The sequence below is a fragment of the Ambystoma mexicanum genome, chromosome 8 (assembly GCF_040938575.1).
Source record: "Ambystoma mexicanum isolate Mex_15411 chromosome 8, UKY_AmexF1_1, whole genome shotgun sequence".
NCBI classification, from domain to species: Eukaryota; Metazoa; Chordata; class Amphibia; order Caudata; family Ambystomatidae; genus Ambystoma; species Ambystoma mexicanum.
The window spans coordinates 1,092,099,072-1,093,252,504 of record NC_090929.1 but is presented as its reverse complement, the minus strand read 5'-3'; the positions used below and the strand labels follow the sequence as shown (position 1 = coordinate 1,093,252,504).

At 47.7% G+C, this 1,153,433-nt stretch overlaps 1 protein-coding gene and 1 long non-coding RNA gene across 5 annotated transcripts; both read left to right on the top strand.

The window, feature by feature from the left end:
* The first annotated feature begins 203,203 nt into the window (after positions 1 to 203,203).
* ZBTB17 (zinc finger and BTB domain containing 17) lies at positions 203,204 to 1,142,141 on the top strand. Of its 4 annotated transcripts, none has more exons than XM_069611094.1 (15): positions 203,204 to 203,297; positions 292,877 to 293,083; positions 293,306 to 293,497; positions 301,941 to 302,132; positions 425,657 to 425,773; positions 431,395 to 431,705; positions 535,793 to 535,935; positions 537,202 to 537,502; positions 718,295 to 718,382; positions 773,064 to 773,180; positions 816,546 to 816,666; positions 887,780 to 887,910; positions 986,557 to 986,796; positions 1,017,362 to 1,017,451; positions 1,141,052 to 1,142,141. In XM_069611094.1, exons 2-15 carry the CDS (start codon positions 292,879 to 292,881, stop codon positions 1,141,336 to 1,141,338), a joined length of 2,535 nt encoding a protein of 844 aa, XP_069467195.1. In that variant the 5' UTR covers positions 203,204 to 203,297; positions 292,877 to 292,878; the 3' UTR covers positions 1,141,339 to 1,142,141. The 4 variants fall into 4 exon arrangements, with proteins under 4 accessions (XP_069467195.1, XP_069467193.1, XP_069467196.1 ...); XM_069611092.1 differs by having other exon boundaries at positions 986,554 to 986,796; positions 1,141,052 to 1,141,637; XM_069611095.1 differs by having other exon boundaries at positions 986,554 to 986,796; positions 1,017,365 to 1,017,451; positions 1,141,052 to 1,141,477.
* LOC138472762 (uncharacterized) lies at positions 414,965 to 415,553 on the top strand. Its single transcript, XR_011268677.1, has 3 exons — positions 414,965 to 415,069; positions 415,197 to 415,282; positions 415,425 to 415,553. It is a non-coding gene; the product is annotated as an uncharacterized lncRNA (long non-coding RNA).
* Positions 1,142,142 to 1,153,433: the final 11,292 nt, after the last annotated feature.

The following is a 1,153,433-nucleotide window of genomic DNA, read 5'->3' as shown; positions in this document are numbered from 1 at the left end:
CTGAAAAAACATTGTTAAAAGGACGTAGGGCGCTAGAGAGCCGTCCAAGATGGCGGCCTCCCTGTGAGCTCCGTGGAGCTCCCTAAAAATCCTGATTAAACGCGCGTTCCGTGGCATCCAGACAGCTTAGGATCTCCAGCCACCGACAGCCAGAACGTTTCCCCACAGGCTCCTGCGGGCATTTCACCTGCCCTTTGTGGTCCCGCCCGTGTGCGAGAGGTGGAGTGGCCACCCACCCCCTACCTCCATTCAGCTGTCCGCAGATCGCGGCCTCGCCGCAGCCGCGGGAGAAAGTGACGCGCAGGAAGCGGAACCGGCCACCTCAACACGGGGCAAAGCCCGCGCCTTGCCGGCGTTCCTGCGGGGCGGGGAGGAGCAGGGACCACGTCTCTGCGACGCCCTTCGGCGCCGGCCCGGACCACCCACCGTGCGCCGCTGGAGCTCCTGGAGGTTCGGAGGGGCGCGGCTGCAGAGGCCGACGCGCAATCAGAGGGCCGGCGGAGCCCGCTGGTGCCGTGGGAGTTGGCGCGGGAACCGGAGCGGCAGCCCAGCAGGAAAGCAGGTACGCGTGTCCTGCACCCCCGGCCTCAGTTACGGGGACACGCAGCGGGCCTGGCAGCTCCCAGATCTCCCGTGCTGCAGGCCGGCGGTCCTCGCGGCCAGCGCGCCCTGTAACCCATCACGTGCCGGGGGGAAAATCAGTGATCGACCGGGAGTGCGGCAGAGGCCCCCATATTCCAGCGCCAAGTCCATCCTAAGATCGCGCACCACGGCAGCACAACAAACTCACCTGTCAAGGGGCCACAAGGGGCCTCCACATTGCTTACCCGTGTGGCTCCGCATAAGGGGAAGGCCAGCCCACACGGATCATCCCATCACCCCATGAAGCTGCAGACCCCTCCGGTACTGCGCACCCAGTACCCCACGAGAGAACTCCGGACCAGATAGCTGGCGTAATCACATCCCCAGAACCCGAATGCGGCCTGGTCCACTCCGCGGCAATACCCAAGACGTGCCTGAAGGAACACCAATAGGCACGTTACTCTGGAACTGCTGGCATCCCTCCTGCGGCCTGGCACATGGGCTTTCTCCATGCCATACTGGACAGTATAACGGCTATAGGGCGACAACAAACCTGAGACCCAAGAATCCCGGCCTTCCAGGCATTGGAATATCCTGTGGTCCTCCAGCTGCCCTTCGCGGGTGTGCCGCACGTTGACTCCCTAGTGCTCCGCCATCCATAGTCATCACAAAGATGGGGAAAAATGACAGATCACAGCGAAAACTAAACTTTGAAGGCTGTTCCTCCACCAAGGCAACCGCCCCAAGCAGCAGACCACAATCACCCAATCAAGAACTGCCTCACGAAGCCGGAGAGCCACAAGAACTTGATATCAGAGAAATTCTGCTAGACCTCAAGGCAGGAATAGGAGGCCTAGGCAGCAAACTAGACTCCCTCTCCTCTAAAGTCGACCAGCTCCAACATCAGTTAGACAAACACGCTGACAGATTAGATACGATCGATCAGAGAGTCTCCGACCTAGATGATGGCTCTTCGGCCCTAACCACCAGAGTATCCTTATTAGAAGCGCAAGTGAAGGCGGTGAGCGCCAAGAACGAAGGTCTCGAAGGACGCTCCCGACAAAATAACATAAGGATTGTCGGTGTTAGAGAACACCAGCCTAACCAAAGAATGGAAGAGTACGTAGAAAAAATCTGCACAGATCTATTCGGAACAGAGATCCTATCCAAACTCTTCGTGGTCGAGAGAGCCCATAGAGTCCCCAACGCAAAACCTGTCCCAGGAACAAATCCTCGGCCCATAATAGCAAAATTGCTCAATTACAGGGACCGCAACGCCATTCTGTGAGCCGCCAGAGACAAAGGCACGCTTCAATATGATGCTGACAAGATTCAATTCTTCCCTGACTTCTCCCAAGCAGTTCAGGTGCAAAGGCGTTCATTCACAACAGTAAAGCGAAGATTACAAGAGAATCAAATTCAGTATTCCATGCTTTTTCCAGCGAAACTTTGCATACAATACGGAGGCAAAACGCAGTTCTTCAACACGCCGGAGGAGACTAATGAATACCTAGACCGCAATGGCTGCAGATCTGCCCCAAACGAGGCAAACCCACAACCAGGAAACATACCGAGAAGAGATCCGCCATAAAAGACATATTCTATTATTGGCTCATACAGGAGATATCTCGCTAAGACAAGAAACATTTTCGCCGATACGGAACAAACTCACACTGAGGTTGGGAGCCAGCCTCCACTCGGAGGGCCACTAGCGCCCCCAGCACAGCAATGCTGACTGTTTTGTTCACTGGGAACTGTTCACGATGGGCCAGTTGGGAGTTGCCCAGACAGGGGAGGGGGGTTATCTCGTGGGCCTGTTGGGGGTTGCCTGCGCAGGGGAGGGATCCAGGAGTTCGCAAGTTGTTTTCGTCCTACCAACCACGTTCAAGCACACTACAATCACAGTTCCACATTCTGGAACCTAGAACACGCAACAGGCACATTAGCACCTTTAAGTCCTACTTGATCCGCATGATTGAGGTGGCGCCAGCCCCCTCCTTACTACCGCTGCAATCTGGGTTTACTTAGAACTGCTACTTGGAACATCCGCGGTGGCAACCAACCCGCCAAACTCAGGAAAGTGCTGCAATACTTGCGGAGACACAAGGTTACTATCGCTATGGTGCAAGAAACCCACCTTTCACCATCAGCAGAGCAATTTTGGGCCCGGTCATGGGGCTGTCATAGATACTTCTCCTCGTACTCTTCATATGCGAGAGGCGTTGCGATACTGATCGACAAGAAAGCCAGTTTTAGCCTGATCAGCTTCAAAAAGGACGAAGAGGGCAGGTTCCTGCTAGTGCGAGGTCTCCTTGCTGGGAAAGAATTAGTTGCGGTGAACACCTACGCCCCCAATGTCGACGGACCGATTAAATTTAATTGGATTATGTCAAACCTGAGTGTGTATACCTCTGCAACGATCATTTGGGGTGCTGATCTCAACACCCCGCTCGACTCCCAAATCGATAAATCGCACAGCTCCAACAGCAGAATCTCCAAGGCCAGCCGCCAGGTCACAGAGATCTGCCAGGCCTTTGATCTATCCGATATCTGGAGACACACCCATCCGAATTCCCAAGACTACACCTTTCACTCAGCGGTTCACAACACCAGCTCCCGCATCGACTATCTACTGGTCTCGACCCATAGTCCATACAGTTCGGGTTCCTGCCAAATCCTGCCACAAACCCTCTCCGACCATTCCATGGTCACACTTGACTTTATGCTATCCGAGGCGAATTTTATAAAGCCCACCCCTCCACACTAGCCCCGCTACTCCTCCAAGTATACAAATAGGCCCTGGAGCGAGGGATCCTTCCACCCACCCTCTGCAAAGCCAATGTAATTCTCATCCACAAATCAGGCAAACCTCAAGATGATTGCACCTCCTACAGGCCGATCTCACTGATTAACCTCGACAACAAGATTCTGGCCAAGATCCTTGCAAACCGCCTCCTTCCTCTCATGCCGGCATTGGTCCTGGGTGACCAAGCCGGCTTCGTTCCTGGTCGTAACACGACATATGGTATCCGACGATTGTTTGGAGTCATCGCCGCACTCGACCCCACACAACAGGCCATCGCAGTGTTGTTAGACGCTGAGAAGGCCTTCGACTCAGTCGACTGGCCATACCTCTTTGCAACGCTCACACAAATGTGTCTGGGAAGACGTTTTATCAGGTTGGTTTCATTACTATATAACGACTGCCGTTCTTACATCACCCTTGGCTCTACCAGATCCCCCGGAGTCAGGCTGGAACGTGGAACTAGACAGGGCTGTCCACTGTCGGCCCTTATTTTTACCCTAATTATGGAACCACTTGCCTCTAGGCTAAGAACGTACCGGTTTAATAGAGGCATCACCCTGGGCCCACATAGATTGATCGTCTCCCTTTATGCTGACGACGTGATGCTCTTCATTAAAGATCCCCAAGTGAATCTCAACCCCATTATGCGTGAAGTGGTCCGATTTAGCGGCATCTCTGGTCTCAAAATAAACCATTCCAAATCGGTAATATTTCCGCTGACAATGGCCACATCTAGGTTCTGTGATGACCACGGATTCAGGTGGGAAAGCACCGGAGTCCGCTATCTTGGCATTCTCATGTCGCTCAACCATGACGAGATCTTTAAAGACAACTACGGACAAGTGGTCCAATCCCTCCGCGAGCGCATCCAGAGATGGAAGTCGCTTCCCCTAACACCATGGGGGAGGGTCTCGCTGACTAAGATGGTGATTCTCCCCAAACTCCTTTATTTGTTCACGAATATAACCCTAATACTCCCACGCACATTCCTTCAGAAAATTAGAAGTAGATATGGGCGGGCAAACCAGCAAGAGTCGCCTACGCGACGCTGACATTACCGATATCACAGGGCAGCCTTGCAGTGCCTGATATAGGAAAGTACTACTGGGCCGCTCAAGCCCAATTCTTAAGCCACTGGTATGCCACTGAATATGTCCGTCCACATGTACAAGTTCAACGCGCCTTGGCCTCCCCCGATTTCTTATCAGTCGTCATCTTCAGCAATCTCTGGTCCCGCATAACACGCTAAACACAGTCCTATCATCATATGTCATCTGGAAGAAAATCGCCCGTAAATACGAACTACAGATAAGATACTCGCCGCTACTGCCCATCAAGTTTATCCCCGGCATTCCCCTGACCAACGAAAAAGTATTTTTGATTTGGCTGGACAAGACCAACATCAAGACCTTTGGGGACCTCTTCCCAGACGACATGTTTATAACCCCACAAATGATCAGGGAAAGGGGCGGCACCACCTCGCTCGACATTTTTCTCTACTTCAGACTGAGACACACCTTACAGACCCACTTCCCAACATTCCCCAAACAACCGCCGACATGGCCCCTGTTACACAAGGTGATATAGGCACAGGGAGAGGGTCGATTAGTTTCCACAATTTACAGAAGACTGCTCACTGACACAAAGGTGACCGCCGTAAGGGCGAAACAGCGCTGGGAGGCGGCCCTACATGCCACAATGCCCGAAGACGAATGGACCTATATCCTTCGACAAACCCAAAAAGTAGCCCTAAATACTCGATTTAAACAGATCCACTTCAACTTCGTGCATCAAACGTACTACACTCCCCAAAAGAAACGACAACACCACCCTGAAGCCTCCGACCAATGCGAAAGGTGCGGCACTCCCTCCGCTGACTTTATTCACCTCGCATGGCACTGCCCGAGAGTAGCCCGATTTTGGTCCTCAGTCCTACAACATAAGAGTGCCATAATCGGTGAGGTGCTGGCCCCTGATCCGACCTTCACTCTCCTGAGTATGAGAAAACACCTACAAGACCCAGTGAGGAAGCTGGCTTTGCTGCTCCTGGTGCTCGCCCGCAGAAGAATAGCCCTGACTTGGGGACGAGGCCCCCTTCCCTTACTCACAGCATGGAAGAAAGACATCCTCTACTGTCAAGACTTGGATACTGACTTTATACGGACCCTTCCCCTGCATGCGCGTCCTCCTGACATTTGGGCCCCCTACATTAGCTACTTACTGTCGGCTCCTGATGTCGTATACTCTCAATCTTAAACCCACAAGCATATCCAGGTTGAACGTCAGACCCCAGATATGCTTACAAAGACTCAGCAGAACAGACTATCTTAAAGGACAACTACGCTAAAGATTGTTCGATCCACAGTTATTAGATGTGCATTGTATGTGCTATGAACGTACTATTTTGTCTTTTTGTTATTTGGACCTGTAGGTACAGGTCACTTCTGTTTGCTTTTGTTAAAAACCTAAAAATAAAGTTTAAAAAAAAAAAGGACGTTATGGTTAAGTTGCACTGATAAAAACCGATGACATTCACTGAAAAAACTTTGTTAAAGAGACATTATGGTTAGGTTGTACGGATAAAAACCAACAGAATTCAATGAGAAAACGTTGTTAAAGGGACATTATGCTTACAAGTAAAACCGGAAATCCCAGTTATGGTAAGCTAAGCAACCATCACTCACGCCACCACCATACACTGCCAAGACTAACACCCAGGACATGAAAGATGACATCACAAATGTTAAATGTGATAGACTCATAGCTGGACCTTAGGTAGACTTACATGCTGTTTAAAAATGCTTCAGTTGTTTCTTCATAATGTAGGTACCGCTTTTAATGTTCCCTTCCACGTCTCCTATCAATTTTTTATATTGTGGAGTATCCCTAAATGTTGTCACGTTTCCCCAAGCGGGTGCTTCACGGAAGTGAGGCCGCTACCCGATGGTCCCTCTGGGCGGTCGTACACAGCAGGCTGATCTCATGGGGAGAGACTCCCCCTCTGGGGACAGAGACAGACATCTAGGGGGAATGGGGAATGCCTGCTGCCAATCACCCCTCCTAATCCTACACCTGTGGTACATTCCAGGTTATACCCAACCACTCCATGTACCAGTGTAGGGCCAATGACATAAAATCCACAGAGACGAAGAAGAGCACAGGAAGATTAAAGATCACTAACTGTCAAAATACTGGGACAAAGAGGAGGCGTAGAAGCATAGAGAGGGCTCTATGGAACCAAGAACCATACTCTAGTGTTCTACAAGGGAAAGGGCCTTACTACAAAATAAAAACCAAAGAAGGACTGTTTTCTGAGGCAAGCCATCCCTGGAAGAGCCACGAGCAGGTAAGCTTTTCGGCGCGGAAGACCGAAGAGGCTGGTGGCTTGGAAACTGGCGAGAAGGTAGAGGCGTCCTTATCTTGTCTGCTGTCAATGGACCGACTAGAAAGCTGGCAAAGCCAGGAGTGTGAGGAAGCCGTACCACATGGTCGAGTGAAGACATGCAAACTGTAAGGTACCACAGGCTGCGGAGACGCTGCATCACACAGAAAAGCAAAAGTAGAAGAAAACAATGCCTGAGAGCGAACAGAGGGTGCAGGTGAGAACCCTAGAGGTACCTGGGTTTCCAGGATGTTTGGGGGTAGCCTAAGAGAGTCAAGGAAGACTCAGAAGAAGAGTGCAGACCAGCACCCATAGAGCAGGGGCAGGAAGGGAACTCCTGGGGGAGAAGTGAACACTGATAGAGGAAGAAGGGTCCGGGACATGCACCCACGAGAGAGAAGAAGTACAAATCATGTTCTTTGTGCCAGTACCTGAAAGGAGAGTAAAACAGGTCTGACAAACCAGAGCAGAATAGAGACACAGGTCTGGGACCCGCACCCACAAAAGAACAGCTTTACAAATCATCTTCTTCATGACAGTTCTTGGCAGGATAGTGAACCAGGTCTGTCCAACAAGCTAAATAGAGAAATATGGGTCTGGGACTCACGATCTAAAAAGACAGTACTTGGCAAACCAGAAGATCAAGTGGGCTATACTGGGGAAATCTGGGTCATGGATCATACTTAAACATGAACTGTTGAGAAAGAAGGAAAACAGGGAAAGAAGGATCAGCATGAGAAGAGAGCCATTCTCCTGGTAGTGCTACATCTACAGGAAAAAGTCCAATCTAACTAAGAGACCAGGGGAATGGAGTCATTCCCCCTGTTTTCGGGTGAGGAACATTGAAGGTGAGAGGCCAGGAGAAGGGAGTCATTGTCCTGGTATTTGAATCTGCAAAAAAGATCAGACCACAGAATATTTTGATCCAGGGAAAGGGGATCATACCCCCTAGGCTAAGAACTTTTCTCATAAAGGGTGTTACAAGATTGACAATCCTTTGCCTGAGAAGTATTGGGGCAAGGTGGAGGGAGTCATTCCCCCTGGTTAAGAACTTGCAAGCCTGGAACTGTGCTACCCAGTCCAGGAGAAGGGAGTCATTCTCCTGGACAAAGAACATTGACACAACCTTATAGTTTAGCTATAAGTGTGAGGGACAGAGTTAGAGATGTTGACACAGAATGGTCGACTCTTTAGTTTACAAGGATATTCTGACAGATCCATTCATATTTTAGTTGAGGTAGGGAAACCCCTCATAGAAGTAGGAAAAGTTAGGTTTTCTCTTTATTTTCTTGGTGAATATAAGTTTATAGCAGCCACCATGTCATCTGTGTGTCAGACTCCTCCTTCTGTGCCCTTACAATATACTGGGGAGAATTATGGCACATTGTGAATATGTATTATTGTGGTAGTGGCATGGTTATGTTTGACCGTTAGATATGGGGTATATAGAAACATTAACATTAGCATTTTATATGTGGACCAGTTCTTTAATATCTTAGAAAATCGTTTATGGGTCATGTCTATTTCTTAGCTTGCCACACTAACAGTATCCATGTATAAGCACTTTATTTCTTTTATTGCAACTTTTCAATATGTTGCATATTTTGTAGCATGGATATATCACAGTACTATTAGTAAAGGATTGTGGGGATATGTGATTGGTTTGGGGTTTTATCTTTAGGGATTTCCCTCTGTGCACCATGCTACAGGTTCAGCAGTATCTACATTTCTTTATTCCATTGTTGAAAATATTGATGTCCTTCCTATCATGTAATGTCACCATCAATGTGATGTACTTAAGCACTATGTACTTTATTGATAATATGTATTGTTTGCACACATGAATTTGGTTGCACTTAGCACTTTATTTGCCTGTGATTATTTTGTAGGTTGCATATGAAAAATACTTCTACAGTTGCCATCCAGTTTCATTTGTAATTCATGTAAAGGGTTTGCAGATGTTTTAGTCAGAACTGTAGAGAGCGTAATGTAATCATTACTGTGATGTATTTGGGCACTATGCACTTTATCGATCATATGCATTGTTTGCACATATGATGAGACTAAGCACTTCATTAACTGTTGACCATTTCGCAGGCTGCATATTAAAAACGTTCATGCAATTGTTTTTTTTCATTTTAAAATTCCTGTGATTATGGTTTTATATATGTTTCATTAAGAATTTTAAAGAGCAGCAATTTGAAATTTAGCATTTTTCATACATATTACATATTCATGGTATTTTAACCAAAGGTGAACGTATTCATGAATATTGTGATTGAGATCTATTTGTTGAGCTTTATTTCGTAACACCATGGCCAACAGTTTACAACTAAATGTTATGTACATTCTTGCAACCTTTCGGAATCATGGACATTATGGAAGGGCTACTTCACAAACCATAAAGCCATGGTATGAATGTAACATTGGTTTATTTAATCCATTGTATGTGATTAAGCAATACGTTATTTCGAAACGCGTTGTACATCTTTCCTCTATGTCCACCACAATTCAGGATTTATAATACAGTTCTTGCCTTTCACGGATTACTTGCGGTTTCTGGTATTGATTTCTGGTGCTGTGGCGCCTGTCTATTAGTTTCATATATATATATATATATATATATATATATATATATATATATATATATACACTATTGACATACACCCCAGAGGAGGAGACAGAGAGGGGACACTGTACCAGCAAAAGTCACTATATACTGGACATTGATACAAAGGTTCCCAATGGACACAATGTAGACAAAGAGATGTACATATTTCGAGGAGCGTAACCCATGATGATCATATTGTTCTTTCCAATGAGATTATATGGACACAATCAGACCCTGTAGAAGGATTAACCCTTTCCTTTTTTTAATATTTTTTTTAATGTTTGCATTTAGCACAGTTATCAGGTGTTAGGTTTTACGGTTCACCTGCTTTTTGTATTATTTTATACTTTTGCATTTTTGTATCTATCGCCTCTGCACTTTTGTTTCCATGATGAATTATGCAGGTCATCTGGTATTAAACAGAAGAATTATGCACTTTACAGCGCACCAGAGGGATATCTCAGGATTCTTTGCACTATGCACCTTAAACTATCCTTTGCAACAGTGCAGAGACTTGATTTGGTTAAAAATCCATTGGAACATGTGTCAAGCATATAATTTTTCAGCATTTATGCTTATATGAGGTTAGAATGACTGATGCAGTGGATTTTCTCTTATTCGACACATTAAAGTTATCTTTGCACTCATGCCTAAACTTTTTCGGTTTTGTGACTAATCTAGCGATGTCGTCACTGCTTTCCCGGAGGCAAGGTTCTCTTACGTAGCCAGGGAAAGGCAGAAGCTACCTGATTCTGACCCTGGGGGTGGCTATGTGCGGGAGGACCACGTGGGAGAGGACAAACGCCAGAGAGGCACAGTAAGAAAATTGGACGAAACTAATTACTTAACGACATCTATTTGTCCTCTTCTCATTCCTGCATGGCATCTTGTGGTATAGATATGTAATCCCCAGTACGTATTGGTCACGGGACCCGCATTTAAGTAAAGCAGCAAAAGTCCTGGCAGGAGATTAAACTAGGCATACAGCGAGTCTGCTACGCACCCATGTATTAAAGAGAAGAAAGACCCTGGAAGGAGAGTAAAGCAGAAACTGGAGAACCAGTGCAGAGACCACCCACTTTTTTGTTTGTTTTGATTTTGTGGTAAGCTGAAAGAACTGGAGAAGAGATACCCCCAATTTGTTTTTTTTGTGGATCATAAGAGAATAATCATACCCCTTTTTTCTGTAGCAAGATAACAGAAAACCAAATAAGGAACTGTGAAATATACCTATAAGTGACATTGAGAATATTTGTGTGAATAGGGAGGGTAAAAAGGGAAAGGTCTTCCACGGTGAATCTGAAAAGTATAGATAAAGGATATTGTGAATACTTAGAAGACCAAAGCGAGAATCTAATTTTGAATGAAGAAAAACCAGAGGGAAAAAAGCCATCCTTGTTGAGAGTGTGGACTTGTGAATATTACACTTGTGTGTGAATGAAGATGAACCCAAGGGGAAACGCCCTCCACCTTGGAATTCTGGAACATTAGAGATTAACTTCTTTTTTAATCAACAAGAGAAATCCTAGGGGAAGGGAAGACCCTCTTTTCCAATGTAACTTTATATCCTTTTCTTTTCTTCACTGTGAAAGACTTTGGGCCTCATTATAAGCATGGCGGTCCGGGAACTACGGTACGGGTAAGCATGCCAGTACCGTAGTTCCCGGACCACCATACTATGAGCTGTGCTCGCGGGTGCCTGTCACCCTATGGGGCCAAATGGGGATGGGGAGTCCCTTATTGCTGGCACCCGCGAATAGGCAATTACCGGGTCTGACGAACTCAGCATGACCGGTTCTTGCCCATTGGCGGGTGCCGGTAAAAATGCAACTCTGGTGGCAGCCGTGCCGGTTTTGCCGGCACAGCTACCGCCAGAGTTGTAATGAGGCCCTTTATGTTTAGAACTTTGAGAAGAAGCCGTTGGTGAACAGCTCAAAGGCTCTTCCCTGTCACATTATATTGAGTTTATTGGCTAAGAGTCCGATTAGGATTTCTGGACACAGGACAGAGAACTCTTTTGATTTAAACATCCTGACACAGATATTCATTAGTTTTGTTGAGGTAGGGAAACCCCTCATAGAGTTAGGGACAGTTAGGATTGCCCAACCCCTTCTTTTGTTTTGACAATAAAAGTCTTATTTGACCTAAAACCCTGGTACTGTGTCTGAGTCTAACTCTTTATTTATTATTTATTTTATTTTTTCATTTATAGAAGCATGCAAAGCCCTCGGCCATCTAGGTGCTAGTTACAGGCAAGATCAGAGGCAAGTAGATGTAGCAAGTAAAGTGTCTCAGGTCTTGATCCCTCACAGGTTATGGCATGGGTTTTAAATCTGTGATTTTTTCCAGCATTCATGCTTATATGAGGAACGAATGCTTCGCTAAATAACTGCTTACAATAACATGTCAGGAATCTGTGTATTATGCTGTGTATTTACAGGACTCTTTGATTGTAACGGGTAGTTGAGTATGAGACAATTGGGCCTCACTGCCGCCGGAGTTACATTATTAACGGCACCCATGAATGGGCAAGAACGGGGTCATGCTGAATTCGGCATACCCGGTAATTGTCCATTAACGGGAAATTCAGAATGGTGCCGGTGCATCCGACATGCTGTGCTCGCGAGTGCTGCCTTGCCCGCCAGGTGAGACCTGGCGGGCTGACATGCGCCCGCGAGCACAGCTTGTAGTATGGTGGTCCATTCTTACCGGTACCATAGCTCCCAGACCGCCAGGCTTATAATGAGGCCCATTGTAATTTTAGGTAGGCTGAAGCTATGGCGCATTATGCACTTTATTGTTTATGCTGCTTACGATTTCAATGCGCATTTTGTTATTTAACAGAACAATAATGTGCCATGCACTTTATAGCCTACTTGTGAGACATCCCAGGCTTTATTCTGCAGATCTGTTTGCACTATGCACTTTAGATTCTCCTTTGCAATAGCGCTGAGAATTGTTTTGGTAAAAAATCAGTACATCATTTTTCAGTATTCATTCTCATACGAGGTTAGCGTCACTTATGCTGTGGATTTATTTGCACTATGCACGTTACAAACCTAATGGCATATCTATGAAGTTTGTGATTTTTTAAAAACATTTATGAGTATATGAGAATCGGATGTTGCTCTAATAACTGCTTACCATAACATGGATTTTCATGTTTAAAATACCGTTGTAAAAATGGTGTCAGCCAAATCCACATTCGGTGTCAACCACGCAATAATCCCACGTTGGAAAACAGACTATGTGGAAGAGTGATACAATCTGTATTTAATGTGGATACGAGTTCCGCTTTGCATTCCTTACTCTGACAAAGCCCTTGTGGTGAAACGTGTAAGTGGGAACTGCTTTTGTTCGTTTTTTTAGGATGTATTCAATAAATAAACAGCTATATAAGAAAAGAATTAAGGATGTCGTGCTTTTACTTCTGAAATAACCAGTAAGCCCTGGGAGTGAGGTGCCACCTGGAGTGTCTTTCTCAGTTATATACATATATAGATATATATATTACACAGCCACAATAGTGGCTGTGTAGTTATGGTTAAGTTGCTGTTTCCATAGGTAGAGCACTTTTTGGGCGGCCTATAATTCTGCTCCCCCTGGACGAATCCTCACCAAACTTTGCAAAAAAAGTATATGGGCCACTCTGCAAAGTTTGGTGAGGATTCGTCTAGGGGGGGAAATTTATAGGGGGGTCCCAAAACAACTTTTTTTCCCATAGACTGAATGGGGGAAAAACTTTGCGCACGGCTACAGGCCAAACCGCTGGACGGATTTTCACCAAATTTGCGGCAGGGCAGGGGCTTGGTCCCGAAAGCGTGCTTTTGTAAATTTGGTGGCAATCCGTCCAGTAGTTTCCTTAAAAATGATCAAAAAGTATGTCTCTAAAAATTAGTGATATCTATGTCCGCTCCGCGGTCACACTTCCCTGTTCGCACCGTGGAGAAGTTTTCAATTGGCTATTCCGTGGCATGCTGCCCGTGACCATGTTGCGCTTTCACCGATTGGTTGTGCCACAGCGTCATAATCTTTCGATACGGCTGCCATGTTTACTTCTTTTTCTGTTGTACGCACTCATCGCCGCTAACATACATAAACGAAGAAGACACCAATGCACTTGTTACACTTATGGAACACTGTTTCGAAAGGTGAGCGTTAATGAGATGTGGCAGTACAAAGTCAAACATTGATGTATTCTTGTTACCACTGTCGTACGGTACAGTGGGACTTGCTACTCATTGTAGGAAATGAACTTACTGCGTCCATGTTAAAATACATAAACAACATTACTGTGGTCAGACTGGAGGCCTAAAGTTTAAAATCTAAGCTAGCCCACTGCACTATTTCATACACATAGCACTTCTGCACGTGTACGGGAGTAGCAGTTCTCATGAATAGCTGCTGATATGTTGTTGCAAAATGAGAATGTATTTCCATTCGGAGTGAAGGTCACTTGATTTTCGCTTTTCCATACAAGCTCAGTACGGCCACATATTTGTCGGCAACCATAAGGGTCACTTGTTTTTTAACCTTGAGCTACAGGCAAAAAGCAGAAAGAATGCAGGGAGTAACATTTAGAAAAACATATCGTTTGATAGGGTTATGCTTCAAAAACGTTTGTACCGAACATGAAATACCAGTTCCCGAAGAGGCACTCTTCCAAATACACTACTGGCTGGCTGTTCTGAACGCAATGCATGTGGTCCACATCATGTACGTTTTTTTTTATGCCTACATACCGAACTGGCTTTAAATTTTTACTTTCGAAAAGAAAAAATATATTTTTCCTAATGAATTACAAGATTTCTGTGCCATTGAATTTTTCTTTTCCCATATGGACATTGCACATTGTCGCCGTTTGTAGGGTTCCACTACATTTCCCCAAATTAAATCAATTTTTACTGAAAATGTTATTTATTACAACTTTGTTTTGTTCAAAGGTTGCGTATTGATACACGTTTCATTTACCCTTTCACCGCTCAGCTACTTCCAAACAACATTTTTATTATTAATAAAGACGGTCCAGCTTTCTGTGCCGTTGAAATGTTTTTTTCACATTATGGAGATTGCACATTGTCGCCGTCCATAGGGTCCCACTACATTTCCTCCTATTGCATTCATTTTTACTGAAAATGTTATTTATTACAACTTTGTTTTGTTCAAAGGTTGCGTATTGATACATGTTTTATTTCCCTTTTCCCCCTCAGCTACTTCCTTCCCTATTGTGATTGTCACGGATTGCAGCTGCAGAGTGACAGCTTTTTTAACCGTCAAATGCAACTGTTCGTCATCGGTTGTGTGTGCGTCATAATTCAGTGGGATGACCGTGTCGGACCTCTATGCCCTTACGCTGCTGTCGCCATAAGGAGTAACATTCCATCCTTTCTGGTGGTGTAGATCACAGCCATCGACGTCGTCTTGCAAATCAACATGCGATGAAAACGACTCCTGATGTCATCTTTGATGTTCTGGGTGTTAGTGTTAGCAATGCACGTAGGTGGTGCGAGTTATGGTTGTTTAGCGTCCCATATTTAGGCATTGTCAATTGTTTTTTCAGTTTTACTGTGAACTATAACAGCCCAATAACAAACTTTTATCACTGAAGATATATATATATATATATATATATATATATATATATATATATATATATATATATATATACATATATATATATATATATATATAGTTTCATCCGCATTTCCTTTCTTTAAAATCTCATCACATGACCTTCCTCTAACAATGATGTTTCTTTTTCTATATTTATTGGCCATGTGGGCATTCCACTCGGAAATGCTTCTGGATTTGTTTGTGAACGGTGGGCCAGGATTTGCATAAACAAATACAGCTGGCTCTGTTAACTTGAAAATAGAACGAGGGCTCTTTAAATAACATCATTGTTAGAGGAAGGTCATGTGCATGTGATGAGATTTTAAAGAAAGGAAATGTGCTGCACTCTACTCTGTCTTTTGCTTAAGGCACTCCAAGCCAAGGGGTGCAATGGTTTGTTGTTTACATCATGTAGGATGAAACTAAACCTTTAAATTATATTGTCTGCGCACTGGCGCGAATAACACACATTAATTCTAAATTTTAATAGGTCAGAGAACAGGATCAGGCATGTGTTGTGCAGCCTCTCCCCTCCACGTATATAAATCCCCAATACAGCATTTGCTGATATGGGGCGAGTATTAACTCACATTTAGGTACTTTGAATCCATTCAAAGATGACCGTAATTTCGCCCGTGCGCGACGTCAGCCACTTTCGATCACATGATCGACTAAATTGCAAGCGCAGGGGAGGAGCCTAACACTAATGCCGGTCCGGTTCCTGTTTTTATAAAAGTAAGGTGTTTTCACGTATTTGGGAAGAAGAAAGCCTGAGGAAGCTTGGTACACAAGCGGAACACGTGGTGGTTTCCACCCTGGTGGGGTGAGTGTCTTAAAAACCTGTCTGTCAGCAAGGGAGGCATGGGAAATATGCCTACCCTTTTTAAGCCATTAGGTAGTGTTGGTTGCACGAGAATTTTTGTAATGAATTAAATTACTTTTTGAGCAAGCGGTTTGGTCGTGTGTGCAGGGTTTATTTTCTACATGCTGTGGTTGTTTTTTTTTTTGTAGTGTTACAACCTTCCTCTACACATGTGTATTTTTGTATATTAAGAAATCCGGCCAAGATTTCTGTCCCTAGCACCAGCTACGTGTAGGCTGAGCACTACTTGGTATATCTGTTGTTTCCATATATATATAAAAAAGTTGTTACAGAACGTTATGGCTACAGGTAAAACCCAAAACCCCAGAAATTCGCCAGTTATGGTAAGCTAGACAACCATAACTCGTGCTACCACTGTGCACTGCAAGGACAAACACCCAAAGATGACATCACAAATGTTTGTTTTTTTGCTTGTTTTGTTTGTTTATTTTATTTAGTAAATGTCATTGATGACATGACTAAGGACATCACATGTGTAGTTAGTTTTCATGAAACGCCTCCACAAGGCATTGGCATTGTACTGTTGGAATAAAACTATCAGAGATCATTGGAAGAACTGTTCTGAGATAAACAGTTCATTAACCAATGCATTTCTATAAACAGCATTGCACTACAGAGTTCTTTCCGGTACATGACCCAACTTGTGTACAAACGTAGGCACTGTCTGCAGCATGCATCATACAGGTGCATTATTCAAAATCTTCCCATGTTGGATAGTGAAATGATGAATGCTTTTGTTTCAAAGTTTTGTTTACTGTGCAAAATGTAATAAGTACCTAAGAATGCCTCACTTACTACATAATGCACAGCACAGTTAGCAACACAGTAGCACTACTACAATTCCGAGATGACTGCAGGTGAGCAATATGGACATTTCTTAGGGAGACTGCACCTGGCCAGCCTATGTGCAATCACACTGCAGGTATCCGTAGGACTACATTAGTGGCTGCATGGCCGCCTCTTCTAATGGACTTTTAAGTAATTGTGGGAGCGCACGTGTATCCGTTGTACAGCTATACCCATGCGTGGGGCATCCTCTGTGTGCTGGTAACACCGTCCCTGTCGCTCAGTCGTACGGATTCATACGGTAGTCTACCGCATTTCAAATACTCCTGCTGACTACGTGGGTGGCTGTGCAAACCTACCACTGTATGGCTGCAGCAGGCCTGGCTGTATGAGGCCCACTGGTAAACAAGGAACAGCAACCTCCAGTGTAACGTGGGCGTGTTAAATGTCTCATTAATTTGATTGATGTGCTGCTTGCCTTTCCATGACCTGTGAAACACTGTGACGGAAAGTGTCAAGGAGTCACTTGTGGGTCGTACAGTTGAAGAGAACATGCAACTGCAGTTGTGACAGTTTGTAGTGAGTCTGCAAAATGGCAAAGCTGGTGAAGCTTGGTCACGCAAGTACTAGTGCATTTAAAGGCAACTAAGCAAACAGTAGAATCTTCAGAGCGCAAATAATATCAGTGGTGGTTATAAATGTACTGTAGTCGCATGGATCGCGCTGAATAATTATCTTCCATGCTCCATGTAATGAAGCTGTGTTTCGCATTGTTGTAAGCATTCTTGAATTTCAGAATGTATGCATGTCTGTGAATGCTAGTCCTACAGCTAATGGCGTAGCAGGAAGTGTTTTTACTGCATGTGACGACAACTGAAATAGAAGCACAAGGGACCAGTAAGCAGGGTACTGCCCTTCCAACAATGCAGTAGGGTAAATTAATTTACAGCATTTTCCACAACAACAGGGGCACTCCTGTAGGGCAGCAGAGCTCTAAACATCCTTGCAGACCATGTGCAGCGCTACAGACCCTTAGGGCATTGTATTGTGCATGTACTGCAATGCGCTACTCTACAGAGGGAAGGTACTTGGAAGTGCATGGGAAGGGTCCATCCGGGAGCATGCCAATGCCTGGCACCTATGTAGGTGAGGGCCACTGTCACGCTCACCTGATTCCCACGGAGGCGTATGGTCTGGCTTCGAGTGCTGATGCTTCTTCAATGGTGAAGCGCAGGACTCTGAGGATGGACAGGTAGGGCCCCTCTACTCAGGCTTCTCTGGCTCGCAGGAATATTCCCCTATGCGTGAAAAGGGAGTATTACCTACTGACGGAATAATGCTCAAGCCTCCCACTCCCTTCCAACCCTCCACGATACCCTTCCACGATTCCCTGTGAAGTCTCACCTTAGGGTCTGGAAGGATGAGTTCTCCATCCCGCTTCTGATGCAGGGGCGCGTTGAAACCGAGTTACTTCACTGGATTGAAGTTTGATGGGAGTTCAAATAAGCTTGACTATTCAGGTGAGGCGCTGTAAGAGTTCTGTTGCAAGTTCAAAAGTTCAAGCTTAATAATAATGTTCATTGTCTTATTGCAGCAAGCGCTAACGCTTATGTCTTTTTCCCCTTAGGGGCCGGGGTTCGGAATGCTGGAGATATGGCGCCGACCCGAAGTGAAACGTGCAGTTCCAGTAAATGACAGGTAAGTTCTGGATGAGCGTTCGGGTAATGTCTTTGCATTCGCTCATTCAATGTCTTTGTCTTTTTTCCCCATAGGGGCCGGGGTCCGGAATGCCAGGAAGCGGCAGGACCCGAAATGAAATGGGAATGACCCAACAGGTAAGTCTTAGAAGGAAACTGAGCTTTTCCTATTCCCTTCCTTCTCTGACCTTGTGTTCTTGTCTTTTTCTCTCTAGGCTCTGGGAAGTGGCTGCGGATCCGGATGATCGCTGCTGAAGATGGAGGTGCCCAGGAAAGGTGAGTGAAATGCAGCGCTGCAGCGATCGAAGCAAAATGCTTTTAAAAATGATGTCTTCCCTTTCAGGATCGTCGGTGTGATGTCTCCGTGATGCAGCTTTAGCAGGTAAGGTCTTCTTTCTCCCCAATTCTCTCTTATCTCCCTTTGCAGGTGACCCAGGATGCTGACAGGCGTGGCTGAAGTCCAGATGCAGGAGCTGACACGGTGAGCGTCCAGCTGCGAGGAGCAGAACAACGCGAAGCGTGAGTTGCTGATCGGGCGTGGTTTAAATAGCTTTGGAAGAAGTTCCAGGTATGTATCCTTCCACCGATCAGGTATGTTTCCTTCCCCGACCACACCCAGGTGGAAAGTAGTCCCACAGGTAAAGTAGTTCCATTCAGGCCTCAAGAGGGCCTGGATGTAGCAGCATGGTCTGCATCAGGTAAGTGCACATTAAAACACTTGAACACATGTCTAGCTTTATGAGCCTGGCGCCTAAGGCGCCAGGACTGTGTCCAAAGGGCCCCAGCTTGGGCCCGCTGGCACTTCCCTGGGGGGAATGATGCCTGCCTCTGGGGTTGCTGGGTCGGACCTGGCTCCTTGGAGGTAGGCATCATGACAGCCACCCAATATTTTCCTCTCTCTGCACATCCCCTATGTTATACATGCAGGTGTTGCCCCGTCCGTACCGGGCCTTGCCTGCTGTTTCTTCTGTGGTGTGTGTTAGAATAAAAAAAAAAAATAGAAATAAACTGGGAAAGTCAAAAATGGAAATAAAGAAAGCTCCTTTCACAGTTGAACAATGGAATTGCCAATGAACGGATGCAGGGCGCGGTGCACCGTATACGCTCCACACAATCTTGAGTACCTGTTTTTTTACAAACCCAAATTTTTCTTTTATATTAAAGCACATAAAGAAAAGAGGACAAATAGTACTTTTGCAATTTCATCCATTGCTAAGCAGTCCCTCAGAGGTGATAGGGAGTAAGCACCTTACAATCAACGAAATAACTATTTATCCTCTTTTCTTTAAGAATTGGTTGGAAATCAAACGAGCTGGTACTCTTTGATGAATTGTATTTGATTGTTTTGTCAATTTTTTAACCCAGATCAAATGTTTGTATATGAAAATATGTCCAATGTGAGTATATCGTCTGTGACATATGTTTTGTATGTGCTTTAATTTAAAAGAAAAATTTGGTTTTGTAAAAAACAGTTACTCAAGATGAGTCAAAAATAAAAGATGATGTCCTGTTCAAAACTTTTATAAAAAAGTATGGTTTGGTCTATAAGAAGTTTATATGGTTTATAACTTCAGGATGTGCACGTGGTTCTGATAATTGATAATCAGCTCAAATGCAGGAGTAGGAGGAAGTGTGTGGTTCTTTTTTCTGTTTACAGAACAAGTACCCTGATATATCACAAACCCCTCGTAAAATCAAAACATAGGGTTCAACCTGCTGTATAGATGCCATTTTGTATGTCATTGTGACTACCTTCTTATATTTACATGCTCATGGGCTTTGCAATGAGAACACGCTGAGTTAAGCTGCTCATGACTTCCCACATCCAATGGATATCAAGTGTTTTGTAGCTTTAAATCTGGTCAACTTAACTGTTCTTTACCTAAAGTTTTTTCAGTGAATTTCAAGGGTTTTGTTATACCAGATTTGTTTATAGGCCATTAGCCATGGCCTGTGTACATGTTCACCAATGTTTCTTTTGGACCCACTAAACACTACTGGGTCATGTGCACTGTACATGTTCCTCTAATATGTTTCTTTTCCAGCCACTAGGTGGCCACAGCCTTACATGTCTTTCATAATATGTTTCTTTTGGACCCACTAGGTGGTCATGCGGCCATGACTACTGTACATGTCCTGTGGGCCCGCTGGCCAGTGGCCAGTGAGCACAGCCTTTGGCAGTGCCAACTGTTTATTTTAAAACACTACCAGGCCACTATCAATGGCCACGACCCTCGGCCTTGTCCACTGTAGTAGATGTTCTCCCAGTCGTTTGTTTGAACCCACTAGGTGGTGAAGTGGCCGTGGCCACTGTACATGTCTTTTGTGTCCACTACCAAGTGCCTTTGTGCTCACCGGCCAGGTCCATATTGCTCCTCTTGACATGTTGCCTCAAAGGTTACCCCGCACCTCACTGTAGCTGTAAAATCCCACTTTTTTTGTATTAATCTCATTTTTGTAACTCTGTTTTTTTTAAAAAGAAAAACGCTTTTCCCATAACCGTGGTTATTTTAGCAATAGACTACAAATAACCCTGAATATTCCATAAATATTTGCGGTTAAATACGTGAGGTGCATTTTTTTATTCCCGATTCAGTTTGCTGCCATAACTGAATATGCTAACAAAAGACCCCGAATATGAAAAACAACCCTGAAAATGCAAAAATAACCCTGAATATATATAAACTTTAGAACTTGGTCCCCAAGCAACCACCCCAACTCCCCAATTTTACATTCCCACCTCTAGCCTGATGACATTTCATCATTTATTTTCCCTCTTCCAAAAGAGATTTTTTCAACTTTTAGTTTTCGGGTAACCCTGAATTTTACCGTGAATATTCGCAAATATCTCTTGCATCGAACAACACTAATTGCAGCTTTTTCATTTCTGAAAAGCATCTCTGCTGCAAAGCACCAAGTGAGATATTCTTATAATTTTGGGAGAATGTGGGCACCCTCTTCTACATCAAATATTTGAAAAACTACTGGACCCAATGATCCCCTCCCACCCCCGGAAATCAAGTCAACGCTTCGTGGCCAAGTTGTTTTGTACCTGGTCCAATTCCATCCAGTGCTTTGGGCTGTGCGCTAGAGCATAAGGGGGTAATTCATAGAATTCAGCGCACAAGTGGCGCACGCGGCTGGCGCACAGTGTGCGCGTGCGAATCCCTGCGCCAGCCGCGTGCGCTGAAATCCATTTCCGCGCACAGCGTATTCATGGATTCCAGCCACCAAAACCAGCCGTGGCGCACAGTGGCGCAGCGACCCTGCAGCAGCGCCAGTTACGCCCCCAAGAACGCCTCCCGCGCAGGAAAAAGCCATCAACATACCCAATCCAGCGCAAAGGGCTGCGCTAATCCTGTACCAGCACAGCAAGCGGGCTACGTGTATCACTGGGATGCGCGGGAAGTACCTCACGCGATTGGCCCCGTGCGAGCAGGGTACGTGTATTTCAGGGGTGCAGGGGAAGTTACACACGCGATTCCAGCACGGTATGTGTATTTCAGGGGTGCGCGGGAAGTTCCACACGCGAATAGCCTGGGCACGTGTATTTCAGGGGTGCGCGGGAAGTTCCACACGCGAATAGCCTGGGCGCGTGTATTTCAGGGGTGCGCGGGAAGTTCCACACGCGAATAGCCTGGGCGCGTGTATTTCAGGGGTGCGCGGGAAGTTCCACACGCGAATAGCCTGGGCGCGTGTATTTCAGGGGTGCGCGGGAAGTTCCACACGCGAATAGCCTGGGCGCATGTATTTCAGGGGTGCGCGGGAAGTTTTACACGCGATTTCAGCAGGGTACGTGTATTTCAGGGGTGCCGGGGAGTCCTACATGTGATTTGACAGTGTGGGTCCTCCCAGGTGTTCCCTGTACACCCTCCAGGCAGCCCACACCACAGGGGACTACCCTGCATCCCTGGTCATATCCCGCAGGCAGCCCACCCAACATGGGCATGCCCCCCAGCAAAGGCACATGTCTCCTTGAACTAATGAACACCAACTCATGTCCCCCACCACCCCCACCCCCCAGCACTGTGGGGCACCTGCCAGCAGGCCCCCACCCATGTCCAACTCATGTCCCCCACCACCCCCACCCCCCAGCACTGTGGGGCACCTGCCAGCAGGCCCCCACCCATGTCCAACTCATGTCCCCCACCACCCCCACCCCCCAGCACTGTGGGGCACCCTCCACCAGGCCCTCGCCCATGTCCCATCCATGCACCCCTGCACCTGGGTCCCAACAATCCCCAATCATGTCCGTAATGGCCATCCTCCCCTGCCAAAAGGCCCAACCAACTATCACATCCACCCACATATCAAAGGCAATTACATGTTACACACCCAATGTAAATAATGCAAATGAACACATGTCTGTCACACACAATGGCTGCAAGTGAATGTTAAAACACCCAACATGACATGCATGAAAGTAATGAGATGATACGACACATTGAAGGATGAAAATAAAAATGTATTGAAAATCAACTAGAATGGAAATGAAATTAGAAAACCCACAAAGCAAAACAACAAAAAGAAGATGAATGTCCATGAAAAAAATCCAAAAAATCCATAGAAGAACTATATACAAGACAATCCTGGGTCCATGAGCCCAACCAAATGAAACCTAACTATGTCAACTAACTAAAAACTGAACTATATACAAAAAAGTGGCGCATTGTCCAATCGCAACCAAATAAAAAAAAAAAAATTTAAAGGAAACCTACCACTAACTATATAACTATATACAATTGCAGCGGGCAAGTCCTGCGGCTCACTCTTTGATGTTGCCGGCCAGGGCATCATCGAACTCCATGTCGATGTCCTGGAGGCGGGACTCTGTCCTGGCCCCGAGGTCTCGCAGGGATAACCCCATGTTCACCTCAAACTCCCTGCGAGCTTCCTCGAGGCACTCAGCCTGCCTCAACGCCCGACGCATGGAGAACTCCACCCTGACCATGGTGAGCCGCTCCTCTTCCGCCCGCTGCCGCTCCGCACCTATCCGCTGGACCAACTGCTCCCACACGGAAGACACTACCATCCCAGGGTTCTCCTGCCCTCCGGCCGATGCCTGCCCCTCTGATTTTGATGGCCCCGAGCCATGATGCCTCCCACGTCGAGCCTGCTGCTGCCTCCGACGCCACTGCCTCTGCCAGCACAACGGCATCCAGGATGATGGAAACCACCGACGCCGTCGTGCACGTGCCCTGCCCGATGATGCCGTCACATCCTCCATCTGCTGGGGTCCAGTTGCTGTGTTGTCCACCCCTGCTGGACCTCTGACTCCCGACTGTGGCAGGGATGGGATCCCCACCGAGCTGGCTGCATTGGTCAGGGCAGGTCCACAGGGGGCCCTGGTGGCATCTGGGCCGGAAGACGGCAAGGAGAACGACTGGCGTATAGTCTCCACAGAGGAGGAGAGGGCCGCCAGATTGGCCGATACATGCAGGAAACCCCCGAACATGGCCGATCCCAATTGGGCCTCGTCGGCACGGTGCTCTTCGTGATGACATGCGTGCTCCTCCTGGGAAGCACGCACGGCATCACAAATCACAGCCGTGCGCATCGCGACCCCAATCAGGACCTTCTCCACACGGCCAGGGGTCCCCTCGTCCGCAGGTGGAGGGGAGTCATATGACATGGACATCCCCTCTACCTGCGGACGGGCCTGGGACGGGGCATCCCTGCTGGTGCAAGGTGGTGCACCCACAGGTTCAGGGACAGCGACATGCACAGGCCCCTCTACGGTGACCTGTGCTGTCTCCTGCCCCTGCCCCTGGACTGCACCACTTGCACCAGCAGGGATGCCCCCACCAGGCCCCATGTGCGCCTCAGTGGCGGCCTCCTCTTCCTCTGTGGAAACCACCAACCTGGATGGCTCCTCGCCGTCTACCACCGTAGCAGGCCCCTGTGGGGGCTCACCCACCCCTTCCGCTGCAGCCGTGGGGGCATCCCCGCCGCCTTGCTCCACAGCGCCGTCTCCGCCCTCTCCTTCACTAGCCGCTGCGTAGAGGGAGACATAGAACACAAGCATCAGGGTACTGTACAATGGTCCCCTAGACAGGAAGCAATAGCAGATGAGTGCCACTGTCAAAGTACACTTCCATCATGTCACACCACAACACATGTGTCAGTCCAGGCAAAACACACACAGTGACAGTCATGGTGCGTGCCATGGACATTTCAATGCATGTCCAATGGACTCTCGAATCATACAATGTAATGGGACTCACATGCATCATGGGTCATGCCTATCACATGCACACACTTCACCTCAGTCACATCCATCTGGCCCCGTACACCCCAATCACAGTGCATACAAGGATGACTAGGCTGCATCAGTGAATCTGTACATTGTCACAGACATGTATCATGCATCCATGGCACTCACAAGTCACAGACACGCAGGTCAGGCACACAGACATGGATACCACATATGTATCTGGCATCAGCACCCATCCCTCGCCCCCACCCATGTCCAGGAACAGAGACTGCCATGCTCTCATGTGTGCAATCTGCACAGGGCTCCCCATGTCGCATTCAAACACATGCAACAACTGTGCGGTTCACACATTACAGGTCGCACATGCATTCCCATGATGTCCCTGCACACATACATGCGTACATGGCCTATGTCACACATGCAGGCAAGTATCAGACAACCAGCACACTGCAACATGCCCTGTCTCACACAGCAATGCTTGGCCACTTACCGCTCAACTCCAGACGGGTCTCCCTCTCAAGGACCTGGGCGTGGAGCGCTGGGTGTGCGCGTTCCAGGACCCTCAACTGGATGGAACTCATGCGGCCCCGGCCTCCCTCCACGAGGCGCCGGGCCTTCATGAGGCTCCTGGACCTCAAGTCCTCCCAGCGCTTCTTGACCTTCTGGATGGTGCGGGTTGCCACCCCCTCCGCGTTGATGGCAACCACACAGTCGGCCCAGATCCTATCCCGTCCTTCCCTGTTGGCGCGGGACGATCCGAAGAGGGCATCATACTGCCCCAGGACTTGCTCCACCAGGACACCAACTTCGGTGGCAGTGAAGCTGGTGCCCCTCTGCCCCTCTGGCCTGGGGTTGCCACTGGGGTCAGATGTGGATGTGCCCGACATGGCAACCCCAGGGGCAGGAGTGGGTGGGCAACTGGGTCCTGGGGCTGGGCTGTGGAGCGATGTTATTCGAGTCGGGAGTCTTCTGTACCAGCAGGGGTGGACACAGCAACTGGACCCCTGCAGATGGCTGATGTGCAGGCACCAAATGGCAGGGCACGGTGGCAGCAGGCAGGCAGGCAGGCAGCAGCAGATGGCACGTGGGAGGCTGCTCGGGGCACTGGGGGGCAGTGATTCGGCCTTTTGGGCAGGAGCGTGGTCTTCCGTGTGTTTTCGCGTGGCCAGCTTGATACGGAGTGATTTGGCACGTGAAAAATCTGCACGTCAGCGTGTAATTCGAGGAAAGGCCCTTAGCGCGTAAGCGCGTCAGCACACGTACGCGATTTCATTGGACCAAAGGCCCTTACAGCGTAAGCGCGTCTGTGACGTTTTGCGCACGGGCGTTGCCCTGGCAGGGCTTGGAGATCCCGCGTGCCTTTATGTTCTGTATGTGCTTTTCGTGCGGTGCGTGTGTTTTCCATCCGTTGGGGTTCACACGCTATTACTTCACAGCGGGTGTTGGCTACGCGTTCTACTACACGCAAGGCAGAAGGTGAGTGGTACCCCGCTCCCCCAGGCCCGATCGCGTGAGAAACTTCACGCAAACCCCTGAAATGAAATGCACTTAGCACGCTCCCCCAGGCCCGATCGCGTGAGAAACTTCACGCGAACCCCTGAAATGCACGTAGCACGCTCCCCCAAGCCCGATCGCGTGAGAAACTTCACGCGAACCCCTAAAAATGCACGTAGCATGCTCACCCAGGCCCGATCGCGTGAGAAACTTCACGCGAATCCCTGAGATGCACGTAGCACGCTCCCCCAGGCCCGATCGCGTGAGGAACTTCACGCGAACCCCTGAAATGCACGTAGCACGCTCCCCCAGGCCCGATCGCGTGAGAAAGTTCACGCGAACCCCTGAAATGCACGTAGCACGCTCCCCCAGGCCCGATCGCGTGAGAAAGTTCACGCGAACCCCTGAAATACACGTAGTCCGCTCCCCCAGGCCCGATCGCGTGAGAAACCTCACGCGAACCCCTGAAATACACGTAGCCCGCTCCCCCAGGCCCGATCGCGTGAGAAACTTCACGCGAACCCCTGAAATACACGTAGCCCGCTCCCCCAGGCCCGATCGCGTGAGGAACTTCACGCGAACCCCTGAAATACACGTAGCCCGCTCCCCCAGGCCCGATCGCGTGAGGAACTTCACGCGAACCCCTGAAATACACGTAGCCCGCTCCCCAAGGCCCGATCGCGTGAGAAAGTTCACGCGAACCCCTGAAATACACGTACCCCGCTCAATCGCGTGTGTAACTTCCCGTGCAACCCCAAAATACACGTGCCCCACTCGCACAGGCACTATTGCTGTATGTTGCCACTTTTGTAATGCGCAGGGACGCTACCGCCTGCCTTCGTGTGGCGGACGTGTTTGGGCTTGTGCGTGTCTTTCGCTGTGCGTGGCTTTGCCCTATTCGATTCCATGAATACGTGTGGTTCGGGTGCGTGTGGGCGTTCCGTCTGCTTCCCTGCAGTACATCCCCAGTTACGCCCTTGTTTTCGCGAGTTGTTCCCCATTCCGCGCGTTACGCCCCGTGTTCCGCCCACTTTCTAGTGTATGCGCAGAGGTTGTGCGCTTTCACTGTGCGCGTCGCGCACGTCTTTCGGGATGTTGCCGTGACGTGTGCGCCATGCACGGGTTTGGCGCACATCCCGAGGAAGACACGCGCAGGGACTTCCATGAATCGCACGCGTGCGCGTGCGCCTCTTTTTTTCCGCTTGCGCCTGCTTGCGCCTGCTTGCGCGTAGATTTTCAGCGCACGTTTGTTCCATGAATCGGCCCCTTAATGTCTTAATAAGTTATTTATTTCGTAACAGATATTTCCCAACATTTCCAGTCAGTCGGGAGGGAGGGAGTGGGGGGTTGTCTGGGGAGGTCGTAAGTACGTAAGTATAATTTTGCTGGCAAACTTTCTGCCAAATCTGTCGTATGAGTCAACAGTTATTAGCAATTCATTTTTCGGGTTTCCTATGGAACTTGATACTCAACTAAACTATAGTGCGGCATATATATGTGAACATGCGACTGAAGGGTTGCGAAACATATTATTTGGGTTTGCCCATCCCTGTTTATCTGCTATGAGAAATATGGAATGAAAAGGTCTGCCATACCATTTTGTGAACTTTTTATTTATGAATACTTCCCTGGAGTGCGGTCCGATGGTACAGACGTACGTGTCTTGAATTAACATATAATTAACTCCATCAAAAGATGTCGACCAAATGTACAAAGGTCATTGTAGCCACGGCATACCGGCACATATAGTGTGGTCCCTCTCATGCTTGTTAGCATACAGAATTCAGGGACTTCCTAGTCCAAGCAGGCTGTGCCTCATAGGCATGCTATCTTGCGTATAGGCTGGATCGTGGACCCCACAAGCATGCGCCTCCAAAGCATGCAGCTATGCCCAGAAACCAGGGCACCTCCAACATGGAATGCAACCACACTGCCAAAAGGAGCAAAGGGTCCAACCACACCTAGGGGAGCCGAGGGCTCGACCTGCCTGTCCACCCTTCCAGTCACGGCCTTGGTTTGGGTGCCTACTCTTCACCCAGGCCCCAGCCAGGCTGTGCATCCTAGAGTACAGCCTCAATCTGAAAGAGCTTCAAGCAATGAAGAGGTTTCCACAGGGTTTAGAAACCACAGTTAAAATACACAATCATGAATCTATGACATTCAGGGAAAAGAGCTAGATTAAAATTTCACAATCTTATGCAAAATGTATGTTACTAGTCTCTGCAAGGTCATAGTGGGAAAGACTGATGTGTCGTGCACTCCCTTACCCTGCACGAAAACCGGGCAGACTGGAAATAAGGCTTCCTTTCGGACTGTATCTTTCTTGTTTTACCATCAAACAGAGGGTCAACTGACGAAATGCTGTTTCCGAATCAAACAAGACTGTTTATGGAAAACAGTACTGCAGCTGCTGTGTTTAGGATTTTGCCTGCTGCCGGCCCCCTTCTGTTGGTGGCTAAACACGAGTGGCGCTTTATTTGTGACAGTTCTGCTCTCTAAGAGTCACATTTTCCAGACAACAGAAAGCTTTTAAATGTGGAAGTCGTGAGTATTTTTGGAGACAAAAAAACGCAGACTTAACTACCTCTAGCCATGAAACATGAACAATTATGACAGAGGTATAGTTACTGAAAGTGTTTCGCTTTCACTGGGGCATCAGTTATTTCCCGAAAATACAGAGGGTACTGGAAGTGACATCACATTCCCAATGTCATTACAGGAAGTGATGTCACATAGCCTTTGACTATGATATTAAATTAAGTTGTGTAGCTGATATACAAAAACGTAAACAGGCTGAAGGGGAATACAATAACAAATAGTTGCCAAAAAAGGCAAAAAACAATGTTAGTTACTAACAGTATTTTTAAGTAGAGTGCTGCTTTGATGTGCCATGGGCAAGGTCTTGATTTGAGAAAGGTAAACTGAGCAGAACCAGCATAGGTTAAGGGCACTGTCATCTTAAACCAGATATAGCTCTCTCGGTCTCATCCCTTCTCCTTACCCCAATCCTAAGAATGTGAGGTGTTCCCCTTTCAAGAAACCTTTAAAAAGCCATTAGCTACCTGTTCTTCCTCATCCCAATGCTCTCTTTTAAAGCAGCAGCCTGCATGACAGGAACCTTTATTTCCCATTCTTTATAGACCCACCCCCTCACTCTCTATAAGCATAATTGTATTGTTTTATTTATACTTTAATGTGTTTTAGTCAAAGACTTCCAGTTTGAGGTAATTGAAGGAGACATCAGACATACCCAATGCGGTGAATTGCAAGTAGTTTGTATCCATGATGAAGGGAGCGTATGCCATAGAGAACGGTAATATGGTGGTATAATGATATTTTCTCTAATTCAGTTTTCTACTTACCCTTTGCTATATTCTATTTCTATCTTCCTCCATCGCTTCACCCCATGTTATCTTGTCAGGTTAAAATGATGTTTTCAGTTCAGCACGAGCCAACAGTTGCCCAAATGATAGCCATACACAATATAGTGCAATTGTAATTTATTATTATTTGTATTCAGGCTGTGGAGCCAAAAGGCGCTCTCGCTAATTGAAGATAAATCATGGACATATCCAACCAAGTTTGATGTGGTAGCTTCAGCCATACAAGGGCATTCAGTTAGAACATGCGTCCCAGTCTCCAAACAACCTTCATTTTACAGACACGGCAAAATCGTTCACTGTGCTTCATTTTCCTTGCCGGTCCTGGCAAGGAAAATGGCAACCTAATTATTCGAATGAGCAAAACAAACCTACTCAGATTTCTTGAGGGGCATAGCATAAGGTAATGCTGCGCTAGTCCCAGGGTATATAGCATGTACAATGTAAACTGGTATGATTTCAACTTCTGGAGGTGTGTGTGTGATCTTTTATCCTGTCCCAATCGAACATTTTGATCTTAAACTCCGTTCGCAGCTTCCAGCATCCAAGCTCCAAGTTTGGTAGCCAGTTAATTAGCCAAAACTGGTCCAGAGTGGACTTTACATACACAGAATTCTCTCTGTTCCTCATGTCCAAGCCCACCCATTTTTGTAATGGGCACTGTGGTTCAGTTAGAGCCTTTATATATAGCAGGCCATGCCTTATCAAGATCAATGTTTCCATTGAGAAAAGGCCCAATTCAAGGCATATTATTTCAATTGGGATACAGGATGGTAGTCCCAAGATCCGTCCGCAAAAAGAAAATCCGGCCCCTGTCTTGGTGACCCAGGGCATATCCGTCAGCATGAGGGATTCCAGGACATATATCACAGCAGTACAAACACATTCTTTATATATCTTTAGGATTCCCTTCAGGCTGTATCCCGTGGTGCTGTGGCTGAAAGTAGCAATCAAGGCAGTCATCTGCATTGCTTTCCTTTTCCTAACAGCTTCACACTCTGGATAGTTCCGTTTGTTATCTAACTCCATCCCCATGTATCGATAGCTGTCAGTGTAATCAATGTTCACTCCCTCAATCAGAAGTGCAGGGTGAGCTCCTCTCTTATGTTTGAATAGCATTAGTTGCATCTTTTTGTCGATTGATTACTAAATGGTTTTCTGCAGCATATTTCCATAGCGCCTTGGGAAGCTTTTTCATACCAGTAATGGTCATATCCATAAGCACCAAGTCATCGGCGTAGGCCAAGTATTTGATATGCAGCGATGCTACCTTAGGCAGGCATGTTTCCAGCCTCTCTAGATATTCTGGAAGGCCTGCCAAATACATATTAAACAGAAACAGTGCCAAACCACACCCCTGCTGGATTCCCCTAGAATTTGCCATAGGTCAAGAAAAAGGGCCTCATTATGAGGTGGGTGGAATGGGTTTAACGGCGCCAGTAATGGTGCTGGTGCCAGTAAACCCATTCCGCCCTATTACGAGGTTCCCTCAGACCAGACATCCTTTGCGGGTCACGCAAGGGGACCAGGGAGCTAATAACGGGCCTGTTTATTTATTTATTTTTTTATTGTATAAGGTTAAAAAGATTATAACCTTTCACAAATTTCAACATAAAATACATGCTTTACCAAAAGCACTAAAAAGGAAAAAAGAGAAAAAAAACAAAAAGAGAAAAAAAACAAAAAGAACAGTTTAAGACCGCCAATTCGCATCCATACCATATACAGGTCAAAGGAAGAGGTGAAGGCCACAATAAGCGCATAGCCATAGCCATAGCCACCTTCCCAAACAATATTTTTAGGATTGTTGCCCAGTGTTCCGGGGCACTCTTTAACACTACCGCTGCCAACCCATCTGGGCCTGGAGATTTGGAAGACGTAAGTTTCTTAATTTTAATTCCTATGTCTTCCCAGACGATCCTAAAGTGACCATCTCGCCAGTTCATTCCTTTGGGGTTAGTCTGTTGGTTTGACACCGTTTCTACATGGCCAATCCATTGCGCTTCGCTCACCGGATTGACCATTTTTTCACGAACATTCACCTTAGCTGCAACCAGAGCCTGTCAAATCTTCCTCTTGTTCCCCAAACACAGAACTCTAGCTATCTTTTGCCACCCTTCCTATTTTAAAGAATATGTTATATTATGTTATGGAAATTTGTATAGCGCACGCTCACCAAAAAGTATCTTGGCGCTAGAGAAAGGGAGGCAAACGGAGCAGAACCGATTATGACTAAAATTGATAGGTTTTAACAGCCTTCCTATTTTTTTTTTATTTTTATTTTTTTAAGCTTTGGTACCACTAGACAAGCAGCTGAAGCTGATCGGAGATTACAGCTTGGAAAGTAGCGGGTGAATTTTGTCTGTAGATACTCGGCACCATGACCATGAAGAGCCCGATGGACTATACATAATGCCTTAAATTCAATCCGTTTGGCAACTGGGAGCCAATGGAGAGTGTGCAGCACCAGAGTGATATGAGCCCCCATAAGGGGAGCCAGTAGCAAGCCGGGCTGCCAGATTCTGCAGACGTTGCAGTCACTGGATCTGGCCCTTAGGTTGAGCCAGATACAGCGAATTGCAGTAATCTAAACGTGATAGTACCATAGCCGCCATCACAGGAGGGCATAATGAGGCTGGGATCAAAGGAAGAACCTTTTTGAGAACTCTAAACTGGAAATGGCCAGCTTGACAGACCTCTGTAATCTGTTTGTCTATAGTCAGAGTAGCCGAAAGAATAACTCCCAGGTTTTTTACTTTACTGACATGAAGGGGGCCTAGAGATTTGGGCCAGAAAGAGGACACCCAGAGTGTGGGGTTTGTGGACAGCCCCCACCATCACCTCAGTTTTGTCTCCATTTAATTTGAGCCAATTGCAGTTCATCCATTCTCCCACGGTCGCCAGACACTCCCGCAGGCACAACGACACCTCCTCTGGATCGAGATCCAAGCGTATAAGAATCTGGGTGTCGTCGGCATATGAGTAGCATCTGACTCTGAAGGAGCGGATCAAAAACACAAGGACCCAAATATAGATATTAAATAAAATTGGAGACAGGGAGGAGCCCTGAGGCACTCCACAGCTGAGGTAACAGGGGGCCGATAGAAATGGCAAAATAGAGAGGGTCTGAGTGCAATCTGCCAGGAATGATGTGCACCAAGGCAATACTTGCCCCGCTATACCAAACTGGGCTAAGCGGGTTAGTAGGATGCACTGGTCAACCATGTCGAAAGCTGCCGACAGATGTAACAAAATCAGGGCGCCTACTCCTCCCGTATCCACTAGCCTGGCCATATCATCCTGGACGGCGTCTAGTACACTTTCAGTGCCTCTACCCGGATGGAAGCCAGATTGAAAGTCCGAGAGATTGGATGATTCTAGAAAGGTAGATAGGAGAGGAGACAGCAGTGATTCAAGAAGTTTAGATAAAAAGGGAAGAAGAGAAATAGGTTGAGAGTTGGATAGAACAGTAGGATCCAGCTTAGGCTTTTTCAGAAGGGAGACCACTCTGGCACCACCATCTGACCCAACTTCAGTACCAGTTTTTGATTATCTTAATTTGTGAGAGAAGATTTAGGGTACAGATCTTGTTTTTTACTTGACGGATCTCCCATCTCGTTTCACTTTTCCTGTCTCTAATCTTTTTCTGATACTGGTGGCGCTTGTCAGACTCAAGTAGTGCATATGCATTTTTACTCTGCAGGGCCTTTGATGTAATGACTGAAGTCCACTCCTCTATCTCATCTACCGTCATGTTAGCCCGATCCACAAATACTTTGTGTTTAACAGTATATAAATAGTTATTAAACCACTGGATATTTTTCTCTGACCAGTTTACCCAGTTGCCAGCATGATTTTCTTGCAGCTCTCCAGAAGGTGAATACGTTCTAGCAGTGGCATTTAAGGCCACCTCTATGGTTATAATGGCGTGGTCGCTTCTTTTATTAAACTGTGTCCTCATTTGGATAACGTGTAGCATTAAGGTTGAATTAGCAAATAGATAGTCTAGAGTAGCTTGTTTTTTGCCTGCCCTCCACATACTTTTGTCAGGAGTGTCACCCATTGTGCACTCATTAAGCACATACCAGCTCCAATCGCTTAAGGAATTTAACCATTTATTACCTTGTGCATTTCGCTTAGGGTGAGACATTTTAGATTCACTGACAACATTATCATAGGAAGTGATACTATAACGGTGTTAAAGCCCCTCCCACCAACAAAAATGAGGCCACCTTTATTATCCCACTTCCAACCAGCAAAGACATTAGCTAAAGCATTCAAAATGTCATCAGTGTGTGTTCCTCCAGGGAATCATATTAACAGACAGCCAATAAACATGTTTCAATATCGCTCAACTTAACCTCAACTTCTACCACAAGGATATGATCCGAACACTCAGTGGTCATAGTTCTAAGCAGCTTCAGGGGATGCTTCAAGCCAATCAAGAGCCCATAAGGAGATAGAAATCCTCCATTGATCTCTAATAGTTATTGCTGGGAGCCATCTCAGTGCTCTCTGTATCTCATCAATATTTGCCTCTCCTTCGGATCCATCTTTCAGCTTTTGCTTTAAGGGGAGGTTGTTGAGAGAGGGTCTATTCCCCTGTATCGGCAGGTCAGGGTCTGGGTCCTCATCCAGAACCAGGCCTGTAAAAGCAAGGAAATATCAAAGCTGAGTACCACCAAAAGGAAATACACCAAACACAGGTTTATACAGATTCACAGATCTATGTTACTACTGCGCAGTTTACAAAGAAACCAAACAGATAGCTATCTGGCCCTCAGTACATCACAGTGAATACCAGCCCTTCAGTGTGAGAAGTGAGAGGTACTCGACATCTAGACATTCGGTTATTTATACAATTTCAGTAATAATGTCCAGCCCCTCTGCAAGTTAATAATCCATGGTCTAGAGTTTGTGCCGAGTTCACTTATGGCTTATACAATAATATGCACACGGATTATCTTCGCTTTACATACAAAAAAGTTACAATGGCAACAGTGTATTCCCAGATTTAGCAGTAAGCCTTTGCACATTCCCTTTACAATGCAGTTCAACCAGTGTCCACGTTCGACATTTACTTTGCATTGTTTCGATGTATGTTCATTGATGAGGCTTATTGGCGCAGACAATCCTTAAACCACAAGTCAGGCATAGGACAAGGTCTCTTCACTCAGCCTAAACATTCGGCCAACGGACAGCCTAAACATTAACTATGGTGAAAGGGTCGGGACGGCTCGGTTACATGTTGGAAACACAGTCCACCATTTTAGAACACAGAGTTACATTTGAACAGAAATCAAAATGGCAGATGATCCCAAAAATGGCGGCGAAGTCGATCTAAAATCGGAACATTTGAAGCGCAGTTTTCTTCGCACAGTGACTGGGTTTAGGCCAATATATATTACAAAAGGAGGCACAATATGATTTCCCGTTTAACAGGCCAAGTTTACATAATTGGTTTTTATAGTTGTGAATCGGGGTGGTCGACTCAAGGACCTTACAGTGTATTTGGGATACATTTGAATTAAGACATTTGAGAGGCTCCACAAAATCAAAGTCTTCAGATATTAAGACTCTCAGAGAAGGAATTTGGTGCATAATGTTAAGAAATGCTGGGTGATTCACCCACTTGTTTCTCTGCTGTTGGTGCATTCTTTTGATTGTAAGGTCTGGTTCGCCGTCTACTTGCGCCATAGTATGGGCCAGTTCCGCTGGTGGGTCGTGCTTCATGCTTCTCTTTACTTCATCTGGGGTTGAGCGAGCATTATACCTTCCTTCATCAGGATTATGCTCTGTCTTATTTTCCCCATCTGCCACAGACTCAACGTCCGAGTTGTTGCTATCCATTGACTTGTCGCTGGGCAGCAACCAACTCGTCAAAGTGCCCGTTCTCTTGTCCAATCTCCTTTTCTGCGTGCACACTTCTTGCGGACTCTTTTGGATTTCTTTGGCAAATTGCCTGAGTCCAAAGGGATAGCACCAATATGTTTAGTCTGACCAGACTGCTTCCTAATGTCCTTGCGGGCCTGTCGATTTTCTTGACGTGTCTGGTAGACAATGACAAAGGATACAGGAATATTCTAATTAGAAAGACTAGTGTATTAGGTTTAGGAACTAGTTTCACTACAGTTCCAACCAATTGATGAACTTGAGCTAGGTTATTTTTGTATATATAAAAAATTGTTTGCGACAATAATATTTGAGCTTATTGCAAAAGTATATGATATATTTTGAATCTGAATTTGGCCATAATTGCAATAGGGTACATTGTTTTTTGATTTTGGTAGACAGCAAGGGACACTGAGCCTTGACCTCCATCCGTTCCCCCCGAAAGTATCACAATCTCATCTTATGTTATCACTTTGTTGTCCTTAGCCATTCACCTTCCCTCATATTACCACTCGGTTTACTATTAGGCGGTGGGATTGTAGAATGGGGAATCTTGGTCTGATGCCCTCTGTTTCAGCCCCCACCAAGTTGTCACTTATCTGTCCACATAGTTTAAGCATAACTATCATTGCAAACTGTAGTGTTGATAGACACAACTGGATTTCTGTGAATTGATCAACTTGGGCAGAATGGATAAAAAGAGAAAGGGAGTAGTCTGAATCCGGACACATATTAGGCGAGCTTCAAAGTATCCTCTCCCTTTGATCCAGTTTGTTGGGCAACATCAACGTGTCTTCTGGATTGATATTAGTTAGAAGACTGGTCCTCCCGTTTCCCATCATGCTCCCCTAGATCGAGTAACAAAGGTCCAACAGGCAGTTATTATGAATGTCTCCCAAATTTGAACTTACTTCCTGTTCTCCAATTTCACTAGGGCAGGCCAAGTCTGGTAACTCACTGTCAGTATTATTCATTTGTGCCAGGATTTCTAGCCAAGTTACTGGAAAGAATGAGGGTATTAGTCCATGAGACGTTTCCGTTTGTGGAATTAGGGGAATATTGCCCTCAGTTGCTGTACCATTCAAAGTTGCATTGCATTAGTCGTCAGTTTGTTACATGCCCTTTTGCGTGCAGCAGCGTTACGCGTGCGTGTATTCACAGGTCTCTCCTGGAACAACTTTACTAGTCTCCTTACACTCCCCTGTTGTTTTTAAAATAATAGGGCAAGGGAAATGTGTACAAGATCACACAGTGAATAGCCTTGAGTCAAACAACATGCACACAGGAACCAAGACACATGTATACTAAAACCCAGGAGTGCAAGTAGGGTGTGACAACAATACAAATATATGAAAAGGGATGTGGGGTAAGCACTTAGAAGCTTCTTATGATTACAAGGAAAGTCGGAAAGCTCCTTACCCACAATTGCTGTTACAGGTACTGACAGCGCTAAGCCCACGTACAGGGCAATCAACGACAGGATCTGTGAGCTAAGACTCGTGATGGTATTGATTAAGGTAACTTAAAAACAGTACTCACAAGGACGAGAAATACCACTTCAATGTCAGCAAAGCCCACGAACCCTGTTGACCAAACAGGGACCCAAAAAAGCTATAACAGCAATGGGAGGATAACTAAATACATACGACTCAAGACAAGGGGCAAGTAGGAATAGTGATTACAGAATAGTGAGGAAAACATAGGCATTCACACAGGAGCTAGCTACAACAGCACACCACACCTAATAAGCAATGGGAAATAAATGCAGAAATGCAAGGGAAAACCTAGAATGGATTCCAAGAGAAAGTAAAGGAACAGCAGCCAAGAAAACGAAATTACAAAGGCAAACCTCCCCCACCCATCCAAGGAAAAGGCAGGAAGCTAAATCAATAAAGAGGAAAGACTAAAGCATCAAGGTTTACAGCAGCAAAGGGCAAAGTCAAAGAAATATAGAACACAGGCAAACTGGGCTGCACCAAAAAGCAAAGCACTGACAAATGGTGCCTGCAAACAGAGGAAGACATAAAGGGAATCAAGGAAGCAGAAATCACAATTAAGCACATTAATTTCAAAATCCAGGGATAAGGAACAAGAAATAGAAACTAGGAACTAGGCACAAAGCTAAGAACAAGGGACCAGTCACAAACAGGAACACTGCATCAATGGCCAGCGCTGAACGGAAGCAAACTGAGGCTTTTAAAGCTGCTTAACCAGCACACGCCTCAGGTGTGCTGCTTGCTGCACCTGCAGCCCCAGGTGTTGCTTATCCTCCACCCAACCTTAGCTTGTAAGGGTGGAGATAAAGCAGTGGGCCAGGCATTCTGGGAAGCATAGTAATTTGATTAAAGCAGCATGCTGGCTGCCAAAAATCTGGAATGGATCCGGAAGGGGAGTAGCTTGGAAAATAAGGATTTAGCGCTCTCAATTCATCACAGCACTGTAGCTTAAGGTTCGGAAGGTAAGTCCAGTAGGGAATAAACCCCAAATCATGCCCCCAAGTGGTGGGAATGGGAGCGAAGGGAGCGAAACATGACAGTATACCCCCTCCCACGGCCGTCTTCCGGAGCCCGCACCCCGCACGAGGAATCTTCTTTCCATGATCGGAGTGCTTTTTCTTTGGAGGTGGCACTGATGGAAATGGTGGCCTGTGGACAAAGGCAGATGGACTGGAGTGCATAGAATCAGGCTGCAGTCTAGGAGAGTCATAGGCAGGCTTCTGGTGAGGAAAATACTCATGGGTCGAAGAAAGGCATGAAGGGTTTGCAGGATCTGAAGCAGAGTTGGAAGGCCCAGGAAACTCAGTCACTGGGAGCGGACACTTATAGGTCCTTGAGGAGGAAGGCAGGCTAGTTAAACATGCATTAGACAATGGTAGATGCTCTGTTAGCCTTTCTTCCGAGAGCGGACATGTGGGAGGTGAGTAAATTGCAGGCATGTTGGCAAAAGTCTCAAACTTTGATGCTGCATATTCGGGGGGCTCTGATGCTAAAGTCAAGCAGTTTGGAGAATCATCTTGTGTAAAAGGCAGGCATTCTGCTGTTAGGGAGTATTCTCCAGAATGGCTAATTTCCCTTACCTACTGAGTCCTTCAGCAGCTTTGCTGGATTTCTGGGATTTATTTTTTTCACCTGGTAAGAGTGTGAAACTTTTTCCCCACTCTTACATGTGTTTTGCTGTGTGTGTTTAACACTTTTGTGTTCATAGACTGTGGAGCTTCACCTACTCCATAGGCATCATCTTTTTACTGTGTGTTACACAGCACCTTTAGTGCAGTGACACAGGGTTGTCATTTTCAGACTTCCCACTTTAAAGTCCATTTTCTGGGACTGACTACTGTCTCCCAGAACATGTAAAGTTGCCATTGACTTTATTAGTCTTTTTAAATTCAAGGACCCAGTACAAACTATCTTACATAGAGTTCTGGAAAGGGTTAATAGTTATCCCTTTTTGTCTGTTTCTCATGAAACATTATTTTGTTCCCCTTTCTTTAAGATTTGGCTGGTGGCAGTGGTATCTACCCGATTTTTCCTACCGCGGTCTATTTAAATAGCCTTGGTACTGTTTTAGGCTAAGTTAGTAGCCTCAAACTTAAATCCGCTGTACCCCATTTACTTTTATTTGGTGCTGGCTGGGTTTATTCGTCATTTCTTTTTCTAAAGGTCTTCCTTGTGTTTTACTCTGCGCGCCAAACCAGGTTTGGTTCCTTTGTTCGCCGTCCTTTGGCAGGCTTCTGCACAGAAGCCCTCCTTAGGCGCCTGAATGTCTAAGGGGGACAGGATGTGAGGGAGGATCTTGCCATCAATATACCGCATCTTGCCATCAATATACCGAACCAGAAACACCAATCTGTGTGTCGACAATATGACTGTATTGTTATCCTAAACAATACATGTACAAATCTGTCACTCTGCCTACTAACCCACAAATGTGCAGATTACAATGTGCTCAATGATGCATACTTTCAGTGCCATGGCACTTTTTTGTAAATATGTCTCTTTTTTGTGTTAGTATAAATAAAACTCTTTATTGGATAATTGTTTTTCATTTAAAGGTGTTTTTGTCCTTTGAGCTAGTATCTACCTAGCTCTGCTGCAATTTTGTGACCCTATGTCACGCCTTAGGTTAGGGTAGCCTTTGACTCTATTTTTTCTCTCCTACAGTGGAATGAGTCCATCAGAACATGAAATCTGTATTGTCTCTGACTGTTCGTTGTGACCAAAATTGGCAGAAGGAAGAGTGAACACAGAGGTAGTGTTACGCTCACCTGGCTCCCACAGGGGCGTCGGTTGGACCCGGACTGCTGCGGCCTCCACCCACATGATGCATAGTGCAGCGATGACTGACTGGATCTGCCCTCCTAATCTTGTCTGCTTGACCCGTAGAAATATTCTCCTACAAGTGGATAGATGGATTTAGCCTCTTGTGGATTCAAGTGATAGCACCCCCACTGTCCTCCCCACTAATCACCTCTAAAGTGCCCTCTCAGCAATCTCACCTTATATTCTTGAAGGATGAGCCCTCCATCCTGCGAAGTACGCAGGGGCGCGTTGATGACCAGTTACTTCACTGGCCTGAAGATATTGGAAGAGTTGTAGACGAATCCTGACTCCAAAAGGTCCTGGCGAAGAGCCATAAGTTTATAGTTTGCAAGAGTTCAAAATGTCTGGAATTCACTCCTGTCCAATTCCTCTTTTTATCTTGCAGCTTTGACCCAATAAGAAGATTGACAGCTGAAAGCGCTCTGGTAAAAGTCTGTGTTACCCAACACTGTCCGGTAAATAATGCCCAGGGTTAAACTTGCTGCTTTCTCCTTTTCTTACAGGTGCGGCATAAGAAGATGGGGCGTGCTGATGAATAATACATCTGGCGGTAAAATCAGATAAGCATATGGCGGCTAAAGAGATTGTCTCTGTCTGTTCGCTCTGCTCACCTTGTTGTTTCTTGTCCCCTTTAGGTGCCGGAATTCGGCGATGTAAAGATGGAGACAGCGCAGGATCGAAGAGATGCTGCGTGGAACGGTGAGTATGGCGCGGCGCTGCTGCTGGCGATGCAACGTGTTTAAAACAGTCCTTCCTCTGTATTGAAGATGCGATGAATCCGGGATCAGGTAAGAAATCAGGTAATACTCTTGTTCTAACCTTTGCTTCTTTCCTTCTTTCTAGGTGCTCCAGGTTCGAGGCGGGCGTGGCAGAAGGCTGGATGCTGCTGCTGGCACGGTGAACGTTACGCTGCTGGTTGCAGAATAACGCGAAGCGTGTTCTGCTCTTCGGGTGTGGTTTAACTAGCCTCCAAAGTAGTCCCAGGTAGGTATTCCTCCCCGACCACACCCGAGTAACAAAATAGTCTCTAAGGTAAAGTAGTCCCTTCCAGGCCTCACATGGGCTTGGATCTTCTTGCAGCATGGTCTGCATCAGGTAACTGTGCACCTATGAGCCTGGCGCCTATGGTGCCAGGACTGATGTCCCATATGAGCCTGGCGCCATAGGCGCCAGGACTGAACCCCGACAGCCCCTAGCAGGGGTTGCTGGGTTTTCTCAAGGCAACATGATGCCTGCTCCCGGGCCTGATGGACGTGGTCTGGATGCCCGGGGGTATGCATCATGACAGGTAGCATCGTTTTCCACATCAGCTTGAACATCTACTTCAGTCTCAGCAGCTGAAACAAGAGCAGAGCCTAAGCCTACTGTAGTGACTAAATCTGTGAATGCCACCATTGTGGATTGTGTTTGAAAATCAGAAGCTTGCATGTGTGCTAGCTCAGGGTTGTGAAGAGCTGCTACACTGGAAATCTTAGGTAAAGGAGTGCCTAGTAAATCTTCAGCTAACTGCAATCCCTGACAAACAGCAGGACAATTGTCCGAAACTATGCCCTGATTAAGTGCGGTGCTAGAAGACAGATTTTCACTCCCAATAGATCTTACGTATTGACAAATATCATGGTTTACTAAAGTCTCTGTACTCAGGGACTGAACAGTGTTCACTTCATCAACATCAACGGATAAAGTCTGAGGTGTATTCAGTAAAGAGTGCAAGGTTTTATTCTCCTCTTGTAAAGAAATTAATTCTTGTTTTAACTCCTAAAGCTTAGCTTTTAGCATGCCCTGCATTAACTGTACATCACTATCAGTAGGCACAGTGGGAGGCATAGTGGCATCAGGGCTGGATCCTGCACTAGCAATCTGGTTGTGCACCGATTGTACATTGTCATTTACTGCTTGCAGGTTCTGTGACTTATTCTTTCTCTTACCAACTTGGTCTGTGTTTCCCATAAGCAAACTATTGACATCAGACCTATTGGCATTAGGGACTACAGTATGTACTTGTGCAGAGGAGTAGGCTGTAGACTGAGGGTAGAAAACAGAAGTTATGCAAGGAACCCCTCCATTCTTTATAATTGTATCATGAAACTGTTCAATCTGAGGTGAAGCATAACTGGAATCATCGAATTCAACAACAGAGGTACTATTGTGTAATAAGCCTAACAGTGTGTTGTTTTCTGCTGCTAAGAATAAAAGACAGAACTAGGAACAGGCAATGTAAGATGTGCGATCCAGTGGGAAAAATACTCTGCACGTAAATGCCCATTCGTGACAAGGAGTTCATTTATGTCAGGACTAGTGATTTGATTGTCACAGGTAAATGTAGGGGAAACTTTCTGTACAAACCTGTTAGAGGCCTTGCTGCCTTTCTTAAATTTGACATATTCAATGGGAACAGTGGGCTGGTCAATCTGTCAGATGAGGACAAAGGCATTGAATATGGCAAGGGAAATGTGTACAAGATCACACAGTGAATAGCCTTGAGTCAAACAACATGCACACAGGAACCAAGACACATGTATACTAAAACCCAGGAGTGCAAGTAGAGTGTGACAACAATACAAATATATGAAAAGGGATGTGGGGTAAGCACTTAGAAGCTTCTTATGATTACAAGGAAAGTCGGAAAGCTCCTTACCCACAATTGCTGTTACAGGTACTGACAGCGCTAAGCCCACGTACAGGGCAATCAACGACAGGATCTGTGAGCTAACACTCGTGATGATATTGATTAAGGTAACTTAAAAACAGTACTCACGAGGACGAGAAATACCACTTCAATGTCAGCAAAGCCCACGAACCCTGTTGACCAAACAGGGACCCAAAAAGGCTATAACAGCAATGGGAGGATAACTAAATACATACGACTCAAGACAAGAGGTAAGTAGGAATAGTGATTACAGAATAGTGAGGAAAACATAGGCATTCAGACAGGAGCTAGCTACAACAGCACACCACACCTAATAATCAATGGGAAATAAATGCAGAAGTGCAAGGGAAAACCTGGAATGGAACAGGAGCAGAGAAAACGAAATTACAAAGGCAAACCTCCCCAACCCATCCAAGGAAAAAGGCAGGAAACTAAATCTATAAAGAGCAAAGACTTAAGCATCAAGGTTTACAGTAGCAAAGGGCAAAGTCAAAGAAATATATAACACAGGCAAACTGGGCTGCACCAAAAAGGAAGGCACTGACAAATGCTGCCTGCAAACAGAGGAAAACATAAAGGGAATCAAGGAAGCACAAATCACAATTAAGCACATTAATTTCAAAATCCAGGGATAAGGAACAAGAAATAGAAACTAGGAACTAGGCACAAAGCTAAGAACCAGGAACAAGGGACCAGTCACAAACAGGAACACTGCATCAATGACCAGCGCTGGACTGAAGCAAACTGAGGCTTTTAAAGCTGCTTAACGAGCACACGCCTCAGGTGTGCTGCTTGCTGCACCTGCAGCAAAGGTGTTGCCTATCCTCCACCAAACCTTGTCCTGCAAGGGTGGAGATGAAGCAGTGGCCCAGGCATTCTGGGAAGCATAGTCATTTGATTAAAGCAGAATGCTGGCAGCCAAAAACCTGGAATGGATCCGGAAGGGAAGCAGCTTGGAAAATAAGGATTTAGTGCTCCCAATTCATTACAGCACTGTAGCATAAGGTTCGGCAGGAAAGTCCAGCAGGGAATAAACTCCAAATCAAGCCTCCACAGCAGTATTAATTATGGTCCCAAGTAGCTTGGTTCTTTTTCTTTCCTTGTAAAAAAAAAAGATTCAACCTGCAAATACCAGCAGGAAACAGCACTTGCACAAAGCACTGGAGCCATTGCCAGCATAATTAAGCATAATACTGCCAGTATCCCATAATCCCTCAGTCATTTATTTCCTGTCCACTGGAAAGGGATTGGGGCAGGCAGCTGAGTTGCCTACTCATATATTACTACCAAGACCACCCCACTGCTGGGCTTTAGAGTAGCACAGTTTCTGATTAAGAATCCCACTCCAATTCGACTGGGCAGGGGTCAATAAGAGATTGGCAGTGCCATCCCAATGGGCCTGCTGGACAGGACCCTAGGTTGAGAGGGCAATGACATATGGCGGCTGTACCACATGGATTTGGGGAAAGAAGTGTCAATGGGACTTGATTATGAGAGCTTGACAGAAAATGGGTTCTTCTTGCCAAAACATGCTACTGGAAATAGGTAAGAGGTGTAGGGTTGCTCACTTCGGACGGCATAATGGCAGGGTTTGGATAAAGTCTACGGTGTCATAATTGCACAAGATCAATGGGTGGGAGCTGCTGCCATATTGGGCAGGAAAGGGCCTGCTGTGTCTCATGTAGGACACGTGAAGTACTTGACATGAGACTAATGGCATACATGGTTGTCTGCAGTTCTTTGTGTTTTGGCTGTGGAGAAGAAGCCTCTATGGATTCTTTTTCCTCAGCATCCTCATACACACCTCATGATGAGGAGGACCCCAAATGGTCCTTGCTCCGTCCTCACTCATGAGTCAAATAACACGTGGTTTGACACACAGGGCACTGAAAGCCACTCTGGAGGAGCCCAAGATTCCCCAGTGCTAGCATTTTGATAACTTTTGTATGTCCATCATCTCAATTTACTGTTTTTTTGTGGGGTTTTTTGCATATATTTACAGCGAACATAACCCATTGGTGTCAAGGTGCTAGTTTAATTGCATGTTATTTATAATGCACGTTTTTTATTTTTCGTTTTTTTCACAAGCATGGGACCAGGATTCGAACCTGCGTTTGCTCAGCGTGGTCTTGCTTCCAAGACCCACGCCGTTCCCACAGAGCTATTCTCCCGTCCCAGCAATCCTAATGAAGTGGAAAGGGCAGCAGAGGAGCAGAGGATCGGAATGTCAAGATCCATGTCCATACTCCCCCAAGAAGAGAAGAGTCAACAATGCCCAAGAATCTTGAAAATTATACTTTATATTATGTTATGCTTTAATGTGTTTTAGCCAAATACATTTTTTTACACATAAAACAGAAAATAATCCAGAAAAATAAAAAAACGGAATACTAAGATAAAATATGTACACAATGTAAAACATATAATAGATTACATTACATCAGTAAAATAGAGTAAGAAAACACAGAATAAAAAATCCATCGTTTATATGGACGTTCTCATCCTCCTCACAATCGCACACAGATGGTTTTATAAAGGGGTTACATACACCCCCCCACCCCCCCCCCCCCATCACCCCCATGGCTGCTTTCTGTTGCTCAAAAGCCCTCCATAAGCGGTATAAGGCCAAATGTAACCCATTAGTATCTGTATTCAGACAGCAGAGCCAAAAGACGCTCTCTCTGACTGTAGCCAGGTCATGGATGCACTTGGCACTTGGTTAAATTTAACTGGATAGCTTTTGACACTCAGTGAAGACGTGTTTCTCTGTTTCCGTACAATTTTAATTCCTGCGCACACGTTAGAACCTTTCACTTCGCTTCATTTTCATTGCTGGTCCGATGTTGCCTAGGACAGGCAATCAATTTGAGTTGAGTAGCAATAAAACCCTGTTCAAATGTTCAGATGGGCAGAGCATGAGATAACGCGGGGGTTGGGGGGGGGCACCCATAGTGTATAACACAGATGTTGTGTACTGATATGATTTAAGACCCTGTAAGTGCATGTGATTTTTTATTCTGTCACAGGCCATTATTTTGATCTTGAATTCCTTGGACGGACTCCAATATCTCAACTCCCACTTTGGGGACGAATTGATTGCTCTAAATAGGTCCAGAACAGATTCTACATATATGGTCCCTTCCTAGACTTCATATCTGCTCCAATTAGGTTTAATAAACGGCACCAGGGACTGATTAAAGCTTGTCTCATTAGTGCCATTCTTTCCATTGAGCACATTCTCAATTCTAGGCGTATGATCTCTATAGGAACACAAGTTGGTAAACCCAGAATCCTATGGCAAAACTGAGCCTCCAAACCGCCGACCCAAGCCAGATCGGCCATCGTGAGCCATTCCAGGCAATATATCACGGCAGGCAAAAGCACTGCTTCTACACCTTTAAGATTCCCTTCAGGCTGTAGCCGGCTGTGCTCTTGGAGAATGAGGATATCAGAGCTGTCAGCTGCATAGCTTTCCTTTTTCTAATGCCTTCACACTCTGGGTAGTTTCTTTTACGCTCCTGTTCAACACCCAGATATTGATAGTTGTCTGTGCATTCGACTCTGGCGTCCTCAATCAACAGAGCAAGTCTTGCCACTCGCCTTTCGTTGAATAATATCAATTCAGTCTTCTGACGATTGATGACTAACTGTTTTTCTGCAGCGTACTTCCACAGGTCCTCAGCAAGCATTCTTATCCCAGAAAATGCTAAATCCATACGCACCAGGTCATCTGCATAAGCAAAGTACTTTACTTGGGATGACGCAATTTTTGGAGGGCATGTACCTAAGTGTGAGGAGGTCGAAGAGGCAATGGAGATAAAAGACAACCCTATTCTAACTTTCAGACCCAGCCCCCAAAAAGTTATATCAGCAGGACAGAACAAAACTACATGTCCCATAACCCACCACGGGAAATGGATACAAGGTGGGGGAAAAGATAAAATGAACAAAGGGAAGCGATATAGATACAGCCCTGTCATGCGGTACAGTGAGAGGTACACCCATAGCAGTTGGGATGGACAAACAGTGCATGGAGCAGGGTGGAGGAGTGAAGGCAAACTGGCTGCAGGTGTGGGAAGTGGGCAGGAAAGGCGGGTGGAAGCTGAGGGGAGGGGAGGTGCAGAGCATGAGTTAAAAGAAGCCCCGGGAAACTCATCAGGTGTCTCTCATTACAGCAGCAGCACTGGCTGGAGACCACAGAGAAGTGGGAGGAATCCCTAGGTGATGTGTATTGGGCGTACTAGGAGGCTGAAGGAGCGGCATCGCAGAGATCCTTATCAAGAGGCAGACTCTCTGCCAGGAAAGGCTCGAGGAGCGGCAGCGCCGGGAAACACTACCGAAGCAGATTCACTGACAAGGAAAACCTGGCCGTAAACCATTTTCAAAGGACAGTGTTTCCGTGGGTTTACCCTCTCTGTTTGTTTTGTTTTTTTAAACCCCATTTGGACAGCTGGCGAAGGAATGGAAAGCTAGTGTCAGGGGAAAGGAATTTATGTGACCTGATTATTTTTCTTTCAAAGAGGAGCAAAGGTTAAGAGGACATTCATGCAAACTCTGAATTGATTCACCCTTTTTCCGAGCAAGCCTGCTGAGCCACATTTAAGCATGTTTTGTTGTTTATAATGAGGGGCTGGTGGAAAGGTTAACACAGCAATAAATCTTACCTTGTTAACCCTGCATTCCGACTACAGTCTACTACTTTACAGTGGTGGCAGCGGTGGGATTCAAGAGAACGCCAAGGCAGACAGAATGGAAGCTGTGATAAAGGCACTCACAGAGGGGCAGCAGCAACTGCAACAACTTATCCAAGTGCAAGGCCATCAGGCGCAAGCAGATAGACAAGCCCTCCAACAAGCCATACAAGTGCAAAGTGCGGCTCAAGAGCAAGGACAGGAAGCTTTAAGAATATTGGGAGAAGCAGTGGCCACCACACGGACGCATCCCGTGATACCGTCCACGGTATCACAGAAATACCAAGTAGGAGAAGACCCCAGTTTTTTCTTTGTGAATTTTGAGAGAATAGCCAGAGCAGCTCAATGGCCGCAGGACAGATGGGCCTTCTACCTCGCACCCCTGCTCACGAGGCCAATGCAGGGGGCATACCAAGCTGCCAATCCCACAGGGGACACTCCTTATACCGAGATCAAAAAAACAGTGTTGGAGAGACTCGATATGGATGAAGAATCATACAGACTCAAGTTTAGAGAAACCAGATTGAAACTCGGCGAAAGCCCAAGACAATTGTTCTACAGAGTGCAAGATTTGGCGGAAAAATTGCTGCAAACAGGCTATGCCACAATAGGACAGATGAAGGATAAAGTAATGATGGAACAATTCACTGATGCCTTACCCGGACCCATACAGAGGTGGGTTAGGCAACATCACCATCTGTCCTTAACCAAGGCCATAGATGTGGCAACAGCATATCAGAAGGCAGGTAACACTCGGCCCTTCCCAGTGACCCACTTGAGACCAAGTATGGAGACTCCCGCCTTACTCAGTGGGCCTTACAAGGGGCCAAGCACCGAACCAAGGAACCGGCCAGAACCCCGACCTAATGGGATTGTTACAAACAAAGGAACGGCACACCAATGTTTCGAATGTGGGGAATGGGGTCATATTGCTCGATTCTGCTCCAGAAAACCGAAACCTGAACCAATGGAAATTGGGACCTTACAAACTCAGGAATACAGAAGGAAACGGTTACCTTATGTGATAGAAGTCACAGTGGACGGACATCCCCGTCAAGCAATGATGGATAGCAGAAGCCGACAGACGGCAATACAGCCCCATGTGAGCGAGCAAGATTACGAACAGGTGAGAACCATTGGCATCAAATGCGTGCATGGGGATGTGAAAGGGTATCCTACCAAAGACATTGTGTTGGGATTGCAAGGGCAGGAGATACCAATCAAAGCAGCCATTATTCCTACCCTACCCGCCCTGGTACTGATAGGAACAGATCTACCGGAATTTGATAGATGGTTAAGAGAGGCCCCCTTTGCACAAACTGATCTAGTGGGGCCCTGCAGTCGAGAAAAATTATCCAAAACCCAGAAAAGGATGAACCGAGGGAATCAGGAAAAGTACAGAGACATTTCCATTATAGACTGGAAAGTAGGGGGTCATATGCCGTAATTTCGAACAGAAACAGGGTTAGATGAAACGCTAAAAAGAGCCAGAGAACAAGCCCTAGACACTAGCGGGACCAGCCCTACTACGCCTTACTTTAGAGAAAAACACGGATTAATATATCGAGCAACTCAAGGGCCTGATAACATAGAGAAGGAGCAATTGTTGGTTCCCCAGTCCTACAGGAAAGGGCTGATACAGCCGGCACATGACCATACCACAGGGGGACATCTAGCGGAGAACATGACGATAAAAAGGGTGTTGCAAAATTTCTACTGGCCCGGAGTCTACGCGGAGGTGTCAAAGTATTGCCAAGAATGTGGGATATGTCAGAAAACAAGCCCACATATACCGGCCCGAGCCCCGCTACAAAGGATGCCCTTGATCAAAGAACCCTTTCAGAGAATAGGGCTAGACATTGTGGGACCCATGGAACCTACCAGCAGAGGATACTGGTTCATACTAGTGGTAGTGGACTATGCCACTAGGTACCCCAAAGCCTTTCCATTAAGAGAAATGACTGCAAGACAAGTATGTGATGGCCTCTTGCCCTACTTTGCCAGAGTAGGGATTCCTTTAGAGATTGTTACCGACCAAGGACGTAATTTTATGTCAGTTATCATGAAGGAGGTATGCAAGACCCTTGGAATCAACCATTTGAGAACCTCTGTGTACCACCCACACAGATGGGATGGTGGAAAGATATAATGAAACGATCAAACAAATGATAAAAAGAGCCACCAGTCCCACTGGTCTGGGTGGGAGCGAGTGCTACCATGGGTGTTGATGGTTTTACGTGACACGCCGCAATCTTCAACGGGGTATTCCCCATTTGAATTATTATTTGGGAGACAGCCAAAATCTATCTTGGGATTACTGAAAGATACCTGGGAAAACCGGAGGAAACAAACCTCACTGAATATGTTAATGACTTAAGAGAGCACCTGGGAAAACTCAGAGATTATGCACAGGAAAACCTGGGCCAGGATCAAGAAAGACAACAGGAATATTATGATAAAGGAAGCAGACCGAGAACACTTAAAGTAGGAGACAAGGTGTTGGTGCTATTACCCATTCACACCAACAAAATGCTCGCCCAATGGAAAGGCCGATACAGCATCACAAAAATATTGGGCCCAGTTAACTATGAGGTAGAACAATCTGATAGGCGAAACAAACATCAGAACTATCACATTAATCTCCTCAAGTTATGGAAAGAAGGGGTCTCAGCTGTATTGTGTACAACCCTGGCAGAGCTGTCGGTCCCAGAACAAATGGTCACACCCTCGGCTAGCGGCATACAAGATGTGGGATTGGGGGAACAATTGAGCGACACCCAAAGAACTGAGTTATTTTCCACCTTAGAACCTGTGGCAAAAGTATTCTCGAGTATACCAGGAAGAACCCATATGGCTACCCACTGCATCCCCACAGAGGCAAGCAAGATTGTACGCCTCCGACCCTACAGAATCCCCGAAGCAAAAAGGGGAGAGATAGCACAAGAAATAGATAGTATGCTGAAACTAGGTACCATTATTCCCTCCAAGAGCGCATGGTGTTCACCTGTGGTACTTGTGCCCAAACCAGATGGTACCACATGGTTTTGTATGGATTTTAGGCAATTAAACGCCATTTCCCAATACGAAGCCTACCCAATGCCCAGAATTGATGAACTGATAGAGAAGCTGGGAACAGCATCATTCTTGAGCACCTTGGACTTAACCAAAGGATATTGGCAGATACCTCTCAACCCAGCGGATCAGGAGAAAACAGCCTTCTCAACACCCCAAGGGCTATTTCAGTTTACGGTGTTACCATTTGGGTTACACGGGGCTCCTGCCACGTTTCAGGCCTTAATGGACAAGATCTTAAAACCTCATGACCCATATGGAGCGGCCTATTTGGATGACATAGTAATTTTCAGTAGAACCTGGGAAGAACACTTAGTACATCTCACCAAAGTAATTAAATCCTTACAAGAGGCCGGGCTACATATTAATCCCAAGAAAACCAAACTGGCAGCCAAAACCATAAGTATCTGGGATATTCAGTGGGAGGTGGGGTAATCACACCCCTGGTGGACAAAATACAGGTCTTGGGAAAACTACGAATTCCAGAGACATGGAAGGAGATCCGAGCATTTCTAGGGTTTGTGGGGTATTACAGAAGATTCATACCACACTTTCTACAATAGCGGCACCACTGACGGACACCTTGAAAACCAATAGGCCACTTAAAATTATTCCTGAAGCGGTGCAAGCCTTTGAACAATTAATACAGCTAACATCAACCCAACCGGTCATACACTGCCCGGACTTCTCTAAAGACTTTTTTTTGCAGGCAGATGCATCAGGATGCGGTCTAGGCGCAGTGCTATCTCAGGGGACGGAACAAGACCTTTGCCCAAACGCATTCATCAGTAGAAAACTCCTGCCGCATGAGATACAGTACTCCACGCTAGAAAAAGAATGTCTGGCAATAAAGTGGGCAGTAGAGTCCCTCCATTATTACCTACTAGGGCGGAGGTTTACCATTTTTACGGATCATGCACCTCTCAGATGGCTGGCCACCCAGAAGGATTCAAACCATAGGGTTCTGAGGTGGTTTTTGACTCTTCAGCCCTATCATTTTGTTACAGTACATAAACCCGGAAAGTATCAGTTAGTCGCTGATTATTTATCTAGGGTGCTGAACCGGCCCGAACGGCCTGGTTCCCTGGGGGAGTATGTGAGGAGGTCAAAGAGGCAATGGAGATAAAAGACAACCCCATTCTAACTTTCAGACCCAGCCCCCAAAAAGTTATAGCAGCAGGACAGAACAGTCCCATAACCCACCACGGGAAATGGAGACAAGGTGGTGGAAAGGATAAAATGAACAAAGGGAAGCGGTATAGATACAGCCCTGTCATGCGGTACAGTGAGAGGTACACCCATAGCAGTACAGGTTGGGATGGACAAACAGTGCATGGAGCAGGGTGGAGGAGTGAAGGCAAACTGGCTGCAGGTGTCGGAAGTGGGCAAGAAAGGCGGGTGGAAGCTGAGGGGAGGGGAGGAGCAGAGCATGAGTTAAAAGAAGCCCCAGGAAACTCATCAGGTGTCTCTCATTACAGCAGCAGCACTGGCCGGAGACCACAGAGAAGTGGGAGGAATCCCCAGGTGATGTACATTGGGCATACTAGGAGGCTGAAGGAGTGGCATCGCAGAGATCCTTATCAAGAGGCAGACTCTCCGCCAGGAAAGTTCGAGGAGCGGCAGCGCCGGGAAACACTACCGAAGCGGATTCACTGACAAGGAAAACCTGGCCGTAAACCATTTTCAAAGGACAGTGTTTCCGTGGGTTTACCCTCTCTGTTTGTTTTGTTTTTTTAAACCCCATTTGGACAGCTGGCGAAGGAATGGAAAGCTAGTGTCAGGGGAAAGGAATTTATGTGACCTGATTATTTTTCTTTCAAAGAGGAGCAAAGGTTAAGAGGACATTCTTGTGAGCTCTGAATTGATTCACCCTTTTTCCGAGCAAGCCTGCTGAGCCACATTTAAGCATGTTTTGTTGTTTATAACGAGGGGCTGGTGGAAAAGTTAACACAGCAATAAATCCTACCTTGTTAACTCTGCATTCCGACTACAGTCTACTACTTTACACTAAGCTTCTTAGTTTTCCGGATAGGTCAGCCAGATATATATTGAAAAGAAGGGGTGCTACTGTACATCCTTGTTTGACTCCTCTGGAGTTCGGTATTGGGCGTGATAGAGTGCCTTTGTTGTCTAATCTAACATGAATACTGTTGTTCGTGTACAGGAGTTTCACTAAGTGTATCAGGGCAGGGGTACATCCAAGAGTTTCAAGTTTTAATCAAAGTCTCTGTCTGGGGGCTAAGTCAAATGCAGAAGTCCACAAATAGCATGTATAAACCATGACCACCCTTATGTTGTATGTTATTAGTCAACAGATCCATAGCTCTGAGATTGTGTGTTGTAGAGGAGTTTTGGCGGAATCCTGTCAGAAACGTATCTAGAATTTTATTGGATTCTACCCACTCTTGTAGGCGTTCCAAGACAAAGGAAGCAAACAACTTCCCCAAGATATCTAGCATAGCTTGCAAGCAGTAGTTACCTTTCTTGAAGACCAGAATTAGAATTGACCTCAGCCACGAATCCGGAAGTTTGCCTTCTTTTATCACTTTCTTGAATAATATTTCTAGAATTCTTGCCCAGTAATCTGAGGCACGTTTCAAGAGTACAGCGGATAACCGATCTAGGCCAGGGGTTTTAGATGCTTGGAGTTTCTTGATATTGCCCACAATGTCTGAAAATTATTCTGTACTGGCCATACTCATGGCCCACCCATCCATAAACACTGAGGATGCAGCGGCCAGAGACAAGATTGGTTTGTCAAGCCTGGGCCTCTGTCATAACAAAGGGGGCCACTGTAGCTGGAGGGAGCCTCATTCAAGCCAGACACTGGACCATTAAGGCATCCTGAAAGAATTCTGCCTTTAAACTTCCCATTGAAGGAGCTGTGATTTTTGGAGACCACCTTGAGAGAAAGGTTTCAAGGTCTTCAAAAACAACAAACATGCTGACAAACGTCATAAGAAATCAAAGCGTGTCAGGGTACTTTCAAGACCATCTTGAACAGTGCAGCATGAAGACTTATTTATTGGCCAAAAACCTTTCACCAAAAGAGGGAAGATAAAGGTTCTTAATGAAATAGGAGAAGAATGAGTCACTCCAGTCGAGAGTCTCGACTATCAAGGCAAGGCAATAGGCCATTTGGGAGCCAGACTACTAGTGTTTTCAGAAGCCTGGTATTGGATAACTACTGACAGGCTAAACCTAGCAGATCACTGCAAGACCATCACAGGATTTAGAAACCTAACCGGGAATGGATGCTATCCAGCCGACCATTTACAAAACCCATATCAGAGACCCACAGGGATATCCAAACAAAATCAACTGCCTTGAGAAAAACCATCGGTTGAAACACGTGTCGGCACTTAAAAGTCACAAGCATATAGCTTTATGATTTGCATTGAAACAAAATACACACAAGGATGTATGTCATCCAAATGACAACCAATGCTAACCAACAAACGTGTGTGAACAACTAAAACCTAATACTTTCTCAAAACCGATAAGGTGTACGAATCTTATTCAAGAAGATCGTAACATACTGTCAATTGAGAACAGGTCATTACCTGATCCAGCGCTAACGTACAAGAGGGTTCCAATCTCAGCAAAAAACATAGTGTTTTCAGAGGCCTGGTATTGGATAACTACTGACACATGGGTCAGTAGGATAATCAAATGAAGGGTACAAGCTACTTTCTTTTTAGCCTACCCGCTTACGGGTCAACATAGCCAGAGATCTTACCACGGGGAGAACCCCGGCTCAGGAAATATCCGATCTGCTTCAGAAGAGGACTATTTCTCATGTCAGAAGGTAATTGAATAGCAGATGCTCCCAGCAGGCCAGCAGGAGAAGCCGACCCGACCCGAAGGCTGTAGCATAAGGCCCACAGACACTGTCTGCGCCTTTCCTTGCATGACAAGCCCCACAAGCTCATTGAAACGCTCGCTGCTGTATGAATTTGAAGCTGTAGATGCCCTTCGTTGCACCCTAAGCCGCCCTGCTGCACAGACACCAGCTTCAATGGTAAGGTAAGCCCTACTGGGTCCCTGCCACCTCCTCCGCAGCTTCAACTACGCTCCAATACACCCAACACCCTCACAGCCTGCCCACTATCAATGGTAGGAGAGCCAGCAGCCTCGCCTACCACAAGCCATGATCAGATACCTAACCCGCATCCCTCAGAAAATCCTGAGAACGGGCAGGTAGAGTCCTCCCCCACTCCACGCCTGCGCTGTCCGCCACCAGCCATCCCTCCTGCCTCCATCTGCACATTTCCAGCTTCAACCCTCCTCCTACTACTAGCCATATCAAGCAATCTTTGCTAGCACTTACCCTTATTCGCCTTCTGCTGCTGGATACGCAAGCAGCCTCCCCTCTAATCATTTCACACCACCCATGCCATTCCTTTCTCGACTCCTCTCTGACCCATCTACTTTCACTTATCTACAGTCTACCCTCCTTATACACACTATCAATCCCTGCACAGCCCTTCCCAACACCCCCATGGCCTCTCCTGCCACTCCTTACAAATGTAATGCACTCACATCAACTCCACATCCACCTACCTCTTCCCACCCATGCTCAGGTGCAGATAGAGCACAAAGGCTCTCCTCCCGCACTGCTGCACCACCTACTCCTTGCTCTATTCCAGCATCTCCTTGCCGCCATAACAAACACTTCTGCATGCGCACCACCTCCCCCCAAATCGAAACACCCGCCAACTCCATCCAAGAAACCCTCCCCCCAACCTGCCACCCCTACATCTATCCTGCAGACTCATCAATGTGCGATGTATGTTTGCCCATGCCACAGATATCAGAGACCACATCACCAACCACATCCTAGACACCTTTGCTATAACAGAATCATGGCTTCATTCTGCCGCAGGCCCAGCACTTTATATCACCATTCCCTCTGGTTACACCCTCCTCTGTTGTGACTGTCCCTTACACAAGGGTGGTAGAGCTGCCCTTATCCACAGAAAAAGGCTGCCCATCAAACTACTCTCCACCAGCGCTCCCCCTTCCTGTGATCTATTCAGCACCAAACTTTCACTATCTTCCACATCCACAGTCAAACTCCACATCGCCTACCGCCCTCCAGGCCCCGCCAAAACATTTGATGACAAACTCTCACAGCTCCTAAACACCAGCGTCAAACCAACCTCCAAAATACTCCTCATGGGAGAGTTGAACCTAGGATTTAGCTAAGCCTCAGACATATACGCCCTTACTCTTGCCAACTCATTGAACTCTCACAACGTATTACCAGCCCAACGCACCGACCAGGCAGAACACTAGACTGGCTTGCTGACATCAAGTGCAACACTACCATCACCTCCAATACCCCTAACCTCTGGACTGACCACCATACTCTCACCTTCAACATCCCCATACACCCCTCACAGGCAATTACCACCCCTTAACTCCAGGGATAACACAATGCTGTCAAGATGTAAAGTGCAATACACTAACCCGATCAGATGCAGCAATGGAATTGGTGTCAGCAAGGAGCGCCCAGAGACCTCGCATCCCTGATAGAAGAAATGCAGGAAACCAGAATCCTCAGGGAAACCCTCTGGGGAACAAAATCCTCCAGGCGAAGGAACAGGACTTCGTTGGAGCCGGATCCAGTTGTAGAGCTGAAGAGAAGTCAGTTCAGCAGGGCGGCAGTATTAGCAGATTCAGGTAAGCAGCAGAGAAAGGCAAAGGGCAGGCAAACAGCAGTGGAGAAGGCACATCGGAAGAAGATGAGCAGGAAGACACTACAGGAGATACAAAGATTTGTCACAATGGAGAGGGCAGGGCCCCACAGGCAACAGGGTAAAGACTGAGCACCTGAAAAACCAAAGGACTAGAGTGAGGAACTTAGAGGCAAAACTCACGGAGCGTTGATGCTATGAAAGTAGCGAAGCTTCAGTCTCACGGGTTTCACTTTCTATAAGGACTTCATTTTTCAGGAGCCGACACCGGATGACATCAGCACACACTGCTTTGCAAACACGTAGCCATGTTGGACAGAGTGAAGAATAGTATAATGGACCTGCCCCCACCTGTACCAGAATGACCTACGCTAAATGTGGGTCATGACAGATGCTCTCACAACCTCACCAAGGAGCGCCTCCTCCCCCTATTGGCTGATTGCACCCTCGTCCGCGCCACCCTACGCCCCAATACCACTGCTCTGCTCAACATCTACAACACTGCCATCCTGTCAGCAGTTGACTCCATCTCCCCGCTGAAACCCTGCAAAGCCAAAGCAACCACTCATAAAAACTCTTGGTTCACGCCTAGTCTTCAATCCATGCGAGCCAAGAAGTGCACTGTGGAAGCCAACTGGCGCAAATCCCCCACAGCAACCAACACAACTTGCCTTCTCAACATCTCCAAAGAATACAAACAGGCCATCCACAGAGCCAAAGCTACCGCACTCTCTGACAGAATCTCTAAGTGCCATTCCCAATCACGTGAACTGTTCTCTATCCTAAGTGAGATGGAAACACTGACACACCCATGACTAACTTCACCAAAGATGATGCCTGTTGCCAACACATTCAAGACGCCCTCACTTACTTTCCACACTCCAGAAACAAATTCAAGAGAAGCAAGCAGCCATCCTTGCTAAATCTCCCATTTCTGACCCTCGCCAACCCCTGCTCTCTCCTCACACCCCTCCTTCCCATTCAGCTTCCACCCTGTCACGGAAGACAAAATCTCCAAGACCATCGCTGGTCTCAAACCTTTGCGCTGCCATGGTGAGACCTGCTCTGCCCCACTCATCAAGCACTGTGTGTTAGCTCTCATACCAATGATCACTGCATTTGTCAACTCCTCCTTCTGCACCAGTTATATCCCATTCAAACTCAAGGAAGACGGGATCCCCCCCCTCATAAAAAAAACTTCCCTTGATCCCTCTATACCCACCAACTACCACCCCATCCCCACCGTCCCATTCTTACTAACATTCTTGGCTTCCGCCCTGGTCATGGTTCTGAATCTGCACTTCTCGACCTAAAAAAACAAATGAACAACATCCACTACTCTGGCAACCTAGCCCTCCTATTACTGCTTGACCAGCCACTGGCATTTGACCTGGTAAACTACCAAACACTCTGCCACCACCTCACCACCGCCAACTTCTCCCCTGAAGCAACAAGCTACATTGCCTCATTCCTTGCAGACAGAACCGCTCGTGTTTTCACAGGGAATGCATCTGCTCCCCCTACACCAGTACCCTGTGGTGTCCCTCAATGTTCCTGCATCTCCCAAACCCTATACAACATTTACACCAAATCCCTTTTTGACCATCTCAATGCCCTCGGCATCTCCTATGCTAACTGTGCTGTCGACATCCAGATTCTCCTCCCCCTTTCAAGCAACCATGACCAAGACATCTGCACCATCAACAGAATCTATGACACCATGCAAGTGTGGATGGCTGCCCATCAACTTTGCCTTAATGTCAATAAGACGAAATCCTCATAGAGTGCCCCCCTGCACACCTAGCCAAACTAGACCATGCTATTCGCTCCTTCTCCATTGATGCCTTCACCACCCCAGTCTCCTCCTCCGTCAAGACTTTGGGTACCTATCTGGACTCCAGCCTTAGCTTGACCCGATATCATCAGCGACCCACACTACTAAACTCTTGAATGCAGCCTAATCTTTCCTCTACACACAAGACTGTCTAACGATAATAGCAAGAGCAGTAATTGGCTCCTGGCTCAACTAGTGCAAGTCTCTGCTTGCAGGCACATCCAAGCGCAACCTCAACAAACTCCAGACTATTCAAAACAATGCCGTCTGTGTCACCACAAATCTGACCAAGTTAGGCCAAGTATGAGCCTTCAGAAAATCTGCACCCTGGTTACCAATGAGAGAACAAATTGATTTCAAAGTTCTCTCCATCGCTCACTGATGTCTCTCACACTTTGCTCCTCCCTACCTCTCTCAGAGAATTACCAAAAGCACCTCCTCCAGACCTACTAGAGCAATCTACAGCCACCGGTTGACCACTCCACGCTTTATGCGCACAACATCTTGGAATGCTTTGCCGCTACACCTGCATGCTGAAACCTCCTACTGGCCGTTCAGGAAACAACTCAAAACCAGACTGTTCAACTGAAACCAGATTGTGCAACTTTTTGCTTCCCCCTACTCTATCCTCCTCCCCGTCCCCCTTGCATACCCTCCCCTCTCTGTGCCACCTGTCCTGTAACCAGCGCCTTGATGCCTGTGGTTTTTCCGTGCTTTACAAATGTATAAATAAATAAACAAGGGTGTTTACTCCATGTTTTTGTGGTTCTCAAGAACAATAGGCAATACAAGCTTTTTTTGGACTTGAAGTTCCTCAACCAATAAATAGATATAGTTTTCATTTAAGGTGGAGACACTGCACATAATTATCCTGATGATTTCAGAAGATTTCCAGGTGCCAGTAGATCTCCAAGATACCTTTATGTGCTCATAGGAGAACCCACTGCAAAGTCTTGACATTTGCAGTCAAAAACAGGCATTACCAATTCAGGGTATTTACGAAGATCCTGGTGGTGGTGTCCTTACATCTGGAAGACATCTAAGCCTTTTTCTACCTGAACGGTAGTCTTCTGAGAGCGCCATGGGGGAGTCGTTACAGGTTTGGTCGTATCCCACTGGTAAATCCAGCGGATACCCCTAATCTGTATTACCATTACTGGCACACGGTTCGGCGGAATTACCCTCAGATTCCTAGTGCCGGCAACGGTGGCAAATCCCACTTCATGGAGTCCCATAGTACTCAATGGGGGGATGTGCCTGTTATACTAGCTGGTTTTGCCGGTAAGGCACCGGACTTACCTCCAACTCTTAGCTGAAGGTAAATCCGGTGCCCCACCGGCAAACTCGTAGTTGGCGAGTGCAGTAACGTGCCAGTAAATGGAATTACTGGAATGTTAATACCGAACCGGCCAACTTGGAATGACCCACATTCAGAAGGATCTATCAGGCACTTCAATCTGTGGCCCTGCTGGCAAACTGAAAGAAGTCCTGCTTAACCCTGTCACAAGATCTGATTTGTATTGATTCCATAGAGCAGCAGGGATGGCCCTTTTCCCAGAGGACAGGGCAGAGAGACTTTACCAGGCCCTACAGAGCCTTCTACAGAAAAAGGAAGCTTTTGCTTGCAAGTTCCTCCATCTGCAAAGGTACATGACCTCCTGTGTGTTTGAGGTATCTTGGGCCTCTTCCTTCTACAGTGTCTGCTATTCCACCTGCACAAGCATTGGGTTATAAACATGTACGACTTTGAGGCCCTGATTCCAATCTCAAAGTATCTGTGCAAATGCCAACAGTGGTAGCTCCGACAAGCAGACGCTGCTAATGGGTATCCTCCCTCTCTATTCCTCTCCAACTGTAATTACTACCAATGCCAATGGCATGGTTTGGGATTGTTTGTTTGTTTGTTTGTTTGTTTGTTTATTTGTAGCGCGTGCCAGACCTGAAGTTATCAGGGCGCGGGAACAAGAATGCTTTAGGCTTACAAGTTACTTACAAGTTACAAGGTTACATAGTTACCAAAATACAGATTAATACGAATACAACAGGTAGTACATATGCATTACAAGTAAGGAGGCAGTACAGTAGGTAGTACATATGCAATACAAGTAAGGGGTCACACTAGAAGTTCAAAGGTTCAGTTTGGTTGCTAGATCAACTAACTAGTAGAGCTAGACTATAGGTTGTTTTCTTTAAGCCACTTGATCACATTTAATCTAAAGTGTGGGTATGATTGGTCAGTCCTTAGTGTAGGTGGGAGGGTATTCCACAGTTGGGCAGCTTTGACGGGAAACTATTTCCTCCAGTTGTGGTCATTTTGAAAGGGGGAAGGATAGGCAGTTCGTATAGGCTGCTCTCGTAGGTCTGGATGTGGCTCTTCCTTTAAATCTCTCTGTTAGGTAGCTCGGGGCTAAATTATTAAGGCATTTGAATGTTAGAGATGCAGTTTTAAGTTTAATGTTGTGAACTGTGGAGAGCCAGTTGAATTGTCTTCTAGTTGTTGATATGTGTTCTCTTTTAGAGATTCCTAAGGGCATTATTTGCAGTATTTTAATTTTTTGAGTAATGTATTAGACCCCAAATAGAGAGCGTTACAATAATCCAGTCTGGACAGCACGAGTGATCTTGCCAACGTGGTGCAACTGTTTGTAGAAAGGTAAGTTCTAGCTGATCTGATCATCTTACAAGTATAGGCTGTGGAAGATGCCATAGCATTTACTTGTTTTGCCAGGGTGAGGCTAAAGTCGAGGTAAAAACCTAGTGTTTTTACCTCCTTAGCAACTTTAATTGTGTGGCTTTCTATGACAAAGGTTGTGTAGTCTTGGCTGAGTTTCTTGATGTTCTGTGTAGTCCCCAGTATGATGAGTTCCGTTTTTTCATCATTCAGGCATAGACCATGACATGACATCCATGCCTGGATGATGAGGTATATCTTATTCACCAAGCCAAATCCTATTGGTAATTCCCAGAAAGTGGGATGAGAATCTGGGTGTCATCTGCATAATTAGTGTAGGTGACAGCTAGAAGCTCCAAATCATCAAACAAGGGCTTAGTAAAAATGTTATACATAGTAGGGGAGACGCATGATCCCTGGGGTACACCGCACATAATAGGAGCAGGGTCTGCAGCTGCTGAGGTAGAGAAGACCCTCATGGTTCTCTCACTTAGAAATGATTTGATCCATGCTATGACTTGGGACGAGAAGTGTGCTGCTGACTCTAGATGGTTACAAAGCACTTTGTGATCCACCAGGTCAAACACTGCTGAGAGATCCAGAAAGAGAAGCAGGGCAGTTTGTCCTTGGTCTCTCAGCTCGTCGACCTGGGTCTCAAGATCAATAAGTGCTGTTTCAGTTCCGTGCTGTGGTCTGAAACCTGATTGCCGCGAGCCTAGGTGTTGGTGCAGCTCCAAGAATTTCTGAATCTGTAAGTAGGCCACCCTTTCTAAAGTCTTTAGCAAGAATGGCACCGTAGTGATGGGCCTATAATTTGTGGGTATAGCCGGGTCCAGTGATTGCTTCTTGAGGAGGGGGAGGATTCAAGATTGCTTAAGATTACTCGGTATGGTACCTGAGGAGAATGAGGAGTTGATAAGTTTAGAGATAAATGGTGATAAGTCTCTAGCAGCATCTTTTATTATTTGAGCCAGGCAATTGTTACCTCGACAATTTGATGGTTTAAGCGATAAGATTATTTTTTCAACTTCCAGTATGGAGACTGTGGTGAAGTTAAATCTTTGTTCTGATTTGGCAGTAGTACATGGTTTGTTAATTTGAATGGTTGTAAAAGGTATGTTTAGTTTTTTCTTATCAATTTTAACTTGAAGGGTGGCAATTTTGTCACCAAGGTCCTTCTGGATGTCAGAACACCAAGGGCCTCATTACACGGTAGGCGGTAAGGGTTTACCAGTACCGGTAAGGGCACCGGTACCGGTAAACCCTTACCGCCTTACTACGAGTTCCCTTTGCGGGACCCGACCTTAACGGCTGGTTTTACCAGCCGTTAAAATAGGGTGCCGCAAAGGGACCTTTGTGCTAATTACGGTACTGCAATTTGCGGTACCGTAATTAGCGCCTTCCCCATTCCCATTATGCCCTATGGGGGAAAAAATGGGAATGGAGAAGTGCCTTGGTGAATGGGGAATTACCGCCCCCGCTCAACTTGGAGTAGGGCGGTAATCCCGCCATCCACCAAGGCGGGCACAGTAAAATACTGGTGGCAACCATGGCGCTAATAGCGCCATGGTTACCTCCTACCGTGTAATGAGGCCCCATGTCTTATTTTTGACACAGTTATCAGGTACCAGGATAGGGTTCTCCAATTTCTTTAGTATTGTAAAGAGCTTCTTGGTTCCTGATTTGGCTTGCATTATTCTATTGTCAAAGCTTTCTTTTTTAGCTCGCTTTATTTCAGTTTTGTATTTTGTAGATATGTTAGTAAGGGTGGCTTTATTTGCATCTGACGGTGCTAGTCTCCAAGAGTATTTGCACTTATGTTTTTCTTGCCTTAGTGATTTTAGGTAAGGGGTAAACCAGGCATTTAGGTGTGCTCTAGGTTTGCTGTTTCTCATTTTTCATGGGGCGATAATATCTAGGGCATTGGCCATGACTGTGTTAAAATCGTTAACTAGTGATGAGGGATCTAGTATGTCAGTCAGTGAGTTTAGGGTAGGTAGAATTAGCGGTAGTAACCTGGCTGTGGTTATTTTTTTTGTATTCCTTGTTAGCGTTGGGGGTGCTAGAGTATTCTTTGGGGTTGGAGGATTTTAACGTCTACAGAGAAGGCTATAAGAGCGTGATCTGTCCATGCTTGTGGACTGATGGAGGTAATGGTTGTGTTGCATATTTATGGTCAGCCACCCAGTCAAGTGTTTGGCCTTTCTAATGGGTAGGCTGTGTCACTCTTTGGGTAAAACTGAGCTCTGAAAGGACATTAGAAATGTTTATGGCTTGTGCATCTTTGTGATCATTGAAGCCCATGTTCAGGTCTCCTAATAGAAGGGCTTGAGATGTGTTTTTTAAATTATCTCAGAGTATCGTAGAGATGTCCTCTTCGGAGGAACCACTGGGTCCTGGTGGCCTATAGATAAGGTGTATGTTAATAGTTTGTGAATGGCAGGTTAGGAGCTTGACAGGGGTGTTTCTATTCTGATTGACAGATTGGTTTTGGCAATGAGTGCTAAACCTCCTCCACTCGAGTTAGTTCTGTCTTCTCTGAGGATGGTGTAGTTAGTAGGCACAGCGAGCATCAGGGCTGGGCCAGCCGATTGATGTAACCAGGTTTCGGTATTGGCTAAGAAGTTGTAGTTAGCTATTTGTATGATGTCAGCAATTTCTGTGGCATGGGCTATTAATGACCTGGCATTAATAAGTGCTCCTTTAAGGGTGGGGCTAGGTAAGGCAGGTCTGTTGTGTTTGGGTAGGCTGGTTCGTGGTTTGTGGTGTTTGTCTGTTTTGTCATTGTGATTGGTGGCGGCACTTATTAAGGAGTGGTTTTCTTTTGTAGTATCCTTATGATGACTTCTGCTATAAGCACATGCAGCAAGGTGCCTGGCAGGCGGTTCGTATATGTTAGGTAATCTCGAGCGTAATTTGAAATTCCTACGTGTGAGGTCACATGGAATGTTAGTTATGAGATTAGGAATAGGTACATTTCCTGGGGTCTGTTCAGTGCCTGGGGAGGTCACGTCCAGTCTGGTATTGCAGTTAGGACTTTTAGTGGGCGTGTTTAGAAGTTGTGTGCTTGTGGAAGACATTATCATCCTAAGGGCAGTCAGGTAAAGGAGGATAATAAACATTGAAAGCATGGACAATGTGAATAATTCAAGACATGCGCGGTAATGCTAAATAGGCTAAGTTACTAGGCAGATCAAACGAAGCAGAGACTTAAACAGTGCATTTAGTAGGCAGTGCCATGGGCCAACTGCTGTTCAGTTAAACAATTTCTAAATTAGCAGGGTATAGTTATCTTAAATAGTTCTTATAATAATGCTAGGCAGCGTAAATAATGGCTGGCAGTGTTGTAGAGTCAGATAAATATATATATATATATATATATATATATATATATATATATATATATTTATATATATATATATATATATATATATATATATATATATATATATATATATATATATATATATATATATATATTCTGAGGCTTGTGGAATCTGCTTAGATCACATGCTGTGCATAGGCCGACATCTAGTGGAAGCTGCGGAGTATTACAGTTTGTTTTTCGAAACTCGAAAATGGGCGTCGACACAGGGCGTGCCAGTAATACTATCCCTAGTGTGACGTCCACTGTACCCAAGATCCCTCACGCGTCTAGGATCCGCAGATTGTTTTTTTCCGCCATACTGGTCGGAAGCATTTTGCGGAGTCCCCTGGCCTGAGCCATATTTTTGCTAAAATTTAAAATAATATTCTATTGACATCCTTCCCCACCCCAACGTCGAACTTCGACACTCGACGCCGGCTGGAGAAGAAATCGACCGTCGGCTGCTGCACGACGGATTTGGGCCTCGGAAGGCCGTTGGCCTCGGCCCGGGCCTGGAAGGCCACTGGTCTCGGCCCTGCAAGTAGGGAGAGTGGGGGGTTGTACATACTCTACACTCTTGGTATATAGGTACACCTTATACATTTCCTACACTTAACAGCCCGCTGCCTCAAGGTGCATATGGAGGGTACCCCTTTTCAATTCTGCCCCAAGTGCAATCGCAAATACCCTTGGGTCGACAAGCATGCCACGTGCAATCTCTGCTTGCCGAGGGACCACCCCGAAGCGAACTGCAGAGCATGTAGTAGGTTTAAACCTAAGACACTTAAGGACCGTTCGACGAAGCGTTGGGCCCACCACGCCAGGCAGGCGGCCATGGCAGCGGAGGGCTTCTTCAGCGATGGCAGCGACGCCGTACTTTCGGACGGCGAGGGCATTACGGCGTCGAAAGACAGCCGAGCGCAGGTCCCCGACCTCGGAAGGTCGTCCGGCAGGGCGGCTATGGGGAAGACCCCCGGCGACACAAGCGCTTCACATACTACACACACTAAACACACTAAGTCCAACCGAGACTCGACGACCTCGAGTTCTCGGAAAGAGGCACAGACAGAACGGTCCGATTCGGTGTCCTCTGGGCGCTCTCGATCAAGTTCGCCGCATGACTCCAGGCAATCATCCACTCTTGCCAAGAGTGCCTCGCTCCCTAGGCTAACAGAAGTTCGATCGTCGGAAGATGAAGACGACTTCCACCCCCAGACCGCGCTCCAGGAGTCGGAGCCCGCAGTTAAAGCCAGCGAGGCCCCACGCTCAAAGGACAGGGACACCTGTCCCGATCCTCGACGCCAGGCGTCGAAAAACTCCGGAGCCACTAAGGGACAGGGAAAACATTTTTCTACGCACGGGGAGGGGGGAAAACAGCAGAAGAAACTACCTGTGCATTCTTCCACACCTGTGAAACACTCCACCCCCCTAAACAGACAGACAAGCCCAGGTCTGCTGATAGGTCCACAACCAGCAAAGCTACTCAAGAGAAATCCCATAGACTTGCTGAGAGAGTCATTCCCAGTTCCAAAAAATGGTCCAGTGAAGACATAGATAGGGTCATGTCAAGAATGTCTTCTTTGGATGATTTTTATGATAAGAATCCTGAACATTTCCTCTCGTATGATCCATAAGGGGCCACACCCTCAGGCTCTACTGATCCTATCCCCCCGAGTAAAAAGGGCCGGTTTGAAACTCCGATGAGGTCAGAACCCTTCGAGGTACAACCTTACGCAAGACCATACTCACGGTATCAAGGAGAGGCTTCCTTTTGTGAGGACCAAGAATTTGGTATGATAGAAGAGCAAACCGGGACGGGCTACTATGGGGATGATGAGGACCAGGAAGAGGAAGAGGATGACCCGCAAACATACAGAGTAGATTCCCCGGTAGAGAACGAAGCCCCGGTTACCGACTCCCCGGTCGATAACCAACCCCTCCTAAATGAGGTTCTCGCTCGCGCAGCAGAACTTTTCCACATTGACACCCACGGTGTACAGGAGGAAAGGGACTTTGCAGAAGAGTTAGTGGGAGAAAGGAGGCCTGTTGCCCAGACCATCCCTATCCTTAAATCCATTCAGCAGAGATTAGATCCGTCCCTGGTGAACCCAAACCTCACCAGAGCAGTCAATCCCAGGGTTGAAAAACTTTTCAGGGCGGCACAGTCTGACCCTCTCTATATAAGAGGACATCTGAAGCCAGACTCCCTAGTTGTCACCAACACTCGTAAGAGGGCTGGGACACCCTTGTCTTCGTCAGAAGCTCCTCCCAACAAGGAGAGCAAAAAACTATACGGTTTCGGCAGGAAGGTAGCCTCAACGTCCGCCTATCAAGCAAGGATTGCTAACTCCACCACCCTGTTGGCCAGCTACAACTGCCATCAGTGGGAAGAAGTCGCGGCACTCGTAGCCTCTGCTCCTGAACCGTTAAAGGGCCAATTAGCTCGGATTTCCGCAGAGGGTAGAGCCGTGTCTGGTTGCATTTTTAAAGCAACCTTCGACGCCGCGGACAACGCAGGCAGATTGATAGCGGAGGGCACTGTTATCAAGAGACATGCGTGGTTACGGCAGTCTGGTTTTAAAGCAGAAACCCAGGCATCATTGTTGGACAAACCGGTGGAAACCGATCTGTTGTTTGGTAAGGCGGTCGAAGACGCACTTAAAAATGCCAAGGACGAATACGAGACACTCAAATCCCTTGGCCAGTTAACCAATAAACCCCCTAACCAGAGAGGGAATAGTAATTTTCGTCGCCCACGCGGCCAAAATTCCCAGAGAGGATCTAACTATTCCCAGGGGCAGGGTACACAGTGGAACAACAACCAGCAGTCTACCCAGGGTTACGACAGAGGTAATAGGAGAGTTCGTGGTAAAGGCAGAGGCAGCCCCAGCAAGGGAGGCGGCACACCTCCACCAAAGCAGTGATGCTCAGTTCAGGGTCCCTTCTCACGCAACCCCAGTAGGGGGACGCATTTGAAACTTCACCCAGGCTTGGGAAGGGATCACATCAGACAGATGGGTGCTGTCAACAGTATCCACAGGATATTGTATAGAGCTACTGCAGCGTCCCCGGAACCATCCTCCACGACAAAGAGTACACTCCTAAGAACATCAGAAGATTCTCCTCGAGGAGATCGCCATTCTTCTACAAAAGGACGCGATAGAACTCGTCCCGGGACACCAGGTTAACAAGGGTATTTATTCAACTTACTTCCTTGTGCCAAAGAAAGACTTGACAATGCGCCCAGTATTGGACTTACGGCCTGCCAACAAGTGTGTGAAGCCCCAAAAATTTCGTATGACCACGCTACAAGAGGTAATCCCCCTCCTAAAAAAGGGGGATTACATGGCAACCTTGGATATGAAAGATGCTTATTTTCATATTTCCATGTTCCCAGCGCACAGAAAGTACTTGCGCTTCAAGGTGGACAGTCGACACTACCAATTCAAGGTACTGCCCTTCGGGATAGCTTCAGCACCAAGTGTATTCACCAAGGTACTGGCGGTGGCGGCTGCACACCTACGCAGGGAGGAAATACCAGTGTACCCTTATCTGGACGTCTGGCTCATAACAGGGGAAACCCCAGGAATTTGCAGGACAAACATTCAAAGGACTATCGACCTCCTCCACGAGTTAGGCTTCTCAATCAACGAGAAGAAGTCAAGCCTGGTGCCAAGCACCTCAAAACAATTCCTAGGAGCAATCCTGGATACCCAGGAGGGGTTGACCTTTCCTTCAGAAGAAAGAATTCGGAATATACTACTGCAAATTCCGCCTTATCAGTCCGGTCAACAAATAACGGTACGCAAAGCAATGCGTTTACTGGGCATGATGGCGTCATGTATTTACCTGGTCCCCCACGCGCAACTGCGCATGCGTCCCATGCAGGAATGGTTGGCGAAACAGTGGTCTCAGGCAAGTGGTCAGTGGGAGGATCTAGTGGTCGTTTCGCCAACACTGGTACAAAGCCTTCACTGGTGGACACGAGAGAATCTCGCACAGGGGAAACCCTTTTACGATCCCGAAGTACAGGCAGTAGTCACTACAGATGCATGTCTGACGGGGTGGGGAGCTCACCACCTCCACCACACAGCTCAGGGTCTCTGGTCTCACTCAGTGGCCAAGAACCACATCAACCTGCTAGAACTTCTGGCAGTATTCAGAGCGCTTCAGGCGTTCGAGCCCCACCTACTAAACCTGTCAGTGCAAATACGGACGGACAGCACTACAGCCATGTTCTACCTGAACAAGCAAGGAGGGACTCGCTCGCCAAATCTGTCCAAGCTTGCCCAGAAAATCTGGATATGGGCACTCAGACGGAACATCTTCCTGTCATCACAACATGTTCCAGGGGAGCTCAATTCCCTAGCGGATGCTCTGAGCAGAGACTCCCGCCCAGAGGAACACAAATGGGTTCTACACAGAGAGGTCTTTGAAGATAACTTCTCTCAGTGGGGTTTCCCCACTACAGACCTATTTGCCACAAGCGAAAACAGACAATGCCCAGGATTTGCATCCAGGTTCCCCCAACCAGACTCCCAGGGGAACGCCCTGTGGATGAACTGGTCAGGGATGTTTGCGTACGCTTTTCCACCAACTCCTCTCATCAGGAAAGTGGTGAACAAGATGAACAGAGAGTCGATGACGCTCGTCCTAGTTGCTCCCATGTGGGCAAGACAACCGTGGTTCCCACACCTACGCAGGATGGCGGTGTGCGAGCCCATCAAACTTCCAGCCTGGTACAACCTATTGTCCCAGCACCAAGGTCAAACAGTGCACCAGCAACCCAACTCAATGAACCTGGCAGCATGGCTCCTGAGGTCATAGAGTTTGGACACCTCAATTTGCCACAGAGGTGTATGGACATCCTAAAGGAATCTAGGAAACCAAACACAAGGCACTGTTACTTTGACAAGTGGAAGAGGTTTGTTATCTGGTGCCAGAGTAGACAAATCAACCCAGTTGATTGCACTCCTTCCACTATTCTTACATACATGCTCCACCTGCTAGATGCAGGATTGGTTTTTAACTCACTGAAAGTACACCTGGCAGCCCTGTCGGCTTACACCACTTCCCACAGCAAGGTTTCGTGGTGGAAAGTACCAGTAGTTAAAGCCTTCATGGAAGGAGTAAAGAGACTTCACCCTCCTATTTCAAACCCACCACCAGGGTGGGACCTTAATGTGGTGCTAGCCAAGCTCATGGGCCACCCTTTCGAACCCATGCATAAGAGCAGTCTCAAACACCTGACTTATAAAACGGCCTTCTTAGTAGCTATTACTTCTATAAGAAGGGTCAGTGAAATTCAGGCTCTGTCAGTGCAGGATCCCTTCTTTACTGTCCATAAAAACAAACTAGTTTTACGCACACACCCTAGGTTCGCACCTAAATTTATATCAAAATTCCATGTAAACCAGTCCATCGAGCTTCCGGCTTTCTTCCAGAACCCGCAAAGCTCGGCTGAGGTGAAACTACACACCCTAGATGTGCGTAGGGTGGTCCTCTACCATGTAAATAAAACCAGACCGCTAAGAAAAACAGATCAACTGTTTGTCTCTGTAGCTACAGGCAGAGAGGAGGATCGCGACTCTAAAGGTGCCATCTCGAAGTGGATTATTAACTGTATCCAGCTGTGTTACTCACTCTCTGAAAAAACTCTGCCTTTCACGCCAAGGGCCCACTCTACTAGAGGCATTGGGGCCACTCTGGCTTTCATTGCAAATTTACCCCTTGACACCATTTGCAAAGCAGCTACTTGGAGCTCTATTCACACTTTTACTCAGCATTACTGCATTGACACCCATTCCAAGGCAGATACACAAGTGGGACAAGCGGTTCTAAGACACTTATTTGCTCATGACCCTTCTCACATCCCACGTCCTTCTTCTGGTACTGCTCGCTAATCTATGCACAGCATGTGATCTAAGCAGATTCCACAAGCCTCAGAAGGGATACATTACTCAACGTAATCGCATTTCTGATGCTTGTATCTGCTTAGATTCACATGCGACCCACCCCTCCTCCCCTCCGAGAGAAGGCGCATGATTGCTTGTAGTCTTACCTTTCTGTCTATCTGCTTGGATTATCTGTACTCACGCTACTCCTCATGCTACCTCATGTCAGATAAAATACAATCTGAGGATCCTAGACGCGTGAGGGATCTTGGGTACAGTGGACGTCACACTAGGGATAGTATTACTGGCACACCCTGTGTCGACGCCCATTTTCGAGTTTCGAAAAACAAACTGTAATACTCCGCAGCTTCCACTAGATGTCGGCCTATGCACAGCATGTGAATCTAAGCAGATACAAGCATCAGAAATACGATTACGGTGAGTAATGTATCCCATATATATAGGCAATGGTATTGGTAATCAACATTGCCATTTTGTATGTAAAATACACGTTGGCAAACATTCAAATTGTCGTTGGTATGTTATGGATTGTAGTTGTTGCATGTGTGCTAATCGTATTAGACACTGTGGGGAGCACGTGCTCTCCCGAGCCGTTGTGCAAAGGATTGACTCTGGGGACCCTTTCATACCAACAAAAATGGACGCATGCAGAATATGTCTTGTCATCAAACGGCAAGAAGTTTGTGGCTATATTCAGGCCACTTCAGGAATTCCTTCCTCAGATCCAGGGAAGCTCAGTCTTTATCAAAACGGATCACACCACCATAATGTCCTACTTTAGTCGTTAAGGGTGCACCAATTCTATTCATCTGACATCCCTTCTCACAAGCTGAAATATGGGGGAAGCTCACCGTATGTGTCTAAAAGTGATCCACATTAAGAGCATAGAGAACACCAGGGCATACATATCCCCAGGAGTGATCCTTGCATCAATAGGCTTTCCAGGAAAAATGGGCCAGCTTCGGAAATCCAAATGTGGACTTGTTTTCCCCACTCAGGAAAAGGGTTCTGCTCCCAGTTTTCAACTGTATAACATGAACAGGGTGGGTGGATGCCATGCCTCTTGTGCACCTCCTCTCCATACCTTTCATTACAAGGGTAATTGTGAGGATCAAGGAATATGGGGCAGACATTTTACTGGTGGCCCTTTTTGACTAAGGAGACTGTAGCTTTTCCACCTCCTGGAGAGCATCAGGGGGACTGGTGGAAGATAATATAATATGGCAATGGTCCCCCTTGAGGCTGACAATCTGCGGATGCAAAACAAGGGTTTCACCAGATAAATAGCATTATTGTGGCAGCACAGTACGCGGCCCAGGTTCTCGTGCTGCATGACATCATATGAATGGGAGATCATTTGTGGGTGGGCATTGCACCTGCCAGCTCACTGGTGGGGTTTCTGCAATTGGATTTAGAAATAAATACATATAAGCTTACCAGTTGGGTCCTGCTGCCATACTTCATTGGCAATGAGCAGAAACACGGGTGGCAACCTTGCCAGCTGTGAACCCAATTGCAAAAAGAACAAAGGGGAGCCAGAGCCCAGCACCAGCAAGTGTTCAGCTGAAGCCAATACCTTAGCCGGCAGAATGGGGGAAATTGGGCCGGCTTGCATATAACAGAATGAGGAAGAAAATAAACCTAAGAGATGCAAGCCAGCTCCTGCCCAGCAGCAGTCAAATTAAAGGGCACTACAATAACAGGTGAAAGATCAAAGGAAATAAGGCACACTATAATGCTCTATGTCAACAGAGATGCATTGTCAGGCACACCCAGCATTGCTGCAAAGGACCATCCTCAAAGCAGGAGACTACAGTAATACTAGTAAAGCAACATAAAGAATGGAGTTCAGTGAAAGACTGTGGAGTGTACATAGCTCAATTTCCAGATAAGCCTAATCAGCGAGAATGGTCAACACATCGAAGGGGAAAGAGCTGGTGAATACAGCAACAGCACACAAGACAAAATGGGTACGTGAAGGTATGTGAATGAAATTGAAAGCATGCAAAGTGTAAATCCCTTCCAGTGATTTCTAGTCCAGCCAAGAATTCCAATGGTAAAGTGGAGACAATGGCGTAAATAAAGTATTCAGCCACTACACCACCACCGCCAGTGGCCCCAACTTCCTCCACAGCAGGCCAGGATGTATCCTAGAGTCTTACAGGACTCACTAAACTGGAAGCCAACAGCCTGAATGACTATGAGATATGTTTGAAGACGATGCATAAGCGCTATGAGATAGAGACCATTGTGGTCATGGAATGCTGTCACTTCAGAATAAAGATCCAGGAGGAAGGAGAATGAATGGGAAAGTATGTAACTAGACTAAAACAAATGGCTGCCACATGTAACTTTAGAGTGCACCTAGATGGAAAAATTAAAGATCAGGTTACACTACAATTTAGAATCAGTGAAGTCTGTGAAGAGCTTTGGCTCAAAGGAGATCCCATCCTGGAAGAGGTGCTGACAGTATTTAAGAAAATCAGGTATACCATGTAAGTAGAAGGACCGGAGAAAGGAAATGACACCGTGAGCCCATATGACCGAGACATCCAACATGTGCAAAATAATAACCAAGGGAATGAAAAAGAACAAAAAAAATGTCAACATGACACCAGAACAGAATGGAAAGAGCAAAGAAGATGTTTCAGTGCAATAGCTAGTACCACATCGCCAGCAGCAAAACTGCCACCCCTGGAGTGTAACTCTCTGTGAATGCTAAAGGAAAGGATACTTTGCTAAAGGTTGCCGCTCATGCAACAACAATGCTGTAGAAGAACTGCGTGAACAAGAGAAATGTACAATAATAACTATGTATGGAGAACAAGACGATGATTCACTCTGGTACCAAGTATTCCCTCATGCCCATTGGAGGCTTCAAGAAACACTTCTATAAATACACAATACAGGAGGTGGGCTTAAACCCAATTGCACACGGTGGCAAGTGCTCAGACATCAATGGGTGGTTTGCTGTGACAATGGCATTCTGGGAAAGGAAAGCTATTGGGAAAATCTATGCCAAAGTGAAAGGTGCCTCACCTTGTTTGTGTTGGCAGCAACAGAAAAAAATGGAAATCAAACTAGAGCTGTTGCCTTGCTCTCTGCACAAGCATGATGCCACACATCTAGAAGTAAGAGATGTTTTCCACAATCATGTCAGGGTGTCAGATGGTCAAACATAGAAATAACACTGGATCCAAATGCCCCGAAAAGTTGTTATGCTATGTGAAGATGACACAGACAATAACGAATTGGATTTTGGGACGGAGATGCCTGCAAAGGTTATGCCACAAGAATAGGCTAGAGGAAGACTCAATTCAGGTAGCCAATAAAGTATGGATTATTCAGATGAAAACGAGAGAGGAAAGGAGCAGGCACTAATCGAACGTTTGGAGCTGCAGAATGGGTCTCGCTACCCCTCATTGTCCAAAACCCGACTGGCAAATTATACCTATGCCTTAAATTGAGGGCCCTGAACTAATGAGTCATACAGAATAGTCACCCACTTTGTCATGATCCGTCGATCACGCCCCTTCTGGTCTTCCTAGTCCCTGGCACATCGGGGGTTACTCGCTGTAGTACACCCAACATGGCCGTATACACGGAACACAGTCTATCAACCTTTACGTCCTATGCAGTACGTTCTATAAATTAGCCACTCCCCTGCGGTTCCATCTCAACGCTACCGATAGCTGTGGCCTGACGTGCTCCGAAGTTCGTTCTCCAGTTCTGTGTTGCTTTCCGGTTCCCGGACCTTCCTCCTTCTCCTTTCCTTCTACCTTCTTGATCCTGTTCTTCCACGTTCCGCACAGACCGCCTCCGCGTGCTGCCTCCATTCCTAGCTTCCTGGAGTTTCCTAGATCCCGGTCGAAGAAGCTGAACGAATCCTGGAATCCGAAGACTTTGTACAAGACCCGAACGGCTCGGAAGAAAATCCCGACAAAGGACTCTGCAAAACAGAGAAAACAGGTGACAAAAGGGGAATCCTGTGACAGATGGAGACGACACCTGACCAATCTCGATACAGACATGGAAGCGGCCGTCCAGGATCTTATGCGTGGCATGCAAGAGCTGATGACCGAAGTGCAAAACTTAAAGGCGGAAAACGCCACGTTAAAACAATTGGTGTTATCCCGTGGTTCCGCCACGAAGTAGAGTATAATTCTAGGCGGCGTCGTTGACAAGTACGACGGTTCAGCAAAGAGCCTTTGTGGATTCCTAGATTCTTGTTTGGTCCACTTTACATTTAAGCCTTATTATTTTTCTACGCCCAGGGCTAAAGTGGGCTTTATTATTTCGCATCTTTCCGGGAATGCCTTGACCTGGGCCACCCCATTGGTTAACACTGGTGATGCTCTCCTGGATGACTATGACGGCTTTATAGAGGCCCTCAAGACCATGTTCGAACGCCCGGAACAAGTTTACAGTGCCTAGGAACGTTTACTCGACTTTCATCAGGGTACCCAGGACTTGCTCACGTATGTCACATGATTCAAACAGCTGGCTAAGGAAGCGGATTGGTCCTCTGAAGCTTGTTTTACTTTATTTTGAAGAGGGCTAAACGAAGAGATCAAAGACGAACTAGCCAGAGTGGCATGCCCGGGTTCCTTTCAAGCCCTAATGGATCTCGCTCTACAGATTGACTTTCGCATTCAGGAGAGAAAGGCAGAAAAAAAAAAGACCAAGTTACCACTCCAGAAAAACCCCATTGGAACCCCTTCGAGCTCAGAAGGCATTTCTACTCCAAGCAATGAGCCTGAACCTATGCAATTAGGGGCCTTCCGTGGACCCATTACACCACAAGAGAGAATGCAAAGGATTCAGACTGGATTATGTATGTATTGTGCATCCGACAAACATTTAGTAAGAGAGTGTCCGATTGCCACCCCCACGGCGCTCGGGAAACGCCAGCTTCCGATCGTAAACGGAGCGCAGGTTCGGGAGAGAGATGCCTGCTCCACCTCTATTCCATCCTTGAACACTCCAGGACAAAATTCCTTGGTAATCTTACAGGCCTTCTTGACAACATCCAAGAAAGAAATATACCCCATCCTGGCACTGGTCGACTGTGGAGCTATGGGGGTATTCATAGATCATGAATTGGTCTTAAAACATCATATTCCTTACGAATCCCGGACTATCATGCAACCTGTGGAAGCAATTGATGGAAGACCCCTTTCTTCCGGACCTATATCCCTGCAGACCAAGGAGATCGAGCTTGCTATAAATCAACATCGAGAAAGGATAAGATTTGACATCATCAAGTCAGCCCATTACCCCATGGTTTTGGGAATGCCCTGGCTTCAAAGACACAACCCCTATATCAATTGGGCAGCGGGATCCTTGTTCCTGGGTTCCGAGTTTTGTATGTCCCACTGCTTACATCCAGACCTTGATCCTAACCCATCAAAGGGATTTTCTACAACTCATCAGAACACAATCTCAGTCTCAAACATCATCCGGGTCCCGGAGGTTTACCAGGAATATTCCAATGTTTTCTTCTCGGCCATTGTTCAGGCCTTACCTCCCCACAGACCTGAAGATTGTGCTATTGAAACGGAACCTTCCACAGTGATTCCCTTTGGAAGGATGTTCATCCTATCAGAACCTGAAAAGAAAGCCCTCCGTGAATACCTGGATACAAATCTCGCAAGTGGCACCATACGACCATCTAAATCTCCTTCAGGGGCCTCCCTGTTCTTCGTTCCTAAAAAAAGACACTAAAGAACTCAGACCGTGTCTGGATTATCGAGGTCTAAATCAATGTCCTCTCAAGGACCGCTATCCGTTGCCCTTGATCTCAGACATCCTGGAGGCAGTAAGAGGCGCAGTTGTGTTCACCAAGCTGGATCTCAGGGGCGCCTATCATTTGATTCGTATCAGGGCAGGTGACGAGTGGAAGACAGCCTTTAGAACACCCTTTGGGCATTTTGAATACTTAGTCATGCCCTTTGGACTTGCTAATGCCCCAGCGGTGTTCCAACGTTTCATGGATCGAGTGTTCTCGGACATGCTGTTTCTTTTTGTCATTGTCTATCTGGACGATATTCTAATATTTTCGAAGGACCCTCTCAAGCACGAAGAACATGTGAAAGCATTATTACAACGCTTACGTGAAAATAAACTCCTGGCAAAGCCCGAGAAATGCATCTTCCATACTTCTACTGTTCACTACCTAGGGTTTTTTCCTTACTCCCGATGGTATCGGTATGGATCAATCCAAGGTTAAGGCTATTTTATCCTGGCCTAGCCCTGCCTCGGTGAAACAGATACAATCCTTCCTGGGCTTGGCTAATTTTTATAGGAAATTCATACCTTCCTTTTCCGAGATTGTCCAACCAATAATTGCCTTATTAAAAAAAGACGTTCCGTTTCATTGGACCATGGCCCAAGAGAAAGCCTTCCAACAGCTAAAGTCTGCATTTATACAAGCTCCCATTCTTGCTCAGCCTGATGTTAATCGACCATTCATAGTGGAGACAGGCGCCTCCAATTACGCCATTGGAGCCGTCCTAAAACAGCAATTCGAGGACAACTTGGAACATCCCATCGCCTATCTTTCTCGGACATTAACCCCTAGTGAAACCCATTACTCAGTCCTAGAGAAAGAGCTGCTAGCCATCCGTGAAGCCTTCACAGAATGGCGTCATTTACTTCTAGGAGCCAAATTTCCGGTCCATGTCCGCACGGATCATCGAAACCTACAAGTATTGCAAGCCCTGGAATGTAGGAATAGCTGCCAAGCTCGATTGGCCTTCTTTTTTGCCCAATATCAGTTTCAGATTCACCACGTCCCTGGAACCCAAAATGTAATAGCTGATGCACTTTCTCGTCGTCCAGACTATGAACCTCCGGAGGATCGGACGTATCCCAAGATGTTTCCTCATACCATATTCGTAGCTCAAGCTAACAACCTCCTGGAAGAGATTTGTATGCAAACTCAGACTTCGGAGCTGTTAAAAGGAATTTCGGAAAGGAATCAATGGAACTTGAGAGCCAAGGACGGATACTTGTTCAAAGATACCAATCTGGTTATTCCTACTCACAAATTACAACAAAGAATAATAAATCTCTGCCATGATACTCTTCATTCCGGACATCGTGGTATTTCCAACACCCTCCGTTTAATACAAAGACAATTTTGGTGGCCCAAGATGAAGGCCGATGTACAACTGTATATTCAGTCTTGCTCTGTCTGTAATCAGAACAAACATGATAACCAAAAGCCAGCAGGTCTCTTAGTACAGCCTACACCACCAACCAGACCTTGGAAGATCATTGCTACAGACTTAATTGTGGAATTGCCACCTTCTAGAGGTTATACCACTATCATGGTCACCATTGATCTATTCACTCCTATGGCTCACTTTACCCCTCTGTACAAATTACCATCCTCCTCAGAACTTGCTGGTATTTTCCTGGAACACATATTCCGACTGCATGGACTTCCTTCCAAGATCATATCGGACGGTGGACCCCAGTATACATCTCAATTCTGGAAACACCTCTGCAGGATACTAGGGATTCAACGAGCTCTCTCCTCGGGATATCATCCCCAAACCAACGGTGTCACAGAACGAGTAAACCAGACCCTTGAACAATATCTTTGTTGTTTCTCTACTAAAGTCCAGGATGATTGGTCACTTTTAGTACCAGTAGCAGAATTCGCTTACAATAATTCAGACCATTCGGCTGTTAAAACCAGCCCTTTTTTCTGCAGCCAAGGATTTCATCCTTCGGTCTTACCTTCTGTTCTTCTACACCCTACACCTGTTCCTACTGTCGATTCCTGGATCGAAACACTCATAAATGTGCAGAGAGAAGCCAAGGAACATCTCGAAAGAGCGCAAATCCAAACCAAACACTATGCAGATTCAAGGAGAAGACCAGGGCCTTCATACTCCATTGGGGATAAAGTATGGCTATCCTCGAAACTTCTACCCTGACATCTCAGACTGAATAAGTTGGCTCCCCGGTATTATGGACCCTTCTCTATAAAAGAGATCATCAATCCTGTGGCCTTTCGATTTCAACTCCCGGATTCCTGGAAGAAGATACATCCAGTTTTTCACAAATCCCCGTTGAAGCCCTTCATCCATACTACCCGGACTACTCTTAGACTTAGTCCTGTGCTTGTCAATGACCAGCTGGAATACAAAGTTTCTTGTATTTGTGATTCCCAATATAGACTAGGCAAACTTCAATACCTGGTGGAATGGAAAGGTTATCCACCCAGCTAACGTACCTGGGAACCAGTCTAAAATTTGAACTCTCCCAGATTGCTCAGAAGGTTCCACCAAATTCATCCAGGTAAACCCGGTGGGACGGGTTTTAGAAGGGGGCAAGCTGTCATGATCCGTCGATCACGCCCCTTCTGGTCTTCCTGGTCCCTGGCACATCGGGGGTTACTCGCTGTAGTACACCCAACATGGCCATATACACGGAACGTGGTCTATCGACCTTTACGTCCTATGCAGCACGTTCTATAAATCAGCCATTCCCCTGCGGTTCCGGCCGTCTCAACGCTACCGATAGCTGTGGCCTGACATGCTCCGTAGTTCGTTCTCCTGTTCTGTGTTGCTTCCCGGTTCCCGGACCTTCCTCCTTCTCCTTTCCTTCTACCTTCTTGATCCTGTTCTTCCGCGTTCCGCGCAGACCGCCTCCGCGTGCTGCCTCCATCCCTAGCTTCCTGGAGTTTCCTAGATCCCGGTCGAAGAAGCTGAACGAATCCTGGAATCCGAAGACGGCCGAGCGGGCTTGTACAAGACCCGAACGGCTCGGAAGAACATCCCGACAAAGGACTCCGCAAAACAGAGAAAACAGGTGAGAAAAGGGGAATCCTGTGACACACTTCCCAATATTGTCCAACCTCTGATGACCATAGGGTTATCTGCATATTTCTCAACACTTGATCTCGGCTCATTGTCGGGGGATCAAGCCGTAAGGGACAGTAACTCTAGTGGGGTATATACCCCTGAATTGACTTTGGGGAAGTTGGTAAAGATAGAAGAGCTAAACCCCACCATGGACAGCCCTTTTCTTAATCGTTCATATTTATTAGCCATGTGGAAGAACATCCCCTGGTTATCTTCGATTAGCAGTAAGGAGCTTTTACACATAGAACTCCCCAAATGGGATAGTTCCACAAATTGGGTCTTGATCAAACTGGCCTCCCCTGCTGTGATATCACTTCTTTGTATGTGGGTAGGAATATTTTTGAAATCGGGTTATAAACTGACAGTGTGTTGTAAACAGCCTGTTAAAGCAGCTAATGGTAAGCTGTATCCCTACGCTTTTAATTTTGTGAATAAATTATTTAATGAATTTATGATATACAGAAATGAGCAACTGCCTCGGTATACAGCTATGGAATAGGATGAAATTACCGAGGTAGAAAAGTCCTACCACCAAAAGTCTGACCCCTATTTATTCGCATATGTATATGTGGGGAGATAAAGTTAATAAAAATGCATAGGTGTAAGGTGGAGGGGTTTGCAGGGGGTCTCTCTCTCTCTCTCTCTCTCTCTCTCTCTATACATATATATATATATGAAAAAATGAAGGGCAAAAAACAGACTTTTTGTGGTTGGACTTTTCAACTCGGTAATTTCACGCAGATCCTACAGCTATTGAGTGCTTACCTAATAATCCCATGAGTGAGAGTGAGACTGCCCAATGGGCATTGAAACCTCGTGCCTCAGGTTGACCAATAAAACAGTTGGTTGGTAATACATGAAGTTATACTGTTGCTAGCTGCAATACCAGGGCGTTTAGAGATTAATTGGATAGCAACGCTTCTCTGCCTCATCTCACCAAGTACGCTGTAATTCAACGGTTCATTTTGATGGTTATCACCTGTACCACGTAATGGCAGAGAAAGGTCCATGTGGTAGAACCTATGTAGGTTTCATTATTGGGGTTAGCCAAAAGCTGAAGTCTTGCATTATTGCTGTGCCCTTGATTAAAGGATAGTTCCGGGACTTTTTTTTTATTGTTCCTATGGTTCGGCCATGTGTTTTTAAGCATAAATCGGTAGATCGTAGAAAACTTTCCTATGGACCTTACCCGACTTTTCGTCCATTAACGCACTTGAAAACATCCGCCATTTTATGATAATCCTATCATTTCCCCCCATCGCCCTGGCTCACCTGCTTTTGCGGCACTAAATCAAATCCCCCGCCCCTGAAACAGACTTGATCAAAACATTCATATTCCCCGCCTCTATCCGTGACGTGACTGAGCTGCGTAGGCAAACGCGCCCAGGCGTCTTCTACGCGACTCCACACAGAACCAGGAAATCAACACAGATGAGCTCACACAACACAGCGCGCCACAATTGGGAATATGAAACTGTACTTTTAAATTAAACCGCAAGATTGTAAATTTGGTAAAGTACATTTATTTGACATCAAATGTTTTGAGAATATTCAGCGATTTGCATTTTTATTTGCTCAAGTTCCAAAAAGTTCGTTTCGAGGCACACGATGTTCCTTTGCTGTACACAGGGTCTTAGATCATCTCACAATACAGCGCCACAATTCGGAATATGAAACTGTGGTTTAAAAGCAAACGGCAAGATTGTACATTTGGCAAAGTACATTTATTTGACATCAAATGTTTTGAGAATATTCAGCGATTTGCATTTTTATTTGCTCACGTTCCGAAAAGTTCGTTTCGAGGCACACGATGTTCCTTTGCTGTACACAGGGTCTTAGATCAATGAATTTTTATTTGCTCTCGATCCAAAATATTTCGTCTTGAGGCAAGCGATGTTCGTGTGCAGTAGACAGGGTGTTGGTTTACGATAAAATAAGCTCTTCGGTCGCACTGATAATCGCATGGCTGTTCCAACAACGAGGCACTAGGCCACCACAACGGTCTGTATGTTGCATCTAGCCGTTAGTACCGCGTAAGGGCATACTTGTACTTGGCGATCGTCCCACAAAATGGTCAGGGTGCTAACGTTGTTCACGCGGAGAAGCAATTGGCGATTATAGAAGCCATCCGCCGGTGTCTGGTACTCGTGACACAGACAATAATGGACGATGTATCTATTTGAAAAACATAAAAAAAGGAAATTAGTCTCACCATCAGATCTTTATTAAAATTATTCATTTTATATATTAGGTCTGGAAATTATTTCATAGCTAGGACAGTGCAACTGGGTTTTATACGTCAAGGGGGGGCTGTAGGATACTGAGACAGTCCCCCAGTGCAGGGGTTGACAGGGAGTGCAGGTGGAGAGTGGAAGGGCCCAGGACCGAGGTCGCAGACAGTGGACCAGTTGTAGCAGGGGAGAGGAGACGGTTCTCCCCAAGATAGTGCGCGGTACAAAACAATATGCCACATAGAATGAACAAGTACAACTTAACCCGTCTTTAAAGCTACTGTATAGTAATTAAATTGCGGTATAAACTCATCTAAAGAGTTACTTACATTATATTTGCATTTTCCATTGTGTCTGTGCGTAGGGCAGCCCCAAAATACCACTCCTTCTATGCCGACGTTTTATTTCTTCTAATGAACGAACATGAAATGGCTTTCGTTTCTGAAATTATATTCATTATCGTTTCTTACGTGGTCCCGGCCTGTCAAGGTCAAATAACAATAGAACCTTATACTGAGTCGTGGGCCATTCTGGCACCCGAGAAAAAATCAAAGCAGCTGACCTTCACTTTGAACGAACACACATTCCTAGTTAGCTACATTCAGTGTAAGGCCGTCTAACAGGACTTGAAATTTACACTCCATCTTTGCATTTTGTCTGCGTGCTTTGCAGCCCCACAGAACCATAAATACGGAGACATTCTATATTTTTTGAAAAATCATTTATATTACTGTTTGGTTTAATTTAATGCGCAAATGAACAAGGTTGGATAGATAAACATATTCAATGGGCCTGCGACATGAGGAGACTCGAGAGAACAGACAATCAAATTACAATCATTTAAACCGTGATGTGTATTTCTCAATGAGCTCTTCTTTAGGTGGACATGGAACAGAGGCAATGTTGGGTGGCAATGCAGTTGTCACCTGCACAGGTTCGTTCACAACTCCATTTATGTGCCTATCTAGGACGTCAACAATAAGTCTCTCAATAAACTCATATTGCATATCCTCAAACACTGGTTTGATCACCCATTGTTTACTTCTTTTAGTGAAGGCCTTATTGTAGCGAAGCGTCCCTAAAGTTCCGGTCGTCCTACTTTGTTGACGGCCGACATTATGGTTATGTGCCAAGACCGCTAAAAGAGTCCGATTTATCATGCCCTCCATGCCAAAATGCAATCGTTTTGGCCTGTACTTTAGGCACATATTGTGGAACACCTCCAAATCTCCTGTGTGGCAGAATTCCGTGAGTCCCCTCAAAGCTTTTGTTATAGTTTTATCAAATACAATCTTTTCAATGGCTTTGTGAGTGGGTGATGAAGGAATCAACCACTTCTTCTTCCGTGCCTCCTCTGTGGACAAATGGCCATGTTCACAATTGTGGAAATGTTGGTTCGTGTTCCAGCTGTGCACGTTTGTACAGTGTAGCATTACTGACCGCCATTTTTCCAGTAGAATTTCCAACGACCCTCCACATGTTTTTGAGCTCCACCAAAGATGGTTGCTGATTGACTTGGACCACTGTGAAATACCTTGCATATCTTTTTTTTTACCTGCAGCCGACAATTTTTTATTGATTGTTTTTGCAAGATGCCAAACGTCAAATTGGTGATTTATATTTTTGTACTCTTCTCTCATTGTCTTGGCAATTGAAACGTGTCTGTCCGTGGCTATCAGGTCGATCACCATTCCCCGCGATTGTAGTTCTTGCAATGATGCTACAAAGCCAACTTTCTCCATGGCCACTGAGGATGTACTTTGTGACACCTGCACGACCACCGAACTCACAATTTTCTTACTTTCCATGTCCTGAAAGTGGTAGGTGCAGTACTTGGCTGAAAATCCTGGGCTGTCGCACTGTCCATCACCGGCTAGCCTGAACCGTTTGCCCGCGAATGTACTATCAATAGACATTTTTTCCATTCTCCAAGCTTCGCTAATGGCTGGAAATAGATAATCGGTTTGGTATTTGTAGAACTGAGTTTTCGCAATGAAATGGATTCCCACAAACTGAAAGAAAGACTCTAATTTTTTAAAACTTGAACCACTAAAAAGTGCAGCCGCTGCACAAAGTAGATTGCCTGCTGGCAGTTGTCCCAGCATGGGTTGTGCAGACCATGAGAAAGGATGATATTTTGTACAGGTGGCATGTATTTTAAGGTTAGTGCCTCGAATTGCACGAGTCACATTAATCAATGGCTCCCCACATACTTCCCCACCTACCGAATGCCCACATTTCAACCGAATAATAATATCAATCAAACAACTATCGAATACAATGAATTTGGCCTCTTTCCTTATACTGTCACTCTGCATCCCAGCTGGTTCGGCCTGTAACGTTGAGGACATGTCACTCACATGAAAGGTAGAATCTCTGATATCGTCTTCCGCTATGTTCAGTGATATTGAAGGTGTTTCATTGTAGTCCACTTCATTCTCTTCCATTGCAACATCTGTTCCTTCACCGGCAATGGGTGAATAGGACAATTTCTTCAACTTTCTCGCGGTCATAGTTTTTGCGGGTGTGGATTCTGTGAATTTATCTCCAACTGCATCCGAACTACCAGGAGGACATTCACTATCAATGGCTGCATGTGGTATAGCTCCGTTGTCAATCACTTCATATTCTTCCCATTGGCACGATGCATCTCCAGTCTCAAGTCCCTGCCAAAAGGTTTGACAAGCAACATCTCTCGTTCGCTTCACTGTCTGTGTAGATCTAGTTCGTACACCCACTCGCAACTAGACGACAGATTGGAAAAGGGATGTTCAGTTTAAACACAACTTACAGTATTGAACTATTAACAGTGAAAAACAACATAATATAGTGACCAGGACACTAACCTTCTTTTGCTTTCTTTTCTTTGAAACTTTCTTGCCTCGAACTTCAACATCAGGACGCTGTTGCTCCGACTCGTGTGTGCATGTCTCCACTTCCTCTTGCGCTGCAACGACTACATTTTCCTTGCATGTACTGTCCTGAACGAAAAGAAATTGGACGCAAAATGATTATGGTACATGGCCTTACCTTGACGAACAAACAGTTAGATGCAGGGATCAGAGTAGTTTCTTGTCGTAGAACAGGGAGCAGTTCACAGGTTGCAAACTGACGAGTTTCCTCGAAGTGGTCACGGAAGTTCACAGAGACGAAGAGCAGATAACCAGCACCTTCACGGGTTGACTAGCAAAGCGCAAAGAAGTGCTCATTAGAAATATGAAGTGGGTTATAAAGAATTCGAAACAGGGGTGTGTTTGTGAATGAATGACGTGTATATGTCGTGGCATTATGTGGATTGCAGGGGGCCGTCCAGCGTGAGGGGGGATGCTTGGAAGGAGACACGGGGTCTGGAGGTAGACATGGGAACAACAACCCATGCTCTATAGACCACTTTGAAGTGTACATGGTCTTTGGCACCTCTTGGCCTTTATCGCTCCCTGACTGCTCCAGTTGCCAGCACAAGTACCCCGGTGCGAACTGCCTTTGATAGGGCGGGGGGTGGATTGGGGCGGTGGTCGTGCAGACAAGACACAGGAAGACTCGTGAATGGAGACACACTTATGTGGATTGCAGGGGGCCGTCCAGCGTGAGGGGGGATGCTTGGCAGGAGACACGGGGTCTGGAGGTAGACATGGGAACAACAACCCATGCTCTATAGACCACTTTGAAGTGTACATGGTCTTTGGCACCTCTTGGCCTTTATCGCTCCCTGACTGCTCCAGTTGCCAGCACAAGTACCCCGGTGCGAACTGCCTTTGATAGGGCGGGGGGTGGATTGGGGCGGTGGTCGTGCAGACAAGACACAGGAAGACTCGTGAATGGAGACACACTTATGTGGATTGCAGGGGGCCATCCAGCGTGAGGGGGGATGCTTGGCAGGAGACACGGGGTCTGGAGGTAGACATGGGAACAACAACCCATGCTCTATAGACCACTTTGAAGTGTACATGGTCTTTGGCACCTCTTGGCCTTTATCGCTCCCTGACTGCTCCAGTTGCCAGCACAAGTACCCCGGTGCGAACTGCCTTTGATAGGGCGGGGGGTGGATTGGGGCGGTGGTCGTGCAGACAAGACTCGTTTGCCGCAGGGCCTCACCAAGGAGAGGCCATCTAACTGCATGTAAGAGGCTGGCTGCAGGATCTAGTACATGGAAGGCAGGGGGGTGAGTTTATAAATACCTCACCCTCCCAGGAGAATATATGGGTGCAGTTCACCCTGGAGACCCTGGATGCCTAGGCAGTTAGTCAGCAGCAGGCTGGCCTGTGGTGGCAAGGCGGCACGGGCCAGAGGTGGTCATCTCTGTACCCGGTGCCCAAAAGGATGATTTATTATGATCAACCATATTTACCTATAACCATGTTTTGTATCAATAAAATACAACGGCCTTCCTTTTATTGCCAACGCTTGAACAAATCAAAACAACCATTGTTAAAATATATATTGGGTTTTATTTTGGATCTTAATTTCAATTGAACATAAATAATAAACATTACACATTGTAAATTTGCGGTTGCAGCACATCCAGGGAAAATCCGCGGTATTGTCCACTGTCGCTGGGGAAATGTTGTCTAATGGCAAGTACCGCACAGGCAGGTATTACTCTCCGAACGCGGTGTCCGAGCCTCCCGTGAAGCCACCAAGTGAAGCAACGATAGGCCACCAGCCTGTACCACCTGTGAAAATGAAAGATGCAAACTGTATTAAAATGACAAAACTTTCTTATCACTGTCGATTCAGGTAAAAAATGTCATTCTGCTTTGAAAAAAATTCTATCTAGAAAATGCACAATATGGAACCAATTTACATGCATTCGAATGATATGTAGATGTAATTTTATATGTGGGAGACGACCATGACATAGTAGTGGCATCACTGACATCACAACCAGAGTATACTTACTCGTTACTCGGATTACGCGGACGAACAGTGCCGCGAAGTTCGTGCATAAGCACCATCATCATCCTCAACACGGTCCGTGAGAGGCAGGCTTCCCTGAACTCTGGCAGCTCAGTGATGCATTGCGGACTTGGCTCGCCTTCCGAAATGTAGGCCAGGCATCCCGAGTTTTCTCGGCAGCAGCAGTTCTCCTCCTCAGTTGGCATTAGCTCGCACCGATTGCACGTGCACCAGGTGGAGACGCCGTCCATGCGACATGGTCCAGGCTCTTCATCCGTTGACTGGTCCTCCCAACTGCCGTCCGAATCCCCATCGTTTTCGCGTGCTTGCCTTTCCAGTAGTTCTTCCTCGGTGTACTCGGGCTCGTACATATACGGCATTATTGTAGCCATTGTGTGGTAAAGAAAGTAAAATAATTTATAGCGGTGGTACTGGTATCTGTTCACACGGGCTACAATCAACGAAGGTAGCTGACCAGAGCACAGAAACGAGTCACAGAATACTCAAAGTAACACAGAGAGAGGAATGGATTCGAAAATCTGCTGCTGTGTGTTGTGAAACGGTCTGTTTATACTTATTGAGGAAAGAGGCGTCCTGCCATTTCCATGGCGACACTTCATTAGCTGAGGCTCAGCGATTGTTGACACGAAACGGGAAATGGGCGGTACGCGTCTGCTGATGTCAGGCTCAGGGGCGGGGGATTTGATTTAGTGCCGCAAAAGCAGGTGAGCCAGGGCGATGGGGGGAAATGATAGGATTATCATAAAATGGCGGATGTTTTCGAGTGCGTTAATGGACGAAAAGTCGGGTAAGGTCCATAGGAAAGTTTTCTACGATCTACCGATTTATGCTTAAAAACACATGGCCGAACCATAGGAACAATAAAAAAAAGTCCCGGAACTATCCTTTAACAAAAATGTCCTGGTGGTGGAATTAACACTTGGTGGAAAGACGGAGAAATGTAAAAGTTTGGTTGTGAATGTTTACATCCCCCCCTGATTTATCTTGCCTTGAACCCATGTATGACTTAGACAAGCTGTTTGCAGATGGGTTGGTAACCACACAGCAACAGTCTCCTGTTGGGTGGTGATCTTAATGCCTGCTGCATAGATGATGAAAAGTGTGCGCCTTTCCAGAACATCGATGAGAAAAGTGTTATGCTGCAAAAGAAAGGAGATAGGTAGGCAGTGGGTCCAATTCCTCAAGGATTGGGATCTTAAATTACTTAATGGGAGAACAAAGAGCGACCATCCAGCTCAGTTTACATGAGGCATGGGTACTGGGGAAGCCATATTGGATTGCTTTTTCGGAAGCAACGCCTGTATGTAGAATGTTACAGAGCTTACAATACTCCTGAATATTTTTAGCGTTCATGCTATTTTGGCACTGACCATGACAGAGTTTAGCCTTAGTACTAAACCCCAAGTCTGCAGCGGTATTGTTACTAACCACGTGGGAAACTGCATTTGTTGGACTACTAACCACATTCAAAAAGCTACCTCTCTTCTTTCGCTTTTTGCTGCGGATGACATGTACTGCCTGGCAGCTTTACGTGCGAATGAGATAGACAAGTCATTAAAAAACATTGCCTCGAAAACAGGCTCAAGTAAAAAAAAAAGTACTTGATGGTGGGGGGAGGACAAACACATTAATAAGTTTGGCATCGCCATTTGTAATGCCAAACGACCAATGAGAAAAAAAACAAGAGCGATTAAGATAGTGGGTGGCTCTGCCGAAGAGGTGGCACGTAAGTCTAAAGCACGTAAGTCTAAGGCCGTCATTACAGAAACCAGATTACAGAATCTGGTTAAAATGCTGGAGATTTTCAGTAAAGAACATCCACAGGCAACAGATGATAGGGGCTTTGCGTAGCCGGATCGGGTGTTAAGGCCATTAGCACCCTGGGTTACCAAAGCGCCAACCCGAGGTGCTAAAAAAGAAAAGGTTATCATTTCTATAACGGGAGGCGCGCAGCATCCCATTGTAGGAAGGAAAACCTCTACTAACATAGCCCCCATGGAAAGAGAAGGTGGGGCTCCGTACAGAGCCCCTCTTCCCTTTCCATGGTGGCCGTTCTGAGCAAAGAGGAAGGTACTGCTGCGGATGTGAGAGTCGCCGCAGCTGCAATAAGGTAAGTGTGGTGGGCGGGGAAATTAAAAATAGAAAAAAGGTGATGGAGGAAGATGGAGGCGGGGGAGCCGGCGCCATATTGTTTGGAACGCAGGCTTTACACTGCTGGTTCAAGACCACATTCCTAGCCACCTGATTTGCTGGCCCTGCCGAGTGCTAATACTGTCAATTGGGCTAGCCACGACTAGCGACTCTGGACCATATTGAATTGACCATCTCAAAATTAAAAAGTGCCAGGGTGCCAGGTCCAAATGGGCTTGCCAATATCGTGATGAAACGCGACGCACAGGGTGGGCTAGGGTTTTAAAGGTTCGTTTTAACAAAGTTTGCCTGCCACAGGAAATCCCTACATCCTGGCAACCATCAATTTTTGTCCCGGTGTATAAAAAAGGCGACAGGTTGCTGCCGGAGAACTACAGATTATTGTCACTACTAGATGTGACTGGGAAAATCTTCGATTCTTTTGTTTTGAAGGCACTACAGGTATGGGTGGAAGAAAACAATGTACTAGAGTTTAACCAGACAGGTTTTCGACCCGGATGTGCACCTACCCACAACTTTGGGGTCCTAGACAGGTTGATCCAGTCGGCAGCAACCAAAGCAAGGCCCGCTTTGTACATCATTTTCGTAGATTTTGGAGCTGCGTTTTACTGTGTCAACCGTGAAAAGTTGTGGTGCAAGATGGAGGCGTTAGGATGCCCGAAGTGGCTAATGTGCATCCTTAAGGGCCTGCACTCGAATACTGGGGGGCGTGTGAGGTGCCGGTCAACAGGGGAGTCAAGCAAGGTTGTTTGCTGGCTCCCCTGTTGTTTAACATCTATGTGGTAGACTTGCTGTCGCGTTTAGCTACTGTGGCTGGATGCCATCCAAAAATTGGTGAGGTGTCTGTGCCTTGTATGTTGTACTCAGACGATTTGCTGCTGCTCAACCATACCTATCGCGGCGTGGGGTCAATGTTTGAGGAACACAAATTGTTTGCTACAGGCAATGACCTGTCGATTAACTTGGACAAAACCAAGGCGATGTTGGTGGCGGCTAGGAAAGTAAACCGCCCTGTCTTCTCGATGAGTTTGGAGCCATTAGAGTATGTAGAGAAGTACGCTTATCTCAGTCTCGAAATGAATGATGGTACTGATTATGTACAGATAAAAGACGCAAAAAAAGGAAGGCCCATCAGTTAACATACATGATCGACACATTTGCAAAACAAACTGCTGGATACTCCCTGGAGAGCATAATCATTTTATATGAACAGAGTTTTTGTCCAATGGTGTTGTATGGGCTTGAGGCATTATCAATGTGTGACTTCACCTGGCTTAACACATTGGAGGGTTTTTTCTGGAAAAAAGATCTTAAAATTGGCTCCTTCAACTCCGGCCGAAATATTTAAGACTGGAATTGGGCTTGTTATCATTGACAGGCCAGTTCCTTGTTAGGAAATATGAATTACTATTGAAATCTAAATCCAGCCCTAAATGTCCGTTGCTAGCTATGATGGGAAGAACCAGTCTGAAGTAATTGGGAGGAATAGACTGCAAGTTTGAAGTATTGAAAGAGAGGCTATTTGCAAAGTTGAGGTGGAATGCAGATTTAAAACGAGGAACAAAGTATGACATTTTGAGGGCATTATTTGAGAGGAAGTTTGAGCAGTACGATTGGGTTAATAATTATCAACACTTAGCAACTTTACGGACATATAAGTATGTGTCAAATGTGACCCATCAGTACTTTAAAACACAATCTTATCTTCGCCAGAGTTCCAGCAGAGCGTGACCTAATGCTTAAATTGCGAACCAACCAATTACCTCTGTTAGTCTTCCAGGGAGCCCACACTAAGATGTTATTAGAAAAAAGGGTATGTCGCATCTGTAAAATTCCACAATTGATAGAAACTGCGAGACATGTTTTCACAGAGTGCATACTACTAGGGGCAGCTTATATGCATATACCCAGTCAATATGTGCGTAATTATGATTCTATTAAATCAGCAGAATTTTGGGACTACTACCTTAATTCTGAATCGAAGAGTCTGCACATTGCATTATACCAGTTGTGGTGTATTATTATCAAATCTCTTATCTAAATCTGTAAATTATCCACATGTCAAATGTTATTTCTATTTATAAGTTTTTATTTTATAGAGTATTTCAGTACTTTTAGTGCATTTCAAGACTGTAACTTTGTAACCTTGTAACTCATTGATTGTATTATGAAAGGATGTCAACTTTTGCAATTTTAATAAATGTATTGGAAATTTAGTTATTTATTGATTGTTTATTGATTGTGGTGTTATGTAATTTAATGTTACGAAATGTATATGTATTTTTGGTTCCTTTTTTGTAGAGGTTCTTTTAGACTCAAAACAAATCAATTAATAATCATTTTAAAAAATTGCAGTAGCAAGTTTGTTGTACATGGAATTATATGTGTCTGTACAAGAGTATATATAGGAAGTTGTAAGGTAGGCATGGTCACACAAGTATGACACTGACACAAAAGGTACAATTTGTAAAACCTTTATTAAAGTTTCTGGGTTTGGAAAAACTCCTTCTTTGCCCTATAACTCGGAGGAAAGTAGTCTTGACCATCAAACGCTAAACAAAAAAGTCCTAGTGGAGCCTGTCAAATGAAAAGTGGCCTATGGCAACAACACCTAATGCCTACCCTATCTCTTGTACAAAAAATGTATAAAGGAGATATGTAGGTAAAGGAAAATCAGTGTATAAATATAAAGAATAAATGTGGCTGAATCAGCTCTCCTCCCCATGTCAGACAGCATGGAGTGAGGCGGTCCCCGTAGGCAAGATGACACACTCTAGCTTGGGTTTTTAACTCCTAAACAGTTCAAAACGTGGGCAAGGCCCACCTGGCTTTCCACGTTAAAGGCTCTCTTTCCAGCCTTTCAAACTACATTCAACAAAAAGTTCACGCCGGTCCCCCTCTGTCGGGCTTAGACCTCTTCAAAACAAAGGTTCACTTTGGTCCCCCTCTGTTGAGCTCAGACCTTTCACAAAAAAACAGTTCATCAATCCTTCAGAGGATCCCTTCCCCAAGCTTATTACACTTTGGGTCTTCCTCAGTCGGGCTCAGAACGTTGTTGGATCTTTTGAAAGTGCGTGGCTTTTTTACAGACCTTTGCAGGACCACTTCGACTCAAAGTTCAATGTACAGCTTCTTACACTCCCCTTCTGTCTGGGTTCATTTTCATCACTTCACTTTTACAGTTCATACATTTTATCGCTACAAACAATGCACCTTTCACAGAGACTTTCGAGTGGGCTATTTCCTCTCGCCGGACCACTCCATTACTCAGTATCGCTGATCTCACAGCTGTCCTTACTCCAAAGTTCATTCACAGGTCTGCCTTTCTTCGCATCTCATCCACACGTGTGCAGCCTTCACTTGCGATATAATGTAGCAAGTTCAATCTTTCCTTAACACACACCGATCTCTCAGGTCGCTTGCCAACTCACCGGCTGTGTGCGTTTTCTTTCTTATCTTTACTGTTTTACAATCCACGAGTCAAGGTTAGTATCACAGGCTTGCTCTCGCCTCCTCAATTCTGCCATTCACCCGGGAGGGTCGCTGGCATCCTTGAAACACAATGGAGCCTTCTGATTTGGGTTTTGGCCTTCTCCATGTGTCTTTTGTGGCCCTTTGGAGGCAATGACCTCCTGGAGGAAACTCCTGGGGTTCTCCACCCGCTGCTCTCGTCCCTTGGTCCATCGCTCTGCTCTAGTAGGTTCGCCTTTGCCCCAGAGGTTCTGCTCTCACTCGTATTTCACTTTGCTAAGAGTGTGTCTCTAGGTTCTGCCTTTTATCCGGTGAGGAGAGCTAATTGGTATCAGGTGTATGTACTAAAAGTCAAGTGCCTGACTTTGCCTGGCCTGATTAGTGGGACATGTCCACTGCAATGTATAAGAGTTACTCTTGTTACTCTCAGTCGCCCTCTTCCTCGGCCTAGTGTTTATGTACAAAGGGGGGGGAGTTCGGACATCAGAGAATTCTAAAAAATAGATGGGTTAGTTGTACAAAAAAGGGGGGATACAGCATCTCAACATCGGCTGCCTCACCCCTACTCCCTGCAAACCCCTCAACCAGGTGATCCTCCCACACTGGTCCATCCCCAGGGTGTGGACCCTAAGGCAATGGACATGCCCTGCCCACCTGAGAGAGAAATCCCCGGGGACTAGTAGGTGAGACACCGTTTGGTTTCTCACATACACTTCCCCTATGCGATGTAGCCGCATCTGTTTAACAGGGAAACCGGGAAAGAAAATCGATGTTCCCCTGTTCTTTACCTTTTCGGTGTTCCACAGTGAAACACTAGGGTTGCAGATCTAAGAACCATTGCATGACTCAATGGTTAGAGTCATTTTTGTTGGCTTATCCATGGCTTATCCATACCAAAGGCTTATCCATACCAAAGGTGAGTGGTTGGAGACCAGTGTGAACTTTCTCCCTAGAAGGTAGTACCTCAGATGGATAATTGCCCATTTGATAGCAAGGACCTCTAATTCCAACTCAGAGTAGTTGTTCTCACGTGGAGTTTACGACTAGTGAATAGGTTGGGGTGTTGGGGTGTTCAAATCCATTGTATATTTGTGATGATGCTGCTCCTAATCCTGTGAGGGAGGCATCTGTCTGTAACACAAATTCTTTTGAGAAGTCTACTACTTTTAGTATTGGATTCTAACAAAGTTTGTTTTAGGTTGTTGTAACATGCATCGTCCTCATCAGTACAAAAAGAATCCTTTGGGGTTCTGCATTTCTTAGCTTGTCTGTCAATCTGGCTGTTCTATCTGAAAAGTGTGGGATAAACCTATGGTAATAACCAATCAATCCTAGGAATGCCCTGAAGTATTTCTTGGTCTTGGGTTTTGGGGCATCTAGGACGGTACAACGTCCTTTCATCGCCTGCTTTTACATCCCCAGGCTTTTAAACGTGCACATTACATCAAATGTGCTCATCGAATTTTTTAGGGGGGTGGGAAAGGGCAAATAAGGGTTTGGGCGGGTGGGCAATAATAAAAGATAAGTGTGGGTGGGGGGTTTGAGGGGACCCCCCCCAAAAAAAAAAAAAATGAGCACATTCGATGGAATGTGTACGTTTAAAAGCCTGGTGATGTAAAAGCAGGCGATGAAATGACATGGCACCTCTAGGACGTCTTTCACATTTTTGCTGGGGCTCGACACTGCTTTTCCCTACAAAGAAGCCTAGGTATTTCATGGCCGATTGAGCCAGCTTACATTTTGACGGATTTACAGTTAAGCCGGCCTCTCTGAGGGTTATCATAATAGTATAAAGATGAAAAAGATGGTCTTCCCACGTTTTACCATAAATGACTATGTCGTCAATTTAGGCCCCACAGAAATCAGAGTAAGGTTCAATATACTGTTCATAAGGAGTTGTAAAGTGGCTATGGCCCCATGTAGTCCAAAAGGAGGGCCTTGAATTGGAATAGTCCCATTGGTGTCGAGAAAGGTGTCTTTTCCTTATGAGGTCCATGTACAGAAACCTGCCAATATCCCTTGGTTAAATCTAGGGTTGACAGGAATGTGGCATTTCCAGGTTTATCTATTAACTCATTGATGCGTGGCATAGGATAGGCATCGAAGGCGGAGATGGCGTTGACCTGCTGGAAGTCTATGCAAAACCTCCAAGAATGATCGGGTTAAGTCACCAACACAATAGGGGAGGATCATGATTCAAAGAGGGCTCAGTAATCTTTGCCTTCAGAATTTTTTTAACTTCATCACTTACTATCTGCTTTTGTGCTTCTAGGAGTCTATATGGTTTCAAATGGACCACTTTTCCCTTTGGAGTTCTGATATAATGATAAGTACCATGTACTCTCCCTGGTTTCTCGCAGAATACATCGGGGAATGCAAAAATTAGGTTGTTCAAATCTTCTTCTTCTTCTTTTTGTGTAGATAGTTCTTGGGGAATAAGTTCAGAGTTGTCTATCTCCTCGGGTACCAAACAAGACAATATAGAGGAGGTAGTGGCAGAAGGATTTTCTTTCTACTCTTTTAGGAGATTTACGTGATAGAGGTTGGTCTTTGCCTTCTATCAGGTTGGGCTATTGTATAGGTACAGGTTCCTGTTTGCTCTAGCACCTCATAGGGCCCATGCCACTTTGAGACAAGTTTATTTTCAGAGGTAGGTAAGAGGACTAATACTTTCTGTCCCACTGAAAATTATCTTAAATGTACCTTCTTGTCATAGGTGTATTTTTGTTGGGCATGAGCTTTCTCCATGTGAGTGTAGACTAGACTCTGGACGAGTTTCATGTGCTCTTGCAATCGGGTAGCTGTTTCTGAGAGGGGAATATGTGCCTCTTCTCTTTCTTCCCAGGTCTCCCAGAGCATATCTAACACATCTCTTGGTTCTGTACTGTAGAGTAACTCAAAAGGGGAGAATCCGGTGGATGCCTTAGTGGTCTTTCTCACTGCAAATAGGGCCCACAGGATCATGCGATCCAAGTCCTTCCCATCCTCATCTACCAATTTTCTCAAAATCGTTTTGAGGGTTTTGTTAAATCTTTGTACCAATACATCCATTTGTAGTGGTAAACTGAGGTTCTTAAGGTGGTAATGTGTAGTAATTCCTTGACTTCACCCATAAGCTTACTCATGAAATTGGATCCCTGATCTGTTACAATTTCTTTGGGAAAACCAACCCTAGAAAAGAATGGCAGCCAGTGTTTTCAAATTTGCTGGGTTGAGTTGTTCCACATGGGGAAGGCGTCTGGGTACCGGGTAGCATAATCAATGATTACGAGAACATATTCATTACCCAGTCTAGATGTTTCCAATGGTCCAACGATATCCATCCCAATTCGGGAGAAAGGGACTTCTATTATCAGTAATGGGTTTAGAGCAGCAGGTAAGGGAATATGTGAGCTGTCTTTTGGCATATTTCACATGTCCAAATTAATTCCTTTATGCCAGGATGGATACCCGGCCAATAGAATTTCCCACTGATGTGAGCTTGGATTTTAGATTGTCCCAAATGTCCCCCTGTCAAATGAGAGTGTGCAATCTCTAGCACAACCTTCAAATGGGTTTTGGGTATTACTAATTGATTTTAACTTAGTCCTTCCCTGGAGGTTTCCCTTCTATATAGTAATCCCTATTACAGGAAGAAAAAGAGTCTTGCCTTCTCTTGTCCTTCTCCCTCGGGAATCACTCGTAAGAAAACCTCTGCGAGTACTAGATCATTTCGCTGGGCAAAGGCTAGATCGGGAAGGATGGTAGGTTCCTCTTCCCTTTTTGCCTCAGTGATAAACATCTCATCGACCTCTCCAAAGCCTAGGCTACCACTCTCAATTTTCTCTGGTTCACTTTATTCCTCAAAATGGGGAAAATAGAGCCTTCTTAAGAATTCCCTGTGCAATTTTGTCCCCACTACATATTTCAAATGGAGTTTCATCATGGTTCTGTAGGAGAACCTTTATGTCTCCCCGAAAGTATGGATCTATAACGCCTGCTAGGACATCTAGACCAAACTTCCAAGCCAGGACAGATTTTGGGGCCAATCTTATATAACAATCCGCAGGGGGTTAGAAGATAACTAACGGGCAACGTGCTCTCCTTGGAAACAAGACGACACAGAGCACCACAGGTTCGATCCCCGGGTCCGCGCTTAGAAACCTCTGGGTATTAAGCACATTATAAATAACCAATCAAATCATATCAAGTCTGTGTATCAAAACTGGCGCTATGGGCTACGGGATCAGCTAGAAGGTCAGCAATGTCTTCGTTTTCACTAGAATTACTACATTCCCCGATCACCTCCTCCTCACCTGAATAGTCCAGTTTCTTTCTGCGGGTAAGTCCAATGTAAGGATTCTTCTTTTTTTGAAGATAGGGTCTACCTCGGAAGGAACCCACCGTGACTCAAAACTGAGAAATCCCTCGGTGACTCCCCTCTGCGACAGCCAGAGGCGAAAAAGCCACTGGATGGTAAAAAACCCCTGGATCCGGAGTGGTCGCAAGGCAATGGAAGTCGCCGGATCCGTAGCAGGTAGGAATGATGAAAGTCACCGGATCCGTAGCAGGTAGGAATGGTGGAAGTTGCCGGATCCGTAGCAGGTAGGAATGGTCCTCCGCCGAGTACCCAGGGACCGTGAGGTCAGCGTGTCTATGCAGACCGGCTGAAGGAGGTAGCTGGATACAGGTGAGTTCCCCACAACGTGGAGCACAAGAGAGAGCAGGATAATACGAGATGTCCGAAGGAACCCAAGGGAGCGAGAAAAGGCAGCGGAGGGAAAAACAGCACGGGAGCAAAGGGAGAAGGCAAGCGGAACAGAGAGGGAGAGAGAGAGCAACGGGAACGGGAGGAGAAGGAATTAAACAGATGCCGAAATGGCGTGATAGAAGGACAAAACTGTCAACAGGGAACTAGCACAAGCAACGGGGGCGAGAAAGAACTCAGTTGCAACGCGCAGAGCCGCCGGCAGCCGAGTGAGATAAACAAACGGCGGCGGCCATCTTGGAAACAACTAGACCGTGGCTAGTAGACGGAGAAGAAACGTAACGGAACACTTTAATGGCGTTCCTGTTTCCACCTTCGCCACAAACGCCAGTCGCCGGCGGCAGTGACAGTATGCCCCCTCCGAAGGCTCCTCCCTCCCGGCCTTTCAGGATGGAGCCGGTGGAACTTGTGTAACAATCGAGGAGAATGAATGTGAAAATGGGGCTCCCAAGTATCTTCCGAGGAGGGATACCCTTTCCAATGTACGAGATATTCAAGACATCCCCGATGATAACGGGAGTCACGTATCTGAGAAACTTCGTACTCCTCAAAGGCTGGAACAGGCAAAGTCCATAACTTGGGGGATGCTTGTTTCCGGGTATCTGAAACAAAGGGACGTAAGAGAGATGAGTGAAACACAGGGTGAATCCGCCTGAGTCCTCTATGCAACTTGAGACGGTAAGCCACAGGATTGATCCTTGAAGTTATTTCGGAGGGTCCGATGTAGCGGGGTGACAGTTTAGAAGGCCGAACCCATCGAGGAAGGAACTTGGTGGACAGCATGACCTTAGAGCCTTTATCCCAGGCAGGAACTTGTTTCCGGTGTTTGTCGGATTGCTCCTTGTAGTGTCTGCTAGCCTTAAGGAGGCTCTGACGGGCCGTGTTGTGGGCCTCCTTGATCTGCACGAGGGTGGTCTCCAATGAAGGGATGTTAGTCTTCTCCCAGAATCCAGGAATGATGGACTGCGGGTTGAAACTGTAGGTACAGAAGAAGGGGCTAACCCTTGTAGCAATGTGAACAGCGTTATTGTATGCAAACTCTGCTGTGGGGAGCAGGTCCACCCAATTGTCTTGCTGCTTATTTATGAAACACCTTAAGTACTGTTCTAGGGTTCCATTTAACCTTTCGGTCTGTCCATTTGTCTGGGGTTGAAACCCCGACGAAAGAGCTCTCTCAATGCCCAATGAGTTACACAATGCTGCCCAGAATCTGGAGGTATATTGGCTGCCCCTGTCAGAAATTATCTTATGGGGAAGCCCATGTAGCCTGAAAATGTCCTTGAGGAAAACGTCAGCCATAACCGAGGCTGACGGGATCTTGGCCAAAGGAGAAAAATGTGCACGTTTCGAGAACGTGTCCACGGTTACCATTATGCAGGTACAGCCTCGGGAAACCGGTAACTCCACAATAAAATCCGTAGAAATGCATTTCCAGGGACCATGTGGGACCGGTTCCTTTTGTAACAACCCCAAAGGTTTCGAGGTGGAATATTTGCTTTGTAAGCACACCATACAGGATTGAACATAGGTTTGAGTATCGGCCTTCATGTTGGGCCAAAAAAAAAAAGCTCTTTGCAGAAGCTCCAGAGTACCTCGCACTCCTCGATGACCTGCTGTCTTGGATTCGTGGCACCACTGAGTGACCCGTCGTCTGAGACTTTTGGATGGAATGAACAGTCTTCCGTGGATGAAGAGCAAACCATCCTTAGTGGTGACTGGTAGATTACCCACATTGAGAGTTGGTTCGTGGAGGTAGGCTCCTCTTACTTCTTCCAAAAAGCTAGTCACTGCAGATATGATCCGAGTACGAGGAAACATAAACTCCTTGCTGTAGGGAAAGATAACATCGTCTCTGCGAGAGAGAGCATTGGCGACAAGATTTTGAGAGCCAGGAATGAATGTGATGACAAAATCAAACTGGGTGAAAAAATGAGCCCATCTGGCCTGACGGGTGTTATAACACTCTTGCTGCTTGAGTATTTGCAGATTTTTATGATCTGTTCGTATCTGGAACGGGTGTAGGCTCCCTTGAAGCAAATGCCTCCACTCCAAACAAGCCAACTTCATAGCAAGTAGTTCCTTTTCTATGACAGAGTAGTTGCGTTGTCTAGGATTCAAAGTCTTTGAGAAGTAAGCCACCGGATGCTCGAGGTCTGTGACTCTCTGAAGAAGAACGGCACCTACTGCAGCTACAGAAGCGTCGGTCTCCAGAATAAAGGGTAGTAGCTGATCTGGTTGTTTCAAGATAGGAGCTGTACAGAAATTATGTTTCAAACTGAGGAAGCTTTCTTCAGCCTCATTGGACCAGATGAAAGGACCCGTGGATTTCTTGAGAAGGGATGTGATGGGAAGAGTGAGTAGGGAAAACTTCGGAATACATTTCCGATAGAAATTTGCCAGCCCCAAAAAACGTTGAATATCCTTAACTGAAGAAGGCGACGGCCAGGACAAGATGGCATCCACCTTCCTTGGGTCCATGGTAACCCCTTTGTGGGATAGGATGAATCCTAAGTATGACAACGAGGATTGAGCGAATGCACACTTCTCAGGTTTTACAAGAAGGCTGTGATGTTGTAATCTGCGCAAAACCTCCTTGACATGCAGAGTATGCTCTTCCTGGCTCTGTGAGAAGACTAAAATGTCATCCAGGTAAACCACTGTGTTAAGATTCAGAAGGTCAGAAAATAATCGGTCCATGAATCTCTGGAAAATTGAAGGTGCATTGACTAGGCCAAACGGCATGACTTGGTATTCAAACAAACCATAGGGAGTGCGAAACGCCGTCTTCCACTCATCTCCAGTTCTTATGCGGAGTAGATGATAAGCATTCCGTAGATCTAGTTTAGTAAACACAACGGAGCCTTGAACAGCCTCTAGAATCTCTGAGATGATGGGCATAGGGTAACGATCTTTTATGGTCACTCTGTTTAACCCCCGATAGTCGATACAGGGCCGCAGCTCCTTAGTATCCCGTTTGGGTATGAAAAACAGAGAGGCCCCTGCAGGGGATTTGGAAGGCCTTATGAGTCCATTTGCTAAATTATCATCAAGGTAGCTTTGGAGCACAGCCTTCTCCGATACCGAGAGAGGATACATCCTCCCAAAGGGGACCAATGCCTGAGGTACAAGGTCGATACCACAATCCTCTGGACGATGTGGAGGAAGTTTGATGGGGGTCTGTTGCTGAAAGACTTCCGCGTATTCAGGAAGGCGCTCCGGTATACAACGGATGGAACTACTTTCGACAGCGGACATGGGCCCTCATTCCGAGTTAGGACTAAACCATGGAGTAAATAGCTCCATGGTTGTCAACCATGGAACTATTTACTCCATGGAATACCGGCCTGGTGAATGGAGTAATTACCGGTCCATTCCAAGGTTGGATGGACCGGTAATTCCCCATTCACCATAGCTCTTCCCCATCCTCATTTCTGCCCCCATAGGGCTCAATGGGAATGGGGAAGGAGGTAATTACGGCACAGTAAATTATGGTGCCGTAATTTACTCCAAGGTCACTTTGCGGGTCCCGTAATTTACTCCTGCTAAAAGCAGGAGGTAAAGAGGGACCCGCAAAGGGAACTCGGAATACGGAGGTAAGGGATTACTGCCATCGGTGCCCTTACAGGCGCCGGTAATCCCTTACCTCCAACCTCGGAATGACCCCCATGGTCTTAACAATTTCGAACGTTGGTTCCGGAAGGCATTCTCGTAGACAGAAAGTGGAATGAAAACTTAGTAGATTCTTAGACCAATCCACTGTTGGATTGTGTTTCCGGAGCCAGCCAATTCCTAATATGACAGGAAAATGGGCAGCACGTATGATGTCTAATTTTATTGTTTCAGAATGCTGGTGAATGGATACTTGAATCTCCTCGGTAGTGTGAGTAATGAGTCCCGAACATAGAGGTGTACCATCCACTCCTTTGACCTTTTGGTCCTCTTTTTTCTCAATCCTAAGCAGACCCACCTTATCAGCCCAAAAGGTGTCAAGGAAGTTTCCAGCTGCCCCACAATCCAGTAGAGCCTGCGTCTCTACTTCTCTCTTCCGGAAGCAGAGTTTGATGGCTATAACCATGAGATGCAAATCTTCGCTCATCTGAGACGAAGCCACAGAAAGAGTAGTGTAGGAACAAGGCGCAGCCCCTCGATAGTCTGTTCCACTGACTATCGAGGGCGGTCGTTTCCCGATCTCCTTGGGGGCACATCAGGGCAATCTCTCAGCAGAAGGTTGGCAGCTCCACAATACAAACAAAGATTGCCTTCGTGCCTCCTCTTCTTTTTCTTTTCTTCGGCAGTGAACGGAGACCTGGTGGTTCCGACCTGCATGGGTTCATCTCTGACAGGACACGATGCAGGTGAGGAGGCAGATGGGTGCGTATCCAAGAAAGGATGTGGACCTCGAGCCTTCTTCTTTTCGTTCTTTCGTTCCGTCAGGTGAAAATCGACAGCAGTCTGAAGATCTGAAAAGGTTTCTGGGCGAGGGATCCGGGCAAGTTCATCTTTAAGCTCTTCTCGCAAGCCTCTGTGGAATATGGCGTACTGGGCCTGCTCTTGCCAACCGGCCTCTGCCACAAGCTTCTTGAAGGTGGAAATATAGGACAGTAAGTCGGTACTCCCTTGACGCACATCCAGCAGGTCTTCGCTAGCCACGTGTGAGCATTCGGTTCGCAAAAAGGTGTGTATCAGTAGTTCCTTAAAGGCCGCATAGTCCTGCAGAACTGGGTCAGATAGGGATACCAAGGGAGTAGCCCATGCCAAGGCGTTTCCGTCATATGTGTAATCATGAAACCCACCTTGGAATGATCGGTGGAAAATGCATTCCTGCGGAAGGTGAAGTGGATATTACAGGCTTCCAGAAATTCCTTAACCTTTCTTTCCGAGCCGTCGAATTTACCCGACACCAAGGGTAGTGGGGGCAAATCAGATGTCTGTTGTTCTCTTGCAGCCACTCTTTGCTGGAGCGCCACATTGTCAGCTTTGAGTGTTTGGACTTCTGCATTGAGGGTTTGGACAGCTGTCACTAGCTCTTGCAGTTGTTGTGGCGTAGCCATAACTTCTTCCTGGCGTTGCAAGCTATCAAAACTGGCGCTATGGGCTACGGGATCAGCTAGAAGGTCAGCAATGTCTTCATTTTCACTAGAATTACTACATTCCCCGATCACCTCCTCCTCACCTGAATAGTCCAGTTTCTTTCTGCGGGTAAGTCCAATGTAAGGTTTCTTCTTTTTTTGAAGATAGGGTCTACCTCGGAAGGAAGCCACCGTGACTCAAAACTGAGAAATCCCTAAGTGACTCCCCTCCGCGACAGCCAGAGGGGAAAAAGCCACTGGATGGCAAAAAAACCCTGGATCCGGAGTGGTCGCAAGGCAATGGAAGTCGCTGGATCCGTAGCAGGTAGGAATGATGAAAGTCGCCGGATCCGTAGCAGGTAGGAATGGTGGAAGTCTCCGGATCCGTAGCAGGTAGGAATGGTCCTCCGCCGAGTACCCAGGGACCGTGAGGTCAGCGTGTCTATGCAGACCGGCTGAAGGAGGTAGCTGGATACAGGTGAGTTCCCCACAACGTGGAGGACAAGAGAGAGCGGGATAATACGAGATGTCCGAAGGAACACAAGGGAGCGAGAAAAGGCAGCAGAGGGAAAAACAGCACGGGAGAAAAGGGAGAAGGCAAGCGGAACAGAGAGGGAGAGAGAGAGCAACGGGAACGGGAGGAGAAGGAATTAAACAGACGCCAAAATGGCGTGATAGAAGGACAGAACTGTCAACAGGGAACTAGCGCAAGCAACGGGGGGGAGAAAGAACTCAGTTGCAATGCGCAGAGCCGCCGGCAGCCGAGTGAGTTGAACAAACAGCGGCGGCCATCTTGGAAACAACTAGACCGTGGCTAGTAGACAGAGAAGAAACGTAACTGAACACTTTAATGGCGTCCCTGTTTCCACCTTCGCCACAAACGCCAGTCGCCGACGGCAGTGACACTGTGTGAGTTATCCCTCTTTCGCCCGGGATGGATAGTGCCTTCTCTGCTGCTACAAATATCAAAGCCTATGGATTTGTGTGTGGTGGTAGAGGGGTCTGAGGCTCTGTGACTAAATTTCTGGAATTTTAGGGTCCCCCAATTTGTCTCAATTGAGTCATATTCCACTTTGGACACCATATGTAGGGAAGGCATGGTATCACATGTATGGCACTGACACAAAAGATGAATAGGTACAACCTTTATTAAAGTTTCTGGGTTTGGAAAAACTCCTACTTTGCTCTATAACCTGGATGGGAATAGTCTCGACCAGTAAATGATAAACAAAACAGTCCTAGTGGAGTCTGTCAAAACAAAAATGGCCTATGTTAGCAAAACCTAATGCCTGCCCCATCTCTAATACAAAAAGTGTATAAATGAGATATGCAGGTAAAGGAAAATCAGTGTTCAAATATAAAGAATAAATGTGGCTGAATCAGATCTCCTACCCACGTCAGACAGCACAGCGTAAGGCGGTCCTGGGAGGCAGTATGATACACTCTGGCTTTGGTTTTTAACACATAAACAGTTCAAAGCGTGGATCGAGGCACGCCTGGCCTTCCACGTTAAAGGCTCTTTTTCCAGCCTTTCAAACAACGTTCAACAAAAGATTCACGCTGGTCTCCCTCTGTCGTGCTCAGACCTCAAAAGGTTCACTTTGGTCCCACTCTATCTGGCTCAGACCTTTAACAACAAAAGTTCACGTTGGTCCCCCTCTTTCGGGCTCAGACCTTTCACAACAAAAAGTTCATCAGTACTTGCAGGGGGCTCCCTTACCCAAGCTTATTACACTTCGGGTCTCCCTCAGTTGGGCTCAGACCATTTTCAGATGTCAGAGACTTTCGAATGTGCATGGCTTTCTTTGCAGACCTATGCAGGACCACTTCGACTCTAAGTTCAATGTTCAGCTTCTTACTCTCCCCTTATCTCAGGCTTAATTTTGATCATTTCACTTTTATAGTTCATTCACCTTATCGCTACAAACAATGCACCTTTCACAGAGACTTTTGAATGGACTGCTTCCTTTGCCGGACCACTCTGTTACTCATTCTCACTGATCTCATAGCTGTCCTTGCTTCAAAGTCCATTCACATGTATGCCTTTTGTCATGTGGCATCCACACGTATGCAGCCTTCATGTGCGATATAATGTTGCAGTTTCAATCTTTCCTTAACACACACCGATCTCTCAGGTCGCTTGCCAACTCACGGGCTGTATGCGTATTCTTTCTACTCTTTACAGTTTTCCAATCCACGAGTCAAGGTTAGTATCACAGGATTGACCTCACCTCCCCAACACTGCCATGCACTCGGGAGGGTCGCTGGTGTCCTTGATACACAATGCAGCCTTCTGCTTTAGGTTTTGGCCTTCTCCGCGTGTCTTTTGCTGCCTTTTGTAAGCAACAACCTCCTATAGGGAACTCCTGGGGTTCTCAACCCACTGCTCTTGTCCCTTGGTCCATCGCTCTGCTCCAGTAGGTTTGCCTTTGCCCTGGAATTCCTGCTCTCACTCGTGTTCCACCTTGCTCAGAGCGTGTCTCTAGGTTCTGCCTTTTAGCCGTGTGAGGAGAGCTAATTGGTGTCAGGTGTATGTACTTAAAGTCAAGTGCCTGAGTTTGCTTGACCTGATTAGTGGGACATGTCCACTGGGATGTTTAAGAGTTAGTCTTGTTACTCTCAGTCGCTCTCTTCCTCAGCCCAGTTTTTGTGTAGAAAAGGGGGAGGAGTTGGGACATCAGAGAATCCTAAAAAATAGGATGGGTAAGTTCAAAAAAGGGGGGTATACTGTGTTTCAGCTTCGGCTGCCTCACCCCCACTCGCCGAAGACACCTCACCCATGTGATCCTCCCGCACTGGCCACCTGAGAGAGAGTTCCCGGGGACTAGTAGGTGAATCACTCTTTGGTTTCCCACAAAGTAAAATTCGGGAACTATGTGTAAGAATACATGAACACCTTAGCATGATTGGTAATCATGACCAAAAATTATTACTGGGGCAGCAGTGGTATGCTATTCATTAATTAGATTGTAAATACGACATTAAATACTTGCCCCTTGATTTACATCATTCTCTTAGTGGGGTAAACAGAGTATTGAAGTTAAGAAGACTAGAGGCAAAATATGTTTGTCAAATAAGGACAATGATCTTGGACATGAACAAAGACAATGAACTGAATGTTTTTAATTAATTATTTTCTGTAAATTAATGTAAAGTATTGTATGAATGAATGTTATTCTATGCTTATCAGAAGTCATAAAGAATGCATCTTAAGTATGCAACATAATGCAATATGGAACAACATGAGCTGTTGTTTGCATGTTTTGGTCAAGACTATTATAAATGTACTAACAGATATAGCATAAACATAATAACAGATATTGTTGGATTGACATGTATTTTTCGTTTATATATTTAGGAATGACCCACTTATTTATTTATTTAGATTTATATAGCATGCAAACAGCCCAAGAGCATCGAGGCGCTTTTACATGCAAGAATCTTAGTTCAAGGGGGCGTCAAAGACACCTTTGCAATCATTACAGGTTGGTTACATACATTATAGAAATTGTGAGGTAGGCTGGGCACCGCTTTATTTTTATAATAATTCAATAGTGTCGCTCGTTTTTTTCTTTATTTATGTCTGGGAGCTCGTCCTTTACCCTAGGCACTGGGTAATCAGAACATCTACAAAAAAGAAGAAATGGACAGTTTCCATCTCAGGATGAGCTCTCTCACACTCCCCTATTCGGGTTTCCAACTGTGTTCGAAGTAGTATAAAATTGTATTCAGTTGTTTCTTTTATGATTATAAATGAAATCATTGAAATCATTGATCCACATTTCCAATTATGATTTTCAGTCTCCTTATTTATTCCTGACCACTCAGTGTTTCAAAATTATAGCTTATGCATTTCGGACTTCCGTCCATCATCAGGGCTTTAAACACTATTAATAATCATGAAATCAGTGACAATCCCATTGTTGTAACACATTCCCAATAGTCCACCGTATAGTGAAATCTGTAACAAAATAGTTTCATCACATACCCAATTGTAGTTGTCATCCAAAATGGAATGCCACGAAAGGATGCAGAAAGAATGGAGAAATAAAACTAAATCTACATTATGGAACATTGTTATCATTATTCATGAAAATTTAAATTGCATAATTGTATGGGTCACTACCTGTGGGTCTTCTGCTTTTAAAAGATCTCTGTTCTGTAGATGTCTGAGCAGCACTCGTACGCAGTTCCTATTCAATAATTACATATAGAACCCTATGTTATAATCCTTCGAATCTGATCTCTCTCCCAAGGTTTTAGTATAGCGTCACTCTCGTTCGATATTCTTACCTTTCTCAGGTGCCGCTGTATTGACAAGCCGGCTGCTCACAAAGAGCCACCGCTGTCCGTTGTGGCGTACTTGTGTACTAATCTCTTGCGCGCATGCGCGCATTGTTCCACTCGGAATTTCGTTCTCCTCTCCATTCATTAATCTTTAACAAAACAACTTTCTCCCTGGCTTCACCATGTCACCGAGACCATCGTTTAATTTAAAAAAACATTCTTTTCAGAAAGATATGAATTTATATGTCTCAAACGTGTACTGCTCTGTCGCGCCTGCGCGCGTGTTGGCCACTATACCGCGGGGTCCCGCGCATGCGCCTGGACCCCGTGGGTAGTGTTCTCTCAGCGTCCGTGTGGTCGCAAATCCCTATAATCTAGTGTCATACTCTGATCTTTCTTGCCCTATGGACTTGAACGGAATCATATTTATTGGAAAAATAATGTGCCATTTCTCGAACCCCCTCTTCCAATCTAAGAGTAGGTTATTCAAAAATTGCCAGTTGTTGTTGGAGTGTATCCATATTGATACCATTTTCTAACTTACTCATCATATTCAATTTCACGTCTACTAGAGTTTACATATATTTCCTTAACTTACATGTGCTCAGTCGTAAAACCATTTCTTATCAGTGAGAACCAATTCATACTCTATGACACTGTATACATTTTTGTCCATTCACATTCATATTATGATGTCCACTGGATCCATATGTATCTATATTGATACCGTTTTCTAGCTTGCTCATCATATTCAATTTCACGTCTACTGGAGTTTACATATATTTCCTTAACTTACGTGTGCTCAGTTGTAGAACCATTTCTTACCAGTAGGAACCAATTAATATTCTATGTCACTGTGTACATTTTTGTCCATTCGTATTATGATGTCCACTGGAGGGTCTTCACATATGGCAGTGAAATCACTGCCTTACGTCCCACAGGGAGCACCCTGCGGGACGCGACGTGTACCCTCTCATGTTATCCAATGTTCTATAAAAGAATTCACAAAAAGCACATAAAGTTCACTTCCTCAGTTATACCCCCCGGTCTCAGGGAATCTAGTTGATCGATCCAAAATGTTTCTCGTTGGTTCAGCCTTCTTCCTACATCTTCATGTGTGTTACGTTGTTGAATAGCCTCGAGAATCTGTATCCTCATCTGGCTAATATTGTGCTTCATCGAATTCCAATGCCTTGCCACTGCTGAGTTCACATTATTGTTCCAAATGCATGATCTGTGTTCATTCCATCGTAGCTTTCCAGCTCTTTTCGATTGCCCTACATAGTAAATGCTGCATGGGCATTTAATCGCATAAATTATATTTGGTGTATCACATGTTGCGTATCCTCTTATTTTGATCTTCTCACCCGTGCGGGGATGGTCTACTACATCTCCCTTTGTTATGAAATTGCAGTTACTGCAGTGTAAGCATGGATATGTCCCTTTCCTTATGGTCTCGATCCTTTTCTTCCCCGGTCTCGTTTTCACCAATCTATCTCTTAGATTTGCGCTTCTTCTGTATGCAAAAGTAGGCAATTCTCTGAACAGATGTTCAACTCTCATGTCGCTTGTCAATGTACTCCAGTTTTTCTTAATCACACTCTTGATCTTATTGCTCTGTGTTGAATAACACGAAACATAAACCATATTTGGTTCTTTCTCCTCTTTCCTAGTATCAGTATTTGTGGGTTTCTGCAAACGCTCTTTTGCCACCTTTATTTCTGAAGATTTATATCCTCGAGCTTCAAATCTTCCTCCCATTTTTTCAATCTCTATTTCACAAGCCATTGGATCATTCACAATCCTCTTCACTCGCATCATCTGACTAAAAGGTAGATTCCTGATAAGACTCGGTTGATGGAAACTTAGTCGATGGAGAAGGTTGTTGCAGTCCGTCTCTTTCCTGTAAATGTTGGTTTGATAACTGTTGTTCTGAATTTGTATCGATACATCCAAAAAGTGTATTTGAGTTTTTGAAGTTTCTTGTGTAAACTGAATTCGCTGGTCTATGCTGTTCAGATATATAAAAAAATCGTTGAAAGATTCCTCTGTACCAATCCAGATCCCGAAAATGTCGTCAATGAACCTGACCCACATTGAAATATAATTTCTCCATACTGCGTGCTCTAAGACATGATCTTTTTCAAATTTGTGCATGAAGGTATTTGCATATGTGGGGGCCATCGACGCCCCCATAGCTGTACCGGATGTTTGGATGAAAAATTTGTTTCTGTACTGAAAGTAAGAATTTTCGGAAATTAATTGCAGTAGAACTAAAATGAATTCCTTAACTGCCTTTAAATCTCCCTCTTTAAGGAGTAACCATTCTATTGCTTCCAAGCCCAAATTGTGCGGGATTGACATGTAAAGGCTCTTCACATCGATGGTAAACATGATTGAATCAGCTGTGTATTTATTCTTACCCAATATTTCCAGAAAGTGTGTGGTGTCCTTAATGTAAGTATCCGTTTTTTGTATTAAAGGTTGCAAAAATTGATCTATGTACTGCCCTAATGGTTGTAATATACTGTCTACGCCAGAAACAATAGGTCTACCTGGTGGCTTGACCAAACTCTTGTGTATTTTTGGCAATGTATAAAAATTCGGTATCCTAGGATCTTGTTTTTTCACTTATCCAACCTAGTTCCTCTGCTTTCTTCAATAGTTCTTCTAAGTTCTTCAATATTTCACTGGTAGGGTGATTATCCAATTCTGCATATACATCGGTGTTCTTAAGTTGGTCCATACACTCGTTATGATAGTCTTGACTGTTCATAATGGCAAGTGCTCCCCCTTTGTCCGCTGGACGTATGGTAATCGCCTCATCTCCATATAGACCTTTCAGAAGGTTAAATTCATTTGGTCAATTCAATTCACCAACAGACATCCTAGGATACCGAATTTTTATACATTGCCAAAAATACACAAGAGTTTGGTCAAACGATTTTTTTATATATCTGAACAGTATAGACCAGCGAATTCAGTTTACACAAGAAACTTCAAAAACTCAAATACACTTTTGGATGTATCGATACAAATTCAGAACAACAGTTTTCAAACCAACATTTACAGGAAGGTGACGGACCGCAACAACCTTCTCCATCGACTAAGTTTCCATCAACCAAGTCTTATCAGGAATCTACCTTTTAGTCAGATGATGCGAGTGAAGAGGATTGTGAACGATCCAATGGCTTGTGAAATAGAGATTGAAAAAATGGGAGAAAGATTTGAAGCTAGAGGATATAAATCTTCAGAAATAAAGGTGGCAAAAGGGCGTTTGCAGAAACCCACAAATACTGATACTAGGAAAGAGAAGAAAGAACCAAATATGGTTTATGTTTCGTGTTATTCAACACAGAGCAATAAGATCAAGAGTGTGATTAAGAAAAACTGGAGTACATTGACAAGCGACATGAGAGTTGAACATCTGTTCAGAGAATTGCCTACTTTCGCATACAGAAGAAGCGCGAATCTAAGAGATAGATTGGTGAAAACGAGACCGGGGAAGAAAAGGATCGAGACCATAAGGAAAGGGACATATCCATGCTTACACTGCAGTAACTGCAATTTCGTAACAAAGGGAGATGTAGTAGACCATCCCCGCACGGGTGAGAAGATCAAATTAAGAGGATACGCAACATGTGATACACCAAATATAATTTATGCGATTAAATACCCATGCGGCATTTACTATGTAGGGCAATCGAAAAGAGCTGGAAAGCTACGATGGAATGAACACAGATCATGCATTCGGAACAATAATGTGAACTCAGCAGTGGCAAGGCATTGGAATTCGATGAAGCACAATATTAGCCAGATGAGGATACAGATTTTCGAGGCTATTCAACAACGTAACACACATGAAGATGTAGGAAGAAGGCTGAACCAACGAGAAACATTTTGGATCGATCGACTAGATTCCCTGAGACCGGGGGGTATAAATGAGGAAGTGAACTTTATGTGCTTTTTGTGAATTCTTTTATAGAACATTGGATAACACGAGAGGATACACGTCGCGTCCCGCAGGGTGCTCCCTGTGGGACGTAAGGCAGTGATTTCACTGCCATATGTGAAGACCCTCCAGTGGACATCATAATACGAATGGACAAAAATGTACACAGTGACATAGAATATTAATTGGTTCTTACTGGTAAGAAATGGTTCTACAACTGAGCACACGTAAGTTAAGGAAATATATGTAAACACCAGTAGACGTGAAATTGAATATGATGAGCAAGCTAGAAAATGGTATCAATATAGATACATATGGATCCAGTGGACATCATAATATGAATGTGAATGGACAAAAATGTATACAGTGTCATAGAGTATGAATTGGTTCTCACTGATAAGAAATGGTTTTACGACTGAGCACATGTAAGTTAAGGAAATATATGTAAACTCTAGTAGACGTGAAATTGAATATGATGAGTAAGTTAGAAAATGGTATCAATATGGATACACTCCAACAACAACTGGCAATTTATGAATAACCTACTCTTAGATTGGAAGAGGTGGTTCGAGAAATGGCACATTATTTTTCCAATAAATATGATTCCGTTCAGGTCCATAGGACAAGAAAGATCAGAGTATGACACTATATTATAGGGATTTGCGACCACACGGACGCTGAGAGAACACTACCCACGGGGTCCAGGCGCATGCACGGGACCCCGCGGTATAGTGGCCAACACGCGCGCAGGCGCGACAGAGCAGTACACGTTTGAGACATATAAATTCATATCTTTCTGAAAAGAATGTTTTTTTAAATTAAACGATGGTCACGGTGAAACAGTGAAGCCAGGGAGAAAGTTGTTTTGTTAAAGATTAATGAATGGAGAGGAGAACGAAATTCCGAGTGGAACAATGCGCGCATGCGCGCAAGAGATTAGTACACAAGTACGCCACAACGGACAGCGGCGGCTCTTTGTGAGCAGCCGGCTTGTCAATACAGCGGCACCTGAGAAAGGTAAGAATACAGAACGAGAGTGACGTTATACTAAAACCCTAGGAGAGAGATCAGATTCGAAGGATTATAACATAGGGTTCTATATGTATTTATTGAATAGGAACTGCGTGCGAGTGCTGCTCAGACATCTACAGAGCAGAGATCTTTTAAAAGCAGAAGACCCACAGGTAGTGACCCATACAATTATGCAATTTAAATTTTCATGAATAATGATAACAATGTTCCATAATGTAGATTTGGTTTTATTTCTCCATTCTTTCTGCATCCTTTCGTGGCATTCCATTTTGGATGACAACTACAATTGGGTATGTGATGATACTATTTTGTTACGGATTTCACTATACGGTGGACGATTGGGAATGTGTTACAACAATGGGATTGTCACTGATTTCATGATTATTAATAGTGTTTAAAGCCCTGATGATGGACGGAAGTCCGAAATGCATAGGCTATAATTTTGAAACACTGAGTGGTCAGGAATAAATAAGGAGACTGAAAATCATATTTGGAAATGTGGATCAATGATTTCAATGATTTCATGTATAATCATAAAAGAAACAACTGAATACAATTTTATACTACTTCGAACACAGTTGGAAACCCAAATAGGGGAGTGTGAGAGAGCTCATCCTGAGATGGAAACTGTCCATTTCTTCTTTTTTGTAGATGGTTACATACATTAGACATACATTAGATATTTTAAAATAGCAAAGTATGCAATAAGTGGTAGCATGTTGTGGAGATTAGACGAAGAGAAGCATCTTGACTGCGTTGCACTCACAGTGATATTACTTTCCCTTATATATATTATGGAACAATTCACTTTACTTCCATTAGTACAATACTATTATTATTAACAAAGATTTCTCAGCACATAATAATGTTGTACTATAATATATATTAAATTTGTTCTTTATTACATACATTCAGAATTGTTATAACATTTTCAAATTAATTGGGACAGGACATTCATTATTTTAGTTTGTTCCATCATTGTTTTCATATCATGTCACACACTCAGCGTGATGATGTCATTACGTGTAACGCTCACCTGATATCCACGGGGATGTCACTCAGCCTGTTCTGTCCTCTTACGACCTCGAACCCTTCTCTGGAGTCTACTCGACTGGAGACTGGGCCTGAAACACAGGATTGGTAGAGTTTAACTCCCTATTGTCTCTGTGTGTTTGAACCCCTTCTTCCCCGGTGTCCAACCCTTCCCTTTGATCCACAGCTCACCTTGTTTTCTTGGAAAGTGTGCTCTCCGTCCTGCTTTCAGCGCAGGGGCTCGTTGATTGATGCGGACTCCTTGCTGCCTAGTTACTTCACTGGCAAGAGTCCCGCAGGTAAGTATAATGAGTCTTTAAAACAATTCTCTAACTTCGTTCCTTTCCTTCCTTAGATGATGGCCGGCGTCTGGGGATGGTGACGTGCTGCTGAGATGAGTAGCGCGGAAGGTGAGTGAGAGCGCGATGTGCGATGCGACCCTTTCGTATTTGTATTGAACTGAGTTCTTTTTCTGTGTCTTTTAGGTGCCGCAGCATTTTCATCATGGATGCCGGTTATGAAGAAGAAATGCGGTGAGTAAGCGCTGTATGGGGCGCCTCTAGATGTTTCCACGCTAAGCTGGAGTGTCTTTTCCCTCTTGCAGATGGATGAGAAGTTCCAGAGAGAGAGTTCCCTCAGAGCGGCTGGGATTCAGGTAAGCGTTTGAAGCTCATACAGTCTTTAAAAATAAGTCAAGATTTGCTGAATGCTTACTAATGCCTTTTTTCAATTCTTTTCCCTTTTCCTTAGGAAGCGGCGTGCCGGGATGGGAATGCACTGCCGAAGATGCCCGCAGAATAGAAGGAGCGATGAATGATGGGCAGCGCCGCAAGGTCAGGCTGTTCCTAACGGTGTTCTTGTTCTTGCAGGAGCTGAGCGCATAAGAAAGATGCAGGCCTACTGGAGACCGATCCGAACACGGTGAGTGTCACGCTGCAGGTGCAGAAAATGCAAAGCATGTTTTTCAGCCTGGGCGTGGCTTAAATAGTCTTTGGGTATCCCAGGTGTCTCTGGGCTGAACCACACCCAAAAGACTAGACTGCACACGCAGTTCTGGGAACCTAAATATGTGGGGGCATCCATCTTGTCCCCATCAATGCACTACTAGTCCAATCCCCAATGTTATCCCATGGGAATGAGTGACTCCAAGTGGGTCTTTGGAGGGATGGAGAGGCCCTTGAGGGCCATATAGGTGATCGTGGCCTGGCTCCAGCCTGACATCTTGGAGGGCTGGGGACATGAGGGGCAGGAGTCATGACAGCACTCCCCCGCAAGGCCCCTCTCAAGGTGACTCTTCTGTCTGGTTTGTTTGGATGGTTTTGATGAAATCGTCTAAGCAAGCGAGGTGCATGGATGTACTCACAAGGCTCCCATGTCCTGTCTTGCGGACCATACCCCTTCCAGTCTACTAAGTAGTATAATTTGGATCTGACGTACTTTGAATCCAGGATGTCCTTGACTTCGAATTCTGGCTCCCCGGCGACTACTACTGGCTGCGGTGGTGTTGCTACCCGGTTCCCAGGTTGAACAGGTTTAAGGAGCGACACGTGGAACACAGGATGAATCTGCATGTTTGACAGCAAAGCTAGTCTGACCGCCACAGGATTTATCACGGAGGTGACAGTGAAGGGACCCAGGTATCTTGGACGGAAAGTTTGGGTTCCTTTAATGGACACGTGTTTAGACGCCAGCCAGACTTTGTCTCCCACTTGGTAGTTGGGGGCCTTTGCTCAGTGTTGATCAGCAAACTTCTTTTGGCGATTCTTAGCTTGAAGTAGGTGTTCAGCTGCCCTTTTAAAGGTTTGAGAAATTGTTGTGTGCAAGGTTTTGACTGCTGGCATTTCCAGGGTTGTAGGAACGTCCAACTCAGAAGTACGTGGGTGCCTGACATACATGGTATAAAAGGGTGTCTGCCCAGTGCTGGTGTGTAGGGAATTATTATAAGCATATTCAGCTATCCATAATAGGTCGAACCAGCTTCCTTCAGCTTGGTGTAACATGCAACGCAGATACTACTTGAGCGTCTGATTTGTCCTCTCAGTTTGACCAACCGTTTGGGGATGGTGACTGGTGGATAGCCGGATGTCGATCTGGGCCATAGAGCAGCATTTTCTCCAGATGTTAGATATAAATTGAGTACCTCGGCCTGAGACCAAAACTGAAGGAAACCCATGGAGCCGTACGATGCCTTCAAGAAATACCTTTGCCAGAGTGGAAGCATTTGGGAGCCCCTTAAGAGGAATGAAATGTGCCATTTTTGAAAATAGGTCCACGACTGCAAGAATAGTGTTAAACCCTTGATTGGGTGGTAAGTCAGTAATAAAATCGAGGGACAACGTGTGCCAGGGTGCTGGCGGGATTTCCAATGGTTGTAATAGCCCAGCCGGTTTCTGCTTGGATGACTTGTTTTCAGCACACACTCCACAAGATAGGATGAATTGGATAATGTCATTACGCCACGTGGGCCACCAATAATTTAGTTTTACCTTGGCTAGGGTTTTAGCGATTCCGGGGTGGCCCTCGATCAAGGAATCATGATAACCGGACATGACTTGTTCTCGTAGTTCTTGGTTTGGTAAGAATAAATGATTCCTGAAGTAGGGCAACTGATCTTTTATCATGTAATATTCTCCTTGCGCACTCCACGCTTGTAATTGCTCCGGACTCATCAGGTTTTGGATTTCTTCATGTAATTCTTTCTGAGTTATGGTTGCTGTGATTCCTAGGAGCTTGTCATTCTGGATGATTGCTATTGGGTCAGGGGTCTGATACCCTTGCTCTTCCACCCCCATACGGGAAAGGGCATCGGCCTTCCCGATTTTCACCCCTGGTCAAAATGTAATCACGTAGTCATATTCAGCAAAAATAAGAGCCCAACGTAGTTGTCGTGAGGATTGGGCCTTTGCCATTTTTAGGTACTGGAGGTTCCGTTGGTCGGTTATTACAGTCATTGTGTGTCTGGTGCCCAAGAGGTAGTGCCGCCATGCCTTAAAGGCTGACTTAATGGCCAGGAGTTCTTTGTATGTGATAGCGTTATTGAGTTCAGGGGGTGTGAATTTACGTGACCAGAAGGCAACAGGGTGTAACTGGCCCGTTTCGGGGTCCTTTTGTGAGAGGATGGCTCCCATAGCCATGCTTGAGGCATCCGTTTCCACCAGGTATGGGAGATCAGGGCGAGGGTGGCGTAAGATTGGGGCAGATGTGAATCTTGCTTTGAGTTCCTAGAAAGCTTCCTCGGCTTCTGTTGTCCACTGGAACTTTTTGTTGCTTTTCCTTAGCAATGACGTGATGGGATGCACGATTTGCGAAAATCCTGGGATGAACCGGCAGTAGAAGTTTGCAAAACCCAGCATACTTTGAACCCCCTTGAATGGATTTGGGGATGGCCAGTTCAGGATAGCATCTACCTTGTGTACATCCATTTGGATTCCATTCAGGCTGAGAATAAAGCCCAGGAATTCCACCTCAGAGACGTGGAATGAGCACTTTTCGAGCTTGGTGTAGAGCTGATGTTGACGGAGTTTCTCCAATATGGATCGGACGTGTTTAACATGGTCCTGCTTTGATGCGGAATATACTAGAATATCGTCGATGTACACTAGAGCACAGACATCAATCCATTCCCGTAGGACATCGTTCATGAAGTATTGAAATGCTGCAGGCGCGTTGCAAAGGCCAAAGGGCATTACTTGATATTCGTACAAGCCATATTTGGTGCGAAAAGCAGTTTTCCATTCGTCCCCCTGTTTTACGCGAACAAGGTGATATGCCCCCCTCAGGTCTAGTTTTGTGTAGATTTGGGCATCTTTGACTTGATCAAGCAATTCAGGGATTAGTGGCAGGGGGTAGCGGTTTTCTACGGTAATCTGGTTCAGTGCGCGATAGTCGATGCACGTTCTCAAGTCCCTCTCTTTTTTCAGTACGAAGAATAGAGGATTGGATGCTGGAGACTTCGAGGGACGGATGAACCCGTTGGCCAGGTATTGGTCAAGATAGGCCTTCAGGTGCTGGTTTTCTGGTTCCGTGAGTGCGTAAATTCGCCCACAAGGGATTTGTGCGCCGGGTATCAGGTCGATTTGGCAATCGTATGGTCTATGTGGTGGCAGGGTATTAGCCTGTTCTTTCTGAAAGACATCTTGAAAGCCCTGGTATTCACTTGGTAGGGTGCCAATTGCCATAGTCGCAAGGGTGGAGATTCTGGAGTCTATTGGTTGTTTCTCTTGGCGATAACATTTGTGGGCACAAGTCTCGGGGAAAGGCCAATTCTTTTGCTCGCCAATCGAGTCGAGGATTGTGAGCTACCAACCATGGCATTACCAAGATCAACCGGAACTGTGGTGTCTTAATGAGGTCGAAAACGATAGATTCTTCGTGTCCATCCCGGCACAGAAGGGTTAAAGCTACAGTGCATTGGTATACTGGACCAGAAGCTATTTCCGTGCCGTCGACAGTGGTAACAGTGTCAGTGGTTGATTTAGGGCATAACGGAAGCCCCATCTTTACTGCAAGATCCTGGTCGATGTAATTCCCAATGGCTCCACTGTCAATGTACGCTCTTACTGCGTGCATCCGAGATGGTTGTTGGTGATTGATCAAGACCACAGATAGTGCAAAATGGGAGGTCTGTAGTTCACTTTCTTCGCTTGACAAGTGGACCCCTACACTTGCCGGGCTGGGGAGTTTTCCGATTCCTTGATGGTATCTTCCTTGTCTGTGGCCCCTCTGTCCTACTCGGTGGCTTCACAGGGCACTCTTTAAGGAAATCACCTGATCTTCCACATTATAGACATAACTGCTGCTGTCTCCTTTTATCCCTTTCCGCTTTAGTCAAGGGGATCTGACCCCCCCCTGATTTGCATTGGTTCTCCTGAACCTTCCGTTGTGCAGGCAATATTGTCCTTTGAACGCACATACATAGGGCGAGGGTCTGGTCTGGTTTAATCTGCTCTTCGGTCCTGCAACCTATGATCCAGTTGAACAACAAGGTCAATGCAGTCTTTCGGGGAGTTCACTACTTGTGCGAGAACATCCTTGAGCCTAGTTACTTCACTGGCAAGAGTCTGACAGGTAAGTATAATGAGTCTTTAAAACAGTTCTCTAACTTCGTTCCTTTCCTTCCTTAGATGATGGCCGGCGTCCGGGGATAGCGACGTGCTGCTGAGATGAGTAGCGCTAAATTTGAGTTAGAACGCGATGCGTGATGCGACCCTTTTCGTATTTGTATTGAACTGAGTTCTTTTTCTGTGTCTTTTAGGTGCCGCAACGTTTTCAGCGTCGATGCCGGTTATGAAGAAGAAATACAGTGAGTAAGCGCGGTATGCGGCACCTCTAGATGTTTCCACGCTAACCTGGAGTGTCTTTTCCCTCTTGCAGATGGATGAGAAGTTCTGGAGACAGAGTTCCCCCAGAGCGGCTGGGATTCAGGTAAGAGTTTGAAGCTCGTACAGTCTTTAAAAATAAGCGAAGATTTGCTGAAGGCTTACTATTGCCTTTTTTCTGTTCTTTTCCCTTTTCCTTAGGAAGCGGCGTGCCGGGATGGGAATGACACCGCCGAAGATGCCCACAGAACAGAAGGAGCGATGCATGATGGGCAGACACGCCGCAAGGTAAGGCTGTTCCTAACGGTGTTCTTGTTCTTGCAGGAGCTGAGCGCAGAAGAAAGATGCAGGACTACTGGAGATAGATGCGAACACGGTGAGTGTCGCGCTGCAGGTGCAGAAAATGTAAAGCATGTTTCTCAGCCTGGGCGTGGCTTAAATAGTCTCTGGGTATCCCAGGTGTCTCTGGGCTGAACCACACCCAAAAGACTAGACTGCACATGCAGTTCTGGGAACCGAAATATGTGGGAGCATCCATCTTGTCCCCATCAATGCACTACAAGTCCAATCCCCAATGTTATCCTATGGGAGTGAGTGAGTCTGGTGCCACAAGCGCCAAGTCTGACTCCAAGTGGGCCTTTGGAAGGATGGAGAGGCCCTTTAGGGCCATGTAGGTGATCGTGGCCTGGCTCCAGCCTGACATCTTGGAGGGCCGGGGACATGAGGGGCAGGAATCATGACATTACGACACTTGTAAACGCACAATTAAAATGGTGACCGCAAGAGCATGTGGAACACCACTGAAAGTTATCTCATGCCTATCACAGTGGGATGAATATCATCCAAATAAATACAGTAATTAATAAACCTCTGCGCTCAGGTCCAACCGTACCGGAGGGGGTGTAGCCCTAAACTTCCTGGAATGGATTCCTGCCTCTGTCATTCCTACGCAGGCCTACTCCTCTTTTGAATGCCTTGTCTGCAGGCTCTCTCTCTCTTCTGGCCATTCCCTTAATGTGGCTACCATCTATCGGCCACCTGGTCAGATCTCCTGCTTCCTCTTTGAGTGGGCGGACCTCTCCTCCTCCCTCCTGGCCTCGACCACTTAACTCCTCATTCTTGTAGACTTTGACAACCACCTGGCTGCTTCCTGTCCTTCCTCTGGACTCTTTCACAACCTCTGCGACCCTCTCTCACTCTCTATTCTCCCCTCTGGCCCGACTCATTCTGCAGGGCACACTCTGGATGTTCTGATCTCTCCACACCTTCCCCTTTCTGTTCCTCTCACCACTCCTCTCTTCCGGAGTGATCAATTTCTCCTTTCCTCCCATATCAACTTCTCTAACCCTCAGGCCAAGCCAACTTCAGCACTGCCACCTACCTTATTGGTTATCTGACCTATAAAGCGTGTGTCAGTTGAGGCTTTCATCGCCACTTTCTAACCCACTCCCCCCTTTTGGCTGAAGCACACCGTGAGACAGCCCTTTCCATGCTCCACCCTGCTATACCTGATACTCTTCATGTTCTTACCCGTGTCATGAGGATCCGCTTGAAGGCCAAAGACAAGTGCAACTCCTGGTATGACTCAGACCTTGTCACCCTTAAACGCAAGTGCAGGGTGGCTGAGAGGAAATGGAGTGCTTCTGGTACATCCTCTGACAAACTGGCCTGCCAACTGCTCCAAAGGCAATACCGGCTCTCTGTCCACACCAAGAATAGAGCCCACACCCATGCCCGCGTCCCTGCGCCATCCAACAACTCGTCGAACTCTTTAAAATCTGCAAGGAGCTGGCCAATCCTGCTGCAGTCTCTACCTCTCCTGTCCTCTCCCAGGCCATCTGCACGGCACTGGCTTCTCATTTCATCTCTAAAACTCAGGACATCCTGTCCTCTCTCTTCCTCTTCCCCTCCTCCCTCTACTCTCTGCTCTTCCTCTGGACCCTCTGTGGCCACTCCTCCTCCCTCCTTCTCTGCCGTTCCCCAATTCTCCCCGGATGAGGTTTCTGACAAGTCTGATCTATGAAAGTCTCGTCAAAACAGGTTGTCCCCTGTTCCTCCAAAACCATCAAGGACCAAATTGACACCCTAGCTCCTGCTCCGGCTGACTTCTGCAACCACTCTTTCACCACTGGAGTCTTCCCTTCTCCACTGATGCGCTCTCTTGTGCACCCTATGCTTAAGAAACCCTCATCCGACCCCTCCTGCCCGGCTAACTATCGCCCAATCTCCATCACTCCTTTCCTGGGCAAACTCTTGGAAAAGCTGCCCATCTCCCAGCTTAATCTTCACACTGGATCTGTTGGTTGCCTCCATGACCATCAGTCTGGCTTCAGAGCCGCCAGAAGCACAGAAACTTCTCTCCTGAACATCCGTGAAGACCTGCTCTCTAACCTCGATTCTAATACCCCTTGATCTCTCTTCTGCCTTTGACACAGTCAACCATGCCATCCTGCTCAACCGTCTCCGTGATAACTTGGGTATCACTGATCAGGCCCTGGCTAACCTCTTTCCTCTCCGATCGACCCTCCCAGGTCCAACTTGGGTCCTTCCTCTCCTCTATCTCTCTCTCTGCTTGTGGTGTTCCCCAGGTGTCTAACCTCTCTCCATGGCTGTTCAACCAATACCTGGCCTTCTTGCCCACCGGATTGCTGCTCTCTGCCCCAACTTTCAGTGCTATGCGGATGACATTCAGCTCCTTTTCAGGCTCCCCTCTGCCACCTCTTCTCCATCTCTCATTTCTGACTGTCTGTCTGCTATCCAGGAGTGGTGTGCCGCAAATGCCTTAATTCCAGTAAGACTGGGATTGTCCTCATCAGCACACCTGCTCCCTCCTTTCCTGTCACTCTCTGCCTGGCCTCTCTTGGCCCTCTTCCTGCTCCCACCTGTGAGGCTAAAATCCTCTGAGACATCTTAGACTCCACACTCTCCTTCTCTCCTCACATCTCCGACGTCTCTAGAAGTCACACTACCAACTGCACCTCCTCAGAGGTATTCTTCCTTTCCTCTCCTTCCCCCAGAAGCTCACTTCACTGTCTCCAGAGCTCTGGTTCTCTCTAGGCTGGACTACTGCAACAGCCTCTTTCTAAATCTGCCTGCTTCTACTCTCCACCCTCTCCAACTCATCCAAAACAGGACTGCGAGACTTGTCCTTGGCCTCAAGCCTAGGGATCGTATCTCTCCAGGACTGAAATTGTCCACAACACATTCAGAGGGCTGGGGCCTCAATACCTTCAGCTCCCTCTTCGTAAATATCTTCCTTCTCAAGCCCTTTGCTCCTCCGCCTCCAACTCTCTCAGGGTCAGTCACTTCTTCAAGCAACAAGTTGCGGGTTGATCTCTTTCTGAAACTTGAGGAGAACCATCTCTGGTTCCGGAAGCACCTCAAGACCTTCCTCTTTGCTTCTACTTTCTCTCTTCCTCTCCCCTGTGAACTCCTGGTTGAAATTGAAAGTGCACTGGTCACCTGAGTACCCTCTGATCTCGGGCACAGGTCCACTCCCTGCCAGTTGCACTCCTGCACTGGTTGCCCCCCACCCCCGGAAACCCTTGCCCCCAGGGTCTGTTTCTGTATCCCTACAGTCCCCTACCAGCACTTGACACTTGATGTCTGCACTTACCCTTGCACTTGCTACCAGCTGGTCTCACTTTTTATTTATTTGTATTTATTTGTTTTATTTGTTCTACTGTGTGATCCCATGTACTGCACTGCCCCCTCCCCTTTCCCCTTGCACTTTTCCCCTCCCCGTCCCCTGCACTTGCGCGATTTCAATGTCACGTGGCCTAGTAACATCGTTGTATGTCTTCCCTTTGTTCCCCCTCCCTTGCCTCGTCCCGCCTTGAAACACTTGTGTTTAGGCGCGTTATAAATGCCATATCATATCATATCATTAATAGGTTGGACTCTTGACAATAACTACTAATGAAAGAAGTTTTCCTATTGCAATATTGTTATGGTGGAAGCTTTAAAATAACAGTAAATGTAGGACTAACAAGGGCCAAAATGAAGCAGTAACGGTGATCTCAAAGAATTCACAAGTTAAATAAGATAGGTGAGTTAGTTAATTATATTAATAATAGTTTTTACTTATACTAATTTAGTTAGGATGAGTTATTTAGAAACTCATGTGCAATATATCATTATAAACCTTGTCATCAAGCATTAATTTTGTATCCATTATAGGGACACATACAACTGATAGAAGCAGAACTCTGGGAATAGAATGAAAGCTATGATGAAAAGACAGTATACAAACAATTAACGGGGTAATTCATGGAATCACTGTGCACCGAAATCTATAGCGCAAGCGTGAGAAACGCAGCGCATCCGATTCAACATCAGAGTGAGAGAGATCATCAGAGCCGTACCCAGAGGCAGGCCTGGACAGGATGGCCTGGAGCACCGAGGGATGTTCGTGGCCTACCACCCCACAACCACCACTGGTGCATGGTTGGTGACCTGAACCATCCACCCTGTCTGCCATCTCCTCATCCACTGCTTCTGGTGCATCATCACCTGTAAAAATGATAAAATAAACATGACTACACATGTCAGCAGCACATACCACACACATGTACAACACAATATTGAGGGCCAACACATGAGGCAGCCATGTCACACACGACACAAACTCTGGCATGCATGCAGTGGCAATGAAATGGATGGAGACCCTGAAAGCAGACATGAATGCATGTCAAATGCGAAACCCACACATGTACTTCATGTTGCATATCAACTGCATCACACACAACCTTCTGGCAAGCCTATATGTTTGCCAACAATTACAGATGTCAACAAAGAGATGGCACGTAGCATAGCCATGGCACAATTCCCAAAAAGCCACAGCAGTAAGTCAAATAGAAGTGTTCATGACACATACAAAATGCATGTCAACATGCACTACAATAACATGAATATCAATAAAAGCACACGTGTCACAGGATGCAACAACGCAAGTGCCTTGAAATACAGTGCAGGGAGGCAAATGCATACATATATGCCATGTTGAAGGGTGAAACATGGCTCAGAAGTGCGTGGGTTCAGTGCAGCACATGTGTACGTTCGCAACTATCAGCAGAACCAGAAATGTACTGATGTCCATCTTGTGACATGACAGCACTGTAAGGGCAAGGGCAGTCATCATGTGCAAAGTGTTGGCACTGGGTTGTAGGGATGCACTGCACCCTCCACTGCCCCCCGGGGAATGTCAGGGAGCCAGTGCATGGCTGACCACAGTACAGTGAAGTCGCAGACAGTGTTTTCAGGTGTCAATTGCATACTGCTATGCAGGCAGAAGCCACAACACCAGTCGCCTGGAGGCAGGGTGGCTGTAACAGAGGGAAGCCTGTGCTCGACACAGACAAGGTCACCATAAACATGTGCATGATGATGAAGTGACCCTGAGTGAGCATGATATGGATGAGCAAATATCACGAGACAGATAAAATACTGGAGATGTGGTACAATGTGTAGCCTGCCACGGACCCATATTGGGCTTGCAGGGAATGCAATGGTCCATGAATGAACACTCATGTGCACTCTGAGCCTGTGCCATCTGCACGCACCAAGTGAGACACCCTGCATCAAGGACAAATGATGTACTCCACAGGTATGGCAGGGTTGGACAGGGAAGTGTGTATGTACACAGGAAAGGGGAACAGGCCATTGCAGTAGTCCAACACGAAAACTGCCAGTACCATGGAGACAGTGAGCTGCAGGGTGGTAGAGAGGCAAGGAAGCATGCCCGTGAGGAGGAGCAGCTTGCAGGGTGATCTCACATAGCTGTCAATCATGTGACGACATAGTCTGAGTGTTGGGTGGAACTACACCACAGGCTATATGCAAACATGTCAGTGAGCTTGTACATGGACAGGAGAGGCAGCCGAGTGACTTGCATGTAAGTAGGGTGCATGTGTGGTGATGAGGACTGCCCCGTGTGCAGCACATGTCCTGCATGCAGACTGCATGATGACAAGCACGCATCAGTAAAGCATTGCATATGTCACACATGTCACTCATTAATACATAGCCTGAACTCGCAGTCAATCACAACACATCACACAAGCAAAACAAACATGGGCTGGACACACACGCATCAAGACTCACCGGACGTTGCGCCATAATCCTGCATCCCTCCCACTCCCTGGATAAGTCCCTGATCGATGACGCCGCAGCAATTTCCTCGTGCGGATTGAGTTTGTCCTCCTCTGGTGGAGGCCCACTGCCCGTCACCAGAGTCAGGGAGTATTTAGAGGCCCGCTTTTTGGTTTTGCACAGCATAATAGGTCAGTCCAACGCTTGCAGAAATCCTGAGCTGTGCTCCACTCATATGCCATTGCATTCACACCATCCGCAATGAACTGCCAGTGGACCTGACGCTGGGCAGGCGTAGAATGGCAAACTGAGACCACCAGCATATCGCAGTTGTGTGCCGACACGTAGTCCACAAGAAAGTCCAGCTCCTCTTTATTGAAGGGCTTCTTCCTTGCCATGCCGGAGGCCGATACCGTGTCTGGGGTCCCAGCCTCATGTGCAGAAGCACGCTTCCTCCTCTTGGCCGGTTGTATTTGTATTTTGTATTTGTATTTATTTTATTTATATAGAGCACCAGGCCCAAGGGCCTCCGGGCGCATCACTTAGTTTCAGGCATGGTACAGACAAAGCATTTGAACAGAATATACAAAATATACAAGTTATACAGGAAATATACAAATGTACAAGAGCAGGTCATAACAATAAGCCGTTAATGCTCTAGTTATGACTCTAGGGGCAAGAGGAGCAGAGTCGGCAAGTCATGGGCAGACAGCCAAGCTTTGGCTTTGCGCTTGAAGGCCAGGAAGGAGGGTTCAGCTCTAAGAGAATTAGGTAACGAGTTCCATAGCTTAGCTGCTAGGACTGGGAAGCTACATCCACCAGATCTTTGGAGGTTGAAGTGCGGGATGTCGAGGCAATTGTTTTGGGCACTTCTGAGTGGTCTCGCAGTGGTGTGTAGTGTAAATCTGCTAGCCAGGTAGCTAGGGGCTTGGTTGGCAAGGCTTTTGTGTGTGAGCGCATGTGCTTTGAGAGAGACTCTTTGGGAGAGCCAACGAAGACTCTGTCTAGAGTCAGAAATGTGGAGGTTCCTAGGAATGTTTAGAGCCGCTCTGATTGCATTATTTTGGCTGATTTGTAATTTTTTAATATTGCATTGGTTGGTGCCCAAAGAGAGGGCATTGCAATAATCAATTTTGGATAGGACCAAGGTCCTGGCTAGTGTGGTACAGTTGGCTGGTAAAAGGAAGGGGCGGCATGCTGTGATGAGCTTGCAGGTGTATGATGCTGCCGATGAAACTCCGTTAGTTTGCCTGGATAGTGAGAGGGTGGAATCAATGTAGATACCAAGAATATTTGTATCCTTAGCCACTTTGATGGTGTTACCATCAATGGTGAAGGATTTAAACGATGGGTCAAGTTTGCTAAGTCTTTGGTGGGAGCCAAGGATGATGAGCTCAGTCTTTTCGTCATTCAAGCACAATTCATTCTGCGCCATCCAAGCCTGGATGACTTGATAAATGGCATTGATGACTAGAGAGTCAGTTTTGTGGTCTCCTGTGATGGGGATAAGTATCTGGGTGTCGTCGGCTTAGTTGGTATACGTGACATCCAGTAGATCCAAGATGTCAAAAAGAGGTTTTGTGAATACATTGTAGTGTAGGGGACACACATGATCCTTGAGGGGCTCCAGAAGTGACTGGTGAGGGTTCAGCAATGGCAGTAGGGGAGAGGACCCTCGTGGATCTATTATCCAGGAAGGAGGTGATTAAAGCTGTAGCTTTGTCCAAGAAGTGGGTGGCAGTTTTAAGGTGGCGGCATAGGATTTGGTGATTTACTAAATTGAAGGCCACTGAGAGATCTAAGAGGAGTAAGAGGGCCCGTTTGCCCTTATCTTTTAGGTCTTCAATCTGAGTTTTAAGGTCTAAAAGAGCAGTTTCTGTACCGTAACGCGGACGGAAACCAGATTGCCTCAATCCCAAGTGATTATTGGTTTCCAAATAATCTTGGATCTCCAGGTGTGCAGCACGATCAAGAATTTTTAGAAGAAAAGGGACCGTGGTGATTGGTCTGTAGTTAGTGGGTATGTTAGCGTCCAAATGGGTTTTTTTCAGGAGGGGAATAACCCAGGCATCCTTGAGGTTGTCCAGGACAATCCCAGAGCTGAAAGAGGAGTTTATGAGTGTGGTGATGAAGGGCGCTAAATTATGCGAGGCCTCCTTAATAATGGCGGCAGGGCATGGGTCCCCCTGACAATTGGAGGGTTTAAGGTTGTTGATAATGTGTTCAACTGCAATGGTGGAGAGGGGTGAGAAGCTAAATGGTTTCAAGGATTTGATGTTAGCCTGAGGGGTACTATGTTGCAGACTGGACTGCAAGCTGTTTTTTTTCTCGTTTTTTTTAGTTTGGAGGGTGACAATTTTTCCCAGGAGGGCCTTTTGAATGTTAGCACACCAGGTGCTGTCTTTGGAGCAGGTGTCTGGAGGAGTGGCAGGGGATTCCAGTTCCTTTAAGATTTTGAATAACTCCTTGGTGTTAGATTGGGCTAGTTCAATGCGTTTATTGTATGTCTCTTTTTTAGCAGGAAGTATGGCTTCTTTGTAATTTAGGGTAGCTAAGGCAATGCTTGCTTTGTTGGCTTCCGTTGGATTGCTTTTCCAACATGCTTCAAGAATCCTTTTTTCCTTGCTTAGGGTTCTCAACTGTGGCATGAACCAAGAGTTGAGGTGGGCCCGAGGTTTGGGTTTTCTTAGTTTGGAAGGCGCGATAAGATCAAGGGCTTTCAGCATGGTTTGATTGTACGTGTCTACCAAGACTGTAGGATCAGAGCATGAGGATGAGAGATCATTGATAGTGGGGAGGATGAGTGGGAGTAGTTTGGCGCAGGTTATGATGCGGTTATTTGTTGTGGTGGTGGCGGGTGCAATATTGGGAATTGAGTGGGTGATTTTAGTAGGGATGCTGAAGGTGATTAGGTGATGGTCGGTCCATGCACATGGGTGATTGGGTTCAACATTAGAGTCACAATTTAAGTCAGCTATCCAATCGAGAGTCCTACCCTTGGAGTGAGTTGGCATAGTGACCCGTTGTGTTAAGCCAAGGTTAACTAGTAAGTTATTGACATCGTGGGCAGAGGCATCATTAGGGTCTTGGTAGCCTAGATTGAAATCACCTAATACAATGATTTGAGACTTGCTCTTGGTATTGTCAGCGAGGATGTGGGAGGTCCTCGGCAAACGTGGATAGTGGGCCAGGAGGTCTGTATATAATGTGGAGTGTAATAGTCCGCTTGGGGGTGATGGCTAGTTTAGCTGTGAGTAATTCTGCTGAGGTGATTTGGCAGGGAGCAGAGAGGCGGAAATTAATATAAGTTTTGTGAATAATGGCAACACTGCCTCCTTTAGTTTGTTCAGTGTTACGGTCACTTCTAATAATAGTGTGGCCTTCAGGGATAGCTAGGGATAGAAGAGGTACTGAGGCAGCGTGGAGCCAAGTTTCAGTAATGGCTATGAAGTCCAGGTCGTGAGTTGTGATGAGGTCAGCCATGTCGAGTGCGTGGGCCGTGAGTGACCTAGTGTTGATCAATGCAGCCTTAAGACAGGTTTTGGGGCTAAACGGTTGGGTATTCGGATCAGGAATGATGTCCAAAATGGGTGTGGGTGCTTGGTGGTGGGCAGAGGCTGAGGGCTCGATGCAAGATGGTTTGGCCGGCAAGTTGGTGTTAGTGGGATGGTGGGAGATGTGGGGGAGTCTAGATCGAAGTTTAAGATTTCTCATGGGCACAGTGCAAGGTTGGTTGGGCGTGGGCTTCATGGCAAAGTTTTTTAGCCAAAGGGACGGAGAGTTAAGGTAAAGGTTGGCAGGAGGGTCGACCGTAGTCCACGGTGTAAGCTTGTGCAGACCCTGAGGGGCAAATGCTGCTCTGGTCAGTTGGAGCAGTGGCGATGGTGGACTGGCCAATGGGAGTAGGAATTGGCATGAGGACGGAAGGCCTCGATTGTGTGATTGGCTGCTGGGTGCTGTTGCCAGAACCCAGCAGCACAACTGCCTCAGTGCCAAGGGCTGTGACCAACACAATTCTGGCTGGCAGACTCACTGCCGAGGTGGTGTTGGCTGCATCTGCCCATGCAGCTCCCACCACCTGTCTGCTTGGGGCAGCAGATGTCAAAACCGACCCAGGAACATGTGCCTTGGTCACAGCTATCTTGGACACACATGGCTTGGCCTTCCTCACCTGAAAATCTGCCTGGGAGTCCTGTGGCAAGGCAGCGTGCACTGACTGACCCAGAGCCTGGGTGGTGGTTGCCACAGCTGCACCTGCAGCTTCCAACACCTGGTGGCCTATGCCCGCAGATGACATTGCCTGTGGGGTCAGAAGTGCGCTGGGGATGACTGCAGCAGCAGCATCTCCCTGAGGCACTGGGGGTGGTGGCATGGCTGTCCCAGAAGGTTGCTGGACATCCTGCCCCAGTGGTACTCCCTGGGCACGTCCACCTCTGCGTCCACCTTGGCCTCCCTGGACTCCCTGGACTCCCTGGCCAACCTGGCCCCACCACGCCCAACCTTGGGAGGTCACCCAGCTTTGCCGCCCTTCCCTTTTGGTGGCCTCCCAACCATTGTCACAGATGGTATGTTGCCAATGGGAGGTGCACACAACTGGGGTCAAGGGGGCAAGGTACGTGATGTTAGACGCACCCCTGTGCTCGTGCAAGGCTGTCTGTGAACCCTGGTGATAAAAGACGGGTCATGCAACGCTCAGGCACCACAGAAAATGGTAATAAACGTGCAAGCAACCCCCGGTAGCCCACGTGCATGGAATAAACCTCCCGCAGTACGCTGTGGCACCCAGGGACACAAAAAATATGTATGCATGGAACACGCCGGCTACTCAGACCTCGAAAATGGGTGCGCGACACACAGGGGCAACCAAAGTGGGAAAAATAAGCGTGCGCGACTCACCATCTGCCTTGCGTGGAAAAGAAAAACACACGTGCACACTCCCCCACTTAAACAAGAAGTACGAACTGTAAGCGCTGTGAAGTAATCACGTGTGAACCCACAAGAAGAAGAAACACACGCGGTCGGTCTCCACGAAAAGCATGTACAGCGAACTGCTTACCCGCGCGGACGTTTAACCCCTGGCAAAGGCAACGCCCGCATGCGTCACGTCACTTATGTGCTTAAGCGCGAAGGGCCTTTCCTCGGATTACACGCTCACGTGCTGTTTTTTCACGTGCTGACTCACTCTGCATCAAGCTGGCCACGCGACAAAACATGGAAGACCACGCCCCTGCCCAGAAGGCCATTTACCTGCCCCCCAGATCCCTGAGTAGCCTCCTACAAGCCATCTGCTGCTGCCAGCCTGCCTGCTGCCAACGTGCCCTGCTATTTGGTGCTTGCACAGAAGCCAAGCTACCTGTGCTGACCCAGAAGACTCCTAACTGGTGTACCATCGCTCCACAGCCCAGCCCCAGGAACAAGTTGCCCACCCACACCTTCCTCGGGGGTTGCAATGTCCAACTCAACACCATCTGGGGCCAGAGGCAACCCCAAGTCAGAGAGGCAGAGGGCTGACTGCTTCACTGAAAATGAAGTTGGCATCCTGGTGGAGCGAGTCCTGGGGAATTATGATGTCCTCTTCTCAAGTTCGCACCTCGACAGAGATGGACGGAGGAGGATCTGGAAGGACATTGTGGATGCCATCAACGCGGAGGGGGCGGCATCCCGTGTCTACGACCGTGTCCTGAAGCGCTGGGAGGACTTCAGGTCCAGGGCCCTCAGGAAGGCCCTGCGCCTCGTTGAAGCTCATGGAGAAGTGGGGCACCAGAACCGGCTGACCAACATCCAGATGAGGGTCCTGGAGCGCATAAACCCAACGCTTCACCACCAGGTCCTCGAGATGCAGACCCGTCCAGAGTTGAGTGGTAAGTGTCCATTTGTTCATCTCCAGCGTAGTGCAAGTTGAGGTGTGTCAGATGTGTGCACCTTGGACGTATGTCTGGCAAGCCCCATGTATGGATGTCTGTGTGCAGGGACATGACAGTGAAGCATGTGAGTCCGGTCAAGCGTGTGCAACGACAATGGTGTGTGTGTTGCTATGCATGGCTTTGTGTTGCTATGCATGATGTGCACCTGCATGTGACGATGTGCACATGATTGCGTACCTGTGTCTGTACCTGGCCATGTCTGTTGTGTGAATCATGGATGCTGATGTCACCCTCATGGACATGCATGGGGTACATGTGCGTGTTACTGAGTGATGAGTGTGTGACTGGGGAACGCCATGGATGCATGACACATGCACATCTCGATGATGCATGCATTGACTGTTGTGGCCTAGCTGTCCATGATTGCACTGTGATGGGAGGTGGACACGGGCGGATGCATGACTGTGCAGTGGTGTATGTGCTTGTGTGTTGCTTGCAAGGACCCGTGTGTTGTGGAAGGTGATGATTGCTATGACGTACGACAGTGCCACTCATATGCATCTGCTTTGTGTCTAGCAGACTTACGTTCAGTACCCTGATGCTTGTTTTCAATGTCTCCCTTTCCACAGCGGCGAGTGAAGAAGAGGGCGGAGACAGCGCTTTGGAGCTATGCGCCGGGGATGCCTCCACCGGCCAGAGACGCAAGACCCAGTCCCCTTCCCAGGTTATGCCATCTTTAGGCAGCGAGGGGACAGGTGCCGCATCTGCCACTACGTCCGCGTCTGCCACTACGGCCACAGCTGCCCAAGTGGCCAAGGTTGGAAGTGGACTTCTCAGCAGCGGAAGGGGCAGGTGTGCACCCACAGGGGCAGGATAATGCGGAAGGCGGTGCAGAGGCATCCAGGTCGGTGGTGGGTGAGGAGGAGGCCGCATTAGACCCACAAATGGGGCCTGGTGTGGATGATGCCACTGGTGCAAGTGGTGCAGTCCAGGGGCAGGGGCAGGAGGCAGCACAGGTCGCCGCAGAGGTGCCTGTGCGTAAACTGTCCCTGATTCAGCGACTGCATCACTCTGCACCAGCAGGGATGCCTCATTCCAGGCCTGTCCGCAGGTAGAGGATGTGTCCATGTCAACTGACCTTACTTTACCTGCGGACGAGGCAATCTGTGACAGGGTTGAGCCCGTCCTAGTCTGTGTGGCGATGAGCACACGCATGATTTGTGATGATGTCCATGATTCCAGGAAGGACAATGCACATCATCACAAACAGCTGTGTGCCACCCAGAACTGGCTAGGACGGCTCATTGCCTCAGGGTTCCTCCATGTGCTGGCCGCTCTTGCGACCCTCTCCTCCTCTGCACCCACTATGCGCCAGTCGTCCTTCATGCCGTCTTCTGGCCCAGATGCCACCAGGGCACCCAGTGGACCTGCCTCATCCACCGCAGCCAGCCTGGTGGAGATCCCATCACTGCCACAGTCGGGAGGAGTTGGAGGTTCAGCAGAGGTGGTCACCCAAGCAACAGGATCCCTGGCAATGGAGGATGTGCAGGCAACTTCTAGTCGGGCACGTCCATGACAGCTTCAGGGGTCGTCAGCATCCTGGAGCCAGACGTGGTGGCACAAGCAGGGGACATCAAGGCAGCAGCACCAGGCTCGACGTAGGAGGCGACCGGACTCGGGGCATACAACATCACGGGTGCAGGCATCAGTCGAAGGGCATGAGGACCCTGGACTATGTGTGTCTTCTGTGTGGCAGCGGATGGTCCAGCAAATGGATGCGGCGGCGGGCAGAGAGGGCACGGCTCACCATGGTCAGGGCGGAGAACTCCACAGGGCGGGCATTGAAGCGGGCACAGTTTCTCGAGGAGACTTGCAGGGAGTTGGTGGAGAGCATGTCGGCGTCCCTGCGAGCCCTTGAGGACAGAGCCCAGTCCCGCCTCTGGGACATAAACTCGGAGTTTGATGATGCCCTGGCCAAGACTCTTGGTAAGAACGGCGAGCTGTAGGACTAGCCCGACACCATTGTATATAGTTATTTAGGCTTAGGTTTTCTTTTATTTTTTTTGGAGTACACTGACATTGCTCCACTTTTTGTATATAGTTGTATTCTTGTAGATTTTTCGGTAAGTTTCATTTTGTTTTGGGATCATGGACCCTCAGAGTTTCATTGTGAATAGTTCAGGTACTGTGGATTGTTTTCTTCTATTTATTTACACCCATGAAGTAATAGGTTTTTTTATTTTCCCTTTGGATTTTGATTTTTTTACTCTGGGCATGGACCACTTTTATGATTTGCTATTTTTTTTTTGATCACATCTATTTTTTGGATTTTGCATTTCTGTTCAGTTTACATTAATTTATTTGTCATTGTCATGGTTGCTTTTCATTTGGTAGATTTGTGTTTCTTAATACATTTTCATCAGTTCAAATATGTGTTTTGTCCGCTCTCATTTGTTTGGTGCATGTGTCAGTCGTCATTGCCTCAGTCATGTGTCGCTGTTGTGTGGCCATGTGGGGCATGTCTTTGGGTGCATGCATGTGTGCTTCTGTGAATGACATGCCATGGGGCCTGTACTGGGAAATGGGGACAATGGATGGGTGTGGAGTTGCACTGTGGGGAGGAAGGCCACGTGGGGTGGCATTTGGGTGGACATTTGCTACATGCATGTATGTTGTGACAATGTGTTGGTTGGGAGAGCATGAGTCATGGCCTGCTGGCAGGTGCCCATCACTGGTGGGAGGGACATGAGTCAGAGCCTGTTGGCAGGTGCCCATGACTGGTGGGGGTCATGAGTCGGGGCGTGCTGGCAGGTGCCCGTCACTGGTGGGGGGACATGAATCGGGTCCTGCTGGCAGGTGCCCATCACTGGTCGGGAGGACATTAGTCGGGCCTGCTGGCAGGTGCCCATCACTGGTGGGGTCATGAGTCGGGGCCTGCTGGCAGGTGCCCATCACTGGTGGGGGGACATGAATCGGGGCCTGCTTGTAGATGCCCATCATTGGTGGGGGTCATGAGTAGGGCATGCTGGCAGGTGCCCATCACTGGTGGGGGGGACATGAGTCAGGGCCTGCTGTCAGGTGCTGTTGGTACTCTTGTTCAGAGGAAAATTGCCTAGCATTTCGGGGCTGGACTGCCCCAGGGCAGGACAAAGACTGATATGTTTAGGATATTTCTTCTCTGTGAAAGATAGTGAGCTAAAGACTCTGGGTAAGTCTCTCGCAACCAGGACTAATGTCTGGCAGAGGGACTCCCAGGACCCCCCCTTGTTAGTTTGCATATTTAAGTAACTTTGGGTCTCACCCTAAGTTACTAGGGGAATCCAGACGTGGACCCCTTGCTCATTATTCTTAGAGAGGCACAGCTCCTCCCTACTGATGAGGTCCAACCAGACCGAAACACGTGTCTGGGGATGCTGTTGGTACTCTTGTTCAGAGGAGAATTGCCTAGCATTTCGGTGCTGGACTGCCCCAGGGCATGACAAAGACTGATATGTTTAGGATATTTCTTCTCTGTGAAAGATAGTGAGCTAAAGACTCTGGGTAAGTCTCTCGCAACCAGGACTAATGTCTGGCAGAGGGACTCCCAGGACCCCCCTTGTTAATTTGCATCACTGGTGGGGGGACATGAGTCGGGGCCTGCTGGCAGGTGCCCATCACTGGTGGGGGTCATGAGTCGGGGCCTGCTGGCAGGTGCCCATCACTGGTGGGGGGACATGAGTCAGGGCCTGCTGGCAGGTGCCCATCACTGGTGGGGGGTCATGAGTCGGGGCTTGCATGTGCATGGTGCCATGTGGGCTGCCTGCCGGCCAGGGTTGTTGGGTGGTTCCCTGTGGTTTTGGCTGCCTGCCGGGCATGGCTTGGGGTGTTGGGTGGTCTTCTGTGGTTTGCGCTGCCTGCGGATCATGGTCAGGCGTGATGGGCTGCCTGTGGGGCATGGCCAGGGGTGTTGGGTTGTCCCATTTGGTGTGGACTGCCTGCGGGTCATGGCCAGGGGTGATGGGCTGCCTGCGGGGCATGGCCAGGTGTGTTGGGTGGTCCCCTGTGGTGTGGGCTGCCTGCGGTGCATGGCCAAGGGTGACGGGCTGCCTTTGGATCCTGGTCAGGGGAGACGGGCTACCTGCAGCGCATGGCCAGGGGTGTTAGGTGGTCCCCAGTGGTGTGTGCTGCCTGCGGGGCATTGCCAGGGGTGCTGGGTGGTCCACTGTGGTGTGTGCTGCCTGCGGGGCATGGCCAGGGGTGTTGGGTGGTCCCCTGTGGTTTTGACTGCCTGTGGGGCATGGCCAGGGGTGTTGGGTGGTCCCCTGTGGTGTGGGCTGCCTGCAGGGCATGGCCAGGGCTGTTGGGTGGTCCCCTGTGGTGTGGGCTGCCTGCGAGTCATGGTCAGGGGTGATGGGCTGCCTGCAGGGCACAGTCAGGGGTGTTGGATGGTTACCTGTGGTGTGGGGTGCCTGCGGGTCATGTTCAGGAGTGATGGGCTGCCTGCGGGGCATGGCCAGGTGTGTTGGGTGGTCCCCTTTGGTGTGGGCTGCCTGCGGGGCATGGCCAAGGATGACAGGCTGCCTGTGGGTCCTGATCAGGTGTGACGGGCTGCCTGGAGGGCATGGCCAGCTGTGTTGGGTGGTCCCCTGTGGTGTGGGCTGCCTGCCGGGCATGGCCTTGGTTGTTGTGTGGTCCCCTGTGGTGTGTGCTGCTTGCGGGGCATGGCTAGGGGTGTTGGGTGGTCCCCTGTGGTTTTGGCAGCCTGCGGGGCATGGCTAGGGGTATTGGGTGGTCCCCTGTGGTTTGGGCTGCCTGCGGGGCATGGCCAGGGGTGATGGGCTGCCTGCGGGGCATGGGGAGGGGCCACCCCACAGCCAAATCACGTGAAAAGTGCTATTGCGTACCCCAGAATACACATGCCCTGCTTGCGCCAGCCAAATCGTGTGAAAAGCACACTCGCGTACCCCAGAATACACGTACCCCGCTCGCGCCAGCCAAATCGTGTGAAAAGCGCACTCGCGTACCCCAAATTACCCGTACCCTGCTTGCGCCAGCCAAATCGATGAAAAGCACACTCGCATACCCCGGAATACACGTACCCCGCTCTCGCCAGTCAAATCACGTGAAAAGCACACTCGCGTATCCCGGAATACACGTACCCCGCTCACGCCAGCCAAATCGCATGAAAAGTGCACTCGCGTACCCCCTGAATCGCGCACCCGCGTGGTGAGGAGCCGTGTGCACTCCCTGCAGGCAGCCCACACCACTGGGGACCAACCAACACCCATGGCCATGCCCCGCAGGCAGCCCGTCACTCCTGACTATGACCTGCAGGCAGCCTGTCCCCCCTGACCATGACCCGCAGGCAGCCCATCCACCCTGGCCATACCCCGCGGGCAGCCAGTCACCCCTGACCAGGACCCGCAGGCAGCCTGTCACCCCCTGGCCATGCCCCGCAGGCAGCCCAAACCACAGGGGCCCACCCAACACTGCTGGCCATGCCCCGCAGGCAGCCCACACCACAGGGGGGACTCCCCCTAACACCTGTCACCACATGCACAGCCCTTTCCACGCATTTTGGCTGCCACTTACAGGGTACGCGTATTCAAGGGGGTGCGCAGGGATATTTTCACATGTAAGCGGGGTACCTGTATTCAAGGGGGTGCACTGGGATATTTTCACGCGTTTTGGCTGGTGCGAGCGGGATACGCATATTCAAGGGGGTGCGCAAGGATATTTTCACGTGTTTTGGCTGGCGCCAGCAGGGTACGCCTATTCAAGGGGTTGCGCTGGGATATGTTCACGTGTTTTTGCTGGCGAGAGCAGGGTACGCGTTGTCGTGGGGGTGCACGAGGAGATTTTCATGCCTTTTGGCTGGCGTGAGCGGGGCACGTGTATTCAAGGCGGTGCGTGGGGATATTTTCACGCAATTTGGCTGGCGCGTGCGGGGTACGCCTATTCATGGGGGTGCACAGGGAGATTTTCATACGTTTTGGCTGGCGCGAGCGGGGTACGCGTAGTTTTTCACACGATTACGCTGTAGGGGGGCTGTAAACTGGTCCACGGTTAGCGCAGCCCTTTGTGCCGTATTGAGGATTTCTATGGCTTTTTCTGGCGCACGGGGCATTCTTGGGGGAGTAACTAGCGCTGCTGGATGCTCGCTGCGCCACGGCTGCAAATGGCTTGGGAAATCCATGAATACGCGGTGCACCTAAATGCTGTTTGGCGCACGCAGCTGGCGCACGCTGGCGCATGCTCCCTCTCTGCGCCAGCCGCGTGCGCTACATCTGCGCCAGATTCCATGAATTGGCCCCTAAATGTACATGACAGTTGATCATTTTGAGATAAGGGTAGCAGGATTTATATAAATAACACACTTACTGTTAGCAGTTATTAGATGTTGAAGGACAAATCTACTAATTATAATGATTGCTATATTTTTTCCTCTCTATTTCACCCGCTCCCTGCTTTTTTGATCTCTTCTACCTTTACTCTCTGTTTTAATTGAGTTTGTAATACACACGTTTCTAGCAAGTGATGTTTTCAATGACTTATGAATATTATAACAAATTATTCTTATTCAATTTGTGTTTTCATTCATTTAGTACAAGCCTTGATAATGCCTGGTGTGGGAGCCACCTAGCTGTGTTTTGGGAAATTAATCAATCAAATAGATACCTCATTTATGGCACATTGTTCATATGAATGGACTTATTTTAAAGTGCACATTTAGTGTTAGGTTAGTTTCAGTAAATGCATTATTCCAATTGTTATAAAGTGTGATTGAAACCAACATTACATGAATTCTCTTGAAAATGTATGCACAAAATAAGCAATCATTTTTTGAATTAGAAAGAGTCTCTATATATGAGAACTGTACTGCTTAGAATTATACAATTGGCGCTTGCACAGAACCAGTCCACATAAAATGTTTATTCGGTGCTTTAATAAAAACAGAGTTGGATGTCACTAACTGGTTCAGCAAGCAGTCTCAATGGTTGGTTTGATTTGGCATAATTTAATTATAACGTCAGGCCTAGGGTTACACTGTCCAGTGCTTTCAACATCCCTCTTGTTTGAGGGAAGACACCCACTCATGTCCAACCTAAATGCTCCCAGCCCTGTTAGCTTTTGACACAGCTCATGATCTCCTCTGTGAGTGTTTGAAAGCTCATAGGGTCGGAGCCGGCTCACATCATTTTGTGGACCGTATTGGTGAGTGAAGGCCTGACAGTTTGTGAGACCTGTCCTCCTTTCTGTAACTAAACTGATGGATCTTTCCATTACGTTACAACAATTAATAGCTGAGCTGGAGACAAGTCCAAGTAGAAACCCCCCTATGCCAGGTGCAATGCGTCACCCTTGAAGATGCTTTTTCATTACACATACCAGAATGCTTCTGTGGTGATCTAAAAATGTATGACTTTTACAAAACCTAGTGTCTCCTACACTTTTTTATGAAACCCTCTCAGTTTCCATTAATCAATCTAAAGTCATTTTTGCTATTTGGAGGTGATTCTTTGAGCCTGTACACCCACTTTTCAGTTCAGATGACTGCATTCTTAGGCAGTATGCAGGATTCTGTGCCTTATTTAAGAAAAATGTTCCTAGGTGTTCCTCATCCAAAACCAAGGGTGTAGATTTGCTAATGCTAAAACAGGTTGCTAGGGATATGCTTGTCTACATTGCACAGTTCAAAAACAGGTTGTGGAGCTCCAGTGGCCAGACGACTGTTTTCCAACACGGACTCAAGGATGAAATTCAAGATGCCATAGTGCACCCCACACTGGCCACCAATCAATATCTTATCAAAGAGGCACATTGAATTGATCAGTGAATCCAGGACCACTAGTCTGAGCACAAGAACACCACATGCATTCACCAGCCTCATGTTTTTCTGCCCAGCCTGCCTGCCAGTTTCCTCCAAAAAGAACAAACGTCTACAGAGATTTGAAACTCCTCTGCCTACTCTCACCAGAGAAAAGAAATAACACATGCCTAGAAAGTTTATGAATGTACTGTGGAAACGAAAGGTTAAGGGTTGTAAGGGACTGCCCTTTATGGAGCTTAGGAAACTCCAAAGCTCAGAGATAAAAAATAAAAAAAAGAACTCTTCTATAAGCCTATCTCAACCCCTCTTCTATTCCCCAATGCACTTCCTCATCTAACGCGGCATCCCATACGTCTCTCTGCCCATTGAGCTCCTAGGGACTACAGCACTAGTGAAAGTCGCTGTTTCCATTGATTCCAGAACTACCGGCAATTACATGAATCCCACAGTTCACCCGAAAGCATGAAATGCCAATGTTCTTGAGACATCATGCCACACCACTCCATTTTGTGGAAGAATCCTCACTAACCTCCAAGGACCTCACCCATGTGCCCATTGCTTTGCAAATGCACTTTCAAGGTCATCAGGAGTACATTTACTTTGAAATCATAGATGCGCCCAGCCTACAAGTTATTCTGGGAAGTGCTTGCTTTTCTCGGCACAATCTCTACATCGACTGGCCTACACGACATGTGCTCTCTTTTGCATCAGCACTATCAGCAAGTATGTTGGACTCCTGTGTTTATCAATGAAATTCCTGTGTAAGTGATGGCTTGCCCTACCATAGGCCACAATGTGAGTAATAGCCCACATGAATACCAAGCACTCACAAGCAGGTTCTAGACAGCTGAAGCTGACAAACTACGAAGCTTGCTCCACCTCTACGACTCACCAATCAATCTCATACCCAACCAGAAAATTCGGCATGGGCCAAATTTACTCTTTGTCTACATAGTAAGAAAGTGACCTTAAGGCTTACGAGGACTAATCCCGGCAGACAAGGTCCATTTGACCTTCTACTTCACTTGACAGAGCGCCCAATCTTGTTCATACAAAAGAAATTCGGGGAGATCTGACCATGCATCACTGTTGCGAGCTGAAGCAAATCACAATTAGGAATTGCTGTCTGCTGCTGTATAATCCTGATCTCATCAAGCAAGTTTTATTTATTTATTTAATTTTTACATTTGTATAGCGCACAAACAGCCCTTGGGCATCGCAGCACTGTTACTTGTGCAGAACTTAGTTACAAAGAAATGGTATTGCATATTAGTCATATACATAGCATACATTTATACATTCTTATCTTGCAGGCATATATCCCACGTTTGCTGGGGAGTGATCAGTGGTGCTTATGAGAAGAGCAGCGTTTTCACCGCTTTGCGGAATGCCAGATGAGAGTTTTCTCCTCGTAGGGGTGGTGGCAGGGCATTCCATTGCAGGGATGCTAGGTAGGGGAAGCTAGCGCCTCATGCTCCGGCTCTCTTGATTTTAGGTACTGTGAGCTTGTTTGTGTAGGGTGTTCTGGTCGGTCTTGTGGAAGAAGTAAGGTGAATTCTTTCCAATAGGTAGGGAGGGGAAGTTAGGTGGATACATTTATGGGTCAGGGCAAGGGCTTTAAAGATTACTCGCTCTTTGACTGGGATCCAGTGCGCCTGTTTCCTGGCGGCAGTGATGTGCTCCCTTTTGGGGATGCCGATGGCTGCGCGCAGAGCATTGTTTTGGATGACTTGTAGCTTTACCATGTTTTTTTCAGACGTGCCCAAGAAGAGGGCATTGCAGTAATCTAGTCTAGATCCTGTAATAGCTCTAGCAGTGGTAATGCAGTTGTCCTCGGAGAGGAAAGGTCTGGCTGCATTCAAGAGTTTGGCGTGGTATACCGCAGAGAGGCAATGGCGTTGACTTGCCTAGCCATTGATAGGTTAGAGTCAAGATAGACTCCCAGTGTTTTCACTGAGTCTGCAACTGGGATTCTGATGCAATCAATGATGAAGTGGGTGAATTGTGAGTCGAGGTTCTTGAGTGTTTCTGTGGAACCTACCAGCCATCAATGCTTGGTTGGTGGTGTAGATGTCGTTGAGGGTCCTGGAGTCAGTGTCGTAGTCTCCTGTCAGTGTGAGGAGGATATGAGTATCGTCCACGTAATTGTTGTACAAGATACCCAGTGAGTCGAGAATGTGGAAGAGGGGGCGTGTAAAGATATTGTAAAGGGTGGGCAAGATGCAGGACCCTTGTGGTACGCCGCATAAAATGATAGTAGGCGAGGCGGAGGCAATGTCGGAGAAGACTTGCATGGTCCTTCCTTGTAAGAAAGATGAGATCCAGGCAGTGGCTTTTAGTGAGAACTTAGCTGTGGCGGTTAAGTGGTGGCATAGGACATTGTGATCAACGAGATTGAATGCCGCAGAGAGATAAAGGAGAAGGAGAAGAGCAGGTTTACCTGAGTCCATCTGATTTTTCAAATCAAGTAGGGCTGTGTCAGTTCCGTGCCCTGGACGGAAACCTGATTGACATAGCCCAAGAAGTTAGTTCTCCTCAATAAGTTGTTGTACCTGTAAGTAGGCAGCTTTGTCCAATGTTTTCAGCAGAAAAGGTACAGTGGTAATGGGCCTGTAGTTATTGGGTGAGGTAGGATCCAGGGTGGGTTTTTTGATAAGAGTGCGGCCCCATGCTTCCTTGAGGCAGGAGGGAACCTTCCCGGTGGCAAAGGATGCGTTCACAAATGCTGTAAGAAATGGGCTGAGGGTGCTGGCGCAGTCCTTGATGATTGCGGCAGGGCAAGTGTCTCCTTTGTAATTAGATGGCTTAATGGATTTCATGATATTGATCATGTCTTGTTCCTCAATTTCTTTGAAAGAGAAGGAGGTGGAGGTGTCTGAGGGTGATGGTAGCGCGGAGACGGGGAGGGGAGTATTCGACACGGTCTGTCAGTTGTCTGGATATTAGTTTGGAGGGTGTTAAGTTTGTTGATCATGGCTGCTTGGATTCCGTCGCACCAGGTCTTATCTTTGGTGAAGTTCTGTGGTGGCAGGGGGTGTGGGAGTCTCTAAATCCCTAAAGATGGAGAAGATCTCTTTGGTTTTAGATTGTGCTTCACGGATCCTGGTTTCAAAAGAGATAGTTTTAGCACGGATTATCGCCTTTTTGTACTCTTTGGAGCTGATTTTCAAATCTAGTTTTGCTGTGTCCGTGTGCGTTGTTTGCCATAAGGATAAGGCTGCACGTTTCTTAGACCGGAGTTCAAGGAGGTCAGTGGTGAACCATGCCTTGGTGTGGGTGGTAGGTTTAGCTTTCCAGGGTTTTAGTGGAGCAATGGCTTCAACTGCTGATTTGATGGCCTTGTCATCGGTAAGTGCGAGGATCTCCGGGTCGGCCGGAAAAAGGGAGCCTGAAGGCTGGTCCTAATAGATATGGAAGTAGTCTTTCCTTAGTGAGCTGCCGGGAGCTTGTAGAGAGTACTTGAGGCAGGGGTGGCGTAGGGAGTTGTTTGTTGCCTGCAGTGGAGATATTGAAGTGAATAACATGGTGGTCAGACCATGGAGTGGGTGCGTTGCATGTGATAGTAAGGGGGCAGTTGTGCTGGGCTATCCAGTCAAGGTTGCAGCCTTGAATGTGGGTAGGGCCGGTGATAGAGTTGCTGAACCCCAGGTTCTTAAGCGCAGTGTTGAGTGACTTGGCTGCAGGGTCTTTTGCATCATTGAGGCCCAGGTTGAGGTCACCCAGTAAGATGACTTTGGTAGATTTTTTCAGATTGTCGGAGAGGAGGTGGATGAGGGCTCTCTGGAAGTCACCTACGGGTCCTGGGGGCCGGTAAACATGATGCATGGAGCTAGTACAATAGTGGGAGAGGTTAATTTTAACAAGGAGGTAGTCGCTATTGTTGTTTATGTCTTTGTCAGTCTTTCTGTCTAGTGATTGTATAACCTAGAGGTAGGGCTATGGATAGAGCAGGACCTGAAGCTTCGTGTAGCCATGATTCTGTTATCATGAGGATGTCAACGTTATGGGTAATGATGAGGTCATGCATATCCAAGGCGTGGGCATTGATGGATCGGGCATTGATCAGTGCACATTTCAGATGTGAATTGGCCCCATTGCTGGTGGTAGTTGTTGTGGTTAGTAGGGGGGGGGGCATACAGGTAACAGTATCCACAGTGGCATTGACATTATTTACGGAAGTCATGGCATTAGTAAAAGTGTGGCATACAGGTAGCATCAGTAGCAGTATTCACATTATTAGCAGTATTCAAGTCATAGTAAATGTGAGGCATACAGGTAGCATCAGTAGCAGTATTCACATTATTAGCAGTATTCAAGTCATAGGAAATGTGAGGCATACAGGTAGCATCAGTAGCGGTATTCACATTGATAGCCGTATTCAAGTCATAGGAAATGTGGGGCATACATGTAGCATCAACAGCAGTATTCACATTATTTCTAGTGGTCATGTCATGAGCACTGTGGGGCATAGAGGTAGCATCAATAGCGGTATCCACGTTATTAGTGGGAGTAAATGCATTAACAGAGGGGGGCTTACGGACAGTATCAACATTGCTGATTACAGTTGTGGCCTTCGCAGGAGGGGGAGTAGTAATCACTACATCCGTGAAATAGATAAGCGAGGGCAGATCAATTTTAGTGACAATATTTCCATTGTGTGAGGCATTGGCAGAGGCAGTATTGCGGCAGACATTTGTAGTACGATGGTTGGTGAGCGTGGCATTGTGTGTTAGAGGTCTTTTTGCAATTTGATTGGAAGGTCGAGCTTCATGCGAAGGGTTACTTCCTGCTGTAACATGGGCTGAAGTGTTCAGAGCGGGACCATCGTGATGATTACTCCAAGTAAGGTCGGGCTTGGTGTTCGTTTTTTGTGACAGAGTTCAGGTCGGTCTGTCTGTCTCATGCTTGGGATGCGAGCCATGAGTTTTGCTTGAAACAAGGGCTGACACACGGTGGGCAGGTGGGGACAGCCTGTAGCCAATATTTGTGTTCCAGTATGATAGTGGGGTAGGACAAACGGGCGTGGCACCAGCATTGTGGAGCAGCAGAGAGCTGCAACGAGCAGAGAAGGCCTTTTCCTCAGGCCTTCTCCTCACGGCTTCGCCTGCCGGCGCTCTCCCACTCCCTTTAAGGCCGGAGGGGAGGCGCTGGCAGGGTGGGCCAAGCAATCCGGACACGGGCCGGCGGCGGCAAAGCTTTCCTGGTGAATTATGTTGTCGTGGGTCTCTGTGGCAACCCGGTCTGCCATTTTGTATGCGGTTGAGACCGCGTGGGGAACGGAGAGCGGAATACACACGCTGGGATCCTCCAGTGTCTCTGCAGGCATCGGATCAGCTGTTTCGGGCATCTCCTGATCAAGAGGATGCAGCAGAGCTGCAGAAAGCAGAGAAGGCCTTTTCCTCAGGCCTTCTCTGCACGGCTTCGCCTGTCGGCACTCTCCCACTCCCTTTAAGGGAGGAGGGGAGGCGCTGGCAAGGTCGGCCAACTAATCCAGACACGAACCAGCGGCGGCATAGCTTTCCTGGAGAATTATGTTGTTGTGGGTCTCTGTGGCAACCCTGTCTGCCATTTTGTATGCGGATGAGACCAGGTGGGGAATGGAGAGCGGAATACACACGCTGGGATCCTTCAGTGTCTCCGCAGGCATAGGATCAACTGTTTCGGCATCTGCTGATCAAGAGATGCAGCAGAGCTGCAGAGAGCAGAGAAGGCCTTTTCCTCAGGCCTTCTCTTCACGGCTTCACCTGTTGGCGCTCTCCCACTCCCTTTAAGGCAGGAGGGGAGGAGCTGGCTGAGTGGGCCAACCAATCCAGCAAAGGGCTGGTGGCGGCAAAGCTTTCCTGGGGAATTATGTTGTTGTGGGTCTCCATGGCAAGCTGGTCTGCCATTTTGTACACGGATGATACCGCGTGGGGAACGGAGAGCGGAATACACATGCTGGGATCCTCCAGTGTCTCCGCAGGAGTCTGATCAGCTGTTTCAGGCATCTGCTGATAAAGAGGATGCAGCGGAGCTGCAGAGAGCAGAGAAGGTCTTTTCCTCAGGCCTTCTCCGCATAGCTCAAGATGCCTCAAGATTTACCAAGCTGGATTTACATGGCTCATACAATCTGGTATGGCTGCTGCTGCCTTTCAGCAGTTTATCATTATTAGATGCCATAATCTGTGTGGGGATTTCACAGCTGTGTATCTGGACGAAATAGTAGACCATTTAAGGCCCAAGGCTTAGGATCATGGAAATGGCCTCATGGAAATGGGCTCCCCCATGAAAGCAGTGACAATACCCTAGGATTAGTCACAACGTATATAATGATTCACCGGCAGCTTCCCCCTATTTGCAATTCCCCCAGTACCTCTCGAGTGTGGGGAAAGGTTGCAGGGTTCAGCTCTCGCTTGGGTACTGCATCTTGCTCTTCTTGCTACTCAGATTCCCGTTCTAGGTTCCTCGCCGGGTGCCTGCCTTCTACAGACACTGGCGACTGGACGTTGTTCAGGCTTCCCTTTGCGGTAATTTTCGGTGCTGTTACTCGGGCATCCTGCCCACCACTCTGCAACGTGGTGTGCCACGAACAGGTACTACTTAACTCTTTTCCTTGCCATACTGCTTCCTTTGTGGTTGCATACACCGGGGCTCTGGCATCTCCCACTGTGTCTCTCTGGCTCGTCGGACATTGTGGGCTCTGCAACCTGCCTTGACTCCACCTTCACCCGGTGTGATGATGTCAGGGTGCTTCACTCTCCTTATGCTCTGACTTGTCCCGGTTACATTTATTTATTTATTTGTACCGCACCATAGCCAGCAGGCATCATGGAGCACACCAACACAAGGACATTTCCATACCGAAGGGACACAACACAACTGAGAAGGTGACAGGAAGATGGTTTACCTACCCAAAGGGTATGGTTTTCAGATGTTTCCTGAATATCAGGCACCTTTTTCCATGTGTAGATCTGCTGGGAGAGGATTCCACATCTGGGAAGCTGTTATGCTTACCTGGATTCCACAGGGGCGTCGAACGAAGCTCGACTGATGCAGTCTCCACCAGTGTGACTCGTAGCAAAGTGATGATCGACTGCACTTGCCCACTCAGTTTCGTCTGCCTGACCCGCAAGAATATTTTCCTAAAAGCAGTAAAAGGGATTAGCCACCTGTGGTAGAGAGGTTACACTAACACTATTTTCCCTGAAAAATTCCAGTATTCCCCTTCATAAAGCCTCACCTTATTGTTTGGAAGGATGAACTCTCCATCCTGCGTGGAGTGCAGGGGCGCGTAGAAGTTCAGTTACTTTACTGATCCGAAGGTATTTGGCAGAGTTTCAGACTACAATGACTCCGAGGTAAGTAGTGTGTAAACCGAATGTATAGTTCTTTTAGAGTTCAAATGTCTGTTAATTCACTCTTGCTCCTTTCATACCTTTTCCCTTGCAGCGTGATCCAAGGAGTGAGTTTGCCTCGATGGATGAAGGCAGCGCTTAGGTAAGAGTCCGTTTGTACCAAGCACTGTCTAGCAAGTAATATTGTTCCAAATGTAATTCACCAATAGTTCTCTATCTTCTTTGCAGGTGCAGCGCCTTGCCGAAAATGTCTAACGTAGGATGGTGACCAGCGCTGCCTCGAGCGGTAAAATTCCGAGTAAGTATCTTGCGGTAAGTAAAAGAATGTCTTTGGCGGAACCCCGCTCACCTTTTGTTTGTTCTTGTCTTTTCAGATGCTGATGTTTCGGGCAGCGATTCAAAGGGTGCTGCGCCGGGTCGTGGAGATGCTACATAGACAGGTGAGTATGGCGCGGTGCTGCAGCTGGCAATGCGACACGGTTTATTTTAATGGTTTTTTTCCTTTATCCACAGGTGCGGCTGCTCCAGGAAAAGATGATGACCAAATGGAAATCTCCTTGTTCTAACCTTCTCTTCTTCTTTCCTTTTCTCTAGGATCGGCTCCAGACACAAGACGGGTGTGGCTGTAGAATGGATGCTGGACTGCAGACACGGTGAGCGTTACGCTGCTAAGATGCAGAATAACGCAAAGCGTGTGCTGCTCTTCGGGTGTGGTTTAAATAGCATCAAAAAAGTAGTTCCAAGGTAAGAAGTTACAGTACCACACCCAAGCAGCAAAATACTTCCTAAAGGAAAGTAGTCCCTTCATGGCCTCATGATGGCCTGTACATGAGTTCTTTGCAGGATGACCTGCATAGTTTAAAGTTGGCAATATGAGCCTGGCGCCTATGGCGCCAGGACTGAACCCATTTAGCCCCTAGGCGGGGTTTTGGGAATCCCTGTGTCTTCTTGGGTGCCTGTTCCCTGGATAGATGGACCTGTTCTGGATGTCTGGGGGCAGGCATCATGACAGCACTCCCCCCCAAGGCCCCTCCTAAGGCTGTTCTCCTCACTGGTCCCGGTTTGTCTGAGAAATTCTGGTGAAACCTTTTCACAAATCGAGGTGCATGAATATTGTCACTTGGTTCCCATGACCTTTCTTGTGGACCATAACCTTTCCAGTCAACCAGATAAGTCTTGATTTGACTATTTTTGAGTCCAAAATATTCTTTTCTTCAAATTCTGGTTCCCCGTCTATTAGGATGGGGTTAGGTGGTTTAGTTAGCCTTGTCCCTGGTTGTACTGGCTTTAGAAGTGAAACATGAAAGACTGGGTGAATTCGCAAATTTGATGGTAACTCCAATTTGACGGCCACAAGATTAATAATGGCTTTAATAGTGTACGGTCCCAAATACTTGGGGTTAAAGGTTCGAGTCCCCTTTAAAGGTATGTGTCTTGAAGCCAGCCAAACTTGGTCTCCTATCTGATATTTCAGAGCTTCGCTTCTATGTTGATCTGCGGTTTTCTTGTATCTCTCTTTAGCCTGTTTCAAATGTTCAGTTGCCTTTTTAAAAGCTTGTGTAATAGTGGCGTGGAGATGGTTCATGGCGGGCATCTCTAAGTGTTGGGGCGAATCGAGTTCAGAGGTTCGAGGATGTCGCCCAAATATAGTATAAAGTGGGCTTTGTCCTGTTCCCAAGTGCAATGGGTTGTTGTATGCATATTCGGATACCCACAAAATTTCTTTCCAATTGCCTTCGGTTTGGTGTAACAAGCTTGGAACGGGAACAATCTGCCCATACCCCTTGTTCGGGGGACAGAGAGCAAGTCTCTGGTTAAAGAGACATCTTCCTTTATTTTTCCACACATGTTTCTTTTCACATTGTCTTCAACCAAACATAAAGTTGCCATATTACTCTTCATAGAAGATAGTCCCATATATGGAGATATGGTAGTTGATTTAGGGAGTTCCGTAGAGGAACGGGAGTCCTTGTCCCCAAAGGGGGAGTTGTTCTTGGTGAGGTCGCACTTACCTCGACCCCTAGTGGTGGTCTTGCGGAGTGGGCTCACCTCCCTGGCCTCACAGGGGGTGTCTCCCCCTGGGGGAGAAAGGACGAATACCTGCGATTCGTCAGACATGATATAATATGATAGGTTATTTATAACGCGCTTAATACCCAGAGGTTTCTAAGTGCGGACCCGGGGATCAAACCTGTGTTGCTCTGTGTCGTCTTGCTTCCAAGGCGAGCATGTTGCCCCTGAGCTATCCTTCTGAGACTCACGAGACTCACATGCCTCTATGTGACATTTCTCCTGACCCTTGTTGACCACAATAGAGTGTGATAAGGTGAATTGGATGGTTGCGTAGTCTGTACAGTCGAGCGTGGTGGGGGTCTGTGCAGGTTAGGGTAAGAGATTAAAATAAAGGTGTAGGGTATTACCCCTAATGTGTGTGGGCAAGTACACGTTGGGTTACTTGCAGCAATTCTGCCAGGGACAACAATGTGTCTCTGGTGTTTTTGGTTGCTTGTGTCCGAGGGAGGTTGAAGTCTCTGAGGAAAATGTTAGTTGCACGAGAGACCGACGCTGTACAAAGTATAGTACAAAACCTGTGAGGTTGTCTACATGAGGTGGAAAGTGGCTGAGTCCTTGTGAGATAGAGGGAATTGACAATTGAGAGTTTTCATTTAATCTAATGTTGATTGATTATGTACCATACAAGACCAACGATTTTGTGGATAACTGCCACATATCTCCCTGTTTTACTTGACCGGTTAACATGTTGGATTCTGTATCTGGGTGGGACAAAGTCTGCAAAGACATGGGAGGAGGTTGTGAGGCACGTTTTGGTAATGAAGATAGCATTGAGTATATAAGCGATGATCAAGTCTGAAAATCTGTTGTGTGTAGGATGGGTGAGCTGTTGGTACTCAGCATTAAAGAGTGTGTGCAGCACATGCTTGAACAGTGTGCAGTGACAAGAGAATTTGAAGAAAGTGGGCTAGGTTAGATGTGCTGTGTGGACGCATGTGTTTGCCAAGGTGGTCCTTGGAGAATGTGGGGGATGAGCTGGGTTTGTGAGAGACACATTGTTATGTCTACTAGTAGAGAGGTGCTAGCCTTATTGGTCGAGCGAAGTGAGCGGACAGGTTGGTATACCTTGGTGCGTTTGCAGAGATATGCAAGGGCTTGGAGATTCAGGCATCCATGGCTTAGTGTCAGAGCCTTGTGAGTAATCCGATGTTTCACTGGGAGCCAATTGTCATGCGCCCCTTTTTCATCAGACATTGGGACAGATGGAAAATGAGCCGCCATTACCCGTACCGTCACGTTTGATACGCTCGGAAGCAGCGGTCTAGTCTTTTTCCAACATGGCCGCCCACTCATTATCTGTGCACGGTAGCCACCGGCTCCTCGAGTTTCAACTGTGAGTTTTGCTCTCTCCCTTTGTTGCTACGCTCCTGTTATTTCCCTTGGCTTTGCTAAGCCCTGCTTTCTTCCGTTGCCTTTCTCCTTTCCTCCCTGCTTTCTTGTGACTCGCTCTCCCTTCCCGCCACCTCGCTGCTGGTCTCTCTCGCTCTGCCTCCTTCCTGTTTCCTGGTCTACGGGACACCCTCGCTCTGCCTCCTGCCCGTATCCTTGATCCCTGGTTCACCTACCTCTCTTCTCCTGGTTCTCCTTTTGCTTCTTTACTTGTTCGGAGCCTCGTCGGATACCTTCCAGGATACTCCGCTCCTATCGTCTCTCCATCTGGATCTTCAGTGTCCATTCCGAGGATCCCTCCGCGGCCAGAGGATTCGTTTTTTTTTGCCCGAGTGGCTTTTTCCCCTTTTTTGGCTGTCACGGTCCTGGGGCCCTTGGTTCCCGGAACACTTCCACAACCAGGGTGGCGTCATTCCGTGGCAGACCATACCTACTAAAAAAGAAATCGTTAATCAAGAAAAGAAGAAAGAAGCCCTCCAGGATATTATCTTCAAGTGAGGAGGAAGGGGAGGAGACTGAAGTCGAAAGTGATTTGGACCTTTCTGACAAACAAGCAATTTGTGACAGTTTGAAACGCCCAACACCAACCAAGATGGCCACACCGGAACAACTGCAAGAATTGGTTTCTGCAGTTCAAACCTTGAATGTGGAGGTCCGAAATCTCAATCAAGAGATGCAGAACCTTAAAACTGAGAATAATGTACTCAGGCAATTGGTGTCCAATCGAGAGACACGCTCTGATCTCCCTTCGCTTCCCCTGTCTGTGGGGAGATTCGACGGCACACCCAAGCTACTTCATAGAAGCCTGTAATGTATACTTTGCCTTTCGACCCACGGCCTATTCTACAGATCTGAACAAGGTGGGATTTGCAGTCTCTAATATGACTGGAAACGCTCTGGCCTGGGCTAATCCTTTGGTCACTGGGAATGATCCGGTAATGCAAGATTGGAATGCATTTCTTACCAAATTGCGGCAAACATTCGAGAGACCGGAGGTAACATATTTGGCCTGCGGGGAATTTCTAGAAGTGCACCAGGGTCAGATGGATCTTTTGTCTTACATCACGAAATTTAAACGACTAGCTGTTGAATCTACTTGGTCAGAACAAGCACAATTTACTATTTTTCACAGAGGTCTCAAAGAGGAACTTAAAGATGAGCTGGCCAGAGTACCACAACCTGCCTCGTTCTCAGAACTTCTTTCAGTGGTACTTCAAATTGAACATAGAATGAACGAGCGCAGACAAGAAAGAAAGAGAGGGAAGGGAAAAACAAGCTATCCTGCCCCTATTCCTCCTCACTCACCTTCTCCAAGTACCTTGAATAAGGAAGAACCAATGCAAGTTAGATCCATGAGAGCCCCACTAACGCAAGAGGAACGGAAGAGACGCAGAGATTCCGGTCTTTGTATGTATTGCGGAGCCTCTTCACATCTGCTCAGAAATTGTCCCGATGTGCCTCCAAGGCGGTCGGGAAACGGGACACCTCGAACCTAAGGGGGACAATGGTTCGAGGTAGTGCCGAAAGTCCCTATGTCTCATTATCCATCACACCATCTTTGCAGTCGGAGGATACTCGCTTGATGGTAGTAACTAAACAATTGGATTGGAGAGACAAATCAGTAGAAACCCTCGCTCTCATTGATTGTGGAGCAGCGGGCAATTTTGTTGACACCCTGTGGGCGGAAAAGATGGGAATCCGTCGCATTCTCAATCAAGAGAATCTCGAGGTGGAGGGAGTGGATGGTACTCCCCTTTGCTCAGGTCCCATTACACATTCTACGGAAACCATCAACCTTACCATCTAACAGCATAAAGAGGACATATCTTTTAAGATTATTCGAGCAGTACATTTTCACATCATTTTGGGAATCGCTTGGCTGCGCTTACACAACCCCACCATCGACTGGTCAAAGAACACTCTCAGTTTTCTGTCTACTCATTGTCAACAGTCCTGTCTGCAATCTGCCAGTTACCTTACAGCGATCCTTCAGTCAGTAGACACCCAACCACGAGCCATACATCCGATACCTCCTCAGTTCCAAGAATATGATCAAGTCTTCCTAGAAAAGGCCGATCACGATCTTCCACCACATCGTCCAGAAGATTGTGCCATCGATCTGATGCCACAGGCCTTAGTGCCCTTTGGCAGAATGTTTTCACTTTCTCTGAAAGAAAAGGAAGTACTCCGGAAATATTTGGACGCCAACCTGATCAACGGTCTCATTCAGCCTTCCAATTCTCCTGCAGGTGTTCTGTTGTTTTTTATCGCCAAAAGAGATTCCACCGAGCTGAGACCCTGTATTGACTATAGAGGTCTCAATGCTGTAACCATTCGGGAAAGGTACCCTATGCCTCTGATTGCTGATATAATAGAGGCCGTGAGAGGGGCCACCGTTTTTTCCAAACTTGACTTAAGAAATGCTTATCATCTTTTGCGCATTCGAAACAGCGATGAGTGGAAAACAGCATTTCGGACACCTTATGGTCTGTATGAATGTAAGGTCATGCCTTTCGGGTTGGTTAATGCACCTGCAATTTTTCAACGATTCATGGATCGTACATTCTCTGATTTGCTATTTCATTCGGTGATCGTCTATCTGGATGATATCTTCGTGTTTTCCAAGACCCATCAAGAACACATCAGCCATCTCCACCATGTTTTTGGACGCCTTCAAGAAAATCATCTTTTGGTTAAACCCAGCAAATGCAAATTCCTGGTGTCGTCTGTCCATTATTTAGGATTCATACTTTCTAAAGAAGGAACAAGGATGGACAATAAGAAGGTATCTGCCATCCTGGATTGGTCATCTCCCAAGATCATACAAGAGGTACAAAGATTTCTGGGGTTCACCAACTTCTACAGAAAATTCATTCAGAATTTCTCCGCTACAGTAGCTCCGATTACCGCTCTGTTGAAAAAACAAAACCAACCTTTTACTTGGTCCTCGGCAGCCGAGGAAGCTTTCTTGACTCTCAAAAGTAAGTTCAGTTCTGCTCCCATCTTAGTCCAACCCGATCAATCCAAGAGGTTTGTTGTAGAAGCTGATGCTTCCGCCAATGCAGTGAGAGCAGTCCTTCTACAGGAAATGGAGGGAGAAGAACACCCCATTGCATACCTTTCCAAGACACTTACCTCCAGCCAACGCAATTACTCAGTTATAGAACGGGAGCTTCTAGCCATAAAATTGGCATGTGAAGAGTGGAGGCATCTGTTACAAGGAGGAGGTCAGCCCTTTCTCATCAGGACCGACCACAAGAATCTTCGATCATTACAAACCTGGAATGTGTCAATACACGCCAAGCCCGACAGGTGCATTTTTTTGCTCATTTCGACTTTGAAATCACTTATGTACCTGGAACCCAAAATGTGATTGCAGATGCTCTTTCCCGTAGAGACACTGCAGAAGATACATCACAGAGCTACAAGGAAAGTCTGTTTCCTAATCAAGTGTTTATAGGTTCTGTCTCATCGTTCCTTTCTCAAGTAAGGTCTGCTACGTCCAAGAACTCATTGCCATTCGGTTCTTCACCCCGTTTCCAGGTGGACCTTAGAGACGGCTTATGCTTTATTGACAAACGATTGGTGGTGCCCCTGGTCAGTTTGCAGCAGAAGGTTATCTCCTGGTGTCACGATCACCCTACTGCAGGGCATAGGGGTATAAAGAACACTGAAGCTCTTGTTCAGAGATCTTTCTTCTGGCAGAAGATGTCTTCGGACATTAAGAAGTATGTCCAGGCATGTGCGCAATGTCATCGGAACAAGAATTGTTCTCGAAAACCCATAGGACTCTTGGAACAAATCCCTCTACCTCGGACACCTTGGGAACAGATTTCTAAGAATTTCGTGGTCGATCTACCGGAGTCTCGAGGTCATACCTGAATCATGGCTACCGTCGATACCCTCACCAAACTGGCTCACTTTTCTCCTTTCCCAGGGATTCCTTCAGCCCCCCTGATGGCCGAGGTATTCATACGAGATATATTCCGCCTTCACGGATTGCCAACTAAGGTCATTTCGGATCGAGGAAGCTAATATACCTCGAAATTCTGGGCTGTTCTTTGTCAAAGATTGGGCATTGAACAAGCGTTGTCTTCGGGGTTCCACCCCCAGACTAACGGTCAGACCGAGCGTCTGAATGGAACTCTGCAACAATACCTGCGGTGCTACATTAATGATGCTCAAGACAACTGGTACGATCTACTACCTACAGCGGAATTTGCTTATAACAACAGTGTCCATTCTGCTACAGGACTAAGTCCTTTTTTCTCAACCTTTGGCCTTCATCCACGAAGTATGTTACCGGTTTTGGAATCGGATGCAGTAAGTACTACCATTGAAGATCGCTTGCAACGGATTACGGCAGCCCATAAGACAGCCAAGGCTGCTCTGGTTCAGGCTCGCAACCGGTACAAACTCTCAGCGGATCAAGGACGATCTGACCTTCCGCTATTATGGTCGGATCGAGAGTCTGGTTGTCCACTAGATTTCTCCCAAGATGGATTTGTCCATCGAAGTTGTCACCCAGATTTGTGGGTCCCTATACTGTGACCTCTCAGATCAATCCGGTGGCCTTCAGACTGCAACTGCCTCCTCGCATGAAAAGAATTCATCCGGTGTTTCATTCTTCCCAGCTGCAACCAGCTTTGGCTGACATTCCCACTGCCCCTCTGGGTCCTTTTGTGGAAGACCAAGATCCGGTTGAGGATGAATATGAAGTGGCCAAGATCAAGGATTCTTGTTATCACCGAGGACGATTGGAGTTTTTGATCTCATGGAAAAACTACTCGCCGTCCGAAGACTCCTGGGAACCTTGTTCTAATGTGCATGCTTCACGTTTGTTCAAACAGTTTTTTCGGGGCCATTCGGGTAAGCCGGGGTGCTCCCGCTTTGGAGGGGGGCATACTGTCATGCGCCCCTTTTTCATCAGACATTGGGACAGATGGAAAATGAGCCGCCATTACCCGTTCCGTCATGTTTGATACGCTCGGAAGCAGCGGTCTAGTCTTTTTCCAACATGGCCGCCCACTGTTTATCTGTGCACAGTAGCCGCCGGCTCCTCGTGTTTCAACTGTGAGTTTTGCTCTCTCCCTTTGTTGCTATGCTCCTGTTATTTCCCTTGGCTTTGCTAAGCCCTGCTTTCTTCCGTTGCCTTTCTCCTTTCCTCCCTGCTTTCTTGTGACTCGCTCTCCCTTCCCGCCACCTCGCTGCTGGTCTCTCTCGCTCTGCCTCCTTCCTGTTTCCTGGTCTATAGGACACCCTCGCTGATGGGGCGTGGCCTGATGTCCACGGAGTGAGGACGCGAGTTCCCTGAGCTCCGTCTGGGCCGCAGCAGTCCGATCCTTTTCAAGGTGATTCAGCCCACAGACACCGCATCCGAGGAGATCCACCGGCGGCCGAAGCGGGAGACCTTGTCTTCCACCCAACCCCGACGAAAATCGGGGCCTGAGAAGCTTCTACCGCGACCCGGCGCTGGCTCCCCCTTCTTCCCGGGCGAGGCACACAAGATGGCGGCCGCCTCACGTTGATAACCCAGCGGCTCGCACTGGATCCGGGAGCCAGCGACTCGCTGACTCGAGCAGTCCCTCCCTGCAGTCGAGTGCACCCCGGCTCGGGCCACTCGAGGGCACCGTCAGGACCCGGTGCAGCAGCCAAGAAGGGCTAGGAGGAAGATCGCTACGCGGCCGATAGACACGGGGGAGAGGGTGGCGACGGCATCAAAGAGGCAAGATGGCTGCCGCGAGGAACAAAGCCAAGCACGCTACTCTGGACCCCTTTGTAACATCCAAGCCTGCTGCTCAATCCACACCGAAGACCTCACCAGCACAAGATGCCCCTGGGGATGAGACCAGACATAATCAAGTGCTTGAGGCGATCGCGGCCCTGAGGACATTCATCGATACGAAAATCGGGGAGGTTAAGACGGACATACAACTTATCAGGCAAGATGCCCGCAACTTAACGGAGCGCGTCACCATAGTCGAATCCTCCCAGAAGGACATCTCAGATGAGACGACATCTCTACAGAAAGAGGTAGCGGACCTCAAACGGAAAGTGCACTTCTTGGAGGCGAGATCCGAAGAAGCAGAGGGTCGGGCCAGACGGAACAATATCAGGATCCTGGGCGTACCGGAGGGGTCGGAGACCATGGACCCGACGGCTTATGTGGAGTCCCTGATACAGCAGGAAGTAGGGGTGTCGAAACTCTCGCAGGGATTCGCCATTGAAAGAGCTCATAGATCCCTCCAGAAGCGCCCCCCGCCTGGATCCTACCCCCGCCCCATCATCGCCAAGGTCCTCAATTTCCGCGACCGAGAGGTGATCCTGAAATTCTCGAGGGAAGGAGGTATAATCGAGCGGGGTGACTCAAAGATTACCATCTACCCCGACTATACCCAATCGGTGCAGAGAGCAAGGAATTCCTTTATCCCCATCAAGGCCCAGCTGAGGACACTGAACATAAAATACATGCTGCTCTATCCATCACGACTAAAAGTAATCCACAATGGGCGGGCAATATTCTTGGAATCACCAGAAGCGGCCACTATGTGGATGGAACACAATAACCTTGCTGAGGCTCCCAAAGAAACCACGCTAGAGGAACGCACTTAGCACGCCCAAAAAGCTGACCGCATACTAACGCGGCTGGAGCACCCATTTCTTTGGTATTATACTCCAAACCGAACCGAGGCTATACCAATACTGAAGAAAAACTACCACATCAGAACGCTAAATGACTGCGGGCTCACTCGACCTCCCGCCCATGGACACAGACCACGGACCCACCGTTGACCAGTGCAGACCTCTTTCCTGCACACAACCACTCGCGCCAGAGACCTGGACTAGGTCGGACGGCGCGAGGGCCCCCGAGCACTCCACCCCGGTGGCTGAAGCTGGGTGCATTAGTTTTAGTTACTTGTTCCAAGTTGTTATTGTTATGACTGCCCCAACCCGGATGAATAAAGATTTCCTGGGCCTAGGCGGGCCTACCCACCCCACACAAATGGCTCATCACCCACCCTACAATACGGCTCATGCAACACTGGGAGAAGGGGTGGCACTCCCCTCATCGAGGAACCCACTTATGCAATGGCAGCAAGACTCAAGCTAATTACATGGAACGTTAGAGGGATGGGAACATACATAAGAAGAAACCGGATTTTTTCTTATCTAAAGAGGAAAAAAATATCATTGGCCCTCCTGCAAGAAACACATCTCACCTTGGAGGCCACAGACAAAATCCTGAAATACTGGGGAGGCCAGGGTAGCGGCGCATCCTTCTCAAAGTACGCAAGAGGAGTCTATACATGGGTGAGCCCGGACACACCATTTCAACAAATGGGAACGGAGCTGGATAAAGAGGGCAGGTATGCAATAGTGTGGGGCATGCTTGAGAACACTCCCCTGTGTATAGTAAACTCGTATTTTCCCCAGCACAATATACCCTCACACATCAAGGACCTATGCGCAAAATTGCTGCACTACCGAGAGTATACGTTCATATGGGGGGGGGACTTCAACTCTATTATGAACCCGGAACTGGACAGATCGACAGCTCCACGCATGCCCCATAGCGCCTCTCCTGGGGCCCTCCCCAGGATGGTGGCAGACCTACACCTGACGGACATTTGGAGAGACCTCCACCCCTCGGATAGATCATATTCATTCTACTCGGCTCCCCATAGCCTCCACACGAGACTGGACTACTTCTTCATCGCCAACGAACTAACCCCGCAAGTTGAATTGGCAGAATACATGGGCAGAACAATATCTGATCACTCCCCCTTGCTGTTGCAGCTCTCCCTCAAGGGCCCCCGCCCCCCCATCCCGACGTGGCGCATGCCATCAGATGCCTTGACCGACCCAGCATTCAAGGAAACCCTAAGAGAAAAGCTGGAAGAATATTTAGCGATAAATAAGGGTTCGGTCGAGAAGTGGAGCACGCTTTGGGAGGCGCTGAAAGTAGTGACAAGGGGGGAGATAATCGCCGAGGCGGGCGGGATCAGGCGACAACTGAGGAGAGAACTGGAGGTCGTGGAGGAGAGAATAAAGCGACTTGAAAGTGGCGCCCCACCAACCACCGAAAGGGAGGCTGAACTGAAACTGATCAGAGAGGATTGCAGGGAGGCATGGGAAAGACTCTCGAAGTTTGACTTCTCTGTGCGCACCTCGAAGGCCCACAGGGAAGCTGACAAACCGGGCAGAATACTCGCATGGCTATGCAGGAAAGAGCACCCGAGACAGGCCCTCAAGGAGATCAAAGATACGAACGAAAAGACCTGCAGAACACGACAAGAGATTAATGATACCTTCACGGAATTCTATAACGACCTATACACTCATGAGACGAAGGTCCCCATAGCAGATATAAAGGATACGCTGGCTGAGGTGGGACTGCCTAGGCTGAGCCAGGAACAACAGGACAAACTTGGGGAGCCTATTACGGTGGAGGACATCACAGATGCAATCAGATCCCTCTCCACAGGCAAGGCTCCTGGCACAGATGGACTCATCCCAGAATTCTACAAGGCCTACGAGGAGATCACCTCTCCTATACTACACGCAGTATATACGGAGGCATACGAGTCGGGCACTCTCCCTAACACTATGAGAGAAACCCTCATCGTCCCGATGCTCAAGCCAGGCAAACCAGCCGATAGATGTGACTCATATCGCCCACTGGCGCTCCTAAACTACGACGGCAAAATATTGACGACCATATTGGCCAAAAGGCTCTCGAGGGTGATCGGTTCCCTGGTACATGAGGACCAGAATGGCTTCGTTCCGGGGCGTAACACCTCCGCCAATCTCAGGAGGCTCCAACATATCATTTCACAGACGTCCGAAAGCGAGGAAGATCTAGCAGTACTCTCACTGGATGCCATAAAAGCCTTTGACTCTATTTACTGGGAGTGGCTGATCGAAACCCTGAGGGAGTTCGGACTTGGCGAACACTTCATCCGCTGGATAGAGGTCCTGTACAGCGACCCATTGGCAAGAGTTAAAACGGGTGTCATGATATCGAGGGCCTGGCCCATCCAGAGGGGTACCAGACAGGGATGCCCACTGTCTCCAATGCTGTACATTCTAGGCCTGGAGCCGGTGGCAATATACTTCAGGAAGCAGTTCTTTGACGCTGGCATCAGCATTGGAGGATCAGACAACATCATCTCGTTATATGCCGACGACGTCCTCCTATACCTGCGCGACCCCTTGGAGAATGCCCCGATTGTATTGGATGTTCTGGACAACTTTGCAAGATACTCGGGGATAAGATTTAGCAGGCAGAAGTCTTGCGCGTTCCCACTAGCAAGACTGAAAAATAAACCTGAGGAGGAGCTTCCTGAGATCGGGATCCGTTGGCAGGTGGACACTTTTCGATACCTAGGCCTCAACATCACACATTCACCAATATCCACCCACAAAGCCAACACGGAGGCCGCAATGGGCGGAGTGCGGAGATCCATACAGTTCTGGTCAAAGCTCCCGCTCTCCATGATGGGGAGGGCGGCGATAGCTAAAATGATAATCCTCCCCAGGTTCCTCTACTATTTCACCAACGTGGTGTATTACATTCCCCCACCCTTTTTCAGGACACTCGACTCTCTGATCAGGGACTTCCTCTGGGGACGAGCCCGGCACCGACTCACACTGAATACCCTCACACTCCCTTACGCAGAGGGCGGCATTCAGCTCCCCGACTTCCAGAGATACTTTCTGGCGGCTCAGTCGACACACCTGGCAAAATGGCTCTCAGATGAACCTTCAGCTGAGCTAGAACTTCTATCCCACTCCTCTTCACCGCTGTATCCCAAGGAGCTACTCTGGAACCCCCGACTTGGACCCCCCAACCCACCCACTATACTAGAGGTTGGAAGGCGGGTATGGAACAAGGTGAGATCCATGGCGGGCCTGCAACGCTCTTATACACCCGACACCCCCATGATGACGGATGTCTGCAAAACCTCCACCGACCTGGCAACTATGAGGAGATGGGAGAACCATGGTCTCTACACATGGGGGGACATGTTTCATGATGGCCTCTTCAGGGACTTCGAGTCGCTTCGAGAAGGAGATGGACTACCACTGGGCCATTTCCTCTGGTACCAAAAAGTGAGACATGTGGCCAGAAAGAACTGGGTCGCATGGCCTGAGGAACCAGAAACTCACCCCCTCCTGAGAGAAATGTATGACGTTGGTGACGGATGGAGACCGACGTCCAGGTTGTACACTCAACTGAACGATCGACCCAACCCAAAGAGCGCCCGGCTGAAGGTAAAATGGGAGGCAGACCTCCGGACTGAAATCACAGAGGCCGAATGGGCGAGAGCCCTGATATATCCAAAGGAGGTATCCAGAAACGCCAGGTTTAGACTGATCCAACTGAACGTACTCTACAGAACGTATATGACCCCTCACCGGATATCCACGTTCAACAACAAAGCGGACTCAAGGTGCCCCTGGTGCTCCTCAGACCTGGCGGACATGATTCACATGTTTTGGACCTGTTCCAAATCTCAGAAACTCTGGCAGGCCGCTGAACGGACCTGCAGGAATGCTGGCCTAGAAACTTACGAGTGGACACCCAAGGAGTGCCTACTGGGCACCTATCCGAGACTTGGTAAAATCAAACACTTGACGAAGCTTATGGATATGGCCTGCCTTCTAGTTAAGAGAACAATTGCCATGGCCTGGAAGGCCCCAGCGGGCCCCAGGTATGACCCCTGGATCAGGGAAATGGAAAGATGGACTACGGCTGAGACTGTAGCCTGGGAGGAGGGAAACAAATGTGGCGGCGACGATGTGAGCAATGTGCTGGAGGCCTGGAAAGCCCTCCTTAGAGACATGGTCTTTGCAACGAGCTACAAACCTCCTTGAACCCACCCCCCTTGCATCCTAGAAAGCAACAGACACTACAGATTAGCCCACCACACCCAAGGGCTCCACCCAGCAACTGTACTGAGGGAGCAAAGCCGATACCCGCCTCCGGACCCACTCCCCGAACCTGGCGACATTGATTAAGAAACCACACCGAGAGTTGGGACAGTCACTGTTACTGTTATTGTTATTTCTTTTCTCTTCTTTTCCCTTTCTTCCTTAGTTTGTTTGTTCTTTATTAATAGTTTTGTCGTTGGTTATAAGCTGATCACCATATCACATTTACGCCAGTTATTGCATTTTGAATGTAACTGCTTTCAGAATCTTATCCTTGTACAAGTTTACTCACAAATGCCAATAAAGACATTTAAAAAAAAAAATAGGACACCCTCGCTCTGCCTCCTGCCCGTATCCTTGATCCCTGGTTCACCTACCTCACTTCTCCTGGTTCTCCTTTGGCTTCTTTACTTGTTCTGAGCCTCGTCGGATACCTTCCAGGATACTCCGCTCCGATCGTCTCTCCATCTGGATCTTCAGTGTCCGTTCAGAGGATCCCTCCGCGGCCGCAGGATTCAGGTTTTTTTGCCCGAGTGGCTTTTTCCCCTTTTTTGGCTGTCACGGTCCTGGGGCCCTTGGTTCCCGGAACACTTCCGCAACCAGGATGGCGTCATTCCGTGGCAGACCATACCTACTAAAAAAGAAATCGTTAATCAAGGAAAGAAGAAAGAAGCCCTCCAGGATATTATCTTCAGGTGAGGAGGAAGGGGAGGAGACTGAAGTCGAAAGTGATTTGGACATTTCTGACAAACCAGCAATTTGTGACACCAATGAAGCTCCCTCCTTGCTTGGGTGATGTGATCTCATCTGGCTAGATGTTTAGTAGCCCAGACTGTCCCATTTTGAATCACCTGAAGTGCTGCTTGGTTTGCCTGGGAGTAGCCCAGAAGCAGACTGTTACAGTAGTTCAAGCGTGAGTTAACAAGTGCTGAAGCAAGGAGGGCCATGTTCTTGGGCGACAGGAAAGGGCGGATGTGACTAAGAAGTTTATTAATGTAGCCACAGGATGATCGTAGGATAGCTACGTGGGGCTTCATGGACAGTTCAGAGTTGAACATGACCCCTAAGGTCTTAACCCTTTTAGCAACTGGGATGATGGATCCAGCTATGTTAAAGTTTTCAAAGTCTGCAGATAGTTATTTCAGCCGATGCCCCGTGGCGACAATCAGGAGCTCTGTTTTGTCTTTATTCAAAAGTAACGCGTTGGTTGCCATCCAGGCCTGTATAGCACCATAGACCATATTAATGGTTGCTGTGTCTTGTGTTTAGATACCTGAAAGCTTCAAGACCACCTACGTGTCATCAGCATAGTTGGCATATTGCACACCCAGGTCGTCAAGAAGTGTCAGGAAGCAAAGGATGTAAATATTAAAGAGAGTCAGCGAGATACAGGACCCCTGTGATACCCCGCAAGAGATGGCCTTGGCCATCGAAGCTGCGTTGTGCACGGCAACTCTGGCATTGTGGGGTCCCAAGAAGGAAGCGACCCACTGACCAGCTGCCTCCGAGCAGCCGGCTACCTCCCGCATCCGGTTGACCAGAAGGGAATGATCCACAAGGTCAGAGGCCGCGGAGAGCTCGAGCAACATCAACAGGGCTGGATGAACATCGTCCACTATAAGAGAGAGGTTGGATTCTAAGTCGAGTAGGGCTCGAAAGCCAGACTGGTGAGTACCAATAATATTATATTCCTCGATGGAGCTCTGGAATTGTAGTGCTGCTGCACGATCCAACACTTTCAACAGAAAAGGGACGTTTGTGATGGGGCAGTAGTTCCCAGCTTTAAAGGGATCAAGAGAAATTCACATTCTTAGTAACCCAGGGAACTAGAATATCCGAGCAGTCCTTAAACAACCTTGAGGGATAAATGTCTCCTTGGAAGGTGGTTGGTTTCAAGGAGCTTATGATTTGCGAGATGTCAGCCTCAGAGCAGGGCGAGAATGTAAACTTGTTGACTCTACACCCTAGGGTGGGCTTGGGGTTAGGCCCAGGGATGGATATATCCACCCCAGCAGATTGGGCTGGTCTTCCTGTCAGCACAGATAGCCTCCTGATGTTTGCATATTTTCTGTTTGAATTAATTGTTGATTGCCTGGCACCACTGTGAGTTCTTAGTGGGTGTAGGTCCCGCCACTGACTTGCCCTCAAATTCCTTCAGGTTTGTGAAGAGCTCCTTGGAACAGGACTTGGCCTGAGAAATCTTACTGTTATAGGTAGTAGTTTTAGTGGCTATAATGCCTGACTTATGGTTTTGTGTGACTTGTTTATACAGGGCCAGCATGAGTTGCAAAGAGGATTTACGCCAGGTTCTTTCTGCTGCCCTTTTGGAGTGTTTCTGCTCCAATATGTCTTTGTTGAACCAGCAGTTCGTAGAAGAAACTGGTTTGCCAACTCTGGTTTGACGAGGGGCAAGAGAGTTGACTGTTGTATTCAGAGTGTCCACGAAAAAGGAGGCCAGATTGGAGGCGTTGTCAAATTTCTCAAGCACAATGAGTTTGGTTTTAAGAATGGGCAGAAGGTTCTCAGCCACAACTTTTTTTAGAGTTCTTGAAGTTGTGCTGTGATTGGGATTTGCACTGGTCCTCATCGGAGGGGTAGGGGGGTGGACAAGAGACGTTACAAGAAAATGGTCCAACCGGGGCATGTTCGGATGGAAATGTCAGACACCGGTAAGCAATGTGAGAGAATCCAATCAAGGATGTGGCCTGCAATGTGAGTGGGTTTGCTCGCAGTCTGGGAATACCCTATGACTCCTAAGGCTGCTAACAGGGAAGTGGCTACTTTGTCCAGGGGGTCACTGGCCCAAAGATTAAGGCCACCACAAATGACAGCGGTAGTTGTTGGGGGCCTGCTCCGGGTCACCGGGCAGGCCCCATGCGCATGTCGGGATCACCCGATGGGCTTCTGTTGTGTGGCGATCATGCCGCGGATGAAGGGGTGGGGGCACCCCACCCGCCCCAGATCACCGGAGAAACCCACGTGGCCGAGCCACCCGGCCCACAGCGACCCCGGGTCTGGGGGCACCCAGGTCGGGGTCGAACCAGCAGCCCTGTTCACATGGCACAGGGATTACCCTGGGACGGCGTTGCCCAGCAGGGGCACTGTCCCCGAACTGGGCCCCGTCCCTGGGCCCAGATCCTTTGGTGGCGCACCAGCATGGTCCTTTCAAGGAACGACACCGGAGCCAAAGATGGAGTGACTGATGAGCCAGAAGCGGCTCATGTCTTTTATTAAGTCGGTCCCGTGGCTACTTTACAAACATCCTGGGAGCTACCATGCACCCAGGAGGGGTGCCATGCAACACTCCTCCTTTTCCATAACAACAAAACAAAAGAACCCCAAAATCCCAAACCACCACACACTAATACTTTACACCATTTATTAACCTGGGTGAGTGGTTCTACTTTCGCACAGCACTAATAAAATTACCGGCACCGCATTACATTTCCCACCAACAGGGTCATTTCAATACAATCCGCCGCTCTAGGCTCTGCGTCTTCATGGGGATGTCACTGCTGATGTCCTTCTTCCGTCATCTTGAAGATGCAGGAGGCCAGGTTGAGCCCTCACTCGTGTTCGCTTCAGACAGCCCCACCAGAGTCACACAAGAGACCGGCAAAGCCGCACCTGGGAAGGCCCATGGGCCACATCAGCTACTTCCATAGTCTAGGGGCACCTGTGATGGCATCATGGCACCCTGGCGGCAGGCCCCTTGTTGTACTTCCTCCCCTTCATGGGGAAGATGGTAGGAGAACAGTGGCAGGGTGCCCGAGCTGCCGGGCGGGGAGGGACACACAAAACCCCAGCAAAACTGCCAACCCTCCCTCTTATACCAGGGGCTAGGTCCCTGCATCCTATTGCGAGGACAGTTGAACGTTATGTCATGGCCCTTTCTTTGTTGCTTTGGGGCCGCCTTAGCTGTGCGGGCCACGGCCGGGTGCTAGCTCCCCTCTTCATTTCTTTTGCCTCCCCCCGTGGAGCACCGCAGGCCTCCTCGCCACCGGGCATGGGGACTACCCAGGGCAGGTGGGTGGCGCCAGCATCGATAGCACCCACATGTTTTTCCCATGCGGCAATAGCCGCCGCTCTTCACCTTTGCGGCCTGCGTGTGGGGGACGGGGCAGCTCACCTTCACCCTGCGGCTGCACCCACTCCATGTCCTCTTGGGGGCTCTTCCCCTTCGCTGGCGACGACCCGCGTTCTTTTTGTTGCAGTTGTGGCACCGCCGCCCAACGTCTCCTTCCATCGTGCTCCAGCACAGAGCATTCCTTCACCACCTGCAGGGGCCCCAGCATGTTTGGAGAGTTCCCCCACACTCCATGGGAAAAGTTTTTTTTCCCTCACCGCCGCGGCCCGCTGTTTGGTGCGGGTGTGCTGTCTGGCCACACCCACGCCTTTGTTTATTCATGGGCCACCGCGGGCTATTTTCTCCAGCTTTCAAAAACTCTTTGCGGGCCCAGTTGGAGTTAGGCCCACCTCCTTTTCCTCCTCTCTGCGGCCCATCTCTTCTTTGCAGCCACCACCGCATGATTTGTTCTTGGGGAGACGCACTACCCCTCCCCCATCGCGGGCCCCGACCCGCGTTCGTCTTACTGTGGCTGGTGGCCGCTGGGCATCCCCCGATGAGGGAAAAGCAGCGCCTTCTCCTTGCGGCGCAGGCCGCCAGCTTTCCTCTTTTATTTTTTCCTGCTCCGATCAGGATCACATATCCTTAGTGGCAGGCCCAGGTGTTGATGGGCCCGCCTCCTATTGGGGGCACCTCGCTGTTAGGCATGTTCGCATGGATTCACTCTCCAATTGACATTAACAGTGTGTGACACAAACCGCCTAGGGGATCACAACATACATCCCAATTCAATTTCCACCCAAACAAAACTTTTCCATTAGCATGCAATTGCTCGTTAATAAGCGTAACATAATTTATGAATCATGGAATTCATCGTAAAATGACATGACATTTGTTCCCTGTCACCTATAATTCTCCATTGACATGATGTGGCTTTTGGAAATTAAATAATGCATTAAAACAACTTTACAAAACTACCATTGTTGCAACGAAAATAGAACATTTCTTGTTGGTTCAAGCTCCTTTGCCCTTCTTATATAACTACATCAGAGTGCACAATGCAGAATGATACACGCACTAAACACACACACATATGTATCCTTATTGTCTTCACCTGGTATGCTCTCGTGCCAGTACTTGGTAGTTCAAACTTTAGCACCCTGGGAGGTGGCATCTACCAATAAGAATGCCCGGAACGCAGGCTGTAAAAACCAAGGAAAGCTTGCGTTCCGAGCATTCTCATTGGTGTCGGGCACTTCCCTTCCCCACTCCTCCTTCACCATTCAGCATCCGTGTAGTTTCCCTAAACGGGTGCTAATGGTGTCCTTTTTTCCAAAAGGAAAATAAACATAAAACATAACTATGTGGTGCGTCTTGGCTCCAGCAGTGCTCCTCTTTGGGAAGTCTGTTGTCCATGTTGATGATGTCATGTTGATAAAGTCCATGGCAGGACTTTATTACACAAACACTTAACTTCAACTGGTATACTTCCTTGCCAGGACTTTATTACATAAACACTTAACTTCACAGAGTTTACCTCCTTGCCAGGACTTTATTACACAAACACTTAACTTCGCCTGGTATACTTTTCTGCCCAGACTTTATTGTACACCACATTTTCTCTTTAAGTTAGGGGCTTAACAAGCCATTCGTAACTGGTTCCACAAATACTTTCACTTCCTTAATGACTTTACTTCTGGTCTCCCGCTGCATTTTTTATGAAGTGATGCACTTCGTTAGACAACCCAGTAACCCATTTGTGTTCTTTAGGTTTACCAGTATTTTCTGGCTTCCCCTCCCTTCGGTTTATTTCACTCTGTGCTATTTCTATGAAGTGGCATACACTTGCTGTAAACCCTGTAATACACTTGTGTTCCCTGGGCTTACCATTTGCCTCCAGCGTCCCTTCTCCCCTTTCTGCTTTGGCTCTGCGTGCACCTAGTTAAGTGCTGCAGTTCCTCTGCGCCTTCCTTCTCGGTGCCTGGCTCCTGCTGCTCTCTCGCCTCGATTGGCGGACAGTCTTCACCCTGGCTTCTTCTTCCTGGATTTGGGTTTGCCTTCACGTCGCCTGCCGCAGCGTGTTTCCCTCCAGCGTCGTGTTCAGCCTCGATGAGGTTTACAAAGCAGACCGGCACCTGCAGCTCTCTCCTCTCTCTTTCTCCCCGCCAGCTGTAGCAAGCTCATATTTAAACTTCCAGCTTGATTATACCTTTTCCAACAACTGGACCGCTGCGTTGGTTGCCTGGTCCTAGTGATCTTCAGTAGTCTGTTGTTCTTTCTCATGTTAATGGTTATGGCACCATTTCTTGAATGGCTTTGCGGCATTGGATACTGCTTTTCATTGGGAGTGATCCTCACTGCTCCCTGCCTCTTCCTCAACCAGGTTGTCAATATATTATCTCTAATGGGAGTTTGGAGAGTAGTCAAAGTAGATTTACCAAGGAGTTGGGGAAGAGATGAGCATCTGGAAGTGACAGGCCCGGTGAGTCTGAGCCAAGCAAGTGACTATGGGGCGCCCCTGTACAGGCCACGTGTTCCCCACAGGCAGGATCATGCTCGAGCGAGTGAAAAGCAGCTTAAGCAACATTACGAATACTGAACTGTTGTTAAACTACAAAGGCAGGTGTCAACGTGTGCCCCCCGTGATTCTGAATACCTGTGTATCAGTGTTGATGGCAGTCCAGGATAGTGGTTGGAGATGGTGTTTGTCCGGTCCTGCAGATAGTGTGATGTGGAGATCCACCTCCTGACCCCAAACCAGAAAGTGACTACCCGTGAGGGACAGGAAGCAGCTCCCTGGCACCACGAAAGAGGACTTCCCACATTTCAAGTGGTACCAGGCAGTACAAAGCACTGAATATAGGAAGGCAGATGATAAGGAAAAGCAGGACGAAGAAGATACTGAAGCACCAGTACCAAAGTGAGAATAAAGGGAAGAACACAAGTACAAGCTGGCCAGCTAGTAAGGGGATTTAAGAACGGAATCGTACAAAAATGTCGACCTTGGAATTGCAAAGGCCGAAAATGGTGACTTTTTTTTTTAAACCACCCCTTACACCACATATATATGTGGGGGGATTTAGAGTATAATATTAATATGGGGGGCTGCAGGGGGTCTCACCCGCATATATATGTGGTGTAAAGGGGTAAAAAACAAAAGTCGGCATTTTTGTCTGTCGCAATAATCACATAGATCCTTCAAGAACTAGAATCCAGGCAGAGAGCAGCAGCAGCAAGAGCCAAGACAGGCCAAGGAACTGAGCAGTGCTCAGTAGCATTTCCCCCAAAGAAAAGGTTGCAATGCTCCAGCTGCAGCGTTCGCACTGTTTATATATTGTGCGCATTATGGAAGCAACACACTTGAGGGCTACAGACCAAGCCGAGCCAACCATGCATGCGTGGAAGGCGGCCGCTGGTCCTAGGGGCATGCGTGGTGTCATCGACATGGTGGCCCCCATGAGAGGAGCAGACCCGAACCGTGTATGTCTGCAAGGGCGATCGTGAAGCCGCCGACTGGCCCGCCACAGAAAGGAGACTTTGCGGGCGAACCGGGTAAGGGTCTAGAAAAAAGGATAATAAAACTTACGAATACTGAACTGTTGCAAACTTACAAAGGTGGCTAATATTAAACCAAATGAAGTCTAGAAATAAAAATGTAAGTTTGGGCAAACACCAACCGCCCGCTGGTGAGGCCTTATTAGAAACCCAAGCTTACCACCAATACCCAAGCCAGGAGACCTTGAGAAACAGGCAAAATCAGTCTAACAAAGGTTGACAAACACAAGAGAGGAATGTTGGAAAGCCCTGGGGTTATAAAGGTTGCAACTAAAGTGCTGGCATACCTATCATTGGGGTTGATAGAAATTGAAAGTGCTAAAGCCAAGGCAGAAGCAGGAAAATACTTTATACTGAACATTATTTTTGGCATCGATGCAGAAGGGAAAGAAAGATGGCAAACAGGCTGTCCTTCTGGGAGGTATTTATCCAGAGGGAGTTGAGCATCATTTGTGGGAAGGTCCTGATAAGGATTTATGTGAATGTTCTATTTCCTGAAAGCTGCTTACATTTATATTCTAAAGAAGACCATTTAAGTTGATATTCTACTGTGACAGTTACCATTGAAGCACTTATCTGTTTTGGTTCTGAAGAAGTAGAAGGGCAGACGAGTATACCCGTAGGGCAAGAAGTTATTGCCCAGAAGAAACCTGCTGAAAGGAAATGCCATGTAGCAGAAGGCGCAAGTGCTGAAGAGTGATACTATTAGAAAACAGCATGCTGAGTTGTGACATTTGGGGAAGAATTTTGAAAGCTGATTGAAGGAAAGTTACAATTCTTCCTGCTGTTATTCTTGAAGCAGATCATTCTGACCAAGCTATTTGTTGTTGCCAAAGATGTTAAAGAGTTCTTATTCCAGGAGGAGAGAGATCTTATGCCTTTTCTTTCAAGATACTTTGGTAGAGTTCTTATTCCAGGAGAAGTGAGAACGTATGACTTTGTCAAGATATTTCATTGAGATCTGGGGTAGGGAAGTTTGCCCAGTCAACAAGAGACATTGATCATACTATTCACTAGGTTATATGTTGTATATATTTGTTGAATTGAGTTGCCATATAATACCTTTTTGCTTGGATTGTTGTATAAGTGTGAGGGTTAGAAATCCCTTGGTTAGAGTGGTCCCTTTAGTTTCCTTTAGGCTGGGAAATCCTTGCTAGGGCAGGGATAGTGAGGCGTTCATTCAACCTGTTTTATTTAATAAAGTGGCAGAAGTTAAAAACTCTTTACAACATTGTTCGCCTCACAATTCTGACCCCTCACATATGTACATTCACTTGTTCAGTGTGGCTTGTAATATGTGTGCTTGTGAAAATGCTTGTGAAATCGCGGATGTAGGAATCACTATGGGGAACATTCAAGAGCGAAATACAAATGTACTGTAGGAAAAATGTTGAAAACATAGTGGTGGCATGTGTGATGCGCTAATGGTAACCACACAGCCAAATAGTCCTGAAGTTACAACATAGTGCATCTTAAAAGTTGTTCTGTGGACCAGTTTACCCGTGCCATCTTTAAGTCTGACTGTAGGTGGTAACTGGATGACTTCTTTCAAGTGCCATTCAATATTTTACAGAGGGCCACCTTGAACCTAGTTATGAATTGGGTTACCTTACTGCACCACCTATAAAGGAGAGGGAAGCCTGTTAATTCTGGGGCCCAAGAACACCTAAGAGTCTGACACCCAGGTCTTGTCAAAACAACCTAGGGAATTCAGGGGGGCGGGAAATACTGCCATGAGTTCCAGAAGTCCATGTGTATCAATGTGACCTACTGACAAGACCAGCCCAACCAAGAAAAATTCTACAAGGTGCCAAGAAAGTGGGGAGTCACTCAAACCCCAAAGACTGTGGTTACCGCCAGGAAGGAAGACCTGTTGAGAAGAAGAAGGGCCAAGTTTAACTGGTGTATAAAAATGCTTTCTGATTGGTATATAGTCCAGAACCTCCCACCATGGGCTCAGTCAAATGCAATCCCTTGATTTTTCTGTTGTAGCCAATAAAAAACTGAACCAAAATCTTGGTTTCAAGTTACCTGTTGACCACCGTGCCATGACAAGGCCCAAGTGGCAGACAAGGTTGGAAAATACATAATGGTGAAAGGTATTTGCGGGGAAACCTAAGGACAATATGTGGGGTATTGGACAGGTATGCTTATGGCAGAACATGCACTGAGATGAAGTTGACTCTCTTTTTCTTCAAACATACACTTTACCTATTCTGTAATTGATTATATGTTTGCAGTGTCACTCTGTTGGGTCGAGTTAACAAATCACTGATTTAACACATAATCAAAGCAAGTCCTTAATGGAGCAATGAACACCATCTCCAGATAACTGCTTGTAGATCTTTGTGACATGCAGTTATACTTTAATTTCAATGTCAGAGACCCTCATGCACCACTATGAGAAATATACCCTGATGGCAGAACATCAGCCTGAATATCCTATGTGTCCCGTTGGGTGTCCTTGACAGCTTCAATGAGTAATTCTTAGGTGGACTGAACCATCACATTGCCTTTGACTTTCAGCATGTTCTGGGGCGTTGGGCTGGAGGCTTCAGGCTTTTTACTGGAGGGTTTTGTGTCTTGTGATGAGGTCATCACAACGTAGGTGTAGTCCTGATATATTTACAACTCAGCGATAAAGGTGATCTTTAAATTGGTAGTGCCAATGGAATCCATGGTCCTTGACTTTTAGTCTGCTGATAGCAGATAAAAATGGGTGGCGAAGGATTCACGGTGGGCTTCTTGGTTCGTTATGATGGTCTATGCCCAGTGGTGTTGCTTCTGTGAGTTTGATGCTGTCTGATTATTATTTTGACATAAAGAAGAACCTGGTCGGGGTTCAAATGAAAAATTAAATGTGCTTGTGTTTACCTCACGAGTTGTGGGTCTCTGACTCAGTCATCCATTTGGATTTTTCTTAACGGTCTGTCTTTCCCTATAATAGGTTGAATATGTTGTAGCAAAGGTTGGATCCAGTTACTTAAAAAAAGGAACATTGGTCAGCTGCTGCTGATTTACCCATCGGGTAGCCATTAACTGGCATAGACCAGTGTTGGTCCAAATTATTGCCTGGTTAAAGTGTTACCTATGGAATGCTTTTTTAAGTGGTTTTGGTGCAGGGAACACTGTGAATCCTTCACTGGTTGATGACTTTGGTGTGTTTTGGTGTAGGTGATTTGGTTTCCACAGTAGTATGTTGACAGTCAACTTTGGTTGCGTGTAGGTGTAATGGCTTAATTTGTGTTTGTTTTTTTTACAGTTATTGTACCTGGGTATATCAAAGCACAAGGTTGGAGGGTGTTTTGGTTGCAGATTGAAGACCTCATCCTCCTGTTCTGACCCTGAGGAAGACTTTTTTTGGTGGAGTCAAAACTGGGATGACTATTTTGGCCAGTGTGGCCACGTGGACCTTTTGATATAATAGGCCTAGTATAAGTTAGATACAGTGATTTTGCACTCTTTAGGAACCTAGTTGGCCCCAGCATCGGTGTCCCCGATGCAACAGTGGAATTAACAACTATAGGCAAACTCTGTTTTGATACCCTAGTGGGGTCCACAGCACTTCAGATGTGGACTATGGATCTCAGGTGAATCCGATGAATATTACGATTTATCTTGACTGTTTGAATCTTTTGTCAATTTATGTACCCACTTCTTGAAATGTATATATTTTGAACACGACTTGTATACATTCATGTCTGATTTTGTATCTTTATATGCAATGTTCAGTTTTAAGCTCATGTGGCGTCTGTCTTTTTTCTTCATTTTGTAATTCCTTTATTAAATTTCTCATTATTGTGGATTTGTTACACCACGGGTTGTTGTCTATTTGAGTGGGTCCTCGGGTGTATCCCCTACCATACGTACTTGGGACGATAATTTACTGATACACAGACAGCAATGGGTGTATTCAGAAGTGTTACAAAGTAACCATACATTTCGGTCAGTACCAGGAGAATTTGTGTTTTGTAGACTTCTGGAGCTATGTGGCAAAATAAATGTTGGTTTTACAAAGGTTCTGAACAAAGTAGTTTTTTGGTCCAATTCTATACAATTATACATTATTTTAGTTCTTGAGAATAATTCCCCTCAGATAATTCCATATCCTGTAACCACATTTTTACAAAAAGTACCCCAATCAACACATATTAGTTTGCTTTTGAATTGACATACCCTGTTTATCCATCGGCATAATGACATAATAATAGTTTAACGTGCCAGCCTATTCAATGCTTTTTACTAAAACCGCTCAACTCACCCACTTTTGGAGGGTTACACCAGCCATAGAATCAGTTCACTCACCCGCCAATCCCCTTGCCTGTTCATAGGTCATACATGCCAACCCACCCGATTTAGGCGGGAGATTCATGATTTCGTCTTTTCCAACCTAAAATAATCCTAACCCCAATGCAATCCTAAAGGAAAAATAATTCCTCCCACTTTCTCTGAAGAAATCTCCCTCCCCGGTGCTTCCAATCGTAGGCATGTATGATAGGTGTCAATGGAGATTTCAGTGAAATTTTAATTTTTCACCAGACTTTTCATTTGAAAGGTTAACAGGTATGCAAAATGACTGCCTGTCTCCACTTGAATATTGTTATTACTTGCACTTTCCTATCGGAGGTAAGATCGAAACAAGCTAGGGTGGCAACTGTCCCGTTTATTGTGGGATTGTCCCAAAATGACAGCTCGGGTCCTGTGTGTTCTGTTCTGGAATCAAGCAGACCTCCGCTGACAAGGGAGGCCAATTAGCATAGATAGGCCAGCGCGGGCCTTCAAACATTCAGCGCAGCAATAGACTACACGACCCGCTTGGATAGTGCTTAAACCCGGATTGCCTTTTCATACGCAGTACGCAGTTCCGGTGGTACCTTTATTCTGTTCCTGCCCCCTTTCACATGACCCTGGTGTCCCATGCCCACGAGACAATGCCTGCCGCTGTTGTGGTAACCATGGGAGTGTGTCTCCCATCAATTGAAGGCAGCATGGAGGGAGTGCACTCTGCTGCCACCAGCTCTACGGGTGAGGCAGCAGCCACTGGGCCACTTTCCGATGCGGAGGAAGCACCGGTGAATGAGGATCTGAGTCAGAGCCCCATCCCCACACGCCACTTACTCTCATCCCCAATGTTTTCACCAGGTCCGTTCAGCCAAGGCGGATCGCCCGCCCACACACATGATGTGTCATGGAGCCCCCTGGAACCTACGCCTGATGCCAGTGCTATTCATCCAGGCGCATCAGCCATTCCACCGGCAGACACCGTGGAACTTGACCTATCAGCCATCTACCAGAGGCAGACCGAAATGGCTGGTCTGGTAGGTCAACATGTGGTTGAGACAGGGCACCTGAGGGAGGACATTGGTGCATTCGCATGCCAGACGAGGGAGGCCATGGAGGCATGCACCAATCGCATATGCAATGAGATGGGGCAACTCAGGCAGGCCATGATCCGCATTGCGGATGCGATTGAGCGCAGATGTCCACTCCCTACCCAGGAGGAAACAGGCCCAGCCTCCTCTGGGAGTTCACGGCAGACAAGCCCCCTACGCCGCTCTATGCGCAACCTCAGGCGCACAACATCTCAAACACCCGAAGAAGGAGCGGACAAATAGGGCCAACAAGGAATATCGGCCACATTTGGGGAAGGACATGTTCACGCCTTGGGACTCAAGTGGGAGTGTTGTGGGGGGAGGGTGTGTTCGGGGGTGTTGTGGGGGGGAGGGTGTGTTCGGGGGTGTTGTGGGGGGAGGGTGTGTTCGGGGGTGTTGTGGGGGGAGGGGGGGAGGGTGTGTTTGGGGGTGTAGTGGGGGGAGGGGGGAGAGGGTGTGATCGGGGGTGTTGTGGGGGGAGGGGGGGAGGGTGTTTGCACAGTTGGGGTTATGCACTTTCTGTACACGTTATGTTGAAAATACACTCTTCTGCAGTTGAAAAACAGGCATGGTCTCCATCATTGTGTATGTGTGAATTTCTTTGGGAGAGGGCCCTTTGTGGGCCTCCAGATGGCCACAAGGGCAACAATGCACGTCTCTCCATGCATGATATTCCACCTTTGTTCCTGATGCTATTCCTGATTCCGATGCTGACGCGGATCCTGTCCCGCCATGCCATCGCCTCTTGCATGTCCGGGCTGGCCATTTCGACAATACTCATCCACATCCACATCATGCTCATCTGGTGTTTGCATGGTGCCATGGGCACATTCTATCAGATGCACATTTAGTTGTGCCTTACACATACCATGGTCATCTTCGCCTTCATTCCGGGGGTTTGTTGGCTGCCCTTGTGGTGTTTCTGGGTGCCCCGGTGGTGCTTGCTGCGCAAGTCTCGGCCTCCTCCTCCTCCTCCTCCTCCTCCTCCTACGTCTCTTCGGTGCTGCCTGTTGTTGTTGGTGCTGCACTGCAGTCATGTACGCAGGCCCATGTCATGCTGCTGGTGTTGGGACCATCTTGCTGTGGGAAGGGGTGTGGGAAGGGGTGTGGTGTGCTCTTTAGTGCTGGCTGTCTCCATTGACTCCACCTGTGCTGGTTGTGTCCACCTGGGGCAGATGGGAACACTGCTCAGGACTCTTAACGTGTGGTTTTCGATGCTGTTATTAGCGCCATGCCGGTACATGCTTTTTGGGTCTTTGGGATGCCGGTATTGCCGTGTACGCATGGGTTGTGATTGCGTGCTATTAGCGCCATGGCGCTATTTACGGTGTGGGGGTCGCGCGCAAGTGGCCACGCCGCTATTGGTGGCGGCATACTTTATGGGTCCGCTAATAGCGGTGGGTCCGGGTCGTGATCGGCTTGGGAAAATACAGTTACCGGTATTCCGTTACCGGTAACGGTATTCCCTTAACGCCTACCGTGTAATGAGGCCCATAGTCTCTTATGTGCGTTACTCAGCCTCACTCTTCTTGTAGAATACTCCTTGCAGGACATAGCCCTGGAGGCGGGATGATGGCTTTGGTCATTCCCTCAGTTGGTAGCGAGGATGAGCCCTTTCCACTTCTTCGGTGCTGAAAGGACTTGCTATCACTGAGTCCCGTGCTGGGTTTTGTTCACTCGCCATCTGAGGTGCACAAACTTCTGTTGTCTGTTCCATTGTCTCAGTTTGTGCGAGCGTGCAACGCTCCGTCTCAGGGTAGTCAGGCTGTTCCTGCCACATTACTTCTGGGTCCTTCCGGAAGTGAGATATGTTCCGGGTAACGACTTTGGTTCCTCGGGTGGCTGTTATCATGCTTTGGTTTGTGTCCCGGACAGTCCACGGACGTGATTCAAAATTCAATGTCATTGGGCCTCATTACACGTTGTGCGGTAAGGGTTTACCGGTACCGGTAAGGGTACCGATACAGGTAAACCCTTGCCCCCTTACTACGAGGTCCCTTTGCGGGTCCTCCCTTAACGCCTGGTTTTTCCAGGCGTTAAGGACGGGACCCGCAAAGGGACCTCGGAGCTAATTACGGTACCGCAATTTGCGGTACCATAATTAGCACCTTCCCCATTCCCATTATGCCCTATGGGGGCAAAAATGGGAATGGGGAAGGGCCTTGGTGAATGGGGAATTACCGCCCCCGCTCACCTTGGAGTAGGGCGGTAATTCCGCCATCCACCAAGGCGGACTCGGTACGGTACTGGCGGCAACCATGGCGCTAATGGCGCCATGGTTACCGCCTACCGTGTAATGAGGCCCATTTTCTTTTGTAGAGCCCTGGTCTTTACCAGCACTGTGTCCCCTGGCTGCAGCTCCCTGTGTCGAGCATGGCGGGCGTGGCTCTCTTGTTAATTTCTCCAGACTCGCCTTTCTTCGATGAGGGGGATGTCCGGATCTGGGGCTGCCCACGTCGGATGTAACGGGAGCTCTGCTTGGATTGGCACCCCGAACATGAGGGCAGCGGGGCTGCCTGTCGACGTATGTGGTGTCTGGCGGTGGGTCCGCAGAAATTGGTATACAGCTGTCAACCAGGGGTGTTCGTGTTCTTTCGCAATGTGTATTACTTTGTTCAGTGACCCCATGAAGAGTTCTGTGTCACCATTGACCTGCGGCCAGAATGGAGTGATTTTCTTGTGCTTGATGCTCAGCTCCTGGAGGAATTGTTTTAGCTCCTGGCTGGTAAACAGCAGGCCGTTGTCGCTCTTCAGCTTGGCAGGGGTTCCGTGTACTGCAAATATTTTTCCAACTGCTGTGATTACTGATTCTGCATTGGTGGATCTTACATATTCGACTTCCTGGTAACGGCTGAATTCGTCCACTAGGACCAGGAGATATCCTTCCTCTGCAATTGTGCAGATGTCCATGCTTACCGACTCCCATCTCGTGTTGCTTTGTGGGGCACTGATGATCGGTTCTGGTGCTGACAGCCTCCTTGACAATTGGCATGCAGCGCGTGACTCGACTAGACACATCACGCGTTCTTGCATGCGTGTCATCCACATCCTGGATTTTAAGTATGATAGTGTTTTGACAATGCCTTGGTGCCCACTGTGTGCGTTCTTGAGTGCTCTCTCTTCCAATGTTGTCGGTAGAATGATCCTATTGCCCTTCAGTAGCACTCCCTCACTAGATACCGTGAGTTTGTGGCGGATCCCGAACAATGCCTGCAGTTTTTCTTGGGCTGCTTGTGTACGCTGTGTCACTGTCGATAGGTAATTCTTACAGTCCCCTGTTTGGACGGCTTGTATGGTTCGCATCAGGCAGGCATCTGTATTTGTTTCGTCCGCTATCTCTTGTAGCATGAGAGATCGTGGCCTCACGCAAGCAACCACATGGCACACGTGCTTCTCCGTTTCCACTGCATGACCTCTTCTGGCTCTGTGGCAGTGCATGGATGGCGGGAAAAATAGTCTTCCGGGTTATCTGCTCCAGCCTGGTATTCCACTTCGATGTTGAAGGGTTGTAGCTGCAGCATCCACTTCTCTATCCTTGCAGGAGGATGGGGTGCAGTCCCCTTGAAAATGGGGATGAGTGGCTTATGGTCAGAGAAGACTTTTGCTGGTTTCCCTAGCAGGTATACTTTGAAGTGGCGGCAGCCCCCGAGGATTGCCAGCGCTTCTTTTTCGATGTGCGCATAGTTCTGCTCGGTTTTTGTCAGTGCGCAGCTAGCATAAGCAATGGGGTGTATGCTGCCGTCCCGGTCTACTTGCGTGAGGACAGCTCCTAACCCCACGGGGCTGGCATCCACTAAGAGTTTGGTTGCTCTTTCAATGTTAACTCAGGGTGGATTCCGGTGATTGGGCCTCCAGGTCAATTTCGAGCAAGTACTTCGTTGCATACCTGGTTTCTCTCTGTTCGCACAGACGCATGCTGTCCAGCCATCGTGAAAACGTGGGAGCGGCAGGTCTAGCCCACGCCCTCGCCACGAGAGACCTGGCCATCACAGTGGCCATCCCCAGGAATTTTTTCTCAGTATGGGACCCCCCTCAATCAGGGCCAGTAGCCACAACACGGATTTATAGTCCCTTGCAGACTGTAACATACCATTCATTGCATCCACTACGAAATCGCAAAAGGTACGAACCTTGGGGCATCGCCATGCTACATGATAGAAATCTGCAGGCTCCAACCCACATCTCTTACAGGCAGGGGATCTGTTCGGGTAGAACCTATGTATAGCATGCAGAGAATAATAGATCTGGTGCACAAACGTGTAATGTATTATTCTATCTCGACTGTTCATGGATATATGGCGCGTTGCATGCAGACAAGTTTCCATTGAGCCTCACTTAACGTCTTTTCCAGCGCCATTTCCCATTTGGTTTTGTATAAGCGACTCACAGCACCCCTCCCAGACCTAATCAGTTCATAAGTAGTGGACACCAATTTCCCAGCTATGGCAGGGATAATAAGATGACTCTGCACAGGTAGTGGAACAGGGGCTTGCGGAAAGTTAGGCCATTTATTTTTAAGAATACTGCGCAACCTATAATAGTGTAGCAGCGTCACGGCATTATGTGCACCTCTGAGGCAGAGTTTCTCCCATAGTATGAATCTACCGTCTATCACCATGTCGCCTAACATCTGAATTCCCAATGCTTGGAAAAGCACTCTGAATGACCTCTCGTGCGTGAGCGGGATCCCGATTGTATTGTATAGAGGAAAATCGGGCAAGTAACTAGGGGTAGCGCCTATCAGTTGACACATCCGTTCCCAGGCTTTACTAGTTATCTCTATGGGCTGGATCTCGTCCCGCGGGACCGTCCCTCTATTTCCCCAAAGCAAGCCCAACAACGCATCTGGGGCAGTTATAGCTCTCGCCAGACCGGTATGCAGAGAGACACTAGCCGTAGCACTCCAGTCAGGTATGTATTGCACCTGTGCCACCAAATATTACATAAACGTGTCCGGGTATTCTAATCCCCCTAGCTCGTAAGGTCGGGTCAATGTATCATAGGAAATCCTAGGCTTCTTCCCAGCCCATACCAGTCTGGTCATCACTCCCCGCAAGCAGCTCCAGTAATGACCTGGGGGCCACACTGGTACATTGTTATAAACATATAACAGCTTTGGAAGTATCACCATCTTGGCCAGGGCTACACGAGCCGCCTGTGAGATTGGGAGGCGTATCCATGTTTCAACCTTCTGTTCTATTGCCTCTAACGGGATCGTATAATTATCTATATACAGTCTACCCCTGTCAGTGGATACCGAGATGCCCAGATACTGTATCGCTTGAGGGCACCAGCAGAACCTGTCTCCCACATCCGCTTGCTGCACGACAGGGGTCACGGGGAGTTCCTCGGACTTGTCCCAATAAATCCTAAAACCTGAGTGTTCACCAAGCCTAGTCACTTCCTGTGTCAAAGGGGTCAGATTTTTGCATGGATGCTTTATGTATGCAGTAGTATGTCATCGGCATACAAGGATATGGTGGAGAGGTGCGCTTGAATACGAATGCCATGCTGTGCATGTAGTTCACGGATATGGCAAGCCAATGCTCCATTGTGAGCGTGAATAATACCGGGGAGAATGGGCAGCCCTGGCAGGTGCCACGTGTAGGGTAAATGTATTGTGAAACCAGGCCATTTGTGTATACCGCCGCATGGGGGGCCGAGTATAGTAGTTTGACCCAATTAATATAAGTAAGCCCGAATCCCGAGCGTCACAGCACCTCAAATAGAAAAGGCCACTCGACCGAGTTGAAGGCCTTTTCCGCGACTAGCGCGGCGACCACCATTGGCACCCTCTGATTGACATTATGCATAAGGGTAAAAAGCCGGCGCATGTTATGCTGGGTGGATCTACCCGGGATGAATCCCGCCTGATCAGGCAAAACTAAGGCTGGCATATGAGGGAGGATACGGTTTGTAAGAATCTTAGCTAATATTTTATTGTCCGTGTTAATCAGTGACAACGGTTTGTATGATAACATCAATCGCGGGTTTTTGCCAGACTTCAAAAGAATGGTCAGTAGCGCAGATCTGGTGGATTCAGGTAATGTGCCAGTTTCCAAGGTGCTTTCATACATTCTCAACAGGTGAGGGACCGCCAGATCAGCGTATGCTTTGTAAAATTCTGCTGTTATTCCATCCATCCCGGGAGCTTTCCCATTTGGAAGGGGTTTAATAACAGCGCGTATCTCATCCTCAGAGATCATTGAGGGCACTTCCGTGCTCCTGATCAATCCACCCTAGGGCTATCTCGCCCAAGTAACCTATCAGCTCATCATGACCAGGGGTGGGCCGGCCAGTATATAACTGCTCATACTATTCCCTAAATTCATCGCTGATCCACTGTGAGTTAATTTTGAGTTCCCCATCTTTACCCTCAATATCTACTATACAAGTGTTCTGCTGCTCCTTGCGGATGGCCCATGCCAGAGTTTTACTTGGTCTATCGGCCTCCCCATATCTGGCCGCAAGGATTGGGTCCCCTATAAATCTTCACTGCTAGAGCACGGGCAATTCTCAGTTGCACTGCACCCAAGAGTGCAATATAGGCATGTGTTGCAAGTAATTGAAGAGAGATGTGGTTATAAGTCCGATGGATTTATTTGCAAAGTAGCCTGTCATGTGTTTCGAGTCTAAACCGACTCTTCATCCGAGGCTAAACATAATACACAACAAAATCATAGACAATTTTGCACCAGTAAACAAATAATGTTGGTATAAAAACCATGCATTGTGTACATTCAAAAACAAGGCAATAGGCATAATACACAGAGGCAAACAAAAGGTATAGGTAGATAATTTTGTCATATGGCATAATAAAAAAATAAAAATAAAAATAAAAAAAAGGGTCACAACATAAAAGAAAAGAAGGATTGAAGGGTCACATTATATCAAAGGTCATGATAAAAATAAGGGAAACCACAGCATCAGTGGTAGATAATAAAAAAAGACACAGTACCACATATTGGATGATGTTGAAATGAATGGAGAATCCATCTTGCCGGGATGCAAGAAATACACAGGAAGCAAGGCAAACAAAAAAGTACAATAAATGTACATGCATCCACGGGAGTCACTGTAACAGCGCATTCAAAGAGGCAAGGTTGACCAAAAAGCCCAATAATGGATACTTCTTATGTAAGTTAAATTACAAGCAGCGATATATACCAGAATTATTTCCCAAAAGGTGCCAATTACAACAGTAATACTGGTTTGTGTAAGAGGTGCTACGTCATCGAGGGGCTGATTCATGGAATTATTTGCGCCGCAAAACTGGGATTTGTGCGCCATTCTGTCAGCAAATCCCCATTTGTTAAACAGGGATTTGCATGCAGAATGACGCACAAATCACTGTTTTTCGGCGCAAATAATTCCATGAATCAGCGTACAAGCGTCATTAGGACATGGGTAGTAAGGAGTGTTTGCATGGAGATCTGGGACGGAATAGGAGTGTGAGGTGGAGGTTTATAATTACGAACTTGAGTTGCAAAGAATTTTTCGAGTTTGAGTTTCTGTGTGAACTTGTGTGGAACTCAATGTGGATGTCCACAAAATTGTTTGTAGCTGATGGAACAAAGGAAAGGCCCTTATTGAGAACAGTTGTTTCAGCCGAGGAAAGCGGATATGAACTTACATTAGTGATTAGGTTTATGGGTGCAGACTGGGTAATTGTTGCTGGGACTGAGACATTGCTCTGGTCAGTCTTCGGTTGGGTGGTGCGTTTCCGCTGCCTTGCCTACCACCCCTTGTGCCGCTGGTTGTATGCCTGGAATTGATATATTTGTGACGACTGGTGTTTGAAAACACACTTTTTTCGCTGCTGCAATACGATTCCCTTTTTTGAAGCGCCTGAGCTGCTCCAAAAAAGGTGAAGGGCCTGCAGGAGCCGAGGAGATTGAGTCGGAGTCTATTAATTCATCTTGATCAAGGTCATGTGAAATGGAATCGGAGGGAGTAACATTCTCAAGGTTAGATGTCGACGTAGTCTGAGGTTCTGAGTTACTATCTACTTCTGAACTTGCTGGAGTATAAGCAAGGCTGCTAGAACGAGATCTAGAGACCTCATCATATTTTGCCTGGTACGTATAGATTTGATTGTCTATATAGTCACAATCATCAAGAGAGAATTTTCTTGATTTACGCATTTTGACCTCATCTTGATGTTTGCGTAGTATTTCATACAATGCTTTAAAGGTCTATCGATTGTGGCCCTCAGTGCATTGAAAAGATTAATTTGTTCTTTGACTTTATCAATTTCAACAACTGTGCGGGAATGCTCGCGTGTATTTTAGTCCTGTTTCTATCTTCACGGCCCGGGCTGCTTATTTTCACATCACTTTGGCTTTTCCTGCTGTGCTGGTAAGACGGTTTTTCATGGCCCCACTGACAATTCAGCAATACTTGATTCTCTCTAGTACCAGTCAATTACTCTCTGGAATTAGATTGCATAATGCTTGGTGTGTTTGCTTCCTAATCGCATTGTCATTGCATAACTTAGTTGGTACATTACAATTGCTTTTGCAATTCCTGACGCTTAGAAATGTTGTGTTTCCTACAGAAATTACAGCAATTGCGAAGCTGTGAGGTACAATTTTCCTTCTTAAATTGCTTTTTAGTCTACATCACATCTTTTCACTCAATTTGGTTACATCCTTTCATAATCTCTCTTTTCTTTACGATTTCAGAGAGTTTTCTGGCACTGTCCATCATTCAATTTATCTTAGGTCCCATCTCCCATTTACAGGTACTGTTGTAATTGGCACCTTTTTGGAAATAATTCTGATATATATCTCTGCTTGTAATTTAAAATACATAAGGAGTACCCATTATTGGGCTTTTTGGTCAACCTTGACTCTTTGAATGCGCTGTTACAGTGACTCCCGTGGATGCATGTTAATTTTTTGTACTTTTTTGTTTGCCTTGCTTCCTGTGTATTTCCTGCATCCCGGCACCATGGATCCTCCATTCATTTCAACATCATCCAGTATGTGGTACTGTGTCTTTTTTATTACCTACCACTGATGCTGTGGTTTCCCTTATTTTTATCATGAACTTTGATATAATGTGACCCTTCAATCCTTCTTTTCTTTTATGTTGTGACCCCCCTTTTTTTTTATTAAGCCATATGACAAAATTATCTACCTAAACCTTTTCTTTGCCTCTGTGTTTTATGCCTCTTGCCTTGTTTTTGAATTTACAAAATGCATGGTTTTTATACCAACATTATTTGTTTATTGGTGCAAAATTGTCTATGATTTTGTTGTGTATTATGTTTAGCCTCGGATGAGGAGTCAGTTTAGACTCGAAATACGTGTCAGGCTACTTTGCAAATAAATCCATCGGATTTATAACCACATCTCTCTTCAATTACTTGCAACACATGGCTATATTGCACTCTTGGGCACAGTGCGACTGAGAATTGCCCGTGCTCTAATTGTTTCCACAACAGTGGGTTGTACTTGGCAGTACTCCCACACCTCTCAGGCACTTGCAGCGTATGTGCACTCTTAATATTTATTCATACAAGTGCTGTGGTTTTGTGACTTTTTCTGCCAAACCTGTGTTTTTCTTATCTTCCTGCTAGCCAATTGTCGAAGCTCTTCCCTGAGCGCTCCTGGCTCGCTAGGAAGTTCAGGTGTATCCTGCCACCCTTGCCTATTCTCTCTCTCTCGGATCTGCCCCTCCAATCCCCGCATGGAATGACAAATGGCCTTTAGTACCCCCCCTTCTTTAGATATACAACATCCCCTAATGTAAGCCTTAAAGGCTTCCCAGATTACACCATGGTCCGGCACTGAGCCTGTGTTCGCTTGAAAAAATGTATCAATCTCCTGCTCAATTTCAGCACGGAATGTCATATCTTCAAGCGCGGTGGCTCTAAATCGCCATCTTAATGGGCACAAGGAGGTCTTGGAAATCTCCAGGCAAACCCTGACTGGAGAGGGATCCGAGAGAGTCCGGGGGAGGATGGATGCCTCGGACACCCTGCCCAGCATGTGACTGGTGACCATAATATAGTCAATCCTGGAGGCCCTACCGTGCACCCCAGAAAAGAATGTGTATTCCCTGTCCTCTGGGAGCCTGTGTCTCCACACATCCAGCAGCCCGTAATATTGGGATATAGAGGACCAAGCCTTGACCGCCTGCGGTAGAGCAGTTTGCGTTGTTGACGACCTATCGAGATCCAGCGTGAGATCCAGCGCGGGGGCTAGGTTAAAATCACCAGCCCATGATATTTCATATCCTGGGAACTTCTGTATATGACTAGCATATTGGTGAAAGAACTCAGGTGAGTCAGTGTTTGGAGCATAAATGTTTATCAAAAGGAGGTTAGTGCCTAGTACCTCGCCTGCAAGCAATATGAAGCGCCCGCCCTCGTCTGTGATCTGTGCATGTAGTCTAAATTGCAATGTGGTATGTATATATATGGCAACCCCTATGAAATGTGAAGTATATGAGGAGTCATACCTATGTATGCCCCAACCCGGTAATCTAGGAAGAGGAGTGCCGCGGGTTAAGTGTGTCTCTTGGAGACACTGCACATTTGCACCATGATTCCTCCCATAATTCGCTATTAGGCGGGACGTCTTCTGATTAGTCAGCCCCCTGATATTCCAAGAAAGGATTGTCAGTTGCGCCCCATGACGACCACCCGTTGTTGGGCCAGTCATGTCCCCGGTGAAGTCCCTCTATTCCCTGTCACGAAACGCACTGTGTGTGCATATTGTATAATGTCACATGTACCTTTATTCGCTGCAGTCAAGTAACCCATGAGAGTTACCAAGTGGCAACATAACTTCCCAACACCAATAACAATTAAATGTACCCGCCAAACAATTGGCATCCCCCCCAAGCCCACCCCTCCCATGCCAGAAACAGAAACCTGCCGGCACCCCATCAACCCACCCCTCTTCAACCATCCCCTTGTTCAACCAGAACAAACTGCAGATATTACCGCTAGTGGTGCGCTAAGGACGGCCTGTGGCCTCCAATTGTCAACAGTGACTATATTACCACTTCATACTGTTCCGAGTTTTAAAACAGGTAATTTGTAACGCAAACAGTTCAGGGCTCGTCACGATGCTGCACCCAATCCAGGGTGTTGTGGAGAGTGTTCTTGCAGCTCCTGAAGTTCGGGCAGGTTCGATGCAAACCGCTGCGCTGCTTCCGGTGATGTAAAGAAGAATGTTGAGCCATTATGTTGCATCCTGATTTTAGCAGGAAATAGCATTGCCTATTTGACTCCTTTGCTACGCAGGGATGTTTTTACAGCTTGAAACGTTTTCCGCAAATCCTGTACCCCAGGGTTGAAGACGGGGAACAGTCGGATTGTGGAGGAGCCCCATCGCAATTCACCCCTCTCTCTGGCAGCACGGAGAATAACGTCCCTATCTCTATAATTGAATATTCTGGCTATGATCGGGCGCTCCGGGGCGCCTGGCGGGGGCCGATTGGCCCAGGATCTAGGAGCTTTCTCAACCATAAACATTGATGTAAGAGGGGGGTTACCCAGCACTTCTACCAACAGAGCTTCCACGAATTTCTCAATATTGTCAATGGCTGTCGATTCTGGCACACAAGTATCCAGACATTATTACGCCTAGATCTCACCTCCAAATCTTCATTCTTAGCCTAGATCTTCTTGACTGACTGTTGCATTTCCGCCATTTCCCGCTGAAGGGTGATCACCTGGTCCTCACTCTCCCCAATCTGCTGTTCTGCCTCAGACATGCAACCACACAACTTCTCTATTTGCACTGCTGATATATCAACTTTGCACGATAGGGCATAGATCTTGGCCCCAATGCTGTCAGTGCTGCTCTTCAGAGCCAGCAGCGTTTGATTCAGGGCAGCTAGGTCCAACTGAGCTTGGGGTGAGCCAGTCAAGGTCGCAGGTGATGTTTGGGTCTGATCTGAGCAGGCAAACTAGTCCATCTTGGCTTGCTTCTGAGGATTTCCCATGCCAAAAACTTGTCTCTGATCCCTCCACAGTAGCTGTGGCGCTCATGGAAGTCCTACGGGGTGATAGTACACAGATTACCCAGAGATGAAGGGGTACCTCATGTTGCTCTCACAATCTGACAGGGGTCCGCCACTACCCAGACCGGGGTTCCAGCAAGCCTGGGGACCAGTAGCAGCAAACCCCGCTCTCCGGTGACAAGTCACTGATCTGCCACCCCTGCACCCAATTGCCTATTAATATTGTACAAGGACGTCTCCAGGGGGGGGAATAATTCAAACCGGAGGGGGCCTAAGCGCAGTTTATGAGATGGTGCAGCCACCATTCATGACCCATCTGTGCTCCCAGCCACCGATGCCAAAGCTCTACAGTAGGCGAGTCCAATGTCAGTGCTCCTCAGTGCTGCACCTTCCCAGTAGCCAGCCGGGCCAGCTGTGTCCAGGACTGTACTTGAAAATACGGTTCCCCAGTGGATAGCAGGCTAGGAGCAATGTGGGAATGCTGTATCACTGCCCGGGCATTCAGCTCACCAAGAGTATGTCCGGTCCCGAGAGAGCGGAGTGAGCCACCGACCTACCTCCTCAGCTCGGGGTCCATATCAGACACCCCGCAGACATCTCCCCTTCAACGTGCGAAGAGGATCCAGTTCATGCCAGGCTCTGGCACAGCTTTACTGTCCCGAGGGGCAGCCACTGGCGTAACAGGGGCCACCGTAGCTCACGCGGTGCGGGGGGCCCCACTAGCACATGCCTGGCAGGGGGCCCCACTTGGAGAAAAAAAATGAAATTTTTTTTTTCAACATTTTTTTTTTAAATTTCTTTTTGAAATCACTTTGCCTTCATAAATAAATTATTTCTGTAACAGAAATAATGTTTCTATGAAGACAGAGTGACTACAAAAAGAAACTTTCTTTTTGAAGTCCGAGGGCTCCCCCTGCCCCATGACATGGAAGACCCCAGGCTGGAGGCTTCCATGTCCTGGGTTGGGGGAGCCCTATGACTTAAAAAAGAAATAGTTTATTTTTGAAGTCACTCTGCCTTCATAAAGAAATGATTTCCGTTATGGTTCGGTCCTTAACAGAAATAATTTCTTTATGAAGTCAGAGTGATGTCAAAAAGAGACAATCAGCCTCATTACAAATTTGGCGGTAGCCTTGCTGGTAAAACCGGCAGGTTGCCGCCAAACCTGCGCTTTTTTCTGGCACCTGCGAATGGGAAATTACTGGGTCATTACGGCCCTGCCGGACCCGGTAATTGCCCATTCGCTGGCACCGGAAAAAAAAATGCTGCCCATTCCCATTTGATCCCCATAGGGTTCAATGGGAATGGGGAGCTTGGATGCACCGGCACCATTTAAGATGGTGCCGGTGCATCCGACATGCTCTGCTCGCGGGTGCCGGTACGCCCGCCAGGTCAGACCTGGCGAGCGGGAAGGCACCCAGGAGCAGAACTTGTAGTTTGCTGGTCTGGTAACAATGGTACCGCCAAGTTTACCAGTACCATTGTTACCAGACAAGCAAACTTATACTGAGGCCCAATTTCTTTTTTAGTTATAGGGCTCCCGTCAACCCAATGACGTGTGTGAATGTATTGTGAAAGGGTGTACACTTAAATGTGGAGGTGGCTACCTGTGTGAGTGTATGGTGAAAGGGTGCACTCAAATGTATGGGTGACGGTGTGCGTGTACAGTGAAAGGGTGCACACTTAAATGTATGAATGGCTGCCTGTGTGTGCCTGTATGGTGAAAGAGTGCACACTTAAATGTAAGGATTGCTGGGCGTGCATGCTTGTATATGGTGAATGGTGTTTGTGCGTGTGTTCAGGGGCACAACAAAGCCTACATTTCGGAGGGCTGATCCTTCAAATGTTGGAAGAGCGCTAACTTCACGGGTGGTGGGGGAGGCAAACTTATTTTTGTGGGGGCATCTAACTTCTTTACACCTTTTTAATGAGACTGTTCTAGTGCAGCTGCAATGTTACAAGCAGTTAGCTCTCTCCTTTAAGTGTGAAAGCACCCACTTATGAACTGTTGTGAGAATGAACGGTCCCCTGTTCCCTTTCTACCCTTCCAATCACTTCCCTGGGATAAAAGCACTAAACCCACATCACAATTTCAATTGCCTAAAAAATTTGCCATTTGGATGCAGGTACTAACAGTGAAATTCTTTACGTTAGTAACTGCTGGGCCCTTGTTAACAGCGAAACCCAGGTGCCATTTAACATCAGTGTCCTGTTCTGTCCGGTAACTGCTCTGAAGGTCAGCCAGGTTGAGTCAACATAGCCCAAAAATTCTGGGGGTGAGTGCTGCAGCCTAGTCAACTGAATATTGTTAAGCCCATACTTGTGTTTAATGCCTTAATTACTTATTGGTAATCATCATTAGTCCTAGCCCTATTCCTCCTTGTCCCTGTACTTGTGTATGAGACAGTACTTGTGTATGAGGCACAAGGCCTCATACACAAACACTGGGATGAGGTAGAGGTACATGGAGGTAATGCCTGACTTAGCTACCTGTATATTCATTACTCCTAATCCCACTCTTCATCATGCCAGTACTTACCTATGAGGCAAGGAGCCTCAAACGTAAGCTCTGGGACAAGGAACAGGGACGTGAAGGTAATTCTGGGCCAAGGAGCTGATTTTGGAGGTTAGGGTAGGGCATGGGAGGCAGAGGGGATGTGTGGGCGGTGGGATTGTGCGATAAATCATAATGGTTGTCCATGTCCAGGCTAAGCAGGCATGATATGTGGTATTAGTGGCTAGAGAGGCATTTTGGTGCACACAGTCTAGTTATTCCTCAGTTTAGTATGACTTTTTTTTAACTGCGCATTTCTGATAAAGCAGTCCTGCTAAGTGTAATTACCTGGCTAGATTGGCATTTGGGTGCTGCCAGTCTAGCCATTTCTTAGTGCAGCATTGTATATTTTTTTGAGCATCTGTGATAAAATTATATGATATAAGTCTATTATAACTTGCCTATACACAAGTGTTTCTTGGTGCGACAAGCAATGGAGTGAAGATAGAGGGTGGACAAGACAAATGATCTTACTAGGCCTTGTGTCATTCAAATCGTGCAAGTGCGAGAATGAGAAATGCAAGGGGAAAGGGAGGTGGGAAGTGCAAGGAAGAAGGGAGGGGAAAACAGGGCTGTAATGCTCTGAGTAAGAGCAGCCAGGACAGTGCGGCTCTCGTTAGTGCAAGGAGAATAAGGGTTACAGTCCATAAGTGCGTGGTAGGTCGGAGGCAGTGCAAGGGTGACTGATCAAGAAAGAGCCTGGACTCAGTGAGACTCTGAGGGTAGCCAAGCAACCAGTTGGTACAGCAGACAGGTAGGTCAGGTAGGTCGGCAGGGGAGGTCAGGTAGGTCAGCAGGTGAGTGAGAGAGCGAAAGCAGAGGAGAAGAGGGAAGTTTTGAGCTGCTTCCAGAACATCAGGTGGTCTGCTAAAGTTTGAGATGGGCAGGGAGGCAATTCCAGAGGGAGGCATCTGCAGAGGAAATAGATCTACCCCCCACTCTCTGCCTGAAGAAGCATCTAGTCCTTAGAGAGTTGGGGGTAGCCGGGGGAAGGGCTCAAGAAAAAAGGGATTTTGGAAGAGAGCGTTGGATGTAGTGCAGGCCCGACCCCAGAAAGCCTTGTGGACAAAGCAAAGGGTCTTGAACTTGATTCTTGCAACCACCGGGAGCCAGTGGAGAGATTTCAGGGCTGTAGAGATATGATCCCTGGGCTTGTGGCCAAAGATAAGTCTCACTGTCCTGTTCTGGATTAGTTGCAGAGGGCGGAGAGTAGAGGAAGGCAGCTTGAGAAAGAGGATGTTGCAGTAGTCCAGCCTAGAGAGAAACAGGGCTCTGGAGACAGTGAGCTTCTGGGGGAAAGTGAAAAAGGGAAGAGTCCCTTTGAGGAGGAGCAGCTGGTAGGTAGTGGGACTTCTTGGCAACGCCCGAGATGCGAGGAGAGAAAGAGAGAGTGGAGTCGAAGATGACACAATAGGTTTTTTGCCTCGCAGGAAGACGAAAGAAGAGTGTCCAAAGTGGGCGGCCAGGGTGAGAAAGGGAAATCAGGGGCAGGGGTCCCAATGAAAAGGATCTCCATCTTAATGGCCCTAAGGTAGAAATCGTTGGAGGGGCGCCAATCCTGAATCACAGATAGACAGTCAGGAACGAGCAAGATATGAGAGGAGCCTGAAGGAAAGCTGAGTGCCATCCCCATAACACTGAAAGTTAGAGGAGAAGGTAGAGATCAGGTGGGCCAAAGGGGCCAAGGAGAGGTTGAAAAACCAAGGTGAGAGGATAGAGCCCTGGCGAATGCCAGGGGTAGAGAGGTGGCAGAGAGAAAGGGACCAAGTTGGACATTGGTGGGGCAGTCCAAGAGGAAGGAGTTCAGCCACTCCAGGGCCTGATCCGTGATGCGCAGGTTCTCACGTAGTCGATTTATCAGGATGGCGTGGTTGACTGTGTCGAAAGTAGAGGAAAGATCAAGGAGGATTAGGAAAGAAGGAATGCTGGAATCCAGGTTAGAGAGCAGATCTTCACGGGTGTTCAGGAGAGAAGTTTTGGTGCCTCTGGCAGCTCTGAAGCCAGACTGATGGTCATGGAGACAACCAACAGATTCAATGTGGAGAGCAAGCTGGGAGATGGGCAGCTTTTTTCCAAGAGTGTGCCCAGGAATGGGATGATGGGGAATGGGCGATAGTTTGCCGGACAGGTAGGATTGGCAGACGGCGTGTTGAGGAGTGGGTGCACAAGGGAGTCCTTAAGGAGAGAGGGAACGTTCCAGTGGTGAAAGAGTGATTACAGAAATCGGCGAGGGTGCATTGAGGGTGTCAATATGGTCCTTGATGGTTCTGGAGGAGCAGGGGAGCACCTGTTTGGACAGCACTTTCATGGATCAGAATTGTCTAGAAACCTTGTCAGGTGTTGTCAGAGAGAAAGAGGAGAAAGAAGGAGGAGAGGTAGAGATGGCCAAAGGGGGGCCGAGAGAGGAAGAGGGAGAGGAAGAGGAGATAGTGGACAGGATGTCCTGAGTTTTAGCAGAGAAGTGAGAGGTCAGAGCCATTCAGAAGGTCTGGGAGGGAACTGGAGAGGTGGGGACCGCAACAGGATTGACCAGTTCCATGCAGATTTTAAAGAGTTTGGCTGTGTTGTTAGAGGCAGCAGAGACCCAGGCTTCAATGTGTGCTCTCTTCTTGATGAGTGTCATTGCTTCGACTGACATTTTTGCACAACCAGTCTAGGTAAGTCTAAATGTGGCCTGGCATGCTTTACTGTAATGTTATAATGTGTCTACACTGGTCTACATTGTGCAGCCAGTGGGACATGTTTTCAATGTGGCATGGCATTTTTAGTATGTTATGTTATGCTACTTTGCATTTATATAGCGCCTTATGTACCATTGGTATGGTCTGAAGGCGCTGGTAGGTTGAACGCCCTTGGGAACCGAAGTTCAAGTCAGTAGAGAGAGTACAGAGAGTCAAAGGTGCGTGCGAGCACCGAATATGTGTGCAGCTGGTGTGGCATTCGTGAAATAGCTGCTTCTTAGCGGTAGGTGTGGTGGTTGAGAGGTCAATAGTATGTGTTCATTCTGGCAGCCTGGCTGGGGGGGTGTAACCAGCACCAGCAGTGTTTAGTTAAGAGTGATGGGGAGTTTGAGGCAGATGTTGGTATGAGAACAGCTATACCGAATGGTGTCATAGTATCGCTGTGTTCTATTTGAGTGGTGGTGTAAAGAAGACAGTAAGCGTGGAGATGTGAATATGGTGGTTTACTGTAGGTGCTTGAGATCGCGCCCACTCCAATATTTCCATGAACATCATCCGTTCCATGTACTCCGACTGTTCCGTGCATTACGACCGTTTCAAGCACTCAGACCGTTCCTTTCAAAGCTCTTTCAGACGTTCCATGCCCTCCAAACCATTCCATGTATGTCACGTCATTCTGTACACTCCAACCCGTTCCATGCACGCCAACCCGTTCCATGCACTTGCATCCGTTCCATGCACTCGCATCCGTTCCATGTCCTTCATCCATTTTATGCACTCCACCATTTTAGTAGCAACGCATTACTGTTCCTGTGCACTGTTGGTGATTTGCATGTATTGGATTGGTTTTACCCTACAAAACAATGGCAAACACTCTGGCTTTTTAGCCAATTCTTCTCAGAAAGTGTGCTGTATATAGCATTAAAACACATATTTATATCTTTCTCCTAGTGCAGTGTGCGACATACCCCTTCAGCAGCACGTTCACGAGAATTGTGCAAGCGTGATAATCTAGGCCGGCTTAGAGTGTGGCACGGCCCGTGATTTGTTGCCGGGTTGGGGGAGGGGCCCTCAGCATGGCTCGCAGGGGGGCCCCCACATTTTGTGTTACGCCACTGGGGGCAGTCACCCCCACAGAGCCCCCGATAGCGCAGCCCAGCAGCCGGCTCCAGGACCGCCCAGCCGCCGAATGCAGGATCACGCCAAAGCTCTCCCCCGCGGGCAGCCTCCTCCCCGATGCAGCGATCCACCCGGCCAACGTGCAAGAGGCCAGAGATTTTCGGAGCGTTAAGGCGGGCTTCCAGGAGCAGCAGGCATCCACTGGTACAGCGAACTTTCCCGCAAATCTGCAGGCGGCCACTCCTCCTGTAGCTTACCGGGGCCCAGGATCCTTTCTCCAAGGTCCGCCTGCCAAGCACCCAGCCCGGGCGCTCCTCCCCCACCTCGTCCACCAGGGCTCAGCAAGGCAGCGGCGACTCAGTGACATTTCTGCCCCTCACAAGATGGCAGGGCCACCGCAGAAGGTACACCAGCAAGCCTGCAACCATCAAACACCCGGTTGCAGCATCAGAAGTATAGAGCACGTCCCAGAGCGCAGGATTTTAAGCAGGATAAGTGCACCATCACCGGAGCTTCTCAGGTTGCGGCCATTTTGCAAGCTAAGTAACAGCGCACCCCGAAAAATGGCATGGTTGCGGTGCTGGACAATGAGTCTTCGATTTGTTGAAAGGCCTGTTGGTGTGGTGTCGTCCATTCCCACTTCACGTCTTTCTTTGTTAGTTCTCGCAGGGGGCTTGCAAGAGTGGCAAGGTCAGGAATAAACCTCACGCAATACGTGACCATGCCCATAAAGTTTCTCATTTTGGTGGCAGATGACGGGGCTTTTGCATTCTTTAAGTCGCTCACTTTTGCTGGATCTGGTGATACTCCGTTGGAGTTGAAGATGTATCCGAAGAAGCTGAGTTCTTCCTTGCAGAATTCACATTTGTCGGCATTCAGCGTGAGCACGGCTTCTTCTAGTCGTTGTTGGACTGCTAAGTCTCTCTTGGTGTTCTTTTGGGTTTGTCCCATAAACAATAATGTCATTGCTTATGTTTGTAGCCCCTTCGTGCCATTCAGGACTTAGCGGATCTTGTTTTGGAATACCTCGGCTGCAGAGGATATGCCAAAATGTAAGCGTTTGTACCTTCTTAGGGCGAGATGGGAAGAGAATGTGGCAATGTATCTCGATTGCCTTGACAGCCTTAGCTGGTGATATTGTGACTGGAGGTCCAACTTGCTGAACACCCTAGCTCCGTCAAGTCTATGATCAACTTGTCGATGGTTGGCGTGACATGCCACTCTCTTCCAATTGCTGCGTTTGGGAGCCTCATATCTATGCAGATTTTCACAGTGTTAGGCTGTCTTGGTTTCTGCACTACTACCATAGGCTAAACCTATGGAGTCAGTCCTGATATCTTCTCAATGATGCTGGGTTTCTCCAGCTTTTCGAGCTCCTTCTCAATTGCTTCCCTCATGTGGAAGGGGACTTGACAATGTGGCACTGCTTTCAGCTCTATTGTCGGATCTATATGCAATTTTATTTTCCTGCCCCGAAGGCACCCAATGCCTTTGAATACACTGTGATGTTTTTTGAGGAGATGATCAATTTCTGTTGGTTGTATGCTGAAAGCGAACTGAATCAGTACCAGTTTCTCTGCTGTCCGACAGCTCAGTAGCGTTTCTACCCCAGCATCTACTACGTAGATTCTTGTTTGGCATGAGGTGTTTTCATAAAATAGGTTCGATTAGAATAACCCTCGTACAGGTAGTGGTTTCTTGCAGCCATATGAAAATAGCTGCACTTTCTTGTCCTGGAGTGACGGCATTGGGTAGATTTTGTTGCATCAAATTTACAGTTGCTCCTGTGTCGATGACTACTTTCATAGGGTTTCCGTCTGAAAAGACGGTGCAGGCGGGGCGCTTTCGTTGTTCTTTGCTCCTCCTATGTTTTGATTTGCGTGGTTCTACTGTGGATATCATGTGCACACGGTGTATCTTCTTGCTAGATTTCTTCTGCCTCTCTTTTCTGCGCCTGTCCGGTCAGACACTTTCTTCGCTATCCTCGCTTTCGCTGCAGCTGGGTGACCTCAGTGAGCTGTCAACTGCTCTTGCTCTGCCCTCTTGGTTGGCGTGATGGTTCCCGCAGAGTGAACCTCCTTCGTTGATCAGATGGTTGCTGGCCTGCTTCTCTCGGGCTGGTGGGGTGTAGGCAAAATTGTTTAAACACTTGCACTTGAGGCATGTGGCGCCCCACGCGGGTCATGGCTCACCCCGGTGGGCCACCACACCACTTGCATGTGTCATTCTGCGCTGGTGGGCGGTTGGGTCCTGAGTAGTTGGGGCGCTTTCCATCTTGTTCCTGATTGGCTTGCCCTCTTTTTATTGCTGCGACTTCCTCGCTTTTATGGGGGTTGTCTAGTGGCAGGCGTTGGATCGCAACTTCAATGACTGCCACGTGGTCGTCTGTGCATTCTCGAAGTCGACCCATTACAAGGATGTGCGGTAGTTGGATCCCTTTCTCGGACAGCACTGCTCTCTGCAGTTTTTCAGATGATAGTCCATTAATGACTTGGAGGAGGGTCGTGAATTGTTAATTTGGAAACTCACACCCTACAGCCATTTCAAGCAGCCTGGCGTGGAAGTTGTCTATGGTCTCCTTTTCGCGTTGTCTGGCCATGCAGAAGTGGAACCTCTCGTAGTCAGGGTTGAGATCAGGCTTGAACTTTCTGGTTAGAGTGAGTTTAGCTGCATCATAGTCATCGGCGGTGCCAATGTTGGGGAGCGTGTTGAATAGACGCAGTGCGACTGCCCCAATGTTAAGCAGGAGGAGTGTGCTTCTCTTTCTGTTTCCGGTGATGTTAGGTAAGATTTCCACAGAGCTGGTAAATCTTCCTTTCTTGGTTCAACCCCAGAACTTTTTGCTTTTCTAGTGGGATATTTTTCATTAATACCACAGTGAGTGGGAACCTTTTTTCATACTCACCTAATCTTTAACTCTTTTTATGGGTGTCATTTTTAAGACTCTCCATAGTGCCTTTTTAAAGTTATTTTGTTTAACAACTTATTGGCAATAAGTGCCTGTTGTTGCTGGGTTGCCCTAAGGGCTCCCCATTTAACTTTCTTGTGCTAACCTTGAGTGAACTACAGTTCCCAAGGGTAAAAAGGATCTTTGGATCCCTTTTACATTTTATTCTGTGGAACCAGCACACCGCACCTTATGTGGAGTGCTGGGGAGATACAATGTATCCCCTTTCATATTAAAACTGTAACAATTCTGTTACAGTGACAAGCTTACCTTTAATGACTGGTGGCAGTGATACCTTTTACTAATTTGGTGCACCTTTACCGTGGGCTGTAATCACAGCTGCAGTAAAGGCACTTAAGGGTGCTAATTTTACCAAAATGGCCGTCTTCTTTTTCTGCCATTTTAGTGTTTCTTGTCGTTTCTTGTTCCTTCCCCTGACATGCAGGGCGGGAAATTCCTTTGTGTGTGCTTTGTCTTCGGTGGGAGTCCCCTGCACACCCCGCCCAGGCTCCAGTCAGTTTGTAACCACAGGAAGTTGGGGAGGAGTCCAAAACTTCTCCCTCCTTTGTCTTACGCCTTGCTTCAACTGGGACAAATCCCAGTGGGGGGCTGGCTGTCCTGATTGGACAACCAGATGCCCTTTTCTTGTAAAATGCAGGGAGAGAATGCAGAGGTTGTGCTGTAGTTCCTGATAAATACTGGAAACCTGGAAGCTGAAGTCATGTCGACCACTGGAACAGAAAACCGAAGAGGATGACGAAGGAAAAGCGTTAGAGAAGATTTCCAGCGACCAGAGACCCTGCTGTGTAACCCGAGCCTGCTGCAGCCCTTGCTTCCAATCGACCAGGGGATTCCGAAAACGACGACCCGAACCCAGAGCCTGGACTCAAGAAGACCTGCATTTTGAGCCATCCCACGGGTTGCTGCGACCTTGCGTTCTTGCAATACTCCAATACCCTGGTACCTCCAGCCACTGTGCGGTGCATTGTCAGGATTAGTCAGGCGTGTACAAAGGCAGCGAATATGGCAAGGGAAATGTGCACCCAGGAACTACGACTCAGGTATGCTAGAACCCAGGAGTGCAAATAGAGTGTGACATCAAAACCAATATATGAAAAGGGATGTGGGGTAAGCACCTGACCGCGAGGAAAGTCGGCAAGCGCCTTACCCCCAATTGCTGTTACAGGTACTGACAGCGCTAAACCCACGTGGAGGGCAAGCAATGACAGGATCTGTGTACTAACACTCTTGATGGTATTACAGAAGGGAACTTAAGAACTGTACTCACGAGGACGAGATAAACCTCTTAAATGTCAGCTAGCCCACGAATCCTGTTGAAGAAACTGGGACCCCGAAAGGCTAGAACAGCAAAGGAAGGAAAACTAAATACCTAAGTGGGAATAGTGTCTACAAAATAGTGAGGAAAACATAAGCATTCACACAGGAGCTAGCTACTACCGCACACCACACCTAATAATCAAAGGGAAAATAAATGCAGAAGTGCAGTGGAAAACATGGAATGGATCCTCTAGAAAGTAAGGATCAGGAGCAGGGAAAAACGAAATAACCTATGCAAACTTCTCCCTACCCCTCCAAGGAAAAGACAGGAAACTAAACTAAGAGGAAGGCTAAGGCAAATGGGTAACAGCAGCAAAGGACAGAGTCAAAGAAATATAGAACACAGACAAACTGGGCTGCATCTAAAAGGGGAAAGCACTGAGAATTGCTGCCTGCAAACAGAGGAAGACAAAAAGGGAAATCAAGGGAGCAGAAATCAATTAGCTCATGAATCCGAAATTCAGGGCGGAGGAAACAAGAAAACAGGAACAAGGAAGTAGGTACAAAGGCAAGGAACCAGGAACCAGGGACTAGTCAAAAACAGGAACACTGCAAACGATGACCAGCGCTGGACTGAAGTGAGACTGAGGCTTTTAAAGCTGTTTAACGAGCACACGCCTCAGGTGTGCTGACTGCTGCACCTGCAGCCACAGGTGTTGCCTATCCTCCACCCAACCTTGTCCTGCAAGGGTGGAGGTGGAGCAGTGGGCCAGGCATTCTGGGAAGCACAGTCATTTGGTTAAAGAAGCATGCTGGCTGCCAAAAACCTGGAATGGATCCGGAAGGGAAGTAGTTTGGAAAATAGGGATTTAGCGCTCCCAATTCATTACAGCACTGTGGCATTAGGTTCGGAGGAAATGTCCAGCAAGGAATAAGCCCCAAAACATGCCCCCAAGTGGCGGGAACGGGAGCGAAGGGAGCGAGTCGTGACAGTATACCCCCTCCTACGGCCCTCTTCGGGTGCCCGCCACCCGTACGAGACTTCTTCTTTCCATGATGGGAGTGCTTTTTCTTTGGAGGTGGCACTGATGGAAATGGTGGCTTGTGGGCAAAGGCAGATGGGCTTCCATGATAGGAGTGTGTTGTCTTTGGAGGTGATACTGATGGAAACTGTGACTTCTGGTGAGGAAGAGACTCATGGTTCGAAGAAAGGCATGAAGAACTTGCAGGACCTGGAGCAGAGTTGGAAGGTCCAGGAAGCTCAGTCACTGGGAGTGGACTCTTGTAAGTCTTTGAGGAGGGAGGCAGGCTGGTGCAACTTGCCTTAGACGATGGTAGAAGTTCTGTTAGCCTTTCTGCCGAGAGCGGACCTGCGGGAGGTGAGGAAGTTGCTGGCTTCAGGAAATGTTCATGTTCAGCCATTAGAGAAGGTGCCGGCTGAGGTAGAGGTTCAGATCTTTTTCTGTCATCCATCTGGGAAAAGGCTTGTGGTTGAAAATGATTAAGGTTTGACTGCACATATTCTACGCCTTGGATGCCTGGAAGTCCCATGGGTTGTACGAGGCTGGTACTCCTGGTGACAGTCGTGTAGCCACTTTGTTGCACGTTGGATACAACAGCAGGGACGTTTGGCATACCGATAGGAGTGATAGACACAGTACTTGGTATTTCAGGCACACTCGCAGAAGGAGCAATAACAGACACATCTTGAACTGCAGCAGTCATTCCCTTCCTTTGGCTACTAGCACCCAACTGGTGCTTCTTGGCGGTATTCTGTTGCACAAGTTCTGTAGGTAATACGCCGGTCTGCACCACCCCCTGTGCACACCCAGGTGAGTGGTTCTGACTCACCACTTGGTCCAGCTTGATGACTCTGAAGCGGGAGCTGGCAAAAGTCTCAAACTCTGATGCTGCATTTTTAGGAGGCTCTGATGCTAAAGTGAAGCAGTTGGGAGAATCGTCTTGTGGAAAAGGCAGGCATTCTGGTGCTCCTCCTGAAGCAAAAGAAAGGCAATCTAAACGTTCATCGACAGTAAATGTTTGGGATTCAGGAGGACTGTCTGGAGCAGTAGAAAATATAGCAGGATCTGATGGTGTAGACAGGTATACCTCTGATGTTGGAAGCGAAGCTAAGCAGGATACCGGTGTATCATGAACTGAAGGCAAACAAGCAATAAACTCTGGAACTGAAGACATGCACATATGATGGACTACCGGAGGCTCTCTGGCTGAAGGATGATCTTCTGGATGAGTCACTGTAGCTGAAGACAGGCAGGCTAGAGGAAACTTTGAAGCTGAAGGCATGCGAGTTGGAGCCATCTCGGTAGCTGAATCCAAACATGTCAGGGTCTTTGGGACTAACCCCGTGCATGGTGGAGGCTCTTGATTAAATGGCAGACATGGCAGCGGTTCATTGATTGAAGACACGTGTACCAAAGATGACTGCAGGGCTGTGGATTGGATCATAGAAGAGTCAATGGTTGTAGGAGGACACACAGAAGTCTCAGAAGTTGATAGACACATTAGTGGCTCAGGAATGGAGGGCACCTTTAGGGCATTAGACTCCTTGGCTCCAGTAACCAAGGACTGAACTGTACCCTTGCAGTCCTTTTCTTTAGTGGGTGACACAGAGTCTCTTTCTTTGTGGAAGTCAAAATCAACCAGTGGAATCACCATAGTAAAGTCTCTGTTAATCAGGATTTCGTCAATTGTCCATTCCTCTGTCTTAGCTTCTGAAAGAGGCAGATTAACAATCAACAGTTCAGGAATCGCCTGCTGGTCTTTTGGTTCTGTATACTGTGGAATGAGTTCATCAGAACATGAAATCTGTACTGTCTCTGACTGTTCGTATTGATCAGAATTGGCAGAAGGAAGAGTGAACCCAGAGGTAAGATCATCTTCCACATCAGCTTTAACATCTACTTCAGTCTCAGCAGCTGTATCAAGAGCAGGACCTAAGCCTACTGTAGTGACTGAATCTGTGTATGCCACCTTTGTGTATTGTGTTTGGAGATCAGAAGCTTGTATGTGTGCTAGCTCAGAATTATGACAGACTGCTACACAGGAAACTTTAGGTAAAGGAGTGGCTTGTAAATCTTCAGCTAACTGCAATCCCTGACAATCAGCAGAACAATTGTTAGAAACTGTGCCCAGATTGAGCGCTGTGCTAGAAGAAAGACTTTCACTTCCAATAGATCTAACATATTGGCAATTATCATGGTTTACCAAAGTCTCTGCACTCAGGGGCTGAACTGTGTTCACTTCATCAACATCAATGGATAAAGTCTGAGGTGTATTCAGGAATGCGTGCAAGATCTTATTCTCCTCTTGTAAAGAAATGAATTGTTGTGTTAACTCCTCAAGCTTAGCTCTTAGCATGCCCTGCATTAACTGTACATCACTATCAGTAGGCACAGGGGGAGGCATAGTGGCATCAGGGCTGGATCCTGCACTAGCAATCTGGATGTGCACCGATTGTGCATTGTCCTCAACTGCTTTCAGGTTCTGAGATTTATACTTTCTCATACTAACTTGGTCTGTATTACCCTTAAGCAATCTATTGACCTTAGACCTCTTGACATTAGGGACTACCGTATGTACTTGTGCAAAGAAGTATTTGGACTGAGGGTAGAAAACTGAAGTTATGCAAGGAACCCCTCCATTCGTTATGTTTGTACCATGAAACTGTTCTATCTGAGGTGAAGCACAACTGGAATCATGGGGTTCAACAACAGAGGTACTCTTGTATAATAAGTCTAACAGTGTGTTGTTTTCTGCGGCTAAGGCTTGCGCTGACATAGAATCGGGATCAGAACAAAAGATCGAACTAGGATCAGGCAATGTAGGATGTGCCATCCTATGGGGAAAATACTTTGCTCGTAAATGCCCATTCGTGACAAGGAGTTCATTTAAGCCAAGACTAGTGATTTGATTGTCACAGGTAAATGTAGGGGAAGCTTTCTGTACTAACTTGTTAGAGGCCTTGCTGCCTTTCTTTCTTAAACTTGCCATATTCAATGGGAATCTTGGGCTGGTCATACTGTCAGGATTAGTCAGGCGTGTACAAAGGCAGCGAATATGGCAAGGGAAATGTGCACCCAGGAACTACGACTCAGGTATGCTAGAACCCAGGAGTGCAAATAGAGTGTGACATCAAAACCAATATATGAAAAGGGATGTGGGGTAAGCACCTGACCGCGAGGAAAGTCGGCAAGCGCCTTACCCCCAATTGCTGTTACAGGTACTGACAGCGCTAAACCCACGTGGAGGGCAAGCAATGACAGGATCTGTGTACTAACACTCTTGATGGTATTACAGAAGGGAACTTAAGAACTGTACTCACGAGGACGAGATAAACCTCTTAAATGTCAGCTAGCCCACGAATCCTGTTGAAGAAACTGGGACCCCGAAAGGCTAGAACAGCAAAGGAAGGAAAACTAAATACCTAAGTGGGAATAGTGTCTACAAAATAGTGAGGAAAACATAAGCATTCACACAGGAGCTAGCTACTACCGCACACCACACCTAATAATCAAAGGGAAAATAAATGCAGAAGTGCAGTGGAAAACATGGAATGGATCCTCTAGAAAGTAAGGATCAGGAGCAGGGAAAAACGAAATAACCTATGCAAACTTCTCCCTACCCCTCCAAGGAAAAGACAGGAAACTAAACTAAGAGGAAGGCTAAGGCAAATGGGTAACAGCAGCAAAGGACAGAGTCAAAGAAATATAGAACACAGACAAACTGGGCTGCATCTAAAAGGGGAAAGCACTGAGAATTGCTGCCTGCAAACAGAGGAAGACAAAAAGGGAAATCAAGGGAGCAGAAATCAATTAGCTCCTGAATCCGAAATTCAGGGCGGAGGAAACAAGAAAACAGGAACAAGGAAGTAGGTACAAAGGCAAGGAACCAGGAACCAGGGACTAGTCAAAAACAGGAACACTGCAAACGATGACCAGCGCTGGACTGAAGTGAGACTGAGGCTTTTAAAGCTGTTTAACGAGCACACGCCTCAGGTGTGCTGACTGCTGCACCTGCAGCCACAGGTGTTGCCTATCCTCCACCCAACCTTGTCCTGCAAGGGTGGAGGTGGAGCAGTGGGCCAGGCATTCTGGGAAGCACAGTCATTTGGTTAAAGAAGCATGCTGGCTGCCAAAAACCTGGAATGGATCCGGAAGGGAAGTAGTTTGGAAAAATAGGGATTTAGCGCTCCCAATTCATTACAGCACTGTGGCATTAGGTTCGGAGGAAATGTCCAGCAAGGAATAAGCCCCAAAACATGCCCCCAAGTGGCGGGAACGGGAGCGAAGGGAGCGAGTCGTGACATGCATGGTCTTCCGAATTCCAACACTTCGCGGGCATCTTGGGGTATCTCCAGAGACACGAATCGAGTCTGAAAAGTCCCCTTACAAGAGTGCTGGACCTTTAAAACAATGAGAATTCAACTGTGATGTTCTGTCTTCTTCTGTGCTCCTTGAAAAGGCGCCAAATCCGCAGAACCGCATTCAGCCGTGAGATAAATCTTGCCTAGAGCCTTCTTCATCGATCCCTGCTGCAAAGTCCCTTCTGAGGTCTTGTTTTCAGTCTCCAGGACAAGGAATCCACTGACCGGTATTTGGCTGCAGTCCCTGAAGTTCTCCGGCTGCAATCTCTTCTTCATTGCTGAGGTACTGTGTTGGCTTGGGTATATACTTACCTTAAGCCTTTTGGGATTTCTGTGTAGTCCTGGGGTGTTTTCTGTGATTGGGAGGTCCCTCATCCAGTGCACCCAGTCCCACTGCTAGAATCCTGCTGGGGTGTCTTCTGTGAAGCCTCTAGACCCTCTTCTAACTCTAAAAGTAAAGTACTCACCTGTTTACCCAGTTTTCCTAAGGAACTCTGACTTTTGCTACTAAAGAACTTATTCTAACACTGCCTGTTGGTCACTAGTCCTAGTGACCCCCCTTCTGCCACTGAGAACACTCATGCTCCAAGAATAAGGGAAAGACTTTGAAGGGATTGAGACTTCTGCCTAGAAAGGAAATCAAGTGGTTTGCTTACTTGTAAAGAGTTGATTGGTAACTGTAATCCTAAGAGTCAACAGTTACAAAAGTTCTTACTGATCTTGAATGTGTGATGCACTATTCTTAGAAGTATAGTTAACACATTTTCTTCCTAAGCCACTGTTTTGCCAGTCTAATAAAAAGTAGATGTGAAGGTATTTTACTCTCCTGTGATTAGGTTGTGCCTCTTTACAAAAGTAATGTGTTGGTTTCACCAGATTATTCCTGAAGGGTAATTGTATGAGTGTCCAACTGTTGGTATCACCAGATTAGTCCTGTTAGGATAATTGTATGAGTGTCCCCCAACTGGGTCTTGCCTCCCCTGACTTGCTGCTAGCCTTTCGTTATTAAGTCTACATTAGGTTGTTGCCTACCTAGAATAACTATTCAGTAAAGTGTGACATTGGGTTTTACTTCCCCCTTCATTATGAAGTTAAAGTATGTGGGTTTTACTTACCCTTTAGCTGTGTGCCATCCAAAATAAGTTACCAGAGTTATTGCTTACCTCAATCTGGGGTTCCCTGATTTCAAAAGCATCTGTAATTGTATATTACATCCTTAGGTTTTACTCACCTGGTATAACTGTGTGTTATGACAAAAGTTTGTATAGGTTTTTACTGCACCTAGGATAAGTGTTTCACTATTCAACAAAAGTATATTGTCCAGTTGACTGTTTATGTGATTTGTTCCAAGAGTCACTGTACAACTGGAAGGGCCTACTTCCCTTGCATTACTGAATGTAATCTGAAAGTAACCATTGGTCTTTTACTCCCAAATAATAGGCTTGGCCTATACTAAATGTGTATAACAAGGCTTTGACTTCCCTAGAACTACTGTTAGGTGTTCCAAATAAGGTGTGTACTTGGGTCTGTGTACTTTCAATTATAGTGTAGTGTTTTATATTGTGATTTCATATAATATGTTAGTACTCACTTAACCCCTAGATTTATCTGGGCCTACCTGTATTTAAAGAAATCCTTTATTTTTACAATACATAGTGTTTCAGTGTTTCTTTGGATCATTTGTATTACAATTTCACTTGTAATGTGCCTACTGCCTTCTCTCCCTCCTAAAATAAGCCTGGCTGCTCTGTCTACTCTACCCTGAACTCAGGTGGCACAGCCTTGTACTAAGAGTGGAATCTTGTACTGCCTCAGTTGAATGGTTTTACTAAGTCCTTGGACTTCAGAAAAACTGTCCTAACAGGTGACTTCCCTGGCTTCGAGATGCAGTTTGAACTGTTGCAGCCAAATGCCCCAGCGAATCGCAGCTCCTGTGGCAAACGGGTCAAATGGCCCCATAAGTGTGGTCTGTGAGGGGTCTTGTCGATCAGGGTTGAAGATGCTGCTCCTCCTGTCTGTGAAGCTAGCTCCTGCCCTTGCTGGGCTTGTGCTTGTGCTTGACATGGCGTCAGTAAATGCTGCGTGTTAGACTGTGCCTAGAGAAGAGCCTTCGTGAGCATGTGCGCGCACGTGTTTACCAGGAGTGTTCATCGGCAGTAGGCCTTGTGCTAGCTTTGAAGTCTCTGTGTTTCGAATTTAGCTGTGCACTTTGTGGTGGAAATGTTCTTTGGATGTTGTTGTAAATGCGCATTTGGCGTGGGCTGGGCTTTGAGGTGCGCTGCACCGTCACGTGTATGATCAGTGTTACCAGTGCTTCTGGAACGCTCGGGCTTCACACACTCTTACTGGAGCGTTCGTTATACGGATGACGTACCGTTGAGCCTGCAGGTGGTGCGGCGTGTATCCGTGTGATTACGTTTCACTCTGGTGGCGCAGTGTCTCTGGGAACGACCGCAGAGGCTCTTTGCAAACGTGGCAGCGTTCGATCCTTAAGCACATGTAGCGAACATTTGCTACTTCGTCGCCAGTGTTCTGTTCTGAAATCAGGCGGACCTCTGGTGACAAGGGAGGCCGATTAGCATACATAGGCCTTCAAACATTCAACGCAGCAATAGACTACCCGACACGCTTGGATAGTGCTTAAACCCGGACTGCCTTTTCATACGCAGTTCCGGTGGTTCCTTTATTTCTGCTCCCGCCCCGTCACATGACCCTGGTCTCCCATGGCCCACGTAACATCACACTGCGTTCTGCAGACACCAAAAGTCCTGTTTTTGCTTGTGGCAGGGCAGCCGGAGAGGGGATCTGCAGGACGCGGTACCCACTGTCATTTTGCCCTTTCCAGCACACACATTCATGTGGAAGTTGGAGGTCCGGCCGCAGAGTGGCTCTTCCTGTGTCTGTGACACATCTTTAACGTGTTTTTTTTTGTAAACAGAGCATTCCACTGGAGCAATTAGTCACTGATGGGCGTCAGGGGGGCTATAAACAGGCGATTTTGTCCGTAAGAATTATGAATGGGGGTAAAAAGAAATGGGAAGGGCGCATAATGATTTAAATCCCAAGTGAGATTAGGCTCACGTTAATTTGTCTGGTGAGAATAAAACTAAAGTCATACTGTTATTGCTCAATATAGTGTAAGGCTAGTTTGCTATGAATGGTTAGTTTATTATATAATGTGGGCTTTTTTTCAAGGCATTGCTATAAAGAACGTACTATTTAGGCACATGAAACCAACCGACAGAAAACCCTTAATGGGTAGATCAGCTAAACATGGGAACATATGTGTTTAATTGCTTTAATCGTTCACATCCCGGTTTCACAATTTAACCAAAGCGTGTGATCCTGGGCAAATCATGTTATCTCGCTGTGTCGTATCTGGAGCCTACGTGAGTGATTCAATACATATCTTATGTTACTATATCATGCTATTATTTTTTTTTTAAAGCGTAATGACTGTAGAGTTGCTCCTTATAATAGTGCTATTCATTTACTTTATATTACAAAGTTATTTGCCACTCAGCTTACTTACAGCAGCATCTTGTAATGTCACTTCCCATGGTGCCTGGAAGCATCAAAGACAAAAAATACGCCTTGCAAGTCCCTTTTCTGAGAAGTCACTTCTGTTGGTGTCAATGCATATGCAAATTGGGAGGATTGCATGCATTTTGCCCTATAGGGCCTCCTGGACAGAGCTGTAATATGCGAGTTTCCTGCCTGTAAGGGCTATAGTATTATTTTTTTGCTTTGTGTATGTGTTAAAATGCTATATGCAACTAATGTCACCCAAAACGTTGATGGGGGCGCGCAAACGATATCGTATGGACTCGCGCACTGGAGACCAACTCCGATATGTTTCAACGTCTAAAGTATCCTGCGAAATCATTTTGTAAAATGGGCCACCCTAAAAACAACACGGACAGTTTGAAGGGTGTTATCGGCAGACAAACGCACACTAGTTCAGCTCAATGCGAATGACACAGATTGACTGGTGACGCTGCGTGTTTGTCCTCGGGAGGGAAGAAAATGCCAAAACAAACATCGAAATGCGAACACAGACTAGGTAGGTTTCATCCAACCTAATTTGAACCGGTAGCAGTACGTCATGAAGTTGCACCGGAAGTGCGTGTATTGCGCGCCGAGCTTTTGCCCGTCGCTAAGATGGCGGCGCCCGTATTGGGCCCCTGAGAAACTGTGATGTAATGTGAGCCCCGCGGGTGAGTCCAGGTGAGTCCAGGTGACAGATGGAAAACTGCAAGACCGTCAGCACGGCCAATGCGAGCCCTATAGGTCGCGCAGTGCTGTCGTAACTTTCGTTTGTCTTTTAGGTGCATATCTGCCCTGTTTTAACCGTGATATCCTGATTATGGTTTCCCTAAAACTACTTAAGTGTTGTAGCCCGTCTCCTTGAGTCCTGCTATGAATGATCATCACTTTAATTGACTACCCCTCCCAAAACACTATGTTCCTGGTGCATCGCCCCCTTATCCAACCCCTGGTATGCTGCACTTTCCTCCAATCAAGAGCTGTTTCTCTCAGTGTGGTCCCACCCACACTGCATGTGTTCCCTCTAGCTCGTAGTCTGGACCAGTGTTGCCTGTCAGGGCCGCTTATTACAAGTGCTTTTGGGCTTCTTTTTGCCCAAAGTCGCTTATAATGTTTGGAGGTCACTTGTTGGTGTTTTTGTCCTCCTTTTATTATCCCTATTGATCGCTTATTGTTGCGCTTGTTGACTTAATAGGGGTAATAAGCAGACAAACTGCATTACCTCCACTCTTCCTCGTCACAGTACTTACTTCATGAGGCCCCTGCCTCCGACACAGGACCTTCTTCTATTTCTTTAAATTCCTATAACTCCTCCCCTACATCCACGTCACTCAGTATATTTTTTCCTGTCTTCGGCAGGTTGGACTTTTTCGTCCTGGTGCGGGGCACTGGGGAGCACCGATTGCTGGCCCCCTGGGGGGGGACTGTGTGGTGGGGCCCTCGGCTCTCTCAGGTGCGGCGGGGCTTGGGGTCACAGTTGAGCGGGATTGCCTCGCTCGGTTCTTTGCTGGGCTCCGGACTGCAGCGTGAGCATTGTGCCCCGGGTACTGCATGGCCCGGGAGAGGGGAGCACTGGGCTTGATGTTTTTGCCCTCACCTCCTGTTTTGGCCATCTTGATTCGAAAGGCCTTTTCCTCGTGCTCTGTGTACACATCTTTATTGGAAATGATGACAAGCACTTGGCAGTATGGGCTAGCCTTCCCTTTTGTTGTGTGGCCTCTCTGCTTCTTGTCGTGGGGTGACTGTGGCAGAGAGTCTTTGAAAGTGCTGGGGCTCTGTTATGTCGCAGGCATGTCACATACCGCCCACTCCTCAGACACATACAGCACAGGATGCACCGGATGTTAGCTGCATTCTCTGGGGAAAGGTAAGGAGGGGGTAGGACTGTGCTTGATATTTCTCCCCTCTTCTGCTGGTATGGCCATCTTGACTCCTTCAACACTCCGTTTCCTCGTGCTTTGTGTACACATCTTTGTTGGAAATGATGGCAAGCACTTGGCAGTATGGCCTAGCCTTCCCTTTTTGTTGTGAGGCCTCTCTGCTTCTTGTCGTGGGGTGACAGTGGCAGAGAGTCTTTGAAAGTGCAGGTGTTCTGTTCTGTCACAGGCATGTCACATACCACCCGCTCCTCAGACACACACAGCCCAGGATGCACCGGATGTTGGCTGCATTCTTTGCGTGCAGCCTGTGAAAATGGCGCAGATTTGGCCGTGTCTGCAAGCGGCCGGAAGGGTACCGGCCTGGCATAGTCTACACTTTGGGTTCGAGTATCTGCGGTGCTGACTCGGCCCTTCATCCTTCCTAGACTGACGCATTGGAACGATTTAGAACTTGGGGCTACCAGCTACTGAATACAGGGCTGAAGCCACCTCTCAGTAATGTGGCGAGTTACTGGTGTGTTTGGGTCTGTGCTATCTATGGATGCAGACTCCTTGTCCTGTCCTCTTCCTCTGAACTGCACGAGGGAAGGTCAAAGGAGATCATTTTCTTTTCCCTTGTCCTGCATGGAATTATAGAAAATGCATCATGGAAGTAATGGCCATTCAGAGGGTTCCCAGTGTCTCTTCTTTTAGGGCCTAGGTCCTCCAGTGCCGACGAGTTGCTTTCACGTCTCCTCTCAGACTTGTGGGAAGTGATATGGCACATGGTGGCACACGTCTGTGCTTAGAGGGGTTCTCAGAGCCCCTGGTGCCGGTGGAGGGAGATGTCAGTTCAGTGGGTTTTTCCAGTGTAGGAATACCCCAGGTGGGGGGTTGCCTTTGATGTCTGCTATCCGGGATGGAATGCTTTGCCCCGCTTTGTGACAGTACTCTGCCCTTTTGACGCCAGCCTGGTGACTCCTCTGTCGGCTGGGGGGGGCCAAGGTCTGCTGGACTTCTGGGCTGTCCTGTATCTTCCTTTTGATAAGTCGATCTTATTGTGGGCTGACAAGCATGCTGTTATATTGTGGCGCAGGCATGCTTCAACGTCCTGTGATTTTCCTCTGGTGCAAGTGCAGTGACTGGCGGTTTTCCCTGGCTCCTCGTCTCTATCTTATCGGAGGTGTATGGGACCGGTGGGGTTCGGCTTCCTGGGTAATGGGCTACTTCCGGAGGGGGTATCAGTTGCAGTTCCTGTCTCCTCCTGTCCAGGTTTGCATGGTTAGGACTTTGGTACCCAGTTCACGGTCCAAGTAGTTGGCCATGGGATCCGTTCTCTTCGAACGATTGTTGTGGGTTACCGTCTTGCCCGTTCCTCTCGCTGCTCAGGGTCAAGTTTTCTACTTGCGGGTGTTCCTGGTCCCTATGCCTTCTAGGATGTCAACTGCTTATGTGTCTCAAGACCCTGCACTGCTTGTCCGGACGTCTGGGGAGAGCGTACTCTGGATGTTGAGCAGGCGAGGTGCTTGCTGGCTGGTCTGGGCTGGGTTCTCAGAAGGCAGTGTGTCTCGGCTAGCCTGTTGCTGAAGTTACGGGGCACGTGGAGTCTTGCGAGTTTTCCGGTTTCTTGAGCCCGTCAACGGTTACGTCCCCTGGTGTCTTAAACTCTCTCCCACTGGCTTCCGACGTCTCGGCTTTCGTAGTTGTGTTTTCAGTGTCCCCAGCACTGCGAGTCTCCCTGCTGTGGTCGCAGGGGGTATCGGGTCTACAGGCTGAGGTGTGCATGGTCCATCCTCCTGTGGCCTCTCTTACTACCGACGCCAGCAGAAAGGGTCTACATTGGGGGTCCTCTCACCTCAAGGGTTGTGAGATCTGGGGAGAGCCGGCGACCATCCAATTGGCAAGAGTTGTGCCATTGTCCAAGCTCTGGTGTACTACAAGGAGTTGCTGGACGGTCAGCGGTTTTGATCCGATCGGACAATACGACGGCCTTGGCATATGTCAACTGCAAAAGGGGTTCCGGCCTCTCCTTGAATGCTCTGGCAGCGCTGATGGGCACCTTGGAGAAATCTCATCTGGTGTCTCTGGTGGCCTCACGTATCAGAATGGTGGACAATGTTCAAGCGGATCTTCTCAGACCCCGGTTTTCACTCCTCGGCGGAGCTGGTCCTGTTGGCCCAGGTCTTTGCGGTGACCTGTGTCAGATTAGGGTACCTGGTTCTAGACCTGTTCGCATCCCTGGCCTCAGCAGAAGTTCTCCTCTTCTGCTCTCGGTTTCAGGCCGGAGGGATTGGGGGATGGACGCCCTCTCTGTACAGTGGCCTTAGGGATTTCCTTTATGCCTTTCCGCCTATTCCCCTTCTGCCCTGGGAGTTTTGGCGCATCAGAGTGTCCAGGATAACTGTGTTGTTGTTAGCTCAGTTCTGGTCCCGCCGGAGTTGGCTCCCCTCTCTGTTGGAGCTTCGGTCCTAGGAACCTAGGCTGGTTCCGAGGTGGCCGTGTCCTCTTCAAGGGGATCTGCGGTTGGAATTCCACTAGATGCAATGGGCTGTGTGGCTATTGTTCAGGCTAGGTTGATATCTCAGGGGTTCTCAGATCCTGTAGTTGAGTACATAATAGATGCTCTTAGACCCTCCACTCTGAAGTTGTTCGGCAGGCATTGGGCCATTTCCGAGACTGGTATGGGCGATCTGGGATCCCTCCCCTGCGTTCTGGCCTCTGCTATCCTTCGATTCCTCCAGAAGGGCTTTTGACAGGGGCCTGGCAGTTTTTTTTTTTCCCCCATGCTTCGCTCTCAGTGGGCCTCCATGAAATTGCTTTTGGGGGGATCTGATGGTCACTTGGATGGGGAGGTGCTGGTGGGGAAGTTGCTCCACGGTTTTTCTTCTTCCCGTTATTGTGCTGGTAAAGGGCTTCCCCCTTGGGATCTCCCTCTTGTATTACCGTTCCTTCAAGGGCCTCCTTTTGAGCCCTTTTCCGAGATTGATATCAAACATCTTATACTGAAATCTTCTTTTCTTATCGCCCTCGCTTCTGCCCGTAGGATTGGGGAGATTGGGGCTCTCTTATGTCACCCTGCTTTCCTGAGGGTGCTGCCAGACTCGGTGGTCCTGAGGTGTGGTCCGAAGTTCCTCCCTTAAGTTGTATCTCGGTTTTCACACCTCTCAGGATCTGGTTCTCCCTGACTTCGTTCATGATCCGAGAATGCATGAGGAGTTGGCTTGCCTTAACATTATGTCCGGCGGGACGTGTTGGAGTATTTGGCTAGGTTTGCTTTTTTCCACCAATCTGATAGTTTTCTGATTGCTTGTGGTCCGGCTGGGGCTGGGCATAATGCATCTGTGGTTTCCATTTTCTGATGGTTCCGGTGGTTCCGAGTTAGATCTCCAGGGCCTATGTGGCTTTTGGCCTGCCTGTGCTTGCGCACGATCAGGGGCGGTCCGCCAGGGGTTTGGCGGCTTCCTGGGCTGATGCAAGGAGGGTTTTTCTCTGCAAGAGATTTGTATGGCTACCGCCTTGGCTGGTCTAGGGATTTTCATCAACCGCTATGGGTTGTTTCTCCCACTCGGGGGCTTGGTTCCTTCGTGGTTGGAGTTGTGTCTGTGGGGATGTGAATTGAGAGTTATTGTGGGTGTGTTTGCTGCACTGTTTTTAGCTCTGTCTCTCATTGGGACCTTTTCCCCGTTGCTGCTTTGGTATACCTCATGAAGTAAGTACTGGGACGAGGAAGAGTGGACGTGGAGGTAATGCTCTGATTACCTAATTGGTAATCTTCATTATTCCTAGTCCTATTCTTCCTCATCACAGTACTGACTACCCTCCTCACCCTCCCTGCGGGGAAGGTCCCATGCTCTGGCTTGGTAATATGAAACTGAGTGACGTGGTTGTGGGGGAGGAGTTAAAGGAATTCAAAGAAATAGAAGAAGGTCCTGTGTCGGAGGCAGGGGCCTCATGAAGTAAGTACTGTGATGAGGAATAGTAGGACTAGGAGTAATGAAGATTACTGGTAAGTAATCAGAGCAACAAGTACAATTACTTAACTGCTGCGAGCCTGAACAGGCATGCACTGGAGTTAACTTCCCGGCCGACGAACAGCTTCCTTATCTTCATTTCAATCAGACCCCTGGTGCTAGTTTTATTGGCAGCAGGGGTCCTTGAACTGCAGATAGGGAAGCTTATGGTCAGGGTGACGGCTGGGGGGAAGTTTGTTGAACTACTCCAGTTCATTATGTTCTAATTTAGAACATGAGTGAGGCCTCGCCGTCACGGGATGCAGTAGGAGGAAGCAGTACACTGATATCAGTGTTCACCTCTTTATTCACACTTTTTAAAAGTAATTATCCATTTAAGAACCTTTGTTGTGGACAAGGGCTTGAAAAGGTGCTTTTTATACTGAAAGCACATACAGAAAAACGAGTTGCTATTAAATATGTTGACAACAAATAGTTGTGCACTATTTCATTAGTATTCGTGTGTCCGTATTTGGTGTGCTAACTGCATTAGTGTTTTTTTGGGACTGGCATCATATAAAGCATGCTTTGTTAAACCATGCGAAAGGTTACCATTTCACATTATCTTTTGTTACGACTAAGTCTTGAAAGACAGCCTACAAGCCATTTTGTGGAATTGCATTGTGGTATTTATAGGCTTCAAGATGAGGTGAAAACGCAACATGTGTACTCATTTTGTTCAATATATTTCTATAAGGATTCCTATATTGTTGGAGCACTTCAATTATGATGTGTGTACTTTTCAATTCTGATCTATAAAACGGAGTATTGTTAAAAGCCAAATGTTGTAGTGAGGAGGAGAAAGGATCAGAGGGAACATTTGTTGGGATGATTTCCCAGTTCCATGGATGTGGGAAGAGCTGGTCCTGGACTGAAGATGTTCTACCTGCCCCGGTGCTGATTTTCAGGCTAGAAGTTGAGATTACATGTGGGTTGACCGTGTCCGCCAAACTTTTTTCCCAGTGCCTACTCCATCCCCATTGGGTGTTTCAGAGGCCATCATGCAAAAAAGCTTGTTTGCTCAAGTTTTCGCCCACCAGAATTTTGAACCCACAAAACCACATGAAAGTTTCTTCAAAGCACATGTCTTATATTGGCATTTTGCTTTCCATAGAATATTTCAATATAGATTTCGGGTTATAAGGTGCACGACTTGTATACTTTGCCAGCAGTGTTCTAGTAAAATCTCCTCTAGCTGTTATTTTTCTGGTATGATTTTGTGAAAGCCAATGCACATTTGTTTTGAATTTCCTTCTATTAAAAAAGGGAAGTTGAATTAAATTTGAATATTTCACTTTCGGATACGTTCAGTCCCTGTGCCTATGTTAATGATCCCCCACACTTTTTTTCTGGACTTGAGCTCTATTCATAACATTCGAAGACCTGTGGAATTGCTCATTCTGATTGCCTCCGTACCTTTCCGGTAAATAGGCTTTACGATTGCACTATTCTGCAGGCAGAACACTTTGCTGTGTCTGGCCCAGGTTCAATCCCTGCCTTACATCTTTGGAACGTGCAGTCACAGTAGGTTTGTTTGGATTACTTAGCGGTTTCAAAAACATGTAATGCAGAAGAAGGGCTTTTTAAAGTATGAGCTCGCAAGGATGGTAGGGTGAGGACCAGCAGGGTGACTGACCAGAGGATGATGACTCTCCAGGGAGTCAAAGGCCAGGAGTATGACAGACCAGAGGAGCAACACACAGCTCACAAGGGAATAGTTGCGCAGTGGGCCCGTTTCATGCATGATGATATAAGCCACTCCTTGATTTTCACTTGCATGCTGGTACTTATAGGCCATACCTATCACGGGAAGTACAAGAATGGCAGTCCAGCATTCAACAGGAGATGCCCACATTGTCACACATGACATAGGGCTACCTGGCAACTATGTAAGGGAGCCAAGGACCAGAGGGCTGACAGACTCAAGAAGACGAGGACCAAAGGAGAGCTGCTCACCAAGGAGCCAAGGACCATTTGGGCGATGGACCAGAGAAGCCAATGATATACTTTTAACTAACATATAGACAAGAAATGGAAACAAGAGATACTAAATGTCCGAAAAATGCAATTATAATAACATATATTTTTGTTCTAACACACTGTGATTATGTAAATTTATTCTGCTGCAGATTTCGGCTAAAACTGCACACAAACCAGTTGCTGGTGCGTGCAATCTACTGTGGGAGGTGGAATCTAGCCGCGGAAGACCGAATTTGTTGTATTTGTACTATCCCAACAAATTTGGAGCACGTACTGAGGGAATGTCCACAGTTGGGACCTCTTTACATGTCTACGTTGGGCAAATTTGTTAACACGACTGATGATTTCTGGGTAATTTGTCTGAATTCCGACTGGGTCGCATTGCACTTAGCACGTTAGTTTGGATTGGGGCCTTAAAATACCTCCAGGTGTCCAATAGTGAAAGACCCTATAGTGGGGCTGTCGCAGGAAATTCATCTTAGGTCTGGCTAACAAAGAAATATTGGGAATGTTTTAAATGTTTTATATTGTCCTAAAATGTGAAAATGATATGTTCTATGTTTTGTAAATGCACTTTATTTTGTATGCATATTTAATGATTTTGATCGCTGAAATGTAAAAACGTTTGGTTTTGGTTAAATGGGATATGATATGAATTTGTAAATATGATATTTAAAAATGAATGTGTTAATTGTGAAGTTCTTGATAGAACTATATACAATAAATAATATCCAAATTGTCCTTTTTAATACCTTTTTTAGCAAGCCCACTTGACCAGTTATTTGGCCATAACGTTTTTTCATTATTAAATCAAAATTAATTTATTTGTGCCAGTATGTCCTGTATCTTTTGAAAGTCTTCCCCTCCCGTTACTTAAACACTAATAATCCTTGACAGTTGGGAATAGATGAACACACAAAAGTCAAACCATCAAATCTGTGGATGAGCAGCAAACAAAAGATATTAATAACATTCCGTATTAACGTGTGCAAGTTGGAGGATAGTGACGTTTTGCAATTTCGGAGCCTCTAATTCTCTCAAGGGAGTCGGGGCAGTTAAACCCAGGGTTAAACAGCGGAAAGCTGGAGACTGCACTAAAACGGCCAGTCGCCTCTAAATCCGGAAATGTGGCAATTCTATGAGAGTAATGTAACTGAGGTTATTAGCAGTGAACCACATTTGGAAATGCGTACATGTTTGATTAGACTCGTGTGATACCTGTGGTATTTGGTTTGTTGGTACAGTGAATGTGACATCCTCTAGTTTACGAAGAATGGAACTACTAGTGTTAGACTGCACCTTTTTTCACTGGTCTCTGCTGCTCCTTTTTTGGCCCCCTGACCTTCTATGCTGCTCCTCCTTAATGCCCTTTTCACCCTCTGTGCAGTTCCTTCTCGGTGCCCCAGCGCCTCCTCTGTTCAGCCCCTTCTTGTGCTGCCATTCTCTCACCTGGTCCTCTTTGCTGCTCCTCCCCTACCTTCTCCTGTATGATGATCCCTCTTCCAGCTGCCATTTTTTGATCGGCACCTGCTCCTTTCTCCCATGAATGATGTGCAGGCTTATTTACATGCTCCTTCCTCACTCACCATTGCTGGAATACTTCCTCTCCTACACTTTCTCTAAGTGCTGCTGTCCCTCTCTATTCCTTTCCCCAATTTTACCTCATTATATTTGCGTTCACCACCACCCTTTCACCTTCTTCACCGCCCCTCTGGAACCTTCCTCTGTGCTATCAGTCTGCTTCCTTGCCTTTCCTTCCCTTCTTTTCATAATTTAATTCTGCTTTTTTTCTGGGATATTTTAATTCTTTATTCTTGGAGTGTTGTTGGAGTTCCAAAATTACTTTCTCAAGCTTTTGCTATCAGACCAATGGCTCAAGGGAATTATATGAATTGAATCCTCTCCCCTTTTGTGGAAACATGGAAACCGTCTATGTTGAAAATAGATGTTTTGGTTGGTTGCTGTTTGGAGAGTACTTTACATTTTTTGAAGAAACGATAGGCCTAGCTAAATGGTAACTTTGAAAATGAAAACTGCACCCCTGGTAAATGTGAAATTCAAATGGACTTTCTAGTTTGCGTCTTTTTGACCTTGGATTCTAAATCCCTGTTTGGAGTTTTAGGGTAAGATCTATGTTTTATGCACATCCTCAGCATTGTGTTAAGAAAACATGAATGGCCAGACTTTGCCTGCAAAGGGATGGATGCCGAAGGAACCTTTTGTCAGACAATAACTAATTCAAGGAGACTTTCTTTTTAAAGGAGCCAATACTAGATAAACTGGTGTGCTACGTTAGGCCAAGTACAGAGATGTTTATGCCCACTCCGAAATGATGTGTTCTTAGACAATACCCGAGTTCTGACAAGTTTTGAAAATGTAGGCATCTTTTTATTTTTTTAAAGCCCCCTTCTTAGTTTAAGTTGATGAAAACCTCTTTGGGTTTGCAGTTGAGTCTTGTTCTTATTTGTAATTGTCAGAGGGAGCATAAAACCCTAAAAATACAGAATGGTATTGGGGAACATTTCCAGGCACAACCTGTAAGTGATTGATAGTGGGGTTGGGCTTCAGTGGCTGTGTGAATGGGAGCGACCCGCAAGGAAGGAGTTTGATTACTTGAAGACTCCCCCTTTATTCTTGTACCTATGGTGAGGAGAGTAGAGCGGTTAATCTTGGTGTATTATTCAAGGAGAACCAGCAGGCATGGGGATCTTTCATCAAGCAAGTGTCTTCCGTTGTCTCAATGGTGGCAGTTGTGATGCTACTGGCCACCTTGAATCCTGGCTGGTGATCCTGTGCACGTGTTTATTTATTTTCTTCCATTAAATAATTTTGAGTTTTATAAGGTCAGTTCAACATAAACTGTCAAGAAGAAACAATAATGAACAAAAATCAAAAACCGAGGGGATTGCTTAAGGGAGCAGCAGGAGACGCATATAGTTTATCAACTGAGGGGCAATATTGTATATCGAACCTGTAGAGTGGGCTTTAATGGAGGGGGGCCTTGGTGGCTTGCGGCAAGCCCGGGCACTGTTTTACTTCAACCTTGTTACAGCATCAGGGGACCCGGGGTAATCGTGGCTCTGGGGTTTCCTCCCTGGTTATGTATCCTGAGCCACCGGAGTACCGGGGGTTGGCGCACCGTTATCGGGAACTGCTCCGCATAGTCTAGGAAGGGTGCCCATGTGCTGTAAAATCTGCACACATTTCCCCCCTCGAGCAGCAGTTTTTTTTTTTTCAGCAACTGTGTCCCAACATTTCATCCACCACATGGAGAGCGCCGGCCCGTCAGGGTGCTTCCATAGCCGTGCTATGGTGATTTTAGCCTCTGTGAGCAGATGTGTACATAGGTCAGCTAGGTGTCCTGTCAGCGGAAATGCACCTTGCCCCCCAGCAGCACTATCCCCTGGTCCCATGGGATTGTCAGCCTTGTGATTAGGCAAATCTGTTCCAGTACCTCTCGCCAGAATCGAGTTGACTTCGGGCATGACCATAGTAAGTGCAGTAGTGAGCCTGTGGACATGCATCCCCTCCAATATTGTTATGGTATTGTTGGGTTGCTTTTGTTTAGAGTTTTTGGGGTTAAGTACCACTGATAACACACCTTAACTGCCCCTCCTTGTTTGTGATGCATTTGGAGCTCTTATGCTTTCGAGACCATATCCGACTCCTGTGCACTTTTTAAAAATTAAGGTTCAATGAGCAGGAGCTAAAAACAGCTCCTTGGTGTCTGGCATCAACCAGTAAGTAGGAGCTTCCACTGGGTAACAGGAGCGAGAACACAGTGTATTACAAATCTAACTTCCACATGGGATACCCACTTGGACATTATGTTTAATCTATTATGTTTAAATATGTCCTTGATGTATCGTTTAAGAACATACTCACTTAATATCACATCTGCATGTTAGTAAGGCATCAGAGAGCCTGGGGAGCGAAAAGTATAATTCCCTTCCTTAGCTCCTGGCCGACACAACCACCACTGGCACCCCTTCCATTTTCTAAGCCACATTCTCTACAGTTGGACCACTCTGTCCTCTTGGCTGAGCTTGAAGTCTTGGCATCAAAGAAGTCCTCGGCTAGCCATTTGAATCAGCAAAAAAGCCTGTTTCGTGTGAGGTCTACAAGGCTTCGTTCTTAGCCCTCTTCTGTTCTCTCTCTATATAAAGCCATTGGCCAACTTCATTCATAATTTTGGGGACATGTTCTTTATTTATGCAGACAATACCCAGCTACGTTTTCAGTTAGGTTACCCAGAGAGGGAACAGCAGGATATTTTAAGGAATGCCTTGAACAGGTGAGCCCTTGGATGAACAGCAATGGTCTATAATTCAATTTTCAGAAGACAGAATTTCTGTTATGCTCCATCCCCCCCCCCCCCCCGGTGCATCAGCAAATTTCCTGACCCCACCTTTGAACCACCGGCTTGCAGTTCCTGGTCTGACTATCATTGACCTCTTACTCTTGGCCCCTGTGATTCAACATCACGGAAAGTCCAGATTTTGGGAGTTTGGTTGGACCCCCCCTGCTCATTTTGGATCCCCAGATCAGCATAGTCTCTCAGATTTGCTTTTTCCATATGCAAGCTTTAAAAAGATTCCTGGATTACTTCACTTTTCCACAAAAAATCAAAGTGTTAAACGCTTTTGTGGGAGGTGGGTTGCTTCCAGGGCAGTCATTCTGTGGCTTGTCATAATTTTCAGTGTCCACAGCAAAATATGAGAAAAAGTCCAGGTATTATCAACAGCCAGCTGTATCAAGCACTCGACGAAGTCAATGTTCTAATGACTGTGTCCAGGGCAATCAGCCCTTTATGTAGGAGACTCGAAGCTAGTTTAGTGATCGCAGAAAGGCCGGTATTGGCCCCATTACACTGTGAGCTGTCAATCGGAGAGTGCAAGGCTTCCTGCCTTGTATGTTCAGAGCCTAGCAGAGATGCAATCTGTTTGACCACAGTGGAGTGTGCTTGTAGATACGTATCTTCAGTATTTACACTTCCAACCGCATTTTTAAAAGCTTTGCTATGTATAAACTCAATTTCGGGTAGTCGAATTTTTGTAAATTGAAGCCAGGCCAGATTACTGATTTCAATTGAAATGAGCTAGGTGGATCCAAAATGAACCTACAGCATTTAACTTGTGGGCCTAGTGTGATCAGAGTTGGTATTCATATTGGGACATGACAGCAAGATTGGTTGAAATTCACCAAATATGAACCATTTTGAAATCTATGTGCTTTACAGTAGAATGAGTCAATTGGTGCAATATGCAGTGTGCATTTGGAGTTACTGTCACAGGAATTCACTGGCTCAGCATGTTCACACATTATTCTAGTAGAACCTTTGCAATCACGTAATGAATACAGTGTCAGGTCAGGCCTAGCTGATGACACACATGTATGTGAATATGGTACCACATAATCTTCTCTGATCCACGTATCATTCACCCAATGTACATTACTCTAAGAGTGTAATTCTTGACATATGATAGAGGGTGTCGTTTGAATGGGAATGTCTAGTACCCTGTGCACTATCCAGTTTGTGGAGTCTGACGCCTAAGCAGATGCTGCCGCTACACTCTTTGCTAACACACTAAGCAATAAGAAAGTGGAGCTGGACATTGCCTGGCGTGTTGCCACTTTGGACAAGTTAAGCTCCTGTATTTGTGCAGGCCATGAAATCGCATTCCAATCTGGGACTCCTCTGCTGAGAGTGTCCAAAAAAATCAGTTACTACAGAAAGACTCACTGAGGCCTCTTGGTCATTTCTAATAAGTCATTTTGAATCACACCCACATCTGTTATGACATCTCCCAGCGCATAGAAGCCATGTTGTAGCGCTTGATCATTAGCATCTGAAATATTAAATCCTCGCTGTACTGCCTCACTTTCAGTTTGCAGGATTTGCATTATTGCTTGTGACCAAGTGTACGTTTTTCCTGTTATGGATGCCTGTCCCACCTCACAAGGTACACCAGGGTCTGAGGTGGTGCAGGTAGCTGCTCGCCTGACACGCCTACTTTGGGTGCGCCTCAGACTAGCAGCTGACTGCAAGATAGCTGTCCAATTCTCTTCTTTTATGAGGTTATCTAGAGATTGTATCACCTCACTCGGGTTATACTGTGAAAGCATTCCTTGGCACAGCTTACCTATGGATATAGCTTGTGTCAGGGAGGTGTTATGGGAGTTCCAAGCTATATGGGCCCACACTGAGTCCTGCTTTTCTTTTATTGCATTCATTTGCTTGAACCGCCATAACACAGATCCCCCCCTGATGCATAAGCAATATGCTTGGTGCCATTGCGTTCTTTTGCTTCTCTATAGGACGCACTCCTGAACTCACCTTCTGTTTTCTCCCATTCAGGGTAGAAACTGAGGTTCCTATTGCTGCAAGTGGTCTGGAACTGCGTATAATTTAAGAAATGCATTACATGTGGGAACCTACAAACCATATCTAATGTGTGAACCCCTTTAATTTGCCAGATCTGTTGACCCCCAAGTAGACCATAGAGGGACAGATCCCTACCATGCTTGTTCAGTCAGGTTTGCAAAGTATTCTCTGTCAAAGATGACTGAATCTGCAACATACATATGTTGTGCAGCATGTGGCTCAGGAGGTAATTTGTACTGATTTTCAAACATGTAATCCCCTGCTTGATATGGTCTCAGTGAAATATATGGAACTGTGCTTGAATTCAGGACTATCAGTTTGGAAAGACACTGCACAGTGTTCCCAGAATGTGTATTTAGGCCACAGAATTGGCTCATGTTAGCCAAGTAAAAAGGCATTGTAATATTTCACATAACACACATGGGGCCCCATTTCATGGAGGTCCTCCACATCATCAAACACATCAAATAATGCATTTTGTGCAAATGTCTAAAGCCTAGTTCTTAACAGTTCTCTGTATGTTCTAGACACTGGATTACTGGGTGCAAACAGTCTGGATTCACCAATCACGGAAAAGGTGTGCTTTACCTTGCCCTGAGGACAAACGCTGATCGTTTCTTTTTGGGAAAACCCACTTAGTCCGACACTGCGATCGGCTTCTCTGCTCTTGCCGGATCTCCCCACGCTTCCTGGAGGAGGCGGGGCTACATCGCCCACGTGACTCATCACGTGACTACAGAAGCGCACATAACACGGAAGCTACTGCCCTTGCGGCGTTAAGCCCGGCGGGGACAAGGCCGCTAGCAGTGCTGTTGTGCGGCTGTTTGGCGGCGGAAACTATGTACGGGAGACTGCGGAGGTGTGACCTCTTTGATCCCGACAAGAAGAAATAAGGTAAATACTTGTGCATTGGTGAGTCAAATCTGATTGTAGATACGGTTCTGTTATAGGCATAAATGTCTTTAACACCGCAAAGGAATCAATCTTGCACGAGTCATCCAGTGGTGAACTTTGACACACCAATGGAGACTGTAGCTACTAGATCTAAAAGTACTTTAAATAAAATCTCTTCTACCAAAATGATAACTTTGACTCCGCGTGCTAAAACACGCTTAAAAACGCAAATCATAAACAAAGATATTAGACAATTTTGCCCGGTTGTGAAAACTACTACACAACCTAGCACACTGACTTCCTATCAACAAGAAGCTCCCATTGCAGAAGGCAATTCGGGACCTCCAAATGAAATATCAATAGAGAACATCACGAGCCTCTCTATGAAGTGCATTTAAGTACAAATGGAATCTAATCGAAATATACTAGATGGAACATCAGATTTAAATCAAGTGCACTCAGCAACGCAGATGGTTATGACTGATAATGTCGAATCTGAGGCACTGGACAATATTCCAATTTCGGATAATACCATGCTTCTATCTTCTAATCAAATTGAACGAAAGAAGGTTCCAAGTACACATTTGGACAAAATATATGAAACACTGGAGAACGAACTGAGCGCCTCTAATGAAGAAGTATTTTTGGAAGAAGCAAAACAAACGACACCTGTAAGCACAATTGCATCTCTTAATAGGTCACATACGGACTATTATAAACGAGGCTCAATGGACTCCACTATCTCAGAGTCCGTGTCGTATATTCTTCCAACGCCAAGGCATCGCGAATCTTCATGTGAAAAAGAAAAGATACTTGTAAATACAGGACTTCTAGAAGCGACTCTTATGGCAGTTAACACCACAATTAAGAGTTTGTTCAAGTTATTTGAAACTCTTGAGACTAAGATTAACATACAATCAACCAAAATTGACCATTTAACGTCATGGATTCAAACGCACTCGGCGGAAATGGAAAAAACTGGACAAACGGAAGAATTGCCAGACAATCTGTCTAAGAGCATAGAAATTGTGACTGTACCCATCTCGCACTCTGTGAGTCTCCCTACATTCGATCATGTCATTTGCCCAATTGAAGCTGAGGCACAAACAGAGTCGCTTCAGAATACCTCATGGATAAGTATTGAAAATTCTCCTAAAACAGTGAAACAACCAATAAATAAAACTCAATATGGTCTTTTCAATAAACAAACACGAAATAAAGGTCGTGCTACACATCAATCAATGAAACGAAATAAATCATCCAATTGTCAAATCCGTACACAAACAGTGGAGTTGACAGTTCCTACAAAGTCCCATGTTGATCACACAATTAGTGGTGTCACACCAGTTCAAAAAGCTCCGGTGGGAAGTTCTTTGTCAAATCAATCTATTCTACAAATAAACGAATCACCCCTTAGTCAATTGGTATTGGCTTTGAATACAGCAATACCAATGGAACATGTAACTTTAACAAATCCATTGACTAAGGAGACTTACCCAAAGACTCAATTTACTAAGGCAAATGAAAAAATAACACAAGCATTGTTGACAACAACATAGAAGCCACAAGTTGAACAACTTAAAGCAGTGATAGATGCATATATTGTTCAGCGCACAAATGAGATAAAAGATCTCGTAACAAAAAAAAATTCGCAGATAAATGTGGCGAGATGCGCTGGAAATCTTGCACACCACAACACATCCTTCACTGAAAGACAATGTGTAATAGAAAGAGATAATGAAAAACAAATTAAGTCCAACACTGGCTGCGATTCACAAACAATAAATGGATATCGAGGTGGTGAGATATGGCATAATCAAAATGATGAAATTAAATCAGTCGTAGAAGCTTATTTAGATACTCACTTGAAGCCATTGCACACACCTAGATGTTCAAAAGAACCTAAGGTCACATTTTTTGATGAACAGGGATCTGGAAGTAAACTTGACCACTGTATAAAGACAAATCATGTGATCAATAATTCTAGCATCAATCAAATTGCCAAAAAGCAACCACTTGTAACAAAATTACAAAAACAGGATCTAAAGAGACAAAAAGAATTTGCGAGCCATCACACTCTAATTCTAAAATGTCGTGCGGATCCTTATCCTCAATATGATCTATCACGTACTAGTGTACTTAACATCTTTAGTGACATACCAGCACTAGGAGACCTCACTTCATTTGACATTAACCAAGTGGAATTCATCTGCGATACTAACTTGGGGATTGTGCGTCTATGGATGAAATCTGGCATAGTTATGAATACTATATGGCAGGCGAGAATGAAAATCTTTGCAATGGGTTTCCTGCTTGCTCAAGATCCGGAAAGAAAAAACAGTGAAAAAAATATAGAGAAACAAACAATAACTATTTCACCAACAAACGTGTGTCAATGCCATAAATGCAACTCTTCAAGTTTCGCCGCATTGGAAGAACGTTTTTCTCAGTTATAACCACCATCGAATCAAGAACCTGATAGGCAAAAAACAGTCAATGCCACACTTGTAAGCTGGAACACAAGGGGATATTCCCATCTTCTTACTAATCCCAATTCCTTTTTGAATGACGCAGATATCATAGTCCTCCAAGAAACATGGCTAAGTGTTGCTCCAATATGGGATAACCACACTATTACAATTAATCCGGCAATAATAGCTCAGAAAGGTCGACCTATGGCAGGACTTTTGGTAGCCATCAAACTGGGAAGCAATATACAATTACACGCATGGGAAAACCCCAACAAGTTTATACAGATGGTTAAAATAACGATAGAGTCCCAAAGGATTGCATTAATCAATATGTAAAGAAACCCAGCGGCAATTACGGATGTTTGCTTTCATCAGGAACTGTCCAAAATGTTCAATATTATTGCACAATCTAAAGAAATAACTGATGTTATTTTAGTGGGAGATCTTAATATTGACGCCTTCAAGCTTCAGTTGAGAAAAAACACACAAGATTATAAAAAGCGGAGCTGTTTAATGAAGCAATATGATATGAGAATGGCTAACGGGTCATTACCGGGAGACATTCCGCAGCAAGTAACGTGGCAAAGGGGAAAATCAACAAGCACTTTAGATTACATATATCTTTCATCAAGGCTTTTCATGTTATCTATCGAATTTAAGATAATAAAGCAAGAAAGCAGTGACCATCATATGCTATCTTTAATGTGGCCAAGAGACACAAATAAAAAAAGTGTCAAATTTCAACAGATGCCACAAAAGTTGACAATTAATAATGCCAAAACACGGTTTAAGTGGACACCATCTAAACTGAAAAGCCTACATGCAAATTTGACGTCACAGAAGAGATCATTAAATAGTCAAACATATGTGGAAACGCTCAACAGCTATAAAACCTTTTTTCTTCCATCAGGACGTTCTCATTTGCATACATATAATCAGCCCGTATCCATAAGGAAAAAAAACATCATAAGGAAATGAGACTAGCCAGGCGGCTTCCTTGGCCTGAAAACCAAGAGGTATGTAAAATGTTAAAAACCAGCTATAGAACCTGGATACGTGCTTATAAAGGACGTCTATTTCAACAAGATGGAGAGGCCTTCTTGACAGCCACAGTTAGTAAAAATTGTGCACAAATATGGCAATTACTCAATTCTAAAATAAACTCAAACATTCAGCAAACACAATTGAATGGAGCGACTGAAGACCAATGGGTAGCGCATTTTTCATCACTCTATATAGATAAAGCTTTCCAGTATGCTCCCGAGACTCCGTCAATGGTAGCCTGGAATTTAGAGTGTTCAGAAGAAATAATCATGACACTCATATCAAAATCTTCATCATCACGAGCTGCAGGCCCTGATGGCATAACTAATTATATGCTAAAACAACATCCACAACTTTGGGCAAAGATTCTGAACTCCATTTTCCAGACAATATTGAAAACAAGGAAAATACCTGATTCATGGCGTACATCTGTCGTCCCGATTTTTAAAAAAGGGGACCGTAGCATACCAGCCAACTATCGTCCGATAGCACTTTTGGATGCCCCAGGCAAAATATTTAATAGATTAGTCTTAAAGGTCTTTAACAGCTGGACACTTGAAAACAAAAGCAGAGACCGTAATCCAACAGGTTTTGTTTGCGGGTTAGGGACGTCAGTAAATCTAATGATCCTTAAGACATTAAAGGCTCAAGCACAACAAACTAAAACATCACTTTATTTCGCATTTATTGACTTAAATGCGGCGTTTGATTCCGTCTCGCGTGTAAGACTATTACAAAAACTATCTATAGCACAGTGTCCGCAGATTCTAATTGACATAATAGCTGCGCTCCACTCAGGTACGTCCATTCAAATCCGGTTATCTACCACCGGACTGCTTTCATCAAGAATCAGCACATCAAGAGGCTTGAAACAAGGGTGTATTTTGGCTTCATCACTCTTTAATTTTTTTATTCATGATGTCAAAGAAGTATTTTGTAATCTCTATACGGACTCTCCAAAAATGAATGGTCATATAATACAAGCATTATGGTATGCGGATGATCTGGTGCTAATTTCTAAGACTCCAACAGGCCTTCAAAAACTTATAACTGCACTTTCAACATACTTTAAGACCAATGAACTCTCAATGAACATAAAAAAATCTCAGATCATCGTCGATGTTCCAAAGAGATCAAAAAGAACTAAGTTCACATGGAGAGTTGATGATATCACATTAGATATTGTCGCAAATTACAAGTACTTAGGCACGCAATTTGAGGCCAACACTGCAACTATTGCCTATAATCACATGCTACAAAGTAAATTGAATACAGCAATTTCACAGTCCAAGTTGATTCTACATAAATATGGCAAATTCTCCATCAGTTCTGCCATATTCTATTGGCAACAAAAAGCAACACCAATACTTCTTTACGGAATGGAAGCCCGAGATATAACTAATATAAAAGATCTAGATCGACTGGAAGCCAAATTTTGGAGAAACATCCTGCAGCTACCACAAGCCACTCCTGTAGCATGTATTAGATACAAACTTGGTCTTACCTCACTGAAAGTAAGATATCACTGGCAGCTGTGTGCTTTTCTTAGGAAATGTTTGATGAACATTGGAGCTGAATCAATTTTGGCTGTATTAGCGACATATATACTCAAATCAAATCATCAATTTGCAGTTGTATGGACTACCTACGTCTATCAAATAATGGTTGCAGCCGAAGTAGATTTAGAAACTCTAATACAGAATCCAGTTCGAGCTAAGAAAAAAATCTTTTTGCATGATTGGTTGGTGAATCGTACTGTCTGTTTGCAATACAGAAATTTTAAGAGTCAACTATTTCCGGATAAAAAAATGGGCACGGTTGAAAACTATTTACTAAAATCTCCATCTCCACAAGTACGCACAGCGATTATGAGAATGCGTTTCAATCTGTGGCTGACTCGAGACATCTTGGCACAGCGGAAACAAATAAAAATGATAGATAACTTTTGCAGGTTCTGTCAAAAACTAGATCAAAAGAAACCTTAGAGCACATTATAGTAGAATGCCCTGCTTTGTGTGCAACAAGGTTTAATGCTTACAGAAAACATATGTCTGTGGTGGCCAACATACAGCCGAGCTTGAGATGGGCCTATTTGTTAAATACTGCTAATATGAGCATATTTATTGCATCTGTAGAGTTTTTTGAACTGTCTGAGCTTGCGCTCTACATGTGATGCTTGAATTTCGATTGCATTTCTAAAATAATGAAATATAAAATGGTCTCTATGAATTTTAAAATTATGTACTTTACAATCAATTCACATGTTTGTAAGCAAAAAAGTATTCTAAATCATATTTTTGTATTATTCTTGTAAAAATCATTTCTGATTAAAAACAAGAAAAAAAAAAAAAAGTGTGGACTTGTAGCTGTGTTGCTGGCCATTATAGGTCTTGAATGATGGCATCCACACCTGACCCATAGTTAGAGCAAATCTCTGTATTGAGATGGGAGTTCCTGGCTCTGGGAGCTCTCTTTTCTCTAACGTGTGTGAAGAACTTAACAGCTTTAGAATAACTTCTTTGTTTACAGGTGGAGTGGAAACCTTGCTCAGAAAATGCCCAGACGTCCGTGAGATGAAGAATAAAATGGGGCTGATCCATAGTAGGAGGAAATACACTGCCAGTAATTTATAACACCATTTTAGGAAGTCTGTCCAAAATAATTATTTCATCACTTTAGCAACTTGGAAGGCTTTCTGTTTCCAAAGTGGCAGGCTTGCAGTACTTTCCTGAATTGTGGACGTGCAATCAAGATTGGCATATTCTTCCCCATCTTGCACACCTATCATCATCCTCATCATTTGCCGGATCTTCATTTCTTCATCTTCCGTGGGCTCCTCACTTGGAAGAGGGAGGTTCCGCGGAAACATTGCTGAAATCATCTGGCACAGGCTTTAGGTGGTCCACAGAAACTTGCCTAGTACGTCCTAGTTGGTATTGGGGGTATGATGGCAGTTCTGGAACCTTTCACTCCGATTATTTGCACTGCTGGTCTGTAAAACGGGCCAAATGGAGTCTTGTCATGGATCTTTTCCAGGACCTAATCTCCTGCTTTGAGAGTGTTCTCAGGCCTGGCCTCGGCAGCTTCCACCTGGAGGGATTCTCTCAGCAGCGTTGTCGCCAGCAGTTGCTCGTTCCTAGGTATGGGGCTGGGAAGAGCATGCAGGTCAGGCATATACATCTTTCTCACAAACAAGAGTTTTTAAATATGGTCTTGCCATTGCATAGAGACTGGCGTGGAAAATTATTCACACTCCTGATCACTAATGGCAAATGGTCTGACCAGTTCTCCCCCCCCCCACCCCCCCCCCGGGACAGAAAGCATTTTAGTCGGGCACAACATTGAGTGGTTTACCCTTCCTATGAGCCCATTCCATCTCTGGATGAGACGGGTCTTAGGAAAGTGCATCTCTGATCCCCAAGCCTCTAATGCCTTTCTCAGAGCCTGCTCTGTGAAGGCTTTATCATTATCAGAATGGAGCATTTAAGAATTACTGTCATGGCTAGTACACTGTGGAGTGCCCATATGACTGATTTGCAGTCTGCTTTATTTTGGGGAATCGTCCAGTTGAACCCAGTGCACGAAGCTACTATTACTAGAACGTACTTGTTTTTATTGCTGTTAGTGGGCCTGTATAATCATCTATTGGATCTCACAGGGCGAGGCTGCCTTTCTCAAAGGATGCTCCTTAGGTTTTTTGCTGTGGTCCACAGTTGTCTGTAAACATGTGTCACAGTTTGCAATATATATTTTCACCTGCTGTTGAAGCCCTGGCCACCAGAAGCGATCAAGGAGCAGCTGTGCAGTTGCACTCACCCCAAAATGGGTAGATGCAAGTCCAGCGGGTGTGGCTGCAATCAGCTTTTCCCTGTCTGCTCTATTTGGTATTAATCTTTGAATAGGATAACCTTTTTTCATAGGAATGGTGACTATTGCTCTATTATTCAATGTCATACATATAAATACTGGGGACCCCTTTTGGCCTCGGTACAATACCTAAACAAGCCTCTTTTATTTCCTCATCCATTGCAGTCGCTGAGCGAGTTATGGCTGCTATTGTTTTTCTCAGTGTGTGCTCTTTGGCATATTTATCTGCCAATGCATTCCCCGTGCTATGAGTCTGCCCTTCGGTATGTGCTCTTGTGTGCACATGGAGTAAAGGGTAAGTCTGTTTAAGGTCCCAACCCTGCTTCCAGAGCTGCCTGGAAGCAATAGTTTTATGCCTAATGTCTTTCATTTTGCATCCACCAATGCAAGTCAGTGTTATAAGCCCTGACAATGTAATCTGAATCTGAGACTACTAGAGTGAGCTTCCCTGAATCTGCTTGGCGCAATGCAAGTAGTAACCCATGCAATTCTGCAGTCTGGGCAGACATGTCTCCCAGGTGCTTGGTTGCAAAATCAGTATGTATAAATTCTTCATGTGTGAAGCATCCTACGACTGCTGCGCAAACGGCAGCGTACTTTGACCGTGTCCCTATTGCTGGGATAGCTGACCCATCTGAGTAAATTACCGGGAAAAAATCAAACCATGGTATATCAGGCCTTGAGGTGTCCGGCTCTGTGTCCATTGTCAACTCAATCCACTCAGTCTTTGCAATTCTGCCTTATAATGGTACTTTACATCTGGAGCATGTTGAGATGCTGACCATTGAATCCATCTAGTGTGTAATGCCTTTGCATTTGGCACTCTAGCTTTTGTGGCAGCTTCAAGTTGAGCTAAAGGCGTGTTTATGTGTATGGTTCTATTCGCTGCCAGAGGTCTCTCTTTCTGAATAATCATCTGAACTGAAGCCATGATTTTCTCCTCGGGTGTACATTTTAACTCTGGTGTGGAATATACATGTGACTTATATGCAATTGGTTTAGTTTCCCCTAGATTGCACACTAATTAGAAACCTAAGATCTGGCAAAATTTAACAGCCCTAGAATGGCCTGTAACTGCCTAAGCGTAGTGGGCGGTCTTATATTGGAACACTTCTCAAGAAAATCTGCTGACAACCCTCTGCCCTCATCTGAAAGAGTGAATCCCAGAAAGGTAACCTCAGAATGAGCTATTCTTGATTTTTTAAAAATTAATCCGGTATCCTTTTGCAGCCAACGTGTGAAGGAGACTGTCCACGTCTTGCAAGTGTTCACTGAGATTCTCGTGGGTGATGTAAATATCATCTACATACTGCAACAATTAGGAATGTCTGCAAGTAAGCTCTGTATTCTGCTTGAGAATGTGCAAGGTGAATTTTTATACCCCTGCATTATTCTAGTGAACTGGAAATGAGTACCCTTAAACGTGAATGCAGTGTATTTCTGACTTTCTACACTTAAAGGTTGTGTGAAATACACATCGCCTAGATCAAGGTTTGTTGTATGTTTGCATCTGTTTAAGTTGGCTAGCAATCCGGAACTATGTTGGTCCTGGACGGCCTCTGTCTTACAATGTGCATTCAAAATTCTAAAATCTACAATAAAACGGTAGGTACCATCCAGTTTTAAAACTGGGAGCACCGGACTGTTATGTGGGCTAGCTTGCTTTATGATTACTCCGTGGTCCATTAGCTGGTCTACTATGGTTTGCATGTGGGCAACTGCCTGTGGTTTAACTGGATACTGCCTTTGTTGCAGGGGTGGTTTCAGCAGTGGAATCACATGTGCTGAAAATGCTTTATCATGCCCTACATGATTTTTAAACGGCTGCAATGCTGCCAGCGCTGACCATTTTCTTGCATATTTTTGCATTAGGTCCCCACTCGCCTCTTTTGAAAAGGCAGGCATTACCGCTTCTTCACCCCTTGGTGCTTGCCTTACATACAAAGGTGGCCAGTCAGAAATGCTAACAGCCCTTTATATGGAATGTGTAGCTGTGGCCAAAATAGTGCTTCAATCTTTTTGGGGTGTTCACCTTCTAGCTGAATTGTTACGAAATACACTTAATTATGTGCCAATGTCTGCCCAGTGGGAGTAGCCATCTGTGCATTCCTGTGTGCCCTTGTGTGTTCCAATAGTGCCTTGTGGCTGCATTCAAATATGGAAATGTCAGACCCAGAGTCTAATAGAACCTCAATCCAATCCATGTGTCGCTTAGTCTTGGGGACGATGTGATGAGTGCGTGGACTCTGCATTCTGCGAAGCCTGTAGTGCTGCTGTGTGTTTCTTTTTGACCTTCGCTTCCTTCCCCTCAGCCTTAGAACGATCTGGTGTTCATGCCTGCTGAGAGGGAGATGAAGTCTCATCAGTGCCGCACTTCTGGGGACTTTTCATGCGTTTCCTGTCTCTAAAATCATAGTCAGTAGGTCTAAAATGGGACTGGCCCCCGGTCTTACCCCAGGACTGGCTACCCCTGTGGTTACCTTGCCACTGCGGGCTCTGCCTATCTCCTGCAGATTTCTCATTTTATGCCGATGCTCTGGATATTTTTCTTCCTCTATGGGTGACAATTGCCGCCTCTGTGGCTTATTGCCCTTTTTACCCTGGAATGAGCCCCATCCTTTCGAGGATCTCCCTTCATTGTGTGTGTCCGTATCTGGCTTAAGATCCTTGTTACCCTTTTTATGTGTGTCTGCTGGTCTTCTGCCCAAGTGATCCCTGGCCAATGATTGATAGGTGGATGTCACTATGTCTCCAAATTGCTCCCTTTTTTCTTGCTAATTTAATTGGGACAATTTTCTATGGACTTCTAACCTTGCAGACTCTGCTTTTAATAAGGGTAGTATTATGCTCTCAACCATTGGATAATTATTAGATGCTATAGACGGGCCTAGATTCATTGCTGCGGCTGCGCCTTGTGTGCCCATGATGTCAGCTAGTATCAGTGCTAGTGATGTGATGGACGGCGTGCTTATCGGCTGTAAATAAAGCCAGCTATAGATTGAGATCCTGCTGTCGCAGCTCACTACAGGCGGTGATTAGCCTGATGGAAGAAACATAGCTAGGGCCTGTGTCTCTGCTGGGGAGTTACTTGTAATTGCAGCTTGCAATTGTCCTAATTTTTTTGAATTCCATTTGGGAATGTCTTCCTTCTTGGATGGACAGGATCCCAATATTATTCTCAATGTCTGTAGTTGTACCCCACCTGCATCCATCTGTCCTTGAGGTTTCTGCGCAGGTGCTATAGCCTGTTGAGCTGCATATTGCAGCGCAATGTTTCGCACTGTGTTAAAGTGGGTGGCTAAGAATTGGTAGTCAGCCTGCAAAAATGGGCCTCCACGGTTTGGATGAAACGGAGCTAAGAATTCTAGTGACAGATTGGGTGTAGCTAGTGGGCCATGCCTTGCACCCGTATGTGGGTAAACTATGTTACCTCCAAACCAGTTGACATGATTTGTATGTGTAAGAGCCAATTCAGGATACTGGTATGGGTGATGCTGAACTGAATGGTGTCTAAGTCTCCTCTCACTAGGAGAGTTGTTGCATATACATTATTTGTCCTGTTACCTGGGGTCTTTTACTAAGTAAAGAGTGATTTTGCTGGTAGGCCCCCCAAGTTGCGCAACTGCCACCATGAAATTCGTGTTCACTGCATGACACAGCGCAGCTCTCAGCCAATGATATACAGCCATTCTGCAATGGATGGCAATATTGATTTCATTGTGCGCCATCTCCTGCATTATTTCCAAGGCCCACGGACAGCTGCTCATTCTGCCTGCTTGAGCCCGACTTCACTCTGTTGGATCATAATCGGGTGACCACTTATCTATTGAGCAGGCGCACACAGAGCATATCATGCTGTCCAGAGCGAGAGAGAAATATACACACAGGCAATCCAGTCAAATGTTTTGCTATTCTGATCACCACTGAGACACTCCCAACTTAATCTTCAGTTTACTGAACAGGTCACAACCCCGTTTTCTAACACAGTTCACTCAACAAGTAGCTGACCCGTCAATGCTAAATTACACAACGGTTGGGTAAAGTGGAGAACTGTCACCTGTCTGTATGACGAGGATTGTAACCACCACTGGCATATTGCTTACAGATGATTTTTATTGGAGCACCACCAGGGTTTGCCAAGGTATGGCCTCATTTAGACCCACCTGGACTGTTTGGAGACTAAATATCCACTTTTGTTCCCTTTTTATAACATGGATTGAATATCGCCTCCCTTCCATGGACAAATGACCTTCTCGATTATTGTCCATCGTATGTTGGTGGGCTCATGATGCTGCTGATGAAAATGAGCCACCATCGGTGCATACTCCTGTCCAAGTCTAATGCATGACATATTCCCTTGGATTTATTTCTTAATAAGTCTACTTGTCATCCCAACATACCTCAGCTGGCAAGGACATTTAATCAAATATACTACATTAGTAGTGTTGCAATTTTTGAAGATTCTGTTTCCATGGCTTTCTGTTTAAATCTATGGTTTTTGTACATGCTTTAAATGGGCATGCACTACATTGTCCACATGGCGAATGTCCCAATGGTGGATCCGGACCCGATACTCAATGGGATCCGGTGGTTGATAAAACTGTACTAACATGTCACATAGGTTTTGTCTTTTTTTTTTTATCGCAAATCTGGGTTTTGGCAGATTAGAAGAACGCCCATTTAGTATTGGCCATAATTTGAGAATCTCTTTTGATTTTATTGGTCCAAATAGCTAAAGACCGCTGTTATCAGTTGTTTCCCCTCAGATCTCTTATTCTGTTGTAACGTAATATCTCTAGGGATATTACGTGCTCTTTCCTGACATGTTTGATCATCTTTTTAGAGTACCCCTTTCTTTCAAAAGGCCCGTTAACATTGCTGCTTGCGTTTCATATTCCATGCGGGTGGAGCAGTTCCTCCTGTATCTCAGGAATTGCCAGAAAGATATATTGTCTCGCAGGTTCTTTGGATGAAAACCCATATATTTCAGCAAAGAGTTCCGATCTGTTTGTTTTTGGAAAATGGTGGTAGAGAGGCTCCCATTTTCGGCTTGAATTTCCACAAATTACCTCCTTACTCAGTGTGTGCGAAAACGTCAAGTATATATTTCTGGAATTGAGCCATCCAATAAATTCCCATAAGATTGTGTTGCCACCAGTAAATGCAATCAGTATATTATCTATGTATCTGGTCCACAAAGTGATCTGGTCTCTGAAATGGTTCTCCTGTACGTAAATGTACTTGCTCTCGAAATCTGCTACATAGGAGTTGGCCAAGGAGGGTGCAAAGGTAGCCCCCCATAGCAGTATCAGAGCATTGTTGAAAGAACCCATCCGTATGCATGAAAAAGTTCCGGGTCAGCATACTTTCTGCAAGCCTCAGAATAAACAGTCGTGGAATTTCCAAGTTAGGTACTAGTTCTTGTAGTACCTTATCGACAATCATTAAAGTCTCCATCTGTGGAATGTTCGTATATAGTGACTCAATATCGAGAGTTGCCAAGAACTGCGTATGTGTATAAAAGTCAAGTTCTTTTACTACCTTGAGTATACCAGTGGCCTTTTTTTTTTTTTTTTTTAGCTATGAGCGCATTTTGGGAACATCCGATTTGAGGAAAAAAATCCACAAACTATGATAGAGGCTCTAAAATGGAGTTGATGCCTGCCACTATGGGTCGTGTTTGTGTACCTTTGGCAGGGCATAAAAGTCTGGGATCTTTGGATGTTTTGGGCATATGAATTCTGCTTCCTTGGGGCTGATATGTCCTTCGTACAGTGCCTCCTCAACTATCCCAGCAATCAATATTCTTAGGTTAGCCGTCTGGTCACCAGGAAGCTGCTGACAATAGTCTCTGTTGTACAACAAGGCTGTAACCATTTGGTCATAATCCTTAATATTCATAACTACAATGGCACCCCCTTTATCGGACGGTTTTATAATGTCACTATTCTTGCCCTAGAATTTTTGAATGCAACACGTTCTCTATTGGAAATGTTCTGGAATTGATGGATAGATTCCTTTTCAATCCCTTCAAACTAAAGTAATCTATTCCGCCGTGATGATGTTCGGATAGAATGTGGATTTCAGATTAAACGAGTGGCCTCTTTCTGTTCTGTTCCATCAATGTTTTCTTTCTCACCAAAGTATTGTTTTAGTCTGAATTTACACATAAGGCGGGCCAGTTTTCTATCCTACTCTCAAAAGGATCATATGATGCTGTAGGGACAAAACATAGGACTTCCAATTCATCATTCGATAATGAGTGGGTAAAGCGATTAATCACTAGTAATTCTGTTGAAGGAGCAAGCCTCTCTCTCTCGGCTCCTTGTCATTCTGGGGGAGTTCTGATCTTGTCCTTTTCCTCATTGGTATGAAAAAGGAATCTTGGGTTGGTCATGTCCCGATTGGTAAGATCTATTCTGAAATTGGACATGTCGATCTCTTGACTGATCTCAATTCCTAGATTAATGCCGATCGTCGCCCCTTGAGCTGCTTGATGTATTATTTTCTGAGCTCCCGCTAGAAAAACTCCATGCTGCTGGTGTATTCAGACTGGCTTTGCTTCTGGTAAGTGGATTCCATATTTCACCAGCGCTGCAGATGTTACTCTTGTTTCTGATCATTGAATGTTCATTAGTCTGTGCTCTGTAGTCCTTCACATCTATTATGCTCTGCATCTGTTCTTTCTTTATTTACCTTGAGTATAATTAAGATAGGTGGGGTGGTCATTCTCGATTCAGGTGCCTAAATTGTGGCATGCTTTACCTATACACCTGCCTTATTACAAATCACCTGGAGTTTAGGCGTAAACTGAAGACGTTGTGTTAATTGGTCTTTTTTGAATTTCACTTTACTTGGGATGGGTTTTGGGCCGCAGTTCTTAAATGCAATTGGTGCCTTACAATATGATATTTCGGCTAAGTTATGGGTCAATGATGTGTTGTCTCAAGCTTTCAGGCTGTTTAGAGGAACCAGACAGGGCTGTCCGCTCTCACCCTTTTTATTCGATTTAGCCTTTGAGCCAACACTGGCATACATTAGTCAGGAGCAGAATCTTTGTGGCTGGAAAATTAGGGATGGTGTGGTGAAGGTTTGGCTTACATTGATGATCTGACGGTGGTATTAACAAGTCCATCAAGCAGAGGATTATTAGATTGGGAATGTCAGTGGGCCGATGTTTCAGTAAAATATTTAGGTATTTACTTTGTGCGTGATATTAAAAGAATGGTGGAGTATAATATGGTTAAGGTGAAGGAGACATTGTTAAGGGATATATGTAGGTGTAATAGGTTGATTTTAAGTCTTTGGGCCAAGGTCAGTGCCATTAAAAATGATGTTACTGCCATAGGTTTTGTATTATATACAATCTCTTCCTCTTAAATTTACAAAGAAGGTACTCCAACATATTGACAGGATTTATTGGGATTTGTTGTGGGGAATGGGTAATAGGCCTAAAATTCTGCTAATCATAATGATTCGTAAGGTTAAGGATGGGAGCTTTGGCTATCCGGTGCTGGCAAATTATTATAAAGGATTCTTATTAAAAAAGGCTTCCTATTATTTTAAGGAAGGGGGGCTCAGGCACCTTCTGGCTTTTGATGGAAAGGGAGAAGTTGAGTCACCTTTCCTTAGATTGCTTGTACTCCTATGTGAGGCTACCAAACTCTCAAACTCTGGGGCTGAATTGGAAACATTGGTAGCTACGAATTCTTCTTTGGACTCATGGATTCAAGGGTGTGGGCAAAATGTGTTTTTCTATGATGCGGCTTCCATTTGGCTGAATCCGGGATTGCAGGTTGAGAACAAAATGCTAAATTGGAGGGGTTGCGCTAATAAGGGCATTTAGAAGATTGAGGATGTGTGGAAGGATGGGAGGATGACTCCGTTTGAGGAGTTAGTCTATCGAAATGGATTGAGTAATAGGAAGTTTGAGAGGTACAGCTCTTTAGAACAATTGATGACAACGAGGCAACACATGTTGAGAAGACCCCAAGTATGTGATTTGTTTAGTACTCCTACAGGTGTAGTTTCTACATATATTAAATTGATACCTCTACAGGAATGTATGCAGGGTTCATGGGAAAGATTGAGAATGGAATGGGTGTCAGAACTAGGGAGAGACTTATCTGAGAAAGTATGGGATGACATTTGGAAGGTGACGGTGTAAGCCAAAATGGATTTTAATCTGCGGTATATTCACCAACTGATTTTAGGTCGTATATATCGGACACCAGTGAGAATGAATATGAGGGGATTGGCGGATTCTGACCTGTGTTGGGGTTGTAATTGTTCAAGAGGGACCTATCTGCATACCCTCTGGGAGTGTGAAAGAGTGTTACAATTCTGGAAGAATGTTTTGGATCGGATTGATTTGGTTGTGAGTATATCATTTAACCTTTATTTCTGTAGTCTTCCTTTCGGTGGAAGGTAGGTGTGAGGAAATGTGTAACTCACCGGATTGGATTGATAGGGCTTTGTTAATTGCAATAAAGCATATCATGAAAGTGTGGAACCACATCCTGCAAATTGGTAAATGGACATGGGAACACCTTCGCGGTATGAGAGGTCTCAAGCATATAGACTCCATCGGGAGATTGAATATAGTGAGAAATGGGGATATTTTAACAATTTATTTGGATAAGGTTTAGTACTTTGGGTATAATAATGACAAAGTGGTTGTGTGGGGGCTTGATGTTTTGTTTTGTGCTGTATGTTTGACGTGTTGTGTGTCCAAATTTGGGGCATGGCGGTGGGAATTTGCTGTATGGTTACTTTGGAGTTCTGTTTATATTTCAAGGAAATTATATGAATATATTTATGCTCTTTTCTCCCTTGAATGTTTCTCTTATGATATTCTTGGAATAAATGTTAAATAAAGGTGAAAAAAAATGTTTAAGTGCCACTACGTTTGTGGAAGTTTAATCTAGTGGCAGTACATGCATATTTTCTAACGTAACTTCACTCAGCAAAACTAAACCAGCCACCACTAAAAAAAGTAAGGCTCCTCTTGCAAAATCTAAAAGTAAAAAAAGATGTACAGACAAATAATTTTACAAAAAATGTTCCACCGTAGAGTTCTTAACAATCTTATAAAGACAGCTAAAAAGTCACAATCTATCCTTAAACAATATACTAATCCTCTGAGCTCTAATTGACAGCATATTTCTACTAAAGAGAAAGTTGTTTATTTTGATTTTAAACAAAATGAAACCACTAACTAAATTAAACAATACATGTACTTCTAAACATGTGCAATATCAATATAGATACTTTTTCAAACTTCTGTGAGGGTGAATGGATTTACACAAGTAGCACAGAACCGATGTTCAATGAAGAGGCTTGTAAACAAGAAAAAAAACAATTGCCATAGACCTTAATGGCCAAGGGTATGAAATGGTAGGAGACCCCATTATGGCAAAAGAAACCCTTATAGAACCCCTCTACCGCCAACAAACTTTCAACCAAATGTTCCTTTCGTCTAAAACAGTCTAGTGTACAAATGGACATGCAGCTAAATATGTAACGTACGCCAACAATCCTTCAAATCTTTACAACAATTCCTCAATCACTATGTGAAACTAAAAGACAAAAGTAGAATGAAAACTTTACAAACCCATAGACTCCTGCCCAGTGCACTGCCACACTAGGCTGCAAGGACATTCATTAGCCTGCATTTCAGGAGCTGCTTGCAAAAGCACCTTCCACCACATCAAAATGTTAGCAATGCACCACTCTGCTCAATTAAAATCTTGTGCATAGAATATACTATGCAAAAAGTCCTGCTCTAGAATTCCAAAATTGAAATAACATTCTCCTACATGGAACAGCCAAAGAACTCCTTCAAGAAATAAAGCACATCCAAAGTAAATAATTTGGAGCTGAAGTTCACTTAGAACATTTAGTAACTTCACAAAACATTTGCTAAAGCCTAACAAACGCATACAAAAAGGAATAGCTACATTTTAAAACACATCTGCTGAAATACCAACGTATGTGTCTGTTGTCGCAGAACCTTTTATAAAAAGAGTTAACTTAAAGGTAAATTATTCTCCAGCTTTGTGCTCCAAGCCCTACAGGGGTGGGCAAAGGACAACGACCTCTTGGACTACACACAAACCTGGCTTCCGCCAGGGGTCTGCATCCACCCAGAATATAAGATAGTGCCATAGCCTGATCAGGGATGCTACAACCAAGGGAAACCCGGCCTTATACCTGATGTGGGTGGATTTCAGTGCGGCCTTCAACACCTTTAATCGGGATAACCTGTGGCAAAAACTACGAAGGTGGGGTTGCCCAGAATGGCTGCTGGGAATACTGATTATACTTCACACAAGAAACGGTGTGCAAGTGCGACTGAACAGCATGGGCAACTTGTCTCCCCCATTGGATGGTTAAACGGGGGGACGGAGAGGGTCAGACAAGGGTGTAATCTGGCACCCCTGCTGTTCTGTCTGTACTTGGTTGATTTGCCTGCAAAGCTGTTAAAGAGCATGGGATGCCCTGCCAAGATCTGTTTGAACCATATTGCCAGCTTGCTGTACGCAGACTATCTTGTCTTGCTCGATCACCCAACAAGAGGTGCGAAAAATTTAATTAAGGCGCCATTAGACTATGCTAAGCCAAATGACTTAGTCACTAATATGGGCAAGACCAAGGTGATGGTTGTGTCGGGCACTAAGATAGCGAGGGTGGCTCTGCAGACTGACTTGCATAAATTGGAGTATGTCGACAGCTACTCTTATTTGGGCCTTGACTTATCGGTAGACTGGGGGGCACAGAGTCATTGTCGAGAGTAAAAAGAGAAAAGCTAGACAACTAACATGTCTGATCAACAAATGTGTTAAACAAAAAGCGGGCTATTCGCTGTCGGGATTCTAAAGCTATATAAACAGAGCTTCTCACCTGCAATCCTCTATGGTCTCTACGCATTGGCCATGAGGGACCTGACCTGGCTAAATGTGGTGGAAGGACCATTTTGGAGAAAACTCCTAGGTGCCCTGACTACCACGCCAGTGGCCTATTTAAGACTAGAACTGGGACTAGTGTCCCTCATGAGTCCATCCCTGATATAAAATGGTTCACAATGTAGGAAGGTGAGAAGTAGACCAATGTGTAAATTGTTGAACCTGAACCTAATGGGATCAAAATATGAAAAGGAAAGCGGCCATGATTAATTCATCTTAAATGAGGCTTGCTTCTCAAACTTAGATTGGTCCCTCGACTTAGACAGAGGAACGAGGTTTGAGACACTAAATGTTCTGTTTAGAAACTAAGTGAAACCGTGGGACTGGGTGGGACATTTCACACACCTGGAAAAACCTCACAACTACAAATATGTACGTGGGATAGCCCATTGCTATTTTCAGACCCAAAAATATCTCGAAGTGCCCAAGTCCGGCGGTCCGAATATTTAGGCTGAAAGAAAGAACAAACCAGCTGTTCTTGCTGGCTTTGCAGGGTGCACAAGCCAAAATACCGGCTGATCAGCGAATGTGTCACATGTGTGGGCAGTGCTGCAGATAGGATTTTGGAGAGAGAGTATTTTACTCCCAATTTTTAGAATTGGAGAGTAAATCTAATTTTAAGAGTGTAAAAAATTAGTTTCCACCTTTGCAAGAAAGTAAAAAGTGTCTAACAACTATCCAATTTGTGCGTAAAATTAAAACTTTGTTCAAAAACATTAGAGACAACACCAGTTTATCTCAAAGTAGTTCTAAATAATGTATTGCACCTGTGGAAGACATTTTCCCCACACATAGACACATACACATACTACCCAGCTTCATCTTCATGATACCTGGGCACAAACAAACTCTAAGAGCTACTATAGATACCAGCTAGTTAAATCTGGTGATTCATGAATCAAGTCCCTCACTCTTAACAGCATCACTTCTCTGCCTCTCGGGCCTACCTTTGACTACCAGCTGGACAGCCACTCCATGTTTTTGCTCCATCTCTCCTTATCTTTGCTACCTGTTTCCCGTGTCTCTCCCTTTCTGACGCTCTGCCTCTCACCCTTAAGTGTTGCGCGATGCCACTTTTTGCGGTCTGCTTTTCTGTCACTCTTACTCTCCCATCTCAGCATTCTATTGTTGCTGTTTCCCTCTTATATATCGCTGTATCGGTTGATATAACTCCTCTTCCTCTCTCATTTTATTTACTCTGGCTATATCTGTTTTTTTCATGTTCTCATTGTGGTTGCTACTCCTTTTGATTATCTTTCTTGCACTGTTTTATGTTATTGGCCTGCCCTTCTCTAGTCTTTCTATTTCCATCTCTCCCCACCTGCTGTTGATCTGTGTTTTATTTTACTGTCTCTAAATGTCTCTTTTGCTAGGCTTCTATCCCTCACTCCTATTTGTGTGTTTTTCCTATTATTAACTCTGTTTCCCTTCTCACTTTGTTGCCTTATCATGTAGCTCATTGCTCTCTCTTCATGTTTCTTGAATTCCTGTTTTGGATTGTCTAGTATGTTCTCTGTCCCTTCGCCCCCACCCACCCCCACACCTTTGTTCTCCTGTATTGCTTAGGTTCAGAGTTGCTCTGCCTCTCCTATATTTCGGTTTGTCTTTTAACATAGCACCAATAAATATCCCAAAAGCTGAAAATGCCTTTTCTATTGGAAAATCTAGTGCAGCTTTTACCATTTGGGTGCTCCATTGTATGTGTGTGTGTGTGTGTGTGTGTGTGTGCGCGCAACCCTTCTTTTGGCCATCAGGCTGGGAATGATAGGGTTAGAGGTTACTCTGACCAGATGCAGCACTTGCTTGAATGCAGATGCTTTACCAACACTGTATGCCATTACAAGTATGAGTCCATGTGAGCTGTGTCTGTTCTGAGCAATCACAGGTATAGCAGCTCTGATGATTTGTGTGTTCTGAGCCATTACGCGTAGAGCATCCCAGATCACATTTGTGTCTTCTGAATCACTGAACATTTAGTAGTCCTTTTGATAAGTCAAAAGTTACTAAACTCTGTTACAATTGAATGTTACCTGGATCTTAAATGCACACCTCTGATGCAGACTCATTTACTCACCCATCAACATGATTTGAACCAACAGGTTACACAATCTCTGCAGCAGGGTTATTGACCTACTGAGCTGTCTTTCCTAACAGGCTGTTGACACTGAAAGGCACCTGGGTGGTTCCATGTGTTAAAATCGTGGCAAAAAATGGCTGTTTACACCACAAATCGTGGCAAAAAGGCTGTGGTTTAGTCGCAGCAATCCATGTAAAGGATGTAGGGGACACCCTCGCACCTCTTAAATGGTATAATGGGGTACACCTTTACCGGGTCAAACCACTGCATTTTTCCGCTATTATTATTACTGCATACCCATAGGGTTAGGGCACTCGCAGTTCCATGTGAGGCTTGCCTGACATAAATGGCTTGTCAAAAGCTCTAAGCCTGTTTGAACTATCCTACCTGAGTCAGGAGATTCATAATGAGGCCATCTTCTCGCACTGTCTGCCAGTGTCCATCACACCAGCTCAGGAGGTTGTTAGCAAAAGCTCAGACACTGATCTTTAACTTGCTGCAGAAAATTCCAACACATGTTCGTGCTTTGTCATTACAGCAGCTCTGTTAAGAAACTCAGGTACGGTCCCAAAACATAGCAGTTCTGCTAAAAAATGTGGGCATGATGCAATCAGTCCTGCTGTGAATATTTGGCATTGTGCTATGACATGCGTATAGCCTGAATATATAGCAGTCCTGTTGAGAAGTACCGGTAGAATCTGTGCCATTGAAAATAGATAGAGCACTGCTTCTATCTGTATACATTAGGCTTGTTTGTGGTATATGGTCAGAAAGGGAGTTTAAGTTCAGACAACATGCCTAGCTATTTGTTGCTCTCTAAGAAAACAAACTATGTCTAGTGCCCTTTCATGCACTCAAACACGTGCAATCTTAAGATAAAATAACCACATAGAACATCCAAAATATTTTCCTTCTCACAAAAGCCAAATAACTGCTTGCTTGCAGGCTCTTTTAAAACTCCAAGCCATTAAATGCAATTAATGTGCTTCTGTAAAGAAAAGAAAGCAAAGTATGAAATGCCCATGCTGCTGCAACTGCACTGCCTCTATTAAAGCGGATTAAGATTGAGGGAAATGAAGCAGAAATGCAGCATTTGTTTAAGACAATTTTAATTTGACATGATACTACATGTTCTAAGGCAAAGTGAAAAGCACGTTCATGGTTCAAGATGCTTTTAATAACACTAACCTACAAAATGCAAGCAGTTGAACAAAGTGAACAAAGCACACATTCCCTTTTACATTACTCAAAATAGTATCTTGATAGAATCATTAACAGAGGAATGTGCTTCTTTGGATTTCTAAATTAAAGAGTGGATTTTCAAACTGCTGTTAGCCAGGCTGTCACCATGGAGCTCCATGATTTTTGGGGGTGCTGCCATAAATAGCCTGTGTAAGGGGTACACAAGGAATAATGAAAAAGGCTGTATTGACAAGATTACAGGATTGTGTGTGGGTTAAAAGAGCAGATGGAGACACCTAGACACATACTGACACAGTGCATAAGATGGGGTCTCACGTACATGACAGAGCTGGGGGAGTTGGTAGGAAGCTATGAAGCAAAAAGTGATGCATTCTGGTGCTATTGTTTAAACACTAACCTTGATGCCGTGCATATGGTGTTGTATTTAGTATGGCAAGTGATCTCAGAGTGCCCAAGTAAGATCTCATAGTGTCAAAAATAAGGTAGTACCAGCAGGACACACAAACCCTCCTGGCAAACCCACAGTCTCTGAGTGAAAGGGGAGAACCTTATCTACAGGTACATGTTTAAACTCCTGTTGAGGTTGCATACATTTTACAAACCCAAATCTTATGAATCAGAACTTTACAGATTTATAAACCTGAATTTTCATGGACTTTTTATGAATTTTATGAAATTGTGATGAATTGTTGTGCATTTTGGGAAGTCCAAATATATGAATTGAGGGTTTTTAGAATTATCAGAATTTATAGGGCAACTGTCATGACCACTCTTAAAAACGTAAAATGGTAATTGTGGTGTTTTGAAAAATGTTGTTAAATATGCCATATTTTGTAAAGGTTCTGTTGAATCAATACAAATAAAATAAAACAAATATTTTGGAGCTGAAGTTGACTTAGAAAATTCAGTAAGTTCACAAAACATTAGCGAAAGCCTAACCAACACATACAAAAAAGAAATAGCCATGTTTCAAAACACATCTTCTGAAATACCAGACCAAGTTGTTGTCTGTTGTAGCAGAACCTTTCATATAAAGAGCACAAAAATAGTAGATATGGCCTACAAAATGGAGGTCAATGAGGAATTCCAAAGGTTCCAATTAGCTTTATATATAACAACCGATTCCTCAATAGTTTGCACATACTGCAATACAAAGCTTGACAATAACCAAATGCCATCACTAATAACTTAGAAATATTCCCACTTCCAAAGGCTCTCCAACAACTCAACTTGTATTAGAGCATTATAATCCGAATACACCCATTTCAAGCTATAATACGCCTTCAACTGAAAAAAGTCAAATTGCCTCCATCTGAGTTACTAAAAGGCATTCGTGCCAAAGTAGTATATTTGCCATTAGACCTTAAAGAGTCCAAAGGGCAATAGATCTATCTTTGATTATACTAGTTAATGGTGTACCAACAAAAGACAAAATAATTTGGCAACAACTCATCGACTTAAACAAAGTTAGGGGGGCGTGGCCAGTGAGCAATGGATGAAGCCGTGACGCTCCGTAGCTCCCGCTCTAGGCTGCATTGCTTCCGTAATAAATCCTGTCTTGAGAACACCTCCTGAAGTAGGGGGAAGCAGCACCAGGTGTCGGAAGGTCCCAGCCATCAGATTAAGACGGTGGCGGGCAGTGAAAGCCTCTGGAATTCATTTGCCACGGCGAAACCAGCAGGCAGACACAATGCGGAGGAAGAGCACAAGATGGCTGCCAGAGGGGGGAGGAGGAGGCCAGTGAGACCGGGGACTTGCAGAAGGCGTCCTCACTGTGTACTAATCTCAAGCTGGGCCTTGGAACGAACCCGTGATCACAGGAGTGAATGGAGAGATACTGCAGCATGGCGTGAGGCGCAGTGGTGAGGGAAGAGCAGAACCGGGGCTACTGGAGGGTGCAGCGGAGTGAAAGAAGCAAACGTCCTGAGCGAGAGTGGAGGAGTCGGAGGACCGCACCGCCCCCCTCTGTAGCTGTGATAAGGTGAGGCGCAGAGGAAGCTGACATCGGCAGCGCACACGAGAAAGACAGCTGCCTTCGAACGGGCTGCCTCTGCCAGGGCTGATTGACACTCCGGGGGGAAATTAGAACCCCTGCAGCGCCGGCGAAAGCTGCTGTGCAACTGGGGACAAGGTGCCAGTGACGAGGACAGGGAGCAAGAGGTGAGACTGGGTGAGCCCCCTCACCGTAGGTGCATCATACAGTCTGGGGGCGGTAACCTGGTACCCCCTGGGAGACTCCTAGTAGAGGGGTAGGCACTGCAAGTCTGCCACGAGTTGGTGCAACTGGAGGATTGAAGGATCAGGTGCACAGATGGAAAAGGTTTAGGGGTAGCACTGGGCCCCTACACAGTGTGAGGCATTTAGAACCACCTTGGTCAGTGAGCCCTGCCTGCAAGTGGTGCTGAACAATCAGACACAGCAGGGTGTTGTGGGAGAAGAAAGGGAGGAGGGAGAAGACGAAGGAGCTTAACCTCTGGAATCATCACCTCCCCAAACCCTGCACGGATAGCTTGGGGGACGCAAGGAGATTACCTCAGGACATTGGGCGGAAGCCAAAAAGAGGAGTGTGCGGGCCTCCTGCGGTACAGTAAGCCCTGCTGCAGACCCGTCTCCAAACAGTCTGAAACCATGGTGAAGGGCTAGCAAAGAATTGAACACTACGCCGCCCTAAACAGAAGGCAACTAAGGTGTCGGGAGGGGAGAGCGACACAGCGGGAGCAGGTATGGATGGGGGTGAAGGTGTCACATTGGAAGGACTAATGGTGGCATTACAGTCTAGGCCATCGTTAGAAGGAGAGATCCAGCAGGCAGTAGGGGTGGCTGTGTCCCTGGTGTGAGCCGACCTATGGAGAGTCAGCGAAAGAGGGACAGAGGTGTAACAGTGGGTAAACACGGTGGAAGATGACCTAGCCACACTAAGAACCAGGTACGAGGCCTTATCGGGGCGACGCGAGGGCTGGAGGAGAAGCAGAATACTCTGAAGGCCGATCCCGACGAAACAATAGTTGCTTGGTGGGGGTTCCGAAGGGTCAGAATGTACTGTGCACAGAGCTGCACGTGGAGAAGTTGATCCTAGAGACTTTGGCCCGAAAAGCTTATCGAAGCTGTTCACAGTGGAGCAGGCGCAGAGAGTACCCGGCAGACCCCCAGCCCCAGGAGGCCAGCCCAGAGCCATTGTGGCCAAGCTGTTAAACCTAGGGACACAGTACTGCAGGTGGCGTGTAAAGCTGGGTACATCGAGGTGGACAATGCCAGAATTTGGATTTTTCCAGACTTCACACAGCAAGTCCAGAGACAGAGGGGGTGTTTTGACTCTGCTTGCCATAGGCTCCGTGTCCGGATTCTACGCTTTATGACAGTCTTTCCGGCAAAGCTGAGAGTGATAGAGGGTGGCAAGTCCTTCCTGTTCACTTCCCCGAAGGACGCATGGGACTGGCTGGACAGGAAAGTATCAAAAGGGACACCTCAGGAGGCTGGCGATTATAAGCCAAAGGAGAAGGGCAGCGGCAACCCGGCGGAGGACTGAGTCGGGGCATCGAGGCTGGTCAAGAACTAATTGTATGTTTGACAGGAAGGGGGTGGGTGGAGGGGTGAAGCCTGCTGACGGAAGTGCGCAGGAGTGCATACTGAATTGCGGCTGGAGCGGATAGAGTATCTAGCCAATCCCGGGCACTGTGATCCCTCTACCGCACGGGAAGACAGGTGCAGCGCGGGATGGAGGTTTGTCTCGGTTGGTGCAGGTTGAGGGAGGGAAGGAGATGGGGGTGCATTGGGGAAGCACTGATCACTCCTTATTGGTAGCTAGGATGGGGACCATGCAACAGCAACCCAAATCAAGACTGTGGAGGATGAAGCAGGGGTTATTGGGAGATGCAGATAATTCACAGGCGCTGAGAGAGACCATCACTTCCTTTTTTGAATTTAATGAGGGGTCGATGGAGGACGTGCGAAATACAATGGTAAGCATTCAAGGTAACTTTGAGGGGAGTATGCATGTCCTAGGCGGTGGGGGTCAGGCGAACATTGGATAACTCTATAAAAAGCATGGAGGGAGAGGTTCAACAGCTGGAGGCAGATCTAGCGAGTGGGTAGCAAGTTGGGGAGCTGTTGGCAGGGAAAATGAGCACTTATCAGGAAGCGCTGGACTCCCTGGCGCTGTTTGATCAGAGCCGATTTACAGAACGAGTGCATGGGGAAGGAGACAAGGCGGGCCAGCTTTTGGCATTGTTAATCAATCGGGAGCTCCCAGGGGGAACAATTACCCAGATACGGGATCCGGCAGGGAGATTGGTGTCGTCACAGCAGAAGATAAATTACGTATTCCAGGGATATTACAAGCAACTGTACATGACGGAAGGCACCTCCTTGGAGCTGGAAGACCCAAAACTGCTCAATTTGATATGGATGCCCAGACTAGAAGGGGAAGCCAGGGAAGGATTAGAATCGCCCATAGAGTAAGGGGAGATATTAGGAGCGATAAAAGCGATGCAGAGTAACGAGGCCCCCGGAGCGATGATCTTCCGGTAGAGCTTTACAAGACATTTGCACCATTCTAGTCCCCCAGTTGAAGAAAGTCTATGACCACGCGCTTTCGGAGCGGTTTGCTACCAGAGTCGATGAGGGAGGCAGTGATTACAGTGCTGCTAAAAAAGGACAAGGACCTGACACAAAGCGCCTCGTATAGGTACATTTCCCTACTAAATGTGGATGCAAAGATCCTGGGGAAGGTGTTGACGTCCAGATTGATGGGAGTGGCTCCCAGCTTAGTGCACCCAGACCAATGCAGGTTCTTAGGGGGGGGCCAGAATACTGGTATGAATCTACACAGATTGCATCACGTGATGGATCTGTTCAGAGACTCAGAGGCACATGGCGCTGGCCGTACTGGATGCGGTCAAAGCGTTTGATTCACTTGAATGGCCATGATTGTTTAGAGTGTTGGGGTCCTGCGGCTTTAGGGACAGGATTTTCAAATAGCTGCGTCTGCTATACAATAACCCTACTGCTAGGGTCAAGACTGGTGGCTGGGTATTGCAAGAATGGTCACTGGTGCGGGGTACAGGTTGGGGTTGGCCGGTCTCTACGATTTTATTCTGCCTGGCGCTTGAACCTTTACAACATAAATCCCAGAAACAGGAATCTGGGCAGGTGGGGGGTGGTTCACAATATATCGATCTATGCAGATGATGTGTTATATGTAGATGACCCACTGGAAAATATGCAGATGATCCTGAAAGTTTTACAAAATGTCTCTAAGTTGTCAGGCTTTCAAGTCAACTGAGAAAAGATGCTGCTGTTCCCCTTAGCAGGCTTTAGGAAGCGGAGGGGATACTCTCTCCCAGATTGGGGTCTCTGATGGGAACGGGAATATTTTAGATACCTGGGGATTCAGATTTTCCACGTCGTGGAGGAAACATTTGTGCACAATACCGGGTGGGGCGCTCTCATGTATAGGGGACGCGGCACAGTTTTGGAAGAGGTTACCCCTCTCGTTAATGGGGAGAGTTGCACTTTGCAAAATGGCAGTACTCCCCATGCTTTTGTACTACTTTGCAAGCATCCCTTATGAATTCAAGAAAGTTTTCTTTAAAATGTTGGACAAGACATTATGGGAACTACTGTGGAACACAGGTCGGACCCTGGTGGCTATGCAGACATTAAGCCGCAGACGTGAGGAAGGAGGGCTCAACATGCCAGACTTTGAACAGTACTTTATGGCGGCACAGTTACAGGCTCCGGACGGGGGTTAAGGGGGTTTGGAGGGGGAGTGAGTTTCGGGACTGCTGGATGAAATTCCGAAAGAGAAACAAGGCGTGGAACTATTGTGAGGACCTGTAGGGGGAAAAGGGGACACAAATGTCCCAGGGGGAAACTGCAGGTCAAAGGGCTGTATAGCAAAGAGCTACCAATTGGGTTTGATGCTACCATAAGAACAGCAGTAGGCAGCATGGGACTCCAAACATTAAAGGAACAACATTGTACCACACTGGAGGATCTCTTAGAAGGAGGGGAAACTGTTACATTTGAGGAATGGAGACAAACGAGTGGCAAGTGGTTACTTCCTCGCGTATGCCAAGGTAGTGAGACACCTGGCGACACTATGGGAAGGTATCACGGAGGAGCCGAAGGTACACACACTAATGCAAACATTGTTCGACTTAGGAGGAGGTCGGTTGTATGGGGCCCTGCAGGCAACAAGACGGGATAACAAATTGGTGGTTAAAGACAAATGGGGAAAGGGATTCGGGAGTGCTCATTCCGGAAAAGAAATGGGCACACATATGGGAACAGGTCAGGAAGGTGTCCATAAATGCACTATTCCAGCTCACCCAATTCTTCTACTGTTGATCCTAGCCAAACGGTGGATAGAAATAGCATGGAAGGTACCAGCGGGCCGGTCAGTGAAGCTATGGCTCCAAGATGTATGCAGGTGGGGTTTGGCGGAGGTGGATTACCTAAGCAGACACAAGGCCCCGAAGGGGGGGGGGGGAGTATGTGCTAGTGATAGACTGGGGAGAATTGCTGAATGAAATGGCATCTACCCAGGCCTTGAAGCCCCCGTGATCTGGCTTACAGCAAAAGTTTCATAGGTGGGAGTGGGGGAAAAGGATAAGAAGGTGGAAGTGGTCCACAGCCAGTGAAGTGAGCAGAGATGGCGGGCGCTGTGGGAAGCGAGGTTGGGGTGGGATGGCACTCGGGGACGACGGGAGGAGGGAAGGAGGCTGGGGCGGGGGAGTTGGGCAGGGAGAGGGGGGGATGGTGGAGGTGTGTGATGAGATGTTTTGCTGTGTAAGGAAAATTCAATCCAAAAATGTTCAAAACAATAAAACAAAGTTAGACAAGCCTTACGATATCTCAAAGAAAACAATGACTAGATATAAACCTAGAGGAAAACTTAAGTGAAACCACCCAAATAATTCAAGATTGACCACCAACTGGCCAATTTCAAAATGTAGGTTGCTACTGCAGCCAACATTTTAGAACAGTATACAATCCACCCACTACACTCCAAAGACACCATGGAAGATGCATTAGAAACATATCAAATGCATCAAGCCAAAGGATCCCCAATGAGCATTTGGGAGAAAAGTGTAGAAGCACATTCTTTTCCTCTACTCTTTCCTACCTGAAAAGGAAAAAGATATGAGTGATCCACCCAAATTACTGCATCAGAATATCACTTTTTACGAATGTATTCTGAAGACCCCAGATTCTGACAAAATGTAGAATACATATTCCACCGCATGCTCGAAGTGAGCTAGCAACTCTGTTATGGAGTTGCACACACATTGAAAAAGGCTCTCCTGTCCGCTACCCAACTGCTTAAAAAGATAAGACAAAGATGACGTTTTGCAGTCAAGTATCGCAAATCTCTTGACAAACATGCGTGTTACAAAGGAATACTGGTTCCGACGTCACGCTGATGTACGCTGTTTGCTAAGGAACCTAGACCCACCCACATGGTTTGTTACTTTAAGTTGTGCAGAATACACATGGGATGACATGCACAACTTTTTACGCACTGCAAACCAAAAAAAGAGGGACTAGATCTAAAAACACCAGGAGATGTGGATAAAAGATATTCCCAAATTTGGCCAAGGCAGCGATGCCACTGTTGTACATTTTATTGAAAAATACATTATCTGCGACATCCCTTCAGAAACCACACATGGTGACCTACGTACACATCCTACGCTTCCAGAAACAGAAGTGTGGCAAATACTGCTGATGTAGATACAAAAACAAAGGTAAATACTATACCAAACTTTCGCTTGGGCTTCCTTAGATCAGTTTGTGCGAAGGACAAGTAAATAGCTTGTCTTCTGTTAGACACAGTATAATAGGCAAATCTCCAGAAACCCATACGACATTAAAAGGGACGAAGCATCCAAGTACATCAATGATTACAATGCAATCATTGCCCTCTTCTGGAATGCAAATATAGACATACAATACATTGCAGACAATTCCACTGCAGTTGCAAGATGTGTCACAGCCTATCTCACCAAAGCTGAAAAAACCGAGCTGAAACCTCTGGTATGACATATCATCTGACAAAACATTGTCACAAAATTGTACAGCTTTGGTATAAAAACGCTCTCCCATGGAGAATGCGTGTGCTACGAAGCTGCAAACCGTTTAACAGGTATAGCCTTATATGACAAATCTGAACACATTGTCTGGCTAAACCTTGGTCCAGCTTCATCCCGAAAGAGTACTAAAATTCTACCAAGAGATGGAAACAATAACTACAAATTATCCCAACAGCCAGGACACTTTAAATAAAATGTGTATTGACACAAACTATCCAAACAGAAGTACTGTTTTGGAAAACATGTGCTTGTATGACATAGCCCAAAACTACTCCTACAAAATCAATGTCACACTGGATGAGACAACTGGCAACTATTCAGTCTCAACTTGTGAAGGAAGCCTAATAAAAATTACAAAAGCCAGCCTAATTATTCATATCAAGTTATTAATTACATCTCTGCAACATAGAGAACTTTATAGATGGCCCTACAGCAACTTTGAGAAAAGAATTATTATTGTTGGGTGACTGACTCATTTGAGGCGTCATTCAAAGCAAAATAATGCAGTTTAACAAATGTCAATGTCAAACAATGCAAACAAATGCTGGATAATGAACACCAACAAGAGGAAATTGAAGCTCTACTGGATAAAAACATTCATGAGGGCAGTCAACCTTCTCTTACAGGAAGCCAAGAACCACTTGCAGAACCACTCGTTCGGAAATAGCCATGACTGAGGTAGACAATATCATGTATCAATCTAAACAATCTGAAAAAGTCTTGCCAGTGCTAAATGATGATGAACAAGTCACCATTTATCTAGAAGTCACTGAGGAAACTGAACATGGTTTTTAACATTAGCTAAAATGTGTAGCTGTAAAATGTATAATCCTCTGCTCCTGTATGGAAGTGGTGAAACTGGTTCTGGTAAAACGTTCCTAATTAAAATAATCAGAACATTTCAACAAAACGTAACAAACAACCTTTCATTTGTTGTAACAGCCCACACGGGTTTAGCTGCCTACCACATAGGAGGTGTAACTTTTACACCGACTGCTGTTCCTTCAGGTAGAACAGGCGAAAACGGTCATCCTGATTGCTCGTACCTACATATAGATTCAAAAGTCATGAGAAATCTATTCTTAAAGGCAGTGGAAAAGCCTCCTTATTTTGGGCTATGACTTGAGCGAAATGGATCAAGAGACATCAAGACCTAAAGATCCAGACCTAGGAAAGTCTAGACACCGTCCTGGAGCAACCTCCGATGGCGGCACCCAAACGCTGGGACCTAACCACGAACGGAGCAAGATACTGGATCAACCCGTTAATAAGCCACCACAAGAAGCATACTCAAGTCAACAGAACAATGTGCCAAGAAAAGCCCAGCCTTTCCAAGTGAGGCGTACCATGCTCAAAGATGAAACTAACACCAAACGAACAGTCTGCAGCGTTGAAGAAATAACTTACCCTGATGACTCGAGACCTGGATAGGAGGCCGCTTGGCCCCTTGTAGAAATTGAAAATAACAATAGACCATAACCCCCTCCGAGCAACAAGTCAACGAAAATACTAATCAACACAGGGATTGAGTCAAACGAAACCGCACTAAAGAAATGGGCATGGATACCATCGGCCCTCTTCAAAGCTCTAGAACTGGCAATCTGAATAAAAGGTGGCAGACGCACCACTAAACGTCAACATGGCACACTTCCTCTTAGCCCATAATACGTTTATTCAAATGGACTCTTGGAACACCATAGGTTTTGGTCACCTTACCTCAACCACCGACGTCAACTTGGGGAGGTTTGCCGTTTTGTGTCTGCAGGAGGCTTGGCTGATGAGAAAGCTGCATCTGGACGGTTATGAAATATGTTTCACACCAGTCAAACAAAGACTCTTTGGCCTGTTGAGTGCCGGCCTGTTGACTGCTATACGCTTGGGGAGCTAGCTCGAATTCTCAACCCAGCTGAGCTCATCATTATTATTACAGGCATCTTTGATCAATTGGAAACGTTTACTTGGGCCAAACAACGAGGAGTTGGTGGAGTGGTGCTGGACGAAGCAGCCACGACCCAACAATGTAATCGCGTGATAATCAACAGCGATCTAAACTCCATATTCCCCGAGATCGGAGACCAAAAAATTACATCTACCAAGATCGTCACCGATTTTTGAGAGTGGGAGGAGATGGGAGGCCTTAATGGCTGAAAGAGACCAGCACAACTTTCATTGGACGAGACAAAGATCAAACAGTTCCAACCTGGGAACGAGCAGACCAAAGCGGAACCATAGATCACACCTATGTCTCGAAAGAGCTGCTCTCTTTGACAGATAGTTTCAGAGTTGAAAGGACATTAAACAGCGACCACAACATTTTGGCCACAACTTGGACAGCGTCACAACTTCCTCAACATCGAATGCTTCAAGATATAGAAGTAAATGCAGGCGGTAACTGTGTAAAACTATCTGAGAAAACAATTGGACAAATCTCTGAAGCATACCAAGCAATTTATTACCAGGAACGACAAACTCCTCAACGACGACGACTTGGAAGTGGACTACGTACCCCTACTGACAACTTACACTGTGAAAAAACAAAGTCCATCAGGTGAACTCCCACACCCACTCATGCAATCTCCAGTTAATAGAATGAAGAAGAAGCCTATGACAAACAAAGAGAGCAATAAAGAAAATAAATTCATTTGAAAACCAAAGAAGATTTAAGATAGCTAGAACAAGCTATAATAATTGGCTGACACCCCATCGCCTCAAATTATATCAGCAGGTTTCAGAAACAATGCTGCAGGCAGTGTGTGGGAGGAACACAAAGGAGTTTTGGTCTTTAATAAAGGGAACCGCTAACGACAACGACCAACTCCAAAACAATGTGGGTGAATCCCAGTGGGTGGAATACTTCTCAAAATGTTATCAACCGCTGACGAGAGAAAACCAAGCGCTTCAAGAACACATCTTAACAGAAGATGCCTGGGAAAACCTGTAGGATCCCGAGTCCATTAGGACCTAAATCATAAAATTCGAGAACTCTAGATCCCCCCCGGCCCAGACAGGATCACCAACATGGACCTAAAACACCCGGCAGAATGGGCTGATCTTATCGGCAAAATCTTCTACAATTGTAACCTGGGCAAAGTAATTCCACCATTGTAGAAGACAGCAAACATCGTCCCCATTTTTAAAAGGGGTTCAAAGGAAGACCAGCGACAATACCGGCCCATAGCACCTTCTGGATGTTATTGTTAAGTCTTCATCTCTTTTGCCTTAGACTCTTTCCAGGCCTGGCTAAAAGACGCAGACTACATTGACCCGTTCCAGACAGGATTTGTTAAAAATGCAGGAACTATGACGAACATCCTTTTGTTAAGTAGCCTAAAGGCCAAAGTCCTGCAGGGTGGCCCGGGAACATATATGGCATTTGTCGACCTGGTTGAGGCGTTTGACCGGGTTGACAGAGCACGCCTTTGGGAAAAACTGGAACAACAAAACTGCCCGCCACCCGTGATGGGACCCATCAAAGCCCTCTACCAAGACACAACTATGAGGGTTAGACTCACCCGTGCAGGACACCTGTCGGAAGAAATTTGTACGGCTAAAGGTGTCAAACTGGTGTCCACTGGCCCCGGCCCTGTACAAAGCCTACATGGCCAACTTTGCTGAGTCTGAAAAGGAGTTAAGAAGTTTTCCACCGACATTAGGAGACTCCTCTATGCAGATGACCTTATCCTGCTGGACTACACCCCGGTCGGTCTTCAAAGACAACTGAATAACCTACTGAACTATTTAGAGAACAACAGCCTAGAGTTGAACAAGTCAAAAACTAAAATCATGACTTTTGAAAAAAGCCCGAAAAAAAAAAAAACATTCAAAATCGAACTAGGGAAGGAGTTCAGTTGGAGAAAGTGACCTGTTTAAAATATCTAGGAGTAATGCTGAACAACAATATACTGGAAACGCTGATGCAAGACACGCTGCTCAACTGAAATCATTAACTAATCAAGCAATGGGCGTAGACAGGAAATTTGGCCGCTTTTCTTTGATGCCGGCACTAAACTTCTTCAAGGCTAAAGTGGTGACAAGTCTACTATACAGCACAGAAGCCATGCCACAAATCCAAAAAAAACATGGCCGAAACTTGAGGGCTACTTCTGGAAAAGAGTTCTTGGTTTACCTCAATCAACTCCAGTGGGCCTCATTGGGCGTGAACTATTCCTGCCATCGCTAAATTCAACAAACGACCTTTCTATACATCATCAGTGTATTTCTGGCATCTCCCAACCAAGACCAAAAATACTTGATGTAGTAAAGAAAGAAATGAACAGCTGCAAGAATCAAATGTTGACAAGCTGGGCCGCGGAAAATAACAAACTCCTAGAAGATCTGTGTACCACCGTAGAAAACCTTCTAACAAACCCAAACTGTCATAAAGAAGTTGAAAGAAATGGACTGGATAAAGACCCTTGAGATTGCTGAAACATACAACCTGACCAAGAACTTTCCAGCAGCTCCAATGAAAGTCAATGAAGTCAGAGGATATCTGTGAAAATTCCCAGATAAAACCTTGGGCAGACTATTTCTTTGATTCCGCTTGAACTTGTTGAGGACGAACGAAATAATGTCAATAAGAGGACAATCTAATTAGAACAAATGTTGTTTTTGTAAAGACACAGAAAAAGTCGAAACTAGTCGACATCTATTAATATCTTGTACAGGAACACAGGCGGCAAGATCTAGATACTTGGGGAAAATACTGAACTCTTCTTCAACTAATGAAGAAGAGACTTGGTGCTCCTTATTAACGAGTGGAGAAAACACACACTGGGTCATTGGAGTGGCTTCATTTATGAAACACATGGACTTGGTGCAGTTTAATGACTGAGAGGACTTAACCAGGCACTGAGGATAAAAAACGTTTGCTTTTCACTTGCTTGTATTTGTAAAAACTGTTATACAATTAAACCATATAAAAAATAAAATAAAAATTGGAATACTACAAATTATCAGCAGTAGCTGCTACTGAAGTACGCAGAATTCTGAAACAAATCAAAGTGCTCCTGCTAGATGAAGTAAGCATGGCTTACAACTTCATGTTTGCTTTAATTCATCTCAGAATGCAAGAAGTCCTAAAATCCTAAAAACCGACCACACAGAACTGTTTGGAGGAAACATGTTATTGTTTTCAGAGACCTCCTACAGTTAACACCAGTAAAAGGTATTCGTATTTTCAAAACATTAGGACAGAAACTATGCCGTAAAGCACTCGGCAGCTTTGGAAATGTAAATCTGTGGCAACATTTTTGCTACAGAGAACTAACTGAAAACGTGCATCATCCTGCAGATCTCACCTATGCTAACCTATTTTAAAAAGCATTCAAACTTGCCTGCTTACTAAAGATGCAAAATCATTCTTTAATACTAGACGAATCCATGAGCTATATGGGCAAAAACATCTGCTCCTGATGTCATGGAACAATTAACTCAACAAAATTTGAAATGCATGTCCTTAATGCCAACCCTTGCAAGCAGTAGTCGATTCAGCGACATAATGTTGAAAAAAGAAATGCAACCCATACTGCATATCAGCTCCACAGATAAACTAAAAGTGCATGGCATGACGACCCCTACGTGTCGGCAAGCAATAGCACGACTAAATATCTCCAACACAGCTGGATTAGAAAAAGTATTAACTGTGTCTAAACTGCAGTGTAATTCTAAAATGTAATCTTGACGTAGAACAAGGTTTAGTCAATCGAGCAATTGGTACAGTTCTTGGCTTCCAAACATATCCACATGACCACAACATTCAGTTTATCAACATCCACTTTTCAAACTAGCAGAAGTTAAAAATATGGGCAGCACAATAGCACGTTTCCTTCTTTTCAAAGACCTGTACGTACACAGAGAACAATCTATCTCTTGCATATGCTGACACTATTAACAAATCGCACGCCTAACCCTAGATCACGCATTGATTGACATTTGCAGCACAGCCTTTAAAGAAGGTATGAGTTACTTAGCACTTCGATGGTCTATTCCTAGTTAACTTTGATGCAACACTGACATTCCTTGAATCCTAGAATATAACAGGCTATGTGCATTGTACACCCCCATCTAGATATGTACCCTCTACCTCAAAAAATAAAACCTTTAAAAAGAAAATTTAATACAAACAACCTATAGCAGATCTCCCAACAATACCGCCAAAGAACAAAAGAACTGCTGCTCCATCAAATAATACAACCACAAAAATGTCTAGTCCAGAATCAACTGCACGTGCATCAGACTGTGTCTTCTCAAAAAACAACTGCTTGCCCATCAAAGGATACAGAGGCACAACTCACTGGTCCATTTAAATTCAGCAACACAACTAAAGTAAATTCCTATGCAAATGTCACAATCAATCTTCTCTTCCAATTGTTCACAACATTTACTTAAATAGCTCGTACCTGTTCTGTGTGCAAATGCTCGTCCTTCATAGAAATGCCACAAATAATCCTAACGGCACAGGTATAAGGCAAGAATTTAACTACTGTGCAGGAATGGTAAAATTCACAATAAACGCACAAGATCCTCAAGAATTCCTAATGTACTTACTACAGGCACTGGAAACCAAAAACATCCCTATAAATGAAATCTTGCAGATTTCATACACGTGGAAACATACATGCACTCTGTAACCATGTTTCAAAAGAGCAGATCCCTAATGAACGATTTGTGAATGTATCCATACCAAATTGTGAATCCATTCCATTTCACCAGCTTCTGCAGAATACAAATCATATATGCCCTTTTTGTTATTCAGACAATCGTTCCAATATACAAATAAACTCACATGGCCAATATATGATACTAATGCTTCGAAGCTACAATGCAGATGGTACCAAAAACAATTGTAAGCTTACTAGCTTCACACACTAAGTATCTCTTGGCAAGAAGACCATCACAACAGTGGGCATAATCTACCAAAATGGTGCTACAACCACTTCAGGCCACCATACTGCATATGTCAAAAAATTAAGTGGTTGGTTTGAATGCAACGACACCTCTGTTACTCCAAAACATAGGTTACCAGCAAATCCAACAAATGCCTACTTAATATTCCTTCAACCCAAATGTAGTCACTAAAGTATAACACAATAAACAATTAGAATACGCCAACAGGTATCTAACTACATTCATAACACTACAATAGTACTTTTAAAACCCAAGACATTTAGAATACACAAACTGGTATCTAACTACTTCAAAAATACCCTTAATTGGAATGCACTTCAAAATATGCAGTCACAGATCTTGTTACTGCAATACCTCTTGTAAAATCTGATATAATTACCATACTAAACGTTACCACCAAATCTAACAAATGCCTGCTTAATATTCCTTCACCCCAAATGTACTCACTAAACTATAATACAATAAAAAGAATACGCCAACTGGTATCTAATTACATCTAAAATACCATAACAGTACTGTTAAAATCCAAGACAGTTAGAATATGCATATGGGTATCTAACGACATTAAAACACCATTCATTGTAATACACTTCACAAGAATAACTGTGATGGCATATTTGAAGTCCAACAGGTATCTTACTACTTTACACATTCCCTTAATTACAACACGCTTCAAACAAACATACTACCACACTTACACTCACATAATTACATAGGGTTTTTTAATCCACTATGGATTTGATTTCCCCAATGACCCAATGATTATTTCCTGTCTATACAGCAACAGTGTAACATACACTAATGTTGTACCAAACATAGTACATAGAATGTACTATTTATGAGGGTCAAAAAAGTAAATCTACATGTAAAATGTTATGCAATTAGAGCTTTTAAATGATCCTGCTTAACAAATTATACAGGTTTTTTTGTTCACAGTAAGAATCGAAGTTTCCAGCTTTATTACCATATGCAACCAAGTAACCATACGAAGTTTTGTCCTATTTGTTATCTTCCCAAATAAACTACATACTCCACAAGCACTATCCTCAATTGTAATACAATCATAAATACCATGTACACTTCAATTGTATCATTCCACCATATTAAAAATGTGGTATACTCACCCCTACAGTACCTATAATTAAAATACACACTAGTATGTGTGGCTAGCCATGCCCCCACGAATCTGGCCACTGGCGGCCACAATCACCACAGTGTAATGAAACCTTATAACAAGTACATACAATACACCTTCTAATAACAAGACCCACCCATAACCCCCTGCAATCCAAATGATGTCCGCAAACAGCGAAATTGACCACAGACTTGGCGGCACCTGCGCACCCTTTTTTCACCTATAAAAACAGCTCCTTGACAACTTTATTGCACTCCCCCACCCTTTTCCACGCCCTCTTTCAGCCGCCAAATGAACCCACATGGGTTTTCCAGACCTTTTGCTCACCACAGTGTCCGTGGTGGCTGTCTGGGGATCCAACATGGAGAGCGTTAAAAAAAATTATGACGTACTTCACGTTTTTCACCATCCAATTATTGTGCATTTTTGGTGTCCCCAGACATCGAGCCACCCCCTTATTGTTGCATAGGTGTCCGCGGACCCCAAACCAGGAAATTAGTCTGGGGACTGGACCCAGATAGCACTAATTTTGTTTGACCTACTTTTTAGCCTTTTTTAAAAAAAACTACTGGACAGATTTACACCAAATTTACAAAAGCATGCTTTCGGGACCAAGCCGCCGTTACTGGTGCAAGTTTGGTGAAAATCCATCCAGCGGTTTGGGCTGTAGGCGTGAGCAACACATTTTGTCGGGAGGATTTCAAAATGTTTGGGACCCCACTATAACTTTGTCCCCCCAGGGATGAAACAGCACCAAACTTCGCAGAATCATTCCGAGGGGGCCATATACTTTTTGCAAAGTTTGGTGAGGATTCATCCAGTGGGGGCAATGTTATAAGCCGCCAAAAAGTGCGCTTCTAGGAGTTGAGCAACTTAACCATAACTACAAGGGCGTTACCGCAGGCCCTATAAAATATATATATTTGTGTTTTCTTTTTTTTGCCTAATCCCAATGTACCCCTAGATTATCCAGTACACCCCATTTTAACACATCTTTTTACAATGCCTGAATATTCCCGGTTTGACCATCTCAGTATTCTCCTAGTTTTATAAATTCACTCTATTACAAAATTGTGTTTATCCAAGCATGTTCATATTTTTGCAGTTCCACTGTACACAGTTTACAAAATGCCAGTTTGGCAATCCCAGCATAGTTGTTGTCTCAGAATCAAAGAAAGCCGCTAGTTTGACTTTTCCCAAATCCAGGTTCACTCCTAATTTGACAGTTTTACTACTCTTATTTAGAAAATCCCAGGAAATGTCCAGTTTGCCCAGTCCCACGGTATTCTGAGGTTGCCAATCCCAGAATGATCTCGGTTTTTACAATAGTTTAATCCTGCTATGGTAAATCTAATATCCTGCCAGCTTGCAGTTAATTTGACCATATCTGTATATGCTAAATGTATCCAGCCCCTTTATATTTTTACTTTAAACACTCTGGGAATTTGAAGTCTGACCCAGATTTTCGGTGGATCACAATCCCAATAAACATCTGGTTTGATGCAACAAAGTATGTTTACAATTGGTATATTTCCAGTTTGACCCTGTGAGTATAATCCTGCCTTTCAACATTCCTGAATCACTCCAGTATTGGATTCCAAGTTTTCACAATTCCCGAGTGACCGTATGCTGACCCCCTCACGATATCGGTGGTTGCTGAGGGCATCTGTATTGTTATTAAAATAAATTTTTTTTTAAAAAAAACAAAGTAAGGACTCTTGACCTGATTGTGTACCTGTGTTAGTATTGAAATAGAACCTAGGGGTACCCAGTCAATTTACCGAAAACAATTCAGAGTGGTACATTTCACCGAAAACCAGAATACTGAAAATATTAAATATATATAGGGTAGTGGGGTTAGAGATTAAAATGGGTCGGGATGGGGTACCCCAATTCCCAAAAATCTGGGTCTTTTGTATTTTGGTCACAATGAAATGTACCACTCTGAATTATCCGTCGGTAAAATCACGTATAATCGAATCTAGGCTGGTGGGTGGCCCTCTGTTTCAAATAGTTTGAGGCTAGGTGTTCATGGTAGGTTCGTAGGTTATGGTGTGGCACAATAGTGGACCCTCTGATAAAAAGATTCTGGAGTTCTGCCCAATTCATGTAGGTTAATGACCCTTGTTGACGCAGCTGAAAAAAATGCTATTGAATTTAGTGGATGAGGCAGGATTAATGCCTATAGAACGGCTTAGCTTCCTCAAAGGGAGAGGTAGTTCAGATCACAGTTTCGATCTGCCATCTACCACCTGGAAGCACATGGCTAAGGGACTCGGTCTTCTTAATTTTCCTTTGTGGGACTCCGAGCAGCCATTTGCAAAGTGAACCATATGCTTCTATGTGGAAACAGACTACACATCAAAGTCTATGTTCGATGTCCTCAAGTCTGCGCCCCAGTGCACATGGGCTAAAGACTGCCTTGGTAAGATTCTTGTGCCCTGTTATATTGTAACAATGACCAGGCTGTTACAACGGTGCATAATAGCTCATGTGCTTTTGAACCTGTTTAGGGCATTTGCCCATGTAGAAAATGTTACATCATTTTTATTTTCCTACTGTGCGTGCTAAATGCCCTGTCGCGCTCCTCTATGTGGATGGTACTATTCCTTGAGGTCGAACTCTAAATAGGTCTGCAACATAAGCTCGGAACCTTGGAAGGATGTTGTGCCAGTTGATATAACCAAAGTCTCTGTCTTTAGAAAAAGAACAACTTGGGTTCTGGGAAAGAATGATTATTGATGTGGCTACCAGTTTCAAGTACCTGGGAGTCTGATGCACCTCATCCATTGGATTGGAAATGCAACATCCTGGAGAGCATTGGAAGTAAAGGATCTGTAGTCTTAGTGCTTCTTCGTGTCCACAGCAGATTTGGCTACGTCTCAATTGTGCCACTCCGTAGAGACTACAGAGATCAAGTTGCCTCAGGTTTCTTTAACAGTGATTGTTTGAGATTAGCAGATCGCACAGGAGGGAGATGATAACTTTGGAGGCATGGAGGAAATTCTTGGTTTTATTCAGTGGAGCTCCAATCTAGGCAATACCCTGAGGTTGTTCTTCCTGCTACTGAAGTCCTTTAGGCCACTGAATACTACTCAAGAATTTGGAATTTGGCATATGGACCACATAATTATATCGTTGCAAGATGCTTTATTACCATCTGTATTTGAAGTGGTTGACCCAACTGTTGGAGTTTTTAATGCAGTGTTCACCACAATTCTACATTTATTACCCAAGGTCAGTTTGGTCGACCATATTGTTTAGAGCCCTAAGCGCCCTTCCCCAAATATACTAGGAGCAGTGCTATTTACTAATCGAACATTAGTCCTAGCATAGTTTTTGAAAGTGTTGGATAGTACATCAGGGCACTTAGTGTGACCTGAGTCGACGAACTGGCGATCAAGTTGGTGGTATATGGTTTACCACAGTATGTACGAGATGTAATTTAAAAGTTTGGAACCGTAAGTGTGGTCTTGAAAAAAGATAATCGTTCTGCAAACCTTCAAGTCTGTCCATGATGGCATTGATTTATGATAATCTGGGGTTTGCAGAAACTGAACATATTTTACAGAGTTTACATTTTCATTCAGCTTCGAAATTATCTAAATGCGACTGCCTCACCATGTGCTGTGGCAAACGTTTTTAAGTTCAAGATTGGGCAACTTCCTACCATGGATAACATGGACTCTTAGGTCCAGCACCTTGCTGGATGTTATTTTACGTGTGTTCTGTTTGTGCCATATACTGGCTGCCTTTCAACATTTCTTTTTTATTGTCTTTTAGAAGAAGTTCTGTACAAATGCTTTTGTCCTCAAAATTTTGTATTGGCCGATCAGGTATTTTTAATGTATAGCAAAAGTGCATAATGTGTTGCTACTATATTATGTAAAGTGGTCTTGTATAGCACACTTCTACCATTTCTGCTGGCATCTTGGTGCATAGTTCTGGAATGTGGCGGATAAGTCTAGGGAACAGCAGAAGATGCAAGCTGTGACCAAGGCACAAGTCACACTCCCCCTGGGATGAATGCTAATTCTCCACAGACAACACACTATTTCTTTCTTGTCGAGTGAGTGAGTGAGTTATCACTCGTCGATGGCTAATGCACACTTAGTGACCTGTGTTTGAAGAAGCAGATGTGAAAGATGGGATGTTGATTGGGTATTACCCGAATTGTTCGTTAACAATTGTTCGAATTAACAATTGACCGATTTATGTATTTATTTATATATATATAATTCGGTTTGGTAATATATAAGGGGTTTTGGGGGGGTTTGCGTTGGGTGGGAGGTTGCGGGGGGTTTCCCCCCGCATATATGTTACAATTGACATTCACAATTCGTTCAATTGTGAAAAGGTCAATTGTAATTCTAGCAATTGTAACTCGAACAATTTGTATACAACCGTTGATTGTGCAGGCCAGACGTGTCCGAGTCCTGTGTGAAGTTATAATTCTGTTTGGTGTATGACAGTGATTTGTGGGTCCCTATAGCTATACAGATGTTTTGGACTACAATTACCATGATCCTTGATTATTGAGCATGACGACTAAGGCTGATGGAGTTGTAGTTCAAAAGATCTGGAGAGCCAAATGTTGCATGCTTATTTATTTATTTCTCCAGCATTGGATCTTTCATGGATTCCCATGCTGTGATTATTCCCTGTCGTCAGGCTGGGAAACCCCGGTAACTTTAACTTAGTAATTTTCCTATGAAAAAACGTTGACACCTTTCAGTGTCCAATCTACGTAGTTCTGGGTGCTTTTGGCAGCACCAATGGGACGTTGAGTGTATAGCTCCGCCCCAGAAGCTTCCCTTCAGATTTCAACCGTCTTCCAAGCTGTTGGGATTCCTCGCTTTTCTCTCCTGAGAGAATATCTACATTTCTTCAAGAAAACTTTTCTTCAGAATTCTTCTGACGCCGAAAAAGCTTCAGTTCCAGCTCCGTTATGGAAGCTTCAGGACCAAAAAAGTCCTTGTTCAGGTCATTTGAGACCTGCGCCTGAAGAATGTGTATGAGGGAGATAGGCACTCCGAGTGTCTTTACCCAAACCACTCGGCTGACAGAGGCAACATCCGCCAAGGGTTCTCACAGAAGACCCGAAGAGACAAAATAGACGCCTTATTTGTTGGCTCAATTAGGGGGCCTACCCAGCGTCTGAGGTTGGCTCGTCAAAGATCCAAGTCAGAGGAGCCACAGGCGAAAAAGCAGAGGACAAGTGATGCTAAGTTATTTTCGAGCCATGACAAGGCTAAGCACTTGTTGGCTCTTAAGCCGTCCCATGTAGCCTGTTAAGATGGATTTCTGAAATCTGACCTGGTGGGCAGAGATTCAGAAGGCCAGCCTAGTTTCTTGAAACAGGGTAACCTTCTGGATAAGCCAAACCAATCAAGGTAGCTTGACGGCGGTGAAGACTAGGTCTCAGGAGGGGTGAGGGTGACTGAAAGACTTCAATGAGCACACACAGCAAAGGACACTTACAGATCACTCCCAGTCAGGTGTAGACATATTAAAAATACATATAAAATACATATACACTTATTTCAAGGCCTTTGAGTTTCAAAACACAAATCAAATCACAGTAATACTATTAAGCCAACACAATCCTATCTAAATACATATATACAAGACCAATGGGGTCTAAAGGGTTAATTCACAAAATGGGTCCACAACCTAAAAAGGGAAAGGAAATGGGCAGTGTAAATAGTCTTTAGTTCTTTCTGCATCTAACACACTCCTAACTAAGAGGCAGTCCAATCCATAAGAAGAGTGGAGCCTATTGCTCAAATGTATTTGCACTGCTGGCCCATGCGGTAGTTCAAATGGGCAATACGGGGTCTCTTCAGGGGTCTGTAGCAGCTCAGGAAGGTGGGTGAGGTAATGAATAGGTTCCCACTATTCAAGGAGGGCCTCCGCTTGAGGGCAGAGTCTATTCCAAGAGTTGGGAATAGTTTGCTAGTTTGCACTAGCAGTGGAAAGGAGAGTGGCCCCTAAAAATGGATGGAGGCGGTAGGGGCCACTGGTTGTGATTACTCACCAACCCCCGGCACACTCCGGACCAAACTTTAGCAGCCGAGTCCATTTCGTTTGCAGGTTCAAGTGCGGCAATTTGGCGGCTCTGCAGCTTTCAGCGACAAAGATACAGCGATGATTTCCAAACAGGACAGTGGCGATTTGTCCGCTCCTGGTCGATGGATCAGGCCAGTTTCACTGCAGCAGGCTTCAGGGGAAAGAGGGGCACAAATGCAGTGCACCTGCAAAGTTCGTCACCATGGCTGGGCAACACAGTAACCGCGTATACTCCGGTTCGGGCGCACTCACTTTACTCAAGACCTGGGAATGCCAAATGTATGGAATCCGGTGTGAGAGTGCCATGAACACAGAGCTAGCGCTGTACCAGGTTTCGAGGGCCTCCTCAAAATGGTGGCGGTATCAGGGCAAAGAGGCTCTGTAAGCTGGTCAGCCCACTGGTTGGCCCAGGAACACTTCCGAGAGAGCTTACTTGCAGGGTTTGATGAAGGTGACGGGAATAGTTGGTCCCGCTATTCCAATGGGTCGAAGCTTCTTCGCAGACCTAGGACGACCAGATGCAGAGGGGTCCCACAGGACGACATCGGGCTCAGAGTGCCAAACCTTCCAGCGTGTCGCCAGCGGTTCCTCGACTCGGCTTCTTAGATTCAGGATACTTGGATCCTATCCTTCGTTCAGTGAGAACTCCAAAGATCGACATGGTATGGGTGTTTGGAGCCTTCTCCTATCCAGAATCTCCTTCGCACCAAAATGAAGAGGACCCAATGGGAGATCTGCTCACATACAGGCATACCATACATGGACCAATCACTGACCACAGTGGTCCCTGACATTCACTGCACTCCAGACTCTCTGGCACCCAGGATGTGTATTGGGCACCGACATCCCAGCCCACATCCTGGAGGTACACACAGAAGGAATGCTGAAGCCGGAAAAAAGCTTGGCTTTTCGCAGGAGAATGCATGCCCAAATAAGGACTGTCCCGGGTCGGCTCGACCTGGAGAAAGGGAAGGGGCAAGATGGCCAAAGGACGGGACAAAGAACCTTGTGGCATGGCCATTTTTGAGACAGGCCACATGTTCGTGCCAAACGCGGTAATTGCGGTTACCTGTCAGGAAAGGGTTAAAAATATTTGAAATGATAAGCTGCCACCAACCCTGTCCAAGGCACTTCTGCACTTCTCCTAAAAAATCCTTCGAGAGTATCTAGGACCTTTGGAAATGACTAATAGACCAAAGTGCACTGTACTGGAAGGTACATTGTACACTTGTTACATGTTGCAGAAAAGTTGCAACATTGGAAAGGACTAAGGGAAACAAATTCTCCCAGTACATACGGTCTTAAGTGCATGTAAGGTTCCCCATAAAAAGTGAGCGAAAAAGCCCAAAGGAGTGCAGCAGAAGGCTGGGCTCCGCTGGTAAAGTCAAACTATGGTGTTTAACATCAGCAAATAGTTGGGGGGGGGGGGGCGGGGGGGTTACGCAACTGGAGGGAAAATTACACATAAATTGGAATCTTTCCTAACGTAGCCAAGCACTCTTCAAAGAGTACTGAGTCACGGTCGCCATCAGAGACCCCAAAAGAGAAGTGCTCGCACCCGTTTTCAAAATCCTCACTCGTCCTGAAAATCTGTTGTCTACGGACAAGCATAAATCAAGGCCGATTAAAACATCCTCAACCTCGTTGGCAAAAAAGTCCTCTTCGAGCACCAAAAAAACATTAGTCATCGGGATCACACAAGTCTTCCTCAGGACATGAATCCTCCTCAAGATATCACTCTACAACCAAATCGCTGTCTATTCCACCTATTACGGCATCGACCACGACCGAGTCAACGACAATTTTGTCAACGTCTACGTCTCGACTCCAGTCAGCGACTTCAACGACGACTACCTCGACGACGCCCATCCCGTCAACTACCACCCTGTCGACGACAAAACAAATTGCAAGGTCCCATTCAAGCTCCTTCTGTGGGACTGGACCTACCGCAAACATCTCAAACAGCTTCTCTACTGCCTACATCAGCAGACATAGGAGGTATGCCAATGCAGTACCCTCTCATAAACCTGCATTCCTTGCTATCCATGCAGGTTCTGTCCACACTTCAATCTCTGCTGGGACAGCTGGGTGCCAGACTAACAGTCCAACCTTTTGGAGACCCACAAGGTATTCCTTTACAAAGGGAGGCATCTTACCCTTCTCAAGACCAGGGCTCACACCCTAGAAGGCAATCTCCTCCCAGATCACCTCCTCAGACATTTAGTCCTCGACAGAGAACAAGAAGAGGGTGAACTGGTTGACACAGACTGGACACTGATCCACAAGACATGCTTTCCACTGTCTCTTCATCACCAAGAAGAGCGGACACATGGGACACTGATCCGCACCAGGTACCCCAGGCACAACCTTCTCCCTCGGTCGACATTGGAGCATTTTACTCCATGATGGCAAAGGCCTGCCAGGAGTTTGGCTTAATTCCTCCATTCCAATTCTAGATCATGTATGGCAAGAAGGCCTTCGTACCATGAAGCATCCGTTTTTATGGAGCCTAAGGTGAAAGGGCAGTGGGAAAAGAAATGTAAGGCTCCAGACACCGCTCCAGACACCACTCCTAAATGCCTTACTTCACAACCAACACCAGAGTCGGTCATCTCGGCTGAAGCTAGCCGAAAAGCCTGCACACAACATAAATGTTCCACCCCACCTACCCCCGACAATGACAATCAAAAATGGGATGCCTTTGGTAAGAAAGTGCTTACCATTGGAGCAACAAAGGTTAAAGCCGCCAATTCCCTAGCCATTGTCGCACGATACGACCGTGAAATGTGGCATCAGTTAACCCCTCTATTAGACCACCTGCCAGACCAGCAAAGAAAGGAGGCTATGCTGTTGGTGCGAGAGGGGGAAGAGGCGTCAAATCACAGCATCAATATAGCTGTAGATCTAGCTGGAACTGGATTTAAACAGATCAGCAATGGGGTTGTCCTCAGGCGCCAAGCTTGGCTTCGCTGTACAGACTTTCGCCAAGAGGTGCAGCACAAAGTGGTAGATATGCCGTGCAAAGCCGAAAATCTATTTTGCCACAAAATAGATGAGGCCCTGAAGGTCATGAAAGCCGATTCAGACACAGCTAAATCTCTTACAACTCTACAAAATAAGAGATGCTTTTGTTCCTTTTGTGTAGTCTCCTGTAACTCAAAATTCTCAGGCTCGAGACAACAAGAGCTACAGTAGAGCCACATAATATTCACACGTTTACAATCGCAATTTCCAATCTGGCCAGCGCAATAGAGATTACCAGGGACAAAGGAAGCGTGGATCTTCCTCCTCCCAGAGAGGTCGGCAGAATAAAATACAGCGATGACTGCCACAAGGACAGTCAAGTAGGTAGAAATGTGGCGTTCCACCTCCAACGAGTGGCGTTGTATAACTACGGACAGATGGGTTCTAGATGCTATCCAGTACGGCCACTTTTTGGAGTTCAAGCGTCCACAATTCCCAATCCCCACAATAAAGGTATCTCACTCACACCTTAACGCCTTACGGCGCAAGATAAGTCGCATGCTGAGTAAAAGAGCCATCGAGAAGGTGCCTCTCTCAGCAAGAGGAAAGGGTGTGTACTCAAGGTACTTTGTGGTCAAAAGCCAGACGGAAAGTGGCAGCTGATTTTAGACCTTTCTGTACCAAACAAAAACATCAAACAACAAAAATTTAAGATGCTAACGCTCCAAGAGGTAATCAGAGCAGTACAGCCGCAAGAATTCCTGCCGGCTCTAGACCTCAAGGACGCATAATTTCATGTACCAATACACCCAAGGGACTGGAAATACCTCAGGTTTGTAGTGGGCGATAGCCATTACCAATTTTGGGTTCTACCATTCATCCTAAAATCAGCACCCAGGACATTCACCAAGTACCTGGCGTTAGTAGCAGCTTTGCTCCGGAAGCAAATCCACCATGTTTACCCGTACTTGGACGATTGGTTAGTTCGAGGAGCGACGTACCAACAAGCCTGATCATCTCTCAACAAAACAGAGATGCTGCTCCAACATTTGGGCTTTACCATCAACTGCAAGAAATCCTGCATAATTCCCTCAAAGAACCTAGTCTGCCTGGGAGCACAATTCCTTACAAACCACAATCTGGTAAATCCCTCTGTGGAAAGAGTCAAAACATTACTTACTCTAGCGGGCTCGTTTACACCGAACAAGCTTGTTACAGTCCGCTCATACATGGCTCTTCTGGGAACCATGTCCTCATGCATTCCTCTGATTCCCCACTGTCTCCTTCACATGAGGCCAGTGCAAAAATTCCTCGCAACCAGGTGGTCCCAAATCCATAGTTCCTGGTCAGACAGGTTAATCATCTCTCGGTTGCTGTCAGACTCGCTGAAATGATGGACACACCCCTTCAACATCACAAAAGGAATGCCACTGGTGGAGCTAAACTGCCAACTCAACATTGTGACCGATGCCTCCCAAGTGTGATGGGGGGCACATTTAGACCAGCACCAGGTCAAAGGCCTCTTGTCACAGCTTACTGCATATCCGTGTTCTCGAGTTGCGAGCAGTTCACTGGGCTTTCAAATCCTTTCTCCCCCTTATTGAGAACTCAGTGGTACGTTTGCGAGCAGTTCACTGGGCTCTCAAATCCTTTCTCCCCCTTATCGAGAACTCAGTGGTACGTGTCCTTACCGACAACACAACCACAATGTTTTACCTATGGAAGCAAGGTGGGACACGTTCAGATGCCTTATCCCAGGAAGCACAAACCATCTGGCACTGGGCCATCCAGTACAACATTAATATCCAAGCCTTCCACCTGCCGCGGATGCAGGACAAGCAAGCAGATACCCTCAGCAGGGACTCTCACAGACACACGAGTGGCAACTGCACAGCATCCAGATAGCCAGAATTTATCAAAATGGGGCCTTCCCCCTCTGGACCTTTTTTTGCCAGCCCTGAAAACAAGCAATGCCAACAGTTCGCCAGCAGGATTCTGCATCCGGACTGCCGAGGGAACGCATTCTCCTTCCCTTGGTACGGGGTGTTCGCCTAAACGTTCCCACCCCTTTCCTCTTATAAGGAAAACCATACAAATGATTTGCAAGGCACCTTGCAAGTTAATCCTGGTGGCCCCGTTCTGGCCGAGGCAGACCTAGTTCTCCAACCTGCTTCAGCTGACAGTGGACAATCTGATTCATCTAGCATCCCAGCCCAATCTTCTGTCCCAGAACAACGGGATGATCTTTCATCAAAATCAAGGCCCCTTCAAACTGACGGCATGGCTCCTGACCACTCCGAATTCGGAAATCTGAATATTCCTCAGGACTGACGTTGGAAAAGATTTTGTGCATGGTGTGCACAACAACCTAATCCACAGCCGCTAGAGGTAACACCTCATCGACTCCTTCCTTATCTATTGCTATTAGCTACAGAAGGTCTAGCGGTCCCTTCCATCAAGGTGCACTTGTCGGCGATCTCCAGATTTACACGTAAATACATCTTCTCCGTTCTACAGTGACAGGCGGTATCTGGTGTTTCCATCTGCCATTTGCATCTAATGCCATTCCATCAAATTATTTCCATCTAAAAACATTGCATCTAATGCAGTTTTTTGGGGGGTAAAGGGTTAATTTTAGTATAGGTGCATTATAAAGGGTAAAAACATGCGTGGGGGCCACAACAAAATTCATTAGATGCAAAGCTTTTAGATGGAAAAAATTTGATGCAATGTCATTAGATGCAATGGCATTAGATGGAGAGACCATAAACGGTGACAGGCTAATTAAACATTTCTTGAAGGGCCTCTTCCGAGCCTTTACTCCACAGAAAAGGATTCCACCTGTATGGAGCCTCAACCTGGTTCTGGGAGGCGTTATGAAGCCTCCATTTGAACCCATGTCAACAACCCACATCAAATTTCTCACTTGGAAGGTGGCTTTTTTGGTGGCCATTACATCTTCTAGAGGGGTTTCAGAAATCCAAGCCTTGGTTATTGATCTGCTCTGATTCAAGAGGGACAAAGTTGTTTTCTCAACATCCCGCATTTCATTCCTAAGGTCCTTCGGAATTTCATAAAAATGCAACTATCATTCTACCAACATTTCTTCCAAATGCCTATTCTCCAGCAGAAAGGACACTGTACTCACTAGATGTTAAAAGGGCACTGAAATACTACTTGGATCACACAAAATAGTTTAGATCCTCTAAACAACACTTTTGGCCCATCCAACAAAGGGAGATCCATTTCCAAACCGGGCATCTCAAGATGGGTGGCATCTACAATATCTTTCTGCCACGCAAAGGCCAACAGGCTATTACAATCAACCCCCACAGCACATTCCACAAGAGCCACAGCTGCCTCAGCGGCTCTCTGGTCAGGGGTACCCATCAGACATTTGCAAAGCAGTAATATGGGCAGTGCCACACACTTTCAGCAGGCACTACTACCTACACCAGCAACATGCTGAAGATGTACAAATGGTACAGCAGACCTCCAACGACTGTTCCAGTAAGGTATGCCCCGCAGCTTCCAGGGTTTGTTCCTGTTTCTACCTTAAAGATGTATTCTTTTGCTTTAATGTACATGTTTGCTTAAGGTGTATCACGCGTTTGCCTGGTCTATGCCTCCAAGCCTGTCTACTGCTACAAAATCTATTCACAGTATGTGAATCCACGAAAGATCCAATGCTGCAGAATGGAGTAGTTTCTTACTTGTAACTCCATTTCTCCAGCGTTGGTATCTTTCATGGATTCACATGCGCCCTCCAGCCTTCCCTCTCAGATTTTAACCTCTCCAGATGGGGGATGTCCTATACAGGATGTTTGTCTGAGGGGAAGCTGCTGGGACGGAGCTATACACTGCCAAAAGCACCCACAAGGACGTTGATTGGACACTCAAGGTGTTTTTCCATTGGAAAATTACTAAGTTAAAGTTACCAGGGTTTCCCACCCTGACGATGGGGAATATTCGCAGCATGTGAATCCATGAAAGATACCAATGCTGGAGAAATGGAGTTACAGGTAAAAAACTACTCCCTTATATAGCGGCGGAGCCCACAGGCATCAGGACGCGTTAGAAAAGATGGGGAAAAAACGACTCAGGAGTCTGAGACACGAACATAGGAAGACCAGTTGGTTCCTCATTATGGTTTCCGTCTACGAACGGAAAGGGGCAGGTTGTGTATATTATTCAATGTTACGTGCTTCCTGTTTTCCTAGGTTATATTTTATTTGATTGCTGGGTGGTGATGGTAGTTTGGGATGGTCTTGCGGACGTCTGTCTGTGGTTGACTGGTTATACCAACCTGATAGGATTTCGGTAGTGGGTGTACTGGAGTTATGCTGTGGTGGAGAGATATGATGGCTTCAAGTCCTGTGTCTGATGTGTAGGGTGTGCAGTAGAGACTGAGCAGGTTGCCTGCTTGTGCAAATGGGTATTTTCATGGATGGGGGCAGGGCAGATTTGATGGCCTGTGTCTTTTATGAAGATAAGTTGGAGAGTCTAACCTGCTTGAGTCTAGTCTTGAGAATGTTTGTGATTGAGGCATTGTGCACAAATGTTAGTTGCACGTGTGTGACACGAGTGACAATGTTTGCAAGTACTTTCTTGTTCATGTGCAAATTGTTTTCTGTTTTGATTCTTATGGAGGGCTACTGGTCTATATTTTATTTTATTGAACATGCACCCATTTGGGACGTTTTACTATGGACTGCGATTGCTGAAGAACAGCTTTTTGGGTGGACACCTTGCTGCATTGTGCCGATTGCTTATGTTCTTACTCTAAAGGTTCTTGGACTGAAAATATAATGGTAGTTTGTAAACAGGGTGTACACTGTATTTGTTTCCAGCATGTGTTTGCACATCCCATGTCTACTCTCACACGAGGTATATTTTTCTGTTTGCATAATAGCAGTATGTTTTCTAATTTGATGGCCCAGTTTGTGTAAATATAAAAGAAACTGAATAAGTAAATAAATTGAAAAAAAAACAAACCTCGAAATAATGGCAACCGAAGAGGGCTAACTCAGAAGGTGTCTTTGTAAAACCAAATAGTTTTGTAAAACACACACACAAAAAAATATATGCCCAGTTTGCACAATCCCGTTTGTAATCTACTATATACAGTTTACTGTTACGCAATTTGAGTGTACTCCCAGTGTGCAAAATTCCATTATTTTCAGTCTGGACAATCTTATTTTATAACTAGTTTGATAATACCAGCATGTGCACAGTTTGCAAAATCTCAGTAAACTCCTATTTAGAAGCACATCATATTCCCACTTTGCGCTATACTAATGTGGTGGCCATGGGAGTTAGGGGGATGTAGCAGTGTGAGGTTTAAGCTCTGAGTGACGGGGTTGATAAGAGTGCTAAAGTCAAACGGTGTGGGGCTCTTCTTTCATCTGCAATAGACCTGGGGCATAGTGTGCACAAGGTTGAAATCACTTTTAAATAATCATTAACTAACTTGTAACAACATATTAGTACCAGTGATGGTTACAGGTAAATTATCGTCAAAAGATGAAGTAGGGGATAGTTGGATTTGTACGTTCCTTAATTGAATTGGGAAAGTCCCTTCCAAAATGGAAATAGCTTTTGGTAGGAGAAAACACCATTTTTTTTTCTTCAAAATCTTACTGGAAAAAAAAAGCACAAGTGGACCCACACCTTTTTTAGCCATGGGGTGTATCACAAAAACGTGATTTCCCCTTTCAACATCTCTCATAGCTACTCTAATAAAATGTTTATTTCCAAATCTGCCCTTAATTTAGACACTACTCATCTCTGTTCCCCACCCATAAGGAACATAGATTCATTGTAATCTTGGGCCTGAGGAAGATCGAGAAGACATTCAAATCAATGACCATGTCAATCACCCAATTAAGGGTAACAATGTGAAGTTGCAAGCTTCTAGCCAGGCATAAAAAGTCCCTCGTCCCCTCAGTTCTCCAGATACATACAGAGCACCATTTCTTACTCGACAAAGGTCAACTATCACTAGCCATGGCTGGTGGCAACTGCAAAGTTTGAGGCCTGATTCAATAGTCCTTCCTTCCAATGCCAACCCAAGCCTGAGCTTCAAACATATCTGGCATTGGAAGTCCTACCAACAAGAAAACTAAAAGTGGAACCTCATTTCCGCTTGGGCCAATCTGAGTGCTTGCATTCCTTAACAAATTTACAACAGTATAACTGAGACTCGTTCAATCTTGGCCTTCCGATCCTGCAGTAGGATTTGGTTGCTTCTGCCTGCATGAAAACAAGTTTTCTATTAACCCGAGCTTCACAGGCTGATGACCAAAGCCTGCATTCCTAGTTTATACAATTACTCTCTGCAGTAACCGTTACATATGGCATCTCTGCTGGTGCTGAAAGCTCTAGTCTAATAAGAACAATAGTCTCTTATCTTTGTATAGGCTATTTCTCTTCTCACTGCTGTCTTACACACCTAATTTCTCATTTCAGGATCCTTCAAAGCAGCCATCGCCATACCTCCACCCTTCACATGTCATTCGGGGCATCCTTGTTGGGATTCTAAAAGTCCTAGCCACCTCCATCGTTTATCATCCATCTACGTTATCCAACATAAATTTGCTCTGGATATGTTCTGGGCAAATCTTCACTGCTCTTCTCTCAGCATTTTGGGGGAAGAGGGACACCTAGAATACCCACATTCCTTTCCCTAGCACTATTTTCCAACAACTTCACCCTGTTTTGAAGATGACAAATGGTAAAAGATGCACAGTGCAGAAATTCATGGAGGGTACTGACCATATTTCTATTCTAAGACGAGGATTTATGCCTTGCCTTCCGGATCACGGGACTTACTTATTATTCCCGGCTATCTAAGAAGAGTGCCTCAATTTTGTACCTCCATGGATGCTATCCATCTGTCCACAATATCCATCGTTATGTTATTAACACTTATTAAGCGCTCGGTCGCCCGAATGCATCATGCCGCTGAAGGAGAGGGAGGAGGAAGGAAAGCCAGATATAGGGAGTTTACTGAAATAGATAGTTTTCAACAATTTCCTAAATGCCCAATGGTTTGACGAACTCTTCAGGAACAAAGGAAGACTGTTCCAAAACTGAGAGGAGGCGACTGAAAAAGCTCTGCCTCTGATGCGTGATCGGCGGAAAGGGGGAACAACAAGTAAACCCACGGTGGCTGATCGTAACTGCCTGTCAGGGGAATAGCGAGTAAACTTGCTTTGAAGATATTCAGCTCCTTGATCATGCAGGGCGCGATGTACCAAGCACAGGGACTTAAATGCGCTAGGTGACCGGCGGCCAAGGTAAGGACCACAGCACTGGCGAAATGTGGGGCCCATACGGGGAACACGTAGCCACCCTAGCAGCCATATTCTGTACAAACTGAAGTCGCTGAACTAAAGCTCGAGGCTGGGCCAAGTATAGTGAGTTGCAGTAATCTAAGCGGCTGAGTACTAGAGCGGCAACCACAGGGCGAAATCAATAAAAGTACCTTCTTAAGGATTTATCCGGTGGAAATGGCCAGCCTACAAACTGCAGCCACTTACGGCTCCATAGATAAGGAGGCGGAGACAATCGCACCCAAATTATTCACCCTAACTGATGGGACAGGGAGAGAACCAAGGGAAGAGGGCCACATGGAAGATTCCCATAGTGAGGGATCGGGGGGAGAACCCACCACCAGCAACTCAGTCTTGTCAACTTCAGCCTATTGTGGTTCATCCATACTCCTGCGGCAGTCAGGCACCGGTGCCCGCACAATGACGCCTCAGCCTGATCATGATTCTAACCGGATCAGGATCTGGGTGTCCTCGGCGTAAGAATAGCACCTTTTCTTCTTACCATTACAAAATCTTAATATAATTCTTATCAGGGTTGACCATCAAGTCATTTGTGGAAGTGTATTGACTCATTGCTCCCAGCAATTGATGTAATCCCATGGCAGCAAAATCAACGAGCAACACGTCATCCACATAGGCTATGCACCAATTTTTGGGCTTGCTACAGCATGTTGATCTAGTGTTTCCCTGAGATCAGACAAATGCAAGAGAAAGAGAAAAGGGGCAAGAATACAGCCTTGCCTCGCTCCACATGACCATACTATTATTCACATCACCATACATGCATGTTCCCATGTGATCACTTGCGAGGGTATACTCACATGGGTGTGTTTCACTTGAGTTTTCCTCTGTTACGAAGCTGGCCTGTCTTTCTGGAGCCACGCCCCGCTTTATTGAGCAGAAAGGATTTCTTTTGAAATGGCTTCTTCTAAAGTCACTCTGGATACGTGGGTTTTTTGATTCAGGGGTCTGATCACTATAGATGGGTGTGGCTCTTCTCCTGGGGACTGGCCTAGGGCTTCGCAAAGTACGGGGGTAAAAAACTAAGATCACGTCGGGGTCACCACTGAAAGGTATCCCAACTTACAGGGGCACCCCTTTTAATTATATGGGTACCCCTAATCATGCTCACACAGATTAAAGTTCAGCCCTCTAGGGAATTAAGGCCAGGAGTCTTATCTTGCAAGGATAACAAATGTAATATGTACATAAATGAGGAAGGAGCAAAGAACTTTGCTCCTGAACGGTATATTCTGTCCCTCAACCGCTCCCAGCTCCTGCAGACTGGTGCCAAGCAGGACCCTTATATACTGTTAACTTGGTCACTGGATACTGGCATGGCTCTTCCAAAACTGTCTTCCCTTACACTGGGTGCTGCATTCTTCCTTCCTGCATGGTCGGATTTCCGTTTGGGACATACTACTTAACATAATGCTAGCTGAAAGAATACATTGTAGCTTGATTTTTCATAATTTCACTATATTATGAACATTTATATATAAACACATTTTCCCATCATACTCTGCATACTTCACTCAATATACTCCTATTTTATCTGGTCCAGTAATTACCCTTAAAACCTTATTTTCCCATAATGTTGCATGTCGTGCATTGAGCATGTACACTCCCCTATTCTTCGTATACGTGGGCTTTTGATGGACAGGAAACAGCTGCTCGGCCACTTTGTGTGCTCTGCCAGAGCTAAAAGCTTTCTCAGTGCTCTAGTGCTTAGAAATAATAAACAGAAGTCTTGCCTGCCTAATTATAAAGCACTTGGTGTGGTGTAGGATGGTGCTAGCTCCTCCCCAACATTTGCCAGCCATGGGCTGTCCAGCAGGCGACAATTGATGGTAAATGAGTCATGAGGGCAAGCCCTTCTTCAATACCCCATTTTCTTTTTTTAAGAAGGTCTAAATATTGGTTCATTTGTTTTTTGAGACCCCGGTGGGCCAACTGATTTTAAATAAATACCCCCACCACACCCTGGAGTTTATCAGTTCATTAATTTGCGAAAGAAATTGTAATCTGAATACATTTTTAAAACTGTACAAAGCATTTTGCATGATTTCATAAGCAGAAGAAATGTACTTTTTGTGTCACTGCACTTTTTATTTAATGCATCAACAATGATAAAAGCAGGTGAATATTTGTTGGACTAAAACCCTGACGAGCGGTTACAGACATCTCAAGTGGTGCCATTAAACTTGTGAATAGCAAGCCCGGGCTGGCCTCCTTTGCTTGCATTCTGCAACTTGCAGCCTCACATCTATAGCGAAAAAAGAAAACTAAAAGTAACAGTGGAAAGATGCAAACAGAGAAACCATGCAAATTGTACCATATTCTCCTCCCAAGAAGCATATTTAGTTCTGCACTATGACTTGCAAATATTACAGGCAGCTCAAGGTATCCTATGTCATGCGTGAGCAACCAATACAGTCACAATTTTATTTTTCTTTGAATTCTGATACCGCAAGTTCTCATTTATGATGTAAAACATAAAGTACTGGTACAATAATGCACGGAACAGGGACCACCTCCTCAACCCCTCTGGCCATTGACTGGCTTCACATTCAGCGGAGACTGCCAGTCGTTCCTCTACCCCAGCTGAATTAAGCTATTAGCCTGATAAGACAATTGGGATGACTTATCAGTATGAGCCCAGAACCTTCTACCCTGACACCATCAACAAGGTTCTACAAAACACAGAAATAATTAATACACACAAAGCATGCACCAGTCCATCAAGATCTTCCTACTGCCCTCTTATAACAGGACAAGGCAACTGCAGTGTAAGTCGTGAAGGGTAGAAAAGTCTAGTTTATGTAGATACCTCCCAAAAGAACCTAGCCCCAGCCAAAGAGGCTCAAGCCTCCCACAGCACTATAGGCATCATCGGAGAGCTTGTAGAAGGCCTCAAGAACTTCCAGTTAGCCTGGTCCATGCCTTAGCTCTCAAGAGGGTTTCCTGTCTTAATGTTCCGCTTAAAAGGTGGTGGCTGTCAATGACTTCCTTAGAATGCTGCAAAGGGAAATTGTTTTACTGCATTGTCTACATCGGAAGCAGGGACACGCCATTGCCGTTTTTGGTTGTGGCAGAAAATTCTACTTGTTACAAAGAATGTGCCTCATAACGCTCCCCTTGACCACCATTAACCTCTCCAGCATACAACTTGCATGTCTATGTACAGGGGAAACCCCCTTTTAAGCTCCCTGTTCATCCATTACTATCTTTCATGCTGTTAGTGGTGTTTGGGACTTGCTTTCCCACCTGTTCCAGTAGGGTGCCCTCGCCATGAACTTCCTCCACATGCTGTCTGCTGTCCACCACTTACTCCTAGGCCCTAACCCCCCACCCCCCCATACCCTCCACAGAGACTGCATCATAAGTCCCCATCGGGGGTTCTGGTCCAGTACTCCATCTCATCTTTGGTGCAAAGCACTTTATAAGTAAATAAATCAATCAATCATCCCACTCTAGTCTCTTCACACATACTGTGTAGTCACCCAACCTGCTCTTTCCTCACCATCTCCCAAACAAGATTGTAATGGTATGTTTGTGTTTGTAGAGCATTTTACCTTATTCTCCTCGGTGCTTAATGTGCTGGACACTGACAATGATACTGAGTGTGTGTGTGACACTCCTGCAGATGGTTTCAGTTCTCCCCAGGGGAGAACCCCTCTCCAAGAGGCTAGGGAGGTGAGCCGCTAGCCAATAGTCCCCATAGGGGTGGTAATATGCAGGAGGATCTCATGGAGAGGCACCCTTCTCCTGGGGATAAAGACGTGATTGGGAGGCACAGCCCCTTTAAACCCCAACCCGGCAGGCTCTAGAAGCTTGAGCTAGAGACATGGAGGGTGTGGTTCAAGGGAACGAACAAAGACCTCTCACAGGACGACAAGCTGTTGGTCATGGAGAGAGCAGAAACAAAGAAGGGAGTAGGTGTTTCGCATGGAGGCATAACACCAACATTTTTTCAGATGAAACTTGGTGGCCGGTGGGTGAGAGTCAAGCCGAACAAGAGGGAGGAGTGGCAGAACGCCCCGGTTCACTAGAAGTATATTGTCCGAAGACGTTTGGAAATCATCATACCAGTCGGCCCTGCAGAGGCACGGAGATTGGGTCGTGGTGGCCTGACCTGTAGTGGGTGGACCCGGTGGTCCAACAGCTACGCCAAAACTGCTAACGATACTCACACAACCACATACACAGACCAGAACAGTATGTAGAGAGGTTCAGGCTGGACGATCTATACAGGCAAGGAAGATCGAGTCCCTGGTCCGCTTCCCGACAAGCAGCTGTACAGGGCCCAGGAAGTGAACCATAATGAGAGTTGAAAAAGGCAATTGGCCATCACAAAAACCCAGACCGTACCGCTGAAAACTCGTGACACCAAGTACCAAGTGACCAGAATTATTAAAGTGTGGGAGAGGGTTAAGGGAAACTTAAGAGAGCCTCTGAGGGTGCCAGTAACATCAGGAGGGTGTAAAGAACTGGTAGCTGAAAATGCAAAAAGATTCAGTGCAGTAAAGTAACAAAACTAACCCTCACCTTCGCCCTTGGGACTAAAGTGTCAGTACGGCTCTGGAAACCAGACTTCTCAAGTACAATCCGAAGAACCTGACAACTTTCATCGGGTCTTCTGGAGCTTCATTAACGAGAACAGAGTTCTCGGGAGGGGAATCGTTGATAGAGATGAGGCTTTTCTGGGCACATCCCAGAATAATTTTGGGCAGGTCCATCGAGCCAAACCCCAATCGTCCTCTATCATCAGTCCCATTATTGATTGGTGACTATCAGATCCTGCCAAGAGTCTCGTCTTTTCTGCTATCACCTTAATTTTGCCTTTGTTTTCTTTTCACTTGGGGGTAGAGGGGAAACGAAGATAACCGAGAATCCATTGAGACTGTAAACCATAAAGAAATGGAGAAAACTGCAAACCATTTTGTGATACAGTTTCTAGGCCAAATCCACAACAGGATGATACTGGAAAGTCGAGGGACTCCAGGAACTGCTTATTCATGCCATTGGGGGTGGAGCAAGGGATGTGCAAAACCCAGAGACTGTAAAATCCTCCAAAAGGTAACCCGGACCTTATTCTGAACTGTGAAAGACATTGGGGAACCAGCTAGGAGAGGGGAGTCATTCTCCTAGCCCCACAAGAACTTTGTGATTATTTTATTTTCTGTTGGGTTGCGGAGAACCTGGAACCTTTATGGATCATTTGCTTTGAACAACCTGAGAGGCGTTTCGATGCTTTGCATCCAGGAGAAGGGGGTCATTCTCCTGGATTACTAACAATAGCTGGTCTTTATGATGTTTTGTTGTAGCGAAAGGATGAATTAGAGGAGCATTTGCGAATGGGACAGTGCTTTTTTTTTTGACTCGCATACTTACTGTCGAGCACCAAAGTTTCTTTAGTTTAGGTAAGGAAATCCCCTTAGAGTTAGGGATAGATGGATTTGGTTTTTCATTTGCTAAGTATATAACAACTACTATGGCACCACTTGGTCAGTCGCTGCATTCCTTGTCACCACATATCACCATATTAGAAGCCTGTGCGCATCCTGATATTTTCTGTCTGACCTTGACCCGTGATTCACATTTTAGAGTCTTCCCTCGCCCAGCTTTCTTAAATATAGAATCTGGACATTCAGGGCCTAGGAAAGGAGTTCAAGGGAATGTACTCCCCTGTGCGTTGTTTCAACTCGCCCACACTGACACCCAGGCATTATGGAAGACCTCAATGTCTGACTACACCAGAGACAAATTCACTCTTGTCATACTGTAGGCTGTCTGGAATTTAGCACAGCTACTCCCCTTCAGGAAAATCTTCATTGAGGTCAACTCACTCCTTGGAAAACTAACAAAGCGTTCGATAGGGTGCCATATACAAATGATGTTTAACATAACCTATCAAAAGAAATAAACCTGCACAGCTCTGTAGAATAATTTGTTTAAAGATGCAAATGGCTGTGTCGCTATGCGCCCAACAACTTATTTTCTTATGCAGTAGCATTTTCATATTGCACCCACAACCACATTAGCTTGTGCGTGCACGCACACTGCGGTAACATTCCTATTACTCACAAGAGCTGTGATGTTAGTAGTATGACAGATTCAGCCCTTGTGCAATTTGTATTCAAAACCACGCACAGACCCATGTGTTCAACAGTCCATAATACAGATTTTACTGTGCAGTTACGCTTGTGTAACATGTGCACAGTCCTACATTTTACATGGATCACACACACACGCACACCCCTCTCCCCCACCCTCCCTCCACCCTCCTGCATGCACTTTACTTGGCTTCAACTGACACTTGCAGCTCTTCTGTATTTTAATATTAGGTCATGTGAGAAACCAGAAGGTGTCTCACCCGCTAGTCTCGGGGGAATCTCTCTCTCGGGTGCCCAGGGCGCAGTCATCGCCTTTGGTTCCAGACCCTGGGGGTGGACCAGTGCAGGAGGATCACCTGGGTGGGGTTCGGGGCAGGAGGTCTTCTGAGAGGGGGACAACCAATGGTGAGACGCGGCTTCCCCCTCCCTAGAACATCTTTTACTTCATCCTACCAGGTAGGATGCCTGGCAACTGTAACTCCCCACCCCCTTCGCTACACAAACACTTTCACATGGACAGCCTGTTCTGGTAGAAAAGACTCCTACCCAAGCATTGTACCTGACATGTCCCACGACTATGGTCAGGCAATTACAGTTAACAGCGCATACCTGACTTCCATTAAGTTTCCCCACACAGATGAAAAGCATGAGAGTACACTCTGAGCGAAGGAACAGTGTTCTCCGCATGGCAGCTGAATGAGGGGAGGAAGACGGCAAACTGAGAAGGGAAAGCCAGGAGGGAGATACCCTTGAACTCTCCAGCGAGAGACCGTTACTTTCCAGAAACCTTCAGATGTGAGAGAGTAAGGCTGAGGAACGCGACTGAACTATCCTGCATGGTGTGTCGGGGATACCCTGGGGCCCTCCTACATGACTAGTTGAGGAAGGAGGAGCTGCAGCCGCCATGGTACCGTCCTTGGCTCCAGTATTAAAGTGGCACTAGACAAATCAACACAGCCGGTGAGTTGGGGAGACTGACGCAAGACCGGTCTGTATTTGAAGTCAAGGTTGCAAGCGGCAACATTGTATGAAGTGCATGAGAATATTAATGTGTGTGATGAAAGACGGAGTGTCGAACATTAACATGAACCGAGAGTGTACGAATCAAGAGTGGTTCGGCACCAAGGGCATGCTCAATCGAAAATGTCTCAGGAGGTTTTACCCAGCCAAGAAGTGGCTCGGCACCAAGGGCATGCTCAATCGAAAATGTCTCAGGAGGTTTTACCCAGCCAAGAAGTGGCAGAAACAAAAGTTTATAAGTAAATTTTATAGAATAAATCGAAGTGGTCCTGCAATGGTTGAAGAAAAATCCATCACGCAGTCGAAAGTCTTTGAAATGTGATAATCAAAAGAAAGCAAGAAAGTGTGTTTAAAGTGGTCTGAGCCCGACCGAGGGAGACCAGCTGTGAAGTTGCGTTTAAGGGAGTCCGAACCTGGCTGACCGAGACCCGTACTGAACAGTAAACCCAAGAGCTTGTGAAATGTTTGCGAAGCTAGAGTTTGCCACCCTGCTGAAAACGTGGGGAAGGGAAGCCAACTACTGATCTATCCTGACATAGTGTATCTCGAACACTCTTTTTTGCATACATCTTTTTCCCACACCATTTGTATTTCGAAGTCAGGATTGGCAATAAGTTTATTAGTATAGGCCCTTTTATTTTGAGAGACTCCACTAGAACTGTGTTATTATTTGATGGTCGTAGCTTGCTCCCATCCTTTTGGTTTAGGTTTATATAAAAAAACCCTTGAACTGTGATCACTTGTCTGTCTTCACTGTTTGATACCATGCCTTCCTTACACTAACCTCTAATTAGACATTGCTCTCTGCAATGACTGCACTGCCCAACACACATCTTGAATACAAAGCACTGGTGCATAGCGCTATGCATGGAAAACCTATCTGGCATTACCAGTCCTATGCACTAGCAGTTTGAGCTCCTCCGTGCTGACCCTGTTATTGCTACAGAAACCTAACAGTGTATGTGTTCTCCAGCAGTTTGTTGTCATTGCAATAGGACTCTTGTAGTTTGCGCTTCCTCCAGTGGTATGGCACTTTGTCACTGCTTTCGGACTATAGCAGCATGAGCCTCCTGCACAAGCACTCTTAGTTCTTTACGATTTGTTCAATGGCAGGCAGTGCTGTAGGACTCGATTGAGTGAATGTTCATTCTGATGATGCCCTATTTCTCAGACTGGGCAGCGCTCGAGGAAGGGAGAAGCAGTTGATGAAAGACAATGTCATAGTGTTATGTTGACCGAGGAAAGGTGCCACTGCTAAGAGCCTTATGTGACAAAATGAGGATATTCCTTTGATATCAGGATGAATTGAGCGCAATAATGCCCACATCGAGCCTAATGCAGCCATCAAAAAGATGGGCTTTCACTTAATCATCTAGTGCAGACTGCAGAGATGAATGAGACCTTAAGAGGCGAGAGTTATGGATTATCCTGAGGCCACAGTACTGTGCTGGGCTTCAAACCTCTGATACCCATCTTTATTGCGCAAAGTCTCAGAAACCACTCAATTTGACAAAATAGAAATTCCAATAGCAGTGCTCTATGAATAAAGTGCTGGTAATCTATACACTAAGAAATAAGTAGTTATGCTTTCTATAAGACCACAGACTTGGAGACTCAAGTGGCCCAACATGATTTACCCTGTCTCCAGATTGACAAACTCTCCTCTGCTCTCAACCTCCTGTGACTGCTGTAGAGAAAGAGACATCGATAATACACATCTCACTAAATCGTTGTCAATTAGCAAGAATTACCCAATCTTTTTTGCTTGAGTGCCTGATCTTAACTTGAAGACTGATGTTGGGGACACCTGCACCACATTTAAAACCGATTAGCTCTTTTGATCATTGCGGTCCTTTTACCTTTCTGACCCAACTCCTGCAATGACTTGATAGAGCCTGACTGTTGCTTCTGCTGCCTCTTTTCTCCCGTCTCTGGCCTTTCTAGGCTCTTTCTCTCCAGGCAGTAGCTACGTCTGAGCAATTTCTTAAGCAATTTACTGATTCACCTTAAGAGTTCATTGTCTTAATAGCAAATCACAGCAACATTTCTACCAAACTATGACCAGGCAGCCTTTGAGAAGTTCTGACGCTACTTTTAGAAGATGTATCAATATCATAGGTAGTTGTAAACGCTCTGCTATTGCAACTTTGTATCTACAGCACCATTTGTTTATCATTTCACAGCAAAAAAGTATATTGTACATAATGAAATATTATTTAACAAATGTAAATCCAGTAAATGTCAAAAGAAAAAAGTACACTGCAAAATGTATTGTGGTTTATTACAAAATGTACATGTGTATTGTGAGAAACCTGGCAGTATTCTCCCACCTACTCCCCCGGGATCCTCCATTCAATTGGCCAGTAAGGGGCCATCACTTTAGGATCCCATCCTTGGGGTTGGATAACTGAAGGAGGTTCACCTGAATGGAGGCTCCTGGGGGATTAGGAGGAGAATGCCTGAAGGTGGGACATGGTATTCCCCTTTTTCCCATTACACATCAAAACCCTCTCCCTCAGCTTTATGGGATTTTTTCAATCCCATTATATCTCCCCCTCCCATGTACTGGGACAAAGAAGAGGCGATCAAGAGCAGTGAAGATTACCCAAAGATCTAACAGTGAGAAGCAGAGAAGCCTACCACATTAGATCACTAGACTGTCCCACTAATAGACTAAGGCAAGATCAGGCTATTTACCTTAACCATTCACACACAACTCCACTTGACCCTCCATTCGGATATAAAAGGTGTGTTTCTGCCTGGAAAGAGGAGTGAGCTAGGGTTGATGGTTGGAATGTGGAGGCTGCAGCACAAGAAGCCTATGACGTCTGGAGGAGAACAGGATGCTGACCCATTGTCGCTGGAGGGTTGGAGAGTGGCGACGGAGGGTTGCAGAGTGGCGACGGAGCCGTGTCTCCATGGAGCCAGTGTCAAGCGAGTTGTTAATTATTGGCCAAATCCAGGCCAGTGCTCGTTCCCCTGGGACGTGTGCCGGTCCCAGGCATGTCTGAGGGGCAGGTGGTGAGACCCTGACCTCTGCCCACAGATCTCAAGAAGCTGCTCGCCAGTGCCGCGCTATCTGGGTGATATTTGTAGCAGGCGAGAGGGAAACCCAGTGGCATGCGTGTGGCTGGAGCGGGAGCAGAGATGCAAAAGCGGAAAGTGGCACAGAAAAAGGAAAAACAAGGTGCACGAGCAGTGCAGAGATAGACAAAGACAGACGAGAGGGCGCGTGCAACCCGAAAGTCAGAAAGAGTTGCATTGAAAGTTAACAGAAGAAAAGAGAGGGTATGAGCGACCCGAAAGCAGAAGAGAGGGTGCGAGCGACCCCAAAGGAAGAAAAGTAGTTACAAGGCTGCACAGTAAAGTGGAAAGCGTGTGCCAGTGGCAAGATAAAGCAAGAGGAGAGAAAAGAAGGTGCAAAGGTCCACGGAAGTGAGAGGGTGCCAGGGTCCTGTTAAAGCAAGAAGAGTGTGTAAGAGGCACAGCAAAAGAAAGAAGATGCAGGAGTGCACTGCAAAGTGGAAAGAAGGAAGTGAAGCAAGACAACAGAAAAGATAGAAAGTGTGATGAGAGAGTTTAGAAGTCAAGAGTGTACGCCCTGGGGTATGATATGGCATTCATAACGTGCCTGTACGCAAGTTTTTTTAGGCGCGACAAGTCAAGGAGGGGAAAACAAAGAGGGCACAAAATAACTGTCTTGCTAAGCCTCGTGTTAATCATATTGTGCAAGTGCAGGGAAGAGAAGTGCCGGGGTTAGGGGATGGGGTCCGTGCAGTTAACTCACGTGCAGCCAGCTGGTGGATCATAGGTGCAGAGAAAAGGGGTTGCAGATACAGCAAAAACAAAAAGGTGATGGCTGGAAGGTTTAGACTGAATCTTAACCTCTGGCATTGCTCTGGGCAACCCTCCAGACCATTGTTCTTTGCCTGCCAAGCCATTACAGAACGGGTAAGACCTTATGCAAATCAGGCTTGGTTCCACCCCAAAAAACTGCTAGGTCACATCCCTTCTTCATGAGACCACAAGCATCCCCAAACATGTTTCGGCCTTGTTGGGCTTCATCAGTGAGGAGTAGCTTGGGTCTCTAGGCCCAGCAGGCATGGGACCCACGTCTGGGCATACCTGTCCCTCTAGGGGTGACAAAGCAAAAACAAAGGGGTGGTGCTCTGGGCAACCCTCCAGACCATCGTTCTTTGCCTGCCAAGCAATTACAGATGGGGAAAGACCAAATGCAAATCAGGCTTCCCCTTCTGTAATGGCTTCGCAGGCAAAGAACGATGATCTGGAGGGTGGCTCAGAGCAATGCTAGAGGTTAAGATACATTCTAAACCTTCCAGCCATCACCTTTTTGTTTTTGGGTTGCAGATACAGACCCTTGGGTAGCCCGGAGGCAGTGCGAGGGCAACTGGACATGCAGGAGCCTGGGCCCGAGTTCAGAGGATGACCAGGTGACCAGTGCGCAGAGCAGTCGGGTGCATCAGCAGGGGAGAGGAAGAGAGAAAGCGGAAGCGAAAAGGAAGGTCTTGATTTGCTTCTGGAATCGGAGGTAGTTCTGCTCAAGTTTGAGAGGCAGGGAGGCTGTTCCAGAGGGAGGTCCCAGCCAAGGAGATAGATCTGCCCCCAACTCTCTACTTGGAGATGTGTCTGACCCTCCGAGTTGGAGGTGGATGAGCGGAGAGCTCGAGAAGGAAGATGTTTTGGAAGAGAAAGCTGGAGGTAGAGCGGTCCCACGCCCCAGAAAGCCCTGTGGACAATGCAGAGGGTCAAAAGCCTAGCGCTTTTGAAAGTCTCGGACACTGCCCAATGGAAGGAACTGTGTGAACTTTTGCTTGAGACCACATGGGCCTAAGCTTGGGGAAAGGAACCCTGAGATGCCCGACCAGAACTGTCTTTTTGTTTGGAACTGGAAGCAGTCCAGCCTGGAGAGGGAACCCCAGCGACTCAAAGACGTTGTGCACTTCATTTGCTGCAAGATCCCTACGTGGAAGATACCAAGGGCAACCCTTTTTGTGTTGAGCTTTTTTCTTTTTTTTTCTTTTTTTAACTGGCAGAACTACACCTGATGAAGAGGCCACGTGAAACTAAGAGATTTACATTTCTTTGTGAGACACAATTTTTTCTTTAAGAAGACCCCAGATCACATTTTGTAGTAGTGAGGGCAAGCATAGGTTGTGACACAGACGGATTTTGGTTTTGGACTTGCGGACATCGACGGCCCAACATCAGTTGAGGGAACCAATCCCATTAGAGTTAGGGCCAGTTACACATTACACCAACCCAACAAAGGTTCTTCAATCAAGGTTTTCAAAATGTTGCTTTTGAGTCTGTGTCTCTCTTTTGATACCATGCCTGTCTCACAGTATGTATTTTCATAAAGAAAATTGTCTATTGGAAAACATAATGTCAACACACACGCAGTAGTCTTTGGTCCATTATGCTAATCCAAATAAAATGTTGCTTTAGATTGATAATTGGATTGCACAATGCTGGATGTACATTCTCCATTTAGCTCCCATGGTACAATTCATAGCAGCATACGTTTGCTGCTAGCATCAGGTCACAGCAAATGCACTTTGAGGTTGTGTAAATGCAATCTGCCTCTAAATGGGCCCCATAACCACGCCATTTCAAACCTCAGGTACGTGAGGCCCTACAGGTTACCACCAACCTTTCAATTTTGGTTGCTCCTCTGCTGTCTGCTTTCTCCTACATGACAACATGCATTGCCAAGTGGCAAGCTTAAGCACTTATCAATGGTTATCCCACAATTGCAGGGGTGATTTGGGGGCGGGGGGAGAAGGGTAGAGGTTGCCCCTGCAAAAGAACACTATTCGGTAAGAATTGATGTAGTCCCACTGTGTGAGACTACGCAACATTTATCTGCTTGGTATTGGGTAACCCACCTTTTCTGATGATCTCTTTGTATTTGGTTGTAAACAATTCCTATTGGGTGACAACAATGCTATTTGATTTCGATTTAGCCCTGCTTTCATAAAGGCAAATCCACCGAAACACGTGTCATCAGGAAGAGCATCATTTATAATGAGATAAATTAAAATTTGGACATTCAACCAACCTGGCGCAGTTCTCCGGGAGTTTCCTTTTTTCTGTATTACTTGGCGGTTTTTGGCTTTCTTTCGGCCCACTCCAGAGAGTCGCAACAGACCATATTCAGGAAATACATACATAAATATCTGAAATACTTAAGGGCATTGGGTATCTAAAGGTGTCGCCAGCAAGACAAGCCTCGGCAAAAGCCAAATTGCATGCTTGATGAAATGCTGAAATCGATGAGCAAAGGGCTCTTAAACTTATCAGTCTACGAAGATGAGACAAATGCTGTCATAGACGACGAAGAGCCTGCACACAAAAACACAAGCAATGAGGCATTGGCAAAATCAGATCGGCCAAACTCTTCGTCTGGAGTAGCCCATGTCATTAGCGGGCGAGTTTGTGAACTAATACTCCCGCCAACTGAAGCTATTCCTCTGGCCCCCGTTGAAAAATATAACAAATTTGAAACTATGGCAGAAAAAAGAAGTCGCTTGGGTGCTCGCAATGAAACTCTAAAAACTACAAATTAAATCAGTTCAGCCTGCTGGAATGAGCACAACAAAATGCAGACTGAAGCAGTGATGAAAATGAAAACTAATAAGACTGACACGGCTAATACAAGCCAGATTATCTTGAATGATCCCAAAACATCTGCAACCTCAAACTTGGACAACAAAAACCGAGGAAGATTGTCACAGAACCTCTTCGTAAACAAAGATAAACTGGGAAAACCAGCGAAGTACATGCTAATTTTGGAAATAATCCTGGACACAAAAGATGGCCTAACCTTGAATCGAAACAATGTCCTTAAGCTTTTACATCATGTCCCTGGACTGCGGTCAATAGATTCCAACGACATTCAAACAGTGGACTTCTTTAATGACCATCAGAATGATAAAGTCTGACTGCATATAAATTCCAGACTTGTCTGTGATTTACTCTTTAATGCAGTCCCCTTTCTGCTGTCCTTGGGCTTTGACATTCATGAGGACTCGCCAAATAATGACGCTATACTGTGTCCTACAAAGGCTGTGGAACCAATGGCCAACAACTCGCCCTTAACCTATAAGGTTACTTTTGGAAACACTGTCAGCTCAAAACCTTCTAATAAAGTTGTTAACGTGACAACTGCTAACAAGCGGGAAAACAACATGGAACAAAATAGCCCTCCACAAGAAAAATTCAATTTGGGAGAAAACATCAAAATTACAATTTTGGGAACAGCTTCTTTAGCTGAAAGTGTGCAAAACATCAACCCACAAATTTTGGATGACAATAACACTCCGAAAAAATTGGAACTGGCTTGCTGGCGTACTGGGAGGGCAATCGAGCTAATGCCAGCAGGGACGTTCTAGTTCCCATATGAATGTCCTTTCATGGAACACCCGAGGATTTACTCATTTGTTTAATGAAGCTAAAAAAAAGTCCCTTGAATCAAACAGTGATTTGCCTCCAGGAAACGTGGCTGACTCTTTGCCCATTGTCAGATGACTATGAAATAGTCATGAATCCAGCCATAGCGAGAAAAAAAGGCCGTCCATCCGCTGGTCTAATAACAATGTTGGAAAAAAACTCGGGATGGAAAGTAAAAAGTGCCTTTAATTATACACCGTACATCCAATATACAATTGTGGAAGCCACTTCCATGACTCCTGGAAAAAAAATCCAGCTTAACATACTCAATCTATATTGGCATCATAAAGAAGCTGGCACATACAAATTCATAAACACAGTATTGGACTTAATGCTATCAACAGCGAGCAACAAGTACCCAATATAACTTGCTGTGGTGACTTGAATTTGTCATGCATAAGGGATGTGAATGATTCTGTATCATCGACCACAGCGCAAAAATTGGCAGCAAAATGGTGTTCAGCTATGCACGAAAGAAACATAACAATGGCCAACGGCAACAAAAGCGGAGACATTCCTGCACAAACAACCTGGAAAAGCAGCAACTATAAATAGCAGACTATTTCTTTATTTCAGAAAACTTAGCACATCGAGCGGTGACATTAACGGCATTAGAAGATCCAAACAGCGACCATAGTAAGTTAATACTTACTCTGCTTTCTCTGACCATAGTGAAACCAATCAGCTGGAGGAATCAGGTTGAAGTAGAGCCCAATAGAACTCCTCTGAAGATAAGGCCATATGAGGTAAAGAGAATCACAGATTCATACTACAACCTCATATCCAATTCAACAGACTCCAGCCTTGGATACACTGCTGTTCTAAAACAGTTTATGTCCGTTCAAAAGGGATCAAAATGACCGGATTTCACACCTAAACACTGCTACAATCATGAAATTGCAGTAAGAAAGAGGCAATTAAGGAAAGAACTAAGACCGCATACACAACTTCAACTCGAGCAGAGACAGCAAGCTAAAAAAGCCTCAAAGCAGCAATACAAAAATTGGCTAATTTCGCACAAATTTATCCAATACCAACAGGACAGCGAAGTAATGCTAGCGGTGCTAAGCAATAAGAACTCAGCCGATTTTTGGAAACTGATTAACAACATGAACTGTCAACAAAGTGCAATTCAAACAAACATGGTTCCTCAAGCAAAATGGTTTACCCACTTTGACTCGGTCTATAGAAAAAGCAGTACAACAATTGAACCCAAACTACCGAAGCTCACTGAGTGGGATTTAAAGTTTGAAAAGGAGAGCATAGTACAGAGCATCCTACGAGCATCCTCCTCAAGAGCCCCCGGTAGCGATGGATTTACCAACCTGCTAATAAAACAAAATCCAGAGGATTGGTCTGAGTTGCTCATGCTATTGTTCATAAGGATTGCAGAAGAAGCCAGCATACCATCAAGCTGGAAATCTGCAATTGTAATTCCCATTTTCAAGAACAGAAATAGAGCAGATCCTAAGAACTACAGGCCTATAGCATTATTAGATGTTCTTGGAAAAATATTTGCTATCCAACTACAAAACCAACTGATGAAATGGATCGAATCAACAAAACATCTGGACCTCCGACAAACTGGATTTGTCCGTGGCGTTGGTTGTAGCCTAAATCTGCTACTGTTGAATATTTTGAAAATGGATGCTATAAGATCAAACAAGAAAATGTACCTCGCTTTTGTGGACTTATCCCAAGCATTTGATAGCATTGACAGGGAACTATTATGGAATAAAATGGCGACCTGGAACTGCCCTCTCAGTCTACTCTTGGCTATCAAAGCACTCCACACCGATACATTTATAAGGGTCAGACTGAATCAACTAGGTCTCCTCTCTGAGCCAATAAAAACCTATAGAGGAGTTAAACAGGGTTGCCCACTTGCAGCCATAATATTTAATCTGTTCATCTCAGACTTGGGGGATGCATACAAGAACATAAATGCCTTCGCTCCAAAAATTAACGGAAAGGAAGTAAATTGGCTCCTGTATGCGGACGACCTAGTCCTATTAGACTTAACACCCATAGGACTGCAACGGAAACTGCACATACTCGACAAATACGTCGCACAAAACGGTTTAACCGTGAATTCCAAAAAATCTGAAATCCTAACTCTGCAAAATCTTCCAAAAAACAAAAAGAGAGTGGGCTTGAAAAAGTTTAAATGGAGAATTGGGAAGGAGTCGCTAAAAAGCGTCGACCAAACAATGTACCTTGGCATGTGCATTAGCTCAAGTATCAATGATGCTCCTTGGGTCGCGAAGGCAAAGGATAAATGTAAACAACTAACAGCACAGGCCTGTATACTTAACAGGAAGTTTGGCAAACACTCGCTAAAACCAGTTATGGATTTCTATAAAATGAAATTCATTCCGGCAATTACACACAGAGCTAACAGTGCCCTGGGATGTCCAGACTCTTTATGGTCATCGCTTGAACATCACTTCTAGTCCAAAGTCTTGCGTCTTCCAATGGGTGTCCCAACTGCATGTATAAGATACGAGCTAAGTCTGTTGTCCATTAACGCAATAGTAATGTGGACTACTCTAAATGAGTTTAGAAAGATAACTATTGATCCAACTGTTCCACAATACTACATCTTAACTAATGCAGACACAGGTACCACAGACTGAATTGGCACAATGGACAAGACGCTGTGACGACATCCTAAGCGACTTAAGTACCAATAGAGAGCTACTCCATTTGAATCCTGTCAAAGTAAAATCACTACTATGGCAACAAGATTGGATTGACACAGTTGACACACGAGGGACTCATAGAATTATGAGATTATGAGACCATATCCAGCTGAAGCAAGAAAGATAAATGACCCTCAAGCCTACTTGCTCAAGTTCCCAGATCCTGCCCGTAGACTCTTTTACATGAAATTTTGCTTGAACCAATTTCCAACAAGAGAAACGCTGGCGATCCGGCAAAAAGATGGAGCTCCATTGTTGATCTGTCGCCTATGTGGGGAGGCAAATGAAACACTAAAACACCTCACATTATTCTGCACGCAGTTGCGACAGGAACGCTCTACCCATTTGGGAAAGCACATTGTGGCAAGACCAAACTTCTCCGCCGAGGATTGGTGGGACGAGTTGCATCAAGACGTGGAACGTAGTCTAACGTTTGAATTGACTTTCCTCCTAGAAAAGATGAATGCAAAACTGGAAAAATATGAAAACGACACTAAAGTTGTCTTAAATTCTGCTTGAACTTTGGAAAGCCAATTTTGATTGGAACGCTAGGCTCTTATGCTTCGTCTAATGCTCCTCCTTCCCACTTTCTTTCTATCTTGCTTGATTATCATCTTCCCTGTCTTGTCTTGGAGCTCCATCTGTGGACCTTTCTTCAAGAATGAATTCTCAAAATGTATTCTTGTGTTTTTTTTCTTCTCTTTTTTCACAATTTTTGTACATAATTTTCTTTTTTTTTAAAGGTTTGTAACAAACCAATAAAAATAATAATAAAAAAAATATTGTGTTACACCTTTTGGTATAGGTCTGTACTACACAAGTTGGTATTGTGACTGAGCAGCCAGGCCTATCTCAAGAGGGCTACATGTGAGCTGTAGAGCTGTACAAATGAAATGCGTAAATACAAGTAGCCAAGTAACACTTACACTCTAGGTTTCTGTTTATAAATAGTAATTTATTTAATTAACATACATTTTTAAATAAGCGTTCTAAAAAAAAGGCAATTCGTGTAACAATGTAAATCTACTTTAAAAGTGCTTTTCAGAATCAAACAAGTCAGTGGATAATCTTTGGATATGCTTCTTGCACAATTCCTACACCCTGAGGTGACTTCAATTATCAGGACAATAATGGCATTTATATATCACACTGGTTATACTTTTTTATAGATTCTGAGGTTGCAGAAAGGAAAGGTTTAAGGAAGGAAAAGGTTAAACGGGTTCTCAGTAAGTGTGAGGACAACTAAATCTTCCAATGAAATCTAGTCCAGCCTTTCCCAACAGTAACAGTTTCACAACAAGCTACCACCTATGAGGGACAAGCCATATCAAAGTCAATGGACTAGAAGAGTCTTCAGGGAGCCAGGACAGCCAAAGTCAATTGGAACACAGTCTATGGAGCTGTGGCACTTCTTACAAAAAGTTAGTGAATTTGTAAAAATCACTTTTAGGGTTACAAGCTGTTAAGCCTGTGAAAAGAGAGTTGAAAACAACTCTAAAAGTAAGCTAATGCAATTTCCCAACTGAGAAAAGCACAGCTAAAAAAGCAATGAGGCAAGTACCCCAAACCTAAACAGTACCTCTAGTTTGAAGAAGAGTGGTCCAGCTGTATTCTATCTTGATACAGTGGCCTAGACCCTTAGTTCCTGATCTTCAGTTCTGGGGACAAGGGGAAGGATGTCTGGAGGGCTCCTGCAGCGGTACTTGTGAGATCGTCAGCAGCTATGGGCTCTTTTCGGTTCAGCAGCATTTTGCAGTTTCAGTGCTTGGCAAACAGCACTGTCGCCGATCTCGGATACCGGTTGGGCTTCCGTCACTCCTTGGTTCCTGCACTCCGGTGAGGCGACTCTAGCTCTGGTTGTCCTGCTTCCGGGAGAATCCTGGAGCTTCTAGCCGGATTCGTTACTGCATCAGATGTTTCACTCGACTGCAGATTACTCGACCCCCTGGCATTCGGTTCTTGCAGCAACGAAGAAGTACAGCCAGTCGGGGAAGATGGTCCAGTGGAGTTCGTCTCAGGGTTAGTTGGTCCCACTAACCCAATGGGAGAAGTTGTTACGTCTTCTCTGTCGAAATGAAAAAGGAGTTTTTCAGCACAGCAGCAGGGCTTCACCGGGCAATTCAAAGGTCCAGGAGGATGCAGCAAGCTTCATTCAAGGTTTCTTCGTCGGGTGTTTCTCCCAGTGGTTGACTCGGCCTGAAGTCCCAAACCCTTGCCTTTTAAGCAGGTTTCTCCCATTCATGCACATCCTAGACTGTTAATCACACAGCAGGGTGGCTGTCCTAGAAGGACAGCCAGCCAATCAGGACTGGTTGCATTCAGGCATTCCTAGAGACAAAGGACGGGAGGTTCGGTTACCTCCCTCACATCTTGCCCTTCCAGACGCACTAGAGCCAGAGGCGGGCTTCAGGGCTGAAGCCTGTGAAAGGCAAGACAAGCAAAGGGCTCAGATCTGTCTCAACGCACAGAGTAAAACCCAAGAAAGACCTCGCAAAGAGAAAATGGCGAAAAAAGAAGACTGGGGCCATTTTGACAAAATGGTCACCCATGGGTACTGTACTGCATCTGAGGGTTCAGCCTGCGGTAGAAAAGCACAATGGTCGCAAAAATTAAACCACTGCCACAAGCCGTTTAAAGTAGTGAGGGTAACATAAAAATGTTACCTGATAATATAGGATAAGGGGCTACTAGTTAACCCCCCAGCACTCCACATAAGATGGGGTGTGCTGGACCTACAAAGAGAAAAGGTAGATAAAGTCAATTTCACTTTACAATTCTTGGGAAACCTTATGAGAAATCTAAACGGATTTCTCTGTCACACTGCACTGAAGGTGCTGTCTGTCACCATACAAAAAAGAGATGCCTATCAAGTTTGTCAGACTCCAAAAATAGTAAAAACACATTATCCAAATCCGGTCAAAACACGTGAGAAAAAAAGTCTCACTCACTCCAGGGTTAAAATTAAAAAGTCCTAAAGTCCAGCAAAAGAGTTGGATAAGGTGGGAGGAATTAAGCACTGAAATGGAAATTCTCCCTAACGAACACCTCCAACAAAGGCTTTACAAAAGAACTGCTTACCTCAAAGGTGCCAATAAAGGTATATTTTACTTGCCTCATAATAAAAGGGCCTGTAATTAATCAACCTGTGTTTACGACCCTTTCGGCATTAGTAACACAAACTGGGGTGTGATTAATGTTGGCTCCCCCAACTGCCATGCCAGTCAGCTTCCTGACTGATCTGGAAACTACCTTATGGTAACATTTGAATGGGTAGCTTACCATTAAGTAACGCTGATATGGTCTACATTCTGTACATGCAAACTCTAGCATTTAGGGTCATTGGGGTAACTGATTTAGATACATGGGCACAATAAAATCAAACCACGAGTGAATAGTTACACAAAAAGTTCCTGCAAACTGAACCAAATTAAAACCCATGGTGCCTATAGCCCTTTTCCTTCAGTTCATACATTCAAGCTAGCAAAGCCATATTTCAAAGCTGAATTTATTGTAGATATTCACCTAGGTGCTGAAGGGATTTGAATATATTCCTCAGCTTTCATTTGGCTTTGTTGGCATAACTTCTTCTCTTTTCCATACTGTTTTCTGCTCACTTTTTGGAATGGTTGGTTGATTTGTACATAAGCAGCAGACATGTCCTGCTCTAGATGGATAATGTGTCTTTCTATCGCAGGCATGGATTTCCCTCAGCACAGCTGCCACGTCTTGGAAGAGCTCAATCAGCAGAGGCAGCTAGGCCTTTTATGCGACTGTACTTTCGTGGTGGACGGCATTGACTTCAAGGCACATAAGGCAGTGCTCGCCGCATGCAGCGAGTACTTCAGGATGCTGTTTGTGGAACAGAAAGATGTGGTGCACCTTGATATTAGCAATGCAGCAGGTGTGTGGAGATTTCAGTTTATCATTTATGCATACTCTTTGCTGTTTTGAAGTTTTCATGTGTGCTTTTTCTGCCTCTCCCTAGGTTTAACTTGTTTTCTGGTTATACTTTCACTGCACTCACGTTTTCTATCGCTTTATCCCTGCTGCCCTTCTGAGACGAGGCATTCTTCAGGTTTTGTTTTCAGCAGATCGTAACATGCCTACTTTTGATTCCTTGCAGGGCTAGGGACAGTCTTGGAATTCATGTACACGGCCAAACTGAGTCTTAGCCAGGAGAACGTGGACGATGTGCTCGCTGTGGCTGGATTCCTCCAGATAGAAGAGATAATCAGTGCATGCAACACGCTGAAGTCCCTTGGCGTTCCAGTGGAGGCCTGTACGGAGAGCATGGAGATTCACTGTGTTGCTCATGGTAATTAGAAGATATCCAGTGTTAACCTCCACCACACAGAAGTATTAACACAACTTGCTCTGCACAGGGGTTTTGCCCTCGCACTGAGTTCTGCATGTATTAAGCGCCTTTCTCAGAACTAGCAAGGAAACTAGAAATTGGTGATTTTATTTTTTCTTCTAGTTTTTCCTGCCTTCTTGTTGCAGTTCCCCCTGAGCCCCTGGGGACCAATTCCGTTGGTGACGGTGCGCAGTACAAATACCTTTTTAACATTAGTTTTACTAGATTGAGCATTTTCGTTATCGTATATCTAAAACCATAAACCTGAAAACCACTCCACAGCCAACTTTCATAATTGCTTTAATTGAGTAAACTTTGGTATAGTCGTGGTTTTGTGAAATATGTGATGCTGAATATTTAAAATAATTCAGGGGTCGAATTAACTACTGGCAATTTCAGTTAGTTTCATTTGAAAAATTGTGGAGTCCAGACATTGACTTAGTTATGTAAGAAAATTAGGCGTCAAAATTTTGAAGTAGTATATTTTAACATTGTTGGCCAATATTTGAACATACCTACTCATGTCAGTGTCCCTACTTTAGCCCACAAACAAGCCTAGGATTATGTATTTCCTGGAACTTAAATTACAAATGTCTATTATTGTGATAGAATTGTGACAAAGCGCATTCATACAAAATCCTGACATTTCCCCCAAAATGCAGGGGTGTGGAGGCACAGGGAAAAGGCAAAGAACACCCTGGTTGTAGGCTAGTGGGCGGGTGTGTCGGGAACGCAGGGGGAATGGGTGGGTGACACCATAAAAAGGGCTGGAGGAGTCGGGATTGTGTACAGTGGAATTATGTAAGGGTAATATTTGGACACAGTCCGCCATCCCAGTGTACTCCAGCAATATACAATTAGGGAGAACCAATCGGGTATATTCTACCCACTCCTTACACCTCAGTACCTTTTTAAACCATAACGTTAATCACCCCGTTATTTAAACATCTATTTACTAAACATAAATAATTTTAAAACTTGTATATTTTTATGCAACATTTTAACTGGTTGCCCCCCAATGAAAATACACACACTTATGTTCTACAGCAAAATATGCCAGATATGCACAGTTTATTAAGATGTGGTTCTTGTTGCTTTTTCTGCATTGCTGTATTTGACTGTGATGTTGTAGTCTCCCCACTATGCTTACATTGCCATGAGTCAAATTCTACACCGATTTCTATCATGGTGCCTATAACAATTACATTGTCATCCTTCATGTGCCATACACCAAGCATACCATTGCATAGAATATGGTGCCTTGTTTCCCTATTGCATAGTCTTATCGTATCCCACACTAGCTCTTTTACCTAGACATCAAGCTATGATCTGGCTAGTGCCTGACCATTGCATAACTAAATGTGGCTACCTTCCTGAAGAAGCTACCAGAGGATCCATACTTCCCAAAAACGGTTCTGCAAGGGGCCTGCTATTGCATCTCAAGACACTGGGAACAATGGTTCCAGCTGTAATGAACTCATGGTGGCAACCGTAAAGACAGATACAAATGATCACATTTAAAGGGTGTTTATTAAACTGTAGGCATGGGAGCAAGCGTCGACCATCAAATGAAAATAAGGCATTCCGAATGGCACCATGCCAAAGGGCCTATACTAAAAAACCTATTAGCAAACCTTAAAACCAATACAAAAAGGGTGTGGGATAGTTTTCAAGAAAAGAAAGAAGTGTTCATAAATAATATGTCCGGATGCGTTAGTTTGGGTCTCCCTTCCCCACGTTTTAAGCATGGGTAAGGAGGGATCTTTGAGCACAGTACAGTCTCAAGCTTCCCCAGCACGAGACAACAGTTCCACTTGCAGCTATCAGGGCCGTTAATGGCCAAGTCTCGTTTCTTCTGAAAGTCTCTTGCCTTCGATGGTCTGACATTCAAACAACAAAACAAAAGTTCCTTCAACAAAATGAAAATGTGTTTCCCGGTTTTACTCACAATGAGGATTCTACACCCCTGCATCCCCCTCTTCCGGACGTTGACCCTTGTTCCTCTCAATATGAGGGCCTTCGGTGGTTGTGGTTTCCTGGCCCCGAGGGACTGATAGGTTTACCAAGAAAGTACCAACAAACAAACGCAAAGTTCTGTTCTATGTATTTCTCAGGTGATGGACTCACTCCTGGGTCCCCCTCTTCCAGGCACAGAACCCTCTTTGTTTTGAGCCTCCCTCCACCGGGTTCACTATGGCTTTTCCAGCATTCTTTATCTTGATGTCTTTTTAAACAGTTCCAGTGGACATCCCTCGGCTGGTTTCATTCTGGTCAACACACTGTTTCTTGGGACTTTAGACTTGCACCCTACTTGTCAGCATCCCTCTTCCGGGTTCACTCTTGCCAACTTCACATTCACTTTCAATGTTCACAGGATTCACTTCCCTGGCTTTCTCATATGGCGGGATTCACTTCCGTTGCTTTCTTTATAGTTCTTAGGTCAAATGCTTTTGACTGTACAGGGATTTTTCTTGACCTCCTGGATGACCACTTTGACCTATCTTGGTGGCTCTCCTACGGCCTTCTGGTATTTGTAGTTTTCTCTCACACTGGGATCGACCAGAGTTTCTCAGAGCAGCACCCACGTGGTGCCAGTCCCCTTCTGCAGTTGCTCTCCACTTTACAATTTTATAGTTCTTTGAACTTCTCTCACTTTGCCACTTGTGACTTTCATTTACCACAGCCCGGTTCTTATCAGCTCTCCCCTCGACTCACTGGCTGTGATGAACCGCTTGGCTTTCCTCTTTACTGGAATCAAGGCCGGTACCACAGAAGCAGGAGTCTCCCTCTCCCCAGTTTATCAGCGTCGATAAGCTCTTTGTACTGTTGACATTTGTTGCAGCACACTTGGGCTATTGTCCTCTGCCTTACGATTCTTTCAGTGGAGGGTTCGCAGGGTTTTGTCGAAAAGGGCAAGGTTGTGTCTCCTCTTGTCAGCCTCTCGATACTTGCCGCATTTTTCCGCCCCTTGAACTGCCGGGGTCTGGATACCTGTCTCGTCATGCGGTCTGCCTTGCTCGTCCTGTGCTTGCCTGCTCCACCTTTTATCCCTGTTGGGAAAAGGATCGGCCATCAGGTGTGTGTGATTTAAGTCCATTGCCTGACTTTGCCTGACGTTTGTATTGGGACATGTCTGATGAAGGACTCTGGTGTTAGTCTGCCGTCTTCCATGTGGTAAAAAGGTTTTCGGGTCGGAAAGGGGGGTTAGGGGGTGTTAGTGTCAGATTGTTCTACGGGGTAGAATGGGGAAACCGTGCTATATGGAATTACAATCCTAGTATTAGAGGGGTTTTGAAATAAGTAGGATGGTTTGTGAGGTAAGGATCGTGAAATAAACAAGAAGGATTGTGGGAATGGTAGTGGTATGCCTGAGCGTGTTGGGAGTGTGAGAAATAATGACCAGAGGGGTGTGAAAAAGAATGACTGGGAGTATGTGGTAGGGAATCTTGGTGGATTGGGTCTGTACAGAGGGGTCATTGGATCTGGGCAGGAGAGATTCAATGGGAGGAGGTGAGGCAGATGTATTGTAGCCTACAAAGGTCTCTGGGATTTCATCCTCCTTGTTTTCCCTCGGTATAGTACTGCATCTCACCTGGGGCATTTCCTTGAGCATAACCCTATTTTCCCCTATCCAGGTGATCATCCCCTGTTCGTCTAACCCTATGTTTGGACTTTGAGAAAGCCCGTTCTTACTTGGCCACCTGAATAAGGGATTCCCACACAGCCCAAATCTCCTCCCACGTTAGGTTGCATACTAAGACATGGAAAATTACAATGCTAATATTCAGAGAGGAGCGCCACATAGTTTGGGATCGACAAAAGTTGTATGCTTTTCTGCTGGACTTCTCAGCAGCGTTTGAAACCACCAGGTCCAAAGTGCTCCAACTCTTCACAAAAATGACTGGCAGAGGAGGTACTTTGCAGGCCAGCCATCGTCAGTTAAGTACCAATGGGTGAGCCCCTTTTTGTTGTTGATGAGGATATTTGTACCACACACTATCACCACCGCAGTGGTCCCCAGGCGCTCTGGCGACTCTGAAAAGGGAAGGGGGGTGAAATTAGTGGTAACGAGCTGGAAAAGTGCAAGAAGGCAGTGATGTGCTGTTGGCAGCCTCTCTTTAATGTCTCCATGGCCACTTTCGGCTGCACCATTGAAGATCCAAGCATGGATTGTCACTTGTCTGTTAGGGGTGCTCTGTTTCGCCCCCAGCTCATTGAGAGAACTGGGTATTGTCAACATGTGCTAAACTCCCTGAACCTTGTCCAGCCGTAAATGCCAACACAACTTGATCCCGTTTATGGGTTGTGAAGGGTCAGAAGAAGACGAAAAATTAGAATTTTCCATTCTGAACTTGTTTTATTTAAATAATAACAGCCATAACTTTCCTAAAATATGGGTTTCCCTACCTGACAAAACAAACTGGGCTGCTAGTCTGTAAGTTGTGAAGTACAAAGTAATGGTCTGTCCTCCCGTCCAAATCTTACCTGCTCTGACCCTACCACTAATGCAAAACAACTTAATTTCAGGGGCATGACTGGAGCTGCTTTCTCTGCAAGTTTCTATCAATATAGAATCCTTAGATAGCTCTTGGCTATCACTTGTATCCATTTGTTACACTGTTTTAGCAGATTTCTTCAACTCTCTTGATCTCTCTTACCTTGGCTCTTCAAGGTCCTCTTTAGAGGGGTTCCTTTTCCTTGAGTTTCTGTCACTCTGGCTTTATCACATACGCTTAAGTGTCTCTTTATATGGCATTCAGCTTGTATCCTGATTTGAATAGCACAAGCAATGGTGTTTTCATCAGAATTCCCAATCCTCTTATTGCTTTGTTTTTCACTGGGACGAGGATGACGACCACAGTGATGATCCTCTTTCCTTTTACTATTGTGTTTCACTGGGATGAGTAAGGTGAACCCAGTATTGATTCTCACTCTTCTGGGTTCTTTGATTCTCACTGGGACGAATCTGATGGATCATTGATGATTACTACTCTTCTCGGTACTTAGATTCTCACTGTGATGAGAATGATGGACCCAGTAATGATTCTCACTCTTCGGGTTACTTTGATTCACAATGGGACTAGTATGAGTATAGTATTCGTTAGGTTGTATACAAATTGTTTGTTTTACAATTGCTCGGATTACAATTGACCTTTTCACAATTGACCGAATTGTGAAGGTCAATTGTAACATATATGCAGGGAAAACCCCCCCGCAATCTCCCACCCAACGCAAACCCCCCCAAAACCCTATATAAATATGTATCAGTAAAAATACTTTGTTAAAGGGACGTTATCGTTAAGTTGTGCTACTAGCAACAAACCCTGTGTGGGGATGACCCACATGTTCTGGGGATGCCAGGCAATACAATCCTTCTGGGCACAAATTAATGCTAGGGTGGCCGGGGCAGACATCACATTGGATGTGAAGACACCAAAGGCATGTATCCTGGGCAGATACCCTAAAAACAAAAAAAAAAACAAGCCCCTGAACAAACTCAGAGACCTAATGTACATCCTAGCGAAAAGACACATTGCCATGGGGTGGAAAAGCCCCAAAGCCCCTAGCGTATCGCTGTGGTGGGAGGACCTCCGGAGATGGTCGGCTGCTGAAACGGGGGCCTGGGAGAACGCGCAACAACGACAAAAACTAGACACTTCTGAAGATCTTCTACAATAGGTGGCTCTCACAGTGAGTCTGTTCCACCCGAAGGAGGATTGTTCCTTCAGCGGGGACACGGACAGCCCACGATAACCTTCGGTGCACACGGATCGTAACACAGAACTGAATGGTCTTTGAAAGTTGGGAGGGAGGGAAGGGTGGGGAGTTACTTGTGATTTTGTAACTGACTCAGAAATGATATTATGGTTGTATTGTTAATGAAAATAATTTTAAAAAAGGGGGCTACTAAAAACCTATGAAATTCAGTAAAAAAACTTTGTTAAAGGGAATTTATAGTTCAAAGTAAAACCCAAAAACCCTTGAAATTCACCAGTTATGGTAAGCTAAGCAACCATAACTCTCGCTACCACTGTGCACTGCTAAGACTAACACCCAGGACATCAAAGATGACATCACAAATATTGGGACTGCGTCACTGGGTCGGTAGTTGGCCTATTGGGTTCTTGTCTGTGGGTCAGGATGGCAACTTTAGTTGTCTCTTCCTCTCTCGTCGACATGTTCCACGTTGTTGCTTTGTGCATAGCTGCGTGGTCTGGGATCCTCTTCCCAGTATTCTCTCCTCAGGTCTGGATGTCTCTTTCCAGAGTCCTCCACTCTCTTGCTTGACTCTCCTGGGCTTTACTTTTTCCTGGTGCAACTAGGGCACTGCTGTTAACCAGCCTCCCCACGTAGAAAGCTGTGCTTTCTTCTCGTCCTCACTTGCTTCGCTGCCACAGCAGCTATGAGCTTCCCAGGTTTCTCTCACTGGTGTCTCCTCCTCCAACTCTTATGATACTCAGCTGGGACTACCCCAGCATAACGTTATAGTCTGTCTTTTGTGTTGGACTGGTGCTCATTATTGTTCTATTGGGTGTCTTCGTCACTACCCGACAGGTACTTTTTCTCAGGTGGAATATCACAGTAGAAAATGTATAGGGATGCGTCCTGTTCTCTTCCAAAAGATTTCACTATCTTTGGTTGTTGAATGATTTGGGCAGAGAGTTGCTCATTGGAACCGGAGTCCTTGTCCCCACGGGGGGGGGGGTCTCTCCCGTTGAGGTCCTGCTTGCCTCTACTCCTAGGGAGGGTATCGGGTAGCGGGCTCACCTCCCTAGCCTCACAAGGAAAGGCTCCCTCATGGGGAAAAGTGACGAAATCCCACGATTCGTCACAGGATGCAGTGGATTACCCTTCACCTAGCCTCTTTTTCTGATAACGCTTTAAATGTACCTCCCAGAAAGCCCAAAACCTGTTTAATGTTTTTCAAGGCCCTCTCTTTTACTGAAGTTATCTTGAGCATCAAGAACAGGTACTGTCTGCTACACTTTCTGAGGATTTTTCGTGTCTTACAATACAATTGCTGTACAAAATTACACTGATCCTCTGTGTCCCCTACAACTTGGACTACAGCAACAGTATTATACTGGGCCCTCAGAGAAGACCCTATCATAATGAGTGTGTCCAAAATCCTGCTACTCGTTCTGTCTAGCTTCTTGATGATATGATCCGAGCCATGAAGGCCCCACATTGAATCCCAGTCAGAGAAATGTGTCTATAAAGCCTGCACACCTGGTCCACAAGTTCCTTGGTGGCCCCACCAGTGCTTCAAATGAGATGAGGAATCGAGAGGCGCTCCAGCCAGGGTGCATGGCCTAAATATGGACGACTTTGGTTTGGGGGCACAAAATTGCTCCCTAAGGTGTCACTAGGAGTGAGGCAAGAGAGGTGGGCGCTTTTATTTGTTTTGTTGCACCCACCTCTCCTTTTTGTTTCTTAATCAAAGGTGCCAATCCAGGCAGGCAGACATCTTGCCCACCAGAGATAACTGCCACCTAGTGAAATAGCTACATGCAGGGGTTGGCGCCTCCGATTAAGAAACAAAAGGCGTGGCAGGAGCACTGGTATCATACCTTATGGTGCACTTGCCTTGCCTTTTGTTTCTTAATCTGAAGCGTAAACACCTGCTAGCATGCTGCATGCGGGCGGCACCTCCGGAGCTAGTGGGGGAGAGGGTGGGAGGAATCTGGCAGAACCCTGGCACGGCAACACTTTTCAGAGGGTGCCAGGGCTCTGCCCCAGCTAGTCCCGGCCCACGTAAAGCCTTTGCCCACACTCTGAAATGCATCTCCATTATATTTCAACTTTACATCAGCCAACGTGAACCATATGGAGATCTCTTTATGTCTAAGACCTCACTCCCCGACACACCCTTATGCTGTGCTTCTGAGTTTTAACAAATAACCTTTTCTGTCAGTCTGCTGCATTAACACCCCTGGTGATTTCCCTGAACTAATTGTCTAGACGTGTCTTCTTTTTTTGACCATACGAATTCCTTCTGGTAAGTTGCTGAAGACGGTCTCATCGGAGTACTCCATTGGCAACTGGTTGTAAGCTGTTGCTTCATCACACATTAAGACTTCTTTTCCCTCAACATGTCGCTAATCAGAAGGACAGTCCATGTCGGCAGAATGCTGATTCCATCCTCTAGGCATGTAATAAAAGTCAGTTTCATGAAATGTAGCACCTTCATTACTGCTGTGTCCTAGCTGCTCATGTAGACCCATCCCTATCCCTACTCACCACTTATGCTCTTCAACTGATTTGATGCTACCAAATTAGTGTGCACACGTCTTTAGAAAAAAATCATTCTCTTCACCATCCCTTCGTATCAGTGTTCTCAATGTTTCAGTGTTTGTCCGTACTGAGTGATTTCAGCTTTTATGATGGTTTTTGTTCATGATAGGTGAAGTGAACCCAGCAGAGGAAGAAAAAGATGCCATTAGCTTGGGTGCCCCAAATGAACCTGTGCCGGTAGATGAGGCAGCCGCTGCAGGAACAGACCAAGATGATCAAGTGAGAGGTTCTAAGGTGCAAACCCAGGAGCCAGAGGAGGCGTCTGTCAAAGAGGAAGGGAATGAGAATGAGAGACCAGAAGGCAAGTGATTTATCCCTCTGTGCCTGTAGTCCCATGTTTTAATGTATGTTGTGTTGAGAATAATGTGCATTGTAATGTTGCATTATTTATCTGTAATCATCATTACTCTGGTTCCTTCTCTTCCTCATGTTATGTTAAAGGATATTTATACCGCACACTATCACCACCGGAGTGGTCCCCTGGTGCTATGGCAGATCTGAAAAGGAAAAGGGGTGGGGTGGGTTAGTAAGGCTGAGCGGGAAAAAGAGCAAGAGAGCTGTGATGTGCTGTTGGCAGCCTCAGTTCGATTAACAGCGTTTGCTGAATTTAGGTGTGCTTTTCGGTTGGTAGCCGTCATGTGTTGTGCAAGGCTATGTGTGCTATGTTTTGTTGTTGCGATGTAGCGAAGTGTTCGTTCTGTAGTGCTTTGGAGGTGTAGTTGTGTTTGTGTAGAGTGTGAGGTGTATGCAGAGGGGTGAGATTGTTTAGTGGGGTTAGTGGCATCGCTATTTAGAAGTGACGCATGCTAACCTTCACAATCATGTCTAGATGTGGCGCAATGCTAATATTTACAATTCTATCTAGATTTGATGCAAGCTGACATTCACAATTATGTCTAGATGTGACTCAATGCTAATCTTCACAATTCTCTATAGATGTGGCGCATTGCTAGTCTTCACAATTTTGTCTAGATGTGACTGAGGCTAATCTCCACAATTCTCTCTAGATATGACGCACGCTAGTATTACAGTTCTGTCTAGATATGACGCAATGTTTTTTTTTAATAAAACACTTTTTTTAACATGCAGATAAAAATTACATCAACCAAAATTGGCTTCGGTTGAAGCCCATCAATGCTAACTACTGAAATTAAAACACTAAAAAGGGTCTCAAATACAAACGGCATTGATAATTGTTTTCACAGCAGTCAATACACAGTTACAGCACAGTCCCGGACGCCAGGTGGCCCTGTCCGAGTACATGACAGGTTAACGGGCATCCTCCCACCTTTGTCGGATTTTTCACGCTTTCTCCGGGCACCCCCTAGCAGTGTACACTCTGTGCTCCATTGCAATGCTTATATCTACATTAACGTTTGGTGTTACCTCCGATCTCCATAGCTGCGCTATATTTCTTTTAATCAATGATGTATTGGTTGACAGAAATAGTTTCTCATATCGTGACAGTTCGCCATCCTCCTCCACCCCTAACAGCAATAGTTTTGGCTCTCTGGGGATTGTTCTACCCATAACCCGCGATAGCTCTTCACAACATGTCTGCCAATACTGCTGGATGTGAGCACATTCCCATAAGATGTCGAAGAAGCAGCCTTCTTCGCACTTACAACACAGGCAGTGGGGATCCGTGATCTTTCCCCATCGGAAAAAAGGGCCTCTCTTGGGTAATATATCCGGTGCAGTATTTTCAATTGGATAAGTCTAAGCCTGGATGAGATGGCAATCACCCGTGGGTACATCAGGGATGCAATCCAATCCTCCGGCTGTATAGTGCCTATGTCTTTTTCCCATTTGGCCATCAGACTCACCAACTCAGTTGTGGCAAAGGAGGTTATGTCATTATACATGACCGATGTTATCTTATGTTTATATGCTCTGGGACTAGGTTGCGTTCCATTTGGGGTATATTCAGGCATGTTGTTCAGTGCCGGGAGGTGGGCCTGCAATGCATGCTTCAGCTGAGTGTAGTGGTACTGTTCAGAGGGTGAGAGACAAAAACGGGTTGCCAGAGCTTCAAAAGGGACTCCTTTATCCTCCTTCACTACATTACCAATTTTCAAAATCCCTTGCTGCATCCAATTGGGCCACCTTGGGAGTTTGCTTACTTCTGGGAGGCTCCTATTATCCCACAACGGTTGTATGGGAGTCCGTTTTTTATCCCATTCCATAAATTGGTGCGTTTCAAACCATAATTGTGACGTGTTAGCATGGACGGTTGGGTCGTATGGCATATCTCACAGTAGAGGTATTCCATGGGAGGGGGGGGGGGGTTTCCCAGGGAGGTTAATGTTTACTCTTCTTATGCGCAGCAGTGATGTGTCCCTGTGCAATATGTCGTTCACAACGGCCATCTGGCTGGCCCAATAATAGGTTTGTAGACGGGGAAGTTCAATCCCACCCTCCCATATGGATCTCTGAAAGGTAGTAAGTGCTATGCATGGGTGACCGCTGCACCACAGTAGTTTCCTAAGAATATACTCTCTTTTGTGGAATTCGCACTGCAGTATGTGTAGTGGTGCGTTCTGTAGTATATACAAGAAACGTGGGAGGGCCATCATCTTAAAAAGCGCTGCTCTACCTAGCAAAGTTAATGGCATGGAGGCCCAGTGACAAACATCTTCCGAAAGTCGAACCACAACCGGGTGCATTGGGTATATAGTCATTGAGATCGTTTGTAATTTGTATACCCAGGTATCTGAATTGCCTCGTCTATACACGGTAAGGGCAGTCAGTTGGTACTGTGTCCCCCACCCCTCATATCGGTAAGAGTACGTATTTGGCCCAGTTAACACATAAGCCGCTGAAGGCGCCAAATCTCTCCAGCAGGTGTGTCCCAATGGTGCAGGACTTGATCGGGTCTTCTAAATATATTAATAGATCGTCTGCATATAATGAGATTTTATCCTCCCAGCCTTGTTTCTTAAGAGTACGGGTAGGGGTTTGATTGCTAGTGCAAAAATCATGGCCGATAGGGGACAGCCTTGCCTCGTTCCTTTCCCTAAACCGAAGGGACGTGATGGCCATCCATTTACTCTTGTTACAGCCTGCAGGGAACTATAAAGAAACTTTACCCAGCTCATAAACTGTGGACCGAAGTTCATGTGGTGCGTTATTTCCCAGATTGCTTCCCAATATACGGAATAAAAGGCTTTTTCAAAGTCTATTGCGAGCAGGACCAGGGGGGCTCTGGAGGGTAGGTGTCCTTTCGAGTGCCTAGTGTAGTCTGTGTATGTTCATGCGGGTAGATCTATGCGGCATGAAGCATGAAGCTGCATTGGTCTGGATTGATCAATGATGGTATAACTTGCTGTAATCGATTTGCTAATACTTTCGCAAGTAATTTGGTTTCACTATTTATGAGGGAGATAGGCCTGTACGAACTGCATTTATCAAGAGTTTTATCTGCTTTGGGTATCACTATTATGGTGGCTTTCGTAAGATCGAGAGGTAGGCAGCCCTGTTCTCGCAAGTTCAGGTACATGTGTAGTAGATGTGGGGCAATCTCATTTGCGCCTATTTTCCTCCATAGCTCTATCGGAAAGCCATTAGGTCCCAGGGTTTTCCCAGATTGGAGTTCTGACATGGCTGCAACCAAGTCGTCCTCTGTGATGTCCATTTCAAGGAGACAATGCTGGTCAGTGTCTAGGGTGGGGGAGGGTGACCTCTCCTAGTATAGAAGCGTTAATGGGGGAGGGTGAAGCTTCATAAAGCTCGGCAATAGTAAGCGGCAAAGCCTTTCGCTATGTCCTGATCTGCAAGTAGTGGGTCAGTGTCTTCTGATCTAATCATTCTGACCTTTCAGTGCCCCTCATCTCTACGCTCTACCCATGCAAGCATTTTGCCAGTTTTGTCCCCTGCCTCATACACTCTGGCTTGCATGGCACTATGTGCCTGTCTAGCACTATCCAGAGCTATGTTTTGTAAATGTTTCTACGCTAGTAGTAGTGCCCGGTTTGTTTCGGGTTGGTCAAGAGCTAGGTGAGCCTCTTCCGCTTTTTTCACTTGCCTCTCAGCCTCACGTAATTTATTTTGGTGTTTCTTTTTGTGTGCTGAGGTCCAGGAGATGATTTCACCCCTTAGTACTGTCTTGTATGCCTCCCTTAGCACCCCTGGGTTGTCAACAGACCCTGTATTTAGTTCAAAGTATCTCTTTGTGGCATTTTGGGTCTGTTCCACGAGATCTGGGAACCCAAGGTAATAATTATTCAGCCTCCACAGAGGAGAGAGCACCGGTCTGGTGGTTCTTAACTCTATTATCAGGGTGGAATGGTTCGATATGCCCCTGGGGAGCAGATGTGCTTCACATGCTTTGTGAATATCGACAGATGGAAGGAAGACATAATCTCACCTCGAAAGCGAGTCGAGTGATATGAATATTCCCTTGTATTAGGGTGTAAATCGTGCCATATATCACAGAGTCCCAGAGCATCGGCAAAAGCAGCAAGCTTGGTGTGGGTGTGGGTTTTGGGGTTTCTGCCACGCAAGTGTGTTTGGTCCAATTCTATGTTCATAACCTCATTAAAATTCCCTCCCACAATGATAACATCTGACGTGTCCCCAGTGATTATGGGTGTGATGTCGCTGATTAGGGTGGCCAGCAGAGTCGGTGGTGCGTAGACCTCTAACATTGCGATAGTTTGGTCACAGAGTGACCCTGTTATGTATACAAATCTGCCTCCCGTATCCTGAGTGACACTGGAGAGAGTGAAGGGAAGTTTTTTGTGAATTAACACAAGCACCCCTCTTGGGCCCATGGTAAAGCCAGCATGTATCGCTATGTGATAGTGCGTTTGAATGGGTTACAGTTTGTGGCCGACAGGTGTGTTTCAGTGAGGAACACTGCGTCTGCTGCATGGTGGTTCAAAAGCTGCACGACCAGGCGTCTTTTAAGCCCATTGCCGAGTCCATTGACATTCCATGTCATCAACCAAAGGGTTCTGGGGTCATGCCTACGTGTGGCCATCACGATTCGGAGAAAAAGCAACCGGTCCCAGAGTGTGTGTTGTGTAAAGAAAGTGACTTTGTGGTACTATGATGTGCTGTGCTGTCGAAAAGGAGTGCTTGCTGCGTTTACTTAAGTTAAATACGGTGGGAAGACCTTGACTTTGTGATGCTGCTGTGTACTTCGCTGTCAAAGAGGAAAGTATGCCAAAATTGCTAGATCCATTGTTAACCAAAACAGAAAAACCTTGTCCCCCCCCCACCCTATACTCCACCCAACTTGAAGCATCTGTCGCCCGAACAACAAGTCAGTTGTCAAAAATGGACAGCTGTTATAGAACAAAACACTAACTAATAACAATTACTCTCGTGACCTGATGTATCCCAGACCAGGTGGTCTAGGATGTTGATCACTCCGTTGGGGGGGGGGCGACAACATTTCCTGTGGCCGCTCGGTGGTTTGCCTAGACTTCTAGTTGTTTAAGCTTATCTTTGCGGTCTTGCTCCCGACCTCCTTTCCTGCGGCAGCGGAGTGAGACTGGGCAGCCCCCCCTCCTCTCCTGGGCGGTCTTGTGCCGGTGGTTGTGGTGGAGGTAGTCTCTGATCCAGAGGGATCCGGGGGTTCCTGTTCCTATTGTTCCGGAGTGCTGTCCAGTCCCCTTCTATGTGCTGTTTGGCCCATAGCCATGCCTCTTTGTGGTTGTTAAAGTGGACTGTTGTGCTCTTGTGATATATTTTGAGTTGGGCAGGAAAGAGCAGACCGTATTTGATATTTTACTCCCTTGTGTAATCTGGAAAGAAGGCCATCTTGGAGCCATTATGTTATTGAGCCTTTGGTGCGTGCTCTCTGGAGCAGCGCATCACGATCCCTATAATTTAGGAGCTTAGCTATTAAAGTGCGGGGAGGGGCGTCAGGCACTGGTCTGCCCGTAGGCATGCAGTGTGCTCTCTCTATTGAGAAGAATTTGGAGAAAGAGTCTGATTCAAATATATCCATTAGCCATTGTTCCAGAAAAAGTTAAATCCTGGGACCTTCCGCCTTTTCTGGTAGGCCAAGTATACAGATGTTACTGCACCTTGATCTCCCTTCTCCTTCATCTACTCTCTCCTCCATCGTCTTCAGCCTGTTCTTGACTCTGGTCAATTGTTGTTGCAGATCGTGTATTTTGTCTTCTGCGCCGGAGATGCACTGTTCTGCCACCCCGGTGCACGATGCCAGCTTTTGTAGGTCATGGCGGAGGAGGCACACGTCCATGCTTATGCCATCCATTTTTTGTTCCATGGAGGCGCGTGAGTCTGCAATGGCAGTCATAACATCTTTCAAAGACGACGTGTTTTCAGCCTCAGCCATTGCGCCTGTTAGACCGTGGTTGTCGTGTACAAAGGTCGTTGATGTTGTATATTGATTCATTCTGTTTTGCGTGGATTGCTTTTTTCCTTTGTCCTTGCCCAAATCTATTGCCAGTTTCTTGACACTGGGCCGGTTAGGTCAGGGGTGGTGGTAGCACGCGCTGTCTTGTGCTAATGTCAACAGCCAGCCAGTATGCCTCGGTCCTACCGCGCCCAGAATGTGGAATCGCCAAGGCTATGATAATTCACCAGCTCGTGGGCCTAATAGCTCTCAATGGGGCAGTGTGCCTTTTCACACCCAAATGTCAGTGGATGTGACCAATCCATGTGTCCACACCAATCCAGCTCACTTCAAGTGAACACAATTGATTCCTTTTGCGTATTGCTATGTGATTTCCTGTTTCTATGTCATTGGATTCACATCATTCGAGTCTCATGTAGGCATCTGTCACACTCTAGCTTCCTGGGCTTCTGCGTTAATGCTTGAAGTTCTCCTTCTGGTTCTCTCCAGCATTCTCTATTTCCCTTTCATACATCTGGTGGGCACGTTCTGTGGTGGTATTAAAACAAACATGTTTTTCTGGGCACGCCAGTGCAGCAGCACTTTGTGTGTGCGAGTTATTACTGTAGCTTTTCCCTCTATAGGGCACTGCCTCGCAGGCAGTAGGGTTTCGAATTCCCTTCAGGTCTATTCAATGGGGTGCGTAAACGACCACGACACCAGGGTGGACACAGGGGCGCAGTTCGTTGTTGTGCCGCAGCACCTTACAGGTCTCCCCCATGGTATTCCGGGCAGGCAGCAGCACAGGGGGCAGTCGCCAAGCGGCTCTCTAGCCAGGGGGCCTCTTTATTTGGAAGTGCTTTTTGTATACACAAGTGCTGGTCGGTAATGGTGCCTCCCTGCGCCTTCGTATCACCCCGTGCCGCACCTCTGCACGTCCTTTCTGACTCACCACTACCTGCTACTAGTCTCGGGGGGCAGGGCACGGTTGGTCGATCGGGACCCCTGAAACAGCGTTGTTACTCACTGCGGGCTATGTAGGTGTCACCCCTGAAACAGCATTGTTACTCACTGCGGGCTATGTAGGTGTCGTCTTCAGTCGTGTGTCTCATGGTGACGTTCCATTTATGGGCAGGTATCCAGTCGTGTGTCTCATGGTGACGTTCCATTTATGGGCAGGTATCACGTAATGAATCACCGGCAGTGTGCCTCTTCAGTTCTTGTAGGCGCGCGCTCTTTCTGCCTCTTCTCCGAGGGTTTCCCCAACATATTTCGTGCCTGTCTCATATGCCGAAGTCCGGTACTGAAAATCCAGTTGTGTGGGGCTTGTTGCGTTCGTAGTACTGCAGTTGCTGCCCGGGCTTTCCCCTCTCCGTGCGCACTCCTACCACACAAGGGTACGTGAATTCTGGCAGTTAATAAGCGGTCTTCAGGGGACCAGATCTTGGCCCCAATGTTTGTGTGGCCAAGCACCAAATCGTTCATCCGAAACACCCCTCAGTGTCCCAGTTCTCTGCAAGGCATTATCGGCTATGAGGCTCACCTGATATATGCTGCGGTATTGCCTGGAGGGTGGACCGCGGCTCGCCGGTCCTTCTCCTTGGCGCCATTAGCGATGTCGCCTCTTCGCTGGGCGTTCCACCGGCTGTGCCCGTACAGGGCTCGCGGACTGATCAGTGGCCTCCAGGCATCTGCAGAGTTCCCCCTATGCTGTCCTAGTGTTTCGGTGGCTTTCCGCCATGCAGCGGGCTGAGGTGTCGTGGTGTCCAGCCGCTCACAACGGAGCCCCTTGAGACATGCAAGCGTAGTCTGCTGCCTGGTCTGCAGCGGTGACCAAGATGTGTACTGCTCTGGGGTTCCGGGCGTCTGCATGACTTTCTGTCAATTTCTTCTTCCCTGGTAGTCGAGTCTCCCGCGAACGCCATGCAGCACTTCTGAGCCTGGGGGACGCATTTAACAGCTTCTCTACAGCCATTTTTGGTTTCTCCCCTGACAGCGTCGCAAGGTTTCGGTTGCCTCTAACTTTATTTAGCAAGCACGGATTGCCTCCAGATTTCGCTGGTTTGTGCCGCCGGACATACAGTGCTAGTTATGATCTTTTGGAGTCCATAGAAGATGAATAGCAGGCTGGAAAAGCAGGATGTGTGCGGCGGCTACGGGAGCAGAGGAAACTCACGTCTGCATTGCCTCACTGCTAGCCATGCCGCGCCGATATGACGCAATGTTAATCTTCACAATTCTGTCTAGATGTGGTGCAAGCTGACATTCACAATTCTGTCTAGACGTGACGCAAAGTAGTATTACAGTTCTGTCTAGATATGACGCAAACTAATCTTCACAATTCTGTCTAATTGTGACATTGGCTCATATATGCAATTTTATCTGGACTAGCTGGCACAGAGTATAGTCTACCTAGTTGTGAGATATTGCTCACTAATAGTTATCTTGATGTGAGAGATGGCCGGGCAACACATTTCACAACTCAGTGAGTCTATGTGGGGCGGCAGTTGCAGAATGGAAGTTGGTGGTAATAAGATGGGAGAAATGCGTGTCCGTTTTGTGGTTACAGAGATAGCTGTGCCCCTGTTATGTTGATTTATACCGTGCACCAATACCAGCCAAGGGCAGTTTCCAGGTGCTGACGTGGCTCTGCAAGAAAGAGGATGTAGTTGGTTAGTGAGGGAAGAATTATCGATGGGTCCAGAACCAGGAGAAACTGGCGTCTGTGTGTTGGCTTGCAGATGGTTGGTTGTGCGCACTGGCTCGTTGTATCCATACGGGTAAGGTCCAATGCCTTGGCCGTTTTTTGTGTGGCTATTTGTCATGTTGGGGTGTGTATGTGTGTTTTATGGGTAGATTAGCAGGGGTTTAAGGTTGTGTGGTCTGGCTTGTTATGTCAGTATGGGTAAGGTCCAGTGTTCGGGTTAGTTTGTTGTAAGTGTGTGTTGCTTGTGTTGGGTTTGTGTTAGGGTATAGGTTTGCTAGAGCAGTGGGCATGTATAGGGTTTGGGTGGTGTGTTTGAGGAGGTCGAAGCGGGTGGTTAGTGCTTTGGCTACTTACTAAGTTCTGCTATGTGGCTGATCTACAAAGTCCTATCTGATGTGGCAAATGACTAATCTCCATAATTATTCTATCTGAGTGTGACGCATGGCTAAACTTCACCTGGACAGTGTGAACGGCTAAATTGGAGGCACAACAGTAAGTGCAAAACACCTAGATTTGAGCTATCTGGATAGAGCGAGAACTCCCAATTATGGAACACAACAGTAAATAACCCCACTGAACAGTTGGTGGTCAGCAGTGATAGGGGTATTCTTTACTAGCTGGCTGATTTTGGTATGCTATGTTGTGTAGGTAATGAGAGGTAGGGCTTTTTGGAATACAGCGATTGCTGTACCCCGCCCACTGAGACCACACTTATCGTGTCAGTCGCTGCTGGTTGACGGCTGGATACTGGATTCTCGGGCAAACACGGGCACACATGGTCTGGAGCTGCTTCTTTGGAGCCTTAGGGCCCTTAGCAGAAGGCACTGCCTGGCAGTGGACTGTTCTAGGGGGTGTGGTTAAGTGCCTAACTCCTGGAGCAAACAGCCAGGCACGGGGCAGGGGATGGAGGGTGCAGGGGTGAGGTCATGGTTTAAAAAAACAAATTATGCTCAAAACTAACAAAACTAAGGCCCCCGACAGCTCCTTACCTCGCCAAACATAGAGCTCAAGTGGCTAGGTGTGACGATTGCTTGGCCTGTTACCTGGCTGGGGTTCCTGTCTCGTCGGAAGCAGCTGGGTCAATCGGAAAGGCTGGTGGGTGGAGAGGGAGATGGGTGGGGAGAAGAAAAAGCAAGGCGGGGAGTGGGGAAAGTGTAGATGGTGCTGGAATGGTTCAAAATACGAATTATGCTCCAAAACAAAATAAGCTCTGCGTGATAAGGCCCCTGCAGTTCCTTCTCGCCAAACACTGAGCTCGAGGGGCAAGATGTGAAGATTGCTGGGCCTACTACCTGGCTGGTGTTCCTAATGCTCTATTGCACATATTCGCCTCTACCATTATTCTAGATGGGCAATACTCTTAATGTATGTGCCAGTCTACATTTCTTCATGGAAGGTTCTCAGAAATTGATCTATCCTTGTTATCTTCGCCTAAGGCCTATTGTGTTATGCATATTGGTTCTGTGTCATTTCTATCGCGTGTTATAGGGACATACTTAGCTTGTTTGGGACGCTAGACGTTAATCCCAACACATGTTACCTTACCTCCACAACAGGGCAACCAATGTCCTAGTCATGATTGGGTTTCAGGGAACTGGTTTGCATACCTGTTTTTGTCCCACCTTAGGTTCCATTTTATATATTTTGTGTAAAGTCCTAACTTGCAGCTAATCTTGCCTTTACCTTTGGTGATTGAACCTGGGTTAGGAATCCTGTGAGAGCCCCTTAGATTACCAGAATTGGTAGTGGATCCCTTCCTCTGCAAGAAACCTACTTTTGAAATACTGGCGTGTCTCTGGCTAAAGCACTAATTACCGCCATCATCCCAATGCTTCCCATCGAAGAACTTCCACCAACTCTTCAAACTCCTCCAAAGAAACTACATCTTGGTTACTTACCTTGAACTTTGTTGAACACTTGATCTTAGATTAGGGATGTACTCATTAACTTTAGCTACAGATTACTTGGTGCTACCTTACAAGTCTATTGTGCGTGATACCTTTTCTATACATAGACGGCTTGGAGCTAAACGCCCCTGAAATATGTATGCAGTGTGACCGGTCGACACAGCCTTCTGCTCGTTTTGCTTTTGGGAAGGAAAACTGGGTTTTAAAAATAAATTTATTGGGGACAGCTCTATTATTCTCCACCCCAGAAGGAAACCACTGTTTTTACCATACATTTACATACTCCAACTTAATTTATCAAGTACCAGGTTACAGATAAGTATGGAATTATATTTTTTGTAAAGTGGTTAATGATTATCCCCACATTAGAATACTGCAATAATAGATGCGATGACCCAATTTATGATCAGAAAGAAGAAGAAACCTAACCAGATCTGCCGTGTTTCTAGTGGGTTACTGCAAGTCGAACACAGATCTCTGAAGCAAGGCGAACTAGCTTCTTTGCTACAAGGCTTGGTACACCAGAGGCATCTTTATTACTGTAACTGATTGTGATATGTGAACAATAAAGCACCAAATGCTTGCAGGCAAAAGCGTGAAAAGTTAAGAAACGCAGTGGCTCGAAAGGAGTAAGCAGAATAACAAGGAGCGACGAGATGCAATATTGTCCATCAAGGTTGCTGAAGTTGAGCAGTTTGTTTAGGTCAGTCGGTAAAGTATCCAAACGACGTGTGTAGTTCGTGTATATTGGCATCACTAAACGCTAGTTTTACCAAGACCCTCCTGTATCCAGCATTATATTTAAAAAAGGGACAAAAGGCACTCTGCACAGTATGCATCAAGAAAGAAAAAAGGCAGATGGCAGCACTTTCTAAAATGCTGTCTTTAAGTTACACTAACCTATTGCTCCAGCAGGCACCCGTTGTGCCCCTTCAGAAAGTCTTTGGATCGGTTTGGCAACTTGTACTTTTTATTTTTAGCAAACAGCCAACTTCGGGGTCTTCACTGCTCAGGAATCATAGTGCCCGCTTTAAAACTAAAATGTTAGTCCCTTAATACACTTCACGCCATTCCTCATATGGTCACATCTGTGTTCGAGCCACCCTGGCCAATTGTTTTTCGCTTATATGCTCTTATCAGAGTTAAGCATAAGGCAGCAGAGAACAGGTGGCAGGATTCGTCTCTTTGACTGGAAAAAAGTAACCATAATTATTTCAGGAAAGAAAGCGAAGATGGAACAAAAGCTGTTAAGGGGTTTCATCCTCTGTCATGCCCATGCAAGACCATTATGCTGAACCTGAGTGGGTGAAAAGAGGGGTCGTGCATTTATCATGATCCCCTCTCTGTTTTACTGATAGACTTTCAGCATCCTCATCATAAACCACTTGTTTATTAAGTCCTGAAAGTGCTCCATTGGAAGGGTGCATATCCAGAGTATAACAAGGAGAGTATCACTCTGAGTAATGAGAATTACTTCTACTTAATCAGGGTGTTACTTTTTGTTGCACTTCATTGACCCATTCTTTATTTAAATGGGGATATTCCAAGTTACCCGGGAGATAATCCCACTGGACCAAAGGAAACCAGTAATGCATCAGAGGAAAAAACACTTGCCTAGTGGTAAAAACGTGCTTACCATAATGCCCATATCCAGATGGCGAACAGTGCATTTGATGCCAGCTCTATAGACTTCAGTTATGTAGAGTAGGTAGAATGATATCCTCCTTTTAAATTAAATAAAGACAACTTTTGGTAAGAAAAGTTAGGCGAGTGAAAGAATAAAAAGTCTGATAGAAATGTGAAATTCGACAGAAAGCAGAGTGGCAAAGTGTGCCCACCGGCTCATTGTTAGGATGAAAGACCTAAATTGTGACTGCGAGTCTCCTCTTGTTAAGGCAGTTTTTGTACAACCCTCTGTTGAGGATGTTGCAACAATTAACCCTAGACGAAAGGCTAAAACATCTGAGAAGAAAGGGAAGCCAAACGTCTCTTAAACGTTGGAAGGGTGGCCAGAGCAAAAGGCTTAACTATTAGGTAGAGGGTAGTAGGTGTCGACACAGAGGTAGTCCACACACAAATCCAGAAAATATACCAAACTGATATACTGAAAATATATATACTTTTATAAAGTCATACATACAAAACGATCAGGTCAAATGAGTAATTTTAAGGGGACGTTCGCTCAAAAATTGTTATTGTGCTGATCGTTCGGGCATGTATTTTTAAGCATACTGTAATCGATCTTAAAAAAAATTTCCTATGCATCTTACCTTAGTTTTCCTCACTTTTACACATGCGAAAATAAGGGGTTGGGCGCTACCATCCTGTGCCAATCTTATCCGTTGATTCATCGCCTTAAATTCAAGTGCCCTTGCGGCAAGAATACAGATCGCTCACCCCACAAACTAACATCACTAATCCAAACGATAAGCTCCACCTAATTTCCGATTGTTCGTGACCAGTGTAGCCAAACGTGCCACGTCATCCCGCGCGCCATAGCGTTACTTCACGCAGAACCTGGAAGATAAACGCACACATCCTCTCACAGCGCGTAACCTTTCTTTCTTGTCCCAAATAGGAGAGCAAAACATTTATTTTTAAGAAAACATCAATAGTCTGCAATGTAACATATGCTTTTATTTTGCAAAGAAAACTCACAAGAAAAGATTAAGTCCATGAAATGAACAATATGTTTTTGGAATACAAGGTATAGCTAGCGAACATTGCATGCTTCGAATGTTCTTTATAACTTCCCCATGATACACTGATTGCGATCAGCAATCGATTAATCACTGTACTCCAATTCTTGTGTGTCCTTATTGTACACCAGCAAAACTTTCTAATGACGCACATGGTGTTCCGTTCGTGGAAAGATATGGATTCTTTGCACTTTCAAATGCAACGCTTTCACTTCAGCACGTTGTTACATGTGAATGTGGACGGGTTGCTCCCCACATAACGGTAATCAAATGATCACCGTTTATGATTATCTGCCAATGTTGATTTAAAGAATCCATCCGACAGTAGCTGGAAATTATGGCATGCGCAGAATGGTACAATATAGCTGTGTAGATAACAGAATTAAAAGAGTATATTTTAGTAGCCATTCTGTAATCTAATACAAGTTACCATATAATTCAGAACCGGATGAAACCTAATCATAAACACAAACCACACAGAATGAACACAGACATGGCAACATGGGGGAGTAGTTGAGACCACGATGTGCATGAAAGATTATCGTGCATGAAAGGTTAGCACTGTGAAGTAGGTATAGCTCCCAATGGGATGGAGAACCAGATGCACCTGCTTCACATAGCAGGCTCTACTAGAAAATAAGGACAGAGATGGAAGTGGTAAGATTAGTGTTCGAAAAGAGAACCAAGTGCCCACGGAAAAGGTTCATCCCCTCTCCCCAACCCCCACTTTATGGCGCACAAGGATGCAACAATGACAGCCCACCAGGATATCCCACAGGACAAAGCAGTGTAGATATCATTAGCCTGCATAACGGTTGTGGTTTCGGGTCTTCACAGAATAATCATCACAGTATGGTGTATCTGACAACTCATAACTCTCCACAGAATATACTTGTGTGCAAGGCCAGTAAGCAATATGTCCCAAAAAAAATCATACCTCTATTCACTCCTCTTTAAACTATACACAAATAACAATCATTACTAGACAGATAAACTGTGAGTTACGCACTCGCTTTTTTATAGTGCGCAGTATAAATATAATTCAACAAACATGATGTACTGTGTCAATTCTTTTGGTGAAATCGCACGTCGCTGAATTATTCATTATGCATACAGCACACATACTGTTTTTAATCGCACAAATATTATGTACAGTTCAACTTACATTATTTCAGGAGGTTCGATTCTCTCATCGTCACACTGAGTAACCTTCTCTGAACAACAGATCGCAGAAATGGAAACTAAATTTTCGTATGTCTACTTACAATATAGTAAATGTATCATGTTTTGTGGGTATTCAACACTTCGCTCAAGGCCAAATAACAATAGCAGCCTTTTTTCAGTGATTGGAGCCAGAGACTGGTAGGTTTCGAGTTTGTGAAAGAATGCCACAAAAAAAGAAAAAAAAAAACTGGACAAGACACTGCTTCGGGCAAGTGGTTCAGAAAACCAAGGACAGTTACAAACAGCTATGTAAAATGTTTTGCAACAGGAACGTCGGAACAATCCAGAAAATGATGTGTTGCTGTTACCTCCTGGGATATATCATATCTGTAAGAAAATTCAATCGAAACACCACCTCTCCCTCGTGTCATGGCACAAAGCATACCCCTACTCCTAGTGTGCTATATACCAACCGGCCGTCATTACTATGTCCCTGTTCTGCTCTTGAATCATTTGTTTGCTACTTAGTCTTCTGGCATATATTGCACGGCTCTTACTATAATTCATGCATGTCAGTTCATGCTCCCTTGCGCACCTGAAGCAGCCCTCTCTACCATCATATGAGACGTGGTGATATTTCATGCTCATACTAGATAGGTCTCCAGTGTGTAAATTATCATGTCAAGTTGCCACACGATGCACAAGGTGAACATTTTTACTGCACATTATACAACAACATTCTATTTCAAAGCGCCACTAGCCGAAACGTGAATGCAGGTTTGTGAAAAATAATTCCAAAACGGTAAGTTACATTTTTGCTCCAACTAGGCCTTGTACCAAACATCCGTGCTAGTGCATAGGCGATGGAAGGAGGACCCTATGGGTGTGTAAGTGCTGGAGGAGGGTGTTAAGATGGCTTTCTAAACTCTGACCTGATGGACAGAAGTTTAGGAAGCCACCCTCGGTTTAGTGAAACAGGTGAACTTTCAGGACAAGCCAGACCAATCTAGGTAGCTTGGCAGGCGGCCAAAACGAAGTCTCAGGAGGGGTGAGTGTGATTGGAAGCCCACAATGAGCACACACTGCAATGCACCACAAGTTACTCTTAGAGAAGTGCATAAAAGATATCTATACATTTATTGTCGACCGGCCCAATGGACACAAGTAAACTTTAGTTATGCGAAAACTGTTACCACACACAATACTCTACTATACAGCATATATACAGTACGTTTCCTAATGTGACAAATGAGGAAAGCACAGCCACAACCTGTAAAGAGAAGGGTTGGTTAACACATTCGGAGCATTAGACAATTCTTCTAAGTCGTTCCCTAACTTTCTAATCAAGCCCTAAGAAGTGGGGAGCCTTGTGCTCAGCAGTACACTTGTGCGTAAAAGCGCACAATCGCGCAGCTGAAGCAAAAAGCGGGTCTTCTTGGAAGGCTGTAGTAAGTCAGGAAGGGGCTTGAGGCGATCAAGAATTGGTTCCCACTATTCAAGTAGGATGTGACCTTGGCGGCAGAACAGTTTTCAAAAGGTGAGAGTAGCTAGGGAGCGCAGGCTAACCAAGCCAAGATCGAATACCTTTATGAGATATTTGTGCGTAAAAGGGATCAGTTGTGCCCCGGGTAATCCGGCAAGTGATGCAGGTACTCCATGACTCTCTGCACAGTCCGGACAAAACTTTGTCAGTTTCGTCATGGTCGCTAGTAGGCTTGAGTAGTATTGACTCAGAGGATGGGCCAGGTAACCTGTGGGAACCATGAGTATCAGAACAGCAGTAACTGCAGCAGTTGGGTCATTTCCGGTGAGGGGAAAGCAGTGTAGAAGGGTACAATTTTTACCAGTTTGCAGAACTGTAGGCAGTGCTCCAGAAGTCTGACACGGGTTTGGACCCTTTTGGGAAGACCGGCACCTGTGGGGGGAGGGGGAAGAGACCTGCCACCCTCTCTCATATTGGAGAAGTATTTGACTGCCATAGACTAGGAATTAGAGGAACATACAGCTGTATGAGGGTATTATTTAGTGAAGGAAAGTAGGATATTGCGTGGTCTCAGGACCAAGAACGGTTTGTGATTGTTGCTGAGGGTCTTGATTTTGATCCATGTAGCCAACTGTATCTATAGGCTAGATTTTATGTCTGTGATGACCTGCTTTTGACCCCTTTCCATTGCCCTTTCAGCAAACGTAGTCTCCGTGGGACGCACCTCCACTTCGTCCATATAAAAAACATATCCCTTATTGGAAAGACTTACTGAAAGGGGAGGCCATCAGCGTTGCTACCATGGATTGCATGTGTGCATGGGGGTTGGGTCTAGCAGAGGGTTTGACAGACGCCAAGCCTCAGTGTACCTTTCACAGATGGGAAATATTAATTTGCATATCAGTCTTTCTCCCACCCAAATAGGCAGTCCAGCACCGAAATGCTCGGGCAATTCTCTTCTGAACAAGAGTATCAATAGCACCCCCCCCGCCCCAGACACGTTTCTTCTAAACAGAGGATAAGCAATATAAATGAAGGAACGTTAAAAGATATACATTAATGCATCATCAACCCGATTTATAGAGGCGCAAATAAATATTATTTAATACATTTATGTAGCATTGAAATTGCAAGTGTAATAACATTAGATTGTTTCTGTACAGTGTCCAAACATTGGCGAAAATATTGATTGTGAGCAGATTTTGAAGACCACTACAAATCATTTAAATCTGGAAGTCAACCTTTCAACAAGTTCCAGTTTTGAAGGACAAGGCTTGTTTGCAATGTTGTGTGGCATTATGTGTCCTGGGAACCAAATCAGGGGCCATTCCATGAGTATGCATGGCCAACACAGTCAATGGCAGATTTTTCACAAATTCAAACTCCATTTCCTGGTAGATTTGCTTTGCCACCTGCTGTTTGCTTCGTTTTGTATAGGCCATGAGGTACCAAAGCATCCAGAAATTTCCTGCAGTTTTCACTTGTTCACACGCAATGTTCTCATTGTGCGCAAGTACAGCTAGTCTTGTTCTGGCCTCCATACCATCTGTGGCGAAATGCAACCTTTTGGGTCTGTAATTTAGGCACATATAATGGAACACCTCCAAATCTCCAGTATGAAAGAATTCTGTGAGTGCCTTCAGGTCTTTTGAAAGCGTTTTATCGTACACAATTTTCTCAAGTGCTTTGTGTGGAGGGGGACATGCCACCAACCACTCCTTAAAATTCTTGCTCTTTCGATAAAGGTCCATGTGTACATTCGTGGAAATGTTGGTTTTCTCCCCATGAGTGTATTTTGGAACAATGGTGCATCAATGAACGCCATTTTTCAAGTAGAATTTCTACAGATCCATCTTAAGTTTTGGAGCTCTGCCAAAGGTGGTTGTTGATAGACTGAGACCACTTTAAAATGTTTTCGAACCCTTTTGTAAAATATTTTTTACCAGCAGCTATAATTTTTTTGATTGATTTGCCAACGTGCCATACATCAAATTGATGCTGAATGTGTGGAAACTGCTCTTGCATGGCCTTGGCTATTGAAACGTGCCTGTCGGTGGCTATCGGGTCTATTTGCATTCCCTGAATTCCAGATGTTCGATGGATTTAATGAAACCATGTTTCTCCATGGCCACAGACGATTGTTTTACTTTCCATGTCTTGAAAGTGGTAAGTGCAGCACTTAGCGGAAAATCCTGGACTGTCACACTGTCTGTCGCCAGCTAGCCTGACACTTTTGCCAGCGAATGCACTGTCCATTGACATCTTTTTGAGTTTCCAGGCCTAACTAATAGCAGGAATAAGAATTCCCTCTGATGTTTCTTGTACTGGGAGTTAGCAATGAACTCAAGTCCCGCCAATTGACAAACTGGAAATCTTACTGAAAGTTGATCTGCTGAACACTAAAGCTGCTGAACAAAGTACATTTCCAATCGGCACTTTGCCGAGCATCAGTTGAGCAGACCATGAAAATGAGTTATGGAGGTGTACACAGCTGGCCTGGATTTTCAGGTTGGTGCCTTGTAATACACTTGTGAAATTCACCAATGGCTCCCTGCCTATGCTCCCTCTTGATTTATGATCACATTTAATCATTTGTACAATCTCTGGCAGGCAGCAGTAGAATACAATGTATTTTTGTTCCTTTAATAGCCAGTTGTCCTGCAGTACTGTGTTTTGTGACTTGACTGTGGCGGACAAGTCCCCCAAACTAAGCATACTGAAGTCGAGATCTTGAGCAGATTCGTCAGTCAATTGGGTTGATGATTCAGCCTCTGCTAGTTCTGGATGTGATATTTCTGCATGAATTGGAGAAATGGGTAACCATTTGTTGGCTGGAACATTTGTAGAGGGTTTAGACTGTGTAAATGGGTCTGCAAGCTATTGCAATGCACAAAGTAGCAATGGTCCATGGTAACTTTATATGGTTCGCAGGTGAGATTCTATTAGTTTGCCGGCCACTGGACATATGCATCACGACTCTGAATATTGACTGAACCAGGCTGTGCCTTAAAAAGTAGTTGCTCCATTGTGACATCCGTTTGGCAAACAACATCTTGCGTTTCAGTTGTTGTCTGAGTCTTTATACTCCTCTTCCTCCTGGGCCTGTAACAGGTTTATAGATAGAAAAACTTGCTCAATGGATAGCACACATACATAAGATATGATTTTTCAACTAAAAATATAATATGACTAAAACATCTGCTTAAAAACTTCTCCAAAACAAACTAGTTTGTTCTTTATCCTTGTTTTCTTAATTTGCTTCGAAACCGTGGACTTCGCTTTGCCGACCACAACACCAAGCTGAAAAAAAGAACGTTTTTATATGGTTTAAATCAAGTACGTTTCTTTTAGTCTCAAAGAAACATATGTACATATCTACAAACGGAACCAACTTGGCGGATGTCAAAACATTACAACATTTTAATAATGTCATCTCAATCTAATGTGATGCTCAATTGTATTTCATATTCTGGTATGTATACTTCTGGTCTATGTATCTCTTCAATTTTTGACATCTTCAGTGGTACATTCCTTGGACATAAGAATCATACAAAAAAGTTAAATGTCAATCAAACTTAAATGTAAAATCTTTCATCTCACAGAACACTTCTCCAAAAGGTACTCTAAAATGATTGCGAACCTTATGATATAAGGTTTGTTGTTGCAACACAAATAGAACATTCTTACGAAGATAACCTGAAACTGTGTAGGTGATTTGGTCATATTATACATTTCACATTTCACCTGATAACCCTCCGAGATGACACATGGATTTGATCTGAGATCACCCTGCAAAACATAGTGATTATAATGTTCCCTTCAAAAGTAGTTTGTTTTAGAATGTTTCCTTTCAAATCTATTCTGCATTAGGGAGGAAGTGTAATGTTGGAACCAAAATCATAAAAGTTACAAACAGTGCAAGGTAACATGTATTTCAGTCTCAAAGTATATCCGTTGTTGGATTTACTTTCATTCTAGCAAGGAAAGTGTAAGTACACGTACCTCATACTCTGCACCTGTTGCAAAGGAGGAGGTGATTGTAGTCGATGTTCCAGCATCCCCTAGTACTTGTTTTAATATGGATGAAAAAGCAAAATTAAACTGAAAACATGAGATGCAGACGATGGTACATACTTGGAGACACCCATACATGCCACTGTGTGTACATTTTATTTTTATTTATTTGTTTATATTGCGTCAAAGCCCGCAGGCATCAGGGCGCGTACACAAAGACGAAAACTACAAATAATGACAGGACAACGGGGTAGCTTAGTGAACAGAGTAGACTCCCTACTTAAATAAGCTTGTTTTCAGATTCTTTCTGAAGGTTGTGTGGTTTGACTCTTGCCTTAAAGAGACAGGGAGCTTGTTCCAGAAATGTGCTGTCTTTGCCGGGAACAAGCGTCCTAGCCCGTTGGCATTCTTGGCACCTGTGCATGCAATGAGGCCATGGGCTTCAGATCTCGGGCTCGGCCTGGGGTGTAGAATTATTTGTTCTTTTAGGTAGGTGGGGGCTACTCTGTAAATGCAGCAGTGAACAATGACCAAGGATCTAAAGGTAATTCTGTCCTCCAGGGCTAGCCATTGGAGGAATTTCCTAGCTGAGGAGATATGCTCCCTTCTGGTTTTGTTTTTCATGTTTTGGACACCATATTTTGTATCCCCTGGCAGTGTGCAATACATCCTTTACTAGCGCCTGCCAGGAGGACATTATCGTAATCCAGTCTGGACAGGCTAGTGGCCCCAGCAATAGTAGCACAATTCTTTTCACTCAGATAATGTCTAATAAATCTTAAACAACCTCAGATAGTACTCGCAATTCTTCTTTAGGTAAGTTACATGAGCTTCCGCTCCTAGAGATGCTTCAAAATAAACTCCCAGGGTTTTAACTTTCTGCAAGACCGGGATGAGGGAGTCTCTGATCTTAAGATCGTCTGGGCGTAATTTAGACCTAGCCTGATGGGAGCCTGATGGGAGCCAAAGATCATCAACTCAGTTTCTCCCATTCAAGCAAAGCCAATTAGCCTTCATCCAGGCCTCTATGATGTTGTAGATGTTGCCAATTTGAGTGTTATCCATATTGTGGCAGCCACTCAGTTCAACTACCAGTTGGGTGTCGTCTGCTTAGTTGGTAAAAAAACACCCCAATGTTATTGAGAAGTGTGCAGAGACACCGTAAGTGTAAATTGAACAGAAGGCCGGCAGACAAACTCGCTCCCTGGGGTACACCACATTTAATATCTGAGGGTAGAGCGAATTGGTCGCCCAAGTGTATTTTTGATCTATGATCTGCTAAGAAAGATGTCACCCAGCCTATTGCTTCCTGGGAGCACCCTCCAGAGTGTTCTAAGGCCTTTGAAGCTGTTGGTGATCAAGCAAATGAAAGGGCGCGGACAGGTCCAATAATATCAGCATGCCCGTTTTGCCTTTGTCTGATGTTAAGCATATGGGTTTGAAGATCTAACGGTGCAGTCTCTGTACTATGCGATATTCTAAAACCTGATTGCTGCTTGTGGAGAAGATTGTTATTATCCACAAATGTTTGAAGTTGTTGCGTTGCTACCTTGTCAAGCACTTTCAGAAGGAAGTTGCAATTTGTTATAGGTCGAAGATTGGAAGGATTCTTCAGATCCAGACCAGGCTTTTTGACCAACAGTGTGACTAACCGCTTTAATGGCTGCGGGAACCTTACCGTCTCTGAAGGAGGCGTTGACCATTCTGGTGAGATAAGGAACAAAGACATCTTTGTTTTCCAATGTCAATTTAGGAGGCAGGATATTCTCTGAGCAAGCGGTTTGTCGCATGGTAGAGAGGACAGCATTCATGTCTTCCGATGATATGGAAGTAAACTTAATGTAGGGTTGGTTTCAGGTCTTGTAGGCATAGGCTGGTCATGTGGGAGTACTTGGGTGGAGCTTATCGCCTCACGAGCTTTTTGAATGTTATTACTAAATGCCTCCTGTATATTACCACAGTCTTCCTGGGTCGGTTGAAATGGAGGTGATGGGGCAAGAGGTTTTTCAATTGATTTTAAGATCTGTAAAAGCTTGCCCGTTGAATTAGAGGCAGCTAAAATGTGTTCATTGAAGACATTTTTCTTCGCCTCACAAACTTTGTAAAGTTTCTCAGAGGCTTTCCACTTTAACTTGTTAGCCTCTGTAGGATGTTTTATCCATTTCCTCTCCATTTTCCCTTTCCTCTTTTTAGTTTTAGTTTCCTCATAGAAATGGTTAGGGTTGGTTCTAACCTGTTTATACTTCAACGGGGCGTAATAATCCATCAAGTCTTTAGTTTGAGAGAGAATTTGTACCACAATTTTGTCGTAAGTCATCATCTTGGGTATTATCCATAATATTGTTCACACACAGTGCTAAGATGAGAGGGGTGATGTTTTTGAAATGTCTGCTATAAACTTGTTTAGGCACATTTTCCCTTTTCAGTGAATTTTTTTTTTTTAGGATTATTTCAATTTCAATCTTGTGATGGTCAGACCGTATGCAAGGAGTCGGCTTTGCATGGCAATCTAGAGATTACCCAATGTAATTGGTTCTCTTTCGAGGTTGTAGGTTCGCTGTTGATTACAGAGAAGACGATGGTGTTCAAATGTTTTTCGAAGCTCAAAGCTTCCTTATCCTTAGTGTTGCCCCTCCATCTATTCAGGTCACCCAAAAACACGGTGCCTGTATTGGGTACTTTCAAGTTGTTCAACAGTTATTCATCATTGAAGTCTGATTTCAATGATGGGGGCCTATATAGCACTCAAATATTAACGCAACTGTTCTTAGTCGGCGTGTGTTTCATTTGGAGGATTTCACAACCCTGACAATGGATAGAGGAGGGGAAATGACATAAATCATTCCTAGCTATTATAGCTACACCTCCGCCCAGACCATGATCTCTGTTCTTCTAGAAAATGTTAAAATCCTGGGGTACTGGTAGGTCGATGGTGGGTCCGATAGGATCATGAATCCATTTTTCCGTTAGACACAGGATAGCTAACTCTTCCTCCATGATGAATAATACTCTGGCCATGATTATTTAAAGATCTGCTGTTTAATAGACCCATTATTAGCTTTGCAGGAGATGCAATGGCTGAAGAGGACACCCCTCTCAGGGACCTTCCCTGTCTCATATGAGGATTGGGTTCCATGTCATTTCATCGCTTGCAATTTCATCCCCTGTCATTTTAACGTGTACATTCCAATGAAAATAATGATCGTTTTTTGGGGGGGCATCTTCCCGAGTCTCCCCCCCCCCCCCCAATCCCCGCTCCCACAATTATTTTTGGCTATTGCCTACCCACCCAAACCCTTATCTGCCCTTTCCCACCCCCCCTAAAAAATGTGTTGTAATATGGACGTTAAAATGCCAGGGGATAGAAATGCAGGCGATGAAAGGACGTTGTACCGCTTCAGAGAGAGTACTTTGATCTGGTGGCTCTTCAAAGGCCGCCACTGAGGACTCTAGCTGGGTTGTCAGTTCGTGGGTTGGACTATGCACTGAGTTGTGCCACTAATGGAGCAGAGGAGTTGATCGAGTTGACATACGGAGGTGATGTGCAAATATCTCGCCCCCCCTCCCCCAGATATGTACAAACTGTTGTACTTTATTAAAGGAATGGTTTGGTCAAAATTTTTTATTGCCCCTACGGGTCGGCCATGTGTTTTGAAGCATAAGTCGCTTGATTTTAGAAGAATTTCCTATGGACCTTACCCGAGTTTTCTACCATTAAACGCACATGAAAACAGGCATCAGGGAGCTGTCATTTTGTGATAATCCTATCATTTCCCCCATTGCCCTGGCTGACCTGCTTTTGCGGCACTAAATCATATCCCCCGCCCCTGAGCCTGACATTATCAAAACCTTCATATTCCCCGCCTCTCTCTGTCACGTTTCTGTGCTGCGTAGGCAAATGCGCCCAGTCGATCTTCTACACGACTTCACACAGAACCCGGAAACCAACACAGATCAGCTCACAACACAGCGCGCCACAATTCGGAATATGAAACTGTACTTTAAAATCAAACAGCAAAACGGTACATTTGGTAAAGTACATTTTTGTGACATTAAATGTTTATAGAATATTCAGCAATTGCCATATGAACTCCAAAAGTAATTTATTTTATCTCTATCCGCAAATCCATAAAAGTTTATCGTGAGTCACGCGCTGTTCCTTTATGGTACACAGGGTGTTGGTTTTCGTTCAAAGAAGCACTTTTGTCGCACGTTGAACCGCAAGGCTGTTCCATTAAGTAGGCACTAGGCCAGCGTAAAAGGTTGATATGTTGCTTCTAGCCGCTAGTACCGCGCAAGGGCATATGGGCCCTTGGCGATCGTCCCATAAGATCATCAGGATTGCGCAGTTGTTTACATTAAGCTGCAGCTGGCGGTTAAAAAAACCATCTGCCGGTGTCTGAAACTGGTGGCAGTGGCAAAAGGGAAGGATATACCTGTTTTGAAAACATCAACTGTATAATTAATCTCGCAAGCCGATCTTTATTAATATTATTTATTACGGCCGAGCTGAAACTATTTGCTTTCAAGGATAGTGCAATGGAGTATGTTCGGCTCTAAAATCAATGCGAAAACTAACGAAATAAATCGAGGTTAGTACACAATGAGAAACGACTTTTTGTCTACATGCGTGTGGAATGTGGACCTGCATGCCCATGTGCCCGCTACAAGGACGATCCCACAAACCTTTTCAAAGCTCTTCATTCATTCATTTATTCATGCATCCACTCATTAATTCTTCATTCCGGTATAAAAGCGTCTAAAGAGTTACTTACATTATATTTGCAATTTCCATTGTGTCTCTGCGTAATGCAGTCCGTAAATCCCACTGTGCTCTTGACAATGATTTTTCGTATACTGAACTAACATGAAACTCGGTCTAGTTTCAGAATTTTCTGCCTTATCGTCTTACGTTATTGCACCTCCCCACCCCCCTTCAAATTAAGTTCTTTCGGCATGGTCCCTGTCTCTCAAGGTCAAAAAACAATAGAACTTTATACTGCCAGTGCGAGTTGTGGGCCTCTTCAGGGCGCGAGCTAAAAATCAAAGCCGCTGACCTTCACTAGAAATGAGCATACATTCTTTCTTTGCAACATCCCGTAGTAAAGCCATCTGTGAGAACTTGAAGTTTCGAATCCATCTGTGTAATGCGCCTCAATGTGCAAATGCGAATTGGCTTCTCTCCCATCTGCAACAGCTCGCTTGGCGCGTTCTAAGGCCCCCAATTTTGTCCTTGCTGTCTGCGAGCTTTGAAGCCCCAAAGGACCATAACTATTGAGACTTTTAATTTTTTGGGGAAGGTCAGGGAAAGTATAAAGTACCCGAGGAGTTGAGTTGAAAGTGAGATTTATTGTTTGTTTGTTTTTATTATTTGCAATACGCAAGCCTGCCCTCGGTTAACAGTGCCCAGCATTTAGAAGAGATTGCGAAAATTAGTTACATCAACAAAAATATACACATACACATATAGACAAGGTCAGCAATATGAGGTGAATAGAGAGAGAATTCAAAGATGACACCCAGGTTGTTCGGCAACCAGGATGGTGAAGGTAGGGGTTAGGGTTAGCGTACCTTGTATGCACACTGTACAATAACATTTATTTACAAAAAGACAATCGTATTACAATTATTTAAACCGGGATTTGTACTTCACAACCAGCTCTCCTTTGGGTGGACATGGCACAGTGGCAATGTTGGGTGGCAATGGATCTGTGCTCTGCACAGAAACGTTCAAAATTCCATATCTGTGCTTCTCTAATACAGCAACAATAAGGCTTTTGACAAAGTCGAACTCCATTTCCTCATAGACTGGTTTGATCACCCATTGCTTACTTCTTTTTGAAAAGGCCTTAGTGTAGCGAGGCATCCTTACATTACCCTTAGTCCTAGATTGGTCACGGCCGAGATTCTCGTTATGGGCCAAGACCGCTAGTAGAGTCCTATGTCTCATGCCCTGTATGCTGAAATGCAAGCGCTTTGGCCTGTACTTTAGGCACATATTGTGGAACACCACCAAACCTCCTGTGTGACAGAAGTCTGTCAGTCCCCTCAAATCTCTTGATAGTTTTATCGAAAACAATCTTCTCAATGGCTTTGTGTGTCGGTGAAGATGGATTCAACCACTTCTTCTTCCGTGCCTCCACTGGGGACAAAGGGCCGTGTTCACATTGGTGGAAATGTAGGTTTTCTGACCAGCGGTGCACGTTGGTACAGTGGTGCATCAGTGACCGCCATTTTTCAAGTAGTATTTCCACTGACCCTTCACAAGTTTTGGAGCTCCACCAAAGATGGTTGCTGATAGACTGGGACCACTCTGAAATACTTTCCAAACCTTTTTTTTCCCCTGCAGCCGAGATATTCTTATTGATTGATTTAGCAAGATGCCATACCTCAAATTGATGTTTAATATGTGGGAACTGCTCTCTCATTGTCTTGGCAATTGAAACGTGTCTGTCCGTGGCTATGAGGTCGATGTGCATTCCCCTCGATTGCAGATATTCCACTGATTTTATAAATCCTAGTTTCTCCATGGCCACTGAGGATGTTACCTGTGTTACCTGCACGACCACCAAACTCACAATTTTCTTACTATCCATGTCCTGAAAGTGGTAGGTGCAGTACTTTGCAGAAAATCCAGGGCTGTCGCACTGTCCATCGCCGGCTAGCCTGAATCGTTTGCCTTCGAATGTACTTGCTAGAGACAATTGTTCAATTTTCCAAGCATCACTAATGGCCGGAAACAGATAATCATGTTGGTATTTGTAGTACTGCTTTTTTTAAATGAAATGGAGTCCCACAAACTGAAAGAAAGACTCTAACTTTCTAAAACTGGACCCACTAAAAAGTGAGGCAGCTGCACACAGTAGATTGCCTGCTGGCAGTTTCCCCAGTATCGGTTGTGCAGACCATGAGAACATATGATTTAATTTACAGGCGGCATGTATTTTGACGTTACTGCCTTGTTTTTGACGAGTCATATGAATCAATGGCTTCCCACATACTTTCCCTCTAACTGAATGCCCACATTCCATCATACTTCTAATATTCATCAAACAACTGTCGAATACTATGTATTTGCCCTCTTTCATTAGACTGTCATCCTGCGTCAAAGTTGTTTCGGCCTGTGACGTTGAGGACATATTCACCACATTTGAAAGAAATATCGCTGCTATCAAGTTCTGATGCGTTGGTGAATGGTGCTGCTGGTTCATTCTCTTGTCATTTCAACATCTGCTACTTCAACATTGATGGGAGAACACAACAATGTCGACAGCTTTTTGGGTGGCAATTTTTTGGCGGGTGTAGATTGTGTGAATTGATCTGCGACTACTTCAGAGCTATCTTCAATACATTCAGTATCATCTTCTTGTGGTGGTGCGGTCGCACTGTAGCAATGGTCCTTTACAACTTTACTGGATTCTCCGGACACATTCATTTCATGCTCTGGCCATTGGACATGAGCATCTCTAGTCTCAACACGCGGCGTCTGAATTAATAGTTCCTCCATAGTGTAAATGGTCTGGCAAGCAACATCTCTCATTCGCTTCACTGTCTCTGTATGTATAGTTCGGACAACCACGGGTAACTAGAGGCTAGATTGGAAAAGGGATGTTCAGTTTAAACACAAGATAAAGTATAGTACAATTGACTTGAACAAAAACATAAAATAGTCCCCAGCACAAAAGAAATTCTGAAGTTATGAACTGTTTGTAACTAACCTTATTTTTGTTTCTTTTCGTTGCAACTTTTTTGACTCGACCTTCACCATCTGCACGCTGTTGCTCCGATACGTATCCGCATGTCTCCCCTTCCTCTTGCGCTGCAACGACTATATTTTCTGTATCCGCATAGACAGCACGGAATGAGGCTCCATCGACTCCCTGAAACATAGTATTTTCATTACTGTGTGTCAAAATATTGTTAGCATAAAACACATGTGAGGACGAACACACATGTACATCTCAATAGCCAAACACGATTTAAACATTGTGTGGAACAATCAAACGACAAGTATTCAAGCTCTGATGACCTAGTTCGATGGAGCTGTCCGTATCCATACCTCTGGCTCTGCATGGACTCCCACGAATGATTGTATTGAAGAGGAGGCATCAGCAACTCCCTGAAACACAGTACTTGAGTATGGTTTTCAATATTGTAAACATAACACACACTTGGGGTCGACGGCACAGGTACATCTAAAGAGATAACCACAAATGTTGCATTGTCTAAAAGAATCAAGGAGTATTTAAATTTGATCAGATTTAATCGACTTATTTCTCCGATTTCTTTACATCTGCATCATCTAAATGGGATCTTGTGATTGTAGTGGATGCTCCATCGTCTCCCTGAAACACAGTACTTGCGTTAATAGGGAAGAAAGTATAGCAAATGGAATCACGTTATATGATCACGCTCGATGGAGCTGCCAGTATCCATACCTCGCGCTGCTGAAGAATATCTAGGGCTGTTGTCAATGTGGTGCGCACTTCTGAAAGCTGTTGCGCCGATTCGTATCCGCATGGTCCCGCTTCCACCGGAATTACTTGAATGTCAGGCTCTGCATCAACTGCGTGGGTTGACGATTCAACAACTGCCTGAAACATAGTATTTGCAGTAGTAAGGATTACAATATTGAAAACACAACGCACGCTTGGGGTCGACCGCACAGGTACATATCAACGGCTAACCACGAATGAAACATGGTGTAGAACAATCAAACGGCAAGTGTTCCAGTCCTGATGATCACGGTCGATGGAGCTGTCCGTATCCATACCTCGTGCTGCTGAAGAAAATCTAGGGCTGTTGTCAATGTGGTGACGCTTCAGCATCTCCCTGAAAGACAGTACTTGCATTAGTATGGATAACACTAATTATAACTGAAAACAAACACCAGGGGACGACAACTAAGGTGTATATCAATTGGAAAGCACTAACCAAACAATTGGTAAAATAATCACATGATACATAAAAACTATTACTTGACATGCATAAAACAAGTCTGTAGCGGAATAGCCAAGTATGATTACCTGATACGCGCTAGAAGTGGTTGATAACTGCGAGCATGTGACGGAAGTAGAATGTTCTTGCTGAAGATTCAAGGGATAGTCCAGAAGTTGTAAAGGTAAATTATTCTTTGATAATGAAATGCCAATATTTAAAATTGCCATGTTAGGAGACAGAATACTTGAGTAATGCGCAATATAGCACAGTTGCCTGTGCCCATATATAGATTTCGTTTGTGCGTTATGAAATCTAAAAATAATATATTGATAAATGTCATTATTCAAAAAGCTATACACTCGTATCAATGTCGAAAGTATTACAAATTGGAAACAACACCTAAAATATCAATGAATCCATTCGGCTACCTACACACTACCGCAAGGCCTAAAGCTAAAAACGGACACTTGACTCACCAGTGGCGGATTGTGGACGAATAGAGTGGGAATAGCGTTTGCGAGCAATTTTCGTGTCGATCGCCGTTTATTCTTCTTTGTTACCCAAGATGTGGTGTACATGTTTGAGGGAATGTGCCGGCTGCAGATGCAGTATCGATCACCCCTCTTGTCCTCAAAGACTTGTTGGACTCTACTTTCCAGCTCATCCAGTGGATATCCGCAATGTCTGACCCATTCTCTTATTCGATCAACAGTTTTCGGGAAAACATGCATTGTAGTGCCTTCAGATTTAGCATGGGTCTTCGAAGGGCAACCGCTAATCGAACAGGCAGGCATTGTGAAAATTCTGAAAATTAAATATCAAGATTATTATAAAACCTTGAATAAAAATGTCATAAAAAAGTAAATGAACCATACCATGCTCAATGCAAGGTTTGTTTTGGTCGCCGGAAACATACCAGTTCATCATGTGCGGCTTAGTATTTGCATAAGTTACAGACATTTTTTAAATTATGTGACTAAACTCTGAACATGTGACTCGTCCCTTGGATGTTCTGTCTTGCACGAAAAGGAAACATGCTTACATTATAAACTGGACCCCCGAATGATGCCATTCGATGACAATTGACACAGATGAAAATAAATAGATCCATTGATAGCATAACAATTGAAACTCAAGTCAATAGCAATGACACCAATGAACACAGCTCTATTGGGTACTGTAATAGCAAATAGATTGAAATGTAAAAATTACCGAAATATGACTAGGATACATCGCCTTACCTTGACCAACAAACAGTTGGATTCAGCAGGCCGAGCAGTATGTTGCAGGAGAACAGGTAGATGGCCACAGGTAGCAGACTGGCGAGTTTGCTCGAAGCGGTCACAGATAGCACGGCGATGAGCAGATTAGCATAGATCTCAGTGCTTCTCAGGTAGAAGGTTCAGGAGTTGACTTGCAAAGCACAAAGATGTTCTCATGAGACATATCAAGTGGTTTATAAAGTATTAGAAACAGGGGTGTGTTTGTGAATGAATGACGTGTGTATGTCGTGGTATTATGTTTATTGCAGGGGTGCGGCCTGCCTCGGGGGAGGCCTGCCTGGAGACACGGCGTCTGAGGAGGCCATGTGAGCGATGGCCCCTGGGCATGGGATACCTTTTGAAGTGTACGTGCTGTTTGGCACCTTGGCCGTTTGCGTCCGTGACAGCCCCCCATGCCAGCACTCATCCCCGGGTGCGAACCGCCTTTGATAGAGGGCGTGGGAAGGATGAGCCTGGGGCGTACAGATAAGGCACAGGAAGACTGCTGAATGGAGACACACTTATGTGGATTGCAGAGGTGCGGCCTGCCTCGGTTGAGGCCTGCCTGTAGACACGGGGTCTGAGGAGGCCATGTGAGCGATGGCCCCTGGGTGTGGGATACCTTTTGAAGTGTACATGCTGTTTGGCATCTTGACGTTTGCGTCCGTGACAGCCCCCCATGCCAGCGCCCATCCCCGGGTGCAAACAGCCTTTGATAGAGGGGGTAGGATGGATGGGCCTGGGGCGTGCAGGCAAGTGTGTGGGAGCGAGGGGCCATTAGGCCCCTCTCATCCTTTACTTCTCAATAGAAACTCGTACCAAGTGCCTCCAGTACTGGGTTCGCCCCTTGCCCTTATGTGATGTTAACCTTGGATGACATTCTAAGCAGGACACGGGGCATCCATTTTTGTACCCCCTTTCCACTCCATCTTGGTGACCAGGCCTCACTGCGATAGTACAGCGCGCAGAGCACATGGCCCACACCCTTGTTCCCACTCTGACTGCAAAAAACTCCAGAGGTATTTGCAACAGCTAATAAATGTAACACATCACTCTCTGAGATCACGGTCCTGCGTGTGAACCGGCCTGAACCAAGCACGTAGCTCGTTCATCTCCCCAAACGTGTCCTTGCCCACGCATCCTCGCCAGTGGAAACTTACTGCCATTCTGACCCTGTGTCCCTGCAAGGTATTCTCTTCATGTGCCAGACCACTGACCATGCCATGATGCCCACCTAGAAGATCCCCAACTAACATTAGACCCCTACTGCAGTATATTGTTGCCTATCAATAACAAATGCCACATACCGGAGATTCTTGTGAGCACAGACCCACACTTCAAACAGTGTATTATAGTGGTCAAGACCATTGACCTAAGGCCTGTATAATCCAATGTTAATTGATAGTATAGATATATGTGTGACTTTTATAGAGACATAACCGACTGAAAGACTTTGAAGAAGTGTTATTTAGTGCATGCATTATTGATAATATATTATGTTAGCTTAGATAGTGACCACCCCGCTTCACAGCGACCTGAACTTCACCCATTCCGAGCACAGATGTCTGACGTCCATCCTTGAATGGAGACACACTTGATTTATTTAAAAAATCGAAACAACCGTTGTTAAAATATATGTGGTGTTTTATTTTGTATCTTATTTTGATGACACAAAAATATAAGACTTTAAACATTTTACAGTTCAGGTTGCAGCACAGCGAGAGAAAATCCCCTGTACTGACCGCTGTCACTCGGGAACGTTTCTCTTATGGCACGAACGGCACAGGCGGGTATCACTCTTCGAACGCAGTGTCCAAGCCTCGCGTGAAGCCACCATGTAAAGGAACGATAGGCCACCTGCCTGTACCACTTGTGAAAAGGAATGAAACAAACTGTTTTTAAATGACCAAGATTAGTTTAATAAACATTTGTTGTCAATGACAATTCTTGTAACTAATGGCATTCTGCTCGGACAAATGCTATCTAGACACTGCACACTATTGAACGACTTTCGTGCGTTACAATGATATGTATATGTAATTTTGGATATAGTAGAACACCATGAAATTGGAGTGGCATGACAAGCAGAGTATACTTACTCGTTACTCGGATTACGAGGACGAACAGTTGCGCGAAGTTCGTGCATAAGCACCATCATTATCCTCAACACGGACTGTGTGAGGCAGGCTGCCCTGAAGTCTGGCAGCTCGGTGATGCATTGCGGTCGTGGCTCGCCTTCAGAAATGTACGCCACGCATCCAGAGTTTTCACAGCAGCAGCAGTTCTCGTCGTCGGGTTGGCATTAGCTCGCACCGATTGCATATGCACCAGGTGGAAACACTGTCTATGCGACTAGGTCCAGGCTCTTCAGCTGTTGAATCGTTCTCCCAACTGCCGTCCGAAGACCCATCGTTTTCGCGTGTTTCCCTTTCCAGTAGTTCCTCCTTGGTGTACTCAGGCTCGTACATGTAGGGCATTATTGTAGCCATTGTGTGTTAAACAAACTAAAATAATTTATAGTGGTGGTACTGGTATCTGTTCACACGAGCTACAAGCAACGAAGGTAGCTGACCAGAGTACAGAAACGAGTCACAGAATACTCAAAGTAACACAGAGAGGAATGGAATCGAAAATCTGCTGCTGAGTGTTGTGAAACTGTCTGTTTATACTTATTGAGGAAAGAGGCGTCATTTCCATGACGACACATCATTAGCTGAAGCGCAGCGAATGTTGACACGAGACGTGCTTTGGCGTTGTGAAATGGGCGGTACGCGTCTGCTGATGACCGGCTCAGGGGCGGGGGGATATGATTTAGTGCCGCAAAAGCAGGTCAGCCAGGGCGATGGGGGAAATGATAGGATTATCACAAAATTTCAGCTCCCTGATGCCTGTTTTCGCGTGCGTTTAATGGACGAAAACTCGGGTAAGGTCCATAGGAAATATTTCTAAAATCGAGCGACTTAGGCTTAAAAACACATGGCCGACCCGTGGGGCAATAACATTTTTTGACCGAACCATTCCTTTAAGGCAATGCAGCCTTTCTGAGTGAAACAACAGTTGCGTAAATTGTAAATATCTAATTTCTTACTTGTGGCGTATATCTTCAAACAATGGAAATAACCAATACTATACATAATAATTTTCAATTTGTTTACATTTCATGTATTGTTCATTTGCATATAAGGGACCAGTACAATATAATTACTTGATAGGCGTGTGAGGTTGATGTTGACTCCGGAAAAATAATTGATGAAGGATCTTGCTCCTTTATTTTCAGTACATTGTCAGAAAAGAGTACAATGGAAAAGATACATTAGTATTAGAACTGTGGCCACATCCAACGCTCTAAAATATCACTTTGTGCATGTCGGTACGGCTCACCATTGGGTTACTAGACGTGTCAGTGATTTTGTTACTGGTGAGGGTCTGTGCTTCCATCAGTGACCCTTGTAACGAAGGACATGTCAACCAACACATTTAAAAAACCTTAGGTGACTTTTAAAGTGCACTATGGAAGTTTTTACTAAGGGTCACATTTCAGTGATTTATTAGAGTGTACCAAAAGCAGGGATAGAGAAAGTAGTCTAAAGTGAAACATTTTTAAATTTGAGGGATTCTGGTTACCAAGGAAACTTGAGTAATACAACATTGATGGAAAAAACACTGAAAACTCAAAACCGTTTGTGAAGTTACCTTTTCAATACACTATTGTAAATTAATAGAGAGTTCATTGAGAAGACATATATTTATGAAGACCACTGTCCTACATACTAACAAACATAACAAATTCCTCGTCCGCTACTCACCTGAGCCAGCGTGTGCCGAAATTGAGTCGGAATTGCACTTGCAATTTATGAAGAATTCTGGCTCGACGCTTTTGTGTGTTCTTTGTTTGCTCGTATATATTGTCGGTAGAGTGCACGCTGCAGACGTGGAATCGATTGGCCCTCACGTCTCCCAAGACAGTCTGGGCTCTAATTTCAATCTCGTCCACTGGAAAACTACAATTTGTAATCCATCTTCTTATTAAATCAATATCCTTTGGGTATACATGCAGGACTGTCACCGGAGTTTCGACATGGCTCACAGAAGGGCAACCGATAATGATACATGAAAGCATATAAATTAATATAATTAATTATTACAAATAATGTATGAATGTGAATAAAGCAAGTATTACACAGCTTTGTCTGTAAATTCTTGTTTTAAATAAAGAGAGAAAACCTGTGTAACCTAGTCGAATTCACACAGCTATCATGGTCTTGCAGAATTGATTGTTGTACCGCAAATTGTAATGTATTACTCGTCCATTGAATTGAACTTTCAAGCACCAAAAGAAAACATGCCTTCGAACATGGACCAATCAAAATACATCAAACATTAGATAATGGTGAAGTCTTTGAGATAAATAAAAATTACAATACTGAGTACATTAGATGGGAATCGATAAAACATTTCAGAGCAGCGATCTATGAACCTACTGAACGGAAATGGGTGACCTACCCTTACTCGGACGTACAAATGAGCCGATTCAGCAAGCCGCAAAACAAGTAGCTGTGAAATAGGTATCCTGGGAACAGGGCTCGATGATGATATACCTTGTGTATTGCAGAGATGTTCTACTGGTAAATGTCAAGGTGTTTATAAAGGCTTAGAAAAGTGGGTGTGACTGTGTTACGTGTTCGCTGACACCCACTCAGCCTTGATGTCAATGTTTCACATCTGCCATTGCCACCCACCCAGCCCCCTTGCGAGTGCACAGGCATAGGCCTGCTTGTAATGCCTATAGGGCAGTAGGGGCATGGTTGAACCACAAGCGCAAAATGCTTGTGTGGGCCATTTCTTTTTTTTCTCCAAGTGGCCAACTTTTTTGCGCAATGTGGGCCAGTTTGAAGAGTTACGTCAATATGTGGATAGTAGTAGTGAACACTGTTGGGGAATATATATTTTTTTAAATATACAATTTTCTTCACCTTTTCATCAAAAATACTCCCTTTTGGGTAATATTCAAACAGTGTCCGAAAAGTAATGAATAGCGGCTTCGAACTGTGAGCCACGTTTTCATTGGTGCCTGAGACAATCGTATGGCCCAGTACGACCCTGTTCATAGGTACCAACTGCCATTGATGCTAGGGAGGAGGATGGATGGGGACGCAGGAGCGCAACAAAGGGCCAGACTGGGAGCTGTGCTCCACTGACAAAAACATATGTTGATTGCCGGGACGGGGTATTGAAGAGGGGGAGTCTGGAGAGACTAGGCTTGGCATGGCCATCTGGACAACGAATATCGCAGACTATGGGACGCATTCTTTGAGGATGGTCGCAGCCACATTAAGATAGCGTGGAGGCATGGGGGCACAAGTCAACAAGATGGGAGGTTGGAAATCACATTGTTTCACAAGATCTATAAGGCCAGAGCTAACATAGGCAATATCTTTTATCCGATCAGAGAAACCCTACAAATCTTCATGTATCATGGGACATTCCTTTATGGGTAGGACTGGAAAGTGGACCGAAGAGACGAGAAGCAAACAACCATTTAAAAACGCAATCACATCCTGGTGTGACCATAGTCTATTCTGACCCAGGGCGTTTCCACAAAAATGGAGCATACCTATCAGTAAATGGGATGGAATTATTCATACAGGGATTTTAAACATACTAGCAACAAGGGGATGCGAATAAAGCCGTTGGAGAGCAAAGGTCTTTTGAGTGAACCCGAATGGTCCTGTACCCACTCAGGTGTGGCGGCATGGGCCTGGAAGGAAGCTGCCAGCAAGAGTGCTTACCAGACAAGATGCAGGTCCCCGACACATGGACCGGAGAGCCCATGAGCTAAGGAGGGCCAATTCCTGTTTCCCGGTCCAAGTGCCTAAAAAAAGTACAGGTCTGATAACGCTGCACACCTGTTGATTTGTGAAATAAACAGTCTCTCTTTTAAAATTTATTAAGCATTCTGTTTATTAAACCTTTTCTATCCATTACATTCCATAACCAAGAAAACCCTCTTAAAATAGAATAGCTGAGAACAACCACACCAAGGAAGACAGAGAATGCCAAAGAGACAAAGCAGTACAAACCAGGAATCACTTCAACAGTCCAATATAGAGTCCAATAACAGTCCAGTCCCCATAGAAAGTGTCCCACCAAGCATCTGCGTCTGTACCCAGAGAGTTCTTCATCTTGCCATACAACAGGAGTGTTCTCTCAGTTCCGGTAGAAAAGGGTCAGGTGTTGCAGTGATTCCGCCTGAAAATTACAAAGACAGCATTTATCATCTTTTGCCATTCCATTGTATCTATGTAATGTTACCTTTTGTACGTAGTACGTGTAAGCGAAATCTTATAAAAAGCTCTGTCTTGCATTCGGAATTTTTTTTTTTTAGGTACTCCGGTGTTATATTAGGGAGGCCTGTGAGAGTTCATGATAAGGTGTGGATCTTGGAGGAAGATCTTTTAGCTTCCGTTTCTGTCCAGTCTGCTGTCCACAATGCCCCTTGGACCAGAAGAGGATTTCGACATAGGGTGTCCACAGACAGTCCTAAGTTGACCAGTATTTCTAGGCATTTGTCTCTCCACTGGTTCAGGATCCAATCGTTCATACCTACTTCCTTCATTTTTATGATCTGGTATTGTGGAGGACAATTTAAGGAATTAAGTTTGCCAATGGTCATCGGGGCTCTCCAGACAATTCTCACATGTAGTGAGAGGACGCCCAGATCATGTCTAATAATGGCCATAGGGATCACATTCAGGAGTCTTGGGATCCTCTTCCAGAATTTACTCTCTAATTTCTCCCAATTTTCCTAAGGCACCCCCAAGCCAGCTTCTCCTGCATAAGTCAGCATTGGGACAACCTTCTGATTATAGAAGTTCATGACCGGGAGGAGAGACAATTTGCCATATTTCCTCCCTATCACCATGCCCTGAGCTATGATCTGTTTTTCAGGTTCAGCCTTGCTATTTGTATTTTATTGTTTATATATAGCTTTAATCCAAATCACTTTACAGTTTAACAACAAGAAACATAAAACATAGAACATGGAAGCAATACAAATATACATGAATCAAACCAGAAAACAGCATGTATAACAATTTATATATAAGAAGGAAGAGAAAAGGAGGGGGGAGGGGAAGAAGAAAAGGGAGGGAGAAAAGGGGAAAGAGTAGCAGGGAAGGTGGCGATCAAAGGGGAGATACGGAAAAGAACAGGAAGAGTGAATTAGGAGGAGGAGGTGGTGAAGGGGAAAGGAGTCAGCGAGGGGAGTGAAGGAGTGATTTCAAGGACGAACGGAAGGAGGAATAGGTGGAGCTGATAGTGAAAGGAAGGGAATTGCAATGTAGGGGTGCAAGGAGCGGAAACAAGAAGAGGCACAAGGAAGTGGCGGAACGGAGAGTAAGAAGAGATCAGCCAAGCGCAGGGAGCGTGATGGGGTATAGAATGAGAGAAGAGAGGAGAGGTAAGGAGGGGCAAGGTCATGAAGATATTTAAAGACAAGACAAAGGAACTGAAATTTAAGTTTGGAGTGAAAAGGAAGCCATCCTAGTTTGGAAAGTGAGTTGGAGATGGAATCATGGGGGGAGTGAAGACAGAGGGCATGGATGGCAGAGTGGTAGAGGGATTTAAGGGGGGGTGAGATGGGAGGCGGGTAGACCAAAAAAGAGAGACGAACAGTAAAAAAGCAGAGAAAAGATGAGGGAAGAGATTGAGTTTGGTAGCATGGAAAGTGAGAGAAGAGTGGACTTTATGGATATTAAAGAGATGGTAGCGACATGCGCGAGTAGTGAGATATGGTGAGTAAAGGAAAGGGAAGAGTCAAAGTAGATAAATAGATTCCGGGCATTGGTGGAAATGGGACGATCAGAAGGGGGGAAAATGAATAGAAAGAGGGTGAGAGGGAGAGAGGGAGGAGGAAGTGTTAGAAGGGAAGAATAAGACCTCAGTCTTGTCAGTATTAAAAGAGAGAAAATGAGAAGACATCCAGTTTTTAATGGCAGTAAGACAGGAAGAGCGTTTTAGATATAAGTCAGAGGTGAAGGCGAGGAACAGCTGAGTGTCCTCCGCATAGAAATGGTGAGAAATTCCAAAAGAGGAGATGAGGAGCGAGAAGTGGAGTATAAAGAGAGAATAAGAAGGGTCCAAGGACGCATCTATCCAAACATTTTCCCAACCGCTAGCACTGATCATAATGCCCAAATATTTTATCGATGTCACAGGGTTTTATTTGTTAATTCCCCAACCTCCAGCTTGGTGATCTTTTTCCTCCCTCTTGCGTTTTGGATCTCCAGGATTTCAGTTTTTTCTATGTTGATTTCCTGGCCGTTCTGATCAGCGTAGTCCTGTAGGACGTCCAGTTTTCTTTGGAGACCAATGGCCGTTGGACCAGGTCATCAGCCTACAGAAGCCTCGGTGGACAAGATTCCCTCGCCTCTATGTATGATTCTAGGTTACTTCTGAGCAATTTACAAATTATATCTCCCAGCTATCAAAATCTGAGATCCATTCGCTACCTCGGGTCTGCGCTAAATGCTTTCTGACAAATTGTTCATAGTTTGTTTCACTGTTACTAACTACACATCAAATTAAAAACCCCCGCAATAATGATTTTACATGTTGGCCTTTGAATAACATTACTCTCTAGGCCTAGATCTAAATCATCAAACATGTCCTCCAATTATATTTTTAGTGGATTCCAGTATAATGTTAACAGAATTATAGGGTCTTCTATTTTTTAATAGACCTCTATTTCTACTGCTAGCACATTTGAGGATGCATACATAATCCCAGATTTGCATTTAATGTTACTAATCGCAATTGTGAGTCCGCCCATTGGGCAGCCCACTTTACCCTTGGTTGCGTGATTACAATATGTGTTGAAACCTTTGAGCGTGATTCCATGTATACTCATGGTTTCTTGCAGTAAAATGATATCTAAGTTAAATTTGTTGAGAGAAGAAACCAACCACCCATGGAGCGACAGATGGCCACAGGAGTTCCATGAAACGATATCAAGACCTAATTTCCTTACTTGCTAAGTCGAATTATTAACATTTTTAATGTTGGAGATTGTGCGCAACAGTGGTTCCACCCAGGCCAAATCATGCTTGCCTGCCACCATTGCAAGCAACTGATATACATTTTTGCTCTGCCGATGTTCCATCTAGTGCTCCATGTGAGGAAGGCTCCTCCATTCTCAAAACTGGCTTTTGCAAAAACTCATCCGCTGCTACTTCGCAGTTAAATGTGTATAAGCAAAAGCCCATCTCCTAGTCTGATCTAAATCTCCCAAATGCATTTTAGGACATTAGCACTAGACACATAACATAGCATTCCATAGTTATTCAAACGTGCGAGGGAAATCCTATCAAAATCCCCACTCGTAAGGATACGTAGTGAGGGTATGCGTGCAATTACATCCATAAAATATCTATGATTGATCCGTTCACCGCGTAAAATATCACGGTTCCCCTCTAGTTCGATGATGTTGTACTCTTGGATTGTTTTCCCTGTTTCCTTACTTATAGGGTCGGACTGTGCAGCCTGATGCATCGGGTTTGAGAGATGAACAGGGGGAATAAAAGAACCACAATTAACAGTTTCTCCTTCAACCTATCTCTCAGATCTCGATGACGATCCCTCCTCAAGCAATACTGGGGCATATTCGCCTGCTTTCAGCACACCGTCAGAGGGAACGCTGGGAGTAGCATGTGGATCCGTTGCCACCCCATCATACAGGTTGCACCGTTTCTCCCCAATTAAGTTAAATTCTTTTGCAAGTGTTTGTGGTGATGGTAAACCACGCTGAATTTAAAGAATGTATAATGTTTGCATAACTAGGTGGATTTGTCAAAGATCTACTTGCATTATTATTGGGAGTGGGACCATGAGGAGCTCTGCGTGAGTTCGCATCCCATAAAGATTGGTCAATAGAGGGTGCAATTGATGTACTCGGGTGCTTGTCCACAATAACTCTGTTATCCACTGGGACTGTGAAGGCACTTTTCTCCCTTGGGATGGAATCTGTTACTTCTATACAGGGGAATGCTCTGGATTTTCCAGGGCCACTAATAATGACAGTCATTTTTAGTGAGTGTATGTGTCCAATTAGATGATCCATGTGCAAGACTACATACTTCGGCATAAGAAGCACCCACGCTTGCACTCAGAATTTCAGTGGCTACATCCACCCTAGAGTTTTTACAAAGCACATCCTCAATTGAGATTTATTGCACGTTACAACGCAGACAGTTCTAATATATACTCAATCATGAAGGAACACTGGCACCTGCTCCTTCTGGATAAGGACATCAGTACTTGGTTAGAACCATATCCTAACTTTATTTATAACAAAGCAAGCACTCTCAAGAACATATTGATCCTTCTTTTATGTCTAATCCGCTCTCTGAACAAACCTGGTTGCAACTGGCACGAAACAAAGGTTTACATAAATGTGGAGGCTGCTCAATGTGTGGCTATGTTCTGGAAACTAAAACAGTTGATTTTGGAGTTTTGGGGACACACTGTTAACTCCTTTTATTAATTGCAATTCCAAATGTTGTGTTTACTGTATAATTTGTCTCTGTGGACTCCACTACATTGGCAGCACGATTCGGCCATTTAAAATCAGAATGAGAGAACATTTGTCGACCATATCCAATCAGGATGCCAAATATCCTTTAGCGACACACTGGCAAAAAATACACCAAATGGATGATAAAAAAGAAATTAAATTTGTGGGTCTGGCAAAAGTCGCCTTACCTCAGAGAGGGGGTAACCTTGTACTGAAACTTAGACAATTGGAAGCTCGACTTATCTGTCAATACCGCACAGCTCTACATGGACTGAACACAGAGCATGAATTATCCGTTTTTTTGTGATGTCTTGCACACTCCTACTGTCATTAGGTGGGGATGCATGACTTTACAATAATAAACCTTCTCCAGCATGGGGTCTGGCATGGATTCACATGCTCATGAATATTCCCCGTCGTCAGGCTGGGAATCCTCGGTAAAGAAAAAACCAGTATCAGTTTCGTTTCTGATCTGTCTTTCGTAGTAATAACCAATCACTGGTCTCTGTGTCATACTGACCACAGCCAATGACTGCCCTCTACCTAAGCACCGCCTCTGGCAGCCATCTTCAGATTTTTACCGCACGTTCATGTGTTGGGATCCTCGTGCTATTGCTCTCGAGCGTTAGTGCTATTTTTTCACGTTTTTTCTCAAAAACTTCGTTTTTTCGGTCAAAAGAGCCTCAAGCTCCACCGACTCTCCATCCGATCAACGGGGACCCGTTTCGGATTCGTCTGCGCCCCTCAAGGGTGAAGATTTCGTCGAGCTACGCTTTTGGAGGACTCCAGAAGTTTCTCAGGCCCGGTCATGGCCCAGGAGAAGAGAAGCTCGACGCCCGGAAAGCTGTTCAGGGTCTGCCCTGGATGCCAGCTGCAGAACGTCTTCAAGGAGGACGAACACTCTTTTTGTCTTTACTGCCTACATGAGGACAAGACGCACGTGGAGAAGGACTGTGCGTTTTGCGGCAACATGTCGGAGCGGACCATGAAGGACCGCCATCAACGTCTCGCCAACTGGCTAGAAGGGAAGAGCCCGTCCGGCGAGAAGAAGAGGAAGAAATCCGAGCGGTCTTCTAAGACCTTTGAGGACGCCCCGGCGACGGGGGTCCAACATAAGGCCAAGCACCGCGAGTCCGCTGGCACCAGGAGCGCCGAACGGTCGGGCTCTACGGGCGCCAGGCAGGGCGCACCCTCCCCGGCACCATCAACCACGAGCCAACGCTCTGGGTCGGGTAAGAGGAAGGCCGAGCACCCGGCGAAGCCCCTGGAGAGGCCCCGGTCGAGCTCGAAGGCGGAGGGGGAGCGAGGCAGTGTCCCCCCCTCAAGGATAAGGCGGTGAGCGCACCTAAGGTGGTGAAGGCCTTAATCCATCCGGCCAAGCCCTCTATCGAAACTGTCGCGGCGGCCCTGGCTCAGCCTGTGGAGGCTACACCAGTGGTGGCGACCTCGGGGCTCAGAGTCTCCCTGCCACCTCGGAGGGAGTCCTCTTTTGTGCCCATCGATAGGACCCCCGTGAAATCCCCCGTGGGGAAGAAAAAGGGGGGCAGGGCGTCGTTGTAGATTCGGCCTCAACCTCGGAGGAGGAGCTGGTCAAGGTCTTAAGCCTCGGCGTGGAAGAAGACCGGCCTGTCGGGATGGATCCCGACGCAGGTGACGACGACATCGTCAAGGGTACCGACGGGGCCCCTGATCGCCCGTCGGATTTCCCTCTGCCAGCGCCGCGACACAACTCGGCGGCCATTTTGTTGGCTATACAGTCCTTATGCTCAGAGATAAGGACGAGACTACCGTTGCCGACGGAACCTCTCCCGTCGGGGGACCCAGAACCGGGACCTTCTGGTGTTCCCCCTACCAAGAAAAGAAGGATCCACCCTCCACCTCCTTTTCAGCCGTCGCGCCCCTTCCAGCCCTCCTCCCCGTCCACCCCAGGGGATGATACGGGGACTGACACGGCAGCGACGGGTACGGACGACGAGGTTTACGACGAGGATGTACCGTCGTCGCCTCCCACCAGGGCTTCTCCGCCCGACGAGATTGGATCGTTCCACTCGATGATCGCCAGGGCATATGAGCTTTTCCAACTCTGCCCTGAGGAGAAGAAGAAGGAAGGTTTCCTTTATCAGCGGCGCGAGGCCAAGAGGAAGACGGTCCTCGCGGTGCCTCTATTGGACGACATTTGGGATGAGGGCCTCACCCTCCTCAAGAACCCTTCCACGACGCCAGCTAGAAGAGACCGGTACGAGAAAAAGTACCGGGTCCCGGACACGGCCCCCCTGTGCCTCCGGGCGCAGCCTACCCCGGACTCTGTCGTCTCCGCGGCGGCCAGGAAAAAAGCGGGGGGGGGGTGCGGCCTCCACATCGACTTCCCCACCGGACGGCGAGGGAAAGAAATTGGACGCTATGGGACGCAGAGTCATCTCGTCTGCAGTGACGACGATTAAAGCTGCCAACGCCTTGGCTATCGTGGCCCGATACGACAGGGAGCTCTGGTACAAACTGGCTCCCCTGCTGGACTTCTTGCCGGACGACAAGAGGGCAGAGGCCCTGGAGATCCTGCAGGAAGGTGAGGTGGCTTTGGACCACGCCATTACCGTTGCGACGGACATCGCCGACTCTGGGTTCCGCCAGTTGGGCAACGGCGTTTGCCTTAGGCGGCGTGGATGGCTCAAGGCTACGGACTTCCGTCAAGACGTTCAGACCAGAGTCCTGGACATGCCCTTCGATGGGAACAACCTGTTTGGGAAAACAGTGGACGATTCCCTTCAGGCCATTAAAGCGGACACCGAGACGGCCCGGGCCCTTGGAGTTCTGCAACAACGACGGACGCCCTTTCGGAGCAGCGGAGGCAAGGGCGCCTCCAAAGGTTCCGGCGGCGGTTTCTCCTCCTACCGTCAAGCAGCCCGCTCGTCGTCTCAGGAGGCCTACAGAGGACGAGGCAAGTCTGGCGGACCCCGCCGTCGTCGCCAAGGACAAGGCGCTAAAGCCTCGTCGAAGCAGGATTGAACCGGCCGGGGGGTCGGGCCCCCACCGAAGCACCCCGGTGGGAGGCCGGCTGGCGAGCTTCGTCAGCGTGTGGGAGTCCATCTCCACCGACCGTTGGGTGCTGGACGCCTTGGCCCGGGGCCACGCGCTCGAGTTTCAAAGAAAGTGTCCGCGCGTCCCCCCCGTGGCCAGGAAAGAACTTCACATCCCTCAACTTCTCCTGGAGGTGAAGGCGATGCTCAAGAAGGGCGCCATCGAACTCGTCCCAAAGAGGCTTCGGGGCTCCGGAGTCTACTCGAGATACTTCCTCGTGAAGAAGACGGGGGGATGGCGCCCCATCCTGGACCTGCGACGTCTGAACAAGTTCATCAAGGCGCAAAAGTTCCGGATGGTCACCCTCCAGCACGTCCTGGGTCAGCTGGAGGAAGGAGACTTCCTGTCGTCGTTGGATTTCGAGGATGCCTACTTCCATATTCCCATCTTGAAGGGGCACCGAAAATTCCTCGGGTGTGTGGTCCAAGGGCGTCATTACCAGTTCAAAGCCCTCCCCTTCGGTCTACGGTCGGCACCCAGGGTGTTCACCAAGTGCCTCGCACCGGTGGCGGCTCAGCTGCGCCGCGAAGGGATCCACGTCTACCCCTACCTGGACGACTGGCTCATCCGAGCCAAGACAAGGGAGCTCGCCGTGGTTCACACGGCAAGGACCGTCCAACTTCTCACGGACCTGGGATTCTCCGTGAACTACGCCAAATCCCACCTGGTGCCCGCGCAAGACGCTCTGTTTCTGGGAGCGAGGCTCAACATAGTGTCCCTTCTGGCCTCCCCGTCGGAGGAGAGGACCAGGACCATCCTGGGCAAGGTGCAGCGGATGTTGGTGGCCGACGCGGCCAAGGTGAGGTCCATCAAGTCCCTCCTCGGAATGATGTCTTCCTGCATCTACCTCATTCCCATGTGCAGGCTCCGGATGCGCCCGTTGCAGGAGTTCCTGGACGCGCGCTGGATCCAAACGACGGGCAGCTTCGAGGAAAGGATCACACTCGACGAGAGTTTCCGACGAGCGATCCCGTGGTGGGGCACCCGCGCGCATCTGACGCCGGGCATGGACTTCCAGACCCCAGCCCACCAGGAGACAGTGACCACGGATGCCTCCCTGGAAGGGTGGGGAGCGCACACCGAAAATCTGCACGCAAGAGGCCTTTGGCTCCCGACGGAGAAATCCCTACATATCAACGTCCTGGAGCTCCGGGCAGCGTTTTGGGCCCTCAGGTCCTTCCTTCCGTCCCTCAAGGGCAAGGTGGTGAGGATCTTCACCGACAACACCACCACCATGTTTTACATCAGGAAACAGGGCGGAACCAGGTCCCCAGCACTGTCCAGGGAGGCGCAGGACCTGTGGCATTGGGCAGTCGCCCAAGGGATGTTTCTGGTGCCGTTTCATCTGGCAGGGATAAAAAACACCATCGCCGACTCACTCAGCAGGGAGCTGCGCTCGTGCCACGAGTGGGAACTACGGCAGGATCTAGTGGATCGCCTCTTCCGACGGTGGGGCACACCCCAGATCGACCTGTTCGCGACGGCGACGAACTCCAAGTGCCGGAGGTTCGCCAGCAGGTTTCCCCAGGCGAGGAGCATGGGCGATGCTTTCTCGTTCCCCTGGGAGGGCCTGTTCCTCTACGCGTTCCCTCCTTTGCCACTGCTAATCCGGCTCGTCAACCAGCTCAAGAGGTCACGGTGCAGGATGATCCTCGTCGCACCTGCGTGGCCGAGGCAGATATGGTTCCCGGACCTTCTGGACTTGTCAGCGTCCCCGCCAATCAAGCTGCCGGTGGACGCGGATCTGCTCTCCAGGGAAGGAGGCGCCATCCTCCACCACGACCCGAAATCGCTGAACTTGCAGGCCTGGCTCCTGCAGCGCTAGAGTTTGGAGGATACGACATACCGGCCGACTGCAGAGAGGTTCTTGCAAAGGCCAGGGCGTCCTCGACTCTTAAATGCTACGGACACAAATGGAAGAGGTTCTCTGTCTGGTGCCACGCACAGAAGATTAACCCTCTACGGATTACGGCTCCCCAAGTACTGCCGTACCTGCTGACGCTGGCCAAAGCTGGACTGGCACACGTGTCCATCAAGATTCATCTTGCTGCGATCTCCCGATACACCAGAACCACGGGGCGGACGTCCTTGTGGTCTCATCGTCTGGTGAAAGAGTTCATGAAGGGACTGTTCAGATCGTTCCCGCCGGTGAAGGCTCCGGCCCCGGCGTGGGAGCTCAACGTGGTGCTGACCAAGCTCATGGGACCTCCGTTCGAGCCTCTGCACTCGGCCCCGTTGAAGTTTCTGTCGTGGAAAACAGCGTTTCTTGTGGCCATCACCTCCGCACGACGGGTGGGAGAGATCCAGGCCCTTTCCTGCAAGGCCCCGTACTTGACTTTTCACGACACGAGGGTAGTGCTCAGGACGCACCCCTCCTTCATGCCCAAGGTACCGTCGGACTTCCATCTCAACGAACCCTTGGTGTTGCCTGTGTTCTTCCCGTCGCCTTTGTCGCCGGCTGAGAGGACTTTGCACTCGCTGGATGTGGCTAGATCGCTGAAGTTCTACGTGGACCGCACAAAGTGTTTTCGGAAGACGTCACAACTCTTTGTGAACTTTGGACCTGTCAATCAGGGGAAGGCTCTCTTGAAGGCTTCCATTTCCAGATGGCTCTCCGGCTGTATCATGTACTGTCATCGGTTGGCAAACCGACCGCTGCCTGGCCGTCCGAGAGCCCATTCCACCAGAGCGATCGCAGCTACCACGGCGTTCCTTTCTGGTGTGCCCCTGCTGGACATATGCAGGGCTGCTACGTGGAGGTCGACGCACACCTTCACGAAGTTCTACTGCGTCGATCGGGATTCCAGGGAGGAGTCCAGGGTCGGCCAAGCAGTGCTGCGCAACCTGTTCGCCTGAGGTGAGCCTGGTGAGGAGGTAAGATGCTTAATGTTGAGTTTGATGCAATGCTTAATGTTGAGCCTTTGCCACCTCCCGTGGTTGTGCATGTGTGTACTGCTATGTATTCTTTATTCATGAGCATGTGAATCCATGCCAGACCCCATGCTGGAGAAGGAACAAGTTACTTACCTGTAACTGTTGTTCTCCAGCATGGGTCTGGCATGGATTCACATGCGAACCCTCCCGCCTACCCCTCTGCGGCTCTTCACTTGGTCATACTGCCACTTCACGTGCTTCCAAATCTGAAGATGGCTGCCAGAGGCGGTGCTTAGGTAGAGGGCAGTCATTGGCTGTGGTCAGTATGACGCAGAGACCAGTGATTGGTTATTACTACGAAAGACAGATCAGAAACGAAACTGATACTGGTTTTTTCTTTACCGAGGATTCCCAGCCTGACGACGGGGAATATTCATGAGCATGTGAATCCATGCCAGACCCATGCTGGAGAACAACAGTTACAGGTAAGTAACTTGTTCCTAACCGGTAGCACTTTATTTCAAACAGTGCATTATTTATGCTTTGAATATTCAGTGCCTGTGACATTCTATATCAATAACATGGTGATGTGCTCTGTGTCTCGTCCGGTCTCTGCAAGAGCAGCAGAAACCCTCAGTTGGTAAACCCCCCCCCCCCCCCCCCCCCTTGGAGCCATTTTATGACCAACTAGGCTCCAGGAGTCTGTTAGATAGTGGCAAAGCAAGATGCACCCCCAAAGATAAGTTGAAATGCACGTTCAAATAATTGAATCTAAGGCTCTGATTTGATCTTTTGGCTGTATTTACTTTAACAGTATGTCAACCAAATCAAAATGTATTCGCAAAAAAACTCATAATGCACCTCCATAGTCTAATTTGGTGCAGTCACCTGCTTGGGCTAAATATGTAGCAACAAAGGGTAAATATACGCTGCATTGATGGCGACCAATCTTTCTATTGCACTCTTTAAGCAAGTTAATTTAGCACTAAGTGCGTCAGCAATAATTATTTTTCTTTTTTCAAGAACGGAGTAGTTTCTCGTTTTTTAATATAGAGTGATGTACTTACGTACTATGTTTCAAGTGTGCAACTCTCACTCACCTAACATGGCGGCTAGCTGAGCACGTATCATGGTTGTCTCTAGCAAGCACCATGTTTTATATAGGAGAGCAAGAGAGTAATAACAGACGCGAATCAGAAGTGTCTGCACGCCGAAAGGCTGGGTAAGCGAGTGATCTTTGTGTACGACCCCTTATGGCTTGAAGGGGGTTTCTTACACACGTGCAATTGATTTGAGAGGTATTAACCAATTAATCAAGCACGCATTGTCTCTTACGTTTGGGTGCACCGTGAATTTGGAACTAATATAACCACACTGGATGCAAAATTCAAATGGAAACCATTTATACATGCTGCTTGGATGCAGTAATTACCAATTAAACAATGAATGGAACTACGCAACGGCGTATTATTTAGGTATGTGCACTTTAGAAGTACTATCATGAGTTTGGCTGCACTTATATTGTAAAGGGAATCCAATATAACTAGCAATGGTGTTATATTTATTTTAAGATTAAACTCGCACAAGAATGCACCCATGGTCAATCGACATAACTAGTAATTTTTGTAAGTTTTAAGCATAGGTATGAGGAATGGACTCAGGATAATGTTCATTTACTCTGATACTTCTCAACATAGATAGTGATCAAGACTACATAAGGTACATTTCCTAGCTTATTATTAAATGAAATATGGCTCTTGCAGAACCAGGACTCGGCCCATACACTGATCCATGTTTACTTTGCATATAAACGCTAACTTTATGCCTATGTGTGTGTTCTCTTCCCTCCACCTATTTGGTTTTTCTCCATATGTTCATGTGTACAATTGCTGATTGATATCCTTTTCGGTATGGGCATAAGGTTATATATTTTTCTGTAAATGCACATTGCCGATAATTGCATTTGTTCTTATGCAAACCACTTTACATGTAATGTTATGTGGCTATTGTTTATTTCGCCCTGTCAAACTGCCACATGGCTTTGTTTTGTTCAACACAAATGAATACATTGTATTGCCGTGGCCATAAACTTTATTGTATGGTATGTGTTCAGCCTCGGACGAAGAGCACATAGCTCGAAACACGTGTCAGGCTGACTCTACAATCAATTAAAACACATGCAACTTACGCATGGTCTATTGTGATTTGTGCGCAGTGTGAATGCAATCCTTGTTTATATAACATAAGACCGCACAACATCATTTTGCATTAAATTATCACCTCTGTGCATGAAACAGTGTCACCTTTTTTTGTTGTTGCAATCTTCGGTGCCTGCGCTTCTACAGGAGTGAAAGGCTCCCTTCCACTCAGGTGGGGGGAACCTCAGTCGCAGAGATGAACGTGTCGAAGATGTGGCTGCAGGAAACCTCTGTTCAACTAATGCAGTGCGCTCCACGACCTCCCCCCTCCCCGACCATGCCAGAATAGTCCAACTGGATCTTAACTGCGACTAGGTTCCATCTGGGGTAGCCAATTTGTGGGCAATACTTTTCATAATACCCACCTGTGCCCATAATCGTCAGAATAGGACACCAGCACAGAAGATTCCAAAGTCTTAACATTCATAGTTTATTCATAATACACTTAAGCAGAGCCGAATAACAAGCAACTGCTTCGTCAGTGCCTCTAAAGAGAACAAACAACGTTTATACATTTGGTGCTACATTGCTTCATGACGGGCATTAAATCACCAGGCTAAATGTGAACACAGAGCCAGGTCAGTTTACTACTAATGCAGCTGCTAAACTGCTATTTTCACTCCTGGAACTTGCTTCAAGAATAAATGCGTACGTGCAGCGCAAATGGTTTCTTTTTTCTGCAAGGCAAGAACACTTTAACCGTGTGCAAGACCAACTGATTATAGAACTAATGTTCACTCCTTTTACAAAGGGGCTACAATTATTTATTCATAATTTTCCACAGCATCGATTTTCTCAGGAATTGTGCCAACACCAATCATTATAGGAAGCGCTAAATAGGTTTGAATACAGCCAACACACATTCACGGTTATAACTGTTGGCACGGTTGGCATAGTTGATTTGTGATCAAGACTACATAAGGTACATTTCCTAGCTTATTATTAAATGAAATATGGCTCTTGCAGAACCAGGACTCGGCCCATACACTGATCCATGTTTACTTTGCATATAAACGCTAACTTTATGCCTATGTGTGTGTTCTCTTCCCTCCACCTATTTGGTTTTTCTCCATATGTTCATGTGTACAATTGCTGATTGATATCCTTTTCGGTATGGGCATAAGGTTATATATTTTTCTGTAAATGCACATTGCCGATAATTGCATTTGTTCTTATGCAAACCACTTTACATGTAATGTTATGTGGCTATTGTTTATTTCGCCCTGTCAAACTGCCACATGGCTTTGTTTTGTTCAACACAAATGAATACATTGTATTGCCGTGGCCATAAACTTTATTGTATGGTATGTGTTCAGCCTCGGACGAAGAGCACATAGCTTGAAACACGTGTCAGGCTGACTCTACAATCAATTAAAACACATGCAACTTACGCATGGTCTATTGTGATTTGTGCGCAGTGTGAATGCAATCCTTGTTTATATAACATAAGACCGCACAACATCATTTTGCATTAAATTATCACCTCTGTGCATGAAACAGTGTCACCTTTTTTTGTTGTTGCAATCTTCGGTGCCTGCGCTTCTACAGGAGTGAAAGGCTCCCTTCCACTCAGGTGGGGGGAACCTCAGTCGCAGAGATGAACGTGTCGAAGATGTGGCTGCAGGAAACCTCTGTTCAACTAATGCAGTGCGCTCCACGACCTCCCCCCTCCCCGACCATGCCAGAATAGTCCAACTGGATCTTAACTGCGACTAGGTTCCATCTGGGGTAGCCAATTTGTGGGCAATACTTTTCATAATACCCACCTGTGCCCATAATCGTCAGAATAGGACACCAGCACAGAAGATTCCAAAGTCTTAACATTCATAGTTTATTCATAATACACTTAAGCAGAGCCGAATAACAAGCAACTGCTTCGTCAGTGCCTCTAAAGAGAACAAACAACGTTTATACATTTGGTGCTACATTGCTTCATGACGGGCATTAAATCACCAGGCTAAATGTGAACACAGAGCCAGGTCAGTTTACTACTAATGCAGCTGCTAAACTGCTATTTTCACTCCTGGAACTTGCTTCAAGAATAAATGCGTACGTGCAGCGCAAATGGTTTCTTTTTTCTGCAAGGCAAGAACACTTTAACCGTGTGCAAGACCAACTGATTATAGAACTAATGTTCACTCCTTTTACAAAGGGGCTACAATTATTTATTCATAATTTTCCACAGCATCGATTGTCTCAGGAATTGTGCCAACACCAATCATTATAGGAAGCGCTAAATAGGTTTGAATACAGCCAACACACATTCACGGTTATAACTGTTGGCACGGTTGGCATAGTTGATTTGTCAGGAAGGTCGGAGATAACACAGATTTATGACCAAGTGGGGAGGTTGACATCTACACAAAGGGGGATTAATTGCGCTTTTCAGGAATACTATAAATTCCTCTACTCTGGTGATGGCACCTTTTCGGACAGGGATGCATCAGGCATGCTTGATCTCTCAAGATTACCCAAATTGGTGGGGGAGTCTTGGAACATGTTGGAAGCACCTATCACAGAGGTTGAAATACTACGGGCACTAAAATCATTGCAAAGTAATAGATCAACGGGGAGCGATGGTTTCCGGGTTGGGTTTTACTTAACTTTTGCTGATATTTTGGTGCCTAAACTGAAAGTACTTTTTGAGTTTGCTTATTCTAAGCGGCCCCTTCATAAATCTGAGGGAAGCGATAACGGTGTGGTTGAAACCCCAGAAAGATTCTAGATACTGTGACTCCTATGGACCCATTTCGTTGATTAATGTGGATGCAAAAATCTTGGGTAAGGTGATAGCGATAAGATTATCAACAATGGTGTCTGGTCTGGTACACCTGGACCAATGTGGTGGGGGAGGAGTACATACCTAAATCTGAGACGGTTACATCATGTCCTCAAGGAAAGGAAGTCTGCGCCACAGGCTATCCCATTATTATAAAGTAGAGTGAAGAGAATTGCACCATCTTTTACAATCCGATTGTAGACAAGGCCTACTAACCCTAGACTTGAGCAAAAATATCAGCACCTACTGACCCCTTTTAAGTGGCCAACACAAGTTCAACTCCCTAGTAGCTACTACCACTAGGAAAAGAGCAAGGGCACATCTGTCTACAAGTGAATTCCCACCAGATAAAGAGAGTAAAATGATCTATGCTTTCGGGAGGAAATAGCAACATCTGCCTCACATGAAGTTCGAATTGCTAACTCGACCGCTCTCATGGCAAGTATGATTGAGATCAGTGGGACACGATAGAACAACTTACTGATCAGGTAGCAGAACCTAGTAGCAAACAAAGTAGAATTCAATAGGTGCACACCAAATTAAAGAACGCTATTGCCTGTTGGATAAAAAAAAATTAAGGATTCAGGGTGCTGGGGAGGAATACAGGCCCTGGCACGGGGCTTGTGAGAAATATGAACAAAGAAAAAGTGTCTAGGACTAAAGACACTCCCGTCCCCTGCACACCATTAAAGCTGACATAGTCAGTCAAAAGTCTTCAAAATGTTTTACTTCAAAGTACTGAATAGTAACAAAGACAGGAGAGCTTCAAATTAACAACAAATAATTTAGACCAGACACTTCTGGTGAACATTTACATCTCAATAAGTCAAACAAATAAAAAAAAAAGGCCATTGTGGAACAAAGAAATATTCAAATACAATCTTCTTGAGATGAACTGAAAAGAAATATCCAAAAGCAAATTTCTTGTGATGAACTGAAAGGCTCTACGCGTTTCGGGGAACACCCCCTTCTTCAGGAGCAAAATGATCTGTAATAATATACATTAGGAGACCATCAGTTTCAAAATTTTCGATGTATCATTTTCAGCTAACAGAGAAAAAATCTCAAAGTTCTAAATGGAGTAATACACGTTTTGAGCAAAACATAACCACCCGTGTTATTTCAAATAGAGAGTGTACAGACAAAATAGAGAGATACAGTTGCATGTTATGATCATTAAGTGTGCAACAGGTGCGACTTCAAAAAAGAAAAAAAAAAGAACTCATTAAGTGTACATTTAATTCAATAATGTACAGAAACTATGTGTACCTGATCAATAAAGGACAAGAGGTCAGCAAAACTTTATTCAAAAGGGTCGTCCAATTCTCATAAATTGAATCAATGACCTCCAAGGGGATATAGCACGTGTGTTGTCAAATTAATGATGGGATGAATACAGGGCTAGATGGACAAGATAAAAAACAAAGGATGAATATCAAACATTCAACCTTGACCCAAGTCAATGGACAAAAATTTGGGATCTGATATAATGCTTACCCAAATGTAAGTTTATATACACCAGGTAATCTGTCCCGTGTCAATTACACGAGCGACAACCCTTTTGAACACAGTTTTGCTGACCTCTTGTCCTTTATTGATCAGGTACATATAGTTTCTGTACATTATTGAATACTTTGACACTTTTTTCTGTGTTAGCTGAAAATGATACATCGAAAATTTTCATAGTTCAATGATGACTGCCTGTTCGGTACAGCCATAGACGAAGCTCTAGAAAAAGCGAGAAAATAACTCGATACCCTTAAAGGTCTGAGCCACATTTCTGAGAGCCCCTTCCCAAAGAGGGGAAATTTTGGAGGCAGGTGGCCCTTTCGGATGCACCACAAAAAGCCAACATCACTCGCACCAGGGTAGCCCCACCTTCTAATGAAGTCACACTCGGCAACATGTGGGTGCTCCCCCACGTGCCATCCATGAAGGGGTAGTAGAGTATGTGGCAGAGAGTAAGCCTCTAGAGGCCAAGCTCCTGCCAAAAAATTACTGCCCAGTAACAGGCCTCTCCCAAGCAACCGCCAGTAGGAGGTTACTCTTCAGCTTAGACTCACACATGGGAAGGGATAACATCAGACCAAGTGGTTCTTAAGTACAATAAAGAATGGGTACTGAATTGAGCATTTAAGAAAACCGTGCGATCATCAACCCTAAAAGAGAAGCATACCCCAGAACACCTACAGGTTCTAATGGAGGACATGCAAGAAACCTTACGACAGGGTAACAATGGAAGAAGTACCAGCAAATGAGATGAATACAGAAATATACTCAATTTATTTTCTCGTATCAAAAAAGGACAAATGAGACTAGCAAACAAATATGTCAAAACGCAAAAAAATCAGCATGGCAAATCTACAAGAAGTCATAGACCTACTAAAAGAGGGAAATTCTATGGCAACTCTAGATTTGAAGGATGCATACTTTCATGTTTCAATGTTCCAAAGTCACAGAAAATACCTCAGATTCAAAAAACTAAAGGACCACTATCCGTTCAAGGTACTTCTTTTTGGAATTACCTCGTGTATTCAGCAAGGTGGTCGCGGCCCATCTACGCAGTAAGGCCATACCAATATACCCCTATTTAGGTGATTGGCTTATAACAGGAAGGGATGACCAAGAATGCCTAGCACACACAAGGCAGTCTGTACAATTGTTACACAAACTAGGCTTCTCAATCAACCAGAAAGTCACGTCTCATCCCAAGCTGAGAAAACACTTTCCTGAGGTCCGTTCTAGCCACCCAACACCAGAAAGAGTGCAAGTTGTTCAAACGCACATCCCCCTTTTCACCTTTTCAAGCAAGGTCAGAGTCTATCAGTTAGGAAAGTTATGAGACGTCCTAGGCATGATGGCATTCTGCATATTCATAATACCCTGTGCACATCTGAGAATGCGAATAATACAACAGTGGCCAATGAATGGTCCCAGAAAACAGGTCAGTGGGGCAATCTTGTGGTAGTCTCGCAAACTGCAAGCTAAAGTCTCTTCTGGTGGTCACCAAGCAATATGAGCATAGGAAGACCTTTTGTGTCCCCGCAGCCACAAATAACAATAAGAGACGTATCACTGCCAGGATGGGGGCACATTGCCTACACCTCACTGCACAGGGGAAATGGACAGCAAAACAAAAACACACCACATAATCTGACTTGAACTTCGAGCAATACAATTGACAATGCTTTCCTACCAAAAGGGTATGTAGGGAAAGATGCAGAGAACACAACTGCAATGTTTTATATCAACAAACGGAGCGGAACTCATTCAAAGCAGTTATCCAACCTGGCGCAAAATATTTGGCATAGGTGCATACAATGGGACATATATCCATACAAACAACGCATGTCCCAGGTATCCACAACCCTCTAGCAGACTCACTCAGCAGAGTCTTAATACCAGAACATGAATTGAAACTCAACACCAATACACTTCAAGAGATCTTTGCACCATGGAGTCACCCAACAGTAGAGCTTTTTTCAACAAAAGAAAAAAAAATGGCAAAACTACGCGTCCAGGTTCCCCCAACCAGGGTCTCTAGGCAAGGCACTATGGATGAGTTGGTCATGGATATTTGCATATGTCCCTTCCCTCGACACCAATCATTTGCAAGATAATTCACAAAGTGAGTTTGACAATGATGCTCATTGCGCCAATGTGGGCAAGGCAGCCAAGGTACTCGCACCCAAGGCACATGTCTTTGTACCCACCTTTCAATACTAGACCTGCTAACACAGAAGAACAAACTGGTATGGTATGGTAATGTTTATTTGTAAAGTGCCTATACTCAAGGCAAGTGTTTCAAAGCGCTCAAGGAGGGAGGGAACAAGGGGGGGGAACAAGTAGTTGAGAATCCTTGAATTTCTGAATGATACAAATCTGCATATAATACAATTAACGGTGTAGATAACAGCAAATGGGTCTGACGACGATTCTGCAGTTTTTCCAAGTGCATTGAGGCGCCACTATGCAATGAGGGGAGACAGGGAAGATAGATGATCTTCAAGGCATGGTACGTTCAGTAAGTGCTGAGGGATGCCACTCTCATGGGTCACTGACCAAATGCAGTAATGATGAGGCAAGTGCAGGCCAGTAGGCAAGTGCGAGAGGACTGGCGAGGGTGCCAGGGACCTGTGAGACTCTGAGGTACACCCGGCGGCCAGTCAGCAAGCTGTGTGGAAAAAGATAGAGAGAGGGATAGAGCAGAGAGAGAGGTTATCAGGGTAGAGGGGGAGAGAGAAGGAAGAGGAGAAGCGGAATGCCTTAAGGAGTTTCTGGAACTTAAGGAGATCAGGCTCAAGATGGAGGGTGGCCGGGTGACTATTCCAGAGGGAGGCCCCTGCTGTGGATAAAGATATCCCTCCAAATATCTGCTTGGATAACCGGCTCACTTGCAGAAGGTTGGAGGTAGATGAGCCGAGGGCTCGAGAAAGACAGTATTTAGGTAGGCATCGTTCCAGATAGGTAGGTCGCAGGCCTCAGAAAGCTTTGTGGACAATGCAGAGGGTCTTGAACTTGATCCTTGCAGCCACAGGGAGCCAGTGGAGGGATTTCAGCGCCAGTGATGCCGTCCCTGGGCTTGAGTCCAAGGATAAGTCTTGCGGTTCTGTTCTGGATCAGTTGCAGAGGGCGCAAAGCCGAGGCAGGGAGGTTGAGAAAGATGCTGTTGTAGTACGCCAGCCTTGAGAGAACCAGGGCTCTGGAGACAGTGAGCTGCTGGGGAAGCCGAGAAAAGGAAGAGTACCTCTGAGGAGGTGCGGCTGGTAGTTGGACTTTTTAGAAATGTCCGAAATGTGAGTGGAGAAAGGAGAGGGTGGAGTCGAAGATGACCCCAAGATGACCCCAAGGTTTTTTGCCTCGCAGGTGGGGGCGGGTGCAGGGCCAAGGGAGGCCGGCCAGAGTGAGAGTGGGAAAGCGTGAACAGGGGTCCCAATGCCAAACGATCTCAGTCTTATTGGCGTTGAGGCAGAGGTCGTTTGCAGCACACCATGACAGAATTGCGGACAGATAGTCCAATATGAGCGAGGTAGAGGAGGTGACTGGGGGAAGCCTGAAGGAGAGTTGCCTGTCATCCGCATAACATTGGAAGTCAGAGATGAAGTGGCAATCACACGTGCCAGGGCAGCCATGTAGACATTGAAAAACCAGGGGAATAGGTTAGAACCCTGAGGAACACCACAGGTTGAAAGAGTGATCGTAAAGAGAAAGGACCCAAGTTCCACCTGCGATGGGCAGTCGGAAAGGAAGGTGGTTAAGCACGCCAGAGCCTGACCTGTGTATCCCAGGGTGTCACAGAGACGTGCGATCAGGATGTTGTGGTTTACGGTGTCTAAGGCAGAGGAGAGGTCAAAAAGAATGAGGACAGAGGGAGTGTTGGTGTCAAGATTTGAGACCAGGTCTTCACGGGTGTTCAGTAGAGCAGTTTCCATGCCTCTCGATGCTCTAAAGCCAGACTGATGGTCGTGGAGGCAACCAGCAGAATCAGTGTGGAGGGTGAGCAGAGAGATAGCCAGCTTCTCCAGGAGTTTGCCCATGAATGGGGTGATAGAGATGGGGTGGTAGTTTGCCAGAATGGAGGAGAAGTTGGGAAAATTCCATTGGCAAAAGAGAGATTGCAAAGATCAGCCAACGATGGAGCAAGATAGTCAATGTTAGCCTTAAAACCTTTGGAGGGGCATGGTTCCACTTGTTTGGATGAGGCCTTCATAGGCTGAACTTGTCTGCCAACCTCATTAGGTGTGATGGGGGTAAGAGGAGAAGTGGTGGAGGTGCCAAGGTAGGCTCCAGAGGTGTTGGTCTATGATGTGGTGTGGAAGTGAGAGAGGAAAGAATGTCTTGGGTTTTTGCTGTGAAGTGTGCAGCTAGGATCCCAGCAAAGGTCCTGAGAGGGTGTGCCAGAAGAGGAGACTGCTGCAGCATTGGCCAGTTCCTTAAAGACATTGAAAAGTTTGCCTGTGTTTGATGCCGCAGAGATGCAGGCTTGAATAAAGACTTTTATTGGTGTGGCTGCAGAGTCGATATTGCCTTTGATGGAAGCTGGACAGTTTGTCAGAGGGTCCGCCTGACAAATTCCATTTCCAGATTCCCTACACTTGCGTTTAAGGGCAGCCAGGTCAGAGTCACACCAAGAGTTGCACTTTTTGGAAGGCTTCAGTCTGACCCTCCTGACAGGGGCAAGAGTATCAAGGGTGTTGGAGATGGAGAGACTGAAGTTAATGAGGGCTGTGTCAGGGTGGGAGTCAGCTGCAGGTGTAGGAGGCAGAGAGTAGGTTGAGGCAAAGGCAGCCACTGTCAATCTTTTCATGGGTTTGGTGACTTTGGAACAGTGTGGCTGCACCGGGTGTGCCGCCGATGCAAGAGGAGAGCTTCAAGTGTGAAGAGAGAAGAGTGTGGTCCGTCCAAGAGAGAGAGGTAGTGAGAGGGATCGAGAGAGGGATGTCTGTAGAGATGAGAGCATCCAAGGTGTGGCCCGCTATGTGCGTTGAGCCAGAAGGTAAGATAGAGAGGCAGAATCGCATAGATTGCGAAAAGGTCGTGAGGAGTCGGGAGAGTCAAGATGGATGTTGAGGTCACCTAGCAGGAGGAGTTCAGAGGCAGAGGAGAGTAGAGAGGAGGCCAGGTCAGCCCATTCCGAGAGTAAGAGAGTGGCCTGTCCAGGTGGCTGATAGAAGGTGGCCATAAGGAGAGAAGATTTGGGGGAGAGTGAGAGCCTGTAGACTAGGCACTGGAAGGAGGAGTATGTGTGAGTGGGGATGATGGAGACAGGTATCCATTCTGGGAAGATCAACGCCACTCCCTCTCCTGTCCCCTTTAGCCTGGGCACAGAGAGAATATTGTATCCTTCAGGGAGGAGTGTGTCAAAGCTTGTGACAGAGCTGTCCTTGAACCATGTCTCTGTCATGGCGAGCACATCTAGAGCCATGTGTTCAAGGAGGTTGCAGATGTCAGACGAGTGTTTGACAACAGAGCAAGAGTTAAGCGTGGCAATATGGAGCAGCTTTCCATCTTTGAAGGTCTTCCACAGAGGTTGGGGGGGTGGCGCATGGTACGGTGGTCCCCCTCTCCCATTCCCCTCCCCCACCCAACACCTCCAAGGGTGGCAAGAGAGCCAGAGGGATAGTGGAGGAGCCAAGGCCAACGAGGGAGCCGGGACAGTGAGGCATGGCAAGGGTGCCTGTACAGAGGAGGAGGAAGGCACAGCAGGCAAGGGAGCCTGTGCAGAGGAGGAGGAAGGCACAGCAGGAAAGGGAGCCTGTGCAGAGGAGGAGGAAGGCACAGCAGGAAAGGGAGCCTGTCCAGGGGGAGAGGTAAGGTTTGAGAGACGAGGTAGGAGCTGAGGTTTGGTTGAGGACCCTGAACCATCATGGTTCCATTCCGATAGACATTAATGATGACTCTGGAAATGGCAAAGAGGTCAAGGAGGACCTCCCAGCGGGTGCCACCATTAATGGGAGAAGAGGTGATAGGAGAGAGAAAGGCGACCATGTACCGGGTCCATAGGTTGTGTGAGGTAACTACAAAGAGGATGTCTGTGGGAGTCTCTCTGGCAGAAAGTGTGCAATAGGTGTCTGCAATAGGAATGCCTGGGTTGTAGCTCAGTATGTTCTCAAGTTTCTTCCAGCCAGGTTTGGTGATAGGAGAGGGAGAGGAAATAGGGTAGAGAAGGTAGGAGAGATGGATAGCGACATAACTAGCTGCAATGGTGAGGAGGACACCAGGTGGATGCACTAAGGCACCTGGAGGAGGATGGGGTTGAGGGGGGTGCAGGGCAAAAAACACAGGGGTGGGAGACAGAGGGTGCGGGGGGTGAGGGGGCACAGAGGACAAGGTAGGACATTGATGCAGGATGTACTCAACAGCAAACGCTGTTTGTCAACAAGGTAGTGAGTAACAATTGTGCACCCAGCAAGAAGCGATTTTAAGAATGGTACACCGCCAAGTTCGATTTTAGCGAAGGCACAAGGAAACACTATGCAATAAGTGCACACAGCCAAGTTTGATCCGCCTCAGACAACCAATTTAGGAGCCTGGCTCCTGGGTTCATAGAGTTTGGCCATCTCCAACTCCCCAGAAGGTCATTCGAAAAGCAAGGAAACCTAATACAAGATGTTGCTTTTTTTTTAAATGGCGTTTTTATACATTTTTCACCAAGGCAAGGAGAAATACTTTTCCAACATTCAATGAACAAGATCATTGAACGCATGAATTTTCGCACTCCCTTGCTTAGGTCCCTTCCTCAGCCACCCAGCACACCTTCCGCCCCCTCCCTTCCTCAGCCACCCTGCCCACCTTCCGCCCCCCCTGCCCCTAAACACAACTAAGGGTATTGCAATACAGAACAGCAACAACCTGGTGCATAACTGTTAGACACGACTCCCTACTTGTCTGCGAGCAACAGGAAGTGTACCATATGGGGCAGAGTTTTCCAGTGATCACCTTGCTTCTCCAAGCTAAATGATATCAGCATTGGGTCTAGGTTATAGTCCACCCCCTCTGCATCCTTGATCCACCCCAGGACTTCCGCACAAAAGATCTGGACCTCCTGGCACCACTACCACATGTTGTGCCAGTAGTCCAGCCTCTCCCCGCAACCATGCCAACACAAAGGGCTTACAGATGGAAACATTTTGGACAGCCGTAACTGCTCATATTGCCATCTGTGCAACAAAGTTGCTCCATGCAGTTTGAACTGGCAAGCGACCAAGGTCTTAAAGGCCCTCCTACACATTGGGGTCTATAGGCCATCGTCCGATTCCACCGCTAGATTTCTTTCCCACCTTTGCGGAAGCCCCTCGACTGCACCCTTTGTCATCCCCACCAATGCCCCATAAAGTAACAAAATGAGTTCCTTCATTTCAGTGTGCGTTTCTAGGATCTTCTCCATAGGGGTGAGGTCTCTCTGTAGTGAGTCCTTCCATTTCTCCGTTGTGAGAGCACCCTTCAGTCTCAGGTATAGGAAGACCGGCAACCTCCCCACGTTCAACAATGTCTCTAACTATTGGATCCCAATAAAACGCCCTTCAATCCATAACTGTCCCACTCTGGCCCGCCCCCGCCTCAAACCACCCCTGATACCTCTCAGGCTCTGGAATATCATCCCTTTTCAGTGGGGCCCAGATGAGGTGTTGCTTTTTTTTAACAAATGAAAAGATTTGCATTCTGGTGCAAAAAAAATAAAACAAACCCCATTTATTGCTCGCCCTCGGGTTTGGTACTATATCTCATGTACTTGCTAGACTCAGCCTCATGTATAATTAATTCAAGGTACACTTTGCAGCCTTAGCAGCATACACCACATCGCAATAAAATACATCACTGTGGAGAGTTCCAGAAGTTAAAGCCTTTATAGAAGGCGTTAAACTCATACATTCACCAGTGTCGCACATCCCTCTGGGATTGGATCTGAACATGGTTCTCACTCGGCTCATGGGACAACCTTTTAAACCCATGCACAAAGCATCACAGTACGAGGTAGCTTTCCTCATTACTACAAAATCAATTTGGAGGATAAGTGAGCTACAAGCATTATCGGTTTGAGAACCATTTGTCACTGTACATAAAAACAAGGTGGTTTTAAGAACGCTTCTTAGATTTTCCCCAAAATTCATATCTTAATTCTACGTGAACCTGGCAATTGAATTGCCAGGATTCTTCCAGAACTCCCAAAGCAAAGGGGAAATAACACTAGATACTCTAGATGTGCGCAGAGCAGTAAAGCATTACCTTGACAAAACTAAGGATGTATGAAAAACACAAAAAAATGTTGTGCCCGTTGCAACAGGGAGAGACTGGGAGGCAGTCACTAAGACAACTATTGCTAGGTGGATTGTTCAATTTATGCAGATATGCTATTCCATGGCTAACACATCATTGCCATGTACACCATGAGCTCATTCTACAAGACGCATGAGGGCAACCCGTGCAACATTATTGTGTAGACACACAAACAAAATCAGATAATATTAAAACAATTATTCTTTACCAGCCTTTCATCTCTCCTGCCTCCTTCACTATATACTGGTTGCTAATATATGCAAAGCATGTCAATCTAAGCAGATTCACAAGCTCCAGAAGACCAATATTACTTACCAGTAATTGTTCTGTAGCTCATATCAGCTTAGAATCGCATGCACCTAGCCATGCTTCCCACGCAGGAGCAGAAGGGTACATACACACATATACAACGGAGACAACATTCTTCACATGTCAAACAATCTGAGGATGTTGACGCAGGAAGGATAATGGGTACCTGTACACGATAGTGCTACAGGTAAACTGCTGTTGATGCCCCTATTTTGATTTTGAAAAAAAAACAATATGTAATACCCCCACACCAAACACTAGATGGCAGCTTATGCAAAGCATGCGATTCTAAGCAGATACAAGCTACAGAAAGACGGGAGAGGCGACAGAGAGGCAGTTGGTGCATTGCATGCTGACAATGCAGCCCGCAGAGTTGAGGTCTAAAGCACATCGTTTTCTGTTGACTGGAAGCCAAAGGTATACCCACAGGGAAGAGTTGGGAAGTTGGCCGACACACACACGAAAGTAACGACACAACTTTTCTTTTGCCCATGCGATGTGGCCGGAATTTTGACGTACTTGTGGTAAGCCTGTTCCTACTTGGGATATTCGCACTCTACGGTAACTGTGCGGGCATGGCAAGTATATAATTGGCCTTTCTGATGCTTGTTAATCTGCTTAGAATCACATGCTGTGCATATGGTCCGACATCCAGTGGTAACCGCAGAGTATTGCATCTTGTCTTTCGGGGACCGAAAGAGGACCTCGGCATAGGCGTGTCTGTAACACTATCCCTATCGTGACGTATGTAGTACCCAAAATCCCGCACACGCCGAGGTCCCTCCGATTGTTTTTTTCTGCCCAGATAACTGGTCACCCTATAGCAGAGCTCTTACTAGAGACATTGTTTATCTTTACCAAATTGTCGGTTTATTCCCTGTTAAGTCACTTCACCAATAACAACATCTTCGACAAAGACTACGGGGGAATCGTCTAAGCTGTGGATTTCAGCGCCTAAGATCCGGCGGCCAGATTGTCCACGTGATCGGGCCCTCTGGCTGACCTATACAGTAGGGGGAGTGGGGTTGGTGTGGCCATATTTAGTATGTCTTTCCTCCTTTTCCCTTTCGGTCTAGTCATCCTTCCCTTTTGCTATGGAAAGGACTCCTTTTAGATTCTGCCCTAAGTGTAGGGTCCAATATCATTGGAAGGACGAACACAGGACGTGTAACACCTGTCTCCCCCTAGAGCACGACGAGAAGCGGTGTGCAGACTCCTTCGGCCCAAGACCCTTAAGGAGCGCCGTGTAAAGCGGTGGGCCGCGTACGTTATGTGACGTGAGGAGCCCCCCCCCCAACCATCCCCCACCGCCACACCAGCCGAAAGTGACAGGGGTAGTTCGGATGACCAAACGTCCAACGCGGATGTTATAGACCTTGAGGCGGACACTTCTAGGTCAGCCACGCCCGTCCCCGACCCTTCCAGGCTCGACTCTGGTCTTACTACAGGGACCACACCCGGCAACAGGGGCGTACAAGCGCATCGCACTAAGCACACAACCCCTACACCAATTTCGACGTCTTTGTAGAAAAAGGCGAAAGCGCCAACGGGGCCGCCGAAGTCTGCGCCGGTTCCCACGGATCGCTCTGATCCAAATCCTTCCCTGCATTTGCAGCAGCGTATTGCGACTGGGCAATCAAAACCTACACGTGTCGAAAGTCGAGAGCCCGACGCTTCAACGATTTCCAAGGGCTCAGTAGGCCCGAAAACTACAGCTAGACCTCTACCCGGAAACCCGACTGCTAAACCTCCTGGTGGCGCGGACGGGATTTCTACTGCCAACAAATCATCGGACGGAGCCTTTGTCTCACGATGATTCGGCAACTATCCAAAGTAGCATCGGAAGAATCGCAGCGGCGGTGGGCCTTACTCCGGTTCCACCTAAGATTATGGGCCAATCCACTGAAAAGATTTCGGCGGATTGGGTTACCGATTCCGATGAGGCTTAAGTAGATAGTCAAGAGCCTCTCTCCGACACCCTTAGAGGTTCCCGTCAATGCCACAGTGCGGAGAACGTTGCTTCTCCTCGCGTAGGCCCGTTTGGGTCCTCTAAATGGACTACAGAAAAATTTGAGGATTGTATGGATCGGCTGGAGCGGATTATAAGTTCTTCTGATCATCCGCCCCCGAAAAGGGCTCGGGTTCAAGTAGATCAGTCTCATATTTTCCAACAAGAAGACGTGATCCATATGGATACTTATGGAGACATCTATAATGAAGAAGAAGAAGAAGCTTCTTTTCTTGAAAACTGAGGAAGATCAACCGGATATGACGGACAAATGGGAGGAAACCCAGCAGGAAGGTCAAAACCCTTGGACCACAGCAAGATCAGGACTCTCTTCCGTCCACCCCGGCTCGCCATGCCTCCCCTGTGGATGACCAAATGGCTTTCAACTCCATGTCGAGAAAAGCGGCAGAATACTTCAAAATTGCCACTCAAGAGGCGGTACCTGAGCAGGCTTTTGTGAAGAATATTATTAAGGAAAAGCCTCCGGCGAGTCAATCCATCCCCCTCCTTAACTCTGTTAAGAGACGGGTAGCTCCCTCATTGGTCACACCTGCTCAGACACAGGCAGTGAACCAAAGAGTCGAAAAATGATTTCGGCCTTCTCCTACCGACCCTCTGTATATCAAAGGGCACACCATCCCAGACTCGCTGGTAGTGACTACCACCCAAAAGAGGGCAGGGGTACGCCTTGCCACAGGAGAATCGCCACCGGACAAGGAGTCTAAAAGGTTATATGCCCTGGGCAAACGTGTCACATCAGCAGCTGCATACAACATTTGGGTTGCTAATAATACTACGTTATTAGCAAGCTACGATGATGCCCAATGAAACATACTCCGAGAAGGCCTCCAGGAGGTTCCTGAACCCACCAGAACAAAGCTTCTCGCCATTGATTCGGTGGGAAGACTGGTTAACCAGAATGTAGTGAGGAACACCCTGGACACTGCAGAAACAGCAGGCATGTCTCTTGCACAAGGTACTCTTCTGAAAAGACACACATGGCTGCGTACATCGGACTTCAGACCTGAGACTCAGGCCTCCCTCATTAATAAACACATTGAGGAGACTAACCTCTTCGGGAAAGCAGTGGATGAAGCATTGGAGAGGGCCAAGAAGGAGCACGAGACTATAAGATCTTTGCACCAAATTACACAGAAACACTCTTCCCAGAGGGGTAATAATTCTCAGCGGTCCTTTCGAGGGCAAGCCTGTGCTGGTCCGAAAAACTACGGCACGGGTAACTTCACCATGAATCAAACATCTGGAAGCCCTACTTACAAGGGATCAGAAACGCGGCAAAGGTAGACGCGGAGGCCCCAATCCCAGAGGATCCACCGCCTCTGGTCAGAAATGACCACCAAGTCCAGGTCCCTTCCCATGTCTCCCCAGCCGCGGGGCGAATAACATCTTTCCTCAAGGCATGGGTGGGGATAACTTCCGACCAGTTGGTCTTAAAGACGGTCGCCCACGGTTATTGCCTGGAAATCGCCCGACCTCCACAGTTCAGACCGCTGCGCTCACGGTGCCTTTCACCAGACCATCTGGAGATCCTGATCCAATAGGTGGAAGCACTGCTGGGAAAGGACGCCATAGAAGCCGTCCCTATTCTTCAGTTAAACGAGGGTATTTATTCAGTGTACTTCCTTGTACCCAAAAAGGATCTCACCATGCGTCCTGTTCTAGACCTGCGAACAAGTTTATAAAACCCCAGAAGGTTTGCATGGTAACACTGCAGGAGGTGATCCCATTGCTGAAACAGGGGGACTTCATGGCAAAATTGGACATGAAAGATGCATACTTTCATATTTTGATGTTGCCAGCGCACAAAAATTTCTAAGGTTCATGATCCAGGACAAACACTACCAATTCAAGGTACTCCCCTTCGGCATCGCCTCAGTGCCAAGGGTGTTTACCAAAGTCCTGGCAGTGGCAGCAGCACACCTGCGCAGACTATCAGTCCCAGTTTACCCTTACCTCGACGACTGGCTCATTACGGGGGACTTGTTCGATGCTTGTTTTTCGAACACCCAAAAAACAGTAGATCTCCTCTTCAGCCTGGGTTTTTTTATCAACGAAAAGAAATCCAGCTTAGTCCCCAGCCAAGTAAAACAATTTCTGGGCGCGCTTATTCGGATGGAAGACGGCCTTGTCTTCCCCTCCAGCGAGAGGGTTCAGAACATGCTCTCTGATTCCTCAATATGTAGCCAGTTGGGAGGTAACGGTACGCAAGGCCATGCGTTTGCTAGGAATGATGGCGTCACGTATGTACTTGGTTTCCCACGCGCGGCTGCGCATGCGTCCCATGCAAGAGTGCTCAAAAGCCAGTGGTGTCAGGCCAGAGGACAATGGCAAGATCTGTTAGTTGTCTTGCCAGCCCCCGTTCTCTCTCTGCAGTGCCAGTCAAGAGAAAACCTCTTGAAGGGGAAGACCTTCACCACCCCTGCAGTGGAAGCCACTCTCACGACAGACTCATCTCTCACGGGGTAGGGGGCTCACCTGCTTCAGCAGATAGCCCACAGAGTGTGGTCCCCTCAAGTAGCATCCTACCATATAAACTTACTGGAGCTATTAGCAGTGTTCAAAGCATTGAAAGCCTTTCAGGGTCAACTGCAAGGGAAGACAGTGCTGATCGTAACCGAAAGCACTACAGCAATGTATTACCTGAACAAACAGGGGGCACTCTCTCTCCAGGGTTAGCCAAGCTGTCCCAAAACATTTGGATATGGGCTCTCAAACACAAGATGTTTTTGTTGTCCCAACATGTTCCAGGGGAAGTCAATCTTCTGGCAGACATACTCTGCAGAGATTTTCCTCTGCCAGAAGAATACGAATGGCAACTGCCCGAAGACATTGTGTCCAACGTCTTCGCAGAATGGAGTTTCCCAGAGATCGACCTGTTCGCAACTCAGGAGAACGCCCAATGCCAAGACTACACCTCCATGTACCTCTAGGGGAACGGTCTTTGGATAACTTGGTCAGGGAAATTTGTCTATGCTTTTCCCCCGACCCCCCCTTCTCAACAAGATAGTGCACAAGATGCACCAGGAACCAATTACCATGATACTGGTGGCCCCCATGTGGGCCCACCAAACCTGGTTCGCTCACCTGATGGAAATGTCCGTCTCCCCACCAGTCAAGCTGCCCTGCCCGTACAACATGTTGTCTCAGGACAGGGGGGGTGGGGAAGAGACCCTACACCCATGCCCACAAACTCTGAACATGCCAGCAAATGGAAACGTTTTGTCATCTGGTGCAATTCCAAGGGCGTCGATCCCATCGATTGCTCACCCTCTCACATTGTGTTGTATCTAACCCACCTGTTGGACTCTGGGTTAGTCTTCAATTCCCTAGAGGTTCATCTGGCTGCTCTGTCAGCCTACACCACATCACAACAAAAAGTATTGAGGTGGAAAATACCAGTAATTAAAGCCTTTATGAAAGGGGTTAAGAGGATTTATCCTCCCATCTCTCACCCAGCCCCTGGATGGGGATCGGAATGTGGTTTTGACCAGGCTCATGGGAGCTCCCTTCGAGCCTATGCATAAAGCAAGTCTAAAAGACCTGACTTATAAAACAGCCTTCCTAGTGGCTATCACTTCTATAAGATGGGTAAGCGAATTACAGGCTCTTTCTGTTTTAGACCCCTTTGTTACAGTCCACAAAGATAAGGTAGTTCTGCGCACACATCCCAGGTTTGTGCCCAAATTCATTTCAAAGTTCCATGTGAACCAGTCAATAGAACTACCCACTTTATTCCAGAACCCTACTAACATGGCCGAAAGAAGCCCTCACACACTACCTCCCTGCTTGGGGTGGAAGGAACATGGACGTCTTACTACTTCTCTCTTTATGTAATCACTCACTATAGCCTTGGGCTCCCTCATGGCAGAAAAAATACAATCGGAGGGACCTTGGCGCGTGAGGGATTTTGGGTACTACACACGTCACGATAGGGATAGTGTTACAGACACGCCTATGCCGACGTCCCCTTTCGGTCCCCGAAGGACAAGATGCAATACTCTGCGGTTACCACTGGATGTTCAGACCATATGCACAGCAGGTGAATCTAAGAAGATACAATAATCAGAAATGCTATTACGGTAAGTAATGCATGTCATTCTTGGAATAAACTTTTCATCGTATCTCGTGTACTGTGACCGAGAGATGACTGCGGGCGGAAGGCCTTTGAGTCAGCCTTTCTGGGGGATCTCACTGCGTCAAGAACATTTGGTACTCTATTTTTCTTAGAGGACCGACGACTGCGGGCATATTGCCTTTGAGTCAGTTCTCTGGGGAAGGCAATGGTCACAGCTCTTTGACTTTTGGGATGATTACAACTTCTAAAAAGGGCTGATAACTGTGGGCTGATAACTCCTTGAGTCTGTTTCCATGTTGACTGTATTGAGGGGGTTTGTGCTATTTTTGTATTCTTTTTTCCATCATGTGACATCGCACATTGAGGTCCGGGGCAGTGCTGTACTCGGGCACAGCCTCACCCCCCCTCTCGCTTAGTTAATGGCACATTGCTTTCGCCAAGTTTCAAACAACAGAAACATAAATCCTTTGACACTAGTGCCCGGCTGTCCGAGCCTCCCACTGAACGAGTAAATGACTTGGAGCAGACTCCCTTGGTGGAACAGACTCCCTTGGTGGATTAGGGTCATGTTCACCACAGGGGATTGACAACAATGGCGTACAGTGGGCTAGGGAGTTGAAGGGGGTTCAATATCCCCGAAATCTTCACCGGGACATAGCAAACTTACACAAAGATGTATTCCTCCTGAAACTTTACGTAACATGCTAGCAGCTCCTAATATTCTTCCAATCTGTAAGCATGTGCGCTTTCATGCTGTGTTTCCACCCTCTGCCCCAAAACTGTTTGGTGATTTACAGATATCCCCACACTCTGCTCCGCCTGGTCTGCACCGACAGACTTCTACGGCAGATGCCTTTGTTTTTGGCTCTCAACAGGTACATTCTTTTATGTTCGAGGCATCAGGCAATGAGGTGGGGTTGAAATATGTGGACTATAATTTGGGTCAAGAAATGTCTGATAAAAATGTGTGTGGTAACTCCCCCGAGAGCCTGCAGGATGACTCTTTCATGAACTTCACAACGGAGAGCCAGGGTATTGTAAAAGAAATTACAGACTTGGAATTGCTGTCTGGATGCAAAACGGCCAAGTCTCCCATTGCCATTCCTTTGTCCCTGAATGGGGGCACAGGTGAGCAGGGGCAGGTGGTGGCTAACAGAGCCGGAGAATTGGGCAGCCATCAGGAAGTAGGGGTTCAGCCACCAATAGGACGCCCTGATGGCCCCCATAGGGGCAATAGTAACCCTGCGATATCTCTTGAGGTCCACCCTAAATTCACAAGTGTATTTCCTCTAACCCATCATGGCTCTCAACCCAATGGGTCGTCCACTGGGGCTGCAGGAAATGATACACGGGTGATAACTAATGTAATGTGGACTACAAGAAAAAATATGGCATCCCAGACATCAGACTTACAGGTACCCAATCGTGGTGCGAGAAGCTACACATTCCCCGCTTTCATTCTCTCAGTCGGGAGATTTTTGGAATAAACCTCCACCACTCAAGTCATACAAGCCTAGAGAAGAGCATATTTGGGGGATATTTTCTACAAACATTAACAAAGAGCTACCAGCATTCTATGACCAACAAGAACTGGTCAAGTGCGGTGAGGTCCAATACTGATACTCTGAACTGATAAATGAAAAACTATCCTTTGTGGATGGGTATCTGAGGGAGCTGTCCTGTAGGGAGATTGGTCATTTTGATTTACATCCTTAAGCCCCGATGTCGGTACCAGGCTGCATTGGTAGTTCGGGATTGGATATCACTGAGCTGCCACGCTCCATTGCCGCTGGTGGGGTGCATTGGAGTTTCAATACAGCCTTTGGTGCACACAGATTTACCCTCAGAGATTGTAACAGTGGGGGAGGGCAGCGCTGTTGCAGGAGGTACTTCCAAAGTCCTTGCATCATATTATTCCTCTCCTCCACGTTCCAAGTATATGACTAGGAAAAAAGAAGAGGAAAGCCAACAAGGGGTAAAAGTCAAAAAAATAATCTCTGCTTAAACCCACATCCACCAATGTCTGCAAAATACATGAGTCAGTTGTCAGCTATGGACACCATCATTGATTTAAATGTTCAAGGCAATCACCCTCTGGCCCCTGAATTGGAGACATTGCCTACATCAAGCAATCTTGTCGGGCTACATTGAAGCAAAAATACCTGGCAAGGATAGTAAGGTTAAATTTGCTCCAACCATTGTTGATCGGGCAAACAGTCCTATGGTGCGGCGCAAAGAGGTAGGGACTGAGCCCATTAGTCATGATCCTAATGATGGTAATTCACAGCCAATGATCAATCTATATCCTTCAAAGGGGCAAACAGCTCCTTTAGTTCCTGACCGAGGCGTTGGACAGAATCCATAAGTCTAAAAATGACTTCCTTTTGTACGCCTCACAGTATAGACTTCTAAGTCCAACAACCCGATTACGACCAGACTCCCACATGGGTCTCTTCCTTCTGAGATCTATGTTGTCCCGACTAGCAACAAGAGGACCTTTTGATTCCACCATTAATGAGACTGGTGGGTTCGAATGGGGAGCCTTGACGGGGTAATCTAATGTCTGGGGACAACACAGACAGAAAACGCCTTCTTCACTTTAAACAGATATTTCAGTAGACAACCAATTTTTTTTAAAAGAGGCCCTTCTTACCAAATTGTTTCATAATGTTTTATTCAAAATTGCTTATACATGTTTTAAATTAATCTCTACAACAGATAATGCATCCATAATCTTATCACTAGTAATAACAAATACTGAAGTGCAAATGCAGTACCCTGTAAACCTTTCATCAGCCAATCATCCCACATCAAACATTCCTGTTACATGCATTCATACAAGATACTATTAAAATGACAATAGAGGGTCTATATATCCACCTCAAGTGCAAAAATACAATAGAAAGCAGCCACCATTGCACTGTTCCTTTTTCAATGGCCTACATCACATATAATTGAGATAGTTTAGGTTTTTCACTTTAAAACCGCTGTCAGTCAATGTGAATCAATACAGTATTTCTGTGTTGACTCAAGTTTCGGCTTTATGGTCTTCCTGAATTACATAGACCGCCATCATCAGGACAAAACAAAGTCAATTGAGAGGAGTGCATCCCAATCTTAAGGAAAAATACTTTTTTTTCTTTTTCTTTTTTTTTTGTGGTGAGCTATTCTACATTCTCGGGCCAGTTGCATTTTCTTGGATGTCTTTCATTTGTTTAAAAAGGTACTCTGGAAATTAAACAATTTAACCCAAACACCATCACAACCATTGAACCCTCCAATCTCGACCTAGCGTCCTCTTTAGAACTATGTGTTCATGTCATTACTTCCAAACTATTCCGAAGTAAAGAGTTGCCTATAAAGGCTTGGAGTAACTCTGTTGTGGATGTCGTAAAAGATCATTGCTACATCAACGTTCATAACCTCCAAGTTAAGACGAATCTGAAAATCACAACGAAAGCAGCATTTTAAGGGGGGCTGAATTGCACCATAAATCCAAAGACTGTATAAAGTGACTTCAAAGACCGGCCTATATCGCAGGTGATCTAGATCTTAAATCGTAAACCCTGCCTTGCAGAGCACTACTTTGCTAGATGTATTTTGCCCAATTAATATTGAGAGGCTGTGTACGAAATGAAATCACGCCAGTCTGGTTAGCAAATCATTCTCCCCGCCGAGCCAGCACAGATGTTTTATGCTCACTCATGGTTTTTAAGCCTTACTCACTAGTTTTTTGTTACTGGTCCCCCTCCACGTAACCTGGCCGACCGTTCGGGGCCCTTCACCTCCATTCGGCGTCTCGTTTTCTTTCAAGTTCCCGAGCTGAAGGTCTTGCGTTAATGTCATCTATTTAAGGAGAGCTAGCCCACACGTCTTTCCTTGTGGACTCCATGGAGGCTTGGCTCCAAAACGCATCCCATGTTCGTACTGGGAATATAAATTGAAAAGTAATCTTCACTGTGCGCACTCATCTCCCGTATGGTCAACATGGATGTCCCCCAAGAATATCATTTTCACGGAATGCTTCCTGTTTGATGCCAACGTTCTATAGTCCCAATTACTGAAAGGCGCCATAGAAAAAAACATTAGAGGAAACATCCAACAACCAAATGTGTTGTTCGAAGTATGCATTACATGTTTCCCCAACTACTCCATCTCTAGACCCACATTTTGGCTAGCAGAACCAGCCACTGTAGTCGTCATTCAGGCCCTTCACATGTGTACGTAAGTGATGAAGCCATTGCTGTTCTAGTTGAAGTAGTCTGTTTGACATTAATTAGTTGCCAGCATCACATTTTAGTTGGTCAATTATTAACCACTGCATATCATTTTTGGTGTGGTTAGCTGTAACATAATGTTGCACCATTGGCACCATCATATTCCTTGTACGAATACGTGACCGATGCTCATTAATCCTGGTCGCCACTTTTTTTGTTGTCATGCCAATATACCATAGCTTCAAATCCATAGCAAAAAAATACAAAGACGCAATCTTCCTTGCTAAATCTGAAGCCTACAACCACCGCATCTCCAATGCCAACTCCCACTCTAAAGAACTTTTCAATATATTCAAAGAACTAACCGTACCACCTACATGCCCTGATGAGATTGTCAAAGACGAGGCATGGTGTACAGGCATTCAATCAGCCATGCTTACAAAAATAAACCTCCTCCAAAACAAAATATCCCACCACTTCAATACCTTACCAAAGCAAAGTGCACATGCACAGATAAAACCTAATGTAAAAGTAAGAAACTTGCCCAAATTTGCATTTACCGAAATCTCCGAAGCTGAGGTCACCGACATCCTCAGACACCTGAAAACCTTCACAATGCAAGGGTGATGTATGCCTCCCTAAAATCATCATAGACTGCGCAGAACCACTCGCCCCTCTTCTCACTGCTTTCATCAATTCATCCATCAAAACGGGCGTAGTCCCAGACAGCCTTAAAGAGGCCTGGGTATGCCCTCTCTTAAAAAAAACGACACTAGACCCTGCTAACCCTAACAACTACCGACCCATAACCACAGTCCCATTCCTCCTGAAACTACTTGACAAGGCCACCCACAAACAGATTCAACTATAACTTGAATCTAACGCAATCCTAGGTAAAAGACAATCTGGGTTCCGCAAGGGACACGGAACTGAAACCGCCCTTCTAGACTTAAAAAAACGAAATTACCAACATCCTAGATAAAGGCAAGCCCGCCCTCCTCCTTCTCCTTGACCTCTCAGCTGCGTTTTATCTGGTAGACCACACTACTCTTACCAGTCACCTGACACACGCTGCACACTTCTCTAAAGACGTGGCATCCTCGGTAACATCATTCTTAGAGGGTAGAGTTATGAAAGTGTTCTCGAACACAGCACATGCAGCACCCTCCATCATCCACTGTGGTGTGCCACAAGGCTCCTGTACTGCCCCCACGCTCTATAATCTTTTTACCAAGCCACTATTTGATAAACTAGACCCGCTGGGGATCACCTACACAAACTACACCGACGACACCCAGAATCTCCTCTCCCTGACAGGGAATTACCACCAAGGCGCCTCTACCCTACAGCAAATCTACTCTACCATACAAGCATGGATGGCTACCAACGTCCTCTGCTTGAACGGGGACAAGACCGAAATCCTCATTCTAGGACAGAAATCCACCCTCTCCAACCTCAATCCACTGTACATTAATTTCAACAAAGACACTTGTATCATCCCAGTCCTATCCTCAGTCAAAACTCTGGGGTTTACATAGACGCCATGCTATCCATGGACAAACAAGTCAGCGCCCTAGTCTCGGCCTCAGCACTGAGTACTAAACTCATTAATGCAATAAAACCATCCCTAACCAAGGATAACTGCCTTTCCATCGCCCGAGCAACTATAGGAGCCAAACTAGACTATTGTAATGCGCTCCTAGCCGGCACCTCCAAAATGAACTTATCTATGCTCCAAACAACTCAAAATAACGCTCTCAGAGCAGCCCTCAGCATACCAAAAAGAGAACACATCACAGAAGCCAGAAAGGCAGCTCACTGGTGCCCAGTCGAAGACCGTATCTCCTTCAAAATTCTCACAACCGCCCATAAATGCATCAACCTCACAACTCCCTCTTACTCATCTGACACGATAGGTAGATATCAATCCACGAGACCAAGAAGAGCACAATACACTAATCAACTAGTAATACCTTGCATCAACAGAACCAAAGCAGGAGGCATAGGCTTCCCCTTCCTCGCACCTAAACTTTGGAATTCCCTACCTATTGACCTCACAGCTGACGCATCTCTCTTCTCCTTCTGAAAAAAGCTCAAAACTGCCCTATTCAACTAACCCCGTTCTCATGTGCTCCTGCTGCTCTTGAATATCTGTAAAAAAGTATATCTCGTCCAATGTAACCGTACGGACATGAACTGTATGCAACAAAGTATAAGCAACACTGTAACTAGTGCCACAATGTCTTCGGTCTGCTGTGCGCTCAACAAATGCAAATAAATAAATAATCACAGGGACACTTGATAGCGTAAATGGCATTGGATTGGCAGTTCGTAAATTGCCGCAGCTGCCAAGACAACGTTTCATGAAACAAAACATTCATTTTTATGGAAAATTGGCGAATGCTGCACATGCCACATGGATTGTGCCCCATGACTGGCACAGGTTCTTGTGTCCAAGCTGCACGCAGAGTGTTTTGTGCAAAATTAGGTGAAGGAATTTGAAGTCTAGAGTGCACCAGTCTATTGCAAATGTTCTTACCACGCTTAAGTGCAAATAGAGGGGGACTTGCTGTACATCCTGTACTGGCAACGAGGTTCCAATTTTGTCTGATTAGTTTCTTCAACTGCACTGTGTTTTGAAAAAGTAGTAACACAGACAATTCGGTCTGACTCTGGCTTTTTTTCTCGAGAGTTCCACAAATGTTCTCCATCGGTATACCGTGCCCTCTTAGCTGATGTTTTTATCAGTTTACAAGGATAGCCCCGTCTGATTGTTTCTCTCGTAGACTTGGTGCATACTGTTTGAAATCACTATTCAAAGAGCAGTTCCACCGCATTCTTAAAAACTGCCCATCGGGTAGATTGTCCCTTGATCTAGGGTGCTGGCTGGAATAAAGTAATAAAGTTTTCCGGTCTGTTGCCTTGCAATATAAGGTGTTGCAATATAAAATCATCCATTTTGATGGCAAATAAGTAAATCGGAGAATGGCAGTGACACATTGTCGCAATGGCATGTAAATACCAAATTGCTGTTAAATTGATTTAACCAAGAAATAAAACTCATCTAATGTTGCTCTACTACCTGCCAAATAAAGAATGTCATCGATAAAGCTTTTCCAGTGTTGGGCTTGATTGTCAAAGGGGTTGTTGTTGTAAATAAAGAGATCTTCAAAATGTGCCATATAAATATTGGCTTTTGCACATAGTTGGTTTACAGGTTTTTTTTTTTTTTTTTTGCATAGTGCTATCTGGAGCAAACGCAAAGCAAACCCTGTTGGTATAGCATGTGGCGTTGGTCGATTGTTTAATTTCAGCACTTAGGGTGTCCAGAGCCTCATTCTGAGGGATGCTCGTATTCAATGCTGGTATGTTGAGGGACACCAAGAGGTTGTGGTCTTGGTCAAATGGTAGATCTTCAAATGAGTTAATGACTTCTGTGATGTCTTCAAAAAGGACGGTATATTTTCTGCCAATTCTGTATGACCTTTTCTATTTATTTGCCACAAGGTTCCAATGCAGACCCACATACAAAAAAATTATTGGTCTGCCTGTTAGATGATCCCGATTTTTAGGGATCTTTGGCAAATCATATAACATAGGCAGCTGACATTCTCTAGGGATTAGGAATCGAGCCTCTTCTGGAGTAAGAAACCCCTGTTGTATTCCTGAAGTACAGAAGTCCTGGAGCTGTTCCATCAGTTCATTAGTGTGGTCCTCCGATATTTTGGAGTAATGGTTCTCGTTGTTTATCAACGATTGTACAATTGTAATACATTGATTTCTGCCCACGATCACAATACCGCCTCCTTTATCCGCTGGCTTAATTACAATATCCCTGTTTTCTGAAGCTCGATTTTCATCTTTGCTTAGATTTTGATGTGAGCCCGACCACGGCTGGCTTGAAAGCAGGTTCGGTAAGGCCCGCAAAAACATATTTTCAAATGTAACCATTTCCTGGATATATCGCCATCCCCTGACGTAAAGGTCGACTTGGGTCTAAAGCCCGTAAATTGTGTTGGTGTGGTCTTCCTTGTTCATAAAGAAAGCTTGTAGTCTAACATTTCTAAAACATTTTTTTAGTTGAAGCTCAGTGTTATTTAACGGGTTATCCTGAGACGGGACAAAGCATAAAGGTTTCTTTAGCACATAAGATTCATCTGTCAACTCCTAATCGGATAGATTGAAAATGACGAGTTCTACTTGGGATACCCCCATTGGCGGGTATTGAAAGTTTCCCTATCATGTGTGGGCGTCGCCCCCTTTCTAAAAAACTTGTAAAAATGTTAGGTTGTAGGCAGCCCTGGTTGCCTGCAACATCTCCCGGGGAGCTAGTGTCTGAAAAAGTCACCCAACGTTTAATGGTCTGTTATATAAGGGCCTAAAGCTCCAATTGGGTTGTTTATAATCCTGCATCAAGTATGGGTATACCTTTTCTTTTGAAAGTCATAATGTCACTTTTCAATTTGTTGGATTTATTTTCTTATTCCTTATTAACTGCATTCCTTTTTTCTTGTGCCTCCGTGATCAATGGATTGGCCAGAAAAGCTGTTTCCTGCCCTTCTGGTTCCTGCTTCTGTTTACTTGCTAACCATTTAGCAGTGTTAATCGTTAATAAGATTACACCACAGCTTAATTATGTTTGGGGCAGGAATTAGGCCCAGACTGTCTTGTGATATGCCCATCACATACAATTTTGACGGATACCTTGAGAGTTCAGTCGCCATCGACAGACTTCAAAGATCATTGGTTGGTAGGTGAACAGACAGAGACATGGCCTTATGTGGTTGAATAGGACAAGGGTATTGGATTTATTCACCCAAATCCCCAGCTGATGTCTCTACATTTCCAGCATTGGATCTTTCATGGATTCACATGCTTACAATATTCCCGTCGTCAGGCCGGGAACCCTCAGTATCCTTTTTTAAAAGTGTTTTCCATTGGAAAAAACTCGACACGTTAGTGTCCTACCGACGTCCTTTTGGGACGCTTATACATGACCCAATAGGACGTTGGGTATAAATAGCCCCACCCCCGCGGCTCCCTTCAGATTTCAACCGTCTCCAAAGTAGTCGGGATCACCTTGTGTTTTCTACACTTTGTTAAGTTGCAGTTCTCTTTCCCAATGTCGGGGAAAGCGTTGTCCCGCCCATGTGCTACGTGCGGAATGATGAAAGTTTATAAAGGGGACGGGCATATGGACTGCCTCTATTGTCTCTACCCTCATCACTCCGCGGATACATGTGACATCTGCAAGGGGTTCTTGCAAAAACGTTGAAGGTCCGTAATCGGCTTCTGATATCGTGGCTAAATGAGGGAACCTACCCTACATCTGAGGTAGGATCAGTGCGCAGTCTGGCATCTAACAGACCGAAGTCCCCCGCAGTTCCTTGCTGGTCAGTGTCGGCTGAACCTCTGGCAATAAAGCCACGGCCTACGGAAAAGAGTTGTTCCTCTTCAGGGAAACATATCTAACGAAAGTTGCTCCTTCATCGTCAAAACATGGTCATTCGGAACCAGGCCCGGAAGCCAGAAAAATATCTGTCGCCTTCTACATCAAAAAAGGATAGAAAAGATCCTTTGAGGCGCTCCTCCTCAGGAGACCATCATAGGTCTTCCTCGAGTAAGGAATCTTCAACGCACCGACCGAAAAAGGTGGGATCGCCTAGCAAATCTGCGCCACAACTGCCAGCACTGTCAGCGGGAGTCCCGTCGTCGACGGCTTCACTACCGTCTGCACGGTCGATCCCTGCAGTGGTGTCGTCGACCCCAGTGGCGATCGACGAAGGAGAAGCTCCCAGGTTTTCATTGTCGACGGTGGATGCTCAATGGTCTTAGCAACCTGCGGTGTATGACGCAGTTGTACCGGACACCTTATTACAACAGGAGTCCGCTCTCTGTGTCGTCGATGGAGGAGGAACGAGAACCTGTGGTGCATCCAACAGATCTCGGCTTACAGGGCATTGGCCCGTCGACGTCGGGGATCCAAAATGTCCCACCTACGTCTTCTCTGCTAAATCCGCAAACGATGTTGTCTCTACAGGTGTTGTCTACGCTGCAATCCCTCTTAAGCCAGTTGGATGCAAGACTGCCTCCCCTGGGTACGCCTCCGGTGACACCCATCGTCGACGCAGCAGGCCCCGCTCCACGTTCAATGTCCACGGCTGAGTTGCCGGCTTCCCGGCCAGTCAGCGAAGAACCTTGACCTTCACACCCAGAAGAGGGTGAGCTCTCAGAGTCGGATCAAGGTCCCAGAGACTCCATCTCGGACATTTCATTGTCGCCGTCGAAAGACCCTACGTGGGAATCTGAAGCAGAAATAGAAGCTCCTAGGAGTCCGGCGCAACCGTCACCACCAGATGACATTGGGGCTTTTCCATGCCATGATGGCGAAAGCCTGTGTTGAGTTTGGTCTGACCCCAGTGGAAGAACGGAAAGAATGCTTCCTGCCATATGGGTAAGAGAAGAAAGTCAATCTTCTCGGTTCCAATCCTGGACCACGTTTGGCAGGAAGGATTACAGACCATGCGCCATCCATTTTCAGAGCCTGCAATCAAAGGCAGGTTGGAGAAAAAATGTAAAGCCCCGACTCTACACCAAAGTGTTTAACAGCACAGCCTTCTCCCGAATCTGTGGTGTCGGCGGCGGCTAGCAGAAAAGCTAGGTCACAACAGAAGTGCACAACACCTCCGGACAGCGAAGCGAGAAAGCAGGATGCCTTTGGAAAGAAAGTCTTAACAGTGGGAGCAACGACGGTCAAGGCTGCTAACTCGTTAGCGATTATGGCACGCTACGACGCGAAATGTGGCATCGCCTGGCCCCCATCTTGGAACATCTGTCCGAAGAACACCCGAAGACAGCCATGTTACTGGTGGGTGAAGGTGAGGAGGCATCAAATCACAGCATTAACATCGCTGTAGATTTAGCGGAATCGGGTTTCAAGCAGATAAATAATGGGGTGGTGCTAACGCGACAGGCTTGGTTAAAGTGTACAGACTTTAGGCGGGAAGTCCATTACAAAGTGCTAGACATGCCCCGTGAAGGTGAGAAATTGTTTGGGGAAAAGATAGATGAAGCCCTTAAGGGCATGAAGGAGGATTCAGATACAGCAAGATCACTGGGAGCATTACAAAGTGGACGAGCGATTCGTCCTTTCGTCCTTTTCTTGGAGCTTCGGGGAATTCTCGATTTGCCACATCCAGAGACCGGAACTACAATAGATCCTCACAAGGATACAGACGAGCAGTTCAGGCGACACGGAGAGGCCGTGATTTCCAGACCTCTAGAAGGAGAGGACAGTCTTAGTCAACCAAGAGTAAACAATCGAAATCTCAGCAATGACAATCTTCAAGACGTCTTGGGAGGCAGAGTGGCCCAAAGCGTCGACGAATGGGAGATAATTTCATTGGACCGTGAAGCTCTCAACAAGACTCTGCAACGCCTGAAGTTCATGATGCTTGCACTTCAAGAGGTCATCCGGTCGATACAACCCGGGGACTTTCTGGTATCGTTGGACTTAGAAGACTCATTTGCACATACTAATGCGTCGGCAACACAGAAAATTCCTGAGGTTTGTAGTGGGTCAGTCATTACCAATTCCGAGTGCTCCCATTCGGTCTAAAATCGTCTCCCAGGACGCTTACGAAATGTTTGGCTACAGTGGCGGCATGGCTACGACGAGAAGGTAATCATGTCTACCCTTACCTGGACGACTGGCTAATATGGCGCTCGTCGCCGGCGAGGATGCAGGCAAGCCTCGACATTACCATGCAGCTGCTGCAACGGTTGGGCTTTGCAGTCAACTTCGAAAAATCTTTTCTGTCTCCCTCAGGGGCTTGGTGTTTTTGGGCGCGGAATTCCAGACTCAAGCGGGGCTGGTGAAGCCTTCTGTCGAGAGAGTTCAAAAACTTGAGCAGAAAGCGGCGAATTGGGGACTGGGAACCAGAGTGTCAGTCAGAAGCTACATGTCACTACTAGGAGCCATGGCATCTTGTATCCCGTTGGTCAAGAACTGTCGTCTCTTCATGAGACCAATACAAGAATTTCTAGCAGACCGATGGACTCAAAGTCACGGATTATGGTCCGACAAAGTGATGATCAACAGCGATTTACTAGAAGCACTTCGGTGGTGGCAACTCTCGGACAATCTGACACGAGGAATGCTGCTACTGGAGTCGGAATTCCAATCCACAATTGTGACGGATGCCTCCCAAACAGGATGGGGAGCTCATCTGGGGTCCTTACAAGTTCAAGGCCGGTGGTGCCCAGGAGAATCGAGCCTTCACATCAATGTGCTGGAACTAAGAGCGGTTCATTGGGCTCTAAGATCCTTTTTGCCGCGCATACGAGGATTAGTGGTGAGTGTTGACGGACAATACAACCACGATGTTCTGAACGAATGCCCCCTTGCTTCCTGAGGTAGAACGCTCTCGAGCGAGGCTCAGGAACTATGGCATTGGGCACTCAAACAAGACATGAACATCGTAACATTTCACCTACCAGGGGTGATGAATGTACAGGCAGACTCCCTCAGCAGGGAGATGAACCAACTCCACGAGTGGCAGCTGAAGGACCAGCACGTGTTAAACATCTTCAGGAAATGAGGTTGTCCTTCGCTGGATCTCTTCGTCACCCGGGAAAACAAAAAATGCAAGCAGTTCGCAAGCAGATGGCCATAGCCCAATTCTCTGGGGGATGCGTTCTCCTTCCCGTGGACGGGCAGGTTCGCGTATGCGTTCCCTCGGTTCCACTCTTCCGGCGGACCCTCCAGTGGATTCAGAAACACCCATGCCGATTATGATTGCCCCTCATCGGGCCAGGCAGCCATGGTTTTCGGACCTGCTCCATTTATCCGTGACAGAACCAGTGAGGTTTCAAGTGATGGCGGACCTTCTATTCCAAGACAAGGGAGCAGTTTGGCATCACAACCCGGGCTCCCTCAGCCTGACGGCTTGGCTGCTGGCTTCTCCGAGTTTGGTTTGCTGAACATTTCTGGAGACTGTCGCCGTGTTTTGCAGGCGGTAAGGGCTCCATTCACGAACGTCTCGTATGCATGCAAGTGGAAAAGGTTTTCTATGTGTTGTAAGGATCAGCATGGGGTGGACCCTTTAAACATTTCGTCAGAGCAAATTCTGCCTTATTTACTAGACTTGGCAAAGAGAGGTTTGGCATTCTCTTCCGTTAAGCTCCACCTGGTGGCCATTTCTAGGTTTACTCGAAGGAGGCATTTGACTCTGTTGTTCAGTGATCGTCTAGTTAAACATTTTCTGAGAGGTTTATTCCGGACTTTTCCTCTGGCCAAAACGTTCCCTCCTGGTTGGATTCTCAATCTGGTGCTGTCAGGGCTAATGAAGGCTCCGTCCGAGCCTATGTCGTCGACGCCCCTGAAGTTTTTGTCGTGGAAGATGGCCTTTTTGGTGGCCATTACGTCAGCAAGAAGAATATCGGAACTGCAAGCACTGGTGATTGACCCTCCGTACTGAGTTTCTTCAAGGACAAGGTGATGTTAGCGACTAACCCTCACTTTATTCCGAAGGTGCCAACTACGTTCCATAAACACTCTTCTATTGTGCTACCAGCATTCTTCGATTTGGCTTCCTCACTAGCTGAGAAAGCTCTACATACATTGGACGTCAAAAGAGCATTGAAGTTTTATCTGAGTCGTACTCAGGAATTCAGGCGTACAAGGCAGCTGTTTGTGGCTTATGGACCCTCAGTAAAGGGAAGAGCAATCTCCAAACAAGGACTATCGCGCTGGGTTTCATCAACTATTGCCTTCTGTCACTCTAAGGCGGGAAAGCCTCTGGAGAGGCGTCCAAAGGCTCACTCGACAAGGTCCACTGCATTATCAGCGGCATTGTGGTCGGGGATTCCGCTGGAGGACATCTGTCAGGCAGCTTCCTGGTCGGTGCCCCATACATTTACTCAGCATTATTGATGATATTGCTGATTGTATGTTTGCGTTGTTATTGTGGTGGTTTGCATTACACGCCGCCATGTGTAGAGGTACTGCTATGTAGTCCATTCTAAGCATGTGAATGCATGAAAGATCCAATGCTGGAGAAGGGAGTCGTTTCTTACCTGTTACTCCATTTCTCCAGCGTTGGTATCTTTTATGGATTCACATGCGCCTGCCGGCCTCCCCTGAATGCAAACCTGGTTGTTGCCTTTACTTTGGAGGTTAAAATCTGAAGGGAGCCACGGGGGCGGGGCTATTTATACCCTACGTCCTATTGGGTCATGCGTAAGCATCCCAAAAGGACGTCGGTAGGACACTAAAGTGTCGAGTTTTTTCCAATGGAAAACGCTTTTAAAAAAGATACTGAGGGTTCCCAGCCTGATGACAGGGAATATTCTAAGCATGTGAATCCATGGAAGATACCAACGCTGGAGAAATGGAGTTACAGGTAAGAAACGACTCCCTTCCGGTGACATCAAATGTATTTCTCCAGCATGGGGTCTGGCATGGATTCACATGCTCATGAATATTCCCCGTTGTCAGGCCGGGAATCCTCGGTAAAGAAAAAATCAGTATCAGTTTCGTTTCTGATCTTTCTTAGTAGTAACCAATCACTGATCTCTGGGTCATACTGCCCCCATCCAATGACTGCCCTCTAATTAAGCTCCTCCCCTGGCAGCCATCCTCAGATTTTTACCGCACGTTCAAGTGTTGGGAGTCCTCGTGTTTTGGCTCTCGAGCTTTTACTGCGTTTTCGTGCTTTTTCAGGAGATTTTTCTCATTTTTTCGGTTAATTGAGCCTCAAGCTCCACCGTTTCTACTTCCGATAGCGGGGACCCGTTTCGGAATTCTTCTACGCCCCTCAAGGGTGAAGTTTTCGTTAAGTTACGCTTCTTGAAGGATTCCAGAAGATCTGTGGCCTACCTCAACGGACATGGCCCAGGACAAGGGAAGCTCGACGCCCGGATCCAAGCTGTTCAGGAGCTGCCCAGGATGCGGATTGCAAAATGTTTTCAAGGAGGACGAGCATTCGAGATGTCTCTACTGCCTTCATGAGGACAAGACGCACGTGGAGAAGGACTGTGCGTTCTGCAAGAACCTGTCGGAACGGACCAAGCAAAATCGTCGTTCCCACCGCCTGGCTGGAGAAGGGCACAGCAGGTGAGAAGGCGAAGAAAAAGTCTGAGCGGTCTTCTAAGTCCTGTGAGGGCGCCCCGGCGACGGGTGTCATGATGCCTACCCCCGGGCATCAGGACCAAGGCCCTCAGCTCCGGGAGCAGGCATCCAGACATTTGTTTAAACCTCAGCAGCCCCGGCTAGGGGCTGTCTGGGTTCAGTCCTGGCGCCGTAGGCGCCAGGCTCATAGACTTTACTCACCTGATGCAGACCATGCTGCAAAAGAGTCCAAGCCTACATGAGGCCTGGATGGGACTATTTTGTTACAGGGACTATTTTTTACTCGGGTGTGGCTCTAGGGAACTTCTTACCTGGAACTACTTTGGAGGCTATTTAAACCACACCCGAACAGCAGCACATGCTTCGCGTTATTCTGCAACCGGCAGCGTGACGCTCACTGTGCCTGCAGCCAGCATCCAGTCTTCTGCCACGCCCGCGTGCCTGCAGCCTGCAGCCAGCATCCAGTCTTCTGCCGCACCCGCCTCGAATCCGGAGCTCCTAGAATAAAGAAGAAAAGGACAAGGTTAGAAAACTAACTTATTTCAAATTCCTCACCTAATTCCGAAACCATTTCATCTCCGGACCTGGAAAGAACATCAGTCCTGCACGCGTCGCTTCGCCAGCTCCAGCACGGCGCCATACTCACCAGTTCTCACAGCATCTTTCGATCCGGCACTGTCTCCATCATTTCTTCGCCGTAATCCGGCACCTAGGGGACACAAGAAAAAACAAGGTGAGCCAAGGGAATCAACAAATACAACCTCTTACCACCATAGACTTACCTGATTTACCACCGGCTGTATTATTCCATAACTCTCCACATTTTCATCTGTAAAGAGGGAGAAAAAAAACACGTTAACGCATGCAATAGTTACCAGACAGCGTTGGGTAACACAGACTCTTACCTGAACGCCAGCAGAAGCTACGAGACCTTCTTCTTACGAACTCAGTTGCAACTTAAGGAAGGAAGGGGACAAGAGTGAACATAGGGCACATTGAACTCTTTGAACTTGATACTTACCAATCCCGCCAGGGACTTCGGAGTCAATACTTACCGGAATGCTCGCAACGCCTTCAAACCAGTTAAGTAACTGGCATCTACGCGCCCCTGCAAGACATGCAGGATGGAGAGCTCATCTTTTACGAACATAAGGTGAGGTTACTAAGGGGATATCAGAGATTAGTGGGGGAGAGCGATAACCGTTGGGAGGCCATCAGTAAAACCCACAGGTGGTTAATCCCGGTCTCCACTTGCAGGAAAATACTTCTTCGGGTCCAGCAGACGAGACTAGGCGGACCAGTCCAGACAGTCATCTCTGCACTACGCATCACGTTGAAGGAGACCACAGCTGTCCGGGTCCGATCGACACCCCTGTGGGGTCCAGGTGAGCGTAACAACAGGGGCCCAACAGAAGGCCAAGCACCATGAGTCTGCGGGCACCGGGAGCGCCGAAAGGTTGGGCTCCTCGGCTGCCAGGCAGGGCGCGACTTCCCCGGCACGATCAACCACGAGCCAGCGCTCTGGTTCGGTGAAGAAGAAGTCCGAGAACCTGGGTAAACTTCTGGAGAGGCCCCGGTCGATCTCAAGGGGAGTCGAGGGGGAGCGAAGCGATGACCCTCCCCCCGAAGCGAAGGCCCAGGACGCACCTAAGGTGGTGAGGGCCTTGATCCACCCGGCAAAGGCCTCTATCGAGGTTGTCGCAGCGGCCCTGGTGAAGCCGGCAGAGGCTACGCCAGTGGAGGCGGCCTCGGGGCCCAGAGTTTCCCTGCCTCCGCGGAGGGAATCCTCTTTCCAGACCATCGTTAAGACTCCCATGAAGACCCCGTCGGAAAAAGGGGGGGGGCAGTGGCCATTACGGACTCGGATTCAGCCTCCGAGGAGGATCCGGTGGAGGCCGTGAAAGGCTTCAACGAGAGGTTCAGAGGCCTCAACGAGAGGTTCGAGAAGGTTCGATCCCAGGGGACGATTCCCGCTGATTTGATCGAAGATAGCGACGACGAGGGCCCAGTGGAGCAGCCATCCCGTCCATCGCAGCCATTACCCGAGCCCCAGGATAGTTCGGCGGCCATTTTGTTGGCGATCCAATCCTTATGTTCTGAGATAAGGACGAGGTTACCACGGACCCCGACGGAGGATCCAGAACCAGGCCCGTCGGGTAGCCCTCCGAACAAGCAGAGGAGAGTCCACCCCGCTCCACCCTTCGTGCCCGCGTGGCCTGTGGACCCCTCATCCCCCTCGCCGGACCCTCGGGAGGATACGGCGACGGATACGGCAACGGGGACGGATGACGACGGCAGCGATGACACAACGGACATCCCGTCATCACCCCCCCCCCTGGCCTCTCCGCCCGACGAAATTGGCTCTTTTCACGCCATGATAGCCAGGGCATCTGAGCTCTTCCAGCTCTGCCCTGAGGAACAGAAAAAGGAAGGTTTTCTTTACCAACGACGAGAGGCCAAGAGAAAGACGGTCCTCGCAGTGCCGTTGCTCGATGACATCTGGGACGAGCGGCTGGCTATCCTCAAGAACCCTTCCACGACACCCGCCAAGAGGGACGGGTACGAGAAGAATTACCGGGTCCCCGATGACGCCCCCTTGTGCCTCAGGGCCCAGCCCACGCCGCTCTCTGTCGTCTCGCTGTGCGGCGGCTTCAACTTCCACTTCCCCGCCGGACAGCGAGGGCAAGAAGTTGGACTCCATGGGACGACTCATCTCGTCGGCGGCGATGATGATTAAGGCGGCCAATGCAATAGCGATTGTGGCCCGTTATAACAGGGAGCTTTGGTTCAAGATAGCTCCTCTGCTAGACTTCCTACTGGACGATAAGAGGGTGGAGGCTCTGCAGATTCTGCAGGAAGGAGAGGTGGTGTCGGATCACGCCATAACGGTGGCAACGGACATTGCTGATACCGGATTTCGCCAACTGGGCAACAGGGTTTGCCTCCGACGATGAGGATGGCTCAAGGCAACAGACTTTCGCCAGGACGTCCAGACCAGAGTGTTCGACGGCAACAACCTGTTTGGAAAGACGGTGGATGAGTCCCTCCAGGCCATCAAGACAGACACGGAAACAGCCCGTGCCCTAGGAGTCCTTCAGCAACGGCGGCCCTTTCGGAACTCTGGAGGCAGACAGGGAGCCCTGAAGGGATCCAGCGGCGGCTCTTCTTCTTACCGCCAGGCGGCCCGCTCCTCGTCCCAGGAGGCCTACAGAGGCCACGGCAAGCAAGGAGGGTTTCGCTGCCGTCGGCAAGGAGGCCAAGGCGGCAAGGCCTCTTCATAGCAGGACTGAACAGGCCGTAGCGTCGGGCCCCCACCGAAGCACCCCGGTGGGAGGCTGGCTGACGAAGTTCGTCCGTGTGTGGGAGTCCATCTCCACAGACCGTTGGGTGCTGGACACCCTGGCCCACGGGCACTTGCTGGAATTTCAAAAGAAGTGTCCTCGCCTTCCTCCCGTGGCCAGGAAGGAGAATCAAGTCCCTCAACTGCTGTTGAAGGTAAGGGCGATGCTCAAGAAGGGTGCCTTCGAGCTCTTCCCCAAGAGGCTCTGGGGCTGCGGAGTATACTCAAGATACTTCCTCGTCAGAAAGAAGACCGGCGGTTGGCGCCCCATCCTGGACCTGCATCGGTTGAACAGGTACATCAAGGCACAGAAATTCAGGATGGTCACCCTCCAGCACATGCTGGGACAGCTGGAGGAGGGCGACTTCCTATTGTCACTGGACCTGGAGGATGCTTACTTCCACATCCCCATTCTAAAAGGACACAGAAGGTTCCTCAGATTCGTAGTCCAGGGGCGTCACTACCAATTAAGAGCCCTGCCGTTCGGATTAAAGTCGGCACCCAGGGTGTTCACCAAGTGCCTCGCACCTGTGGCGGTGCGGCTGCGCCTGCAAGGGATCCACGTCTACCCCTACCTGGACGACTGGCTAATCCATGCAAGGTCAAGAGAACTCACCGTCGAACACACAGCGAGGACCTTCCGCCTGCTCACGGAGCTGGGATTCGCCATCAACTACCCCAAATCCCATCTGGTTCGTCGCAGGTGGCACTGTTTCTGGGAGCGAAGCTCGATACAGTGAAGCGACTGGCATCTCAGTCGGAAGAAAGGACGAAGGCCATTTTGGGCAAGGTGCAGTGCCTGTTAGCCATGGATGTGGCCAGAGTGAGGTCCATCAAGTCCCTCCTCGGGATGATGTCCTCATGCATCTACCTTGTGCCCCTTTGCAGACTTCGGACGCGTCCGCTACAAGAGTTCCTCGACGCCCGCTGGATTCAAGCGGTGGGCAGCTTCGAAGACAGGATCCCGCTCGACGAGGAGTTCCATCGGGCGATTCTATGGTGGGGTGCCCGGGCGCACCTTGCGATAGGCATGGACTTTCAAGCCCTGGCGTATCAGGAGACGGTAACTGTTAGGGAGAATTCTCTGTTTAGGCTTAATTTCCTAACCTAATGAGTCCCCCAGCAGCTTTATTTTTTTCTCCTGCCAAGAGTGAGACTCTTTTTTTACCCTCACTCTTGGACATGATTTGAGTGTGTTCCTTTGACTCTAGATGTGTATAATGGGCTATGGGGTCTTTTACTCCATAGGGCTTCATGTGTTTTTGTGATGTGTGTTACACAGCACCCTCAGTGCAGTAACACAGGGGTGTCATAGTGACCCCCCAGTATAGACTCCATACCCTGGGACTGACTACTGTCTCCCAGGGCATGTAAAGTCACCATTGACTTTACTAGTCTTGAATTCTGAACAGAACCAGTACAAACCATCATATTGTGGACGTACTGGCTGGGGCAATTCAATTGCCTCGGGGTCTGTTAGTCGAGGGGGCACGTCCCCCCTGATCGAGTTTTGGCTGGTGGCAGTGGATACTACTTTTTATATTCAACCGCGAATATTTCTCTATGGGATTTTCCCATTGTTCGAGGCTACTATCTTTATTTATTTAAATACGATAGCCTCGAACATACCGCCGGTTTATTTAATTATTATTAATTCTCTGGTTGGTATTTTTTGCCAAAACTCGGTTCTAAAATGGCGTTTGTCTTCTCTTCTGTGACTCCAACCCAAGTCAAGCCCTTTGTTCCACTTTTTGGCGGGTTTCTCCACAGAAGCCCTCCAACGTGTTGCCACTCTGTCTGGGGTACTTAGGAGGGGTGGAGGGGGATTTAGGCACCTTGGACTGAGTTGCCTAGGCAACTCAAGTCGAACTCCGTCCTGGCTCACCACTTCGGATGTTTGAGTGACAGCTAGGCTGAGTGAATGGGGGTTTTCTGCATAAAAACAGGACTTTGGGGACTGGAACTTCAGAAGTCGCCACAGGACCTAAGAATCCGATGAGGGAGAAGCTGAACCGACCTGCTACGACGACACCACCGGTGGAGCCCTGCTGAACCGTCTCACCACTTTTCCCAACGACAGAGGAGATCTGCCGCTGGAGAGTGTTATTCCTTTGACTGGTGGGGATAACCAGTTTCACCGTCTTTTCGCCTTCCCGACGCATCTCGTGGCCGCCTTGCCTGTGCCAAGCACCCCGGCAACCGGAATACCACGTTTTACCACGACCGCAAAATAAAGGGTAATACCTTTAAACGGAAAACTCTGCGGCTGGTTTCTTCCCTGGCAGTGCAACGACCTTCATCTTTCCTCCAAGTCGAGATCTTCTCTTCCTCTGGACGACGCCGAAACTTGCACCCGCTGCCAGGAACAAATGCCACCGCTGGAGGATCCTTCCTACTTAAGGTACCGTGTTCCGCCTGGCTTCCCTTGCCACCGACTGTATGGGGTAGATTTAGCCCCGGCTTTCAAACCTGGGTTAGCCTGGGACACCCTGGCTAAACTTTTCTGAGCCTCTCTAAACTCTTTTCGAACTCTCTGCAAGACTTTCAACGCCTAGTGTAACTGTGTGATCTTGGGTGCATTTGTGCTCTACTCTCTCTAAGAGTGGGCCTAGCCTATGGGCTTTGGCTCACCAGTGACTTTTGCTCTTCTGCCTTGCTAAAAGTGTTCCTAAATCTTAGAGTGGTGTATCTTCACATATTCTGTCTTTTTCCCTCCCTTCTTCATGAACTTATTGGAGTGCCATCTATAGTTAAGCGCTCACCTCTGTCTGGAAATAAGTGGTGTTAACTAAGACTTGTCTGATAAGGAATAAGGGTTGTATTTATCATAATAGTGACTGTGTTTAGAGTGTTTTACAATAAGAGTGCTGGAGTGTTTCAAACAGTGTGTTTTTAAATAAATAATTATATACTTGGATACCAAAGCTCTGGTCAGTGTTTGCTTGTGCTATTGTGTCTGAGTGCCTATTGTGTATACTTTGCATACTGCCTAACTCTTCTTGAGGGAAGTCTAACTGCTCAGCCACAGTTAACAGGTAAATCTGGGTGGTACAGACTGCTATCAAGTGGGTTTACTGCTAACACCTGTAGTCCTAAATCTTTTGCAGTGTTCCCAAAGGGAGTTGCACAGGTTTCTGCCTAACAGTAATGACGGACGCCTCCCTGGAGGGATAGGGGGCCCACACCGGAAATCAAATTGTTCCTTCCGTCCCTCAAGGACAAAGTGGTGAGGATCTTCACCGACAACACCACCACGATGTTCTACATCCGGAAACAGGGAGGCACCAGATCCCCAGCCCTATCCAAGGAGGCCCAGGATCTGTGGCACTGGGCCGTCGCCCAGGGGATGTTTCTGGTTCCCTTCCACCTGGCAGGAATAAAAAACACCATTGCTGACTCACTCAGCAGGGAGCTGCACTCGTGCCACGAGTGGGAACTACGACAGGACCACGTGGATCGGCTCTTTCAACGGTGGGGCAAACCCCAGATCGTCCTGTTCGATACGGCGACGAACTCCAAGTGCCAGAGGTTCGCCAGCAGGTTCGCACAACCGAGGAGCATGGGCGATGATTTCTCGTTCTCTTGGGACGGCCTGTTCCTGTACGCGTTGCCTCGGTTGCCGTTGCTGCTCCGTCTCATCAACCAGCTCAAGAGGTCCAGGTGCAGGATGATCCTTGTCGCACCGGCGTGGCCGAGACAGATCTGGTTCCCGGACCTTCTGGACTTGTCAGCGTCCCCACCTATCAAGCTGGCGACGAATGCGGATCTTCTCTCCAGAGAAGGAGGCGCCATTCTCCATCACGACCCGGAGTCGCTGAACTTGCAGGCTTGGCTTCTGCAGCACTAGAGTTTGGAGGATACAATATCCCAGCTGACTGCAGAGAGGTTCTTGCAAAAGCCAGGGCGTCCTCAACTCTCCAATGCTATGGACATAAGTGGAAGAGGTTCTCTGTCTGGTGCCGTGCACAGAAGATTAATCCTCTACGGATTACGGCCCCTCAAGTATTGCCGTACCTACTGTCGCTGGCCAAAGCCGGACTGGCTCACGCCTCCATCAAGATACATCTGGCTGCCATTTCCCGATACACCAGAACTACAGGACGGCGTCCTTGTGGTCTCATCGCCTGGTGAAGGAATTTATGAAGGGACTATTCCGATCGTTCCCGCCGGTGAAGGCCCCTGCCCCGGTGTGGGAGCTCAACGTGGTGCTGACCAGGCTCATAGGGGGGCCCCATTCGAGCCCATGCATTCAACGCCGTTGAAGTTGCTGTCGTGGAAGACAGCATTCCTTGTGGCCATCACCTCCGCACGACGAGTGGGAGAGATCCAGGCCCTATCTTGCAAGCCTCCATACTTGACTTTTCACGCCACAAGGGTGGTGCTGAGGACGCACCCCTCCTTTATGCCCAAGGTGCCGTCGGACTTCCACCTCAACGAGCCCTTGGTGTTACCAGTTTTCTTCCCGTCGCCTTCGTCTTTGGCTGAGAGGACGTTGCACTCGCTGGATGTGGCTAGAGCGCTGAAGTTCTACGTGGACCGCACAAAGTTTTCGGAAGACATCACAGCTGTTTGTGAACTTTGGACCTGTGAATCAAGGGAAGGCTCTCTCGAAGGCTTCCATTTCCAGATGGCTCTCCGGCTGCATCATGCACTGTCACCGGTTGGCAAACCGACTGCTGCCGGCCGTCCGAGAGCCCATTCAACCAGAGCGATCGCTGCTACCACGGTGTTCCTGTCTGGTGTGCCCCTGCTGGATATCTGCAGGGCTGCGACGTGGAGGTAGACGCACACCTTCACAAGATTCTACTGCGTCGATCGGGACTCCGGGGAGGAGGCCAGGGTCGGCCAAGCAGTGCTGCGCAACCTGTTGGCTTAAGGTGACCTGGTGAGGAGGTAAGAGATGTTTAATGTTGAGATGTTGTATTGCTTAATGTTGAGCCTGTTGCCACCTCCCGTGATTGTGAATGTGTATACTGCTATGTATTTTTATATTCATGAGCATGTGAATCCATGCCAGACCCCGTGCTGGAGAAGGAACAAGTTACTTACCTGTAACTGTTGTTCTCCAGCATGGGTCTGGCATGGATTCACATGCGAACCCTCCCTCCTTCCCCTCTCAATTGGTCATACTGCCACTTTACGTGCTACCAAATTTGAGGATGGCTGCCAGGGGAGGGGCTTAGGTAGAGGGCAGTCATTGGCTGGGGGCAGTAGGACCCAGAGATCAGTGATTGGTTACTACTAAGAAAGACAAATCAGAAACGAAACTGATACTGTTTTTTTCTTTACTGAGGATTCCCGGCCTGACGTCGGGGAATATTCATGAGCATGTGAATCCATGCCAGACCCATGCTGGAGAACAACAGTTAGAGGTAAGTAACTTGTTCCTTCCCTTTCTCTGGACACTAATAATTGTATGGCTTCATACTTCTTTTCTGAGATTGTTTCTAATTTGGTCTGGACAAAGAGGGCCATTTTTCATTCCCTGGGTTAAGACTTATTTGAACTCTAGTCTAGGGAGGCGGAAACGTTGTTTCTATCACCACCCGGTACTGTCACGAAATTGCCAGTAATTTCAGACGATATGGCCTCACGTGTATTAGCCACAATACAATCTGAGTTACCACTTATTACCAAGACCAAAGAGGCACAGGACTTGTCCTGGATTGAGTCGGCCATGAAATGAATGGTGCGGTCAGAAATATTATTGTCTCTATGGTTCGGCCATGTGTTTTTAACCATACGTTGATTGATCGTACAAACATTTCCTATGCACCTTACCGTAGTTTTCGTCTTTTGTGCACAATCGAAATCAGGCAGCAGGGCGCGGCCATCTTGTGATAATCTTTTCAGTTGCTGAATCGCCCAGGGTGGACTGCCTTTGCAGCACTAAATCATATCCCCTGCCCCTGAGCCTGACATCACCAAATCATTGATATTCTCCACCTTTCTCCCTGACGTTACAGGGCAGCGTAGCCAAACGCGCCCAGTCGTCACCTAGGCAACTTGACGCAGAACCCGAAACACAACACACATCGTCTCACAACACAGCGCGTCACAATTCAGAATATGAAACTGTACTTTAAAAGGAAACAGCAAGTCTGTACAATTGGTAAAGTACATTTATTTCACAGTAAATGCTTTGAGAACATTTGGCGATTGACATATTCAATCAAAATGGAACTTTTTTTCTTTGCTCTCGATCCGCAAATGTTTATTGTGAGTCACACGCTGTCACTTTTGGGTACACAGGGTGTTCGTTTTGGGTAAAAGAAGCACTTTGGTCGCACGGTGAATTGCAAGGGTTGTTTATCAACTTGGCACTAGACCACCGTAAAGGTTATGTTGCTCCTAATCGCTGGTACAGCGTAAGGGCATATTGGCCCTTGGCGATCGTCCCAAAAAAGAGTCCAATAAATCCAGTGATTGATATGTAGCTGCAGCTGGCGATTGAAGAAACCATCGGTTGGGGTCTGGAATAGGTGACAATTGCAGAATGGCAGGATGCATCTGTTTGCAAAACATAACAATAGAAATGCCTCAGTAGCCTATCTTTATTGCAATTAATCATTTTACTTATTAGCACAGACGTGACACAATGTGAACAGAGAGAACACAACGTGGAAAGTGCTCCACTATTTGCTTCCGAGGATAGTGCAATGGAGTATTTTCTGCTCTAAACGTAATGCGGAGGCTGAAGCAACAATCGAGGTGCACAATGTAATGATTGATTAGAGTTGAACCAGGGGGAAACGAGTGGTGGTCTACATGTGTGTCGATGCTGGACTGCCCATTTGCCCAGTAGAAAGATAAGCACACAAAGGTTGTACTTGCGTTTCATTGCAATATGCCACACAGAACAAATGAGTACAATGTAACCCAGCAATAAGGGTCAGCTAATATTCGGACTAGTTCTGGTATAAAATCGTCTAAAGTGAAACTTACATTATATTCGGCATTTCCTTTCTCTTGGCGTAATGCAGACCGTAATGCAGACTCCGTTCGTGTCAACGATTTTTCATAAACTGAACTTACATGTACCCAAGTCCAGTTTTGAAATGGACAACCTCATCATATCTTATGTTATTACACCCCTCCTTCAATTCAATCCCTTTCGGAATGGTCCCTCTCTCAAGGTCAAAAAACAATAGAACCTTATACTGTGTGTGCGACGCGTGGGCTTCCTCAGCTCACAAGCAAAAATTCAAAGCTGGTGACCTTCCCTCACAATGAACATACATTCTTAGTTTGCGACATCTCGTGTCAACGCATCCATGAGAACTGGAATTGTGAAGCACGGGCACAGGAGAAAAAATGTGGGGGCTGTCACTGCTCGCTGTTCGTGGCGCTGCTGAGGGGTAGGGGAAACTTGGCAATGACAGAATGCGCCCTACTCCAAAATTGTAGTCGAGGAAACACAAAAACTGAGTCAAAGTGTGTCTAGCAATAGCCCCACCTCTGCTTATGTCACGGCCTCCTACCCCATGGCATGTTTTCACAGTCAGTACTTCTTGTGTGCCTAGTATCTTATGTAGCCTAGGTCTCATCTCTTTTGTGTGACGAGCAGTTATTCAGCGGCTTGGGTAACTGTGTGGTAAGACAACTGCAGAAGCCCAAAGATTCTTACACACTGTTAACCATCTGGCCCTACCACGATCAATGAAGAACCCACAGTAGCTCGACGAAACTGTGAAATGTGAAAGCACAGTGTTCCATTGTATGGCAATCGTAAAAATGTTACTATTTGGAAAAAAAAAGGACAAAGAGGATAGATTTCAAAAGAGAAATTGCATACTTTATTTGAACACTTCATAAAAACATTTTTGGCAAAAAAAATAAAAATAAATGGTAATCATTTGTACCGGGATTTGAACTGTTCATCGAGCTCTGCTTTGGGTGGACATGGCACAGTGGCAATGTTGTGGCAATGTATGTGTGCTCTGAACAGAATTGCCCGAAATTCCATGAGTATGCATCGCCAAGACATTAATAATAAGATATTTAACAAAATCGAATTCCATTTCCTCATATACTGGCTTGACCACCCATGTTTTGCTTCTTTTCGTAAAGGCCATAGTGTAGCGAAGCATCCCTAAATTTCCTGCAGTCCTAGATTGTTCACGGTCTACATTCTCGCTATGCGCTAATACCGCTAGTAATGTCCTATATTTCATCCCCCCAATGCCGAAATGCAATCTCTTTGGCCTGTACTTTAGGCAGCTATTGTGGAACACCTCTAAATCTCCTGTGTGACAAAATTCTGTGAGTCCCTTGAGATCTCTTGATAGTTTTATCAAACACAATCTTCTCAAGCGCTTTGTGTGGAGGTGAAGATGGAATCAACCACTTCTTCTTCTCTGCCTGCTCCGGGGACAAAGGGCCATGTTATATTGGTGGAAATGTTGGTTTTCTGTCCAAGAGTGAACGTTGGAACAGTGGTGCATTAGTGACCGCCATTTTTCCAGTAGAATTTTCACAGACCCATCACATGTTTTAGAGCTCGACCAAAGATGGTTGCTGAGAGACTGGGACCACTGTGAAATACTTTACAACCCTTTTTTATTCCTTGCAGCCAAGATTTTTTTTTTTTATTGATTCATTTGGCAACCTGCCATACATCAAATTGATGTTTAATATTTGGAAACTGCTCTCTCATTGTCTTGGCTATTGAAACGTGTCTGTCCGTGGCTATGAGGTCGATTTGCATTCCCCTCAGTTGTAGATCTTCCAGTGATTTTATAAAACCAAGTTTCTCCATGGCCACTGAGGATATACATTCGGCCACCTGCACAACCACCAAACTCACAATTTTGTTACTTTCCATGTCCTGAAAGTGGTATGTGCAGTACTTAGCAGAAAATCCGGGGCTGTCACACTGTCCATCGCCGGCTAGCCTGAACCGTTTGTCGGAGAATGTACTTTGAATAGACAATTGTTTAATTTTCCAAGCTTGACTAATGGCAGGGAATAGATCATCACGTTGATATTTGTAGTACTGCGTTTTAGAAATGAAATTGGAGTCCCACAAACTGACAGAAACTGGATAACTTCCTGAAACTAGAGCCACTGAAAAGTAAAGCTGCTGCACACAGTAGATTGCCAGCTGGCAGTTTTCCCAGCATCGGTTGAGCGGACCATGAAAATGTATGTAACATTTCACAGGTGACATGTATTTTGAGGTTACTGCCTTGAGTTAGACGAGTCATATTCACCAATGACTTCCCACATACTTCCCCTCTCACTGAATGCACACATTTCAGCATCTTTATAATCTCCGTCAAGCAGCTGTCGAATACTATGTATTTGGCCTCCTTTATTAGACGGTCATCCTGCATTAATGTTGTTTCGGACTGAACTGTTGTGGAGATATCAGCCAAACTGGACATACTATAGTTGAGATCTTTGTCTAATTTGTCGGTCAATTGTGTTGTTGCTTCAGTCTGTCATTTCAACATCTGTTACTTGACCGTGAATAGGAGAAAACATCAATGTCGATTGCTTTTTGGGTGGCACTTTTTTGGTGGGTGTCGATTGTGTCAAGTGTACTGCGACTAATTCAAAAGTATCTTCAATACATTCAGTTTCATCTTCATATGGTGCAACAGTCGCATTGTAGCAATGGTCCAAAAACACTTTGCTGGATTTGCCAGTCACATTAAATTCATTTTCTGGCCATTCGATAAAGGCATCTTGAGTACGAACACGCCGCGCCTCAATTAATAGTTCTTCCATGGTCAAAACAGTTGGGTAAGCAGCATCTCTCATTTGTGTAGCTGTCTGTTTTTGCATAGTCCGCACACCATCGGGCAACTACAGGTCAGTTTGGAAAAAGGATGGTCAATATAAATCCCACAAACAGTATCAGACAATTTACATTAAAAAAAAGCATATTATGAAGGCCTCATCACAAAACATTTGCTAAAAATAGAAACTGTTTATAAATAACTTTATCTTTCTTTCTTTTCGTTGAAGCCTTCTTTACTCTAACATCACCATCAGCAAGCTGGTGCACCGACTCGGATCCACGTGCCTCCCGTTCTATATATGGATCTTGCATACATCCCTAGAAAAGAGTATCCATTTAAAATAAGTCATTTGTATTACAAATAAAATTAGACCGACTTTCTTTCATTAGAGGGTACTGTCAGTACGCATACCTCTGGCTCCGGATCGACTACAAGGAATTATGTAATTGTAGAGGATGCTCCAGAAACTCCCCGAAACACAGTACTTGCATTAGTATGGATTAAAATATTGGAAATTGAACACACACTTTGGGACGACAAAGGTACATATAAATAGCAAACACGAATTAAACATTGTATAAAAGAATGACACAAGATGTAAATATCATCAGATTATCTCATTTGATGGAACTGTCAGTACACGTACCTCTAGCTCTGGATCAACTACAAAGGGTGATGTAATTGTAGTGGACGCTTCAGCATCTCCCTGAAATGCAGTACTTGCATTAAGGATGAAAATATTGGAAATTTAACACACACATTGGGACGCGGACAAAGGTACATATCAATAGCAAACCACAAATGAAACATTGTGTAAAGGAATGACACGATACGTAAATATGATCACATTATCTCTAATTCTATGGATAAAACAAGTATAACAGAATAGCTAAGTAAGATTACCGGATACGCGCTCGAAGTGGTTGATGACTCAAGGCAAGACATGGATGTTGAATCTTGTTTCTTCATATTCGGTGCATAGTCACGGGGCCTCATTACACGGAAGGCGGTAACCATGGCGCTATTAGCGCCATGGTTGCCGCCAGTAATTTACCAATCCCGCCATGGTGAATTGTGGAATTACCGCCCCATTCCAAGGTTGGCGTGGCCGTAATTCCCCATTCACCACTGGCCCTTCCCCATTCCCATTTGAGCCCCCATAGGGCTCAATGGGGATGGGGAAGGCGGCAATTACGGTACCGCAAATTGCAGTACCGTAATTGCCTCCAAGGTCCCTTTGCGGGTCCCGTCCTTAACGGCTGGTAAAACCAGCCGTTAAGGTAGGGACCCGCAAAGGGACCTCGTAGTAGGGCGGTAAGGGATTACCGGTGCCCTTACCAGTGCCGGTAATCCCTTACCGCCATCCGTGTAATGAGGCCATGGAGTTGTAAAGGAAAAGTATTATTTGGTTTAGAAATGCTAATATTAAAAATTGGCATGTAAGGAGACTGAATAGGAGAACATTATGCTTATTTAAATGCATAATATAGCATAGTTATCTGTGGTCATAAATCAATTTTCTATGAGGATTCTAAAACCAAGGACTGATGTTTAGCAAAATGGTCATTATTTAAAAAGCTATACAATCATATAAATATCGAAAGTATTATAAGTGACATTTACACCTAAAATGCCAATCAATCCATTTGGTTACCTGCTCACTACCCCAAGGCCTAACGCTAAATCCGGAACCGTGACTGAACTGTGGTGGCATGTGAACGAATGGAGTCGGAATAGTGTTTGGGAGCAATTTCCGAGTCGTTCTCAGTTGATTTTTCTTTGTGTATCAGGATGTGTCGTACATATTCGGGGTGAAGTACAGGTTGCAGATGCGGTATCGATCACCCCTCTTGTCCTCTAAGACTTTTTTGACTCTACTTTCAAGCTCTGCCGGTGCATATCAGCAATATCTGATCCATTCTCTAATTCGATCTACAGTCTTTGGGAATACATGCATTGTAGTGCCTTCAGATTTGTCATGGGTCTTAGAAGGGCAACCGAAAATCGAACATGCAGGCATTGTTGTAAATTCTGCACAAAAAAGGTCAACATTATTCACAAAATTACTTAAAAACGTGAAAAAGAAGGAATTATACCATACATTCTTCAATGCAAGTTGGTCACCACAGCAAAACCACTGCAGCGTGGGCGGCTGTATTATACGATAACTTTCATAAACAGTTCTTTGATGTGACGAAAAACATTTCTTGTTACTCGTCCCTTGAATGTGCTATCATGCATCAAAACGAAATATGCTTATATTATAGACACAGTCCACTAAGGCTGCAATTCGATGCCAATTGACACTGATGAAAATTGATATATCGATAACATAACAAATGAAACTCAACTCAATGGCAATGAGACGAATTGTAATGATTTCAATCATTACACTACAGGACAGGAACGGTTAGTTTCCCGTTACCCATTGTAATGTGGCGGATCCAGCAGGACCTGTTAACATTCTAGCTCCGAATGCGGCGGAAGGGACGTTGCATCAGGGGAAGGCCACGCCCACAGTCGAGGAAGCAGAATGTGTAAATGAAGGGAGGACGGACAGCACATCGCGTAGATACTCTCTACGAGTTTGCAAGACGCTCCGTGAGTTCGCTTCAGGTTATTTATGTACTCTGACCATTCTTACTTGTTGCTACCTCTTGTATTTAATGCAATCTTCTTTTCTTTTTCTAAATTCTGATTTCTTTCGGTGTACATTCGTTTAGATAGCTGGCATCGCTTTATTGTTTACCTTCTCTCAAGAACGGCAAAACAGCAGCATTTCCGTTCGTGTTTATGGTTGTATCTTTTTGGTAGGAGATTAATTCTTTCTATTCCCTTCACCCGACCCTTCTTGGCATAGGGAAGGAAGCAGTAACTATCTTGCTGTTTCCCTATAGGAAACCATAGCTATTTGGGGGAAAGGAACAAGCAGGAAGACTACCAGTCCCAGCATCCATTTCAACTCTCCGTTGCAGCAAGCCATATTCCGCTTTCTAAAGGCTTAGGTTACAACCCTCTGGTTAATTCTTTGGGGAGAATCTTTGTGCCTAAAATCTTTCGAGTTCTCAGAGTGTCTTTTTCTGTTTATTAGCATGTCTTTTTAGGCGGAATTCGGCAATCCTGAATTTCCCTTTCGTTAACTAGAAATCTTGTCAACATTTGCTGTAGGGTAAGGTTTTCTTAGTATTTCTAGAATCTTTACTCTTTTTTATTTTCCCTATCTATTTTGGGTTAACCTCTGTTAATTCACATATTTACAGCTGGGCAGATCCAAGGAATTATTCATGACCTCAACACTGAAAACAAGATCTGCAAACTGCAACACCTTGTGAAGGAGGGCGCAGACCCACGATCCCTAGCAGCTCAGCACAGGGTTTTTTCCCCCACGAGGGTTTCCCTGGGACTCCCTTCGTGGTGTAGCGTTTTTAGTGCTGAATCGCGCTGGGGGTCTCAGGGTGATTCTTACCGCCTTCATCGTCCAGTTCTTTCCTCCTAGCCCGTTAGAAGATAAGGTAGGATTGAAGATTTATATCATAAATTGTCTTCACTCACCAATAGAGTGAGTGAGAAAAGATTACAGATTACACGAATGAACATAAAACTGAATATGTTAGTTCGAAATAGATAGAAATTTACAGATGGAGTTATGATTAGGATACATGGCCTTACCTTGACCAACAAACAGATTCTGCAAGCAGAGTACTTAGTGGCAGGAGAACAGGGAGATGTTCACAGGTAGCACAGTGACAAGTTGACTCACAGCGGTCACAGAAAATCACAGATAGCACGACGACGAGCAGATTAGCATTGGTCACCGGAGTTCTCGGGTAGCATGTTCACGAGTTGACTTGCAGTGCTCAAAGATGTTCTCATGATAAATATCAAGTGGTTTATAAAGAATTACAAAAAGGGGTGTGTATGTGAATGAATGACGTGTATATGTCGTGGTATTATGTGGATTGCAGGGGCACAGCCTGCTTCAAGGGGAGCCTGCCTGGAGACACAGGGTCTGAGGAGGGCATGTGAACAATAACCCCTGCACGTAAGATACCTTTGAAGTGTACATAGTGTTTGGCACCTTGGCCGTTCGCGCCCCTGACAGCACCCCTTGGCAGCGAACATCCACTGGTGCCAACTGCCTTTGATAATGGAGGGGGGATGGATGGGCCTGGGGCATGCAGACAAGGCACCCGAACACTGCTGAATGGAGACACACTTGATTCACTGAAATACTGAAACAACCATTGATAAAAAATATGTTGTGTTTTATTTTGTTTCTTATTTTGATGGCACTCAACTACTACACATTGTAAAGTTCTGGTTGCTGGACAGTGAGGGAAAATCCCCTGTACTGACTGCTGTCACTGGGGAAAGTTTCTTTAATGGCACCAACGCCACAGGCGGGTATTACTCGTCGAACCCGGTGTCCAAGCCTCCCATGAAGCCACCATGTAAAAGAACGATAAGCCACCAGCCTGTATCACCTGTGAAAGAGAACGATACAAACTGTTTTTAAATGACCAAGACAAGTGTATTATACCTTAGTTGTCAATGACAATTCTTGTATCCAATGGCATTTTTGCCAGGATAAATGCTACCTAGACACTGCACAATATTGAACAACTTTTATACAACTATTACCAGAGAATTGCAAGACTAAATTGGTATGATAATGATATATTGAAGTTACGACAATATAGGAGACAACCATGAAATAGTAGTGGCCTACCTGACATCACAACCAGAGTATATTTACTCGTTACTTGGATTACGAGGGCGAACTGTTGCGCGAAGTTTGTGCATAAGCGTCGTCAAAATCCTCAACACGGACCGTGTGAGGCAGGCTGCCCTGAAGTCCGGCAGCTCGGTAACGCATTACGGCCGTGGCTCGCCTTGCGATATGTAGGACAAGCATCCAGAGTTTTCTCGGCAGCAGCAGTTCTCCACCTCGGTTGGCATTAGCGTGCACCGATTGCAGGTACACCAGGTGGAGACGCCGTCCATGCGACTAGGCTCACTCTTGATCCGTTGAATCGTCCTCCCATCTGTCGTCTGAAGCCCCATCGTTTCTGCATCTTTCTCTTTCCAATAATTCCGCCTTGGAATACTCACTCGTACTGGTAGGGCATTATTGTTGCCATTGTGTGCTAAACAAACAAAAATAATTTATAGTGATGGTACTGTTTCTGTTCGCACGGGCTACAAGCAACAAAGGTAGCTGACCAGAGCACAGAAACGAGTCACAGAATACTCAAAGAAATACAGTGAGAGGAATGGAATAGAAAATCTGATGTTGTGTGTTGTGAAACCGTCTGTTTATACTTATTGAGGAAAGAGGCGTCCTGCCATTTCCATGGCGACACGTCATTAGCTGAAGCGCAGAGAATGTTGACATGAGACGTGCTTTGGCGTTGTGAAATGGGCGTTACGCATCTAGTGAGGTCAGGGGCAGAGGATATGATTTAGTGCCGCAAAGGCAGTCCACCCTGGGCGATGCGTCAATTGATAAGATTATCACAAGATGGCCGCGCCCTGCTGGCTAATTTCGATATTGTACAAAAGCCAAAAACTCTGGTAAGGTGCATAGGAAATGTTTGTACGATCGATCAAAGTATGGTTAAAAACACATGGCTGAACCTTAGGGACAATCATATTTCTGACCGCACCATTCCTTTAAAACCTTTGCGTCCCTTACGGCAGGAATTAATCAACCTTAGCATTGGGGAAATTAACATTCTATCTTGTAACATGTGCTATGAAAAGTTTTTGGCACGCATAACTTCAATAATTTGTTTATACAAGAAACAATGTGTATGGAAACATTTGCTCTGGAGGGGTACTGACATTTTTTCATGCCCAGCGATGTGTGGGGTGAAGGGGAGACCAAGCGGTGGCATGGCCATTGCTTTCGATACCAAGCTGCTCATTACATCCACCTTGTGGTTTGCTGGTGAGGGCATCCTCGCGGTGCACGCTTGTTTCCCGGAGGCTGTTGAAGATATTTCGTTATGTCAACATATGACCCCATCCCCTGCCCCACCAATTTCCTGCCTACCACCCCTTCATTTCCCATCCCACAAACTATTATCTCCAACAACGCCACTACCAACACAGAGCCGATCCCCACCTTCACTTATATCACCACCAAACACTTCCCCCTTTGAAGAGACCACCAACAAGAGAACACCCATGCTGGGTTACGCCAGATACAATACACTCGGGCCCCAAACCAAATTCCTTCACCTGGCTACCACTCCCACCCCTATCAACTCCATTCCCACCAAAACAGACACCATATCCAATACCCACCAACACAGAGGCCCACCTAAAGCACTAGCTAAACTATCTAGCAACTCCAAAGGACCAACGCCCATACCTAACCCAGATACCCCACCTCTCCTTAACCCAACTCTCAATCTTAAGGGTGCACTCATCAAGGCACGGTCCCTCGGAGCCCATGCCATAGAAATCCACAACCTCATCATTGACCAACAACTTGACATCCTAGTGGTCACAGAAACATGGTTACACCCCGCCTCAGGCCCAATCGCAACACTCGCCATCCCCCTAGGATTCAGCATTCTTAGGACTGACGGGACCAATTCCCAAGGAGGTGTAGTTGCCTTAATAGCCAAATCTACACTGCAAATTAGAGCCTGCCCAATTGAAGAAACACATGGGTATGAACTCCTTCTAGCCAAATTCACCTCCAATCCCCAAACCACCACCAACTTCCTGGTTGTGTACAGGTCACCTAACAAAAACACGCACCCTGACTTAGACAACCCACTACTGCTCACCCCCTACATCAAACCAAATACCAAATGTATCATACTCGGAGACTTCAACCTAGGTTGCAATGACCCCCTAGATCACGCAGCCACAGCATTTAACACAGCCATGCAAGATATGAGCTTTGCACAACTTGTCAATCCCCCCACCCATGATAAAGGCAGAATACTGGACTGGGTCCTCAACTCACAAGTAAAGATTGATTCTATCCTTCCTATCAATTGGTCCTACCACCACATAATCAACTTTTCCCTGAACAGGACTACAGAACCCACAATGACGAACCTGATACATTTTGAAACCAGAAATATTAAACTCACAGCTGACAAAAAAACACATCCACAAAAAAACAAAAACTCCAGACTCAGCGAAAGCATTCAATAATGGCAATAAAATCTACAAAACAGCCGTAATCACCCACAAAGCTAATGCCCTCAATCTACGCATCACTAATGCGTCTTCCAACTCCAAGGAGCTGTTCTGCATTCTCGGAGAACTAGAGAATCCCTGTCAAGATACATCTCCCGTTATTGTCAGCAAAGCGTGGTGTACCACAATTCAAGACGCGCTAGCAGCCAAAATTCTACTCCTACAAAAGGAAATAGCTAACAAAAAACAACTCCTAGCAAGCAAAACCCTACCCACTATCTTAGAGGATTCTCCAAACTTCAATTCCAGCAAACTTTTTCACTTCACCCCCGTCTGACAAAAAGAGGTGATAGACACCATAGCTAAACTTAAAGCTTCCAACTGTAAAGAAGACCAATCCCCCCACACCTAATCAAACTCTGCGCCCCAACATTAACTCCCATTATCACCGAATTTGTCAATGCCTCCTTCAATTCCAACACGGTCCCCACCAGCATAAAAAAAGCATGGGTGACCCCCCTTTTGAAAAAACCAACATTAGATCCATCCAACCCCACATACTACCGACCTATACCAGCGGTCCTATTCCTTTTGAAAATAATAGACAAAATAACGTACACCCAAATCCAAAACCACCTAGAACAGCACCAATTACTGGGTGCCTGACAATCGGGCTTCCGCCCAAACCACAGCACTGAAACGGCCCTTCTCGACTTGAAAATCCAAATGGATGAGACCAGGGAAGCAGGCAAACTCTGTCTTCTAATGCTGTTAGATCTCTCGGCGGCATTCGATCTAGTCGACCACGACAAACTCTGTCCCACCCTAGCTAACAACTTCAACTTCTCTAAGGATGCCACTGAATGGATCAAATCCTTCCTAGCAGACATGACATTAAGGGTTTCTATTGGCAAAGAGTCAGCTGACCCCATACCAGTCCCCATAGGCATTCCCCAAGGATCCTGCCTTCCACCCACCCTCTACAATGCCTATACCAAGCTGCTAGTCGCAGCCCTGGATGCCATGGGTGTCATCTACACCAACTTTGCAGATGACACCCAGATCCTCATTCCCCCATCAGGCAACCACAAGCAGGACGCACTGCTCATCAACCAAATCTATGCACTAATCTGAAACTGGATGGCCCACAATAGCCTCTGTCTCAATGATGACAAAACAGAGTTGCTCATAGTCGGGTCATCCTCCAGAATGAACTCACTACAGCCTGCTTATGCATCATTCATCATTGACGGCACCACAATCCCAGTACTCAAACAAGTCAAAACCCTTGGCCTGCCTCTACCTAGATGCCACCCTAACTATGACCAAACAAATAAACGCCCTCTCCTCAGCCACCTCCTACACCGCCAAGCTCCTCTCTCCAAGTCACAAATTCCTCACGCCCAAAAACTGCATCACCTTAGCGAGAGCATTAATACTCTCAAAGCTTGACTACTGCAATGTACTCCTCTTAGTCATATCCCACACCAATTTGATCAAACTCCACCTTATGCAGAACTTATCCCTCTGAGCAGCAATAGGTATAAAAAAGACCAAGCACATCTCCAACATCAAAAGAGATAATCACTGGTTACCCATTAAGGGAAGGATTATATTCAAAACTCTATGCATTACTCATAAATGCATTGCCAACAAAGCCCCCAAATAAATTAACGATACAATCACGAAAAAATCCTCCACCAGATCCCTTAGATCCAGCAACAACTCACTCCTTGAAATCCCACGATACAAAAGAGTGAGAGCGTGCGACAGCAGCAGCTTCAAAGTCCTAGCCCCTAGACACTGGAATACTCTCCCGACAAACCATAAGAATGAAGATTCTCACCAGCTTTTCAAAAAATCACTGAAAACCTGGTTATTCGACTAAATCTAATCAGATCCAGATGCCCCCAACCTGACCCATCTATGCCACCATAGATGCCCTACGTTCCATGACATGACCATGTACTGCATACACATGTAACTAATGTGTATATAACTGTAAAGATTGTAATTACCTAATTGTTGTAACTACGCTGTGATACCTCAGGGTCTGGGCGCATAACAAATGTAATAAATAAATATTGGAACCTGGCTAAACAATCTATTCTTGTTTTTCACTCCTTTTTGTCACAGATATTTGACTCCTGGCTGACAGCAGGCTATCTGCATGCTATGATTGTGGTGGGAGATTTTAATGCCTACTGTGCCGAGGTCCAGGGATTCAATTTGCTTTATTGTAACTTGCTATTGTGCAGTAATAATCATACAAGGGGCCTGGCGTAGGATACCTCCATGTCTACTTGGGACATGAAACAATTAGAGGTTAGGCAGACAGTGGGTGTTCATCTCTTTACTTGGCACAGGACTACCTCAGCATCATGGATTAATAATGTTTTTGTTTCTTCCCATCTCAAACTCAGGTGAACTAATTAGTTCTTTTAAAAAAAAAAATTGGATTGTTTATGGTAAAAAAAACCTTTACAAAAATAGTTTTATAAATTTCGCAGTTCAATAATAAGCAATAAAAACAAAACAAAATTACATCTACCACATTTCATTAAAACGATTAATTTGCACATAACATTGACAACATTTCAAGTTAAAAACAATTAATTATCAGTTGATAGTAAGAATCTCTCACAACATATTGCTTTTGATAATACATTTCAACAATTCAAAATCAGCATAGGTAACCTTTGACAAAATGAAACACATCCTCAAAGCGCACTTATTCCCCCAAGTATCACATCTCTCATTTAAGAAATCGAGCTGATCTCTGAAGATCTTTACATTAGTAATTGTTCTTCCACAATAGTTAGAAATGATGTTAATGTAAGCACAAGTTTTTGACTCATACCCCACATACATCTTTCCCAGAGATTCTCTCTGCTCAACCAAGGGGTAGAAATTAGAAAAGCGCCAAGGAAACGAACCCTCTCAATTTAAAAAAAAGCACAATGCACTGTTAGATGTTTCAGAGATTCACGTTCCCCGCATGAGTCACAGAATCTACATAGACAAGTATTCAAATTACTGTTGGTCCGATCCCAGTCATTTAATTTTTTCATTGGTCAGAAGTTGATTTAAACGAAAACGTAGCTTTCCTGGCTTTGTTACATGGGAATATCTCTAAGTATCTGGCCCGACAACCCCACCGTCTCCTGAATTTGGCCTATTCATAATATGCTTTACTTTCCCCGATTCTATCAGAAAACAAACACTAGTAATACCGCTGATATTTACGCTTACACTCTGGTAGACCCTTCACCAGATCTTCTTTTGAAATCATTACTGCATCTAATATTACACTAATTTGTTCTTTTATGATCCTGGGGTCAGTGATCACTTGACGATAAACTTCACAATGAAAGCATCAACAGTTAAGCATGAGGTCTGTCCCACGGTGATACCTGTAAAATCCGATAGGAATGGGTTAACTTGTTGATGGGATGGAAAAATATACAACAAACTCACAATATATCTTTTTCAGGATGACATCCTGCCGGGAGAAGAGGTTGTTAGATCAGGTATCCCCCCTTGTGACTAGGCTGTAAACCTTTTGATCTATGTATTACTGAGTGTATTAAGAGGGCATCATTTGAGACAGAACCCTGATCCAAAGGATCATAATCCTATTTGTTTGATCACAGAATCAATGATTCTAAAAGGGACAAACGGCAGGCCACCAAATTAAGGGGGAGGGTCTCCTAAGTAGGAGTTTGCCAAGCCTAAAATCTGTGAGTGCCAACAGCACAGGCATTTTTAGAAATCCCTGAGGTTCAATCTCTTTTTAAAAGAAAATCAGTCCATGCTGAGGACTCTGCTGAATGCCGATACGAGACAATTCTGGACTTTCAGTAATATGAAATCAGCCAGATCTCTGGGTGATGCTAGTCAAGAAAATACCTGGGTGTCTTTCTTATCTGAGAAAGTTAGCATCCCATCTGAATTGAATCATCATTCAGACTTTTTGGATATTCCTGTCTCTGATGGCCATTGCCCCTGGGCAATTGAGGACATCGTTTGGGCAATAAACAGACTGATACCATCTAGGGCACCTGGTCCCAACAGACTTCCGCTGTTTTTGCTGAAAAAGGATCCGGTTGCCTGGGCCTATTTTCTTAAGCCTCATTACGATGCTATAAATGCTTCCCATACAGTTCCGTCTCTTGGACACAATCCACAATTATTCCTATTTACAAAAAGAGTGACCCCAACGATCCAGGCAACTACAGGCCCATTGCTCTGATTGACTAAATCTAGCAAAGGTCGTTTCTATTCTGTTGCTCAGAGACCTAAATACCTTTCTGAGTAAAACTAATATTCTATCCCGATTTCAGGTGGGGTTCCGCAAACAGATGTCACGCCCCTTAATACTACCTTAGTAAAACATCTGCTGCTCAATGCCAAGGCCTACCCGGGGGAAACATCTACATAGCCTCCTTGGATTTGTCATCTGCATTTGATTGTGTTGTGCGCCAGTGGCTATGGGACAAGCTTCTGAGGCTTGATGTGCCTCAGATGCTTCTTCAATTAATTGCTGCACTGCATTACCAGTCATCACTGAGAATCGGCCTAAATAGGGATGGGGAAATGGGAAAATACTGCCCCGCCAACCTTGGAATGGGGCGGTATTTCCCCATTTCACCATGGCGGACACGTTACGATAACAGCACCAACCATGGTGCTAATAGCGCCATGGTTTAGCGCCGGTATTGTAATGAGGGCCATGAAGTGAATCTGATTTCCTACAGGCCAGCTTAAACTGGAGACAGTTAATGATTTACTTGAAGTTTCTGAACTCTCCACCCAATTCTCTCTATACAGATTTTCATCAGATCATGAGAAAACGCTCTGTTAAATCAGTCATCGTTGTTAGGCAAAGTTTGTATGCAGAACCCTTTCGGAACACTAAAACAACTCTGACTACAGGTAATGGGAAACCCGGCATTTGGTATAAGCCTGTACTACACAGTTCTGGTAGCGTGTTGAGCAGCCAGGCTTATCTCAAGAGGGGTCAATGTGAGTTGTAGCGGAGTTACACAGAGATTCATAGTGACAAGTATTCAAATAAACACTTACACACAAGGTTTCTTGAATAAACAATTATTAATTTATTTATCAATCAGTTACGGTAAGCCTTCTTCAGAAGGGAGCAATAAAATAGTAACACTCAAATATACTTCCTGAAATACACACTCTTAATATCTCTAAATCAGTGAGTACCCTTTTGGGATGGCCCACAGACACAACCTACACCCTCAGGTGACTTCAATTGCTAGGGTGCTGGGGGCATTAATATATCACTGTTGCATTTAGAATCATGTAGGAGTAGGTCAAAGGAAAAAGGTTATTTAGAACATACAAGAGACCACAAATATTCTTAAGCAGGCAAATACTTTCAGATCCTCCAATATGAGTTATTCAGTGAAAAAGGCTAAGCCAAAGTCAATAGGCAAAAGTCTATATGAGCTGAAGCACCTCTTTGCACAATGTTTTAGAAGTCTTTGAAGAAAAAAGAATCAAATGGGCCACAAGCTGTTAGACTTTGGAAAGATGGAAGATGCATGCAACTCTACAACAAGAGGTTCTCTTAGATTCTACAGTACATTTGTATTGAAGAAAAAGTGCAGCAGATGACTTCTATTCCTGTGCAGCTCTGCAGATCTCGCTGTGGCTGGGCCTCAGTTGTGGGGACAAGAGGGAGGACGTCGGGGGACTCCTGCAATGGGATGGTCACTGCTCACAACCGGCAATCTTCAACAAGTGGCACTTTGGTGTTTCAGCTCCTCGGGACTACCGCAAATAGCAACACCATGGTTTCTGGCTGTCGAGATGAACCTTCCTTGCTTCTGGGGTCCCGCACTCTGTTGAGTGGGCTCAGGCTCGGCCAGTCCTGCTTCCTGGGAGTCCGGAGGATCTTCCTGGAGCTCTTGGCCAACTTAAAAGCAACGCACACAATCTGGTGTTCCTCTCCCTGGCTATTCGGTTTCCAGCAGCAACTCTGTGGAAATTCAACCGGCTCCGAGAAGGATGTCCAGGTGGCTTACTTTGAAGTTGATTGGTCCCACCAACTCAAGGGGAGAAGTTGTCCTTGCAGGGGCTTCTCTTTCGATATGAATTTGGAGTTTCAGTACAGCAGCAGGGCTTCACTGGGCAAACCAATGGTCCAGGAGTTGCAGCAGGCGTCTGTGATGCTGGAAATGCATCAGAGGGACAAGGCCTTTTATAGTGTGTTCTGTTGTGTTTTCCGCGCAGGAGTTTGTGGGACTCCTGGCGGTGCAGCTCTCTCCTTTGGTTTTGGTGAACAGACCCATGTGATACCCTTATGGCACCCATGGGTGGGGGTACAACCCTGTGCCCCTAGTGTATGTTTTTGGGCACCTGTGGGTGGCCCACAGAGCAGGTTACGGGCTGGTGGCAGCTCTGTGCTGATTTGACTGGTGCCCTGAGCGTCCTCCATTTTGGGATGCCCAGTCCCTGTCATGGGAATCAGTAGATTCCTGATGGAGACAAGATGACCCCCGTGGCCAGCTTGACAATTCAGCTATATACAGGAAACTTCCGAGTGACCCTACGGAAAGCATCAGAGCTCAAATTGCAGCGATTGCTCAATGAGCACTAGAAAGTGGAGCCATTAATGATAAGGAATTTCGTTTCCTTACTATTAAGGGAACTAGGACTCCGCTCATATATGTACTTCCCAAAATACACAAGGACCTCCTCAATCCGCCAGGACGCCCTATTGTGTCATTATGTGGATCTATATTAGAACCCATTGGTCAATTTTTAGATTATTTCCTGAAGCCATTGGCGGCCTCTACTGAAACATACCTGGCTGATACCACTGATGCCATTAAACATCTTGAGGGTTTTCCTTTTAATCATGATTCCGACATACTTATGACCTTAGATGTGGAGTCATTATACTCCAATATACCACAAATGGAATCTTTAAAAATAATGAAAGATTTTTTGGACTCACGGCCAGGCATTCAAGTAGTTCCCACTGAAATACTAATAGATTTACTTGAGATAGCTCTTTCACACAATTTTTTTCGTTTCAAGTCTTCTTATTATCTACAAGTGAAGGGAACAGCGATGGGGGCAGCATTTGCCCCCAATTACGCCACACTTTTTATGTGGAATTTTGAAAACAGGTGTATCTTGTCAGACATTAATCCCTACAGAGATGCCATTAAATTGTATAAACGTTATATTGATGACATAATTATAATCTGGGACAAAACAAAGGCAGATCACCTTGCATTTCTTCCATGGCTAAATGCGATGGATACGAACCTCAAATTTACTATGACAGCCAATAGCACCTCTTTGCCGTTCTTGGATTTGTTAATCAAGAACTTTGAGGGCTGTATTATTGTTGACCTGTACCGAAAAGAAACTGATCGGAACACTATTTTAAGATTCGACAGTTTTCATCCTGAATCATTGCGCAAGAGCATTCCTTATAGTCAGTTTCTCAGGGCTAGACGAAACTGTACCAAATTGGAAGACTATAAGACTCAGGTCAACATTATTGAAGATAGACTGCATCAGCGAGGCTACCCTAAATACCTACTTCGTCAAGCTCGCAAAAGAGCCAGATCCCAGCATCGAGATATTCTCCTCGAGAAACATTCCCGGGAAGATATTACTAAGGAGCGGCTAGTTTGCGCTATGACTTTCAACACCTTTCATCACAAGATCAAACAAAGCATTATGAAACATTGGCATCTGCTTCAACTAAATAATCCAGGACTTGCAAAACCTATTTTTGCATTCAAGAAAGGCAAGAACCTCAAAAGTTGGCTCACTAAAGCCGACAGGTCGAGTACTGGACCTAAATTGAATACGGTGACAGGATTGTGGGGTGGCAAATCCATCCAAGGACACTTTCCATGTGGTTTTTGCAACCAATGTGCTTCTACAATCACTGGATCCGTTGTAGGGATTAATGGTAAAAATTGGAACCTTAATCATCATACCACGTGTAACACCAAAAACGTGATTTACGTAATTATCTGTCCCTGTGCCTTAACGTACATTGGTAGAACATCTAGGCCTATCAAAACTAGAATTGGCGAACATAAATCTAAAATTCGAAACAAAATTGTGTCTGCTCCCTTAGTGTCTCATTTTGTCGAAAACAATCATGATCTGAACAACTTGAAATGGTGCGTTTTGGAAAAAGTCTATGGCACTGATGTTAACAACACAGCATCCCGCTTGGCGCAAAGGGAACAATGGTGGATGTATAACACTAATAGTTATGAGACAGGACTTAATCGCCAAGAGGAATGGCTCCATTGTATACCTTAACATGCTACACACACATATATATGCTTTTTTACTAGATCACTGCAAGTGGATCCTCACCCAGGTCCGCTGATGATTGTTTAACACATCCATTTTGGCAACTTATGCCTTGGTTCCTGTATTTTAGAAATTAAGTCCCCTTTGAGCATTTATGGGACTTAAAATTGACGCATATAGTCCCTATTTGATTAGGGTGCTATTTCGCGTACAATGTTGAATACAACACTCAACAGCGTTTTTTTACGCCAGTTATTTAAATATAGCCTGAGCAGGTAATATTGTTGGCACATTCATTCATGCTACATTTGCTAACATACATTTATACATTTGTAGGTTTTCTGTGTGGCGAGACCGTACTTTAGTCCTTTTTTAGTCTCTATAGGCCAAAGGGCACATACGCAGTCTTGTTTCTGTCTCTAGTACCGCGTGTGTTTATAAACACAGCCGCGGAGGCCACATCGGATGGTGTGCATTTCAGGCAGCTGCATTCAGAGACGAAAAGAGAAGGCTTGTACCGGGTGAGAATACTTTGCTATTTTATATATATCTGTAGGCTCTCCTCTCCGCGAGCCGCATTTAGTCTCCTTGTATGTTACCGACAGGACATAGGACATATATTTAGCTTGAGTTAATGTCTCGAGTTTTGTGCATATTTATACATCTTGTGGAGGAGACTATATCGGACGGCGCAAACCTGAGCCCGCTATTTAATAATCTAGATAAAAGACTTTCCTAGATTAGAACTTTGACACTATTACAGTGGTTTGAAACGGGTGCACTAGAGGTCCAGAATTGTCAGTTTCAACACGACAAACTAGGACAGGCTTGTGCAAGTGGCATTTGTCTGATCCAAGTATTAGTTCATCCTCCCACCCTGTCTGAACCCATTTAATTTGATGCAGTTTACTTTTTCAACTCAAAACGCTTCTTTAATTGCTGCACCTAATGGCTTACAACCTTTAATATGCAAACCTTGTTCTATACCTTTTTCTTAGGGCTTTTTCACCTACGGGTTAGCATTTGTTGGCCTCTCCTTCCAACTTGATCCCACACCGTCGAAGACTCGAAGATTTGGAATATTCCCTATCCTTATCTATTATAGAGTCGATTGCAGACACGATTAGAGGCTAAAACATTCTACAATTTAAGGTTGGTAATAGAAGGGGTAACATATTGATCTGCTCTCTGTGGAGACAGGGGACACTGTGTTTTAGCAATCGAAGTCTGAGATAATCTAGTGATATCTCTTTTAGCTTCTTATTTTTGTCTTTTGTAGATGTAAATTCATTTGCATCACCAGTCCTGTTTGGGTGGCGGATCGAAACAAACACATTTTTCGGCACCACTTCTGGACCAACTTAGGTGAATATATATATATATCCCCAGGTTTTATTTCCATGGCTAGAGGCATCGAAAATTAGGAGGCTCACTCATTATACTCTGTATTTTAACAAAGTTTTTTTCTGTTTTTTCTATTTTGTCTGTTTTAATGTGTTTCATTAAGGGTCAACGTCTCCCACAGACTTTCAGATCTACAATCAAGCTCTTATGAATTGTACAAAGTTTTACCTGCAAGAACTACTGAATGATAGACAAAAAATTTAAGCATTAGTTCGTTCCAGGTTTTTATTTGCAATATTTAGTGCGCCCTGAGGAAGGCGACTACTGACTCGCTCAATGGAGCCAGATAGGTTGAATTCGCCGAAACTGTTATGATATTTTAAGATCATGTATGTACAGTAGGCATGTAGCACTTTTTTTGCATTTAGTACTTTATTTCTTTGTTAACAACTTGGCACTTAGCACTTGGTTGCACTTAGCACTTTATTCAATTGTTAACTATTTGCCCTCTCCATAGCACTTTGACTATTTGGATGGAATTTAAAATGAGACAGCGATGCTTTACCTTGAGTAACATGAGGTTACGAATTGTGGCAACTAAACTGCTATTGAATGGCTTGAGGCATTAGATTCGACAAGTATTTTATAATCAATTTATCGATTTTATTGTTGATTTGATGTTTATATATTATGCAATTTTATAATGGTAATAAATTACTAATTAAAAATGATAATGTGAATATTTATGACTGGGCTCTCCTTTTCTTCCTCGCCTCTATTTCCATAATTGAGTACTCAAATTAATACAGTACTCCTCCATGTGAACTCCCTTTTTCCCTTCGGGATCTTTTTTTGTACTCTTGCCTTCCATCGCCTGTTACCTTGATCTTCCCGAAGTCCTGGGAAGCCCTGACTCTGTCCCTTCCCCCTGACTGGCTGTTGGGTGGAAGTTCCATATATGGTAGTGTGGGGAAGTGCCGACCAGACTGGCTGGATCCTTCCCAATGACTGTATGTTGTGGGTACGCACTGTGGGTGGGACCTGGGTGAATGGAGTGTGTGACGAATACACATTCTGTGTTGTGGATGTCTAGTATCTGGTGTTGGGCACAATGAGTGAGACAGCCCTGCCCGAAACTGGTTAACTGGAGTGAAACTGAAGCTTGACCTTGAAGCCCTGCTGGAAGAGAAGAGTTGCTGTTGCTCTACTTCGTCAATCTGAAAGCTGCTGTGTCTCCAAGGACTGACCCAGAGAGGACCTGGTAAGGCGCCCTCTTCCCGAGCTACGAGGGACCATCGTGCACAGCTGATCTTTGCCAAATCTCCCTGCTAGACAGACCTACGACAGGCTGCCGACCGGAGACGGGGATTGCTGCGGAATCCCAAAGAGAAGCGCCCGGACTGTTGTCCGCCACGGTCGATGACCGCCGTCGCTGACCGGAGCTGCCGTGCTCCCGTTGCCTAAGAACTTTTGATTCACAGACGCACTCGTCCACACCGCCGCCTGCCTTATCCCGCCGGAGAAGGCCAGGCCGTCGATGCGCCGAGGAGCATCCACCGGTGGGTTTCCCACCACCCAAAGACCACAGATGCCGACGACTCAACGCCCTTGCTGGGCCACAGTTCTTCAAATTCTTTGTGGTCCAGAACTATCAAAATCGATGTGCTCTGCACGCCTCTTCCTTGCAGGTCGTTTACGCTTCCCCCGTCGACGAGCACCGTTAGGAACAAAGCTGCCACTTCACCCTCGTAGTTCACCCTGTTCTCTGTCGGACGTTCGACCCATGACTCCTGCCTTAAAGGGAGGGCACTCAAGAAGGGCTGTCGATTCCCCGACGAGGAACGCTACAACGCCAGGTACTTTGGGATTGCAGAACTATTGGAAAGTCTCTTGTGCACAATATATGGACTGGGCTTGTGATATATCTTTATTCTACAGGTTGCCCGGGGGTGGAGGGGGGAGGATCGCCACACAGAACTGTGTCTAGTGGTAGGGGCCAGTATTCTGCCAATTGTTCTAACTACTTTCCTCTTATATCTATTGTTGGTTTCCTTTACGAACTGATTTGTGTGACATTTAACCGTACAGTTCATGCTCTTTAATGAGATCTAATAGTTATAGTGGTACCACGTAGAACTATATATTTGCCATTTTAGATAACCGAGTATAAAGTGGATAACCGAGTACAAAGTGAGTTATCGTGATATTGTACATAACCTTGAATATTAATTAAATAAAGACTGTATTTTAACTAATACAGTGTGTGGACATTCCTTTGTGGGTGCTTGGGGACTACACTGTACTTAAGAACCAGCCTGCATCACCACCTGAGAAGCTAGGCCTTGATTGCTCGACCACATACCAATAATAGAGAATCTTGGCTGGGGTCCTCTGTGCCTCTTCTCTGCCATATACAAGTAGAAGTACAGACCCCCACCCTCTGGTCTTTACAGCGTCCTCTTCAAGTACTTCTTCGGTTCCTTCGTCCAGTGGTCAACTCTGCCTTCCAAGCCAAAAACCTCGCCTTTTATTCATTCCTCTCGCATTCATGCCAGTCTAGCTGTCAGTCACCCAGCAGGGTGGATGTCCTTGCCAGACAGTCAGCCGGCCAATCACTACAGAGTGCATTTGGGTCTCCTACGAGACTAAGCACACAGAGTTTCAGGCATCTCCCTCACTTCCTGCCCATCCCAGACACCCTGCAGCCAGAGGCAGGCTTCACTTGTGAATCCCACCAAAGGCAAAGTGAACAATGGGACCAAACCTGGTTTGGCCCGCACAGTAAATCTCAAGAAGGACCTTTCCACAAAGAAATGGCACCCTGGGGTGCTTTACTACAGCTGCGAACGCAGCCCGCAGTAAATGCACACCACGGTAGTTAAAACGAAACCACTGCCACCAGCCATTCATCGAGGAAAGGGTAACATAAAAAAATGTTGCATGAGAAGCTAGACAAAGGGGATACTAGGTAACCCCTCCAGCACCCTATTGTAAGATAGTGTGTGCTGGGTCTAGATAGTTACAATGTAAGTAAAGTAAATTTCATTTTACTGCTCTGAGAAACAGTAGTTTATCCCAGAGAAGGTATTTAAACCTTTGGAAATCTGAAAGACTTCTTGTGTCACTGCAATGAAGGTGCTCTGTGATACAATGTAAAAGATGCCGCCTATGGAGTTTGTCAGACTCCAACCCAAAAAAAACCCAGAGTTCAAAATCACATTCAACTACATGAGAGAGTGGGGAAAAAGGGTCTCACTCTCTCAGATAAAAAAAAATCAAGTCCTCAAAATCCAGCAAAGTTTCTGGGGGTCTCTAAGGTGGAGGGAATTAGCACACTTCTGAGAATTCTCCCTTACAATCGTGTATAGAGCGAGAACACGTAATCTGTTGGCGCTAGTTGGTTCTACTGAGATGGAACTATCGGGAAATCCAGAAGAAGTAAAATCTAAATTGTTAAGGGGCGATTGACGCTTGAAGCCCTGTTTACATATTCATTCTATCAGGATTACGCTAGGTTTCCACGCAGGATGGGTCATTTGTCTATCTCAAGTGTTTTCCAAATGTGAAGTCACGTCATGTGTTTCTAAGATTTAGGTTGAATCAAATCCATACAAAGGAAATGACCAAGAATTGGCCTATTGGATCTACAGGGGATTTTTCTTTGACATATCTTTTTTGTAAGGGTACAACCACTATGGAAACTCAAAAACATTGGATTTTGGACTGCCACACTTTGAGTTCTGTGAGAGCGATTTGTTTTCATAACGAATTGGATCGTCTTTCTACAGATTATTCCAAGGAATTGTTCTTATTGCGTCTCATGTGGGGTGAGAATATATTGCATTTGTTCGTTTTTTAAATGAAATTTATCTTATTTGTTAAATTGTATGTATGTATATGTAAAGAACATCATGAATTTGTGTTTTAATTTGTGTAAGGTTTTATGCAAACCAGATCACTTTTAAAAAAAAAAAAAAGAAGTGAAGCTGAAGGCTTTACTTCGCCTCCCCTTCAAAAAGTCAGGACAGAATAAAAACAGAGCTAGAATAATGGCATGCCATAGGGAACTATGGTGGAAAAGTTGCAAAAAGAGAAATCTTTCCTAACAATGTGCTTTCCATATATGGCAATTCCAGACCCGTGATGGTATAAAGAAGGCCAAGGCACAAAATGGCACAAGGACAGGTGAAAATCTCATGTGATGGCCATTTTAGTGTATATGGTTGTCTAATTGGCTTTCTGCAATAAAATGTAAAAGCGCATGTGTAAATAGTCACAAACTGAGTAGAAAAACATCCACTGCTACCAGCCCATCCTGTATCCATTGTGCTTGTAACCACAATGTTGCAAAATAAAAAGTTATGAAGATACAAAGTATACTAACCACACTTCACTGCAAGGTGATGTGTGCAGCTTAAAATACAAAAATTCCACTAAGGGAGACAGAATCTCCCGGTACTGATAGTTTCCTCATAAAAGTGTGCAAAACACAAGGGAAGTAGATCTATGGGCTTTACTAATGTTAGGAAAGATTTATTTTCTTTTTGTAACTTTCTCTCCATAGTTTTCTATGGAACCCCATTCTTTTAGCTCTGTTTTCGATCCTGACCTGACTTTGCGAAGGGAAGTAAAGCCTTCAGCTTCACTTCTCCTACCTTTTGCTCATTTGATATGGGGAAACTGATCAGTACGTCAGACTATATCTACTGGGAAACTTTGCTTCTGTTTTGAATTCTTGTATTTTTATTTTGCACACAGCACCTTACATTGCAGTGCAATGGGGATACTTTTGTATCACCCTAGCTTTTTACACATGGGATTTTTTGTTTTATTTAATATGTGGTGGCAACAGTTGCATTTTTACAGTTTTTGCATTCTCTTTGGTGTGCACATTCACGTTTACTGGATAGATCTACTAAAGGCGGCTAGTGCCCCAAAATGGCAGTGCCACAAGATTTTTGCTTGTTCTTTGGCCATAGTGTAGTTTGGCCTTCTCAGGTCAGGAAAGTCCTTAAAATGTCATGCACTTGCTGGGAAAGCTGCAGCTTTTGCAGGCTAGTGAGACTTGTGTATGTGTGTGGCCCAGGAAGGGGGCTGGTACTATAGAATCCCAGTCCACATCACTGGTGCCAGAAATTCTGCTACTTGGGCAGATGTGAAACCAGTTGGTGTCCCAGATTAATCAATTACTGGCTGTTTGAATGGTGCAGATCCTTACCATTGGTGGGCTTGGACCTGCTTCCAACTCGGATTTTGGATAAGATGACTCCTCCTGCAGGCATTCTTCAGACCTTCGTTGGAGCCAAGAATCCTTCAAAGAAGAGCAGCCCGTTGGGGCCAAGGACGACTTCTGCCGTGGTCCAGCAACCTCTCTAGTGACGGTCCCGTGAAGCCCTGCTCCTTTGCCTAATCTCTGAAGAGCCTTGTCAGTGCTTCAGCCCTTGGACCAGTATAACCAATTAGTCTCTATGGCTTCTCGAGGATCCTGCCCCTCTGAGCTTTCAGAAGTGTCCTTGGTCTACCTGCTGGACTGACCAGCTCCCTTGTGGGCTACCTCACTAGAACCGTCGCCATTCTGCATTCTTCTCCCCGAATGCCAGCTTCCTGTCGTTAAGGGAATCTGTCCTGTAGCATCTTTTGTGATCTTGGCTGTAAGTGCGCCTGCCGTCGCCTGCAAACTGTGTTTGTCGGTGGAACTCTCCTTCCTCCATCCTTTTCAGTCAGTGTCCTGAAAAGGTCTGCATCATTGGAATCTGCTTTTCATCACTGACAGGGATTGCATCTTGCAGTTGCCCCGACAGGAATAATCCTCCAACCTGCAACCTTTTGGCACTTCTCACTTGAACAAAGGATGGAAAACAGTGCTCCCAGCGACCCCCACCCCACCTCCCCACAAGCTGCACCTCCTCAGAGGTATTCTTCCTTTCCTCTCCTTCCCCCAGAAGCTCACTGTCTCCAGATCCCTGTTTCTCTCTAGGCTGGACTATTGTAAAAGCCTCTATCTAAATGTGCCTGCCTCTACTCTTCCCCCCTCTGCAACTTATCCAGAACAGGACTGCAAGACTTGTCCTTGGCCTCAAGCCCAGGGATCGTATCTTTCCAGGACTGAAATCTCTGCACTGGCTCCCAGTGGCTGCGAGGATTAGGTTCAAAACCTTCTGCATTGTCCACAAGGCCTTCTGGGGCCTGGGGCCGTAATACCTTCAACTCTCTCTTCCTAAATATCTTCCTTCTCGAGCTCTTCGCTCGTCCGCCTCTAACTCCCTCAGGGTCAGTCGCTTCTCCAAGCAACGAGTTGGTGGTATATCTCTCTTCGGCAGGGGCCTCCATCTGGAACAGCCTTCCTGCCTCCCTGAAACTTGCGGAGAACCATCTCCGGTTCCGGAAGCACCTCAAAACCTTCCTCTTGGCTTCTGCTTTCTCTCCTCCGCTCCCCTGCTGAATTCCTGATAGAAACTGCACTGGTTACTTGGCCACCCTTTCTGATCCCGAGCCCAGGCCCGCCAGTTGCCCACCTGCACTGCTTCCCTGGCAACCCCTGCACCTGGGGAATGTTTTCTGTATCCCTACAGTCCCCCTACCAGCACTTATGTCTGCACTTACCTTGCACTTGTCACCAGCTGGCCGTTTTATTATATTCTTATTCTACTATCCCTTGTACTGCACTTTCCCCTTCCCCCACACACTTTCCCTCTCGCCCTTTCCCATGCACTTGCGCGATCTGAATGACACCTGGCCTAGTCGGATCGTTTTCTGTCTTCCCTTGTTCCTCCTCCCTTGCCTCGTCGCGCCTTGAAACACTTGTGTATGGGCACGTTATGCAATATCATATCCTATATCATATCACTTTCGACTTATTGTGATCACTGGGAAAATCGGAGTCAGGGGAGGTGTAAGTAAGCATAACTGTGCCTTCCTCCCCGTTCTCCGTAGGATAGCATTGGGACCAAATCTTTGTTTCCCATCTACCTCTTATCTTTGGTCGTCAAACCTGGGTCAAGTATACTGCCCCTGGGTTAGCCTTGGGTCTGGAAAAGAGAGGAGAGCTTACCTGTCTCCAGGTAAAATGTTGTTGAACTTTTAAATAGTTTGAAACTTTTCTGATTCAACACCTCAAGTCCATTGCATCATTTTAGAGAACCCATCCATTCCTGTGAGAAACCTTTCGTTGGAATATCTAACTTTTGGGCACTAGACCCCATACATCTTAGAGTTTGGACTTGTATAGGTTAGGCAATTGAACTTGTGACTAGTTCTCAACATTTAAACTTTTTCTGCATTACTTACCTGTTTTACATTATTTGATGATGTACAGTGAGCGAACATACTGTTTTGATATATTTTTATGATAGAGTATTGTGTGATAATATTACTTGCTAATTTCATTTTTCAATGTGTTCTAAAGGCCTAAATAAATAACTGTATTTGTATAACAAACTGTTTAAGTTAAAACATTGTGTATTATTGTTTGTGGACCTATTGATGACCCCTGACCACGCTCACACTCTCTCGAGACTAAGCCAGGACTGCTCGCCATTGCTACCTTGTTTGGGTTTTGGCTCAACTCTTGAGCTCCCTGTTCACCTAACTTGGGTAGCCTCCTAAAATCTGTTCATCAGGGCTGATTTTAAAATCCATCTCAACACTTACTTCCAAAAAGTCAGGTCTGGAAGCAGATGATGGCAAAAAGGGGGTAGGGTGTCCCATAGAGGTCTGAGAGGAAAGCACCAAAAAGATTTTTTTAACATTAAGCAGTCTGTATTTTTCCACTCTCACCACCTCAATACAGCTTCCCATTGTAGGAGGAGTCCAAGTTCTGCGCTAATTCCCAGCACCAAGGCGCCTACTGTAGCATCAGCAGTTCACAATGCCAGCCGTCTAATGCAGTTTGGCCTTCAGCTCCAACTGTTGCATCATATAAACATACCAGCAACATTACTAAAGTGGTTTCATAATACTGTCTTAATAGTATAAGTATATGTCCATGTTAAATGTCCAAGAGACGTAGAGTTACAGACACAGAATAGAAGGAATAGAACAGTGGAATCATTTAACCGATAAAGGGGAACACACAAAATGATCTAGAACTGCAAAGCCAAAGTTAAATCACCATTGAGGCCCTGGGTGTGCCCAGTCTGACTGTTAGCCAAAATGGAATTGATAGAACGTCCATCAATGCTTTTCTAAGGACCATATGTCCGCATTTGATCATATTCCAGGTCACTGGGTGTTGTTGAATTGACTTTGAAATCCTACTTCGAGGTATAGACAGAATCACTTGTAGTGAAAATGGACAAAGAAAGGAAAGCTTGATTGTCTTCCAGCTAGGAGTGTCATTAAGCTATAACCATTTTCGGGCCCAACATAATTGTGCTGCTAATATGCAACAGATCAGGAAGATCGTCTTAGTAGGAGGTTGAACAGGAATAATGTGAGTGTGTTTGGGCAGAGGGTTCATCTTTGTGGCATGTATTCTCCTCTTTAAGTATACAATTTGAAGCCTTACAGCTTAGTCATGCTTGCTGGTCCGAGTTTGGTCAAAAGTGGTGGAAACCCTCCGTATCTAATGAGGTTGGTTTTACTATACCCCACACCAGTGGTGCAATTGAAAAACCCTTGAAGCAGTGGACATAATTCACAGTAATCATGTAACCTTGTGTTCCTGTCTACCCCACCCCCCTCATGCAGTCTCAAATGCCTTTCTGCTCGATATTCACATTTTGACTAATCAGCGGGTCTTCCAAAACTCCTTGGAATTTTCTTGTTATGATAATCCATTTCCACAATCAGTAACCTGTTGTTTTGTGATCACATTCACATAGAAGAATGGGGTTTGACGTGCTGGCATAACTATTTAAAATCGAAGTTTAAGAGTTGACCTTCCCTACTAGACCAGTGCTAGCGCTAGGTGAGCCAAGAAAAGCTTAAGGAAGCAGGTTGCCTATGTTTTAGAAGCTGCCCTTGCACACTGGCCACATCAGTAGACTTCTCTCTAACAGTGCCAATGTCTGCCTAAAGCAAGGAATTCATTTTTTTGTCACTCACTTCAGTCAGTGGACAAGCCAGCCTTTAAATGTTTGGGCAGCTGGAGGACAGTTTTGAAAGGTGGTCATGAGTGTGGCCATGAACCCATTTGAACCCACATTTTCTCTGAACCCAGGAGTCTGAATAGCGATTTTTCCTTTCACTCCAATTTAGGTGTTATTTCTTTTCCAAAGGTGATGGTAATCATTGACGGCATGGGCATCTGAAAGCATAGCCCGGAAGTTAAGCCTTTGGCTTCGTCATAGAGGGGTGTATTGATCGTGCCTGGGACTCTTTTGTCCTCTGCCTCTGTATGTTTGCTGCTGCCGCCATGTTAATTCGCTCTCCCGGGTGTGAAATTTAACAGGCTGTTGCCCTCGTAACCATTTGCCATCAGAGTCCCAGGCTGGGCCTAACAGCAGAGTGCAGCCTTCTGCCTTACAGCAGGAGGCCTCTCCCAAGCCAGGGGCTCCCACTACCTATGACTTCAGTGCACATCTTGTGTAACTTCAGTGTCTGACATTTTTCTGCCCACTCCAAATTCAGACCTTCACCCGGATTAAGAGGAAAACAAACCCAGTTGGCATTGCAGATGAACCTAGCACCATCCCAAACAGTTGTCAATATGAATATCAATATCCTTGTCAATTGGTCACAACCATAAGGAGAGAGATGAAGAATACATCTGTAAAATCCAAACATTGCATGTTTTAAAGATCCAATGTGGTTAGCTGGAACAAAACGGAATGGGCAAATTTATCACGTTGATGCTAGAGTGTGTTAGCTCTGTGGGGCCGTGCATACACTCTAGAACTTCACTTTGCGATGCCAACACCCTTCTACCCCACCATGTACCGAGATGCACAGGCTACGGTTTTGAATTAAGGATATATGACCGATTATAACCACAATAGTCTGTAGGGTGGGAAACTTGTACTTCTCACTTTATCTTCCTTTTGTAAGGGTGGACTCAATTCAATTAGGCTACTTGATTAAACTGTATGGTTTTAGAGGAATTTGTGTCACACAAGGAAGGTTTTGATATCTTTTTATTGCCCAAACTAAAGATAATTTGCAGATATGGAACAAAGCATCTGCTTCGAAGCCTCACTGACTTCTTCATCAGATGGTGCAGAGTGAAGAAACGCAAACATCGGTTGTTGCCAGCTCCCATTCAGAATTGCTCTGTTGTCACTGCTCTTTTAAGTTTTTTTTCTGCAGCTGTGGTTCTGCAAAGTGGCCGGCGATCTTTAAGGTGGAGACAACAATGCTTAATTGTGACAATATATGAATGTGTGTGGCCTCTTGATATCCAGCATAGAGTTTGGGATTGTTTGTCATCCACATCCATTGATCTCTTTCTCTTCACAGATGATGCCTTGAGGGATGGAATTTCCCAAGTTGACAGCCCCTACTCGCCAAACAGCACCCATTCCAGTCGTTGTATGGAAGCTGTCAACCGGCAATCCTCTCCTGGTTCCGAACAAGGTAGACCCACTCGGCAGTTGAAAGGGCTAGATGCAGCAGGATTGGTTGTTTTTCCAATCGTTAACATGTGTACAAAATTGCATAACTGAATGCTGTCCAAAGAATTAAAAAAGCATTTGACTTCATTTTTTTATTATAAAGGACAGACCTGGCAGAGCAATGTGCAATGAAAACGTACAAAGCATTTTTTTTTAACAAAAAACATGTGTGCAAAAGCATACATGGCATCTTAAAAAAAAGTTCTAAGAAAGTAGAATCACAGAGGCAGACCTTGAGCAAAGACCTGGGTTCACATCTAGGCTTTTAAACACTTCTTAAAGGTGAAGAGGTTGGGAATCTGATGCTAAGGAACATTAGAGGATTCCAAAATGAGATGACCCAGCTAGAAAATAATCACACGAGGGATATTCCCACATGGTGGGGGGGGGTTGGGGGGGAGGGTCACTGGAGTTGCTTCCGGAACCTTAAAGTGGTCCTGCTAAAGTTTGAGAGAGACAGGGAGGCTGTTCCAGAGGGAGGCCCCAGCCGAGGACAGAGATGTACCCCGTTCTCTGTCTGGAGAAGCGTCTGACCCTCAGAGAGTTGGAGGTGGATGAGCGGAGGGCTTGAGAAAGAACATGCTTAGGAAGAGAGAGTTGGATGTAGGGTGGTCCCCGGCCTCAGAGCCTTGTGGATGCAGAGGGTATTGAACTTGATCCTTGCAGCCACGGGAGCCACTGGAGAGATTTCAGGGCTGGAGAGCTACAATCCCTGGGTTTGAGGCCAAGGACAAATCTTGCAGTCCTGTTCTGGATTAGTTGCAAAGGGCGAAGAGTAGAGGTAGGCAGATTTAGAAAGAGGCTGCAGTAGTCCAACCTAGAGAGAACCAGGTCTCTGGCGACAGTGAGCTTCTGGGGGAAAGTGAAACAAGAAAGAATACCTCTGAGGAGGTACAGCTGGTAGTGTGACTTCTTAGAGATGTCAGAGATGTGAGGAGAAGGGACAGGGGTTGGAGTTTGAAGATGACACCAAGGTTCTTCACCTCACAGGAAGGTGCGAGTAGAAGGCCCAAGGTGAGCGGCCAGCGTGAAAGAGGGAAAGTGGGAGTAGGGGTCCCAATGAGAAGGATCTCAGTCTTTGGCATTAAGGCAGAGATCGTTGGAGGCACACTATTCCTGAATCGCGGATAGTCCGATATGAGAGAGCAGAGGAGGCTGAGGAGAGCCCGAAGGAGAACTGAGTGTCCTCTGCATAACACTCAAAGTTAGAACAGAAGGTAGAGATGATGTGGGCAGAGGTGCCAATTAATGGTTGAAGAGCCAGGGTGAGAGGTTAGAACCCTGGGGAACACCACATGTAGAGAGAGACATCTGGTAGAGAGAAAGGACCCAAGTTGGTCCTGGGAGGGTCGAAGGGAGAGAAAGGAGGTCAACCAGGCTAGAGCTTGACCCGTGATGCCCAGGTTGTCACAGACGATTGATCAGGATGGCGTGGTTGACCGTATTGAAAGCAGAGGATAGATCAAGGAGAATGAGGACAGAAGGAAGGTTAGAGTCAAGATTAGAGAGCAAGTCTTCACGAGTGTTCAGGAGAGCAGTTTCCGTGTTTCTGGCTGCTCTAAAGCCAGACTGGTGGTCGTGGAGACAACCAACAGATTCAGTATGTAGAGCAACCTGGGAGATGGCCAGCTTTTCAAGGAGTTTGCCCAGGAAAGGAGTGATTGAGAGCGTCCGGTAGTTTGCCAGAGAGGAAGGATCGGTAGAGGTTTTCTTAAGGAGGGGGGTGCACAAGGGAGTGCTTAGGGGGGGTGGGACGGGAAAGGTTCCAGTGGCAAAAGAGTGATTGCAGAAATTGGCCAAGGCTGGAGCGAAGGTGTCGATGTGGTCCTTGATGGTTCTGGAGGAACAGGGGAGCACCTGCTTTGATGAGACTTTCATAGATCGGACTTGTCTAGAAACATCGTCAAGAGTGAACAAGGGGAAGGAGGAGAAAGGAGGTGGGAGACGGCCGGAGAGGGGCCAGGAGTGGGAGAGGAAGAGGAGAGAGTGGACAGGATGTCCTGAGTTTTAGTTGTGAGGTGAGAAGCCAGTGCCGTGCGTATGGCCTGGGAGGGAACAGGAGAGGTGTAGACTGCAGCAGTATTGGCCTGCTCCTTGCAGATCTTGAAAAGTTCTGCCGAGTTGTTGGAGGCCGCAGAGATGCGTGCTAGGATGTAAGCTCTCTTCTTGGACAGGACAGAGAGTCTATATTGCTTTGGGAGCAGCCGGCAGGCCAGTTTGTTGGAGGATGAGCCTGATGCCCTCCACTTCCTCTCAGCCACCCTACACTTGCATTTAAGGGTAGCGAGGTCGGAATCATACCAAGAGTTGCACTTGGATGTGGACTTCAGACGGACCCTCATGACAGAGGTAAGGACATCAAGGGTGTTGGAGATGGAGAGATGCAGAGTGGAGAGGGCTGTGTCAGAGTAGGAGTCAGCCGCAGATTTAGGGGGAGGAGGGGTGAAAGTCTCCACTGACCCATGCTTCATGGGCCGGATGACCGAGATGGTTGGTGGCAGTGTCAGGGCCGGCTTTACCTAGGGGACAGAGAGTGACCGGTGAGAGGAGAGAAGAAAGTGGTCAGTCCAAGAGAGATGAGTGGTAAGGGGGTTAGAGAGGGGGGATGTCTGACGAGATAAGAACATCGAGGGTGTTCCCGGCAGTGTGTGTCAGGCCAGAGGGAAGATTAGAGAGCGAGAGTCGCAGAGATTGCAGAAGAGCCCAGAGGAGGGGCTAGAAGCATCCATGTGGATGTTGAGTTCTCCAAGGAGGAGAAGTTTAGAGGTAGAAGCAAGGAGGGAGGAGCAGAGGTTGGCCCACTCGTAGAGGAAGTGGAAGACCTGGCCCGGTGGCCTGTAGATGGTGGCCACAGTAAGAGAGAGGCCAGGAGAGATGGAGGAGTAGGCCTGCGTAGGAATGATAGAAGCAGGTTTCTACTCTGGGAATGTAAGGGCTACTCTGCCTCCTGGACAGTTGGTTCTGGGGAGGATCTTGTAGCCATCAGGGAGGAGAGTGTCAAAACTTGTGACCGAGCTGGCCATGAACCATGTCTCGGTGAGACAGAGGACATCCAGATCAAATTCCTCCAAGAGTTGGCAGATGTCAGAGGAGTGTTTGACAGCAGAGCGAGCATTAAGAGTAGCAACGTGGAACAGATTGCCACATTTGAAAAACTTCTGTGGAGGGGTACAGGCATGAGGTACGCACTGCAGAGGTGTTGGAGGTGCCCAAGTGTGGGCAGAGGAGGAAGAAGAGGGTGCCAGAGAGGTGGCGGAGGAAGAAGGAGGCAGAGCAGCCAGAGAAGCTGAGGACGGTGGCGGAAGAGGAAGGTGGCGGAGGAGCCAGAGACAGGTGTAGGTAGGAAGGAAGGAAGGAAGGAAGGAAGGAAGGAAGGAAGGAAGGAAGGAAGGAAGGAAGGAAGGAAGGAAGGAAGGAAGGAAGGAAGGAAGGAAGGAAGGAAGGAAGGAAGGAAGGAAGGAAGGAAGGAAGGAAGGAAGGAAGGAAGGAAGGAAGGAAGGAAGGAAGGAAGGAAGGAAGGAAGGAAGGAAGGAAGGAAGGACATTAATGATATTAATGATGGTCTTGGAGGAGAGGAAGCGGGACAGGAGGACCTCCCACCAAGTGCCACAATTAATGGGAAAGGAGGAAATAGGAGAGAGAACAGAGACCATTTGGGGCATCCATAGACCGCGAGAGGGAACGTCAAAGAGGATGTCGGTGAGGGTCTGTCTGGAGGAAGCATTGGTGTAGGTATCAGCGATAGGGAGGCCTGGGTTGAAGACGAGGAGGTCCCTTTTGAGCTTCTTTCTACCGGACTTTGTGAGAGGGATAGGATAGGAGATAGAATAGCAGTTAGAGAAGATGGGGGGATACTGAGAGCACCATGGAGGGGTGTGAGGCAGAGGTCAAAAGAGGAGGCAGCCCATGCAAGATGGGGTTGGGAGGGGGGGGCACACAAAGGGGGAAGGTACAAGAGCATGACGGGTACAGTGAGCAAAGAGTACCGTAACAACACTAATCGCAGTTAGGGGAGAGGACCTACAATAATGTGCAACAATACAATAGAGACCACGGGGGATTTGAGGGGGGGACAAGAGAGTGAGATGGGGAAATGCAAATACAGTACAAAATATGCAAAACTCTAGTAACCCTGGGTAACCAAGAGGATTGAGAAGAGAAATACAAACAATGCAACAAATATACCATAAATAGTCGCAGCTGGGGGGGGGGGGCGGCTGGAGAGGGAGGGAAGGAAGAGAAGGTAGAAAGGACCCAAGAAGCGTGGGCAAAAGAACACAAGGAGACGGGCAGAAAGGTGAAGGATTACAAGGCCGGGAGAAGCGAAGCCTAAATTGCAGGCGGGAGGGGAGAAGCACGCATGGAGAAGAGCAGAGAGGTGAAGGGTGCGCAAGGCCGGGAGAAGCAGGGCCTGAGTTGCAGGGGGAAAGCATACAAGGAGATGTGCAGAGTGTGGAAGGACGCATACGTATTGTATCTCTCTTGTGTCTGGGAGAATGGAGTTTCTGTTCTCAGAAACCTTGCAATAACTAGACACTTTTTTCCAGGTGCTAGTCCTTTTCACACCAATCTGCTACCCCTATCTTCGCAATACCATGTACATGGGATTAGATTTCAAAGATCGCGAGCTTGAGATGGGTTCCTTCTATCGGCATTCTCAAGCGATAACAAGGACTCCTATGGCAGAGACAAATGGCAGTGCTTTCTGAACCCTCAGCAAATGACATTCCTCAATGCACAATTATCACTCCTATTTTAGTGTATTCTACATGCATCCTTCTGAGTACCTCTAGTCTGCTGTTCGCATCAGCTTTCGTTGTTTGCCTGGGTCTGGAGCATTTAATTGCACAGTCCTTGTTGTCTAGCAACAGTGGCAGTTGTTTTTGATGTATTTTATAGTGGACTGTGAGCTATCAAGAATTTGAGGAATTCGTGTTGTTTTTTTAGTTTATGAACAGTATACCTGCTGTTAGATCTGGACCTCTACAGATTTGCAGAGCTGATGTGAACTGAAAGACTTGGAGAGATCTCAGGCAAATCGTTTTTTTACAGTAACAAATGTCCAATCGCACAATGGCTACTTAGTTCTAATCTTGTAAGTCACAAAATGCTTTTGTTCTTAACCCTCGGGATGCCTGCATATATCTCTTCACCACCCACTACCTGATGACATGCAAGGTGGGGTGAGACCTACTTCAGGAATTGCACTTACTTCAGTTTAGGGGAGCACAATGGAAACGGTTGAAGATCCTGCTTCAACACACTTTGAGGGAGTATTTTAAGGCTCACTTGTGGTTAAGAAAATTGAATTAATGTGCCCTGCGTGAATGCTGTAGTAGTGAATTAAAAAAAAATAGAAATTCTGGCTGTATATTTCTGTTGAAGTATTACTGTGCTGGCCACAAACTGCATAGCACATCAGACCTTAAGTAATTGAATTTTTAGCAGTGATTGTTTGTATTGAAATATGAGATAAGGAATAGCATTTTCATATGTAAAACCAGTTTGTGCAAGTCCCCATGCTTGTTTTCTTCTGTATCCTACGTTAATCTAAATGCACACGTTTATCTAATCTCCATGCAGATTTGGAGATGGAGGTGGAAGGTGATGCGATGGAAGAGGAAGATGTGGAAGAAGAGGAGGAGGAGGAGCAGGAGGAGGAGGAGGAAGAGGAAGAGGATGAGGAGGAGGAAGAAGATGAAGAGGAAGAGGACGCCTGCTCCCCAGAAGAGCACCTGGAGAATGGAGAAAATGCTGATGAGATGGAGGAATATGAGGCCTCTGATTCTGGCCAAGAAACAGTTGGGGAATACAGGAAGCTGCGATCGGGGGCCATTGCCTACATCGATCGGACTGAATCCAGAGCATATGGAGCTACCACTCACAAGTGTGAGGTGAGACTGGGTGTTGGGTGGTAGCAGGGATCCACTTTTAATGGTTTACCAGGTATGTCAATTCATGGAGGAGTTAACCGAGTCTGGTAATTGTTGAATAAACCAGGAATAGCAGTGAAGTGGCCATCTCTGAATACAAATGCAATACATTGTCTGAGTACTGTAAATTATAGTTTTGATCTGCAAAAGAATATCCCTCAAAGGAATTAATGATTTCCCTTTTAGCTAATGATTTTTATGGTTAACTAACCGACCATGTTAATTTCCAGTAATTTAACTAGAAACCGCATTATTTATTAGGTCCTTTGCGTCTTTCTTCTCGATAAATGTGGCTAAAAAATATCTTCTGTGTACAACTGTCACGCCACTTCGGGGGAGACCGAGGTCCAGGGCGATCGCTCTCCCTTCTCCTTCCTGGCGGATCTACCCGCGCTTTCGCGTCTGGGGAGCCGCCAGGAGGAGAGCTTCAGGAACCGCTGTTAGTGGGCTACGGCGCATGCGCGGGAGACCACTGTCTCAGTCCCGCGCATGCGCCGTAGATCAGGCTTGTACATCGGGAAGGGCTCGCCTTCCAAGCCTCGTTTTGGGTCCGCCGGCGCTCGGGGGTGAAACGGCTTGCGTTTCAGGCCTCGCGGGCGCCGGCGGCCCATAAAAGGAAGCGGCAACAGAAGCCAATCGCGTCTCAACGCGGAAGCTTCGTTCGTGTTGCTCGCTCCTGGTTTTCCTGTGAAACCAGCTTCCCGCTATCCTGCCCTGCCTACAGCCTGTCTGGGAATCCTGACCTACTTGCCCTGCCTGGACCTACTTGCCCTGCCTGGACTACTTGCCCAGCCTACTACCTACTGCCAGCCTGGGTATCCTGCCTTCTTGCCCTGCCTACAGCCTTCCTGGGTACCCTGTCCTACTTGCCCTGCCTGTCCTACTTGCCCTGCCTGTCCTACTTGCCCTGCCTGGACTACTTGCCCTGTCTGGACTACTTGCCCTGCCTGACCTACTTGCCCTGCCTGACCTACTTGCCCTGCCTACAGCCTTCCTGGGTATCCTGTCCTACTTGTCCTGCTGGGTACCCTGTTCCACTTAGGGCCCTGTTGCTTACTTACCCTTTTGTCTGCTTGAGGGGTCCAGTTAGCTCTAGGTCTTTTGGGTCTCTCTGGTCCCTATTTCAGTACCTCGGTTCCTTGTTCTGCCCTGCGTCTTGCGGGTTCAAGGGTCCCCCCTGATTCCCCTGGGACCTTTAGCTCGTTCCCAATCTGGTTCCCCTTTTCCAGTCTGTCTCAGCCTGGTGCTTGGTGCTCCATCTTCTTACCAGCTATCCGAAGTCAGCCTGCAGCTTGGTGCATCGACCTTCAACTTGGACCTCGCCTTGTTACGACACTTCAGACTGATCGTAGCCTCTCCTGTCTGTGCTTGCACAGTCCCATCGTCACGTTAATCGGGAGAGTGCCTTCCGTGGCGCTGGGAGTCTGCCCATCCTCCACCCTGTGCCATTTGGGTGGTGGAGAGGCGGGTTCCCCGAGTCACACACTCATCGTTCAGAAGACTGCAGTCTGGCGGCCTCAACAAGATCCACATCAAGGAAAACAGGTACACAATCATCACGAACATCTTAGCTTGACAGATTGAGACGCCTGCCTTCAGACCTTGAGATGGAAGATTCGCAAGAAGTGCGGAATGAGTTACAAGCACTCGGGGCAGAGATGATCGCCTTACGCCAGGAGAACCAGACCCTACGCCAAATGATAACCCAAGGGGTTCCAAGTACCTCACAGGTGGAAGGATCTTTGGCACACACAACGCCTATCAAGTTCGACGGAGACCCACGACGAGTAGCAGAATTCTGTAATCATTGTCGAATCCATTTTCTTTTTAGATCGACGCATTTCAATAACGACAAGGCCAAGATCGGTTATATCTTGGGTAATTTGACGGGCAATGCTCTGGCCTGGGCAACTCCGTTTGTGGTTACCAATAGCCCAATCCTGAACGACTTTGCAGCTTTCGAAAAAGCATTTCTTGAGGTCTTTCAGACCCCCAACCTGGCCTCCGCTGCGCAGAACCAGTTGATGGATCTAAAACAGGGGAACGTCGACGTAATAACATACATCAGTCGATTCCGTCTGCTGGCAACCGATTCCCAATGGCCGGAAATCACACAAAAGACACTGTTTCGCCGTGGGCTGAGGGAAGAGTTTAAGGATGAGTTACTCCATATACCCGAACCCGAGACTCTTCAACTACTAATTGAGCAGGTGCTCCGTATTGATCAGAGACTGGCGGAACGGAAGGCAGAGAGACGTCGGTTCGAGAGGGGCAGTTCCAGGACAACCGGTTTACCTGCCGGATCCTTCGGGTCTACTGAATCTGGACCAGAACCTATGCAACTAGGGGCTATGAGGGGTCCTTTATCAGAGGAAGAGAGAAGACGGAGAAGAACTTTACGTCTATGTCTCTATTGTGGAGCTGCTGGGCATTTCCTGGGTACATGCCCTCTACGGTCTCAGAAGAAAAAGGCGGAAAACTAGAGGACCTGTCGTGTGTTGGGAAGGCAGCGACAGGTCCCTCTCTCTCTTCAGTCCTTTCCGCGTTTTGTTCGGTTCTACATCCTATGCAACCTGCGGTACTACAGACTCTGAAGATTCGAATCAAGCTACCCGGCAGAAGTGTGGAGGTGTTTGCTCTGCTGGATAGCGGGGCTTCCGGCAATTATATAGATGAAACTTTTGCTTCTGTGAATCAGATTCCACTCCTGTCCAGAGCCACTGCTCTGTCCGTGCAAGTCATCGACGGAAATCCTCTGTCCTCTGGCCCTGTCCTGCAATCCACAGTGGGTCTATCTCTTCGGATCGCCAACCATCTTGAGGAACTCGCTTTGGACGTCATAAAGTCTCCCACCTACAAGGTGGTTTTGGGATTACCTTGGCTACAATACCATAACCCGGTAATCGATTGGAGAAAGCACACTCTGACCTTTTCCTCTGCTGTTTGCACTCAGAAATGCTGTGTGTCTACGCCAACTCGGGCTCCATCGACCCCCTTGAATCCTAACGGAAACGGGGTCCGTGTGTGTTCTGTCTCTCATGTTCCTCAGGACTACGCCGAGTTTGGCCATGTGTTTTCTGAACCGGGCGATATACCTCTACCACCGCATCGCCCGTTTGATTGTTCAATCGAGTTGTTACCTGACTGCGTGGTACCTCATGGGAAACTATACGCTTTAACACGGGAGGAGAAACAAGTGCTACGGGATTACTTATCGGATTGCTTACGAAAAGGGTACATCGTTCCGTCTAAGTCTCCTGCGGGGTTTCCTTTATTTTTTGTGAAGAAGAAAGAAGTTACCTTGAGACCTTGTGTTGATTATCGTGAACTCAACAAAATAACAGCTAAAGACCGGTATCCTCTCCCTTTGATACGCACTATCCTGGATACTTTACATACTGCCCGGATCTTCACTAAACTGGATTTACGTGGAGCGTACCATCTGGTACGTATCAAGAACGGGGACGAATGGAAAACGGCTTTCAAGACATCATTTGGCCATTTCGAGTATAAAGTCATGCCGTTCGGTCTGTGCAACGCCCCGGCCGTTTTTCAACGATTAATGGACAACATCTTTAGTGATCTCATTGGTTTGTCGGTCTGGATATATCTGGACGATATCTTGGTTTTTTCCAGATCCATTGAAGACCATGTAGAACATGTTCGTGAGGTCCTTCAACGCTTATCTTCCAATCACCTATTCGCAAAGGCTGAGAAATGCAGTTTTCACTTGTCCAGCATTGAGTTTTTGGGATTTGTGATCAATCAGGATGGGATTGAAATGGACCCCAAGAAATTACAAGCCATACAGGAGTGGACTCAACCCCATGATATAAAATCTCTGCAACGCTTTTTGGGATTCGCAAATTTTTACAGGCGCTTTATACCACTGTTCTCTCAAATTTCAGCGCCCCTTACCCGTCTGACCAGCAGTAAGATCACTTTCAGGTGGGATTCTCTCGCTTCCCAGGCATTCGACACCTTGAAGTCGGCCTTTATGGTCGCCCCCATTCTGCGCCATCCTCAGGACGATCTACCTTTCATCGTAGAAGCGGACGCATCGAACTTTGCTGTGGGTGCAGTCCTTCTGCAGAAAGATCCAGAAACCTCAGTTGAACATCCGGTGGCCTACTTCTCGCGCAAGCTGAGTCCCAGTGAAAGAAACTATGCCGTTATCGAGTTAGAACTGTTGGCTATAAAAACCGCGTTCGAGGAATGGAGGCATCATCTACTCTGAGCCCGTTTTTCGGTGGAAGTACGTACCGATCATCGCAATTTGCAGTATCTACGCTCCCTGCAATGCCGAACACCCCGACAGGCTAGGTGGGCCTTCTTTTTCTCCCCTTTTGTATTTCACGTCACTTACATTCCGGGAACAGCTAATCTGAAAGCGGATGCTCTCTCACGATCCCTGGAGAAAGGGGAAGAAACGCCTAGTTTGGATCAGCCTCTGCTTTCCCCCCAACATTTCTTATTGACCTTGTCCTCTCACCTACAAGCCATCGCTGACGCCACCAGGACGGATCCTGAAAGACCGGTCCTTCTTCGGCGCAAGTTCGTATCGGAACATGATGGACTCCTGTTTTTTCGGAAGAGGCTTTACATTCCCGAGGGTTCGGTTCGTGAAGGCATATTACATGGGTTACATGGCTCTCCCATTGGTGGGCATCGAGGGGTGAGAGCAACATGTGAACTGATTTCTCGACAATACTGGTGGCCTAGGAGGGCTACCGAGGTTAAGGGATTCATCGAGAGTTGTCCCGTCTGTGCTCAATGTAAAGTCCCAAGGAGATGACCTCTGGGTTTACTGGTACCCACTGAATTGGCACCATACCCGTGGCATACTATCGCCACTGATTTCGTGGTTGAACTACCTCCCTCTGACGGGTACACTTGCATCATGGTTGTGGTCGACAGTTTCACTAAATATGCCCACTTCATTCCATTCCACAAGATCCCTACGGCTGCTCAGATGGCTTCCGTCTTTCTCCACGAAATCTATCGATTACATGGTCTTCCAGAAAAGATAATCTCGGATCGTGGTTCTCAATACCTTTCTGCCTTTTGGAACAAGGTGTGTAATCATCTAGGTGTACGTAGAGCGTTGAGTTCTGGTTATCATCCACAGACCAACGGTCTTACCGAAAGGACTAATCAGACCTTGGAGGAGTACCTACGTTGTTTTTCCAACGCCACTCAGTCCAACTGGAAGGCATGCTTGGATCTCGCTGAAGTATCCTACAACAACACTATTCATGCTTCCATCGGAATCAGTCCGTTCTTTTGTTCTACTGGTCAACATCCCAAATTGGTGCCGTTCCATCCTGTACCCACTAGTACCGTACCATCTGCTGATGCCTTGGTCTCCAATATACAACGACAACAAGAATTGGCATATGATATCCTGAAGAGAGCGAAGGAACGGATGAAGGCCCAGGCTGACAGGAAAAGGAGTCCGGAACCAGATTTACAAGTAGGGCATAAGGTGTGGCTGTCCTCCAAAAATCTGCCTTTACGCAATTTACCGGTCAAACTGGCCCCCCGGTATTTTGGTCCATTCACGATAACCGAACGGCTATCCTCTGTGGCCTTCCGTCTTCAGTTACCTCCCTCTTGGCATGTACACCCTGTTTTTCATGTCTCCCTTTTGAAACCCTATGTAGCAGATCCCTATGGTCGGTCCTGTCCTCGCCCTGCCTCTGTCATAGTCCAAGGGGTTCCAGAATTTGAGGTACAAGAGATTTGCGATGCCCGCTATCATAGGGGGGTGCTCCATTTCTTGGTGGATTGGAAGGGGTATCCAGCTTGTGATCGCACTTGGGAGCCTCATCAGCATGTGCATGCCTCCCGCTTGGTGCGGAAGTTCTATGATCGGTTTCCTTGGAAACCCGGGGCTCCGGGTCTTCCTGGGAGGGAACATAGTGTCACGCCACTTCGGGGGAGACCGAGGTCCAGGGCGATCGCTCTCCCTTCTCCTTCCTGGCGGATCTACCCGCGCTTTCGCGTCTGGGGAGCCGCCAGGAGGAGAGCTTCAGGAACCGCTGTTAGTGGGCTACGGCGCATGCGCGGGAGACCACTGTCTCAGTCCCGCGCATGCGCCGTAGATCAGGCTTGTACATCGGGAAGGGCTCGCCTTCCAAGCCTCGTTTTGGGTCCGCCGGCGCTCGGGGGTGAAACGGCTTGCGTTTCAGGCCTCGCGGGCGCCGGCGGCCCATAAAAGGAAGCGGCAACAGAAGCCAATCGCGTCTCAACGCGGAAGCTTCGTTCGTGTTGCTCGCTCCTGGTTTTCCTGTGAAACCAGCTTCCCGCTATCCTGCCCTGCCTACAGCCTGTCTGGGAATCCTGACCTACTTGCCCTGCCTGGACCTACTTGCCCTGCCTGGACTACTTGCCCAGCCTACTACCTACTGCCAGCCTGGGTATCCTGCCTTCTTGCCCTGCCTACAGCCTTCCTGGGTACCCTGTCCTACTTGCCCTGCCTGTCCTACTTGCCCTGCCTGGACTACTTGCCCTGTCTGTCCTACTTGCCCTGCCTGGACTACTTGCCCTGCCTGACCTACTTGCCCTGCCTGACCTACTTGCCCTGCCTACAGCCTTCCTGGGTATCCTGTCCTACTTGTCCTGCTGGGTACCCTGTTCCACTTAGGGCCCTGTTGCTTACTTACCCTTTTGTCTGCTTGAGGGGTCCAGTTAGCTCTAGGTCTTTTGGGTCTCTCTGGTCCCTATTTCAGTACCTCGGTTCCTTGTTCTGCCCTGCGTCTTGCGGGTTCAAGGGTCCCCCCTGATTCCCCTGGGACCTTTAGCTCGTTCCCAATCTGGTTCCCCTTTTCCAGTCTGTCTCAGCCTGGTGCTTGGTGCTCCATCTTCTTACCAGCTATCCGAAGTCAGCCTGCAGCTTGGTGCATCGACCTTCAACTTGGACCTCGCCTTGTTACGACACTTCAGACTGATCGTAGCCTCTCCTGTCTGTGCTTGCACAGTCCCATCGTCACGTTAATCGGGAGAGTGCCTTCCGTGGCGCTGGGAGTCTGCCCATCCTCCACCCTGTGCCATTTGGGTGGTGGAGAGACGGGTTCCCCGAGTCACACACTCATCGTTCAGAAGACTGCAGTCTGGCGGCCTCAACAAGATCCACATCAAGGAAAACAGGTACACAATCATCACGAACATCTCAGCTTCACAACAACTGCTGAAGAAGTTACATTGTTCCAAATGAATGCATTCTTTTTTTAATATAACTTTATTGAATTTTGAAATATCAGAAAATGAAATTCCCAGTAGGCATCACTGAAATTCTGCTGAATACTAGATTAGTGAGTAACTGAAGAAGTAATAAATCAAAAGATGATTACAAATTAAAATCTGCATCAGTCAAGATGGAAAGCCAAAAAGTCTCATTCACCATTTACACGTAAATAGTATACATACGTAAATAACAAGAAAGGTCACAATGCGAACCATAGAATCTCTGCAGTAATTAATAAAGCAAAAACAGTAGTGAATACATACACATAAATGTTATATGAAAATTGTACAGGATGTTACATATAAGTCGCACAGTTTGTTGGCCACATAAAGTCTGTCTTCTTCTAAAACTGTTTTACTCTGTGCACACCGGTGACAATTGACTTTCCCATGTTTGCCCAGCCATGCCTTGGATTTCCATGAAATTAGGATGGATTTGCAGGGAGAAAGAAAATTGTATGTCCTACATTTTCATTGATCTGTCCCTCCACAAATTGTTCAACCTGCTTCCCAATTAGTATGGATGTCTGTGTTGGGTCAGTTAGGCACTTTGGAATCTCACTTAGTTTGGAGAGCAGGTTTCCAGAAATGTTGCACCAAAGGACAGGCCAAAACATTTCCTATTCTGCTCAACAGTTCTCATCGCCTCGAGCAATTCAACAAGGGTGATAGACGCATAGAGAAACCACTGGATGGTGTGCAATACATGTCCCTGTTTTTCAAGTTAATACAAGCCTCAGTCATTGCTTTCCCATTACGAATATCTGTCTTGTGCATCTCAGAGAATTACCAGGTCTCCAGACCGTAAATGTGGTAATGCAGACTATTGGTTTGGAGAATAAGGAGTGGGTATACAGCTGTATTCTGGGAAAAGCATCAGAGTCTTGGAACATTTCCAATTCTGAGTATGAGTGCTTCCTATCATCTGTGGCATAGGTTACCTGCCCCAAATCGTTGAGGTTGGGCTGTTAACTTGGATTTTCAGAATCATCCCTTTGGGCAGATTCTGAGAAGCTATCCAATTCTGGTGAGCAAGGAAAGATGCTAATGTCTAGCCAAAATCTATTAAGGTAGTGTGACTGAGCAGTACGACTTGGATTTAGGAGGGAGTGAGAGAAGTGAAGGGGTGCAGTTATGCTCACACAGAGGACTCTTAATAAATCATGTTAGGCAGAATGCATAAAAATACATTTCTTCAGCATGGGGTCTGGCATGGATATTTCCTGTCGTCGGGCTGGGAATCCTTGGTAAAAGAAAAAACAGTTTCACTTTCACTTTAAAACTGTATTTCTCCTCTAGACCAATCACTGTCATCTGGGTCATACTGCCCCCATCCAATAACCGTCCTCTCCCTAAGTCCCGCCTCTGGCAGCCTTCTTCAGATTTTTACTGCACGGTTCACTGTTGGGAAGCCTCGAGTTTTCTCTCTGAGCTATTTGTATGTTTTTTTGTGTTTTTTGACAAGAAAAGTACATTTTTTTTTTCCAGAGAGCCTGTGTGCTCTTTTCCTCATCTACCCGCAACAGGGATCCGTTGTCAGTGACGTTTTTTTCCCCCTCAAGGGCGAAGATTCTAGAAGCTCATCTTGGGCCTACATCGCGCCCTGCGACCATGTCGGAGAAGGACCCTCTTCAGGCCCTGCACCAAATGCAAGCTACGGAATGTATTTGTGCAAGACCAACACCTACAATGCCTCTACTGCCTACACCCGGACCAAAAGGAGGTAGAGTGCGCAAAATGCCAATGTTTTTCTAAGAAGACGATGAAAGACTGGCACAGTAGGCTGGCGGCATGGCTTAACTCGACCAAGGCCTCTGACCCGTGCTACGAGCAGGGTCATGTCTCATCCAGGACCGGCCAGTCTGAGGAGAGTTCTAAGTCCTTGAGGGCGCCCCATCTGTGGGGGTTCAAGATGAGGCAAAGATCAGCAAGTGGGAATCCACTGGGTTCGCTGCTGATGCGGGTCCCTAAGTGGATAGGGCACGATCGACATCACCCTATGCCTCCATAGCCAGCCTACCATCAAGGTCCTCTTTGAAGAGGAAGTCATCTACCCAGCAAAGCTACGGGAGAGATCCGATAAGCCAAGGGCGGAGGAGGAGAAGGGCGCACAGCCCAAGCAGGCTCAACCAGCACAGGCAAAGACTTTGTCGATGGCGACCACTACCACATCAGCTGCAGGCGCTGATCCTACGAGGGTAGCTCCTGCGATGCAGAAAGTGTCCCTGCCCGCATCAGCGCAACAATACTGCAGAAGCCTTGGCTAAGGCTGCAGGTACCCCAGAAGAGGTTAAGAAACTGGCCCTGGCCCCTCAGGGGGGGAAAGGGTTGGGGGGGCGAGAAGGCCCTGAAACAGTCCTCCCAAGTCACAGCTCAAACTATGGAGGTTTTGGCCACGGACGATGAGGATCAAGAGTCCATGCATAAGGTCCACGAGGATGGCGACGACGGTGCAGGGCCTATTTTAGACATGTTATCGACTCTCCACACCTTTGTGTCAGAGATACAGATGAGGATGCCCCCTGCACTGGTAACGGCAGCGCCCCAGGTCCCTGATCAACCACAGACGAAAAAGAGGACGCGTCATTTGACACCCCCATATCAACCTCCACCACATCTGGCCCCAACTCCAGCAGCAGACCCTGATACGGGTACAAATACGGCCACGACTACGGATGAGGACGAAGACTTTGTCCCAGTGGACAATGAATTGCCACATTTGGATGCTCCTCATAGGGTTCCCCTCTGGACGAGGTGGGATCGTTCCACTCCATGATCGCCTGGTACCCAAGGAAACCCAAGAAGGAGGGCTTCTTGTCTCAAAGGCTAGAGACCGAAGGGAAGAAGATCATGGCGGTACCCATTCTGGTCGATATTTGGAAAGAGTGCCTGGCCCTCATGAAGAACCCTTGCACGGCTCCAGAAAAACAGGACAGGCTGTAGAAGTAGTATAGGGTGCCGTTCTCCTTACCCAAGTGCCTGAGGTCGCAGCCATTGCCGGACTCGGTGATGTAGGCTGATGCGCGGAAACGGGCTGCTAACCCGTCTTTGTCATCAGTCCCTCTAGACAGCGAGGGGAAAAGGATGGACGCCATGGGAAAGAAAGTGATTTACATGGCGGCATCCACAATCAAGGCGGCCACGTCCGTGGCGATCGTAGCCAGATAGGACAGGGAATTGTGGTACAAGCTAGGACCGATTCTGGAGTTCCTCCCCGACAATAAGGAGATGGAAGCCCTCGCTCTCTTCTAGCAAGGAGAAGTGGCATCGGACCATGCCATCACATTGGCAGTGGATGTCGCCGACTCAGGGTTCTGCCAGATGGGGAACGGTGTCTGCCTTCGACAGGGATGGATGAAGGCTACTATCTTCCGTCAGGAGGTCCAGGTACAGGTACTGGACATGCCCTTTGACAGGGAGAATCTGTTTGGGAAGGCCATCAACGATTCCCTCCAGGCCATCAAGACGGATAAAGAGACGGCACGTACCCTCTGCACCTTCAAGCAGCACCGCTCATCTTCTTTTCGTTCCTCCAGGGAAAAATTTAGCAGGTCATCCAAAGGTTACACCACTTACAGACAGCGCCCTCGATCCTCAACGCAAGGAGCCTACAGAGGCTGCTTCCGGGCCTGCGGTAGCTGAGGACAGCGTCAACCGCAGGGCAGGACGCTGGCGCACAAGCAAGCCTGAACCGGCCAAGTTAGTGGGTCCCCACTCGTGCACCCCAGTGGCAGGCAGGCTGACAAGGTTAGTCAGCGAGTGGAGAAAGATCACCGCCGACAGATGGGTGCTGGATGCTATTGCCCAGGGGCACACCTTGGAGTTCCAACGCAGGTGTCCTCGTATTCCGCCGGTTCTCCGTCAGGAGCAGCGCATCCCTCAGCTTTTGGAAGAGATAAGGGGATTGCTTGACGTCGTTGGACCTGGAGGATGCCCATTTCCATGTCCCCATTCACAAGAAACATTGGAAATGTCTATGCTTCGAGGGACAGCACTACCAGTTCAAGCTGAATGGTAGGGCCTTGAAGTCTGTCCCAAGAGTGTTCACAAAATGCCTGGCACCAGTGACGGCCCATCTACATTTACAGGGCATACACGCATACCCGTACCTGGACCGGCTGATACGTGCCCGCTTGCGGAAGCTGGCCGAGCACACGAAGGCAACTGTCAAACCGTTGATGGATCTGGGATTCTGACAACTATCCAAAGTCTTGCTTAACGCAATCGCAGAACGGGCTCTTCCTCGGCTTAAGACTCAACAGTGTCTGGCCTGGCATCGCCCTCCGAAGAGAGGCTAGCAACCATTTAAGGAAAGGTGCAACGACTGTCGTCGGCGAAGACGGCCACGGTGCGGGCCATCAAGTCGCTACTGGGCATGATGTCCTGTATCTAACTTGTCCGTCTGCAGGTTGCAGATGTGACCCCTACAAGAATTCCTGGATGCTCGTTGGATACAGGTGTACGGATGTTTCACGGACAAGATTCCGCTCAACAAGGAGTTCCGACAGGCGATGGAGTGGTGGGGGGGGTCCGCTCTCACATCGCCTAACACACAGAATTTCAAAACTCCCAAGATCGGGAGGCCGCCACCACGGATCACTCCTAGGAAGTTTGGGGAGCGCACACCGGACGTCTACACGCCAAAGGCCTGTGGCTGCCAGAGGAGAAGGATCTGCATATCGACATTCTGGAGCTACGGGTGTTGTTCTGGGCCCTCAAATCGTTCCTACCGTCTCTGAACGGCAAGGTGGTGAGGATCTTCAGACCACACCACACCCATGTTCTATATCAGGAAGCAGGGGGGCCCTCGATCCCTGGCTCTGTCCAAGGAGGCCCAGGACTTATGGCAGTAGACCGTCGGAAAGGGGATGTTCCTCGTTTCTCTTCACCTGACGGGAGTCACGAACACCAACTCAGACTCGCTCAGCAGGGAACTGCGCTCCTGCCACAAATGGGAGCTTCGTCGGGATCGGGTGGACCGGTGGTTCGTTGAATGGGCAGACCCCTGATCGATCTGTTTGTGACGGCAGCAAAACCCAAATGCCAGAAGTTTACCAGCTGGTTCCACCAACGGAGGCGCGTGGGGGATGTATTCTCCTCCACATGGGAAGGACTGTTTCTGTATGCGTTCCCTCCGTTCCCTCTCCTGCTATGAGTCATCAACACACTGACAGTGGCAATGCAAGACGACACACCTCGCCCCGGCGTGGCCGAGGCAAATTTGGTATCCAGACCTTCTCAGCCTGTCAGCGGCGGCTCCAGTCAAGTTGCTAGTGGTTCTGGATCTTCTCACCAGCGAGGGAGGCGCAATCCTTCATCACGACCCGGGATCGTGGAACCTGAAGGCTTGGCTCCTGCACCTTGGAGTTTTGGGGGTTATGAGCTGCCAGTAGACTGTAGGGAGGTCCATGCCAAGGCCATGGCGTCGTAGACTTTGAAGTGCTACGGCCATAAGTGGAAATTTTTTTCTACGTGGTGCTGGCCACAGAAGATTACCCCTCTGAGTTTCACAGCTCCTCAGATCTTGCCATACTTGCTGTCCTTGGCAAAGGCTTGGCTAGCTTATGCATCCATCAAGCTACATCTGGCGGCTATCTCCCGCTACGCCATATCCAGAGGGAGATCCTCTCTGTGGTCACACAGACTCGTCAAGGAGTTTCTCAAAGGACTTTTCCCATCTTTTCTGCCAGTGAGAGCTCCTGCCCCGGTGTGGGAACTCAACATGGTTCTGACAAGGCTTATGAAGGCGCGCTTCGAGCCTATACATCAGGCCCCACTCAAGTTATTCTTGTGGAAGACTGCTTCCTTGTGGCCATCACCTCTGCCAGATGTGTGGGTGAAATCCAGGCCCTAACCTGCAAGCAACTGTATCCGACTTTCCACTTATCAAGGGTGGTACTGCGTACGCACCCCTTTTTCATGCCGAAGGTTCTGTCGGAATTCCACCTCAACAACCCTTTTGTGTTGTTTTCTTCCCGAAACAGTTGGTCATTGCTCGTGCCTTGAAGTTCTACGTGACACGCACAAAGAGTTTTCTGAAGACTTCTTAATTGTTTGTGAACTTTGGTCCTATGAACCATCGTAAAGGCCTCACTGCAACGACGGCGTTCCTTTCTGGTGTGCCCCTGCTGGACATCTGTAGGGCTGTTACATGGAGGTCTACATACACCTTCACGAAGTTCTACTGCGTCAACAGGGATTCCAGAGAGAGTCCAGAGTCGGCCAAGCAGTGCTACGCAGCCTGTTCGCTTAAGGTGATTCTGTTCCAGAGGTAAGAGTTAATTGCTTCTGTTGAGCCTTGCCACCTACTGTGGTTGTGTAATGTTGTAATACTGTGTATTCGTTATTCATGAGCATGTTAATCCATGCCAGACCCCATGCTGGAGAAGGTTTAAGTAACATACCTGTAACTATTTTTCTCCAGCATGGGTTTAGCATGGATTCACATGCAAACCCTCCCTCTGGCCCCTCCCTGCGGCTGTTCTTGGTCATACTGCCACTCAGGTGCATACCAAATCTGGCGATGGCTGCCAGAAGCGGGGCATAGGGATAGGACTGTCATTGGATGGGGGCAGAGGACAGTGATTGGTTTGGAGGAGAAATACAGTTTTAAAGTTTTCCTGGCATTGTTTTTTCTTTTTTACCGAGGATTCCCAGCCTGACGACTGGGAATATTCGTGAGCATGTGAATCCATGCCAGACCCATGCTGGAGAACAATAGTTACAGGTAAGTAACTTCCACCTTATTTAGGCCTTGGACAACATTTAGCAATTAAAACCCAAAGGTATGTATTATACTAAACATACACTAATATTATTTACACATTCACTTTTGGGGTGCTCTGGCTCGAGAGCACCAACACTTTACTTTAGAGCACAGTTAGATCAGTATCAGAACACTGCAATGGAGCGAAGTACGTGTATAAAGAAGAAGGTGAGTAATAACTAATTTAGTGAAGTAATATGTGAGGAAAAAGAGTTGCACAATGAACAACCATGTTATTATACGGTTCTGCCCTTAAAAGGTTCTTCCCTTGCTAGTAGAGATGGGGTTTAGTGCCCTTTGTCACAAGTCTCAATAGAGCTATTTGCAGGATGCTACGAGTCTAAGTAGTTACACCCAGTGTTGGCAAAGCAAATAGGTAGTTTGTAAGTGTTTCAAAGTCATGAACAATAGAAATAAAGTGCTTAGGAGACCTTCTCCCAATCCAATCACCATACGGAATGCCCAGGGGGAGAATCCTCGACCAGAACTCCATTGATCACGGGCAGGCAAGGGAGAGAAAAGGCAATGACTTTACGCCATTAAACCCTCTGGAGATGAGGAACGGGGGTCAGGGGGAGGAGTAAGAGGGTAGGAACCGGTATGTTTATTCACCCACTATACTTTGATTCACTCTGGGACTACTTCAGTGTCACTGGGCTCCCATGCTCCGTGTCATGGTCCCATTAGAGGGGGTCTAGAGTTCACTGCAGCAGAGGTCACGTTTGCTGTCAGGATTTAGGTCCGGCTAGTCCATGATCCTTTGCCCGCATGAGATCGTTCCTGGCACTTGACAGCTGGACAATCCTGGCAAGATGAAAGGACCACCACATTGTTGATTATCTCGGGGGAGCCCCAGGACACGATGCAGGCAGACAACAGTGATGGCCACTGCAAACAAACGGCAGAATTCATCCCTTGTGGAGGAATCAAAAAAGCTGATCCTACAAGGCCTCCTTTGTGCTCGAGATGGACCTTTTACAGGTATTGGACCATGTCGCTCAGGATCTTTTGTGGTGGGCAATGTGAGACAACTTGCTGAGAGGCACGTTGTTTTGTCAACCTTGCCCCCAGGTGACGGTGGTCATGGACGCATCTCTGACTGGTTGGGGCACTCACTTGTCAGACTCTGAGCAGACTTTGGTCTCCCACTGAGTCTCAGTAACACATCACTTTGCTAGAACTGAGGGTGATCAAGCTGGCTCCGGTCACTTTTTTCCTCTGTGAAATGCAAGACTCTGCTGGTTCGGGACTTCAACTACCCCATCAAGCAAGGTGGTGTGGGGACCTTGCCTCTGTGCAGAGAAGCAGTGCAACTGTGGTTCTGGGCTTTGGAGAACGATAACAGTATCTCTCTGACGGCAGCTCATTTGGAAGGCAGAGAATATGGCAGAGAACATGTCACAGCGGATGCCTTGAGCAGACAGACTTCGACCTCCCACGAGTGGGAGCTCTTTCAGGAAGTTTTGGAGATCTTCTCCTTTTGGGGAGTCCTTGGGTGGACCTCTTTGCTGTGTCAACAGGAAGTGCGAGGAGTTCTGCTAAGGGGAATTTTCTTGTCTGAGTCTGGGGGAACGCACTGACAGTAAAGTGGACTTTTAATCTCCTTTTCTGCGTCCCTGTTAATCCCTGTCATTCCGCTGGTTCTTGGGAGACTGCGCCGGTTCGAAATTACAGTGATCTTGATCACTCCGGACTGGGCCAGGAAAATGTTGTATCCATCTTCCCTCCCTGGTACCTTCTGAGGAGAGTCCTCTTGCTCTCCCAATAGCAGGGCTAAGGTCCTCCATTTGAACCACAGCAGCCTGAACCTTCATGCTTGGATACTGAGATACAAGGAGTGAGACTTGTCAGACAACGCCTTCAATGTGCTCGTTTCAGCTAGGTAGGCCCTCAACGAAATACATTTATGCCTGCTGATGGCATACATTTTCAATTTGGTGTTGGTAGAGGAATCTATCCTTGGCCCAGGCGTGCCTGCAGATTGGCACTGTAAAGGGTTACCTCGCCATCATTTCAGTGTTTAAGAGGTCCCCAGAACAGGGCTCGTTTTGCACAATCCTCACGTTATGCAGTTCTTGCGGGGCTTGTGTAACCAGTTTCCTCCCCGCAAGTTTCTAGCTCCGGCTTGGGATTTGAAAAGAGTTAAATGTTTCTTATGGGAACTCTGTTTGAGCCCCTTTGTTCCTGTTCTATTAGATTGTTCACCCTCAAGGTGATTTTCTTAGTTGCCATCACTTTCGTGAGACTGGTGAGTGAGCTCCAGGCATTCCGTTTTACCTCCCTATTTGTTTTTTCCCAAAGAGAAGATGACTTTGAGAGTAAGACCCTCCTTTTTGCCAAAAGTGATCGCAGATTTCCATCCCTCTCAGAAGATCCATTGTCTGTGTTTTTCCTCTGCCTCACCCTTTCAAGCAGAGGAACAATTCCATCAACTGGACCTGATGTCGGTCCTTAAGTTCTACGCCTCCCACAAGAGAGGCTAGGAAAGAGGACCAGCTTTTCGTGGTTTACCCTAGGGCTCATACTAACAGGACTGTCACCAAGAAGACCGTGTCAAGGTGGACCATTGGATGCATCTTGGAATTCTATGATTTGGTTGGAAAGGGTGTGCCTGAAGGTCTCAGAGCTCATTCTACCAGAGGAGTGGCTGCTACCTCCGCACTGCAGATGGATTTCCTTGTCCTGGACACCTACCCACGTTTGCGAAGCATTACTGTTTGAATCGCATTGCGGCCCAGGATGCACATTTTGGTAGGACAGTTCACCAGAATTTTCTGGTTTAAGGTTGTGTCCTTGCTTCCTCACTCCTCCAGATTTACGTACTGCTTTGAGTCTATCATGGATGAGGAATCTGTGGGAGGAAATAATCCATTAGAAAAGCAAATCACTTGCCTTTTTGTAATGTTCTTTCTGATGAATGTTCCTCCAGTGGATTACTCCTTACGCTTCCTACCTGTCCCGCGTGGCAGATAGCTAGTTGTGATTAATTTGATGATGTCATCACTCCTTTCTCTGATATAGCCTCTTCTCAACTACGGACTACCAGTGAGCCCGCAGAGAGGGACGGGGACACCAGGGTAGCTTGGAGGGGGTACTGCATACAGGAAGAAACACAGTGTAAGAGCTAGGGAGGCCTGAGAAAGTTTACAGGGCCCTTGGGACATTTGAGTATAACCTAAAAGGTCCATGGAATAGTGTTTGGAACCCGTAGCCACATTATGAAATACATGTTGGGAAAATGGTGTGGAAGTCCATTGAAAGCGGTCTGGGACCCGTAGCCACATAATAAAATTAAAACACTGTGGCAGAAAAGACTGAAGTGAAATAAATGGAGAAAAAGTCCTGGCAAGAGAGTATACCCGCAAAGCCGAGTGGGTGAAGTGAACTACAGTGAACTCACTGTAACTATTTTATTTTTGCATCTACTGTAACTAAGCTGAAAGTATACTTGTAACCCCTCTGTGAAAGGTGCCCAGATACCTCTGGGTTGGGTGCGCCATACAAATAAATAAAGAAACAAATAAATGTGAAAAAGAACTTGGCAGGAGCATATAGCAGCTAATTTTGCGAGTCTGGGACCCACACCCAAATTTGATCAAGGAACTATATGAAGGAACCTGGCAGGGGAGTATAACAGTTGTTGTTGTTGTGAGACAAAGAATCCTAAGGAAGATTCAGATTCTTGGATTACATTGAATGTGAGAAGGATTTGGGGAAGGGATACATCTCCCCTGTAATAGGTTGCAACATCAAGAGGAGGGGAGTTATCTTCTTGAGCTACAAAGAACTTGATTATTCTTTTCAACATTTTTGTTTTGATGAAAAGAAACCTGGGGTAGGGAGTTATTCCTTGGAACTATGAACATTATTCATTTGGAACTTTTGCTGGATGTACGCCTTTTTTGATGAACTTGAACATTTGTGTACTTTGCAAGTCAGGGACATTTCCCTTAGCACCTTACTTTTAGAGTGTGAGGGTTAGGATAGGATGTCGGACAAAGGACACCTTGACACGCGACAGGCTCTTAGCTTTGTGTTGAGGTAGGGAAATACCTGCCAGTAGGGACAATGAGGCCTATTCCAACCCGGTTTTCATTTAATTAAAGTTTATGGCAAACACCATGAGTCCTCTGTGCCCGTGTCTCATTCCTGGCTCATCACATAGTACACCATCAATTCTACGGTCTGTGAACTTCAAATTGCTAGGGGAAAAGAGTGGCATTGTGGTTACGGGGCATGGCGTGGCACAGACCGCTATATATGCTTGCTCTATCAGGCACGTAGAGGCATCGGGTACAGCAGCGCTGCACCCCCTGGTGGCCGAAAAGCTTCTGGAGAACATCTGCACTGGGATAGTGATATCCTAGATGAGGAATCCATGGGAGAAACATCCATAAGAAAGACATGTGTTTTTCCGAGGCAGAGTGATGGACTATGTGTGTGGCCGTCTGTAGGAGCTGGTACTGTCGGGTCCCAGTGCACATCTTTGTCCCTTGGTGTCTGTTGCTATCCATGATTGCCAAGCTTCCGACAATGAGCCAAGATCGTTGCACAAGGACCCAGGGCAAAGAGCAGCCATGGCCTTTCCCCCCACCCAACAGAGGTGACCCCATCAAGCAAATACACTTCGAAGTCTAGTGGCCACTCTTCGTCGTCGACAACGGTCAAATTTACCCCATCAATGTTGTCTTCTAAACTCTGTGCCAAGTAAGTCCTTGTTGATGCCCAAGTCTTCCTCCAGATCGTTCACGCCAAAGCCAACGACACCGTCCACGAGTGCTCCGCCGATGAAACCGTCGGGGACGACTAGTAAGCAGGCTACCCTGCATGATTACGACTACCGCACCATAGATTGTGGCAACCATTTCTGCCACCCCCACCAACACTGTGTCAGCGCTAGCTGGGCTACCGTGACCATCATACATAAACCTCGGAATGGTGGTGCTCTCAGAGGAGAACATCATAGTGGAGGCTGTCGCGTCCCCTTCCTTTTCCCCGTAACTTGGAACACCACCTCCTAGGAAGCAGCCTAGTTCTCCACGTGGTAAGGCAAGCCTTATAAGGCTACAAGTAATGCCACCCTTGCATCCATCCCCCGCATGGAACAAAATGCCTCTGATGCAGCCTGCTCCGCCACTGCCTCCACAGACATTTTATCCACCCTGACTACGCTGGTGGCTACATTGAAACAAAGGCTTCTGGCACCAGCGCCAACCCTGGTTCCGCCTCAACGGCATCCCGCTGATGCTCCTGGTCCATCTACGGAGGATGATGCTCTGCAACCCCCTATGAGGGTTGAGTGCCAGTCAAGGCCCCGGCAACTGTCAGAAATGAGGACAGACACAGATCCAGACTACTTGGATGATGTGGTGTAAACGCATGCGTTTTACACTGTCGAGTTTGAAGATTTCATCACGGCCGATGGGGAACCTGATGATCCCGATTAGAGACTCCTCCTCCTAGTCACCTTGGCACATCCCGCAATGGCTTCTGGAAAAACTGACCGTTTTGACAAAAAGTACAGGGCCCCAGACAGTGCTCCCACCTGGCTCTGCACTCAACCTACACCAGACTCTGTTGTCTCTGCTGCCACCAGGAAGAGGTCAGTCAACCCGTCGTCTTCCTGCTCAGTTGCTCCAGAAAAGGAAGGAAAACGCCTGGATGCCTTTGGCAAATAAAGCATTCCCACCGCAACCAAGACTATCAGGTCTACTAACGCAATGGCCAGTCTCGCAAGAAGTGATTGCGAGTTATGGTATAAACTGGGCTCCATTCCAGAATTTCTGCCTGATGACAAGAAACAAGAGGCAATGGACATATCCCACGAGAGTGAATTGGCATCAGACCACGCCATCATAGTATCAGTGGATATCGCCGACACTGGATTTCGCCAGCTTGATAATGTGGTGGTCCTTAGCAGACAAGGTTGGCTCAAGGCCACAGATGTTGGGCCCGATTATCCAATCCTGAGTCGTACATATGCCTTTCAACGGCAAAGACCTATTCGGAAAGAAGGTGGACGAGGCATTGCGGTCTATCAAAACAGACACATAGACTGCTCACTCCCTGTGCACACTGCAGCAAAGGCCACCAGTCCTTTCGCTCTGGAAAATGATGTTACATTAGACCGTCACGGGACAACCGCTCCACATACCAGTCCTCTACCTCGAACAAGTCACTGTACTCCTCAGGAGACCAATACAGCAAGAAGTCCCAGTCCTACAGAGCTCCTCAGCGCCGCTGTGGCTTCTCCCAATCAAGGGGCCAGTCCGGCAAGCAACCATGACCAGCCCAGGGCCCAGTTCTCCCACTTCAGCACCCCAGTGTGAGGAAGACTGTCACGATTCGTCAAGGATTGGCGAAACATTGCATCTGACGAATGGGTGCCATGCCTTCTCCAGCAGGGGCACTCGCTGGAGTTCATACACTTTCCACCAGACAGTTCACCCGCACGTAAACTGGATAAATTGCAGCACCCCCTGCTACAAAAAGTACGTGCACTACCAGCAAATGGGGCGGTGGAGAAGGTGCCAAAGGTCAAATTGGCTACAGAAGTCTACTCCTGCTACTTCCTGCTAAGAAAAAAGGCACTGCACAACAAATCAGGGGGTTGGAAGCCCATATTAGATCTGATGCTCAACAAATTCCTAAAGTTGCAAACGTTCACTGATGAGGCCCAATAAGGCTGAAACACATGTCTGTGGTTGCTGTTTGTACTCTTGTTCAGAAGAGAATTGCCATACCATTTTGGTGCTGGACTGCCATTGTGGGCGGGACAAAGATTGATATGCAAATGGATATTTCCCTTCTGTGAAAGGTGCAGTGGGGCGCCTAGGACTATTTTTTGGTTCCGCATGGTGATGCTGCAACAAGTTGTGTCCCAGCTCCAACAAGGAGATTTCTTGGCGTCCCTCGACCAAGAGGACGCTCATTTTCACATCCCTATTCGCTGCTCACGCCGGCGCTACCTACGCTTCGTAGTGTCAGGAGTGCTCTATCGATTCAGGGCCCTACCCATCGGCCTGCGTTCTGCTCAGCGGCTGTTTACCAAGTGCCTCGTACCAGTAGTGGCACACCTACGCAGACGGGCATCCACGTATACCTGTACTTAGACGACTGATTGGTGAGAGCCCCCTCCAGCCCACTGGCGGAAGACATCATGGCGTCCACCATCCAGTGTCTGCAACAGCTCGGATTCCCCATAAACTTCCAAAGTCGTGTCTAGTGCCATCAAGACAGGTGCTCTAAAACTCGACACTCAAACCTGCACCGCAAGGCTCTCGGACGAGAGGTTAGCTGGCAGCGCTTCTGGCAAAGGTACACTGCCTCGGCAGTGCCCAGATGGCCCCAGTCTGCAATTTCAAGTCATTGCTGTGGATGATGTCATTGTGCATCTCTAAGATCACTCACTGCAGGCTGCGCATGCGGCTGCTGCAGGAATTCCTGGATGCCCGATGGATATAGGCGTCAAGGTCCTGGGATGAGTGCATCATTCTGACATGCTCCTTCAAACAGAGCATTCACTGGTGGTCAGTGAGGGAACATCTGGTAAAGGGTGCCCCATTCAGGCTGCCAGACAATCAAGCCACAGTCGAAACGGATGCCTCACTGGAAGGTTGGGGCGTCCACTGTCGGGACCAACACACAAGAGGCCTCTGGTCCAAAGAGGAGAAGAACCTGCACTTGAATCTGCTGGAGTTATGGGTGATTTTCGGGGCCCTGAAGTCCTTCTTCCCCTACGAGCGGGAAGGTGGTACAAGTCTACACTGACAATGCAACATTAATGTTTTATGTCCGCAAGCAAGTGGGGGAGCTAGGTTCCCACAGCTATCCAAGTAAGCTCAGGCCCTATGGCACTGGGCATTGTAGCACCAAATGTTTCACATTCCTCTCCATCTGCCGGGGATTCGCATTACCCTAGAGTATTCCCTCAGCAGGAAATTGTGCTTGTCTTACAAGTGGGAGCTGCACGAGGATCAACTTCACCTGTTGTTCCAGACTTGGGGGTCACACTGGAGATCAACCTTTTTGCCACCTACGACAAAAGTCGATGCAAGAGTTACGCCAGAGGATTCCCCCACCCGGAGTGCTTGCAAGTACCCTATTTGACCATTTAGAATTGATTGTATGGTACATCTGGCCGAATTCAGCCAGTACCATTCGATCGATTCTAAACTATCAAATGGGATAATCCCTACCAAACATGGGGAGCGGGGTTGTCCCCTGCTACCTATGTTTGGTAGTGATGGCCTGTGGGGGTAGCAGGGTGTCCCCCGCTTCCGGAGGTTTGGAGCCGGGGGACTGGGTGGGGGGAGAAAAGAAAAGGGTTCCCTGCGGCGTCAGATCCGTGTAGGAGGGACCGGGCTGACACTGCAGGGTCAGAAGAAAAACAGACGTTCAAAGGTAAGTAGGTGGTGGGTGGGGGGATGTTTGGGGTCGTGGGGGTTAAAGTTTGGCTGGATTTGGCTGCGGCAAAATTGTCTTCGAACAATTGTGCCACGGCCACATTGTATACACCCGAGAGCTTGGGGGACGCCTTTGCATTTCCATGGGAAGGCAAGTTCCTGTATGCATTTCCTCTAATCCCACTGGTGCCTCGGGTCATCCACACCTCCAGAATATATCGGTGCAAACTGATATTAGTGTCTCCTGCGTGAGTCCGTTTTGGTACTCCGACCTACTCATCCTTGCGTCAGCTGCTCCTCTCAAGTTGAACACCACACTAGGCTCTCCTGTCCATTAACCAAGGGGCTGTACTACACCACAACCCGGTCTCACTCAGTTTGACGGCCTGTCTCCTGTGTTCTTAGAGTTTGGATACTTGTCCCTACCACAAGACTGCCAAGAAATCCGGGGCATGGCCAAGACCTCTGTCCACTTTGCAGTGCTACAAGAGCAAGTGGAAACACACCCAGGTGTGGTACAGGAACCAGCAGTTGCGTCCTCATGCTGTCCGGCCACAAGACATTTTGCCTTATTTGTTATCCTTTACTCAGTTAGGCTTGGCTCATTCTTCTGTCAAAGTGCACCTAGCTGCAATTTCCGTTCCGCAGGCATAGCATCCATGTGGTCCCACCGGCTAGTGACGGAATTCTTACTTGGGCTGTTCAGGTCTTTTCCACCAATCTGTCACCCAGCAACAGTGTGGGAACTGAATGGGCTGCTCTCAAAGCTCATGAAACCTCCTTTTGACCCTATGCACCAGGCACCCATCAAGCATCTTTCCTGAAAGACTGCCTTCTTGGTGGCCATAACATCGACCAGGCGTGTTGGTGAAATCCAGGCATTTTCTTGCAAACCGGTTTGACATTCTACAAGGAGAAGGCTATTCTTAGATCAGTTGTTAGTGTCTTTTTGCCCTACTGGACCTGGGAAAACTTTGTCGAAGTCTTCCATTTCAAGGTGGATTGCAGCCTGCATTTCCTTCTTCCATCAACCGGCACTTCCGTGAAAGGCCCCGGGAATATATGAAAGATACCAATACTGGAGAACCAGAGTTACAGGTAACGTATTCCTTACCTGAACTTGGGATAAGAGGGGTCCAACCGCCATTTCTCCAGATCTGAAGAGGAGCCAAGTATTCTGTGCAGACGAAGGAAGACCCGTGGACCGATCCTGAAGAGGCCTAGCGACCAAATCGTGCTGCAGTACCAATGGAACCCTCTCTAGCGACTGATCTCAGAAGACCCTCATTGAGGCTTTGACCCTCTGGCCCAGTGGGAGCATCCAGTCTCAACGTCTTCTCGTGGCCCTGCAAGTTGGATTCTTCGGAAGTGTCCCAGGGCCATGCAGTGGGCTGACCAACTCAAGTTTGGGTTACGGCAGTAAAATTGGAATACGAGTGGTGAGTAGTGACACTACTTACAGTTACCCCCATCTCCACCTTTTAAAAGTTTGTGAAGAACTTTTATTTGGTTTTATAAATTTTGGCTTTGCCAACACTTGTTGGAAAGGCCCTTCAAAAGCTAGATACGCATTTTACTCACCAGCAAACTCCTTGGACAACCTTTTGGACCCATCTTCACATCCTCAAGAACCTTCCCCTCTTTTTTTTTTTTTTCCCAACTCCTAAACCTCTTTGGAAACTTTGGACTTTTCGGCACAGGGGCCCATACAACTTAAGTTGGACTTTAAAGTTTAGGGTTGCAATTCCTGTGGACTGTTGGTGCTATAACTAATTACTTCCCTTACCTTTCAGGCATCTTTGTAGAAGTAGAAAGCATCACTCAGAATTTTAGTTGAATAATTTTTGAATGAGCATTAGAAATTGTATTTTAAATCTGATTTGAAATTGTATTTTAATCTAACTTTTATGTGGAATCCTAATTTTGATTTGTATCCCTGTCGCCCGCTCCCTATTGCTGCACTTCCTTGACTTATTCATTGTGCTTAGTTTGTACTGCAACTCGACCCCGCAGTGCTTATTTGGGCGCTAGGAAACTACAACACCCAGAAACATTGTAGTTCTTGCGCAATACTTGTTGTGACCATACCCACGTCACATCAAGCTGGCCTGTGCTGCTCACGCCGTCGCCCGTTAGGCCCAATTTCTGAAAGTAAGATATTTCACTGCCTCCTCTCAGTATTGTGCATCCTGTAGACCTATACAAACGCCTGTACCAACATATTAAACCGTACCAGTGATCAAAGTGTTTTGTTGTCAGCAGCTGCACAAGGACAAGCATATACCAGTGCTCTCTATCTGCATATTGAATCTCCTCACACGATTATGCCAGGCGCATTCACTGGCGGGAAGGGTATGTAAGGGAACAATGGACAAAGACATCACCTCATTAAATATTATGAGTGGCCTGTTGATATTGAATAGCAACAACACAGGCATCATTTTGTGCCCAGTTATGACTCAGGAAAGGGAAAATATGATGGACGAGATTAGGTCAACAAAAAACTTGACCCCAAAGTTAGTTCTCAGCTATGGGGACACTGCTGCTTACCTGCAGTGCATTGATGGTAATAGAGACATACAAAACAAAGACAAGGGAACACATATAGACAATGATTTCCGAAATGGGAAGACTTGCAAAACTTAAAGTACTATTATTGAATACTAGGTCTTTGACTAAACATGCCACTGAAGTGGTAGACTACATCCTCCAACGTGACCTGGATGTATGTGCTGTCACAGAAACATGTCTTTATCAAGCAGCCAGACCTTCATTAGTATTAGCCATTCCTATAGGATACAATATCCTGCGTATGGATAGGCAAAATCGGGTCGGGCGGCTTGGCGGTCATTCACAGAATGAGGATAGAGTTCTGGGAAATGGATATAATAGGACCAGTGGATTGCAAAACACTTTTCTTAAAGATTTGCACAGAGGCAACCACAACAGTGAACCTACCTCCAGACTTTATCAAACATACAGGTAACCTATTGCTACGCCTGTTAAAACCAACAACCAAGTTTATTGTTTTGGGAGACTTTAATCTATGGCTGGGAAATAGCACCGATCAGCCAGCCAAAGAATTGAAGGAGACATTTACTAGTTTGGGCTTCACCCAAATAATTAATGAGGCCACACACATAAAGGGTAACACATTAGACTGGGTGGTAACTGTGAGAAACCTCAGGGTATTCTCAAACCTAGACCCCTTGGATCCTCTGCGCAGGTGGCAAGGGAAAAGCCATTGCTATTGGATCCCAACCCTGGGGGTGGAGAGGCAGGGGAGGATCACCTGGGTTGAGGGTCCTTGTGGACTGGGAGTGGGGACAACGAACGTAACCCTTGCCGAACCTTTATGGCCCTTTGGAAGCCAGCTACTCTCATTTCTCCCCAAATTAAAGTTCAGGGACAAAGAAGAGGCAACTAAGAGTAATGCAGGCTATGCTCTTTTAGCACTCTAGTACTGGGACAAGGACTGCTAAGAGTAGTAAAGGTCAGGCATGTCCCTTTAATTGTCGTCAGGCAAGGCTGAAGAATCATCCACACCTGCACCCTGTTAAGGGGCTGCAGGTGTATAAATGGAGCCCTGCCCAATGGCAGAGGGGAAAGACTGGAGAAGGACCGGGATGTTCGTGTTAGGGGAGTTTTTCTGAAGTCCTACTGGCAGTCCGACTTTAGTAATCTATCCCAGTGTTTGTAGATTCCCCAACTCTTATCAGTCTGTACTTGCTCAGGACCTTGGTAGTGTGGCAGAGCATTTTAAGAGAAAGATGTGAGCTGAAGGGAAGTACACCGCATTTTAGCTAGACAGGCACAACAAAGAAGCACTTAGATATTTATTATTTTTACACCACAATCACTTTAAATACGGTAAAACACTTAGGAATACTAGATAATGCACTTCATAGAGCACTTTCACTTTTGTGTTTGTTTGCGGTTAGATTTGTAGCAACATTTGAAAGCGAAAAGATAAGGTTATCGTATTATCAGTAATTGCCCACTCATGCGGTTTTCAACAGGTCATATGGTAATGCATTTACTCTGCCACATATAGAAAAGTCACTTAAAAGGAGGAAAATAAGTGGTTAGTGCAACATGAAATTAGTTCAAGGTTCTAGAGACGGTTTCTTCGCCTGGCAAGCCTTTTTTTATTTATTTTTTTAAATTTGGTTTTATTGAATTTTGTTCATTGCCAGTCACGTTAAATGGAAAAATACAAACTCAAGATTACAGAACAAAGTCGTAGCTTTTCAAAACTATTATCTCTGCACACATCTTTTAAATACATCAGTCTTCGAGCTGCAGCATTTCAACATGACTTTCCTTTCGCCCTCCCTCCACCTCCCTGTGGTTTGAGCAAACCTTTTTGGAGACATATCTGTGTGTTTCTATGAGTGGTCAGTTTGTAGGTGAGGGGATTTGCTATTGGGTGAGTTTTTTTGCCTTCATTCACAACCCCTTAGATCATCTCCATTACGTTTCAACCCAGTGCATCAGTCAGCTTGGCGTTTTGGCTCCTCTGACAAGTGTTTGTACGTAAAGTCCATCCATAGGGCCTCGCATTGTGAGGCTCTACCGTGGAGAGATGCAGTTATCTTTTCCATTATACATATGTTTGAGGCTACGTTAAGCCATTCATTTTAATTAGGGACTGTTCTGGACTTCCATTTTGTTACAAGTATGGCACGGGCAGCTAGCAATAACTGGGGGACCATACTTTTAATGCTACTCCATTCATCTTTGCTTTTCTCAAGGCCAAATAATATAAGATGGGGATCTGCAATTCTGGGGATACCGTCTATGTCTTTAATCCAGCCCAGGACCTCATCCCAAAATACTCTTATTCGGGGATAGCCCCACCACATATGCCAAGAGTCGGCAACCAATTCATAGCTATATCATAGCTGATATCAGGCCCTTTATCTCTGTCCTAGAATCTAATAACGTTTCAAAGGGGGGGTAAGGTCTCTCATCAGCTTGTCCTTCCACTCTGGTTTCATTAGGATGCCTTTTTTCTGTAGATATTGAAAGGTGGACAGTGTGCCTATTCCCAAGGCTTCAGTCAGTTCCGTTAGTGTGACAAGAGTCCTTTTTCAGTAGTTGTCCCACTGTTTGGAATCTCTCTACGTTAGGGATGTGCTCGTTGATTCCCGGGCACCATAAATCCCCCATATGGTGCTCAGTATTGGGTGGTCTTTGAGTCTATTATGGAGCTTTTTCTTGGGGGCCCAGAGCCACTCCAACACTGTGGCCAGTGATAGTGATTTTCAATGTGGATCCATTGAGGTTCTTTGTGGTTGCATAGGTGGGGAATTAAGACACGTAGTTGGGCCGCTTCATAATATTTTCTTAGATCAGGGAATTCTACCCCGCCTTTGTCTTTGGGAAGTGTTAGGGTGTCATATGAAATCCTAGCCTCCTTCCCCTGCCAAAGGAAATTCACAATGGCTTTCTTGGGCTCGAAGAATATATTTTTTTGGTATCTCGATGGGTAGCATTTGAAAGGGGTATAAGAACCGGGGAAGGCAAACCATTTTGATAGCGTTAAGTCGCCCTAGCCAGGAAATCGTCAGCTCGCTCCATTAACTAAGGTCGGCGTGGAACGGTTGGAGGAGAGGGGGAAAATAAGGCTCCGTATAGATCAGCCAGGTCTCTAGTGATTTGTATTCCCAAGTATTTCGGCTTAATGTGTTCAATCTTGGGACCCAGTGGGGAAAACCTGACTTCATTTGCCTCTACCGATCCACGTAGGGGGAACAGAATAGACTTGGTTTTCTTCACCTTAAACCCAGAGAGTTGGCCATAGTCTTCTAGTAGGTGAAGAGCCCGGGGAATGGATGCCATGGGGTTAGTCATATGTAGCAGTATATCATCGGCGTAAAGGGCCACCTTGTATTCCGCGTCTCCCAGTCGGATTCCCTCTACCAGGGGGTCGGCTCTCATTGTTTGTGCCAGGGCTTCTAGGGAGAGTGCAAAGAGAATTGCGGAGAGAGGGCATCCCTGCCGAGTGCCGCGTTCTAGTTCGAACCAGCTGCCGTATTCTCCATTCACAAATATGGATGCTTTGGGGGATGTGTACACAGCCTGCATTCCCTTTTTGAACCTTGGGCCTATCCCCACCTTACATAGGACCGCTCTCAAAAATCCCCACTCTACCCTTCTCTGCGTCGATTTAAAGGAGGGCGGGTTCGTTGGACATATTCTGGGATGTATGAATAAGGTGGAGGGTTTTGCACATTGTGTCGGCTCCTTGTCTCCCCAGTATTAATCCAACCTGATCCGGATGTATGAGTTGGGGCATTAGTGTCTCTAATCTGGCAGCCAGAACCCTCGTGTACATTTTCGTGTCTAAGTTGAGTAGGGAGATGGGGTGGTATGATCCGCATTTTTTGGGGTCTCTTCCATCTTTGGTAATTACCGTAATCAGTGCACAGGTGAAGGAGTCGGGGGCTTTCCCTTTCTCTAGTATTTCGTTAAAAAGCTCTACCATGAATGGCGCGAGTTGTGCACTGAAGGAACCCTCTTCCCCTGGAGATTTGCCGAACGTTAGCCTCTTTATTGCATTTCGAACTTCTTGTTCAGATATAGGGGATTCTAACAGCTGAGTCCAGGCCTGATATGTTTTATTTATTTATTTATATAGCGCACAGACAGCCCAGGGGCATTGTGGCGCTGTTACTTGCAGGATCTTAGTTACAGGGGGTACATGATTGGAAGCAGTCGTTGGCACATTATAATTGCTACAAGCAGATTAGTCATTACAGCTCATGAATCTTTGGTTATTACATTACAGACAGTTTATTGCCAAACATGGTGCTGCGAGAGACCTTATGTGAAGAGGATGGTTTCCCTAGCTTTCCGGAAGGCAATGAGAGAGGGCTCACCTCTGATTTTGGGAGGTAGGGCATTCCATTGTGATGGTGCGAGATAAGGGAAGCTGGATCCTCCTGCTCTCGCTCTTTTTACTAGTGGCACACAGAGCATGTTGGTATATGGTGAACTGGTTGGCCTTGTGGAGGAGATGGGGTGGATTCTTTGTGAGAGGTAGACCGGGGCGGTGAGGTGGATGCACTTGTGGGTCAGTGTCAGAGCTTTGAAGATGATTCTTTCCTTTATTGGTAGCCAATGGGCTAATTTTCTGGCCTCAGAGATGTGTTCTCTTTTCGCAATACCTTGGGCAGCGCGGAGGGCACTGTTCTGTATGATTTGTAGCCTTTCCAGTTTTTTGTTGGAGGTTCCTAGGAAGAGTACATTGCAGTAATCTAGCCTGGAGCCGGTGATTGCTCTGCCTATGTTTGTGCAGTTCTCTTTGGAGAGGAAGGGTCTGACTGCGTTAATTAAGTTTGGCGTGGTACGCAGCTGAGGAGGTTATTGCGTTGACTTGTCTGTCCATGGAGAGGTTGGAATCCAAGTAGACACCAAGAGTTTTGACCGAGTCTGAGACTGGTATTTTGATGGAGTCGATGGTGAAGTGACTGAATTGGGAGTCTAGATTTTATTAGCGTGTCGGGGGAACCTACCGGGAGGAGTTTGGTCTTGTCGGAGTTGAGGCATAGTCCATTGTCTGCCATCCGGGCTTGGATGGTGTTGTAGAGGTTGTTGAGGGTCAATGAGTCAGTGTCATAGTTACCAGTGAGGGCGAGCTGGATATCGTCAGCGTAGTTGGTGTAGGAGATACCCATGGCGTCGAGGATGAGGAAGAGGGGTCGTGTGAAGATGTTGTAAAGAGTGGGGGAGAGGCAGGAGCCTTGGGGCACACCACAAAGGATGATGGTGGGTGAGGCGGAGGCTAAGTTGGAAAATACTTGCATGGTTCTGTCTTGTAGGAAGGACGTGATCCATGCTGTGGCCTCTGGGGAGAATTAAGCAGTGGAGGAGAGGTGGTGGCATAGAACGTCATGGTCTATGAGGTCGAAGGCCGCTGATAGGTGAAGGAGTAGGAGAAGTGCTGGTTTTCCCATGTCTTTGGCGTCGTCCATCTGGTTTTTCAAATCAAGTAGCGCGGTTTCAGTCCCGTGTTTGGGGCGGAAGCCAGATTGTTGGAGACCTAAGAGTTTATTCTCTTCAATGAAATGCTGAACCTGCAGATAGGCTTCTTTGTCCAGTATTTTGAGGAGGAATGGGACAGTGGTGGTGGGTCTATAGTTGTTATGGGAGGTGGGGTCAAGAGTTGTTTTTTTCAATAGAGGGCGGACCCAGGCTTCCTTGAGGGAGGCGGGGACTTTCCCGGTGGCAAAGGAGGCATTGACAAAGGCTGTCAGGAAAGGGGCTAGTGCTTCGGTGCAGTCCTTGATGAGGGTAGCTGGGCATGCATCACCTTTACAGTTAGAGGGTTTGATAGTCCTCATTATGTTGATGTCTCTTTGCTGTATGGGTTTGAAGGGATGTGTGTGTTAGGCATGGCTTGTTTAGTGGCTAATATTTTCTTTTGGAGGAGGTTCAGTTTGGCTTGCATGGCAGTTTGTATTTCGTCGCACCAGGCTTTTGTTACGCTCACCTGGTATCCACGGGGACGCCACCCAGCTATGGGGACTCTGGTGCCCTTCTCAGCCGCTCCCAGGTATAATCAGCAGAGAAGTTCTGCCTGGAAAACAGGTGGGCAATGTTCAAGACTGGCCAACTGGGGTAAGAGCCTCCCAACACCCCGAAAGCCCGCAGCCCCTCCCCGGACCTTTCCTCACCTTGTTATAGGTTTTGGTGTGCTCTCCGTCTTGCCTTCTTGGCAGGGGCGCGTTGTCCTTTGTGGGCGAGTGCGATCTAGTTACTTCACTGATGCAAGCCCTTTAGAGTCTTTTAGGTAGGTCTTATTACTGTTATACTGTATGCCTTTCTTGGATTTAAATAATGTCTTTCTCGCTCCTTAGATGCGCGGAAGTTCGCTCTGGAACGTTGGCTGAATTGGGACTCGCCGACAGGTGATGGGGTCTTGAGAGCGCCTTAATGCGGTAAGTAGGCGCTATGCGCAGCCCTATGATGCCTTGCCTTTGCTAACCTGTTCTCTTTCGTTCATAGGTTGCGGTGCTCACCTGGAGCAAGAAGTCCCAAGGCGATGCTAGTCGATGGGCGACTCGTGAGGTAAGCTGCCAGCACAATTGCAAAATGTCTAATGTCCTTTTCTTTCCTTTTGCAGATTCGACAATCCGGGCGGCTCGGTGTACCTTGGATGATGGTTGCAGGAGCAGATGGCAGCTTGCGGTGGAATCGCAGGTAAGCTGCTGCTTTTCATGATGTCCTTTTATTTTTCATATGCGGTTCTTCCGAGGTTCGCAGATGCATCTGAACACTATGAGCGCCACGTTGCTGGATTGCAAAGTAACGCGAAGCATGTACTGGAGTCTGGGCGTGGTTTATAGCCTGCAGGCATCCCAGGTTTCTCTGGGCCTGCCACACCCAAAATGCTAGACCGCATAGTTCAGTTCAGGAACTGAGCCATGTGGAAGCATCCATGTTGTTTCGCAATGCCCTTATGGGCCCAGATTACTGCTTAAGCACGTGAGCCTGGCGCCAAAGGCGCCAAGACTGACTCCAAGAGTCTGGGGGCAAATGTCAAGGCCCTTGAGGGCCGGCATGATGGGGGTACTAGAAGTAGCCCACCTGGCCTGACAATCCAGGCCTAAGGCAGGGGTCGTGACAGCACTCCCCTCTAAGGCCCCTCTCAAGATGTTCCTTCTGTCCGGCCCAGGCTTAGTTGGGAAATTTCAATGGTATTTTTTGATCAGACGCGGTGCATGAATGTTTCCACAGGGTTCACAGGACTTGGGATCCTGGGGTCCAAATCCTTTCCAATCAACTAGATAGTACAGCTTGCCCCTTGAGTACTTGGAATCCAAGATGCCTCTGACTTCGAATTCTGGTTCTCCGTCAATAAGTATGGGTTTTGGTGGTGTCCCAATCCGTGTACCAGGCTGCATTGGTTTTAATAGGGACACATGAAACACCGGGTGAATCTGTAGGTTAGGGGCTAAGTCTAGTTTGACGGCTGCTGGATTGATAATTGCCTTGATGGTGTAAGGTCCTAAGTACCTGGGTTAAAAAGTCTGGGTTCCCTTAATGGGTACAAACTTGGCAGCCAGCCAAACCTTGTCTCCTACCTGATAGTCTGGGGCCTTTTTCCGGTGTTGGTCGGCAAATTGCTTTTGCTTTTCTTTGGCGAAAATAAGATGTTCTTTGGCCTTTTTGAAAGCCTGGGTGATATTGGTGTGAAGGGTTTTTACTGCTGGCATTTCCAAATCTGTTGGGACATCTAGTTCTGAGGTACGTGGGTGTCTACCATAAAGGGTGTTTGTCCGGTACTGGAGTGCAAGGAGTTGTTATATGCGTACTCGGCTATCCCTAACAAATCTTTCCAGTCGCTTAGTTTTTGGTGTAACATGCACTGTAGGTATCGTTCGCGGGTCTGGTTGGTCCTCTCGGTTTGGCCTTCTGTTTGGGGGTGATGGCTAGTGGATAGCCTGACGTCAATTTGTGCCATTGTACAACATTTTTTCCAGAAGTTGGAGATGAACTGGCTCCCTCGATCGGAGATCAGGACTGATGGGAACCCATGTAGTTTTACAATACCATTCAGGAACACTTTGGCTAGAGTGGGTGTGTCAGGGAGGCCTTTGAGCGGAAAAAAGTGTGCCATCTTTGAGAATAAATCCACGACTACCAGGATGGTGATAAACCCATGACTTGGGAGGTAGGTCAGTGATGAAGACGAGGGAAAGAGTGTGCCAGGGAGTGGGAGGGATGTCTAAAGGTTGTAAAAGACCAGATGGTTTTTGTTTTTGCGACTTGTTTTGCGTACAGACTCCGCAGGACTGAACATATTGGATGACATCTTTACGCCAGGCTGGCCACCAGAAGTTCTGTTTTACATTGGCTAGAGTCTTGGTGATTCCTGGGTGCCCTTCGATCAGGGAATCATGATAAGTAGCAACAATTTGTTGTTGTAAATCTTTGGTGGGTACATACAATCGATCCCTAAAAAAGGGTAAGTGATCTTTGACGAAATATTGTTCTCCTCGCGCTTGCCATGCGAGGTACGCATCTGGGTTCATGGTTCACTGAATCTTATCCCTCAGTTCAACTTGGGTTAGGGCCGTAGTGAGGCCCAAGAGCTTGTCTTCCGGTATGATGGGGACTGGATCTGGGGGCGTATATACCAAGTCATCAGTGCCTGTACGAGAGAGTGCGTCAGCTTTTCCATTCTTGACCCCTTGTCGAAAAGTGATGACATAGTCGTATTCGGCGAAGAAAAGGGCCCACCGCAATTCGCATGAAGACTGGGCTTTAGCTGTCTTAAGGTATTGCAGGTTTCGGTGGTCTGTGATAACTGTAATGGTGTGTCTGGCCCCCAGAAGGTAGTGCCGCCAAGCCTTGAAGGCGGATTTGATCGCCAAGAGTTCTTTGTCTGTGATGGCATAATTCATCTCTGGGGGAGAACATTTCTTTGACCAAAATGCCACTGGATGTAGCTGGCCTGTAACTGGATCTCTTTGCAAGAGGACAGCTCCCGTTGCTATGCTGGAAGCATCTGTTTCCACAATATAAGGAAGATCGGGGCGAGGGTGTCGCAGGATTGGCGCGGAGGTGAACCTTTTCTTGAGTTCCTGAAAAGCTTTCTCTGCTTCTTCGGTCCAGGCAAATTTCTTGTTATTTTTTCTTAGCAATATGGTGATCGGGTGTACGACCTGTGAGAAGTCTGTTATGAACCGGCAATAGAAGTTTGCAAAGCCCAGCATGCTCTGTACCCCTTTTACTGATGTTGGTGATGGCCATTTCAAAACGACGTCCACTTTATGCAGGTCCATTCTGATGCCTCCTGGAGTAAGAATAAAACCCACAAACTCGACTTCGGTGACGTGAAAAAAGCACTTCTCCAGCTTTGCATATAAACGATGTTCCCGGTGCTTGGAGAGGACTGAACGGGCGTGCTTGATATGACCCTGTTTTGAAGTTGAGTACACTAAAATATCATCTATGTACACTAGGGCGCAGACATCAATTAACCCTCTCAGAACGTCATTCATAAAATACTGAAACGCTGCAGGAGCGTTGCATAACCCAAAGGGCATGACTTGATATTCGAACAAACCATACTTGGTGCGGAAAGCAGTTTTCCATTCATCCCCGCTTCTAACCCGCACCAGGTGGTATGCTCCTCGAAGGTCCAGTTTGGTATAAATCTGGGTATCTTTGACCTGGTCCAGCATTTCTGGGATGAGCGGCAAGGGGTAACGGTTCTTTACAGTGATCTGGTTTAATGCGCGGTAGTCAATACAGGTTCTTAAGTCCCCTTCTTTTTTCGGTACAAAGAACAAAGGACTAGCTGCGGGGGACTTGGATGGGCGAATGAACCCATTTGCGAGGTACTGGTCTAAATAAGCCTTCAGATGAAGGTTTTCGGGTTCCGTGAGAGCATAGATTCTGCCGCAAAGGAACTTGAGCCCCGGGAACAAGGTCGATCTGGCAGTCATAGGGCCTGTGCGGTGGCAGCGTGTTTGCTTGGTCCTTCTGGAACACATCCTGGAAATCGTGGTATTCCTTAGGCAAGGTACTAGTCACTCCCAAAGTTGCCTCTTCAGGAGTCGTAGAAATACTGAAAGCAGGTTTCTGTTCTTGGTAATAACAGGCTGGAGAGCAGTCGCTGGGAAAGGTTAATTTTCTTGCCCGCCAGTCAATCAAAGGGTTGTGAGAAACTAACCATGGCATTCCTAGTATGAGCCAGAATTGAGGTGCCTTGATGAGATCGAACGAAATAAGTTCCCGATGTCCGTCCTGACACAGCAAGGTTATATCGGCTGTGCGCTGGGTTACGTGTCCGGAAGCGATTTCTGTCCCATCCACCGTGGTTACCTTGTCTGTAGTCGGCTTGGAACACAGGGGAAGCCCCATCTCTGCAGCCAGGTCCTGATATATATAATTTCCAACTGCTCCGCTGTCGATGTATGCTTCAATGGCATGCATTCTTGACGACCGTTGGCTATTAATTAAGATCACCGGAATTGCAAAGTGTGAGGTCGGTGGCTCCTTTTCCTCACTCGACAAACTGACCTCTACGTTCGACGAGCTGGCTAGTTTCCCGACTGACACTCCTTCTCTTCATCTTTTTCCGTGGCTCCAACAATCTTCCTCTGAGGTTTCACTGGGCAGTCCTTCAGGAAATGTTCTGACTTCCCGCAGTACAGACATAGTTGTTGTCTCCTTTTATCTCGCTCTTGTTTTGTTAGCAGGGGTTGTACCCCTCCGATTTGCATTGGCTCCACAGTATTTTCTTGCACTCGACTTAGATTGTCTCTAGGTTGAACGTACACAGGCCGAGGGTCCGCTTTAGAACGGTCTGCTTTTCGGTCTTGCAACCGGTGGTCCAGTTGCACAACCAAGTCTATGAATTCAGAATAATCTCTGGGAGGATCAACCACTTGAGCTAGGACGTCTTTTAATTCGCCTCATGAGCCCCGATGAAACAACGTGGTTCTTTTGTTTTCAGGCCACCTAGCTTCAGCAACCAATCGGTTGAAAGTAGCGATGTACGTTAACAAATCCTGATTCCCCTGTCGGAGGGAAAGGAGTTCATTGTCCACAGCTTGTTCTCAGGTATGGCGAGCAAAGAGTTTTTCCATTTCCCTCTGAAAGTCACCAAAGTTAAGTAATAAAGGATCATCATGGGACACCAATGGTACCGACCAATCTGCGGCGCTGCCACTTAGATACGATAAAACAAAGGCTACCCGGGCTTGGTCATTTTGGAATGCTCCTGGCCTGCAAAGAAAATGAAGGCGACACTGATTCATAAAAGCTGCATATTTTCGTGGATCACCAGCAAACCTCTCCGGTGGGGCCAATGGAACTGTACCTGGTAACACAACTTGTACCGGACTAGAGACTGTGGATGACATGCTAGGATTTTGCATCGGTGGGTTGTTCCCAGGTAGAGGAGTCTGACCCGCTTGTGATTGCAAGACTTGCCTGCTGATATCTTCGATACGCTCTTTAGTCACCAATAAGTCTCTCCGGAGAGCGTTAGTCTCCTATCTGGCAGAGTGAACCTCGGCACGAAGTTCTCCCAACAATTGGGCAATTGGTCTAATTCTGATGTTTCCATGGCACCCAGGTGGATTGATTTGGCAGGCTTCGCGTTCTGTTACGCTCACCTGGTATCCACGGGGACGCCACCCAGCTGTGGGGACTCTGGTGCCCTTCTCAGCCGCTCCCAGGTATAATCAGCGGAGAAGTTCTGCCTGGAAAACAGGTGGGCAATGTTCAAGACTGGGCAACTGAGGTAAGAGCCTCCCAACACCCTGTATGCCGTAGCCCCTCCCCGGACCTTTCCTCACCTTGTTATAGGTTTTGGTGTGCTCTCCGTCTTGCCTTCTTGGCAGGGGCGCGTTGTCCTTTGTGGGCGAGTGCGATCTAGTTACTTCACTGATGCAAGCCCTTTAGAGTCTTTCAGTTAGGTCTTATTACTGTTATACTGTATGCCTTCCTTGGATTTAAATAATGTCTTTCTCTCTCCTTAGATGCGCGGAAGTTCGCTCTGGAACGTTGGGTGAATTTGGATTCGCCGACAGGTGATGGTGTCTTGAGAGCTTGTTGCGGTAAGTAGGTGCTACGCGCAGCGCTATGATGCCTTGCCTTTGCTAACCTGTTGTCTTTCGTTCATAGGTTGCGGTGCTCACCTGGAGCAAGAAGTCCAAGGCGATGCTAGTCGATGGGCAACTCGTGAGGTAAGCTGCCGGCACAATTGCAAAATGTCTAATGTCCATTTCTCTCCTTTTGCAGATTCGATGATCCGGGCGGCTCGGTGTACCTTGGATGATGGTTGCAGGAGCGGATGGCGGCTTGCAGTGGAATCATAGGTAAGCTGCTGCTTTTCACAATGTCCTTTTTGTTTTTCAGATGCTGTTCTTCCGAGGTTCGCAGATGCAGCTGAACAGGATGAGCGTCACGTTGCTGGATTGCAAAGTAACGCGAAGCATGTACTGGAGTCTGGGCGTGGCTTGTATAGCCTGCAGGCATCCCAGGTGTCTCTGGTGGCCTTTGAGGGCCTTGTTATCTGGTTGATCAGGGTTTGTTTCCGAGGTGTATAGGGTCTCGTAGAAGGTGGCAAAGCATTCTGGGATGGTAGGAGTGCTAGCGGCTGGGGCAGAGTTATCCTCCATTATTTCTAACACTTTTCGCTCAGCTCTTTGTTCCCCGAGTCTTGTAGCTAGCAATGCGTCAGCCTCGTCTCCTTTTTCATAAAATTTCTTTGTCAGGAGTTGGAGCTTGCACACTATCTGCTCGTGTTCTAACAATCTCAGTTCCTCCCTTTTCTTTTTTGCTTCATTGATTTTGTTGGAATCAATCACATTTTCCTTCATAATTTCCCCCTCTGACAGATTTTGGTTCCGAGTCTGTGTTCAATAATTGTTCTCTCCCTCTTCTTGCAGGACCCTTCTCTTATTAGAATACCTCTCCAGATGGCTTTTCCTGCTTCCAAGACTACCTACTTGAATACCTCACCAATATTATTTAGTTTCATATATTCATTAATCTCAGTTTCCATTTCCGTCTTGAAGACAGGGTCCTTCCAGAGACTCTCATTACATCGCCATTTCCCTCCCGCAACTGGTAGAATCTCCCACCGGATATTTGCTACCACCATGTCATGATCTGACCATGTAACTGGGACTATCTCTGAGTGTGTTGTGATTTCAGAGAGATCTTTGGATAGATATATATAGTCAATTCAGGTAAGTGTGTTGTGTGGGGTGGAGTAGAAGGTGTAACCTTGTTCATTTGGGTGCATGTCTCTCCACACATCTCTCATTCCATATGTGTCCATCATTTCAACAAATTCTGTGTGGTCACCCCTAGTCTGGCCTCTCGCATCGGGATTGCCAGGTTTCCAAACTATAGTTGGGTCTGCCCATTGAGTGAAGTCCCTACCTAGAATTATATGGCCTGAGGCCTCTAGCAATATTTTAGGGATCGTTTTAGCCAGGAATCGAGCCTGTCCTGTCTTGGGGGAGTAGATTGTGGTGATCGTGACCTTCACTTTTCCAATAGTTCCTGTCACCAGTAGGGCACACCCCTCTACGTCAGACCAGGTCCTGGCTACCTCAAATTCTATTCCTTTCCTAATAAGGATCCCCACTCCTCCTTTCCTTAGTGGTCCAGATCCCCTGATCTCCATCCCCACATGATTCCCGAGGGTTTGCTGCTCTTCCCCCTTAGCATATTTTGCCTCCTGTAGTAGGAGAACATCTATCTTGCTCCTACGGAATTCTCTGGAAACCAGTGATCTCTTAGTTGGTGAGTTGAGCCCTTTTACGTTGAGTGTCCCCACCCTTACGGAATCCCTTCCCCTTACATCAGAAGTCAGTGCCATTGAATATTCTTGTGGGGGAGTAACTTACATTCCGTGACCAGTAATTTGTTTGCCCATTGAACTTCACACTATATCGAGCGTTTTGGATCAATAAAGATGCCTCTTCGTTAAAGATGCCGCTTCGACCCCATCCCCTTGTCCACTCTCCCTCCCTCCCATTTCCCAGTTGGTGGCGTTCGATCGAGCCCGATTGATAGCACTGGCCCTGCATCGAACCACCTGTGGGGGCCATTACTTCACAGACCTTGACCTAATGTTATACCTCAATATTAATTAAGCCCCTTTTCTGTCCCCCTCACCCCCAGTTTTCATGTCATGGCCATACTGGAGTTCTTAGAGTGGCCGCTTAATCAAGTCACATTCTTTACAGTAGAATAGATTCCGTTTTACCAAGTTCAAGAGTATTTAGTTTTCCCCCTCCGGGGAGACATTGCCTCTCCATTACTTTCTCAAGCCTTTCACCCGCTTTCTCCTGGGGCCCTGGATGCGCCATCCTCGCTCTTCCCGTCTCTGCTCTTCTCGATTGCCACCTTCATCCCGGGGTCCAATTAGCTCCGAGATGCATGCCTTGATTTCTTTTTCCGATCCCACTCGTATCTTGGTACCTTCATATTCAAAGTAGAGGGAGAAAGGTTAGCCCCACCTGTATCGAACGCTCCTTTCCTTCACCCATTTTGTGAGGGGTCCGCACATCCGCCTGAGACAATGTCAAGGAGGATAGGTCCTGGTATATTGATATTTGAGAGCCTCCTAGGGTAATCGCCTCGCTGCTTCTTGCTTTCTCGAGCACTCTGGCCTTGTCTTGGAAGCGATGAAATCGGACGAGGACCGATCTTGGTCCGCCCGGGGGACCCCCGGCTCTGTGGATCCGTTCTGTTTTGGGTTTGTCTATTGCATCGTCCGCAACCAGGAGCTTAATGATGTCGTGGAGCGTTTTCCTAAGATCGCTTTCAGTTTATCCTTCTCGTTCCGGAATCCCAAAAATGCGCAGATTGTTCTGTTTTTCCCGGTTTTCCAAATCGTCCGTCTTGAGTTGAAAGTCCTCTTCTCGTTGCTCCAAATCTGTTATCCTCTGCTCAAGCTGTGCTTCAAGGGTGTCTATTGAAGCCTGGTTGTTCTCCACTCTGTCAAGCCTTTCTTCCTTGTTATCTAGCCGTTGTGTGATCTTGTCTATTTTGCCCCCTATGTTGGCCCCCATGTTCTTGATTTCACCCAACAGGGCAGCAAAATCCCCTTTCGTGGCTGCCGATTCATTTTCTGTGGTATCTGTCGCTGCCATATTGGAGTTGCCAAACCAAGGAGGTGTGGGGATGTAGGCAAAGGGGGCTAATTTTTGTCTCACGCTCATATAACCTTAGGGAGATGCGTTGGCGGTGAGTAGTGGTTACAATAAGGGTGAGTTGGTCCAAATGTTTGGTGGAGGCTTTGGGTGGATATCACAGTCTACCTGGGCGTTAAGAAGTTGAGCGCTTGATTTTGCCCCTTTCTGAGACTCATTGGTGTTGCTATTGGTGGGGATTCTGTTGTGTGTGTAAATGCACTACGACAAAGGTGGTTCATTAATGTCTCCTTAGCGTGTGGCGTAGTGTCCAGCTTTCCCGCACTGCCCTTTCCTCTTTAGTCGTTTGTATTGTGTATTGGGTGGTCCCCTTGCCACTTTCTCAGGGAGAAGTCGAACTGTGGGGGCGTGTTTCTTCAAACGTATAGGAGGATGTCTTCAGAATGATTCCAGGAGCGGGCTGCGATATTGGGGCTTTTACAGAGTCCACTCCAGGGGAGTTGCTAGGTCTGGAAAAGACCCTGGGCTAAACTGATGTCGGAACTGTTGGGACTAGGGGATAGCTAGTCTTTTGGCTGTAGCTCCTGAAATTCTATCTGGGGCTACAACCAAATGATCAGAGGCTATATCCCCCCTAACCCCACCTAGCAATGCCCTGGTCCACTCTTATTGTATTTGTTCCGGGGTATGATTATCTTCTGCTTTTTGACCACTTTGGGGAGGAAGGAGGGTGGCAGTGCCTTTTGCTCCATGAGGTGGGCCTTCTCTTTGTACTGTCGGGAGGATTGCACCGGGTGGGGGTCGCTGTGCGCTGTCTTTGCTTCTCCCACTGTGAGGGGGTATTCAGCGCGTCAATCTACAGTTGTTGGGTTTGGCTGGATTCTGATGAGGCCCCAGGAGGGAGCGTTGTCAGGACTCACAGGTTTTCCTTCCCTTTGTGCCATTGGATTGAGGGCAGCAGTTATTTAATTCAATGTAGTTTGCTTCTGCAAGTATATTGTGGGGCCCGATCCTCGTTTTCAGTGATTAGGCAGTTCTCTCCTTGCTCGCCCCCCACTCCGCTCCCTGCCCGCCTAGATTGCGTTGTGTGGCGAATCAGGGCTTAATGCTTCCTTATGCAGTCGCTGCGAGTCTGGGTTTCCCATTGTGTTTACGGCGCTCCAATAGATGTTGTGGGAGTGTTTGGGATTGTTTAGTGCGAAGCTCAACAGAGCCATGGGGGTTTAGGGGCGAGGAAGTCTCTATGTATAAAACTCACCGGCCGGATGTGTGGCGCGCCTCCAGGGTCTGTGTCCCAAGTGCCTGATGTTTTGGAGGCCCACACTTTGCGAGGCTCCCAGGGCACTCCAGAGGACTGAGCTCCGGATCACCGGAGCTGCAGCGGGAGCAGGAGTGCTTGGGGGTGCCGGGAACTTCACACAAGCCTCCGCCTCTGGTCCTCCTCGAGCAGGGGGCCTCTGCCAGCTCCCGCTGTTCAGTCCAGCCCTGTGCCTCGCGCTGCGCACCCCAGGACAAAGGACGAAATGGTGCGCAGCTGAGGCTGGCTCTGTGGTGCTCCCTCGGTGCAGGTATGGAGAGGAGTGGGCCCCGAACACCAGAGGGTTGGCCGCCTCGTAGTTGGGGTCATCCACCTCTTCAATCCGCTTGATCGCTGGGCTGTTTTCTGCAGTCCCCGTACTGCCACGGAGCTGTGGCGGTGTGTTGCTCTCTGAGAAGCCGTCTGAGGTGCTGTAAGGCAGCCTTTTTTCGGTGCAGTGCCAGTCAGCACACGTGTTCCTGCTTACTTTCGGTTTCACCATTCCGGGTCTGGCAGGCTGTAATTTCTGACTGGTGCTTTCAGGGGGATTACCACTCCGATTTTCACCGGGATTTCTTCTACTGAGGGGGGGGGGGGTTATATTCCCACTGAATGGTTGTCTATGCGCCCCCTGGTTGCCAGTCTCCTGGCAGGCCTTTTAAGTCCAAAAACACAACCCCAGCTAGAGGCAGTTCAGAGAGGGCTTGAAGTCTTGGCAAACAGCGAATATGAAGAGCTCCTGCAGATTTCTTCCAGTGTCTAAAGTTATTGAAGTAGCAAGTTAGCAACTAACAATAGGAGACCATAAAGACCATGAAACGGACTTGACAAGAGGACACAAGCAACGGCTTGGTTCAGAGGTAACAGGGGTTTGCCCTGGACACCTCTATGTGCACTCGCAACGCTCTGGAGTGATTTCTTGGAATCGGGTAAGATATACATTTTCCCCACAGTATCTCTGGTTTAAAGAAAGTGTTCATGATGGCTCGTCTGCGATGTGGCAGCTCTGGACCAGGCCTCTCGATTCCTTGGTCTGGTGACGAAAAGCAGGACAATGGATGGTGTCTCTCAGCAGTAGTCTCACTGGAAGACCTGTAGCACGACTTTCAGCAACCTTTTGGTATTGGTGCCTTTTCAGCAGCACCAACAAAGGGCATGGATCGCCCATCTTCACTTCCTGCAGTACCACACTCTGGTAAGGGGGTCTGGGCAAGTTGGATCGGATCTCTGGAGTGTCCTTATGGGTTCAGCAAATATTTGGACGGATTCAGCCTTTCCACGACGATGCACTCGAAATGGGCAGCAGGTCTCCTGGTATTGGGGTTCCTCAGCTTCGGAAGCTCCTTGGCCTCTGGAGATGGCTTGTTTCAAACTTCATCTTGGGACTGGTTGTTCCCACCAGTCAAAGGGAAGGAGCTGTCCCTCTTCACAGCTCCTCTGTTGCATAGAAAATGGGTTCAGGACAGCAGTGGTCGCTTCAAGTTCTTGCAAAGGGTCTGCAGGTGTCTCTGGTCGTCTCTTCGGTTACTTCTGTTTCCTGTGGTCGACTTGCTTTACACTCCAGAAGCCTCACCTTTTAAACAGTTCCAGCACATACTCCTCTGCAATCTCTTTCAGCATTTTACAGAAAGGGGCATTTGGCTGTCCAATCAGGACAACCAGACCCCACCCCTGTGGGAGCTGGACCTTTTCAGGCACTCTGGCTGACAAAGGACAGGGGGTGGAGGACTCCTAAAGGTTCCCGCCAAAGGCAAAACAAGCACACAGACCTCCCCTACCCAGAATGATAGAAGAAGGGCTAACAAAGAACAACCAGGCTAGTAATGGTGAAAAAAGAAGGGAGGCCCCAAGTTGATACTTGGGTGCCCCTATTGTGCTCTACCGAGGCTACGGACATAGCATGCAGTGTAAAAAATACACAATCGTTCTTAGAGCACGTCCACTACCACCAGCCATAACTAGGTGATTGTGACTAAAAAGTCACAGGAGCAAAGAGAAGGGGGGATACTAAGTATCCCTTTGGCACTGAAGGTGGTGTGTGCCAATCTCTCAAACTATAGAGTTTTGGGAGAGATACTAAGTATCCTTAAGAACTGTAGTTACTTGACGATATAGAGAAATAATCTTAAAGGAGGATCCCAAGGGTCCCCAGCAACACTGCCCATAAGGAGCTGTGTGCTGCAGTAGTAAAACGCAGATTTAAGAGCTATGGAACAGACACTCCATAGTACAGGTAGATTACAAAGAATAGAGTTCCAAAAGACAGAGCCCACAAGAATGAATGAAAAAGGCTCCACTCATCCAGGATTTAAAGAAAAAGGTCCAGAAGTTCAGCAAAAAGTGCTGGAGGTCTCACTAGGAGAAGGGATGAAGCACAAAAATGATAAATTCCCTAACAGTCGGTGAAAGCAGCAGAGCACCATAGAGCATAGTGTGGGAGCTGGGACTCCCTGGAGCAGAGTGGAAAATGTGAGGGGAGCGGTGCAGGAAGGCTGCCCCTTTCCTTTCTACTCAACATGCTTGTTCCCCTGTGGTGGGCCACCACCCCAGGAGTGTCTAAGGGGCAGGTACTGGAGCCCCGACACTAAAGGAAGAAGGCTGTGTGATCTGCGCTGCAGTAGCAAACTCTTAAAACGACCAGTGAGTTTCTGGTGATAAAACCCTGTGTGCATGTGCAATCTTTAACTTCTCCAGCATGGGGTCTGGCATGGATTCACATGCTCATGAATATTCACAGTCGTCCGGCTGGGAATCCTCAGTAAAAGAAAAAACAGTTTCACTTTCACTTGAAAACTGTATTTCTCCTCTAAACCAATCACTGTCCTCTGGGTCATACTGCCCGTCCCAATGACCGTCCTCGCCCTAAGCCCCACCTCTGGCAGCCATCTTCAGATTTTTACTGCACGCTTTAATGTTGGGAGTCTTCAATTTGATCTCCGAGCTATTTTGTACTTTTTTCCAAATGTTTTGCAGGAAAGTTCCATTTGTGTTCCAGCAGAAGCCTGTATGCTCCTATCTTCATCGGCCGGCAACGGGGATCCGTTGTTGGTGAAGTTGCGTGCCCCTCAAGGACGGTTGTTGGTCGAAGCTTCTGGAAGGCCATCTTGGGCCTACTTTGCGCACACTCCGACCATGACGGAGGAGAAAAAGGCGGGAAGGACACTTTTCAATGCGGGCTGAGGAACGTCTTCCTGGAGGACAAACATCAGAAGTGTCAGTACTGCCTGCACCTGGACCACAACGAGGATGGGTGCGAGATATGCCTGGGCTTCGGCTGGCGGCATGGCTCCAGTTGAGCAAGGCCTCTGTGAAACCTGAGGGTATTCCCCCAAGTAGTCCCCGGGAAACACTCATTCAGGTGGCCTGGGGAGGGCTGGCACTCTCAGATCCCAACCCGGGGGGGTGGACGAGCGAGGGAGGATCACCTGCGTTGGGTAACCCGGGGTTATGCTCATGGAATCTCCCCAGGTGAGCCGCTGCATTGTGCTGTGAAAGATGGAGAGCAGGACGATATACGTGGGGCCTTTGTAGGCTATAATACGTTTAGCAACCTTCCTCCCGTTGAATCTATCTTACCCAAACCTACCATCCCCTTTGTATGTAGCCAATCCCATAGGCTCCCATACCCCGCTGCATTCAGAAACTGTCTCTCTCAGAATCCCTGTTTTCCAGTTCCCTGTCTGAATACTCCTGATCATTCTTCCCGTACCTCTGATTGTTTTCCTACACTCCTGCTCAGACAAAATACAACAGTACCCACAATCCCCCTTGTTCATTTTATGGTTCCAACTATTCCCGTTTACCCCGCAAACCTTACCAATTCCATCCTTCTGATTATCATTTTCCGAATTCTCTTACACCCTCCTGCTTATTTCACAAACCTTTCCTATCCCCGTCATATCCCATTAGATATTCAAATTCTTCAGCTTCCCCCCTTTCCGACACGAACACCTTTGCACAACAGACTTGGAATGTTCTGTGTACCTAACATGTCCCAACTCGAGGGTCAGGCAAAGTCAGGCAATTTACTTAAATCACACACACACCTGATGGCCCTTCCTATTCCCCACAGGAATAAAAGGTGGAGCAAGAGTACAGTACGAGCTAGGCGAGTACAACAGACATCACGACGATATGGCTACCGCACAGCAGTTCAAGAGAAGGAGAAAGGCTGCAGGAATCGAGAGGGTGGCGAGGAGAGAAGTGATCTTGCCCTTTTAGTCCCAGACCCACTTAACCTTCATGGAAGGGAGCCGAAGACTGTGAACAATAGCACAAGTGTCCTGCAGCAGATGTCAACGGTACACGGGCCAAGCCTATACAGATAAGCAGGAGCGAGGGAAGTGTTATGAAGTGCATGTCTGTGTATGTCAGAGCCTCTGATGTCATGTGGAATGTTTGGTGGTGAATGCTGGATGAAGGTTCTAATCTGTGTCAGTTAAGCCTGGGTGATGGGACCAAGTGGTTATCCTTTTATGCTGCTTAATGTAACTCTGTAATAAAGTACATGTAAGAAGCCTAAGAAGTCTACAGAGGTACCATCATTACACTGGTGACGAGGAACTAAGAATCTGCGCAGAGAAGGAAAAGAGAGACTGCTGTGGGGGGAGCAGCAGACGAAGAAAAGGAACCACTGGCCCCCAAAGACCAAAAGTAAGTCCCATCACCCAGGGGTGTACAGCGCTGGGCAAGGGATTGAAAGCAGAGAAAATCCCAGCGCAGGCCCTGGGCGCTAGCAAGGAAGAAGGGTCAGCCCAACGCAATAGGGGTTGATAAGGGAAGTGATGCCCCTGGTCAGTGGTGAAGCCCCTGAAGCCCCACGTGTGAAACAGATATTAAAGGAGCAAGGTGCTGGGAGAAATCAAATGAAGCAGGCTCCATAAGATAACGATTGGGTATTGTGAAAAACAAGAAGAAGCAGAAGTGAAGTGATGTCCCTAAAGTGAAGAAAGCCCCATAAAGCAGAAATGTAAAAAAGGCGTAAGCAGCGCAGAGATGAGGGCCATAGAGGCGGTTTAAAGGTGCATCAGTCATGGGGATATAAAGTATGAACATGCTCAGCGCAGCGCTTTCAACATAGGGATAAAACATTTTTCATGTGAGAGAGAAGGGAACAGGCCGGCAATCCAGAGACCTTGCGGTGTTGCCATGAATGTGCTATACGCATTCAAAGAGGTTAAATCCTGCTATGGGTAATAGGAGCTGACGGAGCGCCTGGCAGAAGAAACAGGTCCTTCTGCATGTTTCGTACCTGTTTTTGTGACAGTTGGCTGCGCTGCAGAGATGTGTGTAGCGCTGTTCCCAAGAAGAAGTGATGACATCACCGGATTGCAAGGGGAGTCGGTGTCAGCAAAGAACGCTCTGTGTCAACATTCCCCGTGGTGACTGCTGCCCGTGGCATATGTGGAGAGAACAAACGGGAAGAGCCTGTTCCATACATAAGAAGGAAGGCTTGAGTAATGGACCAGAGAGCTTGTGTGTGCGTGAGCAGGAAGATTTTATTAGCACGTCCAACGCTCCCATAGTGTTCGGTTTGGAACAGTGAAGAAGCGGCGTGCACCATTGCGTATGTAAGACGCAGTAGCCAGAATAACACCAAGAACAGAAGTGAAGAGGCCCGGCTACTGAAGAGCTGATAGAAGAGCCTGCCGAAGTGGTAGTGCATTTCGGCAGTACTTTCTGCAACGAGTGTGCTTTTAGGCAGTATTATCTGCAACGAGTTTGGAGCTTGAATCAAATATTGCGATACTTTCTCCGCGCTTGATACTAATATTCACAAATTACTTGTTTACGCTGTACAAATCCATGTGCAGATAGCATAAAAATAATAGTCCACTCTGTGTGTTCAATCCAATGTTGTCTTTATGTTGAAATTATATAGTTTGTGATTTATGTCACCAATAGCCGACACATGTACAATTCGCCATAATCAAATGCACAATGATTCACAATAAAATAGACAAAACATTATATTTCATGTTATCAAAAAAATATTGAAAATAAAATAAAAACATACCACACAGGTTGAATTAGGTTTCGAGAGATGCAAGCAACCATGGAAATTAGAATAAAGAAAAGAACCAAATATGTGATTACCAATCTAATACACATTATCATACCTTATGAATGATGTGATGAGTAAACTTGATGCATTCAAATCTATTTACAATGTCCTGTGACCACGCCAGCTGACCACCCATTGCTCTCCTTCCTTACATTATCCAAACCTTCACCCATGTGAAAAATCCTTGTTATTCCACCCAATTGTGCTCCCGTAATCAGGTGTCTAAAAGTTTTGAATAGGCTTACCCTCGTCACGTATTGCTTTCTTGACATCTATATAATTAAATGCAAAAATGATGTTCATTGATTAAATAGACCTATTGATTACCCAATATGTCTGCACACTGGATAAATAAATGCCCACCTGATAGTACTGCCCGAATAACAGAACAAAATTAGTGGTGTCTTCTTCTAAGTCTCTGGGATAGTTCCCGTGACCTGAAAAGTTTGTCAGGACACTCGTAAGTGAAACTATTTAATCGTGTTAATCCATGCTGTAGGAATTAAATTATTTAGGACCTACCTTTTCCTGGGTTCAATCCCTCGTTCCCTCTTAATTGTGTCTGCTCACGCTAGATGCAATGTTGTGTTATACTATATTTTGCGGCAAAAACCGCGATCACGACGTCCGTTCGGCGCAATGACGTCACGAGTATGATTGCGCGCGGCGTCCCCACGCCCCGAACTCAGCGTCACTTAGGCTGGCCGCCATGTTGGGTCCAGGCTGCTACCCTTGAAAAATCTTTCTGAGAGAATTATGAAAAATAGGAGGACTTCATTGAATTGATCTTGCACTATATGGCATATACTGATCTAGTGTAATGTGTGCCACTATATTGTTAACCCTTTATGTGAATGTATCCTGTTGAACTGAAACAAATTTTCTATAGCTTGTGAACTACTTACAGGTGATCAACTTGGCATGTCACAGGCCATTTGGCTAATTGTGTATACCTGACTAAATCACAAATTATTTGTTGAATTACAAGAAAACATACATCTCATGATCTGAATTTAAGCCATATTCTGTGGACCTCAAAAGACAAATTGTTTTGGCTTCCATTCTACGCAGTAGCAATTGGGTGTCCCCACCCCTCTTTCCCTTTTTGACTTTCATCAGCCCCAAGAATCTTAGATCCTGTACATTGTCCATTTGGTGTTCTGTTTGCCAATGTATGGCCAAAGGTGTTTTTGGTTCAATGTTCCTTAAACTTAGCAAGTGTTCTCTGATGCGTATCCTTAGCTGCCTGATAGTACTCCCCACATAATATTTGCCACAAACACATTTGATTAAATAAACAACATAACATGTTTTGCAATTGATATGGTCATCTATGTTGATTATGTTCCCAAACTGATCCTTGAAAATTTTACATTTGTCCCATGCATATTGGCATTGATTGCCCACACTTGTGAAAACCCCCATCACTCTTAAGCCATCTTGAACCTTCTGGTTTAGGAGTAACATATATTTATTGGCTGCTTGATTGACACATGTATCACTGTAACCCCTTTCAATGAACCTACTCTTAAGTAAGACACATTCTTGCTGAAAATCACCATCTCTGCTGCAATTTCTACGAGCTCTGTAGAATTCACCTGCAGGAATATTATTTATAGTGCCTCGCTGATGGCAACTATCTGAATGCAAAACTGAATTCACCTCAGTGGGTTTACGATAAGTTGAAGTATGTATTCGATTGTCAAAAATGAATATTTGCAAATCTAGAAAATCAATCTGTGATGGACTAGCATGCCCCGTAAATTGAATTACAAAATCATTGTTGTTAGCATGTTTTACAAAATCTTCAAAAGAATTTAGTGTGCCATCCCACACTACTAAGATGTCATCTATGAATCTTTTCCATCCAATCAATTGTGTTTGAAGCCATTATGTCTGTATATATGTTGTTCTTCATATTGTGCCATGAAGAGGTTTGCTAATGAAGGCGCAAATTTGGCGCCCATTGCTACTCCTCTCTCCTGCACGAAGTACTGATTATTAAATAAACATACATTATTCTTAAGCGTGAATAGCAGAAATTCTTTCAACATGCTTCCAATAAGAAGCTGAACAATTCCTGAAACTAAATTCCAACGCTTTTAATGCCCGATCATGTCCAATGCTAGTGTATAGCGCCGTCACATCTAAAGTTGCAAGTAAGTATTGTGATTGCCATTCAACAGAGTCTAGAAACTGCAACACATGTGTACTATCTCTAATGTAAGATTTGATTTCTGTCACAAAAGGTTTCAAAGCCTCATCTAAATATTGTGATACGCCTTCTGTGGCCCATCCTATGCCACTCATAATGGGTCTCACTTCTGGCAGCAGTTCATACGATTTATGTATTTTCGGTAGAAAATATATAGTCGGCATTGTTGGATTCGTAATAGTAAGAAACTTTTTTTCCTCATCCGTTAAAAGTCCCATAGAATGCCATTTTGAAATTAGATTACCCAACTCCCCGACTATATTTTTGATAGGATTATTTTTGAGAATTTTGTAACATTGTGGTGTGTTAAGATGTGTCATACCCATTTGGATATAGTCCTTGGTGTTAAGTACTACCACATTTCCCCCTTTGTCGGCTTCCTTAATGGTAATCAATTGATTCTTCGTCAGGGAATCCAGAGCTTTGAATTCGTCATAGGTAAGATTATTTGTCACTTTGTTATATTTCTTGGAGATACCCTTTGGAAACTTTTGTTTATCCATTATACTATGAATATCTTTTTTTATTTTTTAATTTGCTTTTATTGGTTTTTATCATATACAACAATAATTACAAAAAATAAAAATAAACAAAAAGGAACAATGAAGGAACATCCAGATACATACGAAATAATGCACCGGTTGAGTTGGGTAAAAGAAAAACAAAAAGGCTTGGTGTCAGCTCAGTGTCATACAATTATCTCAGTTCTCAATGGAGGTGCTTTTCCTAATACTCAGAAAGAAAAAAACAACTCCCCTTTTCCCCCCACCCCCTCTCACTTAACTTGGCACCAGTTCGTTTATCACAATTAGAGCGTCGAGACGTTGATAGGGCAACGTTTCCGACTCCAGTGTCTGACCACACAGTTTTCGCTCGTGTCAAGAGATTTTCCCCTTTTTCTTTTTTTTTTTTTCTTTTTTCAGTCACCACTACCTGGGCATTGGATCTCCATTAGGTCTCCTCAGGTTCATCTGATTAGGGACTCCTTATCTGTCGTTAGGTGTCGACTTCTAAAGTCCATCCATAGGGTTTCGCATTGGGTTGCCCTTCCATGCAGAGCGGCCGTTATGGTTTCCATCCGGTAGGTGTTGGTGGCTAGGGCAATCCATTCACTGTTCCTAGGGACTGTACCGCATTTCCATTTGATCGCCAGGAGGGCCCTGGCAGCCAGGAGTAGGTAGGGGGTCAGGCCCGTCACTCTGTTTCACTCGTCCACAACTCGTTCCAGGGCAAAAAGCACCAGGTAGGGGTCAGCATCTCTCTGAATACCATCAATTTCCTTGATCCACCCCAGTACTTCGTTCCAGAACACTTTGATACGCGGACAACCCCACCACATATGCCAATAATTAGCCGTTTGCCCACATTTCCTCCAGCATGTTGGACTCATTGTCTGAGACATTTTGGATAGCCTGAGGGGGTCGTATTGCCACCTATGCAGAAGTTTGATGACGTGCGATTTGTACTGACATGATAGCGATGTTCTACAGGCAGCCCTACACATAAGGTTCCATTGCTCGCGGTCTAATTCTTCCCCAAAGTCCTTTTCCCACCTAGCTTTCAGAGGATCCGTGGAGCCGTCTCCCGCTGCTATTAGTTCCTGGTACATTATTGATATGAGACCTTTCCTCTCCACTCTAGAGTCTAATATTTTCTCGAATGGGGTCAATTCTCTGTTCAGCTTGTCCTTCCATTCAGCCTTCGTCAGGACCCCTTTCAGTTGGATGTATTGGAACGTGGATAGTGTACCTATGCCCAATGCTTCCGTCAGTTCCGGGAGGGAGATATAGGAGTCCTTCCTCTGGAGCTGGCCCACTCTCTCTAAGCCAGCTTCATACCAGGATTGGTATCTGCCAACCTCTGGTATGCGATCGTTCATGCCAGGAGACCATAGATGGCTGAGAGGGGATGGCCAGGTAGTGATCCCGCGCATCTCCCGATTTGCACGCCATACACTCCAGATCGTGCTCAGTATCGGATGGCCCTTGATTCTCCGTAGTATCCTTTTGTACGGGGCCTATAGCCATTCTGATACTGTGGCCAGTGCAAAGTAATGATTGTCCATTTGGACCCATTGGAGGTCATTGTGTTCTCTGAGGTGGGGAATCATGACTTGTAATTGGGAGGCGATGTAGTATGCTCTCAAGTCCGGGAGCCCAACCCCTCCTCTGTCTTTGGGAAGTATCAATGTGGTGTATGCAATTCTCGGTTTCTTACCCTGCCATATAAATCTCATCAAGATCTTCTTAGCTTCCCTGAAAAACGATTTGGGTATTTCGATTGGTAGCATTTGGAATGGGTACAGGAAGCGTAGGAGGCATGTCATCTTAATCGCGTTGATGCGGCACAGCCAGGAGATCGTAAGTTTTCCCCATTTCATAAGGTCCACAGTGAACCGCTGGAGGAGTGGAGGGAAGTTAGCTTCAAATAAGTCATTGAGGTTCCTAGTGATCTGTATACCCAAGTATTGTAGAGTGAGGTGTTCTAGCTTGAGACCTAGCGGGCGAAACTTAGTCATTTTCTGTCCTAGTTCCCTGCAGGGGGAATAGAATGGATTTTGCCTTGTTCACTCTAAAGCCGGAGAATTGGCCATACTCGTCCATTAGTCCAAGGACTTGGGGAATTGACTCTGTGGGATTGGTCATGTGTAAGAGAATGTCGTCTGCATATAGCGCTATTTTATATTCCACCGGGCCTAGTCGGATCCCTTCTATCGCAGGGTCGGATCTTATCCTTTGTGCTAGGGGTTCTAATGAGAGGGCGAAGAGGATCGCGGAGAGGGGGCATCCCTGTCTAGTCCCTCGTTGTAATTCAAACCAACGGGAGTATTCCCCATTTACGGCTATCGATGCTGTAGGAGCTGTATATATCGCCCGTATGCCTCTCCTAGTTTTGGGGCCTATTCCGACCTTCTGCAAAACGGCTCCCAGGAAATCCCACTCGACTCTGTCAAAGGCCTTTTCGGCATCAATTGATAACAGGACGGGGTCCCCAGGGAGGTCTTGGGCCACATGAATGAGGTGCAATGTTTTGCGCATGGAGTCGGCTCCCTGTCTCCCGAGTATGAACCCCACTTGATCTGAATGGACAAGGTGGGGCACTAGCGTTTCTAATCTAGCCGCCAATACCCTGGAGTAAATTTTGGCATCAAGGTTGAGAAGGGAAACAGGGCGATAAGATCCGCAGCTTTTTGGGGTCCCTACCCTCCTTGGGAATCACTGTTATCAAGGCTTTTTTAAAGGAGTCCGGGGCGTGTCCTGTCTCTAATATTACATTAAATAGAACTTCGAGGAAGGGGGCTAGTTGTTTGGCAAAGGTCTTATAGAAACCGGCAGTATAGCCATCTTCACCCGGAGATTTGCCTAGTGTTAGCCTTTTGATCGCTTCATGCACTTCCTGTTCATTAATCGGGGAATCCAGAAACTCAGTTTCTGCGTTTGTTATCGTGGGCATAGGGATTGAAGACAGGTAGGCTGATGGGTCAGGTCGGCCGGGAATTATCTCAGAGGTGTAGAGTCTCTCATAAAATTTGGCAAAGGATTCTGGGATATTGGGTGGGGTATGGGGAGGGGGGGCAGGGTCCTCAATGATTTCGTTCACTCTACGATCAGCTCTCTGTTCCCTAAGTCGTGCTGCCAGTAAGGCGTCGGCCTTATCGCCTTTCTCATAAAATTTCTGTTTTAAACATTGCAATTTACACACTACTTGATTGTGTTCCAAGAGCCTCAATTCTTTCCCTTTCCAGCAGCACAGTTTCCAATTTATTAGGGTCAACTCTGTTCTTTTTTCATCTCCGCTTCTAATCGACCTATATCGGCCCTCAACTTTAGCTCTATAATTTTCTGTTCCCTTTTCTTTGTGGCCCCCTCCCGTATTAGAGTCCCTCGCCATGTGGCCTTCCTTGCCTCCCAGATCACTTGTTTGGAAACCTCCCCATCGTCATTAATTTTTAAGTACTCTTCGATTTCGGTCTCCATCTTCGCTTTGAAAACCGGGTCCTTCATTACACCGCCATTTCCCTCCCATGGTGGGTAGGTCCGCCCAGGAAATGTCGGCTTGCACCATGTCCTGGTCCGAACAGGTTATTGGAATAATATCTGAGTGCTGTGTGGTTGGTATGAGGTCGTTCGACATGTATATATAGTCAATGCGCGTAAAAGTGTGGTGGGGATTTGAGTAGAAGGTGTATCCAGCTACACCGGGATGCATTATTCTCCATATGTCCCCCATGTTGTACAAGTCCATTATCTCAACGAGGTCGGTACGTCCCTCTTTAATCTGACTCCTTGTGTCTGGGGTCCCCGGTTTCCGATCAATACCTGGGTCTGCCCATTGGTTGAAGTCACCCCCCATAATTACGTGCCCTGTTGCCTCCATCATTATTTTTGGGATTTCTCTCTGTAGGAATGCCGTCTGACCAATGTTTGGGGCATATACAGTAGCAATAGTCACTTTTACTCTGGCTATTTTCCCCGTGATCAGGAGAGCCCGACCTGCCACATCCGACCATGTCTTTTCTACCGCAAATTGGATGCCCCTCTTGAACAGGATGCCAACCCCACCTTTTCTCAGCGGGCCTGAGCCCCAGAATTCCAGACCTCCCCGCTTCCCGATGAGGCTTCTCTCCTCCCCCTTGACGAACTTGGTCTCTTGCACAAGCATTATGTCAATGTTGGATCTGCGGAATTCCCTTGCTACTAATGACCTCTTAGTTGGAGAGTTCAGCCCTTTTACATTAATGGACGCCACTCTGAGTGAGTCTTTCATTTTTGGGTTATCAAAAGACGTCATCTTTGAGTGTCTCTGCGGTGTCTCTCAAGACTGTTGGCCAGACAGTTGCTCGCTTCTCGAGGCCCATATCGACGTTGGTGTTGCAAACGAATCCAAGTGGTGCTTTCGTTATTCCCACATCCCTTTCCCTCGTAAGTTGTTGAGGCTCAAAGAAGCCCACAAACTGAGGGTGCTGCATCGGCAGCTTTTGGCGGCGTCCGAAACAGACTAGGTGACAGTGTTCTGTCCATTGTCGGACCATCAATGGGGACCGTTACCTCACGGACCCATTCAAATTTTGCATCACAACATAAGGGTGAGCCCCCTTCCCACTCCCCCCCTCGTTTCATGTAATACAACATCTATAACAACCATACAAAGATATAACAGTCTAACGTTACGTGCATTCCCGGGGTCGTCTCACTCGGGTTCCTACCCCCTCTTACTTCAGAGGGGTGTTCTACTTCCCTCGTCCCCTGAGCACTTGGCGTCCCAGCTCTCGGTCTCCATATGACCAGCGTCTCATGCTTCAACCCTGGGTATTGGTGCTTCTGGTCATGGCATTCAGGAGGAACATCCTCACTTTTCGTTATCGGGTGTGTTATTGGGGCATCGATATTTTCTGGATCCTTTTACTCTTTTGCGCCTAGGGCCCTGTAGGTCCCATTGCATTCCGTCTCGTCCGTCATCCCCATTTTCGCGGTCTTTCGGGCCTGTATTCAGAAGGTCGGCAATGCATTCTTTTATGTCATCCTCTGATCTAAGGACGATTTTCTTACTTCCGAGTTCAAAAGTTATTGAGAATGGGTAGCCCCATCTGTATCGTATGCCCTGTTCTTTGAGCCATTTTGTCAGGGGGCTGCAAAGGCGTCTGAGTGCTAACGTGAGCGCAGATAAGTCCTGAAAGATCGTAATTTGCGCCCCTCCCATCGTGAGTGGGCCTCCAGAACTGGCCTTCTCAAGAATCCTAGTCCTGTCCTGGTATCTATGAAATTTGGCCAGGACCGAGCGGGGGCCACCGGGGGGGTCCACCAGCTCAATGTATTCTTTCAGTTTTGGGCTATTCAATTTCTTCATGTGCCGTTAGAATTTTTATGATATCGTGGATCGTGTCCTTGAGATCCTTTTCGGTTTCCCCTTCACGTTCCGGAATTCCAAAGAAGCGCAGGTTATTCCTTCTTTCCCTATTTTTTAAAGCGTCCATTTTAAGGCGCATCTCCTCTTCCTTTTTCTCAATGTTCCGTATCCTCATGTCCATTTGTATCTCGAGTGTATCGAGCGACGTCTGATTGTTTTCGACACCCTCCAATCTTTCTTCGAAGCTGTCCATTCTCTGGGTGATCTTATCGATCTTGCCACCAAGGTTGGAGCCCATGCTTTTGATCTCGCTTAGTAGTGCCGCAATGTCCCCCCCTCGTGGCCGCGGCTCCCGCCTCCGAGGCCTCCAGCGGAATGATGGAGATGTGCCGCACAGTCGAAGAGGATGGGCTGTATGCGAATCTGGAACATCTATGTCGCACGTTCATAAGATGCACCTACCGTCGGAGGAGGCACACGCCCCTGGCTTGGGGGTCTTGCCCTCTGCGGGGTCGCGTGGGGCCCTTAGCACTGGACGGATTCGGCTGCCTCGCTTGTGATGTCAGTCTTCAGTGCAACCTGGGTTCTGCTTACCACCCGGCCGCGGTTCCTCTTCCTCAGGCCGTTGACTCAAGCGAAGGGGCGCTCCTCACGCGTATTCAATGTGTCTGGGTTCATGGGTCTAAGGCACGATGGTAGTGTGGTGCCGTAGATCTTCATGCTCCTTGATCGGGGCTCGGGTCCGAGGTGAGAGGAGGCACACGCCCCGAGTCTGGGGCCTTACCCTCTCCAGTGTGTCCCCGGCGATTGAGTTCCGGGAGCGTTCTTGCACTGATACAAGGCTGTCGTTCTGGGCGTCAAGGCAGGGTGCCCACTACTAACTCGGATCCTCACCCTGTAGCCTGATGTCAGGGTTGGGCCACAGTCTATGACCGGCCAGAACGCGGGTTTCTGCTCGGGATTCTAACGGAACGGTATTCGCGGGGAACGGGTGCGCTAAAGTGGCTGGGCCCTCCTTAATTACTGCGTTCCGTACCCGAGGGGCACATCCATCCACCTTCAGCGGGGGCTGGGCGATTCGCCTTCCAAGCACCGCCCTCACGATCAGTGGGCGCAGGAAGTCTTGCGCCAGATTGCCGTGACGCGAGGGCGTGGTCTCACTCTCATTGCTGGGCCACCTTCGGGCCTAGATATTCACACAGTGATATCTCCGCTTCTACCGGTCCGATTTTGATCGCGTTTGCTCCCAGGTGGGGGGGGGGGGGGGTCCTCATACAGTTCCTCAGCACTTCTCAAACGGTGGGGGGGTCGTGAGACGGGGCTCAGGTCGCCTCAGGGACCATGGGTGCCAGAGCTCACGCAGAGGTGGTGTTCATCCGCGCGCCCCCTGGTGGCCAGTCACTATGAATATCTCTAATCATAGATTTGTGAAATGTATCAATCACATTTTCCATAGCAAAATACGGTGTGAATTTAGATGAATTTTTAAGTTCACTAATTTCCAAATTCCTGGAATGTACTCCTAAATCTGCACAGATCGAATCCAAGTCTGAATTCCCTTCATTGTTAAGTGACGTAAGGATCTCAATATTCTTGAGGTCAAGTTACTCAAAGGTTCTTGTGTTTCAGATGGTATAAAGGAACGTACTTGTGTTGCAAAATACTTTTTTAATTTCAATTTCCGCACAAATTTGAACAAATCAACTTGAAACTCTACATAGTTGGTGTGAATTGCAGGTGCAAAGGAAATACCCTTATTTAGTACAGAAATCTCTTCTCTGGTCAGATTATGAGCTGATAAGTTGACTACTAGGTCTGGTGTTGTTGTTGCGCTAATCTTTTCTTGACTGTTGATCTCGTCAAAATTCCGGGGCGACCTGAGTCTTCGTCTGAACTTCCACTTCCGCTTGCATTTCCCCCCCGCCGGCCCGTAGTGTGGTGTTGGCTGTTGGAATAGAAGTACCTGACGGTATTTGAAATCTGACTTGTTTCTGGAAGTATATTCTCTGATCTCCTTTCTTGCGTCTTCGAATTTCTTCTAAAAAAGTGAAGCCACGTTGGTTTGGTGGTTTTGGGTCTATTATCTGTATTACTGTCTGTTTCCAGGTTCTATGTTTCTAGAATCTCCTCCTCTGAATCTGGATCAGTGTGTACAGGAGTGGTATGAGATGAACTGGGCTTGGTTTGGATTTAGGGCCACTGTTGTCATATTTGGTTTGAAATGTATATATTCTATCAAGTCTATAATCTTTATCATCCCTAAAGAATTTTCTAAATTTTCTCATTTTAATCTCGTCTTGGTATTCTCTCAGTATTTCGTTCATTTTCTCAAAATGTTTCTGTTTGGTTGTCTCTGCATTGGTCAGGTCCTTGATTTCCTCTTTTACTTGGTTAATTTGTTCTATCACTCATTTGTGTTCTCTGGTGGCGTGGGTCATTAGTAATTCTAACATAATTTTTGAGCTTGAACTCAAGATTTGCTCCCATTTCTCTGCCAAGTCTGCATCCTTATCCTTGTCAAAGTTCGGAAAAATCAAAATTCTCAAACCCAGAGGTATAATACTGTTCTCCAAATTATTAGCTAGCGATGCGTGCTCCCAGTATTTGTTGATCTCTCTTTTGGAGAGCCCCTCTAATTTAATAAATGTATGTTTCGAAGTTTCAACCGTGCTAAAGTTACTTTTGAATGGATTTGCCGTACTGCCTCTCGGTGCAAAGAGTGCTGCCCTGTCCTCATCCCTGTTGCACATATAGTCTGTCATATTTTCTATTGGAATTCAGCTGGCACAGAATTGTATCATAGAGACAAGACCTTGCAATTACTGTGGATTGATACTTGAATCTGTGCGCTATTCCCCAACCTATTTGCAAAATTAGAGTTTGGAGCTTGCAGTAGCACTTCAAGGCGAAGTGAATACACATGACTTTGGGGATTAGGTGGTGCAGTAAAGGTCCCCGAACTTGCTCGGCCTAGATTGAACAGGTGATGTTCATGAGGAAGAAATGACAGCAAGAAGAAGAGGCATCTCATGAAGGGGCCATCGCAAATATGTATCCTTTAGTGTGTGAAGCGTACAAAGGTTTTGTAGTGGCAGAGAAGGCGAGAGTGTTGTGTAGTTGAAAAGATATTAATAGTAGTGTAACTGTTTGAGGATTTATAGGAATAAATGGACTTTCATGGACTTTATAATATGCAGATATTGCTTTAAGTGAGTTAGGTGGAAGTGCATGGTGGAAGTGCATGGTGCATGTTGAAGTTGTACGAAACAGGGCCTGAGTGAGGTATAAGTAACTCTTTGAGCCCATCCAGTGTGTATGTAGGTGTAGGGATAGCGCCCCGAGTGTGAAGTAGGGATAGCGTCCGATAGCAGTGTAGGGATAGCGTCCCGTTTAAGCATAGGGATACTGTCCCATAGAAGTGTAGGGATACTGTCCCATAGAAGTGTAGGGATACTGTCCCATAGAAGTGTAGGGATACTGTCCCATAGAAGTGTAGGGATACTGTCCCATAGAAGTGTAGGGATACTGTCCCATAGAAGTGTAGGGATACTGTCCCATAGAAGTGTAGGGATACTGTCCCATAGAAGTGTAGGGATAGCGTCCCTGAGAAGTGTAGGGATAGCGTCCCTGAGAAGTGTAAGGATAGCGTCCCACAACAGAAGAGAAGGGATCGCATCCTGCAGCAGGGTAGGGATAGTGGCCCTGAAATGTTTTTGTTTTTAGTTGCACCTCTCAATAAAAAGATGCATGGTGTGGATGTCCCGTGTGAGTGCTTCGTGTTTGTGTTCCCCGTGCTGGTGATGGATGTGAAAAGGAGGGGGATGTGTAGTGATATGCTTTTTTGTAAGTTTTGGGAAAGGAGGGAGATGTGTTGTGAAGTGCATGTTGGTGTACGTCCGGTATTTCCGTATAATTGGAAAGGGAGGAGATGTGTTATGAAGTGCTTGTCTGTGTATGTCGGAGCCTGTGATGTCATGTGGAATGTTTGGTGATGAATGCTAGATGAATGTTCGAATCTGTGTCAGTTGAGCTTGGTTGAAGTGGTTATCCTTTATGTATATTAATGTATTCCTGTAATAAAGTATATGTAAGACGTGTACAGAGGTACCATCTTTACAGGAAGCTCCTGCACCCATGGTACCAGCCTGGACTCCAGAGAAACTAAAAGCCAAGCGATTCGACACAGCCTGTGAGTCGAGGGGAGAACCAATGAGAACGGGGCTGTGATGAGTGAGAATCGCAAAGTGGCAAGTTTTGAACCAAAACTGATAGAACTTTTTTTTTTTTTTTAAACCTTTTTTTATTGAACAGTACAGGGGGTAAGCACAAGGTGGGAACAGTAGGACCAATGCAGGCATACAAGCAGAGCATCTAACATTAACATTTTCCATCAAGGATGCGTACAGTGCAAGGACAACATAGGATAGTCCTTGGCTCAGGGTGAATCACCCGCATGGGTGGGTGAAGTAGATGGGGGAGTTGTATCAGGTGTCGCATTTAAATCTGACATATAGGAATGAAACTGGGTCCAGACATTTCTAGGCCTCGAGTGAATTGGTTGTAGACAGGACCATGCCTCCTCAGTGTCTGAGGCCCATGTGAGAGCGTTGAGCCATTGCGCATGCGTGGGGGGCGCGGGGCGAAGCCAGCGAAGCAGAATGGCCCGCACCACAAGGAGCATGCAAAGGCTGGCTAGTTTCCTGGATTTCGGGGTAGCTCTGAAAAGTCATGAAACAGGCCCTTCACAGGGGAGGGGTCGATGGGACAGTCGAGCATAGCAGATACAGTTGAGAATACCTTCTCCCAAAACTGGGAGAGGCGGGGGCAATCCCAGATCATGTGCATGTAGTCAGCGCCATCTTGCCCACACCTGGGGCATCTCGGGGAGTGATCCTTAAACATATGGTGCAACCTGCTCGGAGTATAATGAAACCTGTGTAGCACCTTTAATTGAATCAATTTAAACCGGGAATTGAAAGATACCTGGTGTATTTGGGCGCACATGTGGGTCCAGCGCTCATCCGTCAACTCCACCCCGAGGTCCCCCTCCCACGCCCGCCTTAGCCCAGAAAATTTCTGAGTGGTACTGGATTGCATCATTGTGTATAACCTAGATATTTTCCCTGTAGTGGGCGTGGGGGAGGTTAGTTCCTCGATAGCAGGGTCCTCTGGTGGCATTGCTGGGAACATGGTGTAGTTTCTTTTAAGGGTTTTACGTAAGGCTGAATACTAAAGCCACGCACTTGGGCCACTTTTCAAGGATAGCGGCAGTTCGGGCCACTCCACAAAGCTACCCTGCACGAATACGTCGCGCAGCAGCTCGTATCCCGCCTCAGCCCATCTGCGCACAGTCGGCGGCGGGACTCGCGGGATCCCGGGGAGAAAGTTCCACAGGGGGAGATTGCCATGAAATGGGTGAGGAGTTTCTAATAGTTTCCACATTTTCAACAGCGCCAAGGAGGTGCAGGCCACCGGGTCCAACGAATCCTGTGCGAGGGGAATGGGTTGTATCACCAGGGAGCAGATATCTCGGTCGCTGACAGAGGGTCTTTCAAGTCTGACATGTGGAGGAGAGTCAGTTGTGTTAAACCAGTAAGATGTGTGTTGGATTTGGGAGACCAACCAGTATTTAAGGAAATCGGGGGCCCCAAAACCGCCATCAGGCATCGGGGTGGATAGGGTCCAGAGCTTAAGCCTGACCGCACCAGAATGCCACAGGAAAGAGTTGGTACTACGTGTCAATGCTTGGAAGAAACCCTCGCCCGGCCACAGGGGGACATTGATGAACCTGTATAGTAGTTGGGGTAATACTATCATTTTTAGTAGTCCTATTCTACCCGCCAGAGAGATCGGCAATTTACTCCATGTCGGGAACTTAGTTACCAGCTGCGCTAGGTAGTTTTGGTAGTTCTCCTCTAGGGTAGTCTCTGATTGACGCGTTATTTCGATCCCCAAGTACGTGAACTTCAACGGCGCCCATAGGAATCCCATCGTATCAGGAGGGGGAAGGGTGCATTCCGTGAGCGGAAAGAGCATAGATTTTGAGCAGTTCACCTTGAGGCCTGAGATGTACCCGAAGTAGATCACATCTTTCAGTATCGGGGGTAAGTTAGTGGAGGGGGACCGCACAAAAAGAAGTGCATCATCAGCGTAGAGCGATATAATATCGGCTTGACCCGCCGATCGGAGCCCTCTGTGTGAGTGAAGTTGTCGGAGCATGTCGGCGAAGCGTTCTATCGCTAAAGCGAAGATCAGGGGGGAGAACGGACAGCCCTGTCTCATTCCTCTGGCAATGTCGAAGAGTGGGGAGCATCTGTCCTCAGTGCGGACACTGGCCACCGGTCCCGAGTAAAGCACCTTGACCCAGGAATGAAACACCGGCCCGAATTTGCATTGTTCGAGCACCCGCCAGAGGTACCTCCAAGAGACAGAGTCGAATGCCTTCTGCATGTCGATGGTCGCGGCGACCGCCTGGACGCTGGGGCTGATTCTGCTGATTATATTAAAGAGTCGTCTAATGTTCAAAGCGGTGGATCGGCCTGGAATGAACCCCGCCTGATCCGGGTGTATAATGGATGGCATACAGGGAGCAAGTCTGGTCGCTAACATTTTGGCAAACATTTTTGTGTCACAGTTTATGAGGGAGAGTGGACGATATGAGCTGCACTGAGTGGCAGGTTTAAGCAGTACCGTAATTGTGGCTTCCCGGAGTGATGGGGGGAGTGTGCCTGCCTCCACCGATTCCTCCCAAAGAGCCAGTAAGTGAGGGAGTAAGAGGGTCTTATAACATTTATAGAATTCGACCGGGATGCCATCAGACCCGGGAGCCTTCCCCGAGGAGAGAGAGTCAATGGCTTCCGCGAACTCTTCAGAGGTGAGTGGGCAATCAAGGGAACCAGCGGTCTCGGGAGAGAGGACTGTTAGGGGGAGAGCCGTAAGATAGGAGTCCACCTCTGCCTCCGTAGCCTCGTCCGAATTGGAGTATAGAGCTTCATAAAAAGCAAAGAACTCTGAGTTGATGTCCTGTGACGTGGTGGCCAGGGAGCCATCTGATCTGACAATCCCAGGTATATGTGGGGCACCCAGCTCGTGTCGGACAAGTCTAGCGAGGAAGCGGCCCGGGCGCTCTCCCTCTCCATATCTCCTCGCCCGGGCCTATCTAGGAATTTTTGTTCCCGTTCTGCTAGGGATCAAAAGACGTCCAGCTCTACTCCCATAGCCGCAAGGGTCGCAGGGGTTGAGGACCGCGAGCACTGGGCCTCCAGGGTTGACAGTTTAGTTTCGCTGACCGCGATATCCCTTCAAGTTGTTTTAAGTATGCCACTCTCTTTGGACAGTGCTATGCCCCTAATGTATGCTTTAAAGGCCTCCCATAGGGTGTCCTGGGAAGACACAGAGTCCCTGTTCATTTCGAAGTACTCCTCAATGGCTACCTCGAGTTCCGATCTAAACAGAGGGTCAAGAGGAGAATGAGGTTTCATCCTCCATCGTCTAGCGCGGTCTCCGTCCGATCCCCAGCCCATGGTGATGGTCACCGGGGAGTGGTCAGATAGGGTCCTAGGGAGGATCGTTAGTTGTACCACATTTTTAATCAATACCTCAGAGACCACCCACCTGTCGATTCGGTAATAGGAATCGTGGACTGAAGAGTAGGAGGAGTAGACACGGGAATCAGGGTAAATCAGTCTCCAAGCATCTACAGCCGCAATGCGGGGGAGGAATGACAGTGCAGCATAGGCTGCCCTGGTGAGTTGGCGAGGCCTGGACCCAGATCTGTCAAGGTCTATATCAAAGATGGTGTTGAAGTCCCCCCCCCCCCATAGGATAGGGACCAAAGGGAAGCCGTCCAGGAGAGATGTGAGGTGTGTGAAGAACTCCGGGTCATCCGTGTTAGGGCCATAAATGTTCAGCAGGATCACATACCTATTCTGGAGTATTGCATGGAGAAGCACATATCTGCCCTAGGGGTCTATTTGTGAGGAGATGAGTGTAAATTTAAGGCTCTTATGAATGATAGTCATGACCCCCCGACTTTGAGTGGAGAAGTTGGTGTAGTATCTCTGGGGGCCCCAGGTCCTAGCAAATCTCAAACAATGTACGGATCGCGCATGTGTCTCTTGTAAAAACAGGATCTTGGACCCATGTCGTTCCACGTGCAGCTGTATCTGTCTCATTTTTTTAAAGTTGCCCAGTCCCCTCACATCCCAGCTCATAAAGGTTAGATTGTCCTCCGCCAAAGGAGGGGTGACCCTCATATCGCCGGGATAATGTCGGCACAATTTACCTTGGCACAGTAATGCAGGTTAATCCAACTGACAGATGTTAACAAGTATAGATGTAATAAATTCTTGGCGTCGGGGGAGAGCCGGTGTCGGCGACCCCCCAACGGGCGTTCCGAGTGGTTGTAGCGGAATGGCCGGGTGGGGAAGGTCAGCCTGGAAAATGATCGTCAATAAACCTGGAGGCCTCCTCCAGAATCGTGAAGAATGACACCCGATTGTTGTGTTCCACACGTAGCTTAGCAGGGTATAACATGGAGTATTTGACTCGTGATCCCTGAGCCTCCTTTTCACTGCCAAGAAAGTCTTGCGCCCCCGCTGGACAGCCACCGAGAAGTCCGGGTATAGATGTATCCTTGCTCCGTCTAATAGAAGTTCGCCTTTAAGTCTTGCGGCTCTAAGGAGGGCATCACGGTCCCGGAAGTTAAGGACCCGGGCTATGATGGGTGGCGGGGGTGCGCCCGGCTTGGGTTTAGGCGTCAGAGCCCGTTGTGCCCGCTCTATGGCAAACTGCGGGGACAGCTTCGGTGAGTCCAGCAGCGACAGTAACGTCCGTTCAACAAAGTCTTCCATCGGTTCTCCGATGCCACTCTCAGGGACCCCAATGATACAGAGGTTGTTACGCCTCGAGCGCGATTCCAGGTCTTCGTTTTTCTTCTCCACCTCAAGGACGCGGTTAGATAGAGCCGTGACTTCGGACCGCAGTGCCCCCAGGCCATCCTCGGCGGAGCCCACCCTGGCTTCAACCTCCCGAACTCGGCCGTCGGTCCTCTCCATGTGGGCCCTGATAGAGGAGATGGTGCCATTCATATCATCGAGCTTTGAGTGAAGCGTGGTGGACCCCTCACGGATGAAGTCCATCATGTTCTGAGATTCTAAGGCAGCAGTGGATGAGGTAGTAGCGGGGGCCTGCTCGGCAGCCTCCTCAGCAGGGACGACTGGTGCCTTCGTAAACATGTTTATGGAGCTCTGTTTTTTGCCAGTCCCTTTAGTCATTGTGGCGGTGATGTAGCCCTGGACAGAGGAAGGGGTGCTGATGGTGTCGCTCGCTTCCACGGGCAGGGTCCATGAGGTGCGGCCCCAGGGGATCCAGGCCTCGAAGGCAGAGGCCGGCCGGCGCAACTCCAGCACGGGGAGGATCCAGCAGGTCGCGGCTAGGCCGCCAGGGGTCCGGGTCCCTCTGGGTGCCGGTAAGGTTGTAGTGCGGTCTGCGGGAGGGTCCCAACACGTCACCCGGCAGGAGCAGGTCGTCCTCTGAGGTGCGGGGCAACGCCTCGATTTGTAGACAGATTGAGGGCCGACACGGGAGGCGATGAGGGGCTGGGCTCCGTGCGGGCCGGTAAGCGGAAGGCTTCAGCTCCAGTGCTCGCGGCGCTCCACCCCAGCGCTGCACGACCCCAGCAATCCAGTGGCCCGTTCCTGGTCGCCAACACAGAGATGTTCCGCCGCCACTCGGGTCCCCACAAGGGCGGCGGGTTGCTACGGCTCCGAGGGCCGGAACCGTCCAGCGCCCCACGAGCGCCGAAGTTTTGGTGCGCAGACTCGCGGGCTCTGGGGGATGGTCGCGCCAGTTCCCGATTACAGGGTTCCCGGCACCGAATTTCTTCGGGATTTGGACCAGTTGGTCCCTGGACCAGCAGCTCACGAATCGTAGTCGTCTGGTACAAGTTGTAGATTATGCACGCCCAAGATCAGGATCAAGAGATCTGCCTGCCACGGAGCTCACGTTTCAGGCGGCCATCTTGTTCGGCGCTCAACAGCGCCCCCCCCAAAACTGATTGAACTTTGAATTAACTGTTAAGTGTGAAGGGGAGACCAGCTGCAGAAGAAAACCTGCACCACGTGGGTGCTAACTCGAGAGACTCTGGTCGAGCCCTATATGAGAGAAAGTACAGATACCAGAAGGCCATAGGAGGGCTAGCGAAATAGGTCAAAGTGGTCACACAGAGGTGCAAGCAAAATCCCTGTACAATCGAAAGACTTTAATCTACAAGCAGTGTGAGAGAAAGGGAATTAAATCCTGTTAAAGTCAAGAGGGGTCCGAGCCTGACCGAGGGAGATCCAGGGGTGAAGCTATTACCCAAAGTTGTTTGATAAAGGAACAGTGATATATTGTGAGAAACAATCGAGATGGGTCAGCGCCCAGAAAGGAGTAGACCCAGGGGTGAACCCATCACCGAGTGAACATTGGAACAAACTTTCGTTTGTTAAAGGAACTTTTGTTTTGTGGTTTGAACACATCCGGTCCTTGAAGGCAAGAGACTTCCAAGTGAAACAAGACTTGGCCATCGACGGCACTGATAACTGAAAGCTCAAGGGTTAAAAGCTGAACTATCATCTCATGCTAGAAAAGCCAGAGAGTGTGTCCTGAGAGCTGCCATTAGAACTGTCATCCCGTGCTGGAGAAGCCTGGGACTGTACTGTGCTCCAGGCTCCCAGCTTACCCGAAACGTGGGGAAGGGAGACCCAGGCTACCGCATCTTGACATATTTGAGAACACGTCTTTCTTTTCTTGAGAATTATCCCACACCCCTTTTTGTATTAGTTGTGAGGTTTTGGCAATAGGTTTCTTGGTATAGGCCCTTTTTATTTTGACACAACACCGCTAGGACTGCCTTACTTTTCATTTGATTGTTGACGTGTGCTCCCAGTTTAGATTCAGGTTTAGGCGTTTTTCCAACCTGCATACAGCATTCATTGTTCAATAAACACCCTTGAATTGTGATCACTTGTGTCTGTCTTGTTGTCACCATGAGTTTTACACCTCTGACCAGTGCTCTGAGCAGGGTCATGTCTCTCCCAGGACCGGACGTTCCGAGGAGCGTTCTCCCTCCGGGAGGAGGTCGAAGTCCTTTGAGGACACCCCATCTGTGGGGGTCCAGGAGAAGGCCAAGAGCTGCAAGACCGATTCCGCCGGGCTCACCGCTGATGCAGGTCGGATAGATCGCCATCGCCGTCCGCCTCATTAGCCAGCCTGCCATTGGGTTCCTCCTCAAAGAGGAAGTCCTCCACCCCGGCCAAGTTATGGACAAATCAGAGGAACAGAGGAAGAGAAGAGGGCCTCACAGCAGGCTCATCAGGCGCAGCCGAAGACTCTGACCACTTCGTCGACATACTCGGGGGCAACCACTGCAGCGGGTGGTACGGACCTGAAGAGGGTGGTCCCTATAACGCAGAGTATCCCTGCCTCGCAGGCGCGACATGGCTGCCGAGGCAGCGGTGAAGGCTGTGGGCGCCCCTGGGGGGAGGGGGAAGAACCGGTTCAGGTCCTGGTACACAGCCCTCGGGAGGGAAGGGGGGGGTGGTGAAGAGGCTTCAAATCAGCCCTCTGAGGCTTACTTTCAGCCAAATGGACATCTCATCCACAGACGACTACGACCAGGCGTCCATACAGTCCATGAGGAAGACGGCAGCTCACGGCCTAGCATTCCATCATTCCCTGAACAGCCGAGGGCACATCCATGGAAATCCTGTCAACTCTCCATACCCTAGTAACGGAGCTCCTGCAGAGTTTTCTTCCAGCACCAGCACCTGTTGTACTACAGGCCCCTGACCAGCCTCCACGTAAAAAGAGAAAGCGCCATCCAGCACTGCCGCATCAGCCTCTGCCGCCACGTCCGGACCCGAATCCACCAGCGCACCTGGATACACACGCGGACACTGGTCTGGAGACGGCCACGGAAACGGACGAAGATAGGGACTTTGTCCCGGCAGATGATGAATCTCCGCACCTGGACGCCCCTCATAGAGGCTCTCCACCAGACACGGTGGGATCATTCCACTCGACCTCCAGGGCTTCCGAGCTGTTCCATCTGATGCCCGAGGAACCCAAGAAGGAGGGCTTCCTATATCAGTGACGGCAGTCCAAGAGGAAGACTATCATTGCAGTAACCCTTTTGGACACCATTTGGGAGAAAGACGTAGCCCTCATGAAAAACCCATGCACGGATCCAATCAAACGAGACAGGTTGGAGAAGAAATACAGGGTGCCGGACTCCAGACCCAAGTGCGTGAGGTCACAATCGTCACCAGACTCGGTAGTGTCGGCCGCCACATGGAAACGTTAGGCCAACCTTGCTTCTGCATCATCAGTCCCCCACGGACAACCAGGAAAAGAAGATGGACGCCAATGCTCCGGCTATCTTGTCCCAATACGACTGGGAGCTTTGGTACAAGCTGGGCCCTACCATGGAATTAATTCCTGACAACAAGAAAACTGAGGCTCTCACTCTCTTTCAGGAAGGGGAGGTGGTGTCGGGCAATGCCATTAGGGTGGCAGTAGACATCGCCGACACGGGCTTCCGACAGATGCGAACAGTTTGCCTTTGTCGGCAGGGATGGTTGAAGGCCACAAACGTTCGCTAGGACGTTCATGCAAATGTGCTGGACATGCCTTTCGACGGCTAGAATCTGTTCGAGAAGGCGGTCGACGAAACCCTTCAAGCTATAAAGACGGACACAGAGACGGCACGTTCCCTTGGCACTCTGCAGCAGCATCACTCGTCTTTTCGCTCCTTCAGGGGAAAATCAAGCAGATCATCCAAGGGATAATCCACGTCATACAGGCAACCTTCCCCATTCCTCCATGCAGGAAGCCTACAGGGGTCGCTCCCAAGCCTACGGTAGCGGAGGTCAGCGTCGCCCGTAGGATGCCGGCACCAAGGCAAGCATGAACCGGCCAAGCCGTCGGGCCCCCACTCATGCACCCCAGTGGAAGGCCGGCTGATGTTCGTCAGTGAGTGGAAGAAGATCACCACCAAGTTCGAACCATGTTACGGGAAGGGGCGATAGAACTTGTTCCCCAACAGTCTTTTCCATATACTTTCTGGTTAGAACACTGGGGATGTGGGGGTTAGAGACCCATCGTCGACCTGTGCTGTCTAAACAAGTACTTGAAATTCGCAAAAAATTCAGGATGGTCACGTTGCAACACGAGCTCTGCCAACTGGAGGACGGGGATTTCTTGACGTCGTTGGACCTAGAGGATGCGTACTTCCATTTCCCCATCCACAGGAAACATCGGAAGTTCCTACGGTTCGTGGTACAGGGCCAACACTACCAGTTCAAGTCCCCACCCTTCGGCTTAAAGTCGGCCCCAAGGGTTTTCAGAAAATGCCTCTACCCGGTGGCGACCCACCGGCGTCTGCAGGGCGTGCTCATATACCCGTACCTGGACGATAGGCTGATACAAGCCCGCTCCCGAGAACTGGCCGACGAGCACATGAAGGAGACTGTCCGGCTTCTGACTGAGCTGGGGTTCTCTGAACTATCCAAAGTCCTGCTTAATGCCATCGCATAGCGAGCTGTTCCTCAGCGCCAGACTCAACAGTGGCTTGCCTGGCATTCCCATTGGAGCAGAGGCTAGTGGTCATTCAAGCAAAGGAAGTCTAAAGTGAGGGCAAAGAACCCTCTTTTGTGACAACACTGCAAGCCACTGATGCAGCTCGCTGAGAGGACTCCTACAGTAACCAGGCGTAACCATAAAACAAAGGTTCCCGCCACTTTTCTCGACTTGAATTCAAAATCGATCCTCCAAGCAACCAAGAGATCGCCTATCCACTTTGCGGACTACAATCAACACGCCAGGCACTCAACCGCTGGCACCTTTACCAACAATCAGTCATGACGCTTGAACTACCTTAGGTGCATGACACTCTCCTACGGCACCTTTGTGTTCCATTACCCCTCAGTCCTAACGACAGTGCGGTGCCATTACCAGCAGGTCATGACCACTCCAACCGCTGGTTCCTTTCACCTATCCACCGCACCGGAAACACCTAAATTGTTCGTCGACCATGCTTGTGTACTGCCTTATTATTAGCTATACATAAAACCACAGTCACTTGAATAGTACTAACCCACTGAAACATGTACAAAGTATTGTGATCTATATACAATATTTTTTTGTGCCCAGGACGGCATATGTCATTTTTTAAATATTCTTTTATTGTATGTGAACTAATAAATTGCAGAATTCAACTAATTCTTTTCACTACCCCTCTTTTCTTTTTTCTGGGAGAGAACATTGATATACGTTATCTAAAGCTCCACTGCACTCTTTTATACAAACCACCTTAGCGTCACTGACAAGGGTAGCTTTTGACTCCATTTTCTTTCGACATTCAAGCGAAGGTAAAGCGGCTGTCGTTGGCGAAGACGGCCATGGTTCGGGCCATCAAGTCTCTGCAGGTTGCAGATGGAACCCTTACAGGAATTCTTGGATGCACGTTGGATACAAGTGTTTGTGAATTTTGCAGACAAGATCCCCCTCAACGAGGAGTTCCAGCGGGCAATAGAGTGGTGGGGGGTACGTTCCCACATCGCCCAGGGGGCGGGATTTCAAACCCTGCAATACCAGGAGACTCAACACAGACGCCTTTCTGGAAGGTAGGAGGAGCTCACACTGGACGTCTACACGCCAGAGGTCTGTGGCTTTCGGAGGAGAAGGATCCGCACATCAACATCCTGGAGTTATGGGCAGTGTTCTGGGGCCTCAAGTCTTTCCTACTGTCTCTGAGAGGCAGGGCGATGAGGATCTTCACAGACAAAACCACCATGTTCACATCAGGAAGCAAGGGGGAACTCAATCCCCAGCGCTCTCCAAGGAAGCTCAGGACTTGTAACTTTGGGCCATCGGACAGGGGATCTTTCTCGTCCCTTTCAACCTGACAGGCGTCAAGAACACCATCGCTGACTCTGACAGCAGGGGGCTGCGCTCCTGCCACGAGTAGGCACTTCGTCAGAATCAGGTGGATGGTCTGTTTGCCAAATGGGGCAGACCTCTGATCGATCTTTTTGCTACAGCAGCAAACTCAAAATACCAGAAGTTTGCCAGCAGATTCCACCAACCGAGGAGCATGGGGGACATGTTCTCCTTCCCGTGGGAAGGTCTGTTTCTGTAAACCTTTCCTCCGTGTTCTCTTCTGCTACATGCAATCAACACACTCGGACAGTGTGAGTGCAAGATGATGCTCGGCGTGGCCGAGGCAGATTAGGTATCCGGACCTATTTAACCTGTCGGTGTCGCCTCAGTCAAGTTGCCGGTACTTCTGGATCTGCTCACCAGAGAGGGAGGCACAATTCTTCTTCACAACCCAGGATCTCTGAAGCTGAAGACATGGCTCCTGTAGCCTTAGAGATTGGAGGTTATGAGCTTCCAGCGTACTGCAGGGAGGTCCTAGTCAAAGCCAGGGCTTTGTCGACTCTCTAAAGTGCTACGGCCATAAGTAGATGCATTTTGCTACGTTGTGCCGGTCTCAGAAGATTACTCGTCTGAGGGTCACGGCCCCACAGATTCTTCTATACTTGCCTTCCTTGGCAAAAGCTGGGCTGGCTCACGCATCCATCAAGGTACACCTGGCGGCTGTCTCACGCTATACCAGACCCCCGAGAAGATCCTCGCTCTGGTCCCACAGACTCGTCCAGGAGTTTCTGAAGGGGCTTTTTCAATCTTTCCCTCCGGTAAAGGCGCCTGTTCCGGCATGGGAACTCAACGTGGTCCTGACCAGACTCATGGGTGCATCTTTCGAATCTATGCATCAAGCCCCACACACCTCAGCCAGACTAGTGGGTGAGATCCAGACCCTATCCTGCAAGCAGCCGTATCTGACTTGCCACAAATCGGGGGTGGTACTGTGTACGCACCCCACTTTCATGCCGAAGGTTCCTCAGCGATCACACCTGTATTGGGGTCTTATGGCTTATTAAACTTTATTCCGCATAATTCTGTGTGACATCTAATTATTACAACTTTAGTGGCGACGAGGATGGGAGAGGATATGGAAGACCCTAACACTCTGCGACCATCTTGGTGGGAAGTGTCTTGTTGGCACTTCCATGAGATTTGGCGGTGAGTGGAGGAGCCGTTCGAAGGCAGTGTTGAGCCAAGAGGAGTAGTCCCGACTTATTGCACCCTGGACATGCAATCTGTCCGGTCGTGACAGTGTCGGTGAGTGGTTCAGGCCGGTGGGTTGCGCCTTCATCCTCCCTTATCGGGGCCTGTGTTTGGGCTCGGGAGGCAGGTAGGGATCTCATGATCCATGTGTGAGCCTGGGGGCCTGACGATCGCAGTGATATTCTTGCCGTAATATCATCAGAGATCTGGGAATGGTACCTGTGTCAGCATGAGACCTGTTCACACCGCAGAATTCCAGCCCCCATATCATAGCTATTGCTCCGGGGGGGGATAGGAGTGCAGTGCTCTCTGTGGGCCCACTATCCCATTTTGTAGGTGGGTGTTTGAGGGAGGAACACTGAACTTGCTGGCGGAAAACTTGTAACGTTGTGGGAAGGCACCATGTGGAAGGTGGGGGACATCCTTGGTTTTTGACATGTCCTTCATGTTGGTGGAGTGGTGGTGACCTCTCCTGGTCAGAGGTAGAATTGTTCTTTCCTGAAGTTATATTTCAGTTTAGTTGCTCAAGAACATTGGCTTTGGTACTGTGGGATATTGGGGGGGAGGGAAGGGGCAGTGGGAGGACACTCCTGCACCCATACCCTTTGTGGCTATCAGCAGCTTTATTTCCTGTCTATAGGTACTGCACAGAGATTAAGGTTGTGGAAGAGTGGGGGTAGTGGGAGGTCGCTCCTACCTTCACCGGAGACACCAGTTATTTGACATTTCAGATTCATTCTGCATTCCAATTTTGATTGCTGGCATTTCTGTGTTTTTTTGTAAGAATTTTAAAATATGGACCCTACCCCCAAATGTTTGCCAACACCTGGAGATCCACCCATTTCGTGGGAGGATTGTAAAGACCTGTTTACATTTCATTTTGTTGCATCAGGCTTTGAAAGATTTTCTGATGAACAGAAGTTTTCAACTCTGTTGTGTTGGGGCTGAGGCAGTCAGAGTAATGAAAACATTGCCTGATGTGCAAGGTGTTGATGGGGGAATTGTGGGGGTGGTGGGGATGGGGTGGGTTATATGGCAAAGCTATGAGGACATTCGAAGCTCAAAATGGTAGACCAGTAGATGTGGTATTGGAAAGATACAAATTCTTCTCAAGGAAGCAAGAAATTGGGCAGAAGGTAGTCATGTGTTGCTGATCTAAGAGGTTTATTGGCATCATGTGAATTTGCGGCGGGTGGACGAAGAATACATAAGAGACCAGCTTATGATGCATACATCTAATCTCAAAATACAGGAGAGGTTATAGCAAGCAAAAAACCCTCCTTTACAGTATGCATTAGCAATTGCTAGGGGACTGGAGTTAACCAACAAGTGTTTGTTGGAGGTGAATGCAAAAAATGGGAAGGACAAAATTCAGGTGGTGAAAGAGAGGGGTGATGAAGGGGAGTTGGATAAGGATGAACTGAAGGGTAGCGCTATGAAAAGATCTAACAAACCAAGTGTTAGCATTTCAAATTCCCAACAGAGCATACTTGAGGAGCAAGGTGTGTGGTTGAAAAACATGGTTCTTAATCCCACGGAATGTCCGGCTGTGAGGTAAATGTGGTATTATGGTCCATTTGCCCGATTTTGCTAAACTAATACCAGTACATCAGTGGGGGAGGTGGGTGTCAAATGTGTCATGGAGGAGAAACAGGAGTGGTCTGGTAAAATTGTTCATATTGTGGAGGAGGTTGACGACGATGATGGGGAGTACAATCCACCCGAAGTGGAGATTGTTGCGGCTGCGTGTGCCATTAAAGCTTTAGCGGATTCAGGATCACCATAAACTATTATTCCTGAGGTGAAATAAAGAGAAATCTCGGGTAACAAAAAACACACGTTGCATAACACAGATATTCAACCTAAGGCATATGAAACGGGTAGGATTGATGTAGGATTAATATGTGGTTTTGTGTGTTGCAATGTTGCTTTCATCGAAATAAATATTCATGCCAAAGTTTACATGGCTGCCAAAGGGGATTTTTTATTGGGTTGGAAATATAAGGTTAAACCTGGGATGGAATTACATCCGGGGAATGATTTGCAAGTGTGCATGTTGGGGAAAGTCAAATCGGAGAGGTTTGGTGAGGAAGTGGGCAAAAGCTTCTGTAAAGTGTTTCACAAAGGTATTGATAGGTTATGGGGATACACACATAAAATTCATTTGATTGAAAACGCTAAACCCAAAGTACGTAAGGTGAGGGAGGAATCTACCCTTGAGTATTCGAGAAAAGGTAAGAATGAAATTGTGCAATCTTTGTGATCAGGGGTTCATTGAACCGATTGAAAGCAGTAAATGGCTTTCTCCTATTGTGGTCATGCAACGCCCTGATGGGAGGATCAGGTTGTGTGTAGATTTGCATGATTTAAACAAGAACATTTTGGTAAATGGACATCCCCTACCCAAGGTTAGTGAGATGCTCAGTACTATGGAACAGGCTGTCTGGTATTACACTCTGGACTTATTGTCTTCTTATCACTGGGTTGAGATGCACCCATCATCTAGTTTGCTTACAGCATTTGTTACACCCATGGGGGTCTATCATTTTAAAAGGTTACCATTTGGATTGGCATCTGCATCCTCAGTGTTTCAGAAGATCATGTAGCATCTATTCAAGAATATTACTGTTGTTCGGTGCTTCCAGGTTGCGTTCTGGTGGCGGCTAAGCATGAAGGAGAGCATGACATTGGAGTGAGGGAGGTTTTAAGGAGGGTAGAGGTGGCAGGGTTGACTGTCAAGAGGGAGAAGTGTCAATTCAAAGTACACTCTGTCTTTTTTGAGTCGTAGACTAACTAGTAATGGATTGGAAACACGCCCGGAGATGGTGGATGCCATCATCCATATCAAGTCCCCCTCTAACATGGATGGTCATTTTTGGGCATGGTAGAATTGTACGCCAAATATGTAGAGAATTTTTCTTCTAAATGTGTAGATCTCTTGAAGAGAAGAGTGGAGTTCATGTGGAGTGTGAGGGAAGAGGAGGTTTTCAAAAAGATAAAGCAAGAATTAGCTAATGCTTCTGCATAGGTTTGATCCTCGTGATGAGACTATTACTGTGGACGCTTGTAGTAGGGGCACGGGGGCAGTTTTGTCCCAATGCAGAAAAGGTATACAGGTTTCTATGGCATTTGCGTCCCCTTCTTTATCTTCATCAGAGTCAAGGTATTCCACCATTGAGCGGGAGAGTTTGGCATGTTACTGGGCTTCCAACTACTTTAAGACCTATGTTTGTAGAATTCCTTACATTATAAGAAGTGATCACAAACCCTGGCACATTTATTCACTACCAGGGGTTCGAGCCTGGCTACTCCCAGAATTGCTAGATGGTTAGCAGCCATACAGGGTTTCAATTTTGTTGTGGAATTTTTGCCAAGGTGTTGTATCCGCGTTGCTGACTGTTTATCAAGCTACCCCTAGGAAAGTGTTCGTTGAGGGGGAAGGCATATGCGATGAGTGGATTGCCCAAATTGGGAATACTCTACAGGCAGCATTTTCCAAAGATGTTTGGTTGGCGGGTATTGGAGTACGTGGACTTGAAGGAGGCTATCACTAGAATAGAAAAGGGATGCATTTGGGAGAAGAGATGAGCTTGCCATTTTTCAAAGGCGAATTAAGTAGTTGTGTTTGAGGTTTGACTAGAGGGGAAAGGTTAGTACCTCCTGTGTCTCTTCGCAGGGAGCGCATCAAGCATGCACACGAGGGCCACCTGGGCAAGAGCTTAACAAAACGGAGATTAAGGTCTAAATTCTGCTGGCCTGTCATGGGCAGTATGGCAGATGAAGAGGTGGGATTTTGTGTTCCATGCAATGCTAGTGACAAGTGTTTGAAGACCCAGAATGTGAGATTGGTAGGATGGAGATCCCAGAGAAAGAATGGGAGAAAGTAGCGCTTTACTTTATGGGGCCCATGAGCATATTAAACTTACGATTTTCCACATAACTCTGTGCGACACATAATTACTACAAAAAGACTCAGACACAAGAGTGTGGCAAACTTCAGCAATAGTGCAGCAGCGTGGGTGAAATCTTTCTTAGAAAACAGACTAATCAGGATCTGTAGTAGCACACAAGAAGCCATTCCAGCATGACTGCAATATGTCGTCCCTCAGGGAGCATGTCTCTCACCATCCTTGTACAACATTGTCACGGTTTCCCTGTTCCAGTTCGTGTAGTATAGGGGGAAACCTTTTACCAACTCAGCAGATGACACACAATGCGCTATCCCCTAACAGAAACTCATGATGAGGATACTCTCATAATTCATTATGTATATGGAGTGATCCAAGAGTGGATGCTGGAAAGTGGACTGGCCCTTGACAGTGAAAAGACCGAACTGAAGGTAGTGGGTACAAACAGTTTTTTTTTTCATTTTTTTTAAAAAAAAAATCTATTTTATTTATTTTATAAGCTTTTAATAAACTACATACCATCATATTATAAATTATTGTCCATTTGATACCCACACATGCCCCTCCCTCAATACCTCCCTAACCCCAAATTTAACGGAAACTACGTCACAAGGTATTGTTTTCAGGTTCCCAGGTCGATGTTGCCGGAAGTGTCATGCTAGAGCGGTCCTTCAATTTCTTGAAGCTTCTTGGTCCCTTCTATTATGTCTTTCTTCTGATGATATGCTTTCAAGGAGCTCCATCGTCGGGGAGGTAAACGGTTCCTGTACTATTGTGTTCCATGATGGTAATGTCTGCTGAGTCTTCTCTCCTCCCTGTTCCGAGTGCCTCGTACCAGACTGCTGTCTCTGCTATGGTCCACCTTTTTAGATCTTTCCACCACATCTCACATTTTTTGGTCCGTCTTTGGTCTTCCACATCATTGCTAGCCGTCGTTTGGCTAGTGCCCATGCTAGGTTAATCATCTTTTTAATTGCTTTGTTTGTGTTTGGCTAGCTATGTAAGCCTTGAAGACAGGCTTCAATTGTCCATGTTTTGCCTTGTATCCCATTCTCTCTTAAACGCTCTCTGGTTCTTGCCAGTATGTCTGGAACTTTGAACAGTGCAAGAACATGTGACCCAAGTCTGCTTTCTCTTCCCCACATTTCAGGCAACATTGTGTGGTGGCTCCTGGGAAGTGCTATATCTTTGCCGGGGTTAGGTATGCACCTTGGAGTATGTAGAATTGTGGCTGTTTTAGCCTGGCATTGCAGGATATTTGAGTACAAAAACTGGGACCTGGATATTTGTAATTTCAGGTGGCAGGATGTAGAATTGCAAACCATCAAAAAGTCCAAAAATGAGGAGTCTATCTTGATCAAAGCCTTAACATGTGAACCCAAGTCAATAGCATTGTCATCACATCTCCCGCCTTGAAACACTTTTGCATAGGCACGTTATAAATGCCATCTCATATATCATATCCTCAGCTTATTCCCAAAATAAGGGACCCCTGGCTATTTCCTGTTCTCTCCAGGTATCAGTACATAATAAAACATAACAATGAAAAGAGCGGATACTGATACATGTAGACCCAATGGGCTACTCTTCATATAGCTTTTTGCTGAATTCAAAATCCATGTACTGCCTAGCCTTTTGTTCTAACAACCCAACTTCTGCCTGGTACATTCTGCACTGTTTTACTTGATGTGCCTAATAATTGGATCTAGCTGCACTGTATTTTGCACTGCATTCCCTGATGTGCCTGATATTTGAATCTAGCTGCGCTGTATTTTGCACTGCATTCCCTGATGTGCCTGATATTTGAATCTAGCTGCGCTGTATTTTGCACTGCATTCCCTTTTGTGCCTGAAAAATGCTGACCTCTCATTGTGCCGCCCTGGTCACTATATGATTGATGTTGTTTAGTCAATGCTAGGCATTTGCACACTCTGTACACTCAGGTCACCTTATGTCTGCTGACATTTATCCAAATATAGGCACTTGTATTCATTGTGCCGCTTTGGTCACTGATACCACAGTCCCATCTAATGAGACCCAATCTTGACCCGTGTGAACAATTTCATAGGTATCCTACTCGGGTAGCTAGTACTACCATCATGCACGTCTGTGTACTCCTTCTATTATACTACACTCTAGCCCTACGGGCTTCCCCAGTCACTCAGTTACCCACTGCAACAACCTTCCCCCTTTGGGCTAAACCCGATTGGCCATCTAATAGTCTGGCCTGCCTGAACCTACACCACCAGGCACTGCCGACTGAGACTGTGACCCCTATAATGAGCCCTGCAGCAACCACCCAATACCTTAATGACCCAGCTCTGTGGCTGGAACACTTCGCCAGGAAACCCACACCAAACCAACCCTGCCCCCTCCTTCTTAGAAACAAGAGACTAGGCACTAGATTCCGCCTACGACACTCCCGCAACAACGCCACCAAGCAAACTTCACATGCACCACTTGGCTCACCCCCATCTACCGCTACATGCAAATCCACTACCACAGGGGATAAACTGCCTGTGTTCAAGGGCGCCCTTATCAACGCTAGATCTCTCACAGCACATGCATTAGACATTGCTGACCTCATCACCACCTCTGACCTTGACTTCATCGCTATATCCGAAACTTGGCTACATGCCGCATCTGGCCCCTCACTATCCTTGGCTTTACCGCCTGACTACGGCATCACGCAATGTGACCGTACCACTGCCGAATCCAGAGGCGGTGGCGTGGCCTTCATCCATAAAAACTCTCTTGACCCAAGAGTGGTATCCGACTCCAAACTCGAATCAGCTGAATCGCTGTCAGTCAAACTATCACTAACGCCTAACCAAACGGCCACCCTCCACCTTATCTATAGGCCCCCAGGTCCGGCACCGACCTTTGTCAGTGAAATATCCACTCTCCTCCTTGACAAAACTAAAAATAACTCACAATCATCCCAGGCGACCTTAACTTAGGTCTTGGTGACCCAAAAGATCCAGTAGCAATAGATCTGGAGAATGTTCTAACTGACCTCGGCCTCACCGTGTACATTCAAGAAACCACCCATATCAAAGGCAGGACCCTTGACTGGTTAGCCAGCTCTAACTGCAATATCAAGGTTCTCGACAATACCCCTTGCTTATGGTCTGACCATCATATAACTTTTAATATTGAAGCAACCCTGCGAGCCCCGACACTGATAGCCCCAGCACTCCCTACTAGAAGTAAAAAGGACATAACTAAGGAGAAACTCCTCCCTCTGTTACTCCCTTCCCTCAATACGGCCACCAACACCTGCTCTGATCCCACCTCCCTAGCAGACACCTATAACCAAACTATGCTCACGGCCATAGACTCCATAGCACCCATCAAACTTAGAAAGGCCAAACCACGAGCACATCTTAATTTGTGGTTCACCCCACAGTTAAGAATGCTTCGCAAAGCTAAACGCTGTGCTGAAAATCGCTGGAAAAGCCACCCTTCTGATGAGCATAAAGATGGTTTCCTTCTTGCCTCACTCACCTACTAAGATGCTATCATCAATGCAAAAAAAGAGTCTCTTAACAATCGAATTCTGCAAGCTGATTCGAACACAAAGGAACTCTTCAGAATCCTAAAAGAGCTAGAAACTCCAGTCCCCCCCCAGACACTTGCACAAAAGATAGTAAATGGTGTGCTAACATTCAATCAGCCTTACTGAATAAAATCTCTACACTACAATCTAAAATTAAAGACAAGCAGGACAGTCTGAAGCTCGACAACCGCTCACTCTCCCCTGCTAGGTCCCTCCCTCTAGACACTGCTAACACCAAACCATTTGCCTTCTCACCGCTCACCGTTACCGAGGTAGAAAATATCATCCTGAGAATTAAACCATCCAACTGCCAAGGTGACCCTTGCCCAGCTCCCATCATTAAGGACACTGCACATGATCTGGCCCCATTCATTACTGCCTTCATCAACTCCTCCTTTAAAACCGGTATTGTCCCGGACAACCTTAAGGACGCTTGGGTGATCCCACTGCTCAAAAAACCATCCCTAGACCCAAGCATACCTACTAACTTCCGACCTATCACCACAGTACCATTTTTGCTTAAGATTTTAGACCGCGCAGCATACTTTCAGATCCAAGATTACTTGGAATCTAACAATCTGCTAGGTCTACGACAATCCAGATTTCGTCCCAGACACGGGACGGAAACTGCCTTAATAGACCTAAAAACCCAAATTGAGGTATTGAAGGACAAGGGTAAACTAGCAATGCTACTACTCCTCGCCCTCTCTGCCGCATTTGATTTGGTCAACCACCAGATCCTATGCAGGCACCTCCACTCTGCTGCCAACTTCTCATCCTCTGCTGCGGCCTGGATCAAATCCTTTTTGAGCAACAGATCCATGAGGGTCTTTGCCCCATTCGCAGCTGCGGACCCCTCCCCTATTCACTGCGGCGTACCTCAGGGATCTTGCGTGTCACCTACACTTTATAACATTTTCACGAAACCACTCTTTGATGTGCTTGACTATCCTGGTGTCACATACACCAACTATGCGGATGACACCCAGATACTCGTTCCCATCACAGGTGATTATCTAGCTGACACCAAGGCCCTTAACAACGTCTACCTGCTCATCCAAGCCTGGATGGCCCAACACCAGTTATGCCTAAATAACGACAAGACGGAGCTCCTCATCCTGGGCACCTCACAACGCCTGAGCAAACTAGAGCCGTCCTATCAGTCATTTGCCATAGACGGTAATACCATACGAGTCTCGAAAGATACCAAAACGTTAGGTTTTTACCTTGACGCCACCCTATCCTTATCTCGACAAATAAATGCAGTCAGATCTGCCTCTGCATACACGTGTAAACCTATTGCAGCTTGCAGACCGTTCCTTACCACCCCTAACAGTGTCACACTTGCAACTCTCATTATGGCCAAAATTGATTATTGTAGTGCTCTTTACTTGGGTACTAGCCAAGAGAACTTGAATAAACGCCAAACAACACAGAACAATGCCATTCGAGCTGCCCTAAACATCCCCCGCAACCACCACATTTCAGAATCCAGAACCAACCTACCAACCTAAAGTGGCTACCTGTCAAGCAGAGAACCTCACTAAAAACACTTGCCCTCACGCACAAATGCTTGGCTAACAAGGCCCCTATCTACCTCTGCAGTCCGCTGTCTCGCCACTCGACCTCCTGACCTCTAAGAACTGCCCAGACCCACTGTCTATCGATCCCTAGGTTTAAAGTTCAAAAAGCGGGGGGGCACCAGCTTCCCTGTCCTAGCCTCTAAGCTATGGAACTCCCTCCCCGCTACAATCAGAGCTGAAGACTCATTCAACACATTCAAGGTCAAAACCAAATCTTGGCTTTTTGACCAGCACTAAGACATGCTCTGCGCCCTTGACTTACATACTCTGGCCCGCTGACCTCCGTTACTATTCTCTGTACACCCTAGGGGTATATCTACTGTTAAGCATAGAGGCATTGTAATGACTGTACTGTTTGTAGATAGAAACACTGTTAGTGCGGCGGGTTGTAGCCATGTTTCAGTAATGGCCAGAAAGTCTAAATCCTCTTTCAGGATCAGATTGGCTACTTCTGTAGCGTGTGCTACCAGAGATCTGGAGTTTATTAGGGCTCCTTTTATCTGGGGACTCATCATGGAGAGTCCACTCGAAGAAGGCTGAGCCAGCTTAACCATCCCCGGCAATTACGGTTTGATTTATGCACAGGATGCTCTGTTAAACCCCTGCCTTTTTAATTATTTTACTTGAGATGTATTGATGAATTGTCCGAATTATAATACCCCTGCCTTTTTAATTTTTATTATCATGATGTATTGATGAACTTTGTCAGAATTGTATTGTACTCTCTGTGATGTATTTATGTAGTGTTGCTTTTATGACTTTTACTGATGAAATAAAGCCTATGAATGAATGAATAATATGTAACAGTGAGCAGACTAACAGATAACTAAGACAAATATCAAACGGGGGCCACTGTGAGCCACCTGTTACAGAGTTGGACAATTATCTAAATAGGTATGTCTTAATTTTCTATTTAAACAAAGTGAGTGATTTACTTTCTCTGAAGTCCGGCGGGATGGAATTCCATGCACTAGGTGCTACTGAATAGAAGGCACTTTTGCTGACCTGAGTTAGCTTGGCTCTGGGCACTGCCAGTAGGATGGTGTTATTTGATCTAAGAGTTTTCAGAACAGATTTCCTCTTAGTGGTTTCAGCAAGGTATTGTGGGTTGGATCCAACAAGACATTTGATGGTTATTATCAGCCAGAGGTATTCTATCCTGGCCTCGATCAGGAGCCAGGGAAGTTTTTTCCTTGCCTCCGATATGTGATCAAATTGTTTTAGTCCCACAATTTCCCTGATCGCAGTGTTATGAATTATTTTACGTCTAGCACAGTCGCCCTTTGCAACCCCAACTTGGAGACTGCTGCAATAATCAATCTTGGAGTCAACAATAGCCCTGGCCAGTGTCTCAGAGCTTTTTTCTGTGAGATGGGGGTGAATCAGAAACATTAACCTTATGTAGCAAGCCACCTCCCTGTGATTAAGCCCGACTTGCACAAGGCATATTGAAACTGCACAATACCGTACACAGGAACCCACTTGAAGGGGGATCTAAAATAACATGTGTGTGCTGAGAAAGGCCGCTACATCAAGAGCACCACCCAATCGCTAAGAAGGCTAACACACAGTAGTGTCGACACGGTAAGACATAGTAGTGCAACATAAGACACTACTCTCCCAGTTGAGTTAGTTAGGCAGTTAGATTTAGAAAGCCCTAGTCGATTGTTCGGGTAAATAGAGTGGCAGGAGTATTTTTCCCTTTTTAAATTAGAACTGATCTCATATGTAATGTGTTGTATTATCCTCTGGGAAATTGTTTTGTTTTAGGTTATGAATGCATTGATCTCTACCATGAATTTCTGACACTTGAATTGTATATAATAGAATTTGTATTTGTATTTGTTTATTTATAACGCGCAAGCCATTAGGCCCGGGGGCAACAGGGCGCAATTTGTGCAAAGTTACAATAATACATATATACAGGCATAAAAATTACAGGCCCCATGATCATGCTAGCAGTCCCAGATGGATTTTCCATCCTTAGACACGACAGACCTAACTCCAGAGGAGGAGGTATTGCGTTTATCTACAAATGTGGCATCACCATGAGACTTGCTACCCAGATCGACACCCAGTCGTGCGAACTACTTTCGGTCAAAATTCCTCTAACCAATGCCCAAACTTTAAATATCCACTTGATATACCGCCCGCCAGGCCCATTTGGAACTTTTGTGGATGACATTAACTCTATCCTAACCAGCAATCTTTAAAGCTCTTCGCAAGTACTTCTTCTTGGAGACCTGAATATGGGCTTCAATGATCAATCAGACCAGCTTGCCACAGCCAATACCCTTTCAGATCTTGAATTCACCCAAAGAAGTAACCTTGCCACCCATGAGAAAGGCAGAATACTTGACTAGGTGGCAGACCATAATTGCCAGGCTAACATTTTATCAATTTCTCCTGTAGCTTGGACAGACCACCACCTTGTGTCCTTTATGCTCTCCACCAATAAACCTCCACCGACTTTGGCCTCTAGGGCTCCACCTACACTTACAAGAAATAAAGAGCATAACCTTGGATAGGCTTATCCCATTAATACTCCCTACTCACTCCACGACAACACTGACCCTGAGAAATTGGTTGAAGAATTTAATAAAATCATGACCACCTCATTGGACTAGATTACCCCCGCAAAACTAAGACCAACTAAGCATAAAACCCATCTGAATAAATGGTTCCCACCCTTCCTAAAAAAATCTTAGACAACAAAAAAGAAATTGCGAAACTACATGGACAAAACACCCATCTGAAGCCAACAAACTCAAACTTAATAAACTGTCCTCCCTCTATAAAAAAGAAATATGCCTATCAAAACGAACATCCTTTGACACACGCATATCCAACGCCAAATCTAACATAAAAGAACTGTTCACCATTCTCAAAGAAATAGAGACTCCGAATAGCACCACCTGACACATGTACAAAAGATAAATAATGGTGCGAAGATATCCAACACGCCCTCTCCAATAAAATAGCCACTCTACAAAACAAAATCTCATGTAAAAGTACTGGCTTAAATGATCCCCCTGTTTCCAATACAATTGGTAAGGCTAGCAGAGATGAAACTAAGTGATTCAACTTCACCAAGGTATCCATCCTGGAAGTGGAAAAAATCATTCTGTCCCTAAAACCATCAAACTGTCAGGGTGACTTATGTCCTGCGCAGCTTATCAAGGATGCTGCCCGTGACCTATCTCCATTTATTCTCCAGCATGGGGTCTGGCATGGATTCACATGCTCATGAATATTCCCCGTCGTCAGGCTGGGAATCCTCGGTAAAGAAAAAACCAGTATCAGTTTCGTTTCTGATCTGTCTTTCGTAGTAACAACCAATCACTGGTCTCTGCGTCATACTGACCACAGCCAATGACTGCCCTCTACCTAAGCACCGCCTCTGGCAGCCATCTTCAGATTTTTACCGCACGTTCATGTGTTGGGATCCTCGTGCTATTGCTCTCGAGCGTTAGTGCTATTTTTTTCACGTTTTTTTCTCAAAAACTTCGTTTTTTCGGTCAAAAGAGCCTCAAGCTCCACCGACTCTCCATCCGATCAACGGGGACCCGTGTCGGATTCGTCTGCGCCCCTCAAGGGTGAAAATTTCGTCGAGCTACGCTTTTGGAGGACTCCAGAAGCTTCTCAGGCCCGGTCATGGCCCAGGAGAAGGGAAGCTCGACGCCCGGAAAGCTGTTCAGGGTCTGCCCTGGATGCCAGCTGCAGAACGTCTTCAAGGAGGACGAACACTCTTTTTGTCTTTTCTGCCTACATGAGGACAAGACGCACGTGGAGAAGGACTGTGCGTTTTGCGGCAACATGTCGGAGCGGACCATGAAGGACCGCCATCAACGTCTCGCCAACTGGCTGGAAGGGAAGAGTCCGTCCGGCGAGAAGAAGAGGAAATCCGAGCGGTCTTCTAAGACCTTTGAGGACGCCCCGGCGACGGGGGTCCAACATAAGGCCAAGCACCGCGAGTCCGCTGGCACCGGGAGCGCCGAACGGTCGGGCTCTACAGGCGCCAGGCTGGGCGCACCCTCCCCGGCACCATCAACCACGAGACAACGCTCTGGGTCGGGTAAGAGGAAGGCCCAGCACCCGGCGAGGCTCCTGGAGAGGCCCCGGTCGAGCTCAAAGACGGAGGGGGAGCGAGGCAGTGTCCCCCCCCTCAAGGATAAGGCGGTGAGCGCACCTAAGGTGGTGAAGGCCTTAATCCATCCGGCCAAGCCCTCTATCGAAACTGTCGCGGCGGCCCTGGCTCAGCCTGTGGAGGCTACACCAGTGGTGGCCACCTCGGGGCTCAGAGTCTCCCTGCCACCTCGGAGGGAGTCCTCTTTTGTGCCCATCGATAGGACCCCCGTGAAATCCCCCGTGGGGAAGAAAAAGGGGGGGCAGGGTGTCGTCGTAGATTCGGCCTCAACCTCGGAGGAGGAGCTGGTCGAGGTCTTAAGCCACGGCCTCGGCAGGTGACTACGACATGATCGCCCGTCGGATTCCCCTCTGCCAGCGCCGCGAGACAACTCGGCGGCCATTTTGTTGGCCATACAGTCCTTATGCTCAGAGATAAGGACGAGACTACCGTTGCCGACGGAACCTCTCCCGTCGGGGGACCCAGAACCGGGACCTTCTGGTGTTCCCCCTACCAAGAAAAGAAGGATCCACCCTCTGCCTCCTTTTCAGCCGTCGCGCCCCTTCCAGCCCTCCTCCCCGTCCACCCGAGGGGATGATACGGGGACTGACACGGCAGCGACGGGTACGGACGACGAGGTATACGACGAGGATGTACCGTCGTCGCCTCCCACCAGGGCTTCTCCGCCCGACGAGATTGGATCGTTCCACTCCATGATCGCCAGGGCATCCGAGCTTTTCCAACTCTGCCCTGAGGAGAAGAAGGAAGGTTTCCTTTATCAGCGGCGCGAGGCCAAGAGGAAGACGGTCCTCGCAGTGCCTCTATTGGATGACATTTGGGATGAGGGCCTCACCCTCCTCAAGAACCCTTCCACGATGCCAGCTAGAAGAGACCGGTACGAGAAAAAGTACCGGGTCCCAGATACGGCCCCCCCTGTGCCTCCGGGCGCAGCCTACCCCGGACTCCGTCGTCTCCGCGGCGGCCAGGAAAAAAGCGGGGGGGGTGCGGCCTCCACATCGACTTCCCCACCGGACGGCGAGGGAAAGAAATTGGACGCTATGGGACGCAGAGTCATCTCGTCTGCAGCGACGACGATTAAAGCGGCCAACGCCTTGGCTATCGTGGCCCGCTACGACAGGGAGCTCTGGTACAAACTGGCTCCCCTGCTGGACTTCTTGCCGCACGACAAGAGGGCAGAGGCCCTGGAGATCCTGCAGGAAGGTGAGGTGGCTTCGGACCACGCCATTACCGTTGCGACGGACATCGCCGACACTGGGTTCCGCCAGTTGGGCAACAGCGTTTGCCTTAGGCGGCGTGGATGGCTCAAGGCTACGGACTTCCGTCAAGACGTTCAGACCAGAGTCCTGGACATGCCCTTCGATGGGAACAACCTGTTTGGTAAAACAGTGGACGATTCCCTTCAGGCCATTAAAGCGGACACCGAGACGGCCCGGGCCCTTGGAGTTCTGCAACAACGACGGACGCCCTTTCGGAGCAGCGGAGGCAAGGGCGCCTACCGTCAAGCGGCCCGCTCGTCGTCTCAGGAGGCCTACAGAGGACGAGGCAAGTCTGGCGGACCCCGCCGTCGTCGCCAAGGAGGTCAAGGCGGCAAAGCCTCGTCGAAGCAGGATTGAACCGGCCGTGGGGTCGGGCCCCCACCGAAGCACCCCGGTGGGCGAGCTTCGTCAGCGTGTGGGAGTCCATCTCCACCGACCGTTGGGTGCTGGACGCCTTGGCCCGGGGCCACGCGCTCGAGTTTCAAAGAAGGTGCCCGCGCGTCCCCCCCCGTGGCCAGGAAAGAACTTCACGTCCCTCAACTTCTCCTGGAGGTAAAGGCGATGCGCAGTAAGGGCGCCATCGAACTCGTCCCAAAGAGGCTTCGGGGCTCCGGAGTTTACTCGAGATACTTCCTCGTGAAGAAGAAGACGGGGGGATGGCGCCCCATCCTGGACCTGCGACGTCTGAACAAGTTCATCAAGGTGCAAGAGTTCCGGATGGTCACCCTCCAGCACGTCCTGGGTCAGCTGGAGGAAGGAGACTTCCTGTCGTCGTTGGATTTGGAGGATGCCTACTTCCATATTCCCATCCTAAAGGGGCACCGAAAATTCCTCAGGTTTGTGGTCCAAGGGCGTCATTACCAGTTCAAAGCCCTCCCCTTCGGACTACGGTCGGCACCCAGGGTGTTCACCAAGTGCCTCGCACCGGTGGCGGCGCAGCTGCGCCGCGAAGGGATCTACGTCTACCCCTACCTGGACGACTGGCTCATCCGAGCCAAGACGAGGGAGCTCGCCCTGGTTCACACGGCAAGGACCGTCCAACTTCTCACGGACTTGGGATTCTCTGTGAACTACGCCAAATCCCACCTGGTACCCGCGCAAGACGCTCTGTTTCTGGGAGCGAGGCTCAACACAGTGTCCCTTCTGGCCTCCCCGTCGAAGGAGAGGACCAGGACCATCCTGGGCAAGGTGCAGCGGATGTTGGTGGCCGACGCGGCCAAGGTGAGGTCCATCAAGTCCCTCCTCGGAATGATGTCTTCCTGCATCTACCTCATTCCCATGTGCAGGCTCCGGATGCGCCCGTTGCAGGAGTTCCTGGACGCGCGCTGGATCCAAATGACGGGCAGCTTCGAGGAAAGGATCACACTCGACAAGAGTTTCCGACGAGCGATCCGGTGGTGGGGCACCCGCGCGCATCTGACGGCGGGCATGGACTTCCAGACCCCAGCCCACCAGGAGACAGTGACCACGGATGCCTCCCTGGAAGGGTGGGGAGCGCACACCGAAAATCTGCACGCAAGAGGCCTTTGGCTCCCGACGGAGAAATCCCTACATATCAACGTCCTGGAGCTCTGTGCAGTGTTTTGGGCCCTCAGGTCCTTCCTTCCGTCCCTCAAGGGCAAGGTGGTGAGGATCTTCACCGACAACACCACCACCATGTTTTACATCAGGAAACAGGGCGGAACCAGGTCCCCAGCACTGTCCAAGGAGGCGCAGGACCTGTGGCATTGGGCAGTCGCCCAAGGGATGTTTCTGGTGCCGTTTCATCTGGCAGGGATAAAAAACACCATCGCCGACTCACTCAGCAGGGAGCTGCGCTCGTGCCACGAGTGGGAACTACGGCAGGATCTAGTGGATCGCCTCTTCCGACGGTGGGGCACACCCCAGATCGACCTGTTCGCGACGGCGACGAACTCCAAGTGCCGGAGGTTCGCCAGCAGGTTTCCCCAGGCGAGGAGCATGGGCGATGCTTTCTCGTTCCCCTGGGAGGGCCTGTTCCTCTACGCGTTCCCTCCTTTGCCACTGCTAATCCGGCTCGTCAACCAGCTCAAGAGGTCACGGTGCAGGATGATCCTCGTCGCACCTGCGTGGCCGAGGCAGATATGGTTCCCGGACCTTCTGGACTTGTCAGCGTCCCCGCCAATCAAGCTGCCGGTGGACGCGGATCTGCTCTCCAGGGAAGGAGGCGCCATCCTCCACCACGACCCGAAATCGCTGAACTTGCAGGCCTGGCTCCTGCAGCGCTAGAGTTTGGAGGATACGACATACCGGCCGACTGCAGAGAGGTTCTTGCAAAGGCCAGGGCGTCCTCGACTCTTAAATGCTACGGACACAAATGGAAGAGGTTTTCTGTCTGGTGCCACGCACAGAAGATTAACCCTCTAGGTATTACGGCTCCCCAGGTACTGCCGTACCTGCTGACGCTGGCCAAAGCTGGACTGGCACACGCGTCCATCAAGATTCATCTTGCTGCGATCTCCCGATACACCAGAACCACGGGCTGGTTGTCCCTGTGGTCTCATCGTCTGGTGAAAGAGTTCATGAAGGGACTGTTCAGATCGTTCCCGCCGGTGAAGGCGCCGGCCCCGGCGTGGGAGCTCAACGTGGTGCTGGCAAGCTCATGGGACCTCCGTTCGAGCCTCTGCACTCGGCCCCGTTGAAGTTTCTGTCGTGGAAAACAGCGTTTCTTGTGGCCATCCCCTCCGCACGACGGGTGGGAGAGATCCAGGCCCTTTCCTGCAAGTCCCCGTACTTGACTTTTCACGACACGAGGGTAGTGCTCAGGACGCACCCCTCCTTCATGCCCAAGGTACCGTCGGACTTCCATCTCAACGAACCCTTGGTGTTGCCTGTGTTCTTCCCGTCGCCTTCGTCGCCGGCTGAGAGGACTTTGCACTTGCTGGATGTGGCTAGAGCGCTGAAGTTCTACGTGGACCGCACAAAGTGTTTTCGGAAGACGTCACAACTTTGTGAACTTTGGACCTGTCAATCAGGGAAAGGCTCTCTCAAAGGCTTCCATTTCCAGATGGCTCTCCGGCTGTATCATGTACTGTCATCGGTTGGCAAACCGACCGCTGCTTGGCCGTCCGAGAACCCATTCCACCAGAGCGATCGCAGCTAACACGGCGTTCCTTTCTGGTGTGCCCCTGCTGGACATATGCAGGGCTGCTACGTGGAGGTCGACGCACACCTTCACGAAATTCTACTGCGTCGATCGGGATTCCAGGGAGGAGTCCAGGGTCGGCCAAGCAGTGCTGCGCAACCTGTTCGCCTGAGGTGAGCCTGGTGAGGAGGTAAGATGCTTAATGTTGAGTTTGATGTAATGCTTAATGTTGAGCCTTTGCCACCTCCCGTGGTTGTGCATGTGTACTGCTATGTATTCTTTATTCATGAGCATGTGAATCCATGCCAGACCCCATGCTGGAGAAGGAACAAGTTACTTACCTGTAACTGTTGTTCTCCAGCATGGGTCTGGCATGGATTCACATGCGAACCCTCCCGCCTACCCCTCTGCGGCTCTTCACTTGGTCATACTGCCACTTCACGTGCTTCCAAATCTGAAGATGGCTGCCAGAGGCGGTGCTTAGGTAGAGGGCAGTCATTGGCTGTGGTCAGTATGACGCAGAGACCAGTGATTGGTTGTTACTACGAAAGACAGATCAGAAACGAAACTGATACTGGTTTTTTCTTTACCGAGGATTCCCAGCCTGACGACGGGGAATATTCATGAGCATGTGAATCCATGCCAGACCCATGCTGGAGAACAACAGCTACAGGTAAGTAACTTGTTCCTTACCAAACTCATTAATGCATCCTTCACCACGGGCATTATCCCTACTAACCTTAAACAATCTTGGGTACTCCCTCTCTTAAAAAAAAAACAAACCCTTGTCCCATCTACACCTACCAATTATAGACCCATTACCACTGGTGCCCTTCCTTCAAAAAATCCTGGATAAGGTAGCATACACTCAAATTCAAAAACACTTGGAACAACAACAACTGTTAGGAGCCGGACAATCAGGCTTCCGTCCCCAGCATGGTACAGAAACTGCCCTCATCGATCTGAAGACCCAAATTGACGCGCTCAAAGACAGGAGGAAATCAGCACTACTCCTCCTCCTAGATCTTTCAGCTGCCTTCGATTTAGTCGACCACACCATCCTCTGTAGCCATCTAAATACAGCCGTGCACTTCTCTGATGAAGCTAGCACCTGGATTAGATCCTTCTTAAACGGCAGGACTATGAAGGTCTTCCTGCCAACAGCCGCTGCAGACTCCATACCCATCACTTGCGGTGTGCCCCAGGGCTCATGTGTCTCGCCTACACTCTATAACATCTTCACTAAGCCCCTCTTTGATGATCTGGATCATCTCGGTATCACCTACACTAACTATGCAGATGATGCCCAGATCCTCCTCCCGCTTTCAGGGGATTATGAAGAGGATTTGGCCTTGGTGAACAGAGTGTATATCATCATCCAGGCATGGATAGCAACACACGGTCTATGCCTGAATGATGATAAAACTGAACTCATTATCCTGGGCACCGTGTCTAACCTAAAAAAAAACTAGGTCCCAAATATGCATCATTCTCCATTGATGGCAACCTTATAAAAGTTGAGCAAGAAGTCAAAACACTTGGCTTCTACCTCGACTCTAACCTGTCATTCACTAAACAGGTCAATCCCCTAGCATCCTCTACAGTTTACACGTGCAAATTGATACGCACTGGTAATGCATTACACTAGCTAGAGCCCTCATCCTCTCACACCTGGACTACTGTAATGCCCTCTATTTAGGATTGCCCAAAGCCACCATTAAAAGAATCCAAATCTTACAAAATAATGCTCAGAGTGGCCCTAGGCATATCCAGAAGAGACCATATTTCAGAGACTAGCCGACAAAATAACTTGCTCCCAACCCACGACAAAGTCCTCCTAAACACACTATCGCTGACATACAAATCCCTTAATAATGCTGCACCCATCTACCTGGCCGAGAGATTCCACAAGCAGACCTCCACTAGACCAGTAAGACTTGTGAATAAAGATAGTCTTGCCATACCTAGCTTCAAAAGATCCACAATTGGAGGCAATAGCTTCCCGGTGAAAGCATCCAAATTATGGAATACTTTGCCTCCCAGCTTAAAAACAGACCAAACCTACCACAAGTTTAGAGCCAAAACTATTATATGGCTAAAATCCAACAACCATTAGTCCTAACCTTATGTTCACTGCTATGACTACAGTTTGTAACTATCCACCGCCAGACTCCACCTTGTATATATAATCCCATACTGTACATGTTGTAAATTATGTTTTCGCTGTATATATTTGATTGTATGTATCCATGTTTCCTGTATATATATCCCTGTTGTAACCAAGCTTCGCATATACTTGTAATTGCTGCGCCCTGTTACCCCCGGGTATGATGCGCATTATAAATAATAAACAAACAAACAAGTAATTATATGTTGCATAAACAGCTAAAACATCTGTGGTATCCAAAAATGTAGCCATGGCATCACCTATTGTCCTACAACCACGGTTCATAAATAGCGGCTTCAGGAAGCATTTCCTCAGCAGCTTGGTTTCGGGACCGAGTAGTAAGTAGTGTCTGAGATATTCAGCTGCATCGCCACAAAGGGTACATGTTGAAGGAAGGGCATTATTGCATTTATGTAAAAGTGCAGCTGTGGGCAAAATCCCAAGACAGAACTTTATGCAATCTTTTCCCCCTGGGGGTTGCATAATCCAAATACTCTTCACAGCCAACACATGTCTTAATTGCAAGATACCGGGCCAGCGACTGAGGATCTGTATTTCGTGAGGAAGTCGCTCTCCACCTTGACCCCTGCTCCACCCTTTAACACTTCCTTAGATAAAGATGCCATAATGGGAGGGTTCGACCAATATTCACCAATGCCCAGCTCACCCAGACTGCTTGTTACATGGGCAACCCATTTCAAGGAATTACTCCCTTGTAGAAACGGAACATCCAGAAGTGCCTCTTTGTATTTACCAATTCATCATTTGACCATAAGCGGGCCCAATACAGAACAGGTCGAAGTTTACAAATTGACTGAAACCCTATCAAGCCAGTCTCAAGCAGCACGGTATGTTCGGTGCGCTGGTGAGCAGTCCAAGGGTGTTTTTCAAAATTGTATTCTCTGCCACTACAAGGGGCGCAATATCGTTTGCTCCCAGAGTTCAGCCTCATAAAAGTGCGGCCTGGCGTGCCTGAGCTTTATATGCCGCGAGCGAGACTCGTATCGCCCCGCTTCAGTGCTCTTTTGTAAACCTAGCAAGGGCCCAGCAGGACCTGGCCAGCGTAATCTTGGACTTGTCGACCTCGATTGTCCACCCACAGAATGCCATGACTCTTACCCCCAGGTAGTCCTATGAAGCAACCTGCTCAATCACACCGTTCTCCAGGGAAAGTCTAATAGCCTTCTGTTTCTTCCTAACATTAGCATTGAAAATCATAGCTTTAGTTTTGCTAATGTTCGGGGAGGGCCCATTCCACTTACTAAAAGCAACAAAAATCTCTAGCTGCTTGCAGAGGCCTACTGAAGTTAAAGATAAAGAGCACTGCATCATCCGGAAACAGCAATGCTGGCAGCTTATCACCCACCAGAGAAGGGGCATCGGTTTGCACAGCTAGGAGTTTCTTCAAAACGTTGTTAATAAAGATATAGAACAGTTTGGGGGTCAAGACAAATTCCTGACGAACCCACTTCTGAATATAATTTCTGCTGGTAGTACTTCCATCATCTCCCCAACGTACCACTGCATTGTTTCCTGTATCTAAGCTCTGGACAGCTGAGAGTCCTGCAGTTGGGTTGCCAAGCTACACTAACATCTCCCAAAGCTGTAATCCTGGGACAGTGTCGAAGGCGGTTCGTAAGTCGACTAATACAGCATACACATTGGTCTTCCTGAGTACAGAATATTTCTCACAACCAGGCAGAGTCGTAGGTTTTGATTGCTTGTGCTTACGCCCTCGCAAAACCCTGCCTTATGGTGGTTTATTATCCAATTACTCACGGTCCATTCGTCCAGGAAGAACAGGAATGCCTGTGCAAATGTTTTCCCCCAGCATCCAATAAGGAAATTGGTCTAAAATTGGCTGGGTAATTGCAAGCTCCCTTCTTGTGAATTGTGACAATTTCTGCAGTAGTCCAGGACTTGGGCCTCTGTTTCATGCGCAATACTGAGTAAAATAGTTTAGTCAGACATCAAGCCAACTTCTATAGAAGTCTATCGGCACTGTATCCGGTCCTGCCCCTTACCTACCTTTTGACGCGCCAACCCCATCTCATCCTCATTAGGGGTAAATGTCAATGGGGTCGAGTGTGACTCCCCAGCTGAGGCAATACACTCCCTATCAGAACCAGTTGTTGTAGAGACCACCCCTTTCGCCCGGTACATGTCGACCTGCCCCCATCCTAGACCAACAACCCTTAGAGTCCCTTGTTTCTATTGCCTCCATGAGTGCCTTCCATAAGTCTTCGTGCCACTCCCTCTTCCTATCCTTCAGCCTCCGTTAGTCCCCTCTTGCCCACCTGACCTCCACTCCCCTCTAGTGCCCTGGGTTCTTAGCGGCTATAATAAGGCGTCCTTTGGCCTCCCTGCAGTCCTTATTATACCAAGGGGTAACTTTCTCCGTGAGATTGCGGACCGCTGTAGCAGGTTTTGAAATATATTGTCCCACCTGAGCCATTATATCCTCATTCAGAGAAATCAATGCAATAGCATTGCAGAGGTCAGACCTCACATGCTCCTCTAGTAGATGGCGGATATTATCGTACACCTGTGGGAGAACTTCCAACAGGTCCATGCCACCCCACCTGAGATTTTTCCTAGCATGCCCTACAGTCTCCAAGAAGACAGCACTTCCCCCGGAATCTACCCAAGTCCCTCCAGGGGCCCCCCCCCCCGAGCTCGACCTCCAAGAGCAAAGGGTAGTGGTCGCGCTCCACTCTTTTCAACTTTTCAACTGAGAAGGCCTTTATTGTTCCTCATGCCTCAAGATTAACAAACATTTAATCAATTTTGCTTGAAAACGTTTTTTCATCAAAAGTTGAGGCCGCTTGCGAGTCCCCAGGGAAACGGCCATTAGATGCCCTAAGGTTGGCTGAAACTATGAGAATCGCGAATTCCTCCGCAGACTTGTGCTGTCTTGCCGGCAATGAGGAATTTGGAGTGCCCAATGTCAATAAGACCACAGAGGGGCTCAACCTGTAGGTTAAGGTCCCCCATAACTAAGATCTTCGGTGGTCCGTTTAAGACGTAGCCTCCAGTCCAGGATTGTACTCCTAATCCTCTCTATGAATACTGCTCCCACTGCCGCTTAGGCCCTATTATAAAAGTTGACTACCTTCAGCGATGTACCACCCCGCAATTTTAGGTGCAATACTAGAACATCTGACAAATGCATATCTATCGGAGTGGCTGATGCAAACAAATCTACATTCACCCAAGCAACCAAACTCTCACTCGGATGTCCCTGCACTCCATAGTTGCAGGGATTAAAAAGGTAGCATACCTCTGAAGGTGGGGAGATTCCAGGGCCCAGGTTTCTTGGAGAGAAATCACCTCAGAGTACTGGACAAAAGCAAGCTAGTCGATATCGACTAGGTACTTATTAACTCCAGCAATGTTCCAAGACGCAACCCGGTCAAAGTTGGGACCAATCTGTCCCCTATAACATGGTTTGAAGTAGCTCACAGCACCTTGACATCCAAGTCAAGGGTGAGAGCTGGTAAAATAGAGTTTTGTCCCTGTCCGGGATGCCCTAACCTTCACTTGCTGTGCCCTGGCTCCTGGTTCTCACTCAGCTGTAGTAGGCTTTGCTGAATCCCAATCCTATTCATATGGAGCTTCCTAAGGTACCCTTCCACACCCTTCAATGCCTCAAGAGTACTCTCATCATTCACCCGGAATCTGGGGAGCTGCACAATCTGTGGCTAAGAGCCTAAGGTAACATGAGGCCTGCCACCCCATCCCAGGGGATGGCTGAAGATCCACAGAGGGTGGATGGTCAGGGGAATCGGGGTTGGGGAGGAGGTGGGATTTTATTTGAAATCAGCAGCTGGTTAGGAGGTAGCACCCGCTGTTCCATTTCCAGAATACCCAGGATAAGAGATAGATCTTTCACCCTAACTTTAATAGCGTCCTTACCCTGTGGACCCACAAATCTCTCACAGGACAGCAAGTCACTATGGATCACTGAGAGACAACCCCTTATATGTCTCAGCCAATGGATAATCTTGTTAATCAAGTTTTCCCTGCGCTCCTGCCTGCTATTCTGGCACTTGGTGACATTCGTAAGGTAAAAAAAACTGTTCTTTGAATTTCCCGGACCATGGTCGGGGATATGAGGTGTTGCAAAAGGCCTAGCTTCCCCTTTGCTACCCAGTCCTGGCTCCCTAACAGTGCTCACACTAGGACAATCAACTGGGGGATCCGGCATTGCAACATTCTTATTTGGTGGGTCAGAACAGCTGCGTCCCCCCCCCCGCCCCACATTTCCCTCTCCCCTCAGGAGTGTTCCCATATTATTAGTATTGTGGGATATTATTTGCTGTTCCGAGTCATTTTCCTAGTGTGTTTGTGGGCATGAGATAAATATAGTATTTGTATAACTTATTGTCTAAGTCTAATCCATAATTACTCATTGCACTCATTGTGGACTTCTGACCTCACTCACTTCTCCTGAGGTTTAGCCTTGGCCACTCTCCATACTACCTTGATTGGTTTGTCTAAACTCCCAGGCATTTCTCCCTGTTTACTATATCTAGGGTGGCCTCCTAAACTCTGTCCCCCATTCTAACGGCCACTGCTAGTTTGCATGATGTAGATCCTTACCCTTGGTGGGATTGGGCGAGCTCCCAGCCCACATTTTGGATAAAAGAGATCATGATTGGTGCAAAGTCCTCTACGAAGAGGAGCAGCCAGCTGCCGACCCGAGGATGAACTCTGCAGCTGACCACCAACTCCAGTGAAGCCCTGTTCCTCTGCTTGATCTCAAGAAGACCCTTGTTGGTGCTTCGAATCCTGTACCGGTGGGATTAATGAGTCTCGACCTCTAGGATCCGTGACTGCTCAGCCTTCACAAGTGTTCCTGGATCACACAGTGGACTGACCAGCTGTCTCCTGGGCTACCTTGCAGCAGCCATCACCGTTCTGAGTGCATCCTGGGAACTTGGAGGATTTAACTTGTGTTGCAAGTTACCTGCTTCTCCATTTTCATCCTTCTCCATCAAACAGAAACCATGCACGACCCTGCTCCTTTGGTCGTCCCTTAAAAATATCCTGTTGTCGCCTGATCTTGGTTACTCCAATTGCAGTCCATCTTCTTAGCATCCTATAGGTTGACTGATCCACAGAGCTCTTCATCTTTTCTTTGGATATTCAGCTGTCACATACAAAAGTGACTTCTGCGCCTGTGACCCCTGGGCCTTTCTCGATCGAACCAAGCACTGAAGACTGTGCCCCCAACGGATTCCGGAGCCTCAGCACTGGTCCCTGGAGAATTCAGAGTTGCAGGGTAAGTTAACATACCTGTTCCTTTCCCTCTGTGCTCCCTAAATCGCACCATCCTGACTTTGGTGAGGTGGAGGTGTGGTCAAAGATCCCTTCCTAGGCCCATCCTAGTGTGTCTGGGATTCAGTGAGTGTACTTACATGAACTTTACTTACTTTTTTGGCTTTTGAATCATAACCACTGTCATTGTCCAATCTTTTAGTAAACCTACCCGAAAAGTATAACTTTGGAACTGATGACTTAAGGCGTAAGGCCCCAAACTATTTTAGGGCTGGAATTGCTAAGTGTTAGGGTAACTGTTACATGGTTATTCTAATGTGTCTTTTACTGAAGAAGTGACGGCTGGAAGGTTTAGATTTAATCTTGACCTCTGGCATTGCTCTGGGCAACCCTACAGACCATCGTCCTTCATCTGCCAAGCCTTTACAAAAGGGGAAAGACCATATGCAAAACAGGCTTGGTCCCACCCCAAAAGGGGCAGTCCAGCCCGAGCTGCTTGGTCACATCCCTTCTGCACGAGACCACGAGCATCCCCAAACATGTTTCGGCCTCATCAGTGAGGAGTAGCTTGGGTTTGTATGCCCAGCAGGCACTAGAACCACGTCTGGGCATACCTGTCCCACTCAGGGCAACTACATCAAAACAAAAGAGGTGATGGCTGGAAGGTTTAGAATTAATCTTAACCTACCTCTGGCATTGCGCTAGGAAACCCTCCAGACCATCGTTCTTCGACTACAACTACCAAGCCATCACAAAAAGGGAAAGACCATATCCAAATCCGGCTAGGTCCCACCCCAAAAGGGGCAGTCCAGCCCAAACTGCTTGGTCACATCCCTTCTGCACGAGACCATATGCATCCCCAGACATGTTTCAGCTAGAATGTGCCTTGGACCGATACCTAAGCAACGCAACCTACCAAAACTAAAATCCAAAAGTGACCTCTGAGACCCTTGGGCCTTCCTCAACCGAACCAAGCACTGAAGACTGTGCCCCCAACAGATTCCAGAGCCTCAGCACTGGTCTCTGTAGAATTCTGAGTTGGGGGTACATTATTTTTTCTGTTCATTTCCCTCTGTTCTCCATAGGGTTACGTGGGCGTAAAGTCCTGTTGCAAAGTCTCACTTTCTTGACGTTGATCGGTGGAGGTGTGATCAAAGATCCCTTCTTAGGCCTATCATAGTGGCTGGGATTCAGTGAGTTTACTTACCTGAACTTTACTTACCTTTTTGACTTTGAATCATAACCACTGTCATCGTCCAATCTTTTAGTACACCTACCCGAAAAGTAGAGCTTTGGAACTGATGACTTTAGGGCACAAGGCCCCAAACAATCTTAGTGCTGGACTTACTAAGTGTTAGGCAAATTGTTCCATGGTTATTCTAATGCATCTTTTACAGAATTCCATGCATCTAGAGTACCTACCTGTGTTACACTGGTAATTGAATCATATGTTTTCTTTCTTCTCCTAAGGATGAATGTATATAACTGTTTTACAGCAAGTGTATGACAATATCTAGGTTTAGAAATACTTGCTTAGTGTACATTGTAAGGGCCTATTAAATCATTGTTTCTGATGCTTGTTAATCTGCTTAGAATCACATCCTGTGCATATGGTCCGACATCCAGTGGTAACCGCAGATTATTGCATCTTGTCGTTCGGGGACCGAAAGGGGACGTCGGCATAGGCGTGTCTGTAACACTATCCCTATCGTGACATGTATAGTAGCCAAAATCCCTCACGCGCCGAGGTCCCTCGGATTGTTTTTTCCCCACCCAGATAACTGGTCGCCCTATAGCGGAGCTCTTACTAGAGACATTGTTTATCTTTACCAAATTGTCGGTTTATTCCCCAGTAAGTCACTTCGCCAATAAGAACATCTTCGACGAAGACTACGGGGGAATCATCTACAGCTGTGGATTTCGGCGCCTAAGATCCGGCGGCCGGATTTTCCACGTGGTCGGGCCCTTTGGCCGACCTATACAGTAGGGAGAGTGGGGTCGGGGTGGCCATATTGTTTAGTATGTCTTTCCTCCTTTCCCCTCTTTTCCCTTTCGGTCTGGTCATCCTTCCCTTTTTCTATGGAAAGGACTCCTTTTAGATTGTGCTCTAAGTGTAGGGTCAGATATCCTTGGAAGGACGAACACAGGACGTGTAACGCCTGTCTCCCCTTAGAGCACGATGAGAAGCGGTGTGCAGCTTGCAAACTCCTTTGGCCTAAGACCCTTAAGGAGCGCTGTGTAAAGCGGTGGGCCGCGTACAGTATGTCATGCGTGGAGCCCCCCCCCACCCCACCGCCACGCCAGCCGAAAGTGACGGGGGTACTTCGGATGACCAAACGTCCAACGCAGACGTTATAGACCTCGAGGTGGACACTTCTAGGTCTGCCGGCCCGACCCTTCCTGGCTCGACTCTGGTCTTGCTACAGGGACTACACCTGGCAACAGGGGCGTACATGCACATTGCACTAAGTAAACAACCCCTACGCCAATTTCGAAGTCTTCGTCGAAAAAGGCGAAAGCGGCAGCAGGGCCACCGAAGACTTCGCCGGTTCCCTCGGATCGCTCAGATCCAAAGCCTTCCCCGCATCCACAACAGCGTATTGCGACTGGGCAATCAAAACAAACCAAGGGCGCTACTCCAAAACCTACACGCGTCGAAGTTCGGGAGCCCGACGCTTCGACGATTTCTTAGGCCTCAGTAGGCCCGAAAACTACGGCTAGGCCTCTACCCGGAAAAAAGACCGCTAGGCCTCCTGGTGTCGCGGACAATATTTCCACTGCCAACAAATCATCACAGCCTTTGTCTCACGATGATTCGGTGACTATCCAGAGTAGCATCGGAAGAATCGCAGCGGCAATGGGAATTATTTCGGTTCCGCCTAAAGTTATGGGCCAGGCTGCGGAAAAGATTTCTGCGGATTTGATCCTCCATTCCGATGAGACTTGCGTAGATAGTCAAGAGCCCCTCTCCGACACCCTGAGAGGTTCCTTGCAACGCCACAGTGCGGAGAACGTCTTCTCTTCGCGTAGGCCCGTTTGGGTCCTCTAAGTGGACTACAGAAAAATTTGAGGGTTACATGGATCGGCTGGAGCAGATTATCGGTTCTTCTGATCATCCTCCTCCGAAAAGGGCTCGGGTAGATCCTAACCCACAAATTCAAGAAGTTCAGTCTCATGTTTTCCAACAGGAAGACGTGGTCCATATGGACACATTTAGAGACATCTATAATGAAGAAGAAACTTCTTTTCGCGAACACTATGAGGAAGATCAACAGGATACGATGGAAAACTGGGAAGAAACCCAGCAGGAAGGTCAAGACCCTTGGACACAGCAAGATCAGGACATTGATATTTTGTGCCTAGACTCTCCTCCGTCTGCCCGGGCTCGCCAGGCCTCCCCTGTGGATGACCAAATGGCTTTCAACTCCATGTTGAAAAAAGCAGCTGAATACTCCAAAATTGCCACTCAAGAGGCGGTACCTGAGCAGGATTTCGTGGAGGATATTAAGGAAAAACCTCCGGTGAGTCAATCCATCCCCCTCCTTAAATCGGTTAAGAGACGGGTAGCTCCCTCATTGGTCACACCTGCTCAGACACGGGCAGTCAAAAAATGATTTCGGCCTTTCCCCTCCAACCCTCTGTATATCAAAGGGCACGCCATCCCAGACTCACTGGTAGTGACTACCACTCTAAAGAGGGCAGGGGTACCTCTTGCCACAGGAGAACCACCACCGGTCAAGGAGTCTAAAAGGTTGTATGCCGTGGGCAAACGTGTCATATCAGCAGCTGCATACACTATTCCTTGTACCCAAAAAGGATCTCACCATGCATCCTGTTCTAGATCTGCACCCAGCGAACAAGTTTATAAAACCCCCAGATGTTTTGCATGGAAACACTGCAGGAGGTGATCCCATTGCTGAAACAGGGGGACTTCATGGCAACATTGGACATGAAAGATGCATACTTTTCATATTTCAATGTTGCCAGCGCACAGAAAATACCGAAGGTTCATGATCCAGGACAAACACTACCAATTCAAGGTACTCCCCTTCGGCATCGCCTCGGCGCCAAGGGCGTTTACCAAAGTCCTGGCAGTGGCAGCGGCACACCTGCTCAGACTATCAGTCCCAGTTTACCCTTACCTCGACGACTGGCTAATTATGGGGGACTCGTTCGACACTTTTTTTCGAACACCCAAAAAACAGTAGATCTCCTCTTCAGCCTGGGTTTTTCTATCAATGAAAAGAAATCCAGCTTAGTCCCAGCCAAGTAAAACAATTTCTGGGAGCGCTAATTCGGACAGAAGACAGCCTTGTCTTCCCCTCCAGCGAGAGGGTTCAGAACATGCTCTCTCAGATTGCTCAATATGTAGCAAGTCGGGAGGTGACGGTACGCAAGGCCATGCGTTTGCTAGGGATGATGGCGTCATGCATATACTTGGTTCCCCACGCGCGGCTGCGCATGCGTCCCATGCAAAAGTGGCTCAACAGCCAGTGGTGTCAGGCCAGCGGACAATGGGAAGATCTGTTAGTTGACTCGCCAGCCCTCATTCTCTCTCTGCAGTGGTGGTCAAGAGAAAACCTCTTGAAGGGGAAGACCTTCACCACCCCTGCAGTGGAAGCCACTCTCACAACAGACGCATCTCTCACAGGGTGGGGGGCTCACCTGCTTCAGCAGACAGCACACGGAGTGTTGTCCCCTCAAGTAGCGTCCAACCATATAAACTTACTAGAGCTACTGGCGGTGTTAAAGCATTGAAAGCCTTTCAGGTGCAACTGCAAGGGAAGACAGTGCTGGTCCTAACCGACAGCACTACAGCAATGTATTACCTGAACAAACAGGGGGGCACTCACTCTCCAGGGCTACCCAAGCTGTCCCAAAACATTTGGATATGGGCTCTCAAACACAAGATGTTTTTGTTGTCCCAACATGTTCCAGGGGAACTCAATCTTCTGGCAGACGTACTCAGCAGAGATTTTCCTCTGACAGAAGAATACGAATGGCGACTGCATTGTGTCCAACGTCTTCGCAGAATGGGGTTTCCCAGAGAACGACCTGTTCGCTACTCAGGAGAAGAACACCCAATGCTAAGATTACGCCTCCAGGTACCTCCTGAACCGATCCAAGGCGAACGGTCTCTGGATAACTTGGTCGGGGAAATTTGTCTACGCTCTCCCCCCCCCCGACTCCCCCTCTCAACAAGATAGTGCACAAGATGCACCAGGAACCAGTTACCATGATACTGGTGGCCCCCATGTGGGCCCGCCAACCCTGGTTTCTCACCTGATGGAAATATCCCTATCCTCACCAGTCAAGCTGCCCTGCCCGTACAACATGTTGTCTCAGGACAGGGGGGAGACCCTACACCCATGCCCACAAACTCTGAATTTAGCAGCCTGGCTCCTGAGATCATAGAGTTTGGACACCTGCAACTCCCTCAGAGATGCATGGACATACTCAGGGAAGCAAGGAAACCTAATACACGTTATTGCTATGCCAGCAAATGGAAACGTTTTGTCATCTGGTGCAATTCCAAGGGCGTCAATCCCATTGATTGCTCACCCTCACACATTGTGTTGTCTAACCCACCTGTTGTACTCTGTGTTAGTCTTCAATTCCCTAAAGGTTCATCTGGCTGCTCTGTCAGCCTACACCACATCACAACAAAGGGTATCGTGGTGGAAAACACCAGTAATTAAAGCCTTTATGGAAGGGGTTAAGAGGATTTATCCTCCCATCTCTCACCCAGCCCCTGGATGGGATCTGAATGTGGTTTTGACCAGGCTCATGGGAGCTCCCTTCGATCCTATGCATAAAGCAAGTCTGGAAGACCTGACTTATAAAACTGCCTTCCTAGTGGCTATCACTTCTATCAGAAGGGTTTGCGAACTACAGGCTCTTTCTGTTTTAGACCCCTTTGTTCCAATCCACAAAGATGAGGTATTTCTGCACACGCATCCCAGGTTTGAGCCTAAATTCATTTCGAAGTTCCTTGTGAACCAGTCAATCCAACTACCCACTTTCTTCCAGAACCCTACTAACATGGCCAAAAGAAGCCTTCACACACTAGACGTGCACAGGGCAGTCATGTTTTACCTGGAAAAAACTAAACCACTAAGGAAGACTAAACAATTCTTTGTTTCAGTGGCAGCTGGTGGAGAAGGGGATCCTGTCTCTAAATCAGCTATCTCAAGGTGGATTGTCAAATGCATCACACTATGTTACACTCTTGCTAAGAGAGAACTGCCCTTCAAGCCTAGAGCACACTCTACTCGAGGCACTGGGGCATCCATAGAGTTCATTGCAAATGTTCCTCTTGAGTCCATTTGCAAAGCGGCAACCTGGAGTTCTGTACACACCTTTACAAAACACTATTGCCTAGACACTCATTCTAGGTCTGATTCTCATTGCCTAGACATTCATTCTAGGTCTGATTCTCAGGTGGGACATGCAGTACTAAGACATCTTTTCTCTTCTGTTCCTTCTCACAACCCACCTCCTACTCCGGGTACTGCTCGCTAGTCTACGCACAGCATGTGATTCTAAGCAGATTAGCACGCATCAGAAGACATGCATTACTCATCGTAATAGCATTTCTGATGATTGTATCTGCTTAGATTCACATGCACCCTCCCTACCTACCCGCTCGGAGTGGAAGGAACATAGACGTCTTACTACTTTCTCTCTTTATGTACTCACTCACTATAGCCTTGGGCTCCCTCATGGCAGAAGAAATACAATCGGAGGGACCTCGGCACATGAGGGATTTTGGGTACTACACACATCACGATACGGATAGTGTTACAGACCCGCCTATGCCGACGTCCCCGAAAGACAAGATGCAATACTCCGTGGTTACCACTGGATGTCGCACCATATGCACATCATGTGAATCTAAGCAGATACAATCATCAGAAATGCTGTTACGGTGAGTAATGCATGTCATATTTGTGTACTTGCCTATCTAACTGGAATTATTGGTGTTGATCTGTGTGGATACATTGTAGCCCCAAACTACTCTCTCAGCCCTCTTGGGTCTAAGCCTTGCCACTATGTGACCTTACCTTTATACGGCATGGTTAGATCTCAATGTCTTACTGTTCACCATAATAGTTTGGCCTCCCAATATCCACCCCAAGGTTGATTCTAGAAATCCATGTAAACACTGCCTCAACAAATACCCATGAACAGTTGCTTCTTTGTACCACAAGTTACTGAATGGCATATTCTGCTAAACTGGAAGCCCTTCTATCTTCTTCCTCAGGATGGATGGATGGTAGGTGTGGATTGGAGGATTGGGGTGGGTGGGGAATAGTTTTGCAGAGCCTAAACTGGCCTTGGTTTTATAGCCTGATCAGTTTTGTAATGTTTGATTATGTTCTCTTCATTTGTTTTAGGAATGTGGTAAAGAATTCACACACACAGGAAACTATAAAAGGCACATCCGAATTCATACAGGGGAAAAGCCCTTCTCTTGCCGAGAGTGCCACAAAGCCTTCTCTGACCCAGCTGCATGTAAAGCTCATGAAAAAACACACAGGTAATTTTGTTTTTAATCCATGAGCAAAACAACTCGGCAATCTGTTATAAGTTCACAGTTTCCTGACAAGTGTAGTTTGAGGTAAACGGGTAAAATACATTGTAACACAAGACAAACTCGCACAATGTACAAGTGTGATTTCAGTCAGTCTGACGAAAATAAAACAAACCATTGCCTTTTTGACAATAATATTTTGACCAGTTTAAAAATGTCAAAATGGAGAAGAGGATTTAAGAAAAGAGGACGGGCTGTTGCAAATGAATGGTGCAACCCCAACTTCATAAAAAAGCGAACAAAATGAAGTCCTCTAAAAAGGCTTTTTCTGGCACTTCATCAAATCACGTGTTGTCATTTTGGCATAGAACCATGTGGATGATGTGTTATAAACTTAATTTTACAAAGTTAGTATAATGCAATGCTAATTTATGCCAGAGATGCAAAATGCAGGTCAGATTGTTTAAGTCATTTGTGCTGTGGACAGAATATACAATACCTGGGCAATCTGAGAATCTGGTATGGGATCATCTGGAAAATCGGTCTTTTTAACGCTTTTCAGAGCGAAACCTTCATCGGCTGGTAGTCGGGCAATAGTAATCTACATAACATGGGTACAGTTCCGCTACATCCGGAGACAAACCTATACAATATTCAGGTTATTCTAGATGTACATGAAGAATGTACTGTTAATTTTAGTACTGTGCATGGCTAATAGAAATGCGGACACAATAGCCCAATATTGCTGTGAAATGCAGGTACAAGGCAAACAAAATCAGTGACCGCAGCACAAACAAAAGTGAACTGTGATGGTGTTGTATTTTTACTCTGCGAGAAACTGGTGTGAATGTAGGCCTAATCTGTTGCATGTGGAAGTGCTTCATGGCTATTTTCAGATAAACCTGTATGAAACATGTCTAATTTAGTCTGTTATTGGATGTTGTGGTCTTATGGGTTTTAACCGAAATAAATCTACTACTACTGATTTATTGTGAGGGACAACTAAAAAGCATGGTTATTCTGAGGATATACCTTAAAGATGTTTATTCAACATGTGAAACGGGACAATGGTGCATGTTTTATCTTCAATAGACACCCAGCAAAGGCATTTTCAGTCAGGCATGCAAAGTGTTGAACAACTAAAACGCCTATATGTTCCGGATGCAGAGGAAACCCTGAATAACCTTTGTGCGAGTGGTGTGATGTAGCAGTAGTGTGTATATCTGTACATGATTATATATGCATTACTGATGCTTACCCCCCACTGTCTAGCCCATTGAAGCCTTACAGCTGTGAAGAATGCGGGAAGAGCTACCGTCTGGTTAGTCTTTTGAACCTCCACAAGAAGCGTCACACTGGTGAAGCAAAGTACCGGTGTGAGGACTGTGAAAAGCTCTTTACTACTTCTGGTAACCTGAAGAGACATCAACTGGTGCACAGTGGTGAAAAGCCTTACCAGTGTGAATACTGTGGCCGCTCCTTCTCTGACCCCACCTCAAAGATGCGCCATCTGGAGACCCATGACACAGACAAAGAACACAAGTGCCCACACTGCGATAAAAAGTTTAACCAGGTTAGTAATTGGATCACCAACGGCGATACAAGCTACTTTCTCCGTATACATTTTGATAAAGATATTTTTGATATGTGCAAATGTATATATTTTTAAAGTGCCATTAGTGCCATTATAATATCTGAATACAATTGTAAGCTCTCTAACTCTTCGGAGTCTGAGCATCCACTTTTTCTATAAACTGTCAGCTATGCTCTCACTGCCGCGTGTGAATCCTTTATTAACAATAACAATATTGGACACTAAAATTCAGGTAAAGTTTATAGAATAAATACTCTGGACAATTTTGAGAAAATCCATTAAACCATATTAAACCAAGTATTTTAAGGGCATTTTCATGATTCTCAGCAGTAAAAGTTAGTGTATTTTTATTTTTGTTTTAGTGGCTACACTCTAACTTGGGGCAGTCCCTTTGTTTGCTTTGCCTTGGCGGGATTCTGGCCCCAGGGTGTCTGGCAGTGGCGGGAAGCTAGGGAGTTGCCCGAAACTCCCTGTGCTTAGTTTCCTAGGAGACAGAAATGCACTCTTAGGTGATTGGCCTGTTGGCTGTCCGGCAAGGACAGCCACCCTCTTGGGTGACTGACAGCTAGGCTGGAATGAATGGGAGAAACCTGAATAAAAGGCGAGACTTTTTGGCTTGGCAGGCAGAGTCGACCACTGGTCGAAGGAATCCGACGAAGAACTTGGAAGAGCCGCCTGCTGCAACTCCTGGACCGTTGGTTTGCCCGGTGAAGCTCTGCTGCTGTGCTGAAGCTCTGAATTCGCCTCGACCCCTTGAGTTGGTGGTACCAATCAACTCCAAAGTAAGCCAACTTGACATCCTCTCGTAGCTGGTTGAAATTCCACTGCAGTTGCTGCTGGAACCGAATAGTCAGGGAGAGGAACACCAGATTGTGTGCTTTGCTTTTAAGTTGGCCAAGAGCTCCAGGAAGATCCTCCGGACTCCCAGGAAGCAGGTCTGACCTAGCCTGAGCCACGTTAACGGCGTGCTGGACACCAGATGCAAGGAAAGCCCATCTTGACAGCCAATAGTCTGCAGTGTTGCTATTTGCTTAGACGCGAGGAGCTGAAACCGCAAAGTGCCACTGAATAGAAGTTAGTCCTCTTCTGTCGCCGACCGTCCCGTTGCAGTGCAGGAGTCCTTCAGACGGCCTCCCTTGTGTCCCCACGACTGAGGCCCAGGAACACGGGATTCTTCTAACCAAAGGTACTGTACAGTCTAAGAGAACTTACCTCTTGTTGTGTAACCACACTTGTTCTCTGGTGAGACCTGTCTTGGTTGCTTCCCCCCATTGTACCTACACGGCCCCCACCCCATCCCCTTCAGCAGAATTTCAGCCCAAGCCCCCTTCCCATTCCCCCGCCCAAACCAAAACACATACATACACACAACACACACACACCCACAAACGTACCCATTCTCCTCGCCCTCCTCTTCCGGGTCCCACAGAGCCGGTCAGCCTATGCCCGCACTCATGTGTGGCAGGGCCGTGAATGTTTGATTTAGAAAGACCGCTCCATGCGGTCACAGAGAGTTATTTCTAAATCAATCTTTTAGTGAAAAGATCTTTGAGAATATCTTTTGACTTGGGACCAAGCAAGTGGCATGACCTAAAAGGACCTCCAATACACTGCAGAAGCAGGGCAAAAAAACTCCAGTCAGAGGTCACCAGGTGAGGTTTGTGACAGCGATAAAGATCAGGCTTCAGGAAGGCCTCTCTTCATCCTGGAGCGCAGAAACGGCAGTTGGTGTGATATTGGGCCACTAGTGAATGACCTGCAGAGACCCAAGTTTGGGACGTTAAACCGTGAAGAGAAGAGGACTGGTCTTCAGATGAGCAGCCCATAGGATGGTCTTGGGGACACTTCTGATGTCATCGGACAGCAGGCTTCTGGTGGAATGCACTGGACTGGTTGGTTTCCCCATTCAAAGGATCGAAGCAATGACGAGGGGCTTCTGTGGTCGCCACAAAGGCAGGAGGTATTCATCGGGCGATTGCTTTGGCGATGCTGGTTGTCGTCAGCAATTTTCTGGATCTTCAGCTCTGGCTCCAAAACATGGGTTTGGGTCTGCCCCATCCAACCAATAGCAAGGATCTGTATCGTTCAAGCAGGTAATGGCAGTCCAGTTATGGACCACCTTAATCCCGACAACTGCCCACCAACAGACACTTGCATGACAGGGATGTACATTAGGACCAGACAGTCCCATGCCTGACCAGTTCACCCACACAAAGACCCTAGCCCAGGAAACCGAGCCTGATCCCAGGAAGTGCATTATTTCATATAGTGCTTCCTGACCAGAGAGTGGCAGGGAGATGGCCTCCGGATAGGACTAAAACCACATGGCACACCATGTTGAATATATGGTTGAATATATGGTACTCAAAATGACATTATGTGTTAAAAATAAGATGGTGTATGGTAGCACATAGGAAAAATAAGTAAAACAATTCACTGCCACCAGCCTGTCCTAGTCACATCACAAAGGTAAAAAGAACGTTGAAGAAAACAAACGAAAAAAGAATATAAAGTACCCCTGAAACACTTCATTGTAAGGTCCTGTGTGCTACAATAAAATAAGACAGGAAATCATGAAAGGGAATACAGTCCCCCTTTACTGGCAACCCCATGGGCTGGCTAATGCCCCCAAAGTAAATGAGTTGAGCAATGTAAGTGAAGCAAAAAGGCTTTTCCCCCAAAGTCAGGTGAGGGTTCAAGGGATAGCAAAATATCTGGGAGTTCCATTGATGTTAATTGAAGGAAAGTTGCAAAAAGAAACATCTTTACTAACAGCATTTAGAGCCTTACAAAGAAGCTCTGTACCTAATCAGGTATGGATGTCTGGGAAGTCACTACAGGGTGCCTTACATTAGTACTGAGCAATAGCGTTATATACATTAACGAATTGTAGTATGAATGTGTTAAGAAAGATTTTCTTTTTGCTGTTTTACTCCCATAGACGTCTATGTATCACCCTTTCTTTTCACCTTGTGTAGTCTCCTGACCTGACTTTTAGGAGGTAAGTAAAGCCTTCTGCTTTACTTCCCTTTTGATCATTCTTATGTGGAAACTGATGAGTCAATAAAACAATCCGAATTGCAAGACTGTGAGGCTCATTACAGGGTCGCTGGTATCCCGCCGGTAATTCTGGCTGGATAACGGCAACCCTGCCTTACCGCCTCCGCTGCCCTATATCAATATCAGGATATTACGGGTGGCAGAGTGCCAGTAAGTTCCCATTCACATGGACTACTCCATCGGATGGGATTTCCTGGTGCTGGTGATTCAGGCATTTATCTGCCGGTAGAGGCTTAATCTACCAGCAGGCTGGAGTTACCACCATTTATTCCAGACCGGCAAACATGTTATGATGGTCTGAGTCTCATTGTGAAATTCTTGTTTTATTACAATTGCTCAAATTACCTTAAAATGAAGTGCAGTTAGGTTACTTTGCATCCTCATTACTTTTTCTGTAAGGACTTTTTACTTACTTTTACATTGTGCCTGAGACAAGCTGGTGGCAGTAGTTATTTTTGTACAGTTTTTGTGACATTTCACTCTTGCACTTGTGTAATTAACGCGAATGGCTATTAAGGGTGGTACACCGAAGATGGCCGTGCCAGGTTTTCGCTTGTCCTTGGCATTATTGTTCTTTGGTCTTCTTCCTGCCTTCTCAATTCAGGATATTCCATATATGGAATGCCCTTGCCTGGGAAGGCCGCTGCTTTAATTGGAAAATGTGCGGTTTGTATGTGAACACAGCAGTGGGGCTGGGACTGCCTGGTCCCAGCATACATCTTGGTGACTGTCTGTTGCTGGGTGGATGATTGTGGCCAGTGGCTATCCGTGACTGGCTAGCCACTGCCAGATTGAATGGTGCAGATCCCAGGGGTTTTGCACGGTCTGCAAAAGATCTGGGAATACGCTAATGTTGGGACTAAGGGCTAGCTAGCTTTTTGGTTGTAGCCTCTGAGCTTCTATCTGAGACTACAACCAAAAGACCTGTGGCTATTGCGCTCCAGTTTACCCCCTAGAAACGCTCTGGCAGATCCTTACCATTGGTCAACTTGGGCAAGCTTTCAGCCCAAATGTTTGATAAAAGGAGGGCTTGTGCAGCCATTCAACAGATCATCATTGGAGCCAGGTCATCTACGAAGAAGAGCAGCTAATTGACTACCGAAGGATGACCCGTGCAGCTGACAAGCACTGGTGAAGCACTGCTCCTCTGCCTGATCTCAAGAAGAGCATCACACTCACCTGTGCTTCGACACACAGGCCTGTGGGAACAACTATTTTTTTATTTTTCTTGCACCTTGATTGGAAAAACTGTGCTCTTGTGGCAACTATATCTCTCTCCCTCATTGCCAACACTACCAACAGAGGAAAGGGATGTTTACTGGTCCAGTTTTGCCTGTTTCAGCTTTATGATTGGGCTCACTGCTGGTTTAGTTGTGGTGTGGGGCTGTGAAGGCAGTTTAGTCAGTACTTATCCTCGCAGAGCAGTCGTCATTTCGTGCCACATATGCAGTATATACATTAGTGAAAAGGAGAGCAGGGGGTATCTGGTGGGGAAGGAAATACGATTGGACAACTGTAGATGCACATTCAATTTAGAAGTGTCCCTTAAGGGCAGTTTTGGAGACCATTAAATTGAGAAAGGCCTTGATGTCTGGGGGCAATGCGTTACAGTAAGGGATGCAAGAAGGGTGAAGGAACAAAAGCGAGACCATAGGGAGAACAAGGTACAGATGACGAGAGGTTGGACTGCACAGTGAGTGAATAGCAATAGAGGAAGTTGGCTAGATGTGGGGTGCCATCTCATGGATATATTTGTAGATTGAGTAGGAGTTTGAAGTGGTAGCGAATGCGCACGTATAGCCATCTGACACAGGGGCACTACAATGAGGTGGGTAAATATTTCAGTGGTTAGAGAGCATTGATAATAACCTTGTCGATTGGGATAAAGGAGCTGCATAAGGAGACTTTAACAGTAATACTGCCTGCTGTGTACAAGGGTGGATATGAAGCTTACCAGCGTGAAAGTTGAGAAAGTGGAGGATTTTACTGATGCTAAGCCTGTCCTCTGCAGAGTTAGAGGTGCAAGTCATGAAATGCTGTAATTTCAGACTGCTATCAAAGAATCCATCTAGGTTGAGAGACATAGTGCTGAAAGGGGCCCCCTAGGGGACCCTGACGTCTATGGAAACAAGGCGGGTCACCACACACGATAGAGACGCCAGACACGAGGTTGTATTCCCAAAGCTAGGGTTTAATTGCAAAGCAAAAGTCTGTTGGCCAACTCCGACCACTATGACACCTTCAAACATCTATTCTAGTAACAATTTGCAATTTGTGAGTGCGTAGACATCTTTCGGTTATTGAATAGAACACGCCGCTTCTGTTCTTGGAAGCGAACTACATATGGGGGGAGTTGCATTCCGGACCTTGCTATCTATCAGGTGCTATTCGCGTCCTGGGAGCCGACATGCTCTTAGTGGGCTCAGCAAAGGGGGGCTGTTAGAAAAGCATAATTCAAGCCTTTAGTGATATTATTCTAACATATTCTACCATATAACGAGACTGGCTGGCAGCTGTGAAATGATTAAATGCCCTGCAGCTCTGCTTCAAGGCTACATTAAGGAGGGAGCCGGGCATTCTTCCTGGCGCTTCCTACGTTTGTGTTTCAGCGAACTCTTGTTATCCTCACGGCCCTGTGGCCTTGTCCTTTTCACATACAGACAACAATGTTTCACAGTCGAGCAATGTAAGTGGAAAATATACTGCGAAGCAATGGGAACAGAAAGCAATGAGCAATGGTTAGAAAACAAAATGGCGATTCTTGTTACATCAAAATGGCCGTTCATTGGCAAACTCGAAAACCTATATTCTGTCGTATCGTGCATGAGACAGTTGGTCCACGGCCACCAAAATGCGTTTGCGGTCTCAAAGTAGAGGTATCCGTATTTCTAGACTGACAAACCCTCCTTTGGCCGTATGCCAAACGTCTCTATTTATTGAAACCTCCTCTAGTGATGATGAATCTGAAGTACTTATATCTGAGTCTTGCAAGCTATCGTGGACATCATTGTTTTCATCAATATCTATTGCCATCAACTCTTTCACTGCTCTCATCTCATTTGGGTCTGGGCTAGTTCGATCATGAGGTTGTTTTTTCTTTATCATATGCATGCATCCTTCCGTACATCCCTCAGTTACCTCTGCACAAACTATGGGTAAACAATGTATACAACAAGAGCACGTTAGGACAAACACCACTACTAATATTGAGATCAATTTCCATCCCCAAGATCGTAGTATTCCCCAAAACCAAGATCCTATTCCCCAGCTCCCTTCTCCCGTGGGGAGTTCAGAGCTTAAAACGTGCATTTTCTTTATTGCTTCAAAGATCGTGGGGGAATAGTCATCGACATAAACGCAACATGCTGATCCCACTATTTTGCAAATTCCCCCACGATCAACCAGGATTACATCGAGAGCCATTCTATTTTGCAGCATCATTAACCTGATTCCTCTTTCTTCCAATGTCATGTTAAATAATATATCTGTTGTGTTTATTGTATTCTTTAGGATTCTGGACAGTTGCCTTATATTATAGGAGTTCACTATCTGTCCTAAGAATGGAATGAATGATTTCGCTACATCAGTTGCTATTAAAACACCTTCGTCAGTCCTCTTGACGCTAGTTCTGGATAATCTGGCAATGGCTGCTGTTTCTAAGAGGAATACTCCTGGGAACAGTAGCCCTAGGTAACATGTACCTCTCCAGTTTCTGGGCAACCAAGGGTATGCTTTCTCTCCACATATAAAATAAACTGGATCACCTACGTATACTGGTTCTATTTCCCATTTTAGTACCACTGTATTCATACAACCAGTATATGTTCCGACTGAAAAAGAGCCTTTCTTTTTTAGACAAAAAGGGACAGTTCTTGGGCTATAATTCACCGTGTAAGATGGGGGAATTGCATCTTTGTCCCCTTTTGTTCTTACACGAAACGTCCTTACAGATGTTTTTTCTGGCGGGGACAATCTATCTCACCTATGTTGTCGTGTTATCTTCCGTGTACTTTTCCTCGTTGGTTCTGGGGCTATTACTTGTGCTTTATGGAAAATGGAACAACCCACAGGCTTCATTATTATCTCCTCAAACTCATTCATGTTGGTTCTGTCTAATTGACCCGTATTACTCTCATTCCACTTTCCATAGAACATTGCACCTAAAGATGCACTACATGCAGATCTTAATGGCTGCACATACCACCCTATTCCTTTTCCGGCATGCTGTGGTAAATGGGCACATACCCAACAGTTTGTTTTTTTCAGGATTGCATGCGTCATGTTCATTATCAGTAGTAAGGTGTTATTTCCAAAACCTTCCCTGTGTTTTTCTTCCATTGGGGGTAGGGTATAAGTGATCACCTGAACCAGGCTTTCAGTAGTATATATATTAATTATTGGTAAAAACATTTCTAATGGGTGTATTGTTTCGACCCACCATAATATTAGGGTTGTCGATATTGGTGCTACCACGCTCATAAAGCATATTATTATTGTTAGTGTCAGCATACAATTTGTTTTACCATGCGTTTTTCTTAAACTTATAGTCTTTATAACTGACTCATTCTCAGCGGTTGTAGTGCAGGAGGAGGCTGGAACCGGTCCCGGCATGTTTCTCGTCGTCCTTCTTCTTCCTTATCACAGTTCGTTGTGGATATCTCTCTTCGTCGCGCTTGCTCTGATGGCTATGTTCAATGGAATTCTCACAATTCAGTTTTGCCTGTCCTTTTTAGCCTGGATTCGATTATTCGTTTTTAGGCGAGATCACTTGTCCCTTCTTATACTGCTCAGAGGACCTTTGATCAGTTATCGCCTCAGTATCATGTGCGCCCAGCTTGTCCGCTCTGGTTCCGGACACATGTACTGTTAATCAATTATCTCACTTGCCATAGTACCATGTGCACCCAGCTTGTCCGTTCTGGTTCAGGACACATGTACTTTTTATGATCGCACCGAGGAGGCGCAAGTCTTGAATTGTCCGACTTGCACAATTCTCACACTTCTCTCCTCTGCACCCCCGGTTCCTTCTCCGTCCATGAGCTGAACCAGAGGTTGACATAAACACCAAAAAAAAAGAATGCGGATCACTTTGTCTTCCGAGGCCGCAGGTTGTATCGCCTTGCTCCTGGTATCGTATGATCCGTGAACAGTGCCGGTGCACTTTCAGATTCAAGCTTGAAGTCAGCCTGTGGCGCTACTGCAGGTGCTGGTGTGCGCCGCGTCAATGATGCAGATCCATTTTTTGGCATGCTGGCAAGTGCTGGTGGGAGCCAAAGGGGTACACGATTTGGTTTCGCTGGTATCTGCAAGGCAGCTTTCACGTCGGTCAGCAGTGAATGTCGATTCTGCTTGGCAACGTTGGGGCACTCTTTGCCCTTCCCCCTTTTTGGCAATCGTCTCAGGCTTTGTTTCGAGTTTCACTTCACGTTTTGGCAGATTAGGTGGCTGCTCACTGGCAACAGTTTCTTTCGTTTCTGGGACCGCTGTCTTTTTCCGGTCAGCATTGTCAGGCAAGACTTTCAGTGGAGTTGTAATCTTTTTGGCATGGGTGGCATGGATCCACGACTTCCTTCCATCCACCCGTATTGCCGTCTGCGTCGCCAAAAGTACTTGATGGGGCCCGCGCCACCTGGGTGCTAATGATGACTTTCTTTCAAAGTTTTTTAGCAGCACCCAGTCTCCTGACTCCAGCGCGTGCCCCGGACCGGTATACCGTGCTGGTAATGCCTCCTGCACCTGCTGATGAATCAAACGCAATTTCTGCATTAAAAGGCCACAATAAGTACTAAGAACAGGATGTTCTATCTCACTGAGTCGTTTTGGCTGAGGTGCGCACCAAACATTTGCCGGCCTCCCCATTACGATCTTGTATGGGGAGAACCCAGTTTTAGCCTGTACAGACGTACGCATGCATAATAGTGCTATTGGTAATGCATCCACCCAACTCAACTTGCTTCCCGCACAAATCTTGCTAATCTTTGATTTAAGAATCCCGTTGTGCCTCTCCACAAGACCGGCAGAACTCGGATGCCTTGAACTATGGAATCTCTTATCAATCTGGAGACCAGCACATATCTGTAATACCACTGCACCCACAAAATGCGGTCCATTATCAGACCATAGGACCCGGGGCAAGCCAAATCTGGAAAAATACTTCTTCAACATTACTTTTGCCGTAGTCATTGCTGTGCAATCTTTTAAAGGATGTGCCTCCACCCACTTAATGAATGCACAGATTACCACCAAGACGTATTTTAAGTTTTGGAACCTCTCCATCTCTAGGAAATCAAAATGAACTACCTCAAACGGCATGGAGGGCGGGCCAAAACTGCCTGTTGGTGTCACTGTTCCCTTTCCTACATTGTGTTGTAAACATGTGATACAGTTCTGCACCAACCTCTCTGCATTCTTTTTTATGTTTACATTCTGCCATACTGTAGAAAGGTGCTGCATCATTTTCTTGGCACAGATGTGCGTAAGGCTGTGGGCCATTGTGACCATTGCAGTCACATATGAATTTGGCAACATCCAGCAGATCCCTCTGCCCATCCCTGTATTTCATCAACCGTAGCCTCGGCCTGCATTTCTTTGACAGTCGCAACTCCATCTTCTATCATACAGGGTACTTCTCTGTCTGAACCGTCATCATCTTGGTATTCAAATCAATGGCAGTTTGTTTCGCAATTCTGTCTGCAAACCTGTTTCCTCTCCTATTTTGCATGTTACTTATTGATGTGCCTCGCATTTCACTATTGCTAGGTGCTTTGGAAACGTGAGTGCAGACAGCAATCGTACAATCAAAGGGCCATGTTGAATTCTGGCACCATGTGATGTCAGAAACCCTCTCTCAGCCCAGTGTCGACCAAAGTTATGAACCACTCCAAACGCATACTGACTATCAGTATATATATTCACATTCAAATTTTCAGAAATCTCGCAGGCTCTGGTTACTGCTATTATTTCCTCGGCTTGTGGTGAATTATAGGGGATTCTTTTACTTTCTACAACACTCTCTAGGGTAGTGATAGCGTATGCGGCAGTTGTCGTGCCATCTGGTAATTTAAAACATGAGCCGTCACAAAATAACTCTCCATCCGGCTCTTTCTGTGGAATATCACTTAAATCAACTCTCCCCTTGGTTCTTCCTCAGTGACCATTAAGCAATCATGAGGGGGGGGGGGGGGTGATTCATTCTTCCCAATTTTTTTTATGGTTAGTGGCATTAATTCTGCAGGATTCAAAGCGCTACACCTCATAATTTGGATATGGGGCGCGAACAAGATAATCTCATATCTTGTCAATCTAGCAGAGGTGAGGTGTTGCGTCTGTGTCCTATTTAATAGAACGTCTATGGCATGTGGCACCATCAAAATTCAAGTGTGGCCCAATACCATCCCTTCCGTTTGTTTCACCGACGCAGCAGCCACAGCGACAGATCGCAAACATCGTGGTAGTGCGTGCGCTACAGGGTCCAGCGCCGAAGAAAAATAGCCGCACCGCCTATTTCTTCCACCTTGTTCCTGTGTCAAAACCGCCAATGCACATCCTTCACTTTCACACACAAATAGTCTAAAAATGTTCTTATAGTTCGGCGTACCCAAAACTGGAGCCAAGCGTAATGCAGTTTTCAATCCATCAAATGCTCTCTGACATTCCTCATCCCACTGCAAAGGCATAACCACATCTTTTCTAGTCAAATTCACTAATGTTTTCACAATTAACGCAAAATTACCAATCCATTGTCGGCAATATGAAGCCATGCCCGTTATGGCTCTGACTCCTTTTTGTGTCTTTGGAATAAGCATACAAGAAATACTTTCTATGCGTTCTGGCGTTAGTCTTCTCCCTCCTTTCGAAAGTAGGTAGCCCAAATAAGCCACCTCCTTTCGATTATACTGAAATTTCTTCAAACTAGCTTTATGGCCATGTGCCGCTATGTGTGACGGTAGTAATACAGTGCCTTCTTTACAAATCTCCTCTGTGTCTGCAGCTAGCAATAAATCGTCTATGTATTGCAAAAGTACACAACCCACGGGTAATTCCAGCATGTCTAGCTGTTCTTTTAATGCTCTACTGTAAATACTTGGACTTTCCGTATAACCTTGCGGAATCCGCGTAAATGATTGTCGTCCTAATGTGAACGCGAACAAATATCTACTGTCCTTGTCCACTGGAATACTAAAGAATGCGTTTTTCAAATCTATTAAACTAAAATATTCTGCTGAAACAGGTATCATTGTCAATATTGTAGTGACGTCTGGCACTAGAGGAAATTGCGGATTTACTACCTTATTCAATGCGCGTAGATCAATTATGAAACGGTATGGTACCTCATTACCTCCTTTTTTATAAACCGGAAGAATCGGGCTGTTGCATGTACTACCTGTGATTTCCTCTATTATCCCTAATTTCACCAAATCGGTAACAATACTCTTCAATCCTTTCTCACCTTCAACCGAAATTTTGTATTGGGGTATTCGCGGTAGGGTAACACCTTCCTTTTAAAATAATCTTTACTGGCTCTATCTTTAAACATCCCACATCGTTGTCATGCATTGCCCATATACAGGTTGTTACTTTACTTAGTTCTCCTGGTAACGCTTCGGACATGAATTCTGACACAGGGGCATCGTGTGGCCATATCGTTAGAAACACTCCGTCTGCCGTGCAATGTACAACGGAACCTAGTTTTTTCAACAAATTTAATCCCAATAAATTTTCTTCACAATTTTCTGTTAGAAAGAAAGGACAATGTTCGGTAAATGTTCCTATGGTAACTGGGACTGGTTTGGACACTGGGTTTATGACCGGTGTACCTGCGAACCCTACGGAAATATTCTTTTGCCCTGACAGTGGTATATTCGGAACCAAGTGATGGTCTATTGAACACTTCTGTGCTCCTGTATCTACAAGAAAGCGGTGCTCCTCATTCCCGACTCTCATTTCTACGTAGGGTCCTCTCTGATTCACGGGCATAGACACTGGTTCTGACCCCTGTCCTGGGCTGTCCTATTGGGGAAATAACACATCGTCCGATGTGTAATCATTACTATTACTGTAGTACGTGTTTGGCTGTGAATCGAAAACATTTCCACTCTTCCCTCTATTTCCCCCACTCTGATTTCCATATTGTTGATTTTGCTGTCCCTGACTCTGGTTTGGGGCATTTTGGTTTTGGCCTTGGTTTTGATTACCTCCATTATTATGATCCTGCTGCATACTATTCCTATTTGGTCCATTCGCTCCTGGGTGTCCTCTATGCTGTCTCCTCTGACCAGACCCATTTCTATTCTGTAGATGCGGGCATTGCGCCCGCCAATGTCCTTCCTCTTTACAATATGCACACTGATTCGGCCCCACTGTTCCCCCATGCATATTCAAACTACTCCTTCCTTGTGCGTTCCCTCACCCTCTATTATGTCCTCCTACTTGCTGCATTAATACTCGTGTCTTTAGATTTACCCTATCCCTCTCTTCTTTTTCTTTTCCTGCCGTCACTCTGCGCTCATAATATTGGGCCATATGCAGTACTTCGCCCAACATTTATGCTTGCCATGCACTCTCTGATGTCATTATTAGATCCTGAATTGGAAGTTTTAACCCCCTAACATATTTGTCAACAAATAACCTCTTTCCTGCTTCTGAACCCACATCCTGCCCGCTGAAGTCTGTGAATACTTCTTCAAATCTATTAAAATAATCTGTAGCCAACTCATCCTTGCCTTGTACACATGCAGTCAATTTGTCCCATTGGATTCTTTTCTCTGGGACAATTGTTTTTAATTTCTGCACTATATGTGCTGGTAATGCTACCAGGTTCAGTCCCGGTGTTCCTCCAACCGCTTTATTTCTATCTTCTATTATCAAGTCCGCCCATCTGGCGCCAAAGGCAGTTGTGTCATCTACCTTCCTTATTTGTTTCCATATGTCTGTTGGCGGGATCACTGGGAATATTCGGTCTATGTCACCCATGGTAAGCACGGATTTCTGTAGGCAGGACTCTACTTCTTTGTAAAACCTGCAGGATTCTTTCTTATATCAGGAATCGTCTGCTTTATGTTGTTCACCTCCTGTCTGGAAAAGGGGCAATGCACATATAATGCGGTGTAATGGGCTGGTGTTACCTGTGCCGCTACATTGCCCACTGCGGGAACCTCCACTTTGGGTACAAAGGTAGGTGGGAGCTCGCTCATAGGAAATGCCCCACTTACCGTCCCTCCCCCTTCTCTTAGATGTACCAATATTCCCAGATCCAATGATAGGGCTCTTTCTCCTGTCCCTCGCTCTAATGCTCTTCTATATACTGCCATTATTTCGGGCGGGCTGGCCGTATCGTTTTTTATATCTTTATCTAATGTTCAACCATCGATTGTAGCGCTTTTCTTTTCATAGGCATGGAATATTCATCAAATATCTCATGTATCTCCATTGTGGGAATACTAGGATCTGACATCCATCTAAACGCTTCTCTCATACATACTTTTAACTTGTCGCCCCTTTTTACTGATGACATCGAATGTCGTCGCTGTATATATGGCTCTACAATTTCCTTTCCATTTCTCCCGCGATCTTTACTCCTGTACCCGGGTGCAGTAAACATTTCGGCATAGTCATTATCTAATTCATCTTTAAGCTCAAAAAGTCTATACACATGTTCTCTCACTTCTTCATCCCTCTCCCTACAGCGTGCTAATGCATTCAAATCTAACAATCGCTGCGGTGGTAATTTCCCAATTAGCTGTTTCCATCTCTCCACCAAATATTCACCCATGCATTCCAACACTACCTGTCTTTCGTTGCTTCTACGAAAGTCATATATCGAAGCCAATGTTCCCGCCCCATCATTCCCGTCTATATACATCTCTGCCTGTTGCTGCAATTCCATCTTCCTTTCTTTGCTGATTGCGCTGCGGGTTACCCTCGTGCACTCCCGTTGGTCAGTCCCACCTCTTGCCCCCGTGGTTTCAACTTCAACCCCGGGAGGAACGGAACCGTACCGAGTTTGTGTCTAAGGCGGGAGGTGCGGATGAGACAATGGGAACAGCGAGTGTCTGTTGTGGGCCTGGTTGGCTAGTAGGAAGTGTTACGTGCGTGGTCTGTCACTGTGGTAGGGCTTGAGCTACCGGAGGGGGAGCTTGGGCTACGGCGGGGTCTGGGCAATAGCTACTGACGTGTCTGGTCTTACTTCTGATCTTGGGCCTTGTTTTGTATGGGTCAATATATTTTCTATCAATTCATCTGCCATGTGTAATTCTCGTTGTGGGTATATCTTTTCTATATTCAACTGGTCACGCCTGCCTGCCCTTCTTAGACTCTCAGTCCACTCCTCCTCCTCCTCCTCCTCCTTCTTTTTCTTCCGCTACCTCACCTTTTGATTTATGCCTGCGTGCATGCTTTGCTCTGCTTTTAAATCGGAGCATTGCTTCCTTTCTCCAGTCTTTAATAGTCTCAAATGCTGCAGGACGCGCTTTCTTTCTTATCAACACCCTTTCCAAGTTATCTATCCTTGCCATCTCAAAACTACCATTAATCGGCCACTGATGGTATTGTTGCTTTCTGGTTTGCCTATGCCAAGTCTCACAGAATATTATCGCACCCACTCCATACTTCACGTACACCGGCGTTCCCCCAGGTGGTACAATTTGGCCATTTTCCAAAGATTGTCTACCACAGCGGAAAAACCCTGCTAGGGTGGACAATACCCCAGGCATGTTTAAACCTTCCCCCTGGCTAATCAACCTTACCTAGGGCGTTTGATTTTGCAAAGTCAACTCTCAACCAATATCAGGATACTTTGAATCGGGGAATGACTCACCTGATAAATCAAGTTGTCTGTATACTGACGCACCAAAGGACGTCGTGTCTGCGTTTCTTGGCTTCCGCCTCGTTTCGGGACCCTCGCCTCCTTGTTCTCTAGCCAGGCACGTCGATCAGGGATCAGATGTGTGCAGATCTGCAAAGGAGTCTCATCACTTTACAGGGCGCCCCGAACACCTCTTGATCCCGGCTCGATCGTCCCGTCCTAGCCGTTCTCTGCCTTTCTCAATTAAGTTACGCGAAGGAACAAGTGGGGGAGGGTCCCTATTCGGGCGCCATCTTGAAAGGGGCCCCTAGGGGACCCTGATGTCTATGGAAACAAGGCAGGTCACCACACACGATAGAGACGCCAGACACGAGGTTGTATTCCCAAAGCTAGGGTTTTATTGCAAAGCAAAAGTCTCAGTTGGCCAACTCGGTCTCATGCCCCGCGACGTGTATCTCTAGACCTCGAGGGAAGCAAGAGAGTGAATTACGTACATCAGTTACATATATACAAAATGCATATCAAACAATCAGCTATGACATGTTTAATACCCCTCTTTATTGGGTTTCTTTGAACTTGGTGTGATGATGGACATCTCCGACCACTATGACACCTTCAAACATATATTCTAGTAACAATTTGCAATTTGTGAGTGCGTAGGCATCTTTCAGTTATTGAATAGAAAACGGCGCTTCTGTTCTTGGAAGCGAACTACATACGGGGGGAGTTGCATTCCGGACTTTGCTATCTATCAGGTGCTATTCACGTCTTGGGAGCCGACCTGCTCTTAGCGGGCTCAGCAAAGGGGGGCCATTAGAAAAGCATAATTCAAGCCTTTAGCGGTATTATTCTAACATATTCTACCATATAACGAGACTGGCTGGCAGCTGTGAAATGGTTAAATGTCCTGCAGCTCTGCTTCAAGGCTACATTAAGGAGGGAGCCGGGCATTCTTCCTGGCGCTGCCTACGTTTGTGTTTCAGCGAACTCTTGTTATCCTCGCGGCCCTGTGGCCTTGTCCTTTTCACATACAGACAACAATGTTTCACAGTCGAGCAGTGTCAGCGGAAAATATACTGCGAAGCAATAGGAACAGAAAGAAATGAGCAATGGTTAGAAAACAAAATGGCGATTCTTGTTAAATCAAAATGGCCGTTCATTGGCAAACTCGAAAACCTATATTCCGTTGTATCGTGCATGAGACGGTTGGTCCACGGCCACCAAAATGCGTTTGCGGTCTCAAAGTAGAGGTATCCGTATTTCTAGACTTACAGTGCAAGGAGTGAGCGTGTCGGGGGAGGGTGGAGGCGTACGGAGGGCTTAGGGGAGCTGGAGAGTGGAGGTTTTGCAGGCTGGCAGGTAGATTTAACTCAGTTTGTATGAATTGAGCATCAGACATCAAAGCACCATCAAAAGGCTGTCGGGCAGGCATAAAGGTCTTGGGCGAAGAAGTTGAATGAGAAGATCAGCAAAGAGGTAGTACGAGAACCCCAAAGAGAAGAGTTCATTACCCAAACTGGTAGAAGGGATTGGAGCTGAGATTGAAATGAAGTGACCAGAAAAAGAGGAGGCAATACAGGTAAGGACATTCCCTTGGACGCTGTGGTGCAAGAGAATCGGAAGTGTGCATGCATTTTCAATCGTGTCCAGTCAAATGGTCGAAAATAAAAGATCGAATGACCATTTGATCGACAGTCAAATGGTCGGGGAAAAAAAAGGTCGAATTTTTTATTTATTTATATATCTTTTTTTTAGTTTTGGTTGGTTAAAAAATATTTTTAATAAAGAAAACAGGGGGTTGGTGGGGGGACCCCCCTATAAAAAAATAAAAATCAACCTTTTTTTCGACCATTTGACTGTCGATCAAATGGAATTCGATCCTTTGGTTTTCGACCAAATGACTGGTAACCATTTTCAATGGTATCTAATGCAGTAGAGTGATAAAGCATGATGAAGGGAGAGAAAAGTTTCCAAGTGGTGTTCAAAAGTAAGAAAGATTGAAACATGGGTCTAAGTAATGTTGCTTTAAAGTGGCGGATAAGAAAAGTAGAATGAGTGGTTTCAGCCAGGCCATGCTTTTCCAGTTAATTGGGGAGTTGTTTGAACAGCACTTACTTCTTGATTTTAGAGGCATGAGTGTGAAGATGGATTTCTAGGCTCTGGCCTGGTGGACAAATTTTAGGTGGCTACCCCAGTTATAGTGAACAGGGGAGATCTGAGGAGTTAGCCAAACCCAATCAAGGTAACCGTGGAGAGTGGTCGAGGCTTAGTCTCAGGAGAAAGTGAGTAGGGCCAGGGGTCCACAATGAGTCCACCCATTGAAGCGTAGGTGGGCAGGACACAGCGATCGCTGTTGGATCCAATTTCTGGGGGTGCACCAGTGTGGGTGGATCACCTGGGTGGGGGTCTTCGGGGAGTGGAGGTGGGACACCGAAGGGTGAGACGTGGTACTCCATTCCTTATGATGCCTTTTCCCCATCCTACCAGGTAGCATACTTAGAAACTCTACCCCCTATCCCTTCTTTTCCGACACAAACACTTTCTCACAGGCAGTTCATCGTGAACGACAACAGACTAACACCAGAGCTGTGTACCTGACATATCCCAACACATGAGTCAGGCAATGACTGATAACTACACACACCTGACTTCCTTCACACTTCCCCACACGGATAAAAGGTGGAGCACGAAAGCACACTCTGAGCAAGGTCAAACGCATGACAAAGCTGTTATTCCAGGATGGCAGTTTAAACCAAGGAGAAAGGCGGCGAGACCAGAGAGGACGACAAGGAGGGAGTTACCGTTGCCCTTTTCAAGAAAGGATCGCGACTTTCAAGAAGCCTCAAGGAAAAGAAACATAAGACCAGGAATTACAGCTGACGAACGGTGTAGCGTGTGCCAAAAGTATACAGGGCCCTCCCGCATTGATAACCAAGGAAGGGAGAAGTGATTGCCACCATCGTACTGTCCTTGACTTCGACAGCAAAGCAACACCAACAAGTTCAGCACAGCCAGCTAGTCAGAAGAAACTGATAGTAGACCGTATTGTGTTAGGCTCAAGGTTGCAAGTTATGAAACCAAAATGGGTACCAGATACAGAGTGGTCTGGTGCCGCGTGGGTGCTCACTCGAAGGTCTCGGTTTGGTACCCCTAGAGCATGTAAATATTGAACAGTGAAATCGAAGTGGTCCTGTAGCGGGTTAAGTTGAATCCCATGCACATTCGAAAGTCTTAGATTACCAACAAACTGAAATCAGTCTGAGCTCGAAAGAGGGGGACTAATTGTTTAAAAGGGGATCTGAGCCCGGAGGAGGGGGATCCTGGGTGAACAGTAAAACTCAACGCAGTAGATATTGTTGTGGCAATAGTGAACCCAACTGATGGATGCCTACAAACTGAAATTGGTCTGAGCCCATACGAACGGGAGACTAATGGTTTAAAAGGGGATCTGAGCCAAGAAGATTGGGATCTGAGGAACAGTAAAACTCACCTGCAAAGAGATTGTTGTGGCAAATGTGACCCCCGACTGAGGGATGCCTGCGAATTAAAGTTGGTCCGAACCTGACTGAGGGAGGCTAATTGTGAAAGAAGGATCTGAGCCCAGCTGAAAGGAATCCCGGACGAAGAGTAAATCGCTGACTTGAATATTTGGAAAGGAACTTTTCTTTGTTGTTTGTGGTACATCAGGCCCTCTGAAGCAAGAGACTGATAACGAAAGAGACTTGGACACAGAAGGCCTTGAAGTTGGTAGAAGGATCTGTGACCTCGTGCCGAAGAAGCCCAAGAGTGCGCACACATAAAAGTAACCAGAAATCCCAAGACTAGTGTGATACAAACCCACTGCATTGTAAGATGCTGTACACATTAAAAGGTTACCAAAAAGATAAAAGGTAAACAAAGTTTCCCAGTACTGATAGTCTGATGGATTGAAGCGCTTCACTTATGCATAAGCGCTCTAAAAATAAACTATTACAATTGATCAGTTTCCCCTTAACAAAATTAGCAAAAGGCTCAGGATCAAAAGCAAAAAGTTTGGGGGTCCATTAAATATGTAGGATAACTAGCCTAAAGAGAAATCTTTCCTAGCAGTGAGGGAAACGGGTCAGTCGCCATCAGGATTGTTTGGCTCAGCCATAGGTTTTTAAGAGGGATGGCACTGTGGTCACCTTATAGCAGGTTGGTAAGATCCTCGGGGATAGAGAGATTGAAGAGAATGTATAGGTAGGTGGAAGTAATGATTGTCAGATGCTTTGTGATCTGCAGTGCAAAGGGATCATCAGGAGCACCCGAAGATTTGGAGAAGTAGAGAATGGGTACCAGTTAAGCTTGAATAGTGGCAAAAAATATTTTCTGAGGAGGCGAGAGTGGGAGTTAAATGAAAAGGGGATACAGTAGGGAAAAGAGGTCAGTGGGTGTGAAATGGAGTTTGAGATTTTTCTGGAGAAGTAATACGCAAACTAGCCAGCAGAGAGGAAGGAATGAAGGACAGTGACTGGTATGAGAATAGGCTTGGAGGCTCCTGGAAAGCGTGAGATCAGAGAGATGTATGTTTTTTATCGTAGCCAGCAGTTTTAAGTGTGAAGGAGAGCTGTGAAAGGTTTTTAACCCATGACATAGGTGAATATACTGTGATTTTGTCACTGCTTCCAAAGAGATGGTGAGACCACTACCCAATAGTCCCCCTTGGTGTGGTACTCAGCAAGTGGATCTCATGGGAGGGAAGACCCCCTTTGGGTCCAGTGATGATTATCTGGGAAGAATGTGGTTTTATTTGTTGGACATTTGTATGGCGCCTATGCTCAAGTATTTCCAAGCGCTACAAGACAAGATTGGCATGCAGGGGGACATGGGAATCAAAATGTAGAACAACAAAACGGTTATATTGGCTTTGACAATCCTACTGTGCAAGTGCATGAACATGGAGGTAAGTGCAGGGGGAGGGGGTAGAGAGAAGTGCAGGAGTGGGTGCCTCCAACAGTTGGGAGAGGGCAAATGCTGGGCGGGCCAAGGCAGCAAGTGCTAGGGGGAAGAGAGGGGAAGGGAGGATGAGTGCGGTGGATAGGGAGGACTAGGTTGTGCTTGTCTGGGAAAGGATTCCGAGGGCATGGGATGCTGGGGCGTACTGGTTGGGGGGTGTGGTCTGGCCCCTATATGACTCTGGAGGGACCAGGCCCCAGTTTCAGCAGCAGAGGGATAGTTAGCACAGGAGAGTGAGAGGCGAAAAGGAAAGTCTTGAGAGGTTTCCGGAACTTAAGAAGATCTGGCTCAAGTCTGAGGGGGGGAGGGAGTCTGTTCCAGAGGGAGGAGCCAACCGAGTAAAGGGATCCACCTCCCACTCTCTGCTTGGAAAAACGTTTGACCTGCAGAGAGTTGGAACCAGAGGACCAAAGGACTCTGGCCAGGAGGTATTTGGGGGAGGGCAAGCTGTATGTAGAGGTGTCCCAGGCCCCAGCCGGCATTGTGGATGATGCAAAGGATCTTGAATTTGATCCTTGCGGCCACCGGGAACCAGTGGAAAGATTTTATCCAACACATGACCCTGGTGCCCCTTTCCAAAGTTACTCCACCTTTTCTCCCCCCCACCCCTTATTCCGCTTTACATTTGGTCACATCCCATCTACTTTGCTAAGGCAACTCGCGCTCTGAAACACATGTGTACGAGCGTGATGGCAATAAAACATCAATATCAATAGAGGGCATTGAAACAAGAAAGAGGACTAGTGAATTACCATCCCAATACTCTTAGTACTGGGACGAGGAAGATGACTAGGGAGTTTCCATCTGAAGACTAACCTGGAACTGAGACGAGGAGGGAATGCGGAGCAATACAGAGTCTGTGTTGGAACCACTATCAGCAGTCTAGTGGTTAATGCTTCAGGATTGGCCAGAACAAATTGAAAACTAATGGAGGACTTGACAGTGTCAAGTCCTCCCAGGAAGAAAAGCAAGAGAGCAAACCCGACGGGCAGACGGCCGCTGTCCGAGACACTGTGCAAGGGAGAAGAGGAGGATGCAGGACTGATCCAAGATGGAAGGACGGTGCGGCCCAGAAGCGTAACAAGACTCCAGGCGTTCCAGAGGTTGGTGAAGCGCAAAGGCAAATGAGAACGCCGGTCCCGAACGGAAGGAAACTGCAGAGCCGCCACAAGGGTAGAGTAGCTCCCAAAAGGTACAGGAGTACCGCGAGTGAATCCGCCTGCCTCGAGAGAGTTAGTACTCGTGTATACCTTGCTGCAGGGTGCGCGGGAAGCCACAGGGAGCTGCAGCCTGCAGAGAGACTCTAGTAAACACCAGAAAGGCGAGTCCACACAGTACGCAAAGTTGTACTAATGCTTGTCGAAAGTGAACCAAGCCTACAGAAAGTAAGGATAACGCTGGAAAGAAGAGTCTGGTCCTTAAACCCAAATTGTACATTGAACTATCCCAAGGCTTTGTGGGAGAGTGAACCAGGTCTACAAGAGAGTATCCAGGCACCATTTACACAGTGCACCACTTTGTAAGGAGAAACCAGGTCTGCAACCAAGGGTCAGCGAGCATCCAGGAAAAGCCTTTCAGCACGATGGCTGGTGAGGAGAAGCCAAAGCTACCAACCAGGGTCTGGGACCCCAAAGAGTGAATTTGTAAGTCTACGGAAGACTGAGGAAAGATAGCAATTTTTCCGGCAGCCAGGGAGTAGTTGGAACGAAGATTAGGTTGTTGGGCAGGATTGCATGCAGTACCCACTGGAAGAACCACCACATACAATTAGGACTACAGGTGCAAGCAAAACCAACCTTTGGTACAAGTCTGTACTACAGTTTTTGGTAGCGAGCTGAGCAGCCAGGCTTATCTCAAGAGGGAATGTGAGCAGTAAAAGATGTTACACAGCGGTCTTACAATCACAGTGGTTCAAATAGACACTTGCACACAAGGATTCTTGGTAAAACACTTATTAATTTATTACACAGTCATTTAGAAAACATTCTAGGCCTAGGCCAAAGTCAATGTGCTAGTGTCTTGGATAGGAAAGAGCACTTCTTGTAGTAAACGCTAAAATCTTTGCCAAAGTTCTCAGAAGTAGTTTGTATGAAAAAGAATCATATGTTGGGTCACAAGCTGATTAGGCCTGCAAGTTGGGAAAGTTTCACAAACTTTCACCGCGAGAGGTAAATTCTCTCCATCGGGTTGGCACAGTACCTTAATATGAAGAAAAAATGCAGCTGAAGATGTTGGGTCCTGGCAGTTCCTATAGATCTCACTGTTCCTAAGCCTCAGTTGTGGGGACAAAAGGGAGGACGTCAGGGGACTCCTGCACTACATGGGGACTGGTCAAACAAGCTGGCAAATGAAAGATGTTCGAGTAGTTGTAGTCAAGCACACAAGCTGGTGTCCTTCTCCCTGGTTAAACCTAACCAGCTCCGAGAATGGTATCCAGGTGGCTTACGAGTTGATTGGTCCCACCAACTCAAAGGAAGAGGTCGTCCTTGAAGGGGTTTCTCTGTCGAGATGAACTTGGCAATTCGGACCTGCAGCAGGGCTTCACCGGGCAAACCAACGGTCCAGGAGTTGCAGCAGCCGTCCTCTTCCAGCTCGTCTCCGGTACTTTCGTTCCAGTGGTCGACTCTGCCTTCCAAACCAAGAGACTCGCCTTTTAAACAGTTTTCTCCCTTTCATTCCAGCCTAGCTGTCACTCACCCAGCAGGGTGGCTGTCCTTGCCGGACAGTCAGCCAGCCAATCACGCCAGAGTGCATTCGGGTCTCCTAGGCGACTAAGCACAGGGAGTTTCGGGCACCTCCCTCACTTCCTGCCCACCCCAGACACTCGGGCGCCAGAGGCGGTCTTCAGTCCTGAAGCCCGCCAAAGGCGTAAGAACCAAGGGACCAAACCTAGTTTGGCGTGCAGAGACAAACTCTAGAATGACCTTTACAAAAATAAACAGCGAAAAAAGAAGACCGGGACCTGTTTAAACAAAGGGGCTTAAGGCGCCATCTTGAAAATCCTGGCTCCCGCGATTTTTAGCTGCTGGTGTTCGCGGTCAGGAAAAATCATGGTAGTTTGTTGTAAAACTACTGCCACCAGCCATTTCGATAGGAAAGGGTAGCACTTGACTGCTACATGAGTTTCCAGACACACAGGATACTAGGTAACCCCTCCAGCATTCTATAGGAAAATAGTGTGTGCTGGGTCTAACAATTTATAAAGACTAGTAAAGTCAATTTAACCTTACATTCTCTGGGAAACAGTAGTTTATTCCAGAGAAGGTATTTAAACCTTTTGGAAGTCTAAAAGACATCCTTGTGTCACTGCACTGGAGGTGCTGTGTAACACACACGAAAAGATGCCGCCTATGGAGTTATCTCAAACTCCATAATCAAAGAACACAAGAGTAAAACACACATCAAAATACATGAGTGGGGAAAAAAGGCTCGCACTTTTCCCAGGTAAAATAATCAAGTCTCAAAAATCCAGCAAAGTTGCTGGCGGTCTCTAAGGTGAAGGGAATTAGCACATTTGAGAAGTCTCCCTAACATAGGGGAAGGGCGACACCCCTCTAGATACAGAAGACACCTTCTTTTTGTTTATCTAGCTTAGTTTGTAAGGGACAGAGTAAGGATTTTGACACTGGACAGTGGCAATTTACTTTGGACATTCTGACACTAGTTATTTCCATTGAAGCAGTGAAACCCCTCTTGGAGTTAGGGTTTATTTTCCTTTTACCGCTTTTAATAAAGATTTATAGCCAATACCATGATCCCTCCATGTCAGTCTTAGTTCTGCACCCTTACAATACATGTTTGTACCCAATTGTTGCATGGGTTGGGAGACTTAAGGTTGAGGGGTGGGGGAACAGGGTTGAAGGCACACACAGGATAGTGGTGCTCAAAAAGTACAGTAGTTGCTCGGTTGAAGTAAAGGAAGGCCTTTTCAATAGAATTGCCAAGAAGTGGAAAGTGTACCTAGAGGGGAGGTCTAGACCGAGCCATTGAGTCAAGTTGGAATTTGCATTTGGTGATTGAGTGGGGGGACGAATGGACAGTAAGTGAAGGGATGACAGAAGTGCAGGAGGGAGTGATGGAGGGGCTCAAAGTGGGACAGGGCAGCAGAGACGAGGAGAAAAGACTTGATCAAGTAAGTTGCTGTGAATGTGCATAGGCTGATTGTGGAGGGAGAGCAGTGAGCAGTCAGAGAGCAGAGTTAAGCTGTAGATTGTGGACTATGTTTGTTTATTTTATTTGTATAGCGCTCCAGACCCGGGAGTAAAAGGGCGCTTAGGACAAGTTACAGGCATAATATATACTATATAGTTTTCAGTAGTACATTAGTAAGGTTAAGTACAGTATATACAGATAAATGTAGTTCAAAACTTGAATTGTGTACAATATATACAGTATGCAGTGGGCTGGGTGTAACTTAAGGTTGGTTATAAGTCTGGGAAATCCATGGAAAGGATTCCATTAAGAGGTCAAAGTACTTGGGAAAAAAAGATTGAAGTCGCCCAAGGGCGATATATGAGAAACATGGTAATGGCGGTATCAGGTTAACTGCAGTGTTTTCAAAAGAGGAGGGGATAAAGTAGAGTTTAGTAAGTTGGATGGATTGTTTTTATTTGCTATTGAGATGATCCAACACACCCTATTTGATGAATCCTGTGGAATCATCACGAAATACCAGCCTAAAGTCTCCTCTCATGTGGCCAGGGAAAGGCCGCCACCACCTGATCCTAACCTTGGTGGTGGTGGTGGTATTAAGAGGGAGGATCACCTGAGAGGAGAAGGTTGTCAAGGGAAAGTGTTAACTCTGTCAGGAGAGACCAGGTGTCAATCTTCTTCTGAGGATGAGGTTTCCCTAGTGCCCATATGTCTAGTGACATGTTGTCATTGTGAGGCTCCCACTCCCAGACTTGCCTAAGGTGCCAAGTTTGAAGACCCTTTTTTATAAACATGAACATGATATACATAAGGGTCAGGAAGTTAATATTACTACTTCTAGTAGCTATGATTCTACACTATGTTTAGATCGTAGATCCAAGAGAAAACCATCACTTCCTTTAAAATCCTCCTTTAAGTGTAAATCCTATAAATCACCAAAACAGATTGGATTAAATAATGAGAAAACAAAAAAGAACATTATGGACTTAAAGTCACATAATGCTCTTAGTACTGAGATGAGGCAGAGGGGTCCAGAGTTACTAAACTGTGATGAGTGGTCTAGTTATTGTAATGACCCACACCTGAACCTGGGGCCTGTAAACATTTAAAGGCCTTTAAGGTGTGGGCCAAAAAGTAGCAGCAGGAAGGAGCAGAAGCTGGAGTTGCCGCTATGCTGACAGCGGGATGCTGTGTAGAAAATGTGGCGGAGGTCGGGACTCCTGGTTTATGTAGTGGACGCCCAACGGGAACCGGTATTGCAGCCAGATGCCCCGAGGGAGAGAGAAGTTCTGTCCTTTGAACTGCTCCGGTATTGGGTTTTCACTGGAACTGCACAGAGAGTGCACGATTGACGGGCAGCGCAAACGGTGGCAGACTGACAGGAGCTGTCAAGTGCTGAGAAGATCCCGACGAGCAAAGAAGCATAACCCACGAGTCAGAAGGATACCCCAGGGCATACCAGTAAGTTGTCCTGATATAGGTGACGCCGGGGCGCTCCGAAGGAGACTGCTGTGTAATAATGATCCTTTTGAATGCCTAGCATTTGAAGTAAAGCAAACTGGGCACAACTCTCCTATGAAGAGATTTCAAATAGGGGAATATTGTAAACAGCATTGCCAAAACCAAAGAGGGGCAATAGTAAAGCAGAGTGAACCCAACTTTCCCAAAGAGGGATATCCAATAAGGGGACATTGCAACCTGCATTGCCAAATAAGGCTGCTAGTAACACCAAGGCAATTTGAACATAACGTTCCCAGAACAAGATACCCGGTGGAAGAAAGTTGTAAACCGCATTGCCAGCAGCCAAACGATTGTGTAGATCGAAATCAGAGACTGCAGGAGCAAAACCCTCCTTGTAAAAGGGATGAGGGTGGGGGGGGGAGAACTGTAAGCTGCATTGCCCATGGCAAACAGACCAATGTGAGAATCATTGTCCTTTTGTGCAATATACTTGTGGAAGAAGCAGCAAGCCAAATGTCTTAAAAGTCAAAAGACTAAACCGAGAAGCAGTTGTTGGTTCAACTCTCCCCACTGAGGATTCAAGTGTGGAAAGTTTGGAACAAGCCTTACCAGAGTACAAGTCAGATTTTTATCCTGGCAGGCGAGTAAACCAGGAAAGGGACACATAGTAGTTAGTCCTGGCAGGCGAGTGTACCAGGAAGAAGATAATTTGAAGTATTGTGAATGTGGTAGAAAAGTGGTGGCCATTCTACTACCTTATGTTGTTGAACTGTTGCACCCAGGCTAAAGGGTATCATTTGAATGACTCATCCTGATTGCAGTGTTACTTATAAAGGAGAACTGTGATGTGAAAACCAATGATTGGTCCTCAGAGAAAAGAACAATTACTTTTAATTTATGAATTGATGTGTGAAAAGAAAGTATTTTGGTTTGCCAATCAGGAGGTTGTGGAAGCTTTAATAATTGTCTTGAAGTGTGAGCAAACCTTTGGAACTAAGATAATCACTTTGCCAAGTGAAGAACATATTGAATGAAAAGAACTTTGTATTCTACATTAAGTGGAACTTGGCTAGTGAAGAGAACTTTCCTGAAAGTGAACTTTGGTTTGAAAATTCCTGAATTGATCCAGGCGAAGGGGATCCAGCCCTGGTCACAGGGATTCCTGTTTATCTGTTTTAAAAAAAACATGACTCCTACGTCCCCTTTCCTCCATACTTATGGGACATCTCTCCGTCCTGCGGGACGGGACCGGAGCGCTTTGTAAAAAGCATCCAAAAATGTTTTTTTTCAAAAATGTGTCCTTCCTCTGTTTTTGCACAGGGCCCGGCACGCGGCCGTAACCCCGCCCACCTTCGCACATCGCCAATCAGTCCTTTTCTCCGCTCGTTCGGGACTGGACGCACTTGCATCCTCGGAAGGTTTTCTTCCGTTTTTTCCTCTCTGGCTCTCGCTAGCGATCGTGTACTAGTATGTCTGTCGTTCAAACTAGACTTTCGAGACTGTTCGTGTTACCGTCGTTTCGCGAGGGCGGATGCCCATCCTCTTTGCTTAGAGTGCTTGAGTCCGGATCACCGTTGGGATTCCTGTTTTTACTGCGACTCCCTTTCGGTCCAGGCACTTCAACGTCGGTTGGAGCGGTGGGAGGAGGTGTTCCGACGAACTCCTCCTTCACATTTTCAGGCGTTCATCGACAAGAAGAAAAAAACGCCCAGTAAGTTCTTTACTTTTCAGAGCAACCAGGCCGGGGGATACCTTTCTAGGTTCCTCTTGGGCCGGGAGGGGCATTGATCACTCTGTCACCGGGGTGCGCCCTGAGGTGCCAGTTGGGTCTAGTACCAGAGTTTTCTCCGAGGGTCTCCGTAAGGGGCCTGTGGATACCGGAGCACGCTCCGAGGCCCCTCCTGTGGGGGCTGTTTGTAGACCCAGTTTTACTGAGTCGTGGGATACCAAAGCTCGCTCTGAGGCCTCTCTGTCGGCTTCCCTCAAAAAGAAGACCGGGGGTTCCCCCCAAGGCCTTGGTGGGGCTTGCTGTTACCGAACATAGGTTCGAGGCCAGCGCGGATAAGGCTGTCACCGGACGGTAGACCGAGGTCCCTCTTTCAGAGGCTAAAGTTACCAACATTTCTGAGATCTGTTGAGGGGGCAAAGAAGGAAAGCTCTTCTTTTACCGGCAAGGCTGAGGTCCTTCCTGGGAAGGCTGATTTGGCGGTTGGAATGTCGCAGAAACATTCCAGGCCTCACAGTACCAGCTCTGCCGAGGTTCCTTGTGTTAAGGTTAAGACCCCTGATCCATCGACGGGGACCCCTGCCTCACTTCCTCACGTGCCGCAGTTCTCCTCAGATGAGGAGAAAATGGCGCCCGTTCCCGCCAGGACCGCGGGGCCATTTTGGGTGCTACCCCTACAACTTCGCCATCGGCCTCGGGTGTAGGGCTTGGTCCCTTGGGTGAACATAGAGTCCCTTATGCGCATCCTTATCGGCCAGTTTACGATTGGAACGCTCGGATGCCTCTTCCGCACAATGTTTTGTTGCCTGCAGGTCCGACACCGTTGATTTATGTGGATATGTCGGTGGAGGAGCCAGCGTGACACCCTTCCCCGTTATGTCCCTGGATTTGTCCACCTCATGAGAGGCCTCCTCAGGTTCCGAAACAGTCCCCGGAGGTCGCCTTTTTTGGTAAATTTCAAACGCTTATTCGTACCGACCCCATGAGGGAGTATTTCAAAGGGCTCTTTAGGGAGATATGTCCGCCCGCGCCTCTGGCTCCACCTGTTCCTCTGGTGGTTCCGCCGGCGCCTCCCTTGCCTACTGTGCCTTCCCCGAATCTCCTGCCTTTGCCTCCATTGTCCTCTGTGGACAAGGCAGCGCCTGACACGGCTCTGCAGGATCTGACCTGTCGGATCACGCGCAAGGCGATCAGGACAGCGAGGACCTTCCCCACTCTATCAGAGCTTTTCATGACCGGGTACTGGACATGATGAACTTCTTAGATGTTCCAGTGCCCGAGGCACATGCTCCGCAGGAGAGCGTGCTTTCTGGGGCGTTCGCCCTGTCTCCCTTGGAGCGTACCGGCCTGTTCTTGCAGAAGGACGTTCTGGCCGAGTCCAGGCATGCAGCATCCTCTTCCACGATGGCTACTCAGGTTCTGGGAAAGAAGGACAAGCTCCTCGACTCCCTCGGGAGGAAAATCATCGCCAACTCGGCCTTACAGCTCAGGCAGGCCACCGCTGAATTGATATTAGCGGGAGCTAACATGCGGATGTGGAAAGGTCTGTCGGAGTTTGAGGAGTTTATCTCGGTCGAGAAGCCGGAAGACTTTAAAGTAGGTCTATCCGACGCCAGGGTCTTAGCCCAGGATCTCCTGGAGGCTGCGGTTTATCACGTAGATAACTCGGCTCGGGACCTTATGCTGGGGGTTGATACCTCATGGCAGGCGTGGCTGCATGCCACTAAATTCTCAAAAGAAGTGCAGGACAAGGTGTTGGACCTTCCGTTCGATTGGAAGGAGCTCTTTCATTCTACAACAGATGTAGAGCTCACCAAGACGAAGGAAACCACTCAGACAGCAAAGTCCTTGTCTGTCCTGGTTAAGACTCCTTTCAAAACCCAGAGACCGTTGTCGCAAAGTCGACCTTCCTCTGGCTTTAGGGGCTTCCTCGACCGAAAATCTCGCAGAGTGGATACCCCTGTCGGGAACAACCACCGTAGGCAACAACGGACGTGGTTTTTCTCCCGCTCCTCAGCCTCCTCCTCAGGTGGCACCACCACCGATAAACCTACTAAATGAGGGTTTTCCGCGTTCGCACGAGACCTCGGTGGGAGGACGCATTGCCTCTCATTGGGAGGCGTGGCAGACCATCACAGAAGACAGATGGGTCTTGTCAGTCGCTCGGGTGGGCTTCCGCTTACCTCTACCCCCTACCCCACCCCTCAACCGTCCTTTTCAGCTGTGGGGCTCGCCCTCCCTCAAAGCCGAGGTTCAGAAACTTCGGGACCTCAGAGCTGTGCAACCCGTTCCCCTTGGGGAGCGAGGGGAGGGCTTCTACTCCCGGCTATTTACGGTGCCCAAACCCAACCAGGCTCACCTGCGCACCATCCTAGACCTTTCCCAGTTCAATCTTTTCCTACCCCAAGAGAAATTCAAGATAATCACGCCCAGCCAGATACGCTCCTCCTTGCAGATGGGCGATTGGCTCAGCGTGGTGGATCTTCAGGATGCGTACACGCATATCCTGATTTGGAACCCACACAGGAGATATCTCCGCTTCTCTTTGGCAGAGGAGCACTTCCAGTTTCGAGTGCTTCCTTTTGGCCTCAGCTTGGCGCCGCGTGTCTTCACAAAGATGTCGGTGATTGCGGCCCATCTTCGTCTCCAGGGTATCCATGTGTATCCATATTTGGACGACTGGCTCTTATGCAGCCCTTGTCCGCTGGCGGCAGCGAGCAATCTCTAGTCTCTCCTTCAACTCCTGTTCCATCTTGGGCTGTCGGTGAACTGGCGGAAATCTTCCAGGACGGTCTCTCAGGACCTGATTTTCCTGGGTTTTCGCTGGAACACGATCGACTGCAGAGTGTACCTGACCAGGGACAGAATGGCGGATCTGTTAGCCACGTGTCAGATGCTTGCGCAGTCGGAGAGCATGTCGGCCTGGTGCTTCCAGAGGCTTCTGGGCCTCATGGCCTCGTGTGTGATGGCTCTTCCTCTTGCTCGTCTCAAGATGAGACGGACCCAGATGGTTCTTCGGAGTTCCTGGCGTCAGGCGGTGGACCCGGATTCCAAGCTGATAATGATTCCGGATTCCATGAAAGTGGACCTGGAATGGTGGTCATCTCTCAGCAACCTGTCGGTGGGTGCGGGTTTTCAGACCCAGCTCCTATGGTGACGATCACAACAGACTCCTCCCTCTTGGGGTGAGGTGCGACGTTGGATCTTCTACAAGTATCGGACCTCTGGTCGCCTCAGGACAAGCTCCTGCACATAAATCATTTGGAGCTTCTGGCGATCTTTCTAGCGCTCAAGGCGTTCAGACCGGTCATTGCCAACAAGATGGTCCGCATTACATCAACAAGCAAGGGGGAAACAAATCTCCCCCTTTGTGGAACTGTCCATCCAGATTTGGGAGTGGGCCGTGCGTCATTCCAGGCCAGCTGAATGTCACAGCGGATGCCCTCAGCCGGCGGACAGTGGTCAGCTACGAGTGGGAGTTGAAGGAAGAGGTCCTCTCATGGATCTTCTTGCGTTGGGGCACACCGGAGGTGGATCTCTTCGCTACGGCGGTGAACAGGAAGCTTCCTCGGTATGCTTCCAGAGAGGGGCTGAGAGCCTCCTCTCTGGGGGATGCTCTCGAGATTCCATGGCACAAAATGAGAGCTTATGCCTTCCCATCTCTGCCTCTAGTCCATCGAGCAATTTGGAAGCTGAAGAACTCGGTAAACTGCTCCCTTCTACTCATAGTCCCCTGGTGGCCGGCCAAGTTTTTGGTTCTCAGAACTTCAACACCTGTCGGTGTATCCACCGATCAGGCTACCAGTGACCCCTGATCTTCTTCATCAGGGGGAGCAGCAGATATGGCACCCCTCGCCACAATCACTCAGCTTGGCGGCATGGTACCGGAGTTCAGGTCTTTAGAGCATCTTAACTTGTCTATGGATCACATGCGTATTATCCAGGCAGCCAGGAAACCCTCAACCAGATCCCAATACAGGAGTAAATGGCTCAGGTTCTGTCATTGGTGTTTCGGAAAGCAGTTGGACCCAAGGGTGGCTACGATTGACACTGTGCTGTCCTTCGTGTCCTCCCTAGCAGAGTCGGGTGTTCACGTTCTGTCCTGCAGAACTTGCCTTTCAGCAGTCTCCGCTTATCTTTCTACAGACCAATGTTCCTACTCTCTGAGTAACTCAGTCGTCAAGAGGCATTTTGCAGGCTTGACACGCCTCTACCCTCCAGTTCGTAGACATGCCCCCGCCGTGGGACCAAATTGTAGTCCTGACGGCGCTGTGTCATAAGCCTTTTGAACCCATGGCCACGGTGGACCTCAAGTACCTATCATGGAAAGTGTCCTTTCTGGTCGCCGTTACCTCAGCAAGGCGAGTGAGTGAGCTCCAGGCCTTGTCAGTGGAGCATCCCTTCTTGGTTTTTCACAAGGACAAGGTGGTCCTACGGACAAACCCTGCCTTTCTACTGAATGTGGTAACTGAATTCCATCTGAATCAGTCGATCTCCCTGCCGGTCTTTTTTCCGGACCCTACCTCAGAGTCAGAAAGGGTTCTGCACTGTCTTGATGTCAGAAGGGCTCTTAAGTTCTACCTTGACAGGACTTCCGAGCTTAGGAGTTCTTCTCAGCTTTTTGTGACTTTCGGTAACCCTCAGGGTAAGCAGGCATCTAAGGCGACTATTTCTTGGTGGATCGCCGCCTGCATTACGGAGTCTTTCACCATCCAAGGGCTGAAACCTCCTAAGGGTATTCATGCACACCTGGTGCGGGGCAAGGCAGCTGCGGTTGCTTTTCAGAAGTATGTCCCGTGGGAGTCCATCGCTAGGGCAGCTACTTGGGCCTCCCCATCTGCTTTTTGTGAGCATTATTGTCTTGACATGAGCTCGAGAGCTGATGCTCAGTTTAGTCAGGCTGTGCTGAAGAACCTTTTTCAATAAGGGGTATTTCCATCCACCCGTAGTTCCAGTTAGGAGTGCTTTGGAATCTCCCATAAGTATGGAGGAAAGGGGACGGGACGTAGGAGTATAACCAGGTTACTCACCGTAGTGACTACCTTACTCCTAGTCCATAATCCCCTTTCCTCCATACGCCCGCCCACCGTCCCCTCTTATAAGGTTCCTCTGTTATTGCTAATAGGTCTCTGACCTGGCGATAGAAAAGGACTGATGGGCGATGCGCGGGGCGGAGCCAAGGTGGGCGGGGTTACGGCTGCATGCCGGGCCCCGCGCAGAAAGAGAGGAAGGACACATTTTGAAAAAAAAAGAATTGGGGATGCTTTTTACAAAGTGCTCCGGTCCCATCCCACAGGACAGAGAGATGTCCCATAAGTATGGAGGAAAGGGGACTATGGACTAGGAGTAAGGTGGTCACTACAGTGAGTAACCTGGTTATTTATTAGCATTTGGGAAAAAAACTGCAAGCTCAACCATCTAACCTTCCCAAACAATGATCCACAAATCATACAATGACGGCGCACCCCAGCCCGACCCACACAAGACGTCTGAGTCCTCCTACCCCATCCACCCCAGCAGCCCCCTAACACCACCCGAAATACAACCCATCAGCCCATCTCAGGAGCCTACAGTGCAATGCCATCAAATCCCATGTCCTGATACAGTTTGTATATGGTGACGGCGCCCACACATCCTCCAGAAGCACTTAAGTCCGACCAAACGTGGTCCGACTGTTCCACACAGGCTAGACCCAACTGGGCCTCCTACCTGGGCCACCCGTGTCCCTTACGCACATCTCATAGCTGTGGCTAAACAGTGTTCATGTTCCAGACGATAAACCGTCAGTTATCGAGGCCCTGCGCGGCAGCTCTGCAATTCCCAGTGCCCACCTAAGGACAACAGCGCCACCAAACCAGGCCATATCGGTCCCCCCCTTAACCACTGGGGCAACCCCTCTTACCCTTCAGTCCCCCCCCCCCTCCCCTGCATCCCTCCAAAGCTTATCGCCAGGGTAGTGACATCTGCAAAAGTGCGCGATTACGGAAAATGCACTTCAGGCAGCGGGAACATTGCATGCACCAACGCATCCCAAGCCTCAACATCCACACTCCCCTCTCTTATCCCACTGTTCACCGCCCTGCGCTAGACAGCACACTCGGCTAAAGCCCATCTCTCCAGGTCTGCCCACCAAGCCTCTAATCTGCCACCCACAGCGTGTTTCCAAGCTATTGCGATCCTTCGCTTAGCCAATACGCAGATAAGGTCTTTCATACATGTGATATGTGCTGTGTGCCTCCTCGCCCTTGGATATTGTCTCAACAAAAAGGCCTCTGCCGACCAGGCATGCATCTATATTCCCCCCCAGGCCTCCTGCTAGCTCTGCTCATCACCCCCTGCCAGAATCTGCCAAAAAATATGGAAGAAATCTGCAACCTCATGCGCACATCTCGGGCACAGCAGCATCCCTGCAAACCCCCCCCCCCCCCCAAATCTAGAAATCCTATGAGGGGTTATAAAGGCCCTTTGCGTAATTCCTGTTTATATATTTTGTATTTGAATTTGATATTTTGTGAAGTTTAAACGGCCAAATAATTCCTGGGTAATTTTGTTGCATTTACTAGTGTGAGGGACAGATACTTTGTCATTTTCCTTTGGCCTTAGTTCGTTAGGTAGGGAAATCCTTTTTAGATTAGGGAAAGATAGGCATTTGTCTTGCCCTTTATCATTTATTAAAATGGCATCATGTGAGAAAACTATACCTATGTGTCCATCTCGCATTTTTGGCCCCTCATAGATGGCGGTTGGGGGGAGACTGGTAAAAAGTAGTTCAATGTTATCACCTCCTCCCAGTCTGTTGCAAATGTTGCTTGTGCTCCCTGTAGTGAATAGGACATCCATTCTAGTGCTATGAAGTGCCACATTTTCAGGAACCAATCATGCACCGTTGGGGGGGGGGGGTCCTTTGCCTTCCATATCTGCGCTATAGCCAGTAGTGCCGATAATGAAATTATCACATGTGCTTTCCTGGTTGGTTTTGACCACTGGATCCATCCTACTGTATGCAGACCTATTAACCCCTCCCTTGGCCCTCTATGGGGGTTCGTGCTAAAAATCGTGTGCAGGTATTGTATTTGTTTCCAATAGCCTTCCAGTTTGCTGCACCCCCTCCAGATGTGGAGCCAGTCCCCCTCCCACATTCCCGCCAGAACCTCCCCGTCGTGTTAGGGTATTGTACCAGAATTCCTTAATCTGTATTGCTTGGGTGAGTTTTGGTATGTCGTGCCAGTCCCTCCCAATCTTCCTCCGTGATTGGTTCCCCGAGTGTCTCTTCCAATGCCCTCATTTATTTGGTGGTTGTGTTGTGTTGTGTTCCGCGTCGAGGCTTATGTTGTAGATGTTGGAAATGAGTTGCTTATCCCCAGGATCTGGTAAATCCCGACCAGAGGCAATAGACTGGATCGGTGGAGGTGAGGGGGTTGGGGGTTCAGGTTCTGTTCATGCCATAACTTGTTGGTATTATCTGTTGGTTTAAAAAAAAAGTTAGTTCAATGTTGGTGAAGGGCTGTTGGGGTGGCTGTGTATTAAGCTCGAATTCCTATTTTGGAGGTCCGAGGAACACTTTTTAGGGTCCCCTCAACTTTCTGCAAATCGCCTCGAACCCCTCCCCCCATCTTTTTCAGATTATTTATCTCTTTTTGGTGGCAAGAGGGAGTTCTCATGAAGTATCCCCTGCCATCATTTCCCTTTATACCTTATATATGGGGCATGGTATTGTGTCGACCCTGGGTACCTCTGAGGCTCCTGATTTTTACTCTTGGGTGATTTGATTTTTTGACCCTACACCGGTTTTAAGGGGTAGGTTGGTGGCAGCTGTACTTTAGTTTTGGCTTCACCAGGGGTGCAAGCTGTTTTACCACACTGGTAGCCCAATTTACGTGTTTTGTTAGTCATTGGGGTACCAATGTGTTTATTTAAATCCTGCTCTTTGCCATTTGTGTTTGAGGGATTTCCTTCATATATGTGACTAAGAGGTGGTTTAAAATGTGTGCCCATCATTGTAGCCTCCAAATTGGTCCTTACTGGTATAGGCCAGTATAGGTTGTGAGGAGTCAGCAATGAGAGGCGGACACAAAGTTGAAGTGTTCTCAATATTCGCCTTTTTTATTAAAAGAAAATGCGGTTGGAAAAAGGCCTATCTTGCCCTAAAGAGAATGTCCCTACCTATGAAGCAAAGTGACCTTGTGTCTAAAATACATATGACCCTCACACCAACATAAAAAGTAAGAAAAAGGTACAGTGGAATTTCTGTTTTCACTTCCACCAAATTATGCAAAACCATATATATGTATTTTAAAATGCTCTGTTTCATCAAAGTTACACTAAAGGTAGGGAGAATGGGCCTCGTTACGAGGCGGGCGGGGATGAGATTAACGGCGCCGATAACGGTGCCGGCGCAGTTAATCCCATTTCGCTCTATTACGAGGTTCCCTCGTGGGACCCGTTCTGGACGTCTGGTTTTACCAGCTGTCCATAGCGGGTCCTGCGAGGGGACCAGGGAGCTAACAGCGGGCCTGTTATTAACGGGCCTATTGTTAGCTCCCTCTGCATTCCCATTGAGCCCTATGGGGAGTCAGAATGGTCCGGTATTTCCCCATTCAGGGAACCCGGACACGATTTTGGAGGCAGCCATGCCCTTATTAAGGGCATGGCTGCCTCCAAAGTCGTAATGAAGCCCAATGTCTCTTTCACTGCTGTTCTCTTTAAGATGGCAATGTAAATGTTGAAATATATTTAGAAATGTCTTTCACATTCTTTAGGATGGCAAAGTAAAATGTTCAATTTTTAACAAAGGTTTAATAGAACAAAAACTCATTTTCAACACAACATTGCACTTGTGCAATGTTCCACTAATGTTCAATTGAAACTCTTGATATCCTGGTTTACTCTCCTGCCAGGAATAACCCCCTTTTGGCTCACACAGATCTGTGGCGTACTCTCCTGTCATTTATCTTTTCCAAAATGATTCACCACCTGATGCGGATATCAGGTCTCTTCACAACATTCATATTTCTCTTAAATAGCACAGCATTTGACTTCCTCTTGTACTTCCTCAGTGGTATAACTCTGACTTTAATTCATACTTGCACCAATTTCCCCCATGATAGCATCCCCTATATGAGGGTTGTACAAGCTTCTTCTGTCAACCTTTCTTACAATGTTTCTTGGTTCTAGGCAATGCTTGTTCCAGGTTTACCCCAACTGACATTTCATGTCTGGAGAATTGTGCAACTTGTGCCTCCTTGTTTTTCTTTCAATGTCTTTTTGGCTTAAGTCAATGCTGGTTCCCGATTTCCCCCAGCTGACAATCTCTTATCGGGAGAATTGCACCATATTTCCCCCTTTGTTCTCTTTCTGTAATGTCTATTTGGTTGGTACTCAAAACCTTCCCTTGATGGTCAGTGGGCCTGTCGGAACGCTCTGGGGTTACCACTCTCACTGGGCCAACTCACTGTTATCTCCTGCCGTCTGACTTGTGGCACGTTGCTGCAATACAGTATTGCTTCGGGATTGGCTTCCATGGCCTGTCCAACCCTCTCTTGGCTCCTTTGCCAGCCTCACAATTCCTCACCAGTAAGGTCCCTGCCCTTCAGTTCGACAGCACCACTGACAACCTCTGTGCAGCTGCTAGTGCCTTTGCAATACTTCTCGGGAGCCCGTTGGTCTCTGATGGGCCACTCCGGTGCATCTGCCTCTCTCTTACACTCTGCTTCCCGCTCTGCATACTCTGCAACCTGGTCCAACTTCTCATTCACTTTCCTTGACCTGCAGGTGATTCTCGGATAGCAGTGTCCCGCTCAGTCGATTGAATGGGTAACAAGTAGACCACACGTTCTTCTTGGCAGTACTATTAGTCCAAGTTGACTCTTTACTGCTCTTCTTTGTCCCAATACTTAAACCTTTCTGGGAATCTGAGTCCATAGGATCACTATAATGTTTTGTTGAACACTTTTATCAACATAACAATTATCATAAGATGTCAAATATTTTTTAGAGGGGTTATACATATGTGAAGGATGAATAAAGTTCTGCTTAAGATGTTTAACAGAAGTGGGTTTTAAACCCTTACAATGAAAGGTTTTTGAAGAATGACAACAGGCCATTAGATACTCTGGGATTGAGGTTTCTTCTCCACATTGGAGGGAAAAATACTGCGTCCCTCCTGCCGGAGCCATCACCTCTCGCAATGGTTTTCTCCTCCCACATGATCCTCCCTCCTGACACCACCACCACGGTCCGGTTTAGGTAGTGGCTGCCTTTCCCTGGCCATGTGGGAAGAGACTACCACTGGGGAATTAAAGATTACTCCACAGGATTCATCACAGTCTCCCTGGACTATGCCTCACTTCATGTGGGGGTTGGTAGGGTTTAGTGGCAGTTACACTGACCAACCAGTATGGTTGGTCATCTGACCCTTTCCCCTATCCCCTTCTAGTGATTTGCTGGCTGGTCTTTGGCTTGACCCTTTGTGCAAGGGTATTTAGACGTTGTCCTGCCCTTGTTGCACTCTCCTCCATTCCTGATCCTGTATATTGGAGATGGCAGGTCAGCCAACCTCCTGAAGGAGTATTCCTGCCGACTCCTGGCATTTTTGCAATTATTTTTTTTAACTCCTCTCACTTGTCAATACTTGTGTGCAGTGGCTTGGGCATATCTTGATTTCAGTTTTTTGCTACTATAGGTCCAAACAGAATTTCTTGAAGACTCCTGGTGACTCTCCACATCTGCTGTGCCTAGCCCTCCACTCGGGAACAGTTTTCTGGGCCGTTTACCGTTGCCACCACTAGAATCATCAGATGGGTTGTGTGTGTCGCTGCTAATGTACAAAAGAAGGTTGATCCCACAACTGCCCACCAGACCTTCAGCTTAGGATGTTTAAGGGTGCTGCCAGTCATTGTCCCTGTACAGCGACCGTTTGCGGCTCTGCTGCTGCCTTCTTACGTTCGAGCTGCTGGGATCCGTTTTAGTGGGTTCTCTCGTCTTCCTGGGGTGACGTTTGCTGAAATATGATGCAGTCTTCCGGGTTGTGGTACTGGAAAGAGCATTTGTTCCTTTTCAAAGTCTTTGGGATGGTCGTTGGCCCAGGGTTTTAGTACATGACAACTGAATGCTGAAAACCGCACCTGTGGAAGAGGGTTGTTTACTCAATGTGTTGTGTTGGATTGCTGGAACAGTTTCCACTGAAGGCACTGAGTCCTTGTGTGGGTGGTTAGTCAAGATATTTTCCTTCACGTGTCCCCATGCTGCATGGCAGTGATTCATTTGAAGCACGTCTTTAATGCATTTCACTTCTATTGGGTATCTTCGTGTTCTGCTACTACTTCTTCAAGGGTTTCGGAAACCTCTTCTTACCTGCGAAACATTTCCTAGGGGTCTCCACTGTCCTTAGCTGAGGTTAATCATCGCAAACTGTGGGGTAGATCATTTTTACCTCCATTTATTGTGCACGGCCCTTTAACTTTTCACATTCATTCCTATGGAACTTTGAACTTACATGGGAACTCTCCTTAAATTGACTTTTGGGGTAGTTACCGGCCACAGGACATTTTTCCCAGATCCCCTATGGAAGCAGTTGGCTCTGGACCAAGTTTCATCATTTTTGCACTTACCTGTGATTTTCCATTCATTTTTAAAATCGTACTATGGCCGTTCTCACTCAGTTCCTGCGTCTCCCCGCCAAAAACTCCTCCTCGTAGGAACTCTTTGAGCTTGCTTTAATCAAGTCATAACATCAATTGAAAGTACATGCCAGTGTGTGTTGTTTTTTTAAAGCAGTCTTCTGAAAACTAAGAAGTTGGCAGTACAAGTACCTGCTTATGGATGCTCTAGTGATACAACCATTATTTCAGTTTAGGAAAGTTACGGAATCTGATGTTTTCGAGGTGCTGCTGAAATTGAAACCCACAAGTTGTTCTTTGGATCCCTGTCCTGCGAAGGTCCTAAAAAAAAGTGTGCTGCGAGTCTTGCATGACAATCGTGAATTTTATTATTTTATTTGAAACTGCACATGTTCCTTATTTGATTAAACAGCCCAAGATCACCCCTTTACTTAAAGCGTCCTTGGACCCTTGTACGGCAGCCAATTATCGCCCTATTACCAGTGTTACAATTTTTAAATCAATTCTAGATAGAATGGCGTACTTGCACATTCAAGCCCATCTTCAAGAGCATAACCTCTTAGGCTCTAGGCAGTCAGGCTTTCGTAGTAGTAGTAGTAGTAGTTTATTATTTATAGGGCGCGCCATACCCTGGGGCATCAGGGCGCACAGGACAAGAAAATGCTCGGCTTAGTTACGAGTACATAGTAATTGGTAACAGTACACGGTATCATACAATAGTACAGGGTATCATACAATATACAGTATATAGTAGGCATATATATACGCGGCCGGAGCTAGGTCCAGAGTCAGCGCAGTTTTACAGGTGTGGGTACACTATCAGGAGTATACAATAATATCTACAGTAGTAATATACATACAATATATAGTGTACAATAATATATACAGTAGTAATATACAGGTATCAGGAACATTCTAGTGCAAAAGGGAGTTGATTTAGATAGTCTGGTATAGGGGTGCCAGTGGAGCTTCAGTTAGTATATCAATGGAAACAGTCAGGACAGGGAGGTAAGTTAGTCGTCATTTACTCTCAGCCAATTGATCAAGTTCTGCCTGAATTTCGAAAAGGGCTGGGGTTCTCTGATGCCAAGGGGAAGTGAGTTCCACAGCTGCGCTGCCTTGACTGGGAAGCTCTGTCCTCCTATAGTCGCAAGTTTAAAACGAGGGACTTGTAGGCAGTTAGCATTTGCTGTTCTTGTGGGTCTGGTCGAGGTTCTAGGGTGTAGCCTATCCTTGAGATATGGTGGTGCTTTGTTATTGAGGCACTTGTGGGTGAGGGAGGCAATTTTAAGTTGAATTTTGTCCTGTGTGGATAGCCATTTATGTTCTCTTCTTACCGAGGATATGTGCTCCTTTCTACTAATGTTGAGAGCTGCTCTCAGGGCATTGTTCTGGAGGACCTGGATTTTATGAATAATCTGTTTATTAGCCCCAATGTATAGTCCATTACAATAATCCAATTTGGAGAGTATGAGGGCTCTGGCAAGCGTGATGCAGCTGTCTGTAGAAAGGAATTGTTTGCTCGCTCTGATTAGTTTGCATGTGTATGCGGTAGCTGAGGCTAGGGAGTTAACTTGTTTAGCAAAGTTCAGGGTGACATCTAGGTAGAAGCCTAGGGTCTTCACTTCCTTCGCTGCTTTTATGTTGTTCCCATCGATGATGAAATTGGCATAATCCGGGCTGAGTTTGGTTATGTATGTTTGGGTGCCTAGGATAATGAGTTCAGTTTTGTCATCATTCAGGCATAAGCCGTGTGTGGCCATCCATGCCTGAACGATGCTGTAGATTTTATTCACTAAAGCCAGATCCCTGACGTAGTCACCTGAAAGCGGGAGGAGGATCTGGGTATCGTCTGCGTAATTGGTGTAGGCAATACCCAGATGATCCATTTCGTCAAAAAGTGGCTTTGTGAATACATTATAGAGGGTGGGAGACACACAGGATCCCTGAGGTACCCCACATGTTATGGGGATCGGGTCTGCTGAGGCTGAGGGAGAGAAGACTCTCATAGTTCTGTTACTCAAGAAAGACTTGATCCATATTATGGCCTCTTTGGAGAAGTGGGCTGCAGAATCTAGGTGACTGCATAATACTGTGTGGTCGACTAAATCAAAGGCCGCTGAGAGGTCTAGCAATAGGAGAAGGGCTGCTTGGCCATTGTCTCTACATTGATCTATTTGGGCCTTGAGATCGATTAGGGCTGTCTCAGTCCCATGCTGTGGGCGGAATCCGGATTGTCGTGTTCCAAGTAAAAGGTTGGATTCAAGGAAGTTTTGTATTTGCATGTATGCCACTTTGTCTAAGATTTTTAGAAGAAAGGGCACGGTCGTGATAGGCCTAAAGTTAGTAGGGATGGCCGGGTCAAGGGTTTGCTTCTTTAGGAGTGGCAGTACCCAGGACTCTTTTAGGTTATTCGGTACAGTGCCTGTGGTAAAGGATGAGTTGATGAGTTTGGTTATGAATGGCGATAATTCTCTCGCAGCATCCTTGATTAATTGGGCAGGGCATTGATCACCTTTACAGTTGGATGGTTTTAGTCCCAAGATAACTTTTTCTACCTCAATGGTCGATACCTTAGCGAAGCAGAAACGTAGTTCTTGTTTAGGTTTTGGATGTGGAACTGTAGTCTGTGGGATGTGAGGTGTAAGAGAAGCTTTTTTGAGGGCAATTTTAGTTTGTAGATTGGCTACTTTGTTGGTGAGGGCCGACTGTATGCTGGAGCACCAATTTTTATCCTTGGTACAGTTTTCTTGGGGGGCAATAGGAGTTTCCAGTTCTTTAAGGATGTTGAACAGTTCTCTGACACTAGATTTAGATTGTGATATTCTGGTATTGTACGTTTCCTTTTTGGCTAGTAAGATGTCTTTCTTATATTGGGAGGATGCCTTGGCTAGGTTGAGTTTGTTTTCAGCTGAGGGAGAGAGTCTCCAGGTAGTTTCAAGGTTTCTTTTGATTAGTCTGAGCTTTTTTAGGTGAGGAGTGAACCATGAGTTGAGATGTTTCTTAGGTTTACTATTACGAAGCTTGAGCGGAGCTATGTGGTCGAGGGCTGTGTTGATAGTTTCATTAAATTGTTCAACTAACACATTTGGATCCGTATTCGCTGGGAGCGAGTTCAGACGTGGTAGAATGATGGGCAGCAATTTTTCCGCCGTCATAAGTTTTTTGTTCCTCGTGGGCATGGGAGGGGCAAGTGGCGACTGAGCCGTGGCCGCGTTCGTGGCTACTGTGAATAGTAATAGATGGTGGTCAGTCCAGATCTGGGGTATAGTTTCTGTGATGATTACTCCACAGTTATGTTCCGCTATCCAGTCTAGGATGCGGCCTTTGTCATGAGTAGGAAGGTTAACTTTCTGGGAGAAACCCAGTTCTTCAAGGACCAGAGCTGTGGCTGTGGATTGGATATCCTTAGCGTCATTATAGCCTAGGTTGAAGTCCCCTAGCACTATTGTTTGGGAGGTGCTTTTTAGATTATTGGATATGGTTGTAGATAGGTCCTCAGCGAAGGTTCCAGTAGGACCTGGAGGTCTATAGATAAGGATGAGGTTCAGTGTTTGGGAGTTAGCGGTGGCAATTTTGACCGCAAGGCATTCGCAAGATTTCGAAATGGGGGTTGTGTTAATTCTCATGTCAAGACTAAGCTTGGCTATGATAGCTAGGCCCCCACCTCGAGAGGTGTGTCGGTCTGCTCGTAAGATGGTATAATTGTCTGGAACTGCTAATGATAGGGCAGGTCCTGCTGCATCATGAAGCCAAGATTCTGAGATAGCCAGGAAGTCGAGGTTGTCTGCAAGAATGATGTCTGAAATCTCTGTTGCATGTGCTACTAGCGACCTAGCGTTAATGAGCGCACCTTTGAGATGATGTTTGTGACTTTCAGGTTTGGGGTTCGTGGTACTGAGACTAGCAGTGGAGATGAATTTGGAGCAGTTTTGTGAGGGTTCCCACCATAGTACGGAATCTGCTCTTTTAGATCTGAAATCTAGTCTATTCTTGAACATGGACCAAGGGCATATCTCTGTGCTTCTATGAATAGTCCTATCGGCAGCATTCGATCTGCTGGATTTTAATATTTTATATGAGAGAATTCAGTCTGAGGCATTTATTTTCAAGAGCTGCAGCCAAGTGGATTTTTTTTTTAATAGGAGTTTTCAATGGTGATGTGGTTGCTAATCCGGTTGACCTTTTTATATGGTGTTCCACAGGGATTTCGTCTCTCCCCACCTCTATTTAATATCTTTGTGAAACCTTTGTTTTCAATGCTTAATGAGACAGGTGTCTTTTATACAAACTACGCTGATGACACCCAGATAATGTTAAAATTGTCGGGTGACTACGCAGTTGATTCCGCTATGATTTATACTATCTTCAATCTTGTTCAGCGCTGTATGGCATGCTTTAAATTGGAGAGAGCTGGTAAACTGTTTTAATTTTTTCACGCCTGACTTATGGAACCACTTAACAGCCCAGTTTTGGTCCGAGTCATCTTTGGCTCCGTTTAAGAAGGCATTGAAAACCTTCTTTTGTCTGTATTGTTTTGTACCTTGTTTGTATTTGCTCCTGCCTTTTTTAACCTTACTATTTGAGCTTTCTGGTCTTGTATTGACTCTGCTGCTTTTGTTTCTAGCCTGTTTTTTATTCTGTTTGTTGTGCTGTTCGTCTGGTTTATTTTGTGTAGTGCACGCTTGGCCCCAGGCTTAAGGTGTTCTACAAATACATAAATAAAGGACTTAATTGGAGCTGTTATAATATGCTTTGAAGGGTGCTGTTTGCGAGCTGATCTGCGTGTGAAGTCGCGTGTGGAGACGCCGGGTCGGAGCTCGAGTCCCATGCAGCCTAAGCAATTTAAATATCCTAGAAGAAAACCTTCAACAAATCCTGTGTGAAGGGAGCTGTTTGCGAGTAGTTTGACTTCTCTGGATACAAAGTGCACGCAGAATGAGCTTAGGCAACCAGAAAATATGTGAATAAGGTACAGCCTTGTAACTCTTCTGTTGATGAGCCCACGATTGAAGGGGAAGGTGGTGTGCAGTCATGTCTATAACCATCAGACTGCAAATTATATAAAGCTAATTACAAAAAAAGTTACGCTTGGACTACAAAGAGCTTGTGTAACTGTGGCTCCGAGACGACCTTTGAGCTAATGATCCTGAGCAGATTCAGCACCTGAAATGTGTCATCGTTGGTTGTTGTTCGAAAGGAAACCCACAGTTCCCACAGAACTTTTTCGCCGGTGCTAGAGTGCTTGTCCAATAACGACTCTCGTAGTGTTCTTTATTTTCTTTTTTTTGTGCCGGATAGTAGCTCTCCCCTCCTCATTCCTCTCCACCTTACTCCCCTTTCTCGGCATCCCCCTTCCCCGCTTCAGGTCCGTCAACGCATCATTGTTTCAATGAACTTCCCATCCCCAAGATTCTCACCCCGTTCCATTTTGATCGAAAGGTGCCCAAGTCATCATTGACCATTGCAGTCGATTTGTCCATGAGGAACATGCTCTTCAGCTTTCTTTGCCAGTCCTCTTTAGACTGGGCCATCAAGCTCTTCCATTTCTGCACCAGGGCCACCCTCCCTGCCCTCAGCATCGTTTCCCACATTCTGGGGTATCTGTACATGTCTGATTCCCTTGGCGGCAGGCCTAGTAATATCGTCAATGGATCTTGTGAGAGTTCGTCCCCTGTGACCTCTGCAATCCAACACCTCATATCCTCCCAGTACCTTTCAGCATGCATACAGTGCCACCACATGTGTACCCTCATTCCCACCTGGCCACACCCTCGCAGACATTTCAGCAAGACCCCCGTGAACATCTTTGATAACTTTAGTGGGTCCCTGTGCCATCCATGTAGAATTGTGCTCCAGGTCTGCTGTAAATAGATTCCCATGGAAGGCTATTTTGAAGACCTTGGGCCATGCCTTATCTGAGAGTACCTTGTAACGCTCACCTGATTCTCGCAGAGACGCCGGTCTTGACTGGGCGACTACCGTACCTTCAAAAGTGATGTGTAGCACCCGGTTGGCTCTTTGGGCTGGACCTCTGTGCACTGTATGCCTGACTCGAAGAGTAAGATGTCTTAGGTAAGTGAACGCCGAGCTCTCCATCTGCCTCGGGGCAGGGTGCTGTAACCAGTTTCTTCACTGGATAGGTAGCGCAGGCCTCTTGACTTCAGAGGACTGCTGTCCGTCGTTTACTTCACGAACGGTGAGTTCCGAGTATTTCAAATGTCTTTAAAAGTCTTTTGTAATGCTGTCTCTTATTTTGCAGGGTTCCGGCGATGGCGGTTGACTGGCTGAAGTGAGTTGAGGATGGACCCGTATGCGGAATAGAAGCGCCTGGAAGCGCGTAAGTAAGCGCTTGTTGCTTGCTTCACGATGTGCACTAACTGTCCTTTTATTTTGCAGGTACCAGTTCGGAGCTGCTGAAGGATGCCGGAATGCCCACTGAGTTCGGCGTGGGTGGAGTAATGGCAGGTGAGTATTTAACGTTACCCAATGTCTTTAAACGCACCTTCTTTTGTCTTACAGATGCGGGATGCAGCGCGAGGCATTGATGACAGCCGATGGACCAGGTAAGAGCTGCGCTGTCACTGAAGACCGTAGTGCTAACCTGTTCTTTCTTGTCTTTATAGATGTTGCTGAAGACTGGATTCAGGATGGTAAGCCTTTTTCCTTTAGGCCCAGGATCAGATGCAGAAGACACGATGAGCGTTCTGCTGCAGAGGATGCAGAATAACGCAAAGCAAGATTCATCCATCGGGTGTGGTTTAAATAGCCTCCTGTAGTGCTTAGGTGTCTCCTTCCACAGCCACGCCTAGGTAAGAAAAGAGTTCCTGCTTTCCAGAAGAGTTCCAGTGTTCTGAACCTAGGGAGTGGCTCCTGCCCCACCCAACAGGAAAAGTAGTCCCAAACAGAAGAGGATCAGGGGTTCAACTGGCAGGTAAGTAAGCAGCATGGTCTGCTGCAGGTAAGTCCACCCAAGCATTATGAGCCTGGCGCTTGCAGCGCTGGGACTGGGCATATTTATGAGCCTGGCGCCACTGGCGCCAGGACAGGGTCCAAAAGGTCCCAATTGGGACTGGCTGGCACTCGGAACCTGGGTTATGGGTCTGCTTCCAAGGGAGTTGGGCAAGTCCTGGCCTTTTGGAAGCAGAGATCATGACAGTACCCCCCCCCCCCCTCAAGGCCCCTCCCAAACCGGGCTTCCCCGGGGGTTTTGGTTTGTCAGGAAATGTTTGATGAAATCTTTTGATTAGACGAGGAGCGTGGACATATTCTGCAGGTTCCCAGGATCTTTCTTGAGGGCCGTAGCCTTTCCAGTCAATTAGGTAAAATAGCTTAGATTTGGAGATCTTGGAGTCCAGGATGCTTTTGACTTCAAACTCGAGTTCTCCATCAACTAGGATAGGTTTTGGGGATTTAGTCGGGTTTGAGGTTGCACAGGTTTTAAAAGAGAGACGTGGAAGACCGGATGTATCTTCATGTGAGGGGGCAAGTCCAACTTGACCGCTACTGGGTTTACTATGGTAGTGATGGAATAGGGACCAAGGTATCTTGGGTTGAATGTGCATGGTCCTTTTAGAGGTAGATATTTGGTGGATAACCAGACTTGATCTCCTACTTGATATTGGGGGGCTTCCTTCCGATGTTGATCTGCTCCTTTCTTGTATTGTTCCTTAGCCCTTTGAAGGTGAGATACGGCTTCCTTAAAAGCTTGGGTGATTGTAGAGTGCAGGTAGTCTACTGCTGGTGTTCCAAGATCTTGGGGTGGATCCAACTCTGAGGTTCGAGGGTGACAGCCGTATAAAAGAAAAAACGGGGTTTTCCCAGTTCCTGAGTGGACAGAGTTGTTGTAGGCATATTCGGCTATCCAAAGGATATCTTTCCAAGTTTTTTCAGTTTGTTGCAGCATGCAGCGTAAATACTGTTCCAGAGTTTGATTGGTCCTCTCGGTTTGTCCGTCGGTTTGAGGGTGGTGACTGGTCGATAATCTCACATCAATTTGAGCCGACCGACAACAACTTCGCCAAAAATGAGAAATAAATTGACTACCTCGATCCGAAATTAGCACTGAAGGAAAACCGTGCCGTCGGACGATGTTTTCGAGAAATTCTCGGGCCAGAGTTGTTGCTGTTGGCAAGCATTTGAGTGGAATGAAATGCGCCATCTTGGAGAATAAGTCCACGATTACCAGGAACGTATTGTATCCGGAGCATGGAGGTAGGTCGGTGATGAAGTCCATAGAAAGCGTATGCCAAGGGCGAGGTGGGATGTCAATAGGGCGTAAGAGGCCGGCTGGTCTTTCCTTTTGACTCTTGTTTTGGGCGCATACTCCACAGGACATTATAAAGTCTCTGATATCTTTTTTCCAAGACGGCCACCAGAAGTAGCGCTTGATCTTTTCTGAGGTTTTGGCCATACCGGGATGTCCTTCCATTAGAGACTCGTGATAACAAGAGATCACCTTTTTCTGTAAATCTGTGCTGGGCAGGTATAATCGTTCTTGGAAATACAATCAGTTGTCCTTTACTGCAAAGTCCTTTCCCTGCAGATGCCAATTCTGTATTTCTGCTGGAGTTATAAGTTGCCTGGTTTTATCCTTAATTTCCTCTATGGATTGTGTGGTTATTACACCCAGAATCCTTTGTTCGGGAATGATAGGTACAGGTTTAGGGTTGGTCAAGTGTTCCTCCACTCCCATCCGAGAAAGGGCATCAGCTTTACCGTTTTTTGTACCAGGTCGATAGGTAATTATGAAGTCAAGCTCGGCAAAGAATAGTGCCCAACGGAGTTGTCTAGAGGATTGGGCTTTTGCGGTTTTCAAATATTGCAGGTTTCGGTGATCCGTAATCACAGTAACGGTATGTCGGGCCCCCAGAAGATAATGCCGCCAAGCCTTAAAGTCAGACTTGATAGCCAGAAGTTCCTTATCAGTAATAGTGTAATTGATCTCAGGAGGCGAGAATTTGCGAGACCAGAATGCCACGGGATGTAACTGATTGGTTACTGGGTCCTTCTGTGATAGAACTGCCCCCATGGCAAGGCTCGAAGCATCAGTTTCAACGATGTAGGGGAGTTTGGGGCGAGGATGTTTTAGAATTGGTGCAGAGATAAATTTTGTCTTCAAATTCTGGAAAGCTTGTTCCGCCTCGGTAGACCATTCAAAACGTTTGTTTTTCTTTAACAAGGCGGTGATGGGCTGGACTATTCGAGAGAATTCGGGGATAAACCTGCGGTAAAAGTTGGAGAAGCCTAACATGCTTTGAACCCCTTTTACGGAGGATGGTGATGGCCATTTGAGAATTGAATCGACCTTTCTTGAATCCATACGCACTCCGCTAGGTGATAATATGAATCCCAAGAATTCAACTTCAGTCACGTTGAAAACACATTTTTCCAACTTAGCGAAAATTCTGTCTTGACGCAACCTCTCGAGGACCATTTTCACGTGTTTCCGATGTTCAGATTCCGATGAAGAATAATCGAGGATGTCGTCAATGTAAACGACAACACATACATCTATGAGTTCTCTGAGGACATCGTTCATAAAATATTGAAAGGCGGCCGGGGCATTGCAAAGTCCGAAGGGCATGACCTGATATTCAAATAGTCCATACTTGGTGCGGAAGGCCGTCTTCCATTCATCACCCTCTTTTACTCGTACCAAGTGGTAGGCTCCTCTAAGATCCAGCTTTGTATATATGCATGCTCTTCTGACTTGGTCCAGGAGTTCAGGGATTAAAGGTAACGGATATCTATTCTTAACAGTGATCTGGTTCAGGGCGCGGTAATCTATACAAGTTCTAAGGTCCCCTTCTTTTTTTGGAACGAAGAACAAAGCTGAAGAAGCAGGGGACTTAGAAGGACGAATAAACCCATTCGCTAGGTATTGATCCAGGTATTGTCGGAGGTGAAGGTTCTCAGGCTCGGTGAGGGCATAAATTCTGCTACACGGAGGAGTAGATCCAGGTATCAGGTCTATCTGGCAGTCATAGGACCTATGAGGAGGTAGAGAGTTAGCCTGATCCTTCCGGAAAACATCTTGGAATTCTAGGTATTCGGGAGGTAACTGGGGAGTCTCCGAAGAAATTGCTGCTAGAGCAACACCAGGTGGAGGGTGACAAGTAGAGTCACGTTCTGGGAACTGAACCGTTCTTGCTCGCCAATCGATCCGAGGATTGTGTTTCTCTAACCAAGGTATCCCTAGAATAATCTGGAACTGAGGGGCCTTGATCACATCGAACACGATCTTCTCATGGTGTCCATCTTGACTTACTAGCGTCACTTCTTGAGTGGTATGCGTTACTGGTCCGGAGGCTATCTCCGTACCATCCACCGTAGTAATGACGTCCTTTACAGCCTTGGGACAAAGAGTTAGATTCATCCTCAAAACCATTTCATGATCCACATAATTGCCGATGGCACCGCTGTCGACGTAAGCTTCAATCGCATGTAATCGATCCGGATGATCAGGGCTAATGAGGACCATAGGTATCACGAAATGCGAGGTCACGGAACTGGTTTTAACGCTCGGCAAGAGGACCTCTATTCTTGTCAGGCGAGGTCGTTTCCCTGCTCAGAGTTTGTGACCTTGGTAACTGCAGCTCCTACCGCCTTCTTGGCTGGTTTCACCGGACAGTCTCGAAGAAAGTGCCCTGAGTTTCCGCAATAGAGGCATAATTGCATCTGTTTTCTCCTTTCCTGCTCCTTTTGTGTTAGTGGTCCTTTCAGGCCCCCTATTTGCATGGGTTCCCTGGAGTCTACTCCTTTGGAAGGAGTTGGTGGTTTGGAAAATACTCGAGCATCAAACTTGGAACGATCGGCCTTCCTGTTCTGCAGTCTGTGATCTATTTGAACGACTAAGTCTATATAGTCCGAACAGTCTTGTGGGGGATTCACTACTTGGGCTAAAACGTCCTTGAGCTCTCCACGCAGACCTCTATAAAACAGCGTAATCCTTTTGTCCTCAGGCCATTGAGTTTCCACTATTAGTCTGTTGAAAGATGCAATATAAGCCAAAAGGTCTTGATTACCCTGTTGCAATGAAAGAAGCTCATTGTCCAAGGCCTGCCCCTGTGAATGTCTTGCGAACAGTTTTTCCATACTAAGCTGAAAGGCTTGAAAATCATGGAGAACCGGATCATCTTGATTAACTAGAGGGATCGACCAGTCTGCCGCATTGCCACTAAGGTACGAAAGCACAAAAGCTACTTTAGCTTGATCAGTTGGAAAGGCTGCTGGCCGGCATAAAAAATGCAACCGGCACTGATTGATAAATACTGCAAACCTCTTTGGGTCACCAGAAAATCGTTCGGGCGGAGCCAGAGGTACATTCCCAGGTAGGTTGATCTGCACTGGATTCATAGGGGATGTTGAAGGAAGATTTGCACCTGATGCGGATAACGGGGTCTGTCCGGCTTGTGACTGTAGCAATTGTCTAGCAAGATCGTCTGTTCGCTCCTTGGAAATAATTAGTTCCCTTCTTAGAGCGTTCGTTTCCTGACGAGCTGCATGCACTTCTGCCCTTAGTTCCCCAAGTAACCGGGCTAGGTGGTCGGTATCCGAGGTTTCCATAGCGCCTGGGCGAGAGTTTTGCGGTTGGCTTTGCGTTCTGTAACGCTCACCTGATTCTCGCAGAGACGCCGGTCTTGACTGGGCGACTACCATATCTTCAAAAGTGATGTGTAGCACCCGGTTGGCTCTTTGGGCTGGACCTCTGTGCACTGTATGCCTGACTCGAAGAGTAAGATGTCTTAGGTAAGTGAACGCCGAGCTCTCCATCTGCCTCGGGGCAGGGTGCTGTAACCAGTTTCTTCACTGGATAGGTAGCGCAGGCCTCTTGACTTCAGAGGACTGCTGTCCGTCGTTTACTTCACGAATGGTGAGTTCCGAGTATTTCAAATGTCTTTAAAAGTCTTTTGTAATGCTGTCTCTTATTTTGCAGGGTTCCGGCGATGGCGGTTGACTGGCTGAAGTGAGTTGAGGATGGACCCGTATGCGGAATAGAAGCGCCTGGAAGCGCGTAAGTAAGCGCTTGTTGCTTGCTTCACGATGCGCACTAACTGTCCTTTTATTTTGCAGGTACCAGTTCGGAGCTGCTGAAGGATGCCGGAATGCCCACTGAGTTCGGCGTGGATGGAGTAATGGCACGTGAGTATTTAACGTTACCCAATGTCTTTAAACGCACCTTCTTTTGTCTTACAGATGCGGGATGCAGCGCGAGGCGTTGATGACAGCCGATGGACCAGGTAAGAGCTGCGCTGTCACTGAAGACCGTAGTGCTAACCTGTTCTTTCTTGTCTTTATAGATGTTGCTGAAGACTGGATTCAGGATGGTAAGCCTTTTTCCTTTAGGCCCAGGATCAGATGCAGAAGACACGATGAGCGTTCTGCTGCAGAGGATGCAGAATAACGCAAAGCAAGATTCATCCATCGGGTGTGGTTTAAATAGCCTCCTGTAGTGCTTACGTGTCTCCTTCCACAGCCACGCCTAGGTAAGAAAAGAGTTCCTGCTTTCCAGAAGAGTTCCAGTGTTCTGTACCTAGGGAGTGGCTCCTCCCCCACCCAACAGGAAAAGTAGTCCCAAACAGAAGAGGATCAGGGGTTCAACTGGCAGGTAAGTAAGCAGCATGGTCTGCTGCAGGTAAGTCCACCCAAGCATTATGAGCCCGGCGCTTGCAGCGCTGGGACTGGGCATATTTATGAGCCTGGCGCCACTGGCGCCAGGACAGGGTCCAAAAGGTCCCAATTGGGACTGGCTGGCACTCGGAACCTGGGTTATGGGTCTGCTTCCAAGGGAGTTGGGTAAGTCCTGGCCTTTTGGAAGCAGAGATCATGACATACATCCCCCACCAGGCCATTCCAGTAACTACGGAACCCTCTCCTCTTCGTTACATTGTTGGCATTCAATATCTTGTACATTTTAGACACCATCCCCTTCCTTGAGTTAGCAGAGTCTAACATTTTCTCAAAGGGAGTTGGAGATCTCCTGAGTTTCTGCCCCAAAGTCTGATCACCTTGGATGCCCTTCAGCCTGAGATATTTGAAAATAGAGTTCGTCCCCTGGCCTAGCTCCTCTTCCATTTCCTCATATGACAAAAAGTCTCCCTCTCTGAACAATTTGCCTGCCATTTCCATACCATTGTCAGACCAGGCCTGTGCATTCTTGAATTCCCTGCTTCCCAACTGGAGTGTGGGACCCCACAACAAGGTTAAAGGGGAGGGCCATGTTGTCAGGTGGCTGGTTTGTGCCCACTCCTTCCAGATCGACCAGAGAACCCCTGATGTTGGGTGTTTCTTTAACCTGTTTGGAATTGACTTTGGCTGAGCACGAAAGGAGGTCCCAGACCTTAAGTGGATGAGCATCCATGTCCTCCAGGTAGGTCCAGTAAGTACCCTTGCCCTCTTTCATATGTTCTAGGAGTACCCTTAAATCGGCTGCGCAAAAGTAAAGGCAGAAGTCCGACAGCCCAAAACCCCCTTCTTCCCTAGGGAGGGTGCGAATGGTCCTCCTAGTCCTCTGGGTGTTACCCTGCCAGATGAATGTTTGATCCGATTTCTGGAGATCTTTAAAGGTCTGGTCGCGGACACATGTAGAAAGGGCTGTGAAGTGATAAAGTAGTCTTGGTAAAATGTTCATTTTCACCGCTGTCATACGTCCATACCATGACAGGATCATATTACCCCACCGCTTCATATCCATCTTTATCTCAGTCATTATGGGGTCGTAGTTGGTTGGGGACTGTCGCGAAAGGTCCCTGGTGAGGTGGATCCCCAGATACCGAATGGAGTCTTTTTAATGGATTGTGTCCTCCCATGTATTCCTTATCTTTGATAAATCCACTTCCAGCTTGCTGGCCTCGGAAAAAATGTTCACAGTAGAGGGCGCTGCGCGTCGACGACCCTCGAGTCGTTGTCCCTCAAAGGCCTCTGTATCGGCGCTAACGTCACCATAGCTATAAATTGTCTCGCGCAGCAACCGTTGCTCAGTTCCGTTTTTGCCACGCTTCGTAAGCCTTGAAGACGCAAAGCTTGGTTCCTCAGTAAATTCTTCATAAACTTCGATTTCCTTGAAGTAATATTCGAATCTACGATGGCATCTTCATCCGCTTCATCAACGCCATGATCGGGTTTTAAAAAATGTTGGGATTGTGGAAAAGTGATATCGTTAAGCGATCCTCACAGGATCTGCCTCTGGTGCCTGGGCTAAGAGCACCAGTGTTCAGAGTGTGAGGAGTGTATGTCCATGATGGCGAAAGCCTTGAGGGAGCGTAGGGGGGAAACTGGAGAAAGGTAAGACTGTTAAATATTCTACCCCTTCGAAATTGTCCTTGGCCGAGTCGAGACATTAGTCTCCTCGTCATCGGAGGAAACATTCCCGCTCAAGATCTCGAAGTGGTTCTCGCCACTCATCCAGATCGAGACATACCAAGAAGAGGCGTCACAGATCACCTTCCTCTTCATCTTCTAACTCGCCAGAAAGCGTCACCTGCCCCACTAAACACAGCTCTCCAGCTAAGTGGGAGGAATTTTGTAAAAAAAAATGCTAAGGGGCTTCAAGAACGTGGCCTTGTCCCTCTCGGAGATGCCTAGAGGTGATACCCCAGGTGAAAGACCCGAAAAAGAAAAACACTGTGCGTCGTCGACCTCGGAAAATAACAACCCTCGAGAGCATCATGAACCCTCGAGTAGAGACAAAGGCCCATTCGTTCAAGACTGCGTCATCAACGCCATTGTCGAAGGCACCCTTGACACATAAGACAATGTCATCGACGCCGGCGTCGACCCCGATGAAGGAGGGACCATCGAAGCTTCATACACCAACTGTACCATCGGCGCCCGGGGCGTCAAAGGATCCTTCAAAGGCGTTGAAAGGGGCCTCAACGACATTGAGTAGAATTCTGATTATCTCAACGACATCGAGGTCATACTCTAGTATATCAAGGTCTTTTGTAGTTATGTCGAGGCCTATGACGTCTACTACCCTATCTCAAGCGGTGTCGACCAATCTGGCTCCCTCATCGCTTGAAGTGGGTTTTACCCCTTACCCACACTCCGACTACTTCAGAGCTTTGTCCTCAATCTATGAAGAAGGCGAGGACTCTGATAATTAAAAGCAGTTTGTCTTACAGACAACAAGGGTTACTATTATCAGAGGAGGCCAGATTAAGAGATCTTCACGAGTCTCTACAAGATGCCAGTGGCATAGAAACTTCTCCAGAGGCTGACTTTGGCAGACCAGAACCTGGAGAGCATGCAGAAATGTCTTACAGATCTCTTATGGCGAGAATTATGGAATTTACGGGGTGGTCAGCACCTGCACCCTCTTTCCAACAAGATGATTTAACAGACATCTTAGATAAAGGGCCTCAAGAAGACCCTATAGTTCCTTTTCATGCAGCATTACAGAGGAAGATGGCTGCAAATTGTGAAACACCATAGGTTATCCCTGCAGTAAACAAAAAGCTCTCTGCGAAGTACAGAACATCGGACTCAGATCCTCTGTACTTGAGTAAGCATCCGACCCCAGAGAGCTTGGTAGTGCAAGCTGCGACTTCGTCAAGAAGTAAATTGGCGTACCCCACTATACAACAAGATGGGGACGACAAAAAATGTGATGCCATGTCCAAAAAGATCTTCTCGGCATGCAGCATGGCACTTAAGTCTGTTAACGTCACTTGCACGCTAGCGAGATTCAGCCACACCCTTTGGGAGTGCGCTTCATCAGTGGCTGACCTTCTCCCAGAAGGGGAGGAACGAGACGCATTCTCGACTATCATCAAGGATGGGAAGGATGCGATGTGTGAGTCCCTCCAAACAGGTCTCGACTCTGCTAACAGCATCAGTAGAGCCATGGCAGCGAGTACCACAATCCGCAGATTTGCGTGGTTGTGCAAAGCTGGTTATGCTCCTGATGTACAAGCCAGACTTCTGAATATGCCCTTTGACGGCACCTCTCTATTTGGCAAGAAAGTTGATGACAGTTTGGAGAAATTGCAAACCTCTAAGGCGGCAGCCAAATCCCTTGGGGCTGCAGTTCGTCAAATTCCAAACCGCCCCACAGGTACGTCCTGGAGGGGGGGAAGCCCTTTTGTTTTTACTCCGCATTCGGAAAAGGCAGAGGGCAGCCAGCTCAAAGGGGCCAGAGACGATTCACCCATGGTGTACAGGTCAATGGTACCAAGTCCGCTTCAGCAGGTGCTGCTTTGCCCTCAGCATCTGCGACAGCTCCTAAACCCCTCTGAGGTCTCTCCACACAAAACACCAGTAGGAGGCAGGTTAATTCAGCATCTGACAGCTTGGCAGGCTATTACTTCAGATGCTTGGGCAATGGAGACAATTGCCCAGGGTTACTGCCTGCCCTGCCTACACACTCCTCAGTCATCCACCGGGGAGCAACTTTTTGAAGTTTCCAGACCCGCTCCTTATGCAGGAGATTTTAGACCTGCTAGAGAGAGGTGCCATAGAACCGGGGCATGTAGTGGAGAGGAACAAGGGTTGGTACTCCCCTTACTTCCTAATACCAAAAAAGGACGGAGGATTGAGACCCATCTTAAATTTGCGAGAAATGAACAAATTCCTCAGAAAGGACAAGTTCAAGATGGTAACCCTTTCTCAGAGCCTTCAGGCCATCCAGCTTCAGGATTGGTTGGTATCTCTGGACCTTCAGGATGCTTACTTTCATGTGCCAATCCATCACAAGCACAAGAAGTACCTGAGGTTCGCCATTGGCAGCTGTCACTATCAATTTCGAGTTCTGCCATTTGGGCTGACCTCCTCCCGAGGGTCTTCACCAAGTTAATGGCGATTGTGGCAGAAAGTCTAAGGAGGGAAGGGATTCAGGTCTACCCCTACCTAGACGACTGGTTGATGAGAGCAGTGTCGCCGGAACAAGCTCAGGTCCATCGAGGAGATGTTCACCACTTCCTCCACAAGCTGGGCTTCTCCCTCAATTTAAAGAAGTCACAAATGATACCATCACAGAGACTCCAGTTCATTGGAGCAGTCCTGGACACATCCCTGGGAAAAGCCTTGCCACCAGAGGTGAGGGCTCAAGATATTCTTCAGATGGTGACCAGATTTCAAAATGCCCAATGTCTACCAGCCTTCGACTTTTTGAGGTTTCTTGGCCTCATGGCATCCTGCATTCTTCTAGTGCCAGAGGCTCGCCTGAGAATGAGATCTCTGCAGTGGATGCTAAGGACCCAGTGGTCGCAATTCTCAGGAAGAATGTCCGATCTCCTACAAATCCTGAACAGAGTAGTACGAGACCTTCAGTGGTGGCCTGTCGGGAGAACATCTTGAAAGGAGAACCATTTTGGCAACCATGGCTGGAGATGACAGTAGTCACAGACTCCTCACTCACGGGGTGGGGAGCCCATGCCAACAACTCAGCGGTCGTTGGTATCCATCGGAGTCCATCGGAGTCCCGACTACACATCAACCTATTAGAGCTTAGGGCAATCAGGCTAGCACTGAAAGCTTTCCTTCCATCAGTACAGGGAAAACATTTTCTGATAATGACAGACAACACAGTAGCCATGCACTACCTCAACAAAAGAGGAGGCGTAGAGTCACTGCCACTGTGCAGAGAGGCAATGCAGCTCTGGTTCTGGGCAATTCAAGAATGAATCTCTCTATCGGTAGTTCACCTAGCCGGAGAGAAGAACACAGCGGTGGACGCTCTGAGCCGGCAGACCACAGTCTCCCACTAGTGGGGACTAGCTCAGGAAGTCCTTCAAGAGATCTTTGCCCTTTGGGGAACCCCTCAGGTAGATCTGTTTGCAACAAGTGTCAACAGGAAATGTGAACGATATTGCTCAAGGGAATTTCCCAGAGAGGAGCTCTAGGAGATGCGTTTGTGGTGGACTGGGAGGTTCCACTTCTGTACGCGTTTTCTCCAGTCCCCGTGATTCCTCAAGTGATCAGGAGGTTGAGAAGATTCCGGAAACCCATGATTCTAATTGCCCCAGATTGGGCCAGGAGAACGTGGTTCCCGGATCTCTTAGACATGTCCATCTGTCCTTCGATTCTTCTTCCACAAAGAGAGGATCTCCTCTCACAAGAGGAAGGTTATGTTCTCCATCCGGATATCAGGACTCTCAACCTTCACACTTGTTTTCTGAAAGGGTTAGATACAAAGATTGGGACCTCCCGGATGACGGAATGGAGGTGTTGCTTTCGGCCAGAAGGCCAGCAACTAAATCTTTATACCGCTGCCGTTGGAACACATTCTGCAGCTGGTGTAGAGAAGGATATTGACCCTTTTTCATGTAGTACACCAATGGTGTTATCTTTTCTCCTATATTTGGCAAATTCAGGCCATCAAGTTGGCACAATCAAAGGTTACCCTCCCGTGCTATCAATCTTTAAACGCATTTCAAGTTGCCTCTAGTCATTCTGTTTCTGAAAGGGTTGACTAATATCTTTCGCCCCAACTCCTTTTCAAGTTCCCCTGTGGGATTTGAATCTAGTCTTAACATGTCTAATGGATACTCCATTTGAACCTCTTCATTCCTGTCCATTAAGGTTTCTCACTCTAAAAACAGTCTTCCTAGTGGCCTTAACTTCTACCAGAAGAGTGAGCGAACTACATGATAGCGTGCAAACCTCCACATACCATCTTTCACAAAGATAAGGTAATTCTTCAAGTGAAGCCAAATTTCCTCCCAACGGTTGTCTCAGAATCCCATATCACACAAAAAATAACCTCACCTTCATTTTACCCTCCTCCTCACCCAGGGTAAGAGGAAGAGAGATTACACAGGCTGGATCCCAGGCGTGCCGTGAGTTTTTACATTAACAGACTTGCCAGGATTAGACAAGCAGATCAGTTGTTTGTGGGGTATGCAGGACATAAACTAGGTCTACCTATCACGAAACGGACCATCTCAAGATCGATAATACAGACTATCATATAGTGCTATAAATTAGCAGGAAAAGATCCTCCTCAACACCTCAGGGCTCATTCAAACAGCGGTATCACAGCCTCGTCAGCTCTCCAAAGAGGAGTTCCAATTATTAAAGACATGTGTGGCTGCCACATGGTCGTCTGCACATACTTTCACCAAATTCTATAGTCTAGATTCCTCCACTAGCTAGGAGACTAAATTTGGGAAAGCTATGTTGCACTCTGTGCATCGCCCACCTGGTGCCTTCCTGGTGCCTTCCTGTTTGCCGCTCTTTTTCCCTACTTAAGGAGCCCTCCAGCCTCTTTTCCTTTGCAGATGGGGAGCAGGTGCAAGTGGATCTAGGTCACCTGGCCTAAGCCCAGCCCACCTGGTGCCTTCCTGTCTGCTGTTCTTTTTCACCACTTAGCAAGCACCACCCACCTTCTTAGCCCTGCCTCTTCTTTCCTGCTCTTAACTATTGGATCAAGGGCGTCTCTTGCCCGGGCGTCCTAAGCGAAGGGCAGACTAAGAAAAGGGCAATTCCTGTTTGGACCTCAGACAGCAGGTAAGCATGCACCAGCATGTGTTACTCCCTCTGGTCCCCCCGTGATGTTCCCTTGTGCCCCCCCCCCTTTCTCGCACACACATGTGTTGCCTGTTTTGCTTGATTCTTCTACCCTGCTCCCCACTCACCCCACGCAAGACTACTTCTGCAGGAGTCTGTCCTGATACATTCTGGTTTCACCATCACTGTCTTGTGGCCAATGCTGGATTTGACTTTTATGGACTTCATTCATGGTGCGTCACCCTTTCTCAACTCTCATGCTGAACTTCCTTTGCATCTTGTATTCATGGTGGCCCTGAATCGTGCTGTTCCCATCTTCATCTTCTATCCTGGCCTGCAAGATTATGTGTTACTACTGACTTCTGAAATTGTATTCACTCTCCCCTCTAGCTTCTCCACTCTTTTTGACTGCTAACTCTATATTCTCCCCTCCTTTCCCTTCTCCCTTTTCCTATCTCCTCCCTTTACTTTCATCTATGCACTTACTCTATCAGAATTGTCCCTGAACCTAGTATGATAGTAACCTCATCTGTCTCCTCCCTCCCCTTACTGCCACCCCCCCCAGCACTATCTGAAATGTCGTCAGGCCTAGTATGATGATCGCTTGTTTTGTTCCTCCCCTACCTTTCTGCACCCCTCTCCCTCACCTCTTGTTTTTTTCCGGCTCTACCAGAAATGTCATCAGGCCTAGTACGGTAGTCGCCTGTCTGTTTCCATTTCCTTCCCACTCTCCCCCACCCTTCCTTATCTATGTCTTAGCTCTTGCACCATCTGAAATGTCGTCAGGCCGAGTACGATAGTTAATTTTCATGCTTACTGTTCATGTCCTGTAAAAATGTAATTGTTTTTTCCCTTCTTCCCTCCCTTGCCTTGAAGCGCTTTGAAACCCATTGTGTATAGGAGCTATATAAATAAACAATCATATCATATCAATACGTTTTACACCCGCCTCCTATACACATGACTGCTTTGGGAGTCTATCAAAGATAAGGAATACGTGGGAGGACACAATCCATTCGAAGAACAAGTTTCTTACCAACTGTAACGTTCTTTCGACTGGATGTTCCTCCCACGTATTCCTTATCGCCCCTCCCATTCTTCCCTCGCAGTAAAACTTCCCTTGTAGTTGCAGCCTACGCTCCTTCAAAGGTACTAACCATCTCATACTGGGCAAACGCAGCACCTCAAAACGGAACTTAGCCACGGACACTGCGTGAGACTATTTATACCTCTGGTGACGTCAGTGCCGATGTGGAGGCCTTGGAGAGACACCGGCTCGAGGGAAGTTGAAGCGCAGCGCCCTCTACTGTGAAAGAAATTGCTGAGGCCAGCAAGCTGGAAGTGGATTTATCAAAGATGAGGAATACGTGGGAGGAACATCCAGTCGAAAGAACGTTACAGTTGGTAAGTAACTTGTTCTTCTCAACACGAATCCCCATGAACCTGTCTGAAGGGTCCAGCACTGGGTCCTTTGCCCGGATACAGAGGAACATAGATTTTGGTTTATTGATGTTCGACCCTGAGAATTGCCCGAAGGAACCTATTAAAGACAGGACGGGGGGGTGGGGAGCGAATGGCGGGGCTCCACTGAATATGACAAAATAACATCTGCAAAGAGTGAAAGTTTAAATTCCACTTCACCTCGTAGAATTCCCTTGATATCCGGGTGGGTCCTCACCGCTTTGGCGAGGGGTTCCTTTGTAAGGGCATATATTAGGGGGGAGAGGGAGGACACCCCTGTCTCGTACCCCGCGAGAGGGAGAATGAAGCGGAAAGCTCTCAGTTCACCTGGACCCTTGCTGTTGGGGGCTTATACAACGTGGCTACCCATCTTCTGATTTGTTTCCCGAACCCCATTCTTTGAAGAAGTCGTGTCATGTACCTCCATTCGACCCTATCGAAAGCTTTTTCAGAATCTATCGAAAGCAAGCTCGCAGAATGGATCAGGTCTATTGTTTTCCGGATGTTATCCGAGCCCTGGCGGCCCCCTATAAAACCCACCTGGTCTCCATGAACCAATGTTGGCATAATCCCCTCAATCCTTTTGCTAATTACCTTTGCCGGGATTTTGACATCCTTATTAAGTAATGATATCGGTCTATAGGAGGAGCATTCTGACGGGTCTTTTCCCTCTTTGGGTAAAACTACTATAATTGCACCCATTATTGTTTCAGGTAGGATTTCCCCCTCGAGAACCGCATTAAACACCTTCGCCGGGTGAGGGGCTAAAGTGGAGAGGAACATCTTATAAAATTTCACCGTAAACCCATTCTCCCCTGGTGACATAGCTCCCTTCATCCCCTCGATTACTCTCACTATCTCTTCTTTCGATATAGGGGCCTCCATGTCATTAGCCACTTCCTTCGCCAGGGCCGGTACCAGGATAGCTTTTAGGAAGTGGTTGATTTGGGCGTCACCCCCATACTCAGATTTGTATAGCTTTTCATAGTACCGGCGAAAGGCCCCCCACCTATGCTCTGTGTCATATCTGTGTTCCCGACTCAGTTTTTATTGCTTTCTCCATCCTATTCTTCTGGACCTCCCTCAGTTTCCATGCCAGTATTTTATCTGCCCTGTCCCCCTTTTCGTAATATTTTTGTTTAAGCAGTTGGAGACTTCTCTCCGTTTTGTTTAACAGGAGTTCCTTCAGCTGGAGCCTATATCCCTCCAGAGCGGTTAGCCGGTCCGAGTCAATGGGCCTATCCGGGGACCCACCCGGTTGGAGTTTCGCTATTTTTTCTCGGAGGACTTTCTCCTGAGCTTCCCTCTCTCTTTTACTTTGGGCTCGTTTTTTAATTAGGACTCCCTGTATGGTTGCCTTGAATGCGTCCCATAGCATGCGTGGGCTAACCTCCCCGTTAATGTTCAAATCAAAATATTCTAAAATGCTGTCTAGCACCATTTTTGCAACCACCTCATCCTTTAGCAATGTGTCGTTACACTTCCAACGCCCCTTCCGACCATGGCCCCACCCCCCCATCGAGATGATCCTAACCAGATCGTGATCGGACCAGGGTACTGGGTCCACCCAATGCCCACTTGCGTATGGGAGCAGGGATTTGTCAATGAGGATATAATCGATCCTTGAAAAGGACTTGTGTATCCTAGAATAATGTGTATGGGCGGGTCATCTACCATCGAACTTGGGAGTGAGTCTTCCAGGCTGAGGTCCTGGTTAACCCTGCGATGACCTTGCGATATGAGGTCGTCCGCTGCTCGGGCGGCCTTAAGTGCCAGTCTCTTTCTATCGGTTGCGGGGTTCAGGACCATGTTAAAATCTCCCCCCACTATCATTATGCCTTGCACAAATAGTTGGTGCTTGTTTCTCACCCCCTCCCAGAAGTGAGCCTGACCCTCATTAGGCCCGTATACCACTACCAAGGTTAATGGGGAGCCTTGGAGTGTACCCCTAACCAACAAGTATCGACCCTCCGGGTACTTCGTTACCTCTGTTACAAAACCAAATCCCCTCACCAATAAGATTGCCACTCCCCTCTTTTTGGATCTGTGTGATGCGCATAAGACCTCCACAATCCCTCCCCCTCTCAAGTTGGGTTCCTTCCCCCTTGCCCAGTGTATCTCCTGCAGGAAGCGCTGGTCCAGTTTCGCCCTATGAAATTCCCTACGCAGTAGGGACCTTTTAGTGGGAGTGTTCAGGCCCCTGACGTTCAGGGAGCCCACCTTCAGCACAGGTAGACTATCAGCCATTTTTCGTGATCTATCTTTCCATTATTTGACGTCCTCAGAGCACCACTCTGTTCAATATCCCCTCGCTGTCTTATCACTTTGGTAAACATTTGGTTGCCTGCTACCGTCCACAAGCCGCTAAATCCCCCTCCTCTGCCCCCCCTTCCCTCTGTCCACCCTCCTTCGTGGGTGGAGCTTAAAGTTGACCCCAACTGCCCCCCTTCTTGCCCCCAACTCTATCCATCCTAACTCCCTTCGTCGTCCCCCTCCCCTCCCCCGGGGCCCAGCCAATAGTTCAACCATTCCTGGTATATGGCCGGACCACCAATGTACCCGCCAATGCTGGGCTGCTCTTGAGTTTACTTATCCCGTGTAGTCCCCTCTGCCCCCCTGAGGAGCTGGCCCATAAATGCACCCCTCATAGTTGCTGTTTTTAGGGATCGTAACCATGAGTCCTTTCCTTATCCCGAACCCCGCTTCGGGCCGGGTTATAATTCCCCTCATCCTTCAGGGCTGCCCCGACCTCTATCCTTTTGTCGGGAAAGTTGTGTTGAGTTTTTTTAATTTTCCTGGAACCTGCGATCCTCTACCTGTCTCTCGGTCTCTCTGCTCCACTTTCTCCCACAACCGCCATCCCTGTGGGCCTTCTTTGGGCGGTCGGGTTCTCCACGTAGTCTAGGATTGTTCCTCTGTCCTCTTCTGTAACTAGGGTTTTTCTCTGTCCCATGTATTCAAATGTCAAGGAGCAGGGATAGCCCCACCTCTAGCGCACCCCCTTTTCCCTCAGACTCTGGGTCAGGGGGCGGCACAGTCTCCGTTTGGCCAGTGTGTATGCAGAGAGGTCCTGGAAGATTGATATCTTTGCGTTATCATCTTGAGGTTACCGTCGGCCTCCTCCTCTACTTCCCTCATCTCGGACTGTCTGTCTGATAAACAGCAGTGGTGTGCCGCCAATGACCTCTGCCTCAATGCCAGTAAGACTGAGATTCTCCTCATCGGCACACCCGCTCCCTCCTTTCCTGTAGCTCTCTGGCCGGCCTCTCTTGGCCCTCTTCCGGATCCTACCTGCAAGGCTAAAAACGTTGTGGTCATCTTCGACTCTACACTCTCCTTCTCTCCCAACATCTCTGACGTCTCTTAGAAGTCACACTACCAGCTGCACCTTCTCAGGGGCATTCTTCCTTTACTCTCCTTCCCCCAGAAGCTCACTGTCTCCAGAGCTCTGGTTCTCTCTAGGCTGGACTATTGCAACAGCCTCTTTCTAAATGTGCCTGCTTCTACTCTCCGCCCTCTGCAACTTATCCAGAACAGGACTGCAAGACTTGTCCTTGGCCTCAAGCCCAGGGATCGTATCTCTCCAGGACTGAAATCTCTGCACTGGCTCCCAGTGGCTGCGAGAATTAAGTTCAAAACCCTCTGCATCGTCCGCAAGGCCTTCTGGGGCCAGGGGCCTCAATACATTCAACTTTCTCTTCCTAAATACCTTCCTTCTTGAGCTCTTTGCTCATCTACCTCAAACTTCCTCAGGGTCAGTCGCTTCTCCAAGCAACGAGTTGGTGGTAGATCTCTTTCCTCGGCTGGGGCCTCCCTCTGGAACAGCCTCCCTGCCTCCCTGAAACTTGAGGAGAAACATCTTTGGTTCCGGAAGCACCTCAAAACCTTTATCTTTGCTTCTGCTTTCTCTCCCTCTCTCCCTTGCTGACCTCCTGGCTGACACTGAAACTGCATTGGTTACCTGGCCACCCTCTGATCTCGGGCTCAGGTCCCCTGCCCCTCCAGTCGCACTCCTGCACTGCCTTCCTGGCCACCCCACACTTGGGGACTGTTTCTGTATCCCGAATGTCCCACTGCCAGCACTTAACACCTGCTGTCTGCCTTTACCCTTGCACTTGCCACCTGCTGGCCTTACCTTTACTGTTATTTCTATATTCATATCCCCCGCACTTCTCCTTCCCCTGCACTTGCGCGATCTGAATGACATTTGGCCTAGTAGGTTCGTTTTGTCTTCCCTCTGTTCCCCCTCCCTTGCCTCATCGCGCCTTGAAACACTTGTGTATAGGCGTGTTATAAATGCCATATCATATTTTCTGATGTTTGTTAATCTGCTTAGAATCACATGCTGTGCATAGGTCCGACATCCAGTGGTCACTGCGGAGTATTGCATTTTGTTTTTCATAGTCGAAAAGGGGACGTCGACAAGGCGTGTCTGTAACACTATCCCTATAGTGACGTGCGTTGTACCCACAATCCCTCACGCGTCGAGGTCCCTCAGATTGTTTTTTTCCGCCCAGCTTATGGTCGCCTTACGCAGAGCTCCTAGAGAGACATTGCAAAACACTTACTACGGACCTCGGTCCTTAATTTATATTTATTGTTAAAGATCCCTCCCCTCGACGTTAGCTGTGAAGCTGTTTCTCCGCCGAGCAAGTTTTCGACGGAAGAGAAGAGACAGAGGAGATCCTTCGGCGCTGCCGAACACGTGGCCAGGCCTCGCCGGCCAACATACAGTAGGGAGAGTGGGGGTTCGAACTTTTATCTTCTCGTCGAGAATGTCTTTCTTTCTCCCCTATCTTTCCCTTGGGGTTGTTATCACCAGTTTTTATTGCCTCAACTATGGAGAGGACACCTTTTAAGTTTTGCCCACGCTGTAGGGGCAAATACACTTGGAAGGACAAACACAAGCTCTGTAATCGTTTCTTGCCCCTCGATCATAAAGAGGACAGCTGCGCGGCCTGTAAGCTCTTGAAACCAAGAACTCTTAAAGAACAAAAAGTTAAGAGGTGGGCGGACTACGCTATGTCGAAGTCAGTTTCCTCACCCGCCGCCGCTGTTACAGAAAGTGACGAGGAGGGTGATAACTCGACATCCGTTACGGAAGTCATTAACCCCCAGAAGGAGCGCTCGCGCTACTCAACGTCCGTCCCCGACGGGCTCGGCTCACGCCCTGCTTATGGGGATGAACACCCCGCCGACAAGGACGCACACAGACCCCATAGGCCTAAGCACACAACCCACGGCTCTTCTTCGTCGAGGACGAAGGATCCATCAGCGCCGAAGGGGACGCAGGGCACTCCGGCGTCTACCTCAGACCGTAAGGGTCTCAAGCCCCACCCTCAAACGCAGCCGCGACCAGCGATTGGGCTTTCATCTAACACGGGCGCTACCTCAAAAACATCCGACGTAACGCTCCATAGAGCGGCCGTCGAGAAACAACGCGTAACGCAGGCAACGTCGACTCCAGAACCCTCTACTGACGAACTCGTTGTCGAGAGCCTGGCGAGAATTGTTTCCGAAGACAAGCGTAAGCGGACAACGAAACAGCCGTCGAATACCGCACCAAAAGATATAGAAACGCCGAAAAAGCACAAGAGTAGCCAGGAACTGCCCCCTTCATCTAAGGGCACTTCTGAACTACCGGAGGGCTTTTCTGAGGGCGACGGAAACCTTTCGTCGACGTTGTGGGAGCGTTTTGAAGGTGAAAACACTGATTTCCCCCCTCTAGACTATTCAGGGGTTCATCATGAGACCCTTGAAAGACTCCATTCTTGTATGGAAAAAATGGAAAGGTTTTTGGGTAGCCAAAACCCACCCACACCCAAAAGACCAAGAGAATGGACCCAGGATGACCCTAGGGTCAAGATTCCTAGGCTGTTTCCCCCTTCTACAGACGCATATGACCTCACTGAAGAGGAGCAATACCTCCAGGAAGATGAGGAGTGTTTGGGTGGAGAGGAAGTACATGAGGAAGAGGGGTTTGAAGAAGACCCTTACACTAGTGCATGAGCTTTTGAAGAAGATACAGCTACCTCACAGCCCTGGCAATCCCCATCAGTGCACTCAGACCCTGATGTCTTTCACCCTTCTCCTCCCAAGGACTCACCTATTGGAAACACCTCCCCCATAGATGACCAACCTTCACTTAAGGCAGCAGCGCATTTTGAAATAGACACAGGGGAGATTCTTCCGGATATAGACTTTGTAGAAAAGGTTATTAAAGAAAAAGCCCCGGTTAGTCAATCTATTCCGCTCCTGGCTTCCATAAGGAGAAGAATAACTCCTTCCCTTTCCAATCCGGCCTTAGTCAGAGGGGTAAACCCTCGGATAGAAAAGCTCTTCAGCCCTTCGTCCTCCGACCCTTTGTACATCAGGGGACATTCTATTCCGGACTCCCTTGTAGTTACTAATACAAGAAAAAGAGCGGGGGTACCACTATCCACTAGTGAGGCACCACCTGACAAAGAGGGCACTTGGGAAGAGAATCACGACCTCTGCCGCCTTCTCAACTAGGATTGCAAATAACAATTCCCTACTAGCTAGCTACGCAGATGCACAGTGGAGCAAGCTGCGCAGCGAAGCAGAGGACGCACCAGAACCCCTGCGTTCGCGCCTGCTGGCTATAATCTCAGAGGGAACTCTTGTAAACCAGGGCATCATAAAGAACTCCTTAGATGCCGCAGAGACGGCTGGCCGTTCCCTGGTTCAGGGAATACTTCTTAAACGCCATCTCTGGTTGCGCAATTCGGGATTTAAGCCGGAAACCCAGGCTTCCCTGATAAATAAGCCCATAGAACAAACGCATCTGTTTGGGAAAGCAGTTGATGAAGCCCTAGAACATGCGAAGAAAGAGTTTGATACCATCAAGACTCTTGACCAAATTTCTAGGCCACCTAACAGACGTAGCTATGGCAATAGACGCTCCTTTCGTGGCCAACGCCAGCAGCAAAGCCAACAGCAATTTTACTCTGCTACCAACTGGCCCTCTAACCAAAGCACCCAGTTCAGTCAAAGAGGCCAACGTTGTGGCAAAGGAAGAGGTCGCGGCTCCAGTCCCAAAGGCCCCACGCCCAATACCAACAAATGACCCGAAGATTCGGGTCCCCTCCCATGCATCACCGGTCGGGGGCCGGCTAACATCGTTCCTTTCAGCATGGGAGGGAATAACGTCAGACCGCTGGGTATTATCCACCATAGCCCACGGATACTGCATCGAATTCAACGGTTCCCCGAAATACAGACCCCCACGGAACCGACGCATGACACCGGAACACCTCACTATTCTTCTTCAAGAAGTAGAAGAGCTACTGTAAAAAGAAGCTATAGAGGCTGTCCCCCCTATCTCAGGTAACAGAAGGTATTTTTTCAGTGTACTTCCTTGTACCCAAAAAGGATTTAACCATGCGCCCTGTATTAGATCTGCGCCCAGCGAACAAGTTTGTCAAACCCCAAAATTTTCGTATAGTAACCTTGCAGGAAGTAATCCCACTGTTATCACAGGGGGATTACATGACAACACTAGACATGAAAGATGCATACTTTCATATTTTAATGTTGCCAGCGCACAGAAAATACCTCGGGTTCAAGATAGAGGACAAACACGACCAGTTCAGAGTACTACCCTTCGGGATAGCATCTGCACCAAGGGTATTCACGAAAGTACTGGCAGTGGCAGCGACCCACCTGCGCATGTTATCCATCCCGGTATACCCTTACCTCGACGACTGGCTCATAACAGGGGATTCTTACGAAACATGCTTCTCCAATACCCAAAAGACCGTAGACCTTTTGTCCCAACTGGGCTTCTCCATCAACGAAAAGAAGTCCAGCTTAGACCCCAGTCAAATCAAACAATTCCTAGGGGCTCTAATTCGAACAAAGGACGGCCTCGTCTTCCCCTCCAACGAGAGGGTCCAAAACATGCTGTTTCAGATCCCCAGTTATGTGGCAGGTCGAGAGGTGACGGTACGCAAAGCAATGCGCTTGCTAGGGATGATGGCGTCATGTATTTATTTGGTACCTCACGCGCGCCTGCGCATGCGCCCAATGCAAGAGTGGCTTTACAGCCAGTGGTGTCAGGCCAGCGGACAATGGGACGATCTAGTGGTGGTCTCGCAGGCCTTGGTTCTCTCGCTACGGTGGTGGACAAAGGAAAACCTGTTATTGGGGAAAACTTTTGCCACACCCGCAGTGGAAGCCACTCTAACCACAGACGCATCCCTTACAGGATGGGGGGCTCACCTACCCCATCAGACTGCTCACGGAGTGTGGACTCCGAGCTTAGCATCCAAGCATATAAACCTGCTGGAACTACTAGCGGTGTTCAAAGCACTGAAAGCCTTTCAGGAACACTTACAAGGAAAGACAGTGATGGTCCTCACAGAGAGCACCACTGCCATGTACTACCTCAACAAGCAAGGGGGCACTCACTCTCCAGGACTGTCTTTGCTGTCTCAGAATATATGGAAGTGGGCTCTCAAACACAACATGTTCCTACTATCACAACATGTACCAGGGGAACTCAATCTGCTAGTAGACAAACTCAGCAGAGACTTCCCCCTGCCCAAAGAGTACGAATGGCAATTGCACGAAGACATCGTCTTAGACATCTTCACGCAATGGTGATTCCCGGAAATAGACCTGTTCGCAACCCTGGAGAACTCACAATGCCAAAGTTACGCCTCCAGGTACCCCCAGAACCAGTCCAAGGGGAACGGTCTGTCGATTCAATGGTCAGGGAAATTTGTTTACGCCTTTCCCCCGACTCCCCTCTTCAACAAGGTGGTGCACAAGATGCACCAGGAGCAGGTTACCATGATACTAGTGGCCCCAATGTGGGCCCGGCAGCCATGGTTCGCTCACTTGATGGAGATGTCCCTATCTCCCCCAATGAAACTTCCCTGCCCGTACAACATGCTGTCACAAGACAAGGGCAGGACTCTGCATCCATGCCCTCAGACCATGAACTTAGCAGCCTGGCTCCTGAGATCATAGAATTTGGACGTTTACATCTCCCACAGAGATGTATGGACATCCTCAGGGAAGCCAGAAAACCTAATACTAGCCACTGCTATTCCAGCAAGTGGAAAAGATTTGTCATCTGGTGTAGAGGTAAGAACATCAACCCGGTTGACTGCTCTGCCACTAACATTATTCTGTACTTGACCCATTTACTGGATTCAGGTCTAGTGTTTAATTCCATTAAAGTCCACCTAGCGGCACTTTCTGCATACACCACTTCCCAACTTAAAGTGTCGTGGTGGAAGATACCAGTTATCAAGGCCTTCATGGAGGGGGTAAAGAGAATACACCCTCCGATAGCTTACCCAGCTCCCGGATGGGACTTAAACGTGGTACTTTCTAGACTCATGGGCACTCCTTTCGAACCCATGCACAAGGCAACTCTTAAATACCTCACTCTTAAGACTGCTTTCCTAATAGCTATCACCTCCATTAGAAGAGTAAGTGAACTACAGGCACTTTCTGTACTAGACCCCTTCGTAACAGTTCACAAGGATAAGGTGGTTCTACGCACACACCAAAGGTTTGCACCAAAATTCATCTCGAAATTTCATGTAAACCAGTCTATAGAACTACCAACGTTCTTTCAAAACCCTTCCAGCTTGGGAGAAAAAAGTCTGCATACACTAGATGTACGCAGAGCTGTCATGTTCTACATGGAAAGAACCAGAACACTGAGAAAGACTAATCAGTTCTTTGTCTCGGTGGCAGCAGGAAGAGAAGGATATGCAGTTTCTAAGTCCACTATATCTAGATGGATTGTACAATGCATCACTCTCTGTTACACTCTTGCTAAGAGAGAACTACCCTTCAAGCCAAGAGCACATTCCACTCGAGGCACTGGGGCTTCCATAGCATTCATTGCAAATGTTCCCCTTGAGTCCATCTGCAAAGCGGCTACCTGGAGTTCTGTGCACACCTTTACAAAACACTACTGTCTAGATGCACACTCTAGATCTGACTCCCAGGTGCGACAGGCAGTATTAAGACATCTTTTCTCTACTGTTCCTTCTCATAACCCACCGCCAACTCCGGGTACTGCTCGCTAGTCTATGCACAGCATGTGATTCTAAGCAGATTAACAAACATCAGTAGACAATGCATTACTTACCGTAAAAGCATTTCTGATGGTTGTATCTGCTTAGATTCACATGCGCCTGCCCTTCCTCCCCGCTCGGATGGAAGGAACATAGACATTCTTTCCTATATTTCTCTCTTTTCTGTACTCACTCACGTCTAGAAGGCTCCCTCAGGGCAGAAAAATACAAACAGAGGGACCTCGACGCGTGAGGGATTGTGGGTACAACGCACGTCACTATAGGGATAGTGTTACAGACACGCCTTGTCGACGTCCCCTTTTCGACTACGAAAAACAAAATGCAATACTCCGCAGTGACCACTGGATGTCGGACCTATGCACAGCATGTGAATCTAAGCAGATACAACCATCAGAAATGCTTTTACGGTAAGTAATGCATTGTCATACGTAATATCCCGAGCCTTCCTGGCCTCCTCCAGTATTTTTGTTTTTTCTGTGTTATAGTGAAACCGGACCAAGATGGGCCGGTGGCCTCCCGCCCTTCCCCCTGCCCTATGCGCCCTGTCTATTGTGGGTTCTGTGGTTGATTCATTCGCAAAGAGGTGGCAGATCACTTCTCTCACCACTCTACATATGTCTCTTTCCGTCCCCCCTTTCGCCTCTGGAACCCCAAAAATCAGAGGTTGTTCCTCCTCTCTGATCTCAAAATCGTCCATTTGCATTGGCCCTCTCCTCGTCGTTTTTCCAGTGCCTCCAGTCTCATGTCTACTTGTGCTTCCTGGGCCGTGGACGACCATGGATTAGTTTCTAAATGTCGCAACCTGTCCTCAACCATGTCCACCCTTTGGTCAATTTTTTCCAGTTTTTGTGCTATGTCTGAACTAGTGTCTCAATCCTTGCAGTACCGAGCCAAAGCCCCTTTCCATCGCTGAGGAGTCTTTTGGGGTGGCCTCTGACTGGGCAGCCCCCCCCCTCCCCCTCCTGGTCCGGGCTGTTTTGACTGCTTCTCGCCCCGTGAAAACGATACCCTTGAAGGGCTTCCTTCCAGTTCATAGGGCCTCCGTGTATTCTTTGTGTATGGGTTGGCCTCCGTCCAGGTGGATCTGTAGTGCTCCTCCTAGGCCCAATGCTGGCTTCTATTGTTTAACCACGGAGGAGGGGGGTTAGAGTTGGGTTGTCGTCCCTCTGTTACTGTCCTGTGCGGGTGGTTCCTGTCAGGGGCTCCTTCCGGGCGGGCTCACGCACCAGGGGCAGTCCGTGGGGGCCCTCACCCCGTCTGCGTTCCGGCACCTCTGGTTTTCCTGTTGATGCTCTATTTTGGTGAATCATCTTCCAAATGCTTTATACTTCGGGGTTGGCCCAAATGTCAGTGCTGAGTGGATGGGGACCTGGTAGAATTGTCCTGGGCGGGCACACTCCAGGGCCCAGGGGTCACCACCCAAGGGGGACCAGTGTTCCGGGGTAGCCCCACTGTGGCTGGCCCCTCCTGGTCTTCTGGTGGGCGCTTGCTTCTGGCGGGGAAACCCAAGTCCGTCCTCTTGCTGCAGTGTTCCTCCTGGTTTCCACTTGGCCTTGATGAGATTGGATTGAAGGGGGGGGGGCGTCTCTGCACCCCGCTGATGGAGTACCTGTCACGACCCTCGCGCAAAACCCTATGTGGCAAACCCATTGGCCAGGTGGAGTCAGGACTCGGGTCTCTAAAGCCTGGCATCCTTTTCCAAAACCCACTTGGGGCCACTCAGGCGCCAGGCTCATACACCATGAGAAACATGTGCTTGGGAACTACTTATTGTGTTGTCAGTAAACATTGAGGCATCCACATAGCTTGGTTCCCAGGAACCAAGCTATGCGGTCTAGTGTTTTGGGTGTGGCAGCCTAGGGACTACATTACCTGGACTATTTAGTTGGGGCTATTTAAACCACACCCGAGCAAGACAACACGCTAAGCGTTACTTTGGAGCTTGCAGCGTGACGCTCACCGTGTCCAGCTATTCCCTCGAACCTCGGAGAAGCAGAACCTGCAAGGAGACAAAAAGAACATCATTAGCAGCAGCATCTTACCTGCAGTCTTCATCTTTAACCACTTGCAGCTACTGAGAACAGCTTCCTCGAATCTGCATGCCTCCTGGACAGAACGACCTGAAAGAGGAAGATAGAGGCAACATTAAAGAAAGCAGTAGAGACATTTGTAAATTACGAACTGCTCAAAAGGCTTACCTGACTGGTCGCCTCACGGCTGGCACCTCTCCGGACATTCCACTCCCGCTAAAGAACACCGCGACCTACAAGGAAGGAAAACACAGGTTAGCAAAGGAAGGACTTCGCAGCGCTGCGCATACCGCTTACTTACCGCATCATAGCGCTCTTAATGCGCCATCCTTTACCATCAGGGCTCAACCAAGCCTGTTCGCCGCGCTGAAGCTCTGCATATCTAAGGGAGACAAAAAGAGACATTTTAAACAAAGAAAGGCATGCAGGATAGCAACAAAACTAAAGAACAACCATAAGACCTACCTGAACAATATCAAACGGGCCGGCGTCAGTGAAGTAACTGGACTGCACACGCCCATGAAAGACAACGCGCTCCTGCAAAGAAGGCAGGACAGAGAGCACACCTTCTCCAGCATGGGGTCTGGCATGGATTCACATGCTCATGAATATTCCCCGTCGTCAGGCTGGGAATCCTCGGTAAAGAAAAAACCAGTATCAGTTTCGTTTCTGATCTGTCTTTCGTAGTAGTAACCAATCACTGGTCTCTGCGTCATACTGACCACAGCCAATGACTGCCCTCTACCTAAGCACCGCCTCTGGCAGCCATCTTCAGATTTTTACTGCACGTTCATGTGTTGAGATCCTCGTGCTATTGCTCTCGAGCGTTAGTGCTATTTTTTTCACGTTTTTTCTCAAAAAACTTCATTTTTTCGGTCAAAAGAGCCTCAAGCTCCACCGACTCTCCATCCGATCAACGGGGACCCGTGTCAGATTCGTCTGCGCCCCTCAAGGGTGAAGATTTAGTCGAGCTACGCTTTTGGAGGACTCCAGAAGCTTCTCAGGCCCGGACATGGCCCAGGAGAAGGGAAGCTCGACGCCCGGAAAGCTGTTCAGGATCTGCCCTGGATGCCAGCTGCAGAATGTCTTTAAGGAGGACGAACACTCCTTTTGTCTCTACTGCTTACATGAGGACAAGACGCACGTGGAGAAGGACTGCGCTATTTGCGGCAATATGTCGGAGCGGACCATGAAGGACCGCCATCAACGTCTCGCCAACTGGCTGGAAGGGAAGAGCCCGTCAGGCGAGAAGAAGAGGCAGAAATCCGAGCGGTCTTCTAAGACCTTTGAGGACGCCCCGGCGACGGGGGTCCAACACAAGGCCAAGCACCGCGAGTCCGCTGGCACCGGGAGCGCCGAACGGTCTGGCTCTACGGGCGCCAGGCAGGGCACACCCTCCCCGGCGCCTTCAGCCACGAGCCAACGCTCTGGGTCGGGTAAGAGGAAGGGCGAGCACCCGGCGAAGCTCCTGGAGAGGCCCCGGTCGAGCTCGAAGGCCCCATCGGAGGGAGAGCGAGGCAGTGTCCCCCCCCTCAAGGATAAGGCGGTGAGCGCACCTAAGGTGGTGAAGGCCTTAATCCATCCAGCCAAGCCCTCTATCGATACTGTCGCGGCGGCCCTGGCTCAGCCTGTGGAGGCTACACCAGTGGTGGCGACCTCGGGGCTCAGAGTCTCCCTGCCACCTCGGAGGGAGTCCTCTTTTGTGCCCATCGATAGGACCCCCGTGAAATCCCCGGCGGGGAAGAAAAAGGGGGGGCAGGGCGTCGTCGTAGGTTCGGCCTCAGCCTCGGAGGAAGAGCTGATTGAGGTCTTAAGCCACGGCCTTGGCGTGGAAGAAGACCGGCCCGTCGGGATGGATCCCGACGCGGGTGACATCGTCGAGGGTGCCGACGGGGCCCCTGATCGCCCGCCGGATTCCCCTCTGCCAGCGCCGCAAGACAATTCGGCGGCCATTTTGTTGGCTATGCAGTCCTTATGTTCAGAGATACGGACGAGACTACCGTTGCCGATGGAGGAACCTCTCCCGTCGGGGGATCCTGAACCGGGACCTTCTGGTGTTCCCCCGCCCAAGAAAAGAAGGATTCACCCTCCAACTCCTTTTCAGCCGTCACGCCCCGTCCAGCCCTCCTCCCCGTCCACCCGAGGGTATGATACGGGGACTGACACGGCAGCGACGGGTACGGACGACGAGGTATACGACGAGGATCTACCGTCGTCTCCTCCCACCAGGGCTTCTCCGCCCGACGAGATTGGATTGTTCCACTCCATGATCGCCAGGGCATCCGAGCTTTTCCAACTCTGCCCTGAGGAGAAGAAAAAGGAAGGATTCCTTTATCAACGGCGCGAGGCCAAGAGGAAGACTGTCCTCGCGGTGCCTCTACTGGACGACATTTGGGATGAGGGCCTCGCCCTCCTCAAGAACCCTTCCACGACGCCAGCTAGAAGAGACCGGTACGAGAAGAACTACCGGGTCCCGGACGCGGCCCCCCTGTGCCTCCGGGCACAGCCTACCCCGGACTCCGTCGTCTCCGTGGCGGCCAGGAAGAAAGCGGGGGGGTGCGGCCTCCACATCGACTTCCCCACCGGACGGCGAGGGAAAGAAATTGGACGCTATGGGACGCAGGGTCATCTCGTCTGCAGCGACGACGATTAAAGCGGCCAACGCCTTGGCTATCGTGGCCCGCTACGACAGGGAGCTATGGTACAAACTGGCTCCCCTGCTGGACTTCCTACCGGACGACAAGAGGGCGGATGCCCTGGAGATCCTACAGGAAGGTGAGGTGGCTTCGGACCACGCCATCACTATTGCGACGGACATCGCCGACACTGGGTTTCGCCAGTTGGGCAACGGCGTGTGCCTTAGGCGGCGTGGATGGCTCAAGGCTACGGACTTCCGTCAAGACGTACAGACCAGAGTCCTGGACATGCCGTTCGATGGGAACAACCTGTTTGGGAAAACAGTGGACGATTCCCTTCAGGCCATTAAAGCGGACATTGAGACGGCCCGGGCCCTTGGGGTTCTGCAGCAACGACGGACGCCCTTTCGGAGCAGCGGAGGCAAGGGCGCCTCCAAAGGTTCCGGCGGCGGTTTCTCCACCTACCGTTAAGCGGCCCGCTCGTCGTCTCAGGAGGCCTACAGAGGACGAGGCAAGTCTGGCGGACCCCGCCGTCGTCGCCAAGGAGGTCAAGGTGGCAAGGCCTCGTCGAAACAGGATTGAACCGGCCGTGGGGTCGGGCCCCCGCCGAAGCACCCCGGTGGGAGGCCGGCTGGTGAGCTTCGTCAGCGTGTGGGAGTCCATCTCCACCGACCGTTGGGTGCTGGACGCCTTAGCCCGGGGCCACGTGCTCGAGTTTCAAAGAAGGTGCCCGCGCGTCCCCCCGTGGCCAGGAAAGAGCTTCACGTCCCTCAGCTTCTCCTGGAGGTAAAGGCGATGCTCAGGAAGGGCGCCATCGAACTCGTCCCAAAGAGGCTTCGGGGCTCCGGAGTTTACTCGAGATACTTCCTCGTGAAGAAGAAGAGGGGAGGATGGCGCCCCATCCTAGACCTGCGACGTCTGAACAAGTTCATCAAGGCGCAGAAGTTCCGGATGGTCACCCTCCAGCACGTCCTGGGTCAGCTGGAGGAAGGAGACTTCCTGTCGTCGTTGGATTTGGAGGATGCCTACTTCCATATTCCCATCCTAAAGGGGCACCGAAAATTCCTCAGGTTTGTGGTCCACGGGCGTCACTACCAGTTCAAAGCCCTCCCCTTCGGACTACGGTCGGCACCCAGGGTATTCACCAAGTGCCTTGCACCGGTGGCGGCGCAGCTGCGCCGCGAGGGGATCCACGTCTACCCCTTCCTGGACGACTGGCTCATCCGAGCCAAGACGAGGGAGCTCGCCGTGGAGCACACGGCAAGGACCGTCCAACTTCTCACGGACCTGGGATTCTCCGTGAACTACGCCAAGTCCCACCTGGTACCCGCTCAAAACGCACTGTTTCTGGGAGCGAAGCTCGACACAGTGTCCCTTCTGGCCTCCCCGTCGGAGGAAAGGACCAGGACCATCCTGGGCAAGGTACAGCGGATGTTGGTTTCCGACGCGGCCAAGGTGAGGTCCATCAAGTCCCCCCTCGGAATGATGTCTTCTTGCATCTACCTCATTCCCATGTGCAGGCTCCGGATGCGCCCGTTGCAGGAGTTCCTGGACGCGGGCTGGATCCAAACGCCGGGCGGCTTCGAGGAGAGGATCACACTCGACGAGAGTTTCCGCCGAGCGGTCCGGTGGTGGGGCACCCGCGCGCATCTGACGGCGGGCATGGACTTCCAGACCCCAGACCACCAGGATGCCTCCCTGGAAGGGTGGGGAGCGCACACCGAAAATCTGCACGCGAGAGGCCTTTGGCTCCCGACGGAGAAGTCCCTCCATAGCAACATCCTGGAGCTCCGTGCAGTGTTCTGGGCCCTCAGGTCCTTCCTTCCGTCCCTCAAGGGCAAGGTGGTGAGGATCTTCACCGACAACACCACCACCATGTTTTACATCAGGAAACAGGGCGGAACCAGGTCCCCAGCACTGTCCAAGGAGGCGCAGGACCTGTGGCATTGGGCCGTCGCCCAAAGGATGTTTCTGGTGCCGTTTCATCTGGCAGGGATAAAAAACACCATCGCCGACTCACTCAGCAGGGAGCTGCGCTCGTGCCACGAGTGGGAACTACGGCAGCATCTAGTGGATCGCCTCTTCCGACGGTGGGGCACACCCCAGATCGACCTGTTCGCGACGGCGACGAACTCCAAGTGCCGGAGGTTCGCCAGCAGGTTTCCCCAGGCGAGGAGCATGGGCGATGCTTTCTCGTTCCCCTGGGAGGGCCTGTTCCTCTACGCGTTCCCTCCTTTGCCACTGCTAATCCGGCTCGTCAACCAGCTCAAGAGGTCACGGTGCAGGATGATCCTCGTCGCACCTGCGTGGCCGAGGCAGATATGGTTCCCGGACCTTCTGGACTTGTCAGCGTCCCCGCCAATCAAGCTGCCGGTGGACGCGGATCTACTCTCCAGGGAAGGAGGCGCCATCCTCCACCACGACCCGAAATCGCTGAACTTGCAGGCCTGGCTCCTGCAGCGCTAGAGTTTGGAGGATACAACATACCGGCCGACTGCAGAGAGGTTCTTGCAAAGGCCAGGGCGTCCTCGACTCTTAAATGCTACGGACCAAATGGAAGAGGTTCTCTGTCTGGTGCCACGCACAGAAGATTAACCCTCTATGGATTACGGCTCCCCAGCAGGTACTGCCGTACCTGCTGACGCTGGCCAAAGCTGGACTGGCACACGCGTCCATCAAGATTCATCTTGCTGCGATCTCCCGATACACCAGAACCACGGGCCGGACGTCCTTGTGGTCTCATCGTCTGGTGAAAGAGTTCATGAAGGGACTGTTCAGATCGTTCCCGCCGGTGAAGGCTCCGGCCCCGGCGTGGGAGCTCAACGTGGTGCTGACCAAGCTCATGGGACCTCCGTTCGAGCCTCTGCACTCGGCCCCGTTGAAGTTTCTGTCGTGGAAAACAGCGTTTCTTCTGGCCATCACCTCCGCACGACGGGTGGGAGAGATCCAGGCCCTTTCCTGCAAGGCCCCGTACTTGACTTTTCACGACACGAGGGTGGTGCTCAGGACGCACCCCTCCTTCATGCCCAAGGTACCGTCGGACTTCCATCTCAACGAACCCTTGGTGTTGCCTGTGTTCTTCCCGTCGCCTTCGTCGCCGGCTGAGAGGACTTTGCACTCGCTGGATGTGGCTAGAGCGCTGAAGTTCTATGTGGACCGCACAAAGTGTTTTCGGAAGATGTCACAACTCTTTGTGAACTTTGGACCTGTCAATCAGGGGAAGGCTCTCTCGAAGGCTTCCATTTCCAGATGGCTCTCCGGCTGTATTATGTACTGTCATCGGTTGGCAAACCGACCGCTGCCTGGCCGTCCAAGAGCCCATTCCACCAGAGCGATCGCAGCTACCACGGCGTTCCTTTCTGGTGTGCCCCTGCTGGACATATGCAGGGCTGCTACGTGGAGGTCGACGCACACCTTCACGAAATTCTACTGCGTCGATCGGGATCCCAGGGAGGAGTCCATGGTCGGCCAAGCAGTGCTGCGCAACCTGTTCGCCTGAGGTGAGCCTGGTGAGGAGGTAAGATGCTTAATGTTGAGTTTGATGTACTGCTTAATGTTGAGCCTTTGCCACCTCCCGTGGTTGTGCATGTGTGTACTGCTATGTATTCTTTATTCATGAGCATGTGAATCCATGCCAGACCCCATACTGGAGAAGGAACAAGTTACTTACCTGTAACTGTTGTTCTCCAGCATGGGTCTGGCATGGATTCACATGCGAACCCTCCCGCCTACCCCTCTGCGGCTCTTCACTTGGTCATACTGCCACTTCACGTGCTTCCAAATCTGAAGATGGCTGCCAGAGGCGGTGCTTAGGTAGAGGGCAGTCATTGGCTGTGGTCAGTATGACGCAGAGACCAGTGATTGGTTACTACTACGAAAGACAGATCAGAAACGAAACTGATACTGGTTTTTTCTTTACCGAGGATTCCCAGCCTGACGACGGGGAATATTCATGAGCATGTGAATCCATGCCAGACCCATGCTGGAGAACAACAGTTACAGGTAAGTAACGTGTTCCTAACTCTACCACAAGGTGAGGCGAGGGCCCCAGAAGGGCTGAAATCATATGGGGGGGTGGAGGGAGGATACTTACCCCGTCGGTCAGTCTTGAACACAGTTCTCCTGTATTTTCAATCAGAACCTTCCCCGCAGACCACATCTGGGCAAAGCTGAGAAGCATACCAGCGAGTAATCCTGCTGGGTGACGTCCCTGTGGATACCAGGTGAGCGTAACAGTACCTCTCCTACAGCTAACTCCGCATGTGGGACTTATAGTGACTGTCGAGGCTGTGCTGCAGTCTCCCTCCCACCCCCCGGATGGCCCGCACCCTGGGCCAGGTCACAGGGTTATCTCCCACAGGGTTCCGGATCCTCCGATCCACTCCCCCCCCCCCCCCTGCCAGCTGCCCTGATCCGGAGGGTAGCTCGGTCGAGCGTCTATCCCTACTTTGGTATCCCTGGTGGGGGGCTAGTTTAGTGGTGCTCTTGCCCCGTAGGTGTGGTGACACCCCCCGTTAGGCTCTCTCCAGCCGGCGGTTGGACTGTTTGATGTGGTGAGGGTTCTCGAGGGCTGGAGGGCAGGCCCCACCTTACCTTCCTCTGCGCACCACTATGAGAGATTTGGCTTTGGCCGCCGCCCTCCTGTGTCTCTCCACTATATCGTCTGGAGTTCCCTCTCTGCCCGAGTCGCTGCAGAATGCTCATATTTGGGGCGAGGGGGGGCAGGGTACCGGGCCCTGTGTCTCCCCACCTGCTGCTCTGGGAGCAAGAGGGGTTTGTGCTCTCAGCCCTCCGGCCTCCTCACCTCGCTTCTCTCCACTGGGGCAGCGCCGGGTCTGTTTGGTGCGTCGCCCACCGGCTCTGGGGCGTGTCCTATGCAGGAATCCCACGGTGCTCAGAGGCCCGCTCCCACGTTCCTGCTCCGCTCCTGAGTCTAGGGTCTTTCGCCGGCTTGAAGTCTCCGTGATCCGAAGGCCTGGCTTCCCGCTGGGCCTGCCTCCGCTCCCCGCTCTCTCCTCTCCCAAAGCGCTCTGGGTTGCGACTCTGTTCTGCCGCACCTCCAGCACGGGAGGAGTTCCCGCGGTGTCCAATGCCCCAATGCTCTGCCTCAGCTGTTGTCCGGGTCACTCCCGCCTTTTACTCTGTCCGGGTGTCTTTTTCGGCGTAGTCACTGGTTTAATGCTCCGCCGCTTCGATTGTCCCCTACTTGCCCATATCTCAGCCTTCGACTTGGGTGATCCTTGGACCCTCAGTGAACCTCTTCCGTACTTTTTGCGCTTCTGTGGTGTGGGGGGTTCTGTCAGGGGGGCTCAAGTCCCGTCACAGCCCGTCGAGGCGAGAGCACTACGCTCAGGCTTCTATCGCCTGTGTGCCCATTGTGGCCTCCCCTTGCAAGCTTTTTAAGCGGAAAAAACACTTAGACAGGCACACCAAGTGGGGAGTGGCCTACACCATGCAGGTTGAATTTCATTTCCCCCACTGGTGCTGTTGGTTCAAACGAGGAAGAGCTTGGCATCTACGGCTCCCTTTGGAAGTCAAAGACTTAAAGGAGGAGTCAGTAGACTCCCGCATATTTGTGTCACCAGCCCCAATAGGCGGGCCGAAAGCTGTGCTACGGGGAAGTCCACTGGTGAAAAGGACACACACGTGCAATCACAGAAGCACACAATCCCAAGCCAACCTTTGACAGGTTTGTCAAAAGGATCTTCAACAGCAACTAAACCTTTGTTGAATGTGTCAGCCTTGGGGAGAATTCTCCAAAACATAATAATTCCTCTCTACCTTAGAGACCCCCAGCAACTTTGCTCGATTTTAGGACTTTAATTCTTTAACCTGGAGATAGTGAGAACTTTTGTTCCCACTCTCTCATGTATTTTCATGTGATTTGAACTGTTTCTTTTTGGTTATGGAGTCTGACAAACTCCATAGGCATCATCTTTTACATTGTGGCACACTGCACCTTCAGTGCAGTGGCATAGGGAAGTCTTTCAGATTTCCCCAAGTTTAAAATTCCTTCTCTTGGATAAACTACTGTTTCCACGAGCAGTGAAGTGAAATTGACTTTACTTATATTGTAACTTTCTAGACCCAGCACACACTATCTTACAATAGGGTGCTGGCGGGGTTACTTAGTATCCCCTTTGTCTAGTTTCTCATGTAAAATGTTTGTTACCTTTCCTCGATGAATGGCTGGTGGCAGTGGGTTACTTTTAACTACCGTGCTGTGCATTTACCGTGGGCTGCTTTCGCAGCTACAGTAAAGCACCCAAGGTTGCAATTTTTTTCAAAATGGCCCGGTCTTCTTTTTTCGCCATTTCTTTGTGGAAAGGTCCTTCTTGAGATTTACTCTGCGCGCCAAACCAGGTTTGGTCCCTTTGTTCATTTTGCTGTTGGCGGGATTCACAAGTGAAGCCCGCCTCTGGCTCCAGGGTCTCGGGCAGGGGTAGGAAGCGAGGGAGGTGCCCGAAACTCGCTGTGTTTAGTCTCTTAGGAGACAGGAATGCACTATTAAGTGATTGGCCGGCTGGCTATCCAGCAAGGACAGCCACCCTGCTGCCTGACTGACCGCTAGGCTGGAATGAATGGGAGAAACCTGCATAAAAGGCGAGGCTTTTTGGCTTGGAAGGCAGAGTCATCCACTGGACGAAGGAATCCAAAGAACTTGGAAGAGACACCTGCAGCAACTTCTGGACCGTTGGTTTGCCTGGTGAAGCCCTGCTGCTGTGCTGAAGCTCCGAATTTGCCTCGACTAGAGCAGGCCTGCAAGGACGACTTCTCCCCTTGAGTTGGTGGGACCAGTCAACTCCAAAGTAAGCCTCCTGGACATCCTCTCAGAGCTGGTTGAAATTCCACTGCAGTTGCTGCTGAAACCGAATAGCCAGGGAGAGGAACACCAGATTGTGTGCCCTGCGTTGCTTTTAAGTTGGCCAAGAGCTCCAGGAAGATGCTCCGGACTCCCAGGAAGCAGGACTGACCCAGCCTAAGCCACCTTAAGAGTGCTGGACCCCAGATGCAAGGAAAGCCCATCTCAACAGCCAAGAGTCCATGGTGGTTCTATTTGCTGAGACGCGAGGAGCTGAAACCGCAAAGTGCCACTGAATAGAAGTTGGTCCTTGTCTGTCGCTGATCGTCCCGTTGCAGTGCAGGAGTCCTCTAGACGTCCTCCCGCTTGTCCCCACGACTGATGCCCAGGAACACAGGATCTGCTGAGCTGCACAGGAATAGAAACCAGTCAAAGCCATTTTCTTCGAACCAAAGGTACTGTACAGTCTAAGAGAACGCACCTCTTGTTGTGTAATCTCACTTGTTCTCTGCTGAGACCTGTCTTGGCTGCTCTGTAGAGTTGCTAACAGCTTCTTTACTCCACAAGCCTAAACAGCTTATGGCCCTACTTTGATTTCTTCTTTTTCTACAAAGACTTCTAAAACATTGTGAAATACTTTTTACCTACCTCTGGGAAGTGCTTCAGCTCACCTAGACTATTGCCCAATTGACTTTGCCCTAGCCTGGCTCCCTGAATGACTCTTATTCCCTCTGACATTGTGTTTGGCTTGTTTGTTTGTTTATTTGATAAAGCGCACCAAACCCTCGGGTAGCTGGGCGCAAACATTACAAGTATACTTAAAGCTTTGTTACAAGGTAGATGGGTACGTACATACAGGAAATAAACAGGATTACTGCCACATAGTTTACAAAGATAGTGGTCACATATGGGTATTCCAAGATTACAGTCAGGTGGTACTATAGTAACAGATACATTGAGAACGGTAAGGCCTAACAGGCATTAGGTGGCAGGTGCAGTCAAGGTATAAGTTGTGGGATCGATGGGTCAGTAGGTTTAGGCATCGTTGGTCCGTATCCAGGTGAGGACTTTCTATCTAAATCTTGAGTAAAGTTGGTCTGTTCTGAGATCTACAGGGAGTGCATTCCAGTATTGAGCGGTTATGACCGGGAAGCTAGAGCCGCCAGCTGTGGTGCGTTTAAATCTGGGGACCTCTAAAGTTTAGGCGTTGGCAGATCTCATGGGGCGGGCAGTGATTCTCTTGTTTATTCTTTCGACGAGATAAGGTGGCGCTATATTGTTCAGGGTTTATAGTGACAATTTCGAATGTCACATTTTCAAATGCCTTTTTCTCGAATGAAAAATGTCGGGAAAAAAGTTCATTCGAAAATGTGCATTCGAAATTTTAACTGGATACCATTGTTCAGACATTTGGACGTGAGAGAGTTGGTTTTAAGGACGATCCTCTCAAAGATCTTGAGCCAGTGAACATCTCTTCTAAATGTAGAGATGTGATCTCTGTTCGGGATATTTAGAGCTTCTCTAAGGGCATTATTTTGGAGTCTTTGTATTTTTTCAATAATGTACTTATTGGCGCCCGCGTACAAGGCATTACAGTAATCCAATCTGGATATTATAAGTGCATTGGCTAGGGTAATGCAGCAGGTTTCAGAGAGGAATGGTCTGCAGGCTCGGATCAGTTTGCAAGTGTATGCTGTAGATGAAGCTATTGAGTTGACTTGCTTCTTGAAGGTAAGTGCAGAGTCAAGATAGAAGCCTAGGGTTTTAACTGCGGGCATCACTTTGATGACCTTATTGTCGATGTTAAAGGAAGCATAGCTGGGGTTGAGTTTTTTAATGGCCGTCTCTGAGCCCAAAATCAGTAGCTCCGTTTTGTCGTCATTCAGGCAGAGGCCGTGGTATGCCATCCATTCCTGAATGAGGAGGTATGTCTTATTTACTATGGCTGAATCCTCCAAGAAGTTGCCCGAAAGGGGAATGAGGATCTGGCTGTCATCTGCGTAATTAGTGTAGGTGACACCCGGTCTGTCCGACTTGTCAAACTGGGGCTTAGTAAAGATGTTATACATGGTGGGAGACACACAGGAGACTTGTATGGGATCAGCGGCTGCTGAGGGGGAGAAGACACTCATTGTACGGTTAGCTAGGAAGGACTGAACCCAGGTTATGGCATCACTTGAGAAATAGGCAGCCGACCTGAGGTGGTTGCATAAGACTGCGTGATCCACCAGGTCAAAGGCTGCAGATAGGTCAAGGCGGAGTAGAATAGCTGATTTCCCATTGTCCTTCAACTCGTCAATTTGGGTCTTGAGTTCTATTAAGGCTGTTTCCGTGCCATGTAGAGGGCGGAAGCCTGACTGGCGTTATCCTAATAAGTGGTTAGCTTCAAGGTAGTCCTGTATTTGCAGGTAAGCTATTCTATCGATGCTTTTAAGTAAGAAAGGGACTGTTATGATAGGTCTGTAATTGGTCGGGATGGACGGGTCTAAAGTTTGTTTTTTAAGCAGTGGGAGTGTTCAGATGGATTTCTGAACTCTTTCCTGGAGGGGCAGAGGTTCAGAAGGCCAGCCTAGTTTCTTGGAACAGGGTAACCTCTGGACAAGCCAGACCAATCAGGGTAGCGATGGCGGCGGTCAAGACTAGGTCTCAAGAGGGGTGAGGGTGCCTGAAAGCCCGCAATGAGCACACAAAGCAAGGACGCTTACAAATTACTCCAGACAGGTGTTATATTAAAAATATAGACACATTTATTACAAGGCCTTTGTAACATCGACCATAGTTAAGAATTGTGGTAAAACTCCAATAAACCAACACATCACAAGCAATACAATATATATACAAGACCGAGGGGTCTAAAGAGTTAGAAGCACGAAATATGCAGACCACCTAGATGGGGAGGAAAACGGGCAGTGCAAGTAACCGTTACACCCAGTTCGACATCAGAGGCCACCTAACTAGAAGGAAGTCCGAGCCCTACGAAGAGTGGAGCCTTGTGCTCAAAAGTACCTGCGCACGCGGTTGCCAACGGGCAAAGGAGAGTCTCTTCAGTGAAATCAGGCAGTTCAGAAAGGTGGACGAAAAGATGGTGAACAAATCCCAGTGACTCAGGCAAGGCCTCCACTTGGGGGCAGAAGCAGGGCGTGAGTGCGGGAAAGGGTTGCTGTTTACAACAGCGATGTAAAGCCACAGGCTCCTGCGGGAGGGCGACCGGTTAGGGTTTTCACTACTCACCGGTCCCCGATGCAGGCAGACCCAGGCTTCTCCGGTTCCGTTTCGGTACTGGCAGGTTCAGATGCGATCAGAGGAACGTCTCAACGCCATGTAGATTCTCTGAGCCCAGGATCAGTAGCTCCGTTTTGTCATTCAGGCAGAGGTCGTGGTATGCCATCCATTCCTGAATTAAGGGGTATGTCTTATTTACTATGGCCGAGTCCTCCAAGAAGTTGCCCGAAAGGGGAATGAAGATCTGGGTGTCATCTGCGTAATTAGTGTAGGTGACACCCAGTCTGTCCAACTTGTCAAAGAGGGGCTGGGTAAAGATGTTATACATGGTGGGAGACGCACATGATCCCTGATGTACGCCGCAGGAGACTTGTATGTGATCAGCGGCTGCTGAGGGGGAGAAGACTCTCATTGTACGGTTAGCTAGGAAGGATTGAACCCAGGTTATGGCATCAATTGAGAAATAGGCAGCCGACCTGAGGTTGTTGCATAAGACTGCATGATCCACCAGGTCAAAGGCTGCAGATAGGTCAAGGCGGAGTAGAATAGCTGATTTCCCATTGTCCTTCAACTCGTCGATTTGGGTCTTGAGGTCTATTAAGGCTGTTTCCGTGCCATTGAGAGGGCGGAAGCCAGACTGGCATGATCCTAATAAGTGGTTAGCTTCAAGGTAGTCCTGTATTTGCAGGTAAGTTACTCTATCGATGATTTTAAGTAAGAAAGGGACTGTGGTGATAGGTCTGTAATTGGTCGGGATGGACAGGTCTAAAGTTTGTTTTTTAAGCAGTGGGAGCACCCAGGATTGTTTAACCCTTTAAGTGCCATTGTTATGTCTCCCCAGTGCCAGGGCCTTTTTTGGTGATTTTGGTATGTGGCCATTCAATGGCTTGTAACTTTTTTGTTACATGAGATATCTCGGCCAAATTTGGCTCCTTTTTTCCCCAGATTGCTGTAGGGGGGGTGAAAGAAAATAAGCAAACCGGGCAAAAATTTGGGATTTTTTCAAAAAATGCCAATAAAATGATGTACAAAGAAGCCTGTGGTTTTTTTCCTTGTAAGAGCTAGGAACAAATGGTTTGCTGTGCTGAGTTCCCCAAGTTCCTGGCTTTCAAGAACAGGTTGAGTGGAAATGGAAAAAAAATATTTTGATGTGGTTATCAACCGTTTTGTGAGAGGTAGGCGATTTTGGCCATTTTTGCCAATTGGACATGCATGGACGGGATGGAAGATAAGGGCAGGAAAGCCGAATTGGAGGACAGAAAGGCATATATTTCTGTAAAGTAGACAAAATCCCAAGTTGAGGAAGGGATGATTTGCGTAGGTCAGGCAACAACTAGGTAGGGGAAACTGCCATCGATTGGGGGAAAAGCAGGAAAATGACCGAAAAAAAAGTTGTTGGACATGGTTGGCTTGGTACGGCAATGGCTTCTATGAATTTTGAGAAAAGCAATGCTCCGCTACATTCCCCCGTCTCTTGCAGTTAGGAGAGCACACATTTTTTGTAGTGTTTTACAAAACAAGCAATACCACAAGCCAAACACTGAGCCATGGTACACAGGAGTTTTACGCTCACGGCCTGACCAGACGCACTTAGCATGTGTAAATCGGGAAAACCAATTTGGTGAGGCACGGCAAGCATACATTTTTTGAAAGAGCTCAGGCAGACCTTTTTAAGGGTAGGTGACTTGTGCAGGTTACAAAAGTTTATGGTGGCTAAAGCAGCGACCAAATGTAGGTCACATTTGGGAAATGAAAGGGTTGTGAGACAAAGGGCACCAGCAAATGGGTCAAAACGTTATGAAAACCACACAAACACAACACATGGCCTACCGTCCCGTGTTCTCACAGGTGTCCCGATGAAAACGGTACCTCGCATGTGTGGGTGCACCTACCTGGCCGCCAAGGGAAAAGCCTAAAACACAAGTAACCCCAAGTCTGTTTTCAGAGCGGAATCTCAGACATTCTGCCGACCGGCACAACATACAGATATGGGCCTCAGGTGTCCAAGCCACCAAGGAAAACAGGGAACCCCATGCATTTCCGAAAAGAGGACACCCCTGGGAATCCGCAGAGGTATGATTTGCGCACATGGCCCCAGAATTTATTACCCAGACAGCCCCGCAAAGTCCGAAATGTGGGGGAAAAAAAAGCTTTTTCCGCACATTTCGCTCGGCGTACCCATCGAAACACGCCCCCAACAACACATGGCCTACCGTCCCACGTTACCACAGGTGTCCCAATGAAAACGGTACCTCATGTGTGTGGGTGCACCTACCGGGGGCGCAAAAGGAAAAGGGTAACCCACTGGTCACCCCAAGCCTTTCGCCACTGCCCATTGTGTTCATGTGGGCAACCTACAGATTTGGGCCTAGGGTGTCGAAGCCATCAAGGAAAACAGGGAACCCCATGCATTTTCCAAAAGAGGACACCCCTGGGAATCCACAGAGGGTCTGCCTTGCAGGCTCAAATGGTACTGGGCGAATGGCCGCAATCACATAGCAAGTAAGAACCAGGAGCAGGGGCGCGAGGCGAGTGGGCAGAGTGTCATGCAGTATACTATCTAACATAGGTTAGGCAGGCATTAATCAGACCGGTATGGCTACTTTTGGGTGACATGGTAAGGTTATAAAGATGCGCATTACAGGAATACAAGTTACATGATGAGTGGCACAATCATCAGGGCAGGCAGGAGTACAAAGGCATTTTATCACTTTCAGTGTGGCTGGTAGATGGTGCAGTTAGGTAAACTAGGCACGTTTCATTCAGGACAGAGCAATTAAAATACTGACGATGCAAACAGATACAGTTGTCCAGGACAATTAGGAGCAGAGTGATAACAATTAGAATTGCTAATAGTTCAATGGGTACCAGCGACCTAGAGGCGGTTAAGCCTAGTCAGGTAAAAAGCCAACTAGGATTGCTAGAGGGCAGTGAAAGACATAAGCACAATCCGGTTGCTAAAATTGCTGTTGGTGCAGGCAAGTAAGGAGGACCAAAAGTATAGTTATAGGTGGTGACAGGGCAGAGTGACAGAATGCAGTCAATTAACAGGCAGATGGCCGCAAGACTATACGGCTGGTGGTGCAACGCAGTTCACACTGTAGACTTAAATCAGTGCACTCATATTAAGCGGATAGTATACATACAGTAATATGAGTGCCAAATTAGCGGCATATGCGATTAAAATGATTGTCATAGAGATGATTACCAAAGAGTGTAATACAGTAAATGGGCGCACTAAAGAAGCGGCCGTAGAGCTGTTATAGATTCCAAACACAATTGTGTACAACATAGGTTTTTAGGCACGTGTAATGTTGCGAACGTCAAAGTAGCCGTTGCCAAAGTTAGTCATTAGAGGTATTACACAGTGGTGCTTACCAGGCAGTTGGAGTACCAGCAACAGGAAGGTTATTGCGCCAAATACTTGCGGTGCAAATGGGCAGCGTTCCTGGCCCTGGCGTCTCTGGACAGGCTCAGGACAGGAGCCTTCGTTCTCCGCCTTAGTGCTGACCCTGGATTGCGCCTGCCTGTGTGTCCGGTGGGGGATAGGCTGATGTGCAGCCAATCAGGAGGCAGCTTGGTTAGTAGAATTAGTAGGCCCTAGAGGTCGGCCACCTTAGAATGGTCGATCCATATGAACATAATGCATTTAGTATGCATTAAAAGCACAGCAGTGTGCTATGGGCAACAAAGTGAGTTAACCCCTTCCTTGTAGGATGGGGTTAATTCCCTTTGCATTGGGGGGGTTTACAAAAAGTACTTACCTGCTTTCGGAATATTTGTGAGATCTCTTGTTCTGTTTACCTTTTTCTTTGACATACTCTTAAGTCTGGTTCTAAATGCAAACAGTGATCTATTTATGTCCACAGTGTCCTAGTTACTTATGTCACCTGAGAATGTAGGAATTGTCTGTGTGCCATCCCGAAAATGTACTTACTGAATTAGAAATATAAAAAGTGTGTATTTTGGAGTGTATTTATGTGTTACTATTATATTGCCCCTTCTGAAGAAGGCTTACTCAAACGGACTGTTACATTAATAATTGTTTAATCAAGAAACCTTGTGTGTAAGAGTTTATTTGAATACTTGTCACTATGAATCTCTGTGTAACTCCCCTACAGCTCACATTGACCCCTCTTGAGATAATATAGATTGGACCAATCAGAGAGAGGGGTGTCCTCTTTCGTCGGTATATGGTCTATTTAACAAATATCGACCAATGATTCAATTAATTGAACAGAATGGAATCAGATGTATTGTGTCATACACATTTCATAAACATATAAAAAAAACAGTATACATTATGCAAAAAATAATGTTCTTTTTGGTTTTTGCAATTTTTAAATATCCATATTGTGTGTTCAAAAGAAAAATCTATATATTCTGAATACACCATTTCAAAGACCAGGCTCACCTATCACAGTGCACTACCATTCATTCTCTCTCATTCTGCATTCCATTCATACACTTTCTCTCTTCTCAGTCTAACCCTTTATGGTTAGATGTGACCACTAAGTTGTTGTAATTCTACTGGGTTCAGATCTCTTGCTTAGTAAACCCATCTGTGTAGGAATAACTCTCACAGATTCCAGATGTCTACACGTGTTTCGGTTGTTCTAAAAAACGCTCTTGGGGTCTTCGCAGTGTAGCAACCTTCTTCTGGACAAATCAACAGCACGACTTCTGTATGCTGTCTGTTCTGGTAGGGTAAGCCCAGGTCTCTGCACTTATTACTCGGCGCAGATGATTCAGATGTTGGCGTCAGTCCATTTTGTTCGATAGGTCCTGGTTATCCCACGGAACCACAGCTTGGGATAGTGTGCCTGTGTTCTTGGCACAGTCGTCTTTTCAACAATTCTGCAAAGGTGCTTCAGATTCAGCAACTAAATCGGGTCCAATTACCTCGTTATAGTTGGTTGTTCCTCGAAATGGCACACCGCAAACCGCACCACCGTGTTTTCTTGCTGTCGATCGGCTTTCCTTGCATCTGGGGTCAAGCACTCTGTTGAGGTGGCTCAGGCTCGGTCAGTCCTGCTTCCTGGGAGTCGGAGGATCTTCCTGGAGCTCTTGGCCAACTTAAAAGCAACGCACACAATCTAGTGTTCCTCTCCCTGGCGTTTCGTTTTCCAGCAGCAACTCTGTGGAAATTCAACCAGCTCCGAGAAGGATGTCTAGGTGGCTTACTTTGGAGTTGATTGGTCCCACCAACTCAACGGGAGAAGTCGTCCTTGCAGGGGCTTCTCTGTCAATACGAATTTGAAGATTCAGCACAGCAGCAGGGCTTCACCGAGCAAACCAATGGTCCAGGAGTTGCAGCAGGCTTCCTTTTCAAGTTCCTCTTTGGATTCCTTTGTCCGGTGGTCGACTCTGCCTTCCAAGCCAAAAAGCCTTGCCTTTTATGTAGGTTTCTCCCATTCATTCCAGCCTAGCCGTCAGTCACCCAGCAGGGTGGCTATTCTTGCCGGACAGTCAGCCGGCCAATCACCACAGTGTGTATTTGGGTCTCCTAGGAGACTAGGCACAGGGAGTTTCGGGCACCTCCCTCACTTCCCTCACTTCCTGCCCCCACCAAACACCCTGGAGCCAGAGGAGTCCCGCCAAAGGCAAAGCGAACAAAGGGACCAAACCTGGTTTGGCGCGCAGAGTAAATCTCAAGAAGGACCTTTCCATATTCTGCTGCTGGTGCGAGGACAATAATGTAGACCCTTTACTATGCAAAACACCAGAAGTGTTATCTTTTCTACTATGCCTAGCCAATCTGGGGCTCCAGGTTGGAACAATTAAAGGCTATTTGGCGGCGCTAAGCACTCGTCGGAGGTATCTTCATATTTAAAGATCCCACTGGTAACACAATTTTTAAAGGGACTCACCAATGTGTCCCCATCCCCATTCCAGGTTCCAGTTTGGGACCTTAATCTGGTATTAAAATGTCTTGTGTGCACCATTTGAACCGCTACATTCATGTCTGTTAAGGTTGATAACATTTAAAACCATTCTATTGGTAGCGCTAACTTCAGCCTGTAGAGTGATTGAATTGCAGGCACTATCATCTAAGCCACCCTTTACTATTTTCCAAAAGTATAAGGCTGTTCTGAGGGTTAAGCCTTGATTTTTACCTAAAATCATTTCAGATTTTCATTTAGGACAGAACATTGTATTGCCCACTTTCTATCCTCCACCTCATCCTTGCTAAGAGGAGAGATTACACAGATTGGATCCACGTAGAGCTCTAAACTTCTACATCTCTAGATTATCCAAACTTGGGATAGATGATCAGCTTTTTATAGGCTATACAGGTCACAAACTGGGTCAGGCTGTGACAAACCAGACTTAATCCAGACCGATCATTCTGGCAATGTCAGAATTCTACAGGCTGGCGGGCAAAGATCCTCCTGAAGGTTTAAGGGCCCATTTCACCAGGGGCATCGCTATATCTACGGCTCTGGAAAAGGGTGTCCCAATCAAAAACATTTGTGAGGCGGCTAATTGGTCTACTATGCACACGTTCACTAAGCATTACTGCCTTGATTCTTCCCTCATCAGGGTTGAAGCTTTGGAAAAGATGTCCTCCATTCGGTTCATGGAAACCATTGATTGCTGAATTCTTACTCCCTCCACCAAAACAAACACTGCTTTGGACATCTATAAAAGTTGCGTAATACGTGGGAGGACACAATCCATTCTAAAAACAAGTTACTTACGCCTGGTAACGTTCTTTCGACTGGATGTTCCTCCCACATGTTCCTCATCACCCTCCTAGCTTACCCCATAGTAGAATTTCCTATGCTATTACAGATTTCGCTCCTTCAAAGCTTAGTACGGACAAAACCGGGGTTATGCGTGTAATTTCTACTGAAAGAAAAAACAGAGCTGAAGCCAACGGGCGCTGCGCGTGCTAGATATACCTTCGATGACAGCACCTTCGAGACGGAGGCCCTCTGGGGACTTCGAGTCGACTGCATCGACGCACAGCGTCCTCTGCCGAAAAAGAAATTCTGAAGCAGCTGAAGCTTGATATCGAATATCAAAGATGAGGAATACTTGGGAGGAACATCATTTGAAAGAACGTTTCCCGGGGTAAGTAACTTGTTCTTCTCACACCTTCCCCCACACAGAAAGTCAACCCACGTGTGGAGAAGATTTTGAATCTGTGCCAACAGACCCTCTGTATATCCGGGGCCACATAACTGACTCGCTGGTAGTCACTACCACTAGGAAATGTTGGGAGTGCCACTTTCTGATACTGAGGCAACTCCAGAAAAAAATGTAAGACGCTTTAGGCAAGAGGGTCACTGCTTCGGCATCTTACTCAGCACGCATTGCAAATAATATCACGCTGTTGGCATGTTACGGCAATGTTCAGTGGGAGTTGCTCCAAGATAACTTAACACACGTGCCTGTTAGGTGAGTAGGAAAAGTCCACTTGAGGTAAGACTTTATGACTTCATATAGCCCAATGGTAAAAAAGGTCCCCAATTCTATTAGTCTGTACTAGTCATATCACCTTGGTAGAGTGGCAGAGTAGTCAGGTTATCGTAAGAGGAAGATTTGAGCTGTAGGTAAGTACACCGAGGCCAAAGAAACACTTAAACCAGTAAATTTATATAAGAGATTCACTTAATCAACACACAGAATTACTTTTAAATACTTTTCAAAGGCCACTGCTTATTGGTAGTTGCTCGTGGTTACCATTGTTACAGTTTGACACTAATGACAGTTCTACCGTATTACAGGTCTGACCGCGCACTCGCACACAGACAAAGATGTACAGTAATTGTATTTAGTTAGCAAATCCACATAAGATAGTCTTTTCGGAAGGAAAAAGGTTGGTTAGTCAAACAGTAGCAGAGTTTAAGGTTCTAGAGACGTTTTCCTGGCAAACTACAGCTTTGAAAGTCTGATCCCGAACTCTATGCAGAAGTCCGTTTGGAGAGGGCTCAAAGTCTTACGAAGCAGCTTAACAGTAAAAGTTCCAGTGGATACATTCAGTCTCTAGTCAAGGATGCTAGAGGAATTGACACAATGTTGCAGACCCTGTTAAAAGACCTGGGCACCTCTATGTGTACTCCAACACTGTAGAGCGACTTCTTCGTTTAAGGTAAGCAAAACCTTTTCACCCCACAGTTCCTTATGTTAGAAGAAATGTTTGTGGCTGGATTCTCCTCTTTGCAGCAGCAATGGACCCGTTGTCTGGATTGCTTGGTCTGGTGACGAAAGGCAGGACTGTGATCGGGATATCAGGATATCTCTGCAGCTGTCTCGAGGGAGGACCTCTGGTGTGGATTCCCTCAGCTTCTCTGGTCAGTCTGCGGTTTTGGCACCTTTTCTGCAGCACAAACAAAGGACACAATTCACCCGTCAATCTTCTTAGATTCCTTGAGTCCTGCACTCTGGTGAGGGGATTTGGATGAGTCCGATTGTTTCTCTGGAGGTTCACCTGGAGCTCAGCAGAGACTTGGAAGGATTCGGCCTCAGCAAGACATTGCACTACAAATGTGTCGGAGACCCACACAGACCTCCCCAACCCAGAAGGAAAAGAGGGCTAACAATGAACAACCACGCAAAAAAAAAAAAATCCATCATGTTAGGACATAGGTAACCCTATTTTGTGCAGCTGAGATCGTGAATCCAGTCTGCAGTAAAGAAAATAGCAGAATAGTTGGTAGAACACATACACTGCCACCAGCCATAACTAGAGTGTTGTTTATGTGACTAAAAAGTCACAGGAGCAAAGAGAAGGGGGATACTAGGTATCCCCTTCGCACTCCAGAGACGTTGGTGTGTGCCAATTTCTTATAGTATACAGTTTTAGGAGGGATACAAAGTATCCCTCTATCCTTAAGAATGAGCATTCTTATATTGGGTACTTGACCTGTGCTCAATAGTGAAATCAAAGCCTTGAAGGCTAATCTCTCTAACTCATATATCCATTTCCCTGCTTATGCAGTCAACAAGGGCAGCTTGCACCTCAAATTATCCTTGTCCATTTCTTGCCATGGTATATATTGTGGTTGTCTGCCACCCTTTTCTAGCAACGGAAACTGTGTCAATGTATTCTCCTGTCATGTCTCCCTATGTCTATGTTAGCTGTATACGCTCTCTTCATGCTTGCTGTTTTCTGCCCCGGTAAGGCTCTGAGTCTCGGTAAATATGGAGCAAATTCATCTGCGCTATGCAACTTATCTTTGGGACTCTCCAGGCGTCATTTGGGTTCTCCCTTATTTTCCTCAGTGTCTTCCTCTCCTTGCCCCAGTGTCTCCCTTCCAGGGCTTTGCCTGGAGGGTGGCAAGGCCTCCTCCCTTCGTCATCATCGCTTTCCTCTAGGTCCTCATCTGACCCCATAGTCCCGATACTGTCATCGCTCTCCTCTTCTCCCTCATCTTCAAAATTAAGTCTCCTCCGCATGCGTTTCCCCTGTCGTTTCCCCATCAACCAATCCAATGAATTGCCCCCCCCCCCCTCAATGGAGACCCTGCTATACTCCTGCTTTTCTTCGGGGCAGAGGCTCCTATACAGTATCCATATTCTTCATATCTCCTCTTACTCATCATCATTTAGACGTGTTGGTCCAGTCATAATGGGCTTCATCACAAGTTCGGCGGTAACCCTTAAAAGTGGCGGTAACGGAATTAGCACCAACAATACCGCTCTGCCGCATAATGCGCCGGCGCAAATACTGCAGACTGTAAAATCAGCAGACGCTATTACAGCCGGCCACACGAGGCGCAAACACAGCCACATCACAAGTCATGTCCGACGCTAATAGAGCTGAAAACACACCACAGTTACCTCCAGCTTTCAGCTGGTGGCAATGGACACAGGCAGCAGAAAGCAAGGCACAGGTGCAACCAATGCACTCCAATTGGCTACATAAGGATCACCCCTACCCCAAATACTGTTTCCCACACCATGCTGACATAAACCACTGTGAGCTGGGACAGGCAGTTGCTCATGCTGCGTCTGGAAGCAGAGAGGCAGGAGGAGAAGGCCAGGGCACCGGAGCACACAGGGGGCTTGGTTGGAGGAGGAGGAGGAGGAGGATTATGAGGAGGAGGAGGAGGAGGAGGAGGAGAAGGACCATGAGGAGGAGGAGGAGGAGGAGGAGGATATCCGCAGCTGCCTTGGTTTATGACCCCTGTGCGGGTTCCCCAAACACTACAAGAGACAGCGTAAAACCACTCACACAGCAGGACCCACAAATGCATTGAGTGCACCTTTGGGCTATTCAAGGCACGTTTCCACTTCCTTGATCGCACTGGGCTGGGGGTGGGAGGGCACTGATGTATGCCCCTGGAAAAGTTGGCTCAATTGTGCTACTGTGTTGCATGTTGCACAGTATCTGCATGCAGTGAAATGTACCTCTGCCCCCTGATGTAGACATGCCACCCCCAGAGGATGAGGATGCTGATCATGATGCAGGAGCTGTAGTACGAATCAACAGAGATGTCCTGGGTGGCAGAATTGCATGCCAGGCCCTCATGGACAATATTTTCTAACACATGTACATGGCAAAAGACACTTACCACTGAGCAAGACCCACTATTGTGAATAAACACGCTTTGACACAATCAACCATGTCCTCGCATTGATGCAGTTCAACACCTTTATTGCTACCAACTCCCAAGCACGCTATCATCCGGTCCCCCCACCCCCTCCCAGCACACTATCCCTCCTCCCTCCACCAACTCCCCAGCACACTATCCCTCCTGCCCCCCCCCCCCACTAATTCCCCAGCACGGCCACTCTTGGCAAAATGTGTCAGTGTTATTTCTATGGCTTCTTTCGACCCATGCCAGACACTGCTCGTCTGGGACCCAATTGGTGCTGAGACCGGCGCCTGGGTGTGCTCTGCTGCAAGCCTCAGTGGGTGTCGTGGAACTGGCGGGTGTATTAACCCTGGCCCCAGATGTGCTGCAGTGTGACCTCTGTGCTATGACGGATGGCCTCTGCAAGAGCCGAGACCCCTTCAGTCATGTCCCTGACTCTCTGCCCATAAACAGTCAGGGTGGCAGTACTGGCAGCTGCCTCTTCCCGGTTTCTTCCCATCGCTCTCACAATTCTGCAGGTGTCCCCTTGCAGGCAATCGCAGATTGTCTGGAGGTGTTCCGAATGGGTGTGCCCAATGGCCTCCAGCTCCCTTTGTCGCCTCTTCCATCTCAACCAGCCTCTGAAGGATGGTGTTGCTGGGTGGTGTATGCTGAATGGGAGTGGGGCTGAGTAGTGGCTCTGGGCTGTAGTCTGGTGAGCCGGTGGCGTGTCCACATCCTGCGCTGTTGTCTGGGTACGCTGGCGGCGGTGAGGGGTTTGTGCCCCTTCTCTGTGCTGTGACACTGGGCTGATGTCCCCCTGTAACTCAACAGTGGGCCTGCCGGAATATGTGGCCTTTGTGTGGGACACTGCAGCTGCGGAAGTGGGTTCAGTGGGCCTGGAGGTGCTCCTGTGGAGCCTGAAGTGCTACCTGCAGGCTTGGCCTTGCAGGGCCGAGGTGTTTCGCAGCAGTCCATGCACCTAGGCATAGCCGGGGTGCGCCTTTGTGGGGTGGTGGTGGTGGTGGCTGCCCTTGAGGACCTGGAGGCACCATTTCCAATTGGGCCTGCCCCCTTGTCGTCCTCCAATGCCTCTGGTGATGCGTGAGTGCCTGTAGGGGACACAGGACATTCTGTCAGGTATAGTTCTATGATGTGTGTTGGCATGCAAGACACATTTGCTATGGTACAGAGTGGAATCCCACACATTTGGACTGATGGGCATGATTGGTCTGGGGACATTTCGTGTGTGCCAGGACCTGGAGTGCGCGCCTCGCCTTCCTTCATTTTTACCTACTGTTATGGGAGTTCCGGGCTCCAGAGGCAGTGGCGACTGTGCCCCACTTTGGAGAATCATAAAGATGGTTCTCTCCCGTCCCCCAAACTTGGGAAGGACTTGTGCTATTGGAGGGGTGTTGGTTGCTGGTCACCTGTACTGTAAAAACTTTCTCACTACAACTACCAGAAATCTTTGAGACTAATCAGTAACACCTGCTAATGAAACTCAGCCTTCCTGATGATTATTTGAGATAAGAAAGCGCTTGAAGGAGTACAACTGCAGACAACAGAACTGCAGCTGAAGGGATCCAACCCTGGTAACATTGAGCAACTTGTTCATTTTGGGATTTAACCCATATATATATATTTTTTGCAACAGGTCTAATTGACCAGGTCCTGGAGTGCACGCCTTGCCTTCCTTCATTTTTTATCTACATCTCACATCCTCCTCCTAAAATGAGCCTGGCTGCTCTGCTATTCTGCCAGATCCTATGGAATGTACAGACTTCTACTAAGATGTCGGGACCTGTATTCCAAGTGTTAGTTTTATATAGTCTTACTTCTAGTGGTCTTTAAGAAAACTCCCCTAACAAGTACCCATTAAGAGTGTTTTGGTCTTACTTGGTGGACACCCTGTTCTTCCACTTAGGCTAGGTCTCTTCGCCCTCCTCACCCGAAGGCTGTGGAAAAAAAACTCCCAAGGGTCAGACACTGTCCTTCTCTTGGGTCCATAAGAAAGAAAGCCCAATGCCAATTTACAGACAAACCCGCTCAAACTATTTATTGGAATGATGGCCTCCTTTACAGCGAGCCTGTTGAGCTTTAGCCTGGTGCCCAGAAAACTCAGGTGGTTCCACAAGCAGCTAGCCATTTCCCACTAGTTAGACCATGAACTAGGACACTTGGCGATGGCGAAGACCAGAGAAAGACGGTCTACTTTTAATTGCTCAAGATGGGGGTATAGATTGAAAACTATTGCAATAGTTGTCACACTCTTCAAATGTCTTGAAGAGTGGGTGGTAAGATCGAGAGACTATTGTGTCTTTTAACTGTAGATTGAGTTCCATTTAGAGGGTAGAGATTGACCTTGTTGGTCCCTGTTGAGATGGAGCTTAAGAATCTGCCTTGTGGAATGGCCTTGATTTCAAACTAGTCTATGAACATGTTTATTTAGACAAATAAACTCTAACATAAGCTAAGCGGTAAGGCAGACTTCAGGAGCTAAGGGGGTAGTGTGCAAGTTCAGTCAACTACAATTGGAGACCGTCATGGATTAGAGTTCCACACCTGTGTATACAAATATATTTATTAGGCCTTAACACATTATGCAGTTAAAACTTTTCAAAATCATATATTTTATTTATTGGTTATTTATAATGTGCCTATACACAAGTGTTTCCAGGCGCAACAAGGCTATAGTGTGGGGCAACAGGGGAGACAATGAAGCTATCTTACTAGACCTTGTGACATTCATATTATGCAAGTGCAGTAACGAGAAGTGCAGGGGGTGGGCAGAAGGGCAAAGTGCAAGAAAAGGGCAGATGGGTCTGTGAGAAGGAGAGTGCAGGGAGGCCAGGAGGACAGGCAAGTAGAAGAGCAACACTAAGTGCAATGAAGGGGGCTGGAATGGCTCAAGGCCAGCTAGCCAGCCAGTCAAGTGCAGGCCAGGGAGCCCTTTGGGGCAAGTGCTAGATGGGGCGGAAGGTGGGTCAGGGGAGACCAAGTGCAGGGGTAGACTGGACAGTGAGGGGTGGAGGTGGGGGGCTGGTGCCCTGTATGGCTCTGAAGTAACCAGGCTGCCAGTCAAAGGCAGAGGAGGAGATTAGCAGGGGTGGGGGAGAGGAGAAGCTTCCGGTACTTAAGGAGATCAGACTCAAGTCTGAGAGGGGCAGGGAGGCAATTCCAGAACAAGGCGCCTGCACAGGAGAGAGAGATCTACCACCCCCACACTCTGCTTGGAAAAACGTCTGATCTGCAGAGAGTTAGAGCTCGACGACTGAAGGGCTCTAGCAGGGAGGTATTTTGGGAGAGCGCGTTGGATGTAGCAGGGGGGTTGCAGGCCCCAGAAAGCATTGTGGATGATTCATGAACTTGATCCTTGCAGTAACCGAGAGCCAGTGGAGAGACATAAGCGATGGAGAGATGTGGCCTCTGGGCTTGAAGCCAAGGTTAATCGTTGCAGTCCTATTCTGGATTAGTGGAGTTGGGCAGATTGAGGAAGAGGCGGTTTGTCATGACCACGTTCAAAACCACCCACACGGGTGCACTATCGCACCTTTACTGGCCAAGCTGCCCTCACATGCACACATGAGGAACATTCCTAGATCCAGAGGGGTAGGGGTAGGAGCTAGTTGGTCTCGCTTATGGCACAATAGGTTTATAGGGCAGGCTAGGAATAAGGTGCGCAATGCGCCTCCTGGTAACCCCAAGATGGCTGCCCATTAGGCCAAAGAACATCTCTGCAAGCCGCTATATAACCCACACCCCTTGCAGTTGACTTCGCTATGCGTTAATCTGCAGAGGAAGCATAACGCTTACACCACGGACTCCAGTGCCTCTGCGCTCCACCTGCAAGGAAGAAAAGTGAGGTTAGAGTGGGTCTGCTTGCCACAGTAAGGACTTCCGCTTTTAAGCACCCACCTGATTTACGCTGCTCTCCAGCAGCTGCGGTATCAACGTTATGCCATCCCTCAATCCGCTCTAGCTCTCTCCCTCACTCGCACCCAGGGGGCTCCTTTCTGTGGCGACAAACTTGCAACAGAGGAAACAAAATGTTAATGAGATGAGCACAGGCAAGCTGTCACCCGAACTACAAGGCGAGCAGCTGTCATTTTATGCACGTACTATTTACCTTGAGAAACACATATCGCGTGTCGCAGCAGGAGCAGCTAGACCGCGGCTCACTGATCGCGTACAGCGATCAGCTGAGAAGGACAAGAAGGTCCATTCTTCTACACTCCGAAAAGGGTAGAGAGTGCAGGAAAACAATTGTGGAACAGGATACAGTCCTCAGGAACTACCATCAAGCCATTGAATACCCCTAGGCCCAAGAGCCCACAGCAGCAGCAGATCAGCCCACAAGGGTCCAGGAACATTCACAGGACAATCGCCTCATACAGCATATACAGGCCACAGCCGGTCTGGGTCTGAACAGAACTGAACACCAGTGAAGGAACTGGTGTCCACCTTGGAGGAGAGCAGCGTCCCTGCCAGAGACAGCAGGACGGAGAGTGCCGCATTACATACTCACAGGTGAGCCTGACTCCCGCAATCACGTAGACACCATAAGGGTTTCAGAGGTGGTCTGGGACTGCAGAAAACTAGTTAGTCATACTTACGTGTTCCATTTAGGTGAAACCCAAGCAAGAGGCCCAGACAGGTCTAACCCACCTCCCGAAGACACCAGACGCTCCCGCAGAAAGCCAGGCATCAGGTAAGCCTTCCAGAACACAAAGACCACGTTAACCCTTCTGCCTGAGCATCATGGACACCTCGGAGGTCGACAAGTTGTCCCAAGTGTTAGGGGAGCTCTGAGCCGAGTTGCACTCAGCTCGTGCAGAGACCACTGCTCTACGGCGGGAATTAGTAGTAAACGGAGATCGCACAGAGGAGTTAGCGAGGCAGTTGCTTCAGACCCAAGCGGGACAGGCCCCATTGCCAGGCGTCGGCCCTCCAGCTGCTCCAGCAGCACCGCTTCAGGTAGTTATTCCTGCTGCAGTTCCGTTAGCTCCCCCAGAACGCATCACTGGGGATCCTCACAAGTTTGCATTGTTAATGAACCAATGTTGTTTACACTTCATTTGTAGATCAGGGGTCTTTCCTACCAACCAGTTCAAAGGGGCCCTTGTTTTGTCCTACCTGGGGGAGCACGCAGCAGATTGGTCCATCCCACTTGTCGATCAGGATGATTCCCTCTTGCGCAAGTTTCTAGGGTTCAAACAAGAACTAGAAAAACTGTTTGCCCGCCATGCCCGAGGGCAAGCTCTGGATAGCGAACTCCTATTATTACGACAGTGTAGTCAAGACCTCTTACGTAGCTACCTTCAACCGGCCTGTTGCTGAGACCAACTGGCCCGAAGTAAAACAAACCACCCTGTTCTACCAGGGGCTACGAGGGGAGTTTAAGGACGTCCTGGCCTAGGCTGTCGACCCAGCCTAGCAATGTGCAGAATACATCGATCGGGCATTACAACTCGACCACAGATTACAGGATTGCAGAGCGGATTACGCGCTCTCGGAGGGCAGAGCTTTGTACGTCCGCTCAAGGGAAGGCCCAGCATGTCAACCTGAGCCCGTTCCAGAACCAATGCAGTTGGGAGGTCTACGCAGTCCACTCATCCGAGTCGAGCGAGAAAAGAGGAGACAACAGCACTTGTGTCTTTATTGCGGAAAAGCAGGCCACTTTCTTCGGGATTGCCTGGTAAAACCACCAATGAAGGTGGTAGGGGCCCTTGACAGGGGTGAGAAAGGAACTCAGTCGGAAAACACCAGTGCCCGGCAAGCATAGAGGTCAGCTTGCCGAGCAAGGAGAAGGTATCTGCAACCTCACACCTAGTCATACCTGTAGTTCTTGTCTGCCATGAACAGCCTTCATGGATGCATGTCTTAGAGGCATACGTGGACAGCGGCGCAGTAGCCAACTACATGGACCACGACATGGCACGCAGAATCTGGGCTACTGTTCAGCCAAAATCCATAGCAGAAAACATCACAGCAGTAGATGGCACTCAGTTGCTGTCCGGACCAGTGACCCAATGCACCGAAGAGATTGACCTGCTCTGTCAAGATGGACACTGAGAGAGCATTTCCTTCGACTCAATTGCTGCTCCTCAGTACCATCGTATACTGAGAATGCCCTGGCTGGAAAGCCACAATCCCTGCATTGAATGGTGAACCCTCACCTTCTCGGACAGGTGCAAGCACTCATGTTACCAAGACAGCTATACAGCATAGCTCTCAACTCACACGCTTTTGGCGGGTGTCACCCGCCTTGTAAAGGGCTGACTCACCCGCCAAGCCTCCTGCACGCCCATTCATTTCAATGGGCGTCTCACCCGCCAAAAACAAAATCGGGTGATTTCACCCACCTTTGCAACAGAAATGGTTGAGAGCTATGTATACACCCAGGATAGATCAGGTGATGTCTACACGCAAGAAGCCAATTCCATTCTAGGATTGGTGGGGGCACTGCCCACCGAGTACGCAGAATTCCTGGACGTATTTCAAAAGGAGCAAGCCAATACCCTTGCACCGCACAGGCTGTACGATTGTCAAGTAGACCTCATTCTGGGTTCCCAAGTCCTGTGCAGCCAAATCTACGCTCTGACGGAACAGGAAAATGTACACCTGAAGACTTGCATAGACAAGTACCTTGCTAATAATTTCTTCAGGCCGTCCAAGTCCCCGGAAGCCTCTCCCCTCTTTTTCGTGCCATAGAAGGAGGGGGACCTCAGAACTTGTACCGATTACTGCGCACTGAACCAAATTACTGTCAAGAACCGGTACCCACTGCCACCAATACCTGTGCTCCTCGACCAAGTCAAGAAAGCCTCAATCTATACCAAATTGGAGCTCAGGGGGGGGCGTACCATTTGATGCAAGTAAAGAACTCAGAAGAATGGAAGACGGCCTTCCGCACCAAGTATGGTCTCTATGAATATCAAGTAATGCCCTTCGGGCTATGTAACGCCCCCGCTGCATTCCAGTATTTTATGACTGACATTCTACGGGAGTTGCTGGATGTGTGTGCAGTGGTTTACATCGACGACATTCTCATCTACTTTGCTACACTCCCAAGACCACATACTTCATGTGCAAGTGGTCCTTGAGAAACTGCGTCAACACCCACTTTACGCCAAGTTAGAGAAATGTGCTTTTCATGTCTCCTAGGTCGAGTTCTTGGGTTTTATTCTTACCCAACAGGGGATGTGGATGGACAATCTAAAGGTGGATGCAATCCTTAACTGGCCCTCACCAACCTCTGTGAAAGGGGTCCAAAGCTTCTTAGGGGTAGCAAATTTCGATCAGCGCTTCATTCCTGGCTTTTCCCAGCTAGTACACCCGATTACAACCCTGCTTCGGAAAAACAAGAAGTTTAATTGGCTTCAGGAAGCAGAGGAAACGTTTCTGACTCTGAAGCACAAATAATTCACAACAGTTCCAGTCTTGCAACACCCTAAGCCAGAGTTGCCTTATGTGGTTGAAACTGACGCTTCCAACGTTGCTATAGGAGCAGTCCTCTCCCAGAAGAACCCAGATACCTACAGTTGCATCCAGTGGCGTTTTAGTCAAAGAAGTTCACTGCAGCAGAGCTTAACTACGGCATCACGGATAAGGAGCTGTTGGCTATTAAAGCAGCCTTCAAAGAATGTAGGCACTATTTCTCCAGCATGGGGTCTGGCATGGATTCACATGCTCATGAATATTCCCCGTCGTCAGGCTGGGAATCCTCGGTAAAGAAAAAACCAGTATCAGTTTTGTTTCTGATCTGTCTTTCGTAGTAACAACCAATCACTGGTCTCTGCGTCATACTGACCACAGCCAATGACTGCCCTCTACCTAAGCACCGCCTCTGGCAGCCATCTTCAGATTTTTACCGCACGTTCATGTGTTGGGATCCTCGTGCTATTGCTCTCGAGCGTTGGTGCTATTTTTTTCACGTTTTTTCTCAAAAACTTCGTTTTTTCGGTCAAAAGAGCCTCAAGCTCCACCGACTCTCCATCCGATCAACGGGGACCCGTGTCGGATTCGTCTGCGCCCCTCAAGAGTGAAGATTTCGTCGAGCTACGCTTTTGGAGGACTCCAGAAGTTTCTCAGGCCCGGTCATGGCCCAGGAGAAGGGAAGCTCGACGCCCGGAAAGCTGTTCAGGGTCTGCCCTGGATGCCAGCTGCAGAACGTCTTCAAGGAGGACGAACACTCTTTTTGTCTTTACTGCCTACATGAGGACAAGACGCACGTGGAGAAGGACTGTGCGTTTTGCGGCAACATGTCGGAGCGGACCATGAAGGACCGCCATCAATGTCTCGCCAACTGGCTGGAAGGGAAGAGCCCGTCCGGCGAGAAGAAGAGGAAATCCGAGCGGTCTTCTAAGACCTTTGAGGACGCCCCGGCGACGGGGGTCCAACATAAGGCCAAGCACCGCGAGTCCGCTGGCACCGGGAGCGCCGAACGGTCTGGCTCTACGGGCGCCAGGCTGGGCGCACCCTCCCCGGCACCATCAACCACGAGCCAACGCTCTGGGTCGGGTAAGAGGAAGGCCGAGCACCCGGCGAGGCTCCTGGAGAGGCCCCAGTCGAGCTCGAAGACAGAGGGGGAGCGAGGCAGTGTCCCCCCCCTCAAGGATAAGGCGGTGAGCGCACCTAAGGTGGTGAAGGCCTTAATCCATCCGGCCAAGCCCTCTATCGAAACTGTCGCGGCGGCCCTGGCTCAGCCTGTGGAGGCTACACCAGTGGTGGCGACCTCGGGGCTCAGAGTCTCCCTGCCACCTCGGAGGGAGTCCTCTTTTGTGCCCATCGATAGGACCCCCGTGAAATCCCCCGTGGGGAAGAAAAAGGGGGGGCAGGGCGTCGTAGATTCGGCCTCAACCTCGGAGGAGGAGCTGGTCGAGGTCTTCAGCCACGGCCTCGGCGTGGAAGAAGACCGGCCCGTCGGGATGGATCCCGACGCAGGTGACGACGATCCCTGATCGCCCGTCGGATTCCCCTCTGCCAGCGCCACGAGACAACTCGGCGGCCATTTTGTTGGCCATACAGTCCTTATGCTCAGAGATAAGGACGAGACTACCGTTGCCGACGGAACCTCTCCCGTCGGGGGACCCAAAACCGGGACCTTCTGGTGTTCCCCCTACCAAGAAAAGAAGGATCCACCCTCCGCCACCTTTTCAGCCGTCGCGCCCCTTCCAGCCCTCCTCCCCGTCCACCCGAGGGGATGATACGGGGACTGACACGGCAGCGACGGGTACGGACGACGAGGTATACGACGAGGATGTACCGTCGTCGCCTCCCACCAGGGCTTCTCCGCCCGACGAGATTGGATTGTTCCACTCCATGATCGCCAGGGCATCCGAGCTTTTCCAACTCTGCCCTGAGGAGAAGAAGGAAGGTTTCCTTTATCAGCGGCGCGAGGCCAAGAGGAAGACGGTCCTCGCAGTGCCTCTATTGGACGACATTTGGGATGAGGGCCTCACCCTCCTCAAGAACCCTTCCACGACGCCAGCTAGAAGAGACCGGTATGAGAAAAAGTACCGGGTCCTGGATACGGACCCCCTGTGCCTCCGGGCGCAGCCTACCCCGGACTCCGTCGTCTCCGCGGCGGCCAGGAAAAAAGCGGGGGGGGGGTGCGGCCTCCACATCGACTTTCCCACCGGACGGCGAGGGAAAGAAATTGGACGCTATGGGACGCAGAGTCATCTCGTCTGGAGCGACGACGATTAAAGCGGCCAACGCCTTGGCTATCGTGGCCCGCTACGACAGGGAGCTCTGGTACAAACTGGCTCCCCTGCTGGACTTCTTGCCGGACGACAAGAGGGCAGAGGCCCTGGAGATCCTGCAGGAAGGTGAGGTGGCTTCGGACCACGCCATTACCGTTGCGACGGACATCGCCAACACTGGGTTCCGCCAGTTGGGCAACGGCGTTTGCCTTAGGCGGCGTGGATGGCTCAAGGCTACGGACTTCCGTCAAGACGTTCAGACCAGAGTCCTGGACATGCCCTTCGATGGGAACAACCTGTTTGGTAAAACAGTGGACGATTCCCTTCAGGCCATTAAAGCGGACACAGAGACGGCCCGGGCCCTTGGAGTTCTGCAACAACGACGGACGCCCTTTTGGAGCAGCGGAGGCAAGGGCGCCTCCAAAGGTTCCGGCGGCGGTTTCTCCACCTACCGTCAAGCGGCCCGCTCGTCGTCTCAGGAGGCCTACAGAGGACGAGGCAAGTCTGGCGGACCCCGCCGTCGTCGCCAAGGAGGTCAAGGCGGCAAAGCCTCGTCGAAGCAGGATTGAACCGGCCGTGGGGTCGGGCCCCCACCGAAGCACCCCGGTGGGAGGCCGGCTGGCGAGCTTCGTCAGCGTGTGGGAGTCCATCTCCACCGACCGTTGGGTGCTGGACGCCTTGGCCCGGGGCCACGCGCTCGAGTTTCAAAGAAGGTGCCCGCGCGTCCCCCCCGTGGCCAGGAAAGAACTTCACGTCCCTCAACTTCTCCTGGAGGTAAAGGCGATGCTCAGGAAGGGCGCCATCGAACTCGTCCCAAAGAGGCTTCGGGTCTCCGGAGTTTACTCGAGATACTACCTCGTGAAGAAGAAGACGGGGGGATGGTGCCCCATCCTGGACCTGCGACGTCTGAACAAGTTCATCAAGGCGCAAAAGTTCCGGATGGTCACCCTCCAGCACGTCCTGGGTCAGCTGGAGGAAGGAGACTTCCTGTCGTCGTTGGGTTTGGAGGATGCCTACTTCCATATTCCCATCCTAAAGGGGCACCGAAAATTCCTCAGGTTTGTGGTCCAAGGGCGTCATTACCAGTTCAAAGCCCTCCCCTTCGGACTACGGTCGGCACCCAGGGTGTTCACCAAGTGCCTCGCACCGGTGGCGGCGCAGCTTCGCCGCGAAGGGATCCACGTCTACCCCTACCTGGACGACTGGCTCATCCGAGCCAAGACGAGGGAGCTCGCCATGGTTCACACGGCAAGGACCGTCCAACTTCTCACGGACTTGGGATTCTCCGTGAACTACGCCAAATCCCACCTGGTACCCGCGCAAGACGCTCTGTTTCTGGGAGCGAGGCTCAACACAGTGTCCCTTCTGGCCTCCCCGTCAGAGGAGAGGACCAGGACCATCCTGGGCAAGGTGCAGCAGATGTTGGTGGCCGACGCGGCCAAGGTGAGGTCCATCAAGTCCCTCCTCGGAATGATGTCTTCCTGCATCTACCTCATTCCCATGTGCAGGCGCCGGATGCGCCCGCTGCAGGAGTTCCTGGACGCGCTCTGGATCCAAACGACGGGCAGCTTCGAGGAAAGGATCACTCGACGAGAATTTCCGACGAGCGATCCGGTGGTGGGGCACCCGCGCGCATCTGACGGCGGGCATGGACTTCCAGACCCCAGCCCACCAGGAGACAGTGACCAGGGATGCCTCCCTGGAAGGGTGGGGAGCGCACACCGAAAATCTGCACGCAAGAGGCCTTTGGCTCCCGACAGAGAAATCCCTACATATCAACGTCCTGGAGCTCCGTGCAGTGTTTTGGGCCCTCAGGTCCTTCCTTCCGTCCCTCAAGGGCAAGGTGGTGAGGATCTTCACCGACAACACCACCACCATGTTTTACATCAGGAAACCGGGCGGAACCAGGTCCCCAGCACTGTCCAAGGAGGCGCAGGGCCTGTGGCATTGGGCAGTCGCCCAAGGGATGTTTCTGGTGCCATTTCATCTGGCAGGGATAAAAAACACCATCGCCGACTCACTCAGCAGGGAGCTGCGCTCGTGCCACGAGTGGGAACTACGGCAGGATCTAGTGGATCGCCTCTTCCGACGGTGGGGCACACCCCAGATCGACCTGTTCGCGACGGCGACGAACTCCAAGTGCCGGAGGTTCGCCAGCAGGTTTCCCCAGGCGAGGAGCATGGGCGATGCTTTCTCGTTCCCCTGGGAGGGCCTGTTCCTCTACGCGTTCCCTCCTTTGCCACTGCTAATCCGGCTCGTCAACCAGCTCAAGAGGACACGGTGCAGGATGATCCTCGTCGCACCTGCGTGGCCGAGGCAGATATGGTTCCCGGACCTTCTGGACTTGTCAGCGTCCCCGCCAATCAAGCTGCCGGTGGACGCGGATCTGCTCTCCAGGGAAGGAGGCGCCATCCTCCACCACGACCCGAAATCGCTGAACTTGCAGGCCTGGCTCCTGCAGCGCTAGAGTTTGGAGGATACGACATACCGGCCGACTGCAGAGAGGTTCTTGCAAAGGCCAGGGCGTCCTCGACTCTTAAATGCTACGGACACAAATGGAAGAGGTTTTCTGTCTGGTGCCACGCACAGAAGATTAACCCTCTACGGATTACGGCTCCCCAGGTACTGCCGTACCTGCTGACGCTGGCCAAAGCTGGACTGGCACACGCTTCCATCAAGATTCATCTTGCTGCGATCTCCCGATACACCAGAACCACGGGCCGGTCGTCCCTGTGGTCTCATCGTCTGGTGAAAGAGTTCATGAAGGGACTGTTCAGATCGTTCCCGCCGGTGAAGGCGCCGGCCCCGGCGTGGGAGCTCAACGTGGTGCTGACCAAGCTCATGGGACCTCCGTTCGAGCCTCTGCACTCGGCCCCGTTGAAGTTTCTGTCGTGGAAAACAGCATTTCTTGTGGCCATCACCTCCGCACGACGGGTGGGAGAGATCCAGGCCCTTTCCTGCAAGGCCCCGTACTTGACTTTTCACGACACGAGGGTAGTGCTCAGGACGCACCCCTCCTTCATGCCCAAGGTACCGTCGGACTTCCATCTCAACGAACCCTTGGTGTTGCCTGTGTTCTTCCCGTCGCCTTCGTAGCCGGCTGAGAGGACTTTGCACTCGCTGGATGTGGCTAGAGCGCTGAAGTTCTACGTGGACCGCACGAAGTGTTTTCGGAAGACGTCACAACTCTTTGTGAACTTTGGACCTGTCAATCAGGGGAAGGCTCTCTCGAAGGCTTCCATTTCCAGATGGCTCTCCGGCTGTATCATGTACTGTCATTGGTTGGCAAACCGACCGCTGCCTGGCCGTCCGAGAGCCCATTCCACCAGAGCGATCGCAGCTACCACGGCGTTCCTTTCTGGTGTGCCCCTGCTGGACATATGCAGGGCTGCTACGTGGAGGTCGACGCACACCTTCACGAAATTCTACTGCGTCGATCGGGATTCCAGGGAGGAGTCCATGGTCGGCCAAGCAGTGCTGCGCAACCTGTTCGCCTGAGGTGAGCCTGGTGAGGAGGTAAGATGCTTAATGTTGAGTTTGATGTAATGCTTAATGTTGAGCCTTTGCCACCTCCCGTGGTTGTGCATGTGTGTACTGCTATGTATTCTTTATTCATGAGCATGTGAATCCATGCCAGACCCCATGCTGGAGAAGGAACAAGTTACTTACCTGTAACTGTTGTTCTCCAGCATGGGTCTGGCATGGATTCACATGCGAACCCTCCCGCCTACCCCTCTGCGGCTCTTCACTTGGTCATACTGCCACTTCACGTGCTTCCAAATCTGAAGATGGCTGCCAGAGGCGGTGCTTAGGTAGAGGGCAGTCATTGGCTGTGGTCAGTATGACGCAGAGACCAGTGATTGGTTGTTACTACGAAAGACAGATCAGAAACGAAACTGATACTGGTTTTTTCTTTACCGAGGATTCCCAGCCTGACGGGGAATATTCATGAGCATGTGAATCCATGCCAGACCCATGCTGGAGAACAACAGTTACAGGTAAGTAACTTGTTCCTTACTAGGTGCCCTCACCAACCTCTGTGAAAGGGGTCCAAAGCTTCTTAGGGGTAGCAAATTTCTATCAGCGCTTCATTCCTGGATTTTCTCAGCTAGTACACCCGATTACAACCCTGCTTCGGAAAAACAAGAAGTTTAATTGGCCTCAGGAAGCAGAGGAAACGTTTCTGACTCTGAAGCACAAATAATTCACAACAGTTCCAGTCTTGCAACACCCTAAACCAGAGTTACCTTATGTGGTTGAAACTGACGCTTCCAACGTTGCTATAGGAGCAGTCCTCTCCCAGAAGAACCCAGATACCTACAGTTGCATCCAGTGCCTGACACTCAGTCATCACAGATCACCGAAACCTACAATACCTACGCACAGCAAAAGCACAATTGTCACGTCAGCTGAGGTGGGCATTGTTTTTCGCTGAATACGATTTCACAATTACATATAGGCCCGGGGTGCGCAACACCAAAGCAGATGCGCTGTCATGGCTAGGAAAAGGAGAGGATGTGTACGCTATGCCACAACCAGTAGCTATTATTCCAGCACGCCCACTCCTCAGGAAGAATTGAAAGCACCTGTGAAGCAGGATATGTCTACATATGAGTTGCAGTTGTGGGTTACCAAGGACCCTCGCCGAATGATTCAGCAGGGCTTACCATACCATCCGGGGCGACTTTATCTTCCGACACACAACCTGTAGTATCAAATCCTGGCAAGCTATCATGACGCCCTGGTAGAGGGACACCCCGGAATCACCAAAACCTAGATCAGCCGATTTTATTGGTGGCCAACTTGGCGCAGAGACGCTACACATTACATATGCACATGTGGAGTTTGTGCTCAAAACAAATCCCTAAAACAGAAACCATCCGGTCCTCTACAACCGCTAGCGACACCTCCAGCGCTTTGGCACACCATATCGCTAGACTTCATTACTGACTTGCCTCCCTGCAAAGGATACAACACTGTTTTGGTCGTGGTGGACCTTTTGTCCATGATGGCACATTTTGTCGTGTCGCACTTAAAGGTCTTCCCACGGCTTCTGCTCTGGCTAACATCTTTCTAGAACAAGTGGTCAGGCTTCATGGTTTTCCCTCAGTGGTTTCGGACCGTGGGAGCCAATTTGTATCCAACTTTTGGAAGAAGAGCTGCAACCTGGCAAAGATTGAAATGCATTTATCCTCAAGTCATCACCCCCAGACTGATGGACAAACTGAATGCAACAGACCAACCAAACACTGGAACAGTGCCTCCGGTGCATGCTCCACCCAACAGAACAGACATGGGCGGATGTGTTTTGGATAACGGAATATGCATATAACAATTCGGTGCACACCTCCACTGGCAACAGCCCCTTCTATGTGCTTTATGGTCGACATTCTCGGACTTTCATTTACGACCCACCGGAGGCACTTGTCCACCGCTAAGGAAACATTCAAGAAATGCGCAGATCGCCACAGAAAGTATCAAGTAGATGATGCAGTGTGGTTGGCAACTAAACATATCCCTCTGAAGGGACCACGGCAATTCCATCCTAAATATGTTTTGCCCTACACAATTGAGACCATAGTTAATCCAGTCACCATGAAATTGATGCTGCCCCTCAACTTGCGCATACTCAAACCAGTCCAACTTGACACTCGCATAAAGACACCCCCAGCTCCGATAATGGTAGAAAGTGAGCCTGAGTACGAGGTTAGAAACATCTTGGATTCAAAACTAGTTAGGTACACTTTGTATTACCTGATAGATTGGAAGGGTTATGGACCACAGGACCGGACATGGGAGCCCATCTAATATACATGCACCACGGTTGATAAACCGGTTCCATCGGGATCACCTAACCAAACCAGGGCCCAACAGTCTACCCTTGAGAGGGGCCTTAGGGGGGAGTGCTGTCATGACCATATTAAAAAACCACCCCCACCGGTGCACTATCTCACCTTTACTGGCTAAGCTGCCCTCACATGAGGAACATTCCTAGATCCAGAGGGGAAGCGGTAGAAGCTAGTTGGTCTCACTTATGGCACAATAGGTTTATAGGGCAGGCTAGGAATAAGGTGGGCAATGCACTTCCTGGTAACCCCAAGATGGCCGTCCATTAGGCCAAAGGACATCTCTGCAATCCGCATTGGCAGACATTGGGTGTGGCTCGCTATATAAGCCACACTCCCTACATTTGCTTCACTTTGCATTAATCTGCAGAGGCAGCTTAATGCTTACACCAGACTCCAGTGCCTTCCCGCTCCACCTTCAAGGAAAAACAGTGAGGTTGGAGTGGGTCGTAAGGACCCACCTGATTTACCCGGTTCCTCGCAGCTCTCCAGCAGCTCCGGTATCAACGTTGCGCCATCCCTCACTCCCCTCCAGCTCTACCCCCTCACTCGCCCGCACAGGGCTCTGTTCTGTGCCGACAAACCTACAACAGAGGAAACAAAATGTTAGGAGATAAGCACAGGCAAGCTGTCGCCCCAACTACAAGGGGAGCAGCTGTTATTTTATGCACTTACTATTACCTTGAGAGACGCATGTCACATGTCGCTGCAGGTGTAGCTAGACCGCGCCTCACTGATCGCGTACAGCTGGGAAGGACCATTCTTCTGCACTCCGAGAAAGGTACAGAGTGCAGGAAAACGATTGGGGAACAAGATAAGTCCCCAGGAACTACCATCAAGCCATTGAATACCCCTAGTCCCAAGGGCCCACAACAGCAGCAGATCAGCCTAAGGGCCCACAAACATTCACAAGACCATCTCCTCATACAGCATATACAGGCCACAGCCGGTCTGGGTCTGAACAGAAGGAAGTGGTGTCCACCTTAGGAGAACAGCGCCCCTGCCAGAAACCGCGGGATGGCGAGCGCAGCATTACATACTCACAGGTGAGCCTGACCCCCACAATCATCAGGGAGACACCATAATGGTTTGGGAGGTGGCACGGACTGCAGAAAACCAGTTAGTCATACTTGCATGTTCCATTTAGGTGAAGCTCTACCCAAGCCAGAGGCTCAGACAGGTCTAACCCACCACCCGAAGACACCAGATGCTCCCGCAGAAAGCCAGGCATCAAGTAAGCGCTACACTGTTGCAGTAGTCCAGCCTAGAAAGAACCAGAGCTCTAGAGACATTGAGTTTCTGGGGGAAGGTGAGGAACGGGAGAAGGCCTTGGAGGAGGTGCATTTGAAAGTGGGCTTTCTTGGCGAGGTCTGCGATGTGAGGGGAGAATGAAAAGGAGGAGTTGAAGATGACACCAAGGTTTTTAGCTTCACAGGAGGGTGGGGTGAGGGGGCCCATAGAGGGTGGCTAGACTGTGGCAGGGGTCCCGAGGAGAAGGATCTCTGCCTTACTGGCATTAAGGCAGAGATCATTGGTACAGCACCATTCCTGAATAGCAGAGAGGCATTCAGGGATGAGCAAGGAAGTGGAGGAGGCAAAGGAGGGTAGTTTGAAGGAGAGTTGCGTGTCATCTGCATAACACTGGAAGTTGGCAGAGAATGTTAAGATCAGATGGGCTAGAGCGACCAAGTAGATATTAAAGAGCCAGGGATAGAGGAGAGTGCCCTGGGGTACACCACATGTGGATAGTGAGATGGAGGAGAGAAAAGAGCCCAGATGAACCTGGGAAGGTTGGTCAGAGAGGAAGGAGGTCAACCAGTCCAGAGCCAAGTCTTTGATGTCAAAGGTGTTGCAGAGTGCATTTATCAGGGTGGCATGATTGACTGTGTCAAAGGCAGAGGAAAGGCCAGAATGCATGAGAAAGGAAGGAGAGCTGGAATCGGGTTTAGTGAGCAAGTCTTCACGGGTGTTCAGGTGAGCAGTTCCCGTGCCTCTGGCAGCTCTGAAACCGAACTGGTTGTCCTGGAGGCAACCAACAGATTCAGTGTGGTGCTTAAGCTGGTAGATGGCCAGCTTCTCCAAGAGTTTGTCCAAGAAGGGGGTAGTAGAGATAGGGCAGTAGTAAGCTGGACAGGAGGGGTTGGCAGAAGGCTTTTTATTTATTTTTATTTGTTTGTTTCTTTTGGAGGGGGTGAACAAAGGATTGCTTAAGGAGTGAGGGGAAAGATCCAGTGGCAAAGAAGTGATTGCAGACATCGGCCTGGGCTTGAGCAAGGGAAAACATGTTATCCTTGAATGTTCGGAAGGAGCAGGGGAACACCTGTTTGGGTGAGATTTTCATAGAACAGACTTGTCTAGAAACCTCATCAGGTGTTTGGTAGACCAAGAGGGGATAGAGTGGGCAAGGGGTACCTGGGAGAAGGAGAAGGAGAGGGAGAAGGGTGTGGAGCAGAGGAAGGAGAGGGGAGGATGTCCTGAGTTTTGGACATGAAGTGAGAAGCCAGAGAAGTGCAGAGGGCCAGGACGGGCAGTGGAGAAGTGTAGGCTGCAATAGGGTTGGCAAGTTCCTTGCTTATTTTGAAAAGGTCTGCCGAGTTGTTAGAGGCCACAGAAATGCAGGCTTGGATATAGGCTCTCTTCTTAGATCAGGTAGTCTGTATTGCCTTTAAAGCTGGCGACAGGCCAGTTTGTCAGAGGATGGGCTTGAAGCCTGCCACTTCCGTTCTGCACTTGCATTTCAGAGCGGCCAGGACGGAGTCATACGAGGAGTTGCACTTAGAGGCCAGTTTCATGCGGATCCTCCTGGCAGGGGCAAGGATGTCCAGTGTTGGAACTGGAGAGATAAAGGTTAGTGAAGATTGCGTTAGGGTGAGAGACAGTGGAAGGGGCAGGAGGGGGAATGAAGGAGGCAGCAAAAGTGGCAACTGACACTCGCTTCATCAGTCAAATGAAGGAGGCAGCTGACAGTGGAGGCTTAGACAGGGCGCCTGAGGATGTCCAGGTGAAAAGACAGGAGTGCATGATCAGACCATGAGAGAGGAGTAATGAGGGTTGGAGATGGGGAAGTCTGAGGAGATGAGAGCATCCAATGTGTGTCCAGCAGAGTACGTAGGACCAGAGGGGAGAATGGCGGGTGAAAGAGAGTCACAGAGGTTGCAGAAGTGCCCAGAGGCTGCATTTGGGGAGTCTAGATGAATATTAAAGTCTCCACGGAGGAGAGGTTTGGAGGAGGAAGTTTGGAGAGCAAAGAGGTCATCCCATTCATAGAAGGAAGAGGGAAACCTGGCCAGGGGGCCTATAGATGGGGGCCAGAGTTAGAGAGAAGCCAGGGGAGACATCAAGCCTGCAGACAAGACATTCAAAAGAGGAATAGGCCTGAGTGGTTATGATGGTATCAGGGACCCACTCTGGGAAGATCAGGTACTCAGGCAGGAGAGTGTCAAAACTTGTGACAGAACTGGAAGTGAGCCATGTCTTGGTGAGAGCGAGGACATCAAGGTCAAAGTCCTCAAGGAAGTGGCAGATGTCAGAGGAGTGATTGATGGCAGAGCGTGAGTCGAGGGTGGCTAAGTGGAGCAGGTTGCCACTTTTGTAGGACTTCCGGGAAGGGGTGTGGTACACCAGTCGGAGGTGGCAGGGGAGCCAGAGGGAAGACGGGAGGAGGAGTGGCAGGAGAGGGAAGAAAGTTGATGAGAGACGGGAGACGCCTATCAAGGAAAAGGTGGATGGTCTGAGAGCCCTGGGCCTTGACTATTTTATTATGTTATGTATTTGTTTGTAGCGCGCCGTAGGCACGAGGGCGCGAACATAAAGACAGCGGACGAACATGCGAGACAGGATAGGAGGATTCCTGGATCTGATTTCTGGTTTGATTATTTAAATAGTGTTTTCAGTTTCTTTTTGAACATCAAGTTGGATTCTAGCCTGAGTGTGGCCGGGAGTTTGTTCCACATTAGGGATGCTTTGACTGGGAAAGATTGTCCTAGTCCATTAGCTTTCTTGACACGGGTGGTCTTCACTAGGCCTTGATCCATTGATCTCAAAGTTCGTCCAGGTACGTATAATGATATTAGCTCTAAGTATGCTGGAGCGGCACCATAAAGGCAATGGTGAACTATGAGACTGTCTTGAAGGTGATGCAGTTGTCTGCAGCTACCCAATATATAGATTTTCTATCTTCTGTGACGTGGTCCCTACTAGATTTCCTTTTAATGACCCTCACTGCGTCATTCTGTATGAATTGACATTGGTCTATGCAGCTTTTGTTGGCTCCCAGTAACAAGGCGTTTCCATAGTCCAGTCTTGAGAGAATAATAACTCTGGCGATGGTGGTGCAGTTTTCTTCGTTTAGGACAGGTCTTATTTGCCAGAGTAGCCTTTGGTAATACCTGCAGTTCTTCTTTAGATCGAGTATGTGAGCGTTGGCTCCAAGTGTAGGTTTCAAATATACACCTAAAGGTTTTACTTTGTAAGAGACCGGGATATTTAAGTTTTTTATGTTGAACTCGACATAATCTGGGCTGAGTTTAGCCCTGAGCTGAGCAGATCCAAAGATCATAAACTCTATTTTGCTGCTATTTAAACAGAGCCAGTTTGCTTTCATCCAGGCCTCGGTTACATTGTAGATATTAGTGACCGTGGAACTATCCTTGCTGTGGCACCCGCTTAGTTCTACTAACAGCTGGGAGTCGTCGGTGAAATTAGTGAATCACACCCCTAGATTGTTAGGTAGGGTGCAAAGACATCGGAGATATGGATCAAAAAGAAGGGGGGGGGCGAGCTAGCTCCCTGGGGCATGCAGCAATTTATGGTTATAGGTTTAGAAAATGTGCTGCCCCAATGTATCTTGGAACTGCCGTTTAAGTAGAGATTAATGATGACCCTAGAGGACCGGAAGAATGCCAAGAGTACCTCCCATCGAGTGCCACCATTAATCGGTGAGGAGAAAGGGGAGAGTGGGGAGTCCAAAGGGCCGGCTAAGGGGCGACAAAGAGGATGTCGGTGACAGTCTGCCTGGAAGAAGCAGTGAAATAGGTGTCAGCTATGGGGAGACCTGGGTTGGAGGCTAGGAGGTCCTTCTTGAACATATTTCTTCCAGACTTAGAAAGGGGGGTAGGAAAGGTGATGATAGCAATTATAGAAGATAGGGGAGATAGCACCATTCGGGGACAGAAGAGAGAGGGCACGAAGTAAGGATGGGAAACTGCAGAACACGACCCAAATGCACAACACAATGCAATAATCAAACGAAGGGTGAGAGGAGGAGGACTAGGATACGACATACAGCTGAAAACAATTGAGACTGGCACGTTCAGTTTCCAGAAAGGATGGAAAAGAGCAACAATTTCAACAGGGCATAGCAGATTAAAATAGGCACATTCGAATTTCCAGAAGGGTGAAAGAAAGCATACAATTAAACAGGGTAGCACAGTTTAAAATGGGCAGATTTGAATTTCGTAGAGACAAGGGGGAAAAAGGGCACTTGAGCCCAACAACAGTGGCAGAATGAAGACAGAACCAAACTTTTTAGCAACAGGTCACGATTAGGCTAGAAGGCAACACATTGCAGGGAGAGGCAATAGTCCAATGGAGGCCAGTAGGAAAGGTTCTGAGTCAGGAAGTCAATGGGATAGCTGGCCGGTGTGCAGGAATGGCAACCAAGGATCCAAAAGGTGTAGTTCTAGGCCTCATTCTATTATCCTCATTTCATAGAACTGCTGCATGCAGCCCAGTGAAATTACAATGGCTTACCTTCTCATCCCTTCACTAGGCGTAACGCGCGTCAGCATGCGCCAGGAATGAGGCAACTGGGGAGTCCACTCAATGCAGACATTCAATATCGAGATACACTCTGCTTCGGCAAGAAGTAAAAAGGCTGCCAATGTCTGCATCATTGTTGGGTAAGATTTTCATATTTGTGATAAATCTTCCTGACCTGTGTCAACCCCAGAACATTTTGCTTGGACTTGGTAATTCTCCAGCATGGGGCTTGGCATGGATTCACATGCTCATGAATATTCCTCGTCAGGCCGGGAATCCTCGGTATAGAAAAAAATCAGTATCAGTTTCGTTTCTGAGCTGTCTTTCTTAGTAGTAACCAACCACTGGTCTCTGGGTCATACTGCCCCACAGCCAATGACTGCCCTCTCCCTAAGCCCCGCCTCTGGCAGCCATCCTCAGATTTTTACCGCACGTTCAAGTATTGGGAGTCCTCGTGCTGTAGCTCTCTAGCTTTTGCTGCGTTTTTGTGCTTTTTCAGGAGATTTTTCCCATTTTTCGGTTAAATAGAGCCTCAAGCTCCACCGTTTCTACATCCGATCAACGGGGATCCGTTTCAGAGTTTTCTACGCCCCTCAAGGGTGAAGATTTCGTCGAGTTACGCTTTTGGAGGATTCTAGAAGTTCCGAGGCCTACCCCGGACATGGCCCAGGAGAAAGGAAGCTCGACGCCCGGGAAGCTGTTCAGGACCTGCCCTGGTTGCCAGCTTCAGAATGTTTTCAAGGAGGACGAGCATTCGTTATGCCTCTACTGTCTCCATGAGGACAAGACGCACACGTAGAAGGACTGTGCGTTTTGTGGGAACATGTCAGAGCAGACCATGAAGGATCGCCACCTCCGTCTCGCCAACTGGCTGGAAGGGAAGAGCCCGTCGGGCGAGAAAAAGAAAAAGAAGTCCGAGCGGTCTTCTAAGTCCTGTGAGGGCGCCCCGGCGACAGGGGCCCAACAAAAGGCCAAGCACCACAAGTCCGCGGGCACCGGGAGCGCCGAACGGTCTGGCTCCTTGGCTGCCAGGCAGGGCGCATCCTCCCCGGCGCCATCAACCATGAGCCAACACTCTGGCTCGGGTAAGAGGAAGTCCGAGAACCCGGCGAAGCTTCTGGAGAGGCCCCGGTCGATCTCGAAGATTCCGGCAGAGGGAGAGCGGGGCTCGGACCCTCCCCCCAAGGTGAAGACCCCAGGCGTACAGAAGGTGACAATGGCCTTAATTCACCCTGCTAAGACCTCGATTGAGGATGTCGCAGCGGCCCTGGCTCAGCCTGTGGAGGCTACGCCAGTGGAGGCGACCTCAGGACCCAGTCTCCCTGCCACCGCGGAGGGAGTCGTCTTTCAGGCCCATTGAGAAGACCCCCACGAAGTCCTCATTGGAAAAGGTGGGGGAGGGGCAGGTGGCCATGGTTGATACGGACACGACCTCTGAAGAAGAGCTCATCGAAGTCGTGGAAGAGGCCCAGCCCATCGGGAACGATCCTGACGAGGGCGACGACGAGTGCGACGGTGTCGCCAACAAGGTTCCTCAAGAGCCCTCGTACCCGTCGTTTCCGGAGCCGCAGGACACTTTGGCGGCCATTTTGTCAGCGATTCAGTCCTTATGCTCGGAGATAAGGACAAGGTTGCCCCTCCCCCTGACGGAAGTACCTGAGCCAGACCCGACGGGGGAACCGGAGCCGGGACCTTCGGAAAGTCCACCGCATAAGAGGAGGAGGACGCATCCTACGCCACATCTCCCACCTCTGCGGCCTGCTCTGCCCTTCCCCCGGTCTACTACCCACAGGGATGATACAGGCACGGATATGGCTACGACAGGTACAGATGACGACGGAGGTGACGATGGGATGTGTCCCCTGTCGCCCCCAGCTCGGGCGTCCCCGCCCGACGAGATTTGATCCTTTCATGCAATGATTTCCAGGGCATCCGAGATCTTCCAGCTCTGCCCAGAAGAGAAGGAGGAGGAAGGGTTCCTTTACCAACGCGCAAGGCTAAAAGGAAGACGGTCCTCGCCGTACCACTTCTTGATGACATCTGGGATGAGGGGTTCGCCCTCCTCAAGAACCCTGCCACGGCGCCGGCAAAGAGGGACCGGTACGAGAAGAAGTACCGGGTCCCCGACGCTGCCCCCTTGTGCCTTCGGGCGCAACCTACCCCGGATTCGGTCATCTCGGCGGCGGCAAAGAAGAAAGCTGGGGGGCAGCGGCCTCGACATCAACTTCCCCGCCGGACGGCAAGGGCAGGAAGCTGGACACGATGGGACGACGGGTCATCTCATCCGCAGCGACGACTATCAAGGCGGCCAACGCCCTGGCTATCGTAGCCTGCTACGACGGAGTTGTAGTTCAAAATCGCCCCTCTGTTGGGACTGCCTTCCGGACGCCAAAAGGGCTGAGGCCCTTGAAATCCTACAGGAAGGTGAGATTGCTTCGGACCATGCCATCACGGTGGCAACGGACATCGCCGACACCGGTTTCCCTCAGTTGGGCAACAGCGTTTGCCTGAGACGAGGATGGCTCAAGGCGACGGATTTCCGCCAGGACGTACAAACCAAGGTTTTGGACATGCCCTTCAACGGGAACAACCTGTTTGGGAAGGCGGTTGATGAGTCCCTTCAGGCGATCAAGACAGACACGGAGACTGCCCGAGCACTGGGAGTGCTCCAACAACGACGGCCGTCCTTTCGGAGCTCCGCAGGCAGACAAGGTGCCTCCAAGGGATCTGGCAGTGGCTCCTCCACGTACCGCCAAGCGGCAAGATCTTCGTCCCAGGAAGCCTACTGGGACGCGGCAAGTCAGGTGGTGCCCGTCGTCGTCAACAGGGAGGTCAAGGAGGCAAGGCGGTCTCCAAACTAGATTGAACCGACCGTGGGGTCGGGCCCCCGCCGAAGCACCCCGGTGGGAGGCCGGCTGGCGAGGTTCGTCACTTGGTCATACTGCCACTTTACGTGCTACCAAATCTGAGGATGGCTGCCAGAGGTGGGGCTTAGGGAGAGGGCAGTCATTGGCTGGGGGCAGTATGACCCAGAGACCAGTGATTGGTTACTACTAAGAAAGACAGATCAGAAACTAAACTTATACGGATTTTTTTCTATCCCGAGGATTCCCGGCCTGACGACGGGGAATATTCATGAGCATGTGAATCCATGCCAGACCCAGGCTGGAGAACAACAGTTACAGGTAAGTAACTTGTTCCTTATTTGACCTTGTTCCTAAGTGAGTGGGAATCTTCTTCCCCCTTGCACCTAGTATTTTAATCTTTCATGGGTGACCTTTTTATATGTCTCCATAGTGTATGGTTGGAGTTATAGTTTCCTATAACTTTTGGGCTCAGACTGGGTTGCCCCTTTGGGCTTCCTTGTTAATTTCTCTTTAATGTACTTGGGTGAACTACTGTTCCCAAGGGGTAAAGAGGGATTTTCATCCCCCTTTACATTTTATATAGTGAGCCAGCGCACCCCACCTTATCTGGAGTGCTGGGTGGACACATTTATCCCCTTTCTTACTTACCTGTAGCATTTTTGTTACAATTGCAAGTTTACCTGAATGGCTGGTGGCATTGACTTTATCTTGGTGACTTTTTAGTCCTATTACTCGCACGCTGTTAAATCGGCCTCGGTAATGCACAGATGGGCCACCATTTTGCTAAAATTGTGGGCGCCTTCTGTTTTCACCATTTCTTGTTTAGCAGTTTCTGAGATCTTTCCCCTACGATTCTATGTGGGAACGACCTCGGCAGAAGTTTTGTCTTCGGCAGGAATCCTTTGTGTTCCCTGCCAAAGCTCCATAGTGTCTGAAAAGGCAGGAAGTGAGGGAGGAGTCCAAACCTCTGCAGCCCTTTGTCTTTTACCTTGCCTGAAAGGAGCCCAGTCTCAATGGGGGCGGCTGGCTGTCTTGATTGGACAGCCAGACCGCCCCTTTCTGTAAACTGCAGGGAGATTGCAGTAGTTGTGCTGTAGTTCCTGATGAATACTCTGAACCTGGAAGCTGCTGACAAGTCGACCACTGGAGCTGAAACCGAAGAGGAAGATGAAGAAAGGACATCTGTAGCGATTTCCAGCGACTGGAGAGCCTGCTGTAACCCTGCCTTCCAATCGACCTGGGGATCCCAAACGCAACGACCAGCGATATCTGTTCTTCTTCTGGCTGCTGTAAAAAGGTGTCAAATCCACAGAGCCACGAGAATCCGCTAAGAGTCCTTTGCTGGATGCCTCCTCTGTAAATTACCATCCAGTGTTCAGTGTCCAGTTCTTGCGTCTCCAGACCAAGAAACCAGGGACCGGGGTCCTGTGCTGCTGCATCACGAAGGCATCAACTCCGAAGCTCTTTTTTTCTTCAAAGGTACTGTGTGGGATTGGGTATTACTTACCTTAAGTCTGGTGTGCATCTTGTGAGGTTGAGTGTGCGATTTGTGTGGTTGGGAATTTGCCCATACCACTTGCCCAGGCCTATTGCTGGAACACATATGGGGAGCCTTCTATGAAGTCCCTGAACACTTTAACTCTGAAAGAGAATACTTACTTGTTTAAGAAGATCTCCTATGGAACGGAAACCTATCTCACCCTGCCTACAGCTGGTACCTAGACCACTAGGGTCCCTCTTCTACCTCTGAAAAATCTCATGAAATAGACTAGGAAAGGACTGGATAAGAAAGGGCTTCTGTCTTGAAAAGTATAACAAGTGTAAAGTACTTAATTGCTAAAGAAGTTAGTGTGTAAGAAGAAGTTAGTGTTAAGTTTATGCTTACCTTTGAGTTGCAGTGTGCCCTCTAAAAAGAATACTTACTTTGAATGGTGTTTCCCCACTTCTGAAAAGTAATAAGTGTTAGTACTGTTTTATCATTGCTTAACTGAATGTTTAACAGCTTGCCAATAGGGTTTACCTACCGAATAACATTGTGTTCTTCTTAAAGTGCACTATAGGGTGTCCTCGAGTTAATACTTGCCTTTGAGTTGCTTGAAGCCCCTCTTAAAGGTATATGGTTCCTTCCTTACCTTGAGCAGTTGCTGCTCTTCTAAACTTGTATCACTGGGTCATGCCTGTCCTGAGTCTGCTTAGAGCATTTCCAAAATAGTCAAAAGGTCCATTACTTACCTTGAAATACCTTGGGTCTTGCAGTGTAATTCCGTTTTACTGTCCTTGAATTGCTGAGTGCATTCAGAAATAGTTGTGGTGTGGTAATACTTGTCATTGAGTAGTCTAAGGCCTCTCCAGAAAGTATACGAGTTGTTTTTATAATTCTGAACTGAGTTCTAAAAACTAATGTTGCAAGGAGTTACTTGTAACACGTTTGGTTTATTAAGTGATTTCTTAACTGAGTGTCACTGCATGACTGAAAGGGTCTACTACCCGTGAATTACTGATTGTATTCTAAAAGTATATCTAACCTAGTTTTACTCCCCAAGAATAGCTGATTCCATTCTGAATGTGTAATAGGTTTCATTCATCTTGAACTGTTGCTGCTATAAATGAGGTTATATTTCTGGTTGTATCCCTTAAGTATTGGGTTGGTTTTTATAATTGTGTTTATATATAATATGATGGTACTTATTTACCCAAGATTTACAGTGATCTACTTGTATTTAAATAAACCCTTTTTGTGTACAATACACAGTGTTTCAGTTTTTCTTTGGACCATATGTATGCTACAATTTCTTTGTACCAAGCTACAGCCCTATCTCCTTCCTAAAATCAGCCTGGCTGCTCTGTACATGCTACCAAAATTCTCAGGTGGTACAGCCTTATACTAAGAGTGGAGTTTATGTACTCTCTCGGATGTATGATTTTATGAAGCCCTTAGTTGGACTTTAGAAAAGCAGTTGCCACATTAAGGCATATGCGCAGCTTCAGGTGGCTGCAAACATTTAGGCTTCTGCAGTTTCAGATATGAGAGATGGCCAGCACCAAAGCACAAAAGGAGAAAGGGCCAGGAGGCTGCACACCACGTAACATGCCAAAGGAACAAGTGGAATTAGGGCAGGGACCCGGACCAACAGCTGCAGTGCAGCAAGGACGAGGGTCTGCATTGGGGGGGAGCTCTGCAGCAGAAACTGACAGAAGCAAATGGGGGGCCTGCACAACACTCTACAGAGATAATGGAGTGGGAGGAGGGACTTACCTGGCATATTCAGAATGCGGGGACAAGTCATGAAAAGATGAGCTCTGGATGGCGATGTGTGGGGGACGGTACTCCAGAGCTCAGACAGGCCCCGACTGGATCGCTGCTTGAAACTCATAGGTGGCCCTGGAGGGGGCTGGCGTCGCCTGCTGGCTCCGGGCCTGGATGTTGATTCATTCCGCGTCAGCCAATCAGGTTTAATGCAGGATTCCAATGTTGTGCACAGCAAGGAAACAAAACGTGGTGGCCATGTTGGAGATGCCACACTGTGATGAAAATGCAAGAGCAGCTCCATGAGACAAGGCTCCACTGCACTGGGCAGGTGTTGGTGGACCAGGAGCAAGTTGGAATATCACACAAAACACACTTTTATATACTTGTTTCTGATGTTTGTTAATCTGCTTAGAATCACATGCTGTGCATAGTCCGACATCCAGTGGTCACTGCGGAGTATTGCATTTTGTTTTTCGTAGTCAAAAAGGGGACGTCGACAAGGCGTGTCTGTAACACTATCCCTATAGTGACGTGCTTTGTACTCACAATCCCTCACGCGTCGAGGTCCCTCAGATTGTTTTTTTTCCGCCCAGTTATTGGTCGCCTCTATGCGGAGCTCCTCGAGAGACATTGCAAAATCATTTCTTCGACCCTTGGTCGTTTATTGTTATTAATATCTAACACATAGATCCCTCCCTCGACGAAGCTGCAAGCTGTTTCTCCGCCGAGCAAGATCTTTGATGGAAGGACGCCGGCCTTACACAGTAGGGAGAGTGGGGTTGTGTGATCTTTTCTTTTCACTCCGAGAATGCCTTTCTCTTTCCCCTCCCTCTCTTTCGAGGTCGTAATCACACTTTTTGCCCTCAGCTATGGAGAGGACGCACTTTAGGTTTTGCCCACTTTGCAAAGGCAAATATACCTGGAAGGACAAGCTTGCCCCTCGATCACAAGGAGGACGGCTGTGTGGCCTGTAAGTTACTTAAGCCCAAAACGATAAAGGACCGAAGGGTCAAAAGGTGGGCGGCCTACGCCATGTCTAGGTCAGATTCCTCGCCCGCTGCCGCCGAATGTGACGAGGACAGTGATTACACGGCCTCCGTAACAGAGGTTGTAGACCTCTCGAGGGAGCGTTCTCGCTCCTCTTCGTCCGTCTCCGGCCCCGACAAGCCCAGCTCACGCCCATCTTATGAGGATGAACACCCCGGCGACAAGGACGCACACAGGAAATCTCAAACACATACCCCACGGCACGCATTCGTCAAAGACGAAGGCAGCCATAGGGCCAACGGAGGCGCCGGGCCCACCGGCGTCTTCCGCCGACCGTAAGGGTCGCCAGCCCTCCCCACCACCGCTCCCGCGACAGGCGACCGGGCACTCTGGAAATAAGGGCGCTAACCCCAAACCCTTAGGCGGCGAGGCGCCTCGTAAGAGTGCGCACGTTGCCAGTAAAGACTCGACGGTACCTAGCGCGACGGCGAGCGATCCCTCGGCAGACAGAATGATCGCCGAAAGCCTCGCGCGTATATCTTCTAAGGACGGCCAGAGACGGACGACAAGTGACACGCCGAAAACCGCGCACAAGGCCAAAGAAACGCCGAAGGCGCCAGAAAGTAGGCTGGGACAGCTCCCACCGTCGACGGAAAGCCCTGGCCTGCCAGAACACTTCTCAGAAGGCGAAGGCACCTTATCGTCGACGCTATGGGACAGATCTAGGCGAATACAAGCAGAAGAAACTCCTTTTTCACTCCCAGACCGCTCTGGCCTACCTCAGTGGACCTTAGAGAAGTTCCAGTCCTGTATGGACAAGTTAGACAGATTCATGGCCATTCCAGAAAATAGGACAACTAAAAGACCTAGGGAGATACTCCTAGAAAGTCCAAGGGCTAAATACCCGAAGTTGTTCTATAACCCCTTTCAGGAGGATATGAACTCTTACGTCCTCACCGAAGAGGACACTCACTTCCAGGAAGGAGAAGAATTCATTAATGATGAAAACCAACAAGAGGGAGAAGGCTTCCATGAGGACACTAACATAGGTGAGGAAGGGTACGAAGAAGACCCAGGTGAGGGTGACCCAAATCCCTGGCAGTCACCATCAGGGTCTACAGAGCCAGACATTATAGACATCAGGCCTCCTCAGACCACACCAGTTAGGAACCCTTCGCCTGTTGATCAGCCCATCTTTAACGCGCTGCTGAGGAAGGCAGCAGCACATTTTGAGATTGAAACTGGGGAGGTCACCCCAGACACTGACTTTGTGGAAAGGATTATCAAAGAAAACCCCCCCACCGGCCAAACAATTCCAATGCTCGCCTCTGTTAAGAGACGAATCAACCCTTCACTGGCCACCCCTGCACTAGTAAGAGGGGTTAATCCAAGAATCGAAAAATTGTTCTCACCCTCTCAATTAGACCCACTATATATTAAGGGTCACTCAATGCCGGACTCCTTAGTGGTGACTAACACTATGAAAAGTGCTGGGGTTCCACTGTCTACCAGCGAGGCACCCCCGGATAAGGAGGGGAAAAAGCTTTATGCCCTAGCCAAAAGAATTACCACCTCGGCAGCGTTGTCAACTAGAATTGCCAATAATAACACATTGCTGGCAAGCTACGCTGATGCGCAATGGGGAAAGCTTAAGCAGGACATTGAGGAAGTCCCTCAACCTCTAAAAACTAAATTGCTGGCTACAGTTAATGAAGGGTCTCTGGTCAACCAATGCATCGTTAAGAATATCCTCGATGCAGCGGAAACAGCTGGCCGCTCTTTGGTACAGGGAATTCTGCTGAAGCGCCACGTCTGGCTTCGCAATTCCGGGTTTAAGGCGGAAACGTAAGCGGCGCTCATTAACAAGCCTATTGAAGAGTCTAACCTCTTTGGAAAGGCAGTGGACGATGCACTGGAAAATGCTAAAAAAGAATTTGATACCATAAAGACCTTGGACCAAATCTCAAAGCCCCCTAACAGGCGGGGATTTGGCAACAAGCGTTCTTTTCGTGGCCAACGCCAGCAACAGAACCAACAATTTCAATATTCTGCCAACAACTACCAAAGTAATAGTGGCCAGTACAATCAGAGAGGTCAACGCCGTGGCAAGGGGAGAGGCCGGGGTTCCAACCCTAGAGGCTCCCAAGCCACCAACAACACCAAGTGACGCGAAGATTCGGGTCCCCTCCCATGCATCGCCGGTCGGGGGCCGGTTAACATCCTTTCTTCCAGCATGGGAGGGAATAACATCAGACCGCTGGGTACTATCCACTGTAGCCCGTGGCTACTGTATAGAGTTCAGCAGTTCCCCAACATACAGACCCCCGAGGAGACGACGCATGACACCAGACCACCTCGCCATCCTTCTCAAAGAAGTGGACCAGCTACTGGAAAAAGGAGCTATAGAGGTTGTGCCTCCATCTCAGGTAACGGAAGGTATTTATTCAGTGTACTTCCTTGTACCCAAAAAGGATCTAACCATGCGCCCTGTATTAGATCTTAGCGCCCAGCGAACAAGGTTGTCAAACCCCAAAAGTTTCATATGGTGACCTTACAGGAAGTGATCCCACTGCTATCACAGGGAGATTACATGACAACACTGGACATGAAAGATGCATACTTTCATATTTTAATGTTGCCAGCGCACAGAAAATACCTCAGGTTCATGATAGAGGGCAAACACTGCCAGTTCAGAGTGCTACCCTTCGGCATAGAATCTGCACCAAGGGTATTCACGAAAGTACTGGCAGTGGCAGCAGCCCACCTGCGCAGGTTATCCATCCCAGTATACCCTTACCTCGACGACTGGCTCATTACAGGGGATTCGTACGAGACATGCTTTTCGAACACCCAAAAGACTGTAGACCGTTTGTTCCAACTGGGCTTCTCCATCAACGAGAAGAAGTCCAGCTTAGACCCTAGCCAAGTCAAACAATTCCTAGGGGCTCTAATTCGAACAAAGGACGGCCTCGTCTTCCCCTCCAACGAGAGGGTCCAAAACATGCTGTTTCAGATCCCCCAATATGTGGCAGGTCGGGAGGGGACGGTGCGCAAAGCGATGCGCTTGCTAGGAATGATGGCGTCATGTTTTTATTTGGTACCTCACGCGCGCCTGCGCCCAATGCAAGAGTGGCTCAACAGCCAGTGGTGTCAGGCCAGCGGACAATGGGACGATCTAGTGGTGGTCTCGCAGGCCTTGGTTCTCTCGCTACAGTGGTGGACAAAGGAAAACCTGGTAAGAGGGAAACCCTTTGCCACACCCACAGTGGAAGCCACTCTAACCACAGACGCATCCCTCACAGGATGGGGGGCTCACCTATCCCATCAGACTTCTCACGGAGTGTGGACTCCGAGCGTAGCATCCAAGCACATAAACCTACTGGAGCTACTGGCCGTGTTCAAAGCACTAAAAGCCTTCCAGGAACACCTACAAGGGAAGACAGTGATGGTCCTTACGGACAGCACCACAGCCATGTACTACCTCAACAAGCAAGGGGGCACCCACTCTCCAGGACTGTCCAAGCTGTCCCAGAATATCTGGAAGTGGGCTCTCAAACACATGTACCAGGGGAACTCAATCTGCTAGCAGACAAACTCAGCAGAGACAGAGACGAATGGCAGTTGCACAAAGACATCGTTTTCGACGTCTTCACACAATGGGGATTCCCAGAAATAGACCTGTTCGCAACTCTGGAGAACTCACAATGCCAAGATTACGCCTCCAGGTACCCCCAGAACTAATCCAAGGGGGAACGGTCTATCGATTCCATGGTCAGGGAAATTTGCTTACGCCTTTCCCCCGACTCCCCTTCTCAACAAGATTGTGCACAAGATGCACCAGGAACAAGTTACCATGATACTAGTGGCCCCTATGTGGGCCCGGCAGCCATGGTTCGCTCACTTGATGGAGATGTCTCTATTTCCCCCAGTGAAATTTCCCTGCCCGCACAACATGCTGTCACAGTACAAGGGCAGGACACTGCATCCATGCCCTCAGACCATGAACTTAGCAGCCTGGCTCCTGAGATCATAGAATTTGGACACTTACAACTCCGCAGAGATGCATGGACATCCTCAGGGAGTCTAGAAAGCCTAACACTCGTCACTGTTATTCTAGCAAATGGAAGAGATTTGTCATCTGGTGTAGAGGAAGAAGCATCGACCCAGTTGACTGCTCCCCCACACACATTGTCCTGTACCTGACCCATTTATTGGACTCAGGTCTAGTGTTCAATTCCCTTAAAGTCCACCTAGCGGCACTTTCTGCATACACCACTTCCCAGCTTAAACTGTCGTGGTGGAAAGTCCCAGTTATCAAAGCCTTCATGGAGGGAGTAAAGAGAATACACCCTTCAATAGCAAACCCAGCTCCCGGCTGGGACCTGAATGTGGTACTTACCAGACTCATGGGCTCACCCTTTGAACCCATGCACAAAGCAACTCTTAAAGACCTCACTCTTAAGACCGCTTTCCTAATAGCCATCACCTCCATTAGGAGAGTAAGTCAACTGCAGGCTCTTTCTGTTTTAGACCCCTTTGTAGCAGTTCACAAAGATAAAGTGGTTCTACGCACGCACCCAAGGTTTGCACCGAAATTCATCTCAAAATTCCATGTAAACCAGTCAATATAACTACCAACGTTCTTTCAAAACCCTTCCAATTCGGGAGAAAAAGTCTGCATACACTTGATGTGCGCAGAGCTGTCATGTTCTACATGGAAAAAACCAGACCACTGAGAAAGACTAATCAGTTCTTTGTCTCGGTGGCAGCAGGAAGAGAAGGAGATGCAGTTTCAAAATCCACTATATCTAGATGGATTGTTCAATGCATCACTCTCTGTTACAGTCTTGCTAAGAGAGAACTACCCTTCAAGCTAAGAGCACATTCTACTCGAGGCACTGGGGCATCCATAGCATTCATTGCAAATGTTCCCCTTGAGTCCATCTGCAAAGCGGCAACCTGGAGTTCTGTGCACACCTTTACAAAACACTACTGTCTAGATGCACACTCTAGATCTGACTCCCAGGTGGGACAGGCAGTATTAAGACATCTTTTCTCTACTGTTCCTTCTCATAACCCACAGCCAACTCCGGGTACTGCTCGCTAGTCTATGCACAGCATGTGATTCTAAGCAGATTAACAAACATCAGAAGACAATGCATTACTTACCGTAAAAGCATTTCTGATGGTTGTATCTGCTTAGATTCACATGCGCCCACCCTTCCCCCCGCTCGGATGGAAGGAACATAGACACCTTTCTACATCTCTCTCTCTCTTCTGTACTCACTCACGTATAGAAGGCTCCCTCAGGGCAGAAAAAATACAAACGGAGGGACCTCGACGCGTGAGGGATTGTGGGTACAATGCACGTCACTATAGGGATAGTGTTACAGACACGCCTTGTCGACGTCCCCTTTTCGACTACGAAAAACAAAATGCAATACCTCCGCAGTGACCACTGGATGTCGGACTATGCACAGCATGTGAATCTAAGCAGATACAACCATCAGAAATGCTTTTAAGTAAAATGCTGGTAAGTAATGCATTGTCATACACACACATATTATACAGTTGGTAATCTCCTAGTGAGGTTTCCTGCACTTTACACTAAAACACTGTGAAAGCAGTTAAATCGTGTAAAGGAATGAAACTGAAATAAAAAATGTGAAAACAAAATGCATTAAATTAAAAAAAACATATACCCTGCATTACAGATATGCAAACACTGAACTTCAACAGTCCCTTCTGTGAGGGTTCAGAAATGTGAGACGGACAACTTTGTGAACGTTTTTTAAAAGATGCCATTTTATTAAACTCCAATGTGTTTAATAAATGCCTCAGTATCCCTTCCCTGACGAAGATTTCCCTGCCTAAAATAAACTAAAGGAAACACTCTTACCAAAAGGATTCTGTCTCTCACAGTTGTACATACAACAAACTCAACAAGGTAACCTATGGCAATTTAGATGCAACAAAATTTAGTTATATTCAAGACCAGGTAATTGTTTCTCCTTGTAGCCTGGGTGAGTTCCCCCTCCCCAGATTCAATCAGGATTTCAACCGGCAGTTCAAAAGAATACGGAAATCCCATCTTGCAACAAAGTTCCAATATAGTTCGAATACGTCTCTCAATTGGACTAAACCCACAGTTTCTTCAGAAAATAAGTTTCTGATGTTTGTTAATCTGCTTAGAATCACATGCTGTGCATAGGTCCGACATCCAGTGGTCACTGCGGAGTATTGCATTTTGTTTTTCGTAGTCGAAAAGGGGACGTCGACAAGGCGTGTCTGTAACACTATCCCTATAGTGACGTGCGTTGTACCCACAATCCCTCACGCGTCGAGGTCCCTCAGATTGTTTTTTTCCGCCCAGTTTCTGGTCGCCTTTCGCGGAGCTCCTAGAGAGACATTGCTATACTTACCACGGACCTCGGTCCTTTTGTCATAACTTAATATACTGGTAACGATCCCTCCCCCTCGACGTTAGCTGTGAAGCTGTTTCTCCGCCGAACTATTTTCGACGGAGAGGAAGAGCGGAGGAGATCCTTCGGCGCTGCCGAACACGTGGCCTGGCCTCGACGGCCAACTTACAGTAGGGAGAGTGGGGGTTAGAACTTTGTCTCTTCTCTTTGAGAATGTCTTTCTTTCTCCCTTTTCTTTCCCTTGGGGTTGTTATCGCCAGCTATTATTGCCTCAGCTATGGAGAGGACACCATTTAAGTTTTGCCCACGCTGCAGGGGCAAATATACTTGGAAAGATAAGCACAAGCTCTGTAATCGTTGCTTACCCCTCGATCACATAGAGAACAGCTGCGCAGCCTGCAAGCTCTTAAAACCCAGGACTCTTAAAGAACGTAGGGTTAAGAGGTGGGCAGACTACGCGATGTCGAAGTCAGTTTCCTCACCCGCTGCCGCTGTTACTGAAAGTGACGAGGAGTGCGATAACTCGACGTCCGTTACGGAAGTCATGAACCCCCAGAAGGAGCGCTCACGCTCCTCGTCGTCCGTCCCCGGCCCCGACGGGCTCGGCTCACGCCCTGCTTATGGGGATGAACACCCCGGCGACAAGGACGCACACAAACCCCATAAGGCTAAACACACTACCCACGGCTCTTCTTCGTCGAGAACGAAGGATCCATCAGCGCCGAAGGGGACGCAGGGCACTCCGGCGTCTACCGCAGACCGTAAAGGTCACAAGCCCCACCCGCAAACGCAGCCGCGACCAGCGATTGGGCTTCCATCTAACACGGGCGCTACCCCAAAAACATCCGACGCAACGCTCCATAGAGCGACCGTCGAGGTACAACGCGCAACGCACACAACGTCGACACCAAAGCCCTCGACGGACAAAATCGTGGCCGAGAGCCTAGCGAGAATTGTCGCCGAAGACGAACGTACGCGGACGACGAAACAAACGTCGAATACCGCGTCGAAAAAACACAAAAGTAGCCAGGAACTGCCCCTTTCTCCAAAGGACGCTTCCGAACTACCTGAAGGCTTTTCAGAAGGAGACGGGAACCTCTCGTCGACGCTGTGGGAGCGTTCGAAACGATTCGAAGGCGAAAACACTAATTTTCCCCCTCTAGACTATTCAGGGGTACCCCATGAGACCCTTGAAAGACTCCATTCTTGCATGGAGAAAATGGAAAGGTTTCTAGGAAACCAAGACCCACCCACTCACAAAAGACAAAGAGAATGGCCACAGGATGACCCTAGAGTCAAGATTCCTAGGCTGGTTGACCTCACTGAGGAGGAGCAATACCTCCAAGAAGATGAGGAGTGTTTGGGTGGAGAAGAAGAGGTAGAACTTGAGGAAGAGGGCTTCGAAGAAGATCCTTACACCACTCCTACAGGGTTTGAAGAGGATACAGCTACCTCGCAGCCCTGGCATTCACCGTCAGTGCAGCCTTGGCAATCCCCATCAGTACATTCAGACCCTGATGCTTTTCTCCCTTCTCCTCTCAAGGATTCACACGGGAACTCCTCTCCCATAGATGACCAACCTTCCCTCAATGCACTATTGCGCAAGGCAGCAGCGCATTTTGAGATTGATACAGGGGAAACTCTTCCAGACATCGACTTTGTAGAAAAAGTCATCAAAGAAAAAGCCCCTGTTAGCCAATCTATTCCTCTCCTGGCTTCTATTAAAAGAAGAATTTCTCCTTCCCTTACTAACCCAGCTCTAGTAAGAGGGGTCAACCCTAGAATAGAAAAGCTCTTCAGCCCTTCATCCTCTGACCCTTTATACATCAGAGGACACTCTATTCCAGACTCCCTTGTGGTTACCAACACAAGAAAAAGAGCAGGGGTGCCACTATCCACTAGTGAAGCACCTCCAGACAAAGCACCTCCAGACAAAGAAGGCAAAAAACTCTACGCACTGGGGAAGAGAATCACGACCTCCGCCGCCTTCTCCACTAGAATTGCTAATAACAACTCACTTTTAGCTAGCTACGCAGATGCACAGTGGAACAAGCTGCGCAGCGAAGCAGAGGAAGCACCTGAACCTCTGCGTTCTCGCCTGCTAGCTATAATATCAGAGGGCACACTGGTAAACCAGGGCATCGTTAAAAACTCCCTAGATGCCGCTGAGACGGCTGGCCGCTCCCTAGTTCAGGGAATACTTCTCAAGCGCCACGTTTGGCTACGCAATTCAGGTTTTAAGCCCGAAACCCAAGCCTCCCTCATAAATAAACCCATTGAACAGACGCATCTGTTTGGGAAAGCAGTAGATGAGGCCCTAGAACATGCTAAAAAAGAGTTTGATACCATCAAAACTCTTGATCAAATTTCTAGGCCCCCTAACAGGCGAGGCTATGGTAATAAACGCCCCTTTCGTGGCCAAAGACAGCAGCAGAACCAACAACAACAATATTACTCTGGCTCCAACTGGCCCACCAACCAGGGTAACACCCAGTTCAGTCAAAGAGGCCAACGCCGTGGCAAAGGAAGAGGTCGTGGCTCCAGCCCCAGAGGTTCCACGCCCAATACCAGCAAATGACCCGAAAATTCGGGTCCCCTCCCATGCATCACCGGTCGGGGGCCGGCTAACATCGTTCCTTTCAGCATGGGAGGGAATCACGTCAGACCGTTGGGTATTATCCACCATAGCCCACGGATACTGCATCGAGTTCAACGGTTCCCCGAAGTACAAACCCCCACGGAACCGGCGCATGACACCGCAACACCTCTCCATTCTTCTTCAAGAAGTGGAAGAACTACTGAAGAAAGAAGCTATAGAGCCCGTCCCCCTATCACAGGTAACAGAAGGTATTTATTCAGTGTACTTCCTTGTACCCAAAAAGGACTTAACCAATGCGCCCTGTATTAGATCTGCGCCCAGCGAACATATTTGTCAAACCCCAAAAGTTTCGTATGGTGACCTTACAGGAGGTAATCCCACTGTTATCACAAGGGGATTACATGACAACACTGGACATGAAAGATGCATACTTTCATATTTTAATGTTGCCATCGCACAGAAAATACCTCAGGTTCAAAATAGAGGACAAACACTACCAGTTCAGAGTACTACCCTTCGGGATAGCATCTGCACCAAGGGTATTCACGAAAGTACTGGCAGTGGCAGCGGCCCACCTGCGCAGATTATCCATCCCGGTATACCCTTACCTCGACGACTGGCTCATAACAGGGGATTCTTACGAAACATGCTTCTCCAATACCCAAAAGACCGTAGACCTTTTGTCCCAACTGGGCTTCTCCATCAACGAAAAGAAGTCCAGCTTAGACCCCAGCCAAACCAAACAATTCCTAGGGGCTCTAATTCGAACAAGGGACGGCCTCGTATTCCCCTCCAACGAGAGGGTCCAAAACATGCTGTTTCAAATTCCCCATTATGTAGCAGGCCGAGAGGTGACGGTACGCAAAGCAATGCGCTTGCTAGGGATGATGGCGTCATGTATTTATTTGGTACCTCACGCGCGCCTGCGCATGCGCCCAATGCAAGAGTGGCTCTACAGCCAGTGGTGTCAGGCCAGCGGACAATGGGACGATCTAGTGGTGGTCTCGCAGGCCTTGGTTCTCTCGCTACGGTGGTGGACAAAAGAAAACCTGTTATTAGGGAAAACTTTTGCCACACCCGCAGTGGAAGCCACTCTAACCACAGACGCATCCCTTACAGGATGGGGGGCTCACCTATCCCATCAAACGGCACACGGAGTGTGGACTCCGAGTTTAGCATCCAAGCATATAAACCTGCTGGAACTACTAGCGGTGTTCAAAGCACTGAAAGCCTTTCAGGAACACTTACAAGGAAAGACAGTGATGGTCCTCACAGACAGCACCACAGCCATGTACTACCTCAACAAGCAAGGGGGCACTCACTCTCCAGGACTGTCCAAGCTGTCCCAGAATATATGGAAGTGGGCTCTCAAACACAACATGTTCCTACTAGCACAACATGTACCAGGGGAACTCAATCTGCTAGCAGACAAACTCAGCAGAGACTTCCCCCTGCCCGAAGAGTACGAATGGCAATTGCACGAAGACATCGTCTTAGACATCTTCACGCAATGGGGATTCCCGGAAATAGACCTGTTCGCAACCCTGGAGAACTCACAATGCCAAAGTTACGCCTCCAGGTACCCCCAGAACCAGTCCAAGGGGAACGGTCTGTTGATTCAATGGTCAGGGAAATTTGTTTACGCCTTTCCCCCGACTCCCCTTCTCAACAAAGTGGTGCACAAGATGCACCAGGAGCAGGTTACCATGATACTAGTGGCCCCAATGTGGGCACGGCAACCTTGGTTCGCTCACTTGATGGAGATGTCCCTATCTCCCCCAGTGAAACTTCCCTGCCCGTACAACATGCTGTCACAAGACAAGGGCAGGACACTGCATCCATGCCCTCAGACCATGAACTTAGCAGCCTGGCTCCTGAGATCATAGAATTTGGACATTTACAACTCCCACAGAGATGTATGGACATCCTCAGGGAAGCCAGAAAACCTAATACTCGACACTGCTATTCTAGCAAATGGAAAAGATTCGTTATCTGGTGTAGAGGTACTAGCATCAACCCAGTTGACTGCTCTCCTACTGACATTATTCTATACTTGACCCATTTACTGGATTCAGGTTTAGTATTCAATTCCATTAAAGTCCACCTAGCGGCACTTTCTGCATACACCACTTCCCAACTTAAAGTGTCGTGGTGGAAGATACCAGTTATCAAAGCCTTCATGGAGGGGGTAAAAAGGATACACCCTCCGATAGCTAACCCAGCTCCCGGATGGGACTTAAATGTGGTACTTTCCAGACTCATGGGCCCTCCCTTCGAACCCATGCACAAGGCAACTCTTAAAGATATCACCCTTAAGACTGCTTTCCTAATAGCTATCACCTCCATTAGGAGAGTAAGTGAACTACAGGCTCTTTCTGTACTAGACCCCTTTGTAACAGTTCACAAAAATAAAGTGGTTCTACGCACACACCCAAGGTTTGCACCTAAATTCATCTCGAAATTTCATGTAAACCAAACTATAGAACTACCAACGTTCTTTCAAAACCCTTCCAGCTCGGGAGAAAAAAGTCTGCATACACTAGATGTACGCAGAGCTGTCATGTTCTACATGGAAAGAACCAGACCACTGAGAAAGACTAATCAGTTCTTTGTCTCGGTGGCAGCAGGAAGAGAAGGAGATGCGGTCTCAAAATCCACTATATCTAGATGGATTGTTCAATGCATCACTCTCTGTTACACTCTTGCTAAGAGAGAACTACCCTTCAAGCCAAGAGCACATTCCACTCGAGGCACTGGGGCTTCCATAGCATTCATTGCAAATGTTCCCCTTGAGTCCATCTGCAAAGCGGCTACCTGGAGTTCTGTGCACACCTTTACAAAACACTACTGTCTAGATGCACACTCTAGATCTGACTCCCAGGTGGGACAGGCAGTATTAAGACATCTTTTCTCTACTGTTCCTTCTCATAACCCACCGCCAACTCCGGGTACTGCTCGCTAGTCTATGCACAGCATGTGATTCTAAGCAGATTAACAAACATCAGAAGACAATGCATTACTTACCGTAAAAGCATTTCTGATGGTTGTATCTGCTTAGATTCACATGCGCCCACCCTTCCTCCCCGCTCGGATGGAAGGAACATAGACTTCCTTTATATCTCTCTTTTCTGTACTCACTCACGTCTATAAGGCTCCCTCAGGGCAGAAAAATACAAACAGAGGGACCTCGACGCGTGAGGGATTGTGGGTACAACGCACGTCACTATAGGGATAGTGTTACAGACACGCCTTGTCGACGTCCCCTTTTCGACTACGAAAAACAAAATGCAATACTCCGCAGTGACCACTGGATGTCGGACCTATGCACAGCATGTGAATCTAAGCAGATACAACCATCAGAAATGCTTTTACGGTAAGTAATGCATTGTCATATTTCCACAGTTCATTAAGATCAACAAAAAAGCTTCTGTCGGGATAATTCTTTAACAGATCTCAACATCCTTGCATCGGCAATACTGGTTTGTCAGGATGATTCCACACCTATTCACAATGTGTTTTTGTGGTCTTCTTCTGCTTCTTATACTGACAAGATTAACGAACACAGTCCTTCCACATCACGCGACCTCCCGCTTGATGAACTAGCGGCTCCTCAATCAAGGGCGCCCTCATCAATGCACGCTCATTCGTAGCTCATACTATTGACATTGCAGACGTGATAACATCTAACAACCTAGACTTCCTCGCAGTAACAGAAACTTGGCTACACCCCGCTGCCGGACCCTCACTCTCAATTGCCATCCCAGAGAACTACTCCAACATCCGGGATAGGGGATGGGGTAGCCGTCATTGCAAAGTCCAACCTAAACATTAGAGAAGTCACTAAGATAGACATATCTTCTGCCGAACTCCTATCTTTTAAACTCCCACTATCTAACTCCCGAACTATACTTTTTTGCCTCATTTACAGACCCCAGGTGCAATCACCTCCTTTGAGGAGGACAGCTCCCACCTACTGACCTTCAATACAAAACTAGGCTCCCAAATCGTCATAATGGGCAACTTTAACCTTGGCCTTCAGGACCCTAATGATGCAAACGCCTCCTTGATCAATGACACTATCACTGAATTAGGTCTGACACAACGCATCAACAAACCTACACACGCCAAAGGCAGAACTTTGGACTGGCTAGCCGATGTCAACTGTGACATCTCCTTGACTGCCATCACACCATGCGCCTGGTCAGACCACTACCTTATCAACTTCACTATACCCAAAGCTACTAAAAAAAGCTATCCTACTACGGCCGCATTGCAAACCCTATCCAGGAACAAACACAATATAACCATTGAGAATCTCAGACGCCTACTGCATCCTATCACCTTGACTGATCATACTATAACCAATTCAAACCCCACGTCACTAGTCGAACTCTACAATGACACATTGGAACAAACTCTGAACCAAATAGCACCACTTAAATTAAGAAAAATCAAACCAACTGCCCATGTGAACAAATGGTTTTCGGCAGAATTAAAAGCACTTTGAAATCTCAAAAGGACAGCTGAAACTAGTTGGAGAAAAGCCCCCTCTATCTCCACCAAAGAAAAGTTCTCTTCAGCAGAAGCCACTTACAAAGCTGCTATTGTGAACGCCAAAAGAGAATTTCAATACTAGAATCCACAATGCAAAATCTGGCATGTAGGAGCTATTCTCTATCCTAAGAGAATTGGAATCACCTGTGCCCCTCACTGATGACTGCGTCAAGGACAAAGTTTGTTGCAACAACATCCAACAAGTTCTCTCTAATAAAATAGCTCTCTTGCAAGCCAAAATAGATTCTAAAAAAACTAATCGTGCCGCCAAAGATCACACTAGCCACACACATAGCTCCCCCTATCCTGACTGCCCCCTCTTCCACCTCTCACCAGTCACAGAGGACGAAGTAATCAACATTATTCCCAGTCTAACACCATCTAATTGTCTAGGCGACCTATGTCCTGCCTCAGTTATTAAGGATGGGGCTAAAGACCTAGCACCCTTTATCACTACCTTGATCAACTCATCGTTCCAGTACGCTGCAGTCCCTAATAACCTCAAATAGGCATGGGTCCTACCTCTTCTCAAAAAAACCAACCTTGACCCTAACACACCAACGAACTATAGGCCCATCACGACTGTCCCCTTTCTTTTAAAAATACTTGACAGAGTAGCATACCTCCAAATACAACCACATTTGGAAGACAACAACCTTCTAAGTCTGCGACAATCTGGCTTTAGACCCAGGCATGGGACGGATACTGCCCTAAAAATCCAAATGGATGAAGACGAGGGCAATCTGGCCATCCTGCTCTTGTTGGATCGGTCTGCAGCCTTCGACCCAGTTGAACACCAAATACTTACCAAACACACCTTCGGCTGCTGCATTCTCCCAGAATGCCACCAATTGGATTCGGTCCTTCCTATCGGACAGAACAACCAGGGTCTTCGCCCCTTCAGGCTGGGCTGCAGCGGACTCTGTCCCAATCCAATGTGGAGTCTCCCAAGGATCTTGTATCTCACCTACGCTTTCCAATATCTTCACCAAACTCCTCTTTGACCGCCTTGATGAACTGGGTGTCGCATATACAAACTATGCTGACGACACCCAGGTCCTCATCACACTCAAGGGAGTTATGAGGACAATGTTGCAAAACTAAACGAAATCTAACTAGAAATCCAAGCATGGATTGCTACCCATAGCCTCTGCTTAAATGATGACAAGACGGAACTACTTATCGTCTGTTCCCAGGCTCGTCTCAACAAACTCGACACTAGATACCAATCCTTCAACATTGATAGCAATATCATTAAAGCGTTAAGAGAAGTCAAAACCCTGGTTGTTTATCTTGACTCCACGCTCTCACTCAAACAAGTCAACGCCACCATCTCATCCACGGCCTATACTAATAAACTTATTAATGCCTGTAAACCATTCTTATCCGCCAACTGTTGTCTCACACTGGTGAGGGCCCTCATGTTGTCCAAATTTGGACCACTATAACACACTTTTCCTCGGCTCCACTAACCACAAACTCAACAGACTTCAGATACTCCAAAACAACGCCCTCAGATGTGCCCTTAGTCCCCCCCGCAAGGCCCACATCTCCACCTTCAGAAAGGAGTCTCACTGGCTCCCTATCTGTGAGAGAATTAATTTACGAGCACTTGTCATCACATACAAATGCCTCTATATGACAACCCCAAGTTACATTTCAGACAAAATTTACTAGACCAAACTCTACTAGACAAACTAGATCCCCATACTTGCATCAACTTAACATTGCGAAGTTCAAGCTGAAAACGGCAGGGGGAACAAGCTTCCCTGTGTTAGCAGCAAAATGCTGGAATGCGTTACCAATGATAATCAGAGCTGACACCTCGTTCTGGTCGTTCAGAGCCAATGGGAAGGAACTGCTCATAACCCAGCAATAGACTGTTAACTGCTCTTAGCTAAATCTTGCATCCTTGCATTCTTGCATCAAATGTGTACCGCCCCTGCGACGGACCAACATGTAACCTGGTCCCCCTACAATTGCACTATGACCTTTTATCACAGACCATTCTGTAACTTGGTTCTTCATGCTATTGATTGTACTGTATCTTCTGCTGTCTATTGTATGCGCAACTTACTGTAACCCATGTTGCTCCTTAAGGCTAAAGCACCCAGTTACCCTATGGTTTGTCTGTGCTATACAAATAAAAAAACTAAAATAAACTAACTAAACTTAAATGACTTTTGCCTGGTCCACTCACCGGCCAGGCCTATACTACAAGGTCCCTTATCCTGTTGTACTGCCAGGACTAATAAAACTACTACTTCTACTACTACTACTACTTCTAGAAGTACTTCTGTGGTTTAGTTTTTCTTCACACAACTCAGGTTTTATGATTTGATTAACAAGTTTGACTACTTCTTCTGGGAAAACCTGAGACACATTGGTGCTGTTTCATACTTTTGATTGCCACACACAATGCAGGTTATACTCCTCTTCTCTTGAATACCTTCTGTCAGAAGGGCAGCCTTCCTGCCACTCTTGTTTTCCAACTCACACCAACCAAGCTGAAAACATTCATGTCCTTGCGCCCTGATAACCTCGGGTCTGGTGCATTACAAATAAACAAACAAGCCTGCTCTTCTTTGGTTTAGGCAATGATTGTTAAGGTCAGTACCCCGATCGCTTCTCTCTCCCTCTGACAAGGTGTCCACCAACAACTGGCTTCTTAATGGCCTTCTCTTGGCTTTAGCAAGGATAGTTTGTTTAACTGAATTGATTATTTGTATTTTATTATGTATTTTATTTGGGTTTTATATAGCGCTTTAGGCCAAAGTTCTGTACATGAGGTCATGAAAGCAGTACAGTACAAGAGAGAATTAACAAAAGCTGTCTGTAGTGTTAACCAGAGTGAAGTAGGTAAGACTTCAAGGAGTCATGAAATAAAGAATAGATGGGGATAGAGCAAAGAGAAAGAGGGAGAGCATTCCAATGCAAAGGAGCCAGCAAAGAGATTGAATGAATGAATGAATGAATGAATGAATGAATGAATGAATGAATGAAAACGCGACTGAGCACATGGAGGACGAGGGACGACAAGAAGAAATTGAGAGCAGGAACGAACACCGGGAGAAGGGGTATAAAATTAACCAAATAAGAAAGATAATCCGGTGCAAGTCCATGAAGAGATTAGTAGCCAAGACACAACGTTAAATTTAAGTCAGGACTGGAATGAGAGCCAGCAAGAGTAGAGGGAGATAAAGAAATGGAATCATGACGAGCAAAAAGAAAAAGTAGACTGATAAAAGCATTTAAAGCAGATTTCAGAGGAGCAAGATGGGTAAGAGGAGAACCAAAGAGCAGCAGAACAGTAGAAAAGTCGGAAAATAATTAGGGAAGATATCAAGAGTTTAGTAGCATCAAAAGTAAAGAAAGAACATGATAGCAACATGCACGTGAGGATAAAGAAATGTGATTCTTAAAAGGATAGATCAGTATCTAAATAGAGCCCCAGATTGCGACCTGTGGAAGAAATGGGAAGGAGGAAACTAAACAAAAGAGGTAGGAAGAGGAGACCAGATAGTGTTAGCAGGAAAGACAAGTACCTCAGTTTTGGCAGTTATGGTATTCTTTTGGCTTTGGCAACAATTATTTTCTCCAGGATGGGGTCTGGCATGGATTCACATGCTTTTGAATATTCCTCGTCGTCAGGCTGGGAATCCTCGGTAAAAGAAAAAGCAGATTCACTTTCACTTACAAACTGTATTTCTCCTTTAAACCAGTTACTGTCCTCTGGGCCATACTGCCCCCATCCAATGACAGTCCTCTCCTTAAGCCCCTCCTCTGGCAGCCATCTTCAGATTTTTACTGCACGCTTCAGTGTTGGGAGTCCTCGAGTTTGCTCTCTGATTATTTGTACTTTTGTGGTTTTCGACGGAAAAACATACTATTCCGTTCAGCCCCTGTGTGCTCTTCATCTGCCGACAACAGGGATCCCTTGTCAGTGAATATCAGCAACCCTTGAGGGCGAAGATCGTCGGAAGATTCTAGAAGGCCATCTGGCCTAATTCACGCCCTCCGACAATGACGGAGGAGAAGGAGGGAAGGTCCCTCTTATAGACCTGCACCAAGTGCAGGCTACGGAACGTGTTTGTGGAGGACAAGCACCTGCAATGTCTCTACTGCCTGCACCTGGACAGGAGATGGAGTGCAAAATCTGCCTTGGTTTCTCCAAGAAGATGAGGGACAGGCACAGTAGACTGGCGGCGTTGCTCACTGCCAAGGCCCTTGCCCCGTGCGACAAGCAGAGTCATGCCTCACCCATGGTCCGAGGAGGGGTCTTCTAAGTCTATGAGGGTGCCTCATCCGTGGAGGCCCAAGAACCGCAAGTCTGAGTCCACCGGGGTCACCGGAGAAGCTGGTCCCGAGGTGGATAGCGCGTGATTGACATTACCATCCGCCTCCATTGCCCGCTGGCAATCGAGCTCCTCCTCGGAGAGGAAGTCATCTACACCGGCTAAACTGCCTGAGAAATCCAAGAAGCCGCGGATGGAGGAGAAGGCCGAGCAGCCCAAGCAGGCCCCATCGGCTCAGGCTAAGACCTCGTTGACGATGGAGTTGGAGACTGCTGCAGCTAAAGGCACTGACCCTGCAAAGGTAGCCCCCCGCAGCTCTGGTGTCCCGACCCCCAAGACACAACACCGTCGCAGTGACTTTGGCAAAGTCTGCTGGCAAGCCAGAAGGGGGGAACCGGTTCAGGCCCTGAATCAAGACCCTCAAGGGGGGGGAGGGCAGGTGAGGATGCCCCGAAACAGCTTTCAGGCCGTCGCCCAAGCCACGGAGTTCTCATCCACGGACAACAAAGACCAGGAGTACTTGCACCCGATCCACAAGGACTTGGAAGAGGAGGTTGGCGATGATGGCACAGGGCCTAGTTTTCCCGTTCTGCCATATCAGCCAAGGGGCATTTCTTTGGATATTCTGTCACAGAAACCTGGCTACACCCAGCTGCAGACCCACTATTAGCTCTTGCTATCCCCCCGGGCTTTAGTATCCTCAGAACAGATGGGGCAAACACTCAAGGAGGCGGATTCGCCATAATAGCCAGAACCACCTTGGAAATCAGAGACTGCCCATTAGAACAAATACAGGGTTACAAACTCCTACTAGTAAAGTATACATCTAACCCCAAAACCACCACCAACTTCTTGGTAGTGTACAGATCACCTAACAAAAGCGCCCATCCCGATCTGGACATCCCTCTACTTCGAACTCCCTTCATCAAGCCCAAAACCAAATGCATAGTTCTTGGTGACCTCAACCTAGGATACAATGATCCCCTAGATCCTGATGCAATAACCTTCCATACAGCCATGTCAGAAATGAACTTTGCACAACTGATAAACCAACCCACTCCAGAGGAAGAACCCTGGGCTGGCTCCTCACGCTCAACTCAAGTCGCCATCGACTCCATCCTCCCTGTTAAATGGTCAGATCACTTCGTAATTAACTTCACAATAGACAACGCTAGCATAGACCACATCACTCCTAAAAATAAAACACACTTTTGAAACCAGAAATATTAAAAAGCTCTCATCTGACAACCTCACTCCAACCCTGAGTGCAGCTCTAGCCAACACAAAACAAGGTACCAACAACCCTGCCTACCTAGCAGAACAATACCAACAAAGCCTTACCCACACCATTGATCTACTTGCTCCCATCACCACCAAAACCCGTAGACCTGACAAACGATCCTGCTTTTGGTTTAATGAGGAACTAGTGTCCCTAAGACGCATAAAAAGATCATTCGAACACCTCCACAAGAAAGACGACACACCAGAATCAGCATCAGCCTTTGCAGAAGCTAATAAAAAATACAAAACCGCAATAATCACCCAAAATGCCAATGCCTTGAACCTTCGTATTAACAGTGCGTCCTCAGACAGTAAAGAACTGTTCACCATCCTTAGAGAGCTTGAAAACCCCTGTCAAACTACAGCACCTACCAACACGAGTAAAGACTGGTGCACTGACATACAAAATGCCCTTCCATCCAAAATCCTACTGCTGCAAAACAAAATCGATAGTAAAGAAACACTCCTAGCAGATAAAACTCCACCCACCATACCAGTGACCCCAACGAACACCACTCTTGGCCCCCCATTTCAATTCACACCAATTTCTCACAAAGAAGTACTAGACACCATAACGAAACTTAAAGCCTCCAACTGTAAAGAAGACCATTTCTTCTCCCACCTAGTGAAACTCTGCGCCCCCACCCTTACACCGATCATCACCGAATTCGTCAACGCCTCTTTCCTCACTAACACAGTCCTCACTAGCATCAAGAAAGCTTGGGTGACACCCCTTCTAAAAAAAAAACAACCTTGGACCTATCGATACCCACTAACTACCGACCTATTACAACTGTCCCATTTCTCTCAAAAAATAATCCATAAAATAGCCTACTCCCAAATACAAAACCATCGGGAACACTACCAACTGTTAGGAGACCGACAGTAAGGTTTCCTCCCTAACCATAGCACAGAGACAGCCCTCCTTGATCTGAAGATCCAAATGGATGCCATCAGAGAAGCAGGTAAACTCTGCCTACTAATGCTTCTGGACCTCTCAGCGGCCTTTGATCTGGTCGGCCATGATAAACTCTGTAATACTTTAGCTAACAACTTCAACCTAGCTAAGAACACCACTGACTGGATCAAATCATTCTTGGCAGATAGGACCTCCAGAGTATCCATCGGCAAAGAATCAGCAGACCCTGTGCCAGTCCCTGCAGGTGTTCCGCAAGGCTCTTGCCTCTCCCCCACTCTGTATAATGCCTATACTAAGATGCTATTCGCAGCCTTGGATGCCTTGGGTGTCATCTATACCAACTTTGCTGATGACACCCAAATCCTCATCCCACTCTCAGGTAATTACGAACAAGACTCACTAATGGTCAACCAAATCTACTCTCTCATACAAAACTGGATGGCAAACAACAGCCTCTGTCTAAACGACAAAATAGAGCTCCTCATATTAGGTTCCTCCACCAAAATTGATGCCCTTGAGCCTGTCTTTAAATCATTCACCATTGACGGCACCATGATCCCCGTACTCAAACAAGTCAAGACCCTTGGCGTTTACTTAGATGTCACCTTAACTATGTCAAAACAAGTAAACACACTAGCCTCATCCACATCTTAAACTTCCAAACTCATCTCCCTTAGTCGCAAATTCCTCTCAGCCAACAACCGTTACACTAGCCAGAGCTCTCATACTCTCCATGCTAGACTATTGTAATATCCACTTCCTTGGCACCTCCAAATCCAATCTAGCCAAACTTCAACTTATGCAGAACAAAGCCCTCAGAGCAACCCTAGGCATCAGAAAATCTGAACACATCTCCAACACCAGAAGAGACCACCACTGGCTCCCCATCCAAGCCAGAATCCTATTTAAAACCTTGAGCATCACACATAAATGCCTGGCCAACATAGCCCCCAAATACCTCAACAACACAGTCATGATGAAACCCCAGACCAGACTTCTCGGATCCAATAAGAACGCATACCTCGAAATCCCAAGATAGAAAAGAGAGAAAGTGGGGGGGTAGCAGCTTTAAAATCCTGGCTCCCAGACGTTGGAACTCTCTACCCGCCAATATTATGAATGAAACATCTTTCCCAAAATTCAAAAGTTCTTTGAAAACCTGGTTATTCAACAGGTAATAATTGAGCCTAAAGCACTATCTCGCTCTAACTAATTGTACATATCTGACTGTAATGTATATAATTGACTGTTTGTTCCTGTGTATCTCTGTGTTCACATTTAAGATTGCATTCTCCCAATGTCTGTAACTACGCCGTGATACCCCCCGGGTCTGGGTGTATAACAAATGTAATAAAATAAAATAAACTCTACACACCTTGGTGTCAGAGATCCAGTTGAGGATGCCTCTGCCTCCAGCTCCGGTACCTGTGGTTCTCCAGGACCCAGATGTGCCTCAACGAAGAAGAGGAAGCACCATCCAACGCCCCGGTTCTATCCTCCGCCACCACGTCTGGTTCCTTCTCCCCCAGCTAACCTAAACACGGGTACTGGGACAGATGTGGCCACGACGACAGAGGATGACGAGGATATCGTTGCAGCGGACAGCGAATCCCACATCTCGATGCTCCACATAAGGTGTCTCTATGATCTCAAGTGCCTCAAAGCTATTCCAGCTAGGGCTCGAGGAAACGAAGGATGGCTTCTTGTACCAGAGACACGAGCCCAAGAGAAAGACGGTCATGGCGGTATCCCTTCTGAACGACATTTGGGAAGAGGGCCTGGCCCTCATGAAAAACCCTTGCACGGCTCCAGTCAAGAGGGACAGGCCGGTAAAGAAGTATCGGGTACCGGACTCTGCACCCAAGTGTCTGAGGTCGTAGCAATCGCCGGATTCAGTGGTTTCGGTGGCCGAAAGGAAACTGTCGGCCAACCTGTCCTCGTCTTAGGTCCCTCCAGACTGCGAGGGGAAGAGGATGGACGCCATGGGAAGGAAGGAGATTTACACCGCAGCGTCCACCATCAAGGCAGCCAACGCACTGGCGATCCTAGCCAGGTACGACAGGGAGCTGTGGTTCAAGCTGGGGCCGATTTTGCAGTTCATCCCCGACGATGAGAAGCTGGAGTCAATCGCTCTCTTCCAGGAAGGGGAGGTAGCGTCTGATCACACCATCACAGTGGCGTTGGAAGTCAGTGACACAGGGTTCCGGCAAATGGTGAACAGTGTCTGCCTTCTTTGCCAAGGCTGGAGGAAGGCAACAAATTTCCGCCAGGAGTTCCAAGCGAAGGTACTTGACATGCCCTTTGACGGAGATAACCCATTTGGGAAGGACGACGATGAGTCCTCCCCGGCATCAAGGCAGATACGGAGACGGCCCATTCCCTGGGCACCCTCCAGCAGCACTGCTCTTCTTTTTGCTCCTCCAGAGGAAAGTTGAGCAGGTCTTCCAAGGGTTTCGATTTAGTACGAGTGGGAATAATTCTCTAATGCGTCAACCTTAGAGTTCATAAAGAGAAATTGTTTTCTGGTGAGTCAAAATATGTGAATAACAGGCTGACACTGTTTAGATTGTTAATGAGCTTGTGATTCGCTGGTGTTACTTCACAACAAAGTTAAAAAAAAATATTAATGGATCATACTGATTTATCCAATTCAGTAATATTCTCTTAGATTGTTCTCTTAACACGTGTTTCCCCATTCAAGTTATGAATGGTTCATCAGGAGAGAAAGAGTAACTAAAAGAAAAAGTGAAATTAATGTTGAAGAAACTTCATAATTGTACAGCTATTAGGTTCAAAATTAATCGTACATCTTTACTTTTAAATTATTTCATTACTTGTTTTGGTTCTAAAATTGCATTAACATTGGGTACATCCTTGATCTCATGTAAATAATATAAATAACTCACCCTTTATAAATGTCAATGATAATACATTGTGGTGATTCATTCAAAGATTCCAGTTCCAAGAGATTTTGCCTGGTAAGTTCTTGTGAAGCTGTTAAGCTGATAAAGTATTGCCCAGTAAGATAGAGGAAATAGAGGGGAAGAGAGAGGCAGAAAAGAGAGAAAAAAAGGTTTAAATTTTTATATTTTGTTTATTTGGTTATTTGTCTTCAATTGGAGTAGCTAAGTACTGGTTTTTCAGTTAAAGTGTATGAAATTATGCTTTATTGTTAACTAAAGTAAGTCTTTGGAAGCTAAGAAAAGTTACCTTACCTTGAAAATATTTGAAGAAATGGCCTTGATAAGCCCTTTGTTCCTTTCGGAGGCACAGGTTTGTTATGGCAATTTGTGCTATTTAAGAGTTTCTCCTCATGTACCGTCAGCCTTCCAGATCCACGACTCAGGAAGACTACAGAGTCCGTTCCCAGAATTACGGTAGCAGACGACAGCGTCAACCCGTCCTACAGGGCAGGACGCCGGTGCCGAAGCAAGCCTGAACCGACCAGGACGTCGGGCACCCACCCGTGCACCGCTGTTGGAGGCCGGCTGACGAGGTTCGTCAGGGAGTGGAGAAAGATCACCATTGACAGATGGGTGCTGGACACTCTCGCCTAAGGACATACTCTGGAGTTTCAGCACAGGTGTCTATGGAACCCTCCGGTGGCCCGTCAGGAGCAACACATCCCTCAACTCCTGGAAGAGGTACGGGCCATGCTGCGAAAAGGGGCGATAGAGCTAGTTCCCCATCGACTCAGGGGCTCTGGAGTCTATTCCAGATACTTTCTGGTCAGAAAGAAGACTGAGGGGCTGGCGGCCAATTCTAGACCTACGGTGTCTGAACAAATACCTCGAGTCCCAAATATTCAGGATGGGCAAACTGGAAGAAGAATTATTGACGCTGCTGGACCTGGAGGATGCCTACTTCCACATCCCCATTTACAGGAAACACCGGAAAATGTCTATTGTTCGTAGTGCAGGGACAGCACTTCCAGTTCAAGGCCCTACCTTTCGGCTTAAAGTCAGCCCACAGAGTGTTCACGAAGTGCCTGGCACCAGTGGCAACCCCTTTACGTCTACAGGGCATACACGTATACCCATTCCTGGACGACTCGCAGGAGCTGGTCCAAAGACACACGGAGGCGACTGTCCGGCTCCTAACGAATCTGAGATTCTCCATCAACTATCCAAAGTCCTGTTTGACGCCATCACAGAACGTGCTGTTCCTATGCGCTAGACTCAATACAGTGTCTTGCCTGGCGTCTCCCTCGGAGGAGAGGATAGCAGCTATCTGTGGAAGGTGCAGCGGCTGTCGTAAACTAGGACAGCCACAGTATTGTTGCTGGGCATGATGTCCTGCATCTACCTCGTCCGGCTCTGCAGGTTGCAGATGCGGCCCCTCCAGGAATTCCTGGATGCCCAGCAGAAACAGGTGTCTGGAAGCTTCACAGACAAGATTTCGCTCAACAACGAATTCCGGCGGGTGATAATATGGTGGGGTGTTCGATTCCAGAACCCACCATACCAGAAAGAAAGTCACCACGGACGCCTCCCTAGAAGCATGGGGAACGCACACCAGACCAGTTAGCCAGCAGGTTCCACCAGATGAGGAGCATGGGGCACACATTCTCCTTTCATGGGAAGGACTGTTCCTGTATGCGTTTCCTCCATTCCCCTCTCCTGCTACGAGTCATCAACACACTCCAGTGTCCGTGCAAGGTGATGATCATTGCCATCGCCTTGACGTGGTCGACGCAGATTTGGTATCCGGATCAGCGTTGCCCCCGTTCAAGCTGCCAGTAGTTCTGGATCTAATCACCAGAGAAGGAAGTGCAATCCTGTATCACGAACCAGGATTGCTGAACTGGAGTGCTTGGCTCCTGCAGCCCTAGAGTCTGGTGGAGAAGAGTTGCCTGCGGACTGCAGAAAGCTCCTCGCCAAGGCCAGGGCGTCGTCGACTGTGAAGTGCTACGGTCACAAGTGGAAGCATTTTGCTACATGGTGCCAGTCGCAGAAGATTACCCCGCTGAGGGTCACGGCCCGGCAAATTCTTCCATACCTGATTTCTTTAGCCAAGGCCGGCCTGGCACACGCTCCTATCAAGGTGCATGTGGCGCGATCTCCCGCTACACTGGGTCACAAGGAAGATCTTCAGTGTGGTCTCACTGACTCGTCAAGGAGTTCCTCAAAGGACTTTTTCGATCTTTCCCACCGGTGAAGGCTCCTGCCCCGGCGTGGGAACTCAATGTGGTCCTGACGAGGCCCATGGGGGGTCCCCTTCGAGCCTATGCATCAGACCCTTATCAATTTACTCTTGTGGAAAACGGCTTTCCTTGTGGCCATCACCTTGGCCAGGAGGGTAGGTGGGATCCAGACCCTATCCTGCAAACAGCCATACCTGATTTTCCATGAATCGAGGGTGGTGCTGCGGATGCACCCCGCTTTCATGCCTAAGGTTCCATCAGAATTCCAACATTGTTCTCCAGAATGGGTCTGGCATGGATTCACATGCAAACCCTTCCTCCAACCTCTCTGTGGCTCTTGGTCATACTGCCAGTTTATGTGCTTACCAAATCTGAAGATGGCTGCCAGAGGAGGGGCTTAGGGAGAGGGCCGTCATTGAATGGGGGCAGTATGACCCAGAGGACAGTGATTGATTTAAAGGAGAAAAAGAGTTTGTAAGTGAAAGTGAAACTGTTTTTTCTTTTACAGAGGATTCCCAGCCTGACGGGAATATTCATGAGCATGTGAATCCATGCCAGACCCATGCTGGAGAACAATAGTTTCAGGTGGTAAGTAACTTGTTCCTTATATTGGTTGCAAACAATAATGCCCTCTTGTGTTGATAATTATTCTGACCTTCAAAATCACCAGAACACTTGGTTGGTCTGTTCGCCAAGTTTTTGCATTGTCTCTTTCTCCACTGAATATCAGCTTGGCGTTTAAAATAATTATCTTTCTTCTTTGCATCAGTTCGCCATGCAAAGTACTTGAATTTGTGACATTTTGCTTTTCTTTCATTTGTTCGATATGCAAAACTCTCAGGCTTGGCCAACAGGTGGTTACGTAGCGCTCCCGGGTCCCAGATTATTAGTGAACTCACCGGGTTTGGCTTTCGCGTCTGCTCGCTCCGCTGCCTTCAGTTGGTTTGCTGCTTCTGCTCTGGACAGTAAGGCAAACTGCTTCTCTCGACTCAGACTCGCGGCAGGCAGACAAGGATCGATCCTTGCTCCAAAGGCTCTCTGGTGCTCGCCTGCCACCAGAGCCCGTTTTACTGTGGGGAAAGCTTCTCAGCGTTGCGCTTCCCGCTGCGCTACCTCTGCAATAATGATCTTCAGGTAGAAGGCTTTCATCAATAACGCTTCCCGCTGCACGATCTCTGCAACCAAAGTCTCTGCAGGAAGAGACCCTCTCAGAGTTGGCATCTGTACTGCTAACTGCGGCGACTCTGGCATCTCCCTTCTCTAGTTTCAGCTGCAATGTGGAGTTACAGAAACGACTCCACCTCCCACTACTGCTCTCTCTGCTACTGTCTATGGCTTATACCTGAGAGGGCCTTGTCTGCGTGCCAATCTCCCTCAGCTGTGGGACATTAGCTTTATTTACCTGCAACTTGCAGATCAGTGCCTATGCATCCCTCTTCTTTGCCTCAGTACTTTGGGCATTGTGGGACTTGAAGTCCCCAATGTTCAACTTACTTTTATTAATGGGAATAGGTTTACAAAATTCCTCTTTATTCTTAATTACCTTCTTTAAAGGGTTGTTATAAAGATCTAATTAATGGTTTTGCGCTAGAGGATATTTGGAGTTTTCAGAATCTAGGATGTCAATACTTAGAGATACATTTTTACCCTTCTGTTGATCATAGAGTTTTGCCTTTGTACATGGACATGATTTTGGAAGGGAAATTGTATTCCCAACACATGACTTGTAACAGTTTTCTCCATCTTCAAGATAATTAGCCTTAAGAAAGAAAAGCGCTTTTGACAACAAGCCATTACGGACTCCCGCATCACTGACACTTCCTCATCTGAGGAAGACTAATACAGTGTCTCTCCCAACAGAGTCCTCCTGTTTCCTTGGGGACCCCCCCTCTCCCCAGGTGATCCTCCTGGCTAATATCACCCCCAGGATCAGGTAGCGGCTGCCTTCCCTTGGCCACCTGGGTCGAGACTTTAGTTCGGGTTTTTGTTAGGCTCTTCAGAATTCATCACACTTTCCAGTCAGGTAGGTTCGTCTAGTCAAAGATCCAGTTAAGTACCTGAAGGGAGGGTGTTGGACGTCTCAATAGGTCCCCTGCACAACCTTTGGCAAAGCCGATAGGTTGGTAAAAGATGTAGTTTTAAAGAACCTTTGAAGATCATGGTAGAATGACAATTTTAGGAGTACATTCTCAATCCCACCACACTCCAGGTTACTCTTGAGGGGCTGAGAGGGGACACTAAAACAGGTACTTGCCCTGTCCCTTACTCTGATTTTCTGAGTGATTACCCCTATGGTACTCTGAGCTGCTGGGGACACTTAATTCTGCCGTTGGTCCCATTGATGGAAGTAGATGGGTCGTAGGTGCCTTGGCTGAAGATGCCAGGAATGCGTATGGTTATGCAGCAATTCTAATCTCTGGTTTTGGGATGGCTCTGACAGATTTGAAGCTAGACAGACTAGACACATCAGGACAGCGTCCATAGCAGATCCCATGACATAAGGATACATCCAAGACAAAGCAGAAGCAGCAGGGTGGCAACGAAGACATTCCAGCCAGGGACACAGGCGGGAATCATGACGACTAAAGCTTCAGCTAAAAAAAAGCCCCTTTTTGTCCAGCTGAGAATAGCAACAGATGGAGACATGTTCTTGGGCCACAAGTCAATGACCTACAGAGTCCCAAGCTCCACTCGGGATGGCAACCAGTGCAGCCGAGAGGCCTTGTGTTTGGATGGACAGCCCACAGTTTGGTCCTGGATAATTCCAATGTCTTCTGAAAGCAGGCTTCTGGTGTGAGGCACAGGACTAGTTGGTCCCACCAGTGCAAGGGTCGAAGCACCCACAAGGGACTTCTGTGGTATCTGCAAAAGCAGATGGGCATGACCGAATCATCAGTGTTGGTTGTGCTTGGCAGTAGTGTTCAGAGTCTTCTTTGCATGCTCTTATTCTTTGGAATCATGGATCCAGTGGTTGACCTAATAAACGACAGCAGGGCTTCTCCCTTTAACCAATGTTGGGACTGGGGGGTTGGGGTTCACCAGTCGCACAAATGGCAAACACAGAGCTAAACATTAATAGACACAGCATTCAGGGAGCATATACGCCAACACACAGAGGAATTTTTCAAGATTGATGAGGGAAGCGTGAAGTCAGTAGGAATAGTATGGGAAACATTCAATGTGGTAAGCAGAAGACAGATGATAGCTCAAGCACGAGGAGTACGTAAGGTCATTACTACAGAATTACACAAAATAGAACTAGAATTGGAGGAGGTCGAGAAAAGGAAAAGCATGGGAGAGAAGAAACGGGGGAAGAAATCAGATTAAGGGATGAGTGCATGAAAGAATAGAACAGGCTGGGCAAATTTAGTTATGCAAAGTACTTGGAGAAAACACATGCGCAAGGTGATAAGCCAGGCAAACTCCTAGCATGGTTATGCAAGAACGACAGGAAAAAAACGCTGATACACACCATCCAGGGCAAAGAAGGCACAGTATATAATACACAAAAGGAGGTGAACACGACATTTTATGAATATTATAAGGAGCTGTATGTAGATACAGGAGAAAAGAGTAGTAGCGCAATACAAGAGGCACTCAAACTCCTAACCTTACCGCACCTAGATCCAGAGAAAGTGCAGATGTTGGAAGAACCCATAACGACCGAAGAGGTGTTGGCCATAATCAGAACGCTATCCTCTGGGAAAGCCCCAGGCATGGACGGATTGCTGGCCAAATTCTATAAAGAGTACACGGACAGCCTTGAACCGGTCCTGTTGAGAGTATACATGGAGGCATATAAAAAAGGCACAATCCTGGGTAGCATGCGTGAAGCTGTGCTAATACCCCCTCCCAAAACCTAATAAGGAAACAGAATATGGCTCCTACAGGCCGCTGTCCCTATTGAACTAGGACAATAAAATGCTCACAGCAATGCTGGTGAACAGGTTGAGGAGGGTAATAACAGAACTAATACATCCTGACCAAACTGGCTACGTGCCAGGTAGAAACATCTCTGGGAACCTACAAAGATTGCATCGCGTAATCACCAGCACAAGTTATAGGGACGAATATTGCACAGTCCCGGCACTCGATGCAACCAAGGCGTTTGATTCAATCCATTGGGATTGGGTATACGCAAACAATGGTGAAACTAGGAGATGGGCCAAAGTATATGCAGTGGATTAAACTGGTTTAAGCTAAACCGATGGCTAGGGTAAAAACGGGGACTGTCTACTCTGAAAGATCGCAACTACAGAAAGGAACCCGACAAGGCTGCCCACTGTCTCTAAATGCTCTTCATTATAGCAATGTAACCAATAGCAGCTTTCCTTAGACAAGAATACCAGGATGCAGGCATCAGGATAGATGGGGGGTGGCATCTGATATCTATGTATGCGGACGATACTCTGATGTACTTGCAAAACCCAGAGGACAACCTCCAACACATATTGGAAGTACTTGATAACTTCAGCGGGCTGGTGGGAAATGTGATCAACAAGAACAAATCCTGCCTATTCCCGCCAGCCAAACTAGCCACGGCGGACAGCGGGAGCCTACCAGAGTTGGCACTCCATGGAAAACGGGCACCTTTAGATACCCAGGCCTGAATATATATCATACCCCCAAGCCAAGAACACATATTTAATACCATAAAAGCACTAGAGGGGCTTGTTCAGTCGGTGAAATGTTGGCAGTAATGGGGAGAGCAGCACTACTGAAAATTATTGCGCTACCTAGAATCGTACAGTGCTTCGGGAATATCCCATATAATATTTCTAAAATATTGTTTACCAAACTCGAAAAAGAGTGCAGAAATTTCCTCTGGCAAGGAGTTAGACAAAGAGTTGCGCTGAGCACCCTCCAAAGACAATACCAAAAAGGATGATTCAGAATCCTGAATTTTGAACTATATTACCTGGCAGGGCAGATGCAGACAAACCCACAACTGGCACAATACTCCTACAACCAGCAATAAAACACCTACACTTAAGAGGTACTGTGGGTGCCCCCAACGGTACCACAAGAACACCCGCATTTAGGAAAATTGAGTATACAGATATGGCACAGAACCTGTAAAAACATTAGATAAAAAGATCTGATATGGCCACAAATATCCCTAGCAGCAGTGATGACAGACAATAGGTGCCTGAGGACCAATGTAAGAACTAATTCGGAGACATGTGGAGTCATGACAACAAGAGATCTGTGGAAAGAAGGTAAATGGTTAAGCTTTAAGGAATTACAGGACATAACGGGCATACACGGAGGACAATACCTCCTTAATCAGTCCATTGCGAACATGATTAAGAGGAGGTGGCCTGAAATAGGAGAGACGTTAGAATGCGATGTAATAGAAACATTGATAAATATATCAGAGGGTGGACACGCTATATCAAGGTTGTATGATGTACTTAATAGACAATCACGCAAAGAGCAAACTACAAACCAAGGTCATTTCGGAAACAGATCTGGGCAAGACTTTTACTTTTTTTTTTTTTACTTTTCTTTATTGGCAAGAAGTAGTAGCCGGCATATCACAAGTTACAATCAAACCAGAACACACTGTTCACATTTAACGCATGGATGAAAAGCACAAACATTACAGAGGATCACATATAATCTTAGCATAGGTCAGATACAATAGAGGCATTCATCATGTGGTGCGATCCGACCCTTGGTCAGGAGAAGGGGGAGATGACAAAAGCTCCAGGCCCACTTTACGGTTCAGATAGCTACAAAACTCCGTCCATATGTATTTAGGACGAGCATTACTGGGCAACATGTTAATGTAGTCTTCTTTACAAGATTGCGTCCAGGTGAGGGCTTTCAGCCACATTTCTAGGGAAGGGGGGGGATCTGCGCTTCCAGCATTGCAGAATGCACTTCTTGGCCACAGCTGCCGCCACATTCAGAAATGTAGCCTCCCGTTTTGCCTCAGCTCCCTCCCAGAGCCCAAACAAAAGAGACAGGGGTTCGGGGTCAACACAGAACCCCACTATTTCGGAGAGGGTCTCAAGCACTGCATTCCAGAACGGGGCCAGTGCCCCACAGGACCAGAACATATGGGCGTGGTCCGCATCGTTAGATCTGCATCTTTGACAAGGGTGGGATTGATCCCGGGCAAATTTCTCAATCGCATGGGGAGTGTAGTACAGGCGATTGAGTAGCTTGTATTGAACACATCTAACTCTGGAATTAAGAGAAACCTTGCGTGTATGCATGCACATTTTGGTCCACATACCATCCGTGATGTCTAATCCCAATTCCCTGCTCCAGGCATCCCTAGCAGTGTGGGGGGGGTCTGCAGCTCACGCCATCAACATTTTATAAATGGAGGATACAATGCCCCTACCCCCAGCAGAATTGGAAATGTAGCAGACCTCGGGGGACTCAGGGGGTTCGTCCGGATATGAAGGCCACATGTCTTGGACCGCCGCCCTAAGTCGAAAGTATTGAAGCATCTCCAGAGAGGACTTGGAGTGCCCCGGCTTCCACGTATCTGGGGTGATGAATGTCCCGTCGGGGAACAGGTCGGACAGTGATCTGTAACCCAAGTCCGACCAGTGACGCATGAGGAGCTTATCTTGTGTGGGGGTGAGGCCAGGGAAAGACCAGAGGGGGAGCCATTTGCAGTACGGGGGGGGAGCCAGAGCCAGGCTTCAGAATCTGCCGCCACGCCCCTATAGTGGAGGCCATTGGGTCAGCAGGGGCCTCCGAGCGGTACGAGTGGAACAGGATCAATGACATGACATTCACCCCCTCAGTCGCCAGGATTTCAAGCTTAACATGCCGGGGGGGGGGGGGTCCTGAAGATGCTACCAGTATGTGGCGTGCTGGGCCTGAGCAGCTATCCAGTACTGGGTGAGATCAGGTGCACTGAAGCCACCCCTCTCAAACGGAAGGGTCATATGCTGCCACTTTCTACGCACGGCCCCAGAATATCATAGAAAACGGGCGCATCCCGCATGCAGGTCTGCAAAGTACTGTTTCCCGGGCCAGAGTGGAACGTTAGCGAATATGTAAAGGAGTTTTGGAACTATGATCATTTTTATTAGGGCCAGTCTCCCTGATAGTGAGAGGGGGAGGTTACGCCATCTTTCCATCCTGGCACCGGCATATTGCGCAGCGGCCCCATAGTGATCGGTCAATAATGAGGATTTTGAGAGGGATACCTGGACCCCTACGTATTTGATGCCCCCCGGTGCCCATTTGAAAGGGAATTTGCATGCAGGTTGGGGAGTTGCGGGCGTGAGGGGTAGGATTTCTGATTTAGTGTAATTTATGGTGAAGCCCGAGAATGTGCCAATTTTGATAATTTCACGCATGATCGGGTCAAGGTGGGCTGAGGGGTCTCCAATGTATAGAAGCACGTCATCAGCGTACAGTGATATAATTTCGGGGGTATCTCGGAGACGAATCCCTTTGCGCATGTGGCTGTTTCGTACACTATCTGCCATGGGCTCGATGGCCATCGCAAATAGCAAGGGAGAAAACGGGCACCCCTGTCGAGTTCCCCTGTGGAGGGAGAAGGGAGCCGACAGGTGAGAGTTAACTAGGACCCTGGCCACGGGGCTAGTGTATAGGAGTTTGATGCAGGACAACATGTATGGGCCAATCCCCATCTTCTCGAGCACCGCCCACAGATATTGCCACGACACCATGTCGAACGCCTTTTGGGCATGCAGCGTCACGGCCACAGCGTTGGCTTGGGGGTCTATTCTAGAGATGATGTTAAATAGTCGCCGTATGTTTAAGGCAGTGGAGCGGGCCGGGACAAAACCACTTTGGTCTGGGTGGATCAGGAATTTCATGATGGGGAGGAACCTATTTGCAATGATTTTGGCGAAGATTTTGGTATTGGTGTTAATGAGTGACAAAGGTCTGTAGGACCCACATTCATCCAGCGGCTTACCCGGCTTGGGGAGCACGGTGATAACTGCCTCGCGCAAGGACCGGGGGAGGGCAGCAAGACGCAGCGACTCCTCCCAAACCTCGTGGAGGCGCGGAGCAAGGAGGGCCACACGTTCCTGATAAAACTCGGCGGTCAGGCCATCCGGACCGGGGGCTTTACCCTTAGGGAGAGCCGAAATAACAGCAGTGATTTCGTCAAGGGTGAAGGGAACATCTAATTGTTCTTTGGTGGCTAGAGATATATTGGGACATTGGGATGCGGTCTAGGAGATCGTCCAGATCCTGCGGGCTGTGCTCCGGTTGCTGGGCGTAGAGGGTTGCATAGAAATCTGCGAAGGTCTCGAGAATGGGCCTGTCAGACCAGTGACGAACCCCGTCGTTGTCTATGATACTGTCTATGATACTGTCAATTCGAGCTCTACCACCCTAGGCCCGGGTGAGACGGGCAAGGGTACGGCCCGGCCTCTCTCCTTCACCATACTTCCAGGCCGCAATGGGCTGGGCAAGGTATCTAATCTCACTGTGGGCAAAGGACTCAAACGCGTCCAGTTCGGTTCTTATCTGTGCAAGCTTGGGTGGTGAGGGGTTGGTCGCATAGTCACGCTCTAATTCCCCAAGTTTGGACTTGGAGCGGCGCTGGGAATTTCTGATATCTTTCAGGACTCCAGCCTCCCTGGAGATGCACATGCCCCTAATGTAAACCTTAAAGGCCTCCCATCTCACCCCATCTGTTGTGTCATGACGTTTATTATTATCAAAAAACGAGGTAATATCTGCGAGGATGTCAGCCTTGAAGATAATATCATGTAGTGCATCTGACTTAAACCGCCAGTTGGAGAGCTGGAGGGGGGTCCAGGTGCAGAGAGATGTCCAGTGTGATCGGGGCGTGATCAGATAGCGTGCGCTGCAGAATCTGTGTGGTAAGTGTTTTGCCCATAAGCCCTGCGGAGAGAAGGAAGAGGTCTATCCTGGAGTGGCTGTCATGGACAGAGGAGTAGAATGTAAACTGTTTCGACATTGGGTGGAGTTCTCTCCAGGCGTCTACCAGACCGGCAGTGAGCATATGCGCCTGGAGACGGCGAGCGGCTCTGGACAGCGTTCTTGGTGCAACACCCGATCTATCCAAGTCGGAGTCCAGGATTAGATTCATGTCACCCCCCCAGACAATAGGAACCCCCACATACCTTAGGAGGATGTCAAGGATGGAGAATCACATATCTACCCCGGGCATCAATATGGCTGGTGCGAAGGGAGAACTCCAAGGACTTGTGAATTAGGGTGAGGACTCCTCTGGACTGTGAGGAGAACACTGTGCCTGAGACGGAGCAAGAGAGGCCGAGAGATGTGCGAGGGCATGGGTTTCCTGTAAGAAAAGTATTTTGACCCTGTGCCTCTGGACATAAGCCGTGATCCTACATGACTTTGTGAAATTGCTGAGCCCTCTAATATTCCATGACATTAGCCTAATGGCCATTCAGTAGGGCTCTAGGGGGGATCAAAGTACTGTGTGTTATAGTTTGTCGAACAAGTGCCGGCCACTAATGCAGTGGCCAGATACGTCATACCAGAGGCCACCACTGTCTCACCATTTTTGTTAAAACATTCCCCAACTGAACCTCTCCCCTCCCTCACTGCCTTCCCCAACACAGCAGTGTCCAAGAACCCATCCAAAGTCTCATGGCTTTCGTGCCGCGCCCAACGGGGCTGGCCGAGCCCCCACACCCAACAGGGGTGCAACCAGTGAACCAAACAAGCCAAACTCGGCTTTGCAACATCAGTGGGGGTAGCTGCTGCTGTGAGCCCGACTAAAATAATTGACGGGGGGAGTACACCGAATAACTAGCAGCGGTAGCTGAATAAAATTTCCAAAGAGACAACATAGTAGAGTACGATGAGTAGTGGGTATATGAATAGAGAATCACAGCTTAAGTGCAATGAACCATAGACCCCACAACATTGACCAGCATTGCGTTTCATGAAACTGCACAATGAGTTACAACGATGAGTGAATGCACAAAGGTAAGGATACATGGGATTACAAGAAGAATGCACATGACAAGAGTGGTAACGATACCAGACGGATTCAAGTAATGGGTACAGGGAAAGCCAGTTCAACCCTCATCCACCGGGTCACCCGCTGGCCCAGAGACCGGAATATAGGCCTCAATGAATTTCACCGCCTCCTCTGGGACTGTGAAAAAACAGTTTGTTGTGGTGGGTGAGCTTCAGCCTTGCAGGGAACAACATGGCATATTCCACTTTCCTTTCTCTGAGCAATTTCTTCACACCATTGAACTGTCTGCGCTCCATTTGAACACTGATCGAGAAGTCGGGGAAGGTGCGGATAGTGTGGGACTCAAATTTCAGTTCCCCTTTTTCACGGGCCAGACAAAGGATGTGGTCTCTGCCCCTGAAGCTGAGGACCTTGGCAATAATTGGTCTGGGGAAATCACCCGGCTTGGGGCGCGGGGCCAGTGAACGGTGGGCGCGCTCAATAGTGAAAAACAGGGAGAGTTGAGGATCACCCAGGAGGTCTCTAAGAAGGGTCTCGACTGCAAGTTCCATTTTGCCTTTGAGGGCTGTCTCAGGAACCCCAACAATGCGGATTTTATTCCTGCGGGATCTGGACTCTAAGTCGTCGCACTTCGCCTTGACGTGCTTCATATCCTGCACCAAGTCAGAGACCGTATTCCGGAGCACATGTACCTCATCCTCAGTGGTCCCAATCCTGGTCTCGGCCTCCACCAGCCTAGTGCCATAGTGATCCAATTTGGTGCGCAGTGAGGCCACATTAGCATTTATGTCGTCCAATTTTTCATGGAATGCCGCAAAGTTTTTGGCCATCGACTCCATGATTGTCGTAAGGTCTGGCTGCGGAGGGCATGAGGATGCATCTAGGTCGTCCTGAGGGAGGGCAGTTCCACTCTGGTCTTGTTTAGCAAGTGATTTAGCAAACTTGTCCATTGCTCCAGCCTTGTTGGCCCAGCATGCTTTGCCAGACATGTTTGGGGTATACGCCATGGATAACAGGGTGTGTAGTGCAGAAAGGCAGCTATGTGGTCCAGGGGGATTATAAAGGGACCACGGACCAATCAGCAATGAGGCAACAGCTGCTCAGGGGACAGGAGCGGGGAGCACTCACAGCAGGTGTTATACGGCACTGGGTCCACTCCAAGGTGGAGGCTGGGCGTCGAGGCAGCAGTGCGACCTGGAAGGGACAGTGTCCTGCGGCTCCCGCCCCGGAGCCAGGAGGGCCCCAGTCAGAAGGAACCAGTAATGAAGGGCGGCACCGTCCAAGGCACCTGGTGCGCCCAGGGCGCAGCAAATAAGTGGATAGTCTGGGGAGAGGAGAGGGGTGCAGCGCCCAGAGCCACACCGGCGGAAAAAGAATGGTTGCGGGGGAGCCTGGTGCAATTGGGGGCCAGAGACACTCGTGGAATGGGGCAGGCGTAGCACGGGGATAAGGCTGAGAATTAGGCGCAACTTGCAGCGCCCCGCACCCCCAATCTCCTCACCTCAGAGCTTTGCAGGCCAATTTGTGGGCGGTGGTCCAACAGGAGCGGGCCTAGCCCCGAATCAGTAGCGAGGAACCGAGTCCAGGACGGCTCCAGCACTGCAGCTCAGCCCCAGCCACACCACGGGGCCAGCGATGATGGCAGCAGCCGGCCAGGCAGGAAATTCGGGAAGTTCACTGGATAGCCGTATTAGAGGTGGTCCGCCAAGCAGGAAATGCGGGATAATCAAGGACCAGCAGTGCAGGCGGCGGGCCGCTGGGCAGGAATTGCAGGATGTCCGCAGGACCAGCGATGCCGGCGCCTGGCTGCCAGGCAGGAACCGTGGGATGTTATGATTACGGGGGACCGCTCCGGCGGTCCCTGCGATATTGCAGAGAGATTTGGCCCACCGAGGGGCCGGCACCACCCTCGCCACCCAGGAGCAGGAGCGGGCAGGCGCGGGAAGCCGCGCCGAAGGTCAGGAAGGCCAGGCGGACCCCCTCGGGGGATAGCAGGGGCGCGAAGGACCACAGCGCTCGGCAGCGCCGAATAGTAGAAGTAGAGTCTGGGGCGGGAGGGCGGAGGAGGGGGGACCGCGGTGCTCCAGACGGCCGTGCCCCTCGCAGGCAGCTGAAGGAACCGGGTGGCCGGCAGCTGCAATAGAGCAGTTCTCCGAGGGCGAGGGGGGGGTGGGCCGCCAGGGGATCACGCGGTGTAGGAGGCCCCAGCTGGCAGCGGAGCCGCGAGAAAGCTCCGGTTTCGTCCCAAACCCGGTCCGGACAGTGCAGAGGCGCTGAGGAGCAAGTGCTCAAGTTCCAAGCTCCAGGGAATTCATAAAACCGCTGATTGAGGCGGATTAGTTGCAGTAGGGCCACGGAGCGTTTAGACTAGGCAGCCATCTTGCTGGCTGCTCAACAGCGCCCCCCGGGCAAGACCTTTACTGACAAGGAATGGCAAAGGGCAGCAAACTATCACAAGAATGTCTGCAGTAATGTTAGATTTCAACTAATACAAATGTATATAACATAGAGAGCATATTTAACACACGTGTATATTACACAGAGAGCGTATTTAACACTAAAGAAAATAGCAAGATTCAAAGGAGCAAGTAAGCAAAGCTGCCCAAAATGCCGGGAGGAAAACACAGGAATGCTTCACATGTTTTGGGATTGTCCAGTCATAGCTCAATTCTGGAGGGACATTGCACAAAAACTATCCATAGGTTAAAGACCTTCGTACCTTAAAGAATAAAAGTGAAACCAACTGGAGACTTTGTCCTTCCAATGAGAATAAAGCTAAATTAACATCACTTTCCTCACAATACAAGAAGGAAATTTGCCAGGCAAAACATAATTCTTACGACGAGCGGATTGCTAATTCCAACCCGAGTATGAAAGAACTCTTTTCTATACTCAAAGAACTTGAGTCCCCAATTGCTACACCCGATATCTGCACCAAGGACAAATCCTGGTGTACAGACATCCAACATGTACTGAACTTACAGTATTCGCCCAACACCCTCCTGCCCAATGTTTCACCATCGGCACATAATACTAACCTCCATTTTTCTAAAATCCATCCTGGAGGTAGAAAAAATTATCCTATCACTGAAACCCTCAAACTGCAAAGGTGATATTTGCCCAGCACAACTAATAAAAGATGCTGCCACAGACCTCTCCCCATTCATTTACTAAACTGATAAATGCCTCATTTGCCAAAGGCACCATACCTGCTAACCTCAAACAATCTTAGGTGTTACCCCTCCTTAAGAAACAGACACTAGATCCTCTTATTCCCACCAACTACCGGCCCATTACCACGTTCCCATTTCTACTGAAAATATTGGATAAAGCTGCATACATCCAAATTCCAAAATACCTTGAACTGCCCAAACTTTTAGGCAACAGACAATCTGGTTTCTGTCCACTACACGGAACAGAGACAGCCTTAATAGACCTAAAGTCCCAAATAGACAAGCAGAGAGTCAAAGGCAAAGGTAAGACAGTACTCTTGCTCCTGCTTGATCTCTCTGCCGCATTTGATCTGGTCAATCACAAGGTCTTATGCCGGCACCTCGACTCTGCAGCCCACTTCTCCACAAGTGCCATCAAATGGATTGAGTCCTTCCTGAGGGAGAGAACTATGAGAGTCTTCTCCCCCTCAGCAGCCGCCGACCCTATACCTATCCTATGCGGTGTCCCCCAAGGGTCCTGCGTCTCGCCTACCCTATATAATATCTTCACTAAGCCATTGTTCGACAAGCTGGACCAGCCGGGTATCACCTACACCAATTATGCAGATGATACCCAGATTCTCCTCCCACTTTCTGGGGATTACAGGACAGACAAGGGCTTAGTGAACAAAGTTTACCTTATCATCCAAGCATGGATGGCCCCACATGGCCTGTGCTTGAACGATGATAAGACTGAACTTATAATCCTGGGTTCGCAGGCTAATATTAAAAAACTAGGCCAAAAATTCTACTCATTTAATATTGACGAGAACACCATCAAAGTCTCCAAGGAAGTAAAAACCCTTGGATTCTACTTGGACTCCACACTGTCCTTTGATAAACAGGTCAAATCCCTCACCTCTGCTACGGCTTACACCTGTAACCTACTCAGAGCTGGTAAGCCGTTCCTCTCTGACAATAGTTGCCTGATCCTGGAGAGAGCTCTAATACTCTCCAGAATCGACTATTGTAATGCCCTATACAGCGGTGCCAATAAATCTACCATCCATAAGCTCCAAACACTTCAGAATAATGCCCTAAGAGCGGCCCTAGGCATAAATAAGAAAACTCACATCTCCTCCTTGAGACGTCAACATAAATTGTTATCCACATCTAACAAAATACAACTGAAAACACTCTCCTTGACCTACAAAGCCCTTAATAACGTAGCCCCCTGCTACCTTATAGATAAATTCCAGAGAAGAACCTCTGTCAGACCTACCAGAACTTGGAATGTTAACTGTCTGACCATACCTAAATATAAGCTCACCACTATCGGGGCAATAGTTTTACTGTTAAGGCAGCTAAAGTCTGGAACTCACTGCCTCAGGATCTTAGAGTAGACCAACCTTACCTACACTTCAGGAAAAAGGTAATAAAACATATCATCACTACTGACCCTTAGTCTCCCATTACCCATGGGGGACCAGCCCACATCCAAAGAGACCTGTTCATCTATAGTGTTCTACTGCGTCAATTCTGAAGACCTTGTGTAATGTATCTACCCGGGAGCCTAAGTGTTTCACGAGGGGCTCACTCTTGGCATAGATTTCCTTTGCACAGTGTCTACTGCTTATTTCTGTAACTACATCGACTATTCCGTCTTTGCCTCTATTCTGTACACTGTGTATATCTTGTAATTATGTAAATATTGTGTATCATATGTATATTCGTAACCCCTGTAAGCTGTGCATTTCCTTATTGGTGTGCCCTTTTACTCACGAGTCTGGTGCTCGTAACAAATGAATAAATAAACAAACATCGATCTGGATGTCCAATCACCAAAGTACGACGAGAAAGAATGGAAAAGCACTTGGAAAATTGAGACCTAGCATATATATTGACAAAAAAAGCTGCATAGCAATGGGATGGAAAGCAAACAAAGGCCCGTCAGTAGTAAGGTGGTGGAAGGAACTGCAAAAATGGATAATGGCCGAGACGGAGGTATGGAAGAAGGCGATAAGAGGGCAAACGCAAGAACCTTGCGAAGACGACGTAATGGTCAGAGCTAACACTAATCCTGTTCATGACAGAACAGGATAAGAGGTAATATTAACACTCAAGTAGGGCACAGATGGAATGAGAGATGAACACAGCTGGGTACAATGCTACAAGTTATAACAATTTGGCATAGTTGGGGGAGTGGGAGGCGGGCGGGAAAAGTTTAGAGTTAAGATTAGAAGTACAGAGAAGATAATAAGATGGCAATGTGTTATCATACGATATTGTAACACATGCAAACCTGTACGGAAATGTGAAAAAATGTAATAACAGAAAATTCAACAAAAAAAAACCTTCCAGAGTGAGAATGGAGCAGGGCTCTCATGCACTTGATAAGATTGTATGGCAGGCTTATGTCCCACTGTTCTTGGTGGCCAAAGTGGTTCTGGGAACGGATCCAACCTGTTGGAGGTACCAGTGGGCGATGGGGATGTTTCTTAATGTGTTGTAGATGTGACCGGGGGAAGGGGTTCTGGGAATAGGTCTGCAAAGAGATACTTGATATGGCTGGAGCCCAGATTCACCTCACGGTACAACATGGCATGTTGGAACTGTGGCCTCTTCGGAAAGAGAGACTGGGCAGGGCTATCTCCAGAGTGGTAGCGCTGGGGCTTATACCTGCAAAACGGGTGATAGCCATGGCCTGGAAGGTGGAGGTCAGACCTCAGATGGGCAATTGATGGAGGGCAATACGTAGGTGGGTGCAGGCTTAGAGGGATGTGGTTTCACAGTTGGGCTCATCGGGGGACGAAGGGCATGGGGTCTGGGACAAGCTTGATGCACAGTCGGCTTTGCGTCTGCCTTAGATTAGTGGGTGGCCCAATTCAGGGGTGTTGGGAAGGGAGGTTGTACTACCAAGATGTGTGGGGGGTTTATCTATGTGAAGGGAGGTATAGCCTGGGGGTGTGAGGGTTAGGGTAAGGATGAAGGGCATAGGGGACGAGTGTACAGGCGGCTAAGATTCTTCCTCTGATTATTGTACTGATAAACTGATGGTGTACCACGATTACAGTTTTGTACGATCTGGATTGGATCTCAGTTTGTTGTATGATGAAAATGACAAAAGTGTATAAAAAAAAAAAGAGTTGCAGTCCTCTTTTGTCCTTTGGAAAACGCCTCCCTACTAATAGAAATATCTTGGAGCGCACAAAAGACTAGAATAAAGATTAGGGCACTCTCAAGGTTAGTGGGAAATTCTGACCTGACCTCGGGTATATTGGCTACCAACCAGACATGTTTTTAAACATACAGGAGTGCGACAGTAGTCACACTGGACAATACTGGTTTATATTGTGCACCCTTCCTGAGGGGGCCAAAGGTTTTCTTACTGGCACATCTTTAGCAGTCAGTGCCCTCACATCATACCCCACCAAGGAAGAAGTCTTGTCAACCAGTAAAGGATACATAAAGAATTAGCAAGGCACTTCAACAGAGGTGCAGTAGTATATTTTCTCCTTTGCAGTGAGCATTTGCAGTCCAAATACTGAACTCCCTTTCATGCTAGTCTTGTGCAAGCAGATTCAGCGCATGTTAGTAAAGACTTCTCTTTTGGAAACTTTCCCTCCATATTCTTTGGACCCCCAAACCTTTTTGCCTTTTTGTTTTTTAACCTGTCCTAACTTTTTACAGGGATGTGAATCTGGCCTTTTGCACATTTTGTTATGGGGAATCAGTCCTTCAGTCCATCAGTTCTGGAAAACTGTTTCCCTTGTGGTCTGTTTACCTTTTACCTTTTTGGTAACTTTTTAACCATGCACACAGCGTCTTACAATGCAATGCAGTAAGGATACTTCGAATGGATTGTGTCCGCCCACATATTCCTCAGCTTTGATAAATCCACTTTCAGCTTGCTGGCCTCGGAAATTTTTTCCCTAGTAGAGGACGTCATCATAGGTATATATAGTCTCGCGCAGCGTCCGTTGCTCAGTTCTGTTTTTCCGTGCTTCGTAAGCCTCGGAGATGCAATGCTCGGTCCCTCAGTAAATCTTTCCTAAACTTCGTTTTATTGAAAAATTCTCCGAATCTACGATGGCATCATCGTCCGCTTCATCAACGCTACAATCCAGTTTTAAAAAATGCCGGGATTGTGGAAAAAAGATGTCGTTAACCGATCGTCACAGGATCTGCCTTTGGTGCCTGGGCTCAGAGCACTAGTATTCGGAGTGTGAGGAATGTATGTCCATGACGGGAAAAGCCTTGAGGGAGCATAGGGGGAAGCTGGAAAAAGGTAAGACCGTTAAATCCTCTAACCCATTGAAATTGTCCTCGGCCGAGTCGAGACATTTGTCTCGCCATCGGAGAAAACATTCCCACTCGAGATTTCGTAGTGGTTCTCACCACTCATCCAGATCGAGACATACTAATAAGAGGCGTTGTAGATCACCTTCCTTCATCTTCCAACACACCAGAAAGGGTCACCTGCCCCACCAAACACAGCTCTCCAGCTAAGTGGGAGGAATTTCGCAAAAAAATGCTAAGGATCTTCGAGAAAGCAGCCTTGTCCCCCTTGGAGATGCCTGGAGGTGATACCCCGGGTGAAAGACCCGAAAAAGAGAAACGCTATGAGTCATCGACCTCTGCATATAAAAACCTTAGACAGCGTCATGAACCCTCGAGAGGAGACAAGGGCACTTCGAACAAGACCACGTCATCGACACCGTTGTCGAAGGCACCTTCGACACATAAGACAACGTCATCGATGCCGTTGTCAACCCCGATGGAGAGACCATCGAAGCCTCATGTCCCGACCGCACTATCGGCACTCGGGGCGTCGAAGGATCCTTCAGAGGCGTTGAAAGGGGCTTAGGCCACATCGACGACATTGAGTAGAATTCCGATTCTCTCAACGACATCAAGGCCTTACTGTAGTATATCGACGGCGTTTGTAAGTTTGTCGAGACCTATGACGTCTACATCGACAACTACAACCCTATCTCAAGCAGTGTCGACCAATTTGGCTCCCTCATCACTTGAAATGGGTTTTACCCCTTACGCACACTCTGACTACGTCAGAGCTTTGTCCTCTATTTATGAGGAAGGGGAAGACTATGATAATGAAAGGCTGTTTGGCTTAAAAACTACAAGCGTTCCTATTCCAGAGCAGCTAATATCTGAGGAAGTCAGATTAAAAGATCTTCAGGAGTCTTTACAGGATATCTCTCCAGAGGCTGACTTCGGCAGACCAGAACCTGGGGAGCATGCAGAGATGTCTTGCAGATATTTTATGGCGAGAATTATGGAGTTTATGGGGTGGTCAGCACCTGCACCCTCTTTCCAACAAGATGACCTAACAGACATCTTAGATAAAGGACCTCAAGAAGACCCTTTAGTTCCTTTTCATGCAGCATTACAGAGAAAGATAACTGCAAATTGGGAAACACCGGAGGTTACCCCTGCAGTAAACAAAAAGCTCTCTGCGAAGTACAGAACGTCGGCCTCAGATCCTGTGTACTTAACTAAGCATGTGACCCCAGAGAGCTTGGTAGTACAGGCTGCGACTTCGCGAAGCAGTAAATTGGCGTACCCCACAATGCCACAAGATGGGGACGACAAGAAATTTGACGCCATGCCTTAAAAGGTCTTCTCGACATGCAGCATGGCACTTAAGTCAGTTAACGCCACTTGCACGCTTGCGAGATTCAGCCACACCCTTTGGGAGTGCGCTTCATCAACGGCTGACCATCTCCCAGAAGAGGAGGAACGAGACCCATTCTTGAATATCATCAAGGATGGGAAGGATGCAATGGGCCTCATTACGGCCCTGGCGCTAAACCGTGGTGCTATTATCACCATGGTCCATGCCGGGGTCTGCCATGGTGAATGGCGGAATTACCGCCCCATTCCAAGGTTGGCGGGGCGGTAATTCCCCCTTCCCCATTCCCATTTTTGCCCCAGAGGGCTCAATGGGAATAGGGAAGGCGCTAAGTACGGTGCCGCAAATTGCGGCACCGTACTTAGCACCAAGTTCCCTTTGCGGGTTGGATTTTAACGCCTGCAAAAAGCAGGCGTTAAAATCGCCAACCCGCAAAGGGACCTCGTAATTGGGCGTTAAGGGGTTAACGGTGCTGCCACCTTTTGCGGCGCCGTTAACCCCTTAACGCCAGGATTGTAATGAGGGCCAATGTGCGAGTCCCTCCAAACAGGTCTCGACTCTGCTGACAGCATCAGCAGAGCCATGGCGGCCAGTTCCACAATCCACAGATTTGCGTGGTTGCGGAAGTCTGGTTTTGCTCCTGATGTACAAGCCAGACTTCTAAACATGCCCTTTGACGGCACCTCTCTATTTGGCAAGAAAGCTGATGACAGTTTGGAGAAATTGCAGACCTCCAAAGCAGCAGGCAAATCCCTTGGGGCTGCAATTAGGTAAAACTCCAAACCACCTCAGGTACGGCCTGGAGGGGAAAGCCCTTTGGATTTTACTGCACATTCGGAAAAGGCAGAGGGCAGCCAGCTCAAAGGGGCCAGAGACAATTTACCCACGGTGGACGGGTCAAAGGTACCAAGTCTGCATCCGCAGGTGCTGCCTTACCCTCAACATCTGCGTCAGCCGTTCCAAAACCCCTCTGAGGTCTCTCCTCCCGAAACACCAGTAGGAGGCAGGTTAACTCAACATCTGACAGAATGGCAGGCTATTAGGTCAGATGCTTGGACATTGGAAACAATTGCCCAGGGTTACTGCCTGCCTTTCCTACACACTCCTCAGAGTCATCCACCGGGGAGCAACTCTTTGAAGTTTCCAGACACGCTCCTTATGTAGGAGATTTTAGACTTGCTAGAGAAAGGTGCCATAGAGCCGGTACCTATAGCAGAAAGAAACCAGGGTTTGTACTTCCTAATACCAAAAAAGGACGGAGGATTGAGACCCATCTTGGACTTACCAGAATTGAACAAATTCCTCAGGAGGGACACGTTCAAGCTGGTAACCCTTTCTCAGATCCTTCAGGCCCTCCAGTTTCAGGATTGGTTGGTATCTCTGGACCTTCAGGATGCTTACTTTCATGTGCCTATCCATCTCATGCACAAGTACCTGAGGTTCGCCATTGTCAGCTTTCACTATTAATTTCGGGTTCTGCCATTTGGGCTGACCGCCGCCCGAGGGTCTTCACCAAGTTAATGGCAGTCGTGGCAGCAAGTCTAAGGAGGGGAGCGATTCATGTCCAACCCTACCTGAATGACTGGTTGATCAGAACAGTGTCCCAGGAACAAGCTCAGATCCATCTAGATTATGTTCACCTCTTCCTCCACAAGCTGGGCATCTCCCTCAACTCAAAGAAGTCACAGATGTCAAAATGCCCAGCGTCTACCACCCTTCGATTTTTTTTTAAAAATATTTTTATTTATTTTTGTTTATTTTTATTTTTTTTCAGGTTGCTCGGCCTCATGGCATCCTGCATTTTTCTAGTGCCAGAGGCTCGCCTGAGAATGAGATCTCTCCAGTCGGTGCTAAGGACCCAGAGGTCAAAATTCTCAGGAAGGATTTCAGATCTCCTACAAATCCCGAACAGAGTAGCACTAGACCTTCAGTGGTGGGCCTGTTGGGAGAACATCTTGAAAGGAGAACCGTTTTGGCAACCATGGCCGGAGATGACAGTAGTCGCGGACGCCTCACTCACGGGGTGGGGAGCCCATACCAACGACTTAACCATCAGCGGTCGTTGGTCTCCATCGGAGTCCAGACTACACATCGACCTGTTAGAGCTGAGCGCAATCAGACTAGCACTGAAAACATTTCTGCCATCAGTACAGGGAAAATTTTTCTGATTATGATGGACAACACAGTGGCCATGCACTACCTCAACAAAAGAGGAGGCGTAGGGTCACTGCCACTGTGCAGAGAGGCAATGCATCTCTGGTTCTGGGCAATTCAAGAAGGAATCTCTCTATCAGCAGTTCACTTAGCCGGAGAGAAGAACGCAGTGGCCGATGCTCTGAGCAGGCAGACCACAGTCTCCCACGAGTGAGAACTAGCTCAGGAAGTCCTTCAAGAGATCTTCACCCTTTGGGGAACCCCTCAGGTAGATCTGTTCACAACAAGTGTCAACAGGAAATGCGAACGATACTTCTCAAGGGAATTTCCCCCGGGAGGAGCTCTAGGAGATGTGTTTGTGGTGGACTGGGAGTTTCCACTTCTGTACGCATTTCCTCCAGTCCCCGTCATTCCTCACGCAATAAGGAGGCTCAGGAGATTCCGGAAACCCATGATTCTAATCGCCCCGGATTGGGCCAGGAGAACGTGGTACCCGGATCTTCTAGACATGTCAATCTGTCCTCCGATTCATCTTCCACAAAGAGAAGATCTCCTCTTGCAAGAGGAAGCTCAGGTTCTCCATCCGGATATCAGGACTCTCAACCTTCACGCTTGGTTTCTGAAAGGTTGAGATATAAAGATTGGGACCTCCCGGATGTTGTAATGGAGGTTTTGCGTTCGGCCAGAAGGCCAGCAACTAAATCTTTATACCGCTGCCGTCGGAACAAATTCTGCAGTTGGTGTAGAGATAAGGATATTGACTCTTTTTCATGTAGCACACCGATGGTGTTATCTTTCCTGCTATATTTGGCAAAATCAGGACTTCAAGTTGGCACAATCAAGGGTTCCCTTGCTGCGTTATCAATCTTTAAACACACGGCTGAAGAACCCTCATATTTCAAGTTGCCTCTACTCATTCAGTTTCTGAAAGGGTTGACTAATGTCTTTTCCCCAAACTCCTTATCAGGTTCCCCTGTGGGATTTGAATCTAGTCTTAAAATGTCTAATGGGCACTCCATTTGAACCTCTTCATTCCTGTCCATTAAGGTTTCTCAATCTAAAAACAGTCTTTCTAGTGGCTTTAGCTTCTGCCAGAAGAGTGAGCGAACTACAAGCTTCATCTTGTAAGCCTTCACATACCATCTTTCACAAAGATAAAGTAGTTCTTCAAGTGAAGCTGAATTTCCTCCCAAAGGTTGTCTCTAAATCTCTGAAATTTCATATCACAAAAAAATAACCTTGCCTTCATTTTACCCTCCTCCTCACCCAGGGAAAGTGTAAGAGAGATTGCACAGGCTGGATCCAAGGCGTGCCTTGAGTTTTTACATTAACAGACTTGCTAGGTTTACCTATCACGAAAAAGACCATCTCAAGATGGATAATACTAACTATCATAGAGTGCTATAAATTGGCAGGAAAATATACTCCTCAACACCCCAGGGCTCATTCAACCAGGGGTATCGCAGCCTCGTCAGCTGTCCAAGGAGGAGTTACTATTAAAGACTATACTATAGACATCTGTGCGGCTGCCACATGGTCGTCCGCACATACTTTCACCAAATTCTACAGTCTAGATTCCTCCACTAGCCAGGAGACTAAATTTGAGAAAGCTGTATTGCACTCTGTGCATTCTTAAAAAGTCACAAAATGTTACTCCCGCCTCCAGTACTGATTAATGCTTTGGGAGTCTATTAAAGATAAGGAATACGTGGGAGGACACAATCCATTCGAACAACAAGTTACTTACCAACTGTAACATTCTTTAGACTGGATGTTACTCCCACGTATTCCTTATCGCCCCTCCCATCCTACCCCGCAGTAAAACTTCCCTTGTAGTTGCAGCCTACGCTCCTTCAAGGGTACTAACCATCTCATACTGAACACAAACAGCACCTCAAAAGGAACTGAGCAACGGACGCTGCCCGAGATTATATATACCTATAATGACGTCGGCGCCGAAACGGAGGCCTTCGAAGGGACACCGACTCGAGGGACGTCGACACGCAGCGCCCTCTATTGGGAACATTTCTTCTGAGGCCAACAAGCTGGAAGTGGATTTATCAAAGATAAGGAATACGTGGGAGGAACATCCAGTCGAAAGAACGTTACAGTTGGTAAGTAACTTGTTCTTTTGTATCACCCTAGTATTTTACACTTGGGATTTTTGGTTACTTTTATATGTGCCTAAAGACAAGCTGGTGGCAGCAATTGCATTTTTACAATGTTTGCGTTATTTCTAGTTTGCGCATTCGCGTTTACCGCATCTCTCTACTAAATGTGGCTAGTGCCTTAAAATGGCCACGCCATAGATTTCTGTTTGTTCTTTGCCCATATTGTTGTTTGGCCTTCTTCCTGCCTTCTCAGGTCAGGAAATCCCTCGCATGGGAAAGTTGCTGCTTTTGCAAGCTAGTGATGCCTTTGTGTGTGCGTGGCCCAGGAAGGGTTGGAATTGTCTGGTCCCACTCCACATCCGTGGTGCCTGAAAGTCCCGGTGCCTGAAAGTCTAGGTGTGGGGCATGAGTGAAACCCACAGTGGTTCTTAGTTGTACCAGTGCGGGCTGTTTGAATGTTGCAGATCCTTAACACTGGTGCCCTTGGCCAGGGTTTCGGATAAGAAGACTCCTGTAGCCATTTCTTCTGATTAGCGTTGGAGCCAAGTATCCTGTGTAATTGAAGAGCCAACTGAAGATCCGTGGATGACTCTCGAAGAGGCCCGGCATCCCTTCCTAAGTTTTGCCCGGTGAAGCCCTGTTGGGAGTACCTGATTTGCGAATGCCCTGAGCGGTGCTTCAACCCTTGGACTGGTGACACCAACCAGTCTCAAAGTATTCTCGAGGATCAAGCAGTCCTGATTCTTCAGAAGTGTTCCTCGACCACCCGGTGGACTTACCTGCTCTCCAGTGGGCTACCTCGCTAGAACCGTCACTGTTCTTCACTGTTCTTCGGTTTCTGCTGGAACTTAGGTAGTAGCCCACTTGTGGTGTAAGTCGCCTTCTTTCCGAATTTCATTCTCGGTGCGAAAACCTAACACCAGCAAACATCCCAACCCCACAGCCGGACCATCTAGTCATCTGGGAAAATCTGAGTCGGGGTAATTTTAACGCATTAGTCTCTGCCTGTTCTCCTTAGAATAAACCTTATAATAAACTTTGGTTATTCCATTCAATCACTTTTTTGATCATCGCTTTCTAAAAGTAGCTGCACCCGAAAGATAAGAACGTCATTTTACTTACCACTTTGCTGAATATCTCTCTGGAAGATTTAACTAACACAAGAACTCTTCCTGCATCTGGCCCATTTGTTCTGAGAAGGCACTTTGGTACTCTGGGCACAAGGCCACACTCATCATAAGGATTGGACTTATAAAGTTAGGACATACTTCTTGTGACTTGGTTCCATTCTACTGCATCACTGCTTAGTTTCTTTGTGTTGAATAAGTTATTGAATGCATTCCTAAGAATCTAAACATGACTGTATATATGTTTTATAATTGAGTGTTGTGTGATATTATCACCTGCTTGTTTAATTTCCTAGTGTGTGCTTTGGGCCTAGAATAAGTGTAGTGTTTTTGTACTCGCCTGTCTGAATTGAATTATTGTGTGCTTCACTGTGTGGAATCATTGTGGTGCGCTGACCCCACTCACTCTCTCCTCAGAATAGCCTAGACTGCTCTCCAGGTTTACCTTGATTGGGTATTGGCACTAAGGCGGCCTCCTAAAATCTGCCCACCAGGCCAGATTCTAGAAATCAATCTTAATAGCACGGATTAATAAAAAGGCTCCATCCGTGTTATCCATTTTGTCCGTGCAGTGCTGGTTTCCTTTCCTGCCAGACAGCCATTAAGTTGGATGTGAAAAGCATGCCTGGGCTGGTCGTTCTTGTTAGGGGAGTTTTCCTAAACTCCATCTGGAGGTAAGACTCTATAAAACTATCCCATGGTGTTCAGGTCCCCAACTCTTAGTATACGTCTGTACTACCCAAAGGATTGGTAGAATGACAGAGCAACCAGGCTCATCTTATGAGGAGGATGTGAGCTGTAGTTAAGTACAGTGAACCCAGTCAATACAATAGCCCAAAGAAACTCTTACACGCTGAAAGTTAGAATAAAATAGACATGTATTTTATATACACAAGGCATCTGAGTAAATACTCTTTTAGACTAACCAATACACATAGGAAATATCAACAATACTCTTACAAGGTAACTGCATGAATAGTAGTCGCTCATGCTTACAATTGTTACAGAAAGGGACAATAATTACAGTTCTACCGTATAACTAGTAGTGCAGCACACCTGCACATGTTACAGAGAAATTACAGTTCCATTCATTTATAAAGTCACACAGACAAAGTCTGTAGGAAGGAAAAAGAGGGTTATTCAACACTATTTGCAGTAATATATTTCTCTGCAACACTTTTCAAGGGTCCTAATCCTTAGCAGTCCAATCCCTAACTAGTCAAAGAGTTCATGAAAGTCAGTGTAGGATGGGAGCAAAATTCGTATGCAGCAGCAGAAAAAGGCAGTTCCACTTTAGTCACTTAAAATAAAAAGCTTTAGTAGATAACGCAAGTTATAGGGACCCTGCAAAGGGCACCCTAAAGGAGCACAAGCTGCTAGGCCTGAGGACTTTTGGTCAGACACAAGTCAATGCCCAAGGAAGGGCCGCTCTTTTCCAGTGCACCCCGCAGGGGCGACTCCCTTCAGCAGATGGGGCATCCTCAAGTGGATCTTTTTGCCTCCTGGGACAACAGGTTGCGCCAGCAGTTCGCGTCCTGGTTGGGGCAGGGCCCCGGCTCCCTGGGCGACGCATTCCAGATTCAATGGAACAGCATGACAGCGTATGCCTTCCCTCCCACACCTCTGGGTGATCTGCAAGATAAAGGAATCTTGTCACCTCTGTGTTAGGCAGAAACCTGTGCAGTTCCCTCTGGGACCACTGCAAAAGATTTAAGACTACAGGTGTTTGCCAGTAAACCCACTTGGTAGCAGTCTGTACCACACAGATTCACTTGGTAGCTGTGGCTGAGCAGTCAGACTTCCCTCAAGAAGAGTTAGGCAGTATACAGAGTATTCACAATAGGTCAAAAGAACACAGTAGAACAAGTAAACACTGACCAGAGCTTGGTGTAAAAGAGATATAATTATTTATTTAAAACCACATCTAGTAAAACACACAGACACTAATGTTAAGCAGTTCACAAACACGGTCACTAAAAGATATACACTCCCTTAAAAGAATATTAGACAAGTCTTAAGTAAAGCCCCACTTATTTTCAGACAGCGGTGAGCGCTTAACGCAGATGGCACTCTAATAATTCGTTTTAAAAAGGGAGAGAAAAGCAGAGTATAATTTGAAACAGATCCCAACACTTTCACAAGAACACAACAAGAAAGGAAGGCAAAGTAAAACGTGAAGTTAGAGTTCAGAAGGCCGGATCCACTTTAAGAGGATCAGAACGAAATGTGTCCAAGGTCACACGGTTGAAGTGCACAAAAGTCTTGAAAAGGTTCAGAAAGAGTTGGACCAAAGAAAGGGACCAGTTAGATGGTCAAGGCGGCCAGCCCAGTCCAGAAGGTTAAGGGATTATTAAGCAATCTTTAGAAATGGAGGCCTGGCGGACACGGTACCTTAAAGTGGTGAGAATACTCCAGCGGGGGCAGTTGTTCCTGGCAGCGGATGCAAGTCGGTGCTTCATCCGGGGGAAGAGAGTATGTCGTCGGGGAGGAAGACAGGAGTCCGTTGCACTGCCAGGGAAGAAAACAGCCGCGGAGTTCTCAGGTAAAAGGAGTGGTCCTTTTATTTGCGGTCCAGTGGTAAGTGGCTATCCGGTTGGTTGCCGGGGTGCTTGGCACAGGCAATTCGACCACAAGACGTCCTGGGATGCGTGGAAAAGAAGGTAAACTGGTTGTGCCCACCAGTCAGGGGAAGAAGCCTCTACAGCTGGGAGATCTTCTCTGTCGTCGGGAAGTGGTGAGTCTGTTCCGCAGGGCTCCACCGGTCATGTCGTCGTGGTAGGTCGGCTCAGCTTCTCCCTCGTCGGATTCTCAGGTCCTGTGGCTACTTATGAAGTTCCAGTCCCCAAAGCCCTGCTTTTATGCAGCACACCCCCATTCACTCAGACTAGCTGTCAATCAAACATGCGAAGTGGTGAGCCGGCCGGCTCACCACTTGGGCCAATCACACAAGTGTGCGACTTGAGTTACCAAGGTAACTCAGTCCAGGGTGCCTAAACCCCCTCCCACACCCCCTGTGGTACCCAGACAGAGTGGCACCACTTTTGGAGACTTCTGTGGAGAAGCCCGCCAAAAAGTGGAACAAAGGGCTCGACTTGGGTTGGAGTCACAGAAGAGAACACAAACGTCATTTTAGAATAGAGTCCTGGCAAAAAATACCAACCGGCGAATTAATATTAAATAAATAAACCGGCGGTATGTTCGAGGCTATGAGAATTAAATAATTAAATAATTAAAGTTGGTAGCCTCGAACAATGGGAAAATTCGCAGTCGAATATAAAAAGTAGTATCCACTGCCACCAGCCAAAACTCGATCAGGGGGGACGGAGACGTGCCCCCTCGACTAACAGACCCCGGGGCAATCAAGTTGCCCTGACCAGTACATCCACAATATGATGGTTTGTACTGGTTTCTGTTCATAATTTGGGACTAGTAAAGCCAATGGTGACTTTACATGCCCTGGGAGACAGTAGTCAGTCCCAGGGTATGGAGTCTATGGTGGGGTGTCACTATGACACCCCTGTGTCACTGCACGGGGGGTGTTGTGTACACACAGTAAAAACACATGAGACCCTATGGAGTAAAGGACCCCATAGCCCATAAAACACATTAACAGTCAAAGGAACACCATAAATCATGTCTAAGAGTGGGAGAAAGAGTCTCACTCTTGGCAGGAGAAAAAACAAATTCCAGAAATCCAGCAAAGCTGCTGGGGGACTCACTAGATTAGGAAATTCAGCCTAAAGAGAGAATTCTCCCTAACACTCTGCATCATCCTGATAGCTCTGTGGTGGCTGCTGAGACCGTGGTTCTCAGAGCTTCTCAGCCTCTCGGACAGGCCACCCATTCACCTTCCTATGTACCCAGCTCACCTTCTGGCACAGCAGGGGGGGGCAGGGTCATCCACCCCGCCCCTCATAAATTAGCCCTTGCAGCATGGTTCCTGAGCAGGTCACGCTGAGTCTCTCACAGGCCAACCTAGAAATCATTTAGGGCGCTAAGAGCAGGGCTACCAGGAGCCAGTACAAGAGTAAATGGACTAGGTTCTGTTACTGGGCGGTCTCTACGGAGATAGACCACCTTTATGTGCACGCTGGATGATGTACTCTCCTTCTTTGCACACCTTGCTCGCTCTGGGGTGCAGGTAGACACATGCCGCACCTATTTGGCAGCCATAGGGGCCTACAGAAATTCGGAGGTGGAGGTCTTCTCCTCCTCCAACCTGATAGTCAAAAGACATTTGGCAGGCCTCTCCAGGCTCTACCCGCTCATCATAAAACCACACCCCGTGTGGGATCTCAATTTAGTGCTAGGCATTTGGCACACAAGCCCTTTGAGCCAATGGCTTCCGCGGGCATCACACTGGTCACCATTAAGACCACTTTGTTACTGGGCCTCACCTCTGCTTGCAGAGTCAGCGAGATCCAGGCTCTGGTGGCCTCAGAACCCTATATGACTTTTCACAAGGATAAGGTGGTCCTGAAGACGCACCCCGTGTTCCTTCCTAAGGTACCCTCTGCTTTCAATCTAAATGAGGAAATAGTCTTACCTATGTTTTTTGCTGACCCTAAGGACGACGCTCAGAGGGTCTTGCACTGTTTGGATGTTAGACACGCTCTGAAATTCTATCTGGACAGGAGCGAGGGCTTCTGGAAGTCAGACGCGCTGTTTGTAACCTTCGGGGGGGTCAAGGCCCGGTTATCGGCCATCCAAGGCCTCTATAGCACGGTGGATGGTCTCAGCCATCAAGGAGGCCTATGAGGGGCAGCACAAGCCACTGCCAGCTAACGCGCACACCCACGCTGTCAGAGCCAAGGCCACGGCCATTGCATTCCAATGGCAGGTTCCTTGGCAGGTCATCAGCAGGGCGGCCACCTGGGCCACCCCTTCGACTTTCTGTAAGCACTACTGTTTGGATGCTGGGTCTAAGTCAAATGCGTCTTTCAGACAGGCGGTTCTAAGGAATCTGTTTTCTTAAAGAGAGTCTCCTCTCCGCCCTTGGGCTACATTCAGTTGTAACCGCCCATGCAGTAGGGAGGAAAGGGGACGGGACGTAAGAGTAATTAAAAGTTAGTCACTGTAGTGACTGACATACTCTTAGTCCATAGTCCCCTTTCCTCCATACGTCCCACCATCCTCCCCACTAATGATACTGGTGTCATTAGGCAATTTTAAATATTGTCGACGCGTCAATGGGAACTGAGGAGTGGTGCCGGTGGGCGAAGTCGGGGGGGCACATTCTCCCTGGGCCGCACCCCCGAGCGCCTCTAAATTTAAAGGGGAAGAAGGTTTTTTCTGGTGCAAAAGGATCCATCTCCTGTCTCTAGCAAGGGACGCCCTTGCAGTATGGAGGAAAGGGGACTATGGACTAAGAGTACGTTAGTCATTACGGTGAGTAACTATTAATGTCTCCCTCTGTCGGGCTCGGACCTCTCAAAGCAACACTTGTAGGGATTCCTTTCCCCAAGCTTCAAATCACATTAATTCACAGGTCTCCCTCTGTCTGGCTCTGACCTCTCATGCTTTCCTGATGCCTTGCAGCCTTGCAGCGTTTCTCAGAGACTTTCGATTGGGCATACGTTCTCTGCCGGACTACACTGATACTTAGCATTTTTGATTTACAGTTCACAACATTGGGCTCTCTTTCTCTCGCGTCTTATTATCTTGCGCGTAACATTCACTACTTCTTCTGTTGCAAATGCTCCAACACACACCGGACACAGACCGGACTTTCATTGTGCTCTCTCGACTCACTGGTCATGTCAAGGAGGCTCTTTGCCTTTGTGTCTTTTGATGTAAAAATCAAGGCCATCAGTCTTGTTGCATCCACGCCACCCCAACTCTGCCGTTCACCCGGGAGGTGGCTTGCAACCTTGTAGCACTTTAGACGCTCTTTTTTTCTCTCCAGTTGGGTTGGCGTTTGTAGCCCTCGCGGCTCCTGAGACGCAACGATTTCTAGGAAAGGGGATCTCTGGCCTGTAGATTCTTGGCCCTAGCCCTCTGGCTTGTTGCTCTCCTCTGCCTGGCTTGCCACCACTCTAGAAGAGCCGCTCCTTCTCGTGCACTGCCTTTTTTTCTTTTTATCAAAAAGAAATGCCTCTAGACTTCGAGTCCCAGAATGCAAAAGTATTTTTCGCTCCCACTTCGCTATCTCCCCTTTTTGGCACTCTGGCGATTTTGGGAGTTGCTCTGGGTCTTAATGAGATGTCCATGAGGTCAGGGTCTCACCACCTGCCCCTCAAAGCCCTGGGCTTCATTGTTATTCCAAGGGATGCGCCTTGGCTTGGGTCCTGCCAGATGGCTCCAACTGCCACTGGTTTTGGTTGCCTGGATCCACAGCTCTCTTGCCATTCTACAGCCTCTCCTGCACTCGCAGGCCCAGTAACTTGGCAACCTGTCCTCCTTCTCAGGGTTCCTTCCTAGGGTCTCTGCAGCTTCTCCTTGGCTCCTCTGGACAGCACAATCCTCTCCGCCTCCCCAGCTCGCTCAGAGTGTGTTCCACCTTTTATACTCCTTGGGAGTGTCAACTAACATCTAGTGTCAGTGGTTGAGGCATCGTTAGCAGGCCAAAATGGAGACTGCCCATAGGAAGTCATGGTGCATTGGTTCCTATGAGTAATCTTCATGGCTCAGGGAAAGACAGTGTGGAGGGTTTGTGGGAGTTATAGTTTTCCGAGTGATTATGGAAAAAACGGTGGGGTTTTTACTGGGTGAAGGGGTTAGTGTATGATGGTGGATAAATGGGTTTTTGTGTTTTTACCGAAAGGTATTAGGGCATAATGGGACTTTGTCAACAGTATCCTATTTCGAATGAGGGAATGTCAGGTGGGGTTATGTTGCAAAAAGGGAGATACCTCGTCTCGCCCGAGGGTGCTCCTCCCGCAGTCCCCAAAGACCCCCAGCCAAGGTGATCCTCCCTCCCTCCCTCGCTCATCCTCCCCCAGCGTTGGGATCCAAGAGCGACGGCCCTCCTCTGGCCACCTGAGTCAAGGATCCCTGGGAATAAACTGGGAGAAACGCCTTGGGTTTCTCACAGTTCCCACCAAAGGCAAAACGCACATTCAGACATCCCCCTCGCAGAATGGTAGAAGAAGGGCTAACAAAGGACACTACGCATAAAATGGCAAAAGGAGCCACCATGTTAGAACATAGGTGAACCTTTGGTGCATAACCGAGGCTGTGAAAACAGTCTGCGGTAAAAAAATAGCACCAAAGTTGGTAGAACACATCCACTGCCACCTGCCCTAACTTTAGGGTTGTCACTGTGACTACAAAGTCACAGGAGCAGAGAGAAGGGGGATACTAGATATGCCCCTAGCACTCCACACAAGGTGCTGTGTGCTAACCTCTCATAAATTAAGTTTTTGGGAAGGATACAAAGTACCCCTCTATCCTTAAAAACAGTTGTTTTTAAGGATATTCATAGAATATCAAAAGGCGAACCTAAGGGTTCCCAGCAACACTGCACATAAGGTGCTGTGTACTGCAAATACGTAACACAGATCCCTTTAAGAGATATGGAGGAAAGCAAGACTCCATAGCATAAGGTGAAACAAGAACAGAGTTCCCAAAAGTCAGAGCAAATAAGAATGAATAAGGGGAACAGGCTCCCCTCATTCAGGAGAGAAATAAAAAGGTCCAGAAGTCCAGAAAAAAGGGTTGCGGGGGTGGGGGCTCTACACTAGGAGAGGGGATACATCTCCCTAACAGTACTACATCATACTGTTTTTTAACAGGGTGCTGTTTAAAGTCTTCCCTCAGTTCAATTGGGTAACCCACCACCATCTAGTTGAGCACTCAATACCAGTTGTGGATGAGTTCAGAGTACTTGGAATATCCTGTACCTGAAAGGGTTAAGGTCTCTTGTGCATGGTAAAGGGTTGTGTGTAATGATAATTGAAAGCAAAGTATGAAGGATGCTTTTGTGAAATAGCTTTGGTAATTTTAATGTGCACATTTGTTTTGTCTACAGCTACTTTCAACAATCTGATCTGTTCGTATTTCTATGCACTTGCAGATAGGCAACCTAAAAGCACATTTGAAGATTCACATTGCAGATGGCCCCTTGAAGTGCAGGGAGTGTGGGAAGCAGTTCACCACATCCGGTATGTAACAATTGGAGCCCAGAATATTTTCTGTTGGCAGTGTGATCTATACACAAGGAGTCATTGATTGACTCAGTTGGGGAAGAGCCTTCTCTTTAAGTTTCATGACTTGGCCTTTTCCTCATTTGATCGCCTCAAGGGTGAGAAAAAGTTCAGTCTGTGTTTAAATTAATTCCATTCTTTTCTGGGTAGGAATCCTCTTCAGGATTCCAAGAAGTTTGTGTTCATTCCGTTTTTGTTTGTTGAATATTTTTATGTAATGTAAATTGATTTTGTATAGTGCTCATCTGCCATTGTGGTGGCCTTGCTGTGCATAGCCCTCCAAGAAAAGGGGGACAGGGGAGTTATTGTGATAGCTTGATAGCTAGAAAGGAAAGCAGATGTGAGTCCTGTGGAGTTGATGCTTGAAGGCCAGAAGCCCTTGAGTCATGAATGACAGCAAAGTCCCAGAGTCATGAGCAGTGTTGTAGTTCTTGGTGGGTAGTGCGAGGGACGTTTTGGGTATTTGTTTCATCCAGAGGAGAGCACTCCATATCAATTAGTTGAAGCCAGCGCTACAAGGACATGGTTAGCCACTGGTGGTGTGGGAGTGTGATGGGCTAGAGAGGTGAACCATAACATTGCTCCATAAATGCAGAACGTTTGTAGGCAGCTTACTGCTCTGTGCGATGGTTGTTTGTATGAGTAGTGTAAGGTGGATCACGATGAAGACATGAGCTGGTTAGAGGGGGCAGGGGGAGGTTAAGCAAGGCATAACGTTTGTTTTATGTTTGTTTGTCCAATGTCATCGGGGTATTTGGCTGTGGCCCTTGTTGATGTCTTGTTCTTGCTGTTTTGGTTAATCTATACAGATAACACAAGATTATACAAAATGTAGATGGTTCACATGAGTGAACTTGTATTTTGGTACAGGGGAACAAAACAACTTTGGAACAAGAGTTGTAAATGAAAGAACAGTGAGCTGGATCTCAACCTAGAGAAACCATTGGCCTCGGCACACCATTTAACTGGGTAGAACCAGTTGTGCCTCGATTTCACACAATATCAAGACAGCTTACATATATTCAATCAGCAATAGATTTGTTAAGTCTTTAACACATCACAAGAACTGTTAGGAAGAATTGGAACGTTTTGAATTTGTACACCTAAACTAAGAAGTTATTCTTTAATCCAATTCTAATGGCTTATAAGAGAGAACATAACTTGAGAGACATCTTAGTTAAAGCTGAGAAACCTCCAAAACCTACTCTGAGTACATTGACAAAACCTAAGACAGGTTACTTCCCCTGCCTTAATTGCAGCAATTGCAATAATATACAAATATATCATCCCCATTCAGGTGAAAAACAAGAATGATGTGATGTTTTTTTAGTTGGAACAAAGGCAAAGTAAATTCATAGTGTAACAACTCTACAATATACCCTCACCGCCTACCACCAGTGTTAGGCAAGATTGTAGGCAGTACCCTCGGGGTGCACTACAACAACCTGACCTCCTGGCAATAGGAACCCAAAGTTTGGTATAAGCTTGTACTACAAAGGTGGGTAGTGTGATTGAGCAGCCAGGCTTATCTCAAGAGGGGTCAATGTGCTGTAGGGGAGTTGCACAGAGATTCACAGTGACTAGTATTCAAATAAACTCTTACAAGGTTTCTTGATTAAACAAGGATTAATTTATTTAACAGTCGGAGTAAGCCTTCTTCAGAAGGGGGCAATATAATAGTAACACACAAATACACTCCAAAATAAGCACTCTTAATATTTCTAAAACAGTAAATACCCTTTTGGGATGGCACACAGACACTTCCTACACCCTCAGGTGACTTTAGTAAATAGGACACTATGGTAAAGGTAAAAGTCTTGCACAATGTTTTTAAGTCTTTGCAGAAAAGAATAATTCAAAGTAGGGCCACAAGCTGTTTAGTCTTGTGAAGTAAAGAAACTACCAGCAATTCTACAGAGCAACCACAGCCAGTCTCACCAACAGAGAACAAGTGCAGTTACACAATAAGAGGTAAGTTCTCTTAGAATGTACAGTACCTTTGGGTTGAAGAAACGTGTAGCAGATGACTTCTGTTCCTGTGCAGCTCTGCAGTTCCTGGTGTTCCTGTGCCTCAGTCGTGGGGACAAGAGGGACGACTTCTGGGGACTCCTGCACTGCAATGGGACGGTCACTGACCGCAACCAGCAATCTTCAAACAAGTGGCACTTCAGTGATTCAGCACCCCACGTCTCCTGTAAACAGCACCACAGCGGTTCCTGGCTGTCGAGATGGACTTTCTTTGCATCTGGGGTCCAGCACTCTGTTGAGTTGGCTCAGGCTCGGTCCGTCCTGCTTCCTGGGAGTCTGGAGGATCTTCCTGGAGCTATTGGCCAGCTTAAAAGCAAGGCACACAATCTAGTGTTCCTCTCCCTGGCGTTTCGGTTCCAGCAGCAACTCTGTGGAAATTCAACCAGCTCCGAGAGGATGTCCAGGTGGCTTACTTTGGAGTTGATTGGTGCCACCAACTCAAGGGGAGAAGTCGTCCTTTCAGGGGCTTCTCTGTCGATACGAATTTGGAGTTTCAGGACAGCAGTAGGACTTCACCAGGCAAACCAACGGTCCAGGAGTTGCAGCAGGCGTCCTCTTCAAGTTCTTCTTCGGATTCCTTCGTCCAGTGGTCAACTCTGCCTTACAAGCCAAAAAGCCTTGCCTTTTGTGCCGTTTCTCCCATTTATTCCAGCCTAGCTGTCAGTCACACAGCTGGGTTGGCTGTCCTTGCCGGACAGTCAGCTGGTCAATCACCCCAGGGTGCATTTGGGTCTCCTAGGAGACTAAGCATAGGGAGTTTGGGGCACCTCCCTCACTTCCTGCCCACATCAGACACCCTGGAGCCAGAGGCGGGCTTCACTCGTGAATTCCGCCAAAGGCAAAGCAAACAAAGGGGCCAAACATGGTTTGGCGCGCAGAGTAAATCCCAAGAAGGACCTTTAAACAAAGAAATGACAAAAAAAGAAGACCGGGCCATTTTAACAAAAATGGCACCCTTGGGTGCTTTACTGCAGCTGCAAACGCAGCCCGCAGTAAATGCACACCACAGTAGTTCAAAGTAAACCACTGCCACCAGCCATTCATCGAGGAAAGGATAACATAAAAATGTTACATGATAAGCTAGACAAAGGGGATACTAAGTAACCCCTCCAGCACCCCATTGTAAGATAGTGTATGCTGGGTATAGAAAGTTACAAATGTAAGTAAAGTCAATTTCACTTTACTGCTCTTGAAAACAGTAGGTTATCCAAGAGAAGGTATTTAAACCTTTGGGAAATCTTTAAAAGACTTCCCTGGGCCACTGCACTGAAGGTGCTGTGTGACACAATGTAAAAGATGATGCTTATGGAGTTTGTCAGACTCCATAACCAAAAGAAACCGAGTTCAAAATCACATTAAAATACATCGGAGAGTGGGGAAAAAGGGCCTCTCTCTCTCCAGGTAAATAAATCAAGTCCTCAAAATCCAGCAAAGTTGGTGGGGGTCTCTAAGGTAGAGAGGAATTAGCAAATTTCTGAGAATTCTCCCTAACAGGGACGCTGCAACAGGTCCTGTCCCAGCTGCAACAAGGAGATTTTGTGGCGTCCCTCAACCTCGAGGACGCTTATTTTCACATCCCTATTCGCTGCTCACACCGATGCTTCCTATGCTTTGTAGTGACAGGAGTGCACTATCAATTCAAGGTCCTACCCTTCAGCCTGCGCTCAGCTTCACAGGTGTTTGCCAAGTGTCTTGCACCAGTTGTGGCACACCAACGGCGGAATGGCATCCACGCATACCTGTACTTAGACGAATGGTTGGTGAGAGCCCCCTCCTACCCACTAGCGGAAGACAGCATGGCGTCCACCATCCATTGTCTGCAACCACTTGGATTCCCATAAAGTTCCCAAAGTCGCGCCTAGTGCCATCAAGGCAGGCGCTCTAACTCAGTGTGAAACTCGACACTCAAACCTGCATCACCAGGCCGTTGGGCGAGATGGTGGCAGTGCATCTGGCAAAGTTACACTGCCTCAGCAGTGCCCAGATGACAACAGTATGCAATTACAAGTCATTGCTGGGGATTATGTCATTGTGCATCCCTTTGATCACTGAATGCAGGCTGCACATGTGGGCGGTGCAAGAATTCATGGACACCCGATGGATACAGTTGTCGGGGTCCTGGGATTATTGCATCATTCTTACACAACCCTTCAAATGTAGCCTTCACTGGTGGTCAGTGAGGGAACTACTGGTGAAGGGTGCCCCATTCAGGCTGCCAGACAATCAGGCCACCATCATGACAGATACCTCGCTGGAAGGTTGGGGCGCCTACTGTCCGGAACAACACACAAGATGCCTCTGTTCCAAAGAGAAGAAAATGCACATGAACCTGCTGGAGTTGCGGGTGATTTTCTGAGCCCTGAAGTTCTTCCTCCACAAGTAGCAGGCAAGGTGGTACGAGTTTACGCAGACAATGCAATATAAATGTTTTATGTCCGCAAGCAAGGGGGAACCAGGTCCCCACAACTATCCAACAATGCTCGGGGCCTCTGGCACTGGGTATTGCGAATCCAAATGTTTCTCATTCCTCCATCTGCCGTGGATTCAGAATACCCTAGCGTACTTCCTCAGCAGGGAATTGCACTCTTGTCACGAGTGGGAACTGCACGTGGATCAACTTCACCTGTTGTTCCAGACTTGGGGCACACCGGAGATCAACTTTTTTGCCAGCTATGCCAACAGTCGGTGCAAGAGTTTTGCCAGCCGATTCCTCCACCCGTAGAGCTTGGGGGACGCCTTTGCATTTCCATGGGAGTTGGGGAGCAAGTTCCTGTATGCATTTTCTCTGTTCCCGCTGGTGCCCTGGGTCCTCCACACCTTCAGACTATATCGGTGCAAACTGATATTAGTGGCCCCTGCGTGGCCGGGGCAGTTTTGGTACTCCGACCTCCTGGCATCAGCTGCTCTTCTAAAGTGGAGACCATACCACATCCTCCTGTCCAGGAAGCAAGGGGCTGTACTACACCACGACCCAGCCTCACTCAACCGGACGGCCTGGCTCCTGTGTTCTTAGAGTTTATATCCATATCCCCCCACAAGACTGCTAATTCCTGGCCCCGGCGAGTGCTCCGTCCACTTTGAAAAGCTACAAAAGCAAGTGGAAACACTCCCAGGTGCGGTGCAGAAGCCAGCCGTTGCGGCCTTATGCCGTCGGCCACAAGACAATTTACCTTATTTGTTATCCTTGGCTCGGTCGGGCTTGACACATTTTTCTATCAAAGTGCTCCTAGCTGCAATTTCCAGATACAACCGTTACGCAAGCATACCATCCCTATGGTCCCAGGCTAGTGAAGGAATTCTTACGTGGGCTATTTAGGTCTTTCCCACCCATCCATTGCCCAGCTCCAGCGTGGGAACTGAATGTGCTGCTCTCAAAGTTCATGATATGCTTTTTGAGCCTATGCACCAGGCATCCATCAAGCATCTTTCCTGGAAGACTGCCTTCTTGGTGGCCATAACATCGGCCAGGCAGGTGGGTGAAATCCAGGCATTTTCTTGCAAACTGCCTTATTTGACATTCCACAAGGAGAAGGATGTCCTTGGTACTAACCCGACCTTCCATATGAATCGACCAGTGGATTTGCCAGTGTTTTTTGGCACTGCGACGTCTCCAGCGGAACGAGCATTGCACACGCCAAATGTGGTGCGCGCCCTCAAGTACTATGTGGCACATACTAAGTAATTCCGTTCTACTGATCAATTGTTTTTTTACCCTACTGGACCCGGGAAGGCTTTGTTGAAGTCTTTTATTTCAAGGGTGATTGCTACCTGCTTTTTCTTCTGCCACCGACAGGCTGGCAGGCCCCTTCCGGTTAGACCCTCTGCTCATTCCACCAGAATGGTGGCTGCTATCACTGCCTTGCTTTCCGGCATCCTACTGCCTGGCATCTGCCATGCAGCTACCTGGCGATTGGTGCATACATTCACCAAGTTCTACTGTGTCGACAGAGATTTGGCTGAAGAATCTAGAGTTGGCCATTCAGTTCTGAGGAACCTTTTTGCATGAGGTTAGTAAGTTTCCAGTGGTAAGTTGTACTAGGAGCTTGCCTCTGCCCTTATGTATTGTTTATTAATACAGCTTTGTAATCTATTCACAGCATATGAATTTATGAACAATCCAATGCTGGAGAAGGAATGAGTTACTTATCTGTAACTCAATTTCTCCAACATTGGTATCTTATATAGACTCACATGGGGCCCTCCCTCCTTCCCTGCATGGCTCATCTGTTAGCGCTTACTGCCACTCACGTGACCTTGCCAAATCTGAAGATGCCCGACAGGAGAGGAGTTGATGGAGATGTTCCTTTTTGGCTGTGGGCAGTATGACCCAAAATGACTGTTCTAGAGCACAAAAGTGACAAAGTTTCAGTTTAAGTGCTCTGTTTTCGAGGATTCTCAGCCTGGCGACTGGGAATATTCACAGCATGTGAATCTATGAAAGATACCAATGCTGGAGAACCAGAGTTACAGGTAAGTAACTTATTCCTTCAAAGGAAATACAGCTTCTGCAAACTAAAGTGCAACACAGTTCTTGGTTAACAGTTATAATGTCTCTCTTTACAAGTTTAGAATTTACAATAGATCTCTTTGTCAGGATGACTTTCCCAGTGCTGCTGCCTCTACCTCAATAACTTCACTTCTACCACAGTTTACCATGATGACACCCTCATTTGTCTAATAGTATTCCACTTCCCTTGTACTACTGAAGTCTTGCATCTACTTACAACTAGATATAACACCACAACTTCAGTGTTTGTGACTTCAAACCGGTTATAACAAGATTTACTTTCAGGTACTTAAGCACCTTAGGCAAGGCACTCTTCCTCTAAATATCCCTCTTCCAAAGGGGCAGCCTCTTTGCCTCTCTTGTCCACCAGTAACCAACAGCAGGAACTTAGCTTTACCTTTATGACTCACTTCATCTTCCTCCGACAGTCTTTGGCAATATAGGTTGTGTCCGCTTCAAATAAAACGTATAAACTGGAAGTTTCCCTTCCCCAACTTTGTGTTCATATCTCTGCCAATAGTTAGCCAAAATAATTACCCAGAAGCCTTGGTGCCACTCTCTTGGCTTCAGGTAATGCTTGCGCACTTGTATCTTAGGCAAGGTTGAACTTCTATTAGGTTAACAGTATTGGTTACAAAAGTTGTCTGGCTTTGGAAAAGGCCTCTTTCAATCTTAATAGAGGAAACATTTGGCTTGGGCAATGCTTGCTCTCTCTCCAACTGCAGATACAAAGTTTAAATACTTGACAGTTCTTATAAGCAATTGTTGTTCGCATGAATACAGCTTCAACGTTCACTCTTCTCTGGAAAAGTGAAATTAGGCACATGTGACCACTTAAGTTTTACAAGGTTTAAATGTTCAACAATGGATTTCTGTAGCGTTTGTTTTTCACGCGAGTCAAAGGGTGAATACCCGATTATAGGTGAGTGCTACATTTCTCAATTGTCCCATTGTTAAGGATTTAACAACTTCAGCTCGCTTCTGCTTATACGCAAGTAATTATTAAGCTGGATACTGTTGCCGGCAGTGCTCGCGCAAAGCTTCGGAATGCCGGGTTTAACTTGCCGGCTTATGTGATCCTTGTTCCACATGTTGCACAACTTCTACTGCTTCGGGCTTTACTTGGGTCCCACATTCTTACTCGCCGAAGGTGTCTCCGGTCTGGTGTAACGCCAGAAAATGCTTATCGTCAGAAAATGCTTTCCCTGCTTACTGCACATGTGTAAAATGCAATCGTTAGCAAAATCTGACGGTACATGTAACGTCAGATTTTACTACCTGTCAGAAAATGCTTCCGATGGCGTTTTTTGACAGTGTGCTTTTCGTAGTTGTACGGGGCAGTGCTGCATGAACCCTATGTTGGTAATTTTAACCCTATGTTGCGCCATTTATGTAGCAATAGCTAAATATGATGGCAGGGGAAGCAAAATCTGACTGCACGTAAAAAGTCATTTTCTGCTGCCCTACAAAGCTGCCTGTGAGGAATTGTGCCAATGTAACCCCATGATAGCTTGGTGCCGTCCTTCCCGGGCAACTGGAGCTGTGCCTCAGCATTTGTAACCCTATGTTGCCTCATTTAGGTAGCGTTTGCAAAATCTGACCGCGAATCAGCTGTGGATTCGCCAGTATTGAGTCCTTTCCCCAGCTATATAACCCGCAGGCTTGTCCGGGCCCATTTTTTATTCCAAGAGCTGCATCCTTTTTAATGCTTGCTCTGTTGCGAAAAACAGACACAGCATCTTCGGCCTCCTGTCTCCTGACAAGCCCGACCTCGTCTTTATCACCGAAACCTGGTTCTCCAATGACTTTGCCCCTGTTGCACATAAAGCCTCTGCCCGCCCCCGGCTTCTCGCTGATCCCACACAATAGACCCTCCAGAGGAGACGGAGTGGCAGTCCTCTTCAACTCTCATTTCTCCATCTCACTTGTCGAATCTCGGACATGCATTACCTCATGTGAATCCCTTCTAGTTAAACTCTCGCTACCTCTGACTTTCTCCCACAGCTTCCTACTCATCTACAGAGCCCCTGGTTACGACAGACATTTCTCCAACATCCTCTGTGTTTCTGTAGCCACTATTCAAGTAAATCGCCCCTCTCTTACTCCCCTTGGAAATTTCAATATGTGGTTGGACATTCCCACCAACCTCATGACCCATCCACTGGTCGACAGTCTTGATGCGCTCAACCTCTCTCTTCATATGACTTGTCCTACCCATTCAAGGGGGGGGAACACCCTTGATGCAATTTTCAGCTCCCATGACTTGATTTATTTATCCCCCCCCCCAAACCACTCATCTGGACCGACCACTTTGTCATCCCCTTCTCCATCCTTACCCCTACCCCTCCACCTAAACCCACATGGCCTCCCCCCATGACCGCAAATGCTGGAACAAAGTGAAGCTCTTTCCTGACCTTGCCGAAGCCCTACCTCTTCGATCCCCTACAACGCCCCATCCACCCCTGTCGGATTCTTAACCACCGACTCTTTCAACTCTTGGCTCAATTAATCACCAATTCCTCTCACTCCCTCGCGCCTGCTTCCTCACGCAATGAACCATTCCCCAAATGGTGCACACCCTAACTGAGGAACGCCAAAAAACAAAACTCTCTAGAACGCAAATGGCGAGCATCAAAAACTGATCTCATCAGATCCATGTTTGCCTTGCACCATAGGAACTAGAAAGCTGAAATCTGAAAAGCCAAAAAAAGCCTATTGCAACAAACAAATTCTCAACTGTGGAAACCGCAGCAAAGAACTCCACATAATCATATCTGAATTCATCAAACCCACTTGCACCTCTACCCAATCCACCCCATCTCAGTCACTCTGCGACTCCCTCTCCATACACTTCTACACCACCGCTCTTGTCAGGACAACCTTACCTAACAACAAACTGTCCCCCCGCCCCACAACCGACCAAGGAATGCCGTTGTTGCAGCGATCGCTCTGGTGGAGTGGGCTCTCGGACGGCCAGCCAGCGGTAGGTTTGCCAACCAGTGACAATGAGTGATGCAGCCGGAAAGACACCTGGAGATGGAAGCCTTGGACAAGGCCTTCCAATGGTTCACAGGACCAAAGTTAACAAAAAGCTGAGAAGTCTTCCGGAAACTCTTCGTGCAGGCCAAATAAAACTTCAGCCCTCGAGCCACATTCAGCGAGTGCAAAGTCTTTTAAGCCGGCGACGAAGCAGTTGGAAAAACACAGGCAACACCAAGGGTTCGTTGAGATGAAATTCAGACGGAAACTTGGGCATGAAGGAGGGGTGCGTCCAAAGCACCACCCTCGTCTCATGGAAAGTGAAATAAGGCTGCTTGCAGGACAGCCTGGATCTCACCTACTCTCCTGGCAGAGGTGATGGCCACGAGGAAACCTGTCTTCCAAGACAGGAACTTGAGCGGAGCTTTATGTATAGGCTTGAAAGGGGCCCCCGTGAGCGTAGTCAGCACCACGTTGTGTTCCCATGCCGGGGCAGCACCTTCACCGGCGGGAACGATCGGAACAGTCCCATGATGATCTCCTTGATTTGACTGTGCGACCAAAGCGAAGACTGTCCATATGAAAGCAAACATTTCCAATAACTTAAACACATAAGGACTCATTAGGAGTTTATCGATAAGCCGCTCAGAACACACACCAGTAAATGTGTACGCAAAATTGGACCTCACCCTGAATTGTGATTGTCAAACATTAAACATCCAAATATACCCACCTTTTGGAAAGAAATTGGATGCATAACGTCTCAGGTTTAACCTTTGTGCGCCTGTAAACCCATCTGGAAAGACTTTGCGACTTAGGAAGTTGAAAACGTCTCCTAATTTTGCTTCAAAGTTTACAAAGCTGTAAAACAATTGCCAAGGTGTCACATAAATGAAAAATATTTCTTCATACAGCTAAAACAATGCCATAACAGTAATGAAAATAGGTCAGAAAAGCAATCCACAGCCGGGTATTTTACTCAATTGCTATTCGTACCTTAAGGCGCGAAGCTTGACGGTGCTAAAAGCATAAAATGAGTTCTGCAGGCTTCACCAGCCCATCAACGGCACAGGGGTACGGCGTGAAGGCCCTTGGTTCAAAAGCCTCAAGACCATCCTCTTTATTCCTTCCTTCCTTCCTTCCTTCCTTCCTTTCTTTCTTCCTTCCTTCCTTCCCTCCTTCCCTCCTGCTCCCCTGCTAATCGCACAGTAGCTTGATTGGTGTGCAGGGCCCTGACCTCCCACATCTTATCTTCCCTGCTGCTGTATATCCTCTGCACTTGCCTCGACTCACCCTCCACCACTGGAGGTTGCACATACCTTTCTTTCTTCATAGCACTTCACCAGCTGCTCTCAATGAGCACCAAAGCACCTATCCCATGCCCCACTCCCATCTGCACTTGCACGTTCTGAACACTCAGAAGGCATAGTAGGTTTGTTGTCCCCTCCACATTGTCTCTTCTTATATTGTAGTATTTAAATATTTAACATTCTTGTCATTTCATTGTCTATCATCCTCTGTCCCCTCCCTGTTGCCCTGTGGGCGCTTTGCAACCGTATTTGCTTCCTGTATAAGCGCCTAACAAGGCAACAATAAAAAAAACAAATACTTGGGGTCTCAGTGCTGGGAGGTGTATGGATATGATATAAGTAATTTCTGATGCTTATTAATCTGCTTAGAATCACATGCTGTGCATAGAGTCCGACATCAGTGGTCACTGCAGAGTACTGCATCTTGTCTTTCGAGAATCGAAAGGGGACGATTCTCCAGGGGGTGCGGATGAAGGGAGCAATCTAAAGCCTCTCTGCGCCCCTGGCACCCCAAAACCGCAAATGTGCCCCCATTTGCTCGAATAATCAGAGCACCTGAACGACCACCAGTTGTGTGAAAGGGTGAGGCATCGTCTGAGAAAAAAACCTGACTAAAATCGGACACGCACAAGGGGAGAACCATCGTCGGCGTCTGCAATCGGAGACGAACTGCTGCGAACTGTGTGCGGCCTGGTCAGCGATGAAACGGAGACTGGGCGCGCTGTCCTCGGTGGGCGCTGCCTGGGCTCTGACGGAGCATCTGTGAAGAGTCCCGCACCCTGCAGCCCATCTATGCGGGAAGCGGCATAGGACCGGAGGCGTTGCAGAGCCGGCTGCCGACTCGCGGCCCGAGTGGTGGTCCGTTCCCCCAGAACTGTTCGGTGAGGATCTCCCTGCTCATTAGTAAGTGCGGCACGGATCCTGATCAGAGGATACACTAACGAGTGGGGAAGATCCCGATGGACACAATCGTACCACCTCAATAAACACCCCACAAGAGAGCCTTGCCTTGAAGAACTCTGCCCTGAGGCCATCCTGGTATTACGAATCGCCATTGGTTCTACCTAGGGCGAAGCGCCGCACAAACACCAGAGTGCAGCGAAGTGGACCACAGCCAAGCTCGATCCGACTTCCAGACGATGGGTGAGTCTGGGACAAGGGGAAAGCTCAGTGCCCTACCGGGCAGTCTAGAGCGCTGTTTCCACGGCTTGTGTCCCCTCCTGCACCCCCATGGATTGTTTGGCACGCCTCCCGGACCCATCATCATCATCCCGCACCAGAAACAACGGAGCAACTGGTACTGGCAAAGTACCCCCAGAAGGACATGTGCGACAGCTCACCGCTCGTACCCATCCCCACAAACCCCAGCTCATAACCTGCCTCCTCCAATGCTCCCGCTGCGGATGGAGTACGCACATACGGACTGAAACCATAAACCTACGAACTCTGCATTGCAATTGGATTTAAAAAGCGCGTTCACAGATACCATGCTGCTACTGCAACAGGGGGGTGGTGGCTGATTGGAATCCTACGGGGTGGCCCCCACAAAAGTTTCATTCAGAACTTCCCATAGTGAAACTCCCAAAAACCGCAATTTCTACGTGGGCCCAACACATTATCATCTGGTGTGACGGAATCGGCTGTTGTGGGATGACCCAGCAAGATGAACAATATTGAACGCCACATTCTCTCAACATGCTGACGGCGTGCATGAGGGAATCATCCCTCCCCTTGGTCGCCAGTGTGAGTGTATACCCCCACCTCCTCCCCCTGGTCACAGCGTGAGTGAATGCCCCCCACCCCCTCCCCTGCTAACAGCACGAATTAACGCCCCCACCCCCTCCCCCTAGTCACAGCATGAGTGAATGCCCGTCACCCCCTCCCCTTGGTCGCCAGTGTGATTGGATGCCCCCCTCCCCCTGGTCACAGCGTGAGTTGATGCCCCCCACACCCTCCCCTTGGTCGCCAGTGTGAGTGTACGCCCCCTACCTCCTCCCCTTGGTCGCCAGTGTGAGTCTATGCCCCCCACTCCCTCCCCTTGGTCGCCCATGTGAGTGTACGCCCCCACCCCCTCCCCCTGGTCACTGCACGATTGAATGCCCCCTACCCCTCCCCTAATCACAGCGTGAGTGAATGCCCCCTACCCCCTCCCTCTGGTCACAGCACGAATGAATGCCCCCTCCCCCCTGGTCACAGCACGAGTGAATGCCCCCCTCCCCCTTCTCACAGCATGAGTGAATGCCCCCCACCCCTGCCAATGCCCCCGCACGTCTCAATCTTCCCCCTGCTGCCCCCTGTATTTCTTCCCCCCTTCCCCCCTCATGTCCACACTCTCCACCCCCCTGGCTGCCCATGTTTGTCCCTACCCCCTTCACCTACCCCTTAGTCGTTCCTTCCTCCCTTCTCCTCCCATCCCAGTAAGTGTATGTAGTTGCCCGCCATTCCATGAGATTTGCTCTAGGCGAGTGCCCGTTGGTTTAAACCTATGTAATAGTATGCACATGCCACCCTCCAATAAGGGACTGGCCCCATGCTATTCTATGTATGAAACCAACCACGCACCTATCTGTAGCTGCTCTCCTATGTATCTGCCGGTCACCACGCACTTGCCCATCGAACATGACCACACATTCATGAGATGGTGCCGCCATTTGACCCTTAGGTAGCACTAATGTATGCATACTATTCTTGACCCCGCAACTGTTTGTAGCTGCCGCCATGCAACATGTGGCTGGCACCATGCTCTTACCCACCGAAGCTGACCTTGCAACTTTATGTAGCTGCTGCCATGTAAGATGTGGCTGGCACCATATACTTGCCCACCAATCTATGTATTCACTGTTATGCTCTTACTGTAATTGACTGAAGTTATCATCTATGCATGTATGCCTTCTAACTAAACTTGTGTAACTAAGCAAGCATTCTTAACAGTGCCACGATGCCCGAGGGCAGTGGGCTCTTTACAAATTCAAATAAATAAATGGGCGTGCCTGTAACACTATCCATAACGTGAAGTGTAGTGTACCCAAAATCCCTCACGCGTTGAGGACCCTCAGATTGTTTTTTTTCGCCCAGCATACTGGTCGCCTTAAGCGGAGCTCGTCCAGAAACATTGTTAATTGTTCCATCGACCTTTGGTCGAATATATTATATTATTATTTAAGATCACCCGGACTGTCCTTCCCATCGACTGCTGTTCCGGATCCCCACCGAAACCTCCACGGACCTTCGACGGACGGTGATCCAGTCGGCGTTGCCGACCACGTGGCCGGGCCTTCCAGGCGGCCTACACAGTAGGGAGAGTGGGGTCGGCATGGACATTTCTGTAAAATCTGAGAATGCCTTTCCCTTTCCTCCCTTTCCCTATCCTCAGCTATTGAGGGGACTCCATTTAGGTGTTGCCCCATTTGCAAGGGCAAATTTCCTTGGAGAGATGAGCATCGACGGTGTAACCGTTGTTTTCCCCTTGATCACGACAAAAAAGATTTGCGGTTTGCAAGCTCTTCCGTCCAAAGACATTTAAGGAGCGCCATGTCAAGCGGTGGGTGGCCTACAGGATGTCGAAGGCCGAGTCAAGTTCTCGCACTGCCGCAGCGGCCGAGTGCGACGATGGCATAAGCAACAGGCAGGCCTCCGACTCGGAGGTTGTTGACCTTTCGGCAGAGCGCTCCGCGTCGTCTGTCCCCAGCCCCGCCAGGCACAGCTCAGGCGCTGCTATGGGGACTGTACACCCCGGCGACAAAGACAAACACTCTCAACTCACTAAACACACAACCAATGGGCACACCAGAAGTTTCGGCCGTGCCCGCCGACCGTCAGCCATCCCCGCAGCCGCAGATGAGCCTAGCGACTGGGCACTCTAAATTGAAGGGCACTACCCCCAATATTCCAAGTACCCGTCGAGACACATCGTAAGAAGGCGTCTGTCGACGACAAGGCCCCGGTTCTGCCGAAAACTACACAACCGCAGGCCCAGGCTACGCGTCTCCCTACTGCGTATGACGTTACCGAAAGCATTGCAAAAATTGTTTCGGCGGACGCTCAGAAGCGACAGTCAAAGGATTCGACGACACCCACGGGGAAGACCAAGGATTCGTCGAAATCAAAAGATAGGCTGAAAGAAATACCGGAACCCTCTGCCAAGCCTAAGGAGAAGCACAGGGACACGCAACCTCTGTCGGTCACCCGGGAATAGTTATCGGATGGCGAAGAGGGTATTTCTTTGGTGTTGAGACAAAAATCTCGACGTTTGGCGTCAGAGGATCGTATACAGGAGCCCTTTCCACATCTAGACCCCTCTAGGTCTTCTGTTTGGACTAGGGAAAAATGTGAGAGTTGTATGGAGAGGCTTGACAGCTTCGTAGCCCTCTCGGAGCAATCCACCCCCAAAAGACCACAGGATGAAGACCTTTTGGTCCCTGTGGCTAAATTTCCAAGACTCTTTGATCCCTCCTAGGAGGAGGATGTGTACACGTACGACCTCACTGAGGAGGAGGTTCCTGCAGACAATCAGGATAATGATCCTTTCATGAAAGGATCATTATCCTGATTGTCTGCAGGAACCTCCTCCTCAGTGAGGTCGTACGTGTACACATCCTCCTCCTAAGAGGGATCAAAGAGTCTTGGACATGCTTGATCCCTCAGAGGGGTGGGGGAAAACCCAGATATGGGTGACCCTCCGCCTTGGCAGTCTCCAAATCCTTCACCAGATCCTGATACCCTGTGTTTTGATTCCCCACAGACCACTCCCACTATACAACCCTCTCCAGTGGGCGATCAAATGACGTTTAACGCCATGTTACGCAAAGCAGCTGAACATTTCAAGATCGTCACCAATGAAGCTGTTCCTGAGGCTGACTTTGTAGAGGACATTCTTAAAGAGAAACTGCTGTCCAGCCAGGCTATTCCTCTTCTAAACTCAATTAAAAAGCATCTGGCTCTCTCGTTATCAACACCTGCCCTCACAAGAGCAGTTAATCCAAGGATTGAAAATCTATTTCGGCCTTCCCCCTCTGATCCCCTTTTATATAAGGGGTCACTCCACCCCAGACTCACTGGTGGTGACCACTACAAGGAAAAGGGCAGGGGTTCCCCTGTCAACCGGGGAGGCACCCCCTGACAAAGAGTGTAAAAGACTCTATGCCCTAGGAAAGAGGGTGACGGCTACAGCTGCCTTTTCTACGCGCATTGCTAACAATACTACCTCGTTAGCCAGCTACGCGGACGCTACTGGCCATGTTACAGGAAGGCCTGCAGGAGGTTCCAACCGCTACAGACTTGTCTTCTGTCCACGGTAACCGAGGGCAGACAAGTAAACCAAAGTATACTCAAGAACATTTTGGTTTCCGCTGAGACAGCGAGTCGATCGTTGGCTCAGGGCACCCTCCTAAAGAGACACGCTTGGCTAAAAAACTCTGGCTTCAAGCCATAAACTCAAGTGTCACTTATTAATAAACCCTTGGAAGAATCCAACCTATTTGGAAGAGCAGTCGACGAAGCTCTCAAGACCGCAAAGAAGGAGCATGACATCCTGAAGACGCTAGATCAAATCACACAAAAGCCCTCCACAAGATGAGGAACAGGGTCCAGGAGCCTTTTTCGTGGCCAACGCTTCCCTGAAAACCAGTACACCTCGGGAAACAATTGGTCCTCTCCACAAGGAACCAGCGGATATACCACCATGTATCCCCAAAGGGCTCAGCGTTGTGGGAAAGGAAGGGGCCGGAACTTTACCCCCAGAGGCTCCCCAGCCATAGGTTCAAAATGACCCGAAGATCCGGGTCCCCTCACGTGCCTCCCCAGTCGGGGGCCGGCTAACATAATTCCTTCAGGCATGGGAGGGGATAACTACAGACCAGTGGGTGTTGAAGACGGTGGCCCACGGGTACTGTATAGAGTTCTGCCAGTCCCCAACGCTCAGACCTCCACACGCATGACTGACGCCAGACCATCTGTGTATCCTTCTTCGGAAGTCGAGACACTACAAGAAAAGGAAGTTATAGCGGTCGTACCTCTTTCACATAAACAAAGGTATTTATTCAGTGTACTTCCTTGTACCCAAAAAGGATCTCACCATGCGCCCTGTATTAGATCTGCAGGAAGTAATTCCCCTGCTCTCACAGGGGGATTACATGGCAACACTGGACATGAAAGATGCATACTTTCATATTTTAATGTTGCCCGACACAGAAAATACCTCTGATTCATGATACAAGACAAACACTATCAATTCAAGGTACTACCCTTCGGCATAGCTTCTGCACCAAGTGTATTTACAAAGGTACTAGCAGTGGCAGCAGCACACCTGTGCAGGCAATCCATCCCGGTTTATCCTTACCTCGACGACTGGCTCATAACGGGGGACTCTTACGAAACCTGTCTGTCAAATACCCAAAGAACAATAGATCTTTTATTCAGTCTGGGATTCTCAATCAACGAGAAGAAATCCAGCCTAGACCCCGGTCAGGCAGTTCCTGGGCGCTCTAATTTGAACAAGGACGGCCTCGTCTTCCCCTCCAACGCGAGGGTCCAAAACATGCTGTTTCAAATCCTTCAATATGTAGCCAGTCGAGAAGTGACGGTACGCAAGGCTATGCGATTGTTAGGAATGATAGCGTCATGTATTTATTTGGTTCCTCACGCACGCTTGAGCATGCGTCCAAGGCTCGTTCTCTCGCTACGGTGGTAGTCAAAGGAGAACCTCTTGAAAGGGAAATTCTTCACCACCCCCGCAGTGGAGGTCACTCTAACTACAGACGCATCTCTCAAAGGGTGGGGAGCTTGCCTGCTTCAACAGACAGCGCACAGAGTTTGGTTGTCAGACATAGCATCCAACCACATAAACCTGTTGGAACTGTTAGCAGTATTCAAAGTGCTGAAAGCTTTTCAAACTCAATTGCAGGGAAAGACGGTCCTGATCCTCAGACAGCACCATGGCCATGTACTATCTGAACAAATAAGGGGGCACTCACTCTCCAGGGCTGTCCAAACTGTCCTAGAACATTTGGAAGTGGGCTCTGAAACACATGTTTCGAAGGGATTGTGTCCTCTGACGTATTCCACATCTATGACAGTAATCACCACAGATGTGCTGCTTCGGAAATAAAATTACGTCCTACGTCGATACGCTGTCACTCAAGGGCCTCCGTCGACAGCCGACGTCACCGGATGTTAAAAGTAGGACGCACGACACCCGTAGCCTCAGTTCCGTTTTTTCCGCAAACGTGTTTGCTTCAGAATCCCGGCGCGCCTCGGATCTTCTCCTGTTGAATCGGTTCTTCGTTCTTGGTTTATTGTGAGAATCATGTCTTAGTCGTCTTCTACCCCGAGGTCGGGCTTCAAGAAGTGCCGCAACTGCGGTTCCAAGATGTCGCTTACAGACCCGCACAACGTCTGCCTGTGGTGCCTTGGCGAGGACCACGCTACGGATGACTGCGATGAATGCCAGTCTTTGACGTCAAAGGCCTTGCGGGAGCGGAAGAAGTTATCTGTAGGTAGGGTTTCCAAACCCCGTAAATCGAAATCCGCTGGGCTTTCGACCGACGATTCAAGGGGCGACTCTCCGCGTCGGTGTAAGTCCAGGGGTGGTCTCGGTCTGGTTCCCGCCATTCCTCTGCCTCTTCTAGGCACTCTCGGAAGCTCCATCACCGGTCACCTTCCCCGTCCTCGTCCGAGGACTCTGCCAGACGGCGGGTAGCTTGCACCAACAAGCATTAATCTCCGGCGGAATGGGATACATTTCGCAAGGAGATGGTGATTTTCGAATCGCAGGACTCCATTCCGTCCGCGCCTTCGAGAGAAGCCAGCAAGAACGCGCTAGGGCCACCGCTCGCACGCCTTTGGGCTTGGGTGGTCGGCATGATCGGGAGCCGTCGAGGTACCTATCGGACAAGGTAGAACGCTCTAGCCATGCCCGCTCCAGGTCCCGGTCCTTGTCGCCCTCGAGACCGTTGGAGCCTGTGAGGCCTTCTAAGAAGGCATCGATGCCATCAGCGCCATGTCCGTCGAGGGGCTCTCTCGAGGCTCCGCCTCTGAGGAAGTCTTCGGCGCCAAGGCCATCGAAGGACACGCTCGGGGCTCTGGCCTCGAAGCCGTTGTCGAAGCCGTTTGGCACCTCGCCCGATGGACGCCGATTCCGTCGACTCCCTCAGTGCCTTTTGAGGAGGCTTTATTGGAGGTGCCCCAGAGACTGGTGGAAACCCAGAGGAAGGTCCTGAGTAAATCAGTGAGGCCTGTGTTTGAAGCTTTTTCTGTACCCTCATCCAGGGATTTATTCCAGCCTTTGGATTAAATCTCAGAGGTGAGTGAAGGGTCAGATGTGGAGGGGTTTGTTCCTCCTGAGGTTCCTGATGACCTGTTATCCGGTCATAGCCAGATGTAAGACCTGCGTCAATCCTTGCATGACGCCAGTGGTCTGGACACATCTCCGGAGGTTGAGTTTGGCAAGCCTGAGCCTGGTACAGACACAGTCATCGTACAGGCGTCTCATGTCGAAGGTGACGGAGTACTTGGGGTGGTCTGCTGCACCTGTGGATTTTCTGCAGGATGACCTGACAGATTTTTGGACACTAAGGTCCACCCACTGACCCGGTGCTGCCATTTCATATGGCCTTACAAAGAAGGGTGGTGGCGGCTTGGACTGCTCCGGAGAGTCTCCCGCAGTGAATAAGTTGCTACAGATAAAATACCGTCCAGCCAGTGGCGACCCCGGCTACTTGTCTTTGCACCCCACTCCGGAGAGTTTGGTGGTGCAGGCGGCTATGGCCCCAGCAAAGCAGGCTGCGTACCCTACCATCCCTCCGGATAGGGACGACAAGCGCTTTGACAGTTGGGCGAAGAAAGTGTTTTCATCTGGAGGTATGGCTTTAAAGGCAGCCAACTCCGTTTGTGCCTTTGCAACATTCACTCACACTCTGTGGAATTGTGTTTCTTTGGCGGCTGAACATATTCCCGAAGGGGAGGAACGGGATGGTTTTCTTGCCCTCGTTCAGGATGGCAAGGATGCCATGTGTGAATCCGTTCAGTCGGCTCTGGACGTGGCAGACTGTGTCAGCCGGTCCATGGCAGCGAGCACCGTGATGCGCAGGTTTGCGTGGTTGCAGAAGTCGGGGTTTGCTCCTGATGTACAGTCCCGGCTTCTCAACATGCCCTTTGATGGTGACCATCTTTTTGGCAGCAAGGCTGACGAGAGCCTTGAGAGGTTGCAGACCTCCAATGCTGCAGCAAAGTCGTTGAGCGCTGCAGTTCGTCAACCTCCGCCTTTTCTTCCTAAGGGACAGTAATGGAGGGGAGGTTCCTTTCGATACTACTCTTCCTTTGGTAGATCGAGGGGAACTGCCAGTCAAGGGGGCCAACGTCGGAGTACCAGAGGTGGAAAACAAGGTACTCTAGGCGCCAAAGCCGCTCGGGCAGTTTACTCTTTGCCCTTAGGCACTGCTGCAGCCGCCTCAGCTCAGTCATGAGGCCATGTCCCATGGTTCGCCAGTTGTGGGAAGGCTGGCGCATCATCTTGTACAATGGCATGCTATTACTTCAGATGTGTGGGTTCTGGAAATCATAGCCCACGGCTACTGTCTTCCTTTCCAGCAGAGGCCTCACAACAATCCACCGGGGAAGCTCTTTGAAGAGTCGAGATCCGCTCCTTGCGCAGGAAATCAAATCCTTGCTGGAGAAAGGCGCCATAGAACTGGTGCCTGTAGCGGAGACGGACAAGGGATGGTATTCCCCATATTTTTTTATCCCGAAAAAAGACGGGGGATTGAGACCCATCATGGACTTGCGTGGTTTGAACAAGCTTCTCAGGAAGGACAAGTTCAAGATGGTTACTCTCTCTCAAGTCCTCCAGGCCCTTCAACTTCAGGACTGCTTGGTGTCTCTCGACCTCAAGGATGCTTACTTTGATGTGCCAATTCATCCCAAGCACAGGAAGTACCTGAGGTTCGCAGTTGGCGACTCGCATTTTCAGTTTCGGGTCCTGCCGTTCGGATTGACTTCCGCCCAAGGGTCTTCACCAAGCTAATGGTGGTGGTTGCAGCGTATCTCAGGAAAGGGGGCATTCACGTCTACCCCTACCTGGACAATTGGTTGATCAGGGCGCGCTCTCCCAAGCAGGTCCTGCATCATCTGTCAGTCACCTTCCACTCTCTTCACAAGCTGGGCTTCTCCCTCAACTTAAAGAAGTCCCACTTGACACCTACCCAGCAGCTCCAGTGCATCGGAGCAGTGCTTGACACACCCCTGGGGCTGTGTTCGCCACCCCGGGTGAGGGCTCATCACATTCTGCAGATGGTGCACAAGTTTCAACATGCCCAGAGTCTCCCGGCGTTCGACTTCTTGAGGTTGCTCGGCCTCATGGCATCCTGCATTCTACTGGTGCCAGAGGCCAGGTTGCGGATGAGATCTCTGCAATGGGCTCTCAAGATGCAGTGGTCACAGTCCTCCGGCAGGATGTCGGATCCCATTCAGGTGCCGCCCTCGGTCGCCCAGGATCTTCTGTGGTGGGCCGTCGAAGGCAATCTGATGAAGGAGGCTCTATTTTGGCTACCCTAGCCGGAGTTAACGATCGTGACAGAAGCATCCCTCACGGGATGGGGAGCTCATGCCAACGAGTTGACAATCAGTGGTCGTTGGTCTCTGTTGGAGTCCAGACTCCATATCAATTTGTTGGAGCTGAGGGCCGTCAGGCTAGCCCTGAAGGATTTTCTGCCATCTGTACAGGGGAAGAATGTCCTGATTCTGATGGACAATACAGTGGCCATGCACTACCTCAACAAAAAGGTGGGGGCGGGGGTCCCTCCCACTGTGCAGAGAGGCGATGCAGCTCTGGTTCTGGGCCATCTAGCCATGAATTTCGATCTCGGCAGTTCATCTGGCCGGAGACGAAAACAAGGCGGCGGACGCTCTGAGCAGGCAGAGCACGGTCTCTCACGAGTGGGAGCTGGCTCAGGAAGTTCTCTTGGAGATCTTCGCCCTCTGGGGACCCCACAGGTGGATCTCTTCGCCACCAATGTCAACCGGAAGTGCGAAAGATTCTGCTTGCATGAATTTCCTCCAAGAGGAGTCTTAGGGGACACGTTCGTAGTGGAGTGGTCCTTCTCACTGCTGTACGTGTTTCCTCCAGTCCCCGTCATTCCGCAAGTGTTGCAGAGGTTCGGTTCCCGAATGATCCTCCTTGCTCCGGCATGGGCCAGGAGAGCGTGGTACCCGGACCTTCTCGACATGTCCATTTGCCCTCCACGCCGTCTTCTCTATTGAGACGATCTGCTCTCACGGGAGAGGGGGGTTGGGTTCTCCATCCAGAGGTCAAGTTTCTCAACCTTCATGCTTGGTTTCTGAAAGGTTGAGGTATAAGGATTAGGACCTCCCTGAAGACATGATGGAGGTGTTGCTTTCGGCTCGAAGGCCCGCAACAAAGTCCCTGTACCTTTGCCGTTGGAGAAAGTTCTGCGACTGGTACAGGGTAAAGAATGTGGATCGTTTTTCATGTGCCATTCCTGTCGTTCTGTCTTTTTGCTTTCGTTAGCCCTCAAGGGCCTGCAAGTGGGTACCATTAAGGGTTACCTGGTGTTAGGCAGAATCCAGTGCAGTTCCCTTAGGCAGCACTACACCAGATTAGGAACACAGTTGAGTGCAATAAATCCCCTTTGGTATCAGTCTGTACCACAAAGATTTATTTGGTAGCAGTGGCTGAGCAGTCAGACTTATCTCAAGAGGGAGATGAGCAGTATTCAGGGTTTACACATTAGGCCCATTAGACTATGGCACAAGGAAACACTGACCAAAGTTTTGTAGTTAAAAAGTAGATATATATTTATTTTATACACTTCTAATCAAACACATGTATTACATGTATCAAGCAAGTTAAATTAAGTCACAGAAAAATATACACACTCCCTATATGAATTGTAGACCAAGTGAACCAGAGTGAAAACTGAGCAAAACGGCCCATTGAAAACTACACACAAGGGATCCTCTAACAATTCCTCACAAGGGAGGGAAATCACAAGTTAATCAGAAATAGATTCTTATACACCCTAGCAACACTTCCCATCAGTTGTGAACCAGTTCAGCAAGACAGTGCATCAATATAAGAAATACTTGAAAACTGAGCAAAATGGCATTTCACAATGATTATGCAGTGGGAAGAAAGGGTGGTTATAAGAAATGGTGCACCACACAGTTCGAATGGAGAATCAATCTCGAGAAGGCAGATCTAACAGATGTGACCAGAGTCAGTAGGCCTGGGCCACAGTTAGTGGTACAGGGCAAGGGCCCATGAGCAAAATGTTCTTGTAGCTGCAGCCAAGTCTGGTTAACGATATTTGAAATGGTGGTTGCAAAAGTTGAAAAGACTATGTTAAGAGAGAGGGGGCGGCCAACCCAACAGGTAGGTAAAGGATTTAAAACACCTTTAGCACTACCGCGAAGAAAGGGCGGCCTGGCGGAACAATGTACCTTAAATGAAGAAGTGGCTCCTGCGGTCGCGGTTGTTCCTGGTAGTTCCTGCAGTTCGGGTAATCCAGCAGAGGAAGAGATGCTCTCGTTGTGGAGGAAGGTTCGAGTTACTGCACTACCCAGGGATGAAACCAGCCGCGGTGCTGCCCGACGAATAAAAGGTACGCTCCTTTAAATCACGGTCCGGGTGGACTGGTGTCTGGCTATCCAGCCTCAGAGTACAGGGTAGGGGAGATTCAACCAATGAAGGTCCGGGAAGGCGATTGGCAAACTGGTTGGCCCCACCAGCTCAAGGGAAGAAGGCTCTTGCAGGTGAAGATCTTCTCTCGTTGTGTAGAGAAAAGTGGTGAGACACTGCAGCAGGGCTTCACCGGTGGTTCAGTCGTTGCAGATTCTTTGGCTTCTCTCCTCTTCGGCTTCTTAGTTCCAATGGTGACGTCTTGCTCTTCCAGTCCTCAGGACCCTGCTTTTATGCAAAAAGATCCCCATTCATACAGCCTAGCTGTTACTCACACAGTGGAGTGGTCATCTTGGCGGGAGACCCTCCAGCCTATCAGGATAGAGTACGACATGGGTTGCGGAGGCAACCCTGTACAGGGGTCCTATTCACCCTCCCACACAACGGGCCCACCCCAGACTCGGTGGCGCCGAAAAGAGGGCTTCTCGGTAGAAGCCCGCCAAACGGACGAACAAAGGATCCCCGACCTGGGTTATGACTTTAGAGAAAGACACGAGAAAGAAGTTATCTTAAAGTTCTGGCAAATAAAGCCTACCGGAGCAAAGTTAATATTAAAATGCACCGGCGGTATGTTAGAGGCTGTCAGAAAAAGTGGTAGCCTCGAACAATGGGAAAATCCCATAGGGAAATATTTGCGGTCGAATATTTATGGTAGTAACCACTGCCACCAGCCAGAAACTTTTGGGAGAGGGACTTTAGGGTACCCTCCCGAAAATGAACATAGGGGAAAAACTATTAACCCCTTCCAGTACCTCCATAGTAAGATGGGTTGTACTGGTTTAGTTCATAGGATTTGACTTGTAAAGTCAATGGGGACTTTACATGCCCTGGGAGACAGTAGTCAGTCCCAGAGTATGGAGTCTATGTTTGGGGGTCGCTACGACACCCCTGTGTCACTGCACGGAGGGTGCTGTGTAACACATGTGAATAAAGATGGTTCCTATGGGGTTTGAGAAAGATCCCATAGGCATTAAACACAAAAATAGCCTAGAACACACACAGCAAAAATGCCTAAGAGTGGGAAAGAGTCTCACTCTTAGCAGGTAAAAAGAAAGAAACCCTTCAAATCCAGCAAAGCTGCTGGGGGACTGTATAGGTAAGGGAAATTAGCCATAAACTGAGAATTCTCCCTAACACCTGGCGGCGCTGTCCATATTTAAGCGCTCGTCTGAGGAGTGTTCTTATTTTAAGATTCCTTTAATTTCCCAGTTTCTGAAAGGGCTGACTAATGTGTTTCCACCGTCCCATTTCCAGGTGCCCGATTGGGATTTGAACTTAGTTTTAAAGTTCCTGATGGGAGCTCTGTTTGAGCCCTTACATTCTTGTCCATTGAGACTGTTTTCAATTAAGACTGTATTTTTAGTTGCGGTTACTTCCGCTCGCAGAGTGAGTGAGTTGCAGGCACTATCAGCCAAGCTACCTTTCACAGTGTTCCATAAGGACAGGGTTGTCCTTAGGGTTTGTCGTCCTTTTCTTCCGAAGGTTGTGTCGGAATTTCATTTGAGCCAGAAGGTAATTCTTCCGGCGTTCTATCCTCCTCCGCATCCTGGTAAGGAAGAGGAGAGGCTCCATAGGTTGGATCCTAGCAGAGCTTTAAGTTTCTACATCTCACGCATGTCCCGGGTCAGAGTGGACGATCAGCTCTTTGTAGGATACGCTGGAAGGCGTTTGGGTCACGCTGTTACTAAGCAGACCTTGGCCAGATGGATTATCTTGACAATCTCTGAATGTTACCGCTTGGCGGGTTAGGACCCTCCGGTAGGCTTACGGGCCCATTCTACTAGGGGTGTGGCTGCCTCGACTGCTCTGCAGAGGGGTGTTCCCATTCGTAACATTTGTGAAGCAGCCACATGGGCCTCTTTCCATACTTTTGTAAAACACTACTCCCTGGATTCTATCCATGGGCAGGATTTGGCCTTTGGCAAGGCGGTCCTCTATTCTGCAATTTGATTGGGCATTCTAAAATTCTAAATTCTTTTTCCACCTCCATACGTTGGTACTGCATTGGGAGTCTGTCATAGATGTGGAATACGACAGAGGACACCATCCCTTCGAAGATCAAGTTACTTTCTTACCTGGTAACGTTCTTCCGATGGGGTGTTCCTACGACGTATTCCACATTGCACCCTCCCAATCTGCCCCTCTACAGAATTTCTTATGCGAATGCAGCTTACGTGTCCGCTAGGCTTTCTGTAGTCATACTGGCAGAAGATTGGTGCCACACGTTCTGGGAAAAAACTACACCTGAGGCTACATGCGTCGTGCATCCTACTTATAACATCCAGTGACGTCTGCTCTCGACGGAGGCCCTCGAGGGACAGCGTATCGACGTAGGACTCTGATGCCGAAAAAAAATTCCGAAGCAGCACAGCTGTGCTGATTGCTGTCATAGATGTGGAATACTTCGGAGGAACATCCCATCGAAAGAACGTTACCAGGTAAGAAAGTAACTTGTTCTTCTGCTGTCTCAACATATTCCAGGGGAACTCAATCTTCTGGCAGACATACTCAGCAGAGATTTCCCACCATCAATAGAGTATGAATGACGATTAAACGAAGACATTGTCTCCAACGTTTTCGCAGAATGGGGTTTTCCAGAGATTGACTTGTTCGCAAACTCTGGAGAACGCTCAATGCCAAGATTACGCCTCCAGGTACCCGCTGAACCGTTCCAAGGGGAACGGACTCTGGATAACATGGTCAGGGAAATCTGTTTACGCTTTCCCCCTATCCCCCCCGACTCCCCCTCTCAACAAGATGCACCAGAAACCAGTCACAAAGAAATTGGTGGCCCCCGTGTGGGCCCGCCAACCCTGGTTCGCTCATCTGGTGGAGATGTCTCTTATCTCCTCCGATGAAACTGCCTTGCCCGTACAACATGTCGCAAGACAAAGGGGAGACACTTCACCCATGCCCGCAGACATTGAATTTAGCTGTCTGGCTCCTGAAGTCATAGTTTGGACACCTTCAACTCCCTTAGAGATGTATGGACATACTTGGGGAGGCAAGAAAACCTAACACTCGATATTGCTATTCCAGTAAGTGGAAGCGTTTTGTCATCTGGTGCAACTCTTAAGAGCATCAACCCGATTGACTGCTCTCCTACACATATTGTTTTGTACCTGACTCATTTACTTGACTCAGGCCTGGTCTTTAACTCTCTAAAGGTTCACTTAGCTGCTCTTTCAGCCTACACTACATCACAACAGAAGGTGTTGTGGTGGAATATACCAGTTATTAAGGCTTTCATGGAAGGAGTAAAGAAAATTCACCCTCCCATTTCTAATCCAGCACCCGGAAGGGACCTGAACGTGGTGTTGACTAGACTTATGGGGTATCTTTTTGAGCCCATGCTTAAAGCAAGTCTCCAAGATCTCACCTACAAGACTGCCTTTATAATAGCTATTACTTCCATTAGGATAGTAAATGAACAACAAGCGGTCTCAGTCCTAGACCCCTTTCTAGCAGTTCAGAGATAAGATGGTTCTGCGCACTCACCCTATGTTTGCGCCTAAATTAATTACAAAGTTCCATGTAAACCAATCCATAGAACTACCAACGTTCTTTGAGAACCCCTCAAACATGGGAGAAAGAAGCCTGCACAAACTTGATGTACGCAGAGCAGTCATGTTTTACATGGGAAGAACTCAACCACTAAGAAAAACAAATCAGTTTTTCCTTTCAGTGGCAGCAGGTAGAGAAGTAGACCCGGTCTCCAAATCTACTATCTCTAGGTGGATTGTCAAATGCATCACACTCTGCTTCTCTCTTGCTAAGAGGGAACTGCCCTTCAAGCCTAGAGCGCTTTCTATTCGAGGCACTGGGGCTTCAATAGCATTCATTGCAAGTGTTCCCCTAGAGTCCATTTGCAAAGCGGCAACCTGGAGTTCTGTACACACCTTTACAAAACACTATTGCCTAATTCTAGGTCCGATTCTCAGGTGGGACAGGCAGTACCAAGACATTTTTTCATTGCTGTTCCTTCTCACATCCCACCTCCAACTCTGGGTACTGCGCGCTAGTCTATGCAGAGCATGTGATTCGAAGTAGATTAACAAGCATCAGAAGACATGCATTACTTACCGGAAAAGCATTTCTGATGATTGTATCTGCTTCGATTCACATGCGCCCACCCTTCCTCCCGGCTCGGATGGAAGGAACATAGATGTCTTACTACTTCTCTATTTTCTGTACTCACTCAAGATAGTCTTAAGGCTGCCTCACGCAGAAAAAATACAATTGGAGGGACCTCGACGAGTGAGGGATTTTGGGTACACGACACGTCAAGTTAGGGATAGTGTTACAGGCACGCCCGTGTCGACGTCCCCTTTCGATTCTCGAAAGACAAGATGCAATACTCTGCGGTGACCACTGTATGTCGGACTATATGCACGGCATGTGAATCTAAGCAGATACAATAATCAGAAATGCTTTTACTGTAAGTAATACATGTCTTATAACTCGCCTGTACACAAGTGTTTCTAGGCGTGACAAGAAAAGGGAGGGAAGACCGAGGAGGACAAGACAAGCGATCTTACTAGACCTTTTGTCATCCAGATTGTGAAAATGCAAGAACGAGAAGTGCCAGGGAGAGGGAGAGGGACAGGAAAACAGGGCAGCAATGCTCTGAGTAAGTGCAGAACAGGGCAGTGCGACTCTGGGTAAGTGCAAAGGAGGCAAGGGACTGCAGAGGTTACAGTTACAGCTCCTAAGTCCGTGGAAAGCCTGGAGGCAGTGCAGGGGTGACCGATCAAGAGAAAGCCTGATACCCAGTGAGACTCTGAGGGTAGCCAAGCAACCAGGCAGTGTGACAGGCAGGTCAGTCAGGTAGGTCAGCAGAAGGCCGGGGGAGACAGAAAGCAGAACAGAAGAGGAAATGTTTGAGCTGCTTCTAAAACTTCAGGTGTTCCGGCTCAAGTTTGAGGGGGGCAGGGAGGCCATTCCAGAGGGAGGCACTTGTAGGGGAGAGAGCTCTACCCCCACTCTCTGCCTGGAGAAGCGTCTGACCCTTAGAGAGTTGGAGGTAGCTGAGCGAAGGGCTCGAGAAGAAAGGTATTTAGCAAGAGATTCTTGGATGTAGTGCAGGCTCTGGCCCCAGAAACCTTGTGGAAAATGCAAAGGGTCTTGAACTTAATCCTTGCACCCACCGGGAGCCAGTAGAGCGATTTCAGGGCTGTAGGGATACGGTCGCTGGGTTTGAAGCCAAGAATAAGTCTTGCAGTCCTGTTCTGGATTAGTTGCACATTGCGGAGGGTAGCGGAAGGCAGATTGAGAAAGAGGCTGTTGCAGTAGTCCAGCCTAGAGAGAACAAGGGCTCTGGAGACAGTGAGCTTCTGGGGGAAGGTGAGGAATGGAAGATTACCTTTGAGGAGGTGCAGCTGATAGTGGGACTTCTTGGCGACATCTGAGAAGAGGAGAGAAAGAGAGAGTGGAGTCGAAGATGACACCAATGTTTTTTGCCTCACAGGAAGGTGAAGGAAGAGGGCCCAAGGAGGGCTGCCAGAGAGAGAGGGAAAGCGGGAGCATGAGTCCCAATGGAAAGGGATTAAGGCAGAGATTGTTGGAGGTGCACAACTTAGTGGAGTGAGAGTCAGGAACGACTGAGAGGAGAGGAGGCAAGGGGAGCCTGAAGGAGAGCAGAGTGTCATCCGCATAACACTGAAAGTTAGAGAAGGTAGAGATCAGGTGGGCCAATGGGGCCAAGGAGAGGTTGAAAGACCAGGGCGAGAGGCTAGAGCCCTGGGGAACGCCACAGGTGGAGAGATAGGTGGAAAAGAGAAAGGAACCAAGTTGGACCTGGGAGGGGCGTTCCAAGAGGAAGGAGGTCAACCACTCCAAGGCCTGATCCGTGATGCCCAGGTTCTCGCAAAGTCGATTTATCAGGATGGCGTGGTTGACCATGTCAAAGGCAGAGGGGAGATTGAAGAGTATGAGGATAGAAGGAATGCTGGAATCAAGGTTAGAGAGCAGATCTTAAAGGGTGTTGAGGAGAGCAGTTTCCGAATGGTCAGAGCCGTACAGAGGGCCTAGGAGGGAACGGGAAAGATACATGCAGCAGAATTGTCCATTTCCATGCAGATTTTAAAGAGTCAGGCAATGTTGTTAGAAGCCGCAGAGACGCAAGCTTGAATGTGGGCTCTCTTCATGGACAGGACAGAGTCTGTATTGCCTTTGGAGCAGGCGGGAGGCCAGTTTGTAAGAGGATGTGCCCGAAGCGCCCCACTTCCTCTCAGCCACGCTGCACTTGCATTTCAGGGCGGCGAGGTCAGAGTCCTACCAAGAGTTGCACTTGGAGGTAGGCTTCAGCCGTATTTTCATCACAGTGGCAAGGATGTCCAGAGTGTTGGAGATAGAAAGATTCAGACTAAAGAGGGGTGTGTCAGAGTGTAAGTCAGCCGCAGGAGTAGGAGGAGCAGAGAAAGTAGATGTAAAGGCATCCACTGACACACGCTTCATGGGCCGAATGACTGCGTTGGTAGGTGACAGTGCTGGGGTGGGCTTTGCCTGAAGGATAGAGTTTGAGGTTAGAGGAAAGTAGCTAGGCAGCAGCTGCGAGCCGACACAGCGCCCCGAACCCTTAACATTGGGTGAACCCTGGTGCCCCTCATATTAACATGCAATAAAGAGGTAAACCCCCCATCCTTGGGCCCTGCAGGCTTGCGCACGTCGACGCCTCCATCTGTGTATTCCCTCACTACTTTGCCTGATGATTGTGGCAATTCATCAATGGCAGAGGACATGAACGAACTACAACATTGGACATGCGTTTCGCCTGCAAATTATTTTTATTCCTGTACTGATTGAACTGTGAGCCGCCATTTCAAGATGGCAGCTCGAGCACCGGAGCGCCTGGTGTTGTGCCCTCATTGGCTGGAGCTCCATCATTTACAGCCAATCTGTATGCCGGCAGGCTTGGCCGGCCCTTCTCCCAAGGCCCGATCCTAAGGCCCCTGTCTGCTCCCCTGTCTGCTCCCCTGTCTGCTCCCAGCCTTGCCGGCTCCCCTCTGGTTGCCCCCTCGGTACGTGCGTCTTCCCTTGCCCCTCTAACCCCTCTGATTGCCCTTGTCTGTGCGTCTTTCTTTGCCCCCACCGCCCCCTCTGGTTGCCCTTGTCAGTGTGTCTCCCCCCCCCCCCTCCACCCCTCTGGTTGCCCTTGTTGTCCGTGTGTCTTCCTTTGCCCCCCCCGCCTCCCTCTGGTTGCCTGTGATGTCTGTCTTCCCACCACCCCCCTTCTCGCCTACATGTTTCCTGCTTTTGCTTGATTCCTTCTATCCCGCCTCCCTCGCCCCCTCTAGCCCTTCTCCTACACCCCTACATCAAACCACACTGCTGGAGTTTGTCTTGATACATTTTGGTTTTTACCATCACCATTGTCCTGCCAATATTTGGATTTGACTTTTGTGGATGCTTTGACTCATGGTGCTTCACCCATCTCAATTCTCATGCTGGACTTCCCCTGCATCTCGTACTCATGGTGACCCTGAATCACGCTGTGCCCATCTTCATCCTGAATCCTGACTTGCATTTGCTGTTCTCTTGCATCATTATGTGTTATTACTGACTGTACAACTGTAACAACACCACTCCTCTCTCTTGGACTGACTTTGATTGTTTATATGGCGCCTACTGCAACTGTACAGCTCTCCCCACTTGCACCTCCACTCTTTTTCACAGTTTTTATTCTGTCTTGCCCCCCTGTTTCTGCTTAGTTTTCTGCTTATTTTAATCCCTCTTCTGCTGTCCCCTTCTCTCCCCCCTTTCACTTTATCCTTAGCACATACTCTATCAGAAATGTCACCTGACCTGTATGATGATAACTTGTTTGTCTCCCCTCTCACCCTCCCCCCCTCCACTTGTCTTTTCTCCCTCTCCAGCACTATCTGAAATGTTGTTAGGCCTAGTATGATAGTTGCTTGTTTTCTTCTTCTTCTCCTTCTCCCTGTATAAGAACTCTCTGCCCCCCTCCCCCCCCAAAATAAATTGTCGTCAGGCCTAGTAAGGTAGCTGCTTGTCTGTCTCATTTCCTTCCCACCACCCTCCCTCCTTATCATTGTCAAAAGCTCTTGCACTATCGGAAATGTCACCAGGCTGAGTATGATAGTTAATTTCACATTCTTAATGTATCAAGCACTTATAAGAATGTCACTGTATTCTCCCTTGTTCCCTCCCTGCCCTACAGCTCTTTGAAACACATTGTGTATAGGCGCCATATAAACAATCAATCTAAGTCAGTCCAAGAGAGAGGAGTGGTGAGAGGGTTAGAGAGGGGAATGTTGGAGGAGATGAGAACATCCAAAGTATGACCTGCAGAGTGTGTCAGACCAGAGGGTAGAATGGAGAGAGAGAGAGAGAGAGAGAGCATGTCACAGAGGTTGCGGAAAAGCACAGAGGAGGGATTTGAAGCATCCAGCTACATGTTGTGGTCTCTGAGGAGAAGTTAAGGGGTAGAGGCAAGGAGAGAAGAGGAGAGGTCGGCCCACTCTGAGAGGAAGAGGGCAGCCTGGCCAGGTGGCCTGTAGATAGTGGCCACAGTCAGAGAGAGGCCAGGAGAGATAAAGAGCCTGCAGACGAGACATTTAAAGGAGGAGTAGGCCTGCGTAGGAATGACAGAAGCAGGGAGACATTCAGGAAAGATGGGCTCAGAGAGGATCTTGTAGCCATCAGGGAGGAGAGTGTCAAAACCTATGACAGAGCTGGCCGTGAACCATGTCTCGGTAAGAGCGAGGACCTGCAGGTCAAGTTCTTCGAGGAGGTGATAGATGTCAGATGAGTGTTTGACAGCAGAGCGAGCGTTGAGAGTAGTGACGTGGAGCAGGTTGCCACATTTGAAGGACTTCTGGGGAGGGGTACAGGTTTGAGGTGCACCCAGCGGAAGTGGAAGAGGGGCCCTAGTGTGGGCAGAGTTGGAAGCGAGAGGTGGCTGAGGAGCCAGCGGTGTGCTAGTAGGAGTAGCGGGAGAACAGGACATCCCATACTCTGAGCACTCGTTATCTCATACATGCAAATAAACATCCTGGACAGCATGCTAAGGAGATGGGAAAGATCGACAAATTACAACAAAGCATTCATTGTGTGTTACGCTCACCTGGTATCCACGGGGGCGTCACACAATGCTGGATGAAGGTCTAAGCGCTATCCCGGACCCCTCTCTGCTTGGTTGTGTGCCAGACGTTGGGTAGCGCCTATAACAGGCGAATGGAGGGTTAAGATACCGGTTCTGTGATGGGTGGACTCCCACCTCCCCCTGGTCCAAATCACCTCACTTTGGGTTATTGCTCACCTTAGGTTTTTGTGCGTTGAACTCTCCGTCCTGCGTCTCTGTGCAGGGGCGCGTGGTTGGTGCGGGCGTTCCATGGACATAGTTGATTCACTGGTCCGTGTGCTCTTATGTCGGGTCCAGACCGGCTGTGACTGACTCTGCTTGCTGTCTTCCAGGTGAGTTATAATGTCTTTTCCGTCTTTATTCTGTCTGTCTTTCCCTCCGTTTTCTCTCTTCTCGGCGTCTTGCTCCACTACGCTGTTCCCTAACAATGTCTCTTTTGTTTTCACAGGGATGGTTGCAATCTCGGAGTTGCCGCGCAGATGGCTAAGACCACAGTGAGTTATTGATGCGCGGAGCGCTGCGCTGTTTATTGGTGTTAATTGCTAACCTGTGTTCTCTTCTTTGTACAGGTGGCAGTGATGATCCCGAGTGATGAGCGATCGAAGCGCTGCTTGCCCAGGTAAGTGGTTTGTTAATGCTGACATTGTTCCTTCTCCCATGCAGGTTGCAGTGAAACCCGGAGATGGGCGACGTAAGAGAAACACAGGGTGCTGCCAGGACTCGCTGCTTGCACAGGTGAGAATTGTTATTAATGCTGTCCTTGTTTCTTTAACTTTGCAGGTTGCGGCGAACTCTGGAGATTGGCGAGGTAAGCGAAGCACATGATGTATTAAAGACCGGTTACTTCACAGGTAAGTGTTCTTGCTCGCTAATGCTGTTCTTGTTCTTCCAGGTTATTGATGGAATCCGGATCTAGGGCTTCAGGATCGTGCCACCGCAGAAGCAGATGAGCAGAAGCTGGACACGGTGAGCGTTAGGCTGCAGGAGTGCAGAATAACGCGAAGCGTGTTCTGCTGTTTGGGTGTGGTTTAAATAGCCCAGGTAAAGTAGTTGCAGGCCAAGTAGTTCTAAAGAACTGAGCTGTGTAATAGGCCTCCATTTTGGATTAATGTCCAAAACTGGTATGGCTTTATTCGTGATAATGAGCTTGGCGCCAAACGCGCCAGGACTGACTCCATGTATGTTTCTGATGGAGTTTTAAGGCCCTTGGGGCCAATGTGAAGGGCTTTAGCCCCACTGCTGCCAGGGGGCTGTTATACCTGAGGGGGGTCGGGCATGGATCCTGACAAAATGCGGGCTGGCCAAGGAAGACCAAACAGAATTCCAACATAAGAGTGAAGAATAGGGAGCAGAAGAAGAGCAGAATTAGGCAAGCCGACATAGAGGGAACAGCAATAGCTAAGACAAGACAACACGATAGTTTGAAGAAGAGTTTTAGTGGAAGAAAAGATTAGTAGGGCCCACATTTTCCCAACATTGAACAAATGAAAGCAGCACAAATAAATAATAGATGGAATTTGGGGTTGAAAAGAAAAGCAAGAATAATAATTAACACCAAGGTTGTGACCTTGGGGACTAACCAAAAGCTGCAGAGGCGGAAAAGAGATAGTTAAAGGAGAAGGAATAGATGTAGAAGCCTGAAAATATACAATTTCTGTCTCTTAGATTGAGGCAGAGAAACCTAATGGCCATCCAAGATCGAACAGCAGAAAGATGAGAAGAAAGGCAGGAATGAATATAGTCGGTGAAAGAATGGGAAGGGAGAAAGATCTGCGTGTCGTCAGCATATAGATTTACATGAAGCCTGAAGTCCATGATCAAAGAAGCAAGAGGAGAACGGTGTGCAGGCAGAAAAGAAGAGGACCAAGAACCAGAGCCCTGGGGAACCCCATGAGAGAGGAAAGCACTGAGACTAGGAACCTTTCCAAGAGCCAGTAAACGAACCCCCAGATAAGTAAGACTAAAACCAATAAAGGGAAGTGTCTGAAAAACATAGCAATGGGAGTGATCCACAATGTCAAATGCGACACCAAAATGAAGAAGAATAAGAATAGAAGAGAGTTTCAGATGGCGAGCATAGAGAGAAGAGTTTGAAAATGAAAGAGGCGCAGTTCGGTAGGAAAGCCGGGGAAAAACCCGATTGAGAAGGGGTAAGATTATAAGTAGAAAGATTCAAGCTAAATTGCAAGTAGACTAGACGCTCTAGCATTTTTAAGAGATAAGGCAAGAGAGAAATAGGATGGAAATTAGAAGGATCAGCAGAATTAAGGAAAGGTTTTGAGAAGAGGAACAATAGCACTTTTGAAACTAGGGGGATAGCTATCTGAGTAGAGAAACAGATTAAAGAGAGCAGTCAAACAAAGATAAAATTGATTTAACAAGAGAAGTTGAGGTTTAATTACTTAGTGCATTTTACCGGCCTAATAGATAGTTGTATATTTTTGTGCAGGTTCAGTCTAACATTTGCTTTGTATATGTCCCATTGTAGCCCTAGACCACTCGCACACCCTCCTGAGTTTAAGACTTACTGCTCTGCTACTCTACCTTGAATTGTTTTGGTTAGATATCGGTGCCTTTCCTATTTACCATAATAGGATGGCCTCTCGGAATCAACCCCTAGGGTTAATTCTGAAAATCCACCTTCACAATCTTTGTAGGGAAAGTAGCAAAAACAAAATCTTTCATAACACCAGGTTACTGGACTCTTAACAATGAGAAACCATTTTAGGCTTAAGGGCATAAGGTTAAACTGCCACCAGCTACTATCATAGGTGCATTTTCTGGGTGAGGTCACTCACGGAAGGCTACTTATGGGCACCTTCCTGCTACCACCACCATCTGAGACATAAGGGCACCAATGAGGTACATACATTAGCAGGCCTCCAGATAAGATGTGTACTAGGCCTTTTAACGCATGAAAATCTTTTAAATACGACAGCTTTATTATTTTCCTGTGTACATGTACACACACATTTAGAGCACAGGGCAGTGCAAAGGTCAGGTTACTTGACACAAACCAGAGCGCTTCTTTTCATTTTTATCTACATGGATGTAATTGCAAGCCATGGATAAAAGCTTCCGAAACGGAATGTATTTCTCTGAACCCTTTCAAAAAAAGAAACTGCACACTGTAACTAAAGGAATGGTTTATTTCTATTCAGCTTCTGCTGTGTTGATGCTCATGGAGCAAACAGAAGCACTGTGCATATTTATTTTCATAGCATTTTAGGATTGTATTATTAATAAGATGGAAAACTAAGTTTCAATTGACATTTTGTAACAAATTATGAATTATTTTCCAGTGAAAGCAAACCAGTATTTCACAATTGTATTTTTCAGAGTTCCTGTGCTGTGTGCATAATCATGCAGAGGCAGATCATTTTTACACTGATAATTTAATGTACACTCTAATTATAAAAAGTGTGTAAAATGATGCCTATGCACGGTCTAGTTTACATCCATTCAACCTTGCAGTCAATTGGTTACATTACTATAAATGGTCCATGACAGCAAAGTCTTTGCTCAAGTGTGAGTGATTGTCATTACACCAATCACAGGTGTTATAGCCTCTCAAACCTTCAAGACTACAATTAAAACATCCAGGAAGTGCAAGCGCTGTTCAAAAACAAACAAATGAGTTACATTTTTAATTGAAATAGATACTTAGCAAAACCTGTCCCTGTGATAATCCAGATAGGTATTTAACTTTATGTAGCGCTTCATACATGGTTCATCCAACATCTAGGCACTGTGATTATTATACCTCAGTCGATACTCAGTTAACCAACCTATGAAGGATGGCGGCCAATAAGGTAGCTCTGCTGGCTGAGCATGCATTGCTGCTATCTGTGCATGATCTGTAGGTTGCAGGTTCGAATCCCGGCAAGGCCAACTCGGCCTTCTTTCGAAGGTTGATAAAGGAATACCGGCTTCAATTTGGGGATAATTGTGATAAGTATGTTCTATGTACAGCGCTTTGCCAAAACCACTATTTAAATAGCCATTTGACCATAAGATTAGATATAGAATTTGGCATGGAGTCCTTGCCTCCCTGCACTGTTGTATCATAACATTGGCATTCCATTAGGTAGTAATAGCTGCAGGCAATTAGTTCTTCATTAAACATCAAAGGACAATTCTGCTATCGAACCTCAAAACACACAATACAATTCATGTTTGCTTTACCATGTAATTGGATAGGTTTTTGTGTTTTCAACATTTACATATATACAGGAGAGATCAAATGGCCAGACCGTAGACAAATAATGAAAGGTGTATTTTGTCACAATGTAGAAAGCTGCAGCATAGTTATGATTTCCATACAGTTTTTTCACACGTCGGCTGGAAACACTTTCTGCCGTATATGCACCATACAAATGTCCAATAAGTAAATAAAAATCAGTCATTGAACAGTGCAAAGATGAACCACACATGCCAACCTGTCCTTAATCACTGCCATGAATATACTCTTGCGTATCTAGAATAGAAGGATTGGATACAATATTGATTTGATTTACAGATTTTTGCAAAGCTACATGCAAGTCTTCAAAAAGTTGCTTTAAAACCTTTTGTTTGTTACCAGCAGCAGATGTGGGATTTTGTCCATTGCATTCCTTTAGTTCACATCCCAAAGGCTGAAGAGCGTCTGTTGCATCCAATAGAGGAGAGTAGATTTCACCAGAAATTAATTTAAATGCAATATTACCTAATCAGTCTGTGATTCTTTTACAAATTCAACAATTTGAATATCAATTAGACTGAGCGTCGGAACATAATGCACATCTGAGGTTAGCGATTCCCAAAGTCTTGAGTGTCAACTCGGGACGGCGGCGCTCCTAAATGATATCCTGGGTTCAAACTGGTCAGTTCACTGGTTGGCCCAGGAACACTTTCAAAGAGGCTCTTTTCGAGGGTAAGCAGGAAGTGCAGAGAGTAGTTGGTCTCACTACTCCAACGGTTCGAAGCGCCCTTGCAGGCCTTCTGTGATCGATACAAAAGCAGGGGTCCAACGGCACATCATCAGGGTCAGGGTGGAAAACTTTCCAGCACGTCTCCGGCGGTTCCACAGGTCTACTCTTTCATTTCAGGATACTTGGCTCCTTCTGTAGTTCAGTGTGAACTTCAGTTGATCGACCCGGAATGGATGCAGAGCCTCTTCTCTTATCCAGGATTTGCTTTGCGCTCAAATCTGAGATAGATAATGGAAGATCTATTCTCTTCCATTCACGCCAGGTGTGAGCCAATCACGGCCCACAGTAGTTCCAGTCAACCAGGCATACCGGAAATACTGGCACTAGTATTGTGGATTGGGACCAGACAGCCCAAACCCTCTTCCTGGGCACTAGCACACATGACATGCAGGAGTCTGCAAAAGATGCGGTTTACGCAGGAGGCTGCATGCCCAAATAAGGAATACCCGGGTCACTCGACCTGGGGGGAAGGCAATGGGGCAAAAAAGGTCAAAGGACAGACCAAAGAACTTCGAGGGGCACTGTCCACAGTCTTGAGCCAAACGCAGTAAAGGCGATGTGGTCCATCAAAAAGAAGTAAAAATACTTTAAAAGTAAACTGCTGGATTCCAAGATAGCCACTGGGACGCAAACATAGTGCCTACAACACTGAAGAATTTACATTGCTGACCTCCCCATGATGTTAGATGATCAACGTTGTGGCCCAGAGGGCATTGTGTGTGCGCCAGTGGAACTCTGGATGGAGGAGGATTCCTCCTGTTGTTGAGCAATTCAGCAACGATCAACGTGGCCAGAGAGTGCCGATTGCCATGCTTGCTTTGAGCAAGCTGAGAAGGCCCCGAAAGGAATGAGTGATTCCCCCCGCCCCCCTCCCCCAACCTGAAGCAGCGTAGAGCATTTTGTTTGGCCGCTATGCAGGTACTCTCTAACGTGTAGTAGCGCTGTCTTTGTTCTCTCTGGGAAGTGGACGAGTGGCATTCCTGGGTCGATCGGTAAGAGGAGATGCCGGAGGAAATGGGTGCAGAAGGTGGAGGTGACCTGAGGAGAGGAGGACTGTAATAGTGAGTGTTGGAGAGGAGAGGTACATGTTACAACAAGAATACAATTGGAGGTGGGAGTGGAGGTGGCGAAATTGCAACGGATCTTGCGGAAGGAGGATTTGCCTACAGACTTAAGTGGCTATTGAAAAGGAGGCCAGATTGTAAGGTGAGGTGAATGGGAGAACATGTACCCTAACTAGCAGTAAAAGGAACTGATCATCAACCAAACTTGGTTAAGGTGCAGCGGGAGGGGCACTTATGTGCCCTGTTTGAGAGACTGAGGAGTAGTGGCCTCAGCCCCACAGAATATACTGGGACTAGCAGATAATTGACATTCTGCATAGAATGCATCAAGTGGCACTAGGAAATATCTGAACAAGGAGGTTACCCATTGCCCCTGTTTACAAATGTCTCGGAATGAGTCTAAAGAACCCAAAGAGGGCCCCCCCGCTCCCAAACCGACAAAGAAACAACAAGTTGGAGCGCTTCAGAAGCTTTGGCGCAAGGAGGGGGATACAATGGTGGCTGAAGATCAGACTTCTCAGGAGAAGGTGCCCCCGCGAGGGTCTCCAATCTGAACATCTGGGCAAGCGGCAACTAAAGAAGTGTTCCAAGAGTGCTTCAAAGAGTTCAGCGAACAGATGACAGAGACCCTGCAGTTACAGTTAGGTCTGATTAGATCTGAGATAGCTCAATCCCTACAGGAGGTGAAAGGAGACATCAAGGATTTGGGCGAGAGAGTGAATGCCACTGAAAATGCTATCCAAGAATTGGCTGACGACACACGGAAGGTATGATATATGTGTTCTTTCTGGAGAGGAGCACCTGCTACCTTTTTTGAAATGATGTGGCATTTATACCGCACCTGTACACAAGTGTTTCTAGGGGCGACGACTATATTGACGCTTTAACTAATCAACTTAGAGATCCAGACAGAGGACCTTGAAAACCGTTCAAGAAGATCTGACATTAGGGTTAAAGGTCTTCTCAAAGGAATTGAGGATCAGGACTTACAATATACTATGCAACAGGTCTTTGCAGACCTCCTTGAGTTGTACATGGCGGGAGAAGTTCCCCTGGATCGTATTCGTAAAGAGGGACCTAGGTGAGTGGAACTGGGGGACAGACCCTGTGATGTAGTAAAGGCTATTCAAAGATATGGACAAAAGGAGGTGATTTTACAGGCTGCTAGAAAGGCAAGCCCCATCAAAGTGAATGGTGTAGAAATACAATTGTATCAAGATCTGGCGCAATCTACGTTCATGAAATGAAAAGAGATGGGGACAGTGGTTAAAGCTTTGTTGCAGGCTCAAGTTCGATATAGATGGACATTTCGATTTAGATTGTTGTTCTCCTGGGAGGGATGCCAACTCGCATCACTTCCTGCAAAGAAGATTGTAGGATCTTGAAAATAGAGGAAGGGGGTGCCCAACAAGACTCTGGGCCTACATGAGAGACGGCAAAGACTAAAATATGGGAATGGAGCAAAGCACGAGGGATACAGTCAAAGAAAAGGACCCTGAGTGGTCCAGGCATATCCATGGACAAACTTTTCAGTCATGATGACATAAAGGTACATTATGGTCTGGCCTGGAGGGAGAGGGTGGGACTGGAATTAGCCTGGGTAATATTTGAATCAATACCACAGGGAGGTTGATTGAAGGGGAGACGGCAACAGGGTAGGTGGGAAGTGTTCCTAGCACTTGGAATTGATGAGAGTAAGGGTCCTAGTAGACCCGCACAATTCCTCTCTGGGTGTGTAGTGAGACTCAACCTCCATGGCTTGTTGCATGGGTGGTGGGGAAATAGGTTGAGTCCGACCGGAGAGATAGGAGGGTGGGGGGGGGTGGGAGATGGGACAGGGAGGAGTGCGTGAGGGGGTAGCTGCCATTGAAAGAACCAAAACACCATATTAGGGGCCTTAATTCCCCTGTTAAAAGATGTAAGGTAGAAACATCCTTAAAACTGGGAAAGCCAGATATAGTGACCCTGCAAAAGACCTATATAAGTAGGAGTGATGATCATAAACTAAGGATTAAGGGGCATCCACATATATTACAATCTAATAATAGGGGAAAGACGGGAGGGGTCCTCATAGCTATCAAAGTATTGGTTGGATTACATATAAACGTGAAAGAGGTGGCCAAAGAGGGGAGATGTATTTTTGCCCGTATTCAGCGTGGGAGGATATGGTACACGGTAGCGACTCTATACACACCAAATACGGGACAGGATAGGTTTTTACAGGGAGTACTGATCAAACCTGAAAAATTTGCAGAGGGACAAACTATACTAACAGGGGATTTTAACATAGCGTAGGATCCACTGGTGTAGATGGGAATGCATCTGAATATTAGTCTCATAGGAGGCCCCCACAAGTTTTAAAATCATGCATGACCCAATTGGCTATAGTAGACTCCTGGAAAGAAGCTCAGCAGGGAATTAAAGGGTACACGTTTTACTCCCATGTTAATTGGTCATTCTCGAGGATCAATTATATTTGGGTATCATCCACTTTGTTTGGCCAAGTACGGAAAATGGAGCAAGGTCCTATTAATCTATCGGATCATGCACCCTTAACAATAGATTTACAACAGGAAGTGGAAGGGGACTGGGCTGTGGTGCTGGAGATTCCTGAATCATTTGATGGGGGACCCGGTCATATGCAATGAGGTACAGGGTATCATTGGGGAATACTTTGAAACGAATAGGACTCGAGGTATACAGGAAAGGTTGGTGTGGGACACGTTTAAAGCGACCATGAAGGGTGAGTTAATTGCAAACAAAGCCCTACAAGAAATACAACTGGCCTCCATACAAACGGACTTAGAATTTCGACTGAAGTGGGTTATGAGTAGAATGGAAACTAACAGGGGAGTAACATTAAGGAAGGAATTTAGGCTTATCAAGGGACAACTAGATTTGTTACAGACTAGGCATGCTGAGAGGTCTTTATTATATTTAAAACCACAGTATTATATTAAAGCTGACCGTATGTTGGCACAGCAGGTAAGGAAGGAGGAGTAAGCAAGGGCCATCCTTCGTATTAATATGTGTCAGGGCACAGTTAGCTCCTCTTTGGAGGATATATTGCAGGTATTCACTGACTACTATTCTGCATTTATATACTACTGACTCCCCAGGTGGAGAAGCTCAGGTGGCATATTTGAAGCAGTGCCAGTTAAATAAAATTGATGTTGGAGAAAGAGAAGAGCTAGAAGGGGAAATCACTCTTGAGGAAGTATGGGCAGCTATGTTGTCTTTACTAGTTAATTAGGCCCCAGGACTGGACAGTGTTCCAGCATTATTTTACAGAGCGTATAAATATGCATTGATCACGGTAATGTCCTCTCTTTAACTCCTTCATTGGATCGGGATGTATTACACAGACTTTGGAAGAGGCAAAAATAGCGGTACTTCCTAAACCTGATAAAGATGGAACACAATGTGAGTTGTACCGACTTATAGCTCTTATCGATGCAAAAATATATACAAAATTATTAACATCAAGATTGGAAAAATTAGCACCAAAACGTAGCCATCCGGATCAGTCAGGTTTTCTTAAGGGAAGGCAAACATTTGATAATATAAGACATGAGTCATTTGATCGAGAAGGCAAATAAAGCAGGGCTTTTTGTGGGAGTACTAACATTTAAATGCACAAAAAGCATTTTACCGGGTGGAGTGGTCTTTTTTGTTTCACACCATGGAAGCTATGTGGTTTGGCACGAGATTTTTTTTGAACTGTCAAAACAAATTCAGTCCCCAATTTTACGATTGGCAATTAATAGATATCTCTCTCAGGGAATTAGAGTATCTTGGGGTACTAAACAGGGATGCCCGTTATCCCCAGTGTTGTACACGATTCATCTGTAGCCATTTTCATCCAGGATCCGGGAAGAGAAGAATATTAGAGCCTTACAGTTTGGAGGTGAGGAACATAAAGTGATGGTGTTTGCCAACGATCTACTCTTGACGGTGACAGATTTAGCTGGCTCATTGCCAGTCCTAACAAAAGAGTTGCCAACATTTGGTGAAGTGGCAGGCCTGAAAATGAAAATCCATAAATCAGAAATGATGGTGCTACAAGGGGGAACGGTATCAAAAGGACAGCTAGGGGCCTACGTTATTTGGGAGTGAAGATAACTAATTACTTGGAATCCATGTATCAAGCAAAGTATCTCCTTTGTTAGATTCAATCAAAAAGTGGCTGGAGATCCGTAATTTTCGACAATTTCCTGGACATGTAGAATGAATGTAATTAAAATGGTGGTACTTAAGGATATTCTATTATTTTCAGACCGTACCATTATCAGTCCCTCAGAAATTCTTTAAGACCCTCAATAAGATGGTGGGGACCTTTATATGGAAAAGAAAGAAACCAAGGTTAGCTTGCAAAGTACTAACAGCACCCACAATGAGCGAAGGGATGGGGGTTTCCAAACTTTAGAACTTACTATCAAGCGGCTCAGTTGCGGATAATCCGGGAATGGTTTGGGGGAATCGAGAGAAAATGTGGCTGCGGGTAGATATAGCGGTGGTTGGTAGGCCCCTACAAGAAGTACTATAGTGTCATAAGCATGATAGGCCTGCTAATATGTATAGCAGTAAAATTACGGCTTTGATAGGTGAGGGATACCGTAGTACAGCAGATGGTTAGCACTACATTTCCCACTGAGAATGGAGCAGGTAGCATTTAGGCGATTGGAGGAAGCCAGGTGCCAAAAGATTTGTTACAAGGTGGAGGGACGAGAGATTAAACATTTCAACAATGCAAACAGTCTTTTTGCCTACGTGAAGAGGAAAGGTTTAGGTATACACAGCTGAGACACTGGCTATTTGCTATGGAAAATAAACTCTTGGCAATGAGGGACCTGGCCCATTTGCAATGTATGTGACCGACATATGATAGGTGCATTATATAAGCTACTTGGGGATGTCCCAGTTCAATTGAAGTGGGGGTGTGAGAATCAATGGGAAAAGGTTTTAGGTGACCCCATATCGGAACAGCAATGACAGGAGGGGTATGTAAGGGGATTCCAAAACCCAGGAGGAGCTCTCCAAATCCATGAAGTGTGGGTCAAGGTAATGGTGCAATGGCATCTGACACCTGAGAAATTGCATAGGTTTTATCCAAAAACTTCAGGGGAATGTTGGTGGCGATGTAAAGTTATCGGGACATGGGGACACATGGTGGGATTGCCCAATTCTGAAGCCATATTGGAACGGAGTTAATACGCCGATGAGTTATATTTGGGCCCCAAATACATAGAGAAATTGGGGAAGCAATTTTCGGTCTGGGTGATCTGGGTCTTTTATCAACAAAATCCCAAAGAAAGGCATACATGATCCTTAGTCCAGCAGCTTTGTCACTCATTGCTCAAAAATGGAAACCGTCATCTGCCCCTACGGAACAAGAATGAATAATGAAGATTTGGAACTGACTCTTTGGAATGGGTGACATGTGGTTCAGGGGATCAGAGGAAGTTCAAAGAGGACGGGGATTTGGTATTGGATTTCCTCCACAAAGACTCTCGAGTGAACTGGTGTCCGCAAAGAATCTGTTTATTAGACTTGTTTGGAGGACTGAATACGGCATGCTGAGGAATGGTGCTTGGATGATGTACGATGATGAGCAGCTGTTTGGGAAAATGGGGGGGATGGGTGTAAGGGGTGGGGTTGATAATGTTGTTATAATGAAAATGCGAATAGAAAAAAAAAGTTACTGCTGCCACCGGTTAGCCCTGGGCACACTTGTACAATCACCAAAAATTCCTTAGATGGTGGCTAGGGTCCTAAAACAAAAGGACACGTGCGCTGTACTGTAAGGTGCCTGGCACATAGATAAAACGTTACCAAGAAATGGCCCCATAGTCAAAGACTAAGGGAAACATAGTTTCCCAGTGCTGACAGCCTGAAGGACATGTCAGTTTCCCCGATACCCGATGAGCAAAAGCCCAGAGGAGTGCAGCTGAAGGATGTCCTCCACTGGAAAAAGTCAGGTTAGTTTAGCCAAACAAAAGCAGAAAGTTTGGGGGGGGGGTCCATAAATGGAGGGAATATTGTACCTAAGGGAAATTTTTCCTAACACTCGCCCCTTCAGACCAAGGACCAGGGAAATTAATCCACCCCTGGATGAGTCTCATGTTCAAGTCGACTGAACATTCTGGACAACCATCAGTTTTGCTATGTTGGACACCTGGCCTGTGCTCAATGTTGAAGTCAAACCCTTGCAGGCTTACGGACCACCTGAGCAACTTCAGATTCTCTCCCTTTCGTGTTCATTAGCCACTTCCAGGGCTTATGGTCAGTTTTCCTAATACGCACACATTTTTCTGATGAGGATTGAATGAAATAGATTGCCATTCTCAACTATTCAACAGAACCTAAATTGAGGTGTTTTATATCCTACGGACTATGCACATGTGAAATGGGGCAATAATTTATAATACATTATATTGTACCTGGTCTTATACAGACCGCTATTGAAGCCTACCGATAAAAGAAACGATCGCTGTAGATCGCATTTGAAAATCAAACAATGCTTCCTCAACAAAAAACTCCACTGCCAGATGATCAAACATCTTGCATAAACTTGCTATAAAGTCTGCATAATTGTCCAAAATGATGTTTGAAGATTTAAAAATGATATAGAACAAGACAGTAGGTAGATCAGAAAAGGAATGGTGTGGTAGAAACATTGAACAGACATAGACTCAAGGCATTCCTTGACCCTGCATCAAACTCAATAAGACTTTGTCGTATGCAAACTTACCACAGAAACTGGAAAATGCAGTAGCAAGTGGTTGCAGTCTGCTTTAAACGCAAAGCTTAATTCTAGAGATTATGTATATTCACATTCAAACTCTAACCTGAAAATGACAGTTCCTATATCTGATGACATTCTTGAGCTATTGCTGTGGTCTGTCATAATGGTCTTCTTGTTCTTCTCACTAAAAGAACAGACAGCCTTTCTCTATAGCCATGTCTTCTTCTCTGGTATCAATACAGAGCAGTGTTAATATGGATTTCTAGAATCTGGCCTGTCGGACCGATTTTAGGAGGCCACCCTAGTTATGATGAACTGGGAGCTCTCAGAATTTAGCAAACAATCCAAACAAGGTAAACAATGGAGAGCAGTCAAGGCTTAGTCTCATGAGAGTGAGAGTGGGGTCAGAGGCTATCAATGAGTCCACACTGGATCGCACACAGCAATTCAATTTAGACAGTCTGTTATAGACAGTCATTTTTTTAGGCCTTCAGAACACACTGAAAAATGAAACGAGCAGGTAATAATAAAACACAATCCTCCAGCATGTGGTCTGGCATGGATTCACATGGTTATGAATATTCCCCATTGTTAAACTGGGAATCATCTGTAAAAGTAAAAAAAACAATTTCCCTTTCACTTATAAACTGTATTTCTCCTTTAAACCAATCACTGTCCTCTGGGTCATACTGCCCCCCATCCAATGACAGCCCTCTCCCTAAACCACTCCTCTGGCAGCCGTTTCCAACGCAAAAAAGTTCTATGTGTGCTCTCTTCTCCATCTGCCGAAAGCAGGGATCCGATGTCTGTGAATTTCAGCACCCCTCAAGGGCGAAGATCGTCAAAGATTCCAGATGGCCACCGGGCCTACTTCGTGCACCTCCGACCATGACGGAGGAGGAGGAGGAGGAGGAGGAGGAGGAGGAGGAGGAGGAGGGAAGGTCTGTCTTCAAGCCCTGCACCAAGTGTGGGCTACAGAATGTGTTTCACCTGCAATGCCTCTATTGCCTGAACCCAGACCATAAGGAGGTGGAGTGCGAGATATGCCTCAGGTTCTCCAAGAAAACGAAGAGGGACAGGCACAGTAGACTGGTGGCGTGGCTTGACACTAGGGCCTCTGCCCCGTGCTCCGAGCAAAGTCATGCCTCGCACAGTACCGGCCGATCTGAGGAGCAATCTTCTAAGTCCTTTGAGGGTGCCTCATCCTTGGGGGCAATTCTGAGTGCACTGGGTTCACTGCAGAAGCGGGTCCCAGGGTGGACAGGGCGCGATCGACATCACTCTCTGCCTCCATTGCCAGCCAGCAGTCGATCTCATCGAAAAGGAAATCATCTAACCCTGCTAAACTGCGGGAGAAGTCAGAGAAGCCACGGACGGAGGAGAAGAATGCTGAAAAGCCCAAGCAGGCCCAATCAGCACAGGCTAAGACTTTGTCGACGATCGAGTTGGTGGCGGCTGCTGACACGACTGCTAAGGGAGCTGTCCCTGTGAAGGTTGCCCCCACAGCACAGAAGGTATCCCTGGCCCTCCAGGATGTGGCCCAAGCCATGGAGGTCTCGTCCACAGACGACGAGGACCAGGAGTCCTTGCACACGAGGACGTGGAAGAGGAGGAGGATGACAGCGACAACAGCGCAGGCCCTAGTTTTCTGATCCCACCAGCTCAGCCGAGGGATGCGTCTCTGGACATTCTGTCGACCCTTCACACCTTGGTGTCGGAGATCCAGAGGAGGATGCCCACGGGCCCGGTTCCAGTGGTCCCCGAGCCCCCTGTTAAGCCTCCAACGAAGAGGAAGTGTCATCCGATGCCCCCATTTTAGCCTCCACATCAGCGTTGGGCTGTTTCTCCCCAAGCAGACACGGGTATGGGGACAGATACGGCCATGGCTACGGACGACAATGAGGATATCGTTGCAGCGGATGGCGATTCTCTGCATTTGGATGCACCAACTAGGGTGTCCCAACCGGGCGAGGGCTGAGTCGTTCCACACCATCATCTCCAGAGCCTCCGATCTATTTCAGCTTGTGCCCGAATAAACCAAGAAGGAGGGTTTCTTGTACCAGAGGCGCAAGGCCAAGAGGAAGACAATAAAGGTGGTGCACCTTCCGGACGACGTGTGGTAAGAGGGCCTGGTCCTCGGGAAGAACCCTTGCATGGCTCCAGCCAAACGGGATAGGCTGGAGAAGAAGTATTGGGTGCCAGACTGCACACCCAAGTGCCTGAGGGGGCAACCATCGCCGGATTCGTGGTATCAGCGGGGAAGCAGTCGGCTAACCCGTCCTCGTCGTCTTCAGTCCCTCCGGACAGTGAGGGGAAGAAGATGGATGCCATGGAAAGGAAGGTGATTTACACTGCAACATCCACTATCAACGTGTCCAAGGCACTGGCGATCCTAGCCTGGTACGACGGGGAGCTGTGGTACAAGCTGGGGCCTATTCTGGAGTTCCTCCCCGACCATAAGAGGATGGAGGCAATCGCTCTTTTCCAGGAGGAGTAGTAGTGTCTAATCACGCCATTACAGTGGTGTTGGACCTCGCCGACACAGGGTTTCCGGCAGATGGGGAGCGGTGTCTGCCTTCATCGACAAGGCTGGATAAAGGCCACGAATTTCCAGCAGGACGTCCAGGCGAAGGTGTTGGACATGCCCTTTGATGGAGAGAACTTGTTTGGGAAGGTCGTCGAGTCTGTCCAGGTCATCAAGGCAGATACGGAGAGGGCCCATTCCCTGGGCGAGTGCAGCAGCAGCATCGCTCTTTTCGCTCTTCCAAGGGAAAGTCAAGCAGGTCTGCCAAAGGTTTCTCCTCTTTGTGAAGTCAGCCCTCAAGATCCACGACTCAGGAAGCCTACGGTAGCAGAGGACTGCGTTGCCGTCGCCCGCAGGGCAGGATCCTGGCTTCGAAACAGGCCTGAACCGGCCGGAACATAAGGCCTCCACAGGTACACCGTGGTGGGCGGCCGGCTCACAAAGTTCATCAGCAAGTGGAAGAAGATCACCACCGACAGTTGGTTGCTGGACGCTCTCGCCCAGGGGCACAACATGGAGTTTCAGCACAGGTGTCCGCGGATTACTCCGATTACCCGTCAGGAACAGCACATCCCTCAGCTCATGGAAGAGGTACGGGCCATGCTGCAAAAAGGAGCGATAGAGCTAGTTCCCGAACGGCTCTGGGGCTCCAGAGTCTATTCCAGATACTGTGTGGTCAGAAAGAAGACAGGGGGCTAGAGGCCCATCCTAGACCTGCAACGTCTCAAGTCCCAAAAGTTCAGGATTGTCGCGTTGCAACACATGCTCGGCCAACTGGAGGAAGGAGACTTCTTGACGTCGCTGGACCTGGAGGACACTTATTTCCACATCCCCGTTCACAAGAAACATCTGAGGTTTCTACATTTCGTAGTGCAGGGTCAGCACTACCAGTTCAAGGCTCTGGCTTTCGGATTGATGTCGGCCCCCACAGTGTTCACAAAATGCCTGGCACCAGTGGCTGTCCATCTACGTCTACAGAGAATACACGTACCTCGACGACTGGCACATCCGGGCCCGCTCGCGAGAGTGGGCCGCCGGACACAAGAGGCGATCATCCAACTACTGACAGATCTGGTATTCTCCTCCATCACTATCCAAAGTCCTGCTTAACACCATTGCAGAATTCGCTGTTCCTAGTAGTCAGACTCAATACAGGATTGTGCCTGGCGTCACCCTCAGAAGAGAGGGTAGCGGCCATTCAAGGGAAAGTGCAGCGGCTGTTGTCGATGAAGGCAGCCACGGTGCGGGCTATCAAGTCGTTGCTCGGCATAATGTCCTGCATCTACCTCATCAGGCTCTGCAGGTTGCAAATGCGTCCTCTTCAGAGGTTCCTGGACGCTCGCTGGATACAGGTGTCAGGAGGTTTCGCAGACAAGATCCCGCTTGACAAGGAGTTCCGTCGGGCGATAGGATAATGATGTGTTATTTATATAGCCCCTTAATCTAAAGCGCTTTACAGAGCACATATTTACATACAAATCTCCCAACCGAAATTGGTACTCATTTATCGACCTCTGGAGGATGAAAGGCTGAGTTGGCCTTGCCAGGATGCAAACCTGCGACCTGCAGATCACACTCAGATCGCAGCAGTGAGCGCTCAACCTGCTGAGCTCTCTTACCGCCTTCAGGATGGTAAGGCGTCCGCTCCAACATCGCCCCGGCACGGGGTTTCAAAACCCTCCATACCAGGAGACGGTCACCACGGACGCTTCACTGGAAGGCTGAGGAGCCCACACCGAATGTCTGCACGCCAGAGGCCTTTGGCTGCCGGAGGAGAAGGCTCTCCGTATCAATATCCTGGAGCTACGGGCAATGTTCTTGGTCCTCAAATCGCTCCTTCCGTCTCTGAAAGGCAAGGTGGTGAGGATCTTCACCACCATGTTCTTCATCAGGAAACGGGGGGGCACTCGATCCCCAGCGCTCTCCACGGAAGTGCAGGACTTGTGGCACTGTGCCGTCAGACAAGAGATGTTCCTCATCCCTCTTTACGTAGCGGGAGTCAAGAACACCATCGCAGACTGCCTTACCAGGGAATGTGGGAACTTCGGCAGGACCAGGTGGACTGCATCTTCGCCAAGTGGGGCAGACCCCAGATCGATCTGTTTGCGGTGGCAGCAAACTCCAAATGCCTGATGTTTTCCAGCACATTCCACCAACCGAGGAACCTGGGGGATGCATTCTCATTCCTGTGCGAAAGGATGTTTCTGTGCACGTTTCTTCTGTTGCCTCTGCTGCTATGAGTTATCAACACACTCAGACATTGCCAATGCAGGATGATACTAATCCCCCTGGCATGGCAGAGGCAGATTTGGTACCCGGACCTTCTCAGCCAGTCCGCGTTGCCTCCAGTCAAGCTGCCAGTGGTTTCGGATCTTCTCACTAGAGAAGGAGGCCCAATCCTTCATCACGACCTAGGATCGCTAAACCTGAGGACTTGGCTCCTGCAGCTGTAGAGTTTGGAGGATATGAGTTACCTACGGACTGCAGGGAGGTCCTTGCCAAGGCCAGGGCGTTGTTGACTTTGAAGTGCTGCGGTCACAAGTGGAAGTGTTCGGCTACTTGGTGCCAGTCTAAGAAGATTACCCTTCTTTGGGTCTTGGCCCGCAGATCCTTCCCTACTTGCTATCCTTGGCCAGGACTCGACTGGTGCACGCCTCTATCAAGGTACATCTAGCGGCTATCTCCCGCTGCACCAGGTCTCCAGGAAGGTCTTCACTTTGGTCTCATCGACTCATCAAGAAGTTCCTCAAAGGACCTTTTCGATCTTTCCCGCCAGTGAAGGCTCCTGCCCCAGTGTGGAATCAATGTGGTTATGACAAGGCTCATGCCCCCCCCCCCTCCCCCGCTCGAGCCTATGCATCAGACACCTCTCTTTCCTCTCGTGGAAAACTGCTTTCCTTGTGGCCATCACCTCTGCCAGGAGGATGGCTGAAATCCAGGCCTTATCCTGCAAACAACCATACCTGACTTTCCATGAATCGAGGGTGGTGCTGCGGACGCACCCCTCTTTCATGCCGAAGGTTCCATCGGAATTCCACTTCAACGAGCCTTTGGTGTTACCTGTTTTTTTTCCCCAATGCCTTCGTCACTGGCGAAAGGGCCTTGCACTCGCTGGACATTGCTCGTGCCTTGAAGTTCTTCGTGACACGCACAAAGAGTTTTCGGAAGACTTCACAACTGTTTGTGAACTTTGGTCCTGTGAACCATCGGAAGGCCTTGTCCAAGGCTTCCATTTCAAGGTGGCTCTCCGGCTGCATCACGTTCTGTCATCGGTCGGTGAACCGACCACTGCCCTGTTGTCCGAGAGCCCACTCCACCAGAGCGATAGCTGCGACCACGGCGTTCCCGTCTGCTGTGCCCCTGCTGGACATCTGCAGGGCTGCTATGTGAACGTCCACGTACGCCTTCACGAAGTCCTACTGTGTTGACAGGGATTCCAGGGAGGAGTCCAGAGTCTGCCAAGGAGTGCCATGCAACCTGTTAGCTTGAGGTGAGTCTGTTCCAGAGGTAAGAGTTAATTGCTTCTTTTGAGCCTTGCCACCTCCCGTGGTTGTGTAATGCTGTACAGCTATGTATTTGTTATTCATGAGCATGTGAATCCATGCCAGAACCCCATGCTGGAGAAGGTTTAAGTTACTTACCTGTAACTGTTGTTCTCCAGCATGCGTCTGGCATGGATTCACATGCAAATCCTCCCTCCGACGCCTCTGCGGCTGTTCTTGCTCATACTGCCACTTTGCATGCTTTCCAAATCTGAAGATGGCTGCCAGAGGAGGGGCTTAGGGAGACGGTTGTCATTGGATGAGGGCAGCATGACCCAGAAGACAGTGATTGATTTAAAGGAGAAATACAGTTTGTAAGTGAAAGGGAAACTTCTTTTACCGAGGATTCCCAGCCTGACGACGGGGAACATTCATGAGCATGTAAATCCATGCCAGACCCGTGCTTGAGTACAATAGTTACAGGTAAGTAATTTAAACCTACTCTATAATACAAATATATCCAATCACCAATATGTTCACTTACTTCATGAACAAAACAATGCAGGTAAGTAATGCCGATGCAGTAGTATGCTGGCAGCCATTCACAAGTTCAATATCCCAACTTAAAAGTCCAAACCCTAAGATAAATGGGGCGTTGTGTCCAAAGGTCAAAGGGCACAACACAATGTTTTTCACAAGTATGAGTTCTCTTTTAAAAGGATGCTTGTGGTGACGATTACTTTCAAACTAAGTTCAACAACAATTTACCCAAAGATAGGTACGTTCTCTCCTTTCTTCCAGACCCAAGGCTGACCCAGGATCAGCATACCCGACAGAATAAGGACTTCCCAGACAGGTTAGGAAGAAGGCCAAACTACAACATGGCCAAAGAGCATGCGAAAATCTCGTGGCACAGCAATTTTTAGTGCACTTGCCACGTTTAGTAGCCCAACGCGAATGTGCACACCAAAAATAATGCAAAAACGGTAAAAATGCACAACTACTGCCACCAGATTGCCTTTACGCAAATATAAAAGTAACCAAAAATCCTGTGTAAAATGCTACAGTGATACAAATGTATCCCCATTGTACTGCATTTTAAGATGCTCTGTGCAATGTCAAAATTTAAGAATTCAGAAAGGGAATCAAAGTTTCCCAGTACGGAGAGTCTGAAGGATTGATCAGTTTCCCCATAAAAAATAAGCAAAATATAAGGGCTCAAAGATTAAGGCTTAACTTCCCTTCAAAAACTCAATACAGGATCAAAAACAGAGCTAAACGAATGGGGCTCCATAGGAAACTATGGAGGGAAAGTTGCAAAAAGAAATCTTTCCTAACAAGCGGTTAACACGATGCCTGTGGGAACAGGTTCTACTCCACAAAAGAAAAAAGCTCAAGACTGAAGTAAACCAGGATCTAAAGGGGACTGGACTTGAGTTCCATGCATGCAGAGGATCAGAAACAAATGAGTGTGGATCAGACCTTCATCATCAGAAACAAGAGTTGTGTCTCTGCTCTATCCTTTCTTTAACAGATCCCTGTCCCAGGAGGAGGATGTACTCACTTTTAACACCAGATCATACCACAATAGAATTGCATCTACCCAGATGGAATAGCCTAATAAATGAAATAAACAATTGTGTTGAAGTTCACAAACCGGACGTTCTCTTTCAATTGCCACTGTAATCTGAAAATCATCCACTGGGCATAAACAGGCTCAAACGCCCCCCACACTTGCACACTCTCGGCTCCAAGGCATTAGCACAATCCAAGGCCACCCCTCCAGGACCCCACACCACAATCCTGGACCTTTGCACCCTGTTTCGCAAGAACAGGTCCACATATTACAGGCTCACTTGATACCCTGAGCCATCAATTAATGCTTTGAAAAATAGCTGATGATTTGTTACTTCATTGGAAGGTCTAGACACTGATTTATGAAATCGTTGGCCATATGAAAGACCTGGGGCCTCATTACGAGTCCGGAGGTAATCGAGCCAGAAAAATCGGCAGGTTACCGCCGGACTCTTATTACCATTCTGCCTCCGTGATTCCCGGAATCACCAGGGCATTACAACCCCGGTGACCCGGTAATTCCGGAGGCGGAATTCTGTCCTATAGGACTCCATGGGAATGGGGAAGTGGAAACACCAGCACCATGCTGTAATGGTGCCGGTGTTTCCACGTCCGCCTGCAGGCGAGTGGTGTTAAACCCGCCAGGTCAGACCTGGCGGGAGTGGCACCTCCCGCCTGCAGAACTCGAGATCAGCCGGTCCGGAAACAACAGTGGCGGCGGGTTTACCACCACCATTATTTCCGGACCGGCTGAATCGTAATCCTTTGCATCCTAGCATATTCATAAAACCTATACAGCAGCATGCCCCTTTTATATAAGTAATAGTTTTGATTTGGTTAATCTGAAAAAGTGGCCCTGGATAGTCTCAGACTTCCAAATGCAATGATGATGTACAATCACTGTTCACTATGTTGAAGAAATGCCAAAGCAGAGTTTTCGCATGAGTCGGACTACATTATTTTCCATTGTATGGCACTTAATTATAATAATGATGGTTCATAAAGCATGTTCTCAGGAATCTACGTTTGGAGCGCTTACTGATGTTCATTATTACCCACAATGTGGTAGTGCGTTTATCGACTGGAGTGGGACAGAGGTGGAGGGCTGAGTCAACCTGATTGGGATATCAAAACCATGACATTATCCTGAGCCACCTTGCTGGTCCAAAGCTCCATGCTGCCATGAATGAGCCATCTCCATGTAAGCCGAAAACTCTGAGCGGCCATGCATTTCTGAATGCCTTTCAACACATACTAGCCATTTCAAAGCTACTTGTTCCTTAGTCTCTGAGTGACTAATTCACCTTAGAAGAGAGGATTCATATTATGCTCCTTAAATTCGTGGCTGGTGTCTGCATAGGTTCCTTGGAGAGTTGTTCAGTCCTGTGCCTGGGTGATTTAAGTTCATGCATGTTCAATCCAGGAGAATTTCTAGCAGGATCAAGAGGAAGTTGACGCTTAATTCAGTTATCAGTAAATTCCATAACTGTAAGCTGCTACTATTATCCTGCTTGTGCTGATATGCACTATCACAGGCGCCTTTTAATGCACAGTGTGTTATTTGTGTCAATACATAATGCTTGTTTGAAGAATGGAATAGAGAAGTTTTGCTGCGAAATTGCATCTCCTACTCCACTGATTCTATGTCATGTACTTTCAAGGCAACCTGAAGAGGCACCTCCGAATCCACAGCGGAGAGAAGCCCTACATATGCGTTCACTGCCAGAGGCAGTTTGCAGACCCAGGGGCGCTACAGCGACATGTTCGCATTCATACAGGTATGCAACGTAATGGCAATTTCAGGCCGTGAGCGGTATCTACTCTCGAACAGCTGACGCATAAAGTGACTTTTTTGTTGTATTACTGATTGTTTGTGCTCACTCATTTATGAAATGCTTGGCCTTATCCAATACCATATTCTTTGTATCCTAGCATATTCATATAACCTTTGCAGCAGCATTCCCCTCTTATATAATTAATCCTGTTGATTTTGGTTAATCTGAAAACGTTTCCCTGAATAGTCTCACAGACTTCAAAATGGAACAATGAAGTGCAATCACAGTTTCTGCATTAGGTAGACTACATTTTTCCATGGTAGCTAATAAGTATAGTTTACAAAGCATACTATCGCCAGGAATCCAGATTTAGAGCGCTTAGTATCTGATGTTCATTATTACCCACAATGTGGTGCTCAGTTTATCGACTTCAGGCAGTCAAAGGGATGAGTCAACTTGATCAAGGTATCAAACACAGGGCATTGTCCTATTCCCAAAGTGAGTGTGTTGCTCTTGGTCTATCCGGGCTGTTAAGGTTATTTTGATGATGCGCTGTTTTTAGTGTTTGCTTTGTCAATTGGTCTTTTTTTTTGGATTTTTTTTAGATATGGTAATTAATGAGAATATAACATGTAAGTTGCATACAATTTTAAGAGTAGTCTGATATTTCACACATTTGAATATCAGTAGCGCCATTAATATAGAATTGTTTAAACCGTTAGGTGGACATACTGGGCGTACAAACAGGACAAGAGGAGAGATGGGGGAGGCAAAGAACATTATGAACAAGATATAATAACATTGCAACCTGCAAATTGTTTTAAACAGTCTGATTAAGATATTGAATAAAAATGTTCAATTTTTTAAAATCAAATTTATGCAAACATGAAGTAGAGACAGCATGGCACTTTTCTATGCGATGAATAGAACAAGTGTAATTCCACAAGGCAGTGTATGAGAGTTTGGTACTATCTTTCCAATTGGAGGTGATAATATGGAACGCAATGCTTATAAACAGGTTGAATAAACTTGGGGATTCAATCATTTGTAGGTAGGGATTTACATAGTACCAATCATGAGGTTAGAGGGATAAGTGGTTCTTGAAAAAGAAAAATGTTTTGTAGAGAAGACCATACTTCAAGCCAAAACTTATGTGCATATTTACAATCATAAATTAGATGAGCAAACTATGCATTAGGTGAATGGCAAGACCAGAAATTAGTGGAGGAATTGTTAGAGATGTTTGCTATTCTTGAGGGAGTAAGGTACGCACAGTGCATGATGAAGAACAGTGTAAGCTTGGCAGCGACTGAAGAGGAGTAATATAATTTCCAAATGGCAGTCCATTAGTCTGGATTGGGTTGAAAGTTCCAGTCTAGTTCCCACTGTCTAATGATAGTGGAGTTCGGCGAGTTGCTATTGTAATTATCCTTTAGAAAGGAATATAATTTGGTAGCTTTAGCGGAGGGTCTAAATAGTAAGAAAGTCAAAGGGGGGAAGGAGATTTTTGGGCTAGAGTGGGTAAGGTAATTGATTAGTGTGTTGGTAAGTGATCGGGGAAAGTAGATATCCATTTTTAGCATTGTATTTATGGTATAGTTGTACAAAAAAAGTCAATATTATTGTGGATAATATGCTGGATTAGTTTGATGCATGAAGAGTACCACCTAATGGAAATATTAAAGTTGATGTTATTGGGGAAGCTTGTGCAACACCAAAAGAAAATATATTTTGTTTCAGATTGGGAATAAAAATAGGTGGATGTTTATTCCTAGTGAAGAGACGGGGTAAGAGGTAAAGGTGGGCATAAGGGCACTAAAAGTAAGTGAGGGAGGGAAAGTGGGGCGATTAATATTGGATTCAATGTTAATCCAGTTATGGGCATCATGGAGGTGGTTTTCATAGTGATAGAATGTTGCCAATTGTTTTAGCATAAAAGCTTTATGGTATGTTAAAAGGTTGGGCAATTTAACTCCTCCAGCGGGTTTAGAAAGTCTGAGCTTGTTAATGGCAATTCTGGGAGTCTTTTGGTCCCAAAGGAATTTTAAGGGTATAATAGAGTTAAGTGTTTTAAAAAAGCTGGTTGGACTGGTTATTGGTATCATAGATAGAAAATAAAAGATGGTAGGGCTAATCATTTTTTATAGAGTCTAAGCATCCCCACCATGATATGAAAAGAGGAGACCAACCTGAAACCATCTTTGAAACGTTCTCTAACATAAGATTAGTGTTAAGGGAGATTGTAATGTGAATATCTGTAGCAATATGAAGTTCGGGGTATTTTATGAATGAGGGTTGCCAAGACGTAACAAACAAGGGAGTATTGGATATGTTACAAGAATTATTAAGGGTCATCTTTTCTGACTTGTAAAAGCTAAGTTTATATCCGGATACCTTAGAGACATCATTAATAGTGTTAAATTACATGCTGAATAGAGGATCCAGGGTCAGAAAGATAAAGTAGTTTCATCTGCATATGTTGAAATGTGAACTGTTGTATTTTTAAACAGTATACCTTTAATATTAACATTATTCCTTTATATTTTGTAGTAAGGGTTCCAACGCTAAATTGAACAGCAATGGTGAAAGTGAGCAGCCTTGACGAGTGCCTCTTTGAATTTGGAAAGGGGGAGAGAGTGAGCTGATAAGAATTTGGGTAGATGGAGAAGAGTATAGGATTTAAATAAGATCGATGAAAGGCATCGAAAAACCATGCAATTTTAGTGATTGTAGCATGAAAGTGCAGGAAATGCGGTCAAACTCATTCTCAGCATCTAATGGAAGAAGGGCCAAAGAGCCATTTGATGTTTGGAAGTGGGATAAGGCATGGAAGAGCAATCTAGTGTCGAGGAGGCAAAACGAGTTTTGATGAATCCAGTCTGATCTATGTGGATTGAGTTTGGGAAGAAATATTTCTAGGCGTTTGGCAAGAATTTTGGTGAATACTTTAGAGTTTGAATTAATTGGGGGAAATGGGTCTATAATTTTTTACGAAAGGAGGGTCCTTATCGGGTTTAGGCAATAGCATGAAGAGAGCTTCTCCAAAAGTGCCTAAACTTTGTCCAGTCTCCGTAAAATAAGTTTATAATTCTAGGAGTTTGGGAGTGATAGTCGGTAAAAGTCTTAAAGAAATCAATGGAGAAACCATCGGGACTAGGGGATTTATCTGGTTTGAGGTCTGATTGGCTGCTTAGTGTCCATTAGAGATATGGGTTCATTTAGGGATAAGTCAATAGGATTATCAGGGGTTTTCTTATTCCATTCGTGAAGGAATGGATATCTGCCTATTTTATAGAAGTGTCTTCAGTGTAGAGGCAAGAGTAGAAAGGCCTTCTTAATATCCTTTTGCTTAGTTAACCTTGTGCCATCTGTAGAGAAGATAGAAGTAATACATAATTTTTCTTTCTTATTTTTAAGATAAGATGCTAAAATCTTCCCTGCTTTCTTAGAGCCGCTATGGAATTTGGATTTGGAGCGTAGTATAGAATTTGACGCTTTATTAGTGACTAACTTGTTGAACTCAATGCGTTTATTCATATGGGTTTTGGCTACGTTGAGATCCGCGTTAGTGTAATACGATTTCTCAAGATCTCTAATGGAAGTTTTTGAAAGCTACATATTGAATAATGAACCCCCCGCAAAGTAACTTTAAATGCATCCCAATTATTGTGGACCGAAGTATTTGCAGGGCGATTATGATGAAAAATGTCTTCAATAAAAGAGTTGGTTTTCCCAACAAAGATTTTGTCTTTAAGGAAAAAAAAGAATTTAAAGGGATGGTCTAGTAAAAAATTTTATTTAAAAAATAGATAGGCCACATAAAAAAAAATACTAGCATTCTCCGTTTTAAAACTTCCTATGTAAAATTTTGAGCTATTCAAGCTCAAAATTCAAAAAAAGCAAGCACAGGGGCGCAGCCATTTTGTGAAATGGAGGCCCTCCTGTGCTGGCTTTTGCTTTTGTGGCACTAATGAAGCAAAAGCGAGCCAGCTGTAGTAAACAAAGGCTACCGCTGGGTGGCTTTCCCTTCATTAGTGCTGTAGGCGGAGGACGGGGACCGGAGACCAGAGCAGGAAAGCTGCAGCTGAATCTCAGTAAGTGCTATTTATTTTTTTTACAAAAAATAAGCACTAGCTGCGTTTTTTTTTCTAAGTTTTCCGGGCTGGAGGAGCCCGGAAAACTTAGAAATAAAACCGCAGCTTTAAAAATGTTGTATTTATGTTTGCGGTCGCTTTTGAAGCGACCGCAAACATAAATGCAACGTTATTGTGTTGGAAAACGCTGCGGTTTTTCTTTCCAAGTTTCTCAGGCTCCTCCGGCTCGGAGGAGCCTGAGAAACTTGGAAAGAAAAACCGCAGCGTTTTCCAACACAACCGCGTTGTGTCTGCCTGAATCGAGAGCCCCAAATGGAAAAGCAGATTCAGGCAGAAACAACGCGGCATTGCGGAAAAAAACGCATTGTTTCTGCCTGAATCTGCTTTTCCATTTGGGGCCCTCGGGCTCCCCGTGGGGAGCCCGAGAGCCCCAAATGGGAAATCAGCTGCAGGTAGAAACACTACGCGGCATGTAAACATAACCGCGTGTGTTTCTGCCTGCTGTGGCTTTCACTTTGGGTCTCCGGTGCTCCCCTGGGAGCACCGGAGACCCAAAGTGATAGCCACAGCAGGCAGAAACACACGCGGTTGTGTTGGAAAACGCTGCGGTTTTTCTTTCCAAGTTTCTCAGGCTCCTCCGAATCTAAATCTAAGGTAAGTATTCTGTTCTCTAAAGCACCCCGCAAGGGACTACTACCCAGGGAAGCAACCAAGTGGGAGGGGCCTATCAGGCTCTACTACCAGCAAGGGTACCGAGGCTCCTCGAGCTACCGGCCACACGGCTGAGGGGTCCACGGATCCTCCCGGTCCCTGCACTGAGGTGCCAGGCGCCTCTTGTACTGGGGAATCCATCTTGGGGCTCTGCTCTAATACTACGTGCACGCCTGAGGGGGCAGCTATATGCAGTACAGATAGCAATACCGCCAGTATGTCCGAGGGCGAACATCCTCCCAGGTCCATACCTGAGGTGCAGGGCAGATCCAAGCCTACGAGCCCCAGCAAACAGGCAAAGGCCATAGCCAGTACAGTAACAGACATGTATCCAGCACATGGCATAGTACAAGACAAAATGGCTGCGCAGCCAGACAAAATGGCTGCTCGTTCAGAGCCGCTCCTTTCCAGCGAGCACCAAAGGCAGGATTTTACACCAAGGGTGGAATGGTCTCCTATGGTTACATGGTGCACCTCCTACCAGACCATATTGGGTCTTGGGCGCTACACAGGCGCAGGCTATGCCCAGAACAGGCATGGCACAGGGAGAACTCAGCAGTACGTCCTGACCGACATGGCTGTACCAATGCAGGAATGCACTTCACCAGCGTGTGAAGACAAGTTCCTCAAACTCATGAAATCCCAGCAAATGGGGAATATTCTCAGGGGAATCATTCAGGACATGATTCCGCCTGTCCCCCTGCAGCGGCTCCAGAACAGCCCCAGGCTACAGTACTGCATCCGGTACCAAGTAACATGGTGGCTTCTCCGTAGCCCGGGGAGCCCCCTGCTCAGTCTAACTGCCCGGCTCAGCCTCTTGTGGCTCAGCCAAATATACCGCCAGCAGACTCCACGGACCTGCAAGACACAGCGGTTGACACGGGTGACAAGGATGATCAAGACACTGCCTCTTCCATAAGGGTTTTCCATGAAAGGTTGGCCGGAGTGGCAGAGTACTTAGGAATTCCGCAGCCATAAAAAGAGCAGCCAGAGACGGGTGTACTAGCAGAGGTACTTAACATCCGCTCTGCCACCAAATCAGGCATACCTTTACAAAAAGATGCAGAGACCCAGGCAAAGCACTATACCACACAGCCAACCAACGCCTATATGCTAAATACAGGCAGGCAGAAGGTGATTCTCTCATCCTGTCTTTGCACCCACAACCGCACTCATCAGTCATTGCGGCAGCGTCAATGTATGCTAAACCTCAGATGTCCACTTCCTCATCCACTTTGGCCCTTTGAGGCAAGGAGGGGAAGGTCCTTGAGGCCTGTGGAAAGTAAGTATACTCCTATGTCACTCCACCTACAACAGGCAAATGCAGATGCCAAGCTAGCTGTTGTGAATCAGAAACTAAAGAAGGAGATTGCTGACTTCCTCCTGGACCTCCCAATTCACAGGCAGGCTTGCTTCTGGGCCGGACACTCAGGAGCAATAATAGTGGCTCAAGACCTAATGGAATCAGCTGTGGCTCCCATCAACACAGCAAGCAGGGTCATGTGAGGCTACGGACATGAGGCAAACTGCATGGCTCAAGGCTACTAAATTTAATCGAGATGTGCATGACCTACCATTTGAGGGAGGAAACTTGTTCCATTCTTCCAGTGGCGAGGAGTTGGATATGAAGAACAGCTCCCAAACAGCCAAATCTTTGGCTATACTTGCAAAACCAGCATCCAAGAGCTTTAGCCAAGGCCAATCGCGGTCTGATAGAGGTCGGTCTTTGGGTGGTTTCAGGGGCTTCCGCGACCGCCGCTCTAGACAGCGCACTAGGTCTCCCAGCCAACACCGGCGTAAACAGCAGAAGACTACACATAAGGGCGTCTTCCAGTCCCCCTCCCAGGCACCTGCCTCAAAGGGATAGAAGCAGTGACAGGGTTATCAGGATCCACAGCTCACCGGTGGGGGGCATGCTTGGCCTTCACTTTCAGTCCTGGCGGACACAGTACACGGACTCGTGGGTACTCTGTGGTATCCCAGGGCTTTCGCCTTCCTATACCACAAGTTCCCTCGTCCCCTACCCCCAGTCCTGCAGATTGGGACACCATTTCTTTGCAGAGGTCCACTCTATTGTAGAGAGTAAGGCAATAGAGGTAGCTTCCCCTCCCCCCCCCCACAACAAGGATTGGGATTTTACTCTTGTATCTTCTCAATACAGAAGAAGAACCAGGCAGGCCTGCGATTTGTGCTAGATCTGTCAGCCTTAAACGTTTACTTACCCCTTCAAAAGTTCAAGATGGTGACACCAGCATTGATAGCGGAGTCCCTGTGTGGGGGAAACTGGACGTGTTCCCTAGATCTGAAGGATGCTTACCTACACGTCCCAATTTGGAAGGCCCATTGTTTATTTAAAATTGATCTCTGTATGACCGCAGTTCAAATGTAACCCTGCAGCCCCCTATAAGTGTCTGAACAATGTAACCATGCCTGCACGTTCTAATGAGAAAACCACTTCCGCTTATCTAACCAATGAAGAGCGACTGTAAAAGCCATTCAACTGATTATTGTATATACTGCATGTATGCGGGCTAATGTAACCCACCGCCCACCTGTGTGACGCAACTAAGACATATTCCTGTAACAGCGCCTCAATGCCCCTGGGCTGTGTGAGCGCTTTATACATGCAAATAAATAAATAGTTCCTTCCTGCGGTTTCAGATCATGGGTTTCCACTTCCAATACAAAATTCTCCCGTTCGGTCTCAATTTAGCCCCAAGGGTGTTATGAGACTAGTAAATGCTGTGGCAGCACTGCTCAGGTCAGAGGGCCACCATGTCTACCCATGCCTCGAGGACTGGCTGGTTCCAGCGGAATCGCCAGCGACAGTCGAGAGCACAGCAGCCAGGCTCATGCATACACTCTACGAACTGAGGCTCTCCATCAACCTCAAAAAGCCACAGCTCCAGCCTACTGTTCTGATGGTCTTCCCAGGTGAACTTATACCTCTGTTCCCAAGCACCAGCCAGGGAGAGTAAAGGGTAACTCCCTAGCCAGTTGTTGATACCACAGGTGGGACTGGATGCACTGCGGCGGGCCCTCGGTAGCTGCAAGGGAAACACAGGGGTTAACAATAAGTACATTATGGTTAGGGATTTCCCCCTCAGTAAACCTACATTCGAAGGGATTGTGTCCTCCGACATATTCCTTATCTTGATAGATTTACTTCCAGCTTGCTAGCCTCGGAAAAAATGTTCAGTAGAGGGCGCTGCGCATCGACGTTCCTCGAGTTGGTGTCCCTCGACAGCCTCCGTATCGGAGCCGACGTCATCATGCGTATAAATAGACTCGCACAGCGTCCGTTACTCAGTTCCGTTTTTCCGCGCTTCGTGGGCCTCGGAATCGTGTTACTCAGTTCGTTATTCAAGTAGATTTTACTTATTCCTCGAGTATATCTTACTCTTTTCGATGGCTTCCTCATCTGAACCGTCGACCCCACGGTCCGGCTTCAGAAAGTGTCGAGATTGTGGAAAGAAAATGTCATTGACGGATCCTCACAGGATCTGTTTGTGGTGCCTGGGATCGGAGCACCATTGTTCAGAATGTGAGGACTGCATGTCCATGACGCCGAAAGCCTTGAAGGAGCATAAGGGGAAGCTCGAAAGAGGTAAGACTGTTAAAACTTCTACTCCTGCGAAAGTTTCCTCGGCAGAGTAGAGACATTCGTCTCCTCGCCGTCACAGGAAACATTCTCGTTCGAGATCTCGAAGCAGTTCCCATCACTCTTCGAGATCCAAACATTCGAAAAAGAGGCGTTGAAGATCTGCCTCTTCTTTGTCTTCTTCTGTTTCCCCGGAAAGGTTCACCTGCCCCACAAAACACAGCTCTCCAGCTAAGTGGGAGGAATTCCGTAAAAAGATGCTTGGCGTCTTCGAGAAAGTGGCCTCGACCCCCTCGGAGACGGCTAAAGGTGATACCCTGGGTGAAAGACCCGAAAAATCGAAACGCTGCGAGTCGTTGCACCCGGCGAAAGAAACTGCCCGAGAGCGTCACAAACCCTCGACCAAAGGCATTAAGACTGCGTCATCGACGCCATCGTCAAAGGCCCCTTCGACTCATAAATCTACATCATCGACGCCATTATCGAAGGGCCCATCGACGCGCATAGATCGATCAAATCGATGCCGTCCTCGACACCGATAAAGGATAAACCTACGGCTGTCATTACTTCGCAGTCAGTAGTCATACCGAGGGCTTTCACCATGACCTCGAGAATGTCGTCGATAACCTTGATGACTCTGAGTAGGATTCCGATCCTCTCGAGTTCTTTGAGGTCTCTTCATACCTTTTCAATGCCTTTTTCGGTTTCTTCGAAGCCCTTGACTTCCGCGTCGACAACGTCGACAGTTTTCTCAACCGGTTACTACAAGCTTGGCCCCTTCTGCTTTAGAAATGGGTTTTAAGCCTTTTCGAAGGTCAGATTGTTTCAGAGCCTTGCCTCTATTTATGAAGAAGGGGAGGATTCTGATCAGGAAAGACCTTTTGGGTTGCAGAGAACTACAACACCTGTACCAGAGGAATTTATCTCTGAAGAACATAGGTTGAAGGACCTTCAAGAGTCCTTGCATGATGCAAGTGGGTTAGATACTTCCCCAGAAGTAGAATTTGCCAAACCAGACCCAGGGGAACATGCTGAGACCCCTTATAGAACTTTAATGGCCAGAATAAAGGAATCCATGGGTTGGTCTACACCTTCACCTGCTTTTCAACAAGAGGATCTTACAGACATCTTAATTAAAGGCCCACAGGAAGATCCTGTGGTTCCATTTCATACTGCATTACAGAGGAAAATATCGGCCAACTGGGAAACTCCTGAGGTTATCCCGGCAGTTCACAAAAAACTATCTGCCAAATATATTGTATCTGCTTCTGACCCTGAATATTTGTCCAAACATCCAACTCCAGAGAGTCTGGTTGTTCAAGCAGCAACTTCATCGAACAGTAGATCTGCATACCCTACTGTTCCACAAGACAGGGATGATGAGAAATTTGACGCTATGTCAAAAAAGGTCTTTTCTGCGTGTAGCATGGCACTTAAATCCATTAATGCTACTTGTACGCTCGCAAGATTCAGCCATACACTTTGGAAGTGTGCTTCATCAGCGGCTGACTGCCTCCTGGAAGGAGAAGAAAGGGAAGCTTTTCTGAACATCATTAAAGATGGTAAAGACGCAATGTGTGAATCCCTTCAAAGTGGCATTGATTCTGCTGACAGTATCAGCAGGGCCATGGCGGCAAGTACTACAATCCGCAGATTTGCGTGGTTGCGAAAGTCTGGTTTTGTTCCAGATGTACAGGCCAGACTTTTGAATATGCTCTTTGACGGCTCTTCTTTATTTGGTAAGAAGGCTGATGACAGCCTAGAGAAGTTACAAACATCCAAGGCAGCAGCAAAATCCCTTGGAGCTGCAATCCGTCAAACTCCCTATCGCCCCTCAGGAACCTCTTGGAGAGGTAGGTCCTTTTGTTTTTATTCTGCATTCGGAAAAGGCAGAGGACAGCCGGCTCAAAGAGGTCAAAAGGAATTCACCCACGGTGGACGGGTTAAAAGTACAAAAGCCACAGCAGCAGCAGGTGACTCTTTACCCTCGGCATCTTCATCAGCCACCTCTAAACCACTCTGAGGACTCTCCTCACAAGACACCAGTAGGGGGGCAGGTTAACTTAACATCTGGCGGAATGGCAGGCTATTACGTCAGATGCTTGGGCATTGGAGACAGTTGCCCAAGGTTACTGCCTGCCTTTTCTACGCACTCCTCAGTCTCATCCACCGGGGAACAACTCTTTGAAGTTTCCAGATCCGCTCCTTTTGCAGGAGATTCTAGACCTGCTGGAGAAAGGTGCCATAGAACCGTTACCTGTAGTGGAGAGGAACATGGGTTGGTATTCCCCCTACTTCTTGATACCGAAGAAGGACGGAGGACTGAGACCCATCTTGGACTTACGAGAATTGAACAAATTCCTCAGGAAGGACAAGTTCAAGATGGTAACACTCTCTCAGATCCTTCAGGCCCTCCAGCTTCAGGTCTGGCTGGTATCACTAGACCTTCAGGATGCTTATTTCCATGTGCCAATCCATCTCAAACACAGGAAATACCTGAGGTTCACAATGGGCAACTCTCACTATCAATTTCAAGTTCTGCCATTTGGGCTGACCTCCGCCCCGAGGGTCTTCACCAAGCTAATGTCGGTAGTGGCTGCAAGTCTGAGGGAAGGGATCCACGTCTACCCATACCTAGACGATTGGTTGATCAGAGCAGTATCTTCGGAACAAGCTCAGATCCAACTAGATTATGTCTGCCACTTCCTTCGCAAACTGGGCTTCTCCCTCAATTTAAAGAAGTCACAGATGATACCATCACAGAGACTCCAGTTCATCGGAGCGGTCATGGACACTTCCCTGGGGAAAGCCTCACCACCAGAGGTGAGGGCTCAAGATATTCTGCAGATGGTCACCAAGTTTCAAAATGCCCAACGTCTCCCAGCCTTCGACTTTTTGAGGTTGCTAGGCCTCATGGCATCCTGCATCTTCCTTGTGCCAGAGTTTCGCCTGAGAATGAGATCTCTCCAGTGGGCACTAAGAACTCAGTGGTCGCAATTCTCAGGAAAAATTACAGATCTCCTGCAGTTTCCGGACAAAGTGGTTCGAGACCTTCAGTGGTGGTCCTGTCGGGAGAACATTTTGAAAGGAGAACTGTTTTGGCAACCATGGCCGCAGATAACAGTAGTCACGGATGCCTCACTCACGGGGTGGGGAGCCCATGTCAACAACTTGACCATCAGCGGTCATTGGTCTCCATCGGAGTCCAGACTACACATCAACCTGTTGGAGCTGAGAGCTATCATACTAGCACTGAAGGCTTTTCTGCCATCTGTACAAGGGAAAAATGTCCTAATAATGACGGACAATACAGTGGCTATGCACTTCCTCAACAAAAGAGGAGGCGTAGGATCACTGCCACTGTGCAGAGAGGCGATGCAGTTCTGGTTTTGGGCAATTTAAGATGGAATCTTTCTATCGGCAGTTCACTTAGCCGGAGAGAAGAACTTGACAGCAGACGCTCTGAGCAGGCAGAGCACAGTCTCTCACGAGTGGGAGATAACTCAGGAAGTACTTCAAGAGATCTTTGCCCTTTGGGGAACCCCTCAAGTGGATCTGTTCGCCACCAGTATCAACAGGAAGTGCGATCAGTTTTGTTCAAGGGAATTTTCCCCGAGAGGAGCTCTAGGGGACGCGTTCGTGGTAGACTGGGAGTTTCCACTTCTGTACGCGTTTCCTCCAGTACCTGTCATTCCTCAGATGATCAGGAGGTTGAGAAGATTCCGGAACACTATGATCCTAATTGCCCCAGACTGGGCCTTGAGAACGTGGTACCCGGACCTTCTGGACATGTCCATCTGCCCTCCGATTCGTTTTCCACACAGGGAGGATCTTCTCTCACAGAAGGGAGGTCAGGTTCTCCATCCAGACATCAGAGCCCTCAACCTTCACGCTTGGTGTCTGAAGGGTTGAGATACAAGGATTTGGACCTCCCAGATGACGTCATGGAGGTGTTGCTTTCAGCCAGAAGGCCAGCAACAAAGACTTTATACCGCTGCCATTGGAACAAATTTTGCAGCTGGTGTAGAGAAAAGAATATTGAACCCTTTTCATGCGATACACCAATGGTGTTATCCTTTTTGCTCTATTTGGCAAATTCAGGTCTTCAAGTTGGTATGATCAAGGGCTACCTCGCAGCGCTATCGATTTTCGAGCGCACTGCAGAGGAGCCATCATATTTCATATTACCCTTAGTAATACAATTTCTGAAGGGGTTAACTAATGTCTATCCCCTGAGACCGTTCCAAGTTCCCTTATGGGACTTAAATGTAGTCTTAAATTTCCTGATGGGTACTCCTTTTGAACCACTCCACTCCACTCTTGTTCGTTAAGATTTCTCACCCTTAAAACTGTCTTATTAGTGGCTTTGACATCCACCAGGAGGGTGTCATGATCACTGCTTCCAAGGAGCCAGGACCAGCCCAACGTCCTTGGAAGCAGGCCCCTAACCCTAATCCTAAGCACCAGCCGGTCCCCACTGGGACCTTTTGGACCTTGTCCTGGCGCCGGTGGCACCAGGCTCATCAAAACCATTGGTCCCGGCACTGGAAGCGCCGGGCTCATAATAGGTGTGAAGATGCTTGGGTGGACTTACCTGCAGCAGACCATGCTGCTTACTTACCAGCCACTTAGAAGCCATCTGAGAACAGTAACTACTTTCTTACCTGGGTGGGGCAGCTCCACTCCCTGGATACAGCACTGGAACTCTTCTGGAAACTGGAACTCTTTTCTTACCTAGGCGGGGCCGTGGAAGAAGACGCCTCATCACTCCAAGGCTATTTAATCCACACCCTATAGATGAAGCGTGCTTCGCGTTATTCTGCATCTGCAGCAGAACGCTCACCGAGTCTGCTCCGGCCCTTCTTCTTCCGATCCTGGACCTGCAAGAATCCTACTTACCATTTCAGTATCCAGACATCATCAGCACCTGCAAAGAACAGAAACAGGTTAGCAAGGCGAACTTTACACGCAGTGCTTACTTACCTGATCCATCGGCTGCGGCCGTTTCTTCACGCCGCATCTCCACCTGCAAAAACAAAAGCATTGCCATACTTACCAGCACGCTGTGAATTCCGCATTTCTTCGTTCTGCATCGCCGCCTGTGAAGACAAAGTATCGTTAACAACTTACTGGCATTCCGCGAACTCCGGCGCTGCAACCCAACATCTGAAAGGCAAAAGAAAAGACATTAAGCAGGTATTTACTTACGTCCATCACGCTCGTCGCAATAAAACGCCTGCGAATACTCCGGCGTCTCTTTAACACGAACTAAGCTGCAAGGAAAGAGACAGTTAGAGCGCTTGCCATACTTACGAACTTCCAGGCGCTTCACTTCATCTTTCATCTCAAGAGCCCTGCAATACATAAGGGAAAAGCATTATACAGAGTCTGCATATAAACGTGCCACCATGTAAAGACTATAAAGACAAAAGGTGTCCAGAAACTCACCGCTCGTGCAGATAACGACGGTAACCATCCTCTGAATTCAAGAGGCCTGTGTTTCACCAGTGAAGGAACTGGCAACAGCACCCTGCACCAGACGCAGATGGAGAGCCCAGCATTCACCTATATAAGGTGAGCAGGTTGACCTGGGGGCTCTACGAAAAAGCTGGGAAGAGAGAGAGAGAGAGAGAGAGAGAGAGGGACATTCAACAACCCAGACCATTAACCCCCATATTCTTTCACCTGCAGAAACCTCACTCTTCGAGTCCGACACACAGTGCGAAGAGGTTCGACCCCAGAAGCCAATCGAGGCCTGCACATCACTTTTCGAGTCACAGACAACTTCCTGCCAAGACCCGCGCCTCTGTGGGAATCAGGTGAGCGTTACAGAGGGTGAGCGAATTACAAGCCCTATCTTGGAAACCCCCTCATACAATTTTTCACAAAGGCAAAGTTGTCCTGCAAGTGAAGCCTAATTTCCTCCCAAAGGTGGTTTCTGAAATCCACATCACTCGGAAGATAACCTTACCCTCATTCTATCCTCCTCCCCATCCAGGGAAAGAGGAAGAGAGGCTACATAGGCTGGATCCAAGGCGAGCCTTGAGTTTTTATATCAGCAGACTTGCTAGGATTAGGCAAGCAGACCATCTGTTCATAGGTTACACAGGGCACAAATGTCATGAAGCCTACCTCCAAGGAGCCAGGTCCGACCCAGCAACCCCAGAGGCAGGCATCATTCCCCCCAGGGAAGTGCCAGCGGGCCCAAGCTGGGGCCCTTTGGACACAGTCCTGGCGCCTTAGGCGCCAGGCTCATGTTGGACCCCTGTCCTGGCGCCTTAGGCGCCAGGCTCATAAAGCTAGACATGTGTTCAAGAGTTTTAATGTGCACTTACCTGATGCAGACCCTGCTGCTACATCCAGGCCCTCTTGAGGCCTGAATGGAACTACTTTACCTGTGGGACTACTTTCCACCTGGGTGTGGTCGGGGAAGGATACATACCTGGAACTTCTACCAAAGCTATTTAAACCACGCCCGATCAGCAACTCACGCTTCGCGTTGTTCTGCTCCTCGCAGCTGTACGCTCACCGTGTCTGCTCCTGCATCTGGACTCCAGCCACGCCTGTCAGCATCCTGGGTCACCTGCAAAGGGAGATAAGAGAGAATTGGAGAGAAAGAAGACCTTACCTGCTAAAGCTGCATCACGGAGACATCACACCGACGATCCTGAAAGGGAAGACATTTTTAAAAGCATTTCGCTTCGATCACTGCAGCGCTGCATTTCACTCACCTTTCCTGGGCACCTCCATCTTCAGCAGCTATCATCCGGATCCGCAGCCACTTCCCAGAGCCTAGAGAGAAAAAGACAAGAACACAAGGTGAGAGAAGGAAGGGAATAGGAAAAGCTCAGTTTCCTTCTAAGACTTAGCTGTTGGGTCATTCCCATTTCATTTCGGGTCCTGCCGCTTCCTGGCATTCCGGACCCCGGCCCCTATGGGGAAAAAAGACAAAGACATTGAATGAGCGAATGCAAAGACATTACCCGAACGCTCATCCAGAAATTACCTGTCATTTACTGGAACTGCACGTTTCACTTCGGGTCGGCGCCATATCTCCGGCATTCCGAACCCCGGCCCCTAAGGGGAAAAAGACATAAGTGTTAGTGCTTGCTGCAATAAGACAATGAACATTAATATTAAGCTTGAACTTTTGAACTTGCAACAGAACTCTTACAGCGCCTCACCTGAAGAGTCAAGCTTATTTTGAACTCCCATCAAACCTCAATCCAGTGAAGTAACTGGGTTTCAACGCGCCCCTGCATCAGAAGCAGGATGGAGAACTCATCCTTCCAGACCCTAAGGTGAGACTTCACGGGGAATCGTGGAAGGGTATCGTGGAGGGTTGGAAGGGAGTGGGAGGCTTGAGCATTATTCCGTCAGTAGGTAATACTCCCTTTTCACGCACAGGGGAACATTCCTGCGAGCCAGAAAAGCCAGAGTAAAAGGGCCCTTCCTGTCCATCTTCAGAGTCCTGCGCTTCACCATTGAAGAAGCATCAGCACTCGAAGCCAGACCTGCGCCTCCGTGGGAATCAGGTGAGCGTGACAACAAATTAGGATTGCCAATCACAAAACAGACCATTTCCAGATGGATTATTTTAGCCATTCTAGAATGTTACAAACTGGTGAGGAAAGAGCCCCCTCAAAATCTTAGGGCTCATTCAACCAGGGGTATCGCAGCCTCTTCGGCCCTCCAAAGAGGGGCACCGATTCGAGACATATGTGCGGCTGCCACATGGTCGTCCGCACATACATTTACAAACTTCTACAATCTGGATTCCTCCTCTAGCCAAGAGACTATATTTGGCAAAGCTGTGTTACACTCAGTTCACTATTAAAGGGGAATATGAGAATTTTACTCCCACCGCCGTTTACACACCACTGCTATGGGAGTCTATCAAGATGAGGAATATGTCGGAGGAGACAATCCCTTCGAAGAACAAGTTACTTCTTACCTGGTAACGTTCTTTCGATGGGATGTTCCTCCGACGTATTCCTCATCGCCCCCTCCCATCCATCCCCTCAGTAAAACTTCCCTTGTGGTTGCAGCTTACGCTCCTTCAAGGTCAATAACCAATTCATGCACAGCTACTCTTAAGCTTCAAAATGGAACTGAGCAATGGACGCTGTGCGAGTCTATTTATACGCATGATGACATTGGCGCCGATACGGAGGCTGTCGAGGGACACCAACTAGAGGGACGTTGACGCGCAGCGCCCTCTACTGAACATTTTTTCCGAGGCCAGCAAGCTGGAAGTAAATCTATCAAGATAAGGAATACGTCGGAGGAACATCCCATTGAAAGAACGTTACCAGGTAAGAAGTAACTTGTTCATCTAATCTTACCTGATACCAGGGAACCCCAAGTTCTGTTGATTCGTTGATGACATGACCTTTTGAAGGGTGGAAACGCACCAACCAGGAGTGCAGTGACAATCTCTGAACGGTTCCTGTTGTGAGCCAGATGGGCGCACAATCCGTGGGGGGACAAAAACAGCCCACCCTCAGTTCGCCAAATTCCAGAATAATCCACAGGGAAGAAGGCAGTTCAGAATAACAAGTTCACCTGAGTAAAGGGTAATCCAAGGCCAGTCCAAGAAGCAGAGACCAGATCAAAAAATGCAGTTCACCAGAAAAGCAGCAGGGGAAATCCAAAAGACAATCCAGGAGAAAAAGCTAGGTCGAAACCACAAGAACATCAGGAGCAGAGGTGTAATCCAGGAGCAATCCAACACACAAGCCAAGGGTCAAAAAGTAGCCAGAACAATCCAAGTAGAAGTAGGTGGTGAAACAACAAGAAATCTAACCAGGATCAAGTTAGCTGCCCATAAGAGTTGAGAAGCAAGGAGAAATTAATGGAAGTTCCTTAAATAGTGCTATTTCCGGGTTTACCAGATGACGTGACTGTAAATAGGCACAAGTGCTTTGATGTGCCGAGCACGTGACCCCCTGCCGCAGCGCATCTCACAGGAGCCATGGCAACTGCCACCGAGAACACAAGCTGCCGCGTTCTCCCTGCACAGCAGAGCCTCCGGGCTGGAGGCCGCTGTGACCGAGCAGTTAAGTGGCAGTGTTTCATGACACCTACGCAGTCCTTGACCTTCTTGTGTCTCATCTGGGATACGAAGGCGGAAATTATATTCCCCTTTGCGGACCAGGTGGCAGCGATCAAAGCGGTTACAGGGCATTTCCTCAGCAGGGCAGTGACTTCCACATGGTGGTACCAGCATTTGCTAAGCTGCTTGCCTCCTCCTCCATAGCAGACTCAAAATGAGGAGGCTGCAGCTACGTTTCTCAGCCTCATGGAGCCAGGAATCTACTATGGTGGAGGACAGACCCCAATCTCATGGATGGCAAATCATTCAGTCAGCCCAGGTCGACATTCACCATTGAAACAGACTCCTCCCTCTGGGGATGGGGAGCCACGCTGAACAACCACAATGTGCACGGTGTATGGTTGAGAGAGGACCAAGACAAATCATCAATTGGCTCGAAATGATGGCCATATGGCTAACTCTGAAAGCTTTCCTCCCGATAATCAACAGCCCAGTTTACATTCAGACAGACAGTGCTACCTGCATCTACTACCTCAACAAACAGGGAGGCACCAGATGTCCTCCCCTGTGCAGACTAACCATCGAGATATGGGAATGGGTCTTGGCCAACAATATATGGCTCTTGGCGATCCTTCTTCCGGGGGAGTCAAACCTAGATGCGGACATGCTCAGTAGACTGGGGGTCGACAACTATGAATGGCAATTGAACGAGAGGGTCCTGGGGGAGATCTTAAACAAGTGGGGGTTTCCCCAGATAGACCTATTGGCCACTCTGCTCAACAGGAGCTCTCACCAGTTTGAGTCCTGGATGCGACGGGGCAAAGGTTCAATTGGGGGGGATGTTCTGCAGCTGCAGTGGGACGGCATGTGGGCATACGCATTCCCACCAACATAGTTAATACACAGGGTCATCTGCAAGGTCAGGGCGGCGCATTGACTACGTCTCATTTTAATAGCGCCACAGTGGCCTGCCAGACCATGGTTCTGAGCGCTTTTGCAACTCTCGAATCAACCACCCAGTGGGGCCGGATCCACTATTCTTCCAGCAAGGAGGTGGGGTTTGGGGGGGAAACGGTAGTCCACCCCCCCCCCCCGGAGAAGTTTGCGCTAGCAGCCTGGTTCCTTGAACACACAACCCTACAGCGCCTCAAGTTGTCCTGTGGCAAATGGGACATCATCCAAGAGGCAAGAATCGCTGCCACCAGGAATCAATACAGAAGCAAATGGACCAGGTTCTTCCACTGGGCCAAGGGAAATGGCGTAGACCTGTAAGGGTGCACTCTAGACCATGTGCTGTCTTTCCAGGCAGATCTGGCACACACTGGGGTGCGGGTTGACACATTCTGCACACACCTGGCATCCATAGGTGCATACAAAAACTATGGCGAGAACGTTTTCTCCACCTCCAACCCGGTGCTCAAAAGGCATCTAGCAGGACTAACCAGGTTGTACCTTCCTGTCAAGCGTCCACACCTGGTCTGGGATCTCAACGTGTTGCTGGACGCTCTGGCCCATAAACTGTTTGAGCCACTGGCATCCGTAGACGACAGATTGGTCACTATTAAGACAGCGCTCTTGGTGGGCCTTACCTCGACGCGCAGGATCAAGTGAAATTCAGGCCCTGGTGCCATCAAAGCCATATACCACTTTCCATCAGGACAAGGTAGTGCTACGGACAAACCCCTCATTTCTCCCGAAGGTTGTGTCATCATTTCACCTCAACAAAGAAATAGTCCTTCAAACCTTCTTCCCAGACACGATGGATGAAGCAGAAATGGTGCTGCATTGTCTCGACATCAGGAGAGCGCTGAGATTTCACCTTTCACTTTCGGAGGGTCAAAACCAGGGAATCAGGCCTCCAAGGCCTTGATGGCCAGGTGGATGGTTTTGGCAATCAAGGAAGCCTACAAAGGGCAGCGCATGAAGTTGCCAGCTAACATGCACGCTCATGTGGTCAGAGCCAAGGCGACTGCAATGGCATTCCAAAGACGTGCCATGGCAAACCGTCAATAGGGTGGCCACTTGGGCCTCCCCATCAGCCTTCTGCAAGCACTATTGCTTGGTCCCCAGTGCCAGATCAGACCCAGCATTTGGTCAAGCGGTTCTGAAAAAACGTGTTTTCTTAGGAGTTGCAACATCTCTCCTGCCCAGGGCTTCAATCAGCGGTAATCGCCCATACAGTATGGAGGAAAGGTGACGGGACGTAGGAGTAATTATAAGTTAGTCACTGTAGTGACTACCATGCTCCTAGTCCATAATTCTTTTTCCTCCATACGTCTCACCATGCTCCCCATGACACAAAATATAGCCGACGTGTCAAAGGGGACTGAGGTGCGGCTGTCAAAGCTGCCCTCCTCACCTGTTCCACTGTCCGTCCTTCTGCTGGTCTCTTGGTCTGCCACTTCCACCACCTCTGACCTCACTTGAACGGACCACCTGTTTCCGGTAGCTTCTTTTAGCCCCCTCCCTACTTCCTGATTGGTTCTCTGGCCCTGGCCAATCTGGCCTTGTCTTCCCCGCCATTAGGGATCTGTATTACAGAATGTTTTAAGTGGCAGTTTAAGCCCCACCACTTTTCTCTGCATGGACGCTCATGATGCTGGATTGGTGGCCGATGCTGCACAGTGTTAATCTCTGTTGTGGATCCGAGGAGCCCATGACGTGTAAGTTCAGTCTGTTTTAGCCACCACGGCTCTATTCCAAGTCCCTGGTGCTCTAAGGGGCCTGCGCTGCATTTCCCCCCCCCCCCCCCCCCCCTCAGTCGTCGTCGGGCTGGTGTGCGGTACACGGCTTAGAGGACTGCCTCATAAGAGCTCCAGCTTCTGTCGATGTTGTTCTCCTTCCAACAGCGCTGATGACATGGTATTTGCATACATTGGTGTCTGTGCAAACTGGCTCTTTCTTCAGAGGATTTCTTTCCCCTACATAGCATTGAAAAACTGTACGGGGCGCTAATGATTCTCATTCTAGTGGGTGTTTGCCTTCGGGATTGATTAGGTTTCTCCAGTCAGAAGAGGAAACTGCCAGCATGGAGTGATGGCATTTGGTACTGCAGATATACAAATTGGCATATTGGGAGGGGGCAGGAATTGGGGCCCTCTCCTGCCACAGTCCGCTCTAGCACTAGATTTCTCCCTCATAAGCCTCCCATTCCCGGCTTAGAGGGGTTCTCATTCCCTCTGGTCAATGTCTGGGGACAGACCTTGTCCTAGTATATATACACATTTAAGGCTTGTGGTTCTGCTTAGAATCACATGTTTTGCATAGTCTACATCTAATGGTTGGTCGGAGTATTGCATGACTTGTTTTCTAAATTGAAAAGTGATGTCAACAGGACCTGTCTGTTATACTATCCTTACTGTGACGTGCATTGCACCTGTAGTCCTTCACGCGTTGAGGTCCTCGGATTGTTTTTTTCCACCATCTGTGTTGATTGCATTGCGCAGAGTTCCTAGCTATAGTGGCTAATTTAACGTATTGTTAAAATTCTATAGATCATATCTGCCACTGCTTCAACTATCTCCATAGGAGCTTGACATATTCAGCAGTGCATCACAAAGTGATAGCCGTCCGGATGGACCGACTTCTCAAATGACTTTCTTCGGTGGCCTTTCATCAGGCTTCAGCCTACACAGTAGGGAGAGTGGGGTAATCACATACTAGATTCACTTTTAGAGAATGTTTCCATTGACCTTTGCCTTTTAACTCCCTGTCTGGCTGTCTTTAAACATTTACCATGGAGAAAACTCCATTTCAGTTTTACCCAGTGTGAAGGCATCTTGGATTAAGACACAGACAACAGATTATGAATTAATAATAAAACGTTATTAACTTAAACGTCAGGCTGGAAAAAGGCCGTTCTTGCCCTATACTATGCAGGTATTTCCCTACCAAACCAAAACTAAAAGTCAAACTCCAATAATTCAACTTGGGAATCTGTCTGTTTCCAAAACCTATACTTGCCCTCACAACTAATCCATACAAAGTGTAGGGATGTCAGTAACCAGCAAACAGTGTTCAACATCAAGAGTGGAGCTCTATCCAGCTCACAGCTTTCTTTCAGATCCCTTGCCCAAGTATGAACCAGTTCTAACAAAGGTCTCAGGATTGCCTTAAATTCAGGATGGTATGGACTTAGCCAGTACTCGGGGTTCCCTTCCCCAAGTTCCAAAATACAGTTTAAAACAAAAACGATCTTGAGGCTCTGCCTCAAGTCAATAAGTATTTCAAACCTCAGGGTTCCCTTCCCCAAGATGCAGTTCCAATGAAATTGTGTTTCCCAGTGTTTTTAAAGTGCTGTGCCCTTCTGCATATGGTTAGTCTTTGTACAACAAAATGTCTTGTGCAGTTAGTTTTGGCTTACTTGTTAAAGTTCCTCTCCAAAGTTACATTTGCTTTGGAGTCAAATACACACTGGGTTCACTTCCTTTGTAAAAGTTCTATTCCTTTTAAGGTTCAATATTTGTTGGATTCTTTGTTTCACAGTTTGATTGACTTGTAGATTCAATAAATGCATGAACTTTACTTGTATTCACTTTTCATCTTGGCACACAATGGATTTATTTAACTTGTAAAGCTTCATTCCTTTATAATCTCTATATGTAAGAGTTTTCTTTAAGTGCAATGTAAAATATGACAATAGCTTTGTGTTCAGTTCGGCCTTCAAAAATGGTGATAGGTTTTCATTTAAATCACTTTGCTATATTAGTTCATTCCGTTGTAATACGCCTTTGTAGTTTGTTTTTATACATACCCAGCACTGAGACTTTCAATACCGTGCTTTCATGCACACGTGACCATTCTGTTACAAAGTATTCTCTATCATTTAGTGATTAACACGTTCGATTGTTCACTGTTTAGCAAAGATTCAGATCGGAGACCTTCCACAACGTGTATCATTTTATTCAAGCGACCACTTCAATACAAAATAACCTTGCACTTAAGAACAAACACTCGCATAACGGGTTTCTGCTTTCATCGAAACTCACTGGTTGCTTTGTTGCAAGTTCCCGCAGTGCAGATCTTTCGGCCTTTTGGTCTCCGCCTCAGGGCTCCACCTCCTTCCCCTCAGGCGTCTGGGTCGGCTTGTGCCCCAGAAGAACAAGCACCTTGAGTGACAGAAAAAGGGGCAGCCTCCCTGCACGTCTCCCCTGTCGAGGCTCCTTCGGTTCCACAGAGCCCCAGCTCCTGGCCTGCTCTCTCCTGAACCGCTAGTGTGCTCCACACATACAACTCCCTGCTGTGTCTCTCGGCCTCTCTGCTGCTTCTCCTTCTTCACCGCCACTCCTTCTCTCGCAACTGCTTTTCCCCTCAGGCATTCCTGATTGGGCTTTTTATACACCTGCAGCCCTTTAACATGCTTCAGGTGCAAATTTACAATTAGCCCTGCCTGGCCTGCATTAAGGGGACATGCCAGATCTCTACTGCTTTCAGCAGGCCTCTTCCGCGTCCCAGTAGCAGAGTGGAAAAAGCACCTAGTCTTCATCACTTTCGGTTGCTTCTTCACCCCAGTTCTTTTAGGAGTTCTATAGGAGGAAGTCGGGGGAGTTGACTCAAAATACCCCATGAAGGCGGTGCAAGGGGTGGTCATTAGTAGGAAAAGGGGGATACCATGTCTCTCCCAAGGTCATCACACTCCCAGTCCCCAAAGACCCTCCACCCAGGTGATCTTCCCTTGCTTGTCAACCCCCAGGGTCAGGATCCAAGCGTGATGGCCTTTCCCTGGCCACCTGAGCAGAGGATCCATGGGGAATAGGAGGGAGAATACCCTTGTGTTTCTCACACCATCCTGTAACCGTACGTTCCGTGGATGGATACACCTGTATAACCATTGGCTCCATCGGGACCACCAGAAAATGTTGGGCAGCCTACACCATGCAAGCAGAGGTTTCTTCAGACTACCCCGCCGGTGCAGAGGAATCTAATGTTGAACAGGACTGCAACAGCGTCAGTAGTAATGCAGAGGACGTTATGTGGGAGCCGGAAGACTCCTATGTGCTCATCCCTAGCTCTGAAGGGCAGGTATCCTGCAGTGTTGTGGAGACATCCCCTGGTGACAGGAGCACACTCACTCATGAACAAAAGCTTGGTGGGGGGGACACCACAAACACAGAAAACATATTGCTCCCCACAGCTACAGTTTGGCGAAATCGTGGATCCATGGTGCCCAAGCCTACCACTGCAGCAGGCCTACCGGTGCTAAAGAAGACCTCTGCGCCTGTTGCTCCGCATTCAACGCATGTCTCAAATACTAAACAGACCCCGACTTCTACTAGTACCGCGCAAAAAGCCCCAGGGCCTGCATATATTGAGACACCTATGGCGGAATCTATGAAAGATACCAACGCTTGAGAACCAGTGTTACAGGTAAGTAACTTATTCCTAACACTACTCTAATGGCGAGTTATAACCGGGCACAGTGGGACCAGATAGAAGAAACAAGTAGGTGAGGTAACTCAGCTTTTACAGTCACTGAAAACTCTGACAGATGGAAACAAACAGCAAATGTTTTAATCAAGAACTCCCTTGATGCTGCAGACATAGCTGGATGGATAGTGGCTAAGGGTACGCCCCAACCCCAAGTTGGAATGGAAGCATGCATGTTAAATGGCTGGGTTCCTGCATAAAAGGCGAGGGTCATGATGCAGAAGCCAGAGTCGACCACTGGAAGATTCTTTCCAAAAAGAAGGACGTCTGCAGCTGCCTCCAGAGACCGCCAGAGCCATCTCAGGCACTGCTGTTGCTCCAGTCCTCTTTTCCAGATGACAGAGAAGCTCCAATCCAGATGACTTCCTCCCTTCCCTTAGACTGGTGGCACCAACCAGCCTAAAGACAAGCTGCATTTCAATCCATCCCACAACAAGCTGTGACCTTCACAGGCTGCAAACCGCCGATACCCTGGGACCTCTGGCCAGTGTGCTGTACATCACCTTCCGAAGAAAGAAATCCTCCTGAAACTTTGGTGGACTGCTGCCGGACCTCCAGAGGCAAGATTCTGCTCGTTGAATCCCCTCATACGAATGCTGGGCCGAGAGACCAAGCTGAGTCGACCAGGCTGTAACCGTTCTTCACTGGTGCTTTGAAAAGGGCGCCAAAACCACAGAACCACAAAGAATCCTTTGTTTGAAGCCTGTGCACTGGTCTGCTGTGACAATCCACCCATTGTCCCTTCTTCAGTCTGCCTGACCAATAATCCAGTGACCTGGTCTGCTGCTACTGCACCATTGCAGCAGCTTTGTGCTGCAACCACTTCTTCATGCTAAAGGTACTATGAAGACTCTTGGTAGAACTTACCGAGAGTTGCTATGCTGCTCCTGTGTTGCTGGAGTGCTAATTCGCAAGTTTGGAAGTTTGCCCATACATATTTGCCCAGGCCTAGGGCTTGTACGCCTACAGGGAGCCTTCTACGAAGTCCCTGAACCCTTTTGCCCAATGAAGAACTGTACTTACTTGTTACAAGTGTTCTTCTGAACCTCTTGACATTCTACAGCTTGTCCTTACCTGTTTTGCCCTTCTATCTGACTCTTAGACTCTCATAACTAGATAGGGAAGGACTTCTAAAGCCTAAGGCCTCTGTTAATTTAAATACAAGTCTGACTCCTACGTCCCGTCCCATTTGCTACATACTGTGTGGGCGTCCATCGCTAGGGACGGGAGACTGAACCTTTTTCACCAAAAAACATCTTCCCCTTTAAAATTAGAGGTGTGTGGGGCCGTGGCCCTGGGAGCATGCGCTGCCCTGACTCTGCCCATCTGCACCAGTCCTCGTTTCCGCGTCGACGGGAGTGGACTGCTTTCACCAGCATTCCTGGGTTTGACTTCGGCCTTGTAATTCCACGCACTCTTCTCCGGGTACTCAGTCCTCTGGCGCCACGCTCCTCCTCGACGCATGTCGATGTCAGCAGGCTTCAGCAGGTATCCAGCCTACGTCCGACCCCCACGCTCTTTGCCTGCGCTGCCTTGGCCCAGATCACGGCTGGGAGGGTTGTACTGCGTGCGACGCCCTTACACTGCGTGCTCTGAAGAACAGGTTAGCTTGGTGGGGAGAGCGCTGCGAACAATCGCCTGCAGAGGACTTGAAGAACTTCGTCAAACACAAGTCAAGGCCCAAGGTATGGGCACTTCTTTCGTCTGCACCCTGCAAAGGCAACTCCTTCCCAAGAACCGTGCGGGAGAGACCGTCCAGGTTCTGAAACCAGCACTGTTACCAAGGCTGCTTCAGCTACCGCCCACCAGGCCGAGGCATCGCTAGATCCTGCCGGTGAGGTCGCGGAGGGACCGCAAGGTTCTTTTACCGGGTGTCCACCCGAGGGGCTACGCCCTACTACTGGACAAATGTCTGAGGGGGCGCCTTTACTACTGCACTACCGGCGACACAGCCGAGGGCACTACGCCTACCAGGCCCAGCCTGAGGTGCTGGGTAGTCCTCCAGCTCCACCGACAAGAGTTCAGGAGGAGGCCGGGTCCAGCGCAGCAAGCACCACGACGCAGGCATGTGGCATGCAGCCCGACAAAATGGCTGCTCGTCCGACACCACCCCCGTTTGGGGAGCAGGTAGGAGAAAGAGTGTCCAGGTGGGACTGGTCTTCGCCAGGTACGTGGCCTACAGCTTATTTTCAACGTCGCAGGGCAGATATACCGCGCAGCCAGCAGGGCAGAGTACGCACAGGCCCCAGCAGCTTACTGCTACTACGTCTACTTCGCCTGCCACCCCACCGGCCTGTGAAGACAGGCCCTTTGAAAAGTTCCTCACACTTATGAGGTCCCCCCAAATGGGAACCATCCTTCGGGATGTGATCATGGACATGCTGCCTCCAGTCCCGCCTCTAGTGCCTCCAGTCATTCCTCCTATGGCTCGGGTGCCTCAGGCCCCTGCGCAGTCTCCGCTGTCCATGCCCGGTCCTTCAATTCCAGCTTCCCTGCCTCCCACAGTTCAGGTGGTTCCACATCAGCCTCCACAGCAGCCTCCGACTTCGGTCTACACACCTCAATCCTCGGTGCCCAACACTGCTCCACCTGCTGTGCCATCTTCAGCCAAGGCCTTCCATGAACGACTCACAGGCCGAATACCTGGGGCTTCCACAACCCGAGGTGGAACAACCGGAGGCAGAGGTCCTGGCCGAGGTCCTCACTCTAGGCCCCGCGGCTAAAACGGGGATCCCGATGCAGAAGGACATTGTCGCCTTGGCCAAAAAAGGCTGGCTTAAACCCCATTTGGCACAGCCTACCAACCGGCACCTTGACGCCAAGTACAGGCAATTGGAGGGGGATCCACTCTTGCTGTCGGCACACCGTCAACCGGACTCTTCGGTGATTGCCACGGCCTAACTCTACTCCAAGCCTCAGTCATCCTCGGCTACCTCGTCTTCGGCGCTTCTAGGCAAGGAGTAGAAGATCGTGGAGGCGTATGGCAAGGTCTATTCCAATGCCTCACTGCACCTTCGTCAGTCTAATGCGGATTCCATGCTCGCAGCCATTAATCCGAGGCTTGGGTGGGAAATAGCCGACTTCCTTCCGAAACCTCCGGTGCACAGTTAAGCACATTTCTAGGCGGGGCTGGCAGAAGCGGAAATGGTGGCTTAGGACATCATGGAATCCACTGTTGCGCATATAGACACCTCAGGACGAGGACTGTCTGCCTACGGGCTACCAAAGTGAACCCGGATGTCCAGGAATGCATATTGGACCTTCCATTCGAGGGTGGTATTCTTTTTCATTCCACTACTGATGAGCTAGATAGGAAAATCCTTATCTATCTTCACAAAGTCCACGCCCAAGATGTACAGCCAGACCCATCAGGTTCCGGGGCTTCCAGGAATGGAGGTCAAGACAGCCGGACCAGTCTCAAAGTCACCACTGGCGTAAACCGCCCAAGGCTGGGAATAAGGGCTTCTTTCGACTGAAAGGGGGACTCCCCTCCTCCGCCCCAGTGGGAAAGAAGGCATGACACGCCCCTCAGGGATACACGTGTCTCTGGTGGGGAGGAAGGGCAGGGGGTGTGGGGCAGGCAGGCCTGCCCTTCAAGCACATTATTGACAAGGTTTGCGGACCCCTGGATACTCTGTGGTCTCCACGGGCTACCGCCTACCGGTTCCTCCCTCACCTCCACTCCCACATATTGGGACAACAACTTTGTTGACAGAGATTCGATCGCTCGAAGAGAGTCGGGCAGAGCAGGAAGTCCCTGCCTCCCAGCGGGGCATGGTCTTCTACTCCAGAATTTTCGCCATACACAAGAACCACCAGGCTGGCCTAAGAGTTGTGTTGGACCTTTCCACCTTGAACTGTTCCCTCCCTCTTCAAAGGTTCAAGATGGTTACCCCAGCGCTTATTGCGGAGACTCTGTGGAGCGGAGACTGGATGTGCTCCCTGGATCTGAAGGATGCGTACCTACACATCCCGATTTGGCAGCCTCACCAGTCCTTTCTGAGGTTCAGGATCATGGGCTTCCATTTCCAATACAAGGTTCTACCCTTTGGCCTCAATTCAGTCCCCAAGGTCTTTACCAGCCTCATGAATGCAGTGGCAGCCCTTCTCAGGGCCCAGAGGCATCTTGTTTATACATACCTAGACAACTGGCTCGCCAGGGCGAGATTCCCGGATGCAGTCTTCCCACCTCCTCCGCCCTCATGAATACACTACACGAGTTGGGATTTACCATCAATCTCAAGAAGTCACAGCTGGAGACTACTCGGAATGTAACATTTCTAGGCCTCATCTGGGATACGAGCTCTGAGAGAATCTTTCCCTTCAAGGACAAGGTCACAGCCATCAAGAGGGACACAAGTTATTTTCTCAGCAGACGGTGACCTCGGTCTAGTGATACCAGCCCCTCTTGGGTATCATGGCGGCATGTCTACTGGCAGTGCCATACACAAGGCTCAGAATGAGACGATTGCAGCTGCACTTCGCAGCCTGATGGAGTCAGGAGCGGGGTTCCCAAGCGGAACTAGTCAGCATTCCTCACCTTCTCCACCAGGACCTTGTCTGTTCGAGCACGGACTGCAACTTGAGGATAGGTAGACACTTTAGGCAACCAGAACTGCATTTTACCATCACCAGACTCTTCCTTGGAGGGCTGGGGAGCCACCCTGAACAGGCACAGCGTCCATGGAGTCTGGTCTCTTCAGGAACTGGAGTCCCATATCAACTGACTAGAGCTGAAGGCGAACTGGCTTGCTCTCAAAGCCTTCCCGCCTATGATCAGTGGCAAGCCGATCGTCATCCAAACAGACAAGTCCACCAGCATGTATTACATCAACAAGCAGGGTGGCACCAGGTCTCCCCCCTATGCACCTTGGCTGTCAACATTTGGGAGTGGGCTCTGGGGAACAACATGCACCTGAGGGGCTATTCACCTCCCGCGGTAGTCCAACCTGGAGGCGGACAGACTCAGCAGGCTGGGTGCGGACAACTACGAATGGAAGTTGAAAGATCAGGTCCTTCAGGGGATTCGACAGATGGGATCATCCCCAGATAGACCTCTTTGCCACCTGGTCTAAGAGGAGGTGCCCCCAGTTTGCGTCCTGGGAGGGACAGGGCTGGGTCTCTCTGGAGGACGTGATTTAGATTGAGTGGAACAACATGAACGTGTATGCCGTCCCTCCCACTTCCCTGGTCCACAGGGTAATCTGCAAGATCAGGGAGGCTCATCACTTCCGTATCATCCTGATAGCTCTGTGGTGGCCCGCAAGGCCATGGTTCTCGGTACTTCTCAGCCTCTCGGAGCAGGCCTCGGTGCACCTTCCGTTGGGTCCAGCTCAACTACTCTCACTGCATGGAGGCACGGTCATCCGCCCCACCCCACAGAGGTTAACCCTTGCAGCGTTGTTCCTGAACAGGTCTCACCAGGCTCTATCCACCTATCAAGAAGGCACACCTGTTGTGGGACCTCAATGTTGTGTTGGGCGCTTTGGCGCAAAAACCGATTGAGCCAATGGCATCTGCGGACATCAGGCTGGTCACTTTAAAACAGCCCTCTTGGTGGGTCTTGTGTCTGCACGCATGGTCGGTGAAATCCTGGCACTGGTGGCTTCAGAGCCCTATACTACCTTTCATCAAGACAAGTCCTTAGAACTCATCCTGCATTCTTATCTAAGGTGGTCTCCTATTTTCACCTCAATGAGGAGAATAGTGCTACCTACTTTCTTCGCGGACCCCAAGGGCGAAGCACAGAGGGTACTGCACTGTCAGGATGTCAGGCGTGCGCTAAAATTCTACCTCGACAGAACCAAGAGCTTCTGCAAATGGGAAGCACTCTTTGGTGGGCAAAGCCAGGCTATCAAGCTTCCAAGGCCTCCATAGCAAGATGGATGGTTGCAGCCATCAAGGAGGCTTATGGGGGCAGCACACCCCACTCCCGGCAAATATGCATGCCCACGCTATCGGAGCCAAGGCCACTGATGTGGCGTTCTAGAGGTACGTTCCATGGCAGGTCATCAGTAAGGCAGCTGCATGGGCTACGCCTTCTGCAAACACTACTGCTTGGATGCCAGCTCCAGGTCCGACGCGGCATTTGGTAAGACAGTTTTAAGGAACTTGTTTTCTTAGGAGGGTCACCTCTCCACCCTGGGGCTACATTGAGTTGTAATCGCCCATACAGTATGGAGGAAAGGGGACGGGACGTAGGAGTAATTGTTACTCACCGTAGTGACTAACGTATTCCTAGTCCATAGTACCCTATCCTCCATACGTCCGTCCCATCCTCCCCCTTAATAAAACTGGTGTCATTAGGCAATGGTAATATTGTCGACGTGTCAAATGGGACTGAGGAGTGGGAGCGCATGCTCCTAGGGCCACGGTCCCCTAGTGCCTCTAAATTTAAAGGGAAAGAAGATTTTTTTCTGATAAAAAAGGTTCCGTCACTAGCGAGGGACGTCCATACAGTATGGAGGAAAGGGGACTATGAACTAGGAGTATGTTGGTCACTACGGCGAGTAACTTATAATTACCTGCTCTGTGTTAGTCTTGATTCATTCATTCTAACTTGAACCCGTGATCTAAAAGTATTATTTGCCAAGTGCTTACTTGGCTTGAGTTGCTTCCAACTATTCTAAAAGTCTGTAACAAGTTAGTTCACGTATCAGTATTATCAGTTTGATTGTTGGTTAATGAATACCTTTGCTAACCTAAAGAAACTATTTAATTTAACTGCATTCCAACTTAAAGTTTACCATTGAATTGAGTTATGTAAAGATCTGGGTTCAGATAATATGACTCTGACATCTTTTTAGTAATAAGTGACTCTTTTATAAAGTCCCAGCATATTACATCCAGTTCCTTGAGTCATATATACAAGATGGTAACTTCCAGGTTACAATGACAAGCACCGGCATCCTCTCTCTCTGGGCTCACATCTCAACTGACTCTCTCAGAACCCCAGTCATACCACAACATTCTACCTGGTAACCTTCTGTGTAAGTCAAGCCCACATTCTATTGATTCTACCAGGATGCAAGAAGAAGACAAATCACTACAAGTTACAACTGCAATAGCCTTACTGTATATATGCATACAAGTTTCTCTTACTTACTTTAATTGCAAAGTAAACTGAACACTATCTAGTAGGTTTATTTAATATTTATGTATAACTGCAAGCGTGTAAGTGTCTTCTTTTCCATATTTGTGCTCAAAGGTCTTTGTACTCTACTACAGCCCTTCTCTCTCCTAAAATAAGCCTGGCTGCACAACCACAGCTACCAAACCTTTTGGGTAGTTCGGGCTTATACTAAGAGTTGGAGCCCTATGCACTAAAAGGAGTCGTTTATAGTCCAACCTTGGGTGAACTTTAGTAAGGGGGCGTGGCTTGGGCAGCCATGGAGTAGGACATGCTTCCTGAGCAGCTCCGAGGGATCTGACTAATGATCCGAGAAAACTACCTATAAAAACGCTCTACTGGGTCCAGGACTGACCGCATATGCATGGGAACGTGTGCTCTGCACATTGTGCAGAGATCGAGCGGATCGTGTGTTGAACTCAAGAGGAATCGCTCGCCGGAGTTGGCTGCTGCTGGATACATTGTTTCTCAAAATGGCCGACAACAAAGGAAACGAAACTGGAGCACCCGGAGCAGCAGTATGAAGCTGGCAGCCGTGGGGAAAGAGTAAAGAAGGCGAGCGGAGGCGTAGCGGAACCCCCGCGGCGGTAAGCCGTGTGTTTACACAGTGCCACTTCGGCCCGCAACGCGGACCATACTGAAGGCGGGCCGAGCCGGAGGATAAGTGCCCCGAGACAGTGGGGGTGTGCGAGGCGAGGGCTGGCACGCAGCGCTGTGCAGTCCCTGGTTGCACGCGCCGGGAGCCCGAGCAGCGCAATCCCGGGCGGAATTGGACTGGGGGCACCGAGACACAGCATTGGAGCGAGGTGCGCGCCCAAGCAGAACAAAGCAGAGCGAACCCTGCGCAGCGGCACTGGAGCGGAGGGGCCGCGCTATGATGGACGCATGAAGTGCCCGCCCGGCACTGTTCAATTAGCGGTAGCCCGCTGTAAGAGACGGCGAATGGTGCACGGCGGCCGCATAAAGAGCACTACAACGGCCCATGACGGTGGAAAAGGACACCCGGCAGCAACGCCCACTGGAACACACACGGGACAAACACTAAACTGGCTCTGTTGAAGGGCTATTGTGCTCCTGGCAAAAGGGAACAGCATAATACAGGGAACTGTTGATACAATGGCGGGTCACAAGATGTAGTTGTCCCCTGAGATGCCAGGGGGTGAACGGTGGATGCCGCCACATAGAAGCATGATGTGGAGGGAGAGCTCAAGTGGATGGAGACACAGACAATTATGCGCAGACTACCTGGGGCCTGGCAGTTTGGTTGTCACATAAATGGAAAGCATGGTCTCTAGGAGACGGTGAGACACTTTAAAACGTGGGAGGGCACAACCCACTCTGAGTAAGAGCTCAGCAGACATAAGCTAACACAGGGGCTCCTCCGGGGTAATCGCCCCACGGTTGGGAAGGCACAGCGGTGCTGAATCGATACAGAGAAGCAGGACTGCCACACCTGAGTTCCGGCAACCTCGGGCGCGTAACGGAGGCCACAGGATGGCGACACGAGGGGTTGTGAGCAAAAACAAGAATAAGCAAGCTACAATGGATATTTTTGCCAAAACACAGCAATCTCCCGCGGCCATAATGCCCAAAAGCTCTATAGCAGCAGCGGAGGGCACCGCAGCGACTGAAAACCATCAGATATTAGCGGCCATCACAGAGCTGAAAGACTCATGGGGGATAGCGATGTCAGACCTGCGTACTTCCCTGGAGGCTAAAATAGACGCAGTAGGCATAGAAGTAACCCTGGAGAGGCAAGATGTCAGGGGGCTGGCAGAACGGACGAGCAGCCTGGAAAGTGCAGTGAAAACCAACACGGACACCAGCACCAACAACGCAAAGGTGATCCACGTACTCAAACAGGTAGCCAACCTGGAGTCTCGGGCGGAGGAAGCGGAAGGGAGAGCGAGAAGGAACAATATCCGCGTGGTAGGCTTGCTGGAGGGTGCGGAAGGACAGGACCCGACAGACTACGTCGAGAACCTACTCTTACAAGGAATAGGGGCTGAAAAACTCTTGCAGGGATTTGCAGTGGAGCGTGCACACAGAGCCCTCATGAGAAAGCCGTGGCCAGGGGGCCCTCCCCGTGCGATAATCGCCAAAATATTGAACTATAAAGATTGTGAGAAGATACTGGAGTACTTCCGAAAAGGTGGAACAATCGAGAGGGCTTCAAGTACCATCACGGCGTATCCGGACTACACAATGTTGGCCCAGAGGCAACGGTACAACTACGTGGCAATTAAAAGGTTACACGCGGCTGGGATTAAAATATATGCTTCTGTACCCTGCGAAATTGAAGGTGGTCCACAAGAGCAAAATGTATTTTTTTGATACTCCAGAAGATGCAATGACATGGCTGGATATGCAGGGTTGCCCGGAACGAGACAAGGAGGAGGCCCAAGAGGAACATAAGTGACTGGGATATTGTATGCACACTGTTAAGGCATAGAATGGGCACCCTAGGGGTGCCTGGATGAAGATTGAGATTAACGGGTGTGGCTAAGTGTGGCTGATATTTTGATAGGATACCGCCGACTGTAACGAACTTGAAGGACTGGAATATAGTAGCGCGTACCAATACTGAAATTGTGTAGCAATGTGTAGTTAATCTGAAGTGAAATAGGAGCGGCAGGGTGAAAGCTGGAGCTGGGCAACAGTTGAGGGGAGTGATGTTGGGGAAAGGATGGGAGGCGGGAGGGGGGAGAGGGGAATGGGAAGTTTGGGGTGTTTTTGGTTATGGGGAGTTTAAAACGAGAAACAAGCCTATGCAGATTGGATTGGAATCCAGAGTTAGACTGCACCTGTGGGAGGAGGAATGGAACTTGCATAGGCCATGGGTGACCTTAAAATAGTTACATGGAACGTACGGGGGCTCAACAGTTATTTAAAGCGGAACAAAGTTATGTTGTACCTGCGCAGGCAAAAAATAGATAATGCATTGCTGCAGGAAACACACCTTGCACGGGAGAGAATGGACACGGGAGAGAATGGACACGATTGCTGGGAAATGGAAGGGAGTGCTGGTGGGCTCATCGTACTCCGCTTATGCGAGGGGAGTGCTTATTTGGGTGGCGCCACATGTCCCTTTTCAGCGATTGCAAGTGGTGGCTGAGGCAGACGGGAGGATGGTTGTACTGGGGGGACTGGTGGAAAATAGGGAGATGAGCATAGTCAATACGTACGCCCCAAACCAGAACACAGCGGCGTACATTAGAACATTGTGTACTAATCTGAGCGCATGTGTAGGAAGCGCGGTGATCTGGGGAGGGGACTTCAACTGTTTACTGAACCCGAGGGTAGACAGATCGGATGGGAAGATGGACAGACCGGCCCCGGCAGCCAAAGCGTTACAGATATTGCTGAGTGATTTTGGTTTGGAGGATGTGTGGAGAGCGAGACACCCCCAGGAAAGGCAGTACTCACATTATTCTGCCCCGCAGCAGTTATCCACGAGGCTGGATTATATCTTCACATCACCTGAAATGGTAGCGGAGATTACACAAATAGAGTATAAAGCCAGGGTCCTTTCGGACCACTCGCCCCTCATTCTCGAATGGCAATACCCTCCCCCCGAGAGCGAGGATCCCGGCATGGCGGCTACGAGCGGAAGCGTTGAGAGACCCCTTTTTTAGGGAGGACTTGAGGGAGGAGATTGTAAATTATTTTGAAACAAACACTGGGAGTGTGGACTCAGCAGGAACACTATGCAAGGCTTTTAAAGTCGTGATGAGGGGGGTAGCCATAGCTAAATCTAAGGGACTACAAGGTGGGATTTTAGCTGAACTACAGAAGGCAGAGGAGGAACTTGAAGAGGCTTTAAGGGGTGGAGAAGATAGAGCAGAGAACCTAGACTTGACACTCATGCTACAGCAAAAATGTGCAGAATACTGGGATAGACTGTGTAACCTCAATTATAAAAAATACATAGAGACACAGCATGCGGGAGGTGATAAACCGGGGAGACTTTTGGCGTGGTTATATAAAAGGGAGAACCCCAGAGTTATAATCGGGACTATAGAGAGAGAAGATGGTAGCGTTGAAGACACCCAGGAGGGAGTTAACCAGGCGTTTGTGGATTATTATAAGGTATTATATGGGGACGATGCGGGGAGTAGCCGCGCTATGATGGGAGAAATGCTTGAGGATATAGGGTTGCCCAAGATAAGCGAGGAAGAGAGAGAGGAGCTAGATGCCCCGATTACCTTAGAAGAATTAGGAGAGGTGGTGAGGCAGTTGCCTACTAGTAAAGCCCCGGGGACAGATGGACTCCCAAGTGAGTTTTACAAGGCATACATGGAAGAGGTCCTCCCCCCACTCTTAGGGATGTTAAACGAAGCGTTTGAGACAGGAAGCTTACCAGAGTCGCTAAGAGAGGCGATCATAATACCGCTCCCCAAACCTAATAAACCTGGGCACAGCTGCGGCTCCTATAGACCCTTATCGATGCTAAATCAAGACAGCAAGATATTGACTGCTGTTTTAGCAAATAGACTGAAGAAGGTTATTGGTAAATTAATACACCCGGATCAAACGGGCTATAGGAATATTACCAATAGCCATAGGCGACTCCAAAGAATTATTGAGTGTGGCAGCGGGAATGATGACGAAATGGCAATTGTGTCTTTGGACGCAATTAAGGCCTTCGATTCAGTTAAATGGCCATGGCTGCTTGCGGCCATGGAGTGCTACGGGCTAGGGCCTAGATATGTAAGGTGGGCGAAAATATTATATAGCGAACCACTGGCTAGAGTGAAGACAGGATCTGTGATATTGGGAAGGTGGCAGCTCAGCAGGGGTACCAGACAAGGATGTCCATGGTCTCTGATGCTCTACATACTGGCCCTGAAACCCCTGGCAATATACCTGAGGCAACAATATGACACTATAGGCATTGAGGTGAAAGGGGAGCGGCACCTGATTTCCCTGTACCCAGATGACATGCTACTGTACCTGCGATTCCCAGAAGAAAATCTCCAGTACATTCTAGAAGTGATGGAGAGATACGCTGTGTTGTCCGGAATAGCAGTGATCCCCCAGAAGTCCAGTATGTTCCCATTAGAGGGTACATGGGGATTCCATTGGAGCGATTACCTGTATTGCAAGTACCATGGGCGGTTAGCACATTTCGCTATCTGGGGATAAATATATACCACACTGTGGAAGAGGAGCATAGGTGCAACACAGGAGTATCCATTAAAAACATTAAGTGCATGCAATTTTGGGCAAAACTACCCTTGGCAATGATGGGGCGGGGAGCAATGCTAAAGATGGTGGTCCTGCCAAGGCTCCTACACTATTTTGGGAACATACCTTTCCTGATTCCCAGGAAGTTCTTCACCAAACTGGATAGCATGTGTAGGGACTTTTTGTGGCATGGCACACGAAACAGAGTGGCGTTATGGAAGCTATAGAACTTCCACGACAAAGGAGGGATAAAACTGCCCAACTATTAGGTGTACTGGGTGGCAAGCCAGCTACAGTATGTCACAAAATGGCTCTCTGACGAGGAGACCTCGGAACTTAGGCTGTTTGGGCGTGATTGTGCACCATTTTATTTGAAAGAGATGATGTGGGTACCCAGGGCGTAAATGATGGGGCGCCCTAATATGATGCTACTGGGGTGGAAGATGTGGCGCAGGGCATGCCAGATGGAGAACCCATCCCCATGCTCTCCGCAGATACCATTGGTTGCATTAACGGGGACAGATGTGCAGCTACGTAGCATACTTAGGAACCACTGGGAACCGGCTGGGGTGGCAACAATGGGTGACATTTGGCGGGAGGGCTCTAGCATTACTTTTGAGGGGCTGCGAGAAGAAACTGGGTTGCACGAGGGCCAGGACATTACATATCATAGAATGGTACAGAGAATTAAGAGAACATGGCCTGAAACTGTGCTGGAAGAGGAATCAGACACCACCATAGATATGATATACAACATTGCCGAGGGGAGCCATGAGATCTCTAGACTATATGAAATGCTGATGTTTAAAGTGGGGAAGGTCACGCAGTTGAGACTAGATTGGGAAACGGAAGTAGGAGCCCCGATGGAGGACAGGATGTGGGAACGGGTGCAGGGGTATCATAAGAAGGTGTCTAGAAATGCGAGACTGAAACAGATTCAACTGTACATAACGCATAGGGCATATATGATGCCTTGGAGGATATCGAGGTTTGGAAATGCGGGACGGCAAGCATGCCCCAAGTGTGATGAGGAGAACTCGGGCATGGTGCACATGTTCTGGTCATGCCCGGTCATAGAACGCTTTTGGAGGGAAGTGAAAGGGAGACTGGAAAAAAAGGGGGTCAAGATTGTAGTGGATACAGTGTGGACCTGTCTGCTGGGGGGGTTCCCAAGGTCACAGAAGCTCAAGCATGTAGGTAAACTGAGGGAACTGGCTTATGTGCTTGCAAAAAGAATTGCCATGGGATGGAAGACGTGCCACATGCCAGATGTGGAGGTGTAGTGGAGAGATTTGCAAAAATGGGCGGAAGCGGAAACCATGGTATGGCAAGAAGCGAGTAGCACGGGGGGGAGAGAAAGAGACTGAGTCCCTGATGGCCTGGAAATCACTGATAGCCGAGCTGTTTGGGTCAATAGATGACCCGGCGGAACTTGTAGAAGAGACCGTACCACAGGTTGCAGAAGCAGAATGTTTAAAGCAGTAGACTCGTACAGGGGGGGTGGGATGAGGGAAGTAGTGACTAGAAGTTAAGAAGTATAATGAAACTGTTGGAATATGTACTGTTTGTTTGGTTTGTATTGTTTGGTTGTGTTTATAAATAAATAAAATGTTTTTTTTAAAAACGTTAGTAAAACTCCCAAGCACAGATCCACAAGCCTCCGAAAACAAATATTACATGCCTGTAATCATCTTTCTGATGCTTGTATTTGCTTATTCACATGCGCCCACCCTTCCTCCCCTCACTGAGAGTAGAAGGTACATGGACAACTTACACCTGCTTCTCTTTCCTGCAATCCAATACAAACTTCATGCATCCTCATGTCAGGAAAAAAAATCAATTTGAAGATCTTTTCTCGTGAAGGACCATGGGTACAGTGCACATCACAGTAGGGATAGTGTTATAGATGCAACGTCCCGTTTCGATTTAAAAAACATGTCATGCAATACTGTGTACCAACCACTAGATGTCTGCCTATGCAAAGCATGTGATTCTAAACAGATACATCAAAAAGACGATTACAGGTATATGGAACTTAGTGAAGAACTTCCAAGTCCATAAAAGAATTGAAAGTGATCACCACCCTTTGGTTTTGGAAACTAGTGCTCAGATGTGGGGTCTACGGCAGGCCTATCGGGGGACCCAGAGGATGGTGCAGTTATGGTAGAGGTACGTGGGCATGCTATTTGTAATATTAGGTGGGGCAAGCTTAATGGCGAGAACACCCTGCCTATGGCCTGTAGGGATATCCTTCCGGATCTGGATAAGGTAGCTCTGCTGGATCCCACTGATGTGCCTGTATTAGTATCCCTGCAGGAGAGCATAATGTTTAACCCTTGAAAGTAATTTGTGCAGTAACTGAGTCCTCAATGCCATGGTACGATAAAGAGTGTAGGCAGGCAAATGGAAGATGAATTAATGAGGCCAGACCCACAGCACTGCCCAAGACTCCAGGATTAAAACTGGCTAGAGGTGCATACCATAGGCTTTTGAGGGCAAAGAAGGGGGTATGGCACGAGGACAAGTGTACTACCATGCTTAATGCAATTGGTTGGGGTGACTCGAAGGGCTTCTGGGATGTATAGCGGGGCAAACTCGGGTGGACTACTACAGTAGTCTTTATGGTAGTGATAACACTGTGATTGCAGCAGAGTGTTCGACATTAAGAACTGTCAGTGGGGGCGCTGCCCCGCTGGTGGTATCAGGTGAAGAGGTAAAAAAAAGCACTGATTGCCAAAAGCTGGGAAATGCTCAGGGCCCTGACAGGGTCCCAGTGGATTTGTATTTGTCCGAGCAAGTGGTATGGATCCCATATTTAACAAAACTTTTGAATGCATGCTTGAATCAAAATATGGTACCCAGGTCTTGTACCAGCGCAGAACTAGTGCTGATTCACAAGAAAGGTTTGAAGGACCAGCCCTCGAATTATTGGCCTATTTCGCTGCTAGATGCAGAGGGGGGGTGGGCGTAAGATCTTTGCTAGTGCCTTACTGTTTCACCTGCAGGCTTGGGCTACAAGTAATTCGATCATTGAACATTGGCAAGCAGGGTTTTGTGAAGGGTTGAGCACCATAGATCAGAGCCTTTGGTTGTGGTTGATCATTGATAAATACGCAGTACTTGGAAAGGTTGAAGTGTATGCTGTCTTTGTGAACCTGAGAACTGCTTTTGACATCTCCGCTGTGAGGTCCTTTTGGCCTTTGGTTCCCTCCTGCCTTATTACGTGCAATACAGAGCCTGTACACTAATAAAACAGCTGTGGTTTGGTGAGGAGTGAATGGCAGGACCACTGTTAGCCTCAATGTCAAAAAGGGACTCCGCCAACGGTGTGTTTTGGCCCCCAAGTTGTTTTGTACATTCATTAATGGTGTCATCCAAGATCTGCTGGCTGTCCAGACGGATGCGCCGATGCTGTCGGGTGAAAGAATGCCGGTCCTGCTGTTGTGCAGTGTTGTTGTCTTTGACACCAGCAGGCACCCACAAGCAGCTGGGTATTTTTACATAGACAGGCAGCCATGTACGGAGCGGAGCTGTGGGGGCAGGCGAACATTCATTCATGGTCAGCGGTAGAAAATACATTTCTGAAATGTTTTCTGGGGTTGCCTGCTAGCATCGCGACAGTGCCAAAGCAGTTTGAGACTGGCATGCAGGGGATCGCACCCCCAGTTTTTTACTGGGTGCATCTTTGGTGAAATGATAATCTTGTTAAATATAGAGATGCGTTAAAGGATGTTTTGGCACAACAAGGGGGTACTTCACTGGGTGAGCGGTGCACGTTCGAAATTGTTTGAGGGAATTGGATCTTTGCTCATATTGGAGCAACCCTATTGGAATCGCCTGGCAATCTAAGGGCATTGTTAAAGAAGCAGCCCTTGCAAAAGCACAGCAGGATGTTCTCGAGAAAACTCTTGGCTCTGCGCCTTTAGCATGATATAATAGTATTAAAACTAAGGCAGGATGTGAGGAGTACTTTGACTATTTGACCCCAAAACACGAAAGAGGACTGTATATACAATTCTGCCTAGGTATTTTACCGATAGCCTGACTCAAACATAGCTGGTAGAACGCTGGATCGCAGATGTGTCCTCTGTAACAGTGCCACAGAGGATTTAAAATTTGTTTTTATTGTTATGCCTAGTTTCGATGGGAAGCGTTTTTTCAGACCTCTTTTTCGCAATCGTGGTTGTAGAACCACAGAGGAGGCTTTAAAGACATGTTTAAATTCAACCGATACACCTGATGTGTTTGCTACCTATACATTTCTCAGATGGGCATGGTGTTTACGCTTTAAAATATTACCGGAGATCCCTTGTTAACTGACTGGTTTTATTTTCAATTTTGTATCATGTCATTTTATGTGTTGATTTTAGCTATGTAGGCTTTTATGACAATTTTTTCGAAAGAAAGCTAGTTGAATTGTATATATTTGTCATACATTTTCATTATATTTTGTGTAGTGTATTTTGTTGTGTACTTGAGTCGGCTGTCCAGGAGGGTGACGCAGGATGCACACAAGACTGGGCTCAATAAGGATTGTTTGCAAACTTGCATTCATATATGTCCCCACAAATGAGGTGAAAGGTAAACCAAAAAGTCATTTTCTCATACGGGGTGACAATGTATCACCTCCCAGTGCTGATATGGACGTCCCAGGGGATCCTTCACTTGTTCTTCTTGCCTCGTTTCTCGTAAGTGAAATGCAGTTTTGTTGTCCTCCTGCTGTTGGTGTAGGCATAGTGCCTGTTTCGGGATGAGAGCCTAAGGGGCTTTGCCGCTAGTCCTCGTCACTGCCCTTCCTTTATCTCTAGAGTATTTTAATTCCTCAAGTCTTGGGGCCCCTTCACCACCACTCTGACTACTCCTCTTTTGCCCCTGGCTCTGGCCTTGTTCCGGTCCCCTCATAGCTTTCTGCCCTTTCTGGCTTGAGGCTTGCCCTCCTCCTTGCCATCTGATGTTGTTCCTTTCACTCGGGGGTCAAGTCCTAAAAATGAAAGTGGGGGGACTCGCCAACAAATGCAATGGGATGTGAGGTCGCTAGAAAATAGCATATCAAGGTGAAATATGCACATTTCATCAAATTGGCTTTGCATGACCACCCAAATTGCACAGGCCGAAAAGCATTTGCCTTTCATAAAGTCAACACCCCCACAAAACCAAGAGAGGATATTTTCTACTAATAGTGTTTTTGAAAACGTTAAAAGGTGTGCATGTTTTAAACTCCAAGAACCAATACAAATGTTTTCCCTGGGACTTGCAGTGCCGAAATGGGACATTTCATCTTTAGTTGTCTGTTATTTTTCATTAGGTTATATCATTCAGTGGTGAAGTGTCCTGCCTACAAACCTGACGACTGTGGTTCAATCCCTGTGGTCGCCTTTGATACATAAATTCAAAGAGGACATTCAATGTTTCTCATTTTAGCTTGGGGGGGGGGACGCAGTCCACCCTCTGAAAAAAGTGGGTGGACTCCGTCCCCCGTGTGTACCCTCGACTTGAGTCCTGCTTTCACTGTCTCCAACTTCTACTTTCTTCCTCGACCACTATTACTACTGTCTTCTCCCCACCTCAGCACTGCCTAATCAGTCCTCTGATCGCATTCCAACACTGTTCCTCCGCTCACCACAATCTTCTCCAAATACCCACACTGAGAAGCTGCGGTGGGGCTGGGTGCTTTTATAATGTGTTGCATCCTCACCCGGGTGGATCTTGCAGTGGGGGGGGTGCACTTGTGGTTTGTAATTGCGTGCGGCTGGGATTGGTTGTGGTCCCGGAGTGCAGCTTTGGGATCAAGGGGCTGGACTAAGCCTATACTGGACTGTCCATCCATCTTCAAAGGTTGTTCTCTTTCTCTGACACTCCCTAATGCTACCTATACTTAGCAGAGGTCTTCAGTTTTTTTACGTGTTTCTTAAAGGTTGGAAACAAACCGCTTTATGGGCATTTCATTTCTATTTTTAAAAGGATGTGCAGTGAATTAGAAACATATCTCTGGCATGTAAATTGCTTGCCCGTGAACATTGCTTTGAACATTTTCCTTGCGCTCAGCTGTGTGTTCAGGAGTCCGTGAAATAGAAATATTGTATCTGTGTTAACACAGAGTTCACTGCAAGTGCATTGAACATTGAGAAATTACTCCTTTCATGTGTCTGATGAGGTTGCAACTGTGTAAAAACACTTGCTACTATCATTGAGATTGAGCGAAGAGAAGACATTTGGCTTTAAGGGTAATGGTGTCCATATCTATATTGACGCTTTGGGTCAGCTCAGGGTGAGCTTTAGACTCTCAGTTGGGGGGTGTAATTGCTTTGGAAGGTCTGACAAGGGATTTGGCAAGGGCTTTCGGTGCTGACCTTCCCTACATGGCTGGTGGGGTGGGGACAATGCAGATCTCCAACTCTGGCCTGTGGTGGGGTGCTGACATTTTCCTTTACTGTGTAACAGAAACCAAGGTTGGGTAACAGGAGGCTACTGCCCATACCACCCCTATGCCCACCATCCAGTGGCTCGGATGGGGGGCACCCAGTCCTCAGTTCCTTGAGTCACCACCTTGAACGTCCCCAGAACTAGGCATTGGATTTTATCACAAGGCCGAACTGAACTTTTATACGAGTCCACTCTGCTCCTAAGAGTGATGCCAGAATGCTCTGTCACTTTACCAGTAAGGAGGCTTTTGGACAAGCGTTGTGGAAACCCTGTTTTTACACAGTAGGTTTGGTTTTATGAACCTCTGATGAGAGGCTTCATGGACCTCCTCACTAACAATATGCTCTTCTTTCCTTGTTGTAAACCAATTTAGTTTTCATTTTTTATTCACATACAATAAAAAACTCATTTCATTGTTTGCAGTCTCTTTATGTCCTGGTTTAATGTAAAAAAAAAATATTTTTTAAAGTTAAAGAGTCTATTGAAATCAGTTTATTGTAAAGAGATGTTACTCCTTTCAAAATGTTTTCTGTAATAACACTCCTGCAAAGAAATAGACATGTGTATATGATTTCTAATATCCCATGATGGCTAATGCTCCATGCACTGGCCAACCTTGTATACTTGGGCAGAGAAGTCTTTACCTATGCTGCTTGTTCATTTCAACATTATTTATTTTGCTTTTCCGGGCTGCTAAACAAGAGCTGTGCTTGAGCTTGTATCATTTTTTTTACTTTAACAGGTGAAAAACCCTGCCAGTGTCTGATCTGTGGGAAAGCCTTTACTCAGGCCAGCTCACTGATTGCTCATGTACGACAGCACACAGGAGAGAAGCCATATGTGTGTGAACGATGCGGCAAGAGGTAAGAACTAGGATAACCTGATTTTTCTGCACACCATTTCTACCATCTTTCTGTCCCTTTTCTTTGGCGATTAGTGCCTACATTAAAGAAGAGGATCGGCACCAAAGAAAGAGTATATGGCAACATAGTTTATTTTACTCGAGCACCAAGTTTTCTATGGTTCCATGTCATTTTTGTAAGCTGCAACAGTGCTGCCAATCTCTCTCTTGGTGTAAAAGTGATGTTTTATGTTTTCTTCACATGGGAAAACATCTGGTTTTATTTTTAATTTTATTTTTGTTTTTTGATTTCCATTATTTTCGGTGGATTTAATTTAAAAAAAAAGACAGCACCTTACGAATATTACTTATTTGCTGGAAGTTTGCTAGTACATGACTTGATTACCACGAGGAGTTGTTGAAAAGATTTTCCTGGAGCCTACGTTTCGGGTTAAATAAGAAGAATCCAGATCAAGGTTCCCAGGGCATAGATGTAGAAGTGCGTCAAGGCTATAAAAGGGAGACATGTTGTAAAAATGCACACTTACTTAATTTATGTACTGCAATTCTGGTCCTGGCTACTCTGAGCTCCCACTTTGGGGTCTCGAGAAGGCCATGACCATATATCGTACACATTTGTTTCCAAGCTTATAACACAACCTTGCTGTGGGGGTCTCACTGGCTTTGTTCCCTAAACACAAAATGGCGTCAGCATGCATCCTTCTAAAATAATCCAAAGAGCTGCCACGCGCCAGTAGTGTTACATATATGCCATGAAGGGCTTCCTGTTAGGAGAACAAGTGACAAGGTTACTTTTAGGCACCCTAGCCTGCAGGGTTCTAAACCCCATTGTTAGGAAATGTTATCTTTGCTGTTTTCTCTTCATGGACCTGTATGGAACTCACCACCTTTTTGCCGCTGTTTTATACCTATTCTGACTAGGCAAATGAAGCCTTTTTACTTCATATCCTTGCTTAGCATCTGTTTTGGGGGGACAGATCAATCTCTATAGCCATCAGTGCAGTAGAACTCTGTTCTCCTTTTTGAAATTATCTGTTTGTTTTGCACTGCACACTTTACTTTGTAGTGAAGTGCTATAGGGATGCTTGTTGTCCTTATATCTTAACTTTGTGGTTACTGGCACGTGTCCACCACTGGCTGGTGGCAGTGCACTTTTTCTACTGTTTGCTTTTATTCCCGTGGGCACTTTATGTATTTATTGTGTTTTAGTTTACATAAAGAAACTTTGCACAAGCATTAAAATACATTTCCACAATATATTATGAATGAATTGATTTAATTCAAATTTCTCCATTAGCAATACAGAAAAATAAATACAATTCACATAATTATCAAAGTTAAAATAAATGAAATTACAATATGTGCATGGCGATATATATTATAATAAAATAGGCCCCGTTCCAGACGGATCGCTACTATTGTTGAGAGTTGGGTAAGGAGAGTACAGCCTTCCAAAAAAATACCTTCCTCCAGAGTAAAGTCGTAATTAAAAAAGGTGTGATGAATCACTAAACCATTTAATATTGCCGGTACTACTTTGGCTTCGTACCTTCTTTTTTTTTTTTTTTTTTGTACCGGCCACAACAAGAATATCCCAAATCTATTATTAAAATGTTGCATTTGCACACCAAGGTTTTTGCCTTCTCTTTCCGGTGATTAATAAGTGCCATTTTACTAGGATGAGCAAGGATTTGAAAACCTAGGTATTTAAACTCATCCACTACTTCAATGTTGCTACCATTAATCCACCAGATCTGCAATTTCTTTTTGCGGCTTAAAGAGAAGAAGATCAATGTTTTTGTTTTGCTGGCATTCATTTTCAGCAGTTTTGTTTTTGTGGCATAGTCCTGGAAAGCCTTCATCAATCTTTGAAGTCCGATATATGCACAATCCATCAGAATAATATTGTCAGCATATGATATCTACAAGGTTCTGTGCCCGAGAAACATTTGCGGAGTTATAAAGGATACACCTTCAAAAACCAGCCTTAAGTCTGCCATATAAATGTTAAATGGTAAGGGTGCTAAAATACACCCCTGACGCAAGCCACCAGCAGTTGGAATTTTACCTGTAAAGTCCTCCCAATCCCCTAAATTAAATCGTACTTTCAATGCTGAATCCGAGTGTAGATGAATTAATATACATAAAAGATTGTTTGGAAAACGCATACGTTGCAACTTAGCTGACAACAGGCACTGTCGAATGCCAAAGACCAGTCAATTGTTGTGATGTAAATGCAAACAGAGGGATTTTCCCAAGTTTGTTTTTGTATGGAGTCCCATCACAACACCAGCTAGGGTTGTGCCAATTCCTGCTCTAAGTCCACCTCGTTACACAGCATCACACCATACTCTGTTGCCCATTTCGTCAACTCATTAGAGAGGGGAAAATCTTTGAATCAGCATCTACATGGGGCAATAGGCCTATCATTCATCGGTCCGTCCTATTGCCCTTTGTAAAGATCAGTATTACGTGCACCAGTCTCCAAGACTCTGGCATCTTCTTTAGAGTAATGATAGCGTTAAACAAATTGTACAATAATTTTGCCCACAAATTTAAATGCTCTTTAAAGACCAGATAGCAAAGCCTGTTCGGCCCTGGGGCCATAGAGTTACTACATTGTCGAAGTAGTTCTACATCTTCTTGGCAGATTAAAAAAAACAGTTTGATACATTCAGAGCGGGTATGTCTGCAACATTTTCCTTAGGGGAGGCATACAATTCCCTAAAATGAGTCGACCATGTAACTTCCAAAATAGGATTAGACTGTGACAATGATTGAAAATGATCTGCACTGTTCACTAGTTTGCAATAGTTGACATCAGGTTTTGAGGAGATACTAGTGAATATAATCTCTTTCAAGCTAGTGCAAACGCATAGATTTTACTTGATTTTTATGTTTTTGTTTTGTTCTTGATGGCTTCCTATTTTCTTTGCTCCATTAAGGAACTCAACTTTACTTCTCTTATGGTCCTCCACAGTGATTGTTTGAAGATCTGGATCTCTTTATTAAAATGTCAGTTCCTGGTCTTCCCCAAATTAGTTACAGATTTTTTGTAAATTAGTTGATGCTTTATGACGATTGGAAAAACCTGTGGCGTACAAATACCTACACCCATTCTAATGTCCTGCTGCTCCATGGCATTACAAATACTTAAATAAATGTACTTATTATTAAGGGAGACCAAATTGAACAGTTCTTACCACGGGGAGACCATGAGGTCATTACGACCCTTAGATAGTCCAGTTCGTCTAAGTTGCGCAATCATTTGCTGGTGATCCCTTGGTGTTCCCTAATAAACTGAACCAAGTGTTGCCAAATATGTTCAATAGTTACAATGAAATCTATCCTGGAAGTTATTACAATGCCTAGTATTTAGCATATCCTCGACTAGATAATTGTTATCATGTTCAATAAACACATTCTATTCGTTGAGACACTTTGCCCAGCTGCGTCCCCGTGCTGTTTTTTTGTGGCATCGAGATTCTTGCACTTGTGTGCCCTTGTCCTCAACCGTGCATAGTTTTCCATAATTCCCAGCACAGTCAACATTGAAATCGCCCTCAATGATAACCTCCCTGAAATGTTCTCTTTCAAACCAGGACAAGAGTATTTCCGACAATTCTTCCAGTATAATGTCACAAGATGCCTCCAAGTAGTTACAATCAATAGATACTAATCAGTAATATTCTTTTTGGCTATTTCTTAGACAAATTTGAATCACCAGAATGCCCTGCAACTCTTTATCTCATATACTAACATCCTTCTCCAGCATGGGGTCTGGCATGGATTCACATGCTCATGAATATTCCCCGTCGTCAGGCTGGGAATCCTTGGTAAAGAAAAAATCAGTATCAGTTTCGTTTCTGATCTGTCTTTCTTAGTAGTAACCAATCACTGATCTCTGGGTCATACTGCCCCCAGCCAATAACTGCCCTCTACCTAAGCCCCTCCCCTGGCAGCCATCCTCAGACTTTTACCACACGTTCAAGTGTTGGGAGTCCTCGTGTTTTAGCTCTCAAGCTTTTACTGCGTTTTCACGCTTTTTCAGGAGATTTGTCAAATTTTTTCAGTTAATCGAGCCTCAAGCTCCACCGTTTCTACTTCCGATAACGCGGACCCGTTTCGGAATTCTTCTACACCCCTCAAGGGTCAAGTTTTCGACGAGTTACGCTTCTTGGAGGATCCCAGAAGATCTGTGGCCTACCTCAACGGACATGGCCCAGGACAAGGGAAGCTCGACGCCCAGATCCAAGCTGTTCAGGAGCTGCCCAGGATGCGGATTGCAAAATGTTTTCAAGGAAGAAGAGCATTCGAGATGTCTCTACTGCCTTCATGAGGACAAGATGCACGTGGAGAAGGACTGTGCGTTCTGCAAGAACCTGTCGGAACGGACCAAGCAAGATTGTCGTTCCCGCCTCGCCGCCTGGCTGGAGAATGGCACAGCAGGTGAGAAGGCGAAGAAAAAGTCTGAGCGGTCTTCTAAGTCCTGTGAGGGCGCCCCAGTGACGGGGGCCCAACAGAAGGCCAAGCACCGCGGGCACCGGGAGCGCCGAAAGGTCGGGCTCCTCGGCTGCCAGGCAGGGCGCGACTTCCCCGGCACAATGAACCACGAGCCAGCGCTCTGGTTCGGGGAAGAGGAAGTCCGAGAACCCGGGTAAGCTTCTGGATAGGCCCCGGTCGATCACAAAGGGAGCCGAGGGGGAGCGAGGTGATGACCCTCCCCCCAAATCGAAGGCCCAGGACACACATAAGGTGGTGAGGGCCTTGATCCACCTGGCAAAGGCCTCTATCGAGGTTGTCACAGTGGCCCTGGCGAAGCCGGCAGAGGCTACGCCAGTGGAGGCAGCCTCGGGGCCCAGAGTTTCCCTGCCTCCACGGCAGGAATCCTCTTTCCAGACCATCGTTAAGACCCCCGTGAAGACCCCGGCGGAAAAAGAGGGGGGGCCGGTGGCCATTACGGACTCGGATTCAGCCTCCAAGGAGGATCCGGTGGAAGCCGTGAAAGGCCTCAACGAGAGGTTCGAGAAGGTTCGATCCCAGAGGAAGGTTCCCGCTGATATGATCGAAGATAGCGACGACGAGGGCCCAGTGGAGCAGCCATCCCATCCGTCGCAGCCATTACCCGAGCCCCAGGATAGCTCGGCGGCCATTTTGTTGGTGATCCAATCCTTATGTTCTGAGATAAGGACGAGGTTACCACGGACCCCGACAGAGGATCCAGAACCAGGCCAGTCGGGAAGCCCTCCGAACAAGCGGAGGAGAGACCACCCGCTCCGCCCTTCGTGCCCACGAGGCCTGTGGACCCCTCATCCCCCTCGTCGGACCCTCAGGAGGATACAGCGACAGATACGGACGACGACGGCGATGACATAACGGACATCCCGTCATCACCCCCCCCCCTCGGGCCTCTCCGCCCGACGAAATAGGCTATTTTCACGCCATGATAGCCAGGGCATCCGAGCTCTTCCAGCTCTGCCCTGAGGAACAGAAAAAGGAAGGTTTTCTTTACCAACGACGAGCGGCCAAGAGAAAGACGGTCCTCGAGGTGCCGTTGCTCGACGACATCTGGGACGAGGGGCTGGCTATCCTCAAGAACCCTTCCACGACACCCGCCAAGAGGGACAGGTACGAGAAGAAGTACCGGGTCCCCGATGCCGCCCACTTGTGCCTCAGGGCCTAGCCCACACCGGACTCTGTCGTCTCGGCAGCGGCCAAGAAGAAAGCAGCGGGTGCGGCGGCTTCAATTTCCACTTCCTCGCCAGACAGCGAGGGCAAGAAGTTGGAGTCATCTCGTCGGCGGCGACGACGATTAAGGCGGCCAATGCCTTAGCGATTGTGGCCCGTTACGACAGGGAGCTTTGGTTCAAGATAGCTCCTCTGCTAGACTTCCTACCGGACGACAAGAGGGCGGAGGCCCTACAGATTCTGCAGGAAGGAGAGGTGGCGTCGGATCACGCCATAACTGTGGCAACGGACATTGCCGATACCGGATTTTGCCAACTGGGCAACAGGGTTTGCCTCCGACGACGAGGATGGCTCAAGGTGACGGACTTTCGCCAGGACGTCCAGACCAGAGTGTTGGACATGCCGTTCGACGGCAACAACCTGTTTGGAAAGACGGTGGATGAGTCCCTCCAGGCCATCAAGACAGACACAGAAACAGCCCGTGCCCTAGGAGTCCTTCAGCAATGGCGGCCCTTTCGGAACTCTGGAGGCAGACAGGGAGTCTCCAAGGGATCCAGCGTGGCTCTTCTTCTTACCGCCAGGCGGCCCGCTCCTCGTCCCAGGAGGCCTACAGAGGCCGCAGTAAGCAAGGAGGGTCTCGCCGCCATCGGCAAGGAGGCCAAGGCGGCAAGGCCTCTTCCAAGCAGGACTGAACCGGCCGTATCGTCGGGCCCCCACCGAAGCACCCCGGTGGGAGGCCGGCTGGCGAAGTTCGTCAGCGTGTGGGAGTCCATCTCCACCGGCCGTTGGGTGCTGGACACCCTGGCACGCGGACACTCGCTTCACATCCCTCAACTGCTGTTGGAGGTAAGGGTGATGCTCAAGAAGGGTGCCATCGAGCTCGTCCCCAAGAGGCTCCGGAGTATACTCAAGATACTTCCTCGTCAGAAAGAAGACAGGCGGTTGGCGCCCCATCCTGGACCTGCGTCGGTTGAACAGGTACATCAAGGCACAGAAATTCAGGATGGTCACCCTCCAGCACGTGCTGGGACAGCTGGAGGAGGGCGCCTTCCTATCGTCACTGGACCTGGAGGATGCTTACTTCCACATCCCCATTTTAAAAGGACACAAAGTTCCTCAGATTCGTAGTCCAGGGGCGTGACTACCAGTTCAGAGCCCTGCCGTTCGGATTAAAGTCTGCACCCAGGGTATTCACCAAGTGCCTCGCACCTATGGCGGCGCGGCTGCGCCTGCAAGGGATCCACGTCTACCCCTACCTGGACGACTGGCTAATCCGTACAAGGTCAAGAGAACTCGCCGTCGAACACACAGCGAGGACCGTCCGCCTGCTCACGGAGCTGGGATTCGCCATCAACTACCCCAAATCCCATCTGGTCCCGTCGCAGGTGGCACTGTTTCTGGGAGAGAAGCTCCATACAGTGAAGCGACTGGCATCTCCATCGGAAGAAAGGACGAAGGCCATTTTGGGCAAGGTGCAGCGCCTGTTAGCCACGGATGTGGCCAGAGTGAGGTCCATCAAGTCCCTCCTCGGGATGATGTCCTCATGTATCTACCTTGTCCCCCTTTGCAGACTTCGGATGCGTCCGCTACAAGAGTTGTGGATTCAAGCGGCGGGCAGATTCGAAGACAGGATCCCGCTCGACGAGGAGTTCCGTCGTGCGATTCTATGGTGGGGTGCCCGGGCACACCTCGCGGCAGGCCCCGGCGTATCAGGACACGGTAACAACGGACGCCTCCCTGGAGGGATGGGGGGCCCACACCGGAGATCTTCACGCAAGAGACCTCTGGCTCCCAGAGGAGAGGTCTCTTCACATCAACATCCTGGAGCTACGAGCTGTGTTCTGGGCGCTCAAATCGTTCCTTCCGTCCCTCAAGGACAAAGTGGTGAGGATCTTCACCGACAACACCACCACAATGTTCTACATCTGGAAGCAGGGAGGCACCAGATCCCCAGCCCTATCCAAGGAGGCCCAGGATCTGTGGCACTGGGCCGTCGCCCAGGGGATGTTTCTGGTTCCCTTCCACCTGGCAGGAATAAAAAACACCATTGCCGACTCACTCAGCAGGGAGCTGCGCTTGTGCCACGAGTGGGAACTAGGCCAAGACCAGGTGGATCAGCTCTTTCAAAGGTGGGGCAAACCCCAGATCGACCTTTTGCCGAGGAACTCCAAGCGCCAGAGGTTCGCCGGCAGGTTCGCACAACCGAGGAGCATGGGCGATGCTTTCTTGTTCCCTTGGGACGGCCTGTTCCTGTACGCATTCCCTTCGTTGCCGTTGCTGCTCCGTCTCATCAACCAGCTCAAGAGGTCCAGGTGCAGGATGATCCTTGTCGCACTGGCGTGGCCGAGACAGATCTGGTTCCCGGACCTTCTGGACTTGTCAGCGTCCCCACCTATCAAGCTGGCGACGGACGCGGATCTTCTCTCCGGAGAAGGAGGCGCCATTCTCCATCACGACCCGGAGTCGCTGAACTTGCAGGCTTGGCTACTGCAGTACTAGAGTTTGGAGGATACAATATCCCGGCTGACTGCAGAGAGGTTCTTGCAAAAGCCAGGGTGTCCTCAACTCGCAAATGCTATGAACATAAGTGGAAGAGGTTCTCTGTCTGGTGCCATGCACAGAAGATTAACCCTCTATGGATTACGGCCCCTCAAGTATTGCCGTAACTACTGTCGCTGGCCAAAGCTGGACTGGCTCACGCCTCCATCAAGATACATCTGGCTGCCATTTCCTGATACACCAGAACTACAAGACAGGCGTCCTTGTGGTCTCATCGCCTGGTGAAGGAATTTATGAAGGGACTATTCCGATCGTTCCCGCCGGTGAAGGCCCTTGCCCCAGCGTGGGAGCTCAAAGTGGTGCTGACCTGGCTCATAGGGGCCCCATTCCAGGCTATGCATTTGGCGCCGTTGAAGTTCCTGTCGTGGAAGATAGCATTCCTTATGGCCATAACCTCCGCACGACGAGTGGGAGAGATCCAGGCCCTATCTTGCAAGCCTCCATACTTGACTTTTCACGACACAAGGGTGGTGCTGAGGACGCACCCCTCATTTATGCCCAAGGTGCCATCGGACTTCCACCTCAACGAGCCCGTGGTGTTACCAGTTTTATTCCTGTCGCCTTCGTCTCTGGCCGAGAGGACTTTGCACTCGCTGGATGTGGCTAGAGCGCTGAAGTTCTACGTGGTCTGCACGAAGAGTTTTCGGAAAACATCACAGCTGTTTGTGAACTTTGGACCTGTGAATCAAGGGAAGGCTCTCTCAAAGGCTTCCATTTCCAGATGGCTCTCTGGCTGCATCATGCACTGTCACCGGTTGGCAAACCGACCGCTGCCCTGCCGTCCGAGCGCCCATTCGACCAGAGCAATCGCTGCTACCACAGCGTTCCTGTCTGGTGTACCCCTGCTGGACATCTGCAGGGCTGCTACGTGGAGGTCGACGCACACCTTCACAAGATTCTACTGCGTCGATCGGGACTCCAGGGAGGAGTCCAGGGTCAGCCAAGCAGTGTTGCGCAACCTGTTCGCTTAAGGTGAGCCTGGTGAGGAGGTAAGAGATGCTTAATGTTGAGTTGTTGTATTGCTTAATGTTGAGCCTGTTGCCACCTCCCGTAGTTGTGCATGTGTGTACTGCTATGTATTCTTATATTCATGAGCATGTGAATCCATGCCAGACCCCATGCTGGAGAAGGAACAAGTTACTTACCTGTAACTGTTGTTCTCCAGCATGGGTCTGGCATGGATTCACATGCGAACCCTCCCTCCTTCCCCTCTGCGGCTCTTCACTTGGTCGTACTGCCACTTTACGTGCTACCAAATCTGAGGATGGCAGCCAGGGGAGGGGCTTACGTAGAGGGCAGTCATTGGCTGGGGGCAGTATGACCCAGAGATCAGGGATTGGTTACTACTAAGAAAGACAGATCAGAAACGAAACTGATACTGATTTTTTCTTTACCGAGGATTCCCGGCCTGACGACGGGGAATATTCATGAGCATGTGAATCCATGCCAGACCCCATGCTGGAGAACAACAGTTACAGGTAAGTAACTTGTTCCATCTCAGTGTCACCGTTTCCCCTGGAACTGACTTCAATCTTCATCTACTTCCGATTGTTCGTCTCTGTCTGTTCTTTTTTGTTCTATGTGCGCTGTGAGGCCTGAGAGCGATTTGGCGGTATACCAAGAATTAAAATAAATAAAATATAAACCTTCGAGTTGTCACCATTGAGAGATACATCAAGCATTCTGCTCTTGCCGCTGGTATTTCAGTTGCTATGAACGTTCTGGGGGCACTCCTGGCATAGGGAATTAATGAGCAGACCTAACCGCTCTCACCGGTGGTTTCCTTACCTACTTTTGTCATGTTTTTGGACCACATGTTGTTAGACACTTGAGCAGTGTAGGTGAGATAAATGTCTACCCCTTTCATGTCTGTGTAAACACTGTGCTTAGCTCTCCTTACCGTATCAGCAGTGCTCCCCCATCCACCTGACATGGTCGTTCCACCGGCTTGGTTTGGGGGACTGTTAGTAGAGGATACAGCGGTAGCACTAGCAACAAAGGAGATTTCCAAAATCTATACCCGACAATACCGCTAGGAATAATCCTAAACAGGATAGCTATATTCTTTATTATTTCACTCATTTTTGCCTGTGCTGGTAGTCCTTGCAGCATGAAGATATAGTTGCCCACCTGAAATGTGCGAAGAAATGCGTTATTGTTTTAGTATTGTAAATAACCTTTTAAGCCCCGTGGACCAAATAATCATTTATTGCAAATACGAACACTTCTTCCCACACTGCCCTAAATGATGGGTCTCTCAGTGTGGCGAGGATAGGAGGATCGCTGTGTTCGAGCTGTGGGTATGTTTCGGCAAAATATTCTATAAAGGCAAGATGATCTACTCGGGGGGGATCGTGCTCGGAACCTACTGGGTCTTCTTACAGTATGGACAAATTGGTTTGAGAAAGTATCTGGGTGGTGGGCAGCATGAACAGTTATCAACAATTATATTGGCTTTCGCGTTGCAGGTTTGCACAGAATAAAATAACAGACCGTGTACCCTCACTCTAAGTTAATGAGCAGTCTAGTCCCTAACTCTGCTGCCCGTGAGCAAGTAACCATTGGGTGTCCTCCACTCAGCAGTGTAAGTTCAGAATCCGCTTGCAGCTCCTCTAGCAGCTGAACGTTGGCCCTGTTGAACTCCTTGCCAGGTGAGGCTGCTGATTTGTAGGGCTTGATGTCTGAGAGGTGGTTCCAGACCGACTTCCCCTCTAGCTTAACAGCACGGTCTGCCACCTTTTCTACAATGCGAGGACCTGTAAATCGGGGTGCATTCCAGCATCTGACAAAGTTCCTTAGCAGCACGATGTCCCCTACGTTCACTGGATTTTTAAGTCCAGCGTCTTGTGGTGCGTTGTCGCAGTTGCTTTCTCTGTTGTCTTCTGGGCCACCCCCACGGAATAGTTGTATCTGGCGAGAGATAAGAGGCACTAGCAATCAAGGAAGGAATGTATTCGTACATCTCTTGCCCTAACACAGCTGCACTATTCTCAGTTTTTTAGTGCTCTAATGGGAGGTGCCTGCGTCATCCTGTCACCACCTCATGGTGCGTTAAAAATGGTGGTCGAACCCAGGCTTATTGCGCGGTGCGAACAATGTGAGAAGCAAGCAGTGCAGCCAATTTTTCTTTGTGCTCTGTGTTTTGGCTATGGCCTCCTTCGGAGACCGTTCAAACGTTCACACATCCCATTTTCTTGCAGATGGTATGCACAGGCAAGTTTATGTTGCATGACCAGCAGCGTGGTGATGTGCTGGAACATCTCATTGGCGAAGTGAGGGCCATTGTCAGACCACAGGACCTCACACACGCCCCATCTTGGGAATACTTCCCTGACTAAATCTTGGCCGCCCTGAGAGCTTCGGCATGTGAACAGGGTCCGGCCATCGATCCACCTGGAAAATGGGCACACAACCACCATCATGTAGCAGTACCCTTGACACATTTGGATTATGTCAACGTAGTCAACATGTAAATGCTGAAATGGCCTTAATGGTCAAGTTATGGCTCCTCTCACAACTCTTAATGTAGGCCCTGCTGTAAACTGTTTACATACCAGACAATTGCTTACACATTCAGCCATGTGTTCCGCCAACTTAGGACAGAACCATGTTTCGCCAATGCAGGCAGCAATGACCTCTTCCTCAGTATGTGTTGGATGGTACAGTTGGGTCAGTGCGATGTTGAGTAATTCTAGTGGCATGACCACTTTCCCTGTGTTATTCTGCTGCCATAGGGAATCTGTGGGGGACATGGTACATCCCCTTTTAATCCACAACACTTCCTCTTCCCAGGGTGCACTTCCCTGCATTTCCATTATCTGGTTTCTGGCAGTGCATTGTATCCTTCCTTCAGTACCATGTTCCTGACACCCTCCCACGCATATGATGCTGCTTCCATCTCGAATAGCTCTCCAAAATATGCTGCGCATTTTGCCTCAGTCTGCTGCTTTGTTCCTCCTTGAGATAGGATCTTCCCCTCTAGTGTGTGCTTGACACTTCACTATGATTATCCGTGCTCTGTAATCAATTACTTTGATCAGTCTGCCAATAGAAGTGCATGCTGTACTGGTGTCAGGTCTGCCCTTCTGACCCTCTCTTTGTCCATCATGCCAGTCCTGAGTGTACCATTGATGTCACATAAGCTGAGTCAAGTATACTGTCACTGCCTTGTCTCTACTGTGCTCCAATGCAAGTATTAGGGCCACTAGTTCTGCTGCTTTTGCTGAATAATGGGATGGTAATCGTGCACTTGCCACTACCTCACTCGTCCCATCTTCCTTCAATCTCACCACTGCAGTGCCTGTATGCCTTACCCCATCTGTCTGGTCAATAGTTGAAGACACTTCAATTTCTCCAGCATTGGATCTTTCATGGATTAACATGCTATAATGTTCACTGTCGTCAGTCTGGGAAACCCTAGTTACTTTGACTTAGTAATCTTCCTATGGAAAAACGTCCTTGATTGTCCCATCAACATTGTTGTGGGTGCTCTTGGTACCCACCAATGGGACGCCGAGTTTATAGCTCCACCCCAGCAGCTTCACCTCAGATTTCATCTACCGAGCTGTTGGGATTCCTCGGGTTTCTCTCCTGAGAGAAAATTAAATTTCATTGAAAAATTTACTTTTTCTTCAAATTTCATCTTCCGGTACAACCAACGTCGAAATACATTTGTTTTCAGTTCCAATCATGGAAACTTCAGGACCTAAAAGTCCTTATTTAGGCCGTGTGACACCTGTGGCCTAAAAAACGTTTCAGTGGGACAGGCACACAGAATGTCTTTACTGCCTATACCCGAACCATTCCGCTGACGGCTGTGACATCTGCCAGGGTTTCTCACAAAAGACCCTTAAGGACAGGAACCAACACCTAATTTGCTGGCTCAGTGAAGGAGCCTATCCGGCGTCTGAGGTTGGCTCGTCATGTTGTGGGAGAGCCTCCGTTCCCTCTGACAAGAGGTCACCGTCAACATCTGAGCAGTCGGTGACAAAGAAACAAAAGACAGGTGAGGCAAAATCATCCACTGGGCACGATAAAGCCAAACACTCTTTACCTGTAAAGAAACAACCACATAGTGGTGAAAAGTCCCATTCCGGGTCCAAACATTCTTCCAAGGGTCCATTGTCGAAGTCACCGTCGGACAAACTGAGGGAGAAGGGCTCACACCCATTGTCAAAATCCACTGACCCATCCAGGAAATCTCTTCTGTCGACGGACGAACACAGAGCCAAATCAGCTACGACATCCTCCTCGACCTCGTCGTTGAAAAAGTCTACCTCGACGAGTGACAAACTACTCATCGTCGCAATCTCAAAGATCCTCCTCCGGCCATAAGTCGTCATCGAGACACCTGTCAACGGCCAAATCGTCGTCGAATTCTACTCCGATGAAAACACCATCGACGACGGCATCGACCACGACGACTGCATCTACGTCAGGGTCTATGGCTCGTCTCTCGCTGACGACCACTTTGACCAAAAAGTAGTAGTCTGCTGAAAAGCCTATGTGCCCGTCGACCACCAAGTCAGAGATTTCGGAACTACTGACGGAAGGCAATATATTGTCCCCTAAGGGTATTTTAAAAACCCCAACTGGGACCACGATGCAGCACGACCAGGCTCCCCTGGGAATCTCTCCTATGGAGTACCCAGTTATCATGCCAGAAGACATTTTGCAGCATGAGATTACCTCTGATTTTGAGCCTTCACCATATGAATGTCAAGGTGTCTTTGAATCCGATCCTGAAGAAGGAACTTCTGATCCTCCTATCCAGGGACCATCTAGAGAGGAAAACACACCTCTAAAGCGTCAAACACCTACTCTGCCACCAACATCTGCAGGAATAGGCGGTATGCAGACACAATACCCCCTTATAAACCCACAATCCCTGCTGTCCCTGCAGGTCCTTACAACACTGCCGTCTGTTAGGTCAGCTTGACACCAGGCTTCCGCTTCCTCGAGCTCAAGCAATACAACCTTATGGAGAACCAACCTATCCCTGTACAGACCAGGGCATACACCCTAGGATTCTAGCACCTCCTAGACCTCCACGTACATTCAGTCCACATAGGAGAGACCATGAAGAAGGGGAATTGATCAACACAGACCAGGACACTGGTCCGAGGGATACAAGTTCCACCGCCACCTCATCTCCACTGAGAGCCAGCACATGGGACACGGATCCTGACCAAGATGCACCGGGTAGCACGGCTCAACCTTCGCCTCCGGACGATATCGGGGCATTTCACTACATGATGTCTAAGGCATGCCAGGAGTTTGCTCTAATTCCGGATGAGGAGAAGAGAGATTCTTTCCTCTTCGACCATATGGGTAAACGCAGGAAGGCAGTCTTTTCCATTCTGGATCGTGTGTGGCAGGAGGGCCTCTGTACTATGAAACATCCTTTTACGGAGCCAGCGGTTAAAGGAAGGTTGGAGAAGAAGTTTAAGGCTCCCGATACTCCCCCGAAATGCCTCACTTCTCAACCTGCTCCAGAGTAGGTGGTCTCAGCGTCAGAAAGCCGCAAGGCTCAAACACAGCATTAGTGTACCACTCCGCCAGACAACAAAACAGAAAATCGATGCCTTTTGTAAAGAAGGTTCTCACCATTGGGGCAACAACTGTTAAAGCAGCCAAATCCTTGGCAATAGTCGCTCGGTATGATCGAGAGATGTGGCACCGTCTGGCTCCTTTATTGGAACACTTGCCAGGACAGCAGAGAAAAGAGGCCATGATGCTGGTACGTGAAGGAGAGGAAGCCTCGAATCACAGCATCAACATCGCTGTAGACCTTGCTGAAACAGGGTTCACGCAGATCGGCAATAGCGTAGTCCTTAGGCACCAAGCATGGCTACGTTGCACTGATTTTCACCAAGAAGTACAACACAAGGTCATTGATATGCCATGTGAAGGGGAAAATCTGTATGGGGACAAAATTGATGAGGACCCTTAAAGCCATCATGGCTGACTCGGACACGGCTAGGTCTCTCACAGCCGTTCAGAGCAGGAGGTCCTATGGCTCCTTTCGAGGAGCCTCAGGCAACGCACGATTCTCAGCCTCCAGAGACAACAAGAACTATGGTAGGCCCGGATATTATTCTCAGGGCTACTAGCAGAATTATCAATCCTCCCAGCGCAACAGAGAATACCAAGGTCAGTGAAAGTGCGGATCTGCCACCCCCCAGAGAGTTAGGCAAAATAAGGCGCAGCAATGGCTGGGGCAGTCAGGTGGGGGTAAATGTGTGTTCTACCTCGACGAAAGGCAAACAATAACGAACGTCAGGTGGGTGCTAGATGCAGTCCAGTAGGGCCACTTGTTGGAGTTCAGGCGCCCACATATTCTGATAACCCCTACAAAGATATCTCACTCATCAGGTTTTACAGCACAAGATACGTCAAATGCTAAGAAAATGAGAAATCAAAACAGTTCCTCCCTCAGCAAGAGGAAAGGGAGTATACTCCAGGTACTTCATTGTCAAAAAACCAGACTGGAAGTGGCACCCTATTCTGGATTTACGAAGACTAAACAAGAACATCAAAAATTCAAAATGGTAACACTCCAGGAGGTCATAAAAGCCGTTCAACCCCAGGAATTCCTTGCGGCCTTAGATCTCAAGGATGCATACTTCCATTTGCCAATACAGCCAAGGCACCAAAAGGATCTCAGATTCATAGTCGGCGAAAACCATTATCAATTTCCGGTACTGCCTTTTGGCCTGAAATCAGCACCTAGAACATTCACAAAGTGCCTGGCACCGGTAGCTACCTTCCTCCGGAAACAGGACCACCACGTCTACCCGTACTTGGACGATCGGCTAGTTCGAGGTTCAACGTATCAACAAGCCTTATCTTCTCTCAACCAAACAGAGACGCTGCTCCAACAATTGGGCTTTACAATCAACTATACAAAATCCTGTACAGTTCGATCAAGGAGTTTGGTTTTCCTGGGTGCACACTTCCTTACAGGCCACAGTCTGGTCAAACCTTCTGCAGAAAGAATCAAAAGATTGATAACTCTTGCTAACTCATTCACACCATACAAGGTAGTCGCGGTCCGTGCATAAATGGTTCTTCTTGGGACCATGTCCTTTTGCATTCCGCTTATTCCCCACTGCCGGCTGCACATGCGGCCAGTGCAAACGTTTCTTGCTACCAGATGGTCCCAAATCCGGGGTTCCTGGCCAGACAAAGCAATCATCTCACTGACTCTGTTAAACACACTGAAATGGTGGACGTAGCGCTGAAACATCGGGAAACGAATGCCACTGATGGAGCCAAATTACCATCTTACCATTGTAACTGATGCCTCCCAGGCGGGATGGGGCACTCATTAGGACAAGCACCAAGTCAAAGGCCTATTGTCCCCCGAGGAAGCCGTCCTACACATCAATGTACTGGAATTACAGGCAGTGCACTGGGCTCTAAAATCCTTTCTTCCTCTAATCGAGAATTTGGTGGTGTGCGTCCTCACTGACAACACGACCACAATGTTTTATCTACGAAAGCAAGGTGGAACGCAATGAAACACCTTGTCCCAGGAAGCACAGACCATCTGGCATTGGGCCTTTCGGCACAACATTCTACTTCAGATCTTCCACCTGGCGGGGATTCAGCACAAGCAAGCAGACACCCTCAGCAGGGACTCCTCGCAGACACACGAGTGGCAACTGCACAGCATCCAGATAGCCAACATTTTCTCAAGGTGGGGTCATCCTCCTCTAGACCTATTCGCCCAGCCCCAACAACAAGCAGTGCCAGAAATTTGCCAGCAGGATTCTGCATCCTGACTCTTGGGGGGCTTGGGTGGGGGGAGGTATGGGGGTGCATTTTCGTTCCCTTGGAACAGCATGTTTGCGTACGCGTTCCATCCGTTTCCTCTCATCAGGAAAACGATGCAGATGATACACAAGGGTTGTTGCAGAATAATCCTGGTAGCCCCGTACTGGCCCAGGCTGACCTGGTTCTCGGATCTCCTTCAATTGTCAGCGGCCAATCCAATTCATCTAGGATCTCATGCCAGTCTTCTATCCCAGAACAAAGGGATGATCTTTCATCACGACCCAGGCTCTCTCAAGATAACAGCGTGGCTCCTAACCACTCTAAATTCGGTCATTTGAATATCCCTCAGGACTGCTGGCGCATTCTAGCAGCAGCTAGAGCTCCTTCTACCAACATTTCCTATAGCTGTAAATAGAAAAGATTCTGTGCATGATGTGCCCAGCAGCCTAACCTGAAGCCACTAGCTTTAACACCTTGTCGGATCATTCCTTAGCTGCTAAAGTTAGCTACAGAGAGTCTAGCGTTCTCTTACATCAAAGTGCACTTATCAGCAATCTCCAGGTTTACACAGAAAAGATCTGCTCCTCTCTGCAGTGACAGGCTAATCAAACACTTCTTAAAAGGCCTTTTACGTACCTTCCTGCCAAAGAAAAGGATTCCACCTGTATGGAGCCTGAACATGGTCCCGTCAGGGCTTATGAAGCCTCCATTCGAACCTTTGTCGACAACCCACATCAAATGTATAACTTGGAAGGTGGCTTTTTTAGTGGCCATTACGTCTTCTAAACATGTATCAGAGCTCCAAGCCTTGGTAGTCGACCCTCCGTATCTACGGTTGAAGAGAGACAAAGTGGTTATTTCCACGAATACTCATTTCATCCCTAAAGTACCTTCAGAGTTTCATATAACTGCTACCATAACTCTACCCACATTCTTTCAAAATGCCGCTTCACCAGCTGAGAAGGCCCTGCACTCTCTGGATGTCAAAAGGTCATTGAAATATATTATTTGGATCGCACAAAACCTTTCAGATCGACTAAGCAGCTGTTTGTTGCCTTTGGTCCATCCAACAAGGGAAAATCCATATCAAAACAGGGATTTCAAGATTAGTTTCATCCACAATCTCCTTCTGCCACTCTAAGGTCAACAGGCTGTTACAATCGGCCCCTAGAGTGTACTCCACTAGAGCCACAGTTGCCTCAGCGGCTCTCTGGTCTGGGGTACCCATCAGACATTTGCCAAGCAGCAACATGAGCAGTGCCCCACATTTCTACCACGCACTGCTGCTTACACCAGCAACACACTGAAGATGTGCAGATGGGATGGGCAGTCCTTCAACGGCTGTTCCAGTAAGGTAAGCCCTGCAGCTTCCGGGGTTGGTTCCTTTCTCTACTTGAGTATGTATTCTTCTTGCATTTACGCAGACCATTTTAAAGTACCTAATCTGTGTTTGCCTGGTTTCGACCTCCTAACATTTATACTGCTACAAAATCTATTCACAGCACGTGAATCCATGAAAGATCCAATGCTGGAGAAGGGAGTAGTCTCTTACCTGTAACTCTGGATTCACATGTGCCCTCCAGCCTACCCATTACAGGCAAACATCCTCTCACGAGGGATATCCTCCAGCTGGAGTGGTTAAAAATCTGAGGGGAAGCTGCTGGGGCTGTTCTATACACTTGACTTCCCATTGGTGGGTACCAAAAGCACCCACATCGCTGTCGATGGGACACTCAAGGTGTAAAGTTTTTCAATAGGAAAATTATTAAGTCAAAGTAACCAGGGTGTCCCAGCTTGACGGCGGGGGGATATTCACAGCATGCGAATCCATGAAAGATACCAACGCCGGAGAAATTAAGTTACAGGTAAGAAACTACTCCCGTACATCACGTCTCCCTTGCAAGCATCACTGAATGCCTGTATGTTTTCTGCGCAGTCATGTGTATAGTCTCCTTCTTGTAGAGCATCTGCTAAGACAATTGCTGGGTTGACAAGCCTGCATCTCAATATCTTCAGCGATGCATTGAATAGTTTTTACCCAGATGCACTTTGTGTGTCAGTGTGCTCTTTGGCTTCTGCAGAATCGCAAAGAGGGCATGCTCCACGTAAAGGGCGGTAGTGCATGCCATGGTTATTGCTGCTGACCTTTCCACTGCACTTTCCACCCCCAAAACCCTCCTGGAGCGCTGGAATGCATCTGCGGTCCGAACCCGCATCCTTTTAGTTGCTGTTCCCCTGCTCCGAAAACCTTGCTGTGTGTTCCCCCGCCCCATGAACCCTCCCCCATGGGCTGTGTGAACTACTGCGGCTGCTGCTGTTGCGTCCCCTGTATGGTGGGGCTGGTTAGTACCACCCCATCCATTGCGTACTTCGATTGTTTTTTCTGTACTAGTTTCGCTTCGTCTATCTTCCTGTCCTCCGCCTTTTTCTTGAGCTTCTCCTGCCTTAGCCTACAATGGTGAACTATTGTGAGCTGTATTTCTGGCCACCCTCTTGCTTCCATGCCTACCAACTTCTTTAGGCGTTTCTGAACGTGCTTTGGCAGCCCCAGCACTAATATGTGATAGAATATTGCTACTGTTTTGTCCCAAGTGTCTCGAGTTTCAAGGCGCCAAAGCTCTTGCATCTCCTGGATGTACTGTAAAGGGTCTTCGTCTTCCCTCATTTTCCGGGACATAATTGCCCCAATGTCTGAGGTGTCTGGGTATTGTGTCCTTAATGCTTGCCATAGTGCAGCTCTGTGTGCCGTGTTCTGGGTTGTCACTCCAGGGAACCCCACCCTTTTCCATACGTCATCAGAAGCCTCCCAGAGGATGCCCACTAGTAGTCCTTTTACGTCTCCCACTGCTAACGTATATACTAAGGTTGCACCCCTACCCTCTCCAGTCAGGGCATCTGCGTAAACCCCTCTTCCCCATACATGTTTCTAGTCAATCTGACCTGTCTGCTCTCACTCTCGATGCCTGCGCATACATCTATCGGCTCTAGTATGGGTACCCGGACACTGCTCAAGGGGCAGGTTGATGAGGAAATATGATGACAAACTACGGTCCCCTTCCTCCTTTGTGTATGGTTGTGGTTTATATGTCGGGTTTGAATACCCCTCGGCTGCTCTCAATCCCTGTAATGCTCTTATTTCCTGCAACGGGTACATCCCTTGCTCGTCAGCTGTGTTATCTGATGCTACACTCAAAGGGACAAGGGGAGAAGTGGAGGGGTGAGCCCCTGGCTCCTTCCCCTCCTGCTGTCTCAGCATCCACTGACGTCTCGCATCCTCCTCACCCTCCTGAAACATGCGCCAAAATTCAAATATGGCCATGCGCTTTGCTTACTTCTTCCCCTTTTATGCACCCTGTATGTGTGTCAGTAGCGATTGCTGCGCGTCATTGGAGAAACGTCCGCACGGTCGCCATGGTTTACATAACTTCCCCTTGGTGCTTTTGGACCATTCTATGCTATATTTGCATATCTTTTCCCTGTAAGATGGGAGTGTCTTACACAGGTGCTGTAGGGGCGTGTCACCCCTGCACTTCCCATGATACATTTTTTCGTGCCTTTACCTGACCTCAAGTTGAGGGTGTCAACAGTCTGCTGTTCAGGGAGGAAGGTACTATGTAATGACAATACTTTTCCGATTACTACAAGCCTCTCAGGCTCTACAACTTATCAGGCGTGCTCCATGCACCGCCCCTTTACAAACACGCCGTCATTGCCTCTCCTCAGGCACACCCACATTCTTGCGCATGCGCCTTCCGCGCACCGCCACTAGTTTGCCTCGTCTGCCAATCCCAATTTTCTAGTACTGGCTCCTCACTGTCTCATGCTCTCCGTGTCCTATGTGCAAACCTATGGGTGATGTCACCAATTGCTAAACAAGGTAGTGCTGACAAATCTAATACCATGCACACACTGTTATATCTCGTTACTCCCAAAACACACACAAATCCCACAGCTGTCTTCCTGCCTCCAGGCAGAGTATTCCAAAGTGCTCTTGTGATCAAACTGTACCCGCTGCGTCGTCTTGCATGCAAAACGTCTCACTCCAAGAGACTTAACCAGTTGACTCACCTTCCGCAATCTAGGAAAGCTCCCCTTGCTAACCCTTATGGGGATACCATCATCTATGACCCAAGTTAAAATGCCCAACCCACAGGAAACCCACTACTTGCATAACTTCGGTCATCCGTGCCTTCGAGTCAATAGTCTAAGTAATTCACCAGAACCGTTTACATCTAAACTCGAATGATCCCTAGACATAAAAATAGGGACATCTACCTCTGCTCCTGTCCCACTAACTTTGACACTGCTAAGCAATACTTTGACAATACTCGACGATACTAAACAATACTCCAGACTATTCAATACCCTACCTCACACCCACAGTTGCCCTTCCACTGGGTCAATACTTAGACTCAAGTGGTCTGCTGGCGCTGATCGGCTGCTGTATCCCCCAGAAGGGGCTCACTTCCACGTCCTGGTCTGCCTGGACTCCTCGCTGAATTTGGGCAGGATAATTTCCAAGCTGGCTCCGGACGACCTTTCCACAGGTACGCGCCTCCTTCTTCATGAAGTATGCAAGGGTCCTGCAGCCTCTCAGGTTCCACGGCAGGAGAGACGACCTTGTGCCGGGCTTAGGCAGCGATCCGTCAACTCTGCTACCAAAGTGTTGGGACAGACTCTCAGGCATGCCAGAGCAATGCTGGAAGTCGGCGGACTTGTAGGGCCCAACTCCCTCCCCCAGTATGCACGGAGGACTCCGTCAACGGCAAATTCAAACTGTGGTTTATTACAGCCAAAACCAATAGGGATCGATACAAGAACTCAGAAAAATTCCAGCATGTCTCACAGTAAATGGAACGCTGGCCAGTTTTGTCTTGAAAACACGTCACTACTCCATTACTTGGGCCGTTCTCCAAAAACCTATCGCTCTTTGGCATTGGCCGTCTGGAGCATAATAACCTTTGTGGGCACATATACATGTTATTCTACTGGCTCTTACATGTCAGGTTGTTGGCCTGTCCTCCCTTCTCCAAAATCTAACTTACTACATTGTTGCAGAATAGTGGGCCTACCATTGGTTCTCTAGAGTGCTAAACTATGATTGGCTAGAGCTGACGTCCCCAGGCCTGGGACCTGAAATGATTCTCGGCTCACTGTATCTTTTCAAGGTGATGTGAACAATTATGTGTCTGTATTGTAACTTGTGTGCACCACCTTTCCTTATGAGACCATTTCCCGCTCGTCGCAACACTTGTTGCACATTTTCCTGCAGCTGGTTCCCTTGTCGTCTGGAGACTCGACTGTCTTCCTATCTCTTGTCCTTGGCTATGGGCCTTGTCTGACAAGTCTTGCTTTATGTGCAGCCTGAATCGGCTCAGCTTGTCTCCTGCTCAATGATTTGAGGCCTGCTGTAATTTCCCTTAAGCTTATAATGCGGTTTCTACATTGTCCATGTTTATACCTTCTCTATGAGTTGGCTATACGTAATTTGATCAGGTTCCATATGCTCTCCTGTATGTCCACATGACTATTGGCTTTAAGCATCAGCAAGCTCGCTCAGGATCTCTTGTGCATTGCGGCTTCCATGTTACTGTGTTTGGCTAATGGCAAAATAATAAAAGCAATGGCAGTATGTATATGTATCTTGCCTCTAACTACAGAACTTTATGCTCATGTTCTTCATGTATTCAAGTGTGTGTTAGTGCTGCGGAGTGCGGATTGCACGTGTGCTTCATGTCTAACGCTGCTACGTTGTGGTGTCTCTAATGACGTCAGCAGCATGGCTTCTTGGTGCTTAGTCCAGGCTGTGCATATAGCGGTCTCTGACCATGGTTTGCGGCTCTTCATCCACACATGGATAGATTTGTACTGTGCCTGGTCGGTATGGCTGGCTAAGGGGGTACCTCTCAGTGTATTTGTCGATCATTGGTGCATTCAGGATCCGTAAAAAATCAAATGGGTGGTTGCAATGTTTTCTGGCCTTCCGTCTTGTCATGAATTTGGTAGGGGGGTCCCAGAATCCCGACTCCCTCTTCATGCAGGAGGATGTCCTCCTGCATCCATCTGGTTCCTTTTTGCAGACTGCAGATGAGACCCCTTCAAGAATTTCTTTATGTCAGATGGCAGCAAGTCATGGGCACATGGACTGACAAGATCGCTCTCAATCAGGCATTCCGTCAAGCCCTGCAATGGTGGTCAGTTGGCCCTCATCTCTCGGAGGGTGCTTTTTTTCAGGTCCCTGCGTATCGGGCAACAGTCGTGACCGACGCCTCAATAGAGGGTTGGGGGCCCACACAGGACATTCTCATGCTAGGGGACTCTGATTCCCGGAGGAAACGGGCAGAGCTCTGGGTCCTCGGGTCTTTTCAGCCTCAGCTCCAGGGGAACGTGATGAATCCGATTCAGTCATCACTGTTTTCGCAGCAGTGACCTCATCCCATGTGGCCAGGGACAGCAGCCGCTACCTGATCATGACCCTGCAGTTGGCTGTACGAGGGAGGATCACGTGGGGGTGGGTGGTGTGGGTGGACAGCCTCCGGGGAGATATCCTGCCTTCAAAGGGTGAGACACACTATGTCCCCTTTGTTCATGTGGAAGACCCCCTGATACCCAATATCCTAATGGCCTATTGCCATGTGTTTGTCCCCACCTTTAGGGAAAATAAAGAAACCTTTTCTTAATATCCATTAGGCAAACCTCCCATCTATGACCTGAAGAATAAAGAATCCAACATACCCTTTTTTCTAATTCTCCTTCATATAGGACTGATCTTTTATATGGAATCATTGAGAGAGATTCTCCAAATACTGTGCATCAAGTGACATCAATGGACTCCAACTCCCACAACCACCTTAGAACTGAGACCAGGAGGATGAAGGAATTGATGCAAAGCAACAGAAGCCTGAAGCTCAATGTGCGTGCTAGTTGTCGGATGAAAAACCTGTGCGCTAGAAATCTTCCTACCGAATACTGATCCTATAAATGCTAGGGCCTTCTTAAAATGGAAACAACAAATACTAATATCTTTAAGAAACGAAGATATAACAGAAGAAATGCTACAAATGAGGCCCCAACATGCCAAGAAACGATTAAAGTATCAAGATTGGATAAATACTAATGAATTCATAAGCCGATACAAAGATAATATGGCAAGTAAAACAGAAATCAGAGCTATCAACGAACTGCCACCGTACCTGTAAATATTCCCTGATAAAGAAATAAGAATGTTTTTTATGGAATTTTGGTTGAACATATTACCCACTAGGGAAAGACTAGTAAGAACTAAACAGCAAGATAACAAAAATCTTTTGTCGGATATGCAAAAATCAAGACGAAACTGAAAGTTTGTATCATCTGACGATGTTATGCCCTGCCTTTGTCAAAGAAAGAAGTGTATGTTGATCTTACTTTGAGTCTACACAAAAGACAATGAGCTCTTACCAAAGATGGGCTTGGATACTGTCAGGGATTGAGAAACAAATGATATACATAATTTTTCATTTTTGGAAGATGATTATGGAAAGAATCAAAAACGGGAACTGATTGAAATGAATTACTAAAATGCAATAAGTTTGATAAGACAAAATGAAAAGTTTACTGTAAACTTAAACATTTTTTTAATTTAAAAAAAAAATGTCAACCACACTATGTGAAATGGCTCAGGAGAAGAAGACGTGTCTCCCGCAGAGGGGTGCACAGGCTCTTTAAGGAGTTGCCCCTTCAGAAATCTTCCTCTGGTGAAGGCTCCTTCCCCGGCGTGGGAGCTGAATATGTACTTTCAAAGCGGACGGGGCCTCCGTTTGAACTTATGCATCAGGCCTCTATGAAGTTTCTGTCATGAAAGGCCACATTCTTGGTCGCAATTAACTCTGCCAGACTGGTGGGGGAGATACATGCTCTCTCCTGTAGGCCTCCGTATTTGTGTTCCACTCGCTATGGTGGTTCTGTGAACTCATCCATCCTTCATGCAGAAGGTTCCATTGGACATCTGAATGAGCCTTTGGTTCTACCAGTTTTCTCTGCCCGCTGAAAGGGCGTTGCATTCGCTGGCATTGCATGTTCCCTGAAGTTTTACGTTGAACGCAGGAAGGACTTTCGAAAAACTTCTCAACTTTTCATCAATTTTGGACCTGTGGGACATGGAAGGCCCTGGCTTCCATCTCGAGGTGGCTATCCGGCTGTATCATGCATTGCCATTGTCTAGCCAACTGTTGGGTGAGTTTTCCTAAAGTCCTACTGGCAGTAAGACTTTAGTAAGCTATCCCAGGGGTTTGTAGATCCCCAACTTTTAGTATCCGTCTGTACTAGTTCAGGACCTTGGTAGTGTGGCAGAGCAATCAGGCTTATTTTAAGAGGAAGATGTGAGCTGTAGGTAAGTACACTGAATCTTAGTTAGACGGGCACAGAAAAGAAGCAATTACACTTAAAGTTATATCAAAAGTATATATTTACGCCAGAATCACTTTAAATACGTCAGACGTTTATACCAGAACACTTAGGAATACCTGATAATACACTTCAAAGGGCACTTTCACTTTTGTGTTTGTTCGCGGTTACATTTGTAGCAACATTAGAAAGGGAAAAGACAATGTTAATGTATTTTCGGTTATTACGCACTCATGCAGTTTTCAACGGTTTATACAGTAATGCATTTACTCTGCAAACACATATAGTAAAGTCACTTAAAGGGAGGAAAATGGTAAGTGTAACATCTGCTTAGTTCAAGGTTCTAGAGACGGTTTCTTCGCCTTGTAAATCCTTTAAGTGTAAGAACACAAAACTAGCTAAAGGCAATTTTTAGAGGGCTTGAAGCAGTGGGTTTTACGAAGAGTTCCTGTGGATTTCTTCCAGTTTCTAGTCTTATTGAAGCAGCAAGTTAACGACTAACAAGGGAGACCTTAAAACGGACTCGTGAAAGGGACACATGCATTGGCTTAGATCTGAGGTAAGAGGGGGATGCCCTGGACAGCTCTACTTGCACTCCAACGCTCTGGAGTGACTTCTTGAAATCAGGTAAGCAATACCTTTTTCCCCCACAGTACCTTATGTGAAGAAAATGTTCGTGCTGGATGCTCCGCAATGTTGCAGCTTTGGACCCGACCTCAGATTCCTTGGTCTGATGACTGAAGACAGGACAGTGGATGGGATCTTTCAGCAGCAGTCTCGAGGGAGGACCTTTAGCACAACTTTCAGCAACTTCTTGGATCACTCGGTGGTCTTGGTGTCTTTTCTGCAGCACCAACCAATGACACAGATTGCATGTTCAATCTTCTGCAGTTCCACACTCTGGTGAGGGGGTCTGGGCGAGTTGGATCGGATCTCTGGAGTGTCTATACGGGTTCAGCAAATATTTGGATGGATTCGGCCTTTCCACAACGATGCACTCCAAATAAGCAGCAGGATCTCCTGGTATTGGGATTCGGCAGCTCTGGAAACTCCTAGGACCTCGGGAGATGGCTTGTTTCAAAGTCCGTCTTTGGACTCGTTGTTCCCACCAGCCAAAGGGAAGGAGCCGTCATCGTTGGAGCTCCTATGTCGCACAGAAAACTGGGTCAGAACAGCAGTGGTCGCTTCAAGGTGTAGCAATGGGTCTGCAGGCGTCTCTGGTTGTCTTCTTCTTCGCTTACTTCAGCTTCCACTCCAGAAGCCTCACCTTTTATATAGTTCCAGCACACATTCCTCTGCAATCTCTCTCAGCATTTTACAGAAAGGGGCGTTTGGCTGTCCAATGAGGACAGCCAGACCCACTGTGGGAGCTGGACCTATTCAGGCACTCTGGCAGACAAAAGACAGGGGTTGGAAAACTCAGCCCTCCCCTTGCCCCCCGTCCTCCACTTCCTGCCTGCCCATACACTCTGAAGCCTAGGCAGGAGTACCAGAGGGTTCCCGCCAAAGGCAAAACACACACACTGACCGCCCCCTCCCAGAATGGTAGAAGAAGGGCTTGCAAAGAACAACTATGCTAGTAATGGCAAAAAAAGAAGGGAGGCCCCAAGTTGGTACTTGGGTACCCCTATTGTGTACTACCGAGGCTATGGGCATATACATAAAAATACTCAATAGCTGGTAGAACACATCCACTGCCACCAGCCATAACTAGGTAAATGTCTATGTGGCTAAAAAATCACAGGAGCGGAGAGAGGTGGGATACTAGTCCCTTTGGCACTCCACTGAAGGTGGTGTGTGGCAATCTCTCAGACTATAGATTTTTGGGAGAGATACTAGAATTGTAGTTACTTAAGGACATAGAAAAAGAATCTCAAAGGAGGAGCCTAGGGGTCCCCAGCAACACTGCCCCTTAGGAGTTTTGTGTTGCAGTAGTAAAAACACAGATGCCTTTAAGAGCTATGGAGCAGATAGACTCCATAGTACAGGTAGGCTTTAAAGAATAGAGACAGATCCCAGAAGAATAAATGAGAGGAAACAGGCTCCACACATTCAGGAATGAAAGGAAAAGGTCCAGAAGTCTAGCAAAATGTGCTGGGGTTTGTCTCACTAGGTGAGGGCATGAAGCATAAAAATGATGAATCTACCCAACACTCGCCCCCAGACTGGTGACAGGAGGATCTAATCCTCTCCTGGATGGCTCTCTTGATGGCTGACCTGTGCTCAATAGTGAAGTCAAAGCTTTGTAGACTTATGGACCACCTGAGCAATTGTGGGTTTTCTCCTTTCGTCTGCATCTGCCACCTTAAGGGTTGCTGGTCAGTTGGAATCTTGAAAGTAGTTTCATAGATGTATGGGGTACATTTATTCAGGGCCCAAACAATAGAAAAACATTCACATTCAATGGTTGCCGACCTTGTTTCCCTATTTCTAAATTTTCTACTAATAAAGCAGATGGGGTGCTCCCTGCCTTTGGTATCAAATTGGCTCAATACAGCTCCTATCCGTGTGTTGGAAGCATCGGTTTGGACTAGGAAGGCCTGAGTGTAATCTGGAGCTCTCAGCACAGAAGCTCTACAGAAGGCATTGTTCAGCCCCTATGAGGCTTTTACACAGTCCTCATTCCATTTGACCTTTTTAGGGTACTTGGGAGAGGATATGGTATTCATCGGAGAAGCTATGGTCCCATAGTTCTCAATGAAGTTCCTGTAAAAACGACTAAGTCCTAGCAATGCTCTTGCTTGTGGTTGAGTAGTTGGAGTGGCCTGTCTTGTAATTTGCTCGTTAAGGGCTTTGAAGAGGCAAAATGGGAGGGTCCCTTCCCTCAAGCCACGCCCAAACTTTGGAAGACAACGTCATGGCCAAAGGACCTACGGCCACACGAGTTTGCACCTCTGCCCCGGATGCCAACGCACACCGTGACGATGCTCCACCTGTGAAACCAGGCCGCATCCCACCCAAGACACGCAGCGGGAACCAAGACGGAGCTGGGACCGATCGCATGGACCAGCTCGACTAAACGCAACCTAAGCTGCGATCGTTGGAGATGACATGATGACATAGCCGCAATAGACAGAAACACATGTGCTGCCGCGCACCTGGATCATTCACACACCAATCCACATGAAGAACACTCTCAGTGCTATGACTTAGCAGTCCGCGCACACTCAGACCGCATCTTTATTATTTTCCACATAAGCCAGCAACCGCATCGCAGAAACGCAAGACGCCAGAAGAGTTTGTGTGTATGCTTGCAGATGCTTCATGCTACTAACCCTGGTGATAAGACCCTATAGATAGACCGATGTACACGGAACCACACTGCGCCCCACACCCCCTTGACCTGTGGACATTATGCCACAACCTACAACCAAGCCGAAGTAGACAGCACAGAGCCAACAGGCCAGAAGCAGCTCATACGGAGCTACGAGGTGCTGAGCACGCAGAACAGCCCCTGGCTGGAGCCACCGCAGCCAAGGTCGCGATGTTGCAATCCACATTCTGCACGCTCCAAGCCAAGGTGACACCTGCCACTGCTGCGACTACCCGAATTAAAATACAAATTAAATCCCCGTAATTCTGCCTCAGTCGCAGTTTCCCAACACGTGATCAAGCCGACCTGATACAATGCCAATTCCCAAAAACTGAAGAAGAACTGGTGACCCACGCCTGGGACGCCTCTTGCAACAAAGTTGTAACAACTCAGACACAGGTGGCGATGGGAAAGGGAGCGCTCTAATGGCAGTAGCAACACCTGTCCATTGTCTTTCACTGACACATTGTCATACATTGTTGCCAGCACCAGTTACATCGTGGGCTGGGAACGACTATGGTCCCAGGCTCGGGGGCTCGCTGATGGACCAATCGAGACACGGGGGGGCTAACCACTGACAACAATACCACACAACCAATCACTAATTCTCTCCATTTATCATTTTCAAAGTAACAATTTCTAGGGAAGAACCAAGCGTACCACCTGACCTCTGATCCATCAATAACCCTTTCCACTATATGGTCCTATACTGAACCTACCACTAAGGTAACCAACCCGAGTGGCGATAGGTTCGGGGATGAGCTTACGCAGGTGACGCAGACTGTTACGTTACTCTGGTACAAAACGGGCCTGCGAGCCCGACTATGATGAGAAGTTGCCTGGAACCTACGCTCCATGTATTTGTCCCTTCTTGTTTCTTCTAATAAACAGCAGTTTTTTTTTTTTTTTTTTAATTTTATCGGTTTCTTACAAACCTTTAAAATGGTTATAAACAAAAACAGAACACAACACATAAGAAAAACGTCATCCTTTAGGAATCCCTTAGGAAACCCCTCCCAAATTCTCTTTTGATCAGACGATTCACTGTCCTCATTACTCATCGACTGACAACGCATTCAGGCGGTTTTCAATTAACATTAGAAAACGAGTCAATGGTAATATCAATTTCATGTCCAATCCTTGAAACATATTGGCCCACCAATCGTCGGCACAACGGAGGGGTAATTTAGGCCCCAAGGCCCCAGGTGAATTGTCCTTTCTGATCGAAGAGCCGTGCAGAATAGCACCAAATGTTTGAGGGTTTCCTCATCTTTAGTGCATAGTCTACAGCTTAAGTTTAAAACTTTGTTGGTTTTCCATGACGCCAACCCATCTTTAGTTTTAAATACGTTTAAACGCAGCATCATGAACACTCTTCAAGCCTGTGAATCTGGAAACAAATTGATGTAGCGTTGGGGAGTGTTAAAAGGCCGTATTTCGAGCGGCGCGTCCTTCATCATTTTAGTTGTAGCTCGTTGTGCGCAAGTTTGCTCCCAATCCGCGCGCCAGATTTTCAGTTTGGCAGCGTTTGGATCATTATGCAGCATATCCAGACTAATTTCATATTCACTCAGGATCTCTTCGCATCTTTTAGACCATAATGACACCATGCTATTGTTTGTTGGCGTCGGATCATAAAAGATGTCAAATTGTGGTATATGCTCGTGCTGGCAAGTTTTCCGAAACAAACTCACCAGAGCCCAGCATACCCTAGCATGTAGCGAAATCAGCGACAGTTCATATCTCACACATGATGTCAAGATTCCTCTTGGGAAAGACAGGACCTTAGACCAAAAACAATCTTCCAGCGATGCCCATGTGTCGTAGCTGCAGCCCAAAGCGTTTTCAGCACCATATAATAAAACTGGGATTACTTTTTGCTGGTAAAAAGCTAGCACTGGTTTTAGTGAGAATTTCCCAAATTTTTTATGCATGACAGCTTGACTTGCCAGTTGCTTGCATTGCCTTTTGTTTTCAGTAATCCATGGACCATCGTTGATTGATTGAATTTATTAACATGCCGAGGTATTTTACGTTTTGGGCTATCTGAATGACCTCCTGACCTAGGTGCCATCTCGGCAGTAACAAATTGCACTTGTAGGGCCTTCCGAGAGCTGGAGGTCCGCGGACCCCGGGTATGGCTCTGCCGACCACCAGAAATTACCCTAACACGTTGGAGGCCCCAGCGAGATTGTCTGTGATGAGGTGGCCCGGCAATGCGGCCCCCTCCGCCTTTGCCCCCTTGGAGGACTGCAGGACCATCGCGGAACTGCGAGACGACCGGATTGCGCAACCGGAGATTGGCCGTCGGGAGCTGACTTCAAAATGTTCCCGCCCGTGGTTGCCGAGTGTCCAGACGCGGGGAAGTGGTGAGCTGATTGGGAGGGGTGCCCGCAGCCGAGCGGCACCGGCAGACGTGAGCCTAATGTGAGTATGGACCACACAAGGAGCAATATTGTGTTGTGCGGGTGGGGGGAGGAATTGTACATAGGGTGGCGAGTGGTTTTACATTGTCACAAAATTTGGTCTATCGATGGTGACCGGCACGTGAGTAGTAGTAGGGAGCAGAGCGGAGGTAGTCCCTTCTTGTGCTGATGAGCCTATTGGATGGGGTAATGAGTCCCCACGTGTTGGACGGAGTGCCACGCTGATTGGTCTGGATAGCGAACACATGTGTGGGGGGGGTGGTATTCCTATGAGTCGGCGTTGTAGTTCGATGAGTAGATGAGGATTCCTATTAATTGTGTGTTTTAGCTCGGTGAATAGATGGCGGGTTCCCGCAGGAGGTAGCTAGAGTCTCTCTCAGATTGCGGAAGATAGTTGGCTGGTTAAGCTCCCCTGGTGAGGGAACATATCACACGCGAGGTGATGCAGCAGGTGCAGACTAACTATATTGAGAAAGGTGATTAATGGATACACCACATACAGACAGCTGTGGGGATTGTGGGGTTTTCTTATGGGGAAAGTGGCACACATTACATGTTCAAACTGTGTGTACTTAGTAGGTTGTGCAGCTGGTGACGTCACCCATAGAGTATTGCGTAGGATATCGTGTTTTTTTAATGAAGATTGGAGCGGCGGCTAGGGCGGGGTGAAGGTGATTAGTTAAAAATTTAACTAATTGGCATGCTTAGTATATGCAGAGCTGTGTTTCTTAGCTAACTCTCATATAGATATAGAAAAGGTGAGCAAACAAACTCTTATAGATAACACTTTAGCTTTTTTATTTAGCCAGTGTTAAGAGATGCAGACTTAGTTCCGCATTGTTTACATTGCAATTACAGTATTTCACTTGTATTCAAATAGTATAGGAAAGAACATAAACATAATCAACAAATACGTGGGTAAGTATTCACAAATAAATATATACAAACACGTGCAGAGCAATTTCAGAGCTGTGTAAAAATTAGTGGTTAGCCTCAATGTACAACATGTAAAAGAAGGATCTTGAATTTTTCAAAGGGCAACCAACAAAATAATACAAAAACAGTAAAAATCAAAGAACCATTATTTCTGGCATTAAGTGTTTTGAAGTTGGCTGGTGGGAAAAAGACCTAGTCGTCACGCACAAGCCATATGTCAATAGGCTCAGAGATCTGCCAGGGCGCGAAAGGGAGGGGCCGGGGATAGCGCACAACAGGGGCCATTCATGCCAACGCAGGGAACACAGAGGAACAGGAGACACGCCTCATGCACACAACCTCCTAGACCTCTTTGACGAATTGTCCGATATGGAGGACGACACAGAAGACATACAGACAACACAGCATAAGCGCACACCGGAGGAAATGGCCGAATACACGCAGATGCCCTTATTGGAAAGGGGTGGGGCAAGGCCACAATATGTACCCTGGAAGCATGCAGACAAGGAGAACAGTAAGTGCAGGCTGCCCTCCTTGAGCGGAAGGACGGGGAAATGGATATACGAAATGGAAAAATTGACAGCAGGGCACAGGCTAGCGGTTGGTGACGTCAAGGGGCTCTTGATTTCAATGTTGGGCGACAATGCAGATGACATTTGGAAGAGGGCAGGGTTCCCTGGGGTGACAATCAGCAACACATTGCACAACGGGTCGCCATTTGCAAACTGTAGACATGCGGTATGCCAGGCATCAAGGGTGAGGTACCCCAAAGAGGAAAAATGTGAGGGTCCCTTCCCTCAAGCCAAGCCCAAACTTTAGAAGACGACGTCACGGCCAAAGAACCTCCGGCCACACGAGTTTGCACCTCTGCCCACTGCCCCGGATGCCAACGCACACCGTGACCATGCTCCACCTGCGAAACCAGGCTGCATACCGCCCAAGACACTCGGCGGGAACCAAGACGGAACTGGGACGGATCGCATGGACCAGCTCGAATAAACGCTTTGCAACCTAAGCTGCCATCGTTCGAGATGACATGACGACATAGCCGCGATAGACAGAACCACATGTGCTGCCGCGCACCTGGATCATTCACAAAACAATCCATACGAAGAACACACTCAGTGCTATGACTTAGCGGACCGCGCACACTCGCAGACGTGCATCGTTATTATCCACGTAGGCCAGCAACTGCATCGCAGAAACGCAAGACGCCAGAAGAGTTTGTGTAGATGCTTGCAGAGGCTTCATGCTACTAACCCTGGGGATAAGACCCTATAGATAGACCGATGTACACAGAACCACACTGCGCCCCTTGCCCTATGGACATTATGCCACAACCTACAACCAAGCCAAAGTAGGCCTCAGAACAGCTCATAAGGAGCTACAAGGTGCTGAGCATGCAGAACAGTCCCTGGCTGGAGCCACCGCAGCCACATTCCGTGCTCTCCAAGCCAAGGTGACACCTGCCACTGCTGCGACTACCCGAAGCAAAATACAAATTAAATCCCCGTAATTCTGCCTAAGCCACAGTCTCTCAACATGTGACCAGGCCGACCTGATACAATGCCAATTCCCGAAGACTAAAGAAGCACTGGTGTCCCTCATCTGGGACCCCTCTTGCAACAAAGTCGTAACAACTCAGACACCGCCGGCAATGGGAAAGGAGCGCTCTAATGGCAGTAGCAGAACCTGTCCATTGTCTTTCACTGACACATAGTCCTACATTGTTGCCAGCACCAGTTACATCGCAGGCTGGGAACGACGATGGTCCCAGGCTTGGGGCTCGCTGATGGACCAATGAGGACACGGGGGGCTAACCACTAACGACAATACCACACAACCAATCACTAACTCTCTCCATGCATCATTTTCGAAGTAACAATTTCTAGGGACGAACCAAGCGTACCACCTGACCTCTGATCCACCAATAACCCTTTCCACTATATGGTCCTATAGTGAAGCCACCACTCGGGGAACCAACCTGGAGTGGCGATAGGTTCGGGATGAGCTTTCGTAGGTGATGCAACTGTTACGTCACTCGGGTACAAAACAGGCCTGCGAGCCCGACTATGATAAATTGCCTGGAACCTACGCTCCATGTATTTGTCCCTGCTTGTTTCTTCTAATAAACAGCAGTAACTAATTGCTTTTGTGTGGCCCCTCTACTACTTTGGGACGCGGAAGGAGTTAGGGCCTTCCACGAGCTGGAGGTCCGCGGACCCCGGTTACGGCTCTGCCGACCACCAGAAATTACCCTAACAGCTTGATCTCCCCTCCTCCTACCTCATGACCAAGGTAGACCACTTTACTCTGACCAACTTGGCATTTACTTGCTTTGATGGTCAGATTGGCCTGTCGAAGGGCCTGCAACACATGTCCCAGGTGGTCAAGATGGCCTTCTCAGGTACGGCTGAACACTGCTATGTCATCCAAGTAGGCCATGCAGAAATTCTCTAACCCATTCAGAACATGGTTAACCATTCTCTGGAATGTGACAGGTGCATTCTTTAAACCAAAGGGCATGACCTTAAGCTGGTACAAGCCTTCTGAAGTTGAGAATGCGGTCTTCTCCTTGGACTGGTCAGTCATGGGAATCTGCCAATAACCACTTGTCAGGTCAAAAGTACTGAGGAACTTAGCTGAGCCCAGCTCATCTGTCCTGGGCATCAGTCTTGGTGACTGCATTTAAAGCCCTGTAGTCCACACAGAATCAAAGTCCTTTAGTTCCTGCCTTTGGTAATAACACAACTGGGCTAGCCCATGGACTTGTTAAATGTTCAAACACTCCAAGGTCAAGCATTTTTATTGACCTCTTCTTTTATGTGATTCCTCACATTATCTGACATCCTGTAGCCCCTGCTCTTAACAGGTACACTATCACCAGTGTCAATGAATGTCATACTGGCCCCAAGGGGTGTGAAGCCTGCTGTAAGTGAAAACAGAGGGGCAAAGTGGGTTAACAAAGCTTTGCACTCCTCCTGTTGCTGCATTGTCAGATTAGTAGAGAGTTTTACCCCTTCTACTGACCCATCTCAAGGTGTCATGGCCACTTGGCAAGGGCCCATGTCTTTATTACCTACAGGGTCCAAGTGGACCCAGTCCTGGCGCCTCTGGCACCAGGCTCATAAAAAAGTGTGCTTCTCCAGCATGGGGTCTGGCATGGATTCGCATGCTCATGAATATTCCCCGTCGTCGGGCTGGGAATCCTCGGTAAAGAAAAAATCAGTATCAGTTTTGTTTCTGATCTGTCTTTCTTAGTAGTAACCAATCACTGATCTCTGGGTCATACTGCCCCAACCAATGACTGCCCTCTCCCTAAGCCCCGCCTCTGGCAGCAATCCTCAGATTTTTGCTGCACGCTCAAGTGTTGGGAGTCCTCGTGTTTAGCTCTCGGGTTTTTTTTACTGCGTTTTCACGTTTTTTCAGGAGAATGTCTCATTTTTTCAGTTTATTCAAGCCTCAAGCTCCACCGTTTCTTCTTCCGATAACGGGGACCCGTTTCGGAATTCTTCTGCGCCCCTCAATGGTGAGGTTTTCGTCGAGTTTACACTTCTTGGAGGATTCCGGAAGATCTGCGGCCTACCTCAACGGACATGGCCCAGGACAAAGGGAGCTCGACGCCTGGATCCAAGCTGTTCAGCAACTGCCCTGGATGCAGATTATATAACGTTTTCAAGGAAGACGAGCATTTGCGATGTCTCTACTGCCTCCATGGGGACAAGACGCACGTGGAGAAGGACTGTGCGTTCTACAAGAACCTTTCGGAACGGACCAAACAAGATCGTCGTTCCCGCCTCGCCACCTGGCTGGAGAAGGGCACAGCAAGTGAGAAGGCGAAGAAGAAGTCTGAGCGGGCTTCTAAGTCCTTTGAGGGCACCCCGGTGACGGGGGCCCAACAGAAGGCCAAGCACCGTGGGTCCGCGGGCTCCGGGGGAGCCGAAAGGTCGGGCTCTTCGGTTGCCTAGCAGGGCGCTACTTCCCCGGCACGTTCGACCACGAGCCATCGCTCTGGTTCGGGGAAGAGGAAGTCAGAGAACCCGGGTAGGCCGCTGGAGCAGACCCGGTCGATCTCGAAGGGGGAGCGAGGCGTTGACCCTCCCACCAAGGCGAAGGCCCAGGACGCACCTAAGGTGGTTAGGGCCTTGATCCACCCAGCTAAGGCCTCTACCGAAGTGGTCGCTGCGACCCTGGCGGAGCCGGCTGAGACTACGCCAATGGAAACGGCCTCTGGGCCCAGAGTATCCCTGCCGCCGCAGAAGGAATCCTATTTGCAGCCCATTGCTAAGACCCCTGTGAAGCCCCCAGCTGAAAAAGAGGGGGGGCGGTGGCCGTTACAGACTCAGAATCAGCCTCTGAGGAGGAACTGGTGGAGACCGAGAAGGGCCTCAACGAAAGGTCCATAGGCCTCAACGAGAGGTTCATAAACCTCAACGAGAGGTTAGAGAAGGTTCGATCAAAGGGGACGGTCCCTACTGACGTGATCGAAGATAACGACGACGAACAGGGCCCAGTGGAGCGGCCATCCCGTCCGTCGCAGCCATTGCCCGAGCCCCAGGATAGTTTGGCCGCCATTTTATTGGCAATCCAATCCTTATGTACCGAGATAAGGACGAGATTACCACGCACCCCGACGGAGGAGCCAGAACCAGGCCCGTCGGGAAGCCCTCCGAACAAGCGGAGGAGAGTCCACCTAGCTCCGCCCTTCGTGCCTGCGAGACCGGTGGACCCCTCATCCCCCTCGCCGGGAGAGGATACGGATACGGACGATGACGGCAGCGATGACACAGCAGACATCCCGTCGTCACCCCCCCACCCCCACCCCCTGCGGGCGTCCCCAGCCGACGAGGTTGGCTCTTTCCACGCCATGATAACCAGGGCATCCAAGCTCTTCCAGCTCTGCCCTGAAGAACAGAAAAAGGAGGGGTTTCTGTACCAAACGACGAGAGGCTAAGAGGAAGAAGGTCCTCGCGGTGCCTTTACTCGACATCTGAGACAAGAGGCTTGCTGTCCTCAAGAACCCTGCCACGACACCCGCCAAGAGGGACAGGTATGAGAAGAAGTACCGAGTCCCTGATGCTGCCCCCTTGTGCCTCAGGGCCCAGCCCACGCCGGACTCGGTCGTCTCGGCAGCGGCTAAGAAGAAGGCAGCGGGCGCGGCGGCTTCAACTTCCACTTCCCCGCCGGACAGCGAGGGTAAGAAGTTGGGACTCTATGGGACGACGAGTCATCTCGTCGGCGGCGACGACGATTAAGGCGGCCAATGCCTTAGCGATCGTGGCCCGCTACGACAGGGAGCTCTGGTTCAAGATAGCTCCCCTGCTAGATTTCCTGCCTGATGACAAAAGGGCAGAGGCCCTAGAAATTCTGCAGGAGGGCGAGGTGGCGTCGGATCACGTCATTACGGTGGCAACTGACATTGCCAATACGGGATTTCGCCAACTGGGCAACAGAGTTTGCCTCAGACGACGAGGATGGCTCAAGGCGACAGACTTTCACCAGGACGTCCAGACTAGAGTGTTGGACATGCCGTTCGACGGCAACAACCTCTTTGGTAAGGCGGTGGGTGAGTCTCTACAGGCCATCAAGACCGACTCAGAGACGGCCTGGGCCCTTGGGGTGCTTCAGCAGCGACGGCCCTTTTGGAGCCCTGGAGGCAGACAGGGTGCCTCCAAAGGATCCAACGGTGGCTCCTCCACCTGCCGCCAGGCGGCCCGCTCCTCTTCCCAGGAGGCCTACAGAGGTTGCGGCACGCAAGGGGGTTTCAACCGTCGTCGCCAAGGAGGCCAAGGTGGCAAGGCCGCTTCCAAGCAAGACTGACCCGGCCGGGTTGTTGGTCCCCCACCGAAGCACCCCAGTGGGAGGCCGGCTGACGAAGTTCGTCAGGGTGTGGGAGTCTATCTCCACTGATCGTTGGGTGTTGGACACCCTGGCCAACGGGCACTCGCTGGAATTCCTAAAGAAGTGCCCTAGCATTCCTCCCATGGCCAGGAAGGAGAATCGCGTCCCTCAACTGCTGTTGGAAGTAAAGGCGATGCTCAAGAAAGGTGCCATCAAGCTCGTCCCCAGGAGGCTCCGGGGCTCCGGAGTATACTCAAGGTACTTCCTTGTCAGAAAGAAGACAGGCGGTTGGCACCCCATTGTAGACCTGCGTTGGTTAAACAAATACATCAAGGCGCAGAAATTCAGGATGGTCACCCTCCAGCACGTGCTGGGACAGCTGGAGGAAGGCGACTTCCTATCGTCGTTGGACCTGGAGGATGCTTACTTCCACAACCCCATTCTAAAAAGGCACAGGAAGTTCCTCAGGTTCGTGGTTTAAGGACGCCGCTACCAATTCAGAGCCCTACCGTTCGGATTAAAGTCGGCACCCAGGGTGTTCACCAAGTGCCTGGCACCAGTGGCGGCGCGGCTGCGCCTGCAGGGATCCACATCTACGCCTACCTGGACGACTGGCTAATCCGGGCAAGGTCAAGGGAACTCGCCGTCGATCATATGGCGAGGACCGTCCGGTTGCTCACAGAGCTGGGGTTCTCCATCAACTACCCCAAATCCCACCTGGTTCCATCGCAAGTAGCACTGTTTTTGGGGGCGAAGCTTGATACAGTGGAGCAATTGGCTTCCCCTTCAGAAGAGAGGACCAAGACCATCCTGGGCAAGGTACGGCGCCTGTTAGCCATGGACGTGGCCAGGGTGAGGTCCATCAAGTCCCTTCTTGGGATGATGTCCTCATGCATCTACCTTGTACCCCTTTGCAGACTTCGGAAGCGTCCGCTACAGGAGTTCCTCGATGCCCGCTGGTTTCAGGCGAGGGGCTGCTTCGAGGACAGGGTCCCCCTCGACGAGGAGTTCCGTCGGGCGATCCTATGGTGGGGCACCCGGGCTCACCTCACGACAGGCACGGACTTTCAAACCCCGGCGTTTCAGGAGACGGTGACTACGGACGCCTCGCTGGAGGGTTGGGGGGCCCACACCGGAGATCTCCACGCAAGAGGCCTTTGGCTCCCGGAGGAGAGGTCTCTTCACATCAACATCTTGGAGCTCCGTGCAGTGTTCTGGGCGCTCAAGTCGTTCCTCCCGTCCCTCAAGGACAAAGTGGTGAGGATCTTCACTGACAACACCACCACGATGTTCTACATACGGAAACAGGGGGGCAGCAGATCCCCAGCCCTATCCAAGGAGGCCCAGGATCTGTGGTACTGGGCCGTCGCCTAGGGGATGTTTCTGGTTCCCTTCCACCTGGCAGGAATAAAAAACACCATCACCGACTCACTCAGCAGGGAGCTGCGCTCGTGCCACGAGTGTGAACTGCACCAGGATCAAGTGGATCGACTCTTCCAATGATGGGGCAAACCCCAGATCGACTTGTTCGCGAAGGCGACGAACTCCAAGTGCCAGAGGTTCGCCAGCAGGTTCCCACAGCCGAGGAGCATGGGCGATGCTTTCTCGTTCCCTTGGGACGGCCTGTTTCTATACGCATTCCCTCCATTGCCGTTGCTGCTCCGCCTCATCAGCCAGCTCAAGAAGTCCAGGTGCAGGATGATCCTCGTCGCACCGGCATGGCCGAGGCAGGTCTGGTTCCCGGACCTTCTGGACTTGTCAACGTCCCCGCCAGTCAGGCTGCCGGCGGACACGGATCTTCTCTCCAGAGAAGGAGGTGCCATTCTACACCAAAACCAACAGTCGCTAAAGTTGCAGGCCTGGCTCCTGCAGCACTAGAGTTTGGAGGGTACGATATCCCGGCTGATTGCCGAGAGGTTCTTGCAAAGGCCAGGGCGTCCTCAACTCTCAAGTGTTAGGGTCATAAATGGAAGAGGTTCTTTGTCTGGTGCCGTGCACAGAAGATGAACCCTCTGCGGATTACGGCCCCTCAAGTGCTACCGTACCTACTGTCGCTGGCCAAAGCTGGACTGGCTCACGCCTCCATAAAAATACATCTGGCTGCCATCTCCCGATATACCAGGACTACGGGACGGGCGTCCTTGTGGTCTCATCGCCTGGTAAAGGAATTTATGAAGGGACTATTCCGGTCATTCCCACCGGTGAAGGCCCCTGCCCCGCCGTGGGAGCTTAATGTGGTGCTGACCAGGCTCATGGGAGCCCCATTCGAGCCTATACATTCGGCGCCTTTGAAGTTCCTGTCATGGAAGACAGGGTTCCTCGTGGCCATCACCTCTGCACGACGAGTGGGAGAGATTCAGGCCCTATCTTGCAAGCCTCCGTACTTGACTTTTCATGACACAAGGGTAGTGCTGAGGACGCACCCCTCCTTCATGCCCAAGGTGCCGTCGGACTTCCACCTCAACAAGCCCTTGGTGTTACCAGTTTTCTTCCCGTCGCCTTCAACGCTGGCCGAGAGGACTTTGCACTCGCTGGATGTAGCTAGAGCGCTGAAGTTCTACGTGGACCGCACAAAGAGTTTTCGAAAGACATCACAACTATTTGTGAACTTTGGATCTGTGAATCAAGGGAAGGCTCTCTCAAAGACTTCCATTTCCAGATGGCTCTCCGGCTGCATCATGCATTGTCACCGGTTGGCAAACCGACCGCTGTCCGGCCGTCCGAGAGCCCATTCGACCAGAGTGATCGCTGCTACCACGGCGTTCCTGTCTGGTGTGCCCCTGCTGGACATCTGCAGGGCTGCTACGTGGAGGTCGACACACACCTTCACAAGATTCTACTGCGTCGATCGGGACTCCAGGGAAGAGTCCAGGGTCGGCCAAGCAGTGCTGCACAACCTGTTCGCTTAAGGTGAGCCTGGTGAGGAGATAAGAGATGCTTAATGTTGAGTTGTTGTATTGCTTAATGTTGAGCCTGTTGCCACCTCCCGTGGTTGTGCATGTGTATACTGCTATGTATTCTTTTATTCATGAGCATGTGAATCCATGCCAGACCCCATGCTGGGGAAGGAACAAGTTACTTACCTGTAACTGTTGTTCTCCAGCATGGGTCTGGCATGGATTCACATGCGAACCCTCCCACCTACCCCTCTGCGGCTCTTCACCTGGTCATACTGCCACTTGGCGTGCTACCAAATCTGAGGATGGCTGTCAGAGGCAGGGCTTAGGGAGAGGGCAATCATTGGCTGGGTGCAGTATGACCCAGAGATCAGTGATTGGTTACTACTAAGAAAGACAGATCAGAAACGAAACTGATACTGATTTTTTCTTTACCGAGGATTCCCAGCCTGACGACGGGGAATATTCATGAGCATGTGAATCCATGCCAGACCCATGCTGGAGAACAACAGTTACAGGTAAGTAGCTTGTTCCTTTGCACACTTTGTGCCTAAGGCGCGTGCATCAGGGCCGGGCGTGGCCATAGAGGATCATTGGGGAGCCACAAGGGGGGCCAAAGGGAGGGGCCAGGTCCAGCCTATTTAAGGCCAACCCGCCCACATACTGGCGCTTCAAGTTAGTCTGCCTTGTGCAGCGTACCGCTTATCGCCGTCCTTCCCTGTTTTCCTGCTCATCACCTCGTCGCGCATCTTCCAAACTCCAGCTACTCCATCGCTGAAGGCGCGCCTTACCTGTCTCCTGCACTCCATAGTCTGCAGCGCATCGCATCTTACCTGATTCCCATAGTCATCGGAGTTGGAGCGCTTCCGCACCTGTTCCGGACGTCCAGCTACGTGGGAGCTTATCTTCCATTCTTGATCTTCGCGGAACCCTCCATCCTGCAGCCGCGGACTGGCCACCGAACAGTCATCCTCTGCTCGACGTCACCAGGCAAGAGAAAAGAACACAACAGGTTAGCAGTCGCACAAATAACTAACGCTCGGTCGCACCATACCTGAGCCTATCGTTCTACCCTGAAAGCCAACTTACCATCTAATTCTAAGGCTTCATCATCCTCTGGGGATGCTTATTGGCTTCCTTAGCACTAACCAATGTTCGTCTTTTCCGTGTCCTTTTAGGTGCCGCAGTAACCCAGCATGGAAGCAAGCTGAGGAGATGAGCTGCGGTGAGAAAGCGCGATGTGCGGCGCCTCTTAAATGTTTTGCGCTAACCTGATGTGTCTTTTCCCCTTTTTCAGATCGGTGGGATGCTCCGGAGCAGAAATTGTCCGATCGACGGGAGTTCAGGTAAGGATTAAACTCTATTTGCAAATTCCAGAGAGCTAAGTATTGCAGAATGCTTACTAACATTTTTTCTTCTATTCTTCTTCCCTTTGGTAGGGCGCGGCGTGCCGAGATGGAGCTGTCTCTGCCGTAGGAATCCACAAGGCTGGGAAGAGCTGGACAGAAGTTGGATGCTCTTCGAGGTGAGTATTGGCAACAAAGTTCTTAGTCTTGCAGGTGCGCTGGCGTTGAAGAAAGAAGTGGGCCTCTTCAGGAGATCCGAGCACGGTGAGTGTCACGCTGCAGGTGCAGAGAAGCGCAAAGCATGTTTCTCAGGCCGGGTGTGGTTTAAATAGTCTGTAGGTATCCCAGGTATCCCTGTGCTGAGCCACACCCGAAAGACTAGACCGCTCATCCAGTTCAAGGAACTGAATTACATGGGGGCATCCATTGCCCCATAATACATTGCAAGTCCAATACTAAGTGGATCTCAGGACTGTGTGTGAGCTTGGTGCCAAAGGCGCCAAGTCTGACTCCAAGTAGGTGTCTGGGGAGATGGAGAGGCCCTTAGGGGCCGACTAGGTGGCCGTGACCTGGCTCCAGCCTGATATGCCAGGGGCAGGAATCGTGACAAGATGTTGGGAGGGTGTAGGGGACCAACAATGTCAATCCCCACCCTCTCAAAGGGGACACCCACCACGGGGAATGGCACAGAGGGTGCCACATTCTTGGCTCCACTCTTGCCAGCTCACTGACAAGTGTGACAACTCCTACAGCATTGTTCAATCTCTGCGCCCATCTTGTGCCAGTAAAAGTACCATGAGTTCCTCTCCTTGGTCGTCTTAGAGCTTAAATGACCAGCCAGGTGGTCTTTATGTGCCAACTCTAAGAATTTTGGTCTAAATTCCTGGGGTACCACCAGTCTCCTGGAATAGACTCCATAGGCTCAATAAAAAGAGGATCCCATCGTCCCAGTATACACTATGATTCACAGGGTCTTTCCCTTCACTCTGGGAAGCTGCCTGCTGATGCAGACCTACTAGAGAGGGAATCCTCTCTTTGTGCCTTACTGAAGTCTGTCCTTGAGGGTCCACCTTGTGAAAGCTGTAGCTCAGGGTGGTCTCCTGGATCTAGATCGGGTTGAATCTCCTCCTCCTCTGACTCATCAGAGGAGGGTTCTTCGGGAGATACCTTTGGCACCAACTCAGCCTCAGCTGGTGGTGTGGTCACAGGGGTGACCTCTAGGTTTTCAACAGGAGCATTTTTCTTTTGAAAGGTTTGGGCTTGGGGTCCTTCCTTCCTTTAGAGGTTCTAGGTTTCCCCTTGGTCTCTGTTGGAAGATCTTTTAAGGTTGCTTCTCTGGCTTTCCTTGTCAACTCCCTTTTTTTCTTAGAGGGGGGTTGGGTGTGCCTGAGACTACACCGAAGGGCCTTCTAATCATTGTCCAACAGTACTCTTCCTGGGACTTCTAGTTGAACACTTACAGGAATGTTTATGGTCCTCTCATTACACTTAATGATAGCTGCCAATACTTGGCACATTTGGACTGGGCCTTCTGCTAACCTGGTAAGCCTTTTGGGAGCCTTAGCAACTTCCTCAGGTTGAAGGAAACTTTCATCTACGACTGTTATACTGGCCCCAGTGTCACTAATGGCAGGGGTGTCCTGACCATTCACAAGTACACTGTCTTTATACTCTTTAGTATTATCAGGAATGGAATTATAGACCTCAATGTTCTGTTGTTCCCACAGTCCCAGAGATACTAAAGAAACTCTAGCCTTAACAACACTGGGTTCTTCAGCTTGAAGGTGAAAGCTAGCCCCTGTCGTGGGAATGTCCACATCTGTGTGAATGCTAAGCTGGCAGAGGGGATCCATGAAGGTTTAACCTTACATATTGGATCTCCTTTCACATGGTCACCAGACCCACAAACCACACATTTCCCAAAGGTCTTTTGGAATGGGGGTTTCTGATAACCTCCCTCTGGTTTGGGCCTAGAGATTTCACTAGCCCTATTAGGTTGTTTATGGGGGAATGTACCCTTGTTATGTTTGTGCCTCTCTTTTGGTGGGGGATTTTTACAATGATCCTTCTCATGCTTTTTCCCTTCCTCTTTCCTATGAGGAGCCCCAGAATCCTTGTGAGTAGCCCTATTGGCCACCCATAAGTCTGCAGCCACTACTAGCTTCTTGGGGTCCAGTTCTTTAGTAGGCAAGATGCTGTCTCAGCTATAGGGAACAGGCATCAAAAATACTTTCCAGCATGAAGAGACACCTCTTGCCTTCATAAGAGCTAACCTTATAGCCCTTAATACACCCATCTACGTTTTTCAGGCTTTCACACACCCAAGTGGCCCACAAGTTACCATCTCTCTTCTTGTGGTCCCTAAACCTTCTTAGGTATTGGGAAGGGATCTTCCCAAACTTGGCAATGAGATCAGTTTTTAGCAACTGGTAATCTTGTCTATCAACATCATTCAACTCCATCACAGCCATTCTGGGGGAGCCTAGAGATTGCTCATGGAACAAACTCACTTTCACAAATACCTTGTACTTGCATGTAAATTCAAATGTACTCGGCCAATCAAGAATATTTGTCTTCAAATCATACAAACTCGCCAAATCTTTGGGGAGACGGGGCTTCCTGCTTCTGGAGTGGCTTGGCAAAGCGGACTCTGAAACATAAGTGGAATCAAGGGACAACTTTTTCATCTCTAGTTCATTCTGCGTCTCTCTTTCCCTGAGTTGCAGTTCCTTCCTCGTTTCTTTGTCTTTCATTTCAGACTGCATTTCCAGTTTCCTGAATTCAAGCTGTGTTTTCTTTTTTTCTAGCTCTAGAAACAGTTCAGCTGGCATGTTAGATACAGGTAGGGGAGAGGTCAGAGGATTGGCAAGTGGATTATTTACATTTTCATCCACATCTTCTAGCTCATTATCTGGAATGTGAGGCCTAAGAGTTAAACTTTGACCATCATTATCTTCTAGTTCTATTCTGGAAGTAGGGGGTTACAGGCCTACTTGAAGTTTCGTAATCCTACAAGTTTTGGATTAACTCAGCTTTTTTCCTTTTTGTACTAACACATTTATCTTTACGCATTTCTTTCAGTTTTTCAACAGTAAGAGACATAAGAGCTTCTGCCTTATATATTGTTTTTCCATAGTGGACATAGTTTTAGTACTTTATAGTATAGTGACCTGGAGGATGGATTGTTTGTGTGCAATACAACCAGACATCGTTGTAATCCAACCTACACAAATCCCACAAGCTGTAACACCAGTGTTAGGAGAGTTTTCCTAAAGTCGTACTGGCAGTAAGACTTTAGTAAGCCATCCCAGTTGTTTGTATATCCCCAACTCTTAGTATCAGTCTGTACTAGCTCAGGAACTTGGTAGTTTGGCCGAGCAGTCAGGCTTATGTGACTGGAAAATGGGAGCTGTAGGTAAGTACACTGAATCTTAGACAGGCACAGCAAAGAAGCAGTTACATCAAAAGTATATATTTATTATATGTACACCAGAAAAGAAAAAGGGAAAAAACAATGTTATCGTATTATCAGTTATTGCGCACTCATGAGGTTTATACGGTAATGAATTTACTCTGCAAACACATGTAATGTCACTTAAAGGGAGGAAAATGGTTGGTTAATGTAACATAACCTTAGTTCAAGGTTCTAGAGACGGTTTCCTCCCCTTGTAAGTCCTTAAAGTCCAAGAACACAACCCTAGCAAAAAGTAGTGCGGTGAGGGCTTGAAGACTTGACAAGCAGCACATTTACGAAGAGTTCCTGTGGATTTCTTACAGTTTCTAGTGTTATTGAAGCAACAAGTTAACAATTAACAAGGGAGACCTTAAAACGGTCTTGAGAAGGGGACACATGCAGCAGGTTGGGTCTGAGGTAAGAGGGGGTTGCCTGGGCACCTCTACTTGCACTGCAACGCTCTGGAGTGACTAATTGGAATCAGGTAAGCAATACCTTTTCCCCCCATTGTACCTTAGGTTAGAAGAAAATGTTTGTGCTGGATGCTCCGCGATGTTGCAGCTCTGGACCTGACCTCTGGAATCCTTGGTCCAATGACTGAAGGCAGAACAATAGACTGGATCTCTTAGCAGCAGTCTTGAGGGAGGACCTGAAGCACGACTTTCAGCAACTTCTTGGTTCACTCTGCAGGCTTGGTGCTTTTTCTGCAGCACCAGCCAAGGATACGGATCGCCCAGTCAATCTTCTTTGCTTCCTGCAGTCCCACTCTCTGGTGAGGGGGGTCTGGGCGAGTTTGTTCGGATCTCTGGAGTGTCTCTTTACGGGTTCAGTAAAGATTTTGATGGATTCAGCCTTTCCACAACGATGCACTCGAAATGAGCTGCAGGTCTCCTGGTATTGGTGTTCAGTGGCTCTGGAAACTCCTAGGACCGCGGGAGATGGCTTGTTTCAAAGTTTGTCTTGGGACTAGTTGTTCCCACTAGCCAAAGGGAAGGAGTCCTCGTCGGAGCTCCTCTGTCGCACAGAAACCTGCCTGGGTCAGAACAGCAGTGGTCGCTTCACAGTGTAGCAATGGGTCTGCAGGCGTCTATGGTCGTCTTCTTCTGTTACTTCAGCTTACAGTGGTCGACTTGCTTTACACTCCAGAAGCCTCATTTTTATACAGTTCTAGCACACACTCCTCTGCAATCTCTCTCAGCATTTTACAGAAAGGGGCATTTGGCTGTCCAGTAAGGACAACCATACCCCTGTGGGAGCTGGACCGATTCAAGCACTGTTGCAGACAAAGGGCAGGGTGGTGGAAAACTCCTCCCCTGCTTCCTGTCTGCTCAGACACTCTGGAGCCTAGGCAGGGATACCAGATGGTTCCCGCCAAAGGAAAAACGCACACACTGACATCCCTCTACCAGAATGGTAAAAGGGCTAACAAAGAACAACCACACTAGTAATGGAGAAAAAAGAAGGGAGGCCCCAAGATGGTACTTGGGTGCCCCTATTGTGCACTGCTGAGGCTATAGACCTAGCCTGCAGCATAAAAAATACACAATAGTTGGTAGAAAACATTGACTGCCACCAGCCATAACTAGGTGATTGTCACAGGAGCAAAAAGCAGGGGGATACTAGGTATCCCTTTGGCACTCCACTCAAGGTGGTGTGTGCCAATCTCTCAGACTATAGAGTTTTGGGAGTATCCATCTATCCTTAAGAACTGTTATTACTTGAGGATATAGAAGAATAATCCCATTGGAGGACCCCAAGGGTCCCCAGCAACAATGCCCATTAGGAGCAGTAGTAAAAACACAGATGCCTTTATGAGCTATGGTGCAGACAGACTCCAAAGTACACGTAGGATCCAAATAATAGAGTTTCAAAAGACAGAGCCCACAAGAATGAATAAGAGGAAAAAGGCTCCACTCATTCAGGATTGAAAGAAAAAGGTCCAGAAGTCCAGCAAAAAGTGCTGGGAGTCTCACCAGGAGAGGGAATGAAGCATACAAATGATAAATCTCCATAACACCAACAGACTGCTTCCCAGCCGTCCGAGAGTCCATTCCACTAGAGCCATTGCAGTGATGACCGTGTTTCTCTGGTGTCCCCCTACGTGACATTTGCAGAGCTGTTATGTGAGGTCTACCCACACTTTCACAAACAATATTCTACTGTGTCCAGAGGGATTCCAGGGAGGAGTCCTGTGGCAGCCAAGCAGTGCTGTGCAACCTATTTGTTTGAGGTAGAGTCTGTACCAGGTATAAGTGTTGGCTTCTGTGAGCCTTGCCACCTCCTGTGGTTGTGTATATGTACTGCTGTGTAATCCTATTCCTAAGCATGTGAATCCATGCAAGACACCATGCTGGAGAAGGAACACCTTACTTACCTGTAACTCTTGTTCACATGCAAATCCTCCCTACTTCCCCTCTTTGGCTCTTCTTGGTTCATACCGCCACTTTAAATGTGTGATCAAATCTGAAGATGGCTAGCAGGGGTAGAGCTTAGGAGCCGAGTGCCATTGGCTGGATTGTTTTGACCCAAAGTGACACTGATAGGCTATAGAGGAGACAGGCAGTTTTTAGCCTAAAGCTAAACTGCTTTCATTTGACGAAGATTCCCATCCTGGTGGGGAATTCATGAGCATGTGAATCCATGCAAGACCCATGCTGGAGAACAAAAGTTGCAGATAAGTAACTTGTTCCTTATTGCACCTACATCAACCCTTGTTCCATCAAAGAAAATCAAATGCTGCAATGTTGCTAGAATGAATATAGCTGCGTTTGTAAATACTTCTGAAAATGGACAGCATGTTTTTTCTATTCAGACATATCTGGTCTTAAAATGGAAACATTGCTTCCAAAATAAGACGTGTCTTGTCTTCTTCCACATTTCCATTAAAACTTCCATTGAAATGTGCACTAGCACCTTGGCGTGTTTCTCATGCGCAGAATGGAATTACCATAATAAATTACCACGGACGCAAATAACCGGACAGGCTCAATGAATATGGCAAAGTATTACTTTATTGTAAGCTTAAAGTAGGGAATCTGGCAAGCATAACAAGTCGCAGCTCACACACTCTGCTACTTTTCTCTTACACAAAGACTTACTCCTTCGTCTCATCCCCTTTCCTGTATGGGTGTCCCTTGCTAGGGATGGGACCCCAACCTTTTACTCCAGAGAAAGATTGCCTTTACCTTTAAATTTGGATGCACATGGGGGCATGGCCCCAGGAGCATGCGCTCCCTTGAATCCGCCCACCGGCACCACACCTCAGTCCTCTTTTCGGCAGCGACTGGATCGGACCAAATTCTCCAGCGCTTGTGGTTGAGCCTTGCGGCCTATAATTCCACGCGCCTTTTCTCCTAGTTTCTTTGTTGAAATAAATCTTATTTTTGCAGATGCTCCGTCCACGGGTGCCTCACCCGTCCCCGGCGCTTGACGGCCACAGCAGACTTCAGTAGGTGCATGTCTTACGACGGTTCATTTCTTACTTCAGACCCACGCGCCTTCTACATCGGTTGCCCTGGGGCAGACCACGGATGAGAGAGGTGCTCGGCGTGTGACTTTCTTACTCCCCAGTCCCCGAAGAACCGGCTAGTGCGGTGGAGGGAACTGTTTGCCAGGTCTCCTCCAGACCACATTAAGGAGTATGTTAGAAGGAAGACCAAGAAGGTGAGTATATTGTTCTCCAAAGCTCCCCGCAAGGGTGACTTCTTCCCACGGAGATCAGCTGGTGGGATGGGCCAGTTGGTGCTTGCAGACAAGGGTAACAAGGCTCCTGTACCTACAGACCTAATAACTGAGCAATCCAAGGATCTACCCGGTCCCACAGCCAAGGAGCCAATCAGCTCAAACACTGGGACGCCTGAGGGGGTGCCTATATGCAGCGCTGACAGCACCATGGCCGAGGGTCACCAGCCTACCAGACAAGGTCCTGAGGTGCAGAGCCTGCGCGTCCCAGCAAACAGGCCGAGTCCAGGCCTGTGTCATCCACAGAGGCACGTCCTACAGGGGCAGACAAAATGGCGGCCCAGGCAGACAAGATGGCAGCCAAAACAGATGCGCGCCTGTCGGGCGAGCACCAAACGCGGGAATCGAGGCACATAGTGGATTGGACACCGGCCTCTGTCACTGGTCACATGGTCCACAACCTACCCGACTGTGTCTGAGCCCATGCGCTACATGGAGGCCTCATTTTCACATGACAGGCTCAGTGGGCGCAGACAGCAGGGTTGCATGGCTCTGCCTGCGCAGGCACCAATGCAAGAGCGTGCTCAGCCAGCCTTCGAGGAGCGGTTCTTCGACAAATTACTGATGCTTATGCGGTCTCCTCAAATGGGGTAGCATTCTAAAGGGCATCATCCAGGACATAATCCCTCGTATGCTCCCTCAGCAACCAGTACCAGCCCAGTGGCCAGCACAGCCCCAAGCTCCAAGTGGAGGCAACCTACGGCCCCACCTGCCTCCCCAGCGGGTGCCGGCTTGCCTCCCGCTCCGGTCAGTCCACCTCCGGAAGACCCCACAGGCCCTCGAGATGCGGGAGACCAGCAAGACACGGACGAGGAAGAACAGGACACATCTTCATTGGCAAGAGCATTCTATGACAGGATAGCCGGCCTGGCAGAGTACCCGGGCAGGTTGGCGTCCTAGCAGAGGTTCTCTCCATCCGCACAGACTCAAGGTCCGGTATACCTCTACAGAGGATGTCGAAGCTCTGGCTAAAAAGTGTTGGGCTACACCATACTCCACACAGCCAGTGAACAAAAAGCTGGATGCTAAGTTTAGGCAGGTTGAGGGCGATGCACTACACCCTCAGCCGCTGTCGTCCATCGCCACGGCGGCCTCCGTGTATGCCAAGCCCAAGGTTTCTTTGACCATCACATCCACATTGGCGCTACTGGGCAAGGAGGAAAAGGTCCTTGAGGCCTACAGCAAGAATGTCTATTCCAACACAGGGCTTCACCTCAGACAGGCAAATGCTGATGCTATCCTTGCTGCAGCGACTCAGACTGTGGCATGAAATCGCTGACTTTCCGGCGGACAAGCAGGCGTCATTCAATGCAGGATTGGCAGAGGCCAAGATAGTGGCACAAGACCTCTTGGAAGCCACGGTCGCTCATATTAACACTGCAAGTAGGCTATATGCATAGCAAAGGACATGAGAAGGACGTCCTGGCTCAAAGCCACAAGGTTCAACCCAATGTCCAGGAACGAATTCTGGATCTGCAATTTGAGGGGGGCGATTTCTTTCACTCAACCACGAACGAAGAGCTTGATGGAAAGAAAACCAGCTCCCAAACAGCAAAGTCACTGGCTATTCTTACCAAGCCGGCAGCCAAAATCTTCAGCCAGGGGCAACCTTGGGCAGATGGAGCCCAAACGTTCAGCGGATTTCGATGCTTCCACGTCCGAAGGTCCAGACAACCAGGCCGGTCCCCCAGTCAACACAGATGGAAGCAACAAAAATCCTCGCACAGGGGTTTTTCCAGTCCCCCTCCCAGCCTCAGAAGCGAAGCAAAGAAACAATGACGGGATGCGTCAGATTCACAGCACTACAGTGGGAGGGAGATTGGCCCTCCACAGTCAGTTCTGGCAGACGATGTTCTCGGACCTTTGGGTGGTGTTGGTTCGCAAGGCTTCTGTCTCCCATTACGCCCCCCCCCCCTCCCTGTTCTCCTCCCCTCCCTCAGATTGGGACACCATCACTCCTAGCGGAGATAGAGCAGGTCACAATCCCTCATCGGGGATTGGGCTTTTACTCCTGCATATTCGCTATTCAGAAGAACCAGGTAGTCCTGCGAGTGGTCCTAGATCGATCCTTCTTAAATATGTACCTGCCCTTGCAGAAGTTCAAAATGGTTACGCCAGCTCTGATAGCGGAGTCACTGTGTGGGGGAGACTGGACGTGGTCCCTGGATCTGAAGGGTTCAGATCTAAACATCCCTATTTGGCAGCCCCATTGTTCCTCGGGATTCGGGTTATGGCCTTGCAATTCCAATACAAGGTGCTGCCGTTTGGCTTCAACTCAGCACAAGAGTCTTCACAAGGCTCATGAACACAGTGACAACGCAGCTTAGATCGGAGGGCCTGCATGTCTATCCGTACCTCGACGACTAGTTGTTGAGGGGGGAGTCCCCCCGTCAGGTCAAGAATACAGCAGACAGGCTCATGACCACCCTCTACGACCTGGGGTTCTCCATGAACTTCCAAAAGTTGCAGTCACAGCCCACTCAAACCCTGGTGGTGGTGGGGCTCCTATGGGACAAGAAGGTGGCTGCTATCAAGGCGGCCGTTGGGCATTTCCTCAGCAGGACAGTCCCCACAGCATGGTGATATCAGCACCTGTACGCATAATGGCCACATGTCTCCTGGCTGTGCCTTACACCAGGCTCAAACTGAGGTGACTGGAACTACACTTTACAGACTCCTGAAATCGGGAGGGCGGGGCCCTTACCGGCAAGCCTGCACCACGATCTTGGGTGGTGGATGCAAGGACTCCAACCTCAGAGCGTGCAGGCCATTCAAACAACCCAAGCTGGAGCACAAGATTATGACAGACTTCTCCCTCAGCGGATGGGGAGCCACCCTGGACAGCCATGCGGTGCACAGGCTGGTCGGTGGAGGACCAGCAGAACCATCTCAACTGGTTGGAGATGTTGGCCATTTGGCTCGTGCTCAGTGCGTTTCTGCCAACGGTCAGGGCATTTTTGCGAACAGTCGGGGGCTGTGCAGTGTGCATTCAAACGGACAACTCCACGTGCATGTACTACCTCAACAACAGGGCGGTACCAGGTCCCCTCCGCTGTGCAGGCTGGCTATCAGTATGTGGGAGTGGTGCCATAGACCACAGCATATAGATCTCAGCGTTTTATCTGCCTGGGAATGGAACCTCGAGGCGGACAGGCTTAACAAGCTGGGGTCTGACAATTACCAGTCGCAGCTCAACAAGAATGTCCTTCAGAGCATTTTCAACATGTGGGGGCATCCTCACATAGACCTTTTTGTGACGGAACACAACCGAACATGGCAGCAGTTCGCCTCCTGGGGGGGGGCAGGGGACAGGGCTCGATTCGGGACACATTGCAGATGCAGTGGGACGGAATGTGGGCCTACGCATTTCCTCCAACCCCTCTGCTGCACAGGGTCATTCACAAGTTCTGGGAATCTCGTCATCTGCAGCTGATTCTAAAAGCGCCACAATCTACTTCATACAAGCCTGGATGGCTGAGCATGGACTGTTTTAACGATAAGACAGAGTTGCTCCTCCTAAGCTCCCCAGCAAATCTCAACAAACTAGATGAACAAGTCTTCTTTTTAACATTGACGGGAACATAATTAAAATATCTAAGGATGTAAAAACCCTAGGCTTTTACATTGATTCTGGTCTCTCGCTAACAAGACAAACCAATGCAATGGGCCTCCTCCTTGGCATATACCTGTAAAGTATTCACTGCCTGCAGACCTTTCTTCTCAACAGCAAATTGCATCACAATAGCCAGAGCCCTTGTCTTGCCAAAACTTGACTACTGTCACATGCTTGATCTAACGACCTCCCAAAAGAACCTAAATAAGATGCAAGTCATACAAAACAATTCCATCAAATTAGCAATTGAACATCCCGAGATCACAACACATTTGTGAAACCAGACGCAGTCTGAACTGGCTATCCGTCAAGCAAAGAATCACACTCAAAACACTGTCCCTCTCGCTAACCTGGCACCCAAGTATCTGACTAACAGTCTCTCACGCAACATGTCAGCACGTCCTACCAGAACCGATCAGACACATTGCCTCAATATCCCTAGGTTCAAGCTACAAAGAGCAGGAGGGATTAGCTTCCCGGTATTGGCAGCCAAAAAGTGGAATGCACTCCCTATAGCATTAAGATCTGAACCTTCTCACCACCTGTTCAGGAAAAAGGCAAAGTTGTGGCTTCTCGACCAAGAAAGTAACAGTTCCCTGTAACATGGCATACCATTGAACAACTGAACTGCTCGTACTTGCACGACAACCATGATACTCATGGTCGCGCATACAACCAACTACTATGTAACTATGTACATTATCCTGTTTGGGGAAATACTACTGTACCATTACTGCATCTCTGTATGATACTAAACTGTATGGATGCAACTTTATACATTGTAAGATAAGTGTACGCAATTATGTAACATGTAAGTTAAGCGCCCAGATGCCTCAGGGCTTGGTGCGCTCTACAAATAAACTAAACTAAACTAATGTCTGGCCAGGCCTTGGTACTCGGACCTCCTCCAGATGGCGGTTCGCCCTCCGGTCCCCCTCTCTCTGGGGACCTTCCCACTCCTGATCCCGCAAGGGTGGGGGGCGGTGACCCACCACTCTCCAGAGAGGCTAGCCCTAGCAGCCTGGTGCCTGAGCAGATAACTATCCAGCCCCTCCATTTGTCTCAGGACAGCATGGAAATCATCTAGGGGGTCAGGAGCCAGGCTACACACAGGCAATACAGAAGCAAATGGGCCAGAGACACAGGTATCCTAAACCGGGTGCTGTCATTCTCTCGGTCGGGGGTCCATGTAGAAACATGCAGGGCCTACCTGGCAGCAAAAGGCGCATACAGAAACTCTGATGGTCTCTTTTTCTACTTCCAACCCGGTTTGAAAAGACATCTGGCGTGTTTGACAAGGCTGTTCCCGCTTTTCAGGCGCCCACACCCAGTCTGGGATCTCAACATAGTACTCGGCGCATAAACCATTTCAGCCCATGGCAGTTGCTGACAAAATGGCCCCCATGGCCTCTTGTCTTCCATCACCAGTTACCTTGATCTTCCGGAAGTCCCGGGAAGCCCTACCTCTGTCCCTTCCACCTGACTGGCTGTTGGGTGGAAGTTCCATATATGGTAGTGTGGGGAAGTGCGGACCAGACTGGCTGGAGCCTTCTCAACGACCGTATGTTGTGGGTACGCCTGTGGGTGGGACCTGGGTGAATGGAGTGTGTGATGAATACACATTCTATGTTGTGGGTGTCTAGTATCTGGTGGTTGACACAATGACTGAGACAGCCCTGCCCGAAACCGGTATGAATGCAGTATGGAGTGTTGAATGGCTCAGTACTTGTCCCAATACACATAACTTGTTGTGAGTGTCTGGAGAGAAGTGAATGGCCTGAATGCACTGTGTGCCTGATTGGCTGCCTGCCTGAATGCCCTTAGTCGTGATTGGATACTTGAGTGTGACCCAGCAGAATAAATGGGAGATCAACAGTATATCTGGGGACCTCTCACTGCTAGGAATCGTGTTCAGAAGCTAAAGTCCACTATGACGAGTAACTGAAGCTTGACCTTGAAGCCCTGCTGGACGAGAAGAATTGCTGTTGCTCTCCTTCACAATCTGAAAGCTGCTGTGCCTCCAAGGACTAACCCAGAGAGGACCTGGTAAGGCGCCCTCTTCCTGAGCTACGAGGGACCATCGTGCACAGCTGATCTTTGCCTAAGCTCCCTGGTAGACAGACCTTCGACAGGCTGCCGACCCGATACGGGGACTGCTGCGGAACTCCAAGGGGAAGCGCTCGGACTGTTGTCCGCCACTGTCGCCGACCGGAGCCGCCATACTCCTGTTTGCCTAAGAGCTTCATTTGATCCAAGGACGCTCTTTCGCACCGTTGCCGCTCTATCCTGCAGGAGAAGGCCTGACCGTCGATGCGACGAGGAGCATCCACCGGTGGGTTTCCCGCCACCCAAAGACCACAGAGATGCCGACGACTCCACGCCCTTGCTGGGCCACAGTTCTTCAAACTCTTTGCGGTCCAGAACTATCGACACTGAGGTGCCCAGCAAGCCTCTTCCTTGCAGGTCGTTTACGCTTCCCCCGTCAACGGGCACCGCTAGGAACGACGCGGCCACTTCACTGTTGTAGCTCTACCTGTTCTCCGTCGGACGTACAACGACTCGTGACTCCTGCCTGAAAGGGAGGACACTCAAGAAGGGCCGTCAATTCCCCGACGAGGAACGCTACAACGCCAGGTACTTTGAGGTTGCAGAACTATTGGGAAGTCTAGTGTGAATAATATATGGACTGGGCTTGTATCTTTCTTCTACAGGTGTCCTAGGTGGGGGGGGATCTACACACAGAACTATGTTTAACGGTAGTGACCAGTATTCTGCCAATTGTTCAACCATCTTTCTTTCCTTCCTCTCTCTACTGCTGGTTTCCTCTTTATTTTGATCTGTGTGTCATTCTGACCGTATGCACTTTAATGAGATCTGATAACGTTAGTGGTACCACTTTAGAACTGTATATATTTACCATCGTTGATTTCTGAGTACAAAGTGAGTTATCGTGATAGTGTACATCACTTTGAATATTAATTATATAAAGTCGGTGTTTTAACCGATACAGTGTGTGGACATTCCTTTGTGGGTGCTTGGGGACTACATTGTACTTAAGAACCAGCCTGCATCACCTCCTGAGAAGCTAGGCCTTGATTGCTCGACCACGTTTACCAATAATAAAGAATCTTGGCAGGGGTCCTCTGTGCCTCTCCTCTACCAAATAGAGAGTGAAAGTACAGACCCCCCCCCCCCCCCCCCCCCCCTCCGGTCTTCGTTTCTCCTGAAGGTGGTCTCCTCATTCCACTTCAACAAGGAGATTGTACTCCCGACTTTCTTCACTGGTAGTACGGATGAGGTGGAGAAAGTGCTGCACTGTCTTGAAATCAGGCGAGCACTGACATTCTACTTGGACAGGACCAAGGATTTCCATAAGTTGGACAACCTTCTTTGTCACCTTCGGTGGAGCGAAACCAGTCGGAAAAGTGTCTAAGGCCTCTATAGCCAGGTGGATGGTCTTGGCCATTCAGGAAGCATACATGGTACAGCGGAAGGTGTTTCCAAGGGACATTCACGCTCTTGGGGTCAGGGCCAAGGCAACAGCGGTCACCTTCCAAAGACATGTACCATGGCAGGTGATTAGCAAGGCGGCGACATGGTCCAGCCAGTCAGCCTTTTGCAGACACTACTGCCTGAACGTTACTGCACGTTCTGATTCGGCCTTAGGCCAAGCGGTACTGCAAAACCTGTTCACCTAAGAAGGTCAACTACACTCCTCCCGAGGGTTTTATGATCTTCCCTCATGGTCTGTTCCATGGACAACCGCCCTTTCCTCTCAGACTACTGCTGATTCTAATTCTAGAGGAATGATCTGTCCATCTTCATTGTCCATAGGTGTTTCTGGTCTGAACAAAAATTCATTAGATATTCTCAATTACTCTTGCGTCCCGTCTCCTTTCCTCCATACTGCATGGGGCGTCCCTTCCAAGGGACGGGGGACAGAACCTTTTTCACCAGAAAAAACCTTCTTCCCCTTTACATTTAGAGGCGCACAGGGGTGCGGCCCTGAGAGCATGTGCTGCCCTGACTCTGCCCTCTGGCGCAACACCGCAGTCCCCTTTTCCACATCGACAGGAGCGGCCCGAATTCACCAGCGCTCCTGGGTTTGGCTTCGGCCATGTAATTCCACGCGCGGATACTCGGAGGACCTAAAGGACTTTGTCTATCACCGATCCAAGCCCAAGGTAGGGCCACTCTTTTCGAGTGCACCCCGCAAGGGAGACTCCTTCCGAAGGGCTCGTCCGCGCAGGAGGGACCGCCCAGTTCCTCGTAACAGCACAAGTACTGAGGCTGTATCAGCTACCGGCCGACAGGCCGAGGGATCTGTATATCCTCCCGGGGACGGTGCTGAGGGACCAGAAGGTCCTTTTACCGGGTCTTCACCCGGGGGGCTACGCCCTAGTACCGGCATCATGTCCAAGGGGGCACCTTTACGCAGTTCTACTGGCAGATCTGCTGAGGACAAACCGCCTACCGGGCCTAGGCCTGAGGAACAGGGGAGGCCCCATGATCCACACGAGTACTGCACGGGGGGGGCCCAGTGAGCCGAGCAACATGGCACAGGCACGTGGAAGGCAGCTTGACAAGATGGCAACCGCGCCAGGAAATCCGAACATCCGGCCGATGCCACTCCAGGGAAGGCGGGCAGAGGACCGTGTGTCAAGGTGGGACTGGTGTCAACCAGATATGTGGCCTACAGCTTATCCTTCCTTCATGCAAGGCAGGTTCCCGCTGCGTCTATATGGGCAGGGCACGCAACAGCTCCAGCAGCTGCCCGCTACCCCGTCAATATCACCTACCACCAATCCAGCCTGTGAGGACAGGTTATTTGAAAAGTTCCTCGGGCTCATGACATCTCCACAGATGGGGGGGGGGGGAGTCCTCAGTGACGCCATCAGGGACTTGCTCCCTCCAATTGTCCCGCTGGTGCCTCAGGCCCCAGTACAGGCTCCTACGGTCCCTGTTCAGCCTCAGCTGCCCGCTCCGGCCCCCCAACCAATTGTGCAGGCGGTTCCGCACGAGCCTTTGCTGCACCTAAGCTCTCGCTCCTAGCACACCCACCCCGCCCACCGGTGATGGACCAACCGGATCCACAGGTGGACACAGTTGAGGAGGAGGACCCCGACACACCATCCTCAGCCAAGGACTTCCACGAACGTCTGGCAGGGCTGGCAGAGTACTTGGGCCTTCCTCAACCCGAGGTCGAGCAATTAGCAGAGGGGGTCCTCGCAGAAGTCCTCACGCTACGTCCCGTTGCCGGAACGGGGATCCCGATGTAGAAGGACGTAGTGGCCTTGGCCAAGAAGGGTTGGCTCAAGCCCCACTCAACCCAGCCGTGAATAAATGCCTCGACGCCAAGTACAGACAGATGGAGGGGGATACACTTTTGCTATCGGCCCATCCTCATCCACACTCCTCAGTGATCTCTGCAGCATCACTGTACGCCAAGCCTCAGTCGTCCTCAGCCTCCTCCTCTGCAGCGCTGCTAGGCAAGGAGGAGAAGATCTTGGAGGCGTACGGGAAGAAGCTGTATTCCAACGTGTACTTGCACCTGCGTCAAGCCAACGCGGATGCCATGCTGGCAGCCGTTAACCAGAGGCTCTGGCAGGAAATTGCGGATTTCCTCCCAGAGCTTGCACCGGAGAGCCAATCACGATTCAATAGATCTTCCGTTCGAAGGGGGTGACCTCTTCCACTTCACAACGGACGAGGACCTGGATAAAAACAAAAACATCTCTCAAACGGCCAAGTGTCTATCCATTCTTACAAAGACCACGCCCAAACTTTACACCCAGTCACATCAGCGCTCTGAGAAGGGGCGTACGTACGGAGGGTTCCGCAGCTTCCAAGAGCAGAGGTCCAGGCAGCCTGACCGTTTGCCGTCCCAGCATCAGCGCAAACAACACAAAAGGGGGGGCGGGAGGGTGTTGTTAAGGTATTTTTCCAGTCTCCCTCCTCTGCAACAGCCTCAGAGGGAAAGAAGGCATGACACACCCCTACGGGTCCACGTTTCTCCAGTGGAGGGACAGGCTTGCTCTCCATGCACATTTCTGGTGCCAGAATTTTGCGGATCCCTGGATCCTCTCTGTAGTCTCCACAGGGTACTGCCTCCCTATCCCAGCCTCTCCTCCCTCCTCCCCTCCACTCCCACAGGTTGGGACAGCAACTCTTTTGGCAGAGATCCGGTCGCTCGTCGAGAGCCAGGCTGTGCAGGCAGTCCCAGCCTCCAAGCGAAGCATGGGCTTTTACTCCAGGATTTTCGCCATTCAGAAAAAGAACCAGGCGGGCCTGAGCATTGTGCTGGACCTTTCCACCCTCAACCTCTCCCTACCTCTACAAAATTTCAAGATGGTTACGCCAGCCTTGATAGCGGAGCCATTGTGCAAAGGAGACTGGATGTGCTCCCTGGATCTGAAGGACGCGTGCCTACACGTCCCAATCTGGCAGCCTCATCGTTCCTTTCTGCGATTCAGGATCATGGGCTACCATTCCCAATTCGAGATGCTTCCTTTCGGCCTCAACTCGGCCCCCGGGCTCTTTACCAGGCCGATTAACACAGTGGCGGTCCTCCTCAGGTCGCAAGGCCACCACATTTACCCGAACCTAGATGACTGGCAGCTCAGGGCTACATCGCCGGAAGCAGTGCACCATACTTCCCACGCTCTTATGCACACACTGCACAAGCTGGTTTTTTCACTCAACCTCAGGAAGTCGCAGCTGCAGCCCACACACACTGACCTTCTTGGGCCTCATTTGGGACAAATGCTCCAAGAAAATGTTTCCTTCGGAGGACAAGATCACGGCACTCAAGAGAGCCATAGCGCACATCCTCAGCAGAGAAGTTACCTCGGCCTGGTGGTACCAACACCTACTGGGTCTCATGGCAGCAGTCCTCTTGGCCGTCCTCCACACGAGACTCAAGATGAGGAGGATGCAGCTGCACTTTGCAGCATCCTGGAACCAGGAACGGGGCAATCAGTCAAAGATGATCAACGTTCCTCGGTCGCTTCACCCAGACCTCACATGATGGTCCGGAGACTTCAACCTGAGGACGGGCAACCCTTTCCAACAACCTACACAAACAGACTCCTCTCTCGAGGGTTGGGGGCCACTCTGGACGACCACTGTGTCCATGGCACCGGGACCCGACAGGAGTACCACATCAATTGGCTTGAATTGAAGGCCATCTGGCTGGTGCTTGGGGCCTTCCTCCCGGTCATCGAGGGCAAGGTCGTCCTCATTCAGACCGACAACTCGACCAGCATGTTCTATGTCAACAAGCAGGGAGGTACCAGAGCTCTTTTCCCCCCCCTCTCTCCCCCACTATGCAGGCTGCCAGTCAGCATGTGGGAATGGGCCCTGGAGACATCTACTTCACGGCGGTCTACCTGCCGGAAGAATCCAACCTGGAGGCAGACAGGCTCAGCAGACTGGGAGCAGACAACTACAAGTGGCAGTTGAACGACCTAATGTTGCAGGAGATCTTTCACAAATGGGGTCACCCCCGTGTGGACCTCTTTGCCTCCTGGGGCAACAAGAAGTGCCAACTAGGTGGACGCAGTCTGAATTTGAATGCCAGATACACCATGAAAAATGGAATAACATTCAATATCCTAGTTGTGGACTTTTGTGGGGGCCCTGCAAGCGTGTTCCATTGTGGTGCAGCTGCTTGCTGTGTCAATACTTGCTGTGCTTGTATAGGCTCTTGTTATAGATACCTGTGTGGCATCTGTACTTGTTCTGGGCTTTGCTGTGCCTGCTGTATTTGCGGCACATGTATCTGATTCTGTTCGTGATCTTGGACATAATACTCCTGTGATTCTGTATTATACTGTGCAGAATAGCCCATCCCCCTTCTTGGAACCTGCCAGTTCTGTTGCATGCCCGCTCTACTCCTGCATGTTGGTGCTGCATCTCACAATTCCAACATTGCTGTGGCTGTCCTCCATTAAACCCGCTGCCTCCTCCTTGGGAGTTCTGAAATCCTCCTCATCCCATCTTGGTGCGTGCCCTCTGCCTTGTGACCAAAATCTATATCCATCTTGATCTGCAGGATAGCCTACATTCCCTGAATGTACTGGCTGCACTCCTTTTGTTACCACACTTTCACCACTGGTCAAAACTGTTCCTTTGAATGGATTGTGTCCTCCCACGTATCCCTCATCTTAGATATATCCTTACCTTTAGGTTTCGCCTCGGAACATTTTTCCTCTCTCCAGCAGAGGGTGCTCCACTCAATGCCGCAACGTCGATGTCCCTCGGCGGCATCCGTCGAGCACCGACATCATCCACTGTATAAGAGCCTCGAGCGCGCCCGTTGGCTTCAGTTCCGTTTTTCTGTTAGCTTCGCTTCGGATAGAGTTAAACAGCGCTTCAGTCTTTTGTGAGAAAAAGCTATGTCGTCCTCTTCGAACCCTTCCACACCGAAGACAGGCTTTAAAAAATGCCTAAAATGTGGAAAGATGTCCCTGACGGATCCACACAAGAATTGTCTTTGGTGCCTCTGTCCCGACCACCGTACTGAAGATTGTTTGTGCCAGTCGATGACCCACAAAGCCTTAAGAGCGTAGAGGTAAACTGGCGATGGAGGAGGGTTTATCGAAGTCCACTTTAAAAAAGAAAGACTCGGCCGGGTCTTCGAAAAAGTATCATAAAAAATATCAATTGAGGAGTAGATCGAGAAAGTCTTCTTCTTAGTCATCTAAAAAGGCTAAGAAAAGACGGCATCGATCTCCCTCATCCTCTTCGACATCTTCGGAGGAGGTTATAGCATGTCCATCAAAGCATGAATCCCCGAGTAAATGGAAAGCTTTTTCAAGTTTCCATGCTTAAAAGTTTTGAGAACGCGTCCCCGACCCCCTCAAAAAAAGCTAAAGAAGACCATGCTCCTGTCCATAAGAAAAGTGACAGAGGAAGGTCCAAAACAAGGAAAGCTGATAAAAAGACGTTGAGAGCGTCATCGAGAGACTCTTCTCGATCACCTCATAAAAAAGATCCTTCGGTGCATAAATCGAAGGTAGAGGGAAACAAAAAGGTGTCGAAAGATCATACGCCATCGAAGTCGACTTCGACGTCATCGAAGGTCCTCGAGTCGACAACTCCCTCGAAGGAAGCTACGTCAAGTTCACGCTCGATAACCACGAAAGCTCCTTCGACAGTTTCCACGGCTCCCTCAACGATTACATCGAAGTCGTCGAAAGTTCCCTCAACAACGTCGAAGGATGTGATTAAGACATCGGCACCATTGACGTTTTCGTCGATGCCCAAGCCATTAATAAGGGAAAAAAACCTGCATTACCTGAAAAGGTTTTTCAACCTGAGTCGGCATGATTTTTTCAGAACCATGTCATCCATCTATGAGGGGATTTATCGGAAGAGGAAGAAGTCACCTCTGCTGGTGTCAAATTTGGCACACGATCTGTTCCAGAGGAGTTAATTAACCCTCAATCAAGAAGTCAAGATCTGCAAGAATGTTTGCAAACAGCAAGTGGCCTGGACACTTCTCCAGAGTACGAATTTGACAAACCAGACCCATCAGAACATGTTGATATGGGTTATAGAAGACTCATGAGCAGGGTTACAGAATTTATGGGGTGGGGTAGGAGTTCACCAGTCTGTCAAGATGATGACATGATGGATATATTATCTGGGACTCCTTAACAAGACCCCATTCTACCCTTTCATATTGCCTTACAGAGAAGGGTTAGTTCTGCATGGGAACGTCCCGAAGCCACACCGGCAGTAAATAAAAAGTTTGTGGCAAAATATAGACCCTGCAGATCTGATCCGGAATACCTGAGCAAACGCCCAACTCCAGAAAGTTTGGTAGTACAGGTAGCCACTTCCACAAAGAATGCGGCATACCCTACAATCCCTCCAGGTAGGGACGATAAAAAGGTGGATGCATGGTCTAGGAAAATCTTTACATCTGGCAGTATGGCTTTGAAGTCTACTTATGTAACTTGCACCTTAGCAAGGTTCACATATTCCCTGTGGGACTGCATGTCAGCAGCAGCTGAACACATCCCGGAAGGTGAAGAACGCAATGGCTTTCTAGCTATTATAAGGGATGGAAAGGAGGCGTTGGGAGAATGCCTTCAATCAGGTTTGGACACTGCTGATAGTATTAGCAGGTCCATGGCAACTAGCACAGTGCTACATAGATTTGCGTGGCTAAGAAAGTCTGGGTTTGCTCCTGATGTGCAATCCAGGCTTCTTAATATGCCTTTTGATGGCTCGAGGTTGTTTGGTAGCAAGGCAGATGAAAATTTGGAGAAGATACAGACCTCCAGAGCGGCGGCAAAATCTCTGTGCCGCTATAATACAACCTCAGCATCTTCCTGGAGGGGTCGTCCTTTTCGCTATTATTCCTCAATTTCGAAAAGAAAGAGGGCAGGCCAATCGGAAAGGTCAAAGAAAATGTCCTCGGGGGCGAGGAAAAGGTGCTAGATCTGCCCCAGCAACGGCATCTATACCTTCAGCTGCTGCTGCCGCAAAACCACTCTGAGATTTTGACCCACAAAACCCCAGTGGGAGGCAGGATTTCACAGCATTTAGAAGAATGGCGGGGCATTACTTCAGATGCTTGGGCACTGGAAACAGTATCCCAAGGTTACTGCCTTCCTTTTCTAAAGAAACCTCAGAATCACCCCCCGGAATACAACTCTGCCAAACATCCAGATCCGCTCCTGTTGCAGGAAGTTTTAACCCTGCTACAGAAAGGTGCAATAGAACATGTACCTGTAGCGGGGAGGAACAAGGGTTGGTATTCCCCATATTTCCTTATTCCAAAGAAAGACAGAGGACTGAGACCCATCTTGGACTTGAGAAACTTGAACAAGTTCCTAAGGAAGGACAAATTCAAGATGGTCACGCTTTCTCAGATCTTTCAGGCTCTCCAACTCCAGGATTGGCTGGTATCATTGGACCTTCAGGATGCTTACTTTCATGTGCCAATCCAGCTCAAGCACAGAAAGTACCTGAGGTTTGCGATTGGCAATTCTCATTTTCAGTTTCGGGTTAACCTCCGCCCCAAGAGTTTTCACCAAGTTGATGGCGGTGGTGACAGCGAGTCTCAGGAGAGGGGGGATTCATGTCTACCCCTATCTGGATGATTGGATGATCAGAGCACGTTCTCCAGAACAAGCCCTGGATCATCTGTTCAAGACTTGTCACTTCCTTCACAAACTAGGTTTTTCTCTGAATTTAAAAAAGTCAAACATGATACCATCACAAAAACTCCAGTTTATAGGAGCAGTCCTGGATATCTGCTCGGGCAAAGCCTCGCCTCTCGAAGAGAGAGCTCACCACATTCTGCAGATGGTAACAAAATTCCAGAATGCCCAGTATCTTCCGGCCTTCGACTTTCTCAGGTTGCTCGGTCTGATGGCATCCTGCATTTTTCTGGTGCCAGGAGCCAGATTGAGAATGAGATCTCTTCAATGGGCTCTCAGAACTCAATGGTCCCAATTCTCAGGGGAAATGTCAGATCTGTTGTAGGTCCCAGCCAATGTAGCTCAGGATCTACAATGGTGGGCTTGCAGACATCATATCCTCAGAGGAGAATCTTTTTGGCAGCCATGGCCGGAGATAACAGTAGTGAAGGACGCCTCACTCACGGGGTGGGGAGCCCATACCAATGATCTGACAATCAGCGGACGTTGGTCTCCATCGGAGTCCAAACTACACCTCAATCATTTGGAGTTGATGGCGATCAGACTAGCGCTTAAGGCCTTCCTGCCCTCTGTACGGGGAAAGAATGTTCTGATAATGACGGACAACACAGTGGCCATGTATTACCTCAACAAAAGAGGAGGAGTGGGGGTCACTGCCGCTGTGCAGAGAGGCGATGCAACTCTGGTTCTGGGCAATACAAGAAGGGATCTCTCTATCGGTAATTCATATAGCCAGAGAGCAAAACACAAGAGCGGGCGCTCTGAGCAGGCAGAGCATAGTCTCTCACGAATGGGATATAGCTCAGGAAGTAATTCAAGAGATCTCCACCCTTTGGGGAACCCCTCAAGTGGATCTGTTCGCGACCGGTGCCAACCGGAAGTGTGAACTGTACTGCTCAAGGGAATTTCCCCCGAGAGGAGCTCTAGGGGATGCGTTTGTGGTGGAATGGGAGTTTCCACTTCTGTATGCGTTACCCACAATCCCTGGGATCCCTCAAGTATTCAGGAGTTTGAGAAAGTTCGGGAAAACCATGATCCTAATTGCCCCGGATTGGGCTAGGAGAACGTGGTACCCGGACCTTCTGGACATGTCCATCTGCCCTCCAATACGTCTTACAAGAAGAGAGGATCTTCTCTCGCGACAGGAAGATCATGTTTTCCATCCGGAGGTCAACACACTCAACCTTCACGCATGGCTTCTGAAAGGCTGATATACAAGTATTGGGATCTTCCGGATGACGTGATGGAGATTTTGCTTTCGGCCAGGCCAGCAACCAAGTCTCTGTATCGGTGTCATTATAACAAGTTCAGTAACTGGTGCAGAGAAAAGAATATGGATCCATTTCAATGTAATATCCCCACAATATTATCTTTTCTATTACATTTAGCTAATCTGGGGCTCCAGGTTGGGACGATAATGGGATACTTAGCAGCGCTATCCACCATTAAGCGCTCTTCAGAAGAGGAATCTTACTTCAAGATGCCCTTAATAATTCAATTCTTAAAAGGTTTAATCTATTTCCACCAATACCTTTCCAGGTTCCAGTGTGGGATCTGAACTTGGTTCTAAAATCTCTCACATGTATTCCATTTGAGCCTTTACATTCTTGTCCACTAAGGCTCCTTACTTTGAAAACAATACTTCTTATAGCATTGACATCAGCCCGCAGGGTAAGTGAGTTGCAGGCGCTTTCGAGCGGTCCTCCTCACACCATTTTAGGGTCAAACCTTCTTTTTTGCCAAAAATTGTTTCGGATTTTCATCTGTCATAGAAAATAACTTTACCTACTTTTTACCCTCCTCCTCATGCAAGCAAGGAAGAGGAGCGGCTGCATAGACTAGATCCCAGAAGAGCTCTTAGTTTTTACATCTCAAGATTGGCAAAAATTTGTCAGCGTCATTAACTTTTTATAGGGTACACTGGACGGAAACTGGGTCTTCCGGTAACCAAACAAACATTATCCAGATGGATAATATTAGCCATAACAGAATGTTACAGATTGGCTGGGAAAGAACCACCTGATGGACTGAGAGCTCATTCATCCAGGGGAATGGCAACTTCAACAGCACTAAAAAGGGGTGTCCAGGTACAAGATATTTGTGCAGCAGCGACATGGTCATCCATGCACACTTTTATAAAACATTATGCTTTGTACTCGACTTCTTCTCAAGGAGGTCTATTTGCTAAATCTGTACTCCATTCTGTACACGATTAAAAAGATACTGTATTCCCACCTCCAATACGAAACTGCTTTGGGAGTCTATCTAAGATGAGGAATACGTGGGAGGACACAATCCATTCGAAGAACAAGTTACTTGCCAACTAACGTTCTTTCGATTGGATGTTCCTCCCACGTATTCCTCATCGACCCTTCCAACCAACCCCACAGTACAGTTTACGTGAATTACACTCTAAACTCTTTTAAGGCTTGGGTCAAAAGAGGCATGCCATTATCTAATTAAAATCCATGGACTACAATATATGAAAAAACAGAACTGAAGCCAACGGACACGCTCGAGGCTCTTATACAGTGGATGACGTCGGTGCTCGACGGATGCCGCCGAGGGACATCGACGCCGCGGCCTCGAGTGGAGCCCCCTCTGCTGGAGAGAGGAAAAATTTGCCGAGGCGAAACTTAAAGGTAAGGATATATCTAAGATGAGGAATACGTGGGAGGAACATCCAATCGAAAGAATGTTACAGTTGGTAAGTAACTTGTTTTTCTATAGCAAACTGATACTTTATTCTGAACTAACATCGCTTCTTCTTGCTTTATGCCCTCAGCTTTTTTCCTATTCTTCTCCTGCAACAATCGACAATGATGTACAATAGTCAACTGTATTTCTGGCCAAGGCTTCACTTCCATTCCTACATGTTTCTTCATTTGCCTTTGCTCATGTCACGAGTGGGAGCTTCCGCAGGTCCAGGTGGACAGCATCTTCGCCAAGTGGGGCAGACCCCAGATCTATATATTTGCTTTAGCGGTGAACTCCAAATGTCAGAAGTTTCCCAGCTGATTCCACTAACCGAGGAGCCTGGGGGATGCGTTCTCCTTCCCGTGGGAAGGGATGTTTCTGTAAGAGTTTCCTCTGGATCCTCTCCTGCTACGAGTCATCAGCCCACTCATACAGTGGCAATGAAGGATGATACTGATCGCCCCGGCATGGCCGATGCAGATTCAGTCTCCGAACCTTGAGAGCCTGTCAGCGTCGCCTCCGGTCAAGCTGCCAGTGGTTCCGGATCTTCTCACCAGAGAAGCAGGCGCAATCCTTCACCACAACCCAGGATCGCTGAACCTGAGGGCTTGGCTCCTGCAGCCATAGAGTTTGGAGGAAATGAGTTGCCTGCAGACTGCACAGAAGTCTTCGACAAGCGGAGGGCGTGGTCTACTTTGAAGTGCTACGGTCACAAGTGGAAGCATTTCACTACGTGGTGCCAGTCTCAGAAGATTACCGCTTTGAGGGTCACGGCCTGGCATATTCCACAGATTCCAAAATACCTTCAACTTTTTCTCCGTAAATATCTCCCCTCTGGAACCTTCGCTCCTCTACTTCTAACTCCCTCATGGTTAGTCGTTTTTCAAAGAAACGAGCTGGGGGCAGATCTGTCTTCGGCTGGGGCCTCCCTTTGGAACAGTCTCCCGGCCACCTTGAACCTTGAGGAAAACCATCTCTGGTTTCGGAAGCACCTCAAGACTTTCCTCTTCGCTTCTGCCTTTGCCCTTCTTCCCCCCTGCTGATCTGTTTTCTCTCTTGGCACCGTGCACCTGGCCACCCTCTGTCATTCGGGCCCAGGTACCTGCTCACCTTTCCACCCTCCTGCACCGCCTCCGGGCCACCCCTTGCACTGGGGTCTGTATCTGTAACCATACAGTTCCCCCTCTTCTTCTGCACTTACCAGATGTACCCTACCTGACTAATCTAGCACTTGCCACTTGCTGGCTGCAATACCACTGCTTATCGCCTTTATTTATTTCACTTATTATTTATACTCTTACGTCCCGTCCCCTTTCCTCCATACTCTCTGGGCGTCCCTCGCAAGGAACGGGAGAAGGAACCTTTTTCACCAGAAAAATCTTCTTCCCCTTTAAATTTAGAGGCGGGCAGGGGCGTGGCCCTTGGAGCATGTGCTCACCTGACTTCTCCCACCAGCGCCACTTCTTAGTCCCCTTTTCCGCGTTGACGGGAACGGCCGAAATTCACCAGCGCTCCTGGGTTTGGGTTCGGCCATGTAATACTGGGCGCTCTTCCCTGGATATTCTTCTATCTTTGTCATTTTCTTTTCAATTAGGTACTTGGTCCTCCGACGCCACGCTCCTCCCCGGCGCATGTCGAGTTCAGCGGGCTTCAGTAGGTGTCCAGCCTTCGAGGGTCTCTTCCCTACGTCTGACCCCCACGCACTTTGCCTCTGCTGCCTTGGCACCGACCACAGCTGGGAAGGTTGTTCTGCGTGCAATGCGCCGACTCCACATGCACTGAAGAACAGGCTAGCTAGGTGGAGGGAGCTCTTCCAGAAGTAACCTCCAGAGGACCTAAAGGACTTTGTCAAACATGACTCGAGGCCAAAGGCAAGGCCTCTATTTACCATTGCACCCCGTAAGGATGACTCCTTTCCAAGGAAGCACCCGGCTGGGAGGAACTTGTCTGGTTCTCACACCAGCACACGTACCGTGGCTAGTCCAGCTACCGGCCTTACTGCCAAGGGGTCTCCTGTTCCTTCCGTTGCCAGTGCTGAGGGACCGCAAGGTTCTTTCACCGGGGTTACTCCCGAGCGGCAACGCCCTACTACTGGCATCATGTCTGAGGTAGTGCCTTCACGCAGCACTACCGGCAGTTCAGCTGAGGGCAATACGCCTTCCAGGTCTCGGCCTGAGGTGCAGTATAGGCTTTATATTCCAACACCAAGCGTCTTGGATGGGGCTGGGTCCAGTGAGCCAGGCACCACGACTTTGGCACATGGCACGCAGATCTTCAAAATGGCCACCACGCCAGATAAGATGGCAGCTCGTCCCATACCTCCTCTAGCAGAGCGGGTGGAAGAACGAGTCACTAGGTGGGACTGGTGTCAACCAGGTACATGGCCTACAGCTTATCCAACAGCAGCGAAGGCCAGGTTTCCCCTGCACCCCAGGCAGAGCGTACCCCTACTCGAGCAGCCCACAGCCACTCAGTCAATATCACCTGCCCTCTCTTCAGCCTCCGAAGACAGGTTCTTCACAGTTCTGATATCTTCATGACGTTTCTTGTTTGAGGTACCTTTATCCTCACCTCCATGCCTCCTCCAGTCTTTGTCGGAGGGAGTGGGAGGTCACTCCTCTGCATCCTGGAGCCTCTTCCATACACTGGAGAAGGGGGCAGCCCATCACCCGCTCCACCTTTGTTATCCCCCTAGCCATTCCTTGGAAATTTGGACACCAGCGGCAGGCACAAGAAGAGAGCAGTGTTGGCAGTGTTATGTGCGGATTGGTGGGTTGGTGGGGGGTGGGGGTAATTGGTTGTGTCTTAACAAGAAGTTGAGATGGACTTTGTTGAATTATTCGAATATTTTAGGAGCCTTTGGGTAAATTTTCTGTATTTCTGTCCATCAGTCCTATGCACAATTTTATTATAGAAACATAATACATTTTTACGGCTATATGGTGTGGTCATTCTGTTATTTTGTAATAATTAAAAGTATATATACCTTTAAATGAGTTCACTCCTTCTGAAGGGTTGCCTTGACTGGTGAGGCTTTTCTACTACCTGGTAAGGAACTGTACCCCTGTACGCAGAGTAGAGCGATCTATCTACGCCCTGGAAATGGAGCTTAAAAAAAATCTCCCTAGCAGAAGGACAAGGAAAGACCTGTTTATTAGGTAGAGAGAAATAAAATCGGAATGAATGCATTAGGCTCCGAAGATCAAAAGGAACACATCATACCGACAACCATTTACAACAGCAAATCAAATGAAGTCTGGAAATAAATATTGGAAGATACTCCTATCTGATCAAGATTCATCATCAAGCCCAAGAAAGCAATTGTCAACCATGTATCATAAAACTGATTGAAGGGCATAGTTGTTCCAAGCTCAGATTTCTTTTCCTATTTTGTGTGAAGGTGTCTTCTCTTGTGGTATGTTGCAAATATTATTATACAATCTGCCATGTCCTGCATTCCTCGTTTTTTGGGGATTTGATTTACTGTTGCATTCATTTGTTTCATTAATAATGAAGGGTCCGCAGTGTAGAAGGAACATCTGCTTACTTGTCCTAGTTCTCCAACACGGATATCTTCATTATGCTTGTAAACCCACCATGCCCCCCATCCCATATCAACTTATATGGTAATCAGTGAATTTTGCAGGCTCCCTGGATGTTTTTAAATTGCTGTGATCGCATATCTAACATGAGATTGACTGTATTATTTTCAGTGAATAAAAAGAACTCCAAACAATAATTTGTGTTAAGTTTAGGTTGATTTAAATACCAGAGTCTTAATAGATAATTGTGCTTTGTTTCAAAGAGCTCTTGCTTTCATTAAAATGTGTTCCTTGGAGCCAGCTTTTGTACCGATGTATTCATGTTTTTTATTATAAAAGATATGCCAATGATGGAGAACTAAGATTTACACACACACAAAATACTTCCAAACTTCGGTGTCCCTGATTTTACATTAGTCAAAATATTTCCTGTGTACTGCAGGTGCTACGGAGCAGAGTTATGTCACTGTGAAATGTGGTTATGTTTATTAAGGCAGTGTTAATTAACATCTCTTGACTTGGTTAATAATTCTTTTAAATAAATGATAGTTAAATCTTCCCTTATGAATAAGTAAACGCATGTTGATTATCACGGGACATTTTGTGCTATTCACATTTGTTATAAAAGGGCTAAAGCAATTGTAAGTACCAGGAATGTTGTGCTATACGGAGTAAAGGTCATATTGCTTTAAACATGCTTTCTTTCTGTGGTCTGCCTATTCAGGTTTGTACAGTCGAGTCAGCTGGCTAATCACATCCGGCATCATGACAACATCCGGCCGCACAAGTGCAGTGTCTGCAACAAAGCGTTTGTAAATGTGGGTGACCTTTCCAAGCATGTCATCATTCACACTGGTGAGTCACTCTTCAGCCTCTCCTTCCCGAGTACCATAGTTTGTGTCCATTTGAAGTGTTTTGCAGAACACACAGCTGCCATTGCTATTGCCTTTTAGTGTTGTATCCTTGTCCAAAAGCCCATTTGCTGTTCAGCCGGTGTTGCCCGATAGTCCAAAGTCTGATGTCTAGATGCAAGATGGCTTGATTTGAGATTTCTCAAAGTGGTGATGTATACAGTTGTTTGGAAGAGTTGGATGTGTTTTGAACTTGCACTTTAAGCTTGTTCTTTCAGAATTGTGCTGAAGTAGACGGAGGAAAGTAGCATGTAGATTGACATGTGTGGTCCTGGCATTCTGTCTTTTTGTGTCCTTCCCTGTGGAAAGGTGATGCTTGTTTAAGTCAGAATTCTTATTTTGGGCATTCCAGTGGCATTTTTTCTGTGTGGCCGCTCAACATTTGCCACTTTCTTTTTTTTAACACTTCTCTTTTTTGGTTCTTTGATTTCTTTTTGGTGGTCGCCTGTCATTATGTCCCTTTATATCTTACTTATGTTATTGGGTTGCCAATAAGGTGCCCAGTACCAGGGGTGTCTCTGAGTCTCCCCTTTTTTGCCCTAGGATGATTATATCACCCTGTATAGGTTTTACGCAGTCGGTTGGTGGTAGTGATACTTTAGTTTTGGCTTTACCAAATGTTTAAGCCATTTTACCACATTTGTAGTCCATTGTACCTTTTTGGTAGCCAATGAGGTACCAATGTTTCAATTTTATTTTGTAATCCTGCTTTTGGGCTTTTTGTGCTTCTGGGCTGTCTTTGATCGGGGTGACCATGAAGTAGGCCTAAAATGGCTGTTCTGATCACTTGCACTCTTTGTGATCTCACAATGGCATCCTCCATATTGGTCTTAGCTGGTTTAGGCCAGTGTAGGTCTCTGGACTACCCCTCTCACTTACTGTGGGAGTAGCTATGGTTAAGTGGCGACCCTACTGGCCAACTAGTATAGTTGGTCATCTGATATCTTTGCCCCAACCCCTTTTACTGATTTGCTGGGCTTTGGTCAGCCCCTGCGTGCAAGGCTGTTCAGGCTTGTTCTGCCCCTGCCTTGCTCTCTTGCTGTTTAATTCCTTTAACTAGCAGGTGGTAGTTCTGGGCTTCTTGAAGACTCCTGCTGACTCTCAACATCATCCTGTTAGAGCCCTCCACTCTGGAACCATTTTATGGGACGTTTACTGCCGCATCATGCCGTTTACTGCCAAGTTATTCTACTTCGCTGTAGGTTGCTACTGGTGTCCAGAAGGGTGCTGAGATGTCATCACTCCACCAGTCCATTAGCTTGGGGACGTCCCTGAGGACCTACAGCTGTTATCTCCGCCCTGGGGCTATTTACTGCAGGGCTAACCTTAATCTTTTGTTCATTGAACTGCTGGGAGCTGTCTTTGTGGGTTCCTACATCTTCCTGGGGTCCTTTTGCCGAAATCTCTGATGGAAATGTGATGATGGAGGTCCTGTGAATAGCCTGTATTCCTTTCCTGTGTCGCTTGGATTGTTGCTGGCTCAGGGTGCAAGTCCCTGGGAACTGAATCCTGAAAACCGCACCTGTGGAAAAGACTGATTTACTCACTGGGTTGTTTCGGGATGCTGGAGCCGTTTCCTTCAAAACCTCTAACAAAACTACCTTTTGGCCTTGGGGTGGGGGTTTATTTGCGGGACCGACCCCTCAGGTGGGTACAGGTTCCTTGGAGGCCAGTATTTACTAAATTTTCCAAAATGTACATAATGTTAGGTGGTGGCGGGGTCCTCCTGTTCTGCTGCTTCTTCTTCCTCTGGGGCGATATTCCATCTCCTGGAACACTTCCTTGGGATCTTCTTTAGCCTTCGCTGGGGTTGCTCTCTGCAGAATCTACATCTGTGTGGTCAAACAGACATGCCTCCACTAAAGTGAATGGCCCTTTAACTTCTCCCATTACTTCCTATGGAACTTTGAGCCTGTCTTGGAACTCTGCAGAGTTGACTCTGGGGTACTTCTCTGCTGCTGGATATTTTTCCTTTGTCCCTTTGGGGTTCAGTGAGCAGCTGACCAAGACTTAATTTTTTTTAGAACCTGATTTTAATTCATTTGTACAGTGATGTTCTGCTTTTCTGCAATGGGACTGCTTTCCTGCTTGTAATCTGTAGCCATCATGCACAACAACCAAACAGGCCCGAAACACCTTACAAAGTTGTCCCATATGCCCGTCCCCGATAGGCAGGCCGTCTGCACTGCTATGCAGAAGTCACACGCCGGCGACAAGGGCACCCATATACCTAAGCACACAACCCATAAGGCCTCTTCGGGTTTGTCTAAGAAAACCTCAACACCTGTAGGACCGTCGAAAGCTTGGGTGGTGCCTTCCGAACCTCGCAGTTTGGCGCCCTCTACGCAACCGCGGCATGCAAATGGGCATAAAGCTTGCTATGGAATGGGCGGTTTCCTTTAAAACTTCCACTACCGTCGACAGGTGCTCGAACGCCGAATGACCCTGAGCCTCTTTCTAAGGCCTTACATTAAGGGTTCACGCCCTGACCCTTGAGCTTCCTCAAAATGGACCAGGCAGAGGTTTGAAGAGTGTATGGCTAAGATGCCTGAATTCATCAACTTTTCAGACCAGCATGACAGTACCTAGAAGAGACATAGGGACGTGGACTCATGCCCCATCCCCTCTAAATCTCAGAAACTCCCCTCTCCCGGTGCCCAGTTTCCCTCTTTGGAGGAACCACAGGACCACCACGTTGATATCTTTGGGGATGAGCCTGAGGACCTGGGTCAGGATGTTTACAGAGGTCCTAACCTTTATAACCAAGACCCCATCTATCAAGACCCAGACTGGGATCAGTCGGATGACATGGGCTCATGGCACACACCGCCACATAACACTGACCCAGTCGTCATCTGTCTGGATCCCCCCACTACTCCTCTGCGGAGCGATTCGTCGCCAGTTGATGACCAAATGCTGTTTAACTCCCTCTTAAAAAGAGCAGTCAACCATTTTAAAATTGCTATGCACGAAGCCACCCCTGACCCGGACTTCATGGAGGACATCCTCCAGGAAAAAGCTCTGGTTAGCCAAGCCATTCCCTTATTAAATTCCATTAAAAGATGCCCGGCTCGTTCCTTACTGTCCCCTTCCCTTCCCTTCCCTAAAACGGAAGAATCTTAAATCTAAAACGGAAGAATCTCAGTGACTTTGTATAGAACTAAACTAAAACCAAAGAATTCTCAAAGTGGACATTTGTAACATAAATACTGTATTCCGATAAAGAGCAAGGAATTCTCAAAACAATACTTCACAAAAGGATCCTCCTGAAGAACCATCAGACCAATAGACGGGGAAACGCGTGATGAGGAACCGAATAAGGAAAAGAGGAAGCAAAACAAAAGAAAAAGTGAAACTAAAAAAGGAAGAATTAATAGACATTGGTGGAATTCTCTAAAAAAAATTCAGAGCAACTAAAAAAGGAAGAATTACCATATCTTTGTGAAACTTCATAATTTAAAACAATCCACAAACCAACTGTGGAATACATAAGGAAAACAGTGAATGTTTTGTGGATGTAATATTTTACAACAGGAAATTCACGACATATAAACAAACTGCAAGATAGATATTGCAGTGATAAACTATATGAATGTCAAATAAAAAGGCGCCTTTTCAAATAATACAGTATTTGTCTTTTTATTTTGATTGCATTGAATCCTTTTATGGTGGTGTTGATGGTCTGCAGTAACTCCCATCTGGTTATTTGCAACCATTTAGTGTTTGCTCCAACCTGGAATCTTGGCATGATGATTGTTGTGAACACTGATGAGGTGAGGCTGAACAGCCTGTGCTCATATGGGATTGCATGGAATGCTTCTTCTGATCTGACAGAGAAGTAATTCTCTCTCTTCATTCGGGTTACCAGTTCCACAGATCTCCTTTTCCTCAGGTGAGCATCTGCTTTCGGGAAACTCTCAATATTCAGGTCACTTTTCGGGATCACTAGTGCTGGAATGTGGACGTTCACTATTGTGCATATGCCTCCCCAGTTTTTCGGCAGTCTGATGTATGGATCCACACGCCCAATAATGATCCATAATTACTGTGGTTCCGTCAGCCATTCCTGGAGCTTCAAAAATGTGTCCAGAGTTATGATTCTCTCCAATCTTCCTCGTGCCATTGTTCCTGAAGCACAATTTCGGGCTTTCTAGTGGCACTATCTGCATGGGTCCTCCTCCACCTTCGACCCATGTCAGTAATCTTGTGAGTTTTGGCCATAGAGGTTTGCACAACCTCTCTTGAGTGTCTATTGCTTCCTTACAGGCTCCAAGGATCATCCATGCTCGACGGATCACCACTCCTTCTTCCCATCCGTCTGGTGAAAGCAGTGTTCCCTAAATCTGCATCTCGCCTCTGTTCTTCCAAATCTGAGCCTCTTCTGGAGTTTTCCCTTGGACGTTCAGTTTCGGGTTTATTTCCCATCTTATTCCTGCTCCTTTAACTTCAGGTTTTTCATATCTGATCACGTGATTCCTAGTATGTGCTCTATTTCTTGTCTTAATGTCCTGAACATAATCATCTTCATCGGGGTAATCTGTTTCAGTTGCCGATATCAATGAGGCATCCCTCCCCATGAACTGGCCTCTGGTGTTGCACATTGCTACATGTGACAATGTGCTGTTGGGACATCCATTTCTACAGCCACAAAGATCTTGGATTTTCCCATGCTGTACGGTAGAAGTGCACATACGAAGCATTTTCTTCCTGAAGTTCGTCTTCCAACTTCTTTCATGTGCTGGTACCAAATGTTGTTCCCTAGATGTGCTGTGCTGTCCAGGTAGTCGTTCAATTCATTGTTATCGTCATGTGGGCTTCTCTTGATTCTTAGTGTCTTCCTGTAGTTTGCTATAACTACATCCCTAAATGTGTCTGTATAGCTTTTTCTTGCTGAAGGATTCTCGGGTATTCTGGTCCACGGTGCAAGTCTCTTTACTTGCATCGATGGGGTAGATGGAGGTTTTGCAGTTCTCTCCTTCTCTTCTTGTATCCTTTTTCTGCCCTCTATGTGCCTGTTGCTGGCCGAGTGTATGGATGTTTCGTAGGCCTGGTACTTGTCCCTCGTGTTGGACTATGCGTGCTGGATAGTACAGTCTGTTGCTTTGTTCTTCAGTTCCTCTTGTAGTTTTCCCGCTCTAGTCAGGTGTGGAAATAGAATGTCTACTAACATTTGTGTCCTTGCGGAGAGTCTTTCTGCAGCCGCTTCTGTTCTCTTTAGGGCTTCTGACAGGACTGCTTCTGTTGGCTTTCCTCTTACTTCGTCTCGTTTTTTCTCGCTATCTCAAGTGAAAGCTTTTTCGGTGGGCAGTCTCGTCTTCTCTGTTGCTTTTGTTTGAGGTTCTGCAGTCATTGACACTTGGCCTGGTTCGTGTTCATTCAGTGAGTGTGTGTGCGCGTGTAGTTGTCAGTGCTATGTTTTCATTCATCTCGTGCCAACCCTTTCTCCGGCTTTCTTGCTCATTCATTACCTCAAGTGTGTATGTATCACTGCTAATTACATTTATTTCCAGTTCATTTACCTTACCATCAGATTTTCTCAGGACTGGAATAACTATATATGGTCTGGGTGCTTTTGTGGGTTTCATGCGTACATCATCAGGTGGGTGCACTGAAATTGGAACGCTTCGTGCACCAATAAAAAATGCAGTTCTGATTGTTAATGACAGGAAAATGATGACAACTATAATACATAATTACATCATAGTTGGGTATGTAAGGTGGCAGCATTTTCTTCCAGGGAAGCGAGAGTGCCCCTCCGCTTGTGGGAGGACCAGGTTACTGTTCTGGGCCCCCATCTTGATCATTTACCCAATGTCAGTGTTATTGATCTCCTCCGCTCAATATCGTTCTTTAACAGTTTTGTGTCATAAAATGTCTGGTGCTTCACAAGTGTCCCCCCTCTTGTGGAAGGTAATTCTCTTGATACAGTGTACAGTTATTTTGCTACTATGGGGAAAATAGATTTTTTTTTAAATTTAGGTTTTATTGGTTTTATATCATATAAGTACAAACAGTTGCATGCAAGTTAAATTCACTTTTGGCGCATTGGTTTGACACTTGCATTAGAAAATGTTGTACAATCTTGTATTTTTGTCCTTTACACCCCTTCCGGGCTTAAGTATTTAACTCCCTCCCTCCCCCCGACGGCGATGCTGATACTACCAACTCATCGGCTAAAGTTTTAGTTCATGCTTAGCATAGAGTGGGACTCTGTTTGCTTGTGCTTCGTTCGTACTTAGGCTTAGCGGCGGGCTAGTTTTCATGGATGCATGTCTGCGTTTATTCCATTCTCGTTTGGTGGCGTTATTCTCCGTGGTCTTTACTTGTCTACTCATTTGGTCAATGATTTCCTATGAACTGATTGACAAATTCACACCATATTTCTTCATGTCGCGCTGCCTTGTTGTGGAGGGCTGACATGATTTTCTCCATTGTGTGGATATTACTGGTGATTTGGATCCATTCTTTTTTACCTGGGAGGTGTGGGGACGTCCATCGAATGACGAGACTCGCTCTGGCTGCTAACAGCAATGATGAGACCAACCCTTTAACTCTGGTGAGCTCTTCTTCTTCTTCTAGGCCAAACAACATTATGAGGGGGGCCGAGTTCCTCTCGATGCCATCTACCTGTTTGTTCCACCCAAGAACCTCATTCCAGTATATTCGGACTTTGGGGCAGTCCCACCACGTGTGCCAGTAATTTGCTTCCATTCCGCATTGTCTCGAGCATTTAGGACTGTTTTGGTACATTTTCGACAGTCTGAGTGGTTCGTACTGCCATCTGTGGAGTAGTTTTATTGCATGTAGCTTGTATTGTGAAGCAATCGATATCCTGGATGGAGTGCTGCAGATCTTGTCCCATGTCGGTCGGTCATTGAGATCTTTTTCCCATTTTCTTTTTAGACTGAAGCTTGAGGTTTGGTCTGTGCAGATAAGGGCACTGTACATGCGTGCTATTAGTCCTTTGTTTATGGTGGATGTGTCCAGGATAGCTTTGAAGGGGGTTAGGTCTCTTTGCGTCTTGTCTTTCCATTCCTTCTTGGATATGACTCCCTTCAATCGCAGGTATAAGAATATCAGTATGGGGCGTATCTGGAGGGCTTCTTCTAGCTCAGTGGTATGAACTTGCCTTTTCTCCATAACTGGCTCACTCTCTCGAGTCCTGCGTCGAACCAGGTTTGGTATCTAGGGTGTTCCGGGATTTCCTCTCTGATCCCTGGGGCCCAGAGGTGGCTCAGGGGGGGGAAGGCCAAGTGGTTACCCCTACCATTCCTTTCCCTTCTTTCCATATGTTCCATATTGTTCCCAATATTGGATGATTGCGCAGTCTTCTTGTGAGCTGTGGCCGAGGGACCCATATCCATTCTGCAAGGGTCGCCGGGGTTAGGTTGTCATTGTCCAATTGGACCCATTGCAGGTCTTTCCTGTCCCTGAGGTGGGGGATGAGGATTCGTAGTTGTGCTGCTTGATAGTATCGTTCAATGTCTGGAAGGCCAACACCTCCTTAGTCCTTGGGTAGTATTAGAGTTGCGTACGGTATTCTGGGTTTTTCCCCGCCCATAGAAATCTAGTTATTGCCCTTCTCACTTGTTTGAAGAAGTGCTCTGGTACCGTTACCGGGAGTACTTGGAAGGGGTACAAGAAGCGCGGGAGACTGACCATCTAAACCGCGTTCAGACGTCCCATCCAGGAAATTGTGAGAGGTTGCCACTTTGCGAGGTCTGCATTTAGGGCATCGAGGAGTTGGGGGAAGTTGACTTCGTAGATATCTGTGACGTCTCTGGTCAAGTTGATACCAAGGTAGCTTAATGTCTGGCCACCAATAATAAGTCCCAGTTACTGTAATTCCGTTCGTTGGGCCGGTGACGGTTCATGGAGTGGGAAGAGGATTGATTTGGTTTTGTTCATTTTGAATCCTGATAGCGCTCCGTATTCTTCTATAAGACGAATTGCCTGGGCGACTGAGGTCATTGGATTCTGCAAATGGAGCAGAATGTCGTCTGCGTATAGGGCCAGTTTGTATTCATGTCTGTTCACACTTAGTCCTTCGACGCTGTCACTCATCCTGATTATCTGTGCCAGTGGTTCCAGTGATAGTGCGAATAGTATGGCGGAAAGGGGGCAGCCCTGTCTCGTTCCTCTGGTCAGGGGGAACCAGCGAGAGTACTGGGAGTTCACCGCGACGGATGCCCGTGGTGATGTATAGATAGCTTTAATTCCCCTTCTAAGAGCAGGACCTAGACCTATTTTCTGCAGCGTGGCCTCAAGGAAGCGCCATTCAACCCTGTTGAACGCTTTTTCCGCGTCAATTGAGAACAGTACAGTTGTTTTCGGCATTTTCCTGGCTTCGTGTATTAGATGGAGGGTCTTGCGAGTGGAGTCCGCTCCCTGTCTGAAAGAATGAAGCCCACCTGATCATTGTGAATTATAGCTGGCATGTGCGACTCCAATCGTGCAGTGAGAACTCTCGCATAGATTTTGGCGTCCATGTTTAGAAGAGAGATAGTAGGATGCGCATAGTTTTGGGTCTTTACCTTCTTTGGGGATGACTGTAATTAGCGCCTCAGAGAAGGAGTCGGGAGCAATACCGGATTGGAGAATGTTGTTAAAGAGCTGTACCATGAAAGGGAGGAGGATGTTGCAGAAGCTTTTATAGAAGCCGGCCGTGTAGCCATCGTTCCTGGGGGCTTTCCCTAATGGAAGTCTTTTGATTGCTTCTTCTATCTCCTCCCCGGTGATGGGGGCGTCAATAGTTTGGGCTATGTCTGGGGGCAAATACGGGAGGGGTATCTTGTTGATGTATTCTTTGATTGTTCATGCGATATGGAGTCTGAGGTATATAGCTTTTCGTAGAAGCTGGCGAAAGCTTCTTGAATGGACGAGGGGTATTCTACTTCGAAATTGGGTTCGCTCTCTATGGATGACACCCATCTCTCTTTCCGCTGCCCACGAAGTCTGGCGGCAAGCAGTGTCATGAACCATCAAACTCGCCCCTTCTGGGCCTCCTGGTCCCTGACATGTCGGGCCTTACATTCCATAATACTACCAACATGGTGGCAAGATCAGAAAGCTGCTCTCCAGTCTTCATGTTCTACGCAGCGTCCTCTATAAAGAAGCCACACCCCCGCGGCCCCGCGCGTCTCAACGCTGCTACTAGCTGTGATCGGACGTGTGCTCCAAACCTTCTCTACTGCTACTTGCTATACCCTGGCCCCTGGATTCCCTTCTCCCAACTGCTTCCCTCTTTCCTAACTTCCCGGAATCCCTGCGTCGCTTCCGCTTGCCCCCCTACTCCTTCTTGAATAATCCCGGAGTTTCCCGTGATCCTGGACATCGAAGCTGAACGTAATCTGGAAGCTGAGGATGGCCGAGCAGGCTTATTTAAGTCCCGAACCATACGAAAGAAGACTCCACCTAAAGAGGACACCAGGCAACACAGACAGGTGAGAAGGGGGGAAACCTATGACAGATTGAGACGCCACGTGACCGAAGTCGATACAGACATGGAGGCGGCCATCCAGGATCTTATGCGTCGCATGCAAGAACTATCGACCGAAGTACAGAACTTGAAAGCGGAGAACGCCGCGCTGAAACAATTGGTTCTTTCACGTGACTCTGCCTCAAAGGACAGCGTGCTATTGGGCGGCATTGTTGACGAATATGACGGCAGTGCAAAAACCCTCCGAGGATTCCTGGATTCTTGTTTGGTTCACTTTACCTTTAAACCTTATTATTTTTCCACCCCCAGGGCTAAAGTGGGCTTTATTATGTCTCACCTCTCCGGGAATGCCTTAGCCTGGGCCACACCATTAGTTAACACCGGAGATTCCCTTTTGGATGATTATGATGGATTCATTCAAGCACTTAAGACTATGTTTGACCGCCCGGAACAGGTCTTTAGTGCTCAAGAGCGTTTACTCGATTTCCAGCAAGGCTCTCAGGACATGCTCACCTACGTAACTCGATTTAAGCAATTGGCTAAAGAAGCGGGTTGGCCTTCTGAAGCTTGCTTCACCCTCTTTCGAAGAGGGTTAAATGAAGATGTTAAGGATGAATTAGCCAGGGTCGCACGTCCTAGTTCTTACCAGGCACTTATGGATCTTGCTCTACAGATTGATTTCCGCATCCAGGAAAGAAGGGCAGAGAAAAGGAAGACCAAGTCAACCATCCAAAAAAATCCTCTTGTGAGCTCTTCAAAATCCGAAGATTCTCCAGTTCCTACAAATGAACCCGAACCCATGCAGCTAGGGGCCTTCCGTGGACCCATATCCCCCCAAGAAAGGCTGAGAAGGATCTATACTGGCTTATGCATGTACTGTGCCTCGGACAAGTATTTAGTCAGAGAATGTCTCTTAGCCCCTCCACGGCGTTCGGAAACCGCCAGCTCCCGATCCTAGATGGAGCTCAGTTTCGGGAGAGAGATGCAGGCTCCACATCTATACCATCCTTGAACTCTCCTGGACAAAACTCCCTGGTAGTCTTACAGGCTTTTCTATCGTCATCCAAGAAGGAATCCTACCCCATTCTGGCACTAGTGGACTGTGGGGCCATGGGAATATTCATAGATCAGGAATGGGTCCTTAAACATCATATTCCTTACAAATCCCGGAACGTCCTGCAACGTGTAGAAGCAATTGATGGAAGACCCCTTTCTTCTGGACCCATAACCCTTCAGACTAAGGAAATTGCGATTGCTATAAACGATCACTGAGAAAGGATAAAGTTTGACATCATAAAATCTGCCCATTACCCAATGGTATTGGGAATGCCCTGGCTACAAAAACACAACCCATACATCAATTGGACAGCTGGTTCCCTGTTCCTAGGTTCCGAATTTTTCATGTCCCATTGTCTGTTCCAGGATCCTTCACCGACAACATCAGAAGAACATTCGACAACTCAGCGAGATCCTCTTATAGTCTCCAACATCATCCAGGTTCCTAAAACCTACCAGGAATACGCGGATGTGTTCTCTTCTGCTATTGTCCAAGCCCTACCACCCCATAGGCCTGAGGACTGTGCTATTGAAACCGAACCTTCAGCTGTGATTCCCTTTGGAAGGATGTTTATCCTGTCTGAACCAAAGAAAAAGGCCCTTCGTGAATACCTAGATACTAACCTAAAAAACGGCACCATACGCCCATCCAAGTCTCCGGCTGGAGCCTCATTATTTTTTGTTCCTAAAAAAGACACCAAGAAACTCAGACCTTGTCTTGATTATCGAGGTCTTAATCAGTGCACCCTTAAGGATCGTTATCCATTACCCTTGATTTCGGATATCCTGGAAGCTTTAAGAGGAGCCGTAATATTCACCAAATTGGATCTCAGGGGTGCTTATCACTTGATTCGTATTAGAGAAGGTGACGAATGGAAGACAGCCTTCAGAACACCCTATGGTCATTACGGATACTTGGTCATGCCCTTTGGACTCTCTAATGCTCCGGCAATCTTCCAACGCTTTATGGACCGGTGTTTTCGGATATGCTATTTCTTTTCGTCATCGTCTACTTGGACGATATTTTGATATTCGCTAAGGATCCTCTCAAGCATGAAGAACATGTTAAATCAGTGTTACAACGGCTACGTGAACACAAGCTTCTAGCAAAACCCGAGAAATGCCTTTTTCATGTTTCCACTGTTCACTATCTAGGATTCGTCCTTAGCCCAGATGGCATAGGCATGGATCAATCCAAGGTTAAGGCCATACTATCCTGGCCAACTTCGACCTCTGTAAAACAGATCCAATCTTTCCTGGGCTTGGCCAATTTCTATCGGAAGTTTATACCATCTTTCTCTGAGATTGTTCAACCGATCATCTCCTTGTTGAAGAAAGATACTCCCTATCATTGGACCCCAGCCCAGGAGAAGGCCTTCCAACGCCTGAAAACAGAATTTACACAAGCCCCCATCCTGGTTCAACCTGATATAAATCGACCATTCCTAGTGGAAACAGATGCCTCTAACTATGCCATCGGAGCAGTTCTGAAAGAGGAACTCAATGACGGGCTAGAACATCCTATTGCCTGTCTTTCACGGACATTGACCTCCAGTGAAACTCATTACTCAGTCTTTGAAAAGGAACTTCTAGCCATCCGTCAAGCCTTCACCGAGTGGCGTCATTTACTTCTAAGAGCTAAACATCCTGTCCAGGTCCGGACGGACCATCGAAATCTCCAAGTGTTACAGGCCCTGGAATGCAGGAGCAGCCGTCAGGCCCGTTGGGCATTCTTCTTTGCCCAATACCAGTTCCAGATTCACCATGTTCCGGGAACACAAAACGTAATTGCTGACGCCTTGTCTCGGTGCCTTGACTATGAACCTCCTGATGACCGAACATTTCCCAAGATGTTTCCCCACACAATAATTGTAGCCCAGGCGACCAGCCTCCTTGATGAAGACTGCATTCAGACTCAATCCTCGGAACTCTGGAAAGACATCTCGGACAAGAACCAGTGGAAACTGAAAACCAAAAATGGATACTTGTTCAAAGACAATGCTTTGGTCATCCCAACACAAAAACTACAGCAAAGGATAATAAATCTCTGTCACGATACTCTTTACTCCGGGCATCATGGTATAACCAATACCCTCCCGATTAATACAAATGCAATTTTGGTGGCCTGGAGTGAAAGCTGATGTACAAAGGTATATCCAGGCATGCTCTGTCTGTAATCAAAACAAACATGACAACAAGAGACCAGCGGGTCTATTGCAGCAACCTCCACTTCCAACAAGGCCTTGGGAATTCATAGCAACGGACTTCATTGTGGAATTACCACCTTCCAGGGGATACACAACCATCGTGGTCACCATTGATTTGTTCACCCATGTGGCCCATTTTACACCTCTGTTTAAACTGCCATCCTCGTCGGAACTTGCTGGAATTTTCCTGGAACACATATTCCGACTTCATGGACTTCCTTCCAAGATCATATCAGACAGAGGGCCCCAATACATTTCTCAGTTCTGGAAACATCTTTGCCAAATACTAGGAATCCAACGCGCTCTTTCCTCAGGATATCATCCCCAAACCAACGGAGCCACAGAGCGGGTAAACCAAAAATTGGAACAATACCTCCGTTGCTTCGCTACCAAGGTCCAGGACGATTGGTCCCTTTTTAATACCAGTGGCTGAATTCGCCTATAATAATTCAGACCACTCTGCTATTAAGACCAGTCCTTTTTTCTGTAGCCAAGGATTCCATCCTTCGGTTCTACCTTCTATCCTTCCTCATCCTACACCAGTTCCAACAGTCGATTCCTGGATTGAAAAGCTCATTAATGTTCAAAGAGAAGCCAAAGAACAATTAGAAAAGGCCAGGACCCAGACCAAACTGTATGCAGACTCCAAACGAAGATCAAGTCCCTCCTACACAATAGGGGATAAGGTTTGGCTGTCCTCGAAACTGCTACCTCGAGGCATGCTGTCATGAACGATCGAACTCGCCCCTTCTGGGCCTCCTGGTCCCTGACACGTCGGGCCTTACACTCCATAATACTACCAACATGGCAAGATCAGAACGCTGCTCTCCAGTCTTAACGGTGTATGCAGCGTCCTCTATAAAGAAGCCACACCCCCGCACGTCTCAACGCTGCTACTAGCTGTGATCGGATGTGTGCTCCGAACCTTCTCTAGTGCTACTTGCTATCCCCTGGCCCCTGGATTCCCTTCTCCCGACTTCTTCCCTCTTTCCTAACTTCCCAGAATCCCTGCGTCGCTTCCGCTTGCCCCCCTACTCCTTCTTCAATAATCCCGGAGTTTCCCGTGATCCTGGACATCGAAGCTGAACGTAATCTGGAAGCCGAGGACGGCCGAGCGGGCTAATTTAAGTCCCGAACCATACGAAAGAAGACTCCACCTAAAGAGGACACCAGGCAACATAGACAGGTTAGAAGGGGGGAAACCAGTGACAAGCAGGGCGTCTGCCTTGTCTCCTTTCACGTATTGTTTTTGTTTTAGGTATTGAAGCTTGCGCACTATTTGATCTGCTTTGAGACGACTCAGTTCCTCTCTGTTGTTGTTAGCTTCCTCTATTTTTTGGGTTCTATCCGAGCCGGCGGACTGAACGATGGAGTCTAATTGTTATTTCACTTCTGAGCTTATTCTCTGAGTTGACGTTCTCTTTTCTTTGCTGCTCCTTCCTTGATTAGTATGCCCCTCCATGTGGCTTTCCCTGCCTCCCATACCGTGTTCATTGAAACTTTGCCCGTATTGTTCTGCTAAAAGTACTGGTTGATGTCCTCCCTGAGTTGATCTCGGAATATCGGATCTTTCCAGAGCGTTGTGTTGCAACGCCATTTTGAGTTTCTATGTTGAAGGGCCAGTCAGTTGAGGGTGACTGTGACCATGTTGTGGTCTGACCACGTTATGGGCGTTATTTTGGATGTTGCCATTGCCGCGAGTAGATACGGGGTAAGGTGGATGTAATCAATTCTAGTATATGTGGCATGTGGGGTTGAGTAAAATGTGAAGTTTGCTTGTTGGGGATTCATATGACGCCATGCGTCTTTAAGTTTATAGGCATCCATCATTTCTATTACTTGAGTGCGACCCGCGTCGGGTGTAGTGGCGGCTGTCGGATTTGCAGCTTGTCTGTCCATCGCTGGGTCTATCCACATATTGAGATTGCCTCCTATGATAACTTCGCCTTCCACTTCAAGCATGATTTTAGGGATTATATGTTGTAAGAACCTCGACTGCCCGGAGTTGGGGCATATACTGATGCGAGCGTGATAATAGTGCCTTGTAGTTTGCCAACCAGTACGAGAGCTCTGCCACTTATATCTGAACATGTTTTCATGATTTCAGATCGGAGCAGTTTTTCAATCAGGATTCCAAATCCGGCTTTCTTGATTGGTGCAGAGGTCCAATGCTCAGTGCCCATCTTAGCATAGAGGACCCTCCTTTCTTCTCCTCTGGTGTATCTGGTTTCCTGCACAAAAAGTATATCTATGTTTGCTCTTTTAAATTCTCTACAGACTAGTGACCTTTTGGTGGGGGGAGTTGAGCCCCTTGACATTTAGAGTGCCAATTTTAATTGTACCTAGCCTGCCGCTTGTCGTTTCATCATTATCTATGCTGTATGTGTTTGCTTGTTATGTTCTGCCGGTCCCTTCCCTTTTCGTCGGGTGCCGAGGTAGTAGCAATGTTCTGGTAAGCGTTTGTGGCCGTCTTGAACTTTGGTGTTTTCACCGTCCCTCCTCCCCCTCCCTTCCCTTTGGGGCAACCAATGTGATGCCTCCTACCCTCTGTGTCTTTTCTTCGTGTCTAGGTGCCTGGGTGGGGGCTTTCATCTTTGCTTGATGGTGTCCGGATTGGACCAGATGGAGGTGTTGAGTTCAATGTCGGACCACCTGTGGGGACCGTTATCTCACGGTCTGTTTCGTAATTACCTCCATTTTGTACATTTGAGCCCCCTTTCCACCCCCCTCCCCCCAAACATCTGGAAACTTACAATAAGAATAATAATCAGAATTTTTAACGTTACATGCAGTTTTCAGGTACTTCAACTGGAGTCTGTTCCCTGCCTTGCTTCAAGAGGGGTCTCTTCGTCGATTGTTCCCATATGGAAGGCATATGTGACACTGTTTCTTTGTAAATGTTCGCATTGGGATCTTAAGTTGTCCATTTTGACTTGGTGCGTGTAATGAGTTCTCATTTTCCGGTCTCAGGCGTGTTGTTGCCTACGTCTGTACTTTCGTGACCACGTCACTCTTTTTCTTCTTGGTCCCTGGAGCTGCCATTGCGTTCCATTCTGTTCAGTTTCCTCTCGTTCCCCCTCTCTCTGACCTGTTCCAAGGATGTCTGAGATACAGTCTCTGATCTCTTCTTCAGATCGCAGAAGTATCTTTAGAAGGGATTGTGTCCTCCGACGTATTCCTCATCTTTGATAATTCGTCTCCAGCTTGCTGGCCTCAGAATATTTTTTCTCAGTAGAGGGCGCTGCGCATCGGCGTCCATCGAGTTGGTGTCCCTCGACAGCCACCGTGTCGACGTCACCATGCCCATAAATAGCCACGCGCAGCGTCCGTTGCGCAGTTCCGTTTTTCCGCGCTTCGTGGTGCCTCGGAATATCGTTGCTCAGTTCTTCAGTGAAATATGCTAAATTATTCCTCGAGAATACCGACTCGTACTCGATGGCTTCCTCATCCTAACCGACGACTCCACGGTCCGGCTTCAAAAAATGTCGAGACTGTGGAAAGAAAATGTCGTTGACAGATCCTCACAGGATCTGTTTGGGGTGCCTGGGAGTTGAGCACCATTGTTCGGAGTGCGAGGTCTGCATGTCCATGATGGCGAAAGCCTTGAAGGAGCGTAAGGGGAAGCTCGAGAGAGGTAAGGCAGTTAAAACTTCTTCGAAAGTTTCCTCGGCAGAGTCGAGACATTCGTCTCCTCGTCATCACAAAAGACATTCTTATTCTAGGTCTCGAAGCAGTTCCCATCACTCTTCGAGATCTTAGCATTCAAAAAAGAGATGTCGAAGATCCCCTTCCTCGTCGTCGTCTTCCGTTTCCCCGAAAAGGGTCTCCTGCCCCACAAAACATAGCTCTCAGGCTGAGCGGGAGGAATTCAGGAAAAAGATGCTTAGCGTCTTCGAGAAAGCGGCCTCGACCCCCTCGAAGACTGCTGAGGGTGTTACCCTGGGTGAAAGACCCGAAAAATCAAAACGCCGCGAGTCGCAGCACCCGGCGAAAGAAGCTACTCGAGAGCGCCACGAACCCTCGAGCAAAGGCAAGGTCGCGTCTTCGACACCATCGTCGAAATTCCCTTCGACGCATAGATCTGCGTCTTCAACGCAATTATCGAAGGTTTCTTCGATGCACAGGTCAGTCGATTCGACGCCATCTTCGACGCCGACATCGATGCCGAGAAAGGACAAACCCACGGCCACCTCACAGCCAGTGGCCATACCCAGAGCCTCCATCACGAGAATGTCGACAACCTCGAGTAGAATGCCGATACTCTCGAGTTCCTCGAGGCCTCCACCAACTTTCTCGACGCCTTTTTCGATGGCTTCGAAGCCTTTAACGTCCGCATCGACGTTTTCTCAGCCAATTATGACGAATTTGGCCCCTTCTGCTCTGGAAATGGGATTTATACCATTTCCAAGATCTGATCATTCCAGAGCCTTATCTATTTATGAAGAAGGGGAGAATTCGGATCAGGAAAGACCTTTTGAGTTGCAGGGATCTGCAACTCTTGTACCAGAGGAATTTACCTCTGAGGAAGGTAGGTTAAAAGACCTCCAAGAATCCTTACATGAAGCAAGTGGGTTGGACACTTCCCCAGAAGTGGAATTTGCCAAACCAGACCCAGAGGAACATGCTGAAACCCCTTAAAGAACCTTGATGGCAAGGATAATAGAGTTTTTGGGGGGGTCTACACCCTCACCTGCTTTTCAGCAAGACGACCTCACAGACATTTAGGTTAAAGGTCCACAGGAGGATCCTGTGGTGCCATTTCATGCGGCATTACAAAGGAAAATATTGGCAAACTGGGAAACCCCAGAGGTTATCCCGGCGGTTAACAAAAAATGATCAGCCAAATATAGGGTGTCTACTGCTGACCCTGAATATTTATCCAGACACCCAACTCCAGAGAGTCTGGTTGTTAAGGCAGCAACTTCATCAGGCAGTAAATTGGCTTACCCTACTGTTCCACAGGACAGGGATGATAAGAGATATGACTCTATGGCCAAAAAAGTCTTTTCTGCATGTAGCATGGTGTTGAAATCCATCAATGCTACTTGTACGCTCGCAAGGTTCAGCCACACACTTTGGGAGCGTGCTTCATCAGCGGCTGACTGCCTCCCGGAGGGAGAAGAAAGGGAAGCGTTTCTAAACATCATTAAGGATGGTAAAGACGCGATGTGCGAATCCCTTCAAACTGGCATCGATTCTGCTGATATCATCAGCAGGGCCATGACAGCAAGTACAACAACGCGGAGATTTGCTTGGTTGCGAAAGTCTGTTTTTTCTCCAGATGTGCAAAGCAGACTCTTGAATATGCCTTTTGACGGCTCTTATTTGGTAAGAAGGCGGATGACAGTTTAGAAAAGCTACAAACATCAAAGGCAGCAGCAAAATCCCTGGGAGCTACAATCTGTCAGACACCATATCGCCCCTCGGGAACCTCTTGGAGAGGTAAGTCCTTTCGCTTCTATTCCGCAGTCAGAAGAGGCAGAGGACAGCCGGTTCAAACGGGTCAGAAAAGATTCACCCGAGGTGGGCAGGTTAAAAATACAAAAGCAGCAGCAGGTGCCTCTTTACCCTCGGCATCTGCATCAGCCGCCTCCAAACCGCTCTTAGGACTCTCCTCACAAGACCCCAGTAAGGGGCAGGTTAACTCAACATCTGAAGGAATGGCAGGCTATTACGTCAGATGCTTGGGCATTGGAGACAGTTGCCCAAGGTTACTGCCTGCCTTTTCTACCCATCCCTCAGAGTCATCCACCGGGGAACAGCTCTCTGAAAGTTCCAGATCCGCTCCTCTTGCAGGAAATTGTAGACCTGCTAGAGAAAGGTGCCATAGAACCTGTACCTGTAGCGGAGAGGAACAAGGGCTGGTACTCCCCTTACTTTCTCATTCCTAAGAAAGACGGAGGACTGAGACCTATCTTGGACTTAAGAGAATTGAACAAGTTCCTCAGGAAGGACAAGTTCAAGATTTTAACTCTCTCTCAGATCCTTCAGGCTCTCCAGCTCCAGGACTGGCTGGTATCTCTGGACCTCCAGGATGCTTATTTCCATGTGCCAATCCATCTCAAACACAGGAAATACCTGAGGTTCGCAATTGGCGGCTCTCATTATCAATTTCGAGTTCTGCCATTTGGGCTGACCTCCGCCCCGAGGGTCTTCAAGTTAATGTCGGTAGTGGCTGCAAGTCTAAGGAGGGGAGGGATTCACGTCTACCCCTACCTGGACGATTGGCTGATCAGAGCTGTAACTCCGGAACAAGCTCAGATCCAGCTAGATTATGTCTGCCACTTCCTTCACAAACTGGGCTTCTCCCTCAATTTAAAGAAGTCACAGATGATACCATCACAGAGACTCCAGTTCATTGGAGCGGTCCTGGACACTTCCCTGGGAAAAGCCTTGCCACCAGAGGTGAGGGCGCAAGATATTCTGCAGATGGTCACCAAGTTTCAAAATGCCCAACGTCTCCCAGCCTTCGACTTTTTGAGGTTGCTAGGCCTCATGGCATCCTGCATCTTCCTTGTGCCAGAGGCTCGCCTGAGAATGAGATCTCTTCAGTGGGCACTGAGAACTCAGTGGCCGCAATTCTCAGGGAGAATGACAGACCTCCTTCAGGTCCCGGACAAGGTGGTCGAGACCTGCAGTGGTGGGCCTGCCAGGAAAACATCTTGAAGGGAGAACTGTTTTGGCAACCATGGCCGGAGATAACAGTAGTCGCAGATGCCTCACTCACGGGGTGGGGAGCCCATACCAACGACTTGACCATCAGCGGTCGTTGGTCTTCATCGGAGTCCAGACAACATATCAACCTGTTAGAGCTGAGAGCAATCAGACTAGCGCTGAAGGCTTTTCTGCCATCTGTACAGGGGAAAAATTTCCTGATAATGACGGACAACACAGTGGCCATGCACTACCTCAACAAAAGAGGAGGCGTAGGATCACTGCCACTGTGCAGAGAGGCAATGCAGCTCTGGTTTTGGGCAATTCAAGAAGGAATCTCTCTATCGGCAGTTCACCTAGCCGGAGAGAAGAACTTGATGGTGGACGCTCTGAGCAGGCAGGGCACAGTCTCCCACGAGTGGGAACTAGCTCGGGAAGTCCTTCAGGAGATCTTCGCCCTTTGGGGAACCCCTCCAGTGGATCTGTTCGCCACCAGTACCAACAGGAAGTGTGATCTGTTTTGTTCAAGGGAATTTCTCCCCGAGAGGACGCGTTCGTAGTGGACTGAGAGTTTCCACTCCTGTACGCGTTTCCACCAGTCCCTGTCATTCCTCAAATGATCAGGAGGTTGAGAAGATTACAGAGGACCATGATCCTAATTGCCCCAGACTGGGCCAGGAGAACGTGGTACCTGGACCTTCTGGACATGTCCATCTGCCCTCCAATTCGCCTTCCACTCAAGGAGAATCTTCTCTCACAGAAGGGAGGTCAGGTTCTCCATCCAGACATCAGAACCCTCAACCTTCATGCTTGGCTTCTGGAAGGTTGAGATACAAGGATTGGGACCTCCCTGATGACGTCATGTAGGTGTTGCTTTCTTCCAGAAGGCCTGCAACAAAGTCTTTATACCGCTGACGTTGGAACAAATTTTGCAGCTGGTCTAGAGAAGAGAATATCGACCCCTTTTCATGTGGTACACCAATGGTGTTATCCTTTCTACTCTATTTGGCAAATTCAGGCCTTCAAGTTGGCACTATCAAGGGCTATCTCGCAGCGCTATCGATCTTCAAGTGCACTGCAGAGGAGCCATCGTATTTCAAATTACCCCTAGTAATACAATTTCGAGGGGATTGGGTCCTCCGACGTATTCCATATCTATGACATGTAATCACCACAGCTGTGCTGCTTCGGAAACTTTTTTCTGCGTCCTGCGTCGATGACGTCGATGCGCCGTCGTCGAGGGCCTCCTCCGACGTCATCCGATGTGATAAGTAGGACGCACGACGCCCGTAGCCTCAGTTCCGTTTTTTCCGCGAACGTTTTGCTTCGTGATTCTCGGTTCACGCCTCGACTCTTTAGAGTTCTGTTCTTCTCGGTTCTTCGAACCTGTTCGTTTTGTGGAAATCCTTCATGTGAAGATGTCTTCTACTTCGTCTTCGACCCCGCGTCCGGGTTTCAAGAAGTGCGGGGAGTGTGGGTCCAAGATGTCGGTGACGGACTCGCACGACGCCTGCCTCTGGTGCCTCGGGGAGGCCCACGACACGGATGACTGTATCGACTGCCAGTCGCTCACATCCAAAGCCTTACGCGAACGTAATAAGAAGTTGTCGGTAGGTCGGATGTCAAAGCCCAGGAAGTCGAAGTCTGCGGGGCTTTCGACGGATGATTCGAGGGGTGACTCTCCGCGTCATCATCGGAAGTCTCGTGGGTCTCATTCTAGGAGTCGGTCTCGCCACTCCTCAGCCTCTTCGAGGCATTCTCGGAAGCGCCGACACCGGTCGTCTTCCAGGTCCTCTTCAGAGGACTCTGCCCGGCACATCGCTTACCCCACCAGCCGTGCGACACCGGAGGAATGGGCTTCCTTCGGGAAGAAAATGCTGGCGATTCTTGAGTCGCAGGGTACTAAGCCGTCCGCGCCCCCGAGTGGGGTTGGCCGTGAGAGGTCGAGAGACGCCGCTCGCAAGAGTGGTCGGCACGAGTCACGGGAGAGGTCCCGTTCGGACAAGGAGACTCGTTCTCGCCGTACCCATTCCAGGTCCCGGTCCTCGACGCGTTCGAGACCGTGTGCACCTGTGAGGTCTTCGAGGAAGACATCGACGTCTGAGGCGTCGAGGGCGTCGACAGGCTTTCTCGAGGCTCCGGCTCCGAGGAAGTCGTCGAAGCCGTCGACGCTCAGGTCGTCGAGGGACACGCTCGGGGCTTCGGCCTCGAGGGCTGTGTCGACGCCGCCGATGCTGGAGGCGCTGCATCTGACGTCGATGCCGATTTCCTCAACGCCGATCCTCTCGGTGCCGATGCCAGATCTCTCGGCGCCGATTCGCTCGCCGCCATCGACGCCTTTCGTGTCGAAGGTACCCCGTGGCACGGGAGAACCCCCTAGGAAGGCTCTGGTTAAGAGCAAGCACTCTCGGGTGCCTTCTTTTCGCCACCTAGACTATATTTCAGAGGCGGATGAGGATTCTGATGGCCTGGTTCCTAGTCAGGTTCCAGATGAAATTGTCTCGGGCCATAGTCAGTTTGACGATTTGAGACAGTCACTGCATGATGCCAGTGGACTGGACACACCTCCGGAGGTGGAGTTTTGTAGGCCTGAGCCTGGCTCTCATGCCGATTCCTCGTACCGGCGCCTTATGGCTAGGGTTTCTGAGTACTTGGGATGGTCTGCTCCCCCAGGGGAGTTTGTGCAGGATGATCTAACGGACATCCTTGATGTTGGTCCCCCAACTGATCCGGTACTGCCGTTCCATATGGCTTTACAGAGAAGGGTGGCGGTGGCTTGGACTGCTCCGGAGAGTCTCCCGGCGGTAGGCAGATCCTTGTCGCGAAAATACCGTCCAGCCAGTAGCGACCCCTGCTACTTGACCAGGCACCCCACTCCGGAGAGTTTGGTGGTGCAGGCGGCCACGGCCCCGGCAAAGCAGGCGTCGTACCCTACCATCCCTCCTGATAGGGATGACAAACGTTTTGATGGCTGGGCGAAGAAAGTGTTTTCTTCTGGTGGTATGGCGCTTCAGGCGGCCAACTCCATTTGTGCCTTGTCTCGTTTCACACACACTCTGTGGAACTGTGTTGCGTTAGCGGCTGAACATATTCCCGAAGGGGACGAACGGGATTGTTTCCTTGCTATGGTCCAGGATGGTAAGGATGCCATGTGTGAGTCCGTTCAGTCGGGTTTGGACTTAGCTGAATGCGTCAGTAGGTCCATGGCGGCGAGCACCGTGATACGCAGGTTTGCGTGGTTGCGGAAGTCGGGGTTTGCTCCTGATGTGCAGTCTCGGCTCCTCAACATGCCCTTTGACGGTGAACACCTTTTTGGCAGCAAGGCTGACGAGAGCCTTGAGAGGTTGCAGACCTCGAAAGCTGCAGCGAAGTCGTTGGGCGCTGCAGTTCGCCAGCCTCCGCCTTTTCATCCTAGGGGACAGCAGTGGAGGGGTGGTTCCTTTCGCTATTACTCGTCCTTCAGTAAAGCGAGAGGAGCTGGCAGTCAAAGAGGCCAACGCAGGGGTACCAGAGGTGGACGACAGGGTAGCCGTGGTGCCAAGGCCGCTCGGGCAGTTGCCTCTTTGCCCTCAGGTAACGCCGCAGCCGCTCCCATTCAGTCATGAGGCCATGTCCCATGGTTCGCGGGTTGGGGGAAGGCTGGCGCAGCATCTTGTAGAGTGGCAAGCCATTACTTCAGATGTGTGGGTTCTGGAGATCATAACCCACGGCTACTGTCTTCCCTTTCGGCACAGGCCTCGCGACAATCCACCGGGGAACCTCTCTTTGCAGAGTCCGGATCCACTCCTTGCGCAGGAAATTCAAGCCCTGCTGGAGAAAGGCGCCATAGAACTGGTGCCTGTAGCGGAGAGGAACAAGGGATGGTATTCCTCTTATTTTTTGATTTCGAAGAAAGACGGGGGATTGAGACCCATCATGGACTTGCGCGGTTTGAACAAACTCCTCAGGAAGGACCAGTTCAAGATGGTTACTCTCTCTCAAGTCCTCCAGGCCCTTCAGCTTCAGGACTGGTTGGTGTCTCTCGACCTCAAGGATGCTTACTTCCATGTGCCGATCCATCCCAAGCACAAGAAGTACCTGAGGTTTGCGGTTGGCGACTCACACTTTCAGTTTCGGGTCCTGCCGTTCGGATTGACCTCCGCCCGAGGGTTTTCACCAAGCTCATGGTGGTGGTGGCAGCGCATCTCAGGCAAGGGGGCATTCACGTCTACCCCTACCTGGACGATTGGTTGATCAGGGGGAGCTCTCCCGAGCAAGTCCTGGATCATCTGTCCGTCACCTGCCACTCCCTTCACAGGCTGGGCTTCTCCCTCAATTTAAAGAAGTCCCATTTGACGCCAACACAGCGGCTCCAGTACATCGGAGCAGTGCTCACACTTCCCTGGGGCAGTGTTTTCCTCCCCAGGTGAGGGCTCTTCACATTCAGCAGATGGTGCACAAGTTTCAGCATGCCCAGACGCTCCCAGCGTTCGAGTTCTTGAGGTTGCTCGGCCTCATGGCATCCTGCATTCTTCTGGTGCCAGAGGCTCGCCTGCGGATGAGATCTTTGCAGTGGGCGCTCAAGACGCAATGGTCGCAGTCCTCCGGCAGGATGTCGGACCCGGTTCAGGTGCCGCCCTCGGTCGCCCAGGACCTTCTGTGGTGGGCCGTCGAAGGCAACTTGATGAAGGGGGGCTCTATTTTGGCTTCCCTGGCCGGAGGTGACGATCGTGACGGATGCATCCCTCATGCCAACGGGCTGACAGTCAGCGGTCGTTGGTCTCCGTCGGAGTCCAGACTCCATATCAATCTGTTGGAGCTGAGGGCCGTCAGGCTAGCCCTGAAGGCTTTTCTGCCGACTGTGCGAGGAAAAAGTGTCCTGATCCTGACAGACAACACAGTGGCCATGCACTACCTCAATAAAAAGGGGGGGGCAGGGTCACTTCCTCTGTGCAGGGAGGCGATGCAGCTCGAGTTCTGGGCCATTCAGCAGGAAGTTTCGATCTCGGCAGTTCATCTGGCCGGAGACGAAAACGTGACGGCGGACGCTCTGAGCAGGCAGAGCACGATCTCTCACGAGTGGGAGTTGGCTCAGGAGATTCTCCTGGAGATCTTCGCCCTGTGGGGGACCCCTCAAGTGGATCTCTTCGCCTCCAGTGTCAACCGGAAGTGCGAAAGGTTTTGCTTGCGGGAATTTCCTCCAAAAGAAGCCTTAGGAGACGCGTTTGTGGTGGAGTGGTCATTCCCGCTGCTGTACGCGTTTCCTCCAGTCCCCGTCATCCCGCAAGTGCTGCAGAGGTTACGGAAGTTCGGTTCCCAGATGATCCTCATTGCTCCGGCGTGGGCTCGGAGGACGTGGTACCCGGACCTTCTCGACTTGTCCATCTGCCCTCCGCGTCATCTTCCCTACCGAGACGATCTGCTCTCACGGGAGGGGGGTCAGGTTCTCCATCCAGAGGTCAGATCCCTCAACCTTCACGCTTGGCTTCTGAAAGGTTGAGGTATAGGGATTGGGACCTCCCTGAAGACGTGATGGAGGTGTTGCTTTCGGCCCGAAGACCAGCAACAAAGTCTCTGTACCGTTGCCGTTGGCGTAAGTTCTGCGACTGGTGCAGAGTTCAGAATGTGGATCCTTTTGCATGTGAAATCCCCATGGTTCTGTCCATTTTACTTTCTTTGGCCCACAGGGGCTTGCAAGTGGGTACCATTAAAGGTTACCTGGCGGCGCTGTCCATCTTTAAGCGCTCGTCTGAAGAGTGTTCTTACTTTAAAATCCCTTTAATTTCACAGTTTCTGAAAGGGCTCACTAATGTGTTCCCTCCGTCACCTTTCCTGGTGCCCGGTTGGGATTTAAACCTTGTTCTTAAGTTTCTTATGGGTGCTTCGTTTGAGCCTTTACATTCTTGCCCTTTGAGGCTGTTAACTCTGAAAACTGTGTTTTTAGTTGCGGTTACTTCCGCTCGCAGAGTGAGTGAGTTACAGGCACTTTCAGTTAAGCCACCCTTCACTGTTTTTCACAAGGACAGGGTTGTCCTTAGAGTTTGTCCTTCTTTTCTTCCGAAGGTAGTGACGGAATTTCATTTGGCCCAGAAGGTTGTTCTTCCGGCATTCTATCCTCCTCCGCATCCTGGTAAGGAAGAGGAGAGGCTCCATAGGCTTGATCCTAGGAGAGCTTTAAGCTTTTATGTTTCACGCATGTCCCGGGTCTCAGTGGACGATCAACTCTTTATTGGTTACGCTGGAAAGCGTTTGGGGCAAGCTGTGACGAAACAGACTTTGTCTCGCTGGATTATTTTGGCCATCTCAGAGTGCTACTGCTTGGCGGGTAAGGACCCACCGGCTGGCTTGCGGGCCCATTCTACCAGGGGTATGGCTGCGTCTACTGCTGTAACGCTCACCTGATTCTCGCAGAGGCGCCGGTCTTGACTGGGCGACTACCGTATCTTCAAAGGTGATGTGTAGCACCCGGTTGGCTCTTTGGGCTGGACCTCTGTGCACTGTATGCCTGACGTGTAGAGTAAGATGTCTGCAGATAGAAAATATGGGGTTAATGAACTGGGGTTATTGGGGTGTCCCTATCTCTTTCCTCTTCTCCTCTCCTGTAGACCCCCAAAGGTTAACGCTCTCACCTTAGGTAAGTGAATGCCGAGCTCTCCATCTGCCTCAGGGCAGGGTGCTGTAACCAGTTTCTTCACTGGATAGGTAGCGCAGGCCTCTTGACTTCAGAGGACTGCTGTCCGTCGTTTACTGCACGAACGGTAAGTTTCGAGTCATTCAAATGTCTTTAAAGTCTTTAGTAATGATGTCTCTTGTTTTGCAGGGTTCCGGCGATGGCGGATGACGGGCTGAAGTGAGTTGAAGATGGAGCCCGTGTGATGAATAGAAGCGCCTGGAAGCACGTAAGTAAGCGCTTGTTGCCTGCTTCACTATGCGATCTAACTGTCTTTTTATTTTGCAGGTACGAGTTCGGAGTGGCTGCAGGGTGTCCGAATACCCACTGGATTAGATGTGGAAAGGAGTATGGCACGTGAGTATTAAAGTTCCCCAATGTCTTTAAACGCACCTTGTTTTGTCTTTCAGATGCCGGAATGCAGTGTGAAGACCTCCGGAGCGCACGAAGAGTAGGTAAGCCTTTGCCTTTCAGATGCCGAAATGCTAACCTGTTCTTTCTTGTCTTTATAGGTGTTGCTGAAGACTGGATTCAGGATGGTAAGCCTTTTTCCTTAGGCCCTGGACCGGATGCAGAAGACACGATGAGCGTTCTGCTGCAGAGGTTGCAGAATAACGCAAAGCAAGATTCATCCACCGGGTGTGGTTTAAATAGCCTCCTGTAGTGCTTAGGTGTCTCCTTCCACAGCCACGCCTAAGTAAGAAAAGAGTTCCTGGTAAGAAAAGAGTTCCTGCCTTCCAGAAGAGTTCCAGTGTTCTGAATCTAGGGAGTGGCTCCAGCCCCACCCAACAGGAAAAGTAGTTCCAAACAGAAGAGGATCAGAGGCTCAACTGGCAGGCAAGTAAGCAGCATGGTCTGCTGAAGGTAAGTCCACCCAAGCATTATGAGCCCGGCGCTTCCAGCACTGGGACTGGGCATATTTATGAGCCTGGTGCCACTGGCGCCAGGACTGGGTCCAAAAGGTCCCAATTGGGACTGGTTGGCACTCGGAACCTGGGTTATGGATCTGCTTCCAAGGGAGTTGGGAAAACCCTGACCTTTTGGAAGCAGAGATCATGACAACTGCCCTGCAGAGGGGTGTTCCTATTCGCAACATCTGTGATGCAGCCACCTGGGCTCCAGTACATACATTTGTACGTCACTATTCCCTCGATTCCATCCGAGCACAGGATCTGGCCTTTGGCAAGGCGGTCCTTTGCTCTGCTATTTGATTGGCTATTCTAAATTTTGATTCTAAATTCTTTCCCTCCTCCTTGCTCTGGTACTGCTTTGGGAGTCTGTCATAGATATGGAATACGTCGGAGGACCCAATCCCCTCGAAGAACAAGTTACTTTCTTACCTGGTAACGTTCTTTCGATGGGATGGTCCGACGACGTATTCCATATCGCTCCCGCCATGCCTTCCCCGCTGCAGAATTTCTTTTGCGATTGCAGCTTACGTTCCGCAAGGCTTTGTGTCTGACTGGCAGTTGACTAGTGTCACACGTTCTGGGGGAAAAAACTACAACTGAGGCTACGGGCGTCGTGCATCCTACTTATCACATCGGATGACGTCGGACGTCGGAGGAGGCCCTCGACGACGGCGCATCGACGTCATCGACGCAGGACGCAGACGCCGAAAAAAGTTTCCGAAGCAGCACAGCTGTGGTGATTACATGTCATAGATATGGAATACGTCGTCGGACCATCCCATCGAAAGAACATTACCAGATAAGAAAGTAACTTGTTCTTCTAAAGGGATTAACTAATGTCTATCCTCCAAGACCATTCCAAGTTCCCTTATGGGACTTAAATTTAGTCTTAAATTTCCTGATGGGTACTCCTTTTCGAACCACTCCACTCTTGTTCGCAAAGATTTCTCACCCTTAAAACTCTTATTAGTGGCACTAACATCTGCTAAAAGGGTGAGCGAATTACAAGCTCTATCTTGTAAACCCCTCATACAATTTTTCATAAAGACAAAGTTGTCCTACAGGTGAAGCCTAATTTCCTCCCAAAGGTGGTTTCTGAATTCCACATCACTCAGAAAATGATCTTACCTTCATTCTATCCTCCTCCCAATCCTGGGAAAGCGGAAGAAAGGCTACATAGGCTGGACCCAAGGCGGGCTTTAAGCTTTTACATCAGCAGACGTGCTAGGATTAGGCAAGCAGACCAACTGTTCGTAGGTTAATCAGGACACAAATTGGGACTACCGATAACAAAACAGACCATTTCCAGATGGATTATTTTGGCCATTCTGGAATGTTACAAACTAGCAGGGAAAGAGCCTCGTCAAAATCTTAGGGCTCATTCAACCAGGAGTATCGCAGCCTCTTTGGCCCTCCAAAGAGGGGTTCCGGTTCGAGACATATGTGCGGCTGCCACATGGTCGTCCGCACATACCTTCACAAGATTTTACAACCTGGATTCCTCCTCTAGTCAAGAGACTAGGTTTGGCAAAGCCGTATTACATTCTGTTCATTCCTAAAGGGAAACCTGGCGTTTTTACTCCCACCTCCAATTACACACCACTGCTATGGGAGTCTATCAAAGATAAGGAATACGTCGGAGGACACAATCCCTTCGAAGAACAAGTTACTTCTTAGCTGGTAACGTTCTTTCGATGGGATGTTCCTCCGACGTATTCCTTATCGCCCCTCCCATCCATCCCCGCAGTAATACTTCCCTTGTGGATGCAGTTTACGCTCCTTCAAGGTCAATAACCAATTCATGCAGGACTTATCTTATGCTACAAAACGGAACTGAGCAACGGACGCTGCGCGTGGCTATTTATGGGCATGGTGATGTCGGCGCCAATACGGTGGCTGTCGAGGGACACCAACTCGACGGACTCCGATGCGCAGCGCCCTCTACTGAGAATTTTTTTTCCGAGGCCAGCAAGCTGGAGACGAATTATCAAAGATAAGGAATACGTCGGAGGAACATCCCATCGAAAGAACGTTACCAGGTAAGAAGTGACTTGTTCTTCTGCTTCCGTGTTCGAAGGTGAGGGAGAAGGGATACCCCCATCTATATCGTGTGCCTTGCTTTTTAAGCCATTTTGTCAGGGGGCTGGAGAGGCGCTTCAAGGCTAAGGTGAGCGAAGATAAGTCCTGAAATATGGTTATCTGGGCCCCTCCCAGTGTGAGGGGTCCGCCGGTTGTAGCCTTCTCGATCCTGGTTCTGTCCATGTATCGATGGAATCGGCGAGGACCGATCTCGGGCCGCCAGGCTGTCCTCGCGCTATGTGTATTTGTTCAGTTTTTGGTTCATCTCGTCTGCTGTTATAATTTTGATGATGTCATGTATTGTTTTTTTGAGGTCCTCCTCCATTTCTCCTTCCTGTTCCGGTATTCCGAAAAACCGTAGGTTGTTTCTTCTTTCTCTGTTTTCTAAATCGTCCATCTTCAGGCGTATCTCTTCTTCCCTCTTCTCGATATTTCATATCCGCAGATCCATTTGGATTGCAAGGGTGTCAATCGAGGCTTGATTATTCTCAACACCTTCCAGCATCTCCTCAATGTTGTCCATTTCTGGATGATCTTGTCTATCTTACCGCCTAGGTTTGCTCCCATGCTCTTTATTTCGTTCAAAAGGGTGGTGATGTCGCCTTTGGTGGCAGCTGCTCCCGTTTCCGAGGTGTCTGTAGACATTGTGACTTTGTAATCAAGGGCCTGGGGAGATGGAGCGTAGGCATACCTGGCTAGCTTGCTCTTTGCGTTCATAAGACGATCCTTGGGTCAGAGGAGGCACACGCCCCTGTTTTGGGCCTCTGTGCCGCTGCTTGTTTTGGTGGCTCCAAGATAATTCCGGACCGTTGGGGTGGTGTGCGGTCTATGGTGTGGTATTGGGCTGGTATAAAGGGTCTCCGTGGGGGGTCTACAGTACCGCTGAGGTTATTCCCAGCGTGGACCTTCCCAAGGGAGATCCTCCGTCATGGTGGTTCTTGCTGCGCCCGTCACGGAAGGATCTTTGCATCTGTCGGCAGCGAGGGGCTGAGATGGCGATGGGCCTTTCGTTCGTGCTCTGGTTTGTTATAACTTGCGATCCACACCGGTGGGGTTGCGTTGCTTTTGCAATCTTGTTGGGCTTTCCAGTCTATGGGGAGAGGGTCTTTTTTCCTTCCCCTGTGTATTGTTTACCTGTTTGTGGGCCTGGGGTGTGGGCCCACCTTACCCTCATGGGGGCCAGCGGTGTTGTAGGGCACTTTGGAGTCTCCCTGTGTGGGTTAACACTCGAGCAGATGTAGGCTGTGGTATAGGTGGATGGTGCTCTGTGTCTCGCTTTTCTCAGGAGAGTGGGGGGAGAGAGGTGTCGAGGGCCTGGGTTTTGCATGCCCTGGCCACACTTTATGCAGCTTGCTCCTAGCAGGCGGCGTATAATGGGGCTCCTGCTACGCGTCATCATACGCCGCAGGTGGTGTCCATTTCGGCGGGTCGCGAGCACCAGCGTCTCCAAGCAGCGCGGACCCAGCGGCTGCCTTTGCGGCGTGTACCGCGCTGCCAGGGGTGCGCACCCCACCTCTGTGACAGGCGAGGACCTGTGCGTATCCCAGCAGCTCTTCTGAGGGAAGGCTCACAGGGAGGGGGCCTCGGGCGGGTCGCTGCAGGCTCACGCGCACCGCCGCAGCAGGGCTTCAGCTCCGTGGATATGGGAGGCGGCAGGTCCCGGAGCAGCTCCTCAGTCCACGATAAGCCCTGGGGGCCTGCCTTCAGGTCTTCCACGTTGGGCCGCTTGCGCTTTGCCTTTCCCTGCGCATTCTTGTTTACCCGCAAGAAACTTCAGTCGATGTTTTCTCCGGTATTCGTTGGCCGGTTTACGTCGGACTTTCTTCCAGTGTGGTGGGGGGGTCTTCAGATGCACGTTTCTGTGCTATGGGCTCTGGGGGGGGCATAATGCGGGGGCTCAAGTCGCTTTATGGACCCCCGAGTACGGAGCTCACACGGGGAAAGTTAGTCATCCGTGCGCCCCCTGGTGGCCAGGGAAAAATAGATTAAACTAATACTTTGATCCGTCACTTTTACTGTGCATGTTCATAATACGTGAGTTCCCAGTCCACCTCCCCCTCCCCCACCCCCAAATCTGCCTCAGTCCTGAAGATATGCTGGACACTGGTCAATGTGAAGAAATGGGGAAAAATGTCAACAAATTCAACAAACCAAGGTTTTGATTCTCCTTCCTCAATCTGTCCCTCGGCGGAAAGTTTCTTCAGGATCTCCTAAAATGTCGATGGATTATTATTTCTAATTTGCACTACGATGTCACTCAAGAGCATGTTGAGCTGTGCATTCTTCACTGGATCTCCAAGAATTGTAAGTATGTCAACTTTGGTTGGTCTTCCCACTAACCTTGGAAAGTTCTCAATGAGGTGAAAGAAGACGTGGTATGCAAATCTGTCTCCCGGTGATGGGGTCATTCGTCCTGTCTTGCTGGGTTCAGGATTATAAGTTCTTTCCTTGACGTGAACAATGTTTGCACTGTCCAGACGCATGGATTGCAAACAATATGCTAATTTTGTTTAACAGATTAACAAATGTTCAGTGTTTGCTGGATCTCGAATAAAGGTCAGAGTGTCTGTTGTTCTCCCGACAATAGATGGGCACTATTCAATTATGTGAAAGAAAAGTGTATCGATGAGTTTATCTAGTATCACCTGTGGTGGAAGCATTTGTGTCCTCCTCACCGTACTCCGGGAGTACGATGAAGGCTTCCGCGATGACAGTAAGCAGGTGTCTGACTACCTTTTCGTTCTGAGGATCTTGTAGAAAGTTTGTGACACTGGTGAGCCTTCCTACCAGCGACGGATATGAGATTAACACTAAGTGGAAGTAAGTGAGCACGTCCTTTGTGATGGCTCTACTGGGGGACGCCATAAGTGCTGCCAAACAAAGTCTTGCTACCGGATGACTCAGGATAGTGTATTTGCTTTCAATGTAAGAGTCCTTGATTAAAGTTTGTTAGTCTTTTCCTCAACAAGGCTTAAGTGTGACTTGGTTCAAAAGTTCGTGTCAACAAACGTGCTGTGGCTTACATGCGCAATTTTCTTCTTCACCCTGCAACTAGGATGCACAGAGTGTCCGTTTGTATGTCCTTATCCCATTTTTTGCTTAGGGGAAATGTCCAATTTAAGCCACAATTTGCAAAAAGGGTTCTTTGTCTTGCTTTACTGCGCATGCTTCCTTCTCCATCGTCCTGGATCTCGTCTGCACTTGCTGAGGTTCTTCCCCGTTGTCTGTAGTCTTGTCGCGGTGGGATGCAGGCAGAGGGCTTTCCCCGATATAGGGCTTAATGTCATTGAGAAAAATCTATGCTCTCCTGCCCTGCAGTTTCACAGCTGACGGAGTGCAGTCCTCCACGATGAAAGGACCATTGAATCTTGGCTCGTCCCACCTTTTCCTCGTGTGGTTTTTCACCAGCACAGTATCCCCAGGGAAGACGAGTGGAACATGTAGACCTTGAACTGGGTCTGTTGTAGCGTCTCCCTCTGTTTTGGGCTGCGTTGCACCCTTTTCGTCGTCGTTGCAGCTGGTCTGAAATCACAGTAAGGCTGGATGTCATGCAGTTCAGGTACTTTTGCATTTCGGATCCAACGACCTCTCGGGTTGACTGGGCATCACATCTAGTCTCTGTCTCGAAGGGTAAGGGGGTCCTCATTCTTCTTCCTGTGACTATCTCGTGCAGCGTAAGATGATGGTCAGAGCCTGGTTGGTTCCGAAGAGCATACAATGGCAATGGAAGGCAGTGTAACCATCCCCTCTTTAGAGTAAGCTTCCACTTGGCTATCCTTTCCTTTAACAAGGCGTTGAGCCTCTCACAAATCCCAGTACCTTCTGGATGATACGCCGACTAGAACTTGTGCTTTATACCAAGCAACAAGCTAATCTGCTCAAAGACTGCATTTACGAAATGAGCCCCATTACCTGATCTCATTACTTCACACACACCCCACCTAGGGAACACTTCCCTCACAAGAAATATGGCCACACAGGTAGAGTTTGGGTGTGTACATGGACCTGCTTCTATCCATCTAGAGAATGGACACACCACGACAATTAAGTATCTGTACCTGTTGCATACTTGAATTATGTCGACGTAATCGACATGCAGATGCTGAAAGGGCCCATTTGGCCTGGGGATAACTCCTCTCATTACTTTTAATTTGTGCCCAGCTGTGAATTGCTGGCAGATAATGCAGTTCAACATGAAGAATGCAGCATGCTCTGCTAAATTTGGTACAAACCAGTCTTCCGCAAGCGTTGCTGCTAGATTCTCTTTTGTTGGGTGCATCGGGTAATGCAATTGTTCCAATGCTATTTTTAGTAGGGCTACAGGCAATACTGGTTTACCAGTGCTGTCTTGCCGCCACAATCCGTCAAAGGGGTTTAAAAACACCCCGACGTTTCCACAGGTTCTTCTCGTCCTGCAGTGCCTCCCCTTGAAGCTCCATTAGTTGTGTCTGTCCCAAATTGCTATAGGCTTCAGGTGTGGTTCGTGCCACCATCATTCTCTCATGGGTGCAAGCCACTTCCACAACCGTTTCACTTTTGGAGGCCATATGTTTGGCTTCCGTGTCTGCTGCGTATTTTCCATGCGACACAAAATCTTTCCCCTTCGGGTGGGCGCCGCATTTCACGACCGCTATGCCCGCTGGGAGCTGTAGTGCCTTAATCAGCCAGTCAAATAAGGCTGCGTGCTGCACTGGCGTGCCGTCTGCTCAGAGGTAGCCCCTCCTTTTCCAGCGCGCTAGGCCTGCGTGCACTGTTGAAGTCACATAGGCGGAGTCATACACAGTTACTTCCTGGTCTGCGTGATTCTCAATGGCGAGTATCAACGCGAATAATTCTGCAGCCTGTGCTGAATAATTAGATGGTATTCGTGCACTGACGAGTACTCGAAATTCTCCATTTGCTATGTGTTTCATTACAACAACGCCTGTGTATCTTTGTCCATCACTTGGTTTAATTCTCGAAGACCCGTCAACAAAGATGATCTCTCCTCCTGCCAAGGCATTTTCTTTTACCCTGGGGATTTCATCATAGAATTCTTCATAATTTGCAGTGTCATTTATCGGCTCTCCTTCAGTGACTGGCTCAGCTATGAACGTGGCTGGGTTCACTGTTTTACATCGGACTATTTTGATTGATGGATTTGATATGATCACTTCATACGCAGAAGCTCTCTGAGATGTCCATGTGCCCTTTGGTTTCTCTAAAATGGCAAATAATGAGTGCTCGATGTATAACGTCATGGAACATCCCGTTACAATGGTTGTTGCTTTCTCTATGGCGAACGCTGCAGCAGCTAAACTTTGTTCGCATGGGAATTGACCTGTCATTATTGGGTCCAGGTTCCCACTGTAATATGCTAAGGGCTTGTACCCCAACAAGGCTTTTTGAGCGAGCACTGCTGCCATAACGTTACCATCTGTGTGTGAAAACATGTAGAATTCCTCTGCATAATTAGGAATTTCCGAGAACTGGAGCCGTACAAATCACTCTCTTGAGTTCAGCAAACCCTTTTTCCATCGTCTCGGACCATTCAATCTTTTCCTTTGTCACCTGGGCCTTCTTTAGGCCTTGAAGTAAAGGCTTAGTATACGAGCTGTAATCGAAGACCCATGCTCTAAAATAGTTCCACAGGCCTAGAAAGCTCTGCATTTGCTTTATCCTGTGTGGCTTAGCCGTGTTCAATATTGCTTCAGCCCTCTCTGGGATTACTTTTTTGCCTTCATGTGAGATTAGTTGGCCTATGTACAGCACTTCCTGTTGACAGTATGTAACTTTTCCTTGTCAAACCTATATCTTGTTCAGCCAGTATAGTCAATAGCTGGACTGAATCTTGTCTGCACTGCTCTTCTGTGGTACTGCAGATTAGAATGTCATCCACATACTGCAAGATGACACTTTCTAATGCAATATTGCTTAGGTCCATCTGTAGGACTCTATTGAAAATTGACGGGGACTCACAGTACCCCTGTGGCAACCGCGTGCTTTTCAGACGCATTTGTCTGAACGTGAATGACGTCAGATCTTGTGAGTCACGGTGCAACAGGATTTAGAAAAAGGCATTTTTCAAGTCAATCACTGTGAAATATTTTGCCTCAATAGGTATATTACATAGATTTGTAGATGGATCAGGGACTAAAGGGAACTCGGCTTCAACAATGTCATTTATTGCTTGTAAATCCTGGATTTAATTGCCAAGACCCCCCCTTTGATTTTTTGACAGGATAAACCGATGTGTTACATGGTGTCTCTGACGTCACTGAGATGCCCTGGTCCATCATGGCAGAAATTGTCTTCGCAATCCCTTCATCCGCCTCTCTGGACATGGGATATTGTCGGGCTCTCGGTAAAATTGCTCCTGGTTTGTTTCATTTTCACTTCTCCCACCCCCTTCAGGAGACCTACGTCATAGGGTCCTGTAGTCCATACTGAGACAGGTACTTTAGCTATATCCTCATCAAAATATTCTTGACGCTTCAGCGCCAACATCATTCTCTGAGGCACTTCTCTCCTGATCATTTTTACCTAAAATACGAGACTCACTTCCTTGTCTCTTCTGAGTCTGGTTGCTCTTCAAACAGATCATCATCGGTGACATCATTCACTCGATACCCTTCTTCAATGGCGATAATCGTGCACCATTGTCTGCCTTCATCATCGTAACCTTCAACCAATGCTACTTTCCCCTCGTACTGCTGCAGCATGTACCATCAAGGGAAATACTTGTCCCTCCTCTTCATGCATAGGTATTCTTAGTCTGAATAAAAACTCATCAGGGGTTCTCATAGTTCTACCTGCGAGGCCTGGCAATCCTGCCATAAGCACACGCATTCCATATGCGAACATTTCTGGCTCTAATGGCATAGCTCTCATGGCTATGTGTCCTGAGTATGCTCTAATCATTTTGCATACATTTGAGTAATGCATTCCCGGAGTGGAGCATATTATGCCCTCCTCCGTGAACAAAATCGTCATGTTACATTTTGTCATTAAGTCTCGACCCAAGATGTTTACTGGGGTCTGACGGGAATACAACAAAGGTACATTCATTTCGCACTCTCCTACGGAGACTGGGAGTGCGTCCGTGAAGGGAACTCGACTGTGAGCTCCTGTAAAACTGAGCATCTATGGCCTCACCGGACAAGGAAAACTTGACTTCTCGTATGCACGAGCGTGTTGCAACCGTGTCAACGAGGAAGGCCTAGTCTTTACCCCCTATAATGACATTCACCCTAGGTTCCCTATGAGGGTCTACTGTCACTGATAGGATAGAGAACATCAGGGTTCCCAGTGAGCTGTCCTAGTTTATATAGAAGTTTGGCCCACTGTGCACTTGCGGATTTTCCCCATTCCCAGTGTTGCTTCCCCTTAGGGAGTTTATGACCTGAAATGGTTGCGGTGGTGCTTGTTGGGATAGCCCTAGTGGCAAATTCCCTATATTCTGTGGTTGCACCCCTTGCTGCACTACTTGCGCTTGCTGCTGCACCGTGTGATTCTGTGCAACGCTCTGTTGTGAAACTGCAGGTGGATGTGCCGTGCCTGCTCCCATTCCTTGGCTATTCTGCCACACGCCTTGACTACTGCACGTGCGCGCCAAATGCCCTGTCATTCCACACAGCCAACATACTGGCGGTGGTCCGATTATTTGTCCATTTTACATATCTGGATTGCCCATTTGCACGTTTTGAAAGCCTCCTTGATTACTTTGGAAACTTCCCTGATTGCTCTGCCATCCTCATCCTCTGAAACCTCTTCCCCTCGGGTAAAATCCTAGTTTACCCTGGTTGTTATGCTGCGGATTAGCCACCTGTTGCATGTTTTGTTCAGCTGCGTTAATTAGCATGGCTCCTTCAAGAGCTTACTTTGATAATTTCTTTTGCACCAGTAACTGTCACAACACTCGCCCAAAACCCCCTCTGGCAAACCCATTGGCCAGGTGGAGTCAGGACTCGGGCCTCTAGAGCCTGGCATCCTCTTCAAAAGCCCTCATGGGGCCAGTCCTGGCACCTATGGCGCCAGACTCATACACCATGAAAAACAATGTGCTTCGGAACTACTTTATTGTATTGTCAGCCAACATGGAGGCATCCACATAGCTTGGTTCCTAAGAACCAAGCTATGCAGTCTAGTGGTTGGGTGTGGTAGCCTAGGGACTACTTTACCTGGACTATTTTTTTGGGGCTATTTAAACCACACCCGAGCAAGACAACACGCTTTGCGTTACTTTGCAGCTTGCAACGTGACGCTCACCGTGTCCAGCTATTCCCTCGAACCTCGGAGAAGCAGAACCTGCAAGGAGACAAAAGGAACATCGTTAGCAGCAGCATCTTGCATGCAGTCTTCATCTTTAAACACTCGCAGCTACTGAGAACAGCTTCCTCGAATCTGCACGCCTCCCGGACAGAACGACCTGAAAGAGGAAGATAGAGGCAACATTAAAGAAAGCAGTAGAGACATTTACAAATTACGAACTGCTCAAAAGGCTTACTTGGCTGGTCGCCTCTCGGCTGGCACCACTCCGGACATTCCACTCGCGCTGAAGAACACTGCGGCCTACAAGGAAGGAAAACACAGGTTAGCAAAGGCAAGACTTTGCAGCGCTGCGCATAGCGCTTACTTACCGCATCATAGCGCTCTGAATGCGCCATCATTTACCAGCGGGGCTCAACCAAGCCAGTTAGGCGTGGTGAAGCTCTGCATACCTAAGGGAGAAAAAAGGCATTTTAAACAAAGAAAGGCATGCAGGATAGCAACAAAACTAAAGAACAGCAATAGGACCTACCTGAACAATATCAAATGGGCCGGTGTCAGTGAAGTAACTGGACTGCACTCGCCCATGAAAGACAACACGCCCTGCAAAGAAGGCAGGACGGAGAGCACGCCTAATTCTACCACAAGGTGAGGAGAGGGCGCCAGAGGGACTCAAATTATACGGGGGTGGAGGGAGGATACTTACCCCAGTCGGTCAGTCTTGAACACAGTCCTCCTATATTTTCAGGCAGAACCTTCCCCGCAGACCACATGAGGGCGAAGCTGAGAAGCACACCAGCGAGTAACCCGGCTGGGTGGCGTCCCTGTGGATACCAGGTGAGCGTAACAGTAACAATCTACAGTAATGTGCGATAGTTAACTGTATTTCAGCCCAAGGTTTAGCCTCAACTCCTACCAATTTCTTAAGCTGTTTTTGTACTGGTTCTAGCAACCCTTGGCAAAATATGTGGTAAAACACAGGTATGGATTTCGTCCAAGAATCCTGCGTTTCCAGCACCCACGCGTCTTGGAAATTCTGGATATAAATTAACGGATCTTCTGACTCCTTCATTTTTCAAGTCATTATAGCTCCCTTAATAGCTCCCATATCAGAAGTGTCTGGGTAAAGCACTCTTAGCGCTTTCCATACTGCTGCTCTGCAATTGTTAAATGGTGCTCCGTCGTGCGCGGTGTTAATTGTGGTTACACCAGGGTATTCTGCCCGCGTCCACACATCGTCTGCTCTCTCAACAAGTATGGCGATCAGGAGACCTTTAATGTCCTCTATAGCTAGCGTGTTTCCCCATCATTTTTTCTAACTCATGTATCCACTTTCCGGCTACCAATGTCAGCATTGGAAGCTTGTTCTTCAGGTTTTCTCGATCCATGTGTGGCCATGGAAAATATTGCGGTCTTGCTCCCCCTTTCTCTAGTAGCGGAAATTGGAGTGTGCAGCCCTCTTTCTCTTTTCTCATAGTTCTCCTGTTTATTGCAGGGGTAATATTCCCTCATCGCCGTCTGTCTGGCAATGTCCTCAATCTGTCTACATAGGGCGGCGACGACACCCCCCTTTGACCATTAGATGCTTCTTCATATCGGTCAGGCTGCGTGGCAGACTCTGACGCTCTTGGAGCAGACTCGCTAGTGTCTGACCATCGTACCCCTTTGTCCCTTGGGAGCCGTCTTTCGCGCTGTCTCCCTTCTTCATTTGCCTCGTGCTCCGTCTCCTCTCCGGAGTCGGACATTGGTTGTTCCCATTTCACGCAACTCCTTGTGTCATCATTGTTTGTTTATTTCTAATCTATCCAGGGATAGCTCTGTATTTCCACTGTTTCGAGTGAGCTCCTCAGTGTCATACAGCTGAGTGCTTTCCAAGCGCTCGTCCTGCCCCTCTCCTTGGGATATTTGCTCTAGCCCCATTTCATCATATATTTTATCGATCGTTTCCCCAATGCTTCTGGTGTCGAAGTCATCTTCAATACTTGCTCTAGACGTACCTGGTACTGAATCGTACGCCGGGAAGAATTCTTCAATATCTTCCCAGTCTACAACTGGATCGTTTTTTTTAACTTCCCTCTCCAGATATTCGAGATCGCGTGCCCTCTGTCTATGCTTACGTTCAATATAATCATCAAATTCTTTGCGCTTCCTCGCCTCTTCTCTTACCCTATCTTCTTTCCTTCTCTTTTCATTTCTACGTTCATCTGCCTTTCATATTTCCTCATCTCTTCGTCTCCTTATCCTCTTTTCACGTACCCTTTGCTCTTCTAACCTTTGCTGTTTCTGTCTGTCGTGGTCGTAGGCAGCTCTGTTTGCGATTGAGCTCCTTTTCTTGCTCTTTGCGATATAGCTGTTCTTGCCTCAGCCTATCTTTCCTTCTTATCCTTTCGTCCCTTAACTCCTTCTCTTTCTGCTTTCTCTGTGCCTCATCTAACTTCTCTTTTAGGTTTCACATCATCACTTCCTTTCCCATCAAGTTTCAATAATATTTGTCCACCCATCCATTAGTCTTTTGCAAATGCTCTCTCATCAGTTCTGTCTTCACTTCCTTTCCATTTCTTTCCCTCTCTCTCCTTATCGAGAGATGCACTTGTCTGTGCCTGATCCTTTCTTTCATCATCACGTCTCTTTGTCCCTCGGGACTGCGGAGGTAAGATTCTTGTCCTGATCCTTCCCTTGATTTTCGTCACTACTGTATGTAGGTGACTCAAATGCGGGGTTGCTATACCCTGTGGCTGCTTTAAGCTCTCTTAATGGGTAGAGTCCCTCAGGCTTACTTCCCTCAGTTTCTGTCTCAGGCGGGGCAGGTGGCGCAGTAGGCGTCTCACCCCCCTCCGTGCATACATTTAATATCCAGTCTGCAGGCGGATTTCCTCCTTTGACTGTTCGAACATTTTCCAGAGTTCTAGAACAGCAAGGCGTTTCTCTAGCTTCTTGCTTGTATATGTGGCATGCAAGTAAGTAGTCATATGCTGTAAGACAGCTTTAGATAAAGACCCATTTTGTGGCCATGGCATAAACATCTTGTAGGCGGTACCCTTAACCCGCTCGGTGCTATATTTCTTAAGCTTGGGTGCGTGTTTCGGCAGGTGCTTACATAAGTGTGCTAATGGAGTAATGTCTTCCATGCTTAAATCTGTTCTCTTTTCCTCTTTTACAACACTTTAAAATGCTTTCATGCAACTTTAGCACTCCAACAATATGAGCGAGCACCAAACACCACAAGCTCCAATCCAATTTTTTCCCACCAAAATCCTTTATATCACCAATTTACTCCAAAACACCAATTCATATGCGATTCCGTCTCAACTATTGAATCGTGTAAAATCCGAATCAGTTCTAAACAACAAACAAAAATTCCTTACATGCGACACACAACAGAACATGTACGACAGATAATTAACAGACTAGACAGACACCAGCTGGACACAAATATCTCTGCCTCTAATCATTACCCCTACATGGAGTTTAAATGAACTCTGTTCACGTCTTTAAACGTGGGGGTAGTCTAGTCGTCCCCTATTATGTGGGGCTCTGAGTTCACGTTTCTTCTGACCACTATATTAAATCAGAGGAATAAGGCGAATCCTATCACTTCTCAGGTGCCCGCCCTGCAATCCTCTCTCTTCTCGGGTGTCTACCCCAGTAACCTCTATTTTCCCGGGTGTCTACCCCGGTAACCTCTGTTTATTCAATTATTCTCAAGTCATTATCCCCTTCTATATATACAGTCTTCTCTACTTCTGACTATTTTGTTTTTCCACCTCCCTCCGTTACCTTTTCCCTTACTTGTTCTAAAGCCTATGAACTTTGCCAAAGCACTACATTTTTTGTTTCACTCACCGTTCGCATTGTTCCTCTCTGGACCCTCGGGATCACCGCCTCCTTCAGATTTTCGCTGATTCGCTGCCCCTAGGAATGGGAAGGGTTATGGTTTTTTAAAACGGGTCCCTTCAGGCCCCACTGCAGTTTTGGTACAATTATACTACCATTGTCCACGGCAAGCTTCACAGTCTACTCAGCTGAATGGCGAAGGACTTGTGATATTGCCGAAGTCCTAGAGTTACTTTGTGTCGACGGTCAATAGGTGTCTTATTTTAATCAATAATCAATGGTTTTGAACCATCCTCTGCTACCAAGTGTACAGGGAGGGGGAGTGACCTCTGACAGGCACATAGGATCAGAGCTCACCCTCGAGTACTTTAAGACGAGGTGGAGGACCTTGAGCTGGATGGGGTGCGGGATTCTTTTACTCCAATACCAATCGATAAGGACAGCTCAATGGTTTGGCAAAGGGAAGTCATTTAATGACAAGTACAAAAAACGGGGAAACATGGAAATCTACAGTGATACGATCGCCCGTCTCGCTTCAGCTCCCAACAATCTTCATTCGAACAGCAATAGTTAAAGTAAAAATTTGTCATCATTGACCTGTAACACTCATAAGTTTGTCATACAATTCTATTGGTTGGAAAAGGTAACTTAAGTATAGGTGCTTTATCTGTATATGGTAACGGAGTGTGAGGATTGGATAACTCTTAACGGGTGGGCATCTACGCCCTTCCCTCTACATTACTTATGCAAAACGTCATTGGGCTGGCTACAACCCTAAGCATAAATTTCCATTTTAATTAGCAGCATACAGAATGGTCACCCAGATGCAGTATGCCCCATGATTCACCCTGCCTCCCTTCCATCAATCAATACTTTAGGTCTATGTGTCAATTAGTTGGCTGAGGTTGGCCTCGAAATTGTAGCTTCTTGTCAGGAAAAGTTATGGTATCTTCTACTTTTGGGTGACATCAGACGTTTGTACCTCTTCGCGCTCGGCTGGTCACGTGTTAGTACACCGTGAATCGGCTTCTTTTTCTTCTATTTGTGCATTTAATTCTCCTTTAGGCCCGCCACCTGCATGGGCATCCTTATCTCAACCTTCGTGTGGCAGGCTGCCCTGCTCCTAAGTTTTGATTCTCCGAAGTTACTGTCCGCCTCCCTCTCTTGGTTTGACCTCGACTTCCCAGGCACGAGTTGCTTCTTGCTGAGTTTCGATTCAGGCCTCTCTTCTGGCTTGGTGCTGGCATACAAATCCTGGCCTGTTTGTTCCTTAGTAACCTGGGTTAATTCTTCTATTGTATAAAGTGGATTCGCACTTATATAATGTGCTTCATGGAGGTAGATATATGTAGTTGGCGCTTGCCGCTCTATTCTTTACTAAGCATAGCAAGCCACACTGTTTTCTTAGCTTCTTGCATTTCAAACATATGTACAGGTGTTAGCTAGTTGCATATTTTCATCCCACTTTATAGTTACGTTTCTTTATATTTCAACATCGTCTCTTCTTATATGTCCATTACGTCATTTTCGTAACATTTCGTCTGGGCCCTTGTGTTGTCACCATTCGCCTTCAATTAAGGCCGTTTGGGTTTCTTCTGGGACAGTTTGTAAGTAATCCTCATTTTGCGTCATTTGCTGGTAAGGTTGTCTCCATGGATATCTTACTGTCAATGGTTGTCTGGTTATTGGCATCTCAATAGGTATTGCTCTTCTGATGGGCACTGGGCAGAGCCCAAGTGCGGCTCTCTGCTGGTTTATTTGCTCATCATACGTCACATATCTCGGTGTGTACGTTCCTGGTACTTCAAAGTGGGTGGCTGGAGTGCAGGCCATATCTGGGACCTCCTCTACAGCTGCAAGGGGACAAGAATTGATAACAATTAATGGCTCTGAGGTAAGCCTATTTTAGCACCTGGCGACATCTACCCTGCAAACGAGGAGAGCAATGGGCCAGGTCACAAAGAAATTGCAAGAAAAGAAAGTCCCATACAAGTGGACTTTCCCCTTTTGGGCTACTTTTCCCCTTGGAAGGGAGACAGCTAAGAGTGACATCCTGCGAGGAAGGAATGGCCATACTAGGTCTAGAAGCTGAGACAGTGGGAGTGGAGGAGCAAGGAGTTGACACAAGATGGCACGGAGCGAAGCAGTGGGAATGGTCAACGGTACACAAGAAAGGGGACAAGAAACTGAAAGAACCAAGACCCAGGAAATGAAATGGTACCCTCCTGCAATTTCAGAGACTCACAAGAGAGATGAAGGACAGACAAGGTAACAGCCCTCGGAGAGGGGCAAGGGGACACAGCAGAGCTTCCACACCTTGCAACGAGACTATCCTGCAAAGGAGGCCCGGCCGGGAGAGGAGGAGGCACCACTTGGAATCGTATAGGTTAGAATAACCCCTGGGACCAGGTCGAATATGAGTCGGTTCCCATGAAGTGGGATGTGTCCTTGGACACCGAGCCAGACCTGGTAGGGGGAGGGCATGGGGTTGGGGAAGTAGTAGTAGAGTGGGAGGGGGAGTTTGAAGAGGAATCACGATCTTGGGGACACATTATAGGAACAGCGGGAAGCCCACACAAGGGCACTAGAAACCAGGGGAGGAATAAGGTTCTAGACCAATGGTAACTCCATTGTTGATCTATTCTCACAGTGTTCGAGGCCTGAACACCCCGGTAAAATGGAAGAAGGTAATAAAACGGATAAAGAGGCATAACGCAGATATTCTCCTTTTACAGGAAACGCATATTCGTAAAGGGGACAGGCATAAGTTTAAGATACAGAATTACACACAACTGTACCAGGCAAACGCCAGCAATAATACAGCGGGATGATGGTGGTATTCAAAAACGTGCTGGGTGCAAAAATAACTGATACACTTGTAGACCGGAATGGGAGCTTTCTTTGTGCATGCTCAGATAGGGGAAAGAATGTTTACCATGGCCACTATATACGCCCCTATCACAGGACAAGATCCCTTTCTAAATCGGGTAATGGAGAAACTGGAGAAATTCACAAAGGGAGAAATCCTAATAACTAGAGACTTTAATATGACATGGGACCCGGTAAGAGACAGGAGTGTTCAGAGCACGCAGAAAGGCACATTCCCAACATCGAGGCTGCGGGGCAGAATGGAAGGCATGGCACTTAACGATCTGTGGAGTGGGCGAAGAAAGGGCTGGAGACAGGGTACACATGCTTTTCACATGTGCATCGCACATATTCTAGAATAGACTTAACATGGGAACCCCCAGAATATTAGGCACACTGATAGACATAGAGCGTGGCGCGATCTCCATGTCAGATCACACACCAATGGTGATACAATTAGGGGAACTGAATCCCTGTAATCCCCTGTGGGCATTGAGGTTCCCATGAGACCTTGTGAGAGCTCCTGTGGTTCGGGAAACAATGAGGAGGAAAATAATAGAATACTTTGAATTGAAAACCACTAGTGATGTCCCTCTTAGGAGGTTCTGGGATGCCTTCAAGGCGGTACTGAGGGGGGAGCTTATCTCACTCAAAGGCGTAAAGAAAGGGATAGGTTAGAGAAAGATTTGGAGGAAGCGCGTACAGAGGCACATAACCTTCTAGTGGGTCAGAAGTGTAGGGAGAATTTTAATAAAGTCAAGGAAACACAGAGGCAGCTTCGATTACTGAACACTGCAAATGCGAAGGGCGCACTGCTAAGGCTTAAACAGCGGTATTATGTAGCAGCCAATAAAGCAGATAAAATGTTAGCCAGACTCCTGAAACAGAAAGGTCAAAGGCATGTGGCCGGAATACGTCGAACAGACGGCGAAATAACTACAGAAACAAGTGATCACACAGGCTTTCACAACATTCTATAAGGAGTTGTATTCAACGGGCAACCCAGACATACAAAAGATACAGGCATTCTTAGAAGGGATAGCACTGACCAACATTACAGTGGAAGAAACAGAAGGGTTGGACAGGGAATTTACGGAGGAGGAAGTTGAAAGAGTGATTAAAAACATGCCAAACAATAAAGCACCAGGCCAAGACGATTATACAGGGAGTTTTTATAAGGTGTTCTGTAAAGTGGTAAATGCTTCCTGACTAAATTGTATAATACATTTAGGGATGGGAGTGGGGTGACGGGGTCCATGACGGAAGCAAAAGTGATCCTATATAGGAAATCGAACAAGGACCCTACTAGCTGTGTATCCTATAGACCTATAACACTACTGAAGGCGGATGTGAAAATATTCACCGGGATATTGGCGGATAGAATAAAAAAGGTGCTCCCTGGGATTATTGGGCAAGATCAATACGGGTTCTTTAAAGGGAGACAAACCTGGGATAATTCCAGGAGGGTGATCCACCTTTTGGAAAAACTGGAAATTAAACAGATACCGGCCACCCTAGTCTCACTAGATGCTGAGAAAGCTGTCGACAGCGTAGAGTGGCTGTATCTATTTCAGATGAGGGACCTAATGGCCTTCGGGTCCAATTATATACAAGTGGTTAGGGCCAGTTACAGCACGGATCCCATGGATCCATCTGGAAGTGAACAATCCCATTTCAGAAGCAATAAGAGTAGAACGCTGGACGAGACACGGTTGCCCCCTGTCCCCACACCTATACGCTATTTATCTAGAACCGCTGTTAGCGGCGATCAGACAGAACCAGCTCATTAGTGGAGTCCCATTCAGGGGCGGAAATACATAAAACAGCTGCGTATGCCGACGACATGCTAGTAATCGTAGTGTACCCGGAACGGTCAATACCCGTACTAGACGCCAGCCTCAAAGAACAGGAATGGATGTCCGGTCGGAAAATGAACATGGGTAAATCAGAGATGTTACAGGTGGGACTCTCGAAAGAATTGGCAGGCCGGATTAGGAACAGCTCTCCATTCCAAATAGCAAAGGGGCATATAGCATATTTGGCCATAAAACTGACGAGAGCAGTAGGGACACTCTATAAAGCAAATTTTCCAGATTTAAATGCACAAACGCAAGCCGACTTTGCAAAATGGTCACGATGCGCATCTCATAGCTGGGTCGGATGAATATGGTAAAGATGGTGACTCTCCCAAGGGTTCTCTATAGGTTTCACACCCTCTCAATGGCAATCCTGCAGGTCTTTTTAACATAACTGAATAAGCTACTCTCTAAATTCATCTGGAAAAATAAATGCCCATGGGTAGCAATGGATATGTTGAATATGTTGACGTCTCCCAGGCACGGGGGGGGGGGGTTGTTAGAGCTCCCTAATATACATCAATTCTATGAAGTGGCCCAGCTCAGAGTGCTTAAGGAGTGGTTTTTGGGAAGCACAGACAAAATATGGGCCTGTATGGATAGAGCGGTGGCGGGGATGCCCTTGTCTGATCTACTATGGTAGCGGGTGAATGAGAGACCTCCATCCGCTAGACGCAGTAGGGTTCTATGCTCGACATGCAATATCTGGGATAGGAGGATTAAGAAAGCGCACTTGTCCTCTATACCCTCTCCCTTCACCCTTATGTTCGATAATCCCAATTTTACCCCGGGTGTGACAAAGGGAGCATTCAAAAGGTGGAAGGAAAAGAGATGCGTAAAGATCAGAGCTATGATTTGGGAAGGGGATGTAATGTCATTCGAAGAATGCAAAAAATAGGTGGGGCTGGGGTATGAGGACAGATTAGAATATACACAACTGAGGCATTGACTGCGTCAGAAAGAACCTCATCAAGCTGCAATCAGACCACTGACGCTAGTTGAGACATATATCACTTCCCATACGGGGGACAAGGATCTGGTGACCGACATATATAAACTGCTCCATGAATGCCCAGCCCCAACGCGGTGGCCATACCAGGTGACATGGGAGAGCCAAATGGGTGGAGAAATAACCCCAGACCTCTGGGTAGAGCTATGAAGGAACATACCGAAATTAACTAAATGACTCCAACTTCGAGAGGCATGGTATCAAATGATGGTACAGTGGCACTACACCCCCAGCAAATTGCACAAGATGTTTATATCCGTAACGGAAGAATGCTGGAGATGATGCAAGGGAATTGGGGGACTGGGCACACATTTTGTGGGACTGTCTTAGAATAAAAGGATTTTGGGAGGAGATCATGAAAAACTTACAGGAATTTGTCCCTGGAGCGCTAACCCTCACGACTGCAGAGATTATGGGAGGACTGCTGAGAACAGAGCTCCATATCATTTCTAAATCCCAGAAAAGAGCACCGACTACGGCCCTAATAGCCGCATGGTTAGTAATCGCCAAAGACTGGAAACAGTGCTCCCCTCCATCGATAATTAGCTGGTACCCTAAAATCTGGGACATAATGGAGATTGAATGGATTACATACAAGTTCGAAGGCGTAGCTAATAAGTTTCAGAAGGTTGGAAGAGAAATGTTAGTTCCTAAAAAGTGACTTTGTGTAACAATGGTCCCCTCAGAACATACAGGTGCTAGACTTGAACTGACTCTTAGGTGGAGAGCGGACAGCAAAGGTGGAAGTAGATGTGCGAGAGAGACGCAGTTGATGAGCAGTGTTTCCTCAAGGGGGAGGGTGGACAAGGGGCGGGAGGGGTGGAATGTTCCAAATGTTATGAAATGCAAATAAAAATATTGAAAAAAAAAGAAACTCCAGGTTCAAAACCCGAAACACAAGCCTCCTTAATTAACAAGCATGTGGAGGAATCCAACCTATTCCGGAAGGCGGTCGACAACGCTCTGGAAACGGCAAAACAGGAGCATTAGACATTAAAGTCACTTAGCCAGATTTCGGCTAAGCCCTTTCACAAGTGCTGCGGCCCCAATGGCCAATCCTTCTCCCGCTCGCCCCAAGGTCAGTATGTCTCGGTGATGCCCCCTGGTCCTCCAGGATTACATGGCCACGTTGGGCATGAAAGATGCATACTTTCACATTTCAATGTTGCCAGCGCACAGAAAGTACCTCCCGTTCATGTTAGGACACCCACTATCCGTTCAAGGTTCTCCCCTTTGGCATTGCTTCAGCCCCAAAGGTGTTCAAAAGGTACTGGCGATAGGGGCGGCTCTCCTACGCAGGCAGTCCATCCCAGTCTATCCCTACCTCGATGACTGGCTCACAACAGGGGATTCGTACGGAACATACCAAACAAATACCCAGAAGCCGGTAGATCTCCTCTTCAACCTAGGATTCTCCATCAATGATAACAAATCCAGTCTAACCCCCAGCCAAGTCAAACTGTTTCTGGGGGCTCTTATTTGAACAGAAGACAGTCTTGTCTCCCCCTCCAACGAGAGGGTCCAAAACATGCTGTTCCAGATCCCTCACTATGTAGCCAGTCACCAGATGACTGTACGCAAGGCCATGTGGGTGCTGGGGATGACAGCTTCCTGCGTCCTCCTTGTTCCTCACGCTCATCTGCGCTTGCGCCCCGTGCAAAAGTGTCTCTCGAGCCAATGGTGTCGTGCCAGTGGCCAGTGGAATGATCTAGTGGTTGTCTCAACAGCCCTCGTTCACTCTCTGTAGTGGTGTTCAAGGGAAAACCTTTTGAGGGGAAAAACCATCACCACCCCTGCAGTGGAGGCCACTCTCACCACAAACACATCTCTGTTGGGGTGGGGTGGAAATCGCCTCCTGCAACAGACAGCGCACCGCGTGTTGTCTCCAGCAGTAGCATCCAATCACATCAACCTGTTGGAACTGCTAGCAGTGTTCAAGGCCCTGAAGGCTATCCAGAGAACATCTGGGCACTCAAACACAATATGTTCCTCCCCTCACAACATGTTCCAGGGGAACTCAATCTTCTGGCAGATCTACTCGGCAGAGATTTCCCCCTACCCTTAGAGAACGAGTGGCGGCTACAAGAAGACATTTTACTCAACGACTTTGCAGAATGGGGCTCTCCAGATATAGACTTGTTATCAACGGGCCTGTTAGCATCCTCTCCATGCCCATTTGAGCCCTATGGGGGCTGGAATGGGGAAGTACCAAGTCCGGGTCCCGCGAAAGGGAATTACCAGGCCCTCCAAGGTCGGAATGGCCGGGTAAGCCCCCTTTTGCGGGACCTGGTCCCGAGTTTGGAGGTAGCCATGCTGCTAAAAACGGCATGGCTACCTCCAAACTCGTAATGACCCCCATTGTCCTTTACCTACCTCACCTGCTAGATTCAGGACTGGTTTTCATTTCTCTAAATGCCCATTTAGCCACTCCTTTGCCGTACACCACGTCCCAGAGCAAGGTTTCGTGGTGGAGGATTCCTGTGATTAAAGCCTTTATGGAGGGGGTAAAGAGACTTTATCCCCCTATCTCCAACCCAGCTCCCGGATGGGACCTGGTCGTGATCCTTACCAGACTAATGGGTTCACCCTTTGAACCATTGCACAAGGCTAGCCTTAAGGTACTCCCCTACAAGACTGCCTTCCTAGTGACCATCACCTCTATAAGGAGAGTTAGTAAACTGCAGGCCCTTTCAGTTCAGGACCCCTTCGTCACGATTCACAAAGACAAGGTGATTTTGCGCACACACCCACGCTTTGCGCCCAAATTTATCTGAAAGGTCCATGTAAACTAGTCCATAGAACTGCCCACCTTCTTCCAAAACCCCACTAACTTGGCAGAAAGCAGCCTCCACACAATAGATGTGAGGAGAGCGGTAACTTACTATCTGGAAAAGACAAAGCCACTAAGAAATACAAACCAGTTCTTTGTGGCAGCTGGTAGAGAAGGGGACCCTGTCTCTAGGTCTGCTATTTCCAAGTGGATCGTAAACTGCATCACACTGTGTTACACTCTTGCCAAGAGAGAGCTAGCCTTCACGCCTAGAGCTCACTAGACTCGGGCACAGGGGCTACCATAGCATTCATTGCAAATGTTCTTCTAGATTCCATTTGCAAAGCAGCAACCTGGAGTTCTGTGCACACTTTTACACAACGCTACTGCCTATATACACTCTAGGTCTGATTCTCAGGTGGGACAAGAGGTGCTAAGACATCTCTTTGCTACTTTTCCTTCACACATCCCACCACCATCTCTGGGTACTGCTTGCTAGTATATGCACATCATGTGATTCTAAGCAGATCCACAAACACTAGAAGACAAACATTACTCACCGTAATTGTATTTCTGATGATAGTATCTGCTTAGATTCACATGCGCCCACCCTTCCTCCCTTCTTGGAGTAGAAGGAACATAGACTTCTTACACCTTCTCTCTTCTGTACTCGCTCATGCAAACTATAAGGCTCCCACACGGCAGAAAAAAACAACCGATGGGACCTCGACGTGTGAGGGATTTTGGGTGCACTACACATCACGTTAGGGATAGTGTTAGTCACGCCCATGTCGAACTCCCTTTTGATCTTTGAAAAAAAGATGCAATACTCTGCGATTACCTCTAGATGTCGCACTATATGCACAGCATGTGAATCTAAGCAGATACAATCATCAGAAATATTGTTGCGTGAGTAATGGATGTCTTTTACTGTGATTTCCATCCTGTTTTTTTTATCTGAACTACTCCTACAGTGCACTGTGTTTGTTGTATAGTCGTTTGTTTCTGACCTATTTCCTTTCCCCGTCCCACTCTCCATTTCTTAAGCACTGCTCTTTGGGTAGCCACTGACTGCGCAGCCAGGAGAATGTGAGTGCAAAGGGAGCCTCCTGTTAGCCTGCTTGCCTTGCGCACCAGTCCTGTCCATTGTGTCATCACCATTTAGAGCAGAGAAGGACTGTGTGCCTCTGTACCAGTACATCTGTTTGGATCCTGCTATCTATGCCTGAACACCTTAGCACACAGCTATATTAAATCATTATGCTACCCACACATGTATGGCTAATTACACTGCAGCCTACATCTGGCGCACAAACGGATCTGACTCGCTGTGTTATTGCCTGTATACCTGGCACATAGCCTTTTTAGACACAATTGTTTGTGTTTATGCACACCTTAATTGTTTACCTTGTAATATATGCCCCTGAACACCTAGCACTGGTTTGTATTGAATCATTGTGATCGCCTACACAACAATTTAAATTAGTATAGCTAATTGCACTTCTGACTCCGTAACCCATAGCTAGACTGACACTGTTTTTGCCTGAAATTCTAGCAAAAAAATGTTGACTCATTGTGGTTAGACTGCACGGCTAGCAATTGTCTAGACTAAATCTGTGTTAAACATCCACTGCATCTGTGCAGCTAATTATATTGCTACACATATACATAACACATAAGCTGCTAATCATTGTTAATTATCACAATTGTGCTTCTCACCATACTGCTCACTGCATACCTAACACTGAATATAATGTGTGAAAGGTTTAATTTTTTCAACCATGAGGAAATAAAAAAAAAAACGAATCTAGCTAAATGTCACTCTTTGTAATTGCCTGAAAACCAGTCACATATACTCTGTTGGTACATGCATACACACAGAGATAGTTTGAAAGATTGAGTTGGCCTCACACTTTTACACTACAAACATGCATATCTAGCACATAACTGAACTATACTTCACTACTACATAGTTGACTCACTGTTTTGCCTGCTACCTCGCACAAAGCTATATCAACTCGATTGTATTTATACAGGCGCCTATAAGAACTGTTTAACTTAATATCAATACATGAACACCTAGGACACAGCCAGATTTGATGCTGTGTACTTGTATGTATAACAAAAACACATTAGGATCTTTCTCATGGTGCTTTGCTGATAACATCTGCATGATAGATTAACTGACTTCCACATCTGCCTATTTACTGCATCGCTCCATTATTTGCCAACATCCTTAGTAATTAGGTAAACTGTGGAACACCCTACTCAAAACTTGTTCTGACTTGAGTGTCGTGTAGACCGTTGATACCTCCGTCCCCAAGTGACGCACAGGGGAACCAAAAGAACCCCGCTGTGCGACCTTTGGAGCCACAGGTGGGAGATGTTGCTTCCCGGATCCAGGGAACCTCAGGAACACCGATGCTGCTACAGAAAGAACGGGGTTAAGTACCAGGCAAATACAATACAATACAAGAATCACAGGATCTGAATAATCTTACCTATCCGGTGGCTGGAAAACCCGGGAGACTAGTGAAGGAGGTTCGAGACTCAGATGATAAGCAGTCCCCAGAACAACGGGGACCAGAGTCACACGTGGATACAGGACAGCCCGCCTGAGCCAAGGGCTGGAGGCGTAGCGTGAGTCCTCAAAGGGCAAGGGCGTAGTGAAGGCAAACAAAGTTCAAAGGGATGATCCGAAGGCAGGTGAGGGACGGGCCGAGGTTCAGCGATGAGTCAACAGTTCCAGGCAAAGGTACAAAGGATAATCCGAGGGAGTCCAGGGGAGTGATCCAAAGTCAAGGTAAACCAGTAGAGCAAAGTCCAGACGTAGCGCCAAACAGAGTCGAAAGACAGCTGAGAAGCGGTGAGTCCTCTGTGCATCAAGCGTTATGTACTGGGCGCTTCCGGGTCACGTGACGCCTTCCATCGTCACGTGGGAAATGCCGCTCTGAGTCACGTGAGCGGACGACTGTTCGATGCGGAAGCGTTCTGCCGCCCCTTCTGCTGTGTGCTCTCCATGGCAACTGCCAATGCAGGAAGGGCTGCAACCGGGCACGTACCTTGTACCCGGTACGGAGCTTTCGGTCCTTTGGGGCAACCAAATCACGTGAGTCTCGAAACCTGGAGGGAGTAGTGTGGGAACCCAGGGAAGGTGTTGTGGAGGTGCTAGCAGTGTTCTGATGTGCAGAGGAGCGTCTAACAAAACTCTCTGCCTGGAGGAGAACCACCTGACTTTCAGGAAACAGTTCAAGACTTTGCTTTTCAGCCAACCACTTTGAAAGATAAGGAATATAATATCAACCAACTAAAAATTGTGCACCAGAAACTTAGTTAATTCACGCCAAGCATTTTTCGAATCTCTTGGCTACCATATGTGGGAACCAAGCTGTTAGGCAAGATTGTATTCAATGCCCTTTGGTATGCAACAACCCTGATCACCTGGCAATAGGAACCCAACCATTGGTATAAGCTTGTACTACACAGGTTGGTCGCGTGATTGAGCAGCCAGGCTTATAACACGAGGGGTCAATGTGAGCTGTAAGGGAGTTAAGCAGAGATTCACAGTGACAAGTGTTCAAATAAACCCTTACACACAAGGTTTCTTGATTAAACAATTATTAATTTATTTAAGTCAGTTTGAGTAAGCCTTCTTCAGAAGGGGCAATATAATAGTAACAAACAAATGCACTCCAAAATACACACTCTTAATATTTCTAAATCAGTAAGTACCCTTTTGGGATGGCACACAGACACTTCCTAAACCCTCAGGTGACTTTAGTAACTAGGACACTGTGAACATTAATATCACTGTTAGCATTTAGAATCCATTTTAAGAGTTTGTCAAAGAAAAAGGTTATTGGGACAAAACAAGAGATCTCCCAAATATTCTGAAAGCAGGTAAGTACTTTTGAAAACCCCCCAATGCAAAGTTAGTTACCCCGTTCCTGGGAGGAAGACCAAACACAATGTCAGAGGGAAGAAGAGTCATTCAGGGAGCCAGGCCAAGCCAACGTCAATTGGACAAAAGTCTAGGTGAGCTGGAGCACTTCTCGGAGGTAGGTAGAAAGTCTTGCACACTGTTTTAGAAGTCTTTGTAGAAAAGAAGAAACCAAAGTAGGGCCACAAGCTGTTTAGGCTTGTGAAGTAAAGAAGCTGTTAGCAACTCTGCAGAGCAACCAAGACAGGTCTCATCGGAGAACAAGTGAGGTTACATGACAAGAGGTTAGTTCTCTTAGACTGTACAGTGCCTTTGGTTAGAAGAAAAGGGCTCTGGCTTGCTTCTGTTCCTGTGCAGCTCGTCAGATCCCGTGTTCCTGGACCTCAGTCGTGGGGACAAGAGGAAGGACGTCTCGAGGACTCCTGCACTGCAATGGGATGATCAGCAACAGAAAATTCGACCAACTTCTATTCAGTGGCACTTCGCGGTTTCAGCTCCTCGCGTCTAAGCAAATAGCACCACCGCGGACTGTTGGCTGTTGAGATGGGGTTTCCTTGCATCTGGGGTCCAGCACTCTGTTGAGTTGGCTCGGGCTCGGTCAATCCTGCTTCCTGGGAGTCTAGAGGATCTTCCTGGTACTCTTTGCTAACTTAAAAGCAACACACACAATCTAGTGTTCCTCTCCCTGGCTATTCGGTTCCAGCAGCAACTGCAGTGGAATTTCAACCTGCTCAGAGAGGATGTCCAGGTGGCTTACTTTGGAGTTGATTGGTCCCACCAACTCAAGGGGAGAAGTCGTCCTTACAGGGCTTCTCTAGTCAAAACGAATTTGGAGTTTCAACACAGCAGCAGGGCTTCACCGGGCAAACCAACGGTCCAGGAGTTGCAGCAGGCGCCTTCAAGTTCTTCTTTGGATTCCTTCATCCAGTGGTCGACTATGCCTTCCAAGCCAAAAAGCCTCGCCTTTTATGCAGGTTTCTCCTATTCATTCTAGCCTAGCTGTCAGTCACCCAGCAGGATGGCTGTCCTTGCCGAACAGTCAGCCAGCCAATCACCCAAGAGTGCATTTCTGTCTCCTAGGAGACTAAGCACAGGGAGTTTCGGGCACCTCCCTCGCTTCCTGCCCCTGCCAGACACCCTGGAGCCAGAGGCAGGCTTCACTCGTGAATCCTGCGAAAGGCAAAGTGAACAAAGGGACCAAACCTGGTTGGGCGCGCAGAGTAAACCTCAAGAAGGACCTTTCCACAAAGAAATGGCGAAAAAAGAAGACCGGGTCATTTTGACAAAAATGGCACCCTTGGGTGCTTTACTGCAGCTGCGAACGCAGCCCGCGGTAAAAGCACACCACGGTAGTTAAAAGTAAACCACTGCCACCAGCCATTCGTCGAGGAAAGGGTAACATAAAAATGTTCCATGAGAAGCTAGACAAGGGGGATACTAAGTAACCCCTCCAGCACCCCGTTTTAAGATGGTGTGTGCTGGGTCTAGAAAACTACAATGTAAGTAAAGTCCATTTCACTTCACTGCTCTTGGAAACAGTAGTTTATCCAAGAGAAGGTATTTAAACCTTGAGGAAATCTGAAAGGCTTCCCTGTGTCACTGCACAGAAGGTGCTGTGTGACAACATGTAAAAGATGATGCCTATGGAGTTTGTCAGACTCCACAACCAAAAGAAACAGAGTTCAAATCACATTATAAATACATGAGAGAGTGGTAAAAAAAAAGGGTCTTTCTCTCTCCAGGTTAAAAATGAAAGTCCTAATATCTAGCAAAGTTGCTGGGGTTCTCTAAGGTAGAGCGGAATTAGCACATTTCTGACCATTCTCCCTAACACAAGCTGACTCGTGGAACCTCTCCTGCGTGGCACTGGTGCGCACCATTAATCTCTGTGAAATCTACCACCAAGAGCCAGGAAGTGACTACACCCTCACCCCTCAGTCTCCACGTCCTCATTCCTCAACTACCTGATCACTGATAAAATCTTACACCTACTGCTTTTCCTATAGAGAACCTCCTATGTCTGGTGTACTTAACGGATTCAAACCCTAGCCATTTGCTATCAACAACCATCCTGTTAATATTTGCACTCCACAATCCGGGAGCTGTCCATATGACCTCTTCAGGCCCTGCACCAGGTGCGGGCTACAGAACGGGTTTGTGGAGGACTATCACCTCCAATGCCTCTTTCTTCATCTGGACCACAAGGAAGGAGAATGCGAGATTTGCCTCAGCTTCTCCAAGAAGACGAAGGATTGCTGAACGCCAAGCCCTCTGCCCCACGCTCCGAGCAGGGTCATGCCTCACCCAGGACCGGCCGGTCCGAGGAGCAAGCTTCTAAGTCCTTCGAGTGTGCCTCCACCCTGTGGGCCCAAAACGAGGCCAAGCCCCGCAAGTCCAGTCCACGGGGGTCGCCGCGCAAGCGGGTCCCGCGATAGGCTGGGCGCGTTCGACATTGCCATCCGCCTCCATTGCCAGCCAACGATCGAGCTCCTCCTCCTAGAGGAAGTTTCCCAGCCCGGCTAAACTGCGGGAGAGGTCCAAGAAGCCAGGGACGGAGGAGAAGATGGCCAAACTGCCCAATAAGGAACAGTCGGCTGAGGAGGGGTCTTGGTTGACGATAGAGCTGGTGGCAGCTCTCACGAAGGCACAAGGGGCTGACCCGTAAAGGTAGCCCCCACAATGCAGAAGGTGTCCCTGCCTCCAAAGTGAGAAACCGCCGCAGTGACTTTGGCGAAGTCTGTTACCACGCCGGAGAAGAAGATGCAGTCTCTCAGGATGGAAAAAAGGGTGGGGAGGAGGCCCTGGTTCATCCCCAGGCCGTGTCTCAGGCCATGGAAGTTTTATCCACGGACAATGAGTACCGGAGTCCTTACACACGGTCCACGAGGATGTGGAGGAAGACAAGGAGGAGGAAAACAACAAGGAGGAGGAGGAGGAGGGCGGCGGCGGCGGCATCGTGGGGTCTAGTGCTCTGATCTTGCCAGCTCAGCCGAGAGATGGATCTCTGGACATCCTGTCGACCCTACACACTTGCGTGTCGGAGATCCAGAAGAGGATGCCGCAGGCCCCGGTTCCTACGGCTTTCCATGCCCCCGATCAGCCTCCGACTAAGAAGAGGAAGTGTCATCAGATGCCCCCATTTCAGCCTCCACATCCGTGTCGAGCACCCTCTCCCCCCGTGGACACTGGGACGGATATGGATACGGCCACAGCAACGACTGACGATGACTATATCATCACAGCAGGTGGGTCTCCGCAGCCGAGGGCGTCCCCACCGGATGAGGTGGGGTTGTTCCATTCCATGGTCGCTAAATTCCTCTGAACTTTTCCAGTTTACGCCTGAGGAGACCAAGAAGGAGGGTTTCCTGTACCAGAGGCGTAAGGCCAAAAGGAAGACCATCATGGCGGTAACCCTTCTGGACGATGTGTGGGAGGAGGGCCTGGCCCTCTTGAAGAACCCCTGCACGGCTCCAGCCAAATGGGATAGGCTGGAGAAGAAGTACCGGGTGCCAGATTCCGCTCCCAAGTGCCTAATGTTGCAATCATCGCCAGATTCGGTGGTCTCGGCGGCCGTGAGGAAACGGTCGGCAAACCCTTCCTCATTTACCTCAGTCATCCCGGAAAGTGAGGGGAAGAAGGTTATTTACACTGCAGCGTCCATCATCAAGGCAGCCAACGCACTGGCGATCCTGGCCAGGTACGACAGGGAGCTGTGGTACAAGCTGGGCCCGATTCTGCTGTTCCTCCCCGACGATAAGAGGATGGAGGCGATTGCCCTCGTCCATGAGGGAAAGGTGGCTTCGTACCATGCCATCACAGTGGTGCTGGATATTGCTGACCGTTCCGGCAGATGGGCAACGGTGTCTGCCTTCGTCATCAAGGCTGGCTGAAGGCGACTAATTTCCGGCAGGAGGTCCAGGCGAGGGTGTTGGACATGCCGTTCGGGGATGACCTTTTTGGGAAGGTTGTCAACGAGTGCCTACAGGCCATCAAGGTGGATACAGAGACGGCCCGTTTTATGGGCACGCTCCAGCAACACTGCTCTTCCTTTCACTCCTCCAGAGGGAAGTCGAGCAGATCAGCAAAAGGCTTCTCCTCATCGTACCGTCCACGACCCAGAAGTCCTACAGAGGCTGTTCCCAGAGGTGGTCAGTGCCGCCATCGCCCTCAAGGCAGGACGCCAGTGCCGAAGCAGGCCTGAACCGGCCAGAATGTCAGGCCTCCACCCATGCACCCTGGTGGGAGGCCGGCTGACGGGATTTGTTGGCGAGTGGGAGATGATCACCGACAGATCGGTGCTGGACGCTTTGTCCCACAGACATGCCCTGGAGTTTCAGCACAGGTGTCCGCGCATCACATCCCTCAACTCTTGACGGAGGTACGGGCCATGCTACGAAAAGGGGCGATGGAGCTGGTTCCATGACGATTCTGGGGCTCCGGAGTCTATTTCAGATACTTTTTAGTCAAAAAGAAAACCAGAGGCTGGAGGCCCATACTAGACCTGCAACGTCTCAACAAGTACCTCAAGTCCCAAAAATTCAGGAAGGTCACGTTGCAGCATATGCTCAGCCAACTGGAAGGAGGAGATTTATTGACATTGCTGGACCTGTAGGGCGCCTACTTCCACCTCCCTATTCACAAGGAACACCGAAGGTTCCTACGCTTTGTAGTGCATGGGCGGCACTACCAGTTCAAGGCCCTCTCCTTCGGCCTGATGGCGGCCCCCAGGGTGTTAAAGTGCCTGGCACTGGTGGCGGCCCATCTGCATCTATGGGGATACACGTGTAGCCGTACCTCCACTACTGGCTCAGCCGGGCCGGTTCACAAGAGTTTGCCGTCGGACACACGGAGACTACCGTCCGGCTGCTGACGGATCTGGGATTCTACATCAATTATCCGAAATCCTGCTTGACACCATCGCAGAATGCGCTGTTCCTAGGAGGCAGACTCAATATGGTCTCCTGCCTAGCGTCGCCCTCGGAGGAGAGAGTACCGTCCATTCTGGGGAAAGTGCAGCGGCTGTTGTCACTACCGCCACGGTGCGGACCATCAAGTCGATATTCTGCATGATGCTGTCTTGCATCTACCTTATCCAGCTCATCAGGTTACGAATGCAACCTCTTCAGGAGTTCCTGGACGCTGGCTGGATACAGGTGTTCGGAAGCTTCGCGGACAAAATACAGCTCGTTGTGTTCCGTCGGGCCATAAGGTGATGGGGCGTTCACTCCATCGTTGCCCCGGGCACAGTGTTTCAAAGCCCCGACCCCAACTGTCCCCACGGAAGCTTGCCCTCAAGGCTGGGGAGCCCACACTGGATATCTCCATGCCAGAGGCCTGTGGCTGACATAGGAGAAGGATCTTCACATCAATATCCTGGAGCTGCGGGCAGTGTTCTGGGCCCTCAAGTCATTTCTTTTGTCTCTGAAGGGCAAGGTGGTGAGGATCTTCACAGACAACACCACCACAATGTTCTACATCAGGAAGCAGGGGGCGCACTCGATTCATGTGGGAAGGCCAGTTTCTTTATGCGTTCCCGCCGTTGCCTCTCCTTCTGCGAGTCATCAACACACTCAAACAGTGCTGATGCAGGATGATACTCCTCGGCGTGGCCGAGGCAGATTTGCTACCTGGACCTTCTCAGCCTGTGAGCGTTGCCTCCGGTCAAACTGCCGGTAGTCCTGGATCTTCTCACCGGAGGAGGCGGCGCAATCCTGCATCACGATCCAGGATCGCTGAACCTGAGGGCTTGGCTCTTGCAGCCCTAGAGTTTGGAAGATACGAGTTGTCAGCGCACTGCAGGGAGGTCCTTGCCAAGGCCGAGCATGGTCGACTTTGAAGTGCTACGGTCACAAGTGGAAGTTTTGCTACGTGGTGCCGGTCGCAGAAGATCAACCCTCTGAAGGTCAGATCTCTGCAGATTCTTCCATACTTGTTATCCTTGGCCAAGGCCGAACTGGCGCACGCATTTTCTCAAGGTGCATCTGGTGGCGATCTCCCGCTACACCGGGTCCCCAGGAAGATCTTCTTTCCTCTCACCGTCTCGTCAAGGAGATCCTCAAAAGACTGTTTTGATCTTTCCCTATCCTGGCATGGGAACTCAAGGTGGTGCTGACAAGGCTCATAGGGGGCCCCTTTGAGCCTATTCATCAGGACCCTCTCAAGTTCCTTTCGTGGAAAACCGCTTTCCTTGTGGCCATCACCTCTGCCAGGAGGGTGGGTGAGACCCAGGCCCTATCCTGCAAACAGCCATATTTGACTTTCCATAAGTCGAGGGTGCTGCTGCAGACGCACCCCTCTTTCATGCCGAAGGTTCCATCGGAATTCCACCTCAACTAATTTGGTGTTATCTGTGTTTTTCCCAAAGCCTTCGTCACCGGCTGAAAGGGCTTTGCACTCGCTGGATGTTGCTCATGCCCTGAAGTTCTACGTAACATGCACAAAGAGTTTTCAGAAGACTTCTCAACTGCTTGTGAACTTTGGTCCTGTGAACCATGGGAAGGCCTTGCCCAAGACTTCCATCTCAAGTTGGCTCTCAGGCAGCATCACGCACTGTCATCGGTTGGTGAACCGACGGCTGTCCGAGAGCCCACTCCACCAGAGCGATCGCTGTGTTGATGGCGTTCCTGTCTGTGCCCCTGACATCTGCAGGGCTGCTACGTGGAGGTCCACACACACCTTCACAAAGTTTTACTGCATCGACGGGGATTCCATAGAGGAGTCCAGAGTCGGCCAAGCAGTGCTACGCAACCTGTTCGCTTGAGGTGAGTCTGTTCCAGAGGCAAGAGTAATTGCTTCTGTTGAGCCTTGCCACCTCCCGTGGTTGTCTCATGTTGTACTGCTATGTATTAGTTATTCATGAGCATGAGAATCCATGCCATACCCCATGCTGGAGAAGGAACAAGCTACTTAGCTGTAACTATTGTACTCTTACGTCCCGTCCCCTTTCCTCCATACTGCATGGGCGTCCCTTCCAAGGGATGGGAGATGGAACCTTTTTCACCAGAAAAAACCTTCTTCCCCTTTAAATGTAGAGGCATGCGGGGGTGCGGACCAGGGAGCATGCGCTACCCTGACTCTGCCTTCTGGCGCCACACCCCAGTTCCCTTTTCCGTGTCGACGGGAACAGGCCGAATTCACCAGCGCTCCTGGTTTTGGCTTCGGCCATGTAATTCCACACGCGGATACTTCTTCTCTTTGTCTTTTTTGCCTTTTTATCATTTAGGTACTCTGTCCTCAGGCGTCATGCCCCTCCCCAGCGCATGTCGACTTCCACAGGGTTCAGCAGGTGTCCATCCTGCAATAGACTCTTCCCAACTTCAGACCACCACGCCCTCTGCCTACGTTGCCTTGGCCCAGACCATGATTGGCAAGCTTGTACAGCGTGTGGCTCGCTGTCCTCGAAAGTGCTGAAGAACAGTCTAGCCAGGTGGAGGGAGCTCTTCCAGAAGTTGCCTCCAGAGGACCTCAAGAACTTTGTGAAACATCGAGCCAAGCCCAAGGTAGGGCCGATATTCTCCATCGCACCCCACAAAGGATACTCCTTCCCAGGGACTCTCCCGCGCGGGATTGACCGGTCAGGTCCTTATACCAGCACGAGCACCGAGGCTGCTGCAGCTACCGGCCTTTGGCCAAGGGATCCTTGGATCCTCCCAGTGGTAGTGTTGAGGCACCGGAAGGTTCTTGTACCGGATCGTCATCCGAGGGGCTCCGCCCTTGTACCGGCAATATGGCCGAGGGACTATGCGCTAGCACCGGCAATACGTCAGAGGGGGTGCCTAAACGCAGCTCTACCAACCCCCGGGTCGAGGGTGTCTCACCTACCGGGCCTAGTCCCGAGGAGCAGGGTAGGTCTCGTGATCCACACGCAAGAGACTTGGAGGAGGCTGGGCCCAGCGGCCTGAGCAACACGCTGCAGGCACGTGGCAGGCAGCTCGACAAAATGGCTGCCGCGTCAGACAGAGGCACCTGTCCAACGCCACTCCAGGAATTCGGCGAAGAACGAGTGTCAAGGTGGGACTGGCCTCAACCAGGTACGTGGCCTACAGCCTATCCCTCTTTTGTACAGGGCAGCTTCCCACTGCGCCCATATGGGCAGGGTACGCAGCTGCTCCAGCAGCTCCCAGCTACCCCATCAGCACCCCCTGCCTCCTCTTCAGCCAGTGAAGAGGGGTTCTTTGAGAGGTTCCTCGGCCTCATGAGGTCACCACGAATGGGGGTTATCATCAAGGACACCATCAGGGAAGTCCTTCCCGCGATGCTAGCGGCACCACAAGCGCCTCCGCCGGCGCCCCAGGCCGTGGCACAGCCGCTGCCTCCGGCTCCTCAGCCGACTCCTCAGTCGGCTCCGTACCAGCCTCCTCAGCCTCTGGCTGCGGTCCCTGTACCCCAGCCTCTTTTCCCGCCAACTACTCCCCCTCCAAAGGATCCTCCTGATCCACAAGATACGGATGAGGAGGAGGATCCGGATACGCCATCCTCAGCCAGGGCCTTCCACGAACGTCTTGCAGGGCTGGCTGAGTATCTGGGCCTTCCCCAACCCAAGGTTGAGCAGCCGGCAGAGGGTGTCCTGGCTGACGTCCTCACGCGACGCCCCTCTGCCAAAACGGGGATTCCATTGCAAACCGTTGTAGTGTCCCTGGCCAAGAAGGGTTGGCTCAAGCCCCACTCGGCCCAGCCGGTCAATCGACGCCTGGACGCCAAGTACAGGCAGATGGAGGGGGATACACTCTTGCTCTCAGCCCATCCTCAGCCACACTCCTCGGTGATCGCTGCAGCATCACTATAGTCCAAGCCCCAGTTGTCCTCAGCCTCCTCCTCTGCGGCACTGCTAGGCAAGGAGGAGAAGATCTTGGAGGTGTAAGGCAAGAAGCTCTATTCCAACACGTCCTTGCATCTTCGTCAGGCCAACGGCGATGCCATGCTGGCTGCCGCCAACCAGAGGTTATGGCGGGAAATTGCGGACTTCCTCCCGGAACACCCTACTCAGAGCCAATCGCGCTTTAAGGCAGGGCTGGCCGAGGCCACGCTGGTTGCGCATGACCTCACGGAATACACAATGGCTCATTTTGACACCTCTGGCCGTGCCATCTGTATCACCACCGACATGAGAAGGACAGCCTGGCTCCGGGCAACAAAATTCAACTCGGACATCTAGGAACGCATATTAGATCTACCGTTTGAAGGGGGTGGGAGGCCCTCTTCCACTCCTCCACGGACGAAGAGCTGGACAAAAAGAAAAACAGCTCACAAGCGGCCAAGTCTTTATTCATCCTGACAAAGACCACGCCCAAATCGTACACGCAATCTCAGCAGTGCTCCGACATACGTACGGAGGGTTCCACAGCTTCCAGGAACGGAGATCCAGGCAGCCGGACCGCTCGCCGTCTCAGAACCGCCGCAAGCAACAAAGGGGGGGGGTGAGTAAGGGCTTTTTCCAGTCCCCCTCCTCCGCAACAGCCTCAGAGGGAAAGAAGGCATGACACGCCCCTTCGGACCACATGTCTCGGGTGGGGGGCAGGTTTGCTCTCCACGCACATTTCTGGCACCAGAATTTCTCGGACCCCTGGCTCCTCTCCGTAGTATCCACAGGGTACCACCTCCCTATCCCAGCCTCTCCTCCCTCCTCCACTCCCACAGGTTGGGACAGCAACTCTTTTGGCCGAGATCCAGTCGCTCGTAGGGAGCCAGGTAGTGGAGGAAGTCCCAGACTCCCAGCGAGGCTTAGGCTTTTACTCCTGGATTTTCGCCATTCTGAAGAAGAACCAGGTGGGCCTGAGAGTTGTGCTGGACCTTTCCACCCTCAACCTCTCCTTACCCCTGCAAAAATTCGAGATGGTTACGCCAGCTTTTATAGCGGAGACATTGTGCACGGGAGACTGGATGTGCTCCCTGGATCTGAAGGACGTGTATCTACACGTCCTGATTTGCCAGCCCCACCTTCCTTTCCTACGGGTCAGGATCATGGGCTACCATTTTCAATACAAGGTCCTTCCTTTTGGCCTCAACTAGGTCTTTACCAGGCTCATGAATGCGGTAGCAGCCCTCCTCGGAGCACAGGGCCTCCACAGCTACCCATACCTCGACGACTGGCTCGTCAGGGCTATATCTCCAGAAGTGTTTCACCACTCTTCCCATGCCTTTATGAACGCACTGCACGATCTGGGCTTCTCGCTCAATCTCATGAAGTCACACCAGCAGCCCACGCAGACTCTGACATTCTTGGGCCTCATCTGGGACACGTGCTCCGAGAAGGTATTTCCACCAGAGGACAAAATCTCAGCCATCAAGAGGGCCACCACCCTCTTCCTCGGCAGAGACGTGACCTCGGCATGGTGATACCAACATCTCCTGGGGGTTATAGGTCAAAGGATCGAATCAAAAGGATCGAAATACAATAGGGTTGAATCAAAAGGACCGAAAACAAAAGGGTCAATTTTGTTTATTTTTTTATTTTTTGGGGGGGGGTCCCCTATCCCCCTTTTTGTGGTAAAAAGCACTTTTTATTCCTATACGGAAACCCCAAAAAATATATATATTTTTAAAAAAAAGAAAATTAGACCCTTTTTGTTTTAGGTCCTGTTGACTCGACCCTATGGTATTCAATGCTTTTGGATTCGAACCTTTGACAGGACACCTCTCCTGGGGCTAATTGCAGCGGTCCTATTAGGATGAGGAGGATTCAGCTGCACTTCGCAGCCCTCATGGAACCAAGAGCGGGGCTCTCAATCCGAGATGATCAACGTTCCTCCATCCCTCCACCCAGACCTAACATGGTGGTCCGGGGACTGCAACCTGTGGACGGGCAAGCCCTTCCGGCCACCCACTCCATAGGCCACTGTTACCACAGATTCCTCGCTCGAGGGCTGGGGAGCAACCCTGGACAAACTCTCGGTCCACGGCACCTGGACTCGGCAGGAGCAGGAATACCACATCAATTGGTTAGCGCTCAGGGCATTCCTACCACTTCTCAGGGGCAGGGTTATCCTCATCCAGACGGACAACTCGACCAGCATGTACTATGTCAACAAGCAGGGAGGCACCAGATCCCTTCCTCTCAGACTGGCAATCAGCATGTGGGATTGGGCCCTGATATCTATCTCACGGCAATCCACCTCTCGGGGGAATCCAACCTGGAAGCGGACAGGCTGAGCAGGCTGGCAGCAGACAATTACGAGTGGCAGCTAAACAACCTTGTTATTCAGGAGATCTTCAACAGGTGGGGTCATCCCCAGGTGGATCTCTTTGCCACCCGGCACAACAAGAAGTGCCCTCAGTTCACCTCTTGGCAGGGACAGGGCCCCGGCTCTCTGGGCGACGCATTTTGCATTCAGTGGAACGGCATGAAGGCCTACGCCTTCCCACCCACACCTCTGATTCACAGTCATTTGCAAAATCAAGGAGTCTCGCCAACTCAACATCATTCTAATAGCTCCATGGTGGCGGGCCAGGCCATGGTTTTCGGAGCTGCTTAGCCTGTCAGAGATGCCCCTGATTCACCTCCCGACGGGCCCAGCACATCTTCTGGCACAGCAGGGGGACATAGTCATCCGCCACAGAAACTAGCCCTCACAGCGTGGTACCTGAGCAGGTAACGCTGCAGCACCTCAGCCTCTCGCAAGCTAATCTGGAAATCATATTAGGGCGCAAGGAGCAAGGCTCAGTACAAAAGCCAATGGACCAGATTCTGCCACTGGGCAGACTCCAAAGAAATCTATCCCCTGGCATGCACTTTGGACGGCGTGCTTTCCTTCTCGGTGCACCTCGCTCACTCTAGCGTGCAGGTTGACACCTGCCTTACATACCTTGCAGCCATCCGAGTTTACAGGAACTCGGAGGAAGGCATCTTCTCCTCCTCCAATCCTATCGTCAAGAAACATCTGACGGGTCTTGCAAGGCTCTACACGCCCGTCAAGAGGCTGCACCCTGTGTGGGACCTCAACATAGTCTTGGGCGCCCTGACGCACAAACCGTTCGAGCCAATGGCATCCGCGGACATCAGGTTGGTTACCATCAAGACAGCCTTACTAGTCGGCCTTACCTCAGCTCAGCTTGTAGAGTCTGCGAAATCCAGGCCCTGGTCTCATCGGAAACATATACTACCTTTCACAAGGACAAAGTAGTCCTGCGGACGCCCCCAGCATTTCTGGTCAAAGTGTTGTCTGCTTTCCACTTGAACGAGGAAATAGTCCTTCCTATGTTTTTTGACGATCCCAAGGACGAAGCAAGCAGAGTGCTGCACTGCCTGGATGTCAGGCATGCCCTGAAATTCTACTTGGACAGGACCAAGGGCTTCCGCAAATTGGACGCCCTGTTTGTCACTTTCGGAGGCTCAAGACCAGGCTATCAGGCCTTCAAGGATTCCATACACCGCTGGATGGTCTCTGCCATCAAAGAAGCGTATGAGGGCCAGCGCAAGCCGCTCCTGGCCAACATGCATGCCCATGCAGTCAGGGCCAAGGCAACGGCCATCGCATTCCAGCGCCATGTCCCTTGGCAAGTCATACATAAGTACATAATTGTGCAGTTCCATAGGGGGCTGACTGGCTTGCAGGCTTTATGGTTACCTGGTTCTCCCCCACCCCGCTCTAATCTCATGTTGGGTGCTTGATGATAGTGGTCCCACATACAGACATTGCAGTTAGGAGAGTCCTTTTTAAACGCATTACTGTTTTTATATTGTGATTAGGATATCTTCTAACACTGTGTATTATTACCCAAGTACTTATTTGAACTGATAGTGACTTTATTACAGTATATATTTTTCAGTATGTCAGCGTGGTGTATTTTCTGCAGATGCATATGGACCAAATTGTCCCTTTGCTTCAGCCTACTACACCTACCTAAGAGCTAAACTAAATTGTTCTGACCATGTTAACTGCTTTAAGAGAGGCTTAGCTTCCCTTTCTTGTCAGATGTGCTAGCCCTTGCCTTAGTACTAGTGGTTGTAGCCCCCTCAACAGAGGGCGGTTCAAAAACTGGATGTATATTTCCTCGCATCCCATCTTATCGAACCATGTTTCACTGCATTTTCTTTTTACAGAAAATATGGGATGAGACTGTTAGATACGTTTTTCTACAGTCCTATTGGTTTTGGACTCTACAAGACTTATACCTTGGTGTCAAGCCCCAACTTCTAATATAGGCCTGTACTACCCAAAGTTGGTAGAGTGGCAGAGCAGCCAGGCTTATCGTGGGAGGAGAAATGTGAGCTGTAAATCAGTACAAGGAAATCAGAACATATAGGGACTCAAAGAAACACTTACACACTTGCGGTTATATCAAAATTATCGATTTATTTTATATATACACAAGGTAGTTATAAACTCAAAGAAATAGTCTATCAACTAGCAGGTATTGCCCGAAAAGGCCCCCCCCCCAAATGCCGAATGCGCTTTCACTGCGCATTCGGCTTGGTCCAAAAAGTCAAAGTCCATAATGCCGAAAATGGGGAGCTGGAGTGGCCCCCGCAACCCTGGCATTATGGGCTTCAGGTGCTGCGGGGGTCTCCCCTGCTTCCATGAAATTGGAAGCAGGGATCAATAAAGAAAATAATGGAAGAAAAGGACCCTGTGGCGCCAGCTCCATCCCATGTTAGTAGGAGGGAACTGACGCTGCAGCGGTACAGGAGAGTCGGCGGCACACTTCTGTGTGTGTCGCCGAAAAAAAGTGTGGGGGGGAAGTGGTGGTAGGACGATGTGGGATGCCGAGTGAAGTGATTTATGTGATCACTGTGCAGCAGGATTTTCGAATTCGAGATTTTTGGATTTGCAATTTCGCGCTGCGTAGCAATAGAGTAGATCCCAACTTGCAACATTAAACGTTCATTTAGAATAGTAAAGAAATAAAGAAAGTTAGTAATTTGTTATATACTTTTCTTATCCACACACAGAGTGCCTTCAGTTAAGGTCAGTAAAAGTACTTATTTTTAATCAACTCTGCAGTATTCAAGTTTAGGTACGTCCAAGAATTCAAATAGCAACAATCACAGGTAAGCAGTGCTAGTAGCAACTGCAGTCTTTTCCCTAACAGGAAAGGAGGTATTCAGTTCAGGTTTTGGAGGGAAACAAGAAATGCCAAAGTCAATTGGAACGCAACACTTCTGATGCAAATCTTCTTAAAACAAGTTAGTTGGTCTTGGAAAAAGTTCAGGTGCTTAGGAGAAGCTTCCTGGAGGGGCACAGGCTGTTATTCCTGGGCGACTGCAAATGAATGAACACCCAAACAGTAGAAACAGTGCTCCAAAAGTAAGGAGCGACACAAATGGCTTCAGGTTAGTTTCCCTTAAGTCCCGCAGTACCTTGAGAGTGAAGAAGCTGATGCAGCTGGGCACCTTCTGGATGCACGGCTGCAAACCCGGTCTCCTGGTCGAGGTACCCTGGGTATTAGCATTCTGCACCCCATCAAGTTTGCAGGACATCGGGGGACAGCTTAAATTGAAGAGTGCTTGAGGCTGGTTATGCCCACCAGCCCACGTCCTTGGCAGAGCTTCCCCGTCGTTGCAAAAAATTGGATCAGGACACCTTTGGTACTTCAGCTGTGCTTTGGCAGTTACTGGAGGTGCTGCAGGTGTCTCTGGTTGTCTTCTTCGGAGCTTCAGATCCAGTGGTCGACTTAGCCGTCTGTTCCAAAAACCTTGCCTTTTATGCAGGAACCCATTCGTTTAGTCCTAATCACCTGCGGGTGGCTGCCTAATTCAAACTGGTTCCAGCCAGGCATACCATAAAACAAAAGCCATGGAAGTTTCGAGCTCCTCCCGTACTTTCTGCCTCAGCAGACACACTAGAGCCTAGGCAGGCTTCAAAAAGGGATCCCGCAAAAGGCAAAACTTGGAGGACCCACCCCCACCTAGAATGGTTCAGGAAGGTCCAAGAAGGAACACACAAACGGTAAAAATGGGTATAAAAGAAGACTGGGGCTATTTTGGAAAAATGATCACCCATGGGTGCTGTACTGCAGCTGCAGAAACAGCCTGCGAGTAACTAACACAAAAAATTGTAAAAAGGTATCTACTGCCACCGTTTATTGGTGGCAGTGGATAAGGTTTGTCACTGTAACTGTACAAGTTACAGGAGCAGTGGGAAAGGAGTTGGTGTCGCCTCTAAGCACTCCACTTAAGGTGGTGTGTGCTGTTAAGAGTACTTTACTATCCTTGAGAACAGTAGTTCTAAGGAAAAAGTAATAAAGAAAAGAAAGGGAAACGCAAGGCACCCTCTAAGCAACACTGCACATAGCGTGCAGTGTGCTGCAACAATTTATTACAGATGCCTGTTGTGGAATACATGTAGGAAAGCATGACTCCTTTAAAAGTAAAAAAATATATATAGTAGCAGGAAAACAGGGTTCCCATCTTGGGACAAGAGAATGAGTGAGTGGTAAAGGTAAAGCAAAAAAACTAAACAGAGTCCTCCAAAAGTGCTGGGGTTTTCTCAGGTTAAGGGGAAAATACAGGCCCCACAGCCATTTTCCCAATCCCTTTCTACAGACCTAACCCCAACCCACCATCTACATATTTGCAGTAAAAAAATCTGCAAAACTGGTTTAGGTGAGTTGTGATGCGATGAAAGTGTCTATTTCCCCAAAACTGCCTTAACATTGTTCAAGAGCCCAGTTTTTAGTGCAGGTGTCAGGGTCTGTGGCACCGTATTGTGCTTAAGTAAATTGACAACAGGTGGCACGCCAAGTGATTGTGCAGTGTGACCACAAAGGTCTGGGCCACTGTTATTAATTAGGGCAGGCACCATGTTGTCATAGACAGGAATTCCAAGTTTCCAAAATGAACTCTGTTGGGTAAGATTTTCATTTCAGTGATAAATCATCCTGACCTGTGTCAACCCCAGGACTTTTTGCTGTATTTTGTGATTATTTTTCCCTTATTCCTAGGTAAGTGGGTATTTCCTCACCCCTCCTCCTCACCTAGTCTTTTACTCTTTTTTTTTTATGGGTGACAACTTTGGACTGACTGTAAAGTACTATGGCAGCACACAGCATTTTAAATGCAGCAGCTTCCTTTAATTTCTCTTTAATATACTTGAGTAAACTACTGTTCGAGGGGATTGTGTCCTCCGACGTATTCCACATCTATGACAGGTAATCACCACAGCTGTGCTGCTTCAGAAAATGTTTCTGCGTCAATGACGTCGATACGCTGTCCTCGAGGGCCTCCGTCGAGCCGACGTCACCGGATGTTAGTAGGACGCACAACGCCCGTAGCCTCAGTTTGAAGTTTATTTTATTTGTAAAGCGCAACCAGGCCCAGGGGCAACCGGGCGCATATTCTTAGATACAGGTTACAATATATACAGTATGCACACCTTACATTAAGAGTACATTGTGGGCAGGCCACCAGGGGGCGCACAGGCAATGGCTGCCTGAGTGCACAGCTCCCGCCGAAGCCCAGGAATCCGAGGGGATTGAGCCCCCCCCCCCAAGACCCCCCTCCAAGTACAACCTTGGAGACCGACTCGGCGCCCCCCCCTGGCCCCCTGACGAGAGAAAGAGCGTACCTCGAGCTCCCCGGGGAGCCGGAGTTCGCAACCCGCGGCGCCTGGTGCGGGTGACGCAGCAGGATTGGAGCGGCCTCGGGACCGCGAGTGAGGCGGTGCACACGGCACCCCAGCCCGACTGGCCCTCACCCCCCCTGTGAACAGCCCCCCCCCCTCGGAGTTCGGGGACACGGCCGCGGGTCGGTCCTCTCCACCCCTCCCCCCGCAGCCCGACACAGAGCACAGAGCGCCGGGGCAGCCCACACGGCGAGGAGGCGGCATCCGGGGGCCCGGAGCGGCGCCCCCGGGGAATCGGCGACCGCCCCCCCGGGAGTGGGGAGAAGGAGCGGGGCGCCCCCCCCCCCGGGGACAACATTGCAGGCGTTCACGGCCCGCCGGAGTCCAGGGCAGCTTTGGAGCGGCGCCCCCGGGGACTCGTAGTCCTCCCCCCCCCCCGGGAGTGTGAGAAAGGAGTGGCCCCCCCCCCCGGGAGTCATCATCGCGGGCGCTCGCGGCCCGCTGGAACCCAGTGCAGCAGAGCAGGGGGAGCCCCGGTGCGCCTGGGTCTCGCCCCCCCCACAGGTGAGCGGCCAGACCGAGGGTGTGGTCTGTGGACCGGGGGCCCTGCCCCCCCCCCCCAGAGACAGCACGGCCTGAAGCAGGGGTGACCAGGGTGCGAGGCCCCCGCCAGCAGCTGGTGGGGCGTGTGCCCCCCCCAGGACTCACGGCGCGAGCCACAACGTCCTTTCCCCCCTTGGACTGGAAGGTCGGGACCCCTCGAACCACCATTCCCCCCCTCAAGGAGACCGTAGGAGGCCCCAGAAGACCACAAGGCGCCTGAAATGGGTGTGAGGCCCCTGCCTGGGAACAGGTGGGGCGTGTGCCCGCCCCCCTGGACCGTGTCACCCCATTCGGGACATCTGTGGAGTGCACAACCCAAGTAAGGAAGGACTGGCCAGCAGGGGGCCCCCCGCCGGGGCCGCAAGGATCCAGACGACAGGACACAGGAAAGAACCACATGAGCTGGAGGGAAGCCTTGCAGAGATACCGCTTCCAGGAGGTTGTGAGAGGTGACAAAGGCTTAACCCGCGAAGGGACCATGGCCCAATCTGGGGACGCCACCCCCTCCTCGGCGGCAATGGAAAGGGGCTTCGCCTCGATCCTACAGGAAATTAGGGACATGCGCTCCGACATTGCCCAGAAATTTGAAAAAATGGACCAGAGTGTGGATAAGATTGAGGACAGGCTGCTACAGGTCGAATCCTCCACAGCAGTCCAAGACATACAATATAGCATGAGGCTGGAGGCCCTGGAGAAGGGGGACGAGGAAAGGACCCGGCAGATGGATGATTTCGAAAACAGGGAGAGGAGGAACAACCTCAGAATCTTTGGGGTGCCCGAAATGGAGGGGGAAACGGAGAGGGACGTCACCCGAGCAGTACGAGACATCATCATCCTCTTGTTCGCGGAGGAAATGACAACCGAGCTAACTTTCGACAGGGTGCGCAGGGCGGCGGGCAGGGCCGGGGCATCCCGGTCGATTCTGGTCCGGTTCCACTACTACTCGGAGAAGACAAAGGTGTTGGAGGAGGCCAGAAAGGCTAGGGAAATCACCTACAACAACGCCCAAGTCTCCATATACCAAGATCTCTCCGCCTACAGGCTGACCAGGCGTAGAATGTGCCGCCCGCTCACACAGGTGCTTAAGGAAAAGGGAGTGCGCTACAGATGGGGCTACCCCTTTTCCCTGACTTTCGAATACATGGGCCAAAGATCGACCCTGATCACGGAAGAGGACATAAGGGTAGCCATACAAGAAAATACAGTGGACACGAACCCCCGGAGGGGCCCATCGGGGCCGGAGCACGGGAAACCCGGGGGCCCTGGTCCGTCCGGCGAGAGGAGAAAGCGCACCGGCGCGAGGAAATTCAGGAAAATGAACACCCCCTCACCATCAAAGGACGGAGAACGTAACGACTCCGAGGACTGAGCACGGGGGGCACCCTGGTGTGCCCTGGTCGGAGGGACGCAGACTCAGAGGACTCACTACTATCAACGTCTCTACGACCTGCAAGTAGGTGGGGTTCGCAGAGGGGTCACAGACGCGGGGGATCTTAGGGGGCTCAAGGAGATGAGCTTCTAATGCGGATTGCCTTGCCGAGGTGGGCAGGCTGGTGGTTCGGCCAAAAGCCAGCGATGGCAGAACTACTTGGCTGGACGCCGGGTCGGGGGGACCACGGGAGTTGGGGAAGTTCAGTTACGGTTCGGGGAAGGGGGGCAGTTGGGGTTTTATCTTAGGACCACCCGGGGGGAGGGGGCGGGGGGAAAAGGGGAATACAGAGTTGATACAACAGAGCATACGGGGAGGAGCGCAGGGAAGGAGTTGACCGAGAGAGAGAGGAACATAGTGACCATGGCTGACGGGCTGCCCGCCCTGGGGGTGGGCTCACTTAATGTCCGTGGCTTAAATACCCCCACCAAGAGGTCCCTGCTCTGTAGGGAATTTAGAAGGGCACACCTGGACTTTCTCTTCGTTCAAGAGACTCACTGGCCACGGGGGAAGGAGCCCAAAATGCGGGGAGGGGGAATTGGCGAGGTTTACAGTGCATCCCACAAGTGCAAAAAGAGAGGGGTCGCCATCCTAGTGGCAAAACATGTGGGCTTTGAGAATGAAGCCATGCTGAAAGACCCTGGGGGCCGTTATCTGCTGGTGCGGGGGTCCCTGCAGGGGGCACCACTGACCCTAGCTGCCATCTATGCCCCAAACGAGGGCCAAGCCCAATTCTGGGAGGAGGTGGGGGACAAACTCAAGTACTTCATCCAAGGCACGGTGGTGGTGGGGGGGGGACTTCAACATGGTTCTGGACCCCATCCTGGACAGGAAACCTGCAGGCCCGCCGTCCTCCAGGGCTGCGGACGAGATCATGGCGCGCACCTTCCAGAAAGTCAACCTAGAACTGGGCCTGTTGGATACGATCCCCGTCCCCAGAACAGAAGCCTTCTCTTTTACATATTACTCAGCCATCCACACGTCATTCTCCAGGATAGACTACATCCTGGTGGACGAGACCCTACACCCATTTGCCTCGGGCCACAGGGTAGACCCCGTCCCCTGGTCTGACCACGACTTGGTCCGAATCACTATAGCAAGGGGAGGTCTATACGAACGCAGAGGGAGATGGAAGTGCAACGACTCCCTGTTAAAGGACGAAGGCCTAGCCCAGGAGGTCCTCGAGGCCATCACGGAATTCTTTGAACTTAATGACAACGGGGAGGTGGGTTCACATACCCTCTGGGACGCCTTTAAGGCGACCTTACGGGGAACCTTGATCAAAATGGGAGCCCAGAAAAAAAGGCTAAGGCAGGGCCAGGAAAGGTACCTCAGGGAGAAAATCGCCCTACTCCAACCTGGGGGTCCCCCCACAGTTCCCCTAGACCGCGATCAGGTGACCGCACTGGACGACTATAGACTCCAATTGAAGGATCTCCTTCTCCACAAGACGGAGAGGAGTCTCCAACTGGTCAAACAAAAGTACTATGAAAAAGGGGACAGGGCGGATAGGATTCTGGCTTGGAAACTGAGGGAGGTGCAGAGAAGCCGATTAGTGAAAGAGGTTAAGAACGAGGTGGGAAAGGTAGGCTACGATACGCCCCACATTGGCGAAGCCTTCCGCCGATATTATGAGAAACTATATTCGTCCGAGTGTAATGGGGAGGAGGTGGAGATGGTGGGGTTCCTGAATTCACTCCAGATCCCGGCCCTGACCAGGGAGATGGCGGAGGGGTTGGAGGGCCCTGTGACCGAGGATGAGGTAGAGCGCGCGATTAGAGGGATGAAGGTGGGCACTTCCCCGGGCGAGGACGGTTACTCGGTTTACTTCTACAAAAGGTTCCGCTCGACCCTTTCCCCCCACTTGGTGAAAGTGTTCAACGCGGTGTTGGAGGGGGGGTCCCTTCCGGACTCCATGATGGAGGCAATTATTGTGGTGCTCCCCAAGGACGGCAGGGACCCTAGGGAATGCTCCTCCTACCGACCCATCTCCCTGTTGAATGTTGATGTGAAGATTCTGGCCAAGGTGCTTGGGGGACGGTTGGAGGGGGTCTTGCCGAAGCTGGTCCACGGCGACCAGGTGGGATTTATTAGGGAGAGACTGGGCTCAGACAACATCCGGAAGACTATAGACCTGTTGCACTATGCCCAGCGGTCAGATTTGGACGCGAGCGTCCTGTCCCTAGATTCGGAAAAGGCGTTCGACAGGGTGGAGTGGAGATTCATGGAACTTACCCTCCAGAAAATGGGCTTTGGTCCACACATCAGGGAGTGGGTGGCGGCTTTATACAGGGCCCCTAGGGCCAGGGTCCAAGTCAATGGCGGGTTGTCGGAGCCCTTCTACCTGTCGCGGGGGACAAGACAGGGATGCCCACTCTCCCCTCTAATCTATGTCCTCTCCATGGAACCCCTAGCCATAGCAGTCAGAGCTCACTCAGAGATTAAGGGGATTAAGAGGGGGGAGGCGGAATTTAAGCTCTCCCTGTTCGCAGATGATATACTGGCTTATTTAGTAGACCCAAGATCTTCGCTAACCCCGCTCCTCTCCCTGATGGCTGCCTTCGGGCGTTTCTCTGGTCTCAGGATCAATGCGTCCAAATCAGTCCTGCTCCCCATGAGAACCCAGGACCCGGGCTTGGACGCTCTTGCCAGCCTGGAAGGAATAACGGTGGGGAAGGCCTCCATTTGATACCTGGGAGTCCTCCTCACCCGGGTTCTAACCAATCTAGCCCCTGCTAACTACGACCCCATTGTGTCAGGAATCACTGCAGATTTAAGGAGGTGGAGGTCAATGATCCTGTCTTGGTAAGGCCGCATGACGGCTGTGAAAATGAACATTCTCTCGCGACTACTATATCTTTTCACCGCCCTCCCATCTGTAGTCCCTGACCGGACCTTCAGAGTCCTTCAGAATGCGGTGCGGGAGTTCATATGGCAGGGCAAGACCCCGAGAACCGCCAATAGGGTCTTGACCTTACCGAGGGAGGAGGGAGGGTTTGGGTTGCCAGACTTTCAACTCTATTTCCGGGCCGCCCAGCTGCGCGTCCTCCTAGAACACATGAAAGAGGGGATGGGCACTTACTGGTCATATCGGGAGGACATGGACGCTTACCCACTAAAGATTCGAGACCTCCTGTGGGCCCCTAGCAAGTTTATTCCGAACAGACTCAAATCCCACCCAACCCTGGGAGTCCTCTGGACGATCTGAAGGGAAAGCCCCCAGACGGCACACCTAACATCGTGGCCGTCACCGATGTCCTCCATCTGGGGTCACCCCCTCAAACTGGGAAGCAGGGGGTTCCGCAACGCCCAGTCGTGGTCCGACTTGGGAATGGAGTGGGCGGGGTAGATGTTTAGGGAAGGAGAATTCCGGCCATATGAGGAACTGAGGGACGCCCTCAGTCAGGGGTCCCTCTCCATATTTGAATACATCCGCCTGAATGGAATCCTATGTGACCAGGCCTGGGGCCAGAACCTGAAAAGACAGCTGACCCCCTTCGAGAAGCTCCTGGACTCGGCAACCTCCAGGAAGGGTGCGGTATCAGGGATGTACAAGCTACTGAACATGGTTAACCTAGGGGAGAGAAGGGGGTTTTGCATGTTCTGGAATGACTTAGCGGGGGATGAGATCTCGGAGGAGGCCTGGTCGAGAATATTTAAAATAGCCTTCCATGGGAACTTGTTTACGGCGGACATGGAACACAACTTTAAGATCCTACAGGGGTGGCACAGAGAACCAGTGAAGTTGGCTAAAATGTACACGGGAGTGTCCCCCGCTTGCCCAAGGGGATGTGACCAGGTCGGTACGAGAGGGCACATGTGGTGGCACTGCCCGAAAGCTCAGGCATACTGGGAGAAGGTGAGGGGCTGGATCGCCGAAGTTTCAGAAGAGCTTCTCCCCCAGAACCCCCTGACAATGCTGCTGGGCCTCCCCACGGAGGACACGGACATACCCCGATACCCTAAATTGTGGGAGACAATGTTGAAGGGCGGGAAGGGTTGCACTGGCACAGAAATGAAAGAGCCTGGAGACCCCTTCGAAGGAGGACTGGCTAAAAAAGGTAAAAAACATGTTCCTGATGGATAAACTGACGGCAATGATGAACAATGACTTGGGCTCTTTCCAAGCAAACTGGTACGAGGTACAGCAGACCTGGGGCTGGGATGTGCATTGATCCTCAAGGGGGGGACAAGGAGTGGACAGGGCCCACGGCCCGGGGGACGATGGTAGCTCATCAGCCATTCAAGTAGTCAACGCTCTCGCCCTTCCTGGATCTCCAGACTTTCGGAGCTTTCATAGCGGCTCCCCAGCAAAATGTTTCTAGGGGACTAAGTTTTTCTGCCTTTTTTCCTTTTTTTGGGGGGGGGGTGGGTGCATTAGGGGTGGGTGAGGGGGGGATCTTTGGGCCTGTTACTTGCACAATTTGTGAAAATGTTTTGCGCCTTTTGTTATATTATGAAAATGCCAATAAAACAAAGTTTTTTTAAAAAAAAAAAAGTACATTGTGGGGTATAAACATAATTACAGTATATCACAAGTCAGCAAAGCCTAAGTGAAGGTGCTTCAAGCGTTCTGCGTGAACAGACAAGATTTGGTATTGTTCTTGAAGGTTTGGAACGAGGGCTCAGTTCTGATGGGATCAGGCAGTGAGTTCCAAAGTTTGGAAGCTAGGACAGGGAAGCTCACCCTACCTGCTTTTTGGAGTTTGAACCTAGGCGTGATGAGGCTGTGAGTTTGAGCTGACCTGGTGGGTCGTGTGGAAGTGTGTAGTGTAAGACAAGAGGAGAGGTAGGGTGGGGCTTTGTTGTCCAGGCATTTGTGTCAAGGCTAGAGTTTTCAAGTCGATTCTTTGTTTTACCGGGAACCAGTGTAGATAAGATCTGACGTTGGAGATATGAGAACGTCTGGGGATATTGAGGGCTGCCCTTATGGCATTATTCTGGATAGTTTGCAGTTTGATGTTAGATTGGCTAGTCCCCAAGTAGAGGGCACTACAGTAGTCGATTTTAGACACAATGAGTGTTCTGGTAAGGGTGATACAGTTCTGGGGGTGCAGAAAAGGTCTGCAGGTGGTAATAAGTTTGCAAGTATAGGCTGATGCTGACCTTACTGCATTAGTTTGTCTGTTCAGGGATAGAGCAGTGTCCAAGTAAACACCTAGAGTTTTAGTGTCTTTAGAGACCTTGATGTCATTACCGTCAATAGTAAAAGATTTGAAGGCTTCGTCCAATTTGTTGAGACGTTGAGTTGATCCTAGTAATAGAAGCTCGATCTTGTTGTCGTTTAGACATAATTCATGTTGTGCCACCAGGCCTGGATGACCAGATAGACATCATTTAAAGATTTGGTATCAGCTGTGTAGTCTCTGGTGATGGGAATGAGTATCTGGGTGTCATCCGCATAGTTAGTGTAGGAGACACCCAGATAGTCGAGCACATTGAAAAGGGGTTTGGTAAATCCGTTGTAAGGCATAGGCGATACACAAGAGCCTTGGGGGACGCCGCAGTGGATGGGAGCAGCGTCAGCCGATGCTCTAGGCAAGAAGACCCGCATGGACTTGTTGCTTAGGAAGGAATGGATCCAGGCATTGGCAGAGTCAGAGAAGTGGGTGTTGGGCAGAAACCTGTGCAGTTCCCTTAGGGAGCACAGCAAAAGATTTAGGACTACAGGTGTTAGCAGTAAACCCACTTGGTAGCAGTCTGTACCACCCAGATTTACCTGGTAGCTGTGGCTGGGCAGTCAGACTTCCCTCAATAAGAGTTAGGCAGTATGCAAAGTATACACAATAGGCAACCAGATACAATAATACAAACAAACACTGACCAGAGCTTTGGTATCAAAGTATATAATTATTTATTTAAGAACACACTGTTTGAAACACTCCAGCACTCTTATTGTAAAACACTCTAAACACAGTTACTACTATAATATATACAACCCTCATTCCTTATCAGATAAGTCTTAGTAAACACCACTTATTTTCATACAGAGGTGAGCGCTTAACTATAGATGGCACTCCAATAAGTTTATGAAAAAGGGAGGGGAAAAAGACAGAATATGGAAAGGTACACCACTCTGATTTAGGAACACTATTAGCAAGGCAGAAGAGCAAAAGTCACTTGTGAGCCAAAGTCCATAGGCTGGGCCCACTCTTAGAGAGAGCAGAGCACAAATGCACCCAAGATCACACTGTTACACTAGGCTTAGAAAGTCTTGCAGAGAGTTCGAAAAGAGTTTAGAGAGGCTCAGAAAAGTTTAGCCAGGGTGTCCCAGGCTAACCCAGGTTCGAAAGCCGGGGGCTAAATCTACCCCGTACAGTCGGTGGCCAGGGAAGCCAGGCGGGACACGGTACCTTAAGTGGGAAGGATCCTCCAGCGGTAGCAGTTGTTCCTGGCAGTGGGTGCAAGTCTCGTCGTCGTCCAGGGGAAGAGAAGATCTCGACTTGGAGGAAAGATGAAGGTCGTTGCACTACCAGGGAAGAAACCAGCCGCAGAGTTTTCCGGTTAAAGGTAGTACCCTTTGATACGCGGTCGTGGTAAAAAGTGGTATCCCAGTTGCCGGGGTGCTTGGCACAGGCAAGGCGGCCACGAGATAACGTCGGAAAGGCGAAAAGACGGTGAAACTGGTTATCCCCACCAGTCAAAGGAAGAAGACTCTCCGGCGGGAGATCTCCTCTGTCGTTTGGAAAAGTGGTGAGACGGTCCAGCAGGGCTCCACCGGTGGTGTCGTCGTGGCAGGTCGGCTCAGCTTCTCCCTCGTCGGATTCTTAGGTCCTGTGGCGACTTCTGAAGTTCCAGTCCCCAAAGCCCTGCTTTTATGCAGAAAACCCCCATTCACTCAGCCTAGCTGTCACTCAAACATGCTAACTTGGGCCAATCAGGACGGAGTGCGACTTGAGTTGCCTAGGCAACTCAGTCCAGGGTGCCTAAATCCCCCTCCACCCCTCCTAAGTACCCCAGACAGAGTGGCACCACTTTGGAGGGCTTCTGTGGAGAAGCCCGGCAAAAAGTGGAACAAAGGGCTCGACTTGGGTTGGAGTCACAGAAGAGAACACAAACGCCATTTTAGAACCGAGTTTTGGCAAAAATTACCAACTGGAGAATTAATATTAATTAAATAAACCAGCGGTCTGTTCGAGGCTATCGTAATTAAATAGATAGTAGCCTCGAACAATGGGAAAATCCCATAGAGAAATATTTGCGGTTGAATATAAAAAGTAGTATCCACTGCCACCAGCCAAAACTCGATCAGGGGGGACGGAGACGTGCCCCCTCGACTAACAGACCCCGGGGCAATTGAATTGCCCCAGCCAGTACCTCCACAATATGATGGTTTGTACTGGTTCTGTTCAGAATTTAAGACTAGTAAAGTCAATGGTGACTTTACATGCCCTGGGAGACAGTAGTCAGTCCCAGGGTATGGAGTCTATACTGGGGGGGTCACTATGACACCCCTGTGTTACTGCACTGAGGGTGCTGTGTAACACACATCACAAAAACACATGAAGCCCTATGAGGTAAAAGACCCCATAGCCCATTAAACACATCTAGGTTCAAAGAGAAACACTCAAAGCATGCCCAAGAGTGAGGGTACAAGAGTCTCACTCTTGGCAGGAGAAAACAAATAAACCCCAAAAATCCAGCAAAGCTGCTGGGGGACTCGCTAGGTTAGGAAATTCAGCCTAAACAGAGAATTCTCCCTAACAGTGGGCTGCAGATTTGAGATGTTGGCAAAGAATTTGGTGGTTAACCAAGTCAAAAGCCGCGGACAGGTCAAGGAGGAGGAGTAGCGCTAACTTCCCACTGTGCTTTAGAGTCTCCATCTGAGTTTTCAAATCAATCAAAGCTGTTTCGCTTCCATGTTTAGGAAGGAAGTTCTGTTTGTTCCGCAAACTTGTTCGCTTCGGAATCTCGGCGCGCCTCGGTTCTTCTCCTGATTGAATCGGTTCTTCGTGCTTGGTTTTTGTGAAAAATCATGTCTTCATCTTCTTCTACCCCGCGGTTGGGCTTCAAGAAGTCTCGGGACTGTGGTTCCAAGATGTCGCTTATGGACCCGCACGAAGTCTGCCTCTGGTGCCTCGGCGAGGACCACGCCACCGATGACTGTGACGATTGGCAGTCTTTGACAATCGAAGGCCTTGCGAGAGCGGAAGAATCTATCTGTAGGTAGGGTTTCCAAACCCCGAAAGTCGAAATCCGCTGGGCTTTCGACCAACGATTCGAGGGGCGACTCTCCTCGTCAGCATAAGTCCAGGGGGTCTCGGTCCCGGAGTGATTCCCGCCATTTCTCTGGCTCATCTAGGCACTCGCGGAAGTGCTGTCACTGGTCGCCTTCCCCGTCCTCCTCCGAGGACTCCGCCAGACGGCGGGTAGCTTGTCCCAACAAGCATTCCTCTGCTGCGGAATGGGACGCATTTCGTAAGGAGATGATGGCGATTTTCGAATCGCAGGGCTCCGTTCCATCTGCACCTTCGAGAGAAGCCGGCAGGGAATGCGCTAGGGCCACCGCCCACACGCCTTCAGGCTCGGGCAGTCGGCGCGTTCATCGGGAGCCATCGAGGTACCGATCGGACAAGATAGATCGCTCCTCAACGCCCTCGAGACCGTTGGAGCCTGTGAGGTCTTCTAAGAAGACATCGACGCCATCAGCGCCATTTCTGTCAAGGGACTCTCTTGAGGCTCCGCCTCTGTGGAAGTTATCGACGCCATCGGCGCCGAGGCCGTCGAAAGACAGGCTCAGGGCTCTGGCCTCGAAGCCGTTGTCGAAGCCATTGGCGCCACGCTCGGCGTCGACGCCAATTCCGTCGATGCCCTAGATGCCTTTTGAGGAGGCTTTATCGGAGGTACCCTGGAGATCGGTGGATACACTGAGGAAGGCCCTGAGTAAGTCGGTGAGGCCTGTGTTTGAGCCTTTTTCTGTGCCCTCATCCAGGGATTTGTTCCAGCCTCTGGATTATATCTCTGAGGTGGATGAAGGGTCAGATGTGGAAGGTTTGGTTCCTCGGGAGGTTCCTGATGAACTGTTGTCTGGTCATAGCCAGTTGGAAGACCTGCGTCTATCTTTGCATGACACCAGTGGTCTGGACACCTCCCCGGAGGTTGAATTTGGCAGGCCTGAGCCTGGTACTCACGCCAAATCTTCATACAGGCATCTCATGTCGAGGGTGACGGAGTATTTGGGGTGGTCTGCTCCACCCGTGGATTTTCTGCAGGATGACCTGACAGATATCTTGGACCAAGGTCCACTCACTGACCCGGTGCTGCCATTTCATATGGCCTTACAAAGAAGGGTGGTGGCGGCTTGGACTGCTCCGGAGAGTCTCCCGGCAGTGAATAAGATGTTGCTGAAAAAATACCATCCAGACAGTTGTGACCCTGGCTTCTTGTCTTTGCACCCCACTCCGGAGAGTTTGGTGGTGCAGGCGGCTACGGCCCCAGCGAAGCAGGCGTCGTATCCTACCATCCCTCCTGATAGGGATAACAAGCGATTCAACGGTTGGGCGAAGAAAGTGTTTTCATCTGGGGCTATGGCTTTAAAGGCAGCCAACTCCGTTTGTGCCTTGGCAAGATTCACTCACACTCTGTGGAATTGTGTATCTTTGGCGGCTGAACATATTCCCGAAGGGGAGGAACGGGATGGTTTTCATGCCCTCGTTCAGGATGGCAAGGATGCCATGTGTGAATCCGTTCAGTCGGGTCCGGACGTGGCAGACTGTGTCAGCCGGTCCATAGCGGCGAGCACCGTGATGCGCAGGTTTGCGTGTTTGCGGAAGTCGGGGTTTGCTTCTGATGTACAGTCCCCGCTTCTCAACATGCCCTTTGATGGTGACCATCTTTTTGGCAGCAAGGCTGACGAGAGCCTTGAGAGGTTGTCTGCAACCTCTCAAGCAAAGTCATTGAGCGCTGCAGTTCTCAACCTCTGCCTTTTCGTCCTAGGGGACAGCAATGGAGGGGAGGTTCCTTTCGATACTACTCGATCTTTGGTAGATCGAGGGGAGCTGCCAGTCAAAGGGGCCAACGTATAAGTACCAGAGGTGGAAAACAAGGTTCTCGAGGTGCCAAAGCCACTCGGGCAGTTGCCTCTTTGCCCTAAGGCACTGCCGCAGGGGAAAGCTGGCGCAGCATCTTGTAGAATGGCGTGCCATTACTTCAGATGTGTGGGTTCTGGCGATCATAGTCCACGGCTACGGTCTTCCTTTCCGGCAGAGGCCTCGCGACAATACATCAGGGAAGCTCTCTTTGAAGAGTCCTGATCCGCTCCTTGCGCAGGAGATCAAATCCCTGCTGGAGAAAGGCGCCATAGAACTGGTGCCTGTAGCGGAGAGGAACAAGGGATGGTATTCCCCATATTTTTTGATCCCAAAAAAAAGGCGGGGGATTGAGACCCATCATGGACTTGCGTGGTTTGAACATCCTCCTCAGGAAGGACCAGTTCAAGATGGTTACTCTCTCTCAAGTCCTCCAGGCCCTTCAATTTCAGGACTGGTTGGTGTCTCTCGACCTCAAGGATGCTTATTTTCATGTGCCGATTCATCCCAAGCACAAAAAGTACCTGAGGTTCGCAGTTGGCGACTCGCATTTTCAGTTTCGGGTCCTGCCGTTCGGATTGACCTCCGCCCCGAGGGTCTTCACCAAGCTCATGGTGGTGGTGGCAGCATTTCTCACGTCTACCCCTACCTAGACGATTGGTTGATCAGGGCACGCTCTGCCGAGCAAGTCCTGGATCATCTGTCAGTCACCTGCCACTCCCTTCACAAGCTGGGCTTCTCCCTCAACTTAAAGAAGTCCCACTTGACACCTACCCAACGCACCAGTACATCGGAACAGTGCTCGACACATCTCTGGGGCAGTGTTCGCCTCCCCAGGCTCATCACATTCTACAGATGGTGGACAAGTTTCAACATGCCCAGAGTCTCCCAGCGTTCGAGTTTTTAAGGTTGCTCGGCCTCATGGCATCCTGCATTCTTCTAGTGCCAGAGGCCAGGCTGCAGATGAGATCTCTGCAGTGGGCTCTCAAGATGCAATGGTCGCAAGCCTCCGGCAGGATGTCGGATCCCGTTCAGGTGCCGCCCTCAATCGCCCAGGATCTTCTGTGGTGGGCTGTCGAAGGCAATCTGATGAAGTGGGATCTGTTTTGGCTACCCTGGCCGGAGGTGACGATCGTGACGAACGCATCCATCACGGGTTGGGGAGCTCATGCCAAAGAGTTGACAGCCAGTGGTCGTTGGTCTCCGGCGGAGTCCAGACTCCATATCAATCTTTTGGAGCTGAAGGCCGTCAGGCTAGCCCTGAAGGCTTTTCTGCCGCCCTTGCGGGGGAAGAATGTCCTGATTCTGACGGACAATACATTGGCCATGCACTACCTCAACAAAAAGGGTGGGGGGGCAGGGTCTCTCCCTCTGTGCAGATAGGCGATGTAGCTCTGGTTCTGGGCTATCAAGCAGGGCATTTCGATCTCACAGTTCATCTGGCCGGAGACGAAAACGAGGCGGCGGACGCTCTGAGCAGGCAGAGCACAGTCTCTCATGAGTGGGAGCTGGCTCAGGAGGTTTTCCTGGAGATCTTCGCCCTTTGGGGGACCCCATAAGAGGATCTATTTGCCACCGGTGTCAACCGGAAGTGCGAAAGATTCTGCTTGCGGGAATTTCCTCCAAGAGGAGCCTTAGGGGACGCGTTCGTAGTGGAGTGGTCCTTCCCACTGCTGTACGCGTTTCCTCAAGTCCCCGTCATTCTGCAAGTGCTGCGGAGGTTACGGAGGTTCAGTTCCCAAATGATCCTCATTCCTCCGGCATGGACCAGGAGAGTGTGGTACCCGGACCTTCTCGACATGTCCATCTGCCCTCCTCGCCGTCTTCCCTACCGAGATGATCTGCTCTCAAGTGAGGGGGGAGAGGGGGTCAAGTTCTCCATCTAGAGGTCAAGTCTCTCAACCTTCATGCTTGGTTTCTGAAAGGTTGAGGTATAAGGATTGGGACCTCCCTGAAGACGTGATGGAGGTGTTGCTTTCGGCCAGAAGGCCCGCAACAAAGTCCCTGTACCGTTGCCATTGGAGAAAGTTCTGCGACTGGTGCAGGGTTAAGAATGTGGATCCTTTTTCATGTGCCATTCCTGTGGTTCTGTCTTTTTTGCTTTCGTTGGCCCACAAGGGCCTGAAAGTGGGTACCATTAAGGGTTACCTGGCTGCACTGTCAATCTTTAAGCGCTCGTCTGAGGTGTGTTCTTATTTTAAGATTACTTTGATTTCTCCATTTCTGAAAGGGCTAACAAATGTGTTCCCACCGTCGCCTTTCCAGGTGCCCGGTTGGGATTTGAACTTAGTTCTGAAATTCCTAATGGGAGCTCCGTTTGAGCACTTACATTGTTGTCCTTTGAGACTGTTGACCTTTAAAACTGTATTTTTGATTGCGATTACTTCTGCTCGCAGAGTGAGTGAGTTGCAGGCACTATCCACCAAGCCACCTTTCACAGTGTTCCATAAGGACAGGGTTGTCCTCTGGGTTCGTCCTTCTTTTCTTCCGAAGGTTGTGTCAGACTTTCATTTGAGCCAGAAGGTCATTCTTCCAGCGTTCTATCCTCCTCCGCATCCTGGTAAGGAAGAGGAGAGGCTCCATAGGTTGGATTCTAGGAGAACTTTAAGTTTCTACATCTCACGCATGTCCCTAGTCAGAGTGGACGATCAGCTCTTTGTAGGATACACTGGAAGGCGTTTGGGTCAAGCTGTTACTAAGCAGACTTTGTCCAGATGGATTATCTTGACAATCTCTGAATGCTACCATCTGGCGGGTAAGGACCCTCCGGTAGGCTTACGGGCCCATTCTACTAAGGGCGTGGCTGCCTCTACTGCTCTGCAGAGGGGTGTTCCCATTCGTAACATCTGTGAAGCAGCCACATGGGCCTCTGTCCATACTTTTGTAAAACACTACTCCCTGGATTCTATCCATGGGCAGGATTTGGCCTTTGGCAAGGCGGTCCTCTATTCTGCAATTTAAATGAGCAATCTAAAATTCTAAATTCTTTTCCCACCTTCATACATTGGTACTGCTTTGGGAGTCTGTCATAGCTGTGGAATACGTCGGAGGACATAATCCCCTCGAAGAACAAGTTACTTTCTTACCTGGTAACGTTCTTTTGATGGGATGTTCCTCCGACGTATTCCACATCGCACCCTCCCAGCCTGCCCCTCTACAGAATTTCTTATGCGATTGCAGATTACATTTCCGCAAGGCTTTCTGTAGTCATACTGGCAGAAGACTGGTGCCACACCTTCTGGGAAAAAACTACAACTGAGGCTACGGGCGTCGTGCGTCCTACTTATAACATCTGGTGACGTCAGCTCGACGGAGGCCCTCGAGGACAGCATATTGACGCATCGACGCAGACGCTGAACATTTTCCGAAGCAGCACAGCTGTGGTGATAACCTGTCATAGATGTGGAATATGTCGGAGGAACATCCCATCGAAAGAACGTTACCAGGTAAGAAAGTTACTTGTTCTTCCCAAGAAGTAAAATGGGATTCTCATCCCCTTTACATTGATTTTAGTGAGCCAGCACACCCCACCTTTTGTGGAGTGCCGGGGGGGGATGCAATGTATCTTCTTTCTTATAACCTGGTAACACGTTTGTTTGTTTTGTTTGTTTCTTTATTTATATGGCGCACCAAACCCTCAGGTAACTGGGCGCAAAAGGTTACAAGTTTACTTTCAACTTCATGTTACAGATCTAGCAAGTTTGGAAATACATAGTATAGAGGATAGAACTATAGGTGTACAGGTGTTTCATCTAAAGAAATAGGTAGTACACTGTATAAAATGAAGGAGGGCAAGTACAATGTATGCAGTATGTGACAAGAACATACATGAGAATACATACAACAATAATGGATACAGTCAGGCAACAGTGAGGCAGAGTAGGAGAGAGAACTCTATTCCATAATGGGTATTTATTAGTAAAGTGCATCGGAAGTCCTATGTCGTTGGCTCTCAACCAATGTAAGGTTTTTCGTCTGAAGCTGAAGGATTGATTTTTTCTTAAGGCAAGTGGGAGTGCATTTCATGTCTGGGCAGCCTTCACAGGAAAGCTGCTTCCTCCAGATTTATTTAGTTTAAATCTGGGTATGTCAAGGCAGAAAGAGTTTGCATTTGTTACAATTACAAGTTTACTTGAATGGCTGGTGGCAGTGAAACTACCTTTATGACTTTTAGTAATTATTAGTTGCATGCTGTCAAATCAGCCTCAGTAATGAACAGGAGGGACTCCTTTTTTGCCATTTCTTGTTTGCTTGTTGTTTTCTAGGTCGTCTTCTGCCATTCTAGGTGGGAACGACATTGGGTTGAAGTTTTGTCTTCGGCAGGAATCCTTTGTATTCCCTGCAGAGGCTCCAGTGTGTCTTAGAAGGCAGGAAGCGAGGGAGGAGTCCAAACTTTGCAGCCCTTTGTCTTTCCCCTTGCCTGAAAGGAACTTGTTCCCGGGGGGCTGGCTGTCCTGGTTGGACAGCCAAGACCGCCCCTTTCTGGAAACTGCAGGGAGAGTTTGTAGAAGTTGTGCTGTAGTTCCTGATAAAAACTCAGATTCTGAAAGCTGCTGACAAGTCAACGACTGGAGCTGAATCCGAAGAGGATGAAAAGACGTCTGTAGCGATTTCCAGCGACCGGAGAGCCTGCTGTGTGACCGGAGCCTGATGCAACCCTTCATTTCAATCGACCTCGGGGTCCCGAATGCAATGACTCCTACCCAGAGGCTGGTGAGATCCACTAGTCTTAAGAAGACCTACAAAACGAGCCTTTGCTCGATATGCTGAAACCTGCCGGGGATGCAAAACGCCAATACCAGGGGACCTCGAGCCTGAGTGCAGTTCATGGTCTTCCGAAGTCAGAATCCTGCTGAAACTTTGGTGGACTCCTGCTGGACCTCCAGAGACATCATTCTAATCCCTGAAGTCCCCTCACCAGAGTGCAGGACCGAGAGATTGAAGAGAATCTGACTAGCGATATTCGTCCTTCAATTGGTTCCTGTAAAAAGGCACCAAATCCACAGAGCCGCGAGAAACCGGGAAGAATCTTTTGCTGGAAGCCTCTTCTGGCGACTGCTGCTGCAAGTTGCCATCCAGTGTCCATTTCTTCAGTCTCCAGACCAAGAATCCAGGGAGCGTGTCCTGTGCTGCTGCATCCTGAAGGCATCCACCCAGAGGCTCTTCTTTTCTTCCAAGGTACTGTGTTGGCTTGGGTAACATTTACCCTAAGCCTTGTGTGAATCATGTGAGGCTGCGTGGGTGATTTGTGTGGTTGGGAGTTTGCCCATACTATTTGCCCTGGCCTAATGCTCGAACGCATATCGGGAGCCTTCTGTGAAGTCCCTGAACACCTTTAACTCTAAAACTAATACTTGTTGACAAAGATATCCAATGGAACTCTGACTTTCCTACATCTAAACCCTATCCTGACCTACCTATAGCTGGCTCCTAGACCACTAGGGTCCCACTTCTGCCTCTGAGTTGCCTCTGAGAATACTCATGCTATAGACTAGGGAAGGACTACAAAAGATAAGGCTTCTGTCTTAAAAACTATAACAAATATAAAAGTACTTACTTGTAAATTAATTAGTGTTGTAACTGTATCTCTGAAATAAAGGTGTTACAAAAGTTATTACTTACCTTTAAGTTGCTGGTTGCTCCATTAAAAAGTATATATGTTGCTTTACTTACTTTGAATAGTGTCCCACTATTCTTAAAAGTAATTATATTGGTACTGTTTTATTATTCTTAACTGAATGAGTGTAAAAGCTTGCCAATAGGTTTATCTACCTTGAATAAATGATTGTCATTCTTAAATTGTACCATTGGATTTTGATTTACCTGATCTGCTTAGTGCATTTCTAAAACAGTCTTGGGGTTAATACTAGTCTTGGAGTTGCGTGTAGCCCATCTGAAAAATATATAGGTCATTGCTTGCATTGAACTGCTGATTGCCTTTCTTAAGTCTGCTTGGGTTCTTAATTAACTTAGAATTGTATAATACACTTCTGAAAAGTATAATTGGTCCAACTATTTATTACTGGATTAGAAATAGTGTAAAGGTTATGCACCAATAGGTTATACTGACCTTGAATAGCCGCTGCTCTTCTTAAACTGTATTATTGGGTTGTGCTTTCCCTGAAGTGCTCTAAGGCACTTCTAAAATAGTTTCACTGTGTGGATCCTTATCCTTGAGTAGCTTTAGGCCTCTCAGTAATATACACGTTAAGTTACTCCCTCTGAACTGTGAACTAAAAAGTAACATTGGTGTGTAACTATCCATTCTTGAAAGAAGAAAGTTAAATATGTTGCAAGATAAACTTTTAAGTGTTGATCTAATTAAGTGATTCTGAGCTGAATAACCCTGTTTCTGATGCTTGTTAATCTGCTTAGAATTACATGCTGTGCATATGGTCCGATATCCAGTGGTAACCGCAGAGTATTGCATCTTGTCTTTTGGGGACCGAAAGGGGACGTCGGCATAGGCGTGTCTGAAACACTATCTCTATCGTGACGTGTGTAGTACCCAAAATCCCTCACGCGCCGAGGTCCCTCAGATTGTTTTTTTCCGCCCAGATAACTGGTCACCCTATAGCAGAGCTTTTCATGAGACATTGTTTATCTTACCGAATTGTCGGTTTAATCCCCGTTAAGTCACTTTGCCCATCAAGAACATTTTCGACGAAGACTACGGGGGAATTGTCTACGGCTGTGGGTTCCGGCGCCTAAGATCCGGCGTTCAGACTTCCACGTGGTCGGGCCTTCTGGCCGGCCTACACAGTAGGGAGAGTGGGCTCGGGGTTTGCCATACTGTCCTCTTTTCCACTGCTTTCCTTTTTGGTCTGGTCAGCCTTCACTTCTGCTATGGAAAGGACTCCTTTTAGATTCTGCCCTGTGTGTAGGGTCAGATATCCGTGGAAAGACGAGCACACGTCGTGTAACGCTTGTCTCCCCCCTAGAGCACGACAAAAAGCGGTGTTCGGCGTGTAAACTCCTTAAACCTAAAACCCTTAAGGAGCGCCGGTTGAAGCGGTGGGCCGCATACGGAATGTCACGCGTGGAGCCTCCCTCCCCTGCCGCGACACCGGCCGAAAGTGACGGGGGTACATCGGATGACCAAATGTCCAATGCGGACGTTATAGACCTTGAGGCGGACTATTCTAGGGCCACCACGCCCGTCCCCGGCCCTTCCAGGCTCGAGTCCAGTTTTGCTACAGGGACCACACCCGGTGATAGGGGCGTACAATCGCACCGCACAAAGCACACAACCCAAGTGCCCTCCTCTACGACATCATCGAAGAAGGCGAAAGCGCCAACGGGTCCGCCGGAAACTTTCCGGCGGCGCCCACGGATCGGTCTGATCCGAAGCCTTCCCCGCATCCGCAGCAGCGCATGACGACTGGGCATAACAAACATAACAAGGGCGCTACTCCCCAAACTACACGCGCCGAAGTTTCAGAACAAGAAACTTCGACGGGTTCCAAGGTTTCCAAGGCCCGTACAGGCCTGAAAACTACGAGCAGGCCTCTACCCGAGAAGCCATCCGATGGCCCTTCTGGAGCCGCGGAAGACATTTTCACTGCCGACACCTCATCGGAGGCGTTGTCTCCCGAAGATTCGGTGACTATCCATAAGAGCATCAATAGGATTGCTACGTCAGTGGGCCTAATTCCGGTTCCGCCCACAGTTATGGGCCAATCTGCCGAAAAGTTTTCCACAGATTTGGAAGACGATCCCGAAGACTCTTACGAAGAAAGCCAGGTACCCCTCTCAAGCACCCTGAGGAGATTCTTTCAACGCCTTAGGGCAGAGAACACGGTTCCTACTCGGCTAGGTCCATTTGGGTCATCCAAGTGGACCACAGAGCAATTCGAGGGGTGTATGGATCGGCTGGAGCAGTTTTTCAGGGCTTCTGATCAACCTCTGCCGAAAAAAGCTCGGGTAGACCCTAACCCTCAAACACAAGAAGTCCAACACCTAGATGTCCAACACCAAGTTGACTATCAAGAAGATGTACAGATGGACACGTATAGAGACATCTATACAGAAGAAGAGGAGTCTTCTTTTCTGGACAACTATGGGGAAGATCAAGGAGCAACGGACAACTGGGAGGACACCCAGCAGGACGATCACAACTCTGATATCGTCTGCCTCGACTCTCCCCCATCCACCCCGATTCGACAAGCTTCCCCGGTGGACGATCAAATGGCTTTCAACAACATGTTGAAAAAAGCAGCGGAATTCTTTAAAATTGCCACGCTTGAAGCCTTGCCGAACAAGATTTCGCGGAGGACATTATTAATGAAAAGCCTCCAGAAAACCAGTCTATCCCTCTCTTGAGCTCTGTAAAGAGACGGCTGGCCCCTTCCTTCTCACACCCGCTCAGACTAGGGCTGTGAACCCAAGGGTCGAAAAACTTTTCCGACCCTCCCCCACCGACCCGCTTTATATCAAAGGACACACAATCCCAGACTCGCTGGTGGTGACCAACACTCGCAAGAGAGCAGGGGTTCCCGTTGCCACAGGAGAGTCACCCCCGGAAAAGGAGTCCAAAAGGTTGTATGCCTTAGGCAAACGGGTTACGTCGGCGGCGGCCTATACCGTCCGGATTGCCAATAACACGACGTTACTGGCAAGCTACGTCGGTGCCCAATGGAACCTACTCCAGGAAGGCCTTCAAGAGGTTCCGGAACTAACCAGAGCCAAGCTTCTCGCCATTGTCTCGGAGGGCAAACTTGCCAATCAGAATGTGGTAAAGAATACCCTGGACACAGCAGGCAGGTCTCTCGCACAGGGTACTCTCCTAAAGAGGCACGCGTGGCTGCGCACGTCGGGCTTCAGGCCTGAGACCCAGGCATATATTATCAACAAACCCATCGAAGAGGCCAACCTCTTCCGGGAAGGCGGTAGACGATGCGTTGGAAACAGCCAAGAAGAAGCACAAGACTATTAAGTCACTGCACCAAATTTCCCAGAAACCCTCTTCACATAGGGGCAGTAATTCTCATTGGTCCTTTCGAGGACAAGCGCTCGCCGCTCAAAACAATTTCGGCACGGGCAACTTCAACTCAAGTCAACCTGCTGCAAGCCCCACTTACTACCCCCAGAGGGGTCAGAAGCGCAGAAAGAATAGAGGCAGAGGCTCCAATTCCAGAGGAGCGTCAACTTCGGGTCAGAAATGACCACCAAGTCCAGGTCCCCTCCCATGTCTCCCCGGTCGGGGGGCGATTAACATCTTTCCTCAATGCATGGGAGGGGATAACTTCAGACCAGTGGGTCTTCAAGACGGTCGCCCACGGTTACTACGTGGAATTCGCCCAACCTCCACAGTTCAGACCGCCGAAACATTGACACCTTTCACCGGAACATCTGAAGATCCTGATCCAAGAGGAGGAAGCGCTGCTGGGAAAGGACGCCATAGAAGCCGTCCCAATTCTTCAGGTAAACAAGGGTATCTATTCTGTGTACTTCCTTGTGCTCAAAAAGGATCTCACCATGCGTCCTGTTCTAGACCTGCGCCCAGCGAACAAGTTCATAAAGCCCCAGAAGTTTTGCATGGTAACACTGCAAGAGGTGATCCCATTGCTAAAACAGGGGGACTTCATGACAACATTGGATATGAAAGATGCATACTTTCATATTTCAATGCTGCCAGCACACAGAAAATTCCTAAGGTTCGTGATTCAGGACAAACACTACCAGTTCAAGGTACTCCCCTTCGGCATAGCCTCGGCGCCAAGGGTGTTTACCAAGGTCCTGGCAGTGGCAGCGGCACACCTGCGCAGACTTTCAGTTCCAGTTTACCCTTACCTCGACGATTGGCTCATCACGGGGGACTCGTTCGACGTTTGTTTTTCGAACACACAAAAAACAGTAGACCTACTGTTCAGCCTGGGATTTTCTATCAACGAAAAGAAATCCAGCTTAGTCCCAGCCAACTAAAACAGTTCCTGGGGGCTCTTATTCGTACCGAAGACGGTCTAGTCTTCCCTTCCAGCGAGAGGGTTCAGAACATGCTCTCTCAGGTTCCTCAGTATGTAGCCAGTCGAGAGGTGACGGTACACAAAGCTATGCGTTTGCAGGGGATGATGGCGTCATGCATATACTTGATTCCCCTCGCGAGGCTGCGCATGCGTCCCATGCAAGAGTGGCTCAACAGCCAGTGGTGTCAGGCCAGTGGACAATGGGAAGATCTGTTGTCTCGCCAGCCCTCGTTCTCTCTCTGCAGTGGTGGTCGAGGGAGAACCTCTTGAAGGGGAAAATCTTCACCACCCCTGCAGTGAAAGCCACTCTCACGACAGACTCATCTCTCACGGGGTGGGGGGCTCACCTGCTTCAACAGAAAGGGCATGGAGTGTGGTCCCCTCAGGTAGCGTCCAACCATGTAAACCTACTGGAGTTACTAGCAGTGTTCAAAGCATTGAAAGCCTTTCAGGAACAACTGCAAGGGAAGACAGTGCTGGTCCTAACCGACAGCACAACAGCAATGTATTACCTGAACAAACAGGGGGGCACTCACTCTCCAGGGCTATCTAAGCTGTCCCAAAACATCTGGATATGGGCTCTCAAACACAATATGTTCCTGATATCCCAACATGTTCCAGGGGAACTCAATCTTCTGGCAGACTTACTCAGCAGAGATTTTCTTCTGCCAGAAGAGTACGAATGGCGACTGCACGAAGACATTGTATCCAACGTCTTCGCAGAATGGGGGTTTCCAGAGATCGACCTGTTGGCTACTCAGGAGAACGCCCAATGCCAAGATTACACCTCCAGGTACCCCCAGAACCGATCCAAGGGGGAACGGTCTCTGGATAACTTGGTTGGGGAAATTTGTCTACGCTTTTTCCCCCCAACTCCCCTTCTGAACAAGATAGTACACAAGATGCACCAGGAACCAGTCACCATGATTCTGGTGGCTCCCACGTGGGCCCGCCAACCTTGGTTCGCGCATCTGATGGAAATGTCCCTCACCCCACCAGTCAAGCTGCCCTGCCCGTACAACATGTTGTCTCAGGACAGGGGGGAGACTCTGCACCCATGCCCACAAACTCTGAACTTAGCAGCCTGGCTCCTGAGGTCATAGAGTTTGGACATCTGCAACTCTCTCAAAGATGCATGGACATACTGAGGGAGGCAAGAAAGCCTAACACACGTTATTGCTATGCCAGCAAATGGAAACGTTTTGTCATCTGGTGCAGTTCCAAAGGCATCAATCCCACCGATTGCTCGCCTTCACACATTGTGTTATATCTAACTCATCTGTTGGTCTCTGGGTTAGTCTTCAATTCCTTAAAGGTTCACCTAGCGGCGTTGTCAGCCTACACCACGTCACAGCAGAAGGTGTCATGGTGGAAAATACCTGTGATTAAAGCCTTTATGGAAGGGGTTAAAAGAATGTATCCCCCCATCACCCACCCATGTGGTTTTAACTAGGCTCATAGGACCCCCTTTTGAGCCTATGCATAAAGCTAGTCTGAAAGACCTGACTTACAAGACAGCCTTTTTAGTAGCTATCACTTCTATCAGAAGAGTTAGCGAACTACAGGCCCTCTCGGTTTTGGACCCCTTTGTTACAGTCCACAAAGATAAGGTTGTTCTGCGCACACATCCCAGATGTGCGCCGAAATTTATTTCAAAGTTCCATGTGAACCAGTCAATCGAACTACCCATGTTCTTCCAGAGACCTACTAACATGGCCGAAAGAAGCCTTCACACACTAGGTGTGCGCAGGGCAGTCATGTTCTACATGGAAAGAACTAAACCACTGAGGAAAACTAAACAATTCTTTGTTTCAGTGGCAGCTGGTAGAGAAGGGGATCCTGTCTCTAAATCGGCAATATCAAGGTGGATTGTCAAATGCATCACACTATGTTACACTCTTGCAAAGAGAGAACTGCCCTTCAGGCCTAGAGCACATTCTACTCGAGGCACTGGGGCATCCATAGCATTCATTGCAAATGTTCCCCTGGAGTCCATTTGCAAAGCGGCAACCTGGAGTTCTGTACACACCTTTACAAAACACTATTGCGTAGACACTCATTCTAGGTCTGATTCTCAGGTGGGACAAGCAGTACTAAGCCATCTTTTTTCTACTGTTCCTGCTCACAACCCACCTCTAACTCCGGGTCCTGCTTGCTAGTCTATGCACAGCATGTGATTCTAAGCAGATTAACACGCATCAGAAGACATGCATTACTTACCGTAAAAGCATTTCTGATGATTGTATCTGCTTAGATTCACATGCCCCCTCCCTTCCTCCCCGCTCGGGGTGGAAAGAACATAGACTTCTTACTACTTTCTCTCTTCATGAATTCACTCACTATAGCCTTGGGCTCCCTCATGGCAGACAAAATACAATCGGGGGGACCTCGGCGCGTGAGGGATTTTGGGTACTACACACGTCACGATAGGGATAGTGTTTCAGACACGCCTATGCCGACGTCCCCTTTCGATCCCTGAAAGACAAGATGCAATACTCTGCGGTTACCACTGGATGTCGGACCATATGCACAGCATGTGAATCTAAGCAGATACAATCATCAGAAATGCTTTTACGGTAAGTAATGCATGCCATATTCTGACTAATGGGGGTCTGCTGCCCTTGAATTGCTTATGGTATTGTAAAAGTCTAACTGTTGTGGTTTTACTCCCCGAAGAATAGCTTAATTCCATTCTGAATGTTTAAGTTTAATTCACTTTGACTGCTTTTTGTAATCTATATAAGGTTATACTTTGGTTTGTATACCATAAGTATTGAGTTGGATTTTATAATTGTGTGTATATGATATGTTATAGTACTAACTTCCTAAGATTTATCGTGGCCTACTTGTTTTTAAATACACCATTTATTTTTACAATACATAGGGCCTCATTACGGGTCTGGCGGTAACCGTGCCGGTACTTCTGTGAAAACTCTGCGAGCGGGTGTGTTCCGTCAGGCAGGTCTGACCTGCCGGGAGGGGCAGCAGCTGCCCGTAGAGGTGTAGTGTGCCGGTCCGGAAACAACGGTACTTTTGTTTCTGGACCTGCACACTTAGGAGGCCCATAGTGTTTCTGTAGGCCATATGTATGCTACAATGTCTTTGTACCCTCTCTCCCTCCTAAGATAAGCCTGGCTACACTGACTACACTACCAAATGTTCTCAGGTGGTACAGCCTTATACTAATAGTGGAGTTTTGTACTGCCTCAGATATGGTTTTATGAAGCCCTTAGTTGGACTTCAGAAAAGCTGTCCCTAACAAACTCTTTTGTTCAGGATACCAGAAGTGTCCTTAATAAGATGAAAGGGCAGGATTTCGATTCCACCTGGCAGATATTAATTTGTCTTGACATGGAATCCCTATACACCCTCATCTGCATCCCCCAACAAGCTATGTTGGAAGTGATGGAAGAGGTGTTGTTGGGTCGAACTGACAAACATCCAGGTTCCAACAGTTTTATCATGTTGTGTGTGGAGACTGCCGTTGCCAAAGATAAATTTTCCAGCAGCCATGGCTCCTAACCATGTAAACCTATATGTCATCATTTTCAGAAAAAATTACCATGTACCATGCTATAATGACACCAATACTTACAGTAACAACATTAGCACTTGGTTACACTACATTGATGGTATTCTAATTTTATGGACAGGTTCTAGTGCCTTGGCTTTGGAGTTCATTGAATGGCTCAATATTCTGAATAGATACTTGAAATTCAGCCATTCCATAAGTGTGGTCGAAGTGAATTTTCTCACCATTACGATATACAGTTCAGATGGGTCTTTAGTGATTCGTCCTTACCACAAACCTTCAGACAAGAATGCCTTCAATATCAGAACTACGAAGCTATGCATGTTAAAAACAACCTGCCGTTCTGGCAATTTCTACGGCTCAGAAGGAACAGCAGCACTAGACAATCCTTCAAAAGAGAAGCAGTGCATTTGAGTAACAAATTACAAAACAGACGCTATCCAAGAAAATTGGTTAAGCAATCAATGAAACAAGCTTACAATAATAATCGGGATGCTTTACTGGATGAAAATGCAAAAAAGGGAACCTACATCTTCGAGACTTTTGTTTGTCAACACCTTTACCAACATGTCATACAGAATCAAGTCTTCTATTAACAAAAATTTGAGAAAGTGTTTCTATAAGACCACACCGGTACCACTGGTTGCATATAAGAAAAGCACCAATATTAGGAATTTGGTAATACACAATGATATATAGTTTGGTCTCAAGAACCACACACCATTACTGATTTATGGGGACTAGATGCCATCAATGGGCACAATCGATGTGGATCCTGTTCCTTTTGTGAGCTAACCATGAACACACAAACTGTAAACTTGGGGTTGACCAATGCATGGCAATTGCAGGAATTTACTAATTGTTATACAGCAAATGTAGTATATATGATCAAATGGCCCTGTAAAATGGTCTTTATAGGGAAAAACAACCAGCAATGCAAGTCATGTATCATCGAACACAGGAGCTGGCTCAGAAATCAGATCAAAACAGCTCCATTAGTCAAACGTTTCATGACTAAAGGATATACCTGCACAGACCCCAGATGGGTCACAATGATGAAGGTAAAGGGTCCTAGCCAGACTGTAATGATTCATAAATGATTGCAGGTAGAACAGAAACTCATTTTCTTTACTAAAAGACACATCACAGGCTTAATGAAAATATTGAGCGTCACCATGCATAGTTGGAATAATGGTATCGAATATGTGCTTTTCCAGTTCTGGGGTCTACTAGCCATACAAGTTTTTTCTGGTAACCACTTGAATGTCGTTTCCATTTCTGATCTTCACATATAATATGGTCTCTTTGCACTTTACACAATTGCATCTTCCCAGGTTTTGAAAACTGATTGAATTGTTCACTTACTAATGGGCTTATTGTTATTCAGTGTTTTATAATAACAATGAGAACATCTGAATAAATGCCTAACTATGTAAAGGTTTTGCAAGTTGTGTAGTGAAAGTAATTAAAGTGTTAAATTGACTATGGTTAAGAGGTAAGGCACATAGGCACAATTGATTCAATTGGAGTGATTGTGAGGTCTAGTTGTTTTGATGTTTGACGCGACAGGCTGGTAAGAGACATCATGGATATTGTCACATGATTGAGCACACTTTTCCTTTAAGGAATGGCAGAGTTCAGTGTACACATTGCAAAGATTGGCACATAGTAAACAGCGCGTGTTTGTGAAGTTTCTGTTCTCAGATTATATATAAGTTACGGCTTTCATCCAGAGAAATATTTTGTTTTTGAATAGCGTTCTATACTGTTGCATTTCCTTAGGAAGTCCATGTGTGTTGTCGAGAAAAAGAGAAAAGGAAAAAGAATTAAAAAGTTGGGACGTTTGGAGCCATTTGTGGAGTAGAGCTACCGATATATGTCAATTGAATAAGTTAATTTTCCTTACTTGATAAGCATTGCTTTTATTCCTGTGCATGTGCTGAACTTCATATTGGGCTATTCTCGGGGTAATTATTCACAGAAGCCTTGTTTACATCACAGTTGTTGGTGTTTCCCCGTGGTTTTTCGGAATGTTTTAACACATAGTTGTCGTAGCAATGGTTTGCTCCCCGTGGGTTACTGGTCTATGGCTGTCCACATTGAGGTTTTGTTTCTTCCTTTCTCTTATTTTATTTTTTAGAGATGGTGTTTTAGTCTTGAGAATGTACATGATCCTGTGAAATGGACACATTCAATGTGTCTCAGCAATCCTTGCTTGTGGGCCTTCCTGATTGATTTAGGAGTTACAGGTATAGTTTATATAGAAGGTGGCTTTTAGATTAATATTAATTCATTGAGTATTCAGTAGTTAGTTAATTTAGTGGTTGTGGAGTGCTTTCATTTTTGTGTTCATTTGGTTTTGGTGGCCAGTTGTGTGACGATCCACTAGTGCTGCTTAGATTGGCAACAGAAAATTGATTTATTCACATTGAAGAAGTGTCCAAGAACATCGTTGAGGACCCTTGTTTGAGGACCCTTGTTTCCTTGAGTGAATAACCCATAGGGGAGTGGCGGCATCATTACGAGGAAAGATGTGTAATTTATCACACCTGAAGAATGTTAAGCATTGAAACATGCATGACAGAAACCTGTTGGGTGTATGCTGACTATTAAAGCATGTTAGTGGCTGTGACTTCATTCGGTTCTTCAAGACATTTTTTACCCTTGTCAGGGATTTTGTCTGATCCGTTGTGTGATATGGAATGGAAGAGAGTCAAAGCTTACAGTGTGCAAATGGCTGCTCACTGTCATTTAATGTAAAATGAGAAAACTGCAGTTGACTAACCTAGATAAGCAGATATCGCTAAAGCTTTCACTGTTGGTAGTTCTGGCCCTTAGTTGTCCGAATCTTCAATCGACTACCTGAAGGAAGTTATTTCCGCTCGGGCAGCCTCTGTAAAACTAACAAGCTTTTCTGCTTGCAGTAACCCTCTACAATAGTCTTGTGCAATGTATGTATCATTCCAATGTTGGTGTTTGAAAAGGTAACGAGTTTCATTTTGTTGTTTCAAGCAGGGGAGAAACCCTTCCTGTGTGACAAGTGTGGCCGCGGATTCAACCGCGTGGACAACCTCCGCTCTCATGTGAAAACAGTACACCAGGGAAAGGCTGGAATGAAGATTCTAGATCGAGGGGAGGAGGAGGAAGAGGACGACGATGAAGAAGAAGAGGTCAACATTGTAACTGTCTCATCTGATGAAATGGTTACTTTGGCAACAGAAACCTTGGCTGCTACAGCCGTCACACAACTGACGGGTTAGTTTTAGGATGTTTCTTAAAATGTTGAAGTTCTATTTTAGTGTAAAATTTGTATTGCCTATTTCTCTGCCTTTACCACTTGTCTGTGTTTATGTGCAATTGGCTGAAGTAGTTTTGAACCTGGGTGGAGTTAAGCATTCCATATTTCTTCAGAAGATGTGGTTTTCCTGTCTTGAATGGCCAGAGACATGAAGACTCATTTTGGTGCTTTTGAAATGTTCTGATAGTCCTAGAAACTATTAATTGACTCTCTCAAGAGCACGGTTTTGGTTGAAAGAAGGGGGAGAAAGCCAAGCAGTCTCCTTTTTGTTGTGCTACCACCTTAGAAAATTATGGATTGTTAACACTTGGGGTTGAATTTCTTACTCCCTCTCTAAGGTCCGTCAAGCTTATAAAGTAAGTGTCGACTTGGACAGGTTGCAGCAGGGGTTCAGTTCTTAAGACACCTTTTTGGGGTAAGGCCATTAGAGGCCATCCAGGTATATTAAAGGGAGATTGCCATGGTAGGTGCCCATGGAGCACAACTCTTGGACTACAGTTGAACCAAGAAGGTGGGGGTACCTAACAGTAGGTTTCTCTGTAAATTGCTGGACATCACGCCATGGGGAAATTGGGGTTGGTCATTTTAAAAGTGACTTAATGATTTAATGTTTTTCATTTTGGCCAATATTATGGCTTATCCCACATGCTGAACTGTTGAAAAGGGCATTGACCTCCCTTGGCCTTTCTATTGGAAACCTAGCTTGCGGGAACCAGGGCTTACAAGAGTTTTGAACATTCCAAAGGAGAATGAAAAGTCTGAACTCTTGGAAATGTGGGTCAGGTACAGAAATCAGTGGGGATAGCACAAGTGTTTGTAGATCCAGCCAGAAGATCAAATGTCATGGCCCATTTTTAAGCAAGCACTGTGTAGGGTACACAAATTAATTGGATTTGATGGTGCCTCCCTCAAAAAGGAAGCGTTGCACCAGACTGCACATGACCAACTACCACAGACTGGGATAGATGGCAGGGGGGAAAGAAGACACCTTACTGTCTCTGCCAATGTGGAGAGGCCCTGGACACTACCATTTCTCCAGCATTGGATCTTTCATAGATCCACATGCTGTGAATATTCCCCTAAGTCAGGCTGGGAATCCTCGGTAACATAGGGCAGTTTAAACTTAAACTGAAACTTTCAGTCACTTTTGTGCTGTATCAGTCATTTTGGGTCATACTGCTTCCAGCCATTAGGAACACCTACCTTAACTCCTCCCCTGTCGGCCAACTTCAGATTCTTAACCGCAGGTTCGTGTAGGGAGTCCTCAAAAATTATCTCCAACATTTCTACTAATACATTTGGATTTTAACATCTTTCCCACGAAAAATGTTTATTTTTCGACATCTTCTCGACGACTGGCATTAGCATCTGTAGACAGTTCCTGCCGCTGGTAGTCTTCGACAAAGTTTTGTCTGCGCAGTTGGGCCTAACTCATGGTGGAATCCATGAGGAGGAGCCTGTTCAAGGCCTGTGCCCGCTGTGGACTGAAGAATGTCTACATGGAGGATCACCACGACAACTGCCTCTGCTGCCTTCATCTTCACCGTGTCATCCAGGACTGCAAAATCTACCAGTTGTTCTCCAACAAGGGGATCGTCACTGTCGTCTCATTGTGTGGCTCGGGGACGCCAGCGAGGCCTCTTGACTACGCTTCAGTACGGAGTCATCCCTCGTTAGGGCGGGGCAGGACAGACCAGCGAACCACCTGTAGAAAGAGGTCATGGTCGCATGACGTCCAGGCCACCAGCAAGAAGAGTTATAAAGACACCTCTGGCGACAAGCCCAGATCCTCGCACAAGGACGGTCTTCACCAAAGGTCAGTGCCCAAGGGGTGATGGCAGGGGAAGAGAGCCAAGGCCCTTTCCATCGCCCCAGCAAGGCTACGTCTTCTACATCCACGTCGAAATCTTGTGGCCACTCTTCAACATCAATGTCGAAAAATGGCTTGTCGTCGAAATCGGCGACGGGGCCATCATTGTCGACGACAAAGCCTCCTTCCAGGTCGTCTATCCCAAGGCCAACGATGCCGTCTGTCGTCACCCCATCAACGAAGCCATTGACGCCCACGACTACCTCGCCACTACCGTCAACTAAGCCATGAACGGCCACGACTACCTCATCATCGACGAAACAACTCTGTCATTGAGGATCTCGTCCATGGCATCTAGGTCCAGGGCTGTGATACCCTTGTCAGCGACACTCTCTCCTTAGTCGATGACCAAAAGTGGTTTCTTCCATACCATTGTCCGACACCTACACCAGCACAGTGTCTGCATTGACAGTCTTTCCACAGCATCATTCACTAACCTTGGGGTGGCCTTGCTGACGGGCATTATTGTGTCAGTGCCGTGTCTCTCCCGTTCAGAGGATGTGGAGGAAGCAGAGGAGGAGGTCATGTCACCGTCGCCGGCACGCAGGACATTGCCTCCCAGAAGTTCACCGCGGGGTGAGGCAAGCCTGATCAGGCTGCCACCGTTACCCCCTCTGCATTCAGCTCAAGACATCAGTATATTTAAGCCATCGCTGCCTTCACAAAGGGAAATGTCACTGGACATTCTATCTACTTTAACCACTCTGGTAGCAACCTTGCAACAACGGCTGCCTGCACCATCCCCGGTTGCGGAGCCTATTAGGCGACTTTGCACAGATGTCCCTGGGCCATCCAGGGAAATGGAGGACATCACTTGTCCCCCCAGAATGGTAAACACCATTCAGTGCTGCAGAGACTTTCGGATACTGGGACAGACACAGACCCCAACAATGTGGTCTACACACACTCAACCCACACTGATGAATTTGATGTTTCCATCACAGCTGATGGTGAGCCAGATGACATTCTACTGATGAAATAGGGGCCTTCCACGTGCTCATGTGCAAGGTGGCCACTATGTTCGGCCTTGCGCCGGAGGAGCAGCAAAAGGATAGTGTTCTGTACAAGCGCAGAGAGCACCGCAGGAAATCTGTCATGTCTATCCCACTGTTGGAAGACGTCTGGGAGGATGGCCTGATCACCTTAGTGCAACACGTGACTGCCCTGGCTAAGAAAGACTGGTTTGACAACAAGGACACAGCCCCAGAGAGTGCTGCCTCCGCACTCAACCCACACCAGACTCTGTTGTCTCTGCGGCTGCCAGAAAGAGTTAACTAACCCATCGCCATCCTGCTCTATACCCCCAGACAAGGAAGGCAAACACGTTGACGCCTTCGGTAAGATCATCATCATCACCACCACTGCCATGATTATCAGGGCGACTAATGCAATGGCCATACTCACACATTACGATTGCAAGCTGTGGTACAAGTTGGGTGCCCTGCTGGAATTCCTGCCGTAAGACGAGAAGCAGGAGGCCTTGGACATCTTCCATGAAGCGAGTTGGCATCAGACCATGCCATTACGGTCTCTGTGGACATCGCCGGTAATGGCTTTAACCAGCTTGGGAATGGAACTGTCATACACAGGCAGGGTTCGCTCAATCAAGGCCACAGATTTTCTACCCAATGTCCAGTCCAGGGTCGTGGATGTGCCCTTTGACGGATCTGCCCTTTTTGGGAAGAAGTTGGAGAAGGCCTAACGGTCCATAAAAATAGTCACGGAAACTGCTCCCTGCTTGGGCACACTACAAAAGGCGCCAGTCCTTTCGTTCAGGAAAAGGGTACTATGGCAGGACTTTGTGGGATACCCGCACCAGTCTTCCTCCTCTTACAAGACCCCTTACTCATCAGGGGACCAGTACAGAAAAAGGTCCCAGTCCTACATGGGTTTGCAGTGACACTGTGGCTCCTACCACTCTAGCGGCCAGTTCGGCAAAGAGGCATGACCAGTCCAGGGCCAGGTTCTCCCACTTCAGCACCCCAGTGGGAGTACGGCTGTCGAGGTTCGTCGAAGAATGGACACACATCACTACCGACGAATGGGTGCCATTCTTGCAGCAGGGCCACTCGCTGGAATTCATAGACTAGCCACCGGACATTCCTCCCATGCACAAACCAGAAAAGTTGCGACATCTCTTCAAGAAGTACGAGCTCTTCAGAAAAAAGGTGCAGTGGAGAAGGTTCCCATGGACTAGCTGGGCACAGGACTCTACTCCTGCTACTTCCTGGTACGGAAAAAGTCACTGCACAACAAGTCAGGGGGTTGGTGGCCCATATTACATCTGAGGGTGCTCAACAAGTTCCTCAAGGCGCAAATGTTCCGCATGGTCACACTGCAGCAGGTGTCCCAGCTACAACAATGAGATTTCTTGGCGTCCCTCGACTTCGAGGACACCTACTTTCCCATCCCTATTCGCCTCACACCAATGCTACCTAGGCTTCCTGGTGGCAGGAGTACTTTATCAGTTCAATGCCCTTCCATTTGGCCTGCGGTCTGCTGTGTCAGTGTTTACCAAATGCCTTGCGCCCCTGCGGCGGAGGGGCGTTCACGTCTACCCATATCTAGACGACTGGTTGGTAAGAGCCTACTCCTATCCACTGGCAGAAACTATCCGCTGGTAGAAACCAACACCGCCACCACCATCCAGTGTCTACAGCAACTGTGTTTCTCCATCAACTTCCCAATGTTGTGCCTGGTTCCATCACAGAAGGCACTCTATCTTGGAGCAAGACTCCACACCAAAACCTGCACCGCCAGACCCTCGGACGAAAAGGGGGCAGCTCTTCTAGACGAGGTGCACTTTCTCAAAGGTGCCCAGGTAACGCCAGTCCGCAACTACAAATCCCTACTGGGGATGTTGTCATGCATCCTATTGATCACCAACTGCCATCAACACATGAGGTTGGTGCAGGAATTCCTGGCTGGCTGCTGGATCCAAGCCTCCGGGTCCTGGGACGACTCATTGCTCTAACACCGGTTTTCAAACGGAGCCTTCGCTGGTGGTCAGTGAAGGAACATCTGGTGCAGGGCGCCCCCTTCAGGTTGCCGGACCATCAGGCGACCGGCACGACAGATGCTTCACTGGAGGGCTTGGGCGCCCACTGTCAGAGGTCGGAGGAGGAAAAGAGCCAGTACATAAACTTGCTGGAGCTACGAGCAATCTTTTGGACCCTGAAGTCCTTCCCCCTCCTTGTTAGGGAGAATTCTCTGTTAAGGCTAATTTCCCAAACCTAGTGAGTCCCCCAGCAGCTTTGCTGGATTTTTGGGGTTTATTTTTTTCTCCTGCTAAGAGTGAGACTCTTTTTCTCCCACTCTTAGGCATGATTTGAGAATGTCCTTTGACTATGTAATGTGTTTTATGGGTTATGGGGTCTTTTACTCCATAGGGCTTCATGTGTTTTTGGTATGTGTTACACAGCACCCTCCGTGCAGTAACACAGGGGTGTCATAGTGACCCCCAAACATAGACTCCATACCCTGGGACTGACTACTGTCTCCCAGGGCATGTAAAGTCACCATTGGCTTTAATAGTGTTAAATTGTGAACAGAACCAGTACAAACCATCATATTGTGGAAGTACTGGTAGTGGTAATTCGATTGCCCCTGGGTCTGTTTTCCAAGGGGGCACTGTCCAGTCCCTCCTTGTCGAGTTTCTGGCTGGTGGCAGTGGATACTACGCAAAATATTCCACCGGAATATTTCCTATGGGATTTTCCCATTCATTTTAAACGCGCCACTTTTTGGTGCAATGTTAAAGATACCGCCGGGTTATTTATTTAATATTTATTCCCCGGTTGGGTCTTTTTGCCAGGACTCGGTTTTAAAATGGCAGTTGTGTTCGCCTCTGAAACTCTAACCCAAGTCGAGCCCTTTGTTCCACTTTTTGGCGGGCTTCTCCACAGAAGCCCTCCAAATGGTGCCACTCTGTCTGGGGTCAGCAGGATGTGTGGGAGGGGGAATAGGCACCCTGGACTGAGTTGCCTTGGGAACTCAAGTCGCACTCTTGTGTGATTGGCCCAGTGGTGAGCCGCCCGGCTCACCACTTAGCATGTTTGAGTGACATCTAGGCTGTTGAATGGGGGTTTTGCTGCATAAAAACAGGGCTTTAGGGACTGGAACTCCAAAAGTCGCCACAGGACCTAAAGAATCCGAAGAGGGGAGAAGCTGAGCCATCTACAACAACGACACCACCGGTGGAGCCCTGCTGTACGAAACTCACCACTTTCCCGACGACAGAGGAGATCTTCTTCCAGGAGAGTCTTCTTCCCTTTGAGCTGGTGGGACCAACCAGTTCGCCTTTTTCGCCTTCCTGGATCGTCTCGTGGTCGAATCGCCCGTGCCAAGCACCCCGGCGGCCGGATAGCCACGCTTCACCCTTACCACGAATAAAAGGGTAGTACCTTTTAACCGGGAAACTCTGCGGCTGGTTTCTTCCCTGGCAGTGCAACGACCTCCAGCTTTCCTCCACGTCGAGATCATCTCTTCCCCTGGACGAAGCCCCGACTTGCACCCGCTGCCAGGAACAACTGCCCCCGCTGGAACTTTCTCACCATTTCAGGTACTGTGTCCCGCCTGGGCTCCCTTGCAACAGACTGTCCAAGGTGTCCCGTAAATCCTTGACTCTCTATCCTGGGGTGCCCTCCGACCTGCTAACATTACCTTTCTGACTTGATCCAACCTCTTTTGACTTTTCTGCAAAGACATTGAGTGCATTTCCACTGTGTGATCTTGGGCACATTCCGACTTGCTCTCTCCAAGAGTGGGCCTGGCCTATGAACTTTTTGCTCTACTGTAGACCCTGACTTTCGAGGGGATTGGGTCCTCCGACGTATTCCATATCTATGACATGTAATCACCACAGCTGTGCTGCTTCGGAAACTTTTTTCTGCGTCCTGCGTCGATGACGTCGATGCGCTGTCGTCGAGGACCTCATCCGATGTGATAAGTAGGACGCACGACGCCCATAGCCTCAGTTCCATTTTTTCCGCGAACGTGTTGCTTCGTGAATCTCGGTTAACGCCTCGACTCTTTGGAGTTCTGTTCTTCTCGGTTCTTCGAACCCATTTGTTTTGTGAAAATCCTTCGTGTGAAGATGTCTTCTACTTCGTCTTCGACCCCGCGTCCGGGCTTCAAGAAGTGCGGGGAGTGTGGGTCCAAGATGTCGGTGACTGACTCACACTACGCCTGCCTCTGGTGCCTCGGGGAGGCCCACGACACGGATGACTATCGACCCCCAGTCGCTCACGTCCAAAGCCTTACGCGAACGTAAGAAGTTGTCGGTAGGTCCGGTGTCCAAGCCCCGGAAGTCGAGGTCTGCGGGGCTTTCGACGGATGATTCGAGGGGTGACTCTCCACGTCATCGTCGGAAGTCTCGTGGGTCTCCTTCTAGGAGTAGGTCTCGCCACTCCTCAGCCTCTTCGAGGCATTCTCGGAAGCGCCGACACCAGCAGTCTTCCAGGTCCTCTTCGGAGGACTCTGCCCGGCACGTCGCTTACCCCACTAGCCGTGCGACGCCGGAGGAATGGGCTTCCTTCGGGAAGAAAATGCTGGCGATTCTTGGGTCGCAGGGTACTAAGCCGTCCGCGCCCCCGAGTGGGGTCGGTCGTGAGAGGTCGAGAGACACTGCTCGCAAGAGTGGTCGGTACGAGTCACAGGAGAGGTCCCGTTCGGACAAGGAGACTGGTTCTCGACATACCCGTTCCAGGTCCCGGTGCTCGACGCGTTCGAGACCGTGTGCACCTGTGAGGTCTTCGAGGAAGACATCGACGTCTGATCCGTCGAGGGCGTCCTCCGATCCGTCGAGGGTGTCCTCGAGGCTCCGGCTCCGAGGAAGTCGTCGAAGCCGTCGACGCTCAGGTCGTCGAAGGACACGCTCTGGGCTCCGGCTTCGAGGGCTGTGTTGACGCCGCCGATGCTGGCGGCTCTGCATCTGACGATGCCGATTTCCTCGACGCCGATCCTCTCGGCGCCGATGCCTGTTCTCTCGACGCCGGCGCCGATTCGCTCGACGCCATCGACGCCTTACGTGTCGGAGGTACCCCGTGGCACGGGGGAACCCCCTGCGAAGGCTCTGGTTAAGAGCAAGCACTCTCGGGTGCCTTCTTTTCGCCAGCTGGAATATATTTCAGAGGCGGATGAGGATTCTGATGGCCTGGTTCCTAGTCGGGTTCCAGATGAAATTGTCTTGGGCCATAGTCAGTTTGACGATTTGAGGCAGTCACTGCATGATGCCAGTGGACTGGACACCTCTCCGGAGGTGGAGTTTTGTAGGCCTGAGCCTGGCTCTCATGCCGATTCCTCGTACCGGCGCCTTATGGCTAGGGTTTCTGAGTACTTGGGATGGTCTGCTCCCCCAGGGGAGTTTGTGCAGGATGATCTAACGGACATCCTTGATGTTGGGTCCCCAACTGACCCGGTACTGCCGTTCCATATGGCTTTACAGAAAAGGGTGGCGGCGGCTTGGACTGCTCCGGAGAGTCTCCCGGCGGTGGGCAGATCTTGTCGCGAAAATACCGTCCAGCCAGTAGCGACCCCTGCTACTTGACCAGGCACCCCACTCCGGAGAGTTTGGTGGTGCAGGCGGCCACGGCCCCGGCAAAGCAGGCATCGTACCCTACCATCCCTCCTGATAGGGATGACAAACGTTTTGATGGCTGGGCGGAGAAAGTGTTTTCTTCTGGTGGTATGGCGCTTCAGGCGGCCAACTCCATTTGTGCCATGTCTCGTTTCACACACACTCTGTGGAACTGTGTTGCGTTAGCGGCTGAACATATTCCCGAAGGGGACGAACAGGATGGTTTCCTTGCTATGGTCCAGGATGGTAAGGATGCCATGTGTGAGTCCGTTCAGTCGGGTTTGGACTTAGCTGAATGCGTCAGTAGGTCCATGGCGGCGAGCACCGTGATACGCAGGTTTGCGTGGCTGCGGAAGTCGGGGTTTGCTCCTGATGTGCAGTCCCGGCTCCTCAACATGCCCTTTGACGGTGAACACCTTTTTGGCAGCAAGATTGACGAGAGCCTTGAGAGGTTGCAGACCTCAAAAGCTGAAGCGAAGTCGTTGGGCGCTGCAGTTCGCCAACCTCCGCCTTTTCGTCCTAGGGGACAGCAGTGGAGGGGTGGTTCCTTTCGCTATTACTCGTCCTTCAGTAAAGCGAGAGGAGCTGGCAGTCAAAGAGGCCAACGCAGGGGTACCAGAGGTGGACGACAGGGTACCCGTGGTGCCAAGGCCGCAAGGGCAGTTGCCTCTTTGCCCTCAGTTAACGCCGCAGCCGCTCCCACTCAGTCATGAGGCCATGTCCCATTGTTCGCCGGTTGGGGGAAGGCTGGCGCAGCATCTTGTAGAGTGGCAAGCCATTACTTCAGATGTGTGGGTTCTGGAGATCATAACCCACGGCTACGGTCTTCCTTTTCGGCACAGGCCTCGCGACAATCCACCGGGGAACCTCTTTGCAGAGTCCGGATCCGCTCCTCGCGCAGGAAATTCAAGCCCTGCTGGAGAAAGGCGCCATAGAACTGGTGCCTGTGGCGGAGAGGAACAAGGGATGGTATTCCCCTTATTTTTTTATTTCGAAGAAAGACGGGGGATTGAGACCCATCATGGACTTGCGCGGTTTGAACAAACTCCTCAGGAAGGACAAGTACAAGATGGTTAATCTCTCTCAAGTCCTCCAGGCCCTTCAGCTTCAGGACTGGTTGGTGTCACTCGACCTCAAGGATGCTTACTTCCATGTGCCGATCCATCCCAAGCACAAGAAGTACCTGAGGTTTGCGGTTGGCGACTCGCACTTTCAGTTTCGGGTCCTGCCGTTGGGATTGACCTCCGCCCCAAGGGTTTTCACCAAGCTCATGGTGGTGGTGGCAGCGCATCTCAGGCAAGGGGGGATTCATGTCTACCCCTACCTGGACGATTGGTTGATCAGGGGGAGCTCTCCCGAGCAAGTCCTGGATAATCTGTCCGTCACCTGCCACTCCCTTCACAGGCTGGGCTTCTCCCTCAATTTAAAGAAGTCCCATTTGACGCCAACACAGCGGCTCCAGTTCATCGGAGCAGTGCTCGACACTTCCCTGGGGCAGTGTTTTCCTCCCCAGGTGGTGAGGGCTCTTCACATTCAGCAGATGGTGCCCAAGTTTCAGCATGCCCAGAGGCTCCAAGCATTCGAGTTCTTGAGGTTGCTCGGCTTCATGGCATCCTTCATTCTTCTGGTGCCAGAGGCTCGCCTGGGGATGATAAGCGCTCATCTGAAGAGTGTTCTTACTTTAAAATCCCTTTAATTTCACAGTTTCTGAAAGGACTCCCTAATGTGTTCCCTCTGTCACCTTTCCTGGTGCCCGGTTGGGATTTAAACCTTGTTCTTACGTTTCTTATGGGTGCTCCGTTTGAGCCTTTACATTCTTGCCCTTTGAGGCTGTTAACTCTGAAAACTGTTTTTAGTTGCGGTTACTTCCACTCGCAGAGTGAGTTACAGGCACTTTCAGTTAAGCCACCTTTCACTGTATTTCACAAGAACAGGGTTGTCCTTAGAGTTCGTCCTTCTTTTCTTCCGAAGGTAGTGACGGAATTTCATTTGGCCCAGAAGGTTGTTGTTCCGGCATTCTATCCTCCTCCGCATCCTGGTAAGGAAGAGGAGAGGCTCCAAAGGCTTGATCCTAGGAGAGCTTTAAGCTTTTATGTTTCACGCATGTCCCGGGTCAGAGTGGACGATCAACTCTTTATTGGTTACGCTGGAAGGCGTTTGGGGCAAGCTGTGACGAAACAGACTTTGTCTTGCTGGATTATTTTGGCCATCTCGGAGTGTTACCGCTTGGCGGGTAAGGACCCACCGGCTGGCTTGCGGGCCCCTTCTACCAGGGGTATGGCTGCATCTACTGCCCTGCAGAGGGGTGTTCCTAATCGCAACATCTGTGATGCAGCCACCTGGGCTTCAGTACATACATTTGTACGTCACTATTCCCTCGAATCCATCTGAGGACAGGATCTGGCCTTTGACAAGGCGGTCCTTTGCTCTGCTATTTGATTGGCTATTCTAAATTTTGATTCTAAATTCTTTCCCTCCTCCTTGCTCTGGTACTGCTTTGGGAGTCTGTCATAGATCTGGAATATGTCGGAGGACCCAATCCCCTCGAAGAACAAGTTACTTTCTTACCTGGTAACGTTCTTTCGATGGGATGGTCCGACGACGTATTCCATATCGCTCCCGCCCTGCCTTCCCCGCTGCAGAATTTCTTTTGCGATTGCAGCTTACGTTCCGCAAGGCTTTGTGTCTGACTGGCAGTTGACTAATGTCACACGTTCTGGGGGAAAAAAACTACAACTGAGGCTACGGGCGTCGTGCGTCCTACTTATCACATCGGATGACGTCGGAGCAAGTTTCCGAAGCAGCACAGCTGTGGTGATTACATGTCATAGATATGGAATACGTCGTCGGACCATCCCATCGAACGTTACCAGGTAAGAAAGTAACTTGTTCTTCTTGACTTGCTGTGGGTTCTTAAAAGTGTTGGTACTGTGTGTTTTCCTATTCTGCCTTTTCTCTCCCTTTTTAAATACATTATTGGAGTGCCATCTACGGTTATGCGCTCACCTCTGTCTTGCTAAATAAGTGGTGTTTTAAACCTACACTTGTCTAATAATTAACTAGGGAGGTGTATATACTTATAGTGACTGTGTTTGAACTTCGTTGACATATTAGTGCCAGTGTATTTTTACAAGTGTGTTTTTAAATAAATAATTATATACTTTTATACCAATGCTCTGGTCAGTGTTTGCTTGTGCTACTGTATTTTTAGCCCTATTGTGTATAGTCTATATACTGCCTAACTCTTCTTGGGAGAAGTCTGACTGCTCAGCCACAGCTACCAGGTAAATCTGGGTGGTCCAGACTGCTACCAATTGGGTTTACTGCTTTCTCCTGTAGTCTTAAACTTTTTGCAGTGGTCCCTAAGGGAACTGCACAGGTTTCTGCCTAACACTCCTGACGGGAAAGGTTGTACAGATTTACACCGACAACACAAGTCCATGTTTTATGTCCGCAAGCAGGGAGGAACATGGTCCCCACAGCTTTCCAGGGAGGCCCAAGCCCTTTGGCATTGGGCTCTACAGCAGGGCATGTTTATCATTCCCCTTCATCTACCAGGGATTCAGAACACTCTGGCGGACTCCCTCAGCAGGGAGTTACGCTCTTGCCACAAGTGGGAACTGCACAACGACCAGCCTGACTTGTTTCAAATGTGGGGCACTCCGGAGTACGGTCTCTTTGCCATTTATGACATCTGTCGCTGCAAAACCTTTGACAGCCGCTTTCCCCAGCCAGGGAGCTTGAGGGACGCCTTTGCGTTTCCATGCGAATGGACATTTCTGTATGCATTTACCCCGATTTCTCTGGTGCCTCGAGTCCTACACAACATCAGACTGTATCAGTGCAAAATGATATCAGTGGGCCCTGCGTGGCCGCGGTAGTTTAGGTACTCAACCTCCTTGCCCTCTCATCAGCAACACTGATCAAGCTGCGCCCACACCAATCGCTCCTGTCCAGGAATCGGAGGTCTACTGCACCACGATCTGGCCTCTCTCAATCTGACTGCCTGGCTCCGGTGTTCTTAGAGTTTGCGGCTCTGTCTCTTACACAAGATTGCCAGGTCGATCCTGGCATGGGCCAGTGCTCTGTCCACCTTAAAATGCTACAAGAGTAAGTGGAAACAAACCAGTAGCTGCGACCTGAGACCATCCGGCCAGAGGATCTGTTGTCCTATCTGTTTTCCCTGGCTCAATATGATTTAACACATTCTTCGATTAAGGTGCACCTAGCTGCGATCTCCAGAAGGTACAACCGTGCTGCATGACTGCCATCCCTGTGGTCTTACCGGCTGGTGAAGGAGTTTTTGCGTGGGCTGTTCCGGTCTTTTCCACCTGTCTGTCGTCCAGCGCCAGCATGGGAGCTCAATGTGCTACTCTCAAGACTTAAGAAGCTGCCTTTTGAGCCCATGTATCAAGCATCTATTAAACATCTTTCCTGGAAAACAGCGATCTTGGTGGCCATTTCTTCGGCCAGGCGAGTGGGTGAAATCCAGGCATTTTCTGCAAAACCGCCCTATTTGACGCTTCACAAGGACAGAGCTGTTCTATGTACTAACCCAACCTTTATGCCGAAAGTGCCAACTGCTTTCAATCTAAATCAGTATGCGGTTTTGCCCGTATTCTTTGGCACACTCCAGCAGAGCAAAGACTGCACACGCTGGATGTGATGCGCGCCCTCAAACGCTATGTGGCGCGCCCTCAAACACTATGTGGCGCGCCCTCAAACACTATGTGGCGCGCCCTCAAACACTATGTGGCGCGTACTAAGCCATTCCATAAAACAGATAAACTGTTTCATTTGGACCTACTGAGCCCGGGAAGGCTCTCAAAGTCCTCTATTGCAAGATCGATTGCTGCCTGCATCTCATTCTGCCATCAGCAAGCCGGCAGGCTGCTTCCCAGCAGGCCCCAAGCTCACTCTAACAGAGCAGTGCCGGCAACCACTGCTTTTCTATCAAAAATTCAGCTGCCTGACCTCTGCCGTGAAGCCACCTGGAGATCGGTGCATATGTTCACCAGGTTCTACTGTGTCAACAGATTCCGCAGAAGAGTCTAGAGCCGGCCAGTCGTTTCTGCTGAACCTTTTGCGCAAGGTGGGTAAGTCTTCAGTGATAAGTTATGGGTATTGTTTTACTACTGCTTTGTAATATATACACAGCATGTGAATATATGAAAGATCCACTGCTGGAGAAGGAATACGTTACTTACCTGCAACTCCGGTTCTCCAGAATTGGTATCTTTCATAGATTCACATGCGACCCTCCCTTCTACCCCGCATGGCTCGTCTTTTGGCTCTTACTACCACTCACGTGTGCTGCCAGATCTGAATATGGCTGACGGGGGAGGAGTTAAGGGAGGTGTTCCTATTGGCTGTAAGCATTATAACCCCAAATGACCACGATGGAGCACAAAAGTGACAGAATGTTGCAGTTTGTTTAAACTGCTCCGTTACAGGGGATTCCTAGCCTGACGAGGTGAATATTCACAGCATGTGACTCTATGAAAGATACCAATGCTGGAGAACCGGAGTTACAGGTAAGTAACTTATTCCATATTTTTCTTTTTGCCCGTTTACATCAAGGCTCACAAGTCTGGTTGGGGCTGCTTTTTATACAGAGCACAGGCAAGATCTGTTTGGGGGAAGCTAATAATCTAGCCCTATTCACAGAAGACCCCCATCATGGTCTTCGTTTTTCCCCAATACCTTGCCAGTGTCAGGAAACAGCTGGTTCCCGATATGATAGAAAGTAAGAGGTGCCAGTCCAGGTAATCTCTGACCTACCTAAAAACAATGCTCCGGGCCCTGACGGGCTCACATCTGAGTTCTATCAGGAGCATATTGCCATATTAGCACCTGTACTGTACGGGGTCTGGACTGAATCACTCAGTTTAAACATCCTCCCCCCCTCTTTAAGAGAAGCCGTAATAACAGTCCTCCCCAAACCAGGGAAACCCCCGGACGAATGTGGATCTTGCAGGCTCCTCTCCCTCATCAACACCGACACGAAAATCTTCACCCAGATAATCACCAATAGGTTACTCCCATTTATGCCCCATCTGGTCCACGCTGGCCAAAGTGGATTTGTCCCCGGTCGCTCTACGGCACTTAACATCCGCCGCCTCTTCAACGTGTTGTCCAGAATTGACCCGAATGCGGATGCGGTGGCAGCAACATTGGACGCCCAAAAGGCATTTGACATGGTCTCATGGAAATACTTATGGGCTGTGCTGGGAAAAGTGGGAGTGGGTCCAAATATGATTTCTTATATAAAACTACTATACACAGGACCACTGGCTAGGGTGCTGGTCAACTCTATTCCCTCCTCTCCCTTCGCGCTACATAGAGGTACACGTCAGGGATGCCCATTCTCCCCCATACTTTTTGCGCTTGCCGTTAAACCTATAGCTGATCACGTAAGGGAACGACACCAGTAAGGGCATTCGGTTACAGGACACGCCGGAAATCATCTCACTGTACGCGGATGATGTACTCCTATACGTCAGAAACCCCTCCACATATCTAGACCCGATCATCCGGGACATAACTAAAATAGGCACATACTCCGGTTTCACCATCAACTATTCGTAATAGGAAATGTTCCCTCTCACTATAACAACTCAACAACCGGCGTGTGAATATCCCCTACGCTGGTCCCCGGGTGGCATCAGATACCTTGGGGTGCAAGTGTCACTAACCAAAGCTTCCTTACTGGCAGACAACTACGAGACAATGGCTAAGCTCATTGAGTCCAAAATGCTCAAATGGCGCAATCTCCCACTTTCCCTTGCGGGCAGACTCTCTCTAATAAAAATGATAGTGGTCCCCAAGCTCCTATACATCTTCGCCAATGTGCCTGTGTGGCCCGGGAAGCAATACTTCAAGCGGCTCCACTTGGAGTGCACCCAATTTCTGTGGCACTCCGGGGCGGTCCGCAAGAAATGGCAACAGATGACCTTACCATATGAAAAAGGGGGTTTCACAGCCCCGGATCTATCATTGTACTGGAACGCGGCGCAGGCCCAGCATGCCACCCACTGGTACACACATCTAAACCCGCCTCCACACATAAAATTAGAGAAACTGGCAGGGGATGGGACCAACATCATGACCCTACTACTACACCGCACTTTCCAATCAGACGCTCCATCAGACCCGGTGGCCACCACGATTAGAGCGTGGAAGAGTATACTGCATTCTAAGCAAGAACAATACCCATGCTATAAGTGGCTCCCCATATGGCAATTTCCCGGACTCTCCCCCACACACGACCAACACCTCTCACGATCCTGGGAAAACCTGGGCTATCGAGCCCTAACCGATCTATTCCCCGACGGTACATTTATCACCCCTCAAACATGGCGACCCGCACACTCAAACTCCGTGCTCGAGATGCTGCAATATTACAGGCTCCAAGCAGCGATACGGGCAATGTGGCCTTCCTACCCAGATGAACCCCCAGACTCACCTGAATTCCAATACATAGCAAACTCTGCAGGCAGTAGGGGCATAATATCCTCTTTGTATAAAATGCAGCTGGAAAAAGGAGTAAATATATCCCTCAAACCACGGGAAGCATGGGCCAGGGAGCTGGAGATGGAAATCAATGAGGAACTGTGGAGCAAAATGTGCGCACACACGCTCAAAGTTTCCATTAGCGCCAGATTCCGCTGCATACAATACAAACTCCTCAACAGGCTCTATTACACACCACATAGAGTTGCGAAATTCACACGCACCCCGACTCACACATGCCTGAAATGTAAATCAGGTGAGGCAGATCATGTACACATGTTTTGGTCCTGCGCTGCGCTAAATTCGTTTTGGGTGGAAGTGGCAAAAGCGCTCTCAGAAATAATTGGGTCACCAGTAGACCTGGACCCATTAGCCCTATTGTTCGGAGTCTGGGTTGGGGAAAATGAAAGGAAAATTTCTAAATGCAAGTGCTATTGTCGCCAAAATATGCATATCACAATGTTGGAAGCGCCGCTACCCCCCTACCCTCCAGATGTGGCTGAAAGCCCTCACCTGGGTACAAAGGTGTGAAGAAGAGTACATTGGATCCTTACCTTTACCATCGCGCCCCAAAAATGTGTGGTCAGAATTCTGCACCTACTTGAAAAATAGAGACGAGGTCGAATGGAGCTCCACCCCCCCCACCGGCCCTGCCCAATTTACCTTGAGGAACGCGTTATTTATGCTTTTCAATGCTGGTAATCCCCCTCACCATGAGATGGCCGAAATGGTTATGATGTAATGTACGCTACTATGTTGTTTGATTGTCTCTGCTCATTCTGTGCTGCACCTGTCTTAACCTTCTGCCAATAAACAAATGTTAAAAAAAAAGAAAGTAAGAGGTGCCAATAGTTGGTATTCCATGTCGGCCCGCAATCGATTTTTATTGAATGTATTAACATCCTTTTCTCTTTAATATGTTTTAAAGTGTGTTGATTTAAACCTTTTTTCTTATTCAGGCATGTATTGGGTTATCGTTTTTTCTTTTCGAATGATTCACAGTAAAGAATTTGGTGGTAGAGTGTATTGTCTTATAATGTATTTTGGGATAATGGAATTTAATTGATGGGTCGTTACTTTTCAGGGATTGATTCTTTGTGTACATCTGTTCAGTAAAAGGAAAATTAACCCTGCTGCTCAAGAACTTTAGTGATCATTTTCTAGGAGGCGTGCCCACGCAGCTTGCTGACTTGTAGCATTTGGTACAAGACCCCAAGAAACCTAAATTTCTAGGTAAAGCATACCTACATATTGAACAAAAGACGCTGTATAAATTGTTCCCAAAACCTCTGTGCAGCAAGATGGTATTTGGGGCATGGAGTCGATCTGCAATAGGGGTACTCTCCAAATGAGGGTCAGAATGACCGGCATTGACCCTCACTTGGAGAGTACCTCTATTGCAGATAGACCCCACATTCCCCAAATGTTTGATCTCCAATGTCTTGCTCTGATGAGGTGTTTGGCGAGTTAGTATTTGCTTATCCTGAAGTGGTCCACTGCAGTCTCAGTGGGGCCGGAGGACATACTTTGCTGTGATGGATTCAACACTGTTGAATTTGTATTTTTGTATACCACAACATCGAGAGTATATAGGAAAACAAGAGTTATGGTAGAAGGCATTGGATTCACTTGACACCAGTACATACAGTGCAGGAGTCTTAACCTAATAAGTAAGTACTTGGCCTACAGAAGTCCTAAAAAAGGAGGGAAGATGGGCATTAGAACAATGCAGAAAACATGCCCAATGGATCAACAGACAGTAGTTTAAGTTGGAATTACAGTACTAGACCTGAATAGGAGCAGGTAGACACAATGAAACCTCTTGTCATTACTATTTCACTTCGATTTTCTCTGTACAGTGAACGGCAGTGAGTTATTATACTAAATCCACACTAAATCACTGGTGCATTCTGAATTTGCCACCTTTGTTGTAAAAAGCTCGAAGAGCCTATGGCACACCAGGGAATACTCTGAGCTCAGTTAAGTATGTTAATAAGCCCCTTTGCAGGGTTTAAGACGTTTACAAACGTTTGGTGATGGGAAGCAACGTGGCCTGTTAGGACAGATTTTCTGAAGTCCAACTAAGAGCTTCATCAAACCATACAACTTAGGCAATACAGAATCTCCAACTCTTAGTATCAGTCTTTGCCACCTGAGATGGGGGTAGCATGGACGGGGCAGCCATGCGTATTTTAGGAGAGAGAGTTTGCTATAGGTCAGTACAACAAAACTATAGAATACATATGGTTTGAATAAACACTAATACATTAGGTATTGTAAAAAGAATTGTTTATTTTAAATACAGTAGGCCAACTGTCTCATTGGAATATCTGTTTGCGGTACTCAATAAATTCGGGGTGGACCCCCATTTCCTCAGATGTGTTCGGGTCCAGTACACCGAACCAGGAGCTAAGGTCCTAACTAACCATACCATTTCCAAAATCCTTCCATTGGGAAAGGGGTACCAGACAGGGCAGTCCGTTCTCCCCCATATTGTTTGCATTAACAATTGAACCAATAGCAGCCTTTTGTGCGACAAAATCATGGACAAAGAGGCATTAGAATGGCAGGCCTAATTCAGTCTATATCATTATACGCGGATGACACACTTCTATACATCCGAGAACCGGAAGATAATCTGGGTCCCATAATGACTGATATGCACGAGTTCGCCCAGTACTCTGGCTATAAGATCAATGACTCAAAGTCCGAAATATTTCCACAAACGCCCGCCACTAGCTGTCCAACCAACACCCATGGACTTAAATGGTCACCCACACAAATCTGATATCTGGGTATTATTATATCCAAGGATAGACTATCACTATATACCAATAACTATGACCAGTTATTGTACTCACTTAATATCAAGCTACAGCTATGGGTTAGGCTTCCATCTCATTGCTTGGAAGAATCGCAATCCTGAAGATGGTGGTCCTCCTTAAACTCCTATACCTCTTTGTAAACATCTCGATCTGACCGGGCAGGGCCTTTTTTGATAGACTCCGGTCCATGGTCACATCATTCATATGGGGTGGGGGAGCAGCCAGGGTGAAGTGGGAAAAGCTAGTCGAGCCTTACAACACTGGGGGGATCGCAGCGCCAGATTTCGAGCTGTACTACTTGGTGGCACCGGCGCAATTCGTGAAACATTGGTACGATCTACTGGACACTGCACCACATATCCTGATAGAGCGACACTCTGCATCCCCGACCAAACTTTGTTCCATCATATTCGGCGTGCGACATAGGGACCCATGCAAATTTGTCCCGGTCAGTACCACTGTCCACGCCTGGTTTAGGATCTATAAAAGGTTACAGATAGAGACACCATATGACCCGGAGGCCCCACAATGGAACTTCCCGGATATTTCACCCACATTTGATGTAGACATTCAGAGATTGTGGGACCCAAACAGGGAGATAAAAATGTGGGATATGTTCCCAAATGGCAAATACGTCACCCCGGATGACATTATTAACACGGTGGGAGGAGGACAGCTTAAATGCTTCAATATCATCGCATGAAAGCGGCGTTTAGCACCAGATGGCCATCATTCCCAGATGAGCTGTGGTCGCACAAGTGTATGCGTACTGACATCCGGGACCGGACCCAGTATTTCCAAATGATATACCATGATACAAACACACTCCCCTTCCCTAAATACAATCAAAACCACTTGACAGGGTTAACAATCACAGAGGAGAAATGGCTCCGGTACTGTCAACTGTCCAAGTCTGTATCTTTGAACGCTGGCCTCCGGCTGATCCAATTTAAAATTCTTAATAAATTGCATTACACACCAGCCAAGATGGCCATGTTTGCTGAAGATTGCACAGGGGACGGCCAGAAGTGTGGGGATCCACGAGCAGACTCGTTCCATATGTACTGGGCCTTCCCACTGGTCGCCGGGTTGTGGAAGGAGGTAGCCACGGTTCTAGAGGAAATAACACAGATCCCGGCTCCCCTCAATCCTCAGAAATATCTATTTGGGGCCATTGGCAACGGCAGAAGTCACGAGAAGACTGTTAAATTTGTCCCGTATGGTTGCCAAAAAATGTATATTGCAAAGTTGGAAAAGTCTGCTTGCTCCACGCATTGAACACTTTCTCAGGGAACTCGCGCATGTGAACGAATGCGAAGAACAATATGTTATGATGCTGCCTAGAACGAATCGTCCCAAGGACATATGGACTCCATTCAGAATATATGTATGTGATATGATATCTGAAGATGAAAACACTCCCATCGCCCTGAATGTGTAAAACTTATTTTACTGTGCCTTCGCGACTGCCTCTTATAAATAACTTTTTTTTAAAAATAAAATACAGTAGGCCAAGATTAATCTTGGGGAAGTAAGTACTATGCACATCAGGTATAAACACAATACCTATGGTATGCAAACCAAGGTATAATCTTAATTAGAGGAGCAGGAAGCACGTAAAGGTGAGTAAAACCGAATGGTTATACATTCAGGATAGTAATATGCTATTCTTGGAGAACAAGACCTGGTTAGATACTTTTAGATCACATTAAATCATTCAAGGATAGTAGACCCTATTGGTCAGATCATAGTGTTATTCAATTAAAGAATCACTTAATAAACCAACCCTGTTACAAGTCTATCTTGCAACATATATTACTTTGTAGAACTCGGTTCAGAGATGGCTAAGTAACTCATATACTTTCTGGAGGGGGCCTTAGGCTACTCAATGATAAGTTTGAACACTCAGTAACTATTTTAGAATGCACTACAGCAATTCAGGGAAAGCAAACCCCCATTATAGTTTAAGAAAGACACACTGTACTCCAAGGTAAGTAAGCAACCTATTGGTACATAAGTATCCACTGCCTAATAGCTAGTTATACCCAGTATACGTTTCAGAAGTGTATAATACAGTTTCTGAAATAAGTACCAACTTTGACTATTTTAGAAATGCTCTATAGCATTTCAGGGAAAGCATAACCCAAGAATGGCATTCAGCGATTCACAGGTAAGTAAGGACTCATATACTTTTTATAGGGGCTACAAGCAACTCAAAACCGCTATTAACTCCAAGACTGTTTTAGAAATGCCCTGGAGCAGATCAGGGAATGCACATTCTCAATGATACACTTTAAGAATGACATCTGCTATTCAAGGTAGATAAACCCTATTGGTAAGCTTTTACACTCATTCACTTTAGAAATGATGAAACAGTACCAACACATTACTTTTCAGAAGGGACATCGGGGCACCATTCAAAGTTTTGAGGGGAGCAGTATGCAACTCAAAGCTAAGTATAAACTTAATGACACTTTGTAACTTCTTGTATTACAGAGATAGTTACCACACTAACTTCTTTAGCAAGTAAGTACGTTTGCACTTGTTATAGTTTTCATGAGAGAAGTCCTTCCCTAGTCCATAGCATGAGTTTTCTCAGAGGCAGAAGAGGGACCATAGTGGTCTAGGAGCCAGCTGTAGAGAGGTCAGGATAAGGTTCAGTTGCAGGAAAGTCAGTGCTCAAGAGGATATCTCTTCAGACAAGTAAGTAGTCCCTTCAGAATTAGATGAAAAGTGGTTAGGGACTTAACAGAAGTCTTCCTATATGCATTCCAGCATTAGGCCTAGGCGATGTTATGGGCAAACTCCCAACCACACAAATCCCCCACTCAGCCTCACAGGATTCCCACAAGACCTAAGGTATTACCCAAGCCAACACAGTACCTCAGCAGAAAAGTAGAGCTTCTGGGTGGATGCCGTCAGGATGCATCACAGGATCCGGACCTTGGGTTCTTGGTCTGGAGACTGAAGGAAACTAGTGGCAGTCATCGACTGTGGAGGCTTTCAACAAAGGATTCTTTACAGCTTCTCACGGCTCTGTGGATTTGGTGCCCTTTTCCAAGTACCTGATGAACGAATATCACCGGTCAGATTCTCTTCACCTTCTCGGTCCTGCACTCTGGTGAGGGGAGTTTAGGGATTCGAATCATGTCTCTGGGGTTGAGCAGGAGTCACCCAAAGTTTCAGCAGGATTCGGACCTTGGATGATGGTGCACTGCACTCAGGCTCAAGGTCCCCTGGTATTGGCTTTATGCTGCCAACAAGGTCACAGCACATCGAGGGATGGCTTGTTTTGCAGGTCTTCTTGAGAGAAGTGGATCCCACCCGCATTCAAGACCCTCAGGTCTCTTGGAAGGGTTACATCCGGCTCTGGTTACACAGCAGGCTCTCCGGTCACTGGAAATTGTTACAGCCGTTGTTTCATCATTTTACTCTTTGGATTTGTTTCCAGTGGTAGATTTATCAGCAGCTTACAGGATCGGCGTACTTATCAGGAATTACAGCACAACTTCTGCACACACTCCCTACAGCTTAAAGAAAGGGATGGCCTGGCTGTCAAATCAGGACAGCCAGCCCCCCAGTGGGAACGTGTTCCTTTCAGACAAGGAGAAAGACAATGAGATGCAGAGTTTTGGACTCCTCTCTTGCTTCCTGCCTACTCAGACACTCTGGAGCCTCTCCGGGGAATACAAAGGTTTCCCCCCAAAGAAACAACTTCAACCAGGATCTTTCCTGCCTAGGTTGGCAGAAGAAGACCCAAGTAACAACAAGCAAACACGAAAAGGCAAAAAAAGAAAGAGCCCACCATTCTAGCAGAATGGTGCCCCTCCTGTGCATTAAGCTGATTTGACAGCCTGCAAGTAATAATGACTAAGTAGTTTCACTGCCACCAACCATTCAAGTAAAATTGCAATTGTAACAAAAATGTTACCAGGTAAGTAAGCAAGGGGATACATTGTATCTCTCTGGCACTCAACATAAGGTTGGGTGTGCTGGTTCACTATAAATCGTAAAGGGGATGGAAATCCCCCTTTACTCCTTGGCAACAGTAGTTCACCTGAGTACATTAAAGAGAAATTAAAAGGAAGCCACTGCATTTAAAATGTTGTGTGCTGCCATAGTAATTTACAGTCAGTCCAAAGTTATAGGAAACTCCAATTCCAATCATGCACTATGGATAGACATAAAAGGGTCACCCATAAAAAGTGTAAAAGACTAGGGGAGAGGGGAAACTGATTACCCTTCACCTAGGGACAAGGAAAAATAATTTCCAAGTCCAAGCAACATTTTCTGGGGTTGATGCAGGTCAGAAAGATTGTTCACATTATGAAAATCTTACCTAATGGGCCAAATCTCATAGGTCTGCTTAGGTTATAGGGAGTCGGGTAATTTCAAATTTTTCTCCACAGGCGCAGAAGCATAGGAAGCCAGCCCCAAGAGACACCATAGATGACCTCCAAGAAGAGTTCCAGCCAAGCAGAGCACAAAGCCCATGGGTGGAGGGGGGCATAGTGATGAACAGTCAAATCCCCTCTTCCCCCAAACCCAGTGGACACCTGTAGATGAAGTCAACTACAAGGATAGGACACCAGGACCCAGGAACAAGTACTCATGGCACTGGTTGCAGAGAATGCTGCCCAGGAACAGGGAGTGCTGTGAGGAATCTGAGGGTGTCCTCACTTCTTTTCTCCAGATATCCTCCCAGGTGGCCTGGGAAAGGCTGTCGCTATCGGCCTACCTGGGTGCAGAAGAATTGGGGAGTGGAGGTGAGACACCCTTGAGTGAGACACAGTACCCACCATTTCACTTTCATAATTAGTCCAACATCCCCCAGACCTTTATAGGCTATTGCCAACTCCTTCCCTATTTCTCCAGTAAAACATTCCCCAATAAACACCAGTTGGGTACTGCAACGAGGAAAAGACAAACCAGAGTATGGACTCTCACACGTTCATACACCAGTTAAGTACAGGGACGAAGAGGAGGCGAGCAAAAGCAATACAGATCTCCCAAGTCAGCAGTGAGTGGTCTAGTCCTTTTTGGACCAATCAACCTGGCGGAAGATTTAAAAGCAGCAAGAACAGTGAAAATGGAGCCAGCTGTGGAAGCAGATCTACGGATTGCTGGAGGGGCGCAGACCTCTCCTGAAAGGCGGTGTGGCAGACTGAGTGCTCGAGAGCCCTGGTTCGATGCAGCGGGAAGCAAGACTGAAGGAAGCTGGAGGCCTGCAGCGAACTACGGAAAGGGAACCGGTGTGAGGACCAAGCTGCGAGAAAACGCATCAGTGTCAGAAGCGAAGCCACAGAGAGCCGCTGTGGAGACAGAGCGGTGTGCCGCACGAGAGAGAGAGAGGGAGCGGCCAAAAGCATTGCTGGAGTGCCGGAAGCACCGACCGGTAACTCAACCTAAGAAGTGAGACATGGGTGCGGCAGGCGAGCATGTCAAACTTGTAAGAACTTTAATGAATGCAGAGCCAAAGGAAAACGAGCACTTTTGAATATTGATTTGAATGAAAGCAAGAAAGCAAGCACTTTTGAATACTGATTCAAATAAAGCAAGTACTTTTTGAATACCGGGTTGAAAGAAAGCAAGTACAGTTGAATACTGATCTGAAAGAAAGCAATATTGTGGAAACGCACGTTATATAGGAACTGTGTAATCTGCGAGAACAAGAATTGGCAAGAGCCATAGAAACATATGAAAGTGCAGCAAGTGAATAGTGGCCAACCAAGCAATGGTAAAGGATCATAAGAATGTGAAATGAGAATAAGCCAAGTACCACTGTAGAGCTGAAACAGTGGCAATGTTCATACAAGGAAGAAGAGGCAAGCCGGGTTTGTCGGTTGCAGGACCTATAATGGGTGGGCCGTGTGCTCCGACAACTGTACCTAGCCCGAGAACACCTACATATGGAAAAGCCACTTAAAATACCTGCAAAGAAGCTTGTGATTGAATATGAAGGAAATTTGGTTTGAACTGAAATTAAGGGATTGTACTTTGTGAAATTGGTGAAAGGTACCCAAACCAGAGGCGCTGGAAAGTATCACAAGCAATTGTGTTTTTAAAAGACTGAAAGCTTGGAGAAGGTAATCCCTTTTCTTTGTGAGCTATTTTGAACCATGGGGAAGGGAAACCTGTTAGAAACCAAGATCTGGAAGAAGCTCTGAATTTTTATGTGAACACTTCATGTTGATGCTGACATCCCTACACATTGTATAAAGATAGATGTGAGGGCAAGCATAGGCTTTGGACACAGACGGACTTTTACTTTGGACTTCCTGCCGCAGACTATCCTTAGTATTATTTAGGTAGGGAAATCCCACCTTAGCAAAGGGCAAGCTAGCCCTTTTTCCAACCCTTCTATTTTTCAGTAAAGGTTTGTAGCTCAAACTTCACTTCAGTTGTCTGCGTTTACTTCATGATGCCTTTACAGTGCACAGGTGAGATCAACTGACGTATTAGGTGAAGGCCTGCCTAGCGACAGTTGGGGAGTGGAGTCCATGACCCAGCCATGGTCCAGATAAAGAAAGTACCAACAAGGATGGCACCTGGAGAGAGGGCCCAGAAGGCAGAAGACGAAGCAGCAACAGGAGCGAAGCAAGGGTCACTGGTCAGCCCAAGGCAGTAGGAGGTTATAGCAAGAAAGAAGCAGTCCCATGAGGGAGGCCAGTGCTCCAGATAACATTTAGTTTAGAAGTGGGAGTATTTTATTCCCTATTTTTTAAAGTTGGGAGTAAAATGATTTTTCTGGGGAGTAAAACCTTTCCAATGGGAGTATTTTATAAGCGAGTTAAATGTTTTTACTGTAAAACAGACGTGATTGATTCAATTTATGGATATGGATGAAAGAATCTATGATTTGGCTCAACTGTGTTTTTTAATTTGAGATGTCAGTGAACATGTGAAATGAGGCACATCATGTGAAGTGGTAAGTGGGCATTATCACAGCATATTGATACGATAGTATTCATTTTACATTATCGGATTTTTGTGGACACATATATAATACTCATTATGGGTTTTCAAGTATCAATGGTACTTAGCGGGAGAATGCGACAGGGAAGAAAGAGGGAGAAGAATGTTTTGCTTAGCTCATTGCATGGGAATGGGTGTACTAATAGTATGAATGTGGAGGTTGGTGAACATTGTCTTATCGTGTGGTTCGAGTTAGGCAATCATTGCTGGAGATGACGTGAGGTTCAGATTAATCTCTGCTAATGCAAAGCCCGGTCTGTGGAAGGAATGTGGGGTCAGTGTGCTTGTAGAGGGTGTTAGTCTGTGTTAGTTAAGATTTTCATATCAATGATGAATCTTCCTGACTTGTGTCGACCCCAGAACGTTTTGCTTTGACTAGGTAACTATTTTACCTTCTCCCTAGGTGTAGGGGAATCTTTTTCCCCCTCTTAGTATTTTACTCTTTTTATGGGTGACCTGTTTGTCTCTCCATAGTGTATGGTTGACGTTCTAGTTTCCTACAACGTTTGGGCATAGGCTGGGTTTCCCCTATGGGCTCCCCTGTTCATTTCTCTTACATGTACTTGGGTGAACTACAGTTCCCAAGTAGTAAAGAGAAATGATCATCCCCCTTTACATTTTATATAGTGAGCCAGCACACCCCACCTTATGTGGAGTGCTGAGGATACGATGTATCACCTTTCTTATTTAACTGGTAACATTTTTACAATTGCAAGTTTTACATGACTGACTGTTGGCAGTGGTTTTACCTTTATGACATTTAGTCTTTATTACTCGCAGGCTGTTAATTCATCCTCGGTAATGCACAGAAGTGCCACCATTTTTCTAAAATGGTGGGCTCCTTCTTTTTTTGCTATTTCGTTTGTGCTTCTGTTTGAGGTCTTCCCCTGCCATTCTAGGCGGGAACAACCTCCAGTGGCTGTTTTGTCTTTGACCGGAATCCTGTGGATTCTGCACCCAGGCTCCAGAGTGTCTGGAAAGGCAGGAAGCGAGGGAGGGGTCCAAAACTCTGCAACCCTTCGTCTTTCACCTTGCCTGAAAGGGAACAACTCCCAGTGGGGGGTTGGCTGTCCTGGTTGGACAGCCAGAACGCCCCTTTCCGTAAAATGCGGGGAGAGAATGCAAAGGTTGTGCTGTAGTTTCTGATAAAAACTCCAAACCCGGAACCTGCTGATAAGTCGACCACTGGAACCAAACCCAAGAGGAGGAGGAGGATGAAGGAAACGAGGATGAGATGATTTCCAGCGACCGAGAGCCTGCTGTGTAACAGGAGCCTGCCGTAGCCCTTCCTTCCAATCAACCTGGGGATCCTGAAGCGGACGCCCCGACCCAGAGCATGGTGTGACCCACTAGACTGAAGAAGACTTGCATTGTGAGCCATCCCACGGCATGCTGTGACCTTGAGGGCTGCAATACCCCAATACCCTGGCACCTCGAGCCATTGTGCATTGCACAGTCTTACTAATTCCGAATTCTGCTGAAACTTTGTGGTCATCCTGCTGGACCTCCAGAGACGTGAATCAAGTCCAAAAAGTGGACCTTGCAAACAACGAGAATTCGACCTGCGATATTCTGTCTTCTTTTGTGCTCCTGAAAAAAGTGCCAAATCCACTGCATCCAGTCGCAAGGAAATTCTTGCCTAGAGGCTTCTTTGGTGATCCCTGCTGCAAAAGTCCTTCCAAACTCCTGTCTTCTTGATAAAGGTATCCATCGACCAGCTTTTTGGCTGCATATCCTGAAGTCTTCCTGCTGCAACACTTTTTCTGTGCTGAGGTACTGTGTTGGCTTGGGGTATTTACTTACCTTCCGTCTCTTGTGATTCATGTGTATCCTTCAGGTGCTACTCTGATTGGGAGGTCTCTCGTCCAGTTTACCCATGCCCACTGCTGGAATCCTCCTAGGGTGTCTTCTCTGAAGTCCCTGGACCCTAACTAACTTTCAAAACTTACTTGTCTGCCCAATCTTCCTCAGGAGCTCTGACTTTGCCTGCAACTGAGCACTATCTCACCCTGCCTACTAGGGTCCCTCTTCTACCTCTGAGAGAACTCATGTACTAGAATTGGGAAAGGCTGGATAATTTAAAGGGTCTGCCTTGAAAAGTAGAACAAGTGTTGAAAAGTGTACTTACTTGTAAAGGAGTTAGTTGGTAACTTTAAACTGTGTGTGAATAGTTACAAAACGTTTTTACTTAGCTTAAATATGTTCTGCCAATCTGAAAAGTATATATAGGATTTACGTACCTTGAATAAGATGTGTGCCTTATTAACTAAATATTCTCAAAGTCTTAATTTACTTGGAAACGGTCTTGCCATTGTAACAAAGTAGATGGAAGGTTAACTTAACCCACCTGTGAATTGGGTACCCCTCTTCCCAAAAGTAAGGCTGCTGGTTTCACTTTATTATTCCTGTTAGGCAGGAAGGGGAGGGGGGGGGAGTGTTCCACCCCCCTGTCCTTTGTCTGCCTGAATTGGACCAGCTCCCACTGGGGGGGGTCTGGCTGTCCTGATTGGTCAGCCAAACGCCCCTTTCTGTAAAATGCTGTGAGATTGCAGAGGAGTGTGTGCTGCAACTGCATAAAAGGTGAGGCTTCTGGACAGTAAAGCAAGTCGGCCACAGGAAAAAGAAGTAACCGAAGAAGTTGATAACCAGAGACACCTGCAGACCCTTTGCATGACAGTGAAGCGACCACTGCTGTCCTGACCCCATTTTCTATGCGACAGAGGAGATCCGAAGAGGACTCCTTCCCTTTGGCTGGTGGGAACAACCAGCCCCAAGATGAACTTTGGAACGAGCCATCTCCCGAGGACCTAGAAGCTTCCAGAACTGCAGAATCACAATACCAGGAGACCTGCTGGCCATTTCCAGTGCATTGTTGTGGAAAGTCTGAATCCATCCAAATCTGTGCTCAGCCCGCAAGGATACTCCAGAGATCCAATCCAACTCGCCCAGACACCCTCACCAGAGTGCGGGACTGCAGGAAGTGAAGAAGATTGACCGGGCGATCCTTGTCCTTTGTTGGTGCTGCTGAAAAGGCGCCAAAACCGCAGTGTGAACGGAAAAGTTGCTGAAGTCATGCTACAGGTCCTCCCTCAAGACTGCTGCTGAGACACCATCCATTGTCCTGCCTTTCGTCACTAGACCAAGGAATCCAGAGGTCGAGTCCAGAGTTGTAACATCGCAGAGGAGTCAACACAAACACTTTCTTGACACCAAAGGGTCAGTGGTGGGGTGGGGGAGGTATTGCTTACCTGATTCCAAGAAGTCGCTCCAGAGCGTTGGATTGCACGTAGTGGTGTCCAGGGCAACCCCCTCTTAACTCTGACCTAAGCTGCTGCTTGTGTCCCCTTCACAAGTCCGTTTTTAGTTCTCCTTTGTTAGTTACTAACTTGCTGCTTCAATAACTTTAGACACTGGAAGAAATCCGAAGGAACCCTTCATTATTCGCTGTTTGTCAAGACTTCAAGCCCTCTTCGAACTGCCTTTAGCTAGGGTTGCGTTTCTGGACTTTACAGACTTGCCAGGCAATGAAACAGTATCTAGAACCGTGAATGAAGAATTAGTGTTCATGTTGCACTAAACACTTATTTTCTTCCCTTTAAGTGACTTTTCTATATGTGTTTGCAAAATAAATGCTTTACCATATGACCTGTTGAAAACCGCATGAGTCCTCAATTACTGATAATAAGGTAACCTTGTCTTTTCCCTTTGTAACGTTGCTACAAATGTAACCGCCAACAAGCACAAAAGTGAAAGTGCCCTTTGAAGTGTATTATCTAGTATTCCTAAATGTTCTACAGTAAATGTGTAAGTGATTCTTTGTTGTGCCTGTCTGACTAATATTCAGAGTACTTGCTGTGATGCTGGAAATGCATTGGAGGGACAGGGCCTCCGTATCCTTGTCCTTTATTACCTTATCACATATGTTCTGATGTGTTTTCCGTGCAGGAGTTCATGTGGGACTCCTGGCGGTGCAGCTCTTCCTCTTTTTGGTTTGGTGAACCGATCCTTGGGATACCCTTATGGCACCCATGGGTGGGAGTACGACCCTGTACTCATAGAGTATGTTTTTGGGCACCTGTGTGTGGCCCACAGAGCAGGGTACGGGCTGGTGGAAGCCCTTTGCTGAATTGACAGGTGCCCTGAGCATCCTTCATTTTGGGATTCCCAGGCCCTGTCATTGTAATCAGTTGATTCTTAATAGGAAACAAGTTAGCCCATGTGGCCTCGCCTGTTACCTTACTTTTCCCGAAGTCCCGGGAAGCCCTGACTCTGTCCCTTCCCCCTGACTGGCTGTTGGGTGGTAGTACCATATGGTATTGGGGGGGCGGTGTGGGGGAGTCCAGGCCAGACTGGCTGGAGCCTTCCCAAGGACTGTTATGTTGTGGGTACGCCCATGGGGTGGGACCTGGGTGAATGGAGTGTGTGATGCAAATATCTCTAGAACCGGACTGCTGGCCCAACAGTGTTCCATACAGTGCAGTCTACTAAGGAGTAAATTCATATTGAAACACTTCTCCCCACAGCAGTAATTTGGTTGTTGCACTGTACTCTTTGTACTGGACTATTAGTGTTTGTTTGCACACTGTTACAATAAAGCAGGATGGTGCTCTCTCATTAGGTTAGATTTTATGGAGAGAAAACAAAGCTTACGTCCGCTGAAGATTAATGATCTCATTTTGGGGGTGTCCCTATTGTTTGTTCATGTGAAAATGCTTTTTAAATGAAACCACTTATTTTTATATAATTTTTCTCCTTAATGGTAGTAGTGCCTGTGGCGGCAGATGTCACAGCTGACGAAACAGAAGCACTTAAGGAAGAAATTACAAAAGCTGTGAAGCAGGTTCAAGAAGCAGGTAAGAATTGCATGTTTGCCTACTAGACCAGTGAGCACTGATGGTGTGAAACTGGAACCAGCTGTGGTCCAGGGGAGACAAATGGTGGTAGTTGATCAGTGGTGTGAGCCCAATCTTACTCCTCCCCAGATGTATCGAAGATGAGGAGCTTTAAGAATACATGAGCAATACTGGATCAGAGTGTGTGTCCAAATAGGGCCTATGTATGAACATTCAGGAGCAGTAATAGAATAATATAAATGAGGCTTGACCATAACCATGGATTAGACTAAGATAATACTACTAGGGCTTAATGGCAAAGACAATGGGAATGCAACATAATGTCGGGTGTCATCCCTGAAGCCCCCTGGTGAGGAGTTTAGTAAGACCAACAAAGTTAGTGTCTTTGGGGGGTGGCGGAGGGGATGGAGGGAGGGAGGGAGGGAGGGAGGGAGGGAGGGAGGGAGGGAGGGAGGGAGGGAAGGAGGCAGGGAGGGAGGGAACAATTGCAAAGTAGTGAATACAGAAAATTACTTATAGAAATACATCTATTTATATAATTTAAAAAAAGGCAACAATACAATAAACAATATCATGGTAACCTTAATATACCCTGTTTTTGGTATTTTGTTTTTGCTATAAAAAATTTAAAGTGAAAGTGATGTAATGTGTTGTGTAAACATTTATCTTTAATAAAAATGTTAGTATTTTTATTTGTGTTTTACCTGTATTACATTTGGGCTGTTTTTTTAGTATTTACTTTTTGTCTTATTTACAAAATTTATTTTAGCACACATATTTTGTTTGCCTTTTTTATGGATAGTATAATGGTTATACGCGTACGTCCCGTCCCCTTTCCTCAATTCTTGAGGGTGTCCCTAGGCATGGGCACGGTACCAGAACCTTTTAGCTGCGAAAAAAGAGAGCTTCCCCTTAAGTTTAGTATAGTGCGTGGGGTCGCGCACCCGGGCGTGGGGCTACCCAGGAGGCCCACCCTCCGACAACTCGCCTCCATTCTCTTTTTTTGCATGGCTGGCATCAGACCTGGCAACATATTTCAGTGCCACGCGCGCATCCCCGCTTTTTCTTTTCACATTATTTCACCTCCCTTCGGTGCCTCGTCTCCCCGGCGCATGTCTGTCACAGGAGGATTCATAAGGTGCGCATAGTGCGACCGTTCGTTCCCGGCCTCTGACCCCCATGCACTATGCCCAGAGTGCATGGGGCCCGAACTCCGCTGGGATGCATGCGCGGTGTGCAGTTCCCTCATGCCACGATCCCTGAAGATTAGGCTGTCTCGCTGGACGAAGATCTTCCACACTTCACAAGGACTTTATTTTGAAGTCATCCTGCCACGAGATGGTAAGTTACTTGTTCCCCAAGGCTCCCCAGCCTGGAGACTCCTTCCCGGGTAGCCGACTGGGAGGTGTCACCCAGACCCTTGGACTTGTGGTAGGCACAAGGCCTTCAGAGCTACCGGCCCCCGTGCCCAGGGGCTCTTCGCGGGTTGGCCACTGAGGGGGCATTCTAGCACTGTTACCGCCTTCAGGCTCCAGTGCCAGGCAGAAGCCTGAGGCGCAGTGCAGCACCAAAGCTGAGGGCAAAGGGCCCCCAGAGCTTCCTGCAAGGTTGTTTCCGTGCGGGACAAGTTGTCTACCAGTCTACAAACTGAGGGCCTACAGCTTACCGGAGCCCTCTCAAGGTCAGCGCTAACGCTTCAGGGTCAAATCGTAATCGGGCCCTTGTGATGTCAGAACCCACATGGGACCTCAGCCTTTCGTGCCTTACTGCAGGTGCGACTCCAACCCACAAAATGGCAGTCACGCACGCGGCGGAGCCTGCACGTTTGGCTGCCGTTTTAAACATGGACGTCAGCCCTCCGGCGGCCCCCTCTACTTCAGAGTAGGCCGGTCAGGGCAGATCCAGCCCTTATTCCGCAGGGCCCAGCTCCAGGCCAGTCTTCTGGCAACTGGTCCCCACAAGGGTATGTGTATACCAGCCAGCCCTTTGGGTACCCATCGCAGGTGCCAAGGTGTGCCGAACCGGACAGAAGGCCCAGGGCTTCAGAAGGCCAGGCGCCCTCCTCTTCCTCACGCTTTGACCCTGCAGGGTGTAAGGATAGGTACTTCAAGCGCTTCCTGCTGCTTATGCAGTCGCAGCAGATGGCAGGCTTCCTGAAGGAGCTGATTAAAGATGTGCTTCCCTCAAATGCTGCCTCCCAGCCAGCCGCTAGGGCCCACCTCTCCCACCAGGGGTTCTAGTCTAGTCCTTCAGTTGCTGGCGTCTCAATCACAGCTTCCGGGGCCTGCTACACCCCCTTAACCTCCATGCCTCCTTGGCCCATGCCAAAGGCTCCCACTGGGCCGGCTCAGGGGCGCCCTCTGGTGGTACTCCAGCTGACCCCAGACTCCCATCCCCCTTCAATGGATGGCGATGAGGATGACGATGCACAGGAGGATGAGGCATTGATCTCTGTCAAGGCCTTTCATGACCGCCTTCAGGGCCTAGCTGAATTTGCTGCCCCAGCCAGAATAAGCTTGACAGGAGCGAGGAGTCCTGGTGGAGGTCCTGCCCAGTTTAGCAATATGCCACTCAGGCATCCCTTTGCAAAAGGACGTCCTTGCTCTAGTAAAGAGGCTCTGGGAGAAGCCGAGGGCCAATGCGCAGCTGCACAAATGGCTTGATGGCTGCTTCGGCTCCTGCAGAGCGAGCAGGTCCTGCTGTCGTCTCACCCGCAGCCTCACTCCTCTGTAGTGGCTGCCGTGTCCATGTACTCAAAGCTCTCGGGTTCGTCCGCGGTAGGCACGACTTCCAGCTGTTTGTCCAAGGAGGACTAGGTTCTTGAGTCCTTCAGGAAATTGACCTACCTCAATGCGGATCTTCACCTCTAGCAGGCTAACGCTGATTCTGTCCTCGCCGTGAATCAGAAGCTATGGAGCAAATACGGGATTTCCTCCCAAGCTTGCCACACCATAGTCAGGGCGTATTTAAGGCAGGCTTGGAGGAGGTGTGCACCATTGCGCAGGTCCTCCTGGAGTCCTCCATCGCCCATATTGATACTACCAGCAGGGGTCTTGGCGTAGAAATAAGAATAACCACCTGGAAGCATGGAACCAGGTTTTCTGTCGATGTGCAGGACAAGAATCCTTGACCTCCCTTTTGAGGGTTCAGACTTCTTCCACTCATCCATGGATGACGAGTTAACCAAAAAGAAAATGTCTACACAGACGGCAAAGTCCTTGGCGATTCTTACTAAACCAGGACCCAAGCTTTTCCTCCAGGGTCACAGTACGTCGGATACCAAACAACACTCCTTCGTGGGTTCAAGAGGTTTTGGGATCGTATATCTCGCCAACCGGACAGTTCACCAGGCGAGCACAGGAGATAGCGGCATACGACTCCGCTCCACGCCTGCCTCTGACAGTAAAACAATCAGGTTCAGGTCAGGGACCACAGCTCTGCTGTGTGGGGGGCGCAGCTGGCACTGTTTGATCAATTGGAGGAATTTTTTCTTGAATCCTTAGATTCTGTCGGTGATGTCGACAGGGTTTAGTTTTCCTCATCCTTCCTCCCCTCCTTCCTTCCCCACCGGTGCTGCCGATAGGGTCTCCTGCCCTATTAAAAGAGCTCTTGCACCTATGGAACATGCAAGTGGTGGAGCCTCTTCTGGACAGGGGCTACAGATATTATTCCAGCGTTTTTGTAGTACCCGAGTGGACCATAGGCTACCACCTATAGCTTTACTTGGAAGGCTGGTTGGTGAAGGCGAGCTCTCCTGAAGGGATGCTACACTCCTGCCAGAGGTTGGCAGGTGTCCTATACGAACTGGAGTTTTCCTTCAACCAAAAGACATCACAGCTGCTCCCCTTGCAGGATCTTGTGTTTCTGGTGGTCAGGTGGGACACAGTGATCCAGCGGGTCTTCCCCACGGTCGACAGATCTCTACAGAAGGCAGCTCACCATTTCCTGTCCAACCCTTCAACCTCAGCGTTGAGGTTGCAGCACTTGCTGGATCTCATGGCCTCTTGTGTCCTGACTGTACAGCACGCCAGACTCAATGGGCTGTCTTCAAATGTATTTGGCATCCTCATGGGACCAGGAGACTGGGTTGCAGACAGACAGGCTGCTCATCCCGCACACTCTTCTCCCAGGCCTCCTCCTGTAGCTCAGGGCAATGGGCCTGGCTCTCAAAGCCCTTCTGCCATTGGTGAGGGGCAAGGCGGTCATGGTCAGGACCAACAGTTCAACCACGATGTTCTACCTGAACAAACAGAGCTGGCCAGTTCGCTGTCACTCTGCAGGGAGGCGATTTCTATCTGGGAATGGGCCCTCTCACAAGGGGTTTTGGATCAGGGCAGTTAATCTTCCAGGTGAAAGCAGTGCAGATGTGGACAGGTTGAGCTGGCTGGGTTACAACACGTATAAGTGGGAATTGCACATCAACTCCTTATTGCCTCTCTTTCAGAGGTGGAGCTTTCTGGATCTCAACCTTTTCAGAGCTCTGCATAATTCCAAATGCCCTGCCTTTGTGTGATGGGCGGGACAGCGTCACAGCTCTTTTGGGGACACGTTCCAGCTGTGCTGGGACGGCCGCAACTGCTATGCCTTCCCTCCTCCTCCCCTCCTCCAGTGAGTCCTCAGCAAGTTTCGGAACTCGGTAGGCTGCACCATTATTCTGATTGCTCCCCACTGGCCATCGAGGACGTGGGCCTCAGACCTCCTACAGCTCAAGTCCCAAAGACGTGGCCCATCTGCCAGTCCTCAGCAGGGGCTCCCTCACACAGCAACACAGGGCGGTGGAGCACCCAGACCCGGGCAATCTGGCACTCTCGGCCTGGCTCCTGATCAGCTAAAGCTTCTCAGCGAACAATTTGGACACTATCCAGGGGGCTAGGAAACCTTCCACTCACTCGCAATACAAAGCTAAATGGACCAGGAGATGGGCGTGGACCCACTCATGTGCGCCTAGACAATGTTTTATCTTTCCCTGCACATCTTGCCCGCTCCGTCGTCCAAGTGGATACCTGCTGCACTTATTTAGCAGCCATTGGGTGCCTACAAAAATGCACAGGATAAAACTTTCTCGCCGGCTAACGCAGTGGTCAAAGCACACCTCAAGGGCTGTGCACAGGTCCCATCCCATCTGGGATTTAAATGTTGTGCTGGCGACCTTCCAGCGCAAGCCTTTTGAGCGATGGTTTCAGCCAACATTAAGTGGGTTATGCTCAAGGCGGTTCTGCTGGTGGCCCTCACCTCGGCGCAGAGGATTTGTGAGCTGCAGGCACTGTTGTCGTGTCAGCCAGTCATAGTACTTCCATGCACTCATCCAGAAATTCCTGCCTTAAGTGGCTTCACCATTTCATCTAAATCAGGAAATATGCTTGCCAACATTCTTTCCCAATCCGCAGTCTGATTCAGAAGGGTGCTCCATTCCTTGGATCTGCGGTGGGTGCTCAAATTCGATCGCTCTCGTTCAAAGCCTTTCAGGAAGTCAGAAGTGCTTTTCATCACGTTTGGGAGCTTGGTCTTGGAACCCAGGCATCCATGGCCTGCATCGCCCGCTTGATGGTCCTGGCCATTTCAGGGGCGTATGCAGCGACAGGAAAGAAAGTGCCTATAGGGATCCATGCACACGCGGTAGGGGCCAAGGCGACCGCAGTGGCTTTTCAGAGGCACACCTCCTGGGAGGTAATCAGTAAGGCGGCTACTTGGGCCACACCATCCGCTTTCTGCAAACACTACCCTCTGGACACTGGTTCCAGGAAGGATGCAGAGTTTGGGCAGATGGTCCATTGGAACCTCTTTGCTTCAAACTAAATTGTCTATTTGGTGTGCTCCGCCCGGTTCTCTTATTTCAGTGGAATCACCCACAAGGGTGGAGGAGAGGGTACAGGATGTATGAGTAACAAATGTTATTCATCGTAGTGACTAGCGTAGTGATAGTCCTGAGTCCCCTTTCCTCCATACGTCCCACCCTGCTTCCCCCGCTAGTAGGCCATAAAGCGAATTTAATTGCGTAGCCAGGTTTACCAGCGTCCTATGTCTCAAAGGGGACTGAAGTGAGGTGGCGTAGGGCAAGGCTTCTGCGTTCCACGCCCAGGGCCATTCCCCTGCGTGCTATGCTAAATGCAAATGGGAAGCTTCCTTTTTTCGCTACCAAAAGTTTCTGGTGCCCATGCCTGAGGACACCCACAAGGATGGAGGAAAGGGGACTAAGGACTATGAGTAATCTAGTCACTGCAGTGAAACACTTTTATTTATATTATAAATGTTACTATGTAAATTATAAATGTTTCTGATGCTTGTTAATCTGCTTAGAATCACATGCTGTGCATATAGTCCGACATCTAGTGGTAACCGCAGAGTATTGCATCTTGTCTTTCGTGGATCGAAAGGGACGGCGACATAGGCGTGCCTGTAACACTATCCCTAACGTGTAGTGTAGTGTACCCAAAATCCCTCATGTGTCGAGGTCCCTCACATTGTTTTTTCCCCTCCCAGCTAGCTCTTCGCCTTATGCGGAGCTCTTACAAAATTGCGATATTGTTATGTTTCTGGACCTTCAGTCATTTTTCTATTATCCCCTTCTCGATGGTTGATTCCTGTACCACCGCCGAAGACCGCTAAGAACAGAACTTTGACAGCTGATGCTCCGGTCGGCGCTGCCGACCACGTGGCTGGGCCTTCGGCCAGCCTATACAGTAGGGAGAGTGGGGTTTGGGGGTGTTATATTCTTTCAAGAATGTCTTTCCTTCTCCCCGCTCTTTGTCCCTTTTGATTTTGTCGTCGCTTTTAAATTCCTGAGCTATGGACAGGACACCATTTAGATTTTGCCCTCTCTGTAACAGAAAATTCCCATGGAAAGACGAGCACCGCCGGTGCAATAAGGGTCTTCCCCTCGATCACAACGAGGCGTCCTGTGCGCCCTGTAAGCTTCTACGTCCTAAGACTGTTAATGAGCATTGTGTAAAGCGGTGGGTGGTCTACGCGATGTCGCATGCTGAGAGTAGCTGCCCCGCCGGCGAGTATGACGAGGAGATAAGCGACGACCAAGGCTCCACTTCGGACTCCATTGACCGTACGTCAGAGCGTTCTCGCTCCGCCATGTCCGGCCCCAATAGACACAATGCTATGGGGAATGTACATCCCGGCGACAGGTACGCACCCGATACCCACACAAAGTACACAACCCCTGTTCTGCTTCCACGGTTCAGTCGAGGCGTTCCAAGGCGCCAATGGGTACGTCGGGTAGTTCAGCGGCACCCGCCAATTCCCGTGATCGGCAGCCTTCCCCCGCACCTGTGGCATGCGTCCGGGCAGTCCAAGAGTATGGGCGCCAGCACCAAAAGCCACGCAGATGTCAAGACACCTCAGAATAAGGCGCCAACGCCGCACAAGGCCCCGGTTGCCTCAAAATGTACAGCGCAACTGCCTACACAGTCCAAACACCTCCTGTAACGCCGAACATCAACAATAGTATTGCTAAGATTGTTTTGGCTGTGAAACCGAAAGACCAGGCTAGGGACGCGTTGAAAGACACGTCGAAACGCCAGGAGGGATGGAAAGATTACTCTGAGAATCCTCTGTACTGATCTAAGACTCTAGTTGAGAAATCTCTGCATTCTAGGGAGGAAGATCATCAGGAAGAGCCCTTTCCTCCTCTATACTCCTCTGGTTCCTCATCATGGACCAGAGAGAAGTTTGAGGGGTGCATGAACAGGCTGGAAAAGTTTGTTGAATTTTCTTTGTTTGCTCCTAAAAGGCCTTGTGATGACAGCCCTTATACGCCTATGGCCAAGTTCCAAAGGACTTCTCATCCACCTCATGAAGAGGATATTTTTAACATTACTGATGATGTTCATATTGATCCATACTTCCAGGATGATGATCTCTTTGGTGATCCTACTCCTGATCCTTCTCGGGGATGGGAAGACTGACAGCCGGTTGGTAACCAACCTTGGGCGACCCCTACCCTGGACCCTGACACCTTATGCATGGCCTCCCTACCCCAACCCCCTTCCACACCAGTCCATCAGGCATCACCTGTTGATGACCAGATGGCGTTTAAAGCGATCCAAATTGCCACACAGGAGACAGTGCCAGATTCAGATTTTGTTGAAGACATCTTGAAGGAGAAGCCTCCTGCCAGTCAGACTATCCCATTGCTGAATTCTATAAAGACGCCTTGCTCCTTCGTTGTTAACGCCCGCACAGACCAGGGCTGTTAATCCACGAGTGGAAAAGTTTTTTCGCCCTTCTCCTACTGATCCCCTCTACATTAGCGGGCACGCCACCCCGGATTCTCTGGTGGTTACGACATTGAGGAAGAGGGCAGGTGTCCCCTTGTCCACAGGCGAGGCACTGCCTGATAAAGAATGTAAGAAGTTGGATGCACTGGGAAAAAGGATTACTACTGCTGCAGCATACTCCACACGCATAGCCAACAGCACTACGCTGTTGGCTAGCTACTCAGATGTTCAATGGAAACTGCTGCATGAAGGCCTTCAAGAGGTCCCTGAACTCATGCGGGCTTGCCTGCTTACGATTATATTGGAGGGCAAGCAGGTGAACCACAACATTCTTAAAAATACTTTAGACGCTGCTGAGACAGCGGGAAGGACTTTAGCCCAGAGTACCATACTAAAACTGCACACCTGGTTGATGAACTCCGGCTCCAAGCCCGAAACCCAGGAATCCTTAATCAACAAGCTGGTGGAGGACTCCAACTTGTTCGGCAAAGCTGTTGACGAGGCGCTGGAAACGGCAAAAAAGGAACATGTGACTCTGAAGACTTTGAACCAAATTACTCAAAGGCCCTTTCAACAGAGAGGGGGAGGTTCTCATCGCTCATTTCGTGGGCAGTACTACTCTCGCTCCCCTCATAACCAGTATGGTTCTGGAATCAGTTGGTCCTCAGGGATCTTCCTCCACCACCCCGTATCCACCTAGGGGACGCCGCCATGGGGAAAGAAGGGGTCATAATTCCACCCCCAGAGGCTCCCCGGCCTCCAGTCAAAAATGACTTTCAGATCCAGGTCCCCTCCACACCTTCCCAGCAGGGGGACATTTAACATCATTCCTCATGCATGGGAGGGGATTACAACAGACCAGTGGGTGCTCAAGACCGCTGCTCACGGTTACTGCATCGAGTTCAGCCGACCACCTCGATTCAGACCTCCGAGATCATGATGCCTAACACCAGAACACCTGATGATCCTGCTGCAAGAGGTTGCGATCCTGCAGGGAAAGGGCGCTATCAAAGTCATCTCTCTTCTACAGGTAAACAAGGGTATTTATTCAGTGTACTTCCTTGTACCCAAAAAGGATCTCACCATGCGCCCTGTCCTAGACTTTCGCCCAGCAAACAAATTTGTCAAACCTCAAGTTTCGTATGGTCATACTGCCAGAAGTAATTCCTCTGTTAACTCGGGGGGATTACATGGCAACATTGGACAATCAAGATGCATACTTTCATATTTCAATGTTGCTAGCACAGAGAAAATACCTAAGGTTCATGATAGAGAACAAACACTATCAGTTCAAAGTACTTCCCTTCGGCATTGCCTCGGCACCAAGGGTATTTACAAAGGTACAGGCAGTTGCAGAAGCACATCTGCGCAGGCAATCCTCCAGTTTATCCTTACCTCGCCGCCTGGCTCATAACGGGTGACTCCTACGGAACATGCCTGTCGAATACTCAAAAGATGATACCCACTTATTCAGTCTTGGATTCTCCATTAACGAGAAGAAATCCAGCCTAGACCCCAGTCAAGTCGAGCAGTTTCTGGGAGCTCTCATTCGGACAGAAGACGGCCTTGTCTTCCCCTCCAATTAGAGGGCTCAAAACATGCTGTTTCAGATCCCTCCGTATGTAGCCAGTCGAGAGGTGACAGTACGCAAGGCCATGCGACTGTTAGGAATGATGGTGTCCTGCATTTATTTGGTTCCTCACGCACGTTTGTGCATGCTTCCCATGCAAGAGTGGCTCAACAGCCAGTGGTGTCAGGCCAACGGACAATGGGACAATCTAGTGGTTGTCTCGGCAGCCCACGTTCTCTCTCTCTGCAGTGGTGGTTGAGAGAAAACCTCTTGAAGGGGAAGTCCTTTACCACCCCCGCAGTAGAAGCCACTCTCACGATGGACGCATCCCTCACGGGGTGGGGTGGGGGGGTGGCTCACCTGCTTCAGCATTCAGCACACAGCATTTGGTCCCCAGCGGTAGCGTCCAACCACATAAATCTGTTGGAGCTGTTAGCCATATGCAAAGCACTGAAAACCTTTCAGACACAGTTACAGGGGAAGACAATCCTAATCCTCACAGACAGCACCACGGCCATGTACTACCTGAACAAGCAAGGGGGCACTCACTCTCCAGGGCTATCCAAACTGTCCCAGAACATTTGGATATGGGTTCTCAAACACAAGATGTTCCTGTTGTCCCAACACGTTCCAGGGGAACTCCATCTTCTGGTGGACGTGCTCAGCTGAGACTTCTCGCTGCCCTTTGAGTACAAATGGCGACTACACGAAGACCTTGTCTCCAATGTTTTTTGCAGAATGGGGCTTACTAGAGATCACTTGTTCGCAACACTGGAGAACGCACAATGCCAAGATTATGGTGGCCCCGAAGTGGGCCCACCAATCCTGGTTCTCTCCTCTGATGGAGATGTCGCTCTCTCCTCCAATGAAACTGCCTTACCCATACAACATGTTATCTCGGGACAAAGGGGAAACACATCACCCATGCCCGCAAACTTAGCAGCCTGGCTCTTGCAGTCATAGAGTTCGGGTACTTCCAACTTCCTCAGAGATGCATGCAGATATTTAGGGAGGCAAGAAAACCTAACAAAAGATATTGCTACTCCAGGAAATGGAAGCGCTTTGTCATCTGGTGCAATTCCAGAAGCATCAATCCCATTGACTGCTCACCTACCCATATTGTGTTGTACCTGACTCACTTACTGGACTCAATCGTGGTTTTTAATTCCCTGAAGGTTCACTTTGCTGCACTCTCAGCCTACACTACATCCCAACAAAAGGTGTTGTGGTGGAAAATAACAGTTTTTAAGGCTTTCATGGAAGGGGTTAAAAGGATTCATCCCCCCATTTCTAACCCGGCTGCCAGACGGGACCTAAATGTGGGATTGACTAGACAAATGGTATCTCCTTTTGAGCCTATGCATAAAGCAAGTCTCAAAGCTTTTACCTACAAGACCACTTTCCTAGTGGCAATCACTTCAATAAGGAGAGTCGGTGAACTACAGGCCCTTTCAGTTCTAGACCCTTTTGTTACCGTTCAAAGAGATAAGGTAGTTCTGCGCACTCACCCTCGATTTTCGCCCACATTTATTTCCAAGTTCCATGTGAACTAGTCCATAGAACTGCCAACTTTCTTCCAGAACCCCACTAACGTGGCGGAAAGAAGCCTACACACACTAGACGTGCGCAGGGCAGTCATGTATTATCTGGAAAGAACTAAACCACTAAGGAAGACTAACGTTTCAGTGGCAGCTGGTAGAGAAGGGGATCCATTTCAAAGTGGATGGTCAGTTGCATCACACTCTGCTACACTCTTGATAGGAGAGAACTGCCCTTCAAGCCTAGAGCACACACTACTCGAGGCACTGGGGCTTCCATAACATTCATTGAAAATGTTCCCCTAGAGTCCCATTTGCAAAGCGGCAACCTGGAGTGCTGTACACACCTTTACAAGACACTATTGCCTAGACACTCTTTCTAGGTCTGATTCTCAGGTGGGACAAGCAGTACTAAGACATCTTTTCACTATTGTTCCTTCTCACATCCAACCACCAACTCTGGGTACTGCTCGCTAGTCTATGCACAGCATGAGATTCTAAGCAGATTAACAAGCATCAGAAGACATGCATTACTTACCATAATAGCATTTCTGATGATTGTATCTGCTTGGATTCACGTGTGCCCACCCTTCCGCCCTGCTCGGATGGAAGGAACATAGACATCTTACTACTATTCTCTCTTTTCTGTACTCACGATAGTCATAAGGCTCCCTCACGGCAGAAAAATTACAATCGGAGGGACCTCGACGCGTGAGGTATTTTGGGTACACTACACGTCACGTTAGGGATAGTGTTACAGGCTCGCCCATGCCGACGTCCCCTTTCGGTCCTCGAAAGACCAGATGCAGTACTCTGCGGTTACCACTAGATGTCGGACTATACGCACAGTATGTGAATCGAAGCAGATGCAATCATCAGAAATGCTATTACGGTAAGTAATGCATGTCATATATTGGTGTTATTTGTTGAAATAAATGTTGCTAGGTTTTTACTGTATATGGTATTTAATAGTTTCTTAATGGTTTAGTGTATGTTTTATTTGTATGTTATGTTAGTTTACTAAATATATTTGCAATCATTGCATGTAGTTTTATTTATTATTTTTATATTTAAAGTATGATATTGAAATGTTTATGTATATTATGTTATTGTAAATCTGTGTTTATTTACTTTTTATATATAGATTTTCCATGCGATTCTTTGTAATTGCACTTTTTGTGGGTAAATATTCTTGTGAATATTATATTTTGTTTGTAATAAAGTAGTTTTGTATTACAAAATCATGTTATACTTTGTTTTACCATTTAGTTAAAGGTGTTCATTTAATCTACCTTTTAATATTATCACATTTTATACATTTACTTGTGTGTATCCATATATGCTTTTAGGTTTGTGGGTTAGTTAAGGTTACCATGATATTTGAATATAATTTTTAATGTATTGATCAAGTTTATTATGTTACCTTAAAGTCTACAAACAGTAGAAATAATATTACGTTTTTTTATTTTTTATTTATTTGGTTTTATTGATTTTAAACAAAGGTTATACACATTCTTTAATACATAACTGTTAGCTTATGGTTACATCCGAAGAACAAGGTTTTGGTTTCTTTTTATACATTAGGTCATCGTTATATTTGTTTCTGTTCTTTAGTTGTAACATTCAACAAAAACACATCCCATACCCACCCCCCACCCCCACTGGTTGGGCAGACATTGTAAAGTCATCTTTCCATTTTGGTGTGTGTGAGATGAGTGGTTGTACGTCTACTGCTGTGGGGTTTTCTTGATTGATGGGTCAGCACTGTCTTTTAATGTTAGTTTGTGGGTTTTCTGGCTTGTATTTGGACCCCGAGGTTTACTCAGATTGGGAGACTGTGGCCACTAAGAGGTGTTTATTTCAGAAGTCTGACCATAAGATCTCGCATTGCGATGCTTTATTGTGTAGGGAGGCTGTGATCATTTCCATTGTGAAAATGCTGGTTGTCAAGTTGATCCATTCTTATTTGCTTGGGACTATCTTGGATTTACATTTCGTTACTAGCAGCACACTGGCCGCTAGTACTAGCTGTGGGGCCAGTCCTTTCAATCTGATCCAATCGTCTTCATCTTTTTCCAGGCCAAACAGAATCCGAAGGGGATTGGTGTCTCTTTGTATGCCATCTATTTCCTTAATCCACCCCAGGGCCTCCTCCCAGAATACCTTTATGTATGGGCAGCTCCACCACATATGCCAATAGTCGGCTATCTTACCACAATCCCTCCAGCATCTCGGGCTCATTGTTTGGAACAATCTGGACAGCTTGAGTGGGTCGTATTGCCACCTGTGTAGGAGTCTAATGGCATGTAATTTGTATTGACTGGATATGGATGTTTTAGATGCAGCTTTGCACATTGTTTGCCACTGATCGGGGCTTATCTCTTCTCCTATATCTCTTTCCCATCTACTTCTGAGTTGTTCCGTGGACCCGTGCCCCAGCCTCAATGAGTTCTTTGTACATTACAGATATCAAACCTTTAATTTCATTTTTGGAGTCTAGGAGTTTTTCGAATGGGGTGAGGTCTCTTTTCACATCCATTCGGATTTTGTTAGGACACCTTTTATCTGAATGTATTGGAAGGTGGATAATGGGCCTATACCTAGCGCTTCAGTTAGTTCCGGTAGTGGGATGGAAGTGTCTTTTTTCTGCAACTGCCCCACCCTTTCAAGGCCTGCCTCGTACAAGGATTGGTATCTTCCTACGTTGGGTATGTGATTGTTTATGCCAGGGGACCATAGATGGCTAAGTGGGGATGGCCAGGTGGTGATCTTGCGCATCTCTTTGCCTGGTCACCATATGTTCCAGATGGTATTCAATATCGGGTGGCCTCTGATTTTACGTTGAACTCTTTTATGAGGGGTCCATAGCCATTCTGATACAGTGGCTGGTGTGAAATAGTGGTTATCCATGTGAATCCATTGGAGGTGTTTATGGTCACGCAAGTGTGGGATGATGATACGTAATTGGGATGCCTTATAGTATGCTCTTAGGTCAGGGAGACCCACTCCTCCTTTATCTTTGGGGAGTGTTAGGGTGTTATACGCGATCCTCGCTTTCTTCCCTTGCCAGAGAAACCTGACTATACATTTTTTAGCTTCCTGAAAGAACCTATTTGGTATCTCAACGGGTAACATCTGGAAGGGGTACAGGAATCGGGGAAGGCATACCATTTTAATGGCATTAACCCGTCCCAACCACAAGATCGAAAGCTTGTTCCACCTTTTTAGGTCTGCTGCGAAACTCTGGAGGAGGGAAGGAAAGTTAGCTTCATATAGATCTGTTAGGGATTTGGTGATCTGTATGCCCAGGTATTTCAGTGTGGAACGGTCAAGTTTAAGACCTAGGGGTAGAAATTTAGTTTAATTTTCCTCTTTCGTTCCTTGTAGAAGAAACAATATCGATTTAGCCTTGTTCACTTTGAACCCAGAGAGTTGACCATATTCTTATAATAAGCGGAGAGCATGGGGGACAGATGCAGAGGGGTTGGTTACATGTAAGAGTATATCATCTGCATAGAGCGCTATCTTTGCATGTTTTGGGCTAGGGGTTCCAGGGAGAGCGCAAAGAGAATTGCGGAGAGGGGACATCTGTGTCTAGTTCCGCATCCCATTTCGAACCATCTGGAGTATTCTCCAATGACGAATATTGATGCCTTCCGGGTGTGTATACAGCCTATATGCCCTTGCTGAATCTCGGCCCTATTCCCACCTTGCGCAGGACCGCCCTCAAGAATTCCCACTCTATCCTGTCAAAAGCCTTTTCTGCGTCTATCGACAAAAGGGCGGGGGTCACCCGGGAGTGCTTGTGATGAGTGGACAAGGTGGAGTGTTTTGCGCATCGTATCAGCCCCTTGCATACCCAATATAAATCCGACTTGATCATTGTGTATGAGGTGAGGCATCAGTACCTCCAGCCGGGCAGCTAGTACCCTGATATAGATTTGGGTGTCGAGGTTGAGTAGTGAGATGGGGCGGTATGATCTTCAATATTTAGGGTTTCTCCCTTCTTTTGGCATTACTGTTATTAGCGCCTTTGTAAAGGAGTCGGGGGCTTCTCCCGTTTCTAGTATCTCGTTAAATAGTTCTGTCAAGAATGGTGTTAGATGTGTGCTGAAGGTTTTGTAAAACCCAGCGGTATAGCCATCTTCTCTGGGAGATTTATCCATAGTTAATCTTTTAATTGCATCTCAGACCTCAGATTCAGATATTGGGGATTCTAGAAGTTTGGATTCCGTATACAATATTTTGGGCATATCTATTGAGGATAGATAGTGGTCTGTATTTGTTTGCCCAGGACTCGCTTCGGAGGCGTATAGTGTTTCGACGAAGTTAGCAAAACTCTCTGGGATGGTGTGGGGGGGTCTGAGCTGTTGAGGGGTTTTCTTCAATTATCTCTTTCACTTTTCGCTCTGCTCTTTGCTCTCTGAGTCTGGCTGCTAATAGTGCATCAGCTTTGTCCCCCTTTTCGTAAAATTTCTGTTTGAGGAGTCGGAGTTTAAGCACAATTTGTTCATGCTCCAATAGTCTTAGTTCCTCCCTTTTGCGCTGTGCTGTATTTGTTATATTGGGCCATTTCTGGGTTTCCCCTTATATCGCTTTCCAATTGACATATTACAGATCTAAGTCTGTGTTCCATGATCTTTCGCTCTCTCTTCTTGGTAGATCCCTCACATATTAGGATGCCTCTCCAGGTAGCCTTACCAGCTTCCCATATTGTTTGCTTGGAGACCTCACCTCTATTATTCAGTTTGAAATATTCGTTAATTTCAGTTTTAAAGACTGCATCTTTCCATAGGGTCTTGTTGCATCGCCACTTCCCTCCCGGGACAGGTAAATTTACCCATTCTATATCTACCAGGACCATATCGTGGTCTGACCATGTTATCAGAATGATTTCTGATTGTGTTGTGGTGTCGAGGAGGTCCTTGGTAAGGTACAAGTAATCGATTCGTGTGAAGTTTTTTTGCAGATTGGAATAGAATGCAGAGCCCCTTTCATTAGGATGTTTGATCCTCCACACATCTTTCAGGTCGTACATCTCCATTATGTCGAATAGTTCAGTGCGGTCTCCCCTTGTTTGGTTTCTCGTTTCGGGGTTGCCTGGTTCCCAGTCTTTGGTCGGGTCTGCCCATTGGTTAAAGTCCCCTCCCAGAACAATGTGGCCAGAGGCTTCCATCATTATTTTGGGTATCGTCTTCTCTAGGAACTTGGCCTGTCCTATGTTGGGGGAATATATCACTGCAATTGTTACTTTTACTTTAGCGATGTTCCCAGTTATCAAGAGGGCACGCCCGCTTACATCGGACCAGGTCTTGTCTACCTCTAAATTGATCCCCTTCTTGTTCAGAATTCCAACCCCTCCTTTCTTGAGTGGCCTGGAGCCACAAAATTCCATTCCTCCCCGTTTCCCGATTTATACATCGTTCTTCCCCCTTGGCAAACTTTGTCTCTTGTAGGAGAAGAATGTCCAGTTGGGATCTACGAAATTCCCTCGCCACCAATGATCTCTTGGTCAGTGAATTTAGTCCTTTTACATTAAGTGTTCCTATCCTAAGGGACTCCTTACCCTTGTGCTCTTCAATAGTTGCCATTGTTAGGGCTTGTTAGTTGCAAGTATGTGACCCGTGTCAAGCTAGTAGAGTGCTCATAAAAACCCACCTTGTCTTGAATGTTCTGATATGTTGCCAATGTTGCTACAACTTTTGCCCTCTTCTTGTATGCCCACACTCCCCCCACCCTTCCCAGATTGGTGGCGTCCGATCGAACCCAGGTTGAAACACAGGTCTTGCATCGAACCTCCTTTGGGGGCTGTTACTTCACATCCCTTTGCTTACTATAACGTCTTAGTCTTAATTGAGCCTCATTTCAACTGCCCCCCTTCGTGTCCATGCCCCAAACCCCTTTTAAGCCTGTATTTCCTTTCTCCATTCGGGTCATTAACATGTATGATGGAATAAATGGCATTTTACCGCAGTTTTGGATCAGCAGTTCTCTCTCCCCGGGGGGGTGTTACCTCTGGAATTTCCTCAAGCCTTTAACTAATTTCCTTCTGGGGCCCTGTATATGCCATCCTCTATCTTCTCGTTGTGGATCTTCCCGTCATGTTCCTCTGTGTGGGGTCCTAGGACGTCCGAGATACATGCCTTGAATTCTCTTTCCGAGCTTAGTTTGATTTTGTTGCCGTTGTATTCGAAGGAGAGGGAGAATGGGTATCCCCACCTGTATCTTATATTCTTTTCCTTCAGATGTTTGGTGAGGGGTCTGCACATCTGTCGGAGTGCCAACGTCATAGATGATAGGTCTTGGTTTATTGAGATCTGGGCTCCTCCTAGGGTGATTGAATCGCTGCTCCTCGCCTTTTCAAGGATCCTAGTTGTGTCCTGGAAGCGATGGAATCGGGCGAGAACGGATCTTGGTCCGCCTGGGGGGCCTCGGCTCTATGTATCCTCTCCATCTTGGGTTCATCAATCGCTTAAGTAGCTCCAAGACCTTAATGATATTGTGTTGAGTATTCCTCAGATCGCTCTCCCTCTCCCCTTCTCGTTCCGGGATGCCGAAAATTCTCACGGTGTTCCGTCTTTCCCGGTTTTCCAAGTCATCAAGTTTGAGTTTAAAGTTCTCTTCACGTTGTTCCAGTTCCATCATCCGTTGGTCGAGCTGTGCTTCTAGGGTGTCTATGGATGCTTGGTTGTTTTCAACCCCTACCAGCCTTTCCTCCATGGTGTCTAAGCGTTGCGTGATCTTGTCTATTTTGGAGCCGATGCTGGCACCCATATTTTTTATTTCGCCCAGTAATACGGCAAAATCCCCTTTGGTAGCTGCTGATTCACTCACCGGAGTGTCTTTATTCGCCATGCTGGGCTCCAGATTCTTGGCGGGCATCAAGACGTAGGAGAATGGGGCTAGTTTTCCTGTTATGTCCATGGGCTCTCCGAGGTTTCGGTGGTATCACTGGTGGCGTCAAACAAGGAGATGTGGTCCAGGGTAGAGGAGGCACACGCCCCTGATTCGGGGGCCCAACCCTCTGCCCTACGTTGTCAGCAGTCGTGGCTCTTTTATAGCACGCTAGTAGAGGTGTTCCTGGTGCGGTTGGTGGCGTATGCAGGGTGTGGGTGTTACACAGGTGTAGGAGGATCACTCTGAATTCCTTTAATTGGGTATCAGGCCTGTAGGAGCCCTGAGGGTGCTTTTCTGTTTTGAGGGGTTCAGGAGTTGGAGTTCAGTCAGTGACCGCTTGTTCCTCACTGAATAGGCCCTTGTGTGTAAGCCGTGTCCCTTGACTATTGGAAATTGCGGTAGTGAGGCTAAACACTCTCTTCCTCAATGTTACCTATCCTTATCTTGTTACTCTGTCCGGATTCGTGAGTTGTGGAGAGGTGCTGTTGAGAACGTTTCAGGGAGCAGCAAGTATTACCGTTGTGGACGGCTTAGGTGTTTTATATAGGATGGCCGTCGTCGCGGCATGGGTACACGGGGCTTCTGGGATTTGCGATGTGTTTGGCTGTGGCTGGAGATACCGAAGCGTGTCTTGGCCGTCTAAGTGCTCTTCTACGCCTCCTAGGCGCTTGCCCCCCTCTGGGCCGGGGTCACAGGCCGCAAACCTGCAGGGTCCCGTGCAGGTAGAATGGCCCTCGGCACACGCGGACCCCAGCGGGGGAAGGGGGAGAGGGAAACCCTGACTCGCGGTCTGCGGGATAGAAAGCCACAGATCAGGCGGGGAATGTAGGGTGAAGACACGCTGCGCTAGGCCCTGCGCAAGTAAGGTCACCCGCACCTCGGCCCCCGGCGAGGGAAGGGGGCGGAAGTTTTGTACCGTTGCCACATATTCGGTGGAGGCTCAGTAGGTGCGCAGTGTGTTCTTGCACTACGCGCCGCTCTCCGGGTGGAGGGGGGGTGCCTACTGTATCCAAATGGAGGGCATTTTTCGGGCTCCAGTCCAGTGCCTCTTCCCAGGTGCAGCCGTCACAACGCAGATCGTTGTATTTCACTTGTGCAGGAGAACATCAGGGGAAATAAAGACGTCCGCACAGGAAGCGAAGTGTATCCGGGCTTCCCTTGCTCCGCAGGCCCAGGATCCGCCTTTAACTGCTGCGCAGGTCTTTAGGAAAAGGCCGCGGAACTGATGCACATAGTCTTTTTCAACGACAAGTTTCTCGGGTTTGCAGAGACTGTTTTCGTTTGGGTTTTCTGTCAGCTGGGGGGGGGATATTCAGCCAGCAGCACGTCGGTTTTGGGTCTGGGGGGTGGGGGGAGGGGTTGTGAAGATGGGGGCTCAATCCATCCTAGGGACCCAGAGTGACGGAGCTCAGACGTAGTCAAGCCACATCCGTGCGCCCCCTGGTGACCAGTCTACGTTTAGTTTGATTAACCTTAACTCTTTTGTGATATGTGATTGATTTATACTTAGTTTCATTGATGAATTTGTAGTCGTACACAGTGAGTGTTGGTACCTTAACATTGTTCTCACTTTTTGCACGTTACTTGTTGGATTAACTTTAACATTGTTATTCCCACTCTTTCTACGCTTTACCTTTTGTTACGTTAACCCTGACTCTTTGCTTCATGTATAATTTCAGTGTTTTTTGTGGGGAGTATGGTGTTATAGCGGGTGAGTGTTTATAAAATGAATGTTTACTGTATGACTATATTAGCGTACGGCATATAAGCCATATCCTTTACACTTACTACATGTATGCATTTGTTTTTATATGTATAGTAGTGTACATGTGCCTGAACATTTTGTAAAGAAGGTGTACATTGATTGCAAACATTTGTCGTAATGGGATAACAGCACTTAGTAAGTTTCTTACGTGTGTGTTGTAAGAGCATGTGTGTCGTAGGATTGCGTTTACTTACGATTGCGTGTTGGAGGAATGCCCGTGTCGGAGGAGCGCCCATGTTGTAGGAGTGTGTCTTTGGTGGGTGTGTCGTAACAGCACGTGCTGTAGTTGCATGTGCTTGTTGTAAGGAGCACATGTAGGAATGTGTCTTAAGATGGTGTGTTGCCGAAGCACAAGTCGTAGGAGCTCCTGTCGTTGGTTACATGCTTCCTTATGTATGCAATCTGACATTAAAGTCAAATCTAACTTTGATGTGCGTTTTCAATATGTACAAGCACGGTATATGACTTTTGCAGTTTTTATTCATATGCAATGGACATCGCCTGTAAACTGACATCAGTCAGCCCTGACTATCATGTGACTTTTCAGGAGATTTAAATTGCATAATATTCGAACCGTAAAACTCATACACCTCATTGTGTAGTTTGTGCAAATTAATTAGTGCACATTCATTACAGCCGAAAATTGACATTAAAGTCTAGTGGCATAATGTATGAAATATGGAACTCATTCGCCCATTTGAACAGTTCGTATTAAAGATGTCCATTCATTACATATCCTGAAAACTGACATCAAAGTCAGCCCTGGTTTTGATGTGTGTTTTTTTTTGTAAAGTGTGTAATATGCATATTGTGAAACTCATGCCTCTTTGTACAGTTCTAGCACATTAATTACATCTCCAGAAAACTGACATCAAAGTAAAATTTTGCATGCATAGGCGGCTACTTCAAATATTTACAGTGGACAATTTTCAGAAACTCCATAGAGGTCTTTACCTTAACTATGCCATGCGAGGGCTAGATTAAAGCTCGTCCAATATTGGAAAACTAGATAAGGCATGATCCCTGCCCAATGGCGGGTTACATTATTGGGGGTCCCTGGTGATGGAAGTTTCTAAACATTTGTAAGAGTTTGACTTCCATTTCACGAACATGTGAGAGAACAATGCTTTTTATGAGTCTAGTTTATTGAAGAACTTCTCAATATTGTGATTTAGGCAGAGATTTAACATATAGATAAGGGGAAAACAAAAGGCTAAACTAAATGTGGGTGAGGGATAATCGAAAGGGAATGATCATGGGGGGGGGGGTTGAAAACTTCCTTTCAACCTACATGTCCCTGATTTATGTTAAATTTAATTTAGTTTTGTTGGTTAAAACTGTTCCTTTTGTAGAGCAATCGATAAAACTCATCTGTGCACCAGATGAAGATATGTTCAATATTATGGAAATAATTGGTTAAAATATATCAATAAAACTAGGGCAGGCTGGGGGGGGGACTATGCCATGCAATGGCACAATAATTTCAAGGCTTGTGGATTTGCTTAGAATGACATGCTTTGCATAGGCTGCCATCTAGTGGTATGTGCTGAGTTTTGCTTGACTTGTTTTCAAAAGTCAAAAAGGGACATCGACAGGGCTTGTATGTAATAGTATCCCTAGTGTGACGTCCATACTCTCCATGGTCCAAAGTCCCTCAGATTGTTTTTTTCTGCTATAGTGGATGGTCGCAAGTTGCAGAGCTTGTGGCTTGTAGCCTTCATATATCGTTATTACTTTAAATGTGTAATCGCGTTCAACAAATAATGTGGTTAAAGATCCTTGATTAGTGCTTCCTCATCGACAACCGTTGCGGCTTCGGCCTACCTCATGCCTTGGCCTACACAGTAGGGGAGAGAGGGGGTTGTTAGATTCCACATATTCCTTAGAAAATGCCTACATTTTCTCTTCCCTACTTTATTTCTTACACATTTTCTGGCTTCTTTGATTATGGCGAACACTCGTTTTAAATTCTGCCCTCCTGCCATAAAAGGTATCCCTGGGAAGACACTCTTAAAGTGTGTTATCAGTGCCTTTATAGAGATCACTGCAAAAAATGCTGCACTGTCTGATGGTTTTTTTTTTCACCCAAAGACTCTTAAAGACCACCGTATGAAACATTGGACAGCCAATGCCATGCAGGCTGAGGCTTCAATCGATGCACCAACAGATGCTCAAGATTCAAAGCAGGAGGAATTCAGCGCACAAAGTAACGATGAAGAAGAAACAGGAGCCTCAGCTTCCCAAGTGCCAGCCCCTCCGAAAGGCATGCAGTCAGCATCGCTATGGAGACCACGCCCAGTGACACTGGCCCACACATACATAGAAAACATGTTTCTGATGTTTGTTAATCTGCTTAGAATCACATGCTGTGCATAGGTCCGACATCCAGTGGTCACTGCGGAGTATTGCATTTTGTTTTTCGTAGTCGAAAAAGGGGACGTCGACAAGGCGTGTCTGTAACACTATCCCTATAGTGACGTGCGTTGTACCCACAATCCCTCACGCGTCGAGATCCCTCAGATTGTTTTTTTCCGCCCAGCTTCTGGTCGCCTTACGCGGAGCTCCTAGAGAGACATTGCAAATACTTACTACGGACCTCGGTCCTTAATTATACTTATTATATTGTTAAAGATCCCTCCCCTCGACGTTAGCTGTGAAGCTGTTTCTCTGCCGAGCAAGTTTTAGACGGAGGGGAAGAGACGGAGGAGATCATTCGGCGCTGCCGAACACGTGGCCTGGCCTCGCCGGCCAACATACAGTAGGGAGAGTGGGGGTTCGGACTTTTATCTTCTTTGAGAATGTCTTTCTTTCTCCCCTTTCTTTCCCTTGGGGTTGTTATCACCGGTTATTATTGCCTCAGCTATGGAGAGGACACCTTTTAAGTTTTGCCCACGCTGTAGGGGCAAATACACTTGGAAGGACAAACACAAGCTCTGTAATCGTTGCTTGCCCCTCGATCATAAGGAGGACAGCTGCGCGGCCTGTAAGCTCTTGAAACCAAGAACTCTTAAAGAACGAAAAGTTAAGAGGTGGGCGGACTACGCTATGTCGAAGTCAGTTTCCTCACCCTCCGCCGCTGTTACAGAAAGTGATGAGGAGGGTGATAACTCGACGTCAGTTACGGAAGTCATTAACCCCCAGAAGGAGCGCTCGCGCTCCTCGACGTCCGTCCCCGGCCCCGATGGGCTCGGCTCACGCCCTGCTTATGGGGATGAACACCCCGGCGACAACGATGCACATAGACCCCATAGGCCTAAGCACACAACCCACGGCTCTTCTTCGTCGAAGACGAAGGATCCATCAGCGCCGAAGGGGACGCAGGGCACTCCGGCGTCTACCTCAGACCGTAAGGGTCTCAAGCCCCACCCGCAAACGCAGCCGCGACCAGCGACTGGGCTTTCATCAAACACGGACGCTACCTCAAAATCATCCGACGTAACGCTCCATAGAGCGGCCGCCGAGGAACAACGCGTAACGCAGGCAACGTCGACACCAGAGCCCTCTACTGACAAACTCGTTGTCGAGAGCCTGGCGAGAATTGTTTCCGAAGACAAACGTAAGCGGACGACGAAACAAACGTCGAATACTGCACAAAAAGCTATGGAAACGCCGAAAAAGCACAAGAGTAGCCAGGAACTGCCCCCTTCATCTAAGGGCACTTCTGAACTACCGGAGGGCTTTTCAGAGGGCGACGGAAACCTTTCTTAGACGTTGTGGGAGCGTTCTAAGCGTTTTGAAGGTGAAAACACTGATTTCCCCCCTCTAGACTATTCAGGGGTCCCCCATGAGACCCTTGAAAGACTCCATTCTTGTATGGAGAAAATGGAAAGGTTTTTGGGAAGCCAAAACCCACCCACACCCAAAAGACCAAGAGAATGGCCCCAGGATGACCCTAGGGTCAAGATTCCTAGGCTGTTTCCCCCTTCTACAGACGTATATGACCTCACTGAAGAGGAGCAATACCTCCAGGAAGATGAGGAGTGTTTGGGTGGAGAGGAAGAACATGAGGAAGAGGGGTTTGAAGAAGATCCTTACACTAGTGCAGAAGCTTTTGAAGAAGATACAGCTACCTCGCAGCCCTGGCAATCCCCATCAGTGCAGCCTTGGCAATCCCCATCAGTGCACTCAGACCCTGATGTCTTTCACCCTTCTCCTCCCAAGGATTCACCTATTGGAAACACCTCTTCCATAGATGACCAACCTTCACTTAATGCACTATTGCACAAGGCAGCAGCGCATTTTGAAATAGACACAGGGGAGACTCTTCCTGACATAGACTTTGTAGAGAAAGTTATTAAAGAAAAAGCCCCTGTTAGTCTATTCCGCTCCTGGCTTCTATAAAGAGAAGAATAACTCCTTCCCTTTCCAATCCTGCCTTAGTCAGAGGGGTCAACCCTCGGATAGAAAAGCTCTTCAGCCCTTCGTCCTCTGACCCTTTGTACATCAGAGGACATTCTATTCCGGACTCCCTCGTAGTTACTAATACAAGAAAAAGAGCGGGGGTACCACTATCCACTAGTGAGGCACCACCTGACAAAGAGGGCAAGAAGCTCTATGCACTTGGGAAGAGAATCACGACCTCCGCCGCCTTCTCAACTAGGATTGCAAATAACAATTCCCTACTAGCTAGCTACGCAGATGCACAGTGGAGCAAGCTGCGCAGCGAAGCAGAGGACGCACCAGAACCCCTGCTTTCACGCCTGTTAGCTATAATCTCAGAGGGAACTCTTGTAAACCAGGGCATCGTAAAGAACTCCTTAGATGCCGCAGAGACGGCTGGCCGTTCCCTGGTTCAGGGAATACTTCTCAAACGCCATGTCTGGCTGCGCAATTTGGGATTTAAGCCGGAAACCCAGGCTTCCCTGATAAATAAGCCCATAGAACAAACACATCTGTTTGGGAAAGCAGTTGATGAGGCCCTAGAACATGCGAAGAAAGAGTTTGATACCATCAAGACTCTTGACCAAATTTCTAGGCCCCCTAACAGACGCGGCTATGGCAATAGACGCTCCTTTCGTGGCCAACGCCAGCAGCAAAACCAACAGCAATTTTACTCTGCTACCAACTGGCCCTCTAACCAGGGTAACAACACCCAGTTCAGTCAAAGAGGCCAACGCCGTGGCAAAGGAAGAGGTCGCGGCTCCAGCCCCAAAGGTTCCACACCCAATACCAACAAATGACCCGAAGATTCGGGTCCCCTCCCATGCATCACCGGCCGGGGGCCGGCTAACATCGTTCCTTTCAGCATGGGAGGGAATATCATCAGACCGCTGGGTATTATCCACCATAGCCCACGGATACTGCATCGAATTCACCGGTTCCCCGAAGGTAGAGACCCCCACCGGAACACCTCACCATTCTTCTTCAAGAAGTAGAAGAGCTACTGAAAAAAGAAGCTATAGAGGCTGTCCCCCTATCTCAGGTAACAGAAGGTATTTATTCAGTGTACTTCCTTGTACTCAAAAAGGACTTAACCATGCGCCCTGTATTAGATCTGCACCCAACGAACAAGTTTGTCAAACCCCAAAAGTTTCGTATGGTGACCTTGCAGGAAGTAATCCCACTGTTATCACAAGGGGATTACATGACAACACTAGACATGAAAGATGCATACTTTCATATTTTAATGTTGCCAGCGCACAGAAAATACCTCAGGTTCAAGATAGAGAACAAACACTACCAGTTCAGAGTACTGCCCATTCGGGATAGCATCTGCACCAAGGGTATTCACGAAAGTACTGGCAGTGGCAGCGGCCCATCTGCGCAGGTTATCCATCCCGGTATACCCTTACCTCGACGACTGGCTCATAAAAGGGGATTCTTGCGAAACATGCTTCTCCAATACCCAAAAGACGGTAGACCTTTTGTCCCAACTGGGCTTCTCCATCAACGAAAAGAAGTCCAGCTTAGACCCCAGCCAAATCAAACAATTCCTAGGGGCTCTAATTCGAACAAAGGACGGCCTCGTCTTCCCCTCCAACGAGAGGGTCCAAAACATGCTGTTTCATATCCCCATTATGTGGCAGGTCGAGAGGTGACGGTACGCAAAGCAATGCGCTTGCTAGGGATGATGGCGTCATGTATTTATTTGGTACCTCACGCGCACCTGCGCATGCGCCCAATGCAAGAGTGGCTCTACAGCCAGTGGTGTCAGGCCAGCGGACAATGGGACGATCTAGTGGTGGTCTCGTAGGCCTTGGTTCTCTCGCTACGGTGGTGGACAAAAGAAAACCTGTTATTAGGGAAAACTTTTGCCACACCCGCAGTGGAAGCCACTCTAACCACAGACGCATCCCTTACAGGATGGGGGGCTCACCTATCCCATCAGACTGCTCACGGATCGTGGACTCCGAGCTTAGCATCCAAGCATATAAACCTGCTGGAACTACTAGCGGTGTACAAAGCACTGAAAGCCTTTCAGGAACACCTACAAGGAAAGACAGTGATGGTCCTCACAGACAGCACCACAGCCATGTACTACCTCAACAAGCAAGGGGACACTCACTCTCCAGGACTGTCCAAGCTGTCCCAGAATATATGGAACTCAATCTGCTAGCAGACAAACTCAGCAGAGACTTCCCCCTGCCCGAAGAGTACGAATGGCAATTGCACGAAGACATCGTCTTACACGTCTTCGCGCAATGGGGATTCCCGGAAATAGACCTGTTCGCAACTCTGGAGAACTCACAATGCCAAAGTTACGCCTCCAGGTACCCCCAGAACCAGTCCAAGGGGAACGGTCTGTCGATTCAATGGTCAGGGAAATTTGTTTACGCCTTTCCCCCGACTCCCCTTCTCAACAAAGTGGTGCACAAGATGCACCAGGAGCAGGTTACCATGATACTAGTGGCCCCAATGTGGGCCCGCCAGCCATGGTTCGCTCACTTGATGGAGATGTCCCTATCTCCCCCAGTGAAACTTCCCTGCCCGTACAACATGCTGTCACAGGACAAGGGCAGGACACTGCATCCATGCCCTCAGACCATGAATTTAGCAGCCTGGCTCCTGAGATCATAGAATTTGGACATTTACAACTCCGCAGAGATGTATGGACATCCTCAGGGAAGCCAGAAAACCTAATACTCGCCACTGCTATTCTAGCAAGTGAAAAAGATTTGTCATCTGGTGTAGAGGTAAGAGCATCAACCCGGTTGACTGCTCTCCCACTAACATTGTTCTGTACTTGACCCATTTACTGGATTCAGGTCTAGTGTTCAATTCCATTAAAGTCCACATAGCGGCACTTTCTGCATACACCACTTCCCAACTTAAAGTGTCGTGGTGGAAGATACCAGTTATCAAGGCCTTCATGGAGGGGGTAAAGAGAATACACCCTCCGATAGCTAACCCAGCTCCCGGATGGACTTAAATGTGGTACTTTCTAGACTCATGGGCCCTCCTTTCGAACCCATGCACAAGGCAACTCTTAAAGACCTCACTCTTAAGACTGCTTTCCTAATAGCTATCACCTCCATTAGGAGAGTAAGTGAACTACAGGCTCTTTCTGTACTAGACCCCTTCGTAACAGTTCACAAGGATAAGGTGGTTCTACGCACACACCCAAGGTTTGCACCAAAATTCATCTCGAATTTTCATGTAAACCAGTCAATAGAACTACCAACGTTCTTTCAAAACCCTTCCAGCTTGGGAGAAAAAAGTCTGCATACACTAGATGTACGCAGAGCTGTCATGTTCTACATGGAAAGAACCAGACCACTGAGAAAGACTAATCAGTTCTTTGTCTCTGTGGCAGCAGGAAGAGAAGGAGATACAGTTTCAAAGTCCACTATATCTAGATGGATTGTTCAATGCATCACTCTCTGTTACACTCTTGCTAAGAGAGAACTACCCTTCAAGCCAAGAGCACATTCCACTCGAGGCACTGGGGCTTCCATAGCATTCATTGCAAATGTTCCCCTTGAGTCCATCTGCAAAGCGGCTACCTGGAGTTCTGTGCACACCTTTACAAAACACTACTGTCTAGATGCACACTCTAGATCTGACTCCCAGGTGGGACAGGCAGTATTAAGACATCTTTTCTCTACTGTTCCTTCTCATAACCCACCGCCAACTCCGGGTACTGCCCGCTAGTCTATGCACAGCATGTGATTCTAAGCAGATTAACAAACATCAGAAGACAATGCATTACTTACCGTAAAAGCATTTCTGATGGTTGTATCTGCTTAGATTCACATGCGCCCACCCTTCCTCCCCGCTCGGATGGAAGGAACATAGACGTCCTTTTCTGTATTTCTCTCTTTTCTGTACTCACTCACGTCTAGAAGGCTCCCTCAGGGCAGAAAAATACAAACAGAGGGACCTCGACGCGTGTGGGATTGTGGGTACAACGCACGTCACTATAGGGATAGTGTTACAGACACGCCTTGTCGACGTCCCCTTTTTCGACTACGAAAAACAAAATGCAATACTCCGCAGTGGCCACTGGATGTCGGACCTATGCACAGCATGTGAATCTAAGCAGATACAACCATCAGAAATGCTTTTACGGTAAGTAATGCATTGTTACATACCCCAAGCCTGTCGGCATAATTCATCAAAGCATGGCCACGCAGAACAAATGCTCCTCCAGCCTCAAAGCAGTCCTCTGCGCCCACATCTTGTGCGTTTCATGACAGCCCTCCGAAACAAACGGGCAGTGAAAAATCCTCTGCGCATATAAAACACGGGCCTCAAGTTCCGACAACGCACACAACTAAATGTATACTGAAACCAACGCCCGTTTCCGGTAGTGCTCACATCACCGAGCATACATCGAAAACTAATGCACAAGACAAACAACTCTTGTAACGCACGCATTCCCAAGCTAGTATTTCGGTGCAAGTCCATACATCACCAAAAATCATTACACTGAGGCCTCTTCACCTTTATCACAAGCTTTAGTTCATAGCCCACAGCATAACCCTGAAGAGGTTATATTCCCCTTTAAAGAAACACCTACAACAGGTTCTTGGACAAAGGAGAGGTTTCAAGAAACTATGGACAAAGCAAGGAGAGCCTCCCTCTAAATTCTCTAGATTACAGGTAGATGCCCTGTTACAGCTCCATGATATAAGTTTACAGAAGAAGAGGTGATTGATGTAGATTAGGTTAATACTGATTGTAAGGACAATTAATATTGGGATGAAGATTCTTATGAGGACGACCAATTCCTAATCCCATCACCTCCAGATGGGGATCGGCCACTAGCTGCTTCTCCTGTGCATGATCAAATCTTATACAATGATCTGCTTAAAAAGGCAGCAGAACACTTTAAAGTTCAGGCACAGGATGTTCCCTAGGATTTAGACTTCGCAGACGAAATGCTTGAGGAAAAAGTTGCTGTAGGTCAATTTATCCCTTTACTTAAGTCAATAAATAAAAGGATACAGCCCTCTTTAATTACGCCATCTCTTACCAGGGGTCGTGGTTAATCCTGTGGAGTCATCACTAATCCCCAGCCTAAAGTGTCACCCATGTGTCCCAAGAAAGGCAGCCAATACATGATCCTGACCCTGGGGGTGGTATTCTGAGGGTTGATCACATGGGGGTAGATGGCTGTCAAGGGGGGAGGTGATGGCTCCAACAGGAGACATGCAGTATTCTTCCCTTTTCTGTGAAGAGGACCCCCTGATTCCAGAGTTTTGAATGGCATGTTGTCATTATTCAGAACCCTTTAATTGTAAGAACTTAAAACCTACTCCTGTTAAACAAATCAAACAGAGCTTTATTCATTATTCACATATACATAACGCTTCTAAAACACAATTGGCATCTGATGTTTGATGATTGTTATGCAGACAAAAGTGTTGCACTATGTAACTTGAAACATAAAGCCTTGAGTTCTGGGACGAAGAACGAAGAGGAGGAGCAGGGAGTTATTGTGGAATAACAGTGATACCAAGTATAACGTGCGATCTAGTTGTCAATCACTCATTCAGCTGCGTGGGACATTTAAACTCAAAAACCACCTACAGGTACAGGTGAAGGAGAAGTCGAAGCAAGCGCAGTGAGGTAAGCAGACGCAGAGGCAGAATTACAGAGACGAACCGTGCTGGAAAGCAGAGACGTTGCAGGCACCCGCCTGCAAGTGTTAGGTGTCGGTGGAGAAGAACTCTGGTAAACTCATAGCGGGAGCCCCGGAGGGACCGCTAGAAGAGAAATCTTCACTGCGGGACTGGAGAGGACGCAGTCCTATGGAATGGAAACTGTTCCATCGGCAAAGCAGTAAAAAGCGGACACGGGAGCTGAGAGAGACCTGACCGGAAAAAGCCTACCAAAGAGAAAACCTTCTGCCGCAGCTGCACGTTGAACCGGTGAGTCGACTTTGAGGAATTGGGGCCCCCCCCCGGGACATGCCCACAAGTTATTGAACACTTAGGAACATATTTTGAATATAGACCAAGTATACTTGAAACACAAGGGCAAAAGTGGAACAACACTACTTATGAGATGTCAATTTGTGGAAACTTGGAAACCGCATTGCCCATAATATGTTAAAGAAGGAATACATGGGCAAAACCTGTACAATACTCTTACGTCCTGTCCCCTTTCCTCCTTACTGCATGGGCGTCCCTCGCGAGGGATGGGAGATGGAACCTTTTTCACCAGAAAAATCTTCTACCCCCATTCCTCGCGAGGGATAGGATACGGAACCTTTTTCACCAGGAAAATCTTCTTCCCCTCTAAATTTAGAGGCGCACGGGGCGTGGCCCTGGGAGCATGTGCTGCCCAGACTCTGCCCTCCGGCGCCACAGCCCAGTCCCCTTTTCTGCGGCGACGGGAACGGGCCAAAGTCACCAGCGCTCCTGGGTTTGACTTCGGCCATGTATTCCACACGTGGATTCTTCCTCGATTTCTTTTCTTTTTTCAATAGGTACTGGGCCCTAAGACGCAACAGCTCCTCCCTGGCGCATGTTGACTTCGACAGGGTTCAGCAGGTGCCCATCCTGCAACGGGCTCTTCCCAAATTCAGACCCCCATGCCTTCTGCCTACGTTGCCTTGGCCCAGACCACGGTTGGCAAGCCTGTTCGGCGTGCGGCTCGCTGTCCTCAAAAGCTCTGAAGAACAGACTAGCCCGGTGGAGGGAGCTCTTTCAGCGGTCTCCTTCTGAGGATCTCAAGAGCTTCATGAAGCATCGATCCAGGCCTGAGGTAGGGCCTATATTTTCATCTGCAGCTCGCAAGGGAGACTCCTTCCCAGGGACTCTCCTGCGCGGTCAGGTCCTTATACCAACACACGCACCAAGGCTGTCACAGCTACCGGCCTTCGGGCTGAGGGGTCCTCAGATCCTCCCGGTGCCAAGGTTGAGGGGCCGATAGGCTCTGTTACTGGGCTTGGGCCCCAGGGGCTCTGCCCTTGTACCGGCATCATGGCCAAGGGGCTACGCCCTGTTACCGGCAGTATGTCCGAGCGGTCGCCTGAACGCAGCTCTAACGACCCTCGGGTCGAGGTTGGTATACCTACCAAGCACGTGCCTGAGGAGCGGGGCAAGTCGCGTGCTTCACACATAAGAGACTTGGCAGAGGCCGGCCGCAGCGAGCCGAGCAACACGTCGCAGCCATGTGTTAGGCAGCTCAACAAAATGGGCGACATGCCAGAAAAGGACACTGGTTCGACACCTCTGCAGGACTTCGGCAAAGAACAAGTATCGAGGTGGGACTGGCATCAACCAGGTACGTGGCTACGGCCTAGCCTTCTTATGCGCAAGGCTGTTTTCCCTTGCGTCCGTATGTACAGGGTCGGCAGCGGCCTCAGCTGCCTCTAGCTACCCCGTCAGTGCCCTCCTCCTCCTTCGGCCAGCGAGGACCGAATCTTCGAGAGGTTCCTCGGTCTCATGAAGTCTCCAGATATGGGGGCTATCATTAAGGACGCAGTCAGGGAAGTCCTTCCCGCTATGCTAGCGGCACCACAGACGCCCCCGGTGACGCCTCTGGCCGCGGCGCAGCCAGCTCCTCAGCCTACTCCGCAGGCGGTTCCATACAGCCTCCTCCTCTTCCTCTGGCTGTGGTCCCAGTGCTCCAGCCTCTGGCTCCGGATACTCATCCTTCTCCTCCTCCTCCACAGGATCCCCCAGCACCTCTGGATACTGATGAGGAGGAGGATCCTGACACACAATCAGCCAGGGCCTTCCACGAACGTCTCTCGGGCCTGGCGGAATACCTGGGCTTCCCCCAGCCACAGGTAGAACAGCCGGTAGAGGGCGTCCTCACTGAAGTCCTCACGAGGCACCCTTCTGCCAGAACGGAATTCCACTACAGACCGACGTGGTGTCCCTCGCCAAGTAGGGTTGGCTCAAACCCCACTCTGTCCAGCCAGTCAACCACCACCTGGACGCCAAGTACAGGCAGATGGAGGGGGATACACTCTTGCTCTCCCCCCCATCCTCAGCCACATTCCTCGGTGATCGCTGCGGCATCACTGTATTCCAAGCCTCAGTAGTCCTCATCTTCGTCATCTACGGCGCTGTTAGGCAAGGAGGTGAAAACCTTGGAGGCATAAGGTAAGAAGCTGTATTCCAATGCTTCCTTGCACCTGCGACAGGCCAATGCAGACGCCATGCTGGCAGTCGCTAACCAGAGATTATGGCGGGAAATTGCTGACTTCCTCCCTGAACTCCCTGCCCACAGCCAATCACGTTTTAAGGCAGGGCTAGCCGAAGCCAAGCTCGTGGCTCAGGATATCATGGAGTCCACTCTGGCACACATTGATACCTCTGGACGTGCCATCTGTATTGCCACGGACATGAGAAGGATGGCCTGGCTCCGGGCAACCAAGTTCAAACCAGATGCCCAGGAACGTATTATAGGCCTGCCCTTCGAGGGCAGTGACCTCTTTCACTCCAGCACAGACGAGGAGCTGGACAAAAAGAGAATAGCTCTCAGACGGCTAAGTCTTTATCCATTCTTGCAAAGACCACGCCCAAAGCGTACTCCCAATCTCAGCAATGCTCGGATAAGGGTCGCTCATCTGGAGGCTTCTGCGGCTTCCAGGAGCGGAGGTCTAGGCAGCCGGAACGCTCGCCGTCCCCAAGTCAGCACAAGCAACAAAAAGGGGGTGGGGGGGACAAGGGCTTTTTCCGGTCCCCCTCCTCCGCCTCTGCCTCCAAAGGTAAGAAGTCATGACAGACCCCTACGGGTCGACCTGTCGCCACTGGGGGGCAGGCTTGCTCTTCACGCACACTTTTGGCGACAGAACTTTGCGGACCCCTGGATCCTGTCAGTAGTCTCCTGGGGGTACCTTCTACCTATTCCTGCCTCTCCTCCCTCGTTTCCTCCAAGTTGGGACAACAACTCTTTTGGCGGAAAGTCGGTCGCTCGTCCTGAGCATGGCCGTGGAGGAAGTCCCAGCCTCCCAGCGAGGATCGGGCTTTTACTCCAGGATCTTTGCTATTCAGAAAAAGAACAAGGCTGGTCTGAGAGTTGGGCTGGACCTTTCCACGCTCAACCTCTCCTTACCTCTTCAGGGATTCAAGATGGTGACGCCAGTTTTTTTTGCGGAGACATTATGCAGGGGAGACTGGATGTGCTCCCCGGATATGAAGGACGCCTATCTGCACGTCTCGATTTGGCAACCCCATAGTTCTTTCCTCTAGTTCAGGATCATGGCTGCCATTTTTAGTACAAGGTCCTCCCTTTTGGCCTCAACTCAGTCCCCAGGGTCTTTACCAGACTCATGAATGCAGTGGCAGCCCTGCTCTGGGCTCAAGGCCTCCATATATACACCTACCTAGACGACTGGTTCGTCAGGGCTACATCTCAAGCAGCAGTTCACCACTCCTCCCATGCACTGATGAACACGCTACACGACCTGTGCTTTTCGCTCAATCTCAAGAAGTCGCAGCTGCAACCCACGCAGTCTTTGACCTTCCTGGGCCTCATCTGGGACACGCGCTCCAAGAGGGTCTTCCCCTCGGAAGACAAGATCGCAGCCATCAGGTGGGCCACATCCCACTTTCTCAGCCGAAGCGCTACTTCTGCTTGGTGGTACCAGCATCTACTGGGCCTTTTTGCAGCGGTACTGTTGGCCGTCCCCCACACAAGACTCAAGATGAGGAAGATTCAGCTCCACTTCGCAGCGTCGTGGAATGAAGAGAGGGGCTCTCAGGCTGAAATGATCAAGATCCCCATCTCTCTCTCTCTCTCCATCCGGACCTCACATGGTGGTCCAGGGACGGCAACCTGCGGACGGGCAATCCCTCCTGGCCCCCTGTCCCACAGGTGACTGTTACCACAGACTCCTCCCCAGAGGGCTGGGGAGCCACCCTGAGGACCTCTCGGTCCACCGTACATGGACCCGTCAAGAACAAGAATACCACATCAATTGGCTCGAACGGAACGCCTTCTGGTTAGCGCTCAGAGCCCTCCTCCCGCGTCTCAAGGGAAGCGTTGTCCTCATCCAGACAGACAACTCGACCAGTATGTACTACATCAACAAGCAAGGGGGGGACCAGGTCCCCTTCCCTGTGCAGACTGGCGATCAACATGTGGGAATGGGCTTGGAGAACGAGATTTTCCTCACGGCAGTGCACCTTCCGGGGGAATCCAACCTGGAAGCGGACAGGCTCAGCAGGTTGGGAGCGGACAACTACGAGTGGCAGCTGAACGACCTTGTTGCACAGGAGATTTTCCACAGATGGGGCCTCCCCCAGATGGATCTCTTTGCCACCAGGCACAACAAGAAGTGCTCCAAGTTTGCCTCCTGGCAGGGGAAGGGCCTAGGCTCTCTGGGCGACGCCTTATGGATCCAGTGGAACGGCATGTCAGCATACGCCTTCCCGCCCACTCCACTGATTCACAGAGTGCTTTGTAAGTTCAAGGAGTCTCACCAGCTCAACCTCATTCTGATAGCTCTGTGGTGGCCAGCCAGACCATGGTTCTCAGAGCTGCTCAGCCTCTCAGCGGTCCCTCCAATCCACCTCCCGACGGGCCCAGCACATCTTCTGACACAGCAGGGGGGCAGGGTCGTCCACCCCTCCCCTCAGAAGCTGGCCCTCACAGCATGGTTCCTGAGCAGGTGACGCTCAGCCACCTCAACTGGAAATCATACAAGGGGCTAGGAGCAAGGCTACCAGATCCCAGTATAGGAGTAAATGGACCTGTTTCTGCCACTGGGTGCACTCCATGGATATTGACTTGCTTGCTTTTTCACCGGACGACGTGCTGTTATTCTCAGCGCACCTCGCCAACTCTGGCGTGCAGGTGGACACCTGCCGCACATACCTCCCGGCCATTGGGGCCTACAGGAATTCGGAGGAGGGGGGGGGGGTCTTCTCCTCCTCCAACCCGATCGTCAGGGGACATTTGGCCGGACTCTCTAGACTCTACCCGCCCATCAGGAACGCCACACCCCATTTGGGATTTGAACCTAGTCTTGGGCGCCCTCGCGCACAAGCCATTTGACCCTATGGCATCCGCGGACATCAGGCTGGTCCCCATCAAGACGGCCCTGTTAGTCGGCCTCACCTTGGCGCGCAGGGTCAGTGAGACCCAGGCCCTAGTCGCCTCAGAGACGTACACACCTTTCACAAGGATAGGGTGGTCCTGCGGACCCATCCGGCATTTCTACCTAAAGTGCCATCAGCCTTTCGCTTAAATGAGGAGATTGTCCTTCCCACATTCTTTGCGGATCCGAAGGACGAGCCTCAGAGAGTTCTGCACTGCCTGGATGTCAGACGTGCCCTGAAGTTATACCTGGACAGGACCAAGGTCTTCCGCAAGTCAGGTGCCCTATTCATCACCTTCGGAGGCGCCAGGCCTGGCTATCAGGCCTCCAAAGCCTCCATTTCCCGCTGGATGGTCTCGGCCATCAAGGAAGTATACGAGGGCCAGCATAGACCCCTTCCGGCGAACATGCATGCCCACGCGGTCTGGGCCAAGGCAGCGGCCATCACCTTTCAGCGCCATGTCCCCTGGCAGGTCATAAGCAGGAAGGCCACATGGGCCACTCCATCGGCTTTCTGCAAGCAATACTGTTTGGATGCCGGCTCCAGATCAGATGCAGCTTTCGGACAGGCGGTTCTCCGGAACCTGTTTGTTTAAGGAGGGTCTACTCTCCACATTGGGGCTACATTCAGTTGTAATCGCCCATGCAGTATGGTGGAAAGGGGACGGGACGTAAGAGTAATTATAAGATACTCACCGTAGTGACTAACGTACTCTTAATACATAGTCCCCTTTCCTCCATACGTCCTACCATCCTCCACCCTAATAATCTGGTGCCATTAGGCAATGGCAATTCTATTGTCCATGTGTCTTTTGGGGATTGAGGTGTGGCGCCAGAGGGCGGAGTCAGGGCAGCGCATGCTCCCAGGGCGCGCCTCTAAATTTAGAGGGGAAGAAGATTTTTCTGGTGAAAAAGATTCCGTCTCCCGTCCCTCTCGAGGGACGCCCATGCAGTATGGAGGAAAGGGGACTATGGCCTAAGAGTACGTTAGTCACTACGGTGAGTAATTTATCATTTCTCCTTATGAGATACCAATTTGGGGCAATCTGGAACAAGCATTGCCAAAAGCCAATCTATATTAAGAAGGAAGTTGACAGACCTTGAGCAAGACTTCATATGTGGGATGTCAGTGTGGAGAAAGTTGGAACAGCTTTTAACTGCAGTCAACCAGTGAAGAGGTATGACTGAGTTAATCTTTAAAAAAGAAAGTGAACATTAGACAGACCTGATATAAGATGTACATCAGGTAGTGAACATTTCTGGGGAAAAATACCTGGCAGGAAAGTATACCAGGGGTTCTGCAAGGAACAAAAGGGAGATATTCCTGACAGGTGAGTGTATCGGGAAATCCAATCTTGTGTTAAAGAGATACTTTGTCATATCAAATCTCTGTTGAAATGGAACATTTGCGTTGCCATCCTGAAAAACATCCTGAAAATTAGCAAACACTCGCTCTTGCCAAATTCCAACCAGCATGTGGAAAATACATTTGTTTGGGCATTCTGAAAATCATAAAAAGGCTTTCTTTCGGTACATTCCAACCTGTGTTGTAGGAAGGGCATTTGCTTTGTCATCTTGAGGAGAATATTAAGTGAAAGAGAAGTTTTTATTACTTTTAATAGAACTTGGGTGAAACAGAACATTCTAAACACTTGTCTTTAAACCATTCGGGGGAAGGGAACAAACCCTGGACTCAACTTGTTTGGTTGAAATGATATACATGTTTTTGCACATTTTTGTTGAATTGAAAACAAGAAAATTTCCCTTGTATCTTTTGATTTTATATGTAAGTGTGAGGGTCAGATGTATTTTGGACATGAGGTCAATTTGCTTTAGTTTTAGTTTCATAGACAGGGACATTCTCTTTTGGATAGGGAAAGATGGGCCTTTATCCAAACCCCTTTTCTTTTAATAAACATGGTGTGAGGAATTCAACCATACGCACGGTGGGTGTGCACTCGCCTGGGCTTTTTTGATATTTTTTATTAAATGGAATGATGGTAGACCAACCTTAGGAAAACGTGTGGGAGTAATCCACCATTCTCCTATGCTCACACCATGACAAACACTTAGACATGTGTGCTCTGGGTGGACACAGCCTACAGGTAGAGTCTGTCTTGTCATATTTAATTGGGATACGACAGCCTCGAGTACACTGTCATCTCCAGAAAGGGGGCGAATCAACCTTCCCCCTGCCATGGCCAGCCTGATTAACTAACAGCGGCTTCATGGATCCGCCCTGCTCTTTTGTTGGGTCCGGCAGCTGGTGGCAGCGATTTATCATATTAATAGTGTACTTCAAACCGGTCCAAATGGGGCCTAGCTGCAGAGGTTAACAAAGGAAACGGGAAACCCCAACAACCTTTCATATGTAACTCTGTCAACCTGAAGCCAGCTCCTGCCCTCAGTATCATTGACAGTGAGCCATCATGTCTGGGACTGCATGTTTACAGTAGTCCACCCCGGTAGGGGGGGATCCCATTCATAAGGTACGAGAATGTGGTTTGCAGGAGCCAGAGAGTCTGGTCTCGCCACAGCTTCAAGAGAGACGTGCTGTTTTAATCAGGAACCACAAAGAGATCATTAACCAGAGAGACTCTTTGATCCATTATCACTTCATCCTCTTTTCCGTGACCTTTGCACCTCGCTCTCCCTCTGCATTCTCCCTTCTGGGCCAGCCTACTCGGCTGGACACACTCTTGATGCCCTTTTACTCCACTCCCCACTGATCATCCCTCTCTCATGGTCAGACCACATTCACCTCTCCTCTCACTTGGGTCCTCTCGGCCCTCTGACTGCACCTCCCCCAGCCCTGCCAACCTCGTTCATGAACATCCGTCCGATGAAACAAGTGTCAACCACTGTCTTTGCAGCCACCTTCATCCCCCCTCTACCCTCTCTGCAGATGCTACCACTCACTCTGCTCTCAGCAACCTACGCCTGGCTATGACTAACAATCTGGACAGTCTTGCCCCAGTCATGAGGATCTGCCTGAAACCTGCCTCTAAGCGCAACACTTTCTACGACTCTGAACTTGCAAACCAGAAATGCAAGTGCAGAGCTGCAGAACGGAAGTTGCAGTCTTCTGGCTCAACCTCTGACAAACTGGCCTGTCGCCTGCTCCAAATACAATACCGGCTTTGCTTCCACACCAAGAAAAGGGCCTACATCCAGGCATGTGTCTCTGGTGCATCCAACAACACGGCTGAACTCTTACCAAACCCATCCGCCATCTCCTCCTCACCCCTTCCCTCCCAAGCCCTCTGCAATGCATTGGCCACCCACTTTACTACAAAAACTCATGACATCCTGAGCACCCTTGCGTCTCTTACCCCCCCCCCAACTACCCTCCTGCCTCCTATGGCCTCCCACCCTGCTTCTGCCTTTCTCGCCTCCTTCTCCCCATCACACTTGATGTCACCAGAGGTGTCTGCTCCATGACTATTTCCCCCTGCTCCTCCAGAACCATTAAGCACAATATTGGCTCTCTTGCCCCTGCTCTTGCTAATTTCTGCAACCACTCTTTTGCCACTGAAACTTTCCCCTCCTCTCTCAAGCACTCCCTTGTTTGACCCCTCGTGAAAAATCCTTCAGCAGACCCCACCTGTCCAGCCAACTACCATCCCATATTCATCACCCCCTTCCTGGAGAAGATGGCCTTCCCCCAACTTACCTCACACACACAACTTGTTGGCTGCCTCCATGACCATCCTTCTGGATTCCGAGCATCCAGAGGCACGGAAACTGCTCTTCTGAACACCAGTGAAGAATTGCTCACATCTCTGGATTCCAACTCTGATGTCCTCATTCTACTTGATCTCTCCTCTGCTTTTGACACAGTCAACCACTCCATCCTCATAAAACGGCTCCATGATACTCTGGGTATCTCGGAGCGGGCACTGGACTGGCTGACCTCCTTCCTCAGTGACCGTCCGTCCCAGGTAATTCTAGGCACTTTCTCCTCCCCTAGCTCTGTCTCTACCTGTGGTGTCACCCAGGGGTCCAATCTCTCCCCCTGGCTCTCTAACACCTACCTTGCTCCACTGGCATACCTCATTTCCACCTTTTCCTTTAACTTCCAGTCCTATGCAGATATGAGACAATTCTTCTTCAAACTTCCCTCTGACCCTCTCCTTACTTCTTCCATCATTTCGGACTGTCTGTTTGCAATTCAGTCCTGGTGCGCCTCCAACGATCTCTGCCTCAATGCCAGCAAGACTGAGATCCTTCCTATTGGGACTCCTGCTCCTTCTTTCTTCCCCTCACTCTGGCCTTCCTCTGTGGGCTCTCCCCATCGCCTTCATCCGAAACCAGAAACCTCAGAGTCATCTTCAACTCCTCTCTTTCCTCCCTCACATTCAGCACCATGCCAAGAAGTCCCACTTTCAACTCTTCCTTCTCAAAGGAATTCTCCCTTTTCTCACTTCCCCAGAAGCTCAATGTCTCCAGGACTCTGGTTCTCTCTAGACTTGACTACTGCAATATCCTCTTCCTGAATCTACCCTCCTCTTCTCTACGACCCCTCCAGCTAATCCAGAATAGGGCAGCAAGACTTATTCTTGCCCTCAAGCACAGGGACTGCATCGCTCCTGCCCTAAAACCTCTCCACTGGATCCCGGTTGCTGCAAGGATTAATTTCAATTCCCTCTGCATGCTTTATGGTCAGTACATCAAATGAAATGCATCAAAACACAAATGCATCGATTAAAATCCATCGAATGGAAATGCATCGAAATGCTATCTTTTACATATAAAAGTACATATTCATCAAAACTTGTCCATCAAATATAGGGATGGACAAGTGTCAATGGATATGTGCTTTTAAATGTAAAAGATAGCATTTCAATGCTTTTATTTCCGATGGTAAAACGTTACATGGAGCTGTCCAGTGCTGAAATTTCGGCACTGGCCAGCTCCTTCTAACGTTTTAATGTTTATTGTACATTGGGGGGGTTCCCCAACCCCCACACCCCCTTAACCCAACTCTAACTCTGACCCTTGCCCTAACCTTAACCCTATTTCTAACCCTTGCCTTAACCTTAACCCTATTTCTAACCCTTGCCCTAACCTTAACCCTATTTCTAACCCTTGCCCTAACCGTAACCCTATTTCTAACCCTTGCCCTAACCGTAACTCTAGTTCTAACCCTTGCCCTAACCGTAACTCTATTTCTAACCCTTGCCCTAACGTAACCCTATTTCTAACCCTTGCCCTAACCTTAACCCTATTTCTAACCCTTGCCCTAACCGTAACCCTATTTCTAACCCTTGCCCTAACCGTAACCCTATTTCTAACCCTTGCCCTAACGTAACCCTATTTTTAACCCTTGCCCTAACCTTAACCCTATTTCTAACCCTTGCCCTAACCGTAACCCTATTTCTAACCCTTCCAATAACCTTAGCCCTAACCCTAAAATCCATCAAATTTTATTCAATGAAAATGCATTTCGATGGAAAGTATTTTCAATGAATAAAATTTGATGGAAATGAATTTGATTAATTAATTTTCGATGAAAAGTCCAGATACCCCTCTGCATCATCCATAAGGGTGTCTGAGGATCACACTATCTACAACTTGCTCTTACAAAATACTCTCCCTCTAGATCTTTACATTTCTCTGGTACCAACTCTGTGTGTTAAGCACTTCGCTAAACAGAGGGCTGGTGGCCGATCTCTCGCCTCAGCTGTCTCCCTCCTATGGAACAGCCTCCCCGTCCCTCTTCGTTTTGAGCTGCATCTCATCACTTTCCCGAAGCTCCTCAAGACTTTTCTTTTCACCTCCTCTGCTAATCCCACAGTTGCTGAAATTGGTGACCAGGTCCCTTGTGTCCTTCCGAGCCCTGGCCTCCCACACCCAATCACCTTCAGCTTCTGCCCTCTCCCAGCACTTGCCTTTGCACTCACTGGCCTATGCTAGTGTGTGCCTGCACTTACTTATTGTCCTGCACTTACCTATTTATTGGCAGAAGACCACTTCCTAGCAATTACACCTGCTGCTCACTCACGAGCACTGGCACCCCTAGCACTTACCCCCCACTCCCTCTTCTCCCTCTACCCTTGCACGTTCCGAATGCTCACAAGGCCTAGTAGGTCCGTCTTTATCCTCAGTGTTGTTTTTATTTCAATCCCATGTTCCCTCTCTGTTGCCTTGTAGGTGCTTTGAAATACAATTACCTTGCTGAATAAGCGCCTTATGTAACGCTCACCTGATTCCCACGGAGGCGCTGGTCCCGGCTGAACTGTTATAGCGCTCACCTGATTCCCACGGAGGCGCTGGTCCCGGCTGAACTGTTATAGTCTCTTCAATTGAGAAGCGCAGAGCTCGGATGACTCTCTGGACTGGGCTTCCTCTTATTGACCGTCTGGCTTGCAGGGTAAGGTTTCTGCAGGCGGAAGAAAAAAGGGTTAATGACCGTTTGGCTGGACTTCCTCCTCACTAATCGCCAACTCTCCAAAAGTCCAATGTCCTGGTGAGCTCTCACCTTAGGCGTATAAATGCTGGGCTCTCCATCCTGCGACCTATGCAGGGGTGCGTGGGTTCCAGTTACGTCACTGGAGGTCCTCAAAGTCTTTTGTGGCCTTAGAAGTGGCACAGGTGCTGAGATGCCAAAAGGTGATGCCGCCGTTACTGCACGAGCGGATGCCAGTAGGTATAAAGAGTTTATAGTCTTGAAGAGATGGGCACCTTTAATGAAGTCTTTGCATTGTCTTTTTCAGGTGCCTGGATGCTGAGGGCGTGGTCACTGAGAGCGCGACACGTGCGGTTGTACGTAGGTATGGGAATTTCAATGGCACCTCAATAATGTCCCTCGTTTTCTGTTTTCAGGTCTTGAGATGTTGCGGGTGTTGTTCGTCCGTTGCCGTTGCATGTGCGAAGTACGTGAGTATAATGATCTGTGACCTTATTATAGCACTTTTAACAATGTTCTTTTCTTATTTGCAGGTGTCGGGACCTTGCGGGCGTTTTCCCAGTCGCGGATGCACGTGGGGAAACACGTAAGTGTTAGGCTTTCTTGCAGTCTTTAATGGCACTTAAATAATGTCTTTTTTTGTTTTCAGGTGCCGGGCTTCTGCGGTTGAGGAGATCGTAATACGTGCACAAAAGCAGGTAAGAAAAGTAAATGCGGCCGCCTTCACCCGATTCCTACTTAACAATGTTCTTTGTCTTTATAGGTGCCGTTAGGCTGCTGAAGAGAAGGCCGCGAAGAATCCGTGAAAGCACAGATGGATCAGGTAAGCGAGCGCGGCTGCGAACGTGTTGCAACTTGCTAACCTTATGTTTCTTTTGCTTGCAGGTTCTGCCGGTGTCTGGATTCCTGGATGGTAAGTATAGTGCTCGTGTCTTTCTTCCACAGGTTCCTGAGCTGAAGCTGGAGATGTCACTGGAATGCTGGAGCTGACTCTGTGAGCGTCCTGCTGCAGATGCAGAATAACGCGAAGCACGTTTTCCCAATCGGGTGTGGTTTAAATAGTGTTGGAGTGATTGGGTGTCTTCTTCCTCAGCCTCGCCCAGGTAAAAGAGTTCCTGTGTTCCAGAGCTAAGGAGTGGCTCCAGCCCCACCCCGGTAAGAAAGTAGTCCCAGTTCAGGGAATAGTTCCTCCCAGCAGAAGGCTGGGGACTTCATCCTGCCAGCATTTGCAAAGGTGAGTATGCAGCATGGTCTGCTACAGGTAGGTCCACCCAAGCACCTTTGCAAGAATTATGAGCCCGGCGCCCCTGGCGGACTGAGGTTCCTTATGAGCCTGGCGCCAGAGGCGCCAGGACATGGTCCAAAGGGCCCCAATAGGGGTTTGCTGGAGCCGGGGATGAGGGTCGTGAGCCTGCTTCCGGGGATGCTGGGCTTGACTTGGCTTCTCGGGAAGATGGGTGGGACTTAGTCTCGCAAGTTCTCACCCATTACCTTTCCTGTTGCAAAGCAATCTGGTTATGACCTCACGCATACAGGAGATTGTTGGTAGGGACACCAGGATTGGTTCATTAAGGTAAGCCTAGCCTACGCCAATCACTGTGGCCCATTTGGCTTTAAGAGAGGACTGAGCCCTATTTTGGAAGGTAATCTGAAGACTTTGCAAGGAGTAGCGAGAAGAACTCCTCATTGGACCCTGGCTGAAGGTACAGTGTGCCTTACATCTTCCGCCAGTGAAGGTAGGCCAGGACATCCAAAGAGGAAAACAAGATCCCTCCCCTAAACATCTCCCAGGGAACAGAGGGAGATATTGAATCCAGAGGACCCTCTAGCTGCTCCAGAACCGGTACAGCATGCCCTGCTAGGCTCTGCAGCAGGCTTCCTAAGTAGACAGTGCCAGAAGGCCTCTGAACCACAAACAAAGTACAAGGCAGCTGCCTGCAACACACTCCTCAGCTTTGGGCCGTCCGCCTTAAAGGACTTCACAATCCCATTGAAGAAGCTGGGAGAAGTGCCTCAATGAGCATCTACCGACGTCCGCCTTAAAGGACATTTTTTCGAGCCAGTCGAGTTCTTCAAGCTGCAACCGATAGCAGCGCTGACTATTGTCAAGCCGCAGTCGCTTAGAGGCATCCCAAACATCTCGACCAGTGCTTCAGAACCGCAAACCGCACAGAGACGTTTCCTGATCCCGAGCCGCTGTGTAGGCCAGCCTGGAGCCGTTCGTCCAGCTTTGCTCGCCTAACCGTCTTGTCGCCTGATACCTGCAGCTGACTCCCGTCTTGAACTCTGTCAGTGAAGCCTGCAAAGTGTCCTGAAGCCGACTCAACCCTGTCGAGCATCAAGACCACCTACAGCACAAGGTACATTGTGGTTCTGTCCCCCTGGTCCCTTCCACAAGGTCCCTAAACACATTAAAACCCATTGATTCCTTGGTGCTGAAGCCAAGAAACCTTAAACTGTTTTGGTTATTAGCCATACCGACTACCCTCTTGTCAGTATCCAGCGTGCATCCCTTTTCCTTCTTTGAAACTGTCCGTCCTCTGCATTACTTTACCAGGGGGGTTGTATTTCGTAGTTTTGTTAAAGCTATCTGTTGTGTGCTAAATAATATATATTTATATACAATCGATATTTTTGATACAACCTTGACTAGGCAGTCCCTTTATCATTGGGTAATCATTGTATTTTCAGTGTGTTGCAACTAACCAATGATCCACAACCTTTGAGATAAGACTGCAGTTCCGTCCACATTACCAAAATTGGACAAGGTTTATCATTTGCTTGTTCCAATCTGTTCGGATTCCTTCTGGTGTATTAGAGGTATGAGGCTGATTGATGGTTTTAGAAACCGATATTCACCCCTGGACCACTGGTGTCCCAGTAGTTGATTTGTCAAACATGGCTAATGTTGAGACCATTACAGCTTTATGTTCGCCTCTCATTGCTGACCCCTCACAGGCTGTTAACCCCCCAGGATAAAAACAACTTTTCAGCCAGCACCTTCTGACCCTTTTTACACTAAAGGTCATCTAAAACCTGACTCCTTAGTGGTTACTACCACCCGCAAAAGAGCAGGCACACCATTGGGTTTTACTGAAGCACCCACCGAAAAGAAAGCAAAAAGCTTTTTGCATTAGGAAAAAGTAGCAACGTCAGCTGCATACCAAGTGCAGATTGCAAACGCAACCCTGCTTTCCAGCTACAATAAATCCCTTTTGGGATAAAGTCCAAACTCAACTAGATTCCATCCCAGACCGTATTTGTTCAGAAATTCTCAAAACTCTGTGTATGTAAACGGTTTGCAAATAATATTATTAAAGGCAACCTTGATGTGGCTAAAAATATAGGCAGAATTGTTGCAGAAGGAACCTTACTAAAACGCCATGCCTGCAACACTGTTAAATATGCCCATTGACAACAATGTGCTTTTCAGTAAGGCAGAAGATGGAGCCCTTGAAACAGCCAAAAAAGAACATGAAACATTTAAATCTTTAGGGAAAATTTCGAAGAAAGGGGTGTTTTTAATACATGCATTATTTTTTTTATTTTTTTTTTTTAAGGCCAAAGTTACCCAAGGGGCATCTCAATCTACATTCGGGCAGAATAAGTCTTCACAGTGGTATCCAAAAAAAGGCGCAATCCACCCCCTTTCAGTCTACCTATAAATCCCGGACAGCAGCCTCTAAAGGTACCACTGCCCAAAAACAATGAAGCTCCAGTTCAGGAACCCTCCCATGTTAACCCAGTACGGGGTCGAAGATCACGTACGTCCACGCATGGGAGGGGATCACATCATACAAGTTGGTGCTTTCCACTGTAACAAAAGGGTACTCCATAGAGTTCCTGTCACAACCACATCGCCGTCCTCCAAAAAACTCAGGAACATCAACATATTTTTCAGGAAGAAATCCAAGCCCTTCCAAAAGGAGCAGCAGAACTGGTCCTTCCTCACGAGGTAAACCAGGGTATTTATTCAACGTACTTCCTTGTTCCCAAAAAGGAATGAACTATGCGCCCTCTGTTGGACCTTCATCCAGCAAACACATATGTCGAACCACAAATGTTTTGAATGACTATTGTGAGACAGACATGGTATCAAGTGGGACACAGACTCAAAGACAACAATTCGAAAACCTTTATTTATACACTTTGTTGGGTTGGTAGAATGCCTAACTGGCCCTATTCTAAAGGGATTGTTCCCTCAGCTGAGGTTTCTAAGGACCGTCAGTGTATAAATGTCCAAAACCCAAATCCGTCTGTGTCTAAACCTATGCTTGCCCTCACTCTCTGACAAAATGTGATGGGAAGTTTTCTGAAAGACAATAGCGGTTCAAAGAAAAGGAAATGTAAACCACAACCGGTTTCAGGTGTTCTTAGCAATGGGTGTAGTTCTGCCAGTGCAAGATAGTTCAATTCAAAAGGGGAGCCCTTCGAACCTTCCACCCTGGGCTCTTGCAGCAAATCAACAAAGTTCACAATATCCTTGGGTCCCTTGGGGTACCCTTCCCCAAGTTCAGACTCTTCCAGTTCCAAACAACAAAAATACACAGTTCTGGTCAGGCCTCTGAGGGGTTCCCTTCACTAAGTGTAGGCCCCTCTTTACACAGTTCAACAATGTATTTTGCACAACTCTTGTTAGGCCTCTCGGGGTTCCCTTCCCTAAGCTTAGGCCCCTTCTGTCTTTAATTAAACAATATTCTCCTAGTCCGTATGTACCTTTCACTGTACAGTTCTTACATGGGGTAGTATTAGACACTTTCCAGAACGATGGGCTCTTTGCTCCTACCAAGCGCTACCACTCTAACCTGCAACCCCTCTCCTTGCTCTTTGTCCTTTTCTTCTGGCACCTTTTCTCTTCTGTGCCTCTTTCACTCTGTTCTTTTCCATGTCACTGTGCCTCCTGCACGCTTTCTTTTCTATCGTGCACACTTGCACCCTCTTTTTGTCTTGCCGTGCCTCTTGCACACTTCTCTTGCCTTTGAGTTGCTGGCACCCTCAGTTCCTTTGGGTTGTGCACTCTTGCACCGTCTTGTCACTTTCCTGTGCTGCTCGCACTTTCACTTACAGGTCACTTGTACCCTCTTTTCACTTCCTAACGGTTTTACTTTCACTTTTCAAATCTGTCGGGTCACTCGCGGACCCTCTTTCCTGCTTCGGTTCACTCACACCCTTCCTTCTCTTATATTTTTTACAGTTCACTTTCCTCTTATTTTAGCGGCCCTAGTGCATTTTCCTTCAAGCTTTCTTTCTGACTTACCACTTGTTTTCTCTCTTTTGCTTTCGGCTTTCTTTCCTTCTTTCATGCCGCTTTACACTTTCTGCTTGCTTTCTTGCTTTATGCCTTTTCACATCTGTCACTTGCTTTTCGCTCCGTGTCGCTTTCTTTCAGTGCCTTCCTCCCACTCCGCTGCTGTCACACGCAAGCTCCCGAGTTTCTCTTATTAACTTTCATGAAACTCACCGGGCAGCATGGTGTTGACAGGTGGTCCCTCCAGGATACGCACGCAGGGTTGAGGTCAGGGTATCACCATCTGCCTCTCAGACACACTTGGAGCCGACAGGTCCCAGGGGAACAAGCACTCCAATATACGCCACCAGCAGGATGCAGGCAGCCTCACTCCAGCTTCTTAGAGACACAGCTCCCTCGCCACGCTGCAGCCACTCCCATACACCGGCCCAGAGTACCCTCACACTGTTCTCCTTCAGCTCCTGCCCTTCTCTTCTCCTTGGCTTCCCTGGTACAGATGGCATCCCCAGCTTGCTCACTGCCTCTGGCAGAACTCCACCTTTTATAGTGTAGGGAAGAGTCAAGTGGAGTCAGGTGTGCCCAGTTTGGATAAAGTGCCTGACCTTGCCTGACACTATTTATGGGACAGCCTAATGATAGGTTGCAGTAGTAGGCTTGATCTTGCTTCCCAATGATTTTCCTATGGGTAATCCTCCCTGATCTTAGTTGCATCTTCCTCATCTCAGTGTTTGTTGGAAATGGGGAGGGGGTGAGATGGGTTGTGATTGACAATACCCAATGAAGGCTGAGGGAGAGTTGTGGGGTATTATTGGGAATGGGGGAATACCATTTCTCGCTCTCAGGCTCCTTCCTCTTCCTCTGCTCAGGAGTTAAGGATTTCTGGCATTTGTAGTTGAAACCGAAAAACTTAGGGTTCTTCTGAATTTCTGCCCTGTAGTAATTCCTGAATATTTTAGGGGTATTCAAGTTTTTAATCTCCTTCCTCCATTGGTTGGATTCTTCCCCCAGGCAGTTCTTCCCCACATCACCGCTCCCAGGGACTGGGTCAGGATGCATCTGTTGTGTCCTGGCCACGTGAGAGAGGGGTCTTTGACCCGGGATTTGGGAAGAATCAAGGCTGATTCTTCACACTACCCTTCAGGAAGTAATTCTGCTCTTAAAACAGAGGGATTACATGGTGACATTGGATATGAAATATGCATACTTTCATATTTCAAAGTTGCCAGCTAACACAAAATATCTCAGGTTCAAAGTCAGCACGACTCATTACCAGCTCAAGGTGCTTCCCTTCGGCATATCTTCAGCCCCAAGGGTATTCACAAAAGTCCTCGCAGTGGCAGCTGCCCACCTTCGCAGACAGTCGATTCCAGTGTACCCTTAACTCGACAACTGGCTAATAACAGGAAGAACACCTCAAAATTGTCAACAAAATACCCAAGAAACAATTAACCTGCTTTTCAATCTAGGCTTCTGAATCCAGTCTCATTCCAAGTGAAACAAATCTGTTTCTTGGGCTCAAAATTCAAACAAGCGATGCCTTGGTCTTACCCCTCCAACAAGAGGGTACAACATTGACTATTTCAGATTCTGCATTATGTATCCGGTCATTAGATAACTGTACGGAAAGCCAAGCACCTCCTAGAAATAATGGCCCCCTGCATTTGCATAGTACCTCACACCCGACTACACGTGTCCAATGCAAGAGTGGCTAGCGAAACAATGGTTGCAGGCAAGCGGTCATTGGGACGATCTAGTGATAATTTCGCAAAACCTAGTTCACTCCCTGCAGTTGTGGACAAAGATTAACCTTCTGCAAGGAAAATCATTCACCACCCCCGCAGTAGAGGCCACTCTTACCACAGACTCATCGCTGTCAGGTTGGGGAGCACATCCCCTCAATCACATTGCTCATGGTCACAATCACTAACAAAGAAGCACAGCAACCTTCTAGATTTGTTAACATTGTTCAAAACACTTGAAGCCTTTCAGCACCTTCTTTCGGGGGAAGACAGTCCTAATCCAAACATATAACACAACAGCTATATTTTACATAAACAAGCAGGGGGGGAACACATTCTCCAAGTCTGTCCAAACTAGCACAGAACATATGGAATTGGGCATTGAAACACATGTTCCTTCTGTCCCAACAAGTTCCAGGGGAACAGAACTACCTAGCCGATCCCCTAAGCAGAGAATTACAACTTCCATCAGAACACGAATGGCAGTTACACAAAGACAGTATAGAAGACATCTTCTGAGATGCAGGACAACCAGACATAGATCTATGTGCAAGCCAGCACAACGGCCAGACTACCTGCCCAGATATCCCCAGACAGGGTCCAAGGGGATGCTCCATGGATGAATTGGTCAGGGAGATTTGCTTACGCTAATCCTCCCACCCCCTCTTCTCAAGAAGATCATCCACAAAATGCACCAAGAACTAGTCAAAATAATTTCTGATGGCTCAAATGTGAGCCTGGAGACTGCCATTGGGTGGTAGCGGTATAAATCAACATAACACGTCAGCCATGGTTCTCACACCTGTTCACAATGTCCCTCTGCTTACCCATGAAACTTCCATGCCCATATGACACTGTGTGCTAACACCAGGGAACAGTTCATCGCCTGTGCCCCCAAACGCTGGATTTGGCAGCATGGCTCCTGAAGTCATAGAAATTGGTCATCTCAATTAACCACAAAGAAATATGGACATCCTTAAAGAGGCACGCAAACCCAATACTAGACATTGCTACTACAATGGTTTTTCTGGTACGAAAATCGAGACATCAGTCCAATTAATTGCTCTCCTTCACACATTATTCTATATTTGCTTTACCTTTTTGAATTCAGGGTTAGTTTTCCACTCACTTGAAGTCCATTTAGCTGCACTGTCTGCATACACCACCTCTCAAATGTTTTGTGGTGGAAAGTGCCAGTAGTTAAGGCATTCATGGAAGGGGTTAAAAGATTAGACCCCCTATTTTGAAGCCTACTCCTGGTTGGGATTTAAATGTTTTACTTACAAAGCTAATGGATCCCCATTTTGAGCCATTGCATAAAATCCATCTTAAATACCTCACTTACAAGACTGCTTTTCTGGTCGCCATTACATCCTTCAGAAGGGTCAGTGAGCTACAAGAACTCAGTTCAAGATCCATTGTTACCATCCATAAAGACAAGGTGGTGCTAAGAACACATCCACGTTTTTCCCCTAAATGTATTTCAAAGTTCTGTTATCCAGACCATAGAACTTCCAGCTTTCTTCCAAAACCCTACCGATGCGGCAGAACAAGCTCCCATACATTATAGTCGTATAGGAAGGGGTGGTTTTGTTTTGAGAGATGGAATTGTAGTTTGGGTTTGCTTAAACATCTGTAAGCTGAAACTGTTGTATTAGAGTACACATAGGGATAAATGTTAGTGTTTATTTTCGAATAGTTATTTGCGAATTAATGTTTTCATTTGTGCCCTAAAGAGGTTTCCCTTTAGAAAGTGAATATTGTTAGAATGATGTGTGTCTTTTAGTGAGGTGGTGTTGGCTTGTGTAAGGATATGGTGTTTTCTAGGCAGTGGTATGAGATGACCATGTAGTTGGAACATTGTGCACCTGCTCACATTAAGTGTGGTGCTATTAGATGCCATATGGTTGTAACAGTTTGCATGTGCTCATATGAAGTGCCAGTTAAACATTCTATGGGGGTGTTTGGGAAGTGTGCTGTATTTAATTGTAAAAAAAAAATGTAAAAATGCTGGTGCTGCTAATGGACATTATAGCTGAAACTATTGCAAACATTTGCAAATTTTTAACAAAGAATAAAAATGCACTTGGCAAAGAGTCTCATAGCATTATCAGGTGGCACTGCCTGTTGAGGGTGTAAAATATTGCAACTATATGGCATCTCATAGTGGTGCCAGGAAAGACCTGTACCTTTGTACATAAGCAAACTGTCTTCAGCTATGCTTTTTTTAAATGGCAGTTCACTAAAAGACGCGTAATGCATTGGTGGTTTACCAGCATAAACATTTGTATATTTTTGACAAACAAGGAAAATGCACTTGTTAAACATTCGTATAGTATTATTTATTATCACTTTGTAAGGCTAGGTGCAAAATATTGGCACTACATGGCACCTGATAGCAGTGCATGGAAAATACTGTACCCTTATACATAAGTAAAACTGTTGCATTCAGCTATGCCTCTTTTTTAACAGCACTTTAGAAAAAGACACACAATGGATTGGTGCATAAGCAGCACTAACATTTTTAAAGGAATGGTTCGGTCAAAAAAATGTTATTGCCCCTACGGGTCGGCCATGTGTTTTTAAGCCTAAGTCGCTCGATTTTAGAAAAATTTCCTATGGACCTTACCCGAGTTTTCGTCCATTGAACGCACGCAAAAACAGGCACCAGGGAGCTGCCATTTTGTGATAATCCTATCATTTCCCCCATCGCCCTGGTTGACCTGCTTTTGCGGCACTAAATCATATCCCCCGCACCTGAGCCTGACATTATCAAAACATTCATATTCCCCGTCTCTCTCCGTGACGTTACTGTGCTGCGTAGACAAACGCGCCCAGTCGTCTCCTACGCGACTTCACACAGAACCCGGAAACCAACACAGATCAGCTCACAAAACAGCGTGCCACAATTCGGAAAATGAAACTGTACTTTAAAATCAAACAGCAACACGGTAAATTTGGTAAAGTACATTTATTTGACATTAAATGTTTATAGAATATTCTGCAATTGCCATATGAACTCCGAAAGTCATTTATTTTCTTTTATCTCTATCCGCAAATCCGTAAAATCTTATCGTGAGTCACGCGCTGTTCCTTTATGGTACACAGGCTGTTGGTTTTCGTTCAAAGAAGCGCTTTTGTCGCACGTTGAACCGCAAGGCTGTTCCATCAAGTAGGCACTAGGCCAGCATAAAAGTTGATATGTTGCTTCTAGCCGCTAGTACCGCGTAAGGGCATATGGGCCCTTGGCGATCGTCCCATAAGATCATCAGAATGGTGCAGTTGTTTACATTAAGCTGCAGCTGGCGGTTAAAAAATCCATCTGCCGGTGTCTGAAACTGGTGGCAGGGGCAAAAGGGAAGGATATACCTATTTTGAAAACATAAAATTTATAATTAGTCTCGCCAGCCGATCTTTATTAATATTATTCATTTTATTTATTACGGTCGAGCTGAAACTATTTACTTTCAAGAATAGTGCAATGGAGTATGTTCGGCTCCAAAATCAATGCGAAAACTAACGAAATAAATCGAGGTTGTTACACAATGAGAAACGACTTTTTGTCTACATGCGTGTGGAATGTGGACCTGCATGCCCATGTGCCCGCTACAAGGACGATCCCACAAACCTTTTCAAAGCTCTTCATTCATTCATTTATTCATGCATCCATTCATTAATTCTTCATTCCGGTATAAAAGCGTCTAAAGAGTTACTTACATTATATTTGCAATTTCCATTGTGTCTCTGCGCAATGCAGTCCGTAAATCCCACTGTGCTCTTGACAGCGATTTTTCGTATACTGAACTAACATGAAACTCGGTCTAGTTTAAGAATTTTCTGCCTTATCGTCTCAAACGTTATTGCATCCCCAAACCCCCATTCAAATTAAGTTCTTTCTGCATGATCCCTGTCTCTCAAGGTCAAAAAACAATAGAACCTTATACTGCCAGTGCGAGTTGTGGGCCTCTTCAGGGCGCGAGCTGAAAATCAAAGCCCCTGACCTTCACTAGAAATGAGCATACATTCTTTCTTTGCAACATCCCGTAGTAAAGCCATCTGTGAGAACTTGAAGTTTCGAATCCATCTATGTAGTGCGCCTCAATGTGCAAATGCGAACTGGCTTCTCTCCCATCTGCAACGGCTCGCTTGGCGCAATTTTGTCCTCGTTGTCTGCGAGCTTTGAAGCCCCAAAGAACCATAATTATTGAGTCTTTTAATTTTTTGGGGAAGGTCAGGGAAAGTATAAAGTACCCGAGGAGTTGAGTTGAAAGTGGGATTTATTGTTTGTTTGTTTTATTATTTGCAATACGCAAGCCTCCCCTCGGTTAAGTGCCCAGCATTTATAAGAGATTGCGAAAATTAGTTACATCAACAAAAATATATACATACACATATAGACAAGGTCAGCAATATGAGGTGAAAAGAGAGAGAATTCAAAGATGATATCCAGGTAGTTCGGCACCCAGGATGGTGAAGGTAGAGGTTAGGGTTAGCGTACTTTGTATGCACACTGTACAATAAAAATTATTTACAAAAAGACAATCGTATTACAATTATTTAAACCGGGATTTGTACTTCACAACCAGCTCTCCTTTGGGTGGACATGGCACAGTGGCAATGTTGGGTGGCAATGGATCAGTGCTCTGCACAGAAACGTTCAAAATTCCATATCTGTGCTTCTCTAATATAGCAACAATAAGGCTTTTGACAAAGTCAAACTCCATTTCCTCATAGACTAGTTTGATCACCCATTGCTTACTTCTTTTTGAAAAGGCCTTAGTGTAGCGAGGCATCCTTACATTACCCGTAGTCCTAGATTGTTCACGGCCAAGATTCTCGTTATGGGCCAAGACGGCAAGTAGAGTCCTATGTCTCATGCCCTGTATGCTGAAATGCAAGCGCTTTGGCCTGTACTTTACGCACATATTGTGGAACACCTCCAAACCTCCTGTGTGACAGAATTCTTGATGGAGTTTTATCGAAAACAATCTTCTCAATGGCTTTGTGTGTCGATGAAGATGGATTCAACCACTTCTTCTTCCGTGCCTCCACTGGGGATAAAGGGCCATGTTCACATTGGTGGAAATGTAGGTTTTCTGACCAGCGGTGCACGTTGGTACAGTGGTGCATCAGTGACCGCCATTTTTCAAGTAGTATTTCCACTGACCCTTCACAAGTTTTGGAGCTCCACCAAAGATGGTTGCTGATAGACTGGGACCACTCTGAAATACTTTCCAAACCTTTTTTTTTTCCCTGCAGCCGAGATTTTCTTATTGATTGATTTAGCAAGATGCCATACGTCAAATTGATGTTTAATATGTGGGAACTGCTCTCTCATTGTCTTGGCAATTGAAACGTGTCTGTCCGTGGCTATGAGGTCGATGTGCATTCCCCTCGATTGTAGATATTCCACTGATTTTATAAATCCTAGTTTCTCCATGGCCACTGAGGATGTACATTGTGTTACCTCCACGACCACCGAACTGACAATGTTCTTACTATCCATGTCCTGAAAGTGGTAGGTGCAGTACTTGGCAGAAAATCCAGAGCTGTCGCACTGTCCATCACCAGCTAGCCTGAATCGTCTGCCTTCAAATGTACTTGCTAGAGACAATTGTTCAATTTTCCAAGCATCACTAATGGCCGGAAACAGATAATCATGTTGGTATTTGTAGTACTGCGTTTTTTAAATGAAATGGAGTCCCACAAACTGAAAGAAAGACTCTAACTTTCTAAAACTGGAGCCACTAAAAAGTGATGCAGCTGCACACGGTAGATTGCCTGCTGGCAGTTTCCCGAGCATCGGTTGTGCAGACCAAGAGAACGTATGATGTAATCTACAGGCGTCATGTATTGTGACGTTACTGCCTTGTTTTTGACGAGTCACATGAATCAATGGCTTCCCACATACTTTCCCTCTGACGGAATGCCCACATTTCAGCATACTTATAATATCCATCAAACAACTATCAAATGCTATGTATTTGCCCACTTTCATCCTGCGTCAAAGTTGTTTCGGCCTGTGACGTTGAGGACATATCACCACATTTGAAAGAAATATCGCTGCTATCAAGTTCTGATGCGTCGGTGAATGCTGCTGCTGGTTCATTCTGTCATTTCAACATCTGCTACCTCAACATTGATGGGAGAACACAACAATGTCGAAAGCTTTTTTGGTGGCAAATTTTGGCGGGTGTAGATTGTATGAATTGATCTGCGACTACTTCAGAGCTATCTTCAATACATCCAGTATCATGTTGTTGCGGCGGTGCGGTCGTACTGTAGCAATGGTCCAATAAAACTTTGCTGGATTCTCCGGACACATTCATTTCAGGTTCTGGCCATTGGACATGAGCATCCCGAGTCTCAACATGCCGTGTCTGAAGTAATAGTTCCTCCATAGTGTAAATGGTCTGGCAAGCAACATCTCTCATTCGCTTCACTGTCTGTGTATGTATAGTTCGTAGACCCACGGGTAACTAGAGGACAGATTGGAAAAGGGATGTTCAGTTTAAACACAAGATAAAGTATAGTACAATTGACTGGAAAAAAACATAAAATAGTCCCCAGCACAAAAAAATTTCTAAAGTTATAAACTGTTTGTAACTAACCTTATTTTGGTTTCTTTTCTTTGCAACTTTTTTGACTCGACCTTCAACATGTGCACGCTATTGCTCCGATACGTATCCGCATGTCTCCCCTTCCTCTTGTGCTGCAACGACTATATTTTCTGTATCCACATAGACAGCACGGAATGAGGCTCCATCGACTCCCTGAAACATAGTATTTTCATTACTGTGTATCAAAATATTGTTAGCGTAAAACGCACGCGAGGACGAACACACATGTACATCTCAATAGCCAAACACGATTTAAACATTGTGTGGAACAATCAAACGACAAGTATTCGAGCTCTGATGACCTAGTTCGATGGAGATGTCAGTATCCATACCTCTGGCTCTACATGGACTGCCACGAATGATTGTATTGAAGAGGGGACATCAGCAGTCCCTGAAACACAGTACTTGCGTTAGTATGGTTTTCAATATCGTAAACATAACACACACTTGGGGTCGACGGCACAGGTACATATAAAGAGATAACCACAAATGTTGCATTGTCTAAAAGAATCAAGGAATATTTAAAAATGATCAGATTTAATCAAGTTATTTATTCAATTTCTTTACATCTGCATCGTCTAAATGGGATCTTGTGATTGTAGTGGATGCTCCATCGTCTCCCTGAAACACAGTACTTGCGTTAATAGGGAAGAAAGTATAGCAAATGGAATCGCGTTATATGAGCACGCTTGATGGAGCTGTCAGTATCCATACCTCATGCTGCTGAAGAATATCTAGGGCTGTTGTCAATGTGGTGCGCACTTCCGAAAGCTGTTGCACCGATTCGTATCCGCATGGTCCCGCTTCCACCGGAATTACTTGAATGTCAGGCTCCGCATCAAGCGCGTGGGTTGACGATTCAACAACTGCCTGAAACACACAACACACGCTTGGGGTCGACCGCACAGGTACATATCAACGGCTAACCACATATGAAACATGGTGTAGAACAATCAAACGACAAGTGTTCCAGTCCTGATGATCACGGTCAGTTGAGCTGTCAGTATCCATACCTCGGGCTGCTGAAGAACATCTAGGGCTGTTGTCAATGTGGTGAACGCTTCAGCATCTCCCTGAAAGACAGTACTTGCATTAGAATGGATAACACTAATTATAACTGAAAACAAACACCAGGGGACGACAACTAAGGTGTATATCAATTGGAAAGCACTAACCAAACAATTGGTAAAATAATCACACGATACATACAAACTATTACTTGACATGCATAAAATAAGTCTGTAGCGGAATAGCCAAGTATGATTACCTGATACGCGTTAGAAGTGGTTGATAACTGCGAGCATGTGACGGAAGTAGAATGTTCTTGCTTCAGATTCAAGGGATAGTCAAGAAGTTGTAAAGGTAAATTATTGTTTGATAATGAAATGCCAATATTTAAAATTGCCATGTAAGGAGACAGAATACTTGAGTAATGCGCAATATAGCACAGTTCCCTGTGCCCATATATAGATTTTGTTTGTGGGTTATGAAATCTAAAAATAATATATTGATAAATGTCATTATTCAAAAAGCTATATACTCATATCAATGTCGAAAGTATTACAAATTGGAAACAACACCTAAAATATCAATTAATCCATTCGGCTACCTACACACTACAGCAAGGCCTAAAGCTAGAAACATACACTTGACTCACCAGTGGTGGATTGTGGATGAATAGAGTGGGAATAGCGTTTGAGAGCAATTTTCGTGTCGATCGCCGTTTGTTCTTCTTACCCAAGATGTGGTGTACATGTTCGAGGGAAAGTGCCGGCTGCAGATGCGGTATCGATCACCCCTCTTGTCCTCAAAGACTTGTTGGACTCTACTTTCCAGCTCATCCAGTGGATATCCGCAAAATCTGACCCATTCTCTTATTCGATCAACAGTTTTCGGGAAAACATGCATTGTAGTGCCTTCAGATTTAGCATGGGTCTTCGAAGGGCAACCGCTAATCGAACAGGCAGGCATTGTTGAAAATTCTGAAAATTAAATATTAAGATTATTATAAAACCTTGATGAATAAAAATGTCATAAAAAAGTAAATGAACCATACCATGCTCAATGCAAGGTTTGTTTTGGTCGCCGGAACCATACCAGTTCATCATGTGCGGCTTAGAATTTGCATAAGTTACAGAAATGTTTTAAATTATGTGACTAAACTCTGAACATGTGACTCGTCCCTTGGATGTTCTGTCTTGCACGAAAAGGAACCATGCTTACATTATAGACTGGACCCCCGAAGGATGCAATTCGATGACAATTGACACAGATGAAAATAAATAGATCTATTAATAGCATAACAATTGAAACTCAATAGCAATGAGACCAATGACCATAGCTCTATTGGGTACTGTAATAGCAAATAGATTGAAATGTAAAAATGACCGAAATATGACTAGGATACATGGCCTTACCTTGACCAACAAACAGTTGGATTCAGCAGGCCGAGCAGTATGTTGCAGGAGAACAGGTAGATGGCCACAGGTGGCCACACTGACGAGTTTGCTCGAAGCGGTCACAGATAGCACGGCGATGAGCAGATTAGCATAGATCTCAGTGCTTCTCAGGTAGAAGGTTCAGGAGTTGACTTGCAAAGCACAAAGATGTTCTCATGAGACATATCAAGTGGTTTATAAAGTATTAGAAACAGGGGTGTGTTTGTGAATGAATGACGTGTGTATGTCGTGGTATTATGTTTATTGCAGGGGGACGGCCTGCCTCAGGGGAGGCCTGCCTGGAGACATGGGGTCTGAGGAGGCCATGTGAGCGATGGCCCCTGGGCATGGGATACCTTTTGAAGTGTATATGCTGTTTGGCACCTTGGCCGTTTGCGCCCGTTCCCTTGCCCTTATGTGATGTTAACTTTGCATGACATTCGCGTAGATGGGAACACTGAGCAGGACACGGGGCATCCATTTTTGTACCCCCTTTCCACTCCATTTTGGTGACCAGGCCTCATTGCAATAGTACAGCGCGCAGAGCACAAGGCCCACAGCCTCGTTCCCACTCTGACTGGAAAACTCCAGAGGTATTTGCAACAGCTAATAAATGTAACACATCACTCTCTGAGATCACGTTCCTGCATGTGAACCGGCCTGAACCAAGCACATGGCTCGTTTATCTCCACAAATGTGTCCTTGCCCACGCACCCTCGCCAGTGGAAAGTTACTGCCATTCTGACCCTGTGTCCCTGCAAGGTATTCTCCATGTGCCAGACCACTGACCACGCCATGATGGCCACCTAGCAGATCCCCAACTAACATTAGACCCCTACTGCAGTATATCGTTGCCTATCAATAACAAATGCCACATATCGGAGATTCTTGTGAGCACAGACCCACACTTCAAACACTGTATTATAGTGGTCCAGACCCTTGACCTAAGGCCTGTATAATCCAATGTTAATTGATAGTATTGATATATGTGTGACTTTTATAGAGACATAACCGACTGAAAGACTTTGAACAAGTGTTATTTAGTGCATGCATTATTGATAATATATTATGTTAGCTTAGATAGTGACCACCCCGCTTCACAGCGACCTGAACTTCACCCATTCCGAGCACAGGTGTCTGACGTCCATCCTTGAATGGAGACACACTTGATTGATTTAAAAAATCGAAACAACCGTTGTTAAAATATATGTGGTGTTTTATTTTGTATCTAATTTTGATGACACAAAAATACAAGACTTTAAACATTGTACAGTTCAGGTTGCAGCACAGCGAGAGAAAATCCCCTGTACTGACCGCTGTCACTCGGGAACGTTTCTCTTATGGCATGAACGGCACAGGCGGGCATCACTCTTCGAACGCGGTGTCCAAGCCTCCCGTGAAGCCACCATGTAAAGGAACGATAGGCCACCAGCTTGTACCACCTTTGAAAAGGAATGAAACAAACTGTTTTTAAATGACCAAGATAAGTTTAATAAACGTTTGTTGTCAATGACAATTCTTGTAACTAATGGCATTCTGCTCGGACAAATGCTATCTAGACACTGCACACTATTGAAAGACTTTCATGCGACACAATGATATGTATATGTAATTTTGGATATAGTAGAAGACCATGAAATGGGAGTGGCATGACAAGCAGAGTATACTTACTCGTTACTCGGATTACGAGGACGAACAGTTGCGCGATGTTCGTGCATAAGTACCATCCTTATCCTCAACACGGACCGTGTGAGGCAGGCTGCCCTGAAGTCTGGCAGCTCAGTGATGCATTGCGGTCGTGGCTCGCCTTCCGAAATGTAGGCCACGCATCCCGAGTTTTCACAGCAGCAGCAGTTCTCCTCCTCGGTCGGCATTAGCTCACACCGATTACATGTGCACCAGGTGGAAACACCGTCCATGCGACTAGGTCCAGTGTCTTCATCCGTTGATTCGTCCTGCCAACTGCTGTCCGAAGCCCCATCGTTTTTTGCGCATTTCCCTTTCCAGTAGTTCCTCCTCGGTATACTCGGGCTCGTACATGTAGGGCATTATTGTATCCATTGTGTGTTGCACAAACTAAAATAATTGATAGCGGTGGTACTGGTATCTGTCCACATGGCTACAAGCAACGAAGGTAGCTGACCAGCGCACAGAAACGAGTCACAGAATACTCAAAGTAACACAGAGAGAGGAATGGAATCGAAAATCTGCTGCTGTGTGTTGTGAAACGGTCTGTTTATACTTATTGAGGAAAGAGGCGTCTTGCCATTTCCTTGGCGACACGTCATTAGCTGAAGCGCAGCGAATGTTGACACGAGACGTGCTTTGGCGTTGTGAAATGGGCGGTATGCGTCTGCTGACAGGCTCAGGGGCGGGGGATATGATTTAGTGCCGCAAAAGCAGGTCAGCCAGGGCGATGGGGGAAATGATAGGATTATCACAAAATGGCAGCTCCCTGGTGCCTGTTTTCGCATGCGTTTAATGGACGAAAATTCGGGTAAGGTCCATAGGAAATTTTTCTAAAATCTTAGGCTTAAAAACACATGGCCGACCCGTAGGGGCAATAACAAATTTTGACCGAACCATTCCTTTAAATTTGTTGAAACAATGAAAATACACTTGCACAACATTTCTATAGTGCTATGAACTGGCACTTGATGTGAGCAGGTGCGATATGTTGCAAGTAAATTGCTATCTGATAGTGGTTTAAAAAACACCATATATTTATAGATATGGTTATTTATATAATATACAAAAATGTGGTACAAAAAATTACTTTTGAGAATGAAAGCATACTTGCAGTATGTCTTCTTAGATGTAGATTGTGGGAAGTAGATCTTTTTGAATCTGCAAATAGAAATCTTCACACGTTTGGACTGCAGTTTATGATAGGGAAGGCTCTGATTCAGAGCACAAATGCACTCTGTGTTGAAAGGTACTGTTGAACTGAGTGACATGGTTACATGTAGACCTTTTGGATGCGATTGATGGATTTGTGTGTGTGTGTTCGAAAGTAGCCAATGAGAGAGTGTTGGAGAGATAAAGGTAAAAAAGGTAAAAGGGCTGCCCTGTGCGTTTGATGTCTGTGACTGTTCGCACACGTATCACACATTCCATCCAGGCCCTTTTATTATACTCTGTGGACTTCTCGGATACAGCGGAACATCCAATCAGGCTTTCTGTTTGTGAAGGAGAAGGTGAGCTGCATAGGAGGGTAGTGTAGGAAGTACTTCATTTCTTTTTTGAATTGCTGCAAGCATGGATATGAACAAGAAGACCGTTTGGATGTTAGGAGATTTGTGGATTAATTGGGTGAAGATATATGTAGAACAGCTTGGCATCTCTGAGAATCTTGGATTACAAGAAGTGGAGGTGTTATGGTATTGAGTTTGTAGAATTTAATTGAGTCATTTGTTACCCATGTGTGAATATATGGTGTATTTGAAACATTCAAAAATCAGTATGGTACATTGTGGAGGCAATAGTTTAGGATATGTAACTAGAATGTATTTGCAGTTTGCCATGAAAGATACTTTCAGAAAACTAATGGAACTCTTTCCAGCCACAAAGATTATTTGTTCACAAATTACTCCTGTTAGGGAGAATTCTCAGAAATGTGCTAATTCCCTCCACCTTGGAGACCCACAGCAACTTTGCTGGATTTTGAGGACTTTGTTGTTTTAACCTGGAGAGAGTGAGACTCTTTTTCCCACTCTCCCATGTATTTTAATGTGATTTGGAACTCTGTTTCTTTTGGTTGTGGAGTCTGACAAACTCCATAGGCATCCTCTTTTACATTGTGTCACACAGCACATTCAGTGCATTGGCACAGTGAAGTCTTTCAGATTTCCCAAAGGTTTAAATACCTTCTCTGGGATAAACTACTGTTTCCCAGAGCATTAAAGTGAAATTTGCTTCACTTACATTTGTAACTTTCTAGACCCAGCACACACCATCTTACAATAGGGTGCTGGAGGAGTTACCTAGTATCCCCTTTGTCTAGCTTCTCATGTAACATTTTCTTATGTTACCCTTTTCTCACTGAATGGCTGGTGGCAGTGGTTTCGTTTTAACTACCATAGTGTGCCTTTACCGCGAGCTGCGGTCTCAGCTGCGGTAAAGCACCCAAAGGTGCCATTTTTGTCAAAATGGCCCTGGTCTTCTTTTTTCGCCATTTCTTTGTGGAAAGGTCCTTCTTGAGGTTTACCCGGTGCACCAAACCAGGTTTGGTCCCATTGTTCACTTTGCCTTTGGTGGGATTCACGATGAAGCCCGCCTCTGGCTCCAGGGTGTCTTGGGTAGGCAGGAAATTAGGGAGGTGCCCGAAATTCCCTGTGCTTAGTCTCCTAGGAGAACCAAATGCACTTTGTAGTGTTTGGCCGGCTGACTGTCCGGCAAGGACAGCCACCCTGCTGGGTGACTGACAGCTAGCCTGGAATGAATGGGAGAGAACTGAATAAAAGGCGAGGCTTTTGGCTTGAAGGCAGAGTCGAACACTGAACGAAGGAACCGAAGAAGAACTTGAAGAGGACGCCTGCTGCAACTCCTGGACCGTTGATTTGCCTGGTGAAGCCCTGCTGCTGTGCTGAAACTCCAAATTCGTATCGACAGAGAAGCCCCTGCAAGGACGACTTCTCCCCTTGAGTTGGTGGAACCAATCAACTCCAAAGTAAGCCACCTGGACATCCTTCTCAGAGCTGGTTGAATTTCCATTATCTGGGAAATGACGAGGCGTCGGCTGGCGAAAGACAGTTAAGGGCGATGAGGCTGAAGATGGGGAGGGGACCTGTGCATAATAAGCCGCCACCTCAAGCATGACTTCATGCAGACTAGCCAGCTGGAACACGAGATGTTTCATATTGCATCTAGAGCACAACCCCGTAAATAACTTTGTACTTCTTCAGGAGACCTGGTATACTTACACGTCTGACCTGGCATGGATATATGTTATTGTTACTTCCAGCCAAAATTTCTCATCGAGGTCGCAGCTCGGCTGGTCTACTAGTAGCAGTCAAATCAGGCATGAATATTTCCCTAGAACCATGGGCCATGCCTAATATCTATATGCAATTGGTAAAAATCAAAGTTCCAGCTGGTAACCTTGCATTCGAGGGGATTGGGTCCTCCGACGTATTCCATATCTATGACATGTAATCACCACAGCTGTGCTGCTTCGGAAACTTTTCGGCGTCTGCGTCGATGACGTCTATGCGCCGTCGTCGAGGACCTCCTCCGACGTCCGACGTCATCCGATGTGATAAGTAGGACGCACGACGCCCATAGCCTCAGTTCCGTTTTTTCCGCGAACGTGTTGCTTCGTGTTTCTCGGTTTAAACGCCTCGACTCTTTGGAGTTCTGTTCTTCTCGGTTCTTCAAACCTGTTCGTTTGTGAAAATCCTTCTGAAGATGTCTACTTCGTCTTCGACCCCGCGTCCGGGTTTCAAGAAGTGCGGGGAGTGTGGGTCCAAGATGTCGGTGACGGACTCGCACGACGCCTGCCTCTGGTGCCTCGGGGAGGCCCACGACACGGATGACTGTATCGACTGCCAGTCGCTCACGTCCAAAGCTTTACGCGAACGTAAGAAGTTGTTGTCGGTAGGTCGGGTGTCCAAGCCCCGGAAGTCGAAGTCTGCGGGGCTTTCGACGGATGATTCGAGGGGTGACTCTCCGTGTCATCGTCGGAAGTCTCGTGGGTCTCCTTCTAGGAGTCGGTCTCGCCACTCCTCAGCCTCTTCGAGGCATTCTCGGAAGCGCCGACACCGGCCGTCTTCCAGGTCCTCTTCGGAGGGCTCTGCCCAGCACGTCGCTTACCCCTCCAGCTGTGCGACGCCGGAGGAATGGGCTTCCTTCGGGAAGAAGATGCTGGCGATTCTTGAGTTGCAGGGTACTCAGGCGTCCGCGCCCCCGAGTGGGGTCGGTCGAGGTCGAGAGACACCGCTCGCAAGAGTGGTCGGCACGAGTCACGGGAGAGGTCCCGTTCAGACAAGGGGACTCGTTCTCGACGTACCCGTTCCAGGTCCCGGTCCTCGACGCGTTCGAGACCGTGTGCACCTGTGAGGTCTTCGAAGAAGGCATCAACGTCTGTGGCGTCGAGGGCGTCGACAGGCTTTCTCGAGGCTCTGGCTCCGAGGAAGTCGTTGATGCCGTCGACGCTCAGGTCGTCGAGGGACACGCTCGTGGCTCCGGCCTCGAGGGCTGTGTCGACGCCGCCGATTCTAGAGGCGCTGCATCTGACGTCGACGCCGATTTCCTCGACGCCGATCCTCTCGGCGCCGATGCCGGGTCTCTCGACGCTGGCGCCGATTCGCTCGACGCCTTTCGTGTCGGAGGTACCCCAGGGCACGGGTGGACCCCCTAGGAAGGCTCTGGTTAAGAGCAAGCACTCTCGAGTGCCTTCTTTTCGCCACCTGGACTATATTTCAGAGGCGGATGAGGATTCTGATGGCCTGGTTCCTAGTCAGGTTCCGGATGAAATTGTCTCGGGCCATAGTCAGTTTCACGAGTTGAGACAGTCACTGCATGATGCCAGTGGACTGGACACCTCTCCGGAGGTGGAGTTTTGTAAGCCTGAGCCTGGCTCTCATGCTGATTCCTCGTACCGGCGCCTTATGGCTAGGCTTTCTGAGTACTTGGGATGGTCTGCTCCCCCAGGGGAATTTGTGCAGGATAATCTGACAGACATCCTTGATGTTGGTCCCCCAACTGACCCGGTTCGGCCGTTCCATATGGCTTTACAGAGAAGGGTGGCGGCGGCTTGGACTGCTCCGGAGAGTCTCCCGGCGGTGGGAAGATCCTTGTCGCGAAAATACCGTCCAGCCAGTGGCGACCCCTGCTACTTGACCAGGCACCCCACTCCGGAGAGTTTGGTGGTGCAGGCGGCCACGGCCCCGGCGAAGCAGGCGTCGTACCCTACCATCCCTCCTGATAGGGACGACAAACGTTTTGATGGCTGGGCGAAGAAAGTGTTTTCTTCTGGTGGTATGGCGCTTCAGGCGGCCAACTCCATTTGTGCCTTGTCGCGTTTCACGCACACTCTGTGGAACTGTGTTGCGTTAGCGGCTGAACATATTCCCGAAGGGGATGAACGGGATCGTTTCCTTGCTATGGTCCAGGATGGTAAGGATGCCATGTGTGAGTCCGTTCAGTCGGGTTTGGATTTAGCTGAATGCGTCAGTAGGTCCATGGCGGCGAGCACCGTGATATGCAGGTTTGCGTGGTTGCGGAAGTCGGGGTTTGCTCCTGATGTGCAGTCCCGGCTCCTCAACATGCCCTTTGACGGTGAACACCTTTTTGGCAGCAAGGCTGACGAGAGCCTTAAGAGGTTGCAGACCTCAAAAGCTGCAGCAAAGTCGTTGGGCGCTGCAGTTCGCCAACCTCCGCCTTTTCGTCATAGGGGACAGCAGTGGAGGGGTGGTTCCTTTCGCTATTACTCATCCTTCAGTAAAGCGAGAGGAGCTGGCAGTCAAAGAGGCCAACGCAGGGGTACCAGAGGTGGACGACAGGGTACCCGTGGTGCCAAGGCCGCTCGGGCAGTTGCCTCTTTGCCCTCAGGTAACGCTGCAGCCGCTCCCACTCAGTCGTGAGGCCATGTCCCATGGTTCGCCGGTTGGGGGACGGCTGGCGCAGCATCTTGTAGAGTGGCAAGCCATTACTTCAGATGTGTGGGTTCTGGAGATCATAACCCACGGCTACTGTCCTCCCTTTCGGCACAGGCCTCGCGACAATCCACCGGGGAACCTCTCTTTGCAGAGTCCGGATCCGCTCCTTGCGCAGGAAATTCAAGCCCTGCTGGAGAAAGGCCACCATAGAACTGGTGCCTGTAGCGGAGAGGAACAAGGGATGGTATTCCCCTTATTTTTTGGTTTCGAAGAAAGACGGGGGATTGAGACCCATCATGGACTTGCGCGGTTTGAACAAACTCCTCAGGAAGGACAAGTTCAAGATGGTTTTTTTTTTTTTTTTTTTTTTAAATATATTTTTATTTTATTTTAAGTGAAAACAGTATAAACAAACTTGTGACATTATATACAATAAACCAATAAACACTTAACAAAACACAACACTACACTCCCCCCCTCCCCCCCAAGAGCTCATCCACAGGGTAGTTCCGTATCGTCCTGGTGTGGCCGGGTGGCTTCCTCCTCCGAGGCAGTAGGTTCTCCTCGTACCCCAAACAGACCAGTGACTAATGACCTCCAGGCTACTAGGTTGCCCACATCTTCCTCCCCGCATTTACTGCATGCCTCTTGCCAGACCATGGTTTCGGCTTCCGCCCATTTTTGGAGATCCCTCCACCACATCTCTATCCTAGGTTTGTAGCATTGCTTCCAGTTCATAGCTATCCTCCTCTTAGCGAGTATATATGCTAGGTCTCTCAGTTTCCCCAGATGTCTGGTGTTCTTTGGTCTGGAGAACCCCCCTAGAAGGCAAGCCCAGGTCGTGTCAATGCTTATCGGGACCCCTTTGTCAGCCAACTTCTGTGACACTTCTCCCCAGAAGACCTCAATTACTGGGCAGGACCAGAACATATGCGTCATGTCCGCATTCTCCTCGTTACACTTCGGGCATGCCTGCCTGCCCGAGTTCGCAAACTTAGCTATTCTCTTGGGGGTCAAATACGCTCTGTGTGTGATATATAGTTGGATTTGCTGTAATCTAGCATTTCTGGACACTTTTTTATGATATCCCAGAGCCCGTTCCCACAACCCATCAGTCATCTGAACCCCCACTTCCATTTCCCATTCTAGTCTCAAGTCTGTCAAGTCCTTTCCCACTCGGGACATCACCACCTCGTACAATCTGGAGATCTCGTGTCCACCCTCCGATATGTCATATATTGTATCAATCAGGGCGTCCGGATCCTCCGCTAACACCGTCTCAGGCCAAGATTTTCGGATAGTCTGTACCAACCTGAGGTATGTAACATATTGGCCCCCATGTAACCCAGCTTCGTCTTCTAAGTCTGTAAAATCCTTAATGGCCCCATCTTGCCATATATCTCCTAACGTGGCCAACCCAACCGGTTCCCAGTACATTCTGATCAATTTTCTAAGTTGACCATCCCCCGCAGTCAAGGCAACCAGTGGCACCTGCGGCGAACACGGATCCGGGCTTTCCAGTAGCCGGCATGCTCTACGCCACATTTTCCACCCAAGTAACAGCATACCAGGGCAAAGATTTAAGTCTTGTCTAGGGACCCAGATGATCTCCTTCAAATAAAACGGGGTGCAATCTGTCCCAACCAACCTGGACTCGGGAGATTCCTCATCAGAGAGCCACTGTGTAACATATTGCAATTGGCTCGCTACATAATAGGCCTCAAAATGTGGTAATTTAATCCCTCCTTTATCGTAGAAGTTTTGTAGCTTCCACAGCGCCACTCGGTTGCGAGTGCCGTGCCATAGGAAGTCCCTGCACATACTGTCGAGTTTGGTAAAGAACTTCCTTGCTATTAAGTATGGTATGTTGTTGAAGAAATGCAGCAGTCTAGGCAAGACAACCATTTTAAGCAACGCCCCTCGCCCTATCATCGCTAGCGGCAGCTTTTCCCAAAATCGCATAGACGCACGGATTTTATCCACAGCAACCTCGGTGTTATGCAGATGTTATTTATTTATTTATTTATTTATTTATTCGCATTTGTTAAGCGCACAGAATCAGCCCTGAGGCATCGTGGCGCTGGTTACAGAATAGCGCTGGTTACAGGGAAAGCGCGTCTTAGTTACAGCATACAGAGGCATACATGCAAACAGTTTGGGCAGTAGCAATAGTTAGCAGTGTGTGCCTGAATGGCAGTAGGTAGAGGAATTTTAGTTAAAGAGAGAGGTTTTGAGTTTTTTTCTAAACGCTGTGAGGGAGCCTTCTGCTCTTAGAGCGTGGGGGAGATTATTCCAAAGTTTTGGTGCTATGTAGGGGAAACCCAGCCCCCCGGCTGTAATCTTGTGGATGCGTGGTACAGTGAGTTGGTTAGTGTAGCAGAGTCTGGTAGGTCTGGATGAGGTCTGTCTGAGAATGGTGTCTGAGAGATATGAAGGTGCAGTGTGGTGGATACATTTGTGGGTAGTAGTCAGTACCTTGAAGGTGATGCGTTCTTTGACAGGGAGCCAGTGAACTGATTGCCTTGCCAGTGAGATGTGGTCCCTTTTGGAGATGTTTAGTGCTGCTCTTAGAGCGTTATTTTGGGTGACCTGGAGTTTGTTTAGGTTTTTTTCAGAGGTGCCGGCTAGAAGTGCATTGCAATAGTCAAGTTTAGCGCCTATGGTAGCTCTTGCTATTGAAAGGCAGTTTTCTTTGGAAAGGAATGGTTTAATGGCGTTGATGAGTTTAGTGCTTAGTGCAGATGCGGAGACAATGGCACTAACTTGTTTGTCCATGGACAGGGTTGCATCAATGTAGACCCCTAGCGTTTTCACAGAGGATAGGACTGGGATAGTGCAGTTGTCGATGTTGAAATTGGCATAGCAGCTGTCTAGCCTGGCCAGTGTGGATTTTTGGCCGAGGATAAGGATTTCAGTCTTATCCCCGTTAAGACATAGGCCGTTAGTGGCCATCCAGGCTTGAATGGTGGCATATATGAGTTTTAGAGCTAGGGCGTCTTTGTGGTATGAGCCTGATAGAGGGAGGAGCACTTGGGTGTCGTCGGCGTAGTTGGTGTAGGCAATCCCAAGTGCATCAAGTTTCTCGAATAGGGGCTTAGTGAATAGATTGTAAAGCGTAGGTGCTGTACAGGAGCCTTGAGGGACACCGCAGTGTATTATGGATGGTGTTGCGCTCGAAATGTTTGAAAAGACTTTCATGGCCCTCCCTTCAAGAAATGAGGTTATCCAGGAGGTGGCTTGGTCAGAGAAATGTGCGGAGTGGGAGAGGTGTGAGGTGAGGGTCTTGTGGTCCACTAGGTCGAATGCCGCAGAGAGGTCGAGGAGAAGTAAAAGGGCGGGTTTACCTTTGTCCAATATCTTGGTTATTTGGTTTTTTAGGTCCAGCAAAGCAGTCTCTGTTCCATGACCTTTGCGGAAGCCTGAGTGTCTGGTGCCTAGGATGGAGTTAGATTCGAGGTATAGTTGGATTTGGCTGTGTGCCACTTTATCTAGAATCTTGAGAAGGAAGGGGACAGTTGTTATAGGTCTGTAATTGTTAGGCATCGTGGGGTCGAGAGTGGGCTTTTTTAGAAGTGGGCGCACCCAGGCTTCTTTAAGACTGTCTGGGACAGAGCAGGACTTGAATGAGGCATTAATGAATGCGGTAATGATTGGGGCAAGTGGTTCAGCGCAGTCCTTGATTAATTTAGGGGGGCATGTATCGGCTTTGCAAGTCGATGGTTTCAGATGTTTCAGTATGTCCAGGACTTCTAGTTCTGAAACTTCTTTAAAGGCAAATTTGGGAATGTTAGTGGTTTTGCTATGGGATTGGGAATCTAAGTGTCGACTCTGTTTTGGCAAGGTATTGTAGTGGTCGCGGATTTTGTTTTGTAAGAGGTCTATTTTGTTGAGCATGGCGGCTTGGATACTGTTGCACCAGCCTTCATCCTTGATGATCTCGTCAGAGGAAGTGGGAGGCACTGTGAGCTCTTTAAAGATAGAGAAGAGTTCTCTTGAGTGGCACTTTGAGTCTAGTATTCGACGGTTGTATGATTCAGATTTGGCATTGAAGATGGCGGTTTTGTATTTTTTTGCAGTGACTTTGAGTAAGTCTTTGGTGATGTCGCATGGGTTGGCCTGCCAGTTTTTAAGTGCTTGGCGCTTTTTGTCACGCAGAGCTTGGAGGTCCTCTGTGAACCATGCGTTTGAGTGGAAGGATTTTTTTTCTTTTTTCTCTTCTAGAGGAGCGATGGAGTTTATAGCATTGGTGAGCGTATCCTTGAGTATGTCTGCTAGGATGTTAGGATCTTGAGGGAAAGGAGGGGCGAGGCATGGGGTGTTGAGAAGGGGGAGTAGATTGTCTGCAGTCAACTTTTTGGAGCTTCTGTTCATTTCCCACAGTGTGATATATGTCTATTCCGAGGTATCGGAAGTACTCGACTGCCCAAGGCACGGGCAATACCGGTAAGCGTTCCGTGGGGACCCTCGAATAGTACCCTAGGGGGAACATGCTCGACTTGTCTGGATTAACCGCTATGCCGGACAATTCGGCATACTTCTGCATGACCTCCAAAACATACTGGAGGTTCTCTTCCGGATACTTTAGGTACAGCAGCAAGTCATCGGCATATAAGGATATCAAATGGCTCTTTCCTCCCACCTCGATGCCCACCAGGTCATATTGCTGTCTAAGGTATACCGCTAAGGGTTCCAAGGCCAGTATGTATAACATCGGGGACCAAGGACATCCCTGCCTAGTACCCCTACTTAGGTGCAACTTATCGGATATCACTGATCCCGTGCGCACCCTAGCCGTAGGCTGGCTATACAGTAGTCTCGCCCATCTGATATAGCCTGGCCCAAACCCATATTCCCTCAGGACCGCAAACAGCCATGGCCACCTCACCGAATCAAACGCCTTAACTGCGTCTAGGGAGATCACTGCCATTTCCTCATCTCTTCTGTTCCCTTCTTCTATCACTCGGTGGAGCCGCCTGTGATTATGAGTTATATTCCTGCCAGGGACATAACCTGTCTGATCCGAGTGTATCAGCCTACCGATGACCTTGCGCAGCCTATCCGCCAAGACCGCTGTCAGGATCTTACTGTCTTGGTTTAACATCGACAGCGGTCTGTACGATCCACAGTGTTGTCTCGGCTTGTTAGGCTTGGGCAGTGGTATGATCAGCGCTTCTCTGAGCGTGTCTGGCAATCGGCCTCCCTCGAATGATTCGTTGTACATCTCCATCATAGGGGGGAGTATCTCTGCGCTATACGTTTTGTAGAACTCACTCGGGAGTCCATCAGTGCCCAGGGTCTTGCAAGTAGGCAGCCGTTTCACCACCTCTTCCAGTTCGTCTAGCGTAATGGGGCCATCTAACTCCTCCCTTTCCTCTGCACTAATCCTGGGCAGTTCTATATCTTCCAGTGTGTCTCTGATTTTATCCAGATTGTCTTCCCCTTTGTCCTCATACAGCGCTTTATAATAATCTAAGAAAGCAGCGTTAACCTCTTCCTGAGTGTGAGCCTCTTCTCCGTCTTCCCTTTCTATCATCATGACCGGGGCCCTGGGGGTTTCCCTCTTATAAAGCCATGCCAGTAGGCGACCAGTTTTGTCACCTCCTGCATGTTGCCTCTCCACGTATTTCCTGTAATTGAGATCACAAAGCCGCTCCCAAAGCTCTGAGCATCGTTGTTGTAATTCGAGTACTAGGTCTGTGTCCCCTCCCCCTCTGGTACATTCACGCTCCAATTCTTTCTCCACTTTCTCCAGCTCAGCTAAAACCCCCCCCCTGAAGGCCCTTTGATTTAGAAATAGCGTCGCCCCTCACTACCACCTTGAAGGCCTCCCAAAGTGTACCAGCCAAATCTACACTGCCCGTGTTCTCCTCAAAATACCTTGTAATCGTCTCTCTAATATCTTCTCTGAAGACCGGGTCTCTGAGCGCCTCCGCCCGAAGGCGCCATGTTGGAATCCGCCCTCTGGGGCGGCCGTATTGCCAGGCCATCACCAAGGGCGAATGGTCCGACAGGACCCTCGCTCTGTATTCAACCTGTGTAGTTGTTTTCGTCACTTCTGGCGTAGCAAAGAAGTAATCTAGTCTCGTGTGCAACTGTTGAGGGGCCGAAAAATGAGAGTACTGCAAGGCCGTGGGGTGTTTCAATCTCCAGACATCTTCTAGTCCATAGTCGTCTAATAGTACCCGTAGAGCCCTGGCCGCTGGGGTGGGCCTGTCTACTTTCCTGTCGGACCTATCTATCTTGGGGTCAAGAACACAGTTAAAGTCCCCCCCCCCAGATGATCGATTCCCCTGCGCACGGGCCCAGGCGTGTACATAGAGTCCTGAAGTATACAGCAGTATTCTGATTGGGGGCATATGTATTAATAATACTCAGTCCTCTGTTCTCAATCAGTACCCTCAGTATTACCAGCCTACCCTCCGTGTCTACCTCCTCTCGTACAATTCTAAGTGGGACATGCGGGGCCACCCAGATCAGCACCCCTCTGGCATAGGCCGAGTACGGGGAGCCCACCACTGTACCCCCCCATTTTTTCTTTACAAGGTCTAATTTATGTTGTGCCAGGTGCGTTTCTTGTAGCAGGGCAATGTCGATCTTCTGTCGTTTAAGATACAACATGACTTTATTTCTTTTCAGATAATTATTGAGGCCTCGGACGTTCCAGGTGGCAATCTTGAGGTCACCCATGGCAGCTATGTGTCTTCCCACCCCACTTACGGGAACCTCCAGCAGTTCTCATGACACAGAAAGCGTCCCACTGCAGCCACTCCGCGAATAAGCTCATTCCCAAACAAACCACACACACAACCAAACTCCAACCCCCTTTCCCCTCCCTCTCCCACCCTCCCCCCAACACCACACACCCCAACTGTTGCCCAGCTTCAACAAAAGAGCTTAGGCACCCCCACATCTGGTTCCGCAAACACCGATCCGTGCACGGAGCCCAGTAGGGTGAGGTCGCCCTAATGGCCACCTAACCTAAGCTATTGTGGGGAGAGAGTATCGCTCCATGGGGCTCCCGTTCAGTAATAATCTCAATGTTTGTGGCAAACAGTACAACCAACTGACCTTCCATGCCGAAGGTTCCGAACCGACTATAATCAAGTCTTAGGGTCCATGAGTTGCGCCATCTTGCGACGCCATTTTACGTCTTCCGCAGCTCCTCCGAGTCCTTCTGGGGCCGGTCCGCCGATTCTTGAGGGCACCCTTGTGCGTCGAGCCACTCCATGGCGTCCTCTGGGGTCTCGAAAAATAAAGTTTTATGCGCCTGTATGACCTTAAGTTTTGCAGGGTAAAGCAACATATATTTGTAACCTGCCTCCCTCAGCCTCCGTTTCACAGTCCCAAAGTTCATGCGGCTCCGCTGCACATCTAGGGTGTAGTCCGGATACGCCGTGATGTTTGCTGCTCCTCTCTTGATCGTGCCTCCTTTTCGAAAATGTTCTAATATTCTTTCCCGATCACGATAGTTAAGAATTTTGGCAATGATGGGTCTGGGCGGGTTTCCAGGAGGCGGCCTCCTCGTTAGGGCTCTATGTGCTCTCTCCACTGCGAAGCCTTGGAATAAGGCCCCTCCGGATATCTCTTGCAGCAACATGGTCTCAACGAAGTCAGTAGGGTCACGGCCCTCCGTCCCCTCCGGTAGGCCCACAATGCGGATATTGTTGCGACGGGCCCGTCCTTCAGCCTCCTCCGCTCTACTTTCCAGGTTGCCCACCCTTTGGATTAGGGCGTGCAGTTTTGCCTTGTGGGTGGCACAGTCCGCCGTATTCGGGCCAACTTCTTTTTCTAGGGACTCTGTGCGCTCCGCCAGAACCCTAACGTCTTGTCTCAGTAGATTGACGTCTTCCTGGACCTCCCCAACTTTGAGGTCCAATGCCGTTTTTAATTCAGAGACAGCCTGTTCTAATTTCGACTCCCAGGCCGCTCTCAGGTCCGCAATCGCTGCTAGGATTTCTTGGTTAGAGCTCGAAGTCGTCGCGCCACCCACGGCCGGTGCATCCTTATTCTTGGTGGCGTCCGAGCCCGGGGACGTTTTGGTGAAGTCATCCAGCGTGGGCTGTTTCGCCTTAGGTCGCACTGCCTTACTGGACATGGTTCTGAGGACGTACAGGTCTACCGAATGATGAGTGGGCGCACTGCACGCTGACCTGGTTAGGTCTTCCCGCAACTCTTTTCAATCCCGTCTCAGGTCTATGTCGGCCATTTTGAGTCGCCCTCTGTTCTCGGCGTCTCTCGACTTTTCTTCTCCGATCTCAGCCGTCGTAGCCACTATGACCTCCAAAAGTTCACAGTACTTCGGTAGCACCTTCACACGCTGGCATGCCTCTCGTCGGTATTCAATAAGCAGTCGTACTGTACTGATTTGCCCGGATCTGTTCAGGATCTCGGGAGCTCCGCTGGAACGCGTCCTCCTACATGGCTCTCGTAGCCACGCCCCGGACAAGTTCAAGATGGTTACTCTCTCTCAAGTCCTCCAGGCCCTTCAGCTTCAGGACTGGTTGGTGTCACTCGACCTCAAGGATGCTTACTTCCATGTGCCGATCCATCCCAAGCACAAGAAGTACCTGAGGTTCGCGGTTGGCGACTCGCACTTTCAGTTTCGGGTCCTGCCGTTCGGATTGACCTCCGCCCCGAGGGTTTTCACCAAGCTCATGGTGGTGGTGGCAGCGCATCTCAGGCAAGGGGGGATTCACGTCTACCCCTACCTGGACGATTGGTTGATCAGGGGGAGCTCTCCCGAGCAAGTCCTGGATCATCTGTCGGTCACCTGTCGCTCCCTTCACAGGCTGGGTTTCTCCATCAATTTAAAGAAGTCCCATTTGACGCCAACACAGCGGCTCCAGTACATCGGAGCAGTGCTCGACACTTCCCTGGGGCTGTTTTTTCCTCCCCAGGTGAGGGCTCTTCACATTCAGCAGATGGTGCACAAGTTTCAGCATGCCCAGACGCTCCCAGCGTTCGAGTTCTTGAGGTTGCTCGGCCTCATGGCATCCTGCATTCTTCTGGTGCCAGAGGCTCGCCTACGGATGAGATCTTTGCAGTGGGCACTCAAGACGCAATGGTCGCAGTCCTCCGGCAGGATGTCGGACTCGATTCAGGTGCCGTCCTCGGTCGCCCGGGACCTTCTGTGGTGGGCCGTCGAAGGCAACTTGATGAGGGGGGCTCCATTTTGGCTTCCCTGGCCGGAGGTGACGATCGTGACGGATGCATCCCTCACGGGATGGGGAGCTCATGCCAACGGGCTGACAGTCAGCGGTCGTTGGTCTCCGTCGGAGTCCAGACTCCATATCAATCTGTTGGAGCTGAGGGCCGTCAGGCTAGCCCTGAAGGCTTTTCTGCCGTCTGTGCGAGGGAAGAATGTCCTGATCCTGACGGACAACACAGTGGCCATGCACTACCTCAACAAAAAGGGGCGGGCAGGGTCACTTCCTCTGTGCAGGGAGGCGATGCAGCTCGAGTTCTGGGCCATCCAGCAGGAAGTTTCGATCTCGGCAGTTCATCTGGCCGGAGCCGAAAACGTGACGGCGGACTCTCTGAGCAGGCAGAGCGCGATCTCTCACGAGTGGGAGTTGGCTCAGGAGATTCTCCTGGAGATCTTCGCCCTTTGGGGGACCCCTCAAGTGGATCTCTTCGCCTCCAGTGTCAACCGGAAGTGCGAAAGGTTTTGCTCGCTGGAATTTACTCCAAAAGGAGCCTTTGGAGACGCGTTCGTGGTGGAGTGGTCCTTCCCGCTGCTGTACGCGTTTCCTCCAGTCCCCGTCATCCCGCAAGTGCTGCGGAGGTTACGGAAGTTCGGTTCCCGGATGATCCTCATTGCCCCGGCGTGGGCTCGGAGGACATGGTACCCGGACCTTCTCGACTTATCCATCTGCCCTCCACGTCGTCTTCCCTACCGAGACGATCTGCTCTCACGGGAGGGGGGTCAGGTTCTCCATCCAGAGGTCAGATCCCTCAACCTTCACGCTTGGCTTCTGAAAGGTTGAGGTATAAGGATTGGGACCTCCCTGAGGACGTGATGGAGGTGTTACTTTCGGCCCGAAGGCCAGCAACAAAGTCTCTGTACCGTTGCCGTTGGCGTAAGTTCTGCGACTGGTGCAGAGTTCAGAATGTGGATCCTTTTGCATGTGACATCCCCATGGTTCTGTCCTTTTTACTTTCTTTGGCCCACAGGGGCTTGCAAGTGGGTACCGTTAAGGGTTACCTGGCGGCGCTGTCCATCTTTAAGCGCTCGTCTGAAGAGTGTTCTTACTTTAAAATCCCTTTGATTTCACAGTTCCTGAAAGGGCTCACTAATGTGTTCCCTCCGTCACCTTTCCTGGTGCCCGGTTGGGATTTAAACCTTGTTCTTAAGTTTCTTATGGGTGCTCCGTTTGAGCCTTTACATTCTTGCCCTTTGAGGCTGTTAACTCTGAAAACTGTGTTTTTAGTTGCGGTTACTTCCGCTCGCAGAGTGAGTGAGTTACAGGCACTTTCAGTTAAGCCTCCCTTCACTGTATTTCACAAGGACAGGGTTGTCCTTAGAGTTCGTCCTTCTTTTCTTCCGAAGGTAGTGACGGAATTTCATTTGGCCCAGAAGGTTGTTCTTCCGGCATTCTATCCTCCTCCGCATCCTGGTAAGGAAGAGGAGAGACTCCATAGGCTTCATCCTAGGAGAGCTTTAAGCTTTTATGTTTCACGCATGTCCCGGGTCAGAGTGGATGATCAACTCTTTATTGGTTACGCTGGAAAGCGTTTGGGGCAAGCTGTGACGAAACAGACTTTGTCTCGCTGGATTATTTTGGCCATCTCGGAGTGCTACCGCTTGGCGGGTAAGGACCCACCGGCTGGCTTGCGGGCCCATTCTACCAGGGGTATGGCTGCGTCTACTGCCCTGCAGAGGGGTGTTCCTATTCGCAACATCTGTGATGCAGCCACCTGGGCTTCAGTACATACATTTGTACGTCACTATTCCCTCGATTCCATCCGAGCACAGGATCTGGCCTTTGGCAAGGCGGTCCTTTGCTCTGCTATTTGATTGGCTATTCTAAATTTTGATTCTAAATTCTTTCCCTCCTCCTTGCTTTGGTACTGCTTTGGGAGTCTGTCATAGATATGGAATACGTCGGAGGACCCAATCCCCTCGAAGAACAAGTTACTTTCTTACCTGGTAACGTTCTTTCGATGGGATGGTCCGACGACGTATTCCATATCGCTCCCGCTCTGCCTTCCCCGCTGCAGAATTTCTTTTGCGATTGCAGCTTACGTTCCGCAAGGCTGTGTGTCTGACTGGCAGTTGACTTATGTCACACGTTCTGGGGGAAAAAACTACAACTGAGGCTATGGGCGTCGTGCGTCCTACTTATCACATCGGATGACGTCGGACGTCTGAGGAGGTCCTCGACGACGGCGCAGCGACGTCATCGACGCAGGACACAGACGCCGAAAAGTTTCCGAAGCAGCACAGCTGTGGTGATTACATGTCATAGATATGGAATACGTCGTCGGACCATCCCATCGAAAGAACGTTACCAGGTAAGAAAGTAACTTGTTCATTTTGAGCATATATTGGAATCATGATGGCATTTTTAATTCTACCTTTTTCCAGCATTTAGAACCCATGCTTGAACTCATTGCCTTAGACTTGTCAATTATACGCACCATCCTTGCAGCAGATTTATACATTCACTGCTTCAATAGTCAGTCTACCGAAGCAGATGGAACCACTCAAAAGTGGCTTTCCATGATTCGTGACAAATCATTTGTAATGCTAAATGGTGCCCTTAAGGGGGATAGTACCCACAGCCCACATGCAAGAGGGAGAGTCAGAATGCCATAATCGATTACGTTTTTGTCGACTGCATGTTTCACATTGAGGATTTTTGGGTCCTCCTCCAGGTACATAGCGATCATGAGCTGTTAGCCCTGAAATTGTTTTGGATAATTCCTTCTCCCTGCATAGACCAATACATGCCACAGCTTGAGCTTGCGAATGGGCGTAATAGATTTCGATGGTCGGCGGGGCGATTGCTCGATTTTGAGCTATCGCTTCGAGCTGACCCCCAAAGCCTCAATCCAGAAATAATCGTTTCAGACAGTCATTATTTGGCCGCCATGTCTGTTTAAAATGCACTTATGAACTAATCAAAAGCCATTGCATAAGCATAAATGCACATTTGATCAGGCGGCTGAAAAAAAGAAAAACTAATTACGACCAAACCCATCAGACCTGTGCCACATTTCCCGGCCTATGAAATACAGAAGGCAGCCCGAGTCTTCAAGATGAGATATAAAAATTGGCATAAAGCTCATCGTGCCATAATGTATCAAAGAGAATATGAGCGCATGTTCGCCGCACTGGCTTCTAAGAATAGTGCAGATATTTGGAAGATCATAAACACTGCATATCAAAACACCCAAGTTCCCTATCAAATTAACTTGGCCCCTCAGGAATGGTGGATCCAACACTTTCAAAATGTGTATGCCATCCCCTTGGCTCAAAATTGGGAAGATTTCACCCCCGCCCCCCTCTTGACTACTCCCTCATCCCACTGAACCGTCCCTCTAGAGGAGGGGGAATAGCATTCGTCTTCAAGTCTCACTCCCACGCCTCAATCATCGACAACCAACCTTCCATTCCTTCCTTAGAATCACTCCTCCTTAAACTATCCCTCTCCCCGTCGTTCTCACACAGCTTCCTAATAATCTACAGACCCCCTGGCTACGATAGACAATTCTCAAACAACCTCTGCGACACCATTGCCACCCTTCAACTAATCCATCCCAACCTCATCCTTCTTGGAGATTTCAACATATGGCTCGACATCCCCACCAACCCTATGACTCACTCTCTAGTTGACGGTCTAGACGCGATTAACCTCCAACCTCACATAAACGGCCCGACTCACTATAAAGGACACACTCTTGACGTCATCTTTAGCTTCCACAACCAGATACATCTAACCCCCCCCCCCCCCCATCATCTGGTCCGATCACTTCATTGTTTCTTTCGCCATTCACTCACCCGACCCGCTTCCCGTACTCGAACCTGATCCTCCGAATCTACGCAAATGCTGGAAAAAACTAATAATCGTTCCTGACCTAGCCAACGCACTCCTCCATTCTCCTCCACCTACCTGCCAACTCAATAAACGACTAACCCCCGATGCCTTTGACTCATGGCTCAACACCTCACTAATGCGGCTCACACCCTCTTCCAAACCATCAGCCTGCCGTGGCCTGTTCCCTAGATGGTTCACAACTGATTTGAAGACCACTAAACAACTATATAAATACTTAGAACGCAAATGGCAGAAAGACAAAACCCAAGAGAGCAGAGCCACCTTGGCCCGACACCTTCATCAGTACAAAGCCGAAATCCAGAAAGCAAAAAAAGGCCACTACAACTCCCGAATCCTAAACTGCAAAAACCCCAGCAAAGAACTTCACAAAATCATCACCGAATTCAACAAAACGGCATGCACTACCACCGTCCCGATCCCCTCACAATCACTGTGCGACTCACTCTCTCTCCACTTTTACGCCACGGCTCTCGAACGAACAAATGCGCTAACCACCAAACTGGCTCTCTTACATCCACCAGGAACCCCCCACCCCATACCGGCCACCCCACCGCCTGCGACCACTGCGCAACCAACATTCGACTCCTTTAGTCCAATATCACCCGACCAATTTCTCAAACTTCTCTCTGTCGGCAAACCATCCGGCTCGCCGCTAGACCCTTGCCCCACCACAACCCTCAAAGAAATGTTTGCTTCTACCTGCGCAGGAGAACACACAAGATCCATCATAAATGACTCCCTTTCCTCTAGTATTTTTCCTGACGCATTCAAACCGGTTTATGTCAAACCTCTAATAAAAAAACCTTCCCTCGACCCTCTGGAGCCCAAAAACTACTGCCCCATCTCAAACACCAGGTTCCTTGCCAAACTCATTGACCAAACTACCTACTCCCAACTAAATGCCTTTGTCGAAGCCAACAATCTCCTAGACCCCGCGCAATCGGGTTTCAGAGCCCGACACGGAACTGAAACCACCTTAACCTCAATCTGGGATGACCTTAAAATCACGGCAGACTCTGCGGGATGCGCCGCATTAATCCTCCTGGACCTATCCGCCGCTTTCGACACAATTAATCACTCGCTCCTCCTTGACCACCTCCACTCCCTAGGAATTCGTGGAACCGCTCTCAAATGGATAGCTTCATTCCTCAAAGATAGGTACCAAATAACGCTACTCTCCACCTAGTCCTCCAAAGCCCGACCAGTCAACACGGGAGTTCTACAAAGAGCTTGCCTAGCTGCCCTCCTGTTCAATCTCTACTTGATCACCCTCCCACCAATAATTCGTTCACACAACATCCTATGTTACAACTATGCTAATGACACTCAACTAATTCTAAAACTCCTGAACTCAAATCCTAACTGCCGACCTGACCTCGCCTCCTGCCTCCTCGACATAGAGCTCTGGATGACCCAAAGCCACCTCTTGTTAAACCCCTCCAAAACGGAAATCATGGTATGTGGCAACTCTGAACTTCTTCGCACCCACTACCCTGGCCATCTGCCATGGGCAACTCACCGACTCCCTCTAACTCAGTAAAAAACCTTGGATGCACCCTTGATTCTGCCCTAACACTCTCGCGCCAAGTCAACAACGTCTCAGTCTTGCCACTACCACCTTAAAACTCTTAGGCGCATCTTTCCAAATCTCTCCTTTCCCAACAGACTCTCTGCGGTCCAATCAATTGTTAGATCAAGACTGGACTACGCTAACCCCCTCTACCTCGGAGTCCACGCTTACCAACTGAATAAACTTCAAAGAGCCCAAATGCCACAGCCAAACTGCTACTAGCGCTCAGCCCGAGAGACCACATCCCTCCCGCCCTTAAAACTCTGCACTGGTTTCCAGTGGCCCGAAGGGTGACTTTCAAAACCTTATGCATTTCTCATAGAGCATTGCATAAGGCCGGACCTCAATATCTTCAAGATAAGCTAAAACCCTATCACCCTCCGTGTACTCTAAAATCAAGCGCAGTCGGCCTCCTAGTCGTACCTAAAACAAACTCAGTCAGGTTAGGCGGATCATCATTCTCAGCCTTAGCCCCCACGCTGTGGAACGCACTCCCACCCCACATCCGCCTAACTGAAGATCTAATGTCTTTCCGCAAACTACTGAAAACTTGGCTCTTCCCCTAAAAACAACCCGTACGCAAACTAACCCAAACTGAATAACAGCATCTCAATGACACCAACCCAACAAACTACCAGATCTTGAATAACAATAAAACAAATAACTATACAACATCAATATCCATGCAAGAAATTGACAACTAATTAACCGCTAATATAAACTAAAAGGACAAACAGATTAGAACAAGTAAAATAGCTCAAAGCAGTGAAGTGAAATAAATAAATCGTACGAAAACAGTAATGAGGTTTAAATTGATGAAATGGATGTCACGAATGCAATAGACAAAATGAACAAAATGGGTGAAATGAATAAAGAGAAGACGATGGAAAGATGAATAAAAGAGCCTGATGAGTACACAGACAGATAACACCGACTGTATGAGTGCATGGCAGAAATGGAAAGTACAGAATAGACGATTCAAGTACATGAGACGGGTGTAGTGCATGAAACAGATAGAAAGCACGGAACGGATCCAGTGCATATGACAAGTGACACGGCCTGAATCGATAATGCATGATGAATGAACGAAGTGAACATGAACAAAGCGGATGAAATCGTTAGAATGGACGAAGTAGGTGGAACAGATGAGTTTGCTGAGCGGATGAGTGCGCTGAGCGGATGAGTGTGTAAGTGCGGAGGAATGTATAGACTGCAAGAATGCATAGAGCAGATGAATGTGCAGAGCGGATGAGTGTATAGAGCGGATGAATGCCTATGAGCGAACGACTTTTTAGAGCAGATCAGTGCATATAGCAAATGAGTGCGTGGAAAGAATGAGTGCGTGGAGCGTAATGGGTGCCCAGAGTGGAAGAGTGCCCAGAGCGGAAGAGTGCGTAGAGCATGTAGAGCAGATGAGTGCGTAGAGCGGACGGAATGGGCAAAGTATGTGGATGGAATGGGTGAAGTATATGGACGGAATGAGCGAAGCATGTGGATGGAATGGGTGACGTATGTGGATGGAACGGGTGAAATATGTGGACGGAGTGCTTAAGACAACTTAGAAATACACGGAACTGATCGGAGTACATGGAACAGATTCGAATGCATGGAACAGATCGAAGTGCGTGGGGCGGACTGGAGTGCGTTGAACGGATTGGAGCGCATAGAACTGCGCGACTTACATGGAATGGTTTGGAGTGCATGGAACGTTTGAAAGAGCATGTAACACATCATATCACATCACCATGCTTACTCTCTTCTTTACACCACCACTCAACTAGAACACAGAGATACTATGACACCATTCGGTATAGCTGTTCTCATACCAACCTCTGCCGCATACTCCACATCACTCGAAATAAACACTGCTGGTTACACAACCCCAGCCAGGTGTTCTCCTCAGGCCTAACGCAACCACAATCGGTCTGGATGAATCCTGCCAGAACGAACACATACTCATGATCTCTCAACCACCACACCTACCGCTAAGAAGCAGCTATTACACGGATGCCACACCAGCTGCACACATATCCGGTGCTCATACGCACCTTTGACTCCCTCTACCCTCTCTACTAACTTGAACCTCGGTTCCCAAGGGCGTTCAACCTACCAGCGCCATCAGACCATACCAATGGTATATAAGGCACTATATAAATGCAAAGTAACATAACATAACAAGAGTGGGGTGAATGGACATTGATCGATCGTATGAGCTTTGATAAGCAAGACATTATTAACTAAGCACGTCACGGGCCCCAGGCCCTGATGGGCTAACCGATCATATGTTAAAATCTCACCCTGGAGAATGGGCGTCTATCCTCTTTATCATCTTCTCCAAGGTCATCAAACGAAGACAAATTCCTCCGACATGGAGAAAGTCATGGAGAAAGTCTGGTATAGTATCCATTTTTAAAAAGGGTGACCGTGAAAAGCCAGAAAACTATCGTCCAATTGCCCTCTTGGACATTCCTGGCAAATTATTTGTGAGGCTACTATTAAAGGACCTATTAACACGGGTTAAAGAGGCAAAAAAAGACAGGGTTTGTTCCCGGCATGGGTACGGCCATTAATTTGTTCGCACTATGGGCATGCAGACCAAACAACCGATCTATATGGCCTTTATTGACTTCAAGGCAGCATTTGACTCTGTGTCAGGAGAAGTTTTGTTTAAAAACCTGCAAAAAGACAACTGCACCCCTTATATATTCGAGCTTTAGTTGTGCAATTACATACAAAGACTTAGATTCAAGTACGGCTGACCATAGATGGAAACTTGTCTGAACCAATTATAACAAATCGTGGCCTGAAACAGGTGTGTATTTTAGCCTCCTCTTTGTCAGACCCTTCCCCGCCTCCTGAAGATTGGCACATTGGATAGCGGGTGCTATCATGGCTTCTATATGCCGATGATTTAGTCCTAGTTTCAAAAACACCAAAAGGTTTACAGAACTTACTTGCGGCATTGGAATCCTATGTAGAGCAAAAATAACTGACCATTAACTTGGCCAAGACAAACATTCTGATCTGTGGCACACCTCACTTAGGAAGAATAAATACAAGTGGCGACTGTATATTCAACCTATTGAAACAAACCAATATTGCTATTTAGGGTTAAACACTAACAAGCACCCGTCTGACTTGCCATATAGGCTTGATTTAGAGAGAAAAATCAACACTGCAGCAACTCAAGCAAGAATTATTCTCAAATGGCATGGACAATTCTCCCTACAGCCGGTTATAAAGTTCTATAAGCAAAAAATAATTCCAACCATAACGTATGGAGCAGAGACTAGAGCACACCAGGACTTCACTTTCTAGACTAAATTAGAAAGTCAATTCTGGAAATAAATATTGCCTCTCCCGCTCAGCCAACCCATGTGTATAGTGTGCCATGAATTTGGCCTGTTATTTATGGGCGCAATATGCAAATGGAAAATGCTTAATCGATACAGAAAATGTGTAACCAATGACACTGAAGGATCCCTGCTGTCAATTTTGACAAAATATTTTAAATTGGATGTAGTCAAAATATAATACCTTGGAAAAAGCATATCTCAGCTACTTTATCAGCAGCGGTAATCACCTTAAATCTATTGATAACTGACCCTGAGCAGGCCAAAATAAAATGATGGTATTATGATTGGATCATAACACAACCACAGTGTTTGCAGTATGCAAACTTTAAAATTGATGATTTTCCACCCAATGCTTTGAACAGGCAGGAGAGATACTTATTCATGTTCCCAGGCCCACAAATTAGAGCAATGTGCTTACATTTCAGACTGAATCTCTGGCCAGCTTGCAAAATCACTGGTCGAAGAACAAATGCGCCGAAATCTCTCAGGATCTGTAGATTCTGTAAAAACCAAACTGAAATTGAAACGCTTAAACATCTACTCATGAATTGCCCGATTTTACTACAAAGCAGGACATTTTAGTTAGAACGACTCTATAAGAACTTCTCCTTTGTTTCCCATAATATGCTATGGACTAGTATCTTTAACCCCTTAAGTGTCAAGGACGAGGTATCTCGTCCTTGGGATTACTTCCCAGTTGCCAAGGACGAGATACCTCGTCCTTGGCATTTAAGGGGTTAATGAAGGAGAAAATGTTAGAAGGCATTGAATGGCGAAATATCAAAATCACCAAAAAAGGCCTTGGCACTGGGGGGGGGGACCCATGGCGGTAAAAAGGTAAAGAGAAAGCGCAACTCTTTAATATTTGTTACCATGAGCTTTTTGTACTCAATAAGATTAGACTGATATGTGATTTTGACTCTAATGATGATCTTGTGCGCAAATGTGACAAAGATTTCTATGTACTGTATCGAGTACAGGTTTATTTTTTACACTCCCTATAGATTGCTATTGCATACAAGAATATGTGATCGAACTTGTATCGCATTTTACCATCATGTGGAATGTTTACATGTATATTCATTTAAACCTTTTTTTTTAAATATATATATGTCAAAATGTCTGACATATTTTATGTGTTTTTACTGTTGAAAGCCAACCAAAACAATAAAAAAAAATAAGTGTGTGACCAATATGTATTCTATGTTATGGGTGTCTGGTTTCTGTGTGTGTGACACAATGAATGAGACATCCATGCCTGAAACTAACATGAATGCAGTGTAGTGTGCTGAAAGGCTGGGTGCTTGCTCCAATCCGCATTCCTTGTTATGGGTGTCTGGGTGGAAGTGAATAGTCTGAATGCATGTCAGCCTGATTGGCTGCCTGCCTGTATGAATGCCCTTCTGTGAGATTGGCTGACTGAGCCTGGCTCTGGCAGAGTGGATGAGGGACAGATGTGTATGTGGGGACCTCTCACTTACCAATTTGTTCAGAGGCTGAAGTTGAAACTTGCAGCTCATCCTTGAAGCCCAGGTGGAAGAAGAAGAATTGCTGCTGCATTTCTTTCGACGAAATCTAAAAGCTGTCGAGGACTGGTCCAAGAGAGGACCTAGCTAGGAGACCTCTCCCCGAGCTACGAGGCACCATTGTGCAAAACTGCTGTTCATTGAGGCAAACTGGAAGCCAGTCCTGTAAGGCTGTCGACCGTAGAAGGGGTCCGCCAAGAATCTTGAAGTAAAGCATCGGGACATCAAGGCCATCGAAGTCCATTGCCGTCAACCAGGGTTCAGAGGATTTCCATACTCCGCTGGAAGCCAGTTAAGTCGTGTTGCCCAGAAGCGCGGACAGCTTGACGAAGTGCTGCTCGACGACCAGAGCCGCAAAAGCTCTTTCTTTGCTTAAGAACATTTGACAAAGGGCTCCTTTGCCATCACCGTTGACCACTTTGTCCCGTCGGAGAATGTCAAGGTCGCCGGCTACGGAGCAAAGTCTGCCGCTGGGTTCCCCGCCACCCAAAGCCGACAGACGTCCGAGGACACTGACGTGGTGAAGATCCGATGCCCAGCCTGTGGTCGAGTCCCAATCGCCAAAGCTATTCTGAGGTATGTGCTGCGGCTGCAGCACCGACGGGCCAGAGGATGGCCGAAACAACTCTTGACACCCGCTGCCGGGCCCACATAATCACAGAGTCTTCTTTGCAGCACTAAATACTTTGCATCGAGGTGGACCGCATGCCTCATCTTCCCAGGACTTCCTTGAACGATCGTTGAAGAGCACCGTGACGATCAAAGCTGCTGTCTCCACGCCCATGTTCCACTTTTTTTCGAGGAATCTCAACACCTTGTGGCTCCTCCTATAAAGGGAGTCCACCCTCGAGGGATCCGTGGACAAACCGTTGAAGAAACTCTTCTATCTCAGGTACATTGGGGTGGTTGAACCTTTTGACCAGGAAACAAGACTGATTAAAAATGTATGGACAAGCGAACCCCCTTGTTGGCAAAAGATGACGGTGGAGTGGGATTGCTGGATCTCTGAGCATACTACAGAGCGGCCCAGCTGTGGATTATGATTGACCACCTAGACCCCACCACAAAGAAGCAGTGGGTCCATATGGACAGTGCCATTCTACGGCCTCTAACACTGGGTGAGTGAATGTGGGTTTTACAAAGTGAAATCCCTAAGCAAGTATTGACACATCTCATCCTAGAAGTGTTCTGGTCAGTCTGGAGCGAGCGAAGTGCCACCCGATGGTTGTCAACTTGGCCCTTTACCTGTATCTCGGCACCACCTATACAAAATCTCATCACAGACCCTCTCCGGTTCCAATGGTGGTACGAGGAGGGGCTCTCCAGGGCGGGACAGTTGTGGGAGAGGGGGAATTTATGTCCTTAACCAGACTGGAGGGTTGGCTAGAAATTAAGGGGCTGTCGCCCTTCAAGTATTTATAGTTAAAGGGGGTCCTGACGAAACCTACATGGGGAGATAATCTATCCCGAGAACTTACCCCCTCCGTAAAAGTACTGTTATAAGAAACCAATACCAAAGGAAGGATATCCAGGCTGCACAGAGAACTGAGGAGCGGCCAACTCCTAAATATATTGCGAGCACGGGGGAAATGGGAGGAAGACCTGGGTATTGACCTAACCGACCAACTGTGGGGTAAAATGTGCAGAAGGCATTCAAACTACTGCATAGATGGCACTATCTGCCAGCAACACTAGCGAAAACGTACCCAGGGGTTGATGCTCACTGCTGGTGCTGTGGGAGGGCGAAGGCGGACTGCTGTCATATGTGGTGGAAATGCTCACTTATCCAGACATTTTGGAAAGGGGTGCTTGGGTGGTTAAAGGGACTAGACGGGATAGATGGACACCTGGAACTTAGTTTACTGATGTTTAGGGTGTGCGAGAAGGGGGCAGAGGAGGTGGAGGAGGGTCACATGGTTCACACCCTGTTGGTGGCAGCGAGATGCTGCATAGCTCAACAATAGAAGAGTGGGAGTGTTCCCACAGAGCAGGAATGGTCCAAAAAGCAAGGTCCATCTACGACATGGAATAGCTGACACATCTCATAGACGAGACGAGGACAGACATAGAAGGGATATGGCTGCCCTTCTTCAATAAATATGGTTGATAGCTTACCATGGGAGTAAAAATGTGTGCATAAGTAGGAAATTCCTGGTTGTGGGGAAGTAACATAGGAGTCTAGTTGAACTGCATACAGGGGGGTAGGGAAAGTGGGCGGGGGGAGGGAGGGTAAACGTAACTCATATATGTTGTACAAGTTAGTGATATTGTTGATGGATCTAAAATACAAAAATGACAAAGACTTGATTTTCACACAAACATTTTATGGACTTGGCTTGTTAATACTTTATTGCAGCTTAGGGGGATCCTCACTCAGAATTGTTTCTTAGTAGCTAAAGAAAGCATTCTGACATTGTTTAACCTAACCTACTTTCCTTCCTATGATCTATGTCGATACACCTTGCTGCATGATTTGGATGCTACATAATAACTGTCAGCAGTTGATGCATTTTAAAGGAATCTATAGCTAAGTGTGGTACCACATAGACATTGTATATATTTACCATATTAGAATCCCCAGAGTACAAAGTGTGTTATTGATTTATATATATATCTCTGAACCTTATTATTATATAAAGAACTGTGTTAGCACATAACATAGCGTGTGGACATTCCTTTGTGGGGGCTTGGGGACTCACTGTATTTAAGAACCAGCCTGCATCACCTCCTGAGTAAGCCTTGGTTGCTTGTCTATACGCTACCACATAGAGAACCTTGGCTGGGGTGCTCCGTGCCTCTACTTTGCCATATAGAGGGCAGAAGTACAGATACCCCCTCCAGCCTTTACAGTGAGGACTGCTTTCTTGTATTTGAAGGACAACGTGTGGAGGGCCTGACACTAATTGGGTGTGGGCTTTTTCTTGCAAAGGTGTTAGAGGGATCTTTTTTCTCTGCGTAAGTGGGCCAGCTCCTCAGAGAACCAGAAATTATTGGTTGTATGGGATTTTGGAATTTTGGATTTGAGAGGTGCATGTAGGTCCAGGGCCTGGAGCAGGCATGTATGATATTGGGTAGCCAAGTCATGGGCTGAATGGCTGGCGGTAGGTAAGATCTCAGAGCAGTGAGGAGGGATGGTTGTAGATCCTCATGCTTCAGCTTAAAAGTGTTACAGACCAGGATGGGGCTGACTGGCATTGGCGCGATTTTGTGGAGCTTCATAATGGAAATGGTGAAGTGGATAATGTAGTGGTCTGACCAGAGTACCGGTTCCATGGTATCAATCTTGATGTGAACATTGGCCTTAAGAATGCAATCCAGGATGCGTCCTTTGGAGTGGGTCGGGGAGGAAATGAGTTGGGTGAAACATATATCACTAAGGGTAGCTGATAATGCGGTGGCATTGGGGTAGAGATATCGTTAAAACCAAAGTTAATGTCTCCTAGTATGATACATTCAGTGGTTGAAGTGGGTGGCAACGGTTGGGAGTGCGGTGCTCCTCTACCTTTTTCAATTAAGTTTTACTGTTCCTATATTTTTATTTTAAAAAGAAACCATTCTGGAATGGTTTCGTTTTAAAATAAAAGTGTAGGAAGAAGTTGAAACTTTCACTTAGTGCACTGCACTGAACATTACCTTAAATAGAATGCACCTTTGTTTAGGGGCTTGTAGTGCACGTCGGAGGTGGTGTGGCGATGGGGTTTGTGGGGAACGGGGACAGGCCAGCAGGGAACATAGTTCCACTACTTCTTTTCGTGCACTTCGACCGCTGGATACATTCAGTAGCTGGTTTCATGAGAGGTGTGATTAAGAGAGGAATATCGAGATCAGGGCAGCTGGGACCGTTGTGTTGTCTGTATAGTAGAAGGATATTAATAGTCGTTTGGGGGTCTGTTGTCAGCTTCAGGAGGAGTCTTTCGTACCGCAGAGTGGGGGCAGATGGCATGTCCTGATTTTTAGTGAGGAATTGGATATGAGGGTTACTCCCCCTCCTAGTGCATCTATGCGGTCAGACCTATAGATAGTATAGTTAGGTGGGATGGCCAGGGAAAGAAGAGGTCCAGAGGCATCATGTAGCCAGGACTCTGTAGTGGCTAAAATGTCTAGCTGCAGCTCGACAATGAGGTAAAGGATTTCCACTGCGTGGGTACCTAATGATCTCACATAGACTAGAGCACGTTTAAGAGAGTTTACTGGTTGCATGGTAGTAGGGGAGCTCATGGGACTAATATTTGGTGACTGCTGAGTCTTGGTGGGAGGAGAAGTGGGGAGGGTATGGGTCATCTGGCTGAAGGGTAGAGAGTTGTAGTATTGGAGGCTGTTCTGGAGCGAAGTCTATGTTGACAGGGTTTGCCTAGGCAGGGGACTGAGTGGGCTGGGACCCAGTCTCTGTTGACGGTTGACAAGTGTGGAGTTTGACGTGTTGGTATGGTCAGTGGTGCCTGTTCTGGAGCAGAGTTGACGGAGCTTGCCCAGTCAGGGATCTAATTGGGCAGGTAGCAGTTGTTGTGTCCTATGTGTGTTAGGATGGACGGTGGGAGCGGGACCATCGGTGTGGTGGGAGCCGTCAGGTGTGACCCTACACGAGGGCCGCCTGTTGGCCTGGTATGGGGTGAGTGGCGTGGTCCTCTTGTGTTGATCCTAGGACTTTTGTTGTAATGAAGAATTCCTGGCCGGTGCCAGTGGGATTGGTTGGGGAGGGCCAGTACCAACCCAATGTAGTGTAGGTAGGAATAGACGGGGAGGGGGGGGAGGTTGATAATATTGGCGAGTTGTAATCACTGCGCATTTTTTACAGATGTTGGGCACCATGGGAAGGCAATGGCTTCTAACTGCACCATCAGCAGGCTTATGCAGGGTATTCCTGTGGCCGGGGGGTGCAGCACTACCTAAGGAGTAGCACAGTTTAACAGTAGTTGCGCACAATACTCAGAGCATAAACAGTACAACATGGGATGGGTGACTCATTAAACAGAGCATGGCAATCGGGAAGAGAAGGATGTTTTAGTTGCTTGCGGGGGCCAATTTGACTAGATGAGTAAACATTACATGAAAATACAGTAGAAAGCATATCAAGACAGGATGGCACATCAGAGTTGGCATTATGTTCCGTCAAACATAAAAGGATATATCTCCAGAAGATAGATAATCTAAGAAATTGTTTGTTTAACCTGTTCAGGTTGCACAATTCTGCTTAAGCTTCTAGAGCCATATCTAATATGATGCAATTGAGTCCTCACATCAGGAGGGGGCAGAGGTGTTACCTAAAAAGAAAGGTTTTCATGTTGGTGTCCAGGCATAGGGTACTTAGCAGAGAGTTCCAAAACTGTACAGCTAACATAGGAAAAGCTTTCCTCAAGCCCTGGGCCCTTCTGTCCTTATGGGTGTTAATAGGTCCGGTGTTTGAGCGTAGGATACGTTTAGTCTCATGTGGTGCAATACAAGACTTAAAATAGGCCAGAGCTTTGCCTTAAAGGCATTTATGCACTCGAGTGGCCGTCTTAAAATGGATTTGGTCAAGGATGGGGAGACAGTGTAGGGATTGCCTGGCGGTTGAGATGTGGTCTCGCCGTGGTATACCCTTAATGCGAACTACATCATTTTGGAGGGTCTGGAGTTGGTGCAGACATTTCTTACTCGCCCCAATAAGCAAAGCGTTACAATAATCGAGGCAAGAAAGAATGATTGCTCCCGCGATAGTTGGACTCTGAGATAAAAGGTTTAATGTTCTTCAAAAGTCTCAAGTGGTAGTGACAATTTCTAGAGATGTAACTTGCTTGTGTCTCAGCACTAGGTGCACAGTCAAGAAAGATGCCAAGAGTCTTAACTTTTCCGGCCACAGGGATGGTACAATCCCTGATGGTAAAGCAAGTGTACTCCGTACCAAGTTTGGCTCTAGCCTGTGAGCATCTGAACAACAATAGTTCAGTTTTGGCTCCGTTTAAACAGAGCCAATTTTCCGTCATCCAGCATTCGATGGTGCTGTAAATAGAGTTCCAAGTTTACAGAGTTTGTGTCATGAATCCCAAGATCAGTTGGGTGTCATCTGCATAATTAGTAAAGAAGCTTCTAAAAGACTACAGAGGGGTCAGATGTACAGATTGAACAGCATTGTTGACACAAAGGCCCCTTGTGGAACACCACAGAGGATGGGAGTGGATTAGGGGAGGTACTTTCCCGGCACACCTAAGATTTTCTGTGAGCTAAGGATGATTGAATCGAACTGGTGGTTCTGAGGGGAACAGTCCCCGAGATCTTTCAGAATATAAAGCAAGCGATCGTGATCAAGCAGGTCAAAGACTGCGGACAGATCAAAGAGAAATAGAAGCCCAATTTTCCCCTGGTCAACGAACTCTAGCATATTGGTCTGTAGATCAAGTAATGCCGTCTCAGTAATATGATCAGCTCTAAACCCTGATTGTTTACTGTGAAAAATAGCAGATGATTCAAGGGAAGCCTGCAGTTAGTTAGTTACTTTATCCAACACTTTCAAAAGGAAGTTAGAATTGGTCATGGGTCTTAGATTTTTCGCGTCGTTAGGGTCTGTGAGAAACCGTAGGGTTTATCACCTGCTAGTCTCGGGGATCGATCTCTCAGCTGGCCAGGGCACAGCCATCGCCTTTGGATACAGACCCTGGGGGAAGACCAGTGCGGGTGGATCTCCTAGGTGAGAGGTGTCTTCAGGCAGTGGGGCTGAGATAGCCCATGGTGAGACGCAGTATTCCTCCCTTTCCTGTACCCATGATCCCTCCTATTTGATAGAATTCTTTGATGTTCCACCTCACCCCTCGCCCCCTTTTCCACACAAACACTGGATAGAGGAACAGGGCGGCTCAGAGTAAGAATGCTAACTCCTACACATTGCATTGGACGTGTCCCGCAAATTGGGTCCGGCAAAGTCAGGCACTAAGTGCATACATCTGATACCAATTAGCTCTCCTCACACAGATAAAAGGCAGAACATAGAGAGACACTCTGAGCAAGGTGGAACATGAGTACGAGCAGAATTTTCAGGACAAAGGCGAACCTGCTGGAGCAGAGCAATGGACCGAGGGACGAGAGCCACGGGTAAAGAAACCCAGGAGTTGGAGGTCACTGCCTCCAAAAGGCCGCAAGAGATACGTGGAGAAAGCGGAATCCCAAACAAGAAGGCTGCATTGTGTTTGAAGGACGCCAGCGAAATTGACCCAGAGAAAAGGGGAAAGTAAACCGTGAATGTTGAACTTTGGTACGTAATGCAGAGAACTACCCAGACCAGAAAGCACTGGGGTAAATAACAAAGGAGTGTGAGTTGAATGCTGAAATGCCACGCACTTTCGAAAGTCTTCGACATCAGGACACGGTCAGAGCCTGACAGAGGGAGACCGAAGGTGTAAAGGGACCCCTAAAGGAGGTGAATTAAACTTGGGGAAATTAACCCCTGCAAGTGTTTTTCTTTGGAACTGTTTGTTTTGAAAGGTCCAAGCACAATTGAGGGGGAGCGATGTGAACTTGTGCTGGGAAAGGTCCGAGCCCGATTGAGGCAGATCGATGTGAACTTGTGCTTTAAGAGGTCTGAGCCCGACAGAGAAGGACCAACGTGAACCTTTTTTTCTGAACTGTATTTTGGAAAGCAAGACTTCAATGTGGAAGGCCAGGCGGGCCTTGAACCACGTTTTGAACTGCTTTTGTGTTAGGAGCCTGAGCGTGTGACCTTGCCTACAGGGACCACCTTACTCTGTGCTGTCCACGTTGGGAAGAGAGCTGACTCAGTGTTCAAATATAAGGAATAAATGTGGCTGACTTTCCTTTGCATACATATTCTCCTTTTCACACCACTTTTTGTACAAGATATAGGGCAGGCATTCAGTTTTGTTAGTATAGGCCATTTTGATATGACGGACTCAACTAGGACTGTTTTACTTATTATCTGATGGTCGAGACTACTCCCATCTTAGCTATAGGGCAGAGTAGGAGCTTCTCCAAACCCATTGAAACTTCAATAAAGGTTTTACAAATTGTACCTTTGTGTTAGTGTCACACTTGTGATACCATGCCTCCCTTACAGGTGTAATCCAGCTTTCTTTACCAAGGGGGTGATAAAAACAACTTTAATTGATTCTGGAACAGAGTTGTGTTCGAAAGAGTAGTTCACCTGTCTAGTGAGGAACGGAGTAAAGATATTTTTATTTTCCAGCACCAGTTTGGCGGGAATGATATTCTCCCGACAGGACGTGTCTGGGTGCATTGAAGCTAAGATCGTGTCAATCTCTCTATTAGTCACGTGCTTGAGAGAGAATTTAGTTTTTTCTACCTGAAGTATTGATAGCGGGGGACCTGTCTCTGCAACAGGATCGTTATTCAGCTCTTGTTTAATTTTGTCGTGAGCTACTTTAAGTTTATTGGCAAAGGCACAATTCTGTCTGCTTAGCAATGCTTAAAGAGAGTGATTTGTAGTTCTTTATTAAGCAATTGATATAAAATCACAATAATCTATTAAAAATACAGGTTAGCACTTCTAAAACCCCACAATCAACTGGGGAACAAAGACGCACTGTAGTTTCACGTGTGAGTAATTGTCTCGAGTACCGTTAAGCACTGCCAGAAGTTCAAGGAAGTTTGTACTTGGAATTGACCAGGACAATCACAATAGGTATCTTCCTATTATCGTTGAAAGGTAAATATGTGTTACTACTATGTCATTGGTGAGGAGGAAGCAGCAACCAACCAGCTGGAGTGTCTTTGGGACCGCACCAGAAGAAAGCGTATTCAGGTTTTATGGCCAGACCGAGACCTCCAAAAGGAAAGCTTCCTTTAAACATTTAAAAAAAGAAATGTGGTCATTTGGGGGCCCAGAACGACTGCACATGGCTCCCAGGGACTCTGGTGAACAGACAAAAACATGATGGTGAAGAAATATAGCACTCACAGGCCCATTTGTATTATATATGCAGAGACCATGGTTCCTTGGAAAGGCCTTAACAAATAATAGCCTTTTGGTCATGAAAGCCCTTGCACATTCAAATGAGTGGTTTTAAGTTCTGCAATCCAAAGGGTCAAAATGGGAAGACTATGTGACACTGCAGCTTTGGGACACATACAAGAGAACACTGTCCATTATATTATATAGTACGTCCGAGGTGTGGGTCTGGTACACAGGATGAGGAAAGTGGGCCCCCCTGCAAGGTAAGACGGGCTTGGCTGGGCAAGGCAGGTAGTGCTGGCTGGTAGTGCTAACCCTAATTTTGATCCTAACCTCAGTGCTTTAAATGGGCCGGGGCCAAGCCCCGGCAGTCTCTAAAAAAGGCTCCCGGGCCAGGGCCCACCCGGGACTAGCCCCAGCCATGCTGACACCTGAGGCAGCCCGTATAGCGGCTGCACGGTTACACGAGCTGCCTGCAGGTGCCAGCACTTCAGATTAGAAGAAAAGAAAGGGCATTGCCTGTTCTCTATTTTCTAAACCGAAGTGCGGACACCTGCGAGCAGCATGTGCAATCGTGCAGTGGGGGCTGCCTGATGGCTCTGTACTCTGAAACAGAAGGAGGGCTGGGCAGTCAGCCCTCCTATTTGTTTCTGAGTAAATGTCCATCACCCACCATGAAACCCGTGGGCTCCTCACGCTGGTTGATGGCTATTTACTTGGAAACAAAAGGAGAGCTGGGCAGTACAGTACAGAGCCATCAGTAGCAGGCAGCACTTTCATTCAAGGAGCCCGTGGTAAAGCATTGCACCACCTAGCTCCTTGAATGAAAAGGCTGCCTGCTGGGTGTGAGCTGGGGCACACTGGTGTCACACTTTTGGTGCACCCAGCCCCTCCTTTTGTTTAAAAGGAGGAGCTGAGCGCATCAAAGGTAATGACAGTGCGCCCCGGCTCCGCTTCTTTGAGCAGCCCCCAACCCATTAGGCGAGTGGGGGGGCAGGCCTCCAGATAAGGTGCGTATTAGGCCTTTTTACGCATGAAAATCTTGCAAATACGACAGCTTTTTTATTTTCCTGCGTACATTTACACACAGGTTTAGAGCAGAGGGCAGTGCAAAGGTCAGGTTACTTGATAGAAACACCAGAAGGCTTCTTTTGATTTTTATCTACATGGATGTAATTGCAAGCCACCTCAGAAACAGAATGTATTTCTCTGAAGCAGGCTAGGTTTTTGTGATTTCAACATTTAAATATAAACAGGAGAGATCAAATGGCCAGACCTTAGAGAAATAATAAAAGGTGTATTCTGTCACAATGCAGAAAACTGCGGTACGCTAAGGATTTCCATACAGTTTGTGCATGTGTCGCTGGATGTCACATACATTTTACTCTCTTGCAAAAGAGAAAAGTCATTTTTACTCTCTTAAAATCACATTTACTCTCAAAGTTTAAAAACAGGGAGTAAAATACTCCCACCTCAAAATCTTATCTGGAGCACTGGGGGGGGGGGCTCTCGATAGGGGGTGTGGCCTAAGCACACCACTACTTAGGCCACACCCCCTAACGAGAGCCCCCCTCAATTTCTAATACTACTTAAAGCACAGCCTAACCTTAGCTTTGCCCTATTACTGTTGTATACTACTGCTGTATTGCCTCCCTGAGTGCCCTGCCGAGTGCCTGCTATGGCCTACAGTGACACAGTTAGCGCAGTGACCGCAGGGTTGTTGTAAATTGGTGGTCTAACTGCTGAGGAACAAAAGGTTTTAGAGAGAGGCATGGGATTTGTGACCACCAATTTACATACCAAACTTACTTTTCAGCAGGATTTTTTTTTTGTTTCATGAGGAAAGTACATTTGAGATCATTTTTTCGAAGGGAAGGAACCTGAAACTGATGCCACTGACATAGGTCTCCATAACAATCTACTTTCTGTTTAACATTACAATCACAAAGTGCAGAAGCACGGGTGTTTGAAAGTAGAGTGCTAAAAGCACTGTAAGAACCTAACATAAGGACATCAGTCTTCAATAACATGAGCAATGCAGAACATGCGGCTATTAAGGCTTTATTAAACAATGATGAAATTGTGATTCGCAAAGCGGACAAAAGAATTGCAATTGTGTAGGATCGCATATGTCAAAGAATGTGAAAGACCACTGTCAGATGCTTTATGCTATGAGAGACTGAACGAGGATCCAACTGCAAGACTCCAACAAATAATAACACAAACAATTGAAAAAGCATTACAAAGGGGTTAGGTCTCTAAGAAAAAGGCAGATTTTCTGATTATGGAGAAACCTAAGATTCCCCAATTTTACACGCTCCCTAGGATACATAAATAACTCGTGGCACCTCCGGGACGCCCAATTGAATCTGGAGTGAACTTTGTATTGGAACCACTATCAAGGTTTGTAGACTTCTTTCTCCAACCTATGGTCAAAGGGATGACCTTGTATTTCCAGGACACTACCCAGATAATTTAGGAAATAGAAGGGGTGTGTTTCAATCCTGAACAAGAACTTCTGCTAGGATTAGATGCAGTAGCACTGTATACAAGCATCCCACTAGGAGTTTCAATTGGCATGTTAGAAGAACGTCTGCTCTCGAACCAAAGTGAGACAAATAGTCCGGCTTCCTTTGTCCTCTGGTGAGCAGAAATGGCATGACCGAAAATTACTTTTACTTCAACAAGGCATTTTTCCACCAGCTCCATGGGACGCAGATGGGGGCAAGCACCTAGTGTAGCAAATCTATACATGGAACCTTTTGAAGAAAAAAGGATCTATGGAGACGATAACCCTTTCAAAGATAGGGTGCGCCTGTGGCTCCACTTCATCAATGATATCCTGGTAATTTGGAGAGGAAATGAAGTGGAGGCCAGAAAGTTTTGCAATTGGATTAATACACAAGATGGGTACCTAAAATGTACGTTTAATGTGAATAAGACCTCGCTTCACTTGTTGGACATCACTATTACGGCATACTAAGGCAACAAAGTGCTGTTTATGAAACCAGATCAGAATGCACTGTTGCATTACAATAGCTTCCACCCACGTCATGTAAGGGATAATATAGCCCTGGGCCAGTTCCTATGACTTAGAAGAAATAGCACATTTCGGCAGGACTACAAAAAGGAAGCAGACAATTTGAGCAGGAAGTTACGGAGTAGAGGTTATCCAAAAGAGTTAACGACAAAAGCAATGAAGAGAGCGAGTAACAATAATCGAGAATCCCTATTGGAGTACACAGAGACACGGTCAAATAAAAAAGATGAGAAATTTGTGTTCGTAAATACTTTTAGCAATTTGTCAAATCAAATAAAAAAGATTGTAAACAAGAATTGGAAGATCTTGGAGAAAGGCAAATGCTCTATTGAAAAAACGATAATACCCTTCAAGAGGAGTAAGAATCTAAAGGACCAAATTACACAGAATGATATCAGCGTGAGGCTTGTAAAACGGAAGAAGTTGACTGAAACACAGGGCATGCCACAAAGTGGGCATCCTCCCTGTGGGAGGTGCACTTGCTGTCTTCGGACCTTCAGGAGTACAAAGATAGACATTGTTTTACGAAAACCATGGAGACAGATGTACTTCACTAACTGTAACTCAAAAATGGTTATATATGGGATCTGGTGCCCGTGAAACAAACTCTGCATAGGTAAAACCGAAAGCAAAATAGTCACGGATGACAGAACACAAGAGCTACATTAGAAATCGCGTACAAACAGCACCTCTTGTGGCTCACTTCATTGAATGTATACACACAGCAGAAGAGCTAAAGTGAACAGTATTCCTCCAGCTTAAGATAGGGAATGATCCCAATAACGACAAAAGGAAAAAGCTTTTGGCTAAAGAACAAGCATTTTTTTTTTAACCAACTGGTGAAAAAAGTTTGAACAAACAGATCAAATGGCTGGAGCACAAATAACTGTCATGCATCTGGCAGGGGAGTTATCTTCCTGATTAACCCCAAGAGTATTTTGGCAATTCTCTAGTTAAATCTAGAGTGCAGAAGGAATCCTATATAATTACAGATAGACACCAGGACTAAAGTGTTTTGGGTATGTTATGTTAACAGAATTGTAATGCACATGTTTGCCCTAAGGCATCTTGGCGCGAAGGCGAAAAACACAGTCAGGAGAACAGCTCAGCACTAAGAGTAGTGTCTTAAGAAGACGGCAGAAGTGAAGGTGATTCTCAACACCTCTGAAAGCGGGAGGGAGGCCGTTCCACAGTTTACCGACTGCAACAGAGAAGGCCCGGCCACCCATTCTAGTCAGACGGAATCTAGGAACTCCAAAAAGATGGGAGGCAGCAGACCGTAATGCACGTAGAGGAATCTAGGGCTGAAATGTCTACAAATACACACCCCCTTGATATTAGGTTCGGTGGACTAAGCACAATGCCTTAAACTTAATCCTCTCAGCCACCGGGAGCCAGTGAAGGGCACGGAGCAACGGGCTGAGGTGGGCACCATAAGGGGTGGAGGTAGCAACTCGAGCGGCTAAATTCTGTAAGCGCTGTAGCCGATGACGAAGACCGGACGGTTGAACCAGGAAGAGGGCATTGCAATAATCAATGCGACTCATAACCATGGCCGAAACCACCCAGGGACACAGCAAAGGAGGCAACACCATATGAAGTATCTTGAGGAAGGATGTGGCCAGCTTTACAAGTTGTCCCAACCTGAGAGGCCATGGAGAGGGTAGCCGAAAAGGTCACCCCCCCCAAACAACTACCACCGGGATTGGCAGGATACCCAATTCCGAAAAACCAGACAGAAGAAACCCAGAGTGAAGGATCAGGAGGAGAACCCACCTACAGAATCTCGGTCTTGTCCACACTGAGTTTCAGTCAGTTGTTGTCCATCCACCCCTTCACGGCCCGCAGACACGCAGGTAAACGTGACAACACCGCAGGCTGGCTGGAATCTAATTAATCAGCGCATGCATAGCACCAGAAGACGTGCAAGAGTATCAGGCAGACAAGAGGCTGGACATAGATGTTAAACAACATAGGGAACAAGGCCAAGCCCTGAGGGACACCACATGAAAGCAAATGAGAGGAAGAGCGAAAAAGGGGAAGTGAAAGATATTGACTTCTGTCAGACAAAAAAGAGAACCAGGATGGGGATGGAGAGACCAGCTGCGGCCAAGCGGGACTGTAGAATGGAGTGGTCTACCATATCAAATGCAGCAGAGAGATCTAGCAATATTGAGTCCCACACTGTCCACCATCATGGCCAGATTATCCAATACTGAGACTAGTACACTCTTCGTACCCCTCCCCCGCCTGAAAAGGATTCAGAAAGCAAGAAGATTCAAGAAACAAGGAGAGAAGAGGGGACACCAAAGACTCCAGGAGCTTCATAGAAAAAGGAAGAAGAGCGATGGGCTGATAATTAGATAGCACTGCTGCATCCAAAGAGGGTTTTTTCAAATGTGGAATCATAGTAGCCTGTTTTGGTTCCACCGGGATGTCACCTGATTGACAAGAACAGTTAACTGCCTTGGTAATCCACTGGATAATGGCAGTGCAACTGCGCTAGATATGTCCTCATCAGAAAATTCCGGAAACTCAGACCAATGAAAAGCAGAGGGAGTAACAGAAGGAGCAGACTTCACGTGAATGGAACGATGTACATTCTTACCAATGGTCTCACAGATATAAATAATTTTAGAAATGAAGTGGTCGGAGAGTGAGTCACACAGAACTTTAGTAGGCACTATATGTGGTGAGACACGCTCCAAGGAGGAGAAAGACTTAACCACAGGAAACAGTTCTTTAGACTGATTCAAGGCTGGTTCAATCTTTGAAGTTTGCAGATTTAATGGCTGTGTGATATTCCCCTGAGAGTTGTCGGTAAACTATCTTTTCCAAAGCGTATTATCAATACCCCATTTCCTTCAGCTTGCCTGACTAAAAGTAATTGTGGAGCTGTGATGTGTTGGCGGACGAGCAGAGCAGGAACTGGCAAGAATCACTTTGTTCGTGCCTTGTGCCGACTATTATATTAGATGCGAGCATATACAGGTCGCATTTGGGACTAGCCCCAGCCATGCTGACACCTGAGGCAGCCCGTATAGCGGCTGCACGGTTACACGAGCTGCCTGCAGGTGCCAGCACTTCAGATTAGAAGAAAAGAAAGGGCATTGCCTGTTCTTTTTTTTCTAAACCGAAGTGCGGACACCTGCGAGCAGCATGTGCAGCAGAATGTTTGGAACAAGGAAAATAAATGAAAGAAAATGCGTGCGAGCATTTATTTTCTTTGTTCCAAACTTTCCACTGTTTGTTCCCTCGCATGCGAGAAGGATCGCATACTTGCGAAAATTCTGTGACCAAAAAGATGTGTACGATTTTTCAAGTTTTAAAAAAAATAATTCCCATAACAATGACATCACAGGGAAATACAAAATATGCAAACAGCACAACATGGAAAGATGTTGAAATGTAAAAATTGAATAATTGTGAATGGTAACTTAACACCAAATTGTCAGCAGATGCTGTGTGATGGTGTTACACTCTGCCACTTGTTTTTACTGGTGGTTCACTTAAGAGTTGTCCCGGCAAGAGTGCTGGTCAGAGTCAAGTAGCGGTCAGTTTAGTGGATTGGTCTGAGTCCAATTAAAGTAATCACCTACCAGTCCACTGTATAGACAGACTAATGTGTTGCATGCTTTGTCCTGAAGCTTGCCTTAGAGTCACAAAAATTCCATGCCACCACTGTAAAAAGCAGTAGGATCTGTCACTGAAGTCTGTAGGCGGTAGGCCCCGCCCACTAATTAGCCCACGCCCATCATGTCTTAGGCCACGCCCTCAAATGAGGCCCCCCCCCCTCCTCAGTTTCTTACCCCACTTAAAGCATCCCCGGTTTTGCATGGCTCATTGGATATGTGAGGCTGAGCAACAGAACTGTCAAAGGAAAACTGTGTTTCTCCAGCATTGGATCTTTCATGGATTCACATGCTTTGAATATTCCCCGTCGTCAGGCTGGGAATCCCCGGTACATTATATAGACCCTTTCCCGTAGGAAAACTTTTTCGACGCTTATGCGTCCTATCCACCTCGTTTTGTATCATGCGTGCCCGTGCCGTCAGGACGTCATGATATAAATACAGGCCCCGCCCCCGCGCTCCCTCAGATTTCAACCGTCTTTCAAAGCAGTGGGATCTTCGTGTTACTACTAGTGATAACTAGATTGTTTTTTTGTCTGTTTCGCGTAAGCGAAGTTCAAATCTGGAGAATTATGTCTGGAAAGGCGTTATTTCGCCCATGTGCAACCTGTGGCCTCAAAAAGGTTTATGAAGGAGACGGCCACATGGACTGTATCTACTGTCTCCACCCGCACCACACGGCGGATACATGTGAGATATGCCAGGGTTTCTCCCAAAAAACCCTTAAGGACCGTAAAAGAAGGCTGGTCGACTGGCTTAATGACGGAGCGGGTGCCTACCCGGCTTCGGAAGTTGGCTCCACGGCCTCCAGGAGCAAGTCGGAGCCTCCATCGAAGAAGGTGCGGCCAGCAGAAATTCGCCCTGAGGACAAGCATAAGGGGAAACATGCTGGATCCTCCTCATCTCATAAAAAGCCCTCCTCCTCCTCATCATCTAAGACGGAGAGGCTGGCGCTGTCTAAATCCTCCTCAGGGGACCGTCCCAGGTCTTCCGTGAGTCGAGAAGCTTCAGCCGGGAAGTCGGCATCAAAATCGACAACGAAGTCTAAAGGCTCGACGACGACGACTTCCTCGTCGACCTCGGTGTCATTGACGATGCCTATTACCGTTCAAGCAGCAGCGGTTGGGATTCCTTCGTCGACGGAAACTCAGTCTATGGCTTGGCTGCCTGAGGTCTATGACCCGATCCCCCCTGAGGTCTTACTGCAGCCAGACACGGCCTGCTCGGCGGAAGGGGAAGGTGACATGGTTCTGCAGCCATTGGATTTAGGCTTACGGCCTTCCACGTCGACGACGACGGCGACGAGTGCGAGCGGGGGTATGGTACCTATATCATCCACGTTGCTGAACCCCCAGACAGTTTTGTCTCTGGATGTGCTTAATACTCTTCAGAAGCTACTACAGCGGCTGGATACCCAGTTCCCTCAACCTGGGACGTCATCGTCACTTCTGTCTGTACCTTCCGTCGACGAGCAAACTTGTACGGCTCGCTCGTCGACGAATCACCCATCGGCTCCCCAGGCGGTAAAAGATCGTCCTCGAGCTCAGGAGGAGGGTGAGTTGTCGGAGTCCGACTCTATACATGATGACTCTGGGTCAGACATCTCCCTGTCACCGTCGAGGGACCCGACATGGAATTCGGATGTAGAATTGGAGTCTACGAGGAGCCAGACACAGCCATCTCCCCCTGATGATGTGGGAGCCTTCCATGCAATGATGGGGAAAGCGTGTTCCGAATTCGGCTTGATTCCTGAGGAGCAGAGGAAAGACTGTTTCCTTTTTGACCATATGGGTCAAAGGAGAAAATCGGTATTTGCCATCCCAATCCTTGACCACGTGTGGCAAGAAGGTCTCAAAACGATGCGCCATCCGTTCTCGGAACCAGCCATAAAGGGACGGATCGAGAAAAAGTTTAAAGCTCCGGAGTCCACTCCAAAATGTCTAACATCACAGCCTTTGTCTGACTCGGTGGTGTCGGCGGCAGCAGCTAGGAAGGCCAGGGTCCAGCAAAAATGTTCAACGCCACCGGAAAGCGAGGCTAGGAGGCAGGACGCATTTGGAAAGAAGGTGCTCTCGGTCGGAGCGACGACAGTAAGAGCAGCCAATTCCTTAGCGATCGTGTCACGATATGATAGGGAAATGTGGCACAAATTAGCCCCTATCCTAGAACACCTGCCAGACGAACACCGAAAAGCAGCTATGTTACTGGTGCGGGACGGCGAGGAGGCCTCGAACCACGCTATTAATATCGCAGTGGACCTAGCAGAGTCTGGTTTCAAACAAATCAACCATGGAGTAGTGCTTCGTCGACAAGCGTGGCTCAAATGTACTACTTTCCGTCCTGAAGTACAGTACAAAGTCCTGGACATGCCATGCGAAGGGGAGCACCTGTTTGGCGAAAAGGTTGATGAAGCGCTGAAAGGGATGAAAGAAGACACGGATACTGCTAGGTCCCTCGGCGCCCTTCAAACGGGTAGAAATTTTCGCTCTTTTCGCCCTTTCAGAGGTGCTTCTGGAAACTCCCGCTTTGGAGCCTCGAGGGACCGTGGATTTAACAGGCCCTCGTACTCTTCACAAGGGTTCAGACGAGCGTCCCAGTCGGCACGTGGAAGCAGGGACTATCAAGCCTCCAGGCGGCGAGGCTCAGGTCCGTCGTCAACGAAGAACAAGCAAACCAGCAACCAATGACGGCCTTCGGAACGTCCTGGGGGGTCGAGTCTCTCATCACTTCGACCGATGGAAATGCATCACCAAAGATCGATGGGTCCTAGACACGATTCGCATGGGTCATGCGCTGCAATTCAAAGACAAGCCTCCGCGTCTTCCTCCTTTATTCTCGACACAGCCCCACCTCCAAATCCTACGACAAGAGGCGGAGCTTATGTTGCGAAAAGGGGCGGTAGAGAGAGTTCCTGTGGCACAGGAAGGCCAAGGAGTTTATTCCAGGTTCTTTGTCGTCAAAAAGCCAAACGGCAAATGGAGGCCCATTCTCGACCTGAGGGTACTCAACAAGTGGCTAAAGAGCCAAAAATTCAAAATGCTAAAACTCCAAGAGGTTATCAGATCGGTGCAACCCATGGACTATCTCTCTTCACTAGACCTTCAGGATGCTTATTTTCACATCCCAATACGCCCACGACACAGGAGATATTTAAGATTCGTCGTCGGGAGAAAGCATTTTCAGTTCAAGGTCCTCCCGTTCGGGCTCAAGTCCTCCCCCAGGACGTTCACCAAGTGCTTGGCCCCTATAGCGGCCCATTTAAGGAAGGATGGTCATCATGTCTATCCATATCTAGACGACTGGCTAATCAGAGGGTCATCCAAGGAACAAACACGAGACAGTCTACGAGCCACAATGTCCATCTTACAGGAACTGGGCTTCGCAATAAACTTCAACAAGTCCTCAGTAGAGCCTTCGAGGACCTTGGTCTTTCTAGGAGCGGAGTTTCATACGCACACAAGCCTGGTGAAACCATCCAGCGAAAGAATTCAGAAACTTCAAAACAAGGCGTCGGAATGGAGCGGCGGTACCAGAGTCTCTGTGCGCAAGTACATGTCCCTGCTAGGGACCATGTCGTCCTGCATTCCGTTAATAAACAACTGCCGTCTGTTTATGAGGCCTTGCCAGGAATTTCTAGCGGACCGTTGGGCACAGAGCAGAGGTCGCTGGTCCGACAGACTGGTCGTCGACGAACAACTAGTTCAAGCACTCGGCTGGTGGAAAGTGTCTACTCACCTAACGAGAGGGATGCCTCTACTGGAACCAGAGTTCCAAAAGACGGTGGTGACGGATGCATCGCTGAGCGGATGGGGAGCTCATCTGGATATGTTACAGGTACAAGGCCAGTGGTCTTTGCAGGAGTCCTCCCTGCATATCAACCTGCTAGAACTGAGAGCAGTGCGATGGGCTCTGAAGTCTTTTCTTCCGCAACTGAGGGACTCGGTGGTGCGTGTCATGACGGACAACACCACTACGATGTTCTACTTGAGGAAACAAGGAGGGACACGTTCCAGGTCCCTATCGACAGAGGCACAGAAAATCTGGCATTGGGCCCTTCAACACAACATACAAATCTTAGCATTTCACCTACCAGGAGTGAAAAACGTGGAAGCCGATGCCCTCAGCAGAGAAATGAACGAAGTTCACGAATGGGTGCTGAACGACCAACAACTTCAACAAGTATTCAAGGAATGGGGACACCCTTCCATAGACCTGTTTGCAACGAAGAACAACAAGAAATGCCATCAGTACGCAAGCAGATGGCCTCAGCAAGGCTCACTGGGGGATGCGTTCTCATTCCCATGGACGAACAAATTCCTGTACGCATTTCCTCCTTTTCCCCTTGTCAGGAGGACGTTGCAATGGATCCTCAGGTACCCATGTCGGGTAATTCTGGTGGCCCCATACTGGGCCAGACAAGTGTGGTTTTCAGACCTACTACACTTAGCGGCGGCGGAACCGATGAGATTCCAGAAGACCCCCGACCTTCTGTCTCGACAGGAGGGTGTCGTTTGGCATCACGACCCGGACAGCCTCAAGTTGACGGCCTGGCTCCTGACTTCGCCGAATTTGGTCGGCTAACGATTCCGGAGGACTGTCGACGTATCCTGCAAGCGGCAAGAGCACCTTCCACAAACGCCTCATACGCGTACAAATGGAAAAGGTTCTGTCAATGGTGTGAGGATCAACCAGGTTTGGCCCCGCAATCGATTAGGCCGGAACAGCTCCTTCCATACTTGCTGTTATTAGCTCAAATGGGCCTGTCGGTGTCGTCAATAAAAGTACACCTAGCAGCCATTTCCAGGTTTACTCGTCGACGGCACTCGGCACCATTGTTCAGCGACCGCCTGATTAAGCACTTCCTTAAAGGCCTCTTTCGGAGTTTCCCTCCAGAGAAGAAATTTCCACCGGAGTGGAGCCTCAATCTGATCTTAACGTCTCTTATGAAACCTCCGTTTGAGCCAATGTCATCATCGTCTCTGAAGTTTCTGTCGTGGAAATTGGCCTTCCTGGTGGCCATCACTTCAGCCCGACGTATCTCAGAAGTTCAGGCTCTAATGGTGGACCCACCATACTTACGATTTTTCAAGACCAAGGTAGTCCTAGCCACTAACCCACAGTTCATACCAAAAGCTCCTTCGGTGTTTCATAAACACTCTTCTATCGTGTTGCCTACGTTTTTTCCGGAGCCATGCTCGGGAGCGGAGCGCATGCTACACACATTGGATGTAAAAAGGGCTCTCAAGTTTTATCTTCATCGTACGCAACCGTTCAGAGAAACGAGACAGCTGTTTGTGGCCTATGGGTTGGGTGCTAGAGGAAAAGCCATTTCAAAGCAAGGACTTTCAAGATGGGTGTCATCTACCATCTCGTACTGCCATTCCAAGGCAGGGAAGCCTCTTCTACGACGGCCAAGAGCTCATTCAACTAGAGCAGCGGCATCGTCGACGGCACTGTGGGCCGGAGTCCCTCTAGGGGACATCTGCATGGCGGCTACCTGGGCGACTACACACACCTTTACCCGCCATTACTGCCTGTCGCAGCAACATGCCGAAGACACCCGGATGGGACAGGCGGTGCTTCGACACCTATTCCAGTAAGGTAAGCCCCGGCTGCGGGGTGGCATCCTGTGGAATTTATGACTGTATGTGGTCCGTTTTTTTTCCCTATGTAAACTATTACTGATGTATACATAATCTTAGGGAACGGCCTTTTGCGAAGAATGTATAGGGGTTTGCATGCACACCTCCTCTTGGGGGTAGTACTGCTATGTAATCTATTCAAAGCATGTGAATCCATGAAAGATCCAATGCTGGAGAAGGGAATAGTTTCTTACCTGTAACTCCATTTCTCCAGCATTGGTATCTTTCATGGATTCACATGCGCCCACCTGCCTCCCCTGATCATGCAAACCGGTTCCCCCACTACTTTGGGGGCCGAAATCTGAGGGAGCGCGGGGGCGGGGCCTGTATTTATATCATGACGTCCTGACGGCACGGGCACGCATGATACAAAACGAGGTGGATAGGACGCATAAGCGTCGAAAAAGTTTTCCTACGGGAAAGGGTCTATATAATGTACCGGGGATTCCCAGCCTGACGACGGGGAATATTCAAAGCATGTGAATCCATGAAAGATACCAATGCTGGAGAAATGGAGTTACAGGTAAGAAACTATTCCCTTCCCTGTGATATTTCAAGCCAGCCGAAGAGCGATCCCTCAGCCGCATAAAGCAGCTGAGTGAGTGCTCAGTGTTTATAATAATAATAATAATGGGCTGGCTCCTCAATTGTGGACGAGAGTGCCCATGGGTCGGCACAACTTTGCCCATTATGGAGACGCTGCGACTGCACACCGTCAAATAACGTATGCACAAGGTCAGAATGGCTGGAGATGAAATACTGTTGACTTTGAAGTCATGTACACGAACTGCACTGTTGGTAATACAGTGATTTTGAACACATTAATGGACTCATATACACTGCCTACAGTAGAAGGCTACCAGGGTAGCTCCCCAGCTTGAGTGACTGTTGCTAAAATGTTATCTATTTTAAAACTGGCTGCAAATCTTATGCATTTTGCAATTCCTTATAAAAACAAGTGCTATAAAATGTGTTCGGCCAGGGGATGTGTTGGGCTGGCAGCTTCCTTATATTCAGGGCGAGGGTGGGGGATTTTCTACCCAGATAGTGAAAATCAAAAGTTTGCACCCATGGACCCATAGTTTAATTTCCTTATAACTGCTGTTAGTGCAATAGCAGCATGTATTTGTTATTAAGCAGTTTGACACGCATATAACGGCTTTAGAAATATAATAGTGTATATAGTGTGAAAAAACACAAAGGAAGGGACACAAATTTCACAGGGTATGTGTGTGGCAGTCAGACAAAAAAATAAACACATTTCAAAGAAAACAAATGAATGCAAGTTCAAGATGCATGTTTCAGTTTGGAAATGTCTTGTTTTTTTTTCCTAGACCAGTGTAAGCTGCACATTTGGAAAACAATAGTGTGCCCACCATGTAGGTAGCCTACTTTTATCAGTGATGGCCCCCACCCCCAATGATATCATGGCCCATTGCTTCCCGTGGTGTCCTTTTCAGGCCAGAAGAAAGAGCACAGGCTGTGCAAATAGGACCTGCTAACGCTTGAATGACGGCTGGGCAAAGGAGCACCCTTAAGGCTGCTTGAAAGTTATTTTCCGGAGGGGGATGCAGGCCATCAATTAGGGGGGCGAAGCAGCCAATGGGTGAGGGGGGGCAGTTACCACCCTCTAGGGACGCCTATGCCAGCACTAGAAAGACTTTTGTAATGATGTGCAGCCTGCTTTGCTTTCCTTTGCTCCAAGTGGCCGCATTTCATTATGAAAGTCCTTCCCACAGGAGGCTGCAAAGCCCAATAGAGCGGGCCGCATATGGCACGCAGGCTGTATGTTGTGCACCCCAGCTATAGAGGGATTGCTAAATTGAGTTGGTAAACAACCCTCTTGTCTCATTGTGTTGTGAGCCCCCTGCAGGGTAAGGCAGGTAGCCGCCTTGGCAGGTAGTGCTGGCTGGTAGTACTAACCCTAATTTTGATCCTAACCTTATCCTTACTCTATTACTGCAATATACTGCTGCTTTATTGCTCTCCTCCGCTTCTCTGAGCACCACGCAGAGTGCCTGCTATTGCCTACAGTGACCCGGTTAGCGCAGTGACAGCGAGGTTGTTGTAAATTGGTGGCGGGTTCTCTGGGGTGGTGGGTTACAGACCAGCTGTAGACTAAGGAGTTGCCAGGTACGCTTTGACATATATACCTATGTACAATAACCTGTTACTCTAGTAGTATATACAGTAGACAAGACAGAGGGATCAGGGGCTCACCCACCGGCCATCCACAAGCATCCCAGCTCAGGCCCCCAACTGTCATTCCTGTAACCCTCACACACGGTCACCTAGCAACATTCCCCTGAGCTGTCAGATCGCACACCATGCTACCATTCATACAGAAGGTCAGTGGGAGGACAGAACAGAAACATGCATCATAACAGGGGTCCTTCCGCAAGTGATTATTTACTTTTTTATTGGACATTTGTATGGCACCTAGACGAAAGTGTTTCCAGGCACCACAAGACAAATTGGGGGGAGGGGGACATAGGAAGAGAAAACAATAGAAGAACAAGAACGGTTATATTGGCCTTGTGACAATCCTACTGTGCAAGACAAGATGGTAAGTGCAGGGGGAGAGGGAGAAGTGCAGGAGTGGGGTGCTCAAAGGGAGGCAGTGAGAAAGTGCTGGGGGCAATATGGCAAGTGCCAGGGGAAAGAGAGGGGGAGGGAAGGATGAGTGCGATGGACAGGATGGACCAGGTTGGGGCTGCTCAGAGGAATGGTGCTGGCAAGGGATGCTGGGGGGACTGGTAGGTGGGTGGTCTGCCCTCTGTATGACTCTGAAGGGACCAGGCCCCAGTCCCAGGGGCAGAGGGACGTTAGCAGGCGAGGGGGAGAGGAAAGGAAGAGGAGAAAAGGGAAGTCTTAAGAAGATCTGGGTGAAGCCTGAGGGGTGCATGGAGGCCGCGCCCCAAGTCATGAGGCATCCGTGGTGAGAGTGCCACATTTTTCAATAGGCACGGCAGGCGCCTTATTGTTATTAAATGTGATCTGAGGGGGCCATTTCATTTCAACTGGGCGCCTGCTGCGCCTTCTCCCACCACACCAGCTCGGGGGAGACCTTGAAAGACTCCCCTGAGATGGCGTGGCAGGGGTCCAATGACAGGGTGCCCCGGGTCCTAAGGCCAGCTCTCGTCCCAGGCCCCAGACAGCCTTGTGAATGATGCAAAAGGTCTTGAATTTGATCCTTGTGGTCACTGGGAGCCAGTGGCGAGAGTTTAGGGCCGGAGAAATGTGGCCCCTGGGTTTGAGGCCAAGGATAAGTCTTGCAGTCCTATTCTGGATTAGTTAAACGGGGCAAAGGGAGGAAAGGGGCATATTGAGAAAGAGGCTGTTGCAGTAGTCCTGTCAAGAGAGAACCAGAACTCTGGAGATGTTGAGCTTCTAGGGGAAGGGGAGGAAAGGTAGAATGCCTCTGAGGAGGTGGAGCTGAAAATTAGATTTCTTGGCAATGTCTGTGATGTGTGGAGATAGAGAGAGAAGTCAACGATGATCCCAAGGTTTTTTGCCTCACAGGTAGGTGAGGGGAGGGGGGGGCCAAGGAGGGTGGCCAGAGAGTGTGGGGGGACAAGGAGCAGGCGCTCCAATGAGAAGGATCTCTGTCTTACTGGCAGTCAGAGATCATTGGCAGAGCACCATGCCTGAATAGCAGTTAAGCGGTCAGGTATGAGAGGAAGGTAGAGGATGGCAGCTTAAAGGAGAGCTGTATGTCGTCTGCACAACACTGGAAATAAGGGGAGAAGGTGGATATCAAGTGGGCCAGAGGGGCTAGGTAGATGCTGAAAAGCCATGGCAATAGGATAGAGCCCTGAGGGACCCTACAGGTGAATAGTGGGTGGAGGAAAGAAAAGTACCCATTTGCACTTGGGGGTGCAGGGGGGGGGGTTAAAGGAAGGAGGTCAGCCACGCCAGCGACGGTCTGTGATGCCTTCAGTATCATGGAGGCGATTTATGAGGATGGAGTGGTTGACTGAGTCCATCAAAGGCAGATGAAAGATCGAGGAGGCTCAGAACAGAGGGAGTGTTTGAGAGCAGCTCTTCACGGGTGTTCATGAGAGCAGTTTCTGTGCCTCTGGGTGCCCTGAAACCGGCCTAGTGGTTATGGAGGCAGCCATCAATTTTTCGGTGTGGAGGGTCAATTGGGGGATGACCAGCTTCTCTATGGGGTTCCCCAAAAAAAGGGTGATGGAGATAGGGCGATAGTTAGCCAGGCAAGAAGGGTCAGCAGACTCCTTTTTTTAGGGGAGGGTGCTCAAGAGGGGGCTTAAGGGATTGTGGGAAGGAGCCAGTGGCAGAGAAATGGTTTCAGAGGTCGGCTGGGGCGAGAGAGGCAATGTTGTCCTTGATGGTTCTGGGAGAGCAGGGGAGCACCTGTTTAGATGAGACTTTCCTAGAACGGACAACTCTAGAGATCTCGTCTGGTGCAATGGGAGAGAAGGAGGAGAGTATAGGCAGCGGCAGAGGGTCCAAGGGAGGCAATAGGGGTTGTGAGGGGAGCAGATGACAGAGAGGACAGGATGTCCAGAGTTTTGGAGAAGTGGGCGGCAGCTCCGTGGAAAGGGCCTGGGAGGGAGGGGGAGAGGAGGTGAGTGCAGTAGGATTGGCAAGTTTCTTGCAGATTTTTAAAAGTTCAGCCGCGTTATTGGTGGCTCCAGTGCGGGCTTGGGCATGAGCCCTCTTCTTGGAGCAGATGGCGAGATGATGTTGCCTTTGGAGTAGGCGGCAGGCCAGTTTGTCAGAGGATGAGCTAGATGCCTACCACCTCCCCTCAGCAGCTTTGCACATGTGTTTCAAAGCTGCCAAGTTGGGAGTCATACCAAGAGTTGCATATGGAGGCAGGCTTCATGCGAATCCTCAGGACGGGGACAGGGATGTCCAGGGTGTTATAGATGGTAAGACGGAGGTTAGCTAGAACAGTCAGAAGGAGTCAAAGGACTGGGACGAAGAAGGGATGAAGGAAGAGGCAAATGCAGCGACTCACACGCTTCATCAGTCGAGTGATGGAGGAGGAGACTGGCAGTGCGGGCAGAGACATCATAAGGGTACAGGGGAGGTCAAGGTGGGAAGAGAGGAGAGAGTGGTCAGACCAGGAGAGAGGGGTAGTTGGAGGATTGGAGAGTGGGATGTCTGTTCAGATGAGAGCATCCAAGGTGTGCTCGGCAGAGCGGGTTGGGTCAGAGGGAAGGGCAGTGAGGGAAAGAGAGTTGCAGAGGTTGCGAAAGAGTACTGTAGCCAAATCTGGAGATGGATGTTAAAATCCCTGAGGAAGATATGTTGGGTGGAGGAGGCAAGAAGAGAGGCAGAGTGGTCCGCCAATTCTGAGAGCAAGAGGAAGGTGGTTCTGGGGGGCCTGTAGATGATCGTGAGAGTAAGAGAGAAAGTAGGCGAGACAGATGGCCTACAGACAAGGCTTTCAAAGGATGAGTAGGTTTGAGTGGTGATGATGGTGGCAGGAATCCACTTAGGGAAGATCAGTGCCACTCCACCACCAGGCGCTGAGGTTCTGGGACCGGAACTTGTACTCCTCTGGGAGAAGAGTGTCAAAAACAGTGACGGAGCTGGCCTTGAACCACGTCTCGGTGAGAGAAAGGATGTCGAGGTCTTCAAGGAGGAGACAGATGTCAGAGGATTGTTTGATAGCAGAGCGAGAATTGAGGGTAGCCAAGTAAAGCTGGTTGCCCCTTTTAAATGTTTTTCGAGGGGGGGATCACAGGGCTGGGGTGCCACCACTGGGGCGGATGGAGGGTTGGTAGGAGAGGGCGAGAAGTTGAAGACGTCTGTCAAGGAGGTTTGGCTGAGAGCCCTGGGCCATGGTAGTGCCATTGTGATACAAATTAATGGTGCACCTGGAAGATCCAAAGTGAACCAAGAGCACTTCCCATCTGATGCCACCAGTAATGGGTGAGGAAGAAAAAGGAGAGTGGACAGAAACCATATGAGTGGAGTCCATATGTCAGAAGAAGGAACAGCAAAGAGAATGCCAGTGATAGTCTGTCTGGAGGAAGCATTGATGTAAGTGTCTGAAATCAGCAGACCAGGGTTGGTGCTCAGGAGTACCTTTTATAAATGTCTTACTTCCAGACTTCGAGAGAAAAGGGGGTCAGGGGTGATGGACAAGCATTTAGAATAGATAGGAGAGCCAGAGAAAGAGGACAAAGAAAAAGGGGTAGGGGTGTCAGAGGATAGCAGGGGAGAGGGTTAGAAAGCACTGTGCACTATAGAATTTCACCAACAAATCAATGAGCCCACTAAAGATTTACATATTCTAAAAATTATTTAGCACATTAGAAATGCCCTTTGAGATGCGCAGGGCTGTGTTTCACTAGCTGCGGGTGGGGGGGGGGGTGCTGTACGGGCCAGCGCCCGCAGAAGAGTACATCTCCCAATGAGATCCTTATGCTTGCCTTGGCATTCGATAATGACTTGGTGGCTGTGCCTGCAATTGGTTGTGCAGTTGGTAGGGACGGGTATTAGCCACTGTGCTACATCTTCCACAACCAGATGAGTGTGCCTCTACATTCCTACTATTTGATTTGGAGAATTTTTTTTCTGGAGCGGATTGTGCATAAATCAACTGGCCGTAGCCACAGCCTAGTCACCGCTAATAAGCCGCCCTACCTTGGACCATCAGTAGGTTGGCCAGCCCTGGTTTGATAATAAGATAACAAGATAAATAAACATGGGTGTGCAGCAGAGGCAAAAGAAGAAGCCTACGCAAAGCGCAGGAAAAAACTATGACCGGGCACCCTGGAAGTGGCTGATAATAAGTCGCAGTCAATGATTAACTGGGTACTGCGTAGCCACAGGGCCTCCTGGTCACTAATGGGTGGTGAACTCTCCCACTTAAGCAAATCCGTTTGCCAGCGGAAGGCTTTCCATCGGAGGATGTGGCATTTGAGGATGTTGTGGTGGACTCTCCCCTGCTTTCTTACAGCTATTTAATCATGCAGCGCCAGAACTACAGATCCCCAGAGACTTACGCCTGCAAGAGCCGCTATCACCGGGTCCATTAATAGACGCCCTAAGCAAGTGATATTCTGTATTTACCGCCACTCTCCCCATGTGAGCCGACTAGGGTGAGTAATAGGCATTTTCATTTTATGTCTCTTCCTATGCAGGGGCTCACTTTGGCTTGACATTGCGTTCCACTGCCCTCTAGCCACCTGGCGCCCAACCCGAATAATGCTGAGCCGGTCTAATGATTATACATCTAGGACCTCCACTATTCGAGTGAGTACCATAACTTGGTGTTGCCCACTCTCTCTGATCATAAAAAAGTATCACAGGAGTTAAACTTCTTTATTTCCCTTTTACTATTCATTTGCTTTATCGCTTTAAACAATGTACTTTTCACAGAGACTTTCGAGTGGGTTACTTCCTTTCGTCGGACCACTCCATTATTTAGTATTGCCGGTTTCGCAGCTCTATTTTACTTCAAAGTTAATTGATAGGTCTGCCTTTCCTCGCGTCTCATTCACACGCGTGCAGCCTTCATTTGTGATAAAATGTTGCTACTTGAAACTTTAGCACACACAGCTCTTTCAGGTTGCTTGTCAACTCACCGGCTGTGTGCATCTTTCTTGCTTTTGGGATTCCTAGTTCACAAGTCAAGGTTAGTACCACACGCTTGGCCTCGCCTCCCCAACTCTGCTGTTACACTGGGAGGGTCGCTGGCTTCCTTGAAACACAATACAATCTTCATTTGTGGGATCTGTCTTCTCCACATGTCCCTCACGGCCTGTCGGATGAAACAACCTCCAGTAAGGAATTCTTGGGGTTCTCGACCTCCTGCTCTCATCCTTTGGTCCGTCGCTTTGCTCCAGTAGGGTTGCCTTTGGCCCGGAAACCTTGCTCGTACTCGTGTTCCACCTTCCTCAGTGTGTGTCTTTGGGTTCTGCCTTTTATTCGTGGGAGGAGAGCGAATTGATATCAGGTGTATGCACTTAGAGGCAAGTGCCTGACTTTGCCTGACCCGATTAGCAGGACATGTCCAGTACGATGTGTGAAAGTTAATGTTATTATTCTCAGTCACCCTCTTCCTCTGCCCAGTGTTTGTGTATAAAGGGGAGGGGGAGTTGGTACCTCTGAGCATCCTAAAACATAGAATGAGTTGGATAAACAAAATGGGGGGGAATAGCGTGTTTCACCATTGGCTGCCTCACCTCCACTCCCCAAAGACCCCTCACCCACGTGATCCTCCAGCACTGGTCCACCGCAGGGTCTGGATCCATAGGCGATGGCTGTTCCCTGGCCAACTGAGAGAGATCAATCCCCGGGCACCAGTGGTTGAGACACTCTAGTTTCTCACAAGTTGGAGAACAATCTCTGTCTGGTGAACCATCTTAATCATCTGAATACCTACTGGAAATTAAGTCTATAATGTGGTCTTTTCATGATAGCAGGGCAACGGATGCAGAAAGATTGGATAAATGCTTGAATATTATGAGCCCCCTGTCCTCTATTTTGGTCCAAATTATTTCTGGTGATCAATATTCTCCGATTGTGAACTCCTGTGGGGTCTCTGGTGTGCCTGTTGCAGCTCTAACAGGTAAAACTGTAGCTGCTTGTGCCGAAAGTAGGACCCCCACAGGCCTTTGGAGCAGGGCAGCTTAGTTGGTATTTCTGGTGCAGACGGGCCCTATCGTACAGTGGTCCCCTCTTCTGTTCTACCAATTTAGCAAACCGCTGCAGTGGGCCGACTGCTCATAAGCCAAAAGATGTTAGATCTGTAACATGAAATGTTGTAGTTGCCTCTGGGAATTTTGAGGCACGGGTGACCTTGCAGCAGGGTGGAAGTATGGATGCCTTTCGTAACGTGTCTTCCTGTGCTACTGCTACTGCTGATGCAGAGGCCAGATGTGTCGGGTGTGTACCGGCTATCAGCGATTCACCAAATCCTTGTAAAGAAAATGTGTGTCTACCTACTAAAGATACCCTGAGTATATACCCAGTATTTGGGGGTTAGACCAAGCTGAAATATCGTAGGATGCCGTGAGTCAGGCCTGTTAATGCAGTAGACATAACGAAAAAAGAATTAAAAGTCACAGATCCTCTAGAAGGCTGGCGGGAGCAACATCTGATATGCTGCTTTAAGGGCTTAGCTCACAGAAATATAAATTCATACAGAAGAGCATTGGGTAAAGCCCTAGTAAAAATTCTAGGGGGTAGTGATATTTCCTCATCACCTCTTCCCAGTCGTATCTTGTCTGGCCACTCCAAACCCCTCCCCACCCGTTTTAATACCCTACACCACCACATACATATATATATATATTAATTTTTTAAATCAGCGTTTTTTTTCGCTGTTTTGGTTATTGTTGATATTTATTCTATTTATTCGATAATATCAATGGATACTGAGATGCTCTGACCCAGAGAGGCACTGAGGCAGAGTTTTGGGGAAGAAAAAGGGTACTGATATAAACAATGCCTCATAGATGTATCCAGATTGGAGCTTGAGCTAACATTCAGTGCGAAGTGTGTGGGTGACATCAGTCTATCGAAACATGTTTTAGGGAGGGTATATGTCCATATGCCACTTGTTCCCCCGGAAAGTGGTCTTTAGACTGAGGACGGAGATTCCTGAAAGAAAATGGCACAGTCTGTCTGCAGATTCTCACCACAACGAACATAGTGATATTGTTGAGGGGTGGGGGGACCGAAAGTGAAAAATGGTATGCTGAGTTTGGTTAATTGGAATATGGCAGAGGTTCTCAGTAAGATGGGGGATCCTGTGTGGGAACTATGGTTAGAAGGCTTTGATGTGATTCATCTCCAAGAGACCTGGCTGAAAGAGCATAGCTGTCTATATGTAAGTTTCCCAGATCTTTGGGTTATGTCTTCTGTAGCTTTACAGCGTGGCTCAGGGCACCCAACTAAAGGCAATGCAACCTTGGTGTGCAAGTCTCGCTGTTTGCTCTCAAAAGTGGTTGTAAATGTTATGAACCAGGGAATTGTAACTTTTTCCCGGTCGAACCAGGTACGCAACTTACAGTTGTTAATATATATTTGCAGCCTAAAGAGAATGTCACAAATTTCTTTGCAGCAAATGGTTGATAAAGTTGGTGTCTGCATCTTCTACTGGGATGCTTACCGTTATGGAGATTTTAATCTCAGCTGGATCAATGTAAATAAGCCTTCTCTGGGTGCAAAGAGCTAGAAGTATAGTGCGGCATCCCAGAGCGCAGCGAATGTTTATTTTTCTTTTTGTATATGGTTGTAAACCTTTACAAAACACAATACAATCGATACCCAAAGTATGAAAAAGGCAAGATAAAAAAGAAAGATGCAATAAAAAGAATACTCAAATAAGTTTACATGACTCGTGTCCCTCACAATAATTAAGACTCCTTAGCCATGAAAACCTAAAATTTACCAAAAAAGTTTTACTCTTACTCATTTTAAAACAATAAAAATAATAAAAATGACTCCGTGAATTGCACAAAGATGAGTCTAGCTGGATGGTCTCACCCATTAACAACACGCCCTCAGTAGAATGACCAAGATGGCCTAAAGGAACACAAGACACAGCTGCATAAACAAATAAAATCAAAAAAGAAGTAATAACCTTTATAATAAACAGCTGCACAGTTGTAATAAATCACTGGATGATATTAGATCTTTTCAGGACCTGGACCAATGCTATTGTCAATGCACTATCATGGCCAGAAATCGCTCTATCCTAGAACATGTTGGGCAAAAACCTGGCATTGTTAACTCCAAATGGGGCAAACACTAATGACCTCACTGCCCAGGTACCTTCACACTCCATTAGTAGATGGTGTAATGATTGATTGGATGGAACTTTACAAACACTACACAATGCGAGATCTCCCATCCCCCTTTTGGACAAAACTTCCCCCGTAGGAACAATATTCAAATGCATTCTCAGAAAGTTCTGTCTAAATTTCCAATCTGAGAACTTTAGCAAATATCTCGGTATAATACCAACATCAACCTTCTGGAATGAGTTAACGGGAGAGATAGCACGCATACTGTCAATTGTTTCAATCCAGTCCATTTCCTCCAGTGCCTTCTTAGCCTTCAAAGGGTTCTGGATCAAGATCTCAATATTAGTATTCTCATTGGCAAGTGCACACCCCACCATTTCTTCTAGAGATGACAACATCTTTGATATTTTGCTTTCTAAATTACATCTGTCTGCATACAATGTTCAATCCTGGGAGGTAATGATCAACCGGAGCAAAGAGCATAATTTCCAAACTACATGTGCCTTCAGCGATCTTAAGCCCAGCTCGAATCTCAGACTAGAAATGGGCAGGCACAATGGCTTACATGGGTCTTTCTTCCACACAAGTCTCTCCATTAATTGCCAGTCCAGATTCCATAGAAGTGGCTTGGCCTCTAAGCCGTAAAGGAGCACTGGGACAACTTTCACAGTATAGAACCTGATTACAGGAAGGATGGAAAATGTGCAATACTTCATCAGGATCTTTATCAGCTGAGGTACCAATAGCATGATTTTACTCCTTAAATCACACTCCAGTTTGCACTTGGAAGGCAAAGCATACACGTTATACCCCATATACTAACCCAGATAAACCACTTCATCTACTCTTGGGATTACCTGGTCCGCCAGTTTCCACTGAGAATAGACCACCCTTTTTTGTGGGTGCCTGAAAGCAAGTATTCTGGACTTAGTGGGGTTTATTGAGTCTGTTCTCCGTTGCATACTCATTCAGCTTGTCCAAAAGATGCTGGAGCCCTACCGCAGTTTTATCCAACAGGACGACGTCATCGGCATAGGCCAGCCAGTGAATTCTACCACCATCAATCACTTGACTGGCCACAGCCGATGAACTCAAAAAGTCACCCATATCCGGCAGGTAGAGATTGAAAAATACGGGTGCAACCCTGGCGCACTCCTCTTTCCACCTTGATGATGAATGTTTATTAAAGGGTGATTTGCGAGGGCACATGTTGGATCTATTCATGAAACAAATCTCTGTAGCAGAGCTTAACTGTAGAAGCTCAGGGGATAATCCCCCAAATAGGACTTTTGGGCTCCAGAGAGTCACTGTTGGACTGCTGCCTAGTTGACTGTTTTTCATACTCTTATGTTAATGATTTCCAAGTATGTATAAGCCATGAAAGTGATCATAACCCTATTATGCTTGTGTGGAAGGCCAGGGTTACAACAAACTCTGTCATTAATGTGCCAAAAGGGGTAATAATGCCATCTGTAACATTGACCAGAATAGCTCTGGAGTAAATGGTGGGCAGGGAAGATTTCCCAAAGGCAAATGGAATCTCGCCAAGATCACCATGGTTTGATGCGTAAGGGCAAAAAGGAAAAAAGTTTGATGGGGAAATTGTGGGAGCTAAAATCCAGTTATAAAAATGTTAAAAAGTAAGAAACCAGCCTATATTGAATCCCAGTGGGATCGATTAGACAGAATGGTTAAGGAGAATAAAATCAAGCGGTTTTGGGCCAATGCGGCCCATGACTTCAGTCAAAACGAAGGAAATGATGGCGAGCAGATTTCTCCAAAGTCCTGGACCTTGCATTATAAACAGATTATGTTTAAATCCTCTGCAGTTGTGCCACAATCTATATGGAAGAATCGATTTTTTTCTGGCACAGTTGTGTTTAATTTAGAGGAGGTGCGGAAGGCAATTAATGCACTGAAAGAGGGTAAAGCCCCCTAACCCAACGATATTAGGCAGTTTGATTGGTGGGCTCCTATTCTATGGAGTGTTTTAATGAGATTGCCCTTACGCCGTCGTTTCCAGTATCTTGGGCCAAGGGTGTAATTATCCCTGTGTTTATGTTAGGCAGAAACCTGTGCAGTTCCCTTAGGGACCACTGCAAAAGATTTAAGACTACAAGTGTTTGGCAGTAAATCCACTTGGTAGCAGTCTGTACCACACAGATTCACTTGGTAGCTGTGGCTGAGCAGTCAGACATCCCTCAAGAAGAGTTAGGCAGTATATAGAGTATACACAATAGGTACAGAGATACAGTAGCAGAAGCAAACACTGACCAGAGCTTTGGTGTAAAAGTATATAATTATTTATTTAAAGACACACTTGTAAATTACACTAGCATAAAGAGAAAAGTAAATTCAGCACACAGTCACTGTTATATATATATATACAACCCTAATTACTTATTAGACAAGTCTTAGTGAGAAACACCACTTATTTTCAGACAGAAGTGAGAGCTTAACATAAGAAAGGAGGGAAAGAGGCAGAGTTATGGAAGCACACAAATTTCAATACTTTTAAAAGAACCACAGTAAGGCAGGATCGGCAGAGTTCTACTGGAGAGCAAGGAAGTCAATTGCAAGGCCCAGCTCTCGGAGAGAGCAAGCAGGAGGGGTCCAGGTTCACACAGCGGGGTTATGCCCAAAGAGTCTTGTAGATAGATCGCACACAAAGAATGAAATTAAAGTCAGGAAAAGTTAGCTAGGTTGTCCCAGGCCAGCCCAGGTTAGAAAGTCGAGGCTTTACTGTCACCCCGAACGATCTGTCGCAAGGGAAGCCAGGCGGGACACAGTACCTTAAGTGTGAAGGAAGCTCCAGCGGGGGCAGTTGTTCCTGGCAGCGGGTGCAAGTCGGGGTTTCGTCCAGAGGAAGAGGAGGTCTCGCCGTGGAGGAAAGATGAAGGTCGTTGCACTGCCAGGTTAGAAACCAGCCGCGGAGTTCTTTCGGTTAAAAGGTACAACCCTTCTCTTTGTGGTAGTGGTAAGCCGTGGTATTCTGGTTGCCGGGGTGCTTGGCACAGGCAAGGCGGCCACGAGATGCTCCAGGAAGGTGAAAAGAAGGCAAAACTGGTTATCCCCACCAGTCAAACGAAGAAGACTCTCCGGACTGGAGATCTCCTCCGTCGTCGGGAAAAGTGGTGAGACTGTTCAGCAGGGCTCCACCGGTGGTGTCGTCGTTGCAGGTCGGCTCAGCTTAGCTTCTCCCTCCTCGGATTCTTGGGTCCTGTGGCGACTTCTGAAGTTCAGTCCCCAAAGCCCTGCTTTTATGCAGCAAACCCCCATTCATTCAGCCTAGCTGTCAATCAAACATGCTAAGTGGTGAGCCGGCCGGCTCACCACTTGGGCCAATCACACAAGAGTGCGACTTGAGTTGCCAAGGCAACTCGGTCCAGGGTGCCTAAACCCCCTCCCACATCCCCTGTGGTACCCAGACAGAGTGGCACCACTTTTGGAGGCTTCTGTGGAGAAGCCCGCCAAAAAGTGGAACAAAGGGCTCGACTTGGGTTGGAGTCACAGAAGAGAACACAAACGCCATTTTAGAATCGAGTTCTGGCAAAAAAATACCAACCGGTGAATTAATATTAAATAAACCGGCGGTATGTTCGAGGCTATAAGAATTAAATAATTAAAGTTGGTAGCCTCGAACAATGGGAAAATCCTATAGAGATATATTCGCGGTTGAATATAAAAAGTAGTATCCACTGCCACCAGCCAAAACTCGATCAGGGGGGACGGAGACGTGCCCCCTCGAACAACAGACCCCGGGGCAATCGAATTGCCCCAACCAGTACGTCCACAATATGATGGTTTGTACTACTTGGTTTCTGTTCATAATTTGGGACTAGTAAAGCCAATGGTGACTTTACATGCCCTGGGAGACAGTAGTCAGTCCCGGGGTATGGAGTTTGTTTGGGGGTCGCCAAGACACCCCTGGGTTACGGCACGGAGGGTGCTGTGTAACCCACATCAAAAACACATGAGACCCCATGGAGTAAAAGTCCCCATAGCCCATAAAACACATGGAAAGACAAAGTAACACCAAAAATCATGTCTCAGAGAGTGAGTAAAAGAGTCTCACTCTTAGCAGGAGAAAAATATAAACCCCAAAAATCCAGCAAAGCTGCTGGGGGACCTCACTAGGTTTGGGAAAGTAGCCTTTACAGAGAATTCTCCCCGACAGTTTTTTTTAAAAAAAAAAAGCTCACATAACGACCCCCACTGTTATCGCTCAATATCCCTTCTGGATACGGCTGATAAGCTTTTTGTAAATTGCCTCGCGCGAAGACTGGCGGATTGGCCAAGGTCAAATAATATGCTAGCAGGCCGGGTTCAGGAGTGGTTACGGAACAATCGATCATTGCTTTGTTTTAAACATAATATTCGAGAAATATTTGGGAATCCGGAGGAGTAAGGTATTTGCCGCCTTTTTGGACCTGGGAAAGGCCTTTGACTCACTTGATTGATCTACCGTTTGGAATAAATTGTACAAGCTTGGAGTGCCAAGATAATTATATGCTGCAACTCCAAAACATCGGCATTTGTACGCAGCAGCAGCACTGGCGAACAAATTAATTTTAATACTAAATGGGTGTGAGGCAAGGCTGGCCCTTGGCTCCCCTGCTTTTTATAATCTTTTATCAGATTTGTATCCTATTTCCCATCAGGCCTTATTGTTTCCACTAATAATAAATGGATGCAGCTATCCTGCTCTTTTGTACACGGACTATGCAGCTCTATTGGACCTCACACCAAAAGGGCTAGGTCTTAGCTTGAGTTATGCTGCAGGCTGCTTTGAAATCAATGGTCTGCCCTTGAATCTTATCTAAATCCAAATTGTTACATTTGGTCCTAAAAAATGTAACCATGTGTAGACAGTCAGCAATGTGACGGTAGAGTTTGTCCTAGAACTACTTGGTGCACTCATGCGAGGTTGGCAGCAAACAAGCCACAAAATGAGATTAGTGGGTTTGGCCCGTTTCTACTATAAATATGGAGGACACGTGTTGGATAAATGCGCTGAGATCCTTCAGTCTAAGATGAATGCTGCAGTTCTATATGGCTGTGCAATGTGGTGGCACTTGGAGCTTAAGGCTTTAGATCACATTCAATACAGCTTCCTTCACAAGGTTTCTGTGTTCGGTCCTAGCACTCCCGGGAAAGCGTTAAGAGTGGACTATGCAGAAAAAATCTTCAGTGGAATCTCAGTAAACCCGAACATGAAAAATGTATTAGGGGAAATGTTGCCTTTGTTTCGTCAGGTAAAATACCCCTGGATAAAAAAAAGGCATACATTTAAGTAACCAATGTGATCTGGACTATAGACAATTGTCCAGTGGGGCAGCACATCTGTCGATTTTAAAAGAACAGGCTTGCCATCTTAACCATTCTAGAATGCTTCGCTATAGTGCAAAGCTACAGCCATTGGAACATCTAATTGCTGCTCGACAGGCACTGCTTGCGAATAATGTGCTTATGCAAATACGGTCTCCTGAACACCGCAGGATCATTTTAATGGTGCAACTGGATGTATTGCCTCTGAGGGCCCGCATGAGTTGGTTTGCAAAAACTAAGCTGTGTCTCTGCGGTTAAGGAGATACTGAAAGCCTGCTCCGTTTTATGCTGATTTGCACAAATGTGATCGCTATTCAGCAAGCATGGTCAAAGGATAATTTTATGAATTGGAACTACAGAGACAATAATGTTTATTTCATGTGCTAGCATTATAAATGTTTTAAGGGATATATGCGAATTTGTGAAAGCAGCATTTTTAAAGATTAGTAGACTGCTCTAATGTTACATGGACATTTTGTACATTTTTGTATCTTGTTTTACACATTGGCTATCGTGATTTTTAAAATATAATTTCAATGTTGTATTATTTCATTGTATTGTATTGTTAATGGCGTTGCCAAATAATATATATATTCTCTCAGTCTAATGGTCTCTTCTGTGGACAGCACTTGACAAAATGGGTTATACATTAGTGGTTTCAGCAGCATCTATCAGGGTGAACTTATATTGGGAAGATTTCACAGCTGTTCACTTTGTAATTAGACTGGAGGAATCTTCTCTCACATACTGCAGTCCTCAGTGCCCTGTCATACAACAGTACTGGGGCGTGGTACTGAAAGTCACTTAGTTGTGGGGTGAACCATAGAACTCAATCCTAAATTGGTAGCACTCGCATTATGTATGATTGAAAAGGGAAATAGTAGCTCTGTAGAGGCACGCCAGAGACACCCATAGTGACCAAGTGGCAGGATAGATAGTTTGTGGATAGGTTCATACAGTTTGAGAAACATATTTATAAGAACATTAACTATCTACGCGTGTTTGACAAGGTATGAGTAAGTGGACACATCGGGTATGACCCAGATAGGACATTCATTGCTAAAGAATGAGGCAGTCTAGGGGAACATATGTTCTGATTAACTGTATTGGATATGCCAGAGTGGTTTATACAGTCTGGGGTATGTTTCTGCATCTGAAGATGGAATTTCTCCTAATTAACTGGATTTTAATGCTGCATCTTTGAGTAACTATATATCCATCTGTTCTACTTTTCAGGTGATTAATTGAAAATACAGGGGCTTCTGATGTGATGATGGGCATTCTAAAGCAATTGTTATTTTTCTCTTTTTCATTACAGATCCAAACACCCAGATCCTGTATGCCTGTGACTCTTGTGGGGAGAAGTTTCTGGATGCCAATAGCCTGGCACAGCATGTGCGAATTCACACAGCACAGGCACTGGTTATGTTTCAAGCAGACACAGACTTTTACCAGCAGTACGGCTCCTCCACCACCTGGCAGGCAGAGCAGGTCATCCAGTCCGGGGAGCTGCTGTTCCGAGCCCGGGATGTATCTCAAGAACAGCCAAGCACTGTGATCTCTGAGGAGTCTCAGATCATCGAATGTCACATCCCCTCGAGCTGATGACCGAGCCAGAAGGAAACTTTTGAATCAAACAGGAGTGGCATTCTTCAAGTTGTCTCGACTACTAAGAATACGGAAATCTCCTCCCCAGTGCTCCACACCAGACGCACAATGCACTTCTGTGGAGCTCAGACGTTCCTTCAAAGCCTTAGCAGCTTTATGAACCATTTATTTAAAACAAAGCAACACAGACTGCCTAAATTATGTAAAAAAAGTGCACTCGCCTGGTGCATTGTGAGGAATCACTTCTAGGTTTGATGATCAGTCGATCAAATAAATCTGAATATTTTCTATTTAAAGATATTGCAGCATATGGCACTGACTTTGGGGCTGGGTGATGCCTTGGGCCTTTTTCCCCAAAGAGTTTCAGAGGAAAGGTAACATGGCTACTTTATACAGGTAGGTTCTACCTATGCATTTTGGCGCTCGGCTACCTGCATCATGGGACATTTGGCATGGGCTTTTCAGTTTTAGGTTACAAATTAATTTCAGATTTAATGAAGCCTAATTTCTCTGGGTTAGGATAAGAGTTAGATTAAATATTGGAATTCATGCGAGTCCTGAAGCACACTGGGCTCTTTAATACGGACATGTCGGGGCCATTTGCTACATTCAGCCTAGCTGAGGTTGGCAAGTTCGCACTTCATGTGCTTATTTAATTTGAGTCTGGCAGAAAAGAGTACAGCAATCTGAAGACAGAGCTAATAGAGTGGAAAGAAAGGTTTTGTAACGTTCCTTGAAGAACTAACAGACTTTGCAACTGCATCCCGTTGTGTAATTACACAAGCTTTTTATCACTCTCACCGCTTGTCTGCTTTTTCTACTGCGAGTCTCCCTCTAGCTCGGATCCAAGCTTAACAATTGTCATTTCAAACTATATATTGCAGACTGATCTGTATTTCAGCAATTGTGTGCTTGGGTAACAAAGGCATTGTGATTATTATTATTTTTGTAATACTTTATTTTTCATTTTGCAACAACAACCAAAAAAAACACGGAATCCGACCCAGCCCTCGACCCACCTTGAGCATGACACAAATTATATCGGCAATGCACATGATAGATAAATCGGTTTCGGCCCTACACATTAAACTTATTTGGCCGCTGTGATCACATACTGTACATATGGTGCCCACACCTCAGGCATGTAGCAGCAAAGTCCGAATAAATGCTGTCTCCATGTCGGCGCAGTATGCCACATCTTGCTGCCATCCGTGCACACACACTAGGCTGATGGCCCTTCCCCCATGCCATGGCCACCCTTCTGTGAGCCGCCACCAAGAGCAAGCCCGCCAAGCGTCTACTCGCCCGTGGCAGGGACCTGGTGCATCCCAGGAGTGCCGCCATGGGATCTTGCCCCAATTATTCCCCAATAATCAACAAGACATTTGCCAAGACATTCATCTGGAAACGGGAAACCTCTGTGCACTCCCAAGACAAATGAAAAAAAACCCTGCCGGGCCAATCCTGCATCTGGGGCATGAGTCTGGCATAGAAGGAAAGTGTCTGTGAAGCCTGGCCAGAGTACGGTAGACCTGGTGTAGGAAGCTGAAGTGTATTAGTTTAAATTTGGAATCCAGGGACCGTTTCTGGGTTTGACCCAATCCTCATCTGAAATGCCCCTGCCAAGATCCCTTCCCACCTCTGTCTCGGTACCTCCCCCTCCCACGGAATGTCTGCCATGAGACTGCTATATATTCGCAATACCAGGCAGCCCTCGCCCCGTGACTTATTCACCCTTTGCAAAAGTGCCCACTTAGGCGGTGTACGAGGAAATGAGGGGAACAGTGCCTTGAACGCATGCCGTACCTGGAAGCATAAAAAGATGTCCAAAGCAGTACCTGCCCACCTGTCTTTAGCCTCCTGCAAAGAAAGGAACACCCCATCAATGAAGAAGTCCCCAAAGGTGACAATACCCAACTTTTCCACCCACCGGAAGTAAGTGCTTTCTCCCGTTATGGCTAGCTCTGCCACGTGTTGGGCTGGAAGAAGGGGTGAATACAGGGTGCTGACACCCACCTTAGCTGCAATCTTCCTCCAAATTGCGCAAGTGATCTTAACAATGTTTAGGGAGCCAGGAAACACCCCCTAAACTCCAAGAACCACTGAGGGCAACAGATCAGGGGCGGCAAGTGCTCTCTCCACTTGCGCATGGGGCCACACGAAGTGGGTGGCGTACCAGTGCACTAGGAAATGCACCTGTGCTGCCCAAAATTAATGTTCCAGATCCGGCAGGGCAGTCCCCTTCTCTCAAATGGTTTTGAGTGTGGGATATGCCACCCTTGTCTCCTTCCCCTCCCAGAGTAAGTCGAGAATGACCCCCCGAAGCCACAAGACAAAAAAAAACCTGCAGAGAAACAATGGGACATTAAGGAACAAATATAAGAGCTTGGAAAGCACAATCATTTTTACGATCACAATTCGGCCCAGCAGTGTAAGTGGATGCGTTCTCCACCTCGCCACTGCATCCTGGAGAGACCCTACCATCCTGCCACAGTTTTCCTGGAACAGCTCCTCGCGGCTGCACGATACCTCCACCCCAGGTACCGGAGGCCCGAGGATTCCCATTTGAGGCCAAACTTCTCCTCAAATGCCTCTGTCCCATCCGTCAGATGGAAAACCACTGACTTCCTATGGTTGACCCTCAACCCAGAGAACTCCCCAAACATGATCACCTCCTGCATCATTGGGGTCAGGTTGCACACTGGATCGCTGAGGAAGAGGGCCACGTCGTATGCGTACAGGGAGATAATTAACCTATGCTCCCCCAGTTGCAGCCCTCTTTGGATGTGCCTCTCTCTGAGTCACTGCCAGTGGCTCCATCGTTGGAGCGAAGAGGAGTGGGGATAGCAGGCATCCCTGCCACATTCCCCTCCCCATATCAATGCTTTCAGACCTTGTGCGCCCCACCACAACCCTGGCCGTCGGGTTGACATATAGAAGAGATACCAGAGCTATGAAGCGAGCGCCAAGCCAGAGTTTCTAGAGGATAGCAAACGAGTAAGGCCCTTCGACAGTCTAATGCCTTTTCAGCATCCAAAAAAACTGCGCCAGCTTTCGTTTCCGGCTGTAGCACTGCCAAAACCCCCAAAAGGCGGCGCAACCGGTACAAGGTGTTCCTCACAGGAACAAATCCCGCCTGATCCACCCGCACAAGGCCGGGCATCAGTGGAAGCAGCCAATTGATCAGCACTTTGGCAAAGATCTTATCTACGTTTATTAAGGAAATTGGGCGGTAGAATGCGCAGTCCTCACAAGGCTTCCTCTTCTTGTGTAAAAGAATAATGTTTGCCTCCCGTAACGAGGGGGGAAGCGTCCCCCGAGGTGAGTGGCTCTGCATACAATCGTAACGAGACGGGGGCATATGCCTTGTAAAACTCCTGCAACAGGCCGTCCAGCCCCAGGGACCTAGCCCCTGGTAGATCCCTAATCACGGCAATGACCTCCTCGCTTAAGAGCCTCACAGAGTTGAGGTTCCACCAAGTACAACTCCACCTCCTCAAGGTACCGCTGCAGGCTCTCCTGAGTTTTGCGAATATCTGGCCCTGCACGTACTTCGGCTGCAATATCTTCCTCTGCACAGAGGGCACTCCCCTGGTGGTCCCTGATGCATTCTACCTGTCATGGTCTTTTATTGGGCGCCAGCAGCCGAGCCAACAAGGCCCCAGGCTTCGGCCCTGTTCCCATACTTACGCACCTGATGGGCCCCAGCCAAGAAACTGCATCTCTCAATCTGCATTTGCCCTAAACCCATCTAGCTCCCATCGGAGCTCGGCCAAGACCTTGGGGTCCACCGTGGTCACATATTCGCCTTCCAGCCCCTTTAGGCACACCACGCTTGCCTCGAGATGCCCCCGGGTCAGTAAAAGGATCCTGTTTATTTTAGCCATACATACCCCATGGATAAAACACTTGAAGCAAGTCCAGAGCACTCCCTGTGAGAAGGAGCCCTCGTGTTCAAATAAGCTGCAATCTCGTCCTGCAGTTCCCAGCATAACCCTGCATCTTGCAGCACGGCAGATTTAAAGCGCCAAGATTAGACTCCCTTGTATCCCCCACCCAATAGGCAGTCTAGGACTAACAGTGAATGGTCTGACAAGGTCCAGGGAAACATCTGACTGATCGTCTCACGCAACCCCCCCCCCCCCCCATCGCGGGACAGCAACAGATAGTCAAGCCTGGAGCTAAACCCGTTAACACAGGAGTGAATGGTGTAGTCACACCCGTCCCTGTGCCGCCTTCTCCAGGCGTCCAGGAGGTTATATGTCCTGCATCTGGACATGAGCCCAGGGCCACCTCCCTCTACCTATCCGGATAGCCACCCCCCCCACACATAGGAAGAGTTTGATGGAGAACTCTGTGGCACCCTCAATGCAAGCCCCACCTATGTTCTGAGGAGGGGTAAAATGGGTCTCTGGAATAAAGGCCACCTCCACCCGGTGCCTATGGAGATACTGTGCTACCTTCTGAACCTTTGAGGGGCGCCGTACTGGTGTTCCAGGTGCCTACCCCAAGGGCCATTCCCATACATCCACACCAGACGGGCAGAGCCTTGTCCTCCCCAAGCCAAACGCGCAGCTTTCGCTGATCGTTGCTGACCGGTGGATCACTGTGCAACTCCAGACAAACACCATGACAAAAACCCTCCCCAACTATATCCCTCGCCACCCCACCTGTCCCAACCACCCCCTTAACCCCATGGGCAACTCACCTGAAAATCTCATCCCCATACACCCAACCATAAACCAGGAACAATGCTGCGCTCAGGGCGCTGGTACCCATCCAGACAGGTGTCGACTCAGCCACCCAGGGGTAGTCATACCACAATGCAGAGGGGACCCAAGCTTCCAGATAAATATGGCGGTCTCCCACCATCAGTTGTTAAACGACCAGTCTGCTCACCCCTTGCCCCTGCACACCCGTGGCCCAGCTTCAGGGGTCCTCCTGGCTCTCCTGACCCTGATTTCTGGCCCCATTCCGGGGTCAGGCATGGTTAGGACGATGCAACCTGCCAATCTCATCCAGGAAGGAGCTTGCTGACTCAGGTGACTGGGCGAACTGTATTTACCCCTCGTTTTGAATACGTAGCTTCGCCAGTAACAACATGGAATATTGGCTGTTGCTGTCTCTGAGTTAGCGCTCAACTCCCGTGAAGGACCTCCTCGATGCCTGCACTGCCGCCGATAAGTCCAAGAAAACCTGGAGTTTGTCACCGTCATATTGTAGTTCCTCCTTTTGCCTGGCCAAACTGAAGATTGTGTCCCGGTCCCTGTAATTCAAGAGGCATGCTATGATGGGCTGTGGGGCCGCCCCGGGTACAGGTTGCGCCGCCAGGATACAGTGAGCTCTCTCAATCACAAACAGGGGGGAAAGCTCTGGAGCACCAAAAACGTCTCTGCAAAGGGCTTCGACAAACTCCTCCATCCTGGTCTGTCCCTGGCGCTTCATGATCCCGACCAGCCTGATATTATTCCTGTGGGCCTGACCCGCCAAGTCCTCATTCTTAACGGACACTGTTTTAAGCTGCGTCTCCAGGGCTCACACCCTAGCCGTAAGTGACACTGATCCATACTCCAGGCCGGACACCCTGTGCTCCACCTCATCCAGAAGATCTTGTCCAGCCGATGTTGCAGCATGTCCATCTTGGAGGAGAGCGAGTCCAACCCACTGATGCCCGCCTTTAGGTCCAGGCGTATCTCCCTAATATCCACCTCTGGCACTGGGGTGGACCCTCCAAGAGCCAACCCTGCAGGCTCCGATTCCCCAACCTGGGACTGGACCCAAGGGGTAGCGCCCCGCTCAAATGTGAGCTTCCTCTGGAGCTTGTCCGACTTCCCCATGGTGAAGTCCTACAGATCCCTGCCACTCGCAACCGACAGGTCGAGAGAGGAAAAAACAAACTTGTGCACCAGCCTCTAAAATAGCGCAGGATTGTGCACCTCTCCAGGCCTCATGGCGCCTCACTGTCCAGCACTGCACTCCACCTGACCTTTCCCATCAAGGGAAACCAGCCAGCCCGCCCACTCCCTGCACTCCCGGCAGGGGGGGGGCACTAGTCCAACCAGCTCGGCCGACTCTGCTACACTGTCCAGGGCCCTAGGGATCCAGTCACCCCACTGCAAACACCAGTCAGGCTCCACTCCGACGGGATGTAAGCAGCAGTCTTGGCATCCCAGCAAGTCCTCCTGCCAAAAGTGACCCCCGTCAGGGTCACTGGTAGTCCCTGATGCACCACCTCTCCAGGGCAGTCACCACACTCACTGCCCCCCTCAGCGGGCCACTCCAGGACCCACCCGCTGCAGGTATTTTGTAAGCTGCACAGTGGGGTACTTTCTACCCCACTAACAGGTCAGGCCTCCAGTGCTCTGCTGCAACGCAGCGCCATGGGCTTCAAGAGGCCTGCCACGCCAGCCAGGGGACTTCAGAATATATGGCAGACTCCCAGTGCAGCCACCCATGCAGGCCAGGTCAGGATCCTCTTCACTCCTTACTGCAGCCACAAACGCTGCCGGAAGGCTCGCGGCGGGCAGACACAGCACTTAGCCAACTGGTGCTGCAGCACCACACGAAGCTGGCCCAGGACCCAGGCACCCCCGGGAAGGCCTCGGCACCATTGCCGCAGCTTCACTCCAGGGCCTCAGCCGCGCTGGACATCACAGCCTTGCCTGATCACTTCCCGGGCCCCCGAAAATGCACATAAACCACGACGTGCTGCCTCTTCAACAGCAACTTTTCAGGATATTGATGAACCGACACTAGGAGCTCACAGTGAGTCTGCCATTCCTGGACGGGCTCTTTAGCGCCCTCCATAGTGACATTGTACGATCGATGCATAACATGGGTAGAAAGTCATAATACTTCGACTGTATGAGCCCCCTGATTATTTTGCTTGCCCACATGGGTCCCCAACCTCCTTGTTCCGCACTGAGGCTCTATTCATGGCCACGTTGGTGAAGTAATTCTGTGTTGTGTCCCTGGAGTCCTAAGACTCCCACGTCCGGGTACCCCAACGACACAATGTAATCAATTTCACCGAGCAGGTCACCCTTCTTGGATCCTGTAATTCAATGACTGGTAATTCTACTTGGCTGCCCTTTTCAGCAGCCATTTAATTTTTCAGGGACAAAATGCTTGTTCCCGGCATATCGCCATTAAAATGACAATCTTGTTTCCAAAGTCCAGTAAGGCTAAACTGCAAGACTGTGTTTAAGCATGGACATGAGTGTGCACTATATAAGGCACACACTCATGCTTTATGTGGTACGCACTCTTTTCCACTTTCTGGTACTCCAGATTAGGAGGTCAGAGTAGCCATGACGGGATCTGCCAGACTGAATGAATGGGTGTCTGAAGTTAACGGTTAATTCAAATATCCTCTGTTTTGCCCAGAATTGTTTGAATGTGATGACTGCCCCCGATGCGTAGTTGCAAAATGTTTGATTATATTTGATCTGGATGCACAGCCAGCTTCTGCAGTACTATAAAGAAGGGGGTTCCTCCTAAAGCACCTTAAAGATTATACCCAAACACAACAATGGCTTTGCTGGAACATCTGCTCTTACTCAGCAATCTGGGGGCAATGCTTTGCTAGGCTCTGCATAATCTGGGTTTCTTTTCACACTACCACAAGGCGCCAGCCTAGAGCTCCTGTCCCTTGAGTCAGCAGGCACTGATGGGTCACTTAACTTCAGAATTCCTGGTTCCATTGGATAGCCCTTGTTGGTCCCTACATGCTCACCTCATCTCTGAAACCCTGAATGTCCTGCAGGTCTGGCAGTTGGTTAGATCTGCAACTTTGGCTGCCCAAGACCGAGACGTAGCTTTGTTGTTCCACTGGAACACCAACTGCTCCGCTTTAACCATTGACATTGTGTTCTGGCTACCAAAGTAGCTGCACTGTTCCCAAACAACAGATCCAGCTATCAGCATGCCAGCAAACATGTCCAGGGAGCAAGTCATTCTCCTTCATCTGCAGTTTCCACATGCATTCCCTGCATCTTGGTTGCTTTACTGTGGCTTTCACAGCTCATTTTCTCCATAACCATAAGGCTTGTGACTTGCATTTAGCACATAACTCCGTGGCCCCTAGAAAGTCATTGAGCTTAAGCTGTACAAAACTGTCACTTGTACTGACTCCTGAAAAACGTTGACAACTTTTTTGTCTACACTTGCAGCACTTTCGTTTTGACTTCACTCGGTTGGATAACATTGTGTTTCACCTCAGTTCTAAAATCCCTACCTATAACTTTTCGTTTGGACTCAAAAACGCATTCCTGACAACTTGGTGACTTCTGCAGTAGTCACTACCCTAGAACTCCAATCCTGAAAAGTTGCCCCCTTTACAGACTGCATGTTCTCTCCTGCACAGCTCTGTATAAAGAACATATTTTTACAAATTTATTTTGTGGACAATCCCTTATTGTGTGTTGTATGTGTAACACTGTGCATTATCACCCTCCTCTATTGCCTTGAATGCTCTACCATGTTCACCCCAGAAGAGTAAGACCTGTGCAAAGAACCTCTGCAGCCTACGTGTGGCTTTATCTTCTGACCCTTAAACGTCAGGTGTGGGAAATGCCTTCTTACAGCCGGCACTTTAATGCTACAGAGAGCAATATTCATGGTTACAGGGTGGTCTATGACTGTCGGTTGTGAGTTCTGGATGTGTACACAGGCGGGTAATGTGACCTTGCTAAGCCAAAGTGGCATTGCATTTTCTGTATGTCAGTGGTGGCTGACAATAGCAAGGCCATTGTCCAGTTTCATCCAAGTAAAGGCAAACAATGTGCTCACGCACAAAGGAAGTTGACACATTTAGTATTGTACAACAATGTATTACTGCAAGTGATATGTTCTTTGCAGACCGATATTCATTTCAGCAACTGGGTGCTTGGATCATAAAGGCATAAACAAGACAAGGGAGACAAAAAAAGCAGAGATTTATTTACATCACAAATCAGGGATGGCTTATGGCGTTAAATGCTACAATGGGCATCTCCTATGGTTGGGTGGTTTTGGAGGGGCCTAATATTAGGTGCAGAAATTAGTTGAACGTTTGTTAATTGACTAAGGTCTGTAACTCTGTGGGATTGGTTTACATGGGTCATTTAAGTTCAACAGCGACTGGCAAAGGGCAGAAGTAGGAGAGAAGCTGGGCTGTGAGTGGGTCACATAGTGACAGATGGGTAGCTAAGGAGGACAGAAAATGATGCAATTTGGGACTGGTGTAGGCTTTGGATGTAGGCTTTGGATGGTGGGGTGGGTGAGAGGAATGGTCTTGAGAGGTGATGGCTGGTTAAGGCGAGTGGAGCAGGTGAGAGTGGAAACAACAATGGTTGGATAAGGGTGGGGGTGGATGGGAAGGTTCGGGAACTAGGCGCTAATTGGAGGAGCAGATTGGTAAGGTTGGATTTCATAGAGGACATACAGGTAAATTCATCACCCAGAGAATTCCGCTCCTCAAATCTATTAAAAAGAGGGGGAGTCCATCATTAATCAACCAAGTACTCACCAAGGCAGTAAACCATGTATAGAAAAAAGTACAAGCCTGCGCCCATAGACCTATCATACATCAGATGACAACTAGCACCTGATTCCATACTAGTAACTACAGCTAGGAAGAAAAGTGGGACTCCTTTGTCCAACAATGATTACCCACCAGAGAAAAAGAGCAAAATGTCCTAGGGAGGACAGTAGCAGCTTGCAGCTTACGACGTACACATCACCAATAAAACAGCATTAATGGCACAGTGCAGTAGGGCTCAGGGGGCATGAAATGGACATCCTCCTTAAAGAGTTTCCAGAACCACCAAGATCTGCCATGAATGCAATTATGCAAGAAGGGAAACAATCTGCAAACACACTAATTGAAACGTCCATAGCTTATGCAGAATGGCTGGGGACTAGTTGAAGGGGCCACAGTCATCAAGAGGCATACACAGCTAGGTCCATTGTAATGAACATTAGATGCCTGAATTTGGTGCTGGGTTTGGCAAAAGGCAAACAGTAGTCACTGGACGCCCAGAAAGCAATTAATTAGATTGAAACGGGGGTACATTTTCACGCTGCTGGGGGGAATGGGATTTAGGGAAGGTTATATCAAATGGGTGCAGATACTATGATATTTTATTTGTATCGCGCCCATACACAAGTGTTTCAGGGTGTGACAAGGCAAAGGAAGGGGTACAAGGGAGGACAGAAACAGCGATCTTACTAGTGACATTGAGAACACGCAAGTGCAGGGGAGAGGGAATGGGGAAGTGCAAGGGGCTGGGGAGGGGTGGAAAGTGCCGAAACTGTGATAAAAAACAACAGGTAGTGCGGCCAGCTGGTGGCAAGTGCATGAGTCAAGCGCAGACAACGGATATAAGTAAGCGCAGGTAAGAGGACTGCAGGGTTGCCGATACAGACCCAAGTGCAAGGGATGCCAGGAGGCAGTGCCGGTGTGCAGCTGGGTGAGCAGGGATCTGGGCCCGAATCGGAGGGTAGCCAGATGGCCAGCACAGAAACAGACAGAAATCAGCAGGGGAGAGGAAGAGAGAAGGTAGAAGCAAAGAAGAAGGTCTTGAGGTGCTTCCGGAACCGAAGACGGTTCTCCTCAAGTTTCAGAGAGGCAGGGAGGCTGTTCCAGAGGGAGGACCCAGCCCAAGAGAAAGATCTACCACCCACTCGTTGCTTGGAGAAGTGACTGACCCTGAGGGAGCTGGGGGAGCGAAGAGCTTGAGTGGGAAGGTATTTCCGAAGAGAGAGTTGAATGTATTGCGGATCCAGGCCCCAGAAGGCCTTGTGGAGAATGCAAAGGGTATTTGAACTTGGTCCTTGCAGCCACTGGGAGCCAATGAAGAGATTTCAGGGTTGTAGAGATGCTATCCCTGGGCTTGAGGCCAAGGACAAGTCTTGCAGTCCTGTTCTGGATGAGTTGCGGAGGGTGGTAGCAGGCAGATTTAGAAAGAGGCTATTGCAATAGTCCAGTCTAGAGACAGTGAGCTTCTGGGGGAAGAAGAGGAAAGGAGGAATAGGAGGTGCAGTTGGTAGTTAACTTCTTAGAGACGTGTGTGGAGAAAAGGAAAGTGTGGAATCGAAGATGACCCTGCGGTTCTTAGCCACAAAGGTGGGAACATGGGGGATGGCCAAAAAAGGCCACCCAGAGAGTGACAGGAAAGTAAGGTGCAGGAGTGCCGATGAGGAGGATCTTTGTGTTACTGGCATTAAGGCAGAGGTCGTTGGTGGCACACCTCTCCTGGATTTCGGACCGAGATGAGAGAGGGAGAGGAGGTGGCAGAGGGGAGCCTGAAAACGAGCTGCGTGTTATCCGCATAGCACTGAAAGTTGGAACAGAGAGCGGCAATACGATGAGCGAGGGGTGCCAGGTATTGGTCAAAAAGCCAGGGAGAGAGGTTAGACCACTGGGGAACACCACAACTTGTTAGTGAGTTAGAGGAAAGGAAGGACCCAAGTTGGAGTTGGGAGGGTTGGTTGGAGAGAAAGGAGGTCAGCCAGACATGTGCCTGATCAGTGATACCCAGGTTATCACAGAGGCGGTTGAGCAGGATGGCATGGTTGACCATGTCAAAGGCAGAAGAGAGATCGAGTAGGATGAGGACAGAGGGGAGATTAGAATCAAGGTTGGAGAGCAGGTCTTCACGGATATTCAGGAGAGCTGTTTCCGTGCTTCTGGCAGCTCTGAAACCAGAGCGATGATCATGGAGACAACCAACAGAATTGGAGTGAAGATTAAGCTGGGAGATGGCCAGCCTTTCCTGGAGTTTGCCCAGGAAAGGAGTGATAGAGATTGGGCGATAGTTAGCCGGGCATTAAGGGTTGGCTATGGGTTTCGTGCACAAGAAAATGTGTCAGAAGGGAGGGGAAGGCTCCGATGGTGAAGGAGTGGTTGCAGATGTCAGCCAGGGCAAGAGTGAGGGTGTCAATATGGTCCTTGATTGTTTTGGACGAACAGGGAAGAACCTGTTTTGACGAGACTTTCTTAGTTTGCACTTGTCTAGAAATCTCATCAGGGGAGAACAGAGGAAAAGAAGAGAAAGATGGAGAGGCTGCATGTGGGCCAGAGGTAGCAGAGAGTGAAGCTGGAGGAGAGG

Excerpts from the sequence above, each read along its gene's own strand:
- ZBTB17 (XM_069611092.1), top strand. The coding sequence starts at position 292,879 with ATGGATTTCCCTCAGCACAGCTGCCACGTCTTGGAAGAGCTCAATCAG. Across the intron at positions 718,383-773,063 it reads GAAGCAGTTCACCACATCCG|GCAACCTGAAGAGGCACCTC; the intron begins GTATGTAACAAT and ends TGTACTTTCAAG. Across the intron at positions 773,181-816,545 it reads ACATGTTCGCATTCATACAG|GTGAAAAACCCTGCCAGTGT; the intron begins GTATGCAACGTA and ends TTACTTTAACAG.